Source organism: Artibeus jamaicensis, unplaced genomic scaffold, assembly GCF_021234435.1.
Source record: "Artibeus jamaicensis isolate MK-2021 breed Jamaican fruit bat unplaced genomic scaffold, CSHL_Jam_final contig_464, whole genome shotgun sequence".
NCBI lineage: Eukaryota > Metazoa > Chordata > Mammalia > Chiroptera > Phyllostomidae > Artibeus > Artibeus jamaicensis.
In genome coordinates this window covers 18,009,937-19,024,289 of record NW_026521842.1, presented here as the reverse complement: position 1 = coordinate 19,024,289, position 1,014,353 = coordinate 18,009,937, and the positions used below count along the sequence as shown (strand labels likewise).

The following is a 1,014,353-nucleotide window of genomic DNA, read 5'->3' as shown; positions in this document are numbered from 1 at the left end:
GTACCAGAAAAATATCCACCAAAGTAATGGTCTTTTCACTGAGACCTGAAGAATGAGTAGAAGGTTACCAGGCAAAGTACAGGGGCTAAAGCAGAAGCCATGGGGAGAACTGTAGAGAGATGCAGCATATGTAAAGGCCACGAAATGGGAAGGAAGATGGTCCATGGAACCAAGGGGCTGAGAGGAGAGAGGCAGGAGTGAGGCTGCATGGCTCCTCCAGGATTTTAGACTGGGAAGGCAGAGGAGTGGCCGATTTGTACTTGAGAAGCTTTCTCTGTAAGGAGAATGGAGTGACGGTTGTGTGGAGTGGGGAAGGACTGGTGAAGAGCTGGAGAGATGAGAGAAAAGGCCGGTGAAGTCCAGGTGAGGTTAGCTTTGGGCTCAGGCGAGGCACAATCTTTCTTTTAATCCTGGTCGATGGGGCATTCTAAAAATCAATAGGAAAAGTTAATGAAAGTGGTATGTATATGCTTCAGAGTCACCCGGGGAGCTGATGTTGCCAGAGGGCACGTAGAGGGTGAAGGACTGCGACTCGTGCTGTGTTGTACTTCTCTTCATCTCTATCAGAGAGAGGCAGGGGGGAAGATTAGATGCTTGTTTGCCCCTCTGACCCAGGTGCTGTGCAGAGCAGGAAAGCTGTTGCCATAATAATGAGATATGAAGATTACAGCCAAGATCACACATTTCTAAGTTATAAATCAAATGCACAGACTTCTGGATGTTATGTGGGCTCCCAAAGGAGCAAGTACAGAGGAGCCACACGTTTCTTTGAGCTGCACGGCTCTGAGGGAGTGAGAGTGAGCTTGGGCTCCGTGGAAGCGTCAGTAAGAACACCCACCACTGCCAGCATCCCTTTCCTGGGCCCGTCCTCCAGACAACCTCGGTGACCTCGAAGCCCTGAATTATCACATTTCAGGGCCCCAGCCCAGTACACAGAGCAGCTTACTGGACAGACCATTGTGCGGAAAAATAACACACTTCTTTCTACAACTCCAGCCCTCCCTTCCTTCCCCTGTGATCATCTGATAATGCCGGCCCCAGAGCCTATTCAGGGTAATGCTAAGGAGCAAAAAGCCTACCCCAGACTGAGTAACTTTCCACCCTATTTTCTAATGTCACTGAAAGTGGCTGGCCCTGCCCCAGGCCAGGTACCTCTCTAGCGTTGATGGCCATCCCTAGGGAAGTCAGCTGTTTCTGATTTTCCTTGTGTGGCCCTTGTTCCAGAGGGCAAGGGTAGGGATTAAAGGTGTCAAAGAAATGTTGAGCCTATGTGAGCTCAGTATAGAATGGGGATGTCTCCTGATGCAATGAGAAAACAACTGGAGAATTCCTCGCTCAAGGTGCCTGACATTATTGGGAGAAAAGAAGAAAATAGGGCTGTGTCCTCTGGGAAGTTCTGTGCCCAAAGAAGGGGCAGAGCCACTCTGACAGATTTAGCCTTCCCACCAGCTTTATGTAGAAGGGTTTAGTGGCTCCATCCCGCAGATCCTAACCACTCTTTCTTGCCCACCTGGCTTTGCTGGCGGAGGCTCCCAAAGCTTTCCACCATGAGGAAGCTGTGGAGGGTGGTCACTACAGGGCCGAAGTGCCTTTGTACCAGATTCTGCTAGTAGACTCATAAGGTTCTTCCTTGCTCTGGGTGGGTCTTGATTTCCCTTGGACTCCATGACTACTTTTCCAGAAGAGGGGACTTTACTCCTACGAGATAGAGTTTCAGGGCTCCCCCAGATCTGTCTGGTTCCTCTGAGCCATACTGCCAGTCACCCCAGGGGCTGAGCTGCTGCTCCCCACCTAACTGGACAGTACTCTCACTTGTAGCTTAATCACTTGATAGCCTGGACCAATTTGCAACCCAGTTAAATTCTTTTCACTGTGAGGATATTTTAGCAAGTGAAAGCCAGAAGGATTGGGTTTCACTCCCATTATGCTCATTTAAGTAAGCTCACAATTGAAACAAGTTCCCCACAGTTAGAGGAATCATTTTTGCTGGTGGGAGAGGTAGGGCTCTCTGAAACTCTTCCCTGGGCAGTGCCAGGCAAGGCGGTCAGCCAAATCAGGAGCCCACAGCTGTCAGCTGTTCGTCAGGGCTCTGATCCTCTGCCCTCCAGGTCCCACCTCACCTCCCCAGCATCCCAGTCCAGAGCTTCACTCTTCCTCTGTACCTCCACTCCCAAGAGACCTGGGTTCAAGGAAGGGACTCTGGGGCCACATGGGGCAGGAACACCCCAGAACAGTCTGTGGGATGAAGGAATAAGCTGTTGTGCTACTTTGTCATGTTAACAAGGTTGGGAAAGAAAGTATCTGTGAGTGATACTTTGAGCCTTTTCTAGCACCTTTGGGAGCTGTCCTCTACTGGGAAGGCACTCAGTCTCATCAGCCTGTTTGTCAGCAGGAAGGAGAGCTGGCCCCAAAGCCTTGGGCTTATATGTATCTCTGGCCTAGCAACCAGAGCCTCAGAGAGGAGAAAAGGTTATCTGGAAACTCCCAGGAGTCCTTAGGACTAGAGAGGCCCCCACATCCTCCCACCCTGGGATGCTGAACAGATGTCAGGGCATCAGCAAGGAAGAAGCCCCTTCACTGTGGGATGCCCTGCTTACCCACCAAAGGCTGGTATTGGGTGTCAGGCTCTGTCACGGGCCATCCAGTCCCATTTCTGGAAGTTATATTGGGGCTTGCTGTGTTAGAAAGAGCCTGGCCTGGGAGTCAAGTGGCATGGTTCTGGCCCCTCTTCTGCAGAGGCCACTTTACTCTTTGGGCCTCAGTTTCCTCAGCTATAAAACTATGAATTTGGACTACCTACCCCCGAAGTTCTTTCTGCATTTTCTGATCATCTGAGCTGGTGCCCGAAATGACTCACCTTGGTAGCCCCCTGGAGTGGGGGCCCATCAGCAGGCTGACGCCAAGGCCTGGCACTGGGCACCCTGCCAACACTTGGCCCAGGCCAAATCTGCTGTCTCATCCCTCCTCCTGCTGTAAAAGCAGAGAGGCTGAGGCCCTGCCTGCAGGAAGAAGGCGAGCTGTGGTGCCAGGACTCTGGGTCAGGCCTCAGGTAGAAGGCTTTGATTTCCCTATGGAGCATCCTCAGGCAGTCCGGCTCCGTCCTGATGGAAGGGACTGGTGTGTCTTTTTCTAGGCAGGGCTGCCAGTGAGAGGATCAGCAATGTGACAGGCAGGTGGATGGTGATACTGAGGGGTCAGAGGGGTGTGAACCCCTCGTTGTCCTCATTGTCATATACGTGACCAGGCCATATTGATACAAAAGGTGTCTTTATTGAGGTCTGGGTAAGAATTAGGCACTTGGCCAGAGCAGCAGCTTAAATATGAGGCAAGCAGTCAGGGGTTTAGCCATGCCCGGGGCTAGGTTGGGGCGGTTAGGTTATAGGCACAGACTGTCCCTAGAGGGACAGAAGTCATGGAGGAAAGGGGAGGGAGACACAGAGGAGTCTGGGTCAGAGACCTGGTGGGCTGGCCCAATGGGGCTGGGCAGGAAGCTCTGGATGGCAGGTCCAGCAGGAAGGAGACCAGGCTCTCTTGTTCCACACACCCCTTATACCAGGCCTTAGCCTCTGGATGGGGCTGCCATGCTGGGGGGCTCTTCCCAGGTCTCACTTCTTCACCTTGGCATCATAGGTGCCTGCATTCTTGTAAGCACTCACATAGCCACTGTCATCAAGGATGTCCTGCCGCCCAGCAATGCCCTTGCCCTTGCCGCTCTCGTCGAAGCGTTCCTTGTGGGAGCCGGTGTACTTGCTGGTGTCAGTCAGCCGTTCCACAGCTCCCCCTGTTTTTGCTTTCTGTTTGGACAGAGTTCCCCCAGGAGCACCTGGTTAGGGAGCCCAGCCCTTCCCACCCCAGCTGAGATTCCCCACATACCCCTCAGTATCTCCCTGAGACCAGCAGGGCACTTACAGTGACGCCCACATTGGCTGGTTCCTTGCCTGCTACCAACTGGCAGATGGCATCGAAGGCCTCCTCCTTGCTCTTCCCCTTGAATCGCTTGGGTGCCAGCTCTTCCAGGGCCTTCTTGAACTCCTCATAGTTGATGACTCGAGCAGACTTCCCCCTGCCAGGTACGTGGGCATCGTGAGTTTTCCCCCTTCCCGATGTCCTCCCTGCTTCCAGCCCCTCAACTCCCCACCTTCTGGGAACATCAGAAGCAGAGACTGCCTGGGGCTCACTTGACTTTGGAGAAGACGATGTCGACGTCGGTCCCTGTCACAGCCTTTCCATCAGCCACCTTGCAGTCCTTGCACAGCTTGGCCCAGTTCTTGCCATTCATTTCTTGCCCACTGGCCTTGGGGTCACCGTGGATGGCAAACTTGCGGAAGCTCTCCTCCAGCCCAGCCATGTCTGTGCTTGCTGCCATGCCACCCTATAGGGACCCACCTCAGTCACCTCTCAGCCAAGCTGATCCCCCCACAAGGCACAGAACATCACCACTACTACCACAAAACCTGCAAGGTCTGAGTTGGCGGCACTTAGGGTACATACCTGCGAGAGCTGGAGCGGGAGCTGCCTGCAGAGAGCGGCCAATACTTAATGTCTCCCTGGGCCCCCAAGCCCTGAGAAAGAGCCCCAAGAGGAAAGATCCTGTTGCTTAACGCTAGCCCTGGCTTGGAGTGGCATTCAGAAGATGAAATCACGATGCCCACACCAAGCTGGGAACAGAGTGGCCCCGTCCCAAAAGACTGTGAGGGCAGCAGCTGGGATCATGGCTTTGTGTGGCCCTGGCAAAAGGCCTGCTTGGGTAGAAGTGAGAGTGGCAGAGCAGGCCTCCCTCCCTCCCTGGGAGTTCCATGCCAAGCTGGGTCAGAGCCAGGCTAGGCTGCTAGTTGGGCAGGTATTTAGTCAGGACAGTGTTTGTCAGGGTCATGAGAACCCATCAAGACCCAACCCTGGCTGAGAAGGGCGCCAGAGCACAGGCAGGGGTGCATGCCCTAGGCAGGGGTGCAGCTGGCCCAGCCGGGACCTTGTTACTATTTGCTGTTAAACAAAAACATGAGGGGAGCGGGAGCCTGGGGCTGGCCTGGCCACAGTTTGTGAAGCCTGGAGACGGTTGCTAAGGGAGGGTGGTGCTACTTGGAGAATGTTGCTAAGGGCAGGATGGTGTCAGAGTGGCTCAGGGAGAAGCTCCCATTGCTGCTGGGTTGGGTTGGGCTGGGGAACAGGGACCCACGGGTGGGGCACACTAGCACGCCCAGCACCTGGGGCACAGCCTTGGCTTCCTCATCCCTTGCCACCCATTGGGGCTGTAACCTCCCAGTCTGGAATTGAGGAGGAGCAGCAGATTGGGGGACTAGCCTAGGGTAGGGGTTGTAGAGCTATAAGCCCCCAGAGGCATGTTGACGGGTAGGACTATGGCCTTGGCCCTCTGATCCTCACACCTACACCCTGCACCAAAGCCCACGTCCCCAACACTGTCAGCCCTCCACTGAGACCCCTTGGCCATACCCTGAGCACCACCACACCAGTCCACACTCCCACAGCCATAGGCACTCAGCCCTGGCCCTCCACACCCTCAGCCTTATTCCCCCTGATCACATCCTTCCCCTGGTACTCAAACCTCCCTCACCACACCCACAGCCCCGCCCTGATGCGCCCCACTCAGACCCTCCTACAGTCCCCTGATCCCACCAGCAGCCCTGAGACAGGGCTTGGACCATTCTTTCAGCATCCATCCTTGACATATATACTAACAGCCCTGTACCAAAGTCTTCCCCAGAAACGTGCTCAGCCCTGCACCAAACGGTGCCTCCCACCCTCATGGTCCCCCTGCAGTCCTCTGACCACACCCACAGTGCTGTGCTGGTACAGCCTGGCACCGATGCCTCCCTGACCACACCCTCTGCCGTGTGCTGCAGCTGCTCCATCCATACACCCACAGCCCTTCCTGAGACCCCTAACCAGAGCCTTACACCTCATTCTCCTTCCACACACCCTTAGCCCCAACCACACCCATACACCCCCACCCTTTTTTGTACGTACACAATCATCTGGCCACATACTCAGCCCTGCACTAAAGCCCCCACCCCGTGCCTGCACCCGCAGACATGCATTTCCAGACTCCTAGGTACTATGTTGGGACACCCCCTGTGTTGAGACCTCCATGAGCACACCCACCTCCTCTACGACAGCCTCCCAACCAGTCATGTCTTCGGCAACCATCTTATACCTCTGCCTTTTACACTAGAGCCTCCAGTGACCGTGGCCTAGGCCTCTGCCCAACTATCCTCTCTTCTGCTACCACTGGCCAGTGACCACACTTGCCCATCTCTAAGTCCCAGTTTCTGGAACTGGGAGCACCCACAGCTGTTACTTTGCAGTGACTCTGTGTGCACACTGCACTAAACTTCCCTCTCCCTACACTGCAACCTCCCACCAAGGACCTCAGAGACCCAGCGCTTGCTCATGGAGGTTAAAGCCTAGGGGAGCTTTCGTGCCACAGGATGCTGGTCCTAGAGACTAGCAGGCTCCTGCATCCAGTGCTCACTCCTTTCTGTGGGAAGATGCATTCCTGGTAATTTCGGTGCAGATCAGAAAGAGCCAGGTTACAGGCTGTAGTCCCAGGGGCCTGCAGGCCATGGATGGAGCAGCCACGCCCAAGGCCACCAGCGTCCTCCCTCTGGGACAGCTGGAGTCATCAATCAGCCCAGCGAGGAGATGGGGGTGGGAATGGAACGCTTGGGCCCAGGGCAGGGCGCTCAGCTGGCGTCCTAAGCTCGGTACCCTCCAGGGCTGGGACCCCTTCCAGGCCGCTCCCACCCCCACCCTCTTCCTCATCGTGCAGGATACTGTTTAGGGTGGTCGGCGCCGGGGTTCTCCTACCGACTTCTACCTCGTGGCTGCTCCTGCAGCCCGCGTTCGATGGACAGAAGGACACAAGAATGGACCCACGGACGCGGGAGACCGGGCGGCTCTGCAGCTCTGCTCCCTGCCGGCTCCTGGGCGGGACTGCAGCTCGGGCGGCTCTGCTGTATTATCCCCTGTTTCTCGGTCTCCATAGAGACGGCGAGTCCCACCCCCAGGGCTGTCTCAGCGGGAGAGTGACCAAGGTCAGGCTGGCTCCACCCACTGGACCCCGCCCCATCGACGCTGGGAGATTCGCGTGGGCAGAGCTGCCAAGATTGCCTTCTTTCGCTTCCTGGGCAGCTCTGAGGCCTTCGCCGCCCGGGAGATCAGCCCTCTGCAGTGCTGGACGTCCTCGGGTGGCTTCCTAATGGGAAAGCAACCCCCCATTCTGTGCTCCACCTTAAGTTCAAAGCAGGCCTCCGCCTCCTACGGAGAGCCAGCTTCCCAGAGCCACAACTGAAGGAGGGGTGGGGGTGGGATACTGGAGGGTGAGGGGCGGGGCAGAGGGTCGGGAGGATCCCTTCCCTCGGTGCCAGTGGGCAGTGGAGTGTATAGCTGGCTCAAGGCCATGGCTCGCCAATTAACATGTGGCATCCCCAGGTCACAACTCAGGAGCACTGGGGAGACGGGACAATAGGCGAATCGAGAGTGCCCAGTCCCAGCATCCTGGTACACCTACAGCCAGGATAAAGCTCCTGAACCTCCCAGGTATCTGCTCCCTCCCGCACGCAAAGCCTGCTTCCCCTCTTGTCTCCAAGTGAAAACTCTTAAATCTTCAAGAACATAGCCTTTTCCAAGTAGCCTTCTAGGATCGTTCCTAACCAGGAGCCTTGTGCATCTCGAGGAACGAGTACCTCGGGTCCTCGTTCACCTCCATATGACAATCTGGATGCTATAAGGGGCCTACCCCATCCTCGGCCCCAAGACTGGCAGGCAATGGTCCAACTCCAGGAGGGCCCACGGCCCTTGCTATTCAAAAAGTTTGCAGTAAGTCCGCAAAAGCATAAAAAAGTTTATTGGAGCATCATGGCCAGTGGGGCAGGTATTGCTGAGTGGTGGGGGAGGGGGAGCCGATCCTGCCGGCTGTAGGGGCTCCTAAAGTGCACTCGTTCTGCGAGGGTGGGGGTGTTGCATAGAGAGAGTCGGGTGGGTCCCGCCGGCCGCTCCTTCTCGGCCCTCCTGCCTCTCAGCCCAGCTAAGCCAGGCCGGTCTCTGGGCCGCCCCGTGCCCCGGGCTCGCCGCTGCTCGGGCTCACGAAAACAGCAGGCAGATGCGCCTGCAGTGCCTGCAGCGCCAGCCCCGGTTCTCCGCCCCTGCCTCCAGGAACCGACAGGGCAGCGCTGCCCAGGCGCGTCTGAGCCACGGGAATCTCGTCCATGGACTCGGCTGACGCCGAGCGGTAGGTGCCTGCGGGGCCAGCAGCGTGTACCGGGCTAGCGCCAGCAGAATCCGACGAAGAGCTGGAGCGGTGGCCCGGGGCCTGGGGCCCTGAGGGGTGGATGGAAAGGTGAGACTAGGGACTGCGACATTCTCGGGCCCCTACCTTTCCTTCCCTCGGAGCTCCCGGTGCAGGATCCGGTCAGGAAGGGCCCTCACCCGGCTTCCTCTTTTTCTGCAGAGACAGCAGGGAGCCTGAGTGCCCTTCCCCAGGTCCCTCATCACCAAAACAGGCAGAGGAGTGAGGCAAGGTGGAGGCTTCTTTCCCATCCCCTTCCACCACTCGGGCAGGGGGACCAGCACAGTACCCCGTACCTGGGGTCGGATCCCAGGGGGCAGAGCGAGAATCTCTGGGGAAGATGGTGGTGGAGGGTCCTCTTGGCCGCTGGTGGCAAGGAATGGGGAGGAACTGAGGGGGAAGTGGGAAGGTAAGCACTGAATGTGGATAATCCTGTAAATCCCACCCAGATGAAGGTCCTCAAATAAGCCTCCCTTTCTAGCAGGCAATAAAGGGGCACTGATCTGTCCAAGGCCAGGCTGGGCTGGACCCAGACCCTTGCTTGGGTCTTGGCATTGGCCTGTCCCCTTGCTCCCACCTCAGATGGCCCGGCCATGCCCATGGGAGATGCCCAGCTGGCACACGTCCAGATCGCACTCACTTAGCATTCCCTGTGGCAGGCCTGGCCTGGCCAGGGGGTTCTGGACGCACATGGCTGAAGGTCCGCATGGAGAAGTCTGTCCCCTGGGGAAGGTGGGGGCAAGGAAGGCTGGGCTGCCAGGTGTGGACCCAGGGTCTTATAGGTCCTGAGTCCACCCAGTCCTGGATATATAACACCCTCCACCGAGGCCTCTGTGAGAGGTCTAGGTGCAGAAGTCTGTTGTTTTCCTCCAGGCTTCCCAGCTCTGCTGGAAAAACCCCTTTGCAGGATGAAGCTTAAAACATCCATTTCTGGACCTCACCCCATTTCATCTAATTTCATCCAGTCAAAGTCTGCTTCCTCCAGGAAGCCCCCAGCCTGATGGGTCCAATGCATCATCAAGGGCTTCTCTAGACAAGGGTGGTGATGGGAAGAGGTGCTCCGATCTGCCCTCTTGAGCTCCTAGCCCCTCCCAAGATTCCAGTCTTTGAACCAACTTTTTTCCCAGCTCAGACATGGTGCAGCTGGCTGTGCAGACCAGGTGTGCACCCAAGGTTCTGTGCATGGCTTCATGGTTCCCACCAAGCTGAATTCTCAGAGTGCCAACCACAGTCTCGGCTGCTGGGGAGTGCTCGGTCTCCCCCACCCCTAACATGAAAGGGAAGGCAGTGGGGTGGTAGAAAAAACAGCACCACAACCCCACGTAGGACCAGGCTTATGGGTGAATTGTGTCTTGTTTAGAAGCTGATCCTAACAGCAACCCTGTTTGTTACAGAGGCTGACAGTGGAGGGGCCTGAAGTTGGGATGTCACGGGAGTGACCTAGGCCTGCACCCCAGCACGCAGCACATGCTCCAGCTGCGTGCCCATGAGGACTGCAGGTGAGGAAACAAAAGCCAGGAAAAGGCAGCCTGGCAAGGCCTAGTGCCAAGGATGTGGGGCAGGGGCAGGACCGTGATGAGGCCCCGCCCCACAGGGCGGGAGGGGGGTGGGAGGAGGGGGGAGGCACTGGGACAGCTGTCGCCTGCTCCACAGCTGTTTCCATGGAGACCCAGGCGTCCTGACTAATGCAGAGACGACAATGTAACAGCACACACGGTCTCTAAAACAAGGCTATGTTTGGGGGCAACGGCTCCAGAGTGGGGCCCCTTCCGCATTCCTGCTCAGGGTGGGGGTGGGGAGGCTGCCTGGGGCACTGGCAGAGGTAGGGGACAGAGCCTAGCTGGCCACAGGCAGGCTGCACAAATGCAGAGATTGGAGCCTCAGCAAGCTGCATGTCCAGCCTCTGCCCAGGCTGGCCCTTGGGGCAGGAGTGTGGGGTGCCAGCCTAAGCAGAGGAACCCTGGGAAATAGGAAGGGGCCTGAGGTCAGTCACAAGGACTGGGACCTCAAGGTAATCCCCCCTCCACATCTTTCCTCTTCCCCATTGTGAACCTAGCACCCTTCCAAGGCCTAGCAGAGAGGGGCAAAGCCTACCCTGTTGTCCCTGGGCTCCAGAAGGGTTGGGCCTAGGAAGCTGGTAACCAGAGAGGATGGTTCCAGACACCTGAGGGGCCAGAATGGGACAGGAGCTCGGCCCTAGGCAGCTGGGGAAGTCTGAGGGTGTCACCGGGGGGTCCTGACTCAAGTCTTCCTCCCCTCACCACAGCTGTCCCTAGGGCCCTCCCTCAGAGGTCTTTGACACATACAAATTCTTGAATGGTACTATGGCTCCTCTCAGCCTCTGTTCTCTCTTCTGCACACCTACTGGGAAGGCCTCCCTCAGGTCTTTCATAGATGATGTTAAATGTCTTTGCTGCTGGCACATCTGGCTTCAAAGTCTAGGTAGGTCATGACTACAGGGCATGGGCCTGGAGCTCTGGAGCTGGACATCCCAGGGGCAGCCCTGGCTCAGTGGGCCCCAGGATGGCTGCCACTGTGATGGCTTACACGGGGTTAGTGCCCATGACCAGGGCAGGCACACAGTGGTGCAGCAGGGGGTCTCTACCAATAGCCACCACTGCCCCAGCCCTGACTGTCTGGCCCACCCCTGGCAATGAGAACGAGAGAGGCAGGGTCTCCAACCCGCCCACGAGCCTGTGTGTTTGTGTCTAGTTGCCATGAGGACTTGGGATCTAGGGCTCAGCCTTCCCAGCAAGGACCTGCCTGGGCCCCCTGCCTTCCCAGTCCCTGAGGGCTCCGAGTACTAGACCTCCCCTCCCCTCAGCTGCTGACCTCAGGAAGCCATGGGGCGTGGGAATGGGGATAGGCTGGTCAGCAGCTGGACTGGCCAGGCCCTAGCCTGGGTTGGAGGGTTCCTGCTTCAGAGTGTTGAGACCTTAATTCTTCCCAGACCCAGCTTCTGTTTAACCTTTCTTGACCTCAGTGTGCTCATCTACAACATGGATGTGGCCATATTACCTGCCTCATGGGCTAGTTTAAGAATTAAACAGTGTTTAAGGGCTCAGGGTATAGGTGGAGATAAGTGCTGACCCAGTCACCGGTCCATCCCTCTCATCCCCCACAGTCCCAACCTGCCCGGTTCTAGGCTCCCACGTTCCAGACCCTCCAGCACATGCTTGGAGTGCAGACCGGTGCAAACACAGGTCTGGGAAATGCAGGGTTCCTTTGCGCTGTGCCCACACTTGAGCAAGCAGGTATATATATGCTCAGTACAGGCTTGGCTTCACCCCTGCTCCCCAGTGCCCCTACCCCAGCTGCTGTTCCAGACCTGCTTCCCTTTGCCCTTTCTCATCACTGGCTGCGATCTGCACAGCCCACCCCCCAGTTCCCATCTCCCACTCCCTCAGCCCTCTGGGCCACTTCTGTACCTGAATGGGCCGCATCTTGGGGGGACATGACTCGAGCTGCCTGTGGGCCCCCCTTGCCTCCTGTGGTGGACGATGCTGCACGATGTACTCATAGGTGGTGAGCTTGTGCCACACTGAGGGGTGAGGACAGGGCTCAGTGCAGTGGAAAAGGGACCCTAGAGTTCAGAAGGTGAGGGAGGGTACCAGGGCCCAGGCTGAAACCACTCTCCCCATACACACTAAGCCATGGAGTGAGACCAGGCCACTACAGAGAGCCAACAGTGGGAAGGGGCATGGCTTCAGAGCTCTACAGCCCAACTGGTACCTCCCTGCAGCCTAGGAACCCCTACCCCCTGTAAGACAAGTATGCCCGGGGTTGGGGGGGGGCACTTACTGAGATAAATGTGGAAGCAGAGCAGGTGGCCAAGCAGGGCTGTGGACAGCAGGCCCAGAAGAATGAGCAGGGCAGCCAGAGCCAGGATAGCAGGAGCCTGGGTCTCCACAGGGGCGGCAGGCAGGAACACAAACCACACATTCGTGTGGTTCTTCAGGACTGTGAGGTATAGGCAGATTGTGCTTAGCTGGGGCAGTGACCAGTGACCAGAACAGGCCTAGGACTGAGGGGTGGGAGCAGGCCTGGAGCCCAGACTGACCTTCAAAGTGGTGGTTGGTACGCAGCCTCATGGGATTGACAAAGAACTCCACGAAGACGTAAGTGGCCACCAGCACGAGGAGTAGGACACCCAGTAAAGCAGATGCCACACTGTGTAGAAAGAGCCTGGGCCCAGCCGTGGGCAGCTGTCAGCACCCAGGTGCTCCAGCTGGGTATAGGGCCCAGCGCTCAGAAGGACCCATAATTGGGATGGGGAGCGAGCCCTCTGATCCCACAGGCCCAAATCCTCACCCAACTTAGGGCAATGGCAAAGATGGGGGGCCACCCCTCCAGGTCCCCACTCTTCCCTGGTCCAGCAGAAGGAAGACCCAAAACCTACGCTCAGCAGGCCCAGGAGGCAGCCATCAGGAGCACACAGAGATGCACACCAGCACCCAGCTCCTCCACAGACCCCCCTCCCCGCCCCACCCCACTGCAGTCTGTGGCCCGAATCACACTCAGACCCGCACATTCCCAGGCACCCGTTTAGCCTGTGTCCACTCTCACCAGTAATTCCTTTCGCCCACACAGTTGTTGAGCCACTTGCAGTGGTGGTCAAAGCCGCACACACACTTGTTGCAGGCACTGCAGTGCTTAGAGCGAGCACTCCTGCAGGAGGGGAGGAGGAACAGTGTAATTGACCCACTCGTCCTCCCCTTGGCTGCTGCAGGGGCTTGCTGGAGTGGTAAGAGTCCCCGGATGGTCCGGATGGTCCGGAGCCCTGAGCCTGCAGCAGATTATCCACGGCACCTACCTCCCAGGGACCACTGAGCTCCCCGTGCTGGGGAGCATGCACGCCCTCTGCTGGCACTGAGTAGGGAGGCACCTGGAGGAGCCAGCATTTCTGAAGAGCTGGGGACCCAGAGGCAGAACAGGTAGGGAGCATTATATTCTCCCACTTGAGAGTTGTGCACCAGGTGACGGTGGTGTGAAATGGAAATGGAACTTCCCTTCCACACAAGGACCCCTGAGCTGAATCAGGAGATGATGCAGGTGTGGGGCCAGGATGCAGAACAGAGCAAGGCTGCTAGGTGCAGGGCTTACATTGCTCTTCCAGACATCTCCATTTTTTCAGTGCCTGCTTCCCTGCAAGTCTATGGGAATTATACTGGCATTCTTCCAGAAAACCTTAGCTTGTCAGGGCTCATCCAAAGGGTGCCAAAGGAAGACAAGCAAGATGATACCCAGGTGAATGCAGGTCAGTTCACCAGAGATCAGGTGAGGTCACATTAGGAATAGGAGTCTCCCAGCCCCAGCGAGGGACTGGGGAAGCCTAGCCGAGTGTGGAAGAGTGGGGAGCCCTCCCCCAGAGCTGGACAGAGGGCTGGAATGGGCAGCAACCACCAGAGCTCCCACTGAGGAGCACCACACTGACTGGTGCCTAGTGAAGGGAAGGATGGTCTGATGCCAAAGTCCCGAGCACCTTACTAACGCTACGGGCTCTCCCTCCATCCCCTGGACAGACCCTCTTCCAACAGGCTACCTGCATCTTCAGATTAGAAGCATGGAGCTGCCCTTGGACCACACCCCCATGCCCAATCCTCTACCTGAGGCTGGGAGACAGGAAGCTCTAGGAGGGGGGAAGGGCTCTAGGGAGGAAGTCTGGACCAGCCCAAGGGGGTATGGGCTCCCCACATTGTGGCTCATCTGCCCACTAGGAGTGTGATCTGGAGCAAGTCACCAGGCCTCTGTGGGCCTCAGAGTCCTCGTGGGTAAATGAGGATGACCGTTGGGCTCAGGCACGAGGCAGGCTGGCGGTGACTCTAGCTCTGTTGCCCAATGGCCATATGACCTCAGGCAGGCCTTTCAGCCTTTCCGAGCTTTGGGCTCTTCATCCTCTGTGGAGAAAGATGCTGCCCACCCTGTGGGGTGGTTGTTCATAAGCACTTGGCACACAGTAAGTACTCAAGTGTTAACTCCTCTCCTTGTCCCTATCTGGGAGTGCTTGTGAGACTGGGGTGGGGCGGTGACTGGCAATGTTATTCATCCAAAATGTTTGTGGGTGTGGGGTCATGCCAAATGCTTCCTACTTTTACTGTTGCAGATGCTATTTCTCATCTTCTGTTTCCAATCACCTTCTCCTTCACCCAGTTCTCTGTCACTCCGTCAAGACTTTTGACTAACACATGCATTATTAGGAGGGCTATAAAGCCCCGGGTATGCCCCTCTCTGCCTTGAGCTCCCACTGACAGGTGCCCAGGCACACTCCTCGCCCACCTACACCCTTGGTCCACGTCAGCACTCACACATCCACGTCGCACAAATTGCAGTGCAGGTCTTCAATGACGTGTGCGTGTTGGCTGCGGTTGAAGATGGGCAGGGGCCCTGCATAGCTCTTGTCCCGTACGTTGGCATCTGCTGGGTCGATGGAGACAGCAGTCAGGTGCACCACGAGGTGGCCGGCGAAGATGGCGCCCATACACTCCACAGGTTAAAGGTTCACTCCACGCACTGCCAGCTGGGAGCCCCACCCCTGCTTCCTGTGGCCACAGAACTGTTCTCCACCTCTATGCAACTCCCTCACTAAGAGACTCTTACCCTGTGCCAGGCCTACCTCCTTGCTAGACCTTTCCGGCATACCCAGCCCCAGATGGAGGAGGACAGCGGCCATCCAGTAACAGAGCTCACAAGCCAGCACCGCCTGCTGCTGCCGAGGGGCCTGAACACGGGGCCATGGCCTCGCTGTCCTAGGCTTGGCACAGGCCCTGGCTGTTCTGACCTCTGATTCTAATTTGGTTTCAGATTAAAAAATGTGATGTGAGAAGTGAGACTGAAACAGACCATCCTCTAAGTTCCAGGGACCCAAAATATAAGCCCTAAGCTTGTTTGTCTTGCTCTCACACAGGAAGTCTGTCCTGAGAGGGAAAAAGCCATCCTTTCTCAGCAGTTGGGCCCATTGGACAATCACTGGATTTTTATGTGAGGCCTCTTATTTTTTAAATGTTGACAAGGAAATAATTTTTTAAAACCCACCTGCTGAAGGAACATTTAAGATCTGTCCTTTTTGTGTGTTAGTCATCCTTCAACTAAAATTTTAAAAATCCGTAGGCCAAACTGGTTCGTGGGCTGTCGGTTCTTGACCCCTGACCTAGCTGGGTGTTTGGGTGGAGAGCCAGGCCGGGGGCTGGCAGGCAGAGAACCACGGAGGACGTGGTATAAGGGGTTGGGGAGACAAGCAGAGGCCAGAACACAGCCTTGAGCATCTGGACTCTCATCCCTCAAGGCAGAAAAAGAGCCATTAGAGGGTATGTAGCAGGGGAACAACTTTGTCATATCTGTTTTTTAAAAAGGGCACTGTGGCTGCAGGGACCCAGATGGACTGGCCAGAGTTAGAGTATGTGTGGGGAGACAGGTTAGGCAAGGCAATGGTCCTTGAGAAAAGAGAGGCGGGTGGCAGTGGGGAAAAGAGGGCGATTCGATAGCCATTTAGGTGGTACAATCAACAGGACCTGAAGATGGACTGGATACAGGTGACGAAAAAAGGGGCGGAGTCGAGAGCAACTGGACAGGTGGGTTAGGCACTGGTGAGGGGGCGCGCTGCGGGCGGCAGGTGTGCGTCTGGGCCAGTGGCGATGCTGGTCTGGTGGCCCACCTGCTGCATCCGCAGTATCCTCTGTGAGCTGTACCCCCACACGTACCACAGGACCATCCCCAGTATACAAGGCTTCCCCCAGCTGGAGGCTGAGCGCCCGGAGCTGGGGGTCTGTCTTGCTAATCTTTTCAGTCCTAGGTCCCAGGCCAGATCCAGGCCCGAGGAGGGTGCTTGGTACTCATCATTGCCCTACCTCACCTGAGGGAGCCTGCAAAGGAAGGTGGCTTTGACGGAAGGAAGGAGAGCCATCCAGGCCTGGACGAGGTGCCAGAATGGGTGGTTCTGTAAGCTGCCCAACGCAGTGAATGTGATAAGGGCAAACCCCTCCAACCGCCCCAGTGCCTGAGAATCTCTGCTGGCCTCACTAGGCACCAGCTGTGTAACCTCAGGGAGTCACCTAATCTCCCTGAGCCCCAATTTCTTAGTAAAGTGGAAGGAAAACCTTCAACCTATTGAGGGTTAGATAAGATAATCCAGGTACAGGGGCTGGCCCAAGGCTTGGCACATAAAAGTGCTCAGTAAGTGACAGTTCCTTGTCTCCTGTTATTGTTCTGATTGCACTCACTTCAAACCACATGGCACACGCCCAGCTACTCCTGAGTGAGGGGTGTGCCCATTCCACATCACCAGAAGAAAATCCCATGAAGCATTCTAGTTAATAGCCTTGACCAAGGCCTACTGGTCACCTCAGGGAACATCCAATTTCCCACTTACGGAGCTGACCAGGGCCCGGTGAACCAGGAAGTCCCCCAGTGATACTGCTGGTGCCCAAGGGTGGCAACCTTCTCCAGAGTTCTTCTCCACACACTTGCCCTTGTCACTCACCAGACCAGGGCTCTGTTATTTCCGACACGTGCCCTGTGCCCCATACAGGACAGCACACTTGCAACTGTGGCTTGTGCGTTCTGGTGCTCAGACACACATCCCTGTGTGCTCCCTGTCCCCACCCTGGAAAGCGGGCGGACTCTTCCCATCAGACAGCTGAGACCCAGAGAGCTGGCAGAAGCTGCTCAGCCTCGGGTAGCACTGAACAGGCTGAGGTGGGACCAAGCTCTGCTCCCTGAGAATCGTCTCCATGAAGCACACACGCCAGGGCACTCGTGCATGGGGGGGCTGGCAGGCAGAGAACCTGGGTGGGGCATGTGGCCGCCTGCTGCACCCCCATCTCTGAGCCTTGTGGCCACGTCCTCTGCAGTCACAGCACTAGGCTCCTGCAAGTTCCTGTTTATCATTGTTCCCAAGAGCCTCTAGGGCACTTTTATCCTCCCTCTTGTCAATTCAACTTTACCCTAAAAGGACAGGATTTACAAAATCAACGAGTATAGCATAATAATCTGTCCAAAATAAAACCACATTTTAAATGTACCAGAAACCTTACTATGTATAAGAATTCTACTACGGCCCTTTTTGAAAAGTAAAAAATTCTTTCATAAATGAAATAATTACTAACTTATTCCTTATTGAGCTCTGGACACAACCTAAAGAGAGCCTTCAAGTGGGACCCTGGTTGATGGGGTTCCCTTCTGTTGTGGGGCTTTAAATGCTCCAAGGGACTTTCTTTAGTCTGGAGGCTCACCCCATCGAGCAGAGGGGCCACATGGAGGCCGGAGGCCAGGCAGGGAGGCACCTGGTCCCCCTGCCCACCCCGGGAGGAGACAGCACCTGCCCGTGCTCTCTGAGGCTCTGGAGCCCACCCTCAGGCCTCTGCCATGTTCTCCACCTGCTGCCCCCATAATCCCACGCATAAGCCCGACACTCTCCCAAGGATACAGCATAGCCAGCAGGAACCCAGTGGTAAGGCAGGAGGGGGACAAGGACCCCAAAGCCGATCACAGCAAAGAAGAGGTACAGCAGCCAGGCCACAATCTGGAGGGGGTGAGGGGGCCAGCTCCAGCCATTCCGGCGTGACCGCTGGCCCTGCAGCTCCGGGGAGGGTCCGCTGGCCTGTGAGGGCGCTGTCCACACACTCTTCTCAGGGGCTGTCTTGTTGGAGGGCTTGTTGCAGATGTTCATCTCCAGAGGGAGAAAGAGCAGAGGCAGCATTAGCCTGAGGAGGCCCAGGCTGGAGCCTGGAGCCCATGCATGCAGCCAGCTTTCAGCAGTGGGAGAAGCACGCTGGGATGTAAAATCTCCTCCCAGCTATTCTGCAGGGGAACCGGGTGCCCTAGCGTGATGAAGTCGAGCAGTGGGGGAAAGTGGTACTAGAGTGCGGTCTCAAAGCCCCAGAGACAGCTGTGGTCCCGGCCTTGGCCAATAAAAGGTGGGAGGATCCAGGGTTTATTCAGGACACAATGGGGCTGCCTGTTACTCAAAGTGTTCTGTCTCCACAGCCATCAAAGTTAAACCCAGTAAGACATGTTCTCATCTGGTAACAATATCGGGCCAGGGCCAGAGCGATGAGAACACATGCTGATTCTGTTATGATTAGTCACCTCTGTCCTGTGGCCCAAATGCAAGTGTCAGAGAGGGCCCCCTACCATGTGCTCAGGGAAACAGGGAGTGGAGCTGTCCAGAAAGGGAATCTGCCCTCTGCCCCCAGGCAAGCATGTAATCCCTTCAGGACAGGCCAGCACACAAGAGAGGGGGGAGGGTTCCTCCTTGGTTCCCTCCAGCAGAGGAAATGGTCATGTTCCTCCAAGTGAAATCTGGGCCTGGTGCACTGAGATCAGAAAGGTGGGCTGGCCCTGGCTGGTGTGGCTCAGTAGATTGAGCCCCAGCCTGCAAACTGAAAGGTTGTTGTTCGATTGACTGTCAGCGCCCATGCTTGGGTTGCAGGCCAGGTCTCCAGTTGGGGGCATGCAAGAGGCAACTGATTGCTGTAATCAGTTTCTCTCTTGTACTGGTTTCTCTCTTCTCTCATACATAGGGTTTCTTGCCCCCTCTTTCTCCCTCCCTTCCCCTCTCTCTGAAAATAAATAAAATAAAGAAAGATGAAAGATGGGCTGACCTGAGGGAGCTCAGGGAAGGCCAGGCCTTGACCAGAGCCAGCCACCAGATGGCAGCACTATCACACAGCCATCCTTAGTCCCGAAACCTGGCCTAGTGGCCAGTCATAGGCAGGCAGGCAGGCAGGTAGGCAGGGTGGGCCTGTCATTACAGGTAGAAGAGCTCCCGGGCCTCCTAGTATCTTCTGGGCCTGAGATGGGACTAGAGCCTGGGCAGGCAGCACCATACTCAGAGAGACAGGCCCAGATGGAGTTCTTGGAAGGAAGGCCAGGAGTTGGGGACAAAGCCCTGGCAGCTGGACTCTCAGGAGTCCATGCCTATGCACCTACCTCACTTCTCAACCCAACAAATGGTAGTTAACCCTAAGCCCACTGGAAGTGTCTCCTGAGCCAGGGGTATGCCAAGTGGAGCCAGGGCCCTCATGCTCAGTCTTTACTAGGCAAGTCACTTTGCCATTTGGAACACTGCCATCGCCGTGTGTTTGCACCCCCTGCCCCCACCCACCCCGTTTCTCCAGCTTCCCCTAAGGGCAGTAAATACACTGTGATTCATTCACCTCTGCTCCCTACATCCCCTCCCCCAAGTACCCAGAACATACCTTGTACACAGAAGGTACTCAGTAAATGTTTGCTGACTTGAAAACATCTGCAATAAAAGGAAATGTGGGCATGGTAAATGGTGTGGAACCCTGGTCCACCCGAAGCCATCTGGCCTACTCTGCCCTGCCTCCACTCTGCACAGCCAGCAAGCACCCACACCTCCTCCGCCCCAGTGCCCTGCCCACTGGCTATTAGCCTAACTACTGAACACTCATCCCACCTGAGGCTCAGAGCCTCCTGAAAGTCAAGCCTGGCATATCTGAAGCCACTTCTGAGTAGCCTCATTTCAAGACTAAATGGATGACCCTGGTTTTCTTCCAGGGAGTCAGCTGGAATCCTTGGGTCACTGGCTTTGTCTTCAATAAGCAACAGCAAAAGGCAAGAAAAGAGCTCCAGCTTTGGAGGACAAAGATCTAGGTTCAAGTCCCAGCTCTGCACCTGCTAGCTGAGTGGTCTGAGTTTCTTCATCTGAAAAATGGGATCAGTGGCCTACATTGTGAAGCACACGGATCAGCAACACTGCAGGTGAAGCCTGGCACAGAAATGCTCCCTGAAGGGTAGGCGTCAGAATCACCCTTAAAACAGCCCTTCGGGTGGACTGTCCTCATCTCTCCAGACTGAGGCGTCTGCTATCTGATATTCTATGAGGTTTAAGTCCAAAGCGATGGGGTTGGTTGGTTGGAGTTGCTTCCTTACAGCAGTGGTCCCAGAGAACACGGCGTCACAGGAGCTGGGGCGCGGGGTGGCCACTCGGACTCGTCTTCAATCAGAGGTGACTAAAAAGCTGGTATCACTTTCTTTTGGATGTCCCCAGTGGTAGCAAATTTTTATCCTTGGCCCCGGCTGGCGAGGCTCAGTGGTTGAGTGCCAGTCTGTGTAGATCAAAGGGTCGGTTACTGGTTCAATTCCCAGTCAGGGCACCTACCTGGGTTCCAGGCCAGGTCCCCAGAAGGGGGCGCATGAGAAGCAACCACACATGGATGTTTCTCTCCCTTTCTTTCTCTCTCCCTTCCCCTCTCTAAATAAATAGAGAAATAAATCTTAAAAAAATTTTTTTTGTCCTTGATTTCTGGAAATAGTCAAAGGTGACCAGGTCGAACCCAGTGAACACAGTTCGGCTGGACGGTTCTGCTTGGGGTCGGAATCCTAGGCCTGCACATCGCCTCTCTGGTGACATCATCGCCAGGGCAACAACTTTCAGGGACCCCACAAACTAGGGTCCCTAAGTCCTGGCTTTCTTTTCTTTTCTTAAGATTTTACTTATTTATTTTTAGAGAGAGGGGAAGGGAGGGAGAAAGAGAGGGAGAGAAATATCAGAGTATGGCTGCCTTTCACGTGGCCCCCACTGAAGACCTGGCCCGAAACCCAGGCATGTGTAACAATGGAAAATCAAACCAGCGACCCATCGATTCACAGCCCATGCTTAATCCACTGAGCCACACCGGCCAAGGCAGTCCTAGCTTTCTGTTTGCCACCCCCTGACCTTAACAGCCCTACACCTTGAGGGACTTTCTAAAGAAAGAAGCAGAAGTACAAAACTGACATTTCTCTGCTGCCCGGAGTGGCCTCACAGTGGCCGCAGGCACCCCCAGTCCTGCTGGAGCCAGATACCTGAGGCAGCAGGAGACGCCATGTAAGGCCAGGAGCCTATGCAAACAGCCTTTGGGGTGGCTCTGACTCGAAACCAGGGCACCCCTGGCCCAGAGAGGTACCCAGATGAGACTGTGGATGAGGGGACAGCGCTGGTAGGTCTGGGTCCCTTGCAGCTGAGGCAGCGGTCTAGAGTAGACAACCGATCTGGTCAGGAGATATGCCACCCGCCCCAAAGCCTAGGCTGGCCAGCTCTTAACTGATGACATTTTCCCTTGTAGAGTTAGTTGGTGAGCACACATCCTTCTGGCCCAAAAGATCTTGATTTAAAAAAACTGGGAGGTCAGAGAGAATCCAAAATGGGATCAAGCACTGTCACTGACCCAGGGTCACTCTGGCCCTTCCTCCCCTCTCAGCACTTCTCAAGGAGATCAGAGTGAAAGATCCATGGCTCTGCTCCTGGTCAGTGTGACCAGCCTGCACACCTTGGCCCAACCAGCCACTTATGGGGGCCCGGCCCCCTATGTGCACTGAGGACGTAAACATGGATGAGACCAGGCTCCTGCCCTCGGGGGCTTGCTCTCTGGGAACCCAAACAGACATCACAGCAATGGGTGAAGGGGTATTTTAGGGTCTAGGGGCAAGGTGAGCAGGCAAAGGCAGAGAGGAGAAGGGAGAAGAGAGAGAGAGCAAGAGGGAGAAAGAGGCAGGCCCTGGGGAGCTGCAGGGTTAGATCATAGGGGCCAGGTGAGAAAGTGGGTACTGTTGAAAGAGTTACAGGGAGTCACAGGAAGTTGAAAGCAGGAGAATGACAGAAAGTGATAAGAATTTTGGAAAGCTTTCTCTTAAAAAAAATATCTATTTTTAGAGAGAGGGAAAGAAACATCAATGCACGAGAGGTAGGTTGCTTCCCGCAGGCCCCAGCCCGCAACCCAGGCATGTGCCCTGACCGGGAGTCAAACCAGCAACCCTTTGGTTCACAGGCTGGTGCTCAATCCACTGAGCCACACCAGGCAGGGCCGGAAAGCTTTCTAGTCACAAAGCTTTGACTTTGTGGGGGAGTGGGCATGAGCAAGAGGGGGAAAGGGTGCCGGGGGACGGTGACACCACAGCGGCTAGCAGCCCTGTACATTGGGAGGAGGTGGCTGGGAGGTCGAAGTCAAGTCCACAAGCTCCCTCCTGCCCACTGAGTCCCAGCTGCACCTTTGGAGGGCTGAGAGATATGCAGGCCTTGATAAGACTCTTCGTGTACCTTCTGCTGCCACAGAACAAACCACAGAGTCAAGCTGGCGGAGACAGAGGGAAGGCAAGAGGGGAGAGGCCCCATGGAACATTATCCCCATAGGCAGCTGTCACCTTGGTAAGCTAAGGACCCGCCTGCCATCTAAGGCAGGCTCAGGGGTTATGCAGGACCACCCCCACCTTGTCCCAACAAGGTGAAGCCCATTGCCAGGATGACAACAATCTGCTCATGTTAATATTCAATTGGTAAAAGCCTGAAACAGCATCTTCCCAATAAGGTTGGGCTACCTGGAAGGGAAATCTTAACACTTCGAGTTCTTTATGAGAACTATAAAACATACAACTTGCATGACTGATCCACTTTCCCCTCACCACCTCCACTCCAATGGAAAAAATAGGGAGGAATGTGATTCTGAAGTTCATGCGTGGGGTTGTCCAAAGAAGCAAACTGAGGGAAAGTACCTGCCCTGGAGAGGGCATTGCTGAATTCCCGCAAGATGGTTGAGGATTTCAAAAAACAATTAACTCAACTACTACAGGGAGCTTGTGGAGAGAGGCCACCGGACAGGGAGGGAGGGTCAGAGGAGTAATGGAGTCAGAGAAGAGGCTTGGAGAGCCCAGAGACTTGAGCCACCAATGGGGGGCGGCAGGTTGGAGCAAGGGACGAAGGGCTAAGCCCAGAGACAGAGCCTGGTTCTGGACCCAGCACGGCCGCTCACAGGTTGCGGAACCCAGGCAGGGGGTGCAAATGTCATAGAGCCACCTCTGGGCTCTCCTCCCACCTTTCAAAAACATTTAGCTTGAAGGCGATCTGGCAACGTCTACCAAGCTTCAGAACACATACACCCTCAGGCCCACATGTGCAGAAATGTATCCCATACACACACTCACAAAGTACACAAAGACACACTGCGTCTTGTGATAATAAAGAACAAAACACAATACAAACAAACCATGACGCATCCACACAGTGGAACCCTACTCAACATTAAAAACAGGGAGGAGGAAATGGCAGGTAAGTGGAAAAGCAAAATGTGCAGTGGCTGCAGAGACTGCTACCATGCAAGCAAACACAAAGGCAGTGGCCAGAGGCTCGGCCTTTGGGAAGGGGATCTAGTGGCTGGGGGTGAGAGAGAGATTTGCTTTTACTGTGTATTCCTTGGTACTGTTTACATTTTTTTTTTTTTTTTTACCAGGTGCATGCACTGCTTTTGGGGAAAAAAAAACCTGTCAAATAATAAATAATTGAGCAGTATCACCTTTGGCCCTGCTGGCCCCACGAGGAGGCCATGAGGACTGAATGTGCTCACGTGAGCCAGGGCCTGCACCCTGCCAAACAAACAAGGAGCTCCTGCCTGACAACTGTGCAATGAGAGTGGTTGGTTTTAGTTCGACATTTTCTGTCTCGAGAGCAGTTTCGACTCATCCAGCTAAAGGCTATGAGCAAGCGCTGCAGAGCTCCCCATGAGCCATTGGGGTCTTGTCCAAGCGGGAACCAGACAACCAGGCAGCACAACAAAGGGGATGCTGGGAGGGACCTTGTTCTAGTCCTGGGTCAGGGGCCCACTCAGCTCCAAACCCAAGGAGAAGGCACATGCCACAGGAAAGATGCTCCCTAACTCTTAGTTTAGCTGGAGGGTTTACGGTTGCTGTGCGAGAGGTTTTCTATGGACATTTCTAAATAAGGCATCTGTTTTTCTCCCAGGATCTGCTTTTGAAATAATTTTCACCAAGATTTAACAGATGCCCAATTTAACCACCTAAAGGAGGGCGGGGTGCACTGTTTTACAGTGTAAAAAGTCTTTAAAAAGAACTTTTAGGGGCAAGTCCTTTGTTGATTAAAATTCCCCACAGGTCCTGGACAAGTCTCTGGCCTTAAAATCCTAGAAAGTACTCTAGTCTGACGAAGAGACGCACACCACCACAAGTCCTAGAAAATAAACTGGACCTCCAAGCCGTTCTCATAGGCCTCCTTCCCAGTCACCAGTCTCAGGTGAGGCTGGGCTTCCCCCTTTGACAACATGCAGAGGTCTGATGCTGGGGCAAGAGAAGCTTGAAACTTCAGTCATTTCCGAGTTGACGTGATCTGCAAACATTTTCTAGGCCATTCTCCTCCTGAAGTAATCACTGCAAACTGCAGACAAGAAGGATGGAGTGACCGGGAGCAGAACCAAGGCCAGTGAGTGGAGGCAAGGGTTGTGGATTTTATCCAGGAAATCAACTCACTTGATTATAGGGAGCAAGCCCTGACGACCACCCGCCAAGAAACAGTCATTAAGAACAAAGTTGTGACAGAAAAAAGTAAGAAAAACAAAAGGGGGAAAAACTGGTTAATTAAACACCAGTGTTGCTTTTATTCCATCTTATGAAGATTATCTGTTTATAAACCCGTCCCCCACTGTGAACCACCAGCTCTGCAAAAGCAGGGACCACCCTCCATCCACTTCTAAACCCAGCTCTCCTTCCATAAGGGAAGTTAAGCCACTTCCTACCATCTCCGTGGCCATCACTTTAATCCAAGCCTCCATGATTGCTCCCCTACAGGGTTTCCATGATAATAACCACCACTAGCATTTAGGGGGCACTTTGGTGCCAGGAATTGCCTTAAGTGCTTTGAAGGAATTCACTTATTAAAACCCTCGCCATTCTCTTGAGTTACATCTTATCATTTCACTCTTCTCAGAGACCTCGCCAGTCCTTGGCCTCAGGGGTAGCTGGGCCCTCACTTTCTCTCTTAGAAACACCGTGCAGAGCAACGTCCCCCCTTTACGGATGAGGACACCCGGGCTCAGAAAGACCAAGGAAGTTCACCCAGGAGACACAGGGAGGCTGACAGAACTGGGATGACCCTCAGCTGACTTCCTGTTGTGCGCGGTCGTGCCCACAGCAACCAGTGTGAGGTGAGCTTTTCCAAACATGAAACTTCATCCAAACTCTTCAAATGGTTTCCTCCTCCTGCTAGAACAAAGTTGAAACTTCCACCACATCCTCCACGGCTCCTTCACCATAATACTTGGCTGACTCCAGACCTTTGCATTTGCTTTTCATTCTTCCAGAAACACCCCTCCCCGGCTCACGATGCTGGCTCCTTTCCAACCTTCAGCTCGTAGCTTCAGTCAACTTTGACAATAGACCCTCTTCGGCCACCTTCTTCCATTTCACCTCCAGAGCCCTTATCCCCACCTGAAATCACTTCAGTTGTTTATCTGGCGCCTGTCTGCCCCGGCCCCAGGCCCAGCCCTGGGCCTTCGTGGGGTCTGGAGATTGGCTGTTTGGAGCCCCCTATGGCTCCTCCCCTGCCACACAGTAGGCTCTCAATGCAGATCTGCGAGCCTGGTAAATACCAGAAAGGAGCCCCGCTTGGACGGGTCCCTACGGCCAAGGCCTCGGGCTCCAGGCCCAAGCGAGGCAAAACACAACTGGATGGTGGCAGCCGCAGCCTGGTGGCTCAGGCCAGGCTTCAAGGTGAGAATACCGCGGCGGTAGCTCCTCACCTGCGCGTCATTTAGGCCGAGCCACATCGGCTCCGCCAAGGTCTCCCAGAGGTTCAGCCTTTGCGCCGTCCACACGCCCCTCTTCCCCGGGTGGCCGCGCTTCAGACCCTCGCGGCTGGGACGGCCCCGGGGAACGGGCAGCGGCGCATCCCGGAGCGGAGCCCCATCCCGAGCTGCGCGGCGGAGATTAGGACGGCGAGTCCTAGGGCTCCGGATCCAGGGGTACGATGGCTGTACAGCCAGGCCGGGCCGAGGCTGGCTGGGCCTCGTCCGGAGCTGGACCCGTTCCCCTGGCAACGGCGCGAGCTACGGCGCCCCACAGCGGCCAAACCGCGCTGCGTCACTTCGCGCCTGCACCCCGGCTGAGCCGGTCCGTTCATCGTTCCTTTACAGCCTTTCTGCTAGAAAACTCATTCTCCCACTACTCCAATCCACAGTTTGTCTTCTCGAAACCCTAACTTGTTGCAAAATCTCCCTCTTCCAGTTTCTACCGAGACACCATTCTCAGGGAGATTCCTGCACATTTTAATGAGGCTGTGCAGGGCACTGGATATATCGTGGAGACCACCCTTGAGACTCCTGCTAAGGAGAAGCCAGAGCTAGACAAATAAGTAAATAAATATGCAGGTGCCCCATATTATACAGTGTAAAGAATAAGAGCTTAAAATGTGTTGTGCAAAATATCTCCTTCCTTTGTTTCCTGTAAATCAAGTATAAATCCTACTGGGAGCCCTCATCTTCCAGGCTGGTAGGAAATTCAACCTTGGTCTACCCTGAGCTCCTCTTACCCTTGTTATTCCGAGGATCAGGATCACTTATAGCAATAAACAGGCTGAAAAGGGCCCTGGCTGGTGTGGCTCAGTGAGCTGAGCGCCAGCCTGAGAACTGAAAGGTCACAGGTTCATTTTGGTTCAATTCCCAGTCAGGGCATATGCTTGGGTTGCATGCAAAAGACAACCATTTAATGTTTCTCTCATACACTGAGGTTTCTCTACCTCTCTTTCTCCCTTTCCCACTGTCTAAAAAATAAATCAAGTCCTTTAAAAAAAAAAAACTTTTTTAAACAGTCTGAAAAGCACCCTCTGGGGCACTGAGGCCATAGCCTAAGCCGCCCTGGGGGCTGACACAGGAGGCACCTGTGTCCTCTGTTCCAGGGCCTGTGGATTCTCTTCTCTCTTCCTGCCTGTGGACCTCCCTGTGGACCTGGTTTCCCTGAAAGCCTGGTTTCCCTTGTGCAAGTAACTATCTCTCTATGACTGAAAGTCATGTTTCCAGGGCCGATAAACTTCAACTTGATGTGGAATATGTATCAGTGCTACTCTGGCTTCAGAAATACAAGATTGCTCCTCAGCTCCTATCTGGAATGGAGAACTTAGGGTCAAACAGAGACAGTAACCCAGAAATCAAGGTGGAGAATGAGCCCATGTATGCCCACAGGGAGAGGAAGGCTCCAGAAGTTGCAGCTGGGTCCGCCTGCCTCCCAGGCACCTCTCCTGAACGTCCCATGGGTATCTAGAAGCAGCGCATCACTGCCTGATCTGTTTGTCCTTGCCACAAACCTGTTCCTCCCCTTAGGCCCTATGCGGGGGCACTACCATCTACCCAGTCTCCTTCTAGTCTTTGCTCATCTAAGTCCAGCAGTTCTCAGGACCAGGCGATCCTCCCTCCGAAACATGTCCTGTGTTCATTCTTCCCACTCTACTCCAGCCCAAGCCACCAGAATCTTCCTTGCTGACTCCACCACAGCCTCCGATCTGGTCTCCATGACATCAGCCTGCCTGCTTGCAGTCCATCCCCCTCCTAGCTGGTAGACTTATCATTCTTTACCTTAATTTGAGAAAGTGGGTGGTAGTCCCCCTTGAACAAATTAACTCCCCAAAATAACATCCCCCAAAGATGTCCACATTCTAAATCTCTGAAACCTATGAATATATTACATTACATGGAAAAGGGGACTTTTGCAGATCTGATTAAGGATCTCAAGATGGAAGATTATCCATGTAGGCTCAGTACGATCACAAGGGCCCTCATAAGAAGGAGACATGAAGTTCAAAGTGGGAGATATGATGCTGAAAACAAAAGTTGGAAATGTGAAGATACTACACTGCTGCCTTGGAAGAAACTATGCTCTGCCTTTGTAGATACTGCGCTGCTGCCTTTGAAGAAACTATGCTCTGCCTTTGTAGATACTGCGCTGCTGCCTTTGAAGAAACTATGCTCTGCCTTTGTAGATACTGCGCTGCTGCCTTTGAAGAAAGTATGCTCTGCCTTTGTAGATACTGCGCTGCTGCCTTTGAAGAAACTATGCTCTGCCTTTGAAGATAAAGGGGGAAGCCACAAGCCAAGGAATGCAGGAGCCTCAAAAGCTGGAAAAGCCCAGAAAATATAAACTCTCCCAGAGCTCCAGGAGGAACCAGTCTGCTGAGACCCTTCTCAGACCTCTGACCTTCAGAACTGTAAGACACTAAACATGTTTTAAGCCACTAAGTTTGTGGCAATTTGTTACAGCAGCAACAAGAAAATAGTAGAGTAGGTTTCAAATAGGGTTCAGTACACATGCATATAACCAAATAAAGCTGTTTCATTGGAAACAAAAGTCCAAAGGCGAACTCAGATTCCCTTACGTCTGTCTAAGGGCTCCCTCCGGCCAGACTGGCTACGTAAAGGCACAGGCAGTTTGATCACATTCTTCTGAGTCCATCGTTATCGCGTGGTCTCCTATCCACAACCTGATACTGCCCAGGGCGTCACCTACAGAGTAAGGCCACACACTGCCTGCTCCCAGGCAGGCAGATGGCAAAAATTTTTCTGACATGAAAACATCGCCTAATCAGTCTTTGTACCTTGGGACATTTGTGCAGCTCCTGGTACCTGCAGCATCCGTTCCCACCCCGAGACCTTTTCCTACAGCATTCCGTTTACTCCAGTTGTGTTCCAACTCTTCCCACCCCCTCTGGCCAGCTTCTGTGAAAATGTGACATTTTTCTGGAACAGAAGTCAGCCTTCTTGGGCAGGAATCTGCTGCCCAGGACCTACAAGTTATGTCTGCCCTAGAAGGAATAGCCCCAGAGACAAGGCCCAGCTGTGAGTGGGGTTTCACACATGCACACACGTGTGGGAGAAGGTCCCAAGCTGGCTGATGCGGCTCCTAGAATTGCCAGAAAACATTCCTGGGTGGGTGGGAAAAGGCAGCTCCTCCTGCCCCGGGCCCGAAGCAGCAGCCAGTCCTTAGAGCCAGTGTGTGCCTAGGTTCCCTGGGACTTATCACTCGTCCCAGGGCAGGCTGGTGGCTACTGTTTCAGTCCCGGTTCTGCCAGTCACCAGCTGGGCAAGTTCCTTAATGTCACTAAATCTCAGTTGTGACAATAGCTACTACACGAGACTGTAACGTGACCCGGGAATGTGGTTGGGCCTTTAAACACTCGGAATACTCGGGTGGTAGTAGAGGTTAATATACATGATCCGGACCTGATTTGCCTTTCTCCCAGGAATGATGCTATCCATTTCACCAACTAATAGAATTAAGTTGTAATGATCAGATTAGCCTGGGTGGGATGTGGTCGGCCCCAGTTCTTGCCCTCTGAGTTCACTTCATCTGGGTCACAGTGCTCTTTCCAACGAGCCCTGGATGAGTCAGCCCGTCCACTTGGCTCGTCCCCATGACCACCAGCAGCTCTTGCCCAGCAAGCACAGCAGCCTCCTGACTAGTCTTTCTGCTTCCATTGTGAGCTCCCCACACTGTCAGCCCATTCTCCTCACAGCTTGTGGCTGTCTTCTTCTTTTTTTTTTCTTAAGCCAAGCTGATTATTTTACTTCCTGCTTACAACCCTCAGTGACTCTCCCCGCCCCCCAGGGAGCGGTATTTCTATACCCCATAAAATTAGAATCAAAACCTCCTCACCACAGCCTCCAGAGTCCTCCTTTGCCCCATGGCACCAGCTGACCTCTGCAGCCCTATGGTCTCCCTTTCCTCAAAGGACCAGGCTCCTTCTATAGAGGGCCTTCACATGCGATGCTCTCACTATCTGGAATCACCGCCTCCAGGAAAACTTTCTCTGACCCTCCAAATAGAATAAGCTGCCACAGCACCCTGGGACTCTGCCTTCTAGTTCCTTCTGTCAGGGGCTCCTTCATTAAGGGCTGATCTGATCAGGGGCTGTCCCTCCAGCCAGCCAGCCAGAGAGACCACAAGGGGAGGAAGGATGTCTTACTCGCTCACCATGGCTTCCCCACACGCGCAGCCTGTACTCAGTAGTCATTTGTTGAATGAAAGAAGGCGGGAAGGAAAAAACAAAGGGTAAGCTAGCACTCTTTGAAGGAATTCTTCTGTGGGACCCTTTGTAAATACTACTTGTTGAATTATTTTTGGTGTAAGATTTATTTCCCAATGTTACCATCCCTTCATAGTAAGTCTATTTTTTCCATGTCCCTCATAAAGATTTTTTATTTGCTACATTCAAGACATTTTCCTCCCATTAATTTTTCCTTAAGTGGTTTTTATGACCACTCTGTGCTTTAAGCAAGAACCACCGTCCAGTATTTAGAATATTGTATTAGCTTCCTCAGTGAGAAGGCTCTGGCCGCTTTCCCACTGTTGACTATAACCAGGGCAGCTTGGAACACGATGTCACCCCTCCAGAGTGCTCTCGGCTCTAGATAAAACTTACTCTGTGTCTCCAGTTGGGAACAAGGTGTTTGGAAACAGCACCTTATGCAACAGAGCTGCTTCAGGCCCGGCCCTTGGAGGCAAATGAAATAAAATCACGGTGTGTGGAAAATGTGTCCACGGAGTCCTAGGAACCAATGGTTTTAAAGCTTCTCTGCCAGTAATTCAGTTTTTTATATTATGTTTCTTGGAAAACTAAAGGCTTATATTTACCACATGTGTTACCTAAGATGCAGAAAAGGGGAAAAAAAGGTATCCTGGGCTGGTAAGGATTTCCAAGGCAGCTCGGTGAGAGCTGCCCTCTTTGCGACGGACTTCTGCCCCACGCGACACGTGCTCCCCGGGGAAGGGTATTTCCACTCGCTGTGAAACCTGTCTCTTTGCTTGCTCCTTTCTGTGGGGAAGGGTGCCCTCAGGCGAAGGTGCTGACTGTTCCTACTGTATTTCAGAAATGTGCAGAGCTGAGATACCTGCATTTTTCCTCGAATACTTTAAAGCAAATTATATGCGGGTACTTCTTAGGCCTGCTCTCTGTGGAATTTCCTTTGAGCGTTCACGTCTCAAACGAAACCTTATGGAAACTTATGTAACCTGACACATTTATCTGAAAAGGCTCGGAATCCAAAAAAAGTGTTCTGAGCTAGGAATGAAGGTCGGGGCTGGGAGAGAAGTCTTCTCCCCTGCCTGGGGACTGGGTCATACTTCACTATGACGATGCCCCATTCACGGGCCAGAGAAAAATGGGAAGCCCCTGGCACTGTGACCCGGGGCCGCACTCGCTTCATCTCTGTGAACAAGGAATTGCTTAATGAGGTGCACCGGGGACATAACAAAGCCCTCGACCTGGCTGGTGGTTAAAAATATTTCAGTAACCACCTGGAACAACTGGCCTTCCCAGGATGGAAACGAGAGTGGCTCGAGCCCCTTTGGAGAGGGGGTCACCCCCTCCACCGGGTCAAATCAACCTGTCCTGGAAGTTGGGGTCTCCTGCTGGCAGTTAGCGCTGGAAGTGGCATGTATGTCACTAGGGTCTGGAATCCAAACTTTCACGAAGCGATCGGTCCAGGTGATTCTGGTTCAAGCCCCAGCCCAGCACGGAAATTGGGAGATAACCCCATTGGCCACACCCTCGTACCATTCCTGAGAGCCCCTGGGTCTAGAAGCTTCTTCCTTCCTGGCCTCTTCTTATTTTCACCTTTAGAAATGTCAGCCCTGCTCACTATTTGCACACCAGCAACGAGGGACCTCTGAGGAGAATAGCCATTGCTGGTAGGTGGCTGGCTTTTCAAGGAATTTTGCTGAAGAAAATTTTAGGCCAGGCTGTGAACAAAGCCCCCTTCCATCTGGTTTCAGTTTATTTTAAAAAACAGCACACGCAGGCCTCCCCACCGGCAATCAGAAAACAGCCGCAGCTTCCCCAGGCCTGGTATTAGCCACCAGGAGTGGGGCTGGGTTATGTAGATACAAATAAATTAAACCAGTCAGCCAACAGCAACTAATTTTTGTGTCTTTTGCGGTTGTTCTGCCAAGAAAAGGCCTGAAAAGGGGTGATGGAAGCTGTAAGGAAGCAGGTTTGAGAATTAGTTTGAACAACTTGTCTTAATTCTACCGTTGGCAGCTGTGTTTCTCATCCGGAAGCAAATTTTAAAAGGTGGATGGTCTTTGGCCCTGGTATTGCCCACTGCACAATGCTGACCTCCTAGGTGAAGGCCGCGGGCAGTGCTGCCTAATGGTTAGGTGTGTTGTCTGAAGGGCTGTGTGACATAGAGCATGTTGTTTGACCTCTCTGAGCCTGCTTTCTTCTGTATAAGATGGCAGTAATGACAGTACCTGCTTCATAGTGATGATGTGAGGGCAGGAAGTAAATCAAGTATGAGCAAGCTGGACACAAGGATGGGCGTTCGGCACACACAGTAAACGAATAGCTTGAAGCCACGCAGTAGGATCCAAGAAGGCCGGTTTCACCTGGAGTCAGCCGAGCTCTCCCTGCAAGTGTTCCCAGCTGGGACTTGCCTCTCCCCGGGGACTGGCCCAGAAAACTTAGGGCACATTGTCTTAGTGTTTCCCAATCTCGAGGGCCCTAGTCTCCAAACACCTGTCTCCAATCCCGGAGGCAAAATGGGAGCTCGGAGGAGGGTGCCAGACACTGTCTGAAAGCGCACTGATGCTCCTGTGTCTCTCCTTCCCTCCCCCAGGCAACCCCAGGCAACCCGAGGGCCTGATCTCTAGGAGCACAGCCCAGATGGGGAACCTCAGAAAGTGCGGAAGCTGTTCAGTGCATGCCCAGGGCATGAGGAGGTGAGGTCGCCCGGGCTCCCAGGCCACGTGAGTAATGCGCGGGGGTCCACAGGCACCCGGCTACCTCTGGGCTCAACCCTTGTGTGTCCACAAGCACCTCGGGCTGAGTTTGTCCAAAGCAGACCTCTGCTTCTGTCCTTCGTCTGCATGTAGCGACAGGCCTCCCAGCTTCCACTCCTCCCCCAACCCCTCCACTCTGCCCCTGCCTACACATCCATTTCCTGGCCGACCAGAACAGGGGGCTCATTTGCTCGAGGCCATCGCCAGCTCTCCTCTCCCTCCCAGTGAAATCTAAGAGGCCCTGCAAGCAAGGCCCTGCGTTAACCCAGCTGTCAAGTGCCCAGACTTTGGACTCGGGGACATCTGAATTTGAATCTTGGGGCTAGTCCAAGATTCAGACTCAAGTGTACCTGAGTTTGAGACCTTGAATAATTTTCTTAGCCTCTGGAAGCCTCAGTTTCCTTGAATGTAAAATAGCAATAATGCTGCCTACAGCAAAGGGTTAGTGTGAGGCCTCCAGACCGAACCAAGGCCCGGGGCAGAGCCAGAGGCTTGGAGGCGGGCTCTTGGAATGCAGAATAAGAATGATGCAGAGGGAGGGTGGCTGTCAGAGCTAAGGAAGATGACGAGACCATCTTGGGCATGCTGAGTGTAAGGGGCCTATGGGCGTCCAAGGGAGGCATCCAGGGGCAGCTGGACTTGTGGGCCTGGAGTCAAGAGCAAGGCCTTGGCTGGAGAGGAGCGTGGGAGTTGCCCGCATGCGAGTAGGAAGATGAGCTCGTGCTGGGGGAGGGGTCTCCACAGGCAGAGGTTCACCCAAAGAAGGAGAAGCTCCAGGAGAGGGGCCAGAGGGCTAGGGGGATGCCCACGGTGGTAGCTTCACAGGTACCCAAGGGAGAAAGGGACTGGGGCACGAGGACCGGCCACAGGCCGAGGCTTCCGGGAAGCCAAGTTCACTGAAAGCAGAGAGGAGTCCAGGGTGTTTAGGGGACCAAACTCTCATTTGCTGTGACTTGCAGTGAGGTCAGGAGGGGAAGCTGGCTCTGAGCTAGACTGGGGGAGGGGAGAGTGACAACGGTGACTGTAGATAATTTTAGAGAAATGTGGCTGAGAATGGGAGTGTGGGGCATGAGCAGGGAGAGATGTGTGAGAGCAATGCTTGAGGAAAGGGACAGAGGACTAAGGTGGAAGGTCTTTGCTGTGGTTCCAGCGGGAGAGGCCAGAGGCCGCAAGCGTGATGCTGGGAAGGGGCCAGTGGTTAGTGTTTATACCCACGGTGCCCAGCACAAGGCCTGGCACGCAGCAGGAACTCAGTAGAGGTTTGCCGTCTTCAAGGCTGGGATCCCGAACCCAGGTGGAGGGACTGGCCACTGAGGTCCCTCTGCCATTGTGCCAGGAGGGAGGGGAAATGCGGTGCTGGGGTGAGCAGAATGTAGGGCAGGGCCTCCCTGGGACTCACTACCTGCTCTCAGCTGGGCCACAGAGGGAGGAAGAGGCGATGAGGGAACCCTCTGGGTAGTCAGGGGACAGAGCCTGAGCTCTTGAAGACTGTCACTTGGCACCCCACATTGGCACTTTCGTCCGTGTTCTTAACTCCAGCAGTCACCTTGGCTTTATCCCCTTTAGAGCCACGCCCCCCCAAAGGCCAGCAGATGGTGCCAGTGAGCTGATGGACTCTGTGGGAGCTGACCAGAGCAGGGGTTGCCCCTTCCAGCCACCCTGTGGCCCTCCAGTGCCTGGTTTCCGATCAGAGGGAGGACTAATAATGAAGGGAGGCTATGGGCTGAGGGCCTTGGGGTGGGGTGGCTCAGGGGCTCTGCTCCTTCTGGTTGCCCTTCATTCCTCTGCCCCTGCCGGGCCCTGCCTTATCTGCTGAGGCTACAGCCCCGCTTCCCTTCTTTTTCCTGGAGGCCCCTGCCAACCCAGACTCCTGGGTCTGGCAGAGGTGGTTCTCTGGCCCTGGGCAGGAGCGAACTGGCACCAGGCCTCAGACAGGGCTGGGCCAGCCACTCCTAGCCCTGACTGCCTGAACCACCTTCCCTCTACTTCCAGAACATTTCCACCTGACGAGGGGTGAGGGGTCAGCGTACCCCTTGAGGAGGTCACAGCGGGTGGAAGCACAGATCCTGGGAAGGAGGCATGGCCTCCTGGCCTAGAGGCGGGAAGTGTGTCAGGAGGGTATATGCATAAAAATGTGGCAGATCACCTGGTCCCACAAGACCCAAATGATACAGACTAACAGTTCTGTCCAAGGTGTTCCAGAAGCTGGGCTGGAAACACCCGCCCCTCATCCGGACCATCCTATACTTCAAAGCCGAAAACATTTTCCCCTACACCCCATCTCAGTGGGTCTTTCTCCCTGTTGCAGACATCCTGATGAGTCAGGATCCTTCACTGCACCTTCCTGGGACAGTGTAGGATCCTGTTTCCCAGCCTCTGTTCTCTCACCTCGCTTCCCCATTTCCACCTCTCTATCCTTCAACACCTGCTTTTGACAAGTACTGATATTCCTAATGTAGCCTTGGCCTTGAAAGCTGCCTGGGATCCCCATCTCACCCTCTCCTGCACACCCTTTCCCCAGCCCCAAGGGAGCCTTTAACGGACTGAAGCTGGAGACCCCACAGCCAGACTCTGTGTAAGGAGACTAGAGCTGGAAGGCAAGCAGGTCCCACCAATCCAGGGAATAAAGCTCCAATCAGCAAGCCAGGCCAGGGGTGCCTACATCTGGGTCTGGGCCATAGATTTGGGGTAACAGGAGTCAGCAGATTTGGGAAAAGAAATGTCTCCCCGAGTTTTCGAAGGATGACCTGGACCAAGGAAGAAAGAGTTACTGGAAACACACACACAAATGTACTCACAGGCCAGAGTTACGGCACAGGGAGAGACATTGCATGTATGCACAGACAAGCCATGGAGCCCGTGGATTTGAGTGTATATAGATACAGGCACACAAGGTCATATGCCAAGGTCAGAAACACACATCCTCTCCAAGCAAGTCCTGCCTTCCAGGGCCAGGGCTACTCTGTCATCTGTTCTTATGGGAGAAATACATGGGGGCACAGGAGTGTTCTGGGAAGGACATGGACCCTCTACCCAAAGCCTACCCTCTTAGATAAGTCTGGCTCCCAGCTCCCTTACTGAAAACCCCCTGGGCTGCCAGCGGGCCACGCCTGAGCGGCAGAGAATCTTTGGGAGAGGCACTGCTTTGAAGCCCTGGTACAGCCCAGGCACCTAAAATATAGAATGGGCAACAGAGCCGGGAGGGGTCCATGACCCTCTAGGACCTAGTCTGGGCACAGACGATACACTGGGCAAGGCCCACAGGAGGCAAGGAGTCTCTCTACCATGAACTGCACCTACTGCCCTTGGCATAGGGCCTGGCAGCCAGGTGCTGGCAACTGCTACTCCCTGGTAGAGCCCTGGCATGAAGGCTAAGCACAAGGTGCCAGACACGGGGGTGGGCAGGGTGGGGGGCCGCCAGGCCACACACAAGCACTAACCTTCATACACACAGGGAGGGAACTGCACCCACATTCACACCACTTACTTTATCTGCCCCAGAGTCACAGGAACAGGGTAGGCATCACCCTGTCCTAGAGGCTGCCCTGGCTGACTCTCCAGGTGTCCCCACTGGCCCGAGTCCCTCGGGTAGGAGTCTGGGCTGGAGGTAATGGGAGGCTTAGACATTTCCTGAGACTCCTATTCTGCCTTCCACAAACACCCACACACCCATAAACTTGTGTGGCAGGAGGAGGGAGCTGGTGCATCCCCAAGGCTGGGAGGGAGAAGGCAGGTCAAAGACTGGCAAGAACTGGATGGTCACCTTGCTTCCCCAGCCCTCGTCCCAAGCCGGTTTTGTGGCCCCGGGACGCTTAGGTGTGAGCGCCCGTGTGTGCGACGGCCCGCGGCCGCGGCAGGCGCGAGAGTGCGGCGCGTGTGCCGGCGGCGGCGGCGGCCGCTCTGCGGGAAAGAACCGGCTGGCGCTCCGCAGGCCTGGCAGCCGCGGCCAGCTGTCGGTGCTGGGCGCTGGCGAGGAGGTCGTGCGTGTCCTCAGTTGTCCCAAGCCAGAGTTCACCTGGGTGCGGCGGCTCAGAGGCCGCGGAGTGGGGCTGGGGGCGCGGGGGGCGGGGCAGAGGTGAGCGGGTGCGGACCACGATCGAGAGACGGACGGGTCCTCTCCCCGGCACGGGCGGTGGCGAAGCGCGACCTCCCTCAGCCGCAACTTCGGGACTTTGTTCCGGCTTCTTCGAAAGCAGTTCTGTGGGCGGGGGCGGGGCGGGGGCGGGGGCACCTGCCCGGTGTGGGGGGCCCAAACCGGGGAAGCCCCGCCCCTACCCGCCTCCGCCCCGCCCCCTACCCGCCCCCGGGGGTTCTTTATAAGCTCGGCCCGAGGGCTAACCGAGAAAGCGAGTATCCTGCCCACCCTTGGCTGGTGTTCTGCTGCACCCTGCACTCCTAGCCCCGGCCCCGAATTTCTCTTCCCGACCCGCATCCCAGGCACCGCCCCGGCTCTCCCCAGCCCGACCGCCAGCTATGGAGCAGTGGCTTTGGCCGTCGGGTGGCGCCTGGCTGCTCGTGGCGGCCCGTGCGCTGCTGCAGCTACTGCGCGCGGACCTGCGTCTGGGCCGCCCGCTGTTGGCGGCGCTGGCGCTGTTGGCTGCCCTCGACTGGCTGTGCCAGCGCCTGCTGCCCCCGCTGGCTGCACTCGCCTTGCTGGCCGCCGCCGGCTGGATCGCGTTGTCTTGCCTGGCGCGCCCGCCACGCCTGCCCGTGGCCACTCGCACGGTGCTCATCACCGGTGAGTGCGCGGAGCGCGGGGACTCCAGGCTCTAGGACGGGACCGGACACCCAGAGGGATCCCAGGGGCACGCCAAGGCAAGGCGGGCCCCCCGCCGCACGAGTAGGAGAGTCCCCTTCTCCTGGGTTCAGGGAGCGAACTAAGTAGGAAGCAAGGCACCTCCCCAAGCCTGACTTAACTATGTGCCGCTGCGGGGATTGTCGGAGGGAAAATGAGGCAGGGAGTGGGCAGGTGCGCAAGGGAAACTGGTGGCTGAGAAAGATGGAGTGTTCTGGAGTTTGGGGCTTATGCTATGCCGCTCCCCAAGAGAGCACCCTCTAAGAGATTTAAGAGGGTGGTCACCCCTTGAACTCTTTAACATCCCCACGTGGGATGCCCCATCTCTTCCCTGGGGCCAGAGAAAGGTGCTCAGCCTGGGACCCTCCCCATCCAATTGACTGGGATCCTTCGAGTCAAGAAAAGCTTGAGGTTACCATGAGAAGTAGCTGGGCATTCAGCTGCCTCTTGGGGCCACTTAACCACCCTCAAACTGCCGAGGTAGAGTCCAGAGTCTGCACCCCTTCCCCCATTCCTCCTGGTCCTCTGTGCCCAGGAAGGGGGGCCTTAGAGAGGTAGGCTCAGGTGCCTCTGGCTGCCTGGCTGAGCTTCCTTTGTCTGGAGCAGGGAATAAATCTGTCACCAGATCAGGGGAAGGGAAAGGGGGAAGTGGGGAGGGGGGGAAAGGCCAGGGGGCACTGGCTCCATTGTATGGGGGGAGGGTAGCCTAGTCTCTCCTCCAACCCCAGTGGCTTTGGACTGGTGCTCAGGGCCCTGCCTTTGCATTGGGCTTGGGCTGGGGGGAGCCACCAGACTGGTTTCTCAGAGGTCTGGGTCCAGTAGGGGCCCCGCATGATCATAGGGAGCTGGGAGAACTTCCCAGAGGAGGCCAACCCTTGAGCTGGGCCTCGGAGGATGGGTGGAGATAGGTGGAGTATGGAAGGTGTTTTGTATGAGACAAAGGGTGTGGAACAAAGGCTCGAGGCAGGAATGAGCAAAGTCTGAGTAGGGGACGATCCGTAGTCAGTGTGGCTGCTGAGATGTGGTGGGACATGAGGTTATTTCCTCAGGTGGGGCCTTGGACGCTGAGCTAGAAGCCAGAGCAAGCTGGGGCGGGGGGAAGGAGGCACGAGACCTTTGGGCTTCCAGCAAAGAGCGAAGAGAGCAGGGCCCAGGCTGGGTGGGAGGGACTGGGGTTCAGGGTGCAGTGGGAAGCCTTTGGGGACCCCAGTTTCAGGGGTTTGAGGAAGGAAGATGATAGACCATCCTGGTATGAAGCAGGGACTGGATGGTGACCTGTCCCCACAGGCAGGGGAGCTCCCACCCTGCCTTCCCAATCGGTCCCAATTTGCTGAGCTCCCAGCCCAGGCTTTGGTGCTGATTATTTGTAGCCTTGGGTCTGAGAGGGAGGTGAGAGAAGGGATGTCTTCTATGACCTGGGCTCCCCCATCTCTGGTTGCAAAGCACCATGATGGGGGAGGGGGGAGGGGACTGCCCATCCCATCCCATCTAAGCATCAGGTATAAGCCTCCAACTTTCCCTATGCCCGACAACTCTGGAGGTCCCTCACAACCTGGCTGTGAGACCAGTAGGTGACCAGACCCTGCCCCACCTGCCAGACCTGCCACCCGCCCCTCCCTGAGAGCCTCTGGCCAAGGCTCCTCACCAAGGTCAGCCCTGGGGTCAGGGTTCGGGCTGAGTGGCTTGGGGGCACAGCTGTGCACTGGCAGGGATCTCATGGGAGTGAGCCGGTGTGGTGTTCAGGGCTCACTGCAGGTAGGTTGGAGGTGTATACAGGTATGTGTGTGCAGGTGAGTAAAGGGGATGTGAGGTGTGGTGGACTATGCTGAGACAGTAGGCTCTGGGAGGATTCTGTTTCCTTGGGAAGGGCCCATTGGAGTGGGGGGCGGCTCTCAGGCAAGGGGATGCAAACATATGCCCCTGCCTCAGCCGTGCTTGCCCAGGAAGGGCCTCCCTCCACCCCCGCAGCCTGGGCTGGCAGGCAGGCCCCCAGCAACACAAAACCCAGCTCAAAGCCCCCTGCCCAGCTGTGCTGTCTGCCTCAACGCAGGGAGCAGAGCGGGCGCAGAGCCGTCCAGGAGTGGAAAAGTGAGCAGCTTTGTAGCTTCTGCTCTGGGAGAGGAGAAGGCTCCGCCCACAAAACCAAAATGGGAACAATCAAGGAAGCAGGGGCTTATCGGACCCCCAACTCTGGCTCTGCCTGGTGGTTTCACTCTGCATACCAAAGACAGAAAGTTAAGCCTTCAAGAGTGATAACTGACTTAGGGTCATCCTCGGTGGGTGTGGGAAGGGACTGAAATGCAGGTCTGTTCTCCATCCATCATTGTCCTTGTCCTAAGGGCAAGTGGTCTGGAGCTCAGAGAATGCCCTACTGTTGCCACTGATCAAAATTCCAAGGGTGGGGGTCAGGGGTGAGGCGGAGATGGGCCTCCTGCTTGCCTGGAGGGTGGAACAGCAGTAGGGGTTGTCGAGATTAGGAAGGCAGGCTAGCTCAGGTTGGGCAGGGCCTGGAGGATGGGAGCAGAGGGCTTGGGCTTCAGCCAGTGCACTGTGGGTGCCTCAGGAAGGTTTTCTGCAGCCATTATATTGTCATTTTTGGAAAAATCCTTGTAGCTGTTCAGGTAGAGAATGGATTCAAGGGATTAAGATGAGACAGGACTGGAGAGGGTATGGCTTCAGCACCCAGGTGGGCGAAAGAAACCTGGGCAAGAATGGTGAGAAAGGAAGGGGGGCTGTACCACAACCCCAAGCATTTGAGCAGAAGCTTGATGTCAAGCAGGCAGAAGGACATTAGGGCTGGGACTGGGTCCCAGGCTGACCTGGGATAGAGTCCCGAAGTTACTCTTTGCTGGCCAGGTGACTTTGTGAAGCAGGTTAGCATTACTAGATCTGTCTCCTCATCTGTAAGGTTGGGCTCTTGAGGCGTGTCTGATGGGGTTGCAACTGGGAGTCAGGGAGACGACAGCTGTGAACCGGTTGATGCGCAGGTGCTCAGCCAGGGAGCAAAGCCTGCGGGGACGGAGACGGAGGGAGGGCTGCTGACTGCTGGGAGGTTGGGTGACCAGGGTCCCGGATTCTCTCTGGACCCTGGTGATCCTAGGGTTGCCTCGGGCTGGACTGGGTCACAGTGGGAATTCATTGGCTGCCCTGCCCTGGCCAGGCTGTGACTCTGGTTTTGGCAAGGAGGCAGCCAAGAAGCTTGATGCCATGGGTTTCACGGTGCTGGCCACTGTGTTGGACTTGGAGAGCCCTGGTGCCCTAGAGCTGCGTGCCTGCTGTTCCCCTCACCTGAAGCTGCTGCAAATGGACTTGACCAAACCAGCTGACATTAGCCGCGCACTAGAGTTCACCAAGGCTCACACCAGCAGCACAGGTCGGTTGGCACAGTTCCTCAAGGACGGGTGGCTGGGTGGCTGTAAAGGGGCAGTGATTGTAGGTTTGCTGAAGGGCAGAGCTACAGCTTCCCTCCCTCCCTGCTCCACCTCCTCAGGCTTGTGGGGCCTGGTCAACAATGCGGGCCTCAACGAGTTAGTGGCCGACGCAGAGCTGTCTCCAGTGGCTACGTTCCGTACCTGCATGGAGGTGAACTTCTTTGGCACGCTGCAGCTGACCAAGGGCCTCTTGCCACTTTTGCGCCGTTCCAGGGGTCGGATTGTGACCCTGGGCAGCCCGGCAGGTGAGTGCACACCCACACTGCAGCAGAAAAGGAGCCACTGGTGGGGAGGGGTGCTGGAGCCCCTGGCCCAGGCTGAGCTGCCCCACCCCAATCCATCCCCAGGAGACATGCCATTTCCATGCTTGGGGGCCTATGGGACTTCCAAAGCGGCCATGGTGCTGCTCATGGATACATTCAGCAGTGAACTTCTGCCCTGGGGGGTCAAGGTCAGCGTCATCCAGCCTGGCTGCTTCAAGACAGGTGAAGGTCAGAGTTGGGTGGCAAGGGAGGCTTGGGACTGGAAAAGAGGAGCAGCCACGGTCTCCTGTGGGTGGGGACAGGTCTGTAGAACGGATGTGGCGTTGGCAGGGGCGGGTCATTGGTGAGGTAGGCCTGAGTCTTTGGCTTCCCTGGCTGACTGGCTGCATGGTGATTTGACCACTTTACCCACAGGGCCAGTTCACAGTGTGAACTGCTGGGAGCGGAGCAAACAGCTACTGCTGGCTAACCTGCCTCAGGAGCTGCTGCAGGCCTATGGCGAGGATTACATCGAGCACATATACAAGCAGTTCCTGCATTCGCTGAGCCTGGCAGTGCCCGACCTCAGCCCAGTTGTAGATGCCATCGTCGACGCGCTGCTGGCCACTCAGCCACAACACCGCTATTACCCGGGCCGTGGCGTGGGGCTCATGTACTTCATCCACCACTACCTGCCCCAGAGCCTGCGGCGCCGCTTCCTGCAAGCCTTCTTCATCAGTCCTTGTGTGCCCAGAGCACTGCGGCCGGGCAAGCCTGGCTCTACTCCCGCCCAGGACGAAGCCCGAGAATCAGACCCAAAGCCAGGCCCTTCTCCCACAGTGTCCCAATGAGCAGTGTGCACACATGGCCTAGCTGTTCCAGCAGAGGAGGTCCCACGAGCCCTCGGCCCTCCCCTGGCCATGGTGACCCCAAACTCTGCCCTAGAGCCTGGCCTGAAGGACCCCCCAGCCCCACCGACTGCCGATGCCCCAGGTCAGGCCGGGTGAGGCTCAGGCTTCCCAGTGAACCCCTGGGCCTCTCTGCCGGTTCACGGCCCCAAATGGACTCGCCAGGCACAAGGCTCTACCCTGTAGTTTAGAGAACCCAGCTGGAAGGGGAATTTAGCGCAAGACGTAGCTGTAGCCTTTGACGGGACCCCAGTCAGTGCCTCTGCAAACTATGAAGTGACAAGGTAGGTTGGGGACCCCCTCAGGGCTATTTCTCAGCACTGGTGCCTCTGTGCTGCGATTCAAAGGGTGAATCCCAACTACTTCTTGACTGGCTCAAGAATTAGGGTCCCGACCACCCACCCCAAGCCACGGGGAGGCTGCATACTCTTCTTGCCTGACTGCCACTTTAAAAATAAAGACACATTTTAATCTCTCCTAGAATGGGGTAGACACCACCACACCGGGCACTGCCCAGGGGACCCCCGGGCTCAGCGCAGGGACGAGGCGCTGGGTCACAGCTGCCCACTGCCCGGACCTTGGCACATCATTTATCCACAGCGTTGGGTTTCCTTGTGCTGAGATGAAGGCGAAAACCCTGGTCTGCGGGATGGCAGGGTCAATGAAGCAAAGAGGCCTGGGGGCGCTCCGGGGCCTGGCTCCAAGCAGCCGGCAGTGGCAGGAACTGTCCTCCAGCCCTAAGGAATCTGCCCGCTCAGCAGAGGGCCGGCCTGGGCTGCCCACCGAGGCTGATTGCTGCAGATAGAAGGCTTAGGCTGGGTGGGGGTGGACTCAGTAAGGGTACGCCCAAGGCAAGCTGGGGGATCTGGGAAAGGAGCTAGGGTTCAAAGGAGACAGTGGCCAGCCGGACTTAGAGAGAGGGCAGTTTATTGTTCAGAGGGGCGGAGATCAGAAAGGGATATGCACAGCTTCCCACCCCCACACCCCAAGGACACACACACACACACTGTGTCCCCACGGCTCTGGGGACAACCCGCAAAGGGGAGAGGAAGCTCCTGCTGCCCCTGGGGGTTCTCAGGTTAGGAAGGGGCACAAAAGTGACCACATGCTTCTCAGACATATCAGTAGCTGTAACAGGGTTGAGGGGCCTCCTTGATCTGAAGGGGGACTTGGTCTATCCTTGGTGGGGGGGCAGGCGCCCAGCCCCTTTCAGGCCCAGGAGTAGCCTCTGAAGAGCAGGGAAGCCGCCAGGACAACGTGCTGCCCCCAGGGCAAGCATGTGAGCCGTGGCCTTGGTCCCAGCGCACACGGACACACACACACACTGGTGGGGAGCCCCAGGCCAGGGCGCTAGAAGATGGGGATGTAGTTGTCGATCTTGGCGCGGTGGCGCTGGGCGATGCACTCAGCAATCCACACGATGTTGCGACACTCCTGTTCCTTGAGCTTCACAAAGGCGTAGAAGACACCGAAGTGGAACTGGTTCAGGAAGGCCAGCTTGTTCAGTTTCACCTGAGGACAGAGGCAGGCGTGGTGTGCAGGGGCCATGGCCACAAGTCGGGCCTGAGCCACCGACCCCCCCATACGACAGGCAGGCCTGACACCCACCTCGTGCTCAAAGAATCGATCCTCCAGGGTCTTGTCTCCGGGGTTGCTGCCTGCACCCTCGAAAAGCAGCTTGTACTCCTGACCCAGGGGCATGGCAGGAAGCATAAGCATGAGGGGGCTGTTGGGTGTGGGGTGGAGATTCAAGTGCCGGTTTGCCCGCCCCTGGGTCGTGCGGCCGGAGCACTTACCGGGTAGTGGTCGGCCACGTTCTTAACCTGCTCGTAGTCATCAGCCCGAGCTAGCTGGGCCAGGCCCTCGGGGTACAGCCGCCCACAGTGTGGAAAGAGCTTGGCACGGTCCTCCTTGGACAGCTCTGTGCCGAAGGAATTGATGGTGATAATGAAGGCGCGGCGGTCTGCTTCAAACTGTCGGGCCATAGCACAGCCAAGGAGAGAAGGAGGAAGGCAACAGTCAGCCAGTTGGCAGGGCTTCCTCCAGGCCTGTCCTCCCCAGGGACCAGCAGGCACTCACCTCCAGGATGGGGCACATGGCATCGGCCGTGGTCCCGCCCAGCAGCGTGCAGAACTTGTAGAAAGACTCCAGGTAGGCCTGTGCGGAGCATGGAGCTTGCTCAGGCCAAGCAGGGAGACTCGGTGCGCTTGCCAGGCCTCCTACTCATAGTCCCCCTCCCAGTCCCTTTCATGGTGAGTCCAAACATCACACCCATGCTTTGGCCAGGGCAGCCCCTACGTAAGAGCCCGTGAAACAGCCACAAACTCCAACTGTTAACCAGTCCAGCAGTGAAAGCCTGTAGCCTTGTCCCCCAGCTGAGGAGTGACAGCAATTTCTGGCTGACAGTCAGCTTCGTGATGCAGGACCCCCTCACCTTTATCCCACAGCAGGCCGGGCTCAGAGGGGCTCTGCCTTTCCCCTACATCCTCCCCCATCAGCCCCAGAAAACCACCTGTCAATGGGCTGGTGAAGAGAAGGTTACTCCTGTGAGTCCACAGAGATACGGCCTGAACTGGGCACCTGGTCCCCTCTGGCAACCCCCCTCACAGAACACTTTTCTCCTCCCCCCCACCCCTCAGGCATCACACAGCAGTAACCAAATGGCCTGCCCAGGCCCTGCGGAGCAATGGCGGGACATGCTAGGCACCGGTGGGAACAAGCGCTTCCTGCCCGAGCAAATTGGATCTGCCAGGCACAAGAAGACAGGTCAGTCCAGGCCCCAGGTCCCTCCCGGCACTCACTCTCAAAGGCTGCCAGGCGTGGGCTTCCTCCCCACACCTCTGTATGTCGAGGCAGAGGGCTCCCTTCACTCAGACCCTCCTGGGTCCCGTCTGGCGGCATGATCACAGCCTCTGGCTTCACAGGCTAGAGGCTAGTTTGGGGGTGAGGGCTGGGAGGCACGGAAAGCTCTCCATGCCGAGGTCCGCCCTCCAAGTGCAGAGACCTTTGCACCCACCGCCGGCTGACCTGGGTCACCAGCTCTGCTACCCCACGGGAGGAGGTGAGAAGAGGCCTGAGCGTCAACAGCCCAGGCTCATCCTGGCCAGCAGCACTGGGCACGCTGGGCTCAGAGAAAGGCCTGAGGTGACCACTGAGGCCACAGAAAACAAAAGTCTAGGACAGGTCAGGGAGTAAGAAGCTGGGAGGGGAGAGTGGGCCGTAGCACAACAAACCCACAAGAACCAGAAGAGGCAGAAAGAAACAGCTACCAACCCTGCCGTGGCTTGGGGGTGCTGTTCAGTCCTAGCACTGACTCCGGCCACCTGCCTACCCAGACCCAGCCATCTAGCTGTGCCCAAATCCTCAGGCCTGCTCTACCCGGTAGGGTTTGCAGCTCCTACCTATGGGGGAAGCCACCCGCTTTTGCAGAAAGTCTGACCCCAGGGTGGAGGCTGGTGGGACAGACCCAGGCTCTCTTCTGGAGGCTGGGGCAGCCAGAAAAGCTGGCAAGACCCCAAAGGCCCAGGTACCAAGGTCACATCCCCACTCCCACCCTGTGACCTGGAGGAGTCTGCCAGCTCACGGCTGTTGTGCCAGCTGCCTGCAGTTCCCACCCGGTACACAGATGAGGGTCTGCCTAATCTCCCATCTGTGGCCACTGGGCTGGGACACTGCCGGCTGGGTGGGCGGTCTGGCACGGCGCCTGAAGCCATGGATCAGAGTTTATAAGCCAGTGCCCAAGCAGCCCCAGCCAGCGACTCCAGGCAGAACCAGTCAGGCCTGGTGAGGGTGTGGGTAAGGCTGGGGGGACAGCCGCACCTCTCACCCCGTGTCGGGGCAGGGATCCCGGCAGCGGGGCAGCTGGGCAGGCAGGAGGTATGTGAGCTCGCTCTCTGCGGACCGGAGGGCCTGCCTCCCCACTAGCGGTGGATGGTGGATGAGAGTGGCTGCTTTGCAAACGGTGCCTAGCAAGTGGCTTCAGGTAGCCCGGCCGACTTCTCTGGCCCTCGGTTCTCCTCATCTTACAAAAGAGAAGACCAATGCCTTCCTAGCTCCTGGGGCAGTCCTGAGAACTACAGAAGTTGAGCCTTCCTCCAGGCCATGGGGTGGGAGTGCGGATGTGACCTTGGTCTCATCCCCTCTAACCCTGTCCTCCACACTGCAGCCAGAGGGGCTTTCTGATACTCTGACGGCCAGAAACCTTTACTGGCTGGCTCTGAACATAGGATAAAGTCCAAACTCCGGGCCTGGGTGACTTGATCCTATGCCTGCTTCTTTTTCCATCTGGAACCTGCCCTTCCACCGCAAATCTCACTGCCACTTGGTCCACACTTGCTTCTGCACCTGCCGGTCCCCTGCCTATCCCACTGAACCCCCAGGCAGGCCCTTCACTACCACCAGACCCGCCCTGTACCCTGGCCAAAGCCCTGCAGGGGGATGGAGGGCTCAGCAGGCAGCTCAGGGCCAGCAGCGGAACTCCAACTGGGACAGGGGAGGATCCTGGCCCTAAAGATCTGAGCGATGCCCTGGCTGGGTGGCTCAATTGGTTGAAGTGTCGTCTCGTACACCAAAAAGTTGTAGGTTCGATCCCTACTCAGGGCACAGGCCTCGGCTGCAGTTCAATCCCCAGTCAGGGAGCATGCGGTAGGCAACCAACCAATGTTTCTCCCTCATGTTAATATTTCTCTCTTTCTCTCTCCCTTCCTCTTTAAAAAAAAAAAATCAATGAATGTGTCCTTGGGTAAGGATTAAAAAAATAAATAAAGATCCGAAAGACAGATGCTCTCGGGGCCAGGTCAGCGGGGCCCTCGGCCAGTGCTATCCGGGGCCTGGCCCCTGCTGACCCACGCTCCTGGCTGCAGCCGCCAGCGTCCTGGCCCAGCAGCTCCGCACCTCACCACACTCATAGCCCGGTCTGCCCCAAATGTCCCTCGCTCGTCCCTGGCCAGCCCTTTAGGCCAGGACAGTGCTGAGCTAGGAACCCAAGCCCACTCTACCTCCACAGCCTCCACGGGGTCGCCAGCTGTGGCACAGGCTGGCGGGAAGCGGACGGTAGGTGGGGATGAGGATGATAAGACATGGCCCTGGCTCTAGGCCTGGGAATCTGACAGGGACACAGTGACCTGGCTACTCCCAGCAGGGTCCCTCCCCCACCCAGAACAGAATCCTGTTCCCATGCTGGGCTTTGCTGGCAACAGTCTAGGCGAGGTCAGCCCGAGAGCTACGGCCCAGAGGGTGGCCATGACCCTCCGGGACGCAGCAGAGCAGTCGCCCAGGAGCCAGCTCTGACAAGCCAAGCTGTGGAGCACCTGCCACTCCTGCGGATCTTATCCAGGCCCACCGCAGGCCCCTTGGGGTAGAGAACCTGTTCCATGCAGCCTCTCGCCCATCACGGGAGCCAGAGGGTAAGTGGATAAACCCTCAGGGTTAGAGCCTGAGGCTGCGCCCTGCCTGGGTCCCTACAGAAATCAAGGCCCACCAGGCCCACAGCCCCCCCCGCCTGCAAGCCAACCCCCCACTGCTCACGGGGTGGGGGGGGAGGGGGCACTACCTTGTAAAGCGTGTTGCGGATGATCTCGATGTTCATCTCATCGAGGTCCTGCTCTGAGATGCAGTCCTGAAAAAACGCCGCTGGGGACAAAAGACTCAGTGTGAGGGGTAGGAGAGCCCGAGTCCTGCTGGTGCCCAACCTCTGTGGGCGCAGAGGCCCTGCCACAGGCCCGTCCGGCTGGGCGCTGGGGGCTGCCCGCCTTGGTTACTGCCTTGGGAGGGGCAGTAGCAATCCTCTGGACTCTGTACCCTGACCGGAGCTTCTCCTGACTCTTTGCTCCTAAAATGAATTTATAAAGGAGGCGGCCAGACACAACATGACCTAATCGCTGCTGGGGCAGACCCAAGGGACCGCTGTCAGGCTGGAAGTAGAGATCAGAGCAGGATTAAGCTACCCCACTCCAAGGGGAACCTGTGGACTCATTTGGTCGGTCTCTTTTTTAAAGATGGAGAAATGGAAGAAGCCACAAACAGCTCAGAACCACTGGGAGAGTCTGTGATAGAGGAGGCCAACAGGTAGGGCTCAGGGCTTTTTGTGTAGGACCAAGTGCAGCTTGGAGCCCAGCGGTTCAACCCTGGTGGCTTCTTGGAGGTGGTGTCCAGGGGACTAGGGCTCTGGCTATGAAGGCACTGGCTGGTGACGGTGCCTTCCACCCAGACAACAGAGCAGGCAGGAGCCAGCACTGCTTAGGCAGGGCCCTGGAAGAAGCTCCCAGTTCCCTTCCTTGACCTCTAACATGAACCCTGCTTCCAGGCCCCTGGGACCTGCTTGGGAGAGGCGAGCGAAGCTATTTGCTTCCCTCCTCTGCTCGTGGGCGGCCTGCTACTCCCACCCTGCTTGGGGCCACAGTCTGACAGGTCAGCACTCTCAAGGCTCCGGGGGACCCAAGCCTCTCACACTCTCTTTGAGCCCAGCCCTCCACTGCATTCTGAGAAATCATCCACTCTCACAAAGTTAAATGGTCCGAGTTGGGCCCTGGGGGTAGCCTTCCTGGCCCAGAAGTTAAATGGTCCGAGTTGGGCCCTGGGGGCAGCCTTCCTGGCCCAGAAGTTAAATGGTCTGAGTTCGGTCCTGGGGGCAGCCTTCCTGGCCCAGAAGTTAAATGGTCCAAGTTCGGTCCTGGGGGCAGCCTTCCTGGCCCAGCAAGAGCAACAGCAAAGAAGGTGGGGTAAGGAGGAAGGAATGGGATGGGAAGTCAAGGGAAACAAAAAGGTTAGCAGTAGTGGGCAGGCTTCTGAGTGAGGTCACCCCCAGGGGTCTGCAAACCCCCAACTAAGGCACTGACACTGCCGCCCACCTCCTCCCTCCACCACAGCGGCTCACCCAGGGGCGTGTCCACCAGAATGGCATTGTAGAGCTCAGCAGGTGTCTGTGCAATGTTCACGGCCTCCATCTGCTCAAAGCTGCCTAGCGGGTGGCACTTGGGCACGAGCTCAGCGATAGAGCGCTGGTGCAGTGTGCCCGTGATGAGTAGGATCACGTTGTCGATCATGTAGCTGTAACTACGGGAGGCACACAACAGCAGGCAGCCTGTCAGGGTTGGGCTGGAAGTCCTGACGCCTCGCCCCTACCCTGCCCCACACAGCCCACCAGCCCCTTGGCGCGCACTGCCTCAAGGGTGCTGCAGAGAAGTGCCACTGGCCCCGCTCCCCGCCCAAGCACGCCCCTTTCTCCACTACCAGGAGCACGAGACAGGCAGGCCCCCCTCAGTGGAGGGAGGGTGGAATTCAGGCCCCACTAATGATTGCAAAACGGGTGTGAACAGTGTTCTGGCAGGACACGGGGACCATGGGCACACGGAGGTGAGGCGCCCCGGCCAGTCCCAGGGATGAGAGAGCTGGGAGATGAAAGCGTGTTCTGGGAAGCGGGAACAGTGTGTGCAGGAACCTGCGAGCATTCAGAGTGACCAGACGCATTCGAGGAACTGAACACAGCTGGGGCTGGCAGGAGCAAAGGGACCAGGGCAGTTCTGCCAGCAGGCTGGGGCCTGGAGACTGGTCCTGCGGGTGAGGCCGAGGGGCCTGCCTTCAGTCTGGGCACAGGATTCCACTTGCAGGACGTAAGCAGGACATCCAGTCCAGTGAGGGCTGCTTTGGCTGCTGGGTGGGAACAAAGTGGAGGGGAGGATGGCAAGGGCAGAAAAGTCTGAGGAGCAGCTTCTCTAAGGAAGGACGGAGGGGAGGTGGTGGGAAGGTACCTCTGGAGGAAGGTCCCAGGGCAGGCAGCGACGGGCAGGCAGACAGCTGCCCTGAGCACCGCCTCCACCATTAGGCCCGAGGCCAGGGCAAGGCGTCTGCCCAGGGTGGCCTGGAAGAGACCCAGAGGCCTGGAGAGGAGGCTGCTCAGATCAGTCCCAGACTCTCTGCTCTGGGGAGTGTATGGGCAGTAGAGGGGGCTGTGGTGTTGGGGACAAGCAGGGCAGCCCAGCTCAAACTTGGCAAGGGGCAGGCTCTGCCCTTGACCATGAAGACGCTGCCACAAAAGGGCTGGGGCAATTTCTGTGCAGTCGCCTATGCAGGGATGGGGTGGAGAGCAGAGAGGGCCTCAAGGCCACAGTCAAGCTGCCGTAGCCATAACACTCCTCCAGCCTGGTGGCACCAGTGATGAACTCAGGGCACGGGGGAGCTGGATGAGGCCTGGAGGACATGCCCCAAGGTCAAAGTGGGGCTCTCGCTGAAGGGTGCAAGTGGGGGCGGAGGCCAGTGCCTTGAGTTAGGTGCTGAGCACGGGCCCCACCTGAGCATTTCTGTGCCTCAGCCGGGCCCCTGCCTAGTGACAGTTATCTTGAGCACCAGCATGATGCTGTCCAAGGAAGGCAACCCTGGAAGGAAGTGGTCCCCAAAACCAAAGGAAGAAAGGGAAGGAGGTGGATGCTCCAGGCTTTAGGCTCAGAGGGCTGGCCATAATAGGAGCTCCCACAGGGCCCTCCAGGAAGGCAGCAGGAGGAAGAGGCCACAGCTCCTATCCTGGTCTGACCCCCCACTCTCTCTGCTTGCTGCTCCCCCAGCTCCCACCCGGCCCAGCGCCCTGCTACAACCTCTGTTCTCCTGGGCTTAGAGCCAGGCAGCTGCCCTCCCTCCACCCCAAATCTGGCTGGGTCAGCTACAGGATGTGTGCTAAGAAGAGACAGGCGCTCCTTCTCAAACTGAGGGCTTCGGGCAGGACCCATTTGCAGCTGCAAGCCAAGAGACCCAAATGGCAGTCCTTCTGACCCTGACCTGACAGCTGGCAAAGCAGAGGCACCTCAGAGAGAGCTCTGTGCCTTAGTCTCTGGCCCTGGCCTGCATCTTCTCTACACTGGACAGCGCACCTCTCCTGCTGCTGACGCCTGCAGGGCTTCAGGGACCCAGGACCACATGACACTCCACCTCCTGAGACACTCAGCCTGCACCCATGCAGCCACATTCTAGACAGCGTGCTCCCTGAAAGAGCCACAAAGACACCACCCCCAAACCTAGAATGCTCTTTTACATTCTCGCAACCCTCTGGGTGGGGAGGGGAAAGAGAGTCCTCTCCATCTGACTCCGCCGCCACCTGCATCGCCAGCTGTCAGATAAATCGCGGAGAGTACAGGCACCAGGCCTGTCACAGCACGAGACGTGGCCAGTGTCCTCGCACCTCCGCCCTGCCCAGGGCTCCCATGCCTAGAGCTCTGCAACCCCCATCTAGCCTGGTCTTCTCAGAGGGCTCCCTACAAGCCAGCCCCTGTTATCTAAACCGCTCCACTCCTTGCACCCACAGCTCAGGGTACTAGTTTGTGCTGGGAGTGGGGCTGAGGTCAGGGCCCAGGGGAGGTGTCTCAGGTCCTGGCCCCTCCTCAGAGGAGAGCCCTGTGGGAAGACTCTGCCGTCTGGCCTTGCTGTCATCCCTCCAGTGATGTGGAACAGGCCAATTATGACTCACTTTTCAGGCCTGACAGCAGACGGGGGTCAGTGGTAGTGTCCCCTGGCTGCCCCCAGCCTCTCTCCTGCTGGAAGACCTAGCTGGGTACCAAAGACAATGCTAAGTTAAGTAAGGATCACTTGCAGTCACACTCCCCCAGGCCGTTCCAAGGCCCCCTTCCAACCCAGGCCAGGCGGGCCCTGAATGATCCTGTGCCAGGGCCAGCACTTCCTCCCCTTGGGTCAACTACAAGGTTGCTGCAGCAGCAGCCCCTGGTTGTCTCCCTCGCCCAGTGAGAGCCAGAAGCTTCCTTCCTGGGAGAAGGAAGGCAGGGCAGGCCTAGTAGAGACAATGCTGGCCCAACGGTCTGCTTCTCTCCCAAGGACTATAGCAAGGAAATCCTCCTCTTCCTCCTCCTTGCCTGGCTTCGGCAGCTGCTTCCCAGCCCCCAGAAAGGCACTCCACGGTCCTCCCCTCATTTGGCCTCAGTAGGAGAGATTGAGTTCCAGCTGGTCACTGTCTCCCTCCAGAGGAAGACAGCTGGGGAGTGGACAGGCAGCTGCCGCCAGGCCAGAGAGGCCCGCGTGGGGCGGGAGTGCAGGAGTCTGTACTCCTCTGCCCATAGGCGCCCCCCCCCCCCCCGCCCTGTGCCTGGTCAATTCAGCTTGGGCCCACAGAAATCTCAGGTTGGAGTTTAGGAAGACACTTCCTCCAAGGAGTCTTCAGAGTCCCCTAACCAAGTCCTGTCCATCTGCTGTGCCCTTTAGTGCCACCTGCTGGAGCACCTAGCCTCCTACATTCTCACCATTCCCGCCCCCCCGCCGCCCGGGGGGGGGGGCAGCCTGGCGCTCGTGAAGTCGTGATGAATAGGTGCCCCTGCCAGTCTGTCCATTCACATCTCCCCAGCAGGAGCTGCTGGTAACGGTATCTGTGCTCGGTCACATCTGAGTCCTTCAGGACCCTGCCCAGGTGGAAGCCACGGTCCCAGCACACCAACTTTCACGCCTGTTTCCCTTCTGCAATCGGGATGACTATGGTGTGGCCCACAGCAGAACCAGAGAGGCCCTGACCTTCCTTCCCACTCAAAGCCTGCCCCGATGCCAGAGGTGCAGCTGGGTCCTCCCACGTGACTTAAGCCTTTGGGGCCTTGAAGGGCTCCTGTATGCTCTTCCCAGGCTCGGGAAGACAGTGCGGTTACTGGCTCCCCCCCAAGACAGGACCCAAGTCCAGCTCAGGACCCAGAAATCACAGCGTCTGGAGCCCTGACCCACAGAGACCCTGTGTCAATGCAGAACGTGAGTTGTGGACAGCAGGGGCTGGAGGGCCAGGACACAGGGAACCCATCCCGGAAACCAGGTGCAGCAGGGCCCAAGGTTGGAGTAAGGGCCCTGGGGAGAATGGCGAGTGTGCTATCAGGCCCACTGGGCACTTGAGGTTATTGTCCCGAAACAAAGCTTCTTTCCAGCTGCCCACTCCAGGTTGGTGGCACTGAGGCCCGTGGGCCAGGAGAAAGATGGTCGCCATGCCCAGGCTCTGCCAGTGGGTACCTGGGGTGCAGGCAGGCACTGCACCCCGGGAATGTGCCCCTTCAGGGAGGCTCGCTCTTGAGAACAAGGTCTTCGGGGCCCACCGGGAATTCCCAGAGACCAGACTCACTTCCCCCACAAGCAACTCCTCCAGCTTCCCTCCCGGGGCCTACCTTCACACAGGAAACCATCAAGGAACGGCCCAGATCATCGCCTTCTCCAAAGCGAAAAAGACCCTGTTAGAGGCTCTATCCCAAGTCACACAGCAAAACAGTGGCTGGGCTGGAAGAAGCCCTTGGTACAGTGACATCGGTGACATATTGAGACCAAGCTGAATCATCTCAAGACCATACGACTGATTAACAGTCTACCTCGGGGGGCCTCTCTCACTTAGGGTCTGTCTGCCCCATGCCCAGCAGCTGTCTCCACTCTGGCCACCCACTGTCCCCAATGGCTCTCTAACCCCACCGGATCCTGGAGTCCTCTAGATGCGGGGGAGTCTCCTGTGGTTCCCGGCTCTACTGTGGCGGCTGCTCTCAGGCCTCTCCAGGAGCTATCGACACCACCACTGGCACCCGCGCCACTGCATCCACGCATCTCCCTCCCTCCCTCCTGGCACTGGGCCTGGCCCAGAGCTGACATCAGTCACGTGTGGTGGCTGAAGGCTGGGTGGGAATCTATGAAACCACTGGACGCTGCCTCTAACTACAGGAAGGCAGAGAAAGTCTAGATCAGCTCCCGCTTGCACATCTTCAGTGACGAGGAACTCCCCGCCTCCTGCAGAAGCCTATTCCAGCCACGCTGGGGCAGCTCCGAAGGCAACGAAGAGACCCTGAGGGATGGAGCTGAGGGCTGACCTCTGTGGTGGCCCCAACCGCTGCTCCAGCGGGGCCAACTCAGAAGGACAATGGCATCATCGTTCACATCTTCACACCCAGGATGGAGCCTCCAGCCGACACTTCCACCTCCGGGGGGACCACACTCGTCTCTCTAGGGTACGGGGGCCCCATGCTCCAGCTGTTCACACTGGGTGTGTGGCTCCTTCAGTCTAGAATCCCGCTCCCCTAATTCTCCTTTAAATCCTCTCCCCCTCAACCACGCAGCCACTTGCTCAGAGAAGCTGGCTCTGAGTCTCTAGACTGGGGAGATCCTAGGCCCTAGTTTACCCCTTTCTGCAACACCACCCCTCATTCTGGGTTGAGCCAGAGAAGACGAGGGGAGGGGGTGGAGTGGAGAAGAGCAGCCAGGGAGGTAGGAGTTGAGTCAGAGAGACACCCTGGGAGGAAGGAGGCTGCTGCAGTGGGGGTGGGGGAGGGGTGGCTCCTGATTAGCCCTGGAGACCGTGGCCACATGCAAGTCAGCGGTGACTCTAGCCAGGGCCTTGTGGCGGAGTGATGGGACTGTGGGAGCCCACTGGAGACCGGAAGGGTGGGGAAGGTGCAAGAACAGACAGTGCATGTCTAAGTTTAGGCCCCAAGAGATGGGTTTTTAATGGTGTGAGATTTGAGGGTTTTTAGATGCTGATGGGAAGAATCCGGAGAGGAAGGCAGCTGCACAGACAGCCGTGCAGACGAGTGGCTGCTCAGGGTCCAGGGAATGGGGTGAGGGGATGGTGGACATTGGCAGTAGGACCCAAAAGAAGAGGAGAGCGCCTCTGCCACTGGGTTGGCGTTGGAGGCACAGATGCGGTGCTGGAAGTCAGACCTGCCTCTGTCCTCTCCGTGGAGCAGGAGGTGGGCCATTGGCCCGGGGGGACAGGAGAGGGACAGTGTTTAAGACGGGGAGGTGGTCTTCCCATCTTTGAAGGGAGGCTACAGGGTGCTGAGTAGGAAAAGCAAGCGGATGCCGGGCAGGGGCAAGCCAAGGCCAACTGCGCCGGCCTGCATGCGTGCCTGGCATCAGGGATCACCCGCCCGGGGCTGCCGGTTTCTCCGGCTTTGCTCCCAGCAGCGGAGATGGGGGAGGGCGCTTCCAAGCTGGAGGCTGCTGGGATTCCTCCAGGGCTGGGGGGCTGCCAGCCGGGCGGGACCATGAGATGGGCGGCCAAGAGAGCTGCGGATGTTGGCAGAAGAGTGCTCGAATGATGGACCAGGGAACCTCAGCTGGGGAGGGAGGAAAATGAAGACAGAGGGGCAGCAGGGGAGGAAGCGAGGCCCCCAGTCCTGCTGAGTCCGGAACCCACGTCCCACAAGGGACTAAGAGTGGGCCGGAGGGCCTGCAGGCTGTGGGTAGAGGGGGGGTGCCTGACTCAGCTATTTCTAGGGTGGAGCAGTTCCAGGTGGTGACATGGCCTGGAGCAGCCATCACCGGGGGCGGCTGAAGTGGACAGCAAAGGAGCGAGCCCTGGATGACGAGGTCATGGACGGAGCAGCCACAGGCGCAGACAGGCTGACACGTGGCTGCTGAGCTCTCCCCGAGTGAGGGCAGGAGTGCGGGGATGGCGAGCCCGTGGGCCACGGCTGCCCGTGAATGGACGGGGAGGGACGTGACAGCCTGCCGCAGGACAGCGCTTGGCTGCCTTCGGCGTACTTGGTGCTTGCAGCCAACCTCCAGCAAAGAGCTGGCGGCCGTGCAGCCTCAGTCACGCTCAGAGGCTTCTCCGGTTTCAGGGCCTGGCAGGCCAAGACCAAGTCTCCGAGGGCACCAAGACAAGCAAACAGGCAGGTGGCCAAGCGGGATGGAGGACATCTGCCCTCTGACCACTGGCATGGGTTGGGTCAGGCCTCCTCTGGCCAGCCTAGGTAGAAAGACCAGAATGTTCATCAGGAAACTGAAGGAATCTTGTTCAAACAAGGTGAAGGCCAGGCTCTGGCAATAAACACACTGTTTCCTTGTATGTCCTCAGCTCTGGCCTTGAGGCAAGGGATACACAGGCCCAGGCTAGGGACTGATTGACAGGGTTCTGTGGTGTGATTCCCCAGCGCGGCAACGCAAGACACACCTCACCGCTGGCCTCCGGCCCCAGTAGGACCACATTAGCTGTACTTTGACCAGGGCTGGGGCAGTGACTGTGGGCCCAGCCAGGACAGCAGGGAGGCCTCTGGGAAGAGAGCCTGCTTCTCTGCCTGGGCAGGTTCCCTGAGTCCTTTGAGTGCACCAGCCCATGATCCTCACGTGAGGATGGTGCCCTTATAGCTGCTCTTCAGAAAGCGGCTGCTCCTAGTGGGTGGGGGCGGGGGGTATCAGGCCAGATAGCAGGAGTCTAGGCCTGTCCCGGCAGGGGACAAGCAGGACAGGTATGTTAGGTCTCAAGGAGGAGGGTAGGGGCACTGCAATCGGGCAGTGGTAAAAGCTAGGTGGTACCCAGAACACGCACTCACACTACCAACTCAGAGGCCACTGACACGAGCCAGCCACTGACCACGCCTCTGCTCACCATGGTATGAGGAAGCTACCCGGACAGCGGCCACCTTTGTCTACCAGGTTCCACTCATGGTTCCTGGGCCGCCACCGCAAAGGGGGCTCTCCCTAGCCCCCCATCTCCATAGGTACACCTGGCAAGCAAGGGATGCCCCCATCCAAGTGCTGTTCCCTAGCCTGCAGGTCCCAAATCCTTTCCTCTCTCAGCATCTCCAGGGCTTAGTAGAGGCAGGGCCGTTCCCCAGGGTCAGACAAAGGGGGAACTGGGCAGCCGAGAGTCGTAAGCATTGGGGCTGGCCAGGACTTGGAAAGGCAACAACGAGTTCAGCCGCTCCGTCTCCCTGACCCCACCACCCCCTCTCCCTGCAACTCAGGACCACGGTCAGAGCTGGGAACGGACCTCGGCCCAGACAGGAGCAAGACCTGAAAGCCTGACAGTCCATCTCGAGAACCTGGCTCTTCAGAGCTCCGTCCATCCCCCAACCCCTGGCCCTGACATGGCAGCTGAAGGCCCGGTGAGTGTTCACTGTGGGTGCTGGCAGGTGAGTGAGGAAGGGCTTTCATCACCCCTGGTCTCTGTACCCCAATCTCTGTAACCCCGGGGCACAGTACTACAACACGGGACACTTGCCTGCCCACCGGACTCCCAGCCAGCTGTAAAGTGCTGGTAACCCTACTCTGTGGGTGGTGGCCCGGAGGTCCAGGGTTGTTGAATGACCAGCCCAGCCACACAGTCCTGGAGGACTCTGCGGGAAGCTGGTGTAAGCCCATGCTGGGCAGGGCCCATCAGGTACAGCTGTGCCGTGCACATGGGGATGGCGTGCAGCACTGCGGGGCACACTCACGTAATGAAATCCAGGAAGCTGGCGAGCGGCTCATAGGCGTGGTTCCTCATGTGGCGGAACTCCACCACCATCTTCTCCTTGAGCCGGTCATCAATGACGGACACTGTCAGTGGCGACGCCTCGTTGGCCAGGAAGTTGCCGTAGTCAGTGCTCTGCAGGTGCAGCTTCAGGTCTGAAACCCACGGGTGGGGTGTGAGGGCCGGCCGTGCTGAGTCTCCCCGGGGCCTCCGGGCCCCACGCCCACCCCAGTGCTGGGCCCAGCCTCTCCCCAGGAGTGTGTCCTGCTGCCACCTTGACTTCCTGTCTCCACTTCCGCCTCCCTGCGGGCTCCGAGCCTACTCCACAGCAGTCAGCCAAGGCCCTGGAGATGCCCCAGACCCTTGGACCACGAGCCAGCACACTTTCCAAGCACAGTACAGAGTCGAAGCACAAGTACAGCCATTGTTCCTCCAAATGACAAGGCCTGGGAAACCCCAACTGCTTGCCATTCACAAGCCTTTGAGGCCTTTCTGCATGGTGGGCTCTGGCGCGACCCTAACCTGGAGCAGAGTAAGACACAAGCCTTGCCTTCCAGGGCTAGCAGATCAATCCGACACACCTCCGGGCAACAGTACTCACCTGAGAAATGAGGAAGAAACCCCGGGCCCTGGGACTAGAGTGGAGAAGGCACCAAGACAGGCCCGAGAGGATGAGAGGGCGTGCCAGGCTGGGCCTCGGAAGATGCGGTAGGGACAGGAAAACACAGCAGGAAACAGCCAGGAGGATGGCGTGAGGGGCGAGTGGCCTACAGGGCACATGTGAGGGGCAGGAGGCTGGGAGAAAAGGCTGACCTTGCCCTAGGACTGGCTGGGGGCAGACAAGCCAATCTTACAGACTCTCCTGTGCTCACAGGGACAGGCGTGAAGAAAAAGGGAGGATCGGACGCAGGCGGGACGGGTGAGACCTGGCAGTTTCCCAGCCTTTGCCCTTGCTCCCCTCCGCCCCAGTCTGTTCTCCACACACAGCCAGAGCCACCTTCTTAAAACACAAAGCGGACCACGTCAGCCGTCTGTTCACCCTCACCTCGGGGCCCTTCCCTGCCCCTGCCCCCTGCCCGGGGAGCGACCATCTTGCCGCTCCTCAGACGCCCCTCCTGCAGCGCCATCAGCCTTCACTGTGCCACTGTTCTTTGTCACACATACCCCACCTCACACAGGACACAGAAGCTCCACAAGAGCAAGGACTTTTGGTCACTGAGGTATCTCAGACCCTAAAACGGAGTAGTTCTGGTGCATCTGGATGCGCAGTGAATAACTGTAATGAATGAAAGACTGGGCGGAGGGTCGGTAAAGACAGCAGAAGGGTCACTCCTCACTCCGAAATGGGAACGCTGTGGTAGTGAGGGTATACCAAGGACGGTGGCTGAGAAGGGACCAGGCATGCGTGCGTGCATGCAAGTGTGAAGGCCCGACAGGCTGGGGCTTCTGCAGGGGACAGCACGCCCTCCGTGCCCTGGGGGAGTTATCCAGAGGACGCCAGGGGAGATGAACGTTTCTGCAAGCCCCCCCCCACCAAGGCCTTCCTGTGCGTCTGGGAGCCGGGAGCCCGGAGCCCATGCTACACTGGGTTGCTTAAAGAGGAAGGAGGAGTGGGACACACAATCCATCCACAGGCTTAGGGGACCCCCACGATGCCCCTCCTTCTATACCCCATCAGGAGAAGAACGCTCCCAGCCTGGAATCGGGTGTGCTAAAGGAGAGTTGGGAGAGTATGCGGCGGGGGGAGGAGTGTGCATGCCGCTGGGGTAGAACCTTTCCACCTGCATCTCTGGGCGACACCTGGGTAGCAGGCAGCGCTCAAGTCACACGCAGAGTGGGCTTTAAACTCGTGAAGCCTGCAGGAGGCCTTTACCGTCTGCTGCTTCACTGTGACTGCCATCCACACCCACTTTTCTCCCATGGCCGGCGCAACAGGGAGAAGCCCACAGCCTCCTGCTCTGCCACTCGGACCCTGCCTGCTGCCCGTCCGCCCCGAAGATGTGCACACTCATACGTCCTCACCCCAGGCCATCTGCCGTGAGTCCCCGCCCTGGCTCTGCTGGTCCCCATCCTTACCACGGTCTCCCTTGCCACGGGAGGGAGAAGGTGCTCTGCTCAGTAACGCTACAGTTGTTGCAATACCAGGTTACCCATTTGGCTGTCACAGAGAAATTCTTAACTGTGACTGATGGTCATTGGCATGATAGTGTATCACCTGTTTATTTCTACCTCTAGTAATGGGCTTTCTGTCCTTGATGTTAATATTCTTGACACTGGTGAGGGCACAAGTCCTTTTAAAAGAAACTAGGTTTACTTGCACAAAACTGATCACTTTTGAGAGATCGGTAACGCCCTTGAATTGGCTTTTGTGGGGATGAAACGAATGGTGAGAATATGCATTGGTCCCTCTTTTTATAGTATTAAGTCTAATTAACTTACCAAGTCATGTTAATGCCCTGATTTTATCTATCAATAAACATTATGATCCTTGGGGAGGGAAAAAAGGGGGCGAGGGTTCTGGCCCAGGCACAGGAGGTGCTCAAATCCCCACTTGGGGAGGCCGCGGAGCAGACAGCGGCTGGAAGCCTAACGTGACCCAAACCTGTCCACTCTTCTCCCCTTGGCTCACTCAACAACCTGGCTCGCTCACTCACCCAGCGCAAGCTCCCCTCTCCCCTCTCCAGCCCCCACTGACTCCACCCCACACCCGACACTGAGCAGGTGGAGTCAGCACCCCAGCATAAGAGGGAGGCAAGAGCACTCTACCTGGAGGCAGACGGGGCCCTGCTGAGCGCTCAGCCCCTGCCAGGAGCAGCCGTGTCCCGCCCCTTCCAGGCACACCCATTTCACAGACCAAGCAAACGGAAAGCAGAGGGAGCATGAAAGCTGACCGGAGTCCAACGGTCAGGTATAAAGGGCTGAGAGGTGGGTCAGGCCTCCTGGATTCTGTCCACCCCCAACTCTGGTCTCCTCGCCTTCCTTTACATCCTTGACCACATTCCCCCAGAGACCTTGGCCCAGGATGGGCCTTTCAAATACAGACTTTAGTCCCAGAAAACGGGCAGGTGGCAGAGAGGTGAGAGAGGGCGTGACCTCAGAGGCAGCTGATACTCAGTGTCCCCCCTGACAGAGGTCTCGTCCTGTCACGACTCGTGGACAAGCCTCTGGCATCACTGGTGGTATCAGCCATTCCTTAAGAAGCAAGGAACGTGTGCACTTAACCAAGAGGGGCAAAGCCGAGGGGTGGGCTCTCCTTTGCATGACCCCCAGCCCCTGGGGCTTAGCATGGCCTGAAAGCAAACACCCCTGTGTCTTGGCTGCCTCGTTTTGCTGACGCTGCATCTGGGGAAGCCACGGCTCCCAGCGCTGCTGGAAGGCAGACAGCCGGGTGGTTTCTGCTGGCGTTTGTCAGGTCAGAGCAAACCCAGGAGACTCTACCGAGAATCCTGCCCAAGGCCTGAGAGTCTTCCTTACCAGGAACTCATTTTTAAAAGTCCCCAGGGACGATGTCAAAGGGCCATTCCAGACCACTTTCCCTGGCCAAGCCTCGTGTCTCCCTGTGACCCAGGGAAAGGGGACTGCCTGCCAGCCAGGAAGGCGACTTGGATCTCTCGGCTTGGCCCACACAGGGCTTCTGAACCAGCTCTGACCCTATTCGAGAAACCTGGCGCCCAGGCTCAGTGGCTGGCAGCCCCAAGCCCTTTAGACAGTCCTCAGGGCTGGGACAAGGCCCGTTAGAAACCTCCCCGCCACCTCCCGCCCCGGCTTCCTGCTCTCTCTGAGGGATGCAAAGAGGAGGGGGGGTGGGATTGGGGGGTGGGATCTGAGCACAGGAGGAAAGACTTGGAGCTTGTTGAGAGCTTCGTGGGAGACCTGGCCACCCAGCCCTGGCCCAGCCCCCAAGGGCAGCCGAGGACACCGGGGGCCCTGGAAAGGCAGGGGCTAGTTCTGCTCTGCACTCAGCAGCCTGACAGCCTCAGCGATGGCCCCAGAGAGCCCCAGGCGTGCCTGGGCTGAGGCTGAGCAGTGTTCTAGTTAACGCAGACTTGGGGGACCACTCTGGTCTACTCGCATGCCCAGCTGTCTACCCCAAATCCTCCCATCTGTGGCCCCGCACCAAGAATAGTCAGTTTGGGATCCCTCACAGCAAAACACTTCCTGGGGGCCTGATTTCCCATGTCTAAGAAGGTGCTGCTGCCCTGGCTGGCGTGGCTCAGTGGATTGAGCACCGGCCTGCACACCAAAAGGTTGCTGGTTCGATTCTCAGGGCGCATGCCTGGGTTGCAGGCCAGGTCCCCAGTAGGGGGTGCATGAGAGGCAACCACACATTACTATTTCTCTTCCTCTCTTTCTCCCTTCCTTCCCCACTCTCTAAAAATAAATAAATAAGGTTTTTTAAAAAAGAAATATTAAAAAAAAATAAAATTCAAAAAAAAGATGCTGCTGCTATCAGGAAGTTCACTCTGTAGCCTGACCCACACCCTTCCACAGAGGAAGCCGGCCAACATGGCCCCGTACCTCCAGCCTCCCGAGGGCCGAGGGCCTGCTCCTCAGCACCTGGACCCTACCCGGGACCTTCCCAAACCTCCGCTGCTTCCCAGTGTCGTCTGTCCTGACATCCTGGTGATTATCCCCACGACTCCCTTTCCTGGCCCCACCCAGGCCTCCTCACCACAGTGCCCTTTTGCTGGCCTCCTGCCCCACGTCTTGGCTCCCTGCTCCGAAGTCCACTCTCCACACCTTTATGAGAGTAAAATGTTCAAACCTGTCATTGTCACCTTTACCCAGCAGCCCCTGTAGCCCCAGAACTAGAGCCCCGCCTCCTCCCCGCAGCTCCAGAGGACCCATGGGCTGCGGGGAGGGGCCTCATGGGCTGAGTGCCCCATCCCTGTGTGCACGGCACAGCTGTACCTGATGGGCCCGGCCCAGCATGGGCTTACACCAGCTTCCCGTACAGTCCTCCCAGACTGTGTGGCTGGGCTGGTCATTTAACAACCCTGGACCTCCAGGCCACCACCCACAGAGTAGGGTTACCAGCACTGGTAACTCAGTCCAAGCACTGAGGGTTCCTCAGTCCGAGCACTGCCTCAGCCTCGGCCCTGGGCTCTCCACCTGGGGCAACCTGCCGGGATCTCTGCCTCCAGCTCGGGCTCCAGGGAGGGCCACACGATGCCCTGAGGAGAAGAAGCCCTTGAAATGCAGGAAACAGGGCTGCTTCCTAGGCCCAGCCTCAAAGGCTGAGCTAGGGGGGGTGCACCCCTAGCTGAGAGAGCCCGCCCTCCCTCTTCTACAAGGCACCACTGTGCCCCAGAGGCCGACTCTGTGAGAGCCCACTGCCCCGGCTCCAGCAGGATCCAGCTGAGCAGTCTGCAGGCACTGGGGCAGGCCGCAGCCCCACACCCACCTGGCACGGTTCTTCCTCCCTGGGCTCCTGGTTAGGACCACACCAGATTCAAGCTGTCCATCTGTCCCTCCGTCTGCTGGCCACTCCTCAGCTCAGGTCTTCTGGTCCAAAACCCCTCAGCAGCAGAGCCCCAGCTGGCATCTCTGTTATCATACCAGCCCCTGATTAACAGGAGGGCATGGAGACCCCAGCCTGATCTTCACTCTCTGCGGGACAGAGCATGAGCGTGGCAACCAGCCGCAGCCAGGCCCTGAGAGGTGGCAGCTGGGCAGCCTGCTCCCCATCCACCTTCTAAAGCCTTTCCCTGATCCTGCCGGCCCTGAAAGTGATCTTTCAGCCCCTCAGAGTTCCCAAAGGCAGAAGGCACATGGCCTCTTTAGCCTCCACACCTTCCCAGGAAGACAGGAAGGGAGGGTCTTGGCCCCATGATGCCCCAGGGGCCCAGCAGGCATGGAGGCAACCCCTGGCACAGTACACTAGGCGGGGCAGCCCCCTGCGTTAGACTCACTCATGGCCCATGGAGGGACCCTACTGGCCAGCTGGCCACATCAGAATGTGAGAGCACAGCATGTTCCCAGACTTCACTTCTGCTTTTCCAAAGGTCACTCAACGACACTCTCCTGGGGAGCTCAGGGGTTTTCAGGAATCGTGGCCTGCTGAGTGAAACCAGATGTGCAAACACGCCCCCCGGAGCCCGGCGTGCCCACCCTGCCGCTCCCTACGAGGCTGGCAGGGCTCTGGATCCTATCATACCTGTTTCCTGGGCCCAGGTGAGGGGTCTGCTCTGAAGGGACTGGACCTGGGCTCTAGCTCTGATAACTCACACTGCCCCGGAGGCTTGGATGCTGCAGCTTCCAGGGGCTCAGAGCAGAGAAACTCAAACAGATGGCCAGATGTGGCCAGATGGCCAGACCAGTGGCCCAATGGAGCTGGAGCCGCCCCCTCGGCAAATGTGCTGTGCCTGAGTCTCCTCCCCATGCCCTGGGGGTGGGTGACATGCCTTCTTCGTATCAGCTCCAGAGCAGATGTGCACACTGGCTGCCTGGCGCTGCAAGGTCAGAGCACTGTATCTGGAACTCCCTGTGTGGGAGCCGCAGCACAGGAACCATTAACCCTGGGTTTACCTGGGGCCTGCAGCACAGGCTGGGTGGGCATCCTCTTCGCCTCCAGGGCTCTGCCAGGGCCCATCACAGGCTCCTCGCACACCTCAGGCAATACCAACCCACTCTGGGTTTTGCCTCTTCCTAGCAAACGTCAGTTCTTCCCCCCTTAGGTGCCATCTACCATTCCACATCCACAGCCTAGGCACTGCCCCTGCCCCTGACTAAGGTGTCCACGGCCTCTCTACCTGGCCAGTGCAGGGTCCACCCATCACCCACTGGGTGGTCCATGCCACAGTCCCAGGCCCCCTCTGCAACCCCGTGTCACTGGTTTCAGGATACTGCTCCCTGGGTGGCTGAGTGGGCTAAAGGAGAGAAAACCTGGGCTCTGAAGCCACAGTCTCCTGGGTTCAAACCCCACCCCACAGTTTGGTCAGGAGCAGCTTGTGGAATCTTTCTGAACCCAGGCTCCAGGCTGGTCACCTAGGGAAAGTCCCCATCGTGCCAGCCTCCCAGGGCACCCACCACAGACCCTGGACAGAGGCAGCATTAGACAGAGAGAACTGAGCACAGCCAACCACAGCCCACCTCTCCTGGCAGAAAGGATCCTGCTCAGAGCTCCCCGACTAATACCCTCAGCCCGTCAGGCGATCTCCATGCTTGGCTCCAGGCCGCCGCCCAGGCTGTCCTACTCGGGGCCCCGCAGAACGCCCCTGCCCTTTCCTCCCCTGGTCTGTCCCCTTCCTCTCCCCCTGGGGCTCAGGCATGCTCTCCTCCTCACCGTGAAGGCTGTGGGGGCCTTGTGCAGCCTGGGCAGCCACACACACAGGCCCCACTCTGCTATCTCCTGGCAAAGGAGGAACGGAGCTGGCTTGAAATTTGGGACTCTTGCCCCCAAGCCCATGTCTTGCCTTATCTACCAGCAAGATCATATAGAGCTATGGGCAGCCCCGGGGTCCTGGTCGGAGGCTAGGACCCAGCTCCGCATCACCTGCTATACCACAGGTGGCAAACATAAGGCCAAATCCAGCCCTCCACCTTATTTCTACTCGGTGGCAGCGCCGAGCTCCTTGCCCCTAGTTAAGGAGTAGTTACATTTATACAGACCTAAAGTTACATTCGGCCCTTTGAAGGCAACCTCGAGGCTGATGTGGCCCCAGGTGAGAGTGAGTGTGACACCCCTGTGCTGCACCCTGAGCTGCTGCCTTGGGGGCCACGGGAGCAAGCAGAAGGTGGGGCAGCCAAGGGCAACTTTTGCTCCACGGGAAGCCCCCAGGCCGGCGGGCCAGCAGTCTTGGGAAGAACCTGGAGTCTGCTGCTGGCACAGCCGCATGCAAGTTACCGGGTTTCAGCTGGTGCAAGGCAGAGCTCCTGCAGGGAAAGGACAGTCAGTTCTCCTTCCTCAGTCCCTAAACCAGCATTTTATTTCATGCTGGAGGACTTTCAGTGAGGTGAGGCATTTGCAGAAGGGGAAAAGACTGAGCTGCAGAGGTGGCCCCGCTGACACCTGTGGCCAATGGCACCACCCACCAGCATATCAGATATAGGGAGCAAAAGGGAATGTCACTCCCCATGTACAGAAGACAGCAGGACGTCTGACCCAGGTTCACCACCCTTCTCCCTGCTCCGAGACAGGTGGCAGGTGGTGGCGGAGTCACACTTAATTGCCCTTATGCTCTCGAGAACACTTCGTCCCTGTGGCTGGAAGAATAAAAGCATCTCTCACATACCATGAGGAAGTCAACCCATCCAACAGTCAGGAGGGTGCCAGGTAGGTGACGGTCCCATGTGCCAAAGGGAGGGGCAGAACTGGTTACTGCTGCACCCAGGGCAAGTTCCAAGAAGTTCTCCTGAGCGGAGAGCCAGAGATCTGCCTGGAGAGGCCCTTACTGGGACACTCCACCCTGGCCCTGAAGCTCCACAGGACATGTCCCAGGAGACATAAGGCTTGAAGGGCCGTTTCCCTATGCGTTGCTCTGCCACAGCCCTGCCCAGGAATCAGGAGACCCAGCCTCACCCTGGAAGGCAGGGACCACGCCTCTGCTGCTGTCCTGTACTTAGACCTTGAGCAAGCTCTTAATTCTCCAAGTTTGCCACTCCAGTTATAGAAGCTGGAGGTTGGAGCAGATCTGGGGTTGTGAGGAAGAGCTTCTTTTCATTTTCCCACAGATGTAAGTCTGCCTGGATGCGAGTGATAGAGGTGAAGAGGTCCAGAGTGGCCAGGCGCCAGGCAGCCCAGGGAAGGCCAGCTGTGGCAGCAAGCTTGCTCAAAAGCTGGCCCGTGCCAGGTCTGGGTCCCAGGTTTGCTGGCGCTCACCACCTGAGCAATCCTGTCAGTCCCTGATGCTGGTGTCTGTTCCACATGCACGGGCCTCTGGAGGAAGGACACTAAGAAAAGCCAGAGCTCACTTGGATTGTGGAGGGCAGCTTTATGGCTCCTGGGGGCTGTTAACAGTGAGATTAAGCCAGGCCAGGCTGGATTCTGGCTGCAGCATCCTGCCAGCGCCCTGGTACCTAGAGCTAAAGCTATGGAAATACTCTTTTTGCCTCGACTGGGACCTTATAGATGGGGCTCACAGAATCGGCCCCACATGGGGTTGCAAGCCATGCTGCTCTCAGCAGGAAGCCTCACTCCCCGCAGCTCACAGAAACTGTGCAGCCTGGGCCAGGAGCAGAGCCGATCTACTCCCTACCCATGTCCAGCAGAGCCAGCAGGCCTGAGCCAGGCAGAAAGTGGCAGGAGCAGTGAGCATCCACACTGGCCCTGCATAGGACCTCAGGCCCCTCACCCACCCTGTTCAAGGGCACAGCAGAGCACGTACCGGGGATGCAGTGAAATGCCACACTGAGCTCGGTCAGCCCGGTGCATGCACGCCAGCCCCTGGCAAAGAGCCACAGGGACGAAGTGTTCTCGAAGTGTTGCCTGCTCAGGTTGCCTCGCAGAAGAAGCTGGGTCTAAATGATGGAACTAAGGGAGGAAGGGCAGTGACATGGAGCCCAGGCCAGGCCTGAAGGGTAACACTCCAGGACCCTCATTTCTCCCAGGCTTAAACAGTTGAGGGTCAGAGAAAATGGAACCATAGTCCATGACCTAGAAGCCTCAGGGCCCTGCATTCCAGGTCACAGGTTGTGGCTCATCCATATTCCTTGACTGCCAAACCTTTAAGCTCCAAGCTAGATGCTCCGTGGCAAGGCCTGGGGTAACTGCAGGGGCCCCAGAAGCAGGGCCTCTTTCACCTAATCATCCCTTCCTGAGTTGGGGGCCAAGTGCACAGAGGCCTAATCCTTCAGTAAACAAACGAAGGAATGAATCAGAGAATGTAGGGATTCCACAGGAGGAGCCAAGATGGGTGTCAGGAGGCCACAGGCAAGCCGTTCGACCTCACCTGGGCCCATCTCCCAGGTGAAAATAGAGGGGCCTGGCCAGCTCTGACACCCTACTTAGGTCCAGATCACATTGCTTTTCTGCAACCCTAGCTCCTGAGGGTCACTCAGGAGCTCAAGATGAGTCCAGAGGCCTGAGTGTCCATGGGCAGCCCTGGCAAAACAGCCAGGGGGTGCAGGAGAGGCCTGGGGCTGGGGAGTGTCTGAGCAGCCGCCAGAGAAGGGGCAGGCAGAAAGGGCCAAGCTGCAGCAGCAAGGCACCTCAGATGACTCCTCAGAGGGGAAGCCCTGTCCGCCAGCCAAACACAAAGCCTCGGCTGAGGTCAAGGCCTAAAAACTACGGCCTGACTGGCCAAGGTCTGGACAAGTGCCAAGGGCCAAGTCAGAATTGGCCAGGAAAGCGGTGCCCAGCACCCAGTCAGGGCCGTTCCTCCACACACCCCTTTCCCCGGCCACCATTCTGCCTGCCACTGCTCAGGGCTGCCCTGCGCACACAGGGGAAACTAGCCCTGCCCCTTGAGCCACGGGGCGCACTGCAGGATGCTGGATGCAGACAGGCAGAGCAGGCAGCAGGCTCTGCCGCAGCAGCCTTGCCTACTAAGTAGCCCTTCAGGGCCCTGATTTTCATACCTCTAACAGGGGAGAAATGCCCATATTCCAGTGAAGGATAGATATTTTCCTAAAAAATCATCCAAGGAGTGGTTGTTGAATGAGGCAGGCGCCAGGGAGGCCAAGTGAAATTGGGGAGCAGAAGGAGAATTGTCAGTTACCCAATAACAACGCCATTCAAGCATGACTCTTTATAACTACGGAATCTACAGACGGTACCTGGTGTGGACCTCTTCCCGAGTCACCCTACGTGCATATACTTGCCACATGCATTCCTACACATCCCCCGAAGAGTGGAAGGAGACCGGGAGGAGTGCTTCTGGGAGCCTGGAAAGCACAGCCCTAACCCCTCAACAGCCTCAGGCTTCTACTTGGTGCTTCCAAACCCCCAGTTCATGGCTAGCACACAGTGCTGTAGCTGCTGCTCAGACTTTGAGAGCTCCCAGCGTGCCCCAGGTGGAGTTAATGAGGAAAGTTTGGTGGTCAAGGCTGGAGCAGCCTGCACTGAGCATCAGGGCAGATAGCACAGCATCAGGGAACTGTCCCCTGGCCTTTCCCTTCCCAACTCAGGAAGCTGAGGCACAGGGAGATGAGGGTGGGAAGAGATGGACAATTAGGAGACCATGCCAGGAGCCATACTTAATGTAAGAAGGTCAGCTGGAACTTGTGTGTGGGAAGTAGGGCCCAGGAAAGAGACCCCGAAGGGAGAGGGACCTTAGGCAGGTTCCATGCAGAAAAGCAGGGGAGATTCAGTTGACTCGCTGTTCTAGCCACAACCCCTGCCTAGCTCTCTGGCAGCTGAGTGGTCCTAGTGCATCCCCTTGTGGCCAAAGCGGGTATGGCATTTTCATCCTCTAGCTCTAGCTCTCTCTCAACACAACCTTCCAGTTTAATTACGGACTCAGCCTCCTGTCTGCATCTCCCCCAGACACCAGTCCCTGAAGTAGTAGGCTGCAGGCACCCACAGAAGCACACGGGAATGTGACATAGAGAAGAGGGAATGGGCCCGAAGCGGACATGAGTCCAGGGAAGCCAGAATGGAGACAGGGTGGGTTTGAGTCTGGTCGGAAGGGATCGGTGTGTCTTGTATTGGTGAAGACAGAGGCTTCTGAAACACACGACCGGAGAGGATGTAGAGGGAACTTTGCATCCTCAGCCCTCTACACTCTTGGTCTCCAGCTCAGCCAGACCCTCCCAGGTTTCCAAATTCCTTTACTCCAGCTCTCTGCCCCATCTCTACTGCCCAGCGCTGTATCTTAAAATATCAAGTGCTTGACAGCCCAGACACAGGACATTCCGGGACATGGTGCACCCCTAGGATGGAGGCACTCAGCTTCTCCTCCTTGGTACCTCACAACCCAGCACCCTGCCAATGCCAATACAGTGCTGTCACTCATCTAATCGTATAAATAGCTACTGAGCATTCAGTCCGGCTAGGCCTAGGCATTGTGCTGCTGAATCCTAGCAAAGTGCAGGTGATTTCGGCTTCATTCTGCAGGTGAGCAACTAAGCTTCAAGGCATTAAATCGCATGCTTAGCATCACACAGCTGGCCAGACAGGGAGCCGCGGTCCGCCTGCTGCCCGGCCTCACAGGGAACTCAAGAAAGGCAACTCAGAGAGGCCCCAGGGTCCCGACCCTGAGCAGGGTCAGATGATTCACCAGAAAGACAATGACATCGTGTTCATTCTTGATGCAAACCCTCCTAACAAGCTAGACTGTGTCTGGCAGCTGAGCCCAAAGCACGAGAACAGACACAAGGAAGAAAAGGGGTCTGGGGTGCTGTGGCAGGCACTCTGACCATGGCAGGAAGGGCGAGGGGGCAGCCTGCCAAGGGGACAGGCACAAAACTATCAGAGGCTGACTCAGGCCGTCAGGGACAGCAGTTCCGTTCCATCTCACTTCAAGCCTAACTGCCCTAATGTGGGAACAGCTCTGCTATGTGCAGTGCATGCCACTGAGAAAGAGAGAAAGTGAGATTAACACACTGTAGAAGTGTTTTATGCAGAATGTTTACAATCAGGTGTTGGGCCCTGGGGTAGCTCAGTTGGTTAGAGCATCATTCCAATATGTCAAGGTTGCGGGTTCGATCCCTGGTCAGGGCATATATGAGAACCAACCAATGAATGCATAAATAAATGGAAAACAAATCAATGTTTCTCTTTCTCTCTCTCTTTTCTCCCTTCCTCTCTCTCTAAAATCAATAAATTAAAAAATTAATAAAATAAGGTGTCGGGGCCTTTTCCCCTCTGCCATGTAGAAACCCTGACCATCCAGAAAGCCTTATTGTCTTCAAAGGCCCTGGACAGCTGGCATTGCCGGTGTACCTCAAAAGGCCTAAGGCCTGAGTTCAGACTCTGGCGCCACCCCAGAAGCCAGGTGCAAGTAATTGCTGAGTAAATCCAAGAAAAAGCATGCTATCACCCACTGGAGCAAGTTCCGACACAATCTCCCAGGTGAAATGGGGGGTCATTAGTTCCCATGTGGACGGTTGCTGTCTTGACCATAAACAGCTTCCCAGACAACACCAGGCTAAATGATATGCCAGTGCAAGATGCAGTCTTGTAAAGGGAATGCAAGAGGTGGGGCTGGGAGGAGGGGCCAAAGGAGAGAGAAAAAGGACCAGGTGAGAGGTAAGCAGGGGAACTGCACCCCGACAGGGGCTCTGGGGCCTGGGTGAAGTGTCCAGCCCTGGCCTGGGCCCTCAAGCACTGTCCCCAAGGCTCTAAGCCTTCAAGTGCCAAGAGAAAGGGCTTGATGCAGGTTCCCTATGACTCAGACCAGCCCTACAAGCCTGCGAACCAAGGTCTAGACGTCACATTCTCAAGGTCACTAGCAGGGATCTCAGCTTGGACGACTGTTGGGTGTAACTTCTCTTTGTTTACCTTTATGTTCTAATTCTCCTTGTTTTAGATATCTTTATCAAATGTCTTGAATCGTAAAACATCTGTCCACTGCGATACATTCAAACAATGGAAGGGTACATAAAATGGAAATATTCCCCCTCCAGACTCCCCAGAGGCTGCCACACTAAACAACCCGGTATTTACGCTTCCAAATGATCTTCCATGTGCGTTCCCCTGGTGTTCTGCTAAAATGGGAATATATTATACTAATGCTTTGTAACTTATCACCTGACAATGCATTTGTAAATCAGTCCTTATGGAACTTCACGCTTTTGAGTACTTGCACAGTACTCCCTGGTAGGCACAGGGAATGGTTTATCTAACCACGCCCCTGTTGATGGACAGCCCTTTGGCTCTAACAGGTTCCTGGCACCTACAAGGCTGGCACCAATGCCTCTACACATGCCATCTAATGCTAATTTAGGGGGCACGATTCTGTAAGGGGGCCACAGAGTTACACAGTGCACGTACGTGCAATGCTAACGAGGTGGGGAAATCTGTCCTCCAAAGGATCCACACTGAGTCACTCTTCCCCCAACTTAATTTTTGGAATTTAAAAATACATACGTTTAGTTTTTTAAAAAGTCCCCATGCCCGGTCACACAGGAGAAGGCGTGGCAGGCATCGGGAGGGAGAAGCCCTGGCCGCCGCTCTCCCTGTCCACTTGCCAGATTGGGCTCTGGGCCAGGTGTCCTTGTCAGGCACGCTTGTGTCCGCTTGTGTTCACTTGGCCCACCGTTGAGGCTGCTCTCCAGCCTCCTGGCAGGACTCCTGGGCAGGACTAGGCTTCTAAGGGAGGCTTGCCCTGACTGTAAGCCAACGGATGGCCGGGCGTGGGCTGAACTGCCGCCAGCCAGCGTACTGATGACTTCCAGAGTGTTCCAGGGCCACAGGGCCACCTCCCTCACACACTCCGATGCAACACATCTCCGACAGGACGCCTAGTCTTCCCCACCCCATCCACATCCCAAACCTGCTCTTCCTCTGGAGCAGCTCCGGTCACTTATTAACCAGAAGTCTGGCTTCTAACCCCTCACACCCTCCTATCTAGTAAGAACTGGCCTGATCCAGTGTGAGGCTGAATAGCTAGCCGCCTGCCTCCTTCTAAATCCATCCTCTGGGGCCCCAGACCAAATTTCTAATTGCATCATACCATCAATCTCCACTCTCACAACTTCCCCCTTCTTCACCCACTTCGGGATCCAGTCCAAGCTGGCTTGTGGCAGCAAGACTTCCTGCCTAGCCCCAGACTTCTCCCCTACTCAGGGGCCTCATCCTCTGGTAGCACGATCAAGCTGGAGAGGAACAAACAAAGCAGTAGGTTGCCATGGTCACCACCAATGATCCACGCCACAGTATCAATCACAGGACACCAGGGGGTCTCTCCACGAGGTGATGCCATGGCCCAGGGCACTCGGGATAACACAGACCCTCAAACACCGAGGGACAAACGTCAGGTATGTGTGGGGCCCAACTCTCAGAGCTCAGAGACTCAACCTGCTTGTTCCTTTCGTTCCACAGTTACCACCTTCAACACACCCTTCTCCCAAGGCCCCCTGAGAGCTTCCCCCTTGCCTGTGACCACTGGATGGTCACCGGACTGTACTATCTCTTCCTCGGGACGAGATCTGACCCTGACGGAATTTGGACTGAACTAAATGTGTGTTCTGTCCGAGCAGTAGTCACCTGATTGCACAAATTCAATATAGTCTCCTCTAACAAACAGAACAGAACATACATATTTCCAGGCAAGAACATAAACAGAAAATCTTAGGCAAGACATTTCCCACACATGACCCCTGACCTAAATGAAGGGTGTGTGTCTCTTTTTTTATTTTTATATAAGATTTTATTTATTTATTTTTTAGAGAGAGGGGAAGAGAGAGAGAAACATCGATGTGTGAGAGATACATCTATCGGCTGCCCCTTATACGCCCCCAACTGTGGACCTGGCCCACAACCCAGGCAAGTGCCCTGACTGGGAATCGTACTGGTGACCCTTTGGTTTATAGGCCGGCACTCAATCCACTGAGCCACACCAGCCAGGGCAAGTCTCTGTTTTTAGATCACAACCCTCATCCCTCCCGAGCTGCAAGTCCTTCCATGCAGCTGGTTTATTGGCATGAACCCGCTGATGCATCTCTCCTCACTCAGCCCCCGCACACCCTGGACACCGGCTCCTCTCCCTCTTCTCGAAGCTCCTCCGGCATTCCACGCAGCTTCCTGTTTCTGAGACTGCTAATGCCAGTGCTTCTTCCCGCCTCCTTGGCCTGGCTATTTTTTTATAACGGTTTTACTGAGATATAATTCACATACCATACAATTTGCCCATTTAAAGTGTCCAATTCAATGGTTTCTAGTAGGTTTACAGAGTTGTGCAACCATCAACACAAGTAATTTTAGAGCATCTGGTCACCCCCAAAAGAAACCCTAACCCTTTAACCGTCACTCCCCACGGGCTCCCAGGGCTCCGAAATGTGCCCTGTACGTTCAATGCCGCCGATGTCCGGCAGCCTGCCCGTCGGACAGGTATACCTGCCCCCAAGCAAGGCCTGTGTGGCATGTTTTCATTAGCCACTCCAGGCCCAGCATGGCGCCTGCTCCCTAGGAGTGACAGGAAGGAATGAGCAGGGTGGGAGTGGCGATTTCTCTGACGGTTCACTGGGCCCCCGGCCTCCAGGCTTACGCTTCACTAACATTCCACAGAGTTCCTACTGACGTCATTCCCATTGTGCAGCTGAGAATAAATGACTGGCCCAAGGTCACAAAGCCAGTAAATAGCTGCGCATAGATTAGCTGATCAGTGAGCTCTGCTCTGTCTGAACAGGGTCACTGCCCGTTCACTCCACGAACTGCCATCAGCCTCTGGCCCCTCCTGCCTCTGTTCTCATTAAAGTCACCAATGACCTCTGAATGGCAAAACCAAATGGAAGGCTGTCTGACTTTAGCATCAATGTCTCGGCCATGTTTGGCACTCACCACCCCCTTCTTTTTCAGGTCCTCTCCTGTGGCTACCCACCTCTCAGGGGCTGCCTTCAGCCTGCTGGCAGGACTATCTTTTTCCCCATCTTGCTTAACTGAATTCCTTCCCGGAGGAGGGTCTCAAGTTTGGCCTCTCCTCTTCTGACTTTTTAATCTCTCTGGAGGTCAACGGCCATACTTCTACCCTGACCCCCCAAGCTGTCTCCCAAGCTCAGACCTCACAGCTGATCGCCAAAAACAGCCTCCAAATCCCCACTCAAGTGGCTCACAGATCCCTCAATCCTGTCTTCTCACTCTTTCTCCAGCCTGTTCTGTCTATATTCCACCCATAAGTTCACTCTGCCACCTATGCAACTGCCTAAGCCAGAGATGAGGACATCAGCCTTGACTCACCCTTCCTCAGCCTCCTTATCCAACCCGAGAGTCCGCCCAAGTCCTCTCCCCGAAATCCCCCCACAGTGCTCCCTGACGATGCCTGCGGGCAGACTGCCATCGCCTCGGGCCCCGGTTACTACAAGACTCTGAAACTGTTCTTCCCACCTCCAGTGTGGCCCCTTCCTCCAATCCCCTCTCCTTTTCTTTGTTTTTTGTTTTTTCAGTACACAGGCTTCCATATGTTTAGTGCCATGACCTTCTGCTCACGGTGAAAAAAATTCCAAATAAATGCCATGTCCCTCTCCTGCATCTGCCATCTTGACCAGAAGATTCTCTCCAATTCACTTTTAGAAAAACTGCAGACAGCCCTGACTGGTGTGGCTCCGTGGGTGGAGCACTGCCCTGCAAATAGAAAGGTCACCGGTTTCATTCCCAGTCGGGGCGTACCAGAGGCACCCCGATTAGTGTTTCTCTCGCGCATCGATGTTTTCTTCTTCCTTCTCCCTTCCCCTCTCTCCAAAAATAAATAAGTCAAATCTTTCTAGAAGAAAAAACCTGCAGACACATTCTAAAGGGTCAGTCCAACAGTTTTACCCTCCCGTCAGCTACAGTCAGGAAAAAGCACTTCCTACGGCTTTTGCAACCCTTCAAGAGCTAATTGACGACTGGATAACTTCCCGGGCACACTCCTAGCCACACCACAATTAGTACGGGGTGACCTGCCACTCCCGGAAAGACACCAGCTACATTTGCATCTGCAGTTCCCAGGGACAGGTGACTGGGCCAGCCCAGCCTGGAGTATCGCGTTCTTCTTCCCAGATGAGACAGTCTCTTACGAAATAAGGCTGAAATGCAGGAGATGCTGTGATGAACAGAAGACAAGTGACTCAGGACAGAGAGGGCTAAAGTGTTCTGAAAGACAGCCGGCATGTCACGCACGTGAGCTCTTCACCCACAGTCCCCAGGGATCTGGCTCACTGGCTCTCCCCCTCCTGAATATTGGTTATGTTTCTTCGTAACAGGAAGGAGACGCCCTGACTGGCCCAAGCATCGGGCGGGGGGCGGGGGGGGCCTCATTCCAAATTAGGAAGGTGGCATCTGGTACCATCCGCTGAGCTGCGGATGCATACTCCAGCAAGCTATATGATTTTGTGTGTCTTCCAGGTTTCTGAGTAATAAAAGAGCTAATCCACAGAAAAACCCTAGAAACAACAACCAACCCAGTAGCAATGAGAAACCTCTGGACTCAGATTATCGCCTCCAAATATCGTATTTCAATGCAGAGAACCAGGTCCCCTAAGAGAAACGGTGACTCTAGGTCTGGGTCAGGAAATGTGCAAAGTACAACTAGAACATACTGTCCTCCAGAGGCGAGGGAGCCCTCAAAGTGTACACGGTTGTGTCAAAAAGACTTGGCGGGCTACTGAACACACTCCCACTGGCCAGAGGACACCAAGCACCAATAAAAGTCAAAAGACTGAAGCACAACAAATACACTGAAATCCACATTGCCTTATGACACCAAAACAAAAAGAACAAACCCACCTCGTTAGTCATCTTTGGAGGAGGTTGGAAAACTAACTCAATTATTTTGAAAGCTGGGAAATATGGAAGAGGATCAAGCACTTACCCTGCCTCTCCTGTACAAACTGGTTTAGCGTAACCAAGTAGTTGATTATTCCAAGTTTACAGGTATAAAAGTATCCAAACTAGCAACTGCAGAGGGAAATGTAGAATATCACCATTTCGCAGCCCTACCGAAATAATGATTCTAGGCAACAAATGTCAATGATTCCTCATGTCACAAAAAGAGAGACAACTAAATATTATGTGCCTCCCAATGAAAGTACTAATATTATCTATTAAATATTTTTTCTTTCCTTTTTTAAAAAAAGATTTTATTTATCTTTAGAGAGGGGGAGGGAAGGAGAAAGAGAGGGAGAGAAACATCAATGCATGGTTGCCTCTCACGTGCCCCACTGGGGACCTGGCCTGCAGCCCAGGCATGTGCCCAGACTGGGAAGCAAAGCAGTGACCCTTTGGTTCACAGGCCATCGCTCAACCAACTGAGCCACATGAGTCAGGGCTATTAAATACTCTTTTAAAAAATGGAATCTAATCAAGCCTCTATATCTAATGACTAATTTATAGGCAAAACAGGGGACAAAGGAACATATTAAACTAGACAGCAGGAATGTAGTCAGCAAAATTAGGGTGGAGGGAAAAATCTGTAAATCAAGTAACCAGGCTTCTTCAATAAGTAAAAGGAAAACTAAGAGAGAGAATCTATATGTTAAAAGATCTGAGATAGCTTCAACCAGCTGAAATGTATGGATCATTTTTGTATCCTAATTGAAACAAAAAAATCATATTTTTAAAAATTTGAGAAATAGGAACACAAAATGGATATTTGAGGACATTAACAAGTTATTGTTGATTCTTCTATTTTGTTTAAAGGATTTTATTTATTTACTTTTTAGAGAAAGGAGAAGGAAGGAAGAGAAACATTAATGTGCAAGAGATACACGGACTGGTTGCCTCTCATGCGCCCCCACCTGGGGAATGTGGACCATGACCCAGGCATGTGCCCTGACTGGGAATGAAACCTGTGACCTTCCCGTTTGCAGGCCGGCACTCAGTCCACAAAGCCACGCCATCCAGGGCTAAAGAAACTGAATCAGTAATCAAAAAACTCCCAACAAATAAAAGTCCTGGACCAGATGACTTCACAGGTGAATTTTACCAAACATTCAAAACAGAATTAACATCTATCCTTCTCAAACTATTCAGAAAAATTGAAGAGGAGGGAAGGCTCCCACCTTCATTTTACAAGGCCAGCACCACCCTGATTCCAAAACCAAAGACATTACAAAACATAACATAAAATTAGAGGCCTATATCCCTAATGAAAATAGACGCAAAATCCTCAACAAAATATCAGCAAACCAAATTCAGCAATTAAAAAGATCACACACCACCCTGGCTGGTGTGGCTCAGTGGACTGAGTGCCAGCCTGCAAACCATAGGGTCACCGGTTCGATTTCCAATCAGGGCATATGCCTGGGCTGTGGACCAGGTCCAGAGGCAACCACACATTGATGTTTCTCTCCCTCTCTCCCTCTCTCCATTCCCCTCTCTCTAGAAATAAATAAGATCTTTTTGAAAAAAGTAAGCTCTACTGTATGTTTTCTCTTGATACATCTCTGACCCACCTCCTCTTGCTCACAAGCTGGGACCCAGCTCCCAGGAGGTACTCAGCACATCCAGAAACACTCAGAGCTGGAAAGAGCTTTTATGGCCATTAAGCTTTTCTGTCCTATCAGCTCACCAAAGGGGTGGGACCTCGCCAGGTTCTTTATCCTACCTCTGAGAACAGACGATCAAGCAAAAATGGACTATGGAGGACATATGGGCTTCGGAGATGCTACGAGACCAAGAAGAGGTCAGTAGCAGGCGCCCTGTTGGAGTGGAATCCATGGAGGAAGGCTGGGGTGTGGTGGAGGTCTATAATTGCCCTAAATTGCAGAACAAATAAACACCCTCTGACCAACGCACTGCACCTTCTGAGAAATGTCAAAACACCTGAGATGTGTTCTTTGGAAATCACACAGCTGCACTCTCACTAGGCCCCACGGGCTCCTTGGTGTCCTCTTCCCACCCCCTCTCCCTTCCCCTGGAGCCAGGGAGGCAAAAATATCCAGCAACAAAGGCCTGGAGGCCAGGCCTCTGGTGTCATCTTCAGAAGCAGAGAAGGCCTTTCCGTGGAGAATAAGATGCTGTTTCTGATCTCCTCTTCCTGCTTCTGCTTATCCCCAGGCCCTGAAAGTCCTGAGCATCTCCAACATACATGGTACCAAAACTCCCAAACTCTATGTTAAGAGACATCTAGAAAAACAGCACAAACACCAGAGGAGCTGTAACTGGGTACAGGGGACCATATTCTAGCCTAGCATGGCCACAAGGAGGTTCTTAGGTGGGGTGCTACGGGTGCTGGGCCTTGCAGGGTGGAAGTCACTGGGCTTCATGGTCACAAGAAGGAAGCAGACGGAACGGCAGGTGCGAATAGTACAGAAGAAAATTTGCCCAGTGCTTACTGTGTGCCTGGTGCCAGGCTAAGCATTTTACCCCAAATAGTTGACATCTCACAACCTTCTGAAGTCGGTATGGTTTAATATTCTAGATGAAGAACCCAAGGTCCAGGGGGGTAAAATAGTTTGCCTAAGGTAGTACAGTAATTGGCAGGGCTGGGATGCAAACTAGATTTGGAGTTAGATTTGTCTAACTCCAAAGTCCTCCACACTACATGCACCAAGAACTGGGGGCATGGCTTGTGGGAGAGAAAGGAATACATACCCGTGAAAGAGCAAGGGAATCCCTGAGTGTCATGCTGAAGGTCTGTATGGTAGGCCACAAGGAGGCCATGTCCAGAGCGGTGTTGTAGGAAGAATGAAGGGTTTGCTGGGAAAATGGGAACCCTATGGCCTCAGAAGGTGGGGGCTCAATGGGGGTTGCGGGTAGGGTTAGGGAGGAGTCAGCAGCAAGAGTGAGGAAAGCCTGGAAGAGAAACAAGTTTACCAAATGCCAGCTGGCAATCAGTGGAGTCCACCTTCAGATTTAAGCAAACAAAGAGCTTCTTCCAGTCCCGGTTGGTCCACAAAACTCACATTAAGTGCCAACTGTGTGCCAGGCCCTGCCCCACAGCCTCCCTGTTTCTCCTCCTTTTCCAACAGAGGACAGTCAGGTTGCTGACAGGCTGCTACAATCTGGCACCTGAAGTGCTCTCCTCTTCTTCCTCACCTCCTCCACTTCCACAGTGGAGGTGAACCTTTTTTTTTTTTTTTTTCACATTTATGTTAAAACCATAATATATACAGCCTGGCTGGTGGGCTCAGTGGATTGAGTGCCAGCCTACAAACCAAAGGGTCGCAGGTTGGACTCCCAGTCGGTGCACATGCCCGGGTTGCAGGCCAGATCCCCAGTAGGGGACGCTCGAGAGGCAGCCACACATTGATGTTTCTCTCCCTCTCTCCCTCCCTTCTCCTCTAGAAATGAATGAATAAAACTTTTTTAAAAGAAAGCCTTTTAAATAAAAAATAAAATCATGAACTATATGATTATATTTTAATCTCGGTAAGTTTTAAAATTTAAAGGTATGTATTTTTGCATTGTTGCAAGATAAACAAAAACTAGTGTTGTTGGTTTTTTTCCCCATTGAATCCACTTTTAACCTCAACAAACTTTTTATCTGAAAATTTCCTCCTGAGGGTGAATCATATCTGGTCATCTTCCCCCTCCAGCCACCATGAGACAAGCTCAAGAGTACACTTAGGGGTCAGGGATGGGAACTGACATCCCAGCCACAGTGCCCTTCACCACCGCATGGGGGACGGGGAGGAGGCGAAGACTGGAATCAGGGACATCTACAATTCAGTAAATCTGATGCTCTGTGTACTGTGAAGGGGGAACTGACTTCTCACAATTCTTGTGCTAAGAAACCCTATTCCAACAAGCATCCTTCTTGCTGAGGGTTTAAGTCTTACAGGCCAAATACTAGTGCATGATCTCCCACACCTGTAGGGCCACGCCTTGCTTTCCCAAACACTGCCTTCAGAAGACTGCTCAGCCAGTGGTTTGGCGATGGGAGAAAACTCCAAGCAGGCTCAGCAATTCCCCAGGAAGGTTCACCCCACGGCTAAGGAGAAGCGTCAATGATCACAAACACCTTGGTGTGTGTCTTAGTAGGGAAGTGGGGGACTTTTCCACTTAGTTTCCCCAAACGTTACCACGGGACAGCTCACTCTGGCAATGTCAGGGTAAAGGGATTTACACGGGCACATCTCACACCGACCAACCACTCCCGAGAGACCTGAGCGGGTCCCGGCAGAGACCAAACCATAGTGATTTTAAAGGCTTGTTCGCGTTTGGGCCTGGTCCAGGCCGCAGCTGGACGCAGCTGCCCTTCCAGCGCCTCCATCAGCCCCGGAATCCCCAGCGAGGCCTCTCGAGGCCCCTCTTCGAGAGCCCCCACATTCGCCTGCCCTTTCACAGCCCGGCGGCCCGGCCCCGCGGCTCACCCTCGAGCGTCTCGCACTGCACCAGGTTGAGGTAGTCCGCCTGGCTGAGCACCCCTGCCTTCAAGCCGCGCACTAGTCCCTCCAAGTAGCCATTGTCCACGTTGAAGTAAAGCTCCGGGAAGGACGACATGGCTGCGTCGGGGGCTGTGGAACCGGAGAACCCCGACTAGCAGGCAGGCAGCGCAACTCCTAGATCAGCTGACTTGGCACCCCGAGCCGTCCGTCAAGTGCGTCAGATGACCTTCATGAGTGTCACGTGATCACAACGGGGCTGTTCTGAGCGGCGCTGTCCTTCCGGGTGGCTTCGAAAGGACGCGTTGAGTAGGTGTGGCCTGGGACGGCTCTCTGGCGCCTGCGCGCTGGGGGAAGGAGCGCCTTCAGTTCCCAGTTGGATCTACTGAGTGTCCCTAGCCGGCCACACGGTGGCGCTCATAGCCGTGGAAATTGGATTGGGCCTTCTAGCTTTCCCGGGTCTGTTGAATCTGGTATTGTGGGGCGTGCGGAGTAAAGATGGGAGCTATTTATGCTTGAAAATGTTCAGGGCTGTTGAGTCAGCCTTCTCCCAAGGGGAGCTGAAGCATGGCAAAGGCGACCTTCGCTGGGTATCACACATCGAGTTAGCTGCAAGCAAGCTCAGGAGCCTAATGCCTGTACGCCAGCACGAAGTTGCAGGTCTTGCCCTGTGCTGTGCCCCCTACCCCTTTCCCTCATTTACTGGACAAGATTTTGAGGGCTGGAGAGCGGCTCTTCTCTTTTTCCCTCAACAGTGCCTAGCGCCCTAAGAGCGTGCATGTAAGTCAGCTGATGGGGTAACACAGGTCCTGGGGTAGGGTGTGTGGTTTCTAGGTTTGGTTGCGTCCCCGTCCCTGCCGTGACCTACCCTCTCCAAAGGCCACGTTCGAAATAATGCCACAGCCTTGGGGTTGGTCCCAAACTTTATTCATGCCCCTGGTCCCAAAGTTTATTCACGCCCCCCAGTCCCAAACCCGACTCTGACGGTGACCAGTTAGTTAGGTGCGGCTGCAAGGGTTCGCAGCAGTACCCAGCTTGCGACAGTAGCAGAAGGCATTGAAGAACCGGCAGTAGCACGTGGCACATGGGTCACAGCAGGGTACTTGTTGTCCCAGACAGGACTCATGCAGCCTCAGGCAGCGACGAGGGGAGCGTGGCTCACGTCCTTCTGGATCTAGCACCTGCAGGGTTGCGGGAGTATGGGTTTGCAGAAGTATGGGCCTCCGAAGGCAGGTCAGGGACCTCACCCGCCCCTATCCAAGGGGGCTGGTGGTGGAGCATGGGGGTCTGCAGTGTTGTTCCATGTGAGGAGGGTATGAAATGGAGGATGGGGATGATGCCTGATGGCTCCTCCCCAGGCCTGGGGCCTCACCCGTTTCCCTGAACAGTTAGTTACCTTTGCCAAGTCCTTGGCCTCCTGCAGCAGAGCCTCTTCTGCCTGTTCTGCAGTTGTCCTCTTCAGCCCAGGCTGCAGGCCCAGGCCTGGGACAGCGACGTGAGGGCAGAACACATGCATCTCCCCTCCCCCATGAGCAAAACACCCACCTCCCAACCTGGGATTGGGAAGGGAGAAGGAGGGCTCATACCCGGCAGAGTAGTTTGTGGCCCAGGGATTCCAGGCCCCACCCAGACCCACCCCGGCCCACACTGACCTGACATCTCTGGGAACAGGGCCTGGTCAGACCCTCTGATGCCCTCCTGGGGTGCCAAGCTCATCTGGGCACCCTGCATGGCAGGTAGTGCCAGCAGCAGGGCACAGCTCAGCACTGCAGTCAGCATGGCCTGGCTCAGCAGGGAGACCCACCACTTAGTCCCTCCTAGTCCTTGGAGAACCCTCTGAGTGCCCGATCCCCAAGAGAGGTCCCCCGGAGAGGAGGAGTCTTTGCCCCACCAGGGGACTTACTTCTGCTTGCTGGGTCCTTGCCTGGAGAGTTCCCGGCCACCCCGCGCCCTCAGCTTATATAGCAGGGTCTAATGAAGGGCCCACACGTGACTATTGCCTGCAGCCAGGGTGTGAGAGGCCCTCCCCAGAGGCGGGGGAAGGTAAAACTTGGGTCCGTCTCCCTGGAATCTGAGCTTTGGGGTGCTCTACTAGAAGGTGACCATCTCCAATCAAGGGTGAGGTCTCCAGGAGCCAGTTAAAGTTTGGGAACAAGATAGGGTGCCCAGAGCCCCCCAAATTTCTACAGGTCAGTGACCTGGGAGATGGTCAGGCTGGAGCCATTAGCAGTAACAAGGCAGGCGGCCCTGAGAGCTTAATTTAATTTGTGGCCCCGGAGATGCTCACTCAGACATTACCTGGCATGTTGTTTGCTTTGTTTACAGGAACATAGGTCAAGGACATTGAATTGGGTGATGGGCCAGTGGTCAGAGTGGGGTAAATATGTGGTACAGACCTAGATTCTGGGTTTTTTGGGAGGTAAAGGGATGGAAGAAGCCCGCCTAGCCAGCACAAGCCCTCCTGCTTCCATCCTGGCTCTGCCTCCCCTCCTCCTCCCTCCAAGCTTCTCCAAGACCCCCACCCCTTTTCCGGTCCTCGGATCCCTTTCTGCTTGGGGTTCCTGGAAGCCAAGTAAGCAGAACAGATTGTTCCCTGGGTGGGCGAGCAGCTTCACAGTAAAAAGCTTTCAGGCCGCCAGCCTCATTAGTACTAATGGTTGCTCCTGTCCTTCCTGCGTTGTTAGGTCTCCACCCACACCTGGTCTCATCAGCAAAGGCTGCAGCGAGAACAGCTCTTTCGTGGAGAAGGTAGGACACACAGGACCCCTGCCTTCCCTCAGCCCTCTGGAGGGCGATGTATCACACACCTTGCCCCGCAGAAAAAGGGATGCAGTGTGATTCAGCTGCAGGGCCTCAGTGTGCAAACTGGGCCAGCCCAGGTTCACACCGGATATTCTGACCAGACAAAGGCCTGAGGAAGTTCTTTCAGCAGCAGGTGGATGTTGTCGTCTGGCAGCCTTTGGCTTGGCGTCAATGCCAACAATTGGTGTTGGGGTGCGGGTGGCCTGGGGAGGGAAAAGGCCCTCCCCAGAGGGTGGTCCCCTGGCAGCTTCTTCCACGGATGGGCACTGATGTCTGATTCTTGGATCAGGCTGGCACTGGGCTCACTTATGCTTGGTTCAGAGTAACGGTGTTGGGCGCTCAGAGGTTACACTACTGCTGAGGGCGGGGCGGGGCCCTGGTCCCTGTTTCTTCCCCGAGAAAGGTACTGGCTGTTTTGGTGACTCTGTCACAAAGCCAACCTGGTGTCAAGGCCTCCCTGGACGTGGAGCTTTCTCTCCTATAGGCTGGAATGAGCCTGGTGGCCACTCCGGGGCTTCCTCTTCTCAGAATGGTGCGAGGCGACGGTGTCTGGCACCCACGTGTGACCCCATCCTGGTGGGACCACTGGGGGTAAACAATGCATCAATACACCTGAGGCGCGTTCCCTAAATCCCTGTGCCCTGGTCCCATCTTCTGGCTAAAGAAATAGTGGTGGGGAGGGAGCAGGGACTGTTGTGGATTTTAGAAAGGCGCCGTGGGTGAGTTACGGCAGGCCTGGTCAGCACCCGTGCTAAGGACAGCTCTTCATGTGCTAGGCTGGGGCCTCCTCCGACTCAGGCACTGGGTGTCTTCACCAACTACGGAACAGTGACTGTCTTCACCTGCGCGTGTGCGTACAGGTGTGTCAGCCCCACAGACATGACGGACCAGCGCTGAGGCACTCACTTCTAAAAATGTTCCAAGGGCTCATCTTTTAGAGAAACATAATGACATATTTACTGATGAAATGATGTAAGTCTGGGATTTGCTTCAAAATCACCAGGGGTAGGGGGGGGGATAATGGGAGGTGATGGAGATGAATGAAACAAGGTTGTTCGTGAGTTGGTGACTGTTGAAATTGGGTGGCGGGGTAGGATGGGTAGATGGGCTTCATTATCCCATTACTGGTGCTTTTGTTTATGTTAGAAGTTTTCCAGGATGAAAATTAAGAACAAAATAAAAATTTAAAAATGCAGCAGGGTAAGTGCTTTGATTAAAGAATGTCCCAGGAGTGTGTGGCATCAGGGTGGGCGCCTGCCCTGGCGGAGGGAGGGGGAGGGAAGTTGACCGGGGAAGGCTTCTCAGGGTAGGAGAGCTGTACTCAGTCATGATGCCTGAGAAGGAGTCGGGGAGATTCCAGTCAAGGGACATTGTTAGCTTCCTGGATTTGTAACTGGCACATGGTTTATCAAGCTGACTAATTCTACAGCTCAACGCTGGCACAGGCTCTGCACCAGTCCTGGTTCCTGCCTGGAGGGTCCCAGGCTGGTAAACAGTCAGTAGAGTTTTCTCTCTCCTGCAGTCGGGGAGTCAGCTCCCCCCAGAGCTGCTTCAGCCCCTGAGTTGGTCAGCAAACATCCATGACCACCTTCATGGTGTCCAGCTACTACTGTGAGTGTGCGCAGGCTCCGACCACAGCAGCACGCATGCCACCCGTCACCCGGAGTGGAGTCCAGAGGTGGAAATCACGTTTGTGCGTGCCCTTCCCCAACCCACCCTCCTCCTGCCCTCCAGCAGGCGTTACCCCTCTCTGGACACCACTGAATTGGCCCCCAAAATGGTCTACAGGTTTCTTGTTATAACTCTCTCGATACATCTATCTATACCTATGTATGTGAAGTGAACTTTTCATGGGCTTTTCAAATTTTGTTAGTTTTTGCGAATAACCAATCTTTGGCTTGATCTATCAGATTTTGTTACAATTAAGTTTCTATCATTTTCTATTTTCCTTGGGTTTGTCAGTTGAAGAACATAGTTGCCTACCCATGGTTGTCCATAAGACGCCCTCCCCAGGAGCCCCTTTCCTTCCTAACTCAGCGAATGGGTGGTTTTACTGTCAGGAACTGACCCTGGGCCCCTAGTGATAGGAGTGCTCAAGGGTTGACAATTTGAGCTTCAGTCATAGTTGATAGGCTTGAGTGATTAATGCATGTGGAAAGCTGTTATTCCAGAAACTGGAATGAATGACCCAGTGACTCCAGGAGGCTGACAAACAATTTACCCTTGTGCCCCAGAAGTCTGCAAGGGATGAAAAGGGTGTCTGAACCACTGTGTTCCAGGGAGGGAACATCTGCGACACAAAGAATTGCTGATCAACAGATAAAGAAGCACTAGGAAAATTGCCACCAGACTGCAAGTCTTATCCAGTTAACCTTTTTTTCTAAACCCCTTACCTACACTTTCTTCTCCTTATAAAAAGGTTTGCTTGAAATGAGATGTTAAGATGTTAAGAGGTTTTGAGGGTACATAACCTACTGTCTTCTCAGATGGCCAACATCTGAATAAAGTGCCCATAAAGATTCAATTCAGCCCTGGCTGGTGTGGCTCAGTGGATTGAGCACCAGCCTGAGAGCCAAAGGGTCACTGGTTCGATTCCCAGTCAGGGCACATGCCTGGGTTGCAGGCCAGGTTCCCCGTGAGGAGTGCACAAGAGGAACCACACGTTCAGGTTTCTCCCCTTCTCTTTCCCTTTCCCTTCCCCTCTGTCTAAAAATAAATAAAATCTTTTTTTTTTTTTAAAGATTCAATCCTTGTCTCTATGTATTGGTTCTGGTAGTGACAGGCAGCATGAATGCCGACTTTTCCCATTTCACCAGGACAATGCTTGTTGGCAAAAGGACCTTCAGAAGTGTGTGGCATGTTCTGGGTGGAAACTTTGGGGTATCTGGGGGGATGCAGAGCCTATTTCATGAGGTTGGAAATCCCAAACATAAGGACCCTGTCTTCAGAAAAGAGGAAGGGCAGAGTGCGGATGCTCTGCCAAAGATCAAGAGGACAGAAAGCTGCTTGAAACCACACCTTCTTCCCCCCCCCACCCCCCCCACCCCCGGGAAAGTACAGTGTTGTTCCTGATTTGTCCAGCAGGGGACAGCAGAGCCATAAGCACCTGCTGGCTCTCCCCAGTGCAGCTCCATTCAGAAATCCAGGTCCCCACCCAGAGGATACTGCCCTGCCCCTGTGGCTCATCTGTGAGACTTCCAAAAGGCAGAGGTTGCCTGGAGAGACAAGGTCCCCTCAGTCATCGGAGGACGGGAGCAGGATGGATGGGGGTTATTTCAGGTTAGTGTCTTGAGCCCGCAGCTGGAGAGGGTCCCACTGGGATCAGGAGCTCCAAGAGGGGAGAGTCACGTTTGTTGCATAAATGCCAGCACTTGCCATTCTCCCATTCATTCAAGAAGTATTTACTGAGCACATGCTACATAACCAGCACTATGCCAAAGCATCCAAACTGAGACTGGGTTAGAGGCCACGGTGACCCAAAGCTCTTGATACTGGGATCAGCTAGGCCTTGTGGACTTGCCCGTGGCCAATGAAAGTGTAGGCTGGAGACAAGCCAGAAAGAGTGGAGCGAGGTGCAGGACCAGCTGGTGGCAGAACACCCCTTCCCCAGACCGTAAGGAGGCCCAGAGGTTCTGAGCCTTGCCCAACTCCCTCCGCCTCTCCCCCATCAGTGCTGGCAATGGGCCTTTTGCTGCCTCCCAGAACAGCTGAGCTGTGGCTGGAGTGCTCAGACGAAACTTCACAAAAGGCTCAGGATGAGAAAGACAAAGAGCCCAGCCAATCTGACTCAGTGCTATGACTTGCCATCTGGATCATGGGCCCCACTAAGGTGGCAAAGGCCATCCTAAATTCCAGCCCCAGCCCCTTCTGCAGACATCTGCAACCCACAATGTCCAAATCCTCAGAAGGTAGCCAGTCTGTCCTGCTGCCTGCCAGGTCCCTTGTTTCTGGGAGGTGTCGCAGCACCCTACCATCTTTCTCAGGGTGAGTCCTCACCCGCAGCGTGCCCAAAACAGGACATCAGCCCCCACACTCACAGGAATCCTGCACACAGAGGTGAGGGGCTTGTTTCATTCCAGGCAGTCAGAGGACCCCTGAGTGTTACAGGATTTCTGGGGAAGTGCCTTTCGAGTGCCCAGCAACCCTCCGCAGAGGCATGGCACTGTTGGGCTGGGGAGGGAGCACTCAGGATGCCCCCTGCATTGCTCCCAATCCATCTGCATAGACAGGAGCAACCCCACTTTCTGAGGATGTTCAGTGGCTCAACTAAAGCCCCAGGAACAAAGGTTCTTTGCACAACAGGAATTACTGAATTACCTCGAAATCATTCCCAACTTAGAAACTGTTCTTTCTGCTAGAGATCCAGGAGCACTCCAACTTGCTCACTCAGGGTCTGTGAAGGCAAGAACAGAGGCTGCAGGAACTCGGGACATAGGCTAGGAGGTGCTGCCTGGGGTGCTGGGCACAGGGATGAGTCAGTGTTGGGCTTTCACCAGGTTCAAGGTGAGCTCAGGATCAGCTGGAGAGAACAGAGAGACCTGTAGTGGTTCCCAGGGTTCTCTGAACCTTCTCCTTTCTGCTTTTACCCCACCCCATCCTCTGTGCCTCTGGCTGCAAAGCAGGCCTGGGAGCCAGGAGTCACATGGGGGAGCAGTCAGCGTGGGGCACTTGATGGAAAGGATAACCTTCTAGCTTCAACCAGCCCCCCCCCCCGCCCGGGGCACAGCCATCTCCTCTGCACCAGAGCCCAAGCCCAGCATAGAAGGAGGAGCTCACAGGGTGCCCCCTCCCCTGCTAGCAGTAGGCCATAAACTGTTTACCAAGCCCTGGTAAGGGTCCTCCTCCCAACTCTGCCCAAAGCCAGACTTTGTATCAGGGTCTGGCATAGAGGCAAGTTTTCCTCCCTGTCTCATCCCTTTACTTGCTGCACGTTTATCCAATGCTCCACAGCAAGATCCCCATCTCATGCATTTGACTCTCAGCAGAACATTGAGCTAATCATCGTCATCCCCGTTTTAAACATCAGGAAATTGAGGCTTAGAGGTTAAGTGTCTGGGATCACTCAACTAGGAAGGGGCTTGCTGGCTTTCCTTTCTTCCTCATATAGTCCAGGGAATGTTTTAGAGCTAGAGAAAGATGGTGTGTGTGTGTGTGTGTGTGTGTGTGTGTGTGTGTGTCTGGGGCAGGAAGGTACATCAGACATACTGCTCTATGGTATCTCCCAACACACCTCTTGATTGTGGAAACAGTTCACCCACCCACAGAGCTCTGGTGGGGAGTGAAGCGCAGACAAAAGCAAGCAGCCGTTCCACCCACCCTCAGCTCATCCCCCATGAGGCCGTGGGCTGAGTTGGCTGCCAGAGCTGTGCTAAGTGTCCTTATACTGTCAGAGACATTTCTAAATACTCCATGAATCAGAGAAGAAATCACAAGGAAAATGGAAAGTTTCAAACTGAATGAAAATGAAACACAATGTACCAAAACTTATGGGATGCAGCTAAAGCAATGCAAATATTTTAGGTACATCTGTTATAAAAGAATGGTTGACAATAAATTATGTAATCTTCTTTAAGTGAGGGAAAGATATTTTCAATGAATGGTGTTGGAGTGAGTGACTGTTTTACCTGTACCTTGCAGCCTCCACAAAAATAACATGGATCATGAACATAGTTGTGAAGGTAAAACAATAAAGCTTACAGAAAAAATATTCTCATAACCTTGAAATAAGCAAAGATTTCTTAAACAAGACAGAGTACTAACCATCAAATTTTGATCATTTAGATCATTTAAATTAAGACCTTCTAGTCATTAATTAAAGATAATTAAGAGAGTCAAAAGAAAAGAATGCTGCAATACATACGCTCAAAAAACATAGTCATGCAAAATATGTAAAGAATTCCATCATCATTGAGGAAAAGGGAATTGAACTGGTCCTTCACAAAAGAGGATTTCCAAATGGCCAATAAGCATGTGGGAAGGTGTTCAATATCATGGGAGAAATTTAATCCATAGAGAAATGCAAATTAAAACCACAGTGAGTTACTACTATACACTGACTAGATTGGCTAAAATGAAAAAGATTGACAATACTAAGTGTAGTCAAGGATATTCAGCAACTAGAACTGGTAAGAGGTAAATTGGCAAACTGTAGTGTTCACTATAACTACTACACCTGACCTTCTTCCCAGCAAGTTTACTCTTTGGTACAAACCCAAGAAAAAATTAGTGCAGTGTCTAGTAAAAGGCATGTGTAGAATATTTTCAGCAACTTTACTCATAAGAGCTAAAAGCTAAAAACAATTCAAATACCCCTCCAATGGACAAATTATATATATATATATATATATATATATATATATATATATGGAAACAAAAGCAATTTTAAAAAATGAATGAAATAGTATATACCACATTGATGAATCTCACAGACATAAGACTGAACGAAAGATGCCAGGCACAGAATGGTAAGTATGGAGTGATTCCATTCGCATGATGTTCCAAACCAGGCAAAACTATGATAAATGGTAATAGAACTCTGAATAGTGACTGAGGGAGGGAAATGAGGGAGACTTCTGCAGTGCTGGAAATATTTTGTACACTAGTCCCCCTTGTTTGGTGCTGGAAATATTTTGTACACTCATTGCCCCTTGTTTGAGGCTTCAGTTTCCAAGATTTCTGTTACCTGCTGTCAACTGAGGTCCAAAAATATTAAACGGAAAATTCCAGATATAAACAATTCTTCCGTTTAAAATCTCATGCTGTTCTGAGCAGCATGATGAAATCTCATGCCACCCCACTTCATCCTGCCCCGGACATGAATCATCCCTTTGTCCAGGGGAGCCACGCTATAGAGCTGCCCGCCCGCAAGCAGCCAGCTTGGTCTGACAGAGCTTGTGTTCCAGTAACACTTATTTTATTCAGTAAGGGCCCCAGAGTGCCACGGTAGTGATGCTGACAGTTTGGTGCGTCAAAGAGAAGCCACACTGAAATAGAGAACACGGGGACAGTGACCAGAGGGGAGAGGGAAGGGAATTTAAGGGGGAAAAAGGGGAGGGATTTGGAGGAACAAATATGAAGGACACAAGGACAAGAACTAAGGGGGGTGGAAATAGGAGGGAGGTGGGGAGCACAGGGCGGGGGGGGGCTGGGATGGGAGAAATAGACAAAAAACTGTACTTGAAAAATAACTAAATAAAATTATTTTTAAAAAAAGAGAAGCCCTGGCTGTCGTAGCTCAGTGGATTGAGCACAGGCCTGCGAAGCAGACAATCGCGGTTCGATTCCCAGTCAGGGCACATACCTAGGGTTGCAGGCCGGTTCCCTGCAGGCCAATTCCCAGCAGGGAACGCACAAAAGGCAACCACACATTGATGTTTCTCTCCCTCTCTCTCCTTCCCTTCCCCTCTAAAGATAAATAAATAAAATCTTTAAAAAAAAAAAAAGAGAGAAGCCACAAAGTGCTTCCTATCAGTGAAAGTGTGTAGAGTATAATAAGGTGTTTTGACAGGGAGAGACCATGCTCGCGTAACTCTTATTACAATATACTGTTATAGTTCCATTTTATTATTAGTCATTGTTGTTAGTCTCTTCCGGTGCCTAATTTATAAATTTAGCTTTACCATAGGTATATATGTATAAGTAAAAAGCAGCCCTGGCTGGTGTAGCTCAGTAGATTGAGCGCGGACCTGCGAACCAGAGGATCGCATTTCGATTCCTAGTCAGGGCACATGCCTGGGTTGCAGGCCAGTTCCCAGCGGGGACATACGAGAGGCAACCATACATTGATATTTCTCTCCCTCTCTCCTTCCCTTCCCCTCTAAAGATAAATACATTAAAAAATTTTTTTTAAGGAAAAAAGCGGCACTACCCATGGTTTCCAGCATCACTGGGGGTCTTAGAACAGATCCCCTGGGGATAAGAGGGAACAACTATCTTTTGATCTGGGTGGTGATTACACAGGTTTCCTTTTCATTGTGGGTTCTTTCCTGGCTTTGGACTTTGGCGTGACTCTTACTCATGCTTGAACCTTTCTCATTGCGCCTCGCCTTAAAATAACCCTTGTGTCATTTGAAAAGAGTTCTTCAGACTACAGACCAAAAAATCAACCCTCTGAGGTGGCGACAATGGGTGGGGGCCGGGAGAAAAAGGGAACCTACTTCTGAGTCAGTGGCACAGAAAATGCCCTTTTCCCCAGCTTTCTGTTCGTATCTATGTTTGTCTGTCTCTCGTGACACTTGTTTTTCTTCCCTGCCCCTGGGGGTTGTCTTCAAGCTGTTGACTTCTGAGGTTTGCAGAGTTCGCAATGTGTTGCTACTTTTTTGACTCTAGGTTATGACTATGGGGGTGGGGGAAGGCAATAATTTCCTAAAATCCACGCGAATGTGAAAAAAAGCAGTATGCTAGTGGTTGTTGTCTTTTATTATGCCTAATAAAAGTAGTGAAAGGAAAAACAAACAGTATCAGTGAAATGATGTCAGTTGTAATGAACAGAAAGCTTGACTCAAACTATCTTAAATTAGCCCTGGCTAGTGTGACTCAGTGGACGGAGCACTGGCCTTCGAGCTAACAGGTCACAGGTTTGATTCCCAGTCAGGGTACATGCCTGGATTGCAGGCCAGGTCCCCAGTAGGGGGCACATGAGAGGCAACTACACGTTGGTGTTTCTCTCCCTCTCTTTCTCCTTCCCTTCCCCTCTCTCTAAACATAAATAAAATCTTTTTTAAAATCTTAAATTAGAAAAATAATTTATTGGCTCATATAGTTGAACAATTCAGAAGTAGGGCTGGTTTCAGTGCCTCCTGATTTTATAAGGATTTGTTGTGGCAGACACAGCTGGTTGCCTCATTTGCATCTTACTGACCAATCAGAACAGCTCCATCATGAAAATCTGGACGCATGATTCCAACCAATCAGGCCAATACTATTTGGACCAATCAGACTGTACAGATTTGGATTCCTCATTTGCATAGACATGGATCAGCCAGGGCCCAGGGTGGGAACTTCTCTATAAAGTGGGCATCCCCTTTGTCTCTGCAGAACGCCTTCAGTTTCCTCTGGGAGACTGGCTCTCTTCAGTCTGCAAACTGTTTATGTGAATAAAGATTCTCCTTTGACCACACCCCAGACTGGGGACTCCTGTTGGCATTAGATTGGTGGCAGCAACCTTTTGTTGACACTGGCAGAGGTGCCTCCCCCTTCTGCTTCTTTTCCCTTTGAGTTCCTGCCCAGAACGTGAATATATGCTTAGAGCTGCAGGAGCCAACCACGAAGGAACACCTTTGGGGACAGACTACCTTGCTCAGGATGGCAGAAAGAAAAGCACTCTGCCTCGGTGCTATTGTGAAGCAGTCGCTCCGACCCTGGGCTGTCCTGATATTATATTCATGAGACAAACACAAAACAAAAATTTGTTTAAGCCATTGTTAGGTTTCCTAGAGAACGCATGGTGAATTCCTCTGATCTGGGTGAGGCCTCATGGCACTGCCTCGACCTTAGCTGAGCCCTCTGGGCCCTGAGCATCCCCAAAGATCAGCCTGTGACTTCCATGAAAGGCCTGACCTCCATAGCCTGGCCCCTGCGGTGGCCTTGCGGGCAGAGGGGGTCATCTGGGCCAGCAATCTGCCCTTGGGAGCCAGGTTTAAATTGACTTTGGAAAAATTTCCAACCCAGGAAAAAAAATGATTTTAGATGTGGGACTTCATTCTGCCTCAACACAACCTTGAAAGTCTCATGCTCAGGTGTTCTGAAACAAGGATAAGTAGTGGGACTGTATTTGAGCAACCAGGAAAGGGTTACACTGCAGAGACATTTGGGTATTGCCACAGTTTTGTATGAGATCACAACACTAAGTCATGGGACCAAGTGAGCCAAACTGAGGAGTCTAACATGCCAGTGAACTTCCCCCCAGCCGTAGCCATGATGCTGAGACACAATGGCGCTGGGCATTATACATATATTTTTTAACATAGACCTACTTTGTGTTGTACGTATGCAGGAATATTCTTCAAATCCACGAAGAAATGTGCCTGCTCCTATTTTCCCTGTAGCACATGACCCTTTGACCTCACTTTCACGGTCACATTTTTCTTTTTTTCCAGAGACGCAGGTCCAGACAAAGGCTTCTCTGCGTTGGCGTCGGCCAGGGTGCAGGAGAAACCCTCAGAGCCGCACTTGGACTCCGTGGGAAGGTGTGAGAGTGCACCCTTCGTCTGTGAGGGAACGCCATCGATGACAGGCAGAAATACAGACTCAGAAAAGCCAGAAAACGGATTTTTTTCCATGCTTTACATGTTGGCTCAGAAAAAGTGGTGTCAGGTTCCCACTGCCAGTGAAATGATGCAGAACTTGCGTCCCCGACGTGCTTCCGGCCTGAAGTGCTGCTCGGAGAACAGGAGCGATTTCTTTCTTCCTGCAGTCCTGGTAGATTTCTTGGAGGAGGTGGTGTTTAAGAGGAGCATTCCTAAAGGTGGAGGGGGCTTCCCAAAGGGGAGAAGGGAGGGAGTGACTTCCAGTATAGCTTTTGCACAGCTGTTCACCACAGGAATGCTAACAGGCCCTGCAGTTTCCTGCCTTATGACCCTTTGACCCTCATTGGCCCGAACCCTTGACTTCCGGGTTCCAGACTCTAGGGACTCTGCTCACTTCCGCCCTCTAGTTTTCTTCTTGGAAACCGAGGAACAGCTGAAGTCCCAGAAGTCCTTCCAAATCCTCCCAGCCAACCTGCCATAGCAAAGGGAAGCCCAATTCTTGGGACCTTCCCCTTGACCCTTGAAGGTGGGGCAGCGAAGAAGAGGGAAGAGAGCCTGAGGACTTCCCCTGAGTGACAGTCATCCTCCCCAGGCTGTGGCTATTATTCAGCAAGGCCCAGCCAACCAGTCGGCCACCTGCATGCCACACTTGGGTGGGCGGGATGTGGGAGGCTACACCTTGCTCTGTCTTCCGAGCTACATTATCATCCTATGTCAACATCGTAAATAACACAGGCACCTCATATTATGGGCTTCCTGATGTGATACAATCGATGCAATCATCACCAGTGGAGTGTTCTGCCAAGAATGTGTAACCCGAACCTAATCTTGAGGAAGAAACCACATAAATCCATAATATGATGCTATAAAAGAGGGCTGAACTATAAAAAAAAAAAAGGTAACAGCGACACAGACGAACAAAGAGGTTGAGTGGGGAGCCGAGAGTGCTCTTCTGCATCAAAATAGACTAAAGAGATAGAACCAAATGCAATGCCCGAACCCGACCGCCTGAACTCAAATTTAAATGCTAACATGACATTTTTTCTCTCTCTCTTTTTTAAAAAAGACGTTCTTGACATAAGTGAGAATGGCACCGCTGAGTTACTGTCGACTTCCTTAGATACGACGATGATGCTGACGTCGTGAAAAGCAGGGTTTCTCGACCTCAATACATGACACTGTGGACCAAATGGTTCTGGGGTTTTAGCAGTATTTCTGGCCTCTGCCCACTAGATGTCAGGAGCACGGCCCCTTGGACTGCAGCAAGCAAAAATATTTTAGATAGTAATGTTTGCATCATGTCATGAATATACCAAAACACTGGACTGTGCACTTTACAACGATTAAAACAGTGAATGTTATATTAAGCGAATGTTTCTCAATAGAAATGTAATTTAAAATGTCTTCATTTGACATTCTCAAATGTCCCCTGGGGGACAAAATCTGCCCCCCCACGGAGAAGCACCAGTGCAGAAAGCGTGCCACTGGGGAGAGGCAGGGTGCGGGCTGAAGGCTCTGGGGAAGCAATGTCTCGTTTGTAACTTACTTTGAAAGAGCAAATGTGGCAAAATATTAGCCACTAGTGACACAAGGTGACAGGTGTGCGGGTTGTTTATTTTATTACGATGTCAACTTTCAATAGATTTAATTTTTTCAAAACCAAATGAAAAGAACTCAGTTTCAAAATTTCTGTTTACAGCAGCCCAGGGGACCCATAACAAGTGCCAACTGAGCGTCTTCCATTCGGATGGGATTGATTTAGTGTCTGCACTGGCTGAGTTGCTCGGGTCCTTCAGCCTTCAAGGGAAGGGTCCTTATCTCTCATCTACTCTCCTCAATCTCTCCCTCTCCCTCTCTTTTACTCAGCCCCCTGTTGCCCTATCTTGCTCCAGGACTACCCTGGACACTTCCGTCCCATGCTACTCACTGACCCTTAAAGAGAAGGGCATCCTCTGTACCATCATTCACCCAAACTGGGTGCAGATGATGAGCTGTGTCAATTTCTTTTTGTATGATCTCCTGTGGTGGCTTTAAAACATGGCCACAAAGTTCTGTAGCACTTGTCCCATTAAGAGATGGGGTCTGCACCCCCGCTTCTTGAATACGGGCTCTGCAACTGTTTACCTAGTAGAACAGGGTAGGAGTGACCCATTACCAGTATTCAGATGCAGGCTGAGAAAAACTGACATCTGCCATTTCCTACCTCTTTTAAAATACTTGCCCTTGGGACCCAGCCACCATGCTGCGAGGAAGCACAAGCTCCACCCTGTGGAGAGGCACGTGTGGAGAGAAGTGGCACACAGCACCAACTTGAGAGTCACATGAGTGAATCCTCTTGGAAGTGGACCCTCCAGCCCCAGCTGATGTGGAGCACAGACAAGCTGTCCCTGCTGAGCTCTGCTCGGTTGCACATTTGTGGGCAAACTGCATGATTGATTGCTGTCAAGTCACTAACTTTTGGAGTTGTTTGCAGTGATAGAGAACTGATGCATCCTGCCCTCCTCCCACCCCACCCCCTGCAAACTGGGGGCCCCAGGCTTGGAAGGTAAAAAATGAACCAGCTCTGGATCCCTAGTGCTAGGACCTAGAACGGCACTTATTCCTTAACCAGCACCTCCTGAGTGGCCACCGAGTGCTAGACACTAACTACACCAGGGGTTGAGGGGTCATCAGTGAGGGAGCTAGACCACCCTACCTGGTGGGCACAGCTCAGGCGCAGTTCAGAGAGGACCGTGGCCTCAGCCTGAGGGAGGGGCAGTGAGAACTGTGTTCCTGGGGGAGGCAGTTTCCAAGCTGACACCTGGCTCCGGAACAGGAGTTGGCCATGCAGAGTGGCAGGGAGGGGACAGATGGAACACCATGTGCTCGCGCTGGGTGAGATTGCCAGATTTGGCAAATAAAAAATAAAAATTTAACTCCCAGTTAAATTTGAACTTTAGATAAACAGTGAATACTTTTCAAATATATGTATATCTGTCCCATGCACCATAGTTACTCATTATTTCTCTGAAATTAAAGTTTAACGGGAGCCCTGCATTCTATCTTGCAACCCTAATGCTAGGGCAAAAAAAAAGAGGGAGAGAAAATTTGTTATTTCAAAGGAGCATTCAGGAAGCTGGATGCAGCACAGGGGCAAACAGGTCATAGAACAAGAGGTGAAGGTGAATGGGAGCGAGAACATAAAAGGCCAGTTTTACAAGGTGGGCATTGAATTTCACCTTGAAGCAATGGGGAGCCATGGGCAGGTTTAGAGTGGGGGAGTGACACAAGCAGACTTGTGTTTTAGAATGATGTTCTGGGCAACCATGTGGAAGGGAGGGGAGAATCAGTAGGCAAGGAACCAGGGAAGGAGTCCCTTTATGCAATCCTCGTACTCTGCACTGTAACCACAAAGGCATGAGAATGTTGGGAGACTCATCCCCACTTTACTTTTCTTTCTACAATGTGTTTTAAGCTACACATTTTCCTCTAACTACTGCTCCAGCACATCCCACAAGTTTTCATATGTTTTGTTTTTATTATCATTCCATTTGGAATATGTTCTCAATTGTCTCCTCTGACCTATGGATTCTTTAGGTGTGTATTTTATAATTTCCAAATATTTAAAGGTCTCATTGTTATCTGTTTTAACTTCCTTCCATTGTGGCCAGAGAACCTTCTCTGTAGGTCCTTCAAATTGTGTTAAAATTGTTCGACGGGTGAACCTACGGTCTGCCATGGCGACGGTGCCACGTCTGCTGGGAGAGAACTGGGCTGCTGCAGCCGCTGCGGTCGCTGTTCTACAAATGTCAGTGATGTCCGCGTAGTTGACAGTGTTCTTCTGGTCTGTGTGTTTTACCTCCTTTTTCAGTCTCGCTGTCCTATCCACTGGTGGGGGAGGGGTGCAAAAATCTTCAGTGACTATTATAGATTAGTCTGGTTCCTCCTTTTTTTCTGTCAGTTCTTTTCTTCAGCTACTTTGAAGTTCCGTTATACTAAATATATACATATGTATGATTATGATGACTTCTTGGTGAAGGGATCCTTTATCTGTATGGATTTCCCTCTTTAGCTTGGGTACCGCCCATTCTCTTAATGTCTGCCTTCTCTGATAGTAATAAAACCACTGCAGCTTTCTGGTGCTCACTGTTAGCGTGAGGTATCTTTACTCGTCCATTTACTTTTGGCTCATTTATGTCTTTATATTTAAAGTGGGTGCAAAGACAGCATGTAGGTGGATCTTGCTTTTTCATTCATTTCAGAATCTTTGCCCTTTACCTGGCATTTTAATTACATTTAGATCTCATCTTTACCTGTTTTTCATGGTTGGTTTAGTTCTACAATGTTACTCTTTGCTTTCTATTTTTTCCCCTGTTTTTTCTTTTACCACTGTTCTTGTTTGGGTTTTAGAGGGAAAATTATAACATTTTGGCCTACTGTTCGGATCCATCTATCAGGTGTGTGGAAGGGTGCTGATTCTGAGTGATTTCTAGAACAAGTACAGGCTCTGCTGCAGTTTCGGGCTGCAGTGTGAGCAGCCTCGCCACTTGAGCCAAATGACCCTGCACGTCCGAGGAAGACTCGCAGGGAGCCTCGGGCAAGGCCCAGAGAGAGAGTCACAGGGAAGACCTCTTGGTCTGGTGACCACCAGGCCATCGGCATTACAGAACGCTTCTACAGTGTTAGAAAACTAATTCCTGACCTCGGTACTGACTGACTTCATAATCACGGGTTATCATGTGACCATGTGGCTAGAACTGAGGTCATGAACTGAGTACAGGCAGGGCCACAACATCATTAGCTTGGCCGGGCCGAACAGCAAACCCGTCATTATTTAGATGCGTAACCCAGCCCAAGCTCAGGCAGAAACAAAGAGTACAAGTGATGTGTATGAACAGGCAGCTCAAACACCAAAGTCACCCACCACCGTTGCCCTGATGCCCTCACTCAGCTCACATCTCGAAAGCTAAGGGAAGGAGAGAAAGCCCAAGCTTAGTTTAAGGATGTTTTGTCTTGGGATGAAGGAGACAAAATGAACTGCTCTTTGCTATACCCCCAGCGGTTCGGGGAATCTTCCCAATGGACAAGAGTTTGAGTAATGAACCTAGTTATTCAGAGGTGAAAGCAGGGCCTGAGAGCTGTGTAGTTCCACAGGGCTTCCTGGTCAAAAGTGTCCCGAGGTTGTTTAATGCTCTGCCGCAGCCATCTCGAACTTCATAATAATTTTGAACAGGGGACTCTGCATTTTTATTTTGCCCTGAGTCCCACAAATTATGCTCCAATCAAAGGTTCCAAGCGATGGGCAGAGTAAAGAACTTACAGGACATAAGGCTGCCTTGACATGCGTTTGCCATGATTCCAAGAGAGAAAGAGACAGAGAGAGAGTAGCTGTGTCTGGTACATATTAAGCCCTCAAAAGTGATGGCTATTGTCACTACATACTGTTGATGATGATGATGATGGTGATGATGTTATTGGACTCCTCCAGCACTGTTTTTCAAACTTTATTTAAAAGCCTGAGCCCTGGCTGGTGCGGCTCAGTTGATTGAGCGCCAGCCTGTGAACCAAAGGGTCATCGGTTCGATTCCCAGGCAGGGCACGTGCCTGGGTTGCGGGTTTGGTCCCCAAATGAGGCACATTGGTCAAGGCAGGTATGAGAGGCAACCGGTCAATGTTTCTCTTTCACAGCGAAGTTTCTTGTTCTCTCTTTATCCCTTTCTTCCCCCCTCTAAAAATAAATAAATAACATCCTTTTTTTTTTTAAGAAATTATTACGAACAGAAAGGATGTGCATGTGTGATCTCTGGTGGCTAGGGAGGATGAGAAGGCTTGGCACCTTGAAAGTGCCTTGGATGAGCCCTGGCTGGTATAGCTCAGTGGATTGAGTGCGGGCCTGCGAACCAGATAATGACGGTTCAATTCCCAGTCAGGGCACATACCGGGGTTGCAGGCCAGTTTCCTGAAGGCCAGTTCCCAGCAGGGGACGCACGAAAGGCGACCATACATTGATGCTTCTCTCCCTCTCTCCTTCCCTTCCCCTGTAAAGATAAATAAATAAAATCTTTTAAAAAAAAAGTGCCTTGGATGTATTTGTACAGTTTTCTAGATTTCCATGGAGAGCCTGAGGTTGTCGTTATGTGGAAGCTTAGCGAGGAAACAAAGGTGATTTTGTGTCCTGTGGAGTCCGGGGATCTTGGAAACTCTACAAGCACCCTGGGGTGAGCCCCTGGGGGTACAAGGGCCCCGGCTTAAGGAGGACTATGTCGGAGGGAAAACCAATTTCACAGCCTCTCACAACGCAACAAACCCGGAATTTTAGATAAGAGAGGGGTGGAGGTGAAAGATGAAGTCACCTGATCCTCTCACATTTCCTCCAAGCAATCACTGCGAGAAAGAGACTCCAGCTTCGGTGAGTGAGTCACTGGCTTCAGAAGCCAAGAGCGATGGAAAGCAGATTCCAGGAAATAAGTGAGGAAGAATCTTGGGGAAGGTTCTCAGCTTTCGTGTGAAACTGTCAAGCCTCTGTGGCCTTGGGGGAACTGGAGGAGGAAAATAACGGCGAGAAAGACTAGAGAACTATTAATAGCGAGGAGCCAGATGGAGCTCAGGGGAGAACGGGTGCCTTTGGGCAATTCGGAATAACCAACGGAGATGGCACTGACACAGAACATTATCCAGGCCCCTTCAGAAAGGGAGAACTATCCCAGTGTTGGGAGGGCTGCAGTCATTCATAGTTTGGCAGATATTGAGATATTTATTGAGCATAAATATCAAGTTCCTGTGGTGGGTGGACAGTAGTGAGTGAGGCACCATGGTTCCTGGCCCATCCAGCAAGTCATTGCATTTCGCTAAGTGACAAGAAAGAAGAGGGGTGGGGTGCAGCCACTGTGGGGATCCGGGAGGGCTTCTTGACGCCGAGGGTAGGATTGTCCAGACACAAAGAAAGACAGGCTAAACTTCAGGCCTGGAACCGAGGAAGCAAGGCTGTTTGGAAGAAGTTAGAGGAGTGTAGCTTTGGGAACAGAAGCACAAGGAAAGATTGGATGGGTCCTTTCTCTTCTCTCATTTTTGTGTTGTTTGTTTGCTTAGCAAATCTGGGGAGGAGGATCTCCTAAGTGTCAGGCGGCCTGTTTGACACTTTCTGTTTATTTGCAGAGTGATTCAATTCACCAGTGTTTACTGAGCCCCCTGAGCACATGGGCTGGGCCCAGCTATGGAGCAGGCAGAGGGCACAGCAAGGCCAAAGGCCCAAAGGTGAGACCCCACAAAGCAATCTCAGGGGCTGGAGTCCTTTGACACTGGAGCAGGTGAGGGAGCTGAGGCCTACAGGAACATCGAGATGGTGATCTTCAGACTTCAGTCTGGTGGGGAGCAGATAAGTCCTGGGGAGACCTGTGCTCCGAGAAGCTGAGGCCGAGTGGGGGACGTCCCACCTCAGCACATTCTCTTCTGTGTGACGTTGGAGGTAATTAGCCTGGGGACCCTAACAGCTGCCACCACCACCCTTCAGGAATTCTGTCCCTCCCTGCATGACTTCGGGGCCGTACTCCCACTGCAGACTCTGTGGGAGAAGATAATCTCATTAACCTTTTCATCAGATGCACTGGCCTGGGTCACCTGCATACCAGTCCCCTCTCTGAGAAAGCTTCTCCCAGCTCTACCCTGGGCTCTCAAGAGCCTGGGCCGATGGGGGCCTTCCCCATAGGCCAAGAGCCTGCCGACTCTCTGATGGTAGAGGTCCTCGTGGCTCTCGGGGATCCTGACTCAGCTCACAATGGCATCCAGGGGAACAAGGGAGCCCTGGAGGGGAAGGTAAGAGTCTTGGGTCCCACCCCAGCCTGGCCACTGGCTCACTGTGGTGACCTACCCGCATGGCCTTGTTCCCTTTGCACTTGATAAGTTTTGAGATCCAGGAGGCTGGAAATCAGGCACAGAGTGACTCGACCTGAACCTGGCCTTGGTGTGCAGCACCCTGAGGAGCAGTTGGCCCTTTCAGAAGAGGTTGTAAAGGCTGTGATGGGAGAAGCATAGGTCATTACGAGGGCGAAGAAGAAGCTCCTGACCGAGCCTGAGGTCCAGGGAAGGTATCTCACAGAAGGGGTGTCTGAACTGATACCTAAAGGGTAAGCAGGAGTTATCCAGGTGAAGGAAAGAGGGAAAAGATGCACAGAACAGCCTGTGCAAAGATGTGAAGGCTTGGAAAAGCAGGGTGTATTCAGGGGACAAAGAAGTTCCTCTTGGCTGGAGCTAGGACCTCCAGAGGAGGAACTGGCCAGAGATGAAGGGCCAAGGGGAGACTGAGAAGGGACAGAGTTGGATATGCAGAGGCCATGCAGCTGCCTGTGGAGAACAGACCAGGCCAGATGAAACTGCGGACAGTGAGAGGCCAGACAGAAGGTGCAGGTGGTACCCTGGCCAAGGGTGGGATGGCAGGGCTGGGGAGGACGGGGCAGACCTGATGGCTGATGGGGTTTCAGGGGAAAGGCCTTCGGAAGGGGGACATTTCTTAGGAGAGCAGATGGGGGTCAACTTTATGCAGTGAGTTCAGGGTGCCCAAGGGTCATCTTGAATCAGGACTAGAGTGAGAGATAGGTGGCTGAGTCACAAGCACCCCAGTGGGGATAGAAACAAGGCCCTAGGAATTATCAAGATGGCCTGCAGAAAAGTATCAGGGTTGAGGGAAGGGGGCCCAACACCCCAAGGCAGCCCACCGAGGGGCATGAGGAGAGCCAGAGAAGCAGCTGGAAACCTAAGAGGAGCTGTCTAAGGAACCAGGGCGGGTTTCAGAACAGGGAGCTGGTCTGCCTCTCTGTCCAGCACTCCTGGAACCGGTCAAAGGATGGGGGGACCCAGAAGTGGAGGGTCCGGGAGCGTTCGTTTACAAAGAGGCTGCAGTGTGGAGGAAGTTTTAATGGTGGCGATGGGGTTCCCAAGGACCATGATCTGCGAGCGGATATGAGTGTGAGCAGGGCCACCACACAGGGCTGAACAGGTCGTGCACAGCACGCTTCAGGGATCGTCCACTAGGGGAAAAACCACTTGGGGCCAAGGGGAACCTCCTGGAGCTGGCTGGGGTTATTTTGTAAAGCCTGTAACTGCAGTGTGGATACTTCCCACACGGTGGCGCCAAAGACCAACGCTGTACTTGAAGCTTGAATGGGCCAGGGATGGGGTCTATTTGGGGGTCCTCTGCCCTAGGGTCACAGTCAGATGAGTGGGGGGTATTACCAGGGGTCCGTGGCTAGGATTCTTCCCACCACTATGGCATCTAAATCTCTGTCAGAACAGTTCCTAGCAGTAGGAACTCTAAAACAGACGACACACCGCACACTGCAGCCTTTGTCAGGGGAGACCCCACCCCCTCCGCCTGAAAGGGTCCCTGGGGAGCAGCTCATCCAATGATCTGAAAGAGGTACAGGCGTCCCTCCCACTTGTCCCTTAGGAGAAGGGAGTCAGGAAGGAAGGAAGGACGCCTGGTCCAGCCAGCAGGACACAGACACCCCACCCCAGCATGGCCCTGCTCACAGTCCCCCTGGAGGCTGAAGCTGGATCAGCCTGGCCAGTGACAGACAACACAGCCCAGCCTGGGGCAGAGTCCCCAGGGAAGTCACCAGTTGAGCCTGGTGACTCTGAACTAACACCTACCAGCTGCAGGAGCTGGCCTGGAAATGCCTGAATAAGCAACGGTCATGTTGTCTTTGAAAATAACATGTTCATTGCAAACCATTTTTTGTATAAGTAAATACGAAGAAGAAAATAAAACTGGGTGAAATCACTATGTCCAGAAATGATGGCCACTGCTGGTGCAGGGATGAGTCTCCTGACAACTCTCAGGCCTGAGGGATGCAGGTTCACCTGGGGAGACTCCTGCTACAGACCAGCCAGCTGTTCTCGCGTGCTGGCCACGGCTCTGCGTCTGCTGTGCTGAGAGCCTTTCCCTACTCATATACAAACCCCTGCCTCCACCCTGGCTATTGTGGCTCAGTGGACTGAGTGCAGGCCTGCAAACCAGAGGGTCACAGGTTTGACTCCCAGTCAGGGCACATGACTGGGTTGCGGGCCTGGTCCCCAGTTGGGAGCACGTGAGAACAACCACACATTGATGTTTCTCTACCTCTCCTTCTCCTTCCCTTCCCCTCTCTCTAAAAATAAATAACCCTGTCTCCTACCCTGCCTGGCCTGACCCTGCCACCTCCCCTTCCTTTCTACTGCAGCCCCTGTGACTCAGACACAGCAGGCTTACACAGCAGGCTTACCTTTGAGGTGTTGCCCCTGCTGCTCCCTCTTTCTCTGGCTGGGTCAGTCAACGGCTGCTCCCTCCTTGTTGTTCAGGTCTTGGCTACGATGGCACTGTCTCAAAGAGGCCTTCCCTAACCACCCTGACCAGCCCTGTCCCTCCACATCACATTACCTGGTTCATTTTCTCCACAACCCTTCCTCTCTCTGAAGCCATCTTACTAACGCATCTCCTTTGGCTGGAGTGGAAACCCCAAAGAGCAGACCTTGCCGGTCTAGCCTGCTTCTGTGAGCCCGGCATGCAGAATGGTGCCGGGCACATAGTAAGTGCTCAGTCCACGCCTGACATCCGCCTTCAGTGCCAGGGAGCATCTCAGGATGTTGGCGAACCCCTTGCAGCCCTCTGTCTCCCGCTGGGGGTGGTTGGTCCCTTGATCCCTGAGTAAACAAGCCTTAAACGGATCTTTTCTTGCCTCTACAACTCTTTGGAATAAATTCGTGAAATGGAACTGAAGGGTAAAAAGGGAGTTTGCCCTTGACATCCTGAAAATACTGCTCTTAAACACTCAAAACAATTCCCACTCTCTTGCGGGGGGGGCCACTCACACGTCATGTCCATCACTGCCTATCTCAGAGGCCAAACACTAAGTGTGTCTCCCGTTGCTGTTCACGTCTGCATTGCATCGGTTATTAATGAGATGAAGTGCCTCTTAAAGTTGCGATTTTAATGAGTGAATAGATGGGAGCGGTTAAAGCATCGAAAAGTAGAAAAGGCTCCAGGAACCACAAGGCAACAGTGGTGAGGGCAGGGCTCGAACATGGGGCAGCGTCCCTGGCCCTTGCCCTTTGGCACACGCTGTGGGAAGCAGGGTCCAGGCTGGGCTGAAGGTGGGTGGAGGCTGACAGCAGGTACAGTCATACCCATGAGTTCCACATTTACTCCTCCTGAGCCTGCATCTGCCCCCACCGCACACTAGAGTGCTCTAGCAGGGCACGGCACGGCACATGGGGCCCTCTCTCCCTTGACCTCTTGGTGAGCCAGTTGACCACTGTCCCCTCCAAAAGCTGTCTCCAGCCTCTTCCCTCTACCCACACATCCAGCTGCCTTCTGGGCACCTCCTCCCGGATGGATGGTCCTCAGACTCCTCACTTGCCACCTGCCCAAACTGACCACTTCACCTTCTTCATCTTCTTCTAACTTGATCCTCTAGGCCTTCCCATGTCGTTGTAAGACACCGGCATCTCCCCATCACCCGGGGACCAAACCTGGGCATCATTTGGGCTACCCCCCTCTCCAGACCCCCATCCCATCGGTCACTCCGTTCTGCTTTGTGAGCATCTCTCGAATGTCTCCTCTCCGCCGCCTCTCCAACCACCATGACCTCGGCTGGAAAACAATAGCAGCCTTTTTTTGGCCACTACCTGCTCCCTCTGTGCACTGCCTGAGTGACCCTTGCAAAGCACAGATCTGACCACAGAATTCCCCAGGTTACAGCGCAGACTCCCCATCACCAAGGGTAACCTCCCTGTCACCTCGGCCAGTTCCCAGGGCCTCTCATGACTGGCCCCATCCCCAACACAAACTCACTCGGTTCTCCTGCCATATCAAGCTTTTGCCTCTGCCAGCAAAGGAGGCTGCAGACAGCTTTTGGAGGGGCCTCCCCCCAATCCCTTGAACTGTGCTGCACTCTCTGCCCCAGATGCTCCTCGGAGAACATGCTCCTCCGCCTGCCTAGGGAGCCCCAACAACTTGCCATGTTAAGGGCGCCTTCCCCACAAAGCACACACTCTCACACCCACACACGTGCACAGAGACACAGTCAAGGCCACGCACACCTCACACTGGTGACAGAGGTGCAGAGACTCCGGGATGTGCCTGCCCTGACCGACAGTGAGCCTCCATGGGCAGTGACCATGTGGCCTCACTTCTGGCCCCGCAGGACTGATCCCCACCCCCCAGGGCGGAGCACACAGCAGCCTCCTCAAGTGCTTGCTGAATGCCTGGTGATGAGTGCTACACTTGGTCTGAGGCACGGGGACAGGGCGTGATCATGGGCAGGCTTTCTTCTGTCCCCTTACAGAAAGCTGGCAGGGGCGCAGTTGCATCCAGAGGGCTGTAGCCACGGGGCCTGGAAGGTGGGGTGAGGGATGCCTCCATTTTTTTGGAGTTTGGGACTTGAACAGTGTTGCTTCCAAAGATGGAACTAGCTGTGCCATAAGCAAGGACCGTAGGTTCACTGTGGATCTCGACCCCCTCTGACGTCTAATGAGGAATCTTCGGAGGCCAGAGCTTACCCTTCAGGAGCGTGAACTGCTCGAGGTAGAAACGGCCAGGAAGGGAGTTCTGCCCCAGATCCCAGCCCAGCGCCAGGCAGAGCATATGCTCAGGAAATGACGCTTGACTCAGACCCCGACTGTTGAGGACTCGGAGTACTTAGCAGGAGCTCGGAGACCACCCCTTTTGGATGACAGGACCATAGAAAGGCCCTGCCTTCCCTGAGCCTCAGGCGACAGTCCTGCGAAATGGGTTTCAGCACTGTCCTTCCTCGCCTGGCTCACTGGGTGCTGGGGAGAGGCCATGAGACCTCCAGCACCCTGCGGCCCTCAGATGCTGCCCCCCACTCACGGCCTCTGGATAGGCAGAGAGGGGCAGGCAAAGGAGTGTCCCGTCTGCTCACTATAGCCCCATCCATGCCGGGCCCTGGTGGGCACAGGTTGGGGAGGCCGGCCTGGTCACAGGTGGCGCGGGCGTAGAAAGGGTGAATGGGCCCTGGCCGGCCAGCTCAGTTAGTTAGAGCATCATCCTGATACGCCAAGTGTGTGGATTCAATCCCTGGTCAGGGCACATACAAGAATCAAACAGTGAAAGCATAAACAAGTGGAACAACAAATCAATGTCATGCTCTCTCTCCTTTCCTCTTCCTCTCTAAAATTAAAAAAAAAATTTAAGAAGACAAAAAGGGGGAGCAGCGAGTGGGAAACCAGAGCACACAGGTTTCTTAGAGGAGGTGACATCTGAACTGCTTCCCAAATAGATAAGGGAGAGCGAGACCCCAGGCAGAAGGGAGGCTGAGAGAGGAGGTAGGAACCATAGAGAGAGGAGGTAGGAACCAGAGTGGGGCCAGGTCCAGGGAGCAGCAGGTGGGTTGGTGCGGGGGAACTGGAGCAGCAAAGGCCGGCAGGACGGGCGGGAGCTGAGGGGCTGAGGTCACCGCGGCCGGATGTCCCAGCCCACCAGAGTCTGGACTTAGCCTCAGGGCGCCAGGGGTCAGCGTGAACTGATTTATAGTTTTGTTTGTTTTTTTAAGATTTTATTTATTTATTTTTAGAGAGAGGGGAAGGGAGGGAGAGAAAGATCAATGTGTGGTTGCCTCTCACGTGCTCCCCACCGTGGACCTGGCCCGAAACCCAGACATGTGCCCTGACTGGGAACCAAACTGGTGACCCTTTGGTTTGCAAGCCAGTGCTCAATCCACTGAGCCACACCAGCCAGGGCTTTTTTTCCTTTCTAGATGATATGTAGTTCATTTTTCAAAATTTTTTCATTGTTGTTCCATTACAGTTGTCCCCATTTTCCCCCAACCCCCACCATTAGTCTCCCGGGCCCTGCTATTTCTTAAACTCCCACTCTGAGCCAGAAACATGGTGATGAGGACTTCCATGGCTCTCGCCTCCACAGAGCTTAGAGACCCACAGCGAGGTAGGTTTAGGCACATGAGCAACTATGGGCATGCATGCTACCTGGTGGTGGTGAGGGACATGAAGGCATGAGTCCACTGGACATGGGGACAGAGAGCAACAAGGAGGGACCGTCTTCAGGCAAGGAGGTCTGAGGATGCCTGGCTGAGATGGGCAGGAACCGATGGGTGTCAGTTCTGAGAGGTCCAGTATGTGGCTCAGGTGCAAGCTTGGGGGGACAACAGTGCTTTGTAGATGTAGGGACAAAGGAAGAGTCCCTCGAGGGAGGATCATGAGATCTGGTGTGCCATCCAGAAGCCCCAGGACAGGAGAAGGCTCTGGACGCACAGGGCGGCCTCGGGTGGATGGCAGCCCTGAGATTGGACTGTATTCCAGGGTAGGGGGAATGAGGAACTCGGGCCCTGGAAGCGATCCCCAGACCTCAGAACTGCGGAGAAGGGAGTTCTGCCAAGGGAGATGAAGAGGTGGCCGGAGAGCAGGGAGTGGGTTAGGTGTGTGCCTGGTGAGGACGGGTGAGGGACAGGGCGGCAGCGCCCTGCGGGCCTCTGTGCCCCTTCCCCCCAGCCTCTCAGGAAAATATTCGGGAACCTCTCAGGAGTATATTGAGGAACCTCTTAAAGTCCTCAAAGCACTTCTGGCCACGTCCGTGCTACTTCTGAAGGTGACCAGGGCATTCAAGGTTGAAGAGGGCCAGAGGCCTCTCATTGCTGGGAGGGATGGGGGACTGGCACTGGCCCTTTGACAGAAATGTGGGGTCAGCTCCCAGCTCCACTCAGCCCCCTCTAGCGGAACGCCAGTCAGCACTCCAGACCCCTCACTGGAAAAAACTGGGCTCTGGCCCCCTTGGCCAACATGTGTCCCAAGCGCAGTTAACTCACCCATGCTAAGAGCAGGACCTAAGACTTCCCAGAAATCATACCCAATGAGTGGTGACTGCATGGCCTGGCTAAGAGCCCAGATGGTGGCAGGACGGGCAACCTGTCTCCACAGCAGAGAAACCGAGGCTGGCCTGGAAAGCAGGGTGGAAAGGCAGCGTCTGGACACAGAAGGGCTTCGAGGACTAGGATTCGCGCCTCCCTCCCTGAAACAGAACTGGCCCTGATTCCCTCTTCGAACCAACCCAACCCCACCCAACCCCACCCAACACTGGCAGCTCCGGGACCTGTTTCAGGCGGTCACTGAAGGGGCTTGGGGGGAGGGGCGCTGAAAGGTCTCTAGAGGCCACGGGATCTGAGCAGGGGACCGGCAAACCGGGCTCTCCGACGAACCCGGTTTTGGGGTCTGCGTGGGAAGGAATGGGGCTGCCTTGACGACCCGTTCTCCGAAAGCCACCCTGTACCCTCCGGTCCAAAGCGCTCTCGCCGCCCTAGCGTCCTCCAGGGTCCCGCCTACCCGCAAGCTGGTGGACTCAGGGGGCCGCCAGCTGCTGGGTTACCCGAGAGGGTGGAGCGAGCTGTAGGCGCCTCCAGGGGTGCTGGAGCTGCGGGAACGCAGGGGGTGGGGCCCAGAGGGCCGGGGGAGGAGCGGGACCGCCGGGCGGCGGGGTGCTGGGAGGGGCGGGCGCCGGCGGCGGCGACGGCAGCAGCTGCGGTGCGACCAGGCCGGGCAGCGAAGAGCGCACGGAGAGCTCGAGGTCCGCGTAGCCCAGCTCAGCCATGTGAGTGTCCCCGCCGTATCCGGGAGCCGTGGGCCGGGAGGGGGGCTGGAGCGGCGGTTCCGGTGCCTCCCCCGCCAGTGCCGCTCCATAGGTCGGGGATCTGTTGTCCCGGCTGCGGCCCTGTCCACATCACCCCGGACCCGGACCCCGGCCGCGCGGTGTCGTTCCTCCCCCTCCCTCTGCGCGCGGAGAACACAGTTTCGCCCTACAAAAGCCGCCGCCTCCGGGCCTGCCGCGCCCGGCGCTGCCTCCTTCCAACCCACCGCAAGGCCCAGGCTGCCGGTGCCCCGGGGCTCTGGAGTGGGCCAGGCCTGAGGGCGGGCCCTCGGCGCCAGCCTGGGCCCTGGCACGGTCTCTTTCCGGGAGCCCTGGCTGCCTTCGCCGCTAGGGAAGCTGAACTAGGAATGGGGAGGGGTCGACAATGGGCGCAAGTCGGCCTCCGAGATGAGCTAAGCTTCTCGGCCCTACGGCCCGGCCTAAGCCGCTTTGGGGCCCTGCCCGTGGTGTCCGAGCCTGGTCCGGGGGCCGGAATCATTGCCCAAGCCTGGTGCTTCTGAAGCCGGAGAGGCTCGCTCGTGAGAGGTGGGAGAACAGATCCGGTCCCTGGAAATGGGAGGCTGGTGTGGGGTCTCTGCAAGCGGCCAGACCTGGACACGCTGCAGAACTGGTTTGGGGAAGGAGCTGCTCACCAGAGCTAAGTCGGGTCTCAGCCCCCTCTGCCCTCCTCTCCTCGGTGAGGTCTGAATGCAGCTTCTGGGACTGACTCTTCCCGGCCAGTTCTGCTGGGCTGCTCCTAATGCGTGACTAGGCTGGCTGGCTGAGCACCTACTGTGTGCAGTCTAATATAACAATAACAGTGTCTTGGGCAACATCCGTGTGAGGCCTCGCCCTGAGCCTGCAGAGTTCAGCACCGGCACAGCCTTCTTAGGAAGGTTATGACAATCTGTCAGATGCAGAAACGGGCCCAGAGAGGTTAAGTAATGGTCTAAAAGTCACACAGCTGATTTGAGGAGACGTGGGAATTAGGCCCAGATTTGAAATCTTGCCACTGCACTATCCACCTCCGTGTCGTGGAGGCGGAGGGGCGGGGGGAAGATGAGAATCAGACCAGGGAGTGAGGAGCAAAATACTCCAGCAAGACCTAGATCCCACTTCACCCCTCACTTTGGGTCTTGGATTCTGTGAGGCAACAGCCAGAGAACCGGGCCTGGACTTGAGATGGGGTGGGAGGATCACGAAGGGCGCCAGGATGGTTCCTCCGGGGTGGAAAAGCTGGCAGGAGGGGTGCGGGTGAGTCAGGCAACCCCTCGCAGAGTCTGGGACTCACGCCCCTAGCCTGGCCGACTCACGCCCCTGGCCTGGCGGGGGGAGGCCACCAGGCTCCAGCATGAAGCTTGCGGGTTGGGGAATGTGACCAGCTGACTAGGAGGGGGCCGGCAGGAAGTGAGGCCACCCGGCTGCCTCCGCCTGGTTCCTGGGTGGGGGGTCCCGGGTCATGCATCGCCCCCCTCCCTCCGGGTTCTCGCAGCTTGGCATGACGTCAGCAGCCGGGGTTGGGGCATTGCTATGGATACAGGGGCAGGCTCAGGAGGGACCCCATTCTCCCTTGCAGCCCCCCTTGCCCGGATTATTTTTAGCTTCTGTTTACCTCAGTCGGGCTGGGGCGCCGCTGCTGGGCCGCGGGGCGGAGCTGGACTGGGACTCCCAGCCAGGCGATTGGCTTGGTACACTGCTGAGCTGGTACACCACTGAGTGCAGGTGGGGGGACCTCCTGCCCCACGAAAATGCACCAGTTTGTGGGGATATTGAAGGCCACAGGATCTGGAGCCATGACGTGGCCAGAGTTCCACTGCGGGCTGCCCCAAGAGGCTGTTCTGCAGGCCCTGTCATCTTTGGGACCCTGTCCTTTCACACGTCCAGAGAGTCCACTGGTTCTTAACAGCCAGCCCCCCACCAGTTCAGGTGGATTCAAGGGGTTCAGTTCTTTCCCTCCTCTGCAGCAGGGGAGATCCTGTCTATCCACTCTGTGAAATGGTCACTCGGATGGACATTCCGAAGGTCACTTGGGAGGAGTCTGGGCCAACAGTAGCACATCCTGGGCCCTGTGGGCCTAGGGGGTTGGTGGCAGCAAAACCCCAGTCAGAGAAAGGAAATCAAGCCCACTCAGTTCCAGACTTGCAGGGGACCCCCACCCTGCCTCATCTCCAGGGAGCAAAACCTTACTTGCTGATACAATCAGAAAGTGGGGAAGGGACAAGGAAACTTACATGTGGGGTAGGAAAGTTAGGGTGTTCCAGACTTGAACTCTACCCCTGCAACTGCTCAGCCTCTGCTGCTTGGGGTCTGGGCAGCCCGGTTCAGTCAGCCCCCCACACGTACTCCACCCCCACCTCCTTCATCGCCCGCCCTGGTGCATGCCCAGAGGGTACAATGGTGAGCCAGGCAGACAGGCTCCAGCCCCCAGAGGTCACAGTGTGGGTGGAAGACAGACCCTAAAGAACTGACATCCTAGTTATGTGGCCTCAAGGATCGGAGGGAGGAAGCTATGAGAGGCCTGAAAGGGGAAACCAACCCCGGGCAGACTTCCTGGAGGAAGGAGTCTTGGGGCAAGACTTGAAAAAGGAGAGGGAGCTGGTCAGGGTGAGAGTAGTCAGAAGGGGGCATAGGCGCAATGGGGGCTGCTGCTCAAATGCTGAAGAGCCTGCCGCGTGTCGAGAGGGGGTCTCAGAGCTGGAACAGAAAGACCCTGGGGCGGCAGGGGCCTGTGGGGCAGGAGTGACTGAGGGTATACAAGGGAAGGGACAGTCTTGTGGGACATGTCAGAGAGTCTTGACGTTTATCTTTGGGGCAGGAGGCTACCCATGGGTATTTCGCAAGAGTCAGACTAGAGGGATGTGAAAGACTGAGAGTCCTGGGACTGGCCTCCTGGGTTCGAATCCTGACCCTGCCATTTACCAGCTATAATACTGGGCAGATTAGTACATGTCAACAACAGGAGTTAACATTTGCTGTGGGTTCACAGAGTGAGTGTGTCTACCCCAACTTCCATACTCCACGCACAATTCTCCCTTCCCCAGATCCTGCCTCGTTTCATTGCCCCAACAGCCCTGTGGGAGAGTTGCTGTTGCTGTTAGTATTATCCTCATTTAACAGATGTGGATCTGAAGAACGGAAAGGTGAAGGGATGTCTTGCCCAAGGTCACACAGACAGTTAGCTCAGGTTTCTCATCTGTGAAATAGGGCTCATAGGACTTACCGCTGCAGGGTTGTTGCCAGGATAAAATGAAACGATGTTTGTTAATTAAGCCCAGTGTCTGGCCTATAGAAAGCACTCAATAAATAAAGCCATTTTGGGCATTGTCAGGTGACTGGAATTTTACGAAAAGCAATATTGTTATTGAATAAAGAATGGGCCATTGCGGGTAATGGTGGAGACACGGAATCCATTAGGAAGCTGCAGTGGGGTTCGAGTTGAGTTGGTGACAGCCCGGACCTGAATTTTACCTGTGCGGGTGGAGGAGAGGGGGCAGGATCCAGAGGGGACAGGAGTGGGTGGCTTGGCGGATGTGGAGGGTGACAGAACCAGTGGCATCCAGGACGACTCCTAGTTTGTCTCCAAGAAATGAGTAAACAAATAGTTGGTGGGCTGTCGTGGAGTGGGCTGAGACTCGGGGGAGTCCAGTTTGAGGAGGAAAGTGCGGAATTCAGTCTGGGGACTACCAAGTCAGCACATCCCCGATGGCCCGCTCTGCGTCATCCCTCGGTTCTGCGAGGCAACACTCACAGCTGGATATACAGGCCTGGTGCTCAGAATAGCCATTTGGATAAGGGGGAGATAAGGAAGCTGGCAACATTGAGATGACATTGAACTGTGGGAGGTGCACGTAGCCCAAGAGCTGGGAGAATGAGCCCCACTTGAGGACAGGAAGAAAGATCCGATGTGGGAAAAATAAGATGTGCAGCTAAGGAGATAGGCTGCAAAGCAAGGTCATGTTGCCTTTTGAAATCCAAGGGAAGGAAGGGCTTAAGGAAGAGGAAGAGAGCCACAAAATGAAAAGCTTCATGAGATCTAGCAGGATAAGGACTAAACGGTGGACACTGGACTCAGCAGCAGGGGGGCACTGGTGACCTCGTCCAGACCAGCAGGGGAGTGGTGGGTGCACAAGGCGGTCCAGGATGGGAAGAGGAGTGGGTGGGTGTGGAGAGGAAATGGAAGCACACATCTCTTCCAGAAACTTGGCTCTGAAAGGGGGTGAGGGGTGGGGTCGGGAGAAAGAGACCTGGGAGGGGCTGGTTTCTTTTTGTAGCTATTTACTTTATACTGAAAATATAATATGCATACCGAAAGGGCACATGTCCTCAGTGATACAGCTTGATACATCTTCACAAGGGAACACAGCCGTATAGGATTAGGAACTAAAACGAAGATTAAGAAATGGAACATGGCTGCCGCCCTGGAAGCCCCCTGTGCCCCCTTCCAGTCACTATTCCCAAGGGTAACTACTAGTCTGATTTCTATCACCGTAGAGAGTTTTGCCCATTTTTGAACTTCGCATCAAAGGAATCATATCTATCCTCTGTTGTAGTTTTACTTCTTTCACTCCACATCACATCACGTCCGTAGGATTCATCCATATTGTTGCACGCGGTTTTACGTTCACTCTTTCCGCTGTAGAGCAGTCCATGATCGACTGATGGGCATCTGAGTAGTTTCCAGGGCTGTCTTCATTCTTCTGTGTGGGAGTGACTTGCGCTCGTTTGAGGCTCGTGGAGAAAGTCTGAAACACTCATTTCCTATGAGAAGGGAGAGAGATGACTAGGATTTCCCCGGTGGGAAACGAGAGCCTTGCTGAGATTGAGAATTGCTGCATCGTTCCAGCTCAGTGCCTGGGCCAAGGCCTCTGGCGGCTCCTGCCAGCCTGCATGCAGGTGCAGAGAAGACGGGGAGTTGGGTTGCCCAGGGCTGGTTTCTGCCAGGAAGGAGAGAAGCACAGAGTGCTGGGCGTGTTAGCGGCAGACAGATTGACGGAGTCATGGCTATGGATTCAGGCTGGGGGAGGAGGGTGTGCGGGAAGGTAGGGAAAAGAGGTAGAGGGAGCTGGCAGAGAGAAAGGAAGCAGAGGTGGATGGTGAGTTCTGTGCAATCTCCAGTGACTGGCACATGCTGGAAGGAAGTATGTGGGTCCTCTTCCCTGTAGTGTGGAGGCAGGGCAGGGTGCGGAGGTGGGGAGAGTGCTCAGGGTTGTCACTCAGTGAAAGTGGAAAAATAAGGTCTCAGGTAGAAGGCAGGTGAGGTGGAAGTGATGGAGAGAGCCTCAGGCTTGTAATCCATGTGGTTATGATTTAGGAAAGGAATATTCCAGAATCAAGTGATAAGACCGGCGTGTTCTCATGGTGGGGAGTGTTAGCTGAAGGGTAAAGAGAGGCCAGTGTTGGGCAGGCAATCCACCAAGTGCTTACTTGCTGATGTAGGGTGCATAGCACCCAATTTTCAAGGTGAGGGGGTGGCATTTTTCAAACTGGGGTCCTTGAACATCTGGATCTATAGGGGGTTGGTGGGCTTGTTGGAAATGCAGACCCCTGGATCCACCCCAGCTTCTTGGGGAGAAAGGCAGCCCAGTGCAACAGAATTGAGCATCAAGAAGCAGGAGTGTTTATGGGGTGGGAGAGCGCCCAGCCCCTCCAAAGGCATGGGGTGACCAGTGGACCCTAGGCATGGTGGCCTCTCTCCTGGCTGGAGGTGGACAAGGGATACTCAAGGAAGAGATACTGGGGACAGGCAAGGGCTGGCACTTAAGAGGATACAGCCCATGGGAGCTGGAGACCAGAAAGATGGGAGTCCACCGTAGGATGCAGCTTCTCTTAGTAAAGAGGAGCCCCTGGCTGGGCAGTGGGTTCTCTTCCCTGGAACCTGTAGGGGAGGGAGAATGCCCAGACTGAGTACCCCTCTGTGGGTGTAGCTAGTGGCGGGTGGGGTGCATGGGGCTGTACCCAATTCTTTGCTTCCTTCTCCGGGCAGCAACACGGAACATCCCACACTTTTAGCTCCTTTACCCTCTCAGCCTCTTGGACTCCTCACACTCAGCGCCTGATTCTACGCCCTCAACTGGCACAGCCCCTCCTCAGCACCCGCTCTCCAGCCTTCACACTCATATCCCCAACTCTGAGCCCTCTGTGTGTTTAGCCCTTTTCCAGCACCCCTCAACAGCCACCCCGTGAGCCCCGAACTGTTCTCATTTTCTTTATTCCCTCCATATTCACGGCTCAACTCCCTTTACCCACAGTCCTGATCCCAGCCCAGAAGACCCCCGTCAGTCCCTTCTCTGAGGGAACCCCCAGTCACCCCTCCCAGAGGCGGGGCAGGCCGAAGCCCGGGTGCCCCCGTGGTCCTCCCGTCCCGCCCCATCCCGGCGGGCTGAGTCAGGCGGCAGGAACTGGGCGGGGGGCGGCGCCGGGAGGAGCTGAAGCCTAAGCCAGAGTCGCTGGGAGCGAGCGGAGCCCAGCCAGGCGGGCACCGAGTGGCCCTGGGCCCGTGGGGACACAGCGGGGGGGCAAAGTCGGGGGGGGGGCGTGGGGGCTGTCCTGGACCCACCATGAACGCCAAAAAAAAAGGTAGGACCCGGCCCTGGGGCTGCGAAGCCTCCGGGGCAGCCTCCAGGGAGTGTGGGCCGGAATCTGGGGGCCACGAGCGCGTGTCTCCCCGGAGCAGGGTGGGGGTCTGCGGAGGATCCCTTCCCGCTGAGGGTTAAAGGGTCTGGTCTGTTTGTGACTCAGTTTCCAAGCCCGAGCTGCAGGAAGGTGAGGGGGCGGGGCCCTTCTCGGCACTGCCCCCCGCCCCGGGAATCCCCCGGCTCCCGGCGCCGGGAGGGTTCGGGCGTCCGGGCGCCTGGGAACCGGTGGGGGCTGGGAGGGAGCAGCTTACCGGAGCGGGGGTCGCGGGCGCCCAGCTCGCGCCGGCCCGGCCTCGGCGATGGGCACCTCCGCCGGGCTCAAAGCGCGCACCCCGCCTGCCAGGTGACCTCCGGCGGCCTCGCGGGGTGCGGGCCGCAGCGCCCGGTCCACTTCGGGTGGGGGGAGACCAGGGGCAGGTCTGGGGAGCCTGCCCCGCCCCCGGGTAAACAGGCGCTTCCGCACATTCTTCGCGCGCCCCGCCTCTTTCCTGCCCCTTCCCAGCTGGAGGAGGGTCCCCGCGCGACCCCCCTTCCTGCCCCGGGCGGCGGGCGGAGCCAGCTCCTCTGCAGGAAGTGGGGGCCGAACCGAGGCCACGCTGAGTCCGCGGCCGAGACGCCCGCGGCAGTCCTGTCATTAGCGCCGGGGCTGGCGGTGTCGTCGGGCTGCGGGCGTCAGGCCGGGTCCCGCAGGACTGAGATACGGAGAACGGGCCGCGGGGAGGGGGCTTTGGGGGCCTGACTGGCGCTGGATACCCGCCCTCGCCACCCCCAGGGAGCCCCGCGCGGACTCATTCCATGATGTCCCTGTCGGTGCGGCCGCAGCGCCGCCTGCTCAGCGCCCGGGTCAGTAGGAGCCAGTCCTTCGCAGGCGTCCTCGGCAGCCACGAGCGGGGGCCCAGGTACGCAGAACACGGGGGCTGATGGGGTCACGAGTGTCTGGCTGGGTTGGAGCTGTGCGTGCAGTGAGGGTTTGGGGGACTCCTTCTTGCCCCTTTCTGAGTGCAGCATCTTCTTCAGGAGCTTCCCGGCCTTCAGTCCCCCAGGGCCCCCGCGGAAGCCTCCAGCGCTCTCCCGAGTGTCCAGGATGTTTGCCGTGGCACACCCAGCCCCCAAGGTGCCGCAGCCAGAGCGGCTGGACTTGGTGTACACCGCTCTCAAGCGGGGCCTGACGTAAGCAACTGCCTCCCGGCTCTCTGTCCCAGATCCCTCCCTCCTTTAGCCCCATCCTCACACTCTCTCCTCACTGCCTTGGTAGCTGGAGGCTGTGGAGGTAAGCTAATTCTTGTCCCCCCTTTCCCAGGGCCTATTTGGAAGTACACCAACAGGAGCAGGAGAAACTCCAAGGACAGATAAGGGAATCCAAGAGGAATTCCCGCCTGGTGAGTGAAGGATGCCCTGGATTACTAATGCTTTTTGCCCTTGTGGGGTGGGGGCCTGAGTAGGGCCAACCCTGGGTGACATCAAGGCTGTTTTCTAGGGTGACTTAGTCCAGGTGTGACTAGGAGAGGGGATATCAGGAAGGGCTGGGGAGGTTTCTATCCCTCCATTCCCTAGACTGTGCATACTTTCTGCCTGGGACCCAGTGCTTGCCTGTGGGAACTTCCAGTGGGGTGGGCGGACCCCCACAGACATGACCCACCGGAGATTATATTGGAGTAGCACTGAGGGGGGAGAGCCATGGTTCTTCCTGGGGAACAACAGCCCAGGCTTCCCAAAGGAGGAAATACTTCTGCTGGGTCTTGAAGGATGAATGGGAGTTTCCTGGTAGAGGGAAGCAACTCATGAGGCACAGAGCTCTCTTCCGAGGGGATGCAGAGTTGCAGGAATGGAGTGGGGTAGGGGAGGGACGTCAGGGAAGAGGTGTAGGGAGAGGAACTGGAAGGGTCTTGGGAACCAGATCTATGTCGCTAGTACCCACCAAAAGCCAGGCTTGTGGGTCTATCCCTGCTTTGACTGGAGTGGCTGTGGACTGTGGTGTGAGGGGGTGGAAGGCTGTGTAGAGGAGCAAGGGGGGTCTGCTGGAATACTTCCCATACCTCCTAAGTGCCCCCTCTCTTATTCCCTTGCAGGGCTTCCTGTATGACTTAGACAAGGTGAGTGTATAGAGAACGGTGTCGGAAAAGGTTGGCTCACAGGGAGGGTGAAGGGCCCTGGGCCTCAGGCTCCTCCTGACACACCTCTCCCCCAGCAAGTCAAGTCCATCGAACGCTTCCTGCGACGACTGGAGTTCCATGCCAGCAAGGTACATATGCAGCATGCGTGTGTGCATGCGGTGGGGGCCGCAGGATTGGGCACCTTAGGGACATGGGGGAGATGTTTGGCTCTGGGTGTGTGACCCCCCCATGGTGAGTCTCCATCTCCTCACTGCCACCCCACTCACCTGCCCAGATCGACGAGCTATACGAGGCATACTGTGTCCAGCGGCGTCTCCGGGATGGTGCCTATAACATGGTCCGTGCCTACAGCACCGGGTCCCCAGGGAGCCGTGAGGCCCGAGACAGCCTGGCCGAGGCCACTCGGGGGCATCGAGAGTACACAGAGGTGAGGGGTGGGTGCCCATGAGGCACAGGCTCAGGGTGTGGCAGAGCTGATGAGAGGGGCCCAGTTGTTGACCCATCCTGTCCGTGCCCGTCCCTCCCAGAGCATGTGTCTGCTGGAGAGTGAACTGGAGGCACAGCTGGGGGAGTTCCATCTCCGGATGAAAGGTACTAAATGCTGGGGCAGGCGGGGTGGGGGGGGTAGTGTGTGCCTGAGACCCCGCCCTCAGAACGGCTCTTCTTTTCCTCCACTCCCAGGACTGGCTGGCTTCGCCCGGCTGTGTGTGGGTGATCAGTATGAGGTATGAGGATGTACAGGGAAGGGCTGGGATGGCAGGGTCACAACGCCAAGAGCTGCCTCATCCTGCTTGTTCCCTTAGATATGCATGAAATATGGGCGTCAGCGCTGGAAACTACGGGGCCGCATTGAGGGTAGCGGAAAGCAGGTGTGGGACAGTGAGGAAACCGTCTTTCTTCCTCTGCTCACGGAATTCCTGTCCATCAAGGTGATGCCTCTGCCCAGGACCACAGGACATATGATCTGTGACTCCCTGACCCTGTGAAGCCCTCACGACCCTTACAACCCTGAGACCCTTACCCCTGTGACCCCCTCCTGGCTCCATGGCCGGGGAATGTGGGATCCCATGACTTTATGACCCTGTGATTTTTCTCATGACCTTCCGACCTTGTGCCTAAACCACCACGAGGCTGTAACCCCCATTAGCTCAATGATTCTACAAACAGACCGCCATGGTCACCATGCTTCCAGGGTGTTTCAAGCCTCCATGGCCCTATCACCCCAACAACTCCAGTCCCCACAACCTCTTCATGACCCTGTGACTGCTTCAAAACCTCTGCAAATTCAGACCTTTGATCTTCCATGATCTCATGACCCCTATACTCTTGTGACCCCATGATGCATTCTTGGCTGTAGGTGACAGAGCTGAAGGGCCTGGCCAACCATGTGGTTGTAGGCAGCGTCTCCTGTGAGACCAAGGACTTGTTTGCCGCTCTGCCCCAGGTTGTGGCTGTGGACATCAATGACCTTGGCTCCATCAAGCTCAGTCTGGAAGTCATGTGGAGGTTGGTGGGGCGGAGGAGCTTGGGGACAGGGACAGGGGCCAGAGGCACCTGCTAACAGCCGGTCTCCTCCCCAGCCCCTTTGATAAGGATGACCAGCCCTCTGCTGCTTCGACTGTCAACAAGGCCTCCACAGTCACCAAGCGCTTCTCCACCTACAGCCAGAGCCCCCCGGACACACCCTCGCTTCGGGAGCAGGCCTTCTACGTGAGTCACAGCCCAGCCCGAGCTCAGGCCCCACCATCCCCTGGGGCCTGAGGGCAGTCCTGAAAGGCCCTTTCCTCTCTCCCAGAACATGCTGAGACGGCAGGAGGAGCTAGAGAATGGGACAGCATGGTCCCTGTCATCCGAATCTTCAGACGATTCCTCCAGCCCTCAGCTCTCGGGCACTGCCCGCCACTCCTCGGCCCCCAGGCCCCTGGTGCAGCAGCCTGAGCCTCTGCCCGTCCAAGTTGCCTTCCGTAGGCCTGAGACCCCCACCTCTGGGCCCATGGATGAAGAGAGAGCCGTGGCACCAGCCCTGGCCAATGGGCACGCCCCCTACAGCCGAACTCTGAGCCACATCAGTGAGGCCAGTGTCGATGCTGCCTTGGCAGAGGCTTCAACAGAGGCTGAGGTCCTAGAAAGCCAGGGGCCTAACTCACCTGCACACCCAAATCCCGTCCATGGGGAGCAACCTGGTCCTGCCCCTGCCGTCCTGGACGCTGGCTCTTCTGTCACAAGCCCCACTCTCAGCGCAATAGGCCCTGCCCACACGTCTACAGACCCTGCCCCCTCTGTACATCTAAACTCACTTCCCAAGGTCACAGACACTAGCTCTCCTAGACTACCAGGACCCACCCACACCACTACAAGCCCCACCTGTAGTACTGTAAGCCCTTCCAGCAGTGCTGCAAGCCTCACTCACACTGCCGCAGACTCTGCCCACACGTCCAAGCCCTCTACCCTCACTGCTACAGGCCCTACCCCCACTGCCATGGGCCCAGGCCAAACCACAACTTCCACCCACAATCCAGTGCTTTCTACCCTCACTACGACAGGTCCTACCCCCAACACTACAAGCCCAGTCCAGACCACAAGCCCCAGCCACCCTGTCACAAGCCCCACAGTCAGGCCTTTGCTCTCTACCACGGCTGGGCCAGGCCCTATGTCAAGTGCCCAGGGCCCAGCCCTGCCTACCACAAGTCCCACCCATACCACCATAAGCCCCGCCCATACCACTGCAAGCCCCACCCATACCACCAGCAGCTCTACTCACAAAACCAGGATGACCACTCACATCACCATAAATCCAGTCCCCAGTGCTAAAGGCCCAGTCCAAACCACCAGAAGTCCCATGCACCCTGTCACAAGCCCCACCCTTACAACTGTAAGCCCTTCCACTCCTCTAGACCTTGCCATGCTCCCCAGCCCTTCTGCACACACAGACCCCAACCACCCAGACACTGACCCACTGTCCTGTAGCCATGCAGCTTCCACACCCTGCACTCAGGCAGTCCCCACCCTCCCAGGCATCGACCCACTGTCCCATAGCCACCCAGCCTTCACGCCCTGCACTCAGGCAGCCCCAAGTACCTCCTGCCCAAGTCTTGCCTGCTCTAGTTTGGAACCCCTTACAAGCCCTTCCCCAGAGCCCCCAGAGCCCATCCTTCAGAGCCCAAGCCCCCCTTCTTCACCCTTAGCCCCCATGCCCCCGCACTCAGACGTTAGCGCAGCCATGGTTACCCAAGCCCCGGTTCCAGGAGGGGCTGGAGGGGCTGGGGACAGGAGGCTGGAGGAGGCACTGAGGGCCCTAATGGCCGCCCTGGACGACTATCGTGGCCAGTTCCCAGAGCTGCAGGGCCTGGAGCAGGAGGTGATCCGGCTGGAGAGTCTGCTCATGGTGAGGAGGGCTGGGCGGGGCTGTGACAGCGCGGGCAGGGTGGCCAGGCAGCAGCAACAGCTCTGACTCCCTTCCCAACCCCAGCAGAGACAAGGCCTGACCCGAAGCCGGGCCTCCAGTCTTAGCATCACTGTGGAGCATGCGCTGGAGAGCTTCAGCTTCCTCAACGAGGATGAAGATGAAGACAATGATGGTCCTGGAGACAGGTGACAGGGGCTAAGTGAGACGGGGCTGGGTGGGGAGGCAGAGGTGGGGTGAGTGGCAGGTAAAGGAGTGAGGCAAGAAAGGGGAACAGGTGAGGTGGGGCCAAGTGAAGCACAGGAGGAATGCAGCAAGACTGGAAGTGGACAGGAGGGGAGGACTTCCTCGTGGGTGCATGCCGTGTACTCCTCATGTGTCCTGGATGTCCATGCTTCTAACGCCATCTGTATCATCTGTGTCCCCAGTGCTTCTGACCACCACCCCCCTCCTCCCCGTTGTCCTTGCAGTGTCTGCTTCCCTCACCAGTCCGCATCAGCTCATGGGCCCTTTCAATCCCCCTGGGCCCCCAGCACCAACCCTGTTTGTCTGGTATAGCCCGGCCCCTTGGCTCTGTGTCTCGGAGCAGCCGTTGCCAAATCCCAGTTGAGGGTCATGCCCAGCCCCACCTCCCTCTGCTGCTGCCAAGGTCACAGCCCTGTTTGTGCCCTGAGCCCTTGGGCCACAACCCCTTGCACTCCACATTACATAAACTATCCCACCTGCAACCCTGTCCCCACCCATCTCTGCCAGGCAGTCCCAGCGGTCCTAGCTGGATGTTGCACAGGGCAGATGGACTCCGAAGACCCCAGCCACCACCTGTGGGTCCCAGCCCTTTCTCTTTCTAGAACTTTCCCATGAACATACCCATTGTCTGTTGCCTGTTCATCGTCTGTTATTTCCTTCAGGGATGGGGGAGCTTAATAAAAATACACTGGTGACCAGATGGTAATGCCTGCTCCTAAGGTGGTTGACCCCAATTTTCTCTCAGGCTCCCAAGCAGCCTGGAGCCTGGGGCTGAGGAGAGCCTCGACTTACCCAGTACCCGCCCACTCAGCACAAAGTGTCCAGCTCTGGACACTGCCTTGGTCCAGCACCTCTACTACTGCAGCCGCCTCCTGCTGGTGAGTCTAGGGGCATTCCCACCACCCTCTGTTTATAGCCTTTTAATCCAGGGAGTGCTCCACACCTGCCCCCATGCCCAGGTCCCTGGCATCTGTCTCTTACTCCCCCACTCTGGTTCCTTCCAATCTCTCCTAATGCATGCTGGGACTTGTAGTCCCTGGGTTCCACCCTCTAGCTGTAAGTTGAGGTCTCAGCTACATGGCCACCTCTGTTCTCCAGAAACTTGGCACATTTGGGCCCCTGCGCTGCCAGGAGGCGTGGGCCCTGGAGCGGCTGCTGCGGGAGGCACGAGTGCTCGAGGCAGTATGCGAGCTTAGCAGGCGGTGGGAAGTCCCTGCTACCTCTGCCCTGGAAGGTAAAGGCCGTGGGCCCTGGCTTAGTGTCTGCCCTGAAGCTCCTTCCTTGCTCTACCTCACCTATTTTCATCTGCCCACCTGCCTGCTTTGTTGATGATGGTTTCCTGCATTTCTTCACAGTGGTGCAGTTCTCGGCCTCTCGGCCTGGCTTTCTGACCTTCTGGGACCAGTGCACAGAGGGACTTAGCCCCTTCATCTGCCCTGTTAAGCAGGTGCTCTTCACCTTTTGCAATCAGTATGGTGCCCGTCTCTCCCTGCGACAGCCAGGCTTAGCTGAGGCTGGTGAGTGGGCTGCCTGCTTGCTCCCTCTGCCCTCTCTTCTCAGATCCCCAGTGATGGGACCATAGGGAAAGCCAGGTTAGCCCTCACAGACATGCTGAGCTGAGCACTGGGAAGAAATAGCAAAGGCTTGTGCCTTGGTGCAAGAGGACCCAGTGGGGTAGGGTGGGGACAGATACCCCTGGACCTGAGCCTGGGGTGGGAGCACTCTTCCCTTGAGGGCCTGGGTCCATCCAAACCCTGAGGCCGGTGGCACCACTTCCCACAGTGTGTGTCAAGTTCCTCGAGGAAGTGCTGGGGCAGAAGCTGCCCAGGAGGCCCCAGCCGGGCCCTGGAGAGCAGCTCACTGTCTTCCAGTTCTGGAGTTACGTGGAAACCTTGCACAGCCCATCTATGGAGGCCTATGTGACCGAGACTGCTGAGGAGGGTAAGGCAGTGGCTCACTAAGTGGCCTGACCCCAAGGGTGGGTCGTGTGGTGTGGGTGAGGATGTGAGCCTACAGACGGAGGCTCCTTGCCCTGCCACACTTCCAAGCCCCCTCCTTCTTTCAGTGCTGCTCGTGCAGAGCCTGAACTCAGACGACCAGGCTATTGTGCTCAAGGCTCTAAGGTTGGCACCTGAGGGGCGGCTGCGAAGGGATGGGCTTCGGGCCCTCAGCTCCCTGCTTGTCCATGGCAACAACAAGGTCATGGCTGCTGTCAGCACGCAGCTCCGGAGCCTGTCACTGGGTCCTGACTTCCGGGAAAGGGTGAGAGTCGGGCAGGGCTCCCCTGAAGGCAGAGGCTCTCGGGTCCCGGGGTCCCAGTGTCTGGCTAAGTCAGCCATCACACCCTTACTCAGGCCCTACTCTGCTTCCTGGACCAACTTGAGGACGAGGATGTGCAGATGAGAGTGGCTGGCTGCCTGGCCCTGGGCTGCATCAAGGTGATCCCTCCCACTCACCCACTTTCTCTCTCCCTGCCCCCATCCCCCAGCCCTGGGCCCTGGGCTTTTACTACCTGCTCCAATGGGCCCACCTCAATGCTCCTCCTCTGATAGGCTTCCGAGGGCATTGAGCCCCTGGTGTACCTGTGCCAAACGGACACAGAAGTTGTGAGGGAAGCTGCTCGGCAGAGCCTGCAACAGTGTGGTGAGGCTGGGGGATGGGAAGTATAGTCCTGGGACATTTTGGCTGATGGAAGTAGGGGTTAGATGGGGTCAAGGGCGGATGGACCAGGGTGAGGCTAACGCCACTCCTGACCCCATCCTTAACCATTACAGGGGAAGAAGGACAGTCTGCCCATCGACGGCTAGAGGAGTCGCTGGACGCCCTGCCCCGGATCTTCGGGCCTGGCAGCATGGCCAGCACAGCATTCTAAACTCCCGGCCCACCGGCTCCCCCAGTGCCCCTTCCCCCACTTTCAGGGCTCACCAGGCACTGACAGGGAGGGTGAGGGCTGGCTCCAGACACCCCTCCCCCACAGAGTCCTATCAATGAAAATCCTAATATATTCTTCTGTTGCCCTTGGGGTGGGTAGAGTCAGTGCCTGCAGTCAAGTGCCTCCCAGCCTCAGCTCAGCACACTTGCCACGAATCAATGCTCCAGGCCTGGCCATCCCACCTCTGCCCCACTGCATCCCTTGGTTTTGTATTTTATTTACAGAGTTTTACAGAAAATAAAATCAAAATGCCTTTCCTACATGGGCTGGCCTAGTGCACTACTGACCTTCTGGCTCCAGCAGCCTTTGGCTGTGGCCCTTCCTGATACCAGTGTGCCTGTGCTCCCGACTGTGATGATGGCATGTGCTTTTGCCCCGTAGATCTGGGTGGGAGAAAGCCCGCAGGCTGGAAGAGGGCACAGGAAAAGGGTCGTGGCACATGGCTGAGAAGGCTGGGCCTGCTGGCCGGGCATGCTCTGGGCCTGGAGGCTGGGGGCTCAGGCTGGAGCCAAAGTGTGGAGTTGGTCTGGAGGAGGCCTAAAGGGGGCCAGTCCTGGGAATGGTTCCCTAGCAGCTAGCACCCTGCTGCCAGGAGGCAAAGAGGAAGAAGCAGGGAGGGAAAAGGCGTAGCTGCAGCTGGAGCTTCTTGCCACCAGGGGGCAGCAGAACCGCTTCAGAGAATGCCAGGCTTCTAGGTCTTCCCTTCAGCCCTGGCAGCTGAGCACAAGAAGCTCCTGGAGGTCTGGGTAGTAAGAGAGGAGATCCTAACGGAAAGAAAGAGTCAGGAGGCTGGAGACCCAGATGGCTGCCCTCTGACCCTACACAGCAAGTCCCTCCACTCCCAGAGCCGCCTCCTCTCTGTAATAACAAACCTGACTGAACCCTGCGGCCCCCACAGCTGGTTGACCTGTTTTGCTTTAAGAAGCAGGGCTCCAGGGAGAGGGTTTGTCTCCCCCCAGAGCTGCCTGGAACATTCAGCATGATAGTTGCAGAAAGCTGAGTTGCCTGGGAGGAATTCGAGGGTGGGGTGGGATTTCAGGATGACAGGCCTTTTCTACGGAGGGCCTGTGGGAGGCCCGCCCCCGAGGTTGGAGAAACTGGCCCTCCACCCTGCCCCTCTCCAGAGCTTTGAGTGTCCAGGGGCAAGGGAGACAGTGCACAGGCAGGGCCTTCCCCACTCGCCAAGTCCCCTCCGATGTCCCAGTGCCTGTGGTGGTAGCACAGCAGTGTGACATGCTGTAGGACAGTGTGCACCTGCACTCAGGCAGAGCCAATGAGGTGCCAACAATCCCTCCAGGGTGTGTGCGTGTGGGGTTGACCCAGATCCCCAGGGAGCCCTGCACTACCCGCCCCCCCCTCCAGTGTTTTAGAGCTGTGTATAAAGAGGTTTGGCGGGCCCTTAACCACCTGCTAAGGAAGCCAGGCTGAGCAGAAAAGAAAAAAAAAGCGGCAACAGGAAAGCGTACAGGAAACACCTGTGTGTGGATGCAGGTGGCTCATTCCAGACGGGTGGGGTTGTGGGCAGGCAGAGGGCCCTCAGCACATGGGCATAGCTCTGTGCTCCCTCTCTAACTGAAGGGTGTCATGGGAGGGATGGTGGTGTGCAGTTCAGTTCTTTGGGTGGTAGGTGGCAGAGGATGAAGAAGACAAGTGATAGAGACCAAGACAGCACCTAAAGCTGGCCACAGCTTGGGCCTGCCTTAAGGTCTCCTGCAGGAGGGTTGCAGTCCAAAGTCAACCCTAGAAGCCCCTGGGGCCCCACATGAGGTCCACTGATAGGGCAGGGCCGTCCACTTGCATCCAGAGCGTAGCCCGTGTAATGGGGAAAGAGGAAGTAAACACTGGCTGACCGGGTCCTGGGAAAGTGCAGGCCGGTGATGGGGCCGGCATGAGCTCACACTGCTCAGTCCACAGGAGAGGGCAGCCTAGGCAAGAGATGTAGGACAGAAAAACCATCCCGGTCGGGGGTCAACTGGGGCTGTCACTGAAAACCTGAGTGGCCCTACATCACTGCCAATGTTGGAAATGGACAGGCTCCCTGACTTTCTGCCCCTACAAGGAGGATCCTAAGGCCACAGCCTAGTATTCAGCCATAGCCAAGGGTGAGTGTGAGGGTCAGGGTGGGCACTGTGAGCTCAGCCAGGTACAGGTAAACACTGTCAAAGCCAAGACAAAAAGAGCCTTAGTGCTTTGCTGTATTAAAGCCAACCCAGCTTAGAGAGGGTGAATCAACCACTCAGTGGCCCCTCAACCCCCTCCCTCAGTGCCCTGAAGTCAGGCTGGATGGCCTCCTACGTCCATGTCTGTGCCCAGGTCTGTGAGATGGTAGAGGGCAGAGAGAGCCCTTGTCCACACTCCTGTGCAGCCTCCCCTCCCCCATAGGTGCCTCCCACAGGGCAAAGCTGTTCCCAACACTCCCCCCCCACACTTCCTACCCTTCTGTCATACAGGTTCAGGGAGGCATTCGTTCCTGCTACCCCAGGCTTCAGACAGTCAGGAGCCGGCTGCTCCAGCAGATCGCAGGTTGATGGTACCACCCGGAATCCAAGGCTACAGGGAAGGGAAAGCCTGTCCCCACCACCTGTCCCGTGTAGCCTGCGCAAGCCCCTGGGAGGAGAGGGGGACAGAAGGAAGTGGGCCTCCAAGGCCTCTGGGACACTGAGAAATATTCCATCATGGAGTCCATCAAGGCCATAGCCCTGCCTTGTCCACCATCGCTGGTGCTCTTCCTGCGAGGAAACTGATCAGCGCGCACTGCAAAGAAGGGGCCAGGCTGAGGTGGTCCAGGGTCCGATTTATTGTATTGGTGGTCACCAGATGCTCCCCTGCACGCCCCTCCTTCCCTCTTCCAACCTTACTTTTCCTCCTGTCTCCCACTCTTCTTCCACATGTATTCAAAGCTGCAGAGAACAAAAAAGGAGAAAATGCATGTTTGTGAAGGCAAAAAAGCAGATGGGCTGGCACATGGGAAGAGGGCTGCTTCTGTGTCTCACCCACAGAGCGGGGGTGCCTTCCTTGTGTGTTTCTATGCCTGCTGTGTGGGTACAATGTGCTGAACCCTAGGCAAATGATGCATTCCCTCCTTCTCTTCTATACACTCTCTGCCCCCACCCTCTCCAGCTCTGGAGTGTCCTATTCAGGTCATACATCCCCCATGGACAGAAGGGTTGACTGCTGGACCTGGGTCTTTTGGGCCTGGGTAATACAGGAGGATAACCTTGGGAAGGACTCCAGGGCCTAGAGAACTGCTAAGGAAGTGCAATCTACCATTAAGGAAGTAAGAATGTCAGTGGCCTCTTGCTTCAGAAGGTTGTAATGGGTGACGGCCATGGTTTAAGTTGGATGTCAACAGTCATGTCTCACTTGTCTCTGAGTATAACCCAGGACATACAGACCCTCAATGAATGCTGACTTACAGCAGCTGAATAAGCAGATGAATTGCTGTAGCTAACACCCACGTTTCTAGCTATTTCCTCTGAATCTCCTTAAAACCTCCTCCTCCATCTCCTCCTCGAGCATCACCTTACAAGTAAGCAGCACTCCACAGGATTCCGTTCTAGCCCTTGTCTTCCTTCCCTCTATATGCTGGGGCTGCGTGCCGGTGACTTTACATGGCACTCTCCTCTCCTGCGGACCCCCGTTCCAACTGCTGATTGACTGGACACCTTCTTTTGAACAGCATGTCCCAAGTCACAGTCAGCATGTCCAAATCTGTTTCTCCTCCAGGGTTCTTGGGGTTATCAACTACCCAGGTACCCAAGCCACACAAGTGAGCCTCATCCTTGATTTTTTCTTCTGTCCTCTCATCCTCAGAATCCTCTTGATTGAATGCCTCAAAATTCATTCATTCATTCTCTCTCTCCCGCCTGTCTCCCTCCACCCTTCTCCATTCCTCTCTAAAATCAATAACCATATCCTCAAGTGAGGATTAATTTTTTTAAGAGATAAAGAAAACAAGTGCTCTAAATATTTCTAAATTCTATCCACTTCTCTTTCCCCACTGACAACACTCAGATTCAGACGCGCTGACCTCTCACGGAGACACTAGAGAGGCCTCCTCGTGGGCCTCCTGCCCCTTGTCTTGTCCCGCTTCCATCCATTCTCCACGGTGCAGTCAGAGCGGTATCTAAAACATAAATCCACCACTATGCGGGGGGTGCGGAGGGATTCCACCCCCCTCAGCCTGGCTCACAAAGCCCTCTGAGTCCGTTCCCCTCCCCACCCTCATTTCTGCCACCGCACTTTTCACACTGCACTGAGGCCTAAGTGCCGGCAGGGCTCACTTGTTTAACCACGGTCCACTCCTCCTACCCTTCATCTTGTCTTGCTAATAACGCCTGTTCACCTGACAGGCTTCACCCTAGACATCACAGACTTCTTCCGGGAGCTGTCCCTCCACTACGCTGTCACGTGAGCCTGTGCTTCCCTAACATAACACTAATCACTCCTTACTGCGACTGCTCATTTACTTTGTAGCCTCCGATGTACAGGATGGGGCAAAAGGAGGTTTACGGCTGTGAGTACACAAACAGTATACTCTTGGATTATATTTATTATCATAATATTTTCCATATAAACAACTGTAAACCTCCTTCTGCCCTACCCTGTATATGTCCATAAGTATTTGCTGACTGTGCAAATTTACAGGGTTACAGGGCACCACCCGAGTCCCTTGTGGAGGCTGATCCAAGTTTTTTGTTTTGCTTGATTTTAAACAGCTTTACTGAGGTTTAGTCCGCATGCCATGCAATTCATCCATTTAAAACACACAGTACAATGGCTTTTAGGGTGTTCACAGAATTGAGCAACCCTCACTGGAATCAATTTTAGAGCATTTTCATCAACCCCAAAAGAAACTGCACCCCTTGGCTATCATCCCCAGGCCTTCACCTCCCCCAGCCCCATCACTACCCTGAGGCAGCCACTAATCTACTTACTGTCCACAGATTTTCCTATTCTAGGTATTTCTCATAAAGGAAATATGGTTAGGTCTTTCCAGCTTACCCAGTACGAAGAGTCACCTGAGCACTTCCCTGGGTTCCAATTCAAGAGGTCTAGGGTGGGGCTAGGGAATCTGTATTTTTAACACATGTTCCAGGCAATTCTCTGCTTAATTAGGTTGCATCTGCTTTTACTATCCCCAGCAACCAAGGCCAAATACACAGTAGGTGATAAAGATTAGCTTTTGATGATATCTCTAAAACTTGTATCTAGCTCTTAGCTCCCTATATTCAGCTCCCTAAGTCATGTCTTGGTCTTATCTCAAACACAACCTGAAAATATTTTAAGTATGTTCAATGCAGAAAAAGCCTGGACACTCAAGACATTCCATAAAGCACAGCTCTTCAGCGTGCACTTGTACCACTGGGACCCCAATTAAGAAAAGGGAGGGAAGCCTGGTTGGGGCACAATACAGAGTGAGAGCTGTCAGACTGGTGGAGGAGGTAAACAAATCGAATCCACAGGGGTAAGAGAGGCAATTAGAAATGAAGGTAAAGAGGCGATCAGGGGCTTGTTCACAGAGGCCTCCTGGAGAAGCTGAAGAGTTTGGAATTTTCTGCCAGGGCGCTGGAGAGCCACCCTTAAGCTTGAAACAGGGAAATTTTGAGATCACATCTCTGCTTTGGAAAGGTTACTTGAGCAGTTGTGTGGAGGCAAGAAGACACTGTGATGAGAGCGCAGTTCTGGTCAAGAGAAGTGATAGGAACCTGGGCTGGGGTGGAGGCAGTGGGGATGGAAAGGTTAGCATGAAGAGATGTTCTGAAGGCAAAATAGGCAGGATTTGGTGATTGATAAAATGTAGGAGATGAAAGAATGAAGCCCAGGTTTCTGGCCTATGGGATGGATGGATGGTAGTATCTTTCATTGAAAAGAGGGAGCCTTAGAGAAGCAGGTTAGGAGAGTGATAAGGTCATGTGGGTGGACTGGGAGCCATCCAGGAGGAGGTATCCAGAAAGAAGCTGGGTATGCAGATCTGGGGCAAGCAGAGAAGGCTGTCGGTGGGAGGCAGAAGTCTGAGTCATTCTTGCTTTACTGTGAAGTCTCATGTCTACTGCGATGTCCAGCGACCAACTGTCCCTCCCACATCTGTAGTCCATACCTTTTACCTACTTCTCCATCCTTGACTTTTACCGAGTAATGTTCATGAGATTTAATGTGATCCGCCCCGACTAATGTAAGGAAAAATGTAAGGTACTTGAGGACTAAGGGCATTCCTCTATCTCCAGTATTACCTAGCCTGGAGCATAGTCCTGGGTCTCAGTTCTTCCGGACATACTCGTAGATTAATGTCATCACTCCAAATAGCTGTGCTACCTGTCTTCCATCATTAAAGGCCTTCCTTTGAGGCAGTAGTGTCCAACTTATTTTAGGAGCAGAAACCATTTTTTTCTCTGAACAAATCCCATACAATTTGGAGAAGTGGGGGAGGGTGGAGGAGCCTGTCTGCTTGACCTTCCTTCTCCTCCCCTTCCAAATGTTCATACGGACTCAAGCAGCCCCCGAGCTAAAGAGTCACACCCAGGGGGTGGTAGAAATGTATCTGACAGTGAAGCCCTCTGGGCAGCCAGGGAAAGAACAGGGAGGGAGAAGGTGTGGGTGGAAGGTCTGAGTACTCATTCTGGTTTCACCAAGAAGTTATTGGATGACTCTGAGCAAGTACTCAGTTCCTGAGTTTGGGACAAAACTGTGTCTGGCTCTTCAGAGCTGTGAACATCAATAAAAAGGGCAGGCATGAAAAGGTGTTTACAAAATGAGATAATTAGAGAATGATCGATGCCAGTCTGAAAAATGCAGGTAAGAGCACAAACAAAAGTAACCTACTTCCCTATATCCCACTTCACAGGATATAGGTCTAGGTAGAGTCATTTACACTTTAGAAAGCAGTAATTTGAGCTTAGAGGTTAAAAAAAAAGACTTTTACAGGGGTCCAAAGAAAGCATACATCAATAAGGATAAAAAATCCTGTGATCTGGGTAGAAGATGGTGTAGAAGGGCAGAGAAATGTTCAGAGAAAGTGGTTGGCCTTGGCAGTTGACATTGAAAGCCTAGTCAAATGGTGTGGGATGACTTGCTATTCCCCTAACACTCTTGTGCCCTTTTTATACCCTTGATTATGACTCTTCACCCTATACACCTTTGCCTTGCTTGTTAATTCCCAGCTGAAACAAGATATTCTTGGGAATGATTTGCTCCTTTATCCATTAATCCATTTCTTCCCATAAATTATTGCATTAATTTTTTGTTTTTGTTGATTTCTAACCAATCTGACCAGTTAAACTTTTGAGTTCAAGGACAGGAAACACACCGTGGGTCATCTTTCTATCCCCAGGGCCTAAAACAGGGAATTGAACATAGAAAGTGCTCAATAAATGCTTTCTGAATTGGATTACATCTCACACATGTCCCCCAATAGATACAAAGGCATTAGGAGTATTCAGGTGTAACTTTAGGTCTTATCCACCAAAGTGGACAGGAAGAGTCTCGCCTACTGGTACTTTACCTCCTTCGTTTATTTCTCTTGCTTAGAGAGTAATTACAAAAAAACCCAACCCACACAAACAATCATGTTTATTGTAAGCTTTATGGGGCAACTTGTGGGAGCAAGGAAGATCCTGGGTATATAATTGTTCTCCTGAGAATTATAGCACAAAGTACACCTTCCTGGTGTAATCCCAGAAAGAATGGCTCCCAGGTTAAGGAAAGCTGATGCAGTAACTGATTCTATCAATGAATCCAGAAAGAGTATATCAATCAGAAGTAGATTTGGGAGTGAGTGTAGGTAACAAGAAGCATAAAAATAAAAAAAAATAACAATAATAGAAAAAACCAATAGTATACATTTATTGTATAATTACTGGTGCCTCGGGTTATGTGAAAAGCGTTACTTGCATTGTCTCATTTATTATCCTATCTTATCAAGAAGAAACCTGCAGTTGAGTTGTTAGTAATTCACCCAAGATCACATGGCTAATAAGGAGCTAAGACAAGACTTGCATGCTGGACAATCTGACTCCATCACCCAGTTATATAACATTTAAGTTATATAACTAACATCTCTGAATCTAATTAACCATTCACCAAAGCTTTCTAGTAATTTGGCTTCCCAGGAGGCTCTCCCATAGAGAGACTCTTTGCCAGCATGAAAGCATTGGTCCACCTGATACTTAATAAAACAGCACTCTGCTCATCCATCAAGTTCCTATGAACCTACCAAGTCCCTAACGGAGGAATCCACTCTGAGGCTACAGGCTACATTTCTGGTCCTATCTGTGAGGCTGAGGGTCAGATCCTGGAACATGGTGGTTTCGCTGATGCCGTGTGGTAAGCAGACAGCCTTCAGCCAATACTGCCCTGAACTCTTATGGACTACAAACCTAAAAGACAGTCCATGGAAAAAACACTTTCTTAGATCAATGAGTGGTTTTAAATCACCAAAGTTCTCAATGGTGGTCATGCAGGGAACAAACCTGTCCTTAATTTTACCATCCTAACTATTTCACAGGCTCTCATCATATTACTTTTCCCTCTCTGCTTGTTTCTGTCCAGCCTGAAAAATTCTTTTTGTCTTGGCTTTCTGTTCCTTGGTTGACTCCACAAAGTAGAACACATCACAACTTCCTACAGGGAAAAGAAAATATTTCCTTTTGTTCCTTCCTAGTGATCCTCAGTATTTTCTCAGCCTTGTGACAGAACAGCACATGGGATCTTTGTCTTCAGACAGCAGGCTCCAAGGCCACTTAGACTCCATTCCTGGCTTCCATGTGATGACTCAGAGGTCATATAGTTGTAATTATAGTTGGTATAATATAAATATAGTTGTCTTAGTTGCTATTACAAAATACCACTGACTGAGTGCTTTATAAACAACAGAAATTTATTGCTTATAGTTCTGGAAGCTAGGAAGACTGAGGTCAAAGCACCAACATGGTCACATTCTGGTGAAGGCCCTCTTCCTGGTTCAGAGCTGGTACCTTCTTGTTTGTGACTCCACATGGTGGAAGGCGCTAGGGATCTCTCTGAAGCCTCTTTTAAAAGGTACTAATCACATTTATGAAGGAGGGTTTCCACCCTTATGATTTAAGAACCTCCCAAAGGCTCCATCTACTAATACTATCACATCTGGCAATAGAATTTCCACATATGAACATTGGAGGGAATACAAATATTCTGACCAAAGCAGTTATAAATATAACTGTAAATATAATTGAGTTTTTTTCACCATTGAAACACATTGCCTTGTATTTGTCCACATTAAAGTCTTAGAAGATGTACTTAACTCTTAAAGGAAGATGGTTTGAAGTAAAACCTTAGAAAGGTGAACTACTCAGATTATTAAAGATACTAGCAAGAAAAAGAAGCTAATGATTTAAGTGCAAGCGAGCCTTGTTGCTTCTAGTACATGGTTCCTAAAGGCTACCAGGAGCTGTTTGGGGTAGAGGCCTGAAGAATATTTAAAATGCAAATATTCCAGAGGTAATTTTCCTCTCAGTTTCCCTTTTCTCTATGTTTGAGTCTTAGGGTGTGTATGTAAGAGACAATTAGGATTGTTTGGTTCCTAGAAAAGAGATCACATGTAAATTTTCACAATATTTCTCATATTTCTAGAATAGTAACTAATCAATAAGGCAAGTGCCTGAGATGAATAATCAGATAATCTGGGTGTTGAGAAACCAAATTATCCCTCTTAATGATTGTACCCAAGCAGTTGAATGTTTGGAGAAAAACCACACACTGGGACAACTGGTTTAACTTTAGACTCATGATCATAAACTTCAAATGGGTTCCCAATGCTGTCAAGGCAGTCCTACTAGGAAAGCTGGAAGTTTGCTTTTCCTCTCCCCTGCATTTGCATCATCTTCACCTTAGTTACCCTGATTATTACAGTGGAAGCATCCTGTACCTATACAAGGTCAATCCTCCCAGTTTCCATATATCCTTCCATGGAGTCTACTCCTATGTAGGTCAAATAAGCCTTCTCTCTACTGTATTCCTCCCAATGGCACAAAAGCATGCTCTACAACCCTACCACCTTTTAAACCATCTCTCTTGATCCCACAGTCTTCTAGTTATCCCTACATTTCTTTGCTCCCTTCAGAGAAAAACTCTCACATTGTCTACATGTGCAGTCTCTATTTCAGCACTTTCCCCATTCACTCTTCAACCCACTGTAGTCGTGTCCAGAGTTCTGATTTACCAACACGAATCAAGCCAAGGCCACCAGTGACACTGTTCAGTGATCTCCAAGGTGACCGACCAATCCAAAGCACATCTGTAGCCCAAGTATACCTCTCAGCAGCACTAGACACAAGGGACCATCCCCTCCTACCTGAAACCTTCTCTGCCCTTAAATTTCACAACTCAACACTGGATTTCCTTCTGCCTTCCCGGCTGCTCCATCTCCAGTCTCCATTTACCCTCTCTCTAAATGCCAGAGTGCCTAGTATCTGACATGGGAACTTCTCTTCTCTCTTTCCCTTAAGTCAGATTAAACCACCTGTATGGTTTAATCAGCACATTCAGTTTAAAAACTCCTACTTGCCAATGTCTAAATATCTGGAGATTTTACATTTAAAAATCCAGATTTCTGATTACCTTAAAAAAAAAAAGCCATAGAAAAAATGGAGCAGAAACTGTCCCCTTCATGCTAGTCTCGTTTGTTATCCACATCTACGGGAGCTGAGACTACAATCTGGAATCGAATCCCCCGAAGTACCAAAGTCTCTCCTCGCAGAGCCACGAGAATATCTTCTTCAGTCAACTTTATCGCCGGTTGTGTCGAGTCCGCAGGTGCACCCCTGTGAGCGGGAGGGGCGACCGCTCCCAGAGCAGCTGAAGGACTCCGCCCACAGAGAATTCATCAGCCCTCAGGGCAAAAACAAGAAACGCACATTTTGAAATACAGAATTACACTGCACCAAATACAGAAGTCCCTTCGGAAGAAGACGAGTGCTATGCCGTGTCAAAGCACCAAGTCTGGTCTTTGGCAGGCATCTCCGAGCTGAGGTGGCCTGGGGACAGGAAGAAGCCCTTTTCCAGGGCAAAGGGATCCCCCAAAGCTGCTGGTGAAAAACAGCTCTTCTCGCTGTCGCTCGCGGACTCTGAACTGTTTAAGATGAGAATTCGCGAGGACCGGACAGGCCTCACACTTTGGCGGGATGCGGTGCGGCGCTCAAAGAGTGGGGCGGGCAAGGCCAGGGTGGAGACTGGGGCGGGGACTGCCCCAAGAACCGCCTCTGCCCCACCGTCTGGCCCCACACGAGCTTCCTTCAAACACCCTCCACCCCCTTTACGGGTTCAGGGTCGAAGACGGCAGCAAAGGAACCAGGTTTAGAGGTCCTGGAATCCCGGACCGCCTACAGGCGCCAACGTCCGCCCAAGAAACCCCACCCAGCGGGAGACCGGACGTCGCGGCTCCCGTTGAGCCCACGCGCGACCGGGCGGGAGCGCGGGAGAGCGCGTGCGGCGTGACGTGACTCGCAGCGCGTTCCGTTACGCCATCGCGCCCGCTTTTGAAAGTTGGCGCCCGGGGCCGCCTCCCATGCTGCCCTGCGCCAACCCCTCCCCTCACCTTTCCTCCCCCGCCCTCCACTCGTCGCCCGGCCGGCCCCCCCACTCGTCCCTTCCCTTATCAGCACCCGCGGCCCCGGCAGCGCCGACGCAGGCGCACTGCACCGCACCGCCGCCATTTTGTGTCCGAGCCTGTGGAGCGATTAAACCGTGCGCGGAGCTGCTTCTTTGGCGGCAGCGGCGGCGCGGTGGCCGGTGCGGGTGCGCGGAGCTGGCCGGGGACACCAGGTGGCCGGAGCGGTGGAGCGGCGGCGGAGCGGGCGCTGCGGGGGGTGTGGCGCGGAGGTAAGGGGGCCCCGGGTGGAGGAGGTTTCGCGGGCCGCCTCTAGGTGTCACGATGGGGCCGCTCCGGTCGGCGCTGGCTGCAGCCCGGCGCCAGCGCCGCCGCCGGGGGGTGTTTGTCTCCCTCTACCGTCCCTGCTGCGGCGCGGCCGCCGCCATTGCCCGTCGCCGCCACGGCCCGGCCGGCCCCCCCTAACACACACCCGCCCGCTAGGCCTTCCTCCTGGCGACGCACTGGGCCTTCGGCGGCGACGGCGACAGAGGCCCGCGCGCTAGCGACTCCATTTTCCTTTGTCTCTGCCCTCCACACCGGTTCTTGGCCGGACCGATCGCCCGGCCGCGGCCCGCCCTCTGCCCTCCGCCCCACCCGAGGCGGGTGGCCTCAGCCGAGAAGCGATCTCCGCGTCTCGGCTTCCGCGCCCGCTGTCCTCAAGGGTCCCCACTCACTGCCGCCGCGCGCATAGCCGGGTCTCCCTGCAGTATGGGTGTCGGGCCCGGGCCAACGCCTCTCGGGCTGCCCATCCTCCAGCCCGCCGGGTCCCCAGCACCTACTCGGTCGCCCTGTGAGGCTGCTCGGCGGTCGCTCCCAGTGTGCACGTCGTCGCCGCTGGTCTCCGTCTCCACCGAGTGGCGCAGGCGGCGCTGCTGCGAGCAGAGGGACCCCAGAGCTGCCGAGAGCTCCCTCTGCAAGGCTGGCTGAGCTGCTCGCGCCTCGACGCCGCCTGAGCGGGCGGGGGGATGCGCGCTCGCCGCCCCCGCCGGGCCCCGCTGCGCCCCTAAACTAGTGCCCGAGCTCTTTGTCGGACCCTACCGGTGCGGCCCTCCACGGTGAGCGGAAAAGACACTAGTTACAGACCAAGTAGTTTTTCTGGAGTCAGGATCGGATTCCTCTTACAGTGAGGGATAGCTTGACTGTGCGCTAAGAGATCTCAAAGGGATCAAAACTTAGTTTCACACTGATCTCAAGTGACGTGACAAATTCCTGAATTCGGGATTATAGGCTGGCCAAGTTAGGCAGGCGACCCTTGAGTTTCCCCCGTGCTTTAATATGTCCTAACCCTAACTTAGTGCATTACTTAGTACCTGATGCTCTAGGGGTAGGCGAAGGCAGTTCTCCGGGATTCGGCAACCCGATCTAAAGCTCCAGTAGGGCAGAATGAATTTATTCTTGACTCCACTGGTAATTTGCCCATACGCTGAAATCTGAGGGTTGATGTTGTAATTGAATCTTGGGTCACTAGCAGCAGTTGGTTTATAAATATCTATGCCTAACGTAACTACTATTTACTAGCACACTTCCTACAGCCCTGAGTTCAGAATTAAGTAAACATTCGCATACTTAATCTTTTTGCTCTTTCCGCAAATACCTTAATATAGCATGGTGGTGCAGTTGATGTGTAACAACTCTGATTGCTTTGGAGAGAAGAAAGTCCTGAATAACTTTTTTTTTGGGGGGGGGTTACATTAAGTTTATGAAGAAATTAAAACAGTCTGGTGCTAAGTGAATTTGTTGGTCCACGATGTGTAATCTAAATCTGTAACCTAAATCTATGGAGGCAATCTGCCTCCATAGGAGAGTCTTTCACCATCTCTTTCTGAACCCTACAAAATGTTCCTTCTCCCCCGCCTCCACCGTAAAACTGCACTAAGTGACTAAATGCAATAGTGTTGATGGAGTGTCAGGTTTGGGAATAATTGTCTGATATATTAGTCTGTTTGTGTGGGGGTTTTTTCCCATTCTTGTGATTTTCAGCATTATTTTCCTTTTGAAATTGTGGATATTTTACTTACTAAGTAAGATCCACACAGGTTAAAAATTAAAATCCAGAAAGTCTGTAATCGAGCCAGGAATAAAGCTTGTTTTTCCAGGTTAGCATTGTGCTCCATGGACCATATTTTGCTTCTTGATTCATTTGTGCCATGTGCAGCCACAAACTTCTTAGTCTTATACATCACTTATGCTGTCTTAATGGTACAGACCTTACCTATAGGGTTGCAGTCCTTTGAGATTTCCCGTATGTCAAGATTCATACTTTGTTTTTATTGGAAAAGTAAATGTACAGAGAATAAAGTGATGATATAAGGTTAACCAAGGGAACTTATTACTTAAATCAGTATTATGAGGAAGATTACAATGTAACTTTTTCCACATAGGCAAATACTGCCTATTTAAGAGTTGTAAAAGTTATTTTAAGAATTTGTTGAACCAACATAAAATTTAGGAGCTATAAAAGTTATCCTAAATAAAAGCTATGCATTTAAATTCTAAGGTATTTAGGATTTTGTTTTAAAGAGCACACAAAAATGAGGGCACCCACCTAAGACTTCTGGGTAGCTTGGGAGTTTCTTCAGAGTGGCAGAGGCCACCTGTGGCTGACAAATGCCCTGAGGAGGAGTCTTGTGAGGAGTCTTGTGGCAGAGCCTTGCACCGTGGTGCTTGCTGACAGAGATTCACCTCTGGAGACTTTTTTCTTCAGGGATACTGCTGGCATTAAATTCACTCCACATCATCTACTTTATAGGCTCCATTTCATTTTTTTAAACCAGAAACCTAGTTGACCATCTATCTACCTTATCTACCTATTTTGGTTCATATGACATCAGGCTCCTTTGCCAAAAATTAGATCCCAGAATTGTCACAACTTAGTATTTCAGAAAGAGTATACAGGTTTAGAAAGAATAATAGTGGCAAATAATGTATAACTATGAAGACCATGGTTCATAATTGTATATATAGAGATTTGGCATACCATATTTTTTAAACATCTCTAAACTTTTTGTAGTCATTATCTTCAGATCTTTTTTGGCAGTATCTCTGTGCATTTTCTCGGTGGTTAGTATTTGGGTGCAAAGATGTGGCATTACATATAGACTACTGACATATACCTCAAGAATAGTCTTTTTCCACACTTGATCCTCATTTTTAGCTGCTATTAGAATTTTCAAGGGCATAAATTCTCATTCCCTTTGAGGCATGCTAGTGACTCCAGTACAAAAGTGTTTCTTGAACTATTGGGTTGGCCAAAAGTTGATTTAGTGTTCTCCATACAATGGCTGTACTAGTGGTTAGTTGTCTTTAACTTCATTTGAGTTTTGTTAGATTGTCATTTGACAGCTGTCCTATCAGCATGCATTAAAAAACAGTTTTAACAAATTGAACTGTTGTGCCACCATAAGATTTGTGCAGTATATGGAGAAGCTGTTGGCAGCTGATCGGATGTGTCAAAAGTGGTTTGTGAAGTTCTTGGTACTTATTGACATTTTGGCCAAATAATTTTTACTTTGTGGCTGTCTCATGCATTGGAAGATGTTTGGCAGCACCCCTGGCCTCTGCCCACTAGAAGCCAATAATAAGAGATAGGTGACATACTCAGAATTTATTTGTGAAAATGAAAAAATGTGCCTTTTATTTTATGGAAAAAACTAAGAGGACTTTTTGGCCAACCCAATAAATACACTAGTCCTGTGTTTTAAATTCCCTCTTAACAGAGAAGACTTTTCTTCAGCTTCATCTAAGAAAGTATTCTATCAGCTTAGTTTTGTGGGCTTTAGTTAATTATTAGTTGGAGTCCCTCTTAATTGTACCTCTTAGGTTAAATTCTTTGAAAACTCTTCATTTAAATTTAGCTCTTTCATTTCACTTGGGAGTTACTCCCCCCCACCCCCCTACAGGTAAGTTCCACTCTCCCATTGCCTGAATCTTGACAGTTAATTTATGTGTAATTTAGAGAGAAAATATTTATTTTTACTTTTAAAAAGGGTATTTCATTATTTGACTTAAAAAATATTTCAGTGCTGTGCTTCTAGAATTTTCAGTGGTCAGTGAATCCCCCCCACATAGTTATCTTATTAAATTGAAAAATAGTCTTTACTCGTGGTACAACTAACTTAATCAGTAAAACTGGTATTAGTAAAGATAAGGAAATAGAATGTTAGAGGACTATTACTATATCTATAAGAATTAATTTATTGGTAGTTGGATAAATACATGAGGTTTGTCCAGAAAGTATCCAGCCACACACTGTGAAAATAGAGGCATTTATTGAAGAAAACACAAGAAACATTGTATTGTACATAGGACAGTCATGACTCAGTTCCCTTTAAAGTAGGCACCTTGGGACCTCACACAGTTCCCCATCACCATCAGCAGCCCCATCGTATTTTCCTGAGTCTTATCCACAGTCTGAAAATGTTTCCCTTTCAAGGATGTTTTTAGTTTTGAGAAAAGCCAGAAGTCTCAGGGTGTGAAATGTGCACTGTAGGGGGGCTGAGTCACCTAGGTGATTTGATAGGTCACCGAAAAACTGCAGGAGATGCAGTACATGAGACATGGTGCATGTGTGGGTGTGGTGGTGATAAAGCTGCCAATCACCAGTTGCCCATGGCTGCGGCCTTCTGAATCATCCCAGTAGTTTCAAGTTAATGCAAAATTTGATACAGCTTTGTTGTTTGCTCTGTCATTTTGAATGAGGCAGCCACACAGGACACATGCTCACTCAGTGGTGACTACCACCCCCACTGGTACAGTGAAGTCCTCATTGTTTGCATGCACAATCCAGTTCACTCTCTTTGGTTGCCAGGCTGCATTGATGCTGTACAAACTGTTCTCATTATATTAACAATGATTGGACCATTAACAATGGTCTGGACAAACTTTGTACATGTGCCATTATTTGGTTGCAGTGTCTCAGTGGAGTGCTGTTCTGATAATCATAAATCTTTAGTCTTTTATATATTTAGCAAATATATTTAAAAAATGTTTTATTACTGGCTTGATAGATATTTAATGGAATGGCCCAATTAGTAAGATGACATTTTTTTCCCCAGTTTTGTCAGTCTTCATTTTCCTCTGTTTGTCTTTCATGCTGTATGTGCATTTGTGTGTATTTAATGCTCATAAAGTGATTTGTGCTTTTTTTTTTAGAATGGTCGCAGACCTGGGGCGGAAGAACAGGATGCGTTAGTGGACAGATTGCTGACCGAGGGCTTGAGATCTGGGTTCTGTGTTTCCTTTTCAAACTGACTTTGCAGCCACGGAGAGGTAAATATTGTTTTCATTTCTTGGTCTTAAAAATAGTAATAAAACCTTCCTAAAGTTGGAGGATTCATTGGACCATTCTTGGCATAGGAGATGGAAGAAGGTGGGTGGTTGAGGGCATATAGGCTTTGTGATCAGAGAGTGCTCAGTTTGAAACTCTGCACTACCATATACCAGCTTTATGACACTGAGCAAGTTATTTAACCTTTCTATTTCTCATTCGTTAGAGGGTAACATCAATTTCAGAGGTTATTCTCAATTGAGAATGTGGATAAAGCGTTTTCATTTTGAATGTGGGTAAAGCATTTCTATCATTTTGAACCTGTACATAGAAAAACTTCAGGAAATGGCGGGTGCTATGCTGTAGAAACCTTTGGAATTTATATTTTGACTCTTAGCAAATGATCTCAAAAGTTCTTTGTGGCAACTTGTAATTTTAAAGAGGACAAACAGATGGAATCCTGTTCTTGGGGCATCTGGTATCCTGGATTAAAATGAAAATTGTTGTAATTAAGTTAACCTAGCTAATGATCCAGGTTTGGAGAATGTTAGTTATAGTCATTATCAATATTTTTTCTTTTAACATTTGAAAGTATCACTTAAAACTTTAGCCTACAATTTCTGCTATAAAATACAGTGGATATCACAGGGAACTTGAAATAGGCTTCTCATACATGTCAGGGTCTACTAGGCTTGGGATTTCACAAACAGCAAAGTAGGATTCTAAGTGTGAAAATTATATCTTCTCAAGCTACCAGAAAGCACTTCTTTCTTATCCCCCAGAAAATGTGAAAATTGTTTAATTGCACCTGTGTATTGGCTAAAAGGATTATAGAGGTAGGAATTACAAATGCTGAGATTAAGATAAACATAAATCATCTAAGTGACTACTAAGATTTTTCTTACAAGCTATGCCTGAAGCAAATACGTGGAGAAAGGGAACAGGAGTGAAAACTCTACTATTCTCAAATCTCTATTTTCTAAGTGGGCATGTTGTTACTTCCATAGATGGGAAGGACATGGTCTTTGTGCTGCTTTTCTGTCATTTCAGAAATAACTTGTGCTCTACAGGTTCTTTTAGAAGTGTTATTAAAGTGTTTAGAAGTGTTAATACGTACACACAGAGTACATACTAATAAACTGCTGCAAGAGAAACAATACTGATTTCAAGAGCTGTTGAGAAAACTAAACTTAAGAGTTTGAGAAATTGAAACATATTGGTCACTTTTAAGTGTTGTGGCTAGTTTAATCCCTGTTTCTCAAATTGGGATATGAATACCCTTAGGGTACAAAGTGATATGATTCCGGGGTACTTGAAGCCACAAGATAAGCATGACCCATCTTCTTGGAGCTTCAGTTGTGCTCATTGAGGGGCAGTGAGTTAAATAATTTAACTGGTAAGTAATTTTAAAATTTTTACATTGAAACAAATATGTATATTTCTAGGAACAGAATGTGCACTCTTACTGTGTCTGATTGTCTAAGATGACACAACAAAACGAAATGGGGCCTGCGTGCCTATAGTGGGAAGTGTTCATTGTATAGGTACTGCGGGGGAGGCATTTGAGGAGCAACACTTCAGAGCTGTGAGCAGCTGTACCACCCAGCAGCTTATTTTGTTCCCTGTAGTGTCCTACTGTGGGATATTTCTATGTTAAATCGTGTTAAATGGTACTTGTTTGCTTGCATGCATATCCCTGCACATGTGTGACGTACACAAGAGCTAAGTGCAGTTGGGGTGCAGTTCTGGATAGCTGAGCCAAGTCAGAAATACTGTAAAAAGGGAAGAGGAAGCAATGAACAAAATCAGGTCTAAGACTATAAAGTAAATTCTATAAAACAATTTTGAAAACATACCATGTTAACTCAAGCATAATTAAGAATTCATACTGATTTTTGCCCTCCCCAACCCCCTTTTTAAGTAGTCAGTCATAATAAAATGGCTAAATTCTAAGCTGTGGACCTTGAAACTCCTAAGATTATTCAAAAGCATCTGTTTTTAACTGTGTGTTTTACAGTTATTAAGTGGTGTTACTAATGTATTCCTCTTAATGTAAGTGGCACTTAAAAATTACATGTTGTACATTGATAATGTTTGCTCTTTGAATAGAGGTTTCATATTTGAACCTAATAGGTTCTGTATATATTGAAGTTTATTAATGCAGATTATTTAGAGAAATGCAGTGTTTGTTGAACACTTGTAACGTGCTCGTTCCATTCTGTAAACACTTACCTTTCTGCGTTGTGCTAGGCACAGCATTAGGTACTGGGGATTCAAAGATGAATAAGAGCCCTGACCACTGTGATTCCATTGGGCATTGTCCCACAGGTTGCAGGTTTGATTCCCAGTCAGGGCACGTGCCTAGGTTGCAGGTTTGGTCCCTGGCCAGGCACATACAAGAGGTAACCAGTGGTGTTTCTCTCTCACATTGATGTCTTTCTCCCTCTCTCCCCCTCCCTCTCTTTGTGTCTCTTTTTTTAAAGATTCTTTTCCCGAGGGTGGAAATTAGACTATGGGACAAGAGATCTGTAAATAAATGTGACTGATGTTCTGATAAAAGTGTTTAGGGATCAGGGAGGAATGGTCAGTTACAGGAGTCGGTGAAAGATGTTGGAAAAGGCTTTCTGGAGGAGAAACCCTCATCTTAGGTGTTTCAGGAAATATAAAAGAAATATTAATTTATATTTTAATCCTTTTAGGCCACCATATCAGAGCTGTGCAGCTAAACAACTGTATGGCCTTGGGTGACATCCTTGTGCCCTTCCTCATTTGTAAAATGACAGATCTACCTTATTACAGGCTTATGGCGGTTAATGAAGTGTTGTTAGGAGGTAATATGTGCAGTTGTCCCTTGAACGGTGCAATTTTGAACTGTGTAGGTCCATTTATACACAGACTTTTTTTTTTCAATAAGTACAGTTGACCCTTCATATCTATATTCTACCAACCACAGATTGTAAACAGTATTTTCATGTTCCCACCTGTAGACCAAAAATACTGTTTTTGATCTACACATGGGAAGGGCTGACTATAGAGTCAAAGGTTACACTTGTATTTTCTCCTGTGTTAGAATCAGTCCCCTAACCGCCATGCAGTTCAAGGATCAACTGTGTATTCGTAACTATAATGTGATATATAGAGGTAAAGCATTGATCTTTAAACTTTAACAGTAACTGGTCATTGTATATGGCGCCGGGGGGGGGGGCTCCCAGAAATTTGAATTATCTTCTAGAGGGCAGGTCCCTTGTAGTTAGTACAGGTTTCCCCCACTAGATGAGTATTCTAGGAACCCATCTGTATCAGCTGGTGTTCTAAGTGGCTGCTTCAGTGAATTTTTTTTCCCCAAGACTGAAAGCTTTTGCCCTTTTTATGATGGGTGGGAGTGCACCTGCCCACACTGCACTGAGTATTCAGCAGTTTCTGACCAAAAATGGCATGACGCCCTGCCCTACCTGTCTATTCATCCAATTTCGCCCCAGCAGCCTTTTTTTGGTTTCCCCATATGAAAAAAGTCCTCAAAGAGAAACATTTTGTCCATGTGGAAGAGGTGAAACAAAAACTGGCAGAAGCACTAAAAGACATCAAAATCAATGAGTTCAAAACCTGATTTGAGCAGTGAAAAAAAAGTCTCACTAGGTATATTGCATCAACTAGAGTAGTTTCTAGGTGAATGAAGTTTAAACATGTAAGAATAAATACACGATTTTTTATAAATAAATTCTGGGTTTTTGGGGGGTCCCCCTCATATGTTACATTGAACCAAACAGGAGTGACCACCAGACAATACAGAAATTAAATGAATTAAATTGGGGTTTTACAAATGAGGGAGTTAATTACATATTTTTTCCATTACCATTTAGTCCCCTTATACCCTCTACCCCCCAGCAATCACCATACTGTTGTTCATATCCATGAGTCCGTTTAGATTCTTTTTAAGATTTTATTTATTTATTTTTAGAGAGGGAAAGAAACATCGATGTGAGCTAGAGGCACATTGATTGGTTTGTCTCTCCCACGCCCCCAACTCAGGCATGTGCCCCAACTGGGAATTGAACCAGTGACCCTTCAGTTTGCGGGCTGGCACTCAAGCCACTGAGCCACGCCAGCCTGGGCTGTGTTGTGTACTTTTTAAAGGGAAACAGGGATCCAATACAATAGGAAGGAGTACTGAAGCTTTCTGACACTCCATATGACCTTCAAGGTGCTAGGAAGGTACTTCCTTATTGCTGGATGTTAATCTGTTCCTTTGAGGACAGCAGTCTCTTGTAGTTGGCCTTAACTTTTTGCCTCTAATGCTTCATTTCTCTTCCTGTTTCCCATCATTTGAATTATTTCTAACATAAGAGTAAATTGACTGAGAGACAAATTAGTTGTAAATTTGAGGGCATAGATTTTGGAATGTCTGTTTTATATATTCAGAATCCTTTTTGATCTTGTTTTTGACTGTTCTCAGTAGTTGGTATTTGCAGATTTAGTGACTTCTAGATTAAGTGTGTATATAAACTAATGGCTAAGTAGGTTATCCCATCAAGTATGTAGTTAGCACTAAGCATGTGTTACACAGAAATTCCTTTCTTTGAGAGATAAATGATACAACAGCTTTCCTAACAAGGAAGGAGGAAATAGAGTCCTAAAATGTTCTGGATGGGTGAGGGCTTTTGAAGAAAAGAATAGACAGATATTGATGCTCTTTGTGCAGTGGGGAGGGAAAGGTGGTTATACAAACAGTGATTGTATCTTGACTTTGAAAAGACTTTCTAGTTTAAAACATTCTAATGGAGAGAGGAAGAACCAGTCTGGTAGATTGTAACATATTTGTGGCATTTTCGCCCAGTACAGACATTCCTTTTTACATCTCTTGGACTTCAGATGTAAATGCCACTCAGTAGAGTGGTGTGCGTTAACCATCTTCATCTAAATAGGGTTCAGAGCCCTGGCTGGTGTAGCTCAGTGGAATAGAGCATGGGCCTGTGAAGCAAAGGGTCTCTGGTTCGATTTCCAGTCAGGGTACATGCCTGGGTTGCAGGCCAATTCCCCAGTAGGGGACACATGAGAGGCAACCACACATTGATGTTTCTCTACCTTTCCTTCTCCTTCCCATCCCCTCTCTCTAAAAATAAATAAATAAAATTTTAAATAAATAAACAGGTTTCAGAGACTTCTGCTTGGTTCTGGGTTACAGACAAAGAGAGTGCAAAGCTAAAGAACCATCTTTTGCTTTACTCTGTGTACAGCATTACTATATTATATATGTAGCTGTTGAAATTTCCTATCTGATTTTCTCAGCTGGAAAGTGGTGGTACTTGTTCCTACCCTACCTATAAGGATAATGTAATTGATAACCCCCCAAAAAGTGTAGGATGTTAAAATCAGGAGAAATTTTAAGTTGTCTTGCAATCCCCTCATTTTACAGATGAGAAAGCTAAGAAGCAAAGTGGTTTACTGGAGATATTGGATGTAGGGTTTTGTTGTTGTTCCTCAGACTGGCTCTGAATAGTCTCTGGGTTTCATAGAATATCTTGTGTTTAGTTAGTTCTGTGGCTAATTATTTGATACACATACAGTTTTTTACATCTTTTGACAGGGAAATGTACATCAGTGTATATCTTTAGAAAAACAATGTGGAGATTGTATGTTACTGCTTTCAAGTATACTTAACACCTGTTTGCTGGTACACATCAGGTTTTCCTTATGTATTTTTCAGAAGTTTATTTAATACCATCACTAACTTTAAAGTTTATCCATGTGTGCAATGCGTTACTAGGCTCTGGCTGTTGCTAATATTAAAGCTTGGTATTTAATACTAAGGCTGTCATTATATTGTGTTTATTCAGAACTTTTCAGAATCCTTCAGTAATTTCTCTGGGATAAGAACAGACGATCCTTGGGGGGGGGCTGGTTTTGGTTAGCACCCCTATTTTTAGTATAGACCAGTTAGACTGCTGAAATTTCCAAATTATTTCAGCCCACTACTTTTTTATTTGTTTAGATAAACTCCGGTATAGCAAAACTCTGTCATAGCATAGTTACTATGACATATCATAGAGCAGGTACAAACTATTTTGCATTCACAGAGGTATGGTATAGCACTATTCTATAACAATAGAATACTCTTAATTTGTTTTTAGTATTTCTTTTATTTCTATTTTATTTGTATATTGTAACTTTCTACTCCTAGTTAACATTTTTTGTTGTAAGTATATGTTGAGATTATAAAGTAACAGTGACTTGGTTTCCTCTTGGGAATATTTTTTTTTTCTGATCTCTTATCATAGTCTTTGCTTCTTCTCTCCTTGTTGTGTTTTTTAGGTATTTATAAATACATAACCCCCACCCTCCGCCCAATTTCTTGGTTAAGCTGTTGCCTATATTTCCTTTTTTCCTATGTTTGTTTCCATTTTTGTAAGGAGCAACCAAGTTGACAGATTGTTTTCATAGTTTGATCTTCATTCAGAGGCATTGTATTGCCATTTATTATTACTCTTAATATTCTTTTTGTACACATGTGCATTGTTGAATTTAAGCTATTAGCTTTTGATTTAACATTGACCTTATAGGGGACCTCATTTACCAAATAAAATAGTCTTGGTTCTACCAAGTAGCCTTCATGAGTGAGTACCATGTTATAGAGACACTAGAGCAGTAGCCACGTGGACACTAATACACATTACAAACCATGAGTTCATGAGGTTATTTCATGTGCCATTTCTCTTTCTTCCTTTTACCTCATATGAGCTTATCTTGTATAATCTAGAGAGATCTTTTGTTATTGATGGTACCCGTAATAGAGGCTAAACCTTAGAATGTCTTTCTTGAATTACACTTTCTGTTATTGCTTATATGGGAATCATATTAGTTTTGAGGTAGGCTTTGTAGATTTTTTAAAAATCTAAGTAAATAATCAAAAACAATTCTTTGTATTAAAAAATGAACCAAACATTTTCATAATGGAAAACTGTATGTTTGAGTAGCTTGGGTCTTTGTAGACCTGTATGTTTAGGGTAATAACTATTATACTTCATGTCAGTCACTTTCAAGCCCTAGTCAGCAGAGATTCTATATCAGAATCACTTGAGGACCTTTGAAAGAAGGTCTCTTCCACCCCAGAGGTACTGAATCAGAATCTCTGGTATCTATGTATTTTAAAGTTCATTAGATGATTCTGGTATCAACCAGGTTTAGAAACCACTGCTCAGGTAGGATGTGCACCAAAATCCATAGATGTGCCCTGGCTGGTGTGACTCAGTAGATTTGAGTGCTGGCTTGTGACCCAAAAGTTTGCTGGTTCGATTCCCAGTCAGGGTGTGTGCCTGGGTTGCAGGTCGTATCCCCAGTTGGGGGAGTACGAGAGGCAGCTGATCCATTGTCTCTCTTATACATTGATGTTTCTCTCCCTCTCTTTATCCCTTCCCTCTTTCTAGAAACAAGTAAATAAAATACTTTTTAAAAATCCCTAGATGTGCCTGTTAAATGTCCTATAAATTCTTTGTGTGTTATGTACTCTGGTTTTTTTGGGGTTTTTTTTTTTTTAAGATTTTACTTACTTATCTTTAGAGGGGAAGGGAAGGAGAGAAAGGGAAATATCACTGTATGGTTGCCTCTCATGCATCCCCCGCAGGGAACTGGCCTGCAACCCAGGCATGTGCCCTGCCTGGGAATCAAACTGCAATCTTTTTGGTTCGCAGGTCCGAGCTCAATCCACTGAGCTATATCAGCCAGGGCTGTACTCTGTTTTATAATATATTTATTCAAGGTGATAGATTTGCCACAGGTTCCCACCCTTTTCTTCTATTTCCCGTGATGAAAAACTGGAACTGCTCCAAAGACTGTAACTCTGAGCTGTTTTCAGGAATATGAGCCTGGAGCAAGGCAAGTAAAAATTTGGTGGTCACACTTGGGAGAGCAAAAAGAAGTGAGGCATTAGGTTGCTGTGTGCCAGCAAAGTGTTAATACAGGCTGTAGAAAGCAGAGAGGGAGAACATGTGCTTGGGAGGCAGCCTCCAGTTGCTACTGTGGCGCTAGCATGTTGACTCCTAGATAAATTTTGTCTTCTGTTTCATGTATAAATGTTCAGTAAGTGAAAGACACAGGCTACCCTTAATGAGAGGCTAGAACATGTCCTCTGTAACCAGGCTACAATAATAAATTTCCATTTGGTTATGTTGAATATTTTTGCACAAAATTTGTCTAATTATATATTTAAGTTTCTCCCATATACTATTTCTCTGCTAGAATGCTCCTCTCTTACTGTAGCTTGCCAGACAGGGTGCATCTCACCCTTGAAAATCAGCTTTAGCGATTCCTCTCCTTAAAATTCTCCTTCACCTACTTAAGCCACCCTTTGTGCCAGGACGGTGGGGAGCATGTTAGCCCCTGTTGTAGCAGTTATCACACTGTGTAGCTCCTGTTTATTTTATTTGTCTCCCTGCCAGATGAGGAGCTTCCTGAGAACTGAGCCCTGTGCGGTTAGGACTCCCCCCCCCCCAATTAATTAAAAGGAAATTCATTTCTGTGTACCTAGCATCAGGCACTTTTGGTAAAAGAATTATTGGTTTAGCATTTTTTATTCATTGTAGCGAAAGAACTCACTCCTTCCATGGTAGTTTCACTGTTACCATTACAGATATTTTGTTAGTATTTTCTAGATTCAAAGCTCCTTAAATATATTTTTTCATATATTCAGCTGTTAAATTAATTGTTTTGTTTTGACTACCATTTTTTTAAAGATTTACTTATTTTTAAATCTAGGTGGGGGGAGACAGAGAGGAAGAGAAACATTGGTGTGTGAGAGAAACATCTATCTGTTGCCTCTTGCATGCCCCCAGCTGGGGACCTGGCCTGCAACCCAGGCACATGCCCTGCCTGGGAATCAAACCAGTGACCTTTTGGCTCGCGGGCTAGCTCTCAGTCCACTGAGCCATTCCAGCCAGGGCTTGACTACCTTTTAATATTAACAAATAGGGAGAGGGATTGTTAACAAGACTGGGATGCTCTTAAGTTTTCTCAGCTTAGAAGATATTTTATTTCCTTTTTAATAATTTTCAATAAATGAGCCTCCCAACTGTTTAATGTTAATGACAGAACAGGTAAGACAGGTGTACCTGTGACTGAGTAGGTAAGTGCCACTTCAGATAAAGGCTGTTTCCGTTTCCCATCACCCCGAAGTGAATGGTCATTAATATTTTTCTGCTTCTCAGACTGAGTCATCCTCTCTACCCAGCTCCTCCCCATTCTTTATTGTAGTCTGCAACTTTCCTGATACTTATTCAAGGCTATTAATGCTCGTGATACTTTGCTTTGACATATTTTAAGCTCTCAAATAAGATGATGGTGTATATATTTTCAGGAATAGCAGAGTAAAATGGTTACTTTATTTGACTTTTTAAACCTAATTTTTGTTCCAGAAAGATGAATAATTTTTATTCTTTTTGACTAGTGCCTGCATCTAATAAAAGTCACTTAGCTTTTCCTTTTATTCTTAGAGGAGAAACTGATTATCTTTAATTTTTTTCCCCTCTTGTCATATGGCACTTAACATTTCCTACAGTCTATAATGAACTAAATTATTCGGTCTTTTGGGTAAAAACATTCTTTTAATTAAAAAATCTCAAAAAGATAAAGCTATAAGGTATCTCCTTTTGTCTCTTCCTTCTAATGATGTTTGATGGTTTATCTGGAGTAATATGAACCAGGCAAATTGCTAGATGACCTTCATGTTAGACCATTTCAGAATGGCTTTGGGTTATGGGAGCTTATGGGGAATTAAGGGTACTGTTTCTTGCCAGGAATGTAGACAGTCTTCTGATATGCTCCAGAAATAGGTTAGGGTTTTTACTAGTATGTTAAACAAAAGGCTTTTTTGTTTCGTGGTGGTTTTATTTATAAAATAGACTCCTGGAAATTGTTCTTCTCTACTGTCTCATTTCTTGATATATATGTATTATTCTTCGTACATGTATACTTTATAATAACCAATCTCCCCAAATGACTAACCTCTACAGTAGTGAGTATTAAAGGTTGTTTTCCTTTGGGAAATAACCTGGCACATTTGCTATATAGCCACATAATGTGATAAATTACTAAGTCTAAACGTCTTCCAAAATTAGTGTATTCACAGTTAACTTTTACATGACAAGATTTATTTATTTATTCATTTATTTTTGAATGTATCATTTTTTAACTTTTTAAATATATTTTATTGATCATGCCATTACAGTTTTCCTATTTCCCCCTCCACCCTGCACACCCCCTCCCCCACCATTCCCCCTTTAGTTTATGTCCATGTGTTATAAGTTCTTTAGATTCTATATTTCCCCTACTATTCTTGCCCTCCCCCCTACTTTCTACCTACCGTCTATGCTACTTATTCTCTGTACCTTCTCCCCCCGTCTCTTCCTCCTACTCCCCTGTTGCTAACCCTCTATGTGATCTTCATTTCTATGGTTCTGCTCCTGATCTAGCAGTCCTCTTAGTTTGTTTTTGTTTTAGGTGTGGTTCTTAATAACTGCGAGTTTGCTGTCATTTCACTGTTCATTTTTTTATCTTCTTTTTCTTAGGTAAGTCCCTTTAACATTTCATATAATAAGGGCTTGGTGATGATGAACTCCTTGAATTTGACCTTATCTGAGAAGCACTTTATCTGCCCTTCCATTCTAAATGAAAGCTTTGCTGGATAGATAATCTTGGAAGTAGGTCTTTGGATTTCATGACTTGGAATACTTCTTTCTAAACCCTTCTTGCCTATAATGTCTCTTTTGAGAAATCCGCTGACAGTCTGATGGAAACTCCTTTGTAGGTGACTGTCCCCTTATCTCTTGCTGCTTCTAGGATTCTCTCCGTCATTTTAATCTTGGCTAATGTAATTATGATGTGCCTTGGTGTGTTCCTCCTTGGATTGAAGTTCTTTGGGACTCTCTGAGCTTCCTGGATTTCCTGGAAGTCTATTTCCTTTGCCAGATTGGGGAAGTTCTCCTTTATTATTTGTTCAAATAAGGTTTCCACTCATGGCTGTTCCTCTTCTCCCTCTGGTACCCCTAAAATCCAGATGTTGGAGCGTTTAAAGATGTTCTGGAGGTTCCTTAGCCTCTCCTCATTTTTTTTTTGAATTCTTGTTTCTTCATCCTTTTCTGTTTGGTCATTTTTTTCTTCCTCCTTGTTCACTCCCTTGATTTGAGTCCCAGTTTCTTTTCCATCACTATCGGTTTCCTGTGCATTTCCCTTCATTTCAATTAGTTTAGCCTTCATTTGTTCCTCTAATTTGTGACTAAAATCAACCAGTTCTGTGAGCATCCTGATCACCAGTGTTTTGAACTGTGCATCTGATAGATTGGCTATTTCTTGGTCGCTTAGAGTTATTGGCTCTGGGGCTTTGAGTTCTTCTTGAGCCATAATGCTTTGATTTGTTCATGCCTGTTACATATAAGGAGTGGAGCCCTAGGTGTTCACCACAGTGGGGCAACTCTGTCGCTGGTTTGTGACGCTGTATGTGGGGGCGGGGTCAAAGAGGGGCAATGGCGGTCGCCTCTGCTGCTTCCTGCCGCTGGGATCTGCGTGGTCTCTCTCACTGCTTGCTCCTTCGCCTGGTTTATGTGCGCGCGAATGTGTGACCACAGCCTGCCGCTGCCTTGTGCCCTCACTGGGTCTGCCCGTGGCAACCCCACGCCTGGGATCTGCCACCTGCTGCCCACGCGCTTGGGTTGGTGTGGCTGAGTTTTCCTGCGCGACCCCACTTCACCAGCCGCTGGCTCCACCCCTCTTACAGGTCTGGCTGAAGGGTTCATTGTTGTCAGACTTCTGTATAGTTCAATTTTCTGTGTTTTGGTTGTGTTTTTGTTACTAAAACTTTGTTGTCTATAAGCTTGGTTGTTCAAGGAGGCACAGTGCTTCCACCTACACCTCCATCTTGGCCGGAAGTTCCAGCAGGATTTTAAAAAATGTAACCTATAATTGTGTTAGGACTTTAGGACTTTGTTTGTTTGTTTGTTTAATAAATAAGTAAACATATCAATAAAGAAAGTAAACTTGTAATGGAAAAATACAGTTAAAGATTAAATTTCAAAAAAATTAATGGGGGAAAAAGTACCTGAGTATAGTCCTTCAGCAGCTAATGGACAGAGAATTTTCTAAATAAATATTTACTATTGAAAGAAAGAACAAGAGAAAGAAGGGAAAGGAAAGGAAGAAAAAAGAAAAGAAAGAATAAACTCATATAGTTAAGTTTCTACTTAGCACACAGTGTTTTTCCATGTTCTTCCTGCTCTGGTCATGTGCAGGAACCATTTGTGCGTGTTTCATATGACAGTGGCACCAACTTTGAGTGTCTGCTGCTCACCTCACACTATTTTATATTCATTGCTGCAGAAGTAAAAGGCATAGTGCCTGCCCTTACTGTTAAGCTAAAAGTTTTATTTGGGGAAAAGACACAGACATAGAGCAATTGACTAACAATGGAAACAAAACAAAGGAAGTCAGTCTGCACTGGTCAAGGTTGAAGAGACTTTGAGGGCAGTGATTTTCAACCTTTTTCATTTCATGACACAAACTATTAAAATTCTGCACACCAAAAAATAAATTTAAGTATAATTTTGATTCATTCACCCCAGATAGCTACTGTTTTGTTAGCTCTTGGTATTTTATTTGACAATCTAATGGAAAAGAGGTCAATGCTTCTGGCTAAATAAATAGGTCAGGTGTTGGCATGCCTTAAAAATGCTTGTGGCACGACAGTTGGAAATTTCTGATTTAGGGAATGACTTGATCTGAGAGGGTGGGGGAAAAGGTAGTAGGCATTTGTGTGGAAGATACCCCCCAAAGGTGGGTGGTGGACAGGATAGGAACAGTTTGGACAGAGGTCTAGGAGCAGAGACAAGGAGTTTGGAGTTGATTCAGTAAGTCTCAACCATAACATATTTTTTGCACGTTTCAGGAAGATTTAGTCTGGCAGCAATATGGTGGATAGACTAGTAAGGGAGACCAGCCTGGGAAGCTCTTCTGTTGGTTTTTGTTTTTTGTTTGGTTTTTGGCTCTAATTTTCCTTTTTTCCCCTGGGCTTGTTTAGTTACCAGGTTCTGTTAGCTGGTTGTTGCCTTCTACTTACAGAAATTCATTAGTTTATCAGAAAAGTCATTTTCATGGGGAAAATTTACCTAAGATTTGTGATTAGAATTCTAGGAAACAAATGTCATACATTTGTTCAGCTAACATGTACTCACTGCCTTCACTGTATTTTGTTTGTTTGTTCTTTGTGTTTTAAATATGGAACAAGAATTTTTTTATATTATTACATTAAAATGATATTTAATGTCTGCATAGTATTCCTTTTGTGGATGTGTTATCATTTACCAGGTTTAACTATTCCCCCATAGTTTTACTTTTAGGTTATCGTTATTCGCTTTGATTAATATTGTCCTTATAGTCTTGTTGTTCATCTATGGTTATTTCTGAGTGTAAGATCTGAAGTGCAATTAATAGATCACAGTTTGAATATTTAAAAAATTTTGATTCACATCACCAGTTACCTTGCTGATTTCACTGCACTATGACCAACATTGGGGATTATCCTTTAAAAGAGCCTTAGCAGTTTAATAGAGGTAAAATGCTGTCTCGTTATTTTAATTTGTATTCTTTTTAGTATTAAGGAGATACAGTTTTGTTAATTCATCTGCCATTTGTATTTCTTTGAGTCGTCTATTTGTTTCTTTTGCCCAATGTTCTCTTTTATTGTTCATCTTTGTCTTATAAAATTTTAAATTACTTATGTAATAAGATTTTTAATCTTTTGTCGTGTATGCTACAAATACTTTGTTGTTGACTGTTTTTCTTGATTTTATTCAATGTGTTTTATAAGTTTTTTTGTTTGGGGGGGTTTGTTTGTTTTTGTTTTTACTTTAAGGTGGTCAAAATTTCAATAATTTCCCCTGGTTTCTCCTGTTTTCTGTGCACCTAAGCACAAAGTTTTTTTTTGTTTGTTTAATTTTGAGATCAGAAGTCTATTCACCTATATCTTTTTAGGGTGTTTTTTTCTATTTGGTTTGATTTGGTTGTTAATGTTTCTTTATCTCATATGACAGTAGAGTACATTCTTGATGGATTAAAGATAAAACAGTATTTTCCAGTTTTTATGGCATCTTTTATGATATAATCTTCTTTTCCCCACTAATTTAAGATGACAACTTTTTATAATTCTAAGGGGTTGTTTCTGAGTTTTACCTTCTGTTTAAATTGTCTGTAATACTGATAGCGCTACATTATTAATTCTTGTGGTTTTATGATATGTTAACATTTGGAAAGAAAAGGTTGCCTTTGTTTTTCAGAAATTTTATTGTTACCCTCAATATCTTGTTTATTTCAAGCAGACTTTGAAAATTGCTTTCTATAAAAAATAAAAACTAACATCTTTACAATGTTTGGCCTTTCTGGTCGTGGATCTGGATAGTAGTGTCCCTGTTTACTGAGGCTTTTATGCCTCCTAGAAGAATTTTGTAATCTTTTAGCTATGTCTGCACATTTTGAGTTGAGATTATTTTTATTTTGATATTTTGTTAAGAATGACATAATGCTATATCTCATTTTATTGAGTATATGTATACTTAATACAGTTTCATTTGTAGCCCATTTTATTTGAAAAGGAATCTGAAAAAATGATAGAAAATATAAATAATAAATGATATATAAAGTTATTACCATGTAGTTTGAAAAGAAAATAATTGACCAATGTGTGGTCAACTAAAAGAAATAGTCACATGTTATATATAGTTATATAGCTTTCACAATGAAAGGGGAAATTCTTTAATGAAAAGCTTTTTTGAGTATGTGATTCCATACGAAATTTCCCCCACATACTTTAATGTAAGCCAAGGGCATAATGCCAAAACAAAACTTGGTGAAAGCAGTTCCGTAGGGGATAAGATTGTGTGACCCAAGAATACCCAGTTTTCTGATGGTCTGGCATTTAATTCTGGGATAGAGACTAGACTAGAATTCTCATTTCCACAGAGAAGTCAAGTCAAATAAAGGGCAGAAAAATTTTTGGATTTACCAGTTAAAGCCATTGCTGACTTCAGAGCAATTCAATAGAGTATTAAGAAATAGAGACCAGACTGGTGAACCGAAGTGTGGAAGAGATATAAAGGAGTGACAGCTACTGTGGGGTTGAGCATGGAGGGAATACAAAGGTGGCAGAAGCTAAACTGTCAGATGGAGTTAAGGGGAGATTTGATGTGGGGGAGATTTGATGTGGGGGAGGTTTGAGCAACATAGAGCTGACAAAGAGGCTGAAGCAAGAGGGAGAGGGCTGTTCTAGCAGGCTCCCCAAGTATGCAGGCCTGGTGAGTGGCATAGGGACAGGGGCAGACCTCAGGGCCTTTTGTGCTTGGGCCTAGACCTCTGCATCCTCCAGTGAAGTATTCAGGTGCCCATTTTCATCTCTTCCAGCCCCTTCACCCCAGGTGCCAGGATCACCCTGCCTCCATCTGAGGGAACTTCCTCCTGCTTACCTTCCACCTAGAAATTGATTTGAATTATTTTTTTAATGTTTCTGAGCTTTACTTTTTCACCAGGGTGATAAAGAAAGAATACAGGAAGTATCTGGTCTTCAGAGTCCCATTTTTATGTGTGATATTGTAGCCCAGAGAACTAACTGCTTTGCCAGGCTCTTTTTTGGTTGGAACAGAGCCTTGATGTACTCAGGGAGGAGTTCTCAGAGTCAAGGGAAGAGACCTAGGAAAGGCAGGAGCCAAAGGAGTCAAGAGGCTGATGTAGGGGGAGTATCAGTTTCATACTGTCAAATACCAGAGAAACTGAGACTGAGGATGAGGGGAAGGCCTTTGGATTGACTGGTATGGTTCTTGGAGAGTGGTGCTTGGGAACCAAGCAGAAGGACCACCGAGGACTAAAGAGGATTGGAGTCCTTTTTACTATTTAGTAAGGACAGGTTCTTAAAATAGAGCGGAGCCATATATGAGTATGCAAATTACATTTATAATGTAATATCTATGTAAAAAACACATAACCATAACAGGAAAAAAACAAAATACTAGGTGATTTGTCTCTAGGTGTAGAATCTTTCATGTGCTTCATTTTTCAGATTTCTATAAATAAGCTAACATACTTTGATAATCTGAGAAAATGTTGTGTCCCAGTATTAAATATAAACCCCCTTTTAATGGTGTAGATCCACAAAAAGATTTTGCAGAACCTAGAAAGTATGGCTAACTCCAACAAGGAGGGAGAGTGGCAGACTCTACAAAAAAGTCTCCTGTGCACACAGCCTTCTCTCCCCTCCCCTCCCCCTTCAGTGAGCAGAGTTGAGTCCTTAAAGGAAGGGAGAGGAGATGGTTGAGAACTGCTGACCGGTGGGGGTGGGGTGACAACAGCTAGGAGAGCCCAGTCCCCAGGGAGTGGGTCAAGTCAGACCTGGTCTAGCCAGCCTATTAGGTTAAATTATTGATTCAGAGGAGAGACTCCCTTCTGGAGGAATTTAGGTAAAGTGATCCACTGCTTGAGGGGATTCACTGAGATTCCTAAACAGTGTATGCCAGAGGCTAGTGGCTTGCTACTTTGTGCTGAGTTTTCTGTCAAAATAGGAGCTACTGCTTTAAGACCGACCCTGAGTAGATGCCGATGTTCATGGACCTAATACTCATGTCAGCTGGACTCCCTGGCAGCACAATTGGTTTCAATTTGTATTCCTTTGTACCAATTCTTTTTTTACCTGATTTATAATTCTCTGACCTCTTTTCAGTTGGATTTGGTTATTTAAAAGCAATTTCTAACATTTTAAGTTCTCAAGATGGATTTTTCTGTGTTCTTCAAATTATTGTATGCTACAAAACCCCACAGAGCTCAGAGATTAAGTGTTTTTCCTCCACCAGTTTTATTACAGAAGATATCTAAATAGCCTGGGATTGTGTACTGATTTTCTGGCAGAGCCGGCATTAGCATTTACAGCTTGTGAAGTTTTGTTCTTTAGTCCTTTGTTATTTTTCTCAAGAGTGTGGTCAAGGTGAATGGGGCTTGTTCTCTGTTCCCTAAATCCAGCATTCGGAGTTACCACCTTTTTTGGGGTCCTAATTTTGAGACTTTCGTGGTCCGGGGAAAAAATTTTTTTTAGTGTGTGAAGAGTAATGGTATAAAATAGTACTGCTTAAACTTGAATAAATGAAACTACTTGGTGATTTATTAAATTGCAAATTCTGTCTCTATGGGTCAAGGGTAGGGCCTAAAGTTTTGTGTTTCTCACAAATTTTAGGGCCACGCCCTGGCCAGTTGTGGCTTAGTTGGTTGGAGCATTGTCAGGTACACTGAAAGGTCCTGGATTACATTCCCCATCGAGGCACATACTGAGCTTTTGAGTTTGGTGCCTGTGAGAGGCAACCAATAGATGTTTCTCTCCTCCTCTCCCTCAGTTCCCTCTTTCTAAAATCAGTGAGCGCCTTGGCTGGTTTGGCTCAGTAGATTGAGTGCTGGCCTGCAAACCAAGAGTCTGCTGGTTCGATTCCTAGTCAGGGTACATGCCTGGGTTGTGGGTCAGGTCCCCAGTGAGTGGTATGTGAGAGGCAACCAGATCTCTCATACATTGATGTTCCTCTCCCTTTCTTTCTCCCTGTCTTACCCGCTCTCTAAAAGTAAATAAATAAGATAATTCTTTAAAAATCTTAAATAAAATCAATGAGCATGTCCTTGGGTAAGGGCTTAAAAAAACAGCACAAGTTCCAAGGTTATGCCAGTGCCGCTGGCTCTCAGACCATACCGAGTAACACAGGTGTAAAGTGCTGTCCAGTACAGTGTAGCCCTTAGCCACACGTGGCTGTGGGGAGCCTGCAGTGTGACTGATTCGAACTGAGGTGTACTGTAAGTGGACAGTATAGACCAGATTTCAAAGGTTTATTATGAAAATATACATAAAATATCTTGGCAATTTTTTACATTGGTTACATTTTTTTAAATCCTCACCTCAGGATGTGTTTATTGATTTTTAGAGAGAGTGGGAAGGAGAGAGACAGACACACAGACACCAATGTAAAAGAGAAACATCAACCAATTGCCTCTGTATGTACCATGACTAGGAATTGAACTCGCAACCTAATGGTATACGGGACAACGTTCCAACCAGCTAGGGTGTATGTTGGTTACATCTTGAAGTGATCACATTTGGGATATACTAGATTAAATAAAATAGATTACTAAAATTAATTTTGTTTCTTTTTACTTTTCCCAATACAATTACTAGAAAAGTACACATGTGAAAGCTTATAGAGTATTCCTAACCCAAGAATAATCTATCTGAATAATGTTGATTATATAAAAAATTATAGTTAGGATCATGCTTAAAGTAGTCTTTTATGATCAGAAATATAAATGAGATCTTGGAATAAGGATACTAGCACATTGATGTTCAAACATTTTTTATTGATAGGCCAATTATAAAGCACTCTACAAATGTCCTTTGATGTTCACCTTCTGCAGTAACATTTTGTTATACTCATACCCACTTTTAATGGAATAGATACATGGACAGATAGTAAGAGGTCTTTGCATTGAGCATTGTAGTATTTTTCTTCATTGTTGAGAACAGGGGATTAATGAAAGTAGGTAATGGCAGCACAGATCAGACTGACAGCCAGCAACCCATGAAGTTTTCCATCAGCCTTGGTTTTGTTCTATGCAGATAATGGGGTTCGTTGAATCTATTTAAAAAATGTACATTGCTTCAAGCCTTTCCTTTGCCCTCAAAGAGATTTCATGAGCTAGCTGGGGAAATGGGATAATTTTGAGAAAAAATTAAGTACAAATTAGTGTGGCTATTGTATCATCAGACACATTCAGAGAAAAGTAATGGCTAATGAGCAACAAGTCATAAATCTGAACAGGTTATCTGGAGTTAGATAATGAGGGGCCTTGAAAGCCATACATCTCTCCCTATTGCCAATAAAGGGATACACTTTGTTGTAGAAATCAAGCACTGTCTTTTTGAACAGAGTAAATCTTAACTTTCCCTCCCCAGGAAGCACTGTGGTTCCCAATGCCACCTATATCATATGGTCTTTGTACTTTGTCAAGCAAGACCATTCAGAGGATGGCTACAACCCACACGTCTTTCTCCTGTCTCTTTCTGTTCTTTCCTCAGTCCCATGCTTTAAGCCAGCTGTTACTCTTTCTTATAACCAATTCCCTCATATATTTATTCTATGTAAGGGTACACCCCTGCAACATATACGCACAGCTCTGCCTCTTGCACCAAATTAGATAGGGTTTCTGAAACTACCTACTTTTACCTAGAACCATTGTACCCGTTCTATCCCTTATGTTAGACAGTAACTCTGAGAATGTAGATTCTTGCAGGTGGTCCTGGCCTTAAGAGCCTTCTGACTCTTAGCATGGATACAGTGTTAAGGTGCCAGGTCAGAGAGAATTAAAGAAATGTGCCTCTAACAAAAGTAGCAGAAGCTTTGTTTCAGACTAGGACAAGAAGGCAAAACACATTTGTTTGGAGTTTGGGTTTGTTTTTTGTTTTTTTGTTTTTTTTTAAGATTTTATTTATTTATTTTTAGAGAGAGGAAAAGAAAGAGAAAGAACGGGAGAAAAACATCTGAGTGCAATAGATCCATTGATAGGTTGCCTCTCACACGCCCCTAACTAGGGACCTATCCTACAAAGCAGGTATGTGCCCTGACTGGGAATCAAACCAGCAACCTTTTGGTTTGCAGGCCCGTGTTCAGTCCATTGAGCCAAATCAGCTAGGGCACAAAAACACTTTAAATTTTAATTTTTAATTAGTCTTATATATACTTGCAGGTTTTAAGTCATATTATTCCTATCATTTAGATGATTGTTCAGACCCATTTTAATCTTAGGTATCTGGGTACTATGAGTACTCACAAGACTTCAAGAGCCAAAGCTATGAATTGGCTGATTTTTTTTTCCTGTTTTTTATTGTATATTCAGTTTGCATTTATCAAGTACTTACTAGTCTAGGCATGGTGCTAAAGTGAAAACTTCTTATAATACATGGTCCCTGTGCTCAAGGAACTCTCGGTCTCATAGAGGAGAGAAATACATGAGTATTTATTCATGTGACACAAGAGATGATACTGGTGGTAGCTACAAGCAGGGCCATTGAAGTCCACGTCCAGTTCTGATTTTGGCTTCCCCCCAAAAGGGGGAAAAAACTATGACAGCATGTTTTCTAAGGTAAAATTTAGCTAACAGCAAGAAGGCCCTCTGTCAGTTTTTGATAAGTAGTTACAGGAAATATATAAGATTTAAACTGGTTTTGTTAATAATTCTTTAATATAAAATATACAGAGTTGAATTTAATTGTCTCATGTTATATTTTTTTAACCATTTGTTGGTTTAATTCAGGACCTAAAGAGGACCATGAGCTGTGATTGAGTGCTGCATCTTTTAAGTCTTTTGTCTGTCACAGTTTCGTACTGACCTCTGCATATAGCAGAGATGTTAGTAATAGCTCTGCCCTCTGCCCACTGGATGCTAGTAGCACACCCACCCCAGTGGTGACAACTGAAAATGGCTCCAGGTCTTGCCAAATATCCCCTGGAGGCAAAGTCATCCCAGGTTGAGGACCACTGGTCTGTAGGTTCTCCCTCTGTCCTTCCCATTTTTTCACCTGGTGGTTTATTGGCAGAAGAAACTGGGTAGTTAATCCTGCAGAGTTTTCTTTAGTCTCGGTTTCACTGGTTTCATCCTTGTAGTGTAATTTAATATTCTGTCAACAGTTTCTTATTAATTGGTAGTTGGATCTGGCGAATATATTAGTTTCCAGTTATTTTTGCTTTGTTTGATAAGACTGCTTCATAGGTAGTCAGGAGGCACATAATGTGTGTTGTGTGTTTGTACTATTAATATCCATTGGCGCCTAATTCATTCCTTAGGGGACTTTGTTTTAAATATATATATTTTCATTTATACAAAATTTATTTTTAAATAACAATCTGTGTTCTCCCTTAATAAAGGAAGGGGAAATGGAAGGTGAGGCGGTTGAAGCCATTGTGGAGGAATCTGAAACTTTCATTAAAGGAAAGGAGAGAAAGACTTACCAGAGGCGCCGGGAAGGGGGCCAGGAAGAGGACGCTTGCCACCTACCCCAGAACCAGACGGATGGGGGTGAGGTGGTCCAGGATGTCAATAGCGGTGTGCAGATGGTAATGATGGAACAGCTGGATCCTACCCTTCTTCAGATGAAGACTGAAGTAATGGAGGGCACAGTTGCCCCAGAAGCAGAGGCTGCTGTCGATGATACCCAGATCATAACGTTGCAGGTTGTAAATATGGAAGAACAGCCCATAAACATAGGAGAGCTTCAGCTTGTTGAAGTACCCGTTCCCGTGACTGTACCTGTTGCTACCACTTCAGTAGATGAACTCCAGGGGGCTTATGAGAATGAAGTATCTAAAGAGGGCCTTTCAGAAAGTGAACCCATGATATGTCACACCTTACCTTTGCCCGAAGGGTTTCAGGTGGTCAAAGTGGGGGCCAATGGAGAGGTGGAGACACTAGAGCAAGGGGAACTTCCACCACAGGAAGATCCTAGTTGGCAAAAAGACCCAGACTATCAGCCACCAGCCAAAAAAACAAAGAAAACCAAAAAGAGCAAACTCCGTTACACAGAGGAGGGCAAAGATGTGGATGTGTCTGTCTACGACTTTGAAGAAGAGCAACAGGAGGGTCTGCTGTCCGAGGTTAATGCAGAGAAAGTGGTTGGTAACATGAAGCCTCCAAAACCGACAAAAATTAAAAAGAAAGGTAAAGTGATTTTTTCCCATTATATTCTTGTAAAACCAATTTGGAATGAAGTACATAACACAGTGCATATGCAGGTTATTTTATACTAAATGGATTTTTTTTTTAAGATTATGATGTTAGTGCTAGTCTTCTTGGCCAGTCTAGAAGTTTTTCCAGACTGAGTACTAAGTCCTGAAGAGAAAGAAGTCAATCTGTTAGCGGCATGAGATGATTATGATGCTTGTAGAAATTTAAGATTGGGATTAGTCATAACACTTTTTAACCCGACGACAAGTAAGTGTTTTATTTTGCATTTAGGTGTAAAGAAGACATTCCAGTGTGAGCTTTGCAGTTACACGTGTCCGCGACGTTCAAATTTGGATCGTCACATGAAAAGTCACACTGATGAGAGACCACACAAGTGCCATCTCTGTGGCAGGGCATTCAGGACAGTCACCCTCCTGAGGAATCACCTTAACACACACACAGGTGCTGGATAAGAATGTTGGGGACTACTGCATAGCAAAGGTTAAAACTCGGGTTTTAATTATCATCCAGGCTGGTTCCAGTGGGAAGTTCAAAGATTTTTGTTCATTCTTACGGTACCCTCTTTATGCTATGATATCTTGTAAGCAGCTGGACTTAGTTAAACAAATGTAAAGAAAATTTAGTGGGAAATAATCTAAATTACATAAGGATGATGATCCAGAAAAAGATTATCTGTGGTAGTTAACCTGTCATTTCCTGAAGACGTCACCATTGTGTTGCTAAGGTTTTGACAGTGATTGACAAAAAATGACCCCAAAAATTCCTAAGTGGAAATTACCAGCCACTGTGATGAAGAACGTTAGAAATAGAAGTGAAATCCTATCTTTGTAAAAACCATGGTTTCTGATTGTTTTACCTCAAGGAAGATAAGTAATTCATAATCTCAGAATGGAAAGTTGAAGGCATCATTCTAGCAATTCAAACATTTATTCATTCACGCTCCATACATACTTCCGTATTCTAATATTAGCTTCACCTCGACTATGGTCAGGTCTCACAGGCACTAAAGTGGTGGGACCATGCACTGGATCTCTCTTTATGCTCTCTTCCAGGCTCTTTGCATTTTGCATTTTCATTGTTGGCATTTGACTCTTAAGTGCTAATAATGAGACTTCTTTCACCCAGTTCTTTATGCAGAATAGCTTTCCTCTGTTTAGATGCTCCACCTCATTTTACGTGATAATGAGCATGATTAAGTGGGCATTGGCCTGTAAGCAGTGGGCTGTGTGTATTTGTATATTTTTGGCTAATGTGACCTAGTCACTTTTCACCATCTTCCTAGTTTCTGCTCAGACACTATATGTTTTATTTGGTAGTTTGAAGACACTATAAAAGCAGCAGATGACTAGATAAAAGCACCTGGCCTTTTGGTATGACTTCCCAAGATGGGCGAGAACAGTGTGATGGTCTAGTCTTCAGCTTTGAAAATAAGAAGTTTGGCCTGTCCGGTTACTCAGAGCTGAGTTGGCAGGACTCATTCATACTAACATTAAGGGGTCAGGTGCATATCAGAAAATTGGTTATGGTGAGGAAACACCTTTTCATGTTTTAGGTGCAGTTGTGTTGCATTCTAGGGGATGCTCTGTGTCAAGATGCTGTAGCAATTGAAGTGTGACTTGGTGAGCCTGGATCTTGAGCAGAGAGATACATGTGGGCGCATGGTGTGACCTGATGAAATCTCTGTCCCACAGCATGTGCACTTCTTCCTTAATTGCCATGCTTATGTCTACCAGAGGCAGGCCTCTTTCTCTCCTCTAGACAGTGCTAGGTAAACATTGGAGACTCACTTTTCACATTACCTGGTCACAAGAGAAGTGGATGCTGCTTTCCTTACCTGTTAACTATTGTTTTACTTACCTACCTGTACCATCAGACTATATGTTTTTCATAGACAAAAACTCTGTCCTTCACTCCTGCATCCTCAGTGCTACTAAAGGAGCAAGTTGAGCAAATGAACATACCTTGGAATTTCTTAGTTTTGATCATGCTCCAATCACAGTTCCCTCTCTGTGGTTCTCTCAGTCTTGGGCAGAATCATTTCTGTGATGGCTACCTCCCTGCATTCATTACATTGTAACTAACTCTTCCTAATTCCATTCTCAGAGGTAGCCTGCCTTTGGTTTGGGTGGTTAGGATTAATTTGCTGTCACCCCTTTACCTGCAGCTCACAATTGAGGATGATCCCTAGTTTCTGAACGATGGTCTAGAAAAATAGCACTCTGTTCTTCTGTCAGCTTTATTTCCTTATTGTCATTATTACTTGGGCATGATGCTTCCAGTGCAGTATTCAGAATATAAAGTAGCTAGAAGAGGTTGGCCATAGTAATATGGAACATTAAAAACAGTAAGGTACTTCAATGAATGGAAAAAGAAATGTAGAGGGTATATATATAATTAGCTTATAAAGTATTCAAATGTTCCATGAATTGACATGCAGATCATAGGATGTTAGACATAGCTGTCGGAAAGTGTTGAAAGTGATCTATTTAAATCACATAAAGACAATACGATTTTGTAAAGCCTTTGATAAATCTCTAGAATTCTTTATCAAAACAAATGTATTTAGAAAACAAGGTATTATATTTGTTTTTGTTGTTGTTTTTAAGAAAAAACTTGAAGCACTTTTTCTCAGTCTATTGAGATCTTGCTTCTTAGGTATACCTCCTCTGTTTGGCTCAGATAAATTTTTACAAATTTTTAAAAATCTGCTAAGAATATGGATAGCCCAATGGCCCTTATGTCTAATCATAATGCAGTAGATTTAATGTGCAGAGGATCTGAAGTCAAATATCTGTTAACTCTATGACCTGTATTGGATACCAGATTGAGGTTTAAAAGATTTTCTATATTTTTTAGCAAGGGTTGAAACAGAAATGGTGTTTCTGTTAACTTTTAACTTGTATTGACCAGAATATTCACAAAATGGGGATAAAAAAGGATTTTGCATTTAAAGACATGCCAGGTGGGTAATTAAGAGAAACTAAGTGTTCAGCATGTTCCTGATATTTTGGAGTTAGTGTTACAAAGTCAGCCACTCCCTCTCATAGCTTTTGGACCTACTTTCAGGCTAGTGCAGAGTCGGTGAAATAGCCAGGGGTCATTCTCATGCTGCTAGGAGTTGAGCTGTGTCACTAACTGTGCCCTTGATCTTGTCTTCCTGTTATACCCTCTTTTCTCTTAGGTACACGTCCTCACAAGTGCCCAGACTGTGACATGGCCTTTGTGACTAGTGGAGAATTGGTGCGGCATCGTCGTTACAAACACACCCATGAGAAGCCATTTAAGTGTTCCATGTGCGACTATGCCAGTGTAGAAGTGAGTGTTAAGCTTTTTGTTGATTCCTCTCTTAAGAAGACCGTGATTGCAATGTGATATAAACTACCCTAAACTGACTTAAGATGAAATAGAAATCTCACTAGATTATTATACATTCCCACTCCTCTTCCCCACCACTAAAGGAAACTGTAATGAGTGTGAAAGATTTACCCATTAAAGAAGAGCTCTAGTTCCACACATTATTACAGATAACTTTCACCATACTTCACAGAAACAGTGAAAGAATTTATCACCTTTATTATTTGAGACAACCCTGTTAACAAAACTGGATAACAATACTACCAAAAAGATAACTGTCTTATTCTCACAGAAAAGCAAAAATTCTAAGTGATTTTTAAAATTGAATTTAATAATATATTTCAGAAATAAATGGTTACTAAAAAGTATATATAAAATGCAGGGATAGTTCAACATTAGTGTGCACAACAACGTTGAGAGACTAAAGAAAAACCATATGGTCACTTCTATAGATTATTAAAAAAACTAATACTTAGCACTCAATTACTGTCTAAAGTTCTAGCAAGTAAAGAGTAGAAGAAAATGTTTTTAGTATAAGGCATGTATGCCAGAAACCTATATAGTAAACCATCCGAATTAACTCTGAAACATTGGAAATAGTTCCATTAAAATTTGAAACAAGACATCCATCTTACTGTTATTTCAACATTATTGGAAATCTTAGCTAAGAGAAAAGAATAAGAAATGAATGATGAATGGAAAAAAACAAAACTGTCATTTCTTTCAGACATTCTTGCTTACAAAGAAAATTCAAGAGTATTAGCTAAAAACCTAGAGTTCATTTGGGTAGCCACAGAAATCAGAGACTTAGCTTATACTATCACTAGTAGGGAACAGGCTCAAATTCTAACAGCAGTAAGATGATGTAAACTGAAGAACAAAACATCTGATACCTGTATGAAAAAACTTAAAACTTAATTTTTCCGAAGGACACTAATGAAGAGACAACACAAGTTGATTCCACATTTCAACTGGAAGGAGTCAGTATGAATAAGAACATTTTAAAAAAAAAAAAGGGGGTGTGTGTTACAAAACCACACAATAAATGAAGATAGTGATATTGGAGCAGAAATAAATACCTTGTTGGGACAGAATAGAGTCTTGTGCTTGTAGGAATTTAATGTGTGATAAGTAGGGAATTATTCAGTAATGCTGTTGGGACCATTGTTGAACTGCTTACAGGCTGCGACAGTTTGCTATGTAGCACTTACAAGTGCAAGGGAATTTTTATTGTGAAATTTGGAATACTTAAAATTTTTTTTTCAAATCAAAGAGTAGTGAGTGTGTTCAAAGCACTTCTTAGAATCAAGTTTGCAAGTCACTGTTTTGTTGGAAATGTACCCACAGAAGACGAAAAGCATACTCAGTAGTGAAGAAGGTAATTAAGGGGCTCCTGAAGCACGGCCTGTCTGGGAAGTGCTGATGACAGGAAGAGGGGCTGAAAGGAGTTGAAGCATGTGCTTAATAATTCGGATTCAACATTTGGAAGAAAACTGATGCATAAATAATCCCATATTATTTTTAAATTATTATGGAAAATTCAAACATACAAAGCAGGTTGAATAGTATAATACACCCTTATGTCCTTATCATCCAGCTTAAAAGTTAATAATGACCAGTTTTGACTTGTGTGTCCCTGTTTATGTACCGCCCCCCCCGCCTTTTTTGGTTTATGATATAGATTTGAGAAACAAAGATTACAAAGAATGAGGAAGAAATGCTACATTTTAGATTTTTTCTATGCTCTGAACTTAGGAGCCCCAAAGCTAAGCTTTTGTGCCTCACCCACAGCACTCACATCACAGTCTTTGTTAACTGGAGTGTAAGAAGTTTGGTTGCTTTTGTGCTTCAGGTCAGCAAATTAAAACGCCACATTCGCTCTCATACTGGAGAGCGTCCGTTCCAGTGCAGCTTGTGCAGTTACGCCAGCAGGGACACATACAAGCTGAAAAGGCACATGCGAACCCATTCAGGTAGGACTGCTCCCTCCCTTGTTGTGTTGGTGGGTCACTTTTCAGTGGGGCTCATGGCACCATGTGAACTACCACTTGCCCCTGTTGCCTATCTGAATGGAAGCTGGCGTGACAGTATGGAATTCATGGGGATTTCTCTATTATATCTTGTGAATTCATTGTTCTGAATATACTTTGGAGAATGGAAAGTTTTTACTGTAGAAGTCTGAGGAGACTACAGAACCCAGCACATTCAGTTTTCCTGAGGCCTGTCTTTTCTTAAAAGAAAACCCTACTTGTAGGTTGTCCTCCTATTGTCCTATTGTCCCATCCGCCCGCCCCCCCCCCCAAAGGCAAGCATTGCTATAGGAACTACTCTCTAAGATGTATGACTCTGTGGCGAAGTTGAGCAGAGCAGTGGTGGCAGCAGCAGTTTAGGACTTGTCTGTCATCTCTGAGGACAGTGGGCCAGGCATGGGCCTGAGCCTTGGCCTTCCTAAGACCTGCAGATCTTCAGTGGCTTTGCGTGTCTGCCTCCTGAACTACCCTCCAGTTAGTGATAGTATTTAAATCATTTCATCTAATTTATTCATTCTGTACTTCCTTTTAAGGGGAAAAACCTTACGAATGTTATATTTGTCATGCTCGATTTACCCAAAGTGGTACCATGAAGATGCACATTTTACAGAAGCACACAGAGAATGTGGCCAAATTTCACTGTCCCCACTGTGACACTGTCATAGCCCGAAAAAGTGACTTGGGTAAGTAAATTAACCAGTGGATATTTTAAGGGATTTGTGAAAGTATGAAGATCATAAATAAGATTTTATTTTGGAGTTGTATAAGTTTGTGTGTGTGAATGGCCTGCTACTTAATAAAAGCCATTGCTTAGCTGCTATTTTTTTTTCTATCTCTTTTTTTTTTTCTCTTACTACAGTCAGGCCACAAGATTCTTTCCTGAATGTAGCTCATCTGTAAATTAATGGGAGCTGTAATGAGAGGAAACAGAGTATACCTTTAATTAGTAGCCAGAATGTTAAAGTCCCCAAATAGGCAAGTGACATAGTATGATTCAAACTAAGGTCAGTCCACTTCAGATTTTTCAGAACATTTGTACTTTCTCTAGGTAATTGCACTGTTTTATTGGTAACTGATTATTACATATCTGTGCATAATTAAGCTAGAATTTATATAGAAGCAGTAGAAATTTTAGTACTACTCATACTTAAAGATATGGTTGCTTGGATTTCTCCCTTTGTTTTTCGTATTTAAAGGAAATTTTTTGAAAATACTGCCCTAGTATGTTCTCTGTCCTAGAAAATAATTCTTATATAAACATTTTGACATTTGGATAAATTACTGTACTTTACAAATTGCCTAGGAGCTGTCCAATAGTAGTAGTTTTACTTTCACTCTTTGGATCTTCCCAACAACTGTATGGAGCCATCAGGGCGTGTATTCTAGCTTGACAGGTGGCGAACCTGAGGTTCAGACAGGTGTCTTGAACCAAAAGATAACACAACACAGCTTACAAGTAGCAAAGCTGGGTTTGAGTTCTCTCAAGGCGTTTCTCACAACTGGGGTGGGGGGATATGTAAGTACCCAGGTCACATTAGGAACATAAATTTAGAGGCACTGTTCTCTGATAAGTGAAAGTTTACTGTTCTTGCCAAATAAAAACTAAATTCTAATATATCTCATGGCAGCCTGTGTGAGCTGTTAGGCTACTGTCTGGATTATTCAAGTTTATGTCTCAAAACCAGTCCCAATGAAATCCGTGTTCTTAAAGCAGACTTGATTTCATAGGAAAGCATGGGCTTTAGAGGCAGAGACCTACTAGAGTCAGGATTCACCTCCAAATAAATACTTAGTGTTATGGGAAGTAAACCATCCCTTCGCTTACCTCATTTCCATTCCCCAGAGTTGGCCCTCTTTAAGTTGCTGTATAACCTTGATGAATCAGAGAGGTAGCACCATAAATTTATGATCCCAAATGCAGCCCTGACTGCTCCTGGACAGTCCAACTATTTATTTGTCTCAGGAGCGTCTCCATTTTCCTTGGTGAGTTTGTTCATTGATTCATTCCACAAATGTTTGAGTGCCCGCTGTGTGGGAGGCACCATGACAGGTAAATCACTCTTACTTTAAACCTCCGATTTCCTCCCTTTTTCTGTCTCTCTTGTCTCAATAAATTACCTCTTTTCTTACTTAACAAGAAAATTAAAACAGCACATTCAAACTCCAGGTTCCCTGTTATCAGACCTACCTGCATCTGAATTCATCCTCTCTTTTCCCATCTACTACTTAGAGAGTTGGTGTCATTCTTCTTGGCTGTGGCCTGTCCCTTTGTGTTTGTCTTGGTCCCACTCTCCTGTCTCCTTGGCGGTCTTTACACCATAGGTGTCAGACACAAGGCCCGCGGGTCGAATCTAGCCCTCCACCTTGTTTCTACCTGACAGCAGCACCGAGCTCTTACTTAAGCATTACGGAGTAGCTTTATACAGTCCTAAAATTACATTCGGCCCTTTGAAGGCAACCGTGAGGCTGATGTGGCCCCTGGTGAAAATGAGTGTGACACCCCTTTTCTACACCATCAGTATTGCCACTCTACCTTCCTCGTTCTCCCACTTGGTCTTTCTTCTGAATTCTAACTAAGTATTCTTACATCTCTCCTGTTCTTTTTTAAAATATTTTTAAATTTATTTTTATAGAGAGGGGAAGGGAGGGAGAAAGAGGGGAAGAAACATCAGTGTGAAAGAATCATCTGTTGGTTGCCTCTCGCATACACCCCACTGGGTGTGATAGCTCGCAGTCCAGGCTTGTGTGCGCCCAGGCATGTGCCCTGACCGGGAATCAAACCAGAGACCTTTCACTTCACAGGAGGACTCTCAACCAGCTAAGGCACACCAGGGCAGGGCTCTAGGTTTAACTCTTATCTCCTACGTAACTAACCCTCATGAAGAGTTACGTCCCTCACATCTTTTCCTCAGCTCCTGGTTCCCCTTCCAGCTGGCTTGGACGCCCCATCGCTCTGTAAAGTGATTCTTGCTAAGGTCACTGATGACCCCACATGCAGAATATAGGGAACATTGTACTTTCTACCTCCCTTGATCTCTTAGCATCATTCTCTGTAGTGGACTGTGTCCTCTTCCTTTTTTGTTCGTTTTTGCCCTCATCCTCGAAACACTTTTTTCCTTTGGCTTCTGTGGTACCATACCCTGTTGGCTTTCTTATTTTCTTCAACTGTTTCTTCTCAGCCTTCTCTTACTTTAACCCTTTCTCCTCTCACCAGTCTTAATTAGGTTTCTTAAAACACGACCCATGGCCTGGCCAGTGTGGCTCAGTTGGATATTGTCCCAGGAAGCTAAGGGTCACTGGTTCCATTCCCAGTGGGGGAGTGTGCAAGAGGCAACCAGCTGATGTTTCTCCCTTCCTTCCTTTCTCTCTTAAAATAAATAAATTTTTTAAAAAAGGGGTGGTGGGCATCTTAAAAAAATCATCTATACTCTTCATTTTTTTAACTTTTTGCTTAGTGATTTCATCAGCTCCGATGGTCTTGCTCGAATTCTAGCAATTCCATCTCTATCCCTACTTTGGTGTCATCGACATTCAAAATTCAGCATGTCCAAAACCAAATCTTTAAAACTCCCTTGAGCTCTGGCTGGTGTTGCTCAGTGGGCTGGGCATCATTTACAAACTGAAAGGTCACCATTTTAATTCCTGGTCAGGGCACATGCCTGGGTTGCAGGCCAGGTCCCTTAGTTGTGGGGGATGTGAGAGGCAACTAATCAATGTTTGTTTGTTTTTTTTTTCACATTGATGTTTCCCTCATTCTTTCTCCCTCCTTTCCCTTTTCTCTAAAAAGATAAATAAATAAAGTATTTAAAAAATAATAAATAATCCTGGCTGGTGTGGCTCAGTGTGTTGAGTGCTGGCTTGCAAACCAAAGGGTCGCTGGTTTGATTCCCAGTCAGGACACGTGCTTGGGTTGCAGACCAGGTCCCCTGGTTGGCGTGTGAGCGGCAACCACACATTAGTGTTTCTCTTCTCTTTCTCCCTCCCTTTCTCTAAAAGCAAATTTTATTAATAAAAAAAATAATAAATAAACCTTGGCCATACCTCTTCCCCCAAATACACACAGCTTGGGCTTCAGCTGTCTTCCACTGTTTTTTTTGTTTTTGTTTTTTTTGTGTGTGTATTTTTTTAATATATCTTACTGATTATGCTATTACAGTTATCCCATTTTTCTTCTCTTTATTCCCCTCCGCCCTGCACCCTGCCTCCCACCAGCATTCCCCCACCTTAGTTCATGGTCATGGATAGTACATACAAGTTCTTTGGCTTCTCCATTTCCCATACTATTCTTAATCTCCTCCTATTTTGTACCTACTATTCATGCTTCTTATTCCCTGTACCTTTTCCACCATTCTACCCCTCCCTGCTGATAACCCTCCTTGTTTCTTGTTTCTATAAATGGCCCCACTGTCTACTTACTTTTCTAAGCCATCAACCAGGTAATTGTCCCTGAACTCAGGTTCCTCTTCTACACTGTATATTTTGTCACTAAGTCCTGCTGATTGAACTCCCTAGATCTCTCATCAGTTCTCTCCCGTCCATACCCTGTGCCATTACCCTTTTCCAAGCCACCATCTCCTCTTAGCCACCAGTGTCTTAACTGGTCTCCTCACGTCTGTTGTTGTTTCTCCTTTTAATTCGTTTTCTGTGTAGCAGTCAGTAATTATTTTAAGAAGCAGGAAGAAATGTATTATGAACTTGTTGAAATGGTTGTTTGTGTTTTCACAAGTTAGACTCGACTTTATATTTTGCTTTCAGGTGTCCACTTGAGAAAGCAGCATTCCTACATTGAGCAAGGCAAGAAGTGCAGATACTGTGATGCTGTGTTTCATGAACGCTATGCCCTCATCCAGCATCAGAAATCACACAAGAACGAGAAGCGCTTTAAGTGTGACCAGTGTGATTATGCTTGCAGACAGGTAGAGACTCATAGTTAGAAAGCAGTAGATGGCTCGCGGGTGTCAGGTTTCATCAGAGGGTTCTCACATACCTTGTTTGGTGGCTATTTTTAAGGGTAGTATTTTCCAACTGTGATTTATGAGGAATGTCACCAGATCGTATCTTGGTCTTCAGCTGATGTTTTACTCAGTCATAGCCTGCCACTCTACTCCCACTTCAGGCAGACTACTGACTTCTTTCCCAGAACTATGGGAATTAAAGAATTAAGATCAGGGCTTCAAAGAAGGGAAAAATGCGGTCTTGGGGCCTGAAGCTTGGGAATGATCTAGAGAATCAGTCCAGAAGAAGCAATTGTACCTACCTGGGATTTATGAGAGCATTACTGCACCCCAGTGAAGATCAGTTTGTCCTCCCAGTGGGCCTCAGTGTTGGGAGAGAAAAGCCTGTCGGCCACGTGCACACAGGTGGTTGCTGGGGTGGGTGGCAGCCCTGCGACAGTCTCTGCAGCCTCTTCCCCACTGTGCTGTCTTTCAGGAGAGGCACATGATCATGCATAAGCGCACCCACACTGGGGAGAAGCCTTACGCCTGCAGCCACTGCGACAAGACCTTCCGCCAGAAACAGCTCCTTGACATGCATTTCAAACGCTATCACGATCCCAACTTTGTCCCTGCAGCCTTTGTCTGTTCTAAATGTGGGAAGACATTCACACGCCGGGTAAGAGTCACAGCTGTATGTCCTCTGTTACAGTTCCTAATAGCATGTTCTGGGTCTTCCACTGCAAAGTGAGGCAGTTCTTCCCACTGCAGTAATAAACGTAGAGACCCTCTATCCTTAGGGATGACCCAGTCATCCCCATCTCAAGGTGCTGTATCCATGTGTGAACGCTTTTGTTGATGGGGACCTCCCTAATAAATCTGTCCTGGATCATCCTTTGGGGCCAAATTAGTCAGGTGTGCACAGGACAGGAAACCTGTCCTGATCCTCCCCTGCTCCTCCAGCCTACAGGCTGCTGAGCCCTCTGTTCAGGGGACCCAGCCTCGTCTTGTCCTTTTTCTCCCTACCTCCTCTCTCCCCCCTCCAAATGGAGACAGTTTCCCCTGAATGAGGAGAACATGTTTAGGACATGCTTTAGCAGACATTCAGACTTAGTATACTCTTTTTTATTTTATTAAACTAAACTAAAGAGAACTTCCAACACTGATCTTTACTTCTTTAGTAATGTCAAAGAGGGTTTGTTCCTTTTGTTAGAATACCATGGCAAGACATGCTGATAATTGTGCCGGTCCAGATGGTGTAGAAGGAGAAAATGGAGGAGAAACGAAGAAGAGTAAACGAGGAAGAAAAAGAAAGATGCGCTCTAAAAAAGAAGACTCCTCCGACAGTGGTAAGTGACTTGTTTCTCAATTTTGTTGTACATGGCAGGTTTTGGTGTCTGGCATGTGTGCGGATGCGCCAGGATATAGACGCGGGCGGGTCACTCTTCCCTGAAAACTCTGACCCTCCTTGGGTGTGTATCTGCCACAGCGGTTAGTTTGTTCCTCGGGCGATCATTTCTTCTTTTTTCCTCGTGGCATTCTGGAAACTGCTTAATGAATCTTTATGTTATATTCATTTAAAGCCAAAACAAAATTAATACCTTTACTCAGTTTAGTGATATTTTAAAGCCAGCAGAGTTTCTTTTCTATGTCCATAACTTTTACATTTAGGAAGCAGGTCTAGATGTGAGCCATGACTCTGTAACGGAAATGAAGAAGGTTGAGTAAGCATCTCCACCAACTTCTGGTTTGACTCCCTCTGTCAGCCCAGCTTTGAGCTGTTTTGATTAAATCCAGGAAGGTCGGCATTTCTCTTTTCTTAATTTCTTCATTTATGATTTAAAACTTTGCCTGTGTTCCTACCATTGATGCTCTTTGAGGTATTTTTGCCTTTCTAATGAAATCCAGGCAGAAGGTATGCTTTGAGGTGTTAGATTCATAAAGAGGGAGAGAGAACCAGAGTGTTGGTAATGTAGGAGTCACATCTGAGATACAAACTAGTTCCAAAGTGTGAGATTCTATAACGTGGGTACTTGGGCTACTGGCAGCCAGTGGAGAAGGCGCAGACATAACTACAAATACAAGCTTTTCATGGGAAAGAGTGTAGAGGGGTTCCGTTTTGGGAAGTGCACTTCCCCAGAAGCACTGCCAGACTGGAGAGACTATAGATGGTGCCTAGTGTATTTCCAAGGATTCATCGTTTAGTCTTCCATGTTGCTTGTTAATAGAAATAATGGGAAAGGAATGCAATTTTTGAAAATTGAATGCATTAAAGAACTTCGGTCACTTATTGTTTAAATTGTAAAACTTGCTCATGAAAGCACTAGGGTATTTTTTTTTTAATATTTAGATCTATAAGAAGGTCCCTTTAATTTGTATTTATTTTAGCAAAACTTTAGCTTTTCTACTCAGAACTTTAGCTGTTTCTGGGAGACTAGTTATCCAGTAAGCATTACTTTTGCTGCCTTTTTTTAATGCAAAGTGTATTTTAAGCAGTATCTTCAGTCATTGAGGCACAGGTGGCAAACACAAAGCCCGAGGACCGATTCTGGCCCTCCTCCGTGTTTTATCTGGCCCAGCACCTTGTTTCTGCCCAGCAGCAGTGCCAAGTTAAGCTCCTTGCCCCTAGTTAAGGAGTAGTTACATTTATACAGTACTAAAATTACCTTCGGCCCTTTGAAGGCAACCACGGGGTTGATGTGGCCCCCTGTGAAAATAAGTTTGACACTCCTGCTGTAAGTTTTAGCTGAATACCTCCTTTAAAACGTCAGTGTGCTTAATTAATTCTTATCAAGCACACACCACCACTCTCTAAGGCTCGGTTCTGCGGGGATGCCTTTGTTTGGCTAAGAAAATGTGTGGACTGTTGGGAAGTGCCAAGGAGGGTCAAAAGGCCCCAGATATCACTGAAGACCCACAAATAATCTTGAGCTCGAGGGTCTCTGCAGGGGCTAGTTGCAGAGCTTCATGCTGCCACAGACATTTCCTCGTTCCCGTGGTTCTGCCCTATTCCTTTCTGTGGGTCAGTCCCTAGTGGTGCTTCACCAGAAGCATTTTATAGCTAAAGAGTTCCTGCATTTCCATAGTTCTTCCTTTTGTCCTCTGTGCTGCTTGTTTGTAGAGCAAAGTTTGGTGCTGGGCCTCATACCTAGTCCTAGTCTCTCACGTCAGGGCTTTTCATCCCACTGCGTACAAAGGCCAAGCAGGCATTTTTGTCCCCTTCCAGAAGGCCTGCCTGTGGGCCATCTGCAGAGATTGACCTGCAGGGTCTACTGCTGTTTTCAAGGTTTTTTGCCAAAATTTGTCCAAGCCAATTAGCCTTTGACCCTATTAATTTATTTTATGTGCCCCCCCCCCCCAAATTCTGACCAAATTCATTTGGTTTTCTAGGCATTTGGCCAACTTAGGCAATAGGGGGTTTGAATAAGTTCAATAGGGAAGTTCTTGACATACTGCCACATTCTAGTATGTTCCCTACATTTTCATTTAGGGTTTCAGTCACATGATAAATGATCCAGTTTGTCCTGAAGATCAGACATTTAACCACAGATTTTTAAATTGAATAAACGTTTGATTTCCAGAGAAAGAAGGATAATGTGGCTGTGCTTCTTGGAGGAAGGCAGTCAGGGTGCATCTTGTGCCACTGCAGGGAGGGGCGGGGGATGGGAACCCATTGGCCAGCTGCAAGGATGGGCAGCAGAACAGCCCCACATCTAGGTCAGAGGTTTGATTTCTACCTGCCACGGCCTAGCTGGGTCTTACGGATCACTTACCTTCTCACTTTTTTTTAATAAAATGAGGGTAACACATCTTATTAAAGAATGTGGTGTACGGTGTCAGTACAGCTGTGTTAGTGTGATAGAGCGTAAGGTACAGAGCATGATTACATGTACTGTCTTAACCCTTTTGATCCTCAGATCACTACTAAATAGGTTGGGCGCTTCACACAAGGAAACTGAGGTCTGGTGTGGTTATTGTCTTAGGTCTCATTCCTAGTAAGAGACCTGGGGCTCAAGCCATATTATTGGGCCTCTTCGATACTCTTTTTACAATAGTTTCTCCTTTTATGTGATTATGGCACTAGGGACAAAGTAAGAGAGGAATGACCCTTTGGATCTGGTACTTAAATTAAGCTGGGAATTAAGTCCAAAAACTTGGCCTTAAGAGAAGCCCATCAGTAATCCTCCTAGTAAACAGGACCTCACTGTGCAGCAGGAACCTGTCTTATTTACACGCATGCGTGTGCACACACCCCTCCACCCATGCAGATGAGCAGGGCCACATCTTCAGGAGTCCATCTCAGGCTTCATTTCCTGCTTTATCCTTGTATAGTAGAAGCAGTATTTGTTTTATTTTCAACTTAAACACTTTGTGGTTTCATTATGTGACTGACATGCAGCGGAGTGTCCTCTAAGACTTTGAAACCCAATATTCTGATGTCTAAAGCTAAAGAAAGCCCTGGCTGGTGTAGCTCAGTGGATTGAGCACGGGCCTGTGAAGCAAAGGGTCGCTGGTTCGATTCCTAGTCAGGGCACATGCCTGGGTTGTGGGCTGGGTCCCCGGTGGGGGACATATGAGAGGCAACCACACATTGATATTTCTCTCCCACTCTTTCTCCTTCCTTTCCACTATATCTAAAAATAAATAAATAAAATATATTTTTTAAAAAGCTAAAGAAAACAATCCAACCCATGTAAAATACTATTGTCAAGTTCATTTGCTTATTAATTCTGCCATAATATTAGTTTACTTTGTTACAGCTGATAGCAAAAGTTTAGGCAAAAACATTTTAAAATAGGCTTTTACAGTGAAAATAAACACATAACCAAACTTCACAGAGTGTATGATTATTTGTGTTCTTTTTTTCTTTTACCACCTGTTCTCCCTGATTTCATGAGAAGAAAATGCTGAGCCAGACCTGGATGACAACGAGGATGAAGAAGAGCCTGCTGTGGAAATTGAACCCGAGCCAGAGCCTCAGCCTGTGACCCCAGCCCCACCACCCACCAAGAAGCGGAGAGGACGCCCCCCCGGCAGAACCAACCAGCCCAAACAAACCCAGCGTAAGTCCTTTGTCTCAGCTCAGTAACTGGCTGGCATCCTGGCAGGTCCTTGTTCTTGGGAAGATGGGAACTAAGCCATGAGAACAATTTAAGGTCATGCCAGGAGCAGGCTCTTAGGAAGCTTTTTTTTTCTCCCTTGTTTTTACTGGGGAACAGCTGGCGCCTGTTACATTTCCATGAATAAAAGGTTAGCATAGAAGGGAACTTACATTCTACAAGATGGGTCCTGTTAACGTGGGAGGGTTTTACAAAACAACCAAAGACACAGTCAGCTGGCAGAATTGTGGTGGTAATGAATGTGAACAGCCAAACTTGAGAGGATAGAGAGGGAGCAGTTTCTGTGCTGAGGTTGCCCCTCCTCTTAAACCCAGGCCTGGGGATTTAGTTGCTGGCCTTCGGATTTATGAGAGGACAGAGGAGGTGTCCACCCTTCACAGAGCATGTGACAGTGCGCCGCAGCCCTGGCCTAGAGCTGCCCTTGTGTGGCGGGCTCTGGTGTCTGTTCTCCTCTAGTGTTGCTCTAGGTCTCATGAAAGCTGGTGCTTTGTTTTGACAAATACAGGGCTAATCCTCTTTTTCAATGTGTTTACTGAGCCTCTCGTGTTGGTGTGTGCCACAGCAGGGTGGTTGGCTGTAGATCCGGAAGTATTTCACACGCACACCCCTGAGTGCACTAAACGCTGGGAGGGCCCTGGGTGTGGGTGAGCTTCAGAATCAAAAACGTCAGGTCCTGACTGTGGCTGGATCACCTCTAAAACACCTACGTCGCACACTCTGATCCTGGTCACCTACTGTCTGCATCACATCTTTTCCTGTCTCAAACTATTAAGGCCAGTGTGACAAAGGAAAACTAAGGCCTTTGAGTGTGTTGTTTGGGAGGCAGGTGGAGACCAGTGCCAGCATTTTTTGCCTTGATAGTTTCTAGAGTACTCAGGCTTCATGTAGGGCCACATTTTAGGTCTTTAAGCCTTTTCTTGACTTTCTGCACACCGTTACTAAGGCTTTCCTGCATTGTTAATGTCTATTTAGTGTTAAGTCTGAAAAGACCTTTGCAGTATTGGGGGCTTTAATGGCGCATTTTGTTTTGTTTTGTTTTGTTTTTGTTTTGGTTTGGTTTTTTGTTCGTGCTCTTTTTTTGCCACAACAGCTATCATCCAGGTTGAAGACCAGAATACAGGTGCAATTGAGAACATTATAGTTGAAGTCAAAAAAGAGCCAGACGCAGAGCCTGCGGAGGGGGAGGAAGAGGAGGCCCAGCCGGCTGCCACAGACGCCCCCAACGGAGACCTCACCCCCGAGATGATCCTCAGCATGATGGACCGGTGATGGCGGCGCCTCGTCGTCACCAGGACTGCTCTGGGCTGTGTTTAAACGGCCTGCATCTTAATTTTTCTCCCTCCTTTCTTCTTTTGGCTTTGGGAAAAGCACCATTTTACACCATTTTACCAAACATACTGAGAACTAAAACTTCAAAGATGATGTTAGAAAAACGTGATTTAACTAGAACTTGCAGTTTGATGTTAGCCAATCATGGAATGTTCTGAGTCCCTGAGGGTTTACTGTGAAGTGCTGAGGACAGTGTTGACGCCTGGCTGGTTTTCTCACATGGAGACAGACATCGAACCCTCCCTCTTGCGATGGTAAACCACTCCCGAAATGGCCACCGGGTTTCTGAGACTTCTATGGTCCTCTTCCCAGGAGAGTTTTTAATTGTAAATGCAGACTTGGGAAGGACTTAGACTTTTAAACTGGTTTTTGCTTTTGCTTTTTCCCTGACTCCCTTTGCTCGGAGTCGGCTGCACACCGATAATAAGGCATGCTACGGTCGGCTTTTGTCCCGAAGGCTTTGCCTTTTTCTTGGCAAAGCTTCTGGTATGGTCAAGCCTGTAAATAACTTTTTTTACATTTTAATCTTTTCCATTAATTAAGAGGTTGAAAAGAAGTGCAGTGTAAGAAAACCCAGCATTTTAATTACTTGCAAATTAAGTTCCGACGGACTCGAGTGTGAAACGCTGAGAGGATTCGGACTGCAATCATGAGGCAGGACAGCGCCCAGACGGCTGCCGCTACAGACGGGCACCCGCGCAGGAGCTCGGGGCCTCCAGCCCCCGGAGCCAGCGTTCGAGCCTTACACAATTAACTTTCGGTTATGATTTCCCATCCACATTTTCTTTGCTCTGTTTGTAGCTGAATTTTGTGTTTTATAAATCCTCTGTTAAAGCAGAAGGGTGATTATGAGTGGGTCACAGCCGCCCTTAAAAGCTGGGCCAAAAAATTTCACTAGGTCAGTAATTTAAACTTCGGATCTTCAAAACAAAAGTAATAATGTGAAGCAAAACCAACTAAAGAATGATTCTTGCACATGAACTGTCACATGTTTAAAATGTGTTTTTTAGAGAGCCTCAGTCTTGTTGATTTCAAACACTTTTTTCTCTTCTGTGTATTGCTTTTAAGAGAGCCATCAGTTAGCTATCAGACTCTAGGTTGATGCATTTTGTATTTAGCTGTACTGTGTGATATTTTTCATTATTTTAGGACACCAACATGAGACCTGTAATATGTAACGGGATTGAAAGCTGGGGAGGAGGATCTACTGCTGTACAGCTAATAAATCATAACGGATTAACAAGTGCTCCAAACACTGTCTTGCGTGATTCCTGCTTAATAAGGGGCCCAGAGGAGTCCTGCATGCGTGGCCTCAGGTGGTACAGGCCTGAGGTACAGGCAGGCTACGTGGCCACTTCTCTAGTAGATGGGAGATGATCTTGGCAGATGACAGGATACTAAGTGCATCTTGCTGTAAATTTTAACTCCCCAAAAGAGTGTGAGTAGATGGACATCTGCCAGCCTCTGTGATCCACTCTAGGGAGTAGGTTCCCCGTGGCAGAGGGGGTGGGCACAGAGGTTAGAGTAGAAGGGACTAATGGGTTACTCTGTCTTCAGAATCTCTGCTCAAAAAAAGGTTGGGATCAGTACCTCCAACTCTGCCAAGTGCAGGGGAACAGAGAGAAAGAGAGAAGCTGGGCCTAATCTGCCCTAGGGAAACTGATTTGAGGGGGAGACAGATGAGTGACCACCAGGAGAGACTCCTGGACAGCACAGCTGCTTGTCAGTGTCGGGAAGCAGGATCAAAGAGACTTGTGTTAGGAAGTATACACATTAGCGAACCCACATCGTCATGCTGCTGCCGGCCATTTCTAGGCCGATTGCTTTGGCAACCCATTCTGGTAAAGGCTTCAGCCACTAATTTTATGGGGGGTTTTGTTTTGCTTTTTTAGATTCTCACTGGAGGACCTTTTTTCATTGTTTTCTAAAGAGCAAGGAAAGGAGAGAAACTGATGTGAAAGAGAAGCATCAATTGATTGCCTCCTGCTACGAGACCAAGGATTGTATGCACCCAGAAGGGGGTTGGGGGGCAGGGGGGATTGAACAGACAACCTGTTGTATGTTCCCTGACTGGGAATCATGATACTCCAACTGAGTCACACCAGCCAGGGCTAACTTTAGGGGGTTTTAACCAGAATTCCAGCTAAACCAGTATTCAGTGGGAAGTAACAGGACAATACATATGCCGCCTTTGGCTGGCTTGTGCTGTCCATGTTTCTAGGAAAACATGGGGTCTCAAGGCTAAACCAGGCAGGCAGAGCATTGGGTCTCCATCCCATCCATGGGCCAGCCCCTCACAGGAACCAGACTACCCCTACCAGAATTGTCTTACTGGGTACATAGCTCTTATCAACTGCTAGGTATTCGCAATAGAAAATCTCTGCAGAACCGAGATGTTTATCTTAAGTAGGGCTTTTCATTTCTCTGTGTATACACTCAGATGTTTGAAAGGTTAAACATGGGTTTGTTTTGGATGGCAGGAGGGCATGAAAAGTGACATGCTCGTGGGAGTTAAGGCTGAGAAGGGATCCCCCATTGCACAGCCCATGGTAATCCCATGTGATTTCATTAAAAATAAAACCTTCAGCCTCGACGACCTGTGTGGCTGACTTGGTCAGGCATCGTCCCACAAAGGGAAAGGTCATTGTTTTGATTGCCAGTTCAGGGCATGCGCCTGAGTTGCGGGTTCTGTCCTGTGGGGACATGTGAGAGGCAACCAATAGATGTTTATCACATCAGTGTTCCTCTCCCTCTCATTCTCCCTCCTTTCCCATCTCTCCAAAAACAACTTAATAAAATCTTTAAAAAATAAAAAGTAAAGCCAGCAGAAGCCAGTTCTCCTGCAAACTTACAGGAAGTTACCTGGCCCGTCTGTAGCAGTCTGCCCCACTGCTAAACCGCGGTGGGCGCTGCAGTAAAGAAACAGCTCCTCCGAGTGTGCCGCCAGTCCACCGTGGCCAGTTCAGCAAGCGCCAAGCCCTCTCTTGCTTTGGAACAGGATTTTAGTCTTTGAAGACCATCTGAGGAAGCTTTATGGCAGCCCTGGGACCTGCAGCCTGGCCTGGATTAGGCCTGTGCTACCTGAGTGGGTGCGCAGGGCTTTTCATTCTTCCTGAGCTGTCAGCATTTCCTGAGCGCCCACGGGCTGTCATGCTGTCTGGAGCACAGGGCAGGGTTTGAACCCGCTGAAGCTACTTGTTGGAGCCGAGTCCCATGTCTTTAGTCTATCTGGATAGCAGTTCTGTTTGTCATTGCCACTTTGTCCACCAGCAGTTACAGGGATTTGCAGCTAGTCCAGCACCCCGGTCCTGAGCATGCTGACCCCAGTTTCCCACATGAGAGCACTGCCTGTCCCCAGAGCACTCAGTAGATGTAGGGACTGATACCACCAGTGTGGCCGCTGGCCTCGAGAGTCCCTCAGCCTGGGGAAGAGCTTGAGCCCTTTGGCCTCCATTCCCTTCATCTCTCTCATCCTTGTCATTCTAACCAGAAAGATCCCAGTGGGGCGGGTTTTCTGTGGTTCTGTGGTTCTGTGGTTAGGGTCGCCACGGTGGACTTGGCGAATATGAGCGCCAGGCCCCGCGGTGAGCACTTCTCATTATTTCATCCTCACAGCCGCACTTTGAGGTCAGTCAATAGCTGCAGCAGCAGCTGGAACTGGAAGCCCAGAAAGGTTGAGTAACTTGTTCAGTGTCAAACAACTGAGAAGAGGTGGAGTCAGGAGTTCCATTTGGGCAGTCTGCTTTCAGAATCTTTGTTTTTGACCACTTGGCCATAGTGTGTGAGACCTACTGAGTTCTCACCCTAAAAGCAGTTTGTGTGTTTTATGTCCCCCCATCAGCCCTTGACTACCACCCCCTGGACCTGTTGCTTAGGGGAGATGGCTGCCCCCAAGTTGTTAAGATTCGGTTTCTACTTTCCGCTTTGTCCTTGTCCTCGGTGCACCTTAGCAAAGGGGTATGAGAGGGTGCTCCCACTGGCCCTGATCCCCAGGGTGCAGAGGGGTAGTGGGAGATAGGAAAGAAGCCAAAGCCACTTTGCAGAGTATCTCCCACCTACTCATGGTTATTTCACCTCTGCCAGCTGAGCTACGGGCAGGCCAGAGGCCATTCCCTGTCTCATAAGTGGAGTTGAATTAGATTGTAACGGATGGGGAAAAAAATTTAATTCCCTCCTGTGAACCTTCCAGAATCTAGGTCCCTGGTCTTTTTATAAGGCAGCATGCTTCTCAGGCCCCTGACCTATGACCTTCTGACACCTCCCAGCTTTGAAGGGAAAAACTCCCCTCTCCTAGCGGTTCCCTCTCCCCAAACTCCAGGTCAGGGAGAATACATACTCCCCAGAAGACTGCATGTACCCCGCCTTTGCACATGAGTCACTCCATCCTCCCTGAAGCGTGTGGAGTTCAGGCTTTACCTGGAGTCTGCCTCCCAACACACACATCTCCACCTTCTGGCCTTGACCCAGCTGAAACCTGATGAAAGCTAAGAAACCTCTTTCACAGAGAAGTGCATCTATAGGCCCATCTGGGGTCTCTTCCCACCCCTTTTAACAGTTCCTGGATGCCCAGTGGGGTCACGGACTCCTTGTTAGAAGCGATAGATTAGGTCCTTCAGGTTAGGACCAGGGTGTTGGAAGAGATCCCACCCTCCTGCTGAACAGACACGCCTTCCTTCCCCCCACTGCCCAGAGCCCGCCTCCCTAGCTGGGCTTTGGAGGGTACAAACTGGGGTGGGCCCCGGAGGGATCACCTAGTGGGCAGCACCCCCTGGTGCTTGAGGCAGGGACTGCGCTATGGGGGTAAAAGTAGGGAGCTAAGAACTGAAGGAGGCTACAACAGGCACGACCCTGCTGACCACACCTGGTCTGTCGGGGTATTTCCTTCGCGACAGGGTGGACAGGCAGCTAGGGCTCTGCCCTCGCCCTACGCCCTGTACCCGGGCTACATCTCAAGGCCCGCGGAGGCCAGGGCGGGGAGGAGCCGGGCCGGGGGCGGCCTGGCAGGAAGCAGCGCGCACCTTCCGCTGCAGGAGGAGCAGGTGGCTGCACTGAGGGCCGGGGCCCCAGGCTTCCTGTGCGCGCCCGCCAGCTACAGTTTCTCGTCGGAACTCCTTGGGCCGCCCCGGCCTCCTGGCCCGTCCCCATGGCCCAGACACCCGACGGCATATCCTGTGAGCTGCGAGGTAAGCTCTGACCCTTCTTGCCTACTTGGCTGTGAAGAAGCAGTGGAGCCGCCAAACCAGAGGCCGACCCAGTGCCCTGGGGATGCCTGGCAAGCGTTTCTCTCTGCTCCTTTGGAGGGCTTGCTGCCCCGAGATCCACTCCAGTCCTTCCTCACTGGCCCGTAGATGAGCCCAGGCCCTTAGCCTGGAACAGACAGACCATGAATTGACAGGGCGTGAATTGACCTCCGTGGGAGGACCAAAGTTATCCAGCAGACTGCCCTTTCACAGGCGAGATCACCAGGTTCCTGTGGCCCAAGGAAGCAGAAGTGCTGCTGAAAACCTGGCTCCCCGCACGGGAGGGTGCTGAGCAAGGTCATGTCCTGGTATGGCAGGGGGCAGAGCCTGGGAGGACGCTGGGCCAGCAGGAGTCCCTTGCCCTGCCCAGGGTGTCAGACACTCTCCCCCCCCCCACCCCACCCCAGGCACTACTTCGCTGGAGGGCCTACCTGCTTCATACCTGCCTCCCACTGCGGGTGAGTCTGTCTGGGGCCCTGGCTGACACCCACCTTGCCCTCCAGCAGCCTCCTTGACAAGAGGGCTGCACCTGTAGAATGTTCACCTTGTCCTTAGGGGCCCTGCCCTCCCAAGAGCAGGCAGGACTAGGTGCCCCTAGCTCTGAGCTCTAGATTGCACAAGGGACTGGGCTCCCAGGAGGGTGGGGCTCAGCCCTCTGTCCAGGCTAATCCAGGCACTACACAGGTGGACTGCACGTTCAGCTACCTGGAGGTCCAGGCCATGGCACTGCAGGAGACGCCCCCTCAGGTGAGACCCTGAATACCAACTAGGGCCTGCCTTCCTCTCCCCTGCCTCCACACATGGAGCCCAGCCCAGCTGCCCGCCCTCCCAGGTCACGTTTGAGCTGGAGTCCCTGCCTGAGCTGGTCCTGGAGTTTCCTGGTGTGGCTGCCTTGGAACAGCTGGCCCAGCATGTTGCTGCGGCCATCAAGAAGGTCTTCCCTCGCTCCACCCTTGGGTGAGGCCAAGCAACTAACTGCATGGGGCTGGCAGGGGAGGCAGGCAGGGAGGGGAATGTTCTGGAGACACGAGTGGGCTGCTTCACATCCCAGAGGCTAGAAGTCCCTTTCCCCTTCTCCTGTATTCCCTCCTCAGGAAGCTATTCCGGAGGCCCACACCCCCCTCCATGCTCGTTCGTCTGGAGAGAAGCAGCCCCTCCGAGACCACCGCACCCAGTAGCCCCTGTGGTAAGGGCCTAGGCAGGGCCACACGGGGCTTCCAGCCACCCCCTCCCTGCAGCCCCAGACCCCTGGACTTGAAGGTCTCCCAAACCGAACACAGCCATTCGAGAGGTGCAGCCACCGCCCAGCTTGGGTCTGGTCTTCACACGTCTCTGACCTTTTGTCTCTCTCCTCCCCCAACCCCACCCCGTCATATCCTTGGCACCTCCCCAGGTGGCTTCTCGGAGACATACGAGGCTCTGTGTGACTACAATGGCTTCCCTTTCCGAGAGGAGATTCAGTGGGTGAGGGTAGGGCCCTCTCTGGGGGGCTCTGAAGACATCCGATCCCCACCTGCATTGAGTCCCTCCCTGCTCCTTGTGCCCCAAGCTAGTCAGAGACACTTTCTTCCTGTCCAGGATGTGGACACTGTCTACCACCGTCAGGGCTGCCGCCATTTCAGCCTGGGAGACTTCAGCCACCTGGGCAGTCGGTGCGTGGCCTGCCAGGATGGGAAGGGAGGAAGGTTCCATAACCCACATCCCTGGGCCTCAGCCTCTCTGCAGAGGGGGATGCTGGGCCTGGGATCTGGCCAGAGGACCCTGAGCTCTGCCCCTGCCCCTCCGCCCACCCAGGGACCTGGCGCTGAGTGTGGCTGCCCTGTCCTACAACCTGTGGTTCCGGCGTCTCTCCTGTGTGGACATGAAGCTGGTAAGAGTGCAGGGGCAGGGAGGCGTCAGGGGTGTGGGGACCGGGGTGCAGCCCACCGAGCCCCAACTCTGTTCTCAGAGCCTCGAGGTCTTGGAACAGATTCTGCACATGATGAGTCAGTCGTCTCACCTGGAGGAGCTGGTGCTGGAGACCTGTGGCCTGAGGGGGTAAGGGGGACGGGGAGGGCAGTTGGGGTGGGGATGAGGAATCCAGAGTCTGGGTCTCACCCCCGGGGTCTGGTCCCCAGAGAGTTTGTGCGTCGACTGGCTCAGGCGCTGGCAGGGAACGGGAGCTCCGGGCTTCAGGAGCTCAGCCTGGCCGGGAACCTGCTGGATGACCGAGGTATGGCTGAGCCTGGGGAAGCGCCTGGGGTTGGTGCCGGAGAAGCTGAGACCCACGAGGTTTGCCCCCATCGCCAGGCGTGACTGCGCTCAGCCGACACCTAGAACGTCGGCCTGGAGCCCTGAGGAGACTCAGCCTGTCGCAGACAGGGCTGACGCCTCGAGGTAGGGGGAGCCCAGCAGGGGGTGGGGGCGGGGAGCGAGCAGGGAGGTGGGTCTGCCCGATCGCCCAGCCACACCCGCCCCCACCACCAGGAATGAAGGCTCTAGGCCGGGCCCTGGCTTCCAATGCGGCCTTCGACTCTGCCCTGACCCACCTGGATCTTTCCGGGAACCCGGGGGCACTGGGGCCCTCGGAGGATAACGGGGTGAGTGCCTGTCTTCAGGGGTAGCGGTCGGCGGCACTGCCGTCAGTGGGGTCTCGGCAAGTTCCTGGCGAGGCGACCCCGACTCCTTCCCTCCCCCCCATCCCATCCTGCCACCAGGGACTCTACGGTTTCCTGAGCCGCCCTAACGTCCTGACCTCCCTGAACCTCGCGGGCACCGACGCCGCCCTGGACACTGTGAGGGGGTGGCCAGGGGGTGGGGGGCGATCGGCCGGGCCGGTGGCCGGGCCTGCGGCCGGAGGGTGGACTGGAGGGCAAGGCTGGCGGGGCGGGCGCGGTGCTCCGGCCGGTGCAGCCCGCACGCTCCTCCCGCAGCTCTTCGCCGCACTGTCCCGCGGCTGCTGCGCCGGCCTCGCCCACCTGGACGCCTCGCGGAACGTCTTCTCCCGCACGTAAGGGGCGGGCCGGGGCGGGAGGGGGCGGGGCGCGGGCGGCGGGGGCGGGGCGCGGGCGGCGGGGGCGAGACCGCCCCGAGCCCACCCCGGCCGCTCCCCGCCCCAGGAAGTCCCGGGCTGCGCCCGCCGCGCTGCAGCTCTTCCTCAGCCGCGCCGGGGCGCTTCGGCACCTGGGCCTGGCGGGCTGCCGGCTGCCCCCCGACGCGCTCAGGTGAGTGTCGTTGCCCGTGGCTAGGCCCCCGCCGGGCCTCCGGCGCCTCGCCCGGCTCCTATCGCACCCATAACCTCCCCGGCCCTTCCTCCTTGGTATTCGCACCCGGGCCCCCTTTTCCCATCTCCCTCCACCTCCTGTGACATCCCCTCCCAGGGCCCTTTTGGAAGGTCTAGCGCTCAATGTGCACACGGGCGACCTGCACCTGGACCTCAGCGCTTGCGAGGTGAGCACTGAGCCCCGACGGGAGCAGGCAGCGCGAGCGGGGCCGCGGGGGCGCACGGGCGCACGGGCGCGGGGCCGCGGCCGCCAGATGCCGCCCACCTGCGGCCGGCCGGCCTGAGCACGCCCCGCCTTCCACCTTCAGCTGCGCTCTGCGGGCGCTCAGGTGATACAGGACTTAGTGTGCGACGCCGGCGCGGTGAGCTCCCTGGATCTGTCCGATAACGGTGAGGCCGCCCCGGAACCCGTCCTCCCCCTCCCACCCAGGTCCCACTCCAGCCCCAGCCCTGCAGCCTCGCCCGTGCGTGACCCCAACCGCCCCCAGGCTTCGGCTCTGACATGGTGACTCTGGTGCTGGCCATCGGGAGGAGTCGGTCCCTGAGACATGTGGCGCTAGGAAGGAACTTCAACGTTCGTTGCAAGTAAGCGCCCATCCCACCCCCGGGCCTCCCAGACAGCACCCCGCTACCCGGGCTTCTCCCCCAACCACGGCGCCTGCCCACAGGGAGACCCTGGACGACGTGCTGCACCGGATTGTCCAGCTCATGCAGGATGACGACTGTGTGAGTTCACTGGCCACGGGGGATCCTCAGTCAGCCGGCCCCAGTGGCGCCTCTGACCCTGCTCCCTCGGACCCTGCGACCTTGCCCTCCTTGCTGACTCCAGACTCCCGCCATGAACGGCTTTCTCTTCGCCCCAGCCTCTGCAGTCTCTGTCTGTGGCTGAGTCGCGGCTGAAGCTGGGAGCCAGCGTCCTGCTTCGGGCTCTGGCCACCAACCCTAACCTGACAGCCCTGGATATCAGCGGCAACGCCATGGGGGACCCTGGTGCCAAGATGCTGGCCAAGGCGCTTCGGGTTAACACCAGACTCCGGTGGGTGGGGTCTGAGGGGTGGGACGCCGGGGGAGGAGGGTGTGGCGTGGAGGGGCCGGCTGGGCTGAGGGGTGGGGCCGACTGGAGGCGGGTGGGCAGGGCTTTCGGGGTGGGTGTGGCCTGTCAGAGCTCCGCCCCCGACTGAAGCTCCTCCTGGCCCAGGTCTGTGGTCTGGGATCGTAATCACACGTCCGCTCTGGGCCTGCTGGACGTGGCGCAGGCCCTGGAGCAGAACCGAAGTCTGAAGGCCATGCCTCTGCCACTGTCCGACGTGGCCCAGGCGCAGCGCAGCCGCCCGGAACTGACAGTACGTGCAGTGCATCAGGTGTGTGTGGGGGTCCCTTCCCCGCTGCTCTGCCCTGTGCTGTCGCCCTGCTCTCCAGCACCTATCCCTGTCCCTTGTCCCCAGATCCAAGCCTGTCTCTTGAGGAACAACCACACAGACCACCTCTCTCCTGCCAGCACCTCGTACCAGCAGCCACTGGGTCTGGTCTGCAGCCCCTCTGAGCAGGTCAGAGGCACCTCCCTGACCCTGAGTACAAACAGAAGATTCAGGGATTGGGGGAGATGTGGCACCTGGGGGCCTCCATGAATCTGAAGGTTTGATTTTCCGGGGCCAAGCCTAAACCCTGCTGTGCCAAACAACACCCTCTCCTTGGTCTAGAGAGGGTCCAACCGCTCCGGAAGTAGCTCCCCCATTCCCTGGGAGCTACTGGCTACCTGTTTAAAGCATTTAAATAGGCTCTCCTGTTAAAGATAGAAGGCATTTAAACGTCTCCCCCACCCCCGCCTCTCTTGTAGCTTCCCATTTACAGGGCTCCCCTCCCCCCTACGCTGACCTCTGTCGTGGCTTCGTTTCCCTCCACTGCCTTGTCTTTGTGAGAAACCTTCTCACCTCTTATTCCTAAACCCCGCTTCACTCCCCAGCTCCAGAGCCCAGGCATCCTGACCCAGACACCCTGCAGGGCTCCACATTCTCTACATCTTCAAGTGATCTCACTGTCTCCCACAGACTCCTCTGTCTGCCCTGCAAGCCCAGCCTCACTGCCCACACCCACCAGGTGCTGCGGACAGAGGTCTGGACCAGGATCCTGGCTGTGTTGGAGACTCACTCCCACTTCTCCCCACCTCTCAGTCTACCCTCCAGGTGGATGGTGAACAAACTGAGCTTCTAAAACATAGGCATGACTGGTGACAGTTCCTTTCTTTCCTATTCTGTGCACTTGGGAAGTATACACAAAGTCCCCGCAGGGAACCAAAGGAGACGCCACTCTTTCTTCTTGAACAGATAGGCTGGCCTCACGACGGTGTTGACCTCAGGACCCCGCACCCTGCGGAGGCCCTGGGAAGGAGGTAGTGGGGTCTGGGAGACCCGCAGGGGACGGACTGGGGTTCCTGATGTCTCTCAGGAAGTGAACGAGCTGTGCCAGTCAGTGCAGGAGCATGTGGAGCTGCTGGGCTGCGGGGCCGGGCCCCAGGGTGACGCCGCTGTGCACCAGGCCGAGGACGCCATCCAAAATGCCAACTTCTCTCTCAGTGTGAGCAAACTCTCCTGCCATGGGGACGCTTCCTGTCCTAGTGAGGCATCACAGTGCAACTCCTGTTTCTCCTTGGCTTCCAGATTCTTCCCATTCTATATGAGGCGGGAAGCTCCCCAAGCCATCAATGGCAGCTGCGCCAGAAGCTGGAGGGTCTCCTGGGGCAGGTGGGTGAGGTCTGCCGCCAGGACATTCAGGTGAGATGGTCCCCTTGTCCCTGCCCCACTTTCTTATGGAGGCTTGACCTCGTCCTATAGGCCCGATTATGATATCCCCTGAATCAATATTCTGTGGAGGTCGAGCCTCCAGCCATTCCGTCTGGGCCCTGGCCGCAGCCTCACCATGCTCTGGCCTTTGCCCAGGACTTCACTCAGGCCACACTGGACACAACAAGGAGCCTCTGCCCACAGATGCTGCAGGAGCCCAGGTGGAGGGAGAAGCTAGAGGGGGTCCTGGCGGGTTCAAGGGGCCTCCCGGAGCTGCTCCCAGAGCACCTGCTACAAGATGCCTTCACTAGGCTCAGGTAGGCTGGATGAGGAGAGCTGGGCCAGGCTGGGCAGGGCAGAGACGGAACACTAACTCCTACCCTTTCTTGCCGTCAGGGACATGCGGCTATCAGTGACAGGGTCCTTGGCAGAGAGCATTGTGGCTCAAGCGCTGGCGGGTCTGAGTGCAGCCCTGGATCGGCTGGTGAGGGGAAGTGTGCACTTGCACACGCACACACTCATGGCCACCTGGCCACTGCCTTGCAGGGGTTCCGCATTATCTTCTGCCCAGGGATATTTTAGGGTTCCCTTAGCACTGATGGGACTGTGGCTGGGGTCCTACCTGCCCATCTTAAGAGTGCCTGGAATTGCAGGTAGAGAGTCTGGCTCAGCAGACAACAGTGGCAATGCCCTCTGCCATACCGGCCCTGGAAGAAGACCAGCCCGCCCACTTTGGTCCCGGGGAACTGGAAGGTCTTTTCTTCCCTGAGGAGGAGAAGGAAAAGGAGGATGAAGAAAAGCAGAGAGTAGGTGGTGCCAGAACTCTGGGCCTGGAACCGTAGATCTTCTCACCTCCTTCTGGGGTGTGGAGAGTGGGGAAGCAGCTCCCTCGCCCCAGGCCTAGTTTGTGCCCTCCCCAACAGGATGACAGTCTGCAGAAGTGGCCTGTGTCCAGCCACTGCCTTCACCTGGTCCCCTCCACTCACAGTAAGTCAGGGCCTGGGAGGCAGGGAGTTACTGAGTTGGGCCAAAGCTCCATTAGACCTGGCCACCTGGCCACATTCATTCAGCCCTGTTGTCCCCAAAACCCTTTCCCGGACTGGGCAAGGACCCCCGCGCATCCTCAAGATTGGGGTCCGCTGTGGTCAGTCAGCATGAAGCAAAACCTGAGCATACCAGAGCCCTGACATGGTCTCCACTCGCGCCCCTCCACCCCAAGTCTACCCCCAGGACGCGCATGCTTGGTGGCAGTGGCGCGCGCCGCTCGGGGCCGCGCTCAGCACCACGGACAGCGGCGGCGGGGGGAGGGGCTGGCGGGGGGAGGGGAGCGGGCCGCGTTGCCGGGCCCCTCCCAGCGCCCTGGGCGGGTCCCCCGCCGCCTTAGCGCCGCCACTGCCACCTCCCCAGGCTCTGCTCTCTATGCTCTTCTGGTGCTCTCCCCTCAGGTGCTGCTGAGGAACCAGAGCCCGAGCTGGCGGCTCCTGGAGAGGATGCGGAGCCGCAGGCGGACCCATCTGCTCGCGGCTCTCCGAGCCCCGCCGCTCCCGGGTCCCCGGCCGGCCCGCTGCCTCGCATGGACCTGCCACCCTCCGGGCAGCCTCTGCGCCATCCGACCAGGGCCCGGCCACGGCCCCGGCGCCAGCACCACCACCGCCCGCCGCCTGGGGGCCCCCAGGTGAGCGCCCTCCCCCCACCCCAGAGCGGTGGAATTGGGGGTCGCAGGTGGCCTCACAGATAATGGCAGGGCAGGGAGGTGGGTTGTGAGGAGCTCAAGATCACAAGGTTGTGTGGCCACGTCCTGGCTTCTTCCCTCACCCCAGGCCATTTCCGTGCGGGGTCGTTAGTGGTGGGCTTTCTTAAGGGTGCACCTGGGCGTAGAACTCCGCCTCAGGCTGGCACACTGCGTGGGTGAATGGGCAAGAGAGCGGCCGTCTTATCCAGCATCACTCGGGGTTACTGAAAGACACCGGATCCCGGACTGCAGGGAGTCCTGTGTCTACTACACATCTGGCCAGTGTCCGTGTGGGCAGGCGTATGTGTGCACCGGGGACTGGCCAGGTAGTGGGCACACGGCAGATGGGGAGGGGAAGCTGGTTTGAGGCCCCCCAAGAGGGTCTGACGCAGCAGGCTGTCCTGGGCAGCAGCAGGCCTGGTAGGGTGGAGGATACTGCAGGAAACTGTTTGGAGCCGAGGGGGTGGCAGTTGAGAACGTGTGACCCAGGGGGTGCGTGGGCTCTAGCCTGCTGGTGACCGGGTGGTTCAGATGTGTAGGAGACTCCGTGGGACAAGAATGGGTGTGGGCCGGGTGTGTGTCCAGAGCCAGCTATGGGTGAGGGGTTCTGTGAAATCAGTAGCTCTGCCCACTAGCTGGGCAGGGGGAGACGTTGTGTGTCAGCAGCCCCCTAGGGTCACCTCAGCTCCCAGGTCCTAGAGTTGCCCGAGGCAGACTGTTGGACCAGGGAGGTGGGGAAAAGTCATAGTTGCACTCAGCCCTGACCCCGGACCGTGTGGTGTCCACCAGGTTCCCCCAGCCTTGCCACAGGAAGGGAATGGGCTCAGTGCCCGAGTGGACGAGGGCGTGGAGGAATTCTTCTCCAAAAAGCTGATCCAGCAGGATCGCCTGTGAGTGAGGGGCAGTTGCAGGCGGTGGGAGAGGGTGGGCTGCTCCACGGGCCTTCCTGCTTACTGTTGGCTGTCCCCACAGCTGGGCCCCCGAGGAGGACCCAGCCACCGAGGGCAGCACTACCCCTGTTCCCCGTACACTGCGAAAGAAGCTGGGCACCCTCTTTGCCTTCAAGAAGCCTCGTTCAACGCGGGGGCCACGGCCTGATCTAGAGACCAGCCCTGGGGCAGCTCCCCGCACCCGGAAAACCACCCTTGGGGACCTGCTGCGGCCACCCGCCCGTCCTGGCCGTGGGGAGGAGCCTGGCGGGGCTGAGGGGGGCATCGGCAGCCCTGATGCTGCTCGCAGGAGCCGGCCTCGCTACACTCGAGAGAGCAAGGCCTACTCCATGATACTGCTGCCTGCTGAGGAGGAAGAGGCAGCACTGGGTGCCAGACCCGATAAGGTGAGGCCTGGAGACGGGGTGAGGGCTCTGCCCGAACTGAGGGCACTGGGCTCTTGCCCCACTCCAGCATCTCTGTCCCCAGAGGCGGCCCCTGGAGCGAGGAGACACAGAATTGGCCCCGTCTTTTGAACAGCGAGTACAAGTGATGCTGCAGAGGATCGGTGTGAGCAGAAGCAGTGGGAGCACTGAAGGCAGGAGGAAACAAGTGAGTCGGGAGGGTCAGGAGTACGAAATGAGGGGGCAGGTGACACATGGCTTGTAGCAGGACCAGGAGACTCACAGTTTGCCAGTTCTACCCCTCTTCCACCAAATAGTGATCAGATTCAACTGTTCTTCCCTCTTGGCTTCTGCCCTGGCCCAGGCCACTGGTATCTCTACTTTGGAGCTGGGACAGTCCTTTCTCTGCAGATCTAACAGAGTCTGACCTTGTTACCTACATTTGGAACAGCAAGTCACCCAGGGGCTTCCTCCCAGCCACTGCCTCGACTCCTCACCCTGCCTCAAGGCCCTTACGGGGTCTGAGCCCTGCTCGCTGCTTTCATCTCACTGCTACCGACCCCTGGTTGCGCCTCAGAGCCTCTGCTCACGTTCCTGTCTGGAATGTCTCTCTGACCCACTTCTAGCCCCTCGCCCCCATCCACGGGTTACACTAGGCTCCTCTGCGTCCATCCCTGCATTTTCCTCTCCCGTGGCTCTCCTGCCAATGCAGCTCTAGTCGCCACAGTAGAGAAAGTGAATCAGAAAATGAAGACATCATGTTATCTATGTGTCTGTGTGTGTATATGGATGTCTGTGCTCACTGTCCACCATCCCTGACCGACTCTGAGCTCCAAGACCAGGGCTGGGTTTGCCGCGTTGTTGCCCAGCCCATTCAGTGGCAGTTGTAACAAGAACGAACACAAGAATGAGCCTGGGCTGAGGGTGGTTCAGTGCTGAGAGTCACTTCAGTGCTGTTTCACTTCCCCGTTTCCTACAGAGCAAAGATGGAGAGATCAAGAAGGCTGGCTCCGATGGTAAGTGGGGACCTGGGCCAGGGTGGTACATTTTTTTTGGGGGGAGGAATGTCCTCAGTGATAAGTCCCCAAGGCATTTGCTGTCCCAGGGGATGAGGGGGAGAAGCCAGGTCTTTATTCCCCTCACCCCCACGGTCTGGTGTCTGAGCCCCAAGTCCCACTTGCAGGTGACATTATGGACAGTTCCTCAGAGACCCCTCCCATCTCCATCAAGTCCCGCACCCACTCTGTGTCTGCAGGTGAGTGGGGGCCACTGTGGTGTTGGGGGCCAGGCAGGTCAAGCTCATTCCCAATGCCTGGCCCAGGTCTTGATGGACACCCACCTCCTTACAGACCCCTCATGCAGACCTGGGTCAGGGGGCCAGGGACCTGAGTCCTCTACCTGGAAGACGCTGGGGCAGCAGCTGAATGCAGAGCTTAGAAGCCGTGGTTGGGGCCAACAGGATGGTCCGGGACCTCCTTCCCCTTGTCCCAGCCCCCAAAAAGCCAGTCCCTCCCCAGACAGTCTGGGCCTCCCAGAGGATCCTTGCCTGGGCCCCAGAAATGAAGGTAAATGGGCACCCTCGCCCCCACCCCAATATGGGCTAGGGACCCTGAAGGTGGGAGGCAAGGGCTGGAGCAGGGGCAGCTGTAGGGACTGTACCCTGATACCACGGCCTCCCCCAGATGGCCGGCTGAGGCCGAGGCCTCTCTCACCAGGGCGACGGGCGGCATCTGTGCACGAGGACCAGCTCCGGGCCCCTGTCGGTGAGGGAGGCACTGCCATGTGTGCTTGAGTGTGGGGGAGGGGGGGCCCCAGGTCTCCCTCCATGACTCTGGACCTTGGAGTTGCTACCGGTAGTGTGAGAGGTGAGACACTGGGGAGCCAGAAGCAAGGGTCCGACAGCCCTCTGACCAGTCCAGTTCCACCTCCGAAGGAGTGACCTCTGCCGGGGTGGGAGGACCCGGGGTGGGGAGGAGGAGGCTCTGAAAGCATGCACAGTGTGTCAGCGTGTGCATGCAAGTGTGCGTGTGTGCGCCAGCACACACTGGGGACAGAGGGTTGGGACCCAGTGACAAGCCCTTAACGACCCACCCCACACCTTTCTGTGTCCCTCAGAACGACCCTTACGGCTGCAGCGCTCCCCTGTCCTCAAGCGAAGGCCAAAGCTTGAGGCACCCCCATCACCAAGCCTAGGTAAGAAGGGGCTGGGTCGGCTGTGTGGGCAGCAGGACTAGTCAGCCCAGTTCTGACCTTACTCTCTCTCCCTCTCCTCTGGCAGGACCCGGCCCCGGAGCTGAACCCCGGCTCCCACAGTACACAGAGACCGCCAGCCCCGCACAGAACCCACCCTCCCCAGTCACAGACCAAAGAGGCGGCGGCCCCAACCCCTGACCTTCTCCTTTCTTGCCGCATGAGATTATTTTATTAAAAAACTCGAAGCAGAGTGTGAAGTGCTGTTTGTCCATCCCCAGGCACAGACCACAATCTCCCATGTGGTCACGTGGCCCCTCACACCTGGGTGTGCTCAGATTCTGGCTTCGGCTCCATCAGAAAGTGCAAGGCCCAGGCCAGGAACTGCGAAGGGAGCCTGGGAAGAGAACCAAAGCTGTAGGTCAAGGAAGACTGGGACTAATGACCAAGAGAGCGGGGCTGCCCCAGGGGCTTACCTGGCAGCCTGGACCTGGGCACAGAGGGAAGTGCAGGGTGGGTCGTACTCATACTGGAACGCAGAGCCATCGAGATGCTTCTTTGGGGGACCCTGAAGAGGATGCGGTATCTGCAGAGGGGCCAACAAGGACCCCTAACCCCATCCAAGGCTACCTCAGCCCCTCTCCCAGCTCTATCTGAGGCCCACCTTGTCCTACCCTCCAGTTGTAGGGGGACTGTGCTCACCCAGACAAGACTGGACTCCAGGGCTCCCTCGGTGGTGCTTTTCCTTGGAGAATGCTGCTGATTCTTGGGGGGCAACCCTAGCTCCTTGAACTCTAGTTTAGACTTCTGGGGCCTGGTCACATGGGATGGGGCCTGGTCATATAGACTGGGGATGTGACCAACATGTGACAGACTTGCAGTACAACTCAGGAGCGGGGAGTTGGATACGTGGCTTGGGTGTGAGGAACTAGAGGGTTGGGGGCCAGGGGCTGAGCAGATGGCTGGTGGGGGCTGGGAGCTGGCCTTCTGCCCTGTGTCTGGAGCAGCCAAGGACAGAGCAGGCATAAGGCTGACGCTGGCACCACTTTCCTCTGGCGACATGTGGCTGGGTAAGGCAGGGGTTCCTGGGGAGGAGGGGACTCACTGTGGGCACAGCCCTCTCAGTTCAGACTGAGTGGCCTGTGACCTTAGGCAGGCCTGTAGGGACCATGTTCATCCCTTGCATAGCATCCTGCATGACCTGGGCAGTGTGTGAGTGTGGCTTCAGCAACACCTTACCTGAGGAATTGAGTGAGGAGGAAGATGAGGTCAAGATCAGTGACAGATCCTGAAGGACCGGGTCTGGTGGGGGCAGCTCAGGGCCTGGGGGTCAGAAAAGGGTTATTAGCGTCGTGGGCATCAAGCCCCCAGATATTCCCCTCTGGACCTCTTCAGCCCTCCTTACCCTGTGTCCTCTGACCTGGGCCTAGAGAGTTCAGAATTTGTTGGTCATTCTCAGAGATGTGCAGCCATTGGCTGGGGACAGTGTATACAGCTTCTCCCTGTGGAAGTGAACTGTCAGCCTGGCCCTTGCCCAACTCCTCACTCTGACATTTCCCAAGGGCAGCCCCAAACTGACCATGGCTAAGTGACTGGAGGCGGCGGCCCAGCGGGTGAGCGGGGGCGTTGTGCAAGGGCCTGACAGCATCAGACAGCTCTCAGCCAGGCGCACTAGTGCCCCTTGATGCTCCTGTTCCTCCTGCACCTCATCCAGAAGTTGGGACAGTGAAAGGCCTGGGGTCAGAGGGGCAGAGGCCAGGCTGGAGCTCAAGGAGGAGGAAGGGTAGGGTGGATGGGAAAGGGCTTATTAAAGGAGCAGGAGGTGATGGCTGGAGAGTCATCTATAGCTGGTGGTGGCTACAGAGAGTTAGGGTCAACCCTACAAGTACCTGCATTGGAGGAGGTGGACTCTGAAAGGTGCTCCCTATGGAAACAGAGGGGACAGGCCTCAGGGACAATCCTGAGGCCTGTCAATGCATTTGCTACCGCTGATCCAGCCACACCTGGTGGGAGTCCAACCCCAGACTCACTTCAGGCAGTCTTTGAGCTTTCTCTGCACATCTGGGTCCTGGTTGCTAGGACAAAGATGGTGATAAGCAGGCAATGTTACTTGGGGTCCAAGTCCTCCCACCCAAAAGGCTTAAGCCAGTGTCAGCCAGGCCCAGGTGGAGAGAACAGCTGGGGAGTGGAGGTATCACTTACCAACTAGTCACCCAATCCCGGGGCTGCTCCGTGGGCATTAGGCTGAAGCGATGCACCTGGAGGTAGAACTCGGTGGGCTGGAGGGGTGAGTTCAGAAATGGGTCTCAGGTGTTCTCAAAAAGACTCAGGCCCAGTAACCCATCCAAACCAGCCTTACCACTCACCGTGCCACCCTCGGCCACTTGGATTTGGACCTCGCAGTCTTGCAGCAGCAGCAGTCGGCCTTCAGCCTCTCGGAAACCAAATTCCTTTTCTTCCCTGTGGAGAGCAGGACGCTCACAACCTAGACTTCGGGAACACGGCCCCGCCTGCCTGGGGCCTACCTACATCAGGCTTGAGCCTAGAGCTCCCCGCTGGTTTCAGATCTATGGCCTGCGGCACCTTTCTCACCAGTCCGAGGCATTCAGGACTTCCTGCGTCATCAGGCATCGGACACTGTGGGTCCCGTCGGACACAAGCAGCAAGGCCCCGACATCAGAGGTGTCAGGGGCGCGGGACGGGCCTGGGGTCTCGGCCTCCTGCAGCACCTGAGGACAGAGACCTCAATCCCACCACCCTGGGGTCCCACCCTGGTCTCCGGGCCCTGAGGGGGTGGGGAGTACCTACCTGGAGCAGCTGCCCCACCCGTGGACTTGAGAGTCTCTCTGACCCCAGGACCAGATCTCGAATCCAGGGTCGAAGGACCACGCTCCTCAAACCTGCCATTCCCGCAGCTGGGTTTAGAGGAACACCTCTAATCCGGGTTTCCCGCTGGCGCCGTGGCTCCGCCTGTTGTCGGAAGAGGAAGCGCATAACTGCTGGGCGGGACCTGAGAGCGAGTCTCCGCCCACGTGCTCACGAACGCATACTGATTGGTAACTTGTGTGCAGACTCCTGCTAGGTGTCTGCAGGGTTGCTGGCTTACTTGTTCTTAGCTCTCCAAACAGAGGCGCATCTCTTGGACGTTCATCAAAGCTACCTTGGCATGAGACAGGAAGGGGCCAAGGGCTGGCGCAGATGGAGAGGGAGGAATTTGGAGCCTGAGGTTGCGGGCTAGGGTAGTCCGAGCGCATTGGCTCAAAGCCACTTCAACGCCGTGTGACCCCGAAGGATTCAGCAAATATTATAACTCCGTTTTCTCATCTACAAAGTGCGCAGTCCTGTAAGGCTAGGAGAAATAGTAGATAGCACTCAATAAATACCACTTCCCATCACTCTGCCCTTGGATTGGCCGATTCCTACCCCCAGGCTACAGGAACGCGCTGACCGTAGCGTAATGACGCAAGAGCACACGACGACGTCTTCATCCCCCCCCCAATCCCCGTTTCCTAGGAAACGTGGACTCCGCGTGCCACTCTCCGTAGTTGGCTCCTTGACGTCATGGTCTGGAGGAGAGGACCCGGCCAGGGCTACCGCCAGGGGCGGGGTGGAGCGGGCCGGCCAGGCGGCCGGGCTATGCACCTGCGCCTCCGTGGGCCGCCTGGGGCACAGTCCGCCGCTCGCTCGGCCCCGCTATGGCCAGGCCACAGAGGACGCCGGCGCGCAGTCCCGACAGCATCGTGGAGGTGAAGAGCAAAGTAAGGGCCCCTCCAGTCCCGGCTCCGGTACTAGGTGCTTCCAATTCCCTCATTCTCCCCTTCCTGGCTCCTTAGCCCCACTACCTTTTTCTTTCCTCTATCCTCCATGTCCCATTCCTTGGCTTTTCTTCTCATTTTTCCCCACACCCAGCCTCTTTCCTTCCCTCCGGCCTCTAGAATCGCTCTGTGGCCTGGGTTACCTGGAGGGCTGGGAGAAGACCTTGGACAGCGTCCCCTGTGCTGGGGCTGAGGTCTGGTCTCAAGTCTGCAGTTGTTGCGGCAGCCCGCTTTCCCACCCCTGCCACCCTCGGACCTGTGGTGAAAAAGGACTCAGGCTCCGTCCTGACCCCTCCTCTTTCCCCCACTCCCTGCCTCCAGTTTGACGCCGAGTTCCGACGCTTCGCACTGCCCCGCGCTTCCGTGAGCGGCTTCCAAGAGTTCTCGAGGTTACTGCGTGCGGTGCATCAGATCCCTGGCCTGGATGTGCTGCTTGGCTATACAGATGCTCACGGCGACCTACTGCCCCTTACCAACGATGACAGCCTGCACAGGGCCCTGGCCAGCGTGCCCCCGCCGCTGCGCCTGCTGGTGCAGAAACGGGGTGAGAATGGGGTACAGTGGGCAGCCTCTGGAGGGTAGGGTGACAGGGCAGGTCATGCCCAGGGTACCCAGGCTTTACCCTTTGCATACCTGCCCTTGGCCTGACCTCCAAGTGGTAGGAAATAGCTGCAGTGTCCCCTTCCCCCAGCCTGGTCCTGATGGAAAAGGGCAAATGGGAGAGAAGGGTCTCTAATCTAAGCGCCTCTCTCTCCTACAGCAGAAGCTGACTCTGGCAGCCTGGTCTTTGCCTCCAACTCTCTGCAGCGGCGTAAGAAAGGTCTTCTACTTCGGCCAGTGGCACCTCTGCGCACCCGGCCACCCCTCTTAATCAGCCTGCCCCAAGATTTCCGCCAGGTTTCTTCAGTCATAGATGTGGATCTACTGCCCGAGACACACCGACGGGTGCGGCTGCACAAGCACGGCTCTGACCGTCCCCTAGGTTTCTATATCCGAGATGGCATGAGTGTGCGTGTAGCTCCTCAGGGCCTGGAACGGGTCCCGGGCATCTTCATCTCTCGTTTAGTACGAGGGGGCCTGGCTGAGAGTACGGGGCTCCTGGCAGTCAGTGATGAAATCCTCGAAGTCAATGGCATTGAGGTGGCTGGGAAGACCTTGGACCAAGTGACAGACATGATGGTCGCCAACAGCCACAACCTCATTGTCACTGTCAAGCCAGCCAATCAGCACAATAATGTGGTGCGCGGAGCATCTGGGCATCTGAGAGGGCCTCCCTCTGCTGGGCTTGGGGCTGCCGAGCCTGATAGTGATGATGACAGTAGCGATCTGGCCATTGGGAACCGCCAGCCTCCCTGTTCCAATGGGCTGTCTCAGGGGCCTCCACGCTGGGACCTGCACTCAGATCGCCTACTTCCCAGTGCCTGCGGCTCTCTGCCATCCCTAGATGATCAGGAGCAAGCCAGCTCTGGCTGGGGAAGTAGCACACGAGGAGATGGTAGTGGCTTCAGCCTTTGACACAGCGTCTCGCCACTCCAGGGGACTTCCCCAGTGGGGTTTTAGCTTGCTCACAGGGCCCTCTCAGTCTGGGGAGCATTAAAGGTTTTCTACAAATGCAGTTATGGTCCTTTTGTGTCCCAGCTCCAGCTTCTCCCCTGATCCCACAGTCTTGCCTTCTGCCCTTCATGGGAGGCAGAGGTAACGAGGCAGCGGAGACATCCCTGCAGTTGAACAGCAGGAGGGCCACCAGGCTTGGAAATTTTAGTGTAAGAAAAGCTCTATGGAAAGAAACCCCTCTGTGTACAAAAAGTTTAATTTTGACAAAGGAATAAAGAGGTTGGGCTAGGATGTCCCTTCTCCAGCTACCAGTGGCTAGGAAAGTGCTCTGGGGATATGACCACCAACTGCTCCTGTCTCTGGACTCTATGATGGGGCCTGATCCTGTCCTTTGTGACCATGCAGCAGTCCTCAACAAGGACCCCCATCACTACCCCTATAAATGGGCTCAAGCATCCATCTTTATGAAGACCTTGGGGCGGGAAAAGATCTTGATGGCCTCCTCTACCTGCACCAGCTTCCGATCCAGCTCAGCACGGTGACTTTGGGCCCTCAGGGAGTCTGCCCTGGCGGGCAGTAGCACCAGCTCACGCAGCAGCTGGCTCTGGCCTACAGGGGGCCCAGGAACAGTTAGCGTAAGGCAGGGGTGCATGGTCCCCAGTGGGTTCCCCATCCAGTCCCCCTTGCCCACATACTCACTCTGGAGTAGATTGCTCAGGGTCTCCAGCCGCTGGTTCTCAGGCATGCGAGTGTGGCCAGGGGGCATGGCAGGGTCTGGCTGGCTCCGTTGGCGGGCCTCGGCCTCCTGTCGCCACAGATCCCTACGCTCCAACAAGCTGTGGATGTACAGGCTCAGGGTTGATGATCCCAGGGCAGATGTTGGCTCCCACCTACCACACGTACCTGTCACCCTGGGTGTTGGGCAGTGGGACCTACTAATGAGGCACGTGGCCCTTCTGTGTGGTGTTGTAGTGCTCCTGGGCTTGTCGCTGCTGCTCCAGCACCTGTGCCAGGATCTGCATCGAGCGGGAATGCCGCCGGGGGGCCCTCTTGGCAGTGCGGGCATTGTGGCTAATGAAGTCCACACCCAGACCTGGCACCTACAGGACATGGCAAGCATGATGGGCAGACAGCACTGTGTTGTGCTCCTAAACCCCCAGGATCCTTGCCCCACCTCCCAGCTTACACATACTTGCATCTTGACATTGGGATCTGATGGGGTTGGCTGGGGACTGGGGACACGGGGAGGTGGGAGCCCAGGGCCGCAGCGAGAGTGTGCCCGCAGGAAGTGTGCTGTCTCTGTCCCAGAAGCAGGACCAGGCTCCTGAAGGGCAGGGCATAGAAGAGGGATCAGTCAGGCTGTGGTCAAGGCCTTAAGACCTGTCTCTCTCTAGCCTTATGCTCCTCCTCCCTCTTGAAGGAGCGTTTCTTATCAGCATCAGAACACGTGTGTCTCTCATATCCTTAACGACAAACCACTGCTTCTACCTCAGTCTTGGACCTAGTTACCGTTTTCTTTTTCTCTCCTTCCTAGCCAAAATTCCTGGATCTGCCCCTCTCAAGGTCATTGACAGCTGGCCTCAAGCCCTTAAATCCAGGGTCACTTCCCTGGTCTCATTATCCTCAGCTTGATCCTCAATAACTCCTAGGTCTCACTCCTGAGATCCAGACCCGACTCTCGGTCTGCTTCCTGGACACACTCCCATTCCCTGGTAGTCCCACAAATGCTTCAGTTTTAACACATCCACATATGAACTTACTGTCTTTTCTCTCAACCTGCACTTCCTTCTGAGACCCTTTGATAGAGGAACGGTGCCCCCATCTAGTCAAGACAGAATCCCACCACCATACATACCCCTGTTCCTGACCTTCCCACTGTCCTTAGAAATAAAGGTTGAAAAGTGGGTTATGTGGTCCTTTATGATATGGGTCCCGCTGACTTCTTAGCCTAACCGCATGCTTCTCACCCCTCACAGTAAACTGTACACAGTATCCCCACTGCCCACACTCCCTCCGATCTTAGGATTTCTGTCTGTGAGGTTTCATCTCTACAGAATGTTCTCTTCCACTCTCCCCTTGCCTAATTCCTACTTGCCCCTCAGGACCACCCAGCCACCACCACTTCTGAGAAGCCCCTGCAGCAGAACCAGCTCTCTTTTTAGTCTCCCACTGCCTTAGTCTCCTGTGATTTTCCTCTCTCCCCATAAGTCAGATCAGGGTATAATTCGCCTCTTAGTAGATTAAGACAGACAATACTTCCAGCCCCCTGAGGCAGGTACCTGCAGTTGGGCCTTGACCCGGGACTGAACTTTGTCGTATTTGGGAGAGCGCCACAGAGCCTTCAGGGGCCTGGGCTGGCCGTGTTCCCGGCTGCGCTCCTGCTCGCGGAAGCGCTTCTGGATCTCCTTGATCCTCCTCAGGTTCTCCTTCTCATGGTCTTTAGGGTCCTTCCCTGGGAAAAAGATGTTGCCAGGCTCTGCCCTACATACAGCCCATGAAATCCAACTCCCACCAGGTCACATACAGGCCCCACCTCGCTGACTGAGACCCTGTACAGGTTCTCCATCCTGTTTCCCTCCTGACGTGGTAATTATCTTCTACCTCTGATATTTTCTACATTTGTATCATGGAGTTTATCATTAATCATCTTGTATATAATATTCATCTCACTTGCTTATTGTCTCCCACGTGTCTGTCTTCAACCTGGCCTGTTTTCATAGTGCATGCTGGGCCTGGCACAGAGCAGGCACTAAACAACGTTTCATTGATGCCCGAATTCATGAAGATGAGCTGGGGTTTCCTGGGGACTACTTTGTTCAGTTCTCTTCTGCGGAAAGGTAGTGCTTCCCCTTCACCCGCCTTTTATAGTTGGGGAAAGTGACACTTAGTAAAGCCTGAGCCCAGCCCAGGGCAGGAGGAGCAGGAGTTTTTTATTTCAGCTTTTGATCTCAGATTTGCTTCGCTGCCCCTCCTGCCTGGAACTTACTTTTGGGAGAGGCCCCTGGGCCTAGGGAGATACCCCCAAGTTGCAGCAGCACGCCCCCCACACCGCATCGGCCACGTTCTAGGATCTGTCTGGCTCCAGGACGTATGCGGGGGCCGCGGGGAGGGGTGGCGTCCAAGTCTGGGTCCGAGGTCAGCAAGTCCAGCTTCAGCGCGTTCCCCTCAAGGCGCCCTTGGGCTGAGGGGTTGGACGGGGTGTAGTGCAGGGGTCAGTGATGGAGTGGAACCCAAGCCTCACTCTGGCCTCGCTGGGCCATGGCACCCCCCAACTCACCCGAGGCGGGCCTCCGGTAGTAGTCAGGACAGAGCGTAGGGTCTGGGGGGATGGGCCCCGAAATGCGGGATGGGCCCTCGCACATGCCGCTGCCGTCTCCCTGTAACGGTGCAACAAGGCCTGCCAGGCTGCTTATCTGGAGGCAGGGACCTCCTTCCTGAGCCTCTTAGCTACTCCCTGGACCGGACTTTGACCCCGGCAGCCCTCCATTCCCTTCCCGGGCTTGCACTAGCCGCCTCCACTCCTAGCCCACTTCTCCGACCCGTTCGCAGCCCCTCCCCCTCAACAACCAGGCAAGGGGCTCACCAGAGCAGGGTTTTGCAGCTTGCAGCTGCTACCCGACGGGTTTGCTGTTGCTAAGCAACAATAGTTTCCGTCTCTGAGTTCAAGGGCCAAAACCCTTGGCGCAAAGCTTTCTGGGGTTTGTAGTTCCAAGTGAGGGTGGAACTGAGCGGTCGCCAGCCCTCATCCCATCCCGGTTCTTGCCCCCCGATCAGTCTCCCGGGTACACCTGTCCCACCCCTCGGGATCGTCTTCGCCTTCCCCCACCCCAGTCTCCCAGCAACCGTCGAGGAGGTGCTGACTCCGAGCAGCCATGGACTCAATGGGGACTGAGAGGAGACCTGGGGTCCAAGAGGGGCCGGCCGAGGGGACTGCACAGTTCACAGAGGAACCCGGTGATCACGCTCAAAGCTCTGAGGTGACTACCAGGGCTATCTAGTCTTTAAACCCGTGGCCTCGGCGCTTTCGAAGGCCAAACTCTGTGCGTTGAACCCCTAACTGCCAAGACAGGCTTCACAGTGGGGCAGGGGCTTGGGCTGGTGCCCTTCACCTGCATTTGGTGTCTAATGTTAGGTGTCTAAAAGGACTAATCCCATAGCCTTTGCCTGACTGTGATGACCAGTTACCTATGTGTTACCTCTAGTGTCCAGTAATGAGAAGCCAGGGCCTGGTGTCTGCCCATGAGGCCGGTGGGACCCAGGGTGAGGACAAGTGTCCAACAGGACCAGTCTCAGAGCCAGAGCTCCAGGAGGAACGAGTCAAGCTGGAAGAAGAGAGTCTCAAGCCAGAGGTGGAGGCACCAGAGGAGAAAAGCTCCAGACCTGTGACTTCTGTTGTGAGGTCCAGCCACGGTCCGAAGAGAAAGCCTGTCAAGTGAGCAGGCTTTCTGAGGAAAGGAGCAGCTGGGCTGCTGGGGCAGGGGGTGGGGGAGGTGTCACACCCCAATAGGATTCTGGACTCCTGCACGCCTGTAGGGTGTGTCCGTAGCCCCTGCCATCGCCACCACCAATCCTCATCTTAAGAGTCTCAAAGGCCCCATAGGGGACTGAGCTCCCATGAGCTTTAAGACTTGTCCAGCCTGGGGGCCTCAGTGACCAGGAAAGGGACAAGAACTGGGCTTGGGGTGGTGGGCATGTGGGCCATTCTCTAGGCTCAGAATACAGGAGACAAGGCTGGAGGCTGCCTCCTCAGGCCTCCTGTCTCCCAGCTCCCCAGGGCCTACTCACCAAGCCCATCAACCTAAGGCTGAAGCTGAGCTGTCCCAGGGGCTGCCACTGCAGAGGGAGGACCTGGAGGGTAGCCAGAGTGAGCCCTCACCATCTGCCAAACAGCACAAAAAAGCCAAGAAACGCAAGAGTCTGGGGGCCCCAGTGCTCCCAACTGTGGCCAACACAGCGTCCGCATCGTCAGAGACCTTGGGGCTGGAGCGTGAGTGGTAATCCCTGGGCCTTCCATTCTCCGCCCCAACCCCCACCCCCTGCCCCGGACCTGGCACAGCTTGGCACTCCAGCCCCTTCTCTGCCCTGGGCCCTTGCAGGAAAAGCCCAGCGCCTACGGCCCCTGTACCAGTACATCAACTACTGCAACCCTGAGCTGAACGAGGCAGGGGAAGGGGATAGGGAGGCTGAGGTCGAGGTGGAACCTCAGTCGGAGCTGACCCTGGTCCCCGAGGAGGCCTGTCTGGAGCAACTGCCAGCTTTGCTGCCTGTGGCAGGTGAGCTGGGCTCAGGTCTCTCTTTGCCCTGCCCCAATATGCTCATGTCTCCCATCCATGCTCTGGTTCCCCATGGAGAGGAGGCTGGAGAGGAGCCTGGGGGTTTGCCCAGCTTGGGGGTCAGTGGCTTACTCAAGACTGAGATGGATAAGTCAACTCAAGTGGACATCAACAAGATGCTAAGTGTCTGTGCTGCCCCACTTGTACCCCCACTCTCTCCTCAGTACAAGTGACTGTCCCACCCCATGGGTGGCTCCTCTCCTCCGAAGCCTGAACCAAAGAAGCTTCTGGGCTTCGGTCCTCAGGTAGAAGGGGGAATTTGGGCCCTGCCCCCACTTGGAACCTTGGACTTGCTGAAAATAAATGTTTTTCCTTTTCTCAGACTTTGACTCCCCAAATAAGATGCCTGAAGAGGGAGAGCCTGGGAAGAAGGGTGGAGGATTCCCAGTGCAGGGTCTGAAGCCTGACTGGCCATCTGGATCACCCAGGAGTTCCTCTGTGACAAAAGTAGCGATTCTTGAGCACTGCCTCAGATCTAACTGAATCAGTCTGCAGGGTGGGACCTACCTGCATTTAAAGGCTCCTCAAATAAACCCGAAGATCAGACAAGAGAGTGGTGAAGATGAAAAGGGAGGTGACTAGGAACTTGGCAGCAGAGAAAGGGACTGTCAGGTCATGAAGCGGGTGTGTGTACCAGGGAAGGGGCTTGCATTCGGTCTGGCCTTGAGGGGACCAACAATTGGGATACTATCCCGCAGAGGTGGCAAAGTTCATCTGCCTGCCCCAAACCTGGCAACGTTGGAAGGCTTTATTTTTAGGCCACGGCTGGACCAGACTTTGCCCCAGAGTGGCCCCTGATGACAGAGGATTGATGCCTTTTTCCTGGCAGGAAAGGGATGGTGGCTGAGGCAAAGGATGGTGGTTGAGGTGAATGGTCTCCATGGAGTCTTGCAGCCAAACCACCAGGTGACTGTTGCTTCTCACCTGCAGGCCTCTCTGGGAGGTGGCGGCCAGTGCTGGCCGTTTTGGAATCCCTCATATTCTGCTGCTTCTGGGTCTTCCTGTGTGTCCCTCTGGCACCATACACACAGGGACTTTCAAATTAAATGAGTAATTTCTCCTCCCTCCAACCTGCTTTCCCTCCTGTGCCTCACCTACAGTCGTTCAATCACAAATCCTGGGGGTCACTACAGACCCCCCTCCCACTCGTGGCTCACTGACTTCTACAAGCTGATCAGGCATCAAGGACGGTGATTTGGCTGCACACCCCCCGAACCCAATGGCATTGCTCCCCTCTAGGCTCTGCTCCTCTTACCTCAGCTGCCTTGTAACTTTTCAGCAGTTTCCTCTCACTCCCTGACTAGTATACTTTCTCCTAATTTCACTCCCTGCACATGAGGTTTCCACAGCCTAAAATGCCTTTATTCCTTCACTGGGCTGGTGCACACGGACCCCTGAGGACTCGAGGCACCTTGTTTCGGGGCAAGCCCGTGCTGCCCTGCATTGTAGTGCCCACACTCTGCTGTCCTTGTGGTTACTAACCGTCTGCAGGACTAGACTGTGAATTCCCCAGGGGCCTTGGTCTTCACATCACAGCCACCCAGCAGAGAGCCTCCATGAAAGGCACCTGGATAAGGAGACCAGGGTGAGGAGCTGAGGAAGGTACAGAGGGGCAGGTCAGGATCTGAAAAGCTGCAGCTGTCCAAAGAGCACACAGCTGTGTGCGGGACCCCTGGAGTGGCGGCCTGGCAGGGTCACTGAAGGGCATGGGGTGGAAGCAGGAAGAAAATGGGCATCGTGTGAGACTGCTCCCTCCTGTAGGGATCACTTGGAGGCTCACTGGCCCCAGGGCCACAGGACAAGCCACAGGGTCAGGATATTTATTCTTTCTGCCCATGCTTTTCCCTGGGTAGTAATCTGACCACCCCAGGAAATACTGTCCACAGGGACCACGCTGACTACTGATACCAAAGGGGTGAACATAATTCTCCAGGACTTTTCAGAAGTAGAGGGCCCTTCAAGATAACTGAGTCTGACATCCTCACTTTATGGTTGAGGAGGTAGAGGTGTGGAGACAAATGGCCTTGCACGAGGCCCCACCCTTTCCTGAGCCCTGCAGATCTGAGGGTCCTTCAGCTCTCTGGCTAAGGCCTGACCCAAGAAGGCCAAGCATCTGCTTTCTCTGTGTGGTTTCCGGGGCTGGAGGTGTGGACCAGGCTGGCATTGACAAGGGAGCTCTGTTCCCATCTTCCAACAGGTAATGTAGAGAACAGGTAATGGAAGACATAGTACCCATAGAAGAAAACCCATCCACGTATCCTGAGGCCCATTACCTGACAAGGTTGTCTAAGCAGAGTGGGTAACAGTAACCACAGAAAGGAACAAGCCATACTACTCCTAGGAGCTCATTCTAAGGGGGAAATGCAGAAGCAGCATGGTGCCGACATGCTATGGAAGGGGGATCCAGACTGCGAGACCACAGTAGTGACTGTCACCATGCCTAGGAGAGTGTGACGAGGCAGCCCTCCAGCTGATTCCTGGCGAGCTGGTGGCCTTCCAGGCAAAGGATATGCCAGGGACGAAGCCTTGCTAGTATGGAAGATGTCAGCCCCAGGCAGGAGGGCCAGTTGGCATGGCTGGAGCAGACGCACAGCCACCAGGTGATGGGGTTGGCTGAACCTGGAAGTGGTGAGGAGTGTGGTCAGGGAGGGATCTGGCCTGACACTGTGCAGAGCTCCGCTGGGCAGCAGTGTGAAGGTCAGAATGAGAAACGGAGAGACTGTGGACACTGAGGTGAGGAGGCTGCTGTTTGTCCGGGTACGAGGCCCAGATTTGGCTGGGATTGTAAAATAAGCAACAGGTATTTTGGAAATTCTCTTCTTGTTGCTGTAACAGAGAGGAAAAGTTGACTGCACTTTCACTAGCTGGAAAAACTTGATTTACTTTGACCCGGGGAAGATGCTGCTGAGGTTTGGGACACAGGTCCTGGGAGGTGATGCTGCCTTCCTCCAGGAGGGGGCAGTGCAGGACAAGCCTGGAACAGTTGCAGGCTCAGTTACCCCTGGGGACCAACACTGCGGGCTCCCTTGGCCACAGGCATCTGAGCCACTCTGAGGCACATCTCTTCCCTGGGACCAACCCAAGAGATACACGACAGTAAAGATGTCTAAGGACCTGGACTGTGGGGAGTGCCGAGAGGGGACCTCAGTCACCCCTGGGTCCTCATGAAAGTGGCTCTGCACTAAGTCCACTGTAGTCTGCCCCAGGACTTCTGGGAATACATCTTGGTAAACAAGGGGTTTGCTGCAGAGCTCTACCAAACCTATGCAGTGCCACCGTGCGAGTCAGCAACGCGGCCCTTTCTACAGTAGCAGCGCCTGAATCGAGCAGAATAACATGCAAGCGCTTTCTCAGTCAATCCCCACATTCAGGAGGGACCTCCACATCCTAGTAACAGGCAGAGGGACTGACCTGGAGCCGAGCTGAGGGGCCCTAGGAGGCATGGGGCAGCTTCTCCAACTCTGCCGCGTCCTGACTGCTGGGGCTCTCTCTGCCGTCCACCTCCCAGTTCAGGCCAGGCTGAGATTCCTGCTGCAGGGAGGAGGCACTGACCTGGATGGGGAACTAAGTGAGGAGGGGCAGTGTCTGCGCACTTGGAGTCTGAGGAGCCACGAGTGCTGGGGAAAGAGTAGTTCAGGGTCAGGCTCCGTAGTCAAATGACCCTGACAGGCACCTGACTGTCACTTACAACTTGCAGGAGGGAAGTAACTTGTACTCTTCTCTGCCTCAGTTTCCTGAACAGGGCAATGTTAATACTAGTGTCTCATAGAATGACTTGGATATTAAATAATACACACAATACACATAAAATGTCTACCCCAGGGGGCCCAGTGTGCAAAAAGCATGCTCCAACACTAGTCATTGTTATTTTACCTTATGAAGACAAGGCATGAAACCAGAACAGTAATGGGAAAACTGGCCTGGTGATGTTCACAAGGGGCACCAAGAGGAAGAAGGGGACCTCCTTGAGTCTTTCTCTTCCTGGCAAGGCACACGGGGCAGGGCAGAGAGGGGAAAAGTTTGGTCTAGGCTTGATCCTGGCAGGCTGGCAGTGGAACAAAGGGTTGGAACATGTCCTCGCCACCACCCCACCCCTCCCCGCTCTGACCGACAGGGCTATAAGGCTGAACGCACGGCTGAGGACTGGCTTGGCCGGGCCAGTCCGTGTTTGGCCACATCCACCCCAAAGGGAAGTGTGTGGGGCCTTCCCCCTCAAGTTTGCCCCGTCCAGCCTCCTTGGAGCCACCCCTCACTTTCCCTCTCCCAGGGCTCCCCTGGAGCCAAACGCACAGTTTTAAGAACAGAACCCCTCCTGGCCTGCAGCCCAAAGAGGCTCCAAACTCTCCCACTCTCTCCCTGGACTGGCAGGCGCAATGGGCCCCCATCAGGAACCTGTTTTTTGAGGGAAGACTTTCTCTGGAGGGCTCCTGGGGTCCGGTGCCGAGGGGGGAAGCTGGGAGCTGAGGGCAGGTGGTGGCGGGAGCCTGAGTGGCCCACCAGTGATGGGTCTGGAGAGCGGAGCTGCTGTGGAGCCACTGGGAAAGGGGAAAACACAAATAATCTACAGCGATAAACAAGCCTTTCATTATTAAAGAAACCAAACCTACCAAATAGCCACCAACCATGTGCACTGTGTCCAAGTTTGATTTATTTATTAACATCTATCAGATGTTCCAGAGCTGTCCCTTGTCTCCTCTCTGGCAAATCAGGGGCCCTCTGCTCTAGTCAACGGCCCCCCAAGAACTCCTGTACTGGAGAACCCATCCTCCCTGCCGGGGAAGGGGCAGCCCGAAAGCTGGAAGGGCTTGGTCACTCGAGAGGGAGGGCAGGTACAGCTCCCTGAGGCTCGGTAACTTGTCATCTTGTCTTGGGCCCTGAGACGCCCTGGGCCCAAGTGGGGCATGGAAACAAGGCTTCTCGTCTCTCCTCCGGCCTCAGCAATCAGCCAAACTGGCTCCTCACTGTGCTCTCATCCAGCCAGGACCACAAACAGGCTGAAGAAGCCCCCTAGCCAAGCTCTGCTGGCCCCCAGAGACCTGGTGGCAGCTCCACCTCTCACTCCTTGTGCTAGGCCACTCGGCCACGGCAACAGGAACATTACTGCCCTGCAAGTCTGAGGAGGGGGCGAGGACGGAGGGGGCGTTTTACTGGGGCCACCTTGGGCTCCACCTAGGGCTCCCCCTAGAAGGGTCAAGGTGAAGCCCAAGCTGATTTGTTAAATAAGAGACACTGTCAATGCTCTAGCCAAGACCTCCCACCTCGCTCCTGGTCCCTCCCTGGCCACTCTGCCCCACGGCAGGGAGCCCACGAGCACATTCACAGGTTATTCCGCTGGAGAGCCTCACATAGGTTCTGGTTGGCATCAGGTTCCTCCGTCAGCACCTCCACAGCTTCCCACTCCCCGGATCGGCTGGACCTTTTGATGGCGTCCACCACACTCTGCATATACAGCCCATCCTCAAATGAGGCAGCCATGGAGAGAGGGGTGTGGTCCCATGTGCGGCGGTCGCCCTGCCCCTGGAAGGACTGGCGCAGGGCCTGCACCATGTAGACCATGCCCTTCAGGTAGAGCAGCGGGACATCCTGGGGCCCCTGCTCAGGCAGCCCTGCGTCCACAGCCAACGAATCCCTCAGGAGCAGCTCCTCCTGCGGGGCAGAGTTCTTCTGCCCATAGAGGTCAGCTCCCCGGGCAACAAGGCGGCCTGCAGAGCCTACTACCATGACCTCGTGCACAAAAGCACCCGGCATGTTGAAGTTGAGCGTTACCGTGCTGCACACCCCCCCGCCCATGAGCATCTGGAAGAAACAGAAGTCATCGCTGGTGACGTGCCGGATACCACGAATGGCTGCATTCTGCCTCACAAAGGTCTTGAGGAGCCCATGGACCTTCTCTGCTCTCCGGCCGGTCAGGTGGGTCAGCAGGTCCACAATGTAGGTGCCCATGGTGTGCAGGCCCCCACCGCCCATAAGCTCGTCACAGATCCAGCCATAGTTGGGGCTGAGCAGGCTGCCTGAGTAGATGCGGGCGTCGCAAATCATCACTGCACCCACGTAGTGCTCGGCGATCAGCTGCTTCATGCGCACGAAGGCAGGCAGGAAGCGCAACACGTTCCCTACCAGGCTCATCAGCTGTGGGTAGTAGCGCGAGGCTGTCACCATCCGGAAGGCATCCACCGAGGTTGCAGCCTTCTCACAAACCACATTCTTCCCAATACCTGACAATAAAACACAACAGGAAATGTCAAAGTCCCAAGGGGTTTACACTGGGAAAATACACTGTATTTCTTAAAGACAGATGAATGCAGGAAAGCCTCCTGTGAGATTGGATGGTGGCCTGGGACAAGAGGAAAGGTGACTCCAGCTTGGATAAAAATGGTACCTGGAGACTGGGACTGTAGAGGTATAGGCTGGAGAAAGAAGAGTAAGTTCTTAAGGGAAAATGAAAGGAGCAGAGGCAAAAAGCACAAGCCAGGAATGGGAACTTACCTGGTGGTGCAATGATAATTTTATGTCAACTTGGCTTGGCTATGGTGTCCATCAAATACCTCTAGACACTGCTGGGAAGGGATTTTTTAAAAGATGTGATTGACATTTAAACCCAGACTTTGACTAGAGTAGATTACCTTCCGTAATGTGGGTGGGTCTCACCCAGTCTGTGGAAGGACTTAAGAAAGCTCCCTGAAGATGAAGGAGTTCTGCCCCCAGACTGCCTTCAGGCTCAAGTGTGCAACATCAACTCTTGCTGGAATTTCAATACTGTTGTTCTGCCCTGTGGGTTTCAGATTTGTCACCTACAATCACATGAGCCCATTTCTCAAAATAAATCTCTCTCTCTCCATCCTTCTTACTGGTTCTGCTTCTTTGGAGAACAGTGCCTGATACAAGTGGTCTGCAGAGGTAGACATGCTTCTCGGCCATGCCTACATGCCTTTTATGCATTTACCAGGTCACCAGCTTGGGGCAAGAGAATCTATGTTCTGGACGATGGACACTGCACGCTCAGGCATACCTGCAGAAAGGGCTCTCAGATTCCCCACAGACTAGACTGTTCTTGGAAACCCTGGCTCGGTAAGTTAGTCATAAGGCCAGAAAGTACTTGGCCCCAATAGGAGGGGAAAGGGAGTGAAAACATCCTTTCTGCCCTCACACCCACTGAGTCCACTGCAGCTGGAAGGCATGGAGCAAAACAAAGCTACACAAAACCCAATGAGAGAGTCCGAGGACTGAGCAGCTTACTTCCACATGAGGAAATGGAGAAGATCAACATTCCTCCATGTTTTAAAATGAAAGTATATGAGGATATGAGCAGCCATAAGCCACCAACACCTGAGGTACTCCTGCGAGCTTGGGGTGGTTCCGGTTATAAAGTAGTCTAATACCCTCCAATAAAAAAAACTTACAAAGCCCAAGAACTGGTATGGACTAGATACACACACAGGTACAGATGGCAGGATTAGAGAAGCCTTCACAGGGGAGTGATGTTCCAGGGAGTCCAAGGGGGAAAGGCCATCGGACAGAGGGAACTGCATGTGCAAAGGCACTGAGGTAGGAAAGGCTGAAGCGCTGAGCCAGAAATTAAGCTGGAGGGGTTACACAGGGGCTACCAGTAATGTGAGAAATGAGATAGTTGGTAGACATTCAAGGTGAAAAAGGGGTAAGTTTGGGGTGAAATCCAAAACTGAGCTCTTGATACTCCCCTCCCCGGGTCTTCCCTAGCTCAGGGACAACTCCATTCACCCAGTCTCTCAAGCCAAAACCACCAGAGTCACCTCTCACATCCACTTTCAACCATCAGTGAATCTTTTTTTTTTTAATGGGAGAGGGGGGGGGGGAAAGCGGCGGTGCGTCGGGCCTAGACGCGTTGTTGGTTCGCAGGCCCGCACTGACAGTGAATCTTGCTCACTCAGCCTTCAAACTGTGTGCAGAATCTGACCAGTTCGCACCACCACCATCGCCACCTTCCTCACCCAAGTCACTCGTTTTTGCCAGGGTTATTTTGATGGTAACTTAACTGGTCCTCCTCAGTTTCTTCTCAACAAAGCAGCCCAGGCAATACTCAAAACTTGAGATGGATCAGATCATACCTCTGCTTTGCATGAACCCCTCTGAATTGGCCAAAGTCCTTACAGTGGCCTATGCAGTGAAGGACACATAGGCTTTCTTCACTCCTCCGAAATCTACTTTTTGATCTCTTTGCCTACTGTCATCCCTGCCTGGCTCATACTGTTCTAGCCACTGAATGTAAGATGGGAGCTGCAGTGCACAAAGGCCTGGCAGATGTAGAGAGGCAATGATCACTAAACAGAGAACGGACAGGCAGGGCCAGGCCTGTCCATGTGGTCAGCACACAGCATCTCGGGCCAGCCTATCACGTGTGCTTATTCTCCTTGTTGAAGACCTTCTTGAACAATGTGCACATTTAGGTTTCTACCCTTAAGGCCCTGCAAGCTCCACCCTCACACTCCACAGGCATTTCCTGGATGGAGGGGCAGGTGTCCAGCATGGAAGCCTGTGTCGCAAGGCAACCAGGTTAAGATCGTGCCTTCTCTGGGTATGTGCATCCCCAATAACCCTGGTGTTCATTCCCTTGGTCCCTGGAAATTTCCTGAGTGTTTTCAGTGGGATAATGACTGGGACCCAGATATTTCTGGTGGCCCAGTGCAGGGTGCAGCTTCCCCTGACTCCATTCGAACAGGCTCAGGAGGGGGATTCAGCTGGCCACTTTGCAACAGAAACAATGGCCAACTATAGGCCATACAACCTGCAATATAAAAATAAGAAAACAATGACTGCTGTCCCACATGGACAGCTGATGACCCAGGTAAGATCATTAACTGGTGCTGAACTCAAGCTCTGAGGCCAGGCGTTTCTGTTCAAATGCTGGTTCTTTTGCTTCACTGCTAAATAATCTGAAAAATTTCTGAACCTCTCGGGGCCTTGGTTTACTACACTGCACTATGAAACTGGAGGCATATCCACCTCGCAGAGTAAAGAAGACTGGATTAAATGAGAGAGTAATTGTGACATGCCTGCCCTGGCACAGCTGTCAACGGTATATTTTACCGCCATCACCACGGGAGAGGAGACCCAGCAGAAGTCCTAAATGCAGAAGGGCCCATAGTGACTTAAATTTTAAGACTCACATGGGGCTACATTTTCCAGGCCAATAATTTTGGTGTTCAGTATTTTGAAATTTTTGTTTTTTTTAGAAAAGAGGTTTTAAAATCAACATTAACACAGATGCGAATTCATGTTATATGTGCTATTCACCAGACCTCTCTGACACCTGCCCAGCCCTTTGGAGGCCCACACCTAACAAAGCCCACGGGAGATAATTTGGTGCCTCTGGCCAATCCCTCCAAGCTCTCCTCACTTCCTGCCCCCATCCCTGCTACCCTGACCCTCAAGAACCCGGCAGAGCATTGCCAAGTGACTCACGGGGTTCTCAGGCAGAACTCCCAGCGTTGTGAACCCCAGTGCTGTAGCAAGGAGGAAACATGGAGATCAGTAGCCTATCACAATATTAATTCAATCTCTTCCCTCGACAAAACTCTTAAATCTCTCGCTCGTCTCTAAATAATAACAAAAGCTTTATAACAGGTGGTGGCAGGACAACAGGAGACTGGATAGCCAAGTGTCTCACACCCCTGGCAGGGGGCCGAGGCAAGGGGAGAGTTCCTCGCACTGGGGTCTGGCAGGAGGGGCCCAGCAGGGAATGTCACCCGACTGCTACTGCTGTCTGCTTGGAGGTCTCCAGTGCTTCTTTACAGTGGTGGGGCCTCAGGGTGAGGACTGGAGAATCACAGCACGAGGTGAGGGTTTGGCCACTTGGCGGTACAGCACATATGGACCAGGAGAGTAATGAGGGAATCAGGTCCTCAGACACGAACGCCCCACCTGACAGCTGTAGCTCCGGCCAAACCAGAGGCTTCCTGCTATGTAACCATTCATGTGGGTGGCTGGGTGAGCACTGCAGTGTGGGGAGGAGGGGGTGGGCTGGGAGGAAGAGGTCTTTTGTGGCTGCTGAGAGCTTAGAGGTGGAAAAACTAGGATGAGTAATCTCTGTTTCATGCCAGAAGAGGGCAGGGAAGGGGGAGAGACCTTCCTGAGCCTGAACAACAGGAGAGACCCAGGAGAGAACAACAGCTGGGACCCAGCAGTACTATCAGTGTGGGAGCTAAAGGCCATTTTGAGTTAAATGCAGGCCAGCCAGATGGGGTCTATACCTTTAGGAAGACTTGGATTGCCCTGAAGGACTTAAGTTTATCTAGCTTTCCGGCTAGGAAGTCAAAGGAGAGATCAGCAGAGCTGAGAACTGCTTTTTGTCTCCAGGGAACAGGGAAAGCATGGATGCTGAGTGCTTATGAGCGCAGCTCTTTGGTGGGGCGGCCAGTTTCAGGCTGCAAGCCTCTCTCCAGCACGTACTCCCCAGACTACTCAGGAGTGAAGTGCCCTCGAGCACCAAAGGCCTGGAGCAGCTGACTCAGACCACCATTTCATCCCTGGTAACACACCACAGTCCATAGCTCTGGGACCATGACACCAGGGTTTTCCTATTTAGAGGTGTGGGACTAGGTAAAGGATTTCATACACCATGGTAGAGAAGCTGCCCAGGAAAAGCAGGGATACAATACATATTTTTTTTAAACAATAAAGGTTCTGCTACTAGAAAAATAAGTTTGAAAGTGCCAGACTGATTCACTCTTACTCACGGCCTCCTCTCCACCCTTTCCCAGGTTGCAAGCCCACGCTGGCTCCCTGGGTCATGTCAGCAGACTGGGCTTACCTGGGCAGAATTTGTGAATGTCTTCATTTGTCCAGTGTGCTGGGCCCCGTGTCAAATGCTGGGGACACAACATCAGGCATGGTCTCTACCTTCAGATAACTTAACGTTTAGTGGGAGAGACAGCCAGTGACTAAATTATGATATAAATCCACACAGAACTTCACCTGTGATAAGTGCCATGGACATGCTATGAATAATAATACGAAAGCACACAGCAGGAACCTGACCTGGACTGGGGGTCAGGGAAGGCATCTCAAGGGACTGGTGTTCTTGGGATTAAATTATCTGGGTCAGGTTGCTCGAGGGATGATCTCGTTATCACAACAGCCCACGGGAAAGAGTTGGCAAACTTAGTGTTTTTCTAATGAAGCACTTAAGTGCCAAGAACTGGGGACAGAAACTCATCTTTTAGTGACAGAGTTCAGAACACATTCAACCATGTCAAAGATGTTAGGGCACTTTGAACATTAAACTGTATTTTTGAGCTAAGAAATAAAACGTATTGGAGTCCCTCCCTCTCCTTTAAAAAATTTATAGGAAAGATTTAAAGGTAAAATTTGAAGTGGAAGAAATTTTTTTTAAAGGAGAAAGAAATAAAGGTCAAAGAAAAGCAAAATAAGAGGCCACATAAAGAGTCGGGATATGAAAAGTACACCTGTGGAGGGTAAGCCCACGAATTAACTTCAGGAAAAAAAGATAAGAATGAGGGCAAGAAGCAATCCTTACAGCGTCAGAAGACAGGTAAAAACATAATGCTCTGGTCCTGGCTGGTGCAGCTCAGTGGATTAAGCACAGGTCTGTGAACCAGAGAATCGCAGTTCAATTCCCAGTCAAGGCACATGCCTAGGTTGTGGGCCAGATCCCCAGTACGGGGTGCGGTGTGCTAGAGGCAACTACATACTGATATTTCTCTCCTTCCCTTCCCTTCTTTCAAAAAATGAATAAATAAAAAATAATGAATAAAAAAGATTAAGTATCTAAAGCCTAAAGCTTAGACACAGCCCCCGATGACAGGAGAAAAATAAAAAGAGAGACCTATGTGGGAAAAACATAGAAAAAGATACTCTCGTGCATATATAAAGACATTCGCACATGGGAATACACAGCAAGGTGGAATGGCAGTGAGGGTCTTCGGGGGTATGGGCTCTGAAGACTTTTAAATCCACTGTACAGGAAAGCCTGGCTTTCCCTTGTAACATGAGGCTTTCTTGAGTGTCTTTCTTGGTCAGCACTTGGAGGCAGTCATATACAACGGTGGAAAGGCTGAATGACACCCCTATTCACCCCCACGTCACAGGGGCCCACAGAGGTTGGGAGGGACAGAAACAGGACCAGAAGTGCAGTCTGACGTCAGGTCAGTTTGCTGTTCTGGGCACAGCAGTTCATATACTCACACCCAGCCCTCTGGGAAAACTAGGAGTTCTTCTGGCCTCTTCCGTATGTGCTAAAGTCAAGTCAGAATTCTCACTAAAAAAAAAAGTGAAAGCACTCGGAGTGAACTTCGTGGTCACAGTCTCAGCGACTCCTTTAAGGACTGAGGGGGCAGTGCCTGAGGGCAGGTCAAGCTGACATGGGCTCCCCCAGGCCCACCATCTGCTGGGATCATGTACCACCAAGGACGCTCATCCACACCCTCCTCCTCCTGCTGACAACAGAGATAGGGAGGGAAGGCTGACCGCCTGGCTTCACCAAGGGCTGGGATACAAGACCCCAGAAGTTTCCGACATCCCTGTATTTCCTGTTTTTTTTTTTTTTTTTATTTATTGATTTTGAGAGAGGAAGGGATGGATAAATAGAGGGAAACATCGATTTGTTGTTCCACTCAGGTATGCATTCATTGGTCAGTTCTTGTATGTGCCCTGACCAGGGATGGAACCTGCAACTTTGGTGTATCGGGACGATGCTATAACTAACAGAGGAACTTGGCTAGGGCTGTACTTCCTGCTTATAGTAAATGGCCCAAAGTCTAGCACATTCCCATACCAGGAACCTGAAAACAGCAGGCTTGTGGCCAAAGAACCTGGGGTTTCCCCTTTTTCTATACAGCTTGAAATGGTTTCTGTGGGGACCCTAAAATTCAAGAAGACTGAAAGCCTGTGGACATACCTGGTCTCACCAACAAGAAATGGCAAAAAGTCAGGTGACTGTGGTAGCTTGATTCCTCTTGAACCAGCCCTCTGTTAAAGTGCTGACTTAGGTCTACTTCTGAGCTCAATCTGGGAGCCATTATCTGCCCTCCTAAGAATCTGGAGCCAATGAACAGCTCCAGCATCACACATCTTGAGAGAGAGAGAGAGAGAGAGAGAGAGAGAGAGAAAGCTCTCTGGAAAAGAAAGCTCTAAACTAGCCACCTATAATTTTTGGTCAAACCTTACATGCCCCAAATGAACAACCAGAGACTCATGTTCTTGCTCACTTCTATGAACATTTATCCTTCCCCACCCATTGGGCCCAAAGTGACCAGATATTCTCTTATCTTCAGAACAAGAAAGAGCCCTGGCTGGTGTGGCTCAGTGGCCTGAGTGCTGGCCTGAGAACCCAAGGGTTGCCGGTGTGATTCCCAGTCAGGGCACAGGCCTGGGTTGTGAGCTGGGTCCCCAGTGGAAGGGTATATGAGAGGCAGCCGCACATTGATGTTTTCCCTCTCTTTCTCCCTCCTTTTCTCTAAAAATAAATAAAGTCTTAAAAAAAAAAGAACAAGAAAGAAACAAAGAGCCTTGGACCCTCCATCATGGTGGTGGCCAGGAGGCATGGTGGTCAGCTTGGCCTCAGGGCCCTCCAACTGCATTTGAAAGAGACAGGGCTCCTATCAACTTAAAAGCCCAACTATTTTGTCAATTAATTATATGCTACCTGAATTGTTACTTAAGTCTTCTCTCATTTACTTTGTAATGTGTTATTTCTAGGTTCTTCAATTCCACTGTGGAATCTGAAGGTAAGGAGAGCTCTCCAGTCCAACACTGCCCCGAATGTCCAGAACGACAGGGGGACAGAGCCTGGCGCACAGGAGGCACTGAAACTAAACCGCTGGGTGAATGTTTACTGATCTACTTTCCTATTAAATTAGATTCTGGTTTACATAAGGCAAAGAGAAGAATTTTTCTACAATTGACAGGAAGGAGAAGCCTAACAGGAACTGTAGGAAACGGGCTTAGTAAGCTACGCCCAGCCGGGGGCAGGAGACTGCCGAGCGGCCGCTTCCCGAGGGAACAGAGATGAGAGCGGGCTGTCCCGTGGGTCCAGTCGGGGAAGCCCGGTGCTGACAGAGAGCCTTCCTGCCCTCTGGCACACAAGGTCGCGAGTCTGGCAGGAAGGGTGTGTGCTGAAACGAGTCAGGGCCTGACAGAACAAGGGAAACGGCACCCCTGCCACACTCCCTCCTCCCCTTTCTGTGGTGATGCGTGCCACAGGAGTGCGAGAACAAACCTATGGATCACAACCGATTTCCCGGGGTCCCGGTCTTTGAACTCTGACTTCAGAGAGGCAAACTTTTTACACTGCCTAAAATGTCATAAACCCTAGTCACCATGACAGAACAACTCTTAAGGCATCTGCTTACTTTTTGCTGGAGATTTACTTATGGGAGGCAGGGAAGGTGGTCTTCCTCAGCCACTACAGCATCTCCTCCCACAGCAGTGGGACTGCCTGGTGGGTGCTGCCCAGCACTGCCCCAGAGTGCCAGCACCTGCAGGCTCAAGGCCAAGAAGGACCGCCCAGAGGGAGGCACCATCTGCCCATGCTACGGCCTGACTGTCCGTACCTAGAGCCTTCACAGATATTTGCCGGGTGAGTGGAGGGGGGATATTGATGCACACCAGATCCACGTCCTGATGCAGCAAGACTTCATCGGTCCGGCTGGTGTAGAAGGCGATGTTCATCTCCTCGGCAAGCTGTTTCGCCTCTTCCTCAGTCTTGCCCCACAGGGCCTCCACGGTGAACCCTTCTGCCCTTAGCAGGGGGACCAGAACCCGGGCGGAGCTGCCAGTCCCAAACACGCCCACTCCTGGGAGCATCTTCATGCCGGCTTCTCTGTTCACCAACTCATCTCCTCATGAGAGCCTCCAACATGAACATGACCGTCCCACAGTCCTGGTCAAACATGGCTCCTGCAACAGCAAGCAGTACACTGGCTGTTAGTGGAGGGCACCCTCGGGTGAAGTTTTCTGGCTTGTGCAGAATCTACAAGTTCTCTGCCCAAAAGCACAAATGCAACCCTGCTGTGAAATGAAAAGCTGCAGAGCCTTCTCCCAGAGAGACTTAAGGATATTAGCAATATCTTTCTCCTAGAAAAATGAAAACAATGAGTAAAGCTGGGTTCAAATAAATCCCTGTTCTGTCACTTCATTTTCTGTGTGACTCTACTCAACCCATTCTACCTTCAGGGACTTAAGGGTAAAAGTTCATGATTCTGCCCTGGCTGGTATAGCTCAGTGAATTGAGCATGGGCTGCAAACCAAAGGGTCGCCAGTTCAATTCCCAGTCAGGGTACATGCCTGGGTTGCAGGCCAGGTCCCCAGTGGGGGCCATGTGACAGGCAACCACACATTGATGTCTCTCTCCCTCTCTGTCTTCCTTCCCCTCTCTCTAAAAATAAATAAGTTAATCTTAAAAAAAAGTTCATGATTCTACATTATATTACAAAAAAAAGAGCAGGAAACAAAAACCAGTAAAAGATTGAAGAGAACTACCTAGGTGCTATACAGATTATAATTTAAAAATGTATGTTAGCAAGAATAGGAAAATGTTTACTAGAAACAAAAATTAAAAAAATTTTCAACTACCAAACTGGCCACAACAAAAGCAGCAGTGATGTATCAAATAGGATTTTTATACCGTTATTTATGCCAACATTGAATATGGTAGTGAAAATTGGGAAACAACCTAGATGTTTCATAACAGTAGTGGGTTTGCTAGATAACACTGCAGTGCTGCTGAAAGCCATCGAGGGCCCTCGCTGACCTGAAAGGCATCGCTGAGTATTTGTTAAAAGTGGGAAAACAGGGGGGAGGTGGTAGAGGTAGAAGAGAGTATAAGGCGGATAAATGGTGATGGAAAAAAATATAATAAAAATAAACTTCAAAAATGATAGTGGAAATGGGAAAAACAAAACAACATGTGAGGTATGATATCAATTTTTTAAAAAAAGTATAGAAGACATATATACAAAACATATACTGACATGAAAATACAGAGATATCAATAACATATCTACAGACCAGAACACACCAGAATTTCATGATTGCTCAAGCTGAAGGGACTCTAGACGATTTCTATTTCCTATTTTCTGAACTTTGCCAAATTTTCTACAGTGGATATGTTTACTTATTTTTCCTTCTGATCACAAGAGCTATAAAATGAAATAAAGAACGAAGCCAAAGAAAACTCTACTTAGAAACCAAGATGAACTTCAGGTGTGCTCCGAGACTCGGGCTTCCCCGCGGGGCGCCCTCCCTCGGCCAGACCAGGGGTCAGGGGTCCCCACTGGCTGTGTGCTAGGGTCACTGACGAGCCCGGACCCACTGAGTCAAACCGTGGGATGAGGCTGTGGCACCATCACTTTTATTGTCTTTATTATTATTACGTCTGTGTGTGGTAAAATACACAGAAAACTGATCATCTTAACTCAGAAGTGGAATCACTGGATCATGTGGTAAATCAGCTTTTAATTTTTTTTAAAGATTTTATTTATTCATCTTTTAGAGGGGAAGATGAGGAGAGAAGTAGAGAAACATCAGTGTATGGTTGCCTCTCGTGAGTCCCCTGCAGGGAACTGGCCTGCAACCCAGGCATGTGCCCTGACTGGGAATCGAACCGCAATCGTGTGGTTCGCAAACCCGAGCTCAATCCACTGAGCTACACCAGCCAGGGCTCAGCTTTTAATTTTTTTTTTCTTTCTACCCCAACCCCCAGCCCACATGCTTTTAATTTTTTAAGGAACCGCCATACTGTTTTCCACAGGGGTTGTACCATTTTAAATAATAGTTTTATTAGCATTTTACAGTCTTTTATTCCACCAATTATCTTTTAAAAATCTGAATACTTCTGATCTTGGTCACTGCAAGTCCAATAAAAAAAAAAAGACTTTATTTATTTATTTTTTAGAACAGGAGAAGGGAGGGAGAAAGAGGGAAAGAAACAATGATGTGAGAGAAACATCAGCTGGCCGCCTCTCACATGCCCCCAGTGGGGACCTGGCTGGTAACCTAAGGCATGTGCACTGACCGGGAATCGAACTGGTGATCTTCCAGCTGGTGATGCCCAACTCACTGAGCCACACCAGTCAGAGCTGCAAGTCCAATTTTTAAAAGTTTTATCCAAATGGCTCTGCCTGGTGTGGCTCGGTGGATTGAGTGCCAGCCTGTGAACCAAAGGACTGCTGGTTCTACTCCCAGTCAGAGCACAGGCCTGGGTTGCGGGCCAGGTCCCCAGTTGGAGGGGCACAAGACAGCCAACCACACAATGATGTTTCTTTCCCTGTCTTTCTCCCTCCCTTCCTCTCTCTCTAAAAATATAGTGTTCAAAAAAAGTTTTATCCAAATGTATGATTTTGCTATTCTTTTATCCACATGACATTGCTTCCCTTGCCTCTATCGCCACACGTATCAGAGTCAATCTACTTGTCAGTTCCACGGAGACACGGCATTCTTGTTGTAAATGCATCACAATTAACTGAGCATCTTATTCCCAACTGTGAGCACTAGGGCTGTATACAACTTTTCATCACTTCCCTCCCCATCGGTGACATGCTGCCGCCTTTCCGGTCACTTTGGAGTGCCACTTTCGGGCTTCCCTGCTCCTGCCCCAGCTCCTTCATTACTGAGATTCTTGAGGTTCTGTCAGAGGCACCCTCTTTTCTCATCCCACATGCTCTTTACTGCTCAGGTCCAAGGCTTTAGTTGGTATACTGGTGACCTCCAAATCTGCAGCACAAGCCGTTTTCTCTCCAGAGCTTCACACCAAAGTATTCTACTCCCGAATACACACTGCTGTTCTACATGCTCCACAAAACCCACGTGACCTAATCTGAACGGCAGTGGCACAGTGAGACGGCAAGAGCACATGCAGTGAAGTCACTGGAGATACTGGGTTCAGATCCTGGCTTCACTGCTCCTTAGCTAAATGCAACTCTTCTCATGGGTAACGCAGGTCTAATGCTATATAGCTCCCAGAGTCTTTCGAAGATTAAATGAAGTCTAATTTTAAATCAGTAGTAAAGTATCTGGTATATATAGTCAGCATTCAATAAATATTATAAACCTTCCTTCAAACAATTTCTTCCTATATTCTCTCATGGAATGTCATCTTCAACCAAGAAAGCCAGCATCTGCAACCTCCTCCATTGCTCACCCTACAGGCCACTCAACATCAAGTCTGGTTGATCCCAGGTCTTTACTATCTCTCAAGCCCACCCCTTCTTTGTCGTCCTTCCTGCTACCAGCACCACTCACCTGAATGACTGCAACTTGATCTCTCTGGCTGCCAAGGTTTCCTTCCTTCATCCGTTCCTCATATTGGTTCCTCATACTGCGTATGGACCTGGGTTCACATCACTCCCTTCCATTTTAAACCCTTAGTGGCTTCCCACTGGGCTCAGTATGACTTACAAGGCCCAGCAGGACCCACAAACCTCGAGATTAAGTCTAGCTTTGTATAGGCACTCTCAAGGGTTATCTTCCTGAAAGACGAGTTTCCAAAACACACACTAAAGATAACCCAGTAAGAATACTCTGTGAACCAGTTAAAAGTTGGGCATACAGTTACCCGAAATGACAACAATGGCATTCAGAGTAACTGGTGATGAGTGGGTTTCATTTTTTCTGCAAGAATGAAATATGTAGTAGGGAACTGTTGCTTATTGAGATTCTTTCAGATTATATTAACACCATATCCTCTCACAAAAACTTGTACATGAATGCTCATAGAATTATTCATAAACAGCCAAAAAGTGGGAACACTCCAAATGTCCATCAACTGCTAAAAGGATAAACAAAATGTGGTATATCCATATAATGTAGCATTATTCAGCCACAAAAAGTAACGGAAATACTGCTGACTACGATATGGATGAACCTTGAAAACGTTATGCTAAGTGAAAGAAGTTAACCACAGAAGGCCACAGAGTGTATGATTCCATCTGCATGAAGTTTTCACAAAAGGAAAATCCATGGAGACGGTAAATCAGTGACAGGAGATGAGGGAGGGAGAAATCGGGAGATACTGGGACCCAACTTTATTCTTCTGCATTTGTTTATTCGGTTGTTCTAGAGTCATTTATTGAAGAGACTATTTCATCCTCTGGAATGACATTGGCACCTTTTTTGAAAATCAACTGACCATAAATATACAGGTTTGTTTATGGACTCTCAAGTTTACTTCATTGATCTGTATGTCTAGCCTTATGCCAGTACCACCTTTAACTACTGTAGCTTTTTTAAAAAAAGATTTTCTTTCTTCTTGGAGAGAGGGAAAGAGAAGGAGAAAGACAGACAGAGAAACATCTACATGTGGTCACCCCTGGCTTTCATGCCCTACTGGGGACATGGCCTGCAACCCAGCTATGAGCCCCGACTGGGAAAGGAACCAGAGACCCTTTGGTTTGCAGGCTGGCACTCAATACACTGAGCCACACTAGCCAGGGCTAAATTACTTTAGCTTTATAGTAGGTTCTGAAATCAGTAAGTGTGAGTCTTCCAACTTTGGTCTTTTTGGCTATATTGTTTTGGCTATTCTGGGTCCCTTGTATTTTCCTATGAATTTTAAGATCATTTTGTTAATATGGGATTTTGATAGAGATTGCTTTGAATCTGTAGATCAACTTGGGTAAAACTGTCATCTAAATATTGAGTTTCCTGATCCATGAACATAAGATGTCTTCTTTAATTTCTTTCAACAATGTTTTGAAGTTTTCAAAGTATAAATTACACACTTTATCTCTAAGTATAAATTTTGTTTGATGCTATTGTAAACAGCAGTTTTTCTTAATTTCATTTTCAGATCCAGTAGCTTTTTTGCTTCTAAGGTAGATGTAAGTGTACTATGCAAAGTGCATGTGCATGTTGGTGCCAGTGTAGCCCAGCAGAGCGCCCTGTACTGCTAGATCCTACATGAAGGACACCTGTGCCTTTGTGACCCACTAAAACAAGCACAACTTGGGCTTCCTCTAACTCCAGACCCTGGTCAGCTTCCTGCCTCCTCTGGTCTCTACTGCTGGGGGCCATGGATCTTGGCTCCCCCCTGAACTCTACCATTGGGTTTTAGCTGAACCATCTTTCTTTCTGATGGTGACTAATGTCTGGCCTCAACCACTCCTCTTTCCTCTTTGCTGGTAATTTCTCTGCCCCTACACACTTCCCTTCTAATTAGAAAACAGGTTAGTCACATAAAATTTTCTATAATTTTCATGTCCTGGATTCTCGTTAGCAATTTTGGTCGTTTTCTGCATTTATAGGTTCTTTTTGTATTTTTATAGGTGTTTTTTAAAGGATTTTATTTATCTTCAGAGGGGAAGGGAAGGAGAGAAAGAGAGAAATATCAATGTATGGTTGCCTCTCATGCATCCTCTGCTGGGAACTGGTCTGCAACCCAGGCATGTGCCCGGACTAGGAATTGAACCAAGATCCTTTGGTTTGCAGGCCTGCACTCAGTCCACTGAGCCACACCAGCCAGAGCTATATAGGTGTTTTTATTTTGAGAGTACATTTATTAAAGCTGGGAACAGAGAAACAAGAAAGAGCTTAGGACAGAAGAAGCAACAGGAGAGCGCCTAGGCAGGGTTGCACTGGCTCCCTGAGTGAGAGAAAATGGGGTCTTGGAGACAGGTGTAGGGGGTCGGCCCAGAACAAGCTGCCAAGGCCTACTGCTCCCCTGGTGGCAAATCTCATGGGGACTCTTAGAGTTTAGGAGATGCAGGCCTACGAGGGAAGGGGGGGAGGGAAAGGCACAGGCGTGCTCCCGGGATAGAGAGCAAACCTACAGGTTCCTTTTGGTTACTTACAGGTCATGGATATCCTGAGAGCTGGAATGTCAAATTTGTTGCGTTAGATAAGATTCTGCTTAAATTTTGTGGGTCATTATCAAAAGCTAAAAGGGCCAGGGAAATGAGACACAGCCACCACAGCCAAGGATGTCCTTGTCCTCTCTAAATTCACGCCCAGGGCATACTTCCTCCTCTCTCGCACCTCATTTCTTCATGCTATATAGTCATGTTTGCGTGTATGTTTGCATCTGTGGCTTAAAACAACAAAATGGATTAGAATAAATTTCAATAACCTCTGTCTTATTGACACTGACTCAAAGAAAAGCTTTATCAACACCCATAAAGGTACATCAGCTGGGCTCTGAGGAGGCCAGATGGCATGGCGCTGGGCAGGCTTGACAACTAGGTTATTTCCTGCTCAAGCAGGCAGAGCTGGTTTTCCTCATTTATTTCTCACCCCTAACATTTCCGTACTGCTTGCCCCTAATATCCTTGTATATACCTTTCATGTGCCTCCAAAGAGCCCCATAAACCCAGGCCTAGTTCACATGCATTCCAATCACCACATGCCAGTCAAGAATAAGGGGTACAAAGTCCCTTGAAAGGACTGGCTATACACATTTGGACAAGGCTACAGGTTCTGGAGAAAGTAGCACAGAAGTCAGAGGCGTGGAATCCGCAGCCAAACCTGCCTGGGCTCAAGTCCTGGATCCGCTCACTGCTTGCCAGCCTGGTAACTCCAGGTAAGTTTTTCTTCTTTTTAAAAATATTTTACTGGGACTTCCTCCAAGATGGAGGCGTAGGTGGAAGCACTGCACTTTCTCACACAACCAAGTTTAAAAACAACAAAGTTTTAGCAACAAAAACGCAGCCCAACGACAGAAAATTGTACACAAAAGTCTGACAACAACGAACCCTTCAGCCAAACCAGTAAGAGGGGCAGAGCCAGCAGCAGAGCGTGGTTGGGCAGGAAAGATCCACCAGACCGACCCAGGCACGCTACCCAGGTGTGCCAGCAGCCTGGGTGGATCCCAGGTGTGGAGAAGCGGGCGGACCCACTGAGGGCTGATCGGGTCACACATTCATGAGCAGATAAACCGGTGAAGGAGCGACCAGTGAGATGGACCGCGCAGGCCCCAGTGGCAGGAAGCAGCAGAGGGAACTGCCATTGTCCCTCTCTGACCTGCCCCCACATACAGTGTCACAAACCAGTGACCCAGGTGGCCCCACCCTGGTGAACACGTAAGGCGCCTCTCCTCATACTTAACAGGCACCAACTGATCAAAACATGGCTCAAGAACAACTCAGAGTCCCAGAGCCAATAAATCTAAGCGATGAATAAATAGCCAAACTTTCGGATGCACAGTTCAAAACACTGGTGATCAGGATGCTCACAGAACTGGTTGATTTTAGTCACAAATTAGAGGAATATATGAAGGCTAAACTAATTGAAATGAATGGAAATGCACAGGAAACCAATAGTAATGGAAAGGAAACTGGGACTCAAATCAAAGGAGTGGACCAGAAGGAGGAATAAAAAGACCAAACAGAAAAGGATGAAGAAACAAGAATTCAAAAAAATGAGGAGAGGCTTAGGAACCTTCAGGACATCTTTAAATGTTCCAACATCCAAATTATAGAGGTACCAGAAGGGGAAGAGGAACAGCCACGAGTGGAAAACTTATTTGAACAAATAATAAAGGAGAACTTCCCCATTCTGGCAAAGGAAATAGAGTTCCAGGATCTCCAGGAAGCTCAGAGAGTCCTAAAGAAGTTGGACCCAAGAAGGAACACACCAAGGCACATCTCATTACATTAGCCAAGATTAAAATGAAGGAGAAAATCCTAGAAGCAGCAAGAGATAAGGGGATAGTCACCTACAAAGGAGTTCCCATCAGACTGTCAGCGGATTTCTGAAAAGAGACCTTACAGGCAAGAAGGGGCTGGAAAGAAGTATTCCAAGTCATGAAATCCAAAGACCTACTTCCAAGATTGCTCTATCCAGCAAAGCTTTCATTTAGAATGGAAGGACAGATAAAGTGCTTCTCAGATAAGATCAAATTCAAGGAGTTCATCATCACCAAGCTCTTATTATATGAAATGTTAAAGGGACTTACCTAAGAAAAAGAAGATAAAAAAAAAGATGAACAGTGAAAGGACAGCAAATTCACAGTTATTAACAACCTCGCCTAAAACAAAAGCAAACTAAGAGGACAGCTAGATCAGGAGCAGAACCATAGAAATGAAGATCACATGGAGGGTTAGCAACAGGGGAGTGGGAGGAGGAGAAGGGGGGAGAAGGTACAGAAAATAAGTAGCATAGACAGTAGGTAGAAAATAGATGGGGGGAGGGCAAGAATAGTATGGAAAATATAGAATCCAAAGAACTTGAGACATGTGGTCATAAACTAAAGGGGGGGAATGGTGGGGGAGGGGCTGTGCGGGGTGGAGGGGAATGAAGGGGGGAAATAGAACTGTAATGGCATAATTAATAAAATATATTAAAAATATTTTACTTATTTTTAGAGAGAGGGAAAGGGGAGGGGAGAAAGAGAGCAAAAGTAATACTGATGTGAAATACGAACGCTACCTCGTTGCCTTTTACACCTGTCCCGACATGGGGCTGAAACCACAACCCAGGCATGTGTACACTGACTGGGAATTGAACCAGAGACCTTTTGGTTTGCAGGACAATACCCAACCAATTGAGCCAGACCAATCGGGGCTCAAGTTTCTTAATCATTCCTACCTCCGTTTTCTCATCTGTAAAATGGAGATAACTATCTACCTCTGAGGGGACTTAAGGATTAAATGATTAATATCTATAAAGCATTTAGAACAGGTCCTGGCCCACGGTTAATCACTTTTAAAGTCTTTAAAAAAGATATATGCGTGAGTGACTTAGGTATCTCCCCTTCAAAAGCTGTGCAGGGGTATGAAGATAATATTCTGAGCTACTGTGTAGTGAATGATTAGGCCGGGCAGCATTTACTATAATGTATAGTACCTCTCTCTAAGTCCATGCAACCCTGTCTCACAGAGGAGGAAACAGAAGCTCAGAGAAGCTAGGTAACTAGCCCAGGGTCCCACAGCTGGCTGTGCGGACAAAAAAGGGGTTCTACACAAAGCAACCTCACAGGGTGATCCAATCATAAGATCCTACATGGGCAGCCATACAACTTCTTTTGTAAAAGGTTTATCTTTACCTTAAGCAAGCCCCATCCATTGTTTCTGTGCCTCTAGGTCAACATCTCCCTTTTCAGAGTAACCATTCTGAAGACATCATATAATCTTGTCAACTATCCTGTAATCCAATCCCTGCCTTGCTTTCTCTCACTTACATGTAATCTGCCTCACCTTCCCCTCCTTGATTCTAAATGCATTAGAAGCAGCTGACATTCTCTGAAAGCAATTTTCTGTCTGTTGAGCTCTTGTTTCCAGGCACATCCTCTGTTTGGCTCAAATAAAATTTTATTAAAATTCTCTGCAGGTTTGGACGTTCTTACATTGACAGCTATGTGTGTGTGACCTGGCACAATCAGCCGTGAAACCCTGGGCAGATTCCTTAGCTTCTGTGAACCTCTGTAAAAACAGAGGCTTGTGTACCGGCTGGTGTGGTTCAGGGGATTGAGCGCCGGCCTGCGAACAAAGGGGTTGCTGGTTTGATTCCCAGTTGGGGTGCATGCCTGGGTTGCAGGCTTGCTCCCCAGTTGGGGGTATGTGAGAGGCAACCACATATCGATGTTTCTCTTTCTCTCTTTCTCCCTTCCCCTCTCTCTAAAAATAAATAAAATCTAAACAATTTTTTGAAAAACATCTGAAGTTCAGAAATTTAGAAAACCTGGTATCAAACACTGAAAAGGACATAAAGTAACTGGTTCATTGTTGGTGAAAATGAAAAATGGTACAGCCACTTTGGGAAAGAGTTTGTCATCTTACTAAGTTAATTAAATATATACTTCATACAATTTAGCAATCCCACTTTCAGGTATTACCAAGAGAAATGAAAACTTATGCTCACACAAAAAACCTGTATGTAAATGTCTCCTTTTTAATGTTGGTTTTATTCATAAGTGCCACAGCTTGGAACCAACACAAACGTCCTTCAGCGGGTGAACGGATAAACAAACAGCAGTAGTGTATCAACGGAGGGACTACTTACTCAGCAATAAAAAAAGAACAAACCACAAGTGTCACGGGTGATTCTCAAATGCATTATGCTAATTAAAAGATGCCAGACTTTTAGGCTCCATACTGTGTGATTCCATTTACATGACATAATGAAATAAGCAAACTACAGGGACAGAAAATAGATCAGTGGTTGCCAAGGGTGGGGAATAGGGACAGGATCTGACTACAAGGGGCCACAAGGGAATTTGGGGTGTCTATGTGAAGAAACTGTTTTATATCTTTTTTCTGAAGCAAGGAGAATATTTACTGAATTTATTGGGGTGACATCAGTTAATAAAATTACATAGGTTTCAGTTATACAATTCTATAATACATCATCTGTATGTTGCATTGTGTGTTTATCACCCCAGTCGTCTCCTTCCATCACTATTTATTGCCCCCTTTACTCTCTTCTACCTCCCCTCACCTCCAAAACTGTTCTCTATCTTGACTGTGGTGTTGGTTACATGATTGTACACATTTGTCAAATCTCATAGAACTGTACATTAAAAAGGGTATAAGGTTTCCTGCTATGTAAATTATATCTTAGTGAATATGACTCCCTCAAAAAATGATACTGAAGTTCTACACGTAAGTGACTGGGAAGCTGTAGTGTCATTAAGAGAAACCGGGAACCCCGAAGGCCTGATGAAGCTGCGTGTAGAAGCCGGGGTCCATGGACTCTTTCTTCCCGGCCTGGCTGAATCACCATCTCACCCTGTGTATGTCTCGTGTGGAGCCACAGCTTCTGCAAAACACAGGACTAGACGCACTCCCTACCCCAGGGGTGGGCCAAATCCCATCTGACACCTGCTCTGCAAATAAGGTTTTACAAGGAACACAGTCACCCCCACTCCTTTATCCAAGGTTGCTTTTGTGCCACAACCGCACAGGGGTGCAACAGGCACTCCTAACCCACAAGCCTAAAACACCTGCCATCCGGCCCTTTGCAGAAGAGGTTTGCTGACCTCTTCTATCCCATGGGGTTATAAGGCCAGGAGCTCCAAGTGACGAGAGTATAGTCATGAAGGTAGCCAGGATTGTGACAAAAAGAACACCATCCCTCACTGTGAGTGAAGTCTGGGCATTCTGGAGCGAGCTAATGCCTTCAAAGAGGTCACTCATTCACTAGGCAGCGGAGCAGGGCCAGACCCTGGGCAGAAGGTGCCTATGAATCCTTTCCTATCAGCAATCCCTTTATAGAGCTGGGGGCTGCAACGCACAGCTTACATTCATTTAGAATTTATACAGCCACATCTCCCTGACTCAGGATTTTTCACATGTCCTACTAAATAATCTGTACGTAGACGGTTAGGTTTTAACAGCTATTTATTTAAATATTTCATTTCTTTATTTTTAAAGAGAGGAGAAGGGAAGAAGAAAGAGAGAAAGAGAAACATCAATGTGTGGTTGCCTCTCATGTGGCCCCCACTAGGGACCCAGCCTATGATTCAGGCATATGCCCTGACTGGGAATTGAACTGACGACCCTTTGGTTCTCAGCCCACGTTCAATCCATTGAGCCACACCAGCCAGGGCTAAAAAATTTTAATTGTGGTTAAATACACAACATAAAATTTACCATCTTGAGCATTTATTTATTTTTAATCCTCACCTGAGGATATGTTCACTGACCCTAGGGAGCAAGCGAGGGAGGGAGGGAGGCAGGTTTGTCCAAGTGTCACTGCTTGTTCTGGGATTGTGTCTTCCTGATCCTGTTAAAAGCATCAAGATCTCCAGAAGCTGAGAGATGGATGGAGCTCAGAGGCTGCAGCCAAACTATTAAAAAATGTATCTATAATAATTTGCCTTGTAACCATCCTTTTTTAAAAATTACAAATCATGCTTTCTATTTTTCAGTGCCAGGCTTCAAAAAGAGCCATTAGGGATTTCTACAAAATTACTGCCTTGTAATACTATCCTTTACCCTGCAAGCCGCACAAATGCAGTCAATTGATTTTTCAGGCAAAGCATTCAATCAATTCAATAGGGAAATCAATTCAAAGAGGAAAAACTCTTTTTTAAGAAAATGGTGTTGTCCCTGGCGGGTGTGGCACAGTTGGCTGGGTGTCATCCTGAAACCAAAAGGTCTTACTGGTTCAATTTTTGGTCAGGGCACATACCTGGGTTGCAGGTTTGGTCCTCAGTCGGGGTGTGTAAGGAAGGCAGCCAATCGAAGTTTTTCCTTCACATCCTTTCTCTCCCTCTCCTCCCTCCCTTCCCCTCACTCCAAATTTAAAAATTAAAAAAATATATATTTTAAAAAAAGAGAGAAAGAAATGGCCCTGGCTGCTGTGGTTCGGTGGTTGACTGCCAACCTGAGAATCAAAGGGTCGCTGGTTGGGTTCACGGTCAGGGCATGTGCCCAGGGTTGCAGGCCAGGTCTCCAGTAGGGGGCGTGCCAGAGGCAATCACACACTGATGTTCCTCTCCCTCCCTTCCCCTCTCTAAAAAATAAATAAATAAAATCTTAGAAAAGAAAGAGTGTTGAAACAACTGGATACCCACATGGCAAACAAAGAACTTGGACCCCTCTCCTCTCACTGAAAATGCAAAAATTCATGAGATCCAAGACCTATGATTAAAAGCCAGAATCACAAAACTTTTACAAAAACATATCAGAGAATATTTTAAGACTATGGGGTAGGTAAGGATTTCTTGGACAGGACACAAAAAGCACTAATCCATCGATGAAGTCGATTTCAAAATCTAAAAAATTGACTGGCTCATCAAGGCATCATTAAAAATGAATAGGCAAGCCACAGACTAAGAAAAAAATATTTGGCAAACACACATGTATCAAAGAACTTATGTGCAGAACTCTTACAAATCAGTAACAAAAAAATGAACAACCTGCCCTGGTTGGTGTGGCTCAGTGGGTTTAGCACCAGCCTACAAACGGAAAGGTCACCAGTTCGATACCCAGTCAGGCACATGCCTGGGTTGCTGGCCAGGTCCCCAGGTGGGGGGGTGTGCAAGGCAACCTATCAATGTTTCTTTCCCTCTCCGTCTCCCTCCCTTCCCCTCTCTATAGGAGAATTATAAAAATATAATCAAATAAATAAAATCTTTTGAAAAATTTCAGACCTTGTTTTCTTGTACAGTTAGTTAATCAATAAGCCAAGATATACATACTGAACTCATCAAAATTGTATATAATTCAGTAGTGTCTTGGAGTATGTTCACAAATTGAATAGAAATTATTTGTATTGCTAATCTAATGGTTTAATGGTTCAGGAAAGAAAATAAGTATATAATTAACAGAACAGCTCTGTCTGCCCTTGGGATTAGGAAAATGAGCTGCTGCTCTCAGTCTTAAACTACAACTCGAACTGCCATGTGGGTGCCTTCACTCAGAATTCTTTCCAACAGCCACCCCTCCTCCACATGACTCATGCTTATCACTCAGCTCAGTCCCCCAGCAGTCACGTTTCCTCCCCCCTGGCAGAGAAGCAGGCTGTAGGGTCAGCCTCCCAGGAGGGACCATAGTAACCCAGCACTTGGGGGCTATGTTCAGTCAAATGCCAATGCTGATGAAGGGAAGACAAGTGATCGTGATTCAAACCTGACCAGTTCATAAGGAAACACTTCGGCTGTAGTGAAGCCTTTCTGCCCCCATGCCAGCCCATCACCACACCCCAGCAACTGGCACTGTAATGCCCCTTGAATTCTCCCACTGCTCTGGTTCCCGGAACAGACACCCATGGTTCTCCTGCTCCTAACCATTTCCTTCCCCAACCTTTAAGTGTCCCTAGGATAAATGCCCAGTTTCTTGATGGGCTCACAAAAACATCTCCCCAGCATGGGGTGGCCCCGCCTTAGCACTTGTGCCTTATGCTGACTCGACATGCTACCAAATCTAACTCCTTCAGTCCCGCTTTGAGATGATGGTCCAAGCTGTTCATGCTCTGCCTGAAGAATATTTCCTCTTCCTTGCTCAGGCTAACTCCTTCTCAGGAGATCCGTTAGGTCTCCACATATGCACCACTTCAGAGAGGCTGTGCCTGGGCTAAGTTCTCACAGTCCCGAGCAGCCTGGGCTCTGGCTTTCACATACTTCATTGCAATCACCTGTTTAGTTTCTGTCACGGTGGCAGGACCTTGCCGGTTCCAGGAACCTGTTGAGGAAATAATCAGGAATGCCCTCTGTGTGGCCTTCCACATCAATCATGTTCCAAGAATTAATTAGGAAGGTGTGTCTCATTGTCCCCCAGCCCTCCTTCTGGCCCTCCAACATCTACAACTGAGCCAGTGTGGCAGACTGGCCATCAATGCCTGCAGAGCTGGACCCAAACAGTCCTTGGAGAGCCGACCATGCCGCATGACCAGAGCCTGAGCGGGAGCCAGAAGAAAGTGCACAGCCTGAGCCTGGAATTGCAGGTTCCAGGCAGCGCAACTACCTGCAGTACAGTCACAGCTCCTTACCAACCAGTTCGTGTTTGGAGCCCAAAATAGCGACATGAGTGCTTCCAGCAGGACTGTTTTCAGACAGATTTGAAAGCGTTTCTCTACCTGCATGTATGTTCTCACTGAAAAATCAGGCCAAACTAAAGCTCAAACAGGTATTGAGCTTTACATGTTAGGTATGATAAATGCTTCGGTCCCTGGGTTTCTATGGAGAAGGTTTAGTTTTCCTATGACTCGTTTAAGCGCCTATACTGCCTCAATGACATGGTCACCGACTGCTGCCTTCTCACTGACAGCAAAACACTAACAGGACAAAAGAAGAAAATACTACTCCTTCAGGCCCCCACACTGAAATACGGGATAACACTGTTGGGCAGCCGCCGCAAAGCGAGAGCACACCCCCAGCCCTGGCCAAAGACGCCAGTTCCCCGTCCCCCGGGCCCCATCCACACAGTGTCCTAGGAGGGACACTAAGGAAAGACCTAATGACCTGTCCAATGAGGTGTAACTACCCAATGTACAAAAGGTCAGCCAAACCAAGTCATAAAGAAGTAAATTTAACACCCACAGAAGTATCTGGATTACTATTAGGTCTGAAAGTTAACTTTAGGGCCTGCTTGGTGTGGCTCACTGGACTGGGTGCTGTCCTGCAAAAGGAAAGGTTCGATTCCCCATCGGGGCGCATGCCTCGGTTGTGGGCCGCCACAGTATTCTTGTGTCCCCGGCTGGGGGAGTACGAGAAGCAACCAATTGATGTTTTTCCCAAACATCAGTGTTTCTCTCCTCCTCTTCCCCTCTAAATATGAATAAATAAAAACGTTAAAGAATAAAAATAAAAGTTATCTTCAGCTGTTGATTACAGCTGACAGGAAAAAGTACTCATTTACCAGCTATATCAATTCTTTATTGTTCCTGAAAATCTGACAATGACCAGATTATTTTTTCTGAGATTACTTTAACAGTGAGTTCCAGATGGACATTAACCTGAAAATTTCATCCCTGGCCCTACTTTCTCCCAGAGCAATTTTATCTGACCCTTCAACTTCACTATGACCTCCCTGCAAAGACTCTTAACTTCCCATTTCCAGCCTCCACGATGCTCTAACTCTGGTTCTATTCTCCGGAAATCCCACCCAAGTGACTTACCAACTTCTCCCAACCCGAATTCATCTTTTCTCTCAAACGCCAACCCCCTCCTGTGCTCCCCACCCCTTCCCTTTAATGGCACAATATTCAGTCACCAGAGTCCTTTCCTCATTCACTCTCCAGCATCTTTAAAGCCCCACAATGAACTCGGCATTATGCCAGGAGTTGAGCACACAGCAGTTATCAGACAGGCGAGGTCCCTGGAGGTTAGTTTCCATTTCTTGCTACACTCATAGCTAAATACCAAGGACTGATTTAACACAGGGACATAATGAGTGTCCAAAGGTCTTTCCCTGTGGCAGCCAAGTGAAAAAAAAAAAAGACCATCTTTGCACACTTGGCCCTGATGCCTGTGACACACACAGTCAAGCCCAGAGAGAGGTGTATTATATATTCTGGTTTTACCTGTGGTCCCAAGAGAATGAGATTTTAATTATAGTAATAAAAATGTTCAATATGCAAACTTGACTTACTGATGTTTTCTTAGTGTTTTCCACCTTCTATATGGACACAAGTATTCTGCTCCTGTGGAAACTCCTATTTCTATGGCAACAAGAGACACTCGAGAGAATCACCTATCTGCCTGCCTTCTCCAGTGCAGGACATTTTAAAAAACATTTTATTTATTTATTTTTGCGAGAAGGGAAAGGAGGGGAGAAAGAAGGAGAGAAACATAGATGTGCGAGACATACATTTACTGGTCACCTCTCACAAGCCCCCAACTGGGGGCTTGGCCCGCAACCTAGGCATGTGCCCTGACTGGAATTGAACTGGCAACCCTTTGGTTTCACAGGCCGGCACTCAATCCACTGAGCCACACCAGCCAGGGTGAGTGTAGGACATTCTTAGGGCACCTCAGAGCATGGCAACCCGGACCAATGTTCTACCTGGATGCAGAAAACTGCTTACCAACCAGCCCATGACCATGCTCAATTGTAATTTAACACTCTTCTGACTATTAAATCGGAGATGTAAAATAATCTAAGCTCAGGACAGCCTGCCACATTAGCTCCTTTTTTCTTTTGGTTAGCACGTAATGAAGGAGGCTATTTATAAAATACAATATGTATATGGGATATACCTACCTGGAAATAGCCATTGATTTCAGTATTTTAGAATTTTCTAATTATTGTTTAAATGATGCACAATGTCTTGTCTTACCACTGAGACTCTAAGTTCCTTCACGATCAAGACTGGGTTATATATGGTATTAAGGAGAAAACAGCCCTGACTAGCGTGGCTCAGTGGGTTGGGTGTCATACTGCAAAGGTAAAGGTTGCCGGTTTGATTTCTGGTTGCCTAGGTTGCAGGTCTGGAGCATGTGTGAGAGGCAAGCGACTGATGTTTCTCCCCCTTTCTCCCCCCCTTCCCATGTTTCTAAAAAATAAATAAATAAAATCTTAAAAAAAAACATGGAGAAAACAGTTCCCTGAAACTTAAAACTCCAAAATATTTTTGGAGTAACACTCTTAGAATGGTTTGGGAATTACTCAAAGGCACTTAAATGTTCTTTGTGCAACAATATTGGTATGTCAGGGACATTAAGCACTGAAGTAAGGAGAAACAAAGATAATATATTTAAAAGAATAACCAGGAGCAAGCCCAGGGATACGGAAACCAAAACAGCCATTTAAGCACAATGATTCGCTTTTAATAATAACATTAGATTAAAAAGTACTGTGTTGAATTATTTCTCTCATTGCTCCAAAGTACAGGTTATGTCCCTTTAGGCCCTGGCCCAGGAATATGAGTTCAAAAGGCTGAAAAGTAACAGGAGGTACAGCTGATCTCTCTACCATCCCCCAACTCCTGGGCAATCGGAGGATGCCTGGCATGACAAACACACCATCTCACATGCTCCCAGAGCTACCGCCAGAGAGTTTCCTCCGAGACAAAAATCATTTCCTAGCGAGAACCACTACTGGGCTGCAGACACTGTTAACCACATGAAACTTCCTATAATATGCTTTGGGACACTGTCCTACAAAACCACTGACAAGCTCCCAAGAGACCATAAGGTGGAAACTATCCATCCACAGGCACCAAAGAAATATCAGTTTTAGAAAGCAGCACGAGATCTGTAAGTCACCTTTCAATTAGACACATTTAAATTCATTGTCTAGGTAACCATATTACTGTTTGGTTCACTGATATCTGAGACAGGAAGAGATGTCACTGCCGCCCAGCCCCCGCCATTGTTCGCCCAGCCCCTCACTTTTAACATAATCAATAAAGCCAGGAGGGGTGAAAGCTGGCAGAGAGAAAACAAGTTCAATGTCATCCTTTACACAAGCACAAAGACACTTTGGGGGGTGGGAGAGTGTCTCAAAATGGGAAATAAACTTCAAAAAATTATTTTTGCCCTGGCTAGCATGGCTCAGTGGACTGAGCACAAGCCTTCGAACCAAAGGGTCCCAGTCAGGGCGCATCCCTGTGTTACAAGCCAGGTCCCCAGTAGGGATGCCTGAGAGGCAACCAATCAATGTATCTCTCACACATTGATGCTCCTCTCCCTCCCTGCCCCCCTCTCTAAAAGTAAATAAATACAATCTTAAAAATTTTTTAAAAATAATGTCCCATTACTATACTGTACACGAATTCTCAAAAAGAGCAAAATCTCCATTTTTTTCCCTAGATGATGCCCCATTGCAATGGTGGATTTACTCCAGAACTGGACCTTCCATAAATATGCACGAGTGACGTCAGACATCAGAAAGGCTCTTCTAAGGTCCCTGATGTCTGAGTCCTCTATTTTCTGATGTCTGTATATTACAAATTCTTCCATCAGACAGCACTGCATTTCCATTTAATTTTTCCTCTTACTGTTTAACTAGAAAATCAGTTCAGTGAAAGTAAATCCTGTTGGCATTACTGGTTTATCTCGTACCTTGGCCTATTAAATACTGTTGATTACTTTATTACAGGCCAGATTTGATAACTGTCCTCAGCTGCCCCAGAAAATAGAGTAGATGTTAAGTAATTATTTGTCAAAGGTTTCATTGCCATAGAAACGAAGAAACACTTTGAGTGTCTCTAAGTCCATCTTTCTCGACTGAAAACAAATGTCTTTCTGATTACTGAAGCTCAAGAAAGGCACACAAATCCACGGGGCATGTTCGCTGCATTTAAGCAGTATCTTTTCCAACTGCTCATTCAGTAATGTGTCTTCCCTGGCTGGCGTGGCTCAGCAGATTGGATGCCAACCTGCAAACCCAGAGGTTGCACATTCGATTCCCAATCAGATGCCTGGGTTGCAGCCCTGGGTTACATACCCCTGGGGGCATGTGAGAGGCAACTGATCAGTGTATCTCTTGCACATTGAGGTTTCTCTCTCTCTTTCTTCCTGCCTTTTCCTCTCTCTAAAAATAGATAAAATCTTTAAAAAAAACCCACAAACATACCTGTGCATACATTCAAAGCATGCTCCCACATCTCATCCAGCTCTGCAGATGGTACTTGATTGCTCCCTATCAATCTTACCTTAACTTTGGCCTATTCATTTGTCTTCTATCTGTGCTAGTGATATTAATGAGGATTTCTACATAGAATACAATGACTTTCATGAAACTTTTCTGACAGGATTTGGTTAAGAGTGTGAATTTCACCCATAGATTATATACCCTTCTGATAATACCCCATATTTCTCTTGATGCAAGAAAAGTCAATAAAATGCATAGCCGTGCAATGTTAATAACTATTCTGTATACCTGAAACTAATGTAATATTGCATATTTACTATATTTTAGTTAAATTTACAGCCACAATATAGACCATATTCACAGGCCATAACAATAGTTATGGTCGGGCATTGATCTGTGAGCCGAAAGTGATCTCTTTAAACTAATATGGCCTATTAAAATTATCATCTTTTAATGTACCTTCTCTTATCACTCAGGGAGTGAAAAAATGCTGCAAAGTTGAATATACACTAAAGACTAGTTTTATCAAGCTAGCAATAAACTGACTTTTTGACTAGAATCAGCGACCATCTGTTTAAAAACTGCACATTTCTTTCCCCCATATTACAAATCTTTAATATTTCTCTTTTTTTGGTGGGGAGGCTTTTTTCATTGCTAATCCTACTACTAGTGGGTTCTAGTATTACTACAGACATTTTATATCTGAATTTTCTGAGGAAATAAAAATAAAAACTGACCAAACCCAGATCAATCATTTCACAGGAAAAGTAGAGCAACCAGGTGGTATGAGAAAGCCTCTCACAACAGACTATCTGTAAAATGGGGGCTTCACCAACAGAGCTGCCAGCTGAAAAATTTTCCCTCTTGGTCCAGACATTCATTCTCTAAACTCCTAGTCCAAAGGCAGTCATTTTTTCACTTTTTGTAAAATGGACAGCCTTACAACTCTTGTTCCCTGGTATAGCTTTTCAGGATAAAATGAGTTTCCTTATGAAGAATGAATCTGCCCCGGCTGGTGTAACTCAGTGGACTGAGAATGAGCCTGCGAACCAAATGACCACGATTCGATTTCCAGTCAGGGCACATGCCTGGGTTGCAGGCCAGTTCACAGCAGGGGACACACGAGAGGCAACCATACATTGATATTTCTCTCCCTCTCTCCTTCCCTTCCCCTCTAAAGATAAATAAATAAAATCTTTTAAAATAATAATAAAATTTTTTTAAAGAAAAGAATGAACCTAGCTTCTTCTAACTCAAATACAACCATCCCCATGGCTCTTCATATCACAATAATAGTGTCTTTTTAAATTTAACAGTTGTTCCCTTCAAAGGAAGGGTCACACACTAAGGGGTCCTCCTCCTGAGACTTTTGTGCCCAAAGCTTACAAAGATTCTCTGGGTGGTGGCTGGCCCTGGTTCTGGACACTCAGCGGGCACCTACTTTTTTCCAGTGTCTCGCCCTCAGCATGACACTAAGGGGAAAAAGAACATAAGCAAGAGAGGGTACAAGCTGAGTTGGTCTATCCAAGACAGCTTCAAACTTTCTTCTTCCTGTCCTGTTCTTCCGACTCGCAGTAGTTAGGGAGGGAAACTTCACACAGTCCTTCCTAAGTCCTGATCTCTCCGCCCCCTCTTCCTTCCTTCCTCCCCATTCACGTCACAATACCTCCTGGATGGGAATGCCTCACCTCACCTTTGTCTCCGCAGGTCCATCTGCTTCCTTTCTGAGCTTCAAAGGCAGGCCAGGGCCCTTGAGACATGGCCCGTGGGCTCTGGGGCTGGCAGAGCCATCCACACCTCCTGGGGTGTCCCTTCTCCCACCTGCCACCTGAACACTCTTTCCTTAAATAAAGACTTACCCTTGCTAAAAGTCCCATCTCACTCTGAAAGAGGATGACCAGCTACCTCACCAGCCCTTTGTCTGAAGCATCCAGACCACACATCCTCACCCACAAAGCGTCACTCCTCACACAGGTAGGGCGGGGGAGCCCCGTCCAGTAAAAGGGATGGGGTTAGGAGCGAGGTCCCTCCAGGAGCCAAAATTTTACGACCAAACTTGCAGGTCCTACTTCTGAGGTGGGGAGGGCGAACTCCGGGGGCGACCCTCGAACTCAGTACCAGCGCCCGCAGTTCGAACGACCGCCTCCGGCCCGGACTCTGCGTATCCCCGCCTCCGACCTCCGACGCCCGGCCGCCTTAGAGGCCCGGCCGACGCCCGCTCCTAACCGCGCCATGCCCTCCTCCATCCTCACCGGCTACCGCAGGCCGCCGCTCACCTGGCACGCTGGCATTGCCCGCCCCGCTCCGCACAGGAGACCTTGGGTCCGGACGGTCTCAGCGGACGCCAACCCCAGTGAAGGAGGCGGGCAGGAATTCACCCGCCGCGGTGTCTAGCGCTCTGCTACCAGAACGCGCCGCCTGGTTTCTAAGGAACCGGGGGCTATAGCAAGGGAGGCGGGGAGCGAGGGCGGCGGGGGGGGGGTGGCGGGAGGGGGGAACGGCGGGAGATCTGCGCATGCTCCTTGACGGGGGAGTGGAACTGCGCTGGGAGGAGCCCTGACCCGTTGCGCATGCTCGCTCATTGTTTGGCGGGGCTGTGGGGAGGGGGTGTGTGTGAGGGGGGAGTTAAATAGCCTGGCTGGAGGCCTTGGTCATTCATTTCCGGTGGCGGAGGGATTGAACGCTTAGTGTTACAACCTCGGATCCTTTCTAGCTGCATCGAGAGCAAGGCGGTTCTGCCGAGAGCAAGGCGGTTCTGCCCTGGCCAAGTAACTCGGTTGTAGCATCGCCTGGAAGCAACAAGGTTGCGGATTTGATCCCAGGTCATCAGGGCACACACAAGAGTCAAATAATGAATGCATCAGTAGGTAGAACAAAGTCAGAGCAAGCAAGGAGATTCTAAAAACTGGTGGTTTTTGGTTGCCCAGGAATGAAGGGCTGCTGTAGGACAGCTCTGTCTTGCAGAAGGACAGTTCTCCCGAATTCGCTTGCCGAACTTCACGGCTTCCTAGATGTTTAGTTATTCCTTAGGTATTAGTACTCAAGGACTGTGGTCTCAGTCCGCATGATCTCTTCATTGGAGCCTATACCAACCCCCACAAATAAATACCATTTTGTAATAAGACCATCTTTGATTCACCAAATCCAATAGTGAAATCAGTAAACCTTAGTATAAAAGGCCATGTTGGAATGTAGGATTAGGGGTTATTTCTGCATGGGGAGCAGACAACCCCTGTTGTCTGACTCTCCTGGTGAGTCTGAACCTCCTCTCCCTCTAGCTCATTAGCCCTCTTTCCAGAGCTGCCTGTAATGATAGAACACGTCAGTTGCGCTGAGGCAGTTCCCATTGAGACCAGCTAACCAGCAGGGCTGTCCCTGTTTTGGCAGGGGACAGAACTTCTCACCACTACTTGTCATCTTCGTGAGCCATGGGGGGCTTCCGGAGTGAGGAATAATTGTAATCTCAAAGCTCACTTTTCTGATGGGATTTTATTCCCTATTTCTTCCCTTGGATTCTGAACTGCCAGACACAAAGGCAGAATCAAAGTGTGCTTATGTTTGATCTGTTTGTCTTAGTCATTGTTCAAAATTGCACTCTACAGCAGTTTCTTAACAATGGCACTGTTGACACTTTGGGCCTGATAATTCTTTGTTGTGTGAACTGCCTGTGCATTATTTAGTGGCATTCCTGAATGCTACCCACTAGGTATCAGTAGTACCCTGTCCCAGCTGTGACTAAAAAAATAACTCCTTTGCCTTGGATGGTGTGGCTCAGTGGGTTGAGTGTCAACTTGGGAACCAGGGGGGGAATGGTTCAATTCCCGGTTGGGACATGTGCCAGGGTCCCCAGTCAGGGGAGCAGGAGAGGCGACCACACATAGATGTTTCTCTCCCTCTCTTCCTCCCTCCTTTCCCCTCTCTAGGAATAAATAAATAAAATCTATTGAAAAAGAAAAGGAGCTCCAGACATTTCCAATGTCCTCTTGGGGGCAAAATTGGTCCAGGTTGGGAAACTAGCCTAGAGGGAAATCACTCTAGCTTTACGTATGGAATCAAGGACACTTGTGCTTATCTAGTACTTCACTCTTCTCTCTACACTAGCTTTTCCCTGAGAGTTCCGTAGAGTAATTGTCCTGTAAAATGCTTGAGTGGAGCATTCTATTAGTAAGTCTGGAAAGGGATGGGTTAAGCTATACATCTTTACATAGGATTTTTAGAGCTTTTAATTAGCTGATGATGTTCACTGTGACTACCATGACAGCTCTCCTTATATACTGGACCAAGGAACCCTTTTCCAGTTCCAGGAATGATGTCTCTCTGATACGTGGATCCACTTGCTGTCCAGCAAACCTCCCCCACTCATGACTTTTAGCCACCACCTGTTCCCTTCTGTTCCCTATACTCTTACCCATCGCTTCACCCCAATCAAAAGCCTGCATTTGCCTTGTCTCATGCCCACCCCATCTCCCTTACATCCCGTTGCTCATCCTGTTGTGCTCAACACCTACTAAATATTTGTCAAACCTGTCCTCTTGTCTGGCCTGCAGTAGCCTCATAGTTGATTTCTTTCTGTTTCCAGTCCTGCCTCCGGGTAGACAGCAGCATTAAGCTACTGTATCCCTTCTTTGCATCAAACCCTTATACTGTGGGGGCAGAGGAGGCAGAATGAGGCAAGCGCAGGCCGGTCATACCAAGGAGCACCCTCATGGAGGCAGGGTGGTCACCTGTTCTGCATCCCTATGTGCCCAACACTGCCCTATGCATTTCAGAATCTCCTACCACCACGGGGTAGAAGAATTGACCACATTTTAAGGATGGAAAACCTGAAATGGAGGAAGGTTAATTCTCCAGGGTTACCTAGTTAGTAAGCAGAACTAGGATTTTGAGCACAAGGTCTTTCTCCCCAGACTGACAGGAAGGTAACCTTGATAACCCTCAGAAAAGCTCTTTTTTTACTGTCTAGTGTTTGGGGTGAATGTTATTTGCAATTTTAAAAAATATTATTTTGTGGGTATGAGCTCCTGTGGCCCAACTTTCTGAAGATAAATTTGCTTTCTCTGTGTCTCAGATAAAAGTTGTTTTGAGGGAGAGAATTGAAGCTTAAGTACCTATCCTCTTTGGGGTGCTGAAAACACCCAGTCTTGACAGACCTTAAGGCACCAGGGGCCTAGGTATTTGTGAAGTGGGCTGAGAAAAGATAAAACCCTCTGGGACACTGTACAACACCCAAGGGTGCCAGCCCCAATAAGACTAAAACAGAGACCAGGTACTCGTGACTGCTCATGATGTGTATTTTAATAAAAATAATTCTGTCAAAATACAACAGGAGTTTTTCATCTCTCAAGTACAATTTAATAGGATGTTTTGTGTTAGAATTCTCTCTAAACCCTCCCACACCCACAAGTTTCATGCTAATGCCAAGTATCAACTTGCGAGGACAAAGGCAGAACCAGTGTGCACGATGGGGAGGACGTCTGTGTCAGCTGTAGTTACTAATGGAGGTGAACCCGATGCAAAAAGGTGGCGCCTTAGGCAGCCAGAGTCCACCATCTGGCCGCAGGTCTGGGTGCACAGGACTGGCGGTCTCGCGGGGCCCTGCTGCCCAGCTGCCACACAGTGTGCATACCTGAGTTGTGAGCAACCGTGGGAACGTTCGGCTCTGACAGTTCTCTGCCCCACCTTTGTGCTTGCTTAAGGGGGAGGAAGGTGCCGAGTGGACGAGCAGCCCCACTTCTCCATCTCTTGATGTCCCCTTTTTGAAGGCCTGTATCCAGCCACAGACCCACATAGGTGAAGATAGGGGGTTCTGCCTTTCTTTGTGTGATCCACCTATTTCCTTCCCCTCTGGAAGGAGCAATCATTTGGTGGCACAGAGGAAAAGGTAAATAAGAACAGCTGCTTCCCTAGAGCTGGACAACCCAATAGGGCTAACTCTTCCTCCTGACCCTTTGGGTCGAGTCCAGTTTTTCACCAGGTCTCCTCCCAGGTGCTTTCCCCACTCCTGGCTCCTGGAAGTAGGCTGGTAAAGCTGAATGTGCATAAGGGGCTCCTCCGGCTGGCAGGCAGGCCTGAACTATATCAGCAAGACTGTGGGCTCAAGCAGCTTGGTTGTGGTCCTCTCCACGGCTTGTGGGGCAAAGGCTTATGTCCCAAAGGTAAGCTGTCCAACTGGGACAGAACGCCCCTCTGGAGAAGAACAGAGTAAACAACTTGGACTCAGCTGAAACAGTGAGATAAGGCACAGAAAATGGGGAGATGGCCATAGGTACTGAGTGCAAGCCAGGCAGACACCCAACCCCAAACAGCACATAGCTGTCCCGAGCCCTCCTGGACCCTCTCTCAGATGCTCCACACCCCAAGCCCAGGCACCTATCCCCATCCCTGACACACCCCTGAAAGTACCAGCTGCTCAGACCCTGCTGGAGGCCTTCCTCACACTGCGAACCTAACCCCTGACCTGCCATTCGGCTGTAGGGCTAAACTGCATTGCCTAACCACAGGGATGAGGTTAGTCCCAACTCTGGTGCCAATCTGCTGTGTGACTCTGGCCAAGTCACTTAACCTCCTGGACCTGTTTCCTTATCTATAAAAGAGAGAACTAGTGGAGCAGACGTTCTCTGAGCTCCATTCCAGCTGCAAATGCCTCTGATTTTAATTCCCAACCTGCTTGGCTCTGACCCTTTTAACGGACTGATATTTCCAACCTCTGGGTTTGGGGGCTAGGCATCCTCAGCCCTGTACAACATGAGTTTTGTTTGCACACAGGACAACTCCCTGATGGGCCATGGTCTGTGGGCTGTCAACTGCCCTGGTGGGGACCAAGAAAACACAGCAATGCCTAGGATCATGTCCCACGGCAGAACTCAGTCGACAGCACAGGGCCAGGTCCTTGACCCATCACCAGGAGCTGGTCCAACTCAATCATTTCTCTCATTGTCCAGCTGGGGGCCCAGCAAGGCCTGGTGGGCACTGAATATCTCAGGCCATCCCACCCTTTCCTGTTTCCACTGACAGAGAGCAGAAGTGTGCCCAGGCCAGATCCAGGCAGGGACTGCTGTGTGCACCTCTCTACTGTGAAGCAGGTGGGGAAATCGCAGGCCCTGCTGGTGCTCCTCTGGGCAGACTTCCTCCCTTTCCTCCTCCCGGGCTGTCAGTCCTCACCACAGACGGCCCACCCATGTCCCGGGAACCAGCTTAGCCCTTCCTTTCTTGATTCCCTGATAGCAGTACCAGGACTATTTCTGATCCACCAGCTGTAAGGATCCATCTGACAGAGCTGGTGGGGCATCTGTAAAGCCTATGAGGTCCCTTCCTCCGGTCAGCAAATACTCAGAACAGTCTTTCGTAAGAGTGGCTGGGGCCAACTGCAGGGAGCTTCCTGGCATAGCTGCAGCGAGGCCTGGCCTAGGGGTCAAGGGTTCCATCCATTCCAGTTACTGGTAGCCCAAGAATCTGCCTCCACAAGGTCCTGGCTTCTCAACAGAAAGCATCGATTCCATCAGAGTTGTGCAGTCAGTGAAGATCCACGCAGGAAGAAGGCAGCCCCTGTACTCAAGGGCCTCAGTCCTAGAAATGGAGACTTCCTCCCCACAGCCTGACACACAGCAGCTCTCGGGTCAAAGGCAGGTAGTTTCCAGGCAATCATCTTAGAGTAAATGAATTATTTGGCCATCTTAACAACAGGAGAAGGCAGGATGTTGAAAAGGAAAGAGAAAGAGGGGCAAGGCAGGCAGTGAAAGGCAGGGTAGAATGGTAGATAGCGTGCTGGCCAAGGACTCTCTACTCCTTTGCTTTGCTGTGTAGCCCTGGGTCAACTCCTCTCCTTCTCTGGACCGCCGGCCCTACTGGCTTTCCGCTCAGTCCAATTCTCTGGGGCCTGGGGACCCACACCTCTTGAATGCTTCAAACCAGCTTAGCCTGATCTGCCCACTAAGTGTCCCCACCCCAAAGCCTCTTGGGCTGCCCTACACTGCAGCTGGACCTGGGGCTCAACAAAGGGAAGCCTAAAATAAATCACTTGGCTGAGGTTACAGAGATGATTCTTTTTTAATGAATTGGACTCAAATAAAAACATATGGTGTCTGGATAGCCTCACCCAAGAGGTGCTGGACTAACACTACGATAAATACTGTGTCTTTTTGTAATATATATATTTATATATATATATATATAATCTCATTTTTTTACTTATGAAAATAATAAGCTATCACCAACTTGGATAGGCTTCATCACTAAATTAGCAGGAACCAGCTCAGCACAAACTCTCCAGAGATAAATACTGGTGGCTCAGTCATGTGGGAAAAAAGATTAAAAAAACTCCAACCCCTCCTCAAAACAAAACCCCCCTTTCAAAGTAGAAGGTGCTACATGAGAGTAACCAGCCGATACTGCGTCATAGGCCACTGCACGTGAAGGGGGAATAGGGGAGAGAGACTGAGGTGGGGAAAAAGGAAAGGAAAGGAAAAGAAAGGAAGGAGTCCAGGCAGGAGGAGTGGACTCTGCCTGTGGCTTCCAGGTCCCTGCGCCAAGTGCCTATGGAGGGCCAGGCTGCTCCAGCCCTGGGGTTGAGGGAGGGCCAGGCGGGGCCAGCCAGCATGGTCAGCTAGTGCAAGTAGTCGTCGACTCTGGCAAAGGAGCAAGATCCCAGGCCCGCGCGGGCCATGAGCCGTAGACATTCAGTTGCCTGGCCCAGGGCGAGCATCAGAGGGGGCTGCTTTGGCAGGTTCTGAGACTCTGTGGAGGAGAGATAAGGCCTAGTCACTGCCCTGCTTAGGGCTTGGGCCCAGGTCAAAGTTCCCTTGGGAGCACAAGGTGGAAAAGAGTGAACAAAACCTCTGGGAAGAGAGTGTTCACCTGTGTCTGTGAGCATGTCCCAGCCACCAGGCCATGGCCTTGTAGCCATGCCGGAAACCCAAGGACTTTGGCCTTCTTCAGAGCAGTGGGCTGCCCTGGGCCCATGGGCACAACTTAGGGTCCATCACAATGCAGCCAGACAACTCAGCTGGGCAAAGGGCAGTCAGGATTTGGGTTCAGCCACTGGAGCCCAAGAGTCCTATGGGCCACCAGAGAGCTCCTGGGCAGAACTCACTGCCCCGATTTGGACAAACATCAGCAATTCCTCCGGAGAGAAGGGAGGGGGTCACCCAGAACTGATGGGCAAGCTTCTACCCTTGTTACATCCACTTACCTAAAATGGCGCTGTTGAGGGCAGCGCACACAGGCTCCCTCTGGATGGGGTCAAGCTGCTGGCCAACTGGGCAGCTCCAGGGGTCAGAGTACGCCAGCAGGCTAAAGGCATCCTAGGGGACAGGGCACTCTTGAGACGACTGTGGACACACCACACACACACTTCCATGGCCCCACAGGACTCAGGGCTGTGTGGTGCCCAGTGAGGGTACAACATACCCCACTGCTGGGTCAGGGAGGGCTATACCCTCCCCGGATCCTAAAAAGGGTGCCACACAGCCTGGATGTCCCATTTCCCCCTGCAGACTTGACCAGAGCCCACTCTGTCCTGGTGCTGCTGTCCCGAGGGCCCTCCCAGAGCCACCCTGCCCCCATTACCAAATGGGGACCCTCTCTGTGTGAGGCCCTGGCTTGTTCTGTACCTGCAGCATCTCTGTGTGGGTCAAGTTCTTGCCGTACTCCCTGCCCAGCTGCTCACTCAGTGCCTGCAACTCGCGGCCAAACAGGATTATCCTTTCTGTGGCAGCCTGGTTGCCCCCACAAAGCTGCCGCCGAGGATGCCCGTCATCTGCACCCAGAGTCCAGCAGAGAACACATCCGGAGGGGTGAGGAGAGAAAGGGAGAACTTGAGGGGGCCTCAAAGGGAACAGAGCAAGAAGGACCTTGGGGGTGAGGGGGTGCAGCTTTTGCAGGAGGCAAGCCAGGGCAGGGAAGGAGCATGGGGGCCATCCATAGCCGAGCTGCTCTTCAGGAGACTCAAAAGCTTTCCCTCTTCCCACCCTGTACAGATGCGCAGGGGCTCATAAGGGTGTCCACTCTCATGAACTCCTACTAGCCTCAAACACAGGCACCCCGGTATTGGCAGCAGGCCAGACCTTCCTGCCTCAAGTACTCATTCATAATTGGCTAAGGAGGCAGCGGACCAGGTCTGGCCAGAGCCTCTCAAGCTGCCAAAGCCTGTCCATCCCAACCCCCTCCCAGGGGCCAGGGGCATCTGGACTGAGTGTTACACCAGTGGAACACCACGCTGGGGCACAGCCCTCACCCATGCTTGACTCATCTGTCTGCAGGTCCTCATGCTTGTAGGCACCATTGACGATGCGTGTGGACATGCTCTCCAGCACACCATTGGGGTAATGCTCTGCCTCCATCTCCATCTCACTGTCGCTGTGGAGAAGGGTTGGGGTGGGGGTTGGCCGAGGGGACGTGGTCGGGGCAGCCTGGTGGGGCCTGCATTCAGGCTTCAGCCCCAGGTTGCTGTGGGTAAACTGAGGGCCCCTGGGAACATGAAAGGACAGCCTGGGCTTCTCAGGCTCCAACACTAGGGGCCCTGCTGTGACAGCAGCTGTCCCCAGTGGCCTGTCATTTGATTCCCACTCTTGTCCCAGTGCTGCCTCTGTGACCCTCCTCTGAGTTGGCCTGTCCTAAGCACTGCCCACTCCCCAATGGCCGAGGCCTGTGAGCTCCAACAGGCATCTCTGGGAGCCCACACCAGGTCAGCCCTGAGGCATGCTGGGGAGCTGCTAAAAGCCACCTGTAGCCTGTAGCCTAAAAACCATGTGCCCCACCTGGGTGACCACAAGCTAAGCCCCCCCAAAACTCCTTCAGTATAGACTTAGGAGGTTCTAAAGCCTGGTCTCCTTGAAAGAGACCACATTCTCAACCTGGCAGTGTTGGCATCTCTGGATAAAGACAGGGCCAAGTAGCCCTGGCGGGATAGCTCAGCTGGTTAGAGTATCACCTCGATATGCCAAGGTTGCAGGTTTGATCCCCAGTCAGGGCACATGCAAGAATCAACCAATGAATGCATCAATAAGTGGAACAACAAATCGATGTTTCTCTCTCTCCCCCTCTTCAACAACCACCCCCCTTCTTCTCTCTCTCTAAAATCAACAAATAAAGAAAAAAAACAGGGCCAAGTGGAGTGGCAATTGGACCACTGGTGGGGTCGGAAGCTGGTGCCAATGCCTGGCAGGTCAGCAGCTACTACTTCGGACACAGACCAGGGATGGAGGTGCGGGATGAAGTGCCGGGGGCAGCACTCAAAAGACAGGCTGCAGGGGCCCAGATGGCACAGAGCAGAAGGCGGGAGGAAGCAGCAAAGTAAGGCAGGCACCTGGTCTCCTGATTACTGGTGCTGCTGTGGGGCTGGGACTTGGTGGAATCTGTTGAGTTGGACTCGGAGTAATTGACGGAGGATGGGGATGAGGAGGATGAGGAGGACGAGGAGGAGGAAGAGGAGGAGCTGGGCGCAGGGTATTTACTGTGGTTCTGCTTGCTCTTGGCGGACGCGATGCCATTGCTGCAGCTGGGACTGTCTGCACCTGTAAGCCAGGGGCAAGTCAGAAGAGGAGGGGCAACTTGCCATTGAGTGGGGCCCTGGGAATGACGACAGCGGCCCCATTTCCCTTCCCCCAAATCCAGCAGTGAACCCTAAGCCCATCCCAGGGACAAGTATGCAGGTGGCCTTTCTTCTCCACACCAGTACTTCCCAGAGCCGTCTGGAGAGTGGCTGACCTGTGCTGTGCATGTGGGAACTACTGGGGCCGTGTCGGGGGCTGAGGTTGGGGGAGCCAGGATAGCTGTCCTGGGACTTGGGGCTTCGGGAGCTCAAGCTGCGGACCTCACTGTCGGTCCCATTCACCATCTCCACAAATTGTCGGCACCTGCAGAGGGAGCAGAGCGGCACTGCTCTGGGCTCGGTCCAGGCTGTGTGTTCCCACCACCAGCTGAGAAGGGCTGGGCTATGGGGGAGCTGGCAGGCCCCAAAACTTACTTGAGCATGAAGAGCAGGTTGGGGTTGTGCTCCAGCAGCCCCGGGTAGAAGCGCTGTGTGGTCTCAATGGCCTCACCCACACGGCCCTCCAGCACCAACTTCTGGATCTCTGCAGAGAGCAAGAACACGGCCGCAGTGAGCGAGGGGCCACAAACCTTCCTCACAGATGCATGCCCACACCATGCCAGCCCAGAGCACGGACCGGCCAGCAGTCAGGCGTTCTGGCTCAGAGCTGCCCAGCCGAGATGCTCACAGAAGAGGCCGAATAAAGAACTTGGCTGCCCAGCCCCACATAGACTCTGGTTTCTGCCAAGTGTTGGGGAGTCTTCAAAACATAAGAAGGAAAAACAGAGCAGGGACTCTCAGCCCAGAGGCAGGAGGGTGAGTTTGGAGGCTTGCTCCTGTGGAGCACAGGTCACCAAGAACCTGGGTTGGGGGAGGGCCCTGGCTGTGGGAGCACGATCCGGGGGTGGGCATCCAGGCAGCTTGGCAACCCTAGGGGCTCCTCTTTGGACAAATCTCTCTCCTTTCAGGCCTCGCAGGGGTGTGGCAATGGGAGTGGCAAAGGGAGCGCACAGGTTTCTGGGCCAGAGCCCATGCCTCGGCAGTCTTCGGGGGCTGCAGCAAGCTCCCTGCCGGGAGAGGAGACCATCCTCCTCACACTGGCATCTCTGATGTTGACACCGCTCAGGCCATCAGCAGCTTGATCTTGCCCTGGAGCCTGGTGTGTCTTGCTGGGAGCGACTTCTGGGTCTGAGGCTCTTATCGTAGATCCCAAGTCTGGGATCCCTTTCCGTCTGTCTGGGTGGGCGTAGCTTCTCTGGGAGACGCAGACGCATGCACACACACAGAGACGACAGGCTCAGAGAGACACAAGCAGGCACACACGTACCCATTCTCCCTCACTCCTCTCTCCTCTTCCTAACTCCTTTCTGGGCTCCGTTTCCTCTCTCCCATCACCCTCTTTCCATAATCAAGCCCTGAATACAGGACACAGGCCAGTATGAACACCAGGAAAGTTGCCTGTGGCTCCTTCCTTTGGTTGTCTGCAAAGGGCAAGACCAGAGGTGGGGAGCAGAGAGAGGTGCTACGGCAGCAGCCACTGAGCATCAGCCCCTGCCCTGTCTGACGACTCAGTCCTCTCTATGACCAGGAGCAGGCAGAACTACTAAAGCTGAGTAAATAGTGTGGAAGGCAGGACACTGGCCTAAGATACAAGTGTACTTCTTTTCAGAAGACTGCGAACACGACACCAAGTAGAATTCAGATTTCAGGGGGCAGGGAACAAGGCAGGAGGGGGATCCAGCCATGCCAGGCCCTAGCCCGTGCCGAGCCAGCAGGGCATGCCGTAGGGAGGCTGCGCTCAGACACCCCCATGCTGCCGAACTGTCCATCTGGGCAGCGCTGTCCTGAAGGAGGGACAGACGCAGGGCCTGGGGCCGAGCTGGGGCTCTGGGCTGGTCTCCTGGTAGTGAGGGACAGAGCTGCATGGACTCCGGATAGGCCACCCAAGGCTGGCAGGAGCCAGAGAGCAGAGTTGGGGATGGGTGAGGGAAGGAGGGAGAGGGAAGAGTAGAATCGGCCTTACTTTGTCGGTTCTTTATAGATGCTTGTTCTTCCTGAATCGGGGTTTCAGTCATTCGGGCAAAAGCCGTGGCTGTGGCACAATACCCATGATGTACCAGGTAAGATGAGACCATGCTAGAAGAAAGGAAATGCCCAAGGTGACACTCCAGAACTGCACTTTTTGGAGTTACAGAGTAGTCACAGGAATGTACATTATAGCACAGGGAATGTAGCCAATCACACTGCAATAACCATGAATGGTGTCAGAGGGGTACTTGAAATATTGGGGGGACCCCTCTGTAGAGTATACAGTTATCTAACCACTATATACTTGACACCTGAAACTATACAAAACAATATTGAATGTAAGTTATAATTTTAAAAATTCTGTTTCAATATTAAAAAAAACCCAAACTCTGCATTTCTCACTGACCATCTAAAGGGACAAGTTCCCTCCTAGGTTTCCCTTAACTCCTCTTACAGTGCAACCTCCACAGAATGAGAATAAAAGGGTTGAAACAAAATGCAAACTTCCCCCAGTGCTTATGGAGTCAGGCTGGGCTGGGGCCGGTCTCCACATCCGTCCTGCAGCTTGGAGGAGCAGCTGCCGTTTCTCTGGCTTGTGCTGCCCACAAGTGGGCAGGCGTGGTAACAAAAGCACACACAGGCACACACCATCTTCTTATGGAAGCGGCTGCCCCTGGGAACTGCAGCGAGTCCAGAGATGGTCAGTAGTGTCTCTGAGGGCTTCCTGGAAAGGCAGCCTGCCAAGCAGTCTGGCAGCCGCCCAGCTGGGGAGGACACATGCCATGTACGCACCTTCCACAGACACAGGAGCTACTCTGTGGGCTGCTCTATGTGCCTGGCAGGAGCATTCCAGCTCATCAGGCAAACCTGGCCCCCAGGAATGCCAGTTCCACAGGGTCTTAGGGAGCTAACCCATGAACCAAGCACTCCCCATATGGCACAAATCAGGGGCCCAGGAAGCCAATATATTTGGCAACAACCAGGTCAACAGGAATGCCATTTTGGGGAAACAGTCCTGAGAAGCCCGAGGCCCGGTGGCCCTTTAGTCCCCCCTAAAGCTGGCTGAATAGTGGCGTGAGAGCACATGTACACCCACATGCAGGGCAGAAGGACAAGCCCTCGTGTCTGATGTATACGGAAGTGGATACCTCGGTGCGTGCGTGTGCCTGATGGCATTTCTGCACTTGCCAAAAACGATGTCTGAGGGGCTGTTGTGAAGAAGGCACAGAAGTTTGGCTGTGTGTCCCACTGTATTTTATGGGGCAATGAAATGATACACACAAAGTGCCCAGCACAAAGCACAGACTCTTATTATGAAATTAGGTATTTGTAACGATGTTCTAAGTAATAATTCTTATCATTTTATTATTATAAACACAAGGGTAAAACTTTTTGACAACACATGGCTCAGATGTTTACAACAAATGCCACTAAGATATACAACCCCTTTGATTAAATAATTCTACTTCTTGAAAGGGCACCAAGAAATAAAATCTTAAATAAAAAAAACTCGCCCTGGCTGGTGTGACTCAGTGGATTGAGCGTCGGCCTGCAGACCAAAGGGTCACTGGTTTGACTCCCAGTCAGGGCACATGCCTGGGTTGTGGGTCAGGTTCCCCCCGAAGCTCCCCACGGGGCGCTCGAGAGGCAACCTCACACTGATGTTTCTCTGCCTCTCTTTCTCCCTCCCTTCCTCTCTCTAAAAGTAAATAAATAAATTCTTTAAAAAAAGGGAAAAAAAGTCAACACACAAAAGGGTTACCTACATAAGCAAAAGGGAGGAAATAACCTGAACCTCCCACCATGGGAAGCCGGCCAAGGGGCTTCTGGCAAATTTGTCTCCATGATAATATAGTCATTAATGATATCCGTAAAATCAACACAAGTAATGTGCAGGTGCTGCTGAATACTACACATGAACACACACGGCACACAGATACACACATATAAACAGATGCACCCACGTGCTGCTGATCCCAGGCCTTTAAGCTGAGAGCATCAGTCCCTCCCCGACACAGCTGGGACAGCGCCGGCTGGCCCCCGCCCATCCCAGCAAGCCTGCTGCAGGGGCTGGCACTGTGCTGGCCCTTCCAGCACGAGCTTCTCGTTAGCTCTGGGGACTGGGAACCAGACGTAGCCATGCTGCTCTTCTTCAGAAGGGTCTGGCCACCTCACCCTTGCCTCAGCTCTCCCTGGGGCCTGGCTCAATTTCAATCCCTTAAGAAAGGAAAGCTACACAAAGAACCCAAGGTGCACCCAACCCAAGGGACCAAGACTAGTAGAAGCCCAGCCCTTCACTGTGAAACTTGGGAGCCAAACTAACAAGCTAACCCACTTCCTGGCAGAGTGGGTACTGGTCACTGCCTCACTCAGGCCTCCAACTGGTAAGTGGAAGGGAGACCCAATCCTGGCCTCCCTTGGGATCCTCAGCAAGACTGGCTTTGAGAACAGTCTGGGAATTAATCAGCCAAGGGCTACTAGGCTGGTCCAAGGAAGACTCTCTTCCTGCCACCACTGCCACGTGGGGGGACTTAGCTAAATGCTAACCCTGAGAGGTGACCTCAGGCCAGAATTATAACATGACAGATCCTTGCTATGGTTAAAAAAAAGAGAGAGAGAAAGAAAAAGAAAAGTCTACAGAGGAAGAGACCAGGTGGCATCCTAGGACATCCTCTGTAAAATGACCTGGGGAGGGAAAACAGCCCTGCTAGAGCTACTACAGAGAGAGCCATCAAACCCACTTGGGGTGGAGCGTGGGGTGGGCAAAGGTTTAATTAACAGCAAATGTGGAGAGCTGAGCGGGAGCCATCCATCAGATAGGAGGGAAGCAGAAGAGCAGCAGACAGAGCCACCCTGGGCGAACTTTCCAGAAGGAACGCTACCCACTGGAGTCATAAGAGTGGCTTGTGGCAGTCCAGGGGCCTGCAGAACAGTAAGGGCCCTGGGATGGGGCAGGGCTGGGTAAGGGCGGGAGCAGGGCACTCACTTCTGCAGCACTGCCTGCCACTCGCCAAGCTGGGCACTGATGGGGAAGCAGTGGACAGTGCCCTGGACCTTGGCACGCCATTCCCGCATGTAGTCCTCAATGTCAAACAGGAAGGGCTGCTGCCCAAAGTTGGCGTCCACAATCTCCCCGGGTGTCTGCAGGCCTACGGTGGGGTAGAGGTTGGCCTGAGGAGGAGAATGAAATGTCAGTCAGGCCCTGAGGGCAGTGGGGCAGCAGGCCTCGCCTCACCTCACCTCACCTCCTTCGGTGCAGATGCAGAGAGGAAGGCACTAGCTCCCGCCAGCTGTCGCCCCGGCTTTGAGAGAAGTGCAGTGAGGCTGGAGGAGGTGGAGCTCAGTCACATTCCGCCCACCTCCCTACCAGACACTACTCCCCAAAACTTGAGGGAAAAATGCAAAAAGAAAAGCAAGCTGGCTGAACATGGAATCCCCTTTTCTGCATCAGAGGCTACAGTGTCCCCAAAGCCCAAAGCTCAAGGTCCCATTTCAGGACTTGCCCAGGGCACAGAAAGGCACACCGGGATCCACAGCCCTGCGGGTGTGCCCGTGAAGATCTGCTGCAGGGGTGGATAATGGCTCCTCTCAGGAAGATCCAGGACCAAGGATCTCTTTGCCACAAAAAGGGGTACTTGAGGGGGCAGGAAGAGATAGGGGGAGGCAGGAAGGGAGGGGAAGAGGAGAGCATGGCAAAGAGGTTAGGTGGTTTAGATCCTCTGACACTGGCGAAGGGTAAAGAGAGGCCACTGCCCTTCCCGTCAGAGACGTACTAAGAGGGTCTTCTGGCCGGTGAGGTCTGGGCATGCTCCTGCATGGGTATGAAGATCCTTGCTTTCCACCTATCCCCTGCCGTGACCTGCTTTTGCCCAGCCGCTCCCTCATTCAGTGCCTCCTGTGACTCCCCACTGCCACTGCCCACATTCATGTCCACTGTTTCACATCTCGCCAGCCTCCTCCCCACTGTCACTGGACCCCAGTCCTCTCTTCTGTCTTCTATCCTTAGGCCATGTGTCATTCCTGAGCATCGTGTGCCTTTACTGCATGCTGGGTTCAGCCCACCACGAGCTCCGAACCTACAAGACCTTCAGCTTCCTTCCTCTCCCCTCCCCTCCTTCATGCCACGGGCAAAGCCCACCGCCTCCAGCAAGCCTTCCCTGTATCTGCTCACTTTCTAGCACTTATCCACACGTCTGGCTATTTTCTGTCATGTCTCCACAACTTGACTTCCCCGGCCAGGGTCAGAATTCTCCTCCCGTGTCTATTCGCTTTGGCTAGGACCACAGCCCCTCTCTGGGGCCTCCAGGTGGGAGGGAAGGATTCTGACCCACAGACAAGAGAGGCTCTAACAGGACCCCGGGCGTCAAAAGGCCCTGCCTGCAGATCACAATGACGCTTCTTATCACGATACTTCTTTGGGCATCTCAGGAGTGCCCAGGGTCCCAAAGAAGCCACCAGAGTCAGCAAACCTTTCCTCTTTCCAGAACCCAGCCAGGAAAACAGAGCAGCATGCCAGGCTCCCAGAACCCCGGGCAGAGGTCCTGCAAGTGACAAGGCCTGTGACGACTATTAATAAAGGACTAGGGTGCAAGAGGTGGGCATGGGCCCTGAACTAAGCCAGCCAGAAACCTCACCCCACTCCAAGAGGAGAAAACCCCACAAAGCTCTGACTCTCTGGCTCGGGGTTCCCTGCATGCTGGCAGGCCTGGTCCCCTAGGGCACTGGCTCTCCACGGGGGCTCGAATGCAGAGGCACAGGGGCCTACCAGTTCAGGGACAGCTCTCCACACTCTGAGCCATGGAACTACGCTCATCTCCTCACCCGCAGCTGTCTTTAGAAATGCCACAAATCACTGTCACCTGCTAAGAGTCATGGAGGAAGCCCAGGCCTTGCTTCTGGAGAGAGAAAGGCGAGCAGGTACCCCTACTGGGACCATCAAGTAGACGGCACAGCACACGTCCCTGGGGGGAGGTGCAGGCTCCACACCCTGCGCTTGCAGACACCACCACACCCAACCCAGGCGGCCCCCGAGAGTCCGAAGAGGGGAGACCCAACCGCAGTACTTACCGGGAGATCGGTGAAGGCTATACCTGTGGAGGGAAAGAACAGTCATCAGCCCACAGGGGTCCATCACCACAGCTGGGGAGGGGCTGGGCCCCACACCTACCCTCTGGTGGAGGCCAAGCACACATCGTTTCGGACCCTGGCCTTCTATGTGCTGGGTGGCCTGGCCAGAAGTGAAGTCAGATGCTTAAATATTTGCCCACAGCTCTTCCACCCCCTCAGAAAAAATCTCCCAGAAAGGACCAAAATCCAAATGACCTACTGCTGAGGCCGTTCCAGGCCTGATCCTTCTCGTGATCCAACAGGTATTTATGGGAACCCACTATATCTGCCAGGCTCTTTCCCATTCATTACCTCATCTGGCTCTCATACCGACTCTGGGGAGCAGGCTTCCTACCCCCATTTCACAGATGAGGAAAGTAAACCTCAGAGGTTGAGTGATTTGCCATTTAGCCATAAAACTACCGGATGTGGCGAGGCTGGCCTCATGCCTCCTCTGACAGTCTGCAGCACCTCTCAGCTGACCGCAGTGGAGATAGTGAGGTGGCGGCTGCCCTTTTCCATCCCATACCCATCCAGAGTCACCAGGGCTTCCAAGCTGGCAAAGTCCAGGTTAACACTGGCCTGTGTACCCTCTGAATTCTCCTGGCAAGAGAAGAGGTTGTTTTTCCAGGGACCTCAGCCTGAATCATAAATGGGGGTGGAGGAGAACAGGACCCCTAATATATGAGCAGGCCTCAGCAGGCGAGCAGCCTCGTAATACCCACCAGAGCACTCCTGTTCTGCAGGCTGAGAAACGACAGGGCCGAAGGAGACTGTCCCGAGGACTCATAGCCTTCCCATTTTTTAGATAAATTCTTATATCTTCTAGAAATCCCTGACCTTTTTTTGGCCCAAGTTTCTCAAATCACTGACTCCTTGAGGTTCCAGTCTGCCCTCCCAACTCCACACAGAAAAGAAACCGAAACTCCACAAAAGACAGCAGGTGAGGGATCCGACCAAGGGTTCTCCTAGTAAACCAGGGGCCAGCATCATGCCAGCCAGCCACTGCACACGTGCTTCCTCCGCGCTGGGCACCGGGCTCGGGATCTAACACGAAGCCATTCAATCCTCGGAACAACCTAGAAGGTGTACACTGTCTCCGCCACTAGTTTACCGATGAGACCAGCAAGGCACAGAGAGATTGTTCATTTTCTTTGTGGGGCTACTTCGCTCCACAGCGAAGGAAGCTTATAAACTCTGTGACCTGCGGAGGGCAGGCACCACGGAGGCTACTTCGGAGCCTGCCACGCAGAGCCAGCGGTCACAGAGCTGGTGGGATGAAACCTAGGAGCCCCTCAGCACCCAGGAGGTAACTGCAACATCCACCTTCCAGGGCTGCATGAGAGTTGCCCCCATGGAGCTCAGTGTGGCCAGGCTGCTGCTGTCCACCGGCTGACAACGGTGGCCCACAGGACCCTGGAAGGAGAGTCCAGGCTCCAGCAGTTATCTGCAGTGTGACCTTTGGTGAGTTACCCAACCTCTCTGAGTCCATCTGAAAATAATGGGGGAACACTAATCCTGACCCTCAAGAGAGAAATTGAGACACTATGAAAGCTGCTTCATAAACTGTGAGGTCTGGGTAGAAATTGGCTGCAGTTGTGCCAGCAGGTGAGGCAACTGCCATACTTCTAGGCAGAAGGTGACCTACGCAGGCTTACCAGCTCTGTCTCACAATGGCACTCAGGAAGGATAAGACCTTGAGGTGCTTGCAGGAGCACGAGGAAAGAGGCTACCCCACCCCTACCGCACTGGACAAGGGCAAGACTGCTCCCCCGGGCCCTGCAGGTCTCTGGGAGCCACTGCAAGGCCACTGAGATGAAAAAATCTGGGTAGGCCACAGGAAGGAGGTCCAGGCAAAGATTCAGGATGCAGACAGGACACTCAAACTTGCTAATACGAAGTGCCCTGAGACAAACACACACAGGTCAGGGGGTGCTGAGATTGAGGGCATTAAGAAGCTGTGAGAGCACAGAACTGGACAAAAGTGACTCTGCAAGTGCTTGGAACACCCGTGGATGAGCTGTCAGGCTCCTGTCTCATTCACGTGCTATTTATCCTCAAGCATCTGCTGAGACCTCCCAGGAGCCAGGCCCTGTGATAGGCACTGGGAAATCAGCTGCACGCCTGGCCTTCAGAGTGCTGCTGACTCCAGCAACAGAAACGGCATGTGACTAATAATTACACAGACAACTGATTAATGACTCATAGGGTGAGTGCTGTGACAGACGACAACAGAATAAAGGGATGGGGAGGCCAGGAAGCATCCTTTTTCTCTAAAGGGGGAAAGGTTCTGAGGTTAGAGGACAGCGAGTGACTGGCTCGTTGATCCTGTGGGAGATTCTGAAGAACACTTACTGATAAACAGGATTGTGAAAAGGAAGCAGTCATTAGAAGATTAACCAAATGGTCTATCACTCCAAGTTCACTGCCTTACCATTAAAGTTCATGATCTAGAAAATGCAGGTGATATCCAATTTTTAGTAAGATCTCGGTAGTATCCTCATGGAGAAGATAGAAGAAAGTGAGTTTCGAAATAACATAACGAAGTGATTCTTTTTTTATTAAGATTTTATTTATTTATTTTTATAGAGAGGGGAAGGGAGGGAGAAAGAGAGGGAGAAAAACATGCACTCCTTACTAGGGACCTGGCCCACAACCCAGGCATGTGCCCTGACTGGGAATTGAACCAGTAACCCTTTGATTCGCAGGCCAGTGCTCAATCCACTGAGACATCAGCCAGGGCCCATAATGAGGTGATTCTTAAATGGTTGGTGTCTACCCAAACTAGCTATAGACTAAAGGGTTCAAATCTCAACCTTTTTCTCCTCTAATACTTTTTATATCTTAATGGAAACATACGTAAATAAATTTATCAAATTTTAGGTTAATGAGATGCTGAAAAGAATACCAAATATTTGAGATAGAACAAGCAAGACCACAGAAAATCTCAACAGGCTGGAAAAATAGGCAATATACTCCTAAATGAAGTTTAGTGGTAAGATGTGTGAGGTCTTGCATGTGGGTCTGTAAAAACATGAACTAGGAAGATGACTTTTTACAAACAGAGTGAGAGTTTGGATTGACAGTAAGGTGTCCGTGAGCTCCTTACGGACCTGGGGACCCGACAAAGAGCTCGTAGGTCCTGGTATGCATCTAGGCTCCCAAGGAGGGAGGTGTGGATGCAGAGGGGACAGCAGGGTATGGCCCAACCTGTGGGTTCCACAGTAGGGGCCATGCTCTGACCAAGGTGTGGGCAAGCTGGAGAAATGTAAAGAGGGCAGGAATCCAGAGCAGAAGGGACTGGGCCTGGCTGTAGAGGGGCAGGTGAGGGGCAGCTTGGGTAAAGAGTGAGAACCCACAGCAGTGGCCTCTGGGACTCAGATGGCAGAAAAACCCAGAGCCAGGAAATAGCTGGAGTCAGAGAACTAAGTAGGAGTGAGGAGCCATCTTGGGACCTTGGCCTTGCCCTCCAGCTGCTAGCGCCTCATCAGCTGGATACCAGCAACTGCAGCCAGATGGCCATGGATGTTGGAGGAGAGTTTCTCTGATGTGCACTTGAGTCAGCTATGCAGTGTCTGTGCTATGCTCCTGATGCCTGCTCTGGCCTGTTGAGGAACGCTGGCTCCTGATCGCACAGCCCAGCCACCAGCAAACCCGATTTCCAACAGGTCCCTTGATTCTGCATGGGCTCATCTCCTGGAGAAGCCACAGAAGGGCTGTGGGGAATGGCAGCCCCCTTTTAACTGCCCCTCAAGTCTGTGGGTCTCCTAGGAGTTGAGTTCCAAGTAAAAGTCCACCTTCTTTTCCTGGCAAGGCCAGTGGCCAGCTTGGCTGGTATGGTTCTATGAAATCAGAGAGCTCTGCAAATCCAGGCAGGAAGGCCCAGCAGCTAGGCGCCACCTAAGAACCACTCTGGCCAAGGACTCCACTCACTCAGTGACCAAATATCAGTAGCCCTAGTAGGGCAAGTCATTAGGACAGCCAACCTCCCTCTCTCTCTCAAGTTCTAATCCTAAATTTCTACACACGTGCAGGACTGCTCTTCCAAGGGACCCTCCAGGGCCCCCCTCAGCCTCCACTGATGATGGCTGCTTTTCCTGGGTTCTTAATCCCAGTAGATAACACCATGAATTCAGCCACTTTATCATCTTTGCTTCTTGCTAACGCGTCCCATCTGGCACTAAACCCTGCTGGGCTACTCCTGTTCGCCACTTCCTGCACCCATTGTCACTGCCTTGCCTCAAGCTACCTGCCTCTTCTGCTAGCCCCTACTCCCGTCAGTCCATCCTTCTCAGTCTCACCAAAGAGACCTTTTTAAATAGAAATCTGTCCAGGTTGCTGTCTGTTAACCATAAACAGGCCAGAAGAGATCAGCCCCATCTAACTCCACCCTGTCTGTGCACCTCCTGTACTGAAGCAGCCCTCACAGTTGCTCCACAGCAACCGTCACCCTGAGTGTCAGAAGGGCCCGATGACGTCTGGGCCCAGGCCCTGGGCTCACAAACCACTGCCACTCAAGTATGTAATTGGGACTCTCGAGCTTCTTACCAGCCCCAGACAGTGCTGCAGCAAATATCACACAGGCCAGGGGCATGACTGCGACACTGCCTCTCCGTCGGACAGATTAACAAAGAGAGCGCCCATGCTGCCCTCCCTTCACTGTGCAGGGCTCCAATGCCTGGAAATGGCTGAAGTTCCCCACTGCTCAGCAGAGGATCTGGGACACTGCTCTGGCTTCAAAGCCTGCCCTTGGGCCTCTCACCAACCAAAGTGGCTCCACAGGGTAAACCCTCCAAGGTCCCCTATGTACCCACCAAGGCTGTGACCATTCTTAGTGTAGAAGCAGGTGCCGTTGATGAGGTTGACGCAGCAGCCAATCACATCGCCTGTGGTGAATGTGGGACCATAGGGCTGGCCAGTACCAGAGGAACAGAAGGAATGCCCATCATCTCCATGGTAACCATAAGAATGTTTATCCCAACCTGTGGGGGAAGAGAATAGCCACAGCTGAGTAGAGGTACTTGAGAAAGACAGCAAACCAAAACCCACTCAGGTCTAAACTCCTCTCTCCAGACTGCTGCTTCAGTCAGCATTACAGGGTCCGGCTGTGCCGAATGAGCGGTGAGTCCAGCAGCCTACCCCCTGGAGGAGCTGAGGCAGCCCCACTGAAGAAGCCCGTGCTGTGGTCAGCAGGAACCAAATGAGTGACCTGGAAGGAACTTGCCAGAAGTCTGTGCAACAAGAAGATGGATAAAAGAAAGCCTCAAGGAGAGGGGGCTTGAAATGAGCCTCTGACATGTATCATGGTGGGTTCAAAATTTTTTTAAAGATTTTATTTATTTATTTTTAGAGGGGGGAAAAGAGGGAGAAAAAGAGGGAGAGAAACATCGATGTTTAGTTGTATCTCATGTGCCCCCTACTGGGGACCTGGCCTGCAACCCAGGCATGTGCCCTGATTGGGAATCGAACTGGTGACCATTTGGTTCACAAGCCAGCACTCAATCCACTGACCCATACCAGCCAGAGCTAAAAGAATTAAAAAAAAATTATATTGAAGTATAATTTATATGTAATGATATTCTCCTGTTTTAAATGACAGGTCCATAAGTTTAACAAATTTTAACACATTACCACCACCACAATCAAGATACAGAACATTTCCATCACTCCAAAAAGTTTCCTCACGCCTATTTGTGATCAGCCCCCCTCCACCTTATCCCCAGTCCCTGGCAACACCAATTTGTTCCTATGGTGTGGCCTTCTCCAGATGTCGTATAAATGGAATCACAGAAGATGGAGGGTCTTGTGACTAGTGTTTTCACTGAGTGTAATGCATTTGAGATTCACCCACACGGTTAGAAGGATCAGGATGCTGTTTCCTTTTACCACTGAGTAGACTCCATTACGTAGTGGACACGTAGCAGTCTGTCCGTCTGTTCACTAGCTGATGACATCTGAGTCATTTCCAATTCTTGGCTACTATAAAGCCAATAAATATTCACATACGCTTGATACAGATACGTGTTTTCATTTCTCCTGGGTAAACACTTAGAAGTGGTACTGCTGAGTTATAAGATAAATATATGCTTAACTTGATAACAAACTGCCAAACTATTTTCCAAAGTGGCGGTACCGGTTTGCGTTCCCACCAGTGATGCATGAGGTTCCATGTTCTCACCAGCACTTGATGTTATTAATTGTCTTTTTTTTTCCTTCTTTCTTTTAGCCATTTTAGTTAAGTTGTAGTGGTTTTAGTATCATTTTGGCTTTAATTTGTGTTTCCCCAATGACCAAGGATGTTGAGCCTCCTTTCATATACTTATTTACTGTTGGTTTATTAGAAAATTATCGAACTGGGTGTTCATATCTTTAACTCCTTTTAAAAACAGTGGATTGTGTGCCTTATTAAGCTGTAAGAGTTCTAACTATTCGGATATAAATTCTTCTGTGTGCTTTGCACGTATTTTCTCCCAGTCTAGTTTGTCTTCTCATTTTCTTACAGTGTCTTTCAAAGGCAATTCAGATTTTGATTGAGACTGTGTTCAATCTATAGATCAATTTGAAGAAAATAGATGGCTTTTAATAATATTCATTACTCCAACCCATGAACATAGTGCATCCCTCCATTCAGTTAGGTCTTCTTAGTCTCTCTCAACAATGTTGTGACAAATTTATCTCTAAGTACTTTATTTTTTGGTGCTATTATGAATGTTATTTATAAATTTTAATTTTCAACTTTTTTGCTATTATAACAAAATATAATTAATCTTGGGGGTGGAGAAATGGGGCCAAGGTTTCTTTTCAAAGTAATAAAAATATTCTAAAATTAGATTATGATAATTTGCATAATTCTGTAAACATGCTAAAACCATTGAATTGTATGCTTTAAATGGGCACATTTTATGGTATACAAAGGTCACCCCAATCACACTATTAAACATACACAAATATATTTGATATTTTATATATTCACCTGATGTCCTACAACCTTGTTAAACTCACCAATTAGTTCTGATAACTTTTTTTAAAAGATTTTATTTATTTATCTTTAGAGGGGAAGGGAAGGAGAGAGGGAGAGAAATATCAATGTATGGTGGCCTCTCGTGGGTCCCCCGCTGGGAACTGGCCTGCAACCCGGACATGTGCCCTGACTGGGAATCGAACCGAGATGGTGTGGTTCGCAGGCCTGAGCTCAATCCACTGAGCTACACCAGGCAGGGCTAGTTTTGATAACTTTTATGAAGTTTCTTCAGAATTTTGAAAATATATTATCTAAGAATACAGTTTTATTTTTTCCTTTCCACCACATGCCTTTTATTTCTTTTTCCTGACTTACTGTACTGACCAGATCCACCAATACAATGCTAAATAGAGAGAACTGTATTGCTCATAGATGCTTTGAGAGTGTCTATGCTCTCAAAGGTGAGAGCCGAAGGGGACCACAGTTTACACAGGGCAGAGAGTGAAGGAGGCCATTCAGGAGGGAGAAGTACAGGTAAAGGCACAGACGCAGGTAAAACTGGAGGTTGTGCGCTGTACAGGGGCCTGCGTACTTGCCTGCTGGGAACAGCGATGGAGCCCATGGGGCCATGGCAGGCCCAGGACCATACAGGGTAGGCAAGCTGAGGGGATGACAGGCAGGTCTACCCCCCAAGGCAGCCCCTCCAAGTAATTTTTTCAGCCTCTGCTGCCTCCTTGGTGTCTGAGAAGCATGCCCATGTGAATGTGCTAATGACACCCCCCCCCCCCAAGGAGCTTCTCCCAAGTGGCACGGGGAGGAGAAGCTCTCCTCTGGAAGGGAAAGGTCAGTGGGGCAGGGCGTGAAGATCTGAGTGGCTCACAATGGGAGGCAGGGCTCAAATACTCACTGTGTGGTGTGTGTGCATGCACACTGCTCGAAGACAAGGGTTGTGGGCAGCTCTAAGCAAAGGTGTGGGGGTGAGAACAGATGGATGGCAGGGCCAGGGGCTGCAAGGGAGACCGAGGGTATAACTGGAGAGGTAGAGCTGACCAGACCGTGGAGCCCAAACTCCATACGGCATTCAAACCAGTGGGCTCAAGGGCAAGTCGCTCCTCATTATCACAGCATCCATCCCAAGCCTGTGTGCCCTCAGCCTTCATGTCTTTAGCCAGGAACCCTCTGGCTGAACAAAGATTTACCCCAGAGCCCAGAGTGGGAAACAGGCCACAGCTGAATGGCTCTCACTTACCAGAGCAGTAGGGCCCAAAGCTCTGCTGCTTCCCTACCGGCATCTTCCCACCACATCACAAGGAAAGTGTCAGGAGAACTGTCCGGGACTGGCTCTAAAGGCCTGGACCTGGTGCTAGGCTCTGTTCTCTGCCTGGCTCAACCCAACTCCAAGGCTCCTCATGCCTAGGAGTGGGCAGGGACTTACTATTGCTGGTGGGCACACAATTCATTTGACCTCAGGAAATGACTCTCTGGGTCAGCAATGCCCATTCCCCCACCAAGAGGTGGGCCAATAAGGCAGTTATAGGCAAGGCCTCTCCTCCGGCTTCAACACAGGCAGCCCTATGGCTCCTGGTGGCAGCAGCTACAGCAGTGGCTGCTTCCCTGGTCTACAGAAGGCCACGGATGAAGAACGGCCAACTGGACAGCAGTGAGGACCAAAGCGACAATCATCCCTTCTAGTTTGGCTCAGACTGGGCTTGGTGGCCCCAGGCATGTCCGCCAGCTTCCCCTGACGCAGGATCCACATCTACACCAGTCACAGCAGTTCTCCCCCACACCCCCCCGCCTGGATTCCTCAGATGGAGCGTGGGGACTTCCCACTTGTGACGAAGTTAACTGACCACAACATAGCAACTGTTAGGAAAGCACCGCAACAACCCTGAGTGTCTGGCACCAGTACTGCCACTTTCACCTCACCCAGAGACTGGGGGACTTGCTAACCAGCCCACACAGTTGAGGAGTACCAGAGCTGGGATTTGAACCTAAATCTTCAGGTTCAAAAACCCACACTCTCCCAGCCACAGGAACTGTCTCATTTGGGGTGCTGACTCCTCTGGCGGTGAAACCATCCCCAAGCCCTTGCCCCAGCACCAGAAGAGTGACCTGATGCACTGTTTTAGGGAGCTGTGGGCCTGGGATCTCTGTCTGGCAATGAGTCAGAGGGCCTGCAGGTCAGCAGTGAGGGAAAGCCCAGACCCCAGCCCTAGAGTGACCCCAGCCACCAACTGGTGCCTCCTGTCTGAAAGCCACAGCCGCTCATCTCTGCTTTCCAGGGCACACCCACACCTCCTGCCGCACCAGGCCGCCGGGACCAGCAGACAAGGATGCACACCTCCACGCAGCCCCAGCCCACTTCTTTTACCGCCAGGATGATTCTGCGTGGTGAATCTTTTTACATTTTATTTACTTTTAGAGAGAAGGAAGGGAGAAAGAGAGGGAGACAAACAGCAATGTGTGGGAGACGCATGGATCAGCTGCCTCTCACACACCCCCATCTGGGGACCTGGCCAGCAACCCAGGCATGTGCTCTGACAGAATCAAACTGGTGACTTTTCAGTTCACAGGCTGGCACGCAACCCAACCTGTGAGCCACTGAGCCACACCAGACAGGGCATGGTGAATCTTTCATGCAGATTTTACTATCTAGAAGGTAGAAGACATGAGCTGGAAAGTTTTCTTTTTTTAAAACGCTTTCTCAGATTGAAGCAGTAGGTACTCTAGAAAACCTAATAAAAATGCAGCCATTTGATTTATCAAAACTACTGATACAACCTGTAAGAATCATTCCCTGCTTAGGGACTCAAAGAAATTTGGAAGATATTTCTGTCTCCATGTACAGGAGCTCATAACTTCTACCAAAATAACATGTTTACATTTTCAAAGATTTACAATAAAAATTTAAGTATTTTGTATACTTTCTTCAAAAATAATATAATTATTTTGACAAAACTACCATAGAATTGCCCTGTCTGGTGTGGCTCGGTAGATTAAATGCCAACCTGTGAACCAAAGGGTCACCGGTTCGATTCCCAGTCAGGGCACATGCCTTGGGTTGTGGGCCAGGTCCTCAGTGGGGTACACAAGAGCGGCAACCACACATTGATGTTTCTCTCCTTTTCTCCTTTCCTTCTCCTCTAACAATAAATAAATAAATAAATAAATAAATAAATAAATACTTTAAAAAAATACTACCATAGAATTTTTAGATTTTTAATTTAAGCTATAAACATAGATTCAATTTTTTTTTAAACTGAAGAACTCAATAAAAAACCAAAATATTTATTTAGCCCTGGCCAGGTGGCTCAGTTAGTTGCAGCATCATCCTATACACCAAAAATGTTGAAAGTTCAATTCCTGGTCAGGGCACATGCGTAGGTTGCGGATTCAAACCCCACTCGGGGCGAGTGTGGGAGCAACTGACTCATCTTTCTCCTTCTCTCTCTCAAGTCAATAAACATATCCTCCGGTAAAAATTATTTTAAATTTTTTATTTTGCTCTGCTGGTGTAGCTTAGTGGATTAAGCGCCACCCTGTGAACCAAGGGTTTGCTGGTTTGATTCCCAGTCAGAGCACATGCCTGGGTTGTGGGCCAGGTCCCCAGTAGGGGGCGCTCAAGAGGCAACCACACATTGTTTCTTTCCCTCTCTCCCTCCCTCTCCCCCCCCTCCCGGTCTAAAAATAAATATATAAAATCTTTTAAAATTTTTTATTTGGAGTCACTTTGGGTTTCACAATCACCTTAGTTTGGCTGGAAAATACATACATTTTCCTGACCACCCCCCTCCATTCCAAAATGGTTTATCTATCATACAGGTTTGCCCAAAGGAAGAAAATTCAGTCCCTGTGGTATACCAAATAAGACCTCCCAAAGACGTCCTTGTCCTCATTCCCAGAACTGTGAATATGCTTCTTTACATGGGAAAAAAGAAAGATTTTGCATAAGTGAGTAAATTAACGCTCTTGAAATGGGAGATTATCCTGAATTATGGGGTTGCACAATGCAATCGCATGGGTCCTTGTAAGAGGCGGGCAGGAAGGTCAAGCCAGAAAAGGTCATGTGATGCCAGAAGCAGGGGGATATTAAAAGATACTACACTGCTGGCTTTGAAATGGAGGATAGAGCAGGAGTCAAGGAATGTAGGTGGATTCTAGAAGCCAGAACAGACAAGGAAACAGATTCTTCCCTAGACTTCAGAAAGAATACTGCCGACACCTTGATTTTAGGGCTTCTGTCCTCCAGAAACATAAGATGATTATTTTAGACCACTACTATTGTTACAGCAGCGACAGGGTACTAATACAGTCCCCATGGCAATGAAAGTCAGTGAGTGTCTGGAAAGACTAGTGAAAAGAAGCAACACTTCAGCTCCTTGTCTCCTCACAGTGCTATGAAGTTCAAAACTTTTCCAAAAAAATCAGAGCTGTAATATATCTTCAAATGAAGCTTTCATTTTAGAGCCAGTATTTTCCCAGACAGAACTAAGAGTCAGTGTGTGCACAGGTGTATACACACAGGCATGAAAGGCAGCTCGGGGTTAAAAACAGAACGCTATAATACACCTCATTTAGCAACAGTGCTGCAGAAACTGCTTGATTTGGGGTCACTTTGCTAAATTCCCCCTCACCCCCCCCCCTGGAAAGGAAAAGCATCACCGACGTGCTGCCCGACTTGCTGGACTTGCTGCCCGTTAGATATCAAAGGCCCACTCTATGGAGGTGACAAGAGGGTGTGGTGGGTGGTGTGAAGGGAGCAGACTAGATAAAATGCATGAGAAAACCAGTAAGCACATAAGAAAACAACTGGTAGATAAAGTGTGTGTTGTTGTCAGTCTCACGCTAGGGTCCTGCAGAGGGTGGTCTGACCTTTGTTAGAAGGAGACACTGAGCCCTGAGTGCCAGGGCGGTCAGTGTGGCCTGAAGGGCTGCGGCAGTCTGGCCCTGGCCACAGGACCGTCCCTCCAAGGTGGAAGTCCCCAGGCAGTCACTTACCTCCTCAGACCTTGGTTCCCTTCTCTACAAAATAGGGGGAGAGCAAGCAGACATTGCTGTCAAAGGGTGACAGGTGTTTGCTTGTGAGAAACATTCCGAGTCTCCAAGCCAATGGGTAGGCTCACCATCTGAGGGGCGGGGAAACTGAGGCACTGAGAAGCTGTGTGAAGCCTGTGGTCTCAGAGATAACTCTGTTCAGAGGCTCAATTCCCCTGCCTCTGAGGGAGCACCAAGTAGATAACTGCAAGGGGGAAGCTACTGCCTCCGCCTTCCTGGGGTGGCCCCCGATCCAGACACAGGCAAGAGAAAGGTGCTCTAGAAGTAGAACAGCACGAGGGCCTCCAGACTGGGCTCCATCGGAAAAAACTTCAGGCAGCCCCTACAAGGTTTCTGGACGCCAAGCGTGACTGCCTTGACCAATACTACTCCATATCAGTGTTAAGGCGGGGTTCTGTGGACCTCGGGAAGGGGAGGGACAAAGCCTCCGGGTGCCCTTCCCCCAAGGCCACAGGAACAAACAGCAGGGTAGGCGAACAAGGAGTGCTAGAATCTGCCAGTCCTGCCTCTTTGTGAGATGGCCCTCGCCTTCTCTTTAGAAGCAGCTCCTCCCTGCACCAGCCCTGTGGCTTCAGCTGGGATTGCTAATCCGAGGAAGCCTTCCTCCCTGAGGCCCAGCTGATGGGCTGACTCAGGTTGGACCCACTAGAGATCTTCCCAGAATCTTCCTACAAAGGAGCTGGGAGAAGAGCTGGTCTCAAAGCTGTTGTCATTCCAATGTCATGTAGACAGCCAGTTTGAAGCTAATAAAGCAGAAAGCAAAGGAGAGAGAGAGAGAGAGAGACCTAGTTTCTCTGCTTTCCCTGCCCAAGGTCTAGTAAAACAGACTGTTTAGAGGTGGGTTTCGCTCCCCTGAAGCAACCAAAGTTCTCTACCAAAAGGGACCACACCTAAGCATCTTTCTGGTTGCCTTGTGTAACGCCTGACCCGTACGTAGTAGGAGGTGCTCATGAATTGTTTGTTGACAGGAAGAGGGAAATGTGGCCAAAGCTGGCAGAAAACCTGGTGCACAAGACTGTCAATGTGTCAGACCACATGTGACACATCGTTTGTGGGCAATCCTGAGCTTGACCGTGAGGAATTTTGTTGTCATTAAAAAAAATATATATATATATATTAGAGCCCTGGCTGGTGTGGCTCAGTAGACTGAGTCTGGCCTGCAAACTGAAAGGTCGCTGGTTCAATTCTCAGTCAGGGCACATGCCTGGGTTGCAGGCCAGGTCCCCAGTTGGGGGTGTGTGAGAGGCAACCAATAGATATATCTCTTGCACACTGACATTTCTCTCTTTCTCCCTCCCTTACTTTTTCTTTAAGAATAAGTAAATAAATAAACAAACAAATAAATAAAACAATTAGAGCCGCACGACTGCATCATGTCTTACGTGCAGTCTAACGGTGAAGCGACTTCTGGGCCTGGAAGGAGGCCTGCGGCCAGACTGCAGACCTGGCTCTGCGCGCCGGGCACTCTGCATCAGACGGTGAGCAGGGCAGCGCGGTGAGGACACCACCCCAACAGAGAGTGCCACCCCACTAACCATTCTTCCTTCTCCAGAGTTTAAGCCTTGCCACTCCCAGAGATAACTGATGGGTAGCCAGCGTGACGCCCACACAGAAAAGCCTATCCCCTGCCACATCAGACGCCAGTGATGCAAGGAGAAGCGAAGCCATATCCAGGCCAGGAGGCCGTAAGTGCCCAGATCAGATGCTCTGGTACTACTCATTTCCCCTTACATCATCACTCAGAGGGCAAGTCTCAGTCACACAAGTACGGGGGTGGCTGAGGAAATGGCTCATCATCTTGGCAATCCCCGAGTCACAGCGCCCTAGAGGTGGGAGACTCCTCATGGGGGTGCCAAGGGAATCCAGCACGACTGTTCCAGGGGCCCACCACACACCATTCCCATCGCCCAGGACACATCAAGAGCTTCAGTCCCAGGGCAGCTAGGAATGAAGAGAACTCCTATGCTGAGTGCAAAGATTTCTGCACCATCAATCGGCACATTAGCACAGAACCCTGGGAGGGGGCTGGTGCTGTGCCTGCTCAATAGTTTCCAGTCCTGGCTCAAGGCTGACCAGGACAGAGTCCAGCCCATGTCTGGCTCACAGAGATAGCCTATGAGCTGGCCGCCACGCCACCAAACCAGCCCTCTCTGTCCAATAAACAGGTCCCAGTCATCACTGGACTTTGAGGTCAGAGCCTTGGGTTTGAATCCCAATTCTGTCATCTGTTAGTCCCTCTAAGTGCTCTTGGCTGAACTTCTCTTTCGAGTTGGCAGGAGGATGAAATAAGAATGGACACGGAACATCAGCCCACGGGAGGCTCCATCTGCAGGTCTCCCTTCCTTCTCCGTCTCTAACACTAGCTCAGGGATCAAGCTGGGGTGCCACAGACTTCCTGCTCCCTTTTTGCCTGAAGCAGCAGCACGCAGGAGTGGAACTAGTCACCACCCACCTCTCCTACCAGCCCACAGCGAGCAGCCCCAGTTTTGTGGGGAGGCCACCTGATCGTTGGAGCACTTGGTAGAGCTCAAGAGCCATGCCCAGGGGTGCCCTGAATGTTTCTCTAGAGCCTGGCTATGGAGCAAGGAGCTGGGCTGGCTTGCCCAGGGTGCTTCCTGAGCCTGGGCTTGCTGTGGAGAGGGCGCACATGCCGGGGGGACCTCATGGCAGGGCTGCTTCTCAAGGGTGATCCCTCACTCACAGCCATCACTCCCTAGATGTCCATCACACAGAGGTACTTCCCATACCTCGTATCATCTTTAAAAACCTGACAGAAGCAATGCCTGGAATAGCTCAGCAATGGATAATGGGAAAGCAAGAGAGAGCTTTTCACTCAGCACTGTGGGGTGACCTCAAGGAAGGCTTGTCACAGTACTCACGGGGCTCTTACCCTAGACATGGGACCACGGACCGGGATCAATGTACCCCTAAGGCAATGCCTCTGGCAGCCGTAGGCCAAAGGAGCCAGGGATTCCCTGGGCTCTACTTTTCATAATGCTCAGCATGGAGGCCAAGGTAAAAAGGGCATGAGAAAAAGGCTGACTGCACGTAGCTGGTGACACCAGAGGTGGGCCCCAGGCAAAGCCTGTCCTCATAGGGCACCCAGGCCTTACTCTGAGACACAGCCAGGGGTCAACTTGAAGCCTGAGCAGTGGGAAGGACTACATAGCAGCACCTGCATATAAAGGGGCCTTCCATAGGTCAAACTCCTTCCCCACCCCCGAAAGACATGGGTACCTGATGCCCAGGAGAGGCCCCAGATGAGTCTAGCTGGGTCTGGCTAGGACATGGCTCATATGGCATCTGGCATATCTGGCCGAGCTACCTGCCTTCACCCAGGTTCCCACAGGACAGGCTGGGTCTGTCATCTGTGTTAAGTCAGGCTAAGGAAAGGGATGTCACTATCCTGTAAAACTACGGTGCAAACCTCAGCTCATAGACCTTGTATGTCTCTTCTGTGACTTTTTGGCTTTTCCTTGTTTACACTGAGCTCCTTGTAAACCTTCGGGGAAAGGCAGTGGATGTGTAACCCCTGGTAATGTAGGAGCCTACGACTTCACACACATCACCGATCCTGAGAGATGGGCATGTGCAAAACCCCTCCCAAAAGCAGGCCCAGGCACAGTATCCCGTATTTCCGCAACACCTAGATACAGTCTCTCTCGGCCCAACACTAGGGAGGCAAGGGATGGAGCAGTAACTGTTCCCAACTCATCTCCACCTCAACGCAGCCCCAGCCTCCGGTCACACCAGAGGACACTTGAGAATCTCTGTTTTCAAAGACTGACAAACTCAGGTTTCAGAACTGGCCCTTCTGCTGTCTATGAAACCTCTATCTCAAAGGACTTAACTTGCCCTGAAAAATAGTTTTAAAGCCAGAATTTTTACCTCTGTGCTACAGAGAGGTGGGAGATGGTAGTAGGATAAGAAACCCCCAAGTCCAATAATTTCCAGGTCTGATTTGGTTGCCTCATTTCGAAACGCTGCCAAGTGGCCATAGGATGCTGTAGTAATACAGGTCTCCCTGTAGCTGAGGGAACAGGCACACAGGAAAGGAACACGGGCTCAGGTGGCCATGGGGCCGAGGGCGCTGCTGACCCAGGGAGGAGCAGCAGGGAGGCAGAGGGCCTCTTACATGAAACGAGTTCTGCAGCAGGGGTCGCGGTGGGTCCTGCAGCAATGGCACCATCAACCGCCACGTGAACCACCAACGGTTTTGGCCAGTTACCTGGCCCTTGGGTCCAACTGCCAAACCATCCTGTCCTGAACTGCCCAGTGGACAGAACCTGTTGCCAGGGATACAAGGCCCTGAGTATCAGTCCCACCCAGGTCTCTTCCCAGGGATATCTCTGACAGAGGAAGAACAGAGTGATAAAGGCAGCAAGGGGCTGGGCGGCACCAGGCACACAACCCCAATCTATGTTCCCACATCCGTGGTCCTGGGCATGTACCCAGTGGCTTCAGAGAGTCTCCTGGCTGCTCCCTTTTGAGGCAGGGCTGCCTCAAGACCCCAACTGGTTGAACTGCAGGGCTATCACCAGTCGGTTTCTTCCCTCTACCACTCTGACACTCGGGAGAATTATACAGCATCTGCAATCATCGCCAAGGATGCTGAGGCCTGTTCCTGGGTGCTCTGCCAGGGTTAGGAGGAGATACACCCAGATTCCCAGTGGGGCCCTGATGATTCAAACCACCCACTGGAAAGAAGCACGGCCCCCTTGATGATGGCTGGAACCAAGCGGCCCCAAGGAAGACCCCTGCAGATTCTGGGATGAAGGTGCTCCAAGAGAAGTAGCAGTTAGCGGGTGGACACAGTGGGAGCACATCAGCTGTGAGCAACAAGGGTACCCAGCCTACATGGAGTCAGACAGAAGCAGTACCTGTCTGGCAGGTACAGACGAAAATAGCATTTCCAAACTCCAGGAAACCCACCTACATGCTAGTAATCACTAAGGCATCCACTACACAAAGCCACCTGCTATTGAGACATCTTACACGGCATGTCCTGTACCCAACAAGGACAGGGCGAAGGACATGGAACAACAACACCCTGTCATTTGTTGTCAGTGCCTGCCACACCACCGGCAGCAGCTAGCCTTGCCCTGGTGAACCTGGCACAGGCCCCCGCTGTTCTGCCCTGATGTCTGCTATCTGCAGTTGCTCTCCTGTGGCACACGCAGATGTGAAATATCTGCTGTTTCCAGCATGTGTCCCACCCAGCAGAAGCAGGGCCCAGGCACAGGGACCCGGACACAAACACTCCGGGGGCATGTTCTTAACAGCCCACTCAGAGCAGGCTTGATCAGGAAAGCGCGAGGGAAAAGAAAAGATGCTCACTTGAATGTGACTGTACCGTGGAAAGGAGGCAGACAGGCCTTCTCTGTCCCCACCCCACCCCAAGGCATGGCTGCCAGGTGCCATCTGCTTCAGGGGGTATGCCCTTCACGCCTAATCCCCAGCTGTGGTTCTTACAGCTGCTCCTTTCCCAACAGCTCAAGGAAAGTACACCTCAATGGGCCCGGGTTCTCCTTGGAGGGGTTGTGGTAATTAAGGTGATACGTGCCGCACCAAGAAAAGAGCTGCCTCCTCCACAGGAACGGCAAGGAGGAAGTTATCAGCTGCCCACTTCTGAGGCAGATGGGGCTGTCTGTCAACACAGCCTCAGTCTCCCCTGCTCTGTACAAGGTCAGAAGGAATATCTGTCCTACCCCCATCCCCCTTGTCAAAGCAGCCAAGACGGAGAGAAGTCCAAACCCTACCATCCATCTACACCCCTGACTTTTTCTCCCAGCTTCCCTAATCCCAAGATCCGGCTCCTGCCGTCCACGGCCAGCTCACCGACAGACGGGCTGGGCTGCAGGTCATCCTGCCTGGCTTCCAAGCCATTTAGCCAAGGGTTCTGACATTCTTACTTTGGGCCACACCTGTTCCCTGGTTTCATGCTTAAGGAGGCCAAAAAACACCTTACGAAACGTAAACAATAAAACTTCCACATCTTCCAACAGAAACCTCTGACAGCACAAGCTAAGACATGCCCGCCTGCTCCCAGGAAAGTCTGAGCGCCACAGCCTCATGCAAGAGACATTCTGTTACCCTCTGCCTGGGACCCAGCACAGCAGCCCTCTGGCCCAACAGCCCTAGAGGGCTTCTGCTAACCCAGACAAGGAAAACTCTTGAAACAACAACATCCCGACTCTGGTTGCTTCGCTGTCCTCTTCCTCCACAATTCAACTGCAGCTGACATGTCTACTCACATCCAGAAGACATAAGCGCTGCAGAGAAAATGTAGCTTTGATTACAGCCAACCCCGCTCTGATACACAAACATGCATAAAGGAACCTTAGATGTACAGGCACTTCCTTTGTCAGGTAGGAAGAAAACATCTTTCTCAATAATGACAACAGCTAACATTTATGTACCCTTTGTGTATAACAGGCACTATTATAAGCACTTTATAGGAATTAATTCCCTTAATCCTCTCGACTACCTCATATATGAGTTAGGTACCAGCATCACTTCCACATTAAAATGGGGAAACTGAGGCACAAAGAAGTTAAGTAACTTGCTCCAGGTAACACAGCTACCAGGACACAAACGCAGACAGTGTGGCTCCAGAGTCCAGGCTCTTAACTGCTGAGCCGTACTGCCCCACCTGAGTCCTGAGTGATACTGCTCACAGTCCTGCTGTGGCTGAATGCGAGCCAGTGACTGGGTCAGTGAAAATGAGCCTTGATATACATAAAAGGGGGACTAGTCATTCCTCCTACAGGTGGGAGGTGGTGACAGAGACCTCACACACAATCAGCACCACAACTGTTAGGGTGGCTAAGTGCCCGAAGAAGGCTTTCTCACCACCCAAGGCAGGCTGCAGGCCAGTGGGGACGTGACTCCAGGCTGGTTCTGCCACGCTTGGCTCGCTGCAGCCACTGCGTGGAGCACAGTGCAGCGCGGGAATGGCCGCTCCCCACAGCCCGAGTACACCTGTGCTCACTCTGGGAGAGAGACAATAAAAAGACGTGGTCTGCGTGCCCAATGAATGCATAGAGTGAAATGGCAAATCAGTGTTTCGTTCTCTAGCTCTCTCATCAATAATACGTAAATAGACAGGTCCAAGTCCCATGGAGCTCATAGCCCAGGGAGGACATGGCCGGGCAGGGTTGCACAGAGGGTCCCAGGGCAAGACAGGCATCTGCCAAGGGGCAGCGCAGGGAATGTGTGCAGCACAGCTGGGCTCCCCACAGACGTGTTGGTGTGCAGTGTATGTGGAGGGCTGAATCGTGCGCTTCTGTTTTTAAATCCTCACCTGAAGATATTTTGTTAATTGATTTGAGAGAGAGGGAGGAAGAAACATCAGTGTGAGAGAGAAACAGTTCCCTCCCGCACACACCCTGACCAGGGACCGAATCCGCAACCCGCCGTGTACTAGATGATGCTCCAGTCAACTGAGCCACCTGGCCAGGGCTACACTGTGCATTTTTAAAGGGGTGAATTGTATGGTATGTTACTTACAACTCAATTTAAAAATTAATAAACACTAGATTGATAACAGTAATCATTCTCTCTTTTTTTAAAATTAACACATTGGATTCAATTACACTGAAAGATCAATGAAGATGGTTTTTTTAGCCTTTGATAACATTAATCATAGCAGTAAGAGAGTCATATGGCCAAAGCAGTGGAAGTGATGCCACTAGAAACAAGTGATTTGAACATGCTAATGAAAGAGGAAGAACAGGCCTTCTAAAAACTTGTATGCCTCAGTGTCCTCTCCGAAAGACCAACCGGCCTTGATGGATTCACTGATAAATTTTTCTAAACTTGCAAATAGGAAGTTCTCTACATATACAACCTTAAAAATAAGAAACTCCTCCCAATGAGCTAGTAGAATTCTTCTCAACAAAACCATATATTGAGTTATCTCAATATACACCCATAGGCATTTACAAATTAAACCATCCACCTCTGATTAAATGCTTCGCATGAGGTATTTCAGACAAGGAAAGGAAGTCTTTTCTTTAACTACCTCCTGAAGTTTCCCATCATGTCTGAACCCTTCAGTTCTTACTGCCCAGCACCTACCCCCACACCCAGCCCGGAAAGCCTCCTCTGTACTAGTGCACTCCCGAACTAGTTGTTTATTAGCAAATCTGATCACATCCGCTCTGTGCTCAAAACATTCCTGCAGCCCCCACTGCTTACATAAAGAAGTCCAGTCCTGGCTGGTGTAGCTCAGTGGATTCAGTGCGACCTGCAAACCAAAGGGTCGCCGGTTCAACTCCCAGTCAGGGCACATGCCTGGCTTGCAGGCCAGGTCCCCAGTGGGGGCCACATGAGAGGCAACCACACATTGATGTTTCTCTCCCTCTCTTTAAAAATAAATAAATAATAAAACATTTAAAAATTAAAAAAGAATAAGAAGAAAACAACCAAACCACTTGAAATGAGACACAAGACTCCTTCCTCAACTGGCTCATCCTGACTGTCCCCAGGAAGCGGTCCCAGCACACTCAACGGCTTAAATGGAGTTACTCACAGGCCTTACTGTACCATCGCCCAGAACCACCTGGTAAACTTCCAGCTGCCCCTCAACACCAGGCTGATACAGCATTGTGAAGCTACAGTAATCACACTACCCACCACCTTCTACCAAACACACCTGTATCTGTTGAGGAGATACATCAACCCTCAAACATCTCATCCAAAGTTAAATCTCAAGTTCTAGACCCAGCCTAGGCCCCCACCATCACTAACCTCCCACCGGTCGGTGGGAGGTTACAGCCACACAGTCCAAACAGCCTTCATCTCAACCAAGGGCCTCTTGGAAACCAGCAGCAACTGGCAGGAGGCTCCGTCTAGCTGCTTCCATCCCCCACCTCCCCTCCCCACTGAAATACATGCAAGTTGTTTCAGGTCCCACTGTTCATGAATGAGGAGACTTTCAGTGTTAGGGAATATATACTCCTTATCACCATTTTTTTAAAGTGAGCCCAGAAAACAGAAAGCAGCAAAGGGTATTCTGATCTTCAAATCTAGCACTGGGATGAACAGCGGCAGGCCCACCCTCATTCCTAAGAGAGGTCCGTCTCTCTATCCCTATATCTGTCCTGTGCTAGGTCTGCCCAGCCACTCAGCCTGCCCTGAATCCTGGGAAGGCCAGAGGCATCCATCCTTCCCAGGGAGAATCCCTGTCTAGATGCAATCGGATTCATGCTCTCCGCCTTAACGAAAAATCGGGGAGAGATTGGGTACTGCAGGAAAGAAAACCCTCAGGAGCTGGCAGACAGTGAAAATGAAAAAGGGTACACTATCCACAGAACACTGAGGCCCTTACTCTTGCCAGAAAAGAGATGTACCTGGGAGCGTGTAAAAAAGTGCCAGCTCTCCTGATGTGCTAGTGTGGAGTCAAATCCTCACTGTCTCCGAGCCCCTTCTCCCTACAGGCCATCCCTATACCTGAACAGGGCCAGGTGGATTTCCCTACAATTGTACATTAACAACATCAGAGCGCATGCCCAGTGGCTGGCCTCCATCGCCCCAGAGCCCCAATTTATGACCCAGGCAAACAGACTAGGGTGGCTCCACATGGCTCTGTCTCAGAGATTCAGGTCACCCTGAATCCTGAACCCCTCCCACCTCGTCTGCGCCACTCCATGGATCCCACATCCATGAGTCAAGCAAATACAGTTCTTACTAAAGAAGAATGAGCAAGTGAAACTCAAAGACCACGCCTATCACATGATGAAAGGCTGTGTTCCAAGACCACCCCAGAGACAGGGATGAGGGCTGCTTGATGTGGAGGGTATTTGTTTGTGTTTATTTTGTCTTAATGTCACGTTTTTAAAACAGAAAATATAGTCACAAGAAAAAAAATGTAAAAGCCTCTCGATTCCCAGTCAGGGCACATGCCTGGGTTGCAGGCCAGTTCCCTGCAGGTCAGTTCCCAGCAGGGGAGGCACAAAAGGCAACCATACACTGATGTTTCTCTCCCTCTCTCCTTCCCTTCCCCTCTAAAGATAAATAAATTTTAAAAATCTTAAAAAAAAAAATGTAAAAGCCTCAACAGTGAAAAATTTCCTTTCTAGTCCTATCCCTAGCCACACTGCCCTTCCTAAAAGACAGCTAATATTACACATCTTTCTGTAGCTTTACGAAGATATAGTATCTATACACGTACAAGCAGAAACTGGTATGTTCATTTTCCCTTCGTCTCATATTTAGTAGCATATTATACACTGTTCTATGTTCTGTATTTTTCACTTAACAATGTATGCTAGAGATTACTCCAAATCAGCACCTAAAGCACCTCATTTTTATGGCTGTATAGTATTCCTTTATGAAGATTAACAAACATGTATTTAATTAATGTTCAGGGTTGCTTACAGTGCCATCCAATAACAGATGAATATCATTTTTGTGCAAAAGTTCAAAGCGCACATTTAGAGCAAGACAAAGATTAAGAACCAGTGACCCTTGCCCTGGCCTGGTAACTCAGGAGGCTGTTAGAACACCATCCCACACACAGCAAGGTTCCGGGTTGGATTCCCGGTCAGGGCACAGACCTAGGCTGCAAGTTGGATTCCCAGTCGGGGGATGTACGAGATGCAACCGATCAATTTTTCTCTCTTACATCAATGCTTCCCTCTCCCCCCCTTCATCTATCTTGAAAATCAGTAAACATATCCTTGGGTAAGGATTTCTTAAAAAAAAAAACGAGGTTCTAGAAGAAGTCAGTTTCTCGATGAGAAATGACTGTCCTAAGCTAGGTGCTCATGGAAAGGTGTTCATGACAGTGCAGACACATCTGGTCAGCTGAGGCTGGGTGCTTGTACGACAAAGGTCACAGCCACACGCCACACAGAGGCCAAACACACCGCACATATTCTGATCAATAGCAAAAGGCCAGTTTTCACTCAGATCAAAGTTAAAAACAAACAAAAAAAAGTCAGGCTCCTAACAAGTATAGATTTCCAGTATTTAAAATTAGTCCATTGGGAAAAAAATCTGCTATTTGTATTAAACTGACTGGAAAAGACATAAGGTTTAAGTGCCGCTCCCTCTTTGTAAAAAGCCGTCTGCCTTCTCCATGTCACGGACACAAAGAGTGGACAGGGCCACAGCAAAAACACAGGGACTTCGCCTGCCTCCATGACAGTGTCAGGGCAACTGCACCATGGCAATACTGCCACTCAAGGACAAATGGTGGGCCTTCTGGTGGGGGCTTTCTCTCCCCTCCACTGTGCTCAGCCCAAGACTAGGCATGACCACTGGGCAGAAAACAGCCGGAAGCGTACCAGGTGGTAGCAGAGCCCCATCTGCAGGCCCCAAAGCATTTCGCAAATCTGAGGCTGCCTTCAGCCCAAGTCTTGTACACATCCTCCTATTTATGAAGACATTGCCTCTCCCAGGCTGGTGTGGCTCAGTGGATTGATTGAGTGTCGGCCTGCACACGGTCGCTGGTTTAATTCCTAGTCAGGGCACATGCCTGGGTTGCAGGCCAGGTCCCCAGTTAGCGATATGTGAGAGGCAAGTGATCAATGCATCTCTCGCATGATGATGTTTCTCTCCCTTCTAAAAATAAAAAAATTAAATCTTTTTAAAAAAGGAAGAAATGGCCTCAACTGAACACAGGGGGCCACGCGAAGACTTTGGTCTTTAATGTGGTGAAGCAACAAGGAGCCGGTGTTGGCAGCAGCCTCACTCCCCGTGAGCGCCTGAGTCCCAGGCTGGTCAGGCAAAGGCCAATGGGAATGAAGGCTACTGAGGTGTATCCCCACTGAGAGCAAGTTCAGGTCACTTGGTTTTGATTGCAAACAGTTCAAACTCCATGAATGACAATCACCTGCCAATTAATCGTTGGAATGGAAGCCTACACCATCCTAGCCCAATGGCCACCTTTTAGGATCCAGGCCCAATGGCCTGGTTTGCACAGTCCTTTCCAGGCCCTTGGCTGCTGCCATGACTCTCACCACAGAGTGGATCAGGAGAGCCGAACAAATGTTCTCTTAACCAGTGACTCACCGGGAAGTCTGTTCATGTTGACACCTTGAGCCGAGAGTCCTATTCCCATGTACCTTCAAAAAAGCACACACAAAAGTTTTGGTTAGCAAGTGATTATGCATTTCCATCTTCAAACACTTCTTGGTAAAAGACAGAAAAACAGGAAAAGCAATGCTCTTTTAACATACTAGTGGGTCCTGGAGAAACTTGACATTTTGATTTTCCATGGAAGTCATCTCAGTGCCTGATGCAGCTGAAGAAACAGGAGGTTGTACCTGTAACTGGAACCACCGGCTTCAGTTTCAAAGGAAAGTTTCCTGAAATCACTGCTTTCAGTTCATGGTTTCTGGCTCCAGCTAAGGCAGCAGAGTCTATTCCTAAGAAGTACCTAAAGTAAGGAGCTCAATTCTAGAAAAGTGCTTGGCGGAGCAATGCAAGATCAATCCCACGGAGACAAGCCACTCCGCAGCAAGGACTCAGATACGGAAAGGGTACAGCTAGGCGGGATCTCTACAGGATCCTCGAGACTCCTCGTACAGAGCTTCTTGTCTGAGCCTCTCGGAACCCATTACCCTCACCCCGTACATCCCCTGACCTCCCTAAGCCCCCAAACAGTGAGGCCCCTGAGACCTACTCTCTCACTCCTCCTACCCCAGGTGCTGAAACGACAAAGCCACCCACAGCAAGGCGGGGCTCATGCTGGGCAACTCTGCGGAAGATACCTCGGTGATGCTCGGGAGAAAAAAGACATACTTTTTTTTCATAAGGCCAAGCCAAAAAAGGAAATGAAAAGATTTTTTTAGTCTAAATGTTTGTAGTGTTCAAAGAAGTAGTAAGGTATTTCCCCAAGAATTCAGAAATAAGAGAATCAAGTCACCACCTTTTAAGATAGTAGAAGCCCACACGTGATGTCTGATATTAACCATGTGTGAATGTCAACAAGTAGCTGAGGGCTGAAGTATAACTTTAGGGTTGCATAACAATGTGAATGTACTTAACGCCATTGAACTGCGCACTTAAAAATAGCCAAAAGGGGCAGAGCATTTAAGCTCTTGCTCCTTGGCAACTATTATCAGTTTTGCTCAAATAAACTCTTATGAAAATCCAAAATGGCTAAAATGGTAACTTTTATGTTATGTATATTTTATTACAATAAAATAATTTTTTTAAAGCAGTGACATAGGGTTCCCTTATTTTGACCATTTCCAAGTGACTGTACACTTACATTTTGATTATTTTTAATGTTTTTTTTTAGGCTTTATTTATTCACTTTTAGAGAGGGGGAGGGGAGAGAGAAAAACATCCATGTGTGAGAGATACATCAATTATTTGCCTCTTGCATGCCCCTAACAGGGGACCTAGCCCACAACCCTGACTGGGAATCGAACCAGCAACCTTTTTGGTGCTCAGCCCATTGAGCCACACCGGCCAGGGCTTGATTATTTTCTATTCTAAGTAATTCCACAGGAACCCTTCCATATACACTTCCCCATGTTGGACTATTTCTTTCCCTTCCTGGCACGTTCCACACACCCGGATGCCTGGTTCCTAACACTACTAGAGTCCCCACAACATGGCGCTCCTGCCCTTCTCTGGATGGCCGTGCCGCTGAGTTTTAGAAGAGCAGCCCTGACCACCCAAGTAAAGGATCATGCAGGGAGGGAAGGCTGTGATGCAACCACCTCTGTCTGAAACCAGCTACCCCATCATGGAGGGCAGGGAGCAGGAAAAGGCACCAGCCAACACTCGGCCCTGGTAACTTGGGCAGCAGGGGCTGGAGGGAAGGGGAGGGAAGGGGAGGGAAGGGGAAAAGAGAAAAGGAACAGACTTCAAAAAGGGACTTCCATGGTTCAAAGGACCTGGAGACTCACAAACTGCCTGCTACCTCCTGACAGAAGGGGACCTTTGAGGACCATCAGGAGCAGAAGCTGTGTAAGCCCAATGGCAGGATTCCCACATTTTCCCAGGAAAACAGCAGGCCAAATAATTAGCTTCCCTACTTTACGTGATTTAGAAGCTGCCAAAAACTGGTGTCCGTTCCCTCAATGCCTTGGCTGACCACTCAGCAAATGAGCCCAACTACTGTGCAGCCATCAATCCAACACATACAAGTGCAACAGAGCCAGTGGTTTACCTGACTTGGGTGCCAGCCCAACACCCTGCCTGCTGGGAGGGGCCTGGGCCTCTGTCCAACACCACCTGAGATACAATCCCTGGCATACAGGCTTCCTGAATCCCTGGCATACAGGCTTCCTGATGCTAAGATGAGGCCTTGTGTTTAGAGCTATGTGCTCCTAGGTGACCCTGGACAGCTAAGGCCAACACAGACAGGGAAAGTCAAGGGCCACCCAGAAAGGGTATGCTTGGCCACCAGCAACAGGTCTCTGGGTCTACAACTGTCCATGGGAATGGGGAACTACTAAGGCGTGTGTGCCCAAAACACAAGTTGCTTAGGCCTCCCCGTAGGGGATGCTTCTTTAACCTCTGGCGGCTAGCCCTCAACACCCTCCTATAGGCTCTCTGCCCCACAGGTAGGGTAGTGTTTACTAGTGAATAGCCTGGGAGCTTTACATACTCCAGGTCCAACTGGAAAATCTGAGTGGGTGAGCTAAGGACACAGCAGCCAAGGAGGCCAGTACCCTCACTTGGGCATCATGCTACTGCCAGCTGTTGATGACACAGGGCACAGCCCCATAGGAGCCTAAGCTGCTTACCAGATGCAGTCAGAGCTGAGTCACTGTTCAAGGGGAATGAATCCCATCTCATCAAACACCAGGTGACATTAAGTCTTCTCCAAAAACATGATATTCTAAAACTACAAAAAAAGATGCAGCCTTCCCTCTTCTAGCAAATCTTCGTGCACTTGAGATAAGCAGAGAGGGTAGAGCTGACCCTACAAATATACTGAAAACACTAAATTGTATACTTTAAATGGGTAAATTATATAGAAAGTTAAATTACATCTCAATAATACTGTACAAACTAGAAATAAAAGGGAACAATCTCAACATAATAAAAGCCATCTATGAAAAACCTACAGCTAACATCAAAGGTGAAAGACTGAAAACTTTTCCTCTAAGATCAAGAACAAGACCAAGATGCCTGTTTTTGCCATTTTTATTCAATAGGGTATTGAAAGTGCTAGCCAAAGCAATTAGACAAGAAAAAAAAGCATTTAAATTGTAAAGAAATAAGTAAAACTATCTGTTCACAGATGGCATGAGCTTATATGCAGAAAACCTTAAAGATTCCACAAAAAAAACTGTTAGCAAAAACTAGCATATGAAATCAACAAAGTTATAGGATACAAAATAAACACACAAAAGTAGTTGTGTTTCTATACATTAACACTGAACAATCTAAAAATTTTTAAGAAAATAATTTCATTTACAATAACATGAACAAGAATAAAATACTTAGGGATAAACTTAACTAAGAAGGTGAAAGACTTGAACACTGAAAACTATAGAACACTGAAAGAAATTAAAGATACAGAAAATGAAAAGACATCCAGGTTCATAGGTTGGAAGACTGAATACTGTTAAGATGGCCCTGAGTGGTGTGGTTCAGTTGGCTGGGCATTCTCCTGCAGGGCGAAAGGTTGCTGGTTTGATTCCCGGACAAGGCACACACCTGGGTTGCAGGTTCAGTCCCCACACAGGGTGTGTTTGAGGGGCGAGTGATTGATGTATCTCTCTCACATCAATGTTTCTCTCCCTCTCTCCCTTCTCTCTAAAAAGAAATAAGTAAATGTTTTTTTAAAAAAGTATCTCATTTTTTACAAACACTGTTAAGATGTCAGTACTACCCTAAGAATATATACAGATTCAATGCCACCCACAGAGAATCTCAAAGGACACTGAATAGCCATAACAATTTTGAAAAAGAAAAAGGTGGAGGAGTCATACTTCCTGATCTCAAAATTACTACAAAGCTACAATAATCAAAACAGTATTGGTACTGGCATAAAGTTAAACATATAGACCAATGCAACAGAGTAGAGAGCCCAGAAATAAACCTTCAGATACGTGGCAAACTGATTTCAACAAGGGTTCCAAAACATTCAACTGAAAAATGACAATGTTCTCAACAAATGGTGCCAACACAACTGAATACCCATATGCAAAAGAATGAAGTTGAACCCTTAGCTTACATCATATGTAAAATTAACTCAAAATGTACCAGAGATCTAAATGTAAAACCTAAAACTGTAAAGCTCTTATTAGAAAACATAAGAAAAAAACTTCCTGACACTGAAATTGGCAAGGATTTCTTTAATATGACATCCAAAACACAGGCAACCAAAGAAAAAAGATACACTAAACTGAACCAAAATTTAAAACTTTTGTACATCAAAGGATGTAATCAACAAAGTGAAAAGGCAACTCAACAAATGAGAGAAAACATTTGTAAATCATGTATCTAATAAGGCTTTAATATCTAGGATACACAAAGAACTCTTACAACAACAAAAAACCACTTAAAAATGAACAAAGGACTTGAATAGATATTTTTCCAAAGAGATACAAATGGTAAATATCCACATAAAGAGACACTCAACATCACTAATCATGTGGGAAATGTAGCTCAAAACCACAATAAGACACCACTTCATACCCTTTAGGATGGCAATTATTAAAATAAGTAAATAAATAAATAAAACAAATGCTGGTGAGGATGTAGAGAAATTGCAACCTTTGTGCACTGATGGTGGGAATGTGAAATGGTGCAATTGCTATGGAAAACAGTATGGCAATTAATTATATAGTGATTACAAGTTTAAAAAATTAAACATGGGCCCTGGCTGGTGTGGCCCAGGGGACTGACTGCTGGCCTGTGACCTGCCAGCCAGGTCCCCCTGTTGCAGGCAGGCAAGAGGCAACGACCACCTGTTTTACCCGTTGATGTTCTATCCCTCTCTTTCTCTCTCCCTTCCCTTCTCTCTGAAAATAAATTTAAAAATATTTTTTAAAACATCAAACAAAATTAGTATATGATCCAGCAATTCCATTTCTGGGTATATACTCAAAAGAATTGAAAGCAGGGACTCAGACAGATATTTGTATACCCATACTCATAGCGATGTTATTGACAACGGCCTAAGGGTGGAAGCAACCCAAGTGTGCACTGGATGACTTGATACATTAGAACATGGTACATACACAAAATGAAACATTATTCATCCTCAAGAAGGAAGGAAATCCGACACATCCTATAACATGGAAGAACCTTGGAAGACATTATGCTAAATGAAATAAGCTAGTTACACCCTGGCTGGTATGGCTCAGTGAATTGAGCGATGGCCTGCAAACCAAAAAGTTGGCAAATTTGATTCCAGGTCAGGGCACACGCCTGGGTTGCAGGCCAGGTCCCCAGTTGGATGTGCAAGAGGCAACCAATCAATGTTTCCCTCCCTCTTTTTCTCCTTCCTTTCCCCTCTCTCTAAAGATAAATATATAAAATCTTAAAAAAAAAAATAAAAGAAATAAGGTAGTCACAAAAAGCCAAAAACTACATGATTCCACTTATATAAGGTATCTAGAGTAGTCAAATTCATAGATTAAAAAGTAAAAGGTGACTGCCAGGGTCTAGGGGGAGGAGAGAAGAGGGAGTTAGTGTTAATGGGTACAGAGTCCCAGTTTGGGAAGATTAAAAAAAGTTCTGGATGGAAATGGATGATGGTGATGGTTGCACAACAGTACGAACTGCCTTAACACCACTAAACTGTACACTTAAGAATACTCAGCCCTGGCCTAGTGGCTCAGCTGGGTGTCCGTGCAGCAAACGGCTGTGGGTCCGACCCCCAGTCAGCGCACACACCTAGGCTGCGGGCTGGACCCCTGGCTGGGGCACATACAGAACACAACCGACAGATGTTTCTCTCTCTCTTCCCCCCTTCCTCTCTCTCAAATCAGTAAATATATCCTTGGATAAGGATTAAAAAAAAAGAATGGTTAAAATAATAAATTTTATGTTGTGTATATTCTACCACAATGAAATAAATACATACCTATCAATACTGCTGTTTTAAAAATAAAGTTCAAGTCCGCTATCATCAACTGTAACATCTGTTATTACATAAAGTCTTTTTTTCTTTTCAAAATTGGGAATTTAGGATTTAGGGAGACAATACCTTTACCTGCTCCGTCTTTTATAGGTGTCATCTCTAGTCAAAACCAACAAAAATCCAGCTCCTGGACATGTGCTTATTCAGTTCTGATAAAACCCAAAGATCAAGCCCCCAACCCAACACCCAAGGCACAAGAGACAGAGCCTAAGGTTACAGGCCCCACAACCCTGGGTCTTGTGCCACTCTGGAGAGAACAGACGCAGCGCCTTCCACTCACCTGAGGATGCAGGTGCTACGGGAAGAAGCCCCCATCCCTCAGAGAAAAAGCAGAGTCACAGCAGTGCTGGGCACCCAATGGACACTCAACAAATCCCAAGGTTCACCCACTTGCGGGCTGGCGAAGAACACTGTCACCCAAGTCACTGGCCCTCTCCCAGCCATATCAATGGAACTGCAGTTTCCAGCTGGTACGAAGTCATAGCAGAGATACGTGACAGGTAAGTGAGCCCTGAACTCAGTTACAGCGTCCCTAGTACTATTCTCCCCTCTTGCAGGCCCTTCACTTCAGCACTGTGAAATTAAATGACTCACAGCCACAAAGCTAGTGATATACAGGCAGAAATTCACTTCTCCATTCACTCAAGAAAAATCTAAGCAGACCTGAAGTTCCCTCTCAACGACAGTGGGTAACGTGTGTAGCGCTTTGGTAAATTCTGGACCAGTGTGGTCCCAGCTGCCAAATAAGCTGCCAAGAGTGAACCAAAACAATGAGTGAACCTAAACAAAACCCCAAACCCAAGAGTGTTCTCCAGGACACTTAAAGTAGTACCTCTGCATCTGCCAATCTCCGGTGGCACTTGAAAATAAATGGGTTGTTGAGAGCTGTCTGATCCTTGCTTAAGTTGAGTAACTCAGTAAAAACAGGTGGGATAACTCTCTCTTTCCAGAAACCCTTCCAGTCATTCACCAATTCCAGAAAAATCCTCTGGGCCCAGTATGGCGCCAGGGACACAAGGGTGGAGGCCTGCCCTCCCCTGGTTTCCAGTATCAAGTCGGGGGCGGGCCAGGGAACCAGGGGCCGCTGACCCGGGGAATCCCAGAGGAAGAGGAGGCTGAGCCAAAACCTCAGAGAGGAGATGAGGGGAAAAAGAGGAGTGCGTCCCGTGCAGAGGCCAAGGAATGTGCTGAGACACACGGGCAAGAGAGCAGCCCCACGGTCGAGGAACAGAGAGCGGTTCAGTGTAGATGGGCCACAGCTTGGGCAGATCTAAAAGGAGCCAAAGCAGAAGCAGGAAAGAGGCTATTACAGCCACCTCCATAATCATTGAAGGAGCATGAACTTCACAGGAGATCAATGGGAAGCTACAGAAGTCATTTAGAATGAATGCAGCTGATCAAAAAGACCTGATTTGGAAAATGGATGGAAGAGGCAAAACTGGAGGCTGCCAAATCACCCCGTGGAGGATGACAGGGCTGGAAAAGGCCAGGAGTGGTGGGGACAAAGAGACATGGAAAGAGCCAAGTCCTCTTTAGAACCTGGTGAACTTACTGGGTCAAAGAGAAGCTGCCCAGGACACCATCCAACACAGACCCATCACCAAAGAAGGAGTGAGCCTCTGAGACCCATGTGGAGACTCTGCAGCCCAAGGGCTCAGTCGGTTGGAAGCAGCAGCCTTTCTCCAGCTCTGCTCCGTCCCTAACATTTTACACTCTGTACAAACATCTGAACAGGACACACACCTGCATCACAGCAAATGCATCGGACAAACCCAGATTCAGTTCTAACCTCTGCCTCGAAGGTCCCCATATGCCCAAGGCAACATCACATGGCTCAGTCCAGAGTCCTCGTTGAGGCCACTGAGCAGGACCAAACAAAGGAGCACCTGGGCGCAGAGCCGGGAGCACTGCTGCTGGGTGGCTCTCCATCACTGCATGCACCAGAGGCTCTTCTAGCATCGGAATCCCACAAAGGAAGGTAAGCTGTTCTTGAAGGCCCGGATCTTGGGACATCTAATGGCCGTTTACTTGGGACTGCAGAGCGGAAAGCAGATGAGCATTGCTTCCTTCCTGGTAACAGGTCAGGTGGTACTCAGGAACACTAACCTAATACCCGGGCTGCCTCAGGCGCCTGTGAGAGAGGCAGCGAGGGCTCTAGCCCCAGCAGTGACCAGACCAGACAGAGCTAAGCTCCTCTACACTTCACGTCTCCGCCAGGGCTCTCTCTCTCTTTTTTTTTTTAAGATTTTAATTTATTTATCTTTAGAGAGGAAGGGAAGGAGAGAAGGAGAGAAACATCAATGCGTGGTTGCCTCTCGTGAGTCCCCTGCCGGGAACTGGCCTGCAACCGAGGCATGTGCCCTGACTGGGAATCGAACCGCGATCGTGTGGTTCGCAGGCCCACGCTCAACCCAGTGAGCTATGCCAGCCAGGGCAGGGCTCTCTTGTTAAGCAACAGTATATGTCTGAGGAGCTTGGGAAGAAAATAATTTACCCCCTCACGAAATACGCCAAAATGGAGAAGTACCGTTTGTCAGAGAGGTGAGGCAGCCATTAAGTGCAGAGGGACAACAAATGAGCTCTGTGTGGCAGTGAGGCCATGAGTCAGCCTCTACCTTCTCAATTTCTACCCTTCATGCCAAAACCACGATGCAAAGCTGGTGCTAGAAGAGTGACTTTGCCTCTCTGTTGGGCCCCAGCGAGAAGAGGGCAGCAAGCAGGTGCTGCTCAGGCCAAGCTGGTTTGAGATCCACCAGAGAACAGGACAAAGTGGGGGCAGCAACTGCAGCAAAGGCCCCAGGCCAGGGGTGTCAAACTCATTTCCACCAGGGGCCACATCAGCCTCACGGTTGCCTTCAAAGGGCCAAATGTAACTTTAGGGCTGTATAGATGTAACTACTCCTTAACAGTTAAGCAAGGGCTCGGCGCTGCTGCAGAGTGGAAACAAGGCGCCGAGCCAAATACAACAAGATGGGGGGCTGGACTCGACCCTCTGGCCTTGTGTTTGCCACCTGTGCCCTAGGCTGACTCAAGAGCCAGGTCCGCCTCGAGGCTCTCACCACCCACTGCAGGCGGAGGGGCTGAACTGGGCCCCCAGAGAATAAACTGGTGGCTTCTACGCTCCCTCCGCCCTCCTCTGCTGGCTCCCTCACAAAACCAACCGTCTGTGGAAACCACTGCAGTCACGCGGAGAGAGGTGAGCACACTCGTCAGCGTGGATTCTTTTTTCCTCTTTGTTTTTCCAGATTTTGTACAATTACTAGAAATTACTTTGATAGTCATAGAAAAAGTAATTTCAACAGCCCGCTGATTCCCACATACTGAGGTTGTTGGCTCTCACGCATTTCAGAGCCAAGGGGACACACTGGGGTACCTGGCCTTCCTGGTCAGTTTCTCAGTACATCCAGTTCCCCGAGTCTTGGCAGGAAGGCAGAGGAACACAGCTTCGGAAGCAGCAAGAAATGGTCAAAATCCCTGCTCAGCCCTGACAGGCGTGGTTCAGTGTGTTGAGCATAGTCCCGAAAAGTAAAAGGTAGCCAGTTCGAGTCCCGGTCAGGGCACATGCCTGGGCCTGGTCCCCCATTGGGGCACGTGCAACAGGCAAGCAATCAATGTTTCTCTCGCCCTCTCTTTCTCCCTCCCTTCCCCTCTCTCTAAAAATAAATAAATAAGATCTTTTAAAAAGTCCTGCCATGGCTCAGTGGATTGAGTGCTGGCTGCGAACCAAAAGATCGCTGGTTCAATACCTGGCCAGGGCACCTGCCCGGACTGTGCACCAAGGCCCCAACTGGAGGTGTGCAAGAGGCAAATGACACATCGATGTTTCTCTCCCCGTTTCTCCCTCCCCCCTTCCTAAAAATAAATAAATAAAATCTTTAAAAATAAATAAAATGGGGGGGGGGCTGGAATGGGATTCAAAGACAGAAAACTGTACTTGAACAATAATTAAATTTTTAAAAAGAAAAAATAAATAAAATACATTTTTACTACACTTGATCTTAGCCAAAAGACCGAAAAGTGATAAAAATAAAATAAATCCACCCAGCTGGTGTAGCTCAGTGGATTGAGCGCAGGCCTGCGAAGCAAAGGGTTGATTCCCAGCCAGAGCACATGCCTGGGTTGCGGGCCAGGTCCCCAGTAGAGGATGTCCAAGAGGCAACCACACACTGATGTTCCTCGCTTTCCTTCCTTTCCCCTCTCTCTAAAAATTAAATAAATAAAGTAACACAAATCCTTGTGTTACTGGCGCTGGGGCTCCAGTCCGCCCGGCACCCCCCCAGCACCCACTCAGAGGACCTGTTGCCATGACACAGGAGCAACGCCATCTCCAGCTGACTGGGTTTCTCCCACAACCTAGGTAGGCCTGGTGGTAGACAAAGGACAGGACCTTAGAAATTGGACCTCTGGACTCTCGCCCCTTCCAGAGATGTACAAGGCCTGGGGGGAAGACCAACCCTTCGCTGTAAATCTCCCACCCAGTCCTGAGAGACAGCCAGGAGCATTCCACAAAAGGAACGTCTGTGGCAACAGCCTGGCATTGCCCTTCTGCCTCCTGAAGAGAAGCACGTGAAGAGTTTTAAAGTGACAGCAGTATTTTACAGCAGGGGTCCAGAGGCAACACCCCAGGCCCGATGCCTGGTCTCAGACACTCCAGCCTAATTCAGCACTGTGGGTCTTGGATTTCATCCCACAGCTCGGGTTTCCTATCAGAAGAGCAAAGATTGGACTAACGGGCTCCTGAGTCCCTTCTAAGCTCTGACCTAGAGACTTCCGTTCTTGGCAGAACAACATCTGTGTGCTGTTGCAGATGTGCTATACCCAGGTGCCAGCCCAAGGTGGGGCAGACGCTACAACAGCAGTAAAAGACCCCACAAAGACATTAAAAGAAAAGTACAGAGCAATGCTCATATGCCTTACAAATACAGATGCAAACGCCCTCAATAAAACAGCAGCAAACAAAATACAAAAACATTTTAAAAGGATTACACACCATGACCAAGGGGAACTTATCCCAGGAAATCGAGAGTGGTTCAACATGAGAAGATAAATCAACAGAAGAAACCACATTAATAGAACAAGTGAAAGAAATCCACATGATCATCCCAATGGAAATAGAAAAAGCACTGGACAAAATCCCACCTGCCTTCACGACAAAAATACTCAAAAGACTAGGAAAGAAAGGGAACTTCCTCAACCTGATAAAGGGCGTTTATGAAGAAGCCACAGCTTACACTCTCAATGGCCAAAGACAGGAGGGTTTCCCCCTGCCACCGGAAACAAGACGAGGACGACCACCTTTCACATAACACTCAACACTGCCTGGAGGTTGTAGCCCGTAAATCAGACAAGACAAGAAACAAAGAGGCATCAAAATTGAAAGAAGTAAGTAAAACTACCTCTATCTGCAGATGACACGATCCTATATATAGAAAATTCCAAAAAATACAGACCATGCTTACAAGAGCTAATATACAAATCAGCAAAGTTGCAGGATACGAGATCAACATACAAAAAGCAGTTTCTCTCTCTTTTTTTTAAAGATTTTATTTATTTATTTTTAGAGAGGGGAAGGGAGAGAGAAAGAGAGGGAGAGAAACATCAATGTGTGGTTGCCTCATGTGCCCCCTACTGGGGACCTGGCCTGCAACCCAGGCATGTGCCCTGACTGGGAATTGAACCGGTGACCCCTTGGTTTGCAGTCTAGTGGTCAATCCATTGAGCCACACCAGCCAGGGCTGTGTTTCTTTTATACACTAACATTGAACAATCTAAAAAGGAAATTAAAAAAATAATTCCACTTACAATAGCATTAAAAAATACTTAGAAATAAATTTAACCAAGGAAGCAAAAGACTTGTACACTAAAAAGTATAAAACACTATTAAAAGAAATTAAAGAAGACACAAATAAATGGAATACCATGTTCATGGATGAAAAAAATTAATATTATTAGCGCTGGCTGGTGTGGCTCAGTGGATTGAGCACAGGCTGAGAACCAAAGGGTCGCTGGTTTGATTCCCAGTCAGGGCACAGGCCTGGGTTGTGGGCCAGGTCCCCAGTGGGGGCCACGTGAGAGGCAACCACACACTGATGTTTCTCTTCCTCTCTATAACAATAAATAAATAAAACATTTTTTAAAAAATTAATATTATTAATATAGAACATTGTTAATACTTTTGACCTACAGATTGAACACAATCCCTACCAAAATTCCAACAGTGTTTTTTGGCAAAAATGGAAACGCAGATCCTCAAAATCACATGAACTTCCAAGGGACCCTAGGTAGCTAAAACAATCTTGAAAAAAGAACAAAGTTGAAGGATTCATATGTCTTAATTTCAGAGCTTACTAAAAATTACAGTAATCAAACATTACTGACATAAGGGAGACATATAGACCAATAAAATACAATTAAAAATCCATAAATAAACCCATAAAACTATGGCCAAATTACTTTTGACAAAGATGCCAAGTCCATTCAATGAGGAAAGAACAGTCTCTTCCACAACTGGTGCTGTAACAACTGGATGTGCACATGCAAAAGAATAAAGTTGGACCCCATAAAAATTATTAACTTAAGAGGAATCAATAATCAAAAATGTAAAAGCTAAAACCATAAAGCTCTTAGAAGAAACAGGGAAAAAGCTTCACGACCTTGGATTTGGCAATGTGTTTTCAGGTATAACACCAAAAGCATAAGCAACAAAAGAAAAAATAGATAAACTGAACTTTATCAAAATTAGAACTTTTATGTGTCAAAGGACATTTTCAAGAAAGTGAAAAGATAACCTACAGACTGGGGGAAAATATGTGCTATTCATATATCTGATAAGGGTTTAAGATCCAGAATATATAAAAAATTCCTGCCCTGGCTGGTGTGGCTCAGTGGATTGAGCGAAGGTCTATGAACAGAAAGGTCGCGGGTTCAATTCCTGGGCCCATACCTGGGTTGCAGGCTGGGTCCCCAGTTGGCGTGTGCGAGAGGCAACCCGACGTTTCTCTCACACATTAATGCTTCTCTCCCTCTCTTTCTCCCTCCCACCCCCTCCCTAAAAATAAATACAATCTTTTTTTTTAATTCCTGCAAATCAAAAATGAAAAGACAAACAACCCAATTATAAAACAGGCAAAGGACTCTCCAAAGAAGATATATAAATAGCCGATAAGCACATGAAAAGATGCTCAGGATCACTAGTCATCAGAAACTGTAAACCAAAACCACAATGAGACGGCTCCTTCACATCTAGGATGGCCACGGTAAGAAAAGAAAAGTGCCGGTGAGGTGTGGGGACACCGGAACCTCGGGGCCTTGCTGGTGGAGGTGTGTGTACAATGGTGCAGCCGCTACGGAGAACAGGTGGTTTCTCACAAAGTTAAACACAGAACCACCCAGCAATTCCACTCTTTCGGGCCCTGACTGGTGTGGCTCGGTGGACTGGGACCAAAAGGTCGCCAGCTGGATTCCCAATCAGGGGACATGCCTGGTTTGCAGGCCAGGTCCGTGGTTTGGGGCGTGTGAGAGGCAACCTGATCGATGTTTCTCTCACACATGGGTGTTTCTCTCCGTCTTTCTTCTCCCCTCCCCCTGTTTCTAAATAGATAAATAAAAAAATTTTAAATAGAAAAGAAGGACTCAAACAGGTATTGGTATGGCAATGCTCAGCACATCATTATTCTCAAGAGCCAGAGATGGCAAAAACCCAGGTGTCCATCAACAGGTGAATGGGCGAACAAGACGTGGTATACACAAACTGCCCTAAAAAGGACTGAAATCCTATTACAAGCCACAATATCGATAAACGTTGCAAACCTTACACTAAGTGAAATAAAAAGCCAGATGTAAAAGGACAAATACTGTTTGACTGCACTTACATGAATTATAGCCAGGCAAATTCACAGGGGCAGAAAGTAGATAAAAGGTTACCAGCGGTTGAGAGGAGGGGGGCATGGGGGGTTATTGCTTAATGGGTACAGAGTTTCTGTTTGGAGTGATGGAAATTTTGGAAACAGATAGTGGTGATGGGTGCACAACACTGTGAATGTAATTAACACCATTGAAAGAACTACCTGAAAATGGTTAAAATGGCATATTTTATGTCATACACATTTTGCCACACACACAGAGTGACCAAGGACACCTCTTTGGCTCTGCATGCCAGCATGAACCCCATCTGGCTTTTCCGGGGGAGACGAGTAGGCCTTGGCACGTAGCACCGTGGAAACCATCAGAATATTCTGGCCTCACGTCAAGGCCAGAAAAAAGAAGTTCCTCACTGCAAGTACACAGCAGTTGACAAAAGTGAAAAACAAAGACCTAGCTCTTTTACTCTCTATCAATGTCTCAGTTGGAAGGTGGATTTCAGGGGCTGGCATGCCCATAGGCACTTTTAATAAATGCTGCATAAGGTATATAAACTAATGACTATGGAACTTAATCATTGTTAATTTAAGCTCTATCAGCTGCATGTCTCCAGGCCTACAGAGCTCTGGTAGGGAGTGACAAGGAGATAAGAGACGAGCTCTCCAGCCTCAGGGCCGGTGGCTTTGGTGGTGGTGGTGGGGGGTGCTGTATAAAAGGTACCAGTTCTGCTGCCATTGTCTGGTGAAAGAGCCAGTCACCAAAGTCCCTACCCCCTGCCCCAGACCCCCAAGGAGTTACTGGAATCGCACCTGACAATTTCATCTTGACATCTAACACCTCAGCCACAGCTCAGCAAGCTGGCAATCTTGTTCCTATCAGAACCTGCCCCAGATAAAGAAATCAACAGCCTCCGAAACAGAGATCTCAAGGACCGTGGTTACAAAATGCTCCCTGGGAGATGTTTCAGGTAAAACACCAACTGACATTTAGGCCTGAAATGAGGGCTAGTATTTGGTGCTGAGGGTTTTATTTCATAGTCTGAGGGGGCTGCTACAGTCCACGACACTGGCTACTGTGTGCAAGCCGCTCCTCCAGCGGCCGTACTCCGCCCTCCCCCTCTGCCAAGAAGCCACCCAGCCCCGCACTGAGCCCAACTCTGTGCTGGCCCCCAGTGAGAAGAGAGGCATTACAGAGATGAATGAACCAAGCACGAACACCATCCAAGGAAGAAGAGTCCTGAAGACAAAGGGGCCTTAAGACAGGATGTGCTTACAAGGAAGGTAAGTCCTTCAGAAGGTGCATCCACTGCTACCAGCACCATCAAAACACCCAGAGAGCGCTGGCTGGGTGGCTCAGTTGATTGGAGCATCATTCCATATACCAAAAAGGTTGTGGGTTCGATTCCCACTCAGGGCGCACACATAGGTTGCAGGTTCCATCCTTGGTCAAGGCACACCCAAGGAGGCAAACCATCAATGTTTCTCCTTCACATCGACGTTTCTCCCTGTCTTTCTCCCCATCCCTTCCTCTCTCTTTAAAAAAAAAAAAAAAAAAAATCAATGAAAACCTCCTCTGGTAAGGATTAAAAACAACCACCACCAGCAGCAGCAGCAGCAGCTATAACTACTGATAAACTTCTGGCATAATAGATGTTAAGAGAACATTCTAGAAAAGACCTATGCTGCTCTGCCTGGTGCGGCTCAGTGGATTGAGTGCCAGCCTGAGAACCAAAGGGTCGCCAGTTAGATTACTGACCAGGGCACGTGCCTGGGTTGCAGGCCAGGTCCCCAGATGGGGGTGTGCGAGAGGCCACTGATCGATGTATCTCTCACACACTAATGTTCCCCTCTCCTCCCTCCCCTCCCCTCTCTCTCTCTAAAAGTAAATGAATAAAATCTTCACAAAAACAAAATAAAAACTAAAAGCGCATGCCAATTTCAGACCCATGGTTTTGTAAACTGGATTATAACCAGTTCTATTCAACAAACCATCCCTCTGCTTCTCTGTTTTTCGTTCGGCTCCTCCTCAATGATGTCCTTCAGCTGGGCTCCTCTGACCATATGGGTACAACTGCCCTTTCCTCTCTCCACCTCTTCTCATCTTCCAACTGCCCCCGCCCTGAAGGCCAGTCTGTTTTGTCTCATGATGAAACTCTCACCAAAAAATACCAGCTGCCTGGTGCATTGTGCAGTGAAAAATCTTCTGGGGCTCTGTCTGGACAAGAATGAATGCTGTTTCCCCCACCCGTGTGGCTCAGTTGGCTGGGCATCATCCTGCAAGGCTAAAGGTCATCGGTTCAGTTCCCAGTCAGGGCACATGCCTGGGTGGCAGGTTCAGTCCCTGGTCAGGGTGTATATGAGGGACAACCAATAGATGTTTCTCTTTTGTGTCGATGGTCCTCTCCCTCCCTCCCCCTCTCTCTAAAAATAAATTTTAAAAAATTAAAAAAGAATGAATGTTGTTATCAGCAATGTTTTCCATGGAAGCTGAGGGGCCAATGGGTGTATTTGCCTCACTTGCCATCCAGAACCTAAAGCAAACTCCCCTGGCATCCCAGGCCATCTCTCAGGTCCAAGAGGTGGGAGAGGAAGAGAGCCCTAGAGGGGTGCAAGGGACTTACCAGCCCCTCCCCTTCCCCTCCACAGTACACATCATCTTTTCCTGGGCCCTCATGACAAATGCGCTGCGCTATGTTCCATCATCAGGCCCTCTCGCCCCATTTCTAGTGGTGGAGCCACGACCTTACCTTTCAATTACAACAAAACACTGAGGATCCTGGAGCTACAATGACATTTCCTATGAATTTTGCACAGAATTTCTAAAAGGGGCAGAGTGACAGCCCTGCATTTATTTAGACATCGTGTTACCTGTCCCTTCCCAGTGATCACTCCCTTCTTTCCAACCTGATCCCGGACAGCAGAGAACCAGCTGGGGCCCACACTTCTTCCCAATGAGCCCAGAACAGGATGCAGGCTGCGCCTGCCATGAGGAGCTGCGTCCACCCTCCTATGCCCCAGCCCGAGGAGCTCCCATTTCCCCTCCAACAGGGGATCTCCCTTACATGGTGACCCATCTCAAAAAAAGACCAAGCATTCCAGAAAACAAAAAAAGAAACGGGGGCGGGAAGTAGGGAGGGTTGTATGAAGTGAATTTTAGAAACTTCTCTGGAGGCTAATCCTTGACCAAGGAAGTCCCTAGTTGTAAAGAAAAAAGCCACGCACACTCCACTCTCAGCCTGCAGTTGAAACCGGATGGTGACACACACTGAACAGGGGGCGTCCCAAGGAGGCCCAGATGTGTTCAGTGCAGGATCGGGTCCTACCAGAGAAATGGACGCCATGTGGACTCCAGGCCTCTCACCCTACGGCCAAATAGACCTGGGCGTTAACCCCCAACACGAAGCAGCAATGCAACACTCCGAGATGCCCCAGAGCCCAAATACTCCATGTCTCCATAACAACACACTGCGCTACTAAGGAGAGATGCCACCCAAAGCTCAGCATCTCCCCGTGACACCATCAGTGTTGGGGGCAGTCAACGAGAACAGGGCACAACTGCCACCTGTACCTGCCTTGGGCAAGGACAGCACCTACTTTCCAGGGCAGTCAGGACAAGGCCTCCCCCAAGTCGGCAGAGGAGGGCCACACTTCTCAACAGCACTACACAAGGCACCGAGATTAAAGTGGGGGACCCAGGGCACGGTGCCGACACCGACAGGAGGACCTGAGCTCCAGTGGCTCTCTACACCAGAACTGTGGAGGGTGAGACCTTAACTGAACAAGTGGCGCTCTGGGTTTCCACAGAAAATCATAGTGTTGTCTTTCACTGTTGTCCTGGCAAAACCAAAATACCAGGAACACTGGCACATACAGAGTCCTTTCACCTCTGAGAAGCCTCTCCAGCTACCAGTTTTCAACATCCCACCTCTGCATCTCACCACGCAAAACAAAGACCAGCCAAGAAAGAAAAAAGACAAGTGCTGTCGGAAAACCAGGCACAGAGGTGAGGACCTAAAGCCACTGGCCCACACTGGACAGGGCTCTCAGCCTGAGGGGTCTGGCCCACCTAGACCGGAGAAATCTCTTTTCCCCCACCCACTCTCAGAAGCGTAAACAGATCCGAAGTCCTCATACTCTGCTACTGCCCTCAGGATAAAGCCCATGCATGCTCCTTGCCCACAGCACACAGGGTATTTCTGATCCGGCCCCTGCCTACTCATGCTCTGTGTTCCACGTCGTTCATGCACTGTTCCTTCTGCCTGGAGCATCTGCTTCTCATTTTGTCCACTGGAACCAACTCATCCTTTCAGATTTAGCATCATCATCTCTTCTGTGAAGCTTTCCCCAAACTCTTAGGTACAGGAGGAAGTCCAACCTCTGGGTCCCCCCCTGGGTGTAGTACACACCATAACTGGCCTTTTCTACACTACTCTGTGAGTCCGAGTACAGGCATACCTGCCTCCTCTCTAGACAGATCTCATGCATGTGCTCCTGGGCCCAGGACTAGAACTGGATAAAACAATGGGTGCCTCATTGTGGTGTATAGAATTCATGGTTGTACGCACTGCTGCCTGGCCAAAGGAAGTCAGCCTGCAAGTGCAAGCAAAGGTGGCGGCTGTAGCCAGAGGCCCTGCTCAGGGCCTGTGCGCCAACTGCAGAGAACCCCCACAATTCCACCCTGCGCTCCAGCCCAGGCTTGCTGTTCTTGGGTAGAGCCACCCATCACATGTCAAAAGGCTGCCACCGCTGGGATGATGTTACAGTCTATTTTGAGGGTCACCCTGGAGCATCTGTCAGCCTGGCCAGCCACACCCTCCATGTGTCATCACAAACTGCCAGGGACACCCACAGGTCCACGAACTCTGAGCAAGTCATTTCCCCCAGCGACCCTCTGCTTCAGGGCCTCCTTGGCTTCCTAACAAGACCAACCCAGATGCCCTTATCTCCTGGCCCCACTGGCAGGGCTCCGATGTCTCCTCGCCCCAGCAGACCTGCTCCTGGGGTTCCCAGCTCTGGTGACTCGGCAAAAAGCAGCTGAACCCCATCAGCCATGCCATACTCTTAGCTCAAATGTAAGTCCCTTCTTCTCCACTGTCTCTTATGTTTGGGGAGCACCCAGCGACCTGACATCAAGCTAGTTACCGACCCGACTCTCATTTCAGGTCCAAGAGTTCTCGCCTGCTGGGAAACTCATACCCATCCCTCAAAACCATGCTCAGGCTCTGCCTCCTCCTACAGAGAGCCTTTCCGTCCGTTCTCTGCTGAGTCGGCCACAGGCTCTGAGGATAAGACTGGCCTGTTCTGACTGTGCCTTTGTTCGCCCTGCACCTAGCAGGGCCTGGCACCCAGTAGGTATGAATAACTACTCCATGAACACTTAAAATGAAACCTTTCTAATTAGATGAGCTTAGTGTACTTAGCATGTTTTTCTATAAAGGTATCACAGAACAAAGACCTTTCTGGAAAACAATGACGCTGACAACAGGGTTCATAAACACCTTTTACAAAAGAGGCCCATACTCATATTTACAGAAAAACACATTTACAGCCCCAGCTGGTGTGACTCAGAGGATTGAGTGCTGGCCTGAGAGCTGAAGGGTCGCCAGTTCGATTAGCAGTCAGGGCACACGCCTGGGTTGTGGGCCTGGTCCCCAGTAGGGGGCATGCAAGAGGCAACCACACAGTGATGTTTCTCTCCCTCTCTTTCTCTCTCTCTTCATCTTTCAAGAAATGAATAAAACATTTTAAAAGGAAAAAAACCCACACATTTATAGATTCAATGAAATAATAAGTCAATCAAACCCAGTCCAGAGCACGCCACACTTGTCTGGCCCCCCTCAGCACTAAGCACCTTTTACTCCTGTCCCCTAAGAACACCATGATCCCCTAAGAATCCAACTGAACATTCCATCACTCTACCCTAGGAAGGAATGCAATAAAGAAAGGCAGTAGCAGCATGGAGACACATGTCTGGGATCAGGCAAGGCCATCTGACAAGTGAGGCCACTCTACTGTACACCCTCAGCCCTGCAGCCAGGGCAGGTCACCAAACATCTCAGGGGCTCCAGGGCTCACTCACAAAATAGGTCCATCATCATCTTCCCCAGACACTTTCCAGAGACGCTGTGTGTATCAACTAGATGATACAGAAAAGCTGCTCAACCAGCTAACACCTGAGTCATGCACCAAACCTGAGTCAGAAACACACCTCCAACTCTGACAGGTGACAGGTAACAGGAAACAGGCTGATTAATGGGCTGTCCTGACACTTCCCTTGGTCTCCTTGAAAGCACAACTGGCCCATACCAACATCTGGCTACACCCTGGCCACAAGAAGGCCATGATGGGATAGTCACATACTTGCTATTTGACAGTGGTCAACCGAAGCAGGCTACCAAGGCGTACATGACCTGGGACCTTTTTAAAACTGAGGTTTCGCCCTGGCTGGCGTAGCTCAGTGGATTGAGCGCGGGCCTGCGACCCATGCTATCGTGGTTCGATTCCCAGTCAGGGCACATGCCTGGGTTGCAGGCCCGTTCCCAGTGGGGGACATATGAGAGGCAACCATACATTGATGTTTCTCTCCTTCTCTTTCTCCTTCCCTTCCTCTCTCTCTCTGAAAATAAATAAATAAATAAAATATTTAAAAAAAAAAAACAAAAAAAAACTGAGGTTTCCAGGTCAGCTCATTGGCTACAATTACCGCATATAAAAATGCTGAGAACCGAAAACCTGGGAGAAGATGTCCAACTCTATTTAATTTTACAGGCAACATCTACCGTGAGGCAATCTAACAAAGACTCGGGACCTTTCCAGCAAAGGTCCACTTATAACAGACATATTAAGAGTCAATTGAAAGAACCTAGGTTTCCACGTTTAAACATTCTCCCTCTGAAAAATTGTTCTCTTCTCTCACTAACTCCACTATTTTCTATGATAAGGATTACAGAGAAAACAATCCATTTTCCTTCCTACAAGTTTAAGAAATGCCCCTTGGTTTCTTTGGTCACATGAGACTCCAGAGCCAACATTTCAGTCTATATTGCAACTATTTTTGCAGTGTTTCTTTCAAGAAGCCATTCTCATTCACAACAGTTCAAACACATTAATAATCCACGCTTTTATCAGAGGGTAGAAAGGGAAAATACAAGTTTTAAAGTTCCCCAATGATACAATACGTTTCCTATCTATAAACACACTAGATGGAGATAAAAGTAAAAAATACAGTAGCCCGCCATGTTCGCAATTCAGAATCACAGAATTCTGGGATTAAAAGCAGCGCACACGCAGGCCTAGCTCCCCACAGCACAGAAGAGGAAAGCCCCACAGTCCACCCTCAATCACAAACAGGGATGTTACAGCGTCACTGAGAAAGCAGGCAAAGCTCTGACGCCAGTAGTCCTGCCCCCATTATAGCCCCCTGGCTCCACAAGGGGACAGTTCCTGGGAGAGAGAAAGTACTATGAATGTTTAAGAACACACAATCAGGGCTGGCATGAAGGTCACGGTGGTGGTGGGGGGACAGGTGGCAAACTTCCTACATCAGACCTAGGAGGAAAGCCTTTAGAAGACAGTTGCAATCATGCTCTTTCATAACTGCAACACCTGCTTTGTCACAATCACTGGAAAAAAGGGAGACTGGGAGAAGGAAGAAGAATGAAAAATCTTCCCTCCGATTTCTTGTCTTCTTAGATCACCCTAAAATAGGGAGCCTCCCTAGTGCTGACTTCAGTGAGAGCCTTCCTAAAGCTGGTCCAACTGGTGTTCGAGTCCCTAGAAAAACAAGTTTATATGCAGTGTAAAGTCACCTGACTCTGACCCTGTGCCTGCTGTTTACCTGGAAATGACAGGCCAGTAGCTGCCACAGCCGTGATGAATGCTGTGGACACTCTACTATCCCTTTGAAGGCTACCAGGGCCTCTTTGTGATCACATGCCATAAAAAGAGAACCTTAAAAACAGCAAGGGCGTGAAAGGAGGGAAGTCATAACACCACACTTCAGTGGGGGGAACCCCACGCTGGATGCTGAATTGTTAATGTAAACTTGTTATTTGTCTCCCTGACCTGTAAGGTATCACATTACAATATCACTAAAGAGAAATCCCCTCCTCTGCCCTGCAATGCACCTACTTGCCATCAAGAGCTGATCCTTACTTAGACCAGGCCATGCCCACAGTCAGGTGACAGAGGTGGCCCACTATTCAACCCTCTGCAGCCCAAGCCCGTGTTGCTCAGCAGCTCACCACACTCCCAAGTGTCAGCCAGGAGACCTCGAATCCTGACCATGGGGAATAGCTTGGTGTTGGGGGAAAGAAGGTGGCAAGGAGGGGCTTACCCATCTCTTCCTTTGCTGACAATCTTCACCTCAAAGTAATAAATGCCACAAGCAGCAGGTATGGGGTGGGTAGCACGCACTGAGGCCGCATCTTTGTGATTTTTGCCATGACCTAATTGGAGAGGGCAAGGAATAAATTTCAGCACAAGGAAATGCAAATGGGGACCTCATTCTTCTCTGCTCCATGGCAACTTCACCACTCCATGGCCAGAGGAAGCCCTTACATAGTCTAAGGAATAATTAGACAACAGTTGAGCAAACGCATGGACCTCCCACCTTTGGCTCACCTCCTCCTGAGAATAGCAGCCTTGCCTGAGACCCTAGTCGCATATAAACCAAAGAAGGGTATAGGCAATGTGGATGCAAGAGAGAGATTTCCCGCTGCTGTTAGCAGTCGTCTCTCCAGAATACAGGCAGCCCACCTGGGAGACCAGGGGAGGAAGAAGCAGCCCTGGAAGACACCCCCGCAAACTTTAGCACAGAACCCTAGGAGCAGTCTGTGAGTCTGGCATGTGAGCAAGCCCCTAGGCCTCTGGCTATTGGCGATGATATAACCACCCCTTTCTTCAGACACTGCTGAAACTAAGCAATGGTGAAGAAGGGCCCAGATGGAGTTAGAGCCATCCCAGGACAAGCAGAAAGGCCCTCGGGTGGAAGGTCCAACCCAGCACTGGGTCTGGGCACCTGTTGCCGTTCTCTTGACATTAGATCCCTCTAAGACCAGCAGACGAGGTACTCGACCCTCGGCCTGGTCAGTCCCACCACCCCGACACCCGCAAGGGCTAAGGCCTAACTCGGAGCACAGAGGTGGGGAAGGGGCGTGATGGGGTAGGGGATGGACAGCACAGCCTCCCCACAGAGTCTCTGGCCTTTCCCTCCCCGCGGCAAAGAGGCCAATACCTTTGTAGTGGACGCGGAGGTTGCCCTGGGAGAGGCCGATGTAGTTATACTTGTCCTTGGGGCTCCAGGAGCGCGGCAGCGGCGTCTCGTGCTGGTTGACCGCGGGGTACAGGCGCTGCAAGCGCCGGCTGAGCTCCTGCTCCCCTGGGGACGGCAGCCCGCCCCCAGCGGCCCCGCCGGAGGAGTCTCCAGCCTGCGGGCTCCCAGCTCCCGGGTCCGCCGTCGCTGCCGCCATCTTGGAGGGAGCTGCTATTGTGTCACTGGGAGCGGGGAGGAGCAGGACCAGATCCGTCCCGCTCAGCCAATGATCCGGAGTCCTACCGGGGCCGCAGGGAAACGGAGTCCGAGTCCGGCGCCTCGCTTTGGACGCGGCCACGCCTCGCCGCATTTCGAACTCTACATCCCACAATGCAGAGCGCTACAGAGGCGGATCAACTAGGGCTGGTGAGGAACTTTGGGAGATGTAGTACAAACCTGCTCGGCCATAACTCTGTTCAGCCGAAACTTTGGGACTCTGAAAACTACCATTCCCGCTAGCAACGCGGCTCGGGCCCCTAAGTTTAGCTCGCTCCCTCTGTTTAGCCCCCTGCTTCGGTTCTGCTAGCTAGGGTCAGATCTGCTGTAGTGATTGATTAGGAGGGTACCCCGCTCCCAGGTCCGAGTCTACTTTTGCTACTTTGTCCCAGCCTCCAGCACGGGACTCTAGGGCGTGACATAACCCTGACCCCGCCCGCGCCATTGGGCTGCTGGGGCCTGGTCACCATGGCGACGGACTGTACACTACCTCAGCTTCACAGGCCGCGGGTGCCGGCTGTCGGAGGGTCACGGCCTCTCCTGAGCCGCAGAGCACCAGCTTCGCGACTATGTACAGGTAGGCGCTGGCCGGGCTGAGGGCGGAGAGAAAGGCTGAAATACTGAAAAAGAAAATGGTACGTGATCCGGACTTCTGCACCTTCCCCCTCTGTCCATTGGTCTGGATCTCCAGCACCATAGGATCGGTGGTGCAGAAACAGAATCTCGGATGAATTGTCAGCCCAGTGAGGACGTTATGGGCTAGGAAAAGGACAGGAGCACTTCATTATTAGTAACAGCTAACTTGTTTGTATTGAGTGTATGTTATGTGACAAGTGCTTTATATTCCACATTTAACCCTCACAACAACTCTGCGAGGTAGTAAAATCACCATCTTACAAATGAAGAAATAGAAGCCTGGAGAGATCCTGTGTTTTATATATGTTTGTAACTGGTGGAGCTAGGATTTGAATCCAGCCATGTGAGACTGAACCTGAGCTCTTTGATAAACTCCCTATTCACTCATTGCTTATGACAAAGATACTTGTCAAATTGCTGGTGGACCCCAAGCAGACTAGGTCTGTGCCACAGCCTCAGGGTAGCTCCTCCCTGTATTCAGAGGTAGCCTCTGGGCATTGAAAATTAGCCAGGAAAGCCACAAAGTATATGGATTCAAACAAAAATTTTGGCTAAATACTTTTCTAGCTTTGGGATCTTAGAGAAGGCCCTTAAAGTTCCAGGCCTCTGCTTCTATATCTCATACATGGAGATGAAGCAGCCCACACCACAAACATCGTTGGGAACATTTAGGCAGAATATGTGATGTTCTCATCATAGCCTTTGCATGTAACAGGCATCCCATACATGTTGAATGACTGTAGTTTCCCCCCTTCTACTCATTCCCAAAGTAAAAACCTGATCTCACCTAAACTCTGATTCCTCAAGGTCTGCTGCCTTGACAGGGAAAGCCTACACAAGTCAGGAGATTAAATGGCAATTTGATTATTTGATCCAAAGCTAAGATGAATCTACAAGAACCAGACAGAAAGCTTGAGTGCTGTTACCCAGCCAGGAATGATTCTGGAAGCTGCAGCCATGTTTGAAAAGGACATGAAACAGACTTAGAAAAAGAGTTCCCATTTGTTTTAGGAAGGAAGCATAATATAATGGCTGAGGCTGAATTTGGTGGCAGTACAATGCATTCCTTCCTGTCCATGTTCTTCCTTCACCGATATTTGATGATGTACGTTGAGCCAGGTTCACTGTTTCCTTAGAGGCACAGTGGAGGGTGCCCTCCTCCAGCTCCTCTTAGAGCAGAGTCAGCATGATGAAGGATAGGCTAGAATTTAGTGCTATCGATATGTCAGGAGAACCCTCTAAAAGGGACCTTGGAATTGTGCATTTTCCTGGGGCAGGTTTCTCTTCTCCATTGGCTTTCTTCTTTCATCCTCACATCTGCACACAGTAGCTTGGTGGATAGAACTTAGCACTTGAGTTCACTCAATATCAGGACATAGTTACCCCCTGACAACCCCACTGTCTACCGTTATTTAAATAACTCCATTCTCTCCACGTTTAAAGTAGAAATATAGATGTCTGTTTCCTGCTCCCCCTGAGAATTGGTGTGAAATATTTAATAAAATACTGAAGGACCTTGGGGTAGTGGACACATAATATGATATACAGATGATAGATTATAGAATTGTACCTCTGAAACCTATATAATTTTATTAACCAATGTCATCCCAATAAATCCAATAAAAATAAAATATTAAAGGAGCATCCTAAGCTTTTTGGATAAGTATATAGTCTCTAGCAGGTGTTTTTTTTAAGTACTGTTATTTGCAAGTGTGTTTTTGACTGTTGTCTCCTTTGACATTCAAACTAATGTGTTACATCCTGAGCTTTTCCACTTGACAACTTCTCAGGATTGGGAATTGGAGAGCTCCCCAAAATCTTCTTGCTTACCTTGCTGTACGTGATAGCTCCAAGAGAAGTAAAAAAAAAAACAGTTTGGGAAATCGATTAGTCTTGACAGAAAGGTATTGATTTCACCCAGTGAGCAGGAGTGTTGATCTCACCGTATCCTGTCTCAAAGCCATGAACATCTGGGCAAAAATCTTCCTTTTCCACGCCAGCTGCTCATCCAACATGGTTTGCTCACACTTGCTCAGTTTAGCGACAATAGAAATTGGAGTTTGGGGTGTCACTGCTCCCTGGAGTAGGACTGAGAAACCTTGCAGGGCAGGGTTTCCCAACTGGGTTCATATTACTCTTTTCAACTTCCCTGGAGTTTGAATAGTCCTACTCTCACAAAAACACTGAGTTTCAGAGGTTAAACTACATGCCCAAGGTCGCCAGCTAGTCAGAGGAATGAAGACAGAAGTCTATCCGGCAGCATAAATCACCCCTCCTCTACACAATGCATTGCTGGAATTACTTCTTCCTTTTCTTTCACCTAGATCTGCTATTCACATGCAGCTCTCCCTGAGGACCTGGAAATGCCTTCCTAGCTTGAGCAAGGATGGCTCTCCTAAGAGGCCTAGGGGTTAAAGACCTCCTTAGGACCCGCTTTCCCCCCCGTCCTGATGTCATAATTAACTCTGCAGCTCCTTACAGTTTACAGCCTGTTTTTGCATATCTCTTTTACTCTTATTTAAACTTCACAACTTTGTAAGATAGGAAAAGCAAGAATTGTCTCCATTTCCTTTTGAGGAAACTGGGCTTAGAGAGGTTAAATGATTTGCCCAAGGTGGGTTCTATTGCAACCTCATGTCAACTGCCAGCCCTATCAGCCGGTAAGTGTAGGGCTGAGATTTCTGGATTTTAGACCCCAGACCCTGTTCTTGTCCCATAAAGCACCTGCCTTTCTTATCACACTTCAGAGTGTGCCAATTGTGTACACGAAACTCATCTCAGCCACCGTTGAACACTGAATGGAAGTATAGGTCCATAGTGTTCTCTGGGTTCATGATGAGTGTATAATACCACAGCAGGAGTTGGTGAGACTCTGGTGACAAGAAGGGTTCTGGGAATCTGGAAAACTGGTTTGGGATCAGGGCAAGGAGCTTGTTGGCAGCATCACTGGAAATCTGGAGGCAGCACTGGGAAGACCCGGAGCCTGGCTCTGAGGTCAGAGGAGGTCATGTCTTGTAGATCTGGAAAGGGTGGAAGTGCTCTCCCCACTCAGGGCTCTGTCGCCCATCATTTTCTTCCCCTTCTCTGTGCAGAACACACCTGCGGCCTTCAAGACTGACCACAGATGACTCCTCCCAAACAGAAACCAATAATACTCAGGAACAGGAACAACAGACACGCAAGCTTTCTCAGAAACAGAAAGTGGTTAGTGGTGATGCCCTATTGGAACCCCAAATGTCAGTCCCCGGATCTCACCTGCTTCCCTCTCTGCAATGCAAAAACACCGCCCACCTGAAACATGCCCTATCAAACAGTTTTTCCCATGAGGGGTGTGTAGCTCGCCAAGGCCAAGGCCACCAGGCTTTGGGGTGAGAATGTGCACATGTGTCACGCCTCATCCCAGACTCCCCAGCGAAGACTCAGCCTGTGACCATGGACATCCTCCACCTGCAACTCACCATTCTGGAGTAGACCTCATTTCTTCTTCTTCTTTTTTTTAAAATTTATTTTACAGAGAGAGAGGTCGATTTGTTGTTCCACTTACTTGTACATTCATTGGTTTCTTCTTGTATGTGCCCTGACAAGATATCAAACCTGCAACCTTGGCATATTGGGACTATGCTATAACCAACTGAGCTACCTGGCCAGGGCTACGGACCTCATTACTTCATCTGGCCTGCCGTGTATCAGGCACTGTGCTGGATGCAGGGATGGTCCCACCACATCTGTTGAGGTCCTTCAGGGCTGTGACGTTTTGTCTTTATGACCCAAGTACCTGGTAGTGTACTTGAGTGGCTGGCATATGCACTCCATAAATGCAGTGAGGTGTATGAAGGCAAGAATAATGGGATGCTCCTTCATTGCATTGTGGGCTGTGCATTAGAAGTAAAGGCTCTTTACCAGCCTCAGGAAAGTTCCTTCCTCCATTCCTCTTCTTTAAAGTCTTTATATAAAAATGAATGCTGTCTTACTAAGTAATTTAGGGCTTCTGTTGATACAAGATTTACAGCTCTTATCCAGATCTCACAGATCAAAAGAACACATCTGAGCAAACACAACTCCAGCTCACTGCCCCGCTTACAGTGGACAGTGAAGCACTGTGGGCTGTGTGGTGGTTTTCCTTGTGTGAGTATGTCTTGTGTGGAGGATTTGGGGGAACATGGATGTGAGGTTGGGGACCCCCAACACGTGTACCCTGACTCCAAGGAGGTGAAGTGGGGTAATATGGACTCTTTGCTGGTCACCGGTTTGATTCCCAGTCTAGAGCATATGCCTGGGTTGTGGGCCAGGTCCCCAGTAGTGGGTGCACAAGAGCAACCATATATTGATGTTTCTCTCCCTCTCTTTCCCCTCTCTAAAAAGTACATAAATAACATCTTTTAAAAAATGTGGATTCTTTGAGGATACCAACTGCAGCCATGGCCCAGCAAGACCCCGTAATTTTGGGTGCCCACTCCCAGATCCCCCTCAGCTGCCACTTATTCAGTAGACCTGTGGCCAAGCTGTTTAGCTCCTTATCTCCCCTGTGGTAGCCGCTATGCTGCGCTCAACCACCAGGGGGCATTGTTCCCTCCTGCCGTCCCCACCCACCACCCACTCCCTAGGCCACCCTTCCCGTGTTCACCTCCCAGCTACCAGCTTACTGAGGCCTTCCCTAAGAATCACATCAATTTTTTTTTTAAGGATTTTATTTGTTTTTTAGAGAGAGGAGAAGGGAGGGAGAGAGAGGGAAAGAAGCACCAACTGGCTGCTCCTCACATGCCTCCCACCAGGGATCTGGCCCGCAACGTGGGCACATGTCCTGACCAGGAATCAGAACCAGCCACCCTTCGGTTCACAGGCCGGTGCCAACCCACCGAGCCACACCAGCCAGTGCAGAATCACATCAATTTTGATATTCTTTAAAACAAAACCAAACCCCTTTTACTGGCTTGATTTTTAAGTTTGGCTTCTCTCATTTTTCCAGTTTGTCTATTTCTACTCATTTCCTATTTTTAAAAAATTTATTATAGTTCTTTTTCTTTTCAAGCAATCAGTCTTAAGCCTTTCTTTTTAACAGGAAAATAAATTTAAGCAATTAAAATAAATACCTTTGAGTGCTTCTCTGATCATGTCCCAAACATTTTGAACATGCAATTTTAACATTTCTATAACATTTTGTATTTTTATTTTAAGTAATAAAAAAAAAGCCTTGGCCAGGTAGCTCAAGTGGTTAGAGCATCATCCCAATGTGCCAAAGCTGTGGTTTGATCCCGAGTCAGGGCACACAAAAATCAACCAATGAATGCATAAGTAAGTGGAACAACAAATTGATGTTTCTCTCCCCTTCTCTCTCTTTCCCTCTCTCTAAAAAAAATTAGTTTTTATAAAAAGGGTCAGAAAAAATATGAATTTATTTTTAAATGTCTAAGTGGTCACATTTTTTAGAGCTGAATGTATATTGTCAGTTCCTATTCTCATTGCATTACGTCAGCAAAACGTCAGCAAATGCAAGGTACAGTGGACTGCCGAACTCGTGGGGGTGAAGTGCGCAGGTCCACTGATGTGCAGGGTTTTTCTTTCTTTCTCTCTTTTTATTTTATTTAGTTATTTTTCAAGTACAGTTTTTTGACTATTTCTCCCATCCCAGCCCCCCCCAGGTTTTTTCTTAATAAATAAATATACTGGAAAATTTTTTAGAGATTTGAACCAATTTGAAAAAACTCAGACAAATCTTTGACTTTTATCTTTCCTTCCTTCCTTCCTTACCCAATGACATACTTCTTTAGATAAAGAGGAGGGAGAGAGAAAAGATGCAGAGAAACATCAATTGTGCGAAAGAAACATTGATTGGTTTTCCCCACTGAGGACGGAACCTGCAACCCAGGCACGTGCCTTCATGGGGAATTGAACCCATGACCTTTCAATTTCCAGGACAACACTCAACCAACTCAACCATACTGGCCAGGGAAAACCTTTGATTTTCTTAATATTTTTTTCTTCTACCTTACTTTATTATAAGAATACAGTATAGCCCTGGCTGGTGTAGCTCAGTGGATTGAGCGCGGGCCTGTGAACCAAAGGATCTCGGTTCGATTCCCAGTCAGGGCACATGCCTGGGTTGCAGGCCAGTTCCCAGCAGGGGACTCAGGAGAGGCAACCATACATCGATATTTCTCTCCCTCTCTCCTTCCCTTCCCCTCTAAAGATAAATAAATAAAATCTTAAAAAAAAAAAAAAAGAAGGCCCTGGCTGGTGTAGCTCAGTGGATTGAGTGTGGGCCTGTGAACCAGAGGATCACGGTTCGATTCCCAGTCAGGGCACATGCCAGGGTTGCAGGCCAGTTCCCTGCAGGCTATTTCCAAGCAGGGGAAGCACTGGAGGCAACCATACATTGATGTTTCTCTCCCTCTCTCCTTGCCCTCTGAATAAATAAAATCTTAAAAAAAAAAAAAAGAAGAAGAAGAATACAGTATAGCCCTGGCTGGTGTGACTCAGTGAATTGAGCACTGGCCTGGAAACTGAAAGTTTGTTGGTTTGATTCCCCCATCAGGGCACATGCCTGGGTTGCAAGCCAGGTACCCAGTAGGGGCAGCCAAGAGGCAACCAATTGATGTTTTTCTCTCTCTCTTTCTCCCTTCCTTACCCTCTCTCTAAAAATAAATCAATGAAATCTTTAAAAAAGAGAGAGAGAGGTTCTGGGGTAAATAATCACAAGTGGAGGAAGGAGGATGGAGAGGAAAAGCAGGAAGGGGAGGAGTGTTACCATGGTAATCCCACCTGTACCTTCCTGCAGTCTTTTTGTCAGTCATCCATTGTTGGCCACCTGTCCCCATGGCCCACATACAGCAGTGGCCAGACCATTCTGCATAATCGAAAGCCCTGTTCAGATAACTGCCGGAAAGGAGCAGGGTAAGCCAGGGGCAGCTGGATGGTGGGTGGGCTGGTACAGACCCCACATTGGGCCCAGAGTGCGTGCAGGGGTGTGTGCTGCCCCAGACCAAGGATGTTAGGGCCTTCTGGCGTGCCCGTCACAACTCAGCCCACCACCCCCTGCAGTAGCTGGCAGCCCCAGTCCCTGGGCATTACCAAACCGAGGTATCTGGAGCAGCTAGAGAACTACCTACGCAAGGAGCTCCTCCTGCTGGACCTGAGCACGGATTCTGCCCAGGAGCTGAGGCTGCAGGTCAGAGCCACAGAATTAGGGAGGGAAGGGAGCCGATGGGAGGGAACTTTACTCACTAGGACTGAGCACTTCAGGAGAGAGCAGCTTATCCCAGCACTTTCGGCTTCTCCTTCCTGATAAGAGAAACATATTCTATGACAAAGGCTTTCCTATGAGTAGGAAAGGCTGCCAGCATGGAACCAAAACTCTCCTGAGGCTTGAGTTTCCTTGCCTGAGTCAGATGGACTGGGTGCTGTTTCCCTTCAGCTGTGATCCCTAGTGCCCAGCTTGGATCAATATCAGCGAATGGAGCCTGAATCCTGGCGCTGGGCAGGCAGGGGTCCTACAGTGTCTATATTCCAGTGACAACAGCCCCAATCTCAAGGAACTTAGCCCAGGTGCATAAAAAGAGAGAAATCTAGATACAACCTAGATCCTGGTACATATTAGTGAGGGAATCACCAAATCCCTACTGAAATGGGAATAATGATGGGGAATCTCTCACTTCTGAATTAGTCACTGACAAAGGCATTTGCTGAGCACCATCTGAGTGCCAGGTCCTAGACAGGGCCTTATATAAGAGCTCACAGGCTGAAATCACCTCCCCAACCAGAAAGAGGAGCTCAGGTAAAGCATACGGTTATGCAGTGGTGGGACTGGGATTCAAATTCAGGGCTGATTTAGGAGCCTGTGCTCATACTTGGATGTCAGAATGCAAAGCTAGACCCTTCAGTCTCCTGCTCTCCGAGGGCTATAAGATTGGGGGGTGGGGTGCTGGTGGGAGGCCAACTGAGGCATAGAGTATGGAGGCTGGCTGCCTGGAGAGCCAGAGATAGGGCTCAGGTACAGAGCGGGGAAGTCCTGACCCAGGTCATCTGCCAGGTCTCAGAGACAGCACCAGGAGAGGACTCTGGACAGCAGCTGAGAGAAAGAGCTGCCCCTTAGGTCCCTGGCTCTGTGAGAGACCTGGGGGGTGCCTAGGGCATTTATTTGAATGTAGGTCGCCTGGCAGCTTCATGCTACAATACTACTAAGCCAAGTAAAGAAAAACTCAGGGGGAAATGTTGGGGGGGGTGGAATACAGACAACTATAATTAAAGAATAAAGTAATTTGTTTTAAAAAAGAAAAACTCAGACCCCACTGATGGTGGCAGGTATAGGTCAGGAGGTGACAGTTTCCCTTTTCTTGCCAGCCTTACAGAGAGATCTTTGATTTCTTCATAGAGGACTTCAAAACATACAAGCCTTTGCTATCCTCCATCAAGAATGCATATGAGGTGATGCTAGGTAAGACTGCATCCTGGCTGCCTGGACCCAGATGGAAGAGGCAGAGAGGATCCTACTGTGACCTTCTGGGGCTCTGCGGTAGCGCGGGGACAGCTACTAAGTGAGCCTTGAGGTCACTAAGTCCTCCGTAGCCTTTTTGCTTCCACCGTCCTGAGACAGGGCACCTGACCACCTCCTATCCTTGGGGAACACGGTGAGGCAGTATCTGTGGGAAATAGAGCATCTTTTCTATTGATTGGAGCCCAGAACAGAGGGAGTGCCCCTGTGAAGTAAGGAGGCTCCCTCCAACCAGGCTCGGGAGGTGCCAGGCATGGTGCATGCAAGACTAAAGGCTGTAGGTGGAAAAGGCATAGATGAGACCTCAGTCCTCATCTGGACTATGCCCTTGGTTTAAAAGCAAATGTGGGAAGGCCTTAAGCAGGACCAATGCTTTGAATGAGGGAGGCGTAGACTCCTGGAGTTTGTAAGGGATGTAGCCACTGACTGTGACCTTAGGAAGTGTCTCCTGGTCATTCTCCATGGCCCTAGAGGGTCCCTCCCACTTTTCCCTGCTTAGCTCACCAGAGGGAGAAGATTCGGGCTCTGGAACCCCTGAAGGCCAAGCTTGTCACTGTGAACGAGGAATGCAATGAAAGGATCCTGGCCATGAGGGCTGAGGAGAGATCTGAAATCTCCCTGCTAAAGAAAGAGAAGATGAATTTACTAAAGCTCATTGACAAAAAGAATGAGGAGAAGATCTCATTGCAGAGTGAGGTGAAATGCAGCAGTGTGGTGACCAACTCCCTGAATCCCTGCCATCGCAGGGGTGACCCTAGGCCCTGGGTGCCAAGGTAACCCCCTAACTCCCTCCACTCTTCTGGCTGGAATGACACACTGAGCCACCACCTCCCGAGCCCCTGCTACCCCCACACTCTGTCTGGACTCAGCACTGGCTCAGCGTAGCCCCAAATGCCAGCAGAGTCCTGCTCCTCCGCTGCCAGACTTTCTCCACAGGACACACGGGCACTTTGCTGACTGTCAGGAATGGCCAGCCTCCCTCTTCCTCTAGCTTTCTTGTTCCCGGGCCTTGATGGGGCCACCCTGCACACATCCCATCTCCTGTGGTGACCAGCTGCAAATGGGTCCACGGCAGCCCTGACCATGCAGCTACCCTCCCAGCAGGTGACCAAACTGAGGAAGAACTTGGCTGAGGAATACCTGCGCTACCTCAGCGAGCGAGATGCCCGCAAGATCCTCATTGCAGACCTGAATGAGCTACGGTACCAGCGGGAAGACATGTCCCTAGCCCAGTCCCCAGGTAAGCTGGAGGTGGGTTTCTCTCCCTTGAGGAGGTGCTGCCCCCACTACTCACTCCGATTTATTCAACCCTCCTAATATTTGCTCATTTTGTGACCATTCATGATGAAAAATGTTCCAGCTGCCACCTGGACCTGTGGCTCTTCTGAGCTGGACTGAGAATCATAGACTCATTGTTTAAGTAGGAAAGAATTTCTGGCAGCTGAGGCAGAAATTGTCCCTAAAGGCAGGACAGACCTGGTACGCCTTGTCCTGGGCTTCTCTATTTAAGTCCTCAGCTATAGGCTGGTAGCACTGTGGGGAAAGACCCAGGGGTTCCCAAGCAGGGAGAGCAGAAGGGCCTGGGATATACCCTGAGGGACACTCTAACCCTGCCCTGGGCTACAGGCCCCAGAGCCGGGGTGATTTGAGCTCGCGTGCCCCCTGGTAGGTGTCTGGGGAGAGGACCCCGTGAAGCTAACACTGGCTCTGAAGATGACCCGGCAAGACTTGGCACGCACGCAGATGGAGCTCAACACTATGAAGGCCAATTTTGGAGATGTGGTGCCCAGGAGGGACTTTGAAATGCAGGAGAAGACCAACAAGGATCTTCAAGAGCAGGTGCTGGGGGGCAGGCAGGCCAGACAGGGTCGGGCAGGGTCATGCAGGTAGGTAGCAAGAACCAGTCACCTTGCCCTCAGCTGGACAGCCTGAGAGATGACTATGAAGAGGTCCGCAAGGAGCACGAGATACTGCTGCAGTTGCACATGAGCACGGTAAAGGAGCGGGACCAGTTTTATTCTGAGCTGCAGGAGATCCAGCGCACCTCCACACCACGGCCTGATTGGACCAAGTGTGAAAGTAATGATGGGCATTGAAGGTAATTGGGGTCCCAAGGATTGCTCAAGTGTGTTGTCTGGACTCCAGCTTCCTCCCTCCACTTGCAGGTGTGGTGGCTGGGGGCCCAGATCGCTGGCACACGCTGGCTGAGGGCAAGAACAGTGACCAGCTTGTGGATGTGCTCCTGGAAGAGATTGGCGAGATGCTGCTCCGGGAGAAAGACTTCTTCCCTGGTCTGGTAGGGGAGTCCTGGGCTCAGGAGGCTTGTGGCCAGAGTCAGAACAGCCAGGCTTGTTGCCAAGACTTGAGGTTTTGGGGGAACCCTCTGGAGCTCTGCCCAGTTTACGGTGGGGCCACAGGTGAGCTCAGTGAGGAGCTGACATTCTCCCTTCCAGGGCTATGCAGAATCCGTCCCCGATTTTCTTCGGTTTGATGGCACTGTAGAGAACAAGAAGCCAACAAAGAAGGATGTGGTAACCCTGCTCAAGGATGCCTGGAAGGAACGTCTTGCTGAGGAGCAGGTCAGACCTCCCAGCCATTCTGGCCAGGTGTGGCCGCCACGGTCCTCCAAGGGGGTTCCCTCCAGGTGCTAGGGAGCAGGGTGGAGGGCCACCCACCTGTAGGATGACTAATGAAGCAGTGTCTCCCTACCTTGCAGAAAGAGAAGTTCTCAGATTTCTTCTTCAGTTTCTTGGAACGTCGCTTCGGGCCTGCTGATGCCATGGCGTGGGCTTACACCATTTTTGAAAATATTAAGCTCTTCCACTCCAGTGAGATCATGAGTCAGTTCTATGCAATCTTGATGGAAAAAGTGAGCTTGGGTCTGGCTCCCCACCCTTTTCCCTAGCACAGGATCAGCTCTGTTTCTACTGCTCCAAGAAGGAACAAGTCAGTCATTGCTCCCCCCACCCCCACAGATGAGTGAAAGTGTTTACGTCAAGCACAGGGAGACAGTATCACAGCTGCTGAAGGAGATGACAAATGTGGACAGTCAGAATGAGGGACAAATAACTATGGAGCAGTTCAGGTGAGAGGCTGGCCAGGCTCCCTCCGTCTCCTGCCCGTCATGTCCTCTGGCCATGCTCCCAGATGTGCAGGGGAATGGGGAACCTGGTGGCAAGGGCCGCAGCCTTAATGCTGGCTACCCTTTTGTGTGCTAGTGGAGCTGGAGAAAGGGTGCAGGCAGACGTGTGGGCTGGCCTCAGCCAAGCCCTTGTATCTCCCTACAGCACTGTCCTCAGGAGTGCCTTCTCCTCCAAGAAGGAAGAGAAAATGCAGGAGCTGATGGAGGCAGCGGGCTGGCATCCCAACAGCAGCAATGCAGACTTGCTTGACTACCAATCCTTGTTTACGGAGGTGGGTGGGTGGGGGTCCAGGAACTTGCCTAGTCCTGTCCTAGCCTCTGCTAGGCCCTAGCACATGTGCCATCACCTGTTTTACGGTTCCTCCCAGGATGAGGAGGGCCAGAGTATGCCCTTCCTGCGACTGCTATGGGAACAGTACATGAATGAAAAGGATGAGTACTTACAGGAGCTAAAGCAGGAACTGGCCGTGGAACTGTGAGTGACCCTGGGGCCCTCAGGCCCACTTAGCTATAGGCGAATCCCACAGGCTGGGCCATGGGGTGGCATCTCAAGCCCCTGGTCTCCCTGTGCACTATATAGTGCTTGCCGCTGGGCACTATATATTGCTCTATATATTGCAATAGGGAGCCCCTGGTCTCCCTGTGCACTATATAGTGCTTGCCACTGGGCACTATATATTGCTTGCCGCTGGGCACTATATATTGCTCAAGCCTGGCAGAAGGCATCTTGGAATCTGGGGTGCAGGGTTGGGGGCAGTATCAAGGCCTGTCTCTCTCTTTTCTTATGGGATAGCCAAGAAAAAGTGACCTTACCCAAGGTACGTGAGGCCCTGATGACCATTGACCCCAGCCTGGACAAGCAGACCCTGAACAGCTATTTGAGCCAGGCCTTCCAGCTCCCTCTGACAGAACTGCCAGAGGAGAGTGAGGAAAAGGAAGAGGACATTGTGATAAAACTCCAGACTGTTCTGGAGCGGCTTCAGAAGACTGACTTCAGGCGCAGGGGACCTTGGGAGCAGGAGTCTACAAGCTAGGGCCACTGTGGGTAGCTAACCCCTGACATTCAGTATAAAATTGTTTGTCCGAACCCGTGCTATTCTCCAAGTTATACTGGGGAGTCATGGGGAGGGGGCTGGTCTCTGCCTCCAGGATAGGTATCAAAACACGGCATATTATGTTTGTGACACTTTATTAATGGTGGGGTGTGGAGAGAAGACCTGGAAGAGTATATGGGGCCACTGGGGACAGGACAGGTGTCAAGGCCTGTCCATTACTGAGCAGGGAACACTGTGTTGCCACTGAATGCGCAAGGGATGAGGAGCTGCCGGTACTGCAGGGGCAGGTGCCGTTCCACGAGCACATGCAGGGAGACTTGGTCGGTGACCAGGCCCTGCCTGCAGCAGAAGAGGACAGAGAGAGTCAACACCAGCATCAGCATTCCCACAACCAGAACCTCCCTGCTTCCACCCACTTACCGTCGCATCAGCAGCTCCAGGTCCTCTGGCCTCACAGTCTTGCGGCCAGCGTGAGCAGCAAATACCTCCAGGTCATCACAAAGATGTTGAAAATACTTGTCCAGACTGCCAAGAAGGTTGGGGTAGAAGAGAGTGAACAGACTATTCATGATCTGAGGAGCTCCTCTCCCCACCCCAGGGTCCAGGACTCACCACTTCTCCACCATCTCAAGAGCCGCCTTCTCCATGGGCATTTTAGCATAGAAGCTGAAGAGCTTAGCATAGTGGCTCAGTCCGGTCTTATAAGGATCTTGACGGAGTCTGGGGCCAGCAGTTCGGGCCCTGGGAGGACGCCTGGCTGATAGAGGCTCTGAAGGCAAGCTGGGAGCAGGAATGGAATGCTGCCTGAAAAGGCCCCTAATCAAAGATAAATCTTGCTGGCTCCTGCCAAGACTGGGGCTCTTGTGCTCCTTGGCCAACCTGGACCAATAGCTCTAACCATCTGCTGGGAGGGAATGGGGACAGAAGCCACGTAGATGCCTTGTCTTTCCTTGGGGACCTGATCCTCCACAGTCTAGACCCAATGAATGTCCCAGTCGAGCCTCATCATACAAACTGGTATTTGCTCAGGCCTATGACTCTTAGGCCTTGGCATGGACATCCCTCCCCTTAGCCCATTGTTGCCTGTCTGATTCTGCTAAGCCTCCTCTAGGAAACCATCTTTGACCCAGCTACTTCCCCCTACCCAGGCTCCTCTAAGCCCCTGGAAGCAGGCATGGGATGATGTGCTCTCGGTGAGCCCCATCCAGCCCACCTAAGGTGCTTCGCTGGATAACCATCTGCATACCCATAGGAAGAGGGATAACCAGGTGGTGCCCAGTGCCAACCTCAGTGCCTGCCCTCTCCCGAGAGGCCCATGTGGAACAGGGTCATGGGATCTTACACTGCAGTGCTAGTCAGTTGGGCTGGCTCAAGAAGCTGAAGTTGCCTGGCCTGCTGAAACTCCAGGGTGATGGAGGTCAATTCTGGACTTCCTGTAGAGAAAGGACAGGGATGTAGGGGCTCAGGCCTAACCATTTCACACAACCCTGAAGGCCCACAGCCTCCTTGTCCTGTTATCGAGGACCCCACGTAGCTCTAGCCAGCCAAGCAAGAGGCACCTCAGAATCACCCAACACTACCTGTGTTCGAAAAACAACCCAGGTAAGGCCCTCCTCCAAGGCCAGGGACTGTCACTTACCCACTCACCCCCTGATCCCTGCACAGGGCCCTTTACCTGTCCTACCAGCGGTGTCCTTATGCCCTGATGATCCTTCTGGCTCCTTGGCCTCAGGAGCCCCCCAGGCTCCCTCTGCTTCTGTTCCTTCTTTGTGTCTCTCTGGCTCTTCTGCTCTGGCAGATCCCTGTGCTCCTGCTGCCTCCTCCACATCGCTGACGCTCAAGCTTTCTTCCATCACTTCCTCTGCCTCCTCACCAACTCCATCCTGTAAGGGCTGTAGTCCTTCTCTACGGCTACTATTGCTGGTGTTTGGGAAGCCCACAGCAAGGGCATCGACCTCCTTTGCCTTTCCTACCAGAAGTTGGTCTGGTCTGCCAGGACCTGAATCAAGGGGAGAGAATATAGGCTGCAGAAGTGGTAGGCAGCCCTGGGGTACTGGTTTGGAGTCTCATGGCCACATACTGACTCTATACTTGGATGGAGGAGAGACTCTGAGGGGACTCATGGGTCCTAAGGAAGGGAAACTACCAGTACCAACTCTTGCCTAAGCTTTGCTTAGCCCCAGGCCACCTGCCTCACATACTCACTGTTGTTCTGCAACCCAGGCCCACTGCTCCGTGTCCTGCGACTGACAGTCCTCTCAGCAGAGAAAGAGGGGCAGGGGAGAGAGTGGTGCACACCGGGGGAACGGCCAATCAAAGGCTGGGAAAAGGGCTGGGTGTCCTCCAACACGGTGTCTGTTGGCAGGGTAGCAACAGGAGTTCTGAGGCCGTCACCTGGAGATCAAGAGCCAGATGGTACTCAGTGTACTTCCGGCCCACCTGCTGCTACCTGGTCATCGGGGCCTGGCCATACATGGGCCCCATAAGTCTGCACTGAGTAGCCTTCAGAGAGAGAACACTACGTAGCACTCTTATCTTTCTAATACAGCTCTCCTTGCTTAGCTTCCTGCTAAGCTAGCATTCCCAGGCTTCACTGCTTGCTCCACCCAAACTGCTTACCCTTGCCTACACTCTCGACTATTCCCTCTTTCTGAAACCCTCCTCTTGCCCTGTGACTTGTCTTCTGGTATCAGGTTCCCAGGTCAGTTTGGCCAGCTGATCCTGATACTTGGCCCCTTTCAACCTCCCAGGAAGCTCCAGCCACCCCTTTCCTACCCATAGCCTGTAGCTCCTCAAGGATATGGGGTCCTGGAAGACCCTGAGGGACTAGGACTAGGAACTACCAAGACAATGGCACCTTATAGAAAGAAAGCAGAAACTCCTTATAGACCTACTTGACAGGTTTGTTCACTGTCCTTGACCCAATGAAGAGGGGGAGCAACCCTGGACACAGCAGCACCTCCTGCTGCTGTGGGGGGAGAGCTATCCCCATAGGCTAGAAGAGGGAAATCTCAATCTTACCTGGAAGAGTCAAGGCCACAGAGGTATCTCGCAGATCTTGCAAAAATGCACCCACATCTACAGCTCGGCGTGTAGGAGGTCTGCGGGCCAAACCAGGCCTCTGCACTGATTGTGGCAGGGGAGGTGTGGCAAAGGCCAGGTTGAGGGAGCTGGTAGAAAGAAGAGGCATAAAGGAAAGTCAGCTACCTAAGACCAACCCCCAACCAATTTCTCCATCTGCCCTTGTGCTCTCATCTTTTAGAACATGGCTAGCATGCCGTGGCGCTAACATTGGGAGGGAGCAGTGTGGCCAGAATCCGATCTAGTCAGCCCTTTCCCTCAGGCCCCAGAACAGGCAACAGCACCTGGTGAGGGAGGAGGCACCAGCATTCCCACGAGGTTCTGTAAGAGGACCTAAAAAGAAGAAACTGTAAGTTACCCAGGCTCATGATAGTCCCCTCTCAGGCCTCCTAAGCCTCTATAGAGAATGGGCGAGAGAGGATGGCCATAGGTGTTGTGCAGGGCCTCACCTGGAGAGAGGGGAAGTCCCTGGTCCACTCCTTGCTGAAACACTGACAACCTCAGCCTCTGCTTCCTCTTGCCAACAGCCAGCAGACTTGGAGCCAGGGTTGTGGGGGCGTTGAGCTCAGGAAGTTGTAGCTCCAGGCTATAAGGATGGAGCTAATCTCAGACAGACCAGAAAGCCCAAATACAGCTTTTGGGACTGCCAAGAGGCTTCCCGATCAGAGCTGCCTGGCAGCCCAACCCCAAAGGGAGAGAATTCACTGTGCACCTGCCCCGACTGCTTTCCCAGCTAGAGGACTGGGCCACCTGTGGTGCTGGCACTGGCTTCACCACTGACTCTGGCACAACCATGGAAGATTCTGGTGCTGTAGAAATAAGAAGAGGGTAGGGCTGGCAGGGCACCCTGCCCCAAATAAGGGGTACCAGGGCTGATGCCTAACTCTGATCAGTGGACCAGTGCTCACTTACCAGTTAGTAGAATATTCTCAAGCAGAGTCCGAGGTGTCTGTTCCTTCAGATGTCCACTGGTTTGAACGTGGGCCAATCTGCCAATAGACTTTGGGAAAAAGCACCAAGCAAACTGTCTATTCCTTTGCCTTGGAATTCCCTCAAGGTGGGCTCCAGAACAGAGTTAGACTTCAGGGTCCCCTGAAGGCAGCCAGAGTCCTGTAGTGGTCAGTGAGTTGGGCACTTACCCTGGCTCCACGGGAATGCTGCCTGGCAGTAGTCTTTGTTTGGCTCCTCAGCCTCATAGAGAAAGGTGTTTCAAGCAGGGGTCTCTGGACACTGTATAAAGACCAGCAGCTCTGAGAATTGTGTAGGAAGCGGGGAACTAGAGGGTGCAGAGACTAGTCTTCATCAGGCATCTTGGCCTGAAGACTTTTTCCCTCTGTGCCAGGGACCCAGAAACCACTGTCCTTCCCATAGCCTGTTCCCAGCTTTATGTCACTAGGGTTGTGGATGAAAAGGAGCCCAAGGGGTATGGGAATAGAGAGAATATGACCACCTGGTCACAAAGAGGGGTTGAGGAAGGCTTTATAGAGGTGACTTTGGCAGACATAGGGGTTAGTCACACTGACGGAAGTAATTGGAAGAGTATCCATTCCAGACCTTAAAATAATCCCAGAAATACATTAAAATATGTTTAAACCTTTTAAGTACTTGTCAGGGTCTGACAGCAACCCCCACACGGATCACTCTAGCCCTAGTCTCTCCAGTCCAGTCCCTCTGATTCCAGAACCACGCAAATGTTCCCAGAGCACAGCTCCCACCTCATCAACATAGGTCTAAGTCCTCTGCTGTAATGAATGGCTTTCCCTTGCCTATAAAGGAACTGCACTGCCCCCGTCTGGCAGATGCCAACTACCACACCCTCTGCACCATGAGCTCACCGCAGCTGTCACTCACTGACACTCCCAGCGAGTCAGGCCAAATTCGTGTTTCCTACAAAGAACCCTTCCTTCCTGCCTCCCTACTTCTGCCCAGGCTGTGCTCTCCAGCTCCTTTCCCATCTCCCAGCTGGGAACTACAAGGACAGTAGGATTGAATGTGCAGGGAAAGGAAGGACCACCTGGGAGGCAGTTCAGAGCAGATGCCTCCACACACTCCGAGTCGGTTTGGGATAAAGTGGCCTAGAGAACAGGGCAGAAGGATTCTGAGCACTTCCAAAGGCGGATCACCTAAAACGCGGGCATTGTTGAACCTCTGTGCCGAGACCTGGCGGCCTGGAGTTCTGGGGGTGGGGGCACGAACAAATGACCCGACCCCATATATGGGCGTGGAACCAGTTCTCCGAGTCTTGGGCTCTGCAACTCTCTGAGACTCAGATTCTTTGTCCAAACGATCAGAGCTGGAGCACACCGAGACCCCACCCGCCAGTTCCTCCGATTGCTCAAGGGCTTCAGGCAGTACCCTCACATACCTAGCTCGAGTACTTTGGCGTCTCCGCGGGGTGTGCGGGTCGTCCGTATCCAGCAGGCGCCGCAGCAGCGTACGCGTCGTAGGCTCGCTGTCAGAGATGTAGCTACCCGCCATCGCTACAGAGGTCCGCTTCCCAAATGCTCTGGTGGCGGCGACGGCCGACTTCCCGCCGTCGCATTTAAGCCTACTCTCGCGAGGCTTCCGCACAGCCCCACGGGAATTGCAGTTGTAGCTCTACCTCCTAGTGGCCGGGGCGTGGACAAAGGTGATTCCAAACGCTGAATTTGGAGGTGGTTTTACCAGGGAGTGAGCCTAGGTAAATGTGTGCAAACAGTCGAAGCTTGGTTTCCTTTTCGGTAAATTGAGTATGATAGCCACCCAATAACAGGCTTGTAATGAGTCAATGAGATGTTTAACTCAGGATTTGATACATATGAAGTCAGGCCGTCAATAAATGGTGGTCGCTTTTTAAAATAAAATCTATAGCCCTGGCTGGTGTAGCTCAGTGGATTGAGCACGGGCCTGTGAAGCAAAGGGTTGTTGGTTCGATTTTCAGTCAGGGCACATGCCTGGGTTGCAGGCCAGGTCCCCAGTAGGGGACACATGAAAGGCAACCACATTGATGTTTCTCACCCACTCTTTCTCCTTCCCTTCCCCTCTCTAAAAACAAATAAATAAAACAAAACCTATTATTTTTTTATAAACTTCTTTTGAAGGTTTTATTTACTTTTAGAGAGAGGGGAAGGGAGAGAGAAACATCAATGTGTGAGAGAGAGAGACATTGATGGGTTGCCTCTCATAGGTCCCCAGCCCGAACCGAACTGCAACCTAGGCATATATGCCAGGAATCAAAGCAGGGACCTTTTGGTTTGCAGGATGATTCCCAACCACCTGAGCCACAAAGGTCAGGGCTTACTTTATTATTTTTTTTATTGTTGGCACTATTACAGATGTCCCCGATTCCTCCTCCCCCATCTTTGTCCCCCTCTCTATCCCCCTTGATAATCACTATTAATGCCTCTCATTCCCTTCTGGCTCTCTGAAGGTGAAAAAACTCGCTTGGGGGAGGGAAAAATAATCTTATCCTACAGGTAATTTGGCCAGATTCGCAGTTGTGTAGACCACTGTGTAGGCTTGTTATCAAGAGACCAGTTTGCAAGGCCTGGAGGCTAGTGGGCTGTGTGTGATTCATCAGAATAAGTGCAATTTTGAGATGAATTCCCCTCTCAAAAGTTGTGTTAATGCTGGAGACTCTATTGCCATATTTTTCACCAACTGACGCCCCCTCCCACCTTAAATGTTCGTGGGATCTGATGTAGAATTTGAGTTCTGAGCCTCCCAACATGTTCTCTTTTTTGCTCTAAAATCAGGTGTAATCGAGTTACTTGAATATTCATGGACATATTTTGCTTGAGTTAAAAAATAAGGCAAAGAAAAAAAATTAGATTCTAGCCCTGACCAGGTAGCTCAGTTGGTTAGAGCATCCCAATACACCAAGATTTGAAGTTCCACCCCCCCGAGTCAGGGCACATACATCAACCAATGAATACATAAATAAGTGGAACTACAAATCGGTGTTTCTCTCTTCCATCCTCTCCCTGTCTATGAAATTAAATCAATAAAAAAATTAGATTTTTGCTTCTCAAAGTAAGAGAATTGCAGAGAAAAAGCACATCAATATTTCATTTTTTAAAGATTGTATTTATTTTTAGAGAAAGGGGAGGGGAGGGAGAAGGAGACAGCGAGATACATCAATGTGTGGTCGCCTCTTGCACACCTGCAACTGGAGACCTGGTCCACAACCCAGGCATAAGCCCTGACTGGGAATCGACGCCCCCAGCACTCAATCCACTGAGCCACTCAGTATTTCTTGTCATTGAGATCTGACCTCTGTGTTATCTCACTGAAGTTGCTAGCCCTTTGCAGGCACATTTCCATGGTCACCATGGAAATAATTTACTTATTTTTTTCTATTTACTTATTTATTGTAAAGCCTTGAACTAGATAAGATGAAGAAAAAAATCTTTCAAACAATTTGAGACATGGACTGAAGTTACTTTTTGCACAGGATTATTCCATGCATCTACATAATTGATTAAACTTTATTTTTATTACTTGTTTAAAAAAAAATACTGGGCTCATGAAATGTGGCAAGGAGGAGTAAGAGATTGCCAAGGGCCAGACCGTGTAAGGTCTCATGGGCTCTGGAAAGAACTTTGGACATTACTATAAATGCAATAGGCCACTGGCAAGATTTAAACAGAGATTACATAATCATATTTTCTTTGGCAGCCACATAGACAAAAATGTGGGAGAGGCAAGACTGGAAGTAGGGAGACCGGTGACAGGTTTTTCCCTTTCTCAGAGGTGACAAGATAAAGGGTAGGAAGGGCAATGGGGTGGAGAGAAAGCTATACATTTCTGTTTTGAGTGCAGAGATTAAGTGTAGATAAGAGGTGATTTTATGTTCTAGAAAGTAGAGTTTTTTATCAAGCATAATCTTCAATGTTGTGTGTATAAAGAAATTATAACCATTTGTCCTCTCACCAGTATTTTTTGAGCAAGGTAGGCCTTGAGACAGGTAGGAGTAGAACCGTATCAGTAACTGTATGACACTGAAAATACATAACATATGCAATAAACTTTTGCTGAATTTTATCTCTACTACACACATTTTATAAACATTTCACCATAACAAAGTGTATATTCATATTTTTATTACTGGACAAATGAATGCACATCTTTCACTTGGGCTTCACATACCAGAGGATGCATTTCTGAATTTGAAGGGATTTAAGCTGGGGATATCAGCTTCATAGGCCAGGAGTGATGGGACATTCTCCAGTAATGGGTCTGTGAAACCCATTTTACCCCCATTGTCCTGTATTTTTCTACATTTTAGGTATGGATTCTTTTCATAATAAAGAACAAGAAACTAAAAAATTAAAAAGTTAGCTTGGAATGTTATTTTCTTCTACGAGCTTTTAAATGCCCAATCTATTTTGTTTTCTATCAAATAATTACAAGTATATACTAGGCTTCAATTTCATATCCCTGGTCTGTAATCAGGAGAGAAAAAAAAAAAAAACAAAAACGAGGAGGAAAAGTCAGGAGAAAGGTGAAGAGCAAGAACTAGGACAAAGGGGGAACTCAGCAAAGGAGGATTAGCTTGTAGGTAATTTCCCCAGGACGACTGCCTGGCCTCCCGTTTTTTCCACAGCTTCTCTTGCCCTTTAGAACATTTTCCCAATAGAAGTCGAGGGAGGAGGGAAGTTTCTTGTTAAACTCCTGTCCATCTTCTTGTTTAACACTTAACAGCCTGCAGATTAAAATCCCATTTTTTAACATGGCTCAGTTTGCTACCTTTCGGCGGCTTCTCCTACCTCGGCCGCCCCCTTTTAAGCACTTTAAGAGCGGAGCCTCGCTTTTTCTTGCTTTTATGGGCTGGTTTCTGGCGCAAGAACTAGCTACCCCCCCCCCCCCAAGTTTTCCTCGTTTTTTTCTTCCTGGGCCTCCACTTCCCATTTTTCTCCTCTGTCTAGTTCATTCCTGCGGAGCATTTACTTCTATGATTAAACATTCAGTCGCGTGCATTCATATCTATTATCCAAAAGTCGGGTCCTCATCCCTGTAGGTAGTCGGGCATAATGGGTCTGGTTCCTGAAAGGTTCCAAACTCCTGGCACTGTGCCCGGCACACAGTAAGCGCCTGCTGGTCACGATGTTTGGGTCAGTAAGAACGTAAGTCAACGCAAGCAGTGACTGAGTATGGAGAAAGTCCCCAACGAAATGAAAAAGGATCATAATGTCGTTATGGGTACTGAGGCCCAGGTCGCCAGACACTGCTCCCACAGGAATGCAGTACCACCGCCCAAATCCTAGTTAGCAATAACCCAGACGCTCCCTTAGGCGGCGCTCCAGGCCATAGCAGCCGAGTTCAGCGCAGGGCATTACGGGACCTGTAGTTTCCGGGAGGCGTATTCCCAAGGCGCTTGCGCACCGGAGGAACGCGCGCCGCCCAACCCCCCACCAGGATTTCGGGTCTTTTTAAAGCGCGGTCAAGGGGACAGAGTTCCAACCCAAAACGACTCTTTAGTCCATCCGGATGAACCATGTCAGGCAAAGAATCTGCTCTGCGTGGGCTATTGCGGTGCCCTAAAAAGCGGCCGGAATAAGCATACCCCCACTCCGGAAGTGAGCGGCCTCTGGCGCGGTGCATTGTGGGGGGCGTAGTCCTCCTTCCCAGGCGGTCCTTCACGGCGTCCCCGGGGCCGACTCCCGAGCGCAGGCGGGCGGCCTGGCTGGCTGCGCGGCGCGGGCCGGCGGGAAGCTTATTCTGGGCACGGGGCTCCAGGTCAGGCTGCTGCGCCGGGCGAAACTAGTGGTAAGCCGCTAAGGCCTCGTGCGGCGCCTCCCGTCGAGGGGCGAGCGGACGGCGGTGGACGACCGGGCCGTCGAAGGGCTCAGGAGGCGGGTGGGCCGGGCCGCGCGGCGCAGCCATGCCTGGCTTTACGTGCTGCGTGCCGGGCTGCTACAACAACTCGCATCGGGACAAGGCGCTGCACTTCTACACGTTTCCCAAGGACGCTGAGTTGCGGCGCCTCTGGCTGAAGAATGTGTCTCGCGCTGGCGTCAGTGGATGCTTCTCCACCTTCCAGCCCACCACGGGTCACCGTCTCTGCAGCGTACACTTCCAGGGCGGCCGCAAGACCTACGCGGTGCGCGTCCCTACCATCTTTCCGCTGCGCGGCGTTAATGAGCGTAAGGTAGCGCGCAGACCCGCTGGGGCCGCAGCCGCCCGCCGCAGGCAGCGGCAGCAGCGACAACAGCAGCAGCAACAACAGCAGCAGCCGCCGCCGCCGCCTCCGCCTCAGTCAGCCTCCACTGCCCAGACCGCCCAGCTCGCCCAGCTGCAGCCGAATCTGGTGTCTGCGTCTGCGGCTGTGCTCCTCACGCTTCAGGCCGCTGTAGACAGCAGCCAGGCTCCTGGATCCGTACCGCCGGCGCCTACTACTCCCACCGGAGAAGATGTGAAGCCCATCGATCTGACGGTGCAAGTGGAATTCGCGGCCGCAGAGGGTGCAGCCGCCGCAGCCGCCGCGTCGGAGCTAGAGGCTGCCACCGCAGGGCTGGAGGCCGCCGAGTGCCCTATGGGCCCCCAGTTGGTGGTAGTCGGGGAAGAGGGCTTCCCTGATAGTGGTTCCGACCACTCGTACTCGTTGTCGTCAGGCACCACGGAGGAGGAGCTCCTGCGCAAGCTGAACGAGCAGCGGGACATCCTGGCACTGATGGAGGTGAAAATGAAGGAGATGAAGGGCAGCATCCGCCACCTGCGTCTCACCGAGGCCAAGCTGCGGGAAGAGCTCCGCGAGAAAGATCGACTGCTGGCCATGGCCGTCATCCGTAAGAAGCACGGAATGTGAACAGGTTCTCCTGTGGCCTGTGGGAATCGCCGGCCCCTGCCAATCTAGGAAGCCTGCAGGCCGCTTTTGCTAACTACCCTATTCTCCTGGAACACTGGTTGACTGTACTGAGGCTTTAGGGCAGCTGGACTGTTGCTGGTTATCTGGCACCCTCATTTACTCCTGATGTCTGGAACCTCGGACTCTGCACTGGTGACACCAGCAGTTATGACTTTGTCTGCTCCCTCACCTCATCCCCAGTGTATCTTGCAGGTTCTGGTTAAGCAGAGGCTTAGGAACCGCTGAACTTGAAACTTATCCTCCAGGGCTGCAGGTGGGATGCCCAAGGACTGTGGGTTTGGGAAGACAACACCTTGACATTGGCCAGCAATCACTGTGGACATTCTTCTGTGTGTAGTGATAAGGGAGCCAAGTGACATCAGTTCTCCTTTTCATGCTTTTCTCCCCCAGGTGCAGCCTGTGATTCTGATGGGGACTGGCAGATCTGTGCCTCTGCCTCCTAGGACCTCCCTCCCCAGGAGGTCACCTACAAAGGGATTGAGGTGACATGCTGATGGAAATCCAGCTTGCCAGGGACTTAGGTTTATCTTGTTATGTTTGCTACTGGTTACAAATTCTATTTTCTGTACAATTAGTTAGACTAAAGTTTTCACTGTGTTTGTTTGGCAAATGAATTAAACAGAAAGTAAGGTTTTTATTTGGGTTTCGCCATTTTATTTTCATGAGGACTCAGCTAAGTGGCCCTGAAACATGGGGGAATAGGCCTCAAGACCTTAGTTCACAAGGACCAGGCTCACCCTAGGAGCAGATACGGTCTCTCCATAAAGTAGTTCTGAGCACATGGACCCTGGCCTCTTAAAGTCTTCACAGATTTTCTGGTTCAGCTCTTGCCAGTTTGGAAACCAAACTGTCCTAGTTTGTCCATGGGTTAGCAGCCTGTGTCCTTTCAACAGGGAGAAGGAGCATCTGAGAACTAAACTGAATTGTGACAGCCTACTTCTCTCATGAGTTTTCAGCTCACCATTATAGCTCTTAGCCTAGAACAGTGCTTGACTCACTTGGGTGTGCAATTACTCAAATCAGTGAAGACCGCAGCTGGAACCAGCCATGGCTCCTGCAGGCACAAGGACTCTTGTATAAATACTTTTGGCCTTGGTACTCTTCAGTATGAAGGAGCTAGCTCCATGGGCTTGTAGGATTCGGGATTTGTGGCCCTTTGACTTATTTTCTAGGTTGCTTAAGATTTTTAAAAAGATTTTATTTTAGACAAAGAGAAGGAGAGAAGCATCAATATGTGGTTGCCTCTTGTGTGCCCCACACTGGGGACCTGACCTGGACCACAACACAGGAATGTGCCCTGACTGGGAATCAAATCGGTGACCATTTGGTTTGCAGGCTGGCACTCAGTACATTGAGCCACACCAGCCAGGATTGCTTCCATCTTTCTTTAAATTGGATGTTGTAGGGATGAGATGACATTTTTGTCTATAGCTCCAAGTAATTTTGCTCATCCAGTGGGGAGAAGCAAAGGCCTATAATGCTACCCCTGTTTACAATGGGTGTTGGGCGCAAATGGACAATTCTTGGGCTCCAGAAAACATTATTCCCTTATCTGTTACTTCAGGAAAAAGCCACTTGCCTGGAGACCTTCCCTGTGGCCGGGAACTAAAAGGACTCTAAACTGTTTCTCAGTCTGTGCTCTCTTCCTTTGCACTGACTTGAGAAACAAGTCTGTTGGGGAAGAGGAGTGGGGCATAGGTTGTGAGGGTGCCTGATTGGGGAAGAGACTGGATCTCTGCCTTTCTAGGGTTCTCTGTTCTTCTGAGCCAGCTGGGACTGAAGCCCTTTGCCAACAGGTATCGGGCCAGTCTCTTGCATGTCCCCACTTTCCTTCACTAGGAATGAGGGCTTTACCAGGCTTGGGCCATGCTCTTTAGTGTCCTTTTAGTTCCAGTTTGTCAAAGGGACCTTAACACTTGCCTTGGCCACGTGAACCTCTCAGCAGCACTCCCAGGAAAATTGTGAGAGCCCTCTCTGACCAGGAATTCAGTGTCCAGAGGGAGATTATGTGTACATAACCTAACCAGTGTTTTTGTTTCTTGTGGGAACGGCTGCTCAGAGCTAGAGAGATCCCAGATGTACCACAAACAGGGCAATGGAGAGTTCTCACTGGCTGGGTAATAAAAGCATGAGACGAAGCAGTACAAGCGTGGGATTCAATAAGCTAGGCCTGGTCTTACCAGCCATCCCTAGGAGGGTGGGGTGGGGTTGGTGAAGGTGCAAAACTCTTTTGGTACAACAGGAGGACTGAGAGATCTCTGGCCAGGAGGGAAAGCATGGAACTGCCAGAATCCTTGTAAAAGCTGCTTACCTGTGTCGTTACACCCCCATCCCCTCCCCGTTTAGCTGTAGGGCATTTCCACCAACTGACCTGACCTAGAGGCAGGCCTTCAATGTTTGCGTTGCTCAGGAAACAACTAAAATGGGCGTTGAAAGCAAAGGGCAGGCTGGTTATTTAAATCACGGAGAACCTTTGGATGAGTCAGTTACTTCTCTTTCCTTGTCAGTAAAAATGAACATCTTAGGAGGATGTCTAGGAGACTTCAATTGTACAAGTCTAAGAGAAATTTGTCTTCAGCCGAACCCCATTTGAGGTTCCACAGCCCCAGGAAAGCCTTGCCCGCTTGCAATCCGCTTTGGGCCAGAATGGCGGTGTGGGGGGCGCAAGAACATTGGGACAGCAGGAATCCCGAGCTGGTCTTGAGCACCTCTCGGAAAGAGCCGAAGGGGCGACCCGAGCATCAAAGAGAGGGGGTTCGCGAGCGGAAACACTCCAGGGGCCCTAGGAGGGGCGGCTGGGCAAGCTTGGGGCCAGCCAGGCTAGGATCCCACGGAGGCGGGGCCAACCTCAGAAGGCTGCGCAGGTTGGGTGGGGCCGGCCCAGCTGAGACCTAGCGACAACAGAGTCCTGACCCTCGCCTGGCGCCAACCTCGGGTGTTCCAGAGGCTTCCGCTAGACCACAATTCTCAGGGGCCCGCGGCGGCAGCCTCCCTCCTAGTTTAGTCTCTCCTCCCGCCCGGGGGGCTGTGTCTGGGCCTCGGCGCGCAGCACGCTGGGAATCGTAGTTTTCTCCGGGAGGCCCTATGCCAGGAAGGAGCGCGGGGGGACTGCGTTTCCCAGAGTGCAGTGGGGTGGCGAGGGAAGGCAGGGGGAAAGGGACAGTCGGTCGCAGACCGCGCTGGGTTGCCGCCGCCGCTGCCGCCATCGTGCCAGCCCCTCGGGTGAGTGTTGGGTGTAGAGCACCGAGGCGGGGGCTGGGACGCAGGAGCCGCTCTCCCAGCTGCCTGGAGCCTCCACTGCGAGTCCCTGGGCGGCCCCTCCCCTCCCCCCTCCCCCCGCCGGCGGCCCTAAGCCGCGCGGGGCCAGGGCCATGTGTCGCGCGCGGCTCCGCCTCCCGCCGGTCCTCTTGAGGCGGTGGCTGGGGGGAAGCAGAGAGACAGCCAGGCGTCTGTCCGGGTCTTATTGTGCACATAGTGGGTGCATCGGACTGCGCTAGGATCGGCCTTTTTCTGTTGTCCAGACCATTCGGATGGGGCTCTCCGGTCCCCGCCCGGTCTGGCCTAATCCGGCCAGAGTCCCGCCTGAGTCCCGCAAGCTCTGCAGGCAGGCCAGTGGGGTCTACCCCATCCTTACGTCCTGCTACCTGCCTGCGAAGGATCCGGGGGCCCCCCGGCTCACTCCGGAATCAGCATTGGGTAAGGGCGCCTACCTGTTTGAGCCCGGGGTTAGGGCTCTTAACCGGTTCCCGACCATAGCCTGGCTAGGATGTAGGTGAACGTTCCTGTGTTGTCTGCCCGCTGGGAGTGAACAAAGCCTTTACCCTCCTCTCCCAACTCTGTGGAACGCATGTGTAAGTTCTCCTGCATGGAGGGGAGGGGGTTCGACATGGGATTTTAAACCCCGATCAGCCTTGGAGTTGGAGGATCTGGCCTGATGTGATGAGGCAGCTCCAGGCTGGATGGCTCAGTCCCCGCCCTTCTGCCTCTCAGTGACGAGCCTGGCCCCAGCTGTGGTGGGTTGGCCCGCCCTGTTAGTGGAGGAAGGAAGCCAAGGAGGTGAAGTTGGATGTCTGAGCCTACAACACAGTTAGACCACCCCAGCACACCTTAATCCTCGTATTTGCCTCTCCCAGGGTCATCTGTCTTCCTCCCAAAGAGAAGGGTGATTCCACAGGAATGGTGGTGATAAGGTGTGATTCAGTGGAGAGGGAAGTAGCATCCAGTCCTGAGATTCATGAATCCAATGCCAAACAAGAGGCCGGGCTGGTAACAACATTTGGGGTCAAGCACATTTGGGCTGTGGTACTCCAATTCAGACTCTCTGGGGCCTTCTGAAGCCCAGGTAGAATTAGAGCGGAAAGCTGCAGAAGGTCAGGCTTCCCTCACTTGCTTGTTCATTTCCCTACAGTTGGAGTAGTCTGTGAACAGGTAGTAAGTTGGGTGGGCCTTGGGAAATTGCTCTTAATAATGACTCCAGTGACCCCATTGAATTTTGGGAGAAATGGCTTGTCTAGCCATAGAGTAGTCATCTGACAAGCTTTGTAAAGGCACGTTTGATTGGGTGATATAAGGGACCGGGCCAGAGAATTCCATGGGATTTTTGGGAGAGACAGCTTGTCAAACCTTGATTCCTCTGAGCCAGTATGGCTTCTGAGCCACAGCTCTTGCAGGGAATATAAAAGCAGCTCAGTCTCTGCAGACCTGGCCTCAGTAGCAAGCAAGTCTCTTAAAGGAGTTCAGTTAGGCCCATGGTGCAAAAAGTCTTCACCTCTGGATTACCACTTCCTCTCCCCCTGCTTGTGTATCTTTACTGATCATTGGTGTTATCTTTTGTAAAAAGACATATAGTCTTTATTATATATTTTTTCCCATTACCATTTAGTCTCCTTATATGCCTGCTTTCCCCAGCAATCCCCACCCTGATCATTGGGTTTTAGCCTTGGAAGTTTTCCTGCAGTTGAATTGCTCTGCCTACCTAATCATTCTCCCTGGTTAGGGAGGGTAGGTAAGGGTTAGGGTTCTTTCTAAACTCAGCCCTCCTAGTCCACATCTCAGCACATGAGCACATGGAAGTCAGATTTATTCAGCAGGCCTGATTTGCCAGCGGAGGTAGGCAACAAGGAGGGACTCCTCGCAAAATGGATACAGGATCAGTGTGGTGGAGTCTTAACACTAAAACCAGTTTCATGACCCTGTCTGGATCATCTGGATTAGTTCTTTCTAGGACACAGATTTCAGGTGAGCTAGGCTTAAGGCTGTGGATTAGTTTTGCACATTCCAAGGCCCTGGGTGGCTTGATCGGTAGGGTTTTCTGCAAGGTCAAAAAGATACTGTTCCTTCCTCAAGGTTACACAGGAATAGGAGAAATTCCATTCCCTCCCTCTTCATTCCAGTCCTGTAACTTCTATGTCTGGAGTCAGTGAGGCATTGCTAGGCATCTGGACCCCCCAGAAGTCCTTGATCTTTCTGGAACTTGGCAAGCCATGTGAGTTTCAGAGATAAGAGAACCATGAGGTTCTCCAGAACCATTCTGCACCTTCTGTTCTTGTCGGGCTGACTTGGAAAGTGGGCCTTGGCACAGGGCAGTTGGGATGTGGCTACATAAGCGTGGGGGCAGGGTGTGGGGATGACTGGGTTCTCAACCAGCTCAAAACCAGGTTCTTTAGTGACCTGGAGCCCCCCTCTCCACTCTGAGCCATGACTAACTTTATTCTGTTGGCTTTAGAGTTGGTGGGTTGGGATGGGATGAATAATATAAGAGATGGAGAATTCTCAAATCTTAGAACCAGAAGGCACCTTATATCAAAAAGTTCCTAGGGAACTTTTTTCCCTCAGTACGGAATACTGAGGCATTAGTGTATTCTTTGAAAAGATTTTTTTCCTCCTTTCTCACCAGTGATCAGTTTTATTCAGCAACCATTCTTTGGGCCCTTTCTGTGTGTCAGGCTCTGGGCTAAGGCTGGAAGTAAAAAATGAATCCTGTCCAGTCCTGGTGCTGGGGAAAGGAGGTCACGGTAGTAGGGGGAACAGGTAAAGTTGCTATTATGGGCTATATAGCTAAGTTGAAAGGACCTACAGCTACTCTTGGCTCTACACAGAAGAGGGGACTTCTGAACGATGAGAGCACCAAAGAGGAAAAGCTGTGGGCGAGCCTACTCTCCTCTTCTGTACACAGAGCAAGGTGTACCTCCAGACGGCGGGCCCAGGAAAGTCTGGGGCCCCTTGAGCGAGGCTCTCATTAATTGCTATGGCTGTCGAATCTAGCTGCTGTCTTCTGTAGCCTGCTCTTTCTCCATCCTTCAGAGATCTCTGCCGGGTATTCTCCCAGTGCCTGGGAATCTCACCAGCATTTTGCGGTCTTTGGCCTTCCTATTATTCCGTGCCTGGAGACTGAGTTTGTGGCTTCTGCCCCTTTAACTGAGACCTCAGGTCACTTTTTTTCTTTTTTCTTTTAATCGAGATTCCCTCTGTCTTTTGGTAGTTTGACCCTTTGGTGTCTCGTTGTCAGTCTTTGACTTTATCCTGTTGGAGTTCTTTGTGCTTTTCTGATGTGTAGATCAATAAATTTGAGATTTTGGCTATTTCCTTAATTACTCTTTCTATCTTACTGTCTCAATCCTCTCCATCTGGGACTCCCTACATGTGTATGCTGGTATTCTGATGGTATCCTAGAAGTCTCTAGGATTGTTCATTTTCCTTTTTTTAAATTATACTTTACTGATTATGCTATTTTTAAAGAGCCTCTCACACATCCCCAACTGGGGACCTGGCCCGCAACCCAGACGTATGCCCTGACCAGGAGGCAAACTGGCAACCTTTCAGTTAGCTAGCTGGTTGACAGTCCACTGAGCCACACCCTCCAGAGCCCTGCCCAGTACTCCTAGAGTGGTACCTGTAGGATATCTTCCCAGAGTGAAAGAGAGAGCCACCCTCCCCAGGATGAAAGGGAATAGTCCTTTGAGAGAGAGAGGGGTGCATCTGAAAAGTTTCCCGCAGGACAGACATTGAAATGAAAGGTGGGTAGAATTTCTGTATTCTGTAGGCTGGGGTTTAGCTGAATCTCTCATTTTTTTTCTTGTTACTTTTCTTCTGGTGGGCCATTGAGGATGTTTGTGTGTTTTAAATTGATTTTGTGTGAGCCACCCCTTCCCCGGCATTGAAATTCAGTGATTCTCTTGCTCTGACCGTCGTGGCAGGAACTCATGACTCCCTCCCTGAGGGAAGCGAGCAGCATGTCCAGGCCTGTGTGATACTCTGGTCAGCACCCTGATGCCTTCCCTTTTCTCACCCTATCAGCTGGAATGTGTCTTCCTGGAAAGAACCCTTTGTTCAGGTCTGGCTGTGACTAGGGAAGTGTCTTAGTGGCCAGGGAAGAGGGAGAGGGACACAAAAGGCCTAAGGGTGCCCCACCCTGCTGGCCCCAAGGCTCCCATCACTGACTGTTGGGGAACTTGCTGTGGCTGCCCTGAGCCTTACTCCTTATTTGTTGCTGGTCCCTGCTCTGTCCCGGCTCCTGAAGCTCAGGCTGGAGAGAAACTTCCCTGAGGAGAGGGCTGTTTCTAAGGTGCTAGGGAATTGAGGGCTGTTTGCTTCAGTAAGTGGGGAATTCTGGAATGTTTCTTCCTTATAGCCTTAGATAGGCCATCAGAGCCTCTGGGCAGAAACTGCTCCCCCCAGAAGTGTGTAGAGACGTCATTTCCACTTGCAGAGGCAGATTCAGGCTCAAGGGGATGCAAGTTCTATTTTCCCTATGGCATAAAACTGACCAGCTAAGCATGTACTCAGGAGCTTTGTGTCCTGAGGGTTGTGGGGCTTATTTCAGAGAAGAAAAGGTCTGGGCTCTGTCCTTCACCATCTCATCTTGCCACCTGTATGCTTCTTGCTCTTTGAAGTTGGCTCTCAGCTGTTCCAGTCCAAGCCAATTTTGTGGACATTTTAATGCTGGCTATGCCAGTGGCCTTGTGTAGCATTGAATTTTTTCTTAACCTTTTGGTTTCCTTATCCACAAAGTGGTACTAAGCATACCTACTCTACAGGGTTGTGGGACTCAGACAGTGAAACACACACAAGTGCCCCTGGCTGGAGTGGCTCAGTGGGTTGAGCACCGGCCTGCAAACTGAAAGGTCGTCAGTCCTGTTCCCAGTCTGGGCACATGCCTGGGCTGTGGCCCAGGTCCCTGGTTGGGAGCTTGCGAGAGGCAGCCAGTGGTTGTTTCTCTCCTCCTTTTTCTTCCTCCCTCCCCTTCTCTCTGAAAAGTAAATAAAATTTAAGAAAAAGGAAAGGAACACAACTGCTTGGCTAACAGGAGGCATTCCCTCCCCCGCTCCGGGAACTCCACCTCCATCCCTTTATTAGCCTGCTTGTCTCAGTCACAGAGTGTCACAGTGGTATTGGCCAGGCATGGTGGGGGCAAGCAGAGGATGGGGTGGTCACTTAAGGGCTTCAGACCACATTGGGGGAGCCAAGTCTGTGTGTACCTAACCAGCAAGTTCATAGGTGGGAGTTGGCTGGGCCCCAGAGATCTGAGCCACCTGGGAAAGGAAGGCTACTCGGGGACTGAGTACAGAGCAGAGATAAGAATGTGGGTCTCAGAATTTAGCTTCTGGGCCAGCCAGGGCAGCCCCAGGCAGCCCTCCCCAGGCAGAAGTGGGAAAGGCCACTGAAGTCCTGGAGGCACCCTAGGCTGAAGCGGGAAAGGTCATCAGGGTCCTGGAAGCACCTCAGCCTCAGGGGTCTGCCCCAGAAAGGGTTCCGTCCTGGCCAGCCGTTCAGGCATCAGACCTTGGTTGATCACTCTCTAAGACTTCAGGCAGAGGAGTGGTGACCAGGCAGTCGCTCCTAGGTCGAGGCTTCTTCCTACCGCTCTATCTAGGGTTCACCCAGGAACTGACAGTGGCTCCTTACAGCTGAGTCCTGCTTTATACCCTCAGCTGACTGTCCCTAATGCCCCCACAATTACTGATGAGATACCATGAAGGAGAAGAGGAGGAGCAGGGTAGAGGTTAGGCCTTCGAGTGTGGAGTTGTGTGCCTGCTGTTCAGCCACAGCTGTCCCTCGGGTGACTGACCAGGACCTTGGGAAGGAGAAGAGGGGGTTGGTGCCAAGCCCCACTTGCTACATGCCTCAGACAGACAGACAGATGGCTGGGTGCACCACGGACGGTTGTTTCCTGACAACTTGGACAGAAGACGTAGGTGGAAGGGAAGTGGGTCACTTGGCCACTTACATTGAGCTGGGTTTGCCCAGAATTACTACTAGTTCTCCAGAGAAGAAGGTCAGGCCTTGGCCCTGCACATTCCCGGACTTAGACAGTTACTGAGAGCCAAGCCAGGCACCACGGGAGCAGGGATGCCCTGCTCAGAGACAGGCCGTAAACAGGGTTGGGCAAAAGTAGGTTTACAGTTATGAGTACACAAAACAGTTCATTTTTGTATTACTTTCTGTACAAACTACTGTAAGTCTGCTTTCCCCCCACTCTGCAAGAGTGACAGTCTCATGCAGTGACAAATTCTAAGAAAATACATGATGCCCCGGCTGGATGTCTCCATTGGAGTATCATCCTGCGTGCCAAAAGGTTGCCAGTTTGATTGCCAGGTCAGGGTGCACACCTAGGTTGCAGGTTCGATCCCAGTTGGAGTGTACAGGAGGTGACCAACTGATGTCTTTCTCTGTCCTCCCCTTGTCTTCCCTTCCTGCCTCTCCCTCTAAAATGAATAAGCATACCCTTGGATGAAGATTTTAAAAGGAAGAAAGAAAATAGTACATGATGGTGAAATGAGTACTTGGGCAGCTATTTTAGACCGGGTGGTCAGGGAAGGTATCTGTGAAGAGGTGACATGTGAGCTGATGCACAGGGTACAGGGAGCCGGGCACATGGAGGTTTAGGGAGAGTAAGAGTGGGCAGGCAGAAGGATTGACAGTTGCAGGGCCCTGGGGTGACAGCAGGCCTAGCATGGTCTGGAACAAGAAAATGCACAGTGTCTGTAGAGGAAGGGGTTGGAGGGTCAGTGGCAGGAGACAAGGCTGGGCAGCCCGGAGGGCAGGTCCCTCAAGGCCTCGAGGTCAGGGTAAGTGGTTCAGACTTCATCGGTGGGGAGTGGGAAGGAAAGTCACTGGAGGGTCACCGGGAAGTCAGAGGGGCAGTGTGTTCCTGAGGAACAGGTACCCTGCAGTTCTGTCTGGTGGCAGTACACTGTGTTTCCCTTCTTTCCCTGTAATACATGCCTGGGCCCTGGAGGTTTAAGCCAAGGCTGGCTGTCAGTCCCACCTGTTGGAGGGGTTCTTCCCAGCCTGTATGCTTCAGGGCTGTTCAGGGCATGGCAGAAAGTAGATGTGAGGCTAATGGCCACTGTTGGTCTCAATTTCAAGGACCCCACTATAAGCTTGGCATATCTGCTGACAATCCAGTGGCCTCAGTGATGGGTCCCTAAACATGTGAGCATCTTTCTGTGTATCAGTCTGGGGTTAGTGACATCCTCTTGCCTCTCCTGCCCCAGTCCCTGCCCGGGTTCGCTAGGCCAAGATCTCTTTGCTTTGCTGAGATAATAGAACAGACTTGTGACTCTGAAGGTTTGAGGGAAAGGTGAGATCATCTCCCATGAAAACGCCGATTGTTGAGTGTGGAAATCTGCCTGGTGTCTTCTTAGGAGGCAGAAGTCCTGGTTCAGGCCTGTCCTGCGCTGTCTGAGAAAGCCAAGGAGCCAAGAGAGCAGGGCCCCAGCTCTTTGTGCTGTTCTGTGTGCGTTTCTTTCTCTTTTTTGTTCCTTTTCATTTTTATCTTCAGTTGTTACAGGGGGTCTTGGCTGTGGAGTCCACTGGTTCCATCCAGTTCCACCATCTATTAGGTTGGTGGCCTTGAGTAATAAGTTCAAGTTAGCTAACGTTGCTGAACCTCATTTTGCAGGGAGTCAGGGACAAATGCATGCAAAGCCCTTAGCACATTTTTCTACCTAATACACATTAGTGAAAATGAGATGTTATCAGCTGGACATTGCTATTTCAAGTTTTGTCACTGGAAACACCCCTTATTTCAGGATAAAAATGAAGTTTTTCTGTTGCCAAAAGGCATCTTCTGGGCCAGCAGTTTTACCCTGGGGTCTATGACTGAACCTCAGGAAGTGTAAACAACCTGAAATTATTCACAAGGCTGGGGCATCCTACCACTGTGCAAGTTTATTGGGAGAGGGCCACCGTTTTTGAGACACTCTTAGAGGGTCTTTGAACCCACAGACCTAAGGGTCAGAGGAAGCTGATGCTCAGTGGCTGAGAGGCCATCAAAGTCATTTGGGTTCGAGGAGCCTGACTTCAGTCAGCCTGCGGGCTTCTGGGGTGAAGCAGGAAAAGGCGTGGTCAGTGGCCCTCTTGCAAGAGCTCTAGGAGAGGCCATCATAAAGGTCAGTTCCCAATCTGCTGGGAGGTCACCTCTGCACCTTGGTGTTTTGTTTCTTTCCAGGTGTGTAAGTGCTTGGTTAGTTCTGGTGTGGAGTTGGATTGAGGTAGGAGAGAATGGCTGGAGAGGCGGGGACAGGTGTGGCTGGCCACCTGTGGGGTTTGGCTTTTAACCCCAAGGCAACGGTGGTGCTGTAGGGGAGCGACACAGCCAGCTCTGTGGTTTATAGCTCAGGGATGCAAAGGTAGTGGAAAGAAAGCACAGGCCTCAAGCAGAAGACCCAGTGGCAGCACTGATCTGCTGGATGAACTTGGAACAAGACAGACCACATTGCTGAACCTGTTTTCCCGCCTGTTAAGTGGGTGACAGTGGAATCTGACCTTATGGCTGTTACAGTCATTTCGAGGAGATAAATCAAGGTCAAGCAGACTTTAAATGACATTGATACTGGCTTTGGGATCCCTGCTTGGCATTTTTAAAGCAAAGGTCTCAATCCACATAGGGTTTTTTGGTTGTTGTTTTTTGTTTTAATTTATTTATTTTTAGAGAGGGAAAAGAGAGGGAAAGAAAAATTGACTGGTTGCCTCCTGCACGCCCCCAACTGGGAACCTGGCCCACAACCTGGCCATGTGCCCTGACTAGAAACCAAATCAGCAGCCTTTTGGTTTGCAGGGTGACACTCAGTCCACTGAGCCACACCAGCCAGGGCAGTCCACTTAGTTTTGAGGGTTCCTTCTCACACTTTCTGGGAGACCCTGAGCTATCCAGTTCCTCTGGAAGGTTCACCCTGTCCTGCTCTGCCCTACCAGACCAAAGGGTTCTTCTGTCCTTTAGTCCCTCCACCCTCTTCACTCCACCACTACTTCTGCCAAGTAGTTTTTGTATTAGCAAGTTATCGCATCATTTAGAACAATATTGGAAAAAAACACCCACCCACACACTTCCTTTGCCTCACCAATCCACCACAAGTGAGCCCTTGTCTTTGGATCAGCTTCTAACCTTAGTTCCTCTTACCCTCCAGCTCTGGCTTCCCGATTTCCTGCCTTTATCTCTTTTCCTTTTCCCAGATAATTGCTTGTGCTGTTTCTTCCGATTAGCACACTCTTTCTCCAAGACCTTCTCAGAGGGCTGCCCAGCCTTGCTCAGGGCAGAAGGAGAGATGGCCCTCATCCATTCTTTCAGCTATCCCCCTGCCCCAGAGCTCTCAGGGGCTGGGCGCAAGGCATCTTGCGGGTAAGATGCAGTGGGGTCGGGCTGCAGCAAGTGAGCTAAGCATAGTGCACACCAGGGTGGAAGGGGCAGAGATAGGTGGGGCTGTGCCCTGCCTCAAGGAATCCAAGTCTGTGTGTGGGTATCCCTTGGAAATGTGACCAAGACAATACAGCTGAGACTGGCTCTTGGTCCTATGCTCTTCCCATTTGTTGATTTGTTTCTTGGCAGAGTGTGAACTGGGACATACCTTGTGTTCCTGTGTAACAGGCGTGGCCCAGTCCATGGTCTCTCCTCTGCTTATTTTAGACTTTCCTGGACATTTCTTAGTCATCCCAGCACTGAGCTGCTATTTTTAGTGCCACCACCTCCTAGGAGACCTAAAATAAAGCTGGCTAAGCTTCCTGGCCCCTCATTGGCTGGAGTTATTGGTCACATGGTAGAAGATTGGCTGGATTGGGAATGGGCTACTGTCCCTCCCCACTGGCTCCTTGGCCTTAGGTGAAGTCACAGGGACTGCAGTGAACTAGCACTTACCATACTGAGCTGAAGGCTTGACCAGGTTCCCTTAGGGAGGCTTCATAGCCACCTCCAACATACGGAGGAGAAGGAGGCCAAGGCCCTAAGAAAGGTAGTGACTTGCACTACCTCCTATCATTGTTACTGGTTGTCTGCCAGGGTCGAGCCCACCTCCTCACTGCTGTTTCAGAGTCAGTCCTGTTGTCAGGAGAGAGGGCCGGGCCCCTCTAAAATTCGCCAGCTACAGGGCAGCACACGAGTCTGTTGTGAGTCTGTTGTCGTGGATCCTGCAGTAGGATTGGACTCCCCTCCCCGGGAGGGGCCTACCAACACGAGAGCGACTCCCTCATCTGGCAGCCTTGGTCGGGCTGTGGTGCCTGTAGCCAGGAGTGGGGCTTCCCCTTCCCCTCAGAAATTGGAGAGGGACCGCCCCTCCCAGCAGAAGCAGTGCTGAGGGTTGGGGGATGTGGCGAGATGAAGTGTCTCCTCCTCGTGGCTCCCTCCCCACATCTCTCATCTATTATTTTGTGATCACCTGAACTTGTCCCTGTCCCTGAAAAAGGTGGGGGCACTGCCATTGGTGAAGAAAGGCTCCAGAAAGGGCCAGGCATTACTCACCTTAAAAATGTAAACTGCCCCCTTAAGACTACAGGGAAGTGGTTGTCATTTGCTGTTTTTGTAGCAGATGGAGCCTTGAGGAGCCACCTCCTCCAACTTTCTCTGGGTCTTCCTCTACCTGCCAAGAAAGCACTGGGGCAGTGTTGAGGCGCTGAGGGCTGGGTCCCAGCAGGACGAAGACAGGGCCCAAGGGCTGTAATACAAGGGTGGGGGGGACAAAAAAACCTGGAATTTATTTATAAAAAATCATGTATGTAGTCTTACATGTTTAAACTTCAGTCACCTTCAAAGTACTGTCTGTTTGATGCAATACACCTATCAAGCCATTTTTCCCACTGCTCACAACAGTTTTTGAACTCATTGATTTTGATGCCTTTTAGTGTTTCTGCTGGTTTTTGTTTGTTTGTTTGTTTGTTTCCCTTTGAGGATTTTTTTTCACCTGGGGAAACCAAAAAATATTGCTCGTGGTGAGATCGGGTAAATAGGGAGGGTGGGGCACAGGGGTCATGCAGGTTTTGGTGAAAAACTGCTGAACACTCACCACAGTGTGGGCAGATATGCGCATAAATCACCCATCATTAAAAAGAGACAAACACATTGAAAGAATCTTTCACTGAAGCCAAATGTAGCCTCTCACAACAACGCCAGCTGGCGCACTGATACAGATGGGTTCCTACAGCACTCACCTCGCTGGGAAGCCTATACTACAGGGGGCCCACCCTCCAGAAGATAATTCTGGGGGTTTTTTTGGGTTCCTCCGTTGTAGAAGACACTTCACACATAGACACCAGTAATTATTGCTGGCCCACAGGGTGGGAAGAATAGCAACAACTCTTGCCTTGCAGGTCATTGAGAAGATTGAATGAAAAGCTACGGGGGGGGGGTAGCTCCTCCTTAAAGGTTTACCCCATTATTGGGCTTTGAGAGACCTGCCCTGACCTTCCTTTGTCCTGGGTCCTCCTTCAGTACCCATCATGTGTGCTCCATGACCCTGGTACCTCTCTGTCTCCTCAACCAGAGCTCCTGAAAAGAGGGGCTGTGTCTGGTCCACTTCTGGGCTTCCTGCACTGGTCTGTGTTGGGAGGGGTCTCTACCAATTGTCGGGGGCCTCTTCATGTTCCCTATGAACAGAACTCAGCAAAGGACTTCCTGCTCAGGGAGACCATGGAGTGGGGTGGGGTCAGTGAAGAGGCAGCAGCTGGCTACCTCCTCCTCCCACAGTACCAACACTTCCCCTCCCTGTCTGGTCTTGCAGGTCTCAAAGAGGCCGGGTGACGCTCCAGAATGGGAGACAAGCCAATTTGGGAGCAGATTGGATCCAGCTTCATTCAACATTACTACCAGTTATTTGATAATGACAGGACCCAACTAGGCGCAATTTACGTAAGTCTGCAGCTCTAGGGCCAGAATGGGACTCTAGGGGATTAGTTTGGTGTTGGGCCACTTTATCCAGTTCACAAGTTCTGGCAGCCCTCACTGAATTGGGTTGCGTCCTTCTGTCTGAGCTGTCCACAGGACAGGGAGCCTGAGGTCTCACCCTGCTAGCTGGTTCACACATTTCCTTCTGTCATGTTCCGCAAGAGTAGGAATTCTGTTACCCTGGGCAGGGTGTTCTGGGCTGGCCATCCAGGATTCCGGACGTGCCAGTGTTCTAGATTGGGAAGCAGCAGGCGGAGGCTAGGGCTCATGGTGCCCTCTGGAGGCAGCTCATGCGCATCATCATTGCAAAGCTGCGCTCTCCTGGAGGCCCCAGGTCTGGCTTCTTTTAAGGGGAGTCAAAGGCCCCTTAGTACTCATGGGAAACAAATAGGGTTAGCCCAGGAAGGCTGGTATGCCTTTGAGAAACCCCTCCGTGCAGGCAGAGGGCCAAATCCAGCACAAGTGCTATTTGATTGTCACTATCAGAGATCAAGAATTTTGTTTTGTTTTTGTTTCTTTTGGTTTACAGGCTGGTGTTCAGTCCACTGAGCCACAGCACCCAGGGCTTGTTTTTGTTTCTTGTATGTACCCTAACCAGGGATTGAACCCGCCACCCTGGCGTATCCAAATGATGCTCTAACCAGCTGAGCTGTCCAGCCAGGGCAGATTGAGAATTTTTAAAACTTGAACTGATTTGATTCTGGGATCCCAGCGTTTTTGCCTTGTTGCTTCTGCTGTGCTTTTGCTGTTTTTAAAACGATTTAATTTTTAGAGGGGAAGGAGAAAGAGGGAGAGAAACATCGATGTGCAAGAGAAACACTGATTTGTTGCCTTTCACATGCCCTCAACCAGGAACCTGGCCCTCAACCCAGGCGTGTGCCTTGCCCAGGAATTGAACTGGCAACCTTTTGGTTTGCAGGCCAACACCCAATCCACTGAGCCATATCAGTTAGAGCACCCTGTTGCTTTTGCTTTTTTTTTTTAAGATTTTATTTATTTTCAGAGAGGGGAAAGGAAGAAGAAAGAGAGGGGAGAGAAACATCAATGTGAAGTTGCCTCTCGTGTGCCCCCAACTGGGGGCCTGGCCCACAACTCGGGAATGTACCCTGACTGGGAATCAAACCAGTGACCCTTTTGGATTGCAGGCCAGCTCTCAATCCACTGAGCCACACCAGCCAGAGCCGTGTTGCTTCTTAATGTCAATTAAAGCAGGCCTACCCCAGAGAATAGAGTTAGTGAAGTTCTAAAAGAACACTTCGTGTATCTCATTTTACATAATCCTCAGCTCATGTTCCCTTTGAATATCAGGAAACTGAGACTCAGAAAAATAAGTCACTTGCTTAATGTCACAGTTGTTGAGTAGCAGAGGCACTTCGGAGGTTTGCCCCTGGTGGCTGTCGAAGGGAAGATCTGGAGGGGGGGGGCAAGCCCCCAAGGGAGGCTTTGTCAGCTTCCATCTCTCCCTGACCCCATGGCATCCCCCTGGAAAGGGCCTCAGTGGAACTCCGCCCAGGCTGGATAGTTAGTGATGAACGTAGGCTGTTCCCCAGTTGTTTCTGACTGCTCCGGGACTGTTGCCGGCTGACCACACAGCTGGATGGCTTTGGCCAAGCCTTGGCCACATACGGCCAGCCTGGGGCTCGTGCATATCAGAGGTCAGAAGACTTTTTTTTTCCCCTTAAAGAAAGATTTACTTTCTCACAGTTCTGGAGGCTACAGTTCTGAGATTGAGGTGTCAGCAGGGTCGGTTTCTTCTGAGGTGTCTCTTCTTGACTCTTAAACAGCCGTCACCGTCCAGCGTCTGCACACGGCCTCCCCTCGGTGCTTGTCCGTGTCCCTCATCTGCTCTTCTTACAGGGGTGCCAGTCCTGTTGGGCTGGGGGCCAGCCTCATGGCCACGCTTGACTCTGATCTCTTCTTTTAAAGGCCCACTCTCCAAATACTGTCACATCGGGCAGTACGGCAGGATCAGGACTTCATGTGAATTTGGGAGAACACAGTTAAACCCATAACCGTGTCTCAGTGTTACTTAAAACCCCTCCTCATTGTATGACTTTTTTCTTTTTTTAAGATTTTATTTATTTTAGCCCTGGCTGGTGTAGCTCAGTGGATTGAGCACAGGCCTGCGAACCAGAGGATCAAGGTTCGATTCCCAGTCAGGGCATATTCCTGGGTTGCAAACCAGTTCCCTGCAGGACAGTTCCCAGCAGGGGATGCATGAAAGGCAACCATACATTGATATTTCTCTCCCTCTCTCCTTCCCTTCCCCTCTAAAGATAAATAAATAAAAATCTTTAAAAAAAAGAATTTATTTATTTGGTTTTAGAGGGGAAGGGAGGGAGAAAGAGGAAGAGAAACATCAATCAGTTGCCTCTCTCATGCCCTAAGCTGGGTACCTGGCCCACAACCCAGGCATGTGCCCTGGCTGAGGATCCAAGTGGTGACCTTTTGGTTCAGTTCACAGGCTGCCACTCAAATGACCTTTTGGTTTGGTTCACAGGCTGCCACTTAATTCACTGGCCACACCAGCCGGGGCTATATGACTTCTTGGAAAAAAAAAAACTGGGCCCTGGCTGGTGTAGCTCAGTGGATTGAGCGCAGGCCTGTGAACCAGAGTGTCGCGGTTCGATTCCCAGTCAGGGCACATGCCTGGGTTGCAGGCCAGTTCCCAGCAGGGAACACATGAGAGGCAACCATACATTGATATTTCTCTCCCACTCTTTCTCCTTCCCTTCCCCTCTCTCGAAAAAATAAAATATTTAAAAAAAACCCAAAAAACTGGGAGTTGGACTTATTTAATAAATTTACATTATGTTAATTTTTCAGAGCCTGAGCTCTCGGACAGTGGGGTATAATTAAAGAAATTGTTAGTATTGTGAAGTTTGGAAGTCATCCTCAGTTCCCTCCTTTACAGACAGGGAAATCGAGGCATGGACTTACTTCCTCAGGAGAGATTCTTTTTAGGGGTCTTTTCAGGACCTCAGAGATCCTTTTGGTGCTCTGAGGCCCTGACCCCAAGTTTCCTGGTTTTCAGATTGACGCATCATGCCTTACGTGGGAAGGACAGCAATTCCAGGGGAAAGCTGCCATTGTGGAGAAGTTGTCTGTAAGTAAGGGCCAGGGCAGGGCTGCAGGCAGCTCCTTCCCTGCTGGCTGCAGCCCACTACCCATTCTTTCTCTTGCAGAGCCTTCCGTTCCAGAAAATCCAGCACAGCATCACGGCGCAGGACCATCAGCCCACGCCAGATAGCTGCATCATCAGCATGGTTGTGGGCCAGCTTAAGGTAATAGTGCTGCTAGGGAGAAGAGGGCAGCCCTGTGCCCCTGCCATCCCTGTGATGTGACCTGCTTATCCAGGGACACCCAAGAGACTATTTAGAGCTGTAGTTCAATATAGCAGCCAGCTACATGTGGTAATTTTTTATTACATTAATTAAAATGAAATAAAATGTGGTTCCTCAGTTATACTAGCCATATTTCTTTCAGGTTCTCAGTCACTGGTGGCTGCCTATTGGACAGCACAGACATAGACCATTTCTGTTACTGAGGAAAGTTCTAGCAGAGAGCACAGGTTTAGATCCTTTTTGGTAAAGGGAAAAAAGGTGTAGGAGCAAGATGAGTCTGTGGTGCCAGGTGACTGGGCCATGATACCACCTGAAGGTGTAGGTGAGCCTTCTGTAGGCATTGACCTTGGACATGCCCTCCTGGAGCCCGTGCTGCCGCTCCCTGAGCTGGCTGCTGAGCGGAACAAATTCCCAGAACTGCTTCTCTCCACATTTTTTCTTCTTCTCGAGGCCTGTCATCTTCAAAGGCTTTTTGTGACCTCTCAGCACCTCTGTCCCCACCCCACCCCCCGTGAATTCTCCCATGAACTCCTACCTGTTGTGCTTCAGCAGACTGAAGCCAAATTTTTGGTTTCCAGAAAACCTGTCCTCCCCAAAGCAGAAGAATTGGCTGCTCCATGACAGGGTCCCAGCCTCCTGGGATGTGTCCCGGTAGAAGGTCTCAGACTAGCAGGCCTTCTCCCTACGCCAGGCAGGGCTTCCTTAGTCTAATACCGGGGTTGAGGGAGTGCTCAAGGCTGTGCATCAGACTCAGAGGGACCTTACTTGTGGCCTGTACTTCGCTGTCAGCGTCTCCTGCCTGTCCACAATGCCTTGCCCCTTGGGAATGAGGAGGTCTCTCCACAGTGCTCAGTGCCCACTTTGCCAGGCTGGGCTCAGTACGCAGTGCCCTTTCCCACGTGGCTTCAGGTTCTTCTGTTTCTGTCCCAGCTCGGAGTCCTCAAAAGAGTGATTTGTTTCCTTGCTGATAATAACTCCCAGAAACACCGGTGTTATTAGAGACACCTCCTACCCCATCCCGGTCTGCAGTTTGACTGGAGTGGAGGTCTCTTTCTTTCCTTTTTTCAGTGGATCACCTGATGACAAGGCTTGTGTGTTTCCCCTGCAGAGCTGTGATCTCAGTGTGAACTGGGTTTTGAGCCATTTCTCACATGTTTGGCCACACTCAGCATTTAGCAATTGCTTGTCTTGATTGGATTAACTGGCATAATCATACACAAAGAGTGTTTGGTTTTTGCCCTGGCTGTGTGGCTCAGTTACTTGAAGCGCTGTCCCATATACCAAAAGGTTGTGGGTTTGGTTCCTTGTCAGGGGAAGGTTGCCATTGTGGAGCAACCTAAGTTTTGGACTCAGTCCCCATCAGAGTGTGTAGGGAGGCAACCAATCAATGTTTCTCTCTCATGTCGATGTTTCTCCCTCTCTAAAATCAATGAAAAAAATCAAACCTTCGGATAAGGATTAAAAGAGTGTTTAGTTTTTACAAGACGAGCATGCAGAACTCTCAAACTGGTTACTTGTGGCCAGAGGCATGGGCTTAGAGGCAGGTACGTTCTCTGCTCTTTAGGTGTATCTATTTAGGTGAATTGTTCTGCACTTTTAAGTGCATATAGCGGCATGAGTGCTGTCTGTAGGCTCCTGTGTGCCCAGTGTAGTGTTTCATACATTAATCAATTCACAGTCACAAGTATCCCTTGTCTGTACTAGGATTTGAGTCCAAGACAATAGAGCCTGATCCCAAAGTCAGCATTCTTTGCCCAGTGACCCTACCACTGAACTCCCTTCCTATTCCCTGGGCCCCTCACTGAATCGTGTTTCTTTCCTTACAGGCCGATGAAGACCCCATCATGGGGTTCCACCAGATGTTCCTATTAAAGAACATCAACGACGCTTGGGTTTGCACCAATGACATGTTCAGGCTTGCCCTGCACAACTTCGGCTGACTTCCTCCCAGCCAGGCACTCATGCTGTTTCCTCCTCCCTCTCTTCCTGATACTATTCACACTCCTCCAGATGCTCCAAATATCATACACAAATGAGCAGGGCCATGGTGGGAGTGGGCGCAGTGCGCCGCCGCCGCCTAGGTTTTGTGCATGATGTTTGGACACTAGACTAGTTACATCTGACAGGAGAAGTTTGTGTTGTACCAGCGCATGCCTTGGAAAGACTTAAGTAATGCAAAAGGTTGTCTTTTTTTTTTTTTTTTTTTTTAATCTACTGACAAGTTGCTCAAGTTGCTCTAGTAACCCAAAGAAGTGAAGGAGAAAGCAGCTGCCTCACCGCCCAGACATTGATTTGTTCAGATGTTTCAATGCCTCATGATACAATAAAACCACAAAAGTTTTCTTAACAGTTTAAATCGTTTTAATTAGTTTAATAGTTGGCTGGGCATCAATAACTACCTTGCCCAATTGGCTCTCTCATGTCTCACCCTTCCACCTCTACCCCAACTCAGCAATGCCTATTGCGAGAAGACTGCCGAAGCAGCACTCTGAGCTAGCTTCTCTCAGAAGCCTGGTAGGGCATAGTGCTCCCCTCCCCAGCCCACCTGGTCTTGGGAAAGTGAGCTGCAGACAGAGAGAGCTACAGTCTGGCCTGAAGCTTCCCTTGCACTGAAGCCTCTGTAGTCAGTTCTGACACCTCCTGTGACCTCTACACTGGGTAGGGTCAGGGCCCTAGTAACAGGACATACGACCCAGAATCCCACTGAATATGGAGAGGCCTTGCCAAAAATGGCCCATCAGGTCCAGGCCCTCTGAGCAAAGGTTTGAGGGAGAGGGGCCTATTTTATCCCCAGAAGGGTTAGGATAACACCGAGGGAACCCCACAAATACCAAGCCAAGAAGAGGGTAGTTCAGAGCCTGTACCACCTGCTTTATAGATAACTTTGCTCAAAGGCAAGTTCCCAGAACAGCCAGCCTGCAACACCCACAGATCCAGACCTGGTGGTTTGTAATACAGATCGAGAGCTACGAAAGAAGGCAATCTGAGTTTGAGGGATTTGTGCTTTACGATTTCTCACCTCTTAGACCTCAGCAAGGCATCATTAGGCCTCCCAGTCCCTTCCTAACCACACACCTCATTGTCTTCAAATCCCAGGAAGTCTTAACTATTGGGACAGTTTATGCTCCTCAGTTTGGGGGGACAGAGGCCTTGCCTATGGCAAATCTAGCCCTTTAGCTCTGAGACCTGGTGGTGTAAACCTGGTGGCAAGGTAGCAACCACAGGCTAAAACCAAACCCAGGGCTTCAGCTGGTGCCGTTAGGGATTTTAGGACTGGTGAGGGCACCATAGCTATGCCTGACCTGTGCCCCCCTTTCCCTCAGCTATGGATGGAGGCCAAGGACTTCCTCAGACCCCTAGAGGTTACCTAGCTGTACTGGGTACAGGGCCGGATGATACGCTGTTTGATAGAACAGCATATTGAGCAGATTTCAGTGGGACTGATATCTAGGTTGCTGTGTGTTGGGGGTGGGGGAGAGAGGTAGGTGCCTGCTGCCTCTTAAAACCACCCTGTATAAAATCTGCAATACAGCTTTTTCCATGTATCTGTGCCTGAAATGTCTGCAATAAACAGGTGTTTGTAAACTGTTGTTTGTTTCGTCTTGCCTGAGGGTACTAGGTTGGGCAATCCGGATGTTGTTGGAAGCCTGTTAGAACAATGTGATCTTTTTGAAGGGGTTAGCTCTCATGACCTTGCAATTCCTGGACCTTCTGACATCGTGGGTCCCCTCAGGAATTTGGGTTACACTGACCTATTTCCTAAAGAGTAACCCTGGCTCCTGCCAGTTCAGCTTGTTTCTGGAGGAGTCTGAGAACAGCCTGGGTGGCCGAGTAGACCGGGTTCTAGGCCCATCAAGAGACCTTGCCTTGGGAGTGGGCATGGACGGGCGGGGTATTCTGAGGCTAGTATCGCTTTGCGCGGTCCAGTACATGGACATTTGCTTTGCCTCGGTCTTGTGAAACTCATCGGACTTCGCTGGCACGGGGGTGGGGTAGCAGAAGGAGACGGGCTCCAGGACAAGCAAGGCGTTCTCCCTCAGCGCGGAACCTTTCTTCTCCGGTCCGTGCAGGTTCCGGGAGCCGAGGCTCAGCGGGCCGGAAGTGAAGGCGGTTAGTTGTGGTGGGGGGGTTTAGGGACGCGGTGCGGACGGCGGTTTGTGGGCTCCGGGTGGGCTGATTGTAGTGACCCGCGTCCCGTCTCTGGTCCCGGCGCGGCTGTGCTCGGCTGGTGCGCGGCGTCAGCGAAACGAACGCGGCGCGGACAGAGCGTCTGCGGCTGGGCCCATGGCCTCCTGCGCGAGCATCGACATCGAGGACGCCACGCAGCACCTACGGGACATCCTCAAGCTGGACCGGCCCGCGGGAGGTGAGCCGGGACAGCGAGGGTGGGCCCTTGCTGAGCAGGCAGAGGAGCGGCTCGGGTCAGGGTCGCCCTCAGTACCCCCAGGTCCCTCCTGCTTTGCATCCTCCCGGCTGGTGAGGGCAGAAGAGGGTTAGAGCAGTAACTCCCTGAGCATGTTACCGGAAGGGCGCAGACCCCCGGTGCGATCCCTCCCCATTCTATCGCCGGGACGTTCTGCCTCGTCGTCCTTCAGCGTCTCAGCTGAAGGTGAGGCTCCCTCGCCGAATGCATGGCTCCGCTGGTGGCCTGACCCCAAGGTCTCTAGTGTTTCTGTCTCTAGTGTCTGGGTTCGCAACCCGTTTGCCATACTTCAGAGGCCTATTCGGTGCTCTGTATTCTGAGTTCTGTATCTAGACCTAGGCGCTGGGCTGAGAAGCTGCGGATCCGCCTCTGCAACTTGCCCTTCCCTCGAGAACACAAATTCCAAGCGTGATTCTTGAAACTATTTTTCTGGAGGGAAGTGTCCACCCCCAATCCCACGCCCTTACTGGGATTAAGGCAAATCACAGACTGCAAGGCCCTGATTGGATTAGACAAAACATCTGCAAAACAAAGTTTATTTCCATTCGTTTAAACTTTATTTGGGCTTGCAGTGATACCTCAGCTGCTCCTACCCTCAAGGAACCTAAGGACGTTGTAATGTAACTGTTGACATGACCGAGACGAGTGCTTTGGCATTTTGTTGGGGACAGGGCAGGTGGGATGGGGACTGGACAGTGCTGGAGAACAGGTCTGAGAAAGGAGACAATGTTCAGGGTAGTTCTTGTAATATGAACAGGAGTTGGGTGTTAGAAAAGCATTAACAAAGCTGAAATAGCATGGGTGAAGGTACCAAAAGTTCCCAGCTGGTTCAGGGACCCGAGAAAAGTTGCAGTGGTTGAAAGGCCAGTGGGTGATGGTGGTTTAGGTGTGCAGGGGCCAGAGCTGAGAGAACTGGTATTTCCTCAGGCCCTGTTCTTCAACCTGCTGGGAGATCCCAACTGGCTGCTGCTGGAAACTGGCACTGGTTCTCACTCTGGGTGGGGTTAACTATTCCCTGAAAAAATTCATCTTCTACTACTTGAAACCACTGACTCTTTGCCACAGGCCTGGAGTGTGCTCCTTTTCACTCATGTGAGAGGCTTGGGCCTCTCCTGCTCATCAGCTGCTACGTAGACTAGAATCCACAAAGGTTTGATAGAGCCTGACACGGCCAACCTTGTGCCGTTGTTTGTCTTCATGGTAGCCTTCCTGGGAGGGAGAGTGGTCAGCTTACCCCGGAGTAGCTAAGGTGGCTCTGATCCAAGTGACGTGGCCTGGAGGCTTTCCTCTGAACTCTTCGTTTATTGACTGATACTTGATTCTTCTGTTTGCCAGGGAGCTCTGGCTTGTCTCCTCTCACTGGTGGACTGTGTCAGACCCCAGGCTTTTGTGCCTAGGAAAATTTAATGTGATCCTTAATGTGGAGCCCTAGTCTCCTTGCAACCTGGGAGTTTTGGAGTACTGTCTGAGCCTATAAGGGTGCTTGAAACTCAGTGAATGGCAAACTGAAATGCTGTCTTTCCTGACTCCACACACTACCCCATATGTTCTCTTCTTTGTCCAGATCCTTCATGTCCACTCATTCTGAGTTTACCCTCCCAAGGTGGCATCTTCTGAGCCATTTCTCTGTGGGGCAGGTGCCTTTCTTCCTTACTCCCACATCTTATCAGTGTCCTTGACCATGCCTTAGAAGCCCACTCTTTCTTCTCCAGCCCTGCCACTACCTTGATCTAGGCCCTTGTATCTCTCACCCAGATTCTCAACTATCCTTCAGGCTGCCTTAGAGCAATCAGCCCTCTGGCCAGTGCTGACCATGCTATCTTCCCTTTTAAAACTCTTCCGTGGCTCTCATTGCTTCCTGGAGAACCTAAGCACCCCAGTCTCATACCTGAGACCTCTGCAGCCTTATTTTCCCTTCATCTTTCCCATGTTTGTGTGTTCTAGCTACAGTGGCTTTGATGGTGGTGACTCTTCTGTGAAGTCTGTCCTGACCCTTCCCATGCTCTCTCTTAAGTACACAGAGTCCCTCTGTGCTGACCTGGGCCTGAGTATTAATTGGCTTCAGAGAATCCTTGATAGCTTGCACTCCTCTCCGAGATAGAAGAGCCTCATGCTTCTCCTTGGTCCTGGCGTACAGTGGGTCCACCATCAGTGTGTATGGAATATTAGAGATGAACAAAGGGCCATCCTTCCCACAGACAGGCCTCATTTGAGTGTTGCTGGAGTGCCTCATGATTCTGAAGGGAAGCTCTGCATTAGGAGAGGCTCGTGGGCAGGTGGAACAACCTCAGACAGTGGCCCTCTCTGCCCCCAGGCCCCAGTGCAGACAGCCAGAGGCCATCTAACACCTACAATGGGGACCTCAATGGGCTCCTGGTTCCAGACCCTCTCTGCTCAGGTGATGGTACTTCGGCAAACAAGCCTGGTCTCCGGGCCAAGCCATCTATTAACCTGCAGGAGAAGCAGGTCATGTGAGTGCCTGGGACATAACAGTGGCGGTGATGGGGTGTTTGGGGTGTTTGCTAGCTAAAGGCATGAGATGAGGGGAGAGAAGGGCCAGCAGCCTCTACTGCTCCCTTACTAGATGTCCTGGGTCGTAGCATTTTAACCACACTGAGCTTGCACTGGGATGAGGGGTGAGTGCAAGCTGAAGGGCTTGGCCCAGATCTGATGTTTAAGCACTTTATTTAGCATTCTCAAGGAGGGAGGTGAGCAAGGGAAGCTGTGGGTCTGGGGACCAGTGCACCCAGAACTGTGTATTGGGATTGGACACCCGCCCTATGGTGGTTGTATCCTCTCCTTATTCCAACCCTGCCCATTGAGACTTAGGGTGAAAAAGAGTTAAGCTTGTGCACCCCTCCCTGCAGCTGCCTCTCGGGAGATGACAGCTCTACCTGCATTGGGATCTCGGCCAAAGAGGTAGAAATTGTGGCCAGCAGTGACTCTAGCATCTCGAGCAAGGCACGGGGGAGCAACAAGGTGAGTACCAAGATGTTGTATATGGTGAATGGGGACACACAACCTCTCCCATGCTGCCAGTTCCTATGGGGACCACCTTAACCAACAACTAGTGTGCCCCGTCTCAGGAAGCCAGGGTTTGCTACCAAATCTGTGTGGGAATCTGGCACCAGGAGTTGTGATTGGGTGACTGGGCTTGCATATGTGGCCTCTACTGTCCCCAGGGATGCTGGGGATCATTTAAACTCCAGGAAAGCTGCCCCAGCCCTCAGCTTCTACAACCTTCCTCACCCTTGGTTCTCAGGTGAAAATCCAGCCCGTTGCCAAGTATGACTGGGAGCAGAAATACTACTATGGCAACCTGATTGCTGTGTCTAATTCCTTCTTGGCTTATGCCATTCGGGGTGAGTTGGGGCAGGGGACAGGAGGGAGGTGTTCTGTGAGAAGCCCCAGAGACCCAGGTTGAGTGTAAGGGCTCTCAGCCCACTCAGACCTTGAGGATGCAATATAAAGCTTGTCTGTGTTGCTCCCAGCTCTGCCAGGCCTTGGCTGGCCAAGTGGGAAAACCAGGCTTGAGGCTGGTGGTGGCTGTGAGGCAGGCAAGGGCAGGGCTTCTCTGCTGCTGCCTGGGCCTAGACACCCACTCACAGCCAACCACTGCCCTGATTCCAGCTGCCAACAATGGCTCAGCAATGGTGAGGGTGATCAGTGTCAGCACTTCGGAGCGGACCCTGCTCAAGGGCTTCACGGGCAGTGTGGCTGACCTGGCCTTCGCACACGTCAATTCCCCACAGCTGGCCTGCCTGGATGAGGCAGGCAATTTGTTTGTGTGGCACTTGGCTCTGGTTAATGGCAAAATTCAGTATCCTTTTCTGGGGATGGGATGGGATGGGATGGGGGACTGAGGAAAGGTGGGCAGAGCTCATCATCTACCTGGTTAGCCCTTAACGCCCTGTTCAGAGAAGAGATTCTGGTCCACATCCGGCAGCCAGAGGGTACGCCGCTGAATCACTTTCGTAGGATCATCTGGTGCCCATTCATTCCCGAGGAGAGTGAAGAGTGTTGTGAGGAGGGTAGCCCAATGGTGGCCCTTTTGCATGAGGACAGGGTGAGGAGGCTGGGCATAGGGGGAGGGGGTGGTCAGAGCAGCCAAGGTGTGGGCATGAGCTGAACGCTCACCTCGCTGTACCTTCCAGGCTGAGGTGTGGAACCTGGACATGCTCCGCTCCAACCACAGCACCTGGCCTGTGGATGTCAGCCAGATCAAGCAGGGCTTCATCATGGTAAAAGGCCACAGCACAGTAAGCCTGCAGCTGAATTCCTTCCTTGCTCTTCCCCTTTACTTGTGTCCCTCCTCTATTCCCCATACCTAGAGCTGCTCGGGTAGCTTTACTGGCGTCCTGTCCACTGGGACTTGGATCACAAATTGACCTCCACCTGTGGGGCTCACGCCTGTGTGGCTATAATGGCCTGGTCTTCTCTCTGGCTCCCATTCGTTTAGTCTTTCACACTCATGTGTGGATCCACTGTGGGTCAGCCCAGTGCACTGTCATTCTCATCTGAGATGGGCTTGCTCCCACCTCTAATCTGGTGGAAAAGCAAGGCTCTTTGGGTTCTTCCCAGTACCTGAGTGAAGGGGCCCTCTCACCTGATGGGACTGTCCTGGCTACAGCAAGCCATGATGGCTTTGTCAAGTTCTGGCAGATCTACATTGAGGGGCAGGATGAGCCAAGGTAAGACGGGGCCTGAGGGACTGGGAACCCCAGGTAGGGGACTAGATCACCCACTCAGGCTCCTCATCTGCCTGCTTGCAGGTGTCTACATGAGTTGAAGCCTCATGATGGGCGGCCTCTCTCCTGCCTCCTGTTCTGTGATAACCATAAGAAACAGGACCCTGAGTGAGTGAGTGGGCAGGCAGGTGGGCGGCGGGCTGGACCTTAGGCTCCCCGCCAATCACTCAGTGTCTTGTTGCTTTGTAGGGTCCCTTTCTGGAGGTTCCTCATTACTGGTGCTGACCAGAATCAGGAGCTAAAGATGTGGTGCACGGTGTCCTGGACCTGCCTGCAGACCATTAGGTAAGCATAGGCTGGGGAGCAGATGGGGGTAAGCAGTGTTGGGAATATGGGTTCTTTCCTCTCTCTTAGTCTCATTCATTCTGCTTTGTGGCCTCCTAGCTTCTCCCCAGATATCTTCAGCTCAGTGAGTGTGCCACCCAGCCTCAAAGTTTGCCTGGACCTCTCAGCAGAATATCTGATTCTCAGCGATGTGCAGCGAAAGGTAGACTGCATTGGGGGGCACCCCAGTCAGACTTGGTGTTACTGGGAAAGGCAGAGATGTGTGTGGCACATCCACAGCCCTCACAGCCTGTGAGCTCAGCTGTGAATGCACTGCCTGTGCAGGTCCTTTATGTGATGGAGCTGCTGCAGAACCAGGAGGAAGGCCGTGCCTGCTTCAGTTCCATCTCTGAGTTCCTACTCACCCACCCTGTATTGAGCTTTGGTATCCAGGTTGTGACTCGCTGCCGGCTGAGGCACACTGAGGTGCTGCCTGCTGAGGAAGAGAATGACAGCCTAGGGGCCGGTGAGCTGCTCAGAATCGGGGCTATACATTGGTATGTAGGGAGTGCCAAGACACAGGGCCAGGGGCTTAGTCGTCCACATTGTCCTTGCAGATGGGAACCACGGAGCTGGTGCCATGGAGTCTGCAGCTGGTGTGCTCATCAAGCTCTTTTGCGTGCATACTAAGTGAGTGTGCCCTGTCTGTGCTCCTCCCCACACTACCAACTGGCCCCTTCGAGCTCTCTCCTATTCTCCTACTCTTCCTAAAGGGCACTGCAAGATGTGCAGATCCGCTTCCAGCCGCAGCTGAACCCTGATGTGGTCGCCCCGCTCCCCACTCACACTGCCCATGAGGACTTCGGTGAGTGAGGGGTGAGGGGAGAGCAGTTTAGATTGACCAGGGTCTAGTTTGACTGAAGTGGCAGATTTCCCCACAGCATTTGGAGAATCTCGGCCCGAACTGGGCTCTGAGGGTCTGGGTTCAGCTACTCACGGCTCCCAGCCTGATGTCCGACGTATCGTGGAGTTACCTGCCCCTGCTGACTTCCTTAATCTGAGCAGTGAGACGACGAAGCCCAAGCTGATGACACCTGACGCCTTCATGACACCTAGCACCTCCCTGCAGCAGGTGTGCTGGGGCTGGGGCTCGGGCTCAGGGCAGTGGGACCTGGGAATTCCTACCCATAGGCTACAGCTCTCACTCTGCATCTCCCCAGATTGCTGCCTCCCCTAGTAGTAGCAGCAGCAGCAGCAGCAGCAGTAGCGGCAGCAGCAGCTCCTCTCTCACAGCAGTATCAGCCATGAGTAGTACCTCAGCTGTGGACCCCCCCTTGCCCAGGTGAAGTGAGGATCAGCGTTGGGGTCGGGCAGGGGCTGGTGCCAGGTGATGCCAAGCTCTGGCTGCTTATACCTCAGCCTTCTTGTCACCAGGCCATCTGAGGAGCTGACCTTGAGCCCCAAGCTGCAGCTGGATGGCAGCCTGACAATGAACAGTGGCAACAGCCTGCAGGCAAGCCCACGCAGCCTCCTGCCTGGCCTGCTCCCAGGTCCAGCTGACAAATTAACTCCCAAAGGGCCTGGGCAGGTGCGTGTGTGTGAAATTCAGGTTAGCAGGTGCATAGCAGTGGGAAGGTTGGCAGCAGTCTTCTTCTCTAGCACCCTGTCTGTTTGTCCTGTTCTGCCTATGGTGGCCCATGTTTCCCTTGAGGTCATCTCAGCTTCCCACATTCCCTGGAGGACAGCTCCTCAGCCTGTCCATTCCCACCTCCTCTCCTGAGCTGTGGCTGTTCTTGATTGCATCCCCTTTCCCCACTGTTGCATCTCTCGTCATTACAAATACCAGTACTTCGTCTCTGTGCTCCCCCTACACCTGTTTCCCTCCACCTAAGTCCCCATTTTGACCTACCTCAGGTACCTAGTGCTGCCTCTGCACTCTCCCTGGAGCTGCAGGAAGTGGAGACCCTGGGGCTGCGCCAGGCTTCCCCCAGCCGTACCCGCTCCCCCGATGTTATCTCTTCGGCTTCCACTGCCCTGTCCCAGGACATCCCTGAGATAGCATCTGAGGCCCTGTCCCGTGGCTTTGGTGCCTCTGCTTCTGAGGACCTTGAGCCAAACAGTATGGCCTCAGCTGCCTCAGCACTACACCTGCTGTCCCCGCGGCCCCGGCCAGGGCCTGAGCTCGGCTCCCAGCTTAGCCTGGATGGAGGCCCTGGGGACGGGGATCGGCATAGTACTCCCTCCCTCCTGGAGGCCGCCTTGACCCAGGAGGCCACAGCCCCTGACAGCCAGGTCTGGCCTACAGCACCAGACATTACTCGGGAGACATGCAGCAGCCTCACAGAAAGGTGAGGAGCGTGGGAGGGGGAAAGTGCCCTGATGGTAGGGGCTTCAGGTGGAGTCATCCATTGCTGAGTCAGCCATCCTCCCAGCCCCAGGAATGGCCTACAGGAAAAACACAAGAGCCTGGCCTTCCACCGACCACCTTATCACTTGCTACAACAACATGACAGCCAGGATGCCAGTGCTGAACAAAGGTAGGTGCTGTTCTCTCACAAGGGCAGGCCAGCAAGTGGTAGGCGCTTACGCCTCTCCTCCTTCCCACAGTGACCATGACGATGAAGTGGCCAGCCTCGCCTCTGCTGCGGGGGGCTTTGGCACCAAAGTTCCCACTCCACGGCTGCCCGCCAAGGACTGGAAGACTAAGGGATCCCCTCGGACCTCACCCAAGCTCAAGAAGAAGGGCAAAAAAGATGATGGGTAGGACGGGTCCTGGGGCCAGGGAGAGGGGTGGTCTCCAGGCTGCCTGCATGACGTGGCCTGAGGTGCTTCTCGCCTATGGCAGGGATTCAGCTATGGAATCCCGGCTCACGGAGCGCCAGGTGAGTGAGCAAACACCCTTTCTACTTCTAGGACTCCTTTCAGAGGGTGGGGGAGAGATCTGGGCCATTCCCTGGTCTGGTGTGTGGGGACAGGTAGGGCAGGTATGATGCGACTGTCGGTGCTACTGGCAGGTGGCAGAGCCCTCTGAGGACTGGCCAGCACTAATCTGGCAACAGCAGAGAGAGCTGTTGGAGTTGCGACACAGCCAAGAAGAGCTGCTGCAGCGCCTATGCAGCCAGCTTGAAGGCCTGCAGAGCACCGTCACGGGCCACGTAGAGCGTGCCCTAGAGTCTCGGCATGAACAGGAACGTATCCTTGTGGGCAGTGGCCCAGCGTGGAGGAGGGTGAGAGGCAGCTACAGCATTCTTGGACTGAGAAGGGACACGGGAGCTGCTCCAGGTCTGTTCCTTAGCTACCACACAGAGCGGCGGCTAGAACGGGCATTGGCGGAGGGGCAGCAACGGGGTGGTCAGCTGCAGGAACAGCTGACACAACAGATGTCCCAGGCACTGTCTTCAGCTGTGGCTGGGCGGCTGGAGCGCAGCATACGGGACGAGATCAAGAAGACGGTGCCTCCATGTGAGTTTTGCATGAGACTTCTCTGGGTGGGCTGGGTGGGAGTGGGGCCCCTACCTGTCAAGCTTTCTCTCATGGCTCCACCTCTCCCTCCTCACCTTGCCCCAGGTGTCTCTAGGAGTCTAGAGCCTGTGGCAGGCCAACTGAGCACCTCAGTGGCCACCAAGCTCACAGCTGTGGAAGGTAGCATGAAAGAGAATATCTCCAAGCTGCTGAAATCCAAGGTGCTATAGGGCCAAAGAGGAGGGAGGTTGGTGGTTGGTGGACTTGATCACACCAGCTTAGACTCAGGCTTTTGGTTCGGCCCTTCCCTTTACCCCCAGAACTTGACAGATGCCATTGCCCGAGCAGCTGCAGACACGTTACAGGGACCAATGCAGGCTGCCTACCGTGAAGCCTTCCAGAGTGTGGTGCTGCCTGCCTTTGAGAAGAGCTGCCAGGCCATGTTCCAGCAGATCAATGATAGCTTCCGACTGGGCACACAGGAATGTGAGTGGGGTCCAATACTCCAAGGCGGAGGGGCTGTCCTCTTATCCCTCAGCATCCTTATGGCCCCTGTGGTCACCTTTCAGACTTGCAACAGCTAGAGAGCCACATGAAGAGCCGGAAGGCACGAGAGCAGGAGGCACGGGAGCCTGTGTTGGCCCAGCTTCGGGGCCTGGTCAGCACGCTGCAGGGTGCCACCGAGCAGATGGCAGCCACTGTGTCCAGCAGTGTTCGGGCTGAGGTGCAGCACCAGCTGCACTTGGCAGTGGGCAGGTGTGTGGGCAGGATACTGGGTGAGGTGGTGGGTTTGGAAAAGGTCACACCAGACTCCCCATCTACCTCATCTATCTTGTTTCCCTTTGCAGCCTGCAGGAGTCCATTTTAGCACAGGTGCAACGCATTGTTAAGGGTGAGGTGAGTGTGGCACTCAAGGAGCAGCAGGCTGCTGTCACCTCTAGCATCATGCAAGCCATGCGCTCAGCTGCTGGCACACCTGTCCCTGCTGCTCATCTGGACTGCCAGGCCCAGCAAGCCCATATCCTGCAGCTGCTGCAGCAGGGCCACCTCAATCAGGCCTTCCAGCAGGTATGCCAGGCCCAGTTAAGACTCAGGTGCCTCCCGACAAAATCCACACACTAAATGCTATCCTCTACCCAGGCCCTGACAGCTGCCGACTTGAACCTGGTGCTGTACGTGTGTGAAACTGTGGATCCAGGCCAGGTTTTTGGGCAGCCCCCCTGCCCACTCTCCCAGCCCGTGCTTCTTTCCCTCATCCAGCAGCTGGCCTCTGACCTTGGCACCCGAACTGACCTCAAGCTCAGGTGAGTGGGTACAGTTGCACCAGAAGATGGGCTGGGGCAGAGGTAAGGGAGCAGTTCAAAGCAAAGACTCCCACCCTAGCCTGACTCCTTCCCTAATTCCACCAGTTCCCCCATCCATCTCTGGCTCAGAGGCCTCCTTTGTCAGCTGTTCCTCTGGGCCTCAGTTCCACCAGGGGGCGCTCCCATCTGCTGGAGCCCACCTGTAGCCTGTCCCTTTCCTCTACCCCCAGCTACCTAGAAGATGCTGTGATGCACCTGGACCACAGTGACCCTATCACTCGGGACCACATGGGCTCCGTCATGGCCCAGGTGCGCCAGAAGCTCTTCCAGTTCCTGCAGGCCGAACCACACAACTCACTTGGCAAAGCAGCCCGGCGTCTCAGCCTCATGCTGCATGGCCTTGTGACCCCCAGCCTCCCTTAGCTAAGCCTGCCTTGCCCAGGGGTGGGGTGGCACTGAAGGCCAGTAGACAGGCCAGGCCAAAGCAGGATCATGTCTACCCATTACCTGCTTAGGCTTCCACCTCTGGGGTGTTTTGGGGGGAACACTGGTTGTGGTTATGGTAACCAACAGGTTTAGGCTGGGCCCAGGGCGGGTATTGTGCCTTCTTGGGTTCTGCCATGCCTGGAGCATGACCCCCGAGATTGTGACACCACTTGAGTTGAATTTTCCATGTTTATTTTTACCTCTGTTTTGGACCTTTTTTGTTTTTGAAAACATTGAGAAATTTAATTAAATGCTTTTGGAATAAAATGGAGTATGTGTGCTTTTAGTGTCTTTGGTGTGACTTTGATAACTGCCCTCTGTTCCCTGGCCTCCGTCTTCTCCCTGTTTAGAGCTTTGTCAGGGCCAACCCAGAGGCCTGGACACCTGCATTCATCTGCACAACTGCCTTCCTAGATCTCCCCTTTCCATCTTTGGGATGAGAGCCCAGCGCCCAGGGCTCAGCAGGACCCTGACTCCTCTCTGTGAGGTCCCTTTCCTTTGCCTATTTGAGTACTGGTGGTGGCTGCCTGCTGGCTTTGAAGCCCCGCCTCCAGCTCACATCCAATCAGAGTCCCTCCTTTTGGGGGCTGGGCTGAAGGGCTGCACTTAAGGCTGGTAGCTCTCTGGCACTAGGCTCCCAGGCGGGGATGATGCACTGCTGCTGCTGCTGCTGTCGCCACTGCCAGCAACTGCCCTGTACGGTGGGGCTGCTGCTGCTGCTGCTGCTGTTACCACCATTCGGTGAGTTATAGGTGTATGGGACCAGCCCGGGCCATACAGCCTCTCACCAGGTTGGGTTGGGTGCATGGGAGCTGAGGCACAGCCTTGCCGAGTACTGGGAACCAGGATGGTGGGGAGGTGCAAGGGCTCCAGGGAGGGGATAATGTGTACCAGTGGCCTCAGAACCAAAAAGAGAGAGGTGTGGACTGAGCCCTGGTTGTGGGGGAAGGACCTCAAAATTTTGTAGCCCCCATTCTGATAAAGGAAGACTTGGCCTTTGAGGAGACTCCTAGACCAGCCTTAGGATTCCCTGAGGTCCGTTAGGGTCTGACTTGGATCCTGACACCCTCTATCCTGCCCTAGCCATCTGATAATACCTGCTTTGGAATGGGGTGCAAAGGCAAAGCAGAGCTTGTCTAGACTATAGATCCTGGACACGGTGCTAAGGAGGGGGAGTTTGTTCCTGAACCCTGCCCTACTTTGCCCTGTCCTGGCTCCTTCACTTGGACCATTTTCATCCAATTTGGAGCTACAGAGGTCCCAGAAGCTGGGAGGAAGAACTGACCCCTGAAACTTGAGGACTCCTACCGCACCCTGCTCCACACTTACTCTATTTGGTCCCACCTAGAACAGGGAGCAGGCAGGTGATCCCCAGATATACCCCTTATTTCCCTGGGGTACCTCATTCACGCTGAGTCACGTCCCCAGAGCATGCCAGGGTAAACAAGCCCCTGGGGGTTGGGCAAGCTCATCCTATTAACTATTTTCCACCCCCACCCCCAGTCCCTGTATCTCCCCTGGAGGCAGCTGCCAGAGGCCCAGGCCACTGTGACCACATATATCAGGGTTTTGCTGAGTGTCTCATCCGCTTGGGGGACGGCATGGGTCAAGGAGGTGAGCTGGAGACCATTTGCAGGTAAGAGCAGGTACAAGGGCAGCGGCGTGACCCTCACCCCCACCCCCCACCTTTACCATCCATCCCCGAACCTCTTCCCATTCCAAAGCCTCTTTGCCCCACCTAATTCCCTTAACCCCACACCCTTAACAGGTCTTGGAATGACTTCCACACCTGCGCCTCTCAAGTCCTGTCAGGCTGCCCGAAGGAGGCGGCTGCTGTGTGGGAATCCCTACAGCAAGAAGCTCGCAGGGTCCAGAACCCGGATAACTTACACACCCTGTGTGGTGCCCCTGTGCATGTCCTGGAGCATGGCACAGGTCCCGAGGTCAACCAGGAGACACTGAGGGCGACAGCATCCGCCCCGACCCCAGCCCCTGCTCCCTTGCTGCTGGGGGCTGCTCTGGCATTTGTTTGCCTCCTGGGGCCCCTGGCCTAGCCATTGGAGTTGGGTAGCAGTGCCCCTGCCCCCACCCCTGCCTTGGTGGCTGCCCTCCAGGCTCTGAAGAGTGCGTTCAGCTTTCATTAAAAGTATTTATATTTGTACTAAGCTTCTTCCTTTCTTCCGGCCGCTCACTGCTTGACTCAGATGGAGGCCTCCCGAAGCTGATTCCCTAAGACAGAATGGGCAGGGCCTAAGGCTGCCACAGGGGACTCCATCTTTCTCCTTACAAACACTCATTTCCCAAAGGCAGTGCCAAGCTTTCCATTACATGCAGGTTCCAAGAGCTCTAATGGTCTGTCCTCCCTGCTTGATATTCCTAGCCCTGCCTCGCCCCTCGGGGCCCCGTGAGTGGGCACTCCACCCACTGCAGTGACTCGCCCTGCTCCCCACTATGGCCACCCTCAGTCCCCTGGTTCATTCTAGCCTCCAGGCTCCTAGCTGTCTCACCTCCCCTGCTGAACTACCACCTTAGCCTTCAAGACAGCTCAGAATAAGTGCTCAGTCCTCTCCTCCCCTGGGGTCCTGGTCCATCTGAGGGGAGCCTGTTCCAGAAGGTGGGGAGCCCCTGTTGGAATCTACATTCAGGTCACTGATGTGACCTGGAGCTGCAGATACTGGGGTCACAATGAGGGTCCTACTGGCCTCTGCTCCCCACAAGCTTGTTCACTGAGAAGAGGTCTGCAGTGTGAAGTCAAAACAATCCCAGAAGGCATTCTGGAAGCATGGAATGGGTACATGGTATGAGGTGCCCCTGTCCATCCGGAGGAGAGGAAGAGCAAGATTCAGCCTGGGCAGATCCCGAGGAAAGGAGGTGTCTCAGAGAGGGTGAGATCATCTTTCCATCAGGCTTCTACCACCAGCACCAGGACCCTATTCCTAGCTACCGCCCACAGTGGGCACTGTCATGGCCTCCTCGTTGCCTTCTAATCTCCCTCCCTCCCCTTTATTCTCCATTTTCTATATTGAAAAACTGATCCTGCTATTAAGCTCCTTCTCATTGTCTAGGAGGCCCTACATAAGTCAGCTCGGCCTAGTTTATTCAGTCTACTCCTGCAACTCCCCTCTGTAGCAGCACAGAGGAGAGGAGTGATCCACCTATCCAGGCCTTGGGGCCAGGGGAGAAGCATGCTAGGGGCAATAGGAGGTAAGGATGGAGACTCACAAGTGGTTGGGGAAAGGTGGGGCTGCGATGGAGAGGGTTTTATGAGAGGGGCCCAAAGGAATCTGTAGGGAGGGAGGGAGAGAGGGGTGGGAACCGAGGTCTCTGCAGGCCAGATTTACACTAAAGGCCTACACTGGGAGGCTGTGTTCCAGGACAGAATCTGGCCTGATAGGACGCTTGCAGAAGCTCCAGGGTGACAAGTGCTTCCAGAGACCTCCACCCACATGTGTGGGAGCCCTACTGCATCCTAACATACTTCCCTAACACCCTCCCATTTCGATTAGGTCAGATGCCTCCATTAACTCCCTTTCTGCTGTATCTTTGCCCCTGTGCTTCATTTGCCTGTACTTTTATCCCCACTTCTCTCTCCCAGCCAGCATTACCCATCTTTTCCCATAACCTGAAAGAGAAAGTTCAGAACCCCCCCTCCAGATCTGCCCTCCTTTGACCATCATAATTTTCCAGTAGGAAAGGCCATCCTTTTATTCCTCTGAATCTTTGTATATCTGTTCCCTGTGCTCAGAATACCCCTCCCCATGTTCTCCTGGTGAAAACTCCTTTCTTGTTCAGCACCACCTCCTCCAGGAAATATTCTCTAACCCCGACTCCAAGCTGAATCAGCAGCCTCCTACAGGTCCACACAGCTCTGGGCTCTCTTCTGTCTCAGTACTGATAGCACTGGCTTTGTTAATGTCTAGGTCCAGGTCATAATTCCCATCTGTGGACTCCCCAAGGGTCCTCTTTGTGTCTGTAGCACACAAAGAGTGTACAAAGAGTGTATTTGCTGGGTACAAAAAGTGTACCTGATTGAATATCTAACTGCAGCATAGAAATGTTACAGTCAGCGAGAGCTCGGCTGAGAATGACCCCAGTGTGGAGGATATATTTTCTTGGGGCAGCCCCCTCAGCCTGCGCACATTGTTGGGAGGGATGGTGCTGGGGCTCTAGACCCCAAAAGTCTTCCCGGAGCCACTCTTCACGGGTGGCCAAGAGAAGCCTACTTCTAGTAGCAAGGGCCAGCCACGTGGGGAGATTACCATCCTCCTGCTGTGACCTATTTTCCCCTGATGTTTGCTCCCTAAATCCTTGCTCTTCCCCGGAATTGAGTGACCTGGTATCTGTGAATGGGGTTGGGGGTGGGGACAGAATCTGCTCTCTGGCCAGGGGCTTAAAAGCTTTATGTATTTGATCCTAAAGCTGGAGGACAGTGTAAGCTGAGAGCCAAACTGACTGGGCCCTGGACACAGCTGCCCAGGCCAGAGCATCATGGGGATGGTGTTTCTCATATTTGCAGCTCTGCAGACATGGAACAGCTTATTGTTCAGGGGAGCCCTGGGGTCTGGATGTGCTGGGCTGGGTCCCCTCTGCATCAATATGCTTCTTCACCTCGTTCTTTACCAGAGCCAGGGTCAGCACCTATGCACAGAAAGGGCTCAATAAACTACTGAATTAACTTGCTGACTATCTGTAAAAGGGGAGTGTTGTATGAATTTCTACGCCCCATTAACCCTGGTTTTCTATGTTGCTCTTAACCTTCACAACAACTCTGTGGGGTTAGGGTTATGATCCCCATTATACAGATAAGAAAAAATGAGGCTTAAGGGAGATGTCTTGCCTAAAGTCACACAACTATGAAAGTGTCAAACCTGGGATATAATCCAAAGTTTCTTTGGCCCCCAAACCTACACTCATACTCATCATACCAGACTTTTAGAAACAATTTCTAAAGTTTTTCTTTCTTAAAAAAAAATCCTTTATAATTCCCTACTAAATAGAACAGATAAAATGATGTTTATTTGTGTTAATTTATTTTTAGGATTAAAGTTTAACCACGTATATCAGTGACTTTCAAACTTTTTCATCTCATGGCAACATACACTAATTACTAAAATTCTACAGCACACCAAAAATACATTATTTTGCTGATCTGACAAAAAATTAGGTATAATTTTTATTCATTCACACCAGACAGCTATTGTTGTGTTGGCTGTTGTCATATTTTTAATGGATAATCTAAGGGAAAAGAGGTCATGTATTGCATATCTTAAAAATGCCTGTGAGTCCTAGTTGGTGAGGCTCAGTGCATTGAGTGCAGCCTGTGAACCAAAAGGTTGCTGATTCATTTCCAAATCAGGGCACATGCCTGGGTTGCTGGCTAGGTCCCCAGCTGGGAGGCGTGTAAGAGGCAACCAGTCGATGTAGCTCCCACAATTCACGTTTCCCTCCCTTTTTCTACCTCCCTTCCCCTCTCTCTAAAAAATAAATAAAATCTTCTAAAAAATAATTCTTGTAGCACCAGTGTACCTGCTGTGGCACACAGGTTGAAAATTGCTGGCTCGCTCTGGCCTGGTAGCTCATCTGGTTAGAACTTTGTCCTGATACACCAAGGTTTTGGGTTTGATCTCCAGTCTGGGTACATATGAGAATCAACCAATAAATACATAAATAAATGGAACAACAAAAATCGGTTTCTCTTTCCTTTCCTCCCTCTCTCTAAAATCAATTAAAGAAGTATTTTTGTGTAGCAATTTTAATATAAAAAGAAGGAATGAAAGAAAGGAAATCACTGGTTTATATAATCCATTAAAGACAGTCCCATGTACAAAGTAAGTGTTCATTCAGTAAAGACCTGTTGAATCAATGAACAGACCAAAGTGAGGAAGATGGAAAGAGATTACAATCTTATTATCTGCAGCATCTATTTGCCCACCCCTGCAGTCTGGGTGGTCTGTAAAGTAGTGAGACAATTCTGATCTTACAGAGAAGTCATTGTGAGTGATAACAAGTTTTTTCTTTTTAAACAAAATCTACTTGCTTTGCAGTCTTCGGATACACCTAAATTCAATTACAACAAATATCTGTTGTTCCTAAATTGCCCAAGACTGACCACCAATCCCTGAAGTACCATTTTTAACTCCTCTGAGATAGAGGTCAAATTTAACTCAGCCGAGTGCCAGAGTTATTTTAACTGCAGTTTTCAAAAATGTTTTTGTTAATTCAACTTAAATCGATCTTTTGCGGAGTTTCAGAGGCGCTTTCAGAAACCTGTTGACAGGTATGGTATTATGTCCCCAACCTTGTATGACAGAAGACTCTCTCCGCTAACCAGGAGCTTGAAACTTCCTCTCTACGCAGTTCCTCCTTTTTCTTTTTTTAAAATTTAATCTTTTTACTTTCCGTTATAGTTGATATTTTATATTAGTTTCAGGTGTACCTTCTTTTCTAGAATAGGTTCCTCCGCAGGTTACAGGCGAACAACAGTTGAGCAGCAATTAAACGCCTCCTAACCCTAGAGCGCGCGTCCCCGCCCTGAAGGCGTTGATTGGCAAGCCGGGCTGGGTGCGCCCCCAACCGCGTGGCCCGGCCCTCCCGAGGGTCCGCCCCCATCCCACCCCGCCCCGCAGGCGGCCCTGGTTTGTTTTGGCGTCAAACGCGCTTTGTGATGACGCCACGACGCTAACGCCTGAGGATGGCGGCGGCGGTGGCCGTGGCCACGGCCCCGAGAGGGTCAGCGCAGCCGCCAAGACGCCGAAGAGCCCGCCGCCCCCTCGAGGTGAGGCGGCCCGGCCCAGGGCTACGGCCCAACGGGCGGGAGGGGCTGGCGAGTTGCGGCCACGGTCGCTTCCTGGCGCACCGGGCCTGTCCTTTCCCAGACCCGAGCCCTCGGCCCGTGGCAGGTGTGCCGGGGCCTATTGGGCTGGGGAGGAGGCCATGCAATGTCTGCTCGGGGTTCCCCGCGTCCGAGCCTGGAGTGGCCTTGAAACGTGCTGCTGCTCTAGGTAGTCCTTCTCTGGGGCCTCGTGGGCCTGGTAGACGTGGTCAGCTGCCCTGCCTGCTGCTGTTCAGCCAAGCCGGCGTCGGTCATGGTGAACTAACTCGGTTGTCCTCACTCCCTTTTTGTGTCCAGCACCTACTCCACACTCCTCCTTTGCGAGTGAACGCCACGGGCTGGCGGGGAGCTGGTCACTTCCTTATTCAGTCTGTTAAAAAGCAGGCCTGAGTCCAGCCAGGTCGCCTGCCCCGCAAGCCAGTCAGTCATCCCTCTGCTTAGGAGGGGAAGCCCAACTGTCCATGCTCACTCCCACAAATGAGGCTGCTGAAGTGATAATGCTCAGCTAAGTAAGTCCTTCACTGCCTGAAACTGGCTCCTTAGCGCCGAGAGCTAAGCTTCTTACGAAGGCATTCAGGGCTCTTCATAATCTGATAGAGGCCTAACCCTAAAGTCAACACCTGGGCATTTTGACTTCTATTTACATATTTTGTCGTTGGGGCGTGTGAGCCTTCTGTTAGCTCTGTGGTTTAATACCCTTGTGCTTTAGATACCCAGTTTTCTCATTTTGAAAGAAGTATTTATTTTTAGAGAGAGGGGGAGGGAGAGAGAAAGATGGGAGAGGCATCAACGTGTGGTTGCCTCTCACACTCTCTGCCCCCCGACTTAGCCTTTAACGCAAGGCGCCTGCCCTGACCGGAGATCCAACCCCAGGACCTTTTGGGTCGCAGGCTGGTGCTCAATCCACTGAACCACGCGAGCCAGTCGGTTTTCTCATTTTTATGATACTCTTCTTTCCCCTTCCACCCATCACTTTGGGAAATTTACATCTGTCCTTATAATTCACCTTAGATTTTATTTCCTTGGGAAACCCCCCCCCCTTGTTTCACATATAACCAATGACTCCTCTGTACTTCTTTGCAGCCAATGACTCCTCTATTTTCTTTGCATAAAATATGGAATGCTTCACGAATTTGTGTGTTATTGTTGCTCAGGGGCATGCTAATCTCTGTATCGGTCCAATTTTAGTATCTGTGCTGCCCAAGTGAGCACAGTCCTCTACTTTTACATATGAGACTGCTGTTGACTAGATCATGTTGTGTCTCATGGTGGTGAGTTTGGGGATAGTGTTTTTTATGTGCACCTGAGTGTCTGGCTCTGCCTGGCATAAAGTAGGAGCTAAATGTGCAGCTGCAATAGATTGCTGGTTTAAGAATGGACAGGGATTCAACTGTGTTGTTGGGCACCTATCAGGGCCCAGGATCTGAGATGAGCACAGGTAACCTGTATTTTGTGTTTGCATGTGTGGTAGGTGGTGTGGCCAGGTCAGTTTTGATAGTCTAAAGTAGTTTTTCTAGACACAAAAAAGAGCTAGTGGGAAGGGCTAGCTCTGCCTTGCGGCTCCCCCTTGCAGTCCTATAGCCCGTACCTTGGGCAGGCAGTCCGATTTCATGGTAAGACATGAGCTTTGGTGTCAGAAAGACTGGGAGTCAGTTCTTGGCTGTTATGAGATCTTGAGGCTCTTTGAGTCCTAGTTTGCTCATTCCAAAATAGGAATAGTCATGCCTACTTTATGTGGTTGCAGAGAGAAGAGTATGTATAAGGCATTTAGCACAGTTGGAACTCAGCAGATGGGAGCTTCTGTGTTTACTAATGGCTGTTCTTCCCAGAAGGTGCCCCTCGTTATAAGTAGATCTCATCTTAGTAAGCCTGTTTATTCTTCGGACTGAGCCCCATGTAAAAGGCTGCCTTGTGTTGTGATTTCCTCAAGGGAATCAGGGAAAACTCTGACAAAACTGCTTCTGTGGAGGGCAGTTGCAGTTGGCCATTCCCTTAGAAATCCTTACTCACTAGAGGGTGAGTTTGCTAAATAAGCACACTGTCCAAGTCTAATTGCAGTTCTTGCACTTGTTAAGTTGTATTAATGGGATAGAGAAAGTGCAGCTTTCAGGAAATCTGTTTGCTTCTGGCATCGAGCTAGACTTGCCTTACCTGGAATGGAATACCCCTGCAGATCTTAGTGTCTATAGAATCTGAACTAGATACTGGGGTTCTTTGTTGGTCACATAAATGGATGAGACTTTGATTTGGCCTTCTGTTTTACTCTGTAAATGTGAGCATGTTTTGTGGGCACCTTCAGTCCTCTTCAGAGCTTCCCAAGTGTATGATGTGAATGGGCTGTTGGTGTTCCAGAGCACTGACCCTTGAGCTTGGAGATAGCTGAAAACATCTGTCTCCATTGGTCACAGGGCACACAGAGAAAAATTGGAGAAATAGAGCCCTGGGAGAAGAGAACCAATTCTGTTTGTTGAAAGCTGGAGAGAGTTACTGTACTTACTTGAACTTCTTTTCCTTCCAAGAATCTTGCTCAGTGAGTATTAAGCTGATTTGTGTTGGCTAGGTCGTCCCTGAGCTAATTCTTGGTACAGCCCTCTGTTGCCATGGTGTCTAATGTGATGCTAAAGTAGAAAAATGTGATGTTTTCATTTGCCGGGGGAAAATTATATCAGAAGGACCCTTTTCAGGTTGCTAGTGTCTAAGTGGCCTCACAGGACATCTGAAGGATGTCTTGGGACTCTTGGTGTGAAACTGTCTGGGCTTAAGTTCCTTGAGAGCAGAGACCATGGCTACCTTCTTTGTGTCTGGCAAAATCCCTGGCAAAGTTCCTGGCTCACTAGAGGATCAGTAGATATTTGTGGGTCAATCCTTGGAATTTTGGAAGGAAAACCCCAGGTACATTGCCAGAGTCTGTATTTCTGATGATGGGAGGGGCAGCAGGTGGAATGTCTTAGGTGGAGCTGGGGTCATGAAAAAATGAAGAGGACACAACAAACTTTTGAACTTCTCTCCTTCTCTTAGTCATAAGGAGGAGTCTGCTCACCAGTTATTACCACGTCCTTGAGATGCGGGGTCCCAAGTAACTATATTCTAAAAAGAACTTATAACAATTTTTATTATGAAATAATGCTAAAAGTTAAAACATTACAGGAGTGAATAAGTACTAATGTCTTTAGACACATACACCAATAATTTGGTGTATGTTTGTCCAGCTTTTGCCCTTATGTATATTACTAGTCTATAGATTTCTACAATATATATTTTTGTTAACTTAGAAAACTTATGTGGTGATGATTTAAAAACATAACCACAGCACAGAAGTATATAAAGTGAGAAGTAAGAGTCCCCCTTCCTTCCTTCCTTCCTTCCTTCTGTCCCCCCACGTTTCCACACCTAGAGGTGACCACTGCCAACAGTTTCTCTTCTACCCTTACAGGATATTTTTTTTCCATGTATATGTCTAACTTTTTAAAACCCCTCTTGGGACATATACTTTTATATACTATTTTAAACTACTTAAGACATTATAGACATGTATCCTGGCATGAAGCCACTCAATAAAATTAAGTAACTGGTATCTTTGTCAGTATACATGGATGTACCTCATTCTTTTCAATAGCTGCAGCTCATTCTGTTATACGAATAGATCTCAATTTATTTAATTGTTTCCTTACTTATGGGTATGTAGGTTGTTTCCAGTTTTCCTTTTTATAAAGAATGATGCTTGCCCTGGCTGGTGTAGTTCAGTGGATTGAGCGTGGCCTGGGAACCAAACAACCACAGTTTAATTCCCAGTCAGGGCACATGCCTGGGTTGCAGGCCAGTTCCCAGCAGGGGACACACAAGAGGCAACCATACATTGAAACTTCTCTCCCTCTCTCCCTCCCTTCCCCTTTAAAGATAAATAAGTAAAAATTTTAAAAAAGAATGATGTTTAAACTTTCTTGTACAAATATATCTTTGCATTCTATGAAAATGGTCTCATAGTACTAGTTCTGAACATGCAATCGCTGGTCTCATGTCAGACTTCTGTTTTAGAGAACAGAATCATATAGTCCCACCTGAGGCTGCAGACGTCCCTGTTCGGGGGTTTTATCTAAAGTGATAGGTGACTTTGCCTGGTATATCTCTGCTCGCCTCATGACAGTTAGACATGCTGTTTAGCAGTTACTTATTTCTGGGATTACTGAGAGATCACTGCCTACTTCATTTTGGAAGACAGTCTTCAAAACATGGGAGCAGAATGTAGAAATCTTTGCAGGTGAAAGGTCATGAAGCTTTGCTGTGAAGAACAATCTGAAGGAGTGTTGTCAGAGAGGGCTAGGTGTCTGTGGGCCCCTGTGTGGGAGACATCTGTAGACCTGGTTTCTGTGTTTTGGAAATTGTTTCAGAATCCATCCTCACCCCTGCTCCTAGGCTCCTGGCCTCCCTAACTGATGGGGTCAGGTCTGGCAGCTGTGGACAAACTTGTGTTGGAGTTCAGATAACAATCCGTAAATCCCAAATAGACCTGAGAGTTCCGATTCCTTTGTTGTTGACATTTACACAGGTGCTCAGAGAGCGTGGCTCTGGTTTAACCATCAATCTGGCCTCTTTCTGCCACTTGAATTTCTGAGGTCCTGGGCTTGTTGCCTCATGACAAATAGAAATCTGAGAGCCAGACCATCTTTCGTTCATTGTTAACAAACACTGAATGCCTGCACTGAGCTCAGTGTTTCGCTGGGTGCCAGAGAGTTCAGAAGTGGCCCTTTCCCTCAAGGGGCTGGCAACTGCAGTGAACAGAGGCAGGCAGGAGTGCAGCAGTGGGGGTGGGTGGGGGTGGAAGAGAGTATTGGGAGGATAAGTGGTAGTGGAGAAAATATGATAAAATAATAAATAAAATAGAGCACAAAGTACAGCAGTGAGCAGTGTGACCCACATTGTATTTGGCATGGAGGCTTCAGAAGGCAGGCCCTTCAGAAAAGGTCTATTTGTTGATTCACCAGCTGAGTGGTGTGAAGAAAGATTGAGGCCTTGACCTGGTGAAGCCCGGCTCTGGTTCTTCAAGAGTTTTTTCTGCATAATGGAAGCTCTGAGCTCTGGGTAGAAAAAAACCATGAGATCTGGGTCCATGCCTGGCTGTCACTATTTAAATGGTTTGGGACAAGTTTCTACCCTGAAACCCAGGTATATGCCCTGAGTTGGAATCAACGCAGTGACTTTTTGGTTTGCAGGCCAGTGCTCAATCCACTGAGCCACACCAGCCAGGGTGGCCTGTCATTTCTGTAGTGTGTTATTGAGGACAGTAGTGTTAAATATTCACTCACACCCATTGTGTAACAGTCCTGCCTTTCTTTCTTTTTAAGATTTTATTTTATTTCCAAGCTGGTGTAGCTCAGTGGATTGAGCGCGGGCCTGCGAACTAGACAATCGAGGTTCGATTCCCAGTCAGGGCACATACTGGGGTTGCAGGCAGGTTCCCTGCAGGCCAGTTCCCAGCAGGGGACGCACAAAAGGCAACCATACATTGATGTTTCTCTCCCTCTCTCCTTCCCTTCCCCTCTAAAGATAAATAAATAAAATCTTAAAAAAAAAAAAGATTTTATTTTATTTCCAGAGGGAGGGAGAAAGGGAGAGAAACATCAGTGTGTGAGAGATACAGCAATTGGTTGCCTCTTGCACACTGCCATCTGGGGAACCTGGCCCACAACCTAGGCATGTGCTCTGACAGGGAATTGAACCAGCAACCCCGTGGGTCTCAGGCTGTTTCTCAATCCACTGAGCTATACCATCCAGGGCAGATTTTTTTTCTTTTGTAAACTTTAGTGTTTTTCATTAGGACCCAACTAGGAATGCACATTTAAACAAACAGAGCCAGTGTGCATGCCTGGAGATAGTTATTTATTTTGTATATCTAGGGTTCTGCCTCCTCACCAGGAAGAAGTGACAACTGAGTGGCCGTGCGGGTCACTCATGCAGTTTGTCTTTTTTCTGGGTGGTGGTAGGCGTTGCTTACCGTGTGGTCTTGGGGATCAGGGGCCTGCTTTATGCCTCAGAAGTCCTGGCCCAAGAGCTCTCCTTTCCGAGCCGTAGCCCTTTACTGGATTGAGGTCTTGTGTTTTCCCTGAAGGAAAAGATGAGTTTGCAAAATTCCAGAGTCCATAGTTCTAATCTTCGGTCTCTGTGACCAGGAATCTTGTTTCTAAATACCTTTGTTTAAATATAATTTCCTAAACTCCTGTGTGGGATCTTCTGGGCATTTGGGTGAGAACTGCAGTAAATCCTGAAGAGCCTTGTTTCGGTGGAGGAATCTTTTCCTCTTGTGAGGGAAGATAAACCTCATACCACTGAGAGTCACATTGATTTAAACATACTGACTTAACATACTGATTAAAAAACTGTAGCCCTTAAACTGTGGTTTCCAAATTCCTCCTTTTTATCTGATGGATTGGTAATCAAGGTTTCACGTATATTTCTGAGATGAGTTCCTTGCAAGAGTTGGCTACATTGGTCAGTATCACCACGTTGAATTCAGGCCCTCTGCTCAATGGAACCTGAGGGCCTCTGTGTCTTCTCCTTGACCTCCAAGGTGCTGCAGGAAACCTACCTAGGTCTCTTTCTGCTGCCTTTGATGGGATATATTGCTGGCTTTGCAAGAAGGTAGGGGTGGGTATTAGATGTTGCCCCTCAGCACCAAGTACCACCCTTGGGCAACTGTAAAGTCTCTGACCCTGACCAGTTCTTTTCAAATATTAGATTCTGCATCCAGCGACCTTCAGTTAATGTCACGTAAATGTTCCACATGCCAAACCTGAACTCTTCCCACTGCTTTCTGAGCCTGTCCCTTTTGCTGCACTCCCAACCCTTCTGCCCGGGAGCCTGAGTGAGGGACTGAGTGCCGCCCTCACTCCACCCTTTCTGCCCTATGTCCAGCCTCCAGTCCTGATCAGCTTTCTTGCTGATATCTCTCCATTCCACCCCACTGCCTAGGCCACTACTCCCTCACTGGTCCTTTTAGTCAGTTTGACCCTTCTCCAGTTGGGCCAGCCTGTCTGCCTGCCTTCTTTCCTTCTTTTTTCTTTGATTTTTATTTCTTTATTTTTAGGCAGAGGGAAAGGGAGGGAGAGAGAGAGAAACATCCATCAGTTGCCCCTTGCACGCCTCTGACCTGGGACCCATCCTGCAACCCAGGCACGTGCCCTAACTGGGAATCAAACAGGGAGCCTTTGGTCTGTGGGATGATGCCCAACCCACTGAGCCATACTACTCAGGGCCAGCCTCTCACTTCTTTCTAAATATAGCTTGAGCACCTCTCCTTCTTTGTAAACCCTTTGATAGCTTCCCCATACCTTCTAGAAAGGTCCTGGCCCCTCACCATAACTTGTGCTACTCTCCACAGTCTGGTTCCTGCTCACCTTTCAAATCTTAACCCCCGCCCCCCACACACACTAAGCCTGTTTTTGTTCTAGCAAAGTGCCTGTTTCCAGGCACAGGGTGCTACTCTGGGTCTCTGGACATTTCTCTGCCTGAAACACCACTCCCACCACCTTTCCTCATCTGACTCATTCCTCCTTAAAATTCAGTGTGGGGGTCACCTCCTTCAGGAGTCTTTCCCTAACCCCTGCATAATTCTACATGTATTTACTATTGTTTTTCCAGCCTAACACCACTCAATACTGAAATTGTGTTTTTATGCCTTTCACTTAGACTATGAGTTTACTATGTTTTGCTTTGTATGTGTGTGTGTGTTTGTGTGTGCATTGAAATATAATCTACTTTGGATATCTTATTCATTCCTGTATGTCTAATAGATGTTCGGTAAATGTGTAATCTGAACTGATCATTTTATCCTCAATTCTCTATGTTATAATTAAGAGGAAATTCTCGGCTCTCTTCTTTCACCCGTGGGGCCCTCACATAGACTTAGAGAAGGGCAGCCTGGGTAGAAGGACCTCTGGAAAGCAGTACTTCCACACTTCACCTTGTCCAGGGTCCCGCCAGCTGCATGGTATTAAGGGACTGAGGGATTGGAACATCTCTGTCTGGGAAGCAAATGGGGAAGGCTCCTAGATCTTCATCCCAAGGAAGCAGAGCACCCAGATCCACAGCCTGAGTCAAATTTGGATGGGGTTGCTATTGTCCTTTCTGAGCTTAAGGCTCCCTCTGCCTCTCGAATGATGCTCAGTTTGGTGGCTACCTGGTGGCATTGTGCTAAGGCTTGTGGTCCCAAGTTCACTGGAATTTATTTCAGCTAGCTCTGGGACTTAGGTAGCATTTTAATTCCGAAGCAGTGGGAGCTGCCCGGGAAAGGGTGCAGTCAGGGCAGAGGCCCAGGGAGGCGTTGGTTGCAGAGGGGTCAGTGCCTGAAGGAGGCACAGAGGGCCAGGAAAGATACACATGAGGGAGGCCTCGGAGAAGCAGCCCTCTGAGGCCTGGTGAGTGATAGTGTTGGAGAGCAGGCCTCCAACACTCTACACCCCCATTTCAGGGAAGATGAGTCAGAGTAATAAGAGGACAGTTTTAACATTTAAAATATTTATTTATTTATTTTTAGAGAGAGGGGAAGGGAGGGAGAAATAGAGGGAGAGAAACATCAAAGTGTAGTTGCCTCTCTCATCCCCCCTACTGGGGACCTGGCCTGCAACCCAGGCATGTGCCCTGACTGGGAATCAATCCAATGACCCTTTGATTTGCAGGCCCATGCTTAGCCCACTGAGCTACACCAGCTAGGGCAGATGACTTTAACATTTATAAAACAGAACTTCAACTAGGATAAGGCACCCAGGCAGAGTAGGGAGGAAGGTGGGGGCAGTAACAGCTGAGCCTGGTACATGTTCCTGTTCTCTCTCAGGGTTGAAAAGCAGCATGAGAGTAAGATCCACGGAGATGGAAGCCAAGACCCTGATGCTCAGATCCAGTCTTTTCATCTGGACTCTCCACTGAGCCTGGGCTCTGAGCACTTAGGGACCAAAGCCATCTTCCCTCCCAGGAAACCATATTGGAGCTAGGTCTTCAGGCTAGGACTGTTGAGGGACAAGGAGGAGTAGGATGGCTGGTATTCCTTCAGAGGTGTCCCCAGCTATGCTGAGTTGTCCTCTCTTCTGTCTGCATAGGTGTAGACGAGGCGCTGCCTGCAGAGCAGGTCCTGCCAGCCTCGCCGGAGAGGATGCCCCCGTGTCCGTGATGGGCTGTGGGACAAGCAAGGTCCTTCCTGAGCCACCAAAGGATGTCCAGCTGGATCTGGTAAAGAAGGTGGAGCCCTTCAGTGGCACTAAGAGCTGTGTGTATGAGAACTTCATCACGGAGGTGGACAGTGTTGGCCCTCTCAAAGCTGGGCTCCCAGCAGCCAGTCATTGTGCGAACTCCTGTCCTGGTGCTCCCACTACTGGCCACACAGAGCCTCCCTCAGAACCACCACGCAGGGCCAGGGTGGCTAAGTACAGGGCTAAGTTCGACCCACGTGTGACAGCCAAGTATGACATCAAAGCCTTAATTGGCCGAGGCAGCTTCAGCCGAGTGGTACGTGTGGAGCACCGGGCAACCCGGCAGCCATATGCCATCAAGATGATAGAGACCAAGTACCGGGAGGGGCGGGAAGTGTGTGAGTCAGAGCTGCGTGTACTGCGCCGGGTGCGCCACGCCAACATCATCCAGCTGGTGGAGGTGTTTGAGACTCAGGAGCGTGTGTACATGGTGATGGAGTTAGCCACTGGCGGAGAGCTCTTTGACCGCATCATTGCCAAGGGTTCTTTCACCGAGCGTGACGCCACACGGGTGTTGCAGATGGTACTCGATGGCGTCCGGTATCTGCATGCGCTGGGCATCACACACCGAGACCTCAAGCCTGAGAACCTGCTCTACTACCACCCAGGCACTGACTCCAAAATCATCATTACCGACTTTGGCTTGGCCAGTGCTCGCAAGAAGGGTGACGACTGCCTGATGAAGACTACCTGTGGCACGCCTGAGTACATTGCCCCTGAGGTCCTGGTTCGAAAGCCCTACACCAACTCAGTGGACATGTGGGCACTGGGTGTCATCGCCTACATCCTGCTTAGTGGCACCATGCCCTTTGAAGATGACAACCGCACCCGACTGTACCGGCAAATCCTCAGGGGCAAGTACAGTTACTCGGGGGAGGTGAGTCTGTTCCGTTCCGAGGATGTTGGGAGGCCCATGGGTGGGGGTTCTGTCCTGCAGCTTTCCATCAGAGGGATTATCTCTGACAGCCGTGTTGGTGGGGCCAGGCAGGTGAAGTAAAAACAATGAAGTGAGAGTGGTGGGGTGTCTGAGTTGGAGTGAGCTCTAAGACAAGGACTTGGGAGCAGATAATTTCATTGGAATGTGATTCCAGTAAGCACAAGTGAAGGGTGGGGGAAATGAGGCAGAAGGGGAAAAAGGCAATCAAGGATACATTGATGAGTGGACTGCCACTGTGGGCCCCGGAACTTGGTCCCAATAGGGACTCTGAATAATCATGGGGACTGTGTCTCAGAATTGTACCCTTCAGGGTAGGGAAGTGGGTGCTTTTCAATCCATCGACTCCTGTATGAGTCAAGAATTTCTTTGAGGGCTTTAAATCTCTAGCACTTCTGGGCTGTCCTGAATGCCAGCTAGTGCCAGAGAAAGTCATCCGGCAAAGAAGCAGAGAGCTGCAGGCACTGGCGGTGGGAAGCTGTCAGTGCACAGGCAGGAGCGCTGCAGCGATTGGTGAGCTCAGGCAGGTTGACAGGAAGTGAGGCAGGGCCTCCGTAGTGTCTGCTCCGTAGGGCCTGGGACAAGCTGGAGTGGCCATGCCCTGTCCCAAGGAGTAGCTGCTGCTCATCTCTGGCCAGCTTTGCTGCATAGCACCGAGGAAGTGAGGACTCCACACTTCCAGACCTGCCAGCTTTTGAAAGAGAATCAGAAAAATCTGATCTTAAAGTGTTGGAATCTAATTCACATAGTTAAGCAGTACCTTGTATGCCAATAATTGCTAAATGTAGGCCAGATTCAAACAGCTGGCCATCAGTTTGTGTCTTTGGATCCATTGATAACCTGGGGGGAAAAATCCATTAGGTTTCAGTGATGCTGGGAGCTAAAGGAAGGTGCAGAATAAGTAAGAGCTGGTCAGTTCTGAGGCAGGATGCTGATGGGGTAGGAAATGAGACTGACTGCAGGGAACAGCGTTGCAGGCCGGGGTATAATGGTGTGCTCAGCAAAGCTCTGAAGAAAAAGATGTTTTTCGGCTTTATGTAGGAGGAAAGATGAGCTTTGTAGGGCGACGGGATTCTGCCAAGGCAGGGGGGAGCCCTCCCCCAAGTGCTCCCCACAGTGTTCCCCTCAGCCTTGGGTTTGCTGAGGAGCTCTCCATGCTTCTTAAATAACCAGCATGGTGGGAAGGGAAAGTCTGGGACCAGATCCCTTCTGCAGCCCAGCTTCCTCCCCGGGATTTCAGACTGGGCTCTCTCTCTCCAGACAGTTGACCCAGAGCAACATTTCCTGCAGAAGTTACCCAAAGCCTCACAACACTTTGCCTTCCACATTCGAGGTCCATCTTCCATCCCTGCCTTCCAGACATGGTTGTGGGGTCAGTCAGGGACTTCCCTCATGTGGGTGGGGGCTGCCCTTCTCGGGGGAGTTCCCAGGCCATGTTTCTCTGGGTGGTGTGAGGAAAGGAGGGAAGTCTTCCTCTTCAGGCCACCTCCGTGCTGGCCACAGGCAAAGAAGAAACTGGAACATTCTCCAGCTCTTCCCTAAAGTTTCTCATGTTTTCTTCCTTGCTCCAAATGCATTCTACAGAACAAGCACTGAGGGGGTGGGGGGTGGAAGCCCAGGCTGCAGTGGGGTGGTCACAGAGGACGCTGTCCTACTCACTCTTGGCCTAGGCCGGGATTCATCATAGGTCAGAAGCCCCAGAATCCACCTCACAGAGGACGTGTTGTGCCTAGGCCCTGCCTGGTTTGCTCTGCTCTGGGAGCTCCGTGTGGTGCCAGGCTAATAAGGGTCCTGCTGGCAGAGGGAGTAGCAAGCTCAGCTATGGGAGGGAGGGAGGTTTCCCGAGAGATGCTGACAAAGGAAAGACTCTTTAGAGAAATCTGTAGGTTTGCCCAAAACTTCCTGATTCTGGCAGTTGTTGAACAGGCAGTTTTTCTAATTGGAGCTTATGGAGTCTTGCTAATTGGCTATTGATTATCTGAGGGTAGAGAATGACGAATGGGGTATGGAGTGGATTCAGGCCTCCTGCTTCTACTGTAGCCACAAGATTGGGTCCTGGGTTCTACTTCCTGTTTTGCTAGAATCACAGGGCATGAATCGAGCTTTCAAAGTTTAGGGGGTACTGCACAGCCTTTGGCTCTGCTACCTTTAATCAGTTTCTAGTTCCAGAGTTGAATTCCTGGCCAACCCTGACAACACCTGTCTGTTACCAGGAGCTTGGCTGATCCTCAAAACAAATTCTACCATTGAATGACAGAGAGCTCTGGATTTGTCTGGGTTATTTTTTGGGTAAGGAGGCCTCATCATAAGATCAGGCTCTCCGAATTGGAGATGAGTCGTCTGTCTTTCTGTCCTGCTGGCCATTGCCTACCCATAAGTGCACCTGGGGAAGATCCCCATCCCCATCCCCATGGAACTTAAGATCGCTTGGGGATAAAGGGCTAGAAATAGGAAATGTCCACATAATGAACTCTTATTGTCAGGTATATGCCAGCATGGGCCTTGGCATGGAGCCCCTGGGCCTGGGCAGTCTGGATCGTGGGCTGTCAGGCTTAAGTCAGGTGGCTGGCCTGGCCCCCCTTAGGTCTGGGCTCAGCCCCTGCCCCGTCCAGCCATCTGCCTTATACTCTGTGATAGTCATTTGCCCTTATAAAGACCGTCTAAAGGAATAAGGCCCTGCCACTGACCTGTCAGCACGCCGTGGTGAGGGGAGTGTTTCCGTCTAACTCTCGGTGTAAATAGAGGGCTGCCCACTTTGAGCTCAGCAAGGTTTGGAGGTGTGCATTCCTCACCTGACAGTGTGTCCTCTGGTACTTGGTTCCTTTTTAGGGACACCCTTACTGTCACTTGCCCCCTCTTAGTGGTATCTCGAGTACTGTGGACTTGAACAGAGAACATCTTGCAGTATGTAGGCTTTAAGCAAGAGGAGGCTCAGAGAAGGGGGCATTACTGACCGTGCTTCCACAATAAACAGGAGATTGTTTGGGAGTATGGAGCAGAGGTTGACGAGGGTGAGTCAGGTCTGGTGTTTGGTGTCAGGAGCTCTGTAGTGTTCGAGGCTTCTTGGGGCTTGGGAGTGTTATGTGGGAAGGGGCCTTTTGGTTTCTTGATAGTGAAGGGGGCAGGCACCAGAAAGTGTTGTGGGATACTAGCAGGAAGACTTACTGAGAGCTGTTAGAATAATCCCATCTTGGCCTCCTGGGGATGTTTGGGGCAGATCCGGAGTCCCAGAAAGTGGGCTTTATGTGGTAAGCATGAGTTGTCATTTAGGAAGAGAAGGGGTGTAGGGTAGAACCCTCCTGTGGCTCTGTAGGTTCATCAGCTTGTGAGAGCAGATTGAGAGAGGACTCAGGCTGCCTTTTGGGCCGGAGTGTACATAGTGTCCTGCCTTGGCATCACCCTGTGGGTGGGGCCCATTGGCAGAGGGAAGCACACCAAGTGGGTCCTTCTTTGGTACCCTGCCCGCTGCAATCCTGACAGTCTAGATACTCTGGCCCCAAGCCTCACCCCATTCCCCATGTACCACATACCCAAGACATTTGCTCCACTTACATACTCCCCACAGTAAGTTTTTGCTCAAGCTTTCCCCTCTGCTCCCAACCCTTAGAAGAGGTCCATTACTTCCTTTCCAAATAATGCTGACTGCTGCCATCGTGTAGTGCCTTCTGAGTACCCTCAAAATCTCCAACCTCCACAGCAGTCAGTCAGGTGGGTGTACTCTCCCCCCTCAATGTCTACTTTACTTTGAGGAAACTGAGGCTAGTGAGGTTAAGTACCTGGTCCATGCTCTCACAGTTAGAAGCGTGTTCGGCGGCCTGGGATTTTTTTCTCCTTTTAAGATTTTATCTATTTACTTTTTTTTTGGGGGGGGGGGAAGGGAGGGAGAGATAGAGGGAGAGAAACATCAATGTGCAAGAGATACAGTGATGTGTTGCCTCTCACATGCTCCCAGCAGGAGACCCGGCCCACAACCCAGGCATGTGCCCTGACTGGGACTCGAACTAGTGACCTTTCAGTTTGCAGGCTTGTGCTCAATCCACTGAGCCACACCAGCCAAGGCTCAGGCCTGGGATTTAAATCCAGGCTATCTCAGCTTTCCCATCCCCATAGCCTACTGCTTGACAAACGTCTCAGCATGTTGTTGGACTGTTTTTACACTTTCTTGGGCTGTCGTCTATGGACATCCCTCTCCTCCATGGCTTATGAGGTCCTTGCGGACACCGTATCAGCGCATATGCTCTCAATACTTTCTCCTGGCTTCTCCTGAGGGAAATAGCACACTGGTTGTTGGTGATGCCCTTGGAAGGCACCCAAAAAGTTACTGGCGGGCGGGCAGACCAGGCTGCCCATGCTGGCTGGGTGTGCTCTCTACTGGGTGGCTGGACTCTAGGAAAAAGTGGGGAGACTGCTGGCGATATGCTTGGAGGCTTGCTGGCCAGACCTACTTAGAAGCAAACAAAGGTTTCTTGGAAGAGGAGGGAGAGCTGGGAGGGAGAAGGCTGTGACACATAGTTTCGAGAGGAGAGATCTGAACACTTACCCAGTGACTGGAGGTGTCAGGGTGGAGAAGGCCAAGCTAGAGTCACAATGGACACTTTGGGGACGCACATTGATCAGGTGTGAGGAAGGCCTGCGTGACTGAGAGTAGTCTGAAGATACAAAAGAGCCCCCTTGAGAGAGCAGCTTCCTGCTGTGGAAGGCCCAGCAGGGCTGGGGCAGCTGTTTCTAAAGGGGCAAGTGACACAGAGTGAGCGACACTGAGTGAGGCATCATCTGCACCCCATACTAGAGGACTGGTACATGAAATGTGACGCTGCTGGCCTAATGTCATTGCTTTTGTTAAGAGTTCTATTCCTAGAGGCAGGACAGATGAAGTGGCTCTTGGAGGACCGATGGCAGAGAGATGGCAATGGCAGCTTTGCTGCCTCCTCGTGTCTGGCAACCTTTAATTGCCATACACCTCTGGGCAGTCCCTGAGCTGCGAGCAAGACTGGGTGACGACACCAGGAACAGATGGGCTTAGGCAGAGCCTTTCACAGAGCCTCATTCAGGAGAGTGACTGCTGCTGTGCAGAGGACAGAATCCTTGTGGGGCAGGCAGCCCACCCACAGGACCCGTCTGCCACTACCTGGGGGAGAAGTGTTGGTGGGAGGTGGCTCCCCAGGGGTGGGTTTCTGGGCTGTGGGCTGACCATCTACCGGGGGTCCAACGGCAGTTAGTTGGGCCATCTTGTAATTCTGATGGCCCTGTGGTAGGATGAGTGTCAGAGCTGACACTGACATTCCTGGCTCAGCTCTTCTCCACTTTCTAAAGTGACTGCTCTGCAGTGTTGAGGATGAAATGAAGTGGAGAGTGTGTGGCCCATCTCAGTGCTCTCTAGGTGAAGGGGTACCTGTGGGGGCTGGTCTTGCAGCCTGGTTCCTGTGCTCCAACAGGGAGCCCCTGGGTGAGGGGATAAGACCTTGCCCTGGAGCCATGGGAGGGCTGCAGGTGGACGTGGGAAAGCTGGAGACCGGATGTGCATTTTGGCAGCAGAGAGAATAGAATGCAGGGAGGTGGGTGGCATGTTTCCTGGCTCCTGCTTAGATTCTGCTGTCTGCCTTTAATTGCCTCATGTTCCCACTTCAGAGTATATGGGGGCTGTGATGGACCATCACTTCTTCATTCTTTTCTCACTGCCCCCTCCTCCCTGAGTCAGAGGATGGCTTTCCTGTGTCTGAGTAGTTAACATAACAAAAAATTGTAAGTTGATTTAGAATTCTTTGCTCAGAGGCATCCCTAAGCCCTGTTTCCTGCCTGGCCATTGGTGGCTGCTGGGTATTAAGTACTGGATGATGATGCAGGCGCTATGTGAGGGTCCCAGTAGGACAAGCAGTCAGTGCCCCCTTATCTGTTCAGAAAGGATCCCTCGGCAAGGGCCATGTGTCCATACCTTACCACAGCTCCTGGTACATAGTAGGTGTTCGACAGATAAGTCTCCCTTCATTGCAGGAGCAGATGCCTTCAGATCCTCGTCTGGTCACTGGGAGGTGGCATGGTTTCATGCACTGGGTATGGGCGGTGGACCTTCATTGGTCGCCGTGGATGGAAACCTCCTCTTGGTTGGAGGCCTCTTGGAGGAAGACAGGAGTGGCTCCCTCCTCGTGGGGGCAGGAGGCAGGCTCTGAGTGGAGAGCAGCAGCATCTCCTGGATGTGCCATCTCTGGGCCACCACTTGGCTCCCTGGAGCCCTGCCCTGTCTGCTAGGCATCCCTCTGCCACTGCCGTCCTGGTTGCACACTCCCAGAAAGCAGTGCACTTCCGTGGTGACAGAAACAGGTGCCCATCTTCCAGGATTGCTGTATTCAGCCATTTCTACCAAAATGCCTTGCTTTGACAACCTATAGCATCTCATTGACCCAGGGTCAGAGCTGCTTTTCATGGCTGCTATTTCCCACCTCTGGCCCCCACCAAGGCCTCTCCAACAAAAGGGATGTGTCAGGGGTTGTGTTCGGAGTGGTTACTGGTTCCCCATCTGCCCCTTCCCTTTCTTGCTGTTACTGTCTGTCTCCATCAGATAGCTCTGCCCTCTCAAAGGCCCTGTCATTTCTAGGCCCCCACACTGCCTTGGGAGCTGCTGGGGCTGCTGTCTCTCCCACATTCTGACCTCTTTCAATCTGTCAACGGCTTCCCTTGCACATCTCCTTTCTGCCACCGCTGAGGTGGAAGCCCCTGGTCCAACCACTCCCCGCTGACCGTACCTCTCCAGGATCTCCATCCTCGGTCAGTTCTGCCTTCATGCAAGGTCACCCTTCTCATGCATGCCTGTCTGGCCTCAGTTTATCTGTCTTCTCCTGCGATTGTGCCTAGACCTGAGCACCACTCCAGTGTGACCTGGCCAGTTGGACAGAAAGCTGGCACCTTCATCTCTTCACTCATCTTGCTACCCTGTGTTGACCAAGTGCCTGCCCCGGGCGGAGTTCAGCGTACCAGGGTTCCAAGGATACCGACCTTTGGGGGCAGAGGCCACAGCGTGAGTGATATGCTGACAGACATTGGGTTTCTAAACTGCCTCGGAAACTAGAATTCTGATTAAAGTAGAATTAGAAGTTAAAAAAATGAAAGCCTGGTTGGGCCCTGGAAACCACCTGGCCTCAGCAGAACCCATGGGTGGAGACAGAGGAAACCACTGTGCAGCAGGCTCTGAAATACAGTCTTCCAGGGCTGGTCCACGACACTGTTAACAGCAGGTGTTACTTGTCTGCTGGCACATCCCCCTGACTCCACATCGGACGCACGGCATCTCTCCTGACCCTTGAGCTGTGTTTTGTCTGCCTCCTGTCCCTGTCCTCCACTCTGTGGGCTCTGGGCAGGAACCGGTGGAGGCGCAGGATTTCATTTTGTTCTTCTTCTCAGAATAAGTTTCAGAATGCAGCTTTACTGACCTTGAAGTTGTGCCTTTTCTCGTTTTTATCTTCACTCTCTGCCTGTTTTTAAAAAGTATTTATATTCGAGAGGTATTATTATTTTTAAATACTTATTTTTAGAAAGGGGAAGGGAGGAAGAAAGAGAGGGACAGGCGCAGCAGTGTGTGAGAGAGACATCAATTGGTTGCTTTTCACACGCCCCCAACGGGGGACTGGGCCTGCAACCCAGGAATGTGCCCTGACTGGGAATTGAACCGGCGACCTTTGAGTTTGCAAGCCAGCACTCAATCCACTGAGCCATACCAGTCAAGGGCTCTATGCCTCTTTTTAAAACTCTCTTACCTTCCTTCTTTTTCTCCCCTCAGGCTCTCTTCCCAACGTCGTTCTCTTTTCTGCTACTTGGTCCCCATCCACCCCCTGCCAGGTCCCAGGGCGGTGGGTTCTGTCTGGTCTGGAAGCCCGGGCACTGGGATGGCTACTGTCTTGACTAGAGGAGGGATACTGGCTCTGCTGCCACAGAGTATCTAATTCTGCTGAAGTTTTCAAAACGCTTTTCCTCGTGGGCAGCCTCAGTGTGTGCTGTTCTTGTCACACAGTGGTTCTGTTCTCCTGAGTGCACCTGAAGCTCCATTTCCTAGAATTTCCAAAGTGCCCTTTTCTCTGCGCCCCTTCAAGCCCACAAAAGTACAGGAAGGAGGCATTTGAGGGTGGGAATTCTGGGTCTGAAAATACATCCTGAGACAAAGCTGAGGGAAGAACTGAGTCATGGGAGCAAAGCCCAGGCGTCTTTCCTCCCTTGCTTCCCCTAGCAGTTCTTTGGTGGGGCTGCGTTCTTAGCCAGGGAACCTTCCCCAGAGTCATCATGGGCCGGAAAAGAACACATGCATGTAAAGAGGTCAAATTGGCTTAATGTTAGATGCCATGCTTTTCCTTAACCAAACAAGGAAAAAAGTATGAGGAACCATCTTTTTAAAATCCAGGACTTTAGAAACTGGGAAAGGCTTAGAATTCATTGCATTTATCTCCTTTGTATTAAAAGTGAGGAGACTGTGATTTCTCTAAGATCACATAGAGTAGGTAGAAATAGAACATAGGTTGCTAGGCTCGTAGCCTAACACTTAATCTGTCACCCAGATGCCACCTGGAAGAGACACCAGACCTTTCTCACCCCTCACCTGAGAGTGGGCAGACCTGCCTGCCAGAGGGTGTCTAGGGCAAGCCTTGTGAGCTGGGTTTGCTGCTGGAAAGAAGCAGCTTCCTCCTCTCTCTGCAACCAGGCCAGAGAGCTGTCTCTGTCCTTTTTCCCTTAGCCCTTGAGCTCCAGGTAAGACCACTGGTAGTGGCTTGGGTAATGTTCTTGCTAGGTCCTTGTGACATTAAAGGTAGAACAAGTTGTGCCCTGACTGACGTGGCTCGGTTGATAGGGTGTCGTCCCATAAGTCAAAAGGTTGCAGGTTCGGTTCTAGGTCGGGACACATCCCTAGTTAGGGTGGGTATGAGAGGCAACCAGTTGGTGCTTCTCTCTCACATCAAAAAAAAAAGTAGAGAAAGGTAAAGGGGAGGGGCTGGGGAATAAGGAGGTGCATCCTTTGAGCTGGAGTGGAAAGCCCTTTGGGATTTGGTGCCTCTCTCCCAAGGGAGGTTTGGACTCCACTGCTGAGGAGTGGCTGGTCCAGCAGGAAAAGGGGATAAAGGGGGTGAAGTTGGTAATGGAGTACCCATGGGAGGGGTCCCTCCTCTAGACCCTGTTGGCTTCTCTGCTGTGACATTATCAGTAGTAGCTACCATGACTACAAGGGGACAAGGACTCTGGAGGGTATGGACTAGAGAGAAGGTCAGCCAACCTGATGGTCAGAGCCGAGTAGAGGTGATGTCCCTCCTCCAGCAGCCTCTCTCTGTCCTCAGGACAGAGCCCATCCCCTACCCACACAACTTGTGAGAGACTTGTGGAAAGGAGGGTGTAAGCTGTCCTCCTGGGTGTTACAGCTGTCCTCTGACCCTACCGCAGAGGGAGACCTGAGTGTCTGGGGCAAGGCAGACTGACATTTTGACATTTTCTTCCATGTCCTGTGCTCCATGGCAGCCCAGAAACAGGTGGAAGCCTCTGGGAGACTGACCAGGTTGGTTCCTGGGGCCTGTCCCTTTTGTCAGCCACCTGAGGCCCACATGTGCCCCTGATCTGGGCCCAAGTATACTAAGGTGAGAGTTCTGTTCCTTACCTAGAGCCTATAGTTACAGTTGTGGAAACCCAAGGGCGTAACTGTTTAATCATTTTTCTTTTCCTTATGCCCAGAATATTTCCTGGCCAGTCAGTCCAGCCACAGGCTGACAGACATACTCATGTGTTTCCAGAAGCCCAGTCATGTTGAGGAAGGAGGTGGGTTGGTCAGTAGGTGCTGAATGCTTTTTTAGGAGGTGCTGAATTGGATTTAGGGCCAGAACTGGAATTGGTTTTCTTTTCTGAGCCCCATTGGAGACCGTATAGGGTTCCCAGAGGCCCCTAATCTGGAAGTCAGCCTAAGCTCTGCCCTACTCTTAGAGGGGGGAGAGGATCCCTTCGTGTGTTCCGCTTGCCTGACATCCTGGTGCAAGTCCCTCAGTGTGTGCAGGTTAGGTTGGGGGCCATTGGCACAGCCTGGTTCTCAGGTCAGCATGGCTTCAATCATATTGGCTTAGGGGACCCATCAGGCCCAGCTACTCACAGGTCTTCCAAGACAGGAAGAACTGGGGCCTGCCAGAGAGGTCTGGGCTGGCCCTCAGACAAATGAGTCCATCTGAATTCTGCACACAGTCTCACGTACACAAGTAATTGGAGAGGCAAGCATTTGGGGGAGTCAGAGGGGCAGATCAATCCGACTCGCTTTGGCACTAATGGACTGGCCACTGTAAAAGCAGCAGGGGTCGATGCCTGGTGTGTGCTTGTGCCACTTTGGAGCTCAAGATGCTTAAGCCCACATGGCAGGTGTGGTGAGAGGCCCATCTAAGACTGCATTGGACTGGTTTGGAGCTGCAGGGGGCCTTGGTTTGGGCGGGTGTGCCTCCGATCCATCTGTGTTCAAGTTGTTGGCTTCTGGGTCCAACTTTGCAGCTATTTATTGTTTAATCTGCAGAGGAGTTGCCCCTCTTCTATCTTGGCTAGACCAAGGGGTGGAGGCAGAATCCATGTCCTAGCCCCACTTGGCTAGCCCAGTCTGCCAGCTATGTCTTGGGGCTGTCCCACCAGGCCAGGCTGAGCCATAGTGTGTTCCCCATGATTCCTCCTTTTCTCCGAGACCATAAAAGATTGCAGGGCAGCACTGCCCTGTGACCCAACCCTGCTCAGTTCTAGATATGCTGTGTCCATCCACGGCCCCATTGTGCCTGCTTCTTTCCCTCTCTTCATTGAGTGATGGGGGCTGTAATGAGTGTCTATGGTCCAGACTGGCTGGCCCCTCCTTGTGTTCAGATGCTCCTTGTGTTCACGTGGCAGCAGCAAGCCATGGGGCTTTGTTGACGTAGGAGGGCCACTGTTCCCTGCTCCCCCTCACTACTCTCAGACAGCAAGGTATTTATGGGCTTCCTTGGGCTGCATGCTCTTGAGGCCCTGATTACTCACCCTCCTCCTGAGGGCCAGTATCTGTCACCCCAGGGAACTCTGGGAGCTGGCCCCCTGTTGTGGGAGATCCTGTTGGATGGCTGATGAGAATTGTAGTCTTTCTGTTACTTTCTTCCAGTTCAGCTCAGTAAAAGTTGAGATTTGCCTTCCTAAGGGCAGGGAGGGTAGCAACTACAAGTTGCCCTCCCTCTTCTTCAGGACTCTACATGAGTGGGCTCCCTGCTCCACCTCGTGCGATAGTGGGGAAGGGCAGTGGGAAGGAGTTGGAGGTCAAGGGAACCAAGTTGGGGGCAGCAGTAGTCGCCGCTTAAGTGTGTCTGCTGAGTGCAGGGCCTGTCGTCGCCCACCACTACTTTGTTAGTTAGAGGGAGGGAGCATCCTCTCTTTAAGGATGAGGAAGTTTGTCTCTGAGTGGCCTGGTGTGGGCATCCAGGGATTAGAGTTTAAGTGTGGCTCTTGGAGCCTGTCAAGGCCTGCTGGGAACAGGACTTCCGAAATGACAGATGTCATTTCGGATTGCCTGTTCCAGATGTCTGGAAGGCAATAAGCATGGTCTCCAGAACAAGATGGAGCACACAACTCTTTTTTTTTTTTTTTTCAAGATTTTATTTATTTATTTATTTTTTAGAGAGAGAGAGGAAGGGAGAGAGAAGCACCAATATGAAAGAGAAACATTAATCAGTTATGTCTCTTACACCCCCAATTGGGGACCTGGCATGCAACCCAGGCCTGTTCCCCAACCAGGAATTGAACCATTGAACCTTCCATTTGCAGGGTGATGCCCAACCCACTGAGCCAGTCAGGGTAGTTCTTCTTAAAAATTAAAGGTGTTGCCCTGGCTTGTGTGGCTCAGCAGATTGAGCACCAGCCTGCAGACCAAAGAGTCACTGGTTTGGTTCCCTGGCAGGACACATGCCTGGGTTGCAGGCTGAGTCCTGGGTTGCGGGCTGAGTCCTGGGTTGGGGGTGTGCGAGAAGCAACCAATTGAAGTTTCTCTCTGACACTGATGTTTCTCTCCCTCTCTTTCTCCCTCCCTCCCCTCTAAAAACAAATAAATAAAATATTTTTTAAAAAGGTTAAAAAATTAAAGGTGTTTATGCTCAAGATGAGACAGTTCTCTGTAGTCAAGAGATGTGCTTATGTGTACATGGCAAAGAACAACACGGTGACTTCTGGCGGCAAACCGAGCAAAACCAGAGTAATCAGGGAAGGTGACTCATGCCCTTAGAAACGGTGGCGTGGTCTGTGCTGCATTCTAGAGCAGCCTGCCTGCTAAGACCGTTGGACATGGAATCCACATAATGCTGTACCCCTCAAGGATTTAAACTTACTGAAAACTAAATAAGTAAAAATGTATTTGTTCTCTTGAAAAAATAAAAACAGCTTGGCTAAGGATATAGATGAAGGTTTGCATCATTCCCTTTAAAACCCCTGAGTTACAGTGGTCTTGGGGTAAGTTGGTGTTGGGGGGGAGGGGTTCTTGACAGGGGCCACCTTCCTGAGCCTGCACCAGGCTGAGTCCAGGAAACCTTAGAAGTTTGTTCTTGGGGAGGGGCACAGGCCCTTCTCCTTGTCAGATGCCTTGTCAAAACAGCCTCTGCTCTCTGGGTGGGGAAGGGAGGCCCAGAATGTTCTACCTTGGAAGAGCCAGGCAGTGCCTTTGTGGGGAGAGTGCACATGCTGGGCAGGCCTGAGTGCTGTGGTAGGGCATTGTTGGGATGGGGAAGGCACTACTGAGTGCTCTCACTCTAATGCTTGTCCTTGGCCTCTAGCCCTGGCCCAGCGTATCCAACCTGGCCAAGGATTTCATTGACCGCCTGCTGACAGTGGACCCTAGCGCCCGAATGACTGCAATGCAGGCCCTGAGGCACCCGTGGGTGGTGAGCATGGCAGCCTCTTCGTCCATGAAGAATCTGCACCGCTCCATCTCCCAGAACCTCCTCAAACGTGCCTCCTCGCGCTGCCAGAGCACCAAGTCTGCCCAGTCTACACGTTCCAGCCGCTCTACACGCTCCAACAAGTCACGCCGCGTGCGGGAGCGGGAGCTGAGGGAACTCAACCTGCGCTACCAGCAGCAGTACAACGGCTGAGCTGCCTGGCAGTGGTTGAGACATGGCGTGGTCCCAGCCTGGTCACACACTGCTACGCCATCTGGGCCCAATGCCCTCTCTGGAGATGGGCCTATGTGGTCAGTGGTAGGTGAATGGCTCAGCCACTTCTCTGTGCCTTCAGTAGTCCCTCGCCTTACCCTGGGCCTGGTGTGACAGAATGGAGGGAGCCCAGGGGCTGGGAGCCCTCTTAACTAGGAGCCTGACCTGGCACTGATGTTTCTTTAGGTGGGTAATAGCTCTAGTACAAGTTGGTGAAAGGGTGGGCCTGGCTTTCACTCTCCTTCACCCTTTGCGTTTGGCTCTTCCTTAGACCAAAGAAGCAGGCAGTGCCAGGCAGAGGGTGTTCTGTGGTTCCAGGATTCTTTGGGACAGTTATTTCTGGAAACCCCCCCTTACCTCCACCAAACCTTCCTGCTTGGCCCCCCACATTTCATGGCATCCTGATCCTCATGATTATGCTCCGGTGAGAGGCCCAGGTAGGCCCAGGTTGTGCCTTGGCTGGACTCTCAGCCCTTGGCCAAGTCTAAATGGACCCTGAACTCAGCCAAGATCTGTCTTCCTTCATGGAGCTCAGCCCTTTTGGACTGTGTGACCCTGTTGGTAGCAGGCTGATGCCATGCTCCAGCCTTCCTCTGACTGTGAGAGAGCTCCTGCCCACCATTAGCCACTGCTCTCAGTGCCTCCTTTGCAGAGACTACCACCACCTCCCTCTTCCCCTAGATGCCTATTCTATTCTCCAGGTGCCTCCTTCTAAACTGTGGGGCATTAAAGGGAGCCCCACTGCTGCTAGCTGGGGGATGGAGGCACCTGGGCCGAGGCAGAGGGCAGGGGCTTCCCAGGGAGAAGACCCATCAGGGTGCCAGTGCCAGTCCTGGTTCTTCCCTTGGTACTTCCATGGCCCTTTCCCTTCCGGCTCTGCTCTTCGGTCCTCTGCAGCTGCAAGAAGGCGCCATCTAGTGTCTAGCATGAGTATAGGCATCCCAGGAACCTTGCTCACCCTTCACCTTCCAAGAGGAAGTGGGAAGCAAGGAGCTGCTGCTTTGAGGGAGGGTCTCTGAGCTACTCTACTCTCCCCTTCTGCTGAGCTGCACAGCTCCCCTGGAACTTAGCCAAACTGTGTGATCAGCCTCTGAATCCTGAGTGCCTGGGGCCCTGGCCTTGCCTAGTCCAGCCTGTCCTGTTTCTTTTCACAGCATTCTCCTTGTAGTCTGGGTCCCACTGAATCTCAGGCTTGAGGGAGCCCCTGCAGGAGGTGAGTGGAATTAGATGGCTGCTTTCCCAAAGGCCTGAGCCCGATCTCCCCATGTCAGTCATGGTGCCTCCCCCACCACAAACTGGGCTGGAACCCAGGTCCCTTCCCTCTGCAGCTGCTTTCAGCGGGTGGCGAGGAGCCAGGGCCCAGCTTTAGCCTTAGCTAGAGTGCAGGGCCCCTGCCAGCAGGGAGGGTTGGGCCCTCACTCTGTTCCTCCCTGTGATAGCTTTGGGCCAGGCTCTCCTCTTTCTGCATGTGCCACCTCCAGTGGGAAACCAAGCCAAAGAGACCACTCTGGGCCAAGTCGATTGTGCCTAATACAACCCCTCCTTCTGCCCCCAGTGCCCCTGGCTCAAGGCAGTGGAGAGCCCAAGCCCCATGGCCTCAGAGCTCCCCTCACTTTCCCAAGTGCCTCTGAGGGCCTGAAGCCCTGGGGAATTCTTTCCTTTCTTGCCCAGGATAGGCCTGGTCTTGAAAGTAGGGAAGAGGAAGTTTGGAGACTTGGGCCTTTGATAGGCCCACCTGGGCCTTTATACCATGGACAGTGGATGGAGAATGTGCAGTTATTTATTTTGTGTACTCAGTTTGTAAATGTATCCTCTGTACTCAATAAACAGGCTGCCCTCCTTAGGGAAGGCTGCCCATTCCGACAGCCCAGGCCTGTTGCTGTGGACCAAGGGGTCACCCAGGAGCAGGAGGGATGGGGGGCCCAGCCTGGGCATGGCTGCTCTAGGAGGATTCTGACCCCTCAACACCTTGCTGGAACACAAAGTCCAAGTGGGGAGAGACTTTTATGAGCCAGGAGGACAAACCAGATGACACAAGAGGATAGAGTCTGGGGTCTTTATGGGATAAGAGGAGAGGCGCCTGTGGGTAGGCTCAGCCTTGGGCTGTGACCTGGTTGATCCAGGTGCTGAACTTGCTAACCCGAGTGTACATGGCAGGTGCGCGCACATTGCAGTTGCTGGTGCCCCAGGAGACGATGCCTATCAGTACCCACATGTTTCCCTTCTGGCAGACAAGGGGTCCTCCAGAGTCACCCTGAGGGAGGGAGAGGGGAGAAGTCAGCATGGGGGACTGGGGGATACCAGAGGACAGGACAGGGTGCCAGTGCTTACCTGACAAGAGGAGGCCCCTGAGCCACCTGCACAGATCATGGAGTTGGTGACACGTGAGCCCCAGTACTGCTGGCACTGTTGCACAGTGACCAGGGGCAGGGCCACCTGCTGTAGGCGTGCTGGGGTCACATTGCCTGTGTGCCGGAAGTGGGTAATCAGGTCCCAAACGCCTCGTCCTCACCCTAGCTCTCCCACCCAGATCTTCGGCCCAAACTGCCACCTGTGCCACTGAGGCGGCCCCAGCCAGTGGTGACACAGGTGAGGCCTGAGGACAGCGCCTCATTCGGGGAAGCCAGGCAAACCGGGGAGATGCGTGTTGTGTACTTGGCTGGGGAGGCAAGCTTCAGTAGTGTCACGTCATTGTTGAAGGTGCTGGGGTTCCAGTATGGATGTGTGATGGCCTGTGGAGCCAGGAAGGGGCTGTGTAAGATGGGGTGAGCACAGGCCCCCAGGGTTAATAGATGCTATGGGGGCTAGGCTGGGGCATGCCCTGAATTCCTCACCCTCTGATACCACCCACCTGTACTGCTCACTCTTCCTCCCCATGTCTGCAGCCTAGGCACTCACCCGAGAGATGGACAAAACCTGCAAAGGCTCAGCGTTGGATGACCTGTCATACTCGCCCAGGACGACAAAGTGACGGCCAGGGCTGCAGTGAGAGTGGGGTTAGACAGCTGAAGGGAGGGTAGAGCAACAAAGTGGGGGCATCTAGAGGAAAGAAGTGGGGAGAGGTGGGCTGCGGAGGGGCAGGTGGTGTGGAAACACTCACTCGACGTTGCAGTGGGCAGCAGTGACCACCCAGGACTGGCTGATGAGGGAACCACCGCAGAAGTGGAAGCCACTTCTGTCCTGGGGTCAAGGGTCAGAAGTAGAGAAGAACTCAGGCATTGCCTAGGCATGAAACACCTGGGACCCTGCCCCATCCCCAGGGTGCATGTACCTGCAGGGACACCTGCCAGGGCCAGGAGCCTGGCACTGCGTTTTCCCCGTTGACAATTCTCTGGCTGAAGCTCAGTGCCGGTTTGATGGCAGGAATGCCACAGCCTGGCCATTGGGTTGGTGAGGACCCGCTTTCCACACCCCAGCCCACCTCTCCCTGCTTCTCCTTCCAAATGCTCCCAGCACTGCACCCCAGAGGAGTCCAAATGGAGAAAGTTCATCACCACCCCCTTCTTGCCTGAGCTTCTTCTGGGCCGCTGCACATTCTTGATCCTTCCTGCTCAACGAGCCTCCAAGTGCTGTCCAGTCTCTCCAACTCACTCCTCACTGTTCCCCAACATCTATCGCCACCCTCCTGCCCAGGCCACTTTCTTCCTGATGGCTGGATAGGCTGCTTCTGGCTCTATGCCCTCTCTGCTGCTTCATGCAGCCAGAGGGCTCTTCCTAAGCTCCATGTACAGCCTTCATTTCACAGCTTCCTAAACCCTCCCTCCCTGGCTCCTGAGCCTGGCCTGAACTCCTGTCTACTTCCTGCCTCCTCACAGCCTTGGCACACCCTTTTTCCTTTACCCACTCTGTCTACCTGCTTCCCTTCTAGACAGCCTGGCCCCCTCCCTGAGCCTCTGGGCAGGAAACCTGAGCTGGTGCCGGGAGCCAAGGCTGGTCTAGGCCTACTTACCCCAGGAGGAGCCAAGCAGGATCATGGTAAGGGTCAGGTTGAGCAGCATTGTGGCAGGTGTGAGTCTGAGAACTGGGCCTGGCTTTATAAGTCTCCTCGTCCTTGGGCTAAAGTCCCAGGCATGAGGCCAGACCAGCTGTATGAACACAGCCCTGTCCCACGCTCTGTTCTGGAGGAGGGTCTCTCTAGGCTAGGGTTCTCCATCCAGGCCCGGATGTACCAGAAAGAGCCCAGGTGTGAGTTTCTCACCTTCTCCACCCCTAAAACCTGGCCTCTGACTGACTACCTGAACCACTCCCCATCCCAAGTGCTGAGCACTCGGCTCTAAGGACTTCACTGTAAGTCTGTGGTGGCCACCTGACTGCTTGGATCAGGGAAGCCTCCCAGGCCTACCTGGGGCACCAGACTCAGAGAAGTCTGCTCTGCACCTGGGGTGTTCCTGACTGGTGGAGGAAATGTCCATCTGTACCAGCTCTGCTGTGGCAGGTCAGGTGATGTGGCCAGAACAGGGGTTCTAGTAGGTTGTGAACTGATTTTATTTTTTAAAACCTCACCTGAGGATTTGCTTATTGAATTTAGAGTGGGGGGGAGAGAAACATTGATGTGAGAAACATCAATTAGTTGCCTCCCGTATACACCCCGACTGGGGATTGAATCTACACAACATACCCTATGTATATACCCTATGTGCTTTGCCTGGGAATCAAACTTGCATCCTTTTGGTATGTATGGGGAGGATGCTTCAACCAAGTCGCCTGGCCAGGGCAATGATCCCTTATTTTAGAACAGGAGTCCCAGTTTGCTCACACAGATGGTGACTTTCCCACAGCACATGGTATCTTTGTACACAAACCTCATCTGTCTGGCCCTGAAATGACATCCTTAATGATGAAATGCTTGGGAGGGGCCTGGTACACAGGAGGGCAAGGTGTGCACCCTTGGTGACTGCTGCCCAAGCCTGTAGGGAGGTTGCTGGTAGGATGACAGTCATCGAACAACCTCCATGCCTTGCAGCTTGTGGGCAAGCCCCTGGTGTCGACAGCCTGTTGTTGAGCTTGAACCAAGGGAGAGAAGAGGCCCCTATGTGCAAAGTTATAATGGCTAAGTTGGCTGGCTTCCTTCTAGGGGTATGAGGCTTTCAACTAATTAAAAAACATATCAGTTAAAAAATGAGTTAATGGGTGAAGAGAGGGCTGAATAGATATTTGGTAAAGCAGATGTGGTGGGTATATAGGTGTTCAGTGTACAGTTCTTCAAGTTTTATATTTTAAAGTACAAATATTGGGGGAAGCAATCAGGCCCAGGGATGTCCAGCCTAGAGCAGACCCTTCCTAGAGGTTGGGCAGTTGCAAAGCCCCAGTGGAGCTCAGCCATTCTGAGGGCAGTATGCTGCTACCTACCTGCCTCCAGCACCTGAGCCTGGCACTTAAAGTGATCAGCAAAGATTTGTTGGATAAATGTGCCCTGTCATCTGTCCTCAAATGCGCTCTCTGACTCCTGTCGGCCCAGAAAACTTGGAGTCAATCTCCCTACTCACAACCCAGCTTCAGGTTTTGCAGCTAAAGGTGTAGCAAGGATGAGGAGTGCTCTGAGAACTTGCCCTTGGAATCAGGGAACAGCTCCTCTACCAGCACTTGAGCCCTTAGTGGGGTCCAGGTTAGGGGCTTGACTGGGAGGGGATGGGCTTTGTCCTGGGCTACTGATGAATCAGGCAAAGGCCCTAAGTGGGGCCAGTACCTGGGACTGGGACCTTTCAGGTTTCACAACGGCCCTCAGTGGACTAGAGGGCAAGAGCAAGGTATGGGAGTGGTAGGGGAACCTCCATGGTGTGGAGTCAGGAGGGGGCTTTCCACCTTGAGCCTTCAGTACTTGCCAGGGCTGAGTTTCTGGAGCCCTGAGTAAAGGGGTCCTCTTAAGACACTGGAGCAGTAGGAGTGGCCTCTGCAGGGATGATACCTTAGTCATAGATTTCTGCTGGCTGCTTGCACCCTCTACCCAAGAACAACATAGCCATCTGTTCAGCTGTTTGTATTTTTTGCGTTTATTCCCCTTGTTCCAAGCTCGAAGCCTCAGCCTATTTCATTCCACCTCCATGGTCTGCACGGTTTCCTCCACCAGCTCCAGTGGCAGTGGTGTCACTGTCTGGGACAGAACAGCTGTGGTCCCAGGGGCAAAAAGGTACTGGCCAGGCCTGGCAGAGAGGAGAAAGGGCTTCTCAATATGCGCCCATTATGTGGCATGCCCTCTTGCAGCCCCAACCTTATGTACGGACAGCCCATCCTCCCCAGTACTTCCCCTGTATCTCTTGCTCCCACCTCTCTATGGGCTTTGTGGGCGAGCTCAGTGTTCGCAGCATCTTGGCACCAGTCTCCGTGATCACACATGCATCCACGTTGCCCCCGGAGCCCAGGTCACCCAGGATTCCTGCAGTGATGGCTTCCACCAGCAGCCCCTTTGCGGCTTCCAGCTGTGGCGATGTGTGTGTATGTGTGAGACCTGGTGGTACCTTTTGGAATCACCATCAGGCTGCAACCTGGGGACTGTGTTAATCTTGAAGCCCAGATACTTACCATTTGCTCACAGCTAAACAACTCACTCACCCTGCACCCTCATCTCTACCCCAGACTTCCACTGGTCTCTGCCTCCCTCTCTCCAGAGATCTCTGTTCCCACTACGCACTGCCCCATCTTCAAACTTCTCTGGGTCACTTTCTCTTGAGGCTCTGCTTCCAGTGGCCTGTCTACCCAACCAATGTGGTCTTGGCCCCCAATCCACCGTGTTACTCACTGCCTTTCTCTTTCTGGGTCTTAGGCACCCTGGAAACAACATATGTCATCCACTTCCATTCTACCCCAAACAAAATCCACACTCCAGGCCCCACCTGCCCTTTCCCGCCTCAGCTCCAAACGCTCCTCTCAGAGCTTTGACTGCTCCCAGCAGCCCAAAGCTTTGGCACTGACGGTGGTCTGTTGGCAAATCCCTCGATCGTCAAGCCTCCCCAACCTCCAGACTAGCCCAGGGTCCCTCTGCCCTCCCCCAGCTCCCGGGTGCACTTTCGACCAACGACCATGTAGGTGGGTGGCAGGTGTCGCTCACCGTCATGTTCGGCTGGAACCGGTCCTCCAGCACCGCCAGAGCCGCGTCCTGGCCGGAGCCTGCAGACAGGAGGGGCATTTAAGATAAGCCGCAGTTGTCCCAACGCCAAGACAAACGTGAGGCCAAGAGCACAGGGGCAGGATTCGCGGGGACCCGGCAGAAGCGCTTACCCAGGGCCGTGAAGGGCAGACGGCTGTAGGAACCATGGGGGTGCACGCTGTAGAGCTGCGGTCCTGTCACGTCTAAGCCGCCCACGACGAGCGAAGCACCAACGTGGCCCTGGTACCTTAGCGCGGAGTGGGTGTGGTTATGCTCCAGCACCGGCACCCGGCTGCACTCTCCACATTTCCCCTGGATCTGAGTCCCACCCCTTCCGCTAGTCGGTAGACTCTTGACTAACACCACTCCCTTTTGCTCAACTCCTCACAGGCTGGCCTCTTCCGGTCTCCGGGGACCTCTCAGCCCCGCCCTTTCTTCTGGTCTCCAGCCCTTGCAGCCCCGCCCCTCCCCAACAGCCCCGCCCCTCCCCAACAGCCCTGCCCCAGCACCGGAAGAGGGTCTGGCGCAGAATGCGGGTGACCGTGGTCACGCGGGGCTCTCGGCCCGTGGACAGCGCGTGTAGCTCCATGTTGGATGCCGCCATCCGAGTGGTCATCTCGGCGTCAGCGGCTACTCCAGCACCACAGCAGCTGAGGGCGAATCGAGAGTCGATGTGGGCGGGGCTAGGACGTGCGTGGGGTGGGGGGAGCGCGGGGGCAGACAGGGTATGAGAACTAGGGGGCTGTTCTCGTGTGGGGCTGGGAATTCCTACTAGATTTTGGGCGTGATGAAGTGGATCTTCTCGCAGTTCTTGTCTGCCACGACCGAATCGTTAGTTGCCCGCGTATCCGCGCCCAGGATGACTCCGTCCTGGAGCGGGGGGAACAGGCTGTTGGCTCAGGGCCTGCCAGACCCCAGGCTGCCCCTCTAAGCCTCCCAACTCCCAATCCCCCGCTCACTCGGAACACAAGGCCCGCGATAGTGGTCCCGGTCTTGCGCGCATGAGGGACCCGGAGTCCTGGCAGACTGCGTTCCAAAGATGCATTTCTGGAAAAGGAATGGAGGAGAGTGGCTCATGTTTCTGTTCTTCTGGGCCCCCCATCACGTGCCCCAACTCCATTCTCCTCTCCCTCACCTTCCGGAGTAAGCCTGGGAACCCAAGTCGTCCACCACATGCTTCCCCACATAGCCCTTCACCACCAGGAATAAAGACTCTTGGGGTGTCCACTCCAGGCAAGGCCTTAGGAGAGCACGGACAGCTCGGGACAAACCATCTCCTACCTCAGGCAGTTATCGAAGGAGAAGCCGCCTCGGGCCTCAAGCGCTGTTTGCAGCATCTTGGGGCTGTCAGGGCCGTCCGGGGATTGGGGGTCGGTGGTTAGAAGAGTGGGACCAGCAGCGAGAAAGGCGGAAGCCTGTTTTCTGCAGGGCTCCACGTATCCTGCAGCTGCTTTCGCTTTCACCTTAACTCGACGCTGGCGTATTTTGCACCTACTCTTTCACTTTCACCTCTGGTCCTAAGAAATTTGGAAAGGGGGAGAGAGCCTTGCCTGGCTCTCCATGCTGCTCTCAAATCCTCTGAACAAATGGACAAATCTCTCCCTTCTGTGAGCCCCTCACACTTCCAGTCTGAACCTCTGCCTCTGATCCTAGTAAGGGTGTTGGGCCTTTTGCAGGTCTCTGATCCCAACAGCATCAGGCATAGCCTTTTGTCCTTTGTCACCCTACTTCACCCAACTCCTGCCTGTCCTCTGGTTCCTTTGCCTCCTACCCTGAAACCCAAATGCAAAGGCTCCATCCTCTGCATAGTGAATGGTGATGGTGACACTGCTGTCCCTTTCATCTTCCCTAATCTCCAGAGGCCTCTTTCAAGAGAGGCCTCTCGGCTGTCCATCTAGTAACTGTTTCACCTCCCAAATGACCCTTTTGCCTAACTACTGCCTTCATCTCACTGTCCTCCCTGGCTTCCCCATGTTCCCTGGCCCCCCCTTTCCCTACAGCTCTACCTTGCAAAAGGAAATCTGGTACTCTTGCCCTGGTTAAATCCTTTAGCAGCTGCTCGCTGCTCTTAGGGTCAAACCCAAGTCTTTACAGTGGCTCATGTTACCCTTCTCTTCCATCTGATCTCAGCATAGGCACCCCTCCCCTGGTAAGCCCTTCGTTGACCTACAGTACTCAGCCCCTTGTTTTCCTTAAACTTTAATTGTAGACTACTTACCTCCATTAAGGCTAATTAAAACTTCATTAGTGAAACAATCTGATTAATGGTTGTCATTCCCTGATTCTAATCTCTTGTACTTCTGTCACCCACCTAGCTCTCAAAAGGCCCTGTCTAGAGGTGAGGTCTCACCTGCCTTTTTGGAAGCTGGGAGGGATAACTCAGATCGTCCCCATCTGGAACCCTTGGCTCCACGTGCCCCATGCCACAGTGGTGTGTGCAGCTCCCCCCAGGCCCCATGCCCAGAACGGAGGCAGGCACAAAGGCAGGCTGCTTTACCAGCTCAAGCAGGAGAGCAGGAAGCTGTACTTTCAAGATGCTTAATTCAGTCATAGGTTTTTAGCAAAGCCAATCTTGCCGTATGCTCCACAAAGCACCAGGCCTGCAGTTATTAATCACGTTGTACGAACCCTAATGCCTCCCCCTCAACCCACAACCCACAAAGCAAGGCTTGCGGCAACAAAGGATTATTATGTTTTAATTGATTTTAGAGAGAAATCTTGAATTGTGGTTTCACTTATTTATGCATTAATTGGTTGCTTCTTATGTGTGCCCTGACAAGGTTGCCTTTAGTATATGCCCTGACAAGAGATCAAACCCACAACCTTGGCATATTGGGGACAATGCTCTAATCAACTGAGCTACCTGGTGAGGGCCAAAGGAGAATCTTTATTCAGGGGGAAGGGGCCCTGGGCTGGCAGTTTCAGTTACAGAGATGCTATGTCGGTAGGTACCCAGCAGGATAGCATTGATATGCTCCAGTGTCTGGTTGCTAAAGACCATGTTGAGGTGCTGTGTCCCATTAAGAGGTAGCAGGTGCACAGGCTGTGGCTGGAGGCCCTTCCAGAGGGCGCAGAGTTCACTGCTGCGTGTGGCCACAGTGTCATCGCCATCCTCATAGAGCATGTCCACGGGGTCTGTGTAGGGGAAGCCGTGGTCAAAGATGTAGGTGCGGGCAGTGGGCAGGCCCACACCATACAGACAATATACTTCTACGCCAGGTGCCGGGAGGCCGGCCAGCAGGTCACGTGACTGTAGCCACATGTACCAGCCATCCTCAAAGTACAGGTCTGCAAAGAAGCGCTGGAAGTCACGGCCTGTGTAGTTGAAGCTGGGTGTGGAGATGAACACATGGTCCTCAGGCCACCCCAGGCTGGAGGGAAACATCCAGGGGGACGTCGTTGTTATGCGCTGCTTCTGTTTCAGCTTGATACTGGACATGATTGGGATGCCCTGGTTGTCACCTGTGGACATGGAGCAAGGTAGGCAAGGAAGCCCGGCTTGGCTGCCCCCAGTCCACAACTTGCTGCCCAACCCAAGCTCAGGTGGGTGCTCAGTTCTGTCCCAGCCTAATCCAAACATTGATTCCAAGCCAGACTAGAGCAAACCTAGCAGAATTCAGTAGGTACTTAATGTGTGCTTACTAAATGTAAAGCCTCACACCTCTGTGAGGCAGAGCTGTAGGGCCTCGAAGGAGGGCAGGGAAGGTTTTCCTGAGGGTGGCTGTGTACATGCAGAAGGTGGGGACAGGCTGGTTGGCTCTCTTGGGCGAGCGTCTGCTGGCCCAGCAGTTGACGCTGCACAGAGGTCCAAACTCTGTTCCGGGAAGTATGAAAGGAGGCTGCGTCTGTATGGGACTAACTGATGTGGTCTCAAGAAGTTATCCGGCACTTGACCATGAACCCTACAGGGAAGACCGTTTGGCTGTGGCAAGCAAACAGTTAGTGCTTAATGGGTGGGAGCTGTGCTACTCCTTAGGGAAGAGGTGGAGGGGCTCCTAGGGTCCAGTCCTGGCTTTGGCAAATCTGTCTTCAGTAAGGCAGATCCCTGGGCAAAGGGGCTCCTGGGAACAGGAGGCAGCTAAAAGTTGTGTAGGTACCAGCTGAAGCCACAGGAACAAACCCAAGGCAGGAAGTCAAACTGATGGGGTTCACTTCCTTTCTGTCAAACTTTCCCTTTTTCATCACTAAGACAGATTCTGGTGGGAGCCACTCTAATGGTCTAGGCTGGGCTCACTACTCTTTGGCAAATGAAGGGCCCCTACCCCAGGGGTGGTGGACAACACCCAGGGCCTGGCATTGTAAGCAGAAGTGGGAGTGAGGGTGGGTCCACTGGCAGCTTCATGCCACCCTTCAGACCGCCTATAGGATGCAGGTGATCAGAGGCTCTCTCACCTGAGGCCAAGACCAGCAAGGGCTTGACGGAGCCACCCCAGGGAGCCCCAAGAGAGATGAAGCCATCGATGAAGCGATCCTTCCAAGACTGGGGCTGACGCAGTAAGAAATAGAGCAGGTGCAGGCAGCCAAGGCTGTGCCCAATGAGGAAGACAGGCTTCCCGTAAGCAGCATGCATCTCTTCCACCAGTCGGGAAAGCTTCTGGTAGTACTCCTCCTGCTGGTCTGTGGGGGGAGGGGTGTGGATGGGGTCAGGATGGTGGGGGTTAGGGGCTACCTGCCTGGCCCCGAGCCCACCATCCACAGAGGCACTCACTGGGCTCCAGCCGCCAGTCATAGGGGGCGGCCCGCACTGTCTCATCCCGCACATACCCGTTGTTGACCAGATTCTGTACCAGGGTGTGCATGTAACCTGTTGGGGAGGCAGCAGCATTGGGGCTCTAGCTGTGGCGCCTGCAGGCCCCCACAGTCCAGAGCCCCACCTTTCCCCCAGTACACACACCTGCCAGCTTGTTTTTGTCCAGGTACTCAACAGAGTAGGTCTTGCCAAAGCCGGGGACACGGATCTGTACACCAGGGGCGTTGGACACACGCCCAGAGCTGCGGTTGTAAACAACCCTGGGGACAGTGGGACATTCAGCTGGCCAGAAACTAAGGGGCAGGGGCAGGGTGAGGGAGCTGGGGCCAAGGGGATGGAACATACCTGGTGTTATCGATCCAGCAGTCTACCCCAAGGGGTAGAAACATATTAAAATCCATCCAGATGGTGAAGAAATCCTCTGTTTTGTGGTAGCACATCCAGTTCACCACATCTGGTTTATCCAGCTTGGCTTCCAGCTGATTCCCCATGCAGCCAGGCACTGTGAGCACTAGCCTTCACTCTGGGCTCCTCAGGTTTCCCCAGTGACCCCCACCCCAGCCTAATAGCCACCCCCCACCACTGCACTGACCAGCCTTCATCCCCCACACCCTTAACCCCCAGGGACTAAGGACAGGGTCCTCTTTCTAATCACACCCCACCCCACTTGCCTGCCCAGCAGTACAAAGCCTAGGCTTCCCTCAGGCAGGAAAAGTGCAGAGGCCAAGGCCACTGACCTCCACCCTCCCAAAGCAAACACTTAGCCTGTCTCTCCATTACTGCCGAAGTCCAAGGTGGGAACAAGGGAACCAATAGGTTTAGGAGGGTGGGGTGGGGCTGGGCCTAGGAGCAGGGGGCAGGCCTTGATGGGCCTCTCCCGCTCTCCTGAGCTAAGCATCTAGTCCTTGCTGAGGTGGGGGCTGAGGAAGGAGTGGTAGGGCTTGGACCAGGGTCCAGTGGCTACAGCTGACCACAGCCTGTAATGCCCGGACCAAGCCCTCAGGCACACACACCAGCCCCAGCGCCCCCGGCCACCTCCCCCCACCCTCAACTCCACCCACTAACTTAGAAACAGAGGAACAGTGCGGTGAGGGAAAAGGGTTGACTTCTCTGCAAGATAAGCCTCTGGCCCCTCCGAACGCTGAGGCAGGTATCAGGACTAATGCAGGGACAGAAGGGCCTTGGCAGGGTTGACTACCAGGGGCTGGGGCCCAAGCTCCCCAAGGTCTGGCCTGGCACATCAGGGGCCTGGTGGGGGCTTACCGAGGATGACGGGCCGTGTGTGGTTACTGAGCTCAGCCTTGGGCGTGTTTTGCGGGGGGAACAGCACATTGAGGAGCCAGAAGGGGGTAGCAGGGGGGAGCAGCAGCCCCAGCAGCAGCAGCACCCACTGCCATGGGGAGCCAGGCGGCCCCATTCCAGCCCTAGTGCCTATTGCCTAGAGAAGCAGTCTCGGGCTGGCCTTATCTGGATGGGGGTGGGAGGGGCCCTGGGGCCAGTGGGAGGGACAGTCTGGCCAATGGGGATGGCCAGAGATTTCGGGAAAGGGGCAAAGCCTTGGAGCTGGAGCGGGCTCTGGGCCTGGGTTCAGTTCCGCCTTCTTCCTTTGGCGCCAGGGGAAACAGAGCCTGGGCAGCAGGAGGCCCAGAAGTACACAATGTTTTATTGAAAAAAGTCCGGCCTCAGCTGACTGGCTCCATTAGGCTCAGCTTGGTAGGGGTTCCTGCCCACAGTAACCTCAGCCAGCTCTTCTGCAGGCGGGCTGGGTAGGACCCCCTCCCTCGTCACCCTTTTCCTTTCTGATGGTGACATCCCAACAATAAATATTCAATAAATAGCATTCCTGGGCTGGCTGCCTTCAAACCCAATGTCAGCCCCCACCAGTCTTCTCCAGCCAGGGCTGGCCTCCAGGGGTGCTAAACGGGGAAAGTCCCCAAACTTCTCAGGGTCCTTGCAGGACCCTGGATCCATCTCCGTTGCCAGGCCCAGGCCCAATCTCCATAGCAGGGTCCAGGGTAGGATTGGGCAAAGCAGGACTGGCAGATGCATGCTGGGAGGGGGTGCTACACTGAACACCTCCAGTCTAGGCCACAAGTCTGTATCGGGCTCAGGAGTAGATAGTGATGACTTCACGGCCACCACCACGAACCAACAGCACCCGCTCCAGGCCCTCGGTCAGCACCTCCAGGAACTCCATGTCTGTAGGTCGTCAGGTCAAACAAACAGAACCAGGACCAAGGGGAACCCAGGGAAGTTTGGCCCATCAGTCAAAGCTGGGGTAATCTGGTACCCCCTGCCCAGGGGCGCCCACACTAACCTCACATGCTAGCCACCTCCCCACTGCCTGCCTCTCCACAGAAGGATACAGTTCTCATCACCCTCACTGTTCTTGGGTGGGCCAGGCATGTTCAGTAGGACCAGGCGGGCATCGTGGGAACGTGTGACAATGACTTCATTGAGCTTCACGGCAGTGTGCATGCGCCGCACATTGGACTGGTCCCTGTAGGTAATGTAGCTGATGATGGGCCCCACCCCTGGCCCATGCACAGAGCCTGTCCACCCTCCATCCCCAGGCTCCAATGTGGCTTGGTCTGTTTTTGTTGTACTCACGGCTTAATATGCACCAGTTCTCGGAAGTTCTCAGGGGCGTGGCTGGGGTCCCAGGGCTCAGCTGCCATGTACTTATCCCGTGTCCATGTCATCTGGATCTTGTCAGCCCCAGCTGCAGACTCATCCTCCTCGTCTGAGTACAGGCTCTCCAGCCTCAGGGCTGAGTGTCGGTCCTTGACCAGCTGGGCCTGAGGGAAATCAGGAGGCAGCCTCAGTGCCATGGGAACAGAGGGCTGGGCTGGCCCAACGTGACCATCTGGCCTTAGGGGCATGAGCACTGACATAGGTAGGCCTGGGGCTACTCATTCTGATGCCCCCATCTGATGGTGTTTCCAGGGGCCTGACCCAGCCACCTGCCCATGCCCTGAACAAAGGCCACTGACTTCTCGCTCCCGCTCCGTCTTGGTCAGCCTCATCTGCCGCAGCATCTGGGACCTCTGCTCCATCATCAGTGTCCGCTCGTAGGTATATGCAGAGATGTCACTGTTGTGCTGGGGAGAGTGTGGGCTGTGAGGACTGGGCTGTGTGGGGCAGGGTATCCACAGGGCCACACTGGGGCGGGTGACTCACCATCTCCACCACCTCCACCTCCGCCTCCAGGCGTAGGTGGTACAGAAAGATAGCCAGGTCCTTCTTCATCTGGATGCTGTTGTCGTCCATCTGGGCCACCGTGAAGATGCGCATCCGGCACTTCCTCCAAACCTATGGCACCGGAGCAGAAGGGTGTTACAGTCACACCCCTCCTCCCCAAAGGCCCAGCCACTCTCACCTGGGCCCATCTCCCTGGCCCACCTTGTGCTGGCGCAGCAGGAAGGGTAAAAGCATGAGCATGCCACCATCATGCACGATCCACCATACGTCGATATGACCCTCCAGGTAGCGTTCATGGTTGCTGGGGTAGAAGGCAATGTTCTTGGGCACGAGCAGGGCCAGGTGGGCAGCCGTGGTGCAGCGCACAGTGTCTGGGGAGGGAAGGAAATTGCTGACTGCCAGCCTGCAGCCCTGCTCTCACTTGAGTCCTGGCCCCTGCCCCTCATGGCTGAGCCCAGGCCCCGGCCCCTCACGCACCAATAAAGGTCTTCCAGGCACGTGGGTCCTCACTCTGTCGCCAGCCATAGGGCCAGCCCAACACCACGGAGTTATGCCTCATGCCGCCCAGGCCGCAAGACTGGATGAGGTGGGCCAGCCCCTCACGCACCTTGTTGGCCACCACCACCTGGCAAAAGCCCTTTACTTTCTCAATCTCCATCATGTTCTTGATTGTCTGTGGGGAAGATAGCAGGTTCAAGACTGTCATCATCCCCTTTGCTGGGGCTGGGGGAGGGAAGAGGCCAGCTGCTCACCCAGGGGCCACGTTTTGTAGATGGGACAGCAGCACCCATCCTTGCTCAAGTTCTAAGATGGCAGCATTGCTATCCACCTGGCTGGCCAGAATTGGTCCTCCCTCTGTGCCAGCTGCAGCGGGATACCTCTAGACCGCTCGGCTCCCCGCCCCCCGTAGCAGGTACCTGCTCAGCAGCCTGGGCCTCGCCATAGCTCTCCAGGAAGCTTCCCTGGATGACAGAACCAACAATGGTCAGGCCCTTGCCTGCCTTCAGCTGGGAGGCAAAGGTGAGGAGCCGTGGGTACTTCACATGAAGGTCCTCGTCTAGTTTCAGCAGCACCAGCAGCTGAGGCCTACAGTGCCCAGACGGGGAAGGCAGCATGAGGCCAGGGCCAGAGGTTTCCAAGGAGCCCTTTTTCTTCTTCCCTTCTCAGCTCACAGACTTGCACAGGTTTGGGGAACAGAGATCCCAGGGCTCAACAAGGAGGATGGCACCCCCGGGAACCCCAGGATGGGAAATGGGGACCAGGGAGGGGAAGCCAGCAACTCTCAACCATCCTACCCTCACAGTGCCCTCAAGAACCTAGAGTGGCCTTTGCCATTCTGGGCGTGAACTCACCGCCAGTTCTTGGTGTGAGGAGGCCCCTCCTCTAGCCGCAACAGCGCATAGCGGGCAGCACTCAGGGACAGGCCTCGGATCCCATCACCCCACTCCTTCTCAGCCCTACAGAGGCCACCATAAACTGGTGAGCCCATGGTCCCACCCAGGGGATTCTGTGCAGGTGTATGGGTGATAAAGGGGAGACTGACCCGGAGTCACAGGCCACCAGCTTCAGCACCTATGGTGGCCAGCGAAGGTTGGTTCAGCTCCTCCCCTCCCCACATACAGACCACCTGCTTGCCCTGACCAGGCAGCAACCCCTCACTCACCCTTGGTACTCAATGTACTTGTAGATCATGCCTGCAATGAGCATGGCGACCAGGGCATAGTACCAGGAGGAGACGAACATCAGGGCCAGGCAGAGGCTCATGCCCAGGAAGGACAGCGCCCTGCCCCAGAGAGTGGGGAAGAGCCAGAATCAGGGAAAGACCAGTACGGCCCCAGGCCAAGCTCCCCAGCCCCCCAATTTCTCACCAATAGCAACTGCAGCCCAGGAAACTCAAAGGTCATCCTGAATGGGGCTCCTGGCTTCCCCAATAGCTCTTATGTCAGAGGACTTGGCTCAGGGGTCCAGCAGGTGCTCACCAGTGATAGTACTTGAACCGGGGCCGCCAGTTGGGGGTCCTCAGGAGCGTTTGCACAGCACAGGCCAGGTTCACAAACAGGTAACACATCAGAAAGAACCTGCGTCACAGGGGTTGGTTGCTAGAGTGGCCTCCTTGGTGGCCAGGTACCTGATATACCTATTGTGTGTGGGCTGAGCCAGTCTTCACAACCTCACAACTCCCACGCTTGCGGCAGGCAGGACTACTGCACGGGTGTTCAGAGCCAGGGCTTAGAGGATGGGCAACTGTATGTAGGCAGAGGAGGTGGGGAGGGGACAGCAGGCAGCGGAAAGAGTGAGCACAGAGTTGTGAACAAGGACGGTGCTGAGCTGGGCTCAGTGTGTGGAGACGACTGGACAACATTCGGGCCCCCGGCCTGGGTGACCGGTTGGATTAGGAGCTGTGAGGAATGTGGGGAGGAGCAGGGAGAGAGAGGATAACAAGGGCCATTTTGTAGACAATGAATTGGAGACACTCGAGGGATATGGTGTGATGTGGCGAGGCCTGCGGTGTGAACCCTCCCGGAAGATGGCTGAGGAGCAGAGGGCTGAGGGGAGGGCCAGCAGCTTCTACCCCCAACTGGCTGGAGAATGGCAGGCAAAAACGCAGAAGGACTTATCAGAGAGGGCATGTCAGGGGGCAGGGACCCCCGTGAGGGGGAGTGGTCAGCCCCATCAGGGGTGCCAGGAGTCCATGACACAGGCTCAGATATATCCTGTGGCTTGGGCAGTGAGGGGTCACCACTCAAGACGACCAGCAAGAGCAGTTTCAAGTGCGCACTCTGCGTAGGTGGGGCTGGGCAGTGGTGCAGGGGAGGCATGTTGGAGGGACAAAAGTTCACTGTGGCCTGACTCTGGCTGGGGGGGGGGGCTGCTTTGCAGGGAGGAAGAGCCTCTCAGGCCTACAGGCTGAGTGGGCCAGTGAAGGGTGGTCCCATCATAACCAAACAAGCAAGAGGGAGCATTGGCAGTAGAGCGAAATGTGTGAAGCGTGATGGAGCGGGCCCCAACACTGGTAGGAAGTAGTGAACACAGCGACCACAGGGACCCTGGAAACTACCACATGCTGACCACCTCCTTATGTAGGGCATGGCAGGCTCAAATACGCAGCTGATTCCAGAACTTTACAGGAAAACAACTCTGAAGACAGACACATGGGGCAGTGGTGGCTTCATCAAGGTGCCGGGGCCCGGGTGCTTGCCCTGTCCAGGAGCAGAGGGTAGCCACCTGCCTGCTCTGGGCAGCTCCCAGAGCGAGCTGTTGGGCCTGATGGTCTCTTCTGCATAAGTGTCAGACTCTCTCCTGAATGCAGAGGTAGGCTGAGCTCTGCCAGGCGCACACTTCCCCATACAGCCTGACATGTCTCCCAGCTGCACCCTCAACACCAGACAGGGTCACAGGGAGGTGCTGAAGCCCCAGGCTCGGGGGGTTCAAGGAGCCTTTCCCAAAACCACCGCCCTGCTCTGGCCCCCAGCTCACATGGATAGAATGGGGGCCACCATGTCAAGGGAGGCGATGAGGATGCCCAGCTCAGCGATGAGTGCCGTCAGGAGGAGTGCCCATGTTGGTTCACCGTTTGCCTTCCCGTGGCCAAATACCTGCACACAACAGGGTCAGTGGGGTCAGAGAGGGAAGAAGCTGGTCCCACAAGCCACAGCCTGGCCTCCAGCCTACCCAAGTCCCTCCTCTGGGGCTCAGGCCACATCCATGCCTTTCCCATAGGTTCCACAGGCTTCTCTGCCCCCTACCTCTCGGGGCCTCTCTGCTCTGAGTGAGCCGCAGATTGGCCACGAGGATTCTAGGTCCCGGTCGCTCTGCCAACAGCAGGGCAGAGCCAGAGGCAGGGCAGCTCTCAGCAACAACTCATGATGGCTTTGTGGCCCTGCGGTCACTATGGGCCTCAGCAGAATATAATGCATCTGTAGCCCTTACCCTCTAGCCTGTGTGAGGGGCCGGGAGCACCCAGGCTGGGGGAGAGTACAAAAAGGCTCACCCGGAGGAAGGGGATGATGTTGTCCTTGGCAATGGCCTGCAACAGGCGTGGTGCCCCTGTGAGGCTCTGTAGACCGGCGCCACAAGTTGAGAAGAAGGACCCGATGACAATGACCCAGGGTGAAGGCCAGGCCAACGTGCCTACCACTAGGTTTCTGCTGACACCGTCACCGTACCTGCAGGGGCCAGGCTTAGGCCATGCTATATGCAAGGAGCCCCCCGAGCCCTGGATGGGGCTGCTAGAGTCAGGGATGTCGGGGGTTAGGAAGAACGGCTATGGTGGGCAGAGCTCTCACCCCTTAGCACTAAAGTCCAGTCCACCAGCCCCTATCCTTTCTCGTTCCAGCCCTATTCTGATGTCACCATTCTCTAAGAGGCAAAAGTCCCGGTGGGGCCTGACCCACCAGTGGCACACACTACCACTGGCAACCAGCAGCCTGAGGACATATGCGGGACCACGTGTTCACCACGTGTTCAAGGGGGGGCTGGTGTTGGAGTCGGCAGAAGCTGAGCCCCTGCCACAGGGAGGGGCCCAGCTCACTCACTTGTCCCGGAGTACCACGCCCTCGATGCAGGCGCCAAAGAGAACCACACTGCTGAAGTCTGCGGCAGTGTCAAGGAAAGCCAGGCCTCCACTGCCACTGCTGCCCCGACTACTTGCCCACACAGGACCCACGTGCCCCTCACACTAGCCTTAGCCAGGACCCAGCTGGGGCACCTACAGCTGAGGGGTTTGTGTTGTACACACACTTGAATGTGTGGTGAGTGTCAGGGGAAAGGTACACATGTACGCATGTGTGTGTGGTGTCTGGGCAGGACAGCTGGGGACTGAAAAGAAGGCAAGCGCCTCTCGCCCTGCTCCCTGCTGGCCCCAGGCCTGGGAAAGGATACACACAAGGGAGGTGGTAACAATGGCCAGAATGGTCCCCACCGGGATGGACTTCTGGGCGTCGCGGAGGTCACCAGAGCGATTTGAGCCAGCCATGATGCCTCCAAAACCAATGAGATTCCCTTAGAGGTCCCCCAGGAGAGCGGGCAGGGCTGGGTGGGAGGGCAGAGGGGCTTACCTGTCACAGAGGGGAAGAAGATGCCAACCAGCACGGTGAAGGATGTGGCGATGTCAGCCACCACGTACAGGGGCAGGTTCTCCTTCAGGCCAAGGGCATCTGTGGAGGGTAGCCCATGCTTCTCCACGACCTCACCCTTCTCCAGGTAGGTGCTCCACAGGTTCTCTGCAGGGGCAGCGGCATCATCATCACCACAGCCCCACCTACTTCCCTGAGTTTGGAGCAGCTCAACCAGAGGCTGCAGATGTGAGGGGCCCTGGGGGCTGAGTGGGGCAGCTTCAGCCACAGGGAAGGAGCTGTCTGGCTAGAAGCCTGACAGGCAAAGGTTGCTGAAGCCAGAGCCCTGTCTCTGCCTGCCTCCTAGACAGAAGCCCTTTATGGCTCCTGGAGGATAATCCCAGGCAGCGCCAGGAGCTGGTGGCTGGGGAGAGAGGGGCTGCCAGAACTTTCTGGGGGCTTTTGCAGGGCTGGGACGCTGGCCAAACAGGCTCTGTTCACCCGAAACCTAGCTGCCAGGAGCCAGGCTGAGAGGATAGCACTGGGCCTGGAAGGCAGCCAGACCTGCCCCCCATTTGTGAGCTGGCCACACAAGGACGGCTCTGTGATTCACTCTCCTTCCACGCTCATTCCTGCCTCCTGCTTGGCCCTTGGGTCAGGAGCAGGAGGACAGGAGTGAGGACATACCCTGGAGCATGCTGGCAGCTGCACCTGGGATGCCAGGAATCTCGGTCACATTGTTGAACAGGAAGTAGGGGTCACAGGAGTCAGCGGTAAGGTTGGAGCTGTGGCAGAAGAGGTTCCATAGCTGGGTGGCCACTGTCTCATTATCCACCATGGCTGTCTTGGCGCAGATGTCAAACTGGTCCCGGGACAGGGTCCTGTTGCCCAGCATGCACACTCTGCGGGGAGGGGGAAGTATCATCACCTGCTCAGCTGGAGGTCCCAACCTGTTTCCACCCTGCAGCCTCCAGGACTCAGGGCACTAAAGGCCTTCTACTGGGGAAGGATGTCAGTGCACCACCCGAAAGTATTCCCAGATTACTTACGGAAACACGGGAGGGTCAAAAATAGACTTGATGCCCCCCGCATAGATGGAGAGGATGGAGATGATCACACAGGCCAGGAAGAGCGAGGCAAATTTGTTCACGTACTTGACGCCAACAAACACCACCAGGGTCATGAAGGTAAGGAAAAGGGTCCCGTACACCCGCATGTTGTTCAAGGTGGCACTGGACGAGTCGTGAGCGCCTGTTGAGTGAAAAACGGCAGCTGGCGGGGCAATGTAGGTCTGAAACAAGAGACAGATACAGAAGTTTCAAGTTTCCTATTTAGAGAGTGAATCCCATCATTAAAAAAAAAAAAAAAAGAAAGAAAAGCCAGCCACAAAAGACCACTTACTATATGATTCCATTTATATGAAATGTCCAGAACAGGACAGTCTGATTATGGACAGAAAGCAGATTAATGGTTGCCTAGGGCTGGGGGGAAGAGAGTGACTAGCATAGGTCTTCTGGAGTGATGAAAATGTTCTAAAACTGACTGTGGTGATGTGTGCACAATTCTGTGCATATACTAAAAACCTTTACATTTTATACTGTAAGTGAGAAGTGAATTGTATAGTATGTGAGTTATATTTTAATAAAGTTGCTTGTTTAAAAAGGATTCAGGACACAGGAGTCATCTGGAATAGTGAAGAGCTAAACAGCCAAAGTGGAACAGTTTGAGTGACAAAATAAATAATGACAGTACTGGACCATGAGCCAAGACTAAAATAAATATCCAGGAGTCCACACTGATATAAACACGTGGTTGAATAAATAAGTAAATGGGGAAAAGGACAAATTTTCTTTACAGAAGAAACCCAAATAATAAATGTAGGAATGTGGGAAACGGAAACAAAATACAACCTCCCCCCTCCCCATAGGGTCCGCACTGCAGGCGAGGACCTGGAGATGGGAGGAGCCAAGCAGTTCCTCTAACTGGCTCCTACTGTCTGGATCCCCAGCGGTGAGGGGTGGGGGAGCCACAGGCACTTGTTACCCTGTGATCCCCAGGGGGCATCTACCTCTTCTCCCACCAGCTGGAGCAGTTCAGTGGGGAGTGGGAAGCTGCGTCAGAACACACAATGGGCTCACAGAGGGGATAGGGACCTCCAGACAGGGTCCTGTGGCCGCTTACCATGATTTAGGGTCAAGGATAAGGTGGGTCTGAAGGGCTTGCCACAGAAGCCTGGGAGCCTGGGCGAGACAGACCTGGTCAGAGCCCACAAATGTCTGGGAGGCGGGCTCTGTGCCACCACCAAGATCTGTCACTGAGGTTAATGCAATAGTTTACAGATACCTGCCATGGCTGCAATGGGGCCCAAGTGAATGGAACATCCAGGGCCAAGGTGAAGGCAGCCAGGCTAGGCCCCTTCCCTGCGAGGTCCGAACTGGAAAGGGGTTGAAGGGAAGACTGGCTTGAGCAAAGATCTTTCTCCCTCCAGGAGGCCTCCCACAGTATAAGCCCCAGACTCTGGTCAGAGGTGAGGAAGCGCGCACAGCTTGGGCCTATGGGAAAAGGGACTGCTTGGACAAGACCGGAGCTGGCCAGGGCCTTGCGTGACTCACCAGCAAGATCTCAATGGCCCCCAGGATGTACATGGCTGCTGCAAATGTTGTTCCCAAGTAGAAGCACAGGCCCACTGCACCTCCAAATTCTGGCCCCAGGGAGCGGGAGATCATGAAATAGGAGCCCCCAGCTACAACAGAGAAAGTGTACACTGGTCAAGGCTGGTTCTTCTTCAAGGGGGTCTCTGCCCTGACAACCTCTCATAACCACCCAGAGGGAGAGGAATAAATTTTCCTATTTATAGATGAGCAGAAGGATTGGAAGATTTGCCTAAGGCTGAGGCATAGTTAGTAACTGGCCAGGCTGGAGTGGGACCTCCCTCCATCGGACTCCAGTGCCCAGTGAAGGCCAGTGAAATGACTTTGCTAGGTGGTTCTAGGTCTGCAGCAGTGCCTAGGTGGCCCACTGTCCCCCAACTCCCTGCACTTAGGCCAGTCCCCACAACCGCCACTAGCTGGCCATGTCCTATCTCACTGTACCTCACCCCTCCCAAGGACTGTGTCTATCAGTCTCATCCCTCCAGACCAGGGCTGGAACCGTGTTTTGTCAAGTTTTTTGTCCCTGGGGCCCAGCACAGGGCCTACCACTGAGTGAGTTTCCATGGCTGCCCCTCCTGCCCCGAGTCTGTGCTGCCAGCAGAGCCCAGCACCCCTGGCAAGACTGCCAGAGACAACACTGGGCCCCAGGGCCAGGGCGGGTGCGGGGGTGTGCTGCTAGTTGGATTTGCTCCTGATAAAATATCTCTGGTGAAAAATCTGGGAACAGGGGTCAGGAAACTTTAAAATGGTTAATTCCTGCCCTGGCTGGTGTGGCTCAGTGGACTGAGTGCCAGCCTGAGAACCAAAGGGTCACTGGTTTGATTCCGGGTTAGGGCACATGCCTGGGTTGTGGGCCAGGTTCCCAGGAGAGGGAGCGTGAGAGGCAGTCAGACATTGATGTTTCTCTCCCTCTCTTTCTCCATCCCTTCCCCTCTGTTTAAAAATTAAATAAATATTTTTTTAAATGTTAATCCCTTTCATGCTGCAATCCACCTCCAGGACCCTCTCCTAAGGGAACTGCTAGGGGTGTAAACAGAGATTCGTGTGCAAGGCTGTTCACAACAATAACACAACAGTGAAAAAGTAGACTTGAAGAGTAGAAAAATAATCACAATTAGATAATACACTATCAATCCCACTTAAAAAAAACCCAAACTTTCCCCAATATTTTGGGTTTGGGAAAACAATACATCAATATTTTATAAGATTGTAAGACCATGTACCAAAAGACTAATAGTAATGAATTCAGAATAGTGGTATTATAAGTACATCCAATTTTCCTTTCTACATTTCTGTGCACTTCTAAGCCCTCTTATGGGTAAACATATATTGCCTTCCCCCCTACTATTTTTATACTAATTTTAAGAATACTGTCATTTTAAAAAAGGATCCAGCCCTGGCTTCTGTGGGTCAGTGGACTGAGTGCCAACCTATGAACCAAAGGGTCAGTGGTTCCATTCCCAGGCTGGGCTCATGCCTGGTTGCAGGCCAGGTCCCAGTATGGGGTGTGCAAGAGGTAACCACACATTGATGTTTCTCTCCCTATATTTCTCCCTCCCTTCTCCTCTCTCTAAAAATAAATAAATAAAATCAATTCAAAAAAGGATTCAACCCTGACTATTATGGCTCAGTTGGTTGCATGTCATCCAACAAAGCAAAAGGTTACCGGTTTGATTCCTGGTCAGGGCAAATGTGTGAGTTGTGAGTTTGGTCCCTGGACGGGGTGTGTGGGAGAGGCAACTGATGGAAGTTTCTCTCCCTCTCTTTTTCCTTCTTCCCCCCTCTCCATGATAAATAAATAACAACTTAATTTATTTTTAGAGAGGGGAGAAAAGGAAGGAGAGAAACATCAGTGTGTGGTTGTCTTTCATGCGCCCCCTACTGGGGACTTGGTCCGCAACCCAGGAATGTACCCTGAATGGGAGTCGAACCAGTGACTATTTGGTTCCCAGGCTGGCGTTCAATCCACTAAGCCACACCAGCCAAGGCTAAATAAATGAAATCTTTAAAAAATAAAAATAAAAAGGCTCCAGATGCAGACACAGGAGCCAAACTGAATATCTAAACAGATGAAGTGGAAAAGTTCGAGCAATAAAATAAATAATGAATTACTAGATCATGATTCAAAGAATAAAATAACTATCTGGGAGTCCATACTGATATAAATACATTGTTGAGTAAACAGGGTCTCTGAAAACCAAGTCTAGCCCTGGTTGGTGTGGTTCAGTTGGTTGGGTGTTGTCCCTCAGGGTCTAAGTTCACTGGTTCGATTCTTGATTAGGGCACATGTCTGGGTTATGGGTTCAGTACCTGAATGGGGAGCATAGGGGAGGCAACTGACAGATGCTGCTCTTTCACACTGATGTTGTTCTCCCTCTCTTCCTCTCTAAATAAAATCTTAAAAAAAAAAAAAAAGAAAACCAAACCCAGGGTCATCGTCCTCGCTGAAACCCCCTGCACTGCGCTACGATCCATGGTGTGGACCAGCCTCCTTCGCATGGGCTACCAGCTGCATCCCTGTCGCCTCTTCTAGCAGCCTCAGCCCCCTTTTATTTTTAATATTTTATTTTTTTGGTGAGGGAGGAAGGGGACACCTACCTAGCCAGCCAGATCAGCCGAACCAACCCTGGCAATTAATGGGATGACAACAGTTGCAGCCAGATCGTCCTAACACTCCCCAGTTCACATTTAAAAACAAACAGAAAAAACAAAACACAACAGACATCTCAAACTCTGTCGAGCAAGGAAGTTCCTATGTGATGCAACTGTCAGGGATTCAAGGACTAAGACCCCACCAAAGAACTGCTTTGATCTGAAAGAACTGCTTTGAGGGCGGAAGCAATGAGTGTTCTGGGTATGTCCATATGGATTCTGGACCTGCTACCCCCAACAGGCCCAGGGCAGTGCTCACCCACCTGGAACCACTCCGTTGGTGGCGATGGCGCTCATGGAGATGGCTGTCAGCAAGGTCTGTGGGAAGGAGGACCTACGTGAGCAGTTCGGCAGGAGTCTCGGCAGGCAGCCGTGGCCCTGCCCCAGCCCGGATACTCACGCAGCAGCAGCAGATCAGCACAATGAGGAGGGCCTGCAGCACGCCGGCCGTGCCCACCATCCACGTCAGCCGCAGGAAGAGGATCACCCCGAAGATATTCTGCAGGCAGGGCAGGTACACCCCCATGAGGGTGCCCATGCTGGGCGCCTGTGCAGCAGGAGGGGTGAGGGAGACAGAGAGCATCAGAGGGGCCCAGATGCACCAGGGAAGGCCCCAGCAGTCAGTTGCTCGGTCACTCAGCAGTCCCCAAGGGGTCCTGCAGAGAGCAAGTTGCAGAGGTGCATCCCGAGTGGAGACCTGGGGAGCACAGGTGCGGGGTGACAGCTAGCATGTCTACGTTGACTTTTTTATGTATGGAGATAGTTTGGCACTGGGAAGGTATAAAGCCTGATTCATTTCAAAATGCCACAGGTGGGCTTTGGAGCCTCACTTCCTCTTCAAGGTACTGCCCCCTTTCCCTCTTTTCTTGTAAACTTCTGGAGAGAGGTCTGTCTCAGATCTCCACCTTCTCCCCCAGCAGGCCCCATGTCACCCAAGCCAGAATCTAAGAGTTTGTCCTTGGCCTTCTGTCAGTCCAAGCCCCCGTTCCAGTCCAGGTGGACACCGAGTTCTAGCCAGCGTGCCTCTCAAGCTGCACTTAGACCAGCCTGCCTCGCCTCTGCCTCAGTCCCTCGAACCTGAGGCACTGTGCTTGGGACAACTGGATGGTGCCCTGCGGGGCCTGTCAGCCTCTCCACACTGCCACCTTCTCTGCTGCCAAAGCAGGGTTCTGAAAACCAAGTCCAGTGTCATCGCCCCTACCAAAAACACCCTGTACTGTCTATCCTGTAATCCACAGCATGGGCCAGACTCCTTGGTTTGGGCCACCCAGTGTGCCCCATCCCTTCATTGTCAGTTTCAGTCCGTGATGACACAGGTCCCTCAGAGCCTCTGAACCACCACATGCGCGGGACTCTCCCTGGGAGGGTCGGTCCTGCCTCACTGCCTGGCACACTCCTCTTTAGATAAACCTTCCAGAGGGTTAACTGTGTTGCCCCTTCCAGGAAGTTCCTCTGGGTTGCCTTAGGTAGAGTTGACAGCCCTCTTCCAGCCCCTCAGCATTTGATATACCCTTTCATCACAGGGTCACTTACAGGTCATGGTAACTGTTTACTCGAATATCTCATGACCATACTGGGGTAGACTTGGCTTGTTCACTGTTGTATTACCAGCAGGCCCTGCGGGTGCCCAAAAGGTGCTCCTGAGCCCAGTGAGTGGTGCCTTGGAAGGGCCCTAGGACAATGTGTTGGGGAAATCCTACATAGAGTAGAGACTCAAGGTTGAAGAGCAGATTAAGGGGAAACACACACACACACACACACACACACACACACACACACACACACGAGGTCTGTCCGGAAAAAGTCCAGTCATTATTGACATAATGAGACTGGTTTGAGCAACATCGATGTAACCTGGCAGCCAAGGAGGGTGGACTGGAATGTGCGTGCATGAACAATGACAGCTGACTGTACTAGTCAGTGGGGGCAGTGGATGCTGTTGAGTGAGCATGTGTACTTTGTGGCTGTCACATTGGAAATGACTGAGCAAGGAGAGCAACAAACTTGCATCAAATTTTGCTTTAAGCTTGAACATCCCTCCACAGAAACTATTCAGATGATTCAGAAGGCTGCAGCTATGGGCAACTGGTGATTGGCAGCTTCATCAGGACAATGTGCCTGCTCATGCATCACGTTTTGTGTAGAGTTTTTTGGTGAAACGTGAAATGACCAGGTGACTCAGCTATAGCCCAGATTTCACGCTCTGTGACTTCTAGCTTTTCCCAAAACTAAAATCACCTTTGAAAGGGAAGAGATTTCAGACTGTTGGTGAGATTCAGGAAAATGCATAGGGCAGCCAATTGTGACTGGGAGAACTGTGTGAGGTCCCAAGGTGCCCAGTTTGAAGGGGACTGAGGCATCACTGTCCTATGTACAGTGTTTCTTGTATCTTCTTCAATAAATGTCTCTCTTTTTCATAGTACATGGCTGGATACCTTCTGGACAGACCTTGTACATAAAACACAGGCAACAGTGTGGTAATAGCCAGAGGGAAAGGGGTTTGAGGGGTAGGTGGAGGTGGGCAAAGCAGGGGAAAGTGGGGATGGAAAGAGACTGCTTGGGGCAATGAGACCAGGATACAGTGTACAGATGATGTTTTGTTGAGTTGTACACTTGAAACCTGTATGGTTTTATGAACCAATGTCATCCCAGTAAATTCAATTTTACAAAGTGGAAGGTGCAGGTGAAGAAGGTCCAATGGGCATACACAGGCGGGATTTCTCAGCTATCTAAGGGCAGAATAGTGGCCAGGCAGAGGCTGAGGCACAGAGGCAGGCAGGTGAAGGTGCCTCCTAGAAGAACTGAGTCCCCATGAGTGCAGCATGGGGTAGTGGGGCTTAAGAGCTTCCACCAGAGCCCTGGCAAAGTCTGCGGTCCTGGAACTGCGATGGGAGAGAGCTGTGGCCACAGGAACTCCTCCAAAGGGTCCAGGTCTGGGGCAGGATCTATGTGTGGCCTGAAGGACCTCACAAGGACCCGAGTAAGAATGAATGGTTCCTCAAAGTGTCCCGCACAGTGTAGGTGACAGATATACATCATCTGGGCTCTCTGAGCCCTTTTCAGAGACCCTAGACCACCCACTGTATAGCAGTAAGCTCCCAGCCCCACCTCAATTCTAGGCTGAGTCACTCTGGAAACAGCAGTGTAGGGAAGGGCAGGGCCAGAAATGCTTTCCACATCTCCAAATAACCTCTGGCAGCCTCAGAAAGTCACGAGGCCAGAGCCAAGTGCTGTGGCTGCTATGGAGAGGCTGCATAGGGTCTTGGCATGGTCTGATTGAAGGCCTGCCCTTCCTGCTTTAAGCCTTATTTTTCTGTGGCCCAGCTCAGAGCCACCCTGGGTAAGGACCACAGCGCAGTGGCCCCACCCCCCTAGCTTCCTACTGACTCACTGTAGACTTGACCAGGCTTCTCTTTCCTTGATGGAAAAATCACTGAACCTGGAACACTCAGGGACCCTCTCACATCCTTACTCTAAGGCCAGGTGGGCTGGGCAGATAAGCTGAGGGTGGACCCCAGCATCCTCACAGGCTCCTCATAGGGCCAAGGGACGATACCCCTTTCCAACCCGGGCTTCCTTCCAAAGCTTGTTGAGGTGTGCACTAGTTTTCCTTTTTTTTTTTTAAATTAAAAAAAGTTTGCCTTGGCTGGTACGGCTCAGTGAATTAGCACCAGCCTGTGAACCAAAAAAGGTCACCAGTTCAATTCCCAGTCAGGGCACGTGCCAGGGTTGCAGGCCAGGTTCCCCAGTTGGGGGCGTGCAAGAGGCAACTGATCAATGTATCTCTTGCACACTGATGTTTCTCCCCCTTGCCCTCCCTCTAAAAAGTAAGTAAATAAAATCTTTAAAAAAATAAGTTTATTTAGAAAGCCACAGAGGTAGAAGAAATGGGCCCAGGAAACGAGAAGGGCCCTTGGAGCTTAGGAGGGAGAAAGGTAATGACGTGCGTATGGGGAAGGAGGAGAGGGAGAGCCCCCTGTACTACAGCCTGTCTTGGGGACCTCTTTACTCCCAGCCACAGTTCCCTGGACTTGGCCTTAAGGGACAGGGAAGAGGCACTTACCCAAGGATCCTACTACCCACATCAGGCAACAATCTAGAGGCTGAGACCTCACTGCAGGGCTGAATAGCCACAGATAGCCAGGGTTCTCTGCTGTCTGCAGTCCAGAAAATGTCAGCAAAATCCCCACCAGCAAGATATGGTGGAGGTCAGATCTGTGCGACCTCAAGATCTCTGTTGCCCTCTCTGAAGTGTGGGCTGATTTGTCTCTCACAGAGGCAAGGTGAGGGGTGCACATGAGCCTGCTCTCCCCTCTCCCCTTGGTCCACCCCAGCAAGGCCCAAAACTCCCAAACAAGTCTAAGGCTGGGGCCCTGGCTTATCCCAACCAAGTGCTCTTTCTGCTTGTGCTGACCTCCAGCAAGAATACTATAGCTAGCGCCAGACCCACGCCCCTGCCAATCACACCTGCTCCCCTGATCTCAGGGAGTCAGGTAGACAAGGAGGGCTCCTTGCCCAGCCTGCAGTTGGACCAAGTTCCGTCACACAAGGGAGCTAAGCAAAGATCAGCAAAGTCATACACCAGCTGGTGTTAGTCAGTGGATTGAGCACCAGACTGCGAACCAAAGGGTTGCTGGTTTGATTCCCAGTCAGGCCACATGCCTGGGTTGGGATGCACACAAGAAGCAACCACATACTGATGTTTCTCTCTCTCTTTCCCTCCTCCCCTCTCTAAAAATAAATAAATGGAATCTTAAAAAAAAAAAAGAGAGAGAGAGAAAGAGAAAAATGAGTCTGAAGAGCCAGAGGCCTGGATAGGGACCAGCAGCCCCAGGAGGCAGTGCTGTGCTCCTATCCTCCGCCTTCCCACCAGGTGCTCAAGGAACCTTGGAGTGGTCTGCCAATGAAGCCAACATGGGAAAGGCACAGAAGCGTTTGGTTACTGGCTCTAGGTCACACAGCCCCAAGGGACAACCATCCTCCTAGTTCCAAAGGTAGCACCCTTATCCACCCTGATGGAATGCTAGTGATCGGCCTCCTACATGGTCACATATCTCACAATAAAGCCACGAATGTGCCCCACCCATGTTACACACTGATCTCGGGTGGCTCAGTCACCTTAGGCAAGTTACTCGACACCCCTGACACTCAGTATCCCCACCTGTAAAATGGGGATAAGAATAGCACCTGCCTCACAGCTTTGTTGTGATGACTCGCAGGAACCCAGGATTATGCCTCTCACAGAGAGGGCTGAGTAAAGGCAGCTGTCCCTCTCGCTGTCATTTCTGAGGGCCTCCATGGCTCTTTGCCCCCTCTAGCCGTCAGTCCCCTTGAGCCCAAGGGGCTCAGTGTCCATCCTCCATGCACACCACATCTGGCACCCACTTCCCCTGGGACGCTCACAACCACACAGGGAACTTGCCAATTCTGTGATGTTGAGTCTGTCTTCCCAGGAGTGCCCCCTCTGCTGCCCTTGGCCAGCTCACCTTGGACGTCCTCCGGCGGGTACCCTCCCCACTTTCAGCCTCCTCATGCTCTTTGGCGCCCTGGGTGAGGTTGGTGTAGCTGACGAGCTTGCCCAGAAGAGACGATACCTTTGGGCGGATGTCCAGCTCTTCCTGTAAACAGAGCCACAGGGCGGTCTGGCAATGGGCCCAGCTGGCGTCAGGCTACCTATGTGTAGCCAGCAGCCTGGCCTCTGGCCCCTTGCCAGGCCCTGAGGCAGGCCTGGGACTGATCACAGCTCTTGCCTGGGGAAGCCTACGCCAATCAATTGGGCAGGTGTGGGCACCACACCCCAGCATTTGGCACTCAAAGGCTCAGGCTAGTAGCTGCTTCTCTCTGCCCCACCTTAGCTACAGACACTACTAACCCATCTGTGAAATCTACCTGCCTCAGGAGAGAGCACAGGGCAGGACATGGCTGGCAGACAGAATGACACGCTTCATCCTGCCTGTTCTGCCTGGCCACCTTCCAGCTATGAGTGGGCCACTGAGCCCCACATCTGCCCTCAACCCTCCCACAAAAAAGCTGCCCCTAGTTACTTCAGGAAACCAAGGAAGTGAGAGAGGATGTCTGGGACAAGTAAAGTCTCTCTTATTTGCTCAAACCCTGATCCTTCTCGATGGCCCCCACCCCCAGTCCCAGGCCCTGAGAGTAACCCACTTCAATCCCCAAGGCAGGAGGGAGCCTGGCCCCCTAGCCTATCCTCAGGTAGAGCCAGGTCAAGGTCTTTGTTACAGAAACTCGCTGCTCTTCCAAGTCAGGAGGCTTCCCAGAGCTCAGATTCCCCAACCCGCCCCCGCCCCAGGGTCTGACTTCTCCAGCGCCATGCCTTCGCCTACCTATGCCCACATCTAGTCTTTGCCCTTCTGCCAGCTCTCCCTTAACCCCCCACACAAGCAGGAAGTGATTTGGAGTAAAAAGTGAAGATGCAGGTCTTTGGGGGGCATGAGGACACTCAAGAGCCCACAGGACTTCCATGGCGGCAGCTGAATGTGTGGGTCAGAGCTTAGGGGCTTAAACCAATGCCCTGAATCCAGACCCAACTTCTGAGTTTGGGTCTGAAAAGGATAAAATTCAAGTTCAGAGGCACAAAACTGGGAGTGTTTCCAGAGAGGGGGCAGATCCAGTGAGAAGGACCAAGTCTTAGTGAATTTTGAGGGGAACAGGGTCGGAAGAACCAACCAGGAAGGACAAGGAAGAGTTGACGGGGGAGAGAGGTCTAGGACCACAAGAGTCCTAGAAAGAAGGGAGAAGGGAAATCCGGAGGCAGTTGCCTTGCTGAAGCGCCGCAGGGAAGTCAAAGGTGAATACTTCCAGAGGTGGTGACAGGGTGGGGTTGTGAGTGGCCTCTAGGAAAGCATCCTCAGTTCAAATAACCAAGGGAACCACAGCCTGGTGGCCAAGAAGGTGAGACAGACGAGGGGAGACTGGAGGAGGAGCCAAGACATAAAGAGACACAACTGTCCAGCCTGCCTTCTTTGTGATGGCTTGGGTCCCTACAGGCCACTGCCCGCCCAGGTCTTTGATTACCTCAAACAGTGCCAGGTTCCTGTCATAGTATTCGCTTCCTCTGGAAGCCTCCAAGGGACAAAGGAAAGGGCTGCTCTCTCTGTGGCTGCCATGTCCTGTGGAGAGAGGAGGACAGAATCCCAGTCAGGGATTACCTCCTGAGCCCTCAGTGTGCACTGCTGGCTCCCTAGTGGGCCAGCCCACAAAACGTCACCCCTGTGGAGCACTTTGGAAGCCAGTGCTGGCAGTTTTCCCATCAAATCCACCAGTCCCCATGAAGAGCCACAGTTGTCTGAGTGGCCAATTACCAAAATGCAGCGTATCATCTCCTCTAGCACAGGAAACTGCAGGAAGGCCCCAAACCTGCTCAAGCACGTGTTAACACCAGGAGCAGAGCCAGCTGGGAGGGCGTGACCCGCCCTCAGACCCCCAAATCCCGTTTTCCCAGCCCAGTTGGAATACCCAGCGAGACAGGGGCCAAGGCTTTGCTGTCTTCAGGGTCTACCCAGGTGCTGCCTTCCAGGTAGATGAAACCACACAGGGCACCTTCAGCCGCCATGCTAGTTGCCCCACCATGCACTGGGCGGGGCCTCCCGGAGGGCGGCCTGGGGCATGCTGGGAGGAGGGGCAAACGAGCTCAGAGCGGAAGTGGGCCCAAGATGCTGTCCGGAGTCGTGTTCAAAAGCCTGGGTGGTTGGTGTTAGGACTGCGCAGGGACTGCCGGCAGGAGTCGCTTGTTGGCCTGCCTGCCTCCAGTTCCCGGACGCTTGCTCAGACTAGGTGTGTGGCCGATGTGTCCCCTAGGCTGGTGAGACAGTGCCTCAGCTGCAAAGAAACCTCGTAGAAAAGAACCAGACCCCCCCCCCCTTTTTTTTTTAATAATAATACGCCTGCCTCAACTCTCAAAGCTTGGCTGATTTTTCTGGCGGCCCGGCGTTTGCACTCTTTCTCGTTTTCCAAGCTGTCCCTTGTGAGGCTCAGTAGATGGCGTTCCCAACTTTCCATCAGGGAGACGGAAGGCACCAAGTAGTCCTTCTCTGGTCGCTGAGTGGTTGGGTTTTATTTGTTCTCCCTCCAGTCAGTCCGGTAGCCGCGGCAGTGGCTGGAGGCCTCACAGCAAGTGGAAAGCTGACATCTTGGTTCAAAGAAGTCAAGTTGGTGTTGCAGTGACTGGCAGCAGTGCAGGCCTGGTGTCAACAGAAGTGTCCTCACGGACCCAGACTACTAGGGTTTTCGGGCCATGCACTGGCCCTCTCTGGTTTTGTGAGGGCTACCTGCCAGCCTTTTCTGGTTAGTCTATAATTTCATGTCTCCTGTTTGCAGCTAAGAATGCTGAATGAAGCATCCTCCGCCATCGGCATGAGACATAACTTGCCTCCTCTAAGCCAACAATTACTCAGCAGGTGCTGCACTGTGGATTCTTTATTACCCAAGGAGACTGACAGGTAAAGCTGATGACAATTTTTGGGGCAAAGCCCCTCTTCCTTCGAACAGCACATGAAAACAATACCTCCTCCAGGCACCTGAACTCTCTGTTTCTAAGTGAGCCAAGCAGCTCAGTCCCACGAGCCACAAGGCTGTGTGAAGGCCAATACCAATGGGACACTTGACAAAGGCAGCAAGAGGTCAAGCCAGCCCACCAAGCCATGTTAAAGCCATGTAGGGTCACATAAGCTCCTTGGACACCCTCTGACACTTGCTGTGCCCCTGATGCTTGTTCAGGACCAGGATAAGGAGCCACAAGAAAAATCTGAAAACCCAGTAACTCTGCCTGTTACTGATGGCCCCTCAGTGGAAAGTGTCTGAAAAGTACTCTTGGATTTTTATGGGGGAAAAATACATATATATCTCCCCTAAATAAGTCAGATGCTTCATTTTGTCAGAAAATGGCAGCTATTGAGCTCATCTTTGTTCCCTTTCTGCCTTGGCTGCCAAGAATCTCCAAGCTAAATTTATTCCTTAGATGCAGTCACCAAGCCCTTGCCCCATTCCTCTGCATGACTTTGATCTTTCTGAGGCCAAGTCCTTTGGGGAGACACCAAGGGGCAAAGCCTGCCAGCAGAGGCATTGCATCTCTTCTGGTCCTTTTGTGAAGCTGGTTGGAAGTATATTATAAATTACTCTAACCTCATGCACTGCAGTCTGCCTCCCCACTGTTGCTTTGTCCCTCTGCGGAGACTGAACAAGTATCCTGAAGACTCAGAGCCAGGCAGGAGGCAGTTCCCCCAAACTGGCATGGGTGGTCCTGTAAGATCCAGCAGATCCCTTGTCCCTGCAGCTATGACTCCAGGGCACCTGGAAGCCCTTCCAAGGGTTGCCCGTAGTCCTCACAGTAACCCTCCAGGAGATACCCTTTACTCCTTTTTAGTAGCAAAGAAAGTAAGGCTCAGAAACATTCAGAGGCAAGGTCACCCGGTAGAAGGGCCAAACTTAGGTCCCAGAATCCACTAGAACCAGGTAGGAGCTGAGCCACAGGTTTGCTAATCCTATTCTGGGCCACAATCCATCACAGGATGCACCCAGGGTGCACATACCCAGGGCTCTTGGTGCTCAGATGGCTGGCACCCTGACTTGGATTCCTGACCCTCCCTCTCTGTGACCCAGGGGGACTTGCTTACCCTCTCTGTGCTGACTCGGCCTCCTCTTCTATGAAGTAAAGATCTAACTACCCAGATCAATCAGAAAAGAGACGGTCTGGTGCCAGACACCCGGCAGACATTTCCTGGAGTTCCCTAAAGCCTCATTTAAGGGCAGCTCCCACGGGGACTGTGGGAATATGTGTGTGGGGGTGTGGGGGGGGGGCTCTCAGCAATGTCTGGGTGCCTGTACTGCCCTTGGCTATTCTAAAAATTCCAGGGCAGGTCTGGGCATGCCTGCCAGGCTGAAGCTGCTCAGATACCACCTGAAATCCCTGGTGAACCAGAATATGGCCTGGGCCTGGGGGCTGCCTGTGAAGGACCCATATATGTGTGTTCCTGGCCACAGCTGTGAGTACACCAGCTGCAGATGGGGATCCAGATGACACTTCTGATCCCTGTGCTCACAGGCATCCGCCAGGGGTACTAGAACCTCTATACCGCTTGGGGCAGAGGTGTGGGCCTTGAGAGATTGAAGTGCCAGGCTGGGGATACCCCATGAGATGGATCTAAGGCTCACTGTGTGTGTGTGTGTGCCCCCAACCCTTTGCAGTCCTACCAAGAGGAATCATCACTTACCAGGGCGTAGAGTGTCCCCCATACTGCAGACACAGTCAAGGTTTGACTGAAAAGGAGTAAGAGGAGGAGGGGGGATGTGGGAGGAGCTGGCCCAGCCAGGATGGACCTGGCAGGACTCAGCCAATGTGGCTCCAGGTCGCTCCTGTCACCCTGTGAGAGGCCAAGGCGGGGCCAGAGGCTAGGCTCAGCTTTGTCTGCCCATGGGTCCAGGCTGATCCTAGGGATGCAGTCCAGCCCTGCCTTTGGGAGAGAAAGCCTCCCAGAGCTAAAGGGAGCAGGGATGCCGGTTCCTGTGCACGAACACAGCTGTCCAGCCTGTAAAGTCCCATGAGGTCCCGTAGCCCATGCCCGTGATCTGTGCCATCACCCACATTGGGTATGGATCACCTCAGTCACCATCACAGACAACACGGAGCTAGGTCAAGATTGCATCACCTGACACATGCCACCACACACGTGTTCTCTGCATATCTCCATCATGGCCAGTCACAGACACAGGCACTTGTCATCAGTCATATCACCATTCTCATCAGTGACACACCTGCAGGAAAGTGGCCATGAAAATGTGCTACCCTGGGGCCACCTTCACCCTGCGATAAAGGCTACACACTCGTACAAGTGCATATACATGCATATGCCGCTATTCATGCAGACTCACACTCCAAGAGTGGGCTGTGCAAGGCCAGCCGCCTGGAGGCCCCTCTTCTGGCCCGGTTCTAATACCTAGGGTAGGAGTTAGGGTGCAGGAGTCTCTAACCCTGGGTTTCGGTCCCCTGGTGCAAACTGCGTACTGCTCCCTGTCTCAGTCACTCCTTCCTAAGGGTAACAGGGCCTATCCCTGGGGGGAGTTGGTTTGATTAAGCGAGTCAATTCACATAAAGCACCTAGATGAGCCTGACTCCGTGTGAGTGCTCCTCAGACGCCCACTGTGCCTACTGATCCCCTAAGAGGGGATCAACACGAGACGGCGTACAAGGGGTCACGCACAGACCCCCCTGGGCAGGCACGCTCTTCTCTCCAGCCGGCCCGAGTTCAGGAAGGCACAGGAATGGGAGAAGGGAGGGGAGTCTTAGGGTCGGAGGCAGTGAAGCACAAATGGGGAGGCGAAGAGAGAAGAGGCTGGAAGCGGTTCCCAGAAGGTGAAGGGGCTGGGGTCCGAGCAGCGGCTACGCTCCTCGGGAAGGGCCAGAGATGGAGGCTCGCCGCTATTCTTGCGCCTAGCGGCCCCGAGGGAGCCTCTTTGGTTGGCCACGTCTGCAGCCCCCGCCCGCGGCCAGTAAGGGAGGAGCTGGGCTGGGGAGGGCGTCCCGACTGCGGGCGCGCCCGGGCCCAGGAAAATCGTGTCCGCGCTCGTGGAGCGAGGGACGGGGAGCGGAGGCTCAGACTAAGAAAAGTTGTGCCCGCATCGACGTGTGCGCGATCGGGCCAGGTGTTCCGTGCGAGCGCGGGGCTCCATGTGGCCCGCTCCCCAGTCCCCGCCAAGGCCCCATCCGGGCGCGCCCTCACCGTCAGAGTCATCCCGCTCGGCGCGCTCCCCGTAGTCCACCCAACTGAGCCCCTCGAGGTTGTCATAGTCGCCGCGCCGCGGCCCGTCCACCGGCACCACAGTAAAGTGAGGCATCGCACACTCTCGGCCTTGCCTCTCCCGCTGCCCGGGCCGCCAGCCCAAAAGTCCCCGCCGCCCCGGGTAGGCGCACCCCGCCCGCTCGCATTCCTCCCCGCTGCGCTCACTTCCTCCGCCCGCCCCCCGGGCCGCCCCTCGGGGGCGGGGAGCAGGAGGGGCTGGGCCGGCTCCTCCCCTAGGGGTCCCCGAGGAGTGGAGCCCCTCTGGAGCGGGCGTTACTGGTCGCTCCACGCCCTAAAAAAGGCCTGATTGCTGTGTGACCTTGAGTGAGGAACTGCCCTCTCTGAGCCCCAGATGTGGTACTGTAAAACGAGGAAATGTGCTTCCATCTCTTGGGGGTTGTTTGAGGGCAACATGAGGTGGGGCGCGGGGTGCCCTGGCCCTGCGCTCTTGTGCCTAGTAAACGTTCAGCCACATTTCTGTGACTCCGGGGAAGGGAATGATTGGCAAGATCTGCCCAGGATTGCGGAGGTCTTCCCCGTCCTTCCCAGGGCCTTCCACCATTCCTCGGTACCCCCTATCCATTTCCATCCTGTCTCCCACCTCTCCTCCGACTCCCTCCCGGTGGAGGCAGCTGGGGATTCTGGCTCCTTCCCCAAAGGCTGCTTCCTCCTCCGTAGAAAGGACACCCATCCCCCGCCGCCGGCCTTTTTTGCCCCTTTGGGACTCTACATTCAATTCTTTAGGCAGATTCTTCATCTTAATTTTATCTTTTACTGTCTCACTTCCTGAGGGTTCCTTTACCGAAATCGTTTACTGATTTGTTCGTACTTTTTTCTTTCACTTTCTACACTGCTTCAGATAACTTACACAGTGGGCTTTACTTCAACGTCTGTATCTTTCTAGGTGCCCTTGCAGCTGCTACTCTGTCAGAAAACCCCAGAGCCCATCTTACTTGTCTGTCTCAATTTTCCTCCCCTGTAGGGCTCACCGGGCTTTAGAACATCAGACTCAGTGGTGTCCTCCCATCCAGCCTCTGACTGCCGCCTCTTCCCATCCTCCAGTTCTGGGGCAGAAGCAGGAATCAGAGTCCCTGGGCCTTGCAGGAGGACCTCTGAGCTGACCGCCACCCTGGCCCCTAATCCACAGTCATCCCAGCCAGGGCCTGCCCACTTGACTTCCTGTCCCTCAGGCTACCTTCAGCTGCCCACAGCCGCAGTCTTCCAAACGAAGGGCTTGCTCTCTCCCCCTCGTGGTAGAGAGAAAGCCCCAAGCTCTTCTCTTGGCCCACAAGGCCCTGCTCCATCTGACCCCTCCAGCCTCTCCAGCTGCACCTCTCCCCATCCCCCCTCCCACCCTCAGCCCTTCTGGCCTCTCTCACTTCCTCAGACTGAGGGAGTTTCTGCAAATCACCTACTGTTCACTCTGACAGAATGCCTGTCAACTCTCTGCCCCCACCCTGGCTTACCAAACTCCTCCAGAGGGGAGCCCTTCTCAGCCTGGAGCACCACCTCCTTCCCAGAAGGCTTTCCAGACACCCATCCCATACCCCACCTCACCCTCCCTGGATAGTGTTCCCCTGGGGCACCTTCCCTTCAGAGTCCCCATGGCAGCAAGAAATGCATTGTGGGGGCTCTTCAGTTAATGTTTTTCTGTGCTCGCTAGACTGGGTATTTCACAAAAGCAGGACCCCTTTGGTCTCTTCACTTTGGTATCCTCAGTCCCTGGCCCCAGGGTGCAGTACAAACCTTAAACAAGAGGAGAGTGTTTGGGGTTTATAATATGGCCAAAAACATGTTCTCAGAAGTGTTCCCATGGCCTCTGCCCTGCCACCACAGGCGGCCTCTCTCCTCAGGGGTGGGGCCACGTGCTGTGTGGGGGAGATAGGCCAGTGAAGGCCAACAGACAAACTTAGCTCTGGGGACCTCTGTGCCCAGGACGTGACTTCTCCCACACCAGTTACTGACTGACCCGCAGCCTGCACTGACAGGGTGCTCCTCACAGGCAAAAAGAAAAATACTTCTGAGGAGCACAGGCGTTTCAAAAGAAAATATCTATCAGGAAAATTATCAGAACGCATTGATCAACAATTCAAAATTAGCCTAACAAAAGATAAGGGAGAATTTAGCAATAGGAAACAAGAAAATATAAAAATGGAGAGCTATAAGATATGAAAAATAAAATTGTTCCAGTGACTTATTGCTACCTAAAAATTACCCCAAAACATAGCAGCTTAAAAGAGCAATTAACAAAAACATTACTTTGCTCACACACCTTGAAGCTGAGTAAAGCTTACCTCTATTTCACAGGGTGTCAGTAGGGGTCATCAGATTTGCTTCCAGGACAACACACACGTGACCAGCTAGTCGTGCTGGCTGTGGTCAAAGAGTTCAGCAGGGCTGTGGAGCAGAGCTCTGGTCCTCTGCACGTGGACCTGTCCATGGGCTGCATGGTTCCTCGTGGTGCAGGGGCTGCAGTCCCTGGGTAAGCGCCCCGAGAAGCAGGGAGTAGACGCTGAGAGTTTCTCTAGGCCTAGGCCTGGAAACAGGCACGACATCACTTCTGCGCACTTTACTGGCCAAGCAGTTACAAAGTTTAGATTCAAGAAGTGGCGGGAAGGCGTAGAGCCCATCTCTGGGTGGGAGACGAATCAAAGCAATATGGAACCGGGTGTGAAAATTACTGCAATCATATGTGAAACAAAGAACACAGTAGGTGATCTGATGGCAGAAAGCTCTACTTGAGAATGAATTATAAAGTTGGAAAGGCCAAATTAAGGAATTCTCCAAAAAGAAAAAAGAGAAAATAGAAAAGAGATATGGAGGACAGAAGTAGAAGTTCTAACAGCACAATAGAAATCCCAGCAAGACAGTGAAATGAAAACAGAAAGAACCACATGAACGAACCTTGAAAATATTATACTCAGTGTAAGAAACCAGATGCAAAAAGGACCATTGTATGATTCCACCTGTAGGAAGTACCCAGAATAGGAAAGTCCAGAGAGACAGGAAGTAGACTGATGATTAGGGGGACCCAGGGGAGGGGGAGTAACTGCTTAATGGGCACAGGGCTTCCTTTTAGGGTGATTAAAACGTTGTGGAACTAGGGGTTCCACACCTCATGGTTACCCACCACTGTGACTGTAGTAAATGCTACTGACTTATTCACTCTAAAACGGCTAATTTTATGTTATTAACCATTATTATGTTATTATGTAACCATTATTACGTTATTATGGTATGTTAGTTTTATTTCAATAAAAAGAAATTTCTAGAACTAAATACACCGTCACAGTAGAAACTTTCAACACAACTGTCATGGTTCCAAATAAGTCAAGAAAGAACCCAGCAAGGATAGGAAAGATTTTAACAACACAGTTAATGAGCTTGACCTAGAGGACAGGTATATAGTTCTATCTCCAATAACTGGAAAATTACATATTTTTGTCAAGTATACTTGGCACACTTACAAAAACTGATTATTGGTTGTGAAGAACACCTCAAGAGAACTTCTGCTGCCAGCCATGATGGCCTAAATAGGGGCCAAATTTACCTTTCTGTGTAAATTAAATAGAACTGTATTAAACAATGGTTTTCAGACATTAGGCGATGGGTGACACAGGACTGTGATGCCAGGTGAAAGGGAAATAAGTGATGTGAGCCGTACAATTGCACTTGCTTATTCCCCAGGGATAAATTCCATGCTGTAGTGTGGCAGTGTGACGAGGGGTGGGGAACCTCAGCTCAGAGCCTAGTGGTCTTGCCGAATTGAGGAGGGAGGAAAAAAGGGAAACCCTGCATCTGGGGCGGCGAAAGCAGCTAGAATTTGCAGGGCAGACAGAAGACCATGGAGGAGGAAGCTATACGAAAAGAGAAGCCTAGAGATCTAGACAGGGTCCCCCTGAGTCAGCCAGAAGATCGACCCGTACACACAGAAGGGGAAGTGTCCACAGGACCAGAGAAGTTTCCCCAAGTCCACTGGGAAGATATTGGCTGAATAATTCCTGGAGCTCACAGAGTTTGTGTTCCCGCCAGCTGGATCGAAAGCCCTTTTGATACATGGAACATTGATTAGATTCCTCAAAAAGTCATTGCCTTAGCAGCCAGGCTAAATTAGCTTTAGATGAAACAGTGGTTGTCCTGGCAAAGCATTGAGGTCACCTGCAAAAGCAGGCTAGACCCATCCTCCCCAGAATTTGGTTCAAATGTCAGGACTAATAAGGCTCCATGCACTCCGAGAACATAGAAATGTTATTACATCATGAGACTTTCTGGGGAGAACAGAATGACCTCCCAAGTCAGTCCAAAAGTGGCTTCGGAAAGCTGAGAAAACACACTCACTGACTTGGAGCTTAGGGATATACAAATAAATAGCCAATAAGCACAGGAAAAGGTGCTCAACATCATTAGCTACTAGAAAAAGCAATAAAAAACCACAATGTGAGATTGGTGGCTGAGATATCATTTCACACACCTTAAATTAGCTATTATCAAAAAAGAAAGAAAGGAAGGAAGAAGGGAGAGGGAGGGAGGGAGGAAGAAAAGTGCTGGGGAGGATGCAGAGGAACTGAAGCCCTCATACATGGCTGGGGTGGATATGTAAAGTGGTACAGCTGCTATTGAAAACAGTCTGGTGGTTTTGCAAAAAGCTAAAACTAGAATTACCATATGACCCCGCAATTCTATCCTACGCATATACCCAAGAGAATTAAAAATAGGGACTCAAACAGATATCTGGTTATTGCACAGCCAAAAAAGGTGGAGGTAACCCAGGTTGCTTGTCCATCAACAGGTGAGTGGATAACACGCCGTGATCTCTACACACTGGGGATTATTATTCATCCATAAGAGGAAATGAAGTCTGATACATGCTGCAGGGTGGATGAACCTTGGAGACATTATGTTAAATGAATAAGCCAGATGCAAAAGGACAAACGTTGTATAATTTCCCTTTTATAAGTTGGCTGAAATAGACACATTCATTAGAGACCAAAAATAGAATAGAGGTTACCAGGGGCTGGGCTAAGGGCCGGTGGGGACTCATGTTTAATGAATGCAAAGTTTTTGTTTGGTATAATGAAAAAGTTTTGGAAATAGTGGTGATGTTTGCACGACATTTGTAAGTGAAATTAATGCCACCGATCTGTGCTCTTAAAAAATGTTTAAGCCCTGGCTGGTGTAGCTCAGTGGATTGAGCGCAGGCGGTGAACCAAGTGGTCACCGGTTCAATTCCCAGTCAGGGCACACGCCTGGGTCACAGGCCAGATCCCCAGTAGGGGACACATGAGAGGCAACCACACGTTGATGTTTCTCTCCCTCTCTTTCACCCTCCCTTTCTTCTCTCTAAAAATAAATAAATATATAAAATCTTTTTAAAAATGTTTAAAATGGCCCTGGCTGGTGTGGCTCAGTGGATTGAGCGCAGGCGGTGAACTAAGTGGTCGCCGGTTCAATTCCCAGTCAGGGCACACGCCTGGGTCACAGGCCAGGTCCCTGGTAGGAGTGTGGGAGAGGCAACCATTCGATGTATCGCTCACACATTGATGTTTCTCTCCCTCTGTTTCTCCCTTCCTTCCCTTCTCTAAAAGTAGGTTGCTGGCCGCTGAATACAAGCCCTTGGTTGAGTGTGTGTGTTGAAAATTTCTCCCACTCTGTGGATTGCCTTCACGCTCTTTTTGATCATAAATTATGATAAACATGATATTAATTTTAATGTAATTGAACTGCAATTGAATTGTAATTGAACTGATATTAATTTTAATGTAATTGAACTTATCAATCTTGTCCTTTGTCATTAATGCTTATATCCAATGTCCCTATGTTGAGATCACAAATATATTTTCCTACACTACCTTCTAGGAGTTTTATTCTTTTGCCTTTTGCAGTTAGATCAATAACGTATTCAACTTAATTTCATATGTTGTTTTCTGTGTGGTGTACGCTAGGGGTCAACATTCTTTTTTTTAAATATTTTATTTATTTATTTTTAGAGAGGGGGAAGGGAAGGAGAAAGAGCAGGAGAGAAACATCAATGTGTGGCTGCCTCCCATGTGTCCCCCACGGGGGACCCAGCCCGCAACCCAGGCGTGTGCCCTGACTGGGGACCGAACCAGCGACTCCTTGGTTCACAGGCCTGTGCTCAGTCCTTCGAGCCACACCAGCCAGGGCTAATATTCTTTTTTTGTTGTATATTTGTCTACTTTTATTTTTAGTAATTTTTTCACATTTTTTTAGTGTTGTGCAAGTACAGTTGTCTCCATTTCCCTCCCACCACTCCCCCCTACCCCAGTCATCCCCACTTCCCACCCTTGATCTTACCCCCCTTTGGCGTTGCCCATGTGTTCTTCCTTTTTCTTTTTTTAAAATATATTTTATTGGTCATGCTATTACAGTTGTCCCATTTCCCCCTTCATTCCCCTCCACCCTGCACACCCCCTCCCACCCGCATTCCCCCCACTTTAGTTCACATCCATGTGTCATAAGTTCTTTAGCTTCTACATTTCCCATACCATCCTTACCTTCCCCCTATTGTCTCCCCACCGTCTATGCTACTTATTCTCTGTGCCTTTTCCCCCTCTCTCCTTCTCCCACTCCCCTGTTGATAACCCTCCATGTGATCTCCATTTCTGCGGATCTGTTCCTGTTCTAGTTGTTTGCTTAGTCTGTTCTTGTTTTTGTTTTAGGTGTGGTTGTTAATAATTGTGAATTTGCTGTCATTTTACTGTACATGTTTTTTATCTTCTTTTTCTTAGATAAATCTTTTTAACATTTCATATAATAAGGATTTGGTGATGATTAACTCCTTGAATTTGACCTTATCTGAGAAGCACTTTATCTGCCCTTCCATTCTAAATGAAAGCTCTGCTGGATAGAGCAATCTTGGATGTAGGTCCTTGCCTTTCATGAGTTGGAATACTTCTTTCCAGTCCCTTCTTACCTGTAAGGTCTCTTTTGAGAAATCAGCTGACAGTATTATGGACGTTCATTTGTAGGTAACTCTCCTTTTGTCTTGCTGCTTTTAAGATTCTCTCCTTATCTTTAATTTTGGGTAATGTAATTTTGATGTGCCTTGGTGTGTTCCTCCTTGGGTCCAACTTCTTTGGGACTCTTTGAGCTTCCTGGACTTCCTGGAAGTCTATTTCCTTTTCCAGATTGGGGAAATTCTCCTTTATTATTTGTTCAAATAACTTTTCCACTTGTTGCTCTTCCTCTCCTCCTTCTGGCACCCCTATAATTCAGATGTTGGAACATTTAAAGATGTCCTGGAGGTTTCTAAGCCTCTCCTCATTTTTTTTTTAAAATTCTTGTTTCTTCATTCTTTTCTGATTAGATGTTTCTTTCTTCCTTCTGGTCCACACCATTGATTTGAGTCCCAGTTTCTTTTCCATCACTATTGGTTCCCTGTACATTTTCCTTTATTTCACTTAGCATAGTCTTCATTTTTTTCATCTAATTTGCAACCCAATTCAACCAATTCTGCGAGCATCCTGATCACCAGTGTTTTGAACTGTGCATCTGATAGGTTGGCTACCTCTTCATTGCTTAGTTGTATTTTTTTCTGGAGCTTTGATCTCTTCTTTTGTTTGGGCCTTTTTTTTTTTTTTTTGTCTTGATGTGCCTCATATAATAAGGAGCAAAGCCTTAGGTGTTCACCAGGGCAGGGCAACCCAGTCACTGGGTTGTGACGCCGTACGTGGGGTAGGGGTCCGAGAGGGAACAATGGCACTTGCTCTGCTCTCTGCCGTATTTCAGTCCCTTCCCCTGCTTCCCCCAAGCAAACTGGGCCCTTCTGGTGCTAATCCCCGGTGAGTGGGCTTGTGTACATTCTAGGACCCTGTGGGTCTCTCCAATGAACTCTCCTGTGAGGCTGAGAGTCTCTCCCTGCACCTCAACCCCCACAGGTGTTTTCAATCGGAGTTTTGAGGCTTTATTTCCCCGAGCTGGGACCCTGGGTTGCTCAGTCTGTCCCGCTCCCCAGTTGTGCTTAGTTTATTTGTGTGCGAATGTGGGACCACCTGATCTGCCCGCCACCTTGTGTGCTGCGCCCCTCCACAATCCACTACCTTGTTGGGTCCACCAGCCGCCACTTTGCCATGAGTCTTCTCCATCCCGGATGCCCGACTCGGCCCCTCCTACAGGTCTGGATGAATGTTTCTTCTTTAACTCCTTGGTTGTCGGACTTCCATACAGTTCGATTTTCTGTCAGTTCTGGGGTTCGGGTTTTTTTTTTTTAAGATTTTATTTATTTATTTTTAGACAGAAGGGAAGGGAGGGGAAAGAGGGAGAGAAACACTGATGTGTGGCCGCCTCTCACATGCCCCCCCACGGGGGGCCTGGCCCACAACCCAGGCATGTGTCCTGACTGGGAACGGAACTGGCAACCCTTTGATTTGCAGGCTTGCATTCAATCCAATCAGCCACACCAGCCAGGGCTGGTTTTTGTTTTTAAATTGTTGTCCTTTTGGTTGTGCGAGGAGGCACAATGTGTCTACCTATGCCTCCATCTTAGCCGGAAGTCCTTCAATATTCTTTTTTTTTTTTTTAAGATTTTATGTATTTATTTTTAGATAAGGAAGAAAAGGAGGGAGAGAAACATTGATGTGAGAGAGAAGCATGGGTCAGTTGCCTCTCATATGCGACCCGACCAGGGACTGAACCCACAAACCAGGTATGTTCCCTGACCAGGGACTTCTGCTTTGCGGGATGATACCCAGTCAACCGAGCCACACCAGTCAGGGCCAATATCCTCTTTCTTTTCCCCAACTGGATATCCAGTTGTTGCAGTGAGCTTTTATGAGTTCATCCTTGTTCTCCTCACCTCACATCCGTCTTTCCTTCCTCACTTTTGGCGGGGTTCACCTGTACAGACCTAGGACCCAGCTCCAGATGCACACGTAGCAAACAGCTTTGCATAGATTTTCCCATGTTTCCTACATGTGCATAAGGGATGCACTTATCCCATGTGCATAGGGATAAGGTCTAATCCCTATGATAAGTTTCTCATTTTATATTATTCATATTATTCATAAGGGATCTACTTAGCTGATCAAATACTGACTGATATAATACTATTAAAGTGGGAAGACTCATTCTACTAGATATCAAGATTTGTTTGAAAGTTGCTATAATTAATACATTTTGGTATTGATACTATGATAAACAAATAATCCAAATGAATGGAACAGCATTTGCAAACAGACCCGCACATATATGGACACGATTTATAACATACAGTGGCATTATAGTCTTTCTCTTGATTTCCAGTTCCCCTGGAAGGAACTTAGGTCTGGCTGGGGCCCACCCTTGTGCATCGGGAGAGGAAAGTGGCCAAAGACAGAGGGTCTGTAGGAAGCCGAGCAGTTGGCACTAGTTTCTTTTTCTTTTTTAAGTTTTTTAAAAATTGTTTTTAAGACTTGATTTTCCCCTTCCACTAAAAAATCAGTTTAACAACAACAAAAACCCCCCCAGAGGACCTTATCTGAAAAATCTAAAATCTTTACACACTTTCTCTCAGTATTTCCAAACAAATTACTATTTATTCTATAAATGGCACCAGCTTCTTGAAAAAACAAACTTAAACCTTTCAGAGAGAGAGAGTGGGGATGCATCATCACACTCCATGATGGGGTCAACTCTGGATTTGATTCATTGGTGTTCTGTGGGCTTTCGGCATAGAACGTGGTAAGGTGCCTCTGCCTTCTGAGATGAGACAAAGCTGGGAGGGCACTGGGAACCACTCACCTTGAGCAGCTGGAGCTGCTCCACGAGGCTCCTTGCCACCCAAGAGCCTCCTGGATCCCACCCATCAGCCACCCAAAGAGGAAGGACACTCACACCTGGTTTCATGCTCAAAATCTTTATTCTCAGCATATGCTTGTGCCCAGCTGACTAGGAGCGGGACCTTGTGAGACTTTGCTAAGGTGACCTTTGGGGAACTGACCAGGTCACCAGAGCCACGAGATGAGGATTGAGAAGGTGGCAGTAGCCATGAAGGCTAGGCCAGGGTGTGGGGAGGCTTTTGAGGGTCTCTGGAGAATATGACTGGTTGGCTTCTTGGTCACCTCCAGGTGTGCGGCGGGGTATTCACGCTGACACTGAGACAGAAGATGGGAGTGGCAGGACCTGCCCACCTGCCTGTCTGGAAACTCATCCTCTGCAGGGCTCTGACCACTGCTTTCATCTCTCACCTGCGGGTGGGAGTCATCAGTCAGTGGCTCCCCCAGAGCACCCCTCCCTTGCTCAAACCACTGAAGAATCCTTTGGCCCAGCCGAGTGTAATACCTGTTCCACTTGTCTGAAGACCCGCAGCAGATTTCCTCGAAGGACACCCTGAAGCTCTTCTTCACTCCAGCCCCGACTCAGTAACTCTTCTATCAGAACCGGGTATGTGGATACATCCTCTAGCTCCAGAGGGAACCTGTGTAGCCACCAGCCATCCAGCTGTGGGATCTGGGCCCTGATCCTGATCTTGGGCCTCTGTCCCAGTAGCCCCAGTGACTTATGGGAAATTAAAGGCCATGTTCTTCAGGCTACTAAATGCAGTTTAGGAAGCTCCTTGAAGACTGGGTTTCTGTAGCATCTGCCCACTGAGCAGATGATCAGCCCACAACAGACCTGCTGGGCTGGGAGTGGAGCTTGTGCAGGACAGATGAGCTCTGCCTTGGGGAGGGGATTACTTAACCAGGGTGAGGACCTGGAATGGCAATGGGTCCAGCGCGCCAAAGAAGGGATGGGGAGAGCCCAGGAAACAGGCCCCGGGATTGGGGAAATGTTAGGTTGGCTGGAAGGCAAGAGGCTGTGATTGAGGCTTGAAGGATGGGAGGACTGAAAGGTGGGGAGTTATAGCTCCTGAGAAAAGCCCCAAGGAAAACCACTCACCGGCCAGACCCGTCATAATTTCCGCCAATCCCGATGAACTCAGATCCAATGACTGCCCTGATGTGGTCGAAGTGATCTAGAGAGGGGAGGTTCATGGTGGGCAGCACTGGACTGGAGTGTGGCCCTGTGACCAGTCCTGGTCTGGGGAAGCTCAACCTTGGCTGGTTCCCTGCTCACAGTACTCCAGGCCCTGGCAGCTGACTCCAGAGAGCTCCTGGCCAGTTGTGAGTTCTGAAGTGGCTACAGGCTGGACACTGGACCTAGAGTGAATCTCAGAGCCACCCCTTTGGACCTTTTCCTGCCCAGGAGCCACCCTGCCTCTGGGTTCCTTGGGAGCCTGGTTGGGGGCCTTCCTGTCCTGTCCAGAGGGGTGGGAGTGAAAATGAGATTCAGAGACAGAGGCAGCTGCCTGTCCAGCCCCATCAGTATTGACTGTGGGTCCAGACCTGGCAGGCAGTGAAGAGCTGTGTCTACTCCCCTGGGTTGTTGGGAAGCCTGTTCATTACCTAACAGGGGTGCTAGACAGGTGGAGCTGTCCTGAGCCCTGATGGTCACAGGCCCAAGCTAGAACTGCCCAAGGAATTGAGGTGGGGCTCACCTGCCACAGTGGACACATTAGCAAACAGGTTACACTGTAAAATCCCCATGGACAGCGTCACCATCACAATGCCACCATTCTTCTTCTGCAGTGATAAACAAATGGATACTTAGTTTGGCCCTTCTGGTCTAACAGCCTGCCTCCTTGTGCCCTAGGGGTCCAGGTAGGACAGTGCTGAGTGCCGGCCTAAGGGGTTGGAAAACACCTCACCTCTTGTGGGTCTGTGGGCTCCTGGGTGGAACTGACTGGACTTGAGTTTCCGAGATGGGGAGGATGAACTTTGTTTGGGTCTGAAAGTGAGGTTGGGGCTGGTAGCTTTGATCAGGGTCAGGAATCTTTCTGTGAAGCATGCTTGGCCCTGGGTTTGAGGGCTGAGGCAGTCACTCACCAGAAGTTGCAAGATGTCATCGGGAACATTCAGCAAACTGTCGCACACAGCCTTGGCAGCTGAGTGGGAGAAGATCACAGGAGCCCTCGATACCTTCAGCACTTGTTGCACCACGGTGTCCGACGCGTGGGACAAATCCACCATCATGCCCAGGCGGTTCATTTCCCCTACCACCTTCTGCAGGGACGGTTTTTTAGTTTGGGTGTGTGTGTGTCAGGGATGCACATATGTGCATGCATCTGTAAGGAAGGAGTGGGTTAGGGTAGAGAACAGGAGGCCTCACCTCACCAAAGCTTGTCAACCCACTGACGTTGGTGTAGAAGTGGTGCTTAAACTTGGTGGAACTGTCTGCCCTGCAAAACAAGCAAGAGGAGGGCAATCTCATGGGCCATATCTTGGCCATTAGAGCTTGGGGACCCTGCAGTCTCTGTTCATCCATCCCACCTCCAGAACAGGGTAAAGACCAAGGCTAGCTGCTGTCCGGGAGTGTGAGTGACCTGTGGCAGTCCAGCCTCCCTCTCTGGACCCCTCTGTCCTCACCTCTCTGGCAGTTTCCCTGCCAAGCCATCCATCATTCCACTATGCTCACCAGGGTGTGCTGCAGGTGAAGGTGAGGGTCAGGTAGCGCACTCCCAGCAGATAAAAACTCCTCAGTACAGAGAAACTGCTGTCCAGTGAGTGACCACCTTCCACGCCGATGAGGCAGGCCAGCTTCTGAGTGCTGTTCAGACCTAGAACAGGGTAGATAATCAAGTAGTCAGGGACCAAAGCCAGAAGCACCAGAGTAAGCCCCAAAGCCCCACTATTCTCCCATTCGACAGCCCACCTTCAGCTGAGGTCACAAGCTCCAGTTCAGTGTAGGAAGCACACATGCGATGAATGAGATCGATTTGCTCCAGCGTGAGGCGCACAGCATCCTGGTCCTGGGTCTGGCAAGGTGTGTAGGCTGACCAGAACTAGGAGTAGGGCCCAGGGGTCCAGAATGAGACCAGACCTTGGCCTGGCACTCCTTCTCAGCCCCCACAGTACTCATTTGCGTCAGCAGCCCAAGTGAAGCACCGCACGACCCAGTGGCACCTTAATGACTATCCAGCTTGCTGTCAGCAGCCAAACTGTGGACTTGTGACACACCACCGTGGCCTGCTGTTTTGTGTGTGCTGTGTGAATGCCTCAGGGCCAATCCACCATGTCCTTTGTGGTTCCGGCACCGCCCACAATAACCAGGGATTTTCTGGTCACTTTCACTGTGTCTCCACAGAACCTAGGAACCCACTTGGCCACTTGTCTTAGCCTCCAATGCTCCCAAACTTCACAGCAGCCATATGATGACACGCTGTATGTCCTGTGATAGAGGACTGCCTACCCAGGTTTCTGTGGCCCCCACGGACCCCAGAAGTCATGCCGTGGCACCCTGTGTTTCCCTGTGTTACCTGGGCTCCCACGAGGCCATCCCTAAGCTTGTCCAGGTTGGTCTGGCTGTGACTGAAGTTGCGCAGGTTAACGTTTTGTAGTCTGTTCTGAAAACGTTCTCTCAGGACCCGGGGCAGATGGTTGTGGCTGGGGGCACCAAGGCAAGGTTAGAGTAGGGACATGGGTTCCAGGTCAGTCAGGACGTGGCGACATGCCTGGGCCTGTTCTCTCCCACTGTCCTGTCCCACTTCACCTTCCCACCTCACACAGACAGTACAGAGACCTCTGGAGGTCCAACTTGGGGGGTGGTGCCACCAGAAATGGGGTAACGGGGCAAAGAGGCCCATGAATGACGGGGGAGGGTATCCAGGGGCGGTGTGAGGGAGCCTCCTCACTAGCTCTGCATGCTCAGGACCCCTCCCCTCCCTAGGGGTGGACGGCAGCCACCACTGGTCTCCACCCCACATCTACTCACCCATCCACTAGTGGGAAGTTCCGCATCAAGGCCCGTGCGTGCTCCTGCAGTCTCTGGGCTCTGGGGGGTCCTGGCGGGGTTGGGACACTCGAGACACTGGATGTGGTCATGTCGCTGGCGGTTCCCAGCGCTGCTGGGGCACTGGGTGCAACCGGCTTGGTCTGGGCGCGGGTTACTGGCTGTGACAGCAGAAACAGCAAGAACAGCAGGCGCAGCAGATGCTGCCGGCCGAGCACGTGGGAACACTCGAGGCCTGCGGGCAGCATGTTGCATGGGTCCTGGCAGGCGGGCAGAGGGCGAGAGTGGGGTCCTGACCGTTGTTGATTTAGGTGCCTCAGTGGCGCGGCCTCGTGAGGAGAGTCAAGACTCTGGAAAGACTCCGGGAGAGTCACAACACCGCAGCACTGTGTGGCCGCCAGGGGGCGGTACGGGCCACCTGCCCTCTAGTGGAGAGCTCCCCAGTGGGCCAGGCCGGCCTCCGCCGCGAGCGCCCTCTGGCGATGCATCTTGGGCTCCATCTGCACGGGATCCCTCCGCCCCACTCCTCGTCCAGACCGACAGACAGACTAAAGGAGTGGGCCTGTGGGGGAACTGGAGCCCAGGAGTGTCCCTAATCTCACCCATAATCAGACAAGCGGAATTTTAGTTGCAGGGATGTGCCTCACAGGTCAACTCTTCCATGAAATTCTAAGCTCCACTTCAGAAGAGTGAATTACTGGTAGATCTGTTTGACAGAAAAAAGATTCCCTGTATGTGTAATAAAAATGAAATTTAGAAACAGTATTTGTGGGAGACCACTTTGCTTCCGTGCATGTTAATATACATGCAAAAAAAAAAAAAAGAGAGGAGAGAGCCCTGGCTGGTGTAGCTCAGTGGATTGAGCACAGGCCTGCGAACCAGACAATCACAGTTTGGTTCCCAGTCAGGGCACATGCCTGGGTTGCAGGCCAGTTCCCAGCAGGGGATGCACAAAAGGCAACATTGATGTTTTTCTCTCTCTCTTCTTCCCTTCCCCTCTAAAGATAAATAAATACTTTAAAAAAGAGAGAGACTCTAGAGGAGTATGCATACTAAACAGTTAATATAGCCAAGCCATCTTGGGAAGGGGGTCTCTCTCTGTGATACAGTTATCCTGGCTGAGGGAATCTGTTGGTAGTGATGGTGAAGGCTGGCCAGGGTGGGAAGACATTAGGTAGGGGAGGCACCAGAGCATGGCTGAGTGTTGGAAGGAAGGGGCCTGGATCAGGCCAGGGGAGCGGAGAGGGCATCCCAGGGTGGCCAGTGGCCGAGGTGAGTGGGCAGGGTGACTATGCTGTGGAGGAGGAACTGGAAGACCCTGGGGTCTGGGGAGGGTGTTAGGTTTGACACATGGCCTCACTTGGGGCAGAAATCCTCCTTTGAGACAAGGTGGTTTCCAGGCTGGCCATAGTCCTGAACGATATAATTTATTATTTTCTGCAGACAAAACCCCAATTTAGGGGGAATTGATCTCAGAACTGCACCTGGTTGGCATCTGACCCTGCACCAGATCCTAACAGGCTGAGGGGCCAACAATGCAGACTGAAATGAGTTGTCCCCCCGTTTACATCTGTGCCTGTCCCCTGTTCTCCCAGCTGGCTCCCTGATAGGTGGGCCTCCCCTCTGGACACCAGGAGAAGGACCTCGGCCTCTGGTGACTGCTGCTCCTGTGCATTGCTGCCCCCTCTGCATGCCTTGGTGTTGAGGACTGAGTCTGACACAGCTACTCCAGCTTCAGCTCTCTCAGGCAGAGGGTGGGGGGAGAGCAGGGGAAATAAATGTTTATTCTGGCCTCTTATGCACCTTAGCTGACTTCCGTGGAAGTCTTTGACTAAGTGATATTAAACATGATGATAACTTTGCTGATAATTTCCTAGAAATGCAAAAGCACTGCACATGCAGCTGTTTCCTATATTAGTCTAGATGAAAGGTAAGGGCATAATGTTTACAGTAAAATTTTAAAATGTTTTCCAGACATAAGCAATTCTAAATGTCTGGTCTTGGTTGACTAAGTAAATCAAAGTTACACTCCTTTTGACAACAACTACAAAAGATGGGCAAAATATAAAAAGGGTCTTCTTGATGACATCAGTGAACAAGATATTGAAAAATTGCTTGTCAAGGACCCAGGGAGTGTGGAAACCCAGAGATGCGTCTAGCCTTTGGGCTGTTTCTTCCACTAGCTGCACCGTGGGGCCAAGAAGACAGATTAGCATCCAGAGCCCAAGGTAAGGGGAGCCACGATGGGCACTCTTGAGGTGAAACTCCAAAGAGCAAATCAGACCTGCAGCAGTCCCGGTTAGTAACAATTGTTTCTCAACCCAGGTCCAGCCTGCTGTTCTCTGCTCTGTAAGGCTGGGGCTGGCAGGAAGCTTAAACTCAGGGGGAGGAAAGAGAAATGCTTTTCTTGTTCGTGTCAGTGCGGTTCCAGCCACTGCCGGCTATGGCTATGGTCTCCGACTTGTGGCCAGTGCACAGCAGCCTTGCCACGCCCATTTAGAACACCTGCACCACCAGAGTCCTCATCGGCCTCAGCCTCCTCTCAGAGGACTGAGCTCCAGCAACACAAGGCCCTCCACTAAGCTTCTGTCTTCTAGTAACCCCTACACCACAGGTGGCAAACACAAGGCCCGTGGGCAGAATCTGGCCTTCCACTTTGTTTCATCCAGCTGGGCACCTTGTGTCTACCCAGCTGCAGTGCTGAGCTCTCGCTTAACATTAAGGAGTAGTTACATTTATACAGTCCTGAAATTACATTTGGCCCTTTGAAGGCAACTGGGAGGCTGATGTGGCCCCCGGTGAAAATGAGTTTGACCCCCCCCCCCCCCCGCTGCCCCACCCTATACCTTCCCATTTCTTCCTAAGTGGACCCGGAGCTGGATCAGCTATGGTTGGGAGGATCTTAAATGAGACTAAGGTGACTTCAGAGTGCTATTCAATTGCTTCAAAAGGAGTCAAGAAAGGAGAGAGCAGGTGAAATGAATGGAAAGCACTACTACAACTTTCTGAGAACCGGTACAGAGCCCAGCCAACTGGGAGCCTGGGGGAAGAGGGAAATGTTCCTTGATGTACATTTTAAGGTATTTTTTAATGGTAACCTCTCCAGAACATTAAAATAGTTGAAAAATATTACAGAGCTGGAAAATAGGTGTACTAAAACTCACGACAATATTTCACATTTCTATAATTTTATGTATATCCAACCAGAATTATAATTTTACTATCCTGGCTTTAATGGAAGCAAACTCATGAAAAATATTTTTAAAACCTACTTCTTTGCTTAGTTCATATTCTGTTGAGAGAGTGCACATTTGACAATTTCTCTTGACCAAGTAATTTCTAAATAACTGCCGTTTACTGTAACTTCTTTTATAAGATGCCACTATGATGCTATAGTTACTTTCATTCATGAAGTTAAAGATATTCCACTGTGTATATATTTTCATTATTTCTATTGAAAATTCAGTTGTATTGTTCAAATGATTTAAAAAATGACTACTTTTATGACTATTAGTATTTATCTTTATTAGCCATTATCAATTATGTTTATTATTATTAGATGCAATTAACTGTTATGTAGAAGATTTACTTTTAGAGAGGGGAAGGAAGAGGAGAGAAACATCAATGTGTAGTTGCCTCTCATGTACCCCCTACTGGGGACCTGGCCTGCAACTCTGGCATGTTTACTACACTGAGAATTGAACCAGCGACCCTTTCGTTTGCAGGCTGGCATTCAATCCACTGAGCCACACTAGCCAGGGCTGATTATTAACTCTTAATTTTGGCGATCAATGTAGTTGCTATTACTATTAATGGCCTGGGGGTAAGATGGGGTGGTTGTCTTTAAGTAGCCTGTGACTCTCAGAGAGGAAGTCCCTGGCGAGCTAGGGACAGGTGGGCCTATATCCAGGGCAGTACAGCCATTGGAGGCCCATGGCCCATAGGTGGCCTGACATGCTGGGCTCTGTCCAAATAGGAAGAAAGGTCATTTGTCATCCAGGCAGGTTCCCTACTTGGGAATGTGAACTGGAATTCCCTGAAGGATCCTCAGGTGATGATCAGTGGGTCAGAATGGGGACTGGGAGGAGCTACTCAGAGTACCCAGAGTAGGGTCCACCCTCTTGCAGCCAGAGTCACTCATGTCTTCCTCCATTGCTGAGCCCACCACGTGGGTTTCTCCAGGCCACTATTAACAGGTCTTCCTGGTGGCTGACCTGCAGGGCCCCACCAACCGGCAGCACTGGGAGCCTGCACTGTCAGACCCATCACAGAGAAAGACACTCGCGCCTGGTTCCAGTCTAAAATATTTATTTTCAGGAAATACTTGTGCCTGCACGAAGGGGGAACTTTGTGAGGTGTCCACAGCTACCCAAGTGACATCTGACAGGATTAACTGGGTCATCAGAGCCACAGAATGATGACTGGGAAGGCGGCAATAATTGTGAGGCTTGGGAGCATGTTGGGGGATGAATTTGAGAACGACTTCTTAGGTGACAAGTCGGGCATCCAATGCATTTGAGTCTCGGTTACTTTCTGGTCTGGAGCCATCTCTTTCTGTCTCTGAGGTGGCCTTGGGAGGACGGAGCGGCAAGGGCTGTCCAGCTGCTCAGCCGGGAATTCATCCTCTAAGGGCCTCTGCCCCTTCTTTTCCTCCCGCACCTGGAAGCAGCAATTGGTGGTCAGCAGCTCCCACAGTTTCCCCTGACACACCTGCTTGGACGCCCGAGTGACTCTTTTGCCCAGCTCAGCATACCTGTTCCACTCGTGTGAAGACCCTCAACAGGTTTCCTCGAAGGACGCCCTGGAGCTCCTCCTCACTCCAGCCCCGTCTCAGCAACTCCTCTATCAGTACTGGGTATGTGGACACGTCTTCCAGCCCCTGAGGGAAACTGTATGGCCGCCAGGCAGCCAGCTGTTGGACCTCAGACCTGTTCCCTGATCCTGACTTAGGACTACAGCTCTATGTGTCCAAGGTCCTCTGAACCCCAGCCCTGGTCAGATATGGGAAATGGAGACTGGGAGAGAGTAAATGATTCACCTCTGCGGTTCATCTTTCAGAACCAAGACCTCCTTGAACACTCATCAAAACTCATTTCAATTGAATTATTAAGATCTATGCCTTTCACTGAATGCAAATTTCTTCTCTATATATAAAAAGAAGAAAAGCTTTTTGAGAATTGGGTTGAACCTTTACAGGCACAGACCCAACTGCAAGCAGAAAAAATGCTATGCCCGTACCAGATGTTGCTAAAAGTCTGCCCAGAGGCAGTGTGTCTGCCGGCACCCACTTGGGATGGGTGTACATGCTGGGCAAAAGAGCCCTGCCTGGTGGCTCAGCCAAATATGATGACTTAAGAGTGTGGCTAATGGACCACAGACAGACAGGAGGGCCCAGGACACAGACACTGGGTGGGAAGATGCCAGGTGGGCCAGCAGACCTGAGGCTGCGGTCAAGGTCTAAAGGCCGGGAGGACCATGCTATGTTGGGCATGGAGACTGTGAAGGCCCCACTGCTGCACAGCCACAGGCGAGCACTCACCGGCTGGTCCCATCATAATCTCCGCCAACACCGATGGACTTGGACCCAATGACTGTCCTGATGTGGTCGAAGTGATCTAGGGGACGGAGAGTCAACAATGCAGGGCTTCCAGGGCTGGGCTGGGCTGGGGAGTGGGGACTGGACTCTGGTGATTCCCCTTCTTGTAGCCGTAGGCCATGCAGGCCAATTACTTCATGGCCTGGTGCCCGGTGTACCAACTTGAGAGCCCTGAGGTTTGACTTGATGTGATCCCAGCTGGCTCTAGACTGGACTTCACATCTGGAGTAGATCCCGGAGCCACCAGTTTGGGCCATTTCACATCAGGATTCACCTCGCCTGAAGTCTCCTTGAGAACCCGTGAGTGCTCCCTTCCATTCGTGTGGAAGAGGAGAGAGGGACAAAGAGCACAATGGACAAAGATCACAGAGACCCAAGGGGCTTCCCAGTCCCTTGGCCAGAGGCAGGAACAGGGCACTTTGGAAGCCCCTACAGAGGCGCCCAGGCTTTATGTCCAACTGCTTATACTCACCGGTACTGCACTATCCCCTCTGTGGCTCCAGTTCTACATGGTAGCAAGGTACTGTGTGCTGTCTGTTTGGGGGGTTTTGCTTACTGCCAATGGGTGGGTCAAATGTGTTGGTTGCTCTGAGGTCCCCCTCCAAAGCTTCACGTCCAAATCAGAGCTGCTCAGGGTGGGCTTACCTGCCACAGTGGACACGTTGGCTAACGGGTTGCACTGCAGCACCCCCACAGACAAGGACACCATCACGATGCCACCATTCTTCTTCTGCATGGGTGGACAAGTGGACTCTCAGCTTGGCCTCCCCCCCGCACCCAGCACAAGCACCTGCCTGTTCACCCACTGGGCCCCTGTGAGGAAGGTGTTCAGCCCTGGCTTTGAGGTCAGAGGAGACTTCATCTCCCTGGTTTTGTGAATGGAGGAGTCTCAGCCCTGGTTTGGGTGGTGTCTTGGCCCTGGGTTTGAACATTTAGAGGAGTATTTACTGCCTAGAACCCTCACTTGGGTTCAAGATTTCAGGGCTACGGACTGGGAATTTGTGGGGCACAGGGTTTGAGGGAATTGAAGGAGCTGGGGCTCATGTTCAAGGACTCTTTGTTCAAACCTCTTGCCTTAGGTTCAAGGGCCAGGGCAGTCTCTCACCAGAAGCTGCAGGATATCATCAGGAACATTCCGTGCATTGTCGCACACCTGCCGGGCAGCTGAGTGGGAGAAGATCACAGGTGCCTGTGACACTTCCAGGGCCCGTCGTGCCACGGCGTCTGAGACATGGGACAAGTCTACCATCATGCCCAGGCGGTTCATTTCCATCACCACCTTCTGCAGGGACAGGTTGAGGAGGCATTAGGGGTGTACATGTATGTGTGATTATTTGCATGGAAGAGGTGGGATATGTACATGCACGTGGGGAGGGTATGAAACTAGGGCTCTCACCTCACCAAAACTGGTCAGCCCGCTGACATTGTTGTAGAAGTGGTGGATGCCCTTAGCTGAGCTCTCTGCCCTGCAAGATGGCCAGAAGGCAGTCTGACTGGTGGCCACAACTTGGCCACAGGAGCCTGATGCCCTGCTGAACCCTCTATCCCTATACCCCCTTAGAGCAAGAGCAGGAACCCAAGCTGGGCTGTCTGGCAGTAGGAGAACTCTGCTTGGGTCCAGTGGATCCAGTCTTGCTCAGTTTACCCAGCTCCCCTCCCCACTTCAGGGTCAGTGCCAGATCCCAGGGGTCAAGTGTGGTCTGGGTCCCAGTGCTGCATTGTGCTCACCAGGGTGTGTTGCAGGTGTGGGTGAGCGTCAAGTATCGCACACCCAGCACATAGAAGGTACGCAAGATGGAGAGGCTATTGTCCAGTGAGTGGCCGCCCTCCACACCAATGAGGCAAGCCAACTTCCGGGTACTGTTCAGAGCTGTGGGCAAGTAGGTCAGGTGGTCACTTTCAGGGGCTGGGGTAGCAAAGTCAAGTACCTAACGCTGCCCCACCAGCCTGCCTGCCTACCTTTCACTGAGGTCACAAGCTCCAGTTCAGGATAGGAGGCACACATACGGTGGATGAGGTCAATCTGCTCCAGGGTGAGGCGCAGGGCATCCCGTTCCTGTGTCTGGCATGGGACGTAGGCTGACCAGAACTGGGGAAACCCAGGGATTGGCTTGGGTGGGGGCTTCTTTGGAGTTCCTCCTTTTATAGCCTCCACGGCCCACACAGCACTTGGTGGACCCAGGGGTCATATGTAATGACCTGCTTGTTCCACGGTACTGGGATATGCACCAAGCTGGTTCACCATGGCCCCTGCAGCTCCCAGCATCCATCCCATGGCACTTTTTGGGTCGCTATGGTAACTGAGTTCCCATGTAACTAACATATCATGATCTCTAGGGCCCAAATTCTCTCATATTCCTAAGCAGCCAGTGGCACCTTATGTGTCCCTGCCCCATACCTGTGCACCCACGAGACCATCTCTAAGCCTGTCCAGGCTGGTCTGGCCATGGCTGAAATTGTGCAGGTTAACATCCTGTAGCTGGTTGTGGTAAAACTGCCTCAGGACCAGGGGCATGTCGTTGTGGCTAGAAGGAGGTCAAGGAAAGGTCAGGCCAGGAGCAAATGGGTGGACTCCTTCAGGCCTGGGGATAAGCCCAGACGTGTTGCTCTGCCTGGGCTGGCCCAGGCATTCCCACCCCACACTGTCACACAGACTGGTATACTAGGACCCTCTGAGGCCTGGGCTAAGGCATTCCCACTAGGGAGAAGGTGACACAGGAGGTGAAAGGGCTTTTATGGATAATGAAAAAGGGCATCGAGGGCCAGTGTGAAGGAACCTCCTCACTAGTGCTGCATGCTCTGGACCCCCTCCCCGGCCCAGGGGTGAGCCAGGCCTCCACAGCTCCCCCCAACCCCCACCGCACTCACGCACCCGTCCACCAGTGGGAAGTCTCGCATCAAGGTCCGAGCACGATCCTGCAGATTCTGAGTGTTAGGGGTTCCCGGCGTGGTCGGGGCACTAAGGGTGCCTGTCGCAGTAGAGTCGCTAGGGGCTCCTGGCCTAGTCGGGGCACTGGGAGTGCCAGGTGTGGGTGGGGTGCTAGGGGTGTCCAGCACCGTTGGGGCGCTGGGGGTGCCCAGCGTGGTCTGGGCGCAGGTTACTGTCTGCTGCCGCAGCAGCGACAGCAGGAACAGTAGATGCAGCAGAGGCCTCTGGCCGAGCATGTGGGGACACTCGAGGCCCGCGGGCCGCATGCTGCGCAGGTCTGAGCAGGCAGGCAGGGGCTGGTCTCGAGGGCCTGAGAGACGCAGGAAAGGGGTAGAAGGCGAGGAGGGGTCCCAACGGTCGGCCCAGGTGACTCAACAGTGTGGCCTCGCGAGAGGAGAATGAAGTCACAGGACCTTGTTACGGGAGAGCAGAGAGCTGCTACGTTGAGCTGCGCTCCCACTACGGGGTGGCTCCGCCCTCCTGCTTCCGGCCCAGAGGGCGCCCCCTTGGGCTCGGTCGGCGTTCCGCGCTTGCGCCATCTAGCCTCCCATCAAAGGTCCACATCCTGCCCATCTCCCCACACCCACTGCTCTGATGGGGCAGACACAGGTTTCTCTCCCTCCGACCTGAGCCTTGCTCTCAAGAGAGAGCGCCTGGAATGATTCTGCCTCAGGTTGGCCCTCTGTCCTGTGACCTCTCCCAACCACATCATGTCCCATCTGCCTGTCGTATGTCCTAGGCACCCCTAGGGCCACGCGCCGGTGTCTCCGTGCTCACAGTGTTCTCTGGGCATCCGGTTTTTCGGTGCTGGGTCACCTCGGTTGAGTGTGGGGGAGGAGATAGTCTCTGGAAATGAGGGGTTAACTTTATGGACTCTGGATTCAAGAAAGGCCCCCTCCCCCTGACCTTCTCTTTCCCCTACTTTACTCCCCAGCCTGCCTGTCCAGCCCTGAGGACTCCACCCAGGAACCGGGAAATGTCAGAAGCCCCTCTGTCCCATCTTCCCCAGGCAGCCTCAGGTAAGAGCTTTTTCCTCAGTACACCTACACCTCCCCCAGGTCTGAATAGAGGGACTTTGGGGATGTGAACTGGGCAAGCATCTGGAGAAAGTCAGGAACATTATATTTACTCAACAGAGCAGAAAGGGAGATAGTAGGCCATTGCAGTGGAAGGAAGTGAGTCATTTCCAGGGCAGCAGAGCCCCCAATCCCAGCAACATCTCTCCCAGAGCTGGGGGCTGACCTGCTGGCCAGGATCCCTCCTACCTCAGTGAGGAAGCCTCCGCCTTGCTGAAGTCAGAAATAAGGGTCCTAAGGAAAAAGGCCTGGCACTTTCTGTGGCTCCACCCACCTTATCCTGTGGTTCCTCTGGCTCTCAGAAAACGTTGAAGACAGTTCCTGTCCTTGCCTGACAGGCCCCACCCGATTCCCAGCCTCAGGCCCTCATTCTAGTTGTCTCTTCCAGGAACCCCCACCCACACACCCACCCACACACATGCACACACATATATGGAGGCTATGCCTTATCACAGTTTGCATATTTTCCTTCCTCAAAAGGCAGCCATTGTTGATCTTGCTAGACGTGCAGTAACTACAAAGGCATCTCATTTCCATTCAGCCTTCTCCCTAATCCCCACCTTTCTCTCTAGCACTCTTGCCAGGATCTCTAACACTCCTAGGGCTGCTTTTTTATTTTTTAAATTTATTTTTAGAGAGGGAAAGGGAGGGGGAAAGAGAGATGGAGAAACATCATTGTGTGGTTGCCTCTTGGGGTGCTCCCCACCCAGAACCTGGCCTGCAACCCAGGCATGTTCCTTGACTGAAAATCTGACCGGCGACCCTTTGATTCACAGGCTAGCACTCAATCCACTGAGCCACATCAGCCAGGGCAGGGCATGCTTTTTGATGGAAATGAATGACGATTCAGGTACTCTTGCAGCCAGACTTTTCCTGATCAGTCAGCGAAGCAGATCCAGCACATAAGGTCCCCAAAGCAAAGTTTCAAGTGGTATCTGACAGGTTTGACATGTCTGACTGGGCTGCTTCTGGGGATCAGATATTCTTGTGACTTAGGTGTAAAGCCCACAGGGTTTGCAACTCTTGTTCTGAGGTTGGTTTGCATGCTGTCCCACATCCTTGTGGTAGTGCTATCAACCTGGGCAGGGGGAGGTTGGAGGGCCCTCAGGTATAGGAGTTTGACCCAGGGAGGCCCTCCACAGTGTCTCCAGGATTCAGATAGCAACTCCCGAATTGTGACATTCGGTTGCCTAGAGAGGGGGAGCGTATCATGGAGAACTCTGCCAAATCCAGTCTTTGGTGACTTACTCTCTCTAAAAACAGGGACATCTGGATTGCTCAGGTTCAGGTTTTGCTGATACCTCTCCCTCCTCCTCCTCTTCCTCCTGACAGCAGTCTGTGGGGGTTGCCCCTGCTGGAGGTGGCAAGCAAACGCAGTGAGCCCACGACCTCTTTTTTTCCAGCACGGGGACTATACCTGCACACAGAGGGTGCTCAACCAATATCTGCTGAAGGAGTAAACTTGGAGCTCAGGAGGCTGCCTTCCTTTCTTTCCCAGAGCAAAGGCAGATGACAAGAATGCCGACACATCAGAGCAGCCAATATTGATGTGTGCTTGGAGCTGTGCTACAGGTTTGACATGCTTTCCCCATGACAGCCCACAGGGTAGGGTTCTGACCAGCCTCATATTCTAGGAGAGAACACTGAAGCTCAGCTGGAAGAACTTAACTTTCTCATCCAAAAGCTGGCAGATGGAGCTGGTGTCTGAAACTAGTTTCCTCACCCCCCAGCCCCAATTCTATTCTCCCTCTGTGATAATTCTAGGTACAAAGCAGTTGCCCAAGCTGATGGAAGCCTTTCCTGACATCTGAACTCCTCTGTCTGGAGTCTTCCCTGAATCCAAATCCATCATGCTGGGCAGGGGAATTCCTAAATTTGGGGGCAGCTAGTGAGGACAGTGGAACTGAGAGTTTGTGGGGAGAAATGTATTTAGCCTTCTGTTGTCCTACTGTGCAGGTGCTTCTCCCAACTTTGGAGAATGACCACAGGTCACTCGGTAAGGAGGTCTGCCCTGTCTGCTTCTGCACATGCCCCGTCATTCCTGTTCACCACTGCCAGGCTCAGCAGGGTTGGCTTGGATTGGCCCTATCTTTAGTGAGAGTTCATGGGACACAAGAAAGCCATCTGGAGAAGCCAGCAGTGGTGGGAGAGTAGTCCATTGGCCTTGGGACAGAACTCTCCTTGAATCTGGCTGTGGGGGAGGACAGGTGTGGGGAGTTCGGCGGCTGAGAAGGCAACGATGCCCTCTTGGGCAAGTTAAACAACGATTCCTTGAACTTCTCAACTTCCAGCTTCTGCCTTTCTCACCAGAAGAAGCCTTGGATACCTTACATACGTCCATTTGTCCAGATATCCTTTACTGATCATCAGCTGGCACCAGCTCTTTGCCTGGGGTATACAGTAAAGGGGCTGGACAAGTCTATCGTATGTGCTGTCATAAGCACGCAGAAGGGTGGGCTGTGGGGGAACCAGGTGCTGGTAGCTACTCTTGACCAATCAAACATTTATTTCATGGCACATGTGATTCCTCATTTAGCCTCAAGTTAAAACTTGCCATCTCTTTGCTCAACCTAGCCTGCTCATCTCTGAGGCTCGTCAGACCTGTCTTCCATAATGACATGCTGTGCACAGCACACTGTGCCACGGAGCCCTCTGTGCTTCTGGTTTTTAACTCAGGAAGCCAGCCCTCCTCCGCTTGGTTTCCATAGTGCCCACAGGCTGGTTTACCCTGTGAAGCTGACCTCTGAGCCTTCACTGAATCCAAATCTGGCTGAATATCAGACTGCACCTGAGAAACTCGTATTTTTTGTTTCTTTTAACTTACTAGGTATATTTAAAAATATATAAAACAAGTAGAGAGAGTATATTGAACCCCAGCTTCAACGGTCATCAACTGATTAGCCAATCTTGTTGCATTTATACCATGTACATACCCTTCTACAGAATATTTGAAAGGAAATCAGACATTTATTTTATCCATATTTGTTTGCATCTCTAAAAGGTCCTAACAGGGACTTTAAGTTTGATCAAGGTAGAGGATCTGAATAGGCATTTTTCCAAAAAAGACATACAGATGGTCAACAGGTGAATGAAATGGTTCTCAACATTAGTAATCATCATGAAGTGCGAATCAAAACCACAGTGAGTTATAACCTCACACCTATTATTACTTTTTTAGATTTATTTATTTTTAAGAGAGGAGAAGTCAGGGAGAACAAGAGGTAGAAAAACATTGACTTGTGAGAGAAACATCCATCAGCTGCCTCTCACACGCCCCCCAATAGGGGACCTGACCTGTAACCCGGGCATGCACCCTGACTGGGAATCGAACTGGTGACCTTTTTTGTTTTGCAAGCTGGCACTCAATCCACTGAGCTACACCAACCAAGGCCTATTGTTAAAAAACAAACAAACAAAACGGATGAAATAACAAGAGTTGGCAAAGATGTGAAGAAAAGGGAACTCCTGTGCACTGTTGGAAAAGAAAATTGGTGCAGCCACTATGAAAACAGTATGGAAGTTCCTCAAAAAATTAAAAACAGAACTACCATATGGTTCAGCAGTTCCACTTCGGGTATATATATGAAGAAAACAAAATGCTAACTTGAAAATGTATGTGCACCCCTTTGTTAACTGCAGCATTTTCTCCAATAGTCAAGATATAGAAACAACCCATCTGCCTATTTATGAGTGAATGAAGAAAATGTGGTATAAAGGACACATGGACAAAAACTAAGGGGGGTGGAAATGGGAGGGAGGTGGGGAGCACTGGGGGGGGTGGGCTGGGATGGGAGTAAAAGACAGAAAACTACTCGAACAACAATTAGAATAAATATTTCAATAAAAAATAAAATTATTTTATATTAACAAAAAGAAAATGTGGTATTTCTATGCACAATGGAGTACTTTTCAGCCATAAAAAGGAAATGTTGCCAGTTGTGACAACATGGATAAATCTTGAGGGCATTATGCTAAGTAATGTAAGTCAGGCAGAGAAAGAAAAATACCACAATATCATTTATATATGGACTCTAAATAAATAAAAACAAAAATGACCTCATAGATACAGAGAACAGATTAGTGGTTGTCAGAGGGGAGGAAATGGGTGAAATGGGTGAGGGGGTTAAAAGGCACAAACTTCTACCCTGACCCATGTGGCTTAGTTGGTAGGGTGTCCTCCCACAGAGTGAAAGGTCACCTATTTGATTCCCGTCAGGAAACAAGCCTGGGTTTCAGGTTTGGTCCCCAGTTGGGGCATGTTCAAGAGGCAACCGATGCATGTTTCTCTCCCCGTCCTTCTCTATCCCTAAAAGTAAATAAAATCTGAAAAAATGTACAAAGTTCTATTCATAAAACAAGTCACAAGGATGTACTGTACGGCAAGGTGACTATATTAATGGTATGTATTGTATAGCTGAAAGTTGCTAAGAGAGTACATCTTAAAAATCTCACCGTTGGGAGAAAATGTGGTAACTGTGTATGGTGAACAGACATTAACTAGAGTCACTGTGGTGATCATTTAATAATATATACAAATACCAAATCATTTGGTATTGTATACCTGAAATGTATTACCCATTATACCTAAATATAAGTACAGAAAACTCACTTCACCACCATGCTATTATGGCACCTCAAAAAGTCAACAATACTTTAATATCATAAACTGCCTAATATCATGTTCAAATTTCCTACTACTGATTTTCAGAAAACTTATGTAGATAAGATCCCCCATCCTCACCAAGGGTTGCTCTTCCTTGCAATTCTTTAAAATAATTTTTTATTTACTACGTGATTCTGAGCAAGTTCTTTTTATATCCCTGAGCCTGTTTCTTCAAATAAAAAAACAGGGCTTCACTGTGCATTTAGTACAATATTCTCTTTTGGCAAAGGTTTCCCTGGGCCCATTTCTGATCTTTACAACCTGATCCTTTTCAGTGTGTACTTTCAAGTATTTTGTGGAGTATTGTAATTGACACTGAAGTATTCATCACTTCAGGCATAGCTTATATAATACTGCAGAGCCTGGAGCCTAGGAAATAGTAAGAGGATGCTATACGCTTAATTTGCCAGTTTGGTCAAGACTGTACTCCTCTCTCCTCTTCTGCCATCACCAACAGATGAGGAAAAAGGCAGAGACTGGCAATGCACACCAGGCAGTACTTCTGTGTCAGTCTGCCTTTTGGCAGGACTTTCCAAGGCTAATTTCACCAACAGTGTGCAAGTTTTCCACATACTGATGAAGAAAACTCCTCTCTACTGCTAGTCACATCAGCTTTCTCTCTCATGAGGGCTTAAAGAATGTTTTAGGGGCAGAAAATAAAATTTAAATGTTACAAACTAAAAGTTGAAAGAGTCTTTGTCTTTGGTGTGGCATTTTGGAATGAGTTTTCTTAATCCAATGAATGCTGCCCCAATGGTAACTTATTAGGAGAACCCAGAAAAACATTTTTTTTTGTTGGAGATCATGATATAATATACAGCCAGAGTCTACTTTATTTTTCACTACTCATGAAAGATTACAAAGAGTCATGCTTAGCCACTCTCCAGACTTGCAGGGAGGTGAGTGTGCTCACCCACCCAGCACCACACAGGGAAAGATCAGTTATGGCACTACCTTCATGTCAGCTGGGACAAAGGCTCCCTCACTGAAGACCCCAGTCCTGGAAAGCTTCTCTTCCTGCGAGCTGCCAATTCAATTTTCTGAACCAGGCTCACATCCCAGGGGTGGGTAACAAAGCTGATGACGGTGCCTGGCAACTCACTCCCTACACGGCCCACCCTCCCCGCTCTGTGGATGTAGTCTTGCAGGGTGAGAGGGAAATCATAATTGACAACTAGCTCCACATGGGTACTGTCCAGGCCCCGAGAGGCTATATCTGTGCAGAGAAGTATGTCTCGGTAGCCCTTCTGGAAGCTCTGGAAGATACCTGCCCTCATTGAGGCTGGCATTTGGCCCTGCAACCTTAAATGTTGGATTTTGTGGTCATCCAGAATATAACCTAGCCAGTTCACAGTGCTAGAGCTATTACAGAATACCAGGACAGTTCCTGAGGAGCAAGTCCTATCTGCTCTGTCATGCCACTTGAGGATCTGCACCAACTCAGCTACCTTTTCCGCTCCCTTCAGCCTCATAAATGTCTGTTTGACATGGGGCATGATACAGTGGAGCCTGGAGCTGGTGATGGTGGTTAGAGACTCTGAGCTGGTGACTTTACTCAGCAGCTGGCCTACACCTTCAGGAAATGTGGCCCCTACTAGTACCAACTGAGCTTTAGGATTAAAGGGGTCTTTTAAGTCCTCTGGGCCTTCTGCTACATGGCTCTTCCCTAAGATGTAGTCCATGAGTTCCAAGAAACTTTCATCCAACAGCGTGTCCGCCTCATCCAATACTAAGAAGGATAGCTGCTCCAGGCTGATCAGTTGACATTTCAGAGACTTCCACAGAGCCCCCGGAGTGGCCACTAATACATCAGCTAGGGGCTGTCTGCAAAGTTGCAGCCTAATCCTAATCATGCCACGGCCTCCCCCTAACTCCTGCACCTGGATTCCCAGGGCGTTGCCTAAGGGCTGGGCCACGATCCGCACCTGTTCAGCTAATTCTCGCGAAGGCACGAGGACCAGGCCTCGAGGAGCTGGGATACTGCGGGGGTCTGGTTTTGGCCGGCCCAAGAGCTGCTGAAGCAGAGGGAGTAGGTAGCTGAGAGTCTTGCCACTGCCTGTTTCCGCTGCGCAAAGTACGTGGCGGCCGCGAAGTAACGGGGGGATGGTACTCGACTGCACCGTGGTGGGTCGAAGGACCTCGGGAGCAACCTCTTGTAGTGCACGCAGTACGCGTGGCTCCAGACCCAGATCCGCGAAGCTGCCCTCGGATAAGTTCCGCAATGCTGGTGTCTCACGTTGTGAGCGCTCGATGGAGAAGTGGTCCCAGCGGGACCGCCTATTCTTCCAGCCACGCGAAGCGAGTGGCGCGCTCTCCCAGCGAGCCAGCGTGAGGCGCGCCGGCTGGTTGAACTCCGGCCGCCGCGCCGAGATCAGCAGTGGACCAGGTCGCACCAGCACCGGCCGCAGGGAGTTCCGTCGCCCTCTCTGCCGCTGTTCTTGCCGCCGCTGTAGAGCCCGTGGGATGCGCACCACTGGTAAGGGCTCATCGGGACCGCTAACCGCCAGTTCCCGTCCAGGTGCCCGAAACAAACGAGCTGCAAACAACGAAAGTCGAGGCGACCATACTAGAGCCATGTTTTCCTAGCTGCTGGAGAGGCGCAAGACACTGACGTCACTGCCGCGCCAAGGCGTAGCAGACGGTGGCTGGCGTGGCTCAGTACGACACGCGGAATTGGCGAACCTTGAGGAAGAAGGGAGGTTCTGTAGAATTCAGCACCGGCGAGGTCTGTAAGTCCGAACAGGGGTCGGCGACGTCCAGACCACCGCCTGCCTTGCGGAAGGGTGCGCAATGGAGGCAGGACTAGGGCCCGACCATAAGCGGCGATGGGGCCCTGCCCTTATGGATGAGGAGGGTGGAGGGCTTCTGGCAATTGGGTGTTCGATTCCTGCTATTCTCCTTTGTCGCCCTCACCACCCAGATGATGGCTTTTTCAGTGCTAGTCTGCCACTGTAAACTCCGAGGGTGCGGCGATGTTTTTACAGATGTGGTCCTCGCGCAAGGTCTGGTAATAAGTGTTTAAGAGTATGAATGACCGACAGTGCCAGGAGGCCGAGACAAGGCCAGGTGTGGTAGATCTAGGCTGAACCTCCCCTGCCCCCGATCGCCCCGACCCCCGACCCCGGCCCAACTGGGAGCCCAGAGGACAAGCTGGTAGCCTTCAGCTCATTATGTCAGTGAAGGTCTTCAGGCTCTATTTCAAGCGTACGTGTCTGTTCATACATTTAATTTTTTCACCTGAGGTTCACACTCTACTATATTGTCACCCCACCCAGGTTCTCATCCTGAACCCACTTTTGCGGTCCGCTCACCTCCACTGGTTTCCAAGTCAAATAGTAAATTACTTGAATAGTAGTGAGGAGGGTACTGCTACTCTACGGCGTGATCAGGTATGTGGCTTGTCTCACACGGCCCATGTCAGGCAGAATATTTTACGTGAATTGAGATGTTCAGGTTGCAGATAAACCTCATACTAGTCATAATTCTTGCATAGAGCTGGAAAATGAGTGTCATCTTTAATGTAGTCCCCAGTGCCTGGGGTGGGAGATAAGGTAGGTGTGAATTAATCATCTGGGTGGTTCTTAACATCTGGAGAAAGTGTTTTGTTTTTTTTTTATTTTTAAAATATTTTATTTATTTATCTTTAGAGGGGAAGGGAAGGAGAGAGGGAGAGAAATATCAATGTATGGTTGACTCTCATGGGTCCCCTGCTGGGAACAGGCCTGCAACCCAGGCGTGTGCCCTGACTGGGAATTGAACCTCGATCCTTTGGTTCACAGGCCCGTGCTCAATCCACTGAGCTACACCAGCCAGGGCTTGTTTTTATTTTTTAAAAAGATTTTATTAATTTATTTTTAGAGAGAGGAGAAGAGAAGGAGACAGAGAGGGAGAGAAACATCATTGTGTGAGTGAAAAACAGTTGCCTCAACAGTTGCCTCTCACTTGCTCACAACTGGGGACCTGGCCTACAACCCAGACATGTGCCTTGACTGGGAATCAAACTGGCAACCCTTTGGTTTGCAGGCCATTGCTCAGTCCACTGAGCCATACTAGCCATGGCTGGAGAAGGTGTTTTAGTTTCATCAAATGCCATGAAAAAGATAAGTACTTCTAAAATTTCAAATACCATTTTGATACATGAGTAGACTTTTCTGGAGAGTTACTTGTTAAAGCAGCAGAGAGAGCTTAAAGTAGTGACAGTGAATAGTCATTGATTTTATCTCCGTCACCCCACTTGCCCCATTTGACACTGTCTGGAGACATTTTTAGTTGTCACAACTGTCATCTACTCAGGCATCCGTGCAATGCTCAGGACAGTTACTCACAAAAAAAGAATAACCTGACCCAAATGTCAATTTTGCTGTTGAGAAACCCTGCCTGTAGGATGAGCACTGAGGAGAGGCTGAGATTACCACGTGTACTCTTAATTCAGGAAGGCTTATTTGCCAAACTGTTGTTCTAGCCCTGGCCCATTCCCAGAATCTGTAGCAGGCACACGGATGCCATGCTGGTAATGCCCTTGGGGGCCCCTGAAAATCATAAACATAGGAAGGAGTGATTCAAGAAGGTAAAGCTGCAGAAGAGAAGTTTTAGGGAGAACAAAACTGTCCTCATGTATTTTAGAAGTGTGCCAGATTGAAAAGAGATGAGGTAAGCTGTGGGGTGTCCCCTGCCAGAGGTTAAAACTGGGACCAGTGGGTGACAGGGAGGCAGATTCTGAATTTGGTATAAAGAACTGCTGTAGCAACTGAAATCACCCAGATCTGTCTTGAGAGATTTGCATCACTGAAAAGTTCACACACATGCTGGATGATCACTGGTTGGTGACATATTAGAGGGTATTTGATATCAAAGATGCTCCAAGATACTGTAATTCTCTACTACTTTTATGATTCTAAGAACTCAGGGTTCCTAGTCTTTTAGCTAAAGAGCTCATTGAATGTCTGATCCAATAGGTTTCATTCATTTGTACCAAGCCAGAACAGATACATTGAAGAATGATTAGAAAAGAATAATACATAGGTATGAATTTGCATTTGGGTTTTGTTCAAATATTTAGGGCAGAGTAGTTGGTTAGTGGCTGCTTTCTCATCATGCCCAAGCCATTAGAATATGATTACCTCAAAATCTCACAGAGACTGGAGCCTGTCTTTGCCCATGATCCCTCATTTTTTCTTGTCAGTTCATCAGTTACCACTTAAGTGACTCTCCTGCAACTCACAGCAGACATTAACTTCTAGTTGTCATTGAGGTACATATTTTATAGCATAGTGCTTTAGAAATGAGAAGGATTTACTTATTGTGGAAAAAAATGTAAGCTTCTGGAAGTAGAGGCCTAACTTGGTGGTATTTTTCCCCAGGGCTCCATGGTAACTTACATGGCCTGTTTATTCCCTAAGTTTTAAAAACAGTTGTTCCTTGGATCTCAGATGGTAATGATACAGTCATTCATTTCTTGATTTATTTTTTTAAATCCTCACCCAGACCACATGCTTATTGATTCTAGTAAGAGGGGAAGGGAGGGAGAGAAACATTGATTAAGTTAATGATTAAGTTGCCCCTTATACATGCCCCAACTGGGGACCAAACCCATACCCAGGCATGTGCTTTGACTGGGAATCAAACTTTTGACCTTTTGGCTTATAGGATGACACTCCAACCAAATGTGCCACACTGGCCAGGGCAAGTTTGGGTGGGAGACTTTAAAAGAAGACCAGGGTGTCCTTGGCTGGTGTGGCTCAGTGGATTGAGTGCTGGCCTGTGAAACAAAGGGTCACCAGTTTGATTACCAGTCAGGGCACATGCCTGGGTTGCAGGCCAGGTCCCCAGTAGGGGGATGCATGAGAGTCAACCATACATTGATGTTTCTGTCCCTCTCTTTCTTCCTCCTTTCCCCTCTCTCTAAAAATAAAAAAAAAAAATTTAAAGAAGAAGACTAGATTGGCCAGTGCAGATGGGCGGGGGGGCGCGGGGAGGGGCTCAAGGTGAGGCTGGAGAGATGGGCGGGGACATGTGTTGCAGGGCTCCATGGGTGATTAGAGGGGTTTGGAATTTATCTTAAACTCAGTGGGAAGCCATTAAAAGGTCTAAATAGAGAAGTGGTTATTGTGAAGACAGTGGATAGGAGGAGGCAAGAGTAGATTTGGGGAAATCCAGTAGGAGACTGGCTTAGTGTGCAATGGTAGCAATGGAATGAAGCAAAGCAGGAGGATGGAAGTTATATTTTGAAAGTTATTTCAGGTGGAGTTAATGATGGATTGGATGTGAGAAATGGGGGGCATTGGTTCCAGGACCCCTGCAGATACCAAAATCCTTGTCCCCATATAAAACTAGGTAGTTCTTATATACAGCCTATATTTGCATATGGGCTGCAGCAGGGCGTGCCTACACATCACTCATGCCGATTCAGTGTAGTTAGTGCTTGACATGTAGCAAACTCAAATTTTGTATTGTGGAACTTTCTGGGATTTTTTCCCTGCTTATTTTTGATCTGTGGTTGGTCAAATTGGTGGATACGAAACTCACAATACAGAGGACCAACTGTACTGAATTTCCAACATACTATCTAATTTACTTGTTTGTTATGCCTTTTTTTTGCCTGTGCTCTCTAACTAGATTGAAAGCTCTACCAGAGCAGGAATTTTTGTCTGTCTTGTTCTTTAATGTATCCCCAAAGACTAAGATGGTGACTGGCACAGACTAGGCACTTAATAAATATTTATTGGATGAATGAGTGAACGTGTGTTATTTTTATGATCAGAGAAAAGGAAAATGAAGTACTGTATGTTGGAAGGAAGAAGGAAGGATTGCCCTGGATAATAGGAGAAATATTCTGCATTTGCATTTCTGACTCTTGTGTTCCCTGTCTTCAGGCTGGAGCAGAGGAGGGATGATTGTGAACAATCTCTCACTGTGCTACCACAACAAACTCATCTTAGCTCCTATGGTTCGGGTAGGGACTCTCCCAATGCGGCTGCTGGCCCTGGACTATGGAGCGGACATCGTGTACTGTGAGGTAAGGGGCTATTGATTTCCTTAGAGAGCTTTCCCGCAAGCGCAGTCTCCCTGTCTGTGGGTAGAAGTGGTCGTGGGAAGTGGGGGTGTGTAGCAGAATGGGCACTGACTTCGCAGGTGCTCACTGAAAGCATGAGGAGATGAATACACGTGACATGTATGAGCTCTGTGAGCCTTGCTGAGGACCAGCAGCCTGGGCAGCATGGAGGCAGTGTGGGGTACTTGGGTCAGGGGGATAGAGGAGTGTCGTGTCGGGTCCCTGTAGAATTTCATGCACATTCAGTACATGGATGCATGAACTCAACGGTATGAGGAGGAGGCAGAGGCCCAGATTCAGGTCAGGGAAGTCAGGTGAGATTGTTGTGGGGGAGCCATAGGATTTTCTGGTGATGGTAGCTAGTGGGCCACTTCCTTGCTGGCTGCTTGGGAGAATATCAGGCCTTCAGACCCAGGTTTAGAAGGCATCTGCTAGGAAAAACAGAATTGCAGGAGTAGCTGACCCCGGATAATGAGGGAGTATGAGCTGTGGTTCTCAACTGGGCACCTGTCAGAGTTATCTAGGCAGCTTCTCTTCAACCCCGTTATTATGAGCTACTGAAGTGCTTCTGATGGTTCTACCTTTAAAAGCCAATGGGGGTAGGGTGGGATGGAGTGGGAACTGTGGCTATAAAGGACAGTATTTTATTTTTAAAATAAGTTTATTGGGATGATATTGGTTAATAAAATATAATTTTCAAATGTACAGTTCTATGATACATCTTCTATACATTACATTGTTGAAAACCACTTAGAAACTTTATTTCTTTAATATGGCCTTTTCTCCTTTCCTTCCTTTTAATCAAACTGGCTTCATCCATCATCCTGTCACCTCCTTCCTCCTCCCTTGCACTCCCACTTCCTTAATCATTAAGCCCTCAGGACAGTGAGGTTCTGGTAGACATCAGATAATCTTGGGAATGAAGCCTGGGGCCTGTTGATTCCGGAGATAGAGTTTAGGTCAAACTAGAGATGTTGTCTAGGCCTCATTTGTGTTTCAGCTCCAGGCCATCTGTGACAGCAGATGAAGCAGCACCAGGACCCTAGATACAGTGATCAGCTGCCCCTGTCCTTGGACCCACCACTCAGTAGAGACCGTGACCCTAATGCCCTTAGTCACCATGACTCGGGATCTTCCCCTATAAAACCCATTTCCTGGAAGCCATTGGGGATCCAGGTCTTTAGCATTAGTTCACTTGTGTCTCTGGGCACAGGCCACTTCCTAAAAGTAGGTCCTTTTTTTGCTGCAAACTCCTGTTTGTGTCTTACTGGGCTTTGGCGACCACCAAGGTCCTGGAGGATGACTGAGTCTCAAGGGTGAGGCCTCTAGCTTTTTTCTTGTTGCCCCAGCTCCATCTCTGTCCAGCTGTCCCCTCCCCATGATCACTTGAAGACACAGAGTATATGGCATCCCTCTCCTCTCTATCTGTGCTTTGCATGCTCGCCATCAATTATCTGCTTACTCTGATGACTATTCTCTCCCAAGTCTTGTACCTTCAGTGAAAGTAAGAGTTGGTCCTTGCGCATTAGCCTTTATTTTTAGATTCAGTTATGCCCCCACCATCCTGCTGGTTTCTTCTGTTGGACCAAGTGGTAGTAAGGGATTCAGGCCTCTAGAACCGCCAGCTCACCTGGGCTCAAACCTTTTCTAGGGAGAGATTCTGGGGATTGCTTAAATTGAAGAAAAGGCAGCAGTGCCTGCATATCCAGCTCCCTTGGATTTCACTTTTTCTGTGCAGGTAGCATTTTTCTGGGACCTAGAAGGTGGGGTTGATTCACCCGGAGGGGTGTGGAGTGAAACACTAGGATGGAGTGACTGGCTGCACTGTAGCACAGGGCCGTTCTAGGTAGCACCGTGTATGTGTGTGTGTGTGTGTGGCCCTGGGGGAGTGGTCTGTGTGACGGGGTCATGGAAGCTCTTGGAATGTCTTAGGGTTGTTTTCAAACACTTTAAGTCTTGGGCACAGGATTTGTGTGATGGCTTCAGAACATGACCTTCCTTTCCTCCAGGGCCTTTCTAATTGGTCAGAGCTTGGCTTTCCTAATGAATGTGACCAATCCTTTCTTCAAGGGCTCTGCCAAGTTAGGAGAAGAGGAAAGACTGATCAAACTATTCCATGTTTGATGTGCTCATACTCTGGAAGAGCCCATATGGCTTCCAAACAAAGGCTTCTGGTTGAGGAGACCTAGGTCCCCCACACAGACGGAGCTTCTGTGCAGAGCAGAAGCAGGAGACAGGCAGGCTGCCCCTGTTCGGTGGGGTTCCTTGGCTGGGCCCTAAGTACTGGGCAGGACATGGTGCGGTGCCTGGTGCCCCCTGGTGGATTCAGAGTTCCTCTGCAGGCCAACGTTATTGTATAGTATCAGCTGCCTGGATGATCTTAACTGGTTTCTCGTGGGGAGACCCGACTGGGTATGGGACAGAGGGAATACCAGGCATCCAGGCACCTCCTTCAGAGCCCTGTGAAGCCCTCTGCAGCTGGAGGTGAAGAAAGGATGAACCACCTCAGCAAAAGTCAAGGGAGCTGTAGTCTCATTCCCCACCGAGATCTGCCCTGTTGGCGGTTTTTCAGGAGTTCCTTGTGTATTGTGTTTCTGTTCCTTTTTATAAGAACGAGGGGACTTCAGTCGCCCAGACTATGAGGGGACACTTACCTGTTGGACCCACACCTGTTAATAGCAGGATCCAGGGAGAAGGCAGTGTTCTTCAGAGACCCAGGTTACTAGAATAGGTAATTAAAACTTTTTACTTTTATTGTGGTGAAAATACATCACACAGTTTATCATGTTAACTATTTTTATTTAAAAGTTTTTTATCCTCACCTGAGGACATTTTTTCATGCTTTTAGAGAGAGAGAGGAAGGAAGAGCGAGAGAAACATCAATGTGAGGCAGAAACGTTGATCCGGGAATTGTACGCGCCAGGAGGGGATTGAGCCGCCGCCTTGGTTTGCGCTCCATCTGGGGATTGAACCTGCAACCTTTTGGTTACAGGATGATGCTCCAACCAACTGAGCCACATCAGCCAGGGCTATCATGGTACCTACCTATGTTTAAGTGTAGCGTTTAAGTTCAGTAGTGTTAAGTTCATTCACATTATTGTAAAATGGATCTCCAGAAACTCTGTACCCTTTAAACAGTTCCCTGTTACCACCTCCCCTCAAGCCCTGGAAACCACCATTCAACTTCAGAAACTGCGTACAAATGGCCATATGCAGTATTTACCTTTTTGTGACTGGGTATTCACTTAGCAAAGTGTCCTCAACATTCATCCACGTCGTTGTTTGTGACAGGATTTCCTTCTATTTTTAGGCTGAATAATCTATTTTATGTATATAATACATTTTGTTTATCCATCCGTTGATGGACATTTGGGATGTTTCCACCTCCTAGCTACTGCGAACAGTGCTTTTGTGAATATTGGTGTGAATTCCACTATTTTGAGACCCCGTTTTTAATTCTTTTGAACATATAGCCAGAAGTGTGATTGCTAGATCATATAGTATTTCTACTTCTATGCTTTTGAGGAATTCATACTGGTTTGCACAATTCTCCACATCCTTGCTAACACTCATTATTTTCTGGTTTGTTTTTTTAAAGGTTCTTATTTATTTATTTTTAGAGAGGGGGGGAAGGGAAGGAAAAAGAGGAAGAGAAACATCAGTGTCATTGCCTTTCATGTGCCCCCTACTGAGGATCTGGCCCACAACCCAGGCATGTGCCTAAACTGGGAATCGAACTGGCGACCTTTTGGCTTGCAGACTGGCCCTCAATCCACTGAGTCACACCAGCCAGGGCAGGCCATTCTTCTATATGGCTATTATACAAACATTATCTTCAGCGAATTTAACATGATACAATATTTTTTCTACTGGAATTTACCCTCCATATTCCAGTTTTTTCTACTGGAATTTACCTTCCATATTCCAGTTTTGTCAGTTGGCCAGAAATATTCCTCTAAACATTTATAAACATCTTTTTTTGAGCTATGGTTCAGATATCATATAATTAACCAATTTGAAGTGTGCAATTCAATAGCTAATAGTATATCAACAGGGTTCTGTGTCCATTACCACAGTCATTTTTTTAATTTTAAAAAATTTATTGATTGATTTTTTAGAGAGAGAGAAACATCGATTTGTTGTTCCACTTATTTCTGCATGCATTGGTTGATTCTTGTAGTTGCCCTGCCTGGGGATCAAACCTGCAACCTTGATGTATCTGGATGAAGCTTCAACCAGCTGAGCTCCCCAACCAGGGCACGCCATCAATTTTGAGCCCTTTCATCATACCAGAAAGAAACATATTAGCAATCGCTGCCCAGTTTCCCCATCTCCAGTCCCTGGCAGCTATTAATCTATGTTCTGTCTTCATAGGTTTGCTTGTTTTGGACATTTCCTATAAATAGAATCATACAATAAGAGGCTTTTTATGTCTCATTTCTTTCACTTAGCGTGTTTTCAAGGTTCATTCCTGTCATAGCGTATATCAGTACTTCATCCTTTTAATGGCCGAATAAGAGTCCGTGATTTGTGTGTGTGCAACACAATTTGTTTATTCGTTCATCAGTTAGTAATCGTTTAGATAGTTTCTGCCTTTTGGCTGTTGTGAAACATGTTACATGAATATTCATGTACAAGTTTTTGTGTGGATATGTATTTTCACTTCTCTTGGATGTACACCTGGGAGTGGAATTGCTAGGTCCTGTGGTAATTCCGTATTTAACCACTTGAGAAACCAGCGTTTTTTTTTTAATTTTTTAAAAAATATTTTATTTATTTTTATACAGAGGGGAAGGGAAGGAGAAAGAGAGGGAAACATCAATGTGTGGTTGCTTCTCATGCACCCCCTACTGGGGACCTGGCCTGCAACCCAGGCATGTGACCTGACTTGGAATTGAACTAGCGACCATTTGGTTTGCAGGCTGGTGCTCAACCCACTGAGCCACACCAGTCAGGGCGCCAGCAGCCTGTTTTGGAAGCAGTTGCGCCATGTTCCATCCTCACCAGCAGTGTGTGAAGGTTCATTCTTCCACATCCTTGCCAACACGTGTTATTACTTGTCTTTTGGATTATAGTCATCCTGGTGGGTGTGAAGTGGTATCTCATCATGATTTTGACTTGCCTTTCCCTAATGATTCATGGTGTTGAGCATCTTTTCTCATGTTTATTGATTATTTTTATATTATCTTTGAGAAATGTCTATTTAAGTCCTATGCTCATTTTTTAAACTGGGTTATTTGTCTTTCTATTCTGACCATTGTAAGAGCTCTATATGTCTGGATACTAGACCTATATCAGATATGATTTGCCAGTGTTTCCTCCCAGTCTGTGGGTTGTCTTTTCACTTTATTGATAGTATCCTTGATGCATTTTATTTGCATGTATGTATTACGTGTCTAGGAAAAGAATCCCAGGATTTTTCCTCGTATGTTTGCATCTTCTTCATGGCCCGTGATGCCCACTGAGGTTGTCAGTACAATGAAACCAAACTGATGGGACGGGAGAGGATCTCCGAGCTGCACATCAAACCCAGGGCTGATCGCTGCACACTTGTTTACCCTGCCCAGGAGGTTCACAACAATTTCCCCAGCTCTGTGATCATCAGTAATTTCAGATTCGCCAGTGTAACCATGCCCCATCATCACAGTGAGAAACTGGGTGATGACTTTGGAGCATTTGCCTCTCTTTTTGGTACCGTCGATACTCTTTAGAGTATCAGCCAGGCCATTCATGCACAGCAGTGTGAGGGCACAGAAGGATGGTGGAGAGAGCTCATTGTACAAGTCTTTCACTTCCTTGTCTTCTGGCCTGGATGGTTTCCCATGAGAAATCTTGTTGAGGATCCTTTGTACGTGGTAAACCGTGACTTTCTTAGGTTTTCATTGTTCTCTTTCTTCGACTTTCAGCAGTTTGGTTATGATGCGTCTAGGTATGGCTCTCTTGGAGTTTCCTGCTTAAGGTTTGTTGAGCTTCTGGGATGTATGGAGTAATTTTTAAAAAATCAAATTTGGGGATTTTTTCCCCCTTTTTGCCATTATTTGTTCAAATGTGCTTTCTATCCCTTTGAGACTCTCATTCATTTTGTCAATCTTGCTAATGGGTTAACTCAGACAGAGAAAGCAAGCCAGTGGAATGAAGGAGGTGAAGGTAGCAGGATGTGTTTGAGGTATCAACATAACTCATGACAGATAAGGAAGTCCATACGTGATAAGGCACTTTAAAATTAAATGCTATTCAGAACATTGGGTAGCTGTGTGAAGAAAAAGTGACTTATAAAGGACCTTAATTTTCAGATAAGTTAAAAAGCTAAATCACTTTCACCCTGGCTGGTGTGGCTCAGTGGATTGAGTGCTGGCCTGCGAACCAAAGGGATATCGGTTCAATTCTTAGTCTAGGGCACATGCCTGGGTTGTGGGCCAGGTCCCCAGTAGGGGGCATGTGAGAGGCAACCACACATTGATGCTTTTCTCACTTTCTCCCTCCTTTCCATTCTGTCTAAAATAAATCAATAAAATCTTTTAAAAAAAGCGAAATCACTTTCAAAAAGAAAAATAATTAAAATTATATTCTTTGTAATAGATATATTAAGAAACTAGAAGGCATTGTTTGTGGCAAAGTTGGGGTTGTCTCCTATAAAAACAAAATGTTAATTATAAAAATCAAGGAAGCAATATTAATATAGGAAAAATATTTGTGATAATTGAGACAGAAAACTTCAAACCAGTTTGGCAAAGAACAGGCTTCTTTCTCCCCTGCACGTTTTGTGTAGGTGTAAAAGGCAATTTGCCATGAAGATACACAGATGAAAATCTCCAACACGTGGACAATGTTTATTTTCACTAATTGAGGAAATACACTAGGAAAAAAAAGCTGTGTACCCACACAATGAATAAAGTTGGTTAACACTAGTGCTGAGGGTATGTGGATGGGCAGGAGCACTTGTGGTTTTTACTGGGGACAGTTTCAATTAATTTTTCCATTTAACAAACAGTCGGACAGCTGTGTGTAAGGTGTCGAAGCAGGCTGCAGGGGGTGTTTACTGAGCACTTGCAACATGGTAGGTGCTAGTGATTCAAAGGTGAATTGGACTGTGTCCAGACCCCAAAGGCTCTGCCGGTGTAGGGAGGCGTCGGAGAGGAAGACAAGGCATTTCGAGGGCCATTTTGTGTCAGCTCCCCCTTTTGGGGCTCAGGCTACCTGGCCAGGGTCCTCCAAGCCCACCTTTGTGGGGACATAGGACCTTATTCAGGGGGTTCAGAGTCTGATGGCAAGGATATGACAGGTGCATCTGCAACTAGTATAGAAAGAAGAAGTGGTAAGGTCTATGAAGGTGAACTTGACAGGGAGCTTTGGGAATCCCAAGGAGGACAGGTTCCTGCTGGCACGTCCAGGACCCCAGCAAGGGCTTGCGTTGCTTTACACTGCTTGTTCCCAGTCAGAGCTCTGCCGGGCAGCAGAGCTGCTTTTTGTAAGCATAGGCCACCCAATACTGCACATGCTTTCTTGCGCCTGCTTCGGCAGCTAGGGTCACTGGTTACAGGGCCTCTCTGTCAGGCTCCATCCATCCCTTGGGGCTGGGGGCTTGGTTGCCAGCCATGCATCTGTACAGCTTAGAGGTGGTGATTTTTTGGTTGGGCCTGGTGGGCATCAGATACGTGATGACCTGAATGCAACATGGAGAGAATAGCCACAGAAGCCCCCTGAATGTGTAGTAACCTGGATCATGGGTATGCTGGGAGCAGCCCCATGGGTGCCATCGGACCCTTTGACACTTGAGCCCTACATGCTCCCATGAAGGAGCAAAGGCCATTGTGCCCACTGGCTGGGTTGTGACTTGCCGAGGCTCCTAAGGAGTCAGTGTGAGGATGAGCACCAGGGCTGAGTTTCTTCCCATCTTCCTCTGGTCCCCCAGAATCCTGGGCTTGAGCTTCCGATTTGGCTTCCACGTCTGTTGAAATGATCACTGCACAAAGCAGAACCGTGTGTTTCCTACCAGCACTCAGTCCTTTGGGAGACATGAGCTTTCCCTCCTTGGTTATGATCCTGATTTTGAAGAAGCCGCATTTTTCTTTCTTTTGTGAGTCTGAGTGTCTCCAGAGCTGAGGATCTCACCGCTTTTGTTTCCACACAGTGCAGCCCATGTAGAAGATGAGTTTTAGACTTTTCTTTCCTGTGCTGATCTCAAATTTTCCTCCCTGTGCTTCTGGTTCTACTTTGGTCCTTGGACATTTCCCAGGATGAGGCGGAAGGTTCTTAGAGAGGATGGACTGGAGCTGAGACTAGTAGGCGAGGAAGGCATCCAGGTGTCCACATCCTGGACTCTTGTCTGCACTCTGGCTCCCTGAGCTGCTCACCCTTTCTAGGCCCCAAATATCTCCAAGGACCTTGGGAAGAGCAACTGATTGAGGGAAGCTCATTCAGGTCCCTGCTTACCATGCTTAAGTGAGGAGGACAGCACTACATGTCCCAAAAGCCATGATTTGTTGTTGGTAGTAGGGTGACAGGCCAAGAAGCCCCCATTGGATGTGCAGTGAAGGTCCTCCCCCAGGGCCTGCATGCTCTGGACTGACAAGTGCCCTCCGGTTCCTCCACAGGAGCTGATCGACCTCAAGATGCTTCAGTGCAAGAGAGTTGTCAATGGTGAGTGCCACTGTGGTCCCAGGGTTGAGTTTGTGCCCAGGCAGAACCGAGCCGAGTTATCACTGCCCTTGGCCATGGTGACAGGGTCCTCCCGGGGTTCTCCTTGCCTGGCTCTGTAATTTTGTGGATCCCGTGTTCCTTTGACAATAGCCGCAGCTCTCCAGAGACCCTGACAAGAGCAGGATGTAAAACAGAGTAAGAACACCTTGCACCCCCAGGCTCGCTGGCATAGAAGCTGCCAGGTTTCATAGTACAGGAAGGACCCTAGAAGCCTTGGGGTTGAGATGGCATTGGCGCTGGTTATGGTTCTGCCACTTGCTAGCTGTGTGACCGTGATCAAGTCACATGATCCCGTGACCTGTCTGCCTCAGTTTCTTTAGCTGTAAAATGAAAATCATAATCCCTGCTTAAATCACAGGGTTGGAGTCCTAAGACAGTAAGGTATGTGTAAGTACTTTGCACATGAAAGTAGTTGTACTGAATTGTGATTTTGTTTATATTTTATTGATGAAGCTAATTCTGCATTGATTACAGTTGTGGTATTGTTTGAGGTTTTTGAAATGGATATACATTTGTCAGATCTTAATGTAAGTTCACTAGAAGTTGTGACTCAATTATCTTTCATTGTTTTAGGTTCATATTTTCTGTGTTACAGAAAATTCAGTGTGACAGACCTTTGCCACCTAGAAAATGAAAATCCCCCCTAATCTTGTACTTGAAGAGCCAGTCACAAAGAGGAATAATGTACTGGTATATAGATTTTCACGCATTCAGTAGAGCACGTGTGTAAAAATATAATGTGTTTGTATATCTCCCTTCCTGCCCCCTGGGTATTGGGCCACATGTGTTTCGCCAGTTACTTTTCTACTAGGACATTTTTCTGTGTCGCTGCTTATGGATGACGGTGTCAGAATTGATCTCAGCAGTGTTTTCGCAGGGGTGTTCAAATTTTGCTGTTACAAGTAAATACAGCTCCAGTGTAAACGCACGGAGCTTTCATTCCCCTCTCAGACTTCCTGCTGCTAGTCAGGCGCTGTCTCTGCTGCTCCAGATTGCTTTGTTCATCTCTCCCAGCATGTCACTGCCTTCAGTCCACCCTTTTGATCTTCTCATCGGTTCAGTGCTGGGAGGATAATAACAGCTTCTATTTATGGAAGTGCTTTAACACCATATGAGTGAATACTGAACCATTGCTCTAGGAGAAATACAGGCATACGTCATTTTATTGCACTTTGTACATACTGTGTTTTTCACCATCTGAAGGTTTGTGGCAACTCCATGTTGAGCAAGGCAATTGGCACTGTTTTTCCAATGGGCTCAGGTGATAGTTAACTTATTTTTACAAAAAAATTTTTTTAATTAAGGTATCTACATTTTTTTAGACATAGTGCTATAGAATACCTAGTAGACTATAGTATGAACATAGCTTTCTCATGCACTGGGAAACCAAAACATTTGCATGACTGACCTTAACTGCGACATTTACTTTTTTGTGGTGGTCTGGAACTGAACCTGCAGTATCTCGGAGGTCTGCCCGTACAGGTGTACATCCCTGCAGACCTCCGGTCACACATGGTTTTTAACGGATCATTATGTATAATCTTCTTCTATGTGTGCTTCTGTTTAAAGATGTAATTTACTATATTCCATTGACTCATTAACATAGAACTCAGAGCCAGCAGCTCTGTGTATAATTTCGCGTCTGCACGTGTTTCATGTTTGACACATGGATTTTCTCCATAAGGCACATCGCAGCCTTCTTGTGCACAGGGCACTGGGCAGCACTTTGGTGTGCGTGGGGCCATTTAAAACAGATTACCCACAAAAAGGCAAAGATGCGGCATTAATGTACCATCAAAAAGGCACTTGTTTACAGTGTAAGAGCTGAAGCAAGGAGACAGAGTGTTGCCTTGTTCGACTCTGGCTGGGAACCTGTACATTAGGTGACCAGAATTTTCTGTATGTTTGAGAATTTTCTATATGTCATTCTCTGCATGTCCGAGAATGACAATGTAAGTGTCGTGAGTATGGGTTACAAATGCACTTCAGCGAGCAGGCAAATCTGCAGATACACACTGTCAAATCGTAAGAATCAACTGTAGTATAGTAAATACTCCACTCACAGTCCTGCACCTGACAAGTCATTAAGAAACAGCAACTCTGCCGAACTTCACAGTGAGTCTGGGAAAACTGGGTCAAAATCAGACAAGGTGCTCTATATGCATTTAAAAATTTTTTAAATATATTTTGAAATGATGATCTATATGCACATTTAAAAAAATCTTTTAAAATTGCAAAATGAAGCCCTGGCCGGGCGACTCAGTTAGTTGGAGCATCATCTCATGCACCAAAAGTTGTGGGTTTGATCCCTGGTCAGGGCACATACCTGGGTTGCAGGTTCTATTCCTGGTCGGGGCACATACGGGAGACAACCGATCAGTGTTTCTCTCTCACTGGGATGTTTCTCTCTCTCCCTTCCTTTGTCTATACAAATCAGTAAACATATCCTCAGGTGAGGATTAATAATAAATAGGGAAATAAATAAATAAAATTGCAAACTCTAATAGCCGTACAGAGAAATTACGTAAAACACAAGCATACAGTTTAACAGATAACTGAGACAAACAACCATGTAACTAGCCACCACCGGGTCAGGAAATAGAACATCGTCAGCCCCTTAGAGGTCTCTCATGTGCACACTGATTTCTTTTAAGAATAGTCTACTTCCATTACCCTTTTTTTCCCTTTAAGCTGATACTTTTGCTCTGTTTTCTTGCCGGGATTAGTCTAGGTGAACTTGCTTACTTAGTGGGTGTGCCTGTGTGTGTGTTTTCTTGCAGAGGTGCTCAGCACAGTGGACTTTGTTGCCCCGGATGATCGAGTCATTTTCCGCACCTGCAAAAGAGAGCAGAGCAGGGTCGTCTTCCAGATGGTACGACTGCCCAGGCCCGACCTGTTGCCTGGATTTGCCGTCGCACGCCCTGACCCGGGCCAGTGTGGAATGCCTGGGCTTCAGTGCACAGCGGTAGCTTCCTGAATTTTTCAAATTCAGGACATTTTTCAAAGATCTGCTCATGAGTGATTACACTATTGGAGAGACTTTATGGAAATCAGGCTATAGTAGCCTGTTACACGTCTTCCATCTCAAATTTAATATTCTTAATTATAGGAGTTCTCTGTTTGGCATGACTTACATGTTTTTAATCCCTAGCATTTGTTATTCAGATCAAGGTCTTTGTTTTATTTTGTAGTCTGTATATATCTCCCACATAGAGAAATCAGGTTTGCTCAAGAGTAGTTAATATTTATGTCAGGGTTGTAATGACTCTGTAGTTCTCTTCTCTCACTTTGGGCATTTCTTGGTGCTTTTCAGAATAGCTCCTGCATTAGACTTTTAAAAATTGACAACAATGGGTAGATATATGATAAAACAAATACAGCAAAATGTTCATTACAGATTCTAAGTGGTGGGTATATGATTTCAACTGTTTACTGTAAAAATTTTTCATTGTTCTCATATGTTTGAAAGTAATCGTAGCATTGATGGCATTTTGACATTTTCTGGGCCCTCCCATCCACTTCTGGCCTTTGACAGAGGGCTAGTCTAGTGGACTGGATGTTTAAGAGACACCAGCTGGACTCTGCTTGCTGACATGTGTGCACATGGTGTGCATGGGTGTGTTTGCCTGTGCGTGTGTACGCGTGTCAGGGTGGTGGTTGAGGCAGCGTTTTGTGTTCCCAGGGGACTTCGGACGCAGAGCGAGCCCTCGCCGTGGCCAGACTTGTGTAAGTTCTTCCCTCTTTGGAACTACCTTCGTCTCTCCTGTTGGCTCTGGGGCCTCACTGTTCCTCGTGATGTTGGAGGTGACCACCCTTTCTGCCTTCTAGTTCACTACCTTCTGTTCCTTTCCTAGTTTCCTTCTCTGCGGTGTTCAAGGGTGCCCCGGGCCTCTCGTGTACCCCCTGTGCCCAGATCCCAGATAATCTCTGTCTGGGTGCCTGTTGTTCAGTGTTTACTTTCTTTCCAAGGACTCTTGTGACCATGAGCCCTGAGGTTTTGAATCTCATGAAGTGTAGGTTAGACTTACTGCTTCCTAAATTAACAAAGTTAGGAGAGTGTTGTGGTTACAGAGTTAGATGAACCTGGGTTGTAATTTTGGCTGTGGCTTTGCTACTTGTTAACCATGTGACCTTAGGTAACCTTGCTGAGAACTTAAGTTTCCTCATCTACAGAGTGAGACCAATAGTATTACCTACCTCTGGCATTATAGGGAAAGGTCAGTGAAATAACGCACGGGACTGTCTTTGCAGTGTGGCACATAGTGAGTGCTTAGTAAGTCGTCGCTGTTGTTTTCGGTTACAGTGAGGGCAAGAAGGCACTCACACGGTAGTTGCTGCTGAATCACAGCCTGTGAACTGTGTATGCTCCAGAAGATGGGGTCAGGGTCCTTTCTGCATCTGGGAACTGTTTGGAGTAAGCCAACTGTGTGACCTACCCAGGAAAGGCAGTCTTGTATCTCCCACCAGAACTGGTGCTCTGGCTGAGGGTCTCATGCTCATGTCACTTTTCAGCATGGACAGATGGCCTTCACTGCCCCAGTCAGAACCGGAACTCTGGGAGCACGTTCAGTGTGACTTCACTCATTATTTGAGCCATCTGACATAAGTCCAAAGTAGCAAAGTCCTCGACAGCTAGCTCTTTGTAAATGTGTGAGCACCTTATTCCATGTGTCTTGAGCTTTGCTCTGCAGAGGCAGTTGTACATCTGAGAGTAGGTTTTTTTTCAGCTTCTGACACTGAGGGTCGGTGTATTTTGGGGCCAGGGATGTGGAGAGGGATTCACGAGCACAGGCCCATGCCTTTGACTCCACCTTCTCTCCTCACATTGAACATTTACTGATACCTTTTCCACTTCATGTCCTTCCAGAGAAAATGACGTGGCTGGAATTGATGTCAACATGGGCTGTCCAAAAGAGTATTCCACCAAGGTAAACTGCGTCCTTCATACCCCCTTAAGATACAGGTGCGGATTAAAGAGCAACAGTGAGACATTACTACTAAGTGCAGTGCCTGACTCCTGTACTGTGTGGGGAGATGCTCACGTGGATATTATTAGATCAGTGGGTGAAATTGGGAGTGTGGACCACAGTAGATTAGCTAAAAATACTGGATCAGTGTAAACCGATGAAGTTAACAGCTCTTCAGTTTTGTAAGAATATCCCTATCCTTAGAAAATACACACTAAAATATATTGGGGTCAGAGGCTATGATATATGTAACTTTTCCCTCAAATGGTTGAGGAAAAAGTTTATATACACATACATACATACATAAACATACACACAGAACACTATGCCCATTTGTTTTAAGTGATGTAAATATTAAAAGAAAAAGTAACATGAACAGGGCTTTGTCTTTTCATGAATAACACCAAGACATAACATCTTTTTCAAAGTAGAGGATGTGACCCTGGCCAGTGTGGTTCAGTGGTGGGAGCTTTGTGCTGTAACCGAAGGGTTGTGGGTTCAATTTCTGGTCAGGGCACATACCTGGATTGTGGGTTTGCTCTCCAGTCTGGGCGTGTATGGAAGGCAGCCAATCAGAGCTTCTCTCTTGCATTGATGTTTTACTTTCTTCCTCTCTCCGTTCATCTCTCTCTAAAAGGAATGAAAAAAATGTCCTTGGGTGAGGCTTAAAAATAAATAAATAAATAAATAAAAATAGAGGATGCAAAATATATCCCCATTTTCATATCAGAAGCTCAGACCAGAGTAGTAGGATAGCTCAGAAAGGAGCTGAGGGACAGCACTTAAACTCGGGATTTTCTAGAGAAATGTGGTCCTCTGTGAAGGGGTGTGGGACCCTGCAGGCAGAAGGCGTGCAGTGCAGAGCTTAGGTGCCAACGTGAAGTGCGAGGCAGAGAACCTTGATGCGACCAGAGGGTTGGAGAGTGGAGGTGATGAGGAAACAGAGGGATGCAGGACTGAAAATCTTGGGTGGGACCAGAGTAGCTGCATCCAGATCTTCAGTATCTCTGGCCTTTTGTGAACAGAAAGGCATGTGATCAGAAACTTAGTTTCTTTCCCCAGGGGAACCAGGGTTGCTAATTTCTTGTGTGTCTTTCCAAATACATTCTATAAGTGGAAATGCTAATCTGGGAGCCATGTGTCTTGTGGATTGAAGTGGAAAGAGGCTAGAGGTGGGGACGTAGACGTAGGAGGTGAGTGTTGTGGGTCCATAGGAAAGACTAGGGGGATAGAGAGAGGAGAAGGCCAGCATTTGCCAGGACTTGGCTGGCAGATGATTGGCCTGGGCGTGGGGACGTGGGGGGAGTGGTGGGGGTAGAGAAAGGAGAGACTGGCAGCCAGGAGGACTGTGGGTCTTCAACGTTGGGAGGACTGCCAGAGGAAAAGCATGTTTGGAGCAGATTACGAGCACAGCTTGGGGCTGGGTGTGTGGGAGACACCAGAGGGAATTCTGCAGGGCTGCCCCTGGGAACCTTATTGGAGAGTGTGTAGTGTAGGCCTAGCAGATGTCCCCCCAGGCCCACTGCCCAAAGTCAGCCACTTGGTTTTCAGCAGTTACGTGGCCTGGGGATCTTTCCTTTCAGCCAGGAGGCTGAAGACCGCCTGAGGAAAAGGCTCTTGGGGCTCTTGAAACCCAGAAGGCCTGTGGGCAGCTGCTTCGAGGAATTGGGGAGATTTGAAATTGTCTGTGGGAACCTGCAAATTTTGCACTCTGTTAGCTGTTTTCAACTTACCTCTTTGTGTTTGTGATTATGTAAGGAGCAAAATTGAAATTACTGGAATAATCTCCCTGAGTTCGTGGAGTGAAGAAAAGCAAAGGGCAGAATTGTATACGGTGTATTGCCATTTATGTGTGGGGGATGGGAAATGAATCTTAACATGCATTTACCTTTCTCTTCATAGAACACATTTAGAAAGACTCACAAGAAACTAGTAACACTGGTTTCCCCTAGGGAAGGAAACCAAGTTTTTACGTGGTTCTGCACAGGGATTAAATTCCCTCTGCCAGGGAGCTACTCAAAACAGTTAACAACTAGCACAGCGCCGGCACCGACCGGTCGGAACAGAAACTTAGCAGTGTGCTGCGCCGGTGCACACCGTCTGGGTGTTGGCTCCCTTCTGGCGGCTCCGAAACCGGAGCCATATGAAAAGTATAAATTGAAAAGCTTTCCATTCCTCAGGGAGGGAGAGTTCTTACTTTTTACTCTTTTGAATCTTAAAAAATGTTCATGTGTTACCTATTCAAAAAAGCAAATAAATAAGTTAAATAGAAAGAAAGGAAGGAAATACCATCGAGAAAGCCATTGTTGTGGAAGGGGCAGTGAGACTGTATTTTTTTCATAAAAGTAATTATTTTTTTACAGAGGGGAGGGAGAAAGAAAGGGAGAGAAACATCACTGCATGAGAGAGACATACTGGTTGCCTCTTGCACACCTCCAGCTGGGGATCTGGCCTGAACCCCAGGCATGTGCCCGGACAGGGAATTGAACTGGCAGCCTTTCTGTCCGCAGGCCAGCGCTCAGTCCACTGAGCTGCACCAGCCAGGGCGAGACTGTATTTTAGAGCCTGTGATTCCACAAGGAAGGGCTGAATTGTGTGTGAGCTGAAGGCCAGATGGATCTGGGGTGTGGCCAGAGTTTCCTTAACGCCTCTAAGCAGGTTTATATCTGTGACCAGGGCTAGTCCCCTTCTGCCCTTCCTATTTTCCTCTGACATGCAGGCTCAGGCTGGCTGAGTCGGTGGTGGGTCAGTATTCCCTCCGATTCTAATCTGTCATCCTTTAAAACAGGTAACCCCTGAACTTAGACCGTCTGAGCACAGACTGTGAGCATTTACTAGTACGCAGTCTACACGTGCTGACAGCATGTATTTATTGGATTTGTTTCTCTCCCCTTCATGTCACTCTTAACGGGTTCAGAGTTTTAACGCCTGTCCCCACCCCATTATTAAAATGCCATGGCATTGTCCAGAACTTGGATAGTTTAAAAGTACAAAAAAGAGTGGGAAGATTACCAATAATCTCACCATCGAGAGATACCCTGTTGTTAAAGTGAAGATTCACGTGGTTCCGTGGGCTGTTGGTATCCCTTAGCTGGGGCTTTGTTAGTGTTTGGCATCTGTCTGGGTGCTCAGGGTCGGGCTGGTGTTGCTGTCAGGGGAGAAAGGGCTGGAGAAAGTCTGCAGGTCGCATGTCCCTGAGTGGCTTTGCTGACGGTGGCAGCACTAAAGCAAGTGATAGTAGGATAGGAAGAAGGTGCATTTGCTTTCATTTCAACAGAAGAGTGTTTCATTATTACTATGTTTTTTTTTAAGGGCTTGGCAGATGGGTTTAGTTTATTAAGACACTGATACTCTAGGTAGGGAATGGGCAGTCCTGAAACATTATTTTTGTAGAACCTGCTTCTACATAGATCTGTAGCCTTTGCTAAGTCATCACTATTAGAATTCATCAGACTCTGATCCCTGTTTTTGTGGGTAGGGCACTGCCACTTTCCTACTCGTTTAGGAGACCTGACGATTGCCAGTGGACCTTGGTCCCTTGGAGACATGTGCTGGGGTGCTGGCAGGTTGCCACACCATGTTGCCATGTCATGGGGAGGGGCTACCTCTCTCCAGCTGTAAGAAGCCCCTCTGTGTGCTTTCCTTAGGGAGGAATGGGAGCTGCTCTGCTGTCAGATCCTGACAAGATCGAGAAGGTAAGTCCTATGGAGTGAAAGCAGAGGTCCTTAAACATGGCACATTTGCCTCTCCCCTTTCCAGATTTAGTGAATCAGGCCCTGCACCGGGGGTCTGGGAAATTAGTAAAAGGCTTCTTGGTGATTTTGACATGCAGCCAAGTTCAGTAACCCCTGAGCCAGCCTACAATTGACTTGGAGTTCCTTAAAAGCCCAGGGCTGGGGTGGAGAGCAGTGGGGGGGCCAGACTCATTTAGAGACTCCTCTCCCTGTATTGCCCCTCTCCCTTCTGAGAAGATCATGGGTGTGGACAGGCTCAGTGGCTATGGAGGTGGGTTGGGGAGGGTCGGCCCCTCCTGGGGGCTTGATGAGTGCGGCAGTGGGGCCCCAAGTGCTGCTGTACTCCACCACCAGCCTTTGAGAGCAGGCCAGGTCAGGGTCATACGAGGCAAGTGAATTTAGTCTCCTCTGAGCCCATCCCTCAATGATTCTGGTGGCCAGGTTTATGAGGCTCTGGGCACAGGTTGCCATTTTGCCACCCAATATTGTGAGCTGTCAGGGCACGTGGGGATGTCATTTTCTGCTACACCACTGACACCTTTTACTTTCCTCTCAGTCTATCAGCTCTCTTCTTGTCGCTCTTCTTAGCTCCTTTGACGTCCTTTTCATTCTCTAGCCCCACTTCCCTGCTTGGTGTTAAGTCTCCTAGTGCCTCCCACAGGCTACATACGGTGACTCGGGATAAAGCATCACCAGTAAAAGCTGCCGCTGTTTGTGCTGGGTGCTGTGTTGGCAGGTCGTCCTGCGCGTCCTTCTAGCCCCACTGTCTCTGGGATACAGGAAGGCCAGTGTGTTTATGAGCTAGGTGCCTTCTCATTTTCCCCATGTGCAGGTAGGTACATATAATGCGTCTGTAATGTATCCTTAGTGTTTGTAGAATACTTTCCAAAGGATATTCCAGCATTTATTCCATTTATTCTCCAGATCCCTTGAAGTAGACAGGGAAGGCATTTATTATTTTCATTTATTCAAGAATAATAAAACTAAAGCACAGAGAGGGAAAAATAATTTGCTCAAGATCATGTAGCAAAAAAGCGGGCAGAGCTAAGCCTAAAGCCATGGTCCTGTGGCCTCTACCCTAGCATCAGCGGCCCCTCGAGATGGCATCTGAGGTTAAAGGTGTCAGGTGTAGTTTATAAGCGTCTCGCCCTAAGTGTAGTGCCTGGACTTAGGAACCTCCAGTCGGACACCTCTCTGCAGGGTGGAGTGGTTGTGAACAACTGTGGATGTCAAACGTATTACCGTACTTAGGCGAGGGCCCCCCCTAGGGGGTCTTTTCTTTCTGTCATTGCACACAGGCATTTCTGTTATGCTCTGGCCTCCTGGCTTCTCCCATTCATTCCGTTGGCTCTGTCCTCTCATGGCCCCTCTTTGGGTGCATTTTACGTGTGAGGCTCAGTTCATTCTCTTCCTTCTCTGTTTGGAGGGATGGTTGGGTGGGCCAGGCAGGCTGGTGGATGGGGTTTGCCTCATGGAGGGGAGGTTCCAGGGATCCACAGTAGAGCCAAAGGGGGCTGGGAATAGTGGGCTGGAGTAGATTCGGGCTCAGCCTGTGCTGGTGCACTGGGCGGCCGGGGGAAGAGCTTTGTGCGTCTGCGCAGGCTTGATGTTTCAGGCCTGTGGTTCCATCCGTTGGAACATCTTAGGGGCACTGGCAGAAGATTTTTCAAAATAAGGATGCTTGGTTAGAGTGATGGAAATTTTTGGAAGTAGGATAGAGGCAGGGAGAGTATCAGTCTTCTGACAAAGCTTCCTAGGTGACTGTGGTTACCCTCCCTGGATTAAGAGCCTCAGTGTTAGACTCTAATTCAGTAACATTCTTTCTCTCACCCTTGCTCAGGATTGCCTGGGCCCCCTGCTGCCCAGGACATCCCCCTTGTGCACACTGCACTTGGGCTGTGACTCACAACTGGTGGGGCCAGGACTTGAACTTGGTTCTCACTGATTCCCAAGCCTGAGTTTTCCCATCCTCCTCCCCAACCCATTCCCAACAACTAAGGGAGCTTTTCCTGAGTTACCCTGTGGCCTGGTAAGACCAGGCTGCCTGTGGGTAGATGTGCTGTAATCTGCTCAGGCAGCGGTCTGTCGCAGATCCTTTTCCTCAAGGACACGTCACAGAGGTGTGGTATCACTTGGATCGAGGAGAGTTGGGTCCAGGACAGTTTTGTGCTGCAGCCTGGCCAGGAGACAGTCTCTAGTGCCCTTTCCTCTCAGCGTGACCCTTGCAAGGGGCTAGAGCTTTTGCTTGCTAATCTCCTTCGTGGTCCATGCATATGAGATAAACAGAAATACTGAAGACGATGCTTAGAGCTACTTAGATAAGACACTAAAAGGAAGCTCTGCAAAACAGAGGATTGGATCAAACCAGCTGATGTTACTTAAGTCACCAAACACCAGAGGGTTCTAAGTTGGCACTTGCAAAGGAACCTCCCAGAGACAGTGCTGTCAGCCTGACGGAAAGGACTGGAGTGAGAACTTTCGTTGTGTATCTCAGAGGGTCTGGCAGTCGCCCCTTAAAGGATAGGTGCTCCCTTAAGGCCTACCAGAGGACCCCTAGGACCTTAGGCGCAGTCTGCCCCGCTGGCAGTTGTGCCTGGGCCAGCAGGCCTTATCGCGCCCATTATCTGTCCTCCTGCCTGTCAGCCCAGCCTCTTAGTCTGATGTCTTCTGAGGGGCCTGCCTCATTTTGTCGCTGCCCAAAAGGCTTCCATTGCTGCAAGCTTGGCTCTCTGCTGCCCTCACCTGTCTAGAACCAAGACTGGCAGCAGCTGCCTGTATATCCCCTCTAGTCTGCTTGACAGCGACCCCGTTCTTGAAAGAGGGCTGTTGGGATCATCTTCTGTCGGGCTTGCCAGGCCTGAAGTTTTTGATGAGGGAAGAAGGTAGCAGTGCCTCGGACATGCAGTGTCACCCACATCTCTTGATCTCTGACCCTTAGGAGGTCCGGTCTTGCTACCTCCCTGACACTTTCCTGTACGGCTTTCTTGATCTGTCTCTGAAGTCCTTTGCAATGACTTTGCCAAGCAAACACTTTTTACTATGTTGACTGTGTTGTCTTTCTTTGCCTTTGCCCATTTCATTCCTGTACATCTGACTCCCTTAAAGAGAGGGAGTCCGTGAGGACAGGGCCCAAGACCTGTAAAGCCCTCGTGCTCTCTCACGCCACAGACCCTGAAACAGCACTAAGGGAGCATTGCCTTCAGGCAGGAAGGAAGCTGTGAGCCGTGTGTCCTCTACCAGGCGAGGCCGCAAGATCATGTTGAGGAGGGAGTGTGTTGGGCAGAGCCTTTACAAACACGTATGCCTAAGGCCTGCTCCTAGAGACCCACTTAGGAAATATGAGGTGGATCGAAGACTCTGTATTTCTTAAGCTGTCAGATGTTGGCCCTGGCGAGGATCACTGTATTTTACACAGGCATGTGTGCACACCCTCACTTTCATTCATTCATTTATCAACTGTATGTACACCACTGTGTGCCCGGCAAGGGGCTAGCATAGAAAAAAGATGCACTCCTTCCTTCATGGAGCTTAACATGGATATGCGTGCAACAGATATGCTTGTGGACACATACATGGACACCGGCATGTCCATGCCACCGGGACACACAGGTCTGTGGCAGGAGTACTTAGTACAGGTCATTGTGGTGGTTTGCTCCAGAAGAGGCAGGTGCTCTTGTGTTCTCCTCTCTGTAGATCCTCAGTACTCTTGTTAAAGGGACACGCAGACCTGTGACCTGCAAGATTCGCATCCTACCATCGGTAAGGATGGGGTGTTACGTTTGAAGGTCCATTTTCTCTGGGGATGTCTATTTGGGGTATCAGTAAGTTTTGAGGTGTTGAATTAGGTTTGGAGGAGGGGGCAGAGCTGAGCCCACTTTAGGACAGCTGACAGCTGCTCCCTCTTTGGCCTCTGTAACCACCCTGTGCGGGTCTCTTCCTCAGCTGGAAGACACCCTGAGCCTTGTGAAGCGGATAGAGAGCACCGGCATTGCTGCCATCGCAGTTCACGGGAGGTGAGTGGTTGCTTTGCTAGGGACTGACTTGCAGTGAGGTCCTCTGCCATCCTAAGCATCCTTCAGCAGACCTCAGGGGACAACTAAGTTCTCTTCTACATATGCCCCCGCCTCTGCCTAGCTCTCTGACATCCTGGGGGCGGTTAAACTCTCATGAGCTTGCATTTTCCTTTGTTTCATTCACTGAGCATCTACTGATGGTAGGCACCGCGCTGAGCTTTAGAGACAGGGAGACCAAGGAGGAAGGAGAAATGCCCCTAACCTCAGCAAGGGTAAACGGTAGAGATGGAATGATTTGCTCAAAATTGCATCATGCAGGCAGGAAGTGGTGGAATTAGAACTACTCTGACTCTGAATCTCCTTTTCTTTCCACTACGTTGAGCAAGAGCTTCTGCCCTGAATGACCCCAGGCAGACTGCTGTTCTTCTGTGGGCACTGCCTCTTCGGTCTGCCCCTGTAGGATTGCCAGCTGACACTGCGACTGCTTTAAACAGTCCTTGTATCCATAGCTTGCTGCACTCTGCTGAGAGCTAAGGCGCTGCCGAAGGCTACCCTGGGTTTCCCAGTCAGACTCGCTCCCTGTGTCTAGGCTGTGCTTTTGTACAGAATCCCAGGTCAGTAGACTTCGGCCAGAGTGACCTCTCTTCTCTAAATGATGTTCCTTTTGGGTTCGGGGGTTCTTATAGGAACAGTGCATCTTTTGCCGGTTGTGTCTATTACAGCATTTTCAGAAAAGGGAACCCAGAAGTCCAACATGTAAAAGAGAAAAGCACAGCTGTACTGATGGGAGCTGGCAGGGTGAGGTGAAAGGCCATACCCATTACAAACCCTGAGGTCACAGGCCCTGGGCTCAGGCTGACTGGTTTCAGATCCCAGCTCTGCTGCTTGTTGGCTCTATCCTTGGACAAATCATTTAACCTCTCTGTGCACCTCATTCCTCATTTGGAAATTAAGGTAATTTCTGCTTTGTAAGGTTCCTTTCTACCAGTAGTTGAAACACTAAGAAGACAGATTGCAGTGAGTTTAAGGAGGGACTTCTGGCCATCGAAGTTTTTGAGGATGGCTAGAACTGGCTGCTGGGGCTGTGGGGAGGTAAAGGTGGAGGCTGGGTTGACTGGGCCTTCTGAGGCCCCTGCCCTTTTGTTGAGGGGCTTGGCAGAGGGCACATACCCAGACAATACCTGGATGAGGGCTATGTGGTCACCCACTTCTCTTGCTTGTTCCTGAGTGCAGCTCAGGTCAGGGCTCACCTCAGCACCCCTAAGACTCAGTCTCATTCACAAGAACTTACAGTTGACCTAGGAGGGATGGCTCCTGGGTCGTGCTGCCTCCCCAGTGGCTCCTTGTGACAGCCATGGTCTGTGGCCTGCCCTGGCTGCTGGGTCTACCCTGTGCCAGGTTCCTGTCCCCAGGATCAGCTGCCCATCTTGGCCTTAGAATAGGCAGCTGTGTGGGAGTGGCCAGTCTGAAGGGCAGCAGCTGTTTTTAGTCCCATGGTGAGGGCAAGACCAGGACAGTAGAGGTAGCATTCTTATGGCACTGTTCTTCATCTCTGGCAGAGGTGAGGGGAAGTCAGGGGGAGGTGGTGTGACCTTGGAAATCATCTACCCACCTCTGCCTTTTGCAGCCATGCCTTACCTATAGGCCTCCAAGAGCTGAACTTGCCTTCTCAGCATGGACCTACGCTGTTCTGACCCTCACAGCAGAGGTCATGGAGAGCCATCCACTGTAGCCTAGACCCCTGTCTCTGATGCTACGCGACCCTCCTGAGATTCAGTAGGGAGGACCGTAGGGCTTGGTTATAACATAACCCCCTGTGAACTGTGACATGGCCTTGGGCACTCAGCCCTCAGCCCCAACTTTTTTGTTTATCTCCAAGGAAGCGGGAGGAGCGACCTCAACACCCTGTCAACTGTGAAACCATCAAAGCCATTGCCGAAACCCTCTCCATTCCCGTCATAGCCAAGTAAGCCTCCCCTCCTCATCATTTACTTCCTTATGCCTCACCTCTCTCAGAAGGGATTTAAGCTGGCATATAAAAATGCGAGGAGATGGCATTAAAAATTGACCTTAAGGAAAAAGAAAAACAGTGGGATGAAAAACGAAGACACAAGTGCTTGCCATGTTCCTTGGCCTCTGGTGAGTGGCTGATGGAGGTGTGCTGGAGGCAGGGGCCCAGGGCATTCTGACGGGTGGGTTGAGGTTAGGAGCGTTCAGGGGACAGGGAGAGCAAGAGCGCGGCTGCTGAAGCAGGCCCAGTGGAAGGTGAGGTCGCACTGGAGTTAGGAGTGCAGGGTGTGGGGTGAGGAGGCCCAATCCAGAGCACATAGAGCGAAAGTCAGTTTACAGTTGTGAGTACATAAAACAGTTTGTTCTTATGTTATTTATTAATTATTATATAATTTTCCATGTGAATGACTGTAAGCCTGCTTTTGCCAACCTCTGTATGGCTCAGGAATCATAAGGCCAGCCACAGTCCAAAGCCCAGACCGCATAGCTACGGGGCCTGGAACCTAGACTGCCAGGTGTGAGGTACCAGTTACCAGCCAAGAAGCTTAGCAGCCAGACAGTGTCCAGTTGCTTCTGGGGAGCTACAGTGGGGAGTCCAGATCAGCAGACCTCAGGATGGCACAGAACCCAGTTGCAGGATGGGAACACGGAAGTTCCAAAGCCCTGAAGCCCTGACGAGAAACATGCCTGACTGGTGGGAGGGAGGGACAGAGCTGAGGGTGGGGTTGGCAGCCAGGCCCTGCCTTCCCCAGGCCAAGGAGTTTTAGGGAGAGGGTAGGGCTCCTCAAGACACTGGACCCTCTTACTGCTGCTCCCACCTGAGTGTGTGTGCGCCTGTCACCCACAATGCTGCTTTTGGACTGAGGCTGCTGCCTGGCTCCTAATGGAACAGATGAAGACAGAGCAGTGTGCAAGGGGGCCCTTGGGCTGCATGGCGGCGGGAAGGGAAATTGCAAGCAAACTGGGCCTCCTTCCTTCCTCTCACAGTCGCCACTGCATCTGCTCCCTCTCTAGGGTTGTGACCCAGCCCTTAGTGGGCATATGGTGGGGAGGGGGCGGGGTTTCCTATAATCCCTTTAGCCACTGTTTAGGATGAAGTGGAAGGAAGGTAAAATCTCAGGGATACCTATTAAGTGCCGGCTGTGGTTCTAGCTGCTTTCCTATATTATCTCCCTTGTTACTCTTAACCCCACAGTGGGGTGTGTGTGAGAATCTCCAAGCTCCAGAGGTGCTTCCAGCTGAAGGACTTAGCCATAGCCACACAGTTAATGGGAGGCAGACCTGGGAGTTGCCTTGTTCTGAAAATGCTGGGACAAGATTGGGGACACCCCTCATCCCTGTTGCCTTTCAGTGGAGGATCTCACGACCATATCAAAGATTATTTGGACATGGAGGACTTTCGACAAGCTACAGCAGCCTCTTCAGTGATGGTGGCCCGAGCTGCCATGTGGAACCCATCCATCTTCCTCAAGGAGGGCCTGAGGCCTCTGGAGGAGGTCATGCGGAAGTACATCCGATACGTATGTCTGTGCACTTCTTTGAAATAAGCATTTCTCCTGCAGAAGGTGCTTTGGGTGAGCCCCAGCCACCAGCTGCCAGCAGCCCTCGTTGTCCCTCTCCTTTTCTTTTCAATTCTGGTCACGTAGCATTGGGTCTCCCAGGGGCCTGGGGAGGCATGCTGGCCATCACCTCCATCTAAAGCTTCTAAGATGTGGGGTCATAGCAGGGGTGTCTGGAACCAGGATGCTTTTGGGGCCCAGAACACATGATCGATCTCTCTCTCTTTTTCCACTGCCACACATACACATGCATGCACAATGACAATGGACTCTGTGTCACTGAAGACACCCATGCCAATGTGTAGGTGCCAGAGCAGCCACAGCCACAGCCACAGCCAGGAAGAACCATTGTAGCTGTTGTTGTTGAGGACAGATTATCTCCACAGAGACTTCTCACCTTGTCATCAGTCAGAATCACTAAAGACTTTTGCTAATTCCCAGAATGCTTTAACCCCTAATTTAGGGCATAAGGGACTGCTACCCCTCTCCCTAGGGAATAGCTTTTTCTTCTCACTGGGAGCTTGATGGTAGTGCATTTTCCTGTAAAGGAATTTGTTTTTGACAAGGTAACCTGCCCTGTCCCTGTGGCACAACCCTGGAACTCTGTGGGACTTTGTGACCAGCTGTGCGTGTCTGCAGGTGGAGATAGTAAATGGTCCTCATGTCTTCAATGAGTTAGGCCTCCGCCCTCACTGAGAGTAGACTTTTACCCTCTTCAATCCTGGGGCTCACAACCGCCTGGAAGGGTCAGGGGCATCTCAGACCCTCAGACTGCCTCTGTCCTCTTCAAGCCGTGGTTGTGCCTGGGCAGTTGTGGCTGTGGAAGCCAGGTATGGTAGGAGGCCTTGAGGCCCATGTCCAGAGCTGGGCAGCCTTCATCCCCAAGCCTGTTTTGCTTGATGCTGCAGCTCTCCTCCTCTTGGTTCTGGGTGTCCTGTTGGTCATGTTGGTGACCACCAGCCTCTCCAGTGGCCTGGGTCAGTCAGAGGCAAAAGGGGCTTGCTTCAGCCCAGGTTGGCTGTCTAGCTCTTCTGGCCAGCTGGCAAGTCTGTGTCGGAGAAGATGTGTCCCGTTGTGCTAAGCCTGCTCATTGGGTGAAAGGTGCTGTTATCATTCCTGCATGGCCCAACCCTTGGCAGATCCCCCAGTGTTGTCCTGGAGAAAGGGACTGGCTTTCAAACACAGGCAGGGCTGTTTTGGGTCCAGCCAGCTGTTTTCTGCCCCAGATAGGCTGAATCAAGGTCTTACTGCTGGCCGGGCTTACCTGCACATCCCTGCTTTGTCCTGAGCATGCTGTGGCACCTTCCCAGCCACTAAAGATGTAGGCCTAGTGTAGACATTATAAAAGTGTAGGGGGCAGGGGTTAGAAGGGGTTCTGGAGGGTTAGGGTATCCTTTGCGCATACTCTCTGGCCTGCCCTAGCCAGGTGGGCTTCTCTCGGGTACCCTGGACAGTCAGTTATCTCCCTGAGCCTGTACTTACCGGTTTGTAAAGTAATGGTAACAGCTGCACATCATGCTTGTATCGCTCAGTGAAGTAACAACATGTGTGAACATGCTTAGTAGATGGAGCTCTACTTTACCCACATAGGGGAAATTGGAGACAGGTCAGTTCAGATGTGGGAAGGGAAAGTACCTGTGTGGTTATAAGGAATAGAAGAATCTCACCCTGTCCTGAGGCTGGTCCCGCCACACCAGAATTTGTCTTGTTCTCCTCCTTGCCCTAGAAGATGCTTGGCAGCAAGCCCTCTCTGGTTAGCTATGGTGGCGGAAGCAAGAAGGGCTCCCTGCACATCCGGACTTCAGACAGGATGTCCAGTAGGGTGTGCTCCTGATTGTGGGCTTTGGATGTGACCCTCGAGCTTTGTACCACTAACTGGAGGATTAGATGGCCCGGATGCAGGTGGCTCTTCTTATGGGGTCCCACTGTCTTGGCTGCAAGCACACCTCTGGTGCCCCCTGGGCTTCCCTTCCCCTGCATCAGAGCAAAGCTCAGGCCTTGGAACCTGCCTGGGCAGCAGGTGGGCTCAGGTCGGTTCTTCTTCCAGGCTGTGCAGTACGACAACCACTACACCAACACCAAGTACTGCTTGTGTCAGATGCTACGAGAACAGCTGGAGTCGCCCCAGGGAAAGCTGCTCCACGCTGCCCAGTCTTCCCAGGAAATTTGGTGAGAGGGGCCATGGGCTATCCACCTCTCCTGGCTGACATTGCCCTGTTTTGACTCTGAGCACTAAGCTGACCGTACCAGGGTACTGAGGACACAGCTTCAGGAGATGGATGTGCAGTAATAGGGTCATGATACAGCTTTGCCTGACAGAAGGGGATACTTTCAAAGCTTTGGAACTATCTGTCTCTGGACTGATCTCAGCAGCAGAGCCTCGGGCACTGAGGCACTAGTAGGATGGAGGAATGCCAGGCCCAGGCTTGGGAATTCCTGGGGAGAAAGGGGCTTTCCCAGTCGCAGATCATGCCACCAAGACCCAACTGTCAGGAGAGTTGGGGTTGCAGGATGGGGCCCTGGGCCTGCGCCTGTGCCTACACCCATTGCTCTGCAGTCAGAGGCCACCCCTCACTCCTCTGCTCAGCTGGTTGACATTTGGGCCCCTCACAGCTGGCCTAGTACCTGCTCCCACAGCTCCCTATTTGCTCTTTTTCCCACTTGCACACCTGTACTCGTGCTGAATCTTCTGCCCAAATGGTCTCTCCCCGTCATGTGGGCTGTGTATATCTCCCCTCCTGCAAAGAGTCCTTTCTGAATCACTCTCACCCACAGTCATCCATCTTTGTGAGTGTCCTCCAGCCCTCCAGATGCTTCCTACAACAGAAGGGTCTTGCCCAAACCCTCCTCGTCCTGGGCTTGTGGTGTTGGTTCTGTCCCTATGCCACCTAGCTTAACCAGCTTGACCCGAGTGTCTTGTGAGCTCAAGAGTATAATTTTTAAGAGTATAACTCTGTAGCTCTGGGTGGTACCTCAGTTTAGGTGAGGCCTAACTGCTTGTGGCCGGGACAGGAAGTGGGGAACCACGCAGTGGTCAGGCCGGCGTCTCTTCCTCCCACGTGCCCACATGAGGATGAGCTGTGTGTGCCTCCCGTACTTGATCAGCGTAGGCCAGCTTACTCACTGCTGGCTGGGGACTGCTGCCTGCGTGCTCTTCCTTGGAAGAAAGGCTGGGCTTAGATGGTGGAAGTGACCTTTAGGACCTCTTCCACCCTGCCCTGCCTGCCCTCCAGTGTTTGCCCTCCGGGGCCCACATTCACTGTCCATCTGCCAGTCCAGACTGATCCCAAGGGTGAGTCGAAGGTACCTTCTGATGGCCAGATCCTAGTGGTGTTTTGGTGTATGTACGGATGGTCAATTCTCAGTGGTGCTGCCCTGGGCTCCTGCAGTAGTTCCCTCATTGCTGGTTCCACTAAGGGGCTTGTCCCACTCGGCTTGTCTTTCCATAGTGAGGCTTTTGGCCTTGGTACGTTCTATGAAGAGACCACACGAGAACTGGACTCCCGGCGGGCTGAGTTCTTGGCCAGGACCCCAGAGGAGGTGAGGGAGCCAGCAGAAGACCCCTCTGGTGTCATTAAGATGGCTGTCAAGTTTGACCGGTAGGTCTCCAGGTTCCTCAGCTTGGGCCAGGGCCAGTGCCCTTGGGCTGACTGCACTGGCAAGCTGTCTGCTGTACTTGGTTAGGGACAAGCTTGGGGACCACAGGTCTCTTTGGTTTGGACACTTGTTCTCAATTTTCAGTAACCCAGAAAAGGCACTTTGGAGAAGATAGTTTCTGAAAGCCCAGACAACACTGTTAGGGTTGCACATGTTGTCCCAGGGGACTGAACTCCACCTTTTCCCTGCCCCACCCCCTCCCACAGCTTGGGCGAGAGGACTTGTCTCCTTCTGTTCCTGAAAGTCTGTGCTTTTTCCTCAGCCCTGAGGAACTAGATGCCTGCAAGGAGCTCCCCAGTAGCAGCAGGACCCTGGCCCTTATCTGGCTGTGCAATTCCTGCCCACACCCACTGCCCCTCACCGGCTCTGTGGTGTCCCCTCTTGGCAGGGATACCTCAGGCCAATTATTGCCTTAGACTGTGACTCAGCTTGACTGGGCCCCTCATCCTTGTCCTTTGTAATCTGGGATCTAAGCCTTTCTCAGGTCCCCTAGCCCAGACTAGAAGCCCGTCTTGTCTGGCAGGGGCTTGGGAGAAGGGGTGCAGGATCAGCTGTTGGGCAGTCACACTCAAGGAGAACTCCTGGTAGGAAGTTGGGACATGGTGCAGACTGACTCTGAAACCAGAGTCCACTCTGTGTAAACAGCAGGGGATCATGTTGACACTCAGCAGACATCATTAGGGTGGGTACAAAGCTAGATATCTGAGCCCTCTGTATGGCCACCTGCGTTCGCCACCCCTACCCACTCTCTCTGGATCTTGTCTTGAGGGGCAAACTGGACCTTCCTCCTTGGCTGTCAAAGGCTGTTTTCCAGGCTGGAGCTCAGAGTGTTGGGAGTTCACTTCCCACCCCAGTTCCCCAAGCATACTGAAGCCCATTGTCCCTTTGGTTAGAGGCAGTCCCAAGCTGTGGTGGAACAGAAATGGGACATCAGGAAATAGGTACAGGAGTCTTAAGGCAGCAGCTTGATGTTGCAGTTCCTGCAGCTCCTACCAGGAACTGAGTAGGGCCCCTGCTGAGAAATGGAGTGGTGATGGGTGGGCCCTGACTCCTTCCCCTCCTTTCTCCAGGAGAGCATACTCTCCCCAGATCACCCCCAAGACGTGCTTGTTGGAATGGTGCCGGAGGGAGAGGTTGGCACAACCTGTGTATGAAACGGTGAGTTCCTGGCCGTGGCCTGCCCTGCATCCAGTCCTGTAGCATTCCCACAGCTGGTGCCAATGCCCCTTGCATACAGCTTGTACCCTGGACTCCAGACTGCTTGGCTGGAGCCTGGCTTTGCCTGCTATAGGCACGTAGTGGTTACTGGTGGTTGAACCAATTGCTGATAGAGCCTTCCCTTTGACAGGGGCCTATTGTTAATTCTGGCCACTTTTCATAAAACCGAACTAGAGACCTAAGTAAGGGGCTGCTTGGGCTAGTCCCTGCCAGTGGTGTTGCTTAAGGATGGGAGACGTCTCTGGTGCGGGCCAAATGACTTAGGAAGGCCGCTCAAACATAGGAGTTAGACATGTTTTTGGACCAGGCCGAAGCTAATGAGGCGTAGAATTGGGCCCACACATGGGGCCCCTCCGTCAAAACTGAGACAGTATTGGTTTACTAAATAAGCCATGTCTTGTTTCGGTGGGTCTGTCTCTGGACTTCTGACTTCCAAACTTGTATCTTCTGTGCCTTGTGGCCTCTTCTGCCAAAGTGACATTTCTAAAGTGGATCCGAACTCTTATTTCCCTTGCTCGAGTCCTCCTTGGCTCAGAGCATGAGACACCTGCCCCTGCCCCTGCCCCTGATGCCTTTCCGCTTCAGGTCTCTTCCGCCCACCTTTCTGTCCGGCCGTATCACCTGGTCTCTCTGCCACATGGGTCTTTGCCCCAGTTCTTGTCCCTTCCCACCCCTTTGCCATCTGGTGAACTCCTTATTTTGGGGACACGGCCCATTCAGATGTCAGTAGGAGGTGACTCCATAGACACCGCCAAGGGCTTGGATGGCCCTATGCTCAGGTCCATGACAGAACTCCTGACTCGCTGCAGCGTCACTGTCTGTCTGTGTATCCACCTTTCTCCCCTGGAAGATGCACCAGACACCTCTTTCTGCTGGGGAGGAACATGTGGAACAGGTAGCTTTCACTGGCTTGGATGGGAAGGACTTCCTTTTCTCTGCCTTCGACATGACCCCAGCAGGTGGGCCTCCAGGCTCGTTCTTCCCCTCCTGCAGCCATCCCTGTTTCTTTTGCTCTCTCTGTACCAGATTCAACGCCCCCTGGATCGGCTCTTCTGTTCTGTTGTCACTGTTGCTGAGCAAAAGTACCAGTCCACCTTGTGGTGAGTTTCCTCATCCGTGGGTGTGAGGCTCGGGTGGAGGGCCTGATCCAAGCATTAGCCAGGGAGGGTTGGGGGCATGGTGTCCCTGGGTGGTGGCATCCCTGGGTGATGACCCCCTTCCTCAGTGTTGTCAGAATCTTTGACAAGAGTGTTGAGAGTCAGGCCTCCTAGCCTCTGTGCCTGCCACCACTGTGCCTGCCTACCTGCCTTATTGCCCCATGCCTCATCTGCCCAGGGACAAGTCTAAGAAACTGGCGGAGCAGGCTGCAGCCATCGTCTGTCTACGGAGCCAGGGCCTCCCTGAGGGTCGGCTGGGTGAGGAGAGCTCCTCCTTTCACAAGCGTAAGCGAGAGGCACCTGACCAAGACCCTGGGGACCCCAGAGCTCAGGAGCCAGCAGTGCCTGGGGATCTGTGCAAGAAGCCCTTCGTAACTTTGGGAAGTAGTAAAGAGAGCCCTCTGGAAGGCTGGTGACCACCGTCTGTACCCTGGTCATCACCGCCTCGCCGCAGGCCTGGCCCTAAGATGACTGTGGGTACAGAGCATAAACTAGATACTGTTGGACAGTTTGCTGCCCCTGCCTGACAGGTGTCGAGAACTTCTGGCCTGGCCCATCAGCCTGGAACATGGGCCAAGGGGTGCCCAGAATGCCCATCTCTCTTGGTCAGTTTTAGTAGCAGGGCCAAGTTCCCGGTGACCTCCGTATTTTCTTTGAAAACGGGCTTTTTCAGTAGTACCTCCCTCATCTGACATTGGTATAGTGCAATAAACTCTCACCCACAGCTGGCTGCTTCAGCCTCGGGCATCTTCACATACGGACTGGTGGATGACCTGGCATAATTATTCTACTCTTACCCTCCTTGAAGAGCTGGAGCTTCCTAAAAAGTCTATCTCCTACCTATCCTTACAAGTCTGGGTGGAGGTGGGGGGCACGATATCACCTTTAGTGCATGATGGGCTTGAGCCGAGCCAGGAAGGCCCAAGAAGCCCATTCTCCTGATGACAAACCTGAGACAATGGCCAGCAGTTGGCTTTCCTGATGAGAGACGATATGGAATCTGGGGGAACAATTGGGGTATCTGGACCTACTCAGGCAAGCTGGGAGTGCTGAGTGAGCCCAGCTGCCTGGAGCTAACACCTACAAAGTGTCTGCTCTGGGCAGAAGACTTTGGAGACTGCTGATGACAACAATTTGGGGCCCTTGCGATTGCCTGCCCACGCCACCTCCCACCCCCACCATCCGGTTTGAGCCGGAAGTGGCAGATTCTCTTTAATTTCCTCCTGGCAGTGAGAAGCAAACAAACGGGCTACCACAACTCAGCTTGTGGGGCCACCCCCGCTTATTGGGAGGGGCATTCTGACCAAAGGTCCCTGCGCTTCCTTAGCTGTAAACATGCTGCTTCTCCTCCCCTTTTCCAAGCTCTGTGGGCAGAGGGGAGTCCCCTCTGGGCCAAGGCCATGCTCCTTGCATCACCCCAAGGTCAGGCCCCTGCGCCAGCCAGTAGCCCCTGGCCCTTCGGGCTTGACTCAAGGGTTGGGTTAGTGAGGCCTCTGTCTCAGTCCTGGACCGCTACATTGCTCTTCTGTGTGGAGATAAGGATGCCGTACCAACAGTGGCCTTCCAGAGTCCATGGCTATTTGGACTTTGGCAGGTCACTTCTAGTCCCCTCTGGGGCCAAGGGCCCTCCTCTGAGAATAGGGTCAGCTGTTCTCTGCCTGCTGGAGGCCGGCTGGAGGATAAACAGGCTAGTCCTGTGATAGGACACTGCCATGCTGAGCCTGCCCTCACTGTCCAGACGAGTGCTCTTAGAAAAGGGACCCCACCCAGGAGAGCGAATGAGGCTTTGTCTGGTCTCAGCCATCAAGCTTTAGGCACAATTTACTTCTGATTTTTCCAACAGGAAATTGTTTTAGTCAAAATGCCCCTTTGTCATTTCTTATACCCCAATGGGAACAGGGCAGATAGCGAGGCCCCCGTAGAAGCTCCCCAGGCATCCTGAGCCAGTCAGAGCTTATAGGAAAACCCTTATGGGGTAGGTACCCAGTCTTGAGATCTACTTCCCCAGGGGGGTTGGGCTTTGTCCTCCAGTTTCTGCCTACTGTTGTGCTTTCCCAGGGAAACCTCTTCTCTGGCAGTGTCAGATTCCTTTCTAGACTATGGAGAAGGAGATGCAGGGGTAAAGGTCAGTTACTAAGAGGATGGACTGTGGGGACTTTGAGGGCCCAGGAGAAGTATTGAGGAGAAGGTCATTCACAGGGGAGCTGAGGAGAAGGTCATTCACAGGGGAGCAGGTAGGTAGGGGCTAGTGTGTGTTCCATGAGTAAGGATGTCTGACAAAGATCCTAGTTGAATATGCTGGGTCACAAATGGTTTCACTTTAGCATACCTCAGAGATGCTCGCCTTGGTCTCAGAGTGACTTACCTAAGACCTGGCACTAACTGGAGGGCTCAGTCAGGTCTGAAAGCTCCATCCACTGTTCTCACCTTGCCCGCCTTAAACTAAGGCTCCTTAGACACCCAAACCCGTCTCTGGGCTAGTGGCCACAACACTTATCTATCCATTCCAACTGTCTTGATTGAAGACTTCCTCTTAACTCATCACATTTTGAGGACAAATGGTTTTAATATGAATGGGAGAGGGAGGGATGAGTAAGGCTAGAGAGGGTGGCAGGTCTTCTAAAGACCACAACAAGAAGACGGGACTTTGTCCGATGAATGGGGAACTTCTTACCCTTGTAGTCCTGTACTCTTAGTTCCTTCTAGGTGTCCCAATTGTTCAGAACTCTTCCATGGCTCTCCGCTGCCCTCTGGATCGAGTCCAAACTCCTTAGCCTAGCATTAGAGGACAAATGAAGTAGCCTGTGCTGACTTCAGCAACTGATTGTCTTGGATTGTAGACTGGAGCTGCTCAAGGGCAGTCCTTGTGTCCCCTATGGCCAGCCTTATCATGGGGGTGGGGAGCAGGCACAGAAGTATCAAACAGGAGCTTGAGGGGAAGGGATGTGTGGCATGGAGAGGAAGTCTTCTAAACTCGGACTTTCCTCCAAGGCTCCTGTTTCTTCTAATGTGGAACAAGCCTGGTTGGACTGGGCTAAAGCATATCATCCCATGGCTCTGAGGCCATAAGGAGAGCCTTCAACAGTGTGGGGCTCAGAGCTAAGTTTGGGGCAGCTGATGAAATAGATGGCTTTCTCCAGACCTCAGGCCTGGCTGGCATTCACACAGGAGAGGGGGCATACAGGGACCTGCACAGCTGGCCCAGTCTAGGGTTCTATGCATTGCACTGGTCCCCTGGGCTTCCAGGTTTCCCAGGACTCTCAGAAGGCTGGAGGTCAGTCAAATGGCCTCCAGCCATCTAAAAGAGCTTTGGAGCTGGCCTGAGGTAGAGCTCATGGGGGAAGTCCTGCCCTAATTGAGGAAAAGGGGTGGAGTCAGTTTTTGTATTGGTCTATGTACGGGCAGGTGGGGTCCTGTCACAACCTGCAGAGTTTCCAGTCATTGCTGCCTTTCTTATAAAAGTGGTGACATTCTTCCTAAAGTTGGTGCCCACCCCTAGCCCACCCTCATCACTCCATGGTAGAATTCTCAGTTTCCTCCAGACTAGAAACCTTCCCCAAGACATGAGCCCTTATAAGTTTCTACAGTGGCTATAGTTTTTACAGCTACATCACCCAGCATTTGATGAATGGGTTAATTTTTCAAGCCATCTACAGCTTCTGTGGTCCCTTCCTAGCCGTGGGACTGACAGGCCCTGTCTCCCTCTTGTCTTTTCCCTGGCCTGGCTGGTTGAGTCCCTGGTTCAGGTAAAGTCCTGTCCAGAGGACAGAGAGGCTAAATAAAGGTCCATTTTCTCCGAGAGATGATAACCTCAGAGAGATGTGTATGGGAACAGGGGCACACATCCTGAAATTGCATTGTTTTACGGGGAAGGGAAGGTAAGTTGGACAACCTTCCGGAGTCTTTTACTATACTGGGGTCATGGTACATGTGGTACTAATTGGCAGGCCAGCCATCTGCTGGGGCAGAAGCCTGCAAAGATAGCGCGGCTTTTGGCCTCTAAGTTCTACACTCAGTCCCTCAAGGTTGGAGATCCTTTGAAAGCAGCACAGCTTATTGGGAGGATGTCACACCCACTTAATGCCATTTGTTACCCTCTCCTACCTCTAACCCCCCACCGCTCCCAGTTCAATCAGGTGTGATTCAGATTTCTGAATATGGAGGTACCCTGCTCTAAACCCTTCTGTGTCTCCCTACCGCCCTCAGGATAAAGTCTGTATACGTTGCAGTGTGGCTTGCAGTTCATTCACCTGACCTAACCTTTGATTTCCTACTGCAGTTACTTTTGGTCTCCAAGTCCTTGAAAAATCTGTTGTCTAGAACCATCTCCCTTAACTCTTGTCCATCTCTCCAATTTGTAATTAGCCCTGTGGAGGATTTGTAGCCACCGGGATTACGAACCTCTGAGCACATGGCACAGCCCTAATCTCTGCACAGTGATTATAGATTTGCTGGCCTCTCCCCAACCTCTAAAGGGAGACTAATTTAGCTCTGCGTTCCAACTGGGTTCCCGCGTTGCAACGCGCTTGTAAGGGATGTTACGTCCCGTGGGACCCGGAGCTACGGGAGTTGGTCACCACCTCTCCCAGCTTCCCGTCCAACCTGCGCCTCAGAGCACCTGTAAGTAAGTAAGTAAACAAGCCTGGCTCGTTTTCCCCTGGCACGTCCTCTATCACTATCCCCAGAAGGAGGCTGTCTTGGGTAGTCTCAGAAGACAGGCTTGCTGAGGGGGTTCACGAGTGAAAACGGTTCCTTAGTGCCAATTCCCTACTAACTCTGTTTGGGTAACATGATCCCTCCCGCTTTCTTTTGTACTTGGACGCATAAGTCACGACGGGCTTTTCAACTTCCAGCAGGGATAGGCCGTGCCCCTCAGGCTTTGCCGAGGCCTCGAATGAGCGGTCCTCCAGGGAGCAGCTGCCAGGCCGGCGCCTAGGGGCAGACAAAGGTTCAGCCAGCTAAGTGACGCACCCGCCCGGTAGGGTGGGTCTATGAGACTCGTAGTGCGGCCTAGGTCTCTGGCTCCGCCCCACCCTAGGTCTGGTCCCCGCCTTCTCGAGACCCTACCATTAGGCTTGGGGTCGGGTGTGAGGGTTTGAGTGGAGCACACGTAACCGTCCGAGGCCCTGACACCTTAACCAAGCCATGTAATACGCATAAGCACAGACCCATGAGCTCAGGGCTCTGGCGCACCTTCCCCGACGTGTACTACGGCCCAATAAGGGAAGGGATTTTTTCCGATTGGCCAGTGATGGGCTCCACAACCCATTTAGAGATACCGACTTTACACCCGGGTGCGCGGGCCCGGTTTAGAAGTTGAGAAAGGAATAGAGGCCAAACTACGACTCCCAAGAGGTAGCGGGCTCCCCAGCGCTCCGTATTCACGTGACTTCCTCCGGAGACGGGGTCACGCGGTGGGCCGGTGAGCGGGCGGGGCCGTCGGATTCACCCGCGGCGCCAGTGGCCTATCGCTGGCCGGGTGAGGCGGGCACGCGGTAGGGGGCGGGGTCGGGTGCGCGGCACGGCGCGGGAGCGCGCCGGTGGCGGCGGTGGCTGCGGCGGAGTGGGGAATGTCGGCTGCGGCGACGGTGGCGGCTTAGGCCCAAGAGACTGGCGGCGGTGGCCCCTCCTGGTGCCGTTCGGCGCGTGGCCAGCTCTAGAGTTCGGAACAGAACGCTCAGCGTCGTGGTCCCGCCCCGGAAAGTTTGTTCCGGAGCCGCTACCTTTCGGCCGGCTCGGCCCGGCATGAAGCGGCGCTGAGGAGCTGTCGCTGCTGTAGTCGCCGCCTGAGGAGAAACCGGAGTACCTTGGGCCACGCCGATGACTACTGCAAACTGTGGCGCCCCCGACGAGCTCGACTTCAAACTCGTCTTTGGCGAGGACGGGGCGCCGGCACCGCCGCCCCCCGGCTCGCGGCCTGCAGGTGGGTGCCGGGCCGGGCGGGACCGGGCAGCGTCTTCTCTTGCTCGTCCTCTCCCTGGTCCTTTTGGCCGTCCGGTGTCTGGTGACACCGTGTGTGCGCGCGTGTGGTGAGTGAAGAGCGGATTTACATCGCCGAGGAGGCGAGTGGGTCGCTGCGGTGTGGAAGTGGCCGCGGGCTTAGCCGGTAGCGAAGTAGTGGGAAACTCGACTCCGGGACGCCTGGGGCCAGTGGACTCTCGGGGTTTGGGCCGAGGGTCGGGGCCACTGCCCAGGCGGCGTCTGATTGTCGCTGCTTTGCCTACGCGGAGAAAATGTCCCTGTGAAGTACAAGCGCAGTTTGGTTTTCATCTATTTAATTTTTTTAAATTTTTATTTGAAAGGTGCACATTCTTGAAGTGTAGGAGCTCTCTAAAATTTGTGCACACATCTGTTAAGTCTGCTTTGCTGGGAGGGAGGAATGCTGTCGTTTTAAGTTCCACTTGTGTAAGTTTATGGCCCACTTTTAATTCGAAGTGTAACATAACGGGACTTTCTGAAAACTAGGTTTCTTTTCTTGAGCAGATGTTCTGTTTCAGGAGATTATAAGAAAGTGGGGTGCCCTGTTCATAATTCTAGAAGTTTCTGGAAATCAATTTTTATTTTAAGAAAAAGCTCACCTCGCAAGGTGTTTTAAAGGAGATCGTGAATTGGGAAGGCTGGGCACCATATAATACATGGAGGTCAGACCAATCAGGAAATAGAAACAGGATGGCTGGGGACTTAGAGGTCTCCTGTGACCTGGTTTGAAATACTGTGGTTCAGTAAGTTCACTTTTTCTATTACCCATGTAGGCGAATTTCAAAAGGGAGATGGATAAGTATTCCTAATTATTCTTTATTCCTAATTATTCTTTCCGCGTATTAGGTGAATTATTTCATGTTCATATTGATGTTCAACAGACTGTTCTGTAGAGTTGCATTGAAAAACATAACTGAGTGTGAGGCATAAGGATTCTTTGGGCCCTGTTTGTCTTGTCAGTCGTTTTAGTCTTTTCGCGTTACATGTTTTTTTCAACATAATAAATAATATGCAGTAATTTGTTGGCTGTGTTTGTTTCAATTCCACTGACATCATTGGAGCACCTGTTATGTTGAAGGTACTGTTAGGAACTTTGTAGTGTTACAATATATGCAAAAAGGACTGAGGCCCCTCAAGGAGATTGGGAAATGGGGTTGGGGGGCACATGACCCAAATAACTATGCTGCTCGGCAGATGGAATAGAGAGGTACAAGGGGTTGCATTTGTGAAGAGTGTGGCATTGAATTGTACTTAGCTTATGAGGATTTAATTAAATAAAAACAACTAGTTTGAATGAATTTTTTTATTATAAACATAAACAGTTGATGTCAGCAAATTCACTGGGCACGAACTTGATTAGAGCACATTCTATACCAAATATATATGATCAGTAAAGACGTTAACCAAACATATGAGTAATAAAGGAGTATCATCATGTAAATAGGAACTGAATGTACATCCACATATTGAATAATATTTAAAACCCATGAAAACAGCTTTTTAAGAAATGATTGATTTTTTTTTGTCAAAACCCAGAAAACCATTTTGTTATTAATATGACTCTAGAAGGAGTTAAGGTTTGAAACTTGATTTATACATGAAACCCTCAAAGTTAAACTTGAGCAGTTTTATTTGTGACAAAAAATGCACTTAAAAATATGCTGGTAGCTACTTTTTTAAAGTGTTTAAAATTAAGGTGAAATACACTATATATAAACCATTTTAAAGTGAATGACTCATTGCCATTTCATGCATTCCCAATGTTGTGTAATCACAACTTATATCTAGTTCCAGAATATTTTCATCACTCTAAAAGGAAACCCTAAACCCAATAATAAGCAGTTGCTCCTCATTCTCCCTGGCCCCCTCTCAGTCCTTGGAAGCCCAGTCCTTAATCTGGGATCTGTCTCTGGACTTACCTGTTCTGGATATTTCATGTAAATGGAATCATATGTATGTGACCTTTTGTGGCTGGCTTTTTTCACTTAGCATAGTGTTTTTGTAGTTCAACCATGTTGTAGAACATATCAGTACTTGATTCCTTTTGTGACTGAACAGTCTATTGTATATATTCCCCAATTTGTCGACCCATTCATCCATTGATGGTGAGTAGTGCTGCCGTGAACACCTGGCAGCTAATTTTAAAATTCTCTTGAGAAGGATATGTTATATATTCAGAGCTAAGGTTTCAAAATTATTGGTTTACAAAATTAGTTTTCATTTAAATAAGTATAATTATGTGTATAGTTTGAAGAAAGTAAGTGGGTTGACTGACATGCTTTTAAGATAATATGCAGTAAAGAGGGCCATGAGAATAAATTGCTTGGTAGAATTCAGGTCAGTATTAGGTTGTGTCAGCATTTTTACTTGGTTTTTGGATTCTCTTCCTCAATAGAATGGAAGTTTCATGAGGGCAGAAGTAGTGCCTATGCTTTTTCATGGTTGTTCGTTATCAGTGCTTAGCATAGTATCTTAAACCCAGTAGGCACCCAGTATTTGTTGACTTAATGAGTAAGTACTGCTGAAGTTTTGAGTCTGTGCTCACATTTTGTGGTAGAGGAAGTTGAGACTTGCTTCAGTTCTTTGGCTTTTATTGGTCAGATCCATAAGATAGATCTTGGTCATTTTGGACTGCAGGTTTTCCATCTCTAAAGATTTCAGACTACTTGAATCACATTTAATTTCATGCAGATTTTTGAAAAAATATTTGGAGAGGCAGGTAGAGGATGAAGACTTGAGGGCTAACCAAAAGCTCTTTTAGTAAATATCCTAAGCAAGCTTGTTAAAGTACAGATTCAGTGATCTGATGATTTGATACTTGATAATGTCAGATACATTTTTGACTAACTTTTTAAGAATTTTGCTTATAGAGGTGTTTTGACATTTTTCCATTAAAGAAAATTTAAGACCCTAGAGTCTTTAGCTTTTATTTGTTTTATATTTTGAGGACTGTGCTAGTTTTGATTTTTACAGTTAAAATGAATCAAACTAATTTTTAAAAAGATTTACTTATTTATTTATCTTTAGAGGGGAAGGGAAGGACAGAGGGAGAGAAATATCAATGTATGGTTGCCTCTTGTGTTTCCCCTGCTGGGAACTGGCCTGCAGCCTAGGCATGTGCCCTGACTGGGAATTGAACCGTGGTTGCTTGATTCCCAGGCCCACGCTCAGTCCAGTGAGCTACACCAGCCAGGGCCTGAATCAACTATTTTGTTTCAACTTTCTTTTACTTAATGCCTAACTTCAAAATAAATATATACCTCAATAAAAGAGAATTTAAACTTGACAAGTGTTTAATGTACATAGTTTGTTAACATTACTTGCCATTATAAAGGGCAGCTTTTGGTGCTCTAGTTTAGTGTACTGATTGTATATCTCTAATTTAGTTTGATGTTATAATCTTTACTTTTCATATTCAAAATTTCATTCTCAGGGTTTGTTCATTACTAAATATTGACTTTCTACCTGAATAAGGGTCATTGGAAGGAGTTTGTGTTATGCTGTGTGTAGTGTCTTATCTACTGCCACTTTTTAAAAGGGGAGAAATATGTTTTGTCAGATACCACTTTAATCATATCCAACTTTATTTGTTTATTTATTTATTTATTTTTGGAAAGATGGGAAGGGAAGAAGAAAGAGTGGGAGAGAAACATCAATGTGTGGTTGCCTCTCATGTGTACCCTACTGGGGACCTGACCTGCAACCCAGGCATGTGCCCTGACTGGGAATTTGCTTCACAGGCCCGTGTTTAATCCACTGAGCTATACCAGCCAGGGCCCATATCCAACTTTTTTATATGTAAAGTTGAAGAGTTTTTCCTAGCTCATAGTCTAGTCTTTAACCCGTAGTGTTTTTACTTTGTTTAGTGCTCGGAGAGCTGATTCATATGTTCTATGTAATTTACTATATCTTAGAAGTTTTCTCATTTTTCAGTTTTTATTGATAATTTTTACTGAATATTTTTATTTTATCTTTTGTTAGATAATGTACAGGGTGTTGCAAAAGAAATTTACAGTTAGGAGAACCGGATCACAGTTTATTCTTGTATTATAATTTATTAGCTATTATATTATTTTCCATGTGAACAACAGTAAATCTACTCTTGCCACACTCTGTATTGAAAGCTCTTGGCACAGTCCTTGGTCCATTGGTGCTCATTAGAAGTGGTAGTTAACAAAACTTCAAACTGTTCTTTAAAAACACACACAAAACTGGTGGTAGCTTATTTTTAACCTCGTCCTCTTTCCTAGTCCCTTTTCCCTATACTAAACTAAAACACTGGAGATCCAGTCATTTACATCTTACTTAAATGAGTTGGAAAATGCCTTAGACATTTTAATTTTATTCTCTCAATTCTATTATTTTCAGTTTTACATCCTTCCTCATATCTTAGTAAATACAGTTACTGAAGGTCATTCGCTTTTAATTATGTTTTTCTGCTTTGTTGAATGAAGTTGTTACTCAGTATGGTGTAAAGGTGGTTGATTTGCAAACCATACTAAATATAATTGGATATTTAAATCAGTATAAAAAAGGGAACTTGCCTGTATGGTTTCCTGTAGAAATATAATGGCGTGTTTGTACAGTGCAGTAGGTACTGTGCAGGAGGATTTGGTTACTGCTGAGCCTTTTATGTCATAGGTCAGTTTTTTCTTTAGACTTGAATGCAGTGAGAATATGTATTAGGCGATTGAGTCAATGATAAACATCTTACTATTTAACTTGGAAGAATTATTTAATATTATGTTTCTTCCACACTTTTTTTGATAGGGGCAGAGGATGTTCCTGGGGGTATTAGCAGAATTTTGTGATGGAGATTAGTGAATAAATATATTTTAGTGAGTATGGTGAAAAATTAATGAAAAAATTCTATGTCATATTGTTTTGTTAAAACTTCATGATCGTAACAGCATTGTTATGCCTGTGTTTTCATAGATTTTCCCATTTGTTGATACAGAAGGAATATTTTGGTCTATATTCTAAACTGTTTGTAGGGAATACTGTGATAGTTTTATTAGATAATATTATTAAAATTAAAACTTGGGTGTTATATATGTAACCAAGAAATTGGGGGAGAGGTCCTAGTAAGGCCTGTATCTTAAGCATTTAAGATATTAATTTTGGATAAGTTGTAGAATCAGCTTATTATTATGATCTGCTTTTCTTTTCTTTCTTTTTTTTTTAAAAGATTTTATTTATTTATCTTTAGAGGGGAAGGGAAGGAGAGAGGGAGAGAAACATCAATGTACGGTTGCCTTTTGTGCATCCTCTGCTGGGAACTGGCCTGCAGGGAACCGGCCTGCAACCCCGGTATGTGCCCTGACTGGGAATAGAACCGCGGTTGTCTGGTTCACAGGCCTGTGCTCAATCCACTGAGCTACACCAGCCAGGGCTATGATCTGCTTTTCTGTGGCAACAAGTAAACTTTGCCTAAAGTTCTATGTATTTTTATTGAAGGCATACTCCAGGCTCTGCTTTTGAGTTTTGCTCAATATTTTTCAGTGGAGTGTGATCATAAAGACATTTTTGGTAAGAAAATATGGAGTTTGTTTTTCCTGAGAGAAAGTAATAAATAAAATGGAAATCTTTTAAGAGCATATAGCGAGCTGAGTTAATGATCTTAAAGTTGAATGTGTTCTTTACTTCTTAGTATTGAGTAGTAGTTGATGATTCAGTTTGGTGATGTTTTATTTTATATAAGGGGTGGAGTTGAGGAAGCCATAATACAGTGAAGTCAATAGCATTCATTACTCTTAAGAGATAGGAAACCTGAGTAGGTTGAGCCTCATTTGATAGTAAGCAGTAGTTTGCTCACCACAGTAACATAAATAAGGGAGGTGTTGTCTAAAGCTGTCCTGGTGGGTCAGGGGAGTAGACACAGCAGACTTGGCAGTAAGCCTGGCTTCTAAAACAAAATCCAAGTCATCAAATTTGCCCAGGCATGCCATATGAGGTTCAAGTAACAGTGGAATTTAAGAGGAGTGAGTTTGTTCAGGGAGGCTTAGGAGAGTCACAAGCAGGAGCAAGCTTTTTTGACAGCCATAATTTTGACTCAAACACAGCATGTGTCTGCATATATTTCTGCATATCTGGTAATGTTTATATAATTATATTGCATGACTCTCACCTGTTTGACAGACTTTGGTAAACTTTAGAGGAGTGGAACAATTGGACCTGTAAGGTCTGTAGTATGGTCTACGAATTGTCTTTGGATTGTTAGCTGAAATTTAATCGTTGGGATAGTTATAGTTAACATATTGGTAGTTCTGTGTGTAAGGGAACCTACATGTGTGTGAAAGCTTGAAAACCCCAGGTACACTAGAGAAGTAACTTGAAGGCTTCAATTTCCAACAAAATGTACAGTCTTAATATGTCTTAGTGTTACAGAAGCAGGTGAGAATTTTAATGTTTTAAAATATGTTTTTAGTGTCTTAAATACTTCTACATTTCTTAATTTTGTGTTACATTTTTATCAGCTTTGATGTATTTTAATTAGAAAATAGGTAGGATTATGCGAGCTTTGAAGTTATAACTTTTTTCAGAAATGTTGATTTGTGTCATACGTAAAAATATTTTTAAAAGCATATTTTTCATCAAGGTAATCATTGCCTAGAAGACTTTAATGGACAGTTTGTGAGTTGTACTTCAATGCAAATATTTTTCAGTATTGCTTTCAAATAAAAAAGGTTGTTAACCAAAGGATCATGGTTCGATTCCCCGTCAAGGCACATGCCTGGGTTGCAGGCCAGTTCCCAGCAGGGGATGCACCAGAAGCAACCATCCATTGATATTTCTCTCCTTTTCTCCTTTCCTTCCCTTCTAAAAAATAAATAAATAAAATTAAAAAAAATAAGTAAAAAGGTTGTTAAATAAAAATGACATTCAGGGAAAAAATGACATTTAAAAGTTGCTGAAGCTAGATGATGGGTGTATGGGAGGCTTATTATAATCTCTGTACTTTTGTGTATGTTTTAAAATTCCCATAACAAACAGTTAAAAAAATTAAAAACTTTCTTCTTTACAAGTGCATATTAGGATAAGAAAAACATTCACTTTGAAAAATAGCATTGTGAAGTTAATAGGACTTACTGTTGTAGTTACTCAATAATTTTTGAAAACTGGTATCAATAAATAAAAAGAAAAAAATAGTTGTGGTATGTCTGATCTGCAAAACCCATTTCTCTTTTTGGTTAGGTAACGTTAGTAGTGGGATGGTGAAGTGAGTGAGTGGGGTGCATAAATAGGAAGTAAACTGAGTTTTGATGTTCTTTTGAGTAGGTATTTTAAAATATTTTCTCATAGTGAATATATAGCATCAGAAAAATTTTACTTATTATTTAGTAATTTAAGGGCTTGAAATCATTTTTTAAAAATGTAATGTTTGACGTTGCTTGTATCCATTAGTCTAATATTTATTATTTATCAACTTACTTTAACTTTTTTCTTAAGATTTTATTTATTTTTAGAGAGAAGGGAAGGGAGGGAGAAAGAGAGGGAGAGAAACATCAGTGTGAGGTTGCCTCTCACATGGCCCCCACTAGGGACCTGAACTGCAACCCAGGCATGTGCCCTGATTGGGAATCGAACCCAGAACCCTTCGGTTCACAGGTCGATACTCAAGCCACTGAGCCACACCAGCAAGGCAAGATAGAGAAATTTTTATTTTAATGTTACTTTTTGTTTTTTTTACTGCAACGTAAGAAATTAAGGGAACTTAATATTTCCTTCGTTATCAACTTTCACTTCATTTTGGTAAAGGTTCTTCAATTAAAAATTACATTCAGCCCTGGCTGGTGTAGCTCAGTGGATAGAGCACGAGCCTGTGAAGCAAAGGGTCGCCGGTTCGATTTTCAGTCAGGGCACATGCCTGGGTTGCAGGCCAGGTCCCCAGTAGGGGACACATTAGAGGCAACCATACATTGATGTTTCTCTCCCTCTCTCCTTTCCTTCCCCCTCTCTCTAAAAATAAATAAATAAAATATTTTTTAAAAATTACATTCAGAAATTGTTGAAGCTAGATGATACATGGGGACTCATTTACGTGCTAGAAAACTTTCACAATACAAAGTCTTGAAGTCTTTTTGATCAAGATGTAGAGTAAGAAATACATTTAACATTTCAACCCAGCACAACCATTCATGTTTATACACAGAAAACTGAGATAGAAGTTTCAGATAAAATAGCACATACCTTTATACTATGGCAGTTACCCTGACATTTTCTTTTTCATTAAATTAAAAAATTGTTCATGACTCACTTAGGTTTGAAAAACAGAGCTCTAGGAGGTGGTTTCATAGTTCTGATTATGTTAAACCTGTTCATTGGGATGTTCTTGTTATTCAAGCCATTATTTTCACATTTTTTGTGAAAAATACGCCACATTTAAAAAAATATTTTTTAATTGAATTAGCTTATTGTCATTTTTTAGTGGGTTAGTTGGGTGCTAAATTTTGCCACTTCCTGGAAATCAGTTGTATCTCCCCCTTTTTCTCTGCTCTATTGCCAAAGTCAAGTCTTGGTCATCTTCTGTTTGAATTTGTGTAATTTTCTCTTCATATTTTATTCCCCCAAATTCAGTTTTGAAAGTCACAACTAAGGTTATCTTCACTTTCTGCTCTGTTGCATCCGTATCCTGCTTCCTCATTGGTCTTCCTCATTGTGCTCCACCTATTTGATATCTCTAACTCTGTACAATAATATCAAGTTCCATCAGTTATTTTATTCATCTTTTCAACCTGTGTAAAACCTTTCCCTCCACCCATTTGTCTGAACTGCCTCTGCCATCCACATGTTGTTCCATAGTCTTTCTCTTTGGTGAGGCAATTTGGAAACATTTTGAGGTAGTACGGAGCTCTAGATCTGGGTTCTTAGATTCGTGACTATTGCTGGTTATGTGACATTGCTAAAAAGCACAGCATAGTTTCAGGCTAAGTCAGTCCTTTCATTTTATAAGAGGAAATTGAGGTTCAGGTTGACTTGCCCAAGGTCATTTTACCTAGTTAGTTGCCTAATAGAAACCCAGGACCTCTGATTCCTAGTCTTTTGTTGTTCTTCAGTAAATTGCTTAATTTCTGCGTGACAGTCTTAAGAGTTTTATTCACAGCTTATAATTTTGATCATTTTGTAACTGTTTCGTTTTTGGTTGTGTTCTGTTAGGTAAATACTTAATTTAGTGTTTATGAATACCTATTATGTGCAGGGTATTTTTATATATTGATACATTATTTCCAAGTCTCATTATAACCTGAAGAGGTAGATATTTTCGTTTTATACAGTAGATAGAATTGAGCATCTAGATTCTAGAAAGTAGAAGAGTTGGTGTTTTAACCCTGGTTTTCTGACTTAGGCTCTTTCTACTGTGCCTTTTGCCTCACCACTATTCCCAGAAAGAGTTTACTACAGAAATACTGAATTTTTCCTTTGGTGAAACCACTCCTCAAGTTGAATACATGGAATCAAACATATCTGAGCAAGAGTTACAAGTTATACATGTGTTACTGTGACTAGATTTTCTGCTTTTGGCTTAAAATGGTTGCTTGAGGGTTGTCTCTTACTCCTTGCCCTACACAAGATATTTTTAAATGGTAGCAGTGATACAGCCTGACCAGTGGAGTGTACTGCACAGCTAGTTGTGCTAGGCCCAGATTCACCTCTTTTAGGTCTCTTCTCTTCGCTTCCTTATGGAGTTGGAGGTCAGGCAGCCTCCCCTGTAGTTTGAAGTTTTAAGCGCTGAGGATTTGTCCTCTTTGATAACTCTCTCCCACATTGTGCTGATTATGGTTTGATTTGTGACCTTCACTGGCTGTTCTAGACTTCAGAAGATTTAAAATTTAAAGCATTTTTAGATTTGTCATTAAAACTGCCCTAAACCTAAATGAGGGGAAAGTTCAGAATTTTAAAAATGCTAAATTACTAGTTAGGGCAGTTTTTTTTTTTTAACATTTTTTCCTCACAGGTTCCAAAAGATGTACAAGTACTATTTATTTCTTTGATTGAATTTAGAACCCACGTAAAACTGCTCTACCTTCTTTAGCCACTGACACACGTTTTTTTTCCTTGATATTTTGATCAGTTTGCTATCTGCTATTTATTTTTATCTCCCAAGATCAGTATTGGCTGTTGGGCTTCTCTTTGTGTAATACATTAAAAAAAATTTTTTTCACACACACACCCAGTTGTTTCTGAACCTTTCCAGAACTCTCCTTTTCAGAGCAAAGGCAAGAAGACTCTTTTATTGTATTACCCAGCACATGTTGACTGATTACTATTTTGAAACTTTGATGACTTTTATCATCTGATCAGTATTTGAAAGGAATAGTAATACTTTAAATTTTCTAGTTTAAACATTTCCAAATAGTTACATTTGGTTGGGGAAAGGAAGGAGACACAAACACTTTCTTCACCTGGCTCTTTTCTTTAAAAGTGAGGAAGCCCTTTTCCAGAAGCCTACAGCAAACTTAACCACTCATTTCATTGACCAAAATTGGGTTACTTTCCCTTTTCCTAAATTAGTCACTGGTAAAGACTGATGGAATTATTCTTAGTCAGCCAGGCCCATCCCTTGGCCTGAGGATGCGGTTGGCTTCCCCTGAAGCACATGGCTGCATGGGAGAAGAGTGGACATATGGAAGAAAATCTGTTGGGAGGAAGGAGAAAATAGATGCTGGTGGTGGGAGTGAGAGAGGAATCAACCAAAAGAATCCTCTGCACTCACTATTCATAGTATGTTAGCAATTGAGGAACTTTAAAACATAAACATGATTCTTACTATGCAATTACTTTTTCTGGCATTGGCTTTTTCCCTTGTGTTGTCAGAGTTCTTGAGGGTGGACATGGGAGTTATTTAAGTGCAGAGAATGAAGTATGGCTAGTAGATTTTTATGTTCCTTGTGTGGCTCAAGGGGATATGGTCAAGCAGATAATGCAGAAGCATAAAGACAAGCTCTGTCCCAGTAGATCAGTTGGTTAGAGTGTCATCCCAATATGCCAAGGTTACAGGTTCATTTTTTGGATGGGGCACATACAAGAAGCAGCTAATGCATAAATAAGTGGAACAACAAATTGATGTTTCTCTCTTCCCCTTCCTCTCTAAAATCAATTTAAAAAATTTAAAAAAGATTTTATTTATATTTAGACAGAGGGCAAGGGAGAGAGAACGAGAGGGAGAAAAACACCAATGTGCAGTTGCCTCCTGCGAACCCCACACCTGGGAACCTGGCCCACTACCCAGGCATACGCCCTGACTGGGAATCGAGCCAGTGACCCCCTGGTTCCCAGACCAGAGCTCAGTCCACTGAGCCACACCAGGCAGGGCTCTAATATCAATTTTTTAAAAATCAGGTTTGAAGACAGAGTTATCTAGTTATCCAATCCTGATTTATCAAAATAGAAATCGTATTTTTTAAATGTTTTTTTAAGTATTGTTTTACTCTTTGTCTTTAAGGCTAGTCTGAAAGGAACTAGTGTTTGTTAAAAGATAAACTAGAAGGATATGCACTGGAAGAGAAAGTAGAAACCAGACAAGAACATTGAATAAGATCTCAAAAAGGAAGGGACCCCAAGACCATTAACTGAGTAAATAAACCAAACCATTCAATCTTTTAATGAAATTTATTATGTCAACTTACCGGAATGAATGTGTAAATAATACAGGTACAGAGAAGGCCCTGTGAGAGCATAAATGACAAAGAGCTTAACTTGGAGAGGTCAGTGAAGTTATAGTCAAGCTGAATCCAGTACGGTGAGTTTCCTAGGTAGATAAGAGAGAATGTACACTCAAGGCCCACTGATGAACACACCCAAAGACACAAGTTAGAGAGCATAGGCCTTTAATTTGGAAAGGTTGACTATCAGGCTAAAGTATCCAGATGTGGCTGGAGATGGAGAGACTGTTATGCTGTAGTGAGGAGTTTGGATTTTAGATTGAAGATAGCAGGGAGCCACTGAACGATTCCAAGCTTGACAGGAATGTCAAATTTGTCTTACCCACTCGTCTACCCTGCAGGTAATGGCATGAGTAAGTCAGGAATGGAGATGGGGACAAATACTGGATCTGAGAAATGATAAGGGTAGAGTAGTGAAAATGGCAAGGTAGGAATAAAGCTGAGACAGATTTAGGGGAAAGAAATCAATAGGACCTGGTATCAATTGTGTAAGGAGGCTAGGATTATTTCTGTTTTTCTAATTTGGGTCATTTGGGGCTGTGGAGAAGCAAGTTTGGAGGTGGGGAAAGGGGTAAGATGATTCAATTTAATAAAGTGTGCCAGGCGCTATGAAAAGTTCGGGAAGCTTATATATCATTTTACCAGAATGAAAAAATGTGGAGCAGAGACTAGACAAAGTAAAAGGGGAGTTTTGGCTTCCAGGGACTGTAGATTTTGGCAACTTGCCTACAGAATGTATGATAAATAAGGGTTGTTTAATAAATATTTGTTATGTACCTTTTCCTGGTACTATAGAAGGAACAGCTTCTTTTTTTTTTTTTAAAGATTTTATTTATTTATCTTTACAGGGGAAGGGAAGGAGAGAGGGAGAGAAATATCAATGTATGGTTGTCTCTCGTGTGTCCCCTGCTGGGAACTGGCCTGCAACCCAGGCATTTTGTGCCCTGATTGGGAATCAAACTGTGATCCCGTGGTTTGCAGGCCTGCACTCAATCCACTGAGCCACACCAGCCAGGGCAGCTTCTTTATAAATGGAAAGTTATGTCTCCTTTATGAAGAGAATTGTACCCTGCTTTTAGGCAGAAAGGGAGAGGGCAGAAAGTTTTTTCTGTGTCATCTGTTTTTCGGTTATATTCAGCTTAAATAAGCCTTATGCAAAAGTAGCATATTTCGATGTGGCATATTTTGATTCTGTCCAGTAATAAGCTGTACTTATTTAAAGTGTACAGTTTGATAAGTTTTGACACATATAGGTCTGTGAAATTTTCACCACATTCAAGATAGTGAACATACTCATCACCCCCAAAAGTTTCCTTGTAATCATTCCCTCCCACTCACCTTTCCCCAGACAACCACTGAAGTTACTATAGAAAACATGTAAACAGAGCCATGAAGTATATACTCTTTTTCGTCTGGCTTCTTTCATTTGGCATTTTTATTTTGAGATTTATTCATGTTATTGAGCATATCAATAGATTATTCATTTTTATTGGAGAGTAGTTCCCATTGTGTGTATATATCACAGCTTGTTTAGCCATTTACCTCTTGATGGGCTTGTAGACTATTTCCAGGTTTGAGCTATAACAAATAAAGCTGCTCTGAGTATTCATGCATAAGTCTGTGTCGACACATTTCCTTTACCCTTGGATCATATGATAGGTTTAACTTTTTGAGAAACTGCCAAACTTTTCTGGGGTGGACGTATCATTTCACATTTTACCAGAAGTTGAAATAAACATTTTTACATCTTCACCATTTGATATGGTTAATCCTTTTAGTTTTAGGTTATTCAAATAGCTGTAATATCATCTTATGGTTTAATTTTATATTTTCCTAATGACTGATACTGTTGAGCATTTTTTATGTGCTTTTTTGCTGTCTATCTTTTTGGTGAAGTGTCTATTCAAGTCTTGCTTATTTAAAACTTTTTATTTTGAAATAATTATAGATTCACAGAAAGTTACAAAAATATATATAAAGGGAGAGGTTCTCGGTATCCTTCTCTCAGTTTTCCCCAATATCAATTTGCATAGCAATAGTATAATACCAAGACCAAGAAAATGACATTGGTACAACCTACTGAACTTATTCAGATGTCATCAATTTTACATGCACTCATTTGTGTGTGTGTGTGTGTGTGTGTGTGTTTGTAGTTCTGTGCCATTTTGTCACATGTGTTGATTCATGTAACCATCACCACAGTCAAGATACAGAACTGTTCCATTACCACAAAGTTCCATTTCACTAACCTCTTTATGGTCACACCCACTTCCCTGCCTCCCTCCCCTCCCCTCCCCTCCCCAGTCTAATCCTGGCAACCACTAATCTTCTCCATCTCCATAATTTTATTTCAAGAAAATGTTATAGAAATTGAGTCATATTGTATTTAAACCTTTTAAGGTTGGCTTTTAACACTCAGTATAATTCCCTAAAGATCCTTACAAATTGTTGCATTTATTAAGTTTGTTCCTTTTAATTACTGAGTAGTATTCTGTGATATGGATGTTTTATATGTTTAACCTTTTACCCATTGAAGGACATTTGATTATTGCCAGTTATTGGCTATTGTAAGTAAAGTTACTGTGAACATTTGTGTACAGGTTTTGTTTGAATATAAATTTTATTTCTCTGGTTATAAATTCCCCCAAATAGTTGCCTCCCAACCTCCAGTATAGGAGTTTAGCTTTATAAGACACTGGCAAACTTTTACATTCCCTCCCACACTGAATAGGTTGCCTAGTTTCTCTGCATCTTAAGCAGCATTTAGTTGTGTCACTGTTTCTTATTTCAGCCATTCTGACTGGTGGTTAGTGGTATCTCATGGCTTTTTTTAATTAAAAAATATTTTTATTGATTTAGAGAGGAAAGGAGATGAGAGAGAGAGAGAAAAAAATACCAGTTTTTGTTGTTTCACTTATTTCATTGGTTGTTTCTTGTACAATATGTGCCTTGGCCCAGGATTGAACCTGCAATCTTGGTGTACTGGCACAACACTCTAACCAACTGAGCTACCCAGCTAGGCTCATTATGGTTTTAATGTATATTTTCCTAATGACTGATACTTTAAACATCTTTTTAAATCATCTACATCACTTTTATTCATGTCCATTGAATTCTTTGCCTCTTTTAAAATTGGATTTTCTTATTACTGAGTTTTGAGATTTTCTTACTTTTTATTAGTCACAAGTCCTTTGTCAGATACATGCTTTGCAAAGAGTTTTCCCCCAATCTGTGGCTTGTCTTTTCATTAACAGTGTCTTGCAGAAATTTTTAGTTTCAATGAAGTTTGATTTATTAATTTGTTCTGTTAATGGATTGTGCTTTTGATATTACATATAAGAAATATTTGCTTGAACTGAGTTCACAATGATTTTCTTCTACTCCTGGCCGAGTGGCTTAGTTGATTGGAGCATTGTCCCATATACACCAAAAGGTTGAGGGTTCCACCCCTGGTCCAGACGTGTATGGGAGGCAGAGGCAACTGATTAACGTTCTTCTCTCTCCTTCTCCCTCTCTTTCCCTCTCTTTCCCCTCCTCCTCCTCACCTTTCCTCTCCTCATCTCTCCTCTCCCCTCTCTCCTCCTCCAGTCTCTCCTCTCCCCTCTTTTCCTCTTCTCCTCTCCCTCTCCTCTCGCCTGGCCTCTCCTCTTCCTCTTCTCTTTTCTCTCCTCTCCTTTTTTCTCTCTTTTCTTTCTTTCTAATCAATAAACCTATTTTCTGGTGAGGATTATTATTATTTTTTAGGATTTTCTTCTAGGTGTTCTTTTGGAGGTTTTATAGTTTTTGGTTTTACATTTAGGTCTATGATCTATTTTGAGTTAATTTTTTGTGCGTGGTGTAAGATATGGACCCATGTTCATAGTTTTTTACATAATGGATATCCAGTTCTTCCAGTCTCATTTATTGAAAAGGCTATCCTTTCTCCACTGCGTTGCTTTTGCACCTTTGTCAAAAATAGTTGACTATATATGGGTAGGTTTACTTCGGACTCCTCTTTTGAGCTTTGTGTCCTTTACTGATAACTACAGTATCACAATTACTGTACCTTTATAGTAACTCTTGAAATCAGATAGTGTCACCTTTTCAACAATGTTTTTATCAAATTGTTTTGGCTATTCTAAATCCTTTGGCTTTTTACAAAGATTTTAGAATTAGCTTCCCAGTTTCTGCAAAAATAACTGTTAGAATTTTGATTAGGATTATATTGAAGCTACAGACTAGTTTTGGGAGAACCAATATCAGTATTGAGTCTTCCAATCAATCCATGAGTAAAACGTCTCTCTTCATTTACTTGATTATTTTATTATATGTTTATTAATGCTTTATTATATATCACTACTATTTAATTTCTTAGCTATAGTTTGTAGTTTTCAGTGTACAGGTCTTGCTATTGTGAGTGTTGATATAAATATTCATGTACAAAGTTATGTGTGTGACTGTTTTCATTTGATTATATGTTTAACTCTTTGAGGAGATAACAGACTTTTATACACCAGCAACACCATTTTACATTCCTATTAGCAATGTATGAAAGTTCAGATTTCTCCATATCCTTGCTGTTACTTGTTATTTTAAATTTTTGGTCTCTCACTGTGGTTTTGATTTACTTTTCCCTAATGACTAGTGATGTTGAGTGTGTTTTTATGTGTTTACCAGCTATTTGTATATTGTCTTTGGCGAAATATGTATTCAAGGTCTAAAAATAGTACCATTTTAAAATTCTTTTTTTGTTGTTGTTGACTTGTAAGAGGTTTTTTTTTTTTTAATATATACTGGATACTTTCTTGAGCTTATATGCTTGTAATATAGTACATTCTTTTCCCATTATGTGCATTCCATCTTGGAATCCTCCCAAACCTTGTTATTTTTTAAAATTTGTATTTGTTGAAGTTCATTCTTTCTGATATATGGTTGTGTAGGTTTTGACAAATGCATAGAGTTAAGTATTCCTTACCCCAGTAGCATACAGAACAGTCCCATCATCTTAAAAATCTCCCATGTGCCCTTTTTGTAGTTAACCCACTCCTTCTTCCCTTTGCGTCTGGTTTCTTTCACTTTTTTAAAATGCATTTATGATAACATTCATTCATGTCATTGTATATATCACTTGCTAGTTTCTTTTTATCACTATAAAGTATTCCAGTGTATGGATGTCCTGAAGGTAGTGGATCCATTCACCTGTCGAAAGATATCTTCGTTCCTGATAATTTGCTGCAAAGAGTCACATACAGGTTTTTGTGTGAACATAAGTGTTCAGTTTACTAGATCTCAAAGAGTCATGTTTTGGTTTCTTTGATTTTACTCTGTTTTCTGTTTCATTTATTTTCTGCTTTCATTTTTATTATTGCCTTTCAAGTAGAGTAGTTTAAGGAGGAAGGGTTAGTGTCTATTTCAGGGAGATTGATGCAGGTGCGCAGGCTGTATTAAGGGCTGTTTCCGTGGATGGATAAGATCTGAAGCTGTGTAACTTTGAAAGTGAGAAAAAAAGGAGAAAGTGGAGACAGGGACAGTATACTACTCTTTCTAAAAATTTATTTTTTATTTATTTTCATCTTCAGAGGACATTTTTTCATTGCTTTTTTTTTTTTTTAAGAGAAAGAGGAAGGTAAACATATATGTGAAAGAGAAATATTGATTGTTAGCACCCTGATGGGGGATCAAACCTGCAACATAGGTATATCCCCTGACCAAGAATCGAACCCATAGTCTTTCTGGTGTACAGGATGATGCTCCAACCAACTGAGCCATACTGGCCTGGGCCTCAGAGTTGAGTATTTAGATCAGGGTCTCTCAACCTTGGCACTGTTGACATTTCACACTGGTAATTCTTTGTTTTGGGGGGTCTGAGTTATATATTGTAGGATGTTTAGCAGCATCCTGGGCACCTGCTTGCTATATGCCAGTACTATCCCTGTAGATGTGACAACGAAAACATCCTCCACACATTGTCAAATCATCCCTGGGAAGCAAAATTGTCCCACTTGAGAACCGGTGTGGAGAGAAAAGACCCTAAAAAAGAACTCAGATCTCAGAGAAACTTTTTAAAGGAACTGGCAGATTGAAGGGAGTACCCAGTAGAGAAAAGGAGGATGTTGAAACTGTGGAAGAGAAGACACCTGATGGAACTAGGGAATGGAATTTAGATGGGGAGATTAGCTTTATATGGGAGATAAGTCACTTTTTATCCCAGAAAAAGGAAAAAGTGAAAGGATAAATTAGATATTTGTAGATATACACACATATATACATATATATACACACATTTTAAATTTTTTACATTTATTTATTTTTAGAGGAGAAAGGGAGGGAGAAAGAGAGGGAGAGAAACATCAGTGTGCAAGAGAAACATAGATTGGTTGTCCCTGGTTGGTGCCCCCAACCAGGGACCTGGCCAGTAACGCAGTTACCAACCAGTAACCCAGACATGTGCCCTAACTGGGAATCGAACTAGCAACTCAGTTTTCAGGCCAGCATTCAGTCCATTAAACCACACCAACCAGGGCATATTTTTGAGGGCGTTATAGGAGATAGTGGCTCTCTGCTATCCTTGTCAAGTAGAATCAAGATCCCTTGCTAAATGGGTGTCACTACAATAACTGCCAGTGAAGCAGCATCCTCCAGGGAACCAGTTTTAAATGAGAGTTGGGGGTGGAGGTAATCTGTTAAGAGATTGAGGCAGACAGAAGTTGGATGGGTGGTGTCATCCTTGTCAGTAGCCTGAAGCCCAGGGGAAAAGTACAGAGTGCTAAGGGATTAAAAGAAGAAACTAAAAGGGAGTGCTGGATTTGGGAGAAATGGAGGATCTCTGTTACAGGAATTTCTTTCTAGAAACTATAGATCTTATATGTATACTTATTCAGAGTGTAGGAGGACTTACTGATGTGATTTGTTAGAGGACTACTTAAAACATATTTATATTATGCTTTTATTATTATCTGATAAAATATGCTGTTAGTTTAAGTAATGGAAGCCTATTGTTGACTTAAAAATTATAGTCAGTAGTAATATGCATGTGATTGAGACCCAGATTTGTTTCTGTTCTATTAATGTTCTGTATTAATAGATCTAACATTTATTTGATGTCTGTTCTGGATACAGTGCTAGCTGTTGAAACAGATTATCTAGAATCCTCACAACAACCTTTCAGTGTAGATATTATCCTCAATTTACAGATAAGGTAACTGAAACTCAGCAGATTGACTTCGATGAACCTAAGTGGTTTATTTGACTCCAAAGTCAGTATTCTCTATTCTCTTTCTCTCCTTTGATTCCCTGCCCCCTGCTTGTTGTGTTATTCCATATTACCTCCTAAATATATGATACATACTCTTAATTTTTGTCTAGTGTGATTCTATTCTGTGTTTATGTTGGAACTGTAATTACTAGATACTTTGTTGTTTTTTCTTTGCTTTTAAGGGATTTTTTCCCCCCAGCTCTTCTCATGGTCATTCTGAATTTTGTCTTCCATAGTAGCTGCCATTGTATATAATTACTACAAATAGTATAATATTTGGAAACATGAATCTATATTTGATATCTTAATATTGTTCATAAGTAACTTGAAAAGCACAGGTTCTAAATGCTGATGTCTGTGGCTCACTGTTTTCAAAGCAACCCTTTACCCGCCTAACTGCTATTATGATTTCTTGCCTGTTGGTGAGAATGTCACATGGAATGGACTCAAAGATTTGTTATTATCTAGATAGACTTAATTTTATAGTAATTGTATTCTCCTAATAGGCCACCATAATGACGATCTTAGGAGAAAATTACATTGTCTGTAATTTTTTTAAATAAAAAATTTTTATCTTTACAAAAGCATGCTAGTACATATTCTGTGTTCTCTTGTAAATTGACCATATTTACTTTTTTCTGCATGTGGATGTTAAACTGTGATTGCAGCACTATTTCTATGCTGTTGACTCTATCCCTACAGTCAAGCATCATAGTAATACTAAATACTGTAAATGGTCACCAGATGAGTCTCCCATATTTTCTTTTTTTGTGTGGGAATTTCTTTGATTAACTGCTAATTATGATTACAATTTTCCAGCAGTGATAGAACCTAAAAATAGTGGAATTGTTCATCTTTTTGAAACTTCTCAGGAACTGTTTTCTTTCTAGTTTGGTAGGATATACTAGAATTGAGTACCTGTGTGAAATCCCACGTTTGTTCTGGTACACTGCTTCTTATATGTTCTTGAATAAAGTGGATTTCCTTTGCTTAATGAACTTGGGTATAAATTAGTTCAGTTTCTTTTTTACTTCTTACTGCATTGTTTTTTCTGACTCTAGCTCTGTTAATATAATCTCATTTTCAACATTGATTTTTCTTTTTTAAAATTACTTATCATTTTTGTTCTAATTCCCTTTCCGATGTGCTAATTTTCCTTCTCAAGACTCTGAATTGTTTTGAATTCAGCCTATTAATAGCTTGTTAACTCTCATTTTTCTGGCAAAGTTCTATTTCTTTTTTTGGTTACTACGAGTATCATAGAAGTTATACATACCTTTCTTTGTTTAAAGAATCAAATTGTTAAGTAAAGCTTGTTCTGGGAAAAGTTCCCTGACTCTGCCTCTACTTCACTTTCCTTTCCCCCCTTCCTTGTGGTAGTGCTTTCATTTCTTTTAGCAGTTTCTTTTGGTATTTGCCTTCAGATTTCTAGATAAAATGCTCATATTGCTATTTCTTGATTTTTCAGTTTTAGCCATTTTCTGTTGACTTCCCACTGTAGAAAGTGAAGGTAAGTTTAGTACATTGTCACTCCTGGTTTCACATAGGCACATTTCTCATTCTCCAATTTGGTTATATCATAATTGTGGTTATATTAATATTGTTTATGACTACATATTGTGCTATTAATAGCTAAGTTATATTGTATAGTATTATTTTTCTTTCCTTGTACAGTTTATTTTTTTAGAGTTAATGATTGTTGTTATTGTTCTTTGTACTTATGCTAATTCATTCCTAAAGTGCCTGAATCTCATCCCCAAACTTTCAAACATATAAGTTATTTTGTCAGTTTTATTTTCTTTTTATTTATTTATTTATTTTTATTGATTATGCCATTACATTTGTTCTATTCCCCCCCTTCGTTCCCCTCCACCCTGCACTCCCCTCCCCCACCATTCCCCCCCTTTAGTTCATGAACGTGTCTCAAGTTCTTTAGATTCTATATTTCCCCTACTATTCTTACCCTCCCCCCATCTATTTTCTATCTACTGTCTATGCTACTTATTCTCTGTACCTTCTCCCCCCTTCTCCTTCTCCCACTCCCCTGTTACTAACCCTCCATGTGATCTTCATTTCTGTGGTTATGCTCCTGATCTAGCTGTCCTCTTAATTTGCTTTTGTTTTAGGTGTGGTTGTTGATAACTGTGTTTGCTGTTCTTTCACCGTTCATCTTTTTTATCTTCTTTTTCTTAGGTAAGTCCCTTTAACATTTCATATAATAAGGGCTTGGTGATGATGAACTCCTTGAATTTGGTCTTATCTGAGAAGCACTTTATCTGTCCTTCCATTCTAAATGAAAACTTTGCTGGATAGAGCAATCTTGGTTGTAGGTCTTTGGATTTCATGACTTGGAATACCTCTTTCCAGCCCCTTCTTGCCTGTAAGGTCTCTTTTGAGAAATCCGCTGACAGTCTGATGGGGACTCCTTTGTAGGTGACTGTCCCCTTATCTCTTGCTGCTTCTAGGATTCTCTCCTTCATTTTAATTTTGGCTAATGTAATTATGATGTGCCTTGGTGTGTTCCTTCTTGGGTCCAACTTCTTTGGGACTCTCAGAGCTTCCTGGATTTCCTGGAAGTCTATTTCCTTTGCCAGAATGGGGAAGTTCTCTTTTATTATTTGTTCAAATAAGGTTTCCACTTGTGACTGTTCCTCTTCTTCTTCTGGTACCCCTGGGATCCATGCCCTCAGCCGCTGCGCCACCCAGGTTGGGGGATTTTTTTTTGTCCCAGCCACTCCGCTGCTGGCTTTACCCCTCTCACCAGTGTAGCTGAGCATTCCGTTGTTTTTGGACTCCATATTGTCAATTTTCTATGTGGTTTGGTTGCGTTTATTGTTGTTAAAACTTTGTTGTTTTTAGATTTGGTTGTGCGAGGATGCAAGGTGTTTCCACCTACGCCTCCATCTTGGCAGAAGTCCAGTTTTATTTTCTTGGAGACTTCTCTCTCAGAGCCTTCTAACCTTATATAATTGGGACTAGGCTATTGTACATCTGCCCTTCTAAGATCTCCTTTTTCTATCATTTTGAAGAGTCTCTTTGCCTTTCTGTTGTGTTGAATCATGTGTTTCTTGGATACATGTCCTCTTTTTGTTTGATTCCTTTACACTCATTCTGGAGTACTTTCTCCAGTAGCTGAAGGCAATGGGAGGTAAATTTTTGAGACCTTATATATTTAAAAATATCTTTATTCTCCCCTCACACTTAATTATTGCTGGTGTATAATTCTAAATTAGATTTAAATTATTCTCAAAATTTTGAAGGTATTGCTGTCCATTTTCTTCCAGCTTCTAGTTTTATTCTTGAGAAGTTTGATTACATTCTAATTCTGTTCTTCATGTGTATCATGTTCTCCCAGTCTTTTAGGTACTTTTCTTTGTCCTTTATGTTCTGAAATTTTATAATGATATGTGTTAGTATGGATTTATTTTTATCCATTGTGTTGGCCTCTCAGTGAGCCTTTATTTCTTTCTTTTCATTTTGTTCTCTTCTTCTAGAACTTGTCTCTGCTTAACTTTTTGTTTAAAAAATTCTTTAAAATAGTTTATTTATTTATTTTTGGACAGAAGGGAAGAGAAAGAGAAAGGGAAGTGAGAAATGTCAATGTGTGGTTGCCTCTCACATGCCTCCCACTGGGGACTTGGCCCACAACTTAGTCATGTGTCCTGACTGGGAATTGAACCAGCGACCCTTTGGTTTGCAGGCTGGCGCTCAATCCATTGAGCTACACCAGCTAGGGGGGAAACTTTTTACTTTGATCTTTCCTTTTTTCTTTGAACCTTCAATTTGTTCTTTTTAATTTCTAGGGGTTTTTATTTTATCTTTTTAAAGTAAGCACATGTTCTTATTTCAGGGTTATAATATCTTTTTCCTATCAGGTTATTGAGGATAGGTTTTGTTTTTATTTTTGAGGTTTCTCTCTTACTGCATAGTCTTTTTCCTCCACTTTTCCTTTTGCCTGTCTTTAATGTTGAAGCTTTTCTCAGATGTTTGATGAGTTATGTCTGTGCTTATTTTTTAAAATGGAGCACCAAAATATTGTCAGTTCTGTGATCCTACGTGGCACTTGCTAACTGCAGCCCTCACTGTAGGAATTTTACTAGGTTACTGTAACCTGTGATGTTATTACCTGTAGGTCTTTTCTCTTTGGCTAATCCCCCAAAGTAGAATTCTCCAGAAAGGGGCTTATACTATTGCCCGAAAAGTTTAAGTCCATTTATACACTATGAGCCAAGGGAGGGAAAAGTACTGGGGATTTCAATATACAAGTTTTAGAGAGAGTTTTATTTCATCACTGTTTTCAGTGTGGTTACACTGGCTCTCAGTTGCCCTTCTGTTTTACCTCTTCAGGAAGTCTTCGGTCTTGTGCCTGGAAGAACATATATCCAGTAATGCAGAGTGAGGAGGCATGGAAAATCAGGAAGGAGATTTTAACTCATTTAAACAAGCTTTATGCCAATCTTGTTTTCAGCTTTATCTTCACTTCAACTTCCAAAAGTACCCAATGTAATGTAGTGTGTTTCCTAAGTGTTTGGAGGTCATTTTTCTGTTTGAAATCAGTTTTCCTTTCACTGCTGGCTTAAGTTTTAGCTTTTTCAGGTGCTAAATCAGTTACCATGAGTACTGCATTCCAGCTTCTAAAAAGTGTTGCTGTAGTTTCACCTCCTGCCCTTTTTGTTTTTGTGAGTTTACACCCTTAAAAAAAAACATTTACTATCATTTAGTGGAGTTTCAATTGGGAATAGGCAAATGTGTGTCTTCATTCCACTGTCAGGTTCTTTCGATTTATTTTTGTTTTTTTTTAATTGAGGTGAAAATTACATAACATACAATTAACCACTTAAAAGTCTTCAATTAAGTGGTATTCAGTGTATTTACGATGTTGTGCAACCATCAGCTTGCTCTGGTTTCAAAACCTTTTCATCATCCCTTAAAAACACCCCATAACCATTAAGTAATTGCTCCCCATTTCCTCTCCTCCACCCCCATCCTCTGGTGCCTTCTAATCTGCTTTCTATCTCTATGATTTTGACTGTTTAAATATATAAACTGCATCATACAAAATATGCAACCTTTTTTGTCTGGCTTCTTTTCCTTAGTAGTGTTTGTAGATTCATCTAGTTTACAGCATCTGTCAATATTTTGCTCCTCTTAATGGATGAAGCCCATATACATAATCCATTGTATGTATATGTCATAATTTGCTTCCTCATCCATCTATTGATGGACATTTGGATTGTTTGTACCTTTTGGCATTATGGATAATGTTGCTGTAAACATTTGTGTACAATTTTCTGTGAAGACATATGTCTGCATTTTCTTGGATATATACGTAGAGGTGAAATTGCTTGGTCCTATGGTAGTTATATGTTAACTTTTTATTTAAGAATATTTTATTTATTTTTTAGAGAGAGGGGAAGGGAAGGAGAAAGAGTGGGAGAGAAACATCAATGTATGGTTGCCCCTCATGTGTCCCTCACTGGGGACCTGGCCTGCAACCCAGGCATGTGCCCTGACTGACGATCGAACTGTGCTTCACGACCCTTTGCTTCACAGGCTCGTGCTCTATCCACTGAGCTACACCAGCCAGGGCTATATGTTAACTTTTTGAGGCATTATCAAACTGTTTTCCACAGTGACTGCATATTTTATTTTGCCACCACTAATGTATGAGAATTGCTATTTCTCCACATCCTCACCAACTCTTGTTATTTTCTGTGTATGTATTTGTGTATATTTTAAATGAAAACTATCCTACTGGGTGTGAAATAGTATCTTTGGTGGTGTTTTGCACTTCATTAATGACCAACCAGGGATGTTGATCATCACTTCATGTGCTTGCTGGCAATTCATATGTCTTTGAGGAAATGTCTATTTAAGTCCTTTGCCCATTTTTAAAGATTTTATTCATTTTGCTCTGACTGGTGTGGCTCAGTGGGTTAGGTATCATCCACAAATAGAAAAGTCGGCTGTTCAATTCCTGGTCAGGGCACATGCTTGGGCTGTGGGCCAGGTCGTTGGTTAGGGGCATGCAAGAGGCACATTGATGTTTCTTTACTTCTCTTTCTCCCTCCCTTCCCCTCTCTCTAAAAATCTTTTAAAGGTTTTACTTACTTACTTACTTATTTTTTAGGAAGAGAGGAAAGGGAGGGAGAACAAGAGGGAAAGAAACAAGGCCCTGGCTGGTGTAGCTCAGTGGATTGAGCTTGGGCCTGCGAACCAAAGGATCGAGGTTCAGTTCCCAATCAGGGCACAAAATGCCTGGGTTGCAGGCCAGTTCCCAGCAGAGGATGCATGAGAGGCAACCATACATTGATATTTCTCTCCCTCTCTCCTTCCCTTCCCCTCTAAAGGTAAATAAATAAAATCTTTTTTAAAAAAAGAGGGAAAGAAACATTGATGTGCGAGAGAAATATGGATTGGTTGCTTCTTGCATGTTCCCAGCCAGGGACCTGGCCCACAACCCAGGCATATGCCCTGACCAGGAGTCAAACCTGCAACCTTCTGGTTTTCAGGAAACGCCCCACACATTGACTATACCAGTCAGGGCCCTTTGCCTATTATTTAAATTGGGTTGTCTTTTGTCATAGAGTTCTAGGAGTTCTTCATATATTCTGATAATTATATATTATCACCCACATGATTTGTAAATACTTTCTCCCATTCTCGGAGTTATCTTCACTTTAAAAATTTTTTAAATTTATTTTTAGAGAGAGAGGAAGGGAGGGTGAAAGAAAGGTAGAGAAACATTGCTGTGTGAGAGAAACATCCATTGGTTGCCTCTCACATGCCCCCAGCCAGGGGCCTGTCCTGCAACCCAGGAGTGTACCCTGACCAAGAATTGAACCAAATTGGAGACCTTTCACTTTGTGGGATAACACCCAGCCCACTGAACCACACCAGTCAGGGCCACTTTTTTAACATGAATTTAATTGTGGCGACACTGGTTTAAAAAAATAACACAGGTTTCAGGTACATAGTGCCATGCATATCCACCACCTTAAGTCAAGTCTGCTTTCATCATCATTTACATTCATCCCTCCTACCCCCTCCACCTCCCCACACCCATGCAGTCACCACACTGTTGTCTGCCTTCACTTTCTTTTTTTTTTTTTTTTAAGATCTTATTTATTTATCTTTAGAGGGGATAGGGAAGGAGAGAATATCAATGGATGGTTGCCTCTGTGGGTCCCCTGCTGGGAACTGGCCTGCAACCCAGGCATGTGCCCTGACTGGGAATCAAACCTTGATCCTCTGGTTCACACTCAATCCACTGAGTTACACCAGCCAGGGCCTGCCTTCACTTTCTTGATAATATCTTTTGATGCACAAAAGGTTTTAATTTTATGAAGTCTATTTTATGTAGTCTTTCTTTTGTTGCTTGTACTTTCAGTATCAAATCTAAGAATCCCATGGTTAAATCCTAGGTCATGAAGGTATACACCTATGTATTCCTCTGTGTATTCTGGTTTTATCTCTTATATTTAGGTCAGTGGTCTACTTTGAGATAATTTTTATATCAAGTATGAGGCGAGGGTTCAATTTCATTCTTTTGTATGTGGTTGTCCAGATGTCCCAGCGTTGTTTGTTGAAGGGACAGTTCTTTCCACCATTGAATTGTCTCAGCACCCTTGTCAAAAATTAATTAGTCATAGATATTTTGTGTTTATTTCTGGACTCTCAATTCTGTTCCTTTAGTGTCTGTGTGACTATCCTTATGCCAGTACCACACTTTTGATTACTGTTGCTTTGTAGCTTTGTAGTAAGTTTTGAATTTTTAAGTGTGAGTTGTTTTCAATATTATTTTGGTTGTTACTGGCCCGTTTTAGTTCCTTATAAATTTGAGGATTGGTCTTTCCATTTCTGCAGAAAAAGCCATAGAAATTTTAGTAGAGATTGCATTGACTCTGTAGATTGCTTTGTGGAATATTGCAGTGTTAATACAACACTTCCAGTCCATGAACATGAAAATGAAAATCTTATCACTTATTTAGGTCTTTAATTTCTTTCAGCAATATTTTGTAGTTTTAAGTGTACACGATTTTTTGCTTCCCTGGTTAAATTTATTCCTAAGTATTGTATTCTTATGGAGGCTATTGTAAATAGAATTGTTTTCTCAATTTCCTTTTTGGATTGTTCATTGCTGGTATATAGAAGCACAACTGCATTTTGTGCATTTGATCTTCCACACTGAAACTTTCCTGAATTCAGTTATCAGCTCTAGTTGTGTTTTGTGGATTCTGTGAGACCTTCTACATATAGAATTATGTATCTGCAAATAGAGATAGTTTTACTTCTTCGTTAACAATTTGGATGCCTCTTATTTCTTTTTGTTGCCTAATTGCTCTGGTTAGGACTTTCCAGTACAATGTTGAATAACAGTGGTGAAAGCTAACATTGTCTTGTTCCTGATTTTAGGGGGTAAACTTTCAGTTTTTCACTATTAAGTATGATGTTAGCTATGAATTTTTCATAAATACCACTGATCATTTTAAGGAAGTTTCCTTCTGTTCCTAGTTTACTGCGTGTTTATTTTTCATCATGAAAGGGTGTTGAGTTCTCTTAAATATTTTTTCCTGTGTCAATTCACATGATCATGTGTTTCCCCCCCTTCATTCTAGTAATGTAATTTTTATATATTTTTCTATTTTTAAAAGATTTTTTTCATTTATCTTTAGAGGGGAAGGGAAGGAGAGAGGGAGAGAAATATCAGTGTATGGTTGCTTCTTGTGTATCCCCCGCTGGGAACTGGCCTGCAAACCCAGGCGTGTTTCCTGACTGGGAATTGAACCGCAATTTCTTAGTTGCAGGCCCATGCTCAATCTGCTGAGCTACACCATCCAGGGCTAATTTTTATATTTTGAACTTCCCTTGCATTCCTGGGGTAAATTCCATTTGTTCCTTTTAAAGTGCTATTAGATTTGGTTTGCTAGTATCTTGCTCAGGATTTTTGTGTCTGTATTCATAAGAGATAGCATTCTGTAGTTTTCTTGTGGAATCTCTATCTTGTTTTGATATGAAGGTAATACTGGCCTCATAGAATGTGTTAGGAAGTGCTCTCTATTCTTTGGGAGAGTTTGAGAAGAATTGCTGTTAATTCTTCTCTAAATCTTTGTAGAAGTTACCAGTGATGCCATCTTGTGCTGGATTTTTTTCATTTGGAGATTTTTGGGCTATGATTTGATCTCTTTATTTATTGTTGGTCTATAGAGATTTTCTGTTGAGTCAGTTTTGGCAGTTTGTGTTTATATAAGACTGTTTCTTGTAGATTATCTATTTTGGTATTGTACAATTGGTAGTATTCTTATTATCATAGTATTCTTATAACATTTTTTATCGGCATCAGTTATAACACATCCTAACAGAGTCCACTTAGCTTGTATTACTGTTGTTTTCTTTGAAAATTTTATTGCCTGAAATCATTCACGTAGACTATTCAAAGGGCTAATTCTTTAACCTTTGAACTCCGCATTGGCTCTTCAAATAAATAACTGCAGAATCAGTGATACCTGGTTATGTTTCAGGAGCTGAGGAAAACCGCTTGAAACCATTTGTCTTGTAATTCCCTATTGATGTTGCTACTGTTGTCCTCAAGTTTTCAACCACCCACTCTTGCTGAAAGGCTGATACAAGTTTATTTTCTCTGAACAAGTTTCTTCAGTTGCTGCAATCAAACACAATTTAAATAAATCACCATCAGTAAATGGCTTTCTTTGCTTGACTAAGAAGTGAGCCATTCAGAAACTTTTTGTGGTGGTAGCCTTGTTTTTATTTTTTTCTTTTCATGAAGAAATTCTTTTGTGATGAGGTATTCTGCTTTCTCTGATTTTTTTTTCCTGCGAGTTGAGAATATTGTGAATGCTTAATTTGGTAATTAGTACTGATGTAAAAGGTATTCTTATAGCACAAGCACATCATTCACTGCACAATAAACATAATGCTTTGCCATCTAAATTTGGTAACAAAATAACTCACATTCTGCCATGCCTTATAAGTGTGACATTGAGTTGGGAGTCCACTTTTCTCTTTCCTGTTTTGAGTGATACATTGATTAAGTTAAAAAAATGTTGCAATACCTCAATATGCAGTGCACTTGGAATGCTGTCAGGTTAGAACTGTGTCCCTGCAATTTGTTTGTGTACCAGGTAATATTGGGAAGTAATATCTCTCACAGCTACTCAGCTCTATACTTGTGTCGAAGTAACCTCTGCAGGGGCGTCCCACCTTTTGGCGTCTCTGTACTTCACTGGAGGAAGAGTTGTCTTGGGCCACACATTAAATACATCGCAATGCATAATCATAAAAAAGTCTCATAATGTTTAAGTAAATTTACGATTTTGTACCAGGTCACATTTACAGCCATCCTAGGCTGCATGTGGCCTGCGGGCCTGCAGATTGGACTCCCCTAGGCCAACAATACGAATATAGCTACATGGCTCTGTTCCATTAAAACTTTATTTGTGGACACCAGAATTTCAATTTCACATAATTTTGTGTCATAGAACAGTATTATTTTAATCTTTTTTCAACTAACTTGAAATGACTCTTAGCTGTGCAGGAACAACAGGTGATTGATTGCCCAGATTTGGTCCTTGTCCTTTATTTTGCCAACCCCTGCTTTGTTGTGTTGTCCAGAATACTTGCATGCTTGCATAGGGCCCCCTGGTGGCTGAAGGAACACAGAGCAAATAAATCTTCACATGGTCAAATTTCTAAAGTGTTACAAGTTGGAGAAGTCTAGAGTTGGGAATCTGGACCTAGGACTCTTTATCATAGTGAGATTTTATTTTATTTTTATTTTTTCAAATTATTTTATTGTTGTTCAATTACAGTTGTCTATTTTCTCCCCAGTTGTAGTGAGATTTTAGTAGCCACTTACATAATTTTCAGAGCTTGAGTTTTGGTGACACTTTGGGAAAAGATAGAGCAGCATTCTTCCACATTTTGTATTCTGATCTCTATAATTCTTAATGACATCATTCTGATTTAGAACATTTGCTTCACCTACAGTTTATTTGGGGGAAGGGTGTAGATTTTAGCATCAATCAAACATTAAAATGGCATTGATACAGTAATTATGTTTGAATGAAAGTATAATTTTCCAAGGGCGACTCTGTTTCCTTCCCTCCTTCATTTTTTTCCTCAAAGGGATGAGGTTTAATAAATGAATAATTTTTGCTACTTTATCAACTAGATTTTTATTTTTAACTACAACCACGTGGTGGTGAAAAATTAATGACTGCTAATATGGTAGGGTGTTGCTATTCCCCTTTAAACTAAGGGACAAGCATTTTTTTATTGTATCAATAGTATGCATTTTATGACAATAACATGTACATATTGAGCAGCCTAGAGCTCTCTTTATATTTTAAAGAAAACAAGCATTTACATTATTCATGGGTTGTAGTGAATTAAAAAAAATCAATTGTATGTACACTTACCACTTAGACATGATAAAGCTGTCCTGGAGTGTACAGCGTTAATACCATCATTAAAGTTGTTTACAAAAGGTGTTTTTTTAAATGGTGATAAAACATGCACAACAGAAAATTGACCATCTTAACCATTTTTAGATGTACAGTTTAGTGGCCTTATATATGGCCACATTATTGTGCACTTACGTGGTTGAGGGTTTTTTTAAATTTAATCTTGCATTTTTTTCCATTACCATTTAGTCCCCTTCCACCCTTCTCAGAACTCCCAGATGGGTGAGTTTTTTTAATCTGCCATTTTAAATTCTTATTTTTTGAATGGGACCCAAGGAGTGAAACCCACTGGCTCCCACTAGTCCCAGATTTACTATTCTATTTGTGAAATAATGAACATGAACTAAAGTTGTAAGTTACGTATTTTTTAAGAAGAATTTTAATTTGTAAAGAAACTGTAGTTGGATAGAATTCTTAAAGAACAAGTTGGTCTGGATGATTTCAAGATACTCTTACTGCCTTTCCTTTTCAATTGTCTTTTCTCCATTCTGATTTCCTGTTTCTAACCTTCGGACTAGATGAGCAGATAAGGTGGGATCACTAAAATCGTGTACAGAGGGTCTGAATGAGGGCCCAACAAAAATTCCTGTGAGTTGAAAATATGAGCTTTTACATTGTGTACATTGGATTGTTCAGAGACCTGCTTGCTTCTCTCTGTTCAATGACCAGGTGATAGCTAAGTTGTAGAAAGTTCTTGGCAATTATCCTAACTCAGCCAGACTGATAACATTGCCGAGAAAATACATGGTTCAAAAATTTCCAATTGAGGATTTTGATATAACTTAGGGATTAGTATAAATTGTATAAGGGGAAATACTTTTATCAACTTTAACAAATATTTTTCTGTAGGACTAATAAACATCAGGACTTGCAGGGTATGAGATACAGAGTAGTTGAAGTTATTGTTATATATAATAGAGATCACATCATTCCCTTTTTAAAAACTTTTTGATGGTTTCCATTAGCCTTAAAATACAATTCAAAGTCTTTATCATGATCTTTCTAGTTTTTGTTTCTTTTACTTCTCCCCCTTCAGCTCATAGCTCTAGCCACATATCAGGCCTTTCAATTCCTCAGAGTCTTACTTGACCCAGTATTTGCTTCTCCTATCCCTCCTGTGTTGGAGCTATCACCTTCTCTGCTCACTTTTCTTCACTTCATCTTTTAGATGGTAGCTCACATGCCGCCTTCTCATAAAGCCACCCTCTCTGTAAAATAGGTTCCTTTAGTTTCTATTCTACCACTTAGTAGTACTCAGCAGTTTTTAATTTGTCTTTGTGTGTGCTTCATGAGGGCAGGGACCGTGCATATCTTATTCCTTATACACCTGGCATCTAGAATGGTTTCTAGAAAACAGTAATTATGTTATAGTCGTTGGGTAAATAAGCAGTTTCTTTACTTGTTTTTTGAGATACCATACTCTTTTGGTTCTGCCTTTTCACCGACAGTCCCTTCTTACTCATTCTTCTTTTGTCTCCTTGATCCCTAAAGTTCAGAATCCCATATGCCTCAGTTGCCTGCTTCTTCTTTATTTCCACTCCATTGCTAGTCATCTCTTTTGGCCTTATGGCTTAAAATATTCTCTGTCCATTAATGACTCTCAAATTTACATGGCCTTCCTGAGACTATATATACAAGTATCTACTTGATTATCTCCACTTGAGAAGCTTAGCATCTCACATTTAGTGTGTTCCAAGTAGAATTTTTAAAATTCTCACCTGCGCACTCCCCCCCCCTTTTTTTTAGAGAGAGAGGAACAGGGGTGGGAGGGGAGAGAGATCAATTGGTTGCCTCCTGCATGTGCCCTAACTGGAGATCCAACAGGGGATTGAATGGGCAACTTAGGTATGTACCCTGGCTGGGATCGAACCTGCAGCCTTTTGGTTTATGGGAGGATGCTCCAACCAACTGAGCCACACTGGCCATGGCCAAAGTAGAGTTTTTGATTTCATATTTTCTAAATCGCTCTCACTTTCTTCTTCATTTCAGTAATTAGAAATATAGGTGCTTTTTATTGGATCTGAGGTAAAAAAAAAAAAGAAATATAGGTGCTTTTTAAAAAAATCCACCTCAGGATATTTTTATTGACTTAAGAGGATATGGAGGAAGAAGAGAGGGAAGGACAGAAAGAGAGAGAGAGATTGATTGGCTGCTTGCCATACACCTCATGCGTGAGGATCATACCTTATCCTTTTGGTATTTCCTCAAATATTGGAGGAAGCACCCTTTCCAGATCTCCCTATCTAAATTAACTTTCTCTCATTTTCTCACTCTGTTCTCCTCACCCTATTTTATTTTTCCTTTTGTTGGATTGGCTAAAAAGCCCATATAGTTTTTTTCCGTAAGATAAAGACACATTTTTTATTTTCACCAATAACTTAATTGACTTGTATATTTTGAGTATGTTGGCTCTCTCCTGCTTTTGACTTCTAGTGGGTAGAGGCCAGGGGTGCTGCTAACCATCTTCCAATGCATAAGACAGTCCCCCCACAAAGAATTATTTGGCCAAAATGTCAGTAGTACCAAGAAACTTTGCAAACCACTTTTGACATGTTTGATCAGTCATAGTACCTTCTCTGTACACTGTACAAATCTTTTTTTGCGTTTCAGTTGTATTTTTACCTTTCTTGAAATAAAAAGCATGGTACCCCAAAAATGTTGCATGTTTTCTTACATCTTCAGTATTAAAATGGCTGCACAAAAATTCATCAATTTTGATGTTTCTTTTTAAATGTACACTGATAATGACAGCTGTCACAATATAATCTAACAAAATTGTTTGAAATGAAGTTAAAGACAAGTAAGCACTATTAGAGCCATTTTATGGAAAAGAACTAAATGAACTTTTTGGCCAACCCAATCTTATATATCACCACCCAACATACATTACTAGAATGTAAGTTCTGTGAGGATGGGGCTTTGTTTTGTGTTTTCTTGTGTTTTCAGTGTCTAGAGCATAACATCTCTGTAGTGGCTGCTCAAAAATATTTGTTAAACAAATGATCATACTGCTTCTGGTTTAGGACAAAATACACATACATGGTTGAAAAGTGAACGGCACAAACTTATCACCCTCAAAAGTGGCATAATGGGGATATAGAAAGAAAATGTTTTCTTGATGATCTTATTGAACTTATAAAATAATTAATTCTGGAGCTGACCTACCTTTGGACTCGTTATTATACAGGATCCGGCTGAAGTAATGCCTGCTTGAGTGTGGTTGGTAGGGTACTCATGAATGTCTTGCATGAGATGGACAGCAATTTGAACATTTCACCTAAAATGTCATGTGGTGTGCTTGAGTGTGATATCGTTATGTTACAGAATTACATGCTTGTGATTTTGTGATAAAAGGGCATTATTTGTGCCAGACCCTGCATTGGATAGTAAGTAGTCTCCCCTCCTTCCAGCTACATTGAGGTGGTTTTTCTGTTCTTTGCAGCCTAGAAACATCACATTTTATACAAAGCCATTTTACTCCCAAATTGCACTAAATTTAAAAATAAAATCCTGTTGGGAGAAACCGAAGTAAAACTGATGATACATCCTTCCAATGTTACAAATTAAAATAAGTCTTTTAAAAAAATGTCTCTACATAGTAGGGGTGCCGAAAATGTGTGCGCTCTGTGATTTAGTAACCCCACCCTTAGGAATTTATCCTTGAGGCTAATTCAAAAGAAGACATAAATAAAATGATCCCCAAAGAACAACAACAGCAAAGCCTTTCATATAGAGATGGTCAATGCTATATTATTTATAAAATAAAATATAGGAAATAATTGTAAGTGATTCTTCAAATTTTATTTTTCAATTATAGTTTACTTACAGTATTATTTTATATTAGTTTCAGGAGTACAGTATAGTGGTTAGACAGTCATACTTTATAGAGGGTTTCCCCTGATGTTTCTAGCACCCTGGCACCATACATAGTTTTTACAATATTATTGACTATATTCCCTGTGCTTTATTGTATATCCCCATGACTATTTGGTAACTACCAATTAGTATCTCTTAATCTCTTCACCTTTTTCACCCAGTCCCCAGCTCCTCTCCCCTCAGATAACTATCAGTCTTTTTCTGTCAATGAATCTGTTTCAGTTTTATTTATTTTCTTAGATTCCACATATAAGTGAAACCATGTGGCCTTTGTCTGTCTGTGACTGACTTATTTCACTAAGCATAATACCTCCTAGGTCCATCCATGTTGCTGCAAATGGTAAAATTTTGTTCTTTTTTATGGCTGAGTAATATTCCATTATGTATATATGTACCATAACTTTTTAAAAAACAGTTTCTTTATCTTTAGAGGGGAAGGGAAGGAGAGGGGGAGAGAAATATCAGTGCATGGTTGCCTCTCGTGTGTCCCCCTGCTGGGAACTGGCCTGCAGCCCAAGCATGTGCCCTGACTGGGAATCGAACCTCGATCCTTTGGTTCACAGGCCTGCATTCAATCCACTGAGCTGCAGTAGCCAGGGCTGTACCATAAGTTTTTTATCTACTCATCTTTTGATGGACTCTCGGGAGAGGGTATTGTATTGTTGAAAATTGTTTAAAAACTTTATAAAGCTCAATTAAATATAAAAAATATTGAAAGAGTGGTTAACACACAATACAGTATATAGATGATATATTACAGAATTGTATACCTGAATGATTTTATTGATCAATTCCACCCCAGTAAATTCACTAAAAAGTAAAAAAAAATCTTGAAAGACAAAGTTGTATGTTATACAGGCAAAATAAATTTAAACTTAGAAGTCAGTATATTGTTATTCTTGGTGGAAAAGTAATGACTTAGAAGAGAGGCAAAGGGGGGGTTCTGGGATGTTCATGTTCCTCTTTTTTTTTTTTTTAAGATTTTATTTATTTATTTTTTTGAGCAACAGGGAGGGAGAGTGGGAGAAAGAGAGGGAGAGAAATATCAATGGAAGGAGAGGGTGAGAGAGGGAGAGAAACATTCAGTTGCCTTTCACATGCCCCATCTGGGGACCTGGCCTACAACCCAGGCATGTGCCTTGACCAGGAACTAAACCAGTGACTTTTTTGGTGTGCAGGCTGATGCTCAGTCCATTGAGCCACACCAGCCAGGGCCCCTCTTAAATTAAAAAAGGAAAAGACAGGGTAATTGACTTGTATTGAGTTCCCACTAACTCTTAGTCATTGTGTTAGGTGCTTGTCTTAAAACTGGTCCTATGTGGTTTAGGTGATAACTCTGCTCAACTCCTGCCAGTTTAATAGAAAAAACAGCCTGGTCAGTGTGAGGTTCAGGCAGATTAAATAACTTGTCCAAGTTCACACAGCTTTGGACTGGCAGAGCCAGAGTTTAAAATACGGGGGTGGGTTTTTTTGTTTGTTTTATTGTTGTAATACATGTAAAAACTGTTTACTAAATATGTTCACTAACCACACAACACCTTAAAAACTCTAGATTCTAGAACTTATGGAAATAGTTAAATAGTTAAATTGTAGGGTGTGTGCTGGCTAATGTCAGCAACATCAGGAGTCTAAAGATGTGGGTTACTTTCTGGGGTACTGATGTAATGAAACAGTGTGAACTTGAGTACTTTTGAGAAGAGGCTAAAAGTTTGTGCTTATCTCTGTTGCATCTATGAGCAGTTTTGTCTTTGGTTTCCCAATGGTGACCTCTAACGAAAATGTGAAGGTGTTCAACCAGTACCTTGTACTTGAGCTCTGTGTTTCTGCCTCTGTGAAAATAGATAATTATTACTTCTCCCTAAAAGTGAAGTTGCAAAATGCCCTTATTGCTGCAGACACTCTTCAATTGGTAATTTGGCAGGAGTTGTTTAGTGTAAATACACCAGCAAGGGGTGCATTTTAAAGGTTCTGTCCTTATTAGGATTACTTTAACAACCAATCAAAAATAAAGGTCCCAATAAATTATTTTCTAGTTGAGGTAAATGATCCAGTGGCATCATGGGGCTTTCATTACCTGGTCTGCTATGACCAGAGTATGAATTCTTGATAGTGTGACTATGGAAGAAAAAGCTGTTATTGTTAATCATAGTAATTCCCTTAACAACAAAAAAAGTTTTGAATTTTACTGCAAGGAAACTAAGGCCTTGGAGAGATTGAGTGATTTGACTAAGATCTCACAGTTAAATGGCAGAGGCAGACAAGAATCTAGGAGTCTTGAGTTGATTCAGTAATCCTTTTCACTAATAAATTCAGTGAGTAACCCTGGCTGGTGTAGCTCAGTGGTTTGAGCACTGACCTGTGAACCAAAGGGTTGCCGGTTTGATTCAGTCAGGACACATGGCCTGTGTTTCGGGCCAGGTTCCTGATGGGGAGCATGAGAGAAGCAACCGCACATTAATGTTTCTCTCCCTTTCTTCCTCTCTCCCTTCCCCTCTGCCTAGAAATAAAATCTTTAAAAATAAATATATTTAGTGAATATGCTTAACACTAAAAACCTTTCAAAGACTTGGTTTTATCCTTTACCTTGCTTCAACCTAGAGACCCTAGGTGAGACTGAATTTGTATGATTAGATAATCATTTTATAATTATGGATATGATTATTTCTTTTATAAAAGCGTTTGGTTTTTTTCAGGTAATGTTTTCTGATTCTCATTTTAGAAAATGTGAAATGAGAAAAAGTTATACATAATTACATATATATGTAATAATTATGTATATCTACAGAAACGTGGCAAAACACACACCACTCTTTAATGGAACTAATGATGTGCTTTTTATGTCCCACTGTTTTCTCTCGATTATTATTATTATTTACTTTCTCATCTAGTAATTTATACATCTAAATTTTCTAATTTCTTGTTTTATTGATTTTTTTGCTCCCCCCATAGATCTTGAGCCAGATGATTGTGCATCCATTTACATCTTTAATGTAGACCCACCTCCATCTACTTTAAACTCACCACTTTGCTTACCACATCATGGATTACCGTCTCATCCTTCTGTTTTGTCACCATCGTTTCAGCTCCAAGGTCACAAGAACTATGAAGGAACTTGTGAGATTCCGGAATCTAAATACAGCCCATTAGGTGGTCCCAAACCCTTTGAGTGCCCAAGTATTCAAATCACATCCATCTCTCCTAACTGTCATCAAGAAATAGATGCTCCTGAAGATGACCTACATATAAATGACCCAGAAAAGGAATATTTGGAAAGGCCTTCTAGAGATCATCTCTATCTTCCTCTTGAGCCATCTTACCGGGAGTCTTCCCTTAGTCCTAGTCCTGCCAGCAGCATCTCTTCTAGGAGCTGGTTCTCAGATGCATCATCTTGTGAATCTCTTTCACATATTTATGATGATGTGGATTCAGAATTGAATGAAGCTGCTGCCCGATTTACTCTTGGATCCCCTCTGACTTCTCCTGGTGGCTCTCCAGGGGGCTGCCCTGGAGAAGAGTCCTGGCATCAACAGTATGGACTGGGACACTCCTTGTCACCCAGGCAATCTCCTTGCCACTCTCCTAGATCTAGTGTCACTGATGAGAATTGGCTAAGTCCCAGGCCAGCCTCAGGACCCTCATCAAGGCCTACTTCCCCCTGTGGAAAAAGGCGGCACTCTAGTGCTGAGGTTTGTTATCCTGGGTCCCTTTCACCCCATCACTCACCTGTTCCTTCTCCTGGCCACTCCCCAAGGGGAAGTGTAACAGAAGATACCTGGCTCAATGCTTCTGTCCAAGGTGGATCAGGCCTTGGTCCTACACTTCTTCCACCGTTTCAGTACTATGTAGAGACTGATATCCCTCTAAAAACAAGGAAGACTTCTGAAGATCAAGCTACTGTACTACCAGGAAAATTAGAGCTCTGTTCAGATGATCAAGGGAGTTTATCACCGTCTCGTGAGACTTCAATAGATGATGGCCTTGGATCTCAGTATCCTTTGAAGAAAGACTCATCTGGTGACCAGTTTCTTTCAGTTCCTTCACACTTTACCTGGAGCAAACCCAAGCCTGGCCACACCCCTATATTTCGGTGAGTTGATGAAATGACTGCCTTGTCATTCATACTTACGAGTTATCGGTAGCATGTAAAAACTGTATTATCTATGTGAAACGGTTTGAACATTTTTCCTCCTTTTCTCTCTCTTTTTTTTTTTTCAATTTCTTCCAGACAAATAACTTTAGGTCCGCATTTATTTTCCTTTGAGTCTTAAAAGTATCTTTAGGTAGGAGGCTAAAGTTATAAAGTTATAATTTTTAAAGTGTAGATAATGAATTATAGATAACAACATAGTACATTTAAGAATTTCCAGAAGGAATTTTCTTTGCTTTTGTACTTACTGATTTTTAAAGAGAGGAGGGAAGAGAGAGGAAGAGAAATACTGATTTGTTGTACTACTTAGTTATGGATTCACTGGTTGATTCTTGCACGTGCCCTGACCGGGGATCAAACCTGCAACATTGGAGTATTGGGACAACACTCTAACCAACTCAGGTACTTGGCCAGGACTAGCAGGAATTTTCTATCTAAAAAAGGTTTTTGTAAAAGGTGAATTATAGTATGAATTAAATTACTAATATAACTAGTTAGGAATAGGACTTTTATATTTTTAAAAGCTCAAGATACAGATGAAATTTGCTTTTTCATATTTGTGGCAAGTGTTTTTTTCTAAAATAATTTTTGTCTTTTTATAAGTTTGTAAATTTTTTTAGTATGTAGAGGAAGTTTTAGTTTTTATTTATTTAAATTTGTGTTTTCCTTTATGGCTTTTGGGTTTTGTATTATATTTAAAGCCTTACCCCACTCTAAAGTAATTAAAAAATAAATTAAAATCTAATGTTCATGTTTTTCTAATAAAGTTTTAAATATATTTTTATAATATATATGTAACATCTATGGTATTTATATTATAAATATTTATAGTAGTATATTATATTTGTAAGTTTCTCATATATACACATACTTATATAGAATCTTGAAATGAAGAACAGTGTAATGACTTCATTTTCCAAATGGCTTATCAGTCATCACAGTACCATTTATAGAATCAGTGTAGCATAAAATTGATTAGAACAAGAGTAATTGAACAACAATGAAAAAAATAAAAATAAATAAAATTGATTTAAACAGACGACTTTACCATGTAGTAAATCACTACATAGAGTTGCATCTGTTTACTTTTTAATATTTTGTTTACATTTTAGAAAAAGCTTTTTCATTAGTATAAATGTTTATTTATAGCTCCACATTTTTAGAAAATATAATGTAAAATTATTGTGTTGAAGATACTTTTAAGTCCATCACTCTGCTTCTGAAAATTAATCTTTTTTAGGACTTTGCTTAAGTCTGCATGGGTACAGAAAGTAGCTGAGAGTTGATGAAATTGAGTTGTTTCAGACTAATACAAACTAATACCATTGAGCTACACGATGGCCAGTAAAGCTAGGATGAGGACATTGAAGGAATCAGTGAAATAATTTAGAAATTTACAGTAGGGATTCTAGCATTTTAGAAGGGTGAAAAGACCTTGAAGTGCTATTTCCGAAATCACTGAGAAGATAATACTGTTTAATACAAATCTTTCTAGGTTTGGGCTCATTAATATTTGACCTGTAGATATATAAGCTGTTTCTTTTCTAACTTCATATTTACAGTGTTGATATATCTAAGTGAACCCGTAGCCCTTTAAGGTCTTGGAATTTTCTTACTGATCATTTGACATGTTTCTCTGCAATTGATATTTAGAGGTGCTGCTGTGATAGGTCTAATATTTTTAAGTTAAATATTACTAAAATTAAATTTTTGCCTCAAATTGCAATATATTGCTAACTGTAAGCAATATTTCAGAGAGATAGGGTAAAGAGCAACGGGGGGAGTGGTGAAAGCAACATGTACCATAGACTGACTTCTGTAGCCTCATAAAAGGGAGGAAGACAATATCCTGAGACACAGGGGCCTTTGGATCCTTGGAGAGATACTGATGTACATACAGAGATGTACATTTTTGCTTTAAGAAATCAAAATATTAATTTTTTGATAGTTTTTATAATTATATACACACAGTCGAGAAACAGTTGTAGTTTTACAAATGTTAGAATTGTCCTTTCTTAAAAAATACAGAAAACCAAAAAAAGTTGATAAAACTTATTTTATTCTTTAGGTTAAAGAATTACTTCTTGAGTACCTACCATATATAGTGTTATAACTTATTAAGTGCATTTTTATTTTAGAATTTTTTGTTTCCAAGACCACAGGAAGAAATGTTGGTGCTGGCAAAGTGATTTGAGTCACTGCTTGGCAATAATAGTGTAGTGAAATGCATCTTTGTGTGTTTTGTTTATAGCACGTCTTCATTACCTCCACTAGACTGGCCATTACCTACTCATTTTGGACAATGTGAACTGAAAATAGAAGTGCAACCTAAAACTCATCATCGAGCCCATTATGAAACTGAAGGTAGCCGAGGAGCAGTAAAAGCATCTACTGGTGGACACCCTGTTGTGAAGGTATGAGAGTTTGGGGGCATGTTTTGCAGACACTATGCATCTGTTAATGATGGAGTCTATTCAGTTAGGTACTACTGAACCTGGAGAGAGAAAATTAAAAGCCAGAAAGCCTCTATTGAGGTTTTGTGTCCTTGTTGATAAGGCAGCACTTCCACACTGAGTTTTTCTTGCTAGGCTAAAAGATACTCTTGCTCTGGCTGGTGTGGCTAAGTGGATTGAGTGATGGCCTGTAAACCAAAAGGTCACTGGTTCAATGACTAGTTAAGGCACATGCCAGGCCCCCAACTGGGGACATGTGAGAAGCAACGGATCAATGTATCTCTTGCACTTTGATGTTTCTGTCCCTCTTTCTTCCTCCCTTCCCCTCTCTCTAAAAAATAAATAAAACTAAAAAAAAAGATATTTCTGGGGGTAAAGGGCAGAAAACTGTACTTGAACAACAATTAAAATAAAAAATAAAAATTAAAACATTAAAAAAGATATTTCTCCTAGACTGACTCTCTAGCTGGGGAAAAAAGATTGTAGTGATCAAACAGTTGTTTCTCTGATTTAAAAAAAATGGATGTTTATAAATATAAATCATGCTCATTTAAAATCCACATAATACAGAAAGTAGAAAGAATAAAGCAATACATTACCCATAAGTATGTTTATAAATAGAATATGTACTCATTTAAAAAACAGGTAGGCCCTGGCTGGTGCAGCTCAGTGGATTGAGCACAGGCCTGCGAACCAGACAATCGAGGTTCGATTCCCAGTCAGGGCACATGCCTGGGTTGCAGACCAGTTCCCTGCAGGCCAGTTCCCTGCAGGCCAGTTCCCAGCAGGGGACGCAGGAAAGGCAACCATACATTGATGTTTCTCTCCCTCTCTCCTTCCCCTCCTCTCTAAAGATAAATAAATAAAATATTTTAAAAAAAACAGGTAATAGAGAAAAGTAGAAGGAATAAAGCAATAAATTACCACAAATCTAAAATACTCAGAAACAAGCAATGGTTAACATTTGATTAACATTCTAAGGAATTCTCTGATCTTGTTATTCTAGATCACATTATCTAGAATATATAAAGAATTCTCAAAACAACATTATATATAGAGAGAAAGGGGGGGATATATAAAGAACTGCCAACGTTAAAAAGCAATTAAGATAGAAAATGGCAAAAGACATGACTAAACCTTAGGGAGAAGAAAGATGATCAGTAAACATGTGAAAAGATTGTCTACATTATTAGCCATTAGAAAAATGCAAACCCTAGCTGGTAGGGCTCATTGGGTCAGGCTCCAGCCTGCAAACCAAAAGGTCGCTGGTTCAATTCCCTGTCAGGACGCATTCCTTGGTTGTGGGTCAGGCCCCCACTTGGGGGCGTGTGAGAGGCACCTGATCGAAATTTTAAAAATGGGGGTTGTGATTTATTTTTATCTTTAGACTTTGTATTTCATTATACACCAAGATCCAATTCCAGATGATGATTTTTTAATAGGATACTGTTATGTGCACATTTTCAGTTTAAAGAGGTTTATATTATTGAGATTTAATTTTGTATTTTTATTATCTCTACAGTGTATTGCCATATTTCTAATATATTCAAGATCCTCTTCCCCCACCAAGTAATTTAGCAGAACTGGTAATAGAACTTCTTATTGAAATTGCTCTAGTCTGTCCTGTAGTGTCCTTCAGGCTTTAACCTTCCAGCTTTAGTTAAATGAAGCAGGCACAGACTTCTGCTATGGAAACAACGTGAAGCAGAGGGTGGCGTGAAGGGTATCAGTGTACTGATACTTGATGAATGTTTTTAGAGAGTAGTGTTAACAGTAGCAATGATTTGTTTATTGCCTGTGACATAATGCTTCTCTAAAAATGGGATGGGATGCCATGACCGGTACCAGTCCATGACCTGTTAGGAACTGGGCTGCACAGCCGTTCATTTTATTCATTAGACCCCACATATGAGTGAAATCATACAGGACTTGTCTTTCTCTGACTGGCTTATTTCACTTAGCATAATACTTCCGAGGTCTATCCAAGCTGTTGCAAAGGGTAAGATTTCCTTTTTTTGTTTTAAAGTCCAGGTAACAGCTTTTTTAAAAATTTTTATTTATTTATCTTTAGATGGGAAGGGGAGAGGGAGAGAAACATCAATGTATGGTTGCCTTTCCTGCGTCCCCTGCTGGGAACTGGCCTGCAGGGAACTGGTCTGCAACCCAGGCATGTGCCCTGACTGGGAATCGAACCTCGATTGTCTGGTTCGCAGGCCTGTGCTCAATCCACTGAGCTGCACCAGCCAGGGCCAGGTAACAGCTTTTTAATCCACTCATCTAATGATGGACACTTGGGCTGCTTCCAAATCTTGGCTTTTGTAAATAATGCTACAGTGATCATAGGGATACATATATTCTTTCAAATTAGTGTTTTGGGTTTTTTCAGATAAATTCCTAGAAGTAGAATCACTGGATCATAAGGCATTTCTATTTTAATTGTTAAGTTAACTCCATACTGCTCTCCACAGTGGGTGTAGCCATCTTCATTCCCACCGACAGAACATAAGGATTCACTTTTCTCCACATCTTCTCCAGCACTGGTTGTCTGTTCATTGTACTGGAACTTTTACAGTGCATACTCATCGTGTCAAAACCAGAAGAAAGTGGATTTCAAATGTCATTCTTTCAAGACGCAATAGACTGTGCATTATTTTCTCTAATGAAATAGCAAAGCATCATATTTCTTATGCAGTAACGCTGTGACTGGGCTGAAAGAATGTACATATTATATAGCCTCACATTTTCACCTAGATGTCTCACTGTTAACTTGAATATAGCATGACTGACATTGAAAACATTACCCTTTCTCCTTCCAAGACTGTCCTTTTTCCTTTTTAAAAAAAATTTGCTAGTGATACCACCATTTTTCTAGATATTGAGGCTCAGAATTTCTAACTTCTCTGTTTTTGTCTTTATTTTATGTGTAGCCAGTTACAAAGATCTCTTTAGGACCTTATAGGAAAGATTTATTGCATTCATCCTTTTCCATTCCTATTTTCTATTTATGTTCTTACTTCCACCCTAGCTTAAACTTCTTGTTTGCATGATTTTAGTGCTTCAGTCTCTTAGTTTCCATGATTCTGTCTTTTCTCTCCTTCTTAGAATCTTAATTGCTTTTTATCATATCCTTTCCTACATCCTATATTACTTATAAAAATGTCTGCCTTTTTAGGGTCCTAACTAATTTCTTTTTTTTAAAGATTTTATTTATAGCGAGAGAGGAAGGGCTTATTTATTTATAGTGAGAGAGGAAGGGATGGAGAAAGGGAGAGAAACATCAATGTGTTGTTGCCTCTCATGCGCCCCCCACCGAGGACCTGGCCTGCAACCCAGGCCCGTACCCGGACCAGGAACCAAACTGGTGACTCTTTGGTTTGCAGGCCAGCACTCAGTCCACTGAGCCATACCAGCCAGGACTTCACTAATTTCTTAAAGTTTACTACATATCACTTTGTTTTTAATTATGAGCCACCTATATAATACTGGCTGAAGCAATAACATTCAATATGGGTATTTCCATAGTAGATCCTCAATAAAAAGAGGGAAGGGGTAGAGTGGTGACCAAGAGAATGTTTTTGCCTTTTTGGAACTTACATGATACTGAGGAAGATAGGTAATGTATAATACGCTTTTTCAGTGATCTGTACTAAATAGTAAAACAGGATAAGAGGACAGAGATACGGTATTTTAGACAGGATGGAGTTCTCTGAGGAGCTGACCTTTGAGTACAGAGCTGAAGGCATAAGGTGATATGAAGAAGAAAGGGATAAATATTCCAGAGGAATAAAATATTAAGTGTGAAGGCCCTGAGGTTCGGAATGAGCTTGTATGATTCATGCAATAAGGCCAGGGTGGCCAGGGCAGAGTGTGGAAACAGTAGGGTAGGAGAAGGTAAGGCATCAAGTTAGCCAGGGCCTAGATCACATAGGCCTTGTAAATCATTATAGGGCAATTGAATTTAGTTCTGAGTGTGGAAAGAAGCTGTTAAACAGTTCTGAACAGGGGATTGAAATTTTTTGGTTAATATTTTTAGTTCTGACCCTATGGACAGAGAATAGATTGTAGGGAAGCAAAAGTGAAAACAGGGAAGGCCATTATAAGGCTGTTGCAATGGTCCAGGCTTTAATTGCTTCTCTATAAATGTTACAGGACTAAAAACCATCCTGGGTAAATTATATTATGTGATAATAGGCAAAAGTCTTTATGTCCTTTTCTGGGCAAAGGAGGATACATCAACAAGTTATGAAGTTGCTTGGTTACCAAATCCACTATAAAGCCAGGGTTGGGCCAGCAGGAAAGGAATAAGGCATTCACCTGAAGAGCCACATAGAATTAAAATCCTCATACACACTTGAAACACTTATGCTTAGAATCATGAATGCAGACTAATGGCTAACATTTATTTATTACTAACTACATGCCAGACACTGTAGTAGGCACTCTTCTTCCCTGCAATTTTTATTTGATATCACATGTCAGGATACTTTATAAACCATAGCACAACAAACAGAAGAGAAAAATTTTTTGGCGGGGGAAGAGAAATTTTTTTTAAAGGTTATTAGGGAACTCATAAAGCTCAGGCTTGGAAGCTACATGGCATGGAACTCTGTCTAGCCACCCTACCTAGTACTGATGTAGTGAAATCATCACTGGCATGATGATTCATGACCACAGCTTATACTGATGGTGCTCGGGGCTGGGCACCAGAAACTCCATCAGTGCTGCCTTAAAGAGCTAGATACCTTCTCCACTCTGCTTACTGAAAAATGGATTTTATGCAACCCATATTATTCCATAGTTCTCTTGTTGTTTTAATACATTAATGTATTAACAGCCACAGAGAACAATCTTTTTCCTAGACACATTTGGGGCCAAGAGTAGGAGTGGGGAGAGATCTCTACAAAGCTTCTAAGACTTCCACTAAGAGCCAGGAAACCACCATCTCAAAACAGAGGAATCAGACTAAAACTGCAATAAAGCCGCCTCAATAAAGACTGTGACCTGATGAAGTAGCATGCCTCTTCTGGAGTACATTTTCTATTCACTCTTTGGAGTTCTTTTATACAAAATGTCTTGTATATGTTAGCCACACAAAAGAAAGTGTCAACCACAATAAAAAGAAAATAATCGATAGAAGCAGACGCTGGGTCTAACTATATCTATGTTGGAGTTATCAGAAAGATAATTGAATGGAACCATGATAAAGTGCTAAATCATCTGGTAGAAAAGGTGGGCTGCATATGTGAAGAGATGGTAGAATTTTAACATAGAAATGGAAATTTGTTTTAAATTGAAAGGGTAATGATAAGGACAAAGATACAAGAAGAGAAAACTACAGACCAATATCCCTAATGAATATAAACAGAAAAATTCTCAACAAAAACTAGGAAACCAAATCCAGTCCAACAGCACGTTATAAAAGGATTATGTAAATGACCAAGTAAGATTTACCCCAGAAATGAAAAAGGTGATTCAACATATGCAAATCAAATGATGTAATACATCTTATTAGTGGAAGGAAGGAATAAAAATGACCTGATCATCTCAATTGACACAGGAAAGGCTTTTACAAATTTAATAGTCTTTCATTTAAAAACCAAAACCAAAAAACCCCCAACAAATTAAGGGAAAGGGAAATTTCCTAAACTGAATAGACCCTTCTCCAAAGAGTACTTACAGATGGCCAATAGACGTAAGAAAAGATGTTCAGTGTCACTAACAATCAGAGAAATGCAAAGTAAAAGCACAATGAGATATCACCTCACACCTGTCAGAATGACTGTCATCCATAAATCAACAAACAAGTGTTGGAGAGGGTGTGAAGAAAATGGAACCATTTTGCACTGTTGGTGAAAATGCATATTGGTGCAGCCACTATAGAAAGCAGTATGGAGTTATCTCAATAAATTAAAAATGGAACTGCCCAATTCTGCTGCTGGGAATATATCCAAAGAAACTGAAAACACTAATTCAAAAGAATATGTGCACCCCTGTTCAATGCAGCATTACCCATTATGACAGCATGGATGGACCTAGAGAGTAAAATATAACAAAAAACTCCTCATCCCTTGTAATACAGTATTTCAGAATTTTAAAAAAATTATTTAATTGTTGTTCAAGTACAGTTTTCTGTCTTTTACTCCCATCCCAGCCCACTTCCCCCCCAGTATTTCAGAATTTTATAATTCTTAAACTACTTCCAGAATTTAGAAGGTTGTTCACTTAGTATTGTCTCTTTTTTTTTTTTTTGAGAGTGTGTTTATTAAAGCTGGGGACAGTGAGACAAGGAGGGGCTTAGGACAGAAGAAGCACTAGGAGAGAACCTAGGCAGGCCTGCTTTGCCTCTCCGGAAGGTCAGAGAAAAGGGGCCCTTGAAGACAAGTTCGGTGGGTTAGTCCAGGGTGAGCTGCTGCTGCCCATTGCTTGCCTGGTTGCAAGTCTTGTGGGAACCCTTAGTGTTTAGGAGATGCATACGTGAGAAGGAAGAAAGACGTGGGCATGCTCCTGGGAAGGAGAACATGCCCACTTACTTTTTTAACTTATCTTTTTTGAAATAACAGTTTATATATTAATAATATGTGATACAGATCTAAAGAGTTACTGTTATATGGTTATTGTAAAATGCATGGATAATGAATTTGTTTTCTCTGTTTTTTTTTTTTCCTGATTAGCTGCTTGGATATAGTGAAAAGCCAATAAATCTACAGATGTTTATTGGAACAGCAGATGATCGATATTTACGACCTCATGCATTTTACCAGGTGCATCGAATCACTGGGAAGACAGTTGCTACTGCAAGCCAAGAGATAATAATTGCCAGCACAAAGGTTCTGGAAATTCCACTTCTTCCTGAAAATAATATGTCAGCCAGGTATTTTGAAACATACCCACAAATGGACAGTTTTTTATCCCCTAAAACAACTTTTAGAAAGAACATACATTTCTTGTTATAGTACAGAAATAAAATATTTGTTGTTCTAAATTACTGAATAACATTATTTAAATAGTCATAGTACACTGGCTAAGGTTGGTAGTGTATTTCCAGAAAGAAAATTCAATTCAGCAAAAGTGTATGAACCCATGTAGTACTAGTCAAACAGTATGCTAGGTGACAGAAAGAAAAATATTTGGACTTTTTTTCAAGAAGCTCATAGTCTAATAGGGTAAACAATGAGTAAACAGGTACAGTATAATTATGATTGTTATGTTTCTTTTAAGGAAAACTTTGACTCTACCTCTAGGTGGCCAACTTCCAAATGAGTATGCAGTAGAGTTTTGCTCACAAATATTAGTTATGATTATATAGATTTGCTTGTTAAAGAAACCTGAAATGCAGTGACTTAAATAATTTAGAGGTTTAGTTTTGCATCCCATGATAAAAGTACACACGTAAGCATCTTAGGGCTAGCACAGTGGCTTCGTAAGTCATTGAGTTTCTAAGGTCCTTCTATTTTTTCATCCCTGCAATTTTTAGTATATGGTTTCCATTCTCAAGATTGTCTCGTGATTTGAAATGGCTGCTGGTGCTCTAGTCATCACAATCCCAATCCCAGAAGGAATAAGGAAGAAGCAATAGGATGGTTATAAGAGAATTTCTATCTGTGTCAGGCCTTTTTAAACAGCTTGTCCCAGAAACCTACCCAATACATCTCACTGACTATTCTTGTATGTAAGGAAAACTGGGGTAATTTTTTTTTTTACTTAAATACTTTGCCACCTCTAACAGTATAGGGGCCTATTAATAAGGAAAAATGGAAGAAAGGATATTTAGTAGGTAGCTCTTAATCTGTCACTTACCAGGGACATGAAACTTACAGTGAAGTTTGTTACAGAAGTTATTTCAAACTACAGTATAGATGTTTCTTAAACTGGTAGTAACATCCATCCCTGGCCGTTGCAAAAACAGTCAGGTATCAGTCTCTAGCTCTTTTCTTTTAAATTATATTAAGTGACTTTTAAAATAAACTGAATATACCACTGAGGACATAGTAATTTGTATTATAATTCTAACAAAATAAGAATTGCCTCAAGAAATCACTTACCCTTTCTTTTATGTAGTTATTACCAGAAAAGACAAGTTAATATGAAATTAAATAAAATCTTAATTTGCCTGCCTTGTTCAAGTGAACAGTACCCGAGAGCCCAACCTAGTGAGTCATTACACAGGGACTGTAACAGTTTTTTCATGGCAAGTGCAGACAGCTAGTTGATAATCTGTACTCTTTTTTTTTTTTAACTTTTTTATTGATTATGCCATTACATTTGTTCTATTCCCCCCCTCCATTCCCCTCCACCCTGCATACCCCTCCCCCACCATTTCCCCCTTTAGTTCATGAACACGTGTCTCAAATTCTTTAGATTCTGTATTTCCCCTACTATTCTTACCCTCCCCCTTATCTATTTTCTGTCTACTGTCTATGCTACTTATTTTCTGTACCTTCTCCCCCCTTCTCCTCCTCCCACTCCCCTGTTGCTAACCCTCCATGTGATCTTCATTTCTATGGTTATGCTCCTGATCTAGCTGTCCTCTTAGTTTGCTTTTGTTTTAGGTGTGGTTGTTACTAACTGTGAGTTTGCTGTCCTTTCACTGTTCATCTTTTTTTATCTTCTTTTTCTTAGGTAAGTCCCTTTAACATTTCATATAATAAGGGCTTGGTGATGATGAACTCCTTGAATTTGGTCTTATCTGAGAAGCACTTTATCTGTCCTTCCATTCTAAATGAAAACTTTGCTGGGTAGAGCAATCTTGGTTGTAGGTCTTTGGTTTTCATGACTTGGAATACCTCTTTCCAGCCCCTTCTTGCCTGTAAGGTCTCTTTTGAGAAATCCGCTGCCAGTCTGATGGGAACTCCTTTGTAGGTGACTATCCCCTTAGCTCTTGCTGCTTCTAGGATTCTCTCCTTCATTTTAATCTTGGCTAATGTAATGAGATGTGCCTTGGTGTGTTCCTTCTTGGGTCCAACTTCTTTGGGACTCTCTGAGCTTCCTGGATTTCCTGGAAGTCTATTTCCTTTGCCAGATTGGGGGAAATTCTCCTTTATTATTTGTTCAAATAAGTTTTCCACTGGTGGCTGTGCCTTTCCCCCTTCTGGTACCCCTATAATTCGGATGTTGGAACGTTTAAAGATGTCCTGGAGGTTCCTAAGCTTCTCCTCATTTTTCTGAATTCTTATTTCTTTATTCTTTTCTGTTTGATCATTTTTTTTCTTCCTTCTGGTCCACTCCCTTGATTTGAGTCCCAATTTCCTTTCCTTTACTATTGGTTTCCTTTGTATTACCATTCATTTCAATTAGTTTAGCTTCCAAAGTTTCTCTAATTTGTGACTAAAATCAACCAGTTCTGTAAGGATCCTGATAACCAGTGTTTTGAACTGTGCATCTGAAAGACTGGCTATTTTTTCATCGCTTAGATCTATCGGTTCTGGGGCTCTGAGTTGTCCTAGAGCCATTTTTGGTCTATTCATGCCATTAAGTAAGCGGAGCGAAGCCTTAGTTGTTTACCAGGACGGGGCGACCCAGGTCACTGGTTTGTGACGCTGTGTGTGGGGGCGTGGTCAGAGAGGGAGCAATGGCGGTCCTCTCCGCTAGCCCAGTCCGTCCAGTCACACCACTCGCCCCGGGCCTGTTTATCCCATCGGAATTGTGCGAGCCTGCTGCCCGCGTAGGCTTCCCTTCTCACTGGTTTATCCGCATGCAGATGCGTGACCCACCGACCGCAGACAGCCCGCCGCCTCTTCCCTGTGTGCTCCCATAGCTAGCCCGCGATCAGCGCCTTCGGCTGCTTGCGCACCGCACACCACCCGGGGATTTTTTCTTGCCAACCTGCTCCGCTGCTGGCTTCGCTTCTCTTACCGGTTTAGCTGAGCATTTAGTTGTCTTTGGACTCCGTATTGTCGATTTTCTGTGTGGCTTGGTTGTGTTTATTGTTGTTAAAAATAGTTGTTCTTAGATTTGGTTGTGTACAGAGGCAAGGTGGTTCCACCTACGTCTCCATCTTGGTGGAAGTCGATAATCTGTACTCTTAAAATTTTCATGTTCTGTGATTTAGAACTTTGGAGTCTCAACCAATGCTTGTTCAGGCACTTGAACAAAACTCTTAAGGAAGACATTGGCTCTTCCTCCAAATGTCCTATTTAACCCATTTTCAAATAAGGCAAGGTGGCCAGCCTCTGAATGAGAATGCAAGTCAGCTTCTTTTTCACTCTAGAATCTTACTTTTTTCATTTAGCATTTAAAGCATATGAATATACAGTTAGCTGTAGAACTCGTAAAATTTGTCTCTGGAAGATAAGATACCCCTCAGGTTTGTTGTCCATTTATCCCTCTGGATATCTAAAGTACTACACATGAATCAAGTTAAATAGAAAATCACAAGAAGCATATTATGCTGCTTTACTTTGCTTGAAGGACAGTATAAGAAATAGCCATATGAATATTTCTTCATAATCTGAAAAAAAAAAACCACTCTTCCTTAGGTTGGTCATTATTATACACACATAGAGAATCCTTTCAAGTTAAAGGAGGAAAGTTACTATTTTCTGATAACATGGTAGGTTTTGCTTTACCAGACAAGGAGAAATCTATAAAAACTTTATAACATTTATTTTTTGCTTTGACTTCCAGGAAGTTCATGATTAAGTCAGTTATAGTAATTCATATAACCCTGGGTTTAGGATATATTTGTTTCCTGTTTCTTATATTTAAATTTTTTTCTATTTTTTCTTGGCCTTATTTGTAATTAATTATATTGTAAAAAGCCTTATCCTTTCTAAAAGTAGTGTATAAATAAGTTCAAGAAAATAGAATACCTGAGTTTCTAATACAAATTCTCAAGAAATTGGGAAAGCCTCATACACCAAATCGTGTGGAAAAAATCAGAAGAGTGGGATTTGAACACATCTGCCGCCTTCTTTTTGTATCTATTAGCACATGGAACAGAAGTGGTAGTCATGATTCATGTCCCTTTTCCAACAGAACTGGCATATACTGCCTGGTTGGATGACGCCATAAAGAAAAAAGCTGCAGAAATACAGTTGTTGTTAATAACAAGCAACTAGCCCCCTTACCCCACCCTGCCAGACACATACTTGAAACTTCTCAGACCATTGTATCCACTCTGCACTGTTAGATGGGAAACGAGTTCTGTGGAAACCAAGGCTTGTAGCAACATTGTGTGTTTCCAAGAAAGGGTTCAATAAGGAGCATCTAGAAAGTTATCAAACCTGAAAAACCTTTTCCATGTATGTTAGAAAATAGGACAGCTAATGCTAAATGAGCCTGCTATATCCAAGAACTAAATACTATAAGCTACAGTAATTGAATATAATGTAGTTTTATATAGTGATAGATAAAATTTTGTGAATGGTAGATAAGACCATTCGCTGTTCAAAATAATTTATGCATAGGTGAGTTAGAGGTGTTTATTAAATGGCTCTACTGTTCTCTAAAAGCGGTAAGTGGGAAAAGTGGTAGGTATTCCTCTTATTTTGTCTACTATCCTTCAAGCTTGGTTATTTCAATCCTAATCTCTTTTGAATGGTGGGTGGCTCAGTTGGTTGGAGTGTTGTCCCATACACCGGCAGGGGTGCAGATTCTGCCCTGGCTGCTGTAGCTCAGTGGGTTGAGCATTGTTCTGTAAACCGAAGGGTTGCTTGTTTGATTTCCAGTTAGGTCACATGCCTGGGTTGTAGACCAGGTCCCTAGTTGGGGGTGTGCAAGAGACATTCGATAGATCTCTCTCTCTCTCTCTCTCTCTCTCACGCCCCCCCCCCACGCTCCCTCTCTTTCTCACACACATCTATAAACATATCCTTGGGTGAGGATTAAAAGAAAAAGTAAATAAAACCAGTACACTAACCCATAAGCCATAGAGCTCACCACCCTTTATAAGTTACTTTAAATATAGGATGCCAGTATTTATAATTCCTTCCTGTTTTGTCTTTTTTATATTACCGGCTCAAAAATTCCCTTCTTGTGTTAAAACTAGATGACTATGGATGTGGCAGTGTTACATTCTGATCTAAAATATAGTTTTAGTTGTAAACAGACTTTAATAGTTATTTTCATTCCAATATCTGTAGGTTTTTGTTGGTATGTTTTTATCTTTTGTTTGGCATTTTTTCCTTTGTATTGAATGTATTGGGGTGACACTGGTTAACAGAATTCTTCAGGTTTTAGGTGCACGATTATACAATATGTCATCTGTACATGTATTGTGTGTTCACCACTCTGACTCAAGTATGTTTTGCATTTGTTAAACAGTTTTAAGATCATCATTTTTGATTCTCTTAATCCAGATCGTCTTCTTTTAAGTACATTTGATTGATTATACTATTACAGTTGCCCCATTTTTTTTCAAACCTTAATCCCCCTCTGCCCTGCACTGCCCTTCCCTCTAGCATTCCCATCCGTTCGTTCATGTCCATGGGTTGTACATATAAGTTCTTTCGCTTCTCCGTCTCCCATACTATTCTTAACCTCCCCCTGTTTATTTTGTTCTACCATTATACTTCTTATTCCCTGTACCTCCCCCTCCTGGCTGATAACCCCCCATGTGATCTCCATTTCAGTCATTCTTTTCCTGTTCTAGTTGTTTGCTTAGTTTGTTTTATAGGTTCAGTTGTTGATAGTTGTGAGTTTGTTGTCATTTTACTGTTCATAGTTTTGATCTTTTTCTTAGATAAGTCCCTTTAACATTTCATATAATAAGGACTTGGTGATGATGAACTCTTTTAACTTGATCTTATCTGGGAAGCACTTTATCTGCCCTTCCATTCCAAATGATAGCTTTGCTGGATAAAGTAGTTTTAGATGTAGGTCCTTGCCTTTCATGACTTGGAATACTTCTTTCCAGCCCCTTCTTGCCTGCAAGATTTCTTTTTGAGAAATCAGCTGATAGTTTTAGGGGAACTCCTTTGTAGGTAACCGTCTCCTTTTCTCTTGCTTCTTTTAAGATTCCTTTCTTCTTTTTAATCTTGGCTAATGTAATTATGATGTGCCATGGTGTGTGCTTCCTTGGATCCAACTTCTTTGGGACTCTGAGTTTCCTGGACTTCCTAGAAGTCAATTTTCTTTGCCAGATTGGGGAAGTTCTCCTTCATTATGTTTTCAAATAAGTTTTCAATTTCTTGCTCTTCCTTTTATCCTTCTGGCACCCCTGTTGGAACATTTAAAGTTGTTCTGGAAGTTTCTAGCCTCTCATCACTTTTTTGGATTCTTGTTTCTTTATTCTTTTCCTGTTGAATGTTTATTTCTCCCTTCTGTTCCAAATTGTTGATTTGAGTCCCAGTTCCGTTCCCTTCGCTGTTGGTTCCCTATATATTTTTCATTCCACTTTGCATAGCCTTCACTTTTCCCGTTATTTTGTGTCCACATTCAGTCATTTCTGTGAACATCCTAATTACCAGTGTTTTGAGATCAGCATCTGATAGGTTGGCTGTCTCCTCATTTCTTAGTTCTTTTTCTGTTCTTTCATTTGAGCCATATTTTTTTTTGTCTCAGTGTGCTTACAGGGTATTACACTGTAAGTGGGAAAGTGAGCCTCAGCTTGAGGCTATTCCCCACACAGCTGCATTGTGGTGCTATATGGGTAAGAGAGGGAACAGTACCACTTGCTCAGCTCTTGTCCTGCTTTCAGTCACTTCCCCTGCTACCCATAAGCAAGTTGGGCCCTTCTGGTGCTGATTCCTGGGTGGATGGGTTTTTGTGTATCTTATAGGACCCTGTGGGTCTCTCCATTGAACTCTCCTGTTAAGCTGGGAGTTTTTTCTATAGCTACAACCCTCACAGATTTTTACAGCCAGAGGTTTTGAGACTTTTATTTCCCTATGCTGGAACCCTGGGTTGCGTGGTGTGTCTCATTCCTCAGTTGTTCCTACCGGTTCATCTGCATGTGAATGTGGTACCTCCTGGTCCTTCAGCTGCCTTTTCCTCCGTTAGGTCCACTTTCTTGCTGCACGACCTCACCACCCTGGCTGCCTGCCTCTGCCCTTCCTACCAGTCTGGATGAATGTTTCTTCTTTAACCCCTTGGTTTTGGACTTCTGTAGTTCATTTTCTGGCAGTTGTAGGTTTTTTTTTAAATTTGTTGTTGTCCTTCTTTTAGTTGTGTGAGGTAACAAAGTGTATCACCTCCATCTTGATCCCCAAATCTTCTGTTAGAAGCTTAATTTTCTGCTAAAATATCTTCCCTCAAAACTCAATAAAATTTATGACCCCTGGGGTTCCCCCTAAGATCCATGTTGGCATGTTAACGTGAATGGTCACTGCCTGATATGGTTTGATTGATACTGCTTTGAGCTGAAGTACAGTTGTTTGATATTAAATATTTATTTTGTTTATTTTCGAAAATATTTCTTTTTAGAAATTATTCTGTGTCTTTCTGAAGATGAAAATACCATTTTTGGGATTCTTTCTTGTACTTTACTGGTTCTTATCTTGATAACCTAGTTCTGTAATATACTGTCTATCAAAGCTACTTGTACAGCCTTTGGACAGTGAGCATTAGAGTCGGACTGTTGGTAGGTACAGTAAAAGGATGAATAACAATGAATGCCATAAGAGAGTAAACTTTAACTGGAACATTTGATCAGTAGTTATCTGTTTGCTACATTCTTCCAATATATGAATAAGAAAGATACGTTGTAGGTACTGTTGTTTCCTACCATGATACGTGTTAAGCAACCATATTTAGTAATACATTTTGAAAGTATTGAAATGTTAGACCTTAAATGCCAAAACTGTAATTTTGTTTGTGCATTGTATGACATAGAAATATGTCATATAGTTGAGAAAATATAAAATTTATAGTTTAGAAACTTTAGAAATATGTAATATTGTTAGAGATGCAAGAATGATATCCTGATAAGCTGTTTTATTAATAAGCATATGACTATAAAAATATATTAATGATATCTCTGGGCCTACATATGAATCTTTTCTGGCCTAATAACTTTGTTCTTTTAATGATTCTTTGGGTTGGCTGGAGTCAACCAGCTCATTCATGTGGTGATGGGTAGGATCGCTCATACACCTGAATCCAGCTGGTAGCTCATTTGGGTTTGGAACATCCAAAATGGCTGTTGTAGTCAAGGGTTGTCTTGGCCTTTCATTCCTGCATGCTATTTGGACTTCATTGTGGTGGCTTAGGGCTCCAAGAGGAAGTTATGAGGCTTCTTAAGTGCTAGGCTTATAACTTATACAGCATCACTTGGTCATATTCTGTAAAGCCAGCTCTCAAGGAGAGGGGACATAGGAACTCTGGAAAAAGTAGCATGCACGTACAGGAATGGGAAGGAATTATTGACATCCCTCTTTATAGACAACCTATTACACTTCTGTCATGCAAAAATATTTTTCAAAAAAATTTCTATTGATCTCCCCTTTATCATCTTCTACCTTTCCCCACCCCTTTTCCTTCTGGTAATCACCATATTGTTGTCTGTGTCTTTGAGGGTTTTTTTTTTCTCTTAATCCCTTCACTTTCAAACATTTTTAATTTTTGATTTTACGTAGTGATAGTTCTTCCCTGCCAAATTGCACTGGCTACTTAGCTGAGTTGTTTAGAACCACTGATTATAAGTAAACAAGTAAAATGTTTATATTTTTTTCTCCCTAGTATTGACTGTGCCGGTATTTTGAAACTCCGAAATTCAGATATAGAACTTCGAAAAGGAGAAACTGATATTGGCAGAAAGAATACTAGAGTACGACTTGTGTTTCGCGTACACATCCCACAACCCAATGGAAAAGTCCTTTCTCTGCAAACTGCTTCTATACCTGTTGAGTGCTGTAAGTGAGCTTGTGATGATGTTTTAAAATTTCATTTCCAATAGGTCATTTCCTGTCTTGTTTGTAATATGATGTTTGGATCTAAAGTGTAAAGTGAGGCACAGAATCTGGATAGCTGGTAGGATTTTCTTGTATGGAAATAAGCTACATGGTTAGGTAGGAGGAGTTATGATCTTGAAGTTAGAAAATGGTTTCTTATTATAATTTGACTGTAGGTAGCTTTGTGACTATAGACAAATTCTCCTGACTACAGTTTTCTTATCTGTATATGAGGCAGATGGGCTTCATTATACTTGAGGACCAAATCATGAAGTTACGATTGTAAGTGTTACCTGGCTATTGTTATTTCATTAAAATGTCAGCCTTTATGTAGGAACATGCCTGTCTCAGTGAGCTGACAGCTCAGCTAAATAAGAACTCACAAGATTTTGTTTTTTTGTGGGATTTTTTTTTACCATAAATTTAATTAACAACACCAGACTGAGAAATCAAATCCTTTCCCCCTGATTACAAAGGAAAGAAATGAAAAAAGGCCCTAGAACATGATAAATAACTACTCAAGCCCTGGAGAACTATGGACCTCTGGTAGGTTAGCTGGTAGGACTGAAAGACTGCTGCTGCTCAGGTCTCTCTGGCATACCCTTAGAAATATTTTAATTTCATGTCTTAATTTTGTGCAGGAGGAAGTAGGCACAAATATCTCAAGTACTCATCTAAGGTTATTTGCTTGTAGGTGACAGAGCACAGGTTCTTAGTATTTTTTTAGTTACATGAACTAAAGGAATAGTTATACCATTTTATTTCTGTTAACCACATGCATTCTTAATTCAGGATTATACCTACTTAATTTTCTTTCTGTGCCTCCATTTGTTGTTTGCTGAATTGGAATGACTATCATTTCCCTATTGACTCTGGGAATCACTGAATAAATAAATCCATGGTAAAAAAAAAAACATCACTGTAGAAGTAATTTTTGTATTAATTAAAAAATATATATTTTATTGCCCTGGCTGGTGTGGTTCAGTGGATTGAGCGCCAGCCTGTGAACCAAAGAGTTGCTGGTTCGATTCCTAGTCAGGGCACATGCCTGGGTTGCAGGCCGGATCCCTAGTTGGGGCATGTGAGAGGCAACCACATATTGATGTTTCTCTTTGTCTTACTCTCTTAAAATTAAATAAAAAATAAAATTTTTATTTTTAGAGAAAGGGTAAAGGAGGGAGAGAGGGAGAGAACCATTGATATTCGAGAGATAAATCAATCAGTTGCCTCTTGCATGCACCCAACGGGGGACCAGGCCTGCAACCTAGGCATATGCTGTGACTGGGAATTGAACTGGCCACCTTTCAGTTTGCAGGCCATCCCTCAATCCATTGAGCCACATTAGCCATGGCTGTAATAATTTTTAATAGGTAAGACAGTCACCTGATACAAAATTTAGAAAGAATGAAAGAGTATAGAGTGAGAAGCAAATTTCTAAGTCAACTAGTTTTCCTTCTTCAAAGCAACTATCATTGCCAGTGTTTTGATTATCCTGCCAGAGTATTCTGTGCCCATACAAACACATGTGTTTAGCAAAGTAATTTAAATAAGGTTCTGGAGTATTTTGAGTTTTCAAGATGAAGTTTTTTTGAAATGATTTTCTATTTTTACTTTTAGTTTATTAATGTGATTTTTTTTCTTAGATTTTACTTAGATTTTACTTTTAGAGAGAAGGGAAGGGAGGGAGGGAAACATTGATATGTAAGAGATACATTGATTGGTTTCCTGTTGCACACCCCCAACTGGGAACCTGGCCTGTAACCCAGGCATATGCCCTGACTGGGAATTGAACCAGCAGCACTTCAGTTTCCAGGCTGGCACTCAATCCACAGAGCAGCACCAGCCAGGGCAAAATTTAATGTGATTTTTTTCTTTTGGTTTATTAAATTAATACATGATTATTGTTGAGAATATAGAAGATGCAGAATGGTACAAAGACTAGTATTAAAAGCTTTTGAAATATCACTTGCCAAAGATAGTTACTATTAACTATTTTGAGGGGTTTTCTTTCTCCTTTTCTTTTTGGTGTATATATCTGTACATATATACAGTATTTTTTAGTTGGGCTTACCTGATAGAGGTTTTTTTAAAGATTTCATTTATTTATTTTTAGAGAGAGGAGAAGGGAGAGAGAAAGAATGGGAGAGAAACATTGATATGAGAGAGAAGCATCTATCAGTTGCCTCTCAAATGTGTCCAGACTGGGGGCCAGACCCACAGTCTGGGCACGTGCCCTGATTAGGAACCAAACTGGCAACATTTTGCTTTGTGGTACGATGCCCAACCAGCTGAGCCACACTGGTTAGGGCTTTACAATATAGTTTTATTAATTGTTTTGGTATTTTCACTTATAGTGGGCATTTTCTCATATTGCTAAATATTCTTCAAAAATACTGTTTTTAACATATACATAATTTTTTGCTATGACTGCGCCATTTGTTGAAAACATTTTTACTGTTACTTTGAATGTACTTATGATGACCAACTTCTACCATACATGTCTAAAATTTGATTTAGTCTATTCCCTAGGCTAGTCAGTGCTTGTTTCCATGTTCCTTCTCAGTGAGTCATTTGGAACTTAAGTAGGGATATAAGTATTTTCTGAGATCTAGGTTGATGCTGGGTACTTCCCAAGTGATAGTTCATCCTAAATCCCAGACCTATGTCTTATGAAAGAATCTGTTTTACCATTCTCTTTGAATGGGGCTGGTGTCCCAATCCACATACATTTTGTGGCTTGGTGTTCAATAGTTATGAAAGATGAGAGCCATAGTGAACTGTGTCTTTCCTAAAGGCATTCAAGTTTAAATTTCTTTAAATGTTATTCCAGCCAAACAAAACACAGCTGACCCTAAAAACCACCAGTTTTCCCACACAAGAAGCAGGACTAAAAGTAGACTTGTTTTCCAAATGTGAAGAATAGAGTGTAATCCACATTTTTCCTTTGTTTTGAAGAGAAAAGAGCCAGAAATACCATTTCTAGAAAATGTAGCTACTTGGAATCAGTTAGTATCATGCAAAGGGGTACCAAGATCACTGTTTATAACGTTAATTTGAATAATGACGCTACAGCATTAAGAAAAACTTGTTCACATACCCTGGAAATGAAGTATTAGTATAATATAGAAACATTTACATCTATTTTTTAAAAATTTACTATGGAAATGTATACTTCATGTATACTTCAGTTATTTAGTTATTTAGAAAATCTTCCAAAATGGAATCCTGATGGTCTCAGTGATGATATAGATGTTTTCTTGATGAAAAGGCTACTTGGCATTTGTCCTTTAGAAACTTGTCTTTTAATTGTAGGAAACATAATTATATGTCTTTGGATTTAATTTGTCTTTTATAATTAGATTTATTGATTTTAACAGTTGTAGGGAAGAAATGTATTAAAGACTTAAGCTAAAAAGAGAAAAGTTGGATAAAGTGAATGCATTGAAGTCAATATAAATTTGCAAGCATTAATTTCTCTTATTAGTTTTTTTTACAGTTGTAGTCTTAAGAAGATAATTAAGAAGTCACACAAAGCTAATGACTTTATTTTATTTTCTATATAATGTAGTTATTTTGATGGATATTTTAGTATTATCTTGAATTGTAAAAGCCCAGAATTTGCTTCTCTTTATTTTCATTATATAGCTTGAATTTGCCAATTATATATGAAAATTTATAAACTAATAATTTGTTTCTTCTCAACTTTTGAAAATAAAACAGCCCAGCGGTCTGCTCAAGAACTTCCTCATATTGAGAAGTACAGTATCAGCAGTTGTTCTGTAAATGGTGGTCATGAAATGATTGTGACTGGATCTAATTTTCTTCCAGAATCGAAAATCATTTTTCTTGAAAAAGGACAAGGTAAATAATACAAGATTTGAATTGATTGACCTTGAATTATTCAGATATTTCATTGACATTAAACATAAAGTTTCCCTAAAGCTACAGGCATCATTTATGCAGATTTTATTGTAAATCAAACATTTATTAAATTTTTATATAAGTGTTAATTTTTATTAAGGATGTTTCACCCTAGATGGTGTGACTTGGTTGCAGTGTTGTCTGAACACGATAATGTTGCAGATTCGAGCCCCTGTCAGGGTGCATGTGGGAGGCAGCCAGTTGAAGTTTTTCTGTTTCTTTCCCTCTCTCCCTCCCTCTCTCTAAAATCAATAAACATATCCTTGAGTAAGGATTAAAAAAAAAAGATGTCTCAAAAGTAGAAGGATCTTTCAGTAGTTTTACTCCTAGGTATACGATGTCTGTCTAAAAGGTATCTAGCCATGTAATAGGGGAAATAGAGACCTTAAAAAATATTTTTACTGGTAATTTATTTTTAGAAAGAGGGGAAGAGAAGGCGAAAGAGAGAAAGAGAAACATCAATGTGTGGTTGCCACTCTCATACCTCCTACTCAGGGACCTGGCCTGTAACCTGGGCAACCTGTGCCCTGACTGGGAGTAGAACCTGCTACCCTTTGGTTTGCGGGTTGGCACTCAATCCACTGAGCCACACCAACCAGGGCAAAAAGTAGAGACTTTTATTGAAAAAGATACAAGAAACATTGTACATAGGACAGTGACGCCTCAGTCCCCATCAAAGTAGGCACCTTGGGACCTCACACAGTTCTCCCAATTGCTATCAGCTGCCCTGTCATATTTTCCTGAATCTCATCAACAGCCTCAAATCTCTTCCCTTTCAAGGGTGATTTTAGTTTTGGGAAAAACCATGAGTCACAGGATACAAAATGTGGGTTGTAGTGGGGCTGAGTCACCTGGGTGATTTGATGTTTTGCCAAATGACTGCACGAGATGTGATGCATGAGCAGGTGTGTTGTGGTGATGAAGCTGCCAATCACCATAGCTGCGGCCTTCTGAATCATCCAAATAGTTTCTGCAGAGGGATGTTCAAGCTTAATATAAAATTTGATGTAGATTAGTTGCTCTACTTGCTCAGTCATTTTGAATATGACCGCGACACAGTGCACATGCTCACTCAACAGCGTCTACCACCTTACTGACTAGTACAGTGCAGTTGTCATTGTTCATACATGCACATTTCAGTCCACTCTCCCTGTCTGTTAGGTTACATCGATGTTTCACAAACTGTTCTCGTTATTTAACAATGGCTGGACTTTTTCTGGACAAACTTTATATGTATACTCAAGAGAATTGAAAACATGTCACATAAAAACTTGGACACAAGTGCTTATAGCAGGATTATTCATAATAGCCAAAAAAATGGAAATAGTCTAAGTGTTCATCAGCTGATAAATGGATATAATCATATAACGATGGAATATTATTCAGCTATAAAAAAGAAGAAAGTTTTGGTTCATGCTACATCATGGATGAATCTTGACAACATTGTGTTGAGTGAAAGAAGCCAGCACAGAATATTCAGAATCAGCAGAAAGTAGATTAGTGGTTGTAAGAGTTTGGTGGGAGTTGTCAGTGGGGAGTGACTACTAATGGGCATGGAGTTTCTGGAATTAGATAGAGTTCTGTGAATATAAAAATCTCTGAATCATATACTTTAAAAGAGTGAATTTTGCCCTTGCTGATATGGCTTTATTGGAGTTTCATCCCATAACTAAAACATCCCATAAATGAAAGGTTGTGGGTTCCATTCCCAGTTAGGGCACATACTTGGGTTGTGGGTTCAATCCTGATTTTGGCCATGTACCATCCTGTAGGTCTGGGTGCCTCCAGGAAGCCATTGGTCAGTGCTTCTCTCTGGCCTCAATGTTTCGTTCTCCCCCTCCTCTCTCTCTAAAAGCAATGAAAAAATATCCTTAGGTGAGGATTTTTTAAGTGAATTTTATGCATTTTTACATAATTATATGAATTATATCTTAATTTTTAGAGAAGTAGCAGAATCCTATGTCTATCAGAGTGTTTTATTTCAGCCTTCTTGAGCATATTTAAAACATTTTCTGTTCCTTTTCTCATATTTTTTAAGCATTTAAAAATGTGAAATGAAATACCATTCTCATAAGAATAATATAAAAAATAGGACATTTACCTTTGGAGTCACATTCTTGTCCCTTCCCAAATGGATTCTGCCCCTGGATCAATTTTTGTTTTTTTTTTTAGTTTTATTTTATGTATTTTCTGATTTTTGGACTTCATGTAGTACCATATGTATTCCTTTGAAAGAGTTTTTTCCCCCAGTGGTCAACATTAATGTTTTAATATAACTGAATTATCTTTCACTGTATCTAAATTTCACTGTATGAATGTGCCACAATTTATTATCCATACTCTCACTGGACATTTGAGCAGCGTCTGGTTTTTGGTGCTGCCAAACAGTAGCTAACAATTCTGTTATGAACATTTTACTTAAAAAAAAAAAAAGATTTCTATGAAGATTTTATTGTAGGGTGTAACATTTTTTTAATCCTCACCCAAGGACATGCTCACTGATTTTAGAGAGAGAGGGAGAGAAATATTTGTTGGTTTCTGCTCTTATGTGCCTCACCCAGGGATCAGACCTGCAACCCGGTATGTGCTCTGGCTAGAACTAGAACCTGTGACTTATTGGTTTACTTGATGATGCTCTAACCAATTGAGCCACAATGGCCAAGGCAAACATTCTGCTTATCACCTGGTGGAGTAGTCAAGAATGTTACAATTCTTAAGTTTTATTAATTCAATAGGGATAAAATGGTATTTTGAATTTTGAGTTTAAATTTCCCTGTTAATCATATTGAGGTTGTTATGGGCCATTTATTTGTGTAGTATCTGTTCATGGCTTTACCCTTCTTTTTGTTGAGTCATTTTTATTATAGGATTCTTTATATATAGGGTGGGACAAAAAGTAGGTTTGCCATTGTTGATATGGAAAATAATACAGTCATTAGTAATACAAGAATAAACTCAGTTTTGCGTATTTACAACTGTAAACCTATTTTTGGTCACCTTGTATTTTGGATATCAAAGTGAGTTGGAGAAGTAACCCGTCTTTTTCCACTTTCCAAAAGTGTTGTCATGTAGTCTTACCACCTTTTGAACATGTGGCAGAGCTTACCTCTGAAATCTTCTGGGCTGGGATCTGTTTTTGTGGGGAGCTATTAATTTCTGATATAATTCTATTCATGCTTATAGGACCACCTAAGTTTATTTCTTTTTGAGTTAGTTTAGGCAGTTTTTATTTTCCAGGTGAATAGAAAAACACATTCTTCCTGTATTTCTCCTTTACTATCATAACACTTCTGAGTATGGTAATATTATGATATGTGGGTTTCCCATGTATCAAGCAATTCTTCAATACCAGCTGGGTGTCCTCAGTTCAGTTTAATTCAGTTCAGAAACTAATTGGAGTTAGTGTAGATTACACAGGTTAGGGGCTTAGTCCCGTAAGGCTGTCCCTCACATCAGATGCCAATTGAAGGTAGTTGGTCTGAGGTGTTACCCACAACTTCTGTCTGACTTGCCTGCAAATCAGAGGTTCCCATAACCATCTTCCTGGATTTGATCATTGGTAGAACATGTCACAGAACTCAGGGAAACTTACTTAAGTTTACCAGTTTATTATATAATAAAGGATACAGATGAACACCCAGGTGGGAGGGATACATAGAGCAAGATATGAGGGGAGAAACATGGGTTTTCTATAGCCTTTACAGGCATACCATTCTTCTAGCACCTGCATGTGTTCAGCAACACAGAAGCTGCCTGAACCCCATAGTATCAGAATTTTTACTGCAGCTTTATCACATAGACATGATTGATTGATTATTTCATTTCTAGCCTCTCTTTCCTCTCTGGAGAAAGTGGGGTGGGCCTGAAAGTTCCAAGCTTCTAATTATGGCTTTGGTCTTTCTAGTGACCATCCTTCATCCAGGAGCCCACCAAGAGTCCATCCCCCTCCTTTGAACAAAAGACACTCATATTTGATCTAGGAAAGTCCGAGGGATTTAGGACCTCTATGTCAGGAACCAAATATTAGAGAAAAAAGATGCTCCTAGTGCTTTTATCAGGAAATGATGGGGTGGGGAGACCCCTCAAAAAAAACAGAATTCATTAAAAAAAAATTGTGTGTATATGTTTAAACTTCAGTCACCTTCAAAGTACTCTTCATTTGATGCAAAACACCTATCCAGATGTTTTTCTCTGCTCAAAACAGGTTTTTTTTTTTTTTTAAGTAAAAATTTTAAAAGGTTTTATTTATTTATTTTTAGAGAGGGGAGAAAGGGAAACATCTGTGTGTGGTTGCCTCTCCTGTGCCCCCTACTGGGCACCTGGCCAGCAACCCTGGCATGTGCCCTGACTGGGTGTCAGACCTGGTGACCTTTTGTTGCGCAGGCTGGCACTCAAAACACTAGCTAGGGCTCAAAACAGTTTTTGAACTTGTCAGTTATGATGCTTTTTAGTGCTTCTGCTGTGTTTTTTGTTTTGTTTTCTTTCACTCTTCCACATCAGCAAAACATTTTTCTTTGAAGACTTTTTTTTATGAGGGCAATTGCCTTTGGGGGTAAGATTGGATGAATAGGGAGGGTAAGACACAGGGTCATACCATTTTTGGTAAAAAACTGCTGAATACTCAGGCTGGTGTGGACAGGTACGCTGTTAAATCACCCATCATGAGATGGACAAACACGTCGAAAGAGTCTTCAGAAAAGTTCACTGAAGCTGAACGCATCCTCTCACAACATTGCCAGATGGTACACTGTTACAGATGGGTTCCTAGAATGCTCACCTAGCAGGGGAAGACTGTACTACAAGGGGCCTGCCCTTCAGAAAATAATTCTGTTTTTTGGGGCGGTGCCCCCCACCTCCGCTGCCTTACCAGGTTTTAAGAACCATATGCTTGAGCACGGGCTTGCGAACCAGACAATCGCAGTTCGATTCCCAGTCAGGGCACATGCCTGGGTTGCAGGCTAGTTCCCTGCAGGCCAATTCCCAGCAGGGGACGCATGAAACGCAACCATACATTGATGTTTCTCTCCCTCTCTCCTTCCCTTCCCCTCTACAGATAAATAAATAAAATCTTTTGAAAAAAAAAAAGAACCATATGCTAGGAACTGGAGGCAGAGACCAATTAACATTTTTTCTATTATTTCATACCATTATTTTAATTATTTTACTTAAGTTTTCAAATTTATTGGCATTGATTTGCTTGTAATACTCCCTGCATATGGAGTCATACGCTTTTTAAATTTTTTTCTGCTGTTATTTGTGTCATCTGTTTTTTTCATTAGTTTTTCCAGAGTATTTGGCTTTACTGATCCTTTTAGTTGTGTTATTGTTTTGTTTATCTAATTTCTGCATTTTTTTCATCTTTTTACCTTTTTGGGGGCTTAATTTTATTAATTTAAATACTCATTTTTCATCTTTTTAAAACTTAACTATTTGAAATTATATATTGCCCCATAGCTTGTCTCCTATAATTGCAGTATCTCTTTTTCCACTGAATACTTTTTCTTGAAATTTAAGTATGTTCAAGTCTTCTCATCCTAAACATGCCTTTTCCCTTGACTTTGTCATCCTCATAAGCAGTGGTTTCATTTCTTTCATTTATTGTCCAGCCCCTTGGAAAAGTAATCTGTCATCTACCTTCATTGCCTTACCTGCTACTTGCTTTTCAATCTGTCTTTCCCTATATTGGAATTGTAACCTCCTAAAAATTTGACAGTCAGCTATCTACTCTTCTTCTCGACACCCTTTTCTTTCTTGGCTTTTGTGTAATTGTACTTACCTGATTCTCAGCACATTTTTATTCACACCCATCTCTTTTTTTCAGTTTTTCTGGCCCTTAAATATAGATGTTTCCCAAGGTTTTATATTCAACTTTTTTTTCATGATGTTCCTTTGTTCTGGCAGTTTCATCAGCTACAAGATCTCTTTCTATAGTCACATTCTTTCTCCTAAACAAACTTCAAACCTGTGTTTAAAAGTATCCACTTAAAATTGCTACTTATGTCCTACCAATACTTAAAATATGAAAACTTGTCAGACTTCACAAACCAGTTTCTCTCACTGGGTTGCCCAACTTCATTAATGTTAGGGCCGCCTTCTCAGGCTGGTAAACATGTTTCCAACTGTCGTCTTCTCCCTTAAAATTTACTTCCTTCCAACCCCTTCAACTCTGACCAATACTTGCGCATCTTATCAGTTTTGTTTCACAATTTGTTAATTTATCAATTGTGTATAAAGCAACTGGCACATGAAAAACACTAGACATTGTGGATATAATAGTAAATATAATCTTCAGGTTGCCTTCTTTGATAGAGCCTACCTTCAAGTGGGTGCACAGATAATAAACGTAAACAGATAAGTGAACAAGATAATTCCAGATAAAAGTACAGTGAAGTAAGAGTGTAAAGTAATAGCGATAGAATTATGAAATCTCTATGTCAGGTGGTCAATGAATGTCTTTTTGCAAAGGTCATATTTGAAGCAAAGCAAGAAGTATGAGGAAGAGATATCTTAAAACTATCACTTTGCATTATAAAAATTAATTTGTGTCTGAATATAATATGTATCTATAAAGGAGCTTCACTGTGTAATTCATTATATTAAATACAGAGCTTTGTTTTTAAGAGCTTTTGATTTAAATTGAATCATGTTATATGGTGGTAGTTAACCGGCTTTGGATGAGCTTGCAGTTGTGAACATGTAACTCCCATTCTGAAAGCACCTTCAGTGATCTCTTCATTTTTTAGGCTCCTTAATGTGGCATTTAGGGCACTAAAAATTTGACAGTCAGCTATTTACTCTTCTTCTCGACACCCTTTTCTTTCTCCACCCTTGTTTCTTACTGCTCACTGCTTCATACTTTATACTCCAGCAAGACAGCTGCTTATGGTTCCCTATATCATGTGGTTTCTTGCCACCTTGCTTTTGCTCATATTATCTCTTCAGCCTAGACTACCCTTCTCCCTGCATCATCTACATTCCACCTTATATTTAAGCCTTAGTTCAAGAGCTTCTTAGGAAGCCTTTCTTGTCTCATACTTTCATCACAAGCATCTTGGTTCCTCCAGAATGCACTTTTATTAGTTAGTGTGACCACCACATTTCATTATAATGAATTGTTTGTATTTGCCTTTTAGCCACAGACTGAAGGCAAGTTATCTTATCTTTATTATTTCAATAGCCCAAGTGTCTGGCACAGGGGACCCAACAAATGATTGCTGAACTGGAGCTATAATGCTAAGTAGGCATTTTTTAAATTTTTTTTCAAATTTTGTTTATTTATCTTTAGATGGGAAGGGAAGGAGAGAGGGAGAGAAATATCAATGTATGGTTGCTTCTCATGTTCCCCTGTTGGGAACTGGCCCCTGCTAGGAACTGGCCTGCATCGCAGGCATGTGCCCTGATTGGGAATCGAACCACTAAATCTTTTGGTTCACAGGCCCGAGCTCAATCCGCTGAGCTACACCAGCCAGGGCTTAGGTAGGCATTTTTTAATAGTGCCTCTTGTGTACAAGGATAGCTATTACCTAGTTTCTGGACAGAAAATGATAGTCACAATCTAGAAGGCATATTTGATTGAGTCTTTCCTAATATCTTCATAGACCATGTGAAGTCATGCTGGCTGTGGAGATAGTTGTGTAGGTTAGTCCCTGGGTGAATGCTCTGATGTAAAAAGAATACTTTAGAACAGAAGTTCATCAGACTGGAAGGAGAGCTTTAGTAGCAGGTGGGGCTCTCTCCAGGTAAACAGGTCACTTGGGATGAAGAGACAAAATATGCTGGGTAGATCTTCATGTGACAGAAATCTGGAAAGCCTAGAAGTCCATTTTAGAAGACCATCAGTATCCAAAAAGATCTTGACACACAAAATGATCTAAGAAAATAAAGTCCACTAGGGAGAAATCAACATAACAAGGGTTTGGGAGGGCAGCTGCGTAAGCGCACAGTGTGGGAGCTTGAGCTGGGCAATAGGAAATGTGGCAGACCGAGGGACACTTCTGAATACACACAGCGAGTGCAAGTGCAAGAGAGAACATGGTGCAACTGCCTCAGAAAACTTACTAACAGAGACACAACATCTCTGCATAAGGATGCTAAGAGCTTTAGTTACTGTCTTCAGTGCTGGGTCATTTCTCACCTGGACTATTCAGTCCTGGGCCTGGGACATTTGGAGAGAGATGGTCACACTGGAGGAATATTCAAGGAAGAGTGACGAGGAAGTCTAAACTGTTGTATAAAGGACAGATGCAGAATTGGAGATGTTAGCCAGCAGGAGACAAGACAAATGTAGCTGCTTTTAAACAACTATGGGTGGTGGCTGCAAGGAGTAGTACTTGACAAGTGTTAGATATTTTAAGGAGACAGATTTGATCTATCACAGAGAGCTTTCTAGCAGCAATTATTGTCCAGAGAGGAAGTGGGTTACTTGGTAAGAGAGTAAATTTTCCATTACTTAAGGCATACTAGCAGAAGTTGGCCACTTCTTGGTGGAGATGCTCTCACAGGATTTTCAGATATCATTTAGTAGAATAAACTCAATGAGGCCTGCTAACCCAGGCATCCCAGTATCTTTATGGAAGTCAGCGAGAAACAGATGCCCTTTGCGAGTAAATTTGTGATACTAAATAACACTCGATTTTTGTTTATATGCTTTGTGACTTGAATTCCTTTTAACTGTAAATTGTTTCTTTCAACAGATGGACGACCTCAGTGGGAGGTAGAAGGGAAAATAATCAGGGAAAAATGTCAAGGGGTAAGAAATTTATCTTATTTCTTTAGAAATATTTTAGAAGCTTAATGAGAAAATTAGTGCTGCTTATGGTGTAGATGAGGAGTCTTTTATCTATTGAGTAATAGGAAAGTATCTATTTAGATAATGAGATACTTTCTGATATTAAAATTAAAGTTGACGAAAGATAACTTGTGTCTTTCACCTTTTTGTGTATAGGATAGGCAAAATTAGAGATGAAAGATTATTAAAAGTTTCTTAGTGAAGTTACCATTAATTTATTACTCTGAACTCAGTGAAGAAATCAAACGGACTCAGTAAAGACCATATATAGTAGGCAGAAACAGGAGGAGGACAAGCCCTCGCTATTTCCAACTCTTCAGCATCAGGCCATTCAGGATTCTACAGAAAGCTGTGGTTCCTTCCTGGTTGGCATGGAGACAGACTCTTCTCTGTAATAGAGAATACCACTTCCCACAGTACTGTTCAAAGACTTTGGGGAAGCAATGTGAGAGACTGCATTCGGTTTGGAGCTGAAGGTTTTCATGCTACTTGTGTAAAATTATTTTTATATGGATACAAATTTTGTGTATTGACAATTTTGAACATTTTGAATATAAAATTTAAGATAAGAAATCTGAATATAACGTAACTTGGGAAATAAGAAACTTCATTAAAAATGAGAATAGACTTCCTGTTAAGATGTATAGCAGGGGTATCAAACTCATTTTCACCAGGGGCCACATTGGCCTCATGGATTGTCTTCAGAGGGCTGAATGTAATTTTAGAACTATATAAATGTAACTGCCCCTTAACTAGGGGCAAGGAGCTCTACATTCTGCCTGCAATATTCACCTGTAATACTTACTTGAACAAAGTATTTCACTTCAAAGTATGTAAGACCTTTTATTTCTGCTACAACAAGAAACCCAGTTGAGTGAATAAAAAGTAATTTTTCCTTTAACTTTAAAGAGCTTATCTTTTTAAAGTGTCCATAGACTGAAGTATCCTTAGACTATATCTCTAGACATAATCAGTTGTTCTGCATAATGATCTATGATGGAAGGGCCTGGGTAGATCTAAGGCTCATGTAGTGCTGAGTTTAGCAGGTGCATTTCATTTTTAGTTCTGAATGTAACACAATCTTGCTTTCCATGCTCCTTAGGCCCACATTGTCCTTGAAGTTCCTCCATATCATAACCCAGCAGTTACAGCTGCAGTGCAGGTGCACTTTTATCTTTGCAATGGCAAGAGGAAAAAAAGCCAGTCTCAACGTTTTACTTACACACCAGGTATGAGGAGTTGTGATGGTTTACTATAGACCTTTCTTTCATAATGAATAAAAAGTTATTTGGTGCATCCTATATTACAGTGTTCAAGGTAGGGTGGCTTATAATCAGTAAAAATTCTAGCATATGTCTCATCTCTGAAGGTTATATTGACTTTAAATGTTAGGTATGATAACAGTTGTTATTTTGTAGTCATTTATTATAAGGAAATTAGAAGTTTGAGTGTAGATTTGAGTCTGTTTTTTAGAAGCTACCAAAAATCACCAGTACTACAGGAAGGGCAAGTGTTTTGAATATGTGTGAACTGCAAGAAGTGAGCTTTAACAGGGGGTGACATTAAATTTGTGTTCACATATCATTTTTTCTACAATACATAAATATATCAAATTACATGTACACCTTAAATTTTACAATGTTATATATCATGTACTCAATACATTAAAAAGTTAAAAATAAAATTATTTTCCTCATATTTCTTCTGTCTCTGTAAGATGTCAATAATCAGTGTTTTCAAATTACTAGCTGAGGAGAGTGAGGTGTGTGTGTATATGAGACACTCAGTATTAAAAAGGTGATTTGCCCTGGTTAATGTGCTCAGTGGGTTGAGCACTGGCTTGCAAACCAAAGGGTCACCAGTTGGATTCCCAGCCAGGTCCCCAGTTGGGGGTATGCAAGAGGCAACCATTCAATGTTTCTTTCTCTCTCCCTTCCCCTCTCTCTGAAAATAAATAAAGAAAATCTTTGGGGGAGAAAAGGTGATTCAAATTGGTAGTGTTTTGAATGCCTAAAGGAGAGAACATTAATGAAGATAAAAGATTATTAGGCTCCTCAGAAAGTTGGAAGGACATAGGATTTAGAATACAGAAGGTAGAATGAGCCTTAGATAGGAGAACAGGAGGGAAGGTAAAGAAAATGAACATGATGGATGTGCATTAGGAAGGTTTATAGATACAGTATTAGAAAATTTAGTGTGTTTCCATATGATAGGGTCATTTTTTTTCTGTAAAGAATGACATGTGAAGTTTCCTGTTGTGAGTAGAGGGGAGTGTGGTTATATGGCAGTTTGAAGAGTGTGGACAACTTTGATACAGTTGTTACAAAGACAACAACTAATGACATACAGTTCAGGAGTCTTATCAAATACTGTTGAGATGGGGACTGTAAAGTCTAACCTGAATAAGAAGGGAGAGGGCTGCTGGGAATGGATGGGGGGAGCAATAGTGTCAGCAGATTAGAGGTTTTGATGACTACCATCATAGTGGTGATTGAACAGTAATTGAACGGTAAACAGAAAGAAGAATGTAACACATTTACATTGGTAGCTCATAAACCGAGAGGACATAAGGCAGTGTCCCTGTGGGCATTCCATAGGAGAATGAAAATCAGTGGGGCCCCCAGAGCACAGGGAGAGTATTGGATTGGACTACAGCTGTCATCACTGGCCTTACAGTTGACAGAACACAAATCAGGTGGCATACTAACAGAAGGAAGGATGGACACACAGGGATGTTTGGACAGTCCTTGTCCTGATTGATTGCTGTTTTTATCTCTGTAGCATTTGATTTTTTTTTTAAATAAAATTTTTACAAAAACAAATACATTACCGTGAATTCTTTATAAAGACAAGTTGGGAAAATATTTTAAAACACCCAAATTTTCTTCCATCAAACTATTATTCTGTCCTTCTAGATCCTTTTGACCCATATATATACAACTTTTGAAAATAGAAATGGAAAAATATCATATATACTAATTTTGTAGCATGAGCATATTTATTTTTTCTCATCAGCAGATAAGAGTTCTGCAGAATTTTAATAGTTTCTTTATATCCTACTATTTAACCCTGTCTTTATGTTAGAGTTATTTCATGTGTCTTGTTAATTTGTGTGAGTTCTTTTATATTAAAGATTTTAGCCTTTTATGTTTGTGGCAAGTAATTCCTATTAAAATTTTACCTATAAAAATTTTAGGTAGTCATAAGTTTCTTGTTTTTTTATTAAAGGATTTGTCAGTTTGTTACCTTTTCGGCAATTTCCTAGCAATAGGCATCTGACCAATCCCATCAATAAGAGTAGAGAAATAATAATTAATTGCAGCCCTAGCTGGTGTAGCTCAGTGGATTGAGCGCGGGCCTGCAAAACAGACAATTGAGGTTCAATTCCCAGTCAGGGCACATGCCTGGGTTGCAGGCTGGTTCCCTGCAGGCCAGTTCCCAGCAGGGGACGCACCAAAGGCAACCATACATTGATGTTTCTCTTCCTCTCTCCTTCCCTTCCCCTCTAAAGATAAATAAATAAAATCTTTAAAAAAAATAATTAATTGCAAATGTCTGAATCTTTTAAGTTCTTTGAAAATTAAAAATGCTATTTAGCATTATTTGTCCCATAATCAGTTTACTTTATAAAATGAAGGTAGTTAATAGAGCACAGAGCTCTTTTTTAGTGGTGCTGCCTGAACTTATTCCCAGCCACCAGCTCCAGAACTTCTGATGGGGGAGTCTCACCCTTACTCCAGCATCCCTGAAGTTGTTGAGGGGAATGTATCTCTGTCTGAAGCCTAGCAGAAGTTTTTTGTACTGGAGGTATCATCTGCGCTCTGGTTTTGGAATAATGGAGCTTTTAAAGGCAGCATTAGAGCCAGACTCTTGTGTAGTATTTTGCCTGTAGGAAAATATATTCTGTGTTGTAAATAGTTGATCAGACAGACTGACTTTTGGATTGTGGTGGTTTTGATTGGGAGAGAAAACTTGCCTTACAATCAGGATATCAGATCTCAGTTCTGTGCCAGACTGTACCCACTGATTAACTTCTGTATAAAATGAGAATATAAGGCCAAAGCAGTGGTTTTCAAATTGCTTAAATTATTTTATTCTTTGATTTTTATGCAAAAAGCCAATATATAAAAAAAGAACTAAAGCAAGTTTAGGTGCTCTATTTGTACTGGAAGAGGAAATTCAGAGCGTTCCCACTCTTTGGATTCTACTCTTCTACATTCACCAATTGAAGAAGAACATGAGGCTTCTCATACTTTGAAAACTATAACACCAGTGAATTTTTCTGTATCATTCCATCCATCAACATGTTAGATTTGAAAAGGAGCATATATAACACGAAAGGTAGAGTTAATCTGTTTTAAAACTCAGTTCATTCTAGATATTGTAAGGTCTCTCAAATGTTATTTCCCTCAAACAAGAATAAGTTACCATAGATGACCAATGGGGATTTCCTTTTGGTCAGGTTGGAGTCTGAATCCCTTACAGACTAAAGGGTGATACTTGGTTTGGTAGTGTGGAAATACACTTGGTTTAGCAAAGCAGAACTCTCAGTCTAGATGTAAAGATATGGGTCAGGAACATAGAAATAAGGTTTGGATCATGCAAAAAAAAGATAGATGTTTTGCTGGAGTTTTCAATCCCTCCCTCTCCTTTTTAGTGCAGGCCTCATCTGCTCAGGGATGAGAGTAGGCTTTCTTGATATTCTCCCTCCTTACGCAGAACTGTAACTTTGGGTATAGAATTTACTGTGGCTTTCCTGGGACCAGAGTAAGGGTTGAAGTAGAAGAGGGGGAAAAAATTCACTGGTCCAGGGAGAAAGCTCTAGTTCTGCCAAAGTCAGAAAATAAGTACGTTAAGACAGTAGAACCCTGGCCAGGTGGCTTAGTTGGTTGGAGAGTCATCCCACACACCAAAAGTTTGCCAGTTCAATCCCCGCTCAGGGCACATACTTAGGTTGTGGGTTCAATCCCTGGTCAGGGCGCATATGGGAGGCAGCCGATCAGTGCTTCTCTCTTACATTGATGTTTCTTACTCACTCTCTCTCCCCCTTCCGCTCTTTCTAAAATCAATAAACATCCTCAGGTGAGGATTTTTTTTTAAAGGCATTAGATTAGGAGCCAGTAGACACAGTGAACTGTACTTGAAACACCTCTACAAGAATCAGAATCTGAATGGAGGACTGGGCCAGGAATATGAGCATTGCACCAGAAGCAACAAGACTGGGGATGTACCTTTTTCTCTGTCCTTGGGGTTGTTGGCTCACCAGTTGCCAGATTTAGAAGTTTAAGTGGATGAATGCTGAGCCCATGCTGTTCTTGCCAGGAAGCCAGACTGAAGTGTAGGACCTAAATGCCCCCCAAACAAGTTGTTCTTCACTAGTTGCCTCTTCTACAATAAAAGATATTATCAGGATGGTCTTAATTTACTTCCTCAGATAAAGACCATGCTTAGGTGAAGAGAATGGTACTTGGCAGGGGTTTGGTAAATGTTCAGATGAGATTTTTACCTTGCTTTGGGTCTCATAGTTATTTTCTTTTGATGTAAAATGAATTACAGTCGACCTTCCCCATCTGTGGACTCCCAAAACAGCACAGATATTTATTGGAAAAAAATAAGTGTTTAAGTGGACTCACACAGTTCAAACCTCTGTCGTTCAAGGGTCAACTGTAGTTCTATTTTGTGAAGATTATGAAATTTTTAATTATGTTAATAAGTGGTACAAACTTGAAAGGAACAGGAGATGTCAATTTAGGAAAATTATTTTTGAATGAGTTATATAGCACTTCAGTAGGAAGCTAAAGTAGATAATTTCTAGAAAAATGGACTCAAGTGCTTGCTAAGAGAAACAGTGAAATCAGTTGTCTTGACACACAAATTAACTGGTGGTTCTTTTCTGTTTTGATGTACATATTAAACAAAATAAGCAAAATGCATTGATTCCTGCTTTGAGTAGTCCTTTCATGGGGTAGACTTGTCCTAAAACATGAATCTGCCCTTTTTTTGATGTGATAAGGGATAATAGCTGATAATTTATATTTTCTGTTTTGCTCAATGGAATGATAAAGTGGAATCTTCACTGATAATAGAGTATTACTGCAGTGCTTAAAAGCATGGCCTTTGTTTGTTTTTGTTTTTTAACTTGAATACTTTTAGAGCATGAACCATTCCCTGTTGCCTTATGCTTGTTGACTTCACATATTTTATATTATCTGTCTTCTCTGAAGGCATTTTGAAGGTGGTTGTTTTTTTCCTTTTTGCATTCTCCATTGTTACAGGCAGTGTGTGACTTGGATTTGTACTATCGTTGTGTAGCCTAGAATGAAGGCTTTTACTTTTTTTTTTGTATTATGTAATGACATTTGATTTAATTTTTTTTTTCCAGTTTTGATGAAGCAAGAACACAGAGAGGAAATTGACTTGGCTTCAGTTCCATCATTGCCTCTGCCTCATCCTGCTCAGACCCAGAGGCCTTCCTCAGATACAGGACATGGATGTGACAGTGTACTGTCAGCACAGAGAAGTTTGGGTTGTCCCATCCAGCAGACGTATGCATCCATGGTAACATCATCTCATCTGCCACAGTTGCAGTGTAGGGATGAGAGTGCTCGTAAAGAACAGCATATGATACCGTCTTCAGTCATGCACCAGCCTTTTCAAGTCATACCAACACCTCCTGTTGGGTCTTCCTATGAGCCTATGCAAACTAATGTTGTGTACAATGGACCAACTTGTCTTCCTATTAATGCTGCCTCTAGTCAGGAATTTGTTCCAGTTTTGTTTCAGCAAGATGCAGCTCTTCCTAGTTTAATAAATCTTGGCTGCCAACCACCATCATCCATACCTTTTCATTCTTCAAACTCAGCCTCACCAGGACATATCTTAACCCATATACCTCATTCTATGCATACCCTCCCTCATCTGCAGTCAATGGAATACCATTGTTCAAACACAGGACAAAGATCTCTTTCTTCTCCAGTGGCTGACCAGGTTACAGGTCAGCCTTCCCCCCAGTTACAGTCTATTACATATGGTTCTTCACAATTAGGGTCTGCTACAACAGTTTCCCCAGCAGTTTCTCATCCCCTGGCCAGTTCACCACTCTCCGGACCTCCGTCTCCTCAGCTACAGCCTATGCCTTACCAATCTCCTAGCTCAGGAACTGCCTCATCACCAACTCTAGCCACCAGAGTGCATTCTGGACAGCATTCAACTCAAGCACAAAGTACAGGTCAGGGAGGTCTTTCTGCACCTTCATCCTTAATATGTCACAATTTGTGTGATCCAACTTCATTTTCATCTGACAAAGCAACTGTGAACATTAAACCTGAACCTGAAGAGCAAGAACCTAACTTTTCAACAATTGGTCTACAGGACATCACTTTAGATGATGGTAAGTTCATCTTTAGGTTCTTGAAGCAGTGAAGATCCAGAAACTTCCTTCTCTAAGTAAGAGGAGTGAAAAAGCTACCGTATAGGTTGCTTATTGGCATGTGTTTGGGCTTTTCAAAGTTGTTGTTATTAGAGATATGTTGATACATTATTTTAAGAATAGACCTGAAAATCTGTGCTGTAGACTTTTTTTTACCACTAGTATCTGTTGCAAAGTGTGAGAACTTAGTGATAATCTACCATCCATTTGTGATGGAATTGAGGACATGAGATTTGCTGAGCATCTTTTTTTCCAGAACATATAATAAGGTCACAGTGTCTAGAGAGTGACATTCAGGAGTGTTAATTTAGTAAACATTGCAGAATGCCATCATTTGCAGGGCAGAGTTAGATGCTGGAAATATTAGGAATGTTTCAAGATAGAATTCCTGTTCTTGAGACTCACACAAGTAAAGAACCTGCTCCTTCGTAGCCCTTCTAGCTTGCTGAGTCAGATAGTGGAGATAGTACGAGATTGGACTGGTTCGTTGCTGCTGGCACAGTTGTTGGCACCAAAGTAAAAAGTTCTTTATATAAATATAGCAAGTTGTTATGTAGTCCTCTGTTTTTCTTTTTTAAAAGATTTTATTTACTTATTTTTAGAGAGAAGGGAGGGATGGAGAGAGGGAGAGAAGCATCAATATGTGGTTGCCTCTCAAGCACTCTCAACTGGGGAACTCGTGACCTTTTGGTTTGCAGGCTGGCACTCAATCCACTGAGCCACACCAGCCAGGTGTTTTTTTTTGTTTTTTTTTTTGTTTTTTTGTTAAATAAAATCAGTAAATCGGGGAACAAACTCTGGAATGTTAGTTGTTTCAACAAATGAAAATTCCCCAAAATGCAATTTTTAGGTAATAGTTATAGGGTTTATTCTTGACTTTATCATCATTTATATGGTAGTGAAATTTTTTCTAAATAGGAATTCAGTGATGAAAGTTACCTGTAAGTGTTATTCGATATGAAAACGCCAAAGATTCTGAAACATGGGTATAGAATTTTAGTTCTCTCTGGTTTTGTATTAATCTATAGAAAAGTAATTTAAGCTCAGTCATCTCCTTGACATATCTAGAAAGGCTGACTTTACTACTTAGTTGCAAAACTGGTCTCAAATTTCAAATTCCAAGCATAAGGGGGAAGGAAGGTAAATAAAATGTGATACTTCCCCCTCCCATGTCTTTACCATTAGATCAGTACACAATTATCAATACAGTGGGTCTGAGTCACTTATCACTAAAATATAAGAGAAGCACTTTAGAAGATCAGGGAAATGTGACAGACTCCATAAGGATTTAGCAAGTCTACCTTGAGATGACTTTTGACCTTGGAGGATGAGTATGTTTTCAAAATGAGGATCAGAGGGCAAATCAGATAACATAAGCAGAAGCATAGAACTGTATCTGGGAAAGCTTGATTGTCTGTGGCTGGATGATGAACAGCATAGTAGAAGATGGCTTTCAAAGCCAAAAGGGGATGATATACCAGGTCATTTGTGTGTAAGAGAAGATATTTGTATAAACTGAAGCAACACCTACAATTTGTATAATATTTTCCTGTTCCTTTTCAGATTTAATCTTCACCAATCCTTTATCTCTGAGATAGTGACTTTAAAAAATTTTTTTAATGTATTGACTTGAGAGAGAAAGAGAAATAACAATTTGTTGTTCCACTTATCGATGGATTCATTGGTTGCTTCTTGTATGTGCCCTTACCAGGGATCAAACCCGCAACCGTGGCATATTGGGATGACACTCTAACCAACTGAGCTACCTGGCCAGGGCAGATAGTGACTTTTAAAGAATTGGACTTTCTGAAGGTCACACAATTGATGAGTAGCGGAGCTGAGACTAGAATCAGATCTTTTCACAGTAGCTTTTTCTTGGAGCAGTACAGCTACCTCTCATCAGCAGCAGGCTTGATGGTTAGAACTCACTGCTAAAGGGGGTCCCTCAGACTTTTTTTTTGATTACTAGAGATTAGCCCTAGCTGGTGTTGCTCAGTGGATTGAGTGCCAGCCTATGAACAAAAGGCTCACCAGTTCAATTCCCAGTCAGGGCACATGCCTGGGAATTGAAGACCTGCGAGCCGGGTCTTAAGTGGGGGGCCCTTGAGAGGCAACCATGCATTGATGTTTTTTTCTCCCACTTCCTCCTTTCCCCTCTCTAAAAATAAGTAAATAAAATCTTTAAAAAACAAAAATTTTAAGATTAGTGCAATGTGCTCTGTGAATGTGTGTGCAGAATTTCACTGCTTGAACACATGTTCACTACTGTATCTGGTCTGTCACACTACTGGTAGTATTTGAGGGCTCTGGTATTGTGTTCTCTTTATGCACAGTTGGCACGTCATTGCTTAATAATGATGAACACCAGGTAGAGAGGAGGCTACTACTTTAATGCAAAACAGATTTTAAATAAATAAAGGCTTTTCCAAATATATACAGGCTTTTAAAATGTTAACTATGTGTTCTTTTGGCAATTTTAGACTATTCATAGTGGTTTTAAGATTTATATTTAGAAAAATATATTTATTTATTTTATTTTTTAAAAGATTTTATTTATTTATCTTTAGAGGGGAAGGGAAGGAGAGAGGGAAAGAAATATCAATGTATGGTTGCCTCTCATGTGTCCCCTGCTGGGAACTGGCCTGCAACTCAGGCGTGTGCCCTGACTGGGAATTGAACCTCGATCCTTTAGTTCACAGGCTTGCACTCATTCCACTGAGCTATGCCAGCCAGGGCAGAAAAAAATATATATTTATATTTAGAATTTTAATTCCTGAAACAAAAGGTGAGACCTTGAATGATAGATAACCTACCACACATTTGTGATGAAACAGGAGACATTGAGATATATTGAGCATGTCTCAAAGGTATTCTAGCTTATTTTCTTCCCAAACGAAGACTTTTTTTCCTTCTAAAAAGAGACCAAGGCTGGAACCTGCTTTTTCTAATTTATCACAGATTGAGTGATTTTGGAGAGATGGGGGCGGGGCAGCAAATGGAACTTGTGGAAAGGTTTTGTGAAAATTTTATCTTTTGAATATGTGAAGATATGTTGCAAAAACAGAATCTAGAGAGATAAGGTCTCTGAGAACAAGTATAAAAGTGATTTCACCTGGCTGGTGTAGCTCAGTGGATTGAGCACAGGCCTGCGAACCACACGATCGCGGTTCGATTCCCAGTCAGGGTACATGCTTGGGTTGCAGGCCGGTTCCCTGCAGGCCAGTTCCCAGCAGGGGACGCAAGAAAGGCAACCATACATTGATGTTCCTCTCCCTCTCACCTTCCCCCCTTCCCCTCTAAAGATAAATAAAATTAAAAATCTAAAAAAAAAAAAGTGATTTCATTTTTGCTCCATACATTGTGTATGATCAAGAAAAGTTCCCAGATTGTAGCTCCACAGAAGACAAGGATTGGCTATTGAATTCCCTCATTGCCACCTATCAGGAGACTTGATAGAAGTTTAGTAGTGCTAGTGGTCATTGAAGAGGGGGAAAAACTGAAATGTACTCCAGCGCACCTCAGATTATTGGATGCAATATTTGTAAATTGAATTTTTGATGCTTAACTTGAACTCTCAAAATTTTATTAGTCAGCTGACTCATTGATTATACTTTTTGGATTTGCCTTTGAAGGTAAATTCTAGATGCCTAGAAAATCCTATAGTTATGCAAAGTTTTAATATAAATTTATTTTAAAAACAACATCTCATGGTATTTAAATGTCTCCTTTCTGGCAATCTTTAAAAGTAAGTCATTAAGCATGCCAAAAAGGATTAGAAGCACTGTTGACATAAGAAATGTCCAAACCTGTAGAGAATTTTTATGAGTTTATTGGAGCCAAACTGACAACGTATGCCAAGGAGCAAGATCTCAAGCCCTTGAGAATAACAATTTTGCAGCTTCTTTTAGGTATTTGAAATTAAGGGAGGAAGTACATGGAAGATTGGAGAAAGCAAGGCAGAGATTGGATTACAGGAGAGTTAACAAAATTAATCAAATTATGTGCCCTCTTGAGGGTTACCCCCTTTCAGGTGTATGACTGCTGGTATTTCAAAGGTGTGTTACTCTACACGTACAGAACAGTGGGTAGGGCTGGCTTAAAACCTTTTGCTGAAGGAGTTATAGGCCTTAGGGCATGACTACCCACTGTGACCTGCCCAGTTAGGAATTTATGATCAGATCAGCCTGTGAAGTTAGTTTTGTAGCACTCCCTTTTTATTTCATCCATAGCACTGAAAGCTAGCCTGAGCTCAAGTTTTATTTTTAACTTTTCTATATTGCGCTGTGTTAAGTACAAAGTCTTACTGAAGACACAAATATTTTTTTTTAATTTGTACTATACTAGTTAAATATACTTATCTAATCCTATTACTTCTTTAATCCTGTTTCTATTTTATATTGTTTAACACCTCCCCTTTTTTAAAATCAGGTTAAAGATTAAAATATCCTTTTTAGTTTTGAAGTTTTTAAGTAAGATGGAGTTTGTCAGGAATCATTCAAGTATTACTTGAATGTTAGTTTTAGAAATGTGGACATTGCCACCTTAATTTTTTATTGTAAATTCAGTGAGATTTAACAGAGGAGATAACTAGTGCACCTCAGCTCAGAAATTCAAGACTTGGAGTTGGAAATATCCTAGTACGGCTCCCTCATTTTATAAAGACTTGAGTTTTGTAGAGCCTAATTATTCATTCAGGGTAACACACTGAGCTGCTAGCAAAGCCTCCTGGTCCCTAATTCAGTACCCTAGGAGTTTTTCCAGTATCTGCAGTCACATTTCTCTTCAAGCTACAGGTTGAGACTGCAGGTGTAGAGCAGGTAGGATAGATGAAAGAAGTGGCATTTTGTCTGTAGAGCCTTGGTTGTGAGAGAAGCCAAAGCAATCTTAAGGATATTAGTATTAGAGTCTCGGTATAAATGAAGTTTTAGTCTGTACTCCATTCTTCTGTTTCACACCGAAGTTCATACTCTGGTGTCCCTAGTGACACTATATTCCTGTGTGTCTCTTCCTCGCCAGCCTCTTTGGAACTTCTGAGAGCTTTTTGAGTTGCAGCTGTCTTTGTTTTATGTGGTCTCTGATACCTCTGGATTCATGTAAAACAAATCTAATCCTTCTTCTGTAATAGCCTTTCACATGTGTGAAATCTTGATGTCTTTCCCAGTCTTAAAAACACTCTAGCAAACTGCACCCTCCCCTCACCCTCACAAACATGGTAGTTCCCCTCTGCTTGAACCCTGGTATTTTGTTTTAGTTCCTTTTCATAGTTCAGTATTGGAAGGGAATAAATACACTCTTGCCAGCTCAGAGAGGATTGGGCCTGTCATCCTCCTTGTGCAGATTTTCTTAGCTTGTGCAGGGGATTTTCTTAGCTCCATCTTGATATAGATCTAGTGAGTCATAAGTGTGACTAAATCACATGTTTTCTCTCCCCTTGCCTCCCCCCATGGCTTTTTGATAGGTTGTTTTTGGAACCCAAGATTAAACTTTACAGCTGTCCTTGTTCAGTTTCATTGAGGTGATTTTGGCCTCTCACAAACAACCTTCCAAGATCAGAAGAGTTCTAGAAAGCATTTCTGTTTTAGAGTAGTTTGGCTCCCTCCTCAGGAGGATTCCTCAGAGTAATGACAACAGCAAAATACTGACCTTTAACAAACCATGTTCTTTTTCAAGCATGTCTTTTTCAAAAATTTCTTTTTCAAGACTTTTTGTAAGTCTGTAATGTGTACTTTTTCTACCATTAAGAACATTATTCAAAACTATTTTGCTATTTTTTTCTTTGCTAGCTAGATGTAGCATTGCCCCTGCTTAAAAAGTGTGTTCTACATCTATAAAACTATCAGTGACTTTTTACTGATACATTAGTTTGTATGCCTAGAGCTATAATTTTTCCTAAACATATTCATGCTTTATAAAGTGTATATGCCCTAGTTTTTGGATCAAATGATGTAATATATTAAAACAGCACAGAAATAAAGCGGTTGTCACAGCTGTATTTTAAGTATTTTAGTTAAGATTATGGTATTGTTAAATTTGACTATCTTAGACCTTTAAATGCAGACCCATTTAATTTGCGATTGAGCTAAGTGCATCCAGTTACAACTTTCCATTAGAGTCCCTCAGTTTCCACTTGTCCTGCTTTCTTCAAAAACTAGCAGCCGCAGCTGCAGCCCTTCAGCACAGAAGAGAGTACATGTTAAATATAGCCTGACCTGCTGCTGTGGTGAAAACTGACACTGCCACTTGCAGGCTCTGTGCCGTAACATGCTGATCCTGAATGTAGGGCAATTGCTAATTTGACTGTAAACAGGAGCTGTAGATGTGACCTCAGCTGCTACAGTTCTGTATGTAGGTGACAAGAAGAAAGTCTGCTTTCAAGTAGCAGGGGCATGTTAAACAAAAGATTCAGGCGGTTACCTTGGATTGGGGGAAGCAGGAAGCTGGTAAGGTGGAACAGAGAGGTAAATTGTCAATGTCCTATTTCACCTGTAGGATACTCATTTCACTCGTGTTTATTGTGTTTAAATAAATAAAACAGAAGAAAGCCCTGCATAGTCAATGGTAAGAACATGTCACAAATGAGGTATTATAATCAGTTAGGGGCCCTGGGCTGGAGGGAGGTAGATAATACTAAACTTTCTCCTTTAAATGGGACTCTGGGTAACTCATGAATCCTCCTGGAAAGCACATGTGTACTATTTAGCTTCAGACATATTTATGGTTTATAATTCCAGACACAGGCATAAGTAAAATCTTTTGGATCATATGTAGAATGCACCATAATGGGAATTCAAGACCTTACACATGACCACTCTTGGACATATGTGTATATAATAAGAAAAGACTCACAAGCTGGGGAAAATTTAAGACATCTACCAGTCGAAAACCAGCACATCAAAAGTCTTCCAAATAACTTATTTGGAAGACTTATTTGGAACTTATTTGGAAGACTTTTGATGTGCCTGCAAACCTGGGCTGGAGGGAGGTATTATCTACCTCCCTCCAGCCCAGGGCCCCTAACTGATTATAATACCTCATTTGTGACATGTTCTTACCATTGACTATGCAGGGCTTTCTTCTGTTTTATTTATTTAAACACAATAAACACGAGTGAAATACCTCATTTAAATATACTTCAAAAGTATATTTAAAACTAATCAATGAACTTTGGTTATTCTTTTAATAATAAAACTTTTTTTAGCACTGTGCTAGGTATTTTGCCAGTAGCTCATTAATTTATCCCTACTATATTTCAAAAGTGAATTTTTAGCTTTATTTTAGAGATGTGGTGCAGAGAGCTTACATACTTTCTCAGTATTACATGGCCACAAACACAGGGACTGGCATTTGAATCCAGGTCTGTCTGAAATTTAGATTGTGTCACATGTGCTTAGTGGTTTCTGAAGTAGCTATAATTGGTTATATAATCTCACCTCTATAAACATAATAAACAGTCTTTATATTTGTCTGCCATGTGTAAGATACAAAGGCAGTGTCTAAAAAGTATTTTATTTTAAAATTCATATCCTGTTTTTGAGTTCCTTTGAAACAGGGTCATTTACAGAGACAAAAATATTTTAGAGTTTATTTATTTGTTTATAGAGAGAGGGGAAGGGGAGGAGAAAGAGGGGGAGAGAAACATCAATGTGTAAGAGAAACATTGATGCTGTTGCCTTTTGCATGTGTCCCAATTGGGGACTGGCCTGCAGCCTAGGCACGTGCCCTGACCGGAAATCAAACTGATGGCTTTTTGTTTTGTGGGATGCTGCTCAACCAACTGAGCCACACTGGTCAAGGCAGGACAAAAATATTTTAAATAAGAAATCTTGCCAGGGATGTTAGCATTTGATAAAACTTAGGTAAATATATATAAAAATAACTTTTCTGCTTGAAGATACGTGACTTTTTTTTACTTTTATAAAGTCTACCATTAGCTTGTCTTTCTAGACAGGAGGAAAAGTGTGAAAAATCTTAATTCTGGTGGAGGCTAGGGAAGGGTTGAGAGTGATGGTTACAGGCATTCTAGCTTTATATGTACAAGAATGTGAAACAAAGTCCCTTATAATAATCTTGTATATTTAAAAGCATCTGTAGCCCTGGTTGGTGTGGCTCAGTGGCTTGAGTACTGGCCTGCAAACCAAAAGGTCACTGGTTTGATTCCCAGTAATGGTACTTGACTGGGTTGTGGGCCATGTCCCTGGTTAGGGGTGTGGAAGAGGCAGTTGATTGACATATCTCTCACACACTGATGTTTCTCTCCCTCTCTTTCTCCCTCCCCCTCTGTCTAAAAATATGTAAATTAAAAAAAAATTTTTTTAAAGCATCTGTATCCCTGGTTGGTGTCGCTCAGTAGATTGAGTGCCAGCCTGTGAACCAAAGGGTCACCGGTTCGATCCCCATTTCAGGGCACATGCCTGGGTTGTGCGCTAGGTTCCCAGTGGGGGGCATGTGAGAGGCAACCACACATTGTTTTTTTATCTTTCTTTTCCTCCCTCCCTTCCCCTCTGTCTAAAAATAAATAAATAGTCTTTAAAAAATAAAAATAAAAAAGCATCTGTAGGCGACTTTATGTAGAATGGGAGTATTTAAATTTTATTTTATTTGGGTTTTTTAAAAAGTCAGGCATTCATGTGTTAAAAATACCAAAGGTACCCGACTGACCTCTGTATGGGCAGGTGGAATTACCAGTTAGTTTCTTGGCTGTCAGGCCAGAAGTATTATATGCATTTGTAACTATTGTGTATTTTCCCCCTTATTTTTACTACCACATTATGTGTACTATTATGTATTTTGCTTTTTCCATATAGTCAATCTTGAAATTTTTCTCTTTTTTTAAAGATTTTATTTTCTTTTAGAGAGGGGGGAGGGAAAGAGAGGGAGAGACACATCAATGTGTGAAAGATAGATCAATCAGTTGCCTCTCACATGCCCCCCAACTGGGAATCAAACCTGCAACCTTTCAATTCACAGATAGGTACTCAGTCCACTGAATCACATCAGCCAGGGCAATCTTGGAAATTTTCTTGTACCTTAAACAAACTTCCTTGAAAGATTAAAAAAATATATATCCATCCTAAATGGCTATAAAGTAGTATGTCATTACAGTTTTGATTTGTATTTCCCTAGTGACTAATTTTGTTGGGCATCTTTACATGACTTTATTTGGTCATTAAGTGTATCTTCTCTGGAGAAATGTCTACTCAAATTTTTTGCCCATTTTTTGGTTGAGTTGTTTTTGTTATTAAGTTGTAGGGGTTTTTTTTATATCTTTTGGATTTTTTATATATTCTGGATATTAATCCCATATGAAATATATTATTTGCAAATATATTTTCCCATTTATGTGGGTTGTCTTTTCACTCACTCGATAGTATCCTTTGATGTTTTTAACTTTGATGGAAGTTCAGTTTATCTGTTTTTGCTTTTGCCTGGCTATGTTTTTTAATATCATACTTAAGAACTCATTGTTAAATATCTAAGGTCATGAAAATTTGCTCTTTGTTTTCTTCTAAGAGTTTTATGCTTTTAGGTCTTATGTTTAGGTCTTTAATCAATTCTTAGTTAATTTTGTATATGGTGTGAGGTAGGAGACCAACTTCCATTCTTTTGCATGTGGATATCTGTTGAAGGCTGCCTTTTCCTGCATTGAATGTCTTATGACCTTGTTGGAAAATGAATCAGCCGTATATTCTGAGGTTTTGTCTCTGGGCTCTTTATTCTCTTTCTTTGGCCTGTGTGTCTTTATGCCAGTACTACACTGTTTTGATTACTGTAGCTTTGTAGCCAGTTTTGAAATCAGGAGGTGTGAGTTCTCCATCTTTTTTCTTTTCTGAGACTTTTAGTTCTCCAGGGTTCTTTGAGATTCTGTATAAATTTCAGGATTGGTTTTTCTATTTCTGCAAAAAACACTGTTGGGATTTTGATAGGGATTGCATTGAGTTGTATATTGCTTTGGATATTAATATCATCTTAACAGCATTAAGTCTTCCAATCCATAAACATTGGATGTTTTTCATTTATTTAGCTCTTTAATTTTTTTATTAGCAATGTATAGTTTTCAGTGTAAAAAGTTTTCACATCCTTGGTTAATTTCTTTTATTTTTTTGATGCTACTGTAAAAGGCAATGAATTTTAAAATTTATTTTTTGGATTGTTCTTTGAAAGTATATAGAATACAACTGAAGTTAGTGTGTTAATTTTATCTTACAATTGCTAACTTAATTTATTAGTGCTTACATTTTTTTGTATGTGGATTCTTTAGAGCTTTCTATGTATAAGATCATGTCATTTGTGAATAGAGATCATTGTACTTCTTCCTTTCTAATTTGGATGCCTTTTTTCCTTCATTTTTATATTTTATTATTTTTTGACATTTTTAAAATTTAATTATTGTTCAAGTACATTTTTCTGTCTTTTACTCCCATCCCAGCCCACCCCCCCCCATCGGTGCCTTTTTTTTAAATTGACACTATTACAGATGTCCCCATTCACCCCCCCCCTTTGCCCACCTCCACCCAGCCCCTCCCTCGCCTTCCCTCTGGCCATCACCACACTGTTGTCTGTGTCTATGGGTTATGCATATATGTTCTTTGGCTAATCCCTTCACTTTCTTTCATCCAGTCCCTTTCTTTCCCCTCCCCTCTGACTTCTGTCAGTCTGTTCCATGTGTCCATACCTGTGTTTCTGTTTTGGCAGTTTATTTAGTTTATTAGATTCCACATATAAGTGAGATCATATGGTACTTGTCTTTCTCTGACTGCTTTATTTCACTTAGCATAATAATCTCCCGGTCCATTTATGCTGTTGCAGAAGGTAAGGTTTCCTTCTTTTTTACAGTCATGTAGTATTGCATTATGTAAATGTACCACAGCTTTTTTATTTACACATCTACTAATGGACACTTGGGCTGTTTCCAGATCTTGGCTATCGTAAATAATGCTGCTGTGAATATAATGTGCATATATTCCTTTTGAATTGGTGTTTCTGTATTCTTAGGATGTATTCCCAGAATTGGAATCTCTGGGTCAAAAGTCAGTTCCATTTTTAATTTATTGAGGAACCTCCATACTGTTTTCCACAGTGGCTGCACTAGCCTGCATTCCCAAAGACAGTGCATGAGGGTTCTCACATCCTCACCAGCAGTTGTCATTTGTTGATTTATTGAGAGTAGCCATTCTCACATGTGTGAGGTGATATCTCGGTGTGGTTTTAATTTGCATTTCTCTGATTATTAGGCATGTTGAGAATTTTTTCACATGTCTTTTTGCCATCTGTATGTCCTCTTTGGAGAAATGTCTCTTCAGGTCGTTTGTCCTTTTTTAATTGGATGTTTTGGTGTTTTGTTGGTGTTGAGTTGTGTAAGTTCTTCATGCATTTTGGAAATTAACCACTTATCAGATATATCATTGATAAATATGGTCTCTCATATACTGGGTTCCCTTTTCATTTTGTTGATGGTTTCTTTTGCTGTGCAGAAGCTTTTTGGTTTGATAATTTGGTTTGATAATTTGATAATTTTGGTTTGGTAATTCTATTTGTTTATTTTTTTTCCTTCATTTCCCTTGCCCTAGGAGGTATATTAGCAAAAATATTGCCAATATTACTGCCTATGTTTTCTTCTAGAATTTCTATGGTTTCATGACTTACATTTAAATCTTTTACCCATGTTGAGTTTATTCTTTTATATGGTATAAGTAGATGGTCTAGTTTCATTGTTCTGCATGTACCTGTCCAGTTTTCCCAACACCATTTGTTGAAGAGACTGTCTTCACTCCATTGTATGCTCTTGTCTCCTTAGTCAAATATTATTTGACCATATAGGCATGGGTTTATTTCTGGGCTTTCTGTTCTGTTCCATTGATCTGGATGACTATTTGTAATGCCAGTACCAGGTTGTCTTGATTACAGTGACCTTGTAGTATATTTTAATATCAGGTATTATGATCCCTCCAACTTTGTTCTTCTTTCTCAAAGTTGCTAAGGCTATTTGGGATCTTTTCGGTCCCATATAAATATTTGGTGGCCTGACTGGTATGGCTCAGTGGATTGAGTGTCGTACTGTGAACCCAAAGGTTGCCAGTTGGGTTCCAGGTCAGGGCACATGCCTGAGTTGCAGGCCATGTCCCCAGTTGTGGGCACTGTGAGAGGCAACCAATAGATGTATCACTCTCATGTCGATGTTTTTCTCCCTCTTTTCCCCTCACTCTAAAAATAAATAAATACGTTTTTTTTATTTTGAAAAATTTGTTCTAGGTATGTGAAATACCCTTGGCATTATAATAGGAATTGCATTGATTCCATAGATTGCTTTGGGTGGGATGAATATTTTAATGATGTTAATTCTTCCAGTCCATGAACATGGTATATGCTTCAATTTATTTGTATCTTCCTCATTTTCTTTCTTCCATGTCCTATACTTTTCCAAAGGTAGGTCTTTTACTTTCTTGGTTAAATTTATTTCTAGGTACCTTATTTTTTGTTGTTGTTGCAATAGTGAATGGGATTATTTATTTTCTTAGTTTCTCTTTCTGATCATTTTAGGGAAATAGAAATGCCACTGATTTCTGCATATTAATTTTGTTCTTAGCACTTTGCCAAATTCATTTATGAGCATCTGTGAATAATGACAGTTTTAATTCCTCCTTTCCAATTTGGATACCTTTTATTTCTTCTTGTCTGATTGCTGTGGCCAGTATTTCCAGTACTATATTAAAAACAGACATGACCGTCTTATTCCTGATCTTAAGAGAAACACTTTCCGTTTTTGCCCATTAAATATGATGCTGGCTGTGACTTTGGATGCTTTTTATTTCTTTAACGTAATTACTCTGGCTAGACTTTCCAGCCCTGTGTTGAATAGAAGTGGCAGATGTGGACATCCTTGTTGTATTCTTGATCTTAGGACAAAAGCTTTCAGTCTTTTGTATAATGTTATCTTTGGGGGTTTTGTATGTGGCCTTTTTCATTTTGAGGAAATTCCCTTCTGTTTCTGATTTATTGGGTGATTTTCTTAAAGGGCATTGAATTATGTCAAGTGCTTCTTCTGCATCAATTGAAATGAATATATGTGGGTTTTTTCCCTTTATTGTAGTAATTGATTTTCATATTTTGAACCGTCCTTACATTCTGGAAATGAATCTCAGTTGGTCATGATGTTATATTAGAATTCTTCTAATACACTGCTGAATTCAGTTTGCTAGTATTTTGTTGAGGATTTTTGCATCTATATTCACAGGGGAGAGAGAGTCTAGATTTCTTGAAGTGCCGTTGTCTGACTTTGATAATCAGTGCACTGCTGGCCTTAGAATGAGTTAGGAAGTGTTCTCTCCTCTTTAATCTTTTGGAGGAGTTCAAGGACTGTCGTTAATTCTTCTTTAGATATTTGGGCAAAGTTTTTATGATAGAAAAAAATAAATTCAGTAATTTTTGGAGCTGTCAGTAGTGTTCAAGGAACTAGAAGGGTGTTTCGAGGACTGCAAGTTTCCATAAGCACAATGTAAAATGGCTACTGCCTGCTTCAGCCAACTCACAAAAGCCCCCAGTGTCTCTTGGCCTCTTACCTTTGTTCCAGAGCTGCTTTCTTCTCATTTATGTGCCATTTTCCTTGGAATCACATGTTCTATAACACCCTCAAGTCTATTTTGGAGGATTTAGTTGTGAAGATTGGGCACCCTCAGAAAGAAGACTTGGCAATGCTTCTTTAGCCTTTAAATTACTTTGCACATACTAGAATCATTAAATCATCCCTGAAAACTAGGCTAGTTAGTGATCTCAGATTTGGTAATAAGAAAGCTTAAGGCAGAAAAATTTTGCCTAAGCACCAAAGATTTCTGATTTTTGTTTTCACCCTGTTAGTGAGGCTGCATTTGCACAAATTGTCTCCTTTTTCCCCTTCTTTATCTGCCTAAGATGAGGGTATTAATTACTGTTTTCATCTTTTTTTCCAAGTTGAAAAAAAGCATTCTTCTAGAATTCATGGTTAGGTCCTTTTGTTTGAAATTGTATAGCAAAGGCCAAAAATAATTCCTTATAGTTCAAAGGAGGAAGCTTTGCCTCATTTTCTTTTGGATTCTAACTGGGCATCCGATTGTGTCAGCCACTATCACAAAACTGATCAGTAGTGACTCTTCCTGAGTATAATGATTTTCAAACATTTATGACAGCTTTCCATGATAAAAAGTAAGTTTTTTATAGCACAAGACAGTACATAACAAAAACGTATACACCTAACATAAAACTCTCACAAACCAATACTTAACCTTCATTTAAAAAATGCTGACTGCTACCTTCTATTTTGTTTATATTTTTTCTATTTAGTTATTTTAAATACTGATTTTAGCTTGCTGAATTGATCCCATAACCTGCTAATGGATTTAACTTTAGTTTAAATAATATTCTTCTGTGACTCCCCCCAGCTGTCCCTGTGCATGTAGTTTTCTGGGCTCCTACCCTTAGACATTTTGATTCTGTGGTCTGAAGTAGAACCCAGGAATTTAGACTTTTATTTAAATAAAAATAAAAATCTGGATAATTTTGATGTAGCCAGCCATAGACAGGAATTTGGGAACTACTAATAGAACTAGTTTATTTAAAACTCAGTCTGTCTTTTAAATCACTGAAAATTCTCACTATAACTTTCCAAATTATTGTCCTTTTAATTTTGGAAAATCAGTTATTACCTCATAAAGTTTCTGGGCTCCAATATTCATATTATTTTGTAAAATGTGGGGAGCCATTTTATGCAGTGACTTACAGATAAAAGACAATTAAGTTTCTCTTGATTATAGGGGAAAAAAAACCCAGCCTGGGTCCCTGGCTGGTGTGGCTCAGTGGATAAGCACTGGCCTGCAAACCAAAAGGTCACTGGTTCAGTTCCAGTTAGGGCATGTGCCTGGGTTGTGGGCCAGGTGTCCCCAGTTGGGGGCATATAAGAGGCAACCAATCAGTGTTTCTGTCAACATGGATGTTTCTCTCCTTTTCTTTCTCCTTCCCTCCCTCAAAATAAATAAAATCTTAAGAAAACAAAAACAAAACAGCCTGGGCATGTAGTAGATTAAGTTACCATCTGGTTTGTTCCATTCAGTAGTGATATTGTCTTCTTTGACACAGACCAGTTTATGTCTGACTTGGAACACCAGCCATCAGGTTCAGCAGAGAAATGGCCTAACCACAGTGAGCTCTCATGTCCACTTCCTTTCTGGAGAATCTAGATGGTGAGTGTTGTTTGAAATGTGTCATTGTTTTTGTGCCCAAGTCTGGTATTTGCATGCTGTGGCCGGATTTGCATGTGCTACAAAGGCGGGGCTCTCTATGGGCACCTTCACGGTAGGCCCACTCTATCTTTGGACCTACACTTTTGACTATAAGACTCTGCTTTTTAAATCTAACTGTACTCTGTCTCTTGCACTGATGTTTATAATTTTAGTCTGGGGTTGAATAAAAGGTAAATGTTTTATTGCATCTATTAAACCAGAGCAGAGAGAAGTCCATCTATATGAGTTCTGTGGCTTGGTTGCTGAGTAAATTTGGTTGCTGCTCAGGTGTGTAAGCCTTCTCATTTCTGGTCAAGTATTCTGTTTTGATGTGAGGCTGTGTGGAGTGGAAATGAAGCCGGAAATTGTATCCATTTATCAGGTAGCCTGGACCTTCTACCTTAGAGTTTGCCCTGTATGCTGTTTGTACTCCTTGTAGTTTCTTCTTGGGTTCCATTTGGAAGGACTCGTAGAAATGGAGTCTGTGGTGACGGCGGGGCTGGGCTTTAACTCCCTCCCCCCACCAACACCAACATACACACACACACACACACAGCCCCTTTCTTCAGAGACTTAAAACCATGTAGAAAGTATGTGTTAGGGATTATAAATGTACAAATTATAATTTTCAAAATGCTGTTTAAATTTTGTTCTATTGAATTTAGACTTGGAAGTGGACTTTTATATTTAGGATACCACATAGGCTACCAAAATCTTGGCTCCTCCTAGAAAGCTGGGGTATACTATTTTCACATCATTCTTGTCTCTAATCATGAAAGGAATAAAAGTAGCAACTACATTCCTGCCTTTATAAAACCCTTAGAAGAGTTATAACCAGAAGTATTTAAATTAATTTCCTCATATTATGGTTCAGAAAGTCAGAAAGATTAATTGCCTTAGTTACATCACAGCTGAACCAAGATTAAAACTTATTTTTCCCAGTGTTTACCCCATTGCCCTTCTTGTGTGTGAAGCAGTGATCTTGGTGTTTATGTGAAGTGAAGGGATTAATGAGTAACTAAGGAATGAACAGGAGGTAAGAACAGAGAAACAGCAGGCCATATAGATAACTCCTTTATGATGTTAAGCAATGAAAGAAAAATTTAGATACAGAGGACGATGTAAGATCTAGGGTTTTTCTTTGCTTTCTTGTTTGTTTGAGATAGACTTACCCATATTTAATCAGTGATGAGAATAATCTAGGAGGGGAGGGAAGTGAATTAACTGAAGAGATGGAAGGGTAAAGAAAATTGGACCAAGATCTTGATAGGCAAGCACATGGGATCCATAACAGAAGTGGTAAAATGAGTCATGTGGATTTAGGATAAATGGCTGTGGAGCTCAGGTTTGGCCTCTGGAAATAATAGATGTGGGAGTCAATAGTACATAGAAATGGACAAAATTATACAGAGACAATGTCAAAGTAGAAATATATATAGAGAGAGAAATGACACAATCTTCTGTTAATTTTAAAATTTTGAATTCCACATATTAACCCAAATTGAAGGTTTTTTCCCCCCATATTTTAGTTTTTGCTGATACAAAAGAGTACATGCTTTCAAGTATATATACTTGAAAGTAATATACTTCAAGTATCTGTGTACTGATTACTCAGCTGGAGATTTAATGTTTGTCTTTGTAGAATGTTTTGAGTTACATCCTTTTCTAGAGAAAAGATCTGTAATGACACCAAATGTGGGATCACACAAGTTTTTCTAAAAAGAAAGGACCCTTAAGAACAGGACTAATCACCCCCTTATCAGTTGTGGTGGGGAAAAATGTCATGATTTTTTTTTTGCAATATTAAAGCTAATGTTAAAAGTAAAGCTTCTGATCACTGTGCATAATATTTTCAATCTATCCTGTCGTTGGAAGCTGACTAGAGTTCAGGGTGAAATTTAAAGTAACTTTGTTATAAGCTTGGTACCATAGTATTCAAGCTAGTTATCTTGGTTCTTGCTTAAAATACGTAGGTATTCTTTTTCTGTTACCTTTTTGGGTAGTGAGTTTTATTTTCATCTGTAATGTAAGCTAGGTTACTATAATGGAATTCCCAAAATCCAGTGACTTAATAACCACACTGGAGGTTATTGATTTATACCTCATGGTAATTCAGAGATTAGGATTCCTTTCATTTCTTAGGTATTGTCAAAGCAGAGTCACCACTTCGAGTTTTAGCCCAAAGCAAGGGGTGGAGAAGGAAAGGAAAAGGCTATCAAACAAGTTATGAGGAAGATGCACACATCACTTTTTGCTTATATTTCACTGAATAAAACAAATTACATGGCCTTACCTAGCTATGAAAGCCGGGGAATGTAGTCTGTAGCTGAGCAGCCACGTGATGAGGTAAACTCAGTTACCAGAGAAGAATGAATTAGAGCAGTTAGTAGTTACCTTCTGAATTTTCAGGAACTTGTTTCTGTCTTAGCCTATGAAGGCAAATTCATCAGATTTTGATAAATGCAAATTAATTCTTTAGCTTATGCCATAAATAGATGAATCAAGTATTTCATGTATTTAGATGGTCTTCTGATAACTTGCCAAATAACCTAAAAAGTAAATCTTAGCAAAACTATGCTATAGAGTAGTAAACTGAAAAGTAATACTAGATTTCTCATCCATTTAAAATTATTCCAAATTTCTCATTTCTTACCTCAAGTGAAATTCAAAAAATTATCACACCTTTTATATAGCCTTCATTTTATAAAATACAACATCTCCATGAAGGGAGATGAGAGGAGAAGGAAATTTTGCCAAACTTGGAATGTTCATTGCAACTTCAAGATGAAATAACATATATAAATGGAGTCTAATTATGCCCCAAAATCCTTTATGAAAATGCTCAAGATGCTTAGTTGCTAGTAATAAAGGCCCTTTTGACTTTTGTGTATGTGACAGTGTGCATCCTTCTGGGTTACCCTGCTCCTCTTCACCTGGTGGTGAGACTTCATACCATACCATACTCGTCAGCTCTGATGGATCCTTAAGCATTGAAATAGCTCTAAATTAGAGGTCTGTTGTTACTTAAATACCTCATTCTTGTGTGCAGAAATTGCTTTCCATTGGACTGCTCATTTGAGCATTTCCTGAATAAAACCCCTTTCTCCCCTACAGCAAATATTGCCAGTGGCTCTACTTCTGTTGTGGTGGCACAAGCAATGCAGGTGTTGGGGTAGTTGGAGTCAAGGATGGCGGCTGCCGCAAGTGGGCCAGATGCTGTGACCTACATAAACTGTTAGCATGGGTGTTGAGGGTTGTCGACTCTTGTTCGAGGCTTTTAATTCACTTTACTCTTTAAAGGGCAAAATGGTATGGTAGGAGCATAAACAGCTTTTTATGTTCCTATCTTATATTGGTAAAAATAAATAAATAAAGCCACCTCGTATACTCTGTGGACTAGGGTTTAAATAAATAAATTTGCGTGTATGTTGGTATATTCAAAAGGAAGTGAAAAATGAAATTGTAAGCATTAGTATTCTTTAAGAAATGACCTGTGATAAAATTATTAAGATTGCTAATGATTTACAGTATAAATTACATCATAGATTTATTTACTAGCAGTAATTTTGACTTGCTTAAATTGACACTGAGACTTCAGTTGGAGGTGGTAACCCCAGCCTAGAGCCCCCAGCCTAAGGGAGAAGTGAGGGTTGAGGGAGAGCAGTGGACTTATATACTACACTGAACTCAATCAAGTTACCGCTAAAGGACAGCAAAAGGCCTGCTTTAGTACAGTTCTGACGCCCTGTCCTAAAATTCATATTCTTTATTCACCTGTAGTGATTATTTGAGAATAGTTTTTGTTGTTTTTTCCAAGTCTCCAAATTATATTAAAGATTCAGTTGGCAAGTAATTTTACTTAGCACTTAATATGTACCAAGCACTAGGATTCAGTGGAAAACAAAGATAGACAAGGCGGGTCCCTGCCTTACAGGAATTTAAATCCACTCATTAGCTGTTGAACATTAATACTGATACGAATTAAAGTATATCTGAGTATAGTCAACTTGAGTGCTTTTTGTGGACAATCTTGGCTTTATTGTCTTAAAATTCTAAACTATTGTTGTGTCCTCTTTGGGGCATGGCCGCTCAAATCTCTTTTTTGAGTGAATTATCTTTCTTCTGAACCCTAACAGTGCCCATGAGACTTGGAACCAGGGGAGCAGTGGGCAGTGACAGCTTGTCCTGCGTTAACCCCATGAACCTGTCTCCAAGGCCCCCCCTACTCTGACTTTCCAGTGATTAGACAGCAGCCCACCTAGGCTCTCTCCTTTGCTTCTTCTATTCTAGACTCTTCCTTGTTTCACTGTCCCCAGCTTTAATAAATGTATTCTCAAAAAAAAATTCCTAAACTGTGAAGAACTTTCCACCTGTCTTCAGCTAAGTGACGTCAGGTACACTGGGCAAAAAACAGCTGAATTTTGGTAAGGGGGAGCAGAACTAACACAGCTTCAATCAGGCTTTTGCTTAAGTGACAATACTTGGCTGCTCCAGAAATCGATAGATTCATACTTATCAAAGTGTATTTGATAAGTGGTAGATAATGCTTGATATAGACCCTCATCTTCAAGAAAATGTAAGCATTGACTTCCTCATACAAACACAGGAGAAGCATGGCCCGTATGACTCAGTTGATTGAGTGCTGGTCTGCAAACTGCAAGGTCACTGGTTTGATTCCCAGTGAGGGCACATGCCTGGGTTATGGGCCAGGTCCCCAGCTGGGGGTGTGTAAGATTGAATATTTGATGTATCTCTCGCTCATCACTGTTTCTCTTTCTCACTCCCTTCCCCTCTCTCTAAAAATAAGTAAATAAAATCTTTAAAAATAAAAAATAAAACACTCATTCTCAAAATACTTATCAGTAACATATTAAAAAAAAAAACACAGGAAAACAATCATGTTTTTAGTGATGATAAAGCACCATTTCTAATCACTCTAGAGTTTTAAAACTTGAACAATGAGCTAAGAATTAAAAAAGGTGTGTTGCATGGCTGCCCAGAACATATCTGAAATCGCCATTTTTGGAAGAGATAAGTGATAGGAAAGGGTGACTTGAATGTGAGCTGTGTACTTTTCTATTTGTTTTTTGCCACTGCTGTGAAACCTGTGTAAATTAAACAGCGTCAAAATCAAAATCAGATGTCCTGTGTTAGTCTCAATAACATTCTGGTCCCCTTCCTATCCTAGCACCTAATGAACTTCAGTGTGCTATTTCCAAATAGCTTCCAAGTAATTATATCAAATTAGGATCCATTTATTCAGCCATCAGAAATTGATGTTTTCTCATTAATCAGGCCCTTGCCCTTCCCGAGCTCACAACCTGTTTGAGAGACAGATCATGACGCCTACTGATAATCTCAAATGGTGAGTAACGTTAGAGGCTGTGCACAAATACCATGGGCCACCCTTGTGCTCCCTCTTAGCCTGAGGCTAGCCCATAGATCCACACAGAGTCCACACTGAAAACAGTTTCCTATTTATTCTATGGTTTGGAATGACAGAGATGCCAAGGGCTGCCTTGATTATTTATGTCCCCTTTACATTCTCACTATATAATATATGAGGTTTTAACAACAACAACAACAACAACAACAACAACAAAATCTCCGTTATACCTAGGAGGAAACTGAAGACAAAATGTGTTGTCCTGAAAGCATCCTTGTAGTTTTTCATGTAGATAGAAACTGTTACATTCCATAACTGTGAGGTATTTCTAGCAGTCAGGAGTATGTTTAGATTAATGCCATCCTTCTTTGCAAACCATCATGAATAGTTGATAAATTCTTGTCTGGAAGATTTACTTAAAAAGCTTCCTCCTTCTGACAAAGACTTTTATAGGTCTGACCAGTTGTCCTCAAATGTTGGTCTCAGAGGGAGGAGGGTATAAGGGGAATAAATGGTAATGAAAAAAATACAATGATTAAATAAAAAATAAATTTAAAAAGGAAAAAAAGTTGGCCTCAATCAGTGATTATTAGCTCATCAACACTGATTAATCATCATTCTTTTGTAATTAGATTTCGTTAGCTTTTAGTCCCTGCTTCTTCACCGTTTTACATTAAATACTAACCATGGTCAAGCCAGATCTTCCTCCTTCATTACTTTGCCCTTCTGAGTGCTGCCACTGAAAAATTTGTTGTTCAGCCCTGGCTGGTGTGGCTCAGTTTATTGAGCACTGGCCTGCAAGCCAAAAGGTTGCTGGTTCGATTCCTGGTTAAGGCACGTGCCTGTGGAAGGCAACTAATTGATATTTCTTGTACACATTTCTTTCCCTCTTTTTCTCCCTTCACTCTCTCTCTAAAAAATAATAAATTGAAAAAGTAAAAAAAAACATTGCCATTGACATAAAACCATGGACTTCTATACTTGAAAAAGATTTTATTACTATAACACCATAATTGTATGGAAAAATGGAGTCTTATATATGGGAAGTAACTTGTCCAAGAACACACATGTTCTTAGTGGCAGAGCGTGGGTTTTTCTTGTTTTGGTTTTTTTTTCACGTTTTCAAATCAAGCCTAATTTCTAGCCTGCTCTTCTTATATATGTGATTTCCCAGGTCCTGTCTTCTCACCAGGGCACAATGCTACTCCTACTCATTGTTTTCAGCCTTCTGCTCTTTGGTGAAACTATAAAACTTCTCCCATTCTTCCAGATCTCTAGCATGAAGATATCTGAATGTCATTGCTTTGACCATTCACTGTAGCCCCTTGCCCACGTGATTTTTCTATTTGGATGTTCTGATTTCCTTTTCCAGACCTAACCTTCCTACCACCTTCCTCCTCTTAAATTCTTCCTCAGCTTTTTTCCAGTAGTGAGAGCACCATTTTTTCTAGACTCAGAACCTTGGGGGCAGGGATGAATCAGTACTTCTTTCCACTCTCCCTTTTCTTACCATTACCACACTACACTCATTCTCCCTCTCCCAGTCTCACATTTGTCCAAGTCTTTGCATTTTCTTTGTCTAAATGATCTCCCTGCTTCTCTAGTCTGTTGGCCTCCAAAAAGTGACAGGTGTTTTGATGCTAACTCAACCATTTACTAAACAAATTATATGAACTGTCAAAGACTCAACTGAGCTGTAAAGTGAGATAGTAGTGATCTTAAAATGTTGTGAATACGAATTGAAATAAGATGCAAAATTTCAGTTGTAAAGTCTAACCCATAGATAATAAATATTTGTGGAATGATTAAATGTTAGAGCCATGGCTATGAATTTGAATCTTTTTATCTACCTAAACTATAAAATTAGGTGCTAATACTTAAATATCTTAAAAAATGATTGTTAGTATCTCCTTTGCGACATGCTTATGTCAAATCCTAGGTATAGAAATTTTTTCTCTTGCTCCATTTTTGTTTATAACAGTCTTGAAAGTATATAATTCAGTGGTTTTAGTATATTCACATAGTGTGCAACCATCACCACTAATTTTAGAATATTGTTTTCATTTAATATTTTTTACTTGTACTGACCTTAAAACTCTTAAATAATGTTGATAGTACCTTTATTTTTTTGTTGACTAAGCTTTTATTTTTCTGTTGTATTTAGAACATTTTTGTAATTCTAAAAGAAACTCCAAGTGCATCAGCAGCCACTCCCATAACTACTGGCAACCACCTGTCTTCTTTCTGTCTGTACGCTGGCCATTTCTACAAATGGAGTCGAACAACTGATGGCCTTTTGTGTCTGGCGTCTTTCACTTAGCGTAATGTTTTCAGGGTTCATCCATGTTGTAGCATGTATTAGAACTTCATTCCTTTTTATGTCCAAATGATATTTTGTTACTATGGATTGGCCACATTTTCTTTATCATCACTTTGTAGACATTTAGCTTTCCATTGAGGCTGTTACGAATAATGCTACCATGAATATTTGAGTACAGGTTTTTATGTGGATATGTTTTCAATTCTTTGAGTATATACCTAAGAGTGAAATTAGTATAGAATCTTTAGTTGATAAGGCAAAGAATTTTTACCTCAAAGCAGAGAGTTCTCACAGTGAGAGAACTAAGATTTCTAACAAGTAGGGTGTTCCCTTCTATGTTGGTTCCATAAGATTGAAATTCTTTGCACTGGACCTCACAGAGCACTGTGCTCCCAGTCAATGGAAACCAACAGAAAAGCAAGAGCCTGTGATCAGAAAGGATCAGAAACAGTACAAATGCCTCCATATAATTAAAGGGTGCTTTCATTAGCATAGGGTAATAAAATAACCCCCACATCTCAGTAATTTATTCTCACCAAAGTATTCATTTCATTCACTTAAATACGAGGTGTACTGCAAGATCAGAAAGGGAAACCTCTCCTATGGGGATGCAAATTAAGGAAAAGTTATATTAATGTGAACACATTTCAAAAGTATCCTATCCCATGCTCTGGAGTGTGAGTCTTTAGAGTGAGAGTGACTCCCTTCCCAGGCCAAACTGAACTGAAAGGGAGAAAAGAGGGATCTGGAAAAGCTTATGGAGTATTTACATTCAGCTCAGAAGCAGGTTTCAAACACTGCCTTTATCTTCATAGAAAGCCATGGCAAAGAAAAAAAATGTCTCTGAGGTAGCCTTGGCATTGAGCATCATATGATCAGTCCTACAGAGGTCACTAATCACTTTCTCTTTTTTCTTTTTCCAGTGAACGAGATCATTGGAAGAGACATGTCCCAGGTTTCGGCTTCCCAAGGAACAGGGGTGAGCAGGCAGGCTCCCCTCCCTGGTCCCGATTCCCTGGATTTAGGAAGATCTGACGGGGTCTGACTGTGCGGTCTGACTGTGCTCGCTACAACCTTGCCTCCACCACCACCATGTACTTCTCGCATGTTTCTCTCCTCGGACCTTGGGTTCCAACTCTGTGGCCTTAGGGACTGGCACCAGGTGACAAGTTTGTGGGGAAAGCAGCATTCCTCCACCTCAGGCCTTGGGTAGATTTTGTAAAAGAACAGGAGCAGCATAGGTTGTTTGAGCTTTGGGGGACTGAGCTTTGCTTTTTATTTTTGAATAGGATACTTTTATATGATGGGTGCTTTGAGTGTGAATGCAGCAGGCTCTTCATTTCAGAGGTGCTGCTTTTTCAGGTGACTTGGTTGCTTAGCTAGGACTGGTGATTTGTACTGCTTTATGGTCATTTGAAGGACCCTTTAGCTTTAACAACATTTTTAAAATAGAAACTTTTGATAAAACCTAGAGTTAAACATAAAAGACAAAAATTCTCCCAAGCCCACACCCAGGCCTCAGAAACTCAGCATGTGTCCTGAAGCCTTTCATAGATTCATAGGAAATAAAGCCAAATATAGCTCATACCTCTTTATTAAAAGTAAACTGTTAGATAAAATAAGAGACCATTCCAATCATTGAAGTATTGGAATATAAAATGACATTCCAGAGCATAGTCTTTTTGTAACTTTCTAGGTAATTTTCCTGCAGCCTCTCCATTCTGCCTCCATGCTGAAATTGCTTTTCCCCCCTCAGGGCCTTAGGTAAGATGGCTACTTATAAGATGACTTTGAAAGGTGAGCTTTTAGTTTGGTAGCTTTCATTTCCTGCCATCCTACTAACAAGTGCTCTTCCCCTTCTTGCCCTTTCCCAAGTGGGAGCATTAGCATTTGGCTACTCTGTAACCTTTGAAGCCAGTCTCAGGATGGTTTAAGCAACTTTACTGGTTCTAACTCATCTCCAGGGGCCAGGTTGTGTTCAGGAGCTAAGCACAAATGAGCTATGCTTCAGAACAGCACCAGAGAAAATGCAGGGCTCTAGATAGCAAGTTTTTAAGATTCACACTGGCATAGAAGGCTTATCCCTCATTCTGTTTACAGCCTAAAATGATTCTGGCCTACCCTGTTCCATCTGCACAGCCTGAAAACCAGCCTTTTCCCAAAAAGGCTTTGAGGCAAATCCAAAAATGAGGTAGCATCAGACTTGACCCTCCAGACCAAAGATGCCATGGTGCTGCTGCAGGAGAGGCTGGCACTCAAGGCAGGGGCCAGCAACAAACTCCAGCCTGCTGTCTACCAAAGGAGGTGCCCAATTTGGGTGCTTTTTCCCAGTTCCACCCTTACCCCTCCCATTAATGGGTTAAGTTACCTGGTCCAAAGCCTGGGCATGTTTCAAAGTTCCTAAAGTTTGCAGTGTTTTCAGATGAAATGATATACTTTCATTTATTCAGAAAGCATTTTTTTGAGTGCCTACATATGAGACAGTATGCTGGGCTGGTCAAAGGTTTGATGCTGTTATTCCAGGGGATTGTGGTTAGATGCCAGGATTCTCTACTAAAGCCAGGTGAGTCCTGGGCAGAGGGAGCCAGCTCATTGCCCGCCACCTATAGCCAGGTAGGAGCTGTTGACCCAGAATGAGTAAGTATGGTCTTTTTTTTCCCCCTTTAAACCATGTTTTAGATTTTTTTCCTTAAAATTAGTTAAGAAAAGAAAAGCACTCTGGTCCCTTTCGGACTGAGTGTTTTCATATTTCCTTTGAAAGTGAGTTTTGTGTCAGTGTTGATAGATTTTTCGGGGCTGTGGTTGGAAGCCCACAGCTTCCTTTGGTAAGTTCCAAAGAGCTGGCCAGACTTGCCTCCACCTTCTTGCCCCTGGTGTAGCTGCCTCACGTGGGTTTCTTGCAAAAGTTCCCCTTGCAAGATCCATTGGAGGTTGCTCTGCTCTGTCCTCAAAATCTGTGATCCAGAGTTGCTATGCACCAAATTTTGATGCCTTTTAAATACCTTGATGCCTGTAGCACTAGAAATGCTTTCCTATTTAAAATAAAAGTTAAATTTTAAAATAGAGCTTTGTATACTATGTAAGCAGTTTTGTATCAGCTTTGTAAAAGCTTTGGTGTTAAGAGTCAATATTTTTTGGCCTTGTAGATAAAGACATTTTTTGTGTAACATAGATTTTAAAGCACACATCCATTGGACTATGCAAATTGAGTTCTAGTAACAGCACTGAGCAGCTGGGTATGCGCTAGCACCAGTCCCTTTCCCCTCCAGCCCATGCAAGATCCGGGTTGAGGAGTGGGATGAGCAGCCTTCTGCTTACTGGAGATGCAGAAACATTGCTGAAAACGGCTCTAAAAGAAACACCTGTCTCCAGGATCACACGTGGTGCTGCTGCCTGGGGTGCAGCCCACTGCTGCCCAGGGCTAGTCACTTTCATCAGAGTTCTGCTGGATCTGCCTGTGAAACTGTTTTTGATACTCAGATGGTTATGTTTAAGACTCAAGTTGAAACCTTGTATTTTAAAAAATGAATGATGTTCAGTTAAGGAACTGGTTCTCAGTTATGTTTACAGCACTCGGGATTGTGTTTTCTTGTACATTTTGTATTTTAGAACCTTTTATAGGAGTACAGTGCTCCTTACACAAATACAAAGGGAAGAGCCAGCAATTCAGGCTCCTCGGTTACAGTGGTGAAGTAATAAACGATGACAGGTCAAGAGTCTCCTTGAAATCTGCCTGAGTTTTCCTCCACTTGGGGCTGGTGTGGAGCCCCTCACTCTGGGGGCCAAAGCTAAGGGTACTTTGGCTTTTTATTAAAAAGTCCATGTGGTCAGGAACCTTTGTATATTTCATGGAGAGGGTAGAGTTCCAAGTTCCTTCTGATGCTTCAGTTCTGCACCTTCTCATGGGTGCAAAGGACATTCTATGGTGTCTGCTGACTTCAGGACAACTGGCCTGCCCAAAGTATGCACAAAAAGGCAAAGTCCCCTTTAAAAGTAGAGCCTGAGTTTTTGTGTGAGGGCCTCCTGCCCCCTAGTGTCCTTTGGGGGTACTGCAGTACAGTCCATCAAAACAGCTTGTGGTTTTGCCATGTGATACTCCTTGTGCTGAGCTGGAGGGGCTACCACCCTTAGGTTGGTACCACCCCTGGCACAATGTGGCCACTGAGGTCCAAGTATCCTGGGGGCTGGAGCAGACGTTTTCTTTTTCTCTGGTCCCCCACCACTGGGCTTGTGTTTTTAAAAAGTCAAACCTGCTGTAGACGTCAGCCCCACAGCATCTGTGGGCATGGGCCGTATCTAGGACTGACCAAAGGTTCTCTGGATGCTACTCACAAGGCCCAGATTAGGCCATCGGGAGCAGGGTAGCACCATTCCACCCCAAGCCCTGCATGCAGGATTCAGCCATCATCTTTGGGGTGAACAGCAAAACAGTAAGTGGGAGATAGAGCTAGGGCTTGAATTCCTCTGAGTGCTTTCAGCAGGAAGCCACCAGGTTGAGGGCACTGCTTCTCTGGACACAGGAGAGACATGGTAGCTGAGGACGTCAGCCAGCTCTTACCTTCTGACGCCCTCACCTACAAACACACCCATTCTTTGGAGGCCTGTAGTACAGTGCGAGATGGGTCACCAACAGGCATCAGGCTGGTATAGTCCTCAGGGACTAGCTGCAGAAAGGACAGAGATTTAGGGCAGGGAGCTCTAGGCTCAGCCAGGTCCCCAAACCCTCCAATCACAGCTCACCTGGTAGGCCTGAAAGACGCTGAGCAGATCCTTCATACCAGCTGTGTATGGGACACCCTGCATACGGACCAGGGCGCCTGGCTGGGACAACACTGAGGTAGGAGCAGAGGCCAGGGCGGCAGAGGGCGTGGTGAGGTAGCCCACAGTGGTGGGAGAGACTGGGGGGCTAGGGTAGGAAAGGCTGGGTTTTAGTATTTTAGTCCCACCTACAGCCTAGACCAAAATCTGCTTCTTCCTTCCCTTGCTTCTGCTTTATGCTTAGTTCAGTTCTTCCTCCCTAAAATCATGGCCTCTACATCATCTCTATACCCATTTGTAGAGAGCATTAGCCAGCCACACTTTTCACTCCCGGCCCAGGAGGGGGATAAAGATCCTTCAAACCAGAACAGGGGGCAACTTTATGCAGTTTCTCAGCAGCAGGTACCTGGGGTAGTAAGCTGTGTAGTTCATGTAGAGCTGAGTGGCTGGCCCTGGGTAGTAGGCAACAGGGGTGGGGGCAGCAGGCACCCTGGTAGCCGGGATCAGTGCCGAAGAAGGATAGAGAGCTGCCGTCTCAGTGGGAATGAGTGTTGGGGTGGCCTGGAAGGTGGCATAGGCTGGTGGTGAGAGGCCTAGAGGCAAAAGTAGAAAGCACATCTGCAGGGAGCCTGGCACTGTCCAGGGTGGGGCAGCCAGAAAGAAGTTCCCACTGAAGAAAGGGAGGGTTATGACAGCCTGGGATCTGCATGTCTCCTTCTTCCCCAGCCCTGGGACACTTACAAGGCAGCTTACAGGGTGGAGGGGACATGCCACTGCGGCCCAAAGTGCCCCCCATTAGCACACGGCTCATCTCTTCTGTGGAGCAGGGGACCACTTCCACATAGCGTTCCTTCATCATTTTTTTATGGCACCGCTGAGCAGCAGCTAAGGCCCGCTCTGCTGACGTCATCTGGATGAAGGCATCGCCTGATGGCCGACCCTGTACACACCATATTATAAATTAGCCCTGATAACAAGAATATATTAATCCCAACCACACAGTCCTCCCTAATCATGTGTGTCCCCCTACTGGCAGCAGCCTCACCTGCTGGTTGAGCACCATGTGCACACCGTGGGGCCGGATGTCAGCTGCTGCCTCCCCGAGAAAGCTCAGGATGTCTTCGATGGTGGCTGTGTAGGGCAGGCCTCGAAGGCGCACACAGTCTCTCCCAGTCCCAGCTGCCAGTGGGAAGGGAATGGGCAGCAATGGAGCAGTCATTGTGGGAAGGAGTGGGCTGGATGCGTAACGGTTCAAGACCTAGGAAGGAAGGCAGCAACAGGCTGGTCATGACGAGTAGGGTGGGGACACAGGTGATGGCAGGGGCACCCTGGAAAAGCACGTGGGATGGGGCAGCCCTTGGTGCTCACCTGCTGCACCTCGGCTGCAGTGCTCCGGAAGAGTTCAATGTATCGCTTACCCAGCATGCCCTTGTGCCTGCGCAGGGCAGCCTGTGCCAGCTCCTCACAGGCAAAGAGTGCAAAGGCATCACCTGTGGGCCGGCCATCAGGGTGGCGTACAAAGAGCAGCCCATCGGCACCCCCAGTCACTGGGCACTCTGGCCCCAGGAATTCTAACACGTCTGCTGGCCCAGCAGAGAAGGGCAGTCCTCGAAGCCGCAGGATCACTTGGTCTTCCATTGACAGGAAACGCGCCACCTCTAGTGATGTGCCTTAGTGGGAGGAATGGGAGTCACTACTGACTTCATTCATGCCCTTCCAACTACCCATCCACACCCGGCACACAGGAGAGCAGAAAGGCAAGGGGTGGTGAAGTGGGACATGGGTCAAGAACCAGGGGGAGGTAGGCACTGCTGGGGGCGCAACTCACCCCCTGCGATCTTTACAAACTCCTCTCCTGTTGCTTTATATACCTGTGGGAATAGTGGGGATGGTCTATGGGTCTCAGGCCTGGCTGGCCTCAGCTCTGCACTGCTCCACTCCCAGCCCAAATCCCCACCTCGATATAGCGGACACCCATGTGGTGCTTGTGTCTCTGCAACGCTAGGTCCCGCTGCTCGCTGTCCACAAAGCGGATGAGGGCCTCGCCATTTCTGCGGCCCTGGGCATTGAGGCAGAGTGCTACACCACCCCTGTGGAGCCAGTGCTATGTTAGTGCCTCCTGGGTAGGCCCGTCCTCCTGGGCCCACCCATCCTGCTGCACCCACCTGGCAATGTTGAGCCCTTTGAAGAAGCGAGCCACGTCCTGGTCTGATGACTGCCAGGGCAGCCCCCGGGCACGAACCACGGTCTCACTGTCCACCACATCAGCCTTGCTGCTATGGGAGGAGGGCCCAGGGTCAGAGCTGTCCAGCTGCTGGCACCCCACCCCTGCCCTGCACTCACCAAGGTCCTGTTTCATATTTCTGCTTTATCACCTCGGGCTTCGAAAACAATTCACCTAAGAGGAGATAGCATGGGGTCAGCAAGGTCTGGTGGAGGGGGTCTCCCCACCAAAGTCTATGAATAGAGCCACACCTGGCTGATGTGGCTCAGTGGATTGAGCGCCAGCCTGTGAACTGAAAGGTTGTCAGTTCAATTCCCAGTCAGTGCACGTGCCTGGGTTGCAGGCCAGGTTCTGGTTGGGTGCTTTGTGAGAGGCAACCGATATCTCACACACTGATGTTTCTCTCCCTTTCTTCCTCCCATCCCCTCTGTCTGAAAGTCAATAAATATTTTTTTTTAAAAAGGCATTTGAGCCCTGGCTGGTGTAGCTCAGTGGATTGAGCACGGGCCTGCAAACCAGAGGATCATGGTTTGATTCCCAGTCAGGGCGCATGCCTGCGTTGCAGGCCAGTTTCCAGCAGAGGACTCATGAGAGCAACCATACCTTGGTATTCTCTCCCTCTCTCCTTCCCTTCCCCTCTAAAGATAAATAAATCTTAAAAAAAAAAAAAAGGCAGTTGAAGAGGATGAGTTGACAAAGGGGCTTCTACCTTACGGTCTTTCAGAGAGGGTAAGAGGTGGGGAAGGGGCCTTTGAGGATTTACCAGGCAGGCATTCACCCAAGACCCGAGGGAACAGGTGACAGGTGGTGAGGGGAACCTTACCACTGGGACCTTCGAGCAGGTGGAGGATGACAGCTACCATTGTCTTCACTTCCCAGACCCCAAAGTCATCTTCTGTGGCATCTGTCTCCAGCCCCAGTTCTGAGAGCAGGGAAACAACAATGAGGAAATCAAATCCCAGGGTGAGAGGCCCTGGGGCAACCAGCATGAGCCCTGTGCCGGGTCCCACGGAGGCCCAAGTCCCTTATGTGAGCAGACACACGTGGAATCCCCACAAGCACGTTGGTTTGGGCCTTGCTCACGTATGCCCTTACAGATCCCCCAGCCCACATACATGCAGACATATGCCACACTCCAAATGCACCCCGACAGACATGCATTTCAGGCACTTAAGCAGCAGAGGTTGCCAATTGTGTGTGTTCCTAGAACCCACCAACATGCACACACTCCGACACAGCCTGCTGCTGCCCCTCCACCCTGACCCCACTGGGTCACAGGTACCCTGTGCCATGGTGGCCACGGTGAGGTCCCTGGCAAGGCGGGTGCTTGGGTGCTGCACATGGAACTCTCTGCGGAGGTCGTAGAAGGAGAAGAAGGTGTCGGGGAGCACCAGGTTCTGGGGACACACGTGAGTGGGGATGAATGGGCGAAACTGAGCTGCCCTGCCCACCCTCGTGACAACGGGTGTCCTGGGAACCCTGCCCCCTACTGTGCCCTCAGTGGCATACCTTCCTGGAGGCCTCAGGGTGCAGGACCTGTCGTAGTAGCTGCTGCCCATCAGTGCAGAGCACATAGGGGCCCCCACTCAGCAGAGCTATGTCCCCACTCACCAGCTGTGAGAACTGGGGAGAGAGAAAGACAGACTCAGCTGGGCAGGCAGGAAGAAAGAGGGCACAGACTGCAAAGCTGGTTCAGCCAGATGTTCAGCCCTACCCTGTTTGGGGAGTAGGTGGCCACACCTGTTGGGCCTGGCTCTGTGTTCCCCTTCTCCCCCAAGTCCACTATCACCTTCTGCAGGCCAAATGGGGGCAGTTACATATCACCCAAGCCCCCATCACACACACTCCAGGAGTCTGGAGTGAGGCCAGAGCAAACACCTGGCAGAGTGAGACAAGCAGGTGAAAAGGGGTGGGGTGGTGGGGGAAGCAGGTTAAACCTGTCCCTGACCAAGCACCACCCTCAGAAAGGTGGGAGAGGCCCAGTCCTGCCTGAGGCCCATCCGGCTCATGGTCAATGGCAGCCCCGCCTCTAGGTCTGACCAACCCAGGGGCAGAGAAATTCCAAGGACAGAACTCCACACCTGGGCGCCAGGGGCAGCATGAGCTTTGACCCACACCCTATCGACCGGCTGGCACTGAGTTGTTTGTTCACAGAGGGGGTGGCACTCTTCAAGCTGCCCAGCCCCTCCCCCAGCTTCCACTGCTGCTGGAGAACAGGTATAAGCACCAAGCACAGCCCCAAGAACCACCCCCCCACACACCAACCTCACTCCTGGGACTGGCAGAGCAACGCAACCCAGCTCTCCCTCAGCTCACTCACCAAGCGGTGGTTAGCCTGGGCGCCCTTCTGCAATTGACCAGGAACCCCCACAGTCATTGGAAGATGAAAGAATTTGTGCGTATAAAGCACTTACTCACTATACTAAAGAGTCACACGCGGGCTGGGGGCAGTGGTGAAGGTAAGAAAAAGAAAACAGCAATGGGAACAGCTTCCCGCTTCACCCAGGCCAGGGCAACTCTAGGCTTTAGGCACTCGGGAGGCCGGTAACCTCCAGGCGGGGTCCGGACAGCGCCCACGCCTGGCCAGCCAGCCTAGGCAGGCCTAGACCAGCAGCTTACACCTGGCGGCGTCTGCCTCTGGGGCAGACACCGCCCTACGCCCCCGCTCCAGCGTCTCCCAAGCGGGTGGGTGGGCTGAGGACGCAGGCGACAGGGACTGTGACCTACGGCCGAGCCCAGGACGCTTGGCCCTTTCGGGTTCCGCCTACTGTTCTGGGAGACCTGGCTGGGCAAGTTCCCAGAGGCGTCTCAGTCTTAGCCTTGCTCCCCCGCCGGCCAGGGGCTCTGGAAAGGGTCTCGCGGCCTCCATCCCCACCCCCTCAATATCTAGAAAGGCTAAGAAGTTAAGACTCCCCTAGGAATGGCCGGCCCACGCGGACACACGCACACGCGGGAGTCGTTGAAAGTTTCAAACAACAGGAACCCGTCCTACCGCCCGGGCCAGTTAGTCGCGGTGAGCCAGGTCTCGCCTCCTGCCGCCTCTCCCACCCTCAAATGTCCCTGGGGTCCGGCAGTGTCTCCACTCGGCCCCGGCTCTCACCTGCTGCAGCACCTTGTCAAGTGGTTCGGCCCGCGCCAGGCTGTCGGCGCTCAGGCCACTCGCCTCGCGGCACTGAGGGCTCAGGGCGGGCGCCTCGGCGCGAATCAGTGACTTGTGCAGCGTCCCCACCTGCGAGCGGCGGGGGAAACCGATTAACCACTGCACTCCTCGGGCGATAAAGCGCGCCGGAGACCCCACCACCCCTTTCCCACCCTACCTGTCGGCTCCGCAGCTCCACTACTTGCCACACTAACAGGATTAAGTCGGTCTCGTCGGAGCCAAGATCCGGCCCCAGGGCACCGGCTGTGGCCCCAAACAATACGACCAGAAGTCCAGGCTCTGGGTGGGGGTCGGCGGCAGAGTCTGGGGCAGGGTTCGGGCCCAGGGACGGTGGCTGGGGTGGCGGCGAAGTCATGGCCACAGAGGAGGGGGGCGCTCGGCCACACACGCGCGGACCGACGAGGCGCACGCACCGACCGTCGGCAGACGCGGATCAGCTTGGGCGGGACCCTGTGTGTCGGAGGCGGCACCTGCGGCCCGGCTGGAGCAGTGGGCGCTGCCGAGACCCGCCCGCGGCGCCCGACGAGGCGGGGCAGCTACCAGCCCCAGCCCTCTCTGGGCGAGATACCTGTCGGGCCCCGCGGGCCACGTGACCGAGGGCGGCCCTGGGAGCTATGGAGGAAAGGACGCTTAACCTACCCCAGGACGCGCGCTCACACGCGCCCCGGCTGGGCGCGCACTTAGGGTCCAGCCTCCCACTCCCCCAGCCGACTGATTTCTAGGGCGACCTCCACCTCCTCCTCCTCCGCCAACCATAAGGCCTCAGCCCAGAAAAGGGCAAAAGCAGAGGCCTTTTCTAATCCTCAGGGTCGCCCTAATTCACTCCTGTGAAAATCGCCAGGAGTCAGAGGCCGTGGGCGCCGCGACAGTTGGTCTGGGGGTGACAGAAGTCATCAAAGGTCAACGGGGGCGGTTACGGAGTTAGCAGGTATCACCCAGGGGCCTGTGGGAGGATCACCTGAGGTCATTAGAGCCGTGGGGAGTCATTAGAGGTCACAGCAGGGCTTGTCCATACAGGTGGGAAGGCCAGACCTTAGCCTGGCTTCTAGGAAGTGCCCGCAGTGCCAAAGCGCGTTCAGAGAGGTGCACAGACCTTAGCACTGCTGCTTCGGAAGGGAGAGGCGGACCCCCACCCCTCGCCCCAACTCCAGAGAGCGGCTAAGCAGGATGGCCCGGGCCTGGAGCCTCACCCCTATGCCACATGGGAACTCCAGCCTGTTTTTGTCGCCCTACCCCTTTGACGATGGGCCTGTTGCCTAGAGATGTGAGCGCGATGGCGGATGGGGACTAGCGGCACATTGGTAATGTGATCTTGCGAGCTGCAAAATCCGTCGGGGGACCAACATCCTAATTCGGACAGTCCCACGTGGACGGCTCCCAGCACCCTTTCGCCCCGTCGATCTTGGTGAGGCTCCTTTATGGCGCATTTCTGGGCCGCCCCGGAATTGCCCAAATTGTCCCATTTATGTGACTGAGAAACTGAATAAGAATCCGGCGGGAAGAAGGGACCCCATCCTGGCGGGAACAAAGACGTGGGGGTTGCCAAGCCCGAGCCAAAACTGAGGCGGAAGCCTCACCTCGCGATTTCGTAAAAGCAGGGAGCTGCGTCCGGATCTTCGGACAGAGAAAGAGCCCGGACTGGAGGGAGCCTTGTCCACTGAACCCACACTTCAGCTTGTCCCCATCTGAAGGATGTATAAAGGCTGAGGCGCCGGGGCGGAAGTGACTCCCACCGAGACACGGCGGCCTGGAGGGAGTGGGAAGTAGTTCTTCCAAAGGCTTCGGGAGACCAGCGCTTCCCCCTGGGGTGTAGGCTTGTGTCCACGCGCTGCTGCCCCTCTCTGGACCGCCCACCCCGGACTGTCGCTTGTCCCCACCCACGGAAGAGCCAAAGCCAATCAGGCCGGGGATGGGGAAACGTACGGGCCTCGCCCCACCTCCAGATAAGCTTGGAATGTCAAATATTTGGTCGCCGGGTTGGGCGGAACCAGGTAAGGCTCCTCCCCCTCCCCCCTGGAGCGCGCTTGCGCCAAACGGAGTTGGGTCTTTCCTGGATCCCCTTCACCCCAGCAGCATCTCTGGATCCCGGCTCTCCTGAAACTCCTGGCTTACACTGTTCCTTGTGGAGCTCTTTCTTATCTGGGCTGCTCCTACAGGACAGAACCCTGGCGCCCCCCGCGGGCAGTCCTGGCGCTGCTTGATTTCTATCTCACCCACCCCAGTGCCCTCCTGAGTTCAACCTCTTAAGACCCCGCTAGGCCTTTCCCTATTCTTCAGCACGGATTTCCAGCCGGCGCCTCCCGGAAGCCTCCGGCTCGAGGCGACTGCTTTCTCCAGTGAGGTCTCTCTGGCGGTTCTAAGAGCCAGGGCACTCCCACTGGAGAGCCCTTCATGCGTATCCAAGTATTGTACCAACTGGATAGTGATCCCGAGGCAAGGGACTGGCATCGTGGGGCAGCCCCGCCAAACGCCCTTATCTCTCTGTCCCATCGTCCCCACCCGCATGACAATTTACTAGGCTTGAGATCTCCTTGAAAAATTCAATTTGTTACATAAACTTAGAAGACAACTGTAATTGAACAACAATAAAAAATTAATTAATTAACCTTAGGGACCTGCTTTGCTGAGCTCTCTTACTCATCTTCAGGTGGGGCCTCCCAAATCACCCCATTAACACTGAACAACCCCCACTTCTCTCCATTTGGCTCGCACATTTCTTTCCCCCCTCCCCCGCACTAAACCAATTTCTAATCCAGGTAGTAAATCATTTATTGTTTCCCTGCCCTAGCCCCCACCCACGAGAGCACCAGATCCTTGAAGACAGGCTGTCTCCAGTGCTTATCACTGGGCCTGGGGCATACAGTTGGCCCTCCCAAATCTCGGTTCTGTATCGGTGGATTCAACCAACCGAGAATCAATTTTTTGTTTTCATTCCAGAAAGCTGAGCCCTGAACAGTACAACAGTTGTTTACATATCATTTACATCATTTTAGGTATTATAAGTAATCTAGATGTGGCTTAAAGTGTAGGTCAGGGAGTGCCTAGGTTATATGCAAATATTATACCATTTTATGTAAGGGACTTGAGCAGTGGCAGAATTTTGGTACGAGGGCATGGAACCAATTCCCCCAAGATACTTAGGGAGCATTATAGTTGCTCAAGACTTAATAAATCAATGGTTGAGCCCTGGTGGGGTGGGTCAGTTGGTTGGAGGGTAGTTGGGGGTGGTGGAGGTGTTGTAGGTTTGATTCCCGGTCCAGGCATGTGCCTAAGTTCCCCGGGCATATGATCAATTTTTCTCTCTCACATGGCTGTTTCTCCCTCCCTCTAAAATCAAAAGCATCTCCTTAGGTGAGTATTAAAAATAATAAGAAATGAATGGTTGTCTTGCTTGTCTGCCTTCAAGTATTCCAGGGACACTGACCTTCCCTGGGGCCAAAGGGCCTTTGCACTAGTTTTGCTGTCTTTACTTCCCTTGCAACTCACCCTTGCCCTAGTTAACTCCTGCTTTTCCTCCAGATTTTCCCCTTCCAAGGCACCTCCTTCCATAGCAGAGATCCCTTCTATAGTTTGAAATGTCTGTATTTCACTGATAAATGCCCTTCACACCCACTAGGATTCACAAATTATGAATGAATGAGTGAATGAATGAATGAATGGAGATAAGGTATGCAAGAGGGGTGAGTGAGGCTCCAATGGTCCTGCCAGATGCCTTTCCCAAATCATACTCCAGGTATTAGTGAGAAAGGAATTTGATTCCACCAGAGGGACCTCATACTTGCAGAATCTCATCTTCACCTCACTTCTTCGTGGCAGGACTCGAGGGACAGTCCTACCACGAAGGCAGTGGGTGCTCCAGCCATTGGTATGGACAGATACCAGGATGGAGAGCCATGCCTGGGGCGGGAAGTGTTGCTGTTCTTGTGGACCTCCGGGGAGCCTAGGAATGGTGTAAAACCCCGCTTCACCCTCCTTCCTTCCTGCTGTGGGAGAGGGCTTGATGTTAGGTGCTTGCTGGTGTCCCCTGCAGTGATCCCCACTCGCTGTGCTAGACCCATCTCCACTTTCATCGTCCTCCGGCTGGGCTGGGTCACCCTTCGGTATCTCCCCTGCCTCCAGAGGAGCACGAGTTCTGGCCTCCCCACGAGTTCCCGTCTCTGCCCCTTTTCCCCACTAGAGGGCGCACTGATCCTGTCGCTTGATTTTCCTGTTGGGTTCAGGGAAGAGAGCTGAAGGGGGAAAGCCCTTGACACCACCTCCTAGGTCGCTACCTTAAGGCTTGGGAATATTGGAGGCTTCGGGCTCCCTGGATACAGGCCACTTTTTTTGAAAGTTGCTTTGGGGTAAGGGTATGCTCAGGAGGTCTTAGTGGGGGGTGAGGGGGACCCCTTCCTTTTCACCATCAGGGGCTTCTGTGTGACATGGCCTGGCCCTGCAGCTGGTGGCGATGCCCAGATCCTGGCTGTCCCGGTTCTTGCGAATCGTGCGCCAGATGCTGCCCAGGGTGGCCCTCACATAGGAGCCGACCGGCTTTCATTGGCTGGATTTCTGCTTCCTGACAACCACCATGCCTTTGTCCTGCATGCTAAGTTCCCTGCCAGAAGACCCTGTTTTCTTGACAAACTCCTACTTATTCTTCAAGACCCATCTCTGATTCTTCCTCCAGTCAGCCTTCCTTGACGCCTAGGTCAGGTTTAATGGCCTGTTCTGGGCCCCTTTTCCCCAGGATTCTGTAATTACTGGGTCAGTGTTTGGCCTCTCATGACTCCAGGGGGGCTGTGGCAGCAGAACAGGAGCCTGCTGAGCTGCAAGCTTCAGGAGAATAAGTTGACCTCCAAATAGGCTCACTTCTGGCTACCACACCAGCTCAGAAGCCCTGGTCTTGATTGGGTTGCCCCAAGCTCTGATTCCCACCACTTTACATAGGGGAGCTTACAGCTGGGGGAAGGGTGAGGGAATGCAAAGGGCCCAGTATCACAGGAGGGTGAAGGTTGTTGGCTGGACTTTCACCAGAGGAAGACAACACAACTGGCCTGGCTCTTCTGTCTCTGGGTTTATTCTTACACCTGGCCTTTGCCCAGAATGTCCCCCTGCACAGGAACACCCTCCCCCTTTCCTAGTCTTTTCTAGAACTCACATCTAGCCCTGTGTACCTCTCAGTCACTTTTCTCCTTCTCCAGGTCTGAGAGGCATCAGGACCCTATCCTGGAATGGGGGAAGGTTGTAGAGAAGGGGGTGAATCACTCATTCATTCAACATATGTTAGAGGACTTCCGCCAAGATGGAGGCGTAGGTGGAAGCACTGCACCTTCTCGTACAACTAAGTTTAAAAACAACAAAGTTTTAGCAACAAAAACACAGCCAAACCACAGAAAATTGAACTACATGGAAGTCTGACAACAACAAACCCTTCAGCCAAACCGGTAAGAGGGGCAGAGCCAGCAGCAGAGCGGGTCGGGCAGGAAAGATCCACCGGACCGACCCAGGCGCCCGACCCAGGCGCACCAGCAGCCGTGGGCGGGTCCCAGGTGTGGAGTAGTGGTTGGACCCACTGAGGGCTGATCGCGGACACACATTCGCATGCAGATAAACTGGTGAAGGAGCTAGCAGTGGGACAGACTGCGCAGGCCCCAGCGGCAGTAAGCAGCAGAGGGAACCATCACTGTCCCTCTCTGACCCCGCCCCCACATACAGCGTCACAAACCAGCAACCTGGGTGGCCCCGCCCTGGTAAACAATGAAGGATCCGCTCCTCATACGTTACAAGCACGAACAGATCAAAACATGGCTCAAGAACAACTCAGAGCCCCAGAGCTGATAAATCTAAGCGATGAAGAAATAGCCAAACTTTCAGATGCACAATTCAAAACACTGGTGATCACGATGCTCACAGAACTGGTTGATTTTAGTCACAAATTAGAGGAACATATATATGAAGGCTAAACTCATTGAAATGAATGGAAATACACAGGAAACCAATAGTGATGGGAGGGAAACTGGGACTCAAATCAAAGGAGTGGACCAGAAGGAAGAAAAAAATGACCAAACAGGAAAGGATGAAAAAACAAGAATTCAAAAAAAAAAAAAAAAAAGAGGAGAGGCTTAGGAACCTCCAGGACATCTTTAAACGGTCCAACATCCGAATTATAGGGGTACCAGAAGGGGAAGAGGAACAGCCACCAGTGGAAAACTTATTTGAACAAATAATAAAGGAGACCTTCCCCAATCTGGCAAAGGAAATAGACTTCCAGGAAATCCAGGAAGCTCAGGGAGTCCCAAAGAAGTTGGACCCAAGAAGGAACACACCAAGGCACATCATCATTACATTAGCCAAGATGAAAATGAAGGAGGGAATCCTAGAAGCAGCAAGAGATAAGGGGACAGTCACCTACAAAGGAGTCCCCATCAGACTGTCAGCGGATTTCTCAAAAGAGACCTTACAGGCAAGAAGGGGCTGGAAAGAAGTATTCCAAGTCATGAAATCCGAAGACCTACAACCAAGATTGCTCTATCTAGCAAAGCTTTCATTAAGAATGGAAGGGCAGATAAAGTGCTTCTCAGATAAGATCAAATTCAAGAAGTTCATCATCACCAAGCCTTTATTATATAAAATGTTAAAGGGACTTACCTAAAAAAAAAGATGAACTATAAGAACACAGGAGGGGCAGACCAAAATGGTGATTAGGTTCATTGAGGGAATGACTGGGAGAGACTGGAAATGGTCAGTCACCGACCAAAAGGAAGGAAGGAGGGGAGAGGGGAAGCACAGAGGTCTTGTGACCAGCTGACCAGGGTGTGACTGACCCTTGGGAGGGAGTATGTGGAGGATCAAAACCTCCAATTTCCAAACATATGGTCCAGCTCTCCCAGAGTGTTATGTGGTGCTGGTATATTACCGGCTGTTAAGTTTCTACCCATTCTGTTTGCCCTGGTAGTTTGCGCTGGGAGTCTGGATCCTCAGGTTTGCGTGTGCTGGGAGGTCCCAACACCCCTCCCGCTCTGCTGGGGCAGAGGGCTAATACTTTATGGCGCAGGGTCAAGGCCCAAGCCCACTCTCAACCCTACCCGCGAACTGCTCCCTTTGTCAAGGTGACTTCATATTCCGCGCCCCTAAAAAGGGACAAACGTCTCACTCAGAATCAAAATATGCTGACTTGGCCTCTCTCCGCCCCATCCTAACTCCGGCAGAAGGTTGCCTGCCTGGGGCGGGGTTGCCTGAACACCCCCAAGTGCTTTCTGGGCAGGATGCGAAGAACCCATGTAGGGGATTGCGCAAAGGTCCTGGTCAGCTCCGGTCCCCCGAAGGCCCCCAAAGTGCCTCACGCTTACTTTCCTTCTTCCCCTTGCTTTGACCGGCGTCGCCCAGCCGTCCTGAGCACTGGACCATGAGTCGCCGCTCAGTTAGGCTCGTTCCACATTCTAGGTCAGGTAGGAGCCAGGAATTGGGGGTGAGGGCTGCGCAGCGTGCGCGTCGAGTACGCAGGGTTGGGCTAGGCAGCCAGCAGCTGCGAGCTGGGTCGTGCGGAGAGTTTGGAAGCCAAGCTGAGCCCAGGTCGATCGATGCGCTCGGCTCGCAGCGCTGTCGAGGGAGCTAGTCCGTCTGGGAGGGTCCGGGGCGGAGCTGCCAGCTCCGACTGGGCGCGACAGGCTGGAAGCGAGTCCTCATTGGCCGGTCGTTTGCAGGAGGTGGGTATTTATTGGCCTGATCGCTGTGGAGGCGGAGAGCGGTGGGGTTAAGCGCGTCGCCGCGGCCGGCCTAGGCACGAACCTGGAGCTCTGAGTCCGCACAGGGATCTGGACCCTCCACCTCACGCCATGGGTCCCCATCTCTGTCCTTACCGCGCAGCCCTGCTACCGGGCAGCCTCCTGTTCCTCCTGCTGCTCTCAGACCCGGCGCTTCCAACCGGACGTTCTCCCCCGGTGGTCCTGGGTGAGGCGCGCGTCCAGTCGTGGGTCAGGCAGGACAGGGTGCGGGGAAGAGGGAGACTGTCTTCTCGATTTGCAAATGCTCTAAGCATGCGGTGGAGGAGGTATGACTGAGTTGTCACCTGGCTGGGTCCGTGCATCTCCCGCCATACTGGTCGTGGGAGTGGTCACCCTGTCTGTTACCTTCCCCTATAGAATATGGAGGTAAGTAGGAGGGTTACCGTGCCCGTGGTACATCGGTCTGCCTGTCCACATAAGTCCCAAACCTTGCCTCACCTTATCCCCATTTTTTTAGGTGGAAAGACCAAGGCCCTTTGACCCCACTCCTGAGGACCGTTTCGGGGGCAGGGCGGCCTCGGAGTTGGCCCGCAGGGTCCTTAACGTTGACTTGGGCTTGTCTATTAAGCTGTTTCCCTGGACCCCTTCAGCCTCACAAGTTTTAGAGGGCATTACTGGAAGGAAACTCGTTGGGGAAAGGATTGCTATCTTACTCTGCCACCAGGGCTCCCCCGCGACTTGTCAAATGGGTAGCATTGAGTCTGAGGGAGGAGGCCCTGAGGAATCTGACGATGTCTAAAGACAGAGGTAAGCCCTGGCTGGTGTAGCTCAGTGGATTGAGCACCGGCCTGTGAGGCAAAGGGTTGCTGGTTCAATTCCCAGTCAGGACACATGCCTGGGTGGCAAGCCAGGTCCCCAGTAGGGTACACTTGAGAGGCAACCACACATTGATGTTTGTCTCCCACTCTTTCTCCTTCCCATCTCCTCTCTCTGAATATAAATAAATAAAATATCTTTAAAAAACACAGAGGTAAGAGGTGGGACACGCTGGGTACGAGCAGATGTCAGGAACCATGCCTATACTCACATCCTTCCAGACCCTCTGGAACTGAACTATGTTGGGACTAGGTGACCTCTCCTGCTTCCCCATTTCTTGGTCCTGACCCCTGGCAACTGTACGGGAGTCACAGTGTTTCCTTGTGCTGGTGGGCAGGGATGAGGCATCTGTCTGGGGGACCTCAGATGCATCAAGGCAGGCTGTCACTGCCACCCAGAGCTACTGTGTAGGTGACCAGCCGGGACTCCTGAAGGTCGAGGCATGCCGAAGTGCACTGAGTCTGCACGATCCCCATGCTCTCTCTTTTTCTCTTTCTTTCTTTCTTTCTTTCTTTCTTTCTTTCTTTCTTTCTTTCTTTCCTTCCTTCCTTCCTTCCTTCCTTCCTTCCTTCCTTCCTTCCTTCCTTCCTTCCGATTTTATTTATTTATTTTCAGAGAGAGGGGAAAGGAGGGAGAGAGGGAAAGAAACATTGATCAGTTGCCTCTCATAAGCCCCCAGCTGGGGACCTGGCCCATAACCCAGGCATGTGCCCTGACTGGGAATCAAACCAGCAACCTTTTGGTTCTCAGGCTGGCACTCAGTCCGTTGAGCCACACCAGCCAGGGCCCCGTGCTCTTTCTACTGGGAGTATTTTAATGGGGATGATGCTGATCACAGAAGTGTAAGGTTGGCCAATACTTTGGTCCCAAAGGGTCCCCCAGGAGCTCTGAGACAGTAAATGCTTCGGAAGGATGCTGGGCCCAGGTTAACTGTAGGAATTGGGTAGACTGGGCCCTGCCTTCCCTAAGCTTGCAGGATGATCCTCAGAGATGAGGTTTGTGCTGGGCAAGCACAGAAAATCCACTGATGCAATCTGGGAAGGCTTCCTGGAGTAGGCAGCTGGAGCTGTGGCCAGGAGAGATCTAGGCAGAGGGAACTACAAATCAGAGGGAGGGTGGGAGGGTGGCCAGGGTGTCTGGAATAGAGTAGTGGAGATGGGGAAGTAGGGGAAAGTGTATTGTGCAGGCTTGTGACTGATTGGGTCATTTGGACTTTTATCCTAGGGGCCTACAGGGAATCTTGTGTAGGCCTAAGGAGTTCTCAGTAAAGGGGTGTGGCAATGGGAAGTTGTGGTCTGTGAAAGGCATCCAGCCTTTTCTTCTGGATTGGTGCTAACTCATTAAGTCATTCATTCTTGGTTATCCTAGGTCAGAGCAGAGGAGCCTCAGGCCCTACCCAGGGTTGCAGAGCTACTGGAATCTTAACCTGTCCAGAGAGTGAGGCTCTTGGCTTTAGTCCTAGGAAACCACACGGCTCACAGTGGACAAGCTGTTCTTGGTCACAGATCAGCAATCTGAGTGTGACAAGCTTCTATGGGTGGGACTCAAATCCCTGATGGAAGCAGAGGCCAGAGAAGCGACACAGAAGAAGACCCTGGACAGGGGGAAGGGACTGTAGTAAGCATAGGTTGCCTCTCCCAGCCTCAAGTCTCCTCGCCTGCAAAGTAGGCATAATAAGGATGTTCGTCTCCAGTGTTACTTGCGGTGAAAGGCACGTGGATGGCTGTTGTCCTAGTTCTAGGCACAAGGGCTCAGGAAGTGACCACTGCTATTTTTAGAGGGCCCCACACAGCCTGAGCAGGGTGAAAGGCGTCCAGGCAAAGGGGATCTGGTGACTTCCTCTTTTGGCCATTTCCTTTGGTGGAGACTGGGACCAGGGTCTCTGCACTCCCGAGTCCAGCTCATGGATATGTCATCCAAAGGCTGTAACGCTGGGGGTCCCCTACTTCTGCACCCACCTCATGCAGGGGGGTGAAGGCCAGTGCGACAGCTGTGTCCTGTGGCTGCCCTAAGGACACTGCGCTGGTACACAGAGAGTGCATGGCCTCCGCAGGGCTGGGTTCAGAGTCTGAGCCCAGCGAGTGCCCAGGAGTGCCAGCACTGGTTGTTCAGTCAGTGATCATGAACCCTAAATGGGGATGCACGTGGCAGGTGTTGAGAGCATGGTGTGTGGGAGCAGTGAGGCCTGGGAAAGGTCACTTGGAAAAGCTTTGAATGTTGGGCAGGAAAGCAATGGGGATAGGATTGAGTGTCACAGGGCCCCCCAGGGCTTTGAAGATTCAATAGGTTGGTTCAGATAGAGATAAGTTATCCTTGAGGCCTGGTCTTCCTCACTCCTCACTGGGCTGTGGCCAGAATGGTGCGTTGTTTCAGGGTAGCCATCTCCAACTCTTGGCCCTGGTATGCCCGGATGCTAGGGCCCTCCACAAGATCTGCCCTTTGGAACCTTACCGGGCTCTGGCCTTTAGCACAGCCTGGAGACCTCGGTGGGTCAGCAGGTGCCAGTATGAGCTTCTTTCAGTGCTGTTTCTGTTCATTGCCTTCCTCCACAAGCCTGTCTTGGAGTGTTTTCTCTGGATTCACTTTTGGCTGGTTAGCAGCACAGTGCTCTGTCCCATTTGCCACCCCAGTCAGAGTGAACCAGGCCCTGCCGACTGTAGCCCGGGATGTGCAGAGATGGTGAAAGACCTGTGGGTTTAGGCCTTGAGGGTCTCCAGCCTGTCAGGCTCAGGACCTCATGCATGCTCTGTGCCCTGATACAGTGCCTGGTGATCTGGGCAACCAGCTGGAGGCCAAGCTGGACAAGCCGAAGGTCGTGCACTACCTCTGCTCCAAGAAAACGGACAGCTACTTCACACTCTGGCTCAACCTGGAACTGCTGCTGCCTGTCATCATCGACTGCTGGATCGACAACATCAGGTGGGGAGCTGGGGCCCACACCGGGTGCTGCTCACCTAAAACTCAACCTAAAGAGACCTCCAGAGTCCATTTCCATCACATTCCCACCTCAAGAGACCTCAATGGACAGGCCTTTCTCCCTGTCCATTTTCTCAGTCTGGTTGGCTCCACCTTTGCGTTCTCCCAACCAGAACTTTCTTCCGTCTCCTCCTGCTCTGTCCCTACCCTCCGCAATCCACACCTTGTGCTCAGCACCCTCCCTTCGGTTCCTAAATTCCAGCCCCTGTCTATAGCCTTAACCAGGCCCACGCCCCAGCCCTTGCTTCCGGCTGGGCCACACCTGCCCCTCCAGCTGCTTGTTCTCCATGGAATGCCATGTCTCCAGGCAGATGCTGTTCTTTCAGCCTGGAATCTATCTTACACCTTTTGCCTGATAAATTCCCTCCATTCACCTTTTAAATCCAGAGCCAGGTCCCTCTAACACTCGTCAAACCTTATTTCTAAGGATGTTTCCCAATAATAGGAATTACTGCTTATTGAACAGACACTGGACATTTTACGTACTTTCTTTCACTTAGTCTTATAGCAACCCTCCGAGAAAGATGTGCTGTTTACAAACCTGTGTTATAGAATAGGATACCTACGATCAGTTACAAAATTGCCGGGGTCACTCGGCTAATAAGGGGCAGGGCCAGGATTCAAACCTAGAGTCCTGGGACCCCGAGCTAAGTTCCCCCTCTCAGGCTGAGCTTCCTGAAGGCGGAGACAGTGTTTCTTTTATTTTCGTAGCAGTGGAACCTGGAACACACAGCTGGTGCTCAATGAACGGGATGAGTGGACTCTAACAAATTAATGTGTTTTTTCTGGGAGATGCACTCGCTGTGTGTCCAGGCCCTCTGCCCATCCCTTTTGTTCGAGGTTCCTGCTGGGTTGACTCTCTTCCTCTGGTGTGTTTGTCACCAGAGTCACTTCTGGGCTGTTGATCTGCGTTTCTATTTTTGTACCAGAGAGACAGCCTCAGTTACTACTGGTCAGAGTTGCAGACTGATGATGCCAAGAGGGGCTTGTCTCCCTTCGTCGCTCCCCTGACCTGTTCAGACTTTCGTCCAGCACAGAGCTGCCTTGGCTCTCCCGAACAGTTTTCTGCACTTTGCTAAGTGGCCATCGGGATAGTCTACAGCTTGCCCTTGAGAGAGTAGGCTACCAGTACCTATTATTTGGGTCAATGTTAGGAATCCTGGCAGCTTTCTGTGGCTGATCTTTAAGGCCAGGTGGAATGCAGGACCACCAGGGACTGCTTGTCAAGCCCGCGTTTCCTCAGGCACATTTGCGTCCTTGGTATCGGGGAGGCCAGAGTAGGGCTCCTGGTTGGCATAAGGCTCCTCCTGTCTCCCACCGCCCCTTTCCCGTCATTTCTCCAGGCCTTGTCTGTGCCCCCACACAGCAGCCACTGAGGTGGGGAGGTGTCTCTGCCTGGTTCGGTTGTGTGTTGCTGTCACCATCTCCTTTGCCCTGTGGTGCATTTGGTGGGTGGCAGGAGCTGGGTCCGTAGTGATGGAACCATGGGAGGCTGCAAAGTTAGGCTGTTTTCTGGGGTCAAGTGTAATGTTCGTGGCAGAGCCAGGCCTGGTACATCCCTCTCCCGAATAGATCTAAGACCTGCATTCTGGGGTGGGTGATCCCACTGAGGAGAGGGGTCCTTGGGTCAGTCTTTAGAATGACCCTTGGTGGGGGGGGGTCCATAAATTGCCTTTGTTTTGTGGGAGAGAAACAAACTTTCCTCCACTCTCAAGGTTCTTTTGGCTGGCCTAATAATCAAATAGACATGAGACATATTAGCAAGATAAAATAACCAAACTTAATACAAACTTATGTATGGGAACCCCACATGCATGAGAGAGTCAGAGACTCCCACGTGCAAGAGCGGTGCAGAGACAGAAAGCAAATGTGGGTACGTAAGACATTCTGAGCTAGAGTTGAGGTGCCTGGGCTTCCGTGGGTCATTACAGAATGATAAGAAGAACAGGCGTTTGGTAAATGGAAGTTGGCTTTCCCACAGAATGGTGGGTCAGAAAGAAATTATTGCTGATCGGCCCTGGCTGGTGTGGCTCAGTGGATTGAGTGCTGGCCTGTGAACCAAGGAGTTGTTGGTTGGATTCTCTGTTGGGGCACATTCCTGGGTTGCAGGCCAGGTCCTCAGTGGGGGGTCGCAAGAGAGGCAACCATGCATTGATGTTTCTCTCCCTCTCTTTCTTCCTCTCTCCCCCTCTCGAAAAATAAATATAACTTAAAAAAAATAAGTTATTGCTGATCATCTCTAATGGTGGGCAGGGCCCCTAATTCAAGTTCTAGGTAGTTAAAGGGAGGGGCAGAAGTTTCCCTTGAGCCTGAAGCTAAAATTATCCTTAGCTCAAAATAATCCACAGACACAATCTCAGATGACTAGCTCCGAACCCCCACAATGACTTTTTGGTCTCCCTTATACAACTGACTACCCCTGAGGGTGGGCAGGGAGTGTGGCTCAGGGCACGGAGCAGGACTGGGACACACCCAAATGCAGTGCAAAGTCTCAGTCACCAGCTCAACATCCCTTCCCTACAGGCTGATCTACAACAGGACGTCCCGGGTCACCCAGTTTCCCGATGGTGTGGATGTGCATGTCCCCGGCTTCGGGAATACCTTCTCCCTGGAGTTTCTGGACCCCAGCAAAAGCAGCGTGGGTAGGTAACCCTTGTCGTGCTCTCCAAGGAATGGGGCTGGCGGTTCTGCTGGACGGGAGTGGGAGGGGCCACTCGGTTTGAAGAGGTAGCTTGTGGACTGTCTCTGATCAGTGTGAGCCAGAGTGCTCCTGCACAAACCTCGCTGCAGACCTCACAGCCTCCTCGGCAGGTGTGGTACATGTGGCCGGCACTGGCTGTACCCTCTCTGATCCTATGACTTGTGTCTACAGGTTCCTATTTCCACACCATGGTAGAGAGCCTAGTGGGCTGGGGCTACACACGGGGTGAGGATGTCCGAGGAGCCCCTTATGACTGGCGGCGAGCCCCAAGTAAGTGGTCGCTCTCGTTTCCTCCCTGAGGTCTTGGGAGGTGGGGATGAGAAGGCCACAGCCACCGCAGGCCCTGGGCTGTCCCCCACCCCTGGGCCAGTGGCATCTAGCCCAGTAGTGACACTGGATGTGACCTATCACCCCTGGCCAATCTGTCCTGCCCCTCCCCATCCTTCACCCCAAGATTTCTGGGCCTGTGAGCCCTGGGGAGAGATGAATCTGAGGAAGAGGAAAGAAGCCCCTTAGTTTCCTGCCTTCACTGACGCTGAGGGGAAACCAGGCCACTCCCACTTGGGGTTTAGCGTTCTCCCCACCCACCTAGTCCTGGGGCTGGCCTGAGAATCGGTCAGTGGTTCAGGCCCCGGGACCCTTCCTGCCTGACTCCTGCCTGGCTCTGGCCTGCAGATGAAAACGGGCCCTACTTCCTGGCCCTCCGGGAGATGATCGAGGAGATGCACCAGCTGTATGGGGGCCCCGTGGTGCTGGTCGCCCACAGTATGGGCAACATGTACACACTCTACTTTCTGCAGCAGCAGCCACAGGCCTGGAAGGACAAGTATATCCGTGCCTTTGTGGCACTGGGTGCGCCCTGGGGGGGCGTGGCCAAGACCCTGCGCGTCCTGGCCTCAGGTAAGAGACCTGGTCTGGCTCAGCGTGGGGGGGCTAATACTGGGGGTGGCACCCTCTCTTTCCCTCTACAGTGTTCTCCTGGGGGACCCTTCTTTCTCCAGAATGGTATTCTTTTCTAAGAAATGTCACCTCTCTACTTAGTGACCCTTGTTATCTGCGTAAGTTTCTTAAACAAGTACAATTCATGGAGTGGCACAGCTCTTGGTCCTACAGGTACTCGCGTGTGCACATGTGTACATACTGCGCTCAGGGCTGGCCGGCTCTACTTGGCATGACCCAGAGTTCTTTGGGGGAGCCTTCTCCCTCTCTCCCGTCCCCATCCTCACCTTTCAGTCCCCATCTTTTTCCCAGAGAAGGAAGGCTGCACTACAGTTTCCTGCTTATGACTTACAGCTGCCTGTGTAGCAGCCAGGAGCTTCTGTGGCAGCACAGGGAGGAAGCAGGTACAGATCTGTTTGGGCCTGCTTGCTAGAGAGTTGGGAAAGTCACCTTTTCCCCCCATTCTATTCCGCCCCAATCCACCTGCCTTTTCATGGCTGTCAGAAGCTGCCAACTGCTTCCACAGGGCTTTGCTGCCTGTGCTAGGACTGGGTGTGAGCCCCACGGCCCCTCACTTGAGCAGCAGTGAGCCGGGGTGGTGCCAAGCATCCAATGAGCTTTCCTTTTCAAGACGCCGGTACTGCCTGACCTGCTTGTTGATCAGCTGGTCGCTGTGATCAGGTCAGACCCAGTGCCTCTCTCAGCAGTAACCCTGGGTTGGCTGGGCAGCTCCCCAGGAGTCAGAGCTTTGCCTTAGATGCTAGAAAACCTTCTGGCCCCAGCAGTCTGGGAGCAGCGTCGGCGTGGCAGGGAGAGCAGTCATGGTCCCCTAGGTAGAGGCTTCCGTTTCCTCAGGAGTCTGGGAGCCAGGTCCCAGCAGGCAGAGCTGTGGTCCCGCAGGCAGTCCCCCAGGGAGATAGAATGATGGGCAGCCATGGGTCCTGGGCAGGGCCTGAGGCTCCCGTTCCCAAGTTTCAGCTCACCCTTTGGAAGTTTCCCTGGCCTGTGGGCATGTTTATATTGTACTGTTGGCACTTGTGGGTGAGAAGGACTTGTGCTCTAGCCTACTGACTTCCCTTGTGTCTGAGCGCCTGGCTGCCCAGGTCAGTGACAGGCAGGTGGCTGATATGAGACCACGACTGGCTGGCTGCAGGTCTAAGCCTAGGCAAAGAAAAACGTTTGCATAGCTTAATATAATAAAAAAAAGAAAGAGAATTGTGCCTCTGGGCCGGCAACCTGCTGATTCACTTTTGATAAGGTCAGTGCCCACAGCGCCCACACGCCTTGTGGGTGTGTGTTGCCTAAGTCCCTGGTGACGAGATGCAGAAGGAAAGAGACAAGACTTGGGTGGGAGCTAGAGCAGAAGTAGAGGGAAACAGTAAGAGCTCGTGCAGCCGTGGGAGTTCTCATGATCACAGTGTAGAGATGTTGATGCGCGGCCCGGGCCACTGGCTGGGGTCCGGCAGGGGCCCTGGGTGTGGAGAAGCTCCCGGCCAGCCTGCATTCCCGAGCACAGACTGACTGGAGCCCTCTCCCTGCAGGGGACAACAACCGGATCCCGGTCATTAGTCCCCTGAAGATCCGGGAGCAGCAGCGGTCTGCCGTCTCCACCAGCTGGCTGCTGCCCTACAGCTACACCTGGTCACCCGAGAAGGTCTTTGTACGCACACCCACGGCCAACTACACGCTGCGTGACTATCAGCAGTTCTTCCAGGACATTGGCTTCCAAGACGGGTGGCTCATGCGGCAGGACACGGAAGGGCTGGTGGAAGCCACGCTGCCACCCGGCGTGCAGCTGCACTGCCTCTACGGCACGGGCGTCCCCACGCCAGACTCCTTCTACTACGAGAGCTTCCCAGACAGCGACCCGAAAATCTCCTTTGGTGATGGCGACGGCACTGTGAACTTGGAGAGTGCCCTGCAGTGCCAGACCTGGCGCAACCACCAGGAGCACCAGGTGGCACTGCAGGCGCTGCCAGGCAGCGAGCACATTGAGATGCTGGCCAATGCCACTACCCTCGCCTACCTGAAACGCGTGCTCCTTGGGCCCTGACTCCTGTGCCAGGCAGGGCTATGGGATGGCTTGGCCACAGCTGCTTCTCTTGGCCTCCGGGGCTGCTGCGGCCCACAGGTTTAGTGGTTTGGGACTGACCTTCCTAGGCCATAGGTCTTGGTTGTGAAACATCTGCCATCAGGAAGTGCTTTCTTACACTTTCTCTGGGAGTGAAGAAGGAAGAAATAGCCTGGACTCACTCAAGAGACTCCAAGGGAAAGAGTGCTGCTGCTGATGGAATCAGCGTGACCTCAGGACTGGCTGCACAGGTGGATTGGCTGGCATCTGGATCCAGTCCCCAATTCAGGGGCCATGTGTTTCTTCTGTTTCACATTTGCCCACCAGCCCCTGGCCCCTCAGACATCCTGTGAGGGATGTGACTGAGCCTTATGAGGGTCCCTGCCCCAGAGACCCCAGGGATGGGCTCCTGCTCCCTAGGTTGATCTTTCCCACACACTGGCCACAGGTGGTTGGAGCTGCTGGCTTCCCTGTGGCCCGGCTGCTCAACAGCCTGACTGTAGCTCTCTCGGGAGCAGCCTGGTTTCCCCTGCAGGCAGGGGTGGGTGGTTGTGTAGCCCGTGGTTCCCACGCCTTGGGGCATTCACTCCTACCTCCCTCATTTCCAAGAAGAGCCAAGCTCAGAATTGGGCAGCAGATGGCAACCCAGTTCTGCAGGCTGCGGCCCAGGAACTCTGATCCCCTTGGTTGGGTTATTGCCCATTGTATTGATGCTGGCTCCTTTTGCCCTGGGACTGTGCTTCGAGGTTGAGAGCAGGACTCAATGCCATGGTCTTTTAGATGCTGATGAAGAAAGAAAACTCAAGAGTGGGCCAAGGCAACTCAGAGCTTCACTGAACTGCCCTTTTGCTAATTCCACCACCACATTGCCACCCTACTGTAGGGTTTCCCTAGCACCCAAGTGGGCTGGCACAGGGCTGAGAGGAAGGGTTCCTGCCCATCTTGCCCAGCACCTACCTCTACCAGGCAGCTCAGTGGTGTTTAGTCTTCAGGGACTAGCTCAGAAACTTGAGTGGGCCCTTGTGAAGCCAGGTGCCTTGGAGCCCCTCTGTGGGTGATCTGTCTGCCTCAGAGATGCTGCGTGGGTCTTCCCGTCACAGCAGGGCTGGGGAGTCTGTATCCGCCTTGGTGGCGGGGCTCTCCAAGTGGGCCACAGCCAGAGGCCAAGACTTGGTTCTAGCCTCCAGAGTGGGGACCCAAAGCCACAGTCAGGCTGGAGTGGCTGCTCTCTCACAAGGGTTCTGTGGCACTGGATTTTCACTCTTGTGAACATACCCAGCATTTGTCTCTCCCTTTGTTCCTGAGTGGTGGGCCCCATATCGGGCTTTGAGCAGGCTGCATCTTGATTATGGCAATAAAAGTATTCTGGGTGCTGTAAAGTGCCCTGGCCTAGGCTACCCTCTAAGCATGAGAGGAGGGAGCTAGTGGAGAGGTTGGGGGATTAGAGAGGCAGGTAATCAGAGGCTAGACCTTTCCTGGAGCCTTGATGGGTTCTCTCAGCACCGGAGCGTGACTCTTATGCACCACTTTGGGCGTCATTCTGCTGCCCTTTTTCCCAGGACCCAGTTCCCCTCCTAGGACTAAAAACCAGGAACTGAAACATTCCCATTTGAATGCAGCTCCTGCTCCTGTCTGGTCATGGTCAGCAGGCTTCACATGCCACCCCAGATCTGGGAACCAGATACAATTCTACAGGTCATCCTGGCTGGACTCCCCTTCCCAGCTTCTCTCTCAGCTCGCAGGTCTCAGCATCCTTTGAACCTAGCATTCTTTTCAGGACACCACCCTTCCACTTTGTTTCAGCTCATCTGCCCACTGTCTGTCCTTTCTTGGGCACGGAGTGAGACTGAGGGAGGGAGAGATCAGGCTGAGGCTGGTATGGACAGAGACCAAGATGGGCAGATATGGACTGACAGACTCGGGCCACGTGGAAATGGACAAAGACAGAGAAATGGAGAGTCTGGTACTGAGAAACATGCATAGGGGTGGGGTCCAGGTGTGGATTCTGTGATGTGGAGCCCAGAGCCAGCCAGGGGGCCAGTTGGGATGGTGGGAGCTTCAGTTCCTGCCTCTATAGGGCAAGGCCAACCTGGGCCTCAGACTTTGATACATGCTAGGAGCCACTAGAGGGCGCGCTGAACCCTCTCACGGCCCTAGTTACTGGCCAAATCTGAAAGAAGCATTGGCCCAGAGAGGGTGAGGATGCCTAAGGATACAGAGGTCCAGCTGCTTCACTGACCTTGGTAGAAGGATGACAACATGAAAGTGAGCAAAGTATCACTCTCAGGCTCTGCCCAGCCTGACTCCCAGCTTTGCCCTGACACCCAGCCATCTATGCCACACCCGTGATGTTTCAGCCAAACTGCCACCCTTTGTTTCACAGCTGCAGAGAGGGCATGGGGTCAGAGCAGCTTCAGCAGTCACAGTGGACTGGGGTTCAACTCCGAGCTCTGCCACGTTCCTCAAAATAGCCCGTGGAGTCTCCTTGTTACCGGACAGGGATCGGACTGGAGCAGGTCTGCCTCGGGCCAGCCTGCAGTGTGTGAGTTCTTGACTTCATGTGAGGAAGATTTCACAACACAAGTGTAGGTGATGTTAAGCATACACTTATTAAAGCTGGGGACAGTGAAACAAGGAAGGCCTTAGGATAGAAGAAGCAACAGGAGAGAGCCTAGGTGAGGCTGCTCTGGCTCCCTAGAAAAGTTATGGGAAGGAAATGAACCAAGGTGGGGCTGCCTCCAGTTCATTGGAGAGTCAGAGAAAGGGGGGCCTTGGGAAGCCTCAGGTGAGCTGCTGCCGCCCATTGCTCCCCTGGTTACAAGTCTCATGTGTTCCCTTAGAGTTTAGAAGATGCATGCCTGTGGGGGAAGAGGAGGGAGAAGAGAGAGGTACAGGTGTGTTCCTGGGAGAGAGAGAGCCACATTGGGTCCTTCGGCTTGAGGATTTTAAAGGCTGGGAGTTGAGGGTGGCCTGGCTGCAGGCTGGGTGGCAGCACTGTGCTCGGCTAAGCTGGAACAGACTTGTGCTCTCCTTGCCGCCGCTCACCAAGGATGGAGATCCCACCCATCCACTGCCCAGGCTCCAGGGTGGCCTCGGTGGTACAGAACTGCGCCAACTACCATCAGGGGATGCCCCCTGCCCCGTGTGTTTCTGGTGCAGACAGTCAAACAAGCCAGCATGGAGGATATTCCAAGAAGACATCAGTACTGCCTTATATTTTCTGTGGAAGAAATGATACAAAAACAAGTGACAGCAAACTGCACGGCTGAAGTGCTTCTTCCTCCAGATACTGCCCCAGAAGTCACCTTTACTTTTGAAGGAGAAATTGGAAAGAGCCCAGATGAAGAAGATAACACATTTTATTAAAAACTCAAGTCCATGAAGGAAACACTAGAAGCACAAAATATTCCAGACAGTTTTGGAAATGGTATCTCCAGCAATGAAGCCAGTTCAACGTTTAACCTGGGTTGGCCATGATTATATAATATGGCAGAGTTTTACTGAAAACCCATGGTATGAAATGATAAAAGTTCAAACTGTCAGGCACGTGCAAAGAAGTGATGACTTCACTGAGTTAGACTACACCATTCCACTTCATGACATTGTGTCTCAGGAGATTATTTCTTGGCAAGTGCAGGCTCTCTGCCATTCACAGGATGGTACTAAAGGAAAACATTATAGCCATCTGTCAGAAAAAGCACAACTGGGAGAAACGAGGACCCTAATACCAGATGAAGTGTCAGTATGCCTGTTAATGGTGTGTCTGTCGGTCGCCATGCTATCTAGCCCAAGGGGCCAAATTCCTAAGTGTCACTTTGTATAAATGTCTTGGTTTGAGCACAGAACTGTATATCTTCCATAATAAAGAGTGTTGTGATGTAAAAGTGTCTTAATAGTGCTGTGCATATCACACAGTAAAAAGCTCCGATTTCGAAAGAAAGAAAGAAAGAAAGAAAGAAAGAAAGAAAGAAAGAAAGAGAAAGACTAGAGGTTTAGGTGAGGTCTTAAGGAGGAATCTCAATAGCTTGCTCATCAGCTTTTCCAGGTGTGTCCTTTCAAGGGTTATCATCTCCTCCAGTTGGCCCTAGAGCCTCCAGCCTGGTTTTACTGTTTTTCTGGGCCTGGAGGTTATCTCTAAGGAGGAAAGGTCAGGGAGTTCTAAGCTGCATAGCCAGGGGATATGCCAGAGAAGGACGGCCACCCTGGGGGCCAGGTCTGGCACCAGTTTTGCCTGTCACTAGGCCCCTGGGGCTTTCCACGCTGGTGATCTGTATCTGGCTGTATATTGCTTGGCCAGTTTGTTCAGCGGTCTCAGTTTCCCCATTCCACTTGTCCAGGAATTTTCCTGGCTTCTTACTATCCTACTTCATTCTGACCTCCCTGAGTCTCAGTTTGCTAATCCGCAGAATGGGGACGAACAGATGTACCCTGCAGGGTGGTCCTAAGGAACACTGCTGGTGTTGGAGGACATCCGGCTCAGTGCTTGGTGCATGGTGGGCTTTCAGCTGGTGGGCTGCTGTAACTGGTGTGAGACAGTGAGCCAGAGTCCTGGTGAGGCAGGCTAGTAAGCCAGGACAAGTGCAACGGGGAAACTGAGACAGTTAAAAGCCTAAGCAGTTTACAGCCATCCAGTAAATCAGAAAATCCTATTTTTCTCTAACTAAGGACACTTAGGAGTAAATGCTTAATGCTCCCCTCCCCCCATCCAGAGGGTAAATAGCTTAAATTACCCTACTCAGGGAGATAGATAGCAGAAATTCAGTTAGTGCCATTTGTGCCAACCATACCCAAGGACAGATGAAGTTAAGGGAATAAATCTCATTTTGGCATATCAGCATAAAGCTGATGAATATTCTATTGAGATCCTCCTCTAAACTCCCAGACTTTAGAACTCTCGGGGACCCAGGGCACACTCTCCCTTCCAGGAACAGACCTACACCTTTCTCCCCTTTCAGGACCGTATCACCTCAACTCTACAGGTCCCCAAGAGACTTGCAACCAGGGGAACAGTGAGCAGTGGCAGCTTGTCCTGGGATAATCCCCTGAGGCTGTTTCCAAGGCCCCCTTTTCTCTGACTTCCCACTGAGCTCAGAGCAGCCCCGTCTTGGCTCATTCCTTTCTTATAATATTTCTAGAGAGCTAAAGCAGTGCTTGCTTCAGCAGCACATATACTAAACTTGGAATGATACAGAGAGCTAAAGCAGCCCCACCTAGGCTCCCTCCTGTTGCTTCTTCTATGCAAAGCACTTCCTTGCTTCACTGTCCCTACGTTTAATAAACATACTCTCAAAATCACCTGCACTTGGTGTTGTGAAAACTCTCCTGCATGAATTAAAAACCCTGAGGCAGACCCACTCCAGACCCGGTTCCCCTTTTGGTAACACTGGGAGCCGGAAAGTTGCAAATGTGGTTTTTGCAAGGACAGGTGGACTGGCCGCCATTGACTGACACAAGGATCCAGAGCTCTTTCTTTTCTCTGCCTGGCCAGGTAGGCAGGAGGAACTGATCTAGGGGACAAAGGGTCAGGCTCTGATGACTCTAAACAAATACACATACGTATAAAGAAGGTATTCGACTTGGAGAGCGTGAGGGCTACACCAGTGAGGGCTGTTTAAAGATCACCTCAGCTCTATAGGGAGGGGTGTGGAAGGCAGAGGAGATATGAAAGTCATTCCAATCTGTATTTTCAGAGCATCCTGTACCCTGTGGGACTGAGTTAGAGGGAGCAGGATAGGGATTGGGAGGTTATTAGCACCGGGGACAAGAAAAATATGAGACGCAGAGCTTGGGGGGGCTGGAGGAGGAAGGGTCCAGGGTGCTGCCCATCTTTGGCTGGGTCACTGGGTTGGGTGGTGGGGAACAGAGATTTGGATATGGTCAGTATGGAACCAGAGGATGTGAGGGTGTGGATACATGTCTGGGGGGGCGGTGGGGGGATGACTCCATCCCCCAGGAGAAAGTCCTGGCTTAAAGTGCGGACAGCAAGCTGAGAGGGAGGGCTCAGCCACCTGTGTGGTCGGTCAGGAGGCCTTAGACAGAGTCACAGAACCACCAGAGGAAAAGGGGAGATGGAGAAGGAGCAACCAGAAGGACAGAAGGAGGCAGGAGGGTACAGTCCCCTAATGGGGGTGTCAGGAGGTTCAGGCAAAATGAGGATGGGTAAGTGGCCTCAAGCCTGAGCCCCAGAAAGTCCTGCGGTTGGCTACGGAACGCCAGCAGCGTCCATGTATTTGGGGGGTCTCAATGGATGTGTGGTGGTCTAAGTTGTGAATGTGGAGGGCAAATCCTGAGTCTCTGACTTCCAAGGATCTGGAGGGGAGGGTTGGCCGTGTAGGGGATAAGAAGGTTCTTTGGGTAAGCTATATGTGGTGCCCCTGGGTGTGGGGCACATAGGAACAAGGTTTGGGGGTCGGTTAGAGGTCCCCGCGTGAGAGTCTCCGTTCTGCATCCCTTGGAGCCTGGGGTGACTCCTCGCAGTGTCAGGGAGCGGTACACCAGCTGGTGAGGGTGGCTGGGCCCAGGTCACGGCCCGCGTGGGGCCCGGCGTGGCCGGCCGGGGTGCTGACTGCCAAGTGCACTCAGAGGCCGGGAGAGCACACGTGGGTGCCCAAGCGCTGCCCGCCAGATCGCAGAGGCCGGGAGGAGCCACCGCCCGCAGGTCCCAGGGGGAGCCCAGCGTCTAGTCTCGACGCGGCCCACGCTGTCGCGATCCGGCGGCAGATTACGTGATAGGGGCGGGGCCTGCGCAGACGTGGCGGCCGAGGCGGCAGCGCGACCGAGCATCCTGGAGGCGCCTGGCCACCCGCGAGGTAACGGGCCTCTGGCAGGCGCCGGGGGCGGCCGGGCAGCGCTGCGACCCGTGGGGCGGAACTCCCCACGCGTCCTGTGGTCCGAACTCCCCGCGCGGCGCCCGCCGCCCCGGCCGCTCCTGCCGCAGCTGCCTCCGGCGGGATGCGGGCCTGGGGAAAGGCGCGGGCGGGCGGGCCACAGGGGAGACGCCGCGGGCGAGAGCGTGACGCTGCGCGTGTAAGAAGGACCTTACACGCGCAGGTCCCTCTGGCGTGAAAACTCGCGTGAAAGCTGGAGGTGATTCCAGGAGTGTGGGAGAAAGACTCCACGTGTCGTGTGTGTGTGTGTGTGTGTGTGTGTGTGTGTGTGTGTGTGTGTGTGTAAGAGAGAGAGAGAGAAACAGGCTTCCTGGTCTAGCAGGGTACTGCATGTGTGTGAGACCCAGAGGCTGAGGGTGGCTCTGTGAGTGTGTAAGATCCTTGAGGAAGATTCCATGTTTATGTAAGAGAGATTCTGGGTACGAGGGTGACTCCTGAGTGTGCGAGAGGCTGTGTGATCGAGACTGGTGAGAGTGACGCTGAGCAGGACAGACTGTACGGAAGACTGAAATACTCAAGTGCGAGTCTTATGGTATGGAAGAGGACCTGCGCTGTGTGCGAGAGACTGAGAGTGAGAAAGATGGCGGACACAAGACCCTGAAGATGGGGAGGCAGGAACAGAGCTTCTTGGGGATGCTGTGGGATTGTCGGGGCTTTGAGTGCTGGCCCCCTGGGGCTCGGGAAGGGTTGCTCCTTGTTATGAGGGCTCTTTCTAGCGTCTCCGAGGCATGTCGTCTTGTTTGAACATCTCATGTCATAAATGGCAGGGGATATTTGTGAAACATTCTGAGAATTCTTTGCTAAGCACTAAGCAAACAGTCTGGGCACTACTGTGTGTGATGGTCATTTTGAGTGGGAATCAATATTTAATTTAACAGATGTTTTTGAGTACCTACCTCTTGTGTTCATGGGGCTCTGTGATTGGTGACATGGTTAAAAAGAAGTCAGCTTCTGCCCTTGATGGGGGAAAAAAGCACTGCCAGCGAATCGGGGCTGGCAGAGTGCTGAGCCATCTGGGGCTTATCTCTGAAACTGTTTCCTGATTTGAAAATCTGGGAGAAGCAGACTTTTGAAAGCCTATGAGTGCTTTCTGAGATAATTTTCACCTCATTTTGCATGCTGTGAGGGCCTTTCCAGGCTGCCCACATTGCTCGGGTCTCATTTTGTGCTAATGGTTTTTCACTTCCTGACTTTGGTCTCAGACTGTCACTTTGGTTCTTATATTTATTCGTTTCCTGACAAATACGTGGAAAATCACCAGCTTGGTTTCCTCCTATCTTTCTCCTTTCCCGTCTGGCTGTGGAAGTATTTTTATTGCAGACCAAAAATAAATACCTGCTATGTGACCAACCTCCTTGGCACTTCTTGGTACAGGAAATTTCCTGACCTCTGTCTGCTGGGCTTCCTGCTGTAACCCCAGGATGTAAATGCATGTCTACAAAAGTGATGCAGATGGTGTCCTGGGGACCTGGGACTTGGGGAGCAGCAGCTGTGTAGACATGAATGGTTAGAGGGGACCCTGACGCATGTTTGGGCCGGTTGCTTTAGTTACACCCCTGCTGTGGGTGTGATGGAACTTCTCAGTAATTGAGTGCTGTCCCTGTGGGCATATAAAACTTAGGTTTGTTTTTTTTTTTTTTACAAAGGGAAATATGGGTTGCTCTTTACTAGGTTCGTTTTTTTGAAAAGTAACCTTACTCTCTGTTCCAGAGATTAAATGGCCACAGCAGGCGAGTGGAATTAGGCCTTGCTGTGAAGCCTGTTTTCTTCCTTTATGATGAGGAGGTTAATGAAACAGTGGCATTTGCCTGTTTCTTCACAGGTGAATATTATTGCTCTCTGTTCTCTGTTAACTTTCTTGGATCTCTGAGATTTGGAAAGAGTTTTAGTTATTTGTGTACAATATAAACACAATTCTAGTAAAGAGACTTTATTATACTGATACAATATATTATCTCTCTAAAGAGTAATTGTGGTCATTTATAATTAAGGGTCTTGTGATGTGAAAAAGAAATACTAGATCACAAATACTTTAGAAAAGTAACAGTATTTTTTCACTGAGATTGGGAGCTGAATTTGATCTTGAATTTCCTGGTGTCCCATGTAAAAAGGCAAGTGTAAAGAGTCACATACTCTTTGTTATTTGATAGAAGTACAGTAAATATATGTGTATATTTTTTTAAGTTTAAGCACTAAAAAATTAATGCATAATCATTCTGGAAAATTTACAAGACTCAGAGAAGTTTTTAAAAAAAAAAGTCCTTTGTGTTTTGACCACAGTTAAGATTTTGGTGTGTTTCTCAATAGCATTTTTTCTCATAGTCATCAATCATAAAAGAGTTATTAAATGCCAGCTTATAAAATATTCTTTGTAATTGAACTTTGAAAGAGCGCCCCCCCCCGCCCTGAAAAATGCATTGAACTATTTGTTCTGTGGTTAATTTTTCGTGCAGAAATTTTAGTGGTCTATGAATTCCTTTATTATCTGCTGCAAGAGCTTGGAAAATAGGATGAAAACCTGTTAGAAAGCTGCATTGTGTCCTTACGAGGGCGGTTTAATACTGGTTTTTCAAGACAAACTATTTTCAAGACTGGGTTCACTCAATGATTTAACAGAAATTGTTTTCAGCTGTGATTTGAAAGCCTGTATTAAGAGACTGAAAGACTGGTAATTGTGTGTGATCTTCACAGACCAATTCCTTCTATCAGTTGAATAAAGCTGAAGGCAAGCAAGCAGCTAGTTCAGAGATGATTGGGTAGAATCTGTGTATCAGTGATTTTCACTGATTGCTGTGGAAGGTCTGTAAGTCTACTCTGTGGGGACAAACAGGGCATCTCACACAGCAATCCACTGCTTTTTTTGAAAAGATTTTATTTATTTACCTTTAGAGGTGAAGGGAAGGAGAGAAGGAGAGAAATATCAATGTATGGTTGTCTCTTATGCGTCCCTTGCTGGGAACTGGCCTGTAACCCAGGCATGTGCCCTGACTGGGAATCGAACCACGATCTTTTGGTTCGCAGGCCCGCACTCATCCACTGTTTTTTTTTTTTTTTAAAGATTTTATTTATTTATCATTAGAGGAGAAGGGGGGAAGGAGAGAGAGAGAGGAACATCAATGTATGGTTGCCTTTCGTGCGACCCCTGCTGGGAACTGGCCTGCAGAGAACCGGCCTGCAACCTAAGCATGTGCCCTGACTGGGACTCCAACTGCGATCATGTGGTTCGCAGGCCTGTGCTCAATCCACTGAGCTACACCAGCCAGGGCCCATCCACTGTTTTTTTTGAGAATGTATGTAGATACACTTGTGACCAGTTAAAGGCAAATGAATTAAAAACCATTTTTGGCCCTGGTTGGTGTGGCTCAGTGGACTGAGCAATGGCCTTCAAACCAGAGTCACCAGTTCAATTCCCAATTAGAGCACATGCCTGAGTTGTGGGCCAGGTCCTCAGTGGGGGGCATACGAGGAGCAACCATCGTTGTTTCTCTCCTCTTTCTCCCTCCTTCCTCCTTCTCTAAAAATAAATAAAATCTTAAAAAAGAGAGAACCAAACCGTTTTTGTAGTCGTAGTAGCTTTTTGTGATTTTTTTTTTACCTACTGTATCGCCTGTTACCTGAAGACCAAGTGCTGTGACAAATGATGGGAGCCACTCACAGTCTTAGATTGGCTTCTCTGAATGATCGCTTCTTTCTGTCTTTTAAAAATTTATTTACTTACTGATTTTAGAGAGAGGAAGTAGGGGGTGAGCAGAAGAGAGAGACAGACATTGATTTGTTGTTCCATTTATTGATGCATTCGCTGTTTGATTCCCATGTGTGTCCTGCTGACTGGAGACCTAACCCGCAACCTTGGTGCATCTAGATGATGCTCTAACAACTGAGCTACCAGGCCGGGGCTGAATGATCACTTCTCTTTGGTTAAGCCTTTGTTGCTGTTCTGGGGAGCAGGTGGCTCAAGATGTTAGTCCTTTAGTAGGATTTGTTGTGTGTTTTCTGTCCTAGGTGTTTTCTGTTGTTGATAAATTTTTATTGAGTGATCATGGACTGCGTACAGATCCTGCCCTAGGCCTAGTATTGGATGATACTAAGACAGACAAGGAGCTCAACAGTCTCGTTGGAAGAGACTGAAGGGAAGGTCAACTCAACGACAGCGTGAGGTGGCTGCTAAGGCAGAAGCATGTATGAGAAACCTGAGGGGTACAAGGGGATACATAGAGAGAGGTGGCTGCCAGGGTATTGAGGAAAAGGTGGGAGATGTACAATGTTAGAAGCAGAGTGCTCAGTGTGAGCAAAGGTGTGTTTGTTTGATAGGCCTCAGGATTTAGGACACCGTTAAGTAAACCAGTGTGACTGGACTGTGGGCGGGACTGCATGCAGCATGGGACCTAGTGACAAGGCCCTGCTAAGAAGGTTGAAGTTGGTCCTCAAGGCCTCAGACAGATCCTGTGGGAGGGTTCCTACTCCCTGAGTTCTGAGACTGACCGAGTAGATGGTAGGAACCAAAGCTGTTTTTTTCCTGTTGGAAGTCTGTCTACCACCCCTGACTTGCTCCCATTTCCTACATGGATGTAGGTCCTATTGCACGTGCCAGTTTTATATTTCACGGAATTCATATAACTACTTAGACAAGAACTATGCTGGGGTATTTCATTTTCAGGTCTTCTAGAATATAGATCCTTTTTTAAAAAAGATATTTTATTGATTATGTTATTACAGTTGTCCCATTTTTTTCTCCCCTATATTCACCTCCGCCCTGCACCCCCCATCATTCCCCCACCTTAGTTCATGTCTGTGGGTCATACATATAAGTTCTTTGCTTCTCCACTTCCCATACTATTCTTAACCTCTCCCTGTCTATTCTGTACCTACCATTTATGCTTCTTATTCCTTGTGCCTTCCCCCATCCTCCTCCCTGCTGATAACCTTCCATGTGATTTCTATTTCTGTGAATCTGTTCCTGTTCTAGTTGCTTACTTAGTTCATTTTGTTTCTTTAGGTTCGGTTGTTGATAGTTGTGCATTTGTTGTCATTTTACTGTTCATAGTTTTGATCTTCTTCTTTTTCTTAGATAAGTCCCTTTAACATTTCATATAATAAGGGCTTGGTGATGATGAACTCTTTTAACTTGACCTTATCTGGGAAGCACCTTATCTGCCCTTCCATTCTAAATGATAGCTTTGCTGGATAGAGCAATCTTGAATGTAGGTCCTTGCCTTTCATGACTTGGAATACTTTTTTCTAGCACCTTCTTGCCTGCAAGGTTTCTTTTGAGAAATCTTATGGGAACTCCTTTGTAGGTAACTGTCTCCTTTTCTCTTGCTGCTTTTAAGATTCCCTTCTTCTTTTTAATCTTGGTGATGTAATTATGATGTCCCTTGGTGTGTGCTTCCTTGGGCCCAACTTTTTTGGGACTCTGAGCTTCCTGGACTTCCTGGAAGTTAATTTTCTTTGCCAGATTGGGGAAGTTCTCCTTCATTATGTTTTGAAATAAGTTTTCAATTTCTTGCTCTTCCTTTTATCCTTCAGGCACCCCTGTGATTCAGATGTTGGATCATTTAAAGTTGTCCTGGAGGTTCCTAAGCCTCTCCTCATTTTTTTTGGATTCTTGTTTCCTCATTCTGTTCTGGTTGAATGTTTATTTCTTCCTTCTGCTCCAAACCACTGATTTGAGTCCTGGTTTCCTTCCCTTCACAATTGATTCCCTGTATATTTTCCTTTATCTCACTTTTCATGGCCTGCACTTTTTTCCTCTATTTTGCGACCATACTCAACCATTTCTGTGAGCATCCTGATTACCAGTGTTTTGAACTCTGCATCTGATAGGTTGGCTATCTTTTCATCCTTAGTTGTATTTTTATTCTGGAGCTCTGATCTGTTCTTTCGTTTGGACCATATATATATATATTTTTTTTGTCTCAGCATGCCTGTTACTTTGTAAGGGGCAGAGCCTTAGTTATTCGCCAGGGTGGAGCAACCCTTGTCACTGCGTTGTGGGCTGTCTGTAGGGGAGGGGTCCGAGAGGGAACAATGTTGCTTGCTCTGCTCTCTGCTGGCTTTCAGTTACTTCCCCCACTACCCACAAGCAAATTGGGCCCTTCTGGTGCCGATTCCTGGGTGGGTGGGCAGGCTCGTGTACGTACTAGGGCCTTGTAGGTCTCTCCAAGAAACTCCCCTGTGAGGCTGGGAGTTTCTCCTCCTGCCACAACCCCCACCCTAAAGAGGTTTTGAGGCTTTATTTCCTTGTGCTGGAACCCTGGGTTCCACGGTCTGTGTTGCTCCCCAGTTGTTCCTCCAGGTTTATCTGCACACAGATTTGGGACAGACCTCCTGGTCCTCTAGTCCCCACCTTGCTTTGAGTCCTTGCTGCCCCTGCTGCCCATCTCTGCCCCTCCTACCATTCTGGATGAATATTTCTTCTTTAACTCTTTGGTTATCAGACTTCCATACAGTTTGATTTTCTGGCAGTTCTGGTTATTTTTTTTAAGATTTATTTATTTATTTTAGAGAGAGGGGAAGGGAGGGAGAAAGAGGGAGAGAAACATCAATGTGTGGTTGTCTATCATGTGGCCCCCACTGGGGCACCTGGCCCGCAATCCTGACTGGGAATTGAACTAGCAATCTTTTGGTTCTCAAAGATCTCAAAGGCCACTGAGCCACAGCAGCCAGGGCTGGAGACTTTATTCTCTTTTATTTTTTCACTATTTTTCACTATTAACCATTTTGATTTTTAAAGTTTTCATTTCTCTGCTGAAATTCCACATCTGTTCCTGAATGCTCTCCAACTTTTTCATTAGAACATTTACTATGTTAATTGTTAACATAAAAATAAAAGGCCAATGTGAGAGGCAACAAACATATGAGATCCAAAACAATAGTGCTGACTCAGGTAGACAGGGTGAGGAGATGAGGGCAGGAGGTGTTTATGAGAAAGAGCAGGGGAATTATGACATGAGTAACAGGTGGAGAGTTTTATGGGTGTTAATAAGCTAAGGAAGGAATTTTTATAGGTGCAGGTAAGCTTACATAGTAGTGTTAATAGTAAAGAATGTCTTTAAAATATACTTTTTAAATGCAATAAAGATTTTTTAAAAAGTGAACAATGTCTTTAGCCCTGGCTGGTGTGGCTCAGTTGGTTGGGTATTGTCCTGGGGACCAAACGGTTGCTATTTTGATTCCCGGTCAGGGCACACACTTGAATTGCAGGTTCGGACCCTGGTCAGGGCACGTTCAGGAGGCAACTGGTTGGTGTTTCTCTCCCTCTCTCCTTCCCTTCCCCTCTCTCTAAAACAAACAAACAAACAAACAAACAAACAAATTTCAGGCGCAGTCCAAAGGTTACTTTACCCAGTTTTAACATTGCACAGGTTTGAGGGGTAGGGTGTGCAAGGCAGTCCCTCTGGGACAGGAGCTCCTGCCCTGTGTTAAAGTGACCTCTTTTATATTGTTTTCGACATAATCGTAATTATTTTAAACTCCCTGTTGATAATTTCAATATCTAGGTCATCTCTAAGTCTTATCCTGTTGATTACTTTGCCTCTTGATGATAGTGGGTTGGTTTTTTTGTTTTTTTGCTTGTGATTTGTTATTGTTCTACAGATGTAGTTTATGGAATAGTAGAGACTGAGGTGCATTAATTCCAGGAAGTAGGTATGCCACTTCTTTTAGTAGGTTGTTGGTATGGAAGTTTGAGGCAGTTATGTTTGGGTTTTGTTGTTGCTATGGTTACTTTTTATGTACCAGAGTCTTCCTACAGCTTAGGGTTGGTTTGCTGGAGGGAGGATTTTTCCTGTGTTTATGCTCCACCACCTTCAGCTTTAGGCCTTTCTGCACCTAAGCATCAAGGCACAGTCTAGCTCAGTAGTCTCCTTGCTGGGTACTTGCTAATCTGGTGGTGGAGGGCATCGGGTTCGCTGTTGTTTGAGTTCAGCCTCGGTCTCAGGCAGAGGCTGTGTCCCTGGGTCCGGGTGTGTGTGTGTTTTTCTGGGTGATCCTGCCCCTGCCCCACAGGGAGGACACGTGTAAGGGTAGGTAGGTTCAGTGTGGTCAGGATTTCCTGCCCCAGCTGCTTTGAGAGTGACGGAGTTTGCTGCCCTTTCCTCAGGGGTTTAAAGTTTTTATTCTTTAGGGAAAGGACCAGGTGGACCTTTGTGTTTCTTCCAAAGCAGTGACTGCTTTCTCTAGACGAGCACCAGCGGGGGCTTTCTCTGGGCCCCTGCCCAGTGTTTCTTAGCAATGTCCACTGAAGTCTGTGGAGGAAAACCTCTGAGTGTCTGTGGCTCTTGCTAACCCACACTTGGCCTTTAGTAATTCATTGCAAATTTTATCTGAACTCTCCTTTCCTTGCTGGACGTTGGGCCCATCGTTCTACCTCTGCTGCAGGTGAGCCAGCGCTTGCATCTCTCCTTAGACATGCTTATTTTCCCTTAAATTTCAGTCCCTTTGGTTGTCCTGTAACCTCAGTTATCTGATGGCTTCAAGGAAAGTTATGGTTTTGTAGATTATTTAACTTTTTCTTGTTATAGGAGTGGGAGTGCTGCTTTTCCCAGTTTTCTACATCCTAAATGGAAGTGGGAAGTTGAGGAGATTCCATTTATATCAGATTTTATTTTCCTGTGAAACGAGCTTAACTCTGTTTTTTCCTCTCTGCGGCAGTTGTGATTAAATATATATTTGGTCTCCGTCCACTATTTCTGGCACGCAGCTCCTGTACTTTCCTATGTAAGAAGAGCCATACGGGCAGGCTTTTGTTGCAATATTTAGTTTTGTTCCTGAAATAGCTCCAGAGCATAAAACAAAAATGTGAAATGAAATGGATGTCTATTATAGCCCCTTTCAACATGCCGGAGTTTCTATTAATCCGGTGGGTTTGGGAAAGCATCTAAATCCTTTTAGGATGGAGGCTGGGTGCCAAGAAACCAACCTCGTGATTAGAGGTGGAACTTTCAGACCAGTCCCAACCTCTGGAGAGGGGGGAGGAGTTGGAGGTCGAACCAATCATCTGTGGTCAATGATTTGATCATTCATACCTTTGTATTCAGGCCTCCACTAAAAAAATCCAGAAGATGGGGTTTGGAGAGCTTCCGGGTTGGCGAACACGTGGAGGTGCTGGGAGAGATGTGTCCAGAGAGAGCAGGGAAACTGGATGCCGCCTGCACATACCTCGCTCTGTACCATACCTTCCTTGAGTATAGTGAACTGGTAATCCAGTAAATTTTCCTTAATCCAGTGAGCTGCTTTAGCAAATTGATTAAACTCAAGGAGGGGGTGGTTGGAACCTCCTATTTGTAGCCAGTCAGTCAGAGGCACTGGTAACAACCTGGACCTGCGATTGGCATCTGAAGTGGTGGTAGGGGGCAGTTTTGTGGGACTGAGCCCTTAACCTGTGGGAACGGATAGTATCTCTGGGTAGACAGCGTCAGAATTTAGTTAAATCGTAGGACACCCGGCCGGTGTTGCAGAATTGCTTGCTGTGTGGAAAACCCACACATCTGGTGTCAGAAGTTCAAAGGGAATACCCAGTTGCTTTCCCCTTCCTGCCCCGTCCCCCCCCCAGCTAGGGTCCGATGGAATAGGAGGGGCTGAAGTGGTCACTGCGCCAGTGTTTCTGTTTGCCCGCGTTGCGGTGGGTGAAAAAGAACAGCCCCAGGTCTCTCTGCACCTGAGCTACTTCCTTGTTTTGTTTTCTCGGGTGCCTGGGCTCACCAGACAGGCATGAAAACAAATACGCTGTGGTGTGCCGGCTCAGGGAGACCTGCAGGCCCGATGCCAGGAGTGAAAGAAAGGTGCCACCAGGCAGGGGCAGGCTGGCTCAGCCCCTCTGGGAGTGGGGGAAGGCCTCTAGGGCCCAGAGGAGTTTTTCCACCCGGGTGGGTTTGGGTCTGGACTCAGCAGGGACACTGAGACGGTAAGGCAGGAGTTCCGGGGGAGGCTGTGGAGAGCGGAGTTTTCCCTCCGGGGCCCTGGTTCCCTCGTGCCAGGTCAGTGAGGCCAGGTTCCAAAATATCCATCTTTGTTGAGCAGGTCAGAGGCTTCTGGGAAGATGATGTACTGATGGACCCCCATGCTTCTCCGTGGGCGTTATCTCTGTGCCCTTACAGGACTGACTCCTGGGTGGGAATCGAATGGCCTCCAGACTCCTTCCTTCAGAAGATGAGTTAGAAGTAGGGAATCTGAATTCCTGACTCCTTCCACACAGAAATGGAGTGGGGGGGGGAAGGGCTGTGCTTTGGGGAGGGTCGGGAAGGCGCTTGTCTTCCTCTGACAGACTCTGGGTCCTTTGCAGGTCCTTTGGTGTGGAGTCCAGCTCCCTCGGGGTTTCTGGGCTGGCCCAACTCTACAGTGTGTGTGAGTGCACGTGTGTGTGTGCGCGTGCTCCCACCTCCCTCCAGGATGCCGTCCAAAACCAGATCTGTGGATAAGAGGAACCTTGTGGCTTCGATTAGGTGTCAGGACTCCTGGGTCCTATTCTGGGAGAATCGCTTTGCACCCCTAGATGGTAGTGAGGGGCATACTAAGGAGGAGAGCGAACAAACCAATAGCAGAGGAGCTCCAGGGTACAGTGCCCTCTGGGTGTTCTTTCTCCATCTGTTTTTACCTCGTTACCCCTCTCTGGGCACTTGGGGAAAAGCAAGGTGCTGAATGGACATGTTGCAATGTAGGAAGTAAGGTGGGTATTTTTGAAATAGCAGTATATGAGTGTGTATTTTCTTTCTTTCTTGAAAAAGAGTTTGTTTGTTTTCAGAGCTATGGGGAGGGAGGGAGAAAGAGAGGGAGAGAAACATCGATGTGTGAGAGAAACATCAATCCCTTGCCTCTTGCATGCACCCCAACTGGGGACCCAGCACACAACCCAGGCACGTGCCCTGACCAGGAACCGAACTGATGACTATGCTCAACCAACTGAGCCACGTCAGTCAGGGCAGGGTGTGTGTTTTCATGAAGGTTTTCTCCTTGGTCCCTCTCTGCAGTAGTGTTATGCCCTTGCCCGAGCATCTTCCTAGCCCTTCCCACCTGCTGCTCATGCTGTTTGCCAGCCTGACAGTAGTTCCAGTCCTCTCCACATGTGGCTGGACACCGCGGAAGTCCCTGTTTACATTTGGGTGGAGGGGAGTGGGTAGGGTTACCTGGGTATAGACAATGAGAAGACGTTCGGGCTGGCTAAGACTGTGAACCAGGTGCTGGGACTGTGGTCTTTTCTGTGGGGCAGGTTTGCAGGTTTTAAGCTGACAAGAACACAGCCAAAACTATATTTCGAGGAGAATCCGCACTACGGATAAACCCAATGCCAGCCTCAAGCAACAAGCCAGGTACCTCTTGTTGGAAGTTGCCTTCATGTCGTGCCTGAGCTCTTACGAGGTCTTCATTGGGAGCCATGGAGGTCTGCCTCCCTCCATTTCCCTGAGTCCCGTGGTGGAAACCAAGACAGGCTCGCTGTAGTTAGGTCTGTGTATGAGGCGTGCTGTCCTACGTAAGAGGTGGGCCCGGAAATCTGCCTGCCTTGCAGGTCTAAACTAGAGCTTCACCAGCTCCTGCCTCAGACTGACATACCTATATTCTTTGCCAGGCCGTAGTAAACACAGGTGTGAAGGAAACATTCGCCATGGAAGCCAAGGAGCTGGAGAGCCAGGCGACTGCCTATCATTTCATTCCTGAGGCCGGCCAGCCCAGGAAGGAGGACGACAGCATGCCACCTCAAGGGACCACAGAAACCATGCAGCTGAAGAAGGAGATCTCTCTGCTGAATGGCGTCAGCCTGGTGGTGGGCAACATGATCGGCTCAGGGATCTTTGTCTCACCCAAGGGTGTTCTGGCGTACACGACTTCCTATGGGTTGTCTCTGGTCATATGGGCCATTGGTGGGCTTTTCTCCGTTGTGGGTGCCCTTTGCTATGCAGAACTGGGGACCACCATCACCAAGTCTGGGGCCAGCTATGCTTATATTCTAGAGGCCTTTGGGGGTTTCATTGCCTTCATTCGCCTGTGGGCCTCCCTGCTCATCGTCGAACCCACCAGTCAGGCCATCATTGCCATCACCTTCGCCAACTACATCATCCAGCCCTCCTTTCCGACCTGCGACCCGCCGTACCTGGCCTGCCGGCTCCTCGCTGCTGCTTGCATATGTGAGTCTGGGGGCTACATGGGGGCGTATTAGTGAGGGCGCGGGCTACTTTAGTAATGCCAGTAACACCTTACATTGAACAGTGTATTTTGCTTTTTGGGAGGAAAGAGGTGGGTCTTTAAGAAGTGATTTCACCAAAGTCACTTGGTCCTGAGATAAGGGTAAAGGATGGGGGCAGGAGAAGTTCGAGTCTGTCTGTGGCTTTGATGCCTCACATTCCTTTTAGCCTTGGCTCTCCCTGAGGTCTGTTCCCCAGTCTGTGTGACAGGTTGCTGCACGCCTTACATTTGTCTTGTCAGGCGTTTTGATTGGAGTCCATATCACCAGTTATAGCTTAACCCAGAAAAAATCATAAGTGCTGAAGCCTTTATTCTGCTGCTCAAAAAAAAGAGTTATTTTGCTTCTCAACTTTTTATCTTAAACGAGTTTAAAGGCACCAGTGAGGAAATGGGCTTCTCTAGATCGTGGGGGGTCCCAAGGCATTGTCCCTCAGGCCCGCAGGATCACGCGGTCACTTCTTCCTGCCACGGACACTCTCCACAGCCAGTTCCAAGCAGCAGGCACCACCCAAATGGCTTTTCCCACTGGTGTTTCGGGTTTCTTTACACTGACTTTGTAAACAAGCTCTGCCCGGGGCCAGTGAGAGGCAGGTGGGTGGCTTCTGCCGCATATTTGGGTTTGGGTGGATCCCTGTTTATTTTCATCTTTCTCTTATGAGGTGGTGAGGAGGGACTCTGTATGAAGTCCCTGAAAGGGAGAGAGGATCACTGGGAATTTACCTGGTGCTGTGGAGCTAATATTTTATTTAGCTAAGAAGTGGCCCAGAATTCCCTGCATTCCTTAGCACTGTGTTGCCAGAGGCCCTTAATTATGCTCCGTTCTTCCCATATCTCTGCTCGCAAAAGCTTTGGCAGAATATGTAGTTTATCTACAGTGTTAAAAATAGACTGAGAACACTGGGGAGTTAGCAGTAAAGGATTGTACAGTCCACCGTGCCTCCTAACTTTAAGAAATTTGTTAAAGCAAAATGTTGAAGGAAGTTCCTCCCCAGATACCCCTGGGAAGAGGGAAGGAGGGTACTTGGTGTATATCTGATAGGGTTTGGTCAGGGGGACTCTGGTCTGACCGAGCTCTCTGAAAAAGGGAATGGTTTTCTGATTGTAAAACATATTCATCAAGGAGAAAAATAACTTCACCTCAAACCATCCTTAATGTACCACTAAGAGATGAGGACTTTATTTTTTAAACTAACCCCTATTTTTTTTTCTTTAAGGTTTGAAGATTTTATTTATTTATTTAGAGAGAGGAGAAGGGAGGGAGAAAGAGAGGGAGATGTGTGAGAGGTACATTGATCTGTTGCCTCTTCACGCCCCAAACCTGGGGCCTGACCAGCAAGCCAGGCACATGCCCTGATGGGGAATCAAATGGGTGACCTTTTGGTTTGCAGGCTGGCGCTCTGTCCGCTGAGCCACACCAGCCAGGGTGAGATATCAGCCAGATTGAACTTCTAATAGTTCGGTTTGTCTTCATTCCTTCCTTTTTGTGTCATACTTTCCATATAACTTTATATTCTGTTTTTTATCATGGTTTTTCCCCCTTTTTGTGGACTGTTCTTCAAAGAAAATATTTTTCGAAGTAGTGTGTATGTCCTTTTTTTTTTTTTTTAATCCCTGACTGGGAACTGAACCCTGAACCCTTCGATGCACTGGCTGATACTCCCACCAACTGAGCCACACAGGGCTTGTTTCTAAAAATTGTTTTATTTAAAAGGTAATTCACTCCTGGCTGGTGCGGCTGAGCGGGTTGGGTGTTGTTCCCAAGGGTCAAGGGATTGCCAGTGCGGTTCTGGTGGTGGCACGTGCCTGGGTTTTGGGTCAGGTCCCTTGTTGGGGACATGTCAGAGGCAACCTAGTACGTTTCTCTGCCTCTTTTTCTCCCCTTCCTTTCTAAAATATAAATAAATAAATAAACAAATAATCCTTTAAAAGGTAACAGACTTTACAGTCAGCTTGAAAAATGCAAACATTAGAAAAAAAGATCAAAATCACCCACAATTTTACCTCCCAGAGAACAGTTCTATTTGTGTGAAAAACCTCCCAGTATTTTTTTTCTGAGCATATTTATCATTTTTAAAGAGTACCCTTGAGATCAAGTCTTTGTGGTTTGTACACTACTTTTTACAAAAATTTAATATCTAATCCCTTTCATCCAGTATTTTTAGGGGGTAGGGGATTGGTGGACTGGGCAAAGAAGTTTAAGAGATTGACCAGCACAGATCAGTAGTTACAAAACAGACTTGGGATGTAACGTGCAGGGTGGGGAGTAGAGTCGATGATGTTCTAGTGACTGTGTGTGGGGCCAGCTGGGTACTAGAACTGTCTGGGAGGACACTTTGTAAAGTATATGATTGTCTAACCAATGTGCTGAACACCTGAAACTAATACAAAATATCAAATGTAAACTGTAATTGAAAAAAGTTAAAAACATTTTTTATCTTCACCCGAGGACATTTTTTTTCATTGCTTTTAGAGAGGAAGGGAGAGAGGAGCACTGATTGGTTGCTTCCTGTACACACCAGGGGATACTGTGTGTCTGTTCCCAGGGTCGTTGTGCCCACACCTGGTCTGTAGCTTGAACCTACAATCTAGGTATGTGCCCTGACCAGGAATCGAACCTGCAGCCCTTTGGTTATAAGACAGCGCTCCTTACCAACTGAGCCACACTGGCCAGGATTAATTGAAAAAGTTAAAAAAAAATTCAAAATCAAAACAGATGAACAAAAATATTCCTAGAAAACATGGTTTGGGGACATAGAAGTCGTTTCCTGGAAATGCGGTGTAGTGGTTAAGATCACAGGCTCCCAGGCCCTGGCCAGGTAGCTCAGCTGGTTAGAGTATCATCCTGATGGGCCAGGGTTGCCTGTTTGATCTCTGGTCTGGGCACATATAAGAAGCAGCCAATGACTGTATAAATAAGTGGAACAACAGATGGATATCTCTCTTTCTCAAATCAATAAATTAAAATAAAAATCACAGGTCCCCCTACGAATGCGTTTGTTTCCAGCTTTACTATTGAGTAACTACTGACTTTGGAGGAGTTTGCCGACTCTTGCCTCCGTTTCGTCACTTGTGAAACAGGAACACGACAGTACTTACCTGGCACGGCGGTTGTGAGGGGTCAGCGAGTCGCACGTGCACTGCTCTGGCGCACAGTAGGTGCTCGCTGGTGTTCTAGGCAGTGCTGCTGCCGGGGTCCCGTGCGTGAGTCAGTTGTGCAGTTCCTGCATGTTTTCTTTTATTTAATCTTTATTGTATTTTTTCCCGTTACCACTTAGTCCCCTTATACCTCTCTCCCCACTGCGTATTTTCTTAGGATAGAGTTATACAGGATAGCGAAAAAGTGGGTTTACAGTCATGAGTACAAGAAACAGAGTATCTTTTGTATTATTATTTATTAATTATTGTAATATTTTCCATACTAACAACTGTAAACCTACTTCTACCCTACCCTGTACAAGGGACATTCCTGAGTCTAAAGGAGGAAATTGTTTGATGTTCTTTGTGTGTTTTCCAGAGATTTTATGAGTTTGTACTCCTTTCTGAGCTCCGGAGAGCACTTGCGCATTGCTCCTGCGATGGCCTGAGGGTGAATTCCAGAAATAACCAAGTCCAAGGGCACCTCTGTCTCTAATTTTTCTTTTCTTTTTTCTTTTTCTTTTTTTTAAATTGTTTACACATTAAGTTGTTGTGTTTTTTTAAAGATTTTATTTATTTATATTTAGAGGGGAAGGGAAGGAGAGAGGGAGAGAAATATCAATGTATGGTTGCCTCTCGTGTATCTCCTGCTGGGAACTGGCCTGCAACCCAGGCATATGCCCTGACTGGGAATCGAACCTCGATTCTTTGGTTCACAGGCTCACACTCAATCCACTGAGCTACACCAGCCAGGGCTCTAATTTTTCACACACAGAATATTTTTATTTGTTAAATCTTCTTCTCTTTATGATTTTTCACAGTTGTTTTTGTGCTTCGAAAGCCCATCCCCACATCACAGTGTTTTGTGAGGAAGAGAGACCTCACCTCTTAGAAATGCAAAGTCATGGCATCTCACAGCTCCTCTCCCTCAAATGTAGTTAGACCCAGCTTTCTCCTAATCTGAATTCCTGCAAGCCTCCTGTCCCAGAAGCCCAGTGCTTTTCCATAGTGCAGGCCCGAAGACAGGAACTTGTTAGAGATTGGGCCAAGTCATTTTTATCCTGGCTGACGGGACTCCAGGGTTCAGCTTAGGTTTCTTCTGGGAACTTAAGGCATAGAGTCGGATTCATGGGTCATCCAGCAAAGCCGTGATGTGATGGAGGGAGTCTCCTTGGGCAGGGCTGGCAATAAGAGCAGCTTGGATTCAAGAGACACAAGTTGGAAGAAACCAGTGAGGTCATAATTAGGGAAAAACCAAAGATCTGCACCGAATCCAGGGTGAGACTTGGGTGGGATAGGAGGATTAAATTAGTCCTGAACCGGAGGCATGAGAGGGGTCCAAGCTCTTGGTTGGGAGACTGCCCGGAGAAGTTATAACCATGACAGGCTATACAGTTAACGTTCTATTCTAGAAGAAAGGGCCCAGGTGGGTCCCTACATAACTGGCTGCAGAGCAGAACCGCCAGATGGAGGCCCATGGTCCAGACCTGGCCCACAGATAGATCTGTTGGGCCTGCACAGTATCTAAACATTTTTAAATTACTTGCCAACATCTGAAAATCAGGATTTGTCCTTTCTCTTGAAAAATCAAAATTTCAAAAAACTTTGGACTCAAATCCCTGCCCGACACAGTCAGCTGCATTTGAATAGTGGTTGCTCCCTTTAAGTGGGACGTTACTAGTTTCCAGTCCATTCCAGTCCTCTACTTCCTCCTGTTTTATACCCAGATATTCTTGCCATTGCTCATTTTTATTGCCTTCTTGGCCCCTGAAGGAATTGCTGTTTTAGATGCTGGTTTTCTAGCTGTACCCTCCCTCCCCTCAATTCTAGGTTATACTTGGCAGGGAGATCCAAGCAGCTATTTTAGGACTTCAGGCTGCCTTAGCTACTCATTGTCTAGAGTGGAGGTTCTTAACCAGAGCTGAGCCATTTGGTAATGTCTGGAGTCACTTTTGGTTGTCACACTGCTGGGAAAGGGTGCCACTGGCAGCTAACAGGTAGAGAGAGGCCAGGAGCGCTGCTGGATACCCTGTAACACACAGGACAGCCCCTTACCACTAAGACTTACCTGGACCAAATGTCAGGGGTGCTGGGCTTGAGAAACTGTCCTAAACGTGCATTCTGCTCATACATGTTCTGGGATCTTGGACTGTGTGGTAGGTGGGGCCTCAGGCTGCTGACTGAACTCAGTATGCTCAGGGACTCTGTCACTTACAGGACTGTAGGGGAGAATGGCAGTTCTTGAAGTCCCTAGGTCCCCTCCCTGGCCAGGTGCCCAGCCCTGTAAGAGTACTTGATTTGACTACAGAAGCATTTGTTTTTGGCTTAGGTCTTGTCAGTACATTTATCTTTGTGGGGTCCTCCTTTTTACACGGCCTCACATATTATTATTGGTAAGTATTTGCAGTGAAGGTTTCAACATGGAAGTCAATTCAGCACTGACATAGTGGCATCAAAGCAGAGGGCTGAGTCTCTCACAGCTGAGACTCCATTGCCCCTGAGGGTTTGGCAAGGCTGACAGTGAGGAAGAGGAGGAGGAGGAAGGGGAAGAATATGGTGGACTGGGGTTGGTGAGGGGGAGGAGGAGGAAGGGGAAGAATATTGTCAAGGGTGGGACTGGAGTGAAGAATCACTGTGCTGCCTGGATAGCTGTCGTCTCTCGCTGTCTCGAACTCAGGCCCGGGCAGGTTCTGAGCAGGCAGTGCGCCCTGTCTTGGTCGGTCACTGCTGTGGATAGACAGTTCCCATGTTCCGACAGTGCCAGGCCTAGAGAGGACTAGGTCTTGGCCATAGTTGTTGAAAGACCTTGTGCTCTAACCCTACATATCAGTTGAAACTTTTGATACTAAAAGTGGAAATTTGTGTAGCTAAAGACAAGGAGGCTTTTAAAAAGACATGTACATTACATATTCGTACATATCCCAAGAGGTAGCTCCTGATTACAGGGCCCCCCTGTGGAGGGCCGTGCCTCTCCTGACGGCTGCAGAACATGTCTCTCCAATAGACCTGTAGTTGGTCCTCACCCTCCACCCCCTTTTCCCTTTTCCCATTTCCCACCTTCTCCTTGTGAAGGATTACCCTCCCCTGTCCTCGAACGCCACTTAGGAATGCCCAGCCTGTCTGTGGGGGGAATCGGGAGGGTTCCTTTCTCCCCCTGTTGCTGTAGGAAAAGGAGCTGTGACTTTCCACATAACTGGGACTAGGTGTCAGGTTGCCAGGCCAGCAGCTCCTCATCAGAGAGTAGGGGAGGCGCAGGTCTGTCTGCGGGGCGGCTGCATTATTCAGGATTAGGTTGTGTTTCAAACAACTGCCGACCAAAGGGAGCATAGCTCACACGGACTGAAATGCGTTCCTCTCACGTTAGAAGTCGACAGTGTGGGGCTTGTAGGATGACTTCATAATTCTTCCGGGAGTCAGGTTTCTTTCCTCCGCCTCACGCTCTGCCGCCCGCAGCACGTGACTTCTAGCCAGTGGTGCAGGATGGCTACTCACGCTGTAGCTGTTGTCTGCGGTGTAGCTGACAGGAAGGGCAAAGAAAGGCATGCCCCAGCCACACTTCCTGAAGTCTTATTCATATAAAACTTTGCTTACATCCTGGGGCAGGGACCTAGTTACCTGGTTCTACTTCCTTGCAAAGCAGTGTCACCTTTATTATGACTCCAGCTAAAATTTCCATTACTGAGGAAAAGTAGAAAAACAAATATTGGAAGATAGCTAGCTCAGTAATTTCCATTACTGAGGAAAAGTAGAAAAACAGATATTGGGGACTTGTTTCTGCCTTGGGGTTGGGACTAGGAAGCCTCCTTTCCCAGCAACAAGCCCCCAGAGAGCCTTGAGGACCCCTTGTGTGGGCCCTGCACTCACGGAGGGAGGCTTTCCAGCGAGGAGGTGAGACTAGGAGGGCAGAGAAGGCTTGGGTGTTTAACGGCGGTGGCTGAGTTGTCGTCCCCGTTGGCCTGTGTTCGAGGGCTGGTGTTCTGCGGTACCAGGTGGGGATGGGTGTCCTGGGAGGCTCGGAGGGGTGAGGACCAGATGGTGAAATTTTCTTTCTTAATTCAGAACACGTGACCGCTGCTTGGTGGACTGTCTTCAGAGCTGTTCTCTGTTCTCTGGCAGGGCTGCGAGTTGGGTGAGGCAAGCAAGGCACCTGGGGCCAGTGTATAAGGGCGGTTTGCCAAGTGGCCTTCTGACAGCGTGTGCCTTTGGAACTTTTGTGCCCTAGGTGCCTTACTTGCTCGCCCTGCTCCTGGCCCTGCTCTCTGGCTGGCTGCATGCTCTTATATGTCGTTATTTTTATTGAGAAAGAAGCATATGTTCATGGTAAATAAGTCAAAGTATGAAAGGGCGCAGAGTGGAAAGGTCTCCCCCCCCCTCCCGCACCTGACGCCCCCCCCCCCAAGAGCAGCCACAGCACCAAGGCTCTTTCGTATCAGCTAGTCTTTCTTCACAAGAGGCGCCGCTTTCCCTCATCCCTGCAGCAGTAGTGGTTGAATTCCCACTGTGTGCAGAGAGGACTCAGCCTGGGGGAAGCTGGTAGCAGGGCTGTGGGAAGGCGAAGGAGCAGAAGTGAGAGGGAGTGTCTGTTTGGGGGGCTGAGGAGTCTGTCCACCTTTCTCCCCTGCTCGCTGCCGCACTTTGGTACCGTGAGCGAAGCCGGATGTTGTGAGACTGTCTCTTTGAGTGCATACCACCTTTCTCTCTCTTTTGTCCCCTTCTCTCTCTGTCTCCTTGTCTTTGCCTCTTGTCTCTCTCCGCTGTGTCTGTCTTCTGTGTATTTCTGTCTTTCTCTGTCAGTCTTTTTCTTACAAGCTCTACACCCTCTCAGTTCTTTCTGGAGTCCTGCTTCCTTCTCTGCTTTCTTGTGGTTTTTGTTTCTTTAACACAAGGGTTCGTATGTGACTTTTGACTTGCTGTGGTCCTGACCCTGCTGCTTTTAGATAGATTCAGTCTCTTGGAATCCCAGCTCCATATTCCTGGGAAAGACGACCCTGGGCCAGGGTCTGGCTTGATCATGCACGGTAGTGGAGGGAGAAGCAGCATTTCCCAAGAAGGGGGTCTGGCAGGTAGGCAGGTGCCTCAGATTATGCTTATTGTATTGCACGAGGGTCTGTGGATGACCGGCGGCTGTTAACGAGGCTATCCTTGTGTTAGCTGACCTAGGCTTAGTTCCACACAGCGAACCTCAGCTAGCGGGGCAGGTCCCCAGGAAGGCGGCCAGCAGGATGCATTCCTCTGGTCTTCTCCCCTTTCAATGACCATTGCCTACACCCCCCAACCCTGCTGCATATGACTGACTAGTAAGGGCCTGTGTCATTTGCCAAGGGTACTGAGTGAAACCTCTTGAAGTGTCTCCGAAGTTGATCAGCCACCTAGTTTGTACCTACAGGCTGGCCCCAGGCTTTCTTCTCCAGTCGAGTGGAGGAGTGTCCAAGTTTCTGACAGTTGCCTTGTTCCCCAGAATTCGAGGTCAAGTGAAGTCATCACCATCTTGATTCTAACCAGAGCTCATCATTTCCCCTTTGCTTGGCAGCAAGCTTAAGAAAACAAAATGTTTTTGTTTCCTCCTAAGAATGTATGATTTCCTTGGAAAAGCACCACCCAAGTGCCAGAGGGAGAGACCTTCTTGAGACACATGTTCACGTGACTGTAGCAGGAGACGCGAAGCCATGCTGTGTCTGGGAATGCCGTCAGGTTAAGGGGGAAGAGAGCTCAGGGAGCGCTGGCTGGTGTGTTTGGGGAAGGTTTTACAGAGGATGTGGGGATGGAGCTAGACCTGGAAAGTGGGAGCTGCTGTCGGCTGTGGCAGGGGGAGGAGAGAATGGCATTTCTTTTTTGCGTGTATTTGGCACCGGTAAAGAGCGAGTCCGACTGAAGGAGAGGGTGCATATTAGGTAGGAGTAGGTAAAGGTGGCCTGGAGGATGAGCCCAGAGTATTTTTAATAACATTTGGGGGTCGTATAAAAGTTCTGGCTTCGGAGGCCAGGGGCAGTACTTAGAGGTGTCACTGCGGAACCCCTTGTATGTTGTTGTCGTGTCTTCCCTGTGGATCGGAAGGTGCCGGGGTCCTCAGCACAGGGCCCAGGTGCCGCTGAGGTGTGTGAGGAGCTGCAGTGTAAAGCCAGCAGGGCTGACAGGAGCCTAGGGAACGCCCAGGTGAGCTCACTTCTCCACGGACTGTACCCAGAATTGGCGAGGGGTGGGGGGTGGCATAGAAATGGGAGTGGGGGAGATCTGTGGGGTCCGTGTGAGCTCAGGAATGGCAGTTAGCCTCTCTCAGCCTCGGTTTTCTCATCTATACAATGGGACTAGGAGTGTCTCTATTTTGGGGTTGTGAGAATTAACTGAGAGGATGTATGTGAAATTGTTAGGCATGTGACAGTTTGTATTTTTTATTCTTACACGAAAAATGTGTCTCTAATTCCTAGGTGACCTGCCACCTACATTCAAATTCACCTCATTTATTATTTAAAAATATTTCTTATAAGATTTTATTTATTTATTTTTAGAGAGAGGATAAGGGAGGCAGAAAGAGAGAAACATCAATGTGTGGTTGCCTGTCACGTGACCCCAACTGGGGGCCTGGCCTGCAACCCAGGCATGCGCCCTGACTGGGAATCGAACTGGTGGCCCTTTGGTTCACAGACTGGTACTCAGTTCATTGAGCCACACCAGCCAGGGCAAATTTACCTCATTTATTAATGGGCCTCCCTTGTCTCTACTCTCTAAGGGGGCCATGGATACGTCTTGTGTCTTGGGTGGTTTGGGGCCTTGGGAGTCCGAGGGGAGAGGAGTAGGGTGAAGTCTACCATTTCTGGGCCTGGGGGGAGTTTCCAAAAATGGTTCCGGTTGTCAGATTTATGAATACGGGCACACCCTTCCCACCCTGGGAGCACGCCCACGCCTTTCTTCCCTCTCAGGCGTGCATCTCCTAAACTCTAAGGGTCCCCACGAGACTTGCGACCCAGGGAGCAGTGGGCAGTGGCAGCTTGTCCTGGCTAGCCCCCGAACCTGCCTCCAGGGCCCCCTTCAGTCTGACTTCTCAGTGAGCTGACAGCGGCCTTACTGTGACGGCTCACTCTGTCAGTGTGACTTTCACTCCTCAGCGAGTCCTCACAGCCCCGCGTGGCTGCCTTTCGTGTGTTTCTGGAGAGCCAGAGCAGCCCCTCCCAGGCTTTCTGTTATTGCTTCTTCTGTCCTAAGCCCTTCCGTGTTTCACCGTCCCCAGCTTTAATAAATGTACTCTTGAAATTAAAAAAAAAAAGGAATTTATGAATATGGGTTGATGCACGCAGACAGGGCGGAAGTGATATACTCTATACAGAAAGGTTGGGCCTCCGTGCCCTAAGCTCAAGCCTGCCAGTGACCGTATGGTTTTCCTTCTAGGTCTGCTGACGTTTGTGAACTGTGCCTATGTCAAGTGGGGTACACGTGTACAGGATACGTTCACTTATGCTAAGGTCCTAGCGCTCATTGCCATCATCATCATGGGCCTGGTTAAACTGTGCCAGGGTAAGAGGGGCCTGAGGTGGGAAGGAGGGTGGCTGGGTCTGGGGGAGGACGGGGAGGGTTCTGTTAGCTCTACTGCTCGGCTCTTTGTACGAGCTAGACTGTGTCAGTGAGAGCAAGAGATCAGTTCCTGGGCCTCGTGGGCCAGGCAGGCTTGGCCAAATGGACATGAATTAGCCCCTCTGTCAGAGCTGCTTTCCCTTTAAGGAGGCTAGGAGCACTGCAAGAAGCCAGCTGAGGGCCTAGAAAGTCGGGTTACAGTTAGATCATAAAAGTAAACAGCGGGGATAACGTGAACCCTACCCTGGCTCCTAGTTTCTGTCTGTGACTGCCAGGCAAGCAAGTAGGAAGATGGGGCCGTCCTAGAGAGTGGCAGAAAGGGGTGTGTGAGTGGGGAGATGGGGTGTGGAAACCATTGGGTATTTCATCGGACTTGCTCTTCTTCAGCATTTCCTGCCAAAGTCAAAAAATAAAAGACTTAAATATTGTGAAGTTGGCACTGACTTTTCTGCAGGTTGGCTTTAGGAAGCATTTTCGTTCATGGACCAGAGTGAACTGGCAGTGAGGGCGACAGGCCTACCGAGATCACTGGAGGCCTAGGGAGGTCACCAGGCCCAGGGCGTCCTGATCACTCAACGGCCAGTTCTCTAGATCCCCGGTCTCTGAACTTGGCCGTGTTCACAACCAGCTGGGACACTGAGACCCCCTCTCAGACCTATTGAATCAAACTCTGGATGGTTTGGAGTTGAAAAAGATGTGTTTTTAAGAGGTTCCCCATGTAATTCTTAAGCAGCAGATCTAGCCTCTCTGTGTGCACATGCGCCAAGTTAGTGCAGCCAGCCACCTGGATATCCCTGGAGTCCCAGAAACATCTTGGGGTCAAACTGGGTAGTCGAGTAATCCTCCCCGCAGCTGCGTGCCTTAGGAACCCGCTGCTTTGGGTACTGACGGTCACCCCTGGGACGCGGGCATTTCTGGTTTCCCTTCTCCTGCTGCACACCCAGCCATTTTTGCCATGTTGAGGGATGGGTGTCGGCTTTCTGCAGGGGGTGACAGCAGGCTTCCTTAGAAGCTTGGGTCTTGTTAAACCTGCAGTGTGTCCAGAAAGTCTCTCCTCGGTGTCGCTTCCTGGGCTTTCAAGTCCATCGTCTCTGTAGGCCTCCAAGGAGAATGACCACTGCCTAGGCTGGTTCCTCAAGGGCGAAGGTGACCCAGATCTACCCCAGGCCCAGTGGGAAATAAGACCCAGGTTCTTACATGGCCTGTGATTTCCTGCCCTAAGCAACCACGGCCACTGCAAGTAGAGCAACTGAGTTCTCTGCATGAGACTGAGAAACTGAGAAACAAATTGTGCAGTGCTCTGGGGCGAGAGAGGTGGTTAGTGAAAAATGACTCCTTTATGATAAACAGGGTGCTTTCTAAAAATAGGAGGAAGGGCTGTGGCCTGTTGTGAGGTCACTTGCAGGAAATGGAAATTCGCTAGGGCCCTGGAACAGGTGTCAGGAGTGCTCTCCTCTGTCTGAGATCGTGCAGTTTTACCGAAGTAACGGGAACCTTCCTAAGGGGGCGGGGGTGGTGGTGAAGTACAGGGAGCTGGTGGTTGTCGTTCTTTTGGTGTTAAATTATTTTTTCTCCCCCTTCCTTCTTGTTTTTCCTTCTTTTCTTGATCCTTCTTCTTTTTTCCATCTTCTGCTCCTCTTTCTTATCCCCCCTCCTGTCTCTTCTCCCCCCCTTCTCCTTCTTTCTCTTCCTTCCCCCTGAACCCCCACCGACCTTTGCTCCCACAGGACACTCTGAGCACTTTCAGGACGCCTTTGAGGGTTCCTCCTGGGACATGGGAAAACTCTCTCTCGCCCTCTACTCTGCCCTCTTCTCTTACTCAGGTTGGGATACCCTTAATTTTGTAACAGAAGAAATCAAAAACCCAGAAAGGTAAAGGCGGGCTCACCCTCTCACTCCCCAGCTCTCACTCCCCAGCGTGGCTGGAACTCCTGCTGGTAGAGGGCAAGCTCTTCCCTCCCCTCGTCTCTCATCTCTCCCTATTCCTTCTCAAGCTCTGAGGGACTAGGGATTAAGGGTTAGGATGGAATGCAGGAAGGTGGGACAGCTCCTGGCTCCTCGCCCTCACGTTCATCCTGGAGGACGCCAGGGCCTCCCTCGAGGAGAGGTTGTCCAGTGGGAGGCATCTGGGCCCGATGTGTTAGGGCCTTGCAGTCTGGTGCTGACACTGAGGTCTGGGGAGCCAGAAGTTCATTCTCAGCCTGGTCTCTAGTCCCTGGAGGACACTGTCCCTTCTTCAGTGGGGGTCCTAGCATGGCAAGCACCAAATATTGATCATGAGCTATCTTCTCATGATCTCTCTCCCGCCCCCCCCCTTACAAGTGCCCAGGGGCATGGGATGCATACTCACCCTAGGCCACGTGGGGAAGAAGTGCCTTAAAGACCCAGAGGCCAGGGAACTGTTGAATGTAAGAAAAATTTTCGGGTGAACTTTGACCTCAAGGAGAGGTTGGTTCTAGGTAGTCCTGTCTCACTTGTCCTGACAGAAATTTGCCCCTGGCCATTGGGATTTCTCTGCCAATTGTGACGCTCATCTACATTCTGACCAACGTGGCCTATTACACAGTGCTGAACATTTCAGATGTCCTTGGCAGCGATGCCGTGGCTGTGGTGAGTCTCTCAGGATCCCCATTGCTCATCATCTTATGCGGAATGGCTCCGTCTTTCTGCAGCCGTTCCAGCCCTGCCAGGCGAGGTAATGAGTCTAGACCAGCGGGTGGGCTGCTCCGCAGTGTCTGTGTTGCACCCAACAGCCTTGATACAGGAGGCTTTTGAAACCCTGTCCTGTGCTGAGTGCACCTTCTGTGTTCTGCCCCCAGACATTTGCTGACCAGACCTTTGGCGTTTTCAGCTGGACTATTCCCATCGCTGTTGCCCTGTCCTGCTTTGGGGGCCTCAATGCGTCTATCTTTGCTTCATCAAGGTACAGTGTCTCTGCTTCACTGATAACAGATTCGATTGTTCTTGGAGGCTTTAGGTGAGTCCATAGAGCACTCCTTTTTTTTCTTTAATAAGCTTTTATTTACTTATTTTTAGAGAGGAGAAGGGAGTGAGAAAGAGGGAGAGAAGCATCAGTGTGTGGTTGCCTCTCGAGCGCTCCCTACTGGGGACCTGGCTTGCAACCCAGGCGTGTGCCCTAGACTGGGAATCAAACGTGCAACCCTTTGGTGTGCAGACTGGCACTCAGTCCCCTGAGCCACACCAGCCAGGGCCTGCTTTTATAGTTCTTATTCTGCTGGACCCAGGAAGCAAGCAGTACCAACAACCTTTTACAGTACTTGTGAAATGGCTCTTGTGGCTTCTGTGACACTCTGGTAGCTGAGAAGACTTCTTTCCTGATTTTTCTTCTACTCACCCTATAAATGTTGTTATCCCGAAGGCCAGGTGTGTAATAGGCATTCAATTAAAACTTGCCGCATGAGCAGATAGGAGGATAAGAGAAGGTTTTGTACTATTTATTCTTCTTAACTAGTTTTGATACTCTAGTCCATGTATTTGGGGCCTCCCTGGGACAACCAGAGTAAGAGCAAAGTCAAGGCTTTGTAAAAAAAATATGGCATCATCTCCTTTCACATCAGCCTGCTGTGGCCAAGGTTGCACCTGATGCAGCTGTTCACAAGCTGCCCCATCCAAAGACGGTGCTTCCCACCCAAAGACGGTGCTTCCCACCCAAAGATGGTGCTTCCCACCCAAAGATGGTGCTTCCCACCCAAAGATGGTGCTTCCCATAGCCTCATCCTTGTTGATGCTAAAGACATCCCAACTGGCCTTGCCAGCTGTCCCCAAATATTTAGGTGGTAGGTGCCTTCTAACTGTACTCAGCTATCTTGTGGCATGGACCGGATGGGGTTGGTGAGGACTCAAGAGGGTAAGAATCTGGCCGTGCACATAAAGGGGACTTAAGTGCTGAACAGTAAACCCACCACTGTTTCTGCCAGTGTCACCTTCTTCAGTTTTTCTTTATTACCCGTGCAGCTCTCCTTGGCTTTGTACTAGACACCTTAGCCTCACCTACACATTATTCCCATGCAGCATCCCCTGTATCCCATTCCTTCTCTACCTAGTACAGATGATTAAGTTCATCAGCCAGCTCCAACATCTTCCCCTGGGACACCTTTCTAGGTGATATCACCGACTCCTGTGGCTCCTCCCCCTGGGTGACTCACGAGGATCTCAAACTTCACATGCACCCCGCCTGTGCTTTGTGCCCAGCTGTGATTTTGTGGACTGTCAGACCTCCTTGCTTCTTGATTTTGTTTTTGGTGTTCACCCTCTTCTCCCAGTGTGTACACGTGCGTGTGCGAGCAGGTGCACATCGACCCTCATTCAGGCCTCCTCTCTCCTCTCTTACGGGAAAGGTGTCATGGACGACCTCCTTGCCTGGCCTTCTCTCCATACCCTAGTTTCTCCCTGCTCTAGTTGGTCTCATGGTGCTACCAGAGGCTCTGCATCAAGCCGGGCCCTTACTTCAGAGCCGTAGCTGGCCGTCACGCTTGTTCAGATTCCACAGCACGGCCTGGTATGCAAGTTCTTCCTAGCATACTCCTCACACACCTTATCCTGGGACTACAAGCATTTTAGCACCAACCTTCAAAGAGGCCACACTGTTACACCTCCAGGTCTCTTTTGCCTTTGCCCACCCACTCATCTTCTGGCAAACTCCAGCTCTTCTTCTCAGGCCAGATGTAGTCATCTCTTGCAAAGTGTTTTGTTCCCCCAGGCCACCCCCAAGCCTGGTGAGTGCTGTGTGCTCCGTGATGCCGCTGACTGCCGCGGGTGGTGCTCATTCCTCTGCTGCTCTGTTTCGTAGTCAGCAGGGGTCTGTAGGTGCAGAGAGGAAGTCTGGGTTGTCTCTTTGAGCTCCAGGCTTGCCCTGGCCTATCACATGTTGAGAGCTCTGAGAAGATATATGAGAACACAACAGAAGTCTGGTTGCTCTTCTTTAAAAAGCCATTTTGGCCGTGGCTGCTGTGGCTCAATGGATTGAGTGCTGGCCTGTGAACCAAAGGGTTGCCGGTTTGATTTCTAGTCAGGGCACACGCCTGGGTTGCAGGCTAGGTTCCCAGCAGGGGGCACCTGAGAAGCAACCACACATTGATGTTTCTCTCCCTCACTTTCTCCTTCCTTTCCTCTCTCTCTAAAAATAAATAAATTCTTTAAAAAAGCCATTGTGTTAAGTATGAAATTTATGGATGGCAAGGTGAAGAAGGTACCTTTGGTGGGATGAGTTGGGGTGCCAGCGGGTGATTGCAGGGTGAGGCATCCATTGGATGATAGTAGTGTATCTGTGACTGAGAGAAGTGGGGGTGTCTGTGGGTGATGGCGGTGTCTGGGGGTGTCAGTGGGTGACAGTGGGGCAGGGCATTATGGACAGTCTTAGGTGCCCCCGGCTGAAGAGGGTGGAGACATTCGTGGGTAAAGGGGGTAGGTTGGGCTGGGCATGCAGAGAGAACGTGGGATGCTCCTTAGAGACTGCTCCCTGCTTTTTCTGGGCTCTGAGCCTAGTTTGTCTGAGTGAGGAGTGTGGCTACATGGCTGAGTGAGAGGGTCCTGCTGACACATTCCTTGTCCCTCCAGGTTGTTCTTCGTGGGCTCCCGTGAGGGCCATCTCCCAGACCTTCTATCCATGATCCACGTTGAGCGTTTTACGCCTATCCCTGCTTTATTGTTCAACGTAAGCTCTGGGAGGAGTGTGGGGCCTGGGTGTATCTCTGTACTGCTCCTGCTGACTTTGTGAGAAGACCGTAGGGTGGGAGATATACTAGCTTCCTTGAGATACTTCCTGCAATTCTCAGTGTTTCTTTTTTCTTACAATGACTTTAAAATATAAAGGTAAAATATCATATTAGAGGAGGCAAATGCTATAAAAATATTAAAATGAACTTGTAAGATTTTTACATTTTTTTAAAAGGTTTTATTTATTTTTAGAGAGGGGAAGGGAAGGAGAGGGGTAGAGAAACATTGGTATGTGGTTGCTTCTTGAGCGCACCCCAATGGGGACCTGGCCTGCAACCCAGGTGTGTGCCCTGACTGGTAATCAAACTGGTGACCCTTTGGTTCTTAGGCTGGCATTCAGTCCACTGAGCTGCATAAGCCAGGGCATCTAATCTGCATTTCTAAGGTGCCAGGACAAGAGAGCTGATTCTGGAGGCATTTGCCCATTTGTACGCCAGGTAGTTAGGACCCATGTGTAAAGATCTAGAGGGCACCTTGTGTTCATGTTGAGGTTGATGGTTGAAGTTAAGAGGGCCTCACTGTCTGCCATAAGAAGGGGAGCAGAGTTTGGCTTGTTACTGAAGTTTGCAAAAAGAAGAGAGGCATTGAGTAGAGGAAGGGCCCCCCAACAGAAAAAGGAGAGATACCACCTTGAAGGTTAAGGTAGAGAATGGACCTTTGTGATGCCAAGGGGCCACTGAAGAGAATCGGAGGTGATCTGGTGAAGCTAAATTAGCAGTTAGCAGATCAGGTGCTGACTGCTGGATGGTGGAGCCTCGTGGGGTGGCATCGCCCTCTTGGTGACATTGCTCTCTCCTGCGCCCTCCCTCCCCCTCCAGTGCACCATGGCACTCATCTACCTCTCTGTGGAGGATGTCTTCCTGCTCATCAACTACTTCAGCTTCAGCTACTGGTTCTTTGTGGGCCTGTCTGTGGTTGGACAGCTCTACCTTCGCTGGAAGGAGCCCAACCGGCCCCGGCCTCTCAAGGTCAGTGGCTGTAGGCAGACTAAAAGGGCGGGGCCCTCTCCCCACGGTACCTGTTTCCCCAAACCCAATTCCCCATGCCGGTTTTACCTAATGTCTCACCTCCCTCCATTTCAGCTCAGCCTGGTTTTTCCCATCGTGTTTTGCATATGCTCCTTGTTTTTGGTCATTGTGCCCCTTTTTGGTGACACCATCAATTCCCTCATTGGCATTGGGATCGCCCTCTCCGGAGTCCCCATCTACTTCCTGGGTGTTTACTTGCCAGAGTCCCAGAGGCCACTCTTCATTCGGAATATCATAGGTGAGCTTCTCTTTGTCCATCACTCACTGGCCAGGTGTGTGCACGCACATTTGGAGAGGTGGAGGGGGGCGAGTGGCTGACAGCTTCCTCCATGCTAGTGAAGTGCTGGAGGCCATGAGAACTGGCCGCCCCATGTGACTCTTTCGCTTTGGATCCTGATATGATCACTAGTTTTATCTTTAGAGTCCTATTTTGGGGTTAAAACACTACCCCCTGAAAGTGCAATCTATGTGGAAAGATGAGGAGCCATGCGTGGGGCTGGGGATGTTGAGGCTTGTTGGGGGGTGAGGGGCAAAGCCTGGCATGGGATATGCGAGGGAGAGGTGGGGAGGGAGCCACAGATGTGCTATAATCAGCCTTGTGGTGTTTAGAGTGGAGTTGTAGCTGAATGTCAGTTGGCTAAATTCTCTCCTTTTTTCATTTAGCTGCTGTCACCAGAGTCACCCAGCACATTTGCTTTTGTGTCCTGACTGAGCTAGATGTGGCTGAAGAGGGAAAGGTTGAGAGGAAAACTGACTAGAGCTTGCGGTAAAGTCCCCTGAGGCCTGGAAGGTTGGCTAACGGTGGCCACAGCCACCAAAGTCCAGATGACACAACTGTGTGGGCCCAACTCTCTTGTATTAAAGGAGCCTGTTGGCCCACATTATGTAAGGGGGCTTAGGGCTGATGGCCTCCTCAGGTGGTCGCTCTTATTGGTAAGCTATGGGAAGAGACTCGGAGTCTGGGGCCAGCCTGAAGGTGGGGACTGGGGGTGGGGGGTGGGGGGTGAGGGGGGTGGTGGCGGGGCTCGGGAATTGGTTGGGTTTTGTTCCAGGAGGGTGGTGCATCCCTTCTGGACACTTGCTGAGTTGCACTGGGGGAAGAAGAGTGCTAGCTAGGTTAATAGACGTAGCTGGTGGTTTCTAAATGTGGTATCTGAGGTTTGAATCAGGAGTCTCTACAAAGCGTCTGCTTTTATGGGAAGTTTTCCTCTGACCAGGTCCAGGCACTGGAGGCCTAAAAAGCTACCATTTCTTCCTCTAGTTCAAAACCCTTCCCCGGGGAGATTATATTCCCAAGTACCAAAGCCAGGGCCCTCTGTCTTTAAGAGGTGTCTCTATGTGGTGGTGGGCCAGACTAACCGCAGATTTTGCTTGGTTTAGCACAATCTTCTGTGAAGTCTTACTTGCCAAGGCTACCTTTAAAGGTTTTTTACTCATGTTCCTGTACATTTTAGTATATAGGTGGATGACATGTTACAAGCACCTGGCTGAAGTTCAGCAAGGACAGGTGAACCAGTTCGTGAGTCAGAAGTCTGGCAGTACTGCTATTTTGAAGGATAATCCTTTATTTTACTTGAGACCTTGTCTTTGTTCTAGTTGATAAAGTAAATCTCTGGGTTTCTGGTACGAACTTTAAAAGGACAGAGACTTCTAGAGTTCAGGTGAATCACCTGGATTCTTTCAGCTGTTAATGTCTCATGGACCCAAGCCACCAACTAGCTTGTTCCCCTCTGTAAAGGTCAGTGTGAGGGGCTGCTGTGCAGACCCACACAGGCACACCGCGGTGCTAGAGGTGGTCTTTTTTTCCCAGAAAACCTCACACCAGGCTGCATCCTCCTCTTCTGTTCCCAACACCAGGCTTTGTTTACACTGAGCCGCCTTGGTGTGGATCATCAGGATAGCGCACTCCTCTCCCGCCTGCCTCCTGGCGCGAGGTCTGGTGGGACTTGTCTCAGGAAGACCTTGGTACTTGTGGAGACTTCTGTATTTTTCCCCCTTGATCAGTGAAGACTGGGGGGAAAGCTGCTTCAACCTCAGTCTGGCTTCTCAGCAGACTGCGTGACTGGAAACAACAGATTCTGGTGCTCAGGCTGCTCTCTGGCATCCAGATCAAGCCAGAGCAGTAGGTTTGCTCTAATGGATGCTCCTTCTAGCAGCATGGCCTCACTGGATTGTACAGTTTCTCTGGGATGTCCTCCAACTGTCATCATGGGACCAGAAGAACCTGCTGGCTGGCATGCCCTGTGGGCTTTTCTTGTCCTTAGGGTTTGGGATTGACCAATGGTAAAGACAAGAACTACAAGGAAATCTTCCTTTCTGACCAGCTTTCTCCACCAAACTGGCCCATCTCAGACAAGGGGGTAGAGCACATTTGCTCAGTAAAGACAACATAGGGGATCGAGCTCACAGTGGCTTTTGCTTTAGGGCAGGCATTTGTGAGAATGTGGGGGGGACATTCCTACTATCCTGGGTTGGGGGTGTGCACAGCAGATTCCTGACCGACAACAGGGAGTCTGGTGCAGAGGGTAATAACTTGTGTTGACTATGTAAACATGACTCCTGACTGAGTGAGGCTGGCATCTGTCCCAAGGATCCTCCAGAGCTAATCCTTTAAGCGCAGTACGCTTGTCTTGAGGATCCCTGAGCCAGGCTTTAGCTTTCTCAAGTACATGACCAGCTAATTCCAGGAACTTGCTGCTCCCTAGTGGCTCCCAGGGGAAATAAGGGCCTCACACCCGAGGTGCCCTAATACTTGCTTAGTGAGCCATGTCACCCTCCTCTCCTTACTGGGTGGTAACTGCATTCTTCCCTTCTCTGCTGGATACAGACTCTTCCTAGGAACCACCCTGTGGGAGGGACGCCAGAGACTTTCTCCACTCAGGCTTCACGGTGGAACTGACTTCCATGAGGTTTTTGTTCACCAACCTCAGTTCTCCTGGTGTGCTAATCCCTTTTGCAGTGGGTACAGTTTGTGACATTGTTGGCTGTTTAATGTTGGCAAACCTCAATGAGTACATAAATAGCAGTGAGCACATTACAATGGTACAGTGTTTTGTTTTTTAATCCTTTGTTTCTGCGCCTACAGAAGACTAAGATGACTAGTATTGTGCATTTAAGTTGCTGCCTGTTACTTGCAACACTGAATTGTACCTTTGTGGATAGTTAGGGTCAGAAACCAACAGTCTGTTGGTTTTACAGCTGCAGTAGTAGAGCCTGAGAACACACACATGTGAAATTTAATCATTTTGCCAGGCTTAACTCTGTGTAGATAGGAACTCATGTAGGTAGACTTACAAAAAGAATTGAGTGAAGGCAGGATGGAAAAGTAGAGATGCTTATGAAATGTTGAAAGAGGTGGGGAGACATGTCCCTGTGTAATTCCCCTTCTCATGTGACAGAGTGTATGTGTTACGGGGCAAGAGGGCACTTTTTTTTTTTAAATTTATTTAATTGTTGTTCAAGTACAGTTTTCTGTTAAGAGGGCACATCTTGAATAGAAGGTCCTGTGTATTAATTGCCATAGGCCTTGCTATCCAGTACAGTTAGCTACCAGCCACATGTAGCTAGTTAAAATAAAAAACTGCAGTTCCTCAAAAACTGCACTCAACACATTAAAAGTGCTCAGCCACATGTGGCCAGTGGCTCCTACTGCACAGCGCCTACATAGAACAGTCATCTTTGCAGAAAGTTCCACTGGACAGTGTTACATTAGAAGGCTCAATGCCAACTCAGAGTCAGGGCAGCTGTGGTTCGGAAGGGGTAGGGATAGAGATTTTGCTTACAAGAGATAAAAGTCCTGGCTTAAAAAAAAAAAATTGGCCCTGTTGGTAGTTTCTGGTGACTATTGTAAGTAGTTAGTTAATGTTTTTAAGTGGAAAGCTAAGTTCAGGATGTGCTTTTCCTTTTCTTAATTTGCCTTAAGTTTGTATTGTCTAAGGCCAATTCTGAAACTTCCTCCTCACTGATCCCCCATTTTTGCTGGGGGGCTTGAGGGGGAGAGGGAGCACAATGGGAAAACACCTAACATTCAGGTTTAAAGGGTTTTCAAGGAGTTGCACATTCATATATTTGAAGTGTTTTTACTAGATAGAATCACATTCACACACACCCTGTCCCCCGGCACTGCCGCTGAGGACAGCCGTCCTCCCAGTCACACTGCAGGAAGCAGGACATGGAGACAACTGCAACTAAAACCCCTCCCGCCTCAGACAGGTCCCACTCCCTTTCCTAATGGCCATTACTGTGCTGCCACACGGGACCCACTGTAGTCCTTCTAGGTTCACTCTCTCAAAACGGACAGGTTTTACCAGAGGCGGGTGGCCTGGTGGCGTGGAAAGCTGAACCTTGGTTCTGACGAAACAGGAGCTTCTCCTCCACTTATTGGCTTTAGTGTGGGAGAAGAGTGGAAAATGCCTGGGCCAGGGAGCTTCATTTTTGTGGCTGTTTTTTTGCCCCCAATTGTAGGGTCAGTTATGATTGAAGCAAAGGGGCCCTACTATGAGTGGAAAGACACTCTCCTTCAGGACTCATTTTCACTGGTAGGATATGATGCTGCTGGACATGCTTTTTTTCCTTCCACGCGCTGCACCAGGAAACCCATTACCAGAGCAGCTGATGCTGCAAGACTACAGCCCTCGGGGCCTGTGCAGAACCTCATGAACGTCACAGGACCCTCAGTCTGAATCCAGGCCATGGGGGCTGTCATAGCCGAACTCCTTCTGCACATCCAAAGGGTATTTGTTCCACATGGGTGGTCTGCTGTCGCCTCCTTCCTCTTCACTGAAGCTGTTGTATTCATCAGAGCCTAGAATGAGATGAGAGGAATGGGCTCCAAACGCATGATTTTTTTAGGTGACTCCGAGAGCCCCGTCCCTTCTCAAAATGTCTGTTTTGTTTCGTTTTTTGTTTTTTTTTGGTTCGCCATTTAAAAATACTTGTTCCTTAAAGAGAATTTAGAACAAATAAAATCACATTGCTGTATTTTGTTATTTCTCCACTACGTAAGGATTTTTTTGGTTATAATAGTTACAGCAATATGATAAATATAATTTTGAAACTTTTCCCTTTTAGCATATTACAGGCACTTTCCCAATAGGTTATTACATAGTTTGATTACATAGTTTTCCTCCATTAACAGATACAAAGAAATTCTTTTTGTTGGCACTTGGGACCTGTCCCTCTCTTAGCCTGAAGCCAGGAAAGGGACACTGAGCTAGATGTTTCACTTCATCTCAACCACTGAAGCTGGTGTGATATTCTAATTTTCTGGAGAGAAAATGAGGCTCAATGAAGTGAAGAAACTTGCCTAAGACCCACAGCCAGGCCATGACAGAACTCGGGACTTGAACCCACCCCTGACATCACACCTCCAGCAACCCCGTGGGAACACTGGTCCGTGGGCTTCCTACAGCTCCAGCAGCCTGTGGTTGAGCTACTGGAGCTTCATGGTGAAAGGCCAGTTTGGATGGACCTGCCAACTGTGCTCATACCTCAGTCTCGGAGCCCAGCAGTCCCTCCCCATCCAGGGCTGCCATCCTCCTACCTCTGGAACCTTCATCTCCGTCACTGCTCTCCTCCTCTGGGTACTCATTGCGCCAATTATTCTCACTGTTCTCATCATCTTCATCTTCATAAATGTCCTCCGGTTCTTGGTCATCATTCACCTGCACATCTCAACACAAAACATGAATATAAGTCAAAACATCTAAGGTTATGATCTTAGCAAACCAACTTGGAGAGATGTCATTTAAGGGTGCTGTGTGAAAAAGAGGCAGCCTTGGATTAGTTTGTCCCTGCTGCACAACAGGCTTCACTTAGATTACAAGAGGGAGACACTGGCCCTACGCCACTCCCAAGTCCAGCTCCAGGAACCACATTCCTAGTGCGATAGACCGAACTTCAAAAAAAGAACGCCCCCAGGGCACGGAGAGCCGCTCTGAGCAGGTAATGACAGGGAGGTTCAAACTGCCGCAGGGCAGCCAGGTGGGAGAGGGATTGTATGGATTGTGGGTGATGTCAGAGAGCAGAACCAGAACCCAAGAATGAGGGGTGCAGGAAGACAAAAGGAGGGGCCATGCGAGGACTCACATGGTGGTTGTAGTGTAGGTGTGGAACAAAGTACTTTTCTCATAGGAGCATGACAGGTACCACCTTCTCTCAGTAATCATTTTAGAATTTAAGAATAATGATAGGAAGTCATCTTACCTAACCCGACTCCCCCCGCCCCCCCCACTTTAAAAAAGATTTTATTTATTTTTAGAGGGGAAAAGGGAGGAAGAGAGGGAAACATCGATGTGCTAGAGACACACTGATCAGTTGTCTCTCGTATGCTCCCAAACTGGGGTCCTGGCCCACAATCCAGGCATGTGTCCCGATGAGGCATTGAACTGGCAACCTTTTGGTTTGCATGCTGGCATTCAATCTACTGAGCCACACCAGCCAGAGCCAAGATTTTACCCCTTGTAAGACATAATTTTTAAAAATTCATATGAAAATTTCTGGGTTTTTTTTTTGGTCTTTATTATAAACTGCTATACTTTCCCCCCCCAGAGTGTGGGAAAGTATAAACAATAAATATGATGTCATGAACCTTATAAAAGATTCATTAAGGGTGACCTAGAGCTTAAGGAGCGAAATGGCGAGTATCTGGAGGCTGAGTGTCCTCTGTGGTGCCCAAGGAGGCTGAGCTTTCCTCTGAACCCCAGTTAGACCTGCTCAAACTCAGCATTTCTCCAGGACCAACCTACGCCAGGATCAACCTACGCCAGGATGATGTGGAATACAGCACATTCACCTGTCACCCAGCCGACAATGTTCTCTCTTTCTGTAGCTGGTTCAATGGTTGCCTCTCTCCACTGGACTGGTGAGAGGGTTGTCAGTGTTTTGCTCCTGGGTCTGCTTCCAGCTGCTTATTTGAATCCTTCCTCCATGATGGACTACTCCCTGGCTGCAGTCCTCACTCTCCATGGTCACTGGGGCCTTGGACAAGTTGTTACCGACTACGTGCATGGTGATGCATTGCACAAAGCTGCCAAGGCAGGCCTTTTAGCACTTTCAGCTTTTACCTTTGCTGGGCTTTGCTATTTCAACTATCATGATGTAGGCATCTGCAAAGCTGTTGCCATGCTGTGGAAGCTCTGACCTTTTTGACTTAATACCTTAAGAATCGATTATACACCTCTTTGCCTCTGCTGTCATGCCATTGACCTCACAAACAGGAGGAAATAACAGATACGTCCATTGGTGAGATAAACCTCCTCGTCACCTGATTAGTTTTGGAATTTAATCTGTGAGGCAAAGGTTTGAGAGGGAATTGTATCCAAGAAATTGTGAGACTAAATTTCATATTCTGGTGAGTTACTAAGGTGGTCTTCCCAGCTTCCCACAAGATTCACAGTGCAACTGAACACTATATATGAGCTTTTGCATTTTAATTTATCAAACTCGTGAAGGGAATTCAGGTTTATTACTATCAATACCTGATCAAACTGCTATACTTGCCCTGGGAGAGATGGATAAAGGGAAAACTGTTAATTCATAAATAAAGACAGCAGAAAGTTACGCAGCACCTGATGTTTGAAAACTTCCCCTTTGTTCAACTGATAGCCAGTCACTGATGCTTACACGTCTTTGGGAATCTTTAAAGTTTGGGCCCTGGCTGGTGTAGCTCAGTGGATTGAGCACAGGCTGCAAACCAAAGAGTCGCCAGTTCGATTCCTAGTCAGGCACATGCCTGGGTTGTGGGCCAGCTCCCCGACTGGGGGCCACGTGAGAGGCAGCCACACACTGATGTTTCTCTCCCTTTCTCCCTCCCTTCCTCTCTCTCTAAAAATAAATAAATAAAAATTTTTAAAAAATTCATTAAGAGCAAAAACTCTAAATATAGACTCTTCCAAAATTCTCTGCATTAAACCCAGGTTCTTAGAAGGCACTGAGAATAAATTTTTCCTTTTAAGCAAGAACAGAAGGAACCAAGAACATCGTTGATCAGGATTAGATAACCCAGGGAGGGAAAGTACACGGACTGCAGAACTGGTCTGGCTGCCTCGTGCCCCTCATCCTCCCGGGTCCCCTTACCAGCTCCCACTCCTGGCTGTAGGGCTGCACGGAGAGGATATTCTCAATCCATCCTGGAGTGGCCATCTCCAGGTAGTAAATGTCATACACATAGTCATCCTTCTGTTCCTTCTGCTGCCCGACGCCTGGTCCATCCTCAGACACAGTCAGCCGTTCCCGGATCAACTCTACAGAATTGCAGAGGATCACATCTGGGTCAGATGCCTGTAAAGAAAACAGCAGATAACATGGATGTTCAAAGAGAAGGAAGCTAAGAGTTGGGGGAAGGAAGCCTCCCTACACGTCTGTCAGATTCGACGTTCTTATTCCCATGGCCTACTAGTTTCTTCTTAATTAGCTATAAGATTCAAAAACCAAGTATCTCTAAAAAAAGTAATGTGTAGTTCTTCATTTGACATAGACACTTACAAGACAGACTCCTACTCTTTTGTGCTTGGCTGATGTAAGAGCATGTGTGAAGATGGGCCTAAGGAGAGGGGAGGGCCAGCAGAGCTGTTGAGTCTTACCCTAGGTCTTCCTGAGCTCCTTTGGTAGGATGATCTCCCCTTGGGGATCTGCAGAGCCACTAAAGCACCCCTACAGCTGACCCCCCAAAGCTCTGCATTTTGTGTGGCCTCCTCTAGGGACCTAAGAGCTGTTCCTGAGCTCTGATAACTACTACAAGCCATCACCCACCACTTCCCTTGCCCACATTGACGTCCTGCTTTTAATCACAACCAGGAGTGGATCCCCCTATAATCCTTTTCCTGCTAGAAAGAACAGCTCAAGATGGACTGCCCCAGAATGGAACTGGCCCGGGGTTTAGAGGTACTGCAGAGGTAACAGGCTGTCATCCAGGGCAGCACAGGTCAATTTAGAAACCAAAGGGACATGCTGCAAATGACCCCCTCAACAGATTCATCACAGGGGGCTGTGCAGCTCCAACCAGACACCACATGGGGAAGCGGGGACATCCCATGGCCAAGGCAGATGAGGGGAGGCCAGTGCTCTCAATCACAGGCTAAAGGGAATCAATTCTTCTTTGCTCTGAAGTCAAAAGGAACTAGAGATGTTATTTTTTGTGCAGACTCTTAACTACCTTCAAAGCTGTTCTAAAGGGAAGCTTTGGCTCTGACTCACAAGTCCCCAGACCTCAATCCAGTAGATTATGCAGTCAAATTTATTTGCTATATTTTTTTCAAATTTCCTATAATAAAGATCATTTTCATAAAAAATTACTTTTAAGTCAAGTCTGTGTTTACCCATATTTTCAATTATACTACGTATAGCATTTTCTACCACTAAACATATACACATGTTTATGTTTATATATATAGGTCTGCATTTTGTGTGGCCTCCTATAGGGACCTAAGAGCTATTCCTGAGCTCTGATAACTACTACAAGCCATCACCTGCCACTTCATAAACATATATATTTGTTTTTATATATGTTCCCATTTTCCCAGTCTTCATGGTTATTATTTTAAAGGTCCAGGCAGTTGTGTAGTCAATTTTCCTGCACTTGAAAATGAAGATAAAAGTACCAGTACTGCCCTAGCTGGTATGGCTCAGTGGACTGAGCGCCGGCCTGTGAACCAAAGGGTTGTGGGTTTGATTCCGAGTCAGAGCACATACCTGGGTTGTAGGCTAGGTCCCCAGTGTGGCGTGTACAAGAGGCATCCACACATTGATGTTTCCCTTCCTTTCTCCCTCCCTTCCCCTCTCTCTAAAAATAAATAATATATATATATTTTAAAAGTACTGGTACCTACCTCATAGAGATTTTGTGAGGATTAAATGAATTTAAACCAACAGCAGCTTTTGTTAATGCCACAGATGTCTGTTTCTGCTGAAGTATTTCCCTAGGGTAAATCCCAGGGGTGAGATTACTAGATAAAAATGAACCAAGGCTTTTCACTTTTTCAGATTTCCTATTAAGTAGTACTTTATTAACTTAAATAATATCAATTTATGAAACCCCCCCCCACAATAATGGGGCACAGAAATACCAACACTAATTTAGAATTCTAGATGGTTTTAGAGTCCAAACAATAAAAATAAATTTAAATGGTTTTAAAATAGGCCCCAAGCTATTTTTAGGATTCCTGATATGTAAAGCCATGCTGTTTTCCAAAAGATTGGCCTCAATTTCAAGCACTAGTCATGTTCTGCTTTAATCACCACCTTGCCGGCAGGGCTACCTTTCCCCTGCTAGTCTTAGTAGGAACGAAACCTCAAGTTTGCTTTCACCTTAAATTCATGCTTTTTAAATCATTACTCTGCAACCATTCTTGATGTGTTTATAGTTTGTTTTCCACTGTTGGTAAAAATTGTGTTCACATCCTTCAGTTTTTTCTTATAAAACTGAACTATTTAATTGATTTCATTCTGCTGAACACTGGTTTACTTTTAAAAATTATCTGACTGGTAACTCATGAATCAGTCTGGAATTAGTGTTGGTAAAAGATGTGACTATAGCCCTGGCTGGTGTGGCTCAGAGGATTGAGCACCAGCCTGCAATCCAAAGCATCACTGGTTCAATTCCCAGCCAGGGCACTTGCCTGGGTTGCCAGTAGGGTGTCAACCAAAAGCAACAATGCACTGATGTTTCTCTCCCTCTCTTTCTCCTTCCTTCTGTATAAAAATAAATAAAATACTTTTTAAAATATGTGGCTATAGACATCATGCTCAAATTGCTATCCAAGTATGCTAGCACCATAGTTTTGCCTGATATATTCTGAATTAAAATTTTACTTTTAAAACGTAAAACTATTAAAGGAGTGAAAAATTTTTAAGTGGTTTTTTTTTTTTTTTTTAAAAAAAAAGACTTTATTTATTTATTTTTAGAGGGGAAGAGAAGGAGAGAGGGAGAGAAATATCAATGTATGGTTGCCTCTGGTGCGTCCCCTGCTGGGAACTGGCCTGCAACCCAGGCATGTGCCCTGACTGGGAATCAAACTGCGGTTTTTTTGGTTCGCAGACCTGTGCTCAATCCACTGAGCTACACCAGCCAGGGCAAATTTTAAGTATTTTTTAAGAGGGGTAATGCCTTAGTCTGAGAATTCTCTACTCTTATAATCGTAATCTATACAGACTTTGTTTTCTGGAAGTGAGGCACAAAAGAAACATGTATGTAATGTGGTAAAAAGAACATTTTTGGCCCAAATCTGCCTCAGACTTGGTATGTTACCCAAGACTACTCCTTTAACCTGCCTTTGATGAGTTTTCTCATCTGCTCTATCTTCACCTTGCTCAAAATCCTCCAGTAATTCCTTATCTCAGGGTAAAAAGACAATGGTCCCTTAGAAGTACCTACAAGGTCTAGTAGATATCCTTCCCCCAACTTCATTACTATTCTCCCTCAGTTAACTGGGCTCCAGGCACACTGACCTACCTCCGAAACATCAGACAAACTTGGCTTCACAGTCTTGGCGCTTGTAGGTCGTCAGCCTCGAATGCCCCTCCCTCCCAGATATCCATAATGCCCTGCCATTCACTTCCTTCAAGACTTCACTCAAATGTCATTTCAGTGAGACCTCCGAAATGGAACCACTCTCCTGCTTCCCCTTCCTCATGCCCTCTTACAGGTTACATCACCACATGACACTGAATTTACTTGTTTTTTTTCTCTATCTGAATGTTAGGTCCTCACTGCTCTAGCCACAGAATACCTGGCACATAATGAGTGCTCAGTAAGTACTTGTTGAATAGATAACCTAACCTGTAAAAACAAGGCTATCAAGCCAGAGGGATCGTCTATTAGTAAAATGTGAAACCATGTGCATCTTCTTAACTGTGTGCTGACCCAGATTCCTGGCACTACCTGTCCGAAGAAGCCCAGCTCTCTTCCGAACGTGTACTCACTTTGCAGGAGACGGCGGCTGCGGTCTCTGGGTCTCCTTCTTCGTGGATCAGTTCCAAGAGCTGGAAGCCTGGGCCGTCGTCGGCTTCTGGGTTTCCCCGCAAGTCCTCGGACTCCAGGCCATCCGAGGGAATGTTCAAGGATCGGCAGCTAGAGACCACCCTGTAGCGGCCCTCTTGCCTGATCTCCCGAAGCGAGGAGCGGAGGTCGCGGCGGATACGCTGCTGGCTGCCCTGGGACGGGCGCAGAGCCGCCCGCAAAAGCGGCTGGACAGGGTCCTCCTAGAGGGCAGTAGGGGAGAGGGGCCGGCGTAAGTAAGGGGTTCGTGTAGGGGTCAGGGATATAGTTTCATCCTGGCTGCACCCTAAGAGTCCCTCCACTCGTCTCCGTCCCCGCCCACTACCTGGGAGCGCACGGTGGCCACCAACTGGAAGACATTATTCTCTGCTGCTCTCTCCAGGCCCTCGGGGGACGTCTGTTGGGCCTCTGGCTCGACTGTGTCGCTTCTAGGGCGTTTACAGGCGAGGACTAGAGCCTCGGCTGGCTCCGCGCTGCGCTTCCGTTTCACGCGGAGTACAGCAGTTCTGCGGGCCTCCATAGCAGCTGTCGCGGAGCACTGTGGGAACGCGAGGGGTGACTTGGGAGCACCTTTAAGTTCCGCTTCCGGGCCCCGCCCCCGGCACGTTCTGCTGGCGTAGGAAGGTCCTGCCCCCTCACGCCGACTGCGACAATGTGGTAGTGGCGGCGGGAGTGAATACAGCGGTACCCACGGCGGTGAGGCGCTGGCCATGTTGGGTAGGTGGGATCGCTTCTGGAGTCCCGGATGCAGCCAGCATCCTGTTCTCATCTCCGGGCCTCAGGCAGCAGGGCCTGGCGTGCGCGTTCTCGGATGCCGGGAGACAACCCTGCGGGACCCTTGAGGACCTTTTTAGAGTCCACATGAGGCGGCTCAGAGCTCTGGGTCTGGCAGTAGAGCGGGGTTCCAGGCGGGCCCCGGCTCTGCAGTCCTCTCTGGTGATTGCCGCTGGCTGGGCCGGCGGGTGGAGCGCCTCCGCAGTGAACTGATTCACAGGACATACCTGGAGTCTCCCCTCAACAGAGCTTGGCGTGGTGATTTCCATTTCCTCCTTGTAAATGACCACAGGAGTTGACAGCTCTTGGAGAATGAAGAGGGGATCAGGCTATCTCCTGAATCTGGAGTGCGGTCTCCTTTGGGGAGAGGACAAGTCAGTAATAGGTGAAGAGATTTATCCATAGAAGATGATAGGGCCTCACCCAGAGAAATTGTAGGACATGGTTCCCCTTCTCAAATATTCATTTAGATTAATATGAAGCCAGTGACTTATCTACTGCTCTGAAAATACCCTGTGATCCTGAGCAACATCACAGACCAAAAGGGTATTCCACAGGATGAGGATTTCTAGACCCTCCACAGGATGGACCCCATCAACATGTTTGACTCCTTGTTCGGTTTAACTTAAGCTAAACTAATTTGTCTTCTGTGCATGACAGCCTAAACCTTTCTAAAGTGGTGAAGTGCCCTCTTCCCACGCCCACCAAAATCCTACCTGTCTTTTAGGCCTTCCCTGAACATTCAGTGAGATGTGGTCATTTATTTCTACTATGGCATTTGTGGACACAGTTTTCTAAAGCACCTTACAGATTCAGGTAGTTCTAGGTATTCTGTTTTTAAAAGAAATAGCATATGAAGTGTGCAGAGCTCATTTTAGCAATGGTTTTTCAGACTAGGTTGTAAACCATTGGTTACAGCCTCAATTGTAACCTAAATTGAGTTACAAACTCAATTTAGCGAATCGTGATCAATGAAAAAATGGGATAAGTTATATGAGAGCCTTGCCCATAGGAAGGCTAAATATGTACTGTTTTGCAAAACTTGTGAGTTATATGTGCAAGTGCATGTATTGTGACTCAGTGTAAAATATATTTCTTGCTGGGGTTGTCAGAAGGACTGAGAGTGCTAGGTTATGGAGTGGGTAAGCTGGGACTGTAGAAGTAGAGTTTTACGGAAAGTCAGGTTGACTACTTTGAACCGGGCCATTGACAGCCTGAGTCTTTTCAGAAGAGAGTGTTTCCCATCCTCTTGTATAAGAATCAATGTTTACTTCGTCTAGATAACTTCAAAAGAAATTCAATAACTCTGGCCAGTAAAATGCCTCAGGAATATTTAGGGGACCTCCTCCACAAAAAGTGATCAGGTTTCCTGGAGATGGCCCAGGGTTTAACCGGAAATGAAGGGGTGTGTGGAACACTGGGTGTTTCTGAGTGGTCAGAGGTGGGGCACTGGTAGAGCTCATTCCTGCTGAGACCTACCTGCACACCTTGAGCTGTGGTGTTCCTCTGTCCTTGGGGGAAAAGACTGTGCAAGACATTTTATCTGTCTGGTATCACTCTTTATCTGAAACAAAGTTTTTTCAGATGAAGGTTTTTTGAAAATTGCTTTTAAAATTAAATACTGGGTTTATTATAAAAAATAGTGAGGCATAGAGTATGACAGTATCATGAACACCTGTATTCCCACCACCCAGTTTTAGAAAAAGAATATTACTTTTGAAGTCCCCTGGGTGGCTGTCCTTGATCCCGCCATGTTCCCTTTCTTCTTAAAGATTACCACTGTCCTGTTGCCTGCTATGTGTTTTTGTGTGATACTTGAAGAATGTATTGTTCTATTTGCATAATTAAAAATTTTATGTAAATGTTGTATAAGTTCTGTGATTTGCTTTTGTGTGTGTATGTGATTTGCTTTTTCTCCCCTCAATATCATATTCCTGGGATTATCCCTGTTTGTCTACAGCTGCGACTTACTTGTTTAGATGAAGGTTTTCCTAATTTGTTTGAATTGCTCTATCTTTGTATTTTTCCCTAAACTAAGTGTTTAGTATCCCTCGGTAGTATTGCTGACACTCCTTTACCACCATCCCAACTCTGTTCTTTCCTCCCAGCCCTTTCCTCTGCTTTATTTCCTTTCTCACCTGCTTTTATTTGAGGCTATTCCCAGACCTAACGTTCAAACTAATTTAACCCTGTTGTAATCACTGAGGACTGCTGAAGTTTCCACATAGCTTTATGAACTTACATATTATAGTTTTTGATGTTATGTGTGGAATATAAAACCAAGTAACTTGCTGGAAAAATGAAAATACTGGTTAATAAATATTTTTAGTGGCTTTGACCTGTTGGTCAATTTCTTTATTTCTCTTTTGTTATCTTGTCTTTTACGATTTTTTCTTTCTATTCTTGGTCATTATGATGCGATTAGATTTCTGACCATCTCACCCATCCATAAGAAGTAAGCTGGCAAGTGATAAAACCGAGGAGCTGATTGGCACCATGAAAGTCTTCTGCGGGCGGGCCAATCCGACCACGGGGTCTGTGGAGTGGCTGGCGGAAGATGAGAACTATGATTACCACCAAGAGATTGCCAGGTAACAAGGGCTTGTTCAGAGTTGGCTGCAGCTGGGTGGGGTACTTGATCTCAAAGCAGATGCCTTGGAATCCAATCTGATTTGTAATAAGATATCACCCAGTGCTTCTGGTAGGAGTTGGTCCTGAGCAGGTGTGATCAGGCAGGTAGGTTTGCCTGAGAGTTAGGCTGAGTTGTGCTTGCGTAGGGAGTCAGTGGGTCTGTGTAGTGAAGCAAAGACCCAAAGTTCAGTAACCATAGGGGAGTTTATGAAAGTTTTATAAAATGATGAACTGAAAGGTCTTCAGTTCCATACCCAGTCAGGGCACCTGCCTGGGTTGCAGGCCAGGTCCCCAGTTGAGGGTGTACGAGAGGCAACCGATTGATGTAGTATCTCTTGCACATCGATGTTTCCCTTTGTTTCTCCCTCCCCTCTCTCAAAAATAAATAAATAAAATCTTTTAAAAAAAAGAAGGAAAAATGCTTTTTTTTCTTTGAAAAGATGTTTAAGAGCATGTGCATTCCTGTCATTTAGCAATTATTAAGTGCATACACCATGCCAGCACTGTGCTAGGGCTGTGAATACCAAAATGAAGAAGAAAGGGTTCCCATCCTTAAGAAGTAGCAGTTTTGTGACAGACATATAAAAAATTACCACACCGTGAGATAAAGACAAGTAGAAATGGGCTCAAAAGTTCATGCAAGCAGCAGGAACCAACTGGTCTGGGGTCACTGATATCTAAATGGGGAGAATTGCTTTCTCGGCAGCAGGGATTACATACACATTTCCAAATGAGCTGCCTGGGTAGCAGCGGGCAGTTCAGTGTGCTGGAGCGCGGTGCAAGGTAGTGCTGTCCTGAGAGAGGGTAGGCAGATGTTATGTTGTAAAAGTTGGTGAAAAATATAGGAAGAAGAATATGGTATGTGTCTGGCCTCTGCCCTTCTCAATTCTGACATTGGTCAAGCTACTTAATTTCTCTGAGCCTGAATATAATAATCCTTAATATATAATATATTGGATTATTTCTCTGAGCCTGAATATAATAATCCTTAATATACGATATATTGGGTTGGCCGAAAAGTTCATTTGTTTTTTTTCCCCCGTAAGATGGCTCTAATAGTGCTTAGTTGTCTTTAACTTCATTTGAAACAATTTTGTTAGATTTTATTGTGACAGCTGTCATATGAGTGTGCATTTTAAAAAAACTTACCAAAATGGGTGAATCTTTTTGTAGCCATTTTAATATTGAAGAACACAAGAACATTTTTGGCATATTATACTTTGTATTTCAAGAAGGGTGAAAACGCAACTGAAATGCAAAAAGATTTGTTCAGAAGGTGCTGTGACTGGAACATGTCAAAAGTGATTTGTGAAGTGTCGTGCTGCAGATTTCTCACTGGACAATTCTCCACAGTCCGGTTGACCACTTGAAGTTGAGAGCAGTCATATCGAGACATTAATTTAGAGGAGTCAGTGTTATACCACGTGGGAGATAGCTGACATACTCAAAATATTAAAATCAATGAAGTTATTGGTGAAAATTTTAAATGTGTCTCTTATTTTTTTTAAAGAGTTTATTTATTTATTTTTAGAGAGGGGGGAAGGGAAGGAGGGAGAGAAACATCAATGTGTGGTTGTCTCTCACGCACCCCCTGCTGGGGACCTGGCCTGCAACCCAGGCACGTGTCCTAACTGGGAATCGAAACATAACCCTTTGGTTTGCAGGCTCCCTGCCTCCATCCACTGAGCTACACCAGCCAGGGCTCTTTTATTTTATGGAAACACTAAATGGGCTTTTTCGCCAACACAATAACAACAGTAAGAAGAAGAAAAAGTTTTAATGTAATATGTATCTCATCTTAGGGTAGTTTGATGATTGAATGAAATACAATATCTAGTACAGAATAAGGGCTCAAAAATACTTCTTTTTAAATACTTTGGACAGTATTGTCTGAGTGATTGAGATGTTAAACATAGGAGAAAAAGGAGTAGACTGCATTTTGGAACACTCACTGGGAGCACTGTGGAAAGTGAGTTGGAAGGAGCATGGTGGATATTGCAACCCCAAAGCAAAGACAGTGGAGATGGAGGAGACAGCTTTGAGTAAGCCTGAGTTTGGTGACTCATAGGCAGTTATGGAAGGGGAAGGAAAATTTAAGAAGCACCAAGATTTCTGGGTAGAGTGACTAGGTGGATGAGCTGTTGTTTCCTGAGGGGAAGAACACAGGAGGAATTGGACATTCAGTGGAGATGCCAGTGGACGGATACGTGGATCTGGACCCAATTTGCAGTTGTTAGGGAGCGTTGCAGAGATGGTGTGGAATGAGAAAGGTAGAAGGCCGAAGGAATCCTGGAATAGCCAAGGAGGCAGGAGAGCCAGGAGGGAATGGCCAGATCACAGAAAGGAGGAGAGCGTTCAGGAAGAGGGAGTGTCCAGTGGGGCCAGAGAAATCCTGGATGTTAGCCATCGGAGTGGTGCTTGGGGAGAGTGATGTCAGTGGAGTGGTGGGACGTGGGTGGGTGGTGAGGCAGGGAAGCTGGGGAGTGCAAGTGCTTCTTAAAAGGGGAAGAAAGGTATAAAGGACCAGATTTCAATTAAACAGCCATGGGGGGTTCAGATGTGAAAACCTTGGTGTGTCATAAAAGAACCTCATTGTTTTAGTTCAGTGCTTCTCAAAGTGTAGGATACAGATTGCCTTTGTCACAGTTGCCTGGAACACCAGTTCAAGCACAGATTTCTAGACTTGCAGCCTGATCTCCTGGGTCAGAATCTCTTTGTGTGTGTGCTGGGAACCTGCATTTAAAATAAGCTGGGCAGTGATTCTGATGTTGACTTGAAGCTGGAGGTCCTCCCTTTAGTTGGAGCGCCTCAGCTCTCACCTGGAACTCTCAGAGAGTATCTCTGGGCTGGGCCTGCAGAGTTCCGAGGACTCATCCCAACCTTGCTACAGGCTTTCAAGTTTGTAAATGCTGTGGTTGAGAACATGGATGATCGACTCTCCCTTTAACACTCTGTAGTTTGGTAAACTCCTAGTTTTTCCTGACGATGAGTCGTAAGGGAAAGTGCTGGGTGCATTCTCCTTAGTGTTACATGTGTGATTATCCAAATATACAAATATATGTAAGATTATGTAAAGTATTAGACAAACTGAGTCTGAGTTACTCTGAGGGAAAGAAAATGTGTGATGTATAACAGGATCAGTGTATTAGTGGCTTTGGAGTTAATGTGACTAATACTAGAGCATTCTTAGATCAGAGGTTTTTTTGCTGAAAATAAATATTTGTCTGAGATTTTTTATGTAGTACCAGAGAATTATAGCATATCACTGTCAATGTAAGATATTCCAAACTGTGGGGAATTTTTATAAGGGTTTATTTGAGCCAAACTGCTGACATTTGCTGGGGAACAGGATCTCAAATGTTCCAGAGAGTAACAGTTTTGCAACTTCTCTGCATTTGAAATTGAGGAGGGAAGTAAGATAAGTGAAGGTGGGAAAAAGCAAGGTGGGAATTGGATTATAGGATAGTTAACAAGATTATGTGCTTTATCAAGGTTGGTTTATTTCAAAAGTGTGTTATTTTAGGAATTTGTGATTGCATCATCCTGTGAGGTTACTTTCCATACACCCCCCCTTTTGTTTTTGTCCACATAATTCTATTAAAGTAGTTTAAAATTTACCTGGATGATTTGTTTCATCTGATTTAAGAATGCATTTATATATATATATGTGTGTATGTGCATATGCTCATGTGTTGGTGTTTGCAAAGGTTCTGATCTGTCTTTTTGTTTTTTTAGATCTTCTTATGCTGATATGCTGCATGACAAAGACAGGGTAAGTGTTAAAGGAAACCGTTATCTCGATGTGTGGTTTTGAAACCGTGTATTGTAACAAGGTTAAAAACTGCCCCTGGCAGGGATGAGCTCCCCTTGGAGGCATGATGTTCGAATGGTGCTGACAGCCAGTCAGTCTGGTGTAGAGGTTGGGAAATCAGTCAGGAGGCTGTTCTTGCTCTGCTCTTGACCTGAGTGTGAACTTGGAGAAACCAGGGGACCTCTGTGGTTTATTAAGTTTTAAAATAAGCGAGGTGCCCTGGCTGGTGTGGCTCAGTGGATTGAGTGCTGGCCTACAAGCCAAAAAGTCACCTGTTCCATTCCCAGTCAGGGCACGTGCCTGGGTTGCGGACCAGGGCCCTAGTTGGGGGCTTGTGAGAGGCAACCAATAGATGCATCCCTCACACATTGGAGTTTCTCTCCCTCTCTTTCCCGTTCTCCAAAAAATAAATAAATAAGTAAAACCTTTAAAAAAGTAGGATGTACTAGCTAATCTCCATAATCTCTAGATAAAAACTCTCTAATTACATGATATTTCGCCTTGTGTAGTCAGTTTGCAATTTAAAAATAAAATCTAGCCCTGGCTGGTGTAGCTCAGTGGATTGAGCTCGGGCCTGCGAACCAGACAGTCGCGGTTCAATTCCCAGTCAGGGCATATGCCTGGGTTGCAGGCCAGTTCCCTGCAGGCCAGTTCCCAGCAGGGAATGCGCAAAGGGCAACTATACATTCAAAAATAAATAAATTAAAAAATAAATAAATAAATAAAAATAAAATCTGTAGAGGTCACTGCAAACTGTATTTTGTAAAGCAGATTTGGCTTTTGTTGCAGAATTATGTTTCAGCTTTCCTCTGTTCATTTGCCTTTTGTCGGAGTTTTCCTTTTTGAGTTATGGTCTCGGGATGTTAGCAGTCCACAATCTCCTGGTCTAACAGAGTGCTTGACAAGTCGATCTTACCTGGACGGTTTAGAAGCCAGGAGGCCTAAAGGAGAAGGACGCAGGAGAGTCTAAAAACTGAGGGATCAAGGCCTGTGTTCGGGTTGGTCCTGAGACGATGCTGGTGTCTCCTTCGCCCAGCCCTGGCTCCCTGCTCAGCCTACTTCGTGGAAGCCCTGTGACAGAACTGCCTTCTTAAGCATCATTAGTGCATAGGCACCAGGTGCCGCCCTCATTTTCTTTACATACCTGAGTGCCTTAGGATGCGGAATGAATGTCTCTCTTGGCTTCTGACTACTCCTCTCTGGCTCAAATGGTCATGGCTTCTTATTAGACTCTTGGGGCTATGAGCCTCTCTGGTTTTAGTGTCATCTACAAAATGCCAGTTGTCCCAGCTTCTAGGGAATTTGGACAAATGGTATTGCCATCCGTCCGGTTGGCCAAACCAGAAAGATGGCACCCCTTTCCTCATTTGAACCCGCAGTGTGTCATCAAATTCTGTGCGTCTGTCAACCCCACTGCCTTCTCAGCCCTCATTTATTGGCACTGGCCCCCCTTTCCTTCCCGTACGCAGCAGCCCATGGTTTCTTTCTGCAGTGCCAACTGACCATGTCACTCTTCTGCTTTAACCTTTCAGTGGCCTCTCATTGTTTTGGGGATAAAATGCAAACTCCTTGGCAGACCATTCATAGCTCCTCATTATTTAACCCTTTAATTTCTGCTCTTCTTCCCCAATTCTGCATACAAGGAAATGGGATCAGAACTTGCTTAGTGGCAGAGGTATGTAGACACACCTCTCTACACTGTCGCATGGTGCCTTACATTTTGTTGTTGTTTTAGAATAACTGTCGTCCCATAGCATTATCTCATGCCTGTTTTCTGTCAGTCCTGGTGTGTTGGGGACCGCCCTGCCTGGTTACCGGAGCTGAAACCCACCATGGCTAAGGCTGAGTGAGCGACCTTCGGACCGTAAGCCACTAAGGAGACAAAGCTTATCTCCCTGGCAGGAGCACCACTTCTGCTCCTTTTTCCATAACTGGCCCCCAGTGCTTGATCAGTTGGCCAATGACAGGAAGGATTCCCCAAGTGGGGAATCACCTAAGACAGGTATGATCACGTGGAGGACCCAGGGAAGGACTTGGGGGGCTATGGAGAAAGGGGGTGATGGACCCTCACCCCCCCGGCTTTGACGAAGCCTGAGTCCTCGGTCTGTCTGCGAGAAGTCTCCAAGAATTCTTTGGCTCTCTGCCTCCTCTGCCTGACTTAAGCCTGAAACCAATGACAGAGGGTGGTGCAGCCTTGTGCTGGGAATGGCAAGTTCCCCGGGTGATCTGTCATGAAAAAGAATTCCTAACAATCTTGTGAAGCCTGCTTTGCTAACAGTGCTTTTAGTTAAATGATACAGGCTGGAGCAGAAAGTAAGTTTATGTTCCCAAGGTTCTGTAGCCTTTTAGCTGACAGACCCTGATTTAGAAGAAGCCCTAATGGTTCTTTGTATACTTTCTGCTGTTTACTGCCTGACCATGATTAATAAGTTGTACCTGAACTCCTGTGCAAAAAACCCAATAAAAGCCTGTCTAGGCAAGGGTCATCACACTCTCTCCCCTTGAGAGGGTGGCCAGGCTGTTCTGAGGCTCTCACCCCTTGAGGGAGTAGCTGTGCCGTCCCTTTTCCTCCACAGGACTCGGTAGTCCGTGTGAATGTGTCTCATGTTTCATCCATGATGCTGCGGGCACTGCTGGTCAGTGTACCCGTCACTGGTGCCCATGCCAGCCAGCTGTTGATCTACTTTCTGTCTATCGTTTTGCCTTTTCTGGAAATTTCCTATAAATGAACTTATATGATATATACCTTAGGTGTCTGGTTTTCTTCATCATATTTTTAAAGTTCATATTGAGTATGTATTAGTATTCATTTCTTTTTATTGCTGAGTAATATTCCACTGTATGGATACTACGTCGATAGGAGGCCTTGCAGACGAGTTATTCGGTGCCATAGAGATGTGGGTGAAGCTTCAGAGAGTTCAGAATGAATTAAAAGTACAAGAGTTTATTTGGGGAGCCTGGTATGATCACTGTCTCATACATGGCAAGCAAATTATGTGCATGAAGTTGTGCACACAGGTGGAGACCGTTCCAGAAAGGACCTCAGTGGGGACTGAGGACTCACTGTCCTGATTGGAGTCAAGGTGCTGGTGTGATGCTTACCTAAAAGCACGCACACCTATGAGCCTGCAGGTACCTGAGGGAAATGCTGTGTCTCTCAACAAAACTGGGTATTGAGAAAGGATGGGCAGCAGCGCTGATCTCCCAGGAGCAGACAGGGGTGGGCGGGGAAGGTGTCCCTTTCCCCAATCTTATCAGGCAGCGGGAGTCAGCCCTCCAGGGATGCTTCTTAGAACCTAAGGAGCAGGTCAGAAGACCAGATGACTCGGAGGACTTTCACTGGACAGGGAACTTGGTGGGAGAGGGGGCACAGACTGAAAAAGACCAACGTCAGAAAACATTCTCACCTCTGCCCTGCTCCTGCCCTTGCCAAGGTTTTTAAAAGCTGTTGCTGATATATATACAATTTCAGTTGATTTGATTTGGAATCCTGTAATCTGAGTTCTCTTAATTCTAATAATTATCTCTAGGTATTTTGGGTTTTCTTTGAAGACATTCATCTTATCTGAGAAAAATAACAATTTTGGTTTTTTTCTAGAGCACATCTCAATTCTTCTTGCTCTAATGCTGTGATTTTCAACTGATGTGCTACAAGAAATTTATTTAAAGATTTTATTTACTTGTCTGTAGAGAGAGGGAGGAAGATTGATGTGCAACAGAACATTGATTGGTCAATTGCCTCTCACATGCCCTCAGCGAACCTGGCCTGCTACCCAGACATGTGCCCTGATCAGGAATCAAACCAGCACCTTTCAGTTTGCAGGGTGATGCTCAACCCACTGAGCCACACCAGTCAGGGCAAATAAGAATTTTTAAAATAAACAATACTTGACTATTTAGTTGGGGGCACTGACCTCTTTTCCTCTAGATCATCAAATAAAACAATGGCAACAGCCAACACAACAATAGCCATTTGGTGTGAATGAATCAAAATTATACTTTTCTTTTCATCAGATCAAAATACATATTTTTTGGTGTGTGCTACAGAATTTAAGTAATTAGTTCATGTGTGCCATGAGATGAAAAAGGTTAAAAATCGCTGCTCAAGTGTATTGGGTAGAATGTCTAATTTCCTGTTGTCTGTTTCATGTTACTTTTTAAAAAATTGATTTGCTAAAGTTGTTCATGATCTCCTCGTCTGTCTGATATCACAACGTACATGTTGATATTACCCACTCCCCTGCTCTCACACCCCCTCTTTGTCCCCAGTGTTTGGTTATTTGTACTTCTTTCTGTTTCTTTACATTTTTTAACTAGTCTTACCAGTTCATTGATTTTATTAGTCTTTTGAAATAACTAACTTTTATCCTTGTTGATCTCTATATTGGTTTCTTAGTACATTAATTTCTTTAAAAAGATTTCATTTATTTAGTTTTTAGAGAGAGAGGAAGGGAAGGAGAAAGAGGGAGAGAAACATGAATTTGTGGCTGCCTCTTGTGCACCCCTGCTGGGGACCTGGCCCTCAGCCCAGGCATGTGCCCTGACTGGGAATTGAACTGGTGACCCTTTGGTTTGCCAGCTGGCACTCAGTCCATTGAACTACATTGGCTAGGCCTCAGTTCATTAATTTTTGTTCTTTATTATTTTTACTTATTCACTTATTTGGAGTTTATTTTGGCAGTCCTCTTCCTAAATTTTTGAGGTGTATTCTTATGTCATTTTTGTCTTTTCTAATACATTTTTCTCCGAATATTGCTGTAGCCATTCCATGAGTTATGAAATGTAATGTTTAAAATTATTTAGTTCTAGTTTCTAATTCCCATTTTATTTAATCTTTTACCTGTGAATTTATAATTTTTAAAATAGTTATTCTTTTACAAAAAGATTTTATTTATTTTCAGAGAGAGGGGAAGGGATGGGGAAAGAGAGGAAGAGAAACGTGTGAGAGAAGCATCGATCAGCCACTTTTTGCATTCCTCCAACTGAGGACCTGGCCTGCAGCCCAGGCATGTGCCCTGACTGGGAATCGAACCTGCAACCTTTTGGTTTGCAGGCTGGTATCCCGTCCATTGAACTACACCAGCCTGAGCTAGAATTTCATAATCTTCAAAATCTTTTTTTTTTTAATTATATGTTTGTTATTGAGATTTCTAACTTGATTACTCTATGGTCAGAGAATATTGCCCTTTTGATACCGGTTCTGCATTAGTTATCTACTGCTGCGTAATAAATTATCCCAAAATGCAATGGCTTAAAACAGTTATCTTAGTGTCCGTGGGTCAGACATCTGGGTTCCACTTGGCTGGGGCTCCTGGCTCTGGGTCTCACAGGCTGTGATCTGGGTGTCAGCTGGTAGGATAGTCACCTCCAGGCTCCCCTGGAGTGGGTTCACTCCCAACTGTTTGACCTTCTAATATTCTGTATTAATTTTCCAGGTCATCAGTACACTTTAAAAGGAGTTACAAATATCTTCTCATGAGTTTTAGTTATTGTCAGTAGAAGGTACTTATTCAGCCAGACTTACAGATGGAAGATGTATCTGTTAAGTCACTAAAGACCAGAACTAAAAGCCTTCATGCTGCAAATAATTTCTCAAGGGGGAAAATATATTTTACACAAAGCCTGTATGAATTGGAGTCCAGTAAGGGAATCAAACGCCACGCTACATATTTCAACAGAGGGAGTCGTTCACACAGGTATGGGAGGACTGGGAGGCAAAGGAGAGGACAGAGGTAAACTTGTGATGGGAAGGGCAGGAAGCAGCTTCCTTGCCTCCGGCTGGGGAAACAAAGGGAGGAGATTGAGGTTTTAAGAATCTAGAAGCTCGGAGGAGCAGTCCTGTGCAGCCGGTGCCCAAATCTCCCAGGGGGATCTCTGTTCCAGTGCTGCTGCTGCCTCAGAGGGGCCGGTACCTGGCGGGAGCCCTGGCAAGAGCTCTGGAACCAGCTGCTGTGCCTGTGAGGACACCGATGAGGGCAGCAGCCATACAGGAAGGAGCACCCTCTAGATCCTTGTGTGTGTGTCTGTACCTAACAGCTGGAAAAAGGAGAAGGCGTTTCTAGAGCCCCAGGCCCAGGATCACCAAGCAGACTCCGAAAGAGTGGTGGTGGGGAGAGACAGGCTCTTACTAAAGGGCGGGAGGCTGACCCGATGCCCTGGTGGTCTCGGGGGGCTGCCCGACTCAGCTAGCCGGTGCTGCTCCTCAGGGGGCCAGGAGGGCCACGAGGTCATGACTGACACTGCTGTGGCAAACTGTGACCCCAGAACTTCACAAAGCACCTTTCTACTTATTTATAATAACAACTACGAAGTGACAGCTATTTCTCCCTTTCTTTTAGAATATAAAGTACTACCAGGGGATCCGGGCTGCTGTGAGCCGGGTAAAGCACAGAGGGCAGAAGGCCTTGGTTCTCGACATTGGCACCGGCACCGGACTGTTGTCAATGATGGCAGTCACAGCAGGTGCCGACTTCTGCTATGCCATTGAGGTAAGCCACAGTCATCAGGTGTGTCCCGCTGCTAGTGTGAGAAGTCTGTTAGGCACCTTGCACTTTGCCTCTCCATTTGTTCACAGACATTCCCGGAGCACTCCTCAGTCTCGAGCACAGGCCCCGGTTCTGAGGCTGTAGAACTGAACCAGATACAATGTCTTCCTCCAGGAGCATCTTTACTCCTGGGAAAACAGTGGTTCTCGCCCCGGCCGGTGTGGCTCAGTTGGTTGAGTGTTGTCCTGAAAAGCAAAAGGTCATCGCTTTGATTCCTGGTGGGGGCACACGCCTGGGTCGTAGGCGTGATCCTCTGCTGGGCACATACAAGAGGCAACCAATCGGTGTTTCTCTCCCTCTCTTTCTCCTTTCCTTTCCTCTCTCTAAAAATAAATAAATAAACTCCTTCAAAGAAAAAGGAAACCAAACAGTGATTCTCAGCCTTGGCTGCATGTCAGGATCTCAGTGTCAGTGAGGAGCTTTAAAAAATGCTGATGCTTGCCGGGGGTGGGGAGAAGGCTGATGGTGGAGGAGGGTATGGGGGTGGTAAATGGTAATGGAAAAAATACAATAAAAAACGAACTATTAAAAAAAATACTGATGCCTAGCTCCCCCTCCAGATTTTGATTTAATTATTCTGAGCTGTGGCCTGGGTGTTGGGAGTACAGAACGTGCAGCAAGGTTGGGACGCACTGCTTTAAATGTCCCTGCAGAGCCAGCTGTCTTACTGTGTTTACCCATAGTTTTGCAATCTGCCATTTCTCTTCCACAATAAAACATTAAACATACCTTTCTGATAATGCAAATAATACGTATCTTTATAGAAAATTTGTTAAATATAAGATAAAAATAGTGTGTTAATTCGAAGTTAACCATTGCTAAAATTCTGGTGTGTATTCCAAGTTTGGGAGGCAAAACTCGGTTCACATAGTGATCGAGTTGCAAACAACAGAGTCCCAGATTGACGGTGGCTTAACCGAGGGAGAGGTGTGTTGCTCTCTCACAGGAAGTTTGGAAGTCAGCACTGCAGGGTGTTCTCCCAATATTCCTTTCAATGCCTCTCCCGCCATCTCTGCAGCATGGCCCTCATCCTCACGACCGCTCTCTAGAAAGGTGGGCATTTCCAGCTAGGGAATACCGTGGTGTGTTTGGGGACCAGGTCATCCAGAGTCTCGGCAAAGGGCGTCATGGTAGACAAAGCCATCTGCAGGACCTGAGTGCCAGGGTAGAGTATTGACTCTACTATCTTGCTTTTTGTTTTTTAAATATTTTATTTATTTATTTTTAGAGAAAGGGGAAGGGATCGAGAAAGAGAGGGTGAGAAACATCAGTGTGCAAGAGATTCACCAGTCGGTTGCTTCTCACATGCCTCCGGCCGAGGACCTGGCCTGCAACTCAGGCACCTGCTCTGACTGGGAATCGAGCTGGTGACCTGTCTTGGTTTGCCAGGTGCTCTCACAAGCTGGCGCTCAGTCCACTGAGCCACACCAGCCAGGGCTCGAGTTGGGTGTTCATTGCCTAAGATGAGGATAATGGGCTTCAGGTCTCTGTGAAAGAAAGTCCTGAGAATTGTATGTGTATGTACATGGGCATGTCTGTGGGACTGTACAGTTGTCTCGGGATTTCATAAGAAGAGTTAAGAGCCACTTCTCTGCCTTTTGGGGAATTTTCAAGGTTTTCGAGCAGACACAGAGAAAATTGTTTTAGGATGATTGCCTCGATATCTTCAAGTAGATTTTATTCTCATTACCAATGAGGAAACTAAGGTGACAGGATAAAGACTTAATTAGGTCTCACAGTTAATAACTAGGAGAGCTGGAATCGGAGCCCTGGTCTTCGGGGCCCTAATTATGGAGCTCACTCAACAGTGATAGCTTTTTTTTCCTTTTAAGATTTTATTTATTTATCTTTAGAGGGTAAGGGAAGGAGAAGAGAGGGAGAGAAACATCAATGCATGGTCGCCTCTCGTTTGTCCCCTGCTGGGAACTGGCCTGCAGGCATGTGCCCTGATTGGGAATGGAACTGCTATCCTTTGGTTCACAGGCCCGAGCTCAATCCACTGAGCTGCACCAGCCAGGGCCAGTGATAGCTTTTATGGGAGGGTGTGTGTGTGAGTGTGTGTGAGTTTTCTAACATGAGCATCTGAGGGGGCAGCAATGCCCGAAACTAGTAAGAGGAACTTGGAGGAAGATGCTTACTTTGTGGGAAAGAATGGCATTTCTTGTTGGGTGTGTGGAATATGTATGGACTGCTGGTTAGAAATAGAGTGAGAACGCGGTTTTTGACAGATTGATTGGACTGTGCTCTTGGGTTTTCCATGTTCCTATCTCATTTAACTGAATTTCTAATCCTTCCTTGCTGCTGTAGCCTGTGATTTCTGTGGCAAATACCTAGAAAACAAAGGATGGTCCTGTCTTCCTCACTTTTTTCTTTTTAAGAGCAAGAATTTTCCCACGGATCTCTAGCAAGCCTCTCCTTTGGTGTCATTGTCCAGAACAAGGTTAAATCCCATTTAACTTTCCTCATCCCTGGCAAGGAGGGTTCAGTTGCTCATAGACCAGACAGATGCACCACTTGCAAATAGGTTCCAAACTGATTCAAGGGCAGGGGAGGACACAAATGATGATGTTGGGAAGCCAACTTTAGGGTTCATTCCAGGTAGTAATTTGGGTGGGATCTGGAGGCTGTCCATGGTCAGAGCCTGAAGGGTCAGCGGACGAGCTGAATAACATGTTAACAGGTCAGAGGGTCGAGGGTGTGGTATGAGCTTGTGATGATTATGGGGTGGAGGCAAAGTGATTGGTGAGAACGGAGGGTTTGAGGCCCTCAGACTACGTCTAAAAACATCAAGCTAGATCCTAGAAATAATTTGAAACAGATTGTGAAGATAGTTTTTTTCCCCCTAGCCAAGCACCTAGGTATTCTTTAAAGAAGAATATGCAGGGTCTGGCAGAAGTGTGCCTGCTTGAGTGTGATTGGCAGGCGTGTAATATGAGTGTGATAATTTCTAGTTTAAATTTGAACATTTCACCTAAAATGTCATATGGTGTGTTTGAGTATGATATTATTATATTTTAGAATTACATGTAAAAGATTTTGTAATAAAAAACGAGTGTTATTTGTGCCGGACCCTGTGTGCCTACACATACAAGTATACAAGACAAAAAGCGTGGAAGCTGTACCCTATTCCGTGTCGTGAGGACGGGTGTTGGCCCTTCTGCTTCCTTTCAGGTCTCTGGCTTTGCAAACAGAAGCCAGGAGGAGCTTGCCGTTGAAGGGGCTGGCACACCGTTTCCACCCCTCTGCCCCCACTTGCAACCTGGGAGTACGGGGAGCTCACTACTTCCTCAGAGCAAATTCCACTGTCGGTGTGTTCATCACTCACCTCCACAAAATATGCACTCTAACACCTGTCTACTCCCCAGGACCAGAGAGTACAGGCCAAGGCCATGATGTGCTGAGGACTGAGGGGACCTTGATGAGGAGGCCTCCTGGCCCCAGTGACCTGGAGAGACCTTGATCCGCGGCAGTGCCTGGACAGAACCTCCATGTAAAGTCTTCCACTCCAGTAACAAAAACTCTAAAAGCAGCAAATCTTCCACAGTTAATACTGCACAAATCCAGGGGAATCTTTTCAGTATTATTAGCTCATGACTAGAAATATTTAAAAGCCTAAGCATGAATGAAGTCGTAAGAACAGCCACCTCCCACTTGTGCTGTGCCAGCGCTGTTCTAAGCCCTGTGCGCAGTTAGCACCGACCACACCCGTACTTACATGCTTATTTGTGTCTGAGCAGAGAAAGAGGCTGCTAAAGGAACATTTATAATGCCTTTGGTACCTGTTCTAGACTTGTCAAAAACTGACCCTGAATATTTGACTACAGAGTTAGAGAAAGCTGAAAGCTGCTACTTCGATGAAGAAGGAATTGATAGTGGATGGGGAAAGAATAAGAAAGGAGTTATACTGTTTCCTGAACATTTAGTAGAGCCAGTCATGAAGCATTTGAACTCACCTCACAAGGGACTCATTCACTGTTTATATTCAACTGTGGCTCACAGGTCCTGGAATTTCTAAAGCCATATGAAAAGTAATTGCTAGGTGTGTTATATGCCCAAAGAACAACCCCGAGACAGATCCCCATCAAAAGAAAGAAGGAAAACAATACCGAGTGTTGTAGGTGGGCACAGATAACCAGGTTCTTGGTAACCACAAACAATTGAACTGAGCACGCAGAGAGTTTTAGCAGAAAAAGAGAGAAAGAGCAAGCAGATTTATTAAGAGATAGTATACTCCACAGAACATGGGAGCCAGCCAGCTCCAAGCGGAGATTGAATTCAGGGGCTGGGGGGATTCTATTCTTTTTTTTTTTTTTTTAAGATTTTATTTATTTGTAGAGAGAGGGGGAAGGAAGGAGAGAGGGAGAGAAACATCAATGTGTGGTTGCCTCGCATGCGCCCCCCAGTTGGAAACCTGGCCTGCCCACAACCTAGGCATGTGCCCTGACTGCCCATGAGTTTAATGCCTGATCTCCCTCTCAGACTCAAAGCCCCTCGAGGAGGGAGTGAGTCTTGTTCCACGAGCTCAGTCCCCAGCGGCGAGAACAGAGCACACGGGACCTGCTTGATATAAGCTGAAAGAAGAAAAGTGTGAACGGAGCCATATTTTAGTGAGTCCATACAATCACCTAATGCAGCACATTTTTACCGCCATTTTGTAGCTGAGGACAGAGGCACAGTGACGATGACCCGAGCTCTGCCTGCCAGGCCCCAAGCGCGGAGCACGGCCCCGATTGTTGACTCCCAACACAGCAGTGCTGTCGGGGAGGTTTCATCTCTACCGGGTCCAGCTAAATAATGCCCCCTTTTTATTACAAAGTCATAAGCATGTAATTCTATAACAAACAGTATCACACTCAAGCACACGATATGACATTTTAGATGAAACGTTCAAATTGCTGTCCATCTCATGTGAGATCAAGCAGGTGTTACTTCTGCCGGACCCTGTGCGTGTGTGTAAAGAATATAACATTCCTCCCTTGATTGTAGTAAAAGAAATAAGTGTTCATGGTGGAAAATGTGGGAAATACAGGAAAAGACTTTAAAAAAAGGAAGTCTTGTCATTGGGATCAGTCAGTCACTTTTCCTTACATTTCCACTCTGTGTGTGTGGCTGCATGTCTGTCTGTCTGTCTGTTTTAGGTCCTAACATGGTTGGAGCTGTAGAATCTAAATTGAGCAGACTAGCATGTAGGAGTTGGAGGGGCTTATGTGTAGGGACATGTGAAGGGTTCAGGGAGGACTTCTGGAGATGGTTTTTTGTGCTGCCCTGGAAAGCTGGGTTTGCTTCGGCAGGTGGGGCTAGGGCAGGGAAGACTCAGGTTTGCCTGGGAATAGTGAGCGTGGCTGGGAGTATCAGTTGTGGCGGGAATGGGCTTTGGGGGGTGGGGGTGTGGAGCAAGGTGGTTCGTATTATGGAGGGCCTTGAGTACCATAAGAAAATATAGGTGGTGTCCTGCCGGCACTGGATTTGGAACAGTTTTGCTCACACTTAGATCTAACACAGTAACAGTCTCTCTTTCCTCTAGAGAGCACTGGACACATCTTGTCCCAGGTCACAGATCTTGGTTTTGTGAGGCAAGTCCTCTCCCTGGCTCTCTCTAGTGTGGCACTGACACCTGCTGTCCTTTCTAGGTAGCGCAGTCACCTTGGAATTCCTTGCACTCCATCACCCTCTTCCGGGGACTCCTAGCTGCCAGTTAAACCCAGTGGAATCTCATTCCTTTGTATTCTTTTTCATGACATACATTTGGAGAATCAAGTATTAAAGTTATACTGATGAACTTCTGTTTTTATAAATTAAATCAGCCCAAAGAAATATTTTGCCTATATCTTGAATGATGACAAAGGTACATTTTCTATATTCAGGGAATTCTATAGTGCAGACCTCTTTTACTTTAAATTTTAGGAGTAGGATCAAGGAACAGCTTGTTAATCTTGGGCGTTAGGATTTTATTAAAGTGATTGCTAATTTTTCTTGGGTTTTGGCTCTAATTTCTAGGTTTTCAAGCCTATGGCTGATGCTGCTGTGAAGATTGTGGAGAAAAATGGCTTCAGTGATAAGATCAAGGTTATCAACAAGCATTCTACGGAGGTGACTGTGGGGCCAGGTGAGATCAGCACGTACTGTATCGAAAGCTTTACTTGCTTTTATAAGAGAGAGGAAAAGGCTTATTCAGGTTAACCTGGAATAAGTGTGTCCAGGTAATTGGAGAGATACGCGGCCTTTTCATGTGTCTGAAGATAAGCACTGTGTTTCTCTGCTAGTTTATTTCTTTACTAGCTAAAACAGGTCAGTAATGAGTAAACCAGAGTGAATCGAGAGCAATCACTGTGATGCAAACAAAACCTTCTTTTGCTTTAAGCAAGTTGAAGTTCTTGTGTGGCTCAGCTCTCTTGAGTTTCAAGTTTTATCAGATAGAAGTGAGACTAAGTAGGAAGCTGAAACCGTGTTGCTTAGTTTTGACACCCCGCTTCAGCATCTAACATGGGAGGTTTCCCTGTGCAGCACAATCTCTCCACGTTTCCAGGATATTTTTAGAGTCTAGGAGTTTGAACTGGACTATAAAATTTCACATGCTGCTGATACCTGGAGAACACAATGGGAAGATTTGTAAAAGAAACTTCTGGGGTGTGGTTATGGGTATCACCTTGGTTTCTAAAAATTGTAGTATTTTACTATGAAGCATCTACCTCAGGTCAACATTTTTCTTCCATTAAAAAACAATTTTTGGGGGGGGTAGGCAGGGCAGGGGGCAGTAATGGGGGGGAAGTGGGGACCACTGTAACTGAACAACAATAAAAAAATAAAAATATATAATTTTCAAAATATATTTTATTGATTATACCATTACAATTGTCCCATTTTTTTCTCCTCTTTATTCCCCTCTGCCTTGTACCCCACCTCCCATCAGCATTCCCCCACCTTAGTTCATGGTCATGGATAGTACATATAAGTTCTTTGGCTTCTCCACTTTCCACACTATTCTTAACCTCCTTTTTAAGTTCAGTTATTGATAGTTGTAAGTTTCTTGTCATTTCACTGTTCATATTTTTGATCATCTTCTTTTTCTTAGATAAGTCCCTTTCACATTTCCTATAATAAGGACTTGGTGATGATGAACTCCTTGAACTTGGCCTTATCTGAGAAGCACTTTATCTGCCCTTCCATTCTAAATGAAAGCTTTGCTGGATAGCGTAATCTTGGGTGTAGGTCCTTGCCTTTCATGACTTTGAATACTTCTTTCCAGGGGCTTTCTTGCCTGTAAGTTTTCTATTGAGAAATAAGCTGGTAGTCTTTTTTGTTGCTGTTGTTGTTGTTAAAGATTTTATTTATTAATTTTAGACAGTGGAAAGGGAGGGAGAAAGAGAGGGAGAGAAACATCATTATGTGGTTGCCTCTCATGTGGCCCTTACTGGGAACCTGGCCTGCAACCCAGGCATGTGCCCTGACTGGGAATTGAACTAGCAACCCTTTGGTTCACAGCCCATGCTCAATCCACTGAGCTACACCAATCAGAGCTATAGTAGCTGTTTTAACATCCTTATCTTCTATTTCCATCATCTCTGTCTTTTAGGGGTTCTGTTATTCTAGTTTTGGGTTGCATTTTCCTTCTTGGCATACCTGGAGATTTTTATTTGGATGCTGTGTATAGTGGGAATTTTGCATTGCTAAGTGCTGAATTTTGTTGCCTTCCTTTCAAAGCTTCTTTCAAGGCTTGTTTTTAAATTTTGTTGAAGCAGGCTTAGAGCAGCTTTAAGTCATGGTTTCTTGACAGTAGCACTGTGGACATTTCGGGCCTGATAATTCTTGGTTGGGGGGTAGGGGGAGCTATTCTGTACATGGTAGGGTGTTTATCACTGGCTTCTAACCGGTAGATGTCAGTAGTACCTCCCTCCCCATATGTGCCAACCCAGAATGTCTCCAGATACTGAAATGTCCCAGGGTAAAGTGTGGAGACAAAATTGCCCCTTGTTGAGAACTACTGCTCTATGGCTCCTAAGCCATACTGGTGAGGCATGACCCTTCCAGGGTCACTGCTGAGTGCCTTCGTGTGGCTCATCAGAACTGGTCTGCTACCCAGTCCGCTGTGAGCTCTGGAAATTGTTCAGTGTAGAGCTACATGGTTATCTTTACCCAGCCTTCTAGAATCATACCCCGTGCGTGAATGTTTTCCAGAAGAGACCTAAAGGGAGCCCTGTGTAACTTCCTGTCTGGTTCTCTCCCCTGAAAGTCCCAGCCGCCTCCACTTTCCTCATCTCTGATTGCTGTCTGCTTAACTCAGCAAGACTGCGGTGCCCTGCTTGCTTTCTCACTCCCTGTGCCGAGGTCTGAAAGTGCCTGCTGGCTAAAAGTGAGAGCAGGAGCGGGCTCACTTTGTTTGTTTCCCTTGGGAAACAAACTGTGTTGCCTCTTCTTCAACATCTGAAAACATTTGTTTTATATGTTTTGTCTGGTTTTCTTGTTGACTGCAGTAGATGGATGTCTGATCCTAGTTACTCCATCTTGGCCAGAGGTGGAGATCATTTATTTTTTAAAGTTTGTTTGTTTTGACAGCTCAGAGACTGGCCTGCAGAGCAGCCTCAGCCACGTCACTCTCTCTCTGACTCTGCTGTCTTCCAGGCTGTGTTGTTCACACACACTCTGCATTAGGCCAGGCCCCACAATGCTTTCTTGATACTTTTTCTTGGTAGCGCTAGTGACGGCAACAATGAAATCATTTTGTAATTATATGTATCCCCACCCAGCTGAGCATCCTGAGGTCACGGACTGTGTCATTTTATGAGTCATTCCACTTCGTAACTTGCATGTGCCTGGCATGAGAAGATTCAGTAATATTTGTTTAGTGAGTAGATTTCCAACTTTGCTTGATCCTTAATCCCTCATAAAGGGGACTTTGTTTCTGCTTCCCCAAAGTGGCTTTCTTATCACCACGGCCAATGGTCTTCCCTCTGCTTTTCCTCTCAAACACTGCAGCTTTGGGACTTCTGCCATGTGGTCTTTCTGGTAATTCCCTTTCCAGGCCTCCTTTGCAGCTTTCTTTTCCCCCCACATGCATGTTTTCCAAGGTTCTGTTTTCAGCCCTTTTAAAAAATAACATCTAAGTTTCTTGCCTGTTTCCCAGAGATGGATGGATCACACACAGAGGCATGTGTAGCAGTGGACACAGGGGGCATTCGTTCCTCCTTCCAGTCACTGGGTGAGACTTGCAAGGCCCCTGGAGTGAGCAGCCCTGCTCAGGAGGTCGCTGCACCCTCTGCGTACCCTTCCACCTCAGCACTCACGTACCAGATGCCAGGCTCTCTAGAGTAGTTCTTGAAATTCATTGGATCATAGAACTCTGTTTATTTGAGGCATATTTGTACAATAAATCATTTTAATTACATAATTAGCTTAAAAATTATTCAGGAGTTAGCATTAGCAGGGCTTGGTGATTGATTGGATGTAGGGTGACGGGGGGAATGAAGAATTCATCTGGTGTTCGCTGACTCTTACTGGGTGCTAGGCACTGGTCTAGGCACTGGCGTACAGTGGAGAGCAGACCAATCAGGGTCCCTACTGTTCTGGAGCTAGAAAACGATGCCCTGGTTTCTGGACTGAGTGCCATTCATTGAGGCAGAGACATCAGAGGGAGAAGCAGGTACCTGGGGGTGGGGTGGTTGGCTCAGTTTGGGGTAGCGTGTTTCAGTTGGAGTTTGGCATGGTGTCAGAGAGGATGGGCAGGGCCGTGTAGGAGGGTGATCTCTGTGCCAGGGGACAGAAGTCTCTTCTTAGCCTCCTTTCACATCATACTGCCGTTGAGCACAAGCGTACTTCATAGGAAGTGGACAGTTTTGACCTTTGCTAGCCTAACCATGGCTGCGTGGGGCAGATCTCATTGCCCCCATTTAACAGACGAGGTGGCTGGTGGTCAGCACTCAGGGCTGGATGCTAGAGAGCAAACTGAAAGCCCAGGTCTCCATGACTCAAGGCTCACGCTCTCTGCTGCACCCCACTTTGGTCCACTTCAGTGCTTCTCTTGTCTTGCCCCACCCATGAGACCTGTCTTCTCCATAGGGAAGGTGAGTGGGCTCTGTCCATTGTAATTCATGAGCCATTATGGGTGTTTAGTGAATTCTCCATGATGAGTGGCCCCTTCCAAAGTCTGTTTTGTTTCTTGGCTCATTAGAAATGATAATTGTACAAGTAACATTCTATCACATTACATTATAGAGGTTTAGAAAATGGAGTTAAGAAGATCCACCATAACCCGACTCCTCCAAAGAACTGTTATTTGGGGAATTGTTTGGTAGTGAGGAATGAACCCGATTTGGGGGGACTTGGTGTGAGGGACCGGCGGTTGTGAACCCCGGGTGTCAGGGGACTCAGTCGGCCTTTCTTTTTGCTTTGGTTTTCTCTCCCTCTTTGCAGCCTAGAAATGTTTGAAATACCAGTGTTCAGTTTTTGCTTTAATTTTTGCTAATTTAATATTTAATAGTTGTTCATTTGTGTACAGAAAAGTTGAAGAAGCCCTAGTGTAGTGAACCCCCATATTCTCTTAGCCAAGACTTACCAGTTGTCAGCATTTTGAGATACGTGTATGTGTGTGAATTGTTGTGCTAAGCCATTGGAAAATCTGTTGAGACGGGACACTTCTAAATACTTCAGCATTTATATGTGCTTTCAATTTAATAACTTATTAACCCTTTATCTACATCTGTTTGCTGTTAATATTTTTTCTAGTCCGTTGCTTGCTTCTGACTCTGTTTCCTTGTATTTCTCAGATGGTGACATGCCGTGCCGTGCCAACATCCTGGTCACGGAGCTGTTTGACACGGAGCTGATCGGGGAGGGGGCGCTGCCCTCCTACGAGCATGCACACAGGCACCTCATGCAGGTAAGGGCCTAAGAGCCTCCCTCGGCGTACTGCTGGGTCTCAGCCAGCTTACCCAGCTCTCGCTGATACCCCATGATCTTCACAGCCTGAGCCCTCAGTACCTATGTCCTAGGATACCCCTTGATTCCCGCAGGATTCTGGTTCTCCTCAATTACGACTTCTCTGCCCCTTGAATGCCAACCCTTGGTAGGTTAGAGTCAAAAGGCCAGAACCTGTCTTCAAATTCAGTGCAATTTAGCAAACATTCTTTGAATGTCACCTGTGTGTAACGTCTTCTAGCATCCAAGGAGAACTGACTATAAGACATCCTTATTGTTCTAACCCACACCAGTCAGTGATGGTGAGGACAGGATGGGCTGAGTGGAGAGGCAGACAAAACACCACAGACATATGATTTAGGGCTGATAGAAGAAGTTAGGGAGGCACATGGGAAAAAGCGCAATGACCCAGTTTGGTAGGTCACCGAGAACATCAGCCTGGGGGCCTGGGGGCTAAGGGCAGAGAATGGAGGAGAGGGTAGAAGGCCTTGAAGGTCAGGCCATTCCAGGAGTTTGCATAGTGGCAGTCTTTGACAGTTTCTTTGAAAAGAGAGAGGCCCTGCCCAGGTGGCTCAGTTGGTTGGAGCATTGTCCTATACACCAAAAGGTTGCAGGTTTGATTCCTGATTGGGGCACATAAGGGAGGCAACCAATCCATGTTTCTCCTTCTCTCTCGTCCTTCCTCCCTCTCTTTAAAAATCTATAAATCTATCTTCGGGTGAGGATTTTTTTTTTTAAAAAAGAAAAGAGAGAGGCAGTGAAGATGTTATCTTGGAGATATCGGTCTTGCTTTTATATGGACATAAACCGGGGGTGGAAACCCTGAGGCACAGGCCAGCCAAGGAGCTGTGCCTGCTGCTTCTGCTGGCACCGCCCAGTGGGCACTGCAGTGGCCCGGTCAGGAGCCCTCCTTGTGGGTTCCTGGTGCCCAGAGTGAGGAGGGGGCTCCTGCCAGGGCGGTCGGGACCAGAGTCCACGTGGGAGTGGGAGTTCCGTAGACCCCCGCACTCTGGGGGACGTCGCATCATTTCCACCGAGTAAAACCCTTTTCTAGAAACTACAGTAACAGCAATTTCTATTTCTCCACATTGAAACCACCAACTAGATATAACCCTGATGCAGAAAGGAAACAAGGATATTTAGAATTTATGTTGACGTTGCCCAGTTTTCTCTCTTTAATTCATTTATTAAAAAGGAAGGCAGACAGCCCTGGCCTGTGTGGCTCAGTTGGTTGAGTGTCATCCCACGACGTGAAAGGTCACCAGTTCGATTCCCCGTCAGGGCACGTGCCTGGGTTGCAGGCCAGGTCCCTGGCTGAGGGCATGCGAAAGGCAACCAGTCAATGTTTTCCTCTTACATCCATGTTTCTCTCCCTCTCTTTCTTCTTTCCCTTCCCCTCTCTCTAGGGGAGAGAGGGGAAGGGAAAATTTTTATTAAAATCTAATAAATTTTTAAAAATCTTAAAAAAAAAAGGTAGGCAGATAGCTGTCCTCAGAAACTGAGGACAGCTGGCCTGTAGCAGCCTGGTATGCACTGTCCCCTGTAATCACTGTCCCCATCTGCCCACGTGTGTCTGAGCTCAAGGAGTTCAGGCTGGCACACAAAAGCTTCCGTTGTCCTGACCCCCTTACTGTCTCATTGGAGGTCACGAAACTGGGGTGCTGACATGTCTGATAGATAGTCCACGGTACCCAGGGGTTGATCTTAGAGCACACATTTATTAAACACCTTTATTTTGTCAGGCACTCTTTTGGGTACCAAGAATACGAAGGTGAGCAGGTCATCACAGTACAGTTTGAGTTCCACACTGATGGTGGTCAGTGGGGTGAGATCCTGCCCACTCTGTCGGGGGAAGGTGAGGGGTCAAGGAAGATGGAGCTCCAGTAGAGTCAGTCCTGAAGAGTGGTCAGGTGTCAGCCTGGCAGGTGTGGGGGGCATTTACAGCAGAGGAGAGCACGCAGAGACATGAAGATGAGTTGGTGGCTCCCAGATCCTGCACTACCTAGAAAGTAGTTTGGAGGATGGGTAGTGCGGAGGTGGGGTTAGAGATGTGGCTGGGTGGCTGACCAAGAAGGGCTGCCGTGCTCCAGAAGGCAGCGTGGCAGCACAGGAGGGTTCTGAGCAGGGGTTGCTCTGTGCAGGCAGGTCTGAAGAAAGCAGTGGGGGGGGGGGGGGGCCAAGACCGAAGGCAGAAAGATGGTAGGAGACATTCAGGCACTGGACTGAGGTGGGGCTCAGGTAAGGCTGTAGAAATGGGCCTGGGGAGGTAGACTCAGGGAGGAGAAGGGTGGTCACGGCAGATGGGAGGCACTGAGGGGGGTGCCAGGGTGTAGGGCTTGGGCAACGGGATTGGACGGTGGTGCTCCTTGTCAACTGGGAAGGCCAGGCCTGGGAAGGTGAGAAATGGGTGAAGTTGGAGTTGTCCCTTTTATTTTTTATTTTTTATTTTTTAAGATTTTATTACTCTGGCTGGTGTAGCTCAGAGAGTTGAGTATGGGCCTTCAAACCAAAGGGTTGCTGGTTCGATTCCCAGTCAGGGCACATGCCTGGGTTGTGGGCCAGGTCGCCAGTAGAGGGTGTGTGAGAAGCAACCACCCATTGATGTTTCTCCCCCTCTCTTTCTTCCTCCCTTCCCCCTCTCTAAAAATAAATGAATAAATCAAATATTTTTAAAAGATTTTATTTATTTATTTTTAGAGAAAGGACAAGGGAGGGAGACGATCATTTGCCTCTCGAATACCTTGAGCTGGGGACCTGGCCTGCAGCCCAGGCATGTGCCCTGACAGGGAACCAAACAGGTGCCCTTTTGGTCCATAGGTTGGTGCTCAGCCCACTGACCATACCGGCCAGGGCAGACTTGTCCAGTTTAGACAGAGTTTGAGTTGTCTGAGGGTCAGCTGGGGAGGAAGGGCCAAGAGGCCTTTGGATACGTGGTATTTACCAAATACCATGTATTTGGTAAGACAGTGGTTAAGGTTCTTCTTTTATGTGGAGGGAGAAAGAAGGCAGTCCAGACCAGGTCTCGGGTGAGTCCCCTCACGGAGGGATGGGCAGGGGCGTGAGAGTCCAGCTGGAGCAGTGCTTCTCATCCAGAGACACATGTGGAGACATTTTTAGTGTCACATCGGGCAAGGGAAGTGCTAAGTTACGTTGTGGGTAGAGGCCAGGGATATTGCTAATATCCTGCCCTCCTCGCAGGGAAGGGTCTCTGGCACGAGAGCTCGCTGGTGCTGAAGCACCGGGCTCGTCATTGCTGTGATAGCAGCTGTGCGTGTCCTGTGCCCGGCGTGCGGTGGGTGTGGCTGAAGGAGTGAGGCGCAGTGGTCGGCAGTGCCCGGTGGGGCTGGGGTTCAGTTAGTTGAGGGTGGACACTTGTCCACTGGGCTGTGAGAGAAGGTTCTGGAGTCTGGGCAAGAGCTACACTGAAGAAAAGCTTTGAGCCCAGTGCCAGAATTAGGGCCCAGCAGGAAGAATTGGGCTCTTTCTTCAAAATCTGTGTGGGAGTTAATCAGCATAATGACAATTAAGGTTTATTTTTGAAGCATTTAAGAGTGTCAGGTAGCGGGGAACTTATTTGACATAAATCATTTTAGGCGTAACATGTAATCCTTTTTCAAATCTTTTTTTCTTTCCCAAGGATATTTGGCCGAAAATAGTTGACTATGCTAATGGCAATAAGGTATTAGATGTTTCTAAACTAGCCTGATATTAAAGAATAACCCTCTTTTATTTTTTTATTTTTTATTTTTTATATTTAATTTTATTTTTATTTAGAGGGGGGGGGAGTTAAAAGATTTTATTTATATATTTTTGGAGAGAGAAGAAGGGAGGGAGAAAGAAAGGGAGAGAAGCATCAAATGTGTGGTTGCCTCTCGTGCACCCCCATCTTGGGACCTGGTCCGCAACCCAGGCATGTGCCCCCCACCAGGAACTGAACCAGCGAGCCTTTGGTTCACGGGCCAGCACACCATCCACTGAGCAACACCAGCCAGGGCAGGAATAACCCTCTTTTGTTCAGGTGGAATTACTGTGCGTCAAAGTGCCTGGTTTGTTTGTTTGTTTGTTTATTTTTAATATAAACTTAGGAAAGTTGCGAGGCAGTGCCTCACAGAGCCACAGTCTATGCACAGCTGGTGGAGTCCAGAAGGATGTGGTCATGGAACAAGCTCTTTCCCGTTCGCGTTCAGACCAGCCTTGGAGAGCGGGTCATCGTCCCTCCCTCGGAGCTGGACGAGTGCCCTGGTGCACCCTCTGTCTATGACATTCAGCTGAACCAGGTGCCACCGGCTGACTTCACTGTCCTTAGCGATGTGCTGCCTATGTTCAGGTACCAAGGAGCACCCGGGTGATGGCGCTTTGAGAAATTTGGTGGAAGTGGGGTCTTTTGGAAGTTCTTTTCAACTGGAAAGGAACCCTACTGATGTCCCTTGCCTCTGAAGGCAGGAGTCCATTGCAGACAAGTCTCATTGCTGGGGCGGTCACCATAAAAGCTTAAAAATGGAGTGTGCGAGCTTAAAATATGCTTAAGTTTCTGAATATTCTCCCGCAGTGTGGACTTCAGCAAGCCCGTCAGTAGCTCGGCAGCCTGCCATCGCAGGCGGTTTGAACCTCTGGCATCTGGCCGAGCTCAGGTGGTTCTCTCCTGGTGGGACATTGAAATGGACCCTGAGGGGAAGATCAAGTGCACCATGGCCCCATTCTGGGCACACTCACACCCACAGGAGCTCCAGGTAAGAGGCAGGAGCTGAGCACGTTTTCATGGAAATCAGGAAACTTGTCCACTTTTTGTTGTGGGAAAGTAGCATGTTGACCTTCAGATTCACAAGAATTTAGAGCCAGAGGGATTGTGTCAGAATCAAAGAAGAGATTTTTTTTGTTTTGTTTTGTTTAAAAAGCAAGGCTAGCTATAGTAGGATATAAGATAGACATTTCAGGCCAAGTTCATGGTCAGCACCAGTGGACACATAAACCATAGGGAAGCTTTGGTGGTTAGCTCTTCATTAGATCAGCTGGGAATAGAGAACTACAGCCTGTCTACAGCCTCATTTTGTGTGAGCTCAAAATTTACCTTTCCCAGATCAGTTGAAAGTGGATGGAGGACATGAACTACAGAAAAGGAAACAGAGGACTCTAACATGCGAAAAGTCATGCCGCTTCACTTATAAGATCAGTGAAGATTTGAACTGCAGTGAGATACCATTTTTCACCTATTAGTGAATAAAATTCAAGAAGTCAGGAAGCAGACTGTTGGCAGAGCTGTGGGGAAGAGCAGGAAGTGGTCCTCAGAGCATCCTTGGCGCTCAGCAAGGCCAGTTTGTCAGGATGGAAAATGATGCCACTTCTAGACATTTGGGCTCTGGATAGATTTGCATATGTGTAGGTTGACATGTGCCAGGATATTCACTACAGCCATGATTTAGTAGAAAAGACTGGAACACTCCAGAGGGCACCAGTAGGGGACTGGCTAAGTTCATGACCCCACATTTGGTGAATGAGGCAGCTCTCTATGAACTGATGTGGAACAATCTCTGGGACGTATCATTAGGTGAGGCAGAAATAGCGGCACAGAACAGGATGTGTTATGCCAACACTGGTGTTTTTAAAAATAAGACTGTGTGTAGATGAGTGTGTGTGTGTGTGTGTATGTGTGTATGTAGGGTATCTTTGGAAGGATTCATAGAAATCAGTAAAAATGCTTGCTTCTGGGAAGCTGGCTGAAGGTGAGGGGTAGAAAGGAGACTTTTTACTTCATGACTCTTATTTAATTTATTTTTCTTAATGTATTGAGGGGGGTGGGCTGGGATGGGAGTAAAAGACGGAAAACTGTCCTTGAACAATAATTAAATTTTAAAAAATGTGTTGATTTTAGACAGAGAGAAGAATGGGGGGGGGGGGGAGAGAAACATCGATTTGTTCCACTTATGTATTCATTGGGTAATTCTTGTATGTGCCCTGACTGGGGATCAGACCCACAACCTAGGCATATTGAGTTGATGCTCCAGCAAACTGAGCTGCCCCGAGAGGGCTCATGCATGCCTCTTTTATATCTTTTGAGTTTATCTTTTGAGTTTCTACATACACACTCGGGGAAGGTGCATCAGGGCTGAGGAATCAAAGCTTCCCTCTCTTCCTGGGCCCCTTCCTCTGGGTCCCGTCTTCCTGTTACCACTACCTGGGCACTGGCTTTGTTTTGATTGGTTCTAGGTGTACACGGGTGACTTAGGGAAGGCCCTAGCAGCCCCCTCGCTGCCTGAGATACTGCTTCTGCCAAAGGGTCACGACTGCCGCACGACTGCGGTCAGTTCCCCTGGGCTTGTGAGCTGCCCCATCTCCAGTCTCCTAGCCCAGGCAGGCAGGCGTGTATCCAGACAGTGGGCTGAACTTCCCTTTCCCACTGCCTCTGTCCTCTGCAGGCTGAGTGTGTGTGTTTGAGTGAGCGAGAATTCTTCAACAGAGTCGAGATTGGCCCGGGCTGCTTTGTTCCTCTCCAGGAGTGCAACCGTTACGAAATTAGCCTAAGAATGTCATAAAAATGTTAATACTTTCCACCTGCCTACCTTCAGAATGCCACTATGTATATTTTCTTCTCCGATCCTCATGTAAGACATGCCGGGTAACTGCATAATGTCCAAACTAAAACGGCCTGACCCAGTGCTTGGAGCAGGACCTTGTGTCTAGGCAGCTGTGGTGGGTGCTCATTCCCAGGTCTCCCAGCTGTGGGGCTTGTGTCCTTCCTCTACCAGCAGTGACTTTTGGACTATTAGGATTCAAAGAGCTGCTAATGACTCTCCCTCCTGACTCCACTAAACCGCTCTTGATCTGAAATCCATTCAGTCTGTCTTCCCTTAGTGGGTTCTGTCAGTGGCTCTTTAGCACTGAGACCTCGAAGGCAGGTGTGTGGGAAGGACCCAGCGGCAGGGAGGCACCATGGGAGCATGCAGGGGTTAGGGGGAGGCTTCTTTTGTCTGAGGCTTAATTTGCATAGTAGGGAAAGAATAACAGCTTTTCTGAGAACCTATTTTTTCCTTCTGTTACTGTTTATTTTTTCCAGGAAGTATCTGGTTAGATTTTCATTTTTTAGCTTTTATGTGCAAATAGACATCTTAGATTCAAGGAATGTCATTCACCTGCCTTTTTGCTAAATTTGGGAGTAGGTAGGGTAGGATGCAGTCCTGATAGAGTGAGCAGGTAGTGTCTCATCAGAGTTGAGCCAGGCATATGCTGTGGAGGGCAGTCGTTCTGTTTTAAAAAGAAGCTTAAAGATTTAAGTGTAATAAACCTCATTATATAAGATAAAAATGCATCAAGTCCCTCGAGGGCCTACCACCGCACAGATCTCCCTTACCTTGCTCTCTTTCCACATGTATAGGTTTTTGTCAGACTAGTTTTTGTTCTTTTCCTGATGCCTCATAGTCTTCATGTTCATCATTTTAACTGTCGCATTCATCATTTCATCATTTTAAATGTCACATATTCTGTGTAAGGAGTTTTTATGCATTTCTGAGCTGCTGGACATTTGGTTTGGTCCCAGGTTTTGCTAGTATAAATAATTCTGTAACATGCATTTTTATGTGAATGTAGCTTTTTCCTTTTTCTTTTTGTTTTTTAGAGAATAGAATCCTATATATTTTTATTCTTTGGGGTTTGTGGCATCAAAACGGATGAATACAGCTTATTAAAAGGTTGACTCTAGATCAGAGGTGTCAAACTGATTTTCACCGAGGGCCACATCAGCCTCACGGTTGCCTTCAAAGGGCCGAAATAATTTTAGGGCTGTATAAATGCAACTACTGCTTAACTGCTAAGGAGTTGAAATTACATTCAGCCCTTTGAAGGCAACTGCGAGGCTGACGTGGCCCCTGGTGAAAATGAGTTTGACACCCCTGGTCTACATCACTGTAAATCATGTTTCACAATGTAGTTTTCACTTCTTTAAAAACTAAGTCAAAAGAATAAAACAAAACCTTCCTGTACTGTTTTCCCAATTTACCATTTTGAAACATTTTAAATCCACAGAATAAGTGAACATGAACACTGATGAGCTCATTACTTAAATTTACCAATTGTTAACATTTGTCATATTTGTTTTCTCTCTTCTTCCTCTCTCCATCTTTCTAGCCCGCCTCCCACACCCCACACATGGGAGGGCCTGGAGTCCCTTCCCCAAGCCCTTCTAAAGACCCCTGCCCTCTGCCACATTTTATCCCCGTGAAGCCAGCAGTGGTCCAGCAAGCTTTCCGGCCATTAGCCTCTCTGACTTGAGGATTTGCTTTACCTGTCTGCCCACAGTAGCTGTCTGTAGTCCACACTGTGGTCTCCTGCAAACTGTTGTTTTGGCTTGAGGTTTAGCTCGTGGATTAGAAGCGCTGCAGTTGTAGCTGAGCAACCGCTGATTCTGTTTCCTGTTTCAGTGGCGGGACCACTGGATGCAGTGTGTGTACTTCCTGCCACAAGAGGAGCCCGTGGTCCAGGGCTCGGCCCTCTGCCTGGTAGCCCACCACGACGACTACTGTGTGTGGTACAGCCTTCAGAGGACCAGGTAGGCCCCGAGCCTCGTGGGGTTGGCACTGGGCCTGTGATACTGCGCATGTATGTAAATTGCCCGTTTATAGAAATGTTTGTGGCTATAATGGGGAATTATAGAGGCACGAGAGGGCACATTTATGTCTGAACAGATAGGAGCAAGTGTGTGACTGGATGTATCAGCGCCCATTGCATGCGCTGAGAAGGGGCTGTCCCACTGTGGGGCCCCATCTGGAACAGACATCCTGAGAGTCTTGAATTGAGGGCCCTTGAGAGCCAATGTCTAGACTACGCCCTAGACTCAGGCATGTACCCTGAGGCCCATTTCGATTTCACAGGGGCAGGTCTCTGTGCCATGTTTTCATGCTCACTGGCGTCCAGCAGTTCACACTCACCACTCTGACTTCTCATTTCCTGGCCCAGTTCCGAAAAGAATGGCAGAGTCTCCCCGGCACGCCCCGTGTGCGACTGCCAGGCCCACCTGCTTTGGAACCGGCCTCGGTTTGGAGAAATCAACGATCAGGACAGAACTGATCGATATGTGCAGGCCCTGAGGACGGTATGTGTCTAGTCCCCTGGGAGCCTGTGGGCAAGAAGGAGATTGTCCATGGGCCACAGCTCACCCGCACTTAGGGTCTGCTGCCTTTGTTTTCTGTGCTCCCCGGGCTGCCTCGGTGACTTCAGCCGCCGGGTAGGCTTGCAGGAGAGCCTGGGGTCCTCCTCCTGGGCCCCCAGGGGGCTTGTTCTTGGTTCCTGTGAGAACCTTCAGCTGACTGCTTCCCCTTGGCCCTGCCTCTGTCCCTCTGGACGCTGTGCCTTTGTGATCACCAGCAATTCCTGTGGGTGATCCAGTGGATCCAGCCACCCCATTCTTCCTGTCATCTGCTGCCTCCTTTCTAAAATTTTCGAAATGTAAAAGGCAGGTGTATAACTTTCCTGCCCGAGAACCTTTTCTCCCCACTGCCAATAGCAAGGGGCCGCTCGGCATGGGGACCACACTTGGGATTTAGAGGGGAGTCTCTCGGGCTGCTTGCAGTTGTGTGCAGAAAATAAGTGGACATGCGTGTGTTGGGGTGGTGAGGATCCCAGCTGTCCCAAGTTTCTTTCAGGTCTGTGTCCCATAAAGGCATCCCTGCCTTTGGTGAGTCACTCAGCAGGCCCACAGCTGTCTGTGCTGTGACTAGACAGGGAAGAGGCCTGTCATTATGGACTGGGAGGTGGCCGTGGAAAGTGGGGCGGGCCTGCAAGTGGGCCTTCTAGGACAGCCTCAGAAGGGTCTCTCCTCTTAGTGGGGTCCGGAAGGGCAGAGGCGAGTGAGGTGGGTGTGCTCGAGGATGGGAACCGGCTGCTGCTGGGGCCTGGGAAAGACCCAGCCAGGCAGCAAGGTCTGTCTGTTTGCCGACAAGAATCCCTTAACACACTGTAAGAAAACTTGTGCTGAAGTTGCTCTTCTCCGGCAGGTGCTGAAGCCAGACAGTGTCTGCCTGTGTGTCAGTGACGGCAGTCTGCTCTCCGTGCTGGCCCATTACCTTGGGGCAGAGCAGGTACTGGGCACATGTGCCTTTCTGTCAGCTTCCTGAGCCAGCTTTTGGGTTAGGGTGCCATGGGGTCTGGGGACACAGTTCTGTGACTAAAGCTCTTTGCAAGTGCAGCTGCCATATGTGTAGCGTGCTTGGTTCTGAGGCTGGGGGTTTACTGCTCCATGTGCGGGCAGGAGTCAGGCTGTGGCAGTGCCCTGTACCACAGTCCTCCTCTGTCTGAGCCGCCACCTGGCTCTAGGGTCAGTGCAGAGTGTGGTGCCGTCCTAGCAGGCGATGGACATGGGTTGAGGTGGGTAGGTGGTGCCTTCTGCCTTGGGATAATCTTGTCGTATTTCCGTCTTTAATTTCTCTGTTATGTGAATCTCCAACTAATAGCATGATATTCTTTCTAGGTATTTACAGTAGAGAACTCAGCAGCTTCTCATAGACTGATGAAAAAAGTAAGTGATAATTGTATTTACTGAAAAAATGAGGGAACCCATGGTGCCTGCCTTTCTGAGTCTGGCACTTACTGCTTTGAAGTAGAGTCGGAACTGAGGGAACCAGAAGTATAGCAGTGAGAGCTGTCTGTGCTCCAGTCTCGAGAACTGGCCCAGGAGTCTTCTAGGGTTGTCATCGATAGAAACAGACATGTAGACTTCATTTTGTTCATTGTCTGAAGACGTATAAGCTTTTCTCCTCACTTCACGTGAAACTAAAAGAATTAAATCGTGGTAAACATCCGAGTGTGTGATTTGGTCCCCGGACACAGCGCCCAGGGAGTCATGCTCACAGGCTGGTCTGTCTGGTTGGTTCTATGATGGGATTTCTCCTCCTGGCCAACGAGTGCGCTTGCTTTCCCCTCTGAAGGACAGCCCACCTCCACCAGAACTGCACACCATTGTTAGGTCCTGTTGATTTGCCTGCGAGAGAAATTTAGTTTTCTGTTACATTTTGCTAGTGATCTCATCCCTCGGTGTATAGGATGTCCTGGAGGGGAGAATTTCCACAAAGCAGATGAAAGTAGTGCTCCAGAACTACGCAGCCAGAAGACTGCAGACAGATAAAGCAACTTGGAGATGTTGTTTTCTAGACAGAAAATAATACTCTTTTAAATTTTATCTCTAAGATCTTTAAGGCTAACCACTTGGAAGATAAAATTAATGTAATAGAGAAACGACCTGAATTATTAACATCTGCAGACTTGGAGGGTAAAAAGGTGAGTAACCAGAGTTCGCAGTGGGCAGCATAGCACTAGGTGGCCCCGGCTTCCCATTTTCTTTCTGGCCTCGCGGAGGGCCCCTTGTTGAACTTGCCAGCTAAGAACTGGCCACTGGTGAGGAGGGTGTGGCGAGGATTTGCAGAGATGCCTGCTGAGCAGATCCTTGCGCCCTGAACTCTGGCTAATCTCTGCTCCTCAAAGTGAGGGCAGACAGCTCTGCTGGGATTGACAGCGCAGGCAGATCGAGCCCTCCCGCCCTCTTCCCTTCACAGAGCTTCTGTTCCCTTCACCTTCCTGCCCACTTCCAGCTGCAGCTGGTCTGCAGTCCCCAGTGCGTGCCCCCACCTCTGGTTACTTGGCTGTCTCCCTGCACGCTCATCTCACCGCCCCTGGACCTTTATGACCAGAGGCCCTCTCTCTCCTCCACACACTTCTTAGGTTTTTAAGAGACTGCTTTTTCTAGGTTTTCTTCTTATTTCTCTAGCTGTTCCTTCTCAGTCTTTCATGGGTCTCTATTTCTCCACCTGACCCTTCCCTAGGGAAGTCCTCGGAGCCCCTCCCCGTCCATCCTCTCCTCCCCCTCTGTGACTCCTCCACTGACGACATCCTTCTCCGTACGAGAGTCCGTGACTGGCAAAGCTGGTCTGCAGCTCTCGTATGTCTGACTGCCAGCTGGGTGTCTTTCCTCACAGGTCCTGCAGGCCCCTTGGCTGGAACCTGTCATCTTTCTTGTCAACTTTTTAACAGCTTTTTTGAGATCTAATTGACATACCATAAAATCTACCCATTTCAAGTGTATAATTTAATGATTTTTTTAAGTAAATTTATAGTTGTATATCCATCACGCAACCTAGTTTTACAACAATTCCATCACCCAGCCTCCAGCTCTGGGCAATCTCTGATCTGGTTTCTGTCATATAAGTGGAATAATACAGTATATGGTCTTTTCTGTTGGGCTTCTTTCACTGGGCATGACTTTGAGGTTCATTCATGTTGTAGAATGTGTCAGTGTTTTATCCCTTTCAAATTCTGATTGGTATTCCATTGTATGAATATGCCAGGGTCGTGTGTCCAGTTACTGCTGGGGACATTTGGACCGTTTCCAGGTTTGGCTTTTACACTTAAGTCTGCTGTGAACACCTGTGTCTGAGTCCTTGAGAGCATGGAGGCATGTTCTCAGTCTGTTAGGTAGCTGCCTAGGGTTGGAATTGCTGGGTTGTAAGGGGTTTTAGTTTAACTTTAAGAAGTTGCAGAACTTGTCCGAAGGGACCAGACCATTCTACATCCCCGGCAGTGTATGAGGGTTCCAGTTTCTCTGTATCTTTACAAACACTTGCTGTCTTTTGTTTTTATTATAGCCATTTGAGGGGTGTGTAATGATGTCTCATAGTTTTGATTTGTTTTTGCCTAATGACTAATGATGGTGAACACTTTTTCATGTGCTCATTAGCTCTTCTATGTCTTATTTGGTGAAATATATACTCAAGTCTTTTGCCCATTCCTTCCCCATTCTGACCCATGCCTTTAAAAAAATTTTTTTAAATATGTTTTATTGATTATGCCATTACAGTTGTCCCATTTACCCCTTCATTCCCCTCCACCCTGCACACCCCCTCCTTTCATTCTCCCCCTTTAGTTCATGTCCATGTGTCACAAGTTCGTTAGATTCTATATTTCCCATACTATTCTTGCCCTCCCCCTGTCTATTTTCTACTTACTGTCCATGCTACTTATTCTCTGTACCTTGTCCCCCCTTCTCCTTCTCCCACTCCCCTGTTGCTAATCCTCCATGTGATCTTCATTTCTATGGTTCCACTCCTGATCTAGCTGTCCTCTTAGTTTGCTTTTGTTTTAGGTGTGGTTGTTAATAACTGTGAGTTTGATGTTCTTTCACTGTTCATATTTTTTACCTTCTTTTTCTTAGGTAAGTCCCTTTAATATTTCATAAAATAAGGGCTTGGTGATGATGAACTCCTTGAATTTGACCTTATCTGAGAAGCACTTTATCTGCCCTTCCATTCTAAATGAAAGTTTTGCTGGATAGAGCAATCTTGGATGTAGGTCTTTGGATTTCATGACTTGGAATACTTCTTTCCAGCCCCTTCTTGCCTATAAGGTCTCTTGAGAAATCAGCTGACAGTCTGATGGGAACTCCTTTGTAGGTGACTGTCCCCTTATCTCTTGCCGCTTCTAGGATTCTCTCCTTCATTTTAATCTTAGCTAATGTAATTATGATGTGCCTTGGTGTGTTCCTCCTTGGGTCCAACTTCTTTGGGACTCTCTGAGCTTCCTGGATTTTCTGGTAGTCTATATCCTTTGCCAGATTGGGGAAGTTCTCCTTTATTATTTGTTCAGATAAATTTTCCACTGGTGGCTGTGCCTTTCCCCCTTCTGGTACCCCTATAATTCGGATGTTGGAGTGTTTAAAGATGTCCTGGAGGTTCCTAAGCCTCTCCTCATTTTTTTGAATTCTTGCTTCTTGACTCTTTTCTGTTGGGCCATTATTTGCTTCCTTTTGGTCCACTCCCTTGATTTGAGTCCTAGTTTCCTTTCCATCACTATTGGTTTCCTGTGCATTTCCCTTCATTTCAATGAGTTTAGCCTTCATTTGTTCCTCTAATTTGTGACTAAAATCAACCAGTTCTGTGAGGATCCTGATCACCAGTGTTTTGAACTATGCATCTGATAGGTTGTCTATCTCTTGGTCGCTTAGAAGTATTGGCTCTGGGGTTTTGAGCTGTTCTTCTTGAGCCATAATGTTTTGCTCTGTTCGCGCCTGTTATGTATGAGGAGCGGAGCCTTTGGTGTTCACCAGGGTGGGGCCGCCCAGGTTGCTGTGTTGTGACGCTGTATGTGGGGGCGGGGTCAGAGAGGGGCATGGTGTTTCTGCTGTCTCTTGGATTTTGGTCCCCTCTGCTGCTTCCCACAAGCAAATTGGGCCCTTCTGGTGCTGGTTCCCGGATATGTGGGCTTGTGCACCCTCCAGGACCCTGTGGGTCCTCCAACAAACTCTCTGTGAGCCTGGGAGCCTCTCCTGGCACCTCAACCCCCAAAAGTTTTTCCAGTTGGTGCTTTAGGCGTTATTTCCTGGCGCTAGGGTCCTGGATTGTGCAGTCTGTCTCACTGCTCATTCCTTTGCCTGGTTTATCTGTGCGCAATGTGTGACCATGGTCAGCCAGCCACCTTGCGCCCTCAGTGGGTCTGCCCGTTGCTGCCCCACACCTGGGATCTGCCGACCGCTGCCTGCACGCCTGGGTCAGTTGGCCGCTTTTTCCTGCTGCCACTTTTTCCTTCTGCCACTTTTTCCCGCTGTGACCCTTCTCTGCCAGCTGCTCCTCTTACCGGTCTGGATGAATGGTTCATTGTTGTCAGACTTCGGTACAGTTCAATTTTGTTTTGGTTGGGTTCTGGTTTCTGAATTTTTGTTGTTCATAAACTTGGTTGTGCGAAGAGATACAGTGTTTCCACCTACGCCTCCATCTTGGCCAGAGGCCAAAATCAAAATTTTTTTAATATTTTATTTATTTATTTTTAGATAGAGGGGAAGGGAGGGAGAGGGGGAGAGAAACATCAATGTGTGGTTGCCTCTTGTGCGCTCCCTGCTGGGGCCCTGGCCTACAACCCAGGTATGTGCCCTGACTGGGAATCGAACCAGCAACCCTTTGGTTCGCAAGCCAACACTCAATGCACTGAGCCATACCAGGCAGGGTGCCGTGCCCTTTTTTTTTTTTTTTTAGGAACAACTCTTTAAATATAAGTCACATACCATACATTTTATCCACTTAAAACATACAATTCAGTGACTTCTTATATTCATAAAGTTGTGCAGCTTTCACCCCAATCAATTTTAGAACATTCTCATCACCCAAAAAGAGACCCCATGCCCACGAGCAGTCCCTCTGCATTTGCCAGAAATTCTCCCAGCCTGAGGCAATCACTAATGTACTTTTGTCCATATGAATTTTCCAGTTCTAGACATTTCATGTAAGTGGAATTGTGCAATACATAGTCCCTTTGTGGCTGGCTTATTCCAGGGTCATCCATGTTGTAGCATAAATCAGTACTTCATTTCTTTTCACTGCAGAATAACAGTGCATTGTGTGGTACAGGGAATACCACATTTTGTCATCCGTTTAGCAGTTGATGGACCAGTTGGGTTGTTTCTACTTTTTGGCTGCTGTGAGTGATGCTGCTATGAACATTCATATACAACTCGCTCTTTTATTCCCTCATTGATGAGGCTTAAAAGATACATAAACTCTTTGAGCCATCAGTGTGGTGCGCTGGCTAGACCCCAGGTCACAGGCACGATGACTAGAAATGGTGAGAGGGGTCTTTCTTACCTCGTTCCCAGTGTTGAGGGGTGGGGAATACACAGGGACAACTCTGTCTCCAGCGTCTTCCTTCTGCCTCTCTGTCACCTCAGCCAGATATTTGACCTCACCTCAGACTGGCCCCCGACTGATACGCATCTGCTCGGGTCTAGCCCTGAGGGCTCTGTTGCCTCAGCATCTGCCACGTCTTGCTCTTCTTCCATTTGCACACTTTTTGTAGTGCTCACCGCGTTCACCTCCTGTCCCCACTCCACCTGCAGGTGTTGTCCTGATACACTTCACGATTGTTAGAGGGCTCTTTCTAAAACACATTCCTTCTCTGATTCAAGGGTTTAGTGACCTCATCTTGCCTCCATGGCAAAGCCCAGTCCCCTTAAGCTGTCACCAGTTGCCTTTGGGTGTCCTGGCTCTCTTCCCTCTCCCCGGCCTCACCCTTCACCACCTGCCCTGCCCGGCTCCTGAGAGGGCCTCCCTCTCCCACTGCTAGTGCCTCCGTCCATCCCACTGCCTGGAGTCTTCTCTCCTTTGCTGTTTGGACTCCCACTCACGTGTCCGTTCATTCCGGCAGCACGTGTTTGCTGACCGTCTGCTCTGGGCCAGGCCGTCTGCTGGGTGCTAGGGGTACCTCGCTGCCAATGTGCCCACTTCTGCAGTGCTCCGAGCCTCATGAGGGAGACAGTTGGATGAGCACTGAGAATAAATGGTCAAGATTAGCTTTGAATGGGATTTGCAGGGCCACCCTGGAAGCCCTTCCTGATGCTCTTGCCTCCAGGGTCCTCCACGTCCCCCTTCCGTGCGGCTGTCAAATCTCATCACCCTCCACCTGGACATTCCCAGCCTCACTGCTCCACTTTCCACTGTGTACTCCCAAGGGCAGGGCTCATGTCTGTGTCTCTCACCTGTGTATCCTTAGGCACAGGTGCAGACCTTATGTACTTGTTTGTTGACTGAGTGAGTGAACGAATGAAATGAATGGCCTGTTACTTCCATGAAGTGAAACTTGGGACCTGTCTTTCTCTTCAGAGGGATCCTTCTGATGTCTCAGTTCTGCTTCTTGCTCTGATCTCCAGGTCTCAGTCCTCCTGGGTGAGCCGTTTTTCACCACCAGCCTGTTGCCGTGGCACAACCTGTACTTCTGGTACGTGCGGACTGCCGTGGACCAGCACCTGGGGCCTGGAGCCGCGGTGATGCCCCAGGCTGCCTCGCTGCATGCTGTGGTCGTGGAGTTCCGGGTAGGCCGCCCAAGGGATTTTGCAGAAGGGGTGGGGCTCCTTGTTTTCTTGCAAAGACCTTAGGTATCGATGGAGTTCCTCAGGCCTTCGTGATTTGGCCTCTGCTTTTCTCTTTCGACTCACTGCAGGGTAGAATAGAAGAGGCTTGTCGTTTTTAAAGTGCAGTAATTTGACATATGAGATGGAATTGGCTGTGTGTTGTCATTTTACAATATGGCTTATCAGAATAATTAAAATACATAAAATGACAGTTTCGGGAGACATGCTGTGCAGCTTGCTCTGCTCTCATTGAGGGCCGAGGCTCCGTCTGTTAAAAGCATTTTGCCATGAGAGAGTCACCTTCTTTGCAGGAGAGGAGATTGAAAAGCTTCATTTTGATTTTCTCATCAAAGCAGAACCACAGGCACAAAGGCATTTTGTGGAAGGTGTTTTTTTATTAAAAGGATTTTCAAATTTTTTTAACCCGAAATGCAGAGTGACCCTCATTTGCTATTTCTTTGATAAGAATGGCTCTGTCCATTGGTAGCTTAGTGGCTGCATCACTTATTTTGGGGTATTTCTTCTGTCTTATTTACCTGGTGAAATTTCCATGTGAATTCTGGTTTTCATGGCCGACGAGGGAAATGTGAAGAATGACACTCGTTTCCAGGCAAAAATCCAGGAGACAGAGGATGCACGTTGACCTGCCCCAGCGCCTCTGGCCCCTCCTGTCGTCCTCATGCTGTCGGCGGGCACAGGGCCGTGACAGCGGGTTTGTAGATTTCGTCCTAAAGAAAATGGTGTTCAGGGCTGACAGAGAGCAGGAAACCCCAGCCCAGTAGCTCTGGACAGTTGTCCCCTTGTGGGAGAGGACTTGGGGTCATGTGAGACTTGGCAGTCACAGAGCTGTCCTGAACTTTTGGTGTCTCTGAGTCCCTTCAACTTTGGGGGTCTCTTCCAGCCGTGTGAAAATGGCAAGATGTGCCTGAGGTTCAGGGCTGGGGCCACCCCAGCTTGGCCTCTCGGACTCTTCTCCATCTTGTTGCCACCCTGCCATCCGGCCCCGGGTGGGCGTGGACATCAGGGTTCCCTGGCGGGTGGGTGTCAACAAAAGCTGTGCCTTCCTCATAGGACCTGTGGCGGATCCGGAGCCCCTGTGGCGACTGCGAAGGCTTCGATGTGCGCATCATGGACGACATGATTCAGGTTGGTGGGGCCACAGCGCCCGCCTGCCATGTCCCTCCCACCCACTCCCCATCACCACAGACCTCTGGCAGGGACGGTGGGCTCCTGTGGAAGGGGCAGTGCAGGCAGTGCAGAGAGCTCTTCTGCTGGGGGCAGAGGGCAGCGGGGCTGCTCTACTCGGTTCCCTGTGAGCCTGAGCTCGAGCACCACTGTGTGTCGGAGTCTAGTTCAAGGCCGTTCTTGGCCCTGGGCTACGGTAAGCCCTAGATCAGAGAATCTCAGGCTGGGGCTGGCACTGTGCCACTGGACCTGCCCCTGCCAATGTCAGCAGCTAGTTCTCTGTTGGGACAGCCTTTCTAGAAGGCAGTTTGGTAACCTTCTGAGCCAGCCGTTTTCATTTTGGAGACCCCAGTCCTGGGGAGGTGCTAGAGCACGTGGACGGATGTCAGAGGAGGGTCCTGCAGGGCTGTTTGTGTGCCCCCCTTTAGGGGCCTGAGTCACCTACCAGGGTCTGCATCCCCCAGGGTCCAGGGGGTTCGTGAAAGTGCCAGTGGTCCTGCGTCTGCGGGGACTCAAGTGTAGAGTCATGACATGGCCATGTGTGCGGGCGGGGCAAGCAACCTGACTGTGTATCCGGAAAATTCACACACACCAGGGGAAGGGGTGGGATAGTAGGTGCCAGAGTGTTGTGTGATAAGGAAGTGGTTTTTCTCCTTCTGCTTATCTTTCTGTTCACATTTTTCTACAGTGATTGCAGATTGCTCGTGCAAACTTTTTTTTTTAAGAATAAATCCAATAGATATTTTTGGTTTGCGCCTCACTTGCCCTGTGACCAACAACCATGGACAGTTCCAAGCTTCTAGAAACCGCTTTTGGGCCGAGTCACCACACACTCCCCCTCAGGCTCCTTCTCGGCCTCTCCCGTCCTTCCCATCCCCCAGGGTGTTGTGTGTGCTAGGTCTCCCTCAGGCCCCTGTCCTTTCTGTCCCCTGTCCCCTCCCTGTTTCTGGCTAATGTGTGCATCTGTCCTGAGCTCAGACCAAATAACTAAGAGCTTCGGACTCTCCACAGAGGTGCCTTCAGGTGCTTTGACCTTGATGCTTCCAAAATCCACGTGCTCTTTCCCTGCCCCCAGCTTGGCTTCTTCCAGGGCTCCCATCCCAGGCCTGGCGCCGTGTCACTCCCAGATGCTGGGCGTCCTCCTGGGCAAGTCCTTGCCTCCACTCGCAGTCGGTCAGCAGGTTCCATAACCATCTGGCCATCAGTGAGCCTCAGATCCAGTTTTCGTTCTCTGCCGCTGCTGCTCTGGTCTCGGCCACTTTGTCTCTTGCCTGTGACTGTGCAGCCTCCTGCCTCCCCCGCTCAGCCACCCTCCACAGGGGGCTCCGATAAACCCGTGAATCCTGGGTGTAGCCTGCCTGTCCCCTGTGGGAAAACCCTGTGAGGTTCCCCAACTCACCCCCCCTGCAGAGTCACTGACCCCTGCTGCTGGACCCTCTCCCTGCTCAGCCTTGTCCTCTCTCCTTTTTGCTGCCAACTCCTGTGTGACCTCTAGGAGGCAGCCCAGAGGTCACCCCTCCAGGCAGCTTTCTCGCTCAGCCCCATCTCTCTAGGAGGCCAGCACTGCTCAGACACCATGGTTGCTTGTCTCTGCATTCTGTCTAGACTGGGACCCTCCTGTGGGGGTGACCTGTCGGCTGTAGTGCTCAGTAAGAGTCACTGAATGGGTGCATGTCCAGGGACCAGGTATTATCATCAGTGTGGACATTGGGTGACATGGGCAGGGCAATCCCATTTTAAAAAGTGAGAAAACGAGGCTTAGAGAGAATGAATGATTTGCCCAGGAGATGGCTCATGAGTGGGAGCAGGGAACAGAGAGGCCAGTGGCCTGTGAGGACCTACTGCCCCATGTGACTGGCATTACCCTGAGGGACCTGGGCCTTGGAGGTGAAGGGCCACTGGCATAGACCCTGGAGACAAGAACATGAGCCCCTTGTCCCCTGGGCATCCTGGCTCTGTCTCTGCAGCCCCCCGCATATCTTTCCTTTCTCAGCGTGCCCTGGACTTCAGGGAGAGCAAGGAGGCTGAGCCCCACCCGCTGTGGGAGTACCCGTGCCGTAGCCTCTCCGAGCCCCAGCACATCCTGACCTTTGATTTTCAGCAGCCAGTCCCTTCCCAGCCTCTCCATGCAGAGGGCTCCATTGAGCTGAGGAGGTGAGTGTTGGCTTCTGGGTGGGAGTCTTGGAGGAAGGAAGTAAGAAGGGGGGAGGTGCCTGCTTTCTTTCTTTTCTAGTAATTACTGCCCTCATGCTTAACCACTTAGTTCGGCCGCTTTCACATGGGTGTGATGGCTTTCCTTGTCTCGGCCTTGCCCTCCTTGGTGTAAAGTGGCCCCGAGTGTGTAGAGGGTCCCCACAGCCTCTGGGGGTGTGTGGGCAGATAGGCGGGGCCCGAGTGGGCTTTGCTGTTCCCCCCGCAACCTGAGGCTCCTCTTGAGCTAAGTAGCTTGTTGGATCACAGCTGCAGAGAAATGCAAGTTTGGTTGCTATGGTTACCCATTGGACCATTTTTCTCCTGGGAATTAAAGCAGGTTAGAAACTGGCAGGGGCACTCGTTGCAATGCAGTCAGGCCCACCCAGCCCCAGCCCCCTTCGTGGGGAGGAGCTGTGAGCCCAGAGCCCTCTGTGGGGCTCCGCTGACAAGGGGAGGCAGGAAGATGCCATCGGGGCCTGCCATCCAGGGTGTCAGGGAGGGGTCTTTCCGCGTTCAGTGCCAGGGCTGTGCTCTGAGCCTTCTGGACCCAGCCTTTCTTTGTCCTCAGATAGAGGAGACTGTCTTGTCGCTGACCTCACCCCGCTCCATGGTTACTCTGAGCGCTTGGCCAGGCTATGAGGAGAGAGTGGGGGCTCTGATTTGTGGCTCTTCTCGCTCAGCCGGTTACTGAGTGGCCTCTAGTCGGGTGGAGCGTTGGGAGCCTCCTGACAGGGCAGGGTGGAAGTGAGGAAGACCAGAGTTCCTGCAAAGCAGAGGGGAATGTCCACCCATCTGTGGTGCTGTTTCTGTTCTGCCCAACATTCCCCTGCCCCAGGCCTGGGAGGAGCCATGGGGCCGTCCTGTGGATGGAATACCACCTCACCCCGGACAGCACAATCAGCACCGGCCTTCTGGAGCCCGTAGCGGACAAGGTAGTGCTGGGCCCGTGGGTCCCAGAGCTGGGTGACCCTGCGAGCGGGCCCTGTTGTCTGTCGGGGAGGCCGCACCACCAACATGCTCTGGCTGTTCCTGGTGCATGTTCAGCCGCATGGTGACCCCTCAGTGGCCCCCCCCATGTACCTGACTCTGAGCAGCAGCTCCACCTGCAGGGGAGGCAGCCCTCACCGCCTTCCGCTGCTTCTCCCACAGGGGGACTGTTGCTGGAACCCACACTGCAAACAGGCCGTGTACTTCTTCAGCACTGCACTGGACCCCAGAGCAACCCTGGGTGGCCCCCAGACAGTCAGCTATGCAGTGGAGTTCCACCCCGGCACTGGAGATGTCACCGTGGATTTCACACTCTCAGATACCCTGGATGATGGGCCCTGACCGTCACTTGTTAAGAAATAAAGTGGCCCAAGAGGCTCTGGGCTCTGAATGGTGTAGCTTTCTGGGAAGGAAGGTGAAAGTGCTCCTCCTTTCAGGGCCGAGCTCGGTCTCTGGGTGTGGGGACCTCTTCCCTTTTTGCATTTTTGCACTGCCGGCTCCTCTCTCCAGGCATGGCAGGCAGTGTGGGCTGCTGGCCGAATCTGGAGCCGAGGAGGCGCCGGGGAGCCTGCCCGGCAGTCGTTCGGCAGTCGTGCGGATACTCTCAGAAAGCTCTAAGGCTTTGGGACCGCCTCTCTGGGCTTCGTGCTGCTCAGGCGGCTGGGCTGCCGGTGGTGGCCGCCAGCCTGGCCTGTCCACTGGGGGCTTCTACCTGGCTCTAGCCAGGAGGGGCTTCGAGAGGCCGAGATGCTGACTCCTGGCTTTGCCCTGGGCCTTAAAGACCCCAGTGGGGTTGAGGTGAGGACCGGGTTCTGGCCCTTTCAGTTGATGGGCCATGTCACCAAGCCACATTCCTAAGCATCTGGCCTCAGTGTATAGCATCAGCAGGTGACCAAGACTTGACAGCGGACCGCGGGCTGCTGTTCAGAAGACAGGGAGAACACAGTTCCTGTGATGCAGACCCAGGAAACCAGCCACCAAGAGAGGGAGCCAGGAGCCACGGCTCCTCCCTGGGGCCTCTCTTCTAGCAGAAGGACCTCCCGCCTCAGACGTTGGGCAGATGAGCGCACTGCTTCTCCTCCTTGCCGCCTCCCCGCCCACTCAGGGTGCTCTTTTGCCATTTCCTCCCAGTTCCAGAGGGAACAAGGGGACATAGTAAGAAAACGTAGGTGTCCCCGTTCTCAGGCGGTTCGGGGCAGCCTGAGGCTGTGCCCGCTCTGCGGGGCAGGTGGGAAAGGCAGGCCCCCACAGCCCCGTCTGGCCGCCCAGCCCAAGCCGAGTCGGGGCAGGGCCCGGCCCCCGCTTGTTGCTGGAATAAGTGGAGAACGTCAGCTTTGAGCTCACAGTTTTATTTTCTCCTCATGATCCGTCTGTCCTGTCAGCACCAGTGAAGGAGAAAAACACCTCTCTGTCCAAAATATTTTATCAGGTGAAAGACTGTTTTTCTTCTAGGGAAGAATCGTCTGTATACATATTTGATAATGTTTTACCAAAACCTTAGGTGTGCTTACCATATAAAACCCCTAATGTCCCATGAAGATACAATACAGAAAAAAATACAGAAATTAAAAAAGTTTTTTTCCTTTTTAAAACAGTATTTTTCTAAATCTCAGCAAGTTAATACAATAGTTAAAAAGCATCAAGATTAATATTCATACTTAAAACTCAAGGTGATTTAGACAAATGAAAATGACCGTTTCCTTCCAAAACTGACCCTGCCTCCTGGCTTCTCTGGAGGAGGCTGGGCCCGGGGCAGGTGTGGGACCTCGGCCGGGGATTTTGGTGACCTGTGTCCGCCCCTCCCAGGCCAAACACCACAGAATAGGAGATCCTGGCGATGTTTCTTTTCTTTTTAAAAATTAAAATGGAAAAGTCTGGCTTGTGCATGGCCCCAGGAGTCCACAGGCTTCGTGAAGCATGTGGCTGGGTGACGGTGGCCCTGGCGCGAAGGCCACAGCAGGGGGAGGTGCAAGGGGAGCTGGGCAGCGGTGCACCAGGGCCGGGCGGGGCGAAGGCAGCCTTGTTAGGAGAGGATGTGACCATGACTGAGGCACAGGGAGGTATGACTCGCCTAAGGCCGCCCTGCGAGAAGGGAGAGAAGCACGTGCCCCTGTGCCTTGGCCCCCACCCAGCCGCCCTGGGAGGAAGGCAGCCCCTCGGAGGCTGGAAGCTGTATGGAGTGTCTGCGCTTCAGGAGCCCTGGCCTGTCTCCACTGCTCCCTCCTGCGCACACTGTGACCTGCGGCCTGGGGTCCTTAGCTCAGGCCCCGCCATCTATGCATCGCACCTGCCCAGCTGGGCCCTGCCCCTGTGAGCAGAGATTCGTGGCTGCTCCTAAGAGTTGGAGGCCCTCTGGCCCCACAAAGCCTGGCTAAGACCCTACAGCCAGGCCCTTGGAGGAGGGGCACAGCAGACAGCCCAGGTGGGTCTGTGCCCTCAGCAGTGGGTTACCCCTCCTGGCTCTGGACCCCCAGGGGCAGGGCTGGGGAAGTGTTGAAGCCCTCAGCTCTGCCTCCACTCCGGCCAAGTGGGTTCAGACAAACCAGTGCCACTGTGGGTATGGCTGTCAAGAGTGTCCTCTCCCGGCACAGGACCAGACCTGTGCCTGGCTGCTTGGACCCCTCTTGGTCCCTTGTGCAGCTCAGTGGGTGACAAGGCACAGTGCCAATGCACCGACACCAGAAAGGTCCTGGTGTGCTCCCTGGCCTCACTGGGCAAAGCTGGCTTCAAGCCATTTGGGCAGAGATGAGGGCACTGCGGGGAGGGGAGACCAGTGAGGGTGTCGAGAACAGCTCCCAGAGTCGGGAGAGCCTCGCACGGGGAAACAGACACAGCCTTCCCTGTGTGGCTGCAGGGGGCTTCCCAGGTGGGTTTAAAAAGGCAGCGGGCGGGCAGAGGCAGTGCCGCCGTGGGGTGGCGAGCCTCGGGCCGCACCTGCGGGCTCTGCCGCACTGTGCCTGGGTGCCGACCGGTCCCCTTCCCTGCCCTGTGCAAGCAGTGGCGCCTGACCTTGCCACCCCCAGCCTGCACCTCTCAGGGCAAGGGGACAGGCCTCTCTCTGCACTTTGGCTTCCCACCCCTTTGTTCAGGGCCCCTTTCAGGGCCCAGGTTTGCATCTGAGGAGGGGTCTGGGGGGGCAGAGCCACAGCCCTACCAGAGACAGGCAGACAGTTCCCGAGCTCAGCCAGCATGTGGATGGGGACAGTCCCCATGGAGGGATTGGTCCCAAACCAAAGGTGTCTGGCGGGGAGGCAGGATCAGGCAGAAAGAGGAGGTGATGGTTTTGGCAGAAGAAAAGCTACAAATCTATCATTTCCAAAACCAGCAGCTCCCTCTTCCCTGTATCTTTGAGTTCCCTTCTTCCTGTAGAAAAGTCGTTCTCTCCTCGGCTTCTGGGCTGCGGCTCAACGTAGGGTCTCCGGGGCCCTGGTGCTCCGGGGGGGCCTGTCTCAGGAGGAGCAGCGCCCTCCCTTGTGGTTTGCAGACCCTCTAAAGTGAGGGGTTTGTTTCTGTTCTTAACTTTTCCTGTTTTTCTTTTTAAAATGTAATCGCCCTTGAATGCAAAACCCTGGGAAGAGCCCGGGCTCGCGGTGACTGGACACAGCCCTCACGGTCCCTGCTCACGAGCTGTCCCAGCTGGAGGCAGCGAGCTGGCGGCCCTGTGCCCAGGAATGCTTCTTTGGCTGGTTCTAATTGTGTTTGGAGTTTGGCCTTGGGTGAGGCCCGAGCGAGGGGTCTGAGTGGCTGTGGCGCGGCACAGGGCATGCAGGCAGCATGCATGCGAGGGTGCAGGCATGCGAGACAGCGTGGCAGCAGACAAAAATGGTGGACCCTGGACGAAGCTTGGGAAGAGATACAAAGAGTACAGAAACCCGGTTCTCATACTAACCCACGGGTTACAAACTAGGTTGTGCTGTAGATTTGTAGAAAATCACGTTTGGAAAGAATGGCACTGGTTGGGCAGCTGGGCTCCTCAGGCCGGCCTGGCTCCTGCATCTGCAGTGAGTGCCCAGAGGTGCAGGGCAGCGCTGGGTCCAGCTCACTGGGAATGGCCTCTGCTCCCCCAGGCCCCGCCCTCTCCTGGCACTGCGGCTGGAGGGGCAGTGGCCAGGCAGGGTCAGCTCAAAGGGCTAGCAGAGGCCAGGCTGCTGTGGTGACCGGGCTCGTCTATGCCTCCTCGTCCCCTGAAGACACCATCAATCGCATGGCCACTGGGAGGTGGTCAGTCAGGCCGGACAGCTGGGTGATGAAACTGAATTCTTCCACCTCCTGGGTTGGGAGAGAGAAGCATCCTGATTAGACCCAAAGGACCCCTTGCAGAGGAGGCGTGGGGAGGGGCAGGGGGTGGCCTCTGGGTGGCGTGGCCTGCTCTTCTTGAGGGCAGAGGGTGGGTGGATCCTCAGGGTCCCCGGGGTCTCCGACTGGCAGGTCTCACTCACCCCAGGACAGGGGACTAGAGGAATGCTCAGGGCTGTTGGGGGGCGGAGGGCTCAGGGTCCCCTAGCTACACGTATGTCCTGGCTGCCTGGGCCCAGACTCACGGCTTTCCAGTCTGGGCACAGCCCCTCCTCCGCGTACAGCATGTAGTCGATGCGCCTGCCGTTGCCCTTCAGCATGTCCTTGCGCCCCTTCTGGCACGCCCCTGGGCTCTTGCTACTGGGGAAGGCCAGGTACTCCCGGCGCCCCTCCTCACTCTCCAAGACCCTGCTCGCACAGACAGGAAGGCAAGGTGAGCCCCTACCTGCACCCCCAGGCCCCGAGTGTGGAGCCAGGTTCTCAACCTCGAGAGAGAAGGGGGTCAGACCAAACCCCTGTGTTTAACATTCGCCTCCTCCGTGGGCCCCCAAAGGGGCTGGGATGGAGGGAAGCTGAGTCTGAGGCTGCAAGTTCCTGACTGAATTGGGCTGGTCTGCAGTCTATCCTGGAAGGTGCAGGTCCGCCTTGGGCTGGCCAGCACTCGCTTCCCTTTCTGAAATGGGGCTCCAGCTGTGGCTGCAGCTTGGACCCTGTGCTGCCCAGAGACTGTGCCTGGGTTGGGGACAGAACTGCCGTCCCCTCTGCAGGCAGGGCTCTGCTCTGAGCCAGTAGGGTCCTGTTGGGGGAGCTTGGTCTTTTCAGTGACTGAGGGACCCTTCTCTTCTGGAGGTCCCCAGAACCCCGCAACTCTTGTTTCAGGTCAGCAGGGGGTAGGGGGACAAAGAGAGCACCCAGCCCTACCCCAACTGGACTCTTGCCAGGCCGTCTGAGCAGCTGCGCCAAACCGCTCTGGGCCCCCAGGGCACTTTGGGGGCCAGGTGCACCAAGAAGGGAACAACCTGGGGTGTGGCCCATCCTCTTCCTCAGAGGAAGGAGACTGACATGGGTGCTAAAGTGCTGCTTAGGGTTCTACATCCCTGTAGGCGAGGGTGCGTGGCTGGGGAGCTACACTCTGGACCCGGGTCTCCTTCCTGCCAGGTCTCCTGGGGGTCTGAGCACCAGTGGGTAGGAGCCCCGGTGCAGGTGGATGGTGGGGCAGAGTAGCAGCCACTGAGAGACCCGGACAGGCGGAAGGGGCACCTGGACAGGCGCAGCCAGCAAACACGGGTTTCTACGGGGTCTTTATCAGCCTCTTGATAAATACACTAATGAATGCAGGACATCAGTACCTCTCAGAAATATGATCCATTACTGTCCTTTGCCTTTGATAATTAATTCCAGCATCAGTGGTCTGAGAGTTACTGATAGTCATTTTTTAATCATCATCTCATAAAAAGATAATTTTCTCAGCATAGCATGATGTTTCAAATTTAGTCCATAATCTAATTAATTGGCTCACATTAGCTGCAAGGAGCAATTGCTGCGACTCTGCAGTCTCGGGCTGTGAATTACAAATTGGTTCTGCCGCTCGCTTCTCAGAGGTGTCCTTTATGGGAGTGTCACTGGGTTCAAGAATGAAGTTTGGTTGGGATGAAGCTGGCTCCGCTTTGAAAACCATGGGCTTATCTTAGCCTGCTTGTATCTGTATTTGCTTAATGGGCGGCTACCAGGCGCCAGGCCCCCTGGAGCAGACGCCATCCCCAGGGCTCTTTGGCAGCCCTCAGCCTCGCTCAAGAAGGTTCTAGTCCCTTTTGCTGTGCCCAGCAGGGCCCCAAGGCTAGCTAGGGCTCAGGTCTGGGAAGGTTCTTGTAGATTTAGTCACGACTCCAGGTGCTAGGAAATGCAACCTCAGGACCCCAGGCCTACTTGGGGGCTTCTCCTCTGTAAGGCCAACTCCCGAGGCGTGAGGGCCTCGGCCCACCTGCAGCCTCTGTCGACGAAGCTCTCACAGGCTTCCTTCTCACAGATCTGGGCCCTCTCCTCTGCCATAAGCAGAGTCGCCTCCCGGAAGCTGAGTCAGGTGCTCAGCCCAGATATGGGCGCTACCTGCCCAACACAGCGGGGTGCTTACTTTTGTAGATTTTCAGGGGTGCTCACGTCCTCATCATGGAGGCCATCCGTGTCCAGCAAGGTACCTGGAGACGAGGGGGTGAGTGCGGTCATTGCAGGTAGGACCTAGCCTGCCTTGAGGATGGCCAGCTCCCTGGGGCAGGACGGGACGGGTGGGCTCAGGCATCTGCTGGCCTGGGTGTCCCAACTCCCCCAGCACTGGGGACTTGGGAGCAAGTCCCGGAGGTCCCTCTGGGGAGCCTGTGGGGAGCCCGGCCTCGGTGCAGTGTCCGATCTCAGCATGGTGGGCTCAGGCCTCGGCGGTGCCCGCCCCTGTCCCCGGCCCCAGCTCACCAATTGCCCATGGCTTCTCCTCCCCCGGCCCCAGGCGGCACGGGTCCTTGTAGCGTGTAAACAGGGAGTGCTGCTGCTCCAGCTTGTCGTCTGTGTGGGGAGGGGGAGAGGCAGTGCTGTGGGTCTCGGCGTCTGGCCTGTCTTGGGGGGCTGCCTGCCTGTGGTGCTGGACCAGATGCCACCAGGTTCCTGTCCCTCAGGTATCCCAATGGATGGGGGTCTCTGGTTCATTTGTCCCTGGTTTTCTGTCCTTGAGAATCCCCTCCCAGCCTTCCCCACCCCCTGCCCTGTATTGAGTTTTCCTTTGGCCTGAGCACAGTAATCTCCTGGCCTTCCCAGACCCTGTGGCAAACCCAGTGGGGGGTTGGCTGGTGCCGCCTCAGCTGGGACTCCTGCCCTTCACAGCCCCGAGTGAGGCGTGACTCCGTGAGGCTCAGAAAGGACGGTGATGGGCCCTGGTTCCAGTTTGTCCTGCTAACTCATGAAACCAGAAGGGCCTTTTTGAGACGCCAGGTAGGAAGGACAGGCCACTGAGTGGGGCCTGATTGGACCGAACCCTGACTCTGGAAGAGCCTAGGAGCACCCCGAGTTTGGAGCTGGCGCCAGGCACGTGACAGTGTGCAGGGCACCTTAGGGAGGATGTGTGTCCTGTGGTGGGTGCCTTTCCTCCCGTAAGCCCTTGAACTGCCACTGTTGTCAAGGGCGGTGGGCGTCCCTGGTCGTGAGCAGAGAGAAACCCCCGTCACCAGGTGAGGACGCCACCCTGGGCTTCAGCCAGGACCTTAGGGTTTTCTGCCTCCCCTGAGGGCTAGGGCCTGAGCTCGCAGACCCCACGTCACCCCCCACCAGTCTCTCCTGGGACTTTGGCCATGATGGGAGGGGCCCAGGAGCCACAGGTCCAGCCAGCTTCTCAGGCCGAGGGAGGCTCAGAGCTGCCCGAGCTCCCAGGAGGCCCGGGGATGAGCATGATCATTGGATTCACGACCAGTTGTTTAAATTAGTTATTTGAAATTTCACCCATGATGAATTTTCAGTCTTTTAGCCTAATGACTTGAGGCATGATTTGCAGGGTTCAAGGCCCAGTTCTACCACTTTCCTGGTTGTGTGACCTTGGACTAGTTAGTTACCCCACCTCTCTGGGCCTCAGCTGCTTCTTCCACAGCACGTGGGTAAATGCAGTGCCCAGTCTTAGGGTCGTTACGAGACTTAAGTGCCACAGTTGGCCCATGGAAGCCATTAGAGCTGTGCCTGGTGCAAAGTGACAGCCGAATAAAGACTGGGTGAGTGGTACTGGCTGACTTGTCCTTAGTCTGAGTTTCAGAGGCTCCAAGGCTTCCCTGTCACAGGTTCATTTTTAGGGCTTTTCTGTCTCTAGCAAGGAGGCCTCTGAGCTTTCTAGGTAGAGCGTGGGTGCTCCTCATTCTAGGATTTGCTAGGGGGCAGAGAAATCATAGTCTTGTTAATATCCCACCCACAAGCTCTTAAGGAGCAGGAAGTTCTTCAAGCTGCCTAACTCGTTGCCAGCTGGGACTGGAGCTTCCACCCTCCCCCAGTAGCTGACCCGAATGGGGAGGAGCCTGGCCTCACCCGAGGAGCAGTTGTCAAAATTCAAATCTCCACAGACAATGTCAAACGCCACCAGCTCCTCGGGGTTGGCTGTGCTGGACGAGGAGGTAGATTTTCGGAAATCAGCCAGCCATTCCAGAAGCATGTCCAGCTGCTCGCACCGGATGGCACTGTCGTCTGCGGGACAGAACCACAGAGACCCGGTGATGAAGCCGTAGCAGGACCCCAGCCCCCAGCCGGGCCACGGCCAACCCCAGGCTGCTGGGGAAAGATCGCCCTGACCCAGAAAAGTGCCTGAACCTACCTTCCAGGGCATGCAGGTGTGTGCAGGTGATGTACCCGACGATTCTTTGGTCCTGAGGTGTGCTTCCCACCTGCACCTGTGGGGCAGGAGGCGAGGTGTCAGCGAGAAAGCCTGTAAGTTGTCATTGCCCTGAACACAAAGGGATACCGGAGACGCCCACCCCCTGCCACGTCAGACTGGCACAGGTCCAGCTTTGTTGGCTCTGGCTAGACTTGAGCACAGGCAGGAACAGTACATGTCCTGCTTCCAGAAGCTTCTGGTTTAGTCCAAGAGAAAGATGGAGAGGAAATGCCAGCCTATTATATGGTGAGGGCCCCAGCCATTCACATAAAGATTTACAGGTCAAACATAGAAATAATTGCAGATTTCCAACATGACCCCTGCTAACCCCCTGGGACCAGAGTGCGGCAGCCCCTCAGCGTCCTGTTCACTCCTGCCTGGCGGCTCTTTCCTCTTGCCCCCAGTCCTACCCGAGAGGTGATCACACTCGCAGCCCGTGCCTCTGCAGGCTAAGTCAGGCTCCCTGGGGACTCAGCCCAGATGCAGAGCTTCGCTCTCTCTCCAGAGGCTCCACGCCCTGCCTTCTGCTCTCCCCAGTCTCTGCCCCTCTGGCTTCATGAGAGGTCACATTCCTGCTCTTTGGCCATGGTCCCTGCTAGCCCCCCAATCTAGGACTAATAGTTGTGGCCTGTGTCTCCGTGGCATCTGTGTCATGGGCTGGCCCCAGGTGCCTCCCAGCCTCCACCCCGATCCAGTACTTCTTCCACAGCGGCCTCTTCATGCTCCACTCGCCCCAGGCCTCCGGCCTCGCCTCCTGTTAGCCTCCTTCACCAGAGATGGAGGGCCCGGGGTGGCGTAGGGCCAGGGGCAGCTCCCCGGCTCCGTGCCCAACTGCAGCAGACCCTGGCAGGCTGTCCCCACAGGTTGGCGCAGTGAAAACAAATGTCTCAATCATACGTCACTGACAACTCCCAGTGGTCCTCAGTGGTGACCCTGATGCCATCCTGAGTGAGCCCTTGTTAGGGGCCGCAGGGCAGGCGAGGGGTAGCCACGCAGCCCACTGTCTCCCCAGCCCTCGGCACAGCACCTCAGGACCACCTGTGGGCACCCTTGCCCAGAGGCCTCTGGTTGACCCCGCTCCCTCTTCCTCTCTGGGTTTTCCTCCCGCCTGAGCTCCGGCTGTCTTCCCCAACATTCGCCAGTCCATTCCGGACTCGGTTTTCTACGATGACGAGACCCTGGACCCTGGAAACTGTCCAAGGAAGGTGACCGCAGAGCCCAGGTCTACAGGTAGTGCAGCAGCAGGGTGAGCGCACCCGACACCTACCGAGCACAGCCCTGCCCGTTTTCCAGCGAGGAACGGCCCAAGCTCACCACTACCCCCAGGGGTCCTGGGTTCACTGTGGAGCCTGCAGAGGCTTCCACCCTGTGCTGTCCAAGTCAGGTTGGCGTAACCTCCTGCCCCTGGACTTTCGTGTCATTAGACTCCCTTAGCTTCCTGCAGCTTCTCATCCCCTCTCCCACTCGGATGGGTGCACATCTCTCCCTTCCCGGTGCCTGGGTTGGGGGAGGGTACATGTCTGTTTCTTGGTAATGATCCGTATGGCCTGGATTTGGGGCTGTTTACAAACTCACATGTTTGACGTTCACTTTTTGCCTATATTCCAGATCCAAACTTTGGTCTAATATTCCCTGCACCCCTGAAGCATCTTAAGAAATCACATACCACTGATGCACCCTGTGGCTGAAACACAACAGCGTTAAAGCCACAATGCCGCTGCGAGGCCACATGGTGGCGCTCTCGCCCCTGGGTTCCCCGAGCGGCGCTTGCCTCCGTTCCCTCCTCAGTCACACTCCCGCTGTGAGCACCCCTGCTCGGTGCTTCCGGGGATGCTGCCTCGCTGACCCAGCCTTCCATCTGTGAGGATTATACTGAAATGATACTGTAAGCAGCGGGGCACGAGGCCGCAATGGCTGCGGGCAGTCTGAATCAAGGTCCGTTGCCCTCCCAGTTCCTCACTTGAGCTCTGTGCTACTTCTTGAGCTCCTGGTGACTTGGTCAGTCTTTCCCCCTGCTGCCCTTTCGGTGGTCCTAGGTGTCGCCGCCCCCCCCCCCCCCCCAGTCCCTCAGCACTCAGTATCATCTACCTGCGCCAAGTCCTGGGCCGGGACAGGGGACAGATGCTGAGAGGCGCCACTCAACTCCACCCCTGAGGAGACCCGTCTGCCCCGGGAAGGCACAGGTCAACGCCGTCCAGCCCCTCCCTCAGCCCTGCCACCAGCTGTCAGCTCCGCACCCACTTCCCCGCTCCCTCCGTCAGCTGGGAGCTCCCCGAAATCCACTTGATTACATGCCTGGGCTGATTGATTTCTGGCTCCAGTTCTCGGGAACTGCAGAGGTTTGTGTTTCTCTTGTAAAAACAAACAATCGCACTGAGAGGTTGTGCCTCTTAATCCTGGTGGGCACGGACTGTCAACAGAGAGGGGGGATCAGGCTCTCTCGTACATGTGGCAGAAGTGAGCCCTGTCCCTTCCTCCTGGAGTCGTCACGCCAGCAGGAGAGCACACTTTCCTCGAGGACCAGAAGGGCCACAGGGCAAATCAGGGGGCAGGGCCAGATGGAAGAGCCTGCCCAGAAGGGAGGCCCACGTGTGTGCAGCCCCGGGGCACCGGACACCGCCCTGGGCTGGCCTGCCTCCCGACACCTCACCTGCTTCCCTTCTCTGTGCAGGAGGAACAGGCTCACTCCTGGCAGCACAGGGGAGCTGGGTCTGCCTTGTGCTGGGCACAGCCAGCTCTGTCTGATGGGGGAGACAGACAAGACTGCTGGGGACAAGTGCTGAGGAACCCATGAAGGGACTGATGGCTCCTGCCAGTGACAGCTGTTGAGGGAAGCTCCACAGAGATGGTGAGGCCAGCTGGGGGAGGGACATGACAAGGACGGCCCCAGGCTGGAACAAAGCCCGGGTGGGGGTGGGGGCGCAGTGAAGACTGGGCTTCGCCCTGAGGCAGTGGGAAGGGAGTCAGTGATGGGAGTCAGACCTGGGGCAGGAGGACGATGAGGGGGAAGGGGAGGATGTCTACCTGGGGGTGGATGTGATAGTGCAGCTGGAGACACAGGGTCAGGGGAGGTCCAGAGGTGCCTGGGAAGTGAAGTGAGTTACCTGGATGGATTGGATGGCTCGGGGCACAGGAAGGGGCCAAGATGGGTCCTTCTGGCTGGGGGATGGTGGGACACGGGGCAGGGCAGGACCAGGACAGATGATGAGTTCCCTTCGGGAATGAACGGGACTGTGTCTGGGGGCAGCCAGACACAGAGCCGGGGGCTGGGGGAAGACACTGGGCTGAGACCCCTCAGCAGTGTGGAAGTGGAGGCTGCGGAGTCACTTTCCTGGGACACATGCACGGCTGGCCACAGTGACCACTCGGAAATGAAGAGCGCTGGCCAAGTGGGGTCCCCTGGCCACGAGGGCTGCTCAGGCTGAGAGCTGGGCAGAAGCAGGAGGCCTGGAGCTGACAGGCGTGCCAGGTCGGGAGAGACGTTGCCAACTGGATTTTATGTGAAACATCTTAATTTTCAAATGTTGGCCAAGGCAAGAAATATCTTAATGGTGTGAACCAAATGGAACGTATCTACAGACCAGGTTTAAACCTAGGAGGTAGAGGGGCATGGGCATTTAACAGATGGGCAGGCAATGAGGCCAGAGGGGTGGGGAGGAAAGCCCACAGTGGCCGGGCTGTCTGAAGGGGCTGTGTGACCCTGGTGGGAGTGGTAGCTGAGGTGCCAGACCAAGGAGGCAGATGAGGAGGGGGTGTGTGGGCTGGGGGCAGGATCGAGGGGTTCCCTGGCCTTTGAGCCATCTGTAATGCGGTGGTTGGGAGGGAGAGGGTACACTCCCCGCTCTCCCTGAGCATGACAACATGCTCTCCTCTAACCCAGGAAGTTACTGAGACGAAAATACATTCATGGAACAGAACACGGATGAACCATATGCCAATATGGGAAGGGTGGCTCCCTGTAAGAGGAGTGCATTCAATGTCAGCATCTCAGGCTGTGAACAGACAGCTGAGGACTCCGACCCTGGGCCTGCTGAGCCACACAGGAGTCACTGAGCACCTGGAGTAGGCGCCCAGGCCCCAGATGCGGCCCCGGCTCCAGCAGCCTCCATGCAGACAACGAGCCTCCCTTCTGGCAGGTGCTTGGCCTGCACACGGCACTTTCCTGGACAGGCTGCGTGGGGTCAGAGCTGGGTCTGGGGGAGGAGCACCTCCCCACTCTGTGCCCCCTTATTAGCCATACCAGGTCCCCTGCCCGCCCTCATGGACCCCTTTGTAGGGGCTGGTGAGAAGTCTTGAGGAAGATATGGACAGAACCCATCCCCACCAGCTGCTGCTTCCGGGGGCAGAAAGCCCTGTTCTGTATCCGCTGGCCAAACAGTGCTTCAGAAAACTCTGGAAGCACTAGCCACGGGTTTTGGATGGAGAACAGGAAGTCGACACTCTGTGAGTGTCAGGCTCCGTGGGAGATAATGAATGATGACCAGATTACCATGGCCTAAAAACTCCCCCCATTGCATCCAAATTAGCAGAAATAATTATGATTCACTTTAATTAGTGACTATGGAAGCGAAGCTTTGGGCTGGTGGGCAGAGAGCCCGGCATGGCAGCTGCGTGACAGCGAGGAGGGAGAGGGGTCCCGGCAGTGAGGCTGGCGTGGCGACGGGCCCAGGGCTTGCAGCCATTGGTTCTCGTCAGTCTTCCGTCTTCGGAGTGTCTGCTCCGTGACAGACAGCGGCACTTCCCCCCGCCCATCGCCCCTGCCGTCAGATGGGGAGACCGTGGCTCGGGAGCTGAGATCGAGATCACCCAGGTCTGTCTGGTTCTCAAGCCTCGACTCTTGTCCCTGCATTCTTATTTCCCTGGTCCCTGAGTTAGGGGCCTCTGGTTCAGCTCCATGAAAGGCCTTGTCTGGCCACAGAGCTCCCAGAGGGTGGGGAGCCCCAGGCTACAGCCCACCCCCCACACGCCTCGGACTGGCCGGCACGTGACCCGGCCTCCTACCTTGAGAAACAGCGCTCCCTTGGAGGCCAGGCTGTCGGAGCCCCTCCCGTTGGGGTAACAGTGATAGGCCACGTCCATGATGGGGTAGCGGCTGGCGAAGAAGAGGCCGCTGTTGAGACACTTGAAGCAGCAGCCGCCCTGGCAGCAGCAGCAGCCCTGGCAGCCGTAGAGCCCGGCGTCATACACGATGTACTCAAAGTAGCCGTGCAGCTGGTCTTTCAACTTGGTGGCCGCCCGCTTGTCAAACACCTCCTGTAGACACAGGAAGTCCACGTTGGCGGGGAAGAAGGCCGAGATCTCATGGTCAAAGGCCTCGTCCGGGTGCCGCCTCCTGCGCGCGGCCGCCTTCTTCACCACCGAGGCCTTGTGTGGGGCCTTCCCGCAGGTGGCGGCCGGCTCCCCGCTGCCGCCGTCCGGCCCGGCTCGTGCCTTTGCCAGGGACTCTCTGGAAGCAGAGGGGCTGCCCAGGCTCCCCGAGTCCCCGTCCCGCTGACTGTGGTTGGGCGTCTGGTTCCTTGGACCCCCGCCAGCCCCATTTCTGGCCTGGCCTCCGGGGGCAGCAGGGTCGTCAGCCTCGGGGTGCCGGCTCCCCTCGTCGCCTCCGATGCGCACGATGCAAGCGTTCTCCAGGCTGCCGCAGTCAACTGAGTCCCCAGAGGCTGGCCCATTGGCAGCCTCGTCACTGGGGTGACGTCCGCTGTTGCCCTTGTATTCCACCGAGGCCGTCCTCTTAATGCTCCCGGGGACAGCCCGGGCGGTGCCATCGCCCTGGGGTGACACCAGACTGCTGAAGCTGGCCGCGCTGATGGAGGTATTGGTGGGCGAGTCGATGTAGATTTTGATCTGGGGCCGGCTGGCCCCGTTGCGAATTCTGTGCCCGATCTCTCTGGCCCGTGCTTGGGTGTTAAAAACATTGTTGAGTCTGGCCAGGGAGTCGGGGAGGAGGCAGGTGTTGGCTGTGGCGAAGCAGAAGCTTTTGCCGGGACCTGTACCCTTCCATTCACCGAGCAGGGCTGCCCCGCCAGCGGGGCTCTTGTCTTCCAGCCGGGAATAGACGTAGGGCCTGCGGGAACACTGCAGGGGGCACCAGAAGAGGAACCCAAGAAATGCGAAGGGCAGTGAGGTGACCAGGAGGCCCAGGTAGATGGGCATGAACAGCAAGATGCAGAGCAGCTGGCTCTTCTGACAGGGGTCGGGTATGAACAAGGCCAGGAGCCGGTCCAGCAGCCAGTAGCATGGGAAGATGAGGGCCCAGGACACGGCGTGCAGGGCGGACAGACAGCTGTTGGGGAAGGGCGTCGTGTACAAAACCATCGCAGCTCACTGGGCGCCGCAGTCGGCCCTACTACATGTTGTCCGTGGCAGCGCAGGCACGTTCCCGGGTGGGGTGGGCGAGTGGGGAGCAGGCGGGGGAGGGGTCACCTCCTGGTGAGACGTGACTCTGGAGGGCTGGTGGCGGCTGTTGGCCAGCCGGTCATGGCTCCCCTCAGTGGGCCATGCTAGGCCACCGAGGCCTGCTGGGGAACCTGCAAGACAGAAGGCGAGGGGCCTTTTATTCATTTTTCGGGGAGCGGACTGGATGCCAGGGCCGCTGTCCCCGTTCACCCCGTTCCTGCTCCCTCGGACGTGAGCAGGACCAGACGGGGCTAGCGGGCTTGCACGGGTGTCTGGGGCCAGGAGCTGGTCACAGCACGCTTCGTTGGCCTGTGGGTGTTAGGTTCTCTCGGAGTAGAGAGCTATGTGACGGGACTGCCTCTGGCCGAGCATCTTGATCTTCTGGCCCAACTGCCCGAAGTCTGGCCCAGCAGAGGAGCATGGCTCTGTGGCAGTTGGGTGGGCAGGCTGGGGACCCCAGAGGGCGCCTGGGCCTGACACTGGTCTTGCAGGGAGCCTGGGGTGGGTCTGAGGGGGTCCTCAAACCACAGCCGTCTGTCACCAAGTGTCCACCAGGTCCGAGTGAAGAGAGAACAAACACAGAGAAAAGTGACCCCAGAGTGCTGGGGTAGAGGGCAGTGCGCTGGCAGGACCCCCGACAGGAGGGCTCCCCCACAGCCAGGCTCTCCCCGTACCCCAGGACTCAGCGTCCAGCCACTTCCGCCGTTTCACCCGTGCTGACCCCTGGCAGAGATGCCTACCCAGTGAGGATCCAGGGACAGCCCAGACCTCACTGTCAGCCAGAAGGGTCATAGCTACCCAATCGCAAGGGACCTCGATGGTCCCTGCAACTTTTGGAGAAGCTCCCTGGGGCTTTGAGGCCTGGCCCAAGCTTCTTCCTTTAAGCTCCCAGGACGCCGCTGCCGGGCCCGGCAGAGGCCCAGAGCCGCTGGAATGAGTCCACCCTGGTCCCATCTCAGAGCAGGCCCCAGGGCCCCACCTGGGAGAGGCCACCGGGTGCATTTATTGTGCTGACTATAGAATCTGCAAAGTCGAGATGTTTACCCAGCCTCCGGGGACCTGCCGTGGTCATGCTGTGGCAAAGTTTACAGGAGCACAACCCAGAGTTTTTGTCACCAGGCCAGCTGGGGAGTCATTTCTGGTTCGCTGTCTCACCGACCCAGCCCGGCTTCTGCCCTGGCTCCTTTGGGGCCAGGGTGTTGCTGTCCATCCTGGCTGGGAAGGCGGCACAGGCGGGCTTGTCCACCCTGAGGGGCACTGTCACATCGTGTGAGGCTCAGGCTTGGCTGAGCCCTGGCTGTGAGAATAGCTCTGGAGAAAAGATTTGGGAGGAGGGGAGGGTCTGTACTGGCCCATGGCCCTCAGGACAGCTGGAGCTCTGTGATGGTCAGAGGGGAATGTGGCCTCGCTTCATAAAAGGCTTCCTGAGAAAGTCCCCAACCTGTGCTCCCACGAGTTTCGTCCCCAACGCTGGCTGATCAGGGCTGGCACTTGCTATTAGCTGGGATAGGACTGGCGGTGAGGGAGGGGGTCTCCTTATTCAGCTGCCCTGTGTCTTCCTCACTCCTGCTACGGCCCCCCAAACCCTTCTGGGCAAGTTCCCTCCAAAGCCCTGCCTGCAGTGGCAGTGAGTGGCCAGGCCTGATCTTCCTGCCTCCCCAGGCTGGCCATAGGGATATTTTTGGTCCCCATTCAGGCATCACGGGGTTTAGGTGGCCCAACGGGCCAACAGGCAGCAGCGGCCGCCGTGACAGTCTCCTAAGATACGGCAGATCTGAGCACCCCAGCCCTTCCTGCACGCCACGCTAGCCCTTGGCAGCTGCCCCGAGTGACCCGTCCAGAGCCCTCCCCTGCCGCCCTCTGGCAGGGCCTCGGGTGCTGCCCCCGCCCGCCATCGCCATCCCTGCACGTGCGCCCAGGAGCCGCTGGTGCTGCCGACACAAAAGGGTTTGCTACCAGCGGAGCTGGTTTCAAAAGCTCTGTGGTTAATTATTCTGTCTCAGTGAAACGAAAGGAGGGTAAACAAACAACAACACATTAATTAGTCTGATCTACACTTTCCCCATGAAAGAGGAGAGCGCAAGTTAAATTTTGGAGGCCGGCAACTTCGGCTGCCCTCCAGTGAACCCTGGAGTCCCGCAGGGGCGGCGGGGCGGGACCCGGGCGCACACACACCCGGCCTGCAGGCCCGTCCAGGCCCTTGCTCTTGCCTGTGGCCCTTGGCCGCGTGGGCCATGGTGGGTGCCGAGCCCAGGCCCTGTCTCGAGCGAAGAGCAGCCCTCCTCTCCTCCACACTTCGGTTCTCTGCTCCCCTGTCCTGGGGGCTGGCACCTTTGTCGAGCACGGTCTACTGTGCGTGTCTGATGGGCTGACGAGTCCCTCAAAGGCCATGCGTGCTGAGCTGTCACAGCCACCTCCCCCCCCCCAACACACACACACAGGCTGGGTTGCTCTTCCAGGTTCCTATTTAAGAGCTGACAACGACTCTGGGTTTATTCCTCGTCAGTCCTGGTTGTGGCTTCCAGGGCTGGTCGGGAGTCCTGGACGCCCTCAGCTCCTCGTGGCCATTCCTGAGCCCTGGGGTCAATGTGTGTGGGGGCTACACAGTGCTCCCAAAGAGGGCGACCTCTCTGTCCTACAAGTGGAGACCCCAGACTCCACCCTCACCCCACCTCATTGCTCCACACTCAGCTTGGGCTCCAGACCCGGCTCACCTGGGTGAAGCCCTGGCGCCGGGGGCAGGCCTGCTGGGCCTCTGACTCACTGTCGGTGACACGGGGGTGGCAATCCCCGTCTCCCAGGGCTGTCATGAGGATGAAAGCCAGACAGGCCACTAAGATGGCCAGCCCTGTTCCCTTCCCTACCTCCCCCTGTCCTTGACCTCTGCCCCCGAGGACGGCCCATGTGCCCTGTTGCTCTCCCGGCCAGTGGACTTCCCGGGGTTCCAAGGCAGCACCAGCCAGTTCGCAGACTGTTCTGGGGGCAGCCTGAGCCCACCTGCCGAGCGCCCAGGTCCCTGCCTGACCCGAAGACCTTCAGGTCATCAGAGATGCCGTTTACTCTGTGCACGTAGGAGCCCGTTCACTAACTCGTTCTTCCCCCTGCAGAGGGGACTGATGGGGCCTGATCGTGACCAGGAGGCTGGGCTGGGGAGCCAGCATGGACAGAGGGAGCAGGGAGCGCCACGGTTTGCAGGTAGACTGAGGCGGGCAGGGAACTGGCCCAGGGAGTTTCGGGAGCCCAGACGACCCTAAATCTGGAGGGAGTGGGAGAGTGTTTGGTCAGGGCCTGGTCAGGGCCTGGCCAGGGCCTGGGGGGTGACGGGCCCAGACGTGGGACATGGACAGCAAGCAGCTTTACCCTGCAGTTGCTCCTGTGGGTTACCGATGACCTGCAGTGACCTGTCAACACTGAGACAGCTTATCGTTAACCCGTGGCCGGCAGGCACCACAGCCTGTAAAGGGGGGGTCTTGGACTGCTCCAAGGCCAGAGCCCTTCCCCCTGTGCACTGTCTTGAGGGCCCCCAGGCCAGCCACTCTGCCACCCCCTGGTAGGGCATCCTCAGGAATGGGGCCTGGTCCGGTCTGGCCCAGTTTAGGTGTTGAAGATAGAAGGTAGGGTGGGTCCCCAACAGCCTTTTGGGCAAGCTACCACTGCGTGCCAAATGACCTGGACACCAGGGCGGCCGGTCCATTGCCCGTCTCCCTGGGAAATGGTCCTGGCACGCGTGGAATGCAGAAGACCTACTGCACAGAGGCTCAGAGGGTCCTGGGTGGGTGCTGACTTTGAGTTTGAATTTCTTCTACAGTGGGAAAGTGAGCAAATCCTTAGTTCTGCTGGCCCCACTGAGGAAGCCTGCATCATCTTTTGGGATCTCTGAGTCTTGGGGAAGCAACTTCTGGAAAGTTGATGGGGGTCAGGAGTTCCCCATGTGAGGCTAGGATGGGACCTGTCCCTCCTTCAAGGCCCTTGCATCTGGTCCTCCTCTTTGCTGAGCCTTCCACAGAGCAGCAGGGCTGGCAGTCCGGGAGCAGAAGGGCCTCCTCCCATCCATCCTCTTTGTGTCACAGGCTCCTGTCTAGCGGGAGCCGGGCCAAGCCCCCGGTTTCCACAGGAAAGGCCGTGAGGGTTGCTCCAATCCAATTACCGGAATGTGCTCACATCAGCTGGCAGCCCTGTGATCGGCCGGCCCATTTCTGCCTGGATGTTTGCCAGGGAGGGGTTGGCATGGCAACGTGAGCTCTGAGCTGCTGAAACTTGAAGTCAACTTGCAGCTGGGAGGGCAGAAAGAGCAATCGGAGAGACCGCCTTTCTGAGTGATGCAGGTCAGACAGATCCATGCCAGTCCCTACGGGCTGCATCCCAGAAGCAGAGCTGGGGTCTGAGGTCTGCGGTCTGGCATGACACGTGCCCCAGTGGCTGTGGTGACTGCCGTCAACACAGCTGCGCCGGGTAAATGCCTATCGCCCTTCTAGATGCCGAACATCTGCCTGCCCTTTCTTGAAACCCTCTCCAGCCTCCCTACCCCTCCTATGCACAGTCCCCAACTGCCCCTCTGATCAGGCACGTTTCTGTTTGCACGTCAGGCCGTCCCCGTGGGCTCCCCACCCCAGCCAGGGAGCTCCCAGCGCAGACTCAGGCCAGTCCCAGCCTGCCCTGCGTCTGGCCGTGGCAGGCCCACTTCCGTCGGCCCCACTCCAATCCAGGGGGAGGGCCGTGAGCTGCACCAGACCAGTCAGCACCGTGGCCTCCTGACCCCACGCTGAATGGGTCACGTGACCCGCGCTTCCTCTGGAGTTCACTGGACCCCTCAGCAAACAGGACTGCACTTCCTCTGAGACGGAAGCACTAAGAACCTGAAGCTCCTGGAGAGTGAATCCAAGGCCGAGGGAAAAACCTTAGGGCCGGAAGGGGAGAGGCCAAGTCACGGTGACATCTTCGAGCTCCATTTTCCCTGTGCCTGCAGCCAACACAACTCCAAGACTTTCTCGTTAGTAAGTCAACAAATTACCCTTTTATTTGCACTGGTCACTTTGAGTTGCATTTCTGTCACGTCCCACCAAAGAGACCCTGCCTACTACATACTAGCTACATGCCTTCTAAAACCCAATTCTCATCAGTTCCTTTTCTATGAAAACCTCTTGTGGCCCTGGCCTGCCCACGGGGCTGAGGGGGGCTCCCTCCTGGTACATGGAGGCCCTTCAACTCCTGGTGCCCAAGGGTTGTGCTCAGTGGGCATCCGTCAGGTGAGAGCCCTGCCAACATCACGAACACAAACTCTGGGGTCAGCCGTGCTGGGCAGGCCCTCCTGCTGCATAGTGGACACGCTGACCCTCTGCGCCATGGTCTCTTCATCCGGCGAACAACGAGTAGCCACCCTCTATCAGGGAAGTCAGAGGTGACGCGCGGGCTGCCCTCACACAGTGCCTGCCACATCTCCTGTAACGTTTTTATTCCTGCCACTACTGGTAGTTTTCTTGCTGCGGAGGCCCTCAAGACACAGCTGGAACCTCGAAGTTTCCTCCTTGTCTGTTCGATTGCTTGACAAAAAAGGCACCCTGCTCTCTGAGCTGCAGGGTGAGTGAGGGTGGTGCAGCGGGGTGTCTGCTGTGGGCTGCTGTGTGAGCCCCAGTCACAGGCTCCTGCAGCAGCCAGGTGCAGGCAGAGGGGCTATAAAATTTTCAAAGAAACTTTCTGTGGGAGCTATTAATGCATCATGTGGTTTCTGAGAATAGGCACAGGCTGCAAGCAGCTCTGTGGCACTCCCTCAATCAGCCTCGGCATTTCCATGTCAGAACTCAGAAAGCCCAGATTAAGCTGCTTCTTGCGTGACTGGAAAGCAAATCTCAAGCCAGGTTGGCAGCGTATGTGCCAGGGGTGCCTGAACCAACCTAATGTTTGAGACAGCAGCGCCCTGTGTTCAGGACCTGGCGCTGCAGTGACACGGGGCAGCTGCCCCGAGAGCCTGGGCTCTGTCACAGGAGGGGCTGAGTTTGAAGATCTGAGCCCCCTACCCTCTACTGCCTGCTATTTCAGAACCATCATCTATTGGTGACTGAAAAGGGGGCCATTAAGGTCAGGTTGGGTGGTGGCTGGCACCGGAATCCACACCTGAACCATTTTGAGCAGCATCTCTCCTTCCCCTGGGCCCCTGTATTTTGCCCAAGAACCTGCCTGCAGCCAGATCTGCCTGCTCTGAGTCTGCTGTGAGCTGAAGCCCCCAGGGCTCCCCCAGTCCTGTGCTCTCCCGGAGGCTGAGCCCAGGGTGCAGCGAGACAGGGGTGAACATCAGGTCCGGGATCGCTCTGTTCAGAGTGTCTTCTCCACACGGGCCCTGACAAGGGCAGCTCCGGGGCAGGCCTGGAGCAGGCAGTCGTGACTACCAGGGAGGGAGCTCCAACACCCTTCAGTGAGGCTCAAATCAGGGGTCACTGCCAACAGCTGGGCATCTAGATGGGCATGGGCCTCTCGCCTCCGGTGCTCTGAGACCGCCCAGGTGCTGCGGCCTGAGCCTGGACTGAGTGAGTCTCACAAACAGCCACAGGCAGGGGATCCTGGAACTGCCCAGCAGGTCGCATCACCTCCCTCAGGTGAGCACTGTGGCCTCTCCTGTGTGACTGAGTGCCAGCCCCCAACATGCTCCCCGCTGGCCAGTGCCACCTCTACCTGCAGGAGAGACCCTCCCAGGGACAGAGACCAGGAGGAATCTGGCTTCTCTCAAACGCTCTGCTGTTGAGGCTTCTGTTCCAGCAAAGTCCCTGTGTCCCTGACACTGCAATTGATGTTAATGGTTCACGAGCCAAACAAGGCTGGGAACACACTTTGCTTGAGAAGAAATGACAACATACTTTCTGTGGGAGTAGAACTTTAAATACACGTCCGTACAAGTGGTGTGATTGATGCGGACCCAGTGTTCAGCTGTGTCTCAAGCACAGCCTTTCCTCCGGGGATGGATTGGCCTACTGAGTGGTGTGTAGGCATTTCGAGGCACCAGAGAACACAGATGAAGACAACAAGCCTTCCTAAAACAGAACAGACTTGCTAAAATTCTTCTGAAGGGACTCATTTCACATTTGGCCTTAAGTTGTCTATGCAAAGAACATTTAACAAACTGAGTACCAGAGGAGAATTCATGCAGAGATTAAAAAGCAAATCAGTGCAAACGAGTAAATAAATCAGGCAAAAGCATCTCACCAAGCCCCCTGCAGCCCTGGGGAGCTGGGGCTGAGGCCAGATTTCTGGACTGAGGCTGAATCTCACTCACTACTGAGGGCTGAGGCCCTTGCCCTGGGACCTTTCAGAGACCTTGGACCCTGGGCCACCACTATGCTGAGGTCCTACCTCTGCACCTGGTACCGCAGGAGCCCTTGGCTCAGAGAACCAGCCTGAAGACCACCTCCCCTTGAGAGACGGTGCCCCAGCTCAGGCCAAACCATGGGCTGCCTTCGGGGCTGTGCAGGGCCTAGGACTGGGGAGAGGACTGGGGGCAGCTGGGTCTGCTGCTCAGGGGAGTAAGACCTGGAGTTTCGTCTGCACAAGATGGTAAATCCGTTGTTTGTCTGCAGCAAAGACCAGGAGGGAAGGGACGGTGGGGGTCTAGAGTGGCCCCAGTTCCCTCTAAGTTCTGCCACCAAAGCTGCTTCCAAGGGTCTTCTGAGGCTCTGGGTTCCAATCACTCCTGACCCTCCAGCAGTGGTGGCCCGTGTATACCTGCGTGGAACCCTATGCTTCTGAAAAGGGTGACAAGAGCTCTTGGCTCTGGTTGTGGAGGTTTGTGTCCCCAAATTGCTGGTGTAGACATGCTAATGAAGAGAGTGACCATCTTCATTCTCAGGAGTGACTGATTTAAAATGGGACAAGCATGCTTTGTCCTTGTGAAGATAAGGACAGGCTTTTACTCTTTGCTCACATCTGCCTCTGGCCTAGGACTGGACCCTTGCCTCACTTTCTCTGGTCCCTAGAGCAGCTGGAGCCTGCTTTCCAGGCAGGAGGCAGGATTGCACTTCCCAGGCCCCTTGTGGTTGGGTAGATCATGTGACTAGTTCTGACCAATGAGCTGAGGGTAAAAGTGCTACAAGGCACCTCGGGCCAGAGTACTTAACAGCAGGCGTGAGACCTGCCAGAGCCCTGTCTCTGCCAGAGTCCTGTAGGATTTGGGTTGGTGGCTGCTCTGTCAGCCTGGGTGCCAGGTTGGGGAGACATGGAGCAGGACACCAGCTAACTCACGTGAATTAGCTGGGGTGAGAAGAAAATCCTGGATGATAAGCCACAGCATAACCCGTCCCATCCTGACCAACAGATGAAGGCTTCTGATTCAGCATTTAATCAGCCCATTTACCAAAAATAGGCCCTACTGATGGACAGCTCTCAATTTCCCAGGAATATAAACAGGAGTAGCTTTTACACCCTCCTCTCTTCCAGAAAGATCTTTGTTTTAAATGGTAATAGTGATGTTTCTCTGCCCTGAATTCTGCTTTGTGTCCGTGGTCCTCAGGACTATGAGGTCTCAGGGGAACTGAGCAGTAACCTTTTAATTTTTAGTGGAAACTGTTTCTGCTGAGAGACGAGGCCCTGGCTGGAGATAGAGGCAGGAAAGTGAACCCACAGACATGGGGAGGTAAGTCCATTGGAAGCGGCTCACAAAGATCAGTGTTGGGGGTCGGCCCCAGGGCCCGAGTAGGGCCTGCAGCAGGTGGGCTGTGGGGGACTGCAGCTTGAGATGGAGCCAGCAACCCATGCTCGATATCCCAGGGCCAGCCCTGAGAGGCCGGGAGGGGCCAGACACAGCCAGGTCATGCTGGCTGACAGGTGCATGCCGGGGCTGGAGAGGGGAAGGGGCCAGGCTGCAGCTGGTGGGCGGCAGGCTGGGGGTGCTCAGGACATGTTTCCTATGAGTCAGCAACAGCACTGGGCTGCAAGGGATATTTCACAGCAAGGGCCAGGAATCTGGGGGCAGAGCCTTTGCTTTCTAGGCGGGTATACTCGAGTGTGGGGGTGTCTTCCTAGAGGGTGTGGAGACAGGAAAGTGGTAGGCTGTGGGTGGAACCAGTAGTGAGTGAGGGAGGGAGGTCAGGTAGGGCACCAGAGAGCTGAGAACAGGCACTAGGACAGCAGAGTCACTCAGGAAGTCCCAACTGCCAGGCCACTGTGACCACCCGATCCCAGCCTACGGGCCAGGAGGAGATGCGGCCAGGGGGTGAGCAGCTATGGAAAATGGGCCGAGAGGAGGATCAGACACGTTCACTTACAGTTCATCCCTAGTCGGATCTGTGTAATTCAAACACTTACAATGTCTGCTTAGCACCCCGCCTGCACCACAAAGACCCAGCCAGCTCAAGCAATGAGCCCCGAAAGCCCAGCGTGTGGGCTGGGTCTGTGTCCCACTCTGGGAGGGCTGAGTGACACTGGGGCTGGCTGGGGTCTGGGCAGCCACCCAGCCCGGGGCTGCCGGCATCACCGCCACTGCTACACAGAAGGTAGACGGGGTGTCTCACTAGGCTTTCTGGTAAAGTTTTGGAATGGAAATGAACGGAACAGAGGTCAGCACCAGTGAGGAACAGTTTGTGCAGTTTTAACCAGATCTGCTGGAAGCAATAGGCCCAACAGGAGGCTGATGCTCCTTGATCCTCATCTGTCTCTCAGCTCCCTGCCCCCTGGGGCCAGCCACCCTCCTTCTCAGAGCCCTTTGTGGTCCCCTCTCCCCAACTCCCCTTCAGAGCGGGGCCTCCCAGGGCCCTGCCTCCTCTGACCTGCCCTCTGTTCCGCCTCCTCCCGAACCCCTGCCCCCATTCCCACGGCCCACCATGCTCAGTCCAGGCCTCCCCCTTTCCCACCTGGATCCTGCAGCTCCACTATCTGGCCCCCCTGAGCTGGCCTCCTCTCTCTGGTCCACGTGGCAGCTGGTGGGATCTTTCTGTACTGCACATTGGACCACACTGCTCCCCTGTTAAACTTTCCAGCGGTCCCAGCTGCCCTCCCAGGAAAATGCACCTGGCAGCGAAGGAAGGGCAGGGAAGGGCAGACTCGGCTCAGCAGCCTGATGGCTCTGCTCCCCTCCCACTTCTGGCGTCCCGGGGCCCCTGCCCTGCACAGTTGCCACCACACCCCGCTGGACCACCACGCCTCCGCTGGGGCTCTTCCCTTGCCCTCATCTGTGCAAAGGGAGAAGGGCTCAGCGGAGGGGCTTAGGTTTGGAAGTCACAGGGATGGTCTCTTCACCAAACCCTAGCCAATCCCCTACTCTCTGGCCCTAGGAATAACTAGAGACCTTTGGCTTAAACGGGCCATCTCTGTCTCGACAGCTGACGGTGCCTGTGCGTTTATCATGTGTTTGCAGTCTGCACACCAGAGAGGCGACCGGCCCCTCCCGTCTTCAGATCTGCCGAGCTGGAAACAGACCTGAGAGAGAGGAGGCCTGAGCAGTGTCGGGAAATTTCTTCCCTCAGAACAAAAGGAGGGAGACTCTTAAGTGTCTGGCCCTATGGGGTGACTCTGCAGCACCAGAACCCTGCCCTCAGGGCTGACACCGGCAGCCTTGGAGCTCGGGGAGGAGGGACGAGGTGCTCCCCAGCCACTTCAGCCTCCAGTCCCGGGGAATGTGGGCTCTGGGTTCCAACTCCGAGGCCCGTGTCCCCTGGCAGGCACTCGGGGTGTCATCCCATCACCTGAGCCTAGCTGTGTGTCGGGCACGTATATAACAGGAGCCCGGATGACTGACCGACGAGTGTCAGCCCTGCCCCCTGCAAACCTAGAGTCCAGCCAGGGTGGCTTCAGCAGTGCCGCTCGCCCCGGGCACCAGCAGCCTGCTCAGGGCCGCAGACTCATTCCTGCCCTCCCTTCCTTCCTCTGTCCCTGTGGGGTGGGGACACGGCTATGAGCCAGTCCGTGGCAAAGCCATGAGGGAGACTAGAAATGAGCACGAGACGAGCAGAGCTCACAGATCCACTTCTTGGGGACACCTGAGCAGATGTTGCACGGCACACACCTCCCAGGACACGCTCTTCTCACCAAGGGTGCACTGTCCCAAGTGGGTACCACTGGCCCTGTTTACACTTGAGAAAACTGGGGCTCAGAGAGGTAAATGACAGTCCCTGGGAGGGGCAGCCAGGTCACCTAACTCCAATTTCCCCTTCCTCGCTACCTTTCTCAGCAAGGCTGAATACAAACGATACGCAAACACATTCGAAATACGTGAGTGAGCGCTGTCCGGACCAAGGTTCCCGGCTCCGGGACAAGTTCCTGGGAAGAGTAAAAAACTCCCAGCCCACCTCCCTGGTCCTGCTTGTTTCTACCGCTTAATTCCCACAAAACGAGATGCTCACTACTTTTATCCCAGTCCCCTTAGGTGACATTTGTCACCCGCTCTCACGAAGGCCTCGGTGAGGATCCCAATAATCTTCCTCCCTCCATGTGGGCTGTCGGCCTCATCTACCTCTTTTGTTCTTCCGTCCGGTCACCTTGGACCCCCCAACTCTCTGCCCCAGCCTGGCAACACAAAAAACATTTAATTTGCCAATCTTTGACAGAGGAGAGGATCTTATGATGGTCTTACTCTCCTGGCTCTGGGACTGAGGTTCCCCACATTAGGGGGCTGCTAGTTTCTGCTGTCATTGCTGAGAACGGCCCAGTCGTTTGAATTATTTCTCTGGGACGGATTCCAGAGTGGAGTCGCTTTCGAGTTTCTGCTGAGTGTTGCCGAGCTGCTTCCCACCCGAGTGGTCTGAGCCTGCCTGTTTCACAGCATCCTTACCAGCTCTGGGTTTTAGCATTAACGTGTTAAAAGAGTTTATCGGAAAATGAAATCTAGTTCCACTTTCCAGGATATTTAAGTTGTATTCCTTCATTTTTTGTGAGGTGCTGCCTCAATCCTTTTATATGCACCGAAGGAGTTTTTGTTTTCTCCACCGATTTGGGTGTACCGGATGTACCCCTCCCCCCCACCCCAGTCCACGGGAGGGCGGGTTCAGAGTAGGACCGAACTGCCCACCCGATTGCTTAACCCAGAGCTGTGTTTTCAGACTTTCTAACCAAGCAGCAGAGTCTTATCTCACAGAACCTCACAGAGCCCCTCTGCACAAAAAACCCTAATAAGTGGCGGATGGGGGAAGGCCCGGAGCGCTATCTCCCTCCCCTTCCGGGGACCCTGTCTTACCAGCACAAAGGCCTCTGGGACCTTCTTTTCCTTCGGTCTGAGGAGGGCGTCGCTCTGGAGTCAAGGACCTGAAAAGAGACGATGACCGATGACCGGTTTACAAAGGTGCCTGGAACTCAGCCCACAGCAGAACAGCCCCGCACAGGTGACCCAGGTACAGTGACCCGGGGGCCCCACCCACGCTGTTGGAGGCGCTGCCGCGCCCTCCCCTGCTGTGCTCTGGACTTAGTACAGCCAGAGGGGGCGGGGATGGAGGTTTGTGTGGCCGCCCTCCACCCTGCAGCGCGGGGGAGGTCGGATCGGAGCTCCAGCGGGGGTCCCGGGACTGATCAGACAGGTGAAGCTGGCACGGTCGGACCTCTCCCGGGAGTTTTTTGTGATCTCATCCTCGCAAAGAGAGCTGGAGATGGGAGAAAACTGAGCCCGGGCCCAGGAATGGGGACCGTGGGTCCCGGGCCTGGGCTGGTGGAACGGGGGAGGAAGCGTGTGGAGAGGAAGAACTAGAAGCATTTCGCAGTGGATAAGCGGTCAGGAGTAGGCAGGACTGTGGAGGAGAGGCTCAGAGGGGACACTTTTGTGAACCTGTTGGGGTCTTTGGAGGGGGCAGTGGCCGGGGGCGCTCACGTCAGCAGAGGCCTTTGGAAACGATGCTATCAGCTTCCGGCCTCCCTCGCAGTCAGCCTGAGGCTCTGCTGCCCAAGACACTGGGACCCCACCGTGTGGGTCTCCTCAGGCGTCCGGTTCTCTGGCCCGGCCCCACTCTTCTAGCTCCGCTTCTGACCTCAGACGCTGGCCCTGCCCCCTCTTTCTGGCCCTGCCCCTGACTTCTGACCCAGGCAACCCTCTGAGCTCCCCCTTTGGCCTCAGATGCACAGCCCTGGCTCTTTTGTCCAGTCCTAAGTCCAGTCTCCGACGTTCTAGCAGAATCCTTGGCACCTGGCCCCAACCCTTGGACTCAGGCCCAGGAAATTCAGCCACCCGCTCCCAGCTCCGGGCGCGTGCCCCTTGCAGCACTCCTTGGCTCTCTACCTTCTGGAGCCAGCTCTGCTGCCTGGCCCAAAGTCCGCCCACCACACCCACATCCTGAGTAGGTTGACTGCCGCTCCCCAGGGCCCCACTGGGCCACCCCCCGTCCTTTACGCACACTTATTTTTGTAAGTCAGCCAGTTACTATTTCAGAAAAATCTGAAACTGGAATCCCAGTCCCTCTGCCCTCAAGCCAAAGATGTTTGCAGAAGGGCTGAAGGGGTGTGTCCTCACTTGGCAAACAGTTGGCGCCCCCCCCACCACCACCATTAGGAATCTGCATGGAGAAGCTCCAGTGGGACCTGGGCTCCAGTCAGCTGAATGGCCTGGGGGAAGTTATTTGAGCTGTGAGTTTCAGAGGCCCCCTCCTCCGTCACACTGGGGGTCACAACAAGGCCTTGAACAAGGCCTTGAACGGCCCTGTGAGTGTGGGTACTTGGTGTTGCCAAATGAGGGCCGGAGAAGGAAGCCACAGCTCCTGCCTAGGTCCTTGCTGTACTTGAGGTGACCTGTGCTCCCCTAAGAACCCTTGTTTCGGTGTGGGCACCGTGGTTATTCCCTCTGAGTTAAGCGCCTGGCAGGCGTCTGTCCCCGCCCATAGCCTGGGGGCTCCAACCTGCTGAGAAGTCAGAGGGACCCTTGCTGTCCTGGCCTCCAGGGGAGGCGCTGTCCCCTGCACCTGGAGAACACGCCTGCCAAAGCATTGACTGCATGAAACTCTGTCCTTCACCCTCTTGCTGGGCTCACCCGACACTGGACTACAGGCCGGCAAGCATGTAGAAGTGGGTGTGAGAGAGGCAGGCCCCTCGGAGCCGTCCTGGCCTGTGAGACTCTCAGCGCCCCGGCCTCCTCTCAGAGGGGGGTTCGCTCCTCATCTCTCAATGAGAAGTCTGTCAGAGGGTCTTCGTGCTCAGACATTCCCCGAACTGTCCCCAAAACTGCACCCCCCCCCACCAGCTGTATAGCCTCTTCCCTTTACCAAACTCTTCTGGGGGAAAAAATCCCCTATGCGTTCTTTTCAAAATAGAATTAAATAACAGGAACTAGCTATTTAGGGAGGAGTTCCTGAAGGGAAATGGAATCTCTACAACCTTGAAATTATAGGCCCTTTTCTCGTCTCAGAAGAAAAACATGTCAGATTGTTGATATTCTGAGCCAGACCTTGTTTTGAGATATGCTGTCCTCTGTCCGTTCACAAACTACAGCCTTTCTCCCCCTTGGAAAATAAGATCGCGTCAAGTCAGGGATTAGAAATGGGGAACCTCCGACCAGAGCCTCCCTCCGCCAGCCACACACCTCAGTACACTCCCAGGCGAGCAGCGTCAGCTCCCGCTACAGCCCAGCTCAGCAGCATCATCCAAAACGCACCGGTAGGAAAGGGTGGAACAGAAGGACCTTTCATCCCGAGTGAGCAAGGCCCGCAGCACTGCTCTCCTAGCTCTGGAAGCTCAAGGTGCCTGGGCTCAGGGGAGTCGGGGCCTCTTGCTTAAATAGGCAGTGGGAGTGGGGCAGGGCAGGCCCAAGGGGGCGGGAGATTGGGCCGCTCACCCAGCACATTAAGGCACTGTCCTTGGAGCCAGCCATGGCTCTAAGCACACGCCTGCTTGCTTGTCCACCAGGGCCTCAAGCCCACAGGCCCCTAGACCACAGACCAGCACCTGGGGTGACCCCTGGTGGACGTGCAGCTCCAAGTGAGACCGCATCCCCAGATGCACGGAGCTTGGTCCCCGTTCCTGGATGCCTCTGCCTCTGCTGAGACTCAGCCTGGGCAGCAGAAACAGCTGTGGACTTGGACCAACCTGCGCCCCAGACCAGTACGTGGTGGCCTCAGGCCAGGCATTTCTCCAAGCCTCAGTTTCTAATTTCTCGAAATAAGAACAATAACACTGACTTGATGGGTTCAGAAATAATGTTTGCAAAGGGCCCGGCACCTGGGAGGTTGATTCATTTATGCATGTGATAGAGCTGGGGCCAGGCACCTTCAGCAAAGTTCAAGCCCAGAGAGTGTGGGTAACATAGGAAAAGTCACACAGCCCTCCAGCTGAGTGTCAGAGTCAGAATGCAAGCAGATCTGAGAGTAGGCTGGGGTGGCAGACGTCCCTTACAGTGAGGGTGGGGAGTAGCTGCTGGCCTTGGGGGGAGGTCTCGACTGAACTCTGGGGAAGGAGTTATCTCTAGACCCTCAAAACCAAGGCAAAGAAAGACACATGGTTGAACAGGCTTGCTCAGATGGCCTGTGTGCTTTTGGTTGAGACCTGAGGCGGGTGCAGAAGGACCCCAGAGTAACTGCTAGGAAAACCACCAGCTGCCCCCCTGACCCAGCCACCAATTCAAATGTTGAAGCCCCAACCCCCAGTATTATTGTACTTGGAGATGGGGCCTCTAAGGAAGAAACTGAGGTTAAATGAGGTCCTAAGGGTGGAGCCTTGATCTGATAGGATTAGAGTCCTTGTAGGGAAGACATCAGAGAGCTCCCCCCTCCTCACATGGGCAGCAAGCAGGAAAGGCCAGGTGAGGACTTCAAGTCCCTGGGAACAGTGATCTCACCAGAAACCAAATCACCCAGAGCCTGGATCTCAGACTTCTAGACTCCAGAACTGCAAGAAAACACATTTCTGTTTAAGCCGCTCGGGCTGTGGCATTGTTTTAATGGCAGCCCCGGCAGACTAGTGTAAATGGGTGAGATCCAGGGGCGGCTTGAGGAGCGTGGAAAGGACCAGGAATGAATTCAGAAGTTTCCAGCTCAGGCAGGTCCATGGGCACCACAGTTGCTCACTACCCAGGGGTCAGGTGAGTGCAGGCAGTTCTCCGGGCTGAGGGATATTTGCATAGACGTGACCCTGGGAGTGGGGGCTATTCAAGCCTAGAGCTCTGGGGAGAGGTCTGGGTGGGCTCAGGACTTGGGAATTATTAGGAGTGATGATATTTCAGAGTACTTATTCTTTCCTTGTCGATTGGTTCATTCTAATTCCAATGTCATATTATATCAGCTTTTGTCTTTTATGTTTATAATTATAAAAAGTCAGACATTCTCCCTTGCTTTTAAGTTCTTTTTTTTTTTTAATTTAGATTTTATTTATCTTTAGAGGGGAAGGGAAGGAGAGAAGGAGAGAAATATCAATGTATGGTTGCCTCTCGTGAGTCCCCTGCTGGGAACTGGCCTGCAACCCAGGCATGTGCCCTGACTGGGAATCGAACCACAATCGTGTGGTTCACAGGCCCGTGCTCAATCCACTGAGCTACACCAGCCAGGGCTCTCCCTTGCTTTTAAAAAGTTTAACTGGCCCTGGCTGGTGTAGCTCAGTGGATTAAGGGTAGGTTGTGAACCAAAGGGTCGCTGGTTTGATTCCCAGTCAGAGCACATGCCTGGTTTTTGGGCCAAGTCCCCAATGGGGGCCATATGAGAGACAACCACACATTGATGTTTCTCTCCCACTCTTTCTCCCTCCCTTCCCTTCTCTCTAAAATTCAGTAAATAAAACCTTTAAAAATTTCATCGATTTAAAAATAAATAAATAAAAAGTTTAACCGTGCGCAAATTCACCCCAACTTATAAATGAGTTTGTTTTCTTCTACTTGTACAGAGTAAGTCTTGTTTAGGAGCATAACTGATATGTGGTTAGAATTGCATATTTCTTCTGAGGTCCATCTGGTCTTCCTAGTTACAATGTCAGTTCTCTTGTTTTATCTAATTTCGAAAGATCATATCTCCCTGCACTTCCCCAGATAATTTATCATTCAGAAATTTAGCAACTGCTTGTTTCTTCCGTTTAGAGTCACACTTGAAAGGTACAGTGTGTTTACTTTAGTTCTAAGCTGTGCTGGTTCTTCATCTCTGACAACTTTTCTTGCATTATTTCTTTCTTAACGTTTCCCGTGTCATATGCCTCATCCCATTTATTTCTCCCTCCTGTTTTAGGGCTAGGAGACCATTTCCCATTTTTCAAGTCTGTTATTTCCACCTCTGTTTGTTCTCCTTGTATTTCCGGTTTGATGTTTTATGTTGTCCTCGGTCGGCATCACCGAGTTCTTTGTTCTCTCGTTTCTGTAGTGCCGCCTACTACTTCCAGGTGGCTTTCAAATTCCTTTATAGTGTTTCCATTGTTTGTTCTGACTTTTTCCTGTTAGTAATATTTTGGCCATTTATTTAGAGCTGCTTTGAGGGAGGTTCTGAGTAACTAAGATTTAGTCCGTCTTGTTTTGAAAAAGATTTAAGCCGACTTAAATTGTGTTCTATGTACAATGTAATGAGACTTTTTCTTTTAGCAGTGAGAGAATAGAACTAAGGGGAAATAAAGGTAGAAAAAAACACAGGCAGCCAAGCAGATCCGAAGACTGAGTGAAGGGGAGGCCTCTTTATTCTGACAGTGGCCTCAGTGGTTTCTAATGACCCAGGCTTGTTGTCCTTTGGATTTTTGTTTGTGGTGTTGAAACAACCCATTGTTTCAAGCTATGGCTTGAACGGCTACGGCACAGCAGGGACCCCCGTGGTATGACTCTCTCTACAAGCTCCTTCTGTGGGAAGCACTTCTTCCCTCCCAGTGGGGATGGAAAATTCACCGAGGCAATTTAAGAGAAATACATGTGAGGATAGGTGTGGGCTGGCCGCATGTAAACAGTGAAACTGTCGTCTCCTGCTTGTCTTCCAAAAGCCAGTATTGATTGGACAACTAATTAGCTGGGTATTTCCTATGCTCTGAATCAGATAGTTTCCCTGGTTTTTGGTGGCAAGTGTAAGCGGAGTGGGTGGGAGGAAGGCTCCTCTGGGCCCTCTGTTCCCACAGAACCCCCGAGTGGCCTCATTTCACACCTCGAAGGAAACAGTTTTCCGAGTGACAGATTGATTGCTGTATGGGTGGTTACCAAAAAAGAATCTATTTTATTAGCTGTTTGTCTTGCAAAGTGAAATCGTTTTTTAAACTTTATCAAAATGTCATTGTCCCAGGGTTTAAGAACACTCCCTCTGGCTTTGCGGGAGGGTCTGCAGGCCCCGCAGGTCCCGCAGGCCCCGCAGGTGAGGAACGGGCCGGGGCCTGGCCGAGGGGCCTGGGTGTGCAGCCCAGCCATAGGCTCTCTTGGGAGGGCGCTCGGGGCCAGCTGGGCACCAGAGGGATGCCAGCAAACCTCATCCTTGAGCCTGAATTGCCTTTTTTTTAATACATCGAGAAAAAAAATCTAGACATTCCTACACATGAGAGACTATGTATAAGTAACTTTGCTCTCTGTTTGAGGAGGAAATAGAGAACATTCCATTTATTCAAGGAACCATATTAAGCAATTAAAAAGTATTTGGTGTCATACTGATGGCAGTTAAAGATAAAAGGGGGGAGTTTTAGGGAGAAGGGGGAGAAGACTGAAAGTGCTAGAAGAAGGCACTGCCCTCCCTGCCCCCACCTCCCATCTCTCAGCCTCAGGGCAGAGACTTATCCCGAGTTAAGGCCAGCCCTCCCAGCTCTGCAGTCCATTTCCAGTCTCTGTTGCCCCTCTTGCCTGGCCGCCACCTGCCCTCGGGCCTCGTGTCCTGCCTGCACAGGTGCACCGGGCCAGCACCGGAGCCCTTCCGTCATGCTCCGTGTCCAAGGCCGATTCCCACCATGAGCAGCTGAGCTCCTTCTGCCCTTGTTCAGCATCTGGGGATCTCCCTTTGAGCAGAGAACAAACCCTGCTACCCACTGGGCGAGGGGGCCCTGCCCTCCTCGGTCTCACTTCTGCCTGTCCCTTCCTCTCACTCTTTCCCTCGACAGCCCCGACCTCTGGCACTCGTCCTTCCTGGAACATGCCATGCCCGGTCATGCCTCCACGCCTTTGCCCGGGCCGTGCCCTGAGTCTGGAACACCCTCCCCGGTCAGTCCACCTGGCACCGGTCGTCTAAGGCTCAGTTCTATGGCCATCACCCCCGCCCCTCAATCGCACACCCCCTGCGCTTTGTACCAGCAGCCTGGAGCCCCCTGAGCACTGAGCACAGAGCCCAGCTCCTGAGAGGCACACAGGGAGCCTTGGCTGAATTAATAAAATGATTCCTAGCCTGGTCAGGATGTCCATCATCAAAAGGTTCGATTCCCTTTGTACATACCAGGCAGGTGCTATGAGAAAATCACTCCCGACTGTTTGAACTAGTATGTCAATTAAACTGCTTTGTATAAAGGGAGATTCACAAATTGTAGCCTTAACGGTTAGAAGACTTGTGTGGACACACATGTGCAGCAGTTAGTCCCAGAGCTTGCTGATGTCACCATCTTCATCAACGTCTTGGGGGCATCCGCTGTACTAAGAGTGTCGCATGCATAACCTCTTATTTAACCCCCTAAACCCTTTAGGGAGGTTCGGCATCACTGTTGAGACATTCAGAGAGGGAAACCAAGGCCCAGGGAGGTGAAGTGACTTGTCTTGAGTCACACTGCTAGAGACTCTGAATAAGACTTATCCGTGGCTCATTCTGCCTGGGGTTTCCCTCCCACGGGGCTTTGCTGCTCAGGAGGCACCCACAGGCAAGGAAGACCAGCCAGGGCTCTGGGAAGGCTGGGAGCCAGCCTCTTTGCTGCTGCCCTCCCCTGTCGCAGGGGGTGTCTGTCCTTAGCACCTGCGTCTGAATCGGACCACAGCTTGTCGGCTTGGACAGAGAACTGGTGAGGCTTGGAAGGTGTAAACCAGCAGGAGCCAGGTCGAGCTATTATTGGGGTGCCAGGGGCATTGGGGAGATCCTCTGAAGAGCCCCACTGTCTCTCACTGGCTTCTTAAGCCTTGTCCCCACCATCCATTCTCCACACGGAAGCCAGAGTGATCTTTCTGCCCACAAGCCTGCGCCCCCCTCCCAGCTTAAACACCTCCACTGCTCTCAGAAAACCCACCTCCGAGTCTGCCACCCCTCCTTCTCACTCTCTGTTGGCCCCACTCTCCCGGCTTGCACCTCCAGAGCCCTCCCGGTTCTTCCCGTGGTCTCCGGTCTCTCTCAGGGAGGGTCTTTCTTCATGCTGCCCCTTGACACGGTTCCCTCACGCTGGAACCACCCGCCTTGCCTGGTGGCTGCTCCTCACCATCAGGTCTCAGCTGAGAAGTGTCTTCCTCTGGGAAGCATCGCCGATCTCCCCCTGCATTCGTGTTAGGGCCTCCTTGAAGGGCACACACGGCTCCCCGCCCTGCCTCAGAGGTGAGCTCGGAGGGGCTGGGACTGGTGTGACCAGTGGGTGTACAGACAAGGCTATTTGGAATGACGACGGGGAAGAGGAAGATGTCCCAAATGCCACCCCTCTGAGGGAGATGCCGAGTCTGATTCTGGGGTGTTGGGGGCCTCCTAAGGGGATGGAGGTGGGCAGGTGCCTGTGGCGTGCCAGCTGTGCTGCGTGGGCCCGGGGTGAAGCCACAGCTGTGGGTGCCTGTTCTCAAGGAGAGCAGGCAGAGGAGAAAGGGGGTCAGGGACAGAACCTTCGGGCTCGTTCCATTTTTGGCTTGGTGAGGAAAGAGGAGCCAAAAGGAGCACTTGGGAGAAGGTGGAAGGACGCAGAAAAGGTGGCTAAAATATAGCACTGTTTTTATTTAGTTCTCAGATAATCTTCCTTTTTTTCTCTTTCATTCCGAATAGTTGGGCAAAGAGGGCCGTACGTGGCGGTCTGTGCGATGAGAGGGCTGTGTCTCGAAGCTGCTGCCGCGTCTCTCACTATTTTTACTGTCCTGACACTGCCTCTTTGAGACCCGAGGAGGGAACCTGGCCTGCGGTGGCCTGAGGTGGCCTGAGCCGGCCTCTCTAAGGCAGATGTGGCCAGCCACCAGCTCGTTCTCCAGAAAGCTGGGTATTCACTTCTCCCGACCAGAAATAAATGCATCAGACACACGTTCTTGGGCAGTCTCAAGGGTTGCAAACACAGAATTACCCCATAAATCACTTGCGTTTCCTTCCCTCTGTTCAAGGTTGGGGTTTTCTGTTCACATCAGTTACATTCAAATTGGACAGTAATGACTATTCTTAAAATAGAATGTCCACATTACCAAGTTTAGAAAGAAAAACCACCGAGGAATGAAAAACTGTGGGCACATGTGAAATGCTGTTCCCTCGGCCACAGAGCCTTTTCTGAGCCTCGACGGGGAGCGCCTGTCAAGTGGGATCTGCGGCCCAGCACACCGCGGCGGGCGGGCCGCGTCTGCGGTCGCTTTTCATTCTGTTCCCGGCACCGGGTCAAGGAAGCCTTTGACATTCGTGGTCAGGAGCTCTGGGGCTGTGCCAACCTCTAATTACATTTCTGTTTTTAAATATTGATAAACAGTCCTGCTGTTGGTTCAAACGTGTTTTTAAACACCGAGCCTGTAGTTGTTGGCTCTGAACAAAGAGAGCAGAGCCCCCCCTCCGTCTCCCCAGAGGGACGCTCATTCACACAGTGAAGGAATAAACTGTCCCTCTGGGTGGGGGTGGGAGGAGGTCACTTTGGGATTCAAAGTCCGGCCTGGCCAGGCTGGAGTCTGAGGCCCTGCTCTCCTCAGATGGGACTTCTGGCCTCTGTGACTGCCAGGGCTCCTCCTACTCTGGGTTTTGGCTGGAGGTGCAGGGGTGAGGCAGGAGGGGGCCGCTGCCCCGTGGCACATCTGGTCACGGCCTTGCTTCACGTGTGGATGTCAGTCCCTGGTCCCGTAGGCTTTGGATGTAAAAGCACAACACTGGTGTCCTCCCCTCCCCCTGCCCATGCAACTGCTACCGGGGATGGAGGGAGGTGGGACTGGAGGGGACCCCTTCTAGCAGGGCCAGGGGTCCAGAGGGGACAGGCGTCATCCATCCCACTGTGGGGACACTGACATGAAAAGACCCTCCTGGTCCGGGCTCCCCCAGAAGCAGCGGACGGACTGCAGCATGGGGGCTGGCGGTGGCCCCTGTGCCCCTGGGAGAACTTGGAGCCCAGTCGGTTGGTTCTCGCGTGGACTGCCCTGCCTGGTAACCACCCTCAGCATCGCTTCCATAGTGACCACGTTCCGAGTGCGGCGCCTCGTTACGGGCTGCTGCATCGCTGATGTCCGCGTACTCTGAAGCCCCTGCTCCACGGAGCTAAGGCCAAGCTCCTGCTGTCATCACACCTCCCTGCTCTGCACCACGGCGGTGTGTCTGCTCTTGTCTCCACCATTCTGCGGAGGAGGCAGCCGAGGCCCAGAGAGGTCAAGCCTGTAGCCCGAGTTCCCAGCAGAGGAGCTGGGCTTTGAACTCAGGTCCATCTGACTCTGAAACTAGAGCTCTTCTCAACCCACTCTGCCACAGGGCCTCCAGGTCCTACTTCCTGCCTTTAGCAAGTGGCTGCTGCAAAGGGCCACCACCCTCAGACACATGTGTCAGGGGTGCTGCGGTCCAAAGGCTCTGTAGCGGTGGCGGCAGCCATGGTGCTTGTTACCGAGTCCTGGGTAGTTCTGCTGGGGTGTCCCCTTTAGTCGGGGTACCTTGTTGGCATGACCCATTTGGGCTCTAAATTTAAGAGGTAATTATGGGCCAGCTCGGTGACCATCAGGCCCTTCTGCTGCATCTCAGGAAATGGCCCGAACCCTGTTACACAGTAAATCAGACATAATCAGCTCCTAATTTAATATGGTGGCTCTGAGTAAAATTTATCAAGATACAGGCGCTGGTCTGAGGAGTTAGACAACAGTGGCCGTTGGATTAGACTCAGACAAAAATCGACCTGCACTTTCTAACAGTTTAAAATAAATCAGTGGGAGAGAAGAACTTCTCCAGCACCACACTGTGTGGGTGCACGTGCTCCTGCGTTGAGGGCACAGACCGGGGGCGCCCCTGCAGCCGCGCCCCCGCCATGGCTCACCCTCCAAACCCTGGCAAAGGTGCTCGGATCCCTCGAACTCTGCTCTGTTCGGGCTGAGCCTGGGAGACTTGGGACTGGCCTTGCTGCCCTTTCTGTACCGCGCTCATGTATGTGACCAGCTCTGAGTGGGAAGGACTTTCTCTTCTGGTTGGCGGTTTGGGAGTCTCGTAGGCCAAGTAATAATCATATTATTGGGTGATTGTGATTGACCCGTTACTTTTGAACTGGATCAAAATTGCTGTCTTGGTTTCCTTCTCACGGCCCATCCAGCTGACCATCGACGACCCCAGGCCCACACCAGACACTTCTCTGCAGACTCACTGCGGCCACGAGGAGCCAACAACACTCCAGAGATGCCTTCCCGCCTCAGCCTCCCTTGGCTGTAGGAGCCTGCCTTGTACTACTCCCTGCAGGCTCCAGTGCCCCTGCACCGAGCCCAGGGCTGGCTAGTGACCTTCCTCGGATCCAGAGAACAAAAGTCACGTATGGGAGCCATGTCCAGGAGCTGAGATGGTTCTGGCATGCACACCTGTCACAATCGGAGGACAAGCTTTGGGCTGGAATCATGATTCAGTCAGGCGGGTCATCTGGGCACCAGCTGCAGGGCAGGGCCCACACGGGGTCGGTGGACACTGGTGGTGGAAGGTGTGGGGCGTACTTGCAATGGTCTGACTGTTCCCCAACACCGTAGGGGCTGTGACTGAGTGATTAAGGCACTGGCTTCTCAGAGCCTTTCCTGACTGGGTGCTGGTGTCCCCGCTGGGAATGCCACCCCCAGCTGGAATGCAGTTCCCCTGGGAAGTCAGGGTGTGCTGAATTAAGAGCCTTCCGGGAAGATGCTGAGAAGGGCAAAAACGACTCATCGGGACAGACAAACTCTGCCGATTTTCTGGGGAGGAGACTTTGTCCAGCCGTGATGATGAGCTAGTCCTACCTGTTGAGGCTGGAGAGTAGGTCTGTAGCCTCTGTATCAGGGTGCAGCACGCCAAGCGCCTCCCACCCCAGGGCCTTGGCTTTGCCCTCGACTGCCCACATGGCTCACTTTTTTACTTTATTCAGGTCGCTACTCAAATGTCACCTCCTTGGAAGAGTCTGTATCACCCTATACAGATCCATACCCCCTTCCAATACCCTCTCCCCTTAACCTGTTCCATTTTTCTTTCTGAAGCGTCACCACCTAACACAGTTTGCATTTCTGTCTTGTCTTTCTGCTTCCAGGAGAAGGCACAGCCTCATGAAGGCAGGGGTTACGTCCGCTTGTTCACTTTGGATCTGTGACTCCCAGACAGCACCTAGCTCAGAGGAGACGCCGATACAAATTGGCTGCGGGCTGGAACTGACCTCCCAAGAAAGGAAAGTGTCCTGGCCTTGCCACCACCTCCGTCTTCGCTCCCGCCTGAAAACACGAAGACAGAGCCACTGGCCTGGAGGAAAGGTACTTCTTGTTGTCAGGAAGGCTGGTGTTAATCGGTTAAGACCAAACATGAGTTTTCAACATCCAGGGATTTTTATTCTTTTCTTCTAATCATTATTCATAATCATGGGATCTGTGACCATTTGGGAACTGGATTTGGTGTGATTAATTTCTTTCCTAGCCTAATTCTTCACAGGAAACAAAAGTTTGAAGTGAATGGACTTGCTCATACTTGATTGCTTGGGTGATAATTTACCACTGCTCCTTTCAAAACCAGGGCTGGGCATTATACCCTGAAGAATAATACCCCATCCCGTCTTCCTATAACAGAGGAGAGAAGGTCCCCATTCTCTCGTGGCAGCCCTTACTGAGTGCCTGTGCCTAGAGGGGTGACAAAGGAGCCAGAAGTTTCCAAGTTCTTGAGAAGAGCTGCCCGATGCACCTCATCAGCAGGGAGCACCGGCCCTCCCGGGGGGGCTGCGGCGTGACCAGGCCGGCGGGCGGCGTCACAACGCCTTGCCCGGTTTCTGTGTCCTCTCCTCGAGTCCCCGTGGCCGCAGCTCAGCAAATGCAAGGGTGATGGTGCAGGGGGTGGGGCAGAAGGAGGGCCTGGCAGGGAACCCGTGGTGGCAGGGTTGCAGGGACAAGTCAGAGTCCCTCGGGGAGGGGTGCCCCTGGACCACCCGCCGCAGAGGCTGTCGCCCCCGGAGGCTTTCATGTTCACAGCCCGGCGCGTACAGAATCTGGTGTCACCGCAGCCTGAGACACTGTTTCCAAGAATATAACTTAGAAAAGCAAGCTTCCCACAGGGAGTGGAGATGAAAAGGTACCAGTCCTGGACAGGGCCACCCCAGAGACTTGCAACACTGCGTGGGAGACCTCATTCTTGGCAACGCCAGAGGCGGGGCAGCCCCAAGTTTCCTCTGCTACTCTCGTCACGTGTGCAGACTTCCAGGGCCCCGTGGGCTGGGGTGGCAGCTGGCTCTTAGGCTGACGTTTGGTAACTCTCAGAAAATGGAATTTTCCTCTCGTGCTGATGTGATCTTTAACTTTGGGCATTTATCTTTTGTGGAGTCTGTAGCGTTTGGGTGAAGACCCGTTTCTGAGGTACTGTGTGTGGGTGGGGACACGGCGTTTCGTTCCCCACGGCAGCTGTGTGGGTGAGGTTCTGGGTCGCCCCTCGGGAAGCACGGCTGCCCCGCACCGTCTGTCCCACTGGCCTGGACTGCACGCTTCTCACCCCTGTCGGCGGTGCGGCCGGCTGTCATTAACGGCGATGCGCGGTACTGTCCTGTCTGGGAGGCCTCTCCCAGCATGCACCTAGCTACACTCAGAGGAAGACAGTGACTTGGGGTAAAACACGCGGCCTGAAAGCCCTTTTCCTCTTTCATTCATGTAAGTAAACACTGCGGCGGCCGGGGCCCTAGAGAAATGCCCGCTCAGCCACATGATGGCAGCCCCCCAGCCCTCAAGGTACGGCGTTTTCACAAACCCTGGCCTCATCCCCCCCCCCACAGGGGGACTCCCCAGAGGCTGGTGTGGACACATTACCCTCTTCCAGCCCAGCCTCACCCCTGAGAGCAGACATCCAGAGTCATCCTCTGCTCTTGACTCAAGACTTAATAACAACGAACACAGCGTGGGGGGTGAGGGGGGCACAGCCTCTATGCCAGACACAGTGCCAAGTGCTTTGTCTCACTCCAGCCTCCACCCTGAGGCCTGAAGAAGGTCTGAGAAGACCCCAGAGGTCACAGTGTTGGCCCTTGGTCAGCAGCAGAGCGGGGATCAGAAGCCCCTCGGGTCTGACTCTGCAGCCTGTGCTCCTCCCATTCTTCCATGGAGCCTGTCGGATGATTCATTTCTCTCCTCTACTCAGAGACAATGAGGCGTAAACCAGAATAAAAGGGGGCTATTATGATATCACTATTTGCCGTTTATCTAAATTAGTTAATAAATCATGGAGCTGCTTGAAACAATATACATGTCAACCTCCTGAGTATCTAGTTATCACTTAATGCCATTTGATGGTGCCTCTGGTATAATTAACACTTTTGTCTAGCAAATATGATATTTCTGTGAAATGGAGAAGTGAACGAGAAAATAAATCTCACCCACCCTCCTCTTCCTTGGGGACAGGGCAGCAGGCGGCCACCGTTGCAGCAGTCGGCCACCGTGGCTTGGGCTGGGAGGTGGGTGAGCAGGCCTTCCCAGCCCCCCCCCGCCAGGATGTGCCTGGGGAATGGGGAATCCTGTCGCCACAGTAGCAGCAGGCTCGGCTGAGAGATGCTCACCAGCCCCAAATAACTCCGTGCCCATTCATCAGGCTTGGCATAGCTGGGCACCTGCCGCTGGCATCTTCAGATGTTGATGCGGCTCAGTGTTTTCATTGAGAGCCTCGTAAAAAGCTCTGGCTGGTTGGGGATGCTTATTGTTCATTTTATTTGAGCTCCTTATCATGTGCAAAATGTTCCAGGCACCATTAGAAGACACAAAAGACTCAGAAAACACAGTTTCGGGGGCAGAAGCTAACCGAGGCATGGAGGAAACACGGCCACATGGACATTTACAAACATTTGCCGAACACAGTCAGCTGGTCGAAGTGAAAGGCACTCACAGCAGAGCATCAGGGCATGAGATGGTTGGGGGGGGGCGTGAGGGAGGAGGCTGAGGGTTTAATGCTAGCCAGAGGGAAGCTTTTAAAATCAGATGGGTGTTCTAGGCTATTTGTTCGTTAATGTGGTCTTCAGATTAATTCTCAGGGAGATCGGGGTTTGGGGCCAGACATGGATCAAGAAAGATTAAAGTGGACATTTGAAGTATAGATTCAGGCACATGATAATTATAGTTTGGCCATAAATGTAGCTTGGAAAGATGCATTGATTCACATATAGGTTGCTAAGGGCATTTAAGGGAAAATAAAACATCAGTGATGAGAACTGTTCCCATCAATTTACTGAATTCATGTCTGGGGCAGTATCAGAGAAGTGCGGAGAACTCTGCTCGTTGGTGTAAATTAAAGAAAGCCATCTTCCTTGGACAAGGACAATTTAAATGATCAATAATCTCTCTTGAAAGAATACTTTGAGAGCATTCCTTTTTAAAACTGACTTCATTTATTCTCCCCCTTTTACAAAAATATTTGTGAATGTTTATAACAAAAGATATGACGGTGAGATTATTAAAATAGAAATGGGAAATTAGAACCTAGTGAGAAAAGAATACAAATTTCCTAAATACAATAAGGTTAACCTTACTTCTGTGACCGAACTCTAAATTTAGCTCTGAGCTTCCTGTAGTCCAAGGTAAAAAGGGAAACCTAAGTACATAGGTTCAGGTACTGAAATGGACAAAGTATATCAGTTCATGAGTATTTAATTATTTGTTATTTTACAAAAGTAAGGGAGGCAGAGGAATCTTCTGGAGAAATGGGGGAGAGGCTTTTAAAATATTTAGAAAGGAAAAGATAGATTTTGAATTTTTAAAAATTTTTCATTTATTTATCTTTAGAGGGGAAGGGAAGGAGAGAGGGAGAGAAACATCAATGTGTGGTTGCCTTTCATGAGTCCTCTGCTGGGAATTGGCCTGCAGGGAACCAGCCTGCAACCCAGGCATGTGCCCTGACTGGGAATCGAACCCCGATTGTCTGGTTTGCAGGCCCGCGCTCAATCCACTGAGCTACAACAGCCAGGGCAGATTTTGAAATTTTTTTTGTAAGAGGCAAAGCCTGGGCAACTATGACGGACACACCCACTAAGATCCGGGTGAAACCGGGGTGGCCCTGGTTCCATCAGATTATTGCCGAATGAGTCACTTCCGGCAGTGAGCAAGCCAAGGCCGCAAACCAGGACCTGGGCGCCCAATGTGCTGGGGCGTTCTGTTTCTAAGGTCTGCCCCACGGCACCCGGCACATTTTGCACAAAAAAGGAACTCAGCTGTGCTCTGTCTCCCCTGGCCGGAGAACTCAGGAGAGGAAGGACACAGTCTCAGCGTCCTGGGTGTCTGCCTGCCACCAGTAGCGCTGGGTGATAATAGCTCACAAACTAACACGGGGAAAATGTCCATAAAATGGCAAATACCATCACACCTTAGTGGGAGCCCTTTTGGAGCTCTCGATGACAACAGTGAAACCTGCAGTGTTTTCGATGGCCCGTTCCTGGGTGGCCCTGCCCAGGCACAGTGGGCAGGTCGGAAGCACTGCATGAATAAGTGCAGTTGTGATGTTGGAATTCTTTTTAGAAGGACCCCTGTACCCCTTCTGATGGAGTGGGCAGTGGCAGGTGTCACGAGGACCCTGAGGGTGGTAGGTGGGCCCTGGAGGGGCTCGGAGAGGGAGGGTGGGGGGTGCTGGCCGGCAGTGAGAATGCTGACCTGTCCTCCCAGCATGCTTCAGGGCGGGACTGGAGCAGGCGCTACACTTTCCCAGCAGGTCTGCAGTTGCCTTTTATCCTCAGCCTCTCAGTGCGGATTCCTGTGCTGCTTGCTCTGAAGATCCCTTGTGTTTCATTCACTGTTTTGTTAGAACACTCTGTAGCAGGCTCGTTTTGGCCCCTGCAGAGAATGCCTTTCCTGAGAGATGGAGCTCTGGGCCCAGGTGGGCAGGGTCTCAGCGAGGCTCCCGAGGTTGGGGATGCCGGGAGTGGGGTGCAGTGAGAGCAGAGGGCCGTGAGCCTGACATTGAGCCCCCAGAAGGATGGACGTATTTGCAAACAAGACATCACATGTCACTGTAGCCAAGGTAGGGCCGTGTGGGTTCGTCCAGTCTGACCCGAGCTGAGTCTGCGTTGGAGGCAGTTATGTCTGCAGTGAGAACAGAGCGGCAGCAGGTCTAATGCCTGGTGAGGGGTAATGCCTGGTTAAGTGAGGTTTTCTCCCTGGGCCTCAGTTTTAATCATCTCTGAAGTAGGATTGGAACAGTTTCTTAGTAACACCAGGGCACTTTACCTGAGGGTAAAGTGCACACGGTTCTGTCACAGCGCCTGGCTCAGAGTGATCTGTGTGGTCAGACTACTGTGCTTCCTGTCCTGCCCTGGATGCTGGAGGACCCACCAGCTCCCTCTCCCACCTTGACACAGGTCTTTCACCCACAGGGGAGGAAGCTGAGCCTAGTCACCCATTTGAACAGGCCTCCCTGACCCTGCGTGAGAAGTGGGGCATCCAGACAAGTCCTGCCTGTCCCCTGAGGGCTGTTAGGATCAAGTGTTTCCAAGGCTCTGAAGAGGATCCCAACCTCCCAGTTCAGCTTTGAGAGGAGTGACCACCTAGCACTCAGAGGGCCCGCAGCCCAGCACCCTACGAACACTGCCAAGTCCTGCAGGCGATCAAACCACCAAACACCAGACGTGCACAAGTGTTAAGGTCAGAAAACTCAACAGATGTCCAGCCTCATCTACCACCTAAGACATAGCTGGAATCCAAAAAGCAGCAGCAAGCACCCCTGAACAGTCAAAATGAGTGCGGCAGCGCCTCCCACACTGGCACAGAGGGACCCTGAGGCCCTCACTCAGAGCCCACCTGCCTTCACTGAGCACACGTTTCTGACAAACATTGTAACTTGGATCCATTTACACAAAAGACAAACCCAAGAGGAAAAGCGCAAGGTGAGTGTCTCTGCAAATCTTGAATGTGAGAGCATCGTGGTCGGAAATCGGCCCAGGCACACTCCCAGTGCCCACTCCCAATGCCCAGTCCAGACTGATATTCTGTGATTGCCACATTGTCAGTAGGAGCCCCCGGGTATGAAGACACGGTGAGATAATATTCCCTGTTGCTGAAGAAGGCAGGGCCGCGCGGCTGGTGCAGCTCAGTGGACTGAGTGCCAGCCTGGGAACCAAGGGGTCCCTCTTTCAGTTCCTAGTCAGGGCACGTGCCTGGGTTGTGGGCGAGCCCCTGGTTGGGGGCATGTGAAAGGCAATCTCACATCGATGTTCTCTTCCTCTCTTTCTCCCTCCCTCCCCCTTTGTCTAAAATAAGTAAGTAAAATATTTTTTTTTAAAGTCAGGGCCATGTATGGTATATGTCAGGAAGTTGTGCTTTGAAAAATTTCAGCTCTTGAAGAGGGAATGAAACCATATTTATTGAGCACCGACTATATACTCACAACCTTCAGTATCTTAACCTCCTAGTAATCCTACAAGGAACTATTGTCTTTCTGGTTTTATAGGAAAAGAAAAACAGCCTTGGAGAGCTGAAGTGGTTTGCCCCAACTCACACTGCAGAAGCTTGTTCCACGTCACGCCTCCCCAACGCCCCCCCCCCACGCTTCCCTCCAGGTCCCCCCAGGGCCCTGCCCGTGTGCCAGGCCTGCTCCCGACCACAAGTGGGCCCGCTGGGCCTGAGCTCAGGTGGCGCCCGCAAGGGTGGGGGTGGAGCTCCCACCGACCCATCCATCAGCTCACTGTGGGCCCCGGGCTCCTGCACTGGCCTTCACAGTTTCAGCAACTCTGATGGCTGGAGGTGAGGGTACCATCCCCACTCTGCTTCTGAACCCAGGATGCAGTGCCCCTCTCCTTGCAGGCAGACCTTGGGCAGTGCAGGCCTCGCAGCTGGAAGACCAACAGCTGCGAGAGCCCCATCACGGGGCGTAGTTTTGTGAACCCCATCTTCCAGGTGAAGTTACTGCTGGTGACAGGCTGTTTTTTCCTCTATAATTGTTAAGAGAAATACACTCATTTCAGCTTATTCAAAACCATGGAAAATCATTGAGGTTTTCCCTGTTTGAAGGTCAAACTATACAAAGGTAGGTGGACTCATAGAAATCCGGACTAGTCATCAAAATATGTATGGCTCTGTATTATAATGAATCCAAAAAAGGATTTATTCCTTCATTGGAAACAGCTCATTGTAATCCCCTCTATTCCTCCAAACGTGTGTTAAATTCCTGTTTTTAGATTCAAGGACACCAAGTGACTTTCCATGGGGCAGCACTGTGCAGGCAGGGCCCCGGGTCAGAATCTCTGAACCAAGTGTGAAACTGGGGCAAATGTTCTCACCTCCCTGAGCCCCAGTTCCCTGTCCTGCACAATGGGGAGATCCCTCTGTCTCCCAGCTGAGGAACTCCCCCCCACACCGGGCTGCTCCACCCTGTCCATGACTTCCACCTGAGAGGGGGGCCCGGTCTGGCATGTTGTTGCCAGGCAGACTCTGAGGAGTGCGCTGGACCGCAGCCCAGAGACAAACCCGCCTTGCTGGCCTTCCCCGCCTCTGGCCACTGGAGGTCCCCGACTGCTAGGGCTCTGCCGTGCGTGGGCTCAGGTGACCTGCGAAGGCCTCTCAGCTGGAAGATAAACAAGTAGCTGTGACATCCCTACCACGAGGACATTTAAAAGGGTACTCACTAAGTTAACTGCTTTTGAGAGGCTGAGAAAGTAATGGGGGAAGGTTGGAGTAGTATTTTGAGAACACAGCCTGGATGGTAAAATCCTTGCTCCCCTCTTCATTCGTTAAGAACTTGGAGAAAATCTTTACGAGTGCTTTGGGAAGATAAGGAACAGCTGGGGCTTCTCTTTAGCAAATCAAGGCTCCAAGTCCGCTCAGGTTTGAGCGGCCTCCCTGCGGTGCAGGCCCAGCCCGCCTCTCTCCCCTCAGCCCACCCACTGGTGCGCAGAGGAGGGGACTTGGGAGATGCAGTGAGGTTTCTTGGTGACCATCCCTGGGCCTGGGAGCTGGCATTTGTTTCCTGATTGGGGTCCAAGTGGGAACAGAAGAAATGGCAAGAGCACCGGCTCTTGGGCCGGGTGCACAGAGAGGAGCTGAGGGAGGCTGGCGGCAGTGACGTCTGATTTGTGCCCCATGAATGTCACACGGACTGCAGAATGGGAAGGGCTCGGAGGCAGCAGGGCCAGGTCAGAGGTTGCCTTGGTTACCTAGGGACGTGGTGGCAGGGATGCAGGAGAGGATGACTGTGGTAAAACACGGAGGTTAAGGGAGAGTGGGCCTGGGTACTTGGGTGGATGGGGAGGCCTCAATAGGAAATGAGATGGAGGGGCTGTGATAGGGATTCGGGCGTCTGGGGTAAGTCAGAGTTGGGCAGGTAGCAACGGAGGTGGACCTGTCCGTGAGAGCACGGGGCATGGAAGTGCACAGTTAGGAAGGGAATCAAGCCAAAATAGAAAAGTGGGCGGGGCCAGCACACGTGGACAAGATCCCACAGGGAGAGTGCAGGGTGGGACCCAAAGAAGGCCGGGAAGAAGCTCCAGGAGTCGCCGACATTCCAGAATTTGAGAAAACGTCCAGAGAGAAGCCTAAGGAGCCAGCGAAGAGGTGAGCAAGAGAGTTGGAGTCGGGGGACCGTGAGATGAACGTTTTCGGGGTTGGGCAGCGGGGAGGACTGCCTTCGCGGCTGGGCTTACAGCTGGGTTAACCTGTGAGCGACTGAGAGGGATTCGGCCAGGTCGGCAATGCTGGGGTGCAGGCTGTAGTTTTGGCCCCCTCTGTAGGTGTGCAGGTGGTTTGTCCTCCTCGGTGGGAGGTTCCGAGGTGGGCCTCTTGGGGGTTTCTGGGAAACCTGCCTATGGAGAAACTATCTTGCCTCTTAAATTTTCTCCTTGCTGGGGCCTCTTAAATTTAGGTAACCTGAAAAGTGTAACCACAGATACTGTGTTTATGTTATTTTAATCTTGACTTTAAAAAGTATTCACAGCATTTATTTTAAACATCAGCATGAAGTCCTGTTTTACTGTCCTTTTTGAGGGGTGTCCGACCCATGGCCCGTGGGCCTCATATGGCCCAGGACGGCTACGAATGCCGGCCGACACAAAATCGTGAATTTACTGAAAACATGATGAGATTGTTTTGTGCTTACGTGTCGCAATGTATTTAATATGTGGCCAAGACAACTCTTCTTCCAGTGTGGCCCAGAGACGCCGAGAGGTTAGACACACCTGCTTATTCTCTCCAAATGTAGAGCCTAACTTGAAAGATCTGTAAATTACATACGTAGCATGTAGACTCTTGGAGAGTCTACCTCTTCAGCTTTTTCTTCTTCTTTCTTTCTTTTTTTTTTTTTTTTAGGTCACAAAGATCTGTCTTAGGCCATTAGATAATTAATGTGACATACTCCGCTTTGCAAAGAGAGAAAGGGGAACTTTTGGCTCAGATACAACAGCTTTGCCCCAACATGTGTCCAACAGCCTGATTTAGTGTTAAAGCTCTGAAATGATTGATTAGCCATTAGGGTGGCTATTTAAAGAGTTCATTGCATGAGATTCAAACTGACAACATCTGCGCAGCAAAGGCAGCTGGGCAAGGCAGGCAGAACCAAGTGGGTTCTGAATGGAGCTGGGGCCTCTGCCCTGCCTGTGGCTCCCAGACCAGCCCCCTACTGAGAAAAGTAACAAGGTTGCTGTGGCAGCAGTGCCCGGTGATCAGGCAGGTGCCAGTTGCTTCCTGCTGGGCTCAGGTCAGGGAGGGTACCCTGCTGTGAGCAAAAACTCCCCTGGGGCACAGCTCAGAGCCGGCCCCTGCCTCTGCTCCGTGCTTCTGCCCCTGTCTCCTGCTAGCCCCTCCCCTTCCCCTTCCTTTCCCCCTCCCTGGGGCCTCAGACCCTGAGCTGTCCCAGGCCTACACTCCAGTCCCCTCTTCCCTCCAGTCACTGCAACCGCTACAGCAGGGTTTGCCCCAGTCCCTCCTGACCTCATCCAGCTTGTCACGGACAAACTGCAAAGTGTAAGTCTAAACCCATTGTCGTCTCCTACTCCTGGTCGGTCTCCTCTGAAGGGCACCACCTAGCTTGTCCCTCATTCTGCCTCCTCCGTGTGTGCTTAGCAAACAGTTTATCTTGGCAGGTTCACCAGGAAGCAATAATATTGCTAAAGCCAGGCGCTTGATGGACCTTTCCTTCTGTGTGTGTGTAGGCAGGTGTGCCTTAGGTGGGTGTTTAAGTCTCTGGGCTGAAGTTATTACGGCCCGTGCTCAAAAGAGCAGAACTTTGGGGCTTCGGGCTCTGCACACCTGGCCTGTCCGAGTGCAGGCAATGCTATGTTCCAGGGGCACCTAGGTTGGTCCCAGGGCCTGTTGCGCCCAATCAGGTGCAAGGACTGTGTCCTTGGAGGACGCCACAGGCCCACAAAAGCTCCATGTCTGGGAGGTTCCCCAGGGGTTTCTGGGGCACTCACACACACGCGCTGTGTCCAAAGCCTCTTCCTAATGGCTGCTGTGGTTTCTGCCCAGACTCCGATTTAGGGCCGGCATATCCACCCCCCAGATGCTATCTCACAACTGCATCCCACCCTGGGAACTGCCCTCAGCAGAGGAGAACTGCCTCACTCAAGTTAAGTCCCCTCCCAGAGGTTGGCCTGTGGCTAATGTCTGGCTGATGAGGGGGTAGGGAGTACTGAGACCAGGTGTCTTAGCCTCCATTTGGGACAGCTCTGAGGGGCCATCTCGGCTCCTGAGATCCCTGTAGACCACTGAAGCCTCAGGTACAAACACAGTCTGGGTCAGTTTCTCCCTCTTCCCGATACTGTCTTCTTCGTTACCATTAAATCTGCCTGCCGCTCGGGAAGCCAGTCTAAGACAGTTGCCAGACCTTAGCTGAGTGGGAGGCTGGGCCGACCCACAGCCCTGTGCCCCTGGCAGGGCCACCCTGGCTGTGCTGTGCTGGGGTTGCTGACATGCTGCAATTGTTCTGTCGTTATGCTCAGGCCTCCCTAAGCAGTCACGTGGGAGGTGTTTGTTTCTGCACTTGAACTTAGGAAGAATTGTGCTTCCTTGGGTCTTTGGTCTGTGTTTGATCTGTGTTTATTTTATCAACACCAACAATTGGGGAAAAGATTGGACTTTCTTTGCCTTGGCTACTAGGAAGCTCGGAGCCCAGTCCAAGGCCCACGTGTTATAAGGCATCCTGGTGCCTTCTGAGTGCCCTTAACATACCCTCCTCACGATTGTTGTGTGTGTTGCTTTGCTACACCACGCAGCTTCCTCTGAACTGCCTCAAAGTCTGTTTAGAATGAGGGGGCATATAAATAGACATGTACATATAGCTGTAGAGGTGTCTTGTCAGACAGGTCTAGATGCTGGTTAACAGTTCTGGGACATTTGCCAAGTCACAGTTTCTCAAGACCATAGTTTCCTCAGCCGAGGAGTAAGTCTCATACCTGCACCACAGATTATTTGGAAGGTACATACAATAGGCACATGCCTGGTACATATCAAGTGCTCACTAAACGGTGGACTTCACTGACAGTTTCTTATAAAGTCGTGTTGCTCTGAAGAACCTACCCTTGCAATGGGTCAGCCTCCTCCCTCCCTTCCGGTCCTATGCTGGCTGTCGGTCGAGATGCATTGCTGGCCTGTTGAGTTTTGCTTTCTCGTGGGAGAAACATGCCCACCCAGGCACCCACGGTTCTCAGCTGACTGCGTGGACCAGCAGAAGAGACAGTGGAGATGTTCGCCTGTTGTTAATCCAGGCAGGTGGGTACATAGTTAAGACACCCACAGCATAAATGAGCACCAACTTGGCTGGAGAAAAACTAAAAATAAAGCTCTCTATGTAAACTGAGCCTGTATAAAATGAAAAAAAAAAGGTTGTAGATGAGAGATTGGTGATGAGTAATTTAACCAAGATGATGTAAATCTAGGCCTTTGAATACTTTAAATATAACAGTCTGATATAAAAAGCATTGCACTAAATTTTTAAAAGCTGAGATCTTTCCTGGGGTGAGAGACTCCCTTTCCTGATAGGAACATGTTCCCAAAAAGGCCAGTGAGGAAGGCGAAGGATAACATCCATGTTGGCATCACACCCCCTCCAGGCAGCTTGGAAGGGCCCCACGCTGCCACCCCAGGCGCCGTGCGGTGCCTCGTAAGCCAGTTGGGAGCCTAACTGGAACAGAAAGCCCGTTTCCAAGGGGAGGTGACTGAGGAAAGTCTTTAGTTCATTCCAAAATTTAACCAGCACCTGTCTCTCCCCCGTGTAAGTGCCACATGGGCCTGAACTTTAGTCTGGAGTTCACCCAAAGATGGGTGCAAAGCTGGAGCGCCTTGTCTCTTCGGAAATGAGTCTGGAGCAGGGAGCCACCCCTGAGCCAGGCCCCTGTGTGCATCCTCCTTGGCAGGATGGGGACGGTGAGGGAGGGTGCCGAGGAAGGGCTCAGGGCAGGAGGACGAGTGGGTGTCAGGAGGGCAAAGCTGGTCCCAGAGTGGCCCCAGGTGTCAGAGTGGGCCTTAGGAGGAGGGGGAGGGGGGAGGAAATAGGCGGAGGCCGGGGACAGAGCACGTATCTGGCTGGGTCATTCAGTCCTGGAGGTGTGAGGGATGCCAGGCCGCACCCCTGGGCTGGTTTAGGAGGGACCCAGTGCATCATAGAGGAAGTTGCCTCGGTGTTGCCATAGACATTAATGAGATGGAGAAGCTCAGGGCTGATGGACCTTGAGCCAGGGGGTCCCTGCAGGGACTGGCTGAAGTTCTGAGACATGGACTGAGCATACGAACCAGCCTCTAGAGGCTGCTCCAGGTCAGGCTTGCTTCCTTTAGGGGATCAGCCAGTGCAAGAGGGGCCATCGATATCTGGGGGACCAGGGACTTTCTGGTCTATCACCCACAGGTAGCCCCTTGCCTACCCCATGTGGGGGCAATGTCCCCCTCAACACATAGCCTCAGGAAGGAGGGAGGGTGGACCTGCATTTTTTAGCCTCTTTTAGCATCTAATGACTGTCCTCCTTAAAAATCTGTTACCTACACATTTCCTTGCACCTTCAGAGTTTTGATGAGTGAGAAAACCTACGTACATGACCTTCATCTCAATAACAAGAAGTTTCTTTCCTTTCTATGGACGATAGAGGGTCAAAGAAGCCCAAGGACCCCTCCCCCTGCCTGACATAGACCAGACGCCTCAGGGGCCAGTTTCCGAGCACTGGCTGGTACCTTTACCTTGTGTAATAATGGCGTTGGTGACAGTAATGAAGCACACAGCCTTACTTATTCCTAAAATGAGTAGAATGACAATTACAATAAAGGCAGCAAACTTACAGATGAGGAAACCGAGACTCAGAGAGACTGAGGAACTTTCCCAAAGACACCCAGCCTGATCAAGGAGCCTGTACACTCCTCCCCCTGGCTAACCCTGGCAAGGCTGAACAGCCTGGTTACTAGAACTAAAAGGGATGCTTACCCGACTGCCCTCCCATTATCTCTGCCCAGCGGGGTGAGAGGTTTTATCACTTCTGCTTAATGCATAGAGATAATGGCCAGGCAAGTTAAGTGGCTCCTAGACATGCCTGCCCCCTCCAGCCAAGCTGCTTTTGATCAGGACCGCTCTTCAAAATTGTGATTTAACTGCTCGACTGCCTACATTGTTCGGTGCACGGAGGCAACTGCCCCACAGGCCACCCCACTTGCCACTGTGGCAGTGATTAATAAGGATATTCTGCATTCATGCAGGGCCTCTCAGCCAAGGCCTCAGGGCACTTTGCAAGCGCTAATTAAGCTTTATGGTGGGGGTGCTGGAACCACTTTACATATATTTAGCTGATGCAAAATCACTCCCCCAGCAAGCCACAGCCTTTACCCTTGCAGGGTCCCAGTGGGCATTCCCTATCCCTGGCATTTGGCCAAAACCATTTGCAGAGAAAATACTTCCTCACTGTCCTTTAGGACCTCAAAATAATACTCAGCACTCGGAAGCCATTTCCCATTTGAGTTAGGACCAGGCTAACGGCTCCATGGCTGGGCCTTACCATGCCAAACCCACTGACCCACCCAGCCTAACGAGGGGCTGATGTAGCTCACAGCCTGCACCTGCCAGCATATCAGAGCCTACTGCCCCCATACATGGGGTTTCAGGGTCAGGCCTGGCCTGCAACACTATCTGCCCAGTACCCCACCCACTCTCTATCCCTCATCTGCTTCACCCTTATCAGCTCTGCCCTCACACATCTGCCACCTGCTTGCTGTGGCTGTGACATCCTGGGGCGAGTGGGGAGGCAGGTAGGAACTGCATATCTCAGGGTAAAGAGCTTGGGCTTCCACCGAAGGATGAGGGGAACCACAAAGGGAGGGACGTGGTCAGGTTTGTGCTTTGAGACGACAGTTCAGGGAGATGCGTGTGTGGTGAGGGATGGGGAGGCCAGGGGCAGCGGGGCCAAGAGGAGGCCGCGTCAAAGGGCCAGAAGAGCACAGACAGCACTCCACTTGGCTGTGGCGGTGGACTGGAGGGAGGGGGCTTAAAAGGCATTTAGAAAGGAAATTGACGGGACTTGGTGACTTCATGGAGGTGGGCATGAGGGAGGGGAGGAGCCTTAGATGGACCTCCTGGGCTTTAGTCCACTCCACTGGGCATTTGTATCCTCTGTATCCAGTACTGGGCTTTGTAAACTTGTGACAAACTTGGCCGTGTTAGTGCGAACCAACTCCCCCAGCTCCCCAGAGAAGCCGCATCAGGTAGAACAACCAAGCCCAAACCCTGCCCCCTTGACTGCCCCCTCTCAGGCGCCACTCTTCTGCTGGGCCAGGGAATGAGACCTGAGCTCAGCCTCCATTCCTGGGCCATGGACACTCCATGACCCCATGACTATTGACTTTGACCCACAGACAAGTCTCACGGGTAGGCATTCAGTCCCCATTTGATGAATGCAAGGCTCAGAGGTTAAGTGACCTACCTACTGTAGGCTGGCTAGTGGCCCCCGAGAGATGTCCATGCCCTAATCCCTGAAACCTGTGACTATGTTACTTTATAGGGTAAAAGGAACTCTGCAGATGTGATTAAATTAAGGATCTTGAGCTGGGGAGATTATCCTGGATTGTCCAGGTGAGCTCGATGGAATTACAAGGGTTCTTAGAAGAGAGAGATAAGAACACCAAAGGTGGAAAAAAGTGATGGCAATAGAAAGAATGTGCTTTAAAGGTGGAGGAAGCAGCCACAAACCAAGGAATACAGGCAGCCCCTGGAAGGTACAAAAAAGCAGGGAAACAGACTCTCCCTCAGAGCTTCCAGAAGGGATGCCAGCTGGGTGCCACTTTGCTTTTAGCTCGATGAAATTGACTTTAGACTTCCGAGGTCCCAAACTGTAAGATCACAAATTCCTCAGTATTGCCCCTCTATAACAGAAACCCTCAGCCGGAGGTACAACTTACTCTGGGCAAGAGAAGAGGTTTATTCCAATACTGCAGAGGCCTGACCCAGAACCAGGACAGCCACAGATGCTGGGCCTGGTCCTCATTTGAGCCATGACCTGGGTCAGGTACTTGGGCAGGAGAGAGGGATAAACCCCCTGAAAAGGGGCTGGAAGAGTGTGTTGGAGGAAGAGGATAAGACAGCAGTCAAAGGGGGGCAATGTGCATTTTGCTGTTATCACAAAAGCATGGGCCCCATCTTCTTGAGGCCTCTGGTGAGGGGAGCAATGGTCTTGAGGCCTCCCGCCTCCTACGGAGGGTCTCTGTGGAGATCTATCATGCTAGAGTTTGGGGAGCTGGAACTTTCTGCTTAGCCATACAGATCCCAGATGACTGAAAACAGCTTTCTGTTGCAGTCTTCTCGTTTTTGTCCTCCTGGAGCAGAAGATAAATCTCTGCCTCCCATGGGTGTGCATGGGTGTGCATGGGTATGCATGGGTGTGCATGGGTATGCATGGGTGTACCTGCCACAAAGAGGGTGGTGGAGCTGGGAAAGCCTCAATTGGGCTGCACTGGTTCCTCCTTTAAACTGAGGAAGTTAAAGTGAGAATCTCAAAAGCCCCATTTAGCTTCAAGTGTCGGCTTTTCCTGGAAAGGAACAGTTTTGGTAACCATTATACATATCTATAGTCCCTCCCTAGTTTATAAGATTTTAGTTATGATGGTTAATTTCACACACTCTTCAGGGGGCTTTGCAGTCATTTTCGAAGTCATTGGGGCCTGACGTGACTGTAACCCAGATGAAGTAACGTCACAGCTGAGTCCAGTCCTCTCATCTGCAAAGTGGGGGTAATCACAACCCCAGCACCAGCCGGTGGAGAGAACTGAGAGCCCCCAGACAGACTGTTTCAGTGCCGTGCTGGGCATCCGGATGCTCAGTAAATGCTGTGTTCCTCGAAGCCGTGGTCCAGCTGACTCTATTGTAAACCAAAAGAACATTCTCAGGGAAACAGTCCCTAATAAAAGATGCAGAAACCTCACAGAGAGGTGTGTAAGAGAAGCCTGGGCCTCAACTGGTGAGGGGGTGGTACCCCTCGTGGTACCCCTGCCCCCCATCATCAGATAGTGGGGCTTTATAAGGGCCCGAATCAGGACCTCTGGCTTTGGATCTTTGATTTCAACTCTCAGTCTAGGAGGAGTAAAAAGTGAGCCTCAAGGACACCCTGGACATGGCCTACAGTCAAGGCTGGAACTGATGAGGGAGGATGTCTCCTATTCCAAAGAGGGAGGCTGTGTGGGGGAGGGGGCAGCATGGGCAGGAGCTCTGCATGCTGAGAGGGTCTCCTCCAGGTGGAAGGTTCAAAGACTCCATGTGGGGAGTCAGTGGCTGGATTTAGTCCAGGAGAGAAGGAAGGCGCCCAGCTGCCCCATGTCTCCCAGAGAATGTGTCCTGCCTGGGGAACTGAGGCAGGAGTGGGAGGGAAACTCCACTGGATGCCACAAGGGTAAAGCGAGGCCCCCGAAGATCCAGAGTGTCTCCACTGGAGTAGATCCAGGATGGGAAAAAGGAAAATACAAATCAGGAGGCTGTGAGGACAGGCAGGAGGGTGGAGGCCCCATGGGAAGCAACAGATCCTAAGCCCTTTGGATGTTCTTAGAGCTGTGAGGACATAAGGATGGGTACCCTATAGGCCGGAAGGCTGGTGGATACTCAACAAGCCGTCTGGCCCAGGCTGATAGCGAGTGGTGGAGATCTGGAGGACAATCAGTCTTGCAGAGGGGGAGGCGGGGAGGCGGGGAGGCGGGGAGGCAGGGAGGCAGACGCTACCCAGAAGGGACGGCACCTGAGTTTGCCAGCGCTCCTCTCTAGTTTCACCCGTTTCCCTGAGGTTGGTGACGTACCCTCAGCACGGAGCCTGGCATGTGCAAGGTGCTCTGAGGGGCCCTGAGGAAGGGGGATTGACCAAAAAAAGTTCCTTGATACTGACTCTGGGCCAGATTTACCCAAGAAAAATAAACTTCAGACTTCAGAGTAGAACAAAGATGGAAATAAAACAGAGTCTCTATTTCAGACTCTCTTCTCTTCGGCACTATTAATAATCCTGTCCCACTTTTGCAAAGTGCATAACGAACGTAGTTCTAAACAGGATCTGTACATAATCAGCCACCCAGTCAACATGTCTGCCAAGCATCTACTAAGGATTCATGCAGCACCAGGCCCCCTGGGTGCCAGACACAGGTGTACCCACAAGGAAATGAATGTTGATTCAATAACCTCATTTGATCTTTGACAACCCCGTTTATTATGCCATTATGGTGGCTGCATACTGGAGGAAGAGGAAACAAAGAATACCGAGTTGGCCGGCCAACATCACACTAATGACCAGTTTATGACCCTACCAAGAAGTTCCTGTGGGCGCCCCTATGTGACCTTGAGCTGACCCCTAGCAGTGCACTTCCGCTTGGCTCCTATACAAGTGACTTATTGACGGGAATTTCCAGTGGTAGCTTTTGAGTCCTGAGGCAGAGGTATACTTCAAAACAAACAAACAAACAAACAAACAAACAAACAAACTGTAAAATAATAAGAAAGCTCTTAATATTTGATTTAAAGTCAATATGGTAAGAAAATAGCACCCCAAAATAGAAATATCCCCAAGAGGCCTACGGACAGATCTACACTCCTCATGCCATTTCTGTCACCGCACTCAGTGTCCAATCCCAGCCACGTTGCTTGTAAAAACCTCATCTGGAATCAGGCCTCCACCCTGTGCTATTCGACAGTTTATTAGTAACAAAACCTAACCACCAGTATGGATTGCTTCTCTCTGCCAGGTACTTCCACGTGCTCCTTTAATCCTCCCCTCAAGCCACTTAGGTTGATAAGATTATTCCCATTTTACAGATAAGGAGGGGGAAGCTTCCCAGGGTCCCTCAGCTCCCAAGTTGCCATCAGATTTAAACTCATCCATCAGATTCAAAGAAAGGCGGTCTTCCTACTTCTCTGTGCCCATCCGACTTGCGGCTGGCAGGGAAGAGCTAAGAGGAATAGTTGAATGCATTCAGTGAAAGGATCAGGACTCTGAAACATCTGAGGCCCTGGGTGCACTGTCCAACAAAACTTTCTGCAGTGGTGAGAATGTACTGTCTCTGTGCTGTCCAGTGTGGTAGCCACTCACCACTCGTGGCCATTGGCTGTCCAATGTGGTAGCCCCTAGCCACTCGTGGCTATAGAGAACTTGAAACACAGCTAGTGTGACTGAGAAACTGAAATTTTAATTAAATGTCAGTTTAAATAGCCACACGCAGCTGGTGGCTACTGTGTAGACCAGACCTTGCACTATGGGCAGAAACCAACAGGGTGACTCTGCATCAGGATCTGTGTAACTCTGGCATTGGGGCCATAGGAACAGAGTTGGAAATGAGTGGGGGCTGGGGGGCCCCTGACACAGAGAGCTCAGGTCTCAGTGGATGAGGCCTCCGCAGTCAACTCTGGATGTGGGAGCTGAGACATGAAATCAGAGAAAAGGAGGAACGAGGGAGTGGGTGGGGCAGAGGGGAGAGGAGGGGCTTGGAAAGCGGGGGCAGGCACAAGACGGGTTCACCTGAGGATCTAGTCCCCTGTTCCCTGTGCCCCAGAAATGCAAAGGAAAGAAGTCTTCAGAGACAGGAGGCTCTGCCAGTTACTGGGTCTGCCCCACAGGGAAGCACCTTCCTGCTCCTCTGCCAGCTGCCCTAGGCTTCCTGTGAGCTGTGTCCAGCTTTGTCGGCCTCCCATTTCTTCGTTTGTTTTGGAGCATCTGAGCAGCCTGTTCCTCACCCTGGGAGCGGGAAAATAAACATCACCGTGGAGACAAACTCACTTGACTCCACTTACAGCCACTAACAGCCCATGATTTTCCAGCTTGAAGGCCCTTTTGCTTCTGTAAGCGTTGCCCAAGAAGATTTGGCCGCAGAAAAAAGACAATCTGGAAGTTGAGGGCAATGAACTGCTGTGATGAGAAAGACACAGGACAAATCCCTGACAGGGGCTTTGGCAACAAGAGGACAGGCTGCCTCCAACAGCTACTGTGCCTCTGGTTCGCAAATTAGATATGCCCCTCTGCCCGCTCCCACACTACCTTGAAGATTTGGGTAGGGCAAGCAGGCACAGTAGCAGAAGGGCCTGGACTGCTTGCTCCAAAGAGAGATCCTTGCATTGAGCTTTCAAAGACAAGGGTGGGTTTATCGTTTTGTCCTCATTCTGTCTTGAGTCTGGACTTCAAAGGACAGGAAGCCAATAACAGCACTGGTCACTGCGGGGCGGGGGGCGGGGGGACGACTTCCTGGGAATCTCACTGGGAAGTGAGACCTCTAACCCCCTCTTCTATATTCTGATTATGGAAGGAGAAGAGTGACTTTGCCAGGTTTACAAAAGGCAGTCCCTGAAGGCCCTACATCATAGAGCCCTTTATCTGTGCCAGAGCTTGGACCTGGGGTGGAAAGGGGTCAGACTTGGCTTCTGCCTAGAGAAAAGAGGCAGACAGAGGTGAGGGTCTAGGTCACTGCAGGGTTACGGACCTGGAGTGGGCCCTGACCCACCAAGTAGGCTGAGGTAGAGTGTGTGGAAATCCCAGAGCTGCATTACTGGTGATATGGGCTCCAATGTGGGCAAAGCCAAGGCCTGTCTGCTTTCCTGCTGGATACAGTGGGCTGGAGTTCATTCAGTCCGCTTGCCAGACCTTGCACTTGGGGTAACGGTCAGTGTGAGAGGGGCTACCAGAGCCAGGTGCCGTCAGGGCTGCGCGAGGGCTGGTTAGTGCTCTGTGCTTGAGCAGGGCTCTGAAAAACTCAGCAAGCCTCTGTGTCTGGTGACCAGGGGCCTCTGACTGTCCTGGCAACCCCGCTGTTGGATAGGATTTCCTGAGATGGATCTGAGCAGGCCGGGGAGCACTGGGCCTCAAGACTACTGCATGGATTCCAGGAGACTGTTGTTTCTGCTCTCAGCAAATGTTTGAGTTGGGAGGGGGAAGTTTGGGGCACCTCGGGCCTTTCCTCTTTGGCCTACGGTGTAGCATGATCTGTTGTAGCCTGGTTAGAGGGGTGGGGAGGGGGGCTGCTGTGTAGCCCAGGGCTGACATTGACCTGTCCTTCTTATCCTTGTCAGCGATGAGTCTCTATGAGCCCTTTGGACTGTGCCCTTCACTGTTTCAAATGAAGGACTTGAGACTAAGGGAGGAAACTGTTCCCAGGGCCAGTCTGTCCACTCTTAGGAGATGGGGGTAAAGTCCACGTCTGCACTGAGGGAAGGAACTTAAAGTGAGGCCAGACTTCCTTTGCGATCGCAGAAGAGGTAACACTCGAGGTCAGCTTTGGTCTGACAGCAGCAAAAGTTGCCCTCCCTCCCCTCCAGATCCCCTACCTGTCCCCCCCCCCCCACCATCTCTCTCTCCAGGAATACATAGAAACGTTTTCTAGAGATAACACACGGGCTTCAGCAAAGCCTACAGTGGTGCCTGTCTCTGAATATTTGCTGCAGATGCTTTCTGCTGCCTCCCCAGTCACGCTTTTTATCGACTGCAATGCCTGGACCACGAGTTGTGATTCTGTGGTGAGAATCAATTTCATAGATGTCAATAAACTAAGATGAGGATTAATTCAGAATCTGAGGCTGAACACGACAGCTATTTTGGGTCAAGTCCACATTTTGTTCCTGAATGGATTCTGGCTTACCTCTCTTTTCCCTGGTCCAGCTCCTCAGTCTTCATTTTGAGTTCAGCACACTGAATTCAGCCATATGCCTCTGCAGAAGCCCTGGGCTAATTTCCAGTCGTGGGGGCCTTTTCCCTCCAATCACCCCACTGCTGATTGTGAATATCAAACAACATAAAAGATAACTTAGAAACACATAAGGCAGAATCATGCCCCTCTTGTAGCAACACATTCTGTTTGGCTTTCCCTATAGTCAGGGGCCATACATGTAATGGTCGGACCAGGACATTCTTTATGGTCTATTTACTCGATTAGTGTTAGATGCGTCTCTGCGCGGCCTTTGAGCCATCAAGAGCATCATTTCCAGTGACTGCAGAATGTTGTGTCAAGTGGCTCGTCATGTTATTTAATCATTTGCCTTCTGTGCACAGTCTTGCTGGAAGCCAGGTCACCTGACCTGAGTTTGGATGGTAATGCACATTTGCCAGTGCAGGGAGGTGCCACGGTGGAGCCAGAATTCAGATGCATTTATTCATGAAACACTAATTGTTAGCAAGGGACTGGAGCAGGGCAAGGATAGAGTCTGGGGGAGTAAGAGGGTGTGGTGCTAGATCCCCAGTTGCTTGCGAGTCTGACTGGGGCAGGGAGACAGGCCCGTGTTGCGTGGTGTGGGCAGATGTTAGGGCTTCTGACCCTGGAAGTGATGGCATGGGTGGTTCTGAGAAATTAGGTTCTCAACTAACTCGGATTTATCTTTTAGAGATTTATTTGGTACTGATGATAACATAATAAGATTCGGAACTATTCTGCCTAAAAAGCAGATTCTAGGGGCTTTTCCTATGATCACTTTAATTTGCCATGTGTCCTCTGATGTTTCTTGAGTGGGAGGTGAAAGGGTGTGGAGTGAGAGCTGTAGTGCTGGGCTCTGTGGAAAACTGGGAGTATTTCCCTCAAGGACTCCATGAGGCAGGGGCAGGAGCAGGGAAGCCGAAAACCATTGTTTGACCTGAGAATAACAGCTCTATTTACTGAGCTCCTGCTGCAAGACAGATACTGTGTAGTAGGCACTTCATGTAAGAAAACATGATTTTCTCAGCAACTGTATTTTATGGTAGGTATTATTTTCTTCCAAGGGTTGCGAATTTGAAAAGTTAATTGACTTGCAAGAGGTTACTTAGCAATATCTCTTCTGCAAAGCCAGATAGTTGCATAGCATTTCATGAAACCTTTTCTCCCCCAAAGAGTGCTCTCCTACAGGTTTGCCGTTCAAAATAAAATGGGAACTGAATAGCCACCGCGACCCGGGAATGACACAGAATTATATGTGGTAATTTTAGAAAACTCTCTTGAAGTAATTTACTTTCAAAGGAGAGTATTACTTAGGGCTGAAATTGATAAGAATATGTGTTTAGAATTAGTACTTAAGTTTATTTTGGTCGTTTTCATAAGAAACTGTACCTTTAAATTAACATCCCACATCAGTGGGCTGGAGCTTGATCTCCTCACTCTTCTTTCTGGGAGATTAAAGACCTCAGGGTATTTACAGACTTTCTGCTCCGCCCTGAGGAGTCACGAGGTCAGACCAGAAACCGCTGGCCAGAGATCTCAGTGGTGGAGGGGGTTTGTCCACAGAACCAGTGGCAGTGCAGTGGGCAGAAGTGGTTTTGAGGGACCCAAGGGCCAGGGCAGCCTGGGTCTGGATTTTAAATTTGACTTTGCTGTTTTTCTTGATTACTGCCACAGCCATAATTCACAGTCCAGTAAGTCAGAGCCACAGGTTCTGTTTCCAAGTAGAGAGCCATGCTCAGGGTGATGATTTATTCTGATCCTTTTGTGGGAAACTTCTCCCTTGTGGATGCCTCAGTGCTCTCCTCACTGCCTCCCCCCCCCACCACCACCACCGCGGGGCATGCTGCCTCATACTCAGTCCTGGGGCCTTGCCCCCATCCTGTGCGCAGAGGGGCTTCGCTGGCCTTTCCTCCGCAGGCATGTGCACCAGCCTGCCCCCATCTCTGGGGTGACATATCGTCTGCAGCCAGATGGATGCCCTTGCAACTCTGTGATGAGTTTGGAGTAACAGATAAATTTGGAAGCCCTTGGCCTATCAAGGGGAACCATGTTCCTCTTACAAGAGTAAGTGAGGTCACCACGGGCACAGGCAGAGGGGAGAGGCAAGGGGACTGGGGTCTGTCTTGGGGCAACCATATCTGAGCTGCCAGAGGAGGACAGAAGGGTTAAAAAGTCACAGTAGAAGAGACGAGAGCTGAGTTGGGGAAACACAGTGCCCTGGGATAGAGAAGCAGAGCCTTTCTACGAAGGTGTGGCCTGCAAGGATTTCTATTTGCTGTCCTTGTTTGTTAAATTTCACCCGAATCTTGAAAATAATAAATCCTATGCTGTGGGAATAAGTTTTACTGTTTGTTAAAAAATTCATTTTGTTAAAGTCATAGAAAAATATACGATCAGCAAAGAACATTTGGAAGGAAAAAACAGAAAGAGAACATTTAAATACCTTATTTCCCGTCTCTCTAAACACGCCAAATGTTAACATTTTGATATGTTTTCTTTCAGTGGGTTAGGGTTTTACATCTTACAATTATAATTATACTGTATGTATAAATTCACACTCAATCTTACATTTATATCACAAGCATCGGTCTGTCTATGGTCTTTTAAAACATGGCAAACATCACTCAGACCGCTGCAAAGTTCAGTGCCCACCATTCAAATTCATCTCCTTCGCTCTGCTATGCCTTCCTGTCTGTGTGTGTTCCGGCTACTCGATGTCAGGTACCGAGAGCGGCGTGCACATTGGCTGTCTCTGTCTTGTATTTCCAAGGTAACAGGTTTTGCCTCAAGTATTTTGATGTTAAAATATTGAGTGTATGAATGTTCTGAACAGTCATGCTTTCAAAATTGCTCCTGTGAATATAAAATTACCCTTATTATACTGCTTGATGCTGTTCATCGCCTTAGATCATGCTTTGTCTGGTGTAGCCACTCACTCTGTCTCTTTTGTTTGCATTTACCTGGTATAGCTTTGCCTCTCCTGGAGTTGTTTGATTGTAGATGAGTCTCTTGTGTGAATGTAACCAGGGAAACTTTGTCTTCTAACAAGGGAATGTTAAATGCTTACATTTATTGTCATATAACAATGCTGGGCGGCTGCCTATTATCTTGTTTTTGGTTTTCTGCATTTCCTTTCTTTTCTGACTTTTGAGCCACAGTTGCTGATTTCTTTTATCTCCGGCAGTGATTTGGAAGGGAGACATCTTGTTTCTCATTCCACTGATCTGCATTCTATCGCCTCCAATGAATGTTTTAATTTGTCTCTGTGTTTGGTTTCTAAGCAGCTCTGCTTATCTTAGCCAGGCCCTTGTCATCTCCTTTGGTGAAGGCGACATCCTCTGCAGATCTGCAGAATGGTTTTAAAGGCTCTGTGTTGATTTTTCTTTGTTTGCTCACTCTAGGAAGGGAGTCCTGTACAGCTAGAGCAGGAGGGCTGAAGGCCACTCCCGGGAGACGCCCTGGTGCTTCCTGTGAGATTGAAGGGAGACTGGGGGGGGGGGGCAGTTGGCGATGGTGAGGGGGAAAGGCAGGAAGTGTCATCAGCGCCGCCTGTGGAAGCCCCTTGAAGAGGTGCCTGCGGGCCCCTGGGTGAGAAAAGCAGTCTGAGCAGACAGTCCAGCTGGCAGGGGTGCGGTCTCCTCAGAGAGAGGGTCCCAGAGCTGAGGGACCAGAGTGGAGGGAGGGGCGGGTAGGAGGTGGGCGACTGGAGTTGGTGGTGTTGTGACACTGGCCTAGACAGGTGAGTCAGGGACTATCATTTTCATGAATTACTTTAAGACATGCTTTTGAAGACTTCTAAACGGAATTTCAGTGAGGGCTCTTTAAGTGCCCCCATTTGTCTACTCTCTTGACCAGCGATTGTGCTAATGCACTGCATATTAAAAACTCTCTGTATGGGGCAATTAAAAGCTTTAAATAACTTGTTTAGATCTAAACACTCTGGCATTTCTTTTCATTTATGCAAGATATTTGCTCTCTGTATCCCCTAACACAGAGGTGCCAGTTCTCGGGAGGATGCCGCCACACCCACAGACTGGGCAAGGCTGGCACCTGGGGAAGGCCGGGTGGGGCTGGCCGGGTGGGGCTGGCCGGGGAGGAGAGCTGTCCAGGGCCCAAGAAGTTCTCTAGAGAGAGACACAGGCTGGGTAGGGATTTTATTTTCTATTTCTCCCCAGCTTTATGGAGATATTATTGACCGAAAACATAAGTAAGTTTAAGGTATACAATGTAATGATTTGATACACATTGCAAAATGATTATCACGGGTCTTCATCTTCTGGAGGGCATGAGAGGCAGGGGTGGGCTGGCCTGCCACCAGAGATGCTCTGTCTGACAGGGCCGAGGCTCTGTGAAGAGTGACCTCAGGGACAGGCCATAGATCAGAAGACCTGCTGGTGAGAAGGGGCCCAGATAGTGCATGCAGGGGTAGGCCTTTTGGGGGGCCATCCTGGCCCCTGGGGAGGGTGGTGAAGCCAAATAGCAACTCAGGAGAGCTAGACTATTCCCACTGGACACCAAGGTTGATGCCTCACAGACACCAAGTTTCTCTGGGCTGATCAGCATCTCGGCTAATACTCTATATATCTTAGAACATTTCAACCAGAATCAGGAAATGGCATCACTAGGGTTCAGACGAGCAGGTTCCAAGAAGGCCTTGGGACAGGCCTGGCCCCTGGAGATCAGGTCATTACTCTAATTTCCATGCTGCTCCAGGTGCAGAGGCCAACCTGACCATGGCCAAGCCCCTGGGGCAACAGATGAGGAAACTGAGATCCAGAAATGCAAATGATATAATTCAAGGTCACGCAATAGGCCAATCCCAACTTCCTACAGTAGTATCTCAAAAATATTCCTACCCATTTTTGTTTTCTTCTATGTGTGTTAGTGTAAACCCTCTGACTCAGTTGTTAACATCTGGACCTAACATATGTGAGAGAGAGAGAGAGAGAGAGAGAGAGAGAGAGTGTGTGTGTGTATTCATTCCCCTATCGGAGGCAGTCCTCCTCCTCTGTGCTTCCAGTGCTGTCTGCTCATCCATTATGCCACTTATCTCACTGGGATTATCTGTGTTTGTCTCCTCACAGGAGTGAGTACCCAAGGGCAGGGACTTCTTGTTGTTCTCTGTAAAGTATACAGTAGGCGTACATGAATTTCATTAAATGAGTGTTGATAAATGCACACCTCTCCACTCACTATACATAGGTTACAGTGGCATAGTCCAATTAAATATGCAATCCTTTTGTGATCAAGTATTTTTTAAATTATGCTCTTCTGCAGGTTAACAACTGAAAAGCTACTTCGCACTCAGCATGCCACGCCTGTGGAGGGTGTGGCTGCTTCGTGGGGCCCCTTGTGGAAACATGCTCTAATTGCAGGCCAAGGGTGTCAGGAGTAGGTCTTTCAAACTGAGTGTGTAAAGGAAAAATATTTTCACTGAATATATGCAATAAGTTTCTGAAATATGCCAGCCTCTGCCTCCTTCACCTTTCATGCTGCGACCTTGGGTCCACAATTGGACCTGCTCAGACATGGTATGACATAAGGGGGCAGAATTTGTAAAATCCAACTTTGGCTCACCCGCTGGGCTCCATTATTCCACAGGCGTGAGGAAACACCTAAAGGAGAACGTCATGAAGTGGCCACGTTCACTTGCCCATTTCCTACACTGCATTCCTTGTTCTGTTTTAGAATGGGCAAAGGACAGGGACTGTGTCTCATTTACTTCTGTCTCTTCAATGCTGGGCACAGGGTTTACCACAGAGTAGATGCCAGGTGCACGAGCAAGCTTTGAACACTTGCTGAGCGCCTAGTGTGCCAGGCCCTGTGCTGGGGGCTCATCCCAAGGATGTTTAAAGTTGGACATATCAGAGCCTTGGGGCCGGAATGATCAAGTAAAAGTAAACTGGTCGGTGAGACTGCTCTGAAGTAACCGTGGCTCTACCTTCTGAGGCTCAACCATCCTGAGCACCTGTGCCTTTATTATTATTATTATTATTCTTATTCTTATTCCAATTTCCCACTTTGGTTTTATTCCTCAGAAGTCCTCATTACCACCCCGCCCTCCCATTGCGTTCAGTGTGTGCCGTCATACACTGATCATTACTGGGGTCCATGGCTAGATGAACACTTAACATTCCCTTACCAAGTATTTGTCATTTCTCATTAGTGACATGTTTATAATTACTAGGGACTTATCACTGGCTCATCAAAATCTGTGTGGCCTTGCCAACCTGTGAATTTATCTTCCAGAACTGTGGAGGCTTCTGGAACCCTAGCCTGCCTTTCCGGAGAAAACAGTACGGCACCATGATCTCTTTTATCTTCTGTCATCGAATACATCACAGTCCCTCCTTACTCATCAAAGGACTCTCTCATGTCTGTGAAAGTTACCACCCCTCTGCCTCACATCCTTCACAGAACTGCAGGTGCCTCTCAGAAGAGCCGCGGTACTGTGTCCCTCTGCTTCCTGCCGTTGTTTTCCATTGTTATGAGCAGCGTAGCTATGGAGAGAAATCTGGTGGTCATCAGCAACTGCAGCCATTAGAAAAGACAGATTTTCCCTCACCGGTCTAAGGAGAGAGGGGTTTAATTTCCAGTCCCTGCAGTGTGCAAAGAAATAAGCCGGATGAATTCAAAATGGCAAGTCCAGAAAAATCTTTTGTCAAACAATATCTCTGCATGACAGGGAGCACTGACGGACAGGTGCTGCATCCAGGAATGTCTTTGAGATTTGCCGTAACCCTGACTCAGCCCCCCCCCCGCCCCCGCCCAGCAGCCACCATGGGAGGCAGCTACTCAGGGGGTATCACTGGGGAATTGAGTACCAGAGGATAATACTGCTTGCCTCCTGGAGCACAGAGAAAAGGCCTCAGCCCAGGGGGCAAGGGTTCTGCCTCCTCCCTCACAGAAAGGGCCCTCCTAAACTGTTTGCCTGGATTTGGGCGCTGTAGCTGCACTTGGCTTCTGTGCTTCCTGTGCCCTTGCTGCATGCCACTTGACCTGGGCAGCAGCCCTTGTAGCAGGCCTCCCACCCTTCTCCTGTCGAGGACTTTCGTGAAGGCCAAATGAAAGAAAAGACCATGCTCATTCTTTGAAAAGTGAAGGGCACTGGCAGGAATACTGGATTGTAGTGCTGTATGGCTGTGCCCTCCCCAAGCTCGGGCTTTGGGCATGCTTGGTGAGCATGCTCCACGCTGCAACTGAATGCCCAAATGTAGGGAGGTATCTTAGATCAGTGGTTTCTGGTTCCACACCCCTTCCTTTGCCTATGAACTTGTTTGGTTCTCTAACACTTATTAGTCTGACGTTCAAAGCTTTCCAAACCCTTCTTTCCAATCATCTATTTCCTACTGAGACCCTCTTTTCCATTTCATGGCTCCCAGAAGATACCATTAGAATTCCCAGGTCTGTTCATTTGATCACAGCTTGTCACTGCCTTCTGTCCCCACCCTATCCCTTAGGGTCTCTCCATATTGTACCCATCCTTGAAGATTAAGCAGAAGACCTCTATGCAAGCTGACCCACAAATCACCTCACCCTTCTTCAGTCATTGGGTTCCTGCTGACCTTGAACCAGGGAGGCAGTGATCAGAGTGGTTAAGAGCAGGCTCTGCAATCAGATTGTTGAGTTTGGGATCCTGGTCCCACTTCTCATTGCCTGAGTCACCTTAGGCCAGTTACTTAAAGATCCTGAGCATTGCTTTCCCCAGCTATAAAATAGGGATAATAAAGGTAGCTCTTTTATGGACATAGGTTCTAAGCACAGTGCTTGACACACTGAAAGCACTAGATAAAGGAAGATTAGTATCCTAAGAATTTTCTTATATGTTGCTGAATACTTACCATAGCCTAGGAAAAGTAGGTGCCATTGTCCCAGATGAGGAAAATGAAGCCCAGAAAGTTTAAAACATTTGCCCAAGGCCACTGGTTTGGTGGTGAACCTGAGATTCAGACTCAGGTCTTTCTGCTTGGGTTTCACTGTTTTCCCACTTCCACTGCCAACCTGCCTCAATCAGGCCTCCCATGGCTACTTCAGCCCTTGTTCCTTGGTACACTCAGCACAAGGGCATCTCTGCTCTCCACAGTGAGACCCTGGGCTCCTCCAGAGCAAGGTTTCTCAAGACTATCCCACACCAGCTACCCACCATTTAGTATTTGTTGAGGAAGAAGTGGGAAAAATGCATTTCAAGACCAGACCCTATTCCAAAAGAACTCAGTACTGGTGCTTAGGTGCCCAGAAGTCAGAGGCCTCTCAATAGAATCAGGGATAAGCCTATCGCCAGGCTCTTCCCCACCTCAATCCACCTACCACCCTTGGACCCAGAAATCTGTCCAGGTTGCTTTCCTGTCGAGACACTTCCAGATTCCCCATATGTCATGTGGGACTGGTGTGAGTGTTTTCTCTAGAGTCCAATATGCTCTGTTCATGTAAGTCTTCACTGAGCTTGACATATATTTCTTTGGTCCAGAAGGCAAACTTTCAGGAGAGGAAGAGATAGTCAAGCCCAGAAACAATGTGCTCCTTCAGAGCTGTGCAGTGAATGGCCCCACGGTCCGCTCTGGGAGGCAGGAGAACCTCGTCCTCCAGGGGCTATGATATCCACATTTATGTCCCTTTATTTATTTATTTAACGGATTTTATTTATTTACTTTTAGAGAGAAGGGAAGGGAGGGAGAAAGAGTGGGAGAGAAACATCAGTGTATGAGAAATACATCAACTGGTTGCCTCTCATGTGCCCCCAGCTGGGGACCTGGCCCACAACCTAGGCATATGCCCTGACTGGGAGTCAAACTCATGACCTTTCAGTTTGCCGGCCAGTGCTCAATCCACTGAGCCACACCAGCCAGGGCTATGTCCCTTTATTTTTAAAACAAAGCTACATGTAATGTGCTTTAAACACTAATGTCAGAACTTCCTGATAAACACGATGGAGAACAATGCCCATTTTTCGGCTTGCCTTATCATCCTAGTAAAAGAACCTCATGTATGTTAATGGAGCAGAGAAAAGAACATGACAAATTACGCAGAGTGCCCAAAGTAACTACAACCCTACCTTCTGGTGTAGACACACCTAATCAAATGAAACTGTCCTTTTAACTTCCTCAGGGACCAGGCAAGGACGGGAAATGGAGTGGAATTGTAGAAAAGACCATAGAGATTCTGGACAGAAAATTCTCTATTAAAGGGCACTAAAATCCCATTTGGTCAAAGCTATTATTTTTTGAGTGCCTATTATGTACTAGGTGTTTTATTTGCATTATTTAATTTATTCATCACAACCAGCCAGAGAGGTGGTACTATCTCCATTTCACAGAAGAGAAAACTGAGACTCAGTGTCTTGATCAAGGTCAACGGGTGGCAGAGCAGCTTTACCTCACATATGTCTGACGCTGATCCAGGATCTTTCTCCTAAAGCACAAGGCTTACCTTTCCCTGAGGCTTAGATCTCTTGGGCCATTTGTTACACGTGCCTGCTAGTCATCCTCTTCCTCAATTCATTAGCAGAGGTCAAAACCTGTGCATGATGCAGTTAGCTACTTTATTCGCTGTATGTAAATACTTGAAATTTTTTTCTCAATGTCTTCATCTGCCAGCAAATTGGAGCCACATCAAGGTAATTCATCAGCTTAGCAAGTGTTTCCAATCATGTTTTAACTAATAGTAAATCTTTTGCTTGTTTTATATGTAAATTGTCTCCTAGTTCTTCTTCCACGTGCCCCATCCTATAAGATTTCATAAGCCCCTTCTGATAGTAACAACAACTAATGTTAACTGAGCACTGGCTATGTAACAGTCAAGGGATTTAACTCATAACTGAGGAGGTAGGATCTGTTAAGATCATTTTATAGGTGAGGAAACAGAAGCACAGAAAGATTCATCAACTTGCCCAAGGTCACACAGCCCAAATGGTAGAACCAGGATTCATCTCAGGCTGACTGATTATAGAACCTACTTTGCTAAATGCCTAAGTTTATAAAGAAAATTTCCTCCCGCCCTGCTGGATTGAGTGCTGGCCTGCAAACTAAAAAGTCACAGGTTTGACTACCCATCAGGGCATGTTCCTTGGTTGGAGGTGGTCCCCAATTTGGGGTGTGCAGGAAACAATTCATCAATGTCTCATGTAGCTGTTTCTCTCCCTCTCTTTCTCCCTCCCTTCCCCTCTCTCTAAGAAAATAATTTTTAAAAAGATAAAAAATTTCATCCTAAATGAAAACACTCTAGAATAGCGCTGTCCAGTAGAAATATATGAGTTATAAATGCAAGCTACATATGTAATTATAAATTTTCTAGTAGATACATTAAACAAGAAAAAAGAAACAAACGAAATGAATTTTAATAATTAATTTTACCCAACATAATCTAAAGTATTATTTCAACCTATAATCAATATTAACATTATTATATTCTTTTTTATTTTGATTTTTCAAAATCTGGTGTATATTTTATACTTACAGCACTTCTCAATTCAGACTGGCCACATTTTAGGTGTTCAACAGCCACATGTGGCTACTATATTGGACAACTTGGGTATATAAATGGGCATTCTCCTTTTCCTATTTCATCATATTATTTACTTATTTCTATTTCAGCTTTGCATTTGAGTTTTGCATTATGATTGGGTCAGATAAATCTTTGTGAATGGAAAGATGTCCTTTGGATAATTTAATGAACAGAGCAGCAGATTAGGACAGTTGAAAGAACAAGTTTTAGGAGTTATAATACTTGGGTTCCAATCCCCATCTTTGCCACTAACTGGGTTTCTGGCCAAAGGCAACCCTCAACTTCCCTCAGCTATTTTCTTATGTTGAAAATAGTTGATGATTTATGATTATTAAGGTTCTTTCCACTTCTAAAAACTGCTGACTTCAAAAACCCTTTTCAGGGTTGTGGCATCTCTTTCCACTTTCCACCCACGATTTCTGTAGGACAGGGCTTATCCCAAGTTGGGTTGGGTTCCTTGTGCCCAGTTCTATGCCTGGCACATTGTAGGCACAAGAAGAAATGAAAAAAATCTAGTTCTTTGAGGGACCCCTAGGCCTTCTGAGTTTTACCAGAATAAGTATAGCAGCTTTAGCACTTAATTACACTTTTATATTCTTTCTCATATTGGCCTAAAATCTTGACAATCCAGGCTTTCTGAAGGGTTATAGCTAGGATTAAAAATCATTTCCCGATCCTGTTAGTAAAGAAGATAGTGTTCAGCTGTAGGCACAGCTGCTTAGAGACCCCTGCACATGGCCTCCCTCCTATTACATGCTGTTCTGATGCCGAGGAGAGCTAATTAATGACTTTAAATAAGAAAACAATCAAATCTGTCTGCAGTCAGATGAGTCAGAGCAGACCCAGATGGGGAGCCAGGTCTTTGGCCTCCAAGTGCCCTCGGAAAAAGTAATAGCAGCTTTTACTCCATGCGTCAGAGCCCTGCAAATCCCACACCTAGAAGGGGAAAGAATTTCTCTAGATGGATTGGAGACCCAGCTTTATGTGAGGGATTTTCATAAAAGACTAGGCCTCCTATCTGTATGTTGTGCAGATTGAGGTCTAGGAAGAGGAGGAAAAGCACGAGCCTATTCCTCCCTATTTTCTTTTCAGAGAGGGAGGATGAGAGGGAGAGAAACATCAGTTGGGTGACTCTCACATGCCCCCAATCATGAACCTGGCCTGCAACCCAGGCATATGCCCTGACTGGGAATCGAACTGGTGGCCTTTTGACTCACAGGCTGGCACTCAACCCACTGAGCCATGCCAGCCATGGCCCTCCTTATTTTCTTTAGATATCCAAGCCTACAGCGACTGAATGGAGAGTTCTCAGGCACAGGCCGCTTGTACAACATGGGGTGTGGATGTGATGCTTCCCCAAGATTAGTTGAGGCCAACAACAGTGAAAACTTTTACTTTGGTATTAGAGGTTTTGCTGTGAAAACCCGAGAGTGGGAATAGGTGGAAGAAGCCTTTTAACAATATCCGAGTGTCCTCAGAACTGGAACAGGATGCTGGCAAATAAAGATAAGCCCTCCTTTTTTTTTTTTTTTTGGCTGCATATATACTCTCTCAAATAATAACAGCCCCCTTATGTTTTTGCCATTTTTGTCATTTATTAAAACACATTTAGTCGCCATCCAGGCTTGGCTTCTTGTGAAATTGTTCCACTCTGGAAAGAGAACCCTGGGCTACTGGCCATGATGGTCATTATACTTTCCTTTCCTCTTCTTTGGTAATCAATCTCAGGTGACAAGCCTTTTGTCAGGATAATATGTAAAGTATGTGGTAATAACTTTGATGAATTTGAAAGGACCTTTTTTTGTGGTTTATGTCTGAATCTTAGTTGGTCCCCAACTTCATTCCTCTAAAATTTGGTTAGAATCTCATATAGAATAGCCCAGTACTTCAACTTCACTTCTATGTTAGTGGTAGGGAAAAATTTAGTAGTGAGAAGGAGGCTCTGGAGTTCAAGATCCAGGTTGGAATCTAAACTCTGTCCCTTCTGATCTGTGTGACCATGGGCAAATCCCTTTCCTCTCAAAGCTTCATTTCCTGATCTTGAAAGTGGGAATGACCCCACCACTTGTCTCATAGGACTGTGAGGATGAAGTACATTCTTCCATGTGAAGAGCCTGACTCGGAAACGTTTCTTCTTACTAGCTCATAATTCTTTAAGTAGGGATTGCCAATGGGTTCGCTGAAAGTGATGCAGTAAAAGCCTCTACAGCTCCGTTTTCTCTTATTGCATTATGTGATGAGCTTTGGGGAAATCCGCACAGAGGCTGTCATCCTCCAAGCTTTCTTCTGTTCCACACCCTAGAACCTTCCCTTCCCACTAGTGCGGCGGACGACAGTGTGCAGAACCTTGGACAGCTCCGCTCCTTAGCTACTGCTAGCTGCCTGAGGGAGCAGAACAGAGATTTTCCCAGAAAGGCTGGCTAGTGTAGGGGTTTAGGAATCGCAAGAGCTGCAGCCTTACTCCCAGCATGCATGACACTTGCATTCTTCAATATGGCCAGCCTTCCTGGAAAATTCTGAGGAACCTCTCCTCAGAACCCAACTAAGTCTTAACCCATAAGACTTACCAAATCCTCAGGCCCTTTCTCCTCTCTTAAGAACTCCAAGTACTTTTTTTTTTTGAACCCAAGAAGAACAGAGCCACCACCCACATCTTCCTCTATCTGCTGATATTTAATTTGTGTGGCTTTGGTACAAGGATTAAACATTCTTGATTAACTTCAAGTGAAAGTAATAATATGTGAGCCTGAAGAAAGGTTTTACAGGACAAAAGATTCGGGTATGAATTAAAACAAACATAAAATAACATTATTGCCTGTAGGTGATGTTGAGCATCATTCTCTTATCAGAATAAACAGGTGGTTCAATTTAAGCAGGTAGCTTTTCACTCTCCAGTGCAGAACACAACACAACACACACGTGCAGTCACCTTCTGAAGGCAAGGAAGGTATTAAGTCCTATTTTTACTTTATGATACTGAGTCACATAGTTCAATGCAAATCACATGGATGCCAAAGTAAGAACAATACCAGGTATTTAAATACCTCCTTCCCTTTGAGGAGCTTGAAAGATTTTTGTGGCTGCATGAAATGCCTTTACAGAAACTCCAGGAAAAGAGACGTTGTCACCAGGTGGGCATTTAAAACTGAGCTCATCTCAGCCATCTTCCCTGTTCCCATTATTAGGCCTGGAAGAGCCAGTTTGCCAGCTCTTTGCATTTAGCAATAGCCTCCTGATTTCTGCATTTTCTGGGCCACATAGACGACTAGGAAAAGAAAGCTTATGTTTAAAAAACATGTTATTGACTAATAATAGGAACAGAAGAGGATAAAAGTGGAATCGGAAACAAAGGAGCAAGAATCGTAGAGGGAGAGGATGAAGCAGGAAAAATGCATAAACCTCCCCGATCTTCACAAATGTTTTCCATGCATTTTCCTTTTAAATAAATTTGATACCCAACCCCAACTGGATGGAAACGTGAACAAAGCCTTTATTTAGGCCCTCTTTAAATAAATTCTTCCCTATGGATGAGGACAGTAGCAGTCCTGCTGCCTGAATTAGCTTGAAGGAGCTTCAGACAAGAACATCAACTCGGGACTCCAAAGGCAAACAGGGGACCCCAAAAGGGAAGGGTTTGTGGTTTCACCAGCAGTGCTCAAACCCACCCTGAGCCTCCACACCTGGGGGAGTGTTTATTAGCTGCTAAATTTCATCTTATTTTAACTGCTGCCCAGCAGAGGTCGCTGTGGGTCCTGGCGGTGGATACTTGTGGAGACTGCACGGGGCAGGGCTGGGCTGGGTGGTGGCTCCATAGTCTAGTAACTGCTTTTCTTGTGGTTCCACTGGGAAGGGGGTTTCAGGTAGGGATTATTTTGAAGCTACATGGCACCTTGCCATGCAAGTGCGATGAAACTGAGGTTACTTGCTGGGGGTGGGCAGGTCTGGGAGGGTTCTTTTCATTCTCTAGGGTTGTCTACCCATAGTTGTATCTGTGTCACATTAGTGCCCTCTCTGTGAGTGTACCTGGGATTCCTGAGGGGCCAGCTGTCACTGAGCAGCAACTCCCGCCCCATGGCCCTCCCAGACATGGAGACCAATGTGACAAAAGTTGCCTTGCCACACAATCTTGTACACATTCATGAGAAACTCTGTTGATGGGCTACCCCACCAAACACCACTTGGAAGCCTGTGGTGGTGGTGGTGGGGGGGGATTGCAGAATTCTGGTCCTTAGCTTGAATATTCTGAGGGATGGAAAGGGCAGGGCTCTGGCGAGGATGTTAGGTTCAGACCTGAGACTGCAGAAGAGCTGAAGAGGGTACCACATACTTGTGAGACCCTATTGTTCACATGCAGGCCTGCAGGCTAGGCCCAAGGTGGCCTGAAGCTACCTCCACTTTGAGGACATCCACTTGGGCCCTAGTTCATTACTATGGCTTGAGAGTGGAAGGGGAAACTACCCTGCACCCATCCCCTAACATCCAAGGCCATCAGTAGGTGGTTCTCACACACACAGCCAGATGCCCAAGCTCACCATGACACACACATGAACTCATTTCACATTCATTTTCACACTCACCTAGTCACACCCATTCACACACCCTTTGACCCAAGCAAACACAGTGTGGCACACACAAACACACTCAAACCCGGAAACCAAATTTAACTTAGCATGGCTGATGTTGGGCAAGGGGTGTCCGGTGAGGATGCCCCTTCAGACCCTGACCCACTCAGGACTCCTGAACCGTGGGCCCCTACCAACGAGGTAGAGTCCTCCGACTGTCCACATCCTTGTGGTCACATGTCTTGAATGCCCCCCAGAAGGGACCCTGGTTACCATCGCACACATGGCGTCTGCTTGCCGGGCTGGGAGAAGGGACGGGGTGCAGGGGGCTGTGGAGGGAGTGCAGCAGGGAAGAAGAGCACGGGGCATAGAGCCCTGCCGGACTTAGCCACCTTCCTCTCTTGGGATCCCCCCCCCCCCCCACTTAGCCGCCTCCTCTCCTGGGATTTTCCATCTCCTCTCGCGCAGGGCCACGAGGAGAGAGGGCGCTTTGTCTCCCTGTCTCCCGCCCGGCATCTGGCACGTTTCTGCGGAAGCTCCCCGCGCCGCGCCCGAAACCCCCCCTTCTCCTGGCCGCGCCCCCCGCTCAGCCCTTGGCGCAGGCCCACCAGTGCGGCGACAGCCGCTTTGTCCTCCCGCCTATGCCAGGGGAAGAGCGAAAGCCCCGCGCCTGGAGCCGCTGCTGTGTGGCCCGGACGCAGGTCTGGGTGGCCCAATTTGGGGTGCACCCCGCCCCGAGTAGAGTAGCCCCAAAGGTCTGTGGGCGCAGGGCGTGTCTGCCCGGGGCTCTGGAGTGCTTGATAAGGGACCGCCCTGTTCCGCTCCGCACATGTCCACCCGGGTCTGTCTCTCGTCTGCGGTGCAGGAGCCTGGGTCCCCGGGGTGGGGCGGGGCAGTCATTTCGACTTATTGCCCCTGGCCTGGATCCAGGTACAATGGGCCTAGGAGATAAGACCTGGGAGGGGAGAGGTTGGTAGGGGGGGGGGTCCCTCAATCCCTCTTACTTTCCCCCATGGCACACCTCACTCCCAGGCCACTGAGTCCTTAGGCGCGGGGCTGAGCGTGGAGGACTCAGAGAATCGAGAATCCTCGGTGCTTTCTAGTGCTCACGACTCCAAGCAGGGCGGAGAGGGTCTGGTGGTCTTTGCCTTTTACGCCCCAATCCCCTCCCACCCAATAACCTAGGCGGGTCCGAGTGAGAGTGGAGAGAGTCCCCTGTCTCCATCTCCATCCTGCCCCTGTCTTCACAAAACCCTAGGCTTCGAGGGAAAAGGGTGGGCACGAGAAAGGGGCACCCTGATATCCCAAAGAGCCCTTCCTCAATTACCCCCGGAGTGTCTGAGCAGAAGGAGGAGTTCCTGTGGTTTCATCCATCACATCCAGACCCCCTTTGTAACCTCAGGCGGCCGAGGTATCGTGGGGAAGGGTCCTCTGCTTCCGAACCTTTCTACCATCCTATTCTCAATAATACAAGCCTCGGCTTCCAACACGGGAGAGGGAGGCTCCAAGCTCTTAACGCCCTGTCGGGAGAGATGGGGCGGGGGAGTGGTCCCTCAGCCCTTGTTCCTCACACTCAAGAGTCCCCTCTACCACAAAACAAAAACGAACCCGAGCTGCTCCGACCTCAGGCGCCTGGCTATAGGGGAGGCGGGCGAGGAGGCAGTCAGCAGCTCTCTAGGACAAGATGGTCTTGAGGGCGGAGAGGACGGGTCCCATCAACTCCCCAGGCACCACCACCCAACCTCACGCCGGCTCATTCCCTCCCCAATAAAACAAAAGCGAATTTAGCAGCACTGACCTCAGAGAGGCGGGAGAGCGCTCAGCCGCGGGCGAGGCACCCGGGTCCTCCGGACTCCTCACGGCCCTGCCTTCCCAATGCTAGTCTCCCAGCGGCCGGGAGTGGCGGCGGTGGCGGCGGCAGCGCAGCAGAAGCAGCAGCAGCAGCAGCAGAAGCAGAAGCAGCAGCAGCAGCAGCAGCAGCAGCAGCAGCTGCAGTTACCGCGGCTCCCGTGTCCGGAGCCTCCCTCGGACTCAGCACCTGGAGAGGGGAACAGCTCCGCGCCTCATTCCAGTGACCCCGCCTCCTGTGAGCTGCTGTAGCCAATGGGGACCCGGGCCCCGCCCAGGAGGCCGCCCATTGGGGGGGCTCCCTCCCCTCACCCTTCCGCCCCGCCCGCGAGTTCTCCGGTCTCTCTGTCAAGACCGCATCCCCCCCAGAGATAGCCGGCGTTTTCGCACACCCTTCTGGAACTTGTAGTCCTTTAAGGACATGGAGCGAGCTCTCGCGGCAGGAAGGTAACCAGAGATGCACTGCGTTTTCCAGGGTGCATTGAAAAAACAGAGGCGCTGAGGAGGGCGGGAGGACTGTTTCCATAGCAAAGGCGGCTGACTGTGGATGGCTGACGGAGAAACGGGGCAGGCCGCTGGACCTCGAAGGATTGAGGGTGACTTCGGGCAGCTCTCTTTTCTCCTTGGTCCCTACCTTAGGATTCTGGGCCTCAGTTTTCCTATCTGAGAGATGAGAGCGTGAAGCCGTCCCTCCGCCCACACTCCTCGGTGATGGGCAAACCCCAGAGTGAGTGGCTTTGGTTTGCCCAACAAAGGTGAGAGAGGACGGAGGCGAACTTCCCATTGCATTCTGAACTTTATCCCTTCATTTTTGTCCTTATCATAGAGGAGTGCATTAACTTTTTTTTTTTTTTTATCACAACCTGTGGGCCGGGCCAAGGTCTTCCCAACCCTACTCCCCACCATCCCTACTCCCGCCCCCCCCCCTTCTGGCCTCCTTCACATCTCCCTGGGATACTGCAGTGCTTCTCCTGCTTAAAACCCTTCACAGGCTTCCCATTGCCTCAGGAATTAAGCCCACACTTCTCCACACTTCTCCACATCGTTTGACAAACCCCTTCAAGATCTGAACTCCCTTCTTCTTTTTTCACCGTCTCCCATCCAAGAACTAACCAGGCCCGACCCTGCTTAGCTTCCAAGATCAGGTGGGTTCAAGGTAATGTGGCAGCCACGCCACCGTCTCGCAACACTGAACCTCTTTGGAAGCTGGGAAGCCTGAATAATCTGTTTTCTTTACTCCCCTGGGTCCCTCCACCCTCCATTTAGCTAACTCCTCATTATCTTCAAGCCCCAGCCTGGGGCATGAAGTCTTCCTAGATGCTGGGCTTTTTATTAGGTACCCCACCTTATGTTTGGGCAGCACCCTCTACTTCCCCTATTCTACTTGTGTGTGTAGGTAGCTATCTTCCACTTTAGATGATAAGATTCAGAGAGCAGGGGCCATGTCTATATTACTGTTACCTACAGTACAGTGCCTGTACTGTATATATTACTGTCTATATATTACATGTCTATATTACTGTTACCTACAGTACAGTGCCTGTATAGTGTCTGGCACATAGTAGGTGCTCAGTAGATATTTGTTGAGTTGAAAATGAATTGAACTTTAATTGAATTTCACTCACACCTCCATAATCTTGATTTCCTAAGGTTGAGCATTTTCTGATGCTGGAAGTGTTCAACTAGAGGGATTTTGAAAAAAATTTTATGCCATTTGTACAGCAGATTGGAATTTTGCCTGAATGCTTTGAGGGCGCTTCCAATCCTCTGACAGTAGGGATGGAAAAGTTCATGTCTATTCTTTCTTGGAAGTTCTATGAATTTTCCCCTAAATGTCACCAGTTCTTGTTCCTCTATTTCTAGCTGATGACCCGTCTCCTTTATGCACATAAATGCCCTACCTCCTATTCCATTTCTGGGAAAGATCTGGCCCTGAAGAAAAAAACAGTCTGAGATTCCTGCCCTTCTTTCAACCCCGTTTCAGCTTCATAGGGTGGTGATGTCCCATCTTGCTAGGTAGCATCTTTTCTGAATTTTTCCCCACTTAGGGCCCTGGCATTCACCAAATGGTCCAATTAATCCCACACATGCGTCATATGTCACTTTAGACATTTTGGGTGTATTTCAGCTAGAGTATTCTTGGGAGAATGCCTTAATAAATGAGAATAATTAATTCGTGGCCAAGAAAGTAACCAGGGGGACTATTATCTTGAACTTGGATCAAACCAAAAAGAGCCTGAGCAAAAGCAACTCTGTCATTCTTGAGCTGATGACATCTAGGGAGGGAAGGCAAAGGTGGGGGATAGAGTAAAATGGGTGGAATTTAGGGAAGAACTCATGACTTCTAAGAGGCATGGCAGAGGGGCTTTGATCCTGACTACTCCATGAGGGAAAAGTCATTGGAGCTGGGTGAACAGATGGGACCTCATTACTGAAGATAGAAAACTTTAAGGAGGCAGGGGAAATGGGATTTGTGCTGAAGTGCCTAATTCTGTGGATGAAGTGAGAGCCGAGGCTGTTGGGAAAGTGGGTAAGGGGAGGACTGTGTCACAGTGCAGGCATCTGCCAGAGTATCAGCAGAGGGCCTAGAGCCACAGCTGAAACTCCGGAGGTCAGTTTAGCCCTTAGCAGGAATGTTAGTTATCAGAAACTTGTTACAAACAGGGAAAAAGTCAGGTTCCATGATTCTCCTTAAAATAGTATCTACCTGGCCAACTAGAGTCAGGAAACCTGGGTTCTAATTCTAACTTTGCCTCTGATTTGATGTGTGAACCTGGGCTAGACCTGTTTGTTCAATCGTAAAATGTTATTATGGTGTTAGGAAGCAGCTAACAAGACGGAGGTGGGGGAATTCAAATCTATTTACTAGCTGTGTGGCTTTTAACAAACAACCTTCTCAGACTTGCAGTTTGCTTATTTGAAACTGTTGTCATGGATAAATGAGTTACCATACGTAAAACACTTCATATATTTGAAGCATTTAACAAGTATTAGTCTCATTCCACATTTTTCATCTCGCATTATGAGAAATTGGTTTGACTGTAAATAAACAGGCAGGAAGTAATATGCTAGATAATCTGGGTTCAAACCGTCATTCTCTTGTTAATTGTATGATTTTGGTCAGGTATATGCTCAATATATTTGTGTTGTCATCTTTTAGAGGAGACAACCCTAAGAGAATTCTAGATGTTTAGAAGCTAGAGTTGAAAACTTTGTTAGAGGGGGGAAAAGGGTTTCAGTCAAGTTCCATAGGTCTTCTAATGAAGTGACAGAGGAATTAACCAGAAAGCTGAATCTCAGACATGGGGTTGGATGATTAACTGGGGGTGGACCCCAAAGAGCCTAGTGTACCAGGCTGAGGCATATAATTTTATTCTAAAGACAATGAAGGTTTTCAAGGAAATGTGCATTTTGAAAAGGCCTAGGGCCTTCACAAAAATGGCCAAAAGATGAGGCTGGGATGTAGTTCAGAATCTGCTAGACTGATCTAGCAGAGCCTCTATGAATATGTAAAAGAGTGGGTGGATCTGAGATGTATTAAGGAGGTAAATATTCAGAGGATTTTGTGAGTGATGAGTTGAAAGCATGGAGGAGTGGTGAGTCAAGGATGATGCCCAGATGCCTGCCTTAGGAAACTAGGTGGGTGGATGGTGGTGCTTTCCTCTGGATGTGGAATAGTAAAGGAGAAGATTTAGGCAGGAGGAGGAGGAGGAGATGAGTTTGAGGTGAGTGGGAGACATCCAGGTGAGATGTCTAGTAGGTGATTTGGAGCTTATGTTGGGAGAATTCCTCAATATATGGGAATAATTTATTCATGCCAAAGAAGTAACTAGAAGGACTATTACCCTGAACCTAATTCAAACCAAAAGACAGAGGCTGAGAGCTTGTCATCCTTCAGAGATATGGTCCGAAGAAACTCTTAAGTTATCACATTATCAACATATGCATCATTATCCCATATGCTATGGGAATGGATGAATTCCCTCAGTAAAGAGGGTCAAAGAGAAAACCAAACTCTGTTAGGAAATACCAACAATTATGGGAGAGGCAGAGGAAGAGGGGTCCAAAAAGGAAAGAGAAGTGCAGTCAGAAAGTTAGGGGGGAAACCAAAGAATGGTATGCCACAGAAGTCATATGCAGGAAGTGAGGTAAGATGGTGCAGAATGGTCAAGTTAGCAAAGGTCTGAACAAGTGAGCACCAAACTGAGCAGCAAAGAGGTCACTGGTAACTTTGGAGAATAGGTTCAGTCAAGAGCAGGGGCAGAAGTCTGAGTGCATGGAAAGTGGATGTAGCTAACTCTTGAGGCTTGTTTTGAAGGAGAAGAGGGAGAAAACCAGAAAGGATGTAGAGTTGAGGGGAAATTTCGTTTTACATTTGGAGAGAAAAGGACATTTAAAAATGCTGATGGGGAAAAGTGAGTAGAGGGACAGTTGAGGATACAGGAAAGAGAATGATTGAAGCATGCAGTGAGATCAGCAAGAGGGTGGGAGGTGGTAGGGTTCAGAGCAAGCCTCAGGCATGAGGAAGGCCCACTTTCCTCTAAAATGGGAGGAGAGAAAGGAAGGAGTTGGAGATGCAGGTAGGTCAGTAGGTTGAGGTTGGTAGGTTCATGGGAAGCTTGTAGAAAGGAAAATATTCAAGATGGTCACTGTGGAAAAAAGGAGGGAAATCTAATAGTAACCCACAGAGACTGAAGGTCAGTGGTGTGGGCTGGTGGAGGTTGGAGGCCATGAGCTTGTGAGGGCACATATATTAAGATATTCTCCCAAAATGATCTGTGTGGATGTGGGCTTTTTTCAGCATCACATCAGCCCTGTGGTAGGCAAGGAGGAGACTACTGGTGAGGTCAATCCAGGGCTGGGCTTTGTTGGACAAGGGAAGCTAGGAAGCAATGAAGTAGGGCATGCTGGCAACAGAAGCAGAAATGGTGGTTCACAAAAGAAAGGAGGTGAAGCCGAGATGGAATACGAGAAGTGGGATTCTCCGTGGAGTGAGAGAATAGATGTGATGGGTGGGAGGAAGGTGTAGGGAGGGCAGGCAATGCTGGCCAGAGGTAGAGGAGCTCTAGTCAGGGGCAGGTGGCTGGAGTGGACAGGGATGGTCGCGGTATTGAAAGTCAAATTCTCCCAGAAAGTTGGCTGCTTTGGGGGAAAGAAGCAACTCTGATAGCCATATGTGAAACTGCACAGTGAGTGGGAAGTCAACAGATGATGAGGAGGAGGAGGGATCAGGTGCAGAGCCCTCTGACATGAATGTCACAGAAATCAAGATGTTGGGGAACAAAGAAGTCCTCTTACCAAAGGCATGAGGGGGAAGGAGAAAGAGAACCAATGAGCTTTCTCACACATTTTCACATAATTATTATCTCAACATCCTCTAAAACTGATCCATTTTATATACTGAAAAGGCAGAATGTCTAGGAATAAAATTAACTAAACAAAAACACAATTCCAGATTTCATGGTGAAGTTGTAATCAACCAAGTTTAAGGGTAGTGATTCTTACAATTTATATTTTGGTATAATTTGTGGATTCAAGCTTGTGCATATCAACTAGAAAATGTGTTTGAGAATTTTGCAAATTTCATTTCTTAGCAACGATTTGTTTTCTCAGTTTAGAACATAAATTAGAGAACTTGTGTTAATTTTTTTCAGATGTAGAGCTTAGAGCTTAATTCATGCTTTTGAAATGTCATGAATTTGAAATGTAGCCATTTTCCTTTCTGCATCCTTGAAAAGGATCACAAGGATTTTATTAGTTTTTCAGATAAGCTTGCCAGCACATACAGACTTCCCACAAGGGTCTTCTATCAGTAAGGTTGGATTGTGAGTGATGATGCAGAAGTGTTGTGTGTAAGATATTTAAGAAAAGTCAAATAAACAGTTAGGATTTCCCAAACAGCAACTCAGTTTACAATGATGGGACTTGATATAGAATATGAAATGTGCATCTAAATGTTAATTGAGAAAAATGATCCTCATAATTTCTAAAAAAAAAAAGGATTAAATCAGTTAATTGCTTTGAATAATTTCTGTCTTTAAAAAAGCCAATGTTATTTTAAAATATTTTTGTATGGCTGATAAATCTTTGTAATTTTGAAATGAACCTCCTATCCCAGCCCCTTGAAACAGTGGGTGTTCAGAAAATATTTTGTGAATCAATTTGTGAATGTTATGTTAATCTGTCCATGTTTAAAATTCTTTTCATCTTAAACTTTTATATTCTTATAAAAGGGGTGATTCTTTTTAAACATAAGTCAGATCATTTTATACCTCTGCTCAAATTTCTCCAGTGGCTTCTTTGACTCATTGAAAGCCAAACCTAAAGCCCTTATGATGGCCCGTTGGGCCATATACACTCACTCCTGTAGTCCCATAGGTCCCCTCTGCTTCAGCACATTGACCTCAATGCTGTTCCTTCATTGCCCCAAGTACACTCTGGCCTCAGGGCCTTTGCACTTGCTTTTCCCTCTGCTTTGAAGCTCTTTCTCTAAGTATCCTCATGGACATTCCGTATAAAACAGCAGCCTTTCCTCTCCTGGCACTTGCTATCCTGCTTTTCTGCTTCTTTTTTCCCCCCGATAGTACCATCTGTTATACACATTCTCTTACTTTTCTGTTTATTGTCTATCTCTCCCCGACTCTTACTCCTCCAGTAACCAACTATAATAAACTCTCCATTAGGAGAGAGACTTTGTCTCTTTTGTTTATTGCTGAACCCACAGAACGTGGCATAGCACCTGATACATAATAAGTACTCAGCAATACATATTGAGTGAATAAGAATAACACATCATCCCTCACATGTGACCCTAACGTCTGTTTTTTTTTTTTATTTTTTCACATTACGATCCTCACGTAGGACACATGTGCATACAATCTTTTATATTCTGGGAATCGTAGTTTATATATAACTTTGAGTTCCGCTTTATTTTTTCTAACATCACATGTTATAAGCATTTTCTCTTGCTAAGATCTAACTCACTTGTTCCGTTGTTCCTTTACTCACTCATTCAATAACTATTTAATGAGTTTCTGTTTCCAGATAGTACTGGGCCTATAGTGGTAAATATGGCACAGGACTTGCACTCCAGGGACAGAAATTCTTTATAAAATGCCATCTGTAATTGTTGCCTAATATGTATTCCATCAAACAACACACTATACTTGACCTCTCCTCAGTTTAAGGCTTTTTGTTTATTACTTAAAATGGTGTAATGAATACTCCAAGTTTAAAGCAATTACCCTTTACAAATTACTCTTTAAGGTAAATTCCCAAGTGAACAGTTATTAGGTTGAATTATTAAACATGGTTTTGTTTTTTTTTATACCATCTGCCACATTGATTTCATAAAGGGTGATGTCCATTTTACCCAATTGCCATCACAGTGTCTCTAGCATTGGACATCACTTTCAATTTTGGCTAATGTGAAGTATAAAATGAACCTTCCTCTTATTTATAATTTATGTCTTAAGAATGCACATTTTTGGTTTTCTTCTTCTGTCATTTGTTCAGTAGGAGGCTCTTAGAGGGCATCGTCTACCTTGTAGGTCGTGCCCAATGTTTAGCGCACATTGAAAGCTTATGGTGCCTTAGAGTTGGAAGGGACTGCATTCATCGCCTGGTTTAACTAAAATCCTGATAGATGGCTTTCTGTCTTCTACTTGCACAGCCTGGCAGTGGGGACCTCACCAGCGCATGGAAGCTTGTCTCGTTTTCGCCCTGTTCTACAGGTGTTGAACTAGTTTCTGGTCCTTGTGGCTCCCATGTGGCCCCAGTCCTGTGGGCCCTCGGAAGCAGCAGAGCCCACGTATTAGATGTTACAGAGCCTCCCTACTTGTGCTGCCCATCTCTGCAAATAGGTGGCTAGAATGTCAACTCCAGGTAAGTCCAGTAGGCCTAGAGGCCAAGACACTGTCCCAGAAGTCTCTACAGTGACCATAATCAGCAGTCTCTTCAGCTAGATTCATATAAAACTTAAAGTCAGCTGAAATTCTAAGAACTTTATGTAGACCTGCACCAAGCCTAGCTCCTCTCATCCCACATTCCTATAGTTGATCTTTTTAAACCTGAAATCAAGACTTTGCTTTTCTCCTTATTTTGTTTTAATGTGTTGGTAGAGAAGCTGCGCTGGTCCCACTCCTGCTGTCTAAGATGGGGTAGTAAGAGTCATTCTGACAACGTCTTGTGTTGGTATGATGAACAAATGTGATGACGTTGGACATTCGTCACTCATTCCGGTTGTCTGGCAGCTGAGACTCCTTTCTGTGCTTGAGAAATTCCCTGCCTCATGCAGTGCAGCCATTTCTTTGCAGCTGGGGCCTGGGCAAAGCCTGAGGCTCAGGCTCCTCCAGTCCAACAAGTGCTCCCTCCCCCTGCCACTCCCCACCACGTTCGAATTGGAAGCCAGTGACAGAAAAAAAAGGAGGGTCTGCTTTGCAACCCTTTCAGTTCTTTGATGGGTACAGTCTCAGTTTCCAGGGACAGCAGTTTAATGGGTCGCATCTTTCATGAAAGTGTCTGTGGTATAAGTGGCAGGGATGGTGTGCCTGCCTCAGTGGTCACAATGATGTCATTTTAGACTACTGCCGAGTTGGAGTTTGGGAACATCATTCTTGACTGTGTGCTTCCAGACCTGATTTTCTACCTCCCTGGAGATTTTGTGAGCTACTCAATGTCTTTTAATGTTATGTCCTTCACTGTGCACGTTAGCCGAAGTTAGTTACTTTGGCTTACAACCAAAAATTCTAACCAACATGCAGGATATGAAAAGTGAGTTGAAAAGTTCTGAACACCACACACATATAAGACATTATTGTTTGGGATTTGGGGATTTTGATTCTTAAGTAGTAGGCACAAGGAGAGTAGGGGGAAGTAGGCCTGAGTTCTGTACCTGCTAAGAGTTCGGGCAGGTCTAGGCATGCCTGGGAAGCTAGCTGGTGGGAGGGTATGATGGTGGGAACTTGTGAGCCGGACACTGGCTCCATAGTTAAAGGCTGACTGCTGACCGTAAGGCATTTGGTGTAGGGACGGCAGCTGTCAGAAGGCCTGCTGGGCCCACATAAATGAATTGGCTGCTTGCTCCTTCTATCCTTGGACTATTACCAATAGCCAGGGTCTGGAGGCGGGGCTACTCTATAAAGCAGTTCACCTGGGGCTATGCAGCTGTTCCTGGGATATCCTCAATGGGGTGGAAGAGACCCATCTGGATATGACCCCCATGCCTGGAACCACAAGAGGGATTATGAGTAGTTGGGGATTCTATCCTGCACCACCTTCAAGCTGTCCTTTGTCCCACTGAGCCGTGGCTTGGGTTTCCAGCCCAGCCTGGTTGTGCCTCCAAAGTCCTGTCTCACAAGCTGCCACCTGAGTCTATTAGTCCTAGATGTCCCAGAGTGGAGCTGAGACTAGCACTGCTGCTCTGGTCAGTAATGGGCCCTGGGGAACTTTGCGACATTGATCACAGTCTCTCTGGAAACATCCTATCTTGAACCATGGGTTGCCCCCAGATTAGTCCTGCTGGGTGTGTGTATGGGGGAGTGATGCTCCTGCCTTAGGGATTCTGTGATTCCAGTGCACACTGAACACTGGTGCGGGCCTGGTCCCTGTCTTTGCCCAGTGCCCTGGTGTGCCTCCAGGGGGGACCAAGGTCACTACGTGTCCAAATCAGCCAGCGGTACTATATTGGGCCTGGGCTGCGATCATATCGGAAATGGGGCAGCATCATTCAGAGGGTTCCTCGCAGAGAAAGTATAGGTTCTGTTCCTGCCGTAGCCACAGATTTTTGTGCTGTGAAGGTTACGACTACCAAAACCTTTTTTCCAAATATGACTGTATGTAATATTGTTTTGATATGAAATTCACTATAAAAACAGCATAGAAGGTAAGCTCTGAAGCTTTCTTGTCTGATCTAGACAGCCTTTCAGCGTCTGAGTTGCTCCAGGTCAGGCAGCACCCCTACACTTTACATGCTTTCTCTTATTCAGTACTCACCACAGTCCCATTTATAAAAGTACCGTAATAGGACTTCTGGCCAAGATGGAGGCATAGGTGGGAACATTGTGCCTCCTCACACAACTAAGTTTAAAGACAACAAAGTTTTAGTTAAAAAAAAAAATCACAACCAAAACACAGAAAATTGAACTATATGGAAGTCCGACCACAACGACCCTTTCAGCCAGACCGGTAAGAGAGGCAGAGCCAGCAACTAGTGGAGCAGGGTTGCACAGGAAAACTCAGCCAGACCGACCCAGGCACTCAGGCAGCGGTTGGCAGATCCCAGGCTTGGGGTTGCAACGGGCAGACCCAGTGAGGGCGCAAGGCAGCAGATTGACTGCAGTCACACATTCATGTGCAGATAAATCAGGTGAAAGAGCGAGCAGTGAGATGGACTGTGCAGGCCCCAGAAGCAGGAAGCAGCAGAGGGGACCTTCATTGCCCCTCTCTGACCCGCCCCCACATACAGCGTCACAACCCAGTGACCTGGGTCGCCCTGCCCTGGTGAACACCTAGGGCTCTGCCCCTCATACGAACAGACCAAATCATTATGGCTCAAGAACAACTCAAAGCCCCAGAGCCAATAACTCTAAGCGACCAAGAAATAGCCAACCTATCAGATGCACAGTTCAAAACATTGGTAATCAGGATGCTCACAGAACTGGTTGATTTTAGTCACAAATTAGAGGAACAAATGAAGGCTAAACTCATTGAAATGAAGGGAAATGCACAGGAAACCAATAGTGATGGAAAGGAAACTGGGATTCAAATCAAGGGAGTGGACCAGAAGGAAGAAAAAAATGACCAAACAAAAATGAATGAAGAAACAAGAATTCAAAAAAAATGAGGAGAGGCTTAGAAACCTCCAGGACATCTTTAAACGTTCCAACGTCCGAATTATAGGGGTGCCAGAAGGGGAAGATGAACAGCCACAAGTGGAAAACTTGTTTGAACAAATAATAAAGGAGAACTTCCCCAGTCTGGCAAAGGAAATCAACTTCCAGGAAATCCAGGAAGTTCAGAGAGTCCCAAAGAAGTTGGACCCAAGAAGGAACACACCAAGGCACATCATCATTACGTTAGCCAAGATTAGGCCCTGGCTGGTAGAGCTCAGTAGATTGAGTGTGGGCCTGGGAACCACATGATCGCAGTTCGATTCCCAGTCAGGGCACGTGCCTGGGTTGCAGGCCGGTTCCCTGCAGGCCAGTTCCCAGCAGGGGATGCACAAAGGCAACCATACATTGATGTTTCTCTCCCTCTCTCCTTCCCCCCTTCCCCTCTAAAGATCAATAAATAAAATCTTTAAAAAAATTAAATTTAAAATAAATTTAAAAAATAATAATAATTACATTAGCTAAGATTAAAATGAAGGAGAGAATCCTAGAAGCAGCAAGAGATAAGGGAACAGTCACCTACAAAGGAGTTCCCATCAGACCGTCAGCTGATTTCTCAAAAGAGACCTTACAGGCAAGAAGGGGCTGGAAAGAAGTATTCCTAGTCCTGAAATCCAAAGACCTACATCCAAGATTGCTCTATCCAGCAAAACTTTCATTTAGAATGGAAGGACAGATAAAGTGCTTCTCAGATAAGATCAAATTCAAGGAGTTCATCATCACCAAGCCCTTATTATATGAAATATTAAAGGGACTTACCTAAGAAAAAGAAGATAAAAATGATGAACAGTGAAAGGACAGCAAACTCACAGTTATTAACAACCACACCTAAAACAAAAGCAAACTAAGAGGACGGCTAGATGAGGAGCAGAACCATAGAAATGGAGATCACATGGAAGGTTAGCAACAGGGGAGTGGGAGGAGGAGAAGGGGGGAGAAGGTACAGAGAATAAGTAGCATAGACAGTAGGTAGAAAATAGATAGGCGGAAGGGCAAGAATAGCATGGGAAATATAGAATCTAAAGAACTTGAGACACATGGGCATAAACTAAAGGGGGGAACGGTGGGGCAGGGGTGTGCAGGGTGGAGGGGAATGAAGGGGGGGAAATCCTTACCATAATGGCATAATCCTTACATATTGATTATGTAATGGCATAATCAATAAAATATATATATTTTTAAAAACCATAATCCCATCTTACAGGCAGGGAAACTGAGGCCCATAGAGGTTATGGGAGTAGCCCAAGGTCACAAAGCCAGTAAGCAGCAGAGCTGAGCTGTCATCCACCCCCAGAGCCTGAGAACTGCCTTTCTCTCAGCTCATCACACTGTGGGGTAGCCTGGCTGTTGAAATGTTCTCTCTCACATGGAGCTAAAATCTGCATTTCCCTAAGTCAGACCCATTTCACTTTCTTTTTGTCCCCATAGCCCACTGGGGCAGTTCCTGATCTCCCAGTCTCTGGCTAGTTCTGTTCATGATTGGGGACACTTCAGCTTCTTCCTCTGGGAACATCTGAACAACTTTTTATATCAGCTAAGTCTTTAGGATCATCACTGCAGGGAGGTCATGGCTATATCTCCATTTCTGTAAGTACCTTCTCCACAGGTACAGGCATCCAGTCTGTCCCACTTCTGGCAGGGTTACGTCAAGAAGTAGTTGACCTAATCACTAGTTTTAGAAGGGAATTGGTAGAATGTCCTTCTCTAAGGAAAATAATAAAAACAGCAGAAACAGTGTTAGTACTACGGTAAGGATTTTATGGCTGCATGGGCATCTTCTGTCACCTCTATGTTCCGACTGGAATACAGGCTTCAGGAGGTCAGGAATTTTGGTTAGTTTTGTTTGCTGCTCTATCCTCAGTGCCTAGAATGGTGGCTGGAACAGTACATACTCAAATATTTGTTGAGTGAATTATCAGTACAGTTTCACATTTGCTGTCACTTCATCAGGTTACTAATGTGATCCTCCAAGGCCATGGCTTTGAATTTGGTTTTCCATGACCTCACTAGCAGTTTTCCTACTTTTATTGTGATTCTGATTCATAAGATAAACTTAACCATATGCCGAGTACATTGGATAAATAACTCTACCTCAAAAGCAGTTTTATTTGATCTTGTAAACCTACATCTAAACTGGAATTTGGTTCAGCTTGATAAAGAGGTTATTAGATTTCTATTCTTCTGTCCTATGGAAACAAATTCTGTGACTTTCTGCCTTGATTTTTGAGCTTGAATTCAAAATGTAAAATCATCAAGAAACATGCTTATTGTAAAAAATGAGTAAATACAGGTAAGCAAAATGATGGAAATAGAATCCACTTATATTCCTACCACCCAGAGATAGTCACCGCTGTGATTTTTTGGTTTATTTTATGTCAAATACTGAAATTAGCTAACATGGTGATTAATTCATTTTTCTTATTAGAAAGTAAATGCAGGAGGTCTGGTTCCTTGCCTCAATCAACCTGTGCTGAGAGGGGCCCCCAGATCTGAGTTTAGTAAGGCACAATAGCAAAGGTAAGTAGGTACAGTCACCTCCAGTTCACATCTCAGAATATGACTTTGGAGAGTGACCCCAGAAGTGGCAGGAGGATAGAATGGCAGTAAGGAAAACAACTTTGACATACAGCAGATTTCCTTGAAATAGGAGTGTCCTTCCTGAGAATTGAAGGTGAGATATCTTGGAAGAGTCTGCCCTAAGATAACTTGCAAGTCAGAAAGGCAGAATGTGCAAGCAAGGCTCTGGGGAAGCCCTTGTGCTCACTGTGTAATTGGCTGCTTGGCCCTGGACCAGTTCTCTTCTACCTTGATTTTCTAGGAAGAGGCCATGTCACACTTCCTCACTATAGGTTTGTGACTCACTGTAGGAAAATGTGGAGAGCTGTGTGAGTTGGGCCTGAGGTCATGTCCTTGGACATCTTAGCATCTTCAAGCCAGGGTATAGCATCCCTGGGAAGTCTGGGTCATGAGTAAAAGAATCATATTGTTCTTTAAAGTCAATGCAAATTTTGCATTCTTCTCCATAACATTTGTCTTAATATTGAAATAGTATTTAAAAAAATCTTCAAGTGAAGTCAGTGTTCCAGGATGCTAGGCATATAGTCACGTTTTGTAAATATTGGTTGAATGAATGAAAGTTGTTCATCCCAGTATTTAGGATGCTCTTGATCAGGTTGTGGCAAGTCTCAAACAGGAATAATGGGATCATTGGGTTAGGAGCTAAATTAATACTGTCTGCACCATCTATACGCCAGGTAAGGTGCCAGATGTTTTACCTATATAGCCTCAGTTTAATCCTCATAACCCTACAAAGATCCCTATTTTATAAGCAAGTAATTGCAGAGTCAGAAATATGAGTAACTTTCTCAAGGTCTGGAATAGGGCAGAACCAAGATGAAAATCCTGCTCTGCTTGGGCTTCTGTCCTCTCCACACACCTTGCAGCCCCCTGAGGCCAGTTTACCCATCACTTTCTTGGAGACTGCATGGGGAATGCATCTCACTGCCATGTTCTGGCAGGCATGAAAGCAACTCCCCATGTTCTGTCTTCCTGTACTAAAGACTCATATTGCAGGGGTCATAGGACTTGACTGTGGGCAGAGGAAAGCAGCTCGTCTGGGGGTGTGGGGCACATCCTTTTGTTCCTGAGTGGGCCAAGTAGGGGCACACTGGGATGCTTTGTGAGGAAAAGGGCCTACTTGCCACGCTACTTCATGATAACAATCATGTAGGATGGTTGCTGGCATTTGCAGCTTGTTTAATCTCTTGAATTTTGTTCCTAGTCTGTTATGGCTCAATGTCAAGTTTTACTGGCTCCACTCAGCTATGAGTTGAGTGTCCCTGGTGGGGGACCCAGTGTGGCTCTTTGGAGCTCTCCAAAAGCACAAATCACAAGGTTCCAGATAATTCACAGATGTCTAGGGGTGGCTGTTAACACGATTACTCGATGGCAGCATTGCGGTCCCCGAAGCAGATGTGGCTATTTCAGCTTCCAGAGCAGGCACACAATGTCGTTCTTCTCCTGTGGTTAGCCTCACAGCACCCTCAATCCTTGCTTCCAGAACTCCTTCCCTAGGGCACAGGGCCAGCGGGTGTGTGGGAGAGGATAGGGAATTGAGCCTGGAGAGCTGGATTCCTTAAGGCAATTGTAAGTGTTGCAAAAAGTAAATATGGTGTGAACCCAGGATAGGTGGGCTTAGAGAAGGAGCTGGAAGACATTCTCCCAGGTGTTCACAAGCAGTGGTGTCTCTAGAAGGGAGTGCACACGTCCTTCAGTTCTCCTGTTATATATCTGCATTTTTAGCTTTTCTGTCATGAACATGCACTGTTTTTCTAATAAGAGAAAAGGCAATTATAAAAAAATCCTATCACTGGATATTTAGATAATTCTGACTTTTGATGAATATAAACAGTGCAGAATAGGAATAATTACCTGAAAATTAAAGTTATAAATCACAAAAAAAGCAGACCTCATTTCTAAATTTTAAAAAACTAATGGTTATTTGAAGATGTTTCAGACCATGCCTGCACTGTAAGGCAGCATGGTCCCTACTCAGAAAGCAATGACTAGGCATAATAGTTTTCAACCTAGTCATTTTTTCAATAGTAGTTCAGGTTGACCAAAGTACCACATCTAGAAACTTACACACTTTTCTTTTTATATAACTTTGGCACCAGTCACCTGCATAGGGGTAGGAAGTAAAGACAAGAATCTCATCCCATTTTTACCTCTGAGTTTGTGGGTAGAAATGAGGCCGAGAGACATAGGCTGACAAGGTCACGTGCCCACAGAAATAACTTGACCCTGGTCAGCGAGCCAGAAGCAAGTTGAGATGCAGGTTGTTACTTCAGTGTTGAAAACCGCAACTTCAGTCATTCAAATGGCTTTTCTTATTACATATCTTTTAAGTTACAATACACTATTATCCCTCATAAGAAAGAAAAGGGAAAGTGTCTTTTGTCCGCCAACCCCAGCTGTCCCCAGAGCTGCTGTTGTCTAACCAACACTTTTGGTGGCCGTAAGACCCATATCCAGCTGTACCCTCTCTCTCTACCTTTTCCTGGCATAATCCAGGCTTCCATCTTCTCTGCGGGACTTCAGAGCTGTCGAGCTCTACTGGGACAAAAGAAAATTAGCACCACCTCAGAGATGTGGTTTCCAACTCAGCCAACACTTTGCCAGTTCTTTTATTCACACCTGCCTGGACACTATTCTCATTCCCCATCATGGCTGTCCCCTGCTTGTCCATCCAATTCTCCTCAAATTATCCACCTACCACTGTCTCTTAGACCTCCAATGACCTTAACTTCTGCCTCGCTAGGAGAGAGAAGCATATCACGTTTTCAGTTCCTCTCTTCCTTGCTTCTAAGAGGATTTACATGACATTTCCAAGACCAGCCTTCCTGTTAGGATCTCCCTCCCAATCTCTCTTGCCTCTTCCAGGATCCAGTTCAATAAATTATCCTCTTTGATTCTCTAATCCTTCCCTTGTGTTTGCTTCCTTTTCTTCACACTACAAGTGCAATTCTTTTTCACTCTAGAAAATCTTACCTTTATCTTCTCTTACCTGGCAACTCCTACCCTGCCCTGTATAAACAAGCTTCTTGAAGTTAGCCCACATTCTTTAAAAGATTCTATTTATTTATTTTTAGAGAAAAGGGAAGAGAGGGAGAAAGAGAGGAAGAGAAGCATTGATATGAGAGAGGAACATCAATTGGTTGCCTCTTGTACTGCCCCAACTGGGGACTGAAACGCCACCAGGCTTTGCACTGACCAGGAATCAAACCAGTGACATTTTGCTTTGCAGAAAAACACCCAACCAGCTGAGCCACACTGGTCAGGGCAGCCCACATCTTGTGTCTCCATTTCTTCAGCTACTTCTACTCCCCACCAAGTCTGAATTCCATCCCTACCATTCTATTTTTTTCTTCTATAAAGACAGCCCTTGCTAAAGTCACCAGTGGCCTCTTAGCTGTCAAATTATTAAATGAATCTTTTCACCTAAACTGACCTATCTTTGTGATACGTGATCAGCTTCTGTAACTCCTCCCTAAAACTCTTGTGATTCTATTGGCATTTCCTGATTCTTTCTAGCCATCTCCTCTGACCTCTCTATCTGATCAATTCTTAAATATTGGTGTACCCCCAAATTTTGTTCTCGACCCTGTTTTGGCTTCCTTCCATGATGTTTTCAGGGAGAAGGGGTTTGGGCTGTGCCTAATATCTGCCCAGCAGAGAACTGTAGAACTGGAAACCATTGGGTCTCTTTGATCTCCAACACAGCACGTAGCCATGACCCAGAAAAGCACATTTCTAAGAATGGAAATGTGGGCATTGGACCCTTGGAGGATTGGATGCAGGTGAGCCCTGTATGTGATTCACATTCACTTATAGGAGGCCACCCTGTTCCCTGCTCCAGGACTCAGCAAACTTGGAGGACATAGAGCTGTGCCTCATAAAGACCGCGTGCCCACAGGGCTGCTCCATATTACATTCTGGAGTCTTCCATGTTGACACATGGAGCTCTAATTCATTGGTCTTCATTGTTCTGTAGTATTCCACTACGTGGATATCCATCACATCCGCTCTCCTGATGAGCATTAAGACTGCTCCCAGGTTTTTAACCTTCCCACAACATTACTGTAACGCTCTCGTACTTGTCTCTTTGTGAACACATGCAGAACTTGTCTAGCGTGTACATCTTGAACTTTACTAGTGAATGTCGAGTGGCCTCCCAAAAGTTGTACCAGTGTGTACTCCCACCAGTGTGCATCATAGTCCCCAACATTTTAAACCAAAGCTAAAGATAAAAGCCTTACCTGCCTTAGTCCAGGGAGTCATATCTGTTCCTTTGTTCTCAGCCAGGTGGCCACCGGCTGTTGGCACACCCCACGTGGCTGTGTGGATATTGTATCAGACCCGGGGCCTGTGTTCCAGCCTCGCCTGGGTCCTCAGTGCTGTTCGGCAGTCCTCCTGCTTAAGGCAAGGCCTGCTGGGAGAAGTCCACATGCTGCACACTGAGGCTTTTTCCAGCTTTCCCAGGATTGGAATTTTCCCTTATAAGTGACGGCTGCCAGAGCCAGCTACATTGTGGGAAGTGGAGCCCCTTGTTGAAAAAGCAGAAAAAAGCTGTTCCCTTTCTCCCACAGTTTCTCTCTCAACCTGTAACAGAATTTGAAGTTCATTATTTAGTATTAATGTTGCGTTTCCTTGGGCACAAGGGTTACTCACAGCTTGAGCGCAACCCCTCACAGTGCCTGGGGCCCAGCCTGTGACATGCACACACACCCGACCATGACCTTCTCTGGGCCTGACCCCCCACCCCTGCCAATGGGGTTTGACCACTGAGGCAGGCAGCAGAGAGCCTGTCCCAGGGAAGCATGACCACGAGTAAATTGAGGCACATACTCTGTTGTCCTATCAGGCTTCACTTATAAAACATGAACTCAGAGGTAAAATTAAGGCTTTTGAGATAACGACCGTGAAGTGCAGGGCCCTGTGCAATTGCACTGGCCGTTGGCCTGTGAAGCCAGCCTGTATGTCACACCCTGGGACCCAAGTACCCAAAATTCCATTTCTTCCCACATTCTGGAGGACCCAATGTGGGTATGTTAAGTTTTATTGGCACAGGATTCAGAGGTTCGGCGAAAAGATCCCGAATTGTCAACTTCGTGTGTGTTTAGAGTTTACGCTGTTACGCCGTTGTCCCTCAATGGCTTTAGCCACTTTACCTAATTCTTCTCTTGGTTCCTTTGTTTTTGTAGTGTGACCATATCATTGTTCACTGTGACTGAAGTGTCGCTGAGGCATCACGTACCAAAATAATGTTCATAATTGCTCTGTGGAGGAGCGTGGAGGCGAAGCCAGCTACAGCTCCGTCCCACCGATCCAATGTGCGGCTCCTTGTCTAACCTAGTGAAATGCCAAATCGGCATGTTAATCGCTAGCAAAAGTAAGGGAATCTTGATTAACAAAACTACACTCCAACCAAAATAATAATAAGGCACAATAAGAAAAAGTGCAGGAGCTAGTTTCGAAATGTTTCTGAACAAACCTGAATTCCTTTTAAATTATTTTCTCAACAAATCTTGAGAACACAAAAATTAACTTCATATTCTGTTCAATATGAGTAGAAGGCACTCCCCAAGTGAATTGAAATGGATTTGGGTCAGAATGGAACATTTGAAAAGACTTGTGGGATTTCCCAAAATTGAGCAGCTAAAAGACTTTGTAGGAGAGATACCGCTTACGTGAGTGTGTTACTATTCCTGCTGTTTTAAAATAAATATTTGTCCCTCAAAAGGCAAAATTTATTTCTGAAAATAAATTGGGTTTTAGTTTTGTTTCTCTTCCTTCTTCTTCTTCTTTAAAATTATTTGGGCTAGCATAGTTTTTGATATTCTTATTCGCTGAAACTTTCCAAAATAGTGGGTTCTGTTAGTGGTAGGGTTTGCTGGGGAAAAAAAGTAGATTGCAAAAGAAGCAACAAGGAAAACTTACCTTTCTGTGTATTCCTAACAGCTACGCATTTTTACAGCCAGTCATTAACTGTTGCACCCAAAGCCTGGGGGTCAGACTCTGAATTGTCTTACGAGAACCCGGGAACAAGAGCAGTGTCTTGCCTTGCCTGGAGATGAGGTGATGGTGTGGTTAGCAGGAAAGTGAGGAAAGAAGTTACCTTCGTGAGGTGTTTATTATAACACTTGTTTAATGCATATCCTCATTTAATTCTCATTTGATAGAGGAGGAAACTGAGGCAAAGAGCAGGACAGTCACTTGGCCAAGGTCACAGAGTGGAGAAGATGCAGAAACTGTCAGCTTGAACCACTCTGTCTGCTCAAGAACAGCAGCGAGTCTGGTGGTGCCCAGCCCTCTGCCCTGGGGGAGGAGGCTGAATGTATGAGGGCCCTTCTCTGGTCTCTTTTCAGCTGTCCTTGGTCCCTCAGGGCCACGTAGAGGGAATCTCCTGCTTCCAGAGGTAGGCCCCTGCGTACTGGCTGAGCCATCCATGAGCCTCAGCTATTTAGAGGAAGTTCAGTCTCTCTGATGGGGAAAATAAATGGCCCAGACAAGTCTTTACCAAAAGCTCAGCCCAGGCAGAGTGAACCAGGAGCCGTGCTTGGCGGGCGAGGCTCCCCCGTGCAGCCTGACACAGGGCCGGCAGTGTTTGGCAGATCAGGAATCTGAGGCCAGGAGAGAAGTGATCTTCTCTGGATCCCACAGCAGATTGTGGCAGAACCCGGCTCAGTGCTGGGCTTCTTGCTGCCTTGGCCCTGGTCAGCATGGCCCACGCAATTGCAGGTGATTGTAGATGTAGGACCGGTGGTTATTGGCATCTCAGCGTCATTCTCGTTTATTAGGAGCCTTGGAGCCACATTCTTCTTGGGAGATGATTATATGTTTCTGAAACAGAATTCATCTTTGATGTCTTGAGAGCCTGGGATCTTGAGTTATTCAGTGTTCAACAACTGGGCACATGATGTCTCATCCCAGCTCTGCTCCACTTTTCAGATGATGGACAGATGGGAGCAGTTAACCTGAAATTCCTCAGGACAAGATTTACTATCTCTTTGTGGGCTGTAGGAGCTGAGAAGGCTTTCTGAAGTGCCGTACCCACAGAGTGCCGTGCCCTGGGCAGAGCCCAGCGTGGGCGGTAAGGTGAGTGAGCTAGCAGAGCACCCAGCAGGCTGCTTCTCCCCTGCAACTGCGCGCCCCCCCCCCCAGTGAGGAGCAGTCTTGGTCACTGTAGCTTTCCCTTTGGCTGGCCAGTCCCATCTGCCTGGCTTGCTTTGCCTTGACCCTTCAGGGGCCAGCACTAGTTCTGAGATGCTACAGACAAGAGTACAGTGAGCCCAGGTGAGAAAGATGCCCGAGTTGACAACTGTCCCCAGCCACTTGCTGAGTTCCCTGTAGTCTCTCAGATTCCTGGCCTCAGACCCTGCTTAGCAGCTCACCACACCTCTCAGCTCAGCTCTGGGATCTCCAGGAGACTTTCAAGCTTCACTCATGATGACTGCCTCTTCAACTCTGCCTCTCGAATCTTGAACTAAACCTGCCTCCAGCTCATGCCTGCCCAGATGTCCTTGGTCCCCTCCCAATTCAGTTCCTCAGTGGCTCCTGGTTTCTTACCAAAGTTCCCTGCACTTTGCCATACCTCCTTGTATTGCCTGAACCATCCACCATCATGTGGAATCAGGGAAAGCCCTGCGGAACATGACCAGCTAACCTGATACTTTGGCAAGTGGGTGTGGAGTGGGGACAGAGTTGGGTCAGTCAGAAGCTGAAATAGCCAGAGGATAGGGAGGGCAGCTGGACATGCAGCTACCCAGGAGGTGAGCCCAGGAAGTCCAACTCTGATGTGGAGTCCACAGGGTGAGCTCAGACCGGACACAGGTGACACAGCCAAGAAGGCCAAAGCCTGGGAAAAGCGGCTTGGAGAGAAGTGGGGAGTGAAAAGACAAGACTGGAGCCAGGTGCAGCAACTGCAGGTCTCTGCCTCTCACTTCTCTCAACTGGGAACCTGTGGGACACATAGGTGTGGGTCTGCTTGAGTATGCCCCTTGTGCTGTGACACACAGTGATGTCCCAGCTTTGACTGTCACCTCTATGCCAGCTTCTGGGCTGCTGCTCAGGCCCACCTTCTGAACCCCTCTGCTCATTGGTGCACTCCTTGCTTTTCCCCACAAGCCCAGACTTTTCTCCCGGCCCACGTTGCTTGACCTCTGACCCCAGGCTGGGGCTGGAGTTGCCCTGCTGAGACTGAGAGCAGCACCTCAGCACCCAGGAGAGGCCCTGCTGTAGCCTGCAACTGTCTTCAGACCCTCTTGGTGCTCAGTCTGACATCGCCTTTCACTGAACCTGGCTAGGACACGCACACGTGTGCACACTCACCTACATGTTTGCCTTTGGCTGACATGTCAGCTGCTTTCTGGAGTTCTACCTGGGTTGTTTTTGGCAATCAGTCTGGTCAGCCAAGTTCTTGATTCATGACCTCTTAGAGCTAATGTTGCCGGGCTGAGGCTATGAAAAATGTGCAGGCAGGGCCTAGTCCACCTTGTTTACCACTGAATCCTTACTGCCAGCACATAGTAGGTACCCAATGAATATGTGAGCAGGGGCCTGGCTTTCTGATAGGGAGGTGGGTGGTCTCAGGGTCAGGGCCCTGATGCCCCTCCTCCCATGCGGCTTAGATGTGCACCTGCGAGCCGTGCACATTCAACACCAGGTGTGTCCGAGGCGTAGACAGGTCTTAGCTCTCAGAACCCTGCGCCCTTCTCCATCAGACTCTGCAGTTGGCATTAGAGCCCTGCTTGTTCATGCCCTCATCTTCCCATATGCCAGTGGGGCTGAGAACTCTCCTGGAAGACCACGTTCTGTTAAAGCACCAGTGCTTCAGGGAAATGCGTCTGTGCCAACGTGAGCCTGGTGCAGGTACTTGGTCAGAAGAGAAGTCACTCTGCTTTTTGCCACTCATTTGCCAGCATGGCCATTCTGGGCACATGATGTCAATTAAAATTTATCAGGAGGATTTGCTGGATTAGCTAGCCAGGTGGTGAGTTGGCACCAGTGTCTCCTGGTTGAGAGATTTAGAAAGCAGGCCTTTTCCAACACGTGGGAGACTGAACTCAGTTGGGGGTACCTGGGAGGATGGGGGGTGCTCCCGTGTTCTGAGCCTACAGACACTGGGCCAAGGGGGGAACATAGATGCCAGCCAGAGCCAGAGCGCACATAAAGGTCATAGAGGTCAGCGGGACACTGGTTGAGTCCTAGAAAGAAAGCTCAAACTCTGCAATGCACACACCCTTCTCCTGCTCCCCACCCCCCACTGCAGCCTGGCCCTTCTCAAAGTCAAGGTGAACTTCCTGAGAAAAACAAAGCCATAGAAGAGCCCAGAGAAGGGGGCAGCTCTCACTAACACAGTCACTCTGCTTCTCAGGCATCCAGGAAAATCCACCTGTAGGCAGTTTTCTGCAAACCACATTATTTGGTGGATGTCCGAGAGACAGTGTGTGATTTAAATGAAGACTCAGGGCACCTCTCTGTTAGGTGACTAATTCCTTTGTCACTGTGGTGTTGGGATCTAATCAGAAGTAGGTATTTGGCCTTCGTCCCCAGTTCCTGGCTGTGCTAGAACTCTTAAGTTGTCCTGAGTGATAAAGGTGAGAGGAGCAACACCTGAGTTTACGTTGATGCGAGCTTTTGGAGGATAGAGGGACCACCCACGTGTGATTAAACGGTTGGAACTTTCAGTCCCTCCCACCCTATGTCTAGGGAGTGGAGAAGGGCTGGGCATTGAGTTTACTACAAGTGGCCAATGGTTTAATCAATGTAAAGGAACTTCCATAAAATCCTAAATGCATGGTGTTAGAGAGTTTAAACCACTGGGGGGCTGGGAGGGTGGTGCACCTGGGAGGGAATGGGCTCCCCGTGCCCCTGCCCCACGGCTGTCTATACGCATCTCTTCCATTTGGCTGTTCCTGCCTTGTGGCCTGTGTAATAAACTGGTAATAGTAAGTAAAGTGTTTCCCTGCATTCTGTGAGCCACACAGAACACTATGGAACCTGAAGAGAAGGGTCTTGGGAACCCCAATCCGTAGCCAAGTCAGACAGAAGTGCGGGTAATGGGGGGACCCTTGCAGTCGTTGTCTAAAGAGAAGCAGTCTTTCAGGGCTGAGCCCTTAGCCTGTGGGGTCTGTGCTAACTCCGGACAGTGTCAGAACTGCTTAGCCTGCGGGAAAACCCATGCACTTGGTGTCAGAAGCGCTGTGAGCGGAGGGAACAGTTTTTGCTTTCATCATGTAAACAGTAACCCCAACGTGTCTGTCCACTTTGTGGCTGAAGTTTTGAATGAAGCTTTCCTTTAGTAAGGTTGGTGGGTGGACAAAAATCCACCGTGGGTGACCTTGCATCACAGATGTTGACAGGACTGACAAAGGGTGGACAGTTGCATTCTCAGCCGAGCCCATACTTCTGTTTACACCAATGTATAGAAACCACCGCCCCTGAAGGCCCCTTGTGGAGTCTAAATGCAGTAAAAATTAACTCCTTTATGCAGAGTTGAGTGTGTGGCCCTCAGAAAGTCAGAACCTGCTGACACGAAGGATTGCTGGATTGGCTTTCAGAAGGGAGACAACTATGAATTTGGCTTGGCAAGGTCATCGGCCTCTGAGTGCCTCAGCCAGAATGACAGTTTGAACACAGAGCCATAGAGACTTTAATCAGGTCAGCACAGTAAAGGCTGGAATCTGGGTTCAGCCAACGGCTGCATGCGCACCTTGCACGCAGCACTGGCTGGCTCCAGAATCCCATGACTCACTCACTGTAGGTTACATCATGACCGTCTTGTCTGACAGCTCCGACCTGAAGGGTGAGCCCCGGCGGCTCAGCGTCTCCCCTCTGCCTTACCCAGTTCTGCGGCAATGTTGGGAGTATTCCCGGAGCTAGGCGCTGCTGTACATTCCGCAGTCACAGTAGGAACCAGAGTGGTTCACGTGCTGCACAGTTGGGTGGACGTCCGCCTCCGGGGTTTGGGCGTGGTCACCGGTGGTCCCTGTGATAGCCCAGCTCAGCTGAAAAAATGGACAAAGGATTTGAAGAGACACTTCACCAAAGAAAACTTATGGGTGGCAAGTAAACACATGAAAAGATTTAAGTTGGGTTGTTTATATTAATATTATATACATTAGATATAAATTTTTATAAACTACATATCCAACAAAAAGACTTGTATTTCAAACATATATATTTAAATACACTGCAGCCCCCCTTGGAACTTTGTGGCAACAATTTCTATAGTGAAGTGGCACAAGGCAACAACAATGTTAAAATACCAAAGAGGAGAATAAAGTGTACATTTGCTTGTTAAGAAATATATCTATCATGTGCACACAGTCAGGGGCAGCTTAGCAATGGGGACGCGCTCGGAGCGGTGTGTCGTTAGGCAGTTTCGCCACGTGAAGGCCGCAGGACGCGTGTACGTAAACCCGGGTGGTCTAGCCCAGCATGCGCCTCGGCTGCATGGTACGGCCTGTTGCTGCCAGGTCACAAGCCTGTTCTTCATGCTGCTGCACAGAACAACCTGAGATCAGATCAATCACTGAGAAAATGATCTAATCAAGAGACGTGGTAAACAGGAGATATATGAGGCTGCTGCTGGCATAACACACATACTGTTTTACCGCAAACATTTTTTTAATAAGTAGAAAGATTACATTCTAAAATAATGATGAAAAGTATAGTGTATAAATATAGGGTGGGGCAAAGGTAGGTTTACAGTTGCTCATATAGAACATAATACAATAATAAGTGATAATACAAAAATAAACTCTGTTTCACGCACTCGCAGCTGTAAACCTATTTTTGTGCCATGCTGTATATAAACCAGTAACATTGTGATTTTATTGTACCTCATTGTTTGTGCCGTACTTTTATATGACTAGTAGCGCAGTAGGTTTGTTTACAGCAGCATCGCCATGAACCCCGGAGCACTGCATTGCGCTACGACATTATGACAGCTGCTGTGTCACCAGGTGACAGGAGTTTTTCAGCTCCATTATCGTCTGATGGGACCACCATTGTACCCTCAGTCCAGTGTTAGCCAAAACCTCACTATGTGGCACGTGACTGTGTGTGTGCTTTTCGGCAAACATATAGTTTGCAAACATTTTCTCCTAGTCCGTAGCTTGTCTTTTTTATATTTGTAGTAGTGTATTTTGAAGGACAAAAGTTTAAAATGTTGATGAAGATGGTAAGGTCAACGTATGGATTTTTATCTTTTAGAGCTTGTGCTTTTTTGTGTACTATTTAGGAAATCTTTGCCAAATCCAAGACCACAAAGAATTTCTCCTCTCTTTTCGTCTAGTCATTTTACAGTTTTAGTTCCACTCAGATCCATTTTAGTTTTTGAATGTAGAGTGAGGCAAGGGTCTCGTTCAGTGGTTTTTTTCTTTTCATGATTCCTAGTACTGTGGGTTAGTATTCTGTTCTCTCCCAACCACACTTCTATCTCCACATCTTCATCAAACCACCACCCTGTTCCAGTCACTGATGTCTCCTAAGCTATTCAGCCTCTGACCTCCTGCTGCACACTCAAGCACTTGGTGGGGACAGAGGACTCCCCCAGGCCTCTTTGAATGCCCTGGAGCTGCATTTGGCATTGATCGTGGAGGCAAAGACCAGAGAGCATCCTTCTGAGGCCACTTCATTCTTGATGGCTGTTTAGTTCTAGTGGCAATTTGTCTTCCCAGACATCTGTCTCCTTCAGTGACAAAGGGTCTGGAATTCCCCACTGAGAGAGCTAACCAGACCCTTAGCATTCAAAGACCAACCGGCATCTCAATTAGCCTGACATTCTATTGGCACTTGCAGAAACCCATGTGTGTGGAAGGCAGGCTGCCTTCCTGAGTGGGGCAGGGGTTGTTGTCTTCATTCCAGGGGTGAGCAAACTGAGGTTTCACAATATTCAGTGACTTGCCCAAATCACTCAACTGGCTTATCACAGAGTGTCTTCACCCCTGGGTCCAGAAAACACCCGGGATCAGACCTGCTACTCCCACGCCAGTGGTTCCCAGCAGCTTCAATGGATGAAGGGTTTTCAAGGGTATATTTATAAGGTCTTGTACGCAAGTCCAAGAACTAGGTTTGAGAGAAGTCGATTTTCCCTTTTTCAAATGAATCTAGGCTTTATTTTTTTCTCCTTCTGCCTTTTCTTAGGAGTGATCCTGTAGGATTCAGGGGTCAGCTTATAGCACTAAGTCTGTGGAGGAAAGAAAGTAGGTGTTCTGATGTGTGCATCAGGCTCTCTAAGATGCCTCACCGTCCCCACCAAGGCCCAAGTTTCTCAGCCTGGTGTTTTCTGCCTGGCCCATCTCCAACCTGAGGCCTCTTTCCCTGGCCCTTTCATCAACCTTCTGTCTACCTAACCAGGCTGGTTGCCTCAGAGACTCCCACGCCCTTCACCTGATGCAAACCCTTCCCCTTGCCTCAGCTTTGCATGCATAATTGCCCCTGCACCCAGCTCCCTGAGAAGTAGCTTTGGTCCCAGGTTCTCTTAGCTAGATGGGCCTGCTCCTACTCTGGCAGCCTCAGGCCTGGCTGCTCTCACGTACAAGACTATCTTTGAGGCTCAGTCTTGCAAAACCTCTTCCTCTATGACCTAAAACTGGTAATTAGACCGAATCCCATTTTCCTCTGCATAGCTTTCCTATGTATCTTATCTCCACACCTAGACTGTAAGCTCCTAGGCACAGACAGGTCTGATCCTTCCTCGTTCCATCAAATCTCCTCAGCCCCTGGCGTCATCCATGCTGCACCAATCTATATGAATGACTTCGATTTGATTTGCCTGGGTCTAATTCTCGGCAGGAAGATGGGAGGTTTGTCAGCTGCTGTTTATAGTTTTCTTATGAATTCTGGAAATGGTGGTGGAGAAATGCATGCTGTTCTCCCAGCTGGAGGCTTGAGGTTAATAGAAGCTGGTGCTCATCTCCAAAAGCAAGATAAATGAGGGTCCACCAAAGAGAAGTCCTGAGCTCAGAACCAGCCCTTCCACCACTCAGGAGTGCCCCTGCTCCCAGAAGCTTCTCCCTTGCTTCACACACAGAGAGGGCATGGGGTTGGGATAATTGCACAGCACGTGCACGAATGGTCCACATGCCAGGCTCTAAGAGAGCATGCCCTGTCCTCCAAGCTGTGCTGCCTGGGACAGGATCTGCCTGAACCATAGAGGGTGCTTCTAGGGGCTAAAAGATGATCCGGGCACAGTCTTGGCTCTCAGGAAACTCGCTGCCTGACGGGGCAGGTGACGCATGAACACACTTGAGCGTGATGGTGCAAGAAGTCCTTGACAGTCACTAAGGCAGGGTCTCTTCAGGACGAGACTTCCAGAAGGGTAGGAACTGAAGAAGGGAATTTCAGGAGGAGGGCTCTGTGCAAGCAAAGGAAAGGAGTTGGGATCAATGCCAGGCGTGCTCAGATGGCAGAACAGAATTGCTTGAGTAGAGGCTGGGACTAGAGCTTGGGACCAGTGTATGCAAATCCTTGGAAGCCAAGAGACAAAGTACAGTGGTGGTTGCCAGGGACTTGGGGGAGGGGGAAGGGAGTTATTTCTCAGGTACAGAGTTTCAGCCTGATAAGGTGAGAAGAACTTTGGAGATGGAGGTTTTGGTGGTGATTGTACGACAATGTGATTGCTCTTAATACCACTGAACTGGACACTTAAAACTGGTTCAGATGGTAAACTTTATATTATGTGTACGATTTTTAAAAAATTATTGAAAGCTTCCCTGGTTGGTGTGGCTCAGTGGATTGAGTGTCAGCCTGAGAACCAAAGGGTCACCGGTTCAATTCTCAGTCAGGGCACATGTCTGGGTTGTGGGGCCAGGTCCCTGCTAGGGAGCACATGAGAGGCAACCACACATTGATGTTTCTCTCTTTCTCTTTCTCCCTCCCTTCCCCACTCTCTAAAGATAAATAAATAAGAATCTTTTTTTTAAAAAAGAAAGAAAGTAGTTCTTAAAAAAATATTAAGAGTCAGCTTAAAGCAGACCTGGGTTTGTTGCTTCATAGTTGGGCAACGTTGAGCAAATTACTTCATTTCTCAAAGCCTCCATCTCCTCATCATTAAAGGAGAATGATGGATGAATGTTAAAGCCAACTCATGGCCTTAGCCGTGGGGGGTAAATGCAGGCATTGCTGTGGTGTGCACAGTATTAGCCTGCATACATGTAGGAAGGGCTCCACACGTGATCGTCGTCGATGCCATATGTGATCCCAGCACTGAGGGTGGGCTGTGAAGCGCGATGGTGCCCAGACACGCGCAGTAGACTAGTGGCGCTGGGGCCGTGTCATCATAAGACAGTACAGGTGCTCTGGGAATGGAGGTTTACTTTCCAAAGCCACGTGGAGCCAGGAACAAGACCCGGCTTCATACCGTGCACACACACAGTAATCGATCTTGAATCCACTGTTCTATTTTATGATTTCTATTTTTCTATTTCTCATATTTTTTGTTTATTTCTCTTTTGGATTGATTATTTTGCATTATTGTCCTTTTCCTCCTCTACTAATTGGAAGTTACACACTTTGTTTCTTTTTTTCTCCCCTTTTAGTGGTTACCCTAGAAATTACCATATTCACACTTAGCAAAGTCTCGTTAGTCAATTACTCTGCCTTCCTCTTTCCTAATGCAAAATCTTAAAACATCTTAATTCTGTTTAACCCCTTTAATTATTTTGCCTTGCTGAACCACACAGCACCTTATAATGATTACTATATTATATAGTCAATGTTTGTTTAGCTTTATCCCGATTTCTGCTACTTTTTTTTTTTTTTTGCCTCTTTATGCTTTCTTGCTTCACAGATCTCCCACCTGGGGTCACTTTCTTTTTGCCTAACACAGAGCCTTTACAATGCCCTTTAATGAAAGTTCTCTGGTTACACATTTTCTCAGCTTTTGTTTGTCTGAAAATGTGTTTGTTTTGTGCTCATTCGATGGAATATGTTTTCATTGGATAAAGAATTCTGGGTTGTCAGCCCCTCCACTCCCAGCTTCTGTTGTTGCTGACATTTCCTTTGGTTCTCTCTCTCTCTTTATATATATAAATAATATATATAAATAGAAATAAATATATATTTATCTTTATTTATTTTCTCCTATTTCTAAAAATCCTACTTGGAATTCCTTGGGATTATTAAAATCCATGAATGCTATCTCTAATCAGTTCTGGAAAATTCTCAGTCAGTATCTCTTGCAGTACTGCCTCTCTCCATTCTGTCTCTCTTCCCCTCCTAGAACTCCTACTAATCACAGGCCACACTTTCCCATGCCCTTTCACCCTTATTCCATATTTTCTATCTTGTGATCTCTCTCTGCTGGTTTCTGTTGCTTATTTTCTAATCCATCTGGCAGTTCACATATTGTCTCTTTAGCTAAGTCTAATCTTCCACTACATTTAAAATTTCAGTTGTGAGTCCTGGCTGGTGTGGTTCAGTAGACTGAATGCCAGCCTGTGAACTGAAAGATCGTGGGTTCAATTCCCAGTCTGGGCACAGGCCTGGGATGCAGGTCAGGTCCCCAGTTGGGAGGCGTGCAAGAGGCAATTGATTGATGTATCTCTCCCTCTATCTCCCTCCCTCTCCTTCTCTCTAAAAATAAAATCTTTAAAATATATAAAATTTTATTTGTGATATTTTTTACTTCTGGAAGTTTCATTTGCTTCTTTCTCAAATCTGACAGGTCGATCTTTATAGTCTTCTATTTCCTGAAGATATTTTCAAGCTTTTTTATTTCATTAAACAGAGTCAGCATGGTTGTTTTAAAATCTGCACTCAATACCTCCTGTACCCAAAGCTGTGGTGGATCTGCATCTACTGTCTGGTCTCTGCTGGTTCTCATTCATTGTCGCCTCGCGTGCTTGGTTATTTTTGGCTTGTGTACCGCCCAGTATACTTACATTCTTAGTGGCGGGTATTGTTGAGGCCTAGGATGAAGGTGCCTTCCCCCCCGAGAGGATTTTCACATCCCTCTGCCTGGTGCCTCAGGGTATTAGCAGTCCAGGAACATTTTGAACAAAATTCAAGCATCGGTTTCTGAACCACCCAAATAACAGCAACTTGCTGCTACACTGTGTAAAGACTGGCCTGCAGCTACAGCTTCTCAGGAGCAGACCCACTCCCTTTCTTTTCTGTTCCCTCAGGTGGGGGGGGGGGCGGCTTATAAGGTGCTAGCTTAATCTAGGAAGGTCTCCTGGTACATTCTCCATGTAGGACAGACCCTGAGTTTTGACACCCATCCACATTACCCCTCAAGGCCATTAAAACTGATATTCAGATATACCTATATCAATAAATACCCGCAGAGTCAAAAGGATTTCAGCGCTCCTTACTTTTCTTGGTTCTTGTCTCTCCTTAGTTTTAACCTTATTCTTTTCTCTCTTGCCAGTTCACTGATGCTTTCAAAAGGTGTTTTCCATATTCCATTCAGTATTTTTTTTTTCAGCAGATCTTCTCACACTGTGTAACCTTGAATAAGTCCCTTTCCTTCTCTTGGTCTCAGACTCATCTACTTCATAGGGTGACTGGGAGATTTAAATGAGAAAATCAAGGTCAAGGACCTAGCATAGTGTTTTGAATGCAGTATGCTTGGCACACTAAGGCCCTGGGGGCTATTGCCCAGAGTTTGCCATCTTCCTTCAACCCCTGAGGGACCAGCTAATGTTTGATGCCACAGCTGGAAGTCTGCAGCCCAACCAAGCTGAGCTGGGTGCCAGTGACCGGGGAGGCACCTGACCACCTGCTGCAGTGCTGGGGAGTGTGCTGGAGGGCAGGTGGTTTGAGTGACTTGGCCTGTGGGCTGAGCCTCTGGGGAAAACACTCCCCTTGAGTTTAGAAGTCCACTGGGTGAGTATCCGTTCCCACAGGAACCTCTTCCTGGGGCCAGGAGGCCAGGAGCTCCCCACTCCACCTTGGGGAGCTATAACCAGGGCTGTGCAGTCACCTCCCAGAGTCAATTCTGACCCTTCCACCTTCTCCATGACAGTCCTCCCACCTGACTACCCCTGACACCAGAGTGTTATAATGTGTTTCACAGACACTGCTTTCTGTGGGTAGCATTTTCTCCCCAATGAGAGTTACTAAAACTCAAAGGATCCTATTCCCTAAGCCTCATTCCATGTTAGTTGGGGAACTCCCTGTCCTTCCCTGAGCTTAGCTTCAGTCATTTCTGTCCCCATGGCCCTTACATCAGTTCCCTGAGGGGTGAGGTCTGGCCAACCAGTCTGGATACGTCCATGCTAACGGTGTGCTTTGCAGGGTCCCAGCCTAGAGAGACCTAGATTTCAAAGTCAGGTGGGGTGGGGACCAGTTGGAAATCACTGCTTTGGCTATAGAGCAGCCCAGGCCTAGAAGAACAAAAAGTCCGATGACCCTAAATCATTATTAGAATACATTATAGAAAAAAGCTACCTTCTTATCAAATGTAGCGCTTTTTGCCATTTTACCGGTATACATGCACAAAATAGACATCCTTTTAAACAAATTCGTCCAGCTTAAAAAAAAAAAAAAAAGGTGGACTTCTTAACCAAATGAAAAATATGATTCAAATGCAGGTAAAATATATCAATTAAGGGGACTAATCCCTGGGCTTCTGCTGTTTGTACTCTTTAGAGAACACAACAATTCTCAGAAGGTTAAACTGTGTCCTAATTATCCAGTGGGGAATCAGTGTGTCTTTTGGAGGAAAACATTACTAAGGGCTTTTAGTAAGAACTGTCTCTGAGAAATCCCCACTGAGCAGAGGGAGGAGACTAGGCCTGCCCCAGACTCCGCACACATTCCTGAATCAAGAGGCAAACGTCGCTGCACTGGGCTGTGGCCGGGGGACAGGGGAGGTGGGGGAGGATTGCTCTGGAATTCTTCGAACTCCTTGATAAGATGTCTTTCCGAGATTTGTTTGTGTTGTTTCCTTGGCCTGGTCTGCCCTTCCACCCTTATCTGTCTGGCAAACCTCTCTTTATTATGCAGCATATTCAAGCAGCCCCTCTCCACAAAGCCAGCCCTGGCCCTGACACACCCAATGGAAAGACCAACTTATCCAACTCTGCTGAAGAGAGAGAGATGACCGAGAAGGACAGAAAACTGCTGCTTTCATGTTCCTCTGGGTACACCTATTCTGGAACATTCTTTGATCCATTCACAGAGCTCTCTGAATTGTGTTAGCCTCTCAATGCCCACACTGGATGTGAAGCCATCACCCCCACTGGCCATGTCTCCAGGGAACCTTGTTGGGCCTGGCTCTGCAATCTGTTGGGGTCAGTGTGTGTCTGAGTGCTAACTGCAAGACTCCATCTGGGAGGGTGTCCGTCTGCCTCCCTGGAGGCATCTAGTGGAGACCCCCACATCCAGTAGGTTCCCTAAAAATGCTTGTGAAATGAAAGAATTCCAGACCATTTGCCACAGACGGTGCTGAGGTGCTGAGACTGTCAAGCACCTTCCCTAAAGCAGAGTGTGTGGGCTTAAGAATCTCACTTTGAAATGCCAGCTTGAGAAATTTTCAAGCAATTCAACATTAGAGGGCCCATCTCCAAGAGAGGTGCCACAGGGTACCTTTTAGGAGAGACTGAACTTTAATGAGCCCTTTGGTGGGAAACCAGTTACTAAACCAGCTAGGACAGGACCCAAGAATAATCAGCTCATGGCTGGTTCTGCTCAAGGGTAAGCAAAAGGAGCAGTCCCTATCAGTGTCACTCGGGTTTTGAAAAAAGGATTGTATTCATGATCATCTATGATCGGCAGCCTGTGGCATCCGGAAATAGTTTGACCAAAGTTGGAAAAGAGCATTTCTGCCTTGGGCCCAGGCTCGTTACCCCCTCGGCGATTCCTCCGGCTCCCGGCTGTTCTCCTTCTGGAGTGTGCTGCTATGGTGCAGGGACTTTAGGCCCCTGGCACACACATGTGTCTCTAGTTACCAACCTTGAAGCTTATGGGGCATCAATTCTGGGTATTTACCTTCCCATATTTGATCCTGAAGACTGATTTCCCCTGGACCTCCTGTACTTGGACTCTGCGCTCTTCCCTGATTGAGCAGGCAGAGTGGGAGCATTCACCTGCCTGCATGGCCAGCTCCCACCACAGAGACACACCCATCTTAGGCTGCAGCAGAATGGGGAGGCCAAGGCTGCAGTGGAGATGGGTTGCCCCTGCCTAGTTGTCAGGCCAGAGGCCCACTCAAGACCTCTGCACCCGTATGAGAGGAGACCAGGACTGCCAGGGAGTGCTCAAGGCATCAGGAGCTCATGGGGTTCTTTGCGGTATTTCTCTACCTATCACTGAGTCCAGGAATCACGGCAGAGCCTGCTGCCCATTCTGTCCTGCTTGAGCTGTTAACTGTAGATGGAGTCTCTCATGCTGTTTTCCACAAGACCTGGGGAATGCAGACAAGCAAAAAGATTTTAGAACTGCCTAATGAACCCAGGGCTCAGATTTTGGCTCCTCCCGTCCTGGGAGGCTGGAGGGAAGGCAGCGCCAGTCCTCCTCTGTCAAGGCTCCATGTGTTTTCCTATAACAGGGAGGAAGGGGGCACACGTACCCCAACCCTCCACCTCCCTGGGCGCTGACTGATATGTGCAGTCTTCCCACTTCCCAGGGAAGCAACCTGCCTCTCTTTGGAGTCTGTGTCTTCTGCCCTTCCCAGCTCTTCCATGGCTTAACTCCTGTTCTTCTGAACCTCTTACACTCCACCCCACACCGACCCCTTCACCGCCAACTTCTTGGGCACAAGGAATTCACTAAGTAAAGCTTCATGGATTCCCGTGTTCCCAGCACTGGTGAGACAAGAATGGACATAATACATCCCTTGCCTCGAGGAGCACACAGTCTGCTGGAACAGACAGATGTTAACTGTAAATTGTGCATCTGAACTGTGGAGCACAGAAGGAAGGGGCTATTCACAGAGTCGTCAGGATTGGGAAGGCTTCCCCAGAGAGGGCACAACTGAGCAGGGCCTTGATGATGGAGTAGGAGTTCTCTGGTGGGGTGAGGCAGGAGATGGCCGCACTGCTGGCGGGGACAGCATGCACAACTCATAAAGCAGTAAAACGGCATGGCACATTCAGGGAGCCATAACTGACTGGCTGCCATGAGAGAAGAGGCTGGAGTGGGTGGCCAGGCTTCTAGAAAGGACCGAGTGGCACCTGTATCTGAAGGTAATAGAAGAAGACTGAGGGGAGGGTCAAAGGAGACTTTCCCTTCCTCCTCCTCCTCCTCTTCCTTCTTCTAAAAGAGCTTTACTAAGGTATAACTGATATATATATATAACTGTGTGTATACACATACACATATATATATAAAACTGAAAGTGTACAATCTGATGAGTTTTACCATATGCATATACCTGTGAAACCATCACACAATCTAGATAATGAACACACTTATTACTCCCCAAAGTTCCTCATGTCCCTTTGTCATCTTCCCCTCCCAGCCCCACTGTCTCCAAGCAACCACCATCTGCTGCTCTCTGTCACTACAGATTAGATTGTATTTTATGAATTTTATATAAATGAAATCAGTCAGTATTTACTATTTGTGAGTGTTCTTATTACTTAGCATATTTACTCTGAATTCATCCATGTTGCATATATTAATAGTTAATTCATTTCATTGCTAAGTAGTACAATATTTCATTGTATGTATTATACCATAATTCCATTGTCTCACCACCTGTTGATGGGCATTTGGATGGCGTCTAGTTTGGGGCTGCCACAGGTAAGCTGCGCGAGTAGCTGCCTGCAAGTGTTTGTGTGGATTTACACTTTTATCTCTCTTGGGTAACTATCTAGGAATGGAATGGCTGGGTCGTATGACAGATGTATGTTCTAACTTTTAAAGGAATTCCCAAACTCTTTTCCAAGTGGTCATTCCATTTCTCTTTCCCTTCAACAATGTGTGAATTTTTCACGTGCACTTTCTTAACCGGCTACAAACTGTAGAGTGAGTCTTCAGAACTGAGTTTCCATTGGATTCTCTCAGGAGGTGACTGCAGTTGAAGCCTGGAGACATGCCCAGTACAAGGGGCCCAGTACGAGGAGAGACAGGGATCCTCAAAGTCTTCCCTGAAGATAATGTCAGACTTGCCATCATTGGCAAGTCTGGCCATTGATACTGCCTCTGGCCATTGATACTGCCTCTGGCCATTGATACTGCCTCTGGTCATTGATACTGCCCCAGAGGCTGAAGGAATTGAGCAAGAGCCGAGGAGGTTAATGAACTAAGGCACTTGCCCAGCACTTGAGAAAATCCTGCTGGACCTGAAGAGGCCACAGTCCAACAGATTACAACCCAGTTTACACAGAAACAAGTATTTTCAAAATCAATTATCTTGGCTGGTGTCAGAGCCCCAACCAGTTGTGGGAGTGGCCTTGTCCTGGCTCAGATCCCTGTTCCAGGAAGGTGGCCCTCTGGCCAGACTGCTCCTGGAAGAGTCATAGAGTGGAGAGATCCAGAGCCCTTGCGACCTCCTAGTAAAGGCTGCTGACCCAGGCCCATTTCCCACAGGCAGAAGCTGTGGAGCAGTGTCCAGGACTAGAGGGCAAGGCTAAGGTCTGTGTCCGTCCGGCCACTGCTGGAGACTGGTCTTTCTGGATCCTGATGTCTGTGGAGTGTGAGCCCTCCCAGAGTTTGGAGTATGTTGTTTGTTCATTCATTCATCAACATTCATCAGCGCCTCTTTGGAACCAGAGGTGATTCAGGCAGGTTGGAGTCAGGTTGTGAAACCCTCCAAGTTCTTCCAAGGAATTTGGTTGGTCTTCCAAGGAATTATGGGAGGGGCACGAATGGTGATTAGATCAGGACTGTGTTTTAGAAAGGGACCTGGCAGCCAACATGGAGAATGGGAATGGGCAGACCATGGACAGGGAGGTCCTCAGGAAGAAGCGAGTGAGGGACTGAACAGGTGGCAGAAGTAGGAGAACAAGGGAGACACAACATATGGGGGTGAGGGACAGAGAAGTCAGTACCGCCACACAGCTGCCATTTCTTTCCTCGCATGGCTTCAGTGACACTGCTCTCTCCCAGTTCACTACAAACACTGACTGCATAAATAATAAATAAATGGAGAGATGGTTGGAGGGATAGAGGTATGGCTGTTTGGCTCAGGAGTGAGCCAAGGCATGCATCTCCCCACCTACCCAACCATCCCCTTCTGCCTGAGCAGCCACCCTTCACTGAGGTGGAGGTTGGGACCACGGATGTCCTCCCAGTGTGGCAGGATGTCCCTGACTCACATCTGACAGCTCTCAGCATGGGCCTGGAGGCTTAGTTAGTCACCTGTAAAACAAGCATACAGCTACCTCTTCTTGCTGGAATTCCTAAGGCAGTGAAGGATTCCCTGGGGTCATAACTTTGAACTTCTAGGAAACAAAGACCTTGGTTTCCCCTGGAGACCCCATCCTTAGGGGGAGGAGAGGAGGGGAGAAGAGACTAGAGCCTGGTGGGGAGGTGTCATCTTGATGCCTGCTAAGGAGCCTGGTCTTGGCTTTGATCACTGAGCCGAGATTAACGTCATTGATGTCATGTGACCTTTTTCTGGTTACGCATAGTGACTACAGCTTCATACCAGTACATTTCTGTCATTTAGACTGACCTGAAGGCTCCATCCACAGGTGACCTCAGAATGGCAGCCACCATAACCAGAATTCACCTTCAAAGTAGTGTGTGGGTGCGGGCGAAAGGGGGGCAGATGAGAGGGGCTATGGCCAGGGGCTGCTGAATTGGTGTGTGTGGAAGAAAGAGTACTGGCACCACGCAGGAAAAGCCTGCAGTCCTGGCTTCCAATCCCCTGTGCTGCCTCCACTGGGCAACCACGGGAGAGAATCACTTCGCTTCTCTGAGCTGATCTGGGCCCCGATCACAGTGGCTGCATGTTCTGCTTTAATCTGGTCCCTGTGCGGACAGGGGGCTGGACTGCGTGTGAGAAAGCAAAACAAAAGTGTTCTTTCACTCTTGCTTCTCCTGCTCAGGCTGCAACTTGTCTACCAGCTGATACCTAGATTTTATAGCCAGTGAGTCTCAATATTTCAGAGCTGGGAGGGAATATAGAGATCTGCTCAACCCTCCATTTGGTGTGAGGTGAAGTGGAGAGAGAGGAAAAGCAGCAAGGCCCTGGCCAGAAATGGCCAAGCTTGTCCCCGTGGGCTTTAAGGGCTCCTGAGGATCTCAGTGCTTGGCATTCTGGGCTGCAGTATGAGGGGCACCCAGTGACCGCTGACGCAAAACCACCTTGGCCGTGTTCCCTGCTCTGTGGCACCACAAGCGGGCCCCTCCTGCCCTTGTCCTTGGAACCACTGAGAGAAGAGAGTTTGCCTAGTCAGACCTAGTGGGTGACTGTGGCTTTCCTGTCCACCAGGCTGTCACAGTGGTAGCAGCAGGGGTGGAGAGAGTGGTGCAGATGCAGACAATTGTTGCCTCACCTTTGGGTGAGAAACCCAAGGTCAGGGTGGGAGCAAGAGAGGCCCAGTGCCAAGAGACAAGGCTTGTGATAAGCCAGGCGGTGCCTGGCACATGGAGCAGGAGCCTGGCTTTGTTATTGTCACTCCAGGGCATCCCCCTATGTTTCAGGGTAAAGGCCAGAGCAGGCTCTGCATGGTGGTGCCAGCCTGAGAAACCCCAGGAAGGAGGCTGGGAGACAGTGTTCGACCCCGGCCCAGACAGTACAGGCAGCAGCTCGGGAGCTTCAGAGCAGAGGGTGCCCTGTAAATCTCAACAGCGCTGCCAGGAAACCCACCTGGGGTGACCGCAGCTGTGCCTCAGGTGAGCAGGAGGAATGCGGAAGAACTGGGTAGGGCCTGCATCCAGGAAGGGAGGCTGTGACCTTTGTGTTGCGTTCGTTCAGCCAATACTTCCCCAGGCCTCTGGGGAGCAACAGCTATGGGGTGCATAGTCCATGGCGGCATGGCCCTGCCCTGAGCTTCTTCTGGGCTTTTCTGTGTCCTTCATGCCCCACCTGCTCAGAGGGGGAGAAATGCCCTTGGCTGCTTGCTGAATGAGTGATGGGAGGGGAGGAGCAAGTGGCCAGACAGCTGCTCCCCCAGCCCCCTGAGCTCCTACCTACCAACACGGGAAGGAGGGTGGCCTGGGCTCCTGTATGTCTGGGTAACGGGATGGTGGGGAAAATGAGCCACTGATCTTGGCCTGCTTGATGGCCACCAAGCACTTCCAGAGTCAAACAATGAGTCCTTCAGCTGTGGGAAGACACTGCTCCTACCCTCCCCCCTAATTTCTGAACATCCAGCGGTGCCTGTACTGCTGCCCTTTGCCCATCCCTTTCTTCCTCTCCCAAACCTTCCCTCACCTCCAGCCCAGCTCAGTTCCTCCACTTCCTACAGGAAGTCTTCCCTGATGCACCAGTACTTGCAGACCTTCTCGTTGTCAGCTGCTGCCTCTGCACCAGCCTTAGGCAGGATGGGAACTGGTGCAGGAGGCAGCCAGAGGAGGAAGGTAGGAGGAGAGTAGGGCCCCAGCGAGCATATCTGCAGCTGGGTAGGGGTCTGGGGTAGAGGCTGGAGGCCCCCAGGACTCCCAAGAAGTCAAGCCTGAGGTAGTGGTCACATTTTTGGAATCTGTGCCAGCAGGGGCTGGGCACAGCATTAGAGAACAATGAGCCAGGGCCCTAGTGGTGGCCCCAGGGTAGTGTTCCACCAGAGGAACCTTGGGGCCTGTGGTCAGTGGAAGAGAGAGAAAAATGAAGGAAGGGCCAGATACCTGAGTCTGGGCAACTCTGGATGGTAAGGTGAAGGCTGAGGCCCTTCCCCCTGCAGCCTCCCGTGGGAATGTGGGCAGTAGAAGCAAGGCAGTGGGGCGGGTGACAGGATCTGGCCAGGAGTCACTGGAGGGCCCATCTGAGTGCAGAAGCAGACAACCCCATTTGTGGGGCTCTACCCATTAAATGGGGCAGCACCTCTTTGCTAACAGGTCTGAAGTGGTGCTCATGGGAGACAAGGGAGGAATCTTTGACATGGGCAGCTCCGCCCCGTCCTTTACTCCCACTCCTGGCACCATGAGCTTGTCTGTCCCCAAGGTGAGACCACTGTGGGCGGCCAGAGGTATTCTTAGCACCAACTGTCACAGCCTGGCCCAAGTCACCACCCAGCCAGCCAGACGTTCTGAGACAGCAGACACCCACTCATTTTGAGCAAAGTGGGGCTCCTGCCACAGCCCTGAGCCTGTCTCCTGCCCCTTCGTGGGCCTTGAGGTGGCCTAGGTGCTCCCGGCCCTGCAGGAGAGCCAGTCACGTGCCACAGGGTTGACTGGCAATAAGGCACGTCAGTTCAACATCATTAGTCATTAGGGAAATGCAGATTAAAGCCACAAGGAGGTACCACCACGTGCCTCTTAGGATGGGCAAAAGAAAAAAAAAACCTGACAATACCAAGTACTGATCAGGATTTGAAGCAACCGAAAGTCGTAGACAAGACTGGAGGGAATGCAAAATGGCTCGGCCACTTTGGAAACCAGTTTGGTATCATCTTCTCATCCACTTACTGTGTGACCCAGGAATTACGTTCCTAGATACCTACTCAAGAGGAATGAACTTAGGTTCACACAAAAACATGTATGCAATGATGTATAGGGGCCTTTTATTCACAATCGCCCCCAAACGGAGGCGATCCAAAAGTCCTTCCACTGGCAAATGGATAAACAAACTGTGGTACATCCATACAGTGAGGTGCTGCTCGGTAATAAAGAGGAATCAGCTACTGGAATGAGCAACAATAGGGGTGGTCTCAAATGTGTTATGCTAAGTGAAAGAAGCCAGACTCCAAAGCTCCATACTGTTGATTTCATTTACATTTTAGAAAAAGCAAAACAATAGGGACAGAAAATAGATGAGAGGTTTCTAGGGTTTAGGAGTGGGGAGTAGGGATTGACTACAAAGGGGCACAAGGGAACATTTTGGGGTGACAGAACCATTTTATAGACTGGCTGTGGTGGTGATGACTGTGCCTTCACCAAAACTCATGAACTTTATACTGCAAAGAACAGATTTAATGTATGCACATAATTCTTCATTAAACCTGACTTAAAAAAAAAAATCATTAATCACGGCCACTCTTTCCGAGCACCTACTAGGCACTGTGCCAGGGACCTTGTGTTTTCTCATCCATCTACTCCCGTGATCACTCATTCAGCAAACATCCCTGGTACCTCCACCAGCTGCAGCACCATGTCTTGTTAATGCCCCGCTAATGCCCCTAATACCTGCAAGCCACATGGCTCCCTGCATTGTGTATGCTGTACACTGTATAGAAACCTGTAGGAAGATGTGGTCAGAGCCCAACCCTTCATGGGGGCATGAAGGTGATCCTGAACGTTTTCTGTGGGCGCATTTCCAGGGAGAGAAATTCCCAGCTTTGTCAGCCTCTCATGGGAGCTTGCAATCCAGAAAGAGAGACAGATAATGGAACAAAGAATGATACCCTCTCTCCTCTCTAAGACGCTGGCCCTGCACTGACGGTCAGGCCATGCCCCTCACAGCTCTGAGTGCAGAGCCGGGGCTGGAGTGGAGGGTCGAGGCTCTGGGCTCACTCGTGTGTTCAGTTTTCTTGGCTGTGTGGCTGGTCCTCTGCTTGGAGGCCTGTATATGTTTGCCCAGCTCCGACAGGGTGACCCTGGCTTCTCTGGTGAGAATCTAAGTGTGGGAAACCCCTGGATGAACCCGGAGGGGCGCACACATAGAGGAATACTGTACATGAGGAAAAAATAGCAAGCCAGAGTGTGCGTACCCACACGGGTCCTGCTTAAGGACACGATGTGGAACGGTGAGCAAATGACAAGACGGATCATAGGCGGCACCATTTAAATGTTGTTTCATAGTTAGACACCTTGTATTCATGTTGCAGATTCTTCAAAAAGATCAAATTACAATTAAAAGCACCTTTTAATGTTTCCTTTTTTCCCAGTTTATTTATTTTTTGAAATACAGTGGTGGGCAAAAGTAGGTTAGTAATAATAAATACTACAACAACTAATAAATAATACAAGAACAGACTGTCTCACACACTCACAGCTGTAAACCTACTTTTGCTCACTCTTGTATAATTGGCATACAGCACTGTATAAGTTTCAGGTATACAGCACAATGACTTCTGTATATATTGTGAAATAATTACCACAATAAGTTTAGTTAACACTCATCATCTCACGCAGGTAAAAAAAAAATGGTTTTTCCCCTTGTGATGAGATCTTTTAGGATCTTTTCTTTTAGCAACTTTGAAATAAATGATACAGTAGCGGTTAACTGTAGTTATTATGTTGTACATTAAATATGTTTTAAAGATACAAAGTAGTGCCATACTATGTGGTTATAAACTTGAAAACATCAAAAAGTGAACAAGAAGATACACACTAATTTCAGAATTTAGATAAGCTCTGGGGAGGACATTAACAAAAGGGGGGGAGAAAATACGGCAAAAGGCTTACAAAAGATTTAACAAATCTGAGGTGTATGGGTTAAGTCAGGGGTGTTGTGTACTTCTGGTTGAAAGGACGAATATCGCGTGGCTCCGCTCATACGAGGTACCTATAGTAGAAGTTCCCAGAGACAGAAAGCAGAACAGTGGTTTCCAGGGGCTGGCAGGGGAGGTGAGGGGGTGGTGATGGGGAGTTATTGTCTGATAAGCACCGAGTTTCAGGTTGGGAAGATGGAAAAGTTGTGGGATTGGGTACTGGTGACAGTTGTACCACAGTGTGAAGGTACTTAATGCCACTGGATGGGAGCTTGAACATGGTTAAAATGATAAACTCTACGTTATGTATTTTACCAAAATAAAAATAAATAAAAGCAACCCAGAATAGGCAAATCTATAGAGATGGAAAGTAGATAGATTAGTGGTTGCCTAGGGCTGTGGAGGATGTTGGGAAAATTGGGGGTCATGGCCAAGGGGTGTGGGGTGTCTTTCTGTGGTGATGAGAATGTTCTGAAATCGATTGTGGTCATGGATGCAGAGCTCTGTGAATACACTAGATGCCATCGAAGGGAAGGTTTTCAATGGGCAAAGTGTATGGCATGGGACTTATATTTCAATAATGCTGTTTAAAAAAAAAAAAAGGCTGTAAATCGGGAAATTCTTTCCATGTTGGCTACTCTAATAAAAGCCATGGTCTGTCTGGTCTGAACCTGGCTCTGACGTAATTGTCACAGAGTCATCAGGAGCCCCACGGATTCTCTGCCCTGCCACCCTGTGACATGGGAGGGAGCCCTGCCAGTCCAGCTCCCAGGGCTGGAGCCATTGCCATATCCACAGGCTCTGGGAAGGAAGCAGAGTCGTAGCCTCTGCAGAATGAGGTTAATGAGAATCTGCTCCAGGCTCCAGGGGTTCTGAGCCTTAATTAATACTTTCAGGGCCCTCAGTGATTGTGAAATCAGAGGTTCTGTAAATCTGCACAGCAGTGGCCCTATTAGTACCAGCATGTTATGCAGGAGAAAAAAGTCAGCCTCCTGATCACTGACTTAGGTCCCTGGAGAGGCTGGTCCCAGGAGCTCAGACTCGCATGCTGCTGCTGTCTTGCACAGCCCGTTGTTTTGCTTTCTGAGGCCACGCCCAGGGTCTGAGTGGTCTGGATCAGGCTGGAGCTCCAGGGCAGAAGCCACCCTGAGCACCTTGGCCAGGCTTCTAATAGACAGTCGACCTTCACTTTGGGGGTCTGTGCAGGGCAACCAGGCAGACTCCCCACCCAGAGGGCTTGGTGATTGTCCCTCCAGGCCTAAAGAGGGTGGAGTGATTCCTTTTCTATAAATCTCAGGACTCTAGTGAGAGCACCAGCCACCTCCCAGATGGCCATCCTTTTTGTGTTTGCTGTGCCTCCTAGGTTTGAGCACCGCCAGGCTCAGCAGGGCCCTGAGTAAGGACCGACTCTGCCCTTGACCCGGGGCAGCCTGGAGGCCTAGAACCATCCCATTTTGCCTTAGCCCTAGGGACATGGAGGTAGAGGGAGGAACATGCCAGGAACCAGGGTCTGTGGCCCTGAGTGTTCTCAAGTCTAGGGCTGATGACTCTTGAACTTAGGGACTCTACGGTCCATGAACTTGAATATCTGCAGCCCAGGGAGCTTATTTTAATCTGGGTGGCCCTCGATATCCTCAACCCAGGGGACCCATAGCTTCTAGTGCCTACTGAGCCCCCAGTGCCTACTGACCTGGGCGCCTGTGACCCTGGACCAGCTTCTGGTCTGTGGACCTCTCTCACTGACCACTTTGATGGGTATCTTCTCAGACATGGCACCAGCTTCCCCCCACACTGAATCCTGTTTCTGGGGGCTAATCCCAGCCCTCCACAGTTCCCTTAGGTGTGTCACCTTCTAATGCATACAAGTTGTCGTTCCTGCCAGGTAGATCTGAGAATTGTGAACATCACCTTCCACGTGAGCTGGCCCTCCCTTCCCGTCTCCCTCCTGGCTTCCTGACGTCCTCAAACTTTGCCGGAATATATTGATCTCTTTCCTTATCCAGGGCCTGTCAAACCAGATGGGGCTGAGGCCAGAGCCCAGTGGCCTGCTGCCAGATAACCCATCAGGGCTGACATAGGTCTCTTCCCCCCACTTCTCAGGGAAGTAGTGTAGTTTCATGGTTAGACCTACTGGCACTGGAGGCAGCTTCCTGGATTCAAACCCTGTCTCTACTTCTTACCTCCTGTGTGACCCTGGGCAAGTTGCTAAACCCTTCTGTGCATCATCTGTAAAATAAGGGCAATCATAATACTATTGCACAAGGTTGTTACGGGGATTAAATGAGAAATCACTCGTGGGAAGTGCCAGGCCTCGGCATATAGTAAATACCAAAGTAAGGTCAGCTGTCAGTGGTGCCAAACAAGCTCTTTCCGAATCTCCTTGAACATCATTGTCCATGACTAAGAATGTGTCCTGAGAGGGTAGACATGCATGTTGCCCAAACTAAGGTGACCCCTGTCCATCATTTTCCTCCAGACCAGCCCCCAGGCTCCCACCACAGCAGAGGAAATGCTTCTCACAACAGATCGGTGCTGAAACTCCCTCCCCAAAAGTCTGTGTGACATGCCCAGTGAGCAGCCCCCCGCCCCGCTGACTACCCCACGCCTCACCCAGCTGCCTCCCAGGGCCCAGGGCAGCACAGTGAGGCTGCTTAATGAGAGGGTACAGGCCTCTGCCTGAGACCGTCTTAAGAGCAGTTTGGGGAGGCTGGTTTTCTTCTATTAATAGTTAAACTTCTCTGCCATTATGACCCATCTCTAATTTGGGATCTCTTTTATTATGTTTTCTTTATGTTCCCTTCATGTGGATGAGTGGAAAAATAAATGAAAGGGAAAATGGCAGTGTGGTGGTGAGGAAAACTGCCCGCGGGGAGTGGCAGGCTTCGTGTTCACTGTCTTAGTGGCATGTCTGGGGTGTCCTGGGGCCTCAGAACAAGACCTGGCCTTTCCCAGGTGTGGCCATGTGTTGTTTATGGGGCAGGCGCCGCATTCCGACTGTGGAAACAGACTGGAGTTTGAATCCTGGCTTTGCCATTTGCGCCCTGGCTGCCCTTGGGCAGGTCCTACCTCTCCAGGCCTTGCATGGTGGGCTGCAGTGCCTAGTTCTCTTGGAGATGACAAGGGACAGCTGAGCAGCAGGAACGGAAGAGGCTGAGGCCCAGCTCTGGCCTGCCCAAGGTCCCCAAGACTTCATGCCTTTTGGAGGCCAGAGAACCACGCACTTCCCCACTTTGGCATCGAGTAGTGAGTGCCCTGGGAGGTGCGGGAGCCTGGCGAGACCAGGCTGAGATGCAGTCCTGTCTAGAATGGAGACTATCTCATAGCCGCCCCACGGAGAGGCAGGAGTTAACACGGTCATGGTGGGCCACCCAGTTGCAGCCATAGTTTTCTCTGTGCACAAGTTCATTTTAGGAGGGTGGCTGGGAACTTCTCACTGTGGAGCAAGGCCTGACTTATTTTAAGCTGGGTGGAACAAAGGGCTTCGTGTCTCTGTGGTCTGTGGTCTGTGCACTCGGTGAGGCTGCGGTGGGTGGGCCCAGGTTTTGCCCTCATCCGAACTCCTATGGGCTAGCTTGCCTGCAGGGGGGCCCATTCTCCACCCCCAGGGTCTGGCTTGACTCCCATCAGGCCAACTGGACAGGGCAGGCCCATCCACAGGCTCATCCTCAGGCCCCCTCCTGAGGCACTTGGGCAAAGAAGGCAGATGCTAGGGGTTAGCAGGGTAGCCAAAGTCATGTCTAGAGGCAGTGGCTGGGTCAAGGTCACTCATCCTTTAGGGTTAAATGAGTTAAACATGAAACACTTAGAATCATTACCGAAACTTTGAAGTAACTCTGTGACCCAGCCCTGCCCCTCTGTCAGACAACAGGACAGTCCATCCCACCCCACAATGGCAGGGAATGAAGGATCCTCACCTCAGGGCTGGCAGCGAGTCCACGGCAGGTTGCCAGCATCTGCGGCTCCACCTGGTTAGGGTGGTGGGCACATGCAGGATTCAAGACTCCCCCTCCCTCTGTTCTCAGCCCACTTTCCTTCGCTCATAAAGGGGCCTCGGCAAGTTCTTGGCTTTCCCCATGACCCTTGCCCTTAGGGTTCATGTTAGTGTGTACGATGTCTCAAACCCTGCCATGTCCATCAGAACCCAAAGCGACCGTCTGGCACTTCAGTGTGTCCTCTCCATTGTTCCAGGAAGGGTGTGCCTGGCCACCCGTGGAGACGCGCCTGGTGCCCTCTAAACGAGGTGCTGCCCCAGCTGTCAGCAGGTTTGTCTGCCAACAGACCCAGTGCTGAGCAGCCCAGTGCCCTGGCCCCAGGACAGATTTGGATTCCACTTCTAGCTGCCTAACCACCCAGATGTGTGGCCTCCAACGCATCACTGAGCTTTTTTGAGACAGTCTCCTCACTGGCCGTGTGAGGGTAAAGATTCCGACCTTGAGGGTCATTTGAGGATTGGGTGGGAGAACAAATGGGCAGACCCAGTCTGGGGGGCTGGCACGCAGTAGGTGGGTGCTCATCTCCTCCCACGAGGCCTCAGTGACTCACTGGGGTAGCCAGGGCCCTAGGACAAACATAGCACGGCCTGCCAGTTTCATTTCCTTAATTTCTCACCAGTCCCCCCTCTCCTTGTCTTACCCACCACCTTTGCCCTTGTTCAGGCCTCTCGAGACCTCCTTGCTGATTCCTCCAGTCAGTGCTCCACACTCAGAATGAACTTTAGAGCATGGCACCCCCTGCCTGTATCTTTGGCTCCCCCCCCCCACCGTCCTCGGGGTAAAGTTCAGATCGACTCAACCCATTAGACCAATGTGATCTACCCCTGCCTGCTACTTACTCATTGCCACTCCCGCAGCTGCCCCCAGCATGCTCCACGCGAGAGCTGCACAGAGTGGCTTGCTCCCCGGACGTGCCTTGCACTCTGCACCCCCAACTTTCCTGTTTATGGAATGTGCCGGTTTGGCCTCTGTAAACCCCTTCTCCCTCCTACTCTCACCTCCACCTGTTAGAAAAACTCCCAGACAGGATCCCAATCTTTTTCAGCCACCATCACATAATCAAATATCCATCCTATTTAAACCTTGCCCTACTCAACATAAAGCCTGAACTCGGGACAGGAGCTTGTAGTGTGCCTGTCTTTTCTCTCTTGCTGCAGCTCATCCTCCATTTGCTACCTGCTATGTTGACCATCTCTCTGGGGATGGACTCAAGTTGGGGAACCAGATGGAGAGAGAAGCATGAGGCCCAAGAAGAGCTTTCTTGACAGTGGGACTGAGATCTAGCATCCTGCATTCTACATGGCAGGTGTATAACTTCTGGATCTTTCTAAACTGGGCTCTTTCATGGGTTCTTTAGAGATCCTCTTCATCCCCTCCCCACTAGGAACTTCCAAATGCAATTCTCTGCCAGGGGGTTCACCTCCTCGGGTGGCTGCTTATGACCCACCACAGCCTCTTTCCGTCATTACCCCCTCTCCTGGGAGGAAGCTCTCTTGGGCAGGATCCCTTTGTGGTGGCCCCAGGTCAGCTCCCTTCCGTTGGGAGTTTACAAGTGAGTGTGAAGTCCACGTTCTGTGGGCACCTGTAAGCCACTGAGCAAAGCTTGGATATTAGCATTCTGAGAATGTGGGAACCCCCTGGAAGGTTTGAAGCAGGGGAATGACATGATAGGTGTCTACTGCAAGGGTCCAGTCAAAAGATGATGGTGGGTTTTCCTAAAATGAGAGTTACGGACAGGAGCTGGCCAGACTGAAGGTGGAGCTGACAGACATGCTGCTGGTTTGGATGTGAGGGGCAATGAAAGGAGGAGTCCAGTTTTGGGCCTCAGTATAACGAGGTGAATGGAGGTGCCAATCACGGAGAAGGGGAAGTCTGGGGCAGAGTAGGTTGAAGGGGTCAGAAATCAAGGGTTCGGTCTTGGTCACACAACATCTGAGATACCTGTCTGATACCAAGGAGAGCTATCCAGGAGGCAAAGTTTTCATCTGCCCATAAGGTGCCTTTGTACAGAGGAGAGAAGGGCAGGCATCCTTTCCTTGTAGTAAACATAGGCTCCTACCAGGGCACATGGCTTTGTGAGCAGAGCCTAGCTGGACCACAGGCTCGTGAATCCCTTTGGCCATGCACCCTTGTGCAGCGAACAAACTATACAGCCCTGCACAGTAGCCCTGGATGTGCAAGTCTGGAGCTCAGGGCGGTATCTGGGACATTAGCTTATAGGATATTGATTTGGATGCTGTGTGGAATGGTGACTCTCCCACCCCCAGCCAACATGGGGAGGAAGCACTGGAATGCACCTAAGCGGGCTGAGAGCCCTTCCTTTCCAGGGCCAGAGCTTTCCTTCTCTTCCTGCAGGGGAAGCCCTCCTGCTTCCCCTCAGGACTGTGTGCCCCTCAGCCTTGTCTTCTCTACGTCCATCCTGGGGAGCAGCACACAGGCAGGGCGTGAGGAAGCCTTGTTTTTTTTTTCTCTCTCTCTCCTCTCACTTTCCATCCTTCCCAAGCGGATGTTAATCCCTGTCGCCGTGCTAATGGCCATAGTGTTCCCAGAGTGACCTGGCAGCCAGGGTAAGCGCCAGGCCGGGGGAGGGACCTTGAGATCTGACAAGAGTGCCCCTGGCAACCTGACAGGGGAGAAATAGGAGTAGTCCACCAGGACCTAGAGGCCATAGTGGCTGAGGAAGCAAGCAACCGAGCGTTTGACAGAGGTGTGGTTGGTGTCAGACCACCTACATTCAAAGCCCAGGGCCACCTCTTACCAGCTGGGTGACCTTAGCAAGTCCATTAGCAGCCTTAAGCCTCAGTTGACCCTGTAAAATGGGGCTCTAATAGTATCCACCTCATAAAACTATGGTAAGAAGTGAATGAGTTCTTTCACGTAAAGCAAATGGCATAGTACTTCAAATTGTAAGCACCCACCCAGTCAAATATATGCTTATATGGTACATTTTAGAAAAGCCCTTCCCAGTGGCATCCCAAAGCTGCTAGCTTCCTGTTAGCTGCTGAGCAGAGCAGGCAGGAGGGGAAGTGGCCTGCTGAGCTAGTAAACCTCAGAAGCCTCTTCCTGCTTCCCCAAATTGGGGTCCTCAAGGGGTCACATCCCCAAAGCCATGTGGAGGTCAGGCTTGAGTCATGGCAGCTAAACAAGAGACTCTCCACTGGGCAAACACTTCCAGGGAAGGCAGCTTTACAATTCCTCTGGACCTGGTCCGGCATTGCACACCCCCTGCCCCCGTTCGTTTTCCTGGATTGTGCCTGGGCCTTACTGCTAAACACTTTTCTATCTTCAGAGTAAAAGAAACGTGAGCTCAGAGTGGAGACTTTCGTTCGGCCACCCCCAGACCTTCTCTTCAGCCACTATGGGGTCCTGAACCCCTTTAAAAATCTACTGAGTGAATGCCTTTAGACTCTTCCCCCCCCCAAAAAAAAAATCACCCAAATACATATGCCCACCTGCCAAATTTCACATCTTTTAGGAAAGGTGTCTAAGTTAATGGTTAAGTTGATGAGGTTTGGGGTTGAGTTTCCCGAGTTCCAATGCTGATTCTAATATTTACAGACTGTGACCTCAAACAAATCATGTAACATCTGTAACTTAAGTTCCTCTTATCATTGAATTGAAAGCAGAAATAGTGGCTTCTTCATAAAGTTTTGAAAGATTAAATGTAGGGCGGCCAACTTGTCCCTGTTTGGTACTTCCCCGTGTTCACTCTGAATGTCCTTCTTCCAGAGAAGGCCCTCGGAAGCTGATGAACTAAGACTGTTGGTCCTCCTAGGAAATGACATGGTGCCCAGAAAGCAATTAGCCCAGTGCAGGCAATTCATCCAGGTTCCGTGGCTGTTAGCTAACACTACTGGTCTTTTCCTTAATTAATCGATCTAAGAGGAATGTTCCCCTAGGAATCAGGAGCCTGGGACTTGGTTTACCACTCGGTCCCCCACTCTGTTCTAATGGCTTCCTGGGCAGTCCTCCAGCCTCCCTGGGCCTCAGTTTGCTCACCACTTCAAACAAGGGAGATGAACTTGAGACTCACTGGGGATTCTTCCTATAAAGCTTGTGCCATTTCCCCAGGGGCACCCTCCCGGTACCCGATAGGGCAGCTCGAGTGCAGATGGCACCAGCTATGCGTTTGCCTCCTTGACATGTCGATGATCGAAGCCCACACATGCTCCAGCAGCACCGTCTGCCCAGGCTGAAGTCTGGATTGGAAATCTCATTTGAACCTCAATAGTGATGTTTTACCTACAGTTAGGACAGATTTGGCTCATAAGAAATCTTGACCAACTTAGGTGTGGGGGGAAAATGACAAGATTACTGATATCCTTTTGTTTTCATGAGGTTAGGAGTGGCCTCAGGAAGGAGTGTGTCATCAAGAAATGGAGATTGTTCCCAGAAAAGCCTTTTCCTTGAAGAAATGTGAAGGGGTAGGTGGAATCCAGTTTCAACCTCTCTTTGTAGGGCTCACCTCAACATGCAGATTTTAAGTCAAGCCATATGTACCAGCAGGAAATAACTGGGACCCACCCTGTGTTTTGGAGTGTACAAGTCCTTGAGGACATGGGTCCTAGCTTATCCACTTCCCCTGCCTGTGTACCCCAGCACTGGACACACAGAGGTGCTCAATAATAGGTAGTTTACCTTGTTGTTCTCAGACACTTCACTGTTGAGGCCTCTGTAGATATCTTATGGAGTTGCCTGCACCAGGTTGGTTGACAAAGTCTATTTTATTTTAGCTGTAACAATGGGGTAATGCCCAGGGCAGAGCTCCCCAGACTTTGGGACATGGATTATTTGATAAGTGTCTCGTTGGGCCCTAGGGATGAGGGGCAGTTAGGTAACTATCCTGGAAAAGATTAATCTTGGGGCCATAAATGAGGCTAGCCTTTATACTGGAGGAGAGAGAGACTTCTGGACTGAGAGGCCTCTGAATTCTGAGATGTGAAGATAGAGTGATCAACCATCCCAGTTTGCCTGGGACTATCCTGGTTTTAACACTGAAAGTCCTACATCCCAGGAAGCTCCTCAGTCCCAGGCCAAGTAGGACAGTTGGTTGCCCTATGTGGAAGTGACTGGGTGATCCAGCTTGGGAACCAAACGCCCACATGGAGACAGGAAGGAGCAAGAGAGCAAATAATAGAGGCCCCACTCAGCAGCCGCTGTTGGCTGGGAGAGGCTGATGGCAACGCCAACAGGGCTGATCGCAGTGGAGGCCACAGCAGCATCTTAAGGCAAGCCATTTCCGAGACATGACTTTTAGAAGACCTGAGGTCTGGCTACAAACCTTGTCGAGACTGGTCTCTTGACCCCAAGAAGAGATAATCTCTTCCTGAAGCCAGGGTATGGCTTCAGGGGTGGCCAGGGAAGCCAGCAGCATTTAACTGAGTAGCCATGTAAGGGTCACTGGCAGCAGAGGCAGCCCCGTAGCCGAAGAAGCTGGCGCGTGTGTCTGGAACACAGGTGAGATGCCGGGAGCCTCTCAGACTTTGCGGGGAGTTCACTTGAACGGGGTACTAAACCCAGACAGATGCTGGTGGGAGCTCTGGCATGAGGTGTGAGAGAGAAATGTCATCCTAGCTTTGCTCTGGGCTGGTGTGGTAGACTGAATAATGGCCTTCTCCCTCCAGCCAAGAGGTCCAGAAGCTATCAATGTTAGCTTATGTGGCAAAGGGGAGTTTGTAGATGGGATTAAACTAAGGATCTTGAGATGGAAAAATTATCCTGAATTATCGGGGGAGGGAGTCCTAAATGTAATCACAGTATAAGGTTGAAGAGAGAAACTGGAAGGGTGATGTAATGACGGGAACAGAAGTTGAAATGATGTGCTTTGAAGGTGGAGGAAGGGGCCATAAGCCAAGGAATAAGGTGACCTCCATCATCTGAAAAGGCAAGGATTCTTCCCTCAGACCCTCCAAAAGGAACCAGCCCTGTCAACACCTTGACTTTAACCCATTGAAACTGATCTCCGACCTCTGACCTCCATAACCATACGGGAATAAATCTGTTTTAGCCACTATGCTTGTGGTGATTCCTTACAGCCGCAATGCGAAATAATACTGCTGGTGAGTCGCAGTATAGTCCTGTCTCAATTCAGACATTTCTCTTTCTGGTGATGCCTGCTCGTTAGCAGACTGAGAAAAGTGGGAGAGAACATGGAGACCCTTTTCAGTGTGACTGAAGATTAAGCTGCCCAGTGTCTCAGACTCAGCACCTAGAATAGAACTTGAAACGTATTATGTGCCCAACAAACATTTGCAAAGTGACTGACTGCATTCCAGCCTGGTCATCAAATCAGAGTTGCTCGGGAGGGAGAGAAGCATGCCCTCCAGGGGGTCACTGACATGGACTCCCACTGAAGACCATGGGTCTCGACCCTAAGAGGGCCCCTCTTCAGGTGACCCAGCTATTTCCAGACCCAAGGGGCTCAGGGAGTCTCACTGGTTAAGTCACCTGGGAAGGGCTGCTAAGTAGTTTCAACAAAAACATTGGACACACTCAAAAATTTGTCAACTAAGACACTCCACACCACGTAAGAAGATTATTGATGAAGTCCCCCTTGTCCCTCATACTTTACATGGTGCTGCGTAGCTCTTACTCATTTAATTCCTCTTTCTGTTTTGGGGAAAACAGAAGCTGACCTTAGAAGGCTGCAGGATCCATTCTTGCTGCTCCAGCACCTGACCTGGACATCCACTGGCCCATAGGTTGCTCTTGACATTAAACCCACATCCTCTGTAATTGTCCACAGAGATTAAGGCAGGTTTCAAGTTGGAGCAACAGTTTGAAGGAAAAAAAATGTATTCCTTTTCCTAAGAGTTCTCAAGGGAGCTGAACATTGTATCCAAGGTCCCAACTTCTTCATCAAGAAAATAGGGGAGCTAAGCCTTAACATCCCTCCAAGCCTTAGCATCTAAGGTGAAAACATGCAGGTTTGAATTGATTTGTCACCGTTTGTACGTTATAAAAGGAAAGAGTCCAGCAGACCTAACAGCTATGTGAGGGCACTTAGGCACTCGTTCTGGCTGAGGCCTGAAATGATTGATGCAGGGTGTGTGGGGCGGGGGCTTTTCCCACCTCTGGTGATGGAGTTCCCACTGGTTTGGTCCCAGCTTTGTTATGGCCTGTGTCCACCAGGCTGAACACTATACAGGGTATGGACTAGCTGTGCCTTGTCCACTTGTTGTCCACTTGTTGTCCACTCTGCAGAGTCCATGGCTGGGCCTGGCATAGGGTAATGTTCCACAAATGCTTGCAGAACTTCACTGAATTGTCCCCGCAGCTGGGGTAGTGGAACACTTTATACTTTACGTGACAGGCACACACAGTTCTGTTGGTGAAGCCTCCCCCTCCTCCTGGCCATCTCAGAAGTGTGTCCTGTGGAGGAGGGCATGTACCACCTTGGCCCTGGTGCCTAGCCTGCCGGCTCCATTGACCCCAGGGCTCTCTCTGCCCGGCAACTCAGCCAGAAGCCCAGAGTCGCCTGCCCCACCCCAGCAAACAGGAAGCTGGCTTTTCTGTTTCTCCTTCCCTTTGATCCCTTACTTTCTCTCATACTGATGAGCATCTAGCCTAGCTGGCTAGCCAGTGTTCTAGGCACTGAGGACACAAGACAGTCAAGGACCCAGCTTGGAAAGCCCTTTATTGAGGTGCACACAGAACAAGGTTGGACTTTACTTCTCAGAGAGAGAAGGGGAGGGAACTGATTACAAGTTACCCAGAGAAGTGGACTTCTGCTATTTTGTGCCTTCTAGCATCCATTTCTTCTTTCATCGGCACTGCATTCCACATTTCATTTGGACGTCCGCCCTTCCCTCATGCAGCCTGTGGACTCCCACCCTCCCCCAGCTGCAGGGCAGGCCTTGATAAAGTAAAGCCAATCAGCACATCCCACCCACGTGGCATCGGCAATTGGCTAAGGGGTGGACATCAGACCCAATCTGGGTCAGCCAGACCACAGGGACTTTTGATGAACTCCTGAGGAAATGTTGTGTTGATCATCTGGAGAAAAACCCACTGACTCTTCTGGATAGACAGAATGTGAGCATAGGTCTGGAACAGCTTTGACCTCTTTGTGGCCTTGAATGTGGCTATGCTGGGGGTGAAGCCCATAGCCAGGAGGCCCTGAGACAGTCCCAGAGCGGTGAAGCCAGGCCCCTGCCTGAACCTCGCCTGGAGCCTCAGCCACCTCTGGACTCTGGGGTTACGTGAGCCAATCCGATCCTTTCATGTTTGTGCCAGTTTGGGCTGGGTTTTCTGTAACCTGCAGATTAGACCACACTGTTAGGGGAAAGGCCCCAAAAGTCTAGCTTCAGGACCGACTCTGGAGAGCTGACCTGTAACCTTATTCAAATTCACAAGAGCTTTAACAGGAGAAACTTACACACATGGGCAAGGCAGCTGTTGCCAGCTGTGCCCAGTGGGAAAGGTCCACACCCCTCCTGGGACAGAGTCTCCTTTTTTTAATTTCTAATTTAATAGACAGAGGGGAAGGGAGGGGAGAAAAAGAGAGAAACATCAGTGTGTGGTTGCCTCTTGCATGCCCTCTACTGGGGACCTGGCCCCCAAAACAGGATATGTCCTGTGTGGGAATCAAACCAGCAACCCTGTGGTTCGCAGGCTGGCACTCAATCCACTGAACCACACCAGCCAGGGCTAGGGTCTCCTTTTTATAGGGGGTTAATAGTAAAACCATATGGTGGGTAGTCAGTAGACCACCAGAAAGAACAATGCACTCCTAAGTTAACAGATAACAGCAGGCAGTTACCACATTCTGTACATTCATTAACCTCCTTCCCTGAGGCAGGACTTTATCTCTGGGTGACAGGTTTTCTGGGGAGTCAGCCAAGCCTGAGGCTACAGAGAGTTTAGCAATTACTGAGGGCTAAACAGAGTCCAGCATTTCCCAGATACCTTGCTGCTGGCACCGTAGTGCATCTCTAAGTGAGCTCCCCTACAATACTAGCTGGTCTCCCTCACTACAGAGGATTTCAAATCAGGGTGCCAGGTCTAGACTGATGCAGCCTGGCTTCAGCGGAAGGAGGACCAGGTGACCCACAGAGCCTTGCACTCCCAGTCCAAGAGAAGTGGGAAGGTGATCACATTGCAGACAGAGGAGCTTAGGGGCAGCGAGCTTGGGGAGGGGAGGGCTGGTGCCCAGGTCCCTTGCCCCCAGCCTCAGATTGCAGCTCCCTTAATTTAACTCTAACTCCACCTGACTGGTAGATTCAGAGCGAGGTCCACTTAAAGATATCAGAGCGGTTGCCACTTCAAAGCGGGAAAGATGTGTGTAGGTGGATGGAGAGGGGGTGGGTAATTATTCAGGGAAAATAGTCTTGATATTCTTCTGGAAATGTGCATGGAGCAGAGGGAGCAGCAGAGGACATGACGAGAGGGCGTGGTCTCTCCTCAGTAAAGGGTGTGCACTGTGCCCATCCAAAAGGGCACCGAGGTAGAGGGTGGGGTGCTTTGCATGCTTGTCCCACCACAGCACCCTGTTCCAGGGAGCATCTGACACTCCGTGGGATGCCCCTGGACTTGAGACTTCATCCACAGGTGACGGTGATGACAGGATTTGCTGTGTGTGGTGTTTGTACAGCATGTCGGCTCTTCCTCCGGACCAGTGGAGTTGAAAGCCACTTGCATGTCCCGTCTGGACTTCTCGTGCTCTGGGGAAGGGGAAGTCTTGCCTGGCAGGGGAGGGGCTGCAGTGTGCCGGGCAGAGCTGAGAGCTCTCCAGCCACCTCTTCGCCCCGTTAGGGATCTGCCGCCGATTCCACGCACCCTGCGTGCCGCGAGTGGCCGAGGGACACCACTGAATTTTGAGAAGCAACTCTGAGGTTGTGAAAGTTGGAGGCCGATAATTATCCAGCTATGAATAAAACTGAACGTTTCTTAGGACTATCTGCATAATTATGAATATTTGAGGATATTAAACTCCCAGGTTACACATGGAGGGTATTATTTGAGCGATGGTTGGCTGCAGAGCTGGAAATGCAAACGTCTTTTCATTTCTCCCTCCTGGAGTACTTAGAATATTTTATGGGATTCAAAAGAAAAGAAGTTTCCGTTGAGAAAGAAAAAAAACAACCCTGGAAGCAAAGTCAGTAGCTAATACTTCTAAATAGCTCTAAATCAAAAAAAAGAAATGTGACCACTTTACTTAATTGTGGTGGGTTTGTAATGCATTTTCTCTATGGGTTAGGAAAGCAATTACCATCAAACAACCTACTCGTGCCTCCGTTCTGATAGAATGTTCCCTCTAATGGGGCCGACATGCCAAGCAGTGGGCCTTTTAAAGCACTTAATGCTTCCACAAGCATTCTCCCATGCGGGGCTCCTCCGCGTGCACCGAGAGCCCCCTTGGCTCTCTCTCTCTGAGGACCTGTCACGCACAGCACATTCTTTACGGGAGATGGGTCCTCTGAAGCAGCGGCCCAGTGAGGTCTCTACTGCCCTTGGGGACTGTCCAGACTTCCACCCTCACACCCTTGGTCACCCCATCCTGTCCTTCCATCCCCTGAAGTCTCCTAGCACGCCCCCTCCCCATCTGCAGTCCTCCTCCCTGGTAAAACAGGCCGTCTTCCACCGACACACGTGCAGCCTCTCCTTCAATCTCCTTCCATCGCCTGCTTTGAATCTGTCCCCTCCCACCACAGCTTCTCTCTAGCCGCTTTGCTCGCCGCTTGTTCTCCAGACCCCGATCCAGTGCCCCCGAGGTCCTGGCTCCCGTGCCCTTGAACACACACCCTCAGCCTCTGAGGCTCCTGCATGCTGCCCTTCCCAGCCCTCGCTCTGGGCCCAGGCTCACTGTTTCTCACCTCAGAGACCTTCGTCTTGGGAAACACTTACAGGGTGTGAACGACCCATCCCACCATTCCAGGTCATAAGCTTCCTTAATGCTCCCCTCCAGTTCTTGCCATTTTCAGACCTGACCCTGTATGTAGTCTTGGTCATCTCAATCAAAACTGAGCACCCTGTATCTTCCTCACCCTTTGCCCCGTGGAGACCTCTGGCCCACAGACCTGAGGATTTTGTGCCCCTTCATATTGGGCCGTGACACTGTGGCCATCCCTCTGTCTCCTCCGTCTTGGACCCGAGTCCTAACGTCTCCCTCCTTGTCCCTGGGGTGCCCCTTCCTGGGTGGGGAGCTGCTCCTGGTGACGGTACTAGCCAGCTGCAGTGGAAATCCGGACCTGTGGCCTCCCTCTACCCCTACCCGACCTAGGCTTCTGTCCCCAGTTCCTAGGGTCACAGCGAAACGCTGGTGAAGACGTGTTAATGTGCAAAGTCCTTCCAAGTACAATAACCAGGACTTCGTTCTCCATCCCCCACCCCCTGTGAATTGTGGGCAGCCGGCAGGGGGCGTCCTCTGAGACTCTTTGTTAGCAGCCCGGCTTATTGCTGCAGGGTCTCCGTGGGCGTGGCGGGCAGTGGTACCATCCAATGTCGGTTCCTAGGCTCCAGGTGGAAGGAGGGTGCAGTTCTTAGACAACGTGTCCAGCTACCCGCACCAGACCCCTCACCATCCCTGAATGGGGCATAGGGATAGGATCAGGATAAATGGGACAAACAGGACAAACGCAGGTGGACCTGGGTCCGGCTCCTGTTGGAGTTCTCTGTCCGGAAGACCACTGGCTGCCTCGACTTCCCAGCACAGGCCCCGGGCGCCCCCTGGAGGCTGTGCGGGTTGTGTTCGTGCAGCACAGGAGATCAACTTCCTGTCCATCAACTAGAAAAATGACTCCTATAAAAGTGGGCAAAGGATAGGTACAGACATTTGAAATGAAATACAAATGCCAGTGAAATGTAAAGCTGATGTTTACAGGAGCAGGATCTGTTGCAAGCCTATCACCTTTAAATCTCTTGACAATGCTATTTAGGGCAGAGCAAAGCATTACCATTCTACCAATGAGTTAACTGAGGCACAGGAAACTAAGGACTTGCTCAAGCCCACACAGTAATGGCAGAGGAATGGCCTGACTCACCGCACTAGACTGATTCTCAACATGTGAAAAATGTACACTCTGGCTAAATACCGAAATATAAATTAAAATAATTCATTCAATAATTTACTCCACAAGTATTTATCAGATGCTACTGTGAGCCAGGTCCTATTCTAGGTGCAGGGGAACAAATACTGATACACAAAGCTTACATTCCAGTGGAGAGAGACAGACAATAAACATATCACTGTGTTCTATGACAGGTGGTATAAGGGCAGTCGAAGGTGTCATTTGAGCAGGGACCTAAAGAATGAGGGATGGAGCCTTGCGGTTATCTGTGGGAAGAGCATTTTAGGCAAAGGGCAAAGTCCCTGAGGCCAGTACAGGAGGTGATGGGCTCTTGTCCAGCTACTAACGATCCTTAGCCTGTGCCCAGGGCCATGCCAGGTATTCAGGAAGGACAGACTTGCCTGCTAACCATTAAGTGGCGATAATACTTGCCTTTGCCCTGGGCATTCACTCACTTCCCTGCAACTTGCCCCAGGTGACAACTGTCCCCCTCAGTCTCAGGAGAGGATGGGATGATCTGGGGAAGTAGAAAGGAAAGCCTCACTGATAATTGGGTTAGGATAACTGATCCAGATTCCTGGCCTCTGGGCTGAGACAGCAGCAAAATTCAGCCCTATCAAATGCCCTGAGAGATGTTTCATTTCTGGGGAAACCATCGTAAACCTACATCCTAGTCTCTGAAAGGGCAGCCTGCACAGACGCCTGAGGGAGTTCTGGGTGAGGACATTTGCAGCCACCGATGGGGCCTGGGGATCCTGGGTGTCCAGGTCTCCGTGGTCTCTGCATGGCTGAATCTTGAAGACACCTAGAGTTCATAGTGAACTTCCCTTGAGTGATTTCCCTGACTGCTGACCTGGGGTCGGAGGGCCAGGCCATGACAGGGGTCTGCATGGCCTTCTTTCCACCAGAGACAGAAGCCCAGAGTAAGGATAGAAGGGTATCAGGTAGCCCGAGGGGAGGCAAACCTAATTCTTTCCCAGTGCCTACCACCTTCTTGCTGTAACCAGAAAGCCATTGCCTTCCCCCACTGTTTTGATCTCATCGCATCCGTTTGAAATTGGATGAATCACTCTCTAAAGCCTCCTTATGCTTCGTGGTAAACTGCCCTTTTGTTCAGTACTGAAAAACTTTTATTGACTCTTGTGTCTTCTGGGGCTCTTCTGAGTTCTGCTTAGACCCCCTTAAGAAGGGGTGAACTTGTTTTCAAGATGAGTAAAAACTGGGACAGCACCTGGAACAGAAGGCAGCTGGAAGTCAGGGCCTCTCTGGGAGCCAGCTGGTCTCTCTCTCTCGCCCAGGGTCACAGGGTCTGTCTCCCAGCTTGCTCTCTTCTTTGTTCCCCCTTCACTCTGAGCTTCCTTTACCTTTCTCCTACCTTCTGTTTCCTGACAGTTTCTGCCTCCTCACATCTGAACATACTGCTGATCTGAACATCTCCTGACCCTCCCTTTCCTCCTTTCATTGTCCGCACCCGCTGCTAACTGCCTCATTGCCGCAGTTTTTCATTCATGTCCCCAACCCAGCTCATCTCTTTTATGCCAGGGCCAATCATATATCTCTGGATTGGCTGCTCTGGGTCATGTCCCCTTGTGGTCCAATCATTGGGAACAAGAATGGAGGGCACTAAGGTGGCCTGTACAAAATGTCGTTCCTTCCCCTGGGGCCCTGGGTGATGCAGGTACTATTAGACTATCTGCTACCATCCCAGATTCTTTTTTTTTCTGTTTCCTTGTCTGGAGTTTCATTTGTTGACCTTTATTATTGTAGCCTAGATGTCTTTTAAGGATCCTTAAAAATTCCTCAGGCGCCCAGCCTGGTTCACTGTGGAGGCTCCTACCCAGATGCCTGGCAGGGGGAGAGACATTTATGTTAAACAAACAGCCATTTCCTCCTCCACCTTTAGTCTCCCCTTTCATCAAAAAAGGGAGGGGCAACCATGTTTAATAACTACCATCCATTAGATTAGATCAGTGGTCTCTGAATATTGCTTTCCTTCTAGAAAGAGTATCTCTCCTGCCTTCACATAACATGTAGTCAAGAGGAAATTGAATAAAGCCCTTTAATCAGCCACAGTAGTATTTGAATCATTTAATTTCGGATCTGACAACCACAAATTACTTTCTTTTTAGGCCAATTTTAGCCGACCAGGAGAGCTGGCCTAGTTGAACTCATGTTTAATAAATCACCCTCTTGCTTGATGGTGGAAAGTTTGGGAGAGATTTTGCTGGGGCTTTTCAAACATAATCAAAACCAACCTCCCTTCACCCAGCTCCATGGCTGGAGAGTAAACACTTGGGCTGGAGGGAGTCAGAGATGTGAGGCAGGAAGCTGTCACCTCCACAGCCTGTGCTTTTTATTCCTGGCTCCAGGTCCTCATGGCCAGGAAAACAAGTCAAATCAAATTAAATGCCAGACACACACTGCTGATTGTAGCTCCCCCTCTGCTGCCTTAGACTTTTCAACACCTGCTAAAACCCTCTCCCTGGAAAAAATGGAAGAGGAGCTTCTGATTTAAAACAACACCCACTAGACATGCCCGAGGCAACCTCCTCCAGACCTGGGTTAAATCACCTGTGAGGTCCCAGTGAAGGGTAATGCAAGACCCGCCCTTTCAGAACCAGTTCGGTGCCAGCTGCCCATTTTCTCCATCTATACCAAGGAAACAAAATGGCAGAAAGGAGGTCTGGGGGACAAGGGCCTATGGCCTTCTTAGAGGTATAATACCTATAAATAAGTGGCATTAAGAAAGGGGGAATCTGGTGTTGGCTAGTGCATACAGGGAATTATAAATTTTCATGAAAGCCAGTTATTTAGTTTCTTTCTTAGAGATGTGATGATGTGAGAATAGAACTGCCAACAGCCAAGGCTATACGGGGCCGCATGTTCCTGCAGGGACCCAGGAAACCCTGGGGCGGAGTTTAATGTGAGAGCCCTCCGAGCCTCCTGGGAACTGTCTAGTGTCAGGTAGCATCTCCCTGGTACTGGGCCTGGGCCTCCTCACCAGTCTCCCGGCTCTGGGCAACCCCACTTTGTGCAGAGGGGCACCTAGGTCTTGCTCCCTGCAAAACTTGAACTCCCGCAAACATGGCTGTGGATTCATCGAGTCGTGACACTGGACTAGCAGTTCGAAAGCCGCTGTATCCCAAGGAAACTATCTGCCAGCCCATTCGTGACGGTCTACTGGGAGCAGAGTGCCTCATGCCTGCTGTATATTTTGTCCTTGCCAAAGTCCTGGGCAGTTTCAGAGCCACTGTCCTGTCCAGGTGTGTCAGGAGGCCCCGCTGGGAACCAGTCTACAATAGCTGGCAATACTTAAGAATGGGGGAGGGAATGGAGACTTGGGGGAAGGCTGCTGAAGCCCCTCATTTCCCCCTTAATGGCACTATCATTGCCTGCACCCCACCCCACCCCAAATTAAATCTGACTCTGCTATTTTCTCCTGTGTATCCTCCAGCCCCTTTGTCAATTCCTGATCCTTAAAAGTGGAACCGGGATGGCCACAGCCCTTCCCTTCCAGGGCTGTTGTAAAAATTAAGTGACATCTGAGTTTGAGACCAAACCATTTGGGAAATAATAAAGATCATAGATCTTTTTGACCTAGATGCAACTAGAGATCATAAAAAATGTAGATGAGTGTAGGCTGGAGATATGATCTTGTTCTAGAAATATGAGTATGTTTTGAATTGACACAAGAATGAAGTACAGCTCATTAAAGAAAAAAATTAAATAAGATCATTTATGTGTAGCTTAATGACTCATAGAGTAGAACTATAAAACAATTTGTCTTTGTCCCCCTTTGTTCTTTATATGTATACTGTGGAGCTAGTCTTTTTTCTTGCCACGGGATGAAATTTAAGCTAAGTCCCCCATATAACCTCTTCTTTACCCTTTGGCCTGGCACTTTTTTAAAAAAAGATTGTATTTATTTATCTTTAGAGGGGAAAGGAAGGAGAGAGGGAGAGAAGTATCAATGTATGGTTGCCTCTCGTACGTCCCCTGCTGGGAACTGGCCCACAACCGAGGCATGTGCCCCGACTGGGAATCAAACCATGGTTGTTTGGTTTACAGGCCCACCCTCAATCCACTGAGCTACACCAGCCAGGGCTCCAGGAGACTTTCTTAATCGGGCAGTAAAATGACCCCACTCTGGCTCTCTCATATCAGCGGCCACCTCTCATCCACCAGAAATATCTGCTCATCCTTTGCTCTCATGATCTCCGGACAGGCAAGTAAGCCCCGACATGGCTACTTTCCTAGCTGCCTGACAAAACCCATCTACTCTCCTGTCTCCTGCCATTGAGATTCCTCTGGCGTGAGTCAACCCAGTTCACTGTACCCCTGAAGCTCCAGAGGACATGTATTGTGCTTTTTGAGTATCTTACAGAAGCCCTTTTCCTCAAGCTTGAAGTGAGGAGCAAGTATCCTTCCATATCATCCTGGGAACAAAGAGTCACAGCCCCAAGTCCCCAAATATGCCAATGAGTTTAGCCCACTGCAAATGGCCAATACATGGCAGCCACCCCGGGCTTCTGATCCCACCTCCCACTGCCCCTGTCCTGAGAACTTCCAAGCCCTAAGTCCCAAGGCAATCCCTAAGTGGCACAGTTGTTGAGAGCCAAACTGGGATTCTACTCCAGGCCAAAATGTGCCTTTCTGGTCTTTGTGAACTCTCTGCAGGGAGAAGAATTATTTCCCCCCCTGCATTATCAGGATAGGTGGGCAGGTGAGAGGGAGAAAGGTGTCCCAGCCAGCCAAAGAAACATGATGGATGTAACAGTGTCCCAAGCAGACACCAAACAACCCCCACCCTGGCTGCCCTGCTATGTATTTTGTCCTGTTACGGACTTTACTCAGGGAACTCATCGAGAGAAAAATTATACAACCCTTTGCTCACTGTGACTAAAGGGATTTCAGGAAGTGCCAAGCCTGGAGGCGGAATGAAAACCATGACCCAGGAAACAGAACAGGAGAAGGCTGAAGAGAGGACGGGAATAAATGTAGGGGGAGGAAGGACCTTAGTCAGAGTTTCATTAAGGAGAAATCTAGGGTCCAAGAGTCAGGCCAGCAGCCCTGGGGATGGGGGTCTCAGAGCTGCTCGGGAGGAGACTGGTGGTCTAGAAGGCCAGGCAGTACCCTAGAAATGTCCACACTGGCAAGGCCTATCTCTGTTGATTACATGACAGCGGATAAATTTAACTAAATGTGAGTAATGAGAACACAAAGGGGACGGCGTGAAGAGAAAGAGAATATTTTAGCAACATAAGAAAATGACTTTGCAATGAAATGTCAAACTTCTGTGCCTGGAGATGTAATGTGGTCACTGCAGGCTCAGGGAAGCGGGGGAGTCTGTGATTATTTCAAGCAGATTTTAACTCACTTTAATTTAATAACATATGGCCAAATTCTTTTGGGACAGTGTTAGGGGACAGAGATGGGAATCAGAAAGTGCCAGGCCTGTTAACTTGGGTGTTTCTTGTTTGTTTTACAAGGAGAAGCTATAGTTACATCCCTCCCTCCCTCCCTCCATCCATCCATTTAGGAAGAGAATGTTAAAGCCTGAGGATTAAGAAAACAAAAGACACAGCCCTGCCTGTGTCTGTGCCCAGGAGAGCCTGGTCAGTTGGGGAGACAGTCAAGTAAATAGAAAGGTACAAGTCAGGGCCACATTCTGGAGCTAACACTTGGTGCTCAGAAATTTGCAGAATGAAAATGCCCGGTTGGAAGGGTGGTTCTGAGAAGGCACCAGAAGGGAGTGAACGTCAAACTGGGTTTTGAAGGTTGAACAGCAGTTCACTACGTAGGCAACTGAGTCAAAAGCAATCCAGGTAGAAGGGACTGCATGTGACATGATACAGTGGGTCACACGCCACAGAGGGGGGCTGGTTACAATCATGAGGCTAGAGGAGACTGCACAGGGAGAGGGGGTGGGATGAGAAGAGGAAAGGGCCAAGAAAGAGATGCAGGATCCGTGAGCCGCTGATGAGAAATAACACCTTCAGGAAGGCAGACTTTGAAGACAAGACCTTAGCCCACGTAAAGCTTCACATCACTGAAATCTCTACTCCAGCCCAAATGCCTATTCATCCTTGGAGCTGCGATTCGGCATTGCTTTCCCCAAGGAGCCACTCTTTCTGGCGGAGGCTGTTGTGGGTCCCTCTTCCTCATGCATGCTCCCAGAGCATCCTGTGCCACTGACTTGTCGCTGCGTATCTCCACTCCCTCGGTGAGCTTGTCTGTAGGTTTGCCTGTCTCCCACCTGAGGCTGCCTTGTCCAGCTCCAGCGATGCCCCCACAACCACTGCCACACTTGTTCTTCCCTGGATCAGAGCCAAGCTGTCCATCCCAAGGCTGGACAAGGTCCCTGTAGAGAAGGGGCTCCAGAAGCTGAGGTCTGAATCTAGGGCTGCTGGGGGAAGTCTGGCCAAGGGAAGGGTGTTTTAGTTTACAACAAGTCAGAATTTTTTGGCCTGGCTGGAGGGGTTGGGTGGTTAGGGCTATTGTGCTTAGGCGACAAAGCCAGAGAAGCCTGTCTGCAGGTTAGAGAAGCCAGAATGGTTGAAGAGGCAGGGCAGGGAGTGGATCAGCTGAAGCCAAGGCTTAGCACAGGGTCTAGCAGTAGAGGGGCCAGTTCACAAGCCACCACCTCCCTGGACAGAGCTACCCAGAGGCACACACCCCTCAAGGAAAAAGACGGAGCTGCAGGTGCCCATAATTTCCGCTAGGGGGCAACAGAAACTAAACCAGCTGAAGTGTTGCCATGGTAACCGGGGGAGCCTGAGGCTGTGTTTTCCCTAGAACAAGGCGGGGTGGGTGCTAAGAACCTCGCAGCTGTGGCGTCCAGGGTGCTGGCAGGTCAGTGGCCATTAGTTCCAAGCAAAGGCCCAAGCAGGGACAAAGACCCAGCTGATTCTCACCTTCATGTTTTCTCACTTCTGCTCAGGTCACACCTTCGCTGGTTGAGTCAGACCTAGCAGTTGTGGGGAAAAACACAAAATGGGATTTTGAATCAGCCAAAACAGACGCTTCCTTTTACAGATGAAATAGAAGCCCCAAAAAGAAAAGACACTCGCTGGAGACCACAAAACAGCAGTCCTGGAACTACAGCTGAAGAGAAAATGGAAAAGAAAGGATGAAAACGATACAAATGACCAAAGACCTGGTGTCTTGCAATGTGTTTTGTTTTTTTAAATTTTATTATTTTTTAATTAACAGTTTTTAATTTAGTTGTTTTAAACCCCAGCTTTCACCTAATAACTTCTTTTAAAACCCAAAATTCCACAATGTAACTTGAGTCTCCTTCAGCTGATCACATGCGTCTTTTTCTTCTCATACCATTTTCTTCTTATCCAAGTATTGTCTTTTTCCTTCTCTGGACTTCTATTCCTCCCATCAAACAAATAAGCTGACTTAACTAATCTCAAAGCCCATTACTCTTTATAATAAAGCATAGCCTTCAAACTCGGCCCAGTTAACTGTGTACCTAATTACTGGGCCTGGGGACAGGAGACCCCTGGGTATACTGGGTATACAAGTGGGTAAGGTCCTCTTGGGGCTAGAACCCACTTGGCAGTCATATATCTCTGTAACTAGGCCCCTGGCTGGCTCAGCTTAACGGCAGCCTAGTCCAGGTCCCTTGGGTTCATGTATCTGGTTGCAATGTTCAAGAACATTAGCCATGAACAAAAATTACCTTGATGAGAATATTTGTATGTTAATTAACTTGCAAGTTTATTTAAAAACTCAAATACATTAAGAAATAGCCTCTAGATATTCATCATTAAAGCAATAATGGGGGGGACTTGAGGGCAAACATAGTTAATTAAATAAATATGATGTGAGAATAATCTTATTTAATTTCTAGTCTCTCACTCTTTCTTTATACTCCTTCCCTGCCTTGTCCTTGGCTTATTTTTGTCCAGTTTCTTGTCTTGAAGCAGAATCCTGTGTTTGGCAGCAAAAGCCCTCAGATGCCATTTTTGTCTTAGTGGACATGGTGGGATGAATCTCTCCATGCAACCAAGTTGCAGGGTCACCGAACACCCCTGTCTCAGGAGGCACAGAGGTGTCCGTGGGAAAAGCCTTCCTTGAGTAGATGTTTTTCATAACTCCATGAGGAGAGCCTGGGATCAAACAGACCAGGTCACTGGGTCAGGGCAGAGATGGGGTGCTGGGGAACAGCCCATCCACTGACAAACAAGGAGACTTGACAAACAAGGGGACAAGTGGCTGGCCTGAGGAAGGCCTGTCTGGAAGGGCTGGGTGGCTGAGTCAGAAGTCAAAGCGAGGTCTCCTGTCCCCTGGCCTACATTGCCCCTGAGGTGTTACCACTGGCTTCAGTCTGAGTCATCACATCTGGGATGGAGCAAAAGTCATTCCTTTCAGTGTGGCCCAGGGTGGCAGACCGCCACCCGGGAGACTTTGTGACACAGCACCCAACGGCAGAGGCTCAGAAGGCTTGGGCTACTTGCATGGTCAGTGAACTTTTGTTGAATCGTAAAGCATTTTCTGGGGCTTGTAGATGATTCGAGCACTTAACCTGAGGGTGGGCTGGCAGAGTCCTTAATGATTAGAAAACTGACCAAGATCAAACCTTATCAGATGTCACCCTGGGGTGTCTGAGATAAGGTCCCAGGCATTCATAGCTCAATGTGTGGGCCTGGGGGACTGAGTGATGTTCTTTTTTCCTCATGTACATTTTATACTCCTGTATCTGAGTAAAGAACTGTCATTATATTGAACTAGTGACAAACTGGTACATCCATACAATAGCATAGTACTCAGCGATATAAAGGAGTCAACTATTAATACACGCAGTGGCTTGGATGGACTTCAAAGACATTATTCTGAGTTTTATAAAAAAGCCAGTCTCAAAAGTTCACACGCTGTGTGATTCCATTTATATAACGTTCTAGAAATAACAAAAGCATAGAGGTGGGGACCAGACCAGCGGTAGCAGTGGGTGAGAGAAGGGTATTGCTGTGACATCAAGGGAGTTCCTTTGTGGTGACAGGAGTTTTGTGTCTTGAGTCATGTGAATCTATACATGTGATCAAGTGCTGTAGAATTATACACAGGGGCATTTTTAAAAGTGTGTGCAAAAGAGGGAAAATCCAAGTAAGGTATGTAGGCTAGTTAACTAGTGTGCCAATATCAATTTCCTGGTAAAGTGCCGTTATGGGGGAAGCTGGTTGATGGGTACATGGGACCTTTCTGTACTACTTTTTCACCTTCTTGTGAAAAAGAAGCGATTCTATAATTAACTCCAAATAAACTGTACAAGGGAGCTAGCTTTATTCTGTTTTGAATATTCTGAGTTTGGAAGTGGTGTAACGTAATGTGAATATTATCTAGGACTCTGATTGCAAGAGTCAGAGAAGCCATTTTAAACTTGCATAAGACGAAGTAGAGGAAATTATCCCTGCATGTAATAAAACTGTGAAACAGCGGGGCTAGAGCTTCACACAGGGGCAGCTAGTGCAGGTCTGACACAGACAAGGCTCCCTCTCTTGTTTCCTCTCTCATCCCCTTTCTTCAACCCCCTACCCCACCTCCTATCCCTTCTCCCGGTTGCTATTCCTCCTCCCTCCCTCTCTCCCAGACCACAGTCTGGGCTCCTGTCCCTGTGCTGGCCTCAAACTCGCCCAGCCATGCTACAGTCCAGGGGAAAGGGCTGCAGGAAACACCCAGGGGAACGTAAGTGCCCTGATCTGGGTCACATGGGGAGCAGTGGTTGGTGGCTTCACCGGTCGCTTCTACGAAGATAGAAAAGGAGAAGCCCTTCCCCCAAAGAAAGGGAGGTTCTGTTACTAAGACTTGAGTAACAGGGGAAAGGATATTGGGCAGGCAAAAAAATATGCCTATTACAACATAGAAAATGTGTAAATGTATATGCTAATTAACGAGAAATTAAACCCCGAGTCTACTGGAAATAAGAAAACCATTTGTTGGCACAGCATACGGTGCCAGTTGGGCGGCCGGCATGCACGGTGTTGGTCGTCAGATCCGGGTCGTTGCCACTGGTCGGGCTCTGGCCTGAAGACTAATGGGGTGGGTGACCCACAGGGTCCTTTAAGAGCCCTGTAGAAAAACTGTGCTAAGCATACAGGGTCAGAGACAGGGTGTAAGGACCCACTGGGGGGCCTTCCAGGTCAGGGTCACCAGGGGCTCAGCTGTAACATAGGGAGATACCAACATGCGTAGAGGTCAAGAGCATGCCTGAGAGAGAGGCCACTTGAATCCAGGACCTGACACTTGGTAGCAGAGTGACCTTGACAAGTTTCTTAAATTCTCTGCATCTGTTTCCCCATATGTTTATCCCTGAAAGGTTGCTAAATTCAGTTGATATAAGTGCCTAGCCTGGTCCTGTCAGATAGAAACTGCCAAATTAAAGCTTGCATTAACGTTACGCGTGTGACTGCCTGATGCCCTGGAAGCTCCAAATTGAAGTAGGTCTTGTTTGACTGAGCAAGGGGACCAGGGTGCTGAGGCTCCATTCCCCTGCGTCCGACCTGAAACTCTGCCTCAGATCTCGGAGGTGGAGCCCTGAAGCTGCACAGCCCCACTCAGCGCCCCGGTCCTGCTCTCCCAGCCCAAAAGTGCATGGAAGACAGAGGACCAGGGTTCCAAGAACTGCTGGCTCTCAGTATTGGATCTGGGCAGGCTACCTTCACCGGGTCCCATCTCTTACAAGTTTTCGTGGAAACCAGAAGGTGGGAGATTTTTACAAACGTTTTTAAGTGACTGGAACTTGGATATAGTCTTGTGTTATGCGGGACGTCCCAGCCAGAAGGGCCCCCAATGAGGGCCCAGGGAGGTCAAATCCAAGTAGATGTTAAAGATAGGGATAGGTGACATGTAACCACGGATCCCTTTGCCTCTGCTCTCACTGACTGCCGCATCATCTGCTCCTCAAGCAGAGGGGTGGCCTCCTGCCCACCCCTCTGGCGTTTGAAAAGGTTTGGGGGCACCACACAGACATTTGGAGGCCCCCCCACCGATCTCCCTGGCCCTGCCCGGGTGGACCTGCGACCTGCCGGGTGGAACTCGGAGCCTGGAGCTGACTCCAGAGCAGTTGTCATGGAGAAAGGAAGTGTCGGATAATGTGGCTCTTGACTGGGCGGCAGGTTTGCACTGGATCCAGCGCCCCACCCCCCACCACCTCCACCACCCCCGCCCGCATCTGTCAACCCGAAAGCACAGTCTGCGGGGAGGAGACTGGTCACTCCACCGTGTGAGCCTTGCAGCGGGACTCTAACGGTGAACTCGGAGACCCTTGACCTTCAGCGGTGTAGGGCCGCGCTTCCCTGCGAGGAGCCTACCGCTCCCGTCTAAATGCTCCCGGCCCTCCCGTGCAGAGCAAGGTCCTGGAATAGAAAGAAGGGGACTGAGCCTGGGATCCGGGAGCAGCCATCAAGAGCCGTGCGTGGCAGCTCTCAGACTCCACGAGGACCGTGCCCCCATTCCACAGGGGCCTCGGCTTTCTCCCCAGGGCCCAGAAACAAGTGGGGCTTCCAAAGCAGCCATCGGTGGACAGGCAGCTGTGGCATCAGCACTTTCGGGTACACCCGGACCTCGGGGCGCTGGCTTGGGGGCCTAAGGGCAGGTCTGGTTCGGGGCTGTGAGGAGGCGCTGGTGAATCCCCCAAGTGTGCGCATCGGTGTGTGATTCCCTCTAAGCAGAAATCCGAACCACCCCCTGGAGCGCTGTGAATGGAGGGGCTTGGCCCTCGAAAATCGTCACTTGGTCCCCTCTTCCATAACAACCCCAGGTTTTATCAATATTCCTTGAAATGGGCCATTGGAAATGTTTTATGATTACGTAAAAAATGAATTAAAGTATCTTTGCACCATTTTGTCAGTGTACTGCTCTTGAGTGCCACGCCGAACACTAGCGCACATTCGAATCCAGCCCAAGTCTGGTCACACTCCTGTCTCTCCAGGTCCTTTCCGAGCCTGGGCCTTGTGGCCAGAGACATCTCAATACACTTGTCATTCTTCCAAAGGCAGTTTCTCTGTCCGCCCCCCCGGGGCATATTAAAGATATGCCGTGGTATTTTTCACTTTCACTATGAAGAGCCTCAGGATACGTTTCTTTTTAGTTATCTGACTCAGGATGTTGGTACTCCAGGTTTTGTAAGTTTGCATCTTCCATCAGTTCTGGAAACACTCAGCCTTTATTTTTTCAAATACAACCTCAGTTTTCTCCTTCTCTTCTTCTAGATCCCAGCTAGACATATTATTATAGCTCTCTGCTTTTTTTCATTTTCATTTCTTTGGCCTTTTATTGATAAGTTTGTCAGATCTACAGTTCTCTGATTTTTCTTCCCAACTATATCTAATCTGTTACCTGTGTGTGTGAAGTTTTTAATTTGACTTACTATAGTTTTCACTTGTAGAAGTTCTATTTTGTTCTTGTTAAATTCTGTTTCATAGTATTTTTATTTTTAATATTTCTTTAATTTTTAAAAATTTGTTGATTTAAAAATATACTTTATTGGTTATGCTATTAGAGTTGTCCCATTCCCCTCCTTTATTTCCCAGTGCCCTGTACACCCCTCATTCCCACCGCCCCTTAGTTCATGTCCATGGGTTGTACATGTAAGTTCTTTGGCTTCTTCATAGCCTATACTGTTCTTAACTTCCCCCTGTCTATTTTCTACCTACCATTTATGCTACTTATTCCCTGTGACTTTTCCCACTTTCTGTCCTTTCCCCTCCTCTGCTGATAACCCTCCATGAGATCTCCATTTCTGTGATTCTGTTCCTGTTCTAGTTGTTTAGTTTGTTTTTGGTTTTATTTTGTAGGCTCAGTTATTGAGAGTTGTGAGTTTATTGTCATTTTACTGTTCATATTTTTTATCTTCTTCTTCTTAGATAAGTCCCTTTAACATTTCATATAATAAAGGCTTGAAATGATGAACTCCTTTAACTTGATTTTATCTGGAAAGCACTTTATCTGCCCTTCCACTCTAAATGATTGCCTTGTTGGGTACAGTAATCTTGAATGTAGGTCCTTGCCTTTCATGATTTCGAATACTTCTTTCCAGCCCCTTCTTGTCTGCAAGGCTTCTTTTGAGAAATCAGTTGATAGTCCTTTGTAGGGTAACTGTCTCCTTTTCTCTTAGTGCTTTTCTCCTGATCTTTAATCTTGAGTAATTTAATTATGATGTGTCTTGATGCGTTCCTCCTTGGGTCCAACTTCTTTGGGACTCTCTGAGCTTCCTGGACTTCCTGGAAGTTAATTTTCTTTGCCAGATTGGGGAAGTTCTCCTTCATTATGTTTTCAAATAAGTTTTCAATTTATTGCTCTTCCTTTTATCCTTCTGGCACCCCTACAATTCAGATGTTGGATCATTTAAAATTGTCTTGAAGGTTCCTAAGCCTCTCCTCATTTTTTTTTTTTTTTGAATTCTTGTTTCTTCATTCTATTCTGGTTGAATGTCTATTTCTTCCTTCTGCTCCAAACCATTGATTTGAGTCCTGGTTTTCTTCCCATCACTATTGGTTCCTTGTACATTTTTGCCATGGTCTGGCTGCAGCGGGTCAAGGGGTCCCACAGGTGAGGGTAGGCGTCGGCGCTGGGTAACAGACGACAACACGCCTCAAAGGACTGTGAAGCTCTGTTCCATTTATTGCAAGTACAAGCAGGTTTTTATATTTTCATTTTAGGTAGTGACTAACATTTGCAGGTGTACAGCATGATCAGTTAAGCAGAAAAAATCAATACAAAGGTAACCAGGAAAAGTATGAAAGTTCTCATAGATTCAGTTATAATAAACAAAGATTATTTTGACCAGGAGAGCCATTAATCAGACAATTAGAAGTCGCTGTATGTACAGAATTTGAATGTCTTAATTGTATATTAAAGTTTCTCAGAATTTATCATGGGGCAAAATGATACGCTAGATTGAGTAGAGGTAATAGGAAATTTATTATAAGGCCTTTGTGATGTTTAATTTAGCTATCTATTCTTTTCTGTCTAAAATGTTTCTCTGTGTACTATAAATTGACTCTCTAGTAACTGTTTCTATATGTTCAGTTTGTAATAGTTAACCAGCCCTTTTTAAATTTCTTTGCTGTCCAATTGATATATATTCTTATTCAAGGTAAAGGAAGGGCTGTTACTTCAACAACTTGAAAACATTCAGGGACTATTTCATTAGAGGGAACTTTGTTCTCTGATCAAGACATTACTTTGTACAACTTCACTGGAATTATGTGAATCAACGAACCTGAAATATAAATGTCTAACAATTCCACTACTTTTTGATTACCCAAACAAACATGTAACTTGTTTTACCTATTTCTGGTACACCATGGTGGTCCTGATTGCTTTAAGTTGCTCAAACCAGGGTAATTTATACAACTTCACATGTTTTCCCTTATGGTTAACAATTATATTACCCTGGCTGTTGTACTCCCCTCTATAAGGGAGAGGGGAATCTGTGGAGATTTTTCCATCCTTTCAGGTAGTTTCGTGGGGAATACTATTGTTTTCCCCTAAACTGTTTCTTCCTCTTTGGTGATTTTCACAGGAATAAGTAAGTACAGTACAATGTCCATACTCAGTAGCAAGAGTAAAATAATTAAAATAAAACAGCCAATTGTTAACCCATTTTGGATGCCACGTTCTCTTCCGGGGAGACGAATTCTTTGAACTCGAATCCTCCATGCCCGGACCTTGTCAGACAGCATGGTTGGAAGAGGACGTGGCACATTTTCATTTATTTCACTTTTCATAGCCTTCACCTTTTCCTCTATTTTGTGACCATACTCAACTAATTTTGCGAGCATCCTGATTACCAGTGTACGCATCTGAAAAACTGCGTACACTGGTTCTCTCTTCGTCACTTAGTGGTATTTTTTCTGGAGCTTTGATCTGTTCTTTTATTTGTGCCATTTCTAAGAGGTGGAGCCTTAGGTATTCACCAGGGCAGGGCGACCTGTGACACTGTGTTGTGGCACCACATGTGGGGGAGGGGTCCGAGAGGGAACAATCCCACTCGTTCAGTCACTTCTGCCTGCTACCCACAAGCAAATGGGGCCCTTCTGGTGCTGATTTGCAGTGGGGAGTATACGTTCTAGGACCCTCTGGGTCTTTCCAATGCACTTTCCTGTGAGGCTGGGAGTTTCTCCTGCTGCCTTAAGCCCCACAGATGTTTTCAGTCAGAGGTTTTGAGGCTTTATTTCCCTGCGCTGGATCACTGGGTTGCTCAGTTTGTCTTGCTCCCCAGTTGTTCCTCTGGTTTATCTGCATGCAAATGTGGGGCTGCCCGCTCCACCAGCCACCTCCTTGCCCACCCTGGTCCCCCCTCTGCCAGCTTGCCACGAGTCCTCTGCACCCTGGCTGCCTGTCTCTGCACTTCTTACCGGTCTGGATGAATGTTTCTTCTTCAACTACTTGGTTGTCGGACTTCCATACAGTTCTATTTTCTGGCAGTTCTGTTTTTTTTTTAATTTGTTGTTATCCTTTTTGGTTGTGCAAGGAGACACAGTGTGTCTCCCTTCACCTCCATCTTGGCTGGAAGTCTAATTTATTTATTTTTTAGAGAGAGAGAGAAAGAAATTTGTTGTTCCACTTATTTATTCATTCACTGGTTGATTTTTGTATGTGCCCTAACCAGGGATTGAACCCACAACTTCGGTGTATCAGTATAATGCTCTAATCAACTGAGCTACCCAGCCAGGGCTATTTTATATTTTTAGACTCTTGCTTTTTACTCATTTTCTCAACTCCTGCTTGAGTTTATTTAAGTAACTTTTGAAATATATTAGGCCAGTTGTAAATTCTTGTCTGAGAATTCCCTATATCTGAGGTTGTTATGAACTGATTGTGCTATTTTTTTCCTACTCTCTGTCATTCATGGGTTTTTGTTTTCTGTGTTTTGTAATTCCAGACTGTGAGCTCATATTTCTTGGGATCATATTTGAGGAAGCCTGGGCTGAAGGCCAGTTTCTCCAGGTAGGATTTGTGTTTGCTTCTGCCAGATTCCTGGAAGCATTGTTAGCCTGGGACCAATATATAAACTAAATTCTCAGCTTGCAGCTTTTTAGAAGACCTAGGGACTGTGAATTCAGGCTACAAATCTACATAAGGACCAGTTTGTAGTTACAAATTCTCACAGATGTTTTCTGCCTCTCCACTCAATGCCAGGTTTTGAAACAGGCAATTTACCTGTGCTCACCCTGGGAGTCCCAATGCATATTGGGGTACATGTGTGTGTGGATGGTACTTGAGTTTCATCATCTGGTACCTGTGCCTACAGAACCATGAAAAACAAATCTCTGGCAAATAACTTTCAGGTGAAAACTAGTTTTCAGTGTCCTAGCTCCCTCTATAAGTTATCACTTTTACTTCATTTTTGGCCTCTGTGCATTCTGTATGAATTTTCCAGCTCACCAATGCATTTTTTATCCTCAGCTGAGGACATTGTGTTCCCTAGCTGAGGACTGAATCCACAAACTGGGTATATGCCCTGACTAGAAATCAAACCCATGACCTTTTGGTTTATGGGATGGTGCTCCAACTAACTGAGCCAAACTGGCCAAGTCACCAATGCATTTTAAAAGATTTTTAAAATATTGCATCCATCATCAAAAAATTGTTTAGCCACACCGGCAGAAATGGAAGTGCATTTGTGAGTTCCTTAGAGGAAACCTACCGATACCCAACTTGGGAAATCTGGCTTCACTTCCACCTCCCCCAGGTACTTCCACAGCCTCTTAATGTTCTGAGCTGCCCCACCCCTCCCTGGGGACCAGAGGGTTTAAGCCCAATTATTTTCCAGTTTATCACTTACTACACAAACAATGGAAACTCAAACTGCTCTCCTAACACTCAGCCTGTTCCCTAATTCCTTTTAACAGTTGCTTGGGGAAGCTTTTGGGTAGTTAATAAACCCCCTCCCCCTTCTCTGGGTGTTGTCAGCGTTTGAGTGGTTTTCTTTCTCACATTCATCTTGGGGGTGAGCAGTAGAACATCATATTACCCACTAGGTGGAGGCCTTCCTGTTCTGAGGAATTCTTCCTTTCCTATCCCAATTTCTTTATAGCGGTACGGGGGTGGCATTGAGGTAATGGTTAACAATAGTAGCCGGGTGCCTCTGTAAAATCTGAGGGTATCTAGTCCCAGATGTTTTGCCTCTCTTTAGAATGCAGAATAATTTAACCTCAGCGGTGGGTCCTGGTTACCAATTCTGGGACAACAGGGAAAGTTTCTCTTATCCCCTCACAGAGCAGTAAGTCACTTCGAAGCTGCTGCTAGCTACTCTGGTGGCTCCCTTCACACTCCAAGCCCACACCCCTTATCACGGCCTCCAGAACCTTGCTCCATCCCACCACCCCAGCCCACCTGCTCCTGCCTCTACTCCACTCACTCTCCTGCAGCCACATTAGACATCTCTTTCCAAAACACATCAAGCTTATTTCCAATTTCGGGCTTCTGCACCCTCAGCACCTTCAGCCTGGAAGTCTTTTCTCTCATGTTCCTGCAGTTGCCTCTCTAAGTCTCAGCTACTAAGTCACTCAGAGAGGGCTCCTTAAACCACTCATTCATTTCTGAATTATGCTTTCTGCTTGTTCCAGAGCATTATATTCATGCAGCAGTGGTAGAAAACATTAATTTTTTTTTAAACATCCATCCTCTTGATAAAGGAATGTAACAAAAAGGAACACTAAGTTGTAATCATTTCCTATGATATGTGAATATGTGATACTCTACGGTTAAGTCTAAGTCTAGGAAATGAAGACTGATTATTTGTAATCTATAAAACAGTTATATAAATCGGATAGTTGTACCTGGCTTTCACTTATCTAGGGGTTGAAATTTTCCACTATTTGTAACTCGTCCCAGGCACCAAAGCCTGAGCAATGAAATACCAAGGAGTGAAATAACATGATAGTAGCACCGTTTGCTTTCTCATATTGTTTTGTCCACAGATTTATCTGGAGGTTCTTTTTTCTCTCTCTCCTGTAATATCATTAAATATCTCATCAAGTGTCTCAGTCGTAGTAGGTGTGGTCTGGTGAGTCAATGTTCAAACCAGTGTTTGGTAAGATGGCAAAGAAATAAAAAGCATTTTGTGTTGAAGCTGCAACACTGCCCCACCCCCTTCACTGTTGTCCCCATAACTGAAATCTGTCCCTAAACTTTTCTGCTGACCTGTTTGACGTTTTTATTGTCGCTATCATCTATAGGTGTGCAAGCCGCTCCTCCAAAGCAGGATCTTTTCTGTCTTATATGCTGCTGTATCCCGCCACTAGCAGCGTGCCTTTGGCACAAGAGCAGGCGCCCAGTGACTTATTGCAAGAAGTGGACCTCAGAGTAGTCATGCCCCGCTCCAACTCGCTGGTCCCTCACAGCACACTCCACTGCTGCCTCCAGAAAGATGCCGGTGTCTTCGCGGAGCCTCTGAGAAGCCACGCGGAGGTCTCTGGGAAGTGTAGTCCACACGCTGGCTGGGAACCAGGGTTGCGGGGAACAAGGCTCCACGTGCGCAGGCGCACTTCCGGCTCGGCGCCGCAGCTGCAGCCATTGTCCAGCCCCGGTGCGGCCAAGGCCGCTTTGGGCCGCACCTCCACACATTGCAGTTGGAGAGGACTGAGCCTGCAGCGGGAGCGGGAGGAGACATTCCAAACCTTGGGTGGGCCTGAGATCGCAAAATCTGGAAACTCTAAGAGACAGTGATTCCGAATACACGGGTCCTAACACCACTTCCATCCTGCCGCGCCCACCATCCAACCAGGGCCAGGGGGACTGGGCGTGGCTAGAGGAGGGTGTCCTGGACGTGGTGAGCCTTTAATTTGTAAGAGGGGGAAGGGCAGGCCACGCGGGGCTGAGACACTTCTTCACCCCTCTCCCGGGAGAAGTATCTGAGGGGCGGAGGCAGGCCCGGTGGGACGCGGTGGGGTTGGTGGTTGCAGCCGGGTGAGTGGCCCCTCTCTTCTCTCTCCAGCCCCTGTCTGGGAAGCAGGCCCGGACGAGGCAGGAATGGCCCCAAGGCCTCCGACAGCCCAGGTGAGCAGCAAGGACCTTTCTACTCCTGATATCCCATCCAATGAGGCCCCAGGACGTGTTTGGAACATTGTGCTCATCCTGGAGACTCTCCTTCCTGGCTTGGTCGCTACCTTGGAGCCTCCCAGCCATGTGAAGCCCAAGGTCCAGAGCTAGGGGGAGGAAGGGACCAGGATCATGTGGTCTCTTCTGGGAGGAGTTGAGAATGGATGTTTTGGAAAGGGTCAAGGTTGAGAATTCTGAGTGCCAAGCCAAGTTCTTGAACTCTTCTCAGTAAGGAATGGAGAAGGTGGAGTGACAGGTTAGAAAACTGTACAGGAGGAAGTGACTGTCAGTAAGTGAAGGAGAGAGGAGCCAGGCTTCTAATCCAAGAAACATAGACCTTAAGGGTCCTAAGAATCTTGGTCAGGATTTGCGGAGTAAGAGGCTGGAGAAGGGCTGTCTTGGGGAAGGGCCGGTGAGAGGCGGTAGGAACCAAGGAAGACCTGTCACATAGATGTTCACGTATTTTTCTGCTTTAACAAAGGCATAATAGTGCACATCCCCATGTGCCCAGTCTTCAGCGTAATTAATATGAGGCTGATTGTGAACCTGTTCATTCTTGTGCGGGAGAAGGCATTTTCTAGAAGCATCACAACTCTGAATTTGTCCACTGATTTACATAGAATATGTTGGTGAAATTATAACAAGGTCAAGATTGTATTTTAATCCACACTCTCTTTAGAATTAAAGAAAAATCATATTCTAATTGCTATGTATGTGAGACAAAATCACTCTAGATAAAAATACCAATCAGTAATGTCCTTTAAAAGCTGTTTACAGAAATTAAACACCATATGAAATGATATAAAATGCCTTTATATCTTTTTCTTCCTGTTATATGTTTTTGTTTTACAGGAGTGAGCCTTAAGGAGTAAGCCAAGTAGCCTACTAATGTAAGACAGTTACTTGGTTTGTGGTGAGCCAGAGCAACTCACTGCCATCAGCACCTTTCTATCTCAGTAGGCTGTGAGAATTAGGATGACTTAACACCTCATGGGGGTGTTGATCCTTTCTGCAGAGGTGGGTTGCCTTCTTAATGGTGAAAGTGGATTTGTGTTCTGAGCAGTGAGTTCCAGGGACTGCTTTCAGCTTTACTTTTGAAGTTGTGTTTCCCTAACCACGCTGGTTCACTTATGCTATTCTCATGGAATGGCCCTATAGTCCACTTGGGTTACCTAACTCAGGCTGAAGGACAGCATGGAACAGTGAACTTAGAACAGTGGCCTTTTAGGCAGAAATTTCCCTTTATCGTTGGTTCCCTTTCCCTGAGCATGGCCTTCTAGAATGCAAGAGATAAGTATTGAGTCTTGTGACTGCTTATCCAGAAAGTTAATTACTGGGGCAAGACAGCCTCATGCAGAACTAGAACACGAGGACGGTGTCAAGTGCTGCTGCCGAGGTCCAGCAGCTGCTGTGAGTACAGAGAGAGCGGAGGAAATTCTGCTAGTGGAAAAGTCTGTGGAGACTCCTTGGAATAGGAGCAGAGTCTAAATGGGTGAAACTGAAGGGGATGAGGTGATTGGCTGTGTGGGTCAGGGGAATTGGGAAATAGGAAGGTGAGGGGCGTTTTTGTGAAACTGTCCCGTGTGACAGTGGGTGTGGGTTATAGGCAGTAGGTAGTTGAGAACAGAAGGGAGTTTAGACGTCTTTCTTTTGGCCTTAATAACCCATTTATTCTTCCTTCATGTATTCATTCAGCAGATAGTCACCGAAATATGTATTAAAACTCTTTTCTAGGTGGCTGGGATACATTAGTGAACCAAATTTATAAAGGTTTCTGCTTTTGTGGAGCTTACATCCTAGAAGGAGTAAACAGAAAAATTATATGATGTCCTAGAAGGTGACAATACCTCAGAAAAATAATTAAAAGTAGAGAAAGGTAGGGAGGATTGAGTGGGGGAGGAGGGAGATTGTGGTGTGAGTGCAGTTTTAAATAGGGTGGCGAGGGTGAGCCTTATGCTTATTGGTGACACATGGGCAGACTTGAAGGATCTCTGGGGAAGACTTCTCTGGAAACAGCAAGATGTGTGCTGTGTCCAGGGAGCAACAGGGAGCCTAGTCTCTTGAGCCAGTGTTTTTGAGCAGGAAGCTAGTACAGTTTCTTCGTCGTTTTAGAGATTGTTGTGAATAATAAAGTGTTAGAACAAGAATTTTAAAGTCATAGTTCCTTTGGCAAGGTGTTGGATGGGTGTGATCTTCCCCAACGGCTTGGCTAACAAATACCTGTAGTGGCCTACAGTGGGAGGGGAATGGGAGCTGAGATGGGTAGGGGGATACCCTGAAAATCCTTAGAATCTGTAAGATCGTTAGTGGCTATATCTATATACATACTGTGTACTCTTTTCTAATATGTGTACTAATTGTTTAATTAGGAATAAAAAAGGTGTTTACCTTTCTTAAAGTTGAAGCCATAAGAACAGCAAGAAATAGGGAAAGTTTAAAAGAAAACTTCATGCGGAGACAAGGTTTCTTGGTGTTCTACCCTGACAGGGAGCAAGTGGAGAGGGACTGTGCCTGGTCTCTGTTGATTCCAGATCCCAAGAGCTGTGTGGTTAGATCATCAGGATGAACAGATCCAGCAAAAGCTGGTGCGGGTCGCCCGAACTCAGACAGCGTACTCCTGTGTCGTCAGGGGAAGCCAAGCCACTTGCTGAACTAGGTCAGGATATTTGCAGTCAGGGATGTTTGAGCTCCCTCTCTCCAGAAGTCCGTTTTCTTAGCCTCTTCATCAGCTGGCTGGAGCTGGTCTTTACCCTCAGCTCACACACTCCTTACCCTGGGTGAGGTCAGGTGGCCCTCCTTGGGGGTTCTCAAAGCACTTGTGCATACTTGTCATAGGACTGTTCTTAATGTCATATGGAGTCATGTGTTGACTAAAGCAAACTATTATTTTATAGTTTGCTTATCCCCTTTAATTTCACTTATTTTTTTCTTTTTTTACTTGATATGTCAGAGGTTTCTCTGGTTGGCTAGTGTTTAAGAGGAACCCAGCTTTTAGATTCGGCTATTAATCTCATCGTTTTCTGTTTGCCACTCCTATTTCTAATCCAAGAATTTAACTCACTAATCTGTCATTTTTTTAAAAATCTTCAAAATGACTCCTGTTTTTCTTCAGCATGAGTTTCCCAGGCTCCATTCACGCAGACATTTTTGGAGTGCCTGCTCTCTGCCAGGCAGTGGTTCTTAACCAGGGTCATATTTCAGACCCAGTCAAGGAAAGGGACCTGTTCCCCTCGGGTGACAGCAAGGCTTCGATGAGGAACTTCTGTGAGAGGGTGTGCGTCCATGGCTGAGCTCAGTGCCTGGCCTGTGGTGAGTGTTTAATGTACCGTATGTTAGCTGGGGCTTTTAAAAGTTGTTTGAAGTGCTTACAGCTTTTAAAAAATTTGTCTTGTAGGTTTTATAGTTTTTACTGGAAGACTCTTCTATCCCCTAGGCATAAAAAAAAGTTGTTTGGCGAGGCCCTCCATGCATGGGCAAGTTTTTTTAAATTGCCCACATGATTGTGGACAATTTCAATATGCTTGGTTCTGGAGATACTAAAAGGAAAAGGAGTTTTATAAATTACTGAGGGAGAAAATCATGAGTAAACAACCCATTCTGAAATGGAGATGTGGACCAAGTACTGAAAGGGGTGGGGGAGGACAAAGGACCTGGAAAGCTTCAGAAGGGAAGGGACATTGCACTGGTTCTGGAAGGGTGACTAGGAATTCCTCCCATAGAGCCAGTCAGAGAAGTATGTACAGGGTCAGGTGGCACAAATCAGAGTGATGTCATCAGGGCGGAGATTGCACATGGTGGAAGCATGTGGTGTCGGGCAGGAGGCAAAGTTTGGGAGGAAGGTTGACTCAGTGGCCTAGAGGGGGTGGCCCGAGGCAGAAATGCAGAACAGTGCTGTCTGAGACAAATACAAGCTGCCAGTGTAATTTTAAATTTTCTGGTGGCCAGAATGTAGAAAGATACAGGTGAAGTTCATTTTTGTAATATATTATTTAACCCAGTGTAGCTAAAATATTATCATTTCTTTGTGCATCAATATTTTTAAATTATTAATGGGGTTTTTTACTTTTGGGGGGTGCATACTAAGTCTTTGAGATCCAGTGTGTATTTTACACTTAGCGCACATCCTATTGGACTAGCCACATGTGGCTAGTGGTTTACTATATTAGATGGTGTAGATCTAGAAAGTTACTGCCTGGCTTAATAGCATTTTTGGCACTGGAGAATTTGAGCTAGTTTGAAAGGTGAAGAGTAGAGACTGCGTATAGGAGACATTTTTGAGGCTCTTGGTGATTCCAGAGCATAAAAGAAAAATGTAGAGTCCAGATTTCCAGTTGGAATATTATCAGGGGCGTCCAACGTGCAGCCCGCGAGCCGCATGCAGCTCAGGATGGCTGTGAATGTGGCCCAACACTAAGTCGTAAATTTACTTAAAACATTATGAGATGTTTTTGTGATTATGCGTTGCAATGTATTTAATGTGTGGCCCAAGACAACTCTTCCTCCAGTGTGGTGCAGAGACACCAAAAGGTGGGACACCCCTGCATGGTGTTGCTGTTAGACTAATAGGGCATTTGTGTATGTGTGTAAAGGCTAATAGTATTTTTCTCCTTACTGTACTCAATTGTTAGGTATGCTATCGACTCAACAGCTTACCAAACTATTATTGGTTTGGTGTCAGAAAGCACCGGGAACTTGAGTAGAAACACCATACTGTATGCTAGTAAAATTAATGTGTTTTCACTGGGCAAACTAACCTAGTCTTGGAGTGGTAGTATTTGTAAATTAGATTATTTTTACACATTAGTTGCCATTCTCTGGTTTTAAGTTTTGTGAAGTTTCAAAGTTACAGTCTCCTGAGTTAGAGTTTGAGCTGATTTCTGCTCTAGGATTGGTATATGTTAGAGTTGAAAGACTTTATATTAGCACATTATCCTTTTAGGAAGTGCCCTTTCCACTCCTCTGCTCTTAAAACTTTTTTTTTAATAAAGATTTTATTTATTTACTTTTAGAGAGAGGAAAAGAGAGGGAGAAGGAGAAGGAGGGAAACATCAATGTGTGGGAGATACATTTATCAGTTGCCTCTCACATGCCCCCGCTGGGGACCTGCCCTGCAACCCAGACGTGTGCTCTGACTGGGAATCCAACCAGTGACCTTTCGGATCATAGGCCAGCACTCATCCTGTTGAACCACACCAGCCAGGGCAAAACTCTTCTTTATTTCAGAGAACCCACACTGTAGATGAGAAAACTGGCTCTCTGGGAGGTATGCAGTTTAACAAGGATATTTCATACTGACTAGGTGCAGAGCTTTCTAGGGGCCCATTAAATTGAGCCTCGTCAGCTTAGTATGTCCTGTTTCCAGTTCTTGGCTTTGGGCTTTACTTTTGGCCAGGGTCCTTTTATGTCAACATGAGGAAGGAAAGCATTTGAAACTTATCTTTTTTTACTTTTTTATTGTATGCATTGAGGTGACATTAGTAAAATTACATAGTTTCAGGCATACAGTTCTATAATAAACCATCTGCATGTTGTGTTAAAAGGTGTTGATGAAGTCCCATTATATCTGGAAGAAGGGTAAGTGGTATCTACAAGGTGTTACTAGGTCATTTTATTACAGTCCCAGGTCTGACCTGCAGCGTTGAGAATGCTCTAAAGTTGCTCTAACTCAGAGTGGCTAACTCACACCATGGATCTCAGAGTATTTTTTACCTACTTAATCTTTGAAACTCTTGATTGTTTTTCATGTACCAAAATGATTGTGGAGATTTGAAGGTGCCTGAGACAAGGTCTTGACCCTCTAGGAGCAGAGCGAATGTTAAGTAACAGACACCACATCACGTGTGCTATGAACTGTGCTGGAGAGGGGCCCAGGGTGGGGAGGGCTCTTAGACCGGACCTGGGGATAGGAATGAACCCCTAAAGAGAGAAGGCGTGTTAGTTAGGCAGAGGAAGAAAGGCCTAGTGTTTTGAAAAAGTACTTGCAGAGACAAAAGAGATCCTTTGATTTCAAGGAGCTCTAACTCTTCTGCATGCTGAGTTATGGTGTAGAGGGGAGAAGCCAGAGAGAGCTGAGGCTGTGGAAGTAAGTTAATGAAGGGCTCTGAAACTCACACTAAGGAATCTAATTTTGAATCTTAAGAAGCATATTTATTCAGTGTTTATGGAGCACCCACTGTGTGCTAGGCCTGCTCTCTAGGTGGTGGAGATTCCACCATAAAGAAAATAAAATTCCTGCCCTCCTGAAGTTGACATTCTGCTTTGGGATACAGACTGTAAACAGAAATATGATACGTCGTGGTGAAGACTGTGGAAAAGGAAAATAAGAGTGACATGGTGGGGCTGCTGTTTTATGTAGGGAAGTGAGGGAGGGTTGCTCTGATGACGCGACATTTGAACAAAAAGCTGAAGGAAGTGAGTGGGGAGTCGCATGCTTATCTGCAGGGAGAGGCATCCATGTAGAGGAACAGAGCAAAGACCCCAAAGCAGAAGCATGTGCAGTGTGTCCGGGAACTGTAGGGAGGACGGGGTGAGTGAAGTGGAGAGGGCAGTTGGTCAGGGACGAGGTTCAAAATGAAGGCAGGGTGACAGTGGGGGCCAGCTTGGGAAGGCCCATGTCGGCCACTGTAAAGATTTGGCTGAATTGAGATGCCATTAGAGGCTTTAAAGCAAAAAAGTGACTCGATTGGGCATGTTTTAATAAGATTACTTTAGTTGTTTTATGTCAAAACAGACTTGGGAGGAAGACCTGAGTGGAAGAGGAGGGAGACAAGTTAGGTTTTAGCAATCGTCCTGGTAAGAGATGGTGGTGCAGACAGGTGAGGTGGTAGGAACAGGGGGAAGTGGGGGAAATTAAAGGTTTGTAAGGCATGACCAAATTTGTGTTCCAGAGAAGTGGCCAATAGTGCGTAAGGAAAAGAGTCTGTGGGACCAAGAGTAGAACAGAGGCTACTTGCTGCCCTGCCATGAGTGGCTGGAGTGGACACTTGTTTACTGGTCAGCATGTTCTTTACCATTAGTGCAACCTATTTGGGGAAGGAGAATAGTCAGGAGACCTTGTGTTGCATATGGGCAACCAGGTAAACAAAGGAATCCAGCCAACTATCTCTAACTAAACCAAAGGGCCTGTATGTGTAGAGGACAGAGTAGGCGATGGGGAGAGGGTGTTATTTCTCACAGGCTAACTCAAAATGTCTGCCTTTGTCCAAATTTGTCCAAACCGTTTTCCTCCTAATGGCCATGTGCATCTCCAGTCTAGCTTCCCTTCTCAAGCTTCTCAGCCCTGGATTGAGCTCCCACTATTCCTTCTTCTATGTAAATGGTACTTCTTAAAGCCTAGTGTATAGCCTATCTTGAAGCTTCCGTACCTCTCGCAGTCTTCTCTGCACTGCACATTTGTAGCTCCTCACTTTACTGTGCATGGTCTCATTCCATGCTCTGATAAATAACATGTTTTAAAATAAACGAACTTATTCAAGGGCTGTGGTATTTTTTCATTGGCACTTTTATTCTGCCTCAGTGCATATGGTAGAGTCAGACACCTAGTAAATATCCAGTGTCATTTTACCTGGACCTAACCTTGGTCAGAAAAATCTGCTACATTTCAACCCTTCCCTTTCCTGTGGGGACACAACCACAGGGATATGATGACATGGAGGGGCCAGTGTTATCTACGAATGCAGTCATGCATCTCACTCAGTAGGTCGGCCCACCCCTATTTCTCTAAAATTCAGATCTCAGCTGTCTCCTTAAGGCTCAATTCAGTTAGGAAACGTGTAGTGTGGGTCAGGCACTTGCAGAACACTAGTGTTTTAGAGTTTAAAAAATGTATAGTTGCCCTCATTAATGCTCACCAGTCTAACTAGGAAAACAATCATTACATAGATTATGAGGTCTATTTGAATAGTTGTGGGTGTGCCAAGTGGTTTAAAGCACATAATACAGGGATTAATCCTGCACTAGGGGATTAGAAGGCTTCACTAAAAATCTACTAACCAACATCTGAAGTATGAAAGGTATGAAATGGAATTAGCAAGAGAAAGAAAGAGTGGTGGGCAGTGGGGAGAGAAGGTCATGGACTAAGGCAGAAACCGCCAAGTAACCTTCCCTCACTGCTCCAGCAAACTCGTGGCTCTGCTTTCAACATCTTGTTGTACTGTCTTGGCCATACTTTATTGTATCCTTCTTGAGACAGAAATCTAACCAGTACCAAAGGAGAAATTTCAAATAGGACATGGTGACAAGCTAACAAGTAAGCAATCTCAGATAATGGTTAGAAGTACAAATATCTTTTTTATCCGAATCCATCTGGTTCCTGAGTTCAGATGACAGGAATTTGGACAGTGAGAGACTGTGTCAGGAGAAAAATGAAACATGATAATACAATGGAGAATAAATTAGAGGATGGTGCTAAGACAGCTTTTCTGAGGAAGTGATGCTGGAGCTAAAACCTAAATAACCAGTAGTAACTAGTTGTCAACCTTATAGTAACAAGCATAAAGGCCTTGGGTGGGAACAAGCTTGATGTGTTGTTCAGGGATCAACAAGGTCAGCATGGCTAGAGCTCATTGAGTGATGGGGGGTTTGACTGTTGGTCTTAGTATACCAGTGCTGTTGGTTTTAGGTAATGGGTAAGCTATGATACACCTGTACTGTGGAGTGTTATGAAGTAATTCAAAGGAAAAAGGTGAAGTTATATGAACTGCTATGGGAAGATCTCCAACATACATAGCTAAATGTAAAAATAAGTTGTGGAACAATGTTTATGGTATTTCACAAAACAAGACACAGTGTATGTAATAAACATGGAAAAGGAACTCCCAAGTGTATGCACCAAACCGTTACCAGAGGTTATTTCTAGGGAATAAATTAGGGCTGGTGATGGGGGTGAAGCTGGTGATGGGGGTGAAGGAAGGCTGCCACTTTTACTTCCACTGTATTTAGAGTTTGTAACAAAGGAAGTGTATGGGCAGGGAGGAACTGGAGATTGTATAAAAAGGCTTGGCTTTGAAGGGAAAGGAAAACTAAGGATTGCAGGACATACTGCTCCTCATGACTTTCTGACCTGAATATTAGATTACACAATTAGGTACACGACCAGTATATTTAACCCAACATTGCTGCCTCAGGATTTTAAATGTATGATCATTGTTTGTGAAGACCCTACAGTGTGTTACCAGTATTGCCATGGGAATAATTGTGGGGTTGATCCTATTTGAGCAGCAGTGTGATCCTACAGGAATCAGTGACATTCAAGGATGTGGCCGTGGACTTCACCCAGGAAGAATGGCACCATGTGGCCCCTGCTCAGAGGCGCTTGTACAGGGACGTGATGCTAGAGAACTACAGCAACCTGGTTTCTCTCGGTAAGGACCACATCTCAGTGTATTGCCTAGTGGTGGGTCTTTACTTTTTCAGTTGCTAAGGCTGTAGGGCTCTAACTGTAGCTTGGGTGACTGAGAGCAGGGTGTGAGTGTTCAGGGTTGGAGCTTACTCATCTCTTTGGGACGTGGCCTTATGGATTTCTGAGCCTGCTCTTTAGGTAAAAGACCTTTCTTTCGCAGAACTGGAAACAGACCATTTGATTGCATGACCTTCAAGTGCACCTTTTGTTTTCCTTCAGAGTTCCTGAGGATCAAGGACTAGTACTGACTTGTAGGAGGGTTCTTGGCTCACTTGCACAAACAACAAAATCTTGTTTTTTTCCCGTGAGCAGGATATCAAGTTTCCAAGCCAGAGGTGATCTTCAAATTGGAGCAAGGAGAAGAGCCATGGCTGTCAGAGGGAGAAATCCAAAGATCTTTCTCTCCAGGTAAATGAGTGAGAATCAGGCCTGTAGGAATCAGTTTAGACAACGCACGGCTGAGGGAGGGGAAGGACCTTCAAAGTGCTGACCTGGAAGCTCGTAGACTGGCAGAGGAGGCTGAGTCATCTCCTGGGTGACACCTCTGTATGTCTCCCTTCTCCAGTAGGGGTTCCTGCTGCTGGTAGGTCCCAGGGGAAAAGATACCCCTTTGTTCTACACTCAGTGTACCATGTCTCCCTATCCTGTAACCCTGCTGGATGGATTATTTTCTCCTCTGATGTCCTCAGTCTCCCATCCTTAATGATTCCTTTTCTTACTCATTCAGACATAATTGAATTTCCATGTCTCTTCCTTGTTTTGTCTTATTGCTTTCACTGTTGGCTGCCCCAGACTTGTAGGAAATAGCCACAGCTTTGATTCTTCCTCCCTTAATAGCTCATTTTTAAACTTTTTTCCCTGGCTACACTTGTCTAGGGAACAACATGGTCTTCCATCCATTCAGTGTTCATGCCGATTTGATTCATTGCCTCCCTCCACAGTTCCTCGAGTATCATCCTCTCTTGGTCTTCCTACTTATTAAGTGCTTCTTGACTTTCAGTCTTTGGTTTTCCTTGCTTTTCCCCCTACTCAAGTTTGCCTTAAGGAGGCTGCCCTCCAGCCTCCTCCCTTCTTTCTCTGTTGCCAAAAGGTACCTGCTTTCTGGTACTTACAGCTCTTTATTTTTGCTATAGACTCAGCAATCATCCTTACTTGTATCCTGCTCACTTTTTTTTGTTGTTGTTACAGGACACCTCCACTTGGAAGTCCCACACAATTCTTATTAAAGATGTAAAATCTAAATCCCCTTTAATCCTTGGCCAGCACATTTTACCACCTTGCCCATCACCCCTTTCTTCCCTTGCCTGTTAGACCAGACACCATAGTCAGTTTAGTCTTCTTCTTTCAACCCAGGTTATTTTCCTCCTTTGAGAAGTATCTTAGATTTTCCTGCCTTTTAACTTCCACTGGTGACATCTTAAACCAAGCCCCAGGGTTAGATTACTATTACCTACCACCCACATGTGTATTCATTGGTTGACTCCTGCATGTGCCTGGAAGTTCTAACCAACTGAGCTCCCTAGCCAGACCCATATTGGATTTTTAAAATCATAGCTTCATTGAGATATGATTCACAAAACAAAATTTATCCGTTTAAGGTGTACGATTCAGTGGTTTTTGGATATATACAGGGTGGTGTTACCATCACCATTATCTAATTACAGAACATGTTTAACACCCCAAAAAGAACCCTTATACCCATTAGCAGTCACTTTCTATTTCCCATCACCCCCCAGCTCCTGGCGACCATTATTCTATTTTTTCTCTCTATGGATTTGCCTATTCTAGGTATGTTTTATAAATGGAATCAGAATATATAGCTCTATGTACCTAGTTTCTTTCATTTAGCGCAATGTTTTCAAGGTTCATGTTGTAGCATGTATTACTTCATTTTCTTGATATTCATTTCTTTGTATTTATTCCATTGTATGCATATACCAAATTTTGTTTATCTATTCATCATTTGGTGTACCATATTGGATTTTAAGGCTCTATCTTCATAAACCACCCACCTCTGAAAAAACCTCATTATTACTTCCTATACATCATTATAAGAAGCAAACTCCCTTGATTTAAAGTCTGCATCAGCCTTCCAGTACTGTCTTTCTGTTCCTTCATTTAGGTTTAGCTTCTTTTTTAATGTTCTTTGTAGGTAGCACATACTTTCTCTCATTAGATAATACTTTCTATCTATCCAAAACCATCTATTCTCTAAGTTCAAGGTCAATTCATGAAACTTCTTATATATATTTATATAATATATTTACTTCTTACTTCCCTGATCACAAATACCATTTGTATCATCCCTACCACACAAATTCAGATTTAATAATATGCCATCTGATGATTTTTTCTTTTTCTTTTTTTTAGTTGTCAAAAGATTGAGTCTTGTTTTTGTTCTTGAATTTAAGGCTCCCAAAGAGTCTACTTTATTTCTATATTTTGTCCGTGGTGCAGAGCAAGTAGAAGACGGTCAGAAATTATTGTTATGGAATCTGGCTTGGGAGAGAACTTAATTACACAATTATTTCAGCATATATTTCTTGAATGTCCCACTAAGAATTGTTCTAAAAGAAATACTAAGCATTCCCTGTCCTCAGGAATCTAGACTCAAGTCTTGTTACAGGGTAAGGGGGTTAGGGCCCTTTAGTTGCTGGGTCATTCCCTCCAAATGTTTCATTATGAAAGTTTTCAAATATATGAAAAGTTGAAAAAATTATAAAGTGAACGTCATATACCTACCACCAAAATTCTATAGTTAACATTTTGTTATATTTGCTTTATCACATATCTTATCATTCATCCATCTGCCAATTTATGCATTTGATGCATTTCCAAGTAAATTGCAGAATGAGCATATTTTACTCCTACATTTCCCATATGTATATCATTAACTAGAGCTCAATAATTATTAATGGTTTTTAGAGGTCAATTTATTAGACATATTAAAATAAATCCTTTTTTTGTTAACAGAGGTAGCTAGTGTAGAACCAGAATGTAAATAGACTAAAACCACAGCCCTGTTGTAAGGGCAAGGATGATTTGCCTGCTGAAATATTTCTCGCAGCCTGTGCCATCTAGCCCTTGATCTCCAAGAATATCAAAGAAACATTTCTGTTAGATCACTGGCTACAGATTTACTCTGGCTTGAATATCTGGAGCCTCAGAGGTGACTTTAAAGGAATTATGAAATAGAAGTATTAAGAAGATCGAGAGTTTGGTGGTTTGTAAAATGGAGAGCAGACAGGATTCTACAGGGTGGATTGTGATGCTATTCCCTTTGTATCTATGCCTAACAGTCTCATAATCACTTATTTCCTTACTTCCTAACCAGCCCTCCTAGGTGGGCTTCCCAATTCTGGACTTACCATTCACTCTGGATCTGCAGTCTGCACTATCATATCTCTTCACTCTTCCTTTCCTCCATTTTGGGTATTCTCCCCAAGCTACAGGACTAATCTCAAAACAGAATCATGTATAATTTGAATCTTTCATTTCCTCATTCCTGCTGTAGCAGTTTGTTTCAACAGAGGGAATAGGGGACTTTTGCACTTTGGATTTCTTTCAGACTGGAAGACCAGGCCTGAAGCCAAATCATCATATCTGCAGCAGAACATATCTGAAGTATCCCTTCGCATAGATGGTTGCTCACAGGCCACATTAGAAGATGCTTGGGATGTGAGCAGTCATTTAGAGAGGCACCAAGAAAGCTGGAAGAGATATCTGGGTCCAGATGTAGCCGCTGAGAAGAAAATCACACCAGAGGAAACTTTTGAACATAATAAATTTGGTGAAAACTCTAGATTGAACACAGACCTGGTCACACAACTGAACATTCCTTTAAGGTCTAGTGAATGTGATACACTTGGAATCAATTTGGAACATAATTCAGACTTACTTAATGAGAATAATATCCTTGCAAAAAAGAAACCTTATAAATGTAACAAGTGTAGAAAAGCTTTTATTCATAGATCATCACTTAACAAACATGAGAAAACTCATAAAGGAGAGGGAGCTTTCCCCAATGGCACAGATCAGGGAATTTATGCTGGAAAGAAACACCATGAGTGCACTGACTGTGGAAAAACTTTCCTCTGGAAGACACAGCTTACCGAGCATCAGAGAATTCACACAGGGGAAAAACCCTTTGAATGTAATGTATGTGGGAAGGCCTTCAGGCACAGCTCATCCCTTGGTCAGCATGAGAATGCACATACCGGAGAGAAACCCTATCAGTGTAGTCTCTGTGGGAAAGCCTTCCAGCGTAGCTCCTCCCTCGTTCAACACCAGAGAATTCACACTGGAGAAAAACCCTATCGATGTAACTTATGTGGAAGGTCTTTTAGGCATGGCACGTCCCTCACTCAACATGAGGTCACACACAGTGGAGAGAAACCCTTTCAATGTAAGGAATGTGGGAAAGCCTTTAGTCGATGTTCTTCCCTTGTCCAGCATGAGAGGACTCACACAGGAGAAAAACCTTTTGAATGTAGCATATGTGGGAGGGCTTTTGGTCAGAGCCCATCCCTCTATAAACATATGAGGATTCATAAGAGAGGGAAACCTTACCAAAGCAATAACTACAGCATAGATTTCAAGCACAGCTCATCCCTTACTCAAGATGAAAGCACTCTGTCTGAAGTGAAATCCTATCACTGTAATGACTGTGGGGAAGACTTCAGTCACTTTACAGACTTTTCTGATCATCAGAGGATCCATACTGGAGACAGCCCCTATGATTGTGAGCAGACCTTCAGTCAACAACCTATTTCTCATCCTGGAGAGAAACCCTATCAGTGTAACGTATGTGGAAAAGCTTTCAAAAGGAGTACAAGTTTCATAGAGCATCACAGAATTCATACGGGAGAAAAACCCTATGAATGTAACGAATGTGGAGAAGCCTTTAGTCGACGCTCATCACTTACTCAACATGAGAGAACCCACACAGGAGAGAAACCCTATGAATGTATTGACTGTGGGAAAGCCTTCAGTCAGAGTTCATCCCTTATTCAACATGAGAGAACTCATACTGGAGAAAAACCCTATGAATGTAATGAATGTGGGCGAGCCTTCCGAAAGAAAACCAATCTGCATGATCATCAGAGAATTCATACTGGAGAAAAACCCTATGCTTGTAAGGAATGTGGGAAAAACTTCAGTCGAAGCTCAGCTCTCACTAAACACCAGAGAATTCACATGCGAAATAAACTCTAGGAACCCTGAAATTAAAGAATGTGCAGAAAGCTTTAGCTAAAATATTACTACTTGGTATCAAAAGATTTGTACTGAAGAGAAAGCTCGAGAATGTAATGAATTATGTGTGTTTGTATGTTGTGTGCAGAGAACACAACATACTCTGCGCTAGTAGTCTTTTTTTTAAAAATCCAATAAATAAAAGCCACATTCTCAGATCTGGTTACAAATTTGTAAAAACAGCTACAAGCATCATGTATAATCTGTTGGAAATGATATGCCTGTTGGACCTTATAAAGCTTTTTACCATATACATGGAGGAGATTACCAACTTTCAACACTGACTTTCACTGTTACTGTTTACAGCATTTTTTATAGAAAAAAAATTCTTGTAGTAATGACCAAAACTCATTTTTAAAATTGTTTGACAACTGCATTCAATTGCAGCTTTTACATTGAATTCACCATGGAAACCAGTTTCGCCTCCAAAAATTCACCATTCAAATAATTAGATCAACTGGTCCAACTAGTTCATTGTACAGATGAAGAAACTGAAAACCAAAGATGTGAAATGGTTTGCACAGTCTAATACAACTTACAATGGTAAAGCTGAATGGAGGATGCAGGTCTCCTGGATCTTTGGCCCCAGGGTCTTGACACTGAAAAAGGTATTTTGGAATTCAGAGGGCTTTTAGGTTTGTTTTTTTCACATGCTGAAAAATCAATTTAATAGAATATTAAAATGCTTTAAACAAAATATACATTGCATGTAAGCCAGATTAGATGTGGGAACTATTAGACTTGGCCACAAAATACAATTGGTATCGCCATACTGTACTACTTCTATGGAAATACTAGGTAAGATTTAATACTTTACTATAGAGAAAGAAAAGTAGTAAAGTACTAAAGAGAAAGCGGACCTTCAGAGGGCTTTTAAATAAATTTTAGATCAGATGCACAAACATTTAACGAGCACTCATGAGTTGGACGCATTGGGAACTCATAAAAGCATAAGGCAGCAAGACATGGAGATTTGCCACAAACTTATTTAAAGCAGCTTGTTGGAAGCTTATAAGCCAAAATGTTAACAGAAACTGTAAATGGTTGAACTGCTGGTGACTTTTTTCCATTTTCCAAACATAATTATACTTTCAACTAACATGTCAGTTTTATAGAACTATTAAGTCCTCTTACTCTGCACTGCCCCAGGCTTCCTACATTGGATCAATGGGAAAATAACTCAAAACTAAGACAAGAATTTTCCCCCAAATTAATTTTACTGTGGAGAAGTATAAATCCAATTACCTCTTGCCATACAATTTGTCTTTAAATCAGCATGTGTGCCAAGGAAATTTCACCATAAGAAAACTAACTTTTAATCTCTATGGTGACTGAAACCCATGCTTAAGTAGCCCACTCTAATCCTTAATGTCCCCTAATGGAATTTCATAGGCTATCGTAAAGGAATTTCAAGGACCTTTGTTGATTCATTGGTACCAACAATGTAGATAAATTTAGAAGCAACTGTGGACATTGACCCCTTTAATAATGAGCATCTCTTCCTTAAGATAAGCAAATGTTCCCACTTTGATGAATCATTGGGTGGAGTGATATGAGTGATGTTGATGGTGAACCTTTCTTACTGGCTTTCTTGCCTGCCAGGTAGCAGGATCCATGATCCTTATCCTGGACATGAGGCAGCTCCCAAACATTCTTCATAATTTTTTTTTTACTCCTCACCTGGTATGTTTATTGATTTGAGAGAGAGAAACATCAGTTGGTTGCCTCTCATCATGCCCCAACTGGAGATTGATCCCACACCATAGATAAATGCCCTGATGTGCTCAAACCTATAACCTTTTGGTGTATGGGATGGCTCTCCAACCAAGTGAACTACCCAAACAGGGCTCTTCATAATTTTTGCAGAAAAAAAATGTCCTTGGGGGCTGAAATATGGGATGTCTAGCTCAATGTCTGTCATGTGTGGAGCAAGGTGGAATACTCCCAAGTTGATCTGGCCTTCCAAGGTATTGACCATTCAAAAACTACGTTTATTATGTTTCATGCTTAGCGTGCACACAATGCCAGGGCCATGTTTGTGTTGTCTGATACATGTAGTTTGGCAGTGGGTGATTATACTCAAACCCTCCCCTGTTGATTAACCAAGATGCCTATCAGGAATTCATTTTGCTACTGATTGTTTGGAGACCCTCATAGAGGGTTGTTTGTAAGAATGGCATGCACTGTAACCAATTGAGTGCTATCCTTCTGCCATGGAAGTTTGTAAAGATAGTACTAAAAGACCCAAAGGAGACCACTGGTTTGCGTGTGGAGCCTGACCTAGATTCAACCAATCTCTGAATCTCAGCATCTTCACTGAGAGAGAGGGAGCCCAAGATATATGTGTGGCTGATTGAGCAGAGGATTCTGTAGTCCTAGCACTCATGCACCATGCACTTAAAAACACCTAGCTTTCTAGGCCACATGAAATGCATCCTTGTAACATCATTGTATTCAATAAATAGCTTTTTTAGTTGAATGGGAGTGAGTTGGTCTTTTTCAACTTTCAGAATATGGCTTAAGATTAAAGAGTGGCACATCAAGGAGGAGGGATTAACTGCTAAACTCATCACAGCCAGGTGAGTTAATAACAGCTACCATTTATTGAATGCTTGCTACTTGAAAGAAATTGTGCTAAGTATTTTACAGCCATCATTTCAGTTAATCCTTATAACTCCCCTTTCTAGGTTTTTGTGGTAGCTATTACCTTTGTCTGCCCAGCTTCTTTTCTCCCTTGTAACTATCCCTGATGTACTGGCCACAGTAATACAAGTCAGAATGTCCCTGAGGCGCACTGATAGTTTTAGGGGAGAGCATGTGACCTAGCTGAGCCAGCATCAGAGTTCTTTGCCAGGATGTTTTCAAAATAGAGGGAAACTTTAATTTTGGGTTGCTAGGCTGGAAAGGTGAAGGCCTAGAGCTGCCTGGAGCCCGATTCCTTATCAGAGAGGAAAGGGCTCTTATGGTAGGAGAGGGTGCCCCCGACAAGATGGTATTCTCGTTTCTAACCCGAGGTCCTTGGAACTGGCTCAATTTCTGAAGCCCTTTCTGGGACTCTGGGTTCCCCACTATCAGTCCAGTGATGCCTCCTTTTTGGCTAAGCTGATCTGTCATGTTTCTGTTTCTTACATTAAAGAAACAATCTATGTATTATACCCTTGTTTTACAGTGGGGGAAACAGATAAAATAACGCCCCAGGTAGTACTGTCCATGGCAGACTCAGGCCTCTGACTCAGGACTGTCTGGCAGCAAAGTAGGTTCTTAACCACTAACTGGTACCTTCAGGGCCATGTTGGATGGTCGGTTAGAGACCAAGCAGAGACAAAATGACGAAGGACATTGGAATGTTTTTCTTGACTCAGTACATTACCTACATTCACTCACAACCTTAACACCTGAATGTATCATTATTTACATCAGCCCATACTGTAGGATAAAACCTTGTATCACACTTCAAGAACTTTTTCATATTTTCCATGGTGCTACAGTCTCGTTATCCCCCTTAACAAGTTCCCTACTACTGTGGCATTTTTATAATGACATTGGACACTTTTATCTTTTTAAGGGCTCCCACCTTAAATTTTTTTTTCCTCAGTGAAGATATTTTTCCATTGCTTTTAGAGAGAAACATCGATCAGTTGCCTCCCATGTGCCCCCAGACTGGGGCTCAAACCCACTACCCAGGCGTGTGCCCTGACTGAGAATCAAATCTGCAACCCTTCAATTAGGGGCGAATGTTCAAACCAACTGAGCCACTCCCACCTTTTTCACTACAGAATCTTTTTCTTTACATATCCAAAATGAGGTAAAATATCTCAAATGGGATTAGCAGGTCAGCATGTATATGTGAGTATAACCAGAGACTCACACAACAGTAAATTGCATACAATAGCCCAGGAGTGATCATCTCATAATTGCAAAAGGGATCCCAGAGAAAACCAGCCTTCCACCTCCGGGGAAAGACCCAGGGCAAGCATTCTGTCCCCCAGGGCATCTAGCCCACCTCTGCCCACATGAGAATATACAAAAAAAACTTTTGCAGTCTGTGGGCATATTGATGATAGTCATATTCAGTTCTCTGTAGCTGCTAAACTAGTTAATTCTTACTCATCTGTTAAAAATGCAAATGTCACTGCCCTACTTCAGCTAAATTGGTCTCCCTCTTAAATTCCCAGGGATTACTATTGTTCTTCATGTTACCACAATTTGTATTTGTGATTACTTGGTGTTCTCTGGGTCCACATTTGTTTTGTTAAACTTTGTTTCCTGGCTTACCACAGTGCTACAAACATGGTAGGTACTTAATACATACAGTCTTGTTTACATGAGCAATGGAGTGGTTTGTTGGTAGACAAAACTGGCTTATGAATGAAAAGATGCCCACTCTTGAAATCAGAATATTGCAAAAGACAGCATTGAGATAGTATTTCATTCCCATTAGGCTGGCAAAAATTTAGAAGTCTAGCAGGGGGAAAATGGAGCTTTCATATACTGCTGGTGGGAAGGTAAACTGGTATAACCATTTTGAGAGTAATCTGGCAATTTCCAGTAAAGCTGAATTTAAGCATATCTCATGACCCAGCATATATACCCTAGACTAGATATATACCCTAGACTAGAAATTCTCCCATGTGAGCACAAAGACATGCACAAGGATATTATTCATTGCAGCAATGTTTGAAATAGTAAAAATATGGACACAACAGTACTTAAATGAAGGAACCAGGGCATCTAGCAAAACAACATTCTAGCCCTGCCTATTCTACTCCTGTGCCCATGCAGCTAAATGTAGCTGGAGAAAAAATACTTGTGAATCCCACTTTAAATTCCTGTTGACCTCAAGCATTTGTTTGCTAGTCCAGTCATTGCCCCAGTCTCCTAAGGTACTATTTTATAGCTTCTCACTTCTCAACCTCCAGCACTTGACCCCAGGCCTCACTCAGCTGGTAACTGTTTCCTAGTTAACAAAGTAAAAGCAATCAGAAGACAACTACTCACCTACATGCTTCTTATCCATGAGCTCTTGCTTTCCCTCCTGTTACTATGGTTGACTGTGTTCTCTTATCTAAGACCAACTTCTCTGGTGTTTTAGGATGCTATTCCCACAATTGCCCTCTTTCCTGCATCTCCTGTCTAGGTAATATTTTCCATCAGCACAATAACATAGTTGTTCTCATCCTGTGTACATTTATAAATATGCTGCGCCCCCTTCCTCCTGCCACTCCATTTCTTGCTTCACTTGATAGGAATACTCCCCAGTACAGGTGTACCATACTCCTCTCCAATTCCTCTTCTTCCATTGTCCCTTGTACCCACTCCAGTCAGGTTCTGCTCTTGTCAAAGGTCACTGATGGACTTCATGTGGCTAAATCCAAAGGTCTTTTTAAAATCATTTTATTGACCTTTTAGGATTATTTGGTACCACTGATCATTTCCTTATCCTTGACACATTTTTTTCATTTGGCTTCCAAGTTATCACACTTAACCTACATTTCCATATAATTCATTGAGAGCTGCTTCTCCCAGGTTTTTTCTTTTTCCTTTACTAGACATGGGAATTCTCCTACAGTTCAGTCTTCAGACCTCTTTTCTTCTTTTTTTTCTACAGACACCCTCACTGGGGTCTCATCCTGTCTCATGGCTTTAAATATCTACTTCAAAATTTACATCTCTGGCCCAGGATTTAATACTTATATAACTAACTGTCTATGTGACATCTCTACTTGGATGTCCATTAAGACATCTCAAATTTTATGTCTCCAAAGATAAATTAACTCATGATCTCTTCCCAGCCCTATCATAAGCATGTTCCTCCCTCAGTCTTCCCACCTGGGAAAAGGCAAGATTATCTTCCAGTTGCTCAGGGCCCAAACTGGGGAACCATTCTTGATTTGTTTCTTTCACAACCTACACCCAAGCTTCAGTCAGTCCTGTCTGCTAACTTGCAGGACATATTGATATAAAGATGACCATTTCTTGTTGCTTCCACCACCCTAACCCCCAGGTCACCATCATCATCTGTGGCCCAGATTATTTGTGATATCCTAATTGGCTTCCCTGCCTCCATCCTTGTCTCTCTCTATATTTGCAGTTCAGTAACCAGAGTGACACCAAAAATCTAAGACCATGTCACTCATCTGCTCAAAGCCCTCTAATAGCTCTCCATGTCACTGGATAAAAGCTAAAGTAAAAGCCCTACATAGTATTGTAACGATCTGCCACCCTGTCCTGTCTGACTGACCACTTGTCTTTCTTTTTGATCACTTTACTCCAGGCCCTGGCCTCCCTGCAATAACACACACACACACTCACACACACACACACAGCAAGCTTCCACCTCAGAGCCCTTACATTTGCTTTTCCCTCTTTCTTGAACCCTCTTTCCCTCACCTCCTTTAGCTCTTTGCTTTAGATTTTCTTACCAGAGAACTCTTCCTTGACCACCCTATGAAAATAGTAGTCCCCTCCATGACACATTCCATCTCCCTACCCAACTTCATTTTTTCCTCATAATACCTACCCCCACCTGACATTCTAAATATTTTGTTTTATTATATGTCCTACTTTGGAAGACAGCCCCATGAGAGTAGAGATTGGGGGTGGGGGAACATGTTATTGAAGCATGATATATTATATATACAGAAAAGTACAAAATACTAAGTGAAGAGCTTAGTATTGGTTCAGAGCAACTACTTTTATATCTTTTGTTTAGTGCTCTGTCCCCAGCACAGGAGATCCTCAAGTATTTAACAAAGGGTTGAACTGAATGTACATGTATTAACATGCCTAGTATACTGAAAACAATTGAAAATAAAGTTGCAGGTGGATATAGATGTATAGTGTGATGTTATAACTAAAAAATCCATACCTATTTTTTTAATCAACTTACATAAAGTAAAAGTGGGAAGGTATTAAAATACCAGCTTAGAGTGGTGGTTTCCTTTAGAGCTAATAGAGAGAGGGGTAAGAAGGAATAAAAGAAGGCTTAAACTGTCATATTTTACATCTTTAAAAAAAAGACACAGTAAGATATTTAATTTGTTAAGAGTATGATGCATAGGAATTTGTTGTATGTGCTTCTCTGAAGGTTTAATCTCTTTAACAGTTAAAGTTACTCTCCTTGCTCTTATCTGGTCTCCCGTCTCATAAAGCCACCTGCTTGGTTCCCTAAGTGTAGGAGCCGGTTTGGCCTGCACATCTACTGCACCTAAAGGATTGAGGAGAAGGAAATATAGGCACTAATGCTCCTAGGAGTGAGAAGCTGATCCAGGCCCAAGAAAGGAGAGAGAGGTCTTGGCACTGTCAAGATCAAGCAGAGTCATTCTTATTCTCTAGAAATACCATCTGAGGGGTCAATTTTTAAAAAGGGAAGAGCATGGGAGCAAAAGGCTTCCTGTAAATAAGAACATAGGTGATTATTTGTAGGAATTAGTGGAAGGAGAGAACTAATTTTTGCTAATGAATGTCATGAAAGCCCTATAATTTTGGAAAAACACTTTTTTGGACAAACACATTTTAATGGATAAAGGAACCAAGAAATTTCGACTTGAGGTATAGATGATATTTTATCATGCTATGACCAGATAAGTGTTAGCTCTAATAACTAATGGGGTTTTATGTTATTATGTGCATTAAGAAACTAGCAATTACCAATTGTTCTTGAATTATAATGCTCATTTTCAAAAGTTAAGAGTTGTCACAGGATTTTGGCTTGGAGTTGTTGATAAGGCCCCAAAGATGAAAACAAAATGTCATGTTACCCTACAATTCTAAAGGGTGCCACAAGGGCTTGGCACACTGTCCCACTGGACTTACTAGGAGGTGCGAGCCTTGCACAACCTCACTTCTGGGGCCCCGTTGACATGTAACCATGGCACAAGGTCAGGTCCAGAGGAGAGGGACCTTATGTTCCTGGGATGAGTCCTCTGCATCTCCCCACAGGGCTAGGGGACTTAGGCACCAAGAGAGTGACTGGGGCCCTGACCAGTGTGGCTCAGTTGGTTGGGTGTTGTCCTGCAGAGCAAAAGGTTACCTGTTTGATTCCCAGTCAGGGCACATGCCTGAGTTGCAGGTTCAGTCCCTGGTAGGGGCATGTGCGAGAGGCAACCAATTGATGTGTCTCTCCCTCTTTCTCCCTTCCTTCTCTTCGCTCTATAAACAAACAAACAAACAAACAAACAAATAAAATCTTTTTGAAAAAGAGAGAGCCCTGACTGGTGTGGCTCAGATGTTGTCCCACAAGCTGAAAAAATGCTGGTTTGATTCCCAGTCAGGGCATGTGCCTGGGTTGTAGGCCAGGTCCCACGTTAGGTGTGCAAGAGACAACGGACATTTCTCTTTCTCTCTTTTTCCATCCCTTCCTCTCTCTCTAAAAATAAGTAAAATATTTTTTAAAAGAGAGGGAGAGAATGACTGGATGAGATATTGCAGACATCTGAAATCACTGGGGCTTGCTGTCTCCCTCTGCAGTAAAACCACAGGCCCACTCTGGGCTGCCACCTGGAGTTCTTGGGAGATCTTTGCTGTCTATCCCTGAAGAGTATATGCGATGGTAAAGGTGTGGGGAGGGACCCAACACAGGTTTTGAAGGGAGGAGAGTGCTGCTGGAGTAGCTCCTAGAAGCAGAGTACGGAAGTCTTCCGAGGCTCCGCATTTGTGCCTAGGAAGAAAAGGGTAGAACAGCTCTATCGGTTTTCTTTGCTACCAGAGATCACAAGACAGAATTTCAATGGATCCTGGATATGGCTACCATGTGATTGATCATCTAAACTGGGATCCTTAAGAATGAGGCGGAATCTAACCAGACAGGAAGGTGGGGCTGTGCTGGAAAACCGGGACAAATGTGTTACCCTGAGCTTGGAGCTCTCAGCAGGAGTAAGGAAGATGGGGTGGCTGGGGCCAAAGGGACGTGTCCCAGTGGTTGCCTAACCAAATTAGGGGATGGCCCGCCTGGAGAGGGATTAGAAACAGGGACTGCGTGGTGCCGAAGGGGAAACTCGTCTGCCCCACTGTGAATGAACACAGGGGACTGAGGTGAAACTGAACATGGTGCCTAGACAGCCGCGCATCTCCCTGTGAGGGGACCACCCTGTCGGGGCAGGCCACCGACCCCAGGCCAAACGGGACTAACCCGTGAGACCCACGCCTTCCTTCTCCTTCCCCCTTGGCTTACCAATGCTCAGAGAAGTGGGTCAAGCAAGTGGGCATCTAAGAATGAGGTGTAAGTTTGGACTTTTGAAACGGGCTAGACTACATTTGCTTTCTCTAAGGTTAAAGGATCGATCCTATAGGGGGATTTGACAGTGTGGCGGGGGTGAAAAAGCATCTTAATGGGAACCACATCGGTTGGAGAAGTTTGAACCACCAAACTTAGAATTCATAACAGGAAGATCTGGAAGTGCCCTTTAAAGAGGTGTCGAAGGACGCCCACTTGCCTCCCCCGGCATTTTACCTTCGGTTGGGAAGACACACCATCCGCCAGTGGCGGTCCCCACAACCGAAAAGAACCACCACCGAGCGCCCCAGACGCGGGGCGGCCGCAGACTACTTTCCCCGGAAGCCTTGGCGAGGCGCACGCCCGCTTCCGGTCCGACGTTTTCCGTCGCCGACGCCGGGGTTCGTGGCCCTGGCGCCTGGCACACCGAGTTGGGTGTATGTAGGCGTGAGCTGCGTGCTTGGTGTTCGCTTTCGCCTGAGCGAGTGAGTTTTCTGCCGGTGCCAGGCTGTGGGGCAGCCACCATCCGCCACTCCTGTCCTCTTTTCTTACTCTGCCTTGTGGCTGGGTAGGGCCTATCACGTGACTTGCTGGACAAAATGGAGATAAGTTGAACATACGAAATTAGGTAAGTGGAGAAACCCCAGGTAACAACTATATGTCCTCACTCTGGAATAATTTTAAGTGTAATGAAGAACTGTAAGTTCCTACTTCCTCAGAACAAGGTCGTAAAAACAAAGTCTCTCCTTTGTCTCTCTGACCTCGTGCTCCCTTCCTCTGCGGGAAGCGGACGGGAAGCAACGTGTGCGGACAGGCTGAGGCTGGAGGGAGGATAATGAGGCCTTAAGTGAAGGGGTACAACTCTGATAATAGCAGTCTAGGATATTAGGACCAACTCCTCCAGGGAAAATAACTTGCGCTGGATGAAACGCTGGAAGGGGGGAAAAAAAAGCATGCCACAGCGCTAACAAGAGTGAAGAATTAGGGGTCAAACTGAGAAGAAGCAGGACAAGACAGTTCATCAGGCTGCCTTTGTCTGAAGGCATTTGTTGACAGAAAAACACCTGCGATACTCAGCTGTAAGGTTTGTGCACTTGCAGTATAGGGGTACAAATGTAAAAGTGCTGAAAGCCAGAAGTCTAAATAATCACCCCACATTTGAACTGGAACCCCAAGTGAAAACACCCTCAAGAAAATGATGAACTGAAGATGAATATGTCTCTCAAATTCAGCTTGACTTGGAGATGTAGGGAATGTCAGCTTTCAAAATCTGCAACGTTGACCAGACTTGTGGTGGGCCCAGATGACTGACAGAAACAAATGAATATAATCTTTAGAGAAGGGTATTATCTCTGAAATCAAAGTATTCTTACACATATTTTTTTTTAGTAACTTCCAGCACATTCTCAAAGATAAGCAGGTAAACAAGGAGATATCATCGAAGAGAACATGCAGAAATAACAGACAACAAATACACAAAAACTTCAGGTATTTTAATTACCAGAGAAAGAGTATAAAATAGCAATTCTTGGTATTTTTTAAAGAGATAAAAGACAAGTTTGAAAATATCTGCAAAAACAAGAAAGCTTGGAAACTGACACAGGAGATTTAAAAAAATAACCAAATAGAATTTTTTGTACTGTGAAGGAAATTCTAAAGGCTGTATTTCATACAAAATGATCCCAAATGAATGGTGAGAGACACAAGAAAGGATAAAGCCCAAAGAAAGTGGTAAAATGTGGTACTGAACTTTGAGTAACTATAAAACAACAATGTTATTTATAAGTCTTTAAACATGCAGAATTAAAACCCAAGACAGTGACACTTCCATTTTTAGCTGTAATAGTAGCTTCTGGTAAACTAACACTCCTACTGGAAATAGCTTGAAGAATTGGATTGGTGTGTGTGTATACATATACATACATACATATGTATATATTTGAAGGTACTCAGAGCTGCCAAGACAGTCAGGAACTGAGGATCCAGGGTACTTAGAGCGAAGGGAAGCTCATTAAGTTAAGCCCTACATTCTGGGTGCCTCTTATTCCAAAGGGCCACTTGACCATACCTAGTGACATCATTGTAAAATTATTGAAAACAGAACCAGAAAGCATTAAAAGCAACTAAAGAAAAATATTTTACCTTCAAAGATTAAACACTGGAAGAATGATAAAAACAAAACAAAATATATGGTCAGTAATATCATGGTAACTTTGGTAACAGATGGTTACTAGATTTATTGTGATCACATAAGGCATATAAATGTATATCAACTATAATAAAAACCCTCAAATACCTAACAAAATGGGTAGCTTGTTGGATACAATAAAAAAAATTAGAAGCTGAGAAGGAAATACGTGAGGGACTCCCTCAGCACCCACAGATGCAGCTGGGTTTTGAGAGAGCTGCCTTGGATCCCCCCATGTAGTTGAGGTATCACAGTGGTCATTGGACTCTATTTGACGGGTCAGTAAACCAGAGCATAATGAGTCCAGATGCCAGCTCTGGGCCCAGAGAAATCCCAGTATTCTACAGCCACAGACACCCTGCCTCACCATCCCCACCTGATCCAGAAGTACCTTTGTAGCTTCTGGAAAGGAACGGGTCCGGCCTGTGACACCCCAGCCCAAAATAGCCCCTATACCCACAAGGGTTTGCATAAGTGGTAACGGGGCAGAAGCCCAGAAAGGAAACAACTAGAGAAAGGGAGAGAAAAGTGACATTCATTTGCCTCACTACTTAGTGTGTGACACTCCCAAGAGGTTGCCAGGTCAGTGGCACTTTATGGCCCATGGATCTGATTCAGGGTGGGAGCAACTCTACTGACTCAAAGACTCAGTAACCATTAGAACAACAGTGGCAAGCCTCCCAAGACGGTTGGAGCCCTAGGGCATTTCCATGGGGCAGAATGTCCTCCATATTGGGGAGCTTTATGGACCACCCCCTGCCTCCAGGCCCAGCAAAATTCCTCACACCCTCCTCCATCTGCAAGACCCATACCCTCTGCTACTGAGATCCTTCAAGGGGTCAGTATGGAGTCAGACGCCCCATAGGGCCTGCAGGTGTTGAATTGTGTGTCCTGCATGCTGGTGAGTTGTAGCTGGACACGGTGCTGGTGATTGTGGAGGAGAGGAGTTAAAAAGCTGGAGTTGGAGAAAAAGGGTCAGAGGGCGAGAGGCCAAGAGGAGTGCAGACAGGTTCGGGGAGAAGAGGAGGAACAGGAGCTAGAAAAATACCCCCAGGGACCCTGTCCAGTAGCTCAAGCTTGCTCAGTTAAAGGGGGTCCTTCACAGGCTACAGGAGCCTTTTCCTCCATGCAAACCCATTTCTACCTCCAGTGAAACCGAATCAGCTGCCAGGAAGGACTTCTTCGGTCCTTTTCGACTTTCAGTTTATTTTCTAACTTCACCACAAAAACCCTTTGGGGGTGAGGAGTGTGATTAAGGAACCCCACAGCAAACATTGCCCAACCCATCTGGTTGCCCCTAGTTCTTAACAATACAGTCTGTTACCTCAAGGAGAGATACTGTGTAGGAAAATTCAACCCCTACACCGGGCATCATCTAGGTTCCTCTTGCTGTTATTTCTTTAGTACAAGTTGCTGTTAAGACTAAGGAAATACAAATTCACTTTTCAAATCACTGAATTAATAGGAGGTTTGGTCATCGTGTAGTAGTAATGCAGTGGTTTTCAAATTTGAACATCCACCAGAAACTCTTGGAACGCTGGTTAAAACAGATTTCTGGGCCCCAGCCTTCTGTTTTCTGATTCAGCAGCTGTGTTCCAGAGCATTTGCAGTTCGAGAAAGTTCCCAAATGAGGCTGACACTGCTGGTACAGGGACCACACTTTGAGAACCTCTGATTTAGGTTCACAAAAGAAAAAACTACTTTCAAGGGATGGGCTGTGTGTTTTGTTTTTCAGTCAACACTCCTCTAGTTTATTCACACTTTTGGTCAGTTTTTCCACCTGTATCCTTTTCTTAACTTTGCACCGACATTTCATGGTACATGTAGACCAAAATAGTAACAAGGATGGTAAGAATGAAAACGATATTCAAACTCAAGTTTATACATTAAGTATGTACACATTTTGTATGTCAATCATACCTTAATAAAGTGTATTTTTAAAAGAACGAAACTTTGTGTTCTTATTTCTACAAAATTTCAGCAAGTATTTTAACTGTAAGCTGAAAAGAAAAGCGTGTGCGGGTGAGGAGGAGTGGTGTGCAGCTGGTCCTGAAGCTCCAGTCGCAGCTACAGAGCAGTGTGAATGCTTCAGATCAGGTCTCCTGTGGGGAGGGGGGCTGCCTGGGCCTGGGGGACCTTGCCAGGGTAAGGAAGGAGTGTATCTCTGACAGCAGCCGAGCAGGACAGGGTCCGGAGACTTCCAAGAAATCCTAAGTAATCCGATGCTGTCTGGGCCTGAGAGCAGCAGAGGGAGGGAAAGGAGAGGCAACAGTGTTGGACTTCCCTAGACCCTGGGAGGGTAGGGAGCAGCAGGGGTTGGTTGCAGGTGGAGTGCTGTGGTTAAATACATCTCTGAAAGTCAGATTGAATCATCAGATTCTGTTTATTAGGAGCAGGAATTTTTAAAAAATACATATGCCAAAAAGCCCCTCTTCTGAATTTCTCAGGAGATTGGCAGCACACTAATTCACTTTTCTTTGAGGTAAAATATTTAGCCAACTTTAAAATCAGGACTTATCAGTGTGTTCACTGGCAGGTTGCAGTGAAAATTTTATGTTCACTTACACTTCCCCTTCCCCAGAAGAGATCTTTTACTTTTATTTCCAACTGATTATAAGACTATTTAATTCTTGTTGAACATCTTACTTTCAGGAATGCATTTTTGTAAATAACTATCGATTTGGATCGTCGGCTATCTCCCGTGTGGTATAATGTTTATTGTTCTTAATTAATATCTTGATTTGATTGCTATCAACTTCAACTGGTCTACCCCATGGTAGAGCATTGTCCATCAAGAAATCTCCAGCATGAAACTTTGCAAAGCACTTTTGACACCTTCGATCAGTCACAGCACCTTCTCCATACACTACAAATCATTTTTGCACTTCAGTTGCGTTTTTACCTTTCTGGAAATAATAAAGCATAATATGCCAAAAATGTCCCTTATTCAATCTTCAGTATTAAATGGCTACACAAAAATTCACCAATTTTGATAAGTTTTTTTTAATGCACACTGATATGACATCTGTCACAATGCAATCTAGCAAAATTACTGGAGCCATCTTATGGAAAAAATCAAACTTTTTGGCTAACCCAATAGATTAGATTTTTCTCTTTGAATAATATTTTAGTTATTGATTTTAGAGAGAGGAATGGAGAGAGAGGGGAACATTAATTTGCTCTATTTATTTATGCACTAATTGGTTGCTTTTGTATGTGCCCTGACTGGGATCGAACCTGCAGCATTGGTGTGTTGGGAGTGACACTTTAACCAACTGAGCTACCTGGCCAGGGCTCTTTGCCTTTTTAAAAAAAAATTATTTAGTAGAATTGTTGTGCTCATGTCTTGGTTCAAGGTCCTGTACCTAGTTGGTAGTAATAAACATTTATGAACTGAACAAATGGATATTTCCTATGCTCCTTAATGTTTTTTTTCCTAGTCAGTACTCCTCTCTGAGTGACCTAGGGCAGATTTCTTAAGTCTCTGTACCTCAGTTTCCTCAACTGTAAAATGGGCTTACTAATAGAACTTACCCCCTAGGGCTCTTGTGGATTAAATGAGTTAATATGTTGTACACAGTGCATGGCTCATAGTCACACAACAGTTGTTTTTCACCATTATATTACTTTATTGTGATCATCACATCATCAGAATTTGAAGCAACTAGATTGTAGTGGGCATAGCACTGCATCTGGAGTTAGGTGTGACATCAGCTGTGCAATCTTTGGCGTGCCACCTCCCCTCTATGAGTCTCAGTTTATCTTTAATGTGGAGGCTACCATAGCCCCACCTGTTAGGGCTGGTGTGAGGATTGAGTTCATATCTGGAAAGCATGTTGCACCATGATGGCCTCTAGTTGGTGTACTTTAAATGGCGAAGGGGCTAGGATTGTAGGACCACTGGCCTGTTGGGGTGCTTGTCTTGGGGCGGGATCCTGTTAGGTAGAGGAGGGCTCAAGGACACAGTTTGCCTCTTGGTAGAGATACCGCATGCATGCTGATGGCCACCAGGGGGCGATGACTAACCACAGATGGAGCCCTGGAGGATACAGAGCCAGTACTAGACTAGCCGCCTGCGGACCTTTCCTTCTCCTCTTTTCCTTCCCTCCTTTAAATGATGTTGGAATTTTACATCAGAATGATGAGATATTGGATTTCTGGGCTTCCATCCACGGCTTCTGCACCCAAGGGGAAGAAATCTGGAGCACATGGTAGGCAATGGGAGATCAGAGTCAGCAATGGTGAGGCCCACAAATTGGAGGTGCCCAGCAGCTGCATAAGAAAAGCATTCTTTTTTCTACAACTTTTTATTTTAAAAACTACATACCCCTGACAGGTGTGGTTCGGTTGGGTGTCATCCCAAAAAGCGAAAGGTTGCCAGTTTGATTCCACATCATAGCACATGCCTGGGTTGCATGTTTGGTCCCTGAATGATGTGCATAGAAGAGGCAACCAATCAGTGTTTCTCTATCACATCAATGCTTTTCTCCCTCTCTTCCCCTCTCTCCCCCTCTGTCTAAAAAATAAAATAAAATCTTAAAAATTTTAAAAGATCTTACTTTAGTTTTTAGAGAGAGGGCAAGGGAGGGAGAAAGAGGGAGAGAAACATTGATGTGTGAAACATCAATCAGTTGCCTCTCGCATGCCCCTAGCTGGGGGTTGGCCCACAACCCAGGCATGGGCCCAGACAGAAAATTGAACCCATGAATTTTTGGTTTACTGGCTCTCAATTCACTGAGCCACACCTGCCAGGGCTAAATAAAATCTTAACAACAAAAAAACGTGTACAATCAACAGACACCCTTATACTTTCCATCTTGACTCACCAATTGTCAGTATGCTTTGTCAGATTACATTATTTATACACATGCTTTTTATTTTTTGGCTGAACCATTTGAAAGTTACTTGTAGGCATTCTGACACTTCACTGCTAAAGTCTTCAGCCTGCATATCCTAAGAACAAGGACATTCTCCCACACAGCCACAGTGCCTAAGAAACTCAACATGATAGTATCTTATATACAGTTTCCTATTCAGATTTCTCCAATTCTCCCAGTTTTATCCAGTATAGCTATAGTTTTGTTTGTGATCCAGTATCCAGTCAGTGTTCACCTTTTTCTCTCATGACATTTTTGAAGAATCAAGGCAAATTATCTTGCAGAAGATCCCACCATCTGAATTTGTCCTCTTTATCCTTTCATGATTAGATAAGTCACTTTTAGTAAAATACTGTAGAGGCCATGTTACCTATTTCCCATTATATCAGGAGGCCCATAGTGTAGGTTTGTACCGCACTGGTAACACCAAGTTTGGTCACTGGGCTACATGTGACAGTTTCTTGTCCCTTCTCTCCCCACTGAAAACTGAATTCAATCATGGCACTATGAAAAGCAACCAGCTGAATGCAGGATGTGAGACAAATAGCCCAGGGTCTCCAACAATTCTATGGTATGGGGGTAAAAATGAGAAAAGACTGTTTTGAACAAAAAGAGACAAGATATAATAAACTAATTGTAAAAAGGCATCTTTCAGACAATTGGGGAAATTTTAATATGGACTGGGTATTAAATAATACTAAGAAATTACTCTTTTTCTGTCTCTGGCTGCCACAGTGATAGGAGCTGCCTGCTGTCTGTCCACCTGCAATGGATGGCCCTGCAGAACTACTCCAGCTTCCTGATCAAGAAGAACAAGCAGACCTATAACACCAAACCCAGTAATCTGAAGGCCCACAACTCCTTTCAGTACAACAGGCTGATTCGCTGCAAAACAGTTGGCTGGAGCTGGTGGCCCACGGGAAAGGTGTGGTGGTAGTCACGGAGTGAAATCTGGCCAGCAAAAGCCAGTGGCCTCCTATGTGTGGACCACCATCAAGAATGCCCACCCTGGGCAGCATCTGGCACATGATCTGCAGCAACCAGGACAACTGGGATTTGGACGTGGCTGCCAGCGCAGGACCAGGCCATCACACGTGGCCAGAAGCCCACGATGATGACAAGGAAGGGAGCCCGCACCCAAAGAGCTCCTCAGCGCCTTCCTCCCCCCAAAACAATAAAGGTATCAGCCAACTTGGAAGGAAGGAAGAGAGGCAGGGAAGGAGAGGGATTACTGGTAATTTCATTGGGATGATTATTACTTTTCAACATTATATTAATATATTCATGCAGTGGGATATACAGCGGTGAAAGAATGAAGTAGCGCCTCATAGATCACACTAGATAAATCTCAGAAATAACATTTGTATTAAAAAATACAGCCCTGGCTAGTGTAGCTCAGTGGATTGAGCACAGGCCTGTGAACGAAATGATCATGGTTTGATTCCCAATCAGGGCACATGCCTGGGTTGCAGGCTAGTTCCCAGCAGGGGACACTCAAGAGGCAACCATGCATGGATATTTCTCTCCCTCTCTCCTTCCCTTCCCCTCTAAAGATAAATAAAAATCTTTATTTAAAAAAATAAGAAAAAACAAATTATAGACTGATACAATTGCTGTACAGATGATGCCATGAGATATATATATATATATATATATATATATATATGTGTGTGTGTGTGTGTTTATATATATATGTTTAGTATATGATATGACATAAATGCCTTATGATATATATTAGATTTGCTTTTTACATATGTTTTTTATATATGTATTTAAAATCTGAAAGTGCTAGAGATTATTTATGGCTATACACATATGATTAACACTATATTCAAGGTGTGATGTTTATGGCAGAAAAGTGTTGGAATAGGGACAGGTACATAGGAGGCTGCAACTGGAGCTGTTAGAGTTTTATTAGGACAGGTTGTGGTTAAATGGGTGTTCATTATGTTATTATCTCTCCTTTTTTGTGTATATCTGACGTGCTTTCACAAAAAATGTTTTAGATGTAGTTTCTTAAAGGAAAAAAGCTTTAATTTATTGAGCAACTACTAGATTAAAAAAGCATGATATATATTAGCTACTTTAATCTTCACCTCACTTTTTTCCTTTTTTTGTCTTTTTATCTTTTTTTCTCACCTCACTTTTTAAAAAGATTTTTGGTTATTTTTTAGAGAGAGAGGAAGGGAGGGAAAAAGAGAAGGTGAGAAACATCGATGCGTGAGAGACATCGATTAGTTGCCTCTCACAAGTTCCCAACCAGGGGTCCAGCTGTCAACCCAGGCATGTGCACTGACCCAGAATCAAAATGGTCCCCTTTTGATTCCTAGGCTGGCGCTCAGTCCATTGAGCCCCACCAGCCAGGGCTCACCTCACTTCTTAATCATATGCCACCACTCTGCCTGTTGCATACTCCACTCTAGTCACACTAACCTCCCTGCTGCCTTTTTAAAAAGCTGAGTACAGTCCTGCCACAGGACCTTTGCACTTGCTGTTCTCTGCACCTGGAATATTCTTCTCCATGAAGAACATAATTTGCTCATTCACGTCTTTCAAGTCCTTGCTCAAATATCACCTTTTCAGCAAAGCCTTCCTTGGTTAGTCTATCTTCCCTACTTTGCTCTACTTTTTCACCAAGACACTTGTCAGCTTCTGACGTATCATATAAGTTACATTATTTTGCAGTCTGTCTCCCCTGGTTGTATGTAAACTCTGTAAGAGCAGAGGTTTTTCTCTGCTTTATTCACTGCTGTATTTCCAACACCTCAAAATTTTATACACAGCATAGGCACTTAATGCGTGTTTGTGGAATGAATTAATGTTTCCATTACTGTATTAAAAATTACCCCAAAATTTAGAAGCTGAAAACATAAACTATTTTCACCCTGACTGGGTGGCTCAGTTGGTTGGTGCATCATCCCATAAACCAAAAAGTCTTTGGATTTGATCCCCAGTCACCTCACATACCTAGGTTGTGTGTTCAACCCCCAGTTGGGGTGTATATGGGAGGCAACTGATTGCTGTTTCTCTCTCACATCATTGTCTCTCTCTCTCTCAAATCAATAAACATATCCTTAGGTGATGATTTAAAACAAACATAAAATGTTCTCTCACATGGGTTCCAAGGGTCGTGAATCTAGGAGATGCTGAGCTCAGTGTTTCAAGCTCAGGCTCCCCATGAGGCTGAAGTCAAGCTGTTGGCCTGAGCTGTAGCCACCCCAAGGCTGGGCAGGGGTGCAGAACCCACTTCCAAGTTCACAAATATGGCTGTTGGTGAAAGAATGATGGGGGTGGTAGAGGGGAAGAGAGTATTGGGGGGATAAAGGGGACAACTGTAATTGAACAACAATAAAGAAAAGGAAATAAGGAAGGAAGGAGGAGAGGAAAGGGGAAAAAAAGAAAAGATCTGTACTGGCCGTTGGCCAGGAGCCTCAGTTCTTGGCCACATGAGCTGTTCTTCACAGGGCTGCCTCATGGCAGCTGGCTTCCCCCTAAGTAATCAAGGAGAGAGAGGGAAAAAACCTGAAAGCACTCAAGACAAAAGCCACAATCTTTTCTTACCTAATCACAAAAATGACACACCATCTGTGGCAGCTAGAATGACTACGGCCTCTCAAAGATGATCGTGCCCTAAACCCTAGCCCATGAATATGATACCTTACATGGCAAAGGGATTTTGGAGATGTGATTAAGGATTTTTAAAAATATTTTATTTATTTATTTTTTAGAGAGAGGGGAAGGGAAGGAGAAAGAGAGGGAGAGAAACATCAATGTGTGGTTGCCTCTCATGTGTCCCCTACTTGGGGACCTGGCCTGCAACCCAGGCATGTGCCCTGGCTGGGAATCGAATTGGCGACCCTTTGCTTCAAAGGCCCATGCTCAATCCACTGAGCTATACCAGCCAGGGCTGATTAAGGATTGTGAAATGATAGAGATTGTCTTGGATTGTCCACATGGGCCAAATTTAATCACAAAAGTCCTTATAAAGGAAAGAAGGAAGGATAGTCAGTGACCGAAAAAAGGAGTGGTGACAATGGAAACAGGTTGGAGTGATGCACTTTGAGGACGGAAGAAGGGACCATGAGCTGAGGGATGCAGGTGCTCTCTACAGTCTGGGAAAAACGAGGCAACATTCTCCCCTGGAGTCTCCAGAAGGAACATGGCCCTTGATTTTGCCCAGTGAGACCCATTAGATGTCTGACCCCCAAAACTGCAAGGTAGTAGATTTGTGCTATTTTAAGCCACTAAGTTTGTACTGATTTGTTACAGCAGGTATAGGAAATGATTATACCATCACTTCTGCCATATGTTATATTGGGGAGAAGTGAATCAACCCATATTCACAGGGTGTGAATACCAGGCTGCACAGTTATTGGGAAGCACTGTAAAGGCTGCCTACCACAATGAATAAGTTACTAACTCCACTCGATAGATGAACTAAGACGCAGAGGAGTGAAGTAACTTGCTTGAGGTCATACAGCTAATAATGGTGGAATCAGTTCCATCTGACAGAGTAAATTCCAAACTCTCTTGAGGAATAGCTACAAAGTCCTACCTGATCTGGGGCCTGCCTCTCTATAATCCCAAACACCAAGCTTTTCCCCAGCTCAGGACTTTTATACCATCCCAAAATCACTTTTCTCTGGGCTGGCTGGCTCCTTCTTACCCAGCACGTCTCAGTTCAAGTACAGATATTTCCTGATAACATAATAACTTTTATCTCTTTATTCCATTTTAGTTTTTATATATTATTTATTGTTCCTATGGTCCACCCATTTCCACTGCTCCCACCCCTCACTCATGAGGACAGGAGTTTTGCCTGCTTTGTTCATTGCTGTATCACCACTACTGGCACATAGTACTGAATGAACTACTGAATGAATGAATGAATGAATGAATGAATGAATTCACAGGGAGGTAAAATAGTTGAAAACAATCTCTTTAATTCACTTCTCTGGGCATCTTGAAATAAGAGATCTTACTTGGCAGAGCTTATGAAGATTAAAAGAAGAAAAGAAGTCACAAGGCCTATAGCCACGGATATATTTTTAAAGAAATGAGGGTTTCGATTCTCCTGCCATGACCAGTCTGGGCCGGGGGTATTCACAGGCCTCTGCACTCTTAGAGAGCCCTTTGTCTCCAGAGAAGGAAGAACACTGGCAGGATGGGTGAGCAATCCACCAGCACCTTTACTTGAATAGTAACTAATCCTTTTTTCCCAGGCTGGTTCTGCAGGTCCCCACACCCTTTCCTGCAGGCAAAACCCTTTACTACTTAGCCAGGAACCAGAGCTCTCTGCACACTCTGCAGGTCAACCCTATATTGAATGAGGGTGTACTAGGCAGAGAGAGCAAGACTTGATTAGGGAGTCTGGGTTCTTGTGATCTTGGACAAGGAACCTGTTTTCTCAATCTCTTTCTCTCTCTTTTTGTGTGGGAAGGCAGGAACTTGAGTGCAGAGAGTTGAGTGAATCATCTCAATTCACAGCCCACTCTAATAGTTGGTTTGTTCAGGGTACCTCTCTAGTTTTATTAGTTCATTCACTCATTTATTTCTTTGTTTCCTTGCCCTCCACTCCCATTACTCCCTCCCCCACTCTGTTTAATAAATACCTTTGAATTCATGTGTAGTTTTGTCAGATACGTAGTGTTGTTTCATATGAATGTGATTTAATTTTTTAATTAAAGTGTACCCTGCTATACAGATCATATTCTGTTTCTGGCTGTGGTAGCCAGCCTCCCAGATGGCCCCCAGTGGACCTCGCGGTATTCACACCTTTGAGCAGTCCCTTCGTGCCCTGAACAGAGCTGACCTTACCCAACAAATAAGGTACTGCAAGGATAACAGTGTACAGCTTCCATGGCTAGATGATAAAAGATGTTGCAGACTCCCCCTCATTCTCTCTTGGATCACCCACTCTGGAGGAAGTCAGCTGCCAGGTTGTGAATGAAACTGAGTAAATGACCTACAAGTCCGGCTGCCTACTGCCGGGAAAGCCAAATTCATGAGGCAGGTTCTGGTTGAGAAGGAAAGAGGTTTATTCAGGAGTCAACAGCCTGAGAAGATGGCAGGCTCATGTCTCCAAAACCATGGTAGCATCTCAGAGGTCTTGGCTGGGTTATATAAAGGGACTGTGAAAAGGGGGACTAAGGGATTTCTGGTGAAGTGCGGTTTCTCAGCCCTGTTCTCAGGTGGTTTCACTGTTAGTTCCTGTGGGTGTGTCATCATGTAGTTCCATTGCTCTATCCACAGTTTTGCTGCTGAGGTTCAGGAGCAGGCAGCATTCTGCTGGTTCTGACATAAATCGCTGACATTTGTCCGCGTCTTGTGGTCAGAGCCATTCCTTGGTCAAGCAGGAACTGCAACTGCTGAAAAATACTCGTAAGAAAATATTTAATGCATGATTAGATCAAGGGAGGGTGTTGAAATGTTCTCTAGATACAGATGGGCACAGTCCATTCCGACAAGGCAAGTACTGGTCTGGTGCGCATTCTCCTGGTAGAGTCGCCCTGGCTTTACGTTGAAGGTCAGCAAATCTGGAGCTGGGATGCCTGGAGGTCAGGGTCTGTATCTTTTGAAGTTTGTTCCTAAGATTCTTATACAAACATGCTGTTTATCTACAAGCTACCTATTAGAGTCAGCACTTACAGAAACAATGTCAAAGGAATGGTGGGGTGGGTTACAACTCCCCACTATTAACATGCGGGTACTGAAGCAGCCCTAAGGAGAGGTCTGTGAGGGACAGAGGCCTGCTACCAACAGTTAGCGCCAAGTTGCCAGCCATGTAAGTGAACCATCTTTTTTTTAATTTTTAATTTTTTAATTTATTGATTTTTACATAGGGAAGAAGGGAGTGGGAAGAGAGAGAGAGACAGACTCATTAATTTTGTTGTTCCATTTATTTATGCATTTATATATTCAGTGGTTGTTTCTTGTATGTGCTCTGCCTGGGAATTGAACCTATCACCTTGGCTATGGGGACAGTGCTCTAACCGTCTGAGCTACCTGGCCCAGGGCTGTAAGTGATATGAACCATCTTGAATGATTCTCCTGCCCCAGTAAAACCTTCAGACAATTGCAGCCCCAGTGACATCTTAACTGCAATCTCATGACAGATTTCAAACCAGAACCACTCAGCCAAGCTGTTCCCAAATTTTTGTGAGATAATTCCCCCATTATGTGAGATAATGAATGTTCATCTTTGTTTTAAGTCATTAACTTTTGGGGTAATTTGTTATACAGCAGCAGATAACTGATACTTATTTTTTCATTTAGCTGTATAGTTGGTAGATCTATTCATGTTTATTTGCATTTGTCTACCTCAAGAGTCAGCAAAGTTTCACTGTAAAGAGCTAGATAGAATATATTTTATTTTTTTAAAAGATTTTATTTATTTATTTTTAGAGAAAAGGAAAAGGAGGGACAAAGAGAGGAAGACCAAAACATTGATGTGTGAGAGAAACATGAATCAGTTGCCTCTCTCTCGCACACCCCCAACCGGGGGATCTGGCCCACAACCCAGGCAGGTGCCCTGACAGGGAATGAAACTGGCAACCTTTCAGTTCATAGACTGGCACTCAATCCACTGAGCCATGCCAGCCAGGGCTAGATACTAAATACTTCAGGTTTTACAGGGGGCATACAGTCTCTGTTGCTCAACTCCGCTGTTGTAGGACAAAAGTAGACATAGACGATACAGAAATGAATGAGCGCAGCTGTGTTCTAATAAAACTGTGGATGCTGAAATTTGAATTTCATAATTTTCATGTGTCACAAAATATTCTTTTGATTATTTTCCCAACCATTTAAAAATATAAAAATCATTCTCAGTTCAAGAACTAAGCTGTGCCCTGGCTGGCGTGACCTATGAACTGAAAGGTCATGGGTTTGGTCCCTAATCAGGGCACAGGCCTGGATTGCAGGCCAGGTCCCCAGTTGGGGGTGTGCAAGAGGCAATCTTTCTGTGACATATCGATGTTTCTCTCCCTCTTTTTCTCCTTCCCTTCCCCTCTCTCTAAAAATAAATAAATAAAATCTAGAAAAAAAGAGCTAACCTGCACCAAAGCTGGCAACAAATCAAATTTGGCCCACAGTTTTTTGACCCCTGATCTTTTTCATTGTTTTGAACTCCCGTATAATTATTCCATAATGTACTTTCATGTTTTACGTATTTATTCCCCACTGAGGGGCATTCCGTTTATCTCCTACTCCCAGCTACTACAAACGACAGCTTCAGTGGACACCCTCAGCCATGTGGGAAGGTCCCTGGGACATTCGCCCAGGAATGGAGTTGCTGGGTCTCAGGAAATTAGTGTGCACTCACCAGCGGGGTATGAGACCCCCATTTCCTCCTCACCCTGGCAACACTTGGCATCATCCAGCTTCCTGATTTTGCTAGTCTGCGAGTTGGTGGCTCCTTTTCATTCTGGCTAGCATTTCCCTAATAACTAATGTATTTGCACATTTCTTTGCATACTGATAAAGATTTTCTCTGTCGACTGCCTATTCATGTTCTTCACCTATTTTTCTATTAGATGTTTTTGACTTTTTCTTATTGGGGATACTTCCTCTCCCTGGGCCTCACTTTCCCCGTGTGCACCACAGTTGCCTACAGGACTTTTCTTGAAATGCCATCCCTGTTTCTGAAATCCCTACAGCCATGTTTCAATAATGGGAAGTTGGCTGGCAGTGGGTTTTTTACCTATATTACCTCATTTTAGAAATCTTGGTTTTACTTGGGCATTAGAACTGAGCTTTCTGGGTTTAGGGAAGTTGATTACAGTCCAGGGCCACTATGGGAGATCATGGGATTGAGCAGATGTCCAAGCTGGGTTCTATTAGGAAGAGCTTGACCTACAAATCAGAAAAAGACAGAAAACAACACTTCACCTGGGTCAAATTGGAAATGATGTATCTAAGTGAGAAGACAAGTAAGGCACCGGAGAGAATGGAGCCTTCCCTTCCTAGCTGGGGGAAGTGAAACTAGCTCTAAACTTTTTTGAAGGGCAGTTTGACAATTATGTGCCAAATACCTTTAGCACCTACATACCTTTTGACTCAGCAAAATTCCTAGAAATTTGTCCTAAAGTGGCCAAAGACAAGGGGAAAAGCGTCTGGGGGTCGGGGGGCCGACAGAAATCACACCTAAATATCCCCCTGCAGAGATGGAATATGACTATATGTGTGTCTTAAGAGAAATGTTCTATAGAAGGATTTCTAATGCTATGGAAGGATGTTACAATGCAAGTAACATGCCCCTGCTATAAAATAGTGGTTTCAGAATGATCTCATGTTTGTAAGGAAAGAATATTTTAATAAAAAACACAGGGAAAATGTACTGAGTGCTTAATATGTGCCATGCATTTTTTTGGTGCTTTACAGCCTCATTTAATTGTCACACAATTCTATGAGTAGATGCTATTATAATTCTCATTTTACAGGTGAAGAAACCAAGGTCAGAGGAGTGAAATGAGCTGCCCAAGGTCACAGATGGTAAGTGATGGAGCTGGGATTTGAACTCAGGCAGCTGGCTCCAGAGCCACCCTAAAATATTCCCCATGGTCAATTCCATGTTTATACCTAAGGAGTGAGACTAACGGTGGCTCTTATTTCCTTTATCTGTATTTTCTGATTTTTCTAAAGTTCGTTAATTTTCATTTATTTTATTTAATTTTTTAAAGGGGAAGGCAGGGAGATAGAGAAGGGAAAAAAACATTGATATGAGAGAAAACCATCAATCAGTTGCCTCTTGTTTGTGACCTCACCAGGGACTGAACCCACAACCTGGGCACGTGCTCTGACCAGGAATCGAACCCATGTTCTTTCAGCTTACAGGACAACACTCCAACCAACTGAGCCACATTGGGCAGGGCAACAGTTAATTGTTTTTAAAGAGCATCACTCACCCCAGCCCCACTGTAGTGGTTGTTGCCTTTGGAAATACAATATGACAGTGGGAAGAAGCTGTGGATGGGACTGCTTTGTGGGGAGAAAAACCAGGAATGAGATGTAGCTTTGCTCACCTCACACCCTGCCCCAGGCCTAAGCTCTCTCTCTTTTCATTTTCAAATATATTAAGGAAATCAAAGGTTGAATATTAGCTGTATGACTTTAGACTGGTTCCTCAGCCTTTCTGAACCCTTTTCCAGGTATGTCCTGTGGACTGAATGTCTGGAGAAACCTCCCCATCCTTCTGTTACCATCCCTCCCATTCCCCATGACCCTGAGTGAGGCATAGGGAGTGAAAACCTGGCTCAGTGGTGCTGGGAAGGAAAGGAGGAAGGAGCAGGGTGGAGGGGGAAGCTGGCACTGGGAAAGGAGTGGGGGGTGGTAGAGGAGCCGCAGGAAGGCACAGGTCCAGGGAGGTGTTCTCACCTGTCTTTCCTCCCGCCCCAGGGCTTTGTGCAGTGGTGACCCAATCTTCTGATGTAACTCCAGGAAGGTCTGTGCTGTGGTGAGCACTGGACAGGAAATCCAAAGACATGGGTTTAGCTCATACTTTACAACCAGTTACCTGCGCCCTCGAGCAAGTCAGTCTGCTCTCTGAACTTTGGCTTTCTCAGATGTTGAAGAGTGAATGCCTGGCAGGTTGTGAGGCAGCGTGAGCAAAGGTGCTTTGTGAAAAGCTGAACAACTATGTGTTATGTCAGTTTACTACAATACACCTCCTATTGTTTCTTTTTAACAGCTTTTTTGACACATAATTGCATACCACACAATTCACCCATTTAAAGTATATTCCAACTATCAACATAATTTTAGAACATTTTCATCATATCCCAGAAACCTCATACCCTTTATCTATTGCTGTCACCAGTCTCCTGTGCCCCAGTCCTTTTAGCTCCTCAGCCCTAGGCAGCGACTCCTCTACTTTCTGTCCCTATAGACTTGCTTACTCTGAACATTTTGTATCAGTGGAATCATACAATATGCCATCTTTCAATGGCTTCCTTCCCCAAGTATAATGTGTTTAAGGCTTATCCATGGTATAGCATATGTAATATTTTCATCCCTTTTTAATAGCTGAACAATATTCCATTGAATGGATATGCCATGTCCATTCATTCATCAGTTGGTAGGCGTTTGTGTTTGTCTTCTACTTTGGAGCCGTTATGAATAGTGTGGCTATAATCTTTGATATACACATTTTGTTTGGACATATATTTTCATTTCTTTTAGATATATACTTAGGAGTAGAATTGCTGGGTCAAATAGTAACATTTTGAGTTAATACCTGTTTTTATACAGTCCAGGAGCAAGGAATGGTTTTTATGTGTTTAAGTGGTTAGGGGGAAAAAATCAAAAGAAGAATAATATTCTGTGCCCCAGCCAGATAGCTTAGTTGGTTAGTGAGTCATCCCAATAAACCAAGGTCGTGGGTCCAGTCCCAGGTCAGGGCACATACAAGAAGCAACCAGTGAATGCATAAATAAGTGGAACAGCAAATTGGTGTTTCTTTCTCTCTCAAATCAGTAAAAACAAAAAGAATATTTTGTAACATGTGAAAATTACATAAAAGTCTTATTTCAGTGTCCATAAATAAAGTTTCATTGGACAGCTGCATTCATTTTTGTAGGTATTGTCTATGGTAGTTTTGTACCACAATGGCAGACTTGAAGAGTTGGGACAGAGACCATAAGGCCTTGCAAAGCCAAAAATACTTACTATCTGGCTTTTTAAGAAAATGTTTGTCACCCTGACTGATGTGGCTCAGTTGGTTGGGCATCATCCCACAAAGTGAAAGGCTGCTGGTTTGATTCCTGCATGGTCGGGGCACATGGCTGGGTTGCGGGTTCAGTCGCTGGTTGTGATGTGTACGAGAGGCAACTGATCGCTGTTTCTCTCCCTAACTCTCTTCCTTTCTTTCCCTCTAAAAATAAATAAATAAATTTAAAAAAAAAAGAAAGAGCCCTGGCTGTTGTGGCTCGGTTGAGCACCGGCCTGCAAACTGAAAGCCTGCCAGTTTGATTTTCAGCCAGGACACATGACCAGGCTGCAGGCCAGATCTCTGGTTGGGGGCCTGTGAGAGGCAACCAATCCATGTTTTATCTTGCACGTTTATGTTACTCTCCCTTTCTTTCTCCCTTCCTTCTTCTCTCTCTAAAAAGAAAGAAATAGCCCTGGCTAGTGTAGCTTAGTGGATTGAGCATGGGCTGTGAAATAAAGGGTCACCAGTTTGATTCCCAGTCAGGGTACATGCCTGGATTGTGGGCCAGGTCCCCCCAGTGGGGTGCATGTGAGAAGCAACCACACAGTGGTGTTTCTTTCCCTCTCTCCTTCCCTTCCCCTCTCCCTAAAAATAAATAAATAAACTACTTTTAAACTAAATAAAATCATTTTTACAAAAAGAAAATGTTTGCCAACCCCTGAACTATGTTTTAGTATTGTTGTTAGTAACTATTGTTTGGTGGGGGCAGCTTGGGTATGCACTGCCTCTGGGTTTGTTGGGAGCAGTACTCAGGTCACCAGCCTTTTCTGCCTGGTCCTGGCCTGGCAGCACAGAGGAACTATTGTTATAAAGGAGAGCTCACTTCTAGCCCCATTTGCTGGATGGAAAAACCGAGTCCTGCAGGAGGTTTCAAGCTCATGCAAGCTGAGGGGGAGGTGAGAGCCTAGCTTTCCTCTGCTCCTAGACAGCCCCCTCTCCCCATTTCATGTCCCCTGCCCCCAGCTAAGAAGACCCACTGTGAATAATTCATGGCTAGCTTTTGCGGAGCACTCCATCTTGTCAGAGCACTTTGAGCATCATTAATTAGTCAGAACCTGGCTCCAGCTGTCGCCTAATAAAACTAAAACAAAAGTGGCTCTGATGTCTCTGCTCCTAAAACTGGAAGCTTCCATCTTCATTCCAGGGCTTTGTACCCATATATTTCTTCTCTCTGCCCATCACCTCATCAACCCATCACCTCTCAGAGGACTAAAACCTACTGTTTTGGCTGAAATCAGGCTTCCTGAAAGAAGGAAGGCAGTCTCAAAGTTGGAGCCCCAGCCCTCATAGCTGGTGTCTTCTTTTTTTCTTATCCTCACCTGAGGACATGCTTATTGATTTTAGAGAGAGGAAGGAGGAGAGAGAGAGAAACATTGATCAGTTGCCTCTCATATGTGCCCCTATCGAGGACCAAATCTACAACTCAGGTGTGTGTCCTGACCAAGAATCAAACACCTGACCTTTCATTTGCAGGATGACACTCTAACCAACTGAGCCACACTGGCCAGGCCCTAATTCTCTTTATATATATATATATTCAGTTCTGTTTCTCTGGAGAGCCCTGACTAATATAGCATCTAACTTTCTACCCCCTGGTTTCCTCCAGATTAACTGGCCTCTGAGGAGACTCTTACATATTTAATAAATATAAATAAGATTTCATAAATAGCCTTGGCTGGTATGGCTCAGTGGATTGAGCAGTGTCCTGCAAATCGAGAGGTCACTGGTTTAATTCCCAGTCAGGGCACATGCCTGTGTTGCAGGCCAGGTCCCCAGTAGGGGGTGCTCGAGAAGCAACCACACATTGATGTTTCTCTCCCTCTCTTCCCTCCCTTCCCCTTCTCTAAAAATAAAGTCTTTTTAAAAAGTAAAATAAAATTTTAATAAACCAATACTTATATATTAAATTATTATTATTATTCTGTCTACTTAACCCATTTCCCCCAAGTACCACCTTCTCAGGTGGGGAAGAGTCTTCATCAGGTTTCTGAATGCCTCTCTCCTCCCTCAGTGGATTCACAGGGTGGCCTTCTGGACTCCATTTTCTACTTCTCATGTATTGACTTATTAACTGACTGCATTTATTAGCTTTGTGACCCTGAGCAAATTATTTACCATTCTGCCTCAATCTCCTCACCTGTAAAATGGGGACAACTGAAGAACCTACCTCATAAGGCTGTCGTGAGGATTAAATTAAAATGTTTAGCACACAGTAAGCATCAAATAGATGTTTGCTAAGTCAGCGTTCTTTCTCTAGAACACTAGGGTCATCCCAACAGCCTCTCACCTTGTCTCTTCTTTAAAGGGCAGTATTAGTTAGCGATTATTGAGTAATAAACCTTCCCAAAACTCAGTGGCTTGAAATAGTTGCTCATGAGCATGTGGGTCCAGCTGGGTGGTTCTGCTGACCTGAACAGGCTTGGATAATCTCTCCTGGGCTTATTCATGTATCTTCAGTCATCCAGCAAGTCAGCTGGTAGCTCACAGGTCTAGGATGGCTTCATTTACATGTTGTGCCGTTGGCTGGCTTTTGGGTGACTGGGCCATGATTCTCCAGCAGTGTAGCTGGGCTTGTTTTCATGGCAGAGGCAGTATGTCTAGAGAAAGAGAAGAAGCACGCAAGGTTTCTTGGGGCTTTGGTGTGGTAGGTATGCCATTATTTCCGCTGCATCCTGTTTGCCAAAGCAAAGCTGGTTCAGATCCAGGGGCTGTAGAAATAAGCTTTAGATAGTGGAGCTGCAAAGCCACATTATAAATGGTGAGTGAGGATATGGTTTGGGGAGGGGGGGTTGAAGATGCCAGCTTTGATGTCAAACTATTACCACAGCACTGCTGCCTGGTGTGGGGAGTTCAGAACACACCTGTCAGTTGAGGAAGTGGGAGTGTTACCTCCCAGTTTTTAGATCAACCTGGATTCAAACGCCAGCTCTACCAACTAACTGTGAGGACTTTGGGTGACTTACCCTAACTCCCTAAGAATGAGGAGATGGAAACCAGGCCAAATACTGAGGAAGAGTGACCAGAAGGTTCACAGCCAGATTCTGGGTCCCGGGTCTAGGCCTCCATCAGCCCAACCTTCTGGGCTCCCATTTCCTCAGCCCTCCAGTCTCAGAATCACTTCATCACTCACCTTGGCTCTTCTGTTTTTCCCTGGATTGAGCCCCCCCTTTCCCCAGGACTCCGCAGCTCAGTCTGGGGTGTGTCTGAGGGGACCCATGTGGACGTCTACATGACAGCACAGTGACTGTGACTGGGTCTGTGAGCAGCACACAACAGTTCTTCCTCAAACTCCTCCCTTTGTCATTTGTCAACAGAAATGCACTTGACTTTGCTGTGAGGCCAACCAGTAAAGGGTGTGAAAGGAAGTATCCTGTAGCCCAGATGGGGAAGGTTCCATTGATAAGGATGATAACCTTTCTGAACACTTGCCCAGGAATGACATTGCACTTGTCCTCAGCAGTGAGCGGGAACACTGTGGGTCTCGGAGGGGCCCCAGGACACTGGTAGTACGTAGAGCTAGGATAGTTCTCAGGTGTGATGGACGAGCCCAAAGTGATCATGTGGCGGCCAGACGGGGCTGAGTGTGCACCAGTGCCTCCTGTGCAGATGCCCAGCCCGGCCAACCTGCTGCGCTGCACTCCCAGGGGACGGAGGACAAGTTGCACTGAATGTACGAGATCTGGTCAACCATCTCCCTCAGGCAACCAAACAGCTCAGTGTCCAGTAGAGAACTGCTAGGGAAGGTTCCCCTGGAACCTTTGCACCACGAAGTGCACCACGTTTCTGTGGTCACTCTGTCATGGATAAAACATAAGGTCATCACTACCCAGTGAGGTCACATACGGAGTCGCGAGTTGAGGCTCCTGAGGTCTGTGGAGAGCAGGCCGTGCCCTGCCTGTGTCCTCACACCTGGCGCTCCCCACCCAAGCCCTAGTCAAGTAGCCACACACTATGGAGCACACCTGTGGACTGGCACAGCCCTAGGGACCACAGGAAGGCAAGAGAAGCTCCCTTCTGAGATTAGCGTGAGAAGCAAGACTAACCTAAGTCAGCTAGGTTTATGGCCCTGACCCTCAGTATCTACCTGCTGGAGAGGCAGAGATTTGCATGGACTGGGGAGTCAGGGAAGGCTCCTTGGTGGTGGGCCTGGAGGACAGTGAGATTTGGAGCTGTGGGGAGCAGAGGGAAGACAATTCAGTTGGGAAGAGTAAAAGCAAAGACAAGTTCTCGACCTTGTCCTGCCTCAAATGTCAACTCATAGAACCCTCACGTTTTAGAACCGAGGACTCAAAACACCACGAGGTTCAGGGGCCTCTCCAAGGTTGCACAGGTGGTGGAGAGGTGTTCCGTCCAACAGTGGGGCTTCGTGTCGGGGCTCTGATTCACAGCCGACAGGAATGTCATGTCATCACGTTTCAGCGTGACACTGGGAGAGGTGTAGAAGGTGCGCCAAGGCGAGGCGAGGGCCCTGAATCACTTCACAGTGTGGGAGTGGTGGGCCCGTTTTAACATGAAGTTGAAAGCTAATTCATGACAGAATGGCAAAACACAGAGTGACGATCCAATCGACACAGTCCTCTCCCCTCCAAAAGGAAAATGACAGTGTCACCACCATGAAAGGATGAGATAGGGCATTGAGCAGCAGTCCAGGTGACAGACATGGTCAGCACTGTGAGGAGGTGTCATCAAAATACGATTTGGGGGCACTCAGAGGAGGAAACAGACAGCTCTGTCCTTAGCACGATGAGGCCACAGGGAGAAGTCATATTTGGGGCACTCTTTGGTACAGTGTGGCAGAACTTCCTAGCAATGAGAGATAACCTTCCTTAGAAGGGACATCCCTGTTGCTGACCTTTAATAAGCCAAGATGGGACATTTGTTTGCCAGGGCTGTTGCGGAGGGGATAGGCCCAGGAGGTAAATTGTCTAGGCTGCTATTTTTTTATCCTCATCGGGGACATGGTCTTTGACCTTAGGAGGAGGGGAAGGGAGGGAGAGAAAGGGAGAGAAATATCAATGTGAAAGAGAAACATCAATTGGTTGCCTCTTGTTACACGGCCCAGCTGGGGACCGAACCCATAACCTAGGCATGCGCATGATCAGGGATGGAACTTGCGACATTTTGGTTTATGTGACAATGCTCCAGCGAACTAAGTCACACTGGCCAGGGCCCTAGACTCCCATTTTAGACATTGAGTAAACCTAGCGGAGAGCTATAGCACCTATTTCAGTCCTAAGTTGCTTGAACTAGCCTGGTGTGTGTTAGGGCAAAGTCAGGACTACTTAGAGGTGACTACCTTTGGGGAGCGGTAGGGGTGAAATGTGAGGGGGAGGGCTCGGCAGGAGGTTTGTGCCGGCAGGTGCGCTGCCACGAGGGCACTCGGTTCTCCCAGGCTTCGGAGAGACTGCGCCTCTAGCAACATCCCTCTGACCGGGGCGCGGGAGGGCACCGGTACCTTCTCAGGACCTGGCTGAGCCTCTGGGGAAGGCAGAATAGCTTAGACAAATGATTTATCAACTTAAGAGGGCTTGAGACTCACCTGGAGATTGCACAAAACAATTTTAAAATGCCTGTAAGTGAATTCTTGGGCCAGCCCTCAGAAAGCCCCCAGATCTGGAGAGGGGTTCAGGCATCTGTACTTTTAACGAGCCTCCTGGGCAGTTCTGACAGCGTGGTCCATGGGTAGTGACCAAATTATTGTCTAAAGTGAATGGCTTTTGACTTCCAGTCAAGATGGAGGCATAGGTAGATACGCTTTGCCGCCTCATACAACCACAAGGACAACAAATTTAAAAACAAAAAGGAACCAGAACTGCCAGAAAATTGAACTGTATGGAAGTCCAACAATCAAGGACTTAAAGAAGAATCATTCATTCATATGGGTAGGAGGGGCAGAGATGGGCAGCAAGGGTGGAGAGGACACATGGCAAGGCAGCAGCTGGAGGAGCGGGCAATCCTACATTTGCATGCAGAGAATCCCAGGGGAACAGCTGGGGGGCGAGACATACCGTTACAATCCAGGGTTCCAGCGCAGGAAAAGAAAGCCTCAGAAATCTCTGGCTGTAAAACCTGTGAAGGTTGCAGTGCCGAGAGAAACTCCCAGCCTCACAGGAGAGTTCATTGGAGAGACCCATGGGGAGCTAGAATGTACGCAAACCTACCCACCCAGGAATCAGCACCAGAAGGGCCCAATTTGCTTGTGGGAAATGAGGAAAGTGACTGAAAACCAGCAGAGAGCTGAGCAAGCAGTGTTGTTCCCTTTTTGACCCTTCCCCCACAGACAGCGCCACAACCCTGAGAAGTGGCTTGCCTCACCTGCTGAATTCCTCAGTCTCTGCCCCCTACAGTGTAAGAGACACACTGAGAGAGAGAAATATGGGCCAAATGAAAGGACACATCAAAACTCCAAAAATAGCCCTGGCTGGTTTGGCTCAGTGGATTGAGCACGGGCCTGTGAAGCAAAGGGTCACCAGTTTGATTCCCAACTGGTGCATATGCACGGGTTGCAGGCAAGGTCCCCAGGTGGGGGTGCATGAGAGGCAACTGCACACTGATGTTTCTCTCCTTCCCTTTCTCCCTCCCTTCCCCTCTCTCTGAAAATAAATAAATAAAACCTTTAAAATATCTTAAGGAATTAGCTCACACAAGTGTGGAGACTTAGTGAGTCCAAAATCTGATGGTGAGACCAGTTAGCTGGAGACTCAGGAAAGAGTTTGAGTCCAAAGGCAGGAAGAGCCAGGGTTACAGATTAAGTCCAAAGGCAATCAGCTGGCAGAATTCCCTTGCTCTGGGAGGCGAGCCATTTGTTCTATTCAGGCCTACAACTGATTGGATGAAGCCCACCCACGGTAGGGAGGGCAGTCTGCTTTACTCAGAGTCCACCAATTTAAGTATAAATCTCACCCAAAACCATCCTCACAGAAATGTCAAGAATAATGTTTGGCCAAATATCCAAGCACTGTGGCCCAGTGAAGCTGACACATGAAATTACCTATCACGGATGCCAAGGGAAGAGGTTAACTTAATGCTGCTGAGAAGCAAAGTCAGAGCTGGCAGAGAATTGCCAGCTGGATTGGCAATGTGGAGGTTGTCAGTGACCAGAGTGAATTCAATGCAGTGGGTACATCAAGATTATCCAGTGGAGGGTGAGGAAGGGAGGTGAAAGGAGGGACAGCAATGTGGACAGAAGCTCTTTTGCGAAGAGGAAGCATGCTATGGGATAGGAGCTCAAGGAAAAAGTGGGGTTGAGGGAGGGCTGCTTACTCAGCTTGCTTTTTCTAATGGAGATACTAGAACAGTGTGCTTTTCAAACTGTGGGTTTTGATTCATTATTGAGTCAGTTCAATGGGTGATGACCAGTACTTAAAAACAAACAAAAAAACCCAAAGCAGCAATGAATAGAATATATCACACACAGTAAGAGTGACAAGCATTGTTTCATGAAACTTTTGTATCTTAACTTCTAAAACCATAGGTTAGTTTTGCCTGTACTTAAACTTATGTAAATTGAATCATACTGCTACGACACTTCTGGGTCTGGATTCTTTTACTCAGCATTTTGTTGGTAAGATTCGTTCATGTTATTGCCTGTCATTGTAACCCATTCATTCTCATTGCTGTGCAGTGTTCCACTGGGTGAACATATCAAATGATTTATCCATTCTGTTGCTGCTGTCCTTGAAGAGTATGTAATCTTGGAAATTGCCCAACAAACCAACGCAGTAACAGGCAGTGGGTGCTTTTGCCATGTTGTTATCTGAATCACCAGGCCCTACCCACTAGGGGTAGAGATAGAAGTGCCATGATATGTGCAGGACACAGAATAGGGAGGGTTTGGATGAGAGGAAATGAGGACATGACTACAAAAGTGGATGCTTCCTCAAGACCCCATTGCTCCCTGGGTTTATTTTTTTGCCATGCATTATAAAAAATGTCTGCACATCTGTCTGTCTCCCCACTAGATGGTAGAGGAGACTAAGCCTTCTTCACTGCCAAATTCGCATCCCCAAGCCAAGCCTGAGGCTGGCCCAGTGGGCACTTGGGAAATGCTTGTTGAACTGGGCTAGGTTTGAGTCAGTTCAAGAGAGCCTTCACTGCCAGGCTAAAGATTTTGAGCATGAAGAAGTTATAATCTGAAGAGTGTTTTAGAGAAACTAACCCCAGCAGCAGCACGGAGGAGGAGGGTGTTAAGGAGAGAGGAGCTAGTTGTAGAAAGAACAGTTAAGAAGCCTTTGTAGAAGTGAATAAAAAACCTAAATTAGGTTTATGGAGGAGTAAACAGAAAGAAAAGAACACATTTCTTTTTTCAAAATATGGAATATTATCTCATTTTTATAAAATCATACATTTAGCCCTGTCTGGTGTAGCTCAGTGGATTGAACACGGGCCTGTGAACCAAACAACCACAGTCTGATTCCCAGTCAGGGCACATGCCTGGGTTGTGGGCCAGTTCCCAGCAGGGGACGCATGAGAGGCAACTATACATTGATATTTCTCTCCCTCTCTCCTTCCCTTCCCCTCTAAAGATAAATAAATAAAATCTTTTTAAAAATCATGCATTTATTTGTATGTGTCTTTTAAAATTTATGTAAAGAGCCCTGGCTGGCGTAGCTCAGTGGATTGAGTGCGGGCCTGTGAACCAGAGTATCGCGGTTCGATTCCCAGTCAGGGCACAAGCCTGGGTTGCAGGCCAGTTCCCAGCAGGGGATGCGTAAGAGGCAACCATACATTGATGTTTCTCTCCCACTCTTTAACGTTTTACTGTTGTTCCAATTATTTCCTCCTTTGCCTCCCCCCACCCAGGCTGCCCCCACTCCCATAGTCAAACCCCACCTCACTGTCCACATCCATGGGCCCTTCATATATGTTCCTTGACTAATCCCTTTGCCCTTTTTCAAACCGTCCCCCCCTCACTCCTCCCCTCTTATTACTCTCAGTCTAGTCCATGATTCTCTGCCTCTGGTTCTATCTTGCTGATCCATTAATATATTTTATTGATTATGCTATTACAGTTGCCCCATTTCCCCCCCTTTATTCCCCTCTGCCCTTCACACCCCCTCCCACCCAGATTCCCCCCCTTTAGTTCATGTCCATGGGTCATACATATAAGTTCTTTGGCTTCTCCATTTCCTATACTATTCTTAACCTCCCCCTGTCTATTTTCTGCCTACCATTTATGCTACTTATTCTCTGTACCTTTTCCCCCTCCTCCCCTTCCCCCACTGATAACCCTCTATGTGATCTCCATTTCTGTGATTCTGTTCCTATTTTAGTTGTTTTCTTAGTTTGTTTTGTTTTTGTTTAGGTTCAATTGTTACTAACTGTGAATTTGTTGTCATTATACTGTTCATATTTTTTATCTTCTTTTTCTTAGATAAGTCCCTTTAACATTTCATATAATAAGGGCTTGGTGATGATGAGCTCCTTTAACTTGACTTTATCTAGGAAGCACTTTATCTGCCCTTCCATTCCAAATGATAGCTTTGCTGGAGAGAATAATCTTAGATGTAGGTCCTTGCCTTTCATAACTTCTAACGCATACTTCTTTCCAGCCCCTTCTTGTTTGTAAGACTTCTTTTGAGAAACCAGCTGATAGTGTTATGGGCACTCCTTTGTAAGTAACCGTCTCCTTTTCTCTTGCTGCTTTCAAGATTCTCTCCTGATCTCCTGATCTTTAATTTTGGGTAATGTAACTATGATGTGCCTTGGTGTGTTCCTCCTTGAGTCTAACTTCTTTGGGACTCTCTGAGCTTCCTGGACTTCCTGGAAGTCTATTTCCTTTGCCATATTGGGGAATTTCTCCTTCATTGTGTTTTCAAATAAGTTTTCCATTTCTTGCTCTTCCCCTTCTCCTTCTAGCACCCCTATGATTCAGGTGTTGGAATGTTTAAAAATACCCTGGAGGTTGCTAAGCCTCTCCTCATTTTTTTGAATTCTTGTCTCTTCATTCTGTTCTGGTTGAATGTTTCTTTTTGTCTTCTGCTCCAACTATTGATTTGAGTTCTGGTTTACTTCTCATCACTGTTGGTTTCCTGTACATTTTTCTTTATTTCACTTAGCCTTCATTTTTTCCTCTAACTTGCATCCATATTCAACCAATTCTGGGAGCATCCTGGTTACCAATGTTTTATACTGTGCATCTGGTAGGTTGACTATCTCTTCATCACTTAGTTGTATTTTTTCTGGAGCCTTGAGCTGTTCTTTCATTTGGGCCTTTTTTTTTTTTTTTTTTTTTTTTTGGTCTCTGTGCTCCTATTACATAGTAAGGGGCAGAGCCTTAGGTGTTCACCTAGGCGGGGCAGCCCACATCACTGTGTGGTGGTGCTGTATGTGGGGGAGGGGTCCCAGAAGGAACAGTGCCACTTGCTCCACTCTCTGCCAGTTTTCAGTCACTTTCCCCACTACTCACAACCAAATTGGGCCCTTCTGGTGCTGATTCCCAGGTGGGTGGGCTTGTGTGCGTTCTAGGACCCTGTGGGTCTCTCCCGTGAGCTCTCCTGTGAGGCTGGGAGTTCCTCCTGCTGCTGCCTCAACCCCCACAGGTGTTTTCAGTCAGAGGCTTTGAGGCTTTCTTTCCCCACACTGGAGCCCTGGGTTGCTCAGTCTGTCCTGATCCCCAGCTGTCACCCTCCCACCCCGTCCATCTGCACTCCAATGTAGGACCAACCAGTCTGCAATCCACCATCTGGCTGGGTCCTCCAGCAGCCACCTTGCCATGAGTCCTCTCCATCTGGCTGCCCATGTCCACCCCTCCTGCCAGTCTAAATGAATGTTTAACTCCTTGGTTGTCAGACTTCCATACAGTTTGATTTTTCTGTCAGTTCTGGTTGTTTTTTGTTTTTAAACTTGTTGTTGACCTTCTTTTGGTTGTGTGAGGAGGCACAGTGTGTCTTCCTATGCCTCCATCTTGGCTGGAAGTCTTGATTCATTTATTTTATTCATCAGATACCTCTTAGAAGTGAGATCATATCATATTTGTTTTTTACCAACTAACTTATTTATTTTAGCATGATAGTTTCCAGTTTAATCCTCACCCAAGGGTATGCTTATTGACTTTAGAGAGAGAAGAAGTGGGGGAGAGAGGGCCACACAACAATGTGAGAAACATCTATCAGTTGTCTCCCATATGCACCCCTATCAGGGACTGAACCTACAACTTAGGGGTGTGCCCTGACCAGAAATTGAACCCTCAGCCTTTTGGTGTATGGGACAGTGCTTCAACCAATTGAGCCACTCAGCCAGGATATAAGTCACTAGACTTAACACTAGTCAACTGAAGAGGCTTCTGGGGAAATAGTGTTGTATATGTGCATGTTTATTTTTTTTAATAGAACTGTGTATTATTTTTCATTCTTACAAAAAAACCTGTGAGGTTATGATGGCATTAGCTCCACTTTACAGATGAAGAAATTGAGGCTCAGAGAGAGTTTGAATCACTTCCTCAACACATAGTACTCTTACCACTTCAGCAGTCCTTCCCCAGAGGCACTCTGAAGGAATAATCAAAGAGGCTTCATGATTAATTGAATGGGGGAGGAAGAAAAAAGAGAATAGGCGATTAAAAGTAACCAGGACACTTTAAATTTGACCAAGTGGAAAATAACCAGCAAGTCAGGAAGGAGCGATGGGTTACTGCAGGAAGGTTTAAGTTAAAGGAATGACTGTATATTGATGGAATTTGGTGCATCAGATGGGGGCTTAGAGGACAGAGTAAGTACATTCCTTGGGAGATGGCCCTGCCACTGAGCACCTAAAGTCCCCTAGCAACTGCACATTAAAAAAAAAAAATCCATGCCCTCACTTCTAGGCAAGTGTGTGTTCCTCTGGGTACCTGGGGCCTTCTGCATCAGCAGCTTATACTTTCTGTGGCTCTATGTGGCCTGATTGATTGACCAGGCTTAAAAGGCCTGCTGTTGAATTTGAGATCTCAGGCTTCCAGCCTCTATAGGTCACTGACAGATACCAAAAGTCCTGGCATGAACGTGAGGTTATTATTCACCCAAGAAGACATTATAAACCACAAGAATGCAAGCCTAGCAGGCAGGAATGGCCACCCAGCTCACTAGGTACACTGTGTCCTTATCCATCTATCTAGCATGATTCATAATCGAATCTGCAGCAGCCAGGAGACAAACTAGAATTTTGTATAAATTGGTGTTGGGAAAGCATTTTGAATACAGTTTAATGTCAAAGGTCCAGAGATCCAGAACTTGAAATGCATGTCTCATTTCAAGTTGAGGCTGTTTCTCCCTATCCCTCACTGGGACCATCCCCTGGAAGGGAGATGACCGAAAGGGAAAAACAGTTATTGGGTTACTAGGAATATTAGACAGGGTTGTTTAGAGAAACAGAATATATATAATTAGATTTATTGTGAGGGATTGGTTCACGCAATGAGGGAGGCTCAGGTCTGCCAGTGATGTGGTTTCCCATCTAAACCTGAAGACCTGAAAAAGAAGGGGAAGTGGGGAACAATATTGTAAGTCCCAGTTCAAGTCCAAAGGTACAAGAACCAGAAGCACCCATGTTTGAGGGTAAGAAAAGATGGATGTCCCAGCTTAAGCAGAAAGCAAATTCACCCTTTGTCTGCCTTTCTGTTCTATTCAAGCCCTTGATGGATTTTATGGTGTTCACCAGCATTGGTGAGGGTAATCATCTTTATTTAGTCTGTTGATTAAAATACTAATTTTCCAGAAACACCCTCACAGAGACACCCAGAAGTGATGTTTTACTTCTAGTTGGAGATGTAGGAAAGCTAAACCCTGTACTTCAGACTCCCTTGCAGCTAGGGTTCTACTCATGAATGAGAGTTCCTGTTGCTGCACATCCTTGTCAGCATTTGGTGTTACCAACATTCTGAATTTTAGCCATTCTAAAAGGCGTATAGTTGTATCTCATTGTTGTTTTAATTTACATTCCCTTGATGACATATGATGTAGGGTATCTTTTCATATGGTTGTTTTCCATCTGTATATCTTCTTCTCAGGTCTTTTGCCCATTTCTTATTTTGAAAATAGAACCAACAGGCATTGCTGGATTGGGATGTGAGAGAAAGAAAAGAGGGGAGTGGAGATCACTTTGAGATCTATGGCCTGAGCAGTTGTACTGCGTTGCCATTGTTGAGGTGGAGATGACTGCAGTAAGAACAGAAGGAAGGCTTACTCTGGGATTACAGGAAGTTCCATCTCAAAAGTCACTGGGTGTCTGGTGTGCGAGGGTCTGGCTCAATCCAGGGTGCAATTAACATCCCTTGAATGCAGAATGGATGACCCCTGCTTGAGAAACCATTTCATCTCATTCACACACTTGTAGTTGGTGAATAAACTACTGCTAGCTTAGATTAAAGGGGATGCTCTTGAGTGCTTTCAGTTGTATGAGGTTGAATTGGACACAGGCAAAGCTTGTCTTAGAATAAGTAATGCTCGTATGATACATCATAAACCATGTAAAAAACACGGCTGAGCCCTGGCTGGTGTAGCTCAGTGGATTGAGCGCGGGCCTGCGAACCAGACAATCGCGGTTCGATTCCCAGTCAGGGCACATACCGGGGTTGCAGGCCGGTTCCCTGCAGGCCAGTTCCCAGCAGGGGATGCACGAAAGGCAACCATACATTAATGTTTCTCTCCCTCTCTCTTTCCCTTCCCCTCTAAAGATAAATTTTTTAAAAAATTAAAAAAAAACACGGCTGATAATTGAAAACATGTCTATATAAGAACCTATATATAAATACCCATAGCAGCATGATAACGAAAGGTGGAAACAACCCAGATTTCCGTCAACTGATGAATAAATAGAATGTGGTATATCCATTTAATGAAATATTACTTGAAAATAAATAGAAATAAAAGTACCAGTATATGCTACAACATGGATAAACCTTGAAAACATTATTCAAAGGGAAAGAATCTAGTCACTAAAGATTACATTTAGATCACATTGTGTATCATGTCATTTAGATGAAATATCCAGAATAGGCAAATCTGTAGAGACAGGAGGCCAGTTGGTGGGTTGCCTGGGAGTGGGGAGTTTGGTAATGGGGGGAGGGACTTGCCAATGGGCACAGAACTTCATTTTGGGGTGATGAAAATATTTTAAAATTGATTATGGTGATAGTTGTAGAGTCTGCGAATATACAAAAAATATTGAATTGTGCACTTTAAATTTGAAAATCATATGGTAGATGAATTACATCTCAAATAAAGCTGTTATTTTTTTAAAGATTTTATTTATTTATTTTTAGAGAGGGGAAGGGAGAGAGAGAGAGAAACATCAATGTGTGGTTGCTTCTCTAGTGCTCCCTACTGGGGACCTGACCTGCATACCCAGGCATGTGCCCTGACTATGAATCAAACTAGTGACCTGTGATTTGCAGGCCAGTGCTCAATCCACTGAGCCACACCAGCCAGGCTAAAACTGTTATTTTTTTATTTAAAAAAATATTATATTTATTTATTTTTAGAGAGAGGGGAAGGGAAGGAGAAAGAGTGGGAAAGAAACATCAATGTGTGATTGCCTCTCATGTGTCCCCCACTGGGGACCTGGCCTGCAACCCAGGCATGTGTCCTGACTGGGAATAGAACCAGCGACCCTTTGCTTCACAGGCTCATGCTCAGTCCACTGAGCTATACCAGCTGGGGCTAAAACTGTTAATTTTTTTGCCCTGGCTGGTGTAGCACAGTGGATTGAGTGCAAGCCTGTGAACCACAGGATCGTAGTTCGATTCCCAGTCAGGGCACATGCCTGGGTTGCAGGCCGGTTCCCTGCAGGCCAGTTCCCAGCAGGGGACGCACAAAAGGCAACCATACATTGATGTTTCTCTCCCTCTCTCCTTCCCCCCTTCCCCTCTAAAGATAAATAAATTTTAAAAAAACCTGTTATTTTTTTAAAAAGCTTTTTTAAAAAGTATATGCCATGATTTCCCTAAAGGAGCTGTTACTGCAGAATACCTCATTTGAGCATGTATCACAGCCTGACTTTAAGACCAGTCAGACCATTAATGACTCTAGCCAATCACTTGGCAGTGCTTGGTCACTTACCAGTCACATGGAGCTGTCAGTACTTAATACTGATCAAGAGAATTGGGGCTGACAAAGCTAATTAGCCATAACATGTATAGCAGTGGTTAAGGTCACAGACTCTGCAATAAGACAAACCTGATTTTGAACCCCATCTCTGTATTATGACAATGAGCAAATTAGCCTCTCTAAGCCTCCGTTTCCTCATCTGTAAAATAGAGATGATAATGTTTTTCCCACCTGGTGATTGAGGGGATTAAATGAAATACTGTTTGTAGGACAAATAGCCCAGTGCCTGAACTGAATAAAGGATCAGTAAATGGTACCTGGCATCACTATTGATGTTTATTAAGCGCTGAGCACAGTGCCTGGTGTATTAGAAAGTGCTCAGAACATGAGATGCTAAGTGTATACTTTTCACTGGAAATATGTTTATGGGGCAGAATAAAGTTTACAGATAAGGATAGAGAATTTGGATTCTGTTGCTTAAAGACAAAAGTAAGTGATCATGGAAAATTGTTACCTGCCCCACACCAGGCTTACACACCTGGCTCCTCTGTAGCAGATACTTACACAACCTGAAGCACTAGGTTCTGCACTGGAACCTCTTGGCCACCCCCACATCACTAATGAGCAAATCCAAACTTTCGGAAGCTTCTAAGAGAACATTTAACCTGGAGTTTTTGATGAGGAGCCAAGACAGGAAATGACATTGCCCCTCCAAGGCATGATCTGAGACTGGGAACTTGAAAAGGAACTCGCAGCGGATAATTGCAGTTGGTTATCCCAGGAATGCAGGGCATTTCATCAGCAGGAAATCTATTAATGTAATACCCCTAGTATCTGGTTAAAGGAGAAAAATGTATTCAGTTTAATACCATCAAGAAAAAGTAGATAGCCCTGGCTGGTGTGGCTCAGTGGTTGAGTGCTGGCCCGTGAATCAAAGAGTCACCAGTTCAATTCTTAGTCAGGGCACATGCCTGGGTTGCAGGTCAAGTTCTCACAGTACAGGGCGCACTAGGGGCAACCACACAATGATGTTTCTCTCCCTTTCTTTCTGCCTCCCTGCCCTCTCTCTGAAAATAAATAGAATATTTTAAAAAATAAAATAAAATTAGCCCTGGCTGGTATAACTCAGTGGGTTGAGCGTAGGCTGCAAACCAAAGGGCTGCCAGTTCAATTCCCAGAACTGTTCCCAGTTCAGTTCCCCACTGGGACAGGTCCCCAGTGGGTGCCACGTTTGAGGCAACCAGACACTGATGTTTCTCTCCCTCCCTTCCCCTCTCTCTAAAAATAAATAAATAAAACCTTAAAATATATATTAAAAAAATAAAATAAAAACTATGATATGACCCACCAATTCCACTCTAAGCCATATACCCAAGAGAATTGAAACATGTATTTGTATAAAAAAGACTTGTTCATGAATATTTGTAGCAGCATTATTCATAATAGCCAGCTGATGAATGGATAAACAAAATGTGGTTCATACAATGAAATATTATTCAGCCATAGAAAGAAATGAAGTACTGATACTATGAAGTGCTACAATGGGGATAAACCTTAGAAAACATTATGTTAAGTGAAAGAAGCCAAGCACAAAAGACCATATATTGTGTGATTCCACTTACATGACATGTCCAGAGTAGGCAAATCCATAGGTTGTTGCCAGATGCTAAGGAGAGGGGAAATGGGGAGTTATTACTAATGGGATTTCTTAGAGGATTTCTTTTGGGGCTAATAAAAGTGTTCTAGGCCCTGACCAGTGTAGCTCAGCTGGTTTGGTGTCATCCTACAAAGCAAAAAGTTGCTGGTTCTATTCCTGGACAGGGCACGGGCCTAAGTTGCGGCTCGGTCCCCCTTTGGGACACATACGAGAGGAAACTGATCGATGTTTTTCTCTCTCTCATCCTCTCTCCCTTCCCCTCTCTAAAAATATAATAAGTAGCATCTTAAAATAAATAAATAATGTTTTCTTGAATTAAATAATAGTGTTGTTTGCACAACCTAAAAACTCTTGATTCACCACTTTAAAATGGTGAATTTTATAGTATGCAAATTATATCTCAATAAAAATTCTTCATGTAATTGAAAAACTGAAGTTGAAATATTCCATTTCAGCAGTTCCACTCCTTGGTACACACTCTACAGAACACCGCCCCACCACTTCCACTCCTGCCAAGCACCAGGAGTATATAGGATGCTTACTTTATTACATTAAAAATGGCCTCAAATTCTTGGCAGTCCCTCCCACTAGGAGGTGGGGGTTGAGCCCCGACTGGTGTGTCTCAGCTGGTTGGGCATTGCCCTGCAAAGCTGAAGGTTGCTGGTTAGGGTCACCAGGTTGATTCCTGGTCAGAGCACATACCCAGGTTGCAGGTTCCATGCATGAGAGAGGCAACCAATCAATGTTTCTCTCTCACATTGATGTTTCTCTCCCTCTCTTTCTCCCTTCCTTCCCCTCCTTTCTAAAAATAAATACGTAAAATCTTTTTTAAAAACCAGGTAGAGTTGATTTTTGTCCCTTTTGAATCAACTTTAACCAACAGAATTCAGCAGAAGTGAGTACTGCCAAGTCCTGAGCCTAGGACTCAGGGGACCCTGCAGCTTCTGCTCTGACTTTCTTGGTACATTTTCACCATCATATGAAGAAGTCCAGCTGGAGAAAGAGGCCCAGACATCCTCGCTGAGGTTCCAGGTATATGAGTGAGGCCATGCAACCACATTGTCAGCTGATCGCAGCCAGTGGGTCCAGGGAAAACCAGAAGAAACATCTTGCCAACCCACAGAATCATGAGGAATAATAAACTTTTATTGTTTTCAGCTACAAGTTTGGGGGATGGTTTCTTACCCAGAAATAGCTGACTAATACACGCTGAGGCCTTTGTTACAGGGAAGCAACCCAAAAGCAGGTTGGGTAGGAGCCTGGACTTTGTGACTTGGGCTCCGAATCCTATCCAGCCACTCATCAGCTGATGATGGGAAATTCATTCAGTTTACTTCTATGTCCTCTTAGATCCTTGTGAGAATTCAAGGTGTTAATATACAGAGGAGACTTGGAATAATTTGGGGTAGAGGGCAATGCTATTAAGTGTTGGCTATTGGTATTACATGACCACCAATAAATGTGGTTCCTATATGTGCTGGAGATGATAAAGGAGTAAATATAATGTGTTTCAACCTGTATAGTTCTTAAAAATATATGATTGTGTAGAAAAAGCAAGTTGTAGGACCATCACATTTATACAAAAGTATTTTGAAGGGAGGAGAACACAAACTACCTTGGAGTGTTTGTCTCTTCGATGAAAAGGTGGGAATAGACTTCTAAGTAGAAATGAAAAAGGATTTGCTTTAATTGGAATATTCTTTTTTTTCTTATTACACTAATTGCGTCATTTTAAAAAAAAGTCACACATAGGAAAAAACGGGGATCAAAAAGCTAAAATCTAACATTGGTTAATTTGTTTCGGTGAGGATATGGTTGTTTTTCTTCCATGTTCTTCACTTTTGCACCCCTCCTCCTAAAGTCTCATATCAATTGAATTACAGTGGTTTCAAATCCTTCCTCTTCTACAGCATCAGCTTGGGGACCTGCCCTTCTCGGGCCAGCCCTGACACCTGTCTTGTCTCAGGCAGGCTCAGCTGGTGTGCATAGCACCTGGCACTGTGATCCAGGGCCTCCCAGATTGGACCCACCCATGCCCACAGGTAGCTGTGTTCGTGCCAAAGCTTCAGATCTCAGGCTTTGATGCTCAACATGCTTAAAGAACATCAACTCATTACTTTCACTTCTGTGAATTATAAGGGGATTCCCCATCCCCCTGCTCCTCTGGCAAGAACCTAGACCCACTCCTGCAAGCAGCTGAGGGTAAACCATGGGAAGGGGTGCTTGTCCAGAAGGTGTCTGGGAAAGGGGGAGCACAGCCAAGGTGCATGCCACAGGCGATTTCCTTCCGTGGCAGATGTTGGGTGGAGGACTTTATCAGGCTCTTTAAATTTTTAAAGACTTGTTGGAGATGTTTTTGTCTTGCTGTCACTAAATCAGCTTTGGTGTCCTTAACTATTGTGTATGAGGTGTGAAAACAAAGGCTGCTGCAAGGACCTACAGAATACAGGTTCATGGGGGATGGGGGATTGGGAATCAGGAGAATTGTTTGGAGACTTCTCTCATCTCAGTTGAGGCTTTTACATCCAAATGGAAATCTTGACATTGTTTTTTCTGGTTTCAATCTATAGGTTCTGGATTACACACTCTGGAAGATTAGAGTTCAGATTAGAGTTCACAGGCGGGTACTCAATCCACTGAGCCACACCAGTCAGGGCAACCTTCAGGTTTTAATTTCAGTGTTGCCTCCTCAGAGCATCTGCCTGACCATTCTATCAAAGATGGGCTTCCCCAGCAACTATCTTATTACTTTATTTATTTTCTTCTTAGCACTTATAATACTGTATAAGTATTTTGTTTATTCATATCTCTACTTGATGTTTGGGAAAAGCAAAATGAGGTTGATTAATCCATTTACTCTTTTATTTTCAGACCTTTGTGAATAACTTCAGGGAATCAGTTAACCAACCCCTACCCCATTCTACATGAATTTATTATTGTAAATGTCACTAAAGCAAGGACTTTGTCTATTTGATTCACCATTGTATCCCCAGTGCCCAAAATAGCATCTGACACATAGTAGACCCTCAATATTTGTTGAATGTGATAAATGGAGAGGTAGGTGGGGGCTAGATCAGGCAGGACCTTGACAGAGCACAGTGGGGAAACATTTAGGAATTTTAATTAGAGGTGCACAGTGATCAGACTTGGAGGTTTTAAAAGATCATTCTGCCAGTAACGGGCTGTAGCTGGTGTGGCTCAGTGGATTGAGCTCCAGTCTGTGAACCAGAGAGTTGCTTGTTCAACTCCCAGTCAGGGCGCATGTCTAGGTTGTGGGCCAGGTCCCTGGTTGGGGTCCTGCAAGAAACAGCCAATTGATGTTTCTCTCCCACATTGATATTTCTCTCCCTCTCATTCTCCCTCCTTTTCCCTCTCTCTGCAAATTAATTAATTAATTAATTAATTAAATCTTTAAAAATAAAATTAGAAAACAAGCAAAATATAACCAAAGACAATGAAATTGAGAACAGACTGATAGTGACCAGAGGGAAAAGGGGAGAGAATTTTGAGAGAAAAGGGGAAGGGTTTGCAGGAACAACTATAAAGGACACATGGACAAAAAACAAGGTGGGGTGGAAACGGGAGGGAGGGGGGAGGACCAGGGCAGGGGTGGTCTGGGATGGGAGTAAAAGGCAGAAAACTGTACTTGAACAATTAAAATAAAATAAAATAATAAAATATCAATCTGCCGGTAATGGGCAAAACAGGCTGCAGTGGACTAAGGAAGGCTCTCGTAGTCCAGAAGAGAAATTAAAGAATTAAATAGGATAACATGTACAAGGCACTTAGCACTTAATGGTATGGGATGATGGGGAGTTACTATTACCCATATAGTAGGCAAGCAAGGACTGCTCGAGTCAGTGACTAAGCACAGAGTCCAGAGAGAGAGGGGCTTGTGTATCCCCTGGAATCTTTGAGATTCCAACCCCTTCCTCCAATGATAAATGTTAGAATTTTTTACCCCTATCAGGTGATTTGACCTGTATCCTGGTTGCGTTTATATTTGTATTCCACCTGTGTGTCTTCTCCTTGTCATCAGCTAGGAAGGAAGAAGTGCATGGAGAGAGCTTCTAACGCTTCCTGTTGGTCGTGGGACCTTGTGAGGCACTCAGTCTCCCTGAACTCAGTGGTATCTTCTGCAAAATGAGGACCGTGTTACCCCTTCTGTGAAGATCAGTGAATAATTGTACAGAAATATTTTCAAAACACAAGAAAAAACATTATTTCATTCAATATTTATTTTTAAAGTGTATTTTAAAAAGAAAATATTTATGAAACATCTACTGTGTGCCAGGCACCATTGTGCAACAGGGGAGTGGGAGGAGGAGAGGGGGGAAGGTACAGAGAATAAGTAGCATAGATGGTAGGTAGAAAATAGATGGGGGGGGAGGGCAAGAATAGTAGGGGAAATATAGAATCTAAAGAACTTGAGACATGTGGACATAAACAAAAGGGGGGGCGATGATGGAGGAGGGGGTGTGCAGGGTGGAGGGGAATGAAGGGGGAAATAGGACAACTGTAATGGCATAATCAATAAAATATATATTTTTTAAAAAGAATATTTATGAAACATCTACTAATGCCAGGTACCATTGTTGGTGCTGAGCATACAGAAATGGGGAGAAAAAAGACAAATATTCAGCCCTTCTGAGGTTGATGTTATTATGGAAGTCCATTCGAATTCTGGGCTTTTTGATTTTGCTCATATTTTCCAAATTGTCAGATCACCTTGGTGCATTAAAAGTACAGCTTCTAAGTGTTCTCTCTCCGGAGTATGCCCACGCCTTTTCCTCCCCCGCTTGCTCCCCACAGATGTGCATCTTCTAGGGAGGCTCCAAGGGACACCGTGAGACTTGCAACCAAGGGGGCAATGGGCAGCGGCAGCTTGTCCTAGGCTAATCCCCTGAACCTGTCCCGAAGGCTCCTTTTCTCTGACTCTCTAGTGAGCTGACAGCAGCCCCACCTAGGTTCTCTCCTGTTGCTTCTTCTATCCTAAGGCCTTCCTTTGTCTTACTGTCCCCAGCTTTAATAAATGTACTCTCAAAATCAAAAAGAAAGAGAAGGAATGGAGGGAAGGGGAGAGGGATAGAGGGTAGGGAAAAAATACAAATTCTTGGCCTGACCACAGTCTTGGTCAGAATGGGGAAGGTAAAATGGGGGAAGGGTTACCTAACTCTCTGACATTCTTCAGAAAGGACTGAAAATAAGAGATTTAGTGGATTAAACTGCCTCCCCTTTTCCTTTTTCCTTTTTCAAAACACTGATCAACCACTCAATTATCCTGCGTATGCATCTGTTTATAGTGAATTTTTAAAATACATTTCCAGTAAGAAGTTGCTTCAGATGGCTCCCAGGGAGAGCAAGTCCAAACATCAGAACCAGCCATGTGACCTTGAAGGAGAAGGCAGTGGAAGTGGACCCACAGTGGGCACAGGAAGCACTGTCCTTGGTTGTTTTTATCTGCCCCTGAGCTTGCTGTGCAGCCATGGGCGGGTCACGTTTCTGATCTGGATCTTGGTGTCCGCATCACCAAAACAGAGGCAGGGGTTCCTGAATACCAGTTCATGGAGGAGTACTGGGGCAGTTGTATGTCAGAATCACCCGTGGAGCTTTTCATTTAAAAAAATTATTAGAAGGTACAGAAAATAAGTAGCATAGACAGTAGATAGAAAATAGATGGGGGGGCAAGAATAGTATAGGAAATATAGAATCTAAAGAACTTGAGACACAGGGTCATAAACTAAAGGGGGGGTAATGGTGGGGACGGGGGGGTAGGGTGGAGGGGAGTGAAGGGGGGAATAGAACAACTGTAATGGCATAATCAGTAAAAAAATAAATTAAAAAAATAAAAATAATTAAAATAAATTATTTACGCAGGCCTGCGAACCAGACAATCGCGGTTCGATTCCCAGTTAGGGCACATGTCCGGGTTGTAGGCCGGTTCCCTGCAGGCCAGTTCCCAGCAGGGGACGCACGAAAGGCAACCATACATTGATATTTCTCTCCCTCTCTCTTTCCCTTCCCCTCTAAAGATAAATAAATAAAATCTTAAAAAAAAACTACAAAATATAAAATAAATAAATAAATAATTTATTTATTTGCTTAATTTTAGAGAGAGGGGAAGAGAGGGAAAGAAACATTCGTCAGCTGCCTCTCATTCACACGGTGACTGGGATGGAACCTATGCTCTTTCACTTTGCGGGAGTGTGCCAACCAAGTGAGCCACACCAATCAGAGCTGGGGAGCTTATTAACTCTGCAGATTCCAGGGGTGAGGAAGGACTCCAAGTTCAGGAGATGTGCACAAGTCTTTTTTTAAAAAATATTTATTTATTTGTTTCTTTGTTTGCTTATTTATTTTTAGAGAGAGGGGAAGGCAGGGAAAAGGAGTGGAAGAGAAACATCAGTGTGTGGTTGCCTCTCATGTGTCCCCTGCTGGGAAATGGCCTGCAACCCAGGCATGTGCCCTGACTGGGAATCTAACAGCGATCCTCTGGTTCACAGGCCCTCGCTCAATCCACTGAGCTACATCAGCCAGGGCCTTGCACAAGTCTTAATGCGATGGAAGAATAGGCCTAAGTGCATTGGGAGAACTGGGGTGGGGGTGGGCAGGAGGTGGTCTGTGCTGTGTTGGAGGCAGGGGAGAGGTATCCTGGGGATGCCATGTGGTAATTTTGTGATTGGATGTGAAAGACCACTATCATGGCCCTGCAATTTGACAGGGGTGTGGTTCTGGGGGCCAATTCCAGAACAATCACCGGGTCCTACATCACCGATCAAGTCACTGACAAGCTGACCCCTATTCATGATTGTATTTTCTGCTGTTGCTCAGGCTCCACAGCTGATACCCAGGTAGTAGTTGATGCTGTTACCTGTCAGCTTGGTTTCCACAATATTGAGTCGAATGGACCTCCACTGTACACATGGTGGCCAGTCTCTTCAAGGAGATGTGTTACTGATACAGGGAAGACCTGATGACAGTAATCATCATTGCGGGCTGGGACCCCCAAGAAGGAGGGCAGGTGTACTCAGTGCCCATGGGGGTATGATGATAAGACAGTCCTTTGCCATTGGAGGCTCTGGGAGTTCCTATATTTATGTGTGTGTTGATGCTCCCTACCAGGAAGGCATGACCAAGGAGGAGTGTCTGCAATTCACTGTTAATGCTCTCACTCTGGTCATGGAGAGGGACAGCTCCAGTGGAGGGGTGATCTGCCTGGCATCCATAGAAGAATCGGGGGTAGAGTGACAGGTACTTTTCGGAGACCAGATCCCCAAATTCACCATCGGCACTTTACCACCTCCCTGAATCCTGGGATTCTGAGATATGATAAGAGACATCCCATACTGACACAAAATTCAATAAATAGTTTGTCAAAGAGGAGAAAAAAGTCTCCAGATTCCTGGGCCCTATGGTCTGGCAAGTCTGATTTGATAAGGCTAGGGTAGCATCCATCATGTCCTCTATTTTTAATTCGTTTCCTGGGCAATTTTTGTTATGTATCTAGATTTGGGATCTCACTGGGGTTGATCAAACTCTCAGTTTACTCATCTGTAAAATATAATCATTCCTCAGACGGTAGAATTAAATAAATGAATTTACATAATGAACTTAGAATAATGTCTGGCCCATAGTAAGTATTGTGTAAGTTATAACTTCTGTCAGGATCCAATCAGGAAGGGAAAATCAGAGCACATTTAAAGAAGAGGGAATTTAACACAGAGGTTATGGAAAGGCTGGAAAGCCAAACAGGACAGTGATGCCACCTAAAGATTAGGCAGCAAGAAGTCATCCATCCTCTAGCCAGAAGGAAGAGAGTGAAAAGATGGGGTCCCTGGAACCCAGAGTCTGGCAGAATCTGGACCCCCAGGCACCGGAGCTGGAGAAAAGACACAGTTGTTGCCAGGACACTGCTGAAGCGGGAGAAATACCCTGGCTTTTTTCTTCGTCCACCCTCCAGTCTCCTTCTGGCTAAAGTTCTCCGACAGGAAGTCATCTCTCAAGTGAACCTGAGAAATCTAATCTGTGAAGGTCACCCCTGCCTTTCAGGAGAAGGATAAAAATGGGTCTGCCCTGGCTGGTGTGGCCCAGTGGATTGAATGCAGGCTGTGAACAAAAGGGTCACCCGTTCAAGTCCCAGTCAGAGCACATGCTGGGTTGCAGGTCAGGTCCCCAGTGGGGGCCACCTTAGAGGCAACCACACATTGATGTTTCTCTCCCTCTCCTTCTCTCTCCCTTCCCCTCTCTCTAGAATATGAAAAAGAAGTTAAAAACCTTAACAAAAGAATGTGTCTGAGTACAGATTATTACCACTTTGTTGTTGTTATTTTCTTTCAGGTCCTTTTTTTAGTCTTACAGTTGTCAAAGTTTCTAGACCTAAGCCAACCTCAGGGATCCGGGGCTTTGTGAGTGCTTATTGATTAATTGATTCCATGCCCTCAGCGCACACACATACATAAATACTTGGCCTCTGATCTCTGGAAACTGACAGCTCAGGCCTTGGCAAAAATTCATCAGTGCCTAAGGCATCCCAGCACTGACTGAGATTCAGGGAAAGGGAAGGTATATGGATGCCTCAGCACCTTTAATGATTCAAAAGTGACAGGTGGGAAGAGCTGGCCAGTGATATGGGGCAAAAAGGAGAGTCCTAGAAAGCTCAGGAACAGACACATGAGGAAGTAAGACTGTGGAATCGTTTGTGCAGAGCACTGGGCAGGGGAGGAGAGGTGGAAAACAGGGCCTTACCCAGTTTTAAGGCACTTCCTAAAAAAGACTGAAATCCCCCTTGTCTTCGGAACACATCCCTATAAGTGTATAGTGTGGGAGTGAAGTTCTGGGAAATTTGCTACCAAAAATGGGCAGAAAAGCTCTTTCTAAATGTTTTTTGGAGGACTCAGAATTTAACCTTGGACCAGAGGCAAATATGTTTAAGAGGTTCTTAAGAGAAAGGATCAACTGTTGTAGAATTCTTCCTAATATGTGCTCCCCAAATTAATCATTTCAGCAAATATTGAAGAATAATAGGTTGGCAGCTGAATCAGGCAATGAATTTTGGAGTGAGACAGAATACTGTGCCATTGCCTCCGCTGTAGTTGTGTGGCCTTGGGCAAAGGACTTAGCCTCGGTTTCCTTGTCTGTGTAAAGGAATAATATGTGTGAGTTGTGAGGATTAGAATGAGGTCATGCATGCAAGTGCTTAGCACAGAGTCTAAATTCAGGGTGAGCTCCAAAAACAATAGTAGTTCATTTTCTTAGGACTTGTATTATTTGGACAATACTTTGCAAAACCCTTTCCCTTATACTAGTTCATTGGATATCATGTCAGTTCTTTTTTAAAAAATATATTTTATTAATTATGCCATTACAGTTGTACTATTCCCCGCCCTCATTCCCCTCTACCCTGCACACCCTTCCCCCACCAATCCCCCCCTTTAGTTTATGTCCATGTGCCACAAGTTCTTTAGATTCTATATTTCCCCTACTATTCTTGCCCTCCCCCCTGTCTATTTTCTAACTACCATCTATGCTACTTATTCTCTGTACCTTCCCCCTTCTCCTCCTCCCACTCCCCTGTTGCTAACCCTCCATGTGATCTCCATTTCTATGGTTCTGCTCCTGATCTAGCTGTTCTCTTAGTTTGCTTTTGTTTTAGGTGTGGTTGTTAATAACTGTGAGTTTGCTGTCCTTTCACTGTTCATATTTTTTATCTTCTTTTTCTTAGATAAGTCCCTTTAACATTTCATGTAATAAGGGCTTAGTGATGATGAACTCCTTGAATTTGACCTTATCTGAGAAGCATTTCATCTGCCCTTCCATTCTAAATGAAAGCTTTGCTGGATAGAGCAATCTTGGATGTAGGCCTTTGGATTTCATCACTTGGAATACTTCTTTCTAGCCCCTTCTTTGCCTGTAAGATCTCTTTTGAGAAATCAGCTGACAGTCTGATAGGAACTCCTTTGTAGGTGACTGTCCCCTTATCTCTCGCTGCTTCTAGGATTCTCTCCTTCATTTTAATCTTGGCTAATATAATGATGATGTGCCTTGGTGTGTTCCTTCTTGGGTCCAACTTCTTTGGGACTCTGAGCTTCCTGGACTTCCTGGAAGTCTATTTCCTTTGCCAGATTGGGGAAGTTCTCCTTTATTATTTGTTCAAATAAGTTTTCCACTGGTAGCTGTTCCTCTTCCCCTTCTGGTACCCCTATAATTCAGATGTTGGAACGTTTAAAGATGTCCTGGAGATTCCTAAGCCTCTCCTTATTTTTTTGAATTCTTGTTTCTTCCTTCTGTTCTGTTTGGTCATTTTTTTCTTTCTTCTGGTCCACTTCCTTGATTTGAGTCCCAGTTTCCTTTCCATCACTATTGGTTTCCTGTGCATTTCCCTTCATTTTAATGAGTTTAACCTTCATTTGTTCCTCTAATTTGTGACTAAAATCAACCAGTTCTGTGAGCATCCTGATAATCAGTGTTTTGAACTGTGCATCTGATAGGTTGGCTATTTCTTGGTCCCTTAGAGTTATTAGCTCTAGGGCTTTGAGTTCTTCTTGAGCCATAATGCTTTCATCTCTTCATGCCTGTTATGTATGAGGAGCGGAGCCTTAAGTTTTCACTAGGGCGGGGAGACCCAGGTTGCTAGTTTGTGATGCTGTATGTGGGGGCGGGGTCAGAGAGGGGCAACAGTGGTCCCCTCTGCTGCTTCCCATAAGCTGCTGGGGCCTGCACGGTCTGTCTCACTGCTCACTCCTTCACCTGGTTTATCTGTGCGAGAATGTGTGACCGCCGTCAGCCTGCCACCTTGCACCCTCACTGTGTCTTCCCGTTGCCACCCTGGGCTTGGGATCTGCCAACTTCTGCCTGCACACTTGGGTCAGTCTGGCCGATTTTTCCTGAGCAACCCCGCTCCACCAGCTGCTGGCTCCACCCCTCTTACCTGTCTGGCTGAACGGTTTGTTGTTGTCAGACTTCCATACAGTTCAATTTTCTGTGTTTTGGTTGCTTTTTTGTTACTAAAACTTTGTTGTCTTTGAACTTGGTTGTGGGAGGAAGCACAGTATTTCCACCCATGCCTCCATCTTGGCCAGAAGTCCTCATGTCAGTTCTGTGTGATGGGTCAGGGAATCCATGTTGATTTTATTTCTATGATTTTGCTTCTATGTGTTTAGCACCCTACCAAATGCTTAACAGTTATTATCCTATTGATTTCATTCATTTGATAAATATTAAAAATTTTTTTTCAAGATTTTGTTTATTCACTTTTATAGAGAGAGGAAGGGAGGGGGAAGAGAGGGAGAAAAACATCAACATGTGATTGGTTGTCTCTCACATGCCCCCAACTGGGCACCTGGCCTGCAACCCAGGCATGTGCCCTGACCAGGAATCAAATTGGCAACCATTCAGTTTGCTGGCCAGCACTCAGTCCACTGAGCTACACCAGCCAGGGAAAGAATAAATACAATTTAATGAACACTTATGTTTACTATGTTTTAATGTGTTTTACAAATATTAACTCATAACTATGAGGAAGGGATTATTGTGCTTATCCCATTTTTCAGATGGGGATACTGAGGAAAAGGGAGTTGAAAGTCACTTACCCAAGGTTTCACAGTTCAGAAGAGCTGGATTCAAGATTGAAATTTGTACAGTGTGCCTCTAGGGTCCATGCTCTTAATCATTACTGTATGTTGCCTCTCAAAAAAGGTATGTATGTGCCAATAAATCAGGGTATGATAAGGGCTATGAAAAATAAAGGAGGGTAAAGCAGTGAAAGAGGGTGATGGGAGAGTGCCATCTATGCAGGAGGTCAGGGAAGGCCTTTCTGAGGAGCAGGGAGGCCTGAAGGAGTGAGGGAGAGGCAGGAGGACCCAGTGGGGAAGGATGATTCAGGCAGAGGAAAGCACAAGTGCAAAGGGCCAGAGGCAGGCCCCTGCCTGGTGTACTCGGAGAACCACGGGTAGGCTGATGTAAGAGAAGCAGGTGAGCAAGTGGTAAAAGACAAGTCAGAGAGTGAAAGACAACTCAGGCTGACCACTGGATGTCTGCAATTGTCTTTCGCTAAGATGGAAGGATTGGGGGAGGAGCAGGTTGTGGCAGGGGGTGGGGGTCAGGAGTTCAGTTTGGGATAATTCTCATCATCACCCATCAAACAGAAGTTACTAGCTTTAGAGGGCTTGGAAAGATTAAATAACTCAGGTCAAGCAGACAGTCGTTTTTAGAGGAAAGATTCAGACTCAGGTCTGCTGACCCCTAACTTCAGTGCCACAGACCTTTCCCTTGTCAGATGCCCTAGGGAAATCTGGAGAAGTTATATTCTGATAGTCCTTACCCAGGACCCCAAGAAGGTCAAGGAGAGAGGTAGTGAAGAGTGAGGCAGGAAGACACTCAGAGGAAAGTGAGGATGCCAGAGATTCTACAAGGCAGTCGGTAGCACATATGGAATGCAGGCAAGAAGCACAGGGAAGGTGCATTTCCGTTTGAAACAGCAAAGAGACTGAGAATTCTGGCCGTGCTCTGGTGGATTGTGTCAGGGTCAGTTCGAACATTCTGACAAAGAAGGTCACGCTGTGTCAGAACTGGGAAAGCCCTGGCTTTTACCTGGGTGAGCCTTTCTCCACAGATTGCCCCGAGAATCGAGAATTGATGTTTTCTCCCCATGACAAAGGTGTATCCCCAGGCCAGACTTCTTCCCAGCACCAGTGGTCTCCAACCACAGTCTCCTCACCATGCCACTACTGAGTATCTCAAAACATGCCCCCAAATGAAGTCCTGACCTTCCGCCAATCCCAAACTTGCTCTACTTGCAATAGGATTTCTAGAAGCGAACCCTGTGCCTGAATGACTTACTAAGGTAGAGCTGCCAGGAGGAACACGAAAAGGAGTGGGAGAAGCAGGACAAAGAGGGCAAGAAACTGCCCTGGTGGAGTGTCTCAGTGGATTGAGTGCTGGCCTTTGAACCAAAGGGTTGCTGGTTCAATTCCTAGCCAGGGCACATGCCTGGGTTGTGGGCCAGGTCCTCAGTAGAGGGGTGCACAAGAGGCAACCACACATTGATGTTTCTCTTCTCTTTCTCCCTTCCTTCTGTTCTAATAAATAAAATCTTAAAAAGAAAAAAAAAAAGGCTATTTAGCCCTGGCTGGTGTAGCTCAGTGGATTGAGTGTGGGCCTGCGAACCAGACAATTGCGATTTGATTCCCAGTCAGGGCACATGCCTGGGTTGCAGGCCGGTTCCCTTCAGGCCAGTTTCCTGCAGGTCAGTTCCCAGCAGGGGACACACGAAAGGCAACCATCCATTGATATTTCTCTCCCTCTCTCCTTTCCTTCCCCTCTAAAGATAAATAAATAAAATCTTTTTTAAAAAAAGGGCCAATATATTCCTTAAAAAAAAAGAGGGCAAGAAACTGAGCAAAAGTGTGATTTCAGCCTGATCCTACAGGGGATGTTGGGTGTAAGTTACCACTAGGAGTTTGGGGGGAAGGGAGGTGGGCTTCCACACTCCTGTACCAGTTGGTCACTGGCTAAGGACTGGGGAGGCGAACTCCTGGGCACCTGCTTGCAAGGGCAAAGGGACCCCAGCAGCATGGGGTCAGGCCTCCAGGAGCATCAGCATGAAGAAGCCAAGGGAGGGGAGTTCAGAAGTAGTCAGAGGGATCCCAGGGGATCTGAGCAGTGCCCTGAGAGTGTCCATGACGCGCACCTCCCCATGTCAGGGAATGGCGCGGCCATCCCAGTGGTTGCTTGGGCCCCAATCCCCGGAGTCATCCTTGATGCTTTGTCATGACGCGTACCTCCCCATGTCAGGGAGTGGCACGGCCGTCCCAGTGGTTGCTTGGGCCCCAGTCCCCGGAGTCATCCTTGATGCTTTGTCTCTCACACCCTGTATCCAGTCCTTTAGACAATCTTACTGTCAATACGTTCAAAATATACCCAGAATCTGATCACTTCCTTTTTTCTTTTAGTAATTTGTAAAAAAATTGCAATATTGATAAAATACACAAAACATACAGTTCAGTGGCATTAAGTACATCTGTCACCAACCCCTGTGGGTCAGGGATTCCCAAATTATGGTCATTCTGCCTGGTGTCACTCACATCAACAGGACAAGACAGAATTTGGCAAAGAAAGTGAGACACTATTTATTCCTTGGCCAAGGAATGGAGGCTAATCAAATGCCTAATGATTCCTTCTCTGGGGAATTAGGAAAATATTAAAGGCTCTGTGGGGAGGTAGGCAAGTTCAGGGCTGGGGGTTCCTGACAGAGGGTGAAAAGGGGAGTTCTTGGATTTTCAAGGGAGCACGTGCATTCCTAGACATGCTTGGAACATGCCTACCCATACATCACTCACCTCATTTTCATGTTAAGTCTCCACCCCTGGGCCTGAGTTTTAGTATGCCAATGAAGAAAAGTTCTTGAAAAGGTCACTTGGGAAGGAGTTTCAGGCACTCTATTGGATTTTTTTTCCTGAAAAACTTGTTTCCTGATGGTGGTCTCTGGGTTCTTAACTAGCCTTGGAATTTCTGCTTTTTCTTACAACGGCCTAAGAGGATCTATGAGATTTCGTCCCCACCATCCCAACTCTGACTCCTGTCCTACTGACAGGCTCTATTCCAGCCACACTGGCTTTTTGTTTGTTGTTTCTGCTCAAGTAATCTATTCCCTGCCTCGGTGAAGCCTTTGCCTGTTTTCTCCGCCTGGAGTACTGCTTCTACAGATATCCATAGTGTACCTTCTTTACTTCCTTCAGGGCTTATTCAAATGTCCTTTCCTCAGTGAGGCCTTGAGGCTTCCTGATTGCTTATGTATCTCTAACCTATTTTCTACAGGTCCCTGCCCTTCCTGTGGGAAATGATCCCTGTAGACCCTACCACCTGGCCATACTTGCCCTCAGGTTTCTAGGTAGGCTTGGTCCTTGGGCACTGAAAGAATTCACGTAGAGAAGAAAGTGTAGAGAATAAAGTTTTTATTCACTCTCCAAGGAAAGAGAGGGCGTGGTGTGGAGAGATACATCAGTATTGAGGGGTTGGAGCTTTGAGTTTTTATTGGATTGTAATTGCATTTAAAAAGGGATGGGAGGTTGTGTGGCCGCTGGGCTGTCGAGGCATTGTAACACCTGGCTGCAGCTGCAGTTTGTTCCGATGTTGTTTTCCGTCTGTGGCTGTAGGGAGCAGTCAGTTCTGTTCTTACAGTAATTTTCAGTCCTGGGACAAGCTCAGAAGAGTAAAATGACAGTCACGTTTAACCAGGTCACAGGTCTGCTAGGCAAATGGTGCCACAGCAGCAGACGGGGCTGGCTTTGTCCTTTCACATGGGAGACACCACCAGGAGATGGTTGGGAATTTCCCCCCTACTCTGCTCTGGGCAGTGGCCCTCTCTGTCCTAGACCAGGACTCTATTTGGAAGGGATGGTCCCCACTCTCCAGCTCCCCCCCCCAACCCTAACTTCAGGGACACCATTTCCTCCTTTTGCCCTTCAGTCCTTAAAGTTGTAATGCGTTTCTGCAGTTGCTCAAGACTCCTGTTAGTTCCCTGAACCCTGACCATTTCTCTGGCCCCTTCACTAAGATTTGAATTCCCTCCACCCCACCCAGGCTGGATTCTGTCTCCTAGACCCTTACCCAAACACCTTCTAGAGCACTTCATTCACAGTCTCCAGCGCTACCTTCTGAATTGGCACTTCCCGGTCTGTCCTTATTCCTCCACACAGCACGTGTTATCTAAGTACACACAGACATACATATGCATATATATGCTAAATAAGTATATACATTTACTTATTTATTTTCCTTGGCGGCCTGCCCACTGGGATGGAAGGTCCAAGTGTGCGGAGGTGTTTGTTTTATTCACCATTGTATCTCCAGTGTTGGCACATAGCAGGCAATTACTTGTTCAATGAATGAATGAACTATCAACCAGGGAGCTACAGAGAAGACCGCAGTGTGGTCCAAGTTGCAGGCAAAAGAGCTGACTTTCAGTTTCCGTCCTCTTCTCCTCTCTCCGCCTCCTCCCGGAATGCGAGTGCCCGGGAAGGAGGCGGAAATGAGCGCGCTCAACAGCCCTCCAGCCGAGTGTTTACTTAATTAGGGTCTGTACGCCGAGGCTCATTCGTGTTTAACTGTCCACCTAATGGTTTCATCAGGCTCCTGGCGAGCAGAGGGAACCTGCGAGGCGAGGATAGGCGAGGCCCCAGGGCACATTTTGGGACTTGGCCGGCCACGTTGCCCCCCTGCGCGGGTATGTACCTGCGCCCCCCGCCCGGAAAGCGAGCCCTGAGGGTGAGCGAGGCAAAGGAGACGCGAAATTCCTCAAGTTTTCCTGTGCTTGGTCTGCCCCCAAACCCCCACCCGCAGGGACCACCCGCGATAGCCCCCCCCCCTCCGGTGATTCCAGACTCCAATTGCTCGCTACACCATGAGCCGTGAAATTGAAGGATTAAGCGCTTCTCATTCTCTGAGTTGGGAGAATGTGAGGTTGCCGTGGAGGAGAGGAACGGCTTGCGAGGCGGAGGAAGAGGACAAATGAGCCGGATCCTAAAGCAGCAATACCAGGAAGCATTTGGGCACTTGCTCTGTGCCAGGTACTGAGTTCAGCGTTTTCAACGAGTTAATTTACTCCTCGTCTGTATGTATTAATTAATCTAATCCTAGTACTATAGATGGCAGATGTCGTAATAACCCCATTTGCCGAATGCAGAACTGTGGCTCAGAAGGGGTAATTCACTTGCCTGAGGCCACAGCGCTAATAATTTGTGCAACCCACGTTGGAAGGCAGGCGGTGCGACCCCGAGCCAATGCTGGGCTACAGAGAGGACTCCCACGGTCGCAGTGCAGGGAGTCCTTTTAGTCACAAACCTGGTGGCGGGAAGACAAGGGGACCACCGCGTTACCGCTCCAGGGCCAAAGAATCTAAAGACTTCAGTCTCCTCAAACCCCTAAATCTGAGCCAGGGGAGGAGAAAGAAAAGGGAGAGGCCTCGGGGAAGGACAGGGCGGGGAGAGGGCGTGCTGGGTGCAGCACCTGAGCCGACAGCCTCCGCCTGTGCCGGGAAGAGGAAAGCGCGTCCGGCGGCCGCGTGGCTCCCGGGGGGGGGGGGGGGGGCTGTGTTCGAGCTGCTTCAGGCAGTTTTTGCTTAGATTGTATTCAGTATTTCAGACCAATAAAAAGCCGCATTAAAAATGCCTTTATTTAAGAAAGCGTTATTTGTGCTTTTATTGGTTCTCGGCGGCGTGGGGGGTGGTGGTGGTTGTTGCTAGAAACTGTGAAGGCTTTGGCGCCACCACAGCTTCTGAACTCTGGGACCATCTCTCCCAGCCTCCATTTCTCTGCCGTTCAGTAGGTATTCCGCAAGTTACAGCAGATTTTGTAACGCGGTCTCGTGTCCCTCACTGTCAGTTTTAAACCCTCCGAGTCCCCCGCGCAGGCTGGCGTGGGAGGCGGAGAAAGAGGCCGGGGCAGACCCGCTGCAGCGGGGCGCGGGGCGGACGCGCGGTCTCCGTCAAAGCGCCGGGTAACAGCGCCTCCGGGGAGCCCGGGTGCGGCGCCTGTGGTTCGGTTGCCGCTCCACTTTTTTTAGCTACAACCGCAAGACCCAGAAACATGTTTCTTTGCTTGTTGCGGAGGCTGAAAAGTGGGGTGGGTATTTTTTTTTCTCAAACCTAAAACCTGCCAGACTGCTGAGCCCCTGCCGGGAGCACCTCCCGAAAAGCGGAGAGGATGCAGGAGGGGGTAAGAGAGAGGGCTCGCGGGTGCCAGCAGAGCTCAGGCCACCGCCCACCTGCGGGGAGGCGGGACCTTGCGGGGCTGGACCAATCAGCACTTACCTGCGCTCACCTGGCCTCCTCCCGCGGGCCGCCCGGAGCTGCGGTATCAGAGCGGCGCGGAGAGGTTAGCGGAGCAGTCTCTCCGTTGCGGCAGCATCTTCACCCCTCTCTCCCACAATGGGGCTGCCTGATGGGTCTCTCGCGTCCCTCCTCCTCCGCCTCTTCCTCCTTCTCCAGGTACCTACTGCCTCGCCCTCGTCCCAGCCCGGACGCTCTCCGGAGGGCGGGCGGGGTCCGCTTGTTGGCGTCGGGGAGAGAACCGGGCTGGGCTCCTTGAGGCCCATCGTACCCTGGGGAGCCTTGTGAGGAAACCAGGGATGGGCGTTCAGTACCGGGCACGCCCGTGACCCAGCCTCCCTCCCTCTTTCCCCGCTCTTTCCCTACATTCAGGTTTGCCGGTTGCCGTGCGCGGCCTCCGAGCCATGCCGGGCGGGCTCCGAGGGGGCTGAAGTGACCTTGGAGGCAGGAGGCGCGGAGCTGGAGCCAGGCCGGGCTCCAGAGAAAAGTAAGACCTTTAAGGAGCCTGCCCGGTGCAACCCGGGGCGCCGGGCGAGTGGAAACCGCACGTGGTCTGCTCCGCTGTGGCCCGCAGGAGGAGCGTCCGGGCTGGGGCGGGAGACTTCTGCCGCCGCCTCAGGCATAGCGGAGGCGCAGAAAGCATCTTAGCGGCTGTGATGTAGCGGGGCGGCCGAAGGAGACGATCGGAGAGTGTAGCCCTCCGACGCTCAGGCCCCCCGCCCCGTTGCGGCTGCTTACCAGGCGGCCGAGCTCCCCACCCAGCAGGTATGTGGCAGGCTCTGCCCCGCTGGCCCCAGCGGAGTAATGCGCTGTCCACATTCTTCCCCCAGCCCCCGCGCAGGTGTGGGGACGAACCGTGCCCCGGGCAGCCCCCTTCGCCCTTCTCGGGCCCCCTTTGTGTACCGTGCTTTGTGTCTCCGACAGACAGACCGGGTCTGTTTCTCTTCTTCGCGCTCCCTCCCCCGCCCCCTTCTTCCCCGGCAGCCGGAATGCACTTTTAACCCTGCCCTTCCCGGACGGTCTGCGCCCCTGCAGCCTGCCTGGAAACTGCATCTGGCACACCTGGGTTGGGGGCCATCACGCCCTGGGAACACCCCCTCGTCTCCAGTGTCTCGGGACTGGAATGTTAGGGCACCGGGGTAGTAGGGGTCCCAAGCCAGAAGGTCTTGAGCTGAGGGGGCGGTGTATGGGAGATCAAAGCACATTTTTGATCTCCGAAGTACTTGTTTACCCCTTTTTAGTTCAAAAACTTGAGAATGGGGGTGGGTACCACTTTGGTGTGGAGAGCCACTGTACTAGACGCAGGCAGCTGCAGCTGATGGGGGCCTCTTTCCCTCCACGGGGAAGGAGGGAGGTTTGCTTCTCCACCGTATCAGTCCCAAGTTCTGAAACAGAGGTGTGACTCTGGATCCTTGAGTGGGCTTCTGGAGGATTCTTAGCTCTTGTATGCATTTTTCCTAGGAGGAGGTCTACAGTCTACCTGGCTTTCAAAACAATTAAGAAATGCTGCAACCCAGCATTTTTCTCATCCCCCCATCAGCATACCCGTCACCCCAGGTACAAATTTCCCACAGCTTGGAGGTGGAGGTCCTGATGCCTGGGGGACCGAGTGGCTCCCCATTGTGTCTCCAGAAGAGAATTGGAGGCCTTGAGTCTGTGGAAGCGTTTCCATACCGCATCCCCCCCGCCCCACTCAATCTTTTCTGAAATAACTGCAGGTTGACAAACAATTAACACTCAGGCGAAGCCAGGCTCCTTAAACTCTCGGCTGTAGGGAGCAGAGGAGAGGCATTAAGAGGCCATGCCTCATAAACTTTAAATTCTTGTGCATGGGTTTATTACTTACTGCCTAACAAACTACAACTCAGCCAACCTGTAAAAAATGTTAACTTGGGCAGGGCCCCAAGTCCAATTCCGGCTCCCTGAGGAAGCCTTAGTGCTAACCAGAGTGCTGCCAAATCTCTACCCCTCCCCCTCATCATCAAGTTCTTTGACTACATTCTTGGAAAGCAAGCTGTCGCTTTGAGTGCTGTCTGCCTTATCTTTCTTACTGAAGCAAGAAATATCAGATTAACCGTCACTTCACTAAGCTTGAGGTTGTTGGGAGGAAGCAGTGATCAGGTTTTCGATTTCATGGTCCGGTTGGTGAGTGTTTCCCGGTGACATCAGGCATTTTAAATCTTTTGAGAAAATTCCACTTGGTCAGATGTGTGGTTTATGATTGTGAAAAGCGTGGGTTTATGCCAGGAGCACACCTGGCTTATAAAACAAAGGGTGGGTTCATACGCTTGGCTAACTTTTACCTCATTGCAACTGACTAGTGCTCAGAGCAGTCTTCTTGTGAGATAGGCTGCTGCCTTTTTTAAGTAAAAGCAAGTTGCTGGACCTGACTGGTTCCATTAATTAGGATGCCCCAATAAAAAATGTTGGTATTTCTCCCCTTAGACATCAGCTGCTGACATCTTTCTACCCTCTCTCTCCACCCAGGCTCCCCATCCTCAATACACAGGGTGGGTCCAGCCCTGTTGCACGGGTTACCCTGAGGGGATGTACAAACTCTGCCAAGGGACAACCACCCCTGTTCTCCCCTGGGTTATGAATATCACAGGTGCCTATGAAGTTGAGCTCAGAGAAATTATCAGATATAATTAATACCTTGTCTGTATGTGTACTTTCCTCTTCAAAGCATTTCCACAATTCTGAGCTTGCTTAATCCTCCTGATGTTCTCTTGAAGCTGGTAAGATAAATATTAAACAACTTCAGCTCTTAATGTGAGTTAGGACTTCAGAAAACCTGTAGCCCAGCCCTGCTGGAGGTTTTAAAGGTGGAGAGGTGAACAGCTTAATGGATTCAGTTTGCTTAGCTTAACAGCTTATGAGCCTCCTTGAGCATCACAGACATTACTTACCTGTAGGTTTATGCCTAGGACCCCATACTTAATAGGATGCCCAGTGGGTATTTGCATGAATCATGACAACCTTGGGAAGGGTCTGACCATTTTACAGGTGAAACCTGAGTGGTTATGGCTTCACTTATCACTGCTGGGACTTGAATGGAAGTTTGTTACTCCCAAGTCCTGTGGCATTTTTTTACCACCACAAAGTGGGAGGTGGACAAAATGGAGGTAATCTCCTTCTCCCTTTCTTCCCTTCTCTCTAAAATTTTAAAACAAACAAAAAATAAGTGACCTAGCCCTGGCTGAGTGGCTGGGTGGTTTTGTGGGTTGGAACATGGTCCTGTAAACCAAAATTTGGTTGCTGGTTCAATTCCTGGTTAGGGTACATCATACCTAGGTTACAGGTTCTATCCTTGTTATGGGAACATATAGGAGGCCACTTATTGATGGTTCTCTGTGTCTCTTTCCTCCCCACCCCCTTCTTTCCCTACCTCTCTCTCCAAAAGTCAGTAAACATATACTTGGGTGAGGAATTTTTAAAAAAGTGAGTGGCCTAAAGTGGTCTGTACATCCTTAATGGTGAACAGTTAAGAGAGGCAGCTTAATTACAGTACAAGAAATCCAGTGCTTCGTATGGTCTCTCGGCAGATTCACCTCACCCTTAGTCAGCATTTGGCTAATTTCAAAGTTCAGTACATGGGTCGACTTAAAGATAGTTTTGCTTATTTCAACTTGAATAAAAATTGCTTTTTTGTTTTGGAGCCCCCATTCTGGGCTATACCCTTTATTTACATTTTCTTCTTTCAATAATGTATATTTAGCATCTGCACATATCAGGCACTGTTCTAGAACTACAGCTAAAGCAATGAATAAAACCAAATCCTGCCCCTGGGGTGCTTACAGTCTAGTATTATTTACTGCTTATGACTGACTGCCTTGCAGTGCAGATGATGGTATTTTCCCCTGAGCTGTAAGGTGGGATAAGGAACTTGGCATAAAGTCACTGGGGCAGCCAGCAGTACGGCCAGGATTTAAACTCAGAGGGGTGCCACGATGCCTGATAAATCTGCCTCTGAGGCCCTGGCTGGGCAGTTCCGTTGGTTAGAGTGTTATCCCCATGTACCAAGGTTATAGGTTTGAGCTCCAATCAGGGCACATACAAGAGTCAACCAATAAATGCATAAATAATAACTGGAACAACAAATTAATGTCTCTCCCCCTCCTCTCTCCATTCCTCTCTCTCTAGAAATCAATAAATAATAAGTAAATTTAAAAAAGTAAAAGGTCTGCCTCAGAAGAATGAATATTTGGGAATTGAGGCTTCAAGCCTGGCCGGCTGCCTTTCTGGCTCTGCCGTGGAGGAGGGTTAGTTGCCGAAGCCTGTTGCACATCACCGTGAGCGTGTGCCTGGGGAGCCGATCTCAGATCTCTAGGCTGCCTTCCTACCTCCTCACAAGACGCTGTTTCTTGGTTACCTGGTGCAGAGTGCCCACACCTCTCTGTGAGGAAGGCATGGCTTACGATGAGCAATGAGTTTCTAGGGCTAGAAACCAGCTCTGCAAAGCATTTGGAGAGAGACGGAGAATGAGGGAGAATGAGGGAGAGGAAAGACTCCCCTGCCCAAATCAGTTGAGTCTTTAATTCTGAGACTGAAATGTCTCCATTCAGAAAACCACTATGTGGAGGAAAGTGCCCAAATAAGTGTGCAGCTTGACGAACATCACTGGAAACATCCAATTGTGTAGCACACAGATCAAGAAAGAGCATTACTTCCCTGGCCGGCACGGTCCAGTTGATTGGAGCTCGTCTCTTACACCAAAAGGTTGGGGGTTTGATTCTTAGTCAGGGCACATACCTAGGTTGTGGTTTCAATCCCTGGTTGGTGCTTCTATGGGAGACAACCGATTGATGTTTCTGTCTCAAATAGATGTTTTTCTCTCCCTCTCTCTAAAAAATCAAAGAACATGTTTAAAAACAAGAAAGAAAACCAGCATTACCAACACCTCAGATGCCCCTTCCTTCCCATTCTCCACCTTCCTCCCAGGAAAACTGTTGTATCCTGATACCAATACTGTAATTTGCCTTCATTCGAACTTTATGTAAAAGAATCATAGAAAATATGGTCTTGGATCTGGCTTCTTCGCTACACACGTGAAACCCTCGCATAGTTTTGGATGAAGTTGTAGTTGGTTCTCATTATGTCATATAGTCATTATGTGGCTCTGCACAATTCTGTTGCTGGGCATTTGAGGAGTGACCATTTTTGGGCTATAATGACTTGTGCTGCTGTGAACACTATTGTTCAAGTCTTTTGGTGAAACCGTATGTGGGATCTGTTAGGCTCATACGTGGGAGCCTAAATGCTGGGTCAGTGGAGGCGCTCAGTACTGTCACCGTGTGCTGAAACAGCAGCTTTTCTCTGTCTCGAAGTAGCTGAGTGTCTTCTGGATTCAGCAACAGTCTCCTTACCAGACCCACCCCTTCTGCATTCTGGCTTCTGATTTGGCGCTGTGCTAAGAGACAAGTCTGAACTATGTACTTGGCAACTTCTAAGGGTAACTTCCTTTATCTTGGGGGAGAAATCTTTCCTTTTATTTGCCCTTAAGCTAATGCTCGTTACTTTCCCCCCATAGTAGAAAGCAAATCTCAAAAGGGCCTGGAACTTTTTATTAGGTGAGGACTTTTTCCTGGGTGATGGTTTTTATCCTGGTCAGTGTACGGGTGGCCAGCAGCCTCGTGTGACCAAGGTGGTGAAGTCCTGCTCCTCCTTCAATACAGAGGCTATGAAGTATCTGAGATCCAAAGCCAAGTTGAGTGGTTATTCAGCCCAAATATCTGAATGCCTACTACTGGGCGCTGGACGTTCTTAGGGAGCAGGGCCCACACCTCCTCAACCTCAGGGGGCTCCTGAGTAGAAGAGGCAGCAGACCGGTCACCAGGTAATCTTCATAGTGAATCCTTCACTCAGCAAGGATTTATTGAGTGCCTACTGAGTTCCGGGTATTGTTCTGGGTGCTGGGGATACTTCAGTGAACAAACATGGGGAAAAACATTCAGGCTTTTTTGAGGTACGTACCTGTTTGTGGAGTGAGACAGACAAATTAAGTTATTTATGTATGTGTGTGTGTTTTATTTATATACATATGTGACCAAATGAGAGATGAGGGAGGAAAAAAATGTAGAGTCACATAAGAAGGGCTGCTGACATGTTCTTGGTGGGGTCTAGAGGAAGTGATGTCCAGGCTGGAGGCTAGGGAAGAGTTATGCGAGGGGGTTCGGGTGTGAGAGGTGACAGGGAGTGTTCTGGCAAGGGAACAGGATCTGAGTTCCAGAAACTTAAATACATGTCCCTGGGTGGTCCATGGAGATTAAGGTGGGGTGAGGTGAAAGGAGAAGTAGGCAGGGTTCAGTCCAGTTTGGAATTAGTATCCCCTCATATCAGAGGTAGCGAGGTGCTTGCAAAAGGCAGGCGATATGGCTGAAGTGCCAATTGTGCCCCATGGAGGCAGAGTCTCTGGAGTCTCCTCTGGAACCAAGACACTGGGCCCCCGCACCAGCATCCCTTCTCAAACCTGAGGACAAGGCCATTGTCAGCCTCAGTTGGATCCCGCCCCCTCACCCCCTTCATTTGGTTTCCCAGCATTGTCAACCCAGGTAGCTGGGCGGATGAGGAAGAACTTGCAAACAAAACGAAACAAAAACACAACCTAAGTGCCATTTGCCAAGGCCTGAGTTCCAGAAAGTACACTACGTACTTTATGTAATAAGCCTCTTTAATCCTAAAAGCCCAGTGAAGGGAGTAGAACTGGCTCCATTTAACTGGATAGGAAACCTAGGCTTTTAACGTTGTAACTTATTCAAGGTCACCCAACTAGGAAATTGTGGAGCGAGGGTCTGAACCCAGGTTGGACTCTGAGTGTGAGGTGCTGACGTCGGGAGTCAGGGTGAGAAAGGGGAGCTAGATGGGGGTCCTCTGGCCCCAGCCAAGCTGGAGGAAGATTGGAAATAGTTAACTTCTGACCCAAGAGCTTTGAATTCCTGTCTCCTCCACGGACCTCTGTTAATCACCAGGAGCTGGGGTGGGGGGGAGGGGCATTTCTGTCCAGGACCCTTGGCTTTCCTTTTAGCATGTAGGGTGGGACAGGGAAAGTTCAGATACCAGGCCTGATAGGCTCTCACTGACATTCTCAGCTGAGAATCTGCTTCTGGCTGTTCATCTGCCTCTCCTCACCCTTCCCCTGCCCAGCATCAAAGACCTCTCCGAAGGCCAGCCTTGTTCTGAGTGGAGGAGCTTGATGTACTCTGCCCCCTCCCACTACTGCAGCCAAATCCGGGCCCCCTTGCCATTCTGAGTTACCTAGAGCATCAAATCCTCCAGCTGACAGACTCCCCACCAGGCTGCGGTGGCCATAGCCCCACTGGACTTCAGGGTGCTGGGGTCCCACTGCTTGTTCAGTGAACCCAAATGCCCTATCCTTGGGAAGAATGCAAAATGAACACCTTTCTTTCTCCCTTTACCCCATCTTTGAACTCACCTCTGGCTCTGTCACTGTCTGACCCCCGAGGAGACAGCTTACAGCCAGGACATCAGGGCCAGGAGGTGGGAGGGCCAGTGGCTGCTCCCCTCACGGGAGAGTCTCTCCAGGTCTCCCCGCAGAGCCCTTGGGCGGGGAGAGCTGTTCTCCCTCAGGACTCGGAGGCATCTCAAGGGCTAGAGGGTAGGATAGGGCTGAGGAGATACCATCGCTGGCTTCCTCTTCCCCCTCAATCTCAGTAAAACCCCACATTCGCTTGTTTACGAGCACATAAGAGTATTTCGAAATTATATCTCTTACCAAGAAACCTTAAACCGGAGTTGGAGACTAGAAGTAGGTTGATCTCACCCCCAGGTTCCAACCTCTGGGTCTCCCATTACCTTTAGGAAGTCTGTGCTCCCTTGTAATTAATTGTGCCTGTGTACTTCTCTGAGAAGATTCCGCCCCCAAATTTGGGAACCATAGCATATTCCCCAGTCTGCACCCCCCCAGTTCAGGTCCGTCCAGAGGTTCTTCACCCTCTTGTACAACCCTTGCATCTGGGCACAGACAAGGGGAAATGGGGTTCTAGGTCTGCTTTCTCGTCCCAGACTATGGGGTAATCCGAGGCAAGCTGCTCTGGTCCCAGCTCTGCAACCAGAGGACAGGTTCCAACTGTCCTGTGTGTGGGAGATGCCTCCATGGCCCTGGAGCTAGGAGGAGGTGGACTGCTGGCTGGTCAGTGAGAGGGCGATGTCGGCCGGTCAGCCACCATCCTGGGTGTCTTGCTCAGACTGCCTTCTCACAACGAGCCCCGTCTTGTTGTAGCTTCAGGCAGAGAGAAAAGACAGCTACTTGTGGGCTCTCCACATGCAAGCCAGAACAAGATGCCAGGCCTGCGCCCTGCCCTCTCTTTGTGGAGTCAGCTTCAGCTGGGGCTTCCCACCAGGGCTCTAAGACCTGTTATTTTCTTGTCTTTTATGGTCTTTTCCCGCTTCCAGGATACTCCTGCATTTCCCAACTGGGACTTAACTACATTCTTAACTGGTTTGCCCCTGCCTTTGGTGTCTGAGTCAATAATTTTGCCCCTGCCTTTGGATATTGAGTCAGTAAGTTTGACTGAGTATCAGAATTGCCTAGGGAGTTTTTTGTTTTTTTAGATTTCATTTATTTTTCAGAGAGAGGGGAAGGGCGGGAAGAAAGAGGGAGAGAAACACCCATCGGTTGCCACCTCACACGCCCCTAACTGGGGACCTTGCTGCAACCCAAGCATGTGCCCTGACCTGGCGACCTTTTGGCTCACAGGCTGGTGCCCAGTCCATTGAACCACATGAGCCAGGGCTCCTGGAGAGTATTTTTATTTTACTTTATTTTATCTATTTATTTATTTTACATTATTTTAATTGTATTTTTCTATTATCATTTATCCCCCTCATGCCCTCTTCCACCTCCACCCCTCCTTGTTATTTATTTTTTAGAAACTGATTTGAGAGAGAGAGAAACATCGATTTTTGTTTCACTTCTTTATGCATGCATACATTCATTGATTGGTTAATTCTTGTGTGTGCTCTGACCGGGGATAGAACCTGCAACCTTGGCATATCAGAACGACACTAACCAACTGAGCTACCTGGCCAGCACAGGAGCCTTTTATTTTTATCACACTCTCTTCCATACATACTCTTTTATATTACTGAAGTAGGGTTGGGCTGGTTGGTTGGGATTTTACATTAATACATGAATACGTGTTCACTGTAAAAACCATATTTTTCAGTAAACTATGTAGCACTTACTATGTGACAGGTACTGCTCTTAGCATTTTAAATGTGTTAGCTTGTTTAATCACCATGACATCCCTTGAAGTAGATACTGTTATATTGTCCCCATTTTACAGATGAGGAGGAAACTGAGGTCAGAGAGGTTAATAAGTAACTTGCCCAAGATCACACAGCTAGTAAATAGCAGAGCTTGGGTTCAAATCTAAGTAGCCTGGACTTTAACTACTAAATTTCACTGCCTCTCAATAGAAGCAAGTCAGAAATGAATACATGAAAGTTCTTCCTCAGTTCTACTCCCTGAGGATAAGCACAATTTACTGGTTTAATGTGAATCTTTGTAGACCTTTTCTTTATGAAAAAATTTTGGGTACATACAGAAAATTTTATTTTTTTATTATTATGTTTAAGGTTTTATTTATCTATCTTTAGAGGGGAAGGGAAGGAGAGAGGGAGAAAAGCATCAATGTATGGTTGCCTCTCATGCGTCCCTTGCTGGGAACTGGCCTGCAACCCAGGTATGTGCCCTGAATGGGAATCGAACTGCGATCGTCTGGTTTGCGGGCCCATGCTCAATCCACTGAGCTACACAAGCCAGGGTACCATACAGAAAATTTTAAAACAAAATTGGACTATATTATGGATACAAATGTTACTCAGCAACTTGGCTTTTTCAAGTTACTGAATCGGGCTTCTTTCCAGACTGCTAAATACACATTCATCTTGTTCTTTAACAGCCCCATGATCTTCTCCATGGTAGATAAGCCATGATTTATATGGCTAACTCTCTATTTTTGTCTTGTACAGATGTGGAGGTGGGGAGGAGTTAACATAAAAATTGTAAATTGTTTGGACTTTCAGAAATCTAACTTTCAGAACTCACCTTATTAGGAAAGACTGCTATAGAAAGATGATCAAATGCATTGTGCACTTTAACCCCATCCAGAAAAATTAAGTTTTTATGTTTGAATAAAACATAAACTTACAGCTTTGCTGTAAGCTTCAAAAGGTTACTATACCATTTAAAAATCACTCATTTTCACACTAACCATTGTTGTATGTCTGAATGTTTCAAAAGCATTTGAAATCACCAAAAACATTTCAATTGCATAACTCAAATTTATTAGCCCTTGTATTATTTTTCTGGAGTGTTGAGAGACTGAGAATGTGACATTCAAAGCAAAAAGGTATTTTTTTCTCAAAATTTCTTTATATTTCAAAATCTAGTTAGCAAGCATTATGATGAATAAAAGTTAATTTCCATTCTTAAAGAGCATGTTCATTTCTAGTCTGACTCCCCCCACCCCGGAAAGAGGGGCTTACGTTTTATTTCTTAAACCCAAATATTGCTGCAATAAACAGTTATTCTGGGTGGTCGCATTGTTGTAAATATGCATTTTTGAAAACCTCAGAAATTCATAACTCCCACGATTCAAGACATATTCTCATGAACCTGTGTGAAGTGTGTGTCTGTGGGGTGAAGAAGCTTGGGAGATGCTTACAACTCACCAGTCCCTCCAGTTTTGACATTACATGACTTTTTGCACTTTTTCTTAGTTTCAGAGATTTGCATTTCTTCAGTTTTGTGTACAGAGTGAGGCAACATTTATGGCACCATTTGTCCTGGCCATGTGGCTCTGTAGGTTGGAGCGTTGTCCCGTACACTAAAAGGTTGCGGGTTTGATTCCCAGTCAGGGCACATACCTGGGTTGTGGGTTTGTGCCCCGGTTGGGGTGTGTATGGGAGGCAACTGGTGGATGTTTTTCTCACACATCTATGTTTCTCTCTCTCCAAAATCAGTAAAAGGTGAGGGTTAAAAAATATATTTTATGGCACCATTTCAAATTTCTTTTTTTTTAAATATATTTTATTGATTATGCCATTACGGTTGTTCTATTTCCCCCTTCATTCCCCTCCACCCTGTATATCCCCTCTCCCACCATTTCCCCCCTTTAGTTTATGACCATGTGTCTCAAGTTCTTTGGATTCTATATTTCCCATACTATTCTTGCCCTCCCCCCTATTTTCTACCTACCATCTATGCTACTTATTCTCTGTACCTTCTCTCCCCTTCTCCTTCTCCCACTCCCCTGTTGCTAACCCTCCATGCAATCTTCATTTCTATGGTCAAATTTCTATAGTTGCAGTTTGCATAAAATATGACCGCATTATAATGTAGAGCGTGCCTGAGCTGGAGTTCCAGAGCCACTGTGCCTGAGTTAAATGTTTGTTCACTTACTAGCTATGTAAACTTGGGTCAGTTGCTTAACCCCTATGCTTCAGTTTTATCATCTGTAAAATAGGGATAACAATGGGGACTTCATATGGCTGTAGTGAGGATTAAATGAGTTAATGTATGAAAGCACATAGCCCTGGCTGGTGTGGCTTAGCGAATTTAGTGCTGGCCTGCAAACCAAAAAGTCGCAGGTTCAATTCCCAGTCATGGCACATGCCTAGGTTGCAGGCCAGGTCCCCAGTTGGGGGTGTGTGAGAGGCAACCAATTAGTGTTTATCTCCCTCTCTTTCTCCTTCCCTTCCCTGTTTTTAGGAGTAAATAAGGTGTGGCTCAGTGGATTGAGTGCCAGCCTACAAACCAAAGGGTTACCAGTTCAATTCCCAGTCAGGGCATGTGCCTGGGTTGTGGGCCAGGTTCCCCAGGTGGGGCATGCAAAGGGCAACCACACATTGATCTTTCTTTTTCTCTTGCTCCCTGCCTTCCCCTTTCTCCAGAAATAAATAAATAAAACCATTAAAAAGGAAAAAAGCATGTAGTAAATAAATAAATGTGAGATGTTAGTGGTGGTAATAATAGTATTATTACAGCTGGACAAATCTGTAGGCATCTTGCTTGAGAATGCATTCCTGGAGACAAAGTTTCCAGATTAAAGGATTTTCACCATTCATTTAACAATTATTGAACACCTACCAGGCATCCTGCTAAGTGTTAGAATACAGAAATAAGCTAAATGTAACACAGTCTTTGCCCTTGGGCATTATAGAGACTAATAGGGAAGATAGGCAATTAGTTAATTACAAGTAAACAAAATGATACACTGTAAAGGATTCTATAGGAGAAAGTTACATAGAGCTGGGAGAGTTTTTTTTGTTTGTTTTTATTTTATTTATTAATCTTTAGAGGGGAAGGGAAGGAGAGAGGGAGAGAAACATCAACATACGGTTGCCTTTCGTGCATCCCCTGCTGGGAACTGGCCTGCAGGGAACCAGCCTACAACCCAGGCCTATGTGCCCTGACTGGGAATCGAACCGCGATTAGAGCTGGGAGAGTTTTTGAAAGGGGAAACTGATTTACTTTGGGAAGGTTGAGGGAGTTTCCCTGAAAAGTAACTTCTGAATTTGGATCTGAAAGATGTTAGTAGATAACTGGGTAAAATTGGAGTGGAAAATAGGTAGACACTGTCTAGACAGAGGAAACAGAATGTGCAAAAGGCCTGTGGTAATGGGTTATGATGCATTTAAGAAGAGACCTAATATGGCTAGACAGTCGAGATAAGGATTGAGCACATTAAAGATTTTATTTTTTTATTCTAAGCACAATGGCACATCATTGATGAGTTTCAAACAAGGAAATGATCTTCATTTTCCTAAATGTATGATCTGCTGCATTTGTCAAAGATGATTTTTGCACTGAGACTAAAGATGGTTGTAGTATTTACCAAAGTGATGGGGAGAGAGATGAAGAGACTTGAATCTTGGTGATTGTTTGGGAGGGGGAGTCTGAGGGAGAAAGTCTAGGAAGATGGTGATGCTAGTGGACCATACTTAGGCTGAGAATATAGATCATGAATGTGCTGTTTGACATAATGAGTTTAAGATGCCTTTAAAACATCTCCGTGAAATATTGAACAGACAACTGTGCGGTGGTCAGGGGAAGGGTCCGGACATTTGAAATTTGGGTGAACTCCCTGAAGTGCTTCCAAAAGCCATACGGGTTTACCTATTAGAAGAAACAAATGGGAGAATCAGGATCTCCCAGGTCCACCTCCAGGCACTGATTCAGAAGTGATGAAAGCACGGGATCTGGATTTTTTTAAAGGTTTCCAGGTGATTTTATCAACAGTGTTTGGGGACCATTGCTCTGTGATAATCATGAAGGCCATTTCGAAGAGCTAAATGTATCTCTTTAAGAGAGGATGTAAAAAAAAAAAAAAAAAAAACAAATGGGTGAGATGTGAATGAAAGAGGCATGGCATTTTGAGTTGAATTTCCAAAGTTTGCTTCAATGGCAGTTGATCCATTCTTTTCTTAACCCTGTGCTTACATCAGGATTTTTGATGACCTTTACCTTCTGGTTCTTTTGTTTTGCTTTTTTAAATCATTGTCTGGTTTTGAAAACTTAGTTGTGCTTTTAAAAGTACAACACATCTTGTTTGGCCCTAATCAGAACCTATGTGTGTGTGTTCCCCAAAAAGAGACTGGAAATTAATAAGGGCTTGTATTTGTTGAGTGCTTACTGTTACACGGCTTAAATATGAAGTGACTCGCTGGAGGTATGCAGCACGTTTACCCAGCAGATCCTTAATTGCTACCCCAGATGCCCCAGGTTGATTATCAGGCTGTCTGTTTTGGTATGTGGTCCTTGAAGGGACGACTCAGTGAGCCAGATGGCAACCTCAAGCCGAGCCGGTGCTTGGAGCTCCCAGAGTGCTGTGCGAACAGCGCGGGTCCGGTTCCTCTGTGGGGATTTTAAGGGAGGACCCACCTCCCGAGGGTAAGGAGGAACCTGGATAATGTAGCTTTTTTTCCCCCAAAGATATTCAGAGGCAAAACTTAACTCCCCTAGAATGAACTGCTTTGTGAATAACAGGGTTTACCATACAATTTTTCTAGTGGCAATGGGGGCGAAGAGGATGGGGGGGATCACAATATCTCAATTGGATTGCAAATCAAATATAAATGTTTACTGTGGAAAAACTGGAAAATAAGCAAAATGCAGGTAACATCCGTAGAGGACCTTTGTCTTTTCAAATGAACATTTTCAATAGATCGTTCAGGTCCATTTGCCCAACCAAGTCTTCACTGAGGGTGTCTGACCCGGGGGACTAGCCCAGAGTCCCATGGTGTCGTCTAGGGTCGGAGAAGGGCTCCATGCAGAGGGCCTCAGACGCCCGTCCGCCCTGTCTGCAGCAAGGTCGAGTTCCGGGGTGAAGACTGCACAGATGGGGGTCCGAGCCGCATTCCGCCAGGGTCACGCAGTTGTCCAGCAGCGGGTCATCTTTGTAAAGCTGCTGCTGTGCCTGTGGCCACTAGAGAATAGTTTCCACCAAGCACTTCAGCTCCAGCACAGGCTCAACTCCTCGGCATCCCTGAAGGTGGGGATTTTGTGGTGACGAATTATCACTAACACTTCCACGGCAGTGGGTCAGCTTACTCTGCTCTTGGCTTTCCGGAAGAGGAGTCTGGCTTCTAAAAGGGCACCACGGGCTCTGGCAGGAGAGGCCGAGCTGCCCCGGGAGCTCTGTCTCCCAGCATGCCTTGCAGCGGTGCTCCACCCCCTGGCCCTGGTCTCCTGCCACCAACTTGGGCTCTGCTGCCCCCACTGCAAGATCCCTGGTTCTGGAGAGAGCTAACCTGCCTTCCCGGTGCCAAGGCCCAGCCCACGTCTGATTTATCTATCATCTCTCTATCTCTGTCTTTTACAAGTGTAAAAATGTTAATTCTTTAATGTTGCCAGGCACGTGCTATGAACTATAAGTGGCTGTTTTGTGACCTGCCCCCTCCCTCCCCCCAACAGAGCCCTGTTCTTCCCTGATAGGTCTTCTTTTATGACATTTCAGCCTATAGATTAGACATTTGAGCAACCTGAACACATAATTAACTCTGATGAAAGTTAAGTCGTTGAGGTTTTAAAAAGACGTTAAGCAACCTTTGGGGACGGAGGAGTTGAGCCTGTGCTGGAGCTGGAGCGCTTGGTGGAAGCTGTTCTCCAGTGGCCACAGGCACATCCCACCTGGGATGATTTCCTGGCACAACTCTTGGGTCAAAGGGCTTCTTAAGGCTTAGTTATCAAAAAGGTTGCACTAGTTTACATTCCCCACCCCCGGCAATATATAGCAGCACTCATTTCTCAAATATTCCGCAACACCTGTGCTTCTCATTTGTATTTCTTAGTGGACGAACCTTTTTTCTACATGTAGTCTTACTCAGGAAAATGTCAGAATCTTTTTTCAAGGCAATTCCACACACTCCCCCCTGTGCCTTCTTATCCCACCCCTAACAGAAGGTAGTGACAGCTGTAAGGGCAAATTTGTTTGCTTGGTAAGCTAGTGATGTCCCTAAACCAGGCTAGTGGAGACTTCTTTGGCAGTTGCCCCCACCCCCCACAAGCTACGCTTTGTCACAAACCCTTTCTTTTCTTTATTTTCTTGCTTTCACTTTTTGATCGTGCGCGCACCGGCCTCCGCCAAGTATGGCCGGCGCGGGACCCCGGTGTGCCATTTTTTATAAGAATTTATTTGAGTCAAATTGGCAACGTGCTGGGGAGCAAGATTTCAAATGTTCCTGTCACTATACTTTCATACACTCTTCCCTTCTAGTCAAAATGCCTAAAAATCAGCCCTGGCTGTTGTAGCTCAGCATTGAGCACGGGCCTGCGAACCAGACAATCGAGGTTCGATTCCCAGTCAGGGCACATGCCTGGGTTGCAAGCCGGTTCCCTGCAGGCCAATTCCCAGCAGGGGACTCATGAAAGGCAACCATACATTGATGTTTCTCTCCCTCTCTCCTTCCCTTCCCCTCTAAAGATAAATAAATAAAATTTTTTAAAAAATGCCTAAAGATCAGTAGGGAAACTGGCTAAGATTGAACACCAAAGGCACATTCGTCCCCAGAGAGATGGGTGGTTGTATTTTTGCCAGAACATCCAGTAAGGATGTGTACTGGGGCTGTATTGCCTCCATGTCAGGGCTGGGAAGACAAGCTTCTGACCTTCAGGAGTGTTCTCTTGAGAATTTGGAAATGTCTAAAAGCAGGTTTGGAATGCGTTCTCAGCCCAACATCCATCAGTTCTTACAAGTCAATTTAAAAGCTTTCTTTTTGCAACAGCTCTAGTACCCTGGGGACTTGACTCTTCTGGACCAAGTTCTATTATAGTGGCGCCAGTCCAGGATCCGAGGCCAGGCTTGGCAGGATGGGCTTTAGAGAGGAGCGTTGAGCACAGGCCAGGGACTGCTAAGTCCTGGGACAGTTCCATTGGATGTCTTTCTGTCTAGTGCAGATACACTGAGCTCTGGCTTTTTAAAATTAATTTTGCTAGAAGCAGTTTCAGGTTATTAACTCCCTTCCCCGACAATATGCTAGGAATTGTGCATTTTAGGCTCAGTGCTCAAAGCTATTAATTTATATTGGTATAAATGCCTGCCTTCTCAGCAGGTTCATTGACTTGGATTCAGAATCTCTATGGGAGAAACTGAATCAGAAGCAGTCAGATGACATTGTTTAAGGTCCCGGGTGGGTGTGAAAATATGAGTTATGTTTAGGTCTCTTTTTTCCAGCCTTAAGATCTGAACTGTTGCCCCAAGTGTTCATCACTGCTCACCAGCTTGCCCCAGAAAAGTTTGACACTAGCCCATTTGTGCCTTTATGACTTGGCCCAAGTTCATGGCCTTGTGGAGGTAGGCTGCAGTCAGGAACAGGAAATCAGCTTACTTCACTAGCCGTAAGAAGGTGGGGTAGAAGGAGGATGAGTGATTATGAGGCCTGGTTTCAGGTCAATTTCATTTTGAAACCCATGATACAAGCCAGTGGTGCCAGGAAGCATATGGGAGGATGTTGTAATGATTTTGCCCCAGGGCTTACTGTTTACCAGTCTCTCTGACTTACAGAGAACACTGCTCATACTTCTACAGTTGCCTCAGCAGGCTTCGGTGGGCAGGTCAGCTTGTCTGGGAGATCTTCATCCTCTGCCTTCCCCAGTAAACCACAGAGCACCCCTACCAAACAACTCCCTCCAAACCCTTTTATGTTCTTGGGTCCCATGAGTCTCCTCCTCCCTTTGGTGCTTCATCCCTCAGGTAAAGCATTTAATGGCTATAGCTAAGCCCTTACTCAGTTCGAGAGACAGTATTTCAATGATGCAGAGGCAGGCCCAGACTTGGAGTTAGAAGCCAAGGTTAATTGTGAGTAGGCTAAAGGTACCTTTTATTAAAAGCTTATTCTAGGCTAGACACAGTGCTCAGTACTATGTGAACATTATCCCATTTAATCTTCCCAATAAGCTTATGAGATAGGTATTATTATTCCCATTTTTCAGAGGAGGGAACAGCTTCCATATGCTCATACAATATGGGTTTGAACCCAAGTCTTTCAGCCTCCACATCCCATGTTGTTCATCACTTACCTGTGTCTAGGATTTGAAATGTGGTCTTGCTCCTTCTTGGTTGTGGGACCACATATACTACCTGTCTAAAGCCAATTCCTGAGGTACTTCAACCCCGGGCAGCCTTTGGTTTCCAGAGTTGTCAGAATGAGGGGGATGTAATATCTACCTTGCAGATTATTTTCTGAGGATTTGGATCGGAAAACACATAGCTGGGTGTCTCTTAGGCTTTTAAAGCTTGTTTCTGCCTGCCTGACTCCTGCCCCTTGGTTGTATCCTGCATCCAGCTGCATGTGGGCTTGAGCTGACGGGGCCAGGCCCTCTGGTGCAACCGCAGTATGCGCCCTGAGTGGGAGGCATGTACACTTGGAGTGCATCGTTACTGGCTTCTTGATTGTTGGCGCAGAGGGGTCTGAGAATAGATGTGCTACAGATACTGTGCTACAAGTGTGTGGAAGCGTGGAACAATGGAAATGTCCTGGCGAATGGTAGTGAAGTGTGTTTACATTCCTGGGGTGCGGATTTGTAGATAGCAGAAAGAGTTTCTGGGTGCCTGGCAGCTTTTAGAGTTTGGGGGATTCAGGCTTCTGAGTAGTAAGGGAGTCAATCCATTAGCCCCCTGCTGGGTAACCTGGTAGGGGAGGATGGGAGGGCTCATTGAGAGTCTGTCATTAAGGGAAATTGCAGACAGACCCCAGCCCTCTTCTAGTTGAAGGACCTCCCTTAGGGGAAGGGCTGTTTTAAGAAAGGAAAGAGTGACTCTTACTTTTTTTAAATCAGTGCTCGAATAGCTAATACATTCACTTGGGTCAAAATTCTCTGCTCTGTTCCCTAGCTGCTGGTTTCTTCACCCTTCTAGAAGTATTTCTTAAATACAATTAAAAAATACAAATGTTAGCATTTTGCAAAGGTTACATTGTTCTTTATCTTTTTTTAAAAGTATTTATTTATTGATTTTTAGACAGAAGGGAAGGGAGGAAGAAAGGGAAAGAAACATCTGTGTGTGGTTGTCCCTCCCGGGTCCCCCACCGGGGACCTGGCCCTCAACCCAGGCATGTGCCCTGACTGGGAATAAAACCGATGAACTTTCAGTTCACAAGCCAGTGCTCAATCCACATAGCCACACAAGCCAGGACTAAACTTTTTTTTTTTTTTTTAAGATTTTATTTATTCTTAGAGAGGGGAAGGGAGGGAGAAGGAGAGGGAGAGACACATCAATGTGTGGTTGCCTCTCATGTGCCCCCTACTTGGGGACCTGGCCTACAACCCAGACATGTGCCCTGACTGGGAATTGAACCAGTGACCTCTCGATTCACAAGCCAGTGCTCAATCCACTGAGCCACACCAGCCAGGGCTATTTTAAAATTAGTATAACCATCATTTTGCATTGCTGGATCAATAATCCATGGAGTTAGTACTCACAGATTATTTAACTCTTGCCCTACTTTAAGATGACTTAATCTTTGCCATGTGTCATTCCTGGTCCTTACAGCCCTAAAGGAAAGCAAGGTAACTCAGAAGATGAGACTACAAAGCTGTGTGTTGGAGGTAAAGGGCAGGGTCTCCCTGGGGCTCTTATGCCCCAGGGACCCTCTGGAGCTGAATCAGGCTCAGGCCCTCTTCCTCTCCCTCTCACTGGGCAGGCATGTCACAGCCCAGGACTCCTCAGTGGGAATGTCGTCACGGAGGCAGGGCTGGTTCCTGAGCAGTCTTCTCCTCCGCTCGAGCACATTCCAGCCTTCCCACCAAGGATCCTGCTGGCGCTGGGCTCTGGGGAATGGAGGGCAGCTCTGTGTGCTTTTCAGTCCCCCTTTAACCCCTTCCACTCACTGAGCCCTCTCCCCAAATTATGGCCAACATGTTAACTTCTTTCACTCAGGTTAGTTCTGCTTGTTTTTGAACTTCATGTTAATGCAGTAATGCATATGTCCTCTCTTGGGTCTGGCTTCTGTTAGGCAACCATATGTTTGTAAGATTCATCCACGTTGTTGAATGTCCGTGTAGTTGATTCATTTCATTACATGAATATACCATATTTCTATCCGTTGTACATTGATGACATTTGGACCGTTTCCAGTAAACAACTCAGTGGTATTAAATACACTCACAGTGTTGTGCAGCCATTACCACTGTCCATCTCTAGAACTGTTTCATCATTCCAGACAAACTCTATATCCGTTAAACAGTAACTTGGAAACAGGAACGGGGGCTCTCTCCAGCCCCTGGTAACTTCTGTTCTACTTTCTCTATTAATTTGACTGTTCTAAGTACTTCATGGAAGTGGAACTATACAGCATTTGACCTTTTGTGACTGGTTTGTTTTGCTTAGAATAATGTTTTTAAGGTTTATCCATATTGGAAGTTTATTCCTTTTAAAGGCTGAATAATATTCCTTGTGTGTATAGACCACATTTTGTTTATCTACTGATCTCTTGATGGACAGTTAGGTCTGAGTATCCGTTTGAGTACCAGTTTTCAGTTCTTTTGGGTATACACCTAGAGGTGAAATTGCTGGATCACATGGTAATTTCTATGTTCACCTTCTGAGGAACCACCATTTCACATTCCAAGTGCATAAGGGTTCCAATTTCTTCACATCTTGTCCACACTGACGATTTTCCATTTGTGCAGGATCTTTTTTAATAGTCATCCCAGTGGGTGTGAAGTGGTGTCTCATTGTGATTTTCATTTGCACTTCCCTAGTGACTGATAATATTAACATTCCATGTGCTTATTCACCCTTTGTATGAATAAGTACAAAGTGTATAGTCTTTGGAGAAATGTCCTTTCACGCTTTTTGCCTCCCTCCCAAAACTAGTTGGGTTGTTTTTGTTGTTGAGTTTTTTTAAATAATTTTATTTATTTTATTGTTTAGATTTTATTTATCTTTAGAAGGGAAGGGAAAGAGAGAGGGAGAGAAATATCAATGTATGGTTGCTTCTCATGTGTCCCCTGCTGGGCACTGGCCCCTGCTGGGAACTGGCCTGCAACCCAGGCACGTGCCCCGACCGGGAATCGAACCGCGATCGTTTGGTTCGCAGGCCGGTGCTCAATCCACTGAGCTACACCAGCCAGGGCTGTTGTTGAGTTTTTAAGGAGTTCTGGATATGAATCCTTTGGAGTTCTACTTTTTTATATTATACTGTTTGAATACTTTATTACGTTCACATAACTAATCTTATACTATGGAAGGATTTTTAAAATATATTTTATTGATTATGCCATTACAGTTGTCCTATTCCCCCCCTTCATTCCCCTCCACCCTGCACACCCTTCCCACCATGTTCCCCCACTTTAGTTTATGCCCATGTGTCACAAGTTCTTTAAATTCTATATTTCCCATACTGTTCTTGCCCTCCCCCTATCTATTTTCTACCTACCGTCTATGCTACTTATTCTCTGTACCTTCCCCCCCTTCTCCTCCTCCCACTCCCCTGTTGCTAACCCTCCGTGTGATCCCCATTTCTGTGGTTCCGCTTCTGATCTAGCTGTCCTCTTAGTTCGCTTTTGTTTTAGGTGTGGTTAATAACTGTGAGTTTGCTGGCCTTCTAGGGAAGGATATTTTTAAAATAGTCATCACTGTAGTCATTATTTGAGACTAAAGGACAATTTTTCAAAGCAGGACAAGTGGAAAACCTCACCCCAAGTGAGGTCCTGGTTGTGCTGCATCCTGGTCAAACTGTGTGAGCACAGGTGTCTTGTCCAGCACAACAGGAGCCACTGGGCCAGCGCATGCCGCTGATGCGCTCAGGTGTGCCCTCTGGCAGGTTCCCTGATTTAATGTTTTGGCCACAAGAGTGAGAACATTGGTTATGAGTTCTCTTTAGTGTCTGCTTCTGGGGTCACGCTGACCTGGCTTCTGACCCTCAGTTTTCTCCTCTTTGAAAAGGGGCCAACAGCTACCTTGGTAGGGTAGTCGTAAGAATAAAATAGGCCCAGTCTCTGGCTTGGTGAGTGGTAGTTATTATGTCAGAGTGCCTGCTCAAAGGGTGACCAAACAAAGGGATTCAGAAGGAATGTGACAACTGAAACCAGCAGAGGTGATCCTGTGTGAGCGATGGTGTAGCAGGATGCATGTCGCATGTAGGTAGACTCATGGCTTGTACAAATGCTGAAAATCTTCTGTCTCCAGCTATGACCTTGGATCACCTGTAGCCTCATGAGGCCATTGGGGACTAATGTCACTCAGTGTCTGTGATCTTGGCGTTCTGGCCTTGTGAACAAAGAAAGGGGTTCTGCCCACAGAGTGGTCTTCCCTCTAGAGACCGAACTTGGAAGCCCCGTCAGAAACTCGCATTTGGTCACACGGCTGCTCAGAGGAAGTAAGCCGAGTCTCCTCCTGACGGGGCCTGGAGCAGTCCTTGATCCAGTCAGGGTGCTGTTGGCAGGTCTTCTTTCCCTGGGGTAGCTTCCGGAAGCCCCCACTTCTCAATACTATCTTTCTCCTTTCCCCACAGTAGCATTCGTGGGCTGCCTGGGACAAGAGTCGGCCCTGCTTAGCACCGACAGTGACTTCACTGCACTGAACGACAGAACAGTCCAGGTAAAACACATGTCCACCTGCAGGACGGAAGAAAGATGTTCTTTGTGTGTGCCCAGATTGCCGTTGTGAGCCACCTTACCCCTTTAGAGAAGGGAGCTCTCAGCTGCCTACAGTGGTGGACCTGGGTACTGACCTAAGCAGTGTAGTGCTTGCAGCTGCCCAGTAGGGGCAGCAGAGTAATGGCTCAGTGCCCTTTCTTGGATTCTTTCTCCCATGGCCCTTTCCTTTCCCATGTCATCTGGGTTCCAACACAGAACTGCCAGTCCCATGAGCCTCTGGGAAGAGGCACTTGGCCACACATTGTTTCTCTCTTTTTTTTTAAATTTTAAAATCTATCTTTCCCCCCAGCAATTGCTTTATTATTATTATTTTTTTATTTGAGAGAGAGAAACATCAGTTTGTTGCTTACTCACTTAAGCATTCATTGGTTGATTCTCATTCATGCCCTGACCAGGGATGGAACCTGCAACCATGGCTGTTAGGACAACGCTCTAACCAACTGAGCCATAGCATATTGTTCCTTTTTATTTTAATATTTTGAATAGCTAATATATAAACGGTTTGAAAATTTAAAAGTAAATATTTAAAATTATACAGTGAATAACCTCCCTTTATTTTTCTCCATCTGCCTAATCTCCACCCCTCCAAGGGAAGACACAGATAACCACTGTTACCAGTTTCTTTCCTTCAGGAGTTTAATTACAAATGTTATCTATATAGTTGTATTTTATGTGTTATATATTTTATATATACACAAAAATAAAAAAGGCTCTTGTGTAAAAGCTAGTGTACTATTAAGCTTCTTTTTGCACTTAAACATAAATATTAGTACTGCCTAGCCCCTTCCCACAGAAAACTACCAGTATTAGTGCTGAATTCCTCTAGACTTGGTCTTTGTATAAGCAAATGTGAATCTATGGTCTTATTTTCCTACCTTTTTACACAAAAGATGGAACAGTGCCTAACATCTATTAAGCACTATGTGTTTGTTCATTAAAGTGCTAAACTATTTGTAGAAACTGTTCTGTACCTTGTTCTTGGCATTCGGCAGTGCATAGCAAAAGTCTTTCCATGTGAGCACACAGAGAGCTTCCTTATCCCTCATCTTCAGAGCTGCATAGTATTCCACTGGGTGTCTGTACCATAAAATATGTAATTGGTCCTCCTCTGTAAGTGGGCACGTAGATTATTTCAAGTTTTACTTTGCAGTAGACCCATCTAGGTCTCGCACTTCACCTTCAGCTCCTGTGGGTGACGGGGTGTAGGTCGCGTGCCACCTGTCTGCATCTCTAGTGAAGGGGTCTTCTCTCCTGACAGGGAAGGAAGGCCCTGAAGAGCTCCCCACCCAGACGTATCTTACGAAGACACAAGAGAGAATGGGTGGTCCCACCGATATCGGTCTCTGAGAATGGCAAAGGTCCCTTCCCTCAGAAGCTGAATCAGGTACGGGGGCCTGCAGAGGAAAGCCTCCCTCGTGGGAGCACTTTCTGACCAGGCTGCACCTCTCCACCCCTCCCCCCATGGAGTGTTCTCTGCTGCAGTCATGAGATACTTGTCACTTTTTCAGTTGCTTTTTTTTTTTTCTCCTTTGGCTTCCAGCTCAAATCTAGTAAAGACAGAGGCACCAAGATTTTCTACAGCATCACAGGGCCTGGGGCAGACAGCCCCCCTGAGGGTGTCTTCTCCATAGAGAAGGAAACAGGCTGGTTGTTACTGAATAAGCCATTGGACCGAGAGAAAATTGCCAAGTATGAGGTAAGTAACCTTTAGCCTCCGATGAGAAGCAGGGACCCAGGGCCTTGTGGGAAAGGTAGCACCAGGCTGACCCCAGACCTGCGTACCCGCAGCTCCTCGGCCATGCTGTGTCGGAGAACGGTGCCTCAGTGGAAGAGCCCATGAACATCTCCATCATCGTGACAGACCAGAATGACCACAAACCCAAGTTCACCCAGGATGTCTTCAGAGGGAGTGTCTTGGAGGGGGCACTGCCTGGTAAGAGGACTGGAGAGGGGACACCTTTGGAGGTGGCCTTGGGTCGCCTTACGGTACCATCTGGAGATCAGCCCAGACTCTTTGGGCTGGAAGAACCCTCACACCTGCCTTCCTTGATTGTGCAACAGGTCACCTGCCATCCGTATGCCTGAGGATCTCCCAGGGGCCTCAGATGATCAGCCAGGTTTAGGAACCACTAGTTTTGAAGCCACAAACACCTAGGTTTGAATCTTCATTTTTGCCTCTTCACCTGCTCAGACCCTGGGCACGTTCTTGATCTCTGAGCCTTACTCCTCACATCTGGAATTGGCAGTAATACCAACCTTAAAAAATTGTGAAGACTAGAAACAACATACACATCTTAAGTAACACAGAGCACGCGGCACGAGGTTCTTTAGTAATTGGCAGGAAAGCAGCAGGGACTGGGGGGCGTTGGAACGTGGTTTATGCTGCACGGAAAATAAATTCCCGGGGCCGGAGAAGAGAGGGGGAGAGGCCGGCAGGAAGTTAGGAAAATAGCTACATACTAGTGCTCTCAAAGATAGGTACTGCTGGGAAAGGGTGCTCTCCCTGAGCTGTGGACGGTACATACGGAGGAGTGAATTGGTTAGACTGCCAATAACGAATTCCCAAAAGAAAAACAGTGCCTTAAACAAGATGGAAGCTTTTCCCTCTCGCCCCTCTTACATTTAGGAAGTTTAGGGGTGCTCAGTTCAGAACGGAATAGTGTTTTCAAGTATTGGAGACCTAGATTCCTTCTATCTCGTCGCTCTGCTGTTTTGGCAGGGTTCCCAGCATTACCTCACAGTTGCTGCTGGAGCTCCAGCCATTACATCTGGGAAGGGGTGGGAAGACTAAGCCTCCTACTCGGAGAAACACTTCTCCCAAAGTGGCATATCCCATTCGTCGGAATTTAGTGTTGTGGTCACAGCTAGCTGCAAGAAAGGGTGGGAGACAGTCTTTGTTCCAGGTGAGCCTGTGCCCAGCGTAAAGTGACTATGAGGATTGTGTCTCTCAGAAGGAAGGGGGGAATGGAAAATGGGTGCCAAATAGCAATCTCGGTCACCAAGTGGAACATGGGTCCAAGCCACTGAGCAGGATAATGTCTATTCCAGTTCAGAAGTGGGCAAGGCTGCAAGTGGACCTGGGAGGGAAGGGGGCTCACTCATCCCTTCTCCCCTCCAGGCACTTCTGTGATGCAGGTGACGGCCACGGATGAGGACGATGCCATCAACACCTACAATGGGGTGGTTGCTTACTCCATTCATAGCCAAGAGCCAAAGGACCCTCATGACCTCATGTTCACCGTCCACCGGAGCACAGGCACCATTAGCGTCATCTCCAGCGGCCTGGACCGGGAGGTGAGTGCCCCTCGGGAAAAGTGCTCTCTACCCAGGCTTGTCTAGGCTGGACCCTGACACCCTCAGCAGAGCCCCTGTGCCTGCCCCCAAGGCCCAAGGCAGAGCAGTGGGGACCCAAGTCAGCTGGCAGCGGCTGCTGCTGTGTTCCTACGTTGGTGTCCCTCCGCTCCCTTGGGCCGGTGGCACGCTGCCAAACAATCTTGTTAAGGCTGAGGAGGCGGCTGTAAAATGCAGACGTTTGATATTTTCTGGAGGTTTTCTCATTTCCTCTCGGAACGGCTCACTTAACATGCACACGGCCCAGATTTGTCCCCTGTGTGCCACAAAGTGGAATTAGCTCCGTGGATGTTGGAATTGCCTCCTGTTTCCTAATTAATACCTTTGACCAAACTCCTGCTCAGAGCTCCCATTCTGCATCTGCCCACGGTCAGGGGGCAGTGCCCAGGCATCACCCCCTGACAGGCCCAAGAATGTTGTGTGGATGGCAGTGTCCCTCCCCCTTCATCCTTGGCCTCTGTTCTTTGGGGCGGTGGGTGAGTGGTGGGTCAAGGAGTCAAAAGAACATTGCGCGAGCGAGAAACATTCCCCTCCCCTCCACATTCTCCCGAGGCCGGACTCTCAGTGGCCTTCCACTCTCCTTTTCTCCACAGAGAGTCCCTAAGTACACGCTGACCGTCCAGGCTACAGACATGGACGGGAACGGCTCCACCACCACGACAGTGGCCACAGTGGAAATCCTCGATGCCAACGACAATGCTCCCGTGTTCGATCCCCAGAAGGTGACGCCCCCTCCTGCCTTCTTCCCTCGTCAGGCAGTGAAGGACTGGGCTTTTCTTTCTTTGGTTCGCAGGCCCCCACTCAGTCCACTGGGCTACACCAGCCAGGGCGGGTTTTCCTTTCTAATGAAACTCCAGAACCAGCCCACGTTGTCTCAAGTTCCAGGTCCAATACCGACTGGCTTTGTGACCTTGGGCAAACAACCTAACCCCTCTGTGCCCCATTTCTAATCCGCGAAGTGAGGATAATGATAATACCTGCTGTGTTATCCTGACTGAGTTTCAAATGAAATAATCTCTGTAATGTAACCCCTGGTACATAATAAGTGCTGGATAATGGAAAATTTTCGATGATGATGAAAGTTCTAATTCACTTTGTACCTGTACCTACCCTCCTTCCTCTAGTGCATGCTTGTATACTCCCAGTGGCAGAACTCGGTGGCAGTCAAGATGACACCTCACCCCTTCTTATCGTGAGGCAACTCTGGCAGCTGAGCATTATTTAAGGCAGATTGAAAAATGTTCTGAGCAGCTGATTTCCCAATCTTTGCCATCCGTTCCAGAACTTTGAAAAACATTCCTGGTCAGAGCCCCAGAGAGATCGGGCACTGAGCCCTTCTTGCTGCCTGCCTTATACCTTTCTGATCTCAGATAACCAGGTGGTTACACACGGTGGGGGTCGGGCACCCAGACCGGTGAGATTCCTGGAGCATCAGGCCCCCGGGTGTAGGGGCAGCAGGCCCGAGATTGTAGTGGTCGGTCCTAGCAGCTGTAAGACGGCTCTGGGGTGCCCTGAAGCCCTGGTGAGGGGGTTGGGTGGTCGTGGAGAGGGTGAAAGGCCCAAGGCTGTGCTGGAGTTGGATGGAAGATTCATGGCTGGGGAAGAATGGAACAGCCTCTCGGAGTGGTCAGTCTCTCCGCTCTAACTGTGCTATGCTTCCCACTGACAGTACGAGGCCCGTGTGCCTGAGAACACGGTGGGCCATGAGGTACAGAGGCTGACAGTGACCGATCTGGATGTCCCCAACTCACCAGCATGGCGTGCCACCTACCGCATCTTGGAAGGTGACGATGGGGACCATTTTACCATCACCACCCACCCTGAGAGCAACCAGGGTGTCCTGACAACCAAGAAGGTGAATCGGTTTGGGTTTTCGACAAGGGCCACAGCTGGGGCAGTCAGGTCCGCAGCCTCCAGGACAAGGAGGTGACCCCTGTCTTGGGACACACACCTCAGGCCACTTGCCAGAGTGGGCCAGGCCAGTGGCTTCCAACACTGTCTCATCCCCTTTGTGCTGTGAATTCCTTCCTTTACGCTACATCTTAACCTGGGACCCAGTTCCTGAAACAGGTAGAAGCCGCAGATCTGATTGTAGCCGGTCAGCAGAGCCCCTCGTCTTGGTCCCCGGTGTCCGCTGGCTGCCCTCACTTACTCTTCACACACAGAGGGCCTCTGTGTTATGGCTGATTTTGCATTTAATCCATAGCTAGATGTTTGGGCAATAAAATGTTCTAAAGTACTTAGTAGCTAGGCACCCTCGCCTCTCAAAAATATTTGGAATAAAATTGATGCTTTAGGAGGATGGGACTAATCTTCCTTTGATTTCTTTCATATCTCTATGGAATTATCCCAATGTAACCGAATACTGTGCCGCTCAGGTGGCTCACACCACACGTGGTATTGTTGTTTTCCTTCCAGAACAACAAATAAACAACTCTTGGGAAAGGCCTGAACAAATCAAATTACCATTTCCCCTTAGAAGTTCCATTCCTAGAAAATTAAGTATATATCAAAACCACACCAAAAGCTGTTATGTATGTAAAACATGTTCTAGATTGCAATTATAAACAGATTTTTCACATCCATGAATGTGCAAATGTCCAAAGGGATGTTGACAAGTCACATGGGATATGGGACAGTGCTTTGGATCCCTGCCCCAGCATGTAAATGCCAGTGGCGGCCCAATCATTCCTAGAAATGCCTCTGTAAGTTTCTACTGCTCCCGCTAGGGGGCGTCACCACCCCATTGGGAACCAGTTCTGAGGCTTACTAGTCTGTTGCCTTTGGGATGATCTGAGAGGCCCCACTGGGTGTCCACTCAGAAAATGCAGGTGGGCTGTGGCATAGGGAAGGGGCAGTGTTGTGGCTGCTGAGATTCTCAGGGCCCTCGCTATGGGCCCTTCCTTCTCACATCACAGCTCTGGCTGGGGCTCCTCAGAGAATGGCAGCTCAGGTCCTCCTTCTCTCCCAGGGCTTGGATTTTGAGGCCAAAAACCAGCACACTCTGTACATTGAAGTGACCAATGAGGCTCGCTTTGTAGTGAAGCTCCCAACCTCCACGGCCACCGTGCTGGTCCACGTGGAGGATGTGAATGAGGCACCCATGTTCGTCCCACCCTCCAAAGTTGTCACGGCGCAGGAGAATATCTCAGTTGGGGAGCCTGTCTGCACCTACACTGCGCAGGACCCCGACAGGGGGAGTCAGAAAATCAGGTACGTAGGAGCGGGGTCGGGTGCACTGGTGCTTCTGGGTGGGTTGTTTATTGTGGTTGCCACAAAGATTGTTAAATATTTTGAGCATCTCCCCTGCCTCCCCCTCTTACCCTCCCCAAGGCTAAAGACTCTGGGCAGGGGTCCGGGGCAGGTGTTCCTGCTCCTTCTCACATGGCCTTGCTGCGCCATCCCCACCCCACCAACCCCCGCTGCTCAGGCTTCACTCAGGGGCAAGATGCATCTTCCACGTGGTCCTGCTTAGGAGTCCTGCATCGCCAAGGCACAGCCTGCCGGTTGGCATGAGGAAGCTTTGAACAGTGACACCAGAATTCTGCATGTCCTGTGTGTGACTCTTCTGAACTCTTCCACTCTAGCTACCACATTCTGAGAGACCCAGCTGGGTGGCTAGCAATGGACCCAGACAGTGGGCAGGTCACTGCTGCGGGGGTCTTGGACCGAGAGGATGAGCAGTTTGTGAAGAACGACATCTACGAAGTTGTGGTCTTGGCCACGGACGATGGTGAGAGCTTGCTCCCAGCCCCTCCTCGTGGGCACCTTTGGTTCCCAGGTCGCATAGCACAGCATGTCCCCTTCACAGGCAGAGGGTGGTGTGTGTGTGGACTGTTAGCAGTCCAATCTGGAGGACCAGAAGGGTCTTCCAGAGGGGTCTGTTTTTAAATTTATATTTTATTTTGAGAGTGTGTTTATTAAAGCTGGGAACGGTGTGACAAGGACGGGCTTAGGACAGAAGAAGCAACAGGGGAGCCCAGGCAGGGCTGCCATCCGTTCACTGGTCAGTCAGAGAAAAGGGGGCCTTGGGACGAGTTCGGGGGTCAGCCTGGGACGACCTGCCACTGCCCATTGCTCCCCTGATTGCAAGTCTCATGGGGTCCCTTAGAGTCTAGGAGTTACATAGCACAGGTTTAGCAGGGCGGGGGGGGGGGGGCATGCTCCTGGGAGGGAGAGTGCGCCCACAGAGGAGTCTCAGAGACTGGTCCAGAATGGCTGGCCGTGGTTCTGATTTTCCTGAAACCTGAGTTAGGAGATATCCTGAATTGGCCTGTCCATTTCCCCTTGGTGAAAGGAGCTACCTGGAAGTGCTGTGCTTGATTAGTGATGCCACACTGTGGCACGGTCAAGGATTTGGATGTGACTGCCATCTCTGCTGGACACTCAGTGAGTGAATCAAGGCCTGGAGGCAGATGAGAGGTCACCACAGGGCTGTGAAGGGAAGCTGTCCTGAAGCTGATCGGCAAACACCGTGTTAGCCCTGAGGTGGCCAGTGGGTTTCTCTTTGTAATAGACTGGTAGTGGCTGTCTGGATGAAGCGGTTGAAGTTCTGTGCTCTGACCCATTAGTGATGTCTGCTCAAAATGAGAATGCTGGCACGATTGCCTTATATTCACCATCACTGGTTTGATCTGTAGTGAAGCAACCGTGTGGAGGGTCTTGAGAGGTTATAGCTGGTCAGTAAACAGGATCCTCCCTGAGGCTGATCGGGTAGGTCATAGGGGAGCTTAACATTGATTCATCAACCCAACCCAAGGGCAGATACTGAAAAAGGATCATGTGTAATTACAAACAGGGAGCCCTCCCGCCACCGGCACGGGGACCCTTCTGCTAACACTTATGGACGTCAATGATCATGGCCCTGTCCCTGAGCCCCAAAAGATCACCGTCTGCAACCAGAGCCCTGTGCCCCAAGTGCTGAACATCACGGACAAGGACCTGTTCCCCCATACGTCCCCTTTCCAGGCCCAGCTCACACACAACTCGGACCTCTACTGGACGGCAGAAGTCAGTGAGAAAGGTAACTGCGTGCGTGGTGGTGGCCAGTGTGGGTGCCGGCTCTGCGGGGTGGGGGTCAGCCTCAAACCAGGATCTTACACACATGCCCGGCTCAGCATCTTGTGGGTCACAGAGGTAATGGTCTCAAGAACATCAGTCCAATGCTAATTATCATCCCAGTGTAAGCCTTTGGAATTCCACAGGAGCACTTAAAGACGACCATTGTTGCCCATCTGCCTTCCTGTACAGATGGAAAAACAGGCCCAGACAGAGAGGGCGTGACTGCCTCCGTATCACATGAGTCAGGACCCCAACACTGTGATAATAGTTGACAGCACCAAGCATGCTTGCTCAGTGCTTGACACGCCTTCAGATGCTTTACACAGATTAAGCCTTTTTTATCCTCACCACAATCCCCTGAAGAAGGTACTATTACCATATATAGGTATGTGCACGCCCATTTCACAGATGAGGAGATCAAGGCTTCCAGAGGTTTAAATATCTTGCCAGAGGCTCTGTGGCTAGAAAACAGTGACACCAGGATTTGAATCCAGGCAGTCTGATTTACTGTAATAGTCTGCTGCCTACTGTTTGTTGAACCCTGGTGATATGCAACATGCTTTTTTTTTTGTCCTTATTTAATATTTCTATCACCTCTGCAGTCAGTATTTATTATCCCTAGTTATAAATGAGACAGGTTAAAAAGCATGCCCAAGGGCACGTAGTGGGTGCGCAGTAGAGATTGAAGCTGGAGCCCCTGACCACACCACCCCTGCTCCCATCCGCCTCTGTCCTTTCTGATACCCCTGGAGCTTCTCCAGCTTTCCGTAGCTTTTCATCTGTCACAGGCCTGGAGAGGGGTCTTATTGGTATCAATACAGGAGGCCCCCCCCCAGGGTGCATGAGAAAAGTAGATCCAGCCCCAACTGCCAATGAGGTCCCTAGAGAAACATTGCATCATCCTCCCGTAAATGTTCCTCTCTTCTTCCTCTTGGGGCCAAGGTCACCCGGGAGGGAAATGGGGAACCAGTACATTCAGGTTCTGCCCCAAAGAAACCAAATGCCCAGGGTCTGTAACTGCTGCTGAGCACAACACAGAAAGATCTTCCCAATCTGCTTCAGACACCCACGTTGGCTCTTCGCTTCTTTCTTTCTTTTCTCCTGCAAAATGGGTTTTTTTGGGGGGACAACAAAGATGCAACTTTGGACATGTGGTCTCGGTGAGCTACACAAGTCCCCCCCAATTGGCTCATTTTCGTGACCCGTGTGATTTGGGTGTATATAACCAGCACCTGTCCTTTGGGGAGCCCAGATTGGTCTCCTATCACCCCCTTGTGGCCTACAAGTCATTTTTTCCTCCCTGACCATGCTGTTTACAGAGCGTGGACTCTGGAGCCAGTTCACCTTGGTCCGGGACCTGACCCCTCCATTTGCTTGCTTTGAGGTTGTGGGCAGGTTACTGAGCCCCACTGTTCCTCCGTGGGGTGGTCCCAGTAACTGCACCTACTCCCACAGTTACTGGGAAGATGATGTGACTTCATGAAAAGTATCTGGTGTGGTGTGTCAGTGTGTGGTGGACCCACACCAACGACGGTCAGAGCTGGCTCTGCCTGGTGTGAGCACTATGGCCAAAGCCCAGTGGTGCCGGCACCTGGTAATAGTATCAATACCTGGTTCTTGGTTTGAATTTAGTTTTTTGACCCAATCTCGTCCCCTTTGGTGGGGAATTAATTCAAACTCTACCCAGTGTGACCTCGAGCTGGTTGCTTGGCCACCCTGAGCTTCAGTTCCCACGTTGGTGAAGTGCAGGGGACAGGACCTGCCTTCACGTCCCGGTGCAGATGAGCGTAGAGCTTGGTACCTAGGAGGTGTCAGTTTAGTCACCGCTGCCACTAGCACCACCACCATCAGCATCAGCGGAGACGTGGGCCCTCTGGTTTCTGGGAACAGGGTGGTGGTGGGGGTGTTTTGGTGAACTGTCCCGCATCGGCCTCTCTAGGAGGCAGTCCAGACACTCAGCCCGCAGCTCTCTGCCTGCCGCTGCCCAGTGGGGGAGGGGCGAGTCCTCCCTTCTGGCCCTTTTCACTGCGAAGAGCCCAGAGAAGTTAATGGTTCTGAGCAATTACTGGCTGTGCATAACTTTTTAAAAACTTCATAGTTTAGAAATATGATTATTGTGTTTTTTCTTTAAATGATGTGATTTTTCTGTTCAAATAATCCTTACCACAATGGTGAGTTTGGCTTTGGCCAGACATCAGTTTTTAACACTTGGGATGAGTGTGCTTGGGGATTGTTCTCCCGTCACCCAGACGTAGAGGCCGTCCCCTCAAACCCCCTTCAGGATCCATTTGTAGTTTCCCAAGGTGAACGTGTCGTCTGTCCACCAGGAGACACTGTGGTCTTGTCACTGAAGAAGTTCCTGAAACAAGACGTGTACGATGTGCACCTGTCCCTGTCTGACCGTGGCAACAAGGAGCAGCCGGCAGTGATCAAGGCCACCGTGTGCGACTGCCACGGCCACGTGGAGAACTGCCCCCAACCCTGGAAGGGGGGTTTCCTCCTCCCCGTCCTGGGGGCCATCCTGGCTCTGCTGCGTGAGTACCCACACCCTCCCCGTCGAAGGCTGGGGTGGTTGGAAGACCTGACTCCACCCTGAACTTGTGGGCCGAAGGGGCCACCGGCATTGCCCATCTCTTCCTTAAACTCTTAATTCCAGGAGTGTCAATCAGCCAGTAGATATTTATGGAGCTTCTGGAACGTGCCGGGCTTTGGGGATTCGGTGATGAGAAAACGGACCTCTGCCATTACAGCATCTAGAGGCCGGAGCAGTGGTCTTGAAGGAGTGGTCTCCGGACCACCAGCATTAGCATTACCAGGAATTCGTTAGAAAGGCCGTTCTCAGGCCCCCCTGCAGACCTACTGATTCAGAGGGGAATCCGGCTTTAATAGTCCTCCGGAGAGTCCTGATGCGCGCTCGAATTTGATGACCAGTGGGTGGGAGTGTTCACTTAAAAAGCGATTTCTTTGTTCTAAAGGTACAACTGATCACGTCTGCCTTTTTCACTCATTAAGTGAGTCCTCGCACAGGAAGCACACACTCAATCGGATATGAATACAACATGAGTGAGCTTCAGTTAGCAACGTACTGTGCACCAAACACTGTTTTAGGCACTGGGGGTGCAGCAGTTAATAAAACAGGCTGACCCCTGCCCTCGGAGCTTACTTTCTAGTGCAGGGTGCAGACAACAGATAATCTGGTGGGGAAATAGATGTTGCTATGGAGAAAAAGAAAGTGGAGGGGAGGAGGTGTACAAATTTAAATAGGTGGTCAGGAAAAGCCTTGCTGAGAAAGGGATTCTCAAGTAAAGATCTGAAAAAGATGAGGAAGCAATTCAGCAGATACCTAGGGAACAAGCGCAGAGGCCCCCGAGGCAGCACTGTGCTCAGTGTGCAGAAACAGGGACGGCTGGAATGCAGAAAGCAAGAGGTGGTGGGCGAGGCGGAGCATCCTGCGGGGCCTGGTGGGCTCTTGTTAAGGCTGTGGGTGAAAGGGGGTCATCAGAAAAGGTCTGGAGCAGAGGAGTCACTCCTCTGAGGGTTTCAGGATTCCGACTGAGTAGTGCCAGATAGTCTGTGGAGTGTCAAGAATGGGGGCAGGGAGACCATTCAGGAAGCGGTTGTTGACGGCTCTGACCAGGCTGGCACTGGAGGTGGTGCTATTTTAAGGTAGAATCAGTTCATCCGTATCACTTGATACGTGGTGTGGGGAAAAGAGCCACTGATGAATCAGAGGCCTGGACAAGGAGCCACAGGAGTTCTCATTACCAGCGTGGGCAGGACCATGGGAGGAGGTTTGCGAGTCCTGTCCAAATGGGGACATCGGTAGGCAGTTAGACATTTAGGCTTTAGGTACAGGTGAGATGTCCTGTATGCCTCCTGCCGTTCTCCAGCCCCACCAGGGAGGGTGAGGCTTGGGAGAGGTGACAGTCTCTCTGGTGTGAGAGGTACATCCTGAGAACTCACGGGCTCCCTACGAGGGGAGGCCCATTTCATCTGGCCAGAGAGAGGCAGTGGTTCCCGTGGCAAGCAGAGAGCAATGTCATATCTGGACACATCCACTATTCGGCATCGTCACTAAGAGAGAGGGCCAGGGGTACCTCTTCTGACGGGACACACTTGGGGTGGTCGTGGCTATTAGGGGGAGCAGCCAGGGGTCACAGCCGTTAGGGGGAGCAGCCAGGCATTAGTTGGCCATCCCCCCACATCTAAGCCATATCACTAAAAGCTAGTCCCACCCTTAAAATTCCAACAGAGCATTTGCATCTGAGTTCAAATACTGCACAATATTCAAGTTGTTTTGCTTTTGGCTTGAAGTCTATGGCTAATCTAAGGGACACCTGGGGACTGAAAAAGAGTCTTGTTGAGAAGTGACATCAGCTGGAAGAGTTGTGTCCCCGCAGGGGAGAATTTCCCTAAGGACCAGTACCGTCAACAAGGGAAGACTGACAATAAATGATACAGAATCATAGGCGGGGGTGGAGTCACAGTGCTGCCAGGGGGAGGTGGCCTATGAGACCTGAGGGTGAAAGCCATGCATACGCTTGGAGAGTGTTCCAGACCAGGTGAGGGCTCGGAGGGAGGTTCTGTGGTGGGAACCTGCTGCGTACGTTGAAGGATCTGCGAGGAGGCCAAAGTGGCCAGACCTGGGCAGAGGACGGGGACGGGCCGGGGCCACATCCTGTGCACTTGATAAGGAGTTTCAGGTTTTCCTAGGTGTGAGGCAGTGATTGAGGTGTGTTGAGCTCTGGCTGCTGCACAGAGGGACCTGAAATTAGATGGGGTTCTGAGGGCTGGGGGGGCTGGCCAGCTGTGTGGCTGTGGGGCTGAGTATTCACACTCCCCGCCCTTTCAGTGCTCCTGCTGGTGCTCCTCTTGCTGGTGAGAAGGAAGCGGAAGGTCAAGGAACCCCTTCTTCTCCCCGAGGACGACACCCGCGACAACGTCTTCTACTATGGCGAAGAAGGAGGTGGCGAGGAGGACCAGGTAGGGCGTTAGGAGCTCTGGGGTTTGGGAGGCGGATGTCCCCAGGGCCGCTGGCAGGGATGGTTAGGCCAACCAACTAACCGTCTTAGCTGCGTTGACCAGATCCTGGCCTGAAGCGTCAGTCTTCGTGCAGGATCCACCAGCAACTCTCCTCTTCCGAGGGGGCGTCTGGTCCAGTGCTGTCGTCTCCTTGGCCCCAGTCAAGGTGACTGGGGAGAGGGCTCTGGAAACTGGGGCCTTCAGAAATCACTGACATTTCGGTCTTCCAAGACCGACCCATGATCAGAGTACCCAAATGGTAGGGAAGTGAGGTGAACCGTAAAGAACAGGGGAGTGGGGGGTCCTCCTCAATCTCATGCTTTCCCTTCTTGAAGGACTATGACATCACTCAGCTCCACCGGGGCCTGGAGGCCCGTCCCCCAGTTGCTGTCCGCAACGACGTGGCACCAGCCTTTATCCTCAGACCCATGTACCGCCCGCGGCCAGCCGACCCGGACGAGATTGGCACCTTCATCACCGAGGTGAGGCGTGGGGGCAGCCGGGGGCAGCCCATGTCCAGGCTCCAATGTCACAGGCGGGAGAGCATGAGCGCAGGGTCTCGGCTCTTGGTTCAAGTCCTGACTTCACCGCCAGCACATTTGAGTAATTTCTGGGCCTGTATTTTTCCTCCTTCTTGAAACTCTTAACTCATAGAGTGGTGAAGAGTAGACTAGGAAGAATAGTTTATTCATTTTTTTCAGCGAAGACAGGGTTGGGCAAAAGTAGGCATATAGTTGTGAGTATGTGAAACAGTTTATTCTTGTATTACTGTTTATTATTATTTTCTGTACGAACAACTGTAAACCCACTCTTGCCCCACTCTGTGCAGTGCTTGTCAGGAAAAAACTCCGGAGCCAGGGAGCCTGGTTTGGATTTTTGAGCCCCAGGCGGCTCCCGTGTGGGGGGAAGTGTGTACCTGAGCCTGTGTTAGAGGCGCTTTAAGGACTGAACGAGTGAGCACCTGGAACAGTGCCAGCTCGGTGGCTCGCAGACTGCCCTCCACTGCAGTCTCCCAGGGAGCTTCAAGAACTGACGCCCCGGGCTCAGCCCCCAGGGGCTGACTTCACTGACTTGCATGTGGCCTTGGCTGGCTTTGGAATTTTTTGAAGACTCGCAGGTAATCTAAGTTTGGGAACCACTGACCTGGCATATAGCATTTACTATGTAATGGTAGCTGTTGTTGCTAATAGCTGAGTGTCTCCAGTTAACTCTGGTCACACATTTGAGGAATTTTGAAAAACATCAATGCCTGGGACCCTGGCATCTATATTTTTAGGCTCTGATATCTTTAGCTCCCAAGGAAATCAAGTAGAGCCAGGGTTGTAAGAACCACTGAATGAGGTGCACAAGAGGTATTGTTTGTTTGTTTGTTTGTTTGATCCACCTGAGGACGTGCTTATAGATTTTAGAGAGAGAGGAGGGGTGGGGAGAAGGAGAAACATTGGTGTGAGATGGAAAATCGATCGGTTGCCTCTTGCACACACCCTGACTGGGGACCAAACATCCAACCACAGCATGTGCCCTGACTGGGAATCGAAACCATAACCTTTCAGTCTTCGGGACGATGCTCCAACCAATCAAGCCACATCAGCCAGGGCTAAATGGAGGTTTTTAATAGGACGGGTGGATGGATGGATGGATGGATGGATGGATGGATGGATCGATGGATGGACGGACAGACTGATTGCAGAATGTGAGGAAGCAGCAGTGGACAAAGGGCTCAGTGGGTGGTCAGGGTACCTCACCTTGCCTTGACCCCTCCTGGCTCAGCCTTCTCTTCTGCAGAAAAGGAAACTAAACTTCTTGCCATCGAGAAGTAGCCTGCACACTCTGGGGAGTGTTGTGCAAAAACAGAAGCGTCTGGGAAGAGACATCTGGGGTGGTGGGTTTGAGAAGATGCCTCAGAGCTAGATGTCTGGAGCTCCCCTCCAGTTAGGGGTAGGCAGTTTCTGGAACGTCTCTGTTGGACGGTTTGCAAACACCGTCTCATTTAATCCCGGCCTCAACTCTGCAGGGCAGGAATCCTGTTGTTACCCTCAATTCACAAGTGAGGACATGGTGTTCCACTATTATGCCAGGGACTGCTCTGATGAGCACTTGCCACGTATTCATTCATTCCTCTAAAACTATATGGAGTCGCCCCATTTCAGAGGTGAGAAAAAGGTAGCACAGGCAGGTTAAGGGACTTGCCCAGGGTCACATCTGATTTCAAGGCCCCGCCCTTCACCCCTGGACTGTCGCACTGAGCGCTTGCTGCAGGCAGGGCCCTGTGCTGGGTGTTTATACCCAGTGTTTCATTTCAACATCAAAGCCTTAAGGGGGCCGAGGAGAAGAAGTGGCTTCACAAGTGAGGAAGTGCAGGCTCAGCCAGGTGAATCAACTTGCCTGAGTTCTCAGGGCTGCCAAGGGTGTGGTCCCTCGGCCCCTAACCACCTGCTCTCTGTCGCCACAGAACATGAAGGCAGCTGACACGGACCCCACAGCCCCGCCCTATGACTCCCTGTTGGTATTCGACTATGAGGGCAGCGGCTCTGAAGCCAACTCACTGAGCTCCTTCACCTCCTCGACCTCTGACCAAGACCAAGACTATGACTATCTGAACGAATGGGGCAGCCGCTTCAAGAAGCTGGCGGACATGTATGGGGGTGGCCAGGACGACTAGGCCTCTGAACCAGCGGGGCTGGGCACTGTGTATCAGGCCGCAGCTGCATCTTCAGACGGCCTGACACCCCCGCCAGTCAAAGGCTTTGGGGCTGTTGAGAAGTGGCCTTAGCAACTTGAAAGGAAGAAGCCTCGAGTCTGACATTGGAGGGGTGGGGTCTGAGCCTTTCAAAAACACGGGCAGTTCGGCTTCAGCACTGAACACCTCAGCCTGGGGCTCGGGACCCGGGACCTCAGAGGGTGAATTTTCGGGAGTCTCTTTCCTTCTGGGAAATGCTGGGCCCTGTGTCCGACTCCCCATGGTAGCATTCTCTCTGCAATGGACCGTTCTCCATAGAAAGAGACCTCTTTTTAAAACCCAGACTTTTTTTTTTTTAATGCTATTTTCAGAAGTCAGAGGCGGGTCCTCAGCAGTCCCTGGAGCCCGCCAGGAGCCAGGCCAGAGCTCCTCGGCTCGAGCGAGGGCCTCGAGCTTTCCTCTCTGCTCGCCAGGCACTGAGGCCTCCTGTTTGAATGGGTTACTGCATTTTTCTACTGAGCGCATCCAAGTTCTCCTGTGTTTTCATTTTCCCTACGGAGTGCTGTAGATGAAGGGTGGTGACAATCGTGTACATGTAATAGAACTTTTTTATTAAAGGAACTTTCTCAGAGTTGTCAGGGGAGTGAACTCTTTTTAGGTAGTTTCATTCATAGATCGTTCACATATCTGTACCATTCACCCACTTCAGTGTGAGATCCAGTGGTGTTTAGACTTTTCAGAGCAGTGTAAGGGGAACGAGCACTTTCAGCCCTGCCGGCTGCACCGCGGCTTCCTTTACAGGCCCCCGCAGGGACAAACCACCGCTGCCCCCCGCCGCAGAGTCAGAGTTGCTTGCAGGTAGGAGAGATCCAGCTGACCTCCGTTCCCCTGCACTGGCCCCACCGGCTCTGCAGGCGACATCTAGAACGGTGACCGTGCTCCCAAGTGGCGTGCTGTGTGATTTCTTCTCCCGGACTGTGGGCTCTGTGTTGACAGGCAGGGGTCGGGGGTGTGGGGGCAGGTCCAGCTCTGCTACATCGCTTGACCGCTACCTGCTGCAGACTTTTCAGGCATAAACTGAGGTGTTCTTACGGAGATGAAGTGAGTTAATCTGCCACATGGTAAGTGCTATATGTGTTCATTGAGAATGGCTACCATTTAAGCTGGACAAGACTTCACTTATCTCCTTTAAACACATCCTCACAATCAACCCCTTTGAGGGCGGTTTACTGCTTTAAAGAATGGCCTTTATTTTTTTTTTAATGACTCCTGATCATCATTAAAATCAAGCCAGACAGAAAGAGAACTCACCCCGCATGTCAGTGAAATTGGGACGCTCCTGACAACGCCCAGGGACACATACAGAAATGAGGCTGAAGAGGTGGCGGGGAGGGAACAATTCCTATGTGCCTTTGTTAAAGGGAAGTTTACATTTGCTCTTTGCGATGAACCGACAGAAAAGGATCTGAAGTGAAGCTGAAAAGATGGCTGAGGCAGAAATAAATGTTTCCTTTCTGCAGGACTGACTCGTTCTGTAAAGCAGTTGTCCTCAAAGTGCAGTCCCTGGGCCATCAGCAGCCACCTCACCTGCAGGCAGGACCCTGCACGCTGTTCTAACAAGCCTTCCAGGTAATTCCTGATGCACATGCAGGGTTAAGACTAAGGCTCGGAAGCCGAGGGTGTCTGGAAGCCCGGATGGGGAAGTCAAAAGGGGAACTAAGGTAAGGAACAACCTCACTCATCCTCGGTCAGTGGCCCCTCAGCCCACAGGCAAGGCCACCTCCTGTCCCTGAGCTGCAGCCTCGGATTCCCCTCCCGGGCCCTGCTGCTTTCCCTGATAAAGCTGTGAGGGAGGATTAGGTGTCTCGGCCAGCACACACCTGCCGCCTGCTATCTTAAACTCCTCTCTGAGACGCCTGAATAAAGCCTGAAACCCTGTCTTGTGTGGAGACTTAATAATAAAATCAAACAACCACCTTTCAGGCCGGCTGCCTTCCCCTAAGATTTTTGGAAGTGGTCGAGGAAGGAAAGTGGCCATTCCTAGCCAGGCTTAGACTGGGTGGATCTAGATCCCTTGGGTGCTGGAGCCAGTCACGAACCCCTGAGGGGTTTGGAAGGACCCCGCCTGGGCTCTGGGTCATGGATGGATGTGACGTCACTCTCACTCTGACCTTGCTTCTCATCTGCAAAATAGGATCTGAGGGACTAGTCTTTAGGGCCTATAATAAAAAGTCCAGTGCTGGCTTCGGCAGCACATATACTAAAATTGGAACAATACAGAGATTAGCATGGCCCCTGCGCAAGGATGACACGCAAATTCATGAAGTGTTCCATATTAAAAAAAAAAGTCCAAATCAGTTAAAATCACCAGTGCTGAGCACTCAGAGTGGGCACCAACTGTAACCATCCATACCACCAGCATGATCATCCATCCATACCACTGGGACCACCTGAATGTCTGATTTTTCCATACCTTGAATATTAATCTTTCATGTTCTGTCATTCAATAGCTGGGTGTGCATCCTTCCAATCCATTCCCCCCTACGCAGTATATGTGCATTTTGGATTATATCGTATAGCAGGACATATTGGAAGGCTGCCATGTTGTCTCCAGCCCATTCCGGTTGGACGTGTTAGCATTTATTTATTCTCACCACTGTCCGTGAACATTATTGATTCTGCTTTTTGCCTTGAACACTGTTAAACTCCCTGGAGCATCCATCTCTGCAGATGCTTCAAAGCCACTCTTCCAACAACTAGGGAGGGGTGGGGGTGGTCCTTGTAGGGATCAAGGCTGGCTGATTCTGAGCCGAGGGTTCGGTCTCCGATGATGAGTTGGTGCTGAAAGGACCCCTCGGGCTCATTCTATTAAGTGATTACCCTCCTCCCCCTGTTTCTTTCTTTCTTCTTCTTCTTCTTCTTCTTCTTCTTCTTTTTTTTTTTTGAGAGCGATTTATTGTTCCACTTATACATCCACTGGCTGATTTTTGTATGTTCCCTGACCAGGGATGGAACCCACAACCTTAGCATATTGAGACAATGCTCTAACCAACTGAGCTACCCAGCCAGGGCCCTCCCCTAGACTTTTGAAAGCCAAAGTCCCAGAACCCAAGTCCAACAACAACAACAACAAAAAGATAAAAGTAGCTTTGTTGGAAGAAGAGGTTGGGGTGCCCCCTCTTGGCCTCATCCTCCCAATATTTCTCCTTAAGAACCCCCTAAATGCAGAACATTTAGATATCTGCCCCCAGTATACCCCTGCCATTTTTTGGATGACAAAAGATAGCAGATCAAAAAGCAGGCATTCCCCAAGATTCATTTAGCCGGGCAGAGGTAGGCAGAGCCCAAAACTCACTTCTCAACATGCCTTTCCCCTTGTGGCTGACCTGACAGTCTTAGTTTTTCCCTACCAAAGAGGCTGCCTATGGGATGTGTCTTAGGTGGGCCTCGCCTGCAGGCCCTTGCAGCAAGGTGGGTAAGTACCTGAGGCCTCGAATGTCTGGGTTCCTAGTGAGGCACAGACCTTCTTTAACGGCAGGCCCACACATGGCCACCGCAAGAAGAGGCAGGCAGGGAAATGCTGAGGGGTGGCCAGTCGGGGTGGTCACCCCGGAAGCCCCTTTGGTAGCCCACACCCTGCAGGTCCGGTTCCAGACTCAGTGGAACGCCATGAGCCCCTTTTGGCTAAAGGCAGAGCTTACCTCCCCCTGAAATAATCCACCAGGGAGTTGTGGGTCAGGGCACAGTTCAAATCCTAGCACTTCCAGGCCTGACCCCTTAGACAAGCCACTTTACCTTTCTGTGCCTCGCTTTCCTCATCTGGAAAATGGAGGAACAAATCAAGTTAGTACCTGTGAAGTGCTCAGAAGGGTGCGTGGCATACACGTGCTGCGGAAGTGTTGTAGTTATCACCACTGTCGCTGAGGAACTGGCAGCCGGTGACTGCTCCTTTACTTCCGTGCTCGCACCTGGGGTGGAAAGCGCCCTTTCCACCCTAAGCCAGAGTCGAAGACCAGCGCGGTACTTCGGGGGTCAGGGTGCCTGTGGCTTCCCTGAAGGCCCTTCCCCTGGCGCCCAGCAGAGGGCACCATTCACCTGAACCGCGGCATCACTGGCGCCCCTCCCAGCTTCGATACCAAGGGAGGGAGCCCCAGGGCAGAACAGTCACAGTGGTGGCCAAGTGCAGAGTCCGGGAGTCGGCTGTGTGCCAGAACCTTCCTCGGATCCTGGTGATGATGGTGGCGGCGGCCGCAGTAGTCAGTTGTTGGTCAGTGACTGGCCTGGCCCTTCACGTGCCTGGAGTCGGCTACATACACTCTCCCACTCACAGCCACGGGGAGAGGGGTTTTATGGTTTCCTTTTTTAACCGAAATTTAGGACCAGAGAGATTAATGTGTGGGCTGGTTTCGCTATTAAAAATAGGACTTTAACTTCATGGGCGGTGTGAGGCAGGCAGGCAGGCAGCGGCAGGGGCCCTTCAGATTCCACACCGTCTCCTTCCCCCTGGAGCGGCACTGGCCGCACCCGGTGCTGAAACGGAGGCCCTGGTGCAGAAAAGCCGTATCCTTTCCAACCACGTCTGGGGTCCCCTTGAGTATGCAGGGTGTTACCCCAGGGATTTTTACTCATCTGTTTACTGAGCACATGTTCAGTGTGCAATACTGTTCCGGGTGCTGGGCATATAAAAATGGGGAAAACCTAAAAATCTCAACCCTAATATATGGGGGGCGGGGGGAGAGGCTCCAGGCAAAAATGTGTGTAGGGCCAACATACCATATGAATCGAGGTCGTAAACTGTTAATTAAAAGATACTCTATCTCCCTGTGTGAACAAGCGTGTCTTTGCCGCAATCTGGAAGGCCAGGTTTTAATCCAGTTTCTCAGCTGAAACACTGGGCCAGAGTGTGGCCGAGTGGGCAGAGTTCGCCCCTAGCCCAGAAGCAGGCGACAGCCCACTGTTTTCCGCACCCCAGGCTCCATTCTGCGCCGTGAGGGTCCTTATTCAATGGGAACCGGCCATAAACAAGACAAATCAGCACAATGATGGTGCGCAGGCAGGTGAGGCTGAGAAGGAAGAAGCAGCTGGGGAGGGGCACAGGGAGTAAAGGGCTGGGGTGGGGGCTTGGTTTTAGTGGTCAGGGAAGGCCTTGCTGAGAAGACTGGAGGATAAAGGGAAACAAGTGTGCAGGTGTGTTTAGGTAAAAGCAACAAGTGCAAAGGTCCTGAGGCAGCAGCATGCTTGGTGGGGCTCAGCAGTATTTCGCAGGGACGCCGGTGTGGCTGGAGCTGAGAGGAGAGAGCAAGCCAGAATGTGGTGGGAGGTGAGGTCAGACAAGTAGAGTGTGGGGCCCAGGTCTGGTCTGGAGGCTCAGTTCAGGGGAAGGCCTGGTCTCGGAAGCCCTGGGGAAAGGCCCGACTCAGCAACCTCAGCCCCATCCCAGAGCTGGAGAAACCTGATTCTTCTCTGCTCCATCCTCAGCCACAGAGGAGGCAGCTAGAACGTGTTAGGACCTGCAGGCAGCTGGCGGGCAGGAGCTGCAGGATTCTTCTCTCTCAGGGGCCCTGACTGAAGGGGAGTCTGGCAGAAAGGAGCCCGGGTCTGCTGGGGCAGAGCCTGATGAAGAGTGTCCCCCTAGGAGTTGTAGACGCGGGTGACTTACCAGCCTGACCCCCTCTCAGCCTCAGTTTCCTCAAAATGGCACCTCAAAGGACTGAAGGGAGGCCACCGTGGAATGATATTTGAAAAGAACAACTAACTGCTATCATTATTGTTGCTGTTTCTTGTCATTAGGCCTTTTCCCAGTTAGGGATGGGCCGTGAGCTGCCCATCCCCGCAGCTGCCTCAGCATTCCTGTGTCCACTGCCCAGCAAGCTGCCAGGGAGTGGCAGGCTGGGGGAGAAACCCGAGAGGGCCCGGGTGGGCCAGGAATGCTCGCTGTGGGTTCCATCCATGCTTGTCCCTGCTGCCTTCCAGTAAGCCCACGCCAGCTGATGGGGCAAGACAGGACAGTCCTCTGTGTCACCCTGGAACCTACCACAGCGTTCCCGGGAGATGATGCTAAGTAATTACAACAATCATCATTAGAGCTTGCTCTTTTTTCTTTTTTTAGATTTTTATTTAGAAAGTGGAAGGGAGGGAGAAAGAAAGGGAAAGAAACACCAGTCGGTTACCTCTCTCATACCTCCAACTGGTCTGCAACCCAGGCATGTGCCCAACTGGAATCAAACCTGTGACCTTGAAGTTTGCAGGACAATGTACAACCCACTGAGCAACACCAGTCAGGGCTAGAGCTTCTGTGAATTATCTACTTACCATGTGCTAGACAACGGGTTAAAGTTTCATTCCACATCAAAATCAAGACTTTAAAAGGTCCCATAAGCCTGTACAAGATCTGACCCCATTGCTTCTGGGACCTCATCTGCTGCTGCTGCTACCTTTTCTTGCCGACACCCTTGCTCTGGCTACGTCAGCTTCCTCCTGCCCTTCTCAGAACAGGCTGGGCTGCCTCCCGCCTCACGACCTCTGCGTTTGCTGTGCCCTCTGCCTGGCAGGCCATTCCCCCAGGTACCTGGCAGCTCCCTCCCCTCCTGCAGTCATCACCTAAAAGTCCTGAATTACCCTCTTTAGAATTGCACCCCCACCCCACTCACCATGCCTTACTTTTCTACGCCATTTATTCCTTCCTACCATGCTGCACAGGATATTTTCAATCTATCTGTTCTGTTTAGTGTCTTTCTCCTCCCTCCCTGCACCCCCGTGAGTGTAAGCTCCACGAGGGCAGGGATTTTTGTCTTTCTTCATTACTGCTACAGCCCCAACCCATACGGTAGTGAGTGCCTGCCACATGGCAGGTACTCAAATGTTTGTCAAAGAAAAGTGCTTTACAACCCTCCAAGGCAGGTTTTATCATTTCCTTTTAGAAAATAAGAAAACTGGGGCCCAGGGAGGCAGGCTACGTCACCTACAGTCGTGCCCAGTTGCCATAAGCAGCAGAGCCAAGAAAATCTAGGAACACCACGTGTGATCTCATTTAACCCTGACCATCCCAGGAGGGGTTATGATCCATCCATTTCACAGAGGAGCAAACTGAGGCTAGAGCGTGGCAGAGGTGGGAGAAAGCGGTTCTGCCTGCTCTGAGCAAGCCATCGCTCCCTAGAATGTGGGCGTCACGCCCTGGTGGGGTGTGAGATGACCTCAGGCAGTACATGAACAGGGTGCTAACGTGTAAAGTGACCCTGAATCCACAGGCGGGTACTCCACCTGTCATTCTCTTTCAGTACCGCTTGCATCGAGGAGAGGGTCTGCCCCCTTTTTGCACTTAGCAAATCTTTGACAACCTTAACCAGAGAAAGAAGGGCTAGAATTCTTGACATTGTTCTGTTGTCATTGTTTTTATACTAACTTTCTAGTATGACAGAGGATGCTGGTTTTCCACTTACAATGTTGGGTTTTTTTAATAATTAAAATTTTTTAAATTTATTTTTTGATTTTAGAGAGAGAAGAAGCGGGGAAGAGAGAGACATTGATTTGTTGTTCCACTTACTTATGCATTCGTTTGGTTGAATCTTGTATGTGCCCTGACCGGGAATCAAGCCTGCAACCTTGGTGTGTTGGGATGACATTCTAACCAACTGAATTACTTGGCCAGCGCCACAAATATTAAGCCTTAGAGTTTTTATTATAGTCCATGTACCACATGTATGTTGGTAGCCCCATAAAATTATAATGGAGCTAAATTTCCTGTAAGAAGTGGAAGGATGCGTGGTTGGGGAAGAACGTTTTCTCTGACAGGGTCGTCATCCGTGGGGCTTGACAGCAGGTTCCCTCTCACTCACTCACTGCACCTCAGTCCTGAGTGCGCTGACCGCATCCCAACCTGTCAGCCTCTGCCCTGTCCCAGCACGGCAGAGCCTGTCCCCCAGCGCTGCCTATTCACAGGGCACCACGGCCCTCCCAGGTCTAGCCTGACGGTCCTCAGAGTGCCTGGCTGCACAGGGTCTTGGGTCCTGTACATTCTTCGTTGAGGTCCACAGGAGCTGCCTTAACGAGTATTAAGTGCCACTGCCACCCGAGGGAGAGCTCTCTGTGGTGGCGTGGAGCCTGCCTGTCCCTGTGCTTTGGAAATGTTTTCAGGTTATATGATGTTGATAAGTTTTATTTCTCCAATCAGTTCAGTGCCAGAGAGAGCCCTCTGTGCCAGACAGGGTCAATGGAATCCAAACAAATTTCCAACATCGGAATATTGAGTCCTCAGTTCTGTGCACTCTCCATGTTAAGTGACCCTCTTTTTTCAATGAATACCACCAAGTTCCTTAATCTGACCACTGTTCCTGCACACAATAGCCAGAACCACACCGCCACGACAGTCCCCGTGGTCCTTTACTTCTCCATCTCCATTTGTCATTCCTACTGACCCTCAGGCCACCTTTCACTCCCGCTCACCGTCTCTGTCATGGTGGCGTGCGCCGGGCCCAGCGGCTTCCAGTCAGCAAGCCCACGTGCCTGTTCATGGGGCAGCATCAGCCGCCTCGGTGTCTTGTTTTCGGCTCCGTTGGGAGGAGGCAGGGGACAGAAACAGGCAAAGTCAGGGATTAACTGAGTGAAGCGGCGGGAGTTGTGCGAGGAGTCCTGGGACTGGCAAACGGGAAGCACTACATCCTTAGGGCTCGGGCAGGGGGAGGAATTGGCCTTTGAGGCCCCAGTGAGAGCCAGAGCTGTGGCCAAGGGCCCCCACGGCAGGAGCCTTGGTCACAGTTCGCAGAATTGCCAAACCTCAGTGTGGCACAGAGGGGCTGGGTTAGTTAGTCAGAACTCTCCTCCCATCCCGCCTCTCGCCACCTATCAATTTTCTATTTTATTTTATTTTATTTTAAGATTTATTTTATTTTATTTTTTTTGGGAAAGGGGAAGGAAGGGAGAGAAGGAGAGAAACATCAACGTGTGGTTGCCTCTCAATAACCCCCTACTGGGGGCCTGGTCCAAAACCCAGGCATGTTCCCTGACTGGGATTCGAACCTGTGACCCTTTGGTTTACAGGTCAACACTCAATCCACTGAGCCACGCCAGCCAGGGCCCACCTCAATTTTCTACCCTCAGCTTAACCAGCTAAAGCTATGGAATGTGCTGCTCAGAGAGGCCGGGCTCCCGCAGCACAGAGCAGAGAGAGGAGAGTGGATCCGATGGGCAAAGGGGACTCTCAACAAGCACTGTCACCCAGCAGGGGTGACGGTGGCTGGGCCCAAGGTGGTGGTGGGGAATGGACGGAAGTGGGTGGGTTGGGGGATATTTAAGGATTTGCTGGACAGTGAGTGAGAGGAAGGAGTTGAGGATAAGATGTTCAGATTTCTGGCCTGGGCACCTGGTTGACAACGGTGCCATTTTCTGAAATGCAGACAGGAACAGGACCGGGCGGGGAGGGGAGATGAGGATTTTGGTTTACAGCATGCCCGCAATGTGAACATTTTGAGGTGTCTATGGGACATGTAAGTGGAGATGTTCAGGTGCAGTCAGGCTCTCCTAGTGCGGGGTTCTGCAGAGATCTGGGCTGCGCAGAGGCGGGGGACCCCGGACAGGAGGGGCCTTGGTTCCAGCTTCCCACAGCTTCTGCCCTGCTTCCCACTGAGCTGGAAGAGGGAAGTTGTGACCAGTTAGAGAGGAAGCAAGAGAAGGGAAGGAGAAGTGGCAGGCCTCATCACAAAGGAAGCTTGTCCCTTATTTCGTATTCCCCATCTCCGTCCTGTCTGCGGTGCTCCCCTGGGGAGAGAAAGAAAAGCTGAGGGTCATGGTCACGAAGGAAGAGCTTTAGACATTCTGCTTGTGCCATCCTGTGGGCTGCCGGGCGGTTGGGAGGACGGGGCGGGGTAGGGGTGGGGTTGGAGCAGCAAGTCATCTGTCCACCACTGGGGCTTCCTGGCAGGCGCAGCAGTGAGAAGCCTGGGGATAGAGGAAGCAGAAGTGGGGATGGAGGCAGCCCCAGTACTGAAGGCCTAAGAGCACTCCCCATCCAAGTGACCCCGAGAATCAGTGAGTCCAGGGAGGTTCCAGCGAGAGCAGCTGAAGAACTCTGAATAAAAACTGGCCAGTTGGAACTTCACAAGGAAATGGTCATCAGCAAAGCAATAGTGATAATAGTCCCTTCTCCTAAGACCTAAATGTCAGCTAGTCTGCAGAGCACTTTCTTTTATCCCACGCAACTCGGGTGACCGGAGCAATTGACTCTTTCTCAGATACATTCGTTGTTCCATATGACAGAGATATTATGATCCCCATTGGACAGGTGAGGAAAATTGGGGCTAAGAAGCATGGGGGCAGACTTGGCTGAGATTTGAACTCAGGACCTCCCTATGCTAAGCCTCACACTCAGTCCATTTCCAGGCCCAGCCTGTCAGCCTGCCGTCCCCTGCCGTCCCCCGCCCTCCGCCGCTGACCCAGCTTCCCCTCAGCCAGTCCTCCCTCCTCCTTTGAGGCCTCCCCACCCTCTACCCTCCTCTCCCTTCCTTTCTGTGTCTCTGTGGAAATGAGACTACACTTTACTCATGATCTTTGAGAAATATTTTAAATGTTGATCTGATGTATTGTTTCCGTTAAGGAAAAACGATAAAATCAAGTCATTTCACATTTATATGTCACCATCTTGCTGACTTCCCTTAATAATTCAGTTGACCCCCAATAAAGGGGGAGAAGTTTCCCTAATCCTGATCAACAAGCGTGTCGGGTTGCTCCCACTCCTGCTGGCTGGGGTCAGGAACAGGTTTATTTTTCCAGGGATTTTAGACTTCTCAGCCCGTGAGCTGCCAGGGAGTAACTTGAGGGTTTGGGTTTCAAGTGTTTCAGAGGGCTGCTCACAGACACCCCACCCTTCCTCTCGGTGCCCACCACGCTTCTTGCTGAGACAGCCACAGTGGCCTTTAGCCCTGCTGCCTCCCAAGGCCGCCTCCCCCGTCTGTGCCAGAGTAACCTTTCCGGAACACAGACCTCGTCGTGTCCTTTTGCTTAAACACTTCTGTTCCGTTCCCAGGACCTACTACTTCAAGTCCAAGTAGCATGTCATGTGAACCCTCCCCTTGGCCTCAGTTGACCTTTCAACCTCAACTCCTGCCCGCCCCTCACCTCTCCCCAGGTACAAGTGCCACAGGCCAGGCTGGACAATTCCCCCTTCCTGGCACGTGGGCTGTCCTGCTGCTTCCCCTTTGCTGGTGCTCTTCCCCCTGCCTGTTCCTTTTCGCCCCATCTCTCCCCACATCTGATCAATTCTTAGGAGCATTTCCTCTGCAAAGCCTTCCACAATTCTGGGAGTGTCCAAATTAGCTGCCCCCTTGACATTTTCCCCCTTCCTTTTCTAGCTCTCATCAAAGTCTCGTTCTGAGGCATCTCGTGTCCACGTTTCCAGTTAGACCTTAGGCTCCCTGAGGGCCTCTGCGTTATTAAGTCCAGCCCACATTCACCCCTAGCCCTGGACCCAGTGCATAGGACCCAGGCAGGTTCTAGGAAATTCCTGAATTGAATTCCAAGACTGAAAACCTCTGAATCCCATCTGCATATTTCCAGCGAAGGGAGCCGATGGCTAGTCTCATCGCCCAAAGCCACTTTGCCTCTCTGTTAGCTTGCAGGCGACCTGGTTCTGCTGTGATGTCTTCCAGGAAGCCTTCCAGGTTGGGCAGGCTGTGACAATTTCCTTAGCACCTGCATTGACGCCCTCATCACTCTGAAGGGTAAATGCCTCTCTCCCTGTCCATTTCCCCCATTAGTCTGTGGACGCCTTGAGGCCAGGGCCCTTGAGCCCAGCCCAGGGCAGGTGCCTGGTGATACTCAATAATTGCAGAGCATTTTCAGCGAGCCTGGTGTGTTTTGAGTCTTTTATATGTACTTAGTCTCTTAAATGCCAAAACAACCCCATGAGGTGCGTGGTATTATCTAAAGAGTTTCTAAGTTTGCCCAAAGTCACAGGTTAGGAAGTGGAGGAATGAGGATTTTAATCCAGGCCATCTGACTCCAGTGCCTGCTCTTACCCACGGCACAATATTAACCGCATAACCGAGGGAGCGGAAATGGGGCCAATGCCCAGGAGCCCAGGCTCCTGTCCATCTCCCCCCAGGAGACATAGACCCACTCCAATCTGCAGGGAGTTGCCCCAGTGCAAGGCCAAGCGCTGTGCTAATAAAGCATTCCTGGTGAATAGCATTTTAATAAAGACTTGTTGTTCTCCTCTGCCCTAGAAGCCACCCCATTTCCTGCTGCCCCACAGGGAGGTCCTGGGAATGGTTAATGTTGCTTTGCTGATGAGTAACCTCTGGAGCCACTTCAGTAACAAAAGGCCTCCTGGCAGCTCCGCCTGCAGCCAGGCCCCTCGAAGACTGTCATCTCCCTCCGTGCTGGTGGGCACCGGGCACAGGGTGGGGCAGAGGTAGGTTTACAGCTGTTCATACGGAAAGTAATACAATAGTTAAAAAATAATAACACAAGCATAAACTCTGTGTTTCACGCACTCACAGCTGTAAATCTACTTTTGCCCAAAAATGTGAAATATGCACATAATCTTTGGCCCAGTAAATCCACTTGGGGAAATTTATCCTGAAGATCTATATCCATTCAAACCTCAAATATATATATTTATATCTGTATCTATATCTATATCTATATCTATATCTATATCTATATCTATATCTATATATGAAGGAGTTCCTCATAACATTGCTGGTAAGAATAAACACTGGAAAAAACCCAGGTCCACCAAAAAGGGAATTAGTTTAATAAATGACAGGCATCTAAACAGTGGAAAATTATACAGCCATTAAAATGCTATTGAAAATCTTTATTCATTGATGTGGCAGGCTGTCCGTGAACCAGTGTTGAGTAAAACCACAGGTCACTCCGTAGAACAGGTCAAGAGAGGTAGCTTATGCTGAAGGCTGCACAGAACGTGGTATGAGCAGTTGCTCTTGGGAGGGGAACAGAGTGGCTAGGGGACCGGAGATGGAGGTTTACTCCTTAGTGTTTGATGAGCCTTGCATGGGCAGGTTAATCGCAATCCCTGGGTCCTGATGCACTGGCACCGTTCTGTGCATGCCCAGTTTTCAGTTCTACTCACTCACTTGTTTATTTTTAACTCTCCGTCCAAACCAAGGAACAGAACACAGTGATACCTTATATCTACCTATGGGATGCCTCCCTACCCCACCCCCTTACGTCCCCCCAACCTTCTGGTGTTTGTTCTTCCTTCCCTTGCTTATTTTGTTTGGTCGATCACATATATACATATGGTCTAAATAATATAGTGGGTACTTTTAACTCTTCCTAACCTTTATAAGAAGAGTATCATGCTGTATGGAATCTTTTGGATGTAGGTTTTCCATTCAACATCATGTTATTAAGATTTATGATGCTGTTGGGCATAGCTGCAGTCCATTCACTTTTTTTTCATTGCTTTGCATTCATCCATTGTATGAATATATTGCATTTTAGAAATCCATTATCCTGTCAGTGGACATCTGGGTTTTTCCAGACTTTTGCTAGTATGAATAATGCACCGATGAATATTCTTGTGTGGATCTCCTGCTGCACGTGTTTCTGGTGTTTCCTCTGCTTAAGTGCCGAGGACGGAACTCTCCGGGGTGTCGGGTTTGCGAATGATTAGTTTTACTGGAATTTTTCTTTATATTCCCAGCAGCACATCCAAGAACGGTTGATGACCCACGTTCTCAGTTACACAGGCTCAGTTAGCCTTCTTAACTGGGGCGGCTGAATGAGTGGGAGACTGAGTCTCAACACTGACGCCTTCCCTCCTGTCAAACTCGGTGCCAGGTGCATGTGCTACGCAGATAAATAAATAAAATGCAATTATATCATTGTCTGAGGACAAAAATGGTGGCTAGAGCTCAAAAGGTCAACTGTGGGTCACTCTAGGGTAACAGGTGATTTTTATTTTAATTTTTCTCCTTTTCATTTATCTCTGCATTACAATGTTTTCTACTATGGATATTTATTACTTCTATCATTTTTATTAAGAAAGAGGGAAGATGTCCTGGTGCTCAGCACTGGCCATTAAGTACATGTGGAGGCAGACCACAGAGAAGCACCAACCACAGTGACTCGAGCGGCTAATGTTGTCAACACCCATCACACCGCGGGCTGGAGAAGATGGGGAGCAACTGGAACTCCCGGGCATTGCTGATGGCGTTACAAAATGGTGTGGCCACTTTGCAAAAACAGTTGGACAATGTCTTACACAGCCAAACATACATGACCATGTGTTTCTGCAATTCTACTCCTAGGTATTTACCCAAGAAAAATGAAAACATATGTTTATACAAAGACACATGAATGTTCCTAGCAGCTTTATTCATAATAGCCCGAAACTGGGAACAGCCCAAATGCCCATTAGCTGGTGAATGGATAAACAGTTTGTTTCCATTCCGTAGGACAGAATCCTGCTGAGGGGTGTGTAGGGATAGAGAGATAGAGAGAGAGAGAGAGAATGAATGAAAAATACAGGGTGGGACAAAAGTAGGTTTACAACTGAGTACACGAAACACACAGTTTATTCTTGTATTATTGTTTATCAGTTATTGTCTTTTCCATATGAATGACTATAAACCTACTTTGGCCACACTCTTACACATACGCAGCAACGTGGATGGATCTCAAAAGCATTTTGCTAAGTGACAGAAACTACATACAACAGACCACACACTCTATGATCCCATTTTTATGACTTTCTGGAAAAGAAAAACGGCAGGGACACAAAACGCTTGTTGGCTGCCAGGGCCTGGGGCGGTGGGTCTGCAGAGGGCACGTGGAACTGCCTCCGTCTGGCAGAGGGCTGGATACACAACGGCATGTGTCTGTCAAAGCTCACAGACCCGAACACCAGAAAGGGTGCATTTTACTAAATGTAAGTCATCCTTTCATTGTTTAAAATGGGGGGAAAGGACTAAAACAGAAAAAGAAAGAGGTTTGAGATCTGCGAAGTTCTGGGCAGTGAGGAAAGGGGGTTTCCATGCGCATCCTGAATCACCTCTTTGAGGAACCTCCTTAGTCTGCTGCCTGCACGCCCAGCCTGAGCTCTGCCTCTGACTTCGCTGGAGACCTTGGGCCAGTACCCTTCCCCCAGAAACTGAGTTCCTTCCCCTTGACAGGGAGAGGAAGGCTCTGACAACCTCTAAAAATGCCCACACATCTACTGAGCACTAACTCTCCGCCAGGTTACCCACAAGGTGTTATATAGGTTCTTTCAAATAATAGCAATAAGCCCTGGCTGGTGTGGCTCAGTGGATTGAGCGTGGGCCTGTGAACCAGAGGACTATAGTTCGATTCCCAGCCAGGGTATGTGCCTAGGTTGCAGGCCAGGTCCCAGTAGGGAATACATGAGAGGCAATCATACATTGATATTTCTCTCCCTCTCTCCTTCCCTTCCCCTCTAAAGATAAATAAATAAAATCTTTAAAAAAATAATAGTGTTTTGTAAAGTTCTTCATTGAACATCTAGATATATTTAGTACTTTGCAGGTTTCAGTTCATTTACTCCTCACACCACTCCCAAGGAGCAGGACTGTTGTTACCTGCATTTCATTAAGGAGAAAACACAGGTGTCAGAGTTTACATAATTGGCTGGAATCAACACAGCCCAGTGTCCCCCAGATTTGAACCTAGTCTTCTCCAGCCAGGGCCCAAGCTCTTGACTATCCGGATCAGAAAGGACCTTGCCTTTCTTGTTATTATTATTATTTTTTTAAGAGAGAGAGGGGAAGGGACGGAGAACGAGAGGAAGAGAAACATGGATGTGAGAGAGTAACATCGACTGGTTGCCTCTTGCCTGTTTGTTTCCTGACTGGGATGTGTCCTGACCAGGAATTAAACCAGCAACCTTTCACCCTTGTGGGATGATGTCATACTGGTCAGGGCTTGTTCATTTTTTTTTAAAGTGTTAGTGAAACTTCAAATCTATTCACAGAGTCAGAATTGCATCTTTTTAGTATATTTTTAAAGATTCCATTTATTTATTTTTAGAGAGAGGGGAAGAGAAAGAGAAAGAGAGGGAGAGAAACATCAATGTGTAAGGGATACATCACACTCCCCGAGCTGGGGACCAGTCCTGCAACCCAGGCATGTGCCCTGACTGGGAATCAAACTGGTGACCTTTGGGTTCTCAGGCTGGCATTCAGTCCACTGAGCCACACCAGCCAGGGCCAGAGTCTGTAGTGTTAAACACTAGCCAATTCTGCCTTTGGGGTGGTTTTGCAGTATAAGCCCTAGCCCAACAGCAGGTCTCATTGAGAATGGGATGAGGAGAGACTCACAAATGAAGAATATTGCAAATAAGGTCATTTTGGACTCACTCTTGGCTTTTTTAATTTTATTTTTATGCATTTAAAAATGTTTAGGTCACACCATGACTAAGTTCTGCCTGCTAAGAGGAACCAGACTCCCATCTCAGCCCCAGCAAGCACAGGCTGAAAACTGGCATGTAGCAGAAGGGAAGTGGCTTCTGGGCCAGGCCTACAGCTTGCTGGCTGGCTCTGGCTAAGGTGGGGCTCTTCGGAGGGGCAGGACTTCCGCCCCAAGAGGCAGGCACCAGGCAGACCCTGCCAGCCACCACTTTGAGCTCCTTGGTCAGAGAGGAACCCCCCCAAGCCCAGGTGAGTAGCCTCTTCCCAATGCTGGGCAGTTGTTCTATCACTTGACTGTTAATTCTTATGCCCAGTATGTGTTTGCTGTTCCCTAGGAGAGCGCCATTGTTTTCCTTTAGGAGACACAACTCCCCTACCCCTAGTCCATGTGGTCCTGGGAGGCGGATCCCTCTTGCCTGACTCCAGGGCTGGACACATGGCCCAGTCTTAGCCAGTCATAACCATGCAGCTGTCTCTGGCCACAGTATCCGGTTCAGAGGTGTGCACACGAGCCAAGTCAGGTCATAAAATGAAAGCTGAGACTTTTGCTATAGCTATCAGGAAAGTATGGTTCTTTGTGACCAGGATTGCCAAACTGGTGGGTTGGGAGCCTGTCTCTGCTTTGATGGGAGAATCTAAGAAGAAAGTCAACATAGAGGAAAACAAAGACAGAGCAAGGAGGATCTTTGATGACATAATTTGAAGACCTGGAGCCATCCATGCCTGAATTCCACCTCTCATGAACTTTTTAGTACATGAGCCCCCAGATTTCCTTTTATAAATAGCCACTTCTGTTGCTGGTATTTACACCCCTAAGTGACCAATGCAAATGCCAGCGTGGATGAGGAGTCTTCAGGCTTGGATCTGAATCGAGGTTTCATTACTTACTAGGTCTCGAAACCTCCCTGTATTTCAATCCCTTCAGCATCCCTGCCTGTAACACAGCGTTGTGGCGGAAAATCAAATGAGCGTGGATGGAAACAGCTTTGTAATCTGATAAGTGCCTCAGAAACTCTAAAGCCCTGTATATGGATGGGAAGCCCCTGTGGCACGTGATGTGCACAGGAGAAGGTGATCTAGAGGCGAGCAGTTCCATCCATTCCATGTTCAACCTGCCGCGTGACATCTGGCAGGAGTTTTAACCTCCCTACACGTTGGTTCTTGTTTCTGGAAAAATAGACCCCTTGGAGTCTCCTGAGGGGTTTGTAAATTGGATCAGGTAACCCCCAGGATTTTAAATAAAATCCTGCAATGGCTCCCCATTGCTCTGTTGCCCTGAGGACAAGCCCAAGCTGCCGACCATGGTTAACACAGTCGCCGCCCCACCACTCTCCTTACCTGCCCGTCTAATCTCTTGCCTCTCCTTCCTCCTGTTATACTGAGGAAGTCATACTGCCACTTACACCACCTGAAATGCTGAGCCCTCTTCCCTCTGCCAAGAGCACTCTAGTTAACTTGTCTCAGATGTCACTTCCCCCAGGAAGCCTTCCCTGAGCCCCACATGCTCCCCACCTCATGCCTTGTTGATCTCATGTCGTTATCACTGGGGCTGGACACCACCAGAGTCCCTGACGTGGCTATTGTAGTTGCTAAAATGCTGTGTTGAAAATTTTCCCTGTCCGTTGGTAATCGGCTGCTTGCCTGACTCCCCCAAGTGTCCCCATACCTGCAGGCCCTCCCACGATCCCCAAACCACCCCACCACCCAGCAATCAAAAGGGTGAACCTGGCTCAGCAGGGGTCTGAGGATCCTGCTCTGGTCTTAATGGCTGGTGTTCATTTTGATTGGCCCAGAGCTCGGGCTCTACCAGTTGTTAAACATTATTAATATTTAGCCAGGTAAATACTCCGTTCCCTTGTCTGTGTATCTCACCAGATGGAAAGCTCCTTGAGGGAAGGGAGGCTCCTCCCTCACCAGTGAAGCCTGTGGCACAGGGCAGGGCCCCCGTGAATGTTCACCAAACGAATGAATGGCTGAGCAAGTGAAGAAAAAGTTGGAACGTCACTCTGGGAAACGATGGGCCCCAACCCTCAGACTCAACTCTGGAGTTTTCTTCAGGGCTTGTGAGGGACACCTTGCTCTTTGCCCTGGTTTTGTTGTTCTGCAGGTCTCCACCTGCCATATCTGGTCCAGCCGGGCCAGCTCCACCCTCCCCTCCCACAAGACTTGGATTCTTGCTGAGAGACGCCCCTATTGAGAGCCCGTGAGTAGGTGAGCACTCATGTGTGTGCACACACAGACAGTCAGCAGTGCTCACTGACTGTGGTAAGGTGACTAACTGACCCCGGTTTATCCCAGGGCCTTCCCGCCTTTCATGCTGAGAGTCCCATACTCCAGGAACCTCTCTGTCCCTGGCAAACAGGGATGACTGGTCGCTTTCACCCCGGGTTGGTTGGGTCATGCTTCATGGACAGTGGAGGGCGTGGTGGCTTTCAGGATGGACTCCTGTGCTGCAGGTGCTGAGCACAGGGCCTGGCACATGGTGGGTAAGTCACAGCTTCAGCACTTACTAGCCGTGGAAAATCACTTTACCTCTGGGTTTCTTCAAGTGGTGATAGGATAGTATCCTCCTCATAATGATGCATGTGCTGATGTAAGTAAAAGTGCCTTGAACTAGCACCTGGAACATAGTGAGTGTTAACAAATGAGAGCCATTATTATTGTTGCTATAATTATATATGTACACGGAAAAAAGTTTCTAGATGTTTCCATTTGTGAAACAGGAACAGTAGGAGGGAGAGGGCTGTGAAAATCACCACTGTACCAACACTGCTCTTAGCAAGATGCTCCCTCCCACTTAAAAGAGAAAACCGTTTTATTTAAATAAAATTCATAAACCACTCAATTCACCCACTTAAAGCACATGACTCAATATTTTGTAGTATTTTCACAAGACTGTGCAGTCATCACCGCAATCTAAGTTTAGAACGTGTTCATCTCTTTCTAAAAGAAGCGCCATTCCTGTTAGTGGCCACTCCCAATGCCCCGCCTGCCCCCCACTCCTGCCCAGCCCTGGGCAACCACTAATCTATCTTCTGTCTCTAT

The 1,014,353-nt window shown here is 48.8% G+C and overlaps 36 protein-coding genes, 3 long non-coding RNA genes, 3 other non-coding genes and 4 pseudogenes across 109 annotated transcripts; 26 read left to right on the top strand and 20 right to left on the bottom strand.

Moving 5' to 3' along the window:
- Positions 1 to 3,250: 3,250 nt before the first annotated feature.
- TPPP3 (tubulin polymerization promoting protein family member 3) lies at positions 3,251 to 26,127 on the bottom strand. Of its 8 annotated transcripts, XM_053666769.1 has the most exons (12): positions 25,828 to 26,127; positions 19,501 to 19,547; positions 17,727 to 17,969; positions 14,611 to 14,786; positions 12,872 to 12,973; positions 12,366 to 12,490; positions 12,107 to 12,265; positions 11,734 to 11,846; positions 8,946 to 9,028; positions 8,602 to 8,695; positions 8,446 to 8,461; positions 7,842 to 8,337 (listed from the first exon to the last, which is right to left on the bottom strand). In XM_053666769.1, exons 3-12 carry the CDS (start codon positions 17,967 to 17,969, stop codon positions 8,045 to 8,047), a joined length of 1,404 nt encoding a protein of 467 aa, XP_053522744.1. In that variant the 5' UTR covers positions 19,501 to 19,547; positions 25,828 to 26,127; the 3' UTR covers positions 7,842 to 8,044. The 8 variants fall into 8 exon arrangements, with proteins under 8 accessions (XP_037018578.1, XP_037018585.1, XP_037018584.1 ...); XM_037162683.2 differs by lacking the exons at positions 7,842 to 8,337; positions 8,446 to 8,461; positions 8,602 to 8,695; positions 8,946 to 9,028 and adding exons at positions 3,251 to 3,794; positions 3,910 to 4,063; positions 4,179 to 4,372; XM_037162685.2 differs by lacking the exon at positions 8,446 to 8,461.
- Positions 26,128 to 37,181: 11,054 nt separating this feature from the next.
- On the top strand, positions 37,182 to 42,901 carry HSD11B2 (hydroxysteroid 11-beta dehydrogenase 2). 2 transcript variants are annotated; one of them, XM_053666770.1, is made up of 5 exons: positions 37,183 to 37,589; positions 40,807 to 41,019; positions 41,137 to 41,322; positions 41,425 to 41,562; positions 41,755 to 42,897. In XM_053666770.1, exons 1-5 carry the CDS (start codon positions 37,325 to 37,327, stop codon positions 42,168 to 42,170), a joined length of 1,218 nt encoding a protein of 405 aa, XP_053522745.1. In that variant the 5' UTR covers positions 37,183 to 37,324; the 3' UTR covers positions 42,171 to 42,897. The 2 variants fall into 2 exon arrangements, with proteins under 2 accessions (XP_053522746.1, XP_053522745.1); XM_053666771.1 differs by lacking the exon at positions 41,425 to 41,562 and having other exon boundaries at positions 37,182 to 37,589; positions 41,755 to 42,901.
- A 236-nt stretch (positions 42,902 to 43,137) lies between these two features.
- ATP6V0D1 (ATPase H+ transporting V0 subunit d1) lies at positions 43,138 to 80,477 on the bottom strand. The gene is made up of 8 exons (XM_037162739.2): positions 80,242 to 80,477; positions 57,392 to 57,563; positions 49,102 to 49,280; positions 47,779 to 47,858; positions 44,307 to 44,384; positions 44,024 to 44,200; positions 43,836 to 43,913; positions 43,138 to 43,739 (listed from the first exon to the last, which is right to left on the bottom strand). Exons 1-8 carry the CDS (start codon positions 80,369 to 80,371, stop codon positions 43,578 to 43,580), a joined length of 1,056 nt encoding a protein of 351 aa, XP_037018634.1. The 5' UTR covers positions 80,372 to 80,477; the 3' UTR covers positions 43,138 to 43,577.
- Positions 80,478 to 81,233: 756 nt separating this feature from the next.
- On the bottom strand, positions 81,234 to 82,035 carry AGRP (agouti related neuropeptide). The gene is made up of 3 exons (XM_037162738.2): positions 81,906 to 82,035; positions 81,650 to 81,735; positions 81,234 to 81,434 (listed from the first exon to the last, which is right to left on the bottom strand). Exons 1-3 carry the CDS (start codon positions 82,030 to 82,032, stop codon positions 81,252 to 81,254), a joined length of 396 nt encoding a protein of 131 aa, XP_037018633.1. The 5' UTR covers positions 82,033 to 82,035; the 3' UTR covers positions 81,234 to 81,251.
- A 10,695-nt stretch (positions 82,036 to 92,730) lies between these two features.
- On the bottom strand, positions 92,731 to 108,768 carry LOC119061917 (uncharacterized). 2 transcript variants are annotated; one of them, XR_008391916.1, is made up of 4 exons: positions 108,609 to 108,768; positions 108,095 to 108,225; positions 99,221 to 99,319; positions 92,731 to 93,530 (listed from the first exon to the last, which is right to left on the bottom strand). It is a non-coding gene; the product is annotated as an uncharacterized LOC119061917 (long non-coding RNA). The 2 variants fall into 2 exon arrangements; XR_005084877.2 differs by having other exon boundaries at positions 108,556 to 108,618.
- RIPOR1 (RHO family interacting cell polarization regulator 1) lies at positions 100,912 to 124,501 on the top strand. Of its 6 annotated transcripts, none has more exons than XM_037162677.2 (22): positions 100,912 to 101,093; positions 116,317 to 116,443; positions 116,562 to 116,714; positions 116,845 to 116,923; positions 117,614 to 117,637; positions 117,733 to 117,786; positions 117,933 to 118,085; positions 118,186 to 118,249; positions 118,340 to 118,383; positions 118,462 to 118,587; positions 119,016 to 119,164; positions 119,239 to 119,368; positions 119,454 to 121,043; positions 121,128 to 121,249; positions 122,053 to 122,185; positions 122,406 to 122,541; positions 122,663 to 122,824; positions 123,090 to 123,248; positions 123,373 to 123,569; positions 123,662 to 123,745; positions 123,860 to 123,950; positions 124,082 to 124,501. In XM_037162677.2, the coding sequence occupies exons 2-22, from the start codon at positions 116,340 to 116,342 to the stop codon at positions 124,177 to 124,179; spliced, it is 3,852 nt and encodes a 1,283-aa protein (XP_037018572.2). In that variant the 5' UTR covers positions 100,912 to 101,093; positions 116,317 to 116,339; the 3' UTR covers positions 124,180 to 124,501. The 6 variants fall into 6 exon arrangements, with proteins under 6 accessions (XP_037018572.2, XP_037018573.2, XP_037018575.2 ...); XM_037162680.2 differs by lacking the exon at positions 100,912 to 101,093 and adding an exon at positions 108,764 to 108,873; XM_037162676.2 differs by lacking the exon at positions 100,912 to 101,093 and adding an exon at positions 115,454 to 115,485 and having other exon boundaries at positions 116,580 to 116,714.
- An 11,381-nt stretch (positions 124,502 to 135,882) lies between these two features.
- On the top strand, positions 135,883 to 180,929 carry CTCF (CCCTC-binding factor). Of its 3 annotated transcripts, XM_037162682.2 has the most exons (13): positions 135,883 to 136,092; positions 141,014 to 141,130; positions 142,413 to 142,524; positions 162,101 to 162,890; positions 163,188 to 163,358; positions 166,099 to 166,232; positions 168,124 to 168,244; positions 168,835 to 168,984; positions 173,057 to 173,217; positions 173,732 to 173,914; positions 174,449 to 174,584; positions 178,137 to 178,298; positions 179,446 to 180,929. In XM_037162682.2, the coding sequence occupies exons 4-13, from the start codon at positions 162,110 to 162,112 to the stop codon at positions 179,622 to 179,624; spliced, it is 2,178 nt and encodes a 725-aa protein (XP_037018577.1). In that variant the 5' UTR covers positions 135,883 to 136,092; positions 141,014 to 141,130; positions 142,413 to 142,524; positions 162,101 to 162,109; the 3' UTR covers positions 179,625 to 180,929. The 3 variants fall into 3 exon arrangements, with proteins under 3 accessions (XP_037018577.1, XP_037018576.1, XP_053522728.1); XM_037162681.2 differs by lacking the exon at positions 142,413 to 142,524; XM_053666753.1 differs by lacking the exons at positions 135,883 to 136,092; positions 141,014 to 141,130; positions 142,413 to 142,524 and adding an exon at positions 160,679 to 160,787.
- A 3,587-nt stretch (positions 180,930 to 184,516) lies between these two features.
- CARMIL2 (capping protein regulator and myosin 1 linker 2) lies at positions 184,517 to 196,474 on the top strand. Of its 6 annotated transcripts, none has more exons than XM_053666696.1 (39): positions 184,517 to 184,867; positions 185,138 to 185,232; positions 185,332 to 185,382; positions 185,609 to 185,671; positions 185,757 to 185,881; positions 186,019 to 186,110; positions 186,318 to 186,388; positions 186,503 to 186,576; positions 186,719 to 186,794; positions 186,873 to 186,961; positions 187,042 to 187,136; positions 187,214 to 187,300; positions 187,391 to 187,503; positions 187,621 to 187,698; positions 187,837 to 187,913; positions 188,023 to 188,127; positions 188,284 to 188,353; positions 188,495 to 188,576; positions 188,675 to 188,771; positions 188,855 to 188,912; positions 189,050 to 189,222; positions 189,385 to 189,547; positions 189,632 to 189,733; positions 190,632 to 190,760; positions 190,844 to 190,957; positions 191,123 to 191,283; positions 191,363 to 191,450; positions 191,620 to 191,772; positions 191,890 to 191,953; positions 192,412 to 192,641; positions 193,488 to 193,588; positions 193,671 to 194,034; positions 194,117 to 194,239; positions 195,011 to 195,047; positions 195,215 to 195,286; positions 195,381 to 195,596; positions 195,747 to 195,794; positions 196,147 to 196,224; positions 196,310 to 196,474. In XM_053666696.1, the coding sequence occupies exons 1-39, from the start codon at positions 184,828 to 184,830 to the stop codon at positions 196,420 to 196,422; spliced, it is 4,167 nt and encodes a 1,388-aa protein (XP_053522671.1). In that variant the 5' UTR covers positions 184,517 to 184,827; the 3' UTR covers positions 196,423 to 196,474. The 6 variants fall into 6 exon arrangements, with proteins under 6 accessions (XP_053522671.1, XP_053522670.1, XP_037018548.2 ...); XM_053666695.1 differs by having other exon boundaries at positions 184,518 to 184,867; positions 190,844 to 190,927; positions 195,714 to 195,794; XM_037162652.2 differs by having other exon boundaries at positions 184,519 to 184,867; positions 195,714 to 195,794.
- Positions 196,444 to 199,729, bottom strand: ACD (ACD shelterin complex subunit and telomerase recruitment factor). 2 transcript variants are annotated; one of them, XM_037162645.2, is made up of 13 exons: positions 199,328 to 199,729; positions 199,030 to 199,191; positions 198,814 to 198,950; positions 198,588 to 198,681; positions 198,424 to 198,500; positions 198,252 to 198,296; positions 198,111 to 198,145; positions 197,801 to 197,955; positions 197,627 to 197,723; positions 197,461 to 197,544; positions 196,924 to 197,306; positions 196,698 to 196,789; positions 196,444 to 196,618 (listed from the first exon to the last, which is right to left on the bottom strand). In XM_037162645.2, exons 2-13 carry the CDS (start codon positions 199,126 to 199,128, stop codon positions 196,540 to 196,542), a joined length of 1,377 nt encoding a protein of 458 aa, XP_037018540.2. In that variant the 5' UTR covers positions 199,129 to 199,191; positions 199,328 to 199,729; the 3' UTR covers positions 196,444 to 196,539. The 2 variants fall into 2 exon arrangements, with proteins under 2 accessions (XP_037018540.2, XP_037018541.2); XM_037162646.2 differs by having other exon boundaries at positions 197,642 to 197,723.
- Positions 199,730 to 199,733: 4 nt separating this feature from the next.
- On the top strand, positions 199,734 to 201,551 carry PARD6A (par-6 family cell polarity regulator alpha). 3 transcript variants are annotated; one of them, XM_037162651.2, is made up of 3 exons: positions 199,734 to 199,967; positions 200,358 to 200,580; positions 200,797 to 201,551. In XM_037162651.2, exons 1-3 carry the CDS (start codon positions 199,917 to 199,919, stop codon positions 201,549 to 201,551), a joined length of 1,029 nt encoding a protein of 342 aa, XP_037018546.2. In that variant the 5' UTR covers positions 199,734 to 199,916. The 3 variants fall into 3 exon arrangements, with proteins under 3 accessions (XP_037018546.2, XP_037018545.2, XP_037018543.2); XM_037162650.2 differs by having other exon boundaries at positions 199,735 to 199,979; positions 200,800 to 201,551; XM_037162648.2 differs by having other exon boundaries at positions 199,735 to 199,979.
- Positions 201,552 to 201,743: 192 nt separating this feature from the next.
- On the bottom strand, positions 201,744 to 205,235 carry ENKD1 (enkurin domain containing 1). 2 transcript variants are annotated; one of them, XM_053666699.1, is made up of 8 exons: positions 205,174 to 205,235; positions 204,868 to 204,967; positions 204,577 to 204,771; positions 203,870 to 204,042; positions 202,777 to 202,914; positions 202,527 to 202,690; positions 202,290 to 202,426; positions 201,744 to 202,199 (listed from the first exon to the last, which is right to left on the bottom strand). In XM_053666699.1, exons 2-8 carry the CDS (start codon positions 204,950 to 204,952, stop codon positions 202,039 to 202,041), a joined length of 1,053 nt encoding a protein of 350 aa, XP_053522674.1. In that variant the 5' UTR covers positions 204,953 to 204,967; positions 205,174 to 205,235; the 3' UTR covers positions 201,744 to 202,038. The 2 variants fall into 2 exon arrangements, with proteins under 2 accessions (XP_053522674.1, XP_037018542.2); XM_037162647.2 differs by having other exon boundaries at positions 202,783 to 202,914.
- Positions 205,236 to 205,462: 227 nt separating this feature from the next.
- CUNH16orf86 (chromosome unknown C16orf86 homolog) lies at positions 205,463 to 207,096 on the top strand. Its single transcript, XM_037162546.2, has 4 exons — positions 205,463 to 205,567; positions 205,793 to 206,022; positions 206,357 to 206,577; positions 206,687 to 207,096. The coding sequence occupies exons 1-4, from the start codon at positions 205,463 to 205,465 to the stop codon at positions 207,094 to 207,096; spliced, it is 966 nt and encodes a 321-aa protein (XP_037018441.2).
- Positions 207,097 to 211,551: 4,455 nt separating this feature from the next.
- GFOD2 (glucose-fructose oxidoreductase domain containing 2) lies at positions 211,552 to 243,295 on the bottom strand. 3 transcript variants are annotated; one of them, XM_053666793.1, is made up of 3 exons: positions 243,078 to 243,295; positions 221,470 to 221,815; positions 211,552 to 213,138 (listed from the first exon to the last, which is right to left on the bottom strand). In XM_053666793.1, the coding sequence occupies exons 2-3, from the start codon at positions 221,726 to 221,728 to the stop codon at positions 212,240 to 212,242; spliced, it is 1,158 nt and encodes a 385-aa protein (XP_053522768.1). In that variant the 5' UTR covers positions 221,729 to 221,815; positions 243,078 to 243,295; the 3' UTR covers positions 211,552 to 212,239. The 3 variants fall into 3 exon arrangements, with proteins under 3 accessions (XP_053522768.1, XP_037018622.1, XP_037018623.1); XM_037162727.2 differs by having other exon boundaries at positions 243,102 to 243,295; XM_037162728.2 differs by lacking the exon at positions 243,078 to 243,295 and having other exon boundaries at positions 221,525 to 221,610.
- A 2,800-nt stretch (positions 243,296 to 246,095) lies between these two features.
- On the bottom strand, positions 246,096 to 306,936 carry RANBP10 (RAN binding protein 10). The gene is made up of 14 exons (XM_037162547.2): positions 306,664 to 306,936; positions 305,764 to 305,875; positions 283,524 to 283,576; positions 264,301 to 264,468; positions 259,448 to 259,470; positions 257,367 to 257,551; positions 254,376 to 254,488; positions 252,788 to 252,896; positions 252,529 to 252,677; positions 252,128 to 252,335; positions 251,057 to 251,178; positions 250,434 to 250,579; positions 250,013 to 250,124; positions 246,096 to 249,558 (listed from the first exon to the last, which is right to left on the bottom strand). The coding sequence occupies exons 1-14, from the start codon at positions 306,896 to 306,898 to the stop codon at positions 249,428 to 249,430; spliced, it is 1,866 nt and encodes a 621-aa protein (XP_037018442.2). The 5' UTR covers positions 306,899 to 306,936; the 3' UTR covers positions 246,096 to 249,427.
- A 328-nt stretch (positions 306,937 to 307,264) lies between these two features.
- Positions 307,265 to 320,278, top strand: TSNAXIP1 (translin associated factor X interacting protein 1). 4 transcript variants are annotated; one of them, XM_053666762.1, is made up of 16 exons: positions 307,265 to 307,534; positions 310,686 to 310,797; positions 314,369 to 314,484; positions 314,632 to 314,758; positions 315,931 to 316,024; positions 316,581 to 316,777; positions 317,186 to 317,321; positions 317,751 to 317,920; positions 318,001 to 318,160; positions 318,247 to 318,377; positions 318,535 to 318,660; positions 318,798 to 318,950; positions 319,057 to 319,166; positions 319,369 to 319,495; positions 319,592 to 319,698; positions 320,017 to 320,278. In XM_053666762.1, the coding sequence occupies exons 1-16, from the start codon at positions 307,527 to 307,529 to the stop codon at positions 320,255 to 320,257; spliced, it is 2,115 nt and encodes a 704-aa protein (XP_053522737.1). In that variant the 5' UTR covers positions 307,265 to 307,526; the 3' UTR covers positions 320,258 to 320,278. The 4 variants fall into 4 exon arrangements, with proteins under 4 accessions (XP_053522737.1, XP_053522736.1, XP_053522738.1 ...); XM_053666761.1 differs by having other exon boundaries at positions 317,183 to 317,321; XM_053666763.1 differs by lacking the exon at positions 314,369 to 314,484 and having other exon boundaries at positions 317,183 to 317,321.
- On the bottom strand, positions 320,246 to 325,880 carry CENPT (centromere protein T). Of its 4 annotated transcripts, none has more exons than XM_037162718.2 (13): positions 325,725 to 325,880; positions 324,499 to 324,589; positions 324,272 to 324,359; positions 324,072 to 324,168; positions 323,809 to 323,945; positions 323,644 to 323,692; positions 323,300 to 323,448; positions 322,484 to 322,672; positions 321,954 to 322,277; positions 321,621 to 321,711; positions 320,891 to 321,094; positions 320,699 to 320,803; positions 320,246 to 320,617 (listed from the first exon to the last, which is right to left on the bottom strand). In XM_037162718.2, exons 1-13 carry the CDS (start codon positions 325,835 to 325,837, stop codon positions 320,494 to 320,496), a joined length of 1,761 nt encoding a protein of 586 aa, XP_037018613.2. In that variant the 5' UTR covers positions 325,838 to 325,880; the 3' UTR covers positions 320,246 to 320,493. The 4 variants fall into 4 exon arrangements, with proteins under 4 accessions (XP_037018613.2, XP_037018615.2, XP_037018616.2 ...); XM_037162720.2 differs by having other exon boundaries at positions 320,891 to 321,082; XM_037162721.2 differs by having other exon boundaries at positions 320,891 to 321,058.
- Positions 325,881 to 329,951: 4,071 nt separating this feature from the next.
- Positions 329,952 to 331,842, top strand: THAP11 (THAP domain containing 11). The gene has a single exon (XM_037162725.2). The coding sequence runs from the start codon at positions 330,222 to 330,224 to the stop codon at positions 331,143 to 331,145; it is 924 nt and encodes a 307-aa protein (XP_037018620.2). The 5' UTR covers positions 329,952 to 330,221; the 3' UTR covers positions 331,146 to 331,842.
- Positions 331,843 to 334,320: 2,478 nt separating this feature from the next.
- Positions 334,321 to 352,052, top strand: NUTF2 (nuclear transport factor 2). Of its 2 annotated transcripts, none has more exons than XM_037162582.2 (5): positions 334,321 to 334,427; positions 346,196 to 346,323; positions 349,394 to 349,465; positions 349,545 to 349,643; positions 351,530 to 352,052. In XM_037162582.2, the coding sequence occupies exons 2-5, from the start codon at positions 346,225 to 346,227 to the stop codon at positions 351,641 to 351,643; spliced, it is 384 nt and encodes a 127-aa protein (XP_037018477.1). In that variant the 5' UTR covers positions 334,321 to 334,427; positions 346,196 to 346,224; the 3' UTR covers positions 351,644 to 352,052. The 2 variants fall into 2 exon arrangements, with proteins under 2 accessions (XP_037018477.1, XP_037018478.1); XM_037162583.2 differs by lacking the exon at positions 334,321 to 334,427 and adding an exon at positions 334,648 to 334,901.
- Positions 352,053 to 353,620: 1,568 nt separating this feature from the next.
- On the top strand, positions 353,621 to 364,657 carry EDC4 (enhancer of mRNA decapping 4). The gene is made up of 29 exons (XM_037162580.2): positions 353,621 to 354,069; positions 356,441 to 356,597; positions 356,994 to 357,105; positions 357,389 to 357,488; positions 357,757 to 357,946; positions 358,045 to 358,192; positions 358,281 to 358,385; positions 358,708 to 358,817; positions 358,899 to 358,982; positions 359,064 to 359,159; positions 359,259 to 359,361; positions 359,484 to 359,664; positions 359,756 to 359,828; positions 359,912 to 360,003; positions 360,080 to 360,270; positions 360,359 to 360,480; positions 360,573 to 360,726; positions 361,053 to 361,486; positions 361,571 to 361,675; positions 361,746 to 361,898; positions 361,984 to 362,020; positions 362,153 to 362,330; positions 362,445 to 362,600; positions 362,706 to 362,821; positions 362,921 to 363,086; positions 363,170 to 363,356; positions 363,449 to 363,668; positions 363,741 to 363,904; positions 364,135 to 364,657. The coding sequence occupies exons 1-29, from the start codon at positions 353,988 to 353,990 to the stop codon at positions 364,325 to 364,327; spliced, it is 4,209 nt and encodes a 1,402-aa protein (XP_037018475.2). The 5' UTR covers positions 353,621 to 353,987; the 3' UTR covers positions 364,328 to 364,657.
- An 85-nt stretch (positions 364,658 to 364,742) lies between these two features.
- NRN1L (neuritin 1 like) lies at positions 364,743 to 366,551 on the top strand. Its single transcript, XM_037162581.2, has 3 exons — positions 364,743 to 365,131; positions 365,894 to 366,026; positions 366,159 to 366,551. The coding sequence occupies exons 1-3, from the start codon at positions 365,038 to 365,040 to the stop codon at positions 366,442 to 366,444; spliced, it is 513 nt and encodes a 170-aa protein (XP_037018476.2). The 5' UTR covers positions 364,743 to 365,037; the 3' UTR covers positions 366,445 to 366,551.
- A 4,491-nt stretch (positions 366,552 to 371,042) lies between these two features.
- On the top strand, positions 371,043 to 396,411 carry PSKH1 (protein serine kinase H1). The gene is made up of 3 exons (XM_037162606.2): positions 371,043 to 371,165; positions 380,312 to 381,338; positions 394,169 to 396,411. Exons 2-3 carry the CDS (start codon positions 380,382 to 380,384, stop codon positions 394,484 to 394,486), a joined length of 1,275 nt encoding a protein of 424 aa, XP_037018501.2. The 5' UTR covers positions 371,043 to 371,165; positions 380,312 to 380,381; the 3' UTR covers positions 394,487 to 396,411.
- On the bottom strand, positions 372,332 to 372,434 carry LOC119061962 (U6 spliceosomal RNA). Its single transcript, XR_005084892.1, has one exon. It is a non-coding gene; the product is annotated as a U6 spliceosomal RNA (small nuclear RNA).
- Positions 396,412 to 396,620: 209 nt separating the features above from the next.
- Positions 396,621 to 399,329, bottom strand: CTRL (chymotrypsin like). Its single transcript, XM_037162550.2, has 8 exons — positions 399,303 to 399,329; positions 398,496 to 398,685; positions 397,818 to 397,921; positions 397,647 to 397,726; positions 397,445 to 397,526; positions 397,098 to 397,278; positions 396,878 to 397,011; positions 396,621 to 396,800 (listed from the first exon to the last, which is right to left on the bottom strand). The coding sequence occupies exons 1-8, from the start codon at positions 399,327 to 399,329 to the stop codon at positions 396,639 to 396,641; spliced, it is 960 nt and encodes a 319-aa protein (XP_037018445.2). The 3' UTR covers positions 396,621 to 396,638.
- Positions 399,330 to 400,512: 1,183 nt separating this feature from the next.
- PSMB10 (proteasome 20S subunit beta 10) lies at positions 400,513 to 403,123 on the bottom strand. 2 transcript variants are annotated; one of them, XM_037162607.2, is made up of 8 exons: positions 402,912 to 403,105; positions 402,590 to 402,677; positions 402,403 to 402,500; positions 402,140 to 402,280; positions 401,762 to 401,877; positions 401,592 to 401,650; positions 400,811 to 400,962; positions 400,513 to 400,686 (listed from the first exon to the last, which is right to left on the bottom strand). In XM_037162607.2, exons 1-8 carry the CDS (start codon positions 402,965 to 402,967, stop codon positions 400,575 to 400,577), a joined length of 822 nt encoding a protein of 273 aa, XP_037018502.1. In that variant the 5' UTR covers positions 402,968 to 403,105; the 3' UTR covers positions 400,513 to 400,574. The 2 variants fall into 2 exon arrangements, with proteins under 2 accessions (XP_037018502.1, XP_053522767.1); XM_053666792.1 differs by lacking the exon at positions 400,811 to 400,962 and having other exon boundaries at positions 402,912 to 403,123.
- Positions 403,124 to 404,497: 1,374 nt separating this feature from the next.
- Positions 404,498 to 407,918, bottom strand: LCAT (lecithin-cholesterol acyltransferase). The gene is made up of 6 exons (XM_037162578.2): positions 407,644 to 407,918; positions 406,726 to 406,882; positions 406,525 to 406,640; positions 406,339 to 406,434; positions 406,023 to 406,247; positions 404,498 to 405,092 (listed from the first exon to the last, which is right to left on the bottom strand). The coding sequence occupies exons 1-6, from the start codon at positions 407,795 to 407,797 to the stop codon at positions 404,518 to 404,520; spliced, it is 1,323 nt and encodes a 440-aa protein (XP_037018473.1). The 5' UTR covers positions 407,798 to 407,918; the 3' UTR covers positions 404,498 to 404,517.
- A 103-nt stretch (positions 407,919 to 408,021) lies between these two features.
- Positions 408,022 to 431,877, bottom strand: SLC12A4 (solute carrier family 12 member 4). 5 transcript variants are annotated; one of them, XM_037162574.2, is made up of 24 exons: positions 431,674 to 431,877; positions 426,974 to 427,068; positions 425,425 to 425,556; positions 420,339 to 420,485; positions 420,202 to 420,256; positions 417,248 to 417,378; positions 415,685 to 415,926; positions 415,323 to 415,537; positions 414,639 to 414,803; positions 414,463 to 414,561; positions 414,117 to 414,174; positions 413,573 to 413,747; positions 413,059 to 413,177; positions 411,561 to 411,659; positions 411,245 to 411,364; positions 410,934 to 411,038; positions 410,499 to 410,667; positions 410,059 to 410,254; positions 409,783 to 409,952; positions 409,561 to 409,692; positions 409,374 to 409,481; positions 408,991 to 409,178; positions 408,747 to 408,880; positions 408,022 to 408,579 (listed from the first exon to the last, which is right to left on the bottom strand). In XM_037162574.2, exons 1-24 carry the CDS (start codon positions 431,786 to 431,788, stop codon positions 408,488 to 408,490), a joined length of 3,261 nt encoding a protein of 1,086 aa, XP_037018469.1. In that variant the 5' UTR covers positions 431,789 to 431,877; the 3' UTR covers positions 408,022 to 408,487. The 5 variants fall into 5 exon arrangements, with proteins under 5 accessions (XP_037018469.1, XP_053522765.1, XP_037018471.1 ...); XM_053666790.1 differs by lacking the exon at positions 431,674 to 431,877 and adding an exon at positions 430,603 to 431,626; XM_037162576.2 differs by lacking the exon at positions 431,674 to 431,877 and adding an exon at positions 430,168 to 430,585.
- A 9,708-nt stretch (positions 431,878 to 441,585) lies between these two features.
- On the bottom strand, positions 441,586 to 445,865 carry LOC119061922 (dipeptidase 3-like). Its single transcript, XM_037162699.2, has 10 exons — positions 445,480 to 445,865; positions 445,025 to 445,151; positions 444,421 to 444,550; positions 444,184 to 444,325; positions 443,878 to 443,947; positions 443,595 to 443,771; positions 443,207 to 443,291; positions 442,609 to 442,684; positions 442,012 to 442,147; positions 441,586 to 441,917 (listed from the first exon to the last, which is right to left on the bottom strand). Exons 1-10 carry the CDS (start codon positions 445,743 to 445,745, stop codon positions 441,675 to 441,677), a joined length of 1,452 nt encoding a protein of 483 aa, XP_037018594.2. The 5' UTR covers positions 445,746 to 445,865; the 3' UTR covers positions 441,586 to 441,674.
- Positions 445,866 to 449,778: 3,913 nt separating this feature from the next.
- On the bottom strand, positions 449,779 to 455,446 carry LOC119061953 (dipeptidase 2-like). 6 transcript variants are annotated; one of them, XM_053666555.1, is made up of 12 exons: positions 455,373 to 455,446; positions 454,800 to 454,868; positions 453,966 to 454,435; positions 453,492 to 453,618; positions 453,053 to 453,182; positions 452,822 to 452,963; positions 452,490 to 452,559; positions 452,199 to 452,375; positions 451,739 to 451,823; positions 451,037 to 451,112; positions 450,251 to 450,386; positions 449,779 to 450,156 (listed from the first exon to the last, which is right to left on the bottom strand). In XM_053666555.1, exons 3-12 carry the CDS (start codon positions 454,286 to 454,288, stop codon positions 449,899 to 449,901), a joined length of 1,524 nt encoding a protein of 507 aa, XP_053522530.1. In that variant the 5' UTR covers positions 454,289 to 454,435; positions 454,800 to 454,868; positions 455,373 to 455,446; the 3' UTR covers positions 449,779 to 449,898. The 6 variants fall into 6 exon arrangements, with proteins under 6 accessions (XP_053522530.1, XP_053522528.1, XP_053522527.1 ...); XM_053666553.1 differs by having other exon boundaries at positions 453,966 to 454,332; XM_053666552.1 differs by lacking the exon at positions 455,373 to 455,446 and adding an exon at positions 455,288 to 455,352 and having other exon boundaries at positions 453,966 to 454,332.
- Positions 454,622 to 456,631, top strand: LOC119061955 (uncharacterized). The gene is made up of 3 exons (XR_005084885.2): positions 454,622 to 454,695; positions 454,957 to 455,041; positions 456,502 to 456,631. It is a non-coding gene; the product is annotated as an uncharacterized LOC119061955 (long non-coding RNA).
- Positions 456,632 to 460,569: 3,938 nt separating this feature from the next.
- DDX28 (DEAD-box helicase 28) lies at positions 460,570 to 462,365 on the bottom strand. Its single transcript, XM_037162564.2, has one exon. The coding sequence runs from the start codon at positions 462,335 to 462,337 to the stop codon at positions 460,718 to 460,720; it is 1,620 nt and encodes a 539-aa protein (XP_037018459.2). The 5' UTR covers positions 462,338 to 462,365; the 3' UTR covers positions 460,570 to 460,717.
- A 21-nt stretch (positions 462,366 to 462,386) lies between these two features.
- DUS2 (dihydrouridine synthase 2) lies at positions 462,387 to 503,187 on the top strand. 6 transcript variants are annotated; one of them, XM_037162565.2, is made up of 17 exons: positions 462,387 to 462,490; positions 463,037 to 463,150; positions 466,634 to 466,776; positions 475,407 to 475,452; positions 478,293 to 478,384; positions 479,195 to 479,238; positions 480,380 to 480,440; positions 484,127 to 484,174; positions 487,907 to 487,972; positions 488,156 to 488,226; positions 490,106 to 490,192; positions 491,588 to 491,756; positions 493,843 to 493,964; positions 495,245 to 495,394; positions 496,523 to 496,610; positions 497,697 to 497,770; positions 498,006 to 503,185. In XM_037162565.2, the coding sequence occupies exons 3-17, from the start codon at positions 466,651 to 466,653 to the stop codon at positions 498,241 to 498,243; spliced, it is 1,482 nt and encodes a 493-aa protein (XP_037018460.2). In that variant the 5' UTR covers positions 462,387 to 462,490; positions 463,037 to 463,150; positions 466,634 to 466,650; the 3' UTR covers positions 498,244 to 503,185. The 6 variants fall into 6 exon arrangements, with proteins under 6 accessions (XP_037018460.2, XP_053522536.1, XP_037018464.2 ...); XM_037162568.2 differs by having other exon boundaries at positions 462,394 to 462,486; XM_037162566.2 differs by having other exon boundaries at positions 462,404 to 462,544.
- Positions 503,188 to 503,356: 169 nt separating this feature from the next.
- NFATC3 (nuclear factor of activated T cells 3) lies at positions 503,357 to 607,302 on the top strand. Of its 3 annotated transcripts, XR_008391868.1 has the most exons (12): positions 503,357 to 503,750; positions 541,012 to 542,149; positions 544,461 to 544,623; positions 551,334 to 551,533; positions 560,278 to 560,450; positions 564,210 to 564,350; positions 573,104 to 573,159; positions 574,301 to 574,427; positions 579,581 to 580,588; positions 595,733 to 595,836; positions 601,171 to 601,240; positions 604,505 to 604,585. XR_008391868.1 is itself a non-coding variant. In XM_037162561.2 (11 exons), exons 1-10 carry the CDS (start codon positions 503,648 to 503,650, stop codon positions 595,831 to 595,833), a joined length of 3,210 nt encoding a protein of 1,069 aa, XP_037018456.2. In that variant the 5' UTR covers positions 503,357 to 503,647; the 3' UTR covers positions 595,834 to 595,836; positions 604,505 to 604,591. The 3 variants fall into 3 exon arrangements, 2 of the variants coding, with proteins under 2 accessions (XP_037018456.2, XP_037018455.2); XM_037162561.2 differs by lacking the exon at positions 601,171 to 601,240 and having other exon boundaries at positions 604,505 to 604,591; XM_037162560.2 differs by lacking the exons at positions 595,733 to 595,836; positions 601,171 to 601,240 and having other exon boundaries at positions 503,358 to 503,750; positions 604,505 to 607,302.
- Positions 607,303 to 608,058: 756 nt separating this feature from the next.
- Positions 608,059 to 614,614, bottom strand: ESRP2 (epithelial splicing regulatory protein 2). Of its 2 annotated transcripts, none has more exons than XM_037162562.2 (15): positions 613,881 to 614,614; positions 613,664 to 613,792; positions 612,073 to 612,186; positions 611,846 to 611,960; positions 611,387 to 611,485; positions 610,683 to 610,737; positions 610,505 to 610,615; positions 610,297 to 610,429; positions 610,168 to 610,210; positions 609,708 to 610,009; positions 609,385 to 609,597; positions 609,081 to 609,279; positions 608,746 to 608,932; positions 608,322 to 608,487; positions 608,059 to 608,245 (listed from the first exon to the last, which is right to left on the bottom strand). In XM_037162562.2, the coding sequence occupies exons 1-15, from the start codon at positions 614,076 to 614,078 to the stop codon at positions 608,156 to 608,158; spliced, it is 2,154 nt and encodes a 717-aa protein (XP_037018457.2). In that variant the 5' UTR covers positions 614,079 to 614,614; the 3' UTR covers positions 608,059 to 608,155. The 2 variants fall into 2 exon arrangements, with proteins under 2 accessions (XP_037018457.2, XP_037018458.2); XM_037162563.2 differs by having other exon boundaries at positions 610,505 to 610,612.
- Positions 614,615 to 615,524: 910 nt separating this feature from the next.
- Positions 615,525 to 630,985, top strand: PLA2G15 (phospholipase A2 group XV). 3 transcript variants are annotated; one of them, XM_037162572.2, is made up of 6 exons: positions 615,525 to 615,714; positions 625,065 to 625,221; positions 627,802 to 627,920; positions 628,151 to 628,249; positions 628,655 to 628,879; positions 630,460 to 630,985. In XM_037162572.2, exons 1-6 carry the CDS (start codon positions 615,633 to 615,635, stop codon positions 630,969 to 630,971), a joined length of 1,194 nt encoding a protein of 397 aa, XP_037018467.2. In that variant the 5' UTR covers positions 615,525 to 615,632; the 3' UTR covers positions 630,972 to 630,985. The 3 variants fall into 3 exon arrangements, with proteins under 3 accessions (XP_037018467.2, XP_037018466.2, XP_037018468.2); XM_037162571.2 differs by lacking the exon at positions 615,525 to 615,714 and adding an exon at positions 621,445 to 621,652; XM_037162573.2 differs by lacking the exon at positions 615,525 to 615,714 and adding an exon at positions 621,445 to 621,652 and having other exon boundaries at positions 628,780 to 628,879; positions 630,460 to 630,583.
- A 3,054-nt stretch (positions 630,986 to 634,039) lies between these two features.
- LOC119061863 (latexin-like) lies at positions 634,040 to 634,812 on the top strand (annotated as a pseudogene).
- Positions 634,813 to 637,642: 2,830 nt separating this feature from the next.
- Positions 637,643 to 670,563, top strand: SLC7A6 (solute carrier family 7 member 6). Of its 8 annotated transcripts, XM_053666560.1 has the most exons (11): positions 647,340 to 647,658; positions 647,897 to 648,036; positions 649,440 to 649,995; positions 660,572 to 660,697; positions 662,482 to 662,626; positions 663,241 to 663,364; positions 663,574 to 663,677; positions 666,332 to 666,428; positions 667,309 to 667,458; positions 667,573 to 667,756; positions 668,182 to 670,563. In XM_053666560.1, exons 2-11 carry the CDS (start codon positions 647,998 to 648,000, stop codon positions 668,274 to 668,276), a joined length of 1,620 nt encoding a protein of 539 aa, XP_053522535.1. In that variant the 5' UTR covers positions 647,340 to 647,658; positions 647,897 to 647,997; the 3' UTR covers positions 668,277 to 670,563. The 8 variants fall into 8 exon arrangements, with proteins under 8 accessions (XP_037018482.2, XP_037018485.2, XP_037018486.2 ...); XM_037162587.2 differs by lacking the exons at positions 647,340 to 647,658; positions 647,897 to 648,036 and adding an exon at positions 637,643 to 637,798; XM_037162590.2 differs by lacking the exons at positions 647,340 to 647,658; positions 647,897 to 648,036 and adding an exon at positions 637,983 to 638,075.
- Positions 670,564 to 671,581: 1,018 nt separating this feature from the next.
- Positions 671,582 to 680,050, bottom strand: SLC7A6OS (solute carrier family 7 member 6 opposite strand). Its single transcript, XM_037162592.2, has 5 exons — positions 679,839 to 680,050; positions 679,438 to 679,716; positions 675,595 to 675,798; positions 673,061 to 673,181; positions 671,582 to 672,322 (listed from the first exon to the last, which is right to left on the bottom strand). Exons 1-5 carry the CDS (start codon positions 680,031 to 680,033, stop codon positions 672,192 to 672,194), a joined length of 930 nt encoding a protein of 309 aa, XP_037018487.2. The 5' UTR covers positions 680,034 to 680,050; the 3' UTR covers positions 671,582 to 672,191.
- On the top strand, positions 674,138 to 675,384 carry LOC119061872 (succinate dehydrogenase [ubiquinone] cytochrome b small subunit, mitochondrial-like; annotated as a pseudogene).
- Positions 680,051 to 680,118: 68 nt separating the features above from the next.
- On the top strand, positions 680,119 to 725,811 carry PRMT7 (protein arginine methyltransferase 7). 3 transcript variants are annotated; one of them, XM_037162558.2, is made up of 18 exons: positions 680,119 to 680,230; positions 682,713 to 682,878; positions 686,654 to 686,690; positions 693,068 to 693,217; positions 699,272 to 699,380; positions 704,035 to 704,147; positions 708,271 to 708,512; positions 708,735 to 708,915; positions 712,597 to 712,724; positions 713,132 to 713,267; positions 714,169 to 714,252; positions 714,642 to 714,689; positions 715,358 to 715,447; positions 720,855 to 721,016; positions 722,127 to 722,201; positions 724,234 to 724,394; positions 725,269 to 725,365; positions 725,583 to 725,811. In XM_037162558.2, the coding sequence occupies exons 2-18, from the start codon at positions 682,784 to 682,786 to the stop codon at positions 725,760 to 725,762; spliced, it is 2,088 nt and encodes a 695-aa protein (XP_037018453.2). In that variant the 5' UTR covers positions 680,119 to 680,230; positions 682,713 to 682,783; the 3' UTR covers positions 725,763 to 725,811. The 3 variants fall into 3 exon arrangements, with proteins under 3 accessions (XP_037018453.2, XP_053522581.1, XP_053522582.1); XM_053666606.1 differs by lacking the exon at positions 680,119 to 680,230 and adding an exon at positions 680,307 to 680,672; XM_053666607.1 differs by lacking the exons at positions 680,119 to 680,230; positions 682,713 to 682,878; positions 686,654 to 686,690; positions 693,068 to 693,217 and adding an exon at positions 696,668 to 696,764.
- Positions 725,812 to 726,761: 950 nt separating this feature from the next.
- SMPD3 (sphingomyelin phosphodiesterase 3) lies at positions 726,762 to 802,699 on the bottom strand. 5 transcript variants are annotated; one of them, XM_037162553.2, is made up of 9 exons: positions 802,553 to 802,698; positions 752,657 to 752,724; positions 739,111 to 740,636; positions 734,050 to 734,125; positions 733,767 to 733,922; positions 732,180 to 732,269; positions 731,848 to 731,911; positions 729,962 to 730,124; positions 726,762 to 729,689 (listed from the first exon to the last, which is right to left on the bottom strand). In XM_037162553.2, the coding sequence occupies exons 3-9, from the start codon at positions 740,422 to 740,424 to the stop codon at positions 729,588 to 729,590; spliced, it is 1,965 nt and encodes a 654-aa protein (XP_037018448.2). In that variant the 5' UTR covers positions 740,425 to 740,636; positions 752,657 to 752,724; positions 802,553 to 802,698; the 3' UTR covers positions 726,762 to 729,587. The 5 variants fall into 5 exon arrangements, with proteins under 5 accessions (XP_037018448.2, XP_037018452.2, XP_037018449.2 ...); XM_037162557.2 differs by lacking the exon at positions 802,553 to 802,698 and adding an exon at positions 754,979 to 755,072; XM_037162554.2 differs by lacking the exon at positions 802,553 to 802,698 and adding an exon at positions 753,239 to 753,418.
- On the top strand, positions 745,260 to 771,641 carry LOC119061856 (uncharacterized). Its single transcript, XR_008391888.1, has 6 exons — positions 745,260 to 745,499; positions 749,047 to 749,122; positions 750,807 to 752,810; positions 764,689 to 764,905; positions 769,972 to 770,481; positions 771,045 to 771,641. It is a non-coding gene; the product is annotated as an uncharacterized LOC119061856 (long non-coding RNA).
- Positions 802,700 to 879,004: 76,305 nt separating the features above from the next.
- Positions 879,005 to 912,003, top strand: LOC119061848 (60S ribosomal protein L28-like; annotated as a pseudogene).
- Positions 882,902 to 882,964, top strand: LOC119061963 (U7 small nuclear RNA). Its single transcript, XR_005084893.1, has one exon. It is a non-coding gene; the product is annotated as a U7 small nuclear RNA (small nuclear RNA).
- A 33,556-nt stretch (positions 912,004 to 945,559) lies between the features above and the next one.
- Positions 945,560 to 946,169, top strand: LOC119061847 (proteasome subunit beta type-6-like; annotated as a pseudogene).
- A 10,501-nt stretch (positions 946,170 to 956,670) lies between these two features.
- On the top strand, positions 956,671 to 995,554 carry CDH3 (cadherin 3). The gene is made up of 16 exons (XM_037162732.2): positions 956,671 to 956,845; positions 957,059 to 957,173; positions 978,665 to 978,750; positions 980,068 to 980,193; positions 980,350 to 980,505; positions 980,598 to 980,742; positions 981,928 to 982,103; positions 982,754 to 982,882; positions 983,830 to 984,015; positions 985,132 to 985,373; positions 985,748 to 985,893; positions 986,959 to 987,183; positions 989,549 to 989,755; positions 992,074 to 992,204; positions 992,579 to 992,725; positions 994,696 to 995,554. The coding sequence occupies exons 1-16, from the start codon at positions 956,786 to 956,788 to the stop codon at positions 994,903 to 994,905; spliced, it is 2,487 nt and encodes an 828-aa protein (XP_037018627.2). The 5' UTR covers positions 956,671 to 956,785; the 3' UTR covers positions 994,906 to 995,554.
- A 1,605-nt stretch (positions 995,555 to 997,159) lies between these two features.
- Positions 997,160 to 997,263, top strand: LOC119061957 (U6 spliceosomal RNA). The gene has a single exon (XR_005084887.1). It is a non-coding gene; the product is annotated as a U6 spliceosomal RNA (small nuclear RNA).
- The last annotated feature ends 17,090 nt before the right edge of the window (positions 997,264 to 1,014,353 follow it).

Coding starts and splice junctions, on each gene's coding strand:
- TPPP3 (XM_037162683.2), bottom strand. CDS start 17,969: ATGAACATCTGCAACAAGCCCTCCAACAAGACAGCCCCTGAGAAGAGT. Junction 4,373..11,733: donor CCAAGATGCGGCCCATTCAG/GTACAGAAGTGG, acceptor GGGTCCCTATAG/GGTGGCATGGCAGCAAGCAC. Junction 3,795..3,909: donor CAGCCAATGTGGGCGTCACT/GTAAGTGCCCTG, acceptor CTGTCCAAACAG/AAAGCAAAAACAGGGGGAGC.
- HSD11B2 (XM_053666770.1), top strand. CDS start 37,325: ATGGAGCAGTGGCTTTGGCCGTCGGGTGGCGCCTGGCTGCTCGTGGCG. Junction 41,020..41,136: donor GGCTCACACCAGCAGCACAG/GTCGGTTGGCAC, acceptor CCACCTCCTCAG/GCTTGTGGGGCCTGGTCAAC. Junction 41,563..41,754: donor GCCTGGCTGCTTCAAGACAG/GTGAAGGTCAGA, acceptor CTTTACCCACAG/GGCCAGTTCACAGTGTGAAC.
- ATP6V0D1 (XM_037162739.2), bottom strand. CDS start 80,371: ATGTCGTCCTTCCCGGAGCTTTACTTCAACGTGGACAATGGCTACTTG. Junction 44,385..47,778: donor TCCGCAACACGCTTTACAAG/GTAGTGCCCCCT, acceptor TGCTCCGCACAG/GCCTACCTGGAGTCTTTCTA. Junction 44,201..44,306: donor CCATGTGCCCCATCCTGGAG/GTGAGTGCCTGC, acceptor ATGGCCCGACAG/TTTGAAGCAGACCGCCGCGC.
- AGRP (XM_037162738.2), bottom strand. CDS start 82,032: ATGCTGACTGCAGTGCTGAGCTGTGCCCTGCTGCTGGCACTACCTGCC. Junction 81,736..81,905: donor CCTGTTCCCAGAGATGTCAG/GTCAGTGTGGGC, acceptor TCGCTGTCCCAG/GCCTGGGCCTGCAGCCTGGG. Junction 81,435..81,649: donor AGGCCAAGGACTTGGCAAAG/GTAACTAACTGT, acceptor GCAACCCTGCAG/GTGCTAGATCCAGAAGGACG.
- RIPOR1 (XM_037162679.2), top strand. Junction 122,186..122,405: donor ACTGCAGCCGCCTCCTGCTG/GTGAGTCTAGGG, acceptor TCTGTTCTCCAG/AAACTTGGCACATTTGGGCC. Junction 123,746..123,859: donor TGGCCCTGGGCTGCATCAAG/GTGATCCCTCCC, acceptor CTCCTCTGATAG/GCTTCCGAGGGCATTGAGCC.
- CTCF (XM_037162681.2), top strand. CDS start 162,110: ATGGAAGGTGAGGCGGTTGAAGCCATTGTGGAGGAATCTGAAACTTTC. Junction 168,245..168,834: donor GCACATGCGAACCCATTCAG/GTAGGACTGCTC, acceptor CTTCCTTTTAAG/GGGAAAAACCTTACGAATGT. Junction 174,585..178,136: donor AGAAGACTCCTCCGACAGTG/GTAAGTGACTTG, acceptor TTTCATGAGAAG/AAAATGCTGAGCCAGACCTG.
- CARMIL2 (XM_037162652.2), top strand. CDS start 184,828: ATGGCCCAGACACCCGACGGCATATCCTGTGAGCTGCGAG. Junction 187,699..187,836: donor CCGACGCCGCCCTGGACACT/GTGAGGGGGTGG, acceptor CTCCTCCCGCAG/CTCTTCGCCGCACTGTCCCG. Junction 187,914..188,022: donor CGGAACGTCTTCTCCCGCAC/GTAAGGGGCGGG, acceptor TCCCCGCCCCAG/GAAGTCCCGGGCTGCGCCCG.
- ACD (XM_037162645.2), bottom strand. CDS start 199,128: ATGGCAGGTTTGAGGAGCGTGGTCCTTCGACCCTGGATTCGAGATCTG. Junction 198,951..199,029: donor GGGTGGGGCAGCTGCTCCAG/GTAGGTACTCCC, acceptor CTCTGTCCTCAG/GTGCTGCAGGAGGCCGAGAC. Junction 198,297..198,423: donor CGGGATTGGGTGACTAGTTG/GTAAGTGATACC, acceptor TCTTTGTCCTAG/CAACCAGGACCCAGATGTGC.
- PARD6A (XM_037162648.2), top strand. CDS start 199,917: ATGGCCAGGCCACAGAGGACGCCGGCGCGCAGTCCCGACAGCATCGTG. Junction 199,980..200,357: donor TCGTGGAGGTGAAGAGCAAA/GTAAGGGCCCCT, acceptor CCCTGCCTCCAG/TTTGACGCCGAGTTCCGACG. Junction 200,581..200,796: donor CCTGCTGGTGCAGAAACGGG/GTGAGAATGGGG, acceptor TCTCTCCTACAG/CAGAAGCTGACTCTGGCAGC.
- ENKD1 (XM_053666699.1), bottom strand. CDS start 204,952: ATGTGCGAGGGCCCATCCCGCATTTCGGGGCCCATCCCCCCAGACCCT. Junction 204,043..204,576: donor CCCAGGGGCCTCTCCCAAAA/GTAAGTTCCAGG, acceptor TCTTTTTCCCAG/GGAAGGACCCTAAAGACCAT. Junction 202,200..202,289: donor CCTGAGCAATCTACTCCAGA/GTGAGTATGTGG, acceptor GGCCCCCTGTAG/GCCAGAGCCAGCTGCTGCGT.
- CUNH16orf86 (XM_037162546.2), top strand. CDS start 205,463: ATGGACTCAATGGGGACTGAGAGGAGACCTGGGGTCCAAGAGGGGCCG. Junction 205,568..205,792: donor ATCACGCTCAAAGCTCTGAG/GTGACTACCAGG, acceptor TGTTACCTCTAG/TGTCCAGTAATGAGAAGCCA. Junction 206,023..206,356: donor CCGAAGAGAAAGCCTGTCAA/GTGAGCAGGCTT, acceptor CCTGTCTCCCAG/CTCCCCAGGGCCTACTCACC.
- GFOD2 (XM_053666793.1), bottom strand. CDS start 221,728: ATGAAGATGCTCCCAGGAGTGGGCGTGTTTGGGACTGGCAGCTCCGCC. Junction 213,139..221,469: donor AATATCTGTGAAGGCTCTAG/GTACGGACAGTC, acceptor TTTTATTGTCAG/GTATTGGGAAGAATGTGGTT.
- RANBP10 (XM_037162547.2), bottom strand. CDS start 306,898: ATGGCGGCAGCGACGGCGGACCCGGGAGCTGGGAGCCCGCAGGCTGGA. Junction 252,897..254,375: donor ATCTATAAAGAACCGACAAA/GTAAGGCCGATT, acceptor TGCTCTCTGCAG/AGATCCAGAAGTTGGTGCTG. Junction 252,678..252,787: donor AACCTGCTCTTCATGCTCAA/GTAAGTTTTGGG, acceptor CTCCCTCTGCAG/GTGCCGACAATTTGTGGAGA.
- TSNAXIP1 (XM_053666761.1), top strand. Junction 314,485..314,631: donor AACTGCCGGAAAGGAGCAGG/GTAAGCCAGGGG, acceptor CACCCCCTGCAG/TAGCTGGCAGCCCCAGTCCC. Junction 319,699..320,016: donor CAGGAACTGGCCGTGGAACT/GTGAGTGACCCT, acceptor CTTATGGGATAG/CCAAGAAAAAGTGACCTTAC.
- CENPT (XM_037162718.2), bottom strand. CDS start 325,837: ATGGCGGGTAGCTACATCTCTGACAGCGAGCCTACGACGCGTACGCTG. Junction 323,946..324,071: donor TGGGAAAGCAGTCGGGGCAG/GTGCACAGTGAA, acceptor CCATCCTTATAG/CCTGGAGCTACAACTTCCTG. Junction 321,712..321,953: donor GGACACCGCTGGTAGGACAG/GTAAAGGGCCCT, acceptor CTTTCTCTACAG/GAAGTCCAGAATTGACCTCC.
- THAP11 (XM_037162725.2), top strand. CDS start 330,222: ATGCCTGGCTTTACGTGCTGCGTGCCGGGCTGCTACAACAACTCGCAT.
- NUTF2 (XM_037162582.2), top strand. CDS start 346,225: ATGGGAGACAAGCCAATTTGGGAGCAGATTGGATCCAGCTTCATTCAA. Junction 349,466..349,544: donor CCATTGTGGAGAAGTTGTCT/GTAAGTAAGGGC, acceptor TTTCTCTTGCAG/AGCCTTCCGTTCCAGAAAAT. Junction 349,644..351,529: donor TGGTTGTGGGCCAGCTTAAG/GTAATAGTGCTG, acceptor CTTTCCTTACAG/GCCGATGAAGACCCCATCAT.
- EDC4 (XM_037162580.2), top strand. CDS start 353,988: ATGGCCTCCTGCGCGAGCATCGACATCGAGGACGCCACGCAGCACCTA. Junction 361,899..361,983: donor AAGGGCAAAAAAGATGATGG/GTAGGACGGGTC, acceptor CGCCTATGGCAG/GGATTCAGCTATGGAATCCC. Junction 362,021..362,152: donor CCCGGCTCACGGAGCGCCAG/GTGAGTGAGCAA, acceptor TGCTACTGGCAG/GTGGCAGAGCCCTCTGAGGA.
- NRN1L (XM_037162581.2), top strand. CDS start 365,038: ATGATGCACTGCTGCTGCTGCTGCTGTCGCCACTGCCAGCAACTGCCC. Junction 365,132..365,893: donor GCTGCTGTTACCACCATTCG/GTGAGTTATAGG, acceptor CCCCACCCCCAG/TCCCTGTATCTCCCCTGGAG. Junction 366,027..366,158: donor GAGCTGGAGACCATTTGCAG/GTAAGAGCAGGT, acceptor CACCCTTAACAG/GTCTTGGAATGACTTCCACA.
- PSKH1 (XM_037162606.2), top strand. CDS start 380,382: ATGGGCTGTGGGACAAGCAAGGTCCTTCCTGAGCCACCAAAGGATGTC. Junction 381,339..394,168: donor AGTACAGTTACTCGGGGGAG/GTGAGTCTGTTC, acceptor CTTGGCCTCTAG/CCCTGGCCCAGCGTATCCAA.
- CTRL (XM_037162550.2), bottom strand. CDS start 399,329: ATGTGCTGTGGGAAAGTCACCATCTGT. Junction 397,527..397,646: donor GCTGCCCACTGCAACGTCGA/GTGAGTGTTTCC, acceptor CTCTCACTGCAG/CCCTGGCCGTCACTTTGTCG. Junction 396,801..396,877: donor CAGGGGCCTCCTCTTGTCAG/GTAAGCACTGGC, acceptor TCCCTCCCTCAG/GGTGACTCTGGAGGACCCCT.
- PSMB10 (XM_037162607.2), bottom strand. CDS start 402,967: ATGCTGCAAACAGCGCTTGAGGCCCGAGGCGGCTTCTCCTTCGATAAC. Junction 401,651..401,761: donor TCTGCCCTTCACGGCCCTGG/GTAAGCGCTTCT, acceptor TCCTGTCTGCAG/GCTCCGGCCAGGACGCGGCT. Junction 400,963..401,591: donor GGTTCCAGCCGAACATGACG/GTGAGCGACACC, acceptor ACATCGCCACAG/CTGGAAGCCGCAAAGGGGCT.
- LCAT (XM_037162578.2), bottom strand. CDS start 407,797: ATGGGGCCGCCTGGCTCCCCATGGCAGTGGGTGCTGCTGCTGCTGGGG. Junction 406,435..406,524: donor GGACAAAAACAAGCTGGCAG/GTGTGTGTACTG, acceptor CCTCCCCAACAG/GTTACATGCACACCCTGGTA. Junction 405,093..406,022: donor CTTGCTGGTCTTGGCCTCAG/GTGAGAGAGCCT, acceptor CCATGTCCACAG/GTGACAACCAGGGCATCCCA.
- SLC12A4 (XM_037162574.2), bottom strand. CDS start 431,788: ATGCCTCACTTTACTGTGGTGCCGGTGGACGGGCCGCGGCGCGGCGAC. Junction 415,927..417,247: donor GGGCCATTGAGATCTTGCTG/GTGAGTCACGCA, acceptor CTCTTGTTTCAG/ACCTACATTGCCCCGCCAGC. Junction 411,039..411,244: donor AAGTACATTGAGTACCAAGG/GTGAGTGAGGGG, acceptor TGGCCTCTGTAG/GGCTGAGAAGGAGTGGGGTG.
- LOC119061922 (XM_037162699.2), bottom strand. CDS start 445,745: ATGCTGCCCGCAGGCCTCGAGTGTTCCCACGTGCTCGGCCGGCAGCAT. Junction 444,551..445,024: donor ATGGCCTCGTGGGAGCCCAG/GTAACACAGGGA, acceptor CCCTACTCCTAG/TTCTGGTCAGCCTACACACC. Junction 443,292..443,594: donor ATGACATCTTGCAACTTCTG/GTGAGTGACTGC, acceptor TTATCACTGCAG/AAGAAGAATGGTGGCATTGT.
- LOC119061953 (XM_053666553.1), bottom strand. Junction 453,183..453,491: donor ATGGTCTCGTGGGTGCACAG/GTATGGGGCAGG, acceptor GGGTTTCCCCAG/TTCTGGTCAGCCTACGTCCC. Junction 452,560..452,821: donor CACACCTGCAACACACCCTG/GTGAGCACAATG, acceptor GCCATCTTGCAG/GGCAGAGAGCTCAGCTAAGG.
- DDX28 (XM_037162564.2), bottom strand. CDS start 462,337: ATGGCTCTAGTATGGTCGCCTCGACTTTCGTTGTTTGCAGCTCGTTTG.
- DUS2 (XM_037162565.2), top strand. CDS start 466,651: ATGATTGTGAACAATCTCTCACTGTGCTACCACAACAAACTCATCTTA. Junction 479,239..480,379: donor CTCGCCGTGGCCAGACTTGT/GTAAGTTCTTCC, acceptor ATGTCCTTCCAG/AGAAAATGACGTGGCTGGAA. Junction 497,771..498,005: donor AAGTACCAGTCCACCTTGTG/GTGAGTTTCCTC, acceptor TCATCTGCCCAG/GGACAAGTCTAAGAAACTGG.
- NFATC3 (XM_037162560.2), top strand. CDS start 503,648: ATGACTACTGCAAACTGTGGCGCCCCCGACGAGCTCGACTTCAAACTC. Junction 542,150..544,460: donor GGCCACACCCCTATATTTCG/GTGAGTTGATGA, acceptor TTTTGTTTATAG/CACGTCTTCATTACCTCCAC. Junction 564,351..573,103: donor TTTTCTTGAAAAAGGACAAG/GTAAATAATACA, acceptor TTCTTTCAACAG/ATGGACGACCTCAGTGGGAG.
- ESRP2 (XM_037162562.2), bottom strand. CDS start 614,078: ATGACTTCGCCGCCACCCCAGCCACCGTCCCTGGGCCCGAACCCTGCC. Junction 610,211..610,296: donor TGGGTGTCCGCTATATCGAG/GTGGGGATTTGG, acceptor CTATTCCCACAG/GTATATAAAGCAACAGGAGA. Junction 609,598..609,707: donor CTGCAGCCGAGGTGCAGCAG/GTGAGCACCAAG, acceptor CTTCCTTCCTAG/GTCTTGAACCGTTACGCATC.
- PLA2G15 (XM_037162571.2), top strand. CDS start 621,538: ATGGGTCCCCATCTCTGTCCTTACCGCGCAGCCCTGCTACCGGGCAGC. Junction 621,653..625,064: donor TTCTCCCCCGGTGGTCCTGG/GTGAGGCGCGCG, acceptor GCCCTGATACAG/TGCCTGGTGATCTGGGCAAC. Junction 625,222..627,801: donor TGCTGGATCGACAACATCAG/GTGGGGAGCTGG, acceptor CCTTCCCTACAG/GCTGATCTACAACAGGACGT.
- SLC7A6 (XM_037162584.2), top strand. CDS start 648,369: ATGGTAGTGAGGGGCATACTAAGGAGGAGAGCGAACAAACCAATAGCA. Junction 648,543..649,439: donor GTTGCAATGTAGGAAGTAAG/GTGGGTATTTTT, acceptor ATTCTTTGCCAG/GCCGTAGTAAACACAGGTGT. Junction 663,365..663,573: donor GCAGCGATGCCGTGGCTGTG/GTGAGTCTCTCA, acceptor TTCTGCCCCCAG/ACATTTGCTGACCAGACCTT.
- SLC7A6OS (XM_037162592.2), bottom strand. CDS start 680,033: ATGGAGGCCCGCAGAACTGCTGTACTCCGCGTGAAACGGAAGCGCAGC. Junction 679,717..679,838: donor TGGCCACCGTGCGCTCCCAG/GTAGTGGGCGGG, acceptor ACTGCCCTCTAG/GAGGACCCTGTCCAGCCGCT. Junction 672,323..673,060: donor CGGAGATGAAGGTTCCAGAG/GTAGGAGGATGG, acceptor ATCTCATTCTAG/GCTCTGATGAATACAACAGC.
- PRMT7 (XM_037162558.2), top strand. CDS start 682,784: ATGAAAGTCTTCTGCGGGCGGGCCAATCCGACCACGGGGTCTGTGGAG. Junction 721,017..722,126: donor CTGTGGTCGTGGAGTTCCGG/GTAGGCCGCCCA, acceptor CCTTCCTCATAG/GACCTGTGGCGGATCCGGAG. Junction 722,202..724,233: donor TCATGGACGACATGATTCAG/GTTGGTGGGGCC, acceptor TTCCTTTCTCAG/CGTGCCCTGGACTTCAGGGA.
- SMPD3 (XM_037162553.2), bottom strand. CDS start 740,424: ATGGTTTTGTACACGACGCCCTTCCCCAACAGCTGTCTGTCCGCCCTG. Junction 730,125..731,847: donor ACCCCTGAAAATCTACAAAA/GTAAGCACCCCG, acceptor CTGTGCGAGCAG/GGTCTTGGAGAGTGAGGAGG. Junction 729,690..729,961: donor TGTGCCCAGACTGGAAAGCC/GTGAGTCTGGGC, acceptor CTCCCAACCCAG/GAGGTGGAAGAATTCAGTTT.
- CDH3 (XM_037162732.2), top strand. CDS start 956,786: ATGGGGCTGCCTGATGGGTCTCTCGCGTCCCTCCTCCTCCGCCTCTTC. Junction 957,174..978,664: donor AGGCCGGGCTCCAGAGAAAA/GTAAGACCTTTA, acceptor CTTTCCCCACAG/TAGCATTCGTGGGCTGCCTG. Junction 985,894..986,958: donor GGTCTTGGCCACGGACGATG/GTGAGAGCTTGC, acceptor AATTACAAACAG/GGAGCCCTCCCGCCACCGGC.